Source organism: Dendropsophus ebraccatus, chromosome 8, assembly GCF_027789765.1.
Source record: "Dendropsophus ebraccatus isolate aDenEbr1 chromosome 8, aDenEbr1.pat, whole genome shotgun sequence".
Taxonomy (NCBI): domain Eukaryota; kingdom Metazoa; phylum Chordata; class Amphibia; order Anura; family Hylidae; genus Dendropsophus; species Dendropsophus ebraccatus.
The window spans coordinates 23,104,795-24,258,227 of record NC_091461.1 but is presented as its reverse complement, the minus strand read 5'-3'; the positions used below and the strand labels follow the sequence as shown (position 1 = coordinate 24,258,227).

The following is a 1,153,433-nucleotide window of genomic DNA, read 5'->3' as shown; positions in this document are numbered from 1 at the left end:
ACACCATAATCCCAGGAGTAGGACCAGTGCCATGTTCTCTTGTGAAGGTCTCTTCATGGCATTGCCCATGTGGTCCAGACCAATCCCTGGCTATCATTGCATTCAAGACAAAAGCAGGACAGAAGAACACAGATCTCTGTGCTGGCCTCCATTACCATCTTGCTCTGCACCATGATAGTCTTTGAGGCTATGTTCACACAACGTATATTTTAGTAAAACCACAAAAATACGTGCCATTGCTGCCTATGGAATTCCAGCCGGAGTGTATACACATCGTATACGCTTCGGCCGGGATCCCTAGCGGCGCCGCTAACAACTGACATGTCAGTTTTCTGCGACTGTTATTCAGTGAATAGCGGCCGCAGAAAACCATGCCAGTCCACACTGTGGAGTGAGCGGCTGTGGGGAGTTCACGGATGTGCCCATATCGGAACCCTGCGGCCCTAAAGATCATCGGGCCGGTACTGAAGCACCGGCCGGGATGATCTTTTCAGAGACCGGCTATTCCGTTACCCGGCCAGGGTCACGGAACGGCTAGTCTCTTACTATGTATAAACATAGCCTGAGAGTGCATGAGGTCAATTGATCACCTGTAGCAGTGCCTTCTGTTGGTTTGGGTACCTGCATTGGGTCTATAGGCATGTTTACTTGGGGTCTTTGTACAATGGCACCTGATACCCAGACTCTCAATCGGAGGAGCCGACAGGGTTAAATCTGGCCGACCTTAGCCAGAGACATCACGTGACCCATATGCGTCATGCTAGGGCGGTACTTTGAGTATGGACATGCGCAACTGGGTCAGTGGAGACATCGCGGCCATATTTGAATGGGGCCGCGTCACATGACCCAGCGCGTCATGTTGGAGGTGGAGAATACACGGTGTACTTGTGCAGTTGAGTGTCTGGGACGCCGTCACCAGAGGTGCAGCTCGGGATTCATGCGGGGAACAGAATTAATTAATTGTTATAGGTATGGAAGCCAGTTTTGATAATTACAAGTGCTATATACACTCACCGGCCACTTTATTAGGTACACCTGTCCAACTGCACGTTACCAATTAATTTCTAATCAGCCAATCACATGGCGGCAACTCAGTGCATTTAGGCATGTAGAAATGGTCAAGACAATCTCCTGCAGTTCAAACCGAGCATCAGTATGGGGAAGAAAGGTGATTTGAGTGCCTTTGAACGTGGCATGGTTGTTGGTGCCAGAAGGGCTGGTCTGAGTATTTCAGAAACTGCTGATCTACTGGGATTTTCACGCACAACCATCTCTAGGGTTTACAGAGAAAGGCAACAGTGACTCAAATAGCCAACCGTTACAACCAAGGTAGGCAGAAGAGCATCTCTGAGCGCACAGTACGTCCAACTTTGAGGCAGATGGGCTACAGCAGCAGAAGACCACACCGGGTGCCACTCCTTTCAGCTAAGAACAGGAAACTGAGGCTACAATTTGCACAAGCTCATCGAAATTGGACAGTAGAAGATTGGAAAAACGTTGCCTGGTCTGATGAGTCTCGATTTCTGCTTGAACATGACAATGAGTTCACTGTACTCCAATGGCCTCCACAGTCACCAGATCTCAATCCAATAGAGCATCTTTGGGATGTGGTGGAACGGGAGATTCGCATCATGGATGTGCAGCCGACAAATCTGCGGCAACTGTGTGATGCCATAATGTCAATATGGACCAAAATCTCTGAGGAAGCTTCCAGCACCTTGTTGAATCTATGCCACGAAGAATTGAAGTAGTTCTGAAGGCAAAAGGGGGTCCAACCCATTACTAGCATGGTGAGCCTAATAAAGTAGCCGGTGAGTGTATGCTCTACACTATCTTGTAACAGTACCCTTGAGAAAGTCTCGGGATAGAGACGGAACGCGTGGGGTTTCCAGACCCCGACATGGACTCCCTCCTATGGTGATATCTGCTCTTATATTATATTTATGTGCATTTTTTTCCATTTTCCTGAGTTACCCTAGGTTTTGTGTCCATCTCAGATCTAGATTGAGATACAGTTGTGCACAATTATATTCATTGGTTATCTTCTTGTATTATTTGCATATCATTTGTATCCATAGGAGGGGGACTACACTTGTACCAGTCGGGGTGCTTTGGCACCGTGGCTATTTTGCCCGGTCCAATGAAGTTTTTTCTGTTTTTAAATGTTTTTAGATGTTTGTCTTGCTCTTGTAGCTTTTTTGATATACTAATAAAGATATATTGCATTCATTTATGAGATATATAGTTATTTATCATCTTGGATGTGCCACCCATATTTATATGACATACTTTTCCTCTTTTCTTGATTTGGTTGGCTTTTTTATGTCATTTTGGGTTGAGCACCCTTTACTTTATATTTCACTCCTTGAATTGATTTAAATAGTAGTGCCCTGTTGTCTTCTTTGCATAGTGTTGGTTTGGGTAGACACTGATGCCCAAGGCTTGGCATGTTACGTCCGTTTTCTCTCACAGTACTGAATGGATCACCACGCACCATTCTTCTAATCTGATAATCTGTCTGCAGAGGATCACCTCTGTGCGCCTCTAGTATACTGTACTGACTTGATCCAATTTTTGAGGTTTGATGAGGCTCAAAAAATGTTTTTATTCTGTCTTTTATGTCATAAATTGGAGCTTGGTGCATAAAAATTTGATCATTTACAGATCTTAGCTCCCTGCTAGTTCCCCGATTTGCATAACCCAATGGTTTGTCCTTTGTTGCAGTTTCAATATAGGTGAGTGTATATTAGTGTAGTCTTCTGTGGTTGCATACTACTGCTTTGCAAAATTTTTCTGAAGACACAAGCACATGCTAGCATAGTTAAAGGGGTACTCTAGAGAAAAATCAATATTTTTTAAAATCAACTAATGCCAGAAAGTTATTTAGCTTTGTAAGAGATTTCTATATAAAAGTTCTCAAGTCTTTCAGTACTTAGCTGCTGTATGTCCTGCAGGAAGTGGGGTATTATTTCCAGTCTGACAGTGCTCTCTGCTGCCACCTCTGTCCATGTCAGGAACTGTCCAGAGCAGTAAGCAAATCCCCATAGAAAACCTCTCCTGCTTTGGAGAGAGGTGGCAGCAGCAGAGAGCGCTGTGTCAGACTGGAAATAATACACCACTTCCTGCAGGACACACAGCAGCTGATAAGTACTGGAAGACTGGAGATTTTTAAACAGAAGTAATTTACAAATCTATATAACTTTCCTACACCAGTTAATTTAAAGATAAAAAAAATGTAAATTCCGGAGTACCCCCTTAATGCTTTAGGTCTTACCCACATGGCCATGTTATCCATGTTGTATGGATCCAAAGTTTTTTCTGTTTTAATCAATAAGGGGGGGACTTACGAACATTACGCCAGGGAAAAGGTGCAGATTCGCCCCTTCTCCCTGGCGTACGCCGTCCCGTGCGCCCCACTCGCCCAATGGGCAGGCTGGTGGAGCTTGTGGGGGCATGATGAGGCGGGGAGGAGGCGTGGCCTTGTACGCCGGTCTTCGTAAATCCCCCCCTAAATGTACATTTGTGGGGCCTACAGCAGGACCTATAGACTCCGCATTCATAATCTGTCAAATCGCCCCATAATGCACTGTATACTGCCCATATATCCTCTCCCTAAGTCACATGTTTCCCAGACCTGAACCATTCCTGCATCGATTGCCTTCCAGTCGACAGAAGCTTCAAGACTCAAGACGTCACATAAATTCCTTCAAGTCAGAAGGATCCGCTAATTTCCAGGTAACATAAAGCTGCGGGAGCATGGGAGCACACCGGCTCTGCGTTCAGACATACAATACAAAACCTGTAAATTGTAGGGAAAGTATGTCTGGTAATGGAATAACATCCATACTTCATAATGGGCCTGATATTTCTATCACTCATATCATTATCCTTTTGATTTCAAATTAATTTTACGTCCTGTCAAATAACCGTGTCGTCACCATGGAAACCATCCAATTCTCCGCTGTGTACTCGCTGTGTCTGTGAACCTCTGAATATTCACAACATGAAAGGACTGGATTACTTTACATTTCATTTCAGATTCCTTCACTCTGGAGATTGCCACTAGAGGATGGAGATTCGGTTCTCAAAATTAAAAGTACATATGTTATAACACTTTCCGCCTGCTTGACCCTTTAGGAAATCGCAGCAATAAACGTATTATAGAGATGGCTCTGTGTAATTAAACCTATGGAGGTGAAAGGAATGAACTGCCCTTTATACCCACCGATATATCACGAGTGGGACGTGGGAGTGACCTGAGTTTTAAAAGTGAGAAATCGAGACCTGACATTACAATACAACATTCTGCTGGTGTCCAAAACAACATTGTATTGTTGTATTGGACACCAGCAGAACCCGCTGACCTATGATTTGCCTACTAAAAACTAATAGATTGTTACTTATCAGTATACAAATAAGGCCCCATTTGCTCCATTTTGCTATCACTATGTATATCACAGCATATGCTCAGCAAACCTATTGAGAGTAAAGAAAGGTTCCACTCCAGAGTTCCTTTTGGCCCAAATTGCATTATAGTTTCCTACAGTACCATCTGTTTCATCACAACTCAGCTGCTTTTTATATGGTTTATTACTGGAACAGGACTATGAGATCCTGGCAGCTCCCAGACCCCTTCCCTCTCAGCTCAATCTATATGCTTCTGCTTTCTCAATGGAATTAGAGATTGTCTCCTGCTAGACTTACAGTCAGCAACCAACATTGAGGCGCTGTACAGGAATGTAAAACCAGCAGAGATCGTCTCCTGCTACACTCACAGTCAGCACCCACATCAAGGTGCTGTATAGGAATGCAATAACCCAGCAGAGATTGTCTCCTGCTACACTCATAGGCAGCACAGACATCGAGGCGCTGTACAGAAATGTGCTAAATCAGTAGAGATTGTCTCCTGCTACACTCATACTCAGCACCCACATCGAGGTGCTGTACAGGAATGTACGAAACCAGCAGAGATCGTCTCCTGCTACACTCATACTCAGCACCCACATCAAGGTGCTGTACAGAAATGTACTAAATCAGTAGAGATTATCTCCTACACTCATACTCAGCACCCACATCGAGGTGCTGTACAGAAATGTACTAAATCAGTAGAGATTGTCTCCTGCTACACTCATGCTCAGCACCCACATCGAGGTGCTGTACAGGAATTTACGAAACCAGCAGAAATTGTCTCCTGCTACACTCATAGTCAGTGGCCACATTGAGGGGCTGTACAGGAAGTACTAGTCTCTACTAGTCTCACTATATGGTGCTATAGTTGTTTTATTATTTTACCTTGCATCTGCCATTCTGGAACATATATGAGCAGTAAGAATTCTGTATATTTTATTAAATGCCAGTGGTAAACCAGCTGTATAGCACGGAGGCTGCATGTGATTTGTACTGTGCCTCTGATCCAGGTAAACCCATTAGAGACGCAGTCATAGGCAGGAGACACCGCTGTGTAGTGAGTAACAAGACACGTTCATCATTTGTCTTTCACATCCTAAATGGGCAGTCAACCATCCAGACAAATGGCTGCAGATAATTGAGGCGCGATCAGTGCTCGGCACTCACACAACAATCACACGTAACATGTGCATTAAGCCACAATCTGCGTCTTATTTCTATTTTCCCTTTAAATAAGGATTAGTATTACAGTATAATGGCTGCGCCCGGCTTTATTACCATGCAATTAAAATGGAGCATTGGTCACTGATGCATTGCAAGAATAAATCCTGGAGAGGGAAGGAGCAGTGGGAAGTTGTCATCAAGTGCAATGCACTAACCTGTTATCTGTGCCCTGAGATGCTCGGAAATGGATAACCAACGCGGCAAAGAGTACAAAGGCAATCAAGTAAAACCATTACAGCCAGTGCGAGGGAAGCTTTTATAGTCTTACAGTACAGTGGGAGACCCATTTGGCCACTTCTATGAACTTTCAAAAGGGAAATTGCTGTAACTCCTGGTAACCCGCTAACTAGTGCAATTTCAATCAGAGATACACTCGATTTTCACAAGCTGATAGGAGCCTGTGGTTATAATCCCACACAGAAGAACATTGCTCTGTATTATTTGTATGGGTGGTAAAGGGGGGGCAGCGGAGATGTGTAAAAGGCTTTAGATAGGAAATGAAGTGCACTTATTTTTTTGTGATTGCCTTGGTGTATTGTTACCCTGAAATCGTTAAAAAGATAGATAAATGACAGACAGAGATTAATAGTAATAATAATAATAATAGAAAGAAAGAAAGAAAGAAAGAAAGGAGATAGATAGATAGATAAATAGATAGATAGGAAATAGATAGACAGATAGATATGAGATAGATAGATAGATAGATAGGAGATAGATAGATGGGGAGATAGATAGATAGATAGATAGATGGGGAGATAGGAGATGGATGGATGGATAGATAGATAGATAGGAGATAGATGGATGGATGGATAGATAGATAGATAGATAGATAGATAGATAGATAGATAGATAGGTAGATAGATAGGAGATAGATAGATAGATAGATAGATAGATAGATAGGAGAAAGATAGATAGATAGATAGATAGATAGATAGATAGATAGATAGATAGATAGATAGAAGATAGATGGATGGATAGATGGATGGATAGATAGATAGATAGATAGATAGATAGGAGATAGATAGATAGATAGATAGATAGATAGATAGATAGATAGGAGATAGATAGATAGATAGATAGATATGAGATAGATAGATAGATAGATAGATAGGAGATAGATAGATAGAAGATAGATAGATAGATAGATAGATAGATAGATAGATAGATAGATAGGAGATAGATAGATAGATAGGAGATAGATAGATAGATAGATAGATAGATATGAGATAGATAGATAGATAGATAGATAGGAGATAGATAGATAGATAGATAGATAGATAGGAGATAGATAGATAGATAGATAGATAGATAGATAAAAAGCAAAGTTCAAGCAGCACTCGGGTTCACAAGAAGTTTTTGCTGGGTGCCTGCTGCCACACCTTGGTCCACAGAAATGTCTATTCAGAAATAAAGAAATTCAACTGCAGCACATCCAGACTTTCGTGATGAAAAGTGAAAAATTTATTCCATACGTAAAACACAAGGGAAAAACAGCGACGTTTCGCTCCTCCGATAGGAGCTTTATCGGAGGAGCGAAACGTCGCTGTTTTTCCCTTGTGTTTTACGTATGGAATAAATTTTTCACTTTTCATCACGAAAGTCTGGATGTGCTGCAGTCGAATTTCTTTATTTCTAGATAGATAGATAGATAGATACAAGGAGATGGATAGATAGATAGGAGATAGATAGATAGATAGATAGATAGATAGATAGGAGATAGATAGATATTCCACAAGAAGGATATGACTGCAGCACTCTCAAGTCGTGTAAAAAACGGTGATTTATTAGCTCATGGATACACTCAGTAGCAACGTTTCAGATCCATCCATAGGATCCTTTTTCAAGCAAGTGAATACAAAATCTCCTTCAGGGATATATATGTGCAAATACATAAGTGACTTCAATTAAAATAATCAGTGATCATCTATTGGATTACAAAAACATACAATCAAATTCTTAGTGTCAAATAAAAAAGTGAAGATATATCAAGTGATATATAGGTGGCCATCTAGGTACGTGTAAGCATACAGTGCATAATCGTGTAAATAATACACGATTATGCACTGTATGCTTACACGTACCTAGATGGCCACCTATATATCACTTGATATATCTTCACTTTTTTATTTGACACTAAGAATTTGATTGTATGTTTTTGTAATCCAATAGATGATCACTGATTATTTTAATTGAAGTCACTTATGTATTTGCACATATATATCCCTGAAGGAGATTTTGTATTCACTTGCTTGAAAAAGGATCCTATGGATGGATCTGAAACGTTGCTACTGAGTGTATCCATGAGCTAATAAATCACCGTTTTTTACACGACTTGAGAGTGCTGCAGTCATATCCTTCTTGTGGAATATCTACATTACACCAGTGGACCGAGGTGGGACAGCTGGCACCCGATTTATAGCCTTACCAGAGTGCTGCGGTCTTATTTTGTATATAGATAGATAGATAGATAGATAGGAGATAGATAGGAGATAGATAGGAGATATATAGATAGATAGATAGATAGATAGATAGATAGATAGATAGATAGATAGATAGATGATATGATATAGATAGATAGATAGATAGATAGATAGATAGATGAATCGAGCACTCAGGTCACCTACACTGTAGTCGTTCATGGAGCTGCTGAACTCATTTGGTGGCCCCATAGAAAATGAATGGATGACAGGCCACGGTGTCTCCCCCGAATATACCATTAATTTGGGGGAAAAGTTATTCTTGGTGGGGATCCAGGCAGATGAACCCTCAGTGATCAGCTTTTTATCCCTATATGGATAGGGAATAACAAACTAAATGGAAATTGGCACATATCTTTAAGCACCAGTTTTTAAAAAAATCTTATTAGCTTCAATTCTCTGGTTAATAATTTTATAGGTGTCACAATTTTTTTTGAACCAGAGTTCCACATGCATAGATGCAGATTTAAAACATTGCATGCTGACCGCTGGCAACCACTACTAGACCTACTAAAAGGAATTGTAGTACAGTAAGCTCGTAAGCTCCCTCTAGTGGAGGATGCATGCAGACAGAATCTTTACATTTTAAATCTGCCTCGGTAAAAGGGATTTATGGCTTTGTTTCAGAAAAGTAAAGCTCAGACCGCTATAAGAGAAACAAAGAAATTAATCAGAAGAGAATTTAAGCCTTAGAAACAGATTTATTCCCTCTATGAAACAATGAAAATCAAATGGAACAATAAGGCCATAACTGCGGCAGTAATCCTCCGCTGAAATTTAGGATTTTTGCTGTGGATTTGCATGCCTAATCGCACATGGATTAAGTGCATTAAGTTCAATGGAGCTAATCCACGGCTTTTTGGTGCCGACTATTCCAGAGTATGTGATTTGGGCATCGAAAAACCCCATTCACAGTTAATGGTGGCAGAATTGTTGGGGATTGGGTCCAGATAGAGCGGCGGAATCCGCTCATACATCCTCATCGTATCCCCTGAGATGATTTTTTAAGTGTATATTATAAATCCTTTTAATTTTTCTTTAATAGATGGTAAAAATGCTTCAGATGGTTGCACTGCTGGACACGTAGCCACCAGAGACCGACTACTCACAGTCAATACCACGCGTTTCACATGAGATCCAAGGCATCCATGTTTTCAAACACTGAAAAGCCGGAGCTACGAGCAGGACATAAATAAAAGATGTGTGATGGGGGAAATGCCATCACGGAAAACATCAAAAGCCGTCTCTTTGGGAAAAAAGGCAAAATTTGTTTTTATTCTAACCAATCTCATAGGATCAGAGCGTCAGATAAGAGATGGATGATGAGGTCATCAGAGGAGGTCTGGACGTACAAACAAGGCAGGATTCAGCTCAGCAACCAACATCGGAGAGTTTTAAGCTAGAAGCAGAAAACACAAAAAATTTTAAAATTTTTTCAGTATAGAAATTGTGTTTCTCATTTTACACCATGTCACGTGGCACGGATCCCCCAATAGAAGTGCAGCCCCCCTACCGCAGCCCGGTAGTAGAGATGACAGGAGGGAATTATCAGACAACTACTTGACTATTTCCCTCATGCCGGCCAGATGTTCACTAGAGATGACCGGTCCGTGGGGAAGGAGGAGACAGCCCGGGAACCGCCTGGAACTCTAGGCTGAATCCCGGAATTCCAGGCAGTACCCGAGCTGTCTCCTCCTTCCCCACGGACCGGGAAGGCATCAGGGATCAAATGCGGGAGGTTCGACAAGGTTCGAGTTCTATAGAACCTAAGATATTTTGCTGTTCGATCATTTCTAATGTTCACCAGAAGTCGCATGGACTACGCTGGTTCTTGCTGGCGCTGGGAGAAGAAGACAACGAGGGACCTCGCCACTTCTTGCCGGCCGGTGCAGGGGGTGAAGGCGAGTAGTTGTCAGATTATTTGCTCCTGTCATCTCTGCCCCTGGGCTGCACTTCTATTGGAGGATCCGTTCTGCGATCCTCCTCCGCACTAGGACTAGGACTATTTTTTGGGGTGCGGATCGCGGTGTGAATGAATTGATTTGAATGGTTCCTAAAATTGTCCGTTGTCGCTGATCCGCGACCATGGACAATTTTACGGGACATGTGAATGCAGCTTAAGTCCCCTCCAAATATTTTTGGCTAAATACACAACTGGATTATACAGCATGGACGTAAGCGATAGGGATACAGAATAGATATATATGACTATAGCGAGGGCAAGAGGGACAATGGGCGCTCCTTAGCTAGAGGCCTCAACCAAGATATAACCTGAAGCTCCAATGCAAATGGAACTCACACTAGCCATGTCCCATTTATACTATCTGTGTGGGCTTTTGGACACCCACAGACTCCACAGCAAAGCAGTACAGACACTTTAAACTCCCTACAGCAGAGCACCTGCCTAAATCTGCTAAATTAAGGACCCATGTATGAGCTACTTCAGTATCATTGTTATAGAACGGCTGACTTAAGGTGTCCCTGTCACTTTAAAAAACTTTTTGTGATTGATTGGAGTCCGCTTATTTAGACGCCTACTGATCATTAGATAGAGCTAGGAGAAGAACTCAGCATCATGCTTCTCTCTTCAGTTCACTGCACTCCCCACCTAGCTGCAGAAGACTGGCTCCATTGTAAGTCTATGCAGTGAGATAGATGACTGGGGAGATAGTACAGCTACTTCAAGCTCTATCTAACTATCGATGTGGGTACTAAATACCAAGACCTCGACAAATTCCTGGGAAAGTTTGTGAGGACCCATAGAGGGCAGCGGTGAGGTTAGAAAAGTGGTCAGTGGTTCAGGGAAGACCAGTCAGCCCTCCTGGGTGCAACACCAATCTTTTAATGTCAGCAATGTAGGCACAGATTGTACAGACTACTTTAAATTGTACAGACTTTCCCTTTAAATGATATAAACACAGATAGTATTGTCTACCTGTCTTTACCAGTAAATGATGCAAGCACAGATAGTACTCTCTACTTGTCTTTCCAGGTAAATGATGCAAGCACAGATAATTACCTGAAAAGACAAGTAGAGTGTACTATCTGTGCTTGCATCATTTACCTGAAAAGACAAGTAGAGAGGACTGATGTAAGCACAGATAGTACTGTGTATCTGTCTTTCCCGGTAAATGGTGTAAGCACAGATAGTACTGACTACCTGTCTTCTCCTATAAGCACAGATTGTACTGTCTACCTGTCTCTACCAGTAAATGATGTAGGCAAAGATAGTACAGTCTACCTGTCTTTCTCTGTAAATGGTGTAAGCACAGATAGTAATGTCCATCTGTTTTTACCTATAAATGATGCAAGCACAGATAGTACTCTCTACTTGTCTTTCCCGGTAAATGATGTAAGCACAGATAGTACTGTCTACCTGTCTTTTCCCATAAATGATGTAAGCACAGATAGTACTCTCTACTTGTCTTTCCCGGTAAATGATGCAAGCAGAGATAATACTCTCTACTTGTCTTTCCAGGTGAATGATGTAAGCACAGATAGGACTGTCTATCTGTCTTTCCCGGTAAATGATGTAAGCACAGATAGTACTCTCTACTTGTCTTTCCTTGTAAATGATGCAAGCACAGATAATACTTTCTACTTGTCTTTCCAGGTAAATGATGTAAGCACAGATAGTACTGACTACCTGTCCTCCTGTAAATGATATAAGCACAGATTGTACTGTCTACCTGTCTCTACCAGTAAATCATGTAGGCAATGATAGTGCGATGCCCTGGCCCCTGGGGGCCACTTCCGCAGTGCTGGTGTTATGAGCGGGCAATGACCGGGGCAGCTGCAGGGGTTATACTTGTCACGGTATAGGCCTGAGGGTGGCACAGCTGTAGGGCCGGTCTGTGGAATCTGCGGGTGATGATGGGCATGCGATTCTTCGCTGCACTTAGTCAGGGCACCAGTTAGTGGACACCAATGCCAGGGTTCAGTAACAGCGGTTTTATTATAGATGAGGTAACTAGTAGCAACAGTTCTGTCCGGATGCAACCGGGTATATAGCAGGCTTTGACAAATAAAGCAGGAGTGGTGCTGCATAGGCTGTGAGAATACGTGCCGGATGATGGGAGTAGGAGTATGAGAGAAATAGCGTTGCTGGGTGGATTAGCTTGAGAATAATACTTGCTGTGAATCCTTGCAGCGATGAGGAGAGATAACGGAATGACACCCAGATGAGAGAGAAGAATCCAGTCACTTGAGCAGGCAGATACAGCCGAAGACTGGTATATAGCAGCAGACTCAGTCACTCTTCTGAGGGAGAGGACAGAACAACACAACCTCCTTGCTTGAAAGCAGGGGCTGAACTGACTTGTCAGCAGGAAGTGGGAGGTCACATGGTTGCTCCTGGCCAGAGCTAGTCGGCCATTGGAGGAACCATGGTTACAGGTCACGTGATCAACAGCCTTGCATACCACTGTACAATGCAATAATACACAGGAATACATGAGAACACACATGAGAATGCACATTACTAGAGAATACTAGGGGAAAACCAGCAGCAGTTGCAGTGCAAACACTTACCAGAACAGGCACCGACACAGCAAGAGAAATGGCCACAATAGGAGTAGTAGTCTGCATGTTCTGGGACACTGCAATAGTACTGGTTTAGCACTCCATGATTATTAGTGGTGCCCACTAGCTTTATATATATATAAAGATAGTACTGTCTACCTGTCTCTCTCTGAAAATGCTGTAAGCACAAATAGTAATGTCTACCTGTATTTACCAATAAATGATGCAAGCACAGTGTAATGTCCGGAGGGGTAGAGGATTAGTGCAGCCCTGGAACTAAACCCTCCAGCTGTCCCTGCCTACTTGACGACCACCCTAAACAGTGGCCCCCAACTGGGCGGCAGTCCCTTCCAAAGATATTGTGAGGGATAGGGAAAAGGACAGAACTAACAAAGTCAGACTAGCCAGGTCAAACCAGGAGAACACGTCAGGAACAAAATCACAAAACAGAGACAAAGTCAGATATCAAGCCGAGGTCAGAGAGTCCAGGAGAAGCACGTCAAAAACCAAATCACAGAGACAAAAGGAAATCCAAGGTACAGGCAGAGGTCAGTAGAACAACATGTATCAGCAGGTAGATAAAAGCTAGTGAGGCTTTGAAACCAATTCACAGGCAACTCCCATAAGCAGCTGAAGCCTTATATAGAGCTTCTCAGGGAGACCAGATCAAGGAGATCTGGAAGACTGGGACCAGATTTGACTGACCCGGCGCCTCAGTCTCCTGACAGCATTCACACGCTGCACAGCATGTAGATAAATGGATCAGCGTTTCCCTATGCCTGCTACCCTCGCAGCTTGGGGAAGCTGCGCTGATATGTCAGGCGATGGTGGCGCTGCCATGGGCGATGGCAAGTTTGAGTACTTGCCATCGCCCATGGCAGCGCCACCATCGCCTGACATATCAGCGCAGCTTCCCCAAGCTGCGAGGGTAGCAGGCATAGGGAAACGCTGATCCATTTATCTACATGCTGTGCAGCGTGTGAATGCTGTCAGGAGACTGAGGCGCCGGGTCAGTCAAATCTGGTCCCAGTCTTCCAGATCTCCTTGATCTGGTCTCCCTGAGAAGCTCTATATAAGGCAGAGTACTCTCTACTTGTCTTTTTCGGTAAATGATGTAAGCACAGATAGTACTGTCTACCTGTCTTTTCCCGTAAATGATGTAAGCACAGATAGTACTGTCTACCTGTCTTTCCCTGCAAATGATGTAAGTACAGATAGTACTGTCTACCTGTCTTTTCCCATAAATGATGTAAGCACAGATAGTACTGTCTACCTGTTTTTCCCTATAAAGGATGTAAGCACAGATATTACTCTCTACTTGCCTTTACCGGTACATGATGTAAGCACAGATAGTACTGTCTACCTGTCTTTCCCTATAAATAATGCAAGCACAGATAGTACTATCTGTCTTTCCCTATAAATAATGTAAGCACAGATAGTACTGTCTACCTGTCTTTCCCTGTAAATGATGTAAGCAGAGGGTAATGGCGGGGAAATTATTTAGAATACTTACTATGAACTTATTATGAAGTATTTTGCAATGCAGCAAGTGCCTATTCAGTTTTTTGCCCTACCTAGGAGAGAAGTTACCCCTTCATTTCTGCATGGAGAGACAGAAGCCATTGCTAAAGTTAATGTTGCAACCATGACTGGCGTAACTTTTTTGTAGTTACCCCCCCAGGGAAAACAGAGGCCACACTTTCTTGTGATACATGCTATGCTGTGTTAGGATAGAATAGCTCAATAGGTAAGGTCATTGCCACAAGGGAACAAAGATTTACAGATAGTCCAAAGGAATTAGGTCATGGATCCTACTGTAAAACAATATATACGTATATGCTTGGTTTCAAGGAATGAAAGTACAATGCACAAGCTTAGAAGTCCGTAGCTAAGATTAATAATATACCAGAGGGTTATGTAGACGTCTTATTGTGACCCTCACATCAAAGACGGCGTAGAGGCGATGAAATGCTGGATTGTTCTTTCTACATATGGAATCTGATATTACTCATTAAACAACATCATTTATTAATGCTATCGAGTTTTATTCTTAGCCATGGCCAGGCATGACTGTTCCTGTTCTCAGTAATTAGTTCTGCTATCAGAGCACAGGACGTTATGGGATCCGTGAATAAAATCAGGCTTCATCAGAGAGACAAATAATTCAGATAGTAGACGTAAATGTATGGGGGGTCCTCAGCTGGAAATGTTATATAGACACTTCTTGTTGAAAATTTATTTTTGGCCCACACATAGGTACAGCAGCTTAATGGTTACAGTCACATTAAATTGTATAAAACATGTGTGGATTCTATGGGTGAAAAAAAAAAATATTATACTAAGCAGTATCTTACCCAGGTCCAGAGGACAGACCTCTAAACCACTAGCCCCCCAGAAGGTGAGAAGCAGTATAATCTATGCCTACATCATTAGCATGGAGAGACAGGGTGCTGGTACTCGCTGTGCCTACATCACTGACATGGAGATACAGGGAGGTAGTACTATCTGTGCCTACATTATTAACATGAAGAGACAGGGTTACAGTACAATCTGTGCCTACATCATTGACATGGAGAGATGGGGGGGGGGGATGAGCAGAACAATCTGTGCCTACATCATTGACATGGACAGACAGAGAGGTAGTACTATCCATGCTTACATCATTGACATGGAGGCAGTATAATCCCAGCCTACATAGTTAACATGAAGAGACAGGGCAGCAGTACTATCTGTACCTACATAATTGACATGGAGATACAGGCAGGCAGTACAATCTGTGCCTAAATCATTGACTTGGAGAAATTGGGGGGGGGGGGGGAGGAGGAGGCAGAATAATCTTTGCCTACATAATTGACATGGAGAGATGTGGAGAGGCATTATCATTGACATGGAGAGACAGGAAGGTAGTACTGTCTATGATCACTTCATTGATATGGAGAGACAGGGAGGCGATACTATCTGTGCCTATATAATTTCCAGGGAGAGACAGGGCGGCAGTACTATCTGTGCCTTCATCATTTACCGGAAGAAAGAATCAGTGCAAAACATGTATATGTTTTATAGTAAGAAATGGGTGGGCAGTACCCTATGCGCCCACATTAGTATAGATGGGAAAGGCAATAATATTAAAAGATAGGTCCTGCTCATTACTGGGGTATTCAAATATATAATTTTTGTTTTTGTTGCAGTGTTATTTAGATATGGAACTGGTTATGGTTATTTATTTAGGGGCTCTGGGGTTGAGGGGGTCAAAGTCACCCCTGTCTAAAAAAGACCGAGTGGCATCTCAGGCCAATTGTACCTGCATACTACTGACTCACTGACAAACCTTTCGCCTAGAATGGTAATGTTGAAATTTATCAACTGTTAATTAGTGATGAGCGAGCATGCTCGTCCGAGCTTGGTACTCGTGTGAGTATTAGGGTACCCGATGGTGCTTGTTACTCGGACGAGCATCTCACGATACTCGAGGAAATGGCATCTTCCTCTTCCTGCATGTTTAGCGTCTTTTTCTCAGCCAATCATCATGCAGGAGAGTCTTTGGGAGCTTGTAGCATCACTTGTAGATCAGATGACCTGGGCATATAAGATCCAGATCCCGTGATGCTCACATCAGATGCAGGCTGGATGAGCTTAGGGAGAGAGCTGCTGTCTGTCAGGGAGAGTGTTAGGGTGGGAATAATAGTGTCTTTTAGGCAGAAATCATCCTTAAAGAACCCAACAGTCCTAAGGACTATAACGATATTTTTTGCTACTCTTGGCTGCTGGCTGGGACTTGTAGTGCAGCTACCACCATCTTGGCTGCACGCTGTACAGAGCGACTGGTGCCAGAAAGGGGACAGCACATGGTCCACATAGACCCCAAAGAAATTGCCCAAAGTCCTCTAAGCAATAGTTTTTGCTGCTGCTCTACCTTGGCTTGCTGGGATCTGTAGTGCAGCTGCACCTATCCTGGCTGTGCAGCGTGCAGTGTAACGGGTGCTCTAAAATATACAGCACCTGGTACACACAGACTCCATGGACTACACTTTTTTGCCGCAGCATCTTGGCTTGCTGGGACCTGTAATGCAACTATACCTATCCTGGCTGTGCAGTATGCAGTGTAAAACAAAACAGCACCTGGTACCTGGTACACAGAGACTCCATAGACTACACCATAAGTCCTCCCAGTTGCACCTAGTTGTGTGCTTTCCTAACGTGTGCCTAGCCCATCTTTCCTGTCCATTTCCATGGTGTTTACATCATTTTCTGAGGTTTCCAGGTTTTCACGCAACCTTCCCTGTGCAGAGCTTTGGTCCCCTTCAAAAATACTCACGTTTCCTATTGACTTCAATGGGGTTCGTTACTCGAAACGAGCACTCGATTATCGGGAAATATTCGTCTTGAATAACAAGCACCCGAGCATTTTTGTACTCGCTCATCACTACTGTCAATGAAAAAGAAGAAGGAGAAGAAGGGCAAATCTGCATTATTATTACAGGAAAATAATTATTAATTTGGGAATTGCTTCTTCATGGTGAAAACATCATCACATTTGGCCATGCCTAGATTAGTAAATGACTTCACACTCATTACCATCATTGTCTTCATCAGAAATTAATTTAGTTTTAAATAGAAAATTGCTCATAAAGTCTTTATGTAATCACATTTAAAGTTAAGGCATTTGCATACTTTGAGTAATGAGAGTTACATAGGAAGCTAAATGGGTTTTGTAAACTGGAATTCATCTCTGTTGCAAGTACTTTGTTTCAAGGTCAGATCCTAATGCGCCTTTCACCCAGTCCTAATGCCCGGACCAAACTGACCATAAAAAGGTGTCGCTTCTGCGGGTAGGCAGCATTTATCAAACATGGTTTGCACATGGGAAGCTCTGATTCTTGCTTATTGCATGCAAAAACATTTGCTTATTAAATATTAACAGGCATAAGCAAGGAAGAGAGAGAGCGCCAGGGCATAATTCATGCTCTCCCTGTAATAGGATTTTGGAGACGTAATTTGTTATAAAGTTACTGGTAGACCAGTCATCCTTTAAGATGGAGACTATTTTGTTTCTTGGTCCATATGACCACAAGTAAACCTCTCAAGACTAGTATTGAGCAGACTCGCCAAACTGTTCAGGTTCGGCAACGTTTTCCGAACCTAAATGCTTGACAATGTTATCCGAGCCTAAACAATCGGCATTTGACTCCCGTTGGCTAGAAAAATTGGATGCCGTCCTAGTGATGTGAGGAAAACATAGATGTAGCCAATGGCCGTATCCATGTTTTTCAGGCATTCAGCTGCTCCAGCTGCCCCAGCTGCCAAATGCTGATTGTTTAGGTTCAGATAACATTGCCGAACCCGAACAATGAGGCAAGAACGATCAATACTACTCAAGACTGTGGGCAGAAGATGGAGCCTTCTAAGTAGCTATGGTAGACTAGATAAGGATGGGTTCACGCTGCGTTTTTCCTATTTGATCAACATATCCGTTTTTAATTGGTTACTTTTAACGAACAGAAAACCATAGTCAACACTATTTTTGTGTACATTAAAAAAACGATAATGTTAAAAAAATCAGTTTCAATCTTTTTTTAATAATGGCAGTCAATGGAAAAATGGATTCAAATGGATCACACTATTGCATCAGTTTTTTCCATCAAACGTATACGTTAAACAAATAGAAAAAACAAAGTGTGATCCCGGCCTAAGAGAAAAGATTATACCTAGTCTAGGCTGAGGTGGACTTATGGCACCAAGCATTACAGTTTAGGTTAACAGTGTTGGCACATTGCCTAAAATCTTATTTCATGGCCAAAACTTACAATATAGTAAAGCACCAGAACTAAAGCTGGCCATATACCAATCCCCCCCATTAATGTGCTTGCTTGGTTAGACCAATTCCACCTGTGTTTTAAATGGTGAAAAGAGATAAAGCTGCTGCCAGACTCCCAAGGTGGCAGCATATCTCCCAGAAAGTACAAGTACAAGCCACTGGGTGACCACTCTTCAGACGCAACCTGGAGCCTGCCAGCAGGTAAAGAAGAAGTCCAGGGTTGGGCATTTTTTTAAAACAGCCAGGGAGGAGGTAGCTGAACATAACAACATGCACCTATCTAACCAGCTCCATCGCTGGGGTCCGCTGTCCCCTGATCCAGTTCCCAGTCCCCCAACCGTTTCCTAGACTGAGCAGGGACCCAAGTTGTGAGGTGTCAGCCCCGCTCAGCCAGTCAGCGGACTAGGCATGACCCCACTCAGACCAGGAAGTGGCCGGGGGACTGGGAACCGGAGCGGGGGACAGTGGACCTCTGTGATGGAGCCGGTTAGGTAGGTGCGTGTTGCAATGTTCAGCTACCTCCTTGCCGGCTCTTTTAGAAAAAATGCCTAACCTCAGACTTCTCCTTTAAGTCCAGATCCTATTTGGGGACGTAGTTCTTCTGTTAAGTGGAAGGCATAAATCTAAAAAATTGGTGCATTGCTTCTTATGATTCCTCCCAAAAGACATTTCTCAAAAGTTGTGAGATTTGGTTCCAGGGGACCTATAAATAACATTGTCATACACATTTTCGAAGTACTTAAAATTGCACGGTCCAACAAAATAATTCAATAAACATAAAACGTGAAAAGCATACAGCAGCACTTGAACATTAGGTTTATATAGCTCTGCCATAGCTGGTGTGACGGAGAAGACGATGATCCCATAATGATGTGTTTGCAAAATGCCTCACTATTGTTTATTCAGCTCTTGGAAAAACACTTGGCAGGTTTTATGTCGGCCAGTATCATAATCATTGCAAATAACAAGCAGCAAGTTATAATGGCGCTGATGTAATTTGCTGTTCTGGAGAAGACGTCAATGATAACAAGTCACTTCTTAGATTTACTGCCGTTAGTTAAGTCAGCAACTGACCGGATGTTCAAGAGAAGGGTAAGCGCAGCCCTGACCTTGTGCTTCTACTTTGGTGAGATGTCAGTCTACCTGATTTAATTACATTGCCATTGTCTCCTCTGAATGTTAATGACTGGAGTTTGCGTTTAGGGTGAGCAGTTTACGTGACCTTCGGAAAGTAGCTACAGATCAGAGTAAATCCTCCATCATGGTCAATAAGACGAAGGGACATGATGGCTAACGCTGGCCTTTGGATGTAGTGAGTTTGGGTGCAGGTCCTCATAGCTGTTATGATGTATGCTTCCTAACTGTAAGGACAGGACTAGGCACACAAGACACTTAAGCCGGCCAAACTCTTCCCGCCTTTTCGAATGATCTAATCCTTAACAGGCTGGCCCCAACATGAAGACTGAAGGCCCTATTCCACGGAACGATTATCGGCCGTAATTGGCTGATATCGGCCGCTATGGCCGATAATCGTTCTGTGGAATAGAGGGCAGCGATCAGCCGACATCGTTCATGTCAGCTGATCGTTGCGTCGTTTGTCTTTCAAACATGTTGAAAGACAAACCTCCGTGGCAGCAGCAGACCGCAACTATCCTCTATGGGCTGCCCGGACGATCTAGCGATCACCCAGGCAGCCCCCCCGGACTCACCCGCTCACTGCTGCCGCATGGAATGGCGGCGGCAGCGAGCGGGGAACGAGGAGCAAACGAGCGCTGACGGCGCATGGAATAGGGCCTTGAATCCTATACTGGATAAGTGAAACACACAAGACAGGGACAAGACAATACAAACTCAATAATATCAGGGTCCACTAGCCAAATCAGAAACTAATGGTCGCCGCAGCACAAAGTCAGAACAAGTCAGCATAATGAACATACACGACACATGGACTGCTCGGCCGGGGGCGGTGAATTCCCAGCTGCGGCAACAACACTATGGACACCACCAGCGATTCCAGGAGGCCAGCCGCACGCTGCTGCAGAGTGGGGAGCAGAGCGTGTCGGCCTTCTCCTGACACTATCATCTGTCAGCAGCTTTGGCCATCCTAACCTGCTGATAGTTCTCCATGGGGGATGTTACAAGGACGTACATGATACCTTTACAATGGCACTCCTATGTGCCATTTTTATGGAATAAGAGTAGAGATGAGCAAACTTTTCAAAAGTTTGGTTCGGCAGGTTCACTGAACTTTGAAGCAAAGTTTGGGTTAGTACTAGTCTCCTAGTCACTTAGCCAATAAAAGGCATCAACTATTGAGAACTCGCTAAGAAATTATATAAAATCTACAGTAAAATTAGTCCTACAAATCACTGAAAAAAAATATATTTTTTTTACAAAACAGAAAAAAGTTGTTAAAGGGGTATTCCAACTTAAATTAACTCCCTCTAGTTACAGTATGGGGGATAAGTGTAAGAATGCAGGGGTCCCAGTAATTGGACCAGATTTGTTTTTGATTAAGCAATGGTACGGTACGCTGCCACTTCATTCTTTGTCTATAGAGCTGCCGATTAGTGTTCGGCTCTCTTTGGTTGGTGATTGGTTCCCTTTAAGGTGCATACCTACTATAGCAAACCACAACATATAGCTAGGTTATGGAAAATGATGGGATTTTTCTTGAGCGGGGGTCCTCTAATGTCTATGTCTGTCCCTGTGTCTATTCCCAGATTGCTAGTGGTAAATGTGCATTATCGTCTATATACAAGAAGGACTAAACCTGACACCTTTAAAAAAAAAATAAGATAGACAGTAGAATATATATATATATATATATATATATATATATATATATATATATATACACAAGTTATGTGCCTATGTGTCTTTGAGTCTGTAGAGTCTAGTATGCCATTTGTCACTGAGTAATAAAAGTAAATTTTATGTTTAATTCATCTTTCTCGTAAACATCAATTAAACGTGTTCCGTTTTGGTTACGCTGTACTTGCCAAGACGTCTCCTGGTGACAACTCGATCATATAACACAATAAGAAACCAACGGGAAGCCCTCAGCGTGCCAGCAAATTGGAACAACATCCGTGAGTAAAATATATTTCTGTTTAATTATATGTCCCTTCATTTTCCATAGTAGTGGAAATAAAGTGAGTAAAACGAGAATCGCTTTTAGCAGGTTGTATTGGTGGTAATTTGATGAATATCCACAATGTAAAGAGTTTATATGGTTTAAGGAACTTAAAGGAACTGTATCACTTAAATTGTCTTTTACCGATTACAGTGAAATGCTAAAGCATGATCTTTTATTCTAATCTGTTCTATTTTCTGACTGTAATTCATTTTAGTCAATTTTTGTACATTGTTATGAGGGCTGCCATCTTGCCTGAGCTGTTTTGACATCATTTAGTGACGTGCTTTACAACAAGCCTCATGGACATAGACAGAGTCTGTCCCCTTGAGATGAATGTGAAACATTACTTGTGGTTTCCCCCCACGGGTGCTGTCTAGAGCACCTAAATAAGTCACTCTTTCAGGTTAACAGGTGGGAGATGTAGTACTTTGTTTTCCTCACTAGGTGTCACCACTGTTTTTTGTAAAAGGACGCTGATTGACCTCAGGGAGATCAACCAAAACACCGCAGAGACACCATCACGTGTCTCAACGTCAGTGTATTCTAGAACATTGCCCCCTGTTCTTTTGCACCACTGTTTTTTGTGTCTCCTATGCACAGCTGAAGTCAAGGGTTAACTGTTTTGTATTATGTGTTTATGTGCTGACCAATACCAGGTGCTGGTTCTCTCCTACCTATCTACTTTCTCCTCTCTCTTACACACACTCAGCCCCACCACTCACAGGAGGGTTTAGACTTACCCCTGTAGGAGGAGTAAGTAGTTGGAGGTCTAATCAGACAGACGTGTGTGATGCTAGCTCGTTATAAACTTATTATACAAAGTTACTATACACTACAGCAAGTATACATTGCTAAGTTAACCTTAAGGGGAGAGAAGCCACCTAGGATAACCCTTGCCCACGCCAGGAACCTTTCTAAGTTGTGCAGGGCAGTCTCCTGTAACAAGGGGAACTGACCCCAGTAGGACAAAGCCACCAGGGAAAAGGTCTATATATCCTACTGCGCAGCACAGCATGACTGGGAAGTCTCGGCAACCTGCTACACCCAGATAACTGATGAATGGGGCTCGTATTACCCACCTAGGATGAGTATCTAGGGGGCATAGGTCGTTCAGAGCCATAAATAGGCATCCATGAGTGCGAGTATCACTTATTTCTTCTTTCTACACCTTTATTCCGACAGAGCACATATACTACATTAGGCAGGGCTCCTCTGGCAAATCCTCTTCTGTTTCTTCTGTCTACAAAACACCAACTCTCACAAGCACTGGTTCTACCCCACTGTCAGCCACAGCCTCAGCTGAGTCACAATCTGTACTTTTGTATTACATGTACTGTTAACTTTAAGCCTTATTCAGTTAAGTATTCTATTTTTATTCAACGCACGGGACTCTGTTAAGTCTGTCAGCACTCACACACACATCACCTGTACAAAAACACCCAATTCTGAGTATTAACAGAAGTGGCCAAGTATCACATTACTGAGCATGCTCTGTGACCTTTGAAGAGAGCTGCTATTGTTTCCTCTATGTAGCGGTATCACATGTCGCTGTAATGCTGTACAGATCACTTTACAGCAACTTCCTCTTATCACCACAGACACAACAGGAAGTCTCAGCTTCGTTTTAGCACTAATGCTGAGAATGAAAACTGCAAGATTTTAGGATTAGTTTATAATACAGATAGAAAAATGGAAAATTTTGTGACAGAGCTGTCAAGATCAGTAGCAAATCCCCATAGAAAACCTCTCCCTCTCTGGACAGTTCCTGACATAGACAGAGGAGGCAGCAGAGAGCACTGTGTCAGACTGGAAAGAATACACCACCTCCTGCAGGACATACAGCAGCTGACAAGTACTGATTTTGTTTTTAATAGAAGTAAATGACAAATCTGTATAATTTTCTGGCTGTAGTTGATTTAAAAACCTTTCTTTCTCCAGTGTACCCCTTTAAAAGGAAAAATATAACATGGTGGCAGAGGAGTCCATGGGTCCGTGGTCTAAGGCAAGTAACCTAATAAAGCCAATTAGAAATCAAAGCCAATATACTGTTCCGGCTATTGTTGTCACTAGGGCCTGGATAACCTACAATTTTATTAAGTCGTAGCTGTGCTGTCACAAATGCTGTTGTGACATCACACATGCCGTGAGTATCAGTCACGTAAGCAGCTGTGACATCACTAAAAGGTTTCACACATGTAACAGACATCATCAGTGCCGTACTCTCAGATAAGACAATGATGTCACAGGTGGATTTCAGCAATGTAAGCTGCTATCATCATGTAGCAGTCTGGAGTGGAGATAGAGGTCACACTATCTCCATTAGTTGTGGTGCTGACTCCAATGAATCTCCTCACAGGCTGTAGTCCCTCAGAGGATGTTATTCCTGCTACAGATGTGATCAACTACTCACTCAGCTTCCTTTTGAGGGGAGCTCATTAGAATAGCTCCACCCACTTTCTGGACCTTTCTAGTAGGTAGTGGAGTACACTAAGCTGGCAGTTGGTGTTGCTATGGTAACTTCCTGAGAGCGGTGTGTACGAATAATAAAAATGACCCATCTCCAGCATGGCTCCTTTCTATAATACATTAAAGAATAACCATAATATTACTAAATTTATGTCAATATAATATAGTGTCCATTTTCTACCCAACCTTAGGGAAACCCCCATATTCTGTACACTACAATCACAAGTGGGTTTTATTAAGCATGCTGCTGTGACATCACTAGTGCTTGTTAGTTAGGTGATGTCATGAATTTGTTTCTATAAGGTAACTCCTAGTCACATTGCAACTGTTACAGTCAGATTAGCTGTTTCGACATCACAGGTACCTGCTATCAGAGCAGTGTGTATTAGAAGGTGCAGGGGCACCTGTTGTTAACTGGGGTCCATGTTCCTCCTACATATTTCCCATGGTGCCCTACAATATTAGCATAAAGCATTGCTGTCTTACTGAACAGTATAAGGAGCAGGGACTCCTGTCATTTGAGAGGAGTCCTTATTCTCTTAAAGGAAATGTGTAATCAGAAAATGACTTATTGTTGAAATAATGTTTTTATGTTAGATGTATTTTATAAGAATTTTTGGTGACATTGTTTTAAAATTTTCCTTTTTTTATTTATTGAACTCACCACTGGGGCTAAAACTAAGGTGAGACTTCCTGTTGTGTTTGTGGTGATAAGAGGAGGCTGCTGTGAAGTGACCTGTACCGCATTGCAGTGACATGTGACACCAGTAGATAGAGGACAGCAGCTCCCTGTGGAATGACCTCTTTAAAGGTCACAGATAGGGATGGTCCGAACCGAGCCCTCGGTAATGATTCCCGCTGCCTGGCGGCTCCGTGCAGCGGGCGGATCCAGCGGGAGGACCGCCTGGAAAAATGGAATACAGCCATAGCCATAGGCTGTATCACATTTTTCCAGGCGGTCCTCCCGCTGTATCCGCCCGCTGCACGGAGCGGGCAGGCAGCGGGAATCCGATGCCGAGCGTTCGGGTTCATCCGAACCTGATCCTCGGCGGGTTCGGACCATCCCTAGTCACAGAACGCACTCAGAGTCTGTTTTTATTTTCCGTCTATGTCCATCAGTCTTGCTGTAAAGCATGTCACTTAATGCTGTTAAAAAGCTCAGGCAAGATGGCAGCCCCCACAAAAAGTGAAATGAAAAAAATTACAGTCAGAAAATAGAAACAGACTGGAATAAAAGAACATGTTTTAGTATCTCACTCTAATTGGTTAAAGAAACTTTAGGTGATGCAGCATTCCCTTTAAGTGGTTTGCATGGCACTCTACTAGCCACAAAAGCTACTGTGTAAGCGACCTGCACTGTGTATGCAAGTACATAGAGCTATGCAATGTCACAGCTTCATTACAACCACATCTCCCACAATGCACTGCAGCAGTGTATGTAGTGTGTACTCCACCGAACAGGAGGCATCAGAAGCAAATAATGGGAATATGCTAAAAAAATTGGAAGCAGCTCTGGTTTTGACTATTGTTAAATGGTGTTCAGAAGACCATACGAGAAATAACATACCGTATATCACTGCATGCTATTACTGCACAGGTCTCTGTACGGAGATGGGTGCCCCCCACCCCGGGCTCTTGCTTACATTCCTCATACCTGGAGCTGGTGTTGGATTTATGTCTCACAGCAGAATGTTGGAGAAGTGAATGAGTGAAACAATTGCCTTAAGAACGCCTTGAGTCATAAATAAGAGGTAGAGTGACATTAGTTGCAAAGCTTTAAGTGTTTCTTCGAGGTGGGTAATTTTATAGGGATTGGAATATATAAGGCTCACAGCGACACACTGGATCCAATTACTTCATTCTTTTTTATATGACACAAAACATTTTTTTTTTTTATCTTTTGCTTGATGTCTTTTGGATAAATTCATGAAAACAAGTGACTCTCTGCCGGCTCCATTCTGCGTTCCAATATTAAAATTGGCAGGAAAAATCAGGTCTCGGCTCGTCTTTTCATCTATATTCATGTCTTATTTAGTAGAATAAAGTTCCCAGACATAATTCTTCACCCTCTACAATTGTTTTTCACAGCAAACTGCAAAAAAACAACAACAACAATCCTTTATAGCTTGTGCATCCGAATATTATATGGTTATTGCATAATAAATAAACCCCCCTCCCTTCCCTCATCTTTTACTGATCATCTCAAAGTATTTGCATTAAAAGGACTGTAAAAATGTAATTCTTGTAAAGAACATTTGATTATCTTTAGGAAAGCTTTTGTTTGGCAGTTAGGAAGTGGGCGGAGATAGAATACTCAGCAGCCAATCAAGTCATAGGAAATCTTCATATAGTTTACACTTAAGATTGTAAACTCTTGGGATAAGAGACTCTTGTACATCTATGTTTAGGCTGGGTTCACACTACGTATATTTCAGTCAGTATTGTGGTCCTCATATTGCAACCAAAACCAGGAGTGGATTAAAAACACACAAAGGATCTGTTCACACAATGGTGACATTGAGTGGATGGCTGCCATATAACAGTAAATAACTGCCATTATTTCAATATAACGGCCGTTGTTTTAAAACAACAGCAAATATTTGCCATTAAATGGCGGCCATCCACTCAATTTCAACATTGTGTGAACAGATCCTTTCTGTGTTTTTAATCCACTCCTGGTTTTGGTTGCAATATGAGGACCACAATACTGACTGAAATATACGTAGTGTGAACCCAGTCAGAGTGTATGCCAATGCAACTCCCATTATAAAAATTTTTTACCGCTTTGTGTCTACATTTCCTATGCAAACCTATATGTTTCCATGGTAACAGACTACAAAGAAATTGTGTGTAGTCTGATTGTGTAGCAAGGAAGCTAGCAGCTTTCTACAGTGTATTGGATTCTATGTAAGGACTTGGGCTACTGAATTTCATGGAATACAAATACTGGTGACATAAGAGGGCATGCTCTAAGAGCTATTCAAGAGCTGTTTGTACTCACCCTTGCCCTGCAGACATTTATTAATGCCTTCAGTCTGTGCTGTAGGTTAAAGAATTTTTTTCAGTTTTTTATTAATTGTCTATCCTCGGAGTAGGTGATCAATATCTGATTGATGGGGTCCTGGCACCCTGCAACCTGCCGATCAGCTGTTTTCCCAAAACCACAGCAGCAAAAGAAAAAGCAGTAGACAGAGAGAAGATAGAAATTTCATCTGACTAACAGTGTCACCCATATTGTCTCCATAAAAGTAAAGGTATGATCAGGGCTGCATCTGCCATGAGGTGAGATGAGCATCTCGCCTCAGGTAGAAGACTATTAGGCCCTTCGACAGCCATCAAACTGTCGTCTGTAAGTGTTACTAAATTAGTGCAGCAATGGCGCCAATAAGCAGGCAACCCACAGCTTTCCTATTGACTTGATTGGCTACTGAGTATTCTATCCCCGCCCACTTCCCAACTGACAAACAATAGCTTTCCTAAAGATAATCAGATGTTCTATATAAGAATCTAATTTTTACAGTCCTTCCCCTGATTTTCCTTTCCAATTTCTTTGTTCAGCTGGATTCTTCTCTCCCTTTAGTTTTTCAACATTAGAGCAAAACTTCTACAAAATCCGGAGCTAATTGCATCAGTAATTCCAGGTTACTTATTTAAAGGGATGTACATTTCACCAAGCGGCAGCAATTAGATAGGAAGAACAGTCGTAGTGATGAAGGGATCATTTCATATCATTACCAGAATCACATTGTAAGTGTTTAGATTTTGCATTTCCAGAGGCTGGCTGGCAGTCATGAACATTGAAACGCATTATCAGAAATTGTTTACGCTGCTGAATGTTGATCTTGCAATATATGCAGTATGTCTCTCGCAGGACCGGGAAAGTCATTCGCTTTCCAAAGTGGCTGCCATATTTCACCACATGCAGCTCGTGCTAATTGAGAGCAACAAAAATAGATAAATGAACAGCAATATTTAAGAGAATGGGTTTCAAAATTATATATGTACTTAATATGGCGGTAAGAGGGTGCCGATTACCATATTATAGACGACATTACTCACAAACTCGGTTCCTTTCCATTCAGTAAAATAGGCAACAAAACAATTCACACAATAAAAATCATAACTGTGAGGATTGTCACCCTCAATCCAAGTGGGTTTTTTCAATTGAATAACCAATCATCCTCATCCAAACAGTGAGGCTTGGTTCATATATAGTGCTCAGTATTTGATCAGTAATTTGAGCCAAAACCAGGAGTGGAACCAACATGGATTAAATTTATAATGGAAAGACTTGCACCGTTTTCTGTGACCTTGACCGACTCCTAGTTTGGGTAAAAAACACAGACCAAAATACTACGTGTGAAGCCAGCCTTATCATTCAGATCAGGGGAAAATCATTACATCTTTGGATAACATAATCTCTGATCTGCCAATGGCAATTTTTACTTTATTGTTTTTGCCTCTTTGTAATCCATTGACAATTACTTTTTTTTCACTTTTATGACTATACCTGTATCTGAGGTCTTGTTTTTTTCTTTGTTTACCTTGATGTTTTAGTGAATGGGCTTTACCATGGTATGTCATAGACGGCATTAGCTTAGTACTGGACAGACACTGAGGCCTCGGTTAAGATTGGTCCATGTAAAAGAGCAAACGATCACCTGTTGTTTGTGTGTTGGCTAATCACATCTATTGTGCTGGGTATAAAATCATCACTATTCGGTTTCACATCTTTTTGTGTAAACAGGAATGTGCGGCTGACTATGATGAATAGTCCGCACAAATAATCCAGTGATTGTTTGTGTGGCCCGGCGGTACAATGAAGCCTTGTGAAGGCTCTACAAAGGCTGATACCTCTCATTGCTTACGGTGCTCATGGGCTGGGGAAGCACTCAATATAGAGAGCTCTGGGTACTTAACATGAAAGGCCTGCCTCCTTGTCATCACAATTACACTCCTCTTCCTGTACTGTCATTGGAAAGTGACTTTAAATCACAACCATACTTACACAACTGAGTGTATATGCACAGCTTCTGCCCCTGTGAGCTCTTCATCATGTGCATCTACATAGGGATACCCATTTTAGACAATCAACTTTTATAAGATAAATTGATCACAGGATACCCAGGAAATGGGATAGAACCCAACAGTAAGCAATTTTCGTGCAGCACCTCTATAGGAAAAATGACACTGAAATCACAGGATTACACTATTTTTAAAGGGGTTGTCTGGGATTTTTCAATAAACTAGCATTGTTTTGACTTCCATGGATGTTGTATGTTCTATACACACTTTTATTTTTTATTTAGAGCCCTAATTATGTACTCAGGCTCAGTCACATGATCCTTTTGCCGGTCTTTTCTTTGCTTCCTATGGTCTTACGCTCCCTGTCTGTTTCCTGTTCCTTCCAGTGAGGGAAAAGTTAGTCATCAGGTGGGTAGAGCATGCATCCACTTTAATTTAGCCCCACCCCTGTAGGAGGAGCTAACATCTGAGCTCAGTAGAAACTGCAGCAGTAAGGGCACTAGAGGGGGAGCAAGAGCATAGGGTCCTATTACACTGAGCGATTTTTCACGACTAACGATAAGCGATGGCAAAAAAGATTGTTTATCGTTAACCTGAAATTGTTCACTATATTACACAGAACGATAATCGTTAGTTACTATGATCGTTATTGCGATATTTACTATGATCGTTTACTCCATCTGATCCCAGAAAAACAATGAACAATGTGCAATTACACTGAACGATTAGTGAAAAAACGCGGAACTTGAGTGAACGAACGAGAAATTACAGCAAACGATTAACGATAATTTTAGGTTCAGATCTTATGCTACGTTTACACGGAACGATTATCGTTCGCATAAACGATCGCATTTGAGCGATAATCGTACCGTGTAAACACATTTTGATCTTTCAACAAGTTCTTAAATCGTTGTTTGTCGTTCGCTGAAAATTCGCAGATCGCTTCGTGTAAACGTCGTCTTTCACCGATTTACCCTACGTAAAAGATGGGCTTAAGCGATCTTAAAAAAAAAATTGCAATAACAATTTTTCTTTTGAATTTTCAAAATTTTTTTTTTTAATGATTTATTCGTCTAAACGCTGATCGTTATAAAAACCAAATCGTTGCTTCAAAATCGTTAAAGGATCGATTGGGCTAATTATCGCTCCGTGTAAATGTAGCATAAGGGTACTATTACATGGAACACGGCCGATTATCGCTCCGTGTAATAAAGGCAACGATCAGCCCTGGAGTGTGAATAGGTAAAGTATACCGTTTAAGCAAGGGCTGCAAGGGCATCGGTAACGATGTCCCTGCAGCCCTTGTTAAACTATTATCGGGCCGTGTAATAGGCCCAGTAAACGAGCGGCGATCTAGCAGATCGGCGCTCGTTTACAGTTGTTATCGGGCCCCTATCGGCCCGTCTAATAGTACCCTAAATCAATGATCAACGACATACGAACGATTTTTCGATAGTTGCCTGCAATTACACAGAACGATTATTGTTTAAATTCAAACGATTTAACGATTTTTAGCACAATAATCGTCCCGCTTTATTATTGAGCTCAAAGTATAAACTCAATTTTCCACGGGGAGCTTGAATTTTATAATTCAAGTCTATATCATAGCAGTGGATTTGGAACTCTGTATTAGAAAAATCGGATCTGACAGCTTTAAGATATGTTAGGAAATTAATCTGATCTAAAATGAACTGGTGTTAAAGGTGGACATTCCCTTTAAATACAGCCTATTTTTTTGTAATTGACACTACTTATACCTGTGCCTTTGGGTTTATGTTTTCATTGATTAATTATCAATCACAGGTAATTCTCAGTCGCAAAGCTTTGATCTATGCTGAGATATTTCTTAGAAAATAAATATATTTTAATGGGGGCACATACATCTTTTCCCTGCTGATCCTTCACAACTTAATGACACTAATCAATTGTTTCGTGACTGATCACATTTTACTATTGACACATTAGTCATCTTAGCATCCTATCTATTAAAGGGACAGTTCTCACAGAGAGAAGTCAGTGGAAGTCATGTGTTCTTTTATCTAATACCCTATTTGGGTGAATCTAGAAAATAGAGTTTGCAAATACAGATAATTTTGTAACTATATAAACATAACCAACATTTCCTGTTGGGGGCTATGTTCACACTACGTAAGTCTCAGGACGTAGCGCGTACCGTGAATAAGCGGCTGGAGATTTAAGTAGTTTGCGTACAATGTAAAGTATACGATGTACGGCTGCACAGTTCACACTACGTACGAACTTACGCCCGGATCGTACGCGGCGCCGTAAAAAATGAACCAGACCATTGTTTGAGGACGAAAATGCCGTAACTTACGCCCGTAGCGTTACATGCGGTCCCATACGTAGTGGTGATTTCTTCATTTTTCCACTTTTCTTTGCCGATCCAAAAGGTTCTGTGGGGTGTCCGGGGCTAGGCGAAGATTTCCAAGTAAAAGACCGCTGTCAGATCGCTACGTAGGGCGCTCGGGAAGCGTAAGTAGACTGCGGGCGTAAGTTTGCGGTCCGTACGTAGCCGGCCGCAACTTAGGTAAATCCCCGGCCAGAGTTTAACACGTATATACGTAGTGTGAACATAGCCTAAATCTGCGTAAAATTCTTGCAAATGCAATTTCAATTCTTTGCTTTACTATTCTAACCCTGATTTTGAGGTTTTTTTTTTTTTTTACCTATAATGAACTGATTCCATAATTTGGCTGGTTGCCCTTGAAAACAGACTGTGTTGACCTTAGGTAAGACCCCATGCGGCAATGGCAATTGACAACAATTCTTAATTTATGAATTCATAAATTCTATACGTGTACACGATCCAAATTAACTTTAAATTAGTAAAATATTTACAAAGTTTCTTTCAAAATTCTATACATATTTCAAATTTGTAAACTGTTATTCAAGAGCAGAACCTTCTTTCAAACAAAACATATGCAGTACATTGTGTTATGTCTCATGTCAGACCAGAGGGGCGGAGCATGACATAGGTATCATCAAGGCTGTGAAATACTCCGCCTCCTCAGGGCCTGTGTTAGGCACTAAGAATATGTTAAAGTATCACTGTTGTTTAAATTTTTTTTTGCAGAAATCAATAGTACAGGCAATTTTAAGAAACTTTGTAATTGGGTTTATTAGCCAAAAAATGCATTTTTATCATGAAATCTTTATGGTTCTCTTATGGAGAGGGGAGGGGTGGAGGGAGATAAGGCACCAAAACAGGACAACAAAGAGTTATTTACAGCTAATTCATCGGCTATCTCCTCTGAAGTCAGCACTGACCTCTCTGATGTCGGAATACTGGCTTTCATACAGCTCCCGCTGTGTAATCCTTTGTTCTCTGCTGCCGACTAATCTCCCCCCTCCCCTCTCCATAGAATGTAAACCAGTCGAGATTTCCTGATAATGAGCAGTGAATGAGAGAGGGGAGGGAGGGGGGTGGGGGACCTGGGAAAAGTCTTTTTGAATGCAGATAATGGCATATTTGCCTAATAAACCCAATTACAACATTTCTTAAAATCGCCTGTACTATTGATTCCTGGAAAAAAAAAAAAAAATAATACAACAGTGACAAAATTAGTTTTTTAAAGCAGACCTGTCAGCAGGAAAACAGGGGTGGAACTATGGCCATGGCTAGATAGACCCAGTTATCATGATTCTTGGCATAACTTTTATTTCAATAGCCCTCTCTATTTCCTAGATATTAGCCTTGCTGTTGTTACGCTAATTAGGCTCAAGTGCCCAGGGGGTGTTCCCCAGCATAGCAAGAGCCCAGGCAACTTTAGCCCATGTTCTCTTTTTTGCCACCCATTGTAAATTTGCGTCTCTTCCATTGAACTCACTAGATAAAGAGGACATGCGCTGGACTTACCTGGGCTCTTGCCATGTGGTCGAATGTCTCCTGGGCACTTCAGCCTCATTAACTTAATAACAAAAAGGCTTATATCTTACATCTACCTTGAATCCTAATGACTAGTCCTATCTAGCCACAGGCCCCTGTGATGGTGGCCATATTGGTTTCATCCACTTTCGGCAGGGGAGTTTCTTTCCTTTCGGTGTGTTTTATTTATGGACTACTCAGAGCAGAGGCAGCGGACGACAAGTTTACTTTAATATGCCATTAGAAGGATATTTATTAAGGTCTATGCATCAGTCCCTGAACATCTGAAATTCATGGGAATTGATTTCCTGAGACTGAGAGCTGGAGGAATTGACAGTTTAATGAGATTATATTGTAAAGAGTTATGTAGATATTTAACTCACAAGCAGGAATTCCTGTTGCAATTTAGTTTTTATATTTAAAAATGTTTTTTTTTTTTTTTTTTTTCTGTTTCTGCAAATAAAAAAAAAACCTTTAAAATAATTTTACTGGAATTGAAATTGTAACTATGCCGTACCAGTCAGGTGTGAAGGCCCTGTGCTCATAGAATGCTGCCTAACAGTGCTGCAATAACAGTATCACAGTGGCATACCGCCATATAGGGTTGAGATATATTACTCTCATACACTGGCCAACTCATAGAGCCACATTACAGTATATCATCCAGTGACAGCTGTCAGGTGACCCTCATTTTCCTGGCAGGTGGGATCCTAGAAGGAGGACCCCCTGCAATCAGACATATGTTTACTAAGTCAATTTGTTTCTTATGCAAAGATTTTTTTTGTAGTATCTAGGTCATCGTCTAAAGGCACTGTACACTGGCAGCTGTCCTCCCCATGCACATGAATGTTCGGCAGGGCAGAACGCCATGTATTCCCTATCTACACTTACATCACCTGTTGCTGGAGAGTCAGGAGGCCCTCCATACACCTTATGGCCCTATTACAAGTGTAAGATTATTGCGCGGAAAATCTTCCAAATTTAGGCTAGGTTCACACTACGTATCTTTCCGCTCGTAGTGCGAACCGCGAATATACGCACGTAGTTTTGAAGTTGATGCGTTCGCTTGAAAGTATACGATATACGGCCGCACAGTTCACACTACGTATGAACTTACGACCGGATCGTATACGGCGCCGTGAAAAATGAACACGACCATTGTTTGAGGACGGAAATGTTCGAACTCACGGCCGTGGATTTCCATGCGGTCCCGTACGAAGTACTTATTTCAGCCAAATTGAACTTGATTTTTCGAACCAAAAGGTTCTGTAAGTTTTATTGGGCTGGGCGAAGTAAATGACCTGTTTCAGATCGCTTCGAAACAAGCTAGGGAAGCATAACTGTACTACGGGCGCATCTCGTTTTTTCCCACGGCCGTAGTTTCAGCCGCACATGTATGGTGGAGTATGAACTGCGGACGGAATCGTACGCAGTGTGAACATAGCCTTAAAGTTTTGCTGTCGTTATAACTTTCAAAATCGAAATCAACAATAGATGTGAAATAAAGCAAGCTTGCAATTTAGATTCATTATTATTATTATTATTATTATTATTATTATTATTATTATTATTATTATTTTAGGTATCATGGAAGACACAGCACTTCCCGAGTTCTGACTTTTTTCCACAAAGAGGCTGAACACAGGAAGTCCTGTGTACCCCAGGCCATCTGAGCGATCACAGAAAAGGCAGTCATGTCATTGATGGACACATTGAGCCTCTGCACTGGCCAGGACTTCATGTGTTTAGTCTCTTTTTTTCAATCAGAACAAGACTATGAAGCTTTAGGAGAATGAAACTGGATACAGTAAGTATAGCTGTTATATCACTGCCTTCAGGAGACTGGACCTGGATAGAGGAAGTATAGCTGTTATATCACTGCCTTCAGGAGACTGGACCTGGATAGAGGAAGTATAGCTGTTATATAGCTGCCTTCAGGAGACTGGACCTGGACATAGTAAGTATAGCTGTTGTATAGCTGTTTTCAGGAGACTGGACCTGGATACAAGTAAGTATAGCTGTTATATAGCTGCCTTAAGGAGATTGAACCAGGATACAGTAAGTATAACTGTTATATAGCTACCTTCAGGAGACTGGACCTGGATACAAGTGAGTATAGCTGTTACATAGCTGCCTTCAGGAGACTTGTCCTGGATTTCTGGTAAGTATAGCTGTTATATAGCAGCCTTCAGGAGACTGGACCTGGATAGAAGTAAGTATAGCTGTTATAAACTGTAGCTTCCTTCAGGAGACTGGACCTGGATAAAGTAAGTATAGTTGTTATATAGCTGCCTTCAGGAGACTGGACCTGGATACAAGTAAGTATAGCTGTTATATAGCTGCCTTCAGGAGATTGAACCTGGATACAGTAAATATGGCTGTTATATTGCTACCTTCAGGAGACTGGACCTGGATACAGTAAGTATAGCTGTTATATAGCTGCATTCAGCAGACTGGACCTGGATAGAAGTAAGTATAGCTGTTATATAGTAGCCTTCAGGAGACTGGACCTGGATACAGTAAGTATAGCTTTGTTTTACAGCATCAACAAAAAAAAATAAGGAATGTAAAATGCAAACTTGCTTTATATCACATCTACTATTGATTTAGATTTTGAAAGTTATAACAGCAATGACACTTTAAGTGATAATCTTTCCATATGTATGCAGGCAACGATCAAACGAGTAACCAAAATTCATTCGTAGGTTGTTAATTGCATCTTTTGAGCTGACCGTAAAATCATTGTTAATCGTTCGCAAATCTTTTGGTGTATGTACGTATCGGTCGTTCATGATTACGAACGTTCGTAGATTAGAGTATATGAGCGATCTTAATTACGATAAGAACTAACGACTATCGTTCCATGGAACGTTTAGTGGAAACGAAGAATCGCTTTGTCTAATAGGACCCTAATACTGTTTACTGGACCCATTGCTTGTGGCAAGTTTAGCCAACTTTACTATAAAACCTGGGTGTACAGCCCAAAACTTTAGCTCTCCAGGCATGATGGGAATTGTAGTTTTGGAACAGCTGGAGGGCCAAAGGTTGGGCAGGAGCTTCACTTCTCACGTAGAATCTTTTTCCTATACAATGTTTCATTGACAGTCCAGAAATCTTAGTACTGGACAACGGGAAGGAAGTTATAAGCAGGTCCATATCATCTCCCATGTAGGGGGTGAGGTCATACATGACCTCTGTATAATGTAATGTGGTGCAAACATTTAACATATAAATGATCTTCCCCTTAAAGACAATCACCTTGGCCATGTGTATGCTAATCCCTCCGTAAGAAGGAGAATATTGCTGCCTCTACTGATCAATGCATACCCAAGATTAAGTGATCAGTGCTACAATGACTATGAGGCCTGTGCTGATCAGTGTGTATGCGGGGCTCAGCTGGGAGTTCTCCTGTGACATATGGGACGGAGCCTGGGACAGAAAAACAACATTGTGATCCTGCAGGCAGGTGGAGCTAGCCGATCACTTTCCGAGCTTGAACTAATTAAAAGATCAATGCCACAATTTACATCCAGACAGAGGCATTTGTCACTGTCCCGGCTGTAGATTCGCTCCAGTGTTGCATTTCGTGTAGCAGTGACAAAGCTGCAGCTCATATTGAACATGGTGAAATTTACAAGTCAAGTGTTATAGAGCGGGATGGAAGGAAATAGCCAGCATAATTGACTGCCCCCTTATGGACAGATACATATACTGTATATATACACTACCATTCAAAAGTTTAGGGTCACCCAAACAATTTTGTGTTTTCCATGAAAAGTCACACTTCTTCACCACCATACGTTGTGAAATGAATAGAAAATAGAGTCAAGACATTGACAAGGTTAGAAATAATGATTTGTATGTGAAATAACATTGTTCTTACATCACACTTTGCTTTCGTCATAGAATCCTCCTTTTGCAGCAATTCCAGCATTGCACACCTTTGGCATTCTAGCTATTAATCTGTTGGGGTAAGCTGGAGAAATTGCACCCCACGCTTCTAGAAGCAGCTCCCACAAGTTGGATTGGTTGGATGGGCATTTCTGGCGCACCATACGGTCAAGCTGCTCCCACAACAGCTCAATGGGGTGGTGATCTGGTGACTGCGCTGGCCACTCCATTACCTATAATAGAATACCAGCTGCTGCTTCTGCTGTAAATAGTTCTTGCACAATTTGGAGGTGTGTTTAGGGTCATTGTCCTGTTGTAGGATGAAATTGGCTCCAATCAAGCGCTGTCCACTGGGTATGGCATGGCGGTGCAGAGTGATAGCCTTCCTTATTCAGAATCCCTTTTACCCTGTACAAATCTCCCACCTTACCAGCACCAAAGCAACCCCAGACCATCACATTACCTCCACCATGCTTAACAGATGGCGTCAGGCATTCTTCCAGCATCTTTTCATTTGTTCTGCGTCTCACAAAAGTTCTTCTTTGTGATCCAAACACCTCAAACTTGAATTCATCCATCCACAACACTTTTTTCCAGTCTTCCTCTCTCCAATGTCTGTGTTCTTTTGCCCATCTTAATCTTTTTCTTTTATTGACCAGTCTCAGATATGGCTTTTTCTTTGCCACTCTGCCCTGAAGGCCAAAATCCCGCAGCTGCCTCTTCACTGTAGATGGTGACACTGGTGTTTTGCAGGTACTATTTAATGAAGATGCCAGTTGGGGACCTGTGAGGCGTCTGTTTCTCAAACTAGAGACTCTAATGTGCTTATCTTCTTGCTTAGTTGTGCAACGCGGCCTCCCACTTCTTTTTCTACTCTGGTTAGAGCCTGTTTGTGCTGTCCTCTGAAGGGAGTAGTACACACCGTTGTAGGAAATCTTCAATTTCTTAGCAATTTCTCGCATGGAATAGCCTTCATTTCTAAGAACAAGAATAGACTGTCGAGTTTCAGATGAAAGTTCTCTTTTTCTGACCATTTTGAGCGTTTAATTGACCCCACAAATGTGATGCTCCAGAAACACAATCTGCTCAAAGGAAGGTCAGTTTTGTAGCTTCTGTAACGAGCTAGACTGTTTTCAGATGTGTGAACATGATTGCACAAGGGTTTTCTAATCATCGATTAGCCTTCTGAGCCAATGAGCAAACACATTGTACCATTAGAACATTTAGACATTTGCAGCTAGAATAGTCATTTACCACATTAGCAATGTATAGAGTGTATTTCAAAATTGGTGATATTTAAAAAAAATTAAATCTTACAATTTTGATTTGAGTCTCAGAATAAAGCTAGGTTCACATCACAATTTAGCAAAACGCGGTCAACTACGTTTTTGTGTACGCTACAAAATGTAAAAAAAGAACACAGGCATTTTGATCCTTTTTTTATAATGTAAATTTAAATTGTATTTTTTTTATAATGGCAATGGAAAGCGGATCAAAACGTATGGCATGTTTTGCTTTTTTTTTCATAGAATGGATACATTGAACGGATAGCAAACTCGTGATGTGAACTTACCCTTACAGCTCTGGAGCTCTGTATTATGCTGTTTCTCTGTTATTACAACTGGAAATGTATTTATTTATTAATTTATTTATGTACTATGAACATATTCTGCAGCTCTGTAATCTGAATTGTCCAATATCACATCTGACCTGTCTCCAGACTACTATATAGTCTGATCCCAAACAGAGACAGCCTCTGGGTGGGATCTGTGAGCAGCCAGAAGACATCTGATAGGTGATGATGTCATACTGTAGTCGACAGGAAGTCAGCTGACCCAGGACATGCCACTTTCTCTGAGACAGTAAACAGTGTGATTTTCTTGTGGGTCAGACTGGTGATCACATGACCCAGGTAATGTAATGAGCTTGAATGAAAAAAAAAATAGCTTGTTAAGGGTAGCAATGGTGAGTGTTCCATGTGAAGTAAGAAAACTTACTTTGAATAAGTCCCGGGCTGTATGTAAATGTGGGCCAACTAGTCATCTGGGCTTTGGGGCTGGGGCATGTAGTCATTTCTCCTGGACATGCCAGCGCTGTAATCACCCCCTCCTCTGGGCATGATTCACAGCGCTGTATCAGCCATACATTGCAGGAAGCGGTCTTCTAACTCATTGACGCTCCAATCTTATCTATACAGCGGACATGCGCAGTACTGCAGCCTCATATCCCACTGTCCGCCATGATGATGACATTGAAGCACTGGTGAGTTTGAAGATCGCCTCCTGCGACATATGGCTGATACAGCGCTGGGAATCACACCCAGAGAGGGCATGATTACAGTGCAGGCACACCCAGGAGACATGACTACCTGCCCCAGCCACAAGCTCAGATGACTAGTTGACCCACAGTTGCATACAGCGTGGGACCTATTCAAAGTAAGTTTTCTGATCATACCGAGCAGGGTCGCAAGGCATAGGTATATGTTAAAGAAGTGTGCTCGGTGATGTACCGATACGTTTACTTAGTGCTATATCGATTTTTTAAGTGATTGGTTCCCCTAAAAGAGGAACTCTAGCCCAAATTTTTTTCTTTCAAATCAACAGGTTTCAGAAAGTTATATAGATTTGTAATTTACTTTTATTACACAATCTTAAGTTTTACCATACTTATCAGCTTCTGTATGCTCTGCAGGAAGCACTGTTTTGCTTCCAGTCTGACACAGTGCTCTCTACTGCCACCTCTGTCTAAGACATGAACTGTCCAGAGCAGGAGAGGTTTTCTACAGGGATTTACTACTGCTCTGGACAGTTCCTGACATGGACAAAGGTGGCAGCAGAGAGCATTGTGTCAGACTGGAAAAAATACACCACTTCCTGCAGGGCTTACAGAAGCTGGTAAGTACTGGAATTCTTGACATTTTTAAATAGAAGTAGAATTCAAATCTGTATAAAAAAAGATTTTTGCTGGAGTACCCCTTTAACATATAACACAGATCCATGGGCCCTTTGTTGCATTTTTTCTGGGAATTATCCTCAGCAACAATTCCCCACTATGTATAAGCTCTATCATATTATACAACGCTATATGTAGAGGAGTGGTTATGCTTTCAGCCAGGCCCTGGAGCCTATGGGGCCCCAAACATCGTCCTGCCCATTATAACACAATGTTTTCTGATGTCATATTGGCGCCCAGGAGCGCCAAGTCCTTTCGCATTATACTTGGAATATATGTGTCTCCTGTTATTCCTAAGTATCTCTGCAGTAAAGCGAGTGGCGACTACTTCAGCTATTATAAGATTTGTGTCCCTTAAATATCAGCGGAGGCGAAGAATATTGCTGCCTGGATATAATTTCCCTCTCGCAGCGTGCTTTCTGCGCCTTGTATAACAGGATTAGGCTTTTAAAGCCTGCGAGGACGCATTTCTGCCTTCATAAGGAAGAAGGCGATAAGGACCACATGGGGGGCTTCCTTTAGGTGTTGGAATAAGTATAAGTGAAGCCTGCAGCACGTTGCATCATTACAGCCTGTTTATTGATCGCTGAAATTCCCCGCTTTTGCTGGCAGACATTATACGGCACATTAACGGATCAGCACAATAGTTCAGGGATCAATCATTTATTCCCCTTCACCGGCCCATTTAAAGTGTTGTGTCAAAGATCTGAAAAAAAAAAAAATTCCCTTTTTAGGTATAAGATGCTGTTGAAGACAGGATTAAAGTAGATTGTTGTTGTGGAGAGTCCTTCAGATGTGAATCATACAGAACAAAACGCAAGAAATCCCATGCATTGAGCTGGAAATGAAAGTCTCCGACTGAGTTTTTCAAAGCTGTCAGTCACGATTTTTTATTTCTCATTATTTAGGAAAAAAATAAAAGTAAATGTAAATGACGCTGTGGGGGTCTCATCGCGGGGGCTCGGCTGTTTTATGTGATTAAAAGTTAATGAGTGGATGAAGGAAAACTTTTTAAGATAGTTTTTGTTTCAATTTTGTTTTCCCATTTATCATATTTATTATTTGCTATCAGTTATAAAGGAGAAGTCCGGCCATTTTGAAAATTCGGTAGCCGGCAGGGACAGGGGGGAATTTGATAAGGAGTACGCACTCACCTCTCCCTGTGCCCGTGGTGAGCAGTCCCTCAGCCAGGTTGTGGCGTGTACACCCCTGAGAACCTAGAGCCCAGCGGGGGTCCTGAGGCCGGTCCTGCTGCTCACTGTGGGCAGAGGTAAGTTCGTACTTGTTATCAAATCCCCCCCCTGCCTCTGGTGGCATGTCTGGACTACTCCTTTAAAAGAATGTGGGGGAAGGGGTAAATCCCAAAACTGGTGTATCTGTATCTAAATCCCCATCCCCCACCCAGTACTTATTGAGAGGTGCTCTGCCTGTAGACATAAATCATAGTAAATCAGGTCATCTTAACGCCTTTAGGAGATTTTAGGCCAGGCATTGCTCAATTGGTGTTTGCCCTTTGGTGCTGCCTATTGGAGGTAGCATCCCTGCAAGTCAATGTCTGAGCCCTTTAGAAGCCTCTCAGCAGCCTACAGATCTATGTGGAGTGTGGTGGGATCTGTAAGTACCCAGAATACACCTGATAGGGGATGATGTGATTCTGTAGTTCACAGGAAGTCAGCTGATGCAGGACAGGCCACTTCCTTTGACACATTAAACACTGATTTTCTTGTGGGTCAGACTGGTGATCACATGACTCAGTTACATTAATGAAATAGATTCTATGGAGAGTCTTTCCTCAGTCCTTTGGCTGAAAGTACAGGGTAAGGTGTTTTTCCATTTTGCTTCTGCTCCATGTGGAGTAGTCCTATGCGGCGGCCATTGTTGTGGCGGCACGTTGCCTGGGGGTGGTGTAGCCAAGAGCTCAGGGGGGCTATGTCTAGCAGAATTGGGGCTGCTGGATGACTGGGTTGCTCCTCCCTTTGGCAACGTTGTTCGCCACGTGGGGGTGCGCCATTTTTTACTTAGGGACCCACACATATCAGGAACCATCAAGCGGTGTCTGGGCTTATGCTATTTTGATCAAAATGTAACTAACTCCTGAGGTTAGTAGAAAACCAAAGAGAGTCTGCTAAACGATTAATAGTTTGCCATCAAAAGTACAAGAAATCCAAAGAAAAATTGCAAAAATGCATTGCATTGCATACCAAAATTGAGAAAATATATACAATTCTTTATTAAGCAAATACGTTTTAATACATAGTACAATCATAGGATAAAATACACAGAAGTTTACTATCGGAGAGGGGGTATGTATGTTATAGTAATATATAACCATTTAAAATGAAAGTAATAAATATGGTGAAGGGTAAACAGATTCAAGAAGGGGATGCCCAAGTAATATTAGCGCCAACCAGCGGTCACCAAGTAGATGGCATGTAATGAAGGATTATAATGGATGACCTCCTATGCCATCTGGGAAAGCTTAGTGGGCAATGTAACAAATATATATATATATATATATATATATATATATATATATATATACACACATACATACATGAGGTGGAAGTAATCACTATCCACTGAGTGTCCTGCATAGTCAAGCCCAGAGATTAAGTATAAAGGAGGGACAAAAAAATCCAAATACAAAACAAAGAAAAAGAGGTGAACGGCAACTACCACACTGATATCTTACCCCTCTCCAGCACCAACAGCCCGACGCACGTTTCGCTCACTTCATCAGGAGATCACTATGGATACGCGCCTCTACCACATTATTCGTATTGATTCACTGTTTTATGAATGGACACAATTTCTGAATGAACTGCGAACACATTTTACGCTATGGAGCATTGGACAATTCAGAGGACTCCTAATTTTCACGTCATTTCTTCCAGAGACAGCCCCATTCTTGTCTCCAGCTTGGGTGGAGTGTTGCTGCTCAGTTCCATTAAAGTGAAAGGAGCTTAATTGCAAACCGAACCTGAACTGGAGACAAGGGTCGTGTTGTCTCTGGAAGAAAGCGGCCATGTTTCTGTAGCACTGGATAACCCCTTTAACCAGGGCCGGCTCCAGCTTTTTGTGGGCCCTCGGGCGACAGAGCCTCGGTGGGCCCCTTTAAGGAGCAAATCATGGAGAGACAGGTGAGGAAAGATTTGCAGCAAAAGAAACATGCGGCTGCTGCATATCTTTCTCCTTCTGTATCTCCTGATCTCTCCTGCATGCAGCTCCTGCTGTGTGTGTGTGTGTCTGTGTGTGTGTGTGTGTGTGTGTGTGTGTGTGTATGTGTATATATACAAGCGCACACACACAGAGCAGGAGCTGTATACAGAAGAACTAGCAGCACCAGCATGATTATATATATATATATATATATATATATATATATATATATATATATAAACATGGTGAGACCCCTAGTTCTCCTATATACAGGTCCTGCAGTGATATACAGTGTATATATATATATATATATATATATATATATATATACACACTGAACATCACTGCAGGACCTGTATATAGGAGAACTAGGGGTCTCACCATGTTTATATGATAGAGACAGAGAGACAGAGAGATAGAAGATAGATAGATAGATAGATAGATAGGAGATAGATAGATAAGAGATAGATAGATAGATAGGAGATAGATAGATAGATAGATAGATACATAGATAGATACAGATATCTAGTTGTTTTGTGTATAGAGGTCCTGCTGTAACATATATATATCCTGCTGTAATAGATATATATATATATTACAGCAGGACCTCTATACACAAAACAACTAGAAACCAGCACATACAGAACACTTAGTTTGCAGAGCCTACCGTGCTGCCCTCTATCAGGTCAGGTGTCCGATCACATGACCCGTGACATCATCAAAGGTCCTACACACTCAAAGGTCCTTTCCTACTCGGCTGTAGGGAAGATTTGTGAAGGAAGACAGGTGCCCGGGGGCCCCAGTATGTATCGGCGTGGCCCCTAACTGTCACATGCGGCCTCTAGGGGCCCAGTCCCCTTTGTTACTACACTTTTTTTTCTTTTTTACTAACAAAAAAATGTAGTAACAAACGGGAGTGGGCCCCTAGAGGAGCTGTGGGCCCCGGCATTTGCCCTAGTTAGCCGGGTGCTGACGCCGGCCCTGCCTTTAACCAATTGTAACTGTTTCACTGATAATGCACTTGTAAAAAAATATGGTTTCACTGTGGGTTATGCTTGAAAATGGCAGCAACTGGCTGCCGAAACATTGCATCTTGATCCACGATTGCTGTTCTGTACACGTGTGATTATATGTAAATAAATTTTTTTCACCTTATGCAATTGCTCGATATTCTGATTATATAGATAGATAGATAGATAGATAGATAGATAGATAGATAGGAGATAGATAGATAGATAGATAGATAGATAGCCAGATAGATAGGAGATAGATAGATAGATAGATAGAACGATAGATAGATAGAACGATAGATAGATAGATAGATAGGAGATAGATAGATGATAGATAGATAGATAGATAGATAGATAGATAGATAGAAGATAGATAGATAGATAGGAGATAGATAGATAGATAGATAGATAGGAGATAGATAGATAGGAGATAGATAGACACATAAGAGAGATTATCATTCCATACTGTTACAAGCTTATGCTGCTTTTCTCCCGGTTTGCACTCGCCAGATCCTGCTAAGTAATTTTTGCATGGGTTTTATTAGACAGTTAGTTAAAATTCAGTCCGAGCAACTGTGCTAAAATATCTGTATTTTTTGAAAAAGCCAAGAAAAAAAAATCTACAAAACAGAGAGGCTGATTTCTATTCATCTCATGCCCGCGTCCTTGAAGAAATGGATTTTGAGAATCATCTGTGCACTTTGGTAACTGTTTAGAAAAGATGGTTTTTAATTAGTAATTTGGTGGTCTAGATAACTGGAAATTAGGATTTCCTATGATGCATCTGAAGTATTACAGTTTTATCATATTACCGAGAGGCTTATCCGGCAGAAATGTAAGAGATGAGCCCTGATGGAAGACGGCGGGTGACATCCGTTTAATCAAATTTAAAATTTTTAGTACCGCTGATGACCTCTAGGTGAGTATACAAAGATTCAACTGAAGCTGTTATTATGTTACCGTATCATTTTTGGATTAGGTTGGATAGCGGGTTTCTTATAATTTGCCTATTGTTTAAAAACATACAATTTATAACAAATATGTGTAGTTCCGGAACTATATAAGAAACAGATTTTTGTTGCGCTCATCTCTAACAGTAGCTAAACTTATTTTAGGGGGTTTCCAAGCTGAGTTACCTCAGCACAACTCCCATCGAAGTAAACAAGAGCTGAGAGCTGCAGTTATTTAAAATGGCCACTATACAATATATGTCAATATACGCTTCCTGCTCTGTGTAAAGTGGCAACAGTAGCTCTAGTACATATTGATTGGCGGCGTGCTGGGTTGAATCCCAAGGAAAGGCCATCAATAAATTATACCTGAAAAAAAAAACCTTTAAAGGGGTTGTCCAAGTGCTCAAGATCCAAAAAATATGTACTTACCTGCAGCTGCTACTCCCCACCAGTGCCATTCCACCAGACCATCCTTGCTTCTCGGGGATTCTATCCTGACATGCATTACTAGCTACAGCAGGGACCCATTTCAGCCAGTGATTGGCTAAGTAGACATTGCCTGTGTCAGGATGGAGAACAGGCAGCTCCAAGCAGTTAGCACAGCAGCAGGTGAGTACAATTTTTTTTTTTACTATGTAGCTTCCCCTATGTAATTTTTTTTTTTTTTTACTATGTAGCTTCCCTTATGTAATTTACAGAACTAGTAACAAACAAATAACAAAAACAGAATGTGGGGTGGGGGAGTGGGGACTCATTTTCCATATAATAGCTATTGTTACGAGTTGGAATGTTTTGCGCTAGTTAAAGTTTTCATCTCATTATAGCAGCAGATATAACAAGATGTAGGTAATACAATACACAAGAGATGGAACAATTATGGGTTTAACAGCAGAACATGCAAATTGTTTCATTTGTCCAATGTTTCAATATACAGTGTCATTACAACAAGGCATGTGTAACGCCCGGAGTAGTGGATCCACTGGACCGGCACCAGCGATGGCACAAACCTCACCAGGGAGCGGAGTCTAAGGGGCCGCTGGTTTTCACCAGAGCCCGCCGCAAGGCGGGATGGACTTGCTGCGGCAGGCGACCCCCAGGTCGCTACCCCTGGCTTGGTTGCTGGTGTCGGCAGGCGAGGCGTGGCAGGAGATGGCACAGGCAATAGTCTGCAGATGAGAGAGCACGTGACTGGCTGGACACAGGAACAGGTGGAGTGACAGGGGAACAGGAACCAGGAACAGGGACAAGGGACCAGGTAACGGACAGGACTCAGGAACAGGGACTAGGGACCAGGTAACGGACAGGACACAGGAACAACAGGGAGCTGGGCCAAACGCTATGGGAAGCATGTAGAGGCTCCAACACAGGGGACAGGGCATGCTGGGATTTATAGGGGAGTGATTGGTGCAACTACCAATTAGGAGCGCACTGCCCCTTTAAATCTGAGACAGCCGGCGCGCGCGCGCCCTAGGAGGCGGGGACGCGCGCGCCGGCCGGCACAGCGAGAGACAGGAGCGTGGAGAGGTGAGGCGCCCCCCGGGGCCGAACGTGTAGCAGCGCCGGGTCCCTGCACCGGGACCCCGGCAGCTGCATAAGATGGGAGGAGGTCGCGGCGGCGGCCCGGAGCATGGGACGCCGCCGCGGCCGTGACAGTACCCCCCCCCTTTGGCCTCCCCCTCTTTCTAACCTGCAGGAACCTTTTGATGAGATCTTGGTCCAGGATGTTAGCCTCGGGTTCCCAGGACCTCTCCTCAGGACCAAATCCTTTCCAGTCCACCAGGAAGAACCTTCTACCTCTGACAGTCTTCATAGCCAGAATGTCCTTAACAGCGTAGACGTCGTCAGAGACGGCTTGAGGAGCAGAGAACGAAGACCTATCGGAGAACCGGTTCAGGACCACTGGTTTTAAGAGGGAAACATGGAAGGAGTTCGGAATCCGCATAGTGGGGGGTAGGCGGAGTTTGTAGGTGACAGGGTTGATGCGTCTTAGCACCGAGAAAGGACCGAGGAATCGAGGGCCCAACTTGTAGCTGGGGATCTTGAGTCGGACATATTTGGCCGAGAGCCAGACTTTGTCACCTGGGAGAAAATTCGTGGCAGGTCTCCTCTTCTTATCAGCCTGGTCCTTCATGCGTTCCGAGGCTTTGAGTAAGGACTGTCGAGTTTGTTCCCAGATCGATTGCAGGTCAGATAACAACTCCTCCACGGCTGGGACTTCAGAGGATGGAGAGAGAGGCAGAGGAGGACGAGGATGATGCCCGTAGACCACATAGAAAGGGGACTTGCCTGTGGAAGTCGAGTCCAAGTGGTTATAAGAGAATTCTGCCCATGGGAGTAGATCGGACCAGTTGTCTTGGCGGCTTGAAACAAAATGGCGTAGGTAGTTGCCCAGAATCTGATTGACTCTCTCCACTTGCCCGTTGGTTTGAGGATGATAGGCCGATGAGAAGTCCAGCTTCACTTGGAGTTGCGAGCATAGGGCACGCCAAAATTTAGAGACAAATTGAGAGCCTCGGTCGGACACAATGTGAAGAGGAAGTCCATGCAGGCGAAAGATGTGTCGGAAGAACAACTGAGCCAGACGAGGAGCAGAGGGCAGACCAGGAAGGGCCACGAAGTGAGCCATTTTAGAAAAGCGGTCCGTCACCACCCAAATAACTGTATTGCCCGCAGATGGAGGTAGGTCAGTGATGAAATCCATCCCAATGTGGTGCCAGGGATGATCCGGGACTGGCAAGGGCAATAGTAGGCCGGCAGGTCTTAGACGGGGAGATTTATTCCTGGCACAGACTGCACAGGAAGCCACAAAATCCTTGACATCCTGGAGGAGATTGGGCCACCAGTAATGACGGGAGATCAATTGCCCGGTCTTTTGGGCTCCTGGATGCCCGGCTACCAAAGAGGAATGCCCCCACTTCAAGATGCGTTTACGGAGTGCGGGACGCACATAAGTCTTCCCGGGAGGCAGTCTCTGCAGAGCAGAAGTGGCAACTGGTACTAGGCGGTCGGGAGGTATTATGTGACGAGGAGATTCCTCTTGCCCCATGACATCGGATGCTCGGGATAATGCATCGGCCTTTAGATTCTTCTCGGCTGGACGGAAGTGGATGGTATAGTTGAACCGAGAGAAGAAGAGGGACCACCGAGCCTGCCTGGGATTGAGGCGTTGAGCCGATTGGAGGTAGAGGAGGTTCTTGTGGTCCGTGTAGATGTTAACCGGGTGTTTAGCCCCCTCTAATAGATGACGCCACTCCTCCAGTGCCAACTTAATGGCCAGGAGTTCACGGTCCCCAATGGTATAGTTCCTCTCGGCAGGGGAGAAAGTCTTAGAGAAGAACCCACAGGTTCTGGTCTTGCCTGATGTGTCCCTTTGCGAGAGAACGGCTCCTGCGCCCACAGAAGAAGCATCGACCTCGAGAGAAAACGGCCTGGAGACATCCGGGCGGACTAGGGCAGGAGCGGAGGCAAAGGCAGACTTGAGGCTATTGAAGGCTTGTTCGGCCTCTGGAGGCCAACGTCTGGGGTCCGCCTTCTTTTTAGTGAGAGCCACAATGGGTGCGACCAGGGTAGAGAAGTGAGGGATGAATTGCCGGTAATAGTTGGCGAAGCCCAGGAAACGTTGGATAGCTCTAAGTCCCACAGGGCGTGGCCATTGAAGGACAGCTGCGAGCTTGGCTGGATCCATTTGTAGGCCCTGATCGGAGACGATATAGCCAAGAAATGGAAGACTGCGCTGATGGAAAACGCACTTCTCAAGCTTGGCGTATAGATGATTGGCCCGTAGTCTTCGTAGAACCTGACGCACTTGTGCCACATGAGTCTGCTGGTCCGGGGAGAAGACCAAAATGTCGTCCAAATAAACAATGACGCAGACATAGAGGAGGTCTCGGAAGATATCGTTCACGAATTCCTGGAAGACCGCTGGGGCATTGCATAGGCCGAATGGCATGACCAGATATTCGTAGTGCCCATCCCTGGTGTTGAAAGCGGTCTTCCATTCGTCTCCCTTACGAATTCGGACCAAGTTATACGCTCCCCTGAGATCCAGCTTGGAGAAGATCTTTGCTCCACGAAGACGGTCGAATAGTTCCGGAATAAGCGGAAGAGGATAGCGGTTCTTAACGGTCACCTTATTTAAACCCCGATAGTCTATGCATGGGCGGAGGGAACCGTCCTTCTTCTGAACAAAGAAAAATCCGGCGCCAGCTGGAGACGTGGATTTGCGGATGAAGCCCTTTTGTAAGTTCTCCTGGATGTAGGAGGACATGGCTTCAGTCTCGGGCACAGAGAGAGGGTATACTCGACCACGTGAAGGAGAAGACCCAGGAAGGAGGTCTATAGGGCAATCATAGGCCCGATGGGGTGGTAGTGAGTCCGCCTCCTTGGCCGAGAAAACATCGACAAAGTCTTGGTAGTCCTCCGGTAGCCCGGATAGAGGCTTGACACAAGCAGGTGACCTTGTAGAGCACTTGGGTTGAGGAGATCTCAGACACCGGTTATGACAGTCCTGACCCCAGCTGAGAACCTCCCCAGTTCTCCAGTCCAGCTTAGGGGTATGGATTTGCAGCCAAGGAAGCCCCAGCAGGAGGTTGGAAGAGGAATGGCGCAAGACATAGAAGGAGATCTTCTCCTGATGTAAGGCTCCCACCTGGAGGACTAGGGGTGCCGTCTGGCTGTACACCGCTTCGGTAAGAACCTCCCCCGTAACCGAAGAGATAGACCGGGGTTGGGCTAGCTGGATCACGGGTAGCCGCCATCTTTGGACCAACGAAGCAGAGATGAAACTGCCAGCAGAGCCAGAGTCGATGAGGGCAGTAGTCTGGAAAACTTGCCCAGAGGGTGTCTGGATGGAGACGGGCATAGTCAACCTTGGAGAGGTGGCATTCACACCTAGGGAGGCCTCTCCCACCGGACCTAGGTGCGGGCGTTTCCCGGACGCTGAGGGCGTTGGGGACATCTCTGTCGATAGTGATCCGCGCCACCGCAATAGAGGCAGAGATTCTGGTCCAGTCGACGGTTCCTCTCATCAGTCGTCAGGCGAACACGTTCCACCTGCATAGGAACCTCTGGAAGCGACTGGGACATAGGAGCAACAGGATTCTGGAACACCGGTGCCAGCCGAGGATGGCGACGGGGCAGACTCAGACGCCGTCCTTGCCGAACCTCCTCCTCTCTCTCGGAAAACCTGGTGTAGACTCTGGTAGCCAGTAGAATAAGATCGTTCAAGGAGGTAGGCAGATCCCGGGCAGCGAGCACATCCTTCACTTGGCTGGACAGGCCCTTTTTAAAGGTGGCAATCAGAGCGGCCTCATTCCAGTCTAGTTCCGCAGCCAGGGTGCGGAACTGGATGGCGTAATCACCAACGGAGGAAGTCCCTTGGGATAAATTGAGGAGAGCAGTCTCAGCCGAAGACGCACGGGCAGGTTCCTCAAAGACCGAGCGGAACTCGTCCAGGAAGATTCGAAAATTGGCAGCAACCGGATCATTACGGTCCCATAGTGGCGTGGCCCAGGCCAGAGCTCTTCCCTCCAATAGGCTGATAATGAAAGCCACTTTAGAGCGCTCGGTGGCAAACTGACTGCTTAAAAGTTCGATGTACATGGTGCATTGGGTCAGGAACCCTCTGCACAACTTGGGGTCACCTCCATATTTACTTGGGAGAGCCAGTCGTAGTTTTGAAGGGGCTGCCGGAGGTGATGACTGCTGAGCTGTGGTATGCTGTTGAACGGCTGCAGTCAGTTGTTGAATCAGCTGTGACTGTTGCTGAATCTGTTGAGCCTGTAGGGCGACCACTCGGGCTACCTCGCGGATATCAGGCACCTCGCCGGGATCCATGGTTGGAGCCTACTGTAACGCCCGGAGTAGTGGATCCACTGGACCGGCACCAGCGATGGCACAAACCTCACCAGGGAGCGGAGTCTAAGGGGCCGCTGGTTTTCACCAGAGCCCGCCGCAAGGCGGGATGGACTTGCTGCGGCAGGCGACCCCCAGGTCGCTACCCCTGGCTTGGTTGCTGGTGTCGGCAGGCGAGGCGTGGCAGGAGATGGCACAGGCAATAGTCTGCAGATGAGAGAGCACGTGACTGGCTGGACACAGGAACAGGTGGAGTGACAGGGGAACAGGAACCAGGAACAGGGACAAGGGACCAGGTAACGGACAGGACTCAGGAACAGGGACTAGGGACCAGGTAACGGACAGGACACAGGAACAACAGGGAGCTGGGCCAAACGCTATGGGAAGCATGTAGAGGCTCCAACACAGGGGACAGGGCATGCTGGGATTTATAGGGGAGTGATTGGTGCAACTACCAATTAGGAGCGCACTGCCCCTTTAAATCTGAGACAGCCGGCGCGCGCGCGCCCGAGGAGGCGGGGACGCGCGCGCCGGCCGGCACAGCGAGAGACAGGAGCGTGGAGAGGTGAGGCGCCCCCCGGGGCCGAACGTGTAGCAGCGCCGGGTCCCTGCACCGGGACCCCGGCAGCTGCATAAGATGGGAGGAGGTCGCGGCGGCGGCCCGGAGCATGGGACGCCGCCGCGGCCGTGACAGCATGTAGAACAACACTAACTTTAACTTTATAGAGTTTCAATTTAAGCCTGAGAGTTTATTTGTTTTAAATTTAAAATTTTCAAGTATATATATGGAAAGTCCTTTGCTGTAGTCCGCTGTAATTTTACACACTTCATTGGACCCCAGTGTTATTGAAGGGAGTAGTTTATCCTTTCCATTATCTGGATATTAAAAGTTTTACTGTGCTTAGAAGATGTAAGGTCGTTGAGTGTTTTTTAGCTGTAGTTTTATTAAGTTTTCAAAATTTTGTGAAAAAAAGCGAGAAAACGGTAATAGCACAATGTAGAAATGCAATGAAAAATGTAGATTGTAATGCTAAAGTATCATCATAGTCAGTTAAAGTCAACACAAGAACTGCAAATATTTCCAGTTATTCTCAAACCATCTTGAATAAGATATCTGGTAAGAAAAGGGAGTAAAGGCACGGCAATGATTGTTTGATTGATACTTACTATGTGTGAATCAGAAAAAGTTGAGCAAAATTAGTTTAACTCTTTGAGGACCAGGCCCAAAATGACCCAGTGGACCACGCAAATTTTCATTTTTGTTTTCGTTTTTTCCCTCCTCCCCTTTTAAGAGCTCCAGCACTTTCAGTTTTCTATCTATAGGGCCATGTTGGGGCTTTGTTTTTACAGGAATAGTTGTACTGTGTAATGGCGTCCTTAATTCTACCATAACATGTATGATGGAACCCCAAATATATTATTTATGAAGATATAAATAGGTGAAATCTTAAAAAAGAATGCAATATGGTAACGTTTGGGGGGTTCCTGTGTCTACGTTATGCACTATATGGTAAAAGCAACGTGATACCATTATTCTATAGGTCAGTCCGAACACAACCTTATGCAGGTTACACAGATTCTCTAATGTTATATATATTTTTTTTATATATTATTAATAAAACGGCCCAATTGTGACACTTATAGCGGTTTTATTTTTTCACCTATGGGGCTGTATGGGGTGTCATTTTTTCCGCCATGATCTCTAGTTTTTATTAATACCATATTTGTGAAGATCGGATGTTTTGATCTAATTTTTTATTAACTTTTTTATATATAAGGTAACAAAAAATCAGTAATCCTGGCACTTTTTTCCCTCTTTTCCTCTACGCCATTCACCGTTAGTGATGACGCTTGTTATATTTTAATAGATCGGACAATTATGCACACTACGTATATTATATGTTTATTTATTTATTTTTATATGTTTTATTTATATAATGGGAAAGGGGGGTGATTTGAACTTTTATTGGGGGAGGGGCTTTGGGGTAGTGTAATAATGTTTTTTACTTTTTTTACACATTTAATGTCCCTTTGGGGGACTTTTACATACGTTTGATTATTCACATTGATCACAGCAATGCCATAGGCATAGCATTGATCAGTGTGATAGGCCATCTGCTCATTGAGCCTGCCTTTGCTGGCTCAGTGAACAGATCGCCGATCGGACCGCACGGAGGCAGGTGAGAGACCTCCGATCCTTAAATGACAGTGTCACTGACACTTAAACGCTGTAGTCGTGCCGCGATTGCGGAATTTAAGGGGTTAATGACACGCTGCAGCCTGTCATTAACGGCGAGGTGCCGGCTGCTCACTGCAGCCAGCCCCCACCTCCTATGAAGTGGAGCAGAGCGCGCTTCATTGGTCAGGGCGTACAGGTATGCCCACGGTCGTCTGGGCACAGACTTCCAGGGAGTACCTGTACACCCTAGGTCGTCTAGGGGTTAAAGTGGCACTGTCACAACAGTATATTTAAAGAGATCAACAGGTATTGTGATCACAAGCAATTTTCTATGTTTAAATCTACATTATACATATACTAGGCAGGGCCGGTTTTAGACAAAATGTGGCCCTGGGCAAAGTTGAAGGTGGGGCCCCAAATGCTAAAACATTGTAGCAGCAATTTAAGGTCCCGATACTTTTTTGTCAGCGGTTGGCGCGCTGCTCGAGGTGGGGTGATCTTCTGTGACCTTAAATAAGACCCCTCTGTGCCCTATATAGTAGATAGGTCCCTCTGTGCCTCCATAGTACATATAGTCGGTATCCCTCTGTAGGTAATTCTTCTGGTAGTTACCTCCACCACCCAGTATGTAGTATCCACCAATATAGGAGGCATCTCACTGTAGGTTTTACACCTGTTAGCTAGCCCCCTGATAGTTGCCCCCTCAGCAGATAGCAGCTCCCCTGATAGTTACCCCCCCCCAGCACATAGCATCTCCCCTGTCCCCCCCCCCCCCCAGCACATAGCATCTCCACTGATAGTTGCCCCCTCAGCAGATAGCATCTCCACTGATAGTTAAATGCCCCCCCGCCCCCAGCACATAGCATCTCCTAGGGCTGGGGTGATGTGGGCAAAAAATAAAATCTCGTTTTTTCTTTTCTCGATTTTTTTTATTTATTTTTTGATGGGTGTAGTAGTATAGGCATAGTGGATAAGGCGTGTAGCAATAGTAGAAGCATATAAGATGAGGGGTGTAGTAGTAGATAAGGGGAGTAGCAGTTTTGGGAGTAGTAGTAGTATCAGGAGTGGAGGTAATAATAGCAATGGTAGTAGAGCAGTATTGGGGGTAGTAGTAGAGCAGTATTGGGGGTAGTAGTAGAGCAGTATTAGGGGTAGTAGTAGAGTAGTATTGGGAGTAGTAGTAGAGCAGTATTGGGGGTAGTAGTAGAGCAGTATTGGGGTAGTAGTAGAGCAGTATTAGGAGTAGTATTGGGGGTAGTAGTAGGGCAGTATGGGGGTAGTAGTATAGCAGTATTGGGGGTAGTAGTAGAGCAGTATTGGGGGTAGTAGTAGAGCAGTATTAGGAGTAGTATTGGGGGTAGTAGTAGGGCAGTATGGGGGTAGTAGTAGAGCAGTATTGGGGGTAGTAGTAGAGCAGTATTAGGAGTAGTAGTAGGGCAGTATTGGGAGTAGTAGTAGAGCAGTATTAGGAGTAGTATTGGGGTAGTAGTAGGGCAGTATTTGTGGTAGTAGTAGAGCAGTATTAGGAGTAGTATTGGGGGTAGTAGCAGGGCAGTATTGGGAGTAGTAGTAGAGCAGTATTAGGAGTAGTATTGGGGTAGTAGTAGGGCAGTATTTGTGGTAGTAGTAGAGCAGTATTGGGAGTAGTATTGGGGGTAATAGTAGGGCACTATTGGGGGTAGTAGTAGAGCAATATTAGGAGTAGTATTGGGGGTAGTAGTAGGGCACTACTGGGGGTAGTAGTAGGGCAGTATTAGGAGTAGTATTGGGGGTAATAGTAGGGCACTATTGGGGGTAGTAGTAGAGCAATATTAGGAGTAGTATTGGGGGTAGTAGTAGGGCACTACTGGGGGTAGTAGTAGGGCAGTATTAGGAGTAGTATTGGGGTAGTAGTAAGGCACTATTGGGGGTAGTAGTAGAGCAGTATTAGGAGTAGTATTGATGGTGGTAGTAGTAGGGAACTATTGGGGGTAGTAGTAGAGCAGTATTAGGAGTAGTATTGGGGGTAGTAGTAGGGCAGTATTAGGAGTAGTATTGGGGTAGTAGTAGGGCACTATTGGGGGTAATAGTAGGGCAGTATTAGGAGTAGTATTGGGGGTAATAGTAGGGCACTATTGGGGGTAGTAGTAGAGCAATATTAGGAGTAGTATTGGGGGTAGTAGTAGGGCACTACTGGGGGTAGTAGTAGGGCAGTATTAGGAGTAGTATTGGGGTAGTAGTAAGGCACTATTGGGGGTAGTAGTAGAGCAGTATTAGGAGTAGTATTGATGGTGGTAGTAGTAGGGCACTATTGGGGGTAGTAGTAGAGCAGTATTAGGAGTAGTATTGGGGGTAGTAGTAGGGCAGTATTAGGAGTAGTATTGGGGTAGTAGTAGGGCACTATTGGGGGTAATAGTAGGGCAGTATTAGGAATAGTATTGGGGGTAATAGTAGAGCAGTATTAGGAGTAGTATTGGGGGTAGTAGTAGAGCACTACTGGGGGTAGTAGTAGAGCAGAGGAGAGATATGGGGGTACTTTATCATACAGGATACTGTGTGATTCAGCACCCACCTCCATCATGTACTGCTCAGGGCCTGGTGGCCATAGATACAGAGGGAGGAGGGCCCTGAACAGTATATGGTGGAAGGGGGGACTGCAACATACAAGATCCCCTGCCCCCTTCCTGTATACTGTTCGCTAGGCTAGTATATGGGGAGGGGGTTACTGTTTAATAAAGACACCCGAGGCTCCGCCCACCCACGGCCATAAGCACCGCCCCCTGGCCGCAAGTCCCGCCCCCAGTCTCCGTGACCCTCTAACCCCCCCCCCCCTCTATTTCTTTACCTGGGCTTGCCGTTCCTCCTCTTCTGTAGGGCACAGGCAGCTCTGCAGGAGGGGCGCTACGTCCTCACAGCTCAGCTCCTTCGTTCATTAGTGGAGCAGGGGAGCTGCTTGTGCTGCTCTGCTTCCTGCTCCACTAATGAAGGAAGGAGCTAGGGGGCCCCTGGGGGATGGGGGCCCTGGGCAATTGCCTACTTTGCCCCCCCCTAACGCCGGCCCTGATACTAGGTATCACTGCGCATGTGTACAGCTGCTGTGCGTCCACATTCAGTAGCAGAGAATCCTGGGGGTGCTCGCATTGGATGGTCAGCTCTCCTGTCATACAGCACTAAAACCTTTGTAACTACACAGTGACATTATAATAAATGAATTGTTGTATAACAAAGAGCATTGTCTCCAGGTAAGCTAAAGAGCTGATTTAATAAGCAATTTAATTAGCAAACATTAGTACTATAATTGCCTAAGATAATTACCCTCAATTGATATACAACCTGCATTATGAACAGGTGTCTTTCCTTGTGTGAGTGCACAAAGTGCACTGAGACTTCCTGTTCTTGGTCTCTTTTTTTGAACACTTTTAAGACCAAATACCGACATGGACCACAGTTTGGCCACATGTATAACATTGATTGAAACATAGAAAATAAAATAAAAAAATAGAATATATCGCAAAACTATTTGCAATGAGGAGCGTAACTAGAAAGGGCTGGGCCCTATAGCAAACGTTTGATTGCTATACCCACTGTAGGTAATCCCCCTGTTTGTTAGCTCTCTGCCCAGTCGATAGCATATGTTAGGTATCTCATCTGGTATCCTCTCCCCAGTAGATAGTGCCCCCGTGGTAGACTTATCCCCTAGTGTCCCCCCATGGTAGGCATCTCCTGTAGTGTCCCCCCATGGTAGGCATCTTACCTCATATGCCCCCGTACATAGTGTCCCCCAAAATAGACATCTCCCCTATTATCCTACCCCCAGTACATAGTGTCCCCCATGGTAGGCATTTACTTTGGTAGTATAATGGCAGCTCAGGATATCCAGTGTATTGCAGGGATGGGCCCCCTGATGTGGTGGGCCCCATAGCAGCTGCTATGGCTGCTACAGTGGTAGTTACACCCCTGCTTGCGATCACAACAACTGTCGATTTCTTAAAAGAAATTTTTTGTGACAGGTACAATAGGTTTTTAAATTGACACAACCATTAAAAAAAACAACATGACTAATGTAAGTCCATGTGGCTGTTGTGGTCTCATAGGCACAGAGATAGAAAAGGAGATGGCAACAGCAGTTGTCAGTAGGTGGGGGTAGGTGGTACAGGGCTGAAGAAAGCCTTTGCCGTTAACTTGTCAACATCGGGGAGGCGGGGGTGATGGGGTTGCTGGTGGTGTACAACCTGATTGTAATATTGTGAACGCATCTAAGTCATGCTGGTGTATCTTTAGAACATGAAAGGAGAACCTTCGAACCTCCAGCTGTTGCGAAGCTACAATTCACATCATGCCTGTATAGGCATGATGGGAATTGTAGTTTTTTTTCAGCTGAAGTACCGAAACTTCCCCATCCCTGCTTTAGAAGACAGAGGGTTATTTTAAAGAGACTCTGCCCCCTTCAAGATCTGTCCTGGGGTCCGTTCGGCAGGTGATGCAGTTATTTTCCTCAAAAACAATTTTTAAACTTGCAGCAAGAGATGAGTGAACCTCGAGAATGCTCGAGTCTATCCGAACCCAAGCATTCAGCATAGCGGGGGCTGCTGAACTTGGATAAAGCCCTAAGGCTCTGTAGAAAACATATCCATGTATTAATGTTTTCCTGACAGCTGGGTAAGAGCGTTATCCAACTTCAGCAGCCCCCGCTATGCCAAATGCTCGGGTTCGGATAGACTCGAGCATGCTCCAGGTTCGCTCATCTCTATTTGCAGCCCTTTGTCAAATTGGCGTGGCATAGAGTACCCGTGTTTAAGGCTTGCACCGCCTTTCCGTCCCTCCTCCCCACCCTCTTCACCATTAAGAATGCCCCTGGGCAGATTTTTTTTCTATTCATCACTTGTCTGAACACTGCACATGTGCTTTAATGATCCAGCACCTGTGCAGTGTTCAGACAGGTGATGAATAGGAAAAATCCTGCTAGGACCATTCCTAATGATGAGGAGGGTGGGGAGGAGGGACAGAGAGGCGTTGCAAATCTAATGCACAGAAACTCTAGGCCACGCCAGTTTGACACAGGGCGGCAAGTTTAAAAGTTGTTTTTTAGGACAATAACTGCATCACCTGCCGAACGGACCCCAGGACAGATCTTGGATTAAAAGCAGGTACAAGCAGTTTGGGGGGGGGGGGGCAGATTGTGGGTACAGAGTCGCTTTACGTCTACAACTACATAACACCATATTATAAATGTAGCTCACATACCAATAAGAGAAAAGAGACTGCGGCTTGTCTTAGGGTTATGATGAAAATTGTCTAAAACAGTAATAAATGCAAAACTGCAAACCACGGGCTGAAATAGAATGAGCATGTTTGTAATGGACCCCCTATTGGACCTGGTGTAGTGATATCCCTTGGGAGGTAATTGCCTAGCACTTGGTCTTTCATGTAGTGACAGGACATTGTGAAGTTAATTATTAATAATCAAGTCACCAATTAATATTAACAACTTAAAGAAGATTAAACCAAATCCTTGATTAGCGGTCTCTTTAATCCAGCAATAATTATGGAGTCGGCTATCGCTGAACCACTTACCTCCTGAAAAGCTTTAGTTAAAAGCAAGAGGTAATTGTGTGCCACTGAATATCGAGGTAATGGATGTGGACCTAGTCCAAGAGACAAGACTTCCCGCTTTTATCCGAGCTTCAGACATCTTGTGATTGACTTTGTACCTTCTGCAATTTTTCTTCTTTGTTGTTTTATGATGAACAGATCAATGCATTTAAAACACCATCTGGATCCATAAGCAGTCGCCAGTGCAACATAAACCACATAACAGTCACAGGTTAGTGTTCCTCTATTGATGCCATGCATATTTATGCTTTGTGAAAGTATCATATTGTAGCAGTGCATAAATTAAAAATTAAAAAACAAAACAAAAAAAATTGAAATCGAAAAAAAAACAAACCTACAATTCTGATTGTGCATCATGGGTTATGTATTCTATCTGCATTCCAACTACAGTTGCGGGAACAGACTACAGAGGATTTGTTTGTAGTCTGTAACCATGGAAACATGAGTGTCTATGGGAGATTGTTCTAACAGAAAGATATTCACAGCTCCTTAAAAAACGTATCAAAGCTTTATTGGGTACATCAAAAAATAAGAATAAAAAAATCTAAATTCTTATATTTTGATATACCCAATAAAGCTTTGATACGTTTTTAGGAGCTGTGGATATCTTCCTGTTTGAGCATTGCATACGGGTGACGGCCTGCAACCTTGATCCACGCGCTCCTATCCTGGAGAACTGCATACAAGTATTCACCATTAACAACAGGGTGAGCTGATCTCTCTTCGCTAAACAAAGTCTATGGGAGATGTATACATTGTAGTAGTTTCTTTTTTGTTTATAGAAAAGCTTGGTTTATGTGAGGACCGTAGTACCCTTATGTAGTACCATTGTGTTCATGATGGTGGGCACCACATCTGTATACTAGGCCCTTATGTCCTTTTCACTACAACATCATAGCCAATTTAGCACCAATATCATTTTAACTTCAGATTATGGCTTCCTCACTATAGCCAGAGGTGTAAAGGTAGGTAGAGCTTGTCAAACTTACCACCACTCACCATATTGCTGTTCTGGTCTTTAAGGCTATGTTCACACATAGTATTCCCATCAGTTTTTTGGTCAGAATTTTTTCAACCAAACTCATGAGTGGAAACATTTGCCCAGCTTCTCTGTTTTCAATCCACACCTGGTTTTGATTGAAAAAAGACTGACGGAAATACTATGTGTGAACATGGCCTAATTTCTCTCAGCTCGTCTGTTCTGGATGTACTTCAGCTCTACTCACTGGATCTTTCTTTGTGTTGCGCAGCACATTCACCTACTGTAATAAACTTTTATTCTGTGTACTGTCAAAAATGCTTGAGAGCTTGTTACTCGAGTAACAAACCCCATTGATATCAATGGGAGACTTGAGCATTTACTCAGTTGACTCCTGCTCAGCAGAGTGCAGGGTACCTGCTTCACCTTGAAGGGGTATGTAAATGAAATGTACAAAAAATCCAAACCAAAAAAATGCAATAGGTTACTGCAAGACACATTAGAACTCTGGCGATATGCCTGCTATTGACGGCATACCACCAGAGTTTAATCTGATTTCGTTTGATCAGAACCGGAGCAATAGATTCTATTTGGTTCTGACTCAGAAGTATAGTGGTTATGACCTGCAGTTTATTCTGGTAAAGACTTGGCTTGTTCCCGACCTGTCCTCTACCATAGGACCTTGTCCTGGAGTCAGCAATTGCTATCAGGGACTACTTGAGATTGCTATATTCAGACACTATATCAAGAAAATAGTGATTTCCTCCACGAAGTTGGCTTGTCCCAGTAATCTGTGTATGTGATGATGCATAAGTTGCAACGTTCACAATTAATTTCACTCTATTATGCCAGACTGCTTAAATCTGCTGAGAAATGCCATAGATGAATGAACCCATCTTAGAGTTGATGATTGCTTTCCCTCCTCAGGCTCAATTCACATGCCAAGAGAAACTGAGCCTGAACGCCAGTGGCCACTTAATTAAAAGTCAAAGAAGATGCTTCTCTATGAATTGAATAGAAATAAAAAAAAAAAGAAGGGCTGTCAAGGTTCCTGGCCGCTGTTATCCGGCATACACCTATTCCTCTCTCTGCTCATCCAGTAGCGAGGGGCTTTTCATTACAGCCGCTCTGCTCCTGGGTCTTAGTGGGTGTGCAGACTCTTTTTGATTGCCATTAAAAATAAAAAATTTTAAGTCATCTGACATAAAAAGCAAAAAATGGCGAGTACTGCAATACCACTGTTCACACTGTGCAGGTTGCATGCTGCTGTGGCTAATATACAGAAACAGAAAGGTACTACAGCAACCTGAAAGTGCTAGGACTTACCTTTTACACTATGCATGATATAGATATTGAAATTGAAGAAAAAAAAACTGCTCTGAAATTTTTTTGAAAAAATTGGGTTAGTAACAAACCATTTGATCAAATAGAGTGTACCATCTCACCACATTAAGGTGACCTCAGAAAGAGATGGTCCTCCACTGACAATGGCCTCTCTTGGGCTAATACAAAGCCTACAATCTGGGCATGCAGGACCCTACTTGTTTCTATTTAAAACACCTACAGGAGATGGGTGGAGTGCAAGTCAAAAGGATGGACCCACACCCCCCACACATGTAACACAAATAAAAAAAGGCCAGAGTTCCAGGTCACCTCAACAGGGTGATATGGTACACTTTGTTTGACTAAATGGTTTGCTAATAACAATTTAAGCCTTTTTTCCATTTTAAGTATCTATATCCTGTATACAACGAGCGGAGTATATTCAGTAAGTCCTAGCACTTGCAGGTTGCTGTTGTTTCTTTTTCTTTTTGTCTGTGTGCTAGCCACAGCATAGTGCAACCTGCATAGTGGGAACAGAGGCATTGGAATGCTGGCCATTTTTTACTTTTTGTGTTATATGGGGGGCTGTGGCTACCTCCTTTTTGGCCGTGCTCTTCTCTCTTCTGTGGGTGTTTTAAACAGAGTTTAGTTGGATCCTGCATGCCCAGTTTTGTAGGCTTTGTATTAGCCCAAGACAGGCCATTGATAGTGTAGGACCATCTCTCGGAGGTCACCTTAACCTGATGAGGTGGTTATCTCCAACTGATCAAATAGTTTGCTAAGAACCTCATTTTTTTCAAACATTTTTTAAGGGTAGCTTCACACGTACCAGATCCGCAGCGGATTTCACGCTGCGAGTTTGCAGCGAAATCCACTGCGTATCCTGTAGTGTGAAGCTGAATGGGTCTCATGCACGCAGCGGATATGCTGCGTGTATAGGACCCAGCCCCCTTAACCCGCCGCCGCCGGCCGCCCGCAGTCTGCAGCCCCGGCCCCAAGTATACATTACCTTCTCGGCGCCGTGGCTGTGTGTGACGCTCCCAACTCCCCATCAGCGAATCAGTGCTGCCTGATTTGCTGATGTGGAGCGAGGGGAGCCGGGACCGTCACAAACAGCCGCAGTGCCGAGCAGGTAATGTTTGCTCGGGGCTGCGGACGGCGGCGGGGGGGTTAAAGGGGCCGGGTCCCATACAGGATCCTCTGCGTGTATGGGACCCATTCAGCTTCACAGTACAGGATCCGCAGCGGATTTCGCTGCAAACTCACAGCGTGAAATCCGCTGCGGATCCGGTACATGTGAAGCTACCCTAAAACAGTTTTTCCATTTCAAGTACCTATACCTGGTATATGACGGGAAAGTGTGTACGGTAAGAGGGCACAGCAGCAGCACAATCTATTTATTTTGCTAATGCCATCTTTGTAGCCTCATAGACTTACATTGAGGCAATTAGCTGATCAGGAGTTACATTGTATGACATCGGCCGTTCCGTGACCTGGCCCCGTCATGGAACGGCTGGTGTCAGAAAAGATCATCCTGGCCAGTTCTGCAGCATCCGTGCGCGCCCACATCCAAATTTGCTGCTGGACTCAGTGGAGTGTGCAGCCGGAGAAATTGCGGCCGCAAAAAACTGACATGTCGTTTTTTTTCTACGCTGCTAGGGGTCCTGGTCAGAGTGTATACTATGGGGGAGATTTATCAAACATGGTGTAAACTGAAACTGGCTCAGTTGACCCTAGCAACCAATCAGATTCCACCTTTCATTCCTCACAGACTCTTGGAAAATGAAAGGTGGAATCTGATTGGTTGCTAGGGGCAACTGAGCTAATTTCACTTTACACCATGTCTGATAAATCTCACCCTATGTGTATACACTCCGCCCGGGATTCCCTTGGCCTGCAGCACAATGTGGGTAAAGGATTAATCATGGCCGTCTTGCAAATCAGTAACAACGGCCGTGATTAATAATTTACTTACGTTGTGTGACCATAGCCTAAGAGAGGATAATGCTGCTGCCGCGCCTCTATTACATCCAATTACATCTTTCTATTATACCTCTATTACATCCTTTTGTACCACTCTACAGCCACAGCAGCTATCAATGTAAAGAGAGAGCAAAGTCACTAGGAGTTCCCTGCCGCAGAAATTGATGTACAGTATTTAAGGGATATTCTTGCCATAGGCTAAAGTTTAAAATTGTGCCAGGCCCTTTACAAAATAGAAATAAAAGCATTTTTAACCCCGGTCCCCCACAGTTCCTTAGTAACTTCTACTGATCTCCTGATCTTCTCTTCTTTCCTCTTCTCTATTCTATTCTTCCTATTTCTGAGACAAGCTCTCCAGCTGTTGCAAGGCTACAATTCCCATCATGCCTGAACGGCCAAAGCTTTAGTTGTCCAGGCATGATGGGAATTGTAGTTTTGGCTGTCCAGGCATGATGGGAATTGTAGTTTTGGCTGTCCAGGCATGATGGGAATTGTAGTTTTGGCTGTCCAGGCATGATGGAAATTGCAACAGCTGGAGGGCCAATGGTTTCTCATCCCTGTTTTAAAACTTCACAGCTCAATCCATTACTAAGGAATAACAATAGTGCATTATCACCTTTTACCCTAAAGGGAAGATTTTCCTGGAAGAAAGTGGCCATGTCTGCATTACTGTCTTATAGCAGAGGTAAGTCTGTACAACACAGTATGTCAACTGAGCAACACTGAAAATACAAGTCTTTTTTGCTACCAAACTGACAGATGATGGAAATGTATATAGTGGTACCTTGGTTTAAGAGTAACTTGGATTGAGAGCACTTTGCAAGAAGAGCTCACAGTTTTTCACAATTGTAACATGGTTTAAGAGCATTGCTTTGATTTAAGAGATCCCTGTACTGGGTGGGAGGGGGAGTGAAGGAGGGGCATGGTCTGCATAGCGGGTCTACAGCACTGTACTCTGACCCAGGAAGTCTCCCTCACCTTCCAAATCATAGCAGATCCACTTCAGGCTGGGGCTTGCATCAGGGGACAAGACTGTGGAGATAATGTCTCCATAGCTGTAACCCCTCTCTTCCCGGACAGAGAGTGCTGCATTTATGTGCCCACATGTACCCTGCTCATTCCTTCATGCTCCCTGGAGTCTCTGCCAGCCTTTGTGTTTCCCATCCTCTCCTTTCCTGCTATAATGTGCCTGCACTTACACTCAGCAATACACACTGCTGCTATAATGTGCCTGCACTTACACTCAACGATACACACTGCTGCTATAATGTGCCTGCACTTACACTCAGCTGTACACACTGCTGCTATGATGTGCCTGCACTTACACTCAGCTATACACACTGCTGCTATATTGTGCCTGCACTCACACTCAGCTATACACACTGCTGCTATAATGTGCCTGCACTTACACTCAGCAATACACACTGCTGCTATAATGTGCCTGCACTTACACTCAGCTATACACACTGCTGCTATATTGTGCCTGCACTCACACTCAGCCAAACACACTGCCACTATTATGTGCCTGCACGTACACTAAGAAATACACACAGCTGCCCAGTGGCGTGCATATCACTTGTGCAGCCTTTTCAGCTGCACAGGTGCACAGGTCAATAGAGGGGCCCGCCAGGTTCAGACTCTAAAATGTCAACTCAGCATGGCAAATGTCTGTAGTGGGCCCCCCAGGAGGCATTAGCACCCGGGTAGCGCAGTCCCCCTGCTCCTGGAGGCCCACTTAGTAACTGGATGCTGTGCCAGGCCAGGACTGGTTCTCTGCTCCTGCACGCTGCTGCTGCTGACAGTCCCTCCTGTACTCCACTGTCCAGCATACCTTGTGTGAGGAGAGAGAACATGTGATGACAGGGGCTGGAGGGATCCTGCAGGGTTATGGCTGCCAGGGACGGGAGTGTGAAAAGGAGCAACAACAGCAGCTGTGACAGTGAGTGATTATTGGTAGTGTGTCTGTCAGGCTGCTGGAAGTTGTAAGATAGAGGGTGGACTGTGTAAGAGAAAGCCCCAAATCCCTCCCCCCCCCTTGTTTTTTTCATTCATCTACTCCCTAAGCAGCCACATACAGTTCATGTCTCCCACCTGTGCTGTTCTGGGGTCACATCCACACTCTGAACTATATATTCAGTGTATAATGCATCCAGGACCCTCCAAGCGCAACAGCTGCAAACACTACACCTCCCAGCATTTACTGCAGTCTGCAACCCTAAGGATATGCTGGGATTTGAAGTACAAATGAGTAGACAACTCAAGGGGTTGTCCTCTCGGAAACTACAACTCCCAGCATTCTCTGAGAGCTTCATAAGTGTAAGGCATTCTGAGAGTTGTAGTTATTGTTATTCTGGGAGTTGTGGCCACAGATACATCAGTACAGAATGGGACCAGGTCAGCATATTGTTTCCGACGGGTTCTTTACTTGGATGCCCCTCATAATCATTTCTATTGGTGGCCACAGGTACCCCAGTCCCACACTAAGGCCTGCACAGACTGCAGTACAGTCCTTTAGTGGGCCCTGGCATATGTGCTGTAGGGCCCTCCCGAGAAACCAGGACACATGTACATATGTGTGTGCCTTTAAGGAAGAATAGTGGAGAAATGAATAAGTTATGGGGGCCCAAACACATTTTTTGCACAGGTGCCCTCAGGTAGTCTGTGTCCGCCCCTGCAGCTGCTATAATGTGGCTGCACTCACACTCAGCTATACACACTGCTGCTATAATGTGCCTGCACTTACACTCAGCCATTCACACTGCTGTATAGAAAAGTTCCTGTTACAGTCCTCCTGCACAGGTCTGTGATTCTCACATCCTGATTGGTCCATGCTGAACACACCTCCCTTCCCTATTGCTGTCATGTGACCACACAGACCTCTGACAGCAGCCCTGCTTTTCTATTATAGCCTTTTGTACTACACTACTGCATTATGGGGATCTGCAGTTCCATCCTGTATTTACAAACTGCTGATGTTTTTCAGGTTTATGCCCTTACTATACATTATACGCCACATGATGATTGCTATACTGTACAGTAACTTATAATATCACATATTCAGCTGTTTCTAAATGTTTGTTTCATTTGTTTTACATGTTATTCAGAATAATAAATTATTATTTTTGGGGTGTGGAACCAATTGTCTGCATTTCAATGATTTCTTATGAGAAAATTTGCTTTGGTTTAAGAGTGAATTTCGATTACAAGCACGGTCCCAGAACGAATCCAATGCACGTAATCCAAGGCACCACTGTAAGTTATATAAATCATAGATAGATAGATAGATAGATAGATAGATAGATAGATAGATAGATAGGAGATAGATAGATAGATAGATAGATAGATACATAGATAGATACATAGATACATAGATAGGTAGATACATAGATAGATAGATAGATAGATACATAGATAGGTAGATACATAGATAGATAGATAGGAGATAGATAGATAGATAGATAGGAGATAGATAGGAGATAGATAGATAGATAGATAGATAGATAGATAGATAGATAGATAGGAGATAGATAGATAGATAGATAGATAGATAGATAGATAGGTAGATACATAGATAGATAGATAGATACATAGATAGGTAGATACATAGATAGATAGGAGATAGATAGATAGTGAAAGGTTTATCTTACCTACAAAGCGGTCTCTCCTGGACATTCAAGCTTCTAATTTTTATGGACACTTTTGCACACCTGGGACTTTTTTCGCATATATTGCGATCTTGATTGGTTGTGTTCACATTGAATGGACTACACATTATCCTACACATGTGATGTATAATGCTCATAATGTTTGACCAATTACATGCTATCACTGATTATTGCACCTGTATATATTACTTGCATTGTTTCACTATTTGCACGCTTGATAATGATGGCGGAGGCCATCAAAACACCGCGTTCTGCCATATGCCGTTTTTTGTTACTCCATAAATGATGGAATAAACACACAAGTTTTTTTCACTTTACTGCTGTGTGCTTTGGAGTATATACTATTCATGGACTAACGGTATTCTTGGTCAGGATCATCCGCTGGCACCTACCTCATTGTCTCACGTAGTGCTGCTCTGTATACTATTCAATAGATAGATAATAGATAGATATAGATAGATAGGAGATAGATATATATAGATAGATAGATAGATAGATAGACAGATAGGAGATAGATAGATATAGATAGATAGATAGGAGATAGATAGACAGATAGGAGATAGATAGGAGATAGATAGATAGATAGATAGATAGATAGATAGATAGATAGATAGATAGGAGATAGATAGATAGATAGATAGGAGATAGATAGATAGATAGATAGATAGATAGATAGATAGGAGATAGATAGATAGGAGATAGATAGATAGATAATGGATGGATAGATAGATAGATAGAAAACTAAAGTATTGCAGTAATTTCCAGGAACATCAGAATCCCTAAATATCGGCATCTATATACAGTATATATATATGTGCGTGTGAATATTGATCTGCAATGGCATATATTAATTATTGATGATGGCAGGATATTATTGCACAGTGGCACAGGCATCCTATTACTGACCAGCCCCAGTGCACGCAATATGGCTTCTAATAATATATAGGCCTCATATTCCAGAAAGGGCAAAATTCTAAATCCCATACAATGGGTTCATGAAGATGGAAATATACATTACATGTTAATGAGGCAGACAAATCCAAAGGCCTCATAATTAATAAGTGAAACAGCCAGAGCCCGAACAGATGTTCAATCAAAAGGCTTGGATAATGGAGTTGGGCTGACACCAGAATGTGACTCGAACGGCGTTGACTGGCAAAGTGACCTTGTTTTCTATATTCAGCTCGTGTGTCATCAACACAAACTTCTATTAGCGGATAAAAGTACAATCATTATGGGTGAGGATAATAATCCTAATAAAATGGTTCTGCAGGAAGGAGACACTTTTATTATTGGATATTTAGATTCATCGATGCGGGTGACACAGTAGGCAAAGATGAAACTCAATGCAGAATCTGTTACAGGACCTTCTGCCCCATATGCCATTTATATCACCTGTGTCAAAGAGGCATTTGGACCATCTTAGGTCATAGGACCCCGTTCTCTCTTACTGAGTGGGTGGGCACCTCTTGGTGTGCTGGTTGCTGTAAGCCAATCAGATGTCTCCCCCTACTGCTCCTCTATTGTGTACCACTAACTAAGAAACTGCAGCTGCACCTCCCTCCTCCTTTCCTTATCTTCTTCTTCTTCATATAAGATGGAGTGACGTATTGACTGTTGAAAAGTGAAAAATATGCTGCTTTTCCATGTAGTACTGATTTATGGATACAAAATCTATTACAAGTATACATTCACTAGGTTTATGCTGTCTTAAATGAGGGCAGCATAAAGTAGTTATAAAAAAGGCTGAACAGATTGGTGTATCACTGACGTCATTCTGTTCAGCTGTTCTCCTAATATGCAGGAGAATGGGCTTCATATCTCACCAGTCCCTTCACCCTCCGGCTGCTGATTGACAGCTGTCTGTGCCTATACACAGTATAGATAGACAACTGACAACTGCTAGAGTGTGCTGGTGCTCATGAATATCCAGGGCTGCCCAGCACGCACGCTAGTTTGTCATGTTGAGATTCCTTGCTATTCAGAAGGATATCTCCAAATCAATTCCACAGAACAATGTAAGTGATACATAGTTCTGTTTTGCTTCTCTTTGGCACAGCGATCCACCCCTGGCTGGCCCACCCCCTCCAATGGTGGGGCGACCAGATGCTGGGGGGGGGGTGGGGGGTGGTAACCATGCCCCCAGTGCTCCTAATGGCTCACCGGGAACTCTTTGCATGTTTCATACTGTGCAGATCTGCCCCATGCAAGCAATGCAGATAACAGGATCCTATACTGCAGCATATTCATTCTGTAAAATATAACTGTGGGATTCATCCTATTACAGACCCATGCTACATACAACTCCCATTTGCATGCAGATTTATGGATCTGAGGGCTCTTTTGCTGGAGAGCATCTTATTTCAGCTATAATTTTCCTGTTTGGAGCTGTGTCTACTCAATCATGGTTAAGCATGTATTTATAGATCTCCAGGTCTGCCGTGTGCATGACACTTCTCACTCATCATTTAGATGATCCCACAAAATGACACGTCTGGGCCACAGGCTTCCCGGCCCTCACTGATGAAGTGAAGAAATAAATAATGCACGCTCCTCTCCGCCGAGTGTGGAATCGTCATCACCCATAATGCTTTCATTACCTGCAAATCTGCCGTCCTCCGTCTGCTCCTATGTACAGAGCATGGAAACACATCACATCATAACATTCAATGTGAGACAATGGAGCGTGTGATGTAGCGGTGTACATTAATTGTCATGTGCAGGTTTCCTTCTATGTCAGTCCAAACTGCTGAACATGCAGATTTAGATACTGTGACAAATACAACAATTTATGTAATCATGTAAAGGGGCACTCTGAAGAGTTTTTTTTTTTTTTTTCAAAATTAACTGGTTTCAAAAATTGATACAAATTTGTATATTACTTCTATTTAAAAGTTTTACGTTTTCCTGTACTTATCAGCTGCTGCATGTCCTGCAGAAAGTGGTGTAGTCTTTCCAGTATGACACAGTGCTCTCTGCTGCCACCCCTGTCTGTGATAGGAATTGTCCAAAGGCAAGGAGATGGGTGAGTTCACTTGTTCATTATTTTCTCTCACCCCCCTGCCTTCTGCTTTTAGTTTTCCTCTTTAACCCCTTCCCATCAGTAACATGTATATATATATACACGCTCCTACTGCACATACCCCGTGCAGTGGGAATGTACATATACGTTCCTGCACTGATGGGGCTTCTGATGTGTGCAGGACCACTGCAGTGAGAGCAATCCCGCTTACATCAATGTCCGGGGCCGGAGGTAATTAGAGGCAGCTGCGACCCCGCAGCTGCGTCTCATTAACCCTTTAAACGTCGTGATCTTTAGTGATCGCGGCATTTAAGGTACTCAGTGACAGCACAAGCATCTGCCACTGAGTGATCGGGTCCCGATTGCTTGTGCCGACAGGGGGGTAAGCCACTTACTTCCGTCCTGTCGGATTGGTGATCCATGTATAGAGTCTGCTCTCAGGCAAGCTGTATGCACAGAATGCCGATAACACTGATCTATGCTATGCTATGTTATAGCATAGATCAGTACATGCAATCTAATGATTGCATATTTATAAAAATAAAAATATAAATAAACATATTACATATCGTAACATGTGGAATTGTCCGATCTATTAAAATATAACATTATTGTTCCCGCGCGGTGAACGGCGTAAACGAAAAAAAAAAAAAAAAAAAAAAAAAAAACCACCAGGATTGCTGATTTTAATAAATTATATATCAGAAAAAAAATAATAAAAAGTGATCAAAAATTTTTCTGTTACACCAATATGATATTAATAAAAACTAGAGATCATGGCGCAAAAGATGACACCCCAACCAGCCCTGTATGGGGAAAAATAAAAGTGCTATGGCTCTTAGAAGGCGGGGAGGAACATTGCATTAATTTGACCCGGACTTTTGTGCATCCAAGGGCTCTGTCTTGAAGGGGTTAAGCACAGTCCTTGTGCAATAGTAAAGTCTAATAAACTTCCCCTTTCTCACCATTTTGAAGACCTCTGCTTGCTGCGAGTGTTTTGGAAGCTACAGCCCCATAGAGATCTAGCACTTATCATATCTAAGCTTTTCCTACATGTGTATCCAGTCTAGACAATGGTTTGTGAGTTTTATAAGATCTGCAAAAAAAAAAAAAGGTCCAAAGGGGGAAATTATATAAAATGGGAAAACATCACAACTGCAGCCAAATAAACAAAGCCCAGCACCGGAGCAACGAGCGACGTCGCTGGAGCGGCAGGAGATTTATCGGGTGAGTAATGGATGTTTGGTTGTTTTATGACATATCTCCCCTTTTAGCCGGTGTTTGCAGATCTTGGAAAACTCTATTTAACACGTAAGCAGTAAAGATCTCTCTTGTCCTGTTTGTTACAATGTCTCGGAGTCTAAACGGAATAACTCACAGAGGATTGTCTGCTCTGGATACAAATGTAGCTATAGCTTCTCATCTCCCACTGGTTTCCTGTGTCTCCCGATTCCTGTGACTGGAGCTGCACAATCAGCCAATCAGTGATTAGGAGGGACACTGCTACAGCTGCTGATTGGCTAAGCAGGCACTTCCTGTGGTGTCATGATGTCGCAGGAACCAGGAGGTAGATGAGATTAGCAGAAGTTGCGGAGTGGCAGCATGTCAGCTACAATGGACTGGGATGGATGAGTTTGTTATGTTTGCATTTTTTTTTTATTTTTATTTTGTCTGGTTAACCCCTTTAAAGGGATTTTCCACTCAAACATAACTTTTCATATGTTGCTGCCCATGGTGAGACTAACAATTCCTTCCATACTTGTTACTACCTATTCAGTTCTGAGCTGCTGCTCAAGACACAAAAAAACTCTGAGTAAGCTCCGTCTCTTACTCTTCCTCCCTTCCTTTCAAGATGGCTGATGTTGATGATGATGATAAGTCCCTATCTGCAGCTCTGTAACAACTTTTTAATGTCAGGAGGATTCATCACAATGAGTTGTAGATAAAGCTCACACACACTTTTTTGTGTCTTTAGCAGAAAGCAGCATTTAAGAACTGGGGGAAGGAGACTGAATAGGTAATAACAAGTATGGAAGGAATTGTTAGTCTCACCATAGACATTAACATATGAAAAGTTATAGTTTATAAATAATAAGCTTTTCATGACCTTGTGGTCTCAGGTTTGAAGGTTTGTTTGCAGCTCAGTTAGTAGCCAAAGGCTGTCACAGATCATGAAAATGTTAAGGAATCAAAACACAAAGTAAGAAAGTGGCAAAACTTTTCTTTATACAGTGTTTGAATAGAATCTTATAACATTAGAGAAAAAAAAAAACATTTAGCATTTTACCAGAAACAGCGCCACTCTTGTCCATTGGGCGGTGTCTGGTACTACAGCATTTAAAGGGGATTATTCAAGAATAAAAATTATCATGTGCTTGTTCTGGGCCTGAGTTCTGGGAGCCCCATCGATCACTAGAAAAGAGGTGCCTTGTTGCCTGTGTAAATTGAGTGGCTGTACACATGCTTGACCCTCGCCACAATCTGTTTAGACTCCTGTGTCTGGCTTTTGTCAGTGAATGGAGTTTTAATCATAGGAAAATCCCTTTAAGTGAATTGGGCTGAGCTGCAATACCAGGCACAGTCCATGAAATGGAGGGGCACTGCTGTTCTAGGAAGAAATCAATTATGCTGCACAGGTTTACTTAGTGTGTATACTACTATGTATACAGATGTGGTTCCTGTATACCCATCACAATAGGATTACTTAAAGAGTCACTGTCGTATTTTTTTTTTTTTTTTGCAGAAATCAATAGTCCAGGTGATTTTAAGAAACTTTGTAATTGGGTTTATTAGCCAAATATGCCATTATCTGCACTTAAAAAGCCTTTTCCAGGTCCCCCCCCTCCTTCCTCTTTTCCATTGACTGCAAAAAATCTGGAAATTGTGACTTGTTGCATCAGACGTACCCAGTCTGTTCTAGGAGGGGAGGGGGGAGGAGGGAGTTAGCCGACAGCAGAAAGCAGATAACAGAGGATTACAGACATGGAGCTGGTTGACAGCTGTAATCAGAGCTCAGAGAGGTCAGTGCTGACTGTCAGAGGAGATAGAGGGTGAGGTATTTGTAGATTAACTCTTTGTTGTCCTGTTTTGGTCTTTTATTTAGCTTTCTTCATAGGAGAACAATGAAGACAGGGGGGAGAGCTTCAAAATGCTTTTTCATCATAAAAATGCATTTTTTTGGCTAATAAACCCAATTACAAAGTTTCTTAAAATCGCCTGGACTATTGATTTCTGAAAAAAAAATTCACAACAGTGACACTTTAATATCGATCTTTATGTAGTGAGACCTCCAGCTCTGTGACTTGCTTTGGGGAGGATATACCATGACATCCGGGAAGGGATGAGACTGGTGGTCAGGGATGAAATGGACAGTTGCACTTGCTAAGAGTTGAGAGCACCTTTGGCTCTGCCTGAGGAGTGTAATTGAAGGCAGATTGCAGGCAGAGAATAGTTAGAGAGCAGTCATTAATCTCAGGGTGACCGCCATGTCTGCCCTGCTTATGACAATGTGCTCCTGCCCTCTAATGCCGCTTAGCCTGCTTTTCTTCTTCGATACTGGATGCAGTTGTATTGCTGTGTGTATTGTATACTGAAGATGCAGACAGCCTGCACCACTGTGGTCACACAAATATATGACCTGGACATGCATGAAACATCATTCACTCCTTGGGGTGTATCTATGGAGTGCAGCTGGGCCCTAGAGGAGAAGATATCAGTCTCTTAAATGGCACGTATTATTTGGGGCAGATTTAGGATCAGGACCCTAGCTAAAAAATTAAAGTGTAAAGTTTTTAATTCCTGCCACACTGTACAAGACTTATAATGCAGTGAGATGGAGTGAAGTGACAGGGACACTTTAAGTTATGCTGTGCACTGTACCTTAAAGTGTCACTGTCATTTAATTTTTTTTTTGCAGAAATCTATAGTACAGGTGATTTTAAGAAACTTTGTAATTGGGTTTATTTGCCGAAAAATGCATTTTTATCATGAAAAAGCAGTTTGAAGCTCTCCCCCCTGTCTACATTTTTCTCTAAGGAGAGGGAAGGGGTGGAGAGAGATGAGGCACCAAAACAGGACAACAAAGAGTTAATTTTCAGCTACATCACCGGGTTATCTCCTCTGAAGTGAGCACTGACCTCTCTTACCTTTGAATAGCAGCTTTCACACAGTTCCTGCTGTGTAATCCTTTGTTCTCTGTTCTCTGCTGCTGACTAATCTTCCTCCTCCCTCCTCCCCTCTCCATAGGTTACGCAGGGCTCGACAGATGTAAAAGAGTTGAGATTTCCTGATAATAAGCAGTGAATGAGAGAGAAGGGGGGGGGGGGGCTGGGGTAAGTCTTTTGAATGCAGATAATGGCATATTTGCCTAATAAACCTAATTACAAAGTTTATTAAAAATCGCCTGATTTCTTCAAAAAAAAATTAAACAACAGTGACACTTTAAAGGGAATGTATCAACTAATCTTTTTTTTTCTGATTAGAGACAGATATCGAAACATGTCCTTTTTCATATTGTATATAAATATAAATTATATTTAATGTTTTATACATTATTATGGGGGCAAAAGCAAAAATTTGCTGCAGCAAACTGTAAGTGCCATATAGAATTTAAGTTTTTTTTTTAAATTTATTTGGAAAAAGTGAGATTTTCAGCAAACCATTTGATCAATTCGAATGTACAAACCCACCACGGTAAGGTGACCTCAGAGAGTTGGACCTAGACTAGCAATGCCATATCTGGGAATATAGGAGCAACTGAAACTATGTTTTCAAAAATTTGAAAAAATTCAAATTCTATATGGCACTTACAGCTTGCTGCTACAAATTTTTACTTTTGTCTATTTGTTAGCCATGGCTGCGTGCAAACTGCACAGTGTGAACAAGTTTATTGTGATGTGCTGGCATCCATCTTGCCTGGACTGTTTTTATTTTTTTTTTAACACCATTTACAGATAAGTTTTACAGCCATCCCCATGGACATAGGCAACAATTGACAGAAGCCATGACATGAACAAGAATGGTTTCCAGGCATGCTTTGTGACCTTTGCAGAGGTCATTAACCAGGGGAGGGGAAGGCTGAGCTTCTATTGTCTTTTCTATCTACCGGTGTCAGCTTTTGCTGTAACATACCACCCTCCTCCTTATCACCACAGACAGAATGAGAAGTCTCAGCTTAGTCCTATAGTTGGTGGTGAGAATGAAAACTGTGAAATTTCAAGATTATTTTAAAATTTAGATGGTAATTTTCTTAAAATTTGTAAAAATTCTTAAATCACTTGTTTAACATAAAACGTGATTTAAACAATATGTCATTTTCTGATGACACATTCCCTTTAAAATAAAAACTCATCATAAGGGTATGTTCACATCAGGGGCGGAGCTAGGAATCATGGGGCCCCATAGCGAAAAAACTGTATGCCCCCCCCTCCCACGCAAAACACAGAGATCTCCTTCTCTTCTGCTTTTAACCCTTTTTTTGTGTTGCAGCATGTAAACATGTCATGTACACACTTCAGTACATAAGGAGTTAAGCAGAAGGACACAGGATGCTCTTATCTTTCCTGTGCATTCACAGGCCCACCTCCTCCACGGGCCCCATAGCAGCTGCCTACTCTGCCTCTATGGTAGCTATGCCACTGGTTCACACTGAGCAAAACAGCTGCAGACTCCCGCCTGCCTCAGTGTCTCTATGGGATGGCTCGCACACCTCTGCTCCGGCACTGTGTGACGCAGGTGAAATTTTGCAGTGGGAGGCTCCGCCACAGAATCCCGCCTGTTTTACTCGGTGTGAGCGGGCCCTAAAGGGGCAGAATCATCCTTTAAGAAAACATAAAACAAACATAAGACTAAACCAAAAAAAGAAATGAAACTACAAAACTACTTTCATCATCTCTGATTGGTTGGGCCCAACTAAACCCCATAGGTCTGACCCAGGGGCGCCGCAATCATGAGGCGACCTGAGTCGTCTGCCTCAGGCGGCGCCACCAGCTGTCACCATGGGGGCGGCATTCAGTGGCAGATTATAATATGAGCGGTTCGGGCGGCCGCCCACATTATAATCCGCCACTGATTGTACCATGTACCGGAGTCCCCCCGCGCCCGGACAGCATCTGTAATGAGATGCTGTGAGCGGGGGAGACTGTATTCATAAGCGCCGCGCTGTAATGAATCAGCCGCGCGGTGCTGTTACTACAGTGCGGCGCTTATGAATACAGTCTCCCCCGCTCACAGCATCTCATTACAGATGCTGTCCGTGCGCTGGGGGACTCCGGTAAATGCATTCCACGTCCGTGATCCGTCAGGATCACGGAACGTGGGAATGCAGCCTTAGTCCCCCGGCTGATGTGCGGCTGCCGGAGGTGTCCCATCCTGTCTCCGGCAGCGCGCGCATCAGAGAGATCCCCGTGCGCCGGAAGTCACAGCCACAGGCGCACGGGGAGCTCTCTGATGCGCGCGCTGCCGGGGACAGGACGGGACACCCCGGGCAGCCGCACATCAGCCGGGACCAGACCAGAGAGGCTCGACGGGGGAACGGATGGCAGGTGAGTTGTGTGCTGTTTTTTGTTTTTGTTTTATCTGCTGTGCAGGGGGGGGGGGGGGAGAGGGGGGACCATCTATAAGGTAGGGGGGGGAAGGGGACCATCTATAAGGGAGGGGGGAAAGAGGGGGACGATCTATAAGGTAGGGGGGGAAGAGGGGGACGATCTATAAGGGGGGACCATCTATAAGGGAGGGGGAGAGGGAAGAGGGGGACCATCTATAGGGGGGGGGGGAAGGGGACCATCTATAAGGGAGGGGGGAAAGAGGGGGACCATCTATAAGGGAGGGGGAGAGGGAAGAGGGGGACCATCTATAGGGGGGGGGAAGGGGACCATCTATAAGGGAGGGGGGAAAGAGGGGGACCATCTATAAGGGGGGGACCATCTATAAGGGAGGGGGGAAAGAGGGGGACCATCTATAAGGGAGGGGCGGGAGGGGGACTGTCTATAAGGGGGGGGGGAGAGGGGGACCATCTATAAGGGAGGGGGAAAGAGGGGGACCATCTATAAGGGGGCATCTATAAGGGAGGGGGGAGAGGGGGACCATGTATAAGGGGGGGGAGGGGGACCATCTATAAGGGAGAGGGGACCATCTATAAGGGAGGGGGAGAGGGGACCATCTATAAGGGGGGGGAAGAGGGGGACCATCTATAAGGGGGGGGGGAGAGGGGGACCATCTATAAGGGGGGGAGAGAGGGAAGAGGGGGACCATTTATAAGGGGGGGAGAGGGGGACCATCTATAAGGGGGGGGGGAGAGAGGGAAGAGGGGGACCATCTATAAGGGAGGGGAAAGAGGGGGACCATCTATAAGGGAGGGGGGAGAGGGGGACCATCTATAAGGGAGGGGGGAGAGGGGGACCATCTATAAGGGGGGGGGAGAGGGGGACCATCTATAAGGGGGGGGGCCATCTATAAGGGGGGGAAGAGGGGGACCATCTATAAGGGGGGGAAGAGGGGGACCATCTATAAGGGGGGCAGAGGGGGACCATCTCCTAAAAGATCAGCACCCTCCTCTCCTGACATCCTCTGTGCTGCTGGGACTTCTCCTATAGGATTAGCACCCTCCTCTCCTGACATCCTCTGTGCTGCTGGGACCTCTCCTATAGGATTAGCACCCTCATCTCCTGACATCCTCTGTGCTGCTGGGACCTCTCCTATAGGATTAGCCCCCTCCTCTCCTGACATCCTCTGTGCAGAAAGGGACCAAACATTATGTTTATTGGGGACAGCAGTGGGGGGGGGGGCAATAGTGGATTATAATGTGGGCAGATTGACGGGGGGGGGGGGGGGGGGGGGGGGCGTCATTCTATAGTTCGCCTCGGGCAGCAGAGAGGCTAGAATCACCCCTGGTCTGACCAGACAACCTAATCCCAAGCCATAAATTTGCAAGTATAAAAAAAAAACATAGAAGGTAAAATGGGAAGGTAAAATATTGAAGGTGGACGGTAATATTATTCCTATCCTGCCAGTCCTCTATACAATGGCTCATGCGGCACACAGCAAGCTTGGAGTGATAATTGTGACTAAATGGCTGCTAAAACCGAACTACAGGTTCACAATAAGAGCTTTGATATGACAGGACCTTCCTGATATCCCTGTGCAGTACCATTGTGTATCTTGTATGGATGTCCCTGAGACCCCACAGAGCAGTCACATTTCTCTACGTGATCACGTAGCGACAAACACGGCGTACATTTCCCTCTGAAAACAAGGCGGACATATTCCAATAGAAACCACAGAGCGCATTCATTCACAAAGAACATTCAGCGACTGTTCTTTGTCCCTTTCAAGCTACAGTATTTCTTAAAGGGGTTTTCCAGAAATTGGCTTTTTTTTTTTAAGCATAACCATCTAGAAAACCCAGCGATACACAAACATGATAAGGCTGCTGGGGATGGAAAATGCCCCCCATTTTACCTAAAGGGGTTGTGTCATGAAGAAAACTAGGTTTATACTGATGAATGAAATATATTTGAAATGTACAAGCATTTCTTAAAATGTATCCTTTGAGAGATATAGACTTACTAATTCCACATGCGCTGTTTTGTTTGATGACCTGTTGCCCTTGGTTACGGCCCACTGGGAATCCACTAAGTTGGGTCACTCATGCTCAGTTCAATCACAGTCACATGATCTGTCCCATTAGTACTGGCAGTTGGTTTTCACATGCAAGCAAGGGAGGATTCTGGGAAAGTATCTGCACTGTTGCATGGCAACAGCAGGGTTACAGTTCAGAGAGGAAACCATGGGGAAGGAAAATGGTACAGGGATGAAAGTTACTTTACTAAAAGCAGCGTATTTTTACTCCTTTACATACATGTATGTGGTACACATTTGAGTTTACCTTCTTAACTTTGTGACACCACTTCCTTAAAGGGGTAGTTTACAAAAAAAATTTCTTTCAAATTAACTGGTGCCAGAAAGTGCCAGAGATTTGTAATTTACTTCTATTTAAAAAAAAAAATCTCAAGTCTTCCAGTACTTATCAGCTGCTGTATGTCCTGCATAAAGTAGTGTATTCTCTCCAGTCTGACACAGTGCTCTCTGCTGCCACCTCTTTCCATGTCAGGAACTGTCCAGAGTGGTAGAAAATCTGCAATCAAAAAATCTTCTGCTCCCCAGACTGGAAAGAATAACAGGAGTCCCTGCTCTGGTATATACAATAGTATCTGCGGTGAGTTGGTGACCTATGTTAGCAGGGTACCGCTTAAACTATGTGCAGCAGAAAGGACTCCTGTCAAAGACAGGTGTCCCTGCTCCCATAGCAAGACATTCACTGTACACCTTTTTGCTGATTGATTACCAGTCCCCTGAATGTAAGTTACAATGTATACAGCTAACCGCTAACCTCCAGGCGGCACAGTATATTACATAAGGCCATGAAGCTTTGCAAACATTAGGAGTCAGTAGGAGTGAAAGGAAAAACATGTCATCATTAGCTCTTAGTTTGTGCTTTTCATTTTGTTATATTTCTATGTTTATAAATGGATCACAAACTGTTTATTCCTGGAAAAGCCATTTAATGTGACACTAATCTGGCGCAGCCTGGCCGCATTGTGTCTGATGATGGTAATCCGGGGACAATGCAACATCTGCACCGGAGCCTGTCACTCCACGTAGACAATGAGTGGTAAAATCTGACGCCGATTATAGAAGGGCAGTCATTGCCGCTCCTATGATGGGATTTTTCAAAAATAAAATAATTGATTGGATTGTTATTCTGAACGGTGTCTGGAGGAGAGGAAGGTATTATTTACCCATGGTGCGGGTCACAAACCTAAAGGCAGTCATTACAGCGTCCATAGGAGAACCTGTCATCCTGCTTTCCACAGACCCTGAATGGTTGCTCATTTCTTGCCCATTCTTGTAAGGGGCCTATTTCACGAGCCATAATCGGTCGAATCGTCCCGATTGGGCCAATTATCGCTCCGTGGAATAGAGACAACGATCAGCCGATGATCGTGTCATCGGCTGACCGTTTATTTTGGTTCAAACCTAAAATTATCAGGCACCGACCGTGCATCGCAGCGTGGCATAGTGATGCGCGGCGGGCGACTGACGATTTTACAAGCAACATACTTTACATAAACATGTTGTAGGGCTTCTCCTGCGCTCCTTCCGCCTCCCAGTCCCGCCCGCAGCAGCAGCTTCGGTGCTGCCTGTCTTAGCTGACAGACCACTCAGCCAATCACTGGCCAGGACTACCGCGGCCAGTGATTGGCTGAGCGGTCTGTCAGCTCAGACAGGCCGCACCAAAGCTGCTGCTGCGCGCAGGACCAGGAGGAAGAAGGAGCGCAGGAGAAGACCTGCAACATGTGTAGGTAATGTATGGTTTTTAAACAAGGGATGCAAGGACATCGGTAAAAATGTCCCTGCATCCCTCACTAAACGATTATCGGGCCGTGTAATAGGCCCAGTAAACGAGCGCCGATCTAGCAGGTTGGCGTCCGTTTACATTATTGATTGGGCCGCCATAGGACCAAGGAATAGGACCCTAAGTGTGAGTCAGTCTTCACTGCTGTTCTGGAATTCAATTCATGGGTCAGAGTGTGAACTGTTCTGTCATTTATCAATTGTGATTGGTGAGATAAAAAGAAATCAAACTAATCAAAAACTAGAATAGTTATAGTAGTTATTTTAATCCATAGAGGCCTCCAGGGTCACCTACGAGCAGAGGACTGACTTAAAGGGGTTGTTCTCTAAATATATATTTTTTTCTTTCATATTAACTGGTGCCAGAAAGTCCAGAGATTTGTGATTTACAACTTCCTGCAGGACATACAGCAGATGATAAGCAATGGAAGACTTTAGATTTTTTAATAGAAGTAAATCACAGATCTATATAACTTTATGGCACCAATTGATTAGATTTTTTTCTGTGAACTGCCCCTTTAAGGTTTCTGAGCCTGAGTATAAGGCTATGTTCACACACTGTAAACACCCGGCCTTGCGGTGACCCCGGCCGGGTCACGGAACAGCCGGTCTCAGCCCAGATCATCCCGGCCTTAAGTACCGGCCGGGTGATCTTTCCGGCCGCGGAGCTCTGATGCGGGCACATCAGCACACGCCCGCATCAGAGCTTCCCATAGCCCACAGTGAAGCAAGTGGCCCGAGCCGCTTGCTTCACTGTGTGAACTGACAGGTCTTTCTGCATCCGGAATTCACTGAATTCCGGCTGCAGAAAACTGACATGTCAGTTTTTTTCCGGCGCCGCATGGGATCCCGGCCGGAGCGCATACGATGTGTGTGCGCTCCGGCCGGGATCCCATTGAAAATAAGGCTATGTTCCACCCCTCCAAACTACGGCCGTAGTTCTGCGGCGAGAACTACAGCCGTAGTTTTACGTAGTGTGAACATAGCCTAAAACCTGTAAGTATAATAAATATAGTGATGTCACAGTACAGGGATAATAAACACAGTGATGTCATAGTACATGACTGAATAGGACTGAGTGAGTGATAAGCTGCAGTACGCTGCACAGCTGCTGTAAACTGCACAACACAGTGCCTGGTAACAAGGAAGAGACCATACGATGAGTAGACCAAGCAGGGAAATTGCCATGCTGCCCTGTGCTCCATTCTGATACAGATGTCCCCTTAGACTTAAAGGGGTTATCCAGCGCTACAAAAACATGGCCACTTTTCCCCCTACTGTTGTCTCCAGTTCAGGTGCGGTTTGCAATAAAGCTCCATTTACTTCAATGGAACTGAGTTTCAAAACCCACAGGTTTTTCTTTTTTTTTACGTGTAGTTGTTAAATCAGGTGTTACTAGGGATACGCTGCTTGTTAAACTGTACTGCTTAAAACATGCTGAGAATGTGTATGCGCTGAATGGGCCCCATAGATCAATGTTACTTTTACAAAGAGAGGAACCCCCATGGCTCCTTATTTGTCTATATGGTGAACATTGAGATACACGCACCTTGTTTAGTACTTTCTTCCTTCGACTCAGTCTTACATACATTTTTTTCTGATATTTTTAATTTAAAGATGTAGCAGAGCTAAATTTGTTTCTATTCTCTATAATAAAGGGGTTGGTCTTCCTAAAAGTAGATGATAAATTGCTGGGAGCCAATCAGATCGAGAGGATGGCAGTCCCCAACTGACCCTATGAATGGAGTGGTAGTGCGCCATGTGACCACTGCTTCATTCACCGACCATGGGACTGACAACGATAGCCAAATTCTGATAACAGGGTCTGGGGCTTGTGTCACCCTCTAGGAAGGGTCCCCTGACACTGGTAGGGCAACAGGTGATTCATTCCGATCAAAGTCGATGCACGGGCACAAGTATTCTCTCTCAAGTATTCTTATCTCTCTACCTTATCCTCCAACATCTTGGCAGAGCACAGTACTACTTGGGTTGGGACTCTCACAACATCCTCCTCTCTGCTCCTCTGATTCTTCTACGTATCTCTCAACACGCAACCCAGTAAGCACGACTGAACTTCTCGCTATACTCCTATCACACATCTGGATCTTGTTTTATCAAGTGTATTATTAAGTGTAATGTATCCTGTCAAAGCACATTTGTATGTTTGTATGTTTGTATGTTTTGCTGCACAAACAAGTACTTTCAGAGTAAACAAGAGATTATTTATGGTAAAGAGACTCTGTGATTCTTCGCCCCGCACCAGCACAGTATACATACACTCCTTGGGACATCTCCCCTTTCTGTGAGTGGCAGTACCAATAGTCCGGGAGGGTCACTACTCCAATATGGCCCACCGTGATAACAACCCAAGGGACCCCGTAGCAGCCCAGCAGATCACTGACCACAGGGGAACAAGGTGTATCCGGCCCTCCAAAATAAAAGCAAGTGTGCCATCATACCTGTGTGACTAATCGGCACTGGCGTCACGACACAACACCCTACATCTCGGCCAACCACCACAGGAGTGGCGTCACACTCTACCATCTGGCAAGTGACCGGCCGTACCTCCGCCATAGCCCACCACACACTTAGGGGCCACCGTCTACTTGACTGATGGTCGGAACAGAGCAGAAAGCCATTGCAAATATCATTTCACTGTTGTAGTGTCAGCTCTAATACATGAAATTAACGGCCACAGTTTAGAAAACATATTGTACATACCCATACAACAATCCTAATCACATACCAATGGCAAACCACAAATCTGTATCTATATAATATTATCAGCAACTAAAGGAGACCATTTAAAGGGGTATTTCAGAGAAAAAATATTTTAAATAAGCTGGTGCCAGAAAGTTATACAGATTACAGTCTTACAGTAATGAGGTCCCCCTACAGGCAGGGGAGGGTACTGCGCACCAGATGGCTTCCTCTCCTGCCCACTGATCACTCTGGTGTAGTACTATTATAGTAATACACATAGGGGGAGATTTATCAAACATGGTGTAAAGTGAAACTGGCATCTACAAGAAAAAACATTTAAAAGCACAATGTGCTGGTGGCGATCTGTGACCATGCTACAAAAGGTGCCAAGTGATGCATGATAGACTCAACATGGCAAAAAATACTCTGGATAAATACATCGGGCACGTCTTTTTAGAGTATATGAGGCTACGCAAATGATATGGCAGAGCAGGACGACACTCCGGATAGTAACATCAATGGCTTTGATCCAAATTGTAGCGGAAAACATTCTCCTATATTGTTGTATGGAATTGGGTGTTAGGCTGAGTTCACACTGTGTTTTTTGCAGTCTGTTTTACTAATCCGTTTTTTAAATGGTTACTTTGGCAGAGATAGAACTACAGCTAATAATAATAATAATAATTTTTATTTATATAGCGCCAACAGATTCCGCAGCACTTTACAATTCTGGGGTACATACATAGACAAAAATCTGACATTACAGAGATACATATAATTATCCATACATGAGGAGTGAGGTCCCTGCTCACATGCATGAGCTTACAGACTATCAGGAGGGGGTGCGAGACAGAATGGCAGTGGGGCAAAGTCCTTCCTTTTTAGCATGGTCCGGCCATCTTTATAAATAGGGCAGTGCAGTTAAAGGTGGGTGAACCTGTCACCAGCCAATGCCTGCCTGCTACAGGTCTAAGTGCTTGAGTGCCTGGCATATGTATTTGGGGAAGGGGCAATTTAGGGAACCTGGTAAGCCTGCTTGAACAGATGAGTTTTGAGGGCACGTTTGAAGCTTTGTGTATTGGAGGTGAGTCTGACAGTCTTGGGTAATGCATTCCATAGAACTGGTGCAGCTCGGGTGAAGTCCTGGAGACGGGAGTGAGAGGTGCGGATTAAGGTGGATGTTAGTCGTAAGTCGTTAGAGGAGCATAAGGCACGGGTAGGGATGAGGGAGGAGATGTAGGGAGGTGCAGCACTGTGGAGAGCTTTGTGGGTGAGCAGGAGGAGTTTATATTGAATCCTGTGTTTAATAGGGAGCCAATGTAATGATTGGCACAGGGGGGAGGCATCAGTGTAGTGACTGGCACAGGGGGGAGGCATCTGTATAGCGGCTGGACAGGGAGATGAGCCTGGCCGCTGTATTGAGAATGGACTGGAGAGAGGAGAGTTTGGAGGAAGGAAGGCCGATTAGTAAGGAATTGCAGTAGTCAAGACGGGAATGAATAAGAGCAACAATGAGAGTTTTAGCGGATTCGACAGTAAGGAAGGGACGGATTTTAGAGATGTTTTTTAGATGCAGATTACAGGAAGGTGAAAGAGATTTAATATGAGGAGTGAAGGAGAGATCTGAGTCAAACTATGGTCGCACCACAGACGGAGATGGAGATGTCAGTCGGGGGGCGGTTAGCAGAGGGAGGGAAGACAAGAAGCTCAGTCTTAGCAAGGTCTAGTTTTAGGAATAGGGAGGACATAGCGTTAGAGACGGCAGACAGTTAGTTACTGGTGTTCTGTAGAAGTGCGGGGGTGATATCATGGGAGGAGGTATAGAGCTGGGTATCATCAGCATAGAGATGGTATATAGCTGGGTGATATCACGGGAGGAGGTATAGAGCTGGCTATCATTGGCATAGAGATGGTACTGAAAACCAAACTTGCTGATGATTTGTCCGATGGGTAAAGAAGAAGCTGTTAGTAAAGGTTGGAGGACTAGGGTTAGGAGAGATGTCTTCAGCAGTAAGCAGGAACAGAGATAGAGATAGCAGGTGTGAGAGGGAGGGAGGATGTTTAGAGGAAATGGGAAGAAATGGTTTATTGTATGGGAAAAAGATAGCAGGGGGAGTTAGATCAGCAGGTAGAAGAGAAGGAGAGATAAAAAGACTATTGCTTAATGTAGGAGTTGGGGGTTTGGAGCAGAGTTTGAGTATTGAGTATTCCTGTGTGGCTGTGGTAGAACTTAAACTCCCAGCATGATCCTGTGTGGCTGTGGTAGAGCTACAACTCCCAGCATGCTCCTGTGTGGCTGTGGTAATACTACAGCTACCAGCATGCTCCTCTGTGACTGTGGTAGAACTTCAACTCCCAGCATGATCCTGTGTGGCTGTGGTAGAATTACAGCTCCCAGCATGCTCCTGTCCTGTGTGGCTTTGGTAGAACAACAACTCCCAGCATGCACCTGTGTGGCTGAGGTAGAACTACAGCTCCCAGCATGATCCTGCGTGGCTGCGGTAGAACTACAACTCACAGCATGCTCCTGTGTGGCTGTGGTAGAACTACAACTTCACCATCCTAAGCCACCCCCAATGCTCCTCCCCCGTATCAGAGACAGATGAGCAGTATGATCCTCCACTCCACCTCCTCCTCATGGGCAGAGACAGTGTCATCCTCCAGCTGTAACAGCTCCCCGCAGATCAGATATAGCAGCAGCATATAGTCCGGCCCTCCACCGCTCTGAGGGACAGTGAACTGGCCCCCTGTGTAAAAAGTTTAGGGACCTCTGCTATACACTATTTGGGGGCATCCAGGAGGCCATACTGTATCTGGGGGCTACACTATGTGGATGTGTGTGGAGACTATACACTATGTGGGGATGTGTGGAGGCTATACACTGTGGGAGCATCCAGGAGGCTATACTGTATTTTGGGGGCTATACACTGGGGGGGGGGGGGGCACCATTTGCCTTCTCTGCCTGGGGCACCAAAACTCCTTGGCCCGGCCCTGGTTGTAAGACCGTATTTAAAGCCATTCTCTAGTATAACTTTAGGCTACAAAGGACAATGTTAGATATAAGCATAGAATGAAATGTTATACGCTATATTCCGAGTAACCCTCTAATACCAGTGCGGCTCCTCATGTCACAGCCTTACATGTTCTGTAGGATTTGTTCAATGATTCAGTATAAAGGAAATGGTGAACCAGAAGGAGAATTGCCCCTGGCATCTACAAGAAGGACCATTTTAAAGCACAATGCTGCTACAATGTGCTGGTGGCGATCTGTGACCATGCAACAAAAGGTGCCAAGTGATGCATAATAAACTCAACATGGCAAAAAATACTCGGGATAAATACATCGGACACGTCTTTTCAGAGTATATGAGGCTACGCAAATGATATGGCAGAGCGGGACGACACTCCGGATAGTAACATCAATGGCTCTGATCCAAATTGTAGCGGAAAACATTTTCCTATATTGTTCTATGAAATTAGGTGTTAGGCTGGGTTCACACTGTGTTTTTTGCAGTCTGTTTCACTAAACCATTTTTTAACCTCTTAACGACGGAGCCAATTTTCGTTTTTGCGTTTTCATTTTTTCCTCCTTAGCACTTGCATTTTTCCACCTAAAGACCCACATGAGCCCTTATTTTTTGCGTCACTAATTGTACTTTGCAATGACAGGCTGAATTTTTGCATAAAGTATACTGCGAAACCAGAAAAAGTTCAATGTGTGGTGAAATTGAACAAAAAAATGCTTTTTTTTTATTTGGATGTTATTTGTTTTTACGCCATTCGCCCTGGGGTAAAACTGGTTTTGCATGTTCCTCAAGTCGTTACGATTACAACGATATGTAACATGTATAACTTATATTGTATCTGATGGCCTGTAAAAAATTCAAACCATTGTTAACAAATATACGTTCCTTAAAATCGCTCCATTCCCAGGCTTATAGAGCTTTTATCCTTTGGTCTATGGGGCTGTGTGAGGTGTCATCTTTTGTGCCATGATGTTTACTTTCTATTGGTACCTTGATTGTGCATATACGACTTTTTGATCACTTTTTATTACATTTTTTCTGGATTTGATGCGACCAAAAATGCGCAATTTTGAACTTTTTTTTGAACTTGAACTTGTTTTTTTTATTTATTTACTTTTATTTAAAACCTGGGAAAAGGGGGGTGATTCAGACTTTTATTAGGGGAGGGGGCTTTTTACTAATAACAACACTTCTTTTTTTTTTACACAAATACTAGAAGCCCCCTGGGGTTAGGGTTATTCCCCCTGGGGTTAGGGTTATTCCCCCTGGGGGATTTTTGGTATAAGTACACTGATCTCTTATTGAGATCTTTGCTGTATACTTATACAGCAAAAATCAATGAGATCAGCACTGGGATGCTTTCGGCTGCTGCAGCTGAAAGCATCTGAGTGCCGATCCGGGATCAGCGCCATTTTGGAGCTGACACCCGGACGGTAAAGATGTGTGGATCGCTCCTCCGGCACGACGTCCCGAAGGAGCGATCCATTCCACTAGACCCCGGAGAAGTGCTGGAGCCGGTAATCGGATGCAGTTGTCATCTTTGACGGCTGCATCTGATTACTGTATTAGCGGCAGGGGCGGTCTTGGCATTTCTGGGGCCCCAAGCGAAGTTATGTCTGCCCCTCGAAACAATAGACCCCTGTGTGTTGCCCACAGTAGTATATACCCCTTGTGCGCTACTGCCAGTAATATATACTCCTTGTGTGCTGCCCCCAATAGTATATACCCCTTGTGTCCTGCCCCCAGTAGTATATACCCCTTGTTTGCTTCCCCCAGTAGGATATAGACCCCTGTGTGTTCCCCCAGTTATATATAGCCCCCCGTGTGCTTCCCCAGAAGTATATAGACCTCCTGTGTGCTGCCCCAGTTGTATATAGACCCCCTATGTGCTGCCCCCAGTTGTATATACCCCCTGTGTGCTCCCCCACAAGTATACAGGCCCCCTGTGTGCTCCCTCAGGGGTATTTAGCCCCCTGTGTGCTCCCCCACTTGGATATAGACCTCCTGTGTGCTCCCCCACTCCTCCAGTAGTATATAAACCACTTGTGTGGTTCCCCCAGTAGTATATAGACCCCCTGGGTGCCCCACCAGTATTAAATAGACCCCTTGTGTGCTGCCCCAGTAGTATACAGACCCCTGTGTGCTCCCCCAGTTATATATAGACCACCTGTGTGCCTCACAAGTAGTATATAGACCCCCTGTATGTTCCCCCATTAGTATATAGACCCCCTATGTGCCCCACCAGTAGTATATAGACCCCTGTGTGCTCCCCCAGTAGTATATAGCCCCCCTGTGTGCTCCCCACTTGGATATAGACCTCCTGTGTGCTCTCCAAGTTGTATATAGACCCCATTCTGCTGCCCCAAGTAGTGTATAGACCCCCTGTGTGCTGCACCCAGTAGTATATAGACCCCTCTGTGAAGCCCCAGTAGTCTATAGAACCCCTGTGTGCTCCCCCTGTTATATAGCCCCCCTCTGTGTTCCCCCCATTTATATAGACCCCCGATGTGCGCTCCCCCAGTTAAACAGACCTCTGTGTGCTCCCCCTCCCATATAGTATATAACACAATAAAACAAATACTTATACTCACCTGGGTCCGGGCGTCTCCTCTTCTCTTCACTCTTGTGGCAGCAGGAAGGGTTTTCCCTGCGATCACAAGAGGCCGCACTCCCCTTGTCCTGGCGCCAATGCTCCAGTGATGTCACTGGAGCGCGGCACCACAAGGACAAAGCTGCCACTTGTGACCGCAGGCAAAACCCTTCCTGTTTCCACAAGAGTGACTGACAGGAAGGGAGCCAATGTCTCCTGCCCTGTCAGTGCTGCTGCATGTAACTATGAGCGCTCATTACGAGTGCTCATGGTTACAGTTCAGATGGCAGCAGCGAGCAGGGCAGCGGCCCTGTCCAGCGGTCTTGAGCACAAGAGCGGGGCGTGGGGGCCCCAAGCGATCGCTTGGGGTGCTTGGTGCCAAAGACCACCACTGATTAGCGGGCACGGCGATCGGACCGTGCCTGCTAATAGCCGCGGCCCCCGGCTACACACGGCACCCGGGACCGCGGCGGTTCAGAGCGGGGTCGCCCTTAAGAGGTTAAATGGTTATTTTTTAATGTACAGAAAAATGTGGCCAACAATGTTTTTGTGTATGTGTTAAAGAAAAAAAAAGGGATTTTTAAAAAAAATAATAGAGTCAATAGAAAAACAGATCCAAATAGATGGCACACACCTGCATCAGTTTTTCCATCTGTTTTTGCAAAAATTATTCTCATAAAAGCGATAGGTAAAAAAGGCAAAAAGCAGCATGAACCTAGCTTTAAAGGGGTTATCCAGTGCTACAAAAACATGGCCACTTTTGCCTGGCTCCAGATTGGGTGGGGTTTGAAACTTAGTTCTATTAAAGTAAATGGAGCTTAATTGCAAACCGCACCTGACCTGGAGTGGGGCAAAAGTGGCCATGTTTTTGTAGCACTGGATAACCCCTTTAATATCACAGGAGTAAATTTACACAATATCTGTTCAGTGGGGCGTAAACCACTAGGGGCTGTATTAGAGGTCCACTGGTTTTAGCACAGGGGTAGGGAACTTTGGCTCTCCAGGTGTTGCAAAACTACAATTCCCATCATGCCTGGACAGCCAAAACTTTAGCTTTGGCTGTTAATGCATGATGAGAGTTGTAGTTTTACAACAGCTGGAGGGCCAAGGTTCCCTATCCCTGGTCTAGCAGATCGATGCTTGCGTACCTTGAGGGTCGGAAAGAGGAGTTTTGGTGCCCTAGGCAGTGAAGGCGAATGGCGCCCCCCCCCCCAGTGTATAGCCCCCACATACAGTATAGCCTCCTGCCTTCCCCCAAATAGTGTATAGCAGGGGTCCCCAAACTTTTTACACAGAGGGCCAGTTCACTGTCCCTTAGAGCGGTGGAGGGCCGGACTATATGCTGCTGCTATATCTGGTCCTCGGGGAGCTGTTACCGCTGGAGGATGACACTGTCTCTGCCCATGAGGAGGATTATACTGCTCATCTGTCTCTGGTCCGGGGGAGAAGCATTGGGGGTGGCTTAGGACGATGGAGCTGTAGTTCTACCACAGCCACACAGGATCATGCTGGGATCTGTAGTTCTACCACAGCAGCACAGGAGCATGTGGAGAGTTGTTTTAGCTCAGCCACACAGGTGCATGCTGTGAGTTGTAGTTCTACCACAGCTACATGGGAGGATGATGTGAGTTGAAGTTCTACATCAGCTACACAGGTGCATGCTGGGAGTTGTTGTTCTCCCAAAGCCACACAGAAGCATGATGGTAGCTGTAGTTCTACCACAGCCACACAGGATCATGCTTGGAGTTGAAGTTCTACCAAAGCCAAACAGGAGGATGCTGGGAGTTGTATTTCTACCACAGTTAAACCGGAGCATGCTGAGAGCTGTAGTATTTCCACAGCCACACAGGAGCATACTGGGAGCTGTAGATCTACCACAGCCACACAGGAGCATGTTGGGAGCTGTAGTTCTACCTCTGCCACACAGGAGCATGCTGGGAGTTGTTGTTCTACCACAGCCACACAGGAGCATGCTAGGAGTTGTTGTCCTGCCAAAAGCCACACAGGTGCATGCTGGGAGCTGTAGTTCTACCACAGCCACACAGGATCATGCCGAGAGCTGTAGTTTTACCTCTGCCACACAGGAGCATGCTGGGAGCTGTAGTATTACCACAGCCACACAGAAGCATGCTGGGAGCTTTAGTTCTACCATAGCCACACAGGAGCATGCTGGGAGCTGTAGTTATACCTCTGCCACACAGGAGCATGCTGGGATTACCACAGCTACACAATAGCATGCTGTGAATTGTAGTATCACCACAGCCACACAGGAGCATGCTAAGAGCTGTAGTAGTACCACAGCCACACAGGAGCATGATGGAAGGGGAGATGTAGTTCTACCTCATGCTGGGAGTTGTAGTTCTACCTCAGCCACACATGAGCACTAACACACATACACTCCATTAGCACACACATTCCACTAACAAACACACACACACACACACACACTCACACAGACAGATACGTACATATACTCACCCACAAAGCAGTAGCAGTGGAGGATGATACTGTCTTTCAGAGGAGGATCAGACTCCTCATCTGTCTCTGTCAAGGGGGGGGGCTGGGTTGTTTCTGCACTTCTCCCCTCTCCTGATTGGCTCCGGATTTCATGTGACATTGGTCAGAAGCTTTTCCTTAGCTCCGGATCCAAGCAGAAGAGAGGAGGTGAGCAGGGGAAGGGATGCTGCCGACGTCGAGTGGGGGTATTTTTTTAACTTGAGGATACATTGCTCCCCTTAATTCAGCAGGAGATGGCACCCTAGGCCATCGCCAACCATGGCCTACCCTTTGTCCCGGCCCTGCGTACCTTGCTCATTAGAAGAATCGTCATTGCGCGGGCAGGGCTGCACGGACATTGCTAGTGATGTCTGTGCAGACCATGCTTTAAAGGGGTACTCCGGCATTGGTATAAAGAAAATAATAAAGATTATGCTTAAAGCGACTCTGTACCCACAATCTGACCCCCCCAAACCACTTGTACATTTGGATAGCTGCTTTTAATCCAAGATCTGTCCTGTGGTCCGTTTGGCAGGTGATGCAGTTATTGTCCAAAAAACAACTTTTATACTTACAACCCTGTGCCCTATGGGCGTATCTGTGCCCTAACTTTGCACCACCCCTCTGTCCCTCCTCCCCACCCTCTTCATCATTAGGAATGCCACTGGAACATTCTCTCCATGCTGAACATTGCACAGGTCCTTAAAGGGGTTGACCACTTTATAGTAAAATAGGTCAGTACAAAGTATTAGTAAGTGTACTCACTGTATATACTGACAGCAGCTCCCTGTGTACCTCAGAGCTAAAATCAGACTCCCCTTCACCAGGCTAGGCTGCCCTGCTCTGTGGTGTTTCAGTCCATAAAATTGCTGACATGGAGGAGCATGTGACCAGGCCCTGTCCACTGTGTCCTCCATAGACATATACAGGCTCAGTGGTGGACACAGAGGGTGGGGCTTGGTCACATGCTCCTCCATGTCGGCCATCTTATGAGCAGAAACACCACAGAGCAGGGCACCACAGCCTGAATGAGGGGAGTCTGATATTAGCTCTATGAGGTACACAAGGAGCTGCTGTGAGTATATACAGTGAGTACACCTACTAATCCTGTACACTGAGCAATTTTACTATAAAGTGGCCAACCCCTTTAACGATCCAACCCATGTGCCGGGCTCTCACAGCTGAGGAATAGTAGGCAATCTGCCTGGAGCATTCCTAATGATGAGGAGGGCGGAGAGGAGGGACAGAGAGGGTGTGCCAGCCTAATGCATACACAATCCAGGCCACTCCCGTAGGGTACAGGGCTGCCAGTTTAAAAGTAAATTTTTAGCACAATAACTGCATCACCTGCCGAACGGACCCCAGGACAGATCTTGGATTAAAAGCAGCTATCTGATGGTACAAGCGTTTGGGGGGGTCAGATTGTGGGTATAGAGTCGCTTTAACTGCGGTACAGAGATTGCAAAATGCTAGCAAGGGGAGAGGTAAGTTACTGCACTTCGTTCTTCCCCACACCCAAGGCCGGACTTCTCCTTTAAGGCTATGTTCCCACGATAGGATTTTAGTGGGGAAAGGCATCCGTCTATTGATAATAATAAAGAATAGCGGCCATCATTATCAATAGACCGCCGCCTTTCTACGATATAGGACAGAATATTCCCATATTGGCAACATAGCCTAAGGGGGCATTTACATGTACAGGATCCGCAGCAGATTTTATGGTGCAGATTTGATGCTGTGTTCAGTTTTTTAGATCAAATCTGCTGCTGATCTGCTGTGATACGGTATGTGTGAAGCAAACCTAAAGCTGTTTTTATCCAAACAGTATTTGCCTGTGTGAACATGCTTTAATCCCAACTTAATATTCATTGTAAGCTCCACTTTACCTTAGCAATATGTGGGGTATCCACTGAATGGACGAAGCTGCAGTTCCAGGCACAGCCACACTAGTATTGTTGGCGCTATGTGTCATGTTAAACCGCACAGAAGCATAACACTTGCCTTTGTTTAGATGGATTTCCAGACTTTAAAAAAAAAAATTATTAGATAAAGTTGCATTTTAACATTCCGCCAGGGTTTGTGCAGGGCTTCAGGGATTGTATGTGCAGCGATGAAGGGAACAATGTGAACTAAGAACCTTAATAGTAAAAAGTCAGGGAAATTAAACATTTATACCCAAACCCTCATTACACCTCCATGCTGGGTGAAGACCTGAACAGACTTAGACTAAAGTATAAGTCAAGACGCCTATCATTTGTTTAGTGACAATAGTCGTGGCTGACAGTCAGACAGTGGGAGCGGGGGCGCTTGGTTATATAACCTTCATGTGTTTGCAGGTTGAGGAGAAGTGGTAATAAAGTCTTTTGAATAGAATGAATAGGATTCCGGTGATGAGATGTGAACGGCATTCATTATTCATGGTTACAGCGCAGGCTCAGATAAAGGGCAGATCCTGGTATTCCCTGTTACTGATGCAACAAGTTACTGGCCTGGTCACTGTCAGCAGAGTCCGATGATTTCCCAGAAAAGGATCCCTTAAAGAGTCACATCCACGCCATCGCATCCCAAAGGACTGTTATGGGCAAGACGTTCCTGACCCAAGTTCACCTTACCCTGTACTACTCCACCAAGAAGAAAGAATGCTACTTTGGTAAGTTACAGCCTAATGGGTTGCTATGTGTTGTAGAACTTTGGCATCTTCCATTATTGCATTTACATCCTTGAAAGTACTGATATTCTTTAGTTATGTAGAACCTACAGCAAGATTAATAAAGAAGAGAGAATAATTTACATTGTGGGTAGCTTTCTGGTACAGACATGAGCTACAATGGCTCATCTCCTTGTTTACGTGAATATACTCCTTGTCTGTAGATGTCAAACAGGGATGGGGAATCTTCAGCCCCCGACCTGTTGCAAAAATACAATTCCCATCATGCCTGGACAGCCAAATCATTTACGTTGAATCATATGGCATCCCATGCCCTGCTCCAAAAGAGAGCATAATTCAGAATGGTGCCCCACACTGGACCCCCTTATAAGCCAGATAGCAGAGGCACTATAGGGAACATGTATGGACAAGTTAACCATCATTGTTTTATTTTTATTCTTTTAGTTTTCATGTTACAAGCAATTTTAGAGAAAATTAGAGTCCCCAGGAACAAAGGGAGTGGGGTTGGGGTTGTAAATGTGTGTGTTGCTTACAGGATGGTGGGGTTTATGAATAGATGCAACTTCTTGTCTTATCTCTCTTTTCCTCTTTCTCTAACAAGAAGATCTGATCTGTTCCCATTTTTAATATTCATTACATGTTGGCAATAACCATCTAACTCTAATGGAATGTTACTACTTCAGCCATGGGTCCTAAGAGGTTTCCTCCACAGATGCTTTTTCCTCTTCAGAGTACTGGTGGATGACTAACTGCAAGAAGCAGTTATGTAGGCATTAGCAGTAACATGTACATGAGCACTTACAGAACCCCTTTAGAAGGACATAGATCCATAATTTCAATATTATCACTGAAGGCAGGATTACATATAGCACCTTTGGGGCACTTGCCCTAGTTGCCCTGGGGCTTTCACCACCTCGGGGACCCGAGAGGCCTTTTACAATCACCTGTTCAAAAATGATTTGAGTGATAGAATTTAAGCAATAAAATTATGATGGGAATTATAGTTCGAGGGCCGAAGGCTCCCCATCCATGACCTAAAAAATAATTTTGCTGAAATACAATGAATTCATTTTCTAAAAAGCTAGCGAAGGTCTAACCTGTGCTTAACTCTTTGTCTCGATTAGGGACGAGGCTACTCACACCAGTTCTTAATTTTGCCTCACATTAGATTCCCCTGCTCTGGGACTGAGCTGTAGCATTAGGGGTCTTCATCATCGCCTATTCTTATTAACCTTATATTCTAAGGTAATTTTTTTTTTGAAAATATAATATTTCCACAGAGTTAGGATTAGAGATGTTCTCCCAAAAGGCTACAAATGTCAGATCAAATGAAAAGCCATAATAAGACAGCAGCATCATTTATAATGGCTGTAAATTGTGCTGGTGCTTTTAAAATCATAAAAAATCCATTTGTCAAATTGTAATTTATTGGCCCCTCATTTTGTGTCCAAGACTTTCTACTTTCCTAATGTTTAAGATGATGGAAGTTATTTGTCTCTCAGCTTCAGAACTAATCAAGATATTAATAGGTGTTCTGGAAATTACAAGTTAATATGAGGTCTTAAAGGGGTATTCGGTCGCTAACAGTTATATCAACCTCTGTGTCCTTCACAAACCCAGAATTAAAGGGGTTTTCTAAGTTTAGAAACACATGACTGCTTTCTTTCAGAAACGGCATATGTCCTCAGTTTTTCAGTTCTATTCAATTGAAGTGAATAGAGCTTAATTGCAGTACCACACACAACCTGAGGACAGGGGTGGCACTGTTTTTCTGTGCTTTTCCTATTCCTGGATAACCTCTTTAAAGGGGTTAATGTCCCTTTGCCAGGGATAAATGTCCTTTCTGCACAGTAATACCCCAGGAACATTGAATTGCAAGGGATCTGTTGAAAGGGGTTGTATTACCAGAATGCAACTTTGTTGTTTTGCCCTTCCCAGGGAGAACCTAGGAACAAAGCTGCATGGAAAAACTGCAAAGGTGGAGAAGTGGTGGTGGTAGTGGTGGTAGTGGAGGTGGTAGTAGTGATGGTAGTGGTGGTGGTGGTAGTGGTGGTGGTGGTGGTGGTAGAGGAGGTGGTGGTGGTAGTGGTGGTGGTGTTAGTGGTGGTGGTGGTGGTAGTGGTGGTGGTGGCGTAGAACCATACCGTCAAGAAAGTGATGGCATTTCCTAGCGATAAGGAACATCGATCAGGCCACAGGGTGTAATGAGTGCTACTGTTGAAGGGTCAAATCAGGGTTGTGTGTGGCCCCCATTCCTACCTCCGAAGCCAGGATCGACTGATCTCCTTATAGCAATCACAAATAGGATAGAAGGTCTGAAATGTGCATGGACTTCTCCATTGGGAGTTTGAGGAAATTACGAAGACAGGGAGGGTCATGGAGAGATAGAACACAGGGAGGGGAGGTAGAAGAAACCCTTTAGGTCCCCAAAGCCTTGGAGGCCTCTAGGCACCCCAGCTCTGAGGATGGTCTTTGGTAGTACAGATGCTTGGGAAGTACACAGTGTGCCACCATATCGGTCATGTGTATGTGAATATAAGAACACTATGAAACACAATTTTTGGTTGATTGTTTTTCTAGTCTATGCTGATAAAGTCAGCAATAATGCATTTTTATCCTGTGACTAGAAGAATCTATGAGCTGTATGCACGAGAATATAAATCTAACACAAAAGCCAGGTATTATGTTTTATGAAGTTTAACAAAACTTCATCTCAAGGTGAAAGAGATCCCCTGAGCAAAGTTGTATTGTCACTTTGAACATCTAATGGAAAATCAAAAGGAAAAAAGATTGTGGGTGATAGGGTCACATTGCCAACAGGATTCATTTCAGCTTCAGATGAAGGTGAGGATACGTTATAACTAGGTCTGAGATTCCTTTAGGACGAGGTCTGTGTAGATGAATTCTAGAACTTTATCACATTTTTTTAATCTCGTTCTCGTTATTATAGATAACAGACGGCGTTTTCTTAATAAGCTTTCTGTTGTCGATATAAAACAAAGAATATAGGGCATTAGGGCCATCGTAGAGATTAGCCAGACGTAGGTTGGGAAACGGTTGAACAACTGATCATTTTGCAGACTCGACCATACACATTTTAGTCTACATTGGATGTTATGGTTATTCAGACTGAACCTAATGTACATGATCAATGCCAGTGGAAGGGGGATGAGCAATCTTTCTTGAATTAAAAATCTTGAATGAAATTTTTTTTGCAATTTTAAAATCTTTAAAAACTGCCGATTGCTTTCTGATGATGACGTCACCAGATGGTTAAAAAAAACCTGTTCATTGACAAATTCCCCCCCCAATGAACGATCATTTTGGTTGTTCCTTGTTCCACTCAATACTAACAGTAATTTATGCATAAAAAAGGTATAGCCACATTTAGGCTCAAAATAATTATTGTAAATTAAACAAATAATATTCTATTACCAGTAAATTGTTAACAAGAAAAAGAAAAAAAAAAAAAACAGCTGATACTAGAAAAAAAAACTATCCTTCTTAATAGGAGACATCTAAACTGCCAACCTTAGCTCGCTGGATAGCCTTGGTAAATACCAATGTATAAGTTCACTTAAAGGGGAACTAACCTGCTCATATGTCCCTATCGCACAGGAGACGCAGAGGAGAGAAGAGGAAGGTATGTTTCTTACCTTCCTCCTCTGTGTTGTTGTGGTGCAGTTGGTCATGTGCTCCACAGTTCGGGAAGAGCGTTAAGGGAGCACTGGAGGGGAGGGCTTTAGGAGCACTGCCCACCCCCCTCATAGCTCCGATCCGCCCCCAGCCAACCTGCCCCTTTCTAATGATATCGAATGGAGCGGGCAGGTTGGATCAGGGCTCTGGGGGAGGACAAAGCTCTGAGTGCTCCTAACGGTCTTACCGGTCTTGCTGTACCTTCCTCCTCGGAGTCTCCTGTGCAATAGAGATATATGAGCAGGTTAGATTAGTCTAACCTGCTGATCGTTCCCCTTTAAGAATTATATGTCTGCCCACAGAAATATGGGCTATATTCTGCTTCCTATCACTTTGGCACCATGTTTTCTCTGTTTTACGGTTTCGCAATAAACAATTTTATACACCTGCTGCTCAGTCGCATAGTCATTAGGGATGAGCGAACTGTCGGACTTTTGGTCCGACGGCATCTTCGCTCAATTACTATGCCTGCGATCCCGGGTGCATAGTTGCGCTCCCGGGAATCTGCGGACAGCATCTTCCAGGGAATTATAGATACATTCCCTGGATTTCCAGGCAATGTATCTTGAATTCCCTGGAAGATCCCGGCTGCAGATTCCCGGGAGCGCAACTATGCACCCGGGATCGCAGGCATCGCACTGGAGTGAGCGGCTTTCGGACCGAAAGTCCGAAAGTTCCGCTCATCTCTAATAGTCATAGGCTCCTTGACTTCTACATTCTTGTGCATGTTTTGTATCTTTTTTATACTTGACTATGCAACACTCAGTGTCAATAAACATTTCTTAAAAAAAAAATAATTATATATATATATATATATATATATATATATATATACATATATATATATATACAAAAAAACAAACAGGTGCCCGGCTTTGTTGCTGTCGTTTCCACCTTTCACCCACATCACCATCTCCCTGCATGCATGATAGATGAGGAGACACAATGGCTCTAAACTTGTATAACCACGGGCCTTCTGACGTTACAAGATAAGAGTCTCTTTGTTTTTCGCCTGCAGCCATGGAAACAAATCTGGTGGGATCTGACTACTGGCTCAGAGGCATAAACCAAGGGGAAAGAAGTTTAGAGGAGACAGATCTGAGGTTTCTGATCAATCTCTGTAGTATTAAATAATAGGTAGTACTATAATAATAACTGATTATTGTTATTGTTATTATTATTATTATTATTATTATTTAGAGTTCTTCTGCCAAGTTTGCTTTTCTAAATATAGTCATATTTATATTTTCATTTTTGATTATTTTTTCTAACCCATGTGAGTATTCATTTGTTGTTTCTTTTAAAATTTTATATATATATATATGTATATATATATATATATATCTTCTTTAAATGTTTACACGTTATCTTTTAATTTTAAATTACATGGGCACTCCTGCACTGCCATAAGCAGGCTAAGGCTATGAGACTGCAGCATCATCCCCCTCCTCCCCCCTTCCCTCATCTCTGGATCTCACTTAGTTCATGTTGAGCTTATATTGGCTCAGAATCAGCATTTATTTTGCACCTAAATCAGCAGCGATTCTGCTAAAAAAAAATAAATAAATAAATAAATTCACCCTGATGTTGGTCATTTAACCCCTTAAATAAGGTGGTCAGTGGCAACTGCAACATTTAGAAGGTTGTCCACACTGTCAGATGTCTTAGTGGCACACCTGCAATCTAGTTGTTGGGTGCCAGTTAGTTACCATGTCAACTGGAGGCCCTTTAAAGACTACTGGGCTACCATGTAAACTGGCAGTACTGGCAGGTTGTACGAGTAGATTGCCGGTTTACCTGCTCAGTGCAGTACAGTAGTACTTGTATTTGCAATTGAATTATTACATATACACATCTCTTAGGTGGACTAATAAGAGTGTAAAAGACATAGAAATACAAAAAAAATATTAAAATAGAGCCCCCCAATAAAAATTCTAACCCCCCCTTTCCCATTTTTAAAATATAGTACAAATATCTAGAGTTTAACACATTTTCACTTTACCTAAAGCATACTGTACTGTGGTTTTGTTAGATTAACCCTTCAGAGTGATGACAGGGTGATCCTTTGGCTCTTTATATTGTTAACAAGTCCCCTCCATGGTGCACAGTTATTTTCCATTTAAAAAAAACTTTTTGCCAGTAGTACACACAGATACTTCCTCACTTACTTCTCTGGCCAATTAGAGAACAGCACCTACTCCTTACTGATAAACCAAGACATAGTGCCAATGAAAGTGTACTGGACTAAACTGGGTGGCACTGATTTAAAATACAGCAGTATAGATGGCATATTGGATGGGTTTGCAAGTTTGCAGTTTGCAAGGTTCTGTGTGAGCAGAATAGAAAGAAATAGCAACATCACATCATGGAGTTACACTAAGATCTGAACTGCTGCTGCTGCTGATAAAGTCTGTAGACTAAAGGAAGGTAGCGAGATTACATTTGTGAGACACAACTGTTAACAACAGAGGAACCCTGGTACTTGAAAAAGAGATAGCTGCCTAGAGCTCTACAAGTGGTCATAGACGACAGAGAAGCCTTGATTTACCTTTCAGGAACAGTACCTTATAACAGGTGTAGTATCAGTATTAGTGGGGTCTGTGTGGCAGGGACCTTACTGACCACTAGTTTGAAAAGACATAGGGGGACATTTATCAAGATAAAGCCCCGGGCTGCCTCTTACTAAAGCCGATAGGACCTGTGCTTGTCGCATGTAAATCTGCTCTGGAACAGGTGTGGATTTCTACATCCTACATTCTACAAAAATACATATGTAGACAGTAAAAAACAAACTCCCGAAGCAATATCAGGAAAAAATAATTTTTATCTTTAAATGAAAAATAGACAAAATTAGCTGTGTCCTTAGGGGGTTTGTTGTTGGGGTCCCCCTTCCTACTATTGCTATCTTGTAATATGACATTGAGAAAGTTTGAAGACACCCAAAGGGAACATTGACTTTTTATTGTTCTAAAGCTCTTCGTTCTCTTCGACATAGCTAAAATCTTGAGATTTTTAGTTTCCTGCTTGTGATGTACTTAAAGTTTAATGCACCCTATCAGCAAGCTGGAGCCTTGGTGGACTGTAACAATAAGACTCGGAGAACATTCAGCAGCTCCGTCCTAAATGGAAAGCAATATCCTAGCACTTTGTTGTAGTTTCAATCATATAAAATCTTATAAGTGATTTGCTTTATATCGATTACCCCAACCGAGCATGTGAAGATTCCTCGGCTCGCATGAAAACAATGCCTCTTTTGTTGACTTCTTATTCTTCTTTTCAATTCAACATTCTATGGAAAATTGATATTTTCAAAGAAGGCTTAAACAGAATATGCCGAAATCAGATTATCGTAGATGCATATCGTCCCCGGCATCACATCTCTGTAACCCTCCTCCCACCTAGCTGGTTTTGATTTTTTCAATCTTTTTGATGTCTTCATCGTGGAACATTTTGTATTTTTAGACTTTAATTTAGAATTAGAAATATTATAGTACAGCACTATATAGGCGGTGTGTTTAGCCTTGCTCTGCCTTTGGAACCAGATGTTGGTGGTCTCGGCTGCCTCAATGTCACAGTAACCTGGAGCAGACCCTCCCGAGTTGTTGGTACCACTACTCACAGAAAAGGGCTATAACCCAAGTATACAGTGGTGTGTGTGGGGGCAGGTGCCGACAGATTTGACCAGAGTCCCGTGCATGTAGACAAAAATATAATACTTTACTGAAGTAGTAGGATTCTAGTTGAACAGCACATGTGATAACAATAGTGCAAACCTTGACACAACGTTGGTGCTGACAAGTAGGTAGAACCAGTGCTTGTGGAAGTAGAAGGTGCTTTGCAGGAGAGAGAGAAGAGGAGAGGAGTTGCCAGAGGAGCCCTGCCCAATGTAGTGAGTGTGCTCTGCCAAAAAAGATGTATAAGTAGAAGAGATAAGAAGATACTCGTACTCACAGATGCCAGTAGTAGCTCTGAAAGGCCTTATGCCCTCTAGTTGTGAGGTACCCGTCCTAGGTGGGTAATACGAGCCCCAGTCATCGGTTATCTGGGTGTAGCAGACTTCTGAGGTTTCCCAGTCATCCTGCACTGCGCAATAGGATATGTAGACCTGGTATGGTAGCTTTGCCCTACTGCGGTCAGTTCCTCTTGCTTCAGGAAACTGCCCTGCACTTTTTAGAGAGGTTCCTAGTGTGGGCAAGGGTATTCCTGATTGGCTTCTCTCCCCAATGTGAGCTTAGCACTGCATACTTGCTTTAGTTACTAGCATGGATAAATCTGTGGTTGCAATCTTTGGTCCTTTTCAGGGGTTCTGGCTAAGCCAGGCCCCGGCTTAACTTCTGTAGAAACTGTTGTTTCTTTTTTTTTTTTTTTTTGCTTCCGCTCACACTGAATACTAAGTCTGAACTGTCCTCACTTCCTCAACTAAGCTAACTCCTCCTACAGGGGCTAAAACTAAATGCTCCTGTGAGTGGTGGGCTGAGTGTGTGTGAGCGAGAAGAGATAGGATAGGACAAGAGAGAACAAGCACCTCTGACTGGTCAGCAATACAATACAAGACACAAAACAGTTAACCCTTGGTGACTTCAGCTGTGCAACAGGTGAGACAAAACAGTAGTGACACCTAGTGGGCACTACATCTCCCACTTGTGAACCTGAGGGAATGGCTTGCTAAAGTGCCACACACAGCCCCAGTAGTGGGACACCACACAGGCAGGGCCACATCATGAATGATTGATGGATTTAATTCTGCCCCCTTGCGTCATTTGTTGACCACACATAACCATATTATGTTAAAGGAGAAGTCTCGAGATTTTTAAAATTCGACTGCTGGCAGGGGAAGGGGGGAATTTGATTACGAGTACGAACTTACCTCTCCCTGTGCCTGCTGTGAGGGTTGGAACTGACCTTGGGACCCCTGCTTAGGTCTGGGATCTCCGGTGCTGACACGTCAGGACCCGACTCATGGACTGGCTGCTCAGTCAGTCAGTGACGGGGGGAGGGGGGGTTGTCGCTTTAGTCACTGATTGGCTACGTGGCCAGGCTGATGGACTGGCCTTTTCGCCTGTGTCGTGACGTCATCATAACTTAGGGGAAAATGCCTTCTGGCAGGGGGTCCCGAGGCCAGTCCTGCCGCTCACCTTGGGCATTGGGAGAGGTGTGTTTGTACCTCTCCCAAAATCACCAGACTTCTCCTTTAAAAGCATGCTTGTTTGTTGGCTAATTTTTAGCCCTATTACCCATGGTTACTACTGATTTGATGAGCTGATAATTGCCACATGTTTAGGGCCCTAACAGATGACATCTCAGCAGAGCCCTGGCGGCCTTTTATTAGACCCATGGCTGTCATTTTAAAACCATAAACTCTAACAATAGATTAGCCGGGCAGGTTGTATATAGAAAAGGTTGATCCTAGACATATACCGATTACACAATTTCTGTACACTTTAGCTGACCAAATAAACTCGTTGCAAAAGAAAAAAACAAACATTCAAATAATAATATGTAGCTCATAATACGATACGATAGTAAGCTGAACTATACTGTATATTCTGTACCATACTATTTTATACTCGAGTGTACTTTCACAATGTCCTGTTCCATACTATACCACTCTATACTAAAGTAGTAGTCTGTACTATATTATACTATAATTAGAACATAACCATTACATGACTATGTGTCTGTTTGTTACCCTTCGTAATGGGCTTTATTCTTCATGATGACCACAAAAAAGTGTCTAGCAGGTTGGTCTTCTCAAATAGTATGGCCAGTGTGCATAATATGTAGTGGAAGTAAAGATCTTTAGTTTGGATTAGGAGGTGGTGTGGATTAGGAGGTGGTCATTATTAGGAGATGGTATGGATAAAAAAAATATATATATCGATTAGAAGGTAACATGGATTAGGAGGTGGTATGGATAAGGAGATGGTCAGGATCAGGAGAAGGTATGGATAAAGAAAAGATTTGGATTAGACGATGGTATGGATTATAAAGTGGTCAGAATAAGGAGATGCTTAAGCAGGCAAAAACAAAAGAAATGGTACTCTAGGTCAGGGTATCACACGAGGCGCTGATGCCCGTTTTTCTTTTGTTTCTCCCTTAGAATTAGGAGATGGTATGGATTAGGAGACAGTATGGATTAGCATATGACATAGATTATGAGATGGTATGAATTAGGAGAGGTATGAATAAGAGGTGGTATAGATTATGAAGTGGTATGGATTATGAGGTGGTATGGATTAGGAGATGGTATGGATAATGAGGTGGTAAGGATGAGGAGATGGTATGGATTAGAAAATAGCATGGATTATGAGGTGGTTAAAATGAGGAGATGGTATGGATTATGGGGTGGTATGGATGAGGAGATGGTATGGATTATGAGGTGGTATGGATGAGGAGATGGTATGGATGAGGAGATGGTATGGATTATGAGGTGGTATGGATGAGGAGATGGTATGGATTATGAAGTGGTAAGGATGAGGAGATGGTATGGATTAGAAAATAGCATGGATTATGAGGTGGTATGGATGAGGAGATGGTATGGATTATGAGGTGGTTAAGATCAGGAGATGGTATGGATTATGAGGTGGTATGAATTATGAGGTGGTATGGATGAGGAGATGGTATGGATTATGAGGTGGTATGGATCAGAAGATGGTATGGATTATGAGGTGGTATGAATTATGAGGTGGTATGGATGAGGAGATGGTATGGATTATGAGGTGGTATGGATCAGAAGATGGTATGGATTATGAGGTGGTATGAATTATGAGGTGGTATGGATGAGGAGATGGTATGGATTATGAGGTGGTACGGATTAGGAGATGGTATGGATTATGAGGTGGTTAGGATCAGGAGATGGTATGGATTAAGAAAAGGTATGATGTAAACAATCGGCTCGCAGGTTTTGTAAACAAAAAATAATGAAGATTTTCAAGAAACACTGGCTTATTCTATTAGCGGACAATGATTTAAAAGAAGTTCTTCCACAATATCTGTCTATTACTTACCGTCGTGGGAAAAATCTTAATGATTGCGTAGTGAAAAGTTGGCGGGCGTGACGTAGATACACTCCAGTACATAGAAGCATGATCTCCAATTGGCACGTGGAGACTTATGATAGGGTCACAGGATGAGAGTAGTGATAGGTCCAAAATAGTGAGGGGCAGAGCACTACATGTAGAACGATGCATGGATAGGTAGCTCATTGGCCCGCCCACATATACGTCATAGCGAGAGGCTATAAAACCCCTGGAACGGCGTGTAGTGTTCAGTCTTCATAGCCCTCGACAAAGCCAATGATGTGGTGAAATGTTGGGTGGACGGGAACGTGTATGATTTTAGCAGAACTCAGCAGCCCTTATTTATATGCAGTGTAGTTACACAGAGATATGTACTGCTGGCCAGCAGAGTCAGTACGTGATAGTATAACAGAGCTAGTTGGGCTCTAAGATTTTAATATTGGCTTAGAATAAAGTTTATTTCATTTAATCATGTTACTTGGGGAGGAAAAAGAGTGGGATAGAACCCTGGAGGTTTTTGGGGGTGGTATGCATTAGGAGGTAGCATGGATTAGAAGATGGTATGGATTAAGATATAGGCCGGATCAGGAGATGGTATGGATCAGGAGATGGTATGGATCAGGAGATGGTCAGGATCAGGAGATGGTATGATCAGGAGATGGTATGGATCAGGAGATGGTATGGATTAGGAGATGGTCAGGATCAGGAGATGGTCAGGATCAGGAGATGGTATGGATCAGGAGATGGTCAGGATCAGGAGATGGTCAGGATCAGGAGATGGTATGGATCAGGAGATGGTATGGATTAGGAGATGGTATGGATTAGGATATGGTCAGGATCAGGAGATGGTATGGATTAGGATATGGTCAGGATCAGGAGATGGTATGGATCAGGAGATGGTCAGGATCAGGAGATGGTATGGATCAGGAGATGGTATGGATCAGGAGATGGTATGGATTAGGATATGGTCAGGATCAGGAGATGGTATGGATCAGGAGATGGTATGAATTAGGAGATGGTGTGGATTCAGATATGGTCAGGATCAGGAGATGGTATGGATTAGGAGATGGTCAGGATCAGGAGATGGTATGGATTAGGAGATGGTCAGGATCAGGAGATGGTCAGGATCAGGAGATGGTATGGATTAGGAGATGGTCAGGATCAGGAGATGGTATGGATTAGGAGATGGTCAGGATCAGGAGATGGTATGGATTAGGAGATGGTCAGGATCAGGAGATGGTATGGATTAGGAGATGGTCAGGATCAGGAGATGGTATGGATTAGGAGATGGTAAGGATTAGTGGGTGTCAGGATTAAGAGACGATATGGATTAGTAGTTGGTATGGATTAGGATATGACATAGATTATGAAACGGTAGGAGGTTAGGAGATGGTATGGCTTAGGAGAGGGTATGGATTAGGAGATAGGATGGATTATGAAGTGGTATGGATTAGGAGATGGTACGAATCCGGAGATGTATGGATTAAGAGAAGGTAGGAGATAGGATATATTAGAAGGTGGTATGGATTAGGGGATAGGATGGATTAGGAGGTGGTACAGATCAGGAGATGTATGCATTAGGACGTGGTCTTCTAGAGAGGTTTTATTGTACATAGTATATGATAGGTACACTCGGTTAATGCACACTGTGTGGACTTTATATATTTTGCAATAGGAGGAAACACATACAGTATGCTTCCACTGGCGTTCTCCCCCGCAGTTCTGTTGGGCTAGAAGTTCACTCAGGCGTGTTATACATAAAAGCAGCTGCCTGTTTCATCGGCCCTATCTACGGTGATGTTGTGCTTTCTTGCACAAAGGAGTTCAAGCAAAAAACAAATCCTGAGAACCAGACGCTCTTATAGGTTACACTTATCTGAAACCAGGAATCTTGTAAATCGCGGCTTAGTGGCGTAGATTACTTTTATTGTTGTGTCAGTAGAGGACAAGGTGAAAAATACACATCTAAGGTCTGACTATAAAAATATAAGGATACATTCAACCTAGTGAATTAGAAAAATAGCAATGCTAGTTGTGTGAATTTTGGTTTATTTGGATGCACCCCCCCCCCCCCCATGTCCCCTAAAGAAACACTCTGTGAATTTATTTTGTTTATATAGTGCAGTATAGGTTATTAGAGATTCTTGTGTATGTCTTGTGTTTACTTGATGTATCTGATGTGGCAGGCACAATTTTTCAGCCATAGTTATTCTTATTTTCCAACTGAAATGATTTCCCATGATGCCTCTGGTTTGCAAAGAAAGGGGGGTACAGTCTCCTCCTTGTACATCACCTAATCAGGGTCCAACCAGGAGAGGTGCTGTCAGGATCTGATCAGTGATGATGTCATCTTGTAGTAGTTTACAAGAAGCCTTCTGCCCTATAGTTTCGGGTACCCATCCTGCTAGGGTAGTACGAGGTCCTAGTCCCTGCGCGGTTGAGCACCCTTTCCAAGACTTCCCAGAACAGCTAATAGGACACTTAGGCTGGCATGCTGCTTTGTTCTACTGGGGTCAGTACCTAACTCAAGGTATACTCCCCTGTGTTTTGCTAAAGGTATCCCTGGCATGGACAAGGTTCTCCTCAGAGGATGTCCTACCTCCTAAGGGTCTAGCACAGCATGCTAGCCGTAGTTAACAGCATAGAAGAAATAAGTAGCTTGCTTGAGTGTCTCAGTCCCCCCTCACCTTTACTGACTCAACTAGAAAGGACCCTCCCACCAGGAACTAGTTCCTTTTTATAGGGGTTAGTTAGCTAGTCTGTGATTGGTGGGGCTGTGTGTGTGTAAGAGAAAAGAAGGGGTGAAAGAAGAGGGAAAGAGACCTGCACCCTAATAGGTGGAAAACACATGTGAAAAGGACAATTAATCCATGAGACCTTCAGCTGTGTATAGTACAATATACACAGGAAATACAGCAGCGACACCTAGTGGGGAAAAACACAATACACTTTCCTTCATCCCCTTTTGGTTAGAACCTGAGTGAGCTACTTTGGCCAGGTACATAGAAACTTAGTGGCACACCTGTGCTGGGACACTACAATAGAATGACCTGGCAGTCAAGCCTCGCAAGATGGGGAACAATGGCAGAGAGTTGCCTCGGACTATATACCTGGGTTCCAACTCATCTTTTAAAATAGGATTTCTTTGGATTGAAGTGAGAGAATACAAATAGATTGTAGAGTGGGAGATGATGCCTGTGGTCCGGGCAGCATGAAACAGTTGACAGGTTCCCTTTACACTCAATAATAGATCCCTAGGGTTGCCTATGAGTAGTGCCTGCAATGTGTTTTTATATTAGGTTTAGGTTTCTCCTCTTCTCATACATCAGACATCTTCACTACTCACATTGCAGGTTATTATAGGTAACATTGCTATTTTATTATATCATCGACCAGTCACAAACCTTCTAATGCGCACAGGCTTTTAGAAGTACATGTAAGCACAGGTAGAGCCGACAATGACTTACAGATGCCGGAGTATTACCTCATGTATACAGCCACAGCCATATGGACTTGGTTTACTTACTATTGCTTGATATGTTTGTGTATCTTATGGGCAAGTCTACAGTTATACGTTCACACAGTCATTTCTATAGATGTAAGTGATTAATCCCGGTATGATTGTAACATCGGAATATGCTGATTAGACACAATCCGACCTGAGCATTCCCATCTGCCCTTCCATTCCTCATATATATATATGAGGAATGTTTTTTCCATTGACCTCCTTTATAAAAAAAAATTATATATATATAATTTTTTTTTATAAAGGAGGTCAATGGAAAAAACAGATCAAAACGGATGCACATAAATACACCAGTTTTTCCATCTGTTTTTTTCATCATTTTTTTTTTCTAAAAACGGATGAAAATAACGGATTGCAAAAGTGTAGTGTGAATGAAAACTACTGATGCTGAAAACTCCCTGTGACGCAATATGCTGTTTGGTAGTTATCTAATATATGTAGTCCTTTGTAAACATGAACATCACCTTAAAGGGAACCTGTCTTGTTGAAAATACAGTCCAGTCTACAAGCAGGAGGAGCTGAGCAGATTAATATATAGTTTGGTGGGAAAAGTCAAGTGGGCGGTCCTACTCATTGATTGACAACTGTCTTTTTGCACTCTTCGACAAAAAATTGCCCTAAAAAAACTTGGAAGGACTACTCACTTGAAAAAATAGTTTTTAAATAAATTGGTGTCAGAAGGTTATACAGATTTGTATACAGCCGTCTGGGGTCCAGGAGAGGGATGGGGCTCTGTGCAGGCACCGGAACAAGTGAATGTGACCGCTTTTCCCCACCCCCAAATAAATTTTTTTTTTGCCTGCACCATACTTCTCCTTTAAATTTATTTTGAAAACCACAAATTTCCAGCAATTTGTTATTGCTTTTATGGCATATTTATGCGTGTTTTTGTTTTACTGACCATTTTAAGGTATTTAATGCAAAACTGACCTTTGCCTGTAATTTTCAAGTGAAACATTTGTGTGCAATAAACAACTCAAAATACACTAAAATGCTCAAAACCCCTGACATTTTTGGGATATAAAGGAATTTAAAGTAAGTACCACCACTTGTACCATGTTATTACGACTGCTATAGTTACAGGCTATAGGCTATGGTCACACACAGTATTTCCATCAGTCTTTTTTTCAACCCAAACCAGAAGTGGGTTGAAAACACAAAAACTATGAAAATCCTTCCATTATAATTTTGTTCTGTCGGTTGAAAGAATACAGTTCACACTACTGGACAATATTTCCAAATGACGGCTGCAAATATTATCATTATAGATGGCCGTCATCAACAAATATTGGACGTCTTTTTATTGGACATTGGCAATGACGGTTGCAAAACTTAAAGGGGTACTTTCCAGTACTTATCAGCTGCTGTATGTCCTGCAGGAAGTGGTTTAGTCTTTCCAGTGCTGACACAGTACTCTCTGCTGCCATCTCTGTTTATGTTAGGAACTGTCCAGAGCAGGAGAGGTTTTCTATAAGGATTTGCTGCTGCTCTGGACAGTTCCTGACATGGACAGAGGTGGCAGCAGAGAGCACTGTGTCAGACTGTAGAGAATACACCACTTCCTGCAGGACATACAGCAGCTAATCAGTATGGGAAGACAAGAGTTTTAAATAGAAGTAAACCAGGTGTTTGAAAGGAAAACATTTTCTCTAGAGTATCCCTTTAACCATAAACTGAAATCACATGTGAAATGACAGGTGTTTTTCTATGGAATTTAATGCTATTCCCCAATCTATAGTAATCAAACTTTGAGTCAGTAAAATTGAGGGGAATGGGCAGTGTCGGACTGCGGTACCTGGGGCCCACCAGGGAAAATGATCCTGGGGGCCCACCAATAAATTACCAGTGAGAAATGACATGTCAGTAAGTGTTACTGGAGGTTCTGAGCTGGGGGCCCTCCGGAGGATTCTCTGGTCTTCCAGTGGGCCTGTTCGCAACTGGGAATGGGTGTATATTAGAGCTTAAAGGAGTTATGCAAGATTTTAAAAAAGCACAGCTACTTTCTTGCAAAAACAGCGCCACCCTTGCTCTCAGGTTGTACGCGGTATTACAGCTCCATTCACTTCTATGAAAATGAACTGCAAAAATCCACACCCAACCTGAAGACAGGAGAAGTACTGTTTCTGGAAGAAAGCGGCCATGTTTTTTCCAAGCCTAGACAACCCCTTCAATTCTGTGTTGTGTGAAGAAGATGGATCTGATCTAGGGCTCTAGGGACAGAATAGCTCTGTTTTACAATAGAAATACTTGGAAGAAGAGCAGACAAAACATGTCCGAATACTTTAACTGTAAATGCAGTTTTCAGTGGTCGTAAACTTTGCAGGAAACTTTTCAGGAAGTTTTACATTTTTATTTTTATTGCACGATTTTCCATTCGGATCTGGCAGCAAAGTTTTTAGGACACAGGCGGCTGATTTTGTGCCCTCCATCGGAGCCCGGGAACTATCGCCGGGATATTTTTAACTAAACATTTTGCTTAGTTTAAAATAAATAATGGCGCCATATTGTACGTCTCAGGCCTTAGAGATATTCTAAATGATCACGTTACAGGATGAGTTAATGGTTTCAATCTGGGTCTTAATAAGCCGTTTCTGGCTGGTCGGCACACCTGCATGGTTTCCAGGAATACAGTAATGATCGGACCCAACGGCTGCAGCTGACGGAACAGCAGGATGCACCGCGCTCCCCGCTTCACCACTTACTGATAATGCAAAACATTACTCTGTGACCTCCATCCAAAATCACTATAGATTTTATGAATGGCTGAGCATTGTTCAGTGATCAGATGAAGAGACATCGCGCAGAACACATGCATCGCGTCCGGAAGGAAAACAGCTGGGAGGGAAAATACATGTCAAGGTGTTCGGATATAGAAAGAGCATCTATCATTATCATTAGGATGTATAGTAGATGGGGGCTCAGGGATGCATGGACGGTCTAGGTTGCATATTCGGGTCATGTTCCATTACTGTTTTATTTGTTTTCTGAGCAGACGGGTTCCTGGTGTGAGGTTTTCCTTACTTTGGCCTCATTTCCTGCTGTCCACACAAGCCATACTCCTGGGCACTACATTGGGAGCCATACGTCTGCCTCCCTTCCCCTCTCACAGCATGCACTAAAAGTCTGCAAAGTAGCTCATTTACAGAACTGGAAAAGAACTTGCTCTACAGTGCCACCTAGTGGAGGTCGCTTTCCCTTCAAATAAATTCGCTATTTCCCTGGTCCAATAATGAAAGCCTCTCACTATCCAGACAACACCATGCTCTGTACTGACAAGGGGCAACCTCCCCTTCTGGTGAAAGTTTTGCCTTGGGATATAATCCCCAATCATGTTTTAAAGGTGTAGTTTAGCAAAAAAAAAATTCAATTAAATCAAATGATGCCAGAAAGTTATATAGATTTGTAATTCACTTCTGTAAAAAAAAAAAAAATCTTCCAGTACATATCAGCTACTGTATGTCCTGCAAGAAGTGGTGTATTCTTTCTAGCCTGTAGAGCAGTAGATGTTTTCTATGGGGATTTGGTCAGTTCCTGTCATGGACAGAGGTGGCAGCAAGAGCACTTTGTCAGACTGGAAAAAATATACCACTTCCTGCAGGACATAAAGCAGCTGATAAGTACTGGAAGTTTTTTTTTTCTTTAATAGAAGTGAATTACAAATCTCTGGCACTTTCTGGCACCAGTTGATTTGAAAGAAAGGGAAAAAAAGGTGAACTACCCATTTAAGCCCCTTTAAACTTGTAAGACTCCACATGCTTCCCCCTCCTATCTCCTTGAAGTACAGTAGATACATTTTATGGGGACTAAGTAGGTTCTCAAACATTTACAGACAGGGAAAATGGAAATTAATCTACTGGAAGGTGAGGAGGACAACATTATCCCCAAATAACAGATGTTTAAAAGTTTCATAGATTAATAATTTAAAGGGATATTCCCACCTCAACTAATATAGTTATACTTGTAGGACTTGTCAACAGGGCCGCCATCAGGGCAGTATTGGCGGTACAGTTGTCAGGGGCCCGGGCTCAGACTAAGATCAAAGGGGCCCGGCCAACCTGACAGCTGTACCGCACACAGTTCCCTCCTGTCTGTCCTGTCACAGGGCCCCCTCCTCACTATCCCCGGGCCCCTCCCCCGCCCTCTTACTGCCTTCTCTGACTGCTTCCTCCTTCTCCTCGTGTCGGGACAGAAGAGAAGAGGGCCCGGAGACGCTGTGAGGAGGAGGGGGAGGGGCCCAGAGCCCGGGCTGTGAGGGGGAGGGGCACAGAGCCCGGGCTGTGAGGGGGAGGGGCCCAGAGCCCGGGCTGTGAGGGGGAGGGGCTCAGAGCTGTGAGGAGAGAAGCTGAGGACTGCACAGCATGGAGCTTCCCTGCACACACAGGTGCTCACAGTGTGTGAGTTTCTATGTCCCTGTAATGTGTATGTCTATTTAATGTCTCTGTGTGTGTGTGTTAGTATGGATGTAAGTATACAATGTGCATAAGTGCGTATAGTGTGTATATCTGTGTAAGGTGTGTCTGTATGTAATGTATATTGGCTGTCTGTGTATATGATGTATGGTATGTAAAGTGCACGTGTGTGTGTGTGTACATGTGTATAACCTGTATGTATGACTGTAAATATGTATTAGGGTATAAACCCACACACCGTATATGCAGCGTATTTACTGCTGCGATACGCAGCAAACTCGCAGCAAACTCGCAGCAAAATCGCAGCAGATTAGACCCCGGCTGGGTCACGGAACGGCCGATCTCTGCACGGATCATCCCGGCCGGTACTGCAGTACCGGACGGATGATCTTTCAGGCCCCAGTGTTCTGATGCGAGCGCATCAGCACACGCCCGCATCAGAACCTCCCATAGCACACAATGAAGCAAGCGGCCGGAGCCGCACGCTTCATTGTGTAAACTGACAGGGTTTCCTACGGCCGCAATTCATTGAATACAATATGTATACGCGCCGGCCAGGATCCCATAGAAATGTAGGCAATGTTCACAACGGCCGTACTTCTACGTAGTGTAAACATAGCCTAAAAATGCTAATCAGTTCCTTTAGTGCACTGGGGAAAAGTTCATCTGCCCCTCAGTACACCATCTCACCTGCATGCTGGTTCTGAAGTGCACACTTATACATACTCAGTTATATATAAGCAGGTATGTCTCGTTCTCGCACATGCTCTGTTCAGACTGTGTTCCCGGATGGCATAACTAAGTATGAAAAAGTAGGCATGGACTTCAGAACCAGCGTGCAGGTGGGACAGTGTACTGAGGGGCCGAGGGACTTTTCTTGTGCACCAAAGTAACAAATTTACATTTTTATTTTGGATGAAATTGCTTCAAAATAGCGGCACCTGCAAAAATAAGAACAGCGCTGAAATGTGGAGCGAGGCGGATACACTGACATATCAGCAGGGTCGCACAGTCAAAAAACTAGCCGTTTTTTTTACTGTCATTTAGATTAATTTGTGACATGTAAAAAATTAAGATCCATCAGGGTCTGAGTGCTGAGACCCCCGGCTCAGCTTAGGGCCCCATTAAGCGGAGCGATAGTCTGTCAAATGAGGTCATTTGGCAAATTATCACCAATGATCAGCTCATGAAATGATCATCGGCTGATTGTAGTCGTTTTTTCCAGCCTAGAAAACATCGGCACGCCCAGCAGCCAATAATTTTTAGGTTGAAGTAAATGACAACGATCTGGCTGATAAATGTGTAAAATTAATAAATAAACCTTAGCACACCTGTCCACACTTCCGGTGTTCTCACTTCTGTCTGCAGACTTCACTGGAACTTTTGAGCTGGTTTCTAAAATGACAGGCCGTTCAGCCAATCACTGACCGAGAAGGGACCACCATGGCTAGTGATTGGTTGAGCCGCCTGTCCCTTTAGAGACTAGCTCAGAAGTTCCAGTGGCAGCTGCGGACAGAAGCAAGAAGTACACCGGAAACGTGGACAGGTGTGCTAAGGTTTATTACTTTACAATAGGGCAAAGGCTGCACAGACATCACTAATGATATACACTCAGCGGACACTTTATTAGGTACACCATGCTAGTAACGGGTTGGACCCCCTTTTGCCTTCAGAACTGCTTCAATTCTTCGTGGCATAGATACAACAAGGTGCTGGAAGCTTCCTCAGAGATTTTGGTCCATATTGACATGATGGCATCACACAGTTGCCGCAGATTTGTTGGCTGCACATCCATGATGCAAATCTCCCGTTCCACCACATCCCAAAGATGCTCTATTGGATTGAGATCTGGTGACTGTGGAGGCCATTGGAGTACAGTGAACTCATTGTCATGTTCAAGAAACCAGTCTGAGATGATTCTAGCTTTATGACATGGCGCATTATCCTGCTGAAAGTAGCCATCAGATGTTGGGTACATTGTGGTCATAAAGGGATGGACATGGACAGCAACAATACACAGGTAGGCTGTGGCGTTGCAACGATGCTCAATTGGTACCAAGGGGCCCAAAGAGTGCCAAGAAAATATTCCCCACACCATGACACCACCACCACCAGCCTGAACCGTTAATACAAGGCAGGATGGATCCATGCTTTCAAGTTGTTGTCGCCAAATTCTGACCCTACCATCCGAATGTCGCAGCAGAAATCGAGACTCATCAGACCAGGGAACGTTTTTCCAATCTTCTACTGTCCAATTTCGATGAGCTTGTGCAAATTGTAGCATCAATTTCCTGTTCTTAGCTGAAAGGAGTGGCGCCCGGTGTGGTCTTCTGCTGCTGTAGCCCATCTGCCTCAAAGTTGGAGGTACTGTGCGTTCAGAGATGCTCTTCTGCCTACCTTGGCTGTAACGGTTGGCTATTTGAGTCACTGTTGCCTTTCTATCAGCTCGAACCAGTCTGCCCATTCTCCTCTGACCTCTGGCATCAACAAGGCATTTCCGCCCACAGAACTGCTGCTCACTGGATGTTTTTTCTTTTTCGGACCATTCTCTGTAAATCCTAGAGATGGTTGTGCGTGAAAATCCCAGTAGATCAGCAGTTTCTGAAATACTCAGACCAGCCCTTCTGGCACCAACAACCATGCCACGTTCAAAAGCACTCAAATCACCTCTCTTCCCCATACTGATGCTCGGTTTGAACTGCAGGAGATTGTCTTGACCATGTCTACATGCCTAAATGCACTGAGTTGCCGCCATGTGATTGGCTGATTAGAAATTAAGTGGTAACGTGCAGTTGGACAGGTGTACCTAATAAAGTGGCCGGTGAGTGTATATATATACACACACAGCCCTTGCTGCATGATTATCGAGCCATATATGGGATCAGCAAGCAAGCACCGATCTAGCAGATCAGAACTCACTTACATTAGTGATCAGGCCGTGTAATACTGCCCTTACAGTGCAACTGATTATAGGAGAGGGGCTCCATTATAGTCTATGGAGCCCATTTCCTGTGGTCAGCTGGACTGTGCACAGAGCTGGGGAGTGAACCATACTACTGTGCACATTACTATAGGTAACGATTGGAGGGGGTTTAGACCCTGACCAGTCTTAACTTCATTCATGTTGCACATGTCAAAAGTTAAAGGGGTACTCCTGCTATAATTTATAAATAACTATTGTATTGCCACACAAAAGTTATATAACATCTAAATATACTGTCTCTACTGCATCTGGCGGCATAGTGCTATGTTACCTGCACTCATCATCTGCAATCTTGAACTTGATAAAAAAAAATGATTGTCTCATCTCCCTGTCTAGGATCGGGCGCCATCTTGGGTCCGAGATGTGTCTGCTTGGTTGCCATGGTCCTAGCGCCATGGCATGTAAGAGGCTAGGAGATCGCTTTTTCCCCGCTCCACTTCCCATTTCTTGCAAGACTTGGTAACATCAGATACAGAGGCAGGGGCCGTCACTATCTGCTCAGTTACCAAGTCTTGCAAAAGATGGGAAGTGGGGCCAGGAAAAGGCGACCTCCTAGCCTAGTCCCGATCCTAGCTAGAGAGATAAGACGAAAGCTCAAGTTCAAGACTTCCGGTCGCGGTAAGTGCAGATAATATAGCAATATGCGTCCAGAAGCGGTAGATACATTGGAGGAGATTTGTCAAACATGGTGTATAGTGAGACTGGCTGTCGCCCCCGGCAACCAATCAGATTCCACCTCTCATTTTCCAAAGAGTCTGTGAGGAATGAAAGGTGGAATCTGATTGGTTGCCAGGGGTGACTGAGCCAGTCTCACTTTACACCATGTTTGATAAATCTCCCCCAGTATATTTAGATGTTATATAACGTTTGTGTGGCAATGCAATAGTTAAGTTAGGAGTACCCTTCAATTCAAATGACAGTAATTCTTAAAGGGTGCCTGCCACAAAGTTAATATCTCTGGAGTGGCGTGCAGACGTAGCTGCTGCTGGGAGATCGAGCAACATGTTCTTATTTTAATTATTAGGGCTCATGCATGGAACAAGGACGTATCCAAAGCACCTGTGTCTGCATGCCACTCCAAAGACATCAGTTAAGGATACATCGCAAATTTTTGGGATTGGTTCTGCTAATAGGGGGCCCTGATACTTTGGCTGTATGGGGCCCCAAAATTCCTGATGGCGGCCCTGCTTGTCAAACAAATATTTTTGCAAATACAGTCATTTAGAAAACTTGTCTCCATCTCCTGAAAAGCTACTCTTTCCCACCTATTGTTAACAGCTTGGTGTCTAGGTTACTGACCACCACTCTGCTCTAAAAACAGTGCTCTGACTGGTGTATATATAGATAAAGTATACATATTTATATAAATGATACAGTATATAAACTGTATCTGTACACATCAATGTTATAGCTTAAAGGGAACCTGTCACCCGGTATTAGGGCGCACAGCCCGTCCAACCCCCCGGGGGAGCCCCAAATACTTACCCTTTCCTGCAAGTCCCGCTCCTGGACCCGGTCCCGGGACGGAGATCTCGCCTTCGGAAACCGTGCACGCGCTCTGCAGAGATGAGTCCGACGCCCATAGAGAATGATGGCTCCAGTCATTCTCTATGGGCATCGGACTCATCTCTGGTAATTTGCATACAGCACGTGCTCACCTTCTGGCGCCAATATGTCTGTCCGGGGCCCGGGTCCAGGAGTGGGACTTGCAGGAAAGGATAAGTATCCGGGGCCCCACCCAGGGTCGGGCGGCCCTGCGCCGTAATGCCGGGTGACAGGTTCCCTTTAATACACACCAGCCAGACCACTGTTTTTAGAACAGAGTGGTGGTTGGTAACCTAGACAACAAGCTAACAACAATGGGAGGGAAAGAGCAGCACATCAGGAAAAGGAAACAAGTTTACTAAATAGATGTATTATAGATTATGGGGGAGATTTATCAAACATGGTGTGAAGTGAAACTGGCTCAGTTGCCCCTAGCAACCAATCAGATTCCACCTTCCATTTTCTGAAGAGTCTGTTAGGAAAGAAAGGTGGAATCTGATTGGTTGCTAGGGGCAACTGAGCCAGTTTCACTTTACCTCATGTTTGATAAATCTCCCCCTATGTATGTATAGATTATTGTTTTTAGTGCACTGGGGGTGTTCCTCTGCTCCTTTATGCACTGTCCTGACCCCTGCCAAGGAACACCCCCAGTGCACCAACTGACTAATTTACATATTGGCTTCAGATTAGGGATGGTCCGAACCCGCCGAGGTTCGGGTTCGGCTGAACCCGAACGCTCGGCATCGGATTCCCGCTGTCTGCCCGCTCCGTGCAGCAGGCGGATACAGTGGGAGGACCGCCTGGAAAACTGAGATACAACCTATGGCTATGGCTGTATCCCAGTTTTCCAGGCGTTCCTCCCGCTGGATCCGCCTGCTGCACAGAGCGGGCAGACAGCAGGAATCATTGCGGAGGGTTCGGGTTCGTACAAACCCCGTCCGAACCAGGTGCGGACCATCCCTACTTCAGATCTAACAACTCAAAAACAGCGCAATGGAGGGAAATATGACCCGCGCCAGAATTTAGCAGCTCTGCCGCTACTAATACGTATCAGTAGCTTTGTATGTACAAACCAGTTTCCTTTAAGCCCTAATATTACTGCCCTTTATGAGCAGTAATATTATCATATATCCAGATAGTAATATGATCATACTGTATATCAACAGATAGAAAAGCAGTATGACCATGTATGTATATATATATATATATATATATCTGTATATGGAATGAGAGACGTCTACACACCGTTAGCACACAGGACTGATAAACGCCAAAACTGGCTTGCCGGCTGTGGGAGACGGCAGAAGAAGCAAGCAAACATACCATAGGACTGGCTGTATCTTAGTCTGTGGATATCAGGGTCGTTTTCCAGTTCCAAAAAATCCTGATAAATTCCCAGATCTCTTCTGTATGAAACAATCTGCTATTCTAATTAAATGTGTAATTTAGGATACAAGTTCTATAAATGGCTTCCTGCATTATGTCTTCTCACAAGAGTAATCCCAAAGAATTGTAACATGAGATAAAGTAATATAAAAAAAAGAAAAAGTTGACCTAAAGGGGCAAAAATATTTCCGTGGGTGTATCCGGTGACGATATTAAGCTCCCTTAAGTGAGTGTTAGAGTCGGGCCAATAAAAGTATACGGGAGCATGGTAACATTGTCATCTGAGTTTACCTCAAACTCCTCAAGAAGTACATTACCCAATTAAACAATGCAAATATTTATTTAAAGGGAACCTGTCACCCCCCGTGTCGGGGCAGAGCCTGGCCGACCCCCTACTAGAGACCCTTATACTTACCCCGGTGCACTTAGTCCCGCATCAGAGATGAGTCCGATGCCCATAGAGAATGACGGGAGCCGTCATTCTCTATGAGCGTTGGACTAATCTTTGATGTGCACGTGCCAGGCTTCCAACAGTGGTATCTCGGCGGCGGGAGCGGCTCCAGGAGTGGGACTAAGTGCACTGGGGTAACTATAATGGTCTCTAGCAGGGGGTCGGCCGGGGGGGGGGGGGGGGGGCGGGGACAGGGTTGCTGAACATAATAACACCCACCTACCTACCCGTCTCCAACCCTGCCACACGCATACTCCTGTCGCAGCTGCTCATGTGAAACACTGCTACAGCCACTGAAAGCGTGAGCAGGCCGGCTACGTCATGTCCCAAGTCCTGACTGAAGACCAGGAAATGGCCGGGACGTGTAGCAGAGCGCAGGCAGCAACCCTGGAGCAAGGTAGGCAAGTGGATGTTATTGTTCTCATCCACCCTTTCCCTGGGTGTTTTGAAAAATGGGTACTGGACAAAGTTCTCCTTTAAGGCTATGTGCACACTAAGAAATTTTGGCGGATAATATGCTGCGGATTCTGTTGCTCATCCCCATGCACTCCCGCTTTACTCTCCGTCCGTCCCATAGACTCCTTTCTATGGTCAGGTCCATTAGAAATAATGGGCTATGCGGCCCTCCATAGAAATGCCACCCCACACCTTTACTGACCCACTGTCAAACCGGTCATGCTGGAGGATGTTGCAGGCAGCAGATCGCTCTGCACGATATCTCCAGACTCTGTCACGTCTGTCACATTTGCTTAGTCTGAATCTGTTACCTGTGAAGAGAATAGGGCGCCAGTGGCGAATTTTCCAATCCTGGTGTTCTCTGGCAAATGCCAAGCGTCCTGCACAGTGTTGGGCTATGAGCACAACCCCCATCTGTGGATGTCGGGCCCTCATACCATCCTCATGGAGTCGGTTACTAACCGTCTGTGCAGACACATGCACAGTTGTGGCCTGTTGAAGGTCATTTTGCTGATGGTGTCCGGCAGAGCTCCTCCTGTTCCTCCTTGCACAAAGGCGGAGGTAGCTGGCCTGCTGCGGGGTTGTTGCCCTCCGACAGCCTCCTCCACATCTCCTGGTTTACTGGCCTGTCTTCTGGTAGCGTCTCTAGCCTCTGAACACTACACTGACATATACATCAAACCTTCTTGCCACAGCTGGCATTGATGTGCCATCCTGGATGAGCTGCACTACCTGAGCCGCTTGTGTGGGTTGTATAGTCCGTCTCATGCTATCACAAGTGTGAAAGCACCAACATTTAAAAGTGACCAAAAACAGACAGAAAGCATAGGTACTGAGAAGTGGTCTGTAGAACTCTCCTTTATTGAGTCTGTCTTGCTAATTACCAATAATTTCCAGCTGTTGTCTATTCCATTCCAACAGCATGGGAAATTGATTGTCAATTAGTGTTGCTTCCTAAGCGGACAGTTTGATTTCACAGAAGTTTAATTTACTTAGAGTTATATTGTGTTGTTTACGCATACCTTCACACACCCCGGATCCGCTGCGGAGCCAGTGTCAGTGCATCCCTATGAGACTACATAGTCGGAGCGGGATTGACATCCCACTGTGTGTATGTAACCCTGAGCGGGACGTCCTGCCGAGAACCCCCGGCGGCCGGAGCATCACCTCCTCCCCACTTCGGCTTGCTTCTGGGGTTCTCGTCAGGACGTCCCGCTTCGCCACTGATTGCCTGAGCGGGACGAGGAGACATCGGGAACCCCTGAACCAAGCCGGAGCGGGGAGGAGGTATTGTATGCTCTGGCCATTGGGGGGTAAACTTAAATACACACAGCGGGATGTCAATCCTGCTGCGAGTATGTATTCTCATAGGGGTGCACTGACACTGGATCCGCAGAGGATTTCGCTGCGAATCCGCAGCGTGAAATCTGCTTCGGATCCAGTGTGTGTGAAGGCACCCTTACTGTTCCCTTTATTTTTTGGAGCAGTGTATATCCTCTTTCAAGTAACATTTATAACATATCAATAGCTGACTGACTGGCAAATTCCCACCATATGGGCAAACAAAAAGATGGCCGTCACCTATCCCACCGCAGCTTCCTCCGTCAACGGACGTAAACTCCCCAATGATTTAATTTTTTTTTTTTTATTTATTACATTTTCTATTTTACTATAGGAGTTGTTGGATAAAGACTATCCAGACACTTCTAATATTCCTACCTTTCAAAACCCAGAACAAAAATATTAACATGTATTAAAGGGGATTCGGAACAAGTCTCCTTATAGAAAGAGTTTAATTCTGTTTTGAAGTCGGCATTAGCGCGTCTCAGAGGTTTAAGGTTTGCATAGGGGATAAACTACAATCATGAATTTGGTGCGTTGCTTAGCAACAGAATTTTTTTTTTTTCCACTCCTTCTTGGAAATGTTACAAGTATTCGACTGGAGAAAATAATATTGCTTCAATGGATGGATTTTATAGGATCATGAACAGCTGGGACGTGCTCGTATTATTTAAACTTAAGTAACAGCATCAAATCCAATGCCAGTGTGTTTTATCATAAAATATATTGTTCCAAGTGTAATAAAATTCAGCAGGAAACACTACGGCTATGAAATAAAAAGCTCTTTTTGTTTTTAGTTTTTTATATATAATTTGATTCTGTATGGTTTACAGTGTAAGTATTACGTTTAATATGATATATCATTAAAAAGTTTATTGTCTTATTTTACTTAAATGTGTGCCTTAAGAGAGCAATTTCCTTTCTTCTATAAAGAAACACTTATCCTATACCTCTATAGTGTTTTTCATGTTTTGGCAGCTTAAAAAAATAAATAAATAAAAACAGGAAAACAACAAAAAAGGAACAATACGTGAATAACTTAAAGGGGATCTCCGGGGTTTTCTTTTGGAAGGATAGAAATTTTTGATCAGTTAGGATCTTGACGATCAATAAATTGAAGAGGATCCTGATCTGTGCAGGCAGCAGTGCATGGCACCTCAGCTTGTCCTATTTACTAAAAGGGAATATGTTACCCTACAAATACAGTCTGATCCTTTGGCATCATGTTATAGAATGGGAGATGCTGAGCAGATTGATATATAACGTTGTGGAAAAAATATATATAGTAAAACTGGTAACATATTGATTAAAAACTCGGCTTAGGAGTCCAGGGGGCGGTCCTATCACGCAATGGCATAGTCCACTAAACATGAAGAACAGAGATTTCAATGAATGTGTTACAAGTTAGAGAAATCCAGGAAAATCACAAAATCTCGGAAGGGCAGGGGTGTGGGGAAACATAATTAAGAACTATACCTACCCAACCAACAAATCCCTGCAGGCCTTCTGCTTCTTCCGAGTTCCTGTGTTGTCCCATGACGGTAGAAAATACCTGCTCAGCCAGTCAGTGACTACAGCAGATTCCCGTCCCAAAAACCTGGTATATCTTGCCGGGACGTGAAGTTACCGACCTCCCCTAGCTCCCTTTCCTGCAACATAGTGTCTGTAAAAAGTATAATAAAAAAAGAAAGAAAATTTAGAATCACAATACCCTTTAAAGGGCAATTTCAGTGAAAATGTATTTCTTTCAAATCAACTTGTGTCAGAAAGTGCCAGAGATTTATCATTTATTTCTATTAAAAAAAACCTCAAGTCTTCTAGTACTTATCAGCTGCTGTGCGTCATAGACATAGACAAAGATATGCAGGACATACAGCAGCTGATAAGTACTTGAAGACTTGAGAATTTTTTTTAATAGAAGTAAATTACAAATCTGGCAATTTCTGACACCAGCTGATTTGAAAAAAAAAAAAAAACAAACCTTGGAGTGGCCCTTTAATTCTGTGCCACAACATAGTGAAGCAGAGCAAGCTGGGATAGCAATCAATTACTTCTCGCTTTGCTTAAATATGCCGTGGCTGCAGCGCTCTTCACACAGACAGCTGTCCCAGTTGTAATGTCTATTCTAATGCTAACATGCAAAAGAACAGACATAAGGGGAGGCTCAGTGTCTGTATGCAGCAGTGTCATGTGATTATGCCTCTGGAGCCCTGCAGTTCTCAACACAGCCACTGGTGGCAGTAGAGGGACCTTGTCAATGAAAAGTTTTAAAGCGATATTAGGTAGCCGCCCCCCAACCACCGATACTGCATTGTAGAGGTCTAGTTTGGGGGTTGGACTTTCTCCCGCTGCCAGTATTTTGAAGAAAAAAATACCTTTATTGCTGCAGAATGGCAGGGTGTCAATCTGGGGTGGCCTAGGGCATTCCTGTTTTAGGGCTGTGGTGCCTCTCTCCCCGCCTCCATCCAGTCCAGGGGCGGGCTGAAAGTAAAGGGAGGCAGGGAGAGAGGAGCCACAGCACTAGGGAAGGGATGCCATAGGCCACCCCAGATTGACTCTGCGTCCTGCTGCACCGAAGCAATAAAATACTGGCATCAGGAGAAAGGCCGACCCCCGAACCAGACACTGTGTGAGGACCTGGTACTGGTGGTTTGAGGGCGTCTACATGCCAGCATAGAGTCACAAAACAAACAACATTTTCTTTAATAAAGTAAGTTACATAACTTTTTTGTAAAAAAAACCAAACCTAATTCTTAAGAATATCCCTTTAAAGGGGTACTCCGGCGTAAATATTTTTTCTTTCAAATTAACTGGTTTCAAAAAGTTAAAAATCTCCAGTCCTCCCATACTTATGAGCTGCTGAATGTCCTGCAGGAAGTGGTGTATTCATCGCAGTCTGACACAGTGCTCTCTGCTGCCACCCCTGTCCATGTCAGGAACTATGCAGAGCAAGAGAGGTCTACTGCTCTGGACAGTTCCTGTCTCAGACAGAGGTGGCAGCAGAGAGCCCTGTGTCATACTGGAAAGAATACACCACTTCCTGCATGACATACGGCAGCTGATAAGTATGGGAAAACTTAAGATTTTCAATTAAAAATCTATATAACTTTCTGAAACCAGTTGATTTGAAAAAGATTTCCCCTGGAGTACCCCTTTAATTTCTCCATTTGCTGACAGCGAGATCTTAAAACGCAAGGAATTGAAACACAAAGTATATTGGAAGTTTACAGAACTTTTCATTATATAATGTTAAGCTTTATTTATATATAAAACTTGAAAACCCTTCTAAGTGCTGCACAAGTAGTCCCGAGGCGGTGCTAGACATTAAGAGGTATAGATCTCCAAATCGTGGCGCTCAGCCAGTGCTTTGCGAGTGCACCTCTATTCACAGTGGTAAATCCAGTCTATATGTTACAGGATGTGCGCCGCCTGTAAATCTCTCCCCCTTATAATGAGTGTTCTGCTCAGCATGAACTCACCCTGTTTAGTTTATCAGGAATATTACACCCCGGCCTCTCTCCACACAACTTCATGTTTCCTCGATAAAAATGCAATTACTACTTATCATCCACTGTAGAGACTCCAGATAAAATCAAAACCTACTTATATTTCTCTTAGATGATGTTAATGGTGATGTTTTTTAATACAAGACATCAGAAAACGATTCACATAATCGTGTTATGGAGGAGAGAACCAAAAAAAAAAAAAACCTGTCTTTGACCGATTGTATTGTCTGGAATAATCCAGAATGGAATCGCTTCTATGTATTTTCCAATGCACACCAGCCTGGATCAGTTAAAGGGCTCCTGCACATTCTATTTGTACAGAGCTGTATAAAGGCTTCTATACAGGTATATGAACTCTCTACTGTTTTTCTGTATACCTCCGACTAGAGATGACCCAACCGAACTCCACGAACCAAGATTCTTTATGAACTTTGCTAAATATTTTGTTCGTTACCATTCCATATTTTTTTGCAAAGTTTGTAACTGTCACGGCCGCGGCGGCGTCCCGTGTTCCGGGCCACCGCCACGACCTCCTCCTGCCCCATGCAGCCGCCGGGGTCCTTGTGCAGGGACCCGGCGCTGCTGCTAGTTCGGCCCCTGGGGGCGCCTCACCTCTCCTCCACTCCTGTCTCCGTCTGTGCCGGCCGGCGCGCGCGTCCCCGCCTCCTAGGGCGCGCGCGCGCCGGCTGTCTCAGATTTAAAGGGCCAGTCCGCCCTTAATTGGTTAATTGCACCTATCACTCCCTATAAATCCCAGCATGCCCTGTCCCTTGGGTTGGAGCCTCTACATGCTTCCCATAGCGTTTGGCCCAGCCCCCTGTTGTTCCTGATTCCTATCCGCTACCTGTTCCCTAGTCCTTGTTCCTGGTTCCTGCTCCCCTATCACTTCATTGCTCCTGTGTTCAGCCTGTCACCTGCGGTTACGCCTACAGACCTCTGCCAGCACCATCTCCTGCCTACTGCTCCTGCCACGCCTCGCCTGCCGTCACTAGCAACCAAGCCAGGGGTAGCGACCTGGGGGTCGCCTGCCGCAGCAAGTCCATCCCGCCTTGCGGCGGGCTCTGGTGAAAACCAGCGGCCCCTTAGACTCCGCTCCCTGGTGAGGTTAGTGCCATCGCTGGTGACGGTCCAGTGGATCCACTACTCCAGGTGTTACAGTAGGCTCCAACCATGGATCCCGGCGAGGTGCCTGATATCCGCGAAGTAGCCCGAGTGGTCGCCCTACAGGCGCAACAAATCCAGCAACAGTCGCAGCAGATCCAGCAACTCACTGCCGCCTTACAGCAGCATACTACAGCCCAGCGCACACCACCTCCTGCTGCTTTTTCTACACTTCGACTGGCTCTCCCAAGCAAATACGCTGGTGACTCCAAGTAGTGCAGAGGATTCCTGACTCAGTGCACCATGCATATTGAACTTTTAAGTAGTCAGTTTGCCACCGAGCGCTCTAAAGTGGCTTTCATTATCAGCCTATTGGAAGGTAGAGCTCTGGCCTGGGCCATGCCACTATGGGACCGTAATGATCCGGTTGCTGCCAATCTCCGAATCTTCCTGGACGAGTTCCGCTCTGTCTTTGAGGAACCTGCCCGTGCCTGTTCAGCCGAAACTGCTCTCCTCAACCTCTCTCAAGGGAGCTCCTCTGTTGGTGACTACGCCATCCAGTTCCACACCCTGGCGGCAGAATTAGACTGGAATGAGGCCGCTCTAATAGCCACCTTCAAGAGGGGTCTGTCCAGTCGGGTGAGAGACGTGCTTTCCGCCCGAGACCCACCTACCTCCCTGAACGAACTCATCCTACTGGCCACCAGGGTCGATACTCGTTTTTCTGAGAGGGAGGAGGAGGTCTGGCATGAACGGCGACTAGGCCTGTCCCGTCACCATCACCAGCTGGCGCCAGTCTTCCAGTATCCTGACGTTCCGGAGTCCCAGTCGACTCCTGAGATTCCTATGCAGGTGGAACGGGCTCACCTGACGCCTGATGAAAGACTTCGTCGTCTGGAGCTGAATCTCTGCCTCTACTGCGGTGGTTCGGATCACTTTCGGCTGAGATGTCCCCAACGTCCTCAAGCGTCCGGGAAACTCCAGCACCTAGGTCCGGTGGGAGAGGTCTCCCTGAGTGTGAATGCCACCTCTCCAAGTTTGTCTGTGCCAGTTTCCATCCAGACACCCTCAGGACAAACTCACCAAACTACTGCCTTTCTCGATTCTGGGTCAGCAGGCAATTTTATTGCAGCTACATTGGTCCAGAGATGGCGGCTACCCGTGACTCCACTAGCCAGACCCCTGTCTATCTCCTCGGTCACGGGCGAGATTCTTACCGACCATGTGCACTACCAGACCGCACCTCTAGTCCTCCAGGTGGGCGCTTCACATCTGGAAAAGATCTCCTTCTACGTCCTGCCCCATTCTTCTTCCACCATCCTCCTGGGACTCCCTTGGCTGCAATTACATGCCCCTAAACTGGACTGGAGAACCGGGAAGATTCTCAGTTGGGGTCAGGACTGTTCCAACCAGTGTCTGAGGTCACCTCAGCCTAAGCGTTCTATGTTGTCACCCGAGCCCGCCAAGCCTTTGTCCGGCCTACCGGCGGAATACCAAGATTTGCCTGATGCCTCCTTCTGCAGGCAAGAAAGAGGGGGAGGCCAAAGGGGGGGGGGGTACTGTCACGGCCGCGTCCCGTGTTCCGGGCCACCGCGGCGACCTCCTCCTGCCCCATGCAGCCGCCGTGGTCCTTGTGCAGGGACCCGGCGCTGCTGCTAGTTCGGCCCCTGGGGGCGCCTCACCTCTCCTCCGCTCCTGTCTCCGTCTGTGCCGGCCGGCGCGCGCGTCACCGCCTCCTAGGGCGCGCGCGCCGGCTGTCTCAGATTTAAAGGGCCAGTCCGCCCTTAATTGGTTAATTGCACCTATCACTCCCTATAAATCCCAGCATGCCCTGTCCCTTGGGTTGGAGCCTCTACATGCTTCCCATAGCATTTGGCCCAGCCCCCTGTTGTTCCTGATTCCTATCTGCTACCTGGTCCCTAGTCCTTGTTCCTGGTTCCTGCTCCCCTGTCACTTCATTGCTCCTGTGTTCAGCCTGTCACCTGCGGTTACGCCTACAGACCTCTGCCAGCACCATCTCCTGCCTACTGCTCCTGCCACGCCTCGCCTGCCGTCACTAGCAACCAAGCCAGGGGTAGCGACCTGGGGGTCGCCTGCCGCAGCAAGTCCATCCCGCCTTGGCTCTGGTGAAAACCAGCGGCCCCTTAGACTCCGCTCCCTGGTGAGGTTAGTGCCATAGCTGGTGACGGTCCAGTGGATCCACTACTCCAGGTGTTACAGTAACCAGTTCATAAAGATGGCGGCCGCACAATTAAATACACATAAAAACAAAAAAAGAGCCTGTTCACATTCCTCCGGATGTCCTCCTACGGGTCTTCGGTGTCCCCCACCAGCTTGTTTTAGAAATATTTACTTATCAAAGCATGTTTTTGTTCGAATGTTGCTGTTGGAAACGATAAACAGCTGCACTGGAACAAAAACATGCCATGATAAGTAAATATACACAAAACAAGCTGGCGGAGTAGAAAGCAATAGACGCAATCCCTGTGTATGCTCTTTGCTTTCTAACCCGCCAGCTTGTTTTGTGTATATTTACTTATCACAGATTGTTTTCGTTCCAGTGTTGCTGTTTTTCACTTTCAGTAGCAACATTGGGAAGAAAACATGCTGTAATAAGTAAATATACGCAGAAGAAACTGGTGGGGGAGTAAGCAATCTGCATACACAGGGATCACGTTTATGCAAAGTTAGCAAACAGAAAACTAACTGTATGCAACTGCTTAATCCCATAAAATAATATAAATAAAGTAAAGTTTATTTTTGTTTCAAAGTTCGGTAAACCTGCCAAACCAAAATTTTGGAAAGTTTGATCATCTCTAGTCCATACTATGCTTCATCAGGCTATATATGTACAAAGATATTCTTCCCTGAAAATAATATTTTATTGCTGTATTCATTTATGGCAGGGATGGGGAACCTGCGGGCCTCTAGCTATTGCAAAACTACAATTCCCAGGCGAGATGGAAATTATAGATTTGCAATAGATGGAGGCCCACAAGTTCCACATCCATAATTAATGGGATATTCTTTCTTAATTTATAAAGCTAATTTGAAAATTTTGCTGTGTAGACTGGGACAGTATGAGCAGAGTCATCTCATCAGAGGGTCAGTAATGAAATAATGGTTCTCGTACACTTTAGATAAGGCATAAAAAAAAAATAATAATAATTTTCTTCTACAAACCTTCATCTAAAACGGGGTTAGATGAAACTTCATACTGCGACCTCCAATGATTAGCTGTAATCCATGAAGAATCCTGGAAGTAATCGTTCACTTTTCTCCACATGGGTGCATTACACAGTGTCCATTCATATGAGTGACTTTTCTGGACAGGACAGGTCTGTGTTTGATAGGACCCTCCTCTATTACCTGTAATTTATCACTGTGTGAAGGACATCATTTGGTAATGACAATTTTTTTCATTGTTATATCCAACCAGGACAACCAGACTGCAAAGAGAGTTCTGCCAATATCCAACATGAAGATTATCATGACAAGCATAACCTGAAGGTAAGACTTGATGGTGACAATGATGAAGAAGTATCAATTAACAGTGGGACCCACCCCAGCTGCTTACCTGTCTAAACATACATGTGTGTCGCCAGATATCTATTGTAGAAAAGAATTGTGATATTGTGATACTCCGTCAGGAATCTGTCTAAACATACATGTGTGTCGCCAGTTATCTATTGTAGAAAAGAATTGTGATATTGTGATACTCCGTCAGGAAATGTTTCTGCTGTGTGTACATGTGTGGCCACCCAGTGGATGTGATGGGGATTGCAGCTTGTTGTGGGTTTTGCTAGCATGGTGCAATATGATATTTTGATACTCCGTCAGGAAATGTTTCTGCTGTGTGTCAATGTGTGGCCACCCAGTGGATGTGATGGGGGTTGCAGCTTGTTGTGGGTTTTGCTAGCATGGTGCAATATGATATTGAATTTGTATGATTGGAAATTAGAGTCTTAAACTAAGTTCAAGGAGTTCCAAAATGTCCTGCATAATTTGGTGCATATTAAGTACATTTAAAGGGAACCTGTCAGCAGCTTTTTCAATGTAAAGCTGCTGGCAGTGTGATGTAGGTCATTTATTGCCTATTCTCTACATGTATGTGACATGTGTGTCTGAGCAATATGTTTTTAGGTATTAAAAGGGAACTCAGGCGATTTTTGTTTTCCAAATCAATTGGTGTCAGAAGGTTATGCAGATTTATAAATGACTCCTATTTAAACATTTTGAGTTTTCCAGTACTTATCAGCTGCTGTATGTCTTGCAGGAAGTGGTATATTCTTTCCAGTCTGACACAGTGCTCTCCGCTGCCACCTCTGTCCATGTCAGGAACTTTCCAGAGCAGTAGAGGTTTTCTATAGGGATTTGCTACTGATCTGAACAGTTACTGACATGGACAGAGGTGGCAGCAGAAAGCATTTCAGACTGGAAAGAATACACCACAACTTCCTGTAGGACATACAGCAGCTGATAAGTTTTGGAAGACTTGAAATTGTTAAACAAAAATAATTTACAAATCTATATAACTTTCTGACACAAGTTGATTTTGAAAAAAATAATGTTTTCCCTTTAAAATTTTCCTACCTGAGCAGTATGTAAATCAAGTACCTTGTGCCGTTGGGGCGTTACCTGTCAGCTTGAAGTCAAGGCGTTATCCCTATGCATTCATCTCTCTCCCTGCTGCAAGCAGGCCACCTCCTTACTGTCAATCATCAGGCAGTAGGCACGCTTGCAGGAGGGGAGAGATAAATGCAGAGAGATGATGCCGCAGAGCTGCTTTTACTAGCACAGGCAGCAAAGTTTAAAATTTAAAAGCATATTACTTAGACAAGCAAAAATTATCAGAATTTTAAAAAAATTAGTAGGTAGGCCATTTTACAGAGGTGAGGAGAGGAGCTGTTGCTTTCTGCTATCACCCGCTTGCTGCTGTCCTAACTGAAGGATATTGTCCCATAAAGCGCTCGGCAGTTTTGCTGTTAAGTACCAGGCACCATTAATCTTGTGTACAATGTGTACGACTGTTTACACAGCTTTTAAAGTCTCGTCAAAACGAGGAGCGCCAATGCTTAGATATTAAATCTAATTGAATTTCCGTAAATGTAGGTTTTATTACGAGTTTGCGTCCCATGTAAAATATAGATGATGCAAGCATTAATCACATCGGAGCCGTAATATTTACCTTAACGTTGCCAAAAGATAATCATCACTTTATGTTTTATTAATTAATGCTGTAAAGCATACATTACCGCCTGCCCCCGAGTCATTTAAAACACGACGGATAATGAAACCACCAGAATATTAACACACAAAATTAATTTTCATAGCGTGAATTCTCTAAATCCCTGAGAACAATCGAATCCCTGGGTGCTTTAGAATTCTCTGCTGTTACCCCAAACATAGCATTGTTCTATGATCTCTACTGGCTGTCGACACCTCTTCCTTCTATAGATCACTGCTCACTTAAAGGGGCTCATCACCATCATCAGAGGCTAGAATCCTCATTATCGCCCATTCTCTTTAAGGATGCGTTCACACCTACAGGATCTGCAGCAGATTTGATGGCTCGGATTTGAAGTTGCAGATTCAATGCAAAGCAACTCTGGGCCGTCAAATCTGCTGCAGATTCTGTACGTGTGAACGCACCCTAAAGGGTAAATTCAGCAGTTTCCATACCTCATTTTATATCATAAGTCATGGTGCTTGTTCAAGTAAAAAGTGATCTGTTATCATCTGGGATTGAGATACCTGGGCGGGGCTTCACGGCCGGAGCACCATTTAGCCACGCCCCCAGCCCCACTTAGCCCCTCCGTGACGTAATCGCTGCATAGACCACGCCCCCTTATCGGCCATTGGTGTTTCTGTGGGACCTAGACCTTTAGGCCGTCCCTTCCAATGGCTGCTGAGGGGGCGGGGCCCATGCGGCAATGATGTCACTGAGGGGGTGTGGCACTTTGGCCATGAAGCCCCGCCCAGGTATCGCAATCCCAGATGATAAAATATGACTTTTTACTTGAAGAAGCACCATGACGTATGATATAAAATGAGGTATGAAAACTGCTAAGTTTACCCTTTACACCTGTGTAGAGAAGTCATAATGGAAAAAGGGGGTCACAGTGTCTCTTTAATATTAACCTCTTCCTGCAACTGCATATTTTATATCATTTCATGGTGCGTTCACACCTACAGGATCTGCAGCTGATTTTCTGCAGCAGATTACATTTAAATAACTGAACACAGCATCAAATCTGCTGCAGATCCTGTAGGTGTGAACGCACCCTTAATGGTTTTTATTTATTTATTTATTTTATTGGCACCCTTCATTTTATTATTTTCATGTATTGCGAAATGAAAAAATATTGGGTGCAAATGGGGGAAATTTTTCAAGGCCTGTGTGCCTATTTTTAGTTGAATAATTGGATTTTTCATCCATTTTTGGTGTAAGTTCTATTTATGAACGGGTATTCAATAGGTGAATATTTTTTGGATGCGACTTTTTAAAATTTGTTTGTTTAAAGTATTCACCCCAAAATTTTGCCTAATCCGGCACTTGCGCCCAATTTATCATTATCAAGTTGCACAAACTGGTGCAGGCCTACGTCTGGTCAGTACCAAGTGACTTGTTTGCGCAAATTTTTGCGACTGTTCTATTCACAATTTTTAGTTTGTTAAATTAGTCTTATTCAGTTGGGTAAAAAACAGATGAAAACTCTAGAAAAAATTACATTACAATCAATAGTAATTGTTACCCTATGTGGGGGGTTTTTGTGTGTGATTTTTTGGGGGATTTTCATTCTACTGATAAGTCATTAACAATGAAAAGATGCCGCGGCACTCATCCAATACTGCAACAAGTGTCTTTTATTCTTCTTACATGCTCATAGATACAAACATACAACAGGCTACGATTGTTTCATGCCGTAACTGGTGCTTCCTCTGAGCCCCTACGCGAATCTCTACACCCACCTCCTGAAGAAGGGTGTAAAGACGAGAGGAAGCGTCAGTTACAGTTTGAAATGATCATAGCTTGTTGTATGTTTGTATCCAAGAACATATAAGAAGAATAAAAGACACATGTTGCACATTGCCAGAGATCTGTAATTTCCTACAAAAAAATCTCAAGTCTTCCAGTACTTATCAGCTGCTGTATGTCCTGCGGGAAGTGGTGTTTTCTTTGTAGTCTGGAAAGCAGGAGAGGTTTTCTATGGGGATTTCCTTCTGCTCTGGACAGTTCCTGACATGGTCAGAGGTGGCACCAGACAGCATTGTATCAGACTGGAAAAAATACCACTTCATGCAGGTTATACAGCAGCTTAAAAGTACTGGAAGACTCAAGATTTTTTAAAAGAAGAAATTACAAATCTCTGGCACTTTCTAGCATCAGTTGATTTGAAAGAAAAAATTTTTAGGTGAACAACCCCTTTAACTATTATTATTACAGAATAATAATAATAATAATAATTATTATTATTATTATTATTATTATTATTATTATTAAAGATTAAAGTGGTTAAATTTAAGAAGGGAAAAAAGACAAACAAACAAAAAACCCAGACCAGAACTTTTCTAGTTTTTCCCACTCGCGATTCCATATGAAAAGCTCTCTAATATAGAAAGCAGCCTTTAAGAACTTGTTCTTTTTCCAAAGAGTTTTTTTGTTTAAATTACAAGTGATTTTATCCGTCCTCATTTTGCAGATGATTGATGAGGCTGAATCCCAAGATGATGGCAAGCTCCTTTCTTCACAATCCATGATCACCGAGCCCATTACCACCTGTGTGAGGCAGTCTATGGCGAATCACAATGCCAGCAGCATTAAAAGAACATTGTCATCGCTTCCCGGCAAATTAGAGATTGTGACATCCTCCGACAGAACAAAACTCCATCCTGCCAGGGAAAAACACAGCCTGGATGGGAAGAAAGGCTTTTCGTCTATTACAATTACAGCCAGAAGATATATTACATCTTTATGCCACGCTCCGAAGGAAATTACCAGTGACCTAGCTTCTTCTCTGTGCAGAAGTAATGACTTATTAATGAAGGCTCCGGTTTCATCAGTTGAACACAATCAGCAATGTAGATTCTTAGATAATGGAGCCGATTGTAGCCAGCTTTTCCAACCCTCTGGTTTCATTCATTCTCAGGAATTTCCACCTCGGCCCATTGGGGTTTCGAACACTCAGGAGGCCGATCAGCAATATATAAAGAACCCCGACCGCACAACATTTACGTCAGTGGTCCACATTAAAACGGGTCAGACATGTCCAAGCACTGTTTATTATAGACCCAGGTTATTTTCCGTGTCTCTTGCCCAATGTCATGGAGCCAACCAAAGAACCTACAAGTCAGAAATGTCATTTAGGATAAAGCCTCCTCTTGAAAGTAGACACAACCATACTTTTAATAACAAGTCCGTGGAACCCCCTAGACATGTAATAAGAAATCAACTCCAGGGGGAACATAAGAAGAGGAGCCTAGTTGACTTTGAACGACCCAACCGTAAACCTATGAAAGCTCATCATAGGAATCAAGAGCAACAAGTAGATGGATACCACCATGACCCTTGCCAAGACGTCTCCAATTATCTCAATATCGAAGGTGAGCAGAAGTCACATGGTGCTATTATTAATTGAGAGAGAGGGTGGTAGAGGATGTTCAGAGTTGAATGTAAATAAAGCTCCTTAAGATCTTGGTGGACATGTTTAGTGATGAGCAAACTTGGCGAATGTTCTGGTTCGTCTGAACCCGAACACTCAGCGTTTAACTCCTGGTGGCTGGAGAAGTTGGATGCAGCCATAGGGTCTAAGAGGACCCTTAGGTTAGTTGAAGGACAGGGATGGATATTAGTGATGAGCGAATACTGTTCGATCGAATAGATATTTGATCGAATAGTAAGGTATTCGATAAATATTCGATGAGTGTTCAAATCCTCCTTCCTCCCTGTTTTTCCGTTTTTTTAGCCAATCAACATGCAGTGAGGCTGCCACAGCCCCTTGGTGTACGTAGCATCGCAAAAAAACGAGAATAACAATGATTGGATGGCAAAGTCACATGACCCAATAACATATATCCGTGTGTTCATCCAATGCTACGTGCTGCTACATCATACATAAATACAAAGGGTAGTGCATGCACTCTGCTCACCAAGTGTTTGTGCTGCTGACATGTGCTAGACTGCTAGATTAAAAAAAAAAGAGTAGTATGTGTGTTCATCCAGTGCTACGTGCTGCTATGTCATACATCAATACACAGGGTGGTACAAGCAGGCTGCTGTGCTACTATAAGGCACTCAATATTCAGGGAGGATAGGCCAGCATGTGACAAATAGCATCGACCATATGTTGGAATACAACATTCAGTACTCAAGCAGATCAATTGCATGGTTACAACAGTAGAATGGGAAACAGTGTTGATTTTGTAGGATGAAGTGACCCGTCACCTATCCATTCATGTTATTGTGCTATTGAGAACAGGTACACCTGTGACATATTCAATCATACCTTAAATAGAACATTCTGTAGGAAAAGCAGATCATGGAAATGGTTACAGCAGCACAAGAAGACTGTTCTGATATTATGGGAGACAGTGATCAACCAATCAATTCAATGTATCATATCACTGAGGATAGGTAAACATGTGGCAGATACATTCAACTTACCATACATAAGAATAAAAGAATCTGTAGTCAAGCAGATTGGAGAAATACAGCAACAGAAGAGGACTGTCTTGATCTTGTAGGAAGCAGTAACCTTACCATTCAGGTCATTATGTCAATGAGTATAAGGAAGCATGTGACATAAATAGTGTCAACCATACATTAAAATAGAAAATGCTGTAGTCTAGCAGATCACGGGAATGGTTACAGCAGAAGAAGAGGACGGTGTTGATCTTATGGAAGTCAGTGATCTAACAATTTATGTCATGATATCATTGACATGGTGTCAAGTTACCATACATCAGAATAGAACATTAGTTATCAGGCAGATAAAAGCAGCAGAGGAGGACTGTGTCAATTTTGTGGGAGGCAGTGACCTAACCATTCATGTCATTGTGTTATTGAGAATAGGTACATGTGTGACATATATACAGTCACTAATACATTAAATAGAACATTCTGTAGGCAAGCAGATCATGGAAATGGTTACAGCAGCAGAGGAGGACTGTGTTGATCTTGTGGGAGGCAGTGACCTAACCATTCATGTCATTTTCTTATTGAGCATAGGTACATGTGTGACATATATACAGTCACTAATACATTAAATAGAACATTCTGTAGGCAAGCAGATCATGGAAATGGTTACAGCAGCAGAAGAGGACTGTGTTGATCTTGTGGGAGGCAGTGACCTAACCATTCATGTCATTGTGTTATTGAGAATAGGTACACGTGTGACATATATACAGTCACTAATACATTAAATAGAACATTCTGTAGGCAAGCAGATCATGGAAATGGTTACAGCAGCAGAGGAGGACTGTGTTGATCTTGTGGGAGGCAGTGACCTAACCATTCATGTCATTGTGTTATTGAGCATAGGTACACGTGTGACATATATACAGTCACTAATACATTAAATAGAACATTCTGTAGGCAAGCAGATCATGGAAATGGTTACAGCAGCAGAAGAGGACTGTGTTGATCTTGTGGGAGGCAGTGACCTAACCATTCATGTCATTGTGTTATTGAGAAAAAAGAACACATGTGACATATATAGAGACACCCATCCATTAAATAGAACATTCTGTAGGCAAGCAGATCTTGGAAATGGTTACAGCAGAAGAGGACTGTTCTGATATTATGGGAGGCAGTGACCTGCCCACTCATATCCTTATCTTTGTGAGGACTTCTGTTAGAGGCAACGGCATAAAGATAATTTTACTAAGTGACGATAAATTAAGGAGTCTAAGAGTTTTGCAAGCAAAACATGCAATTATATAAATGAGGATGAATGATGAATACAGAGAACTAACAATTCCCTGTTGATAGCTTTGTTGCCTCTGGCTCATATATTCGCTGTATTTATCCACATCATCTGATTTAATAAAAAAAACATGTAATAAGTCCACCCAACACTTCAAGAGAAATTACTATACACAGTTCTCCTCTGGTGTAAGGCCTCAGATGTCTCACTTTTCTTAAACACTATTCTCTTTTATTGCCTCACTAAGATTAACTATAAACTTTTATATCCGCAGCCTTCGATTTCCCACATATACAGAAGAAGGATCCTGTGCCTGCTAGTGAGATTTATGCAGAGAAAAGTTCTCCTCTTCATCCCGGGGCGGAAAGGTCAAGCATAACCACCTTCAGCTTCATATTCGGGAAACAAATTTCCAACCAGGGAAGGAGTAAGCAGAGTTTACAGAAGGAGAACGTTCCCCTGAAAGGTAATCCATAGGACCATATCTGCTATTAGCATAAAGGCAATGGACACCGAGCTCCAGTATATCTTGTGTTATGGCCAAAGGGACCATAAGGAATATTAAAGGGGAGAGTAAATAAAACACATGCTATATGAAAGTATTACTGATATCATTACTAAAACGAAATCAAAAAAGGTTTCAGCATGTCTAAGACTGTTAACCCTGGTCCTGTACCAGTATGATGCTAGTGTTTTTGATAGAAAAACTCAAGCCCGATCCTAGGTTGGTTAATGCTCTCTATTATTTATATGCAATTCCCCACTTTATGTTGCAGCATTTAGTACCCAAATAATACATATCCTATATAGTGCCAAATAATACATTTCATATACAGTATAGTGCCCAAATAATACATATCCTATATAGTGCCAAATAATACATATCCTATATAGTGCCAAGTAATACATATCATATATAGTACCCAAATAATACATATCATATATAGTGCCAAATAATACATATCATATACAGTGCCAAATAATACATATCATATATAGTGCCAAATAATATATCATATATAGTGCCAGATAATATATATCATATATAGTACCCAAATAATACATATCATATATAGTACCCAAATAATACATATCATATATAGTACCCAAATAATACATATCATATATAGTACCCAAATAATACATAAAATATATAGTCCCAAATAATACATATCATATATAGTGACAGATAATACATATCATATATAGTGACAGATAATACATATCATATATCGTACCCAAATAATACATATCATATATAGTGCCAAATACATATCATATATCGTACCCAAATAATACATATCATATATAGTGCCAAATACATATCATATATCGTACCCAAATAATACATATCATAAATTGTACCCAAATAATAAATATCATATATAGTACCCAAGTAATACATATCATATACAGTGCCAAATAATACATCTCATTTATTGTACCCAAATAATACATATTATATATAGTACCCAAGTAATACATATCATATATATAGTGCTAAATAATACATATTATATATAGTGCCCAAGTAATAAATATAATTTAAAGTGCCAGATAATACATATCATATATAGTGCAAGATAATACATATTGTATATGGTACCCAAATAAAACATATCATATATAGTGCAAGATAATACATATTATAGTGCCAAATAATACATTACATATATATAGTGCCAGATAATAGATATCACATATCGTAACCAAATAATGCATATTTTATGTAGTCCCAAGTAAGGCTGCCTTTACACAGAGAGATCTATCTGACACATGGAATGGATTTGAAAAGAGGAGAAATCTCGGTCTTTCCTTTATGACCTGTTCTCTGTTTATAGTCTGTTCCTGGCTTTGGCTTCAAAAATCTGTCAGATAAATCTCTATGTGTAAAGACACCCTTATATATATTATATATAGTGCCAGATAATATATATCATATATATTGCCAGATAATATATATCATATATAGAGCCAGATAATATATATCATATATAGTGCCAGATAATATATCTCATATATTGTACACAAGTAATACATTACTAACAGTCATTGCCTATCAGTTTTAGCTCTGCATATAGTGTTGCAGTATTGAGTGACCATTGTGTGGCTGGTTGGATATAGGGATATGTTTAAAAAAGAGATCAGTATTTGTGGGAACCATCCCAAAAAGGCTGCTATGAAATATACCTATATTCTATTTATTCACAATGTTCATGTTTGGAAATTATATTTTGGGAGTGAGTATTCATTGCGGCAGTAGTCTAGAATGTATTCATAGAACTCCTTATTGCTAGAAATAGGATTGCTGCAATCTCCCTACACAGGCCCCATAGTATTATTAACCTGTATTTTCCTGCCAGCAGCTGTCAATCACACCGACTGTTGTGCCTTCACGTATTCCTATACTACTACTATGGAATAGGCAGCAAATTAGGAAAGGAAGGGAACAACCATGGAACCTGATTATGCGGAAGATGTCTTGTATGAGTATGGTGATACTAATAATAGGGGCCAATGGATCAAAAGTTTTAGAGTCAGAGGAATCATTATAACCCTGTGCAGTAGGCCTTAAAGTGTAACTGTCGTTTACTTTATATTTGTTGCAGAAAACAATAGTACAGGTGATTTTAAGAAACTTTGTAATTGGGTTTATTAGCCAAAAATGCATTTATCATGAAAAAAACAGTTTGAAGCTCTTCTCCCTGTCTTCATGATTTTCTATGGAGAGGGGAGTGGTGGAGGCAGATAAGGCACCAAAACAGGACAACAAAGAGTTAATTTACAGCTACATCACCGGGCTATCTCCTCTGACAGTCTGCAGTGACCTCTCTGCCCTCTTAATACTGACTTTCACACAAGTCCCACTGTGTAATCCTTTGTTCTCTGCTCTCTGCTGGTGACTAATCTCCCTCCCTCCTCCCTCCCCTCTCCATAGATTACACAGGGCTCGACTGATGTAAAAGAGTTGAGATTTCCTGATAATGAGCAGTGAATGAGAGAGAGGAGGGAGGGGGGGACCTGGGGAAAGTCTTTTTAAATGTAGATAATGGCATATTTGCCTAATAAACCCAATTACAACATTTCTTAAATCGCCTGGACTATTGATTTCTGCAAAAGAACGAAATGACAGTGACACTTTAAAGGGATTGTCCAAACTTAGAAAAACATGGCCACTTTCTTCATGGCCACTTGTTGGGTGTGTAACGTTGGGTGTGTAAGGATAACATAGAAGAAGCAATCGCAGCGGCTTTTATATGTTCGTGTATTTGTTTAATAATTTGGAAAGCAGATAGTTTGTCTTGTTTTATAAGCAAAGGCTAAACTGTAATGATGAATGAGGCCACTATGAGAAGCAGGCCTAGAAAACCCTGTCAGTGCACACAATGGAGCAAGCGGCTCCGGCCGCACGCTCCATAGTGTGCGGTTGGGAGTTCTGATACGGGCGTGCATGGATGCGCCCGCATCAGAACCCAGCGGCGCTAAAGACCATCCAGCCAGTACTGCAGTACCGGCAGGGATGATCTTTTATGAGACTGGCCGTTCTGTGACCCGGCGAGGTCATAGAGCAGCTACTCTCTTACAGTGTATGAACATAGCCTTAATGGGGGAGATTTATCAAACATGGTGTAAAGTGAAACTGTCTCAGTTGCCCCTAGCAACCAATCAGATTCCACCTTTCATTCCTCACAGACTCTTTGAAACATGAAAGGTGGAATCTGATTGGTTGCTAGGGGCAACAGAGCCAGTTTCACTTTACACCATGTTTGATAAACCTCCCCCAATGTGTATATTTCCCTATTGATTTCCAATTATCAGGTAATTGCAGTATTTTGCAGGAAAAAATAAAAAAAGATAAAGACATAGGAAAACACTACAGAAAATGTGGCATGTGGCAGCAGCTGTTTTCATGTTCAGGTTTTTTTGATGCAGTTTTTGAGGCCACAGCTGGGAATGGAGTTAAAAAGAAAACGCTCAGTCTTTTTTAATACGTGTTCTCCATTTACGATCTGTTCCTGGCTTTGGCTTTAAAAACTGCATAAAAAAACTAAACATGAATACGCCCCTAGGAAAGCCTCAGTGTCTTTTACTAAGTGCTGGATTTTCGGCTAAACTAACAGATTCAAAAAGATGCATAAACTTACAAGGTGAAAGTATAAGAAGAAGATTGAGGAAAAAAACACAAACATCTTCACTGAGGCGTCTAGTAACAGAAGAATACATTTGGGGAAAACCTTTTAGGTGCAGCTGTAGAAGACACTTTACCCTTCACCGAGGTATTCCAGTATTTAGCTTTGTTTTATACATTCCTTGGCCTAGGGTAAAAAAAACCCTTTATACTTACCTACCTCAGTCCCCCGCAGATCCCGTTGTGGCTTCTTCCTGTACCTGCTGATTGTCTCTTCTACTTGTTTTAGAGACAACATTTCAAAGTAGGGCCTGCCTGCTAAGCGAATCACTGGCCGCAGTATTGTCCTGCCAAGACATGTAATTTCCAAAGTAAGTAAAAGAGACTAGCAACAGGTACCAGAAGGAGTCTTAATGAGAGCTAAGGGAGAGGTAAGTATGACTGTTGGACTAGCAATATATTTATATATATATATATATATATATATATATTCTGGAATGCTCCCATAAGCTATGCTTCTAGGAGAAGGTAATATGTCCTGTACAGCTACAAATTCGGCACACCCAGGGGCGTAGCTAGGGGTTCAGCCTAGGGGGGGGGGGGGGGAGTGAGTCTCAGTGGGCCCCTAACCGATTATGTTACCCATGGGGAACCTTGGCAGATTACAATGTTTTCTAAATAACAAAGGCTATATACTACTACATTAGTGAACAAGGATTGAGAAAAATTATAGTAGCTTCTACATTTCAGATATAGAACCATGTAAAAATTGTGTGATGTAAGGAGTGTGCTGTGCTATGTGTGATGTAAGGAGTGTGCTGTGCTGTGTGTGATGTTAGGAGTGTGCTGTGCTGTATGTGATGTAAGGAGTGTGCTGTGCTGTATGTGATGTAAGGAGTGTGCTGTGCTATGTGTGATGTAAGGAGTGTGCTGTGCTATGTGTGATGTAAGGAGTGTGCTGTGTGTGATGTAAGGAGTGTGCTGTGCTATGTGTGATGTAAGGAGTGTGCTGTGCTATGTGTGATGTAAGGAGTGTGCTGTGCTATGTGTGATGTAAGGAGTGTGCTGTGCTGTGTGTGATGTAAGGAGTGTGCTGTGCTATGTGTGATGTAAGGAGTGTGCTGTGCTATGTGTGATGTAAGGAGTGTGCTGTGCTATGTGTGATGTAAGGAGTGTGCTGTGCTATGTGTGATGTAAGGAGTGTGCTGTGCTGTGTGTGATGTAAGGAGTGTGCTGTGCTGTGTGTGATGTAAGGAGTGTGCTGTGCTATGTGTGATGTAAGGAGTTTGCTGTGCTATGTGTGATGTAAGGAGTGTGCTGTGCTGTGTGTGATGTAAGGAGTGTGCTGTGCTATGTGTGATGTAAGGAGTGTGCTGTGCTATGTGTGATGTAAGGAGTGTGCTGTGCTGTGTGTGATGTAAGGAGTGTGCTGTGCTATGTGTGATGTAAGGAGTGTGCTGTGTGATGTAAGGAGTGTGCTGTGCTGTGCTGTATGTGATGTTAGGAGTGTGCTGTGCTTTGTGTGATGTAAGGAGTGTGCTGTGCTATGTGTGATGTAAGGAGTGTGCTTTGCTATGTGTGATGTAAGGTGTGTGCTGTGTGATGTGTGATGTAAGGAGTGTGCTGTGCTATGTGTGATGTAAGGAGTGTGCTGTGCTGTGCTGTATGTGATGTAAGGAGTGTGCTGTGCTGTGTGTGATGTAAGGAGTGTGCTGTGCTATGTGTGATGTAATGAGTGTGCTGTGTGATGTGTGATGTAAGGAGTGTGCTGTGCTGTGTGTGATGTAAGGAGTGTGCTGTGTGATGTGTGATGTAAGGAGTGTGCTGTGCTGTGTGTGATGTAAGGAGTGTGCTGTGCTGTGTGTGATGTAAGGAGTGTGCTGTGTGATGTGTGATGTAAGGAGTGTGCTGTGTGATGTAAGGAGTGTGTTGTGCTGTGTTTGATGTAAGGAGTGTGATGTGTGATGTGTGATGTAAGGAGTGTGCTGTGCTATGTGTGATGTAAGGAGTGTGATGTGTGATGTAAGGAGTGTGCTGTGCTATGTGTGATGAGGCAAGGAGTGTGCTGTGCTATGTGTGATGTAAGGAGTGTGCTGTGCTATGTGTGATGTAAGGAGTGTGATGTGTGATGTAAGGAGTGTGCTGTGCTATGTGTGATGAGGTAAGGAGTGTATGATATGTGCGATGAGGTAAGTGTGCTGTGATCTGTGTAACGGCGGATCAGAGCGGCCTGCAACCCCCCTCCATATCAAACCCCTTCCCCCTGGAAGATACATTACAGCGGCCCGCACAACACCCTACTTTTTGCACAGGGGCCCAATGCAGTCTGTGTCGGCCCCTGGTATAGCCAGACCACTTAATCCACTTCATTTAGTTTTGGTGGATTGGCTCCAACAAATGGCTGTGATCAGGGCCGTTTCTACTACCGGGCGGGCCGGGCAACCGCACGGGGCGCCCACAGCGCCCGGCCCCTGCACTCATCTACACGTCTATCACACCCGGCCCGCCCCCAGCCCCTGCACCCCCCCAGGGGGGCCGTGCAACGGACCGCGGACCCCGCAGAGTTCTGGGATGTGGGCACCTCTACCCCTCCCTCTAGACTCCTCTGATGACCTTGGCGCCGTCCCCCTCCCGCTCCCGCTCCCCCTTCCCCCAGATCTCACCCATCTCCTTAGCTGACGCCGAATCCTCCAGCAGGTGCAGGGGGACGTCATCGCGCTTGCTGGGGGATCCGTCCGATGCCTGACAAGCTAGAGAGGGGAGAAGAGAGGAAGACAGACTACATGCCAACATTAGGTGAGTATACTGTATTTTTTTTTATTGAAGGGGGGGGGGTGGTGATGCAGGGGGACACTATTACTATTTGGGGGTGTTGCAGGGGGACATTAATGCTATATGGGGTAATGCAGGGGGACATTACTACTATATGGGGGCAATGCAGGGGGACATTAATGCTATATGGGGTAATGCAGGGGACATTACTACTATATGGGGGCAATGCAGGGGGACATTACTACTATATGGGGTAATGCAGGGGACATTACTACTATATGGGGGCAATGCAGGGGGACATTACTACTATATTGGGCAATTCAGGGGACATTACTACTATATGGGGGCAATGCAGGGGGACATTACTACTATATGGGGTAATGCAGGGGACATTACTACTATATGGGGGCAATGCAGGGGGACATTACTACTATATGGGGGCAATGCAGGGGGACATTACTAGTATATTGGGCAATTCAGGGGACATTACTACTATATGGGGCAATGCTGGGGGACATTAATACTATATGGGGCAATGCTGGGGGACATTACTACTATATGGGGTAATGCAGGGGGACATTACTACTATATGGGGGCAATGCTGGGGGACATTACTACTATATGGGGGCAATGCTGGGGGACATTACTACTATATGGGGCAATGCTGGGGGACATTACTACTATATGGGGTAATGCAGGGGGACATTACTACTATATGGGGCAATGCAGGGGGCATTGCTACTATATGGGGTAATGCAGGGGGCATTACTACTATATGGGGTAATGCAGGGGGACATTACTACTATATGGGGGCAATGCTGGGGGACATTACTACTATATGGGGGCAATGCTGGGGGACATTACTACTATATGGGGGCAATGCTGGGGGACATTACTACTATATGGGGGCAATGCAGGGGGCATTGCTACTATATGGGGTAATGCAGAGGGCATTACTACTATATGGAAACAATGCATGGGGACATTATTAGTATATGGGACATTATTACTGAATGTGAATGTGGGGCAATCCAGGTGCCCAAAGCAACCAATCACAACTCCTCTTATATTCTACCAGAGCTGAAAGCTGAGCTGTGATTGGTTGCTGTGGGCAGTTTACACCAGGTGTATATTTACATCCTTTCATAAATCTCCCCCTATACGTATATGTGGGGCAAGGCAGGGGAACATTATTCTTATATGGGGGCACAGCAGGGGATCCTACATACAGGGGGTAACCCACATAACCACTGTCTTTAATCCACCAAACAGCAGAAGTACCACAGTTACTACAGGAGCCTATAGGAGAGGAAAAGGGGAATTTGCTTAAAAATGTGCAGAGCCTAAGCTCTATGCTGCAATACACGTAGTGCTTCATCCCAGTAACCCGAATCTTGATAAAAGTCCCCCTTCCTTCCCCTGGGCTGAACTGAGTGAGGGGGGGGGGGGGGGGGGGGGGGGCGCTTTTATCAAGATTCGCCCTGTTGCCAAAATGCCCTAGAAACTGCCCTGGCTGTGATCACCCTTCTCCTCTGGCGGTATTTGCACAATGCAACATCACAACATTTACCAATTAGATTTGCAGTAAAGAAAGCAAAGAAACATTATAGGAAGAAATCATTTGGCATTTATTATGGTGTTCAGCAAACAGGGTCAATCAGGAGAGAATCAGCACATAACCAGGGATAAGGCAGCAGCGTAGTCAATCAGGTGCAGGATCAGGGTGGTCCCGGTGTGGGTAGCAGGCAGCTGGTCCTAAGAGCCAGGCAAAGCTGATGCAAGGTGGTCAGCAAACAGTCAATCATGAAAGAATCAACACACAACCAGGGATGATGCAGCTGTGTAGTGATCCGGTACGGGCCCCTAAGTTTTGTTGCACCCGAGTAAGGTAACTCAAGTGGGATGAGGCGTCTGCTGAATTTAGCGTTTTTCCCACTAGGTGTCACTACTGTGTTTTTGTATAACCTGTCTTTTGCACAGCTGGAGTCTTCTAGGGGTTAACTTATGTGTCTTGTGTTGCCTTTCTGAACACTCACAGGTGCAGGTGCTCTCCCTCCTTTCTCTTTTCACTCTCTTCTCTGCAAACACACTACCCACCAATCACAGCCAGGGTTAGATAGATCCCTAAGGTCAGGGCCCTATTACACGGGATGATTATCGTGCGAAAAATCGTTATATCGTTCGATTTTAACTGATAATCCTTCAGTGTAATTGCAGGCAACGATCGAAAAATCGTTCATATGTCATTGATCGTTGATTTAGATCTGAACCTAAAATCATGGTTAATCGTTCGCTGTAATTCCACATTCGTTCGCTTAATTTCCACATTTGTTCACTAATCGCTCAGTGTAATTGCACAGTCCATTATTTTGCTGGGATCAGAAGGAATAAACGATCATAGTAACGATCGCAATAACGATCATAATAACGATCGTAAATAACGATTATCGTTCTGTGTAATATGGTGAACGATTTCAGGTTAACAATAAACAATCTCGTTTGCAATCCTTTATCGTTAGTCGTTAATTGATAAAAATCGCTTCGTGTAATAGTACCCTTAGGACCTAGTTCCTGGTGGGTGGAGTCAGTCTAGTTGGAGATTCAGTGTAAGGGACACCGCTATGAAAACTTCACAAATTACTTCTCTTATGAGCAGTAGAGCCGCTATGAGCAGACTCCTGAGCCTTCACAGCTGTCCTGCACTGCGCAGTGGAATATGTAGACTTTTCCCAGTACCTTTGTTCCACTGGGGTCAGCTCCTATTATTCTAAAGGTAACTGCCCTGCAAGGCAGACCTGGGGCTGGTATTACCAGCCTAGGACAGGTAGCTCACAACTAAGGGCGCCCAAGACTAGAACCAGTCCACTCCTGGTTTTGGTTGCTATGAGGATCTAACATGAGGACCAAATACTGCCTGAAATATGCTGTGTGTGAACTCAGCCTTACATTGAGCAGGGCCCCTCTGATAACTCCTCTCCTACTCTCTCTACTGCAAAGCACCTGGTCTCTACCTCAACTACAAGCACCTGAGTTATTACAAGATTGTAACCACTACAAGAGTGTAACTACTGTATTGCACTGGACTGTATTGTTGCTACCAGTATTCTTTTGTATTGCATTACGGTTATTCCCAGTCAACTGTTCTATTGTACTGAAGCACTGGAGTCTGGCTTATCTCTTCCGCACCCGCACACACATCTCTACACTTGTGTTAACTGTTTCTTTTGTGCTGGTGAGGCACCAAACTGTCCGGGGTGGGTCCTATACCACTCCAGGCTACTGGGACAAGTCAGGGCCGTTTTAATACATTGGTGGGCCCAGTGCACAGCCCTCAAGAGTGGGCCCCCCCTTACCTTTCTGCACATTGTATAATGTACTGAATTTGCCCCCACACTGTATCAAGAGCCCCAATACATACAGTAGTTACCTTATAACACTATTTCCACCATTCAGTGATTACATATTACATAAAAACTGCACTAAACAAAACAGAAAGATATCACCATTGATACCATTACATAATACCGCCACATCATGACCCCTAACAGTACAAGCCTATAACAGAGTGAAGTTACATCCAGTGACTCACCGGAGGCGTCTTCTCCGATCAGAGTCTGTCACCTTTTCTTTTTCTCTCCATCCAGCGTGGGCCACCTTGAAGTCTTCTCCTGGCTGTGAATCTTCTCTCCAGAATCTGCCAGACAAATATTTTAGGCTCCAACACATACAGTAGTTAGGTCCCTTGTACCCCTATACAGTAGTTACACCCCTCTGTACTCCTACATAGTTACACCCCTCTGTGCCTCCATAGTTTTAAGGTGTCCCTGTAGTATATAGACCCTCATGTGCTCCTCCAGTTATATACAGCCCTCCTGTGCGCTCCCCCATTAGTATATAGCCCCCCTGTGCACTCTCCCCAGTAGTATATAGCCCCCTGTGCTCACCCACAATAGTATATAGCCCCCCTGTGCTCTCCCCCAATAGTATATAGCCCCCCTATGCTCTCCCACAATAGTATATAGCCCCCCTGTGCTCTCCCACAATAGTATATAGCCCCCCTGTGCTCTCCCACAATAGTATATAGCCCCCTGTGCTCTCCCCCAATAGTATATAGCCCCCCTGTGCTCTCCCACAATAGTATATAGCCCCCCTGTGCTCTCCCCCAATAGTATATAGCCCCCCTGTGCTCCCCCTCAATAGTATATAGCCCCCCTGTGCTCTCCATAATATATAGCCCCCTGTGCTCTCCCCCATAGTATATAGACCCCTGTGCTCCCCAATAGTATATAGCTCCCCTGTGCTCCCCAATAGTATATAGCCCCTGTGCTCCCCAATAGTATATAGCTAACCTGTGCTCCCCAATAGTATATAACCCCCTGTGCTCCCCCATAGTATATAGCCCCCTGTGCTCCCCCATAGTATATAGCCCCCTGTGCTCCCCAGTAGTATATAGCCCCCTGTGCTCCCCATAGTATATAGCTCCCCTGTGCTCCCCCATAGTATATAGCTCCCCTGTGCTCCCCCATAGTATATAGCCCCCTGTGCTCCCCCAAAGTATATAGCTCCCCTGTGCTCCCCCATAGTATATAGCTCCCCTGTGCTCCCCAATAGTATATAGCCCCCTGTGCTCCCCCATAGTATATAGCCCCCTGTGCTCCCCCAAAGTATATAGCTCCCCTGTGCTCCCCCATAGTATATAACTCCCCTGTGCTCCCCAATAGTATATAGCCCCCTGTGCTTCCCAATAGTATATAGCTCCCCTGTGCTCCCCAATAGTATATAGCTCCCCTGTGCTCCCCCATAGTATATAGCCCCCTGTGCTCCCCAATAGTATATAGCCCCCGTTCTCCCCCATAGTATATAGCCCCCCTGTGCTCCCCAATAGTATATAGCCCCCGTTCTCCCCCATAGTATATAGCCCCCGTTCTCCCCCATAGTATATAGCCCCCTGTGCTCCCCAATAGTATATAGCCCCCTGTGCTCCCCCATAGTATATAGCTCCCCTGTGCTCCCCAATAGTATATAGCCCCCGTTCTCCCCAATAGTATATAGCCCCCTGTTCTCCCCCATAGTATATAGCCCATTGTTCTCCCCCATAGTATATAGCCCCCTGTGCTCCCCAATAGTATATAGCCCCCTGTGCTCCCCCATAGTATATAGCTCCCCTGTGCTCCCCAATAGTATATAGCCCCCGTTCTCCCCAATAGTATATAGCCCCCTGTTCTCCCCCATAGTATATAGCCCCCTGTGCTCCCCCATAGTATATAGCCCCCTGTGCCCCCCCCGTAGTATATAGCTCCCCCTCCCATATAACATTGAAAAAAACAAACACTGTTACTCACCTGGGTCCACGCGTTCCTCTTCTCTTCCCTCCTGTGGCCGCACTTCCTGCAGTCACAAGAGGCTGCACTCCCCTTACCCTCGCGCCGACGCTCCAGTGACGTCGGGCGCTTGAGGGAGAGTGCGGCCTCTTGTGACCGCAGGAAGTGCGGCCACAAGAGTGAGTGACTGACAGGGAGGGAGCCAATGGCTCTCTCTCTGTCAGTGTCGCTGCTGCTGCAGCGCTGAAGCGCCGCAGCAGCAGCGGACGGGGGCAGCGGCGGACGGGGGGGCCCTGCAGGGGGCGCCATGGAGGGGTAAGTAGATTACCCATCCATGGCGCTCCCCCCTGACAGGCTGGTGGCCGGAGCCCTGTGCGACCGCACTGGTCGCACATAGCAACGGCCGGCCTGCTCGGGGGGGCCCCTTTAACCAGTGGGCCCGGTGCACGTGCACCATGTGCCCTCTGGTTAAAGCGGCCCTGGGACAAGTGCCTAAGTGACCCTAGACCAAATCAGCTACCACACCAACATACCAGCTGACCCAGCGGGGAGCCTAGCCAGCACCAAACAGAAACTCTCCCCTGCGCCTCACCGGGCATTGCACAGCTGCGTAGTCAATCAGGTGCAGGATCAGGGTAGTCCCGGTGTGGCTAGCAGCTGGTCCTCAGAGCCAGGTATAGCTGATGCACGGTGGTCAGCAAACAGAGTCACAAGAGAATCAGTACAGATCCAGGGATGAGGCAGCAGTGTAGTCAATCAGGTGAAGGTCCCGGAGTGGGTAGCAGCTGGTCCTCAGAGCCAGGTAAAGCTGATGGAAGGTGGTCAGCAAACAGAGTCAATCAGGAGAGAATCAGCACAGAACCAGGGATGAGACAGCAGCGTAGTCAATCAGGTGCAGAATCAGGGTGGTCCCGGTGTAAGTACAAGCTAGTCCTAAGAGTCAGGCAAAGCTGAAGCAAGGCGATCAGCAAACAGTCAATCACAAGAGAATCAGCACAGAGCCAGGGATGAGGCAGCTGAGTAGTCGATCAGATCCCGGATTGGGATGGTCCCGGAGTAGTTGGCACCTGATCCTAAGGTAAAGGCGATGCAGGGTAGTCAGCAAGCAGAGTCAATTACAGGAGAAACATATAACTACTCAACCCACAGGGTCTTGGCCCGAGGTACAATACCCCTTAAGGCTGGGTTCACACTGTGTTTGTGTGCATCCGTTTTGATCCGTTTTTCCATTGACTTCCATTGTAAAAAAAAACGGATCAAAATAGATCTGTTTTTTTTTTTTGACGGACACAAAAACGTAGCTGACACTATTTTTGTGTCCGTTAAAAAAAACGGATCCGTTTTGATCCGTTTTTGTTACAATGGAAGTCAATTGAAAAACTGATCAAAACTGATGCACACTAATGCATCCGTTTTTTGCAAAAAAACTAATGAAAAAAACGGATTGCAAAAACGCAGTGTGAACCTAGCCTAACAAAAAAAAGACACCACCCCCCTTTAAAAATAATACCTTTTATTATTTTTCTTTCATATCAACAAATGAAAATGGAAATAAGGGGCGGGGCAGTCTTTTTTTTTTTGTTAAGGTATATTGTACCTCGGGCCATGAGCCTGTGGGTTGAGTAGTTATAGTTATTGTGGAACACTGGACCCACCTGTGAGAGGGGTGTGTGTCCAATTACAGGAGAATCAGCATGGATCCAGGGATGAGGCAGCAGCGTTGTCAGTCAGGTGCAGAAACGGGGCAGGTGGCTTCGGATGCAGGTCGGACAGTCAGCAACGGGAGAGGCAGATGGCTCCGATCAGGTCAGCAGACAAGCGGAATTTGATAAAAAGGCAGAGGTCAGAATACATGGAATAGCAGCCACAAGAACAACACATTTTCACGAGAACATAAATAAATGCATGGACCTAGACATGTTATGATGCCTCCCTCAGGTTCCTGTAAGTGTTATTGGAGTCTTGTCCCCGTTTACTGGTGTTAAAAGGGCCTTCTTATGCCCCATATGAGGCAAATGAATCCTCCTGATGTTCAGGGCGCCTCATTTGCCTCTAGATGTTGTGGGCGCCTCCTCCGACCCCTATTGGTGTAAAGGGAGTCTTATCCTCCAATAACTGCTGTTAAAACGGGGCTCCTCCTTCCCCTCTATGAGGCAAATGAATCCTCCTGATGTTACGGGCGCCTCATTTGCCTCTAGATGTGATGGGCGCCTCCTCCAGACCCCTATTGGTGTAAAGGGAGTCTTATCCTCCAATTACTGATGTTTAATGGGGGCTCCTCCTCCCCCTCAAAGAGGCAAATGAATCCACCTGTTCTTGTCGGCGCCTCATTTGCCTCTAGATGATAATAGGGTTATCCAGGGAGCTGAAAAGGTGTTTCCTTTCCACCCTTACCAGCCGCTTACTTCCAGATTGGTCACATCTCATCCCAACACCCTCTGGCCGGACATAAGTCTGAGACAGTAGATCAGGTAGTATGGTGTGATCACCACATGTGGGTGAAACTCACCGCCAGCAGTGGCCAATACACAGCCAATGTTGTGATGACATCAGCAACATTGTGTGTACATTGACCGCCACTGGTTTCACCCGCATGCGACAATCGCAACAAAGTACCTGGCCCACTGTCTCAGGCCCTCACCGGTATGCCAGGGTGGAGGATGTCGGTCTGAGAAGAGACCAAACCGGAAGTGAGACGCTGGTGAGGGAGAAAAGGGAATCCCTCTTCAGTTACCTGAATAACCCCTTTAAGTGCGCCTCCTCCAGACTCCTCTAGGTGTTAAAGAGTCTTTTCCTCCTAATAATGGTGGTAAAAGGGGGCCTCCTCCTGCCCCATTTGAGGTAAATGATTCCTCCAGATGTTAGGGCGCCTCATTTACCTTGTAGATGTTACGGGCGCCTCCTCCTCCTCCAGACAACTCCCAGGTGGTACGGATGTCTTCTCCTCTCACTGTTGGCGCGGTGTTACCTAGATGGGAGGTAAACCAAGCAAAGTGTTAACATTATATAAAGATGATATAACATTCTTATTGATCACATTTTACATTTATAAGCTGTATAAAAAAATGTAATCAGGATAAAAGTGACCTTAGGCCTGAGGTGTGATGAAATTTTGGTTACTCACTTTTACTGATCTTCGCTGTTGCAGCCGCAGCAGAAAAGCGCCCGCAGTCTATAAGGGAAAGAGAAAAACCAGCATGACTTTCCTGAGATCGGACACATCTTCTGGGGTCACAGCAGTGATGGGAGAATAGATATTACACTGGAGAGAGGGACATCAGTGCTATCCTAGTGGGTGGGATACAGGAGGACTATGGCGGCACCATGTAACTTATTTGGCTGCATTAGGGCTTTGTTGGGTTTTTAGATGTTCCTGATGATATAATATAAAGTGATCACATGAAGATATGCAGTACAGCAATAGACATGTGTTATTATGTAAATGTGCTGTCACTTGTATTTACCTGGATCTGATGGATCTCCAGCTGATTCTGCTGCTGCTTCTTCTGAGGAGAAATGACCAAGAAATGGTCAGAAATAAATGGTTAGTGTAAGGAAGCAGAATCCCTGAGCACATCATATAGAAAGAATATATAGGAAGTGTATCCCTATACCCCGGCCATCAGCTCCTGTAGCTATATATTATAGTCAGGACTCTAGTTTACATTTATTAGCAGCTCTATTCACTCCTGCAGTAATATAATATTAACCAATACCCACAATACACCTGCAGACTTCATATATACCATCTGTGCCATATAGACGGTGATGTAAGAACTCTGCACTATACTTTCTAAAATTATGGAAATACACATTTTCTAGGACAGGTATATTAGCAATTCCTATTCATGTTATTGGCTTGGATACCATACCTGGGGGTCTCCACGGTCATGTCCTCTTCCTCCTCTTCTTCTTCAGCACTGTATATAAAACATAAATTATTGCATGCATAAATATATTGTTACATTACACATGATATAGTTTATTATGAGGTAGGTGAATACAAAGTGCATGGGTTGAGTTGTACATTGCTGTAAGTGCTGACCATATAGTAACATAGGTGTGATCAGTCTTGCATCTCAACACAATGGGGGAGATTTATGAAAGGGTGTAAATATACACCTGGTGTAAACTGCCCACAGCAACCAATCACAGCTCAGCTTTCAGCTCTGGTCAGATAAAAGAGGAGCTGTGATTGGTTGCTGTGGGCAGTTTACACCAGGTGTATATTTACACCCTTTCATAAATCTCCCCCAATCAGTTTAGGGCTATGTTCCCACTACGTCGTATGTGCTCTGGCCGGGATCCCATGCGGCGCCGGAAAAAACTGGCGTCAGTTTTCTGCGGACGGAATTCAGTGAATTCCGGACGCAGAAAGACCTGTCAGTTCACACAGTGAAGCAAGCGGCTCCGGCCGCTTGCTTCACTGTGTGCAGTGGAAAGCTCTGATGCGGCCGCGCACTGATGCGCCCGCATCAGAGCTCTGCAGCCGGACGGATCATTCGGACGTTACTTAGGTATCGGCCGGGATGATCCGGGCATGGCTGGATCCGGCTGAGGTCACGGAACGGCCGGTCTCTTACGCAGTGGGAACATAGCCTAGATCAGATTTTTATTTTCTGTCATGTAATCAGCAACTACAGGAAAGGCCAGGATCACAAGATCCCTATATGTTTTGTATGTTGGCATTGAACTACTGTATATAGAAAATTATGATCCCACCTCTAACTAGAGCGCCCCCTGTCCTCTCTCTCAGGAAGGTAAAAGAAAAAGCAGTTTAGCTTCCTCACCTAGAGATGTCCGCAGTCTCCTCCTCCTCGTCGATGTCTTCACTGTATATAGAACATAAACCAGCTTATATGTAAATGTCTTGTTATATTACACATTATATAGTTTATTATAAAGAGATTGCAGACTAATGGAATAAGCTGTACATGGCTGTATGTGACTATTGTATAGTATAAGAAGTGTTAAGTCTAGCATCTCAACACAACCTATTTAGATCAGATTTTTCCTTTCCCCCATGTTCTGAGTGGTTACAGGAAAGGCCAAGATCATAGGATCCCTATATGTTTGTAATGTTGGCATTTAGAGATGAGCGAACCTGGAGCATGCTCGAGTCGATCCGAACTTTCGGCATTTGATTAGCGGTGGCTGCTGAAGTTGGATAAATCCCTAAGGCTATGTGGAAAACATGGATATAGTCATTGGCTGTATCCATGTTTTTCAGACAACCTTAGAGCTTTATCCAAGTTCAGCAGCCCCAGCTAATCAAATACCGAACGTTCGGGTTCGGATCGACTCGAACCCGAACCCAGTTCGCTCATCTCTATTGGCATTAAATTAAATTAAATGGAGAAATATGTCCAGACATTGAACTAGTGCGCCCCCTGTCCTGTCCTCCCCTGTTACCTAGATGGTAAATAAAACCAAGTCCATGCATACACAATATTATTGGGTTTGATTCCTCACCTGGGGGTGTCCTCTTCCTCCTCTTCCTCGTCCTCTTCGCTGTATATAGAATATAAATTAGCTTGTTTATAAATGTTCTCTTATTGGGGATTGAGTGGGAAGTCTGTAAACATTGATCTAGATGGACTCGTATATCTGCCTATAGAAAGCAGACACATGATTTCAGCTCTGCTGCCGCCTCATACTTACAAGATGGTGCTCAGGCTGGGGAACCAGAAGTTCGGCTGAAATCTGAAATGCCTATAACAGAGAACATTTGTTTGGTTAGGATTATTCTATTTGAAGCTTACAGAAAATCTTTTTGGTAATATCTCAGTTAAAACCTAATCCAGTCCTGGGATTTGTTACACTCCCATTAGATTAGAGAGGAGAATTGTCCTATATGTAAGATACATATCCCAGACTATTGGTATATCCCTTTGCCAAGAAGGTGCATTGTTGTGAGACACTTACTGGAACATCCATGGTGCTCTCTTCACCTCCAGCTGCCATCTATTACATAACAAGAAAAAATAAGAATAACAGATATTATAAGGTGGCAACAGTCAGTCCCCCAAGAGCTGCACATTGTGGCGTTTTATCAAAACTAGTACAGAGTATATATATTCTACCCATAGTAATTAATAAGGATGTATTCACATGGTGGGTAAATAATTTATTGTATAACCTATAACTGTAATTTTTCTATTCTGTATTTTTGTTTTTCAATTTTGTGCCTTAAAGGGGTTCTCCAGGCTTAGAATAACATGGCTGCTTTCCTCCATAAACAGCACCCCACCTTCCTCAGCTTGCGGGCGGTTTTGCAGCTCTGTGAATGGAGCTGATCGGCAATGCCAAACAGAACAGAACAGGAAAGGGTGGCGCTGTTTTTGCAAGAAAGTAATCTTTCTAATCTTGGGAAACCCTTTTAAAAGAAGTCTATCAGCATTTTTTTTCTAATTAAATTTGACATTTTTTTACATGCAAAAGGTAGATCCTAGGCATTGGGTCTCTCTAAATTGTATTTTCTTGTGTTGCCTGTGAGTGTCCAGGAGGTGTGGCCTAGCAGGTGAAGTGCCACCTTACTTACAAATCATGTGATTCAAAGAAAAATCTATGAATCGCCTGATCTGTGACTTAAATAATCAGTTATAGGAAAAAGACCACAGAAATGAAACACCAAAAAACCCAGCTACTAAAACATATAGGGAGGCATTTATTAAGTCCGGCGTTTTTTACGCCGGACGTAAAAATGCCCCCGCAGCTCCGGCGCTACGGAGATTTATGTAGAGGCGGACTGCCTCTACATAAATCCCGTGCGCGCCGTTGCGCACCGCCGAAAACCTACGCCAGCTGAGGACTGGAGTAGGTTTTCGGCGTACATTTTGGCGGAACGGATGATAAATCGCGCGGACTCTGAGTCCGCGCCCTCCGTTCCGCCCACTCTCCGCCCCTTTTCCGCCCCCTTTCCGCCCCCTGGCGTACTCGGCGGAAAGTGCCGATTTGCGAATATTTTATTCGCAAATCCGCCATTTTTGCTTAAAAAAAGACGCAAATCGGCACTTTCCGCCGAAAATCAGCCATTCGCCGGATGATACATGTGGCCCATAATGTATACAAAATAATACATGCTAAAGAATAACATAACACAAAGCAAACCCCAAACACTGGGATTTTCAGAGATAACTTTTTAGGTCTAACCCCCCCAAAAATGTATGTGAACTCTCCTCCAATAACTCTGTTCGTTGTACAGTATTTTACTATAAGACACTTACTCCCATTCCAGTAACGCCTCCTCGATGTCGGGGTCAATCCTATAAGTGGCAGAATAGAGAAGATGGTGAGGACGCAACACACAATAGAGACTCATTCATTTCATCCCATCAGTATTATGTCAGGAAAAATACAATATATTTATTGAGATCGCTTTACATTCGTACAGTGATGATTGATGTCTATGGGGAAGGGGTTGGCTTTAGGCTCACACAAATGTTACAGTTACAGGTAATATATACTAACCAGTCTTCTCGTTCTTTATCTAAAAAAGAAAAAAAAAGTTTAAAATGATGTATTATAGAAAGCAATAATAATAATAATAATAATAATAATAATAATAATAATAATATTTTTTTCACTATTTGCCTGTATACTCTGTAGATCGTACAAACCCCCATTAAAGGTCTTTTACAAATGTCCCCGCAGCTCCGGAGCTCAGGGGATTTATGTACAGGCGCATTGCCTCTACATAAATCCTGATCGCACGGACGGGCTCCATGCGATCAGGATTTATGTAGAGGCAATGTGCCTCTACATAAAGACTTTGAAACTTACGCTGGCGTAGGTTTCAGTGTAATTTTTCCACCGGAAAAATGATAAATGCGGCGCACGCCGAGGCCGCGCCCCCTCTACGTGCTGCCGCACCCCCCCTCTCCGCCCCACTGGCAAAAGGGGCAGATGCGTACAAAATATTCGCAAAAATACCCTTTGCGAATATTTTTACCCCATCTGTGCCAAAACAGATTTGTTATTTACTTCTATATAAAAACTAAATTCTTCTAGTACTTATCAGCAGCTGTATGCCCAGTATTCTTTCAGTCTGACACAGTGTTCTTTGCTGCCACCTCTGTCCATGTCAGGAACTGTCCAGAGCAGTAGCAAATCCCCATAGAAAACCTGTGCTGGCCCAGACAGAGGTGGCAGCGCGGTGTTAGGCTGGAAAGAATACGCTACTTCCTGCAGGACATACAGCAGCTGTTAAGTACAGGAAGACTTGAGATTTTTATAACATTTGTAGTCCCCCTATGGGAACTGAACGAGCAATGACTCGGAGATGATATCCATAGACTGGAAAAACTCACCCTCCACGCCGTCCTCGCTGCTGCTGTCCTGCATTAGGAAACACAGAGTAAGTGGAGTACAGAGACGTGTCACTTGGGATATTGTTATAGAACAGTCAGTTTACCTCAAAGTAACTGGTCATGTTCAAATCCTTGATGTATCCGGATATCACAATCTAAGAAATAATGTGATAAAAAGCATGTTATCTTCTGAGCATTACATGTCCTCCATACGTTTCATCTATTGAGTGGGGGGGGGGGGGGGGGGGTGAAGAAGAATCAGTAACATTTCCTGGACTATTTCTTGTTTCAGTTTCTGGCCTTTCCTCATCTGTTTTTACATTTTACTTTCATCTTATTTGTAGCTAGAATTGTATTTTTCTACTAATAACTTCCGTAGTTGTATAGATACTTGGTATTGTGAATGAGCTGTGTGGTGGTCCTGGACAGAAGTATATACAGTGGTCCCTTATGTACAATACTGAATGGCTCCAGGATGACCATTGTATAGTGAGTATATTTTATATTGAGACCAAAACTCTATGGAAAACTGGTAATTGGTTCTGAAGCCCCCAAAATGTCATCCTAAAATGAGAAATAAGGAAGATTCAAATAAACTAATATGTATAAAGCAAGTCCTCATATACAACAGTCAGAAAGAGCTTTCTATGTAGAGGACCGGAGTGTTTTCAGGGTCCTGTACAGAATACATGCGGCGCAGATGGGGCTGTTTGGCGGAAAAATATTTGCAAATGGTATTTTAACAAATATTTTATGCCCAACAGCACCATCTGCGCCACCTTCGCCAGTGGGGCGGAGAGGGGGCAGGGCTCTGAGCTGGCGTAAGTTTCAAAATTTTCGCACGGACGGGCTCCGTGTGATCGGGATTTATGTAGAGGCAATGCGACACTACATAAATCCCCTGAGCTCCAGAGCTGCGGGGACAATTGTAAGCTCGGCGTAAAATACGCCGGACTTCATAAGTGTCCCCCATGGGGTCCTAGAAAAACAAAATGAAGCTGCCCTCACCTGGTGCCTAAAGGTGCAGCTCATCCTGGCCCAGGTGAAGAGCGGTACAGGACATGTAGTATCACACTGTACTGTAGAGAGGCGCTACTAGAGCACGACCGGCTGGGGGCAGATCAGTGCTCTGGGAGCGGTAGTCCCACTTCCAGTGCTCCAAAGTGCCCAACTAGCCTGGCCTATAACTATTATATACACAGATATGGTGCTGAGGATGAGGGTAAGAGACTTCCCTTCATCCTCAGTGCCCTATGCACAGAAGGGAGATATCAGCAGGTTAGATTAGGCTAACCTTCTCATAGTTTCCCCTTAATAACTCTTTATTCATTCTCTGCCTTTATATCTAAAATGGGAATACTGCCTTAGCCCCTTAAAGCAAATGTACCGCATTGCATAAAAAAACTTTTATATACAACCTATTTGGCCCTGACGTGTAGATCCCGGTAGAACCGTCCATTTTTCAAACTGCCGCCCAGTTCCCAGCAGTTTCTTGATATGCAATTAGGGCTGCTTGGTGCACTGGGGGCCAGCCCAGCACCCCCAGTTCACCATTATACTTCCCTTTAGTGACACGGTCCGACTTGATCCTTAAGGAGGCGCGTCACCCGGGGAAGGAAATAATGATTGTTTCCCTTCAGTTTTTTCCTGCTCGTGTTTAAAAGGCCATGTTGCTATCAATTTTTTTTTACCTACAGACCCATATGAGCTCTTAAATTTTGCGACATCAATTGTGCTTTATAATGACACGCTTAATTTTTCCTCCAAATATGAAACTGAAAAAAAATATTTGTGCTGTGAAATTGGCCTACAGGGACATATCAGCAGGTTAGATTGCTAATAGTTTTTCTTCAAGCCTGTATGTACAGGCTTCTCTCCATTCACTTCCAGGAGAGTTACAGAAATAGTGGGTATAAACCTCGGCATGTAAGTGCGGGGTACAGGGACTCACTTCCTAACATGTGTGGTTCTCAGAGGTGAAGAGAATCCAAAAGGCAATATCCCTTTAACCCCTTAAGGACAGAGCCAATTTCGATTTATGCATTTTTGTTTTTTCCTCCTTAAGGCCATAGCACTTGCATTTTTCCACCTAGAAACCCACATGAGCCCTTATTTTTTGCGTCACTAATTGTACTTTGCAATGACAGGCTGAATTTCTTCATTAAGTACACTGCGAAACCAGGAAAAAATTAAATGTGTGGTGAAATTGAAAAAAAATATGCATTTTGTTTATTTGGGGGGTATCTGTTTTTACGCCAATCGCCCTGGGGTAAAACTGACTTGTTATGCATGTTCCTCAAGACGTTACGACTACAACGATATATAACATGTATAACTTATATTGTATCTGATGGCCTGTAAAAATTTCAAACCGTTGTTAACAAATATATGTTCCTTAAAATCGCTCCATTCCCAGGCTTATAGCGCTTTTATCCTTGGGTCTATGGGGCTGTGTCAGGTGTCATTTTTTGCGCCATGATGCGTTCTTTCTATCGGTACCTTTATTGCGCATATGCAACTTTTTGATCGCTTTTTATTACAATTTTTCTGGATTTGATGTGACAAAAAATGCACAATTTTGCACTTTGGGATTTTTTGGCAATTACGCCGTTTACCGTGCGAGATCAGGAATGTGATTAATTAATATTTCGGGCGATTACGCACGCGGCGATACCAAACATGTTTATTTATTTTTATTTATAACCTGGGAAAAGGGGGGTGATTCAGACTTTTATTAGGGGAGGGGGCTTTTTATTGACAACAACACTTTATTTTTATTTTTTTTACACTTATACTAGAAGCCCCCCTGGGGTTAGGGTTATTCCCCCTGGGGTTAGGGTTATTCCCCCTGGGGTTAGGGTTATTCCTCCTGGGGTTAGGGTTATTCCCCCTGGGGTTAGGGTTATTCCCCCTGGGGGACTTCTAGTATATACACTTTGATCTCTCATTGAGATCTTTGCTGTATAGTTATACAGCAAAGATCAATGAGATCGGCACTCGTTTGCTTTCGGCTGCTGCAGCTGAAAACAAACGAGTGCCGAACCGAGGTCGGCGACATCTTGGAGCGGACCCCGGCAGGTAATACCCGGGATATAAAATAGCCTAGACTAAACTATACCCTGGGGTGTAAAAAAGCCTAGACTAAACTATACCATGGGGTGTAAAATAGCCTAGACCAAACTATACCCTGGGGTGTAAAATAGCCTAGGTCACAGTATACCCAACCAGGCCAGAATATATCCATCTAATGTCAAACCAGGCCACAGTATACCCCGGGGAATAAACTCTATACCTGAGGGTGTAGGGTACGGCGAGGAATTAGGTGAGGAATAGAAGAGGAATTTCAGCTTGAAATTCCTCCCGTGAGATATGCACAGAGCAAAGTCCCATTGTGTTCAATGGGTTTTCTGCTCTGCTGTTCACACTGCAGAATTTCCTAGCAGAATTTTCTGCTGTAGATTTGCTAGAGGAATCCTAGAGAGGAATCCTAGAGGGGAATCCTAGAGGGGAATCCTAGAGGGGAATCCTAGAGGGTATGTGCACACTGAGCAATTCTCGAGGAATTGTAGCTGAAAGTTTTCAGGCAGAATTCAAGCAGAATTTAAGCCCCCCATTGACTTCTATAGGATTCCTCTAGCAGATCTACAGCAGAAAATTCTGCTCGGAAATTCTGCAGTGTGAACAACAGAGCAGAAAACCCATTGAACACAATGGGACTTTGCTCTGTACATTTTTTACGGGAGGAATTTCAAGCTGAATTTCAAGCTGAATTTCAAGCTGAATTCCTCGCCTTTTCCTCAGTGTGCACATACCCATAGAAGTCAATGGGGGGCTTAAATTCTGCTTGAATTCTGCCTGAAAACTTTCTGCTTCAATTCCTCGAGAATTCCTCAGTGTGCACATACCCTTTGGGTATGTGCACACGGAGCAATTCTCGAGGAATTGTAGCTGAAAGATTTCTGCTTGGAATTCCTCGCTCAGGGCCCTTGCACACTGAGCAATTCTCGAGGAATTGTAGCTGAAAAATTTCTGCTTGAAATTCCTCGCCTATTCTGCTCTGGCGGAATTCGAGCGGAATTCGAGCGGAATTCGAGCGGAATCCGCGCGGAAATCAAGCGGAATGCAAGCGGAATTACCAGCAGAATTCAAACCCCATTGACTTCTATAAGATTCCTCTAGCGGAATCCGCCCAAAGAATTGACATGTACATTCTTCGGGCGGAATGCGGATTCTGCGCGGAATTCCGGACGGAAATTTACTCTGTGTGCACGGGCAGTCGGAAATCCCATTGTTCTCTATGGAAAGAGCAATGTTGCATTTACACGGGCGGAATTCCACGCGGATTCCGCCCGCTTTTTATGGCGGAATGCGGGTGGAATTCCGCGAGAATTGCTCTGTGTGCACATACCCTTGGGCGGAATTTTCTCTGCTATTGAAAGTATAGGGCCGGGATCTGCAGCGAGTCTCGCTGCAAATACGCAGCGAGGGGACTCGCTGCGGATCCGGCAAGTGCGTTTGTACCCTTAAATCAACTTGTTTCAGAAAGTTATATAGATTTGTAACTTACTTCTATTCTCCATTACTTATCAGCTGCTGTATGTCCTGCAGGAAGTGGTGTATTCTTTCCAATCTGACACAGTGCTCTCTGCTGCCACCTCTGTCTGAGACAGGAACTGTCCAGAGCAGGACCAAATCCTCATAGAAAACCTCTCCTGCTCTGGACAGTTCCTGTCACGGACAGAGATGTCAGCAGAGAGCACTGTGTCAGACTGAAAAGAATACACCACTTCCTGCAGGACATACAGCAGCTGATAAGTACTGTTTTAAATAGAAGTCAATTACAAATCTATATAAATTTCTGAAACTGGTTTATTCGTAAGTAAACTATTTTCGCTGGATAACACCTTTTTAAGGACAACAGTTTTGTGTAAAAATTCTGCTGAATGAATGAAAACCTGCTACAAAAGCTGTGTGTGATCCCCCCCCTAAACACATGACCATCTAAACTTACAGTATAGCAGATATTTGCCATTATATGTATATTAGACCATACAACATATTAGTGTGCACTGTAATAAATACTTTATTCTTCAACATGAGAGATTATACAGTATATAGTGATCCAGTGATAGGAGCACATATCACTGCAGTGTAGATCTGGATAGTCCTAGACCAGGCTCATGGCTTATAGTGCATGAGCCCAGCCATAGACCACACTGAGTACACAGCAGTTACCATGCCAACTAAGCCCCGCCTCCTACAGGGAAGATGGCAGAATGGCAGTTGGGAAATGGCTGAACATGGGGATTGAGTGACACAATGTAATGTGAATATATATATATATATATATATATATATATATATATATATATATATATATATACAGGGGCGTAGCTAATGTCTCCTGGGCCCTGGTGCGAGAGGCCAACTTGGGCCCCCCCCCCCCTCCTTTCACGACCAAGTGATGCTATTGGTGTGTATATATATATATATATATATATATATATATATATATATATATATACACACACACCAAGACAGATATTACCACTAACACCAGCATATTGGAAGAGAAAGTATTATCACCGCACATATTACCGCCATACTGTTACCGACCAAATCCTGTATACTGAGACCTATATTACCAGTAATACCAGTATATAGGAAGGAAACATTACTGCCACACCACAACCACTACCATCACCACCATATTGTTACTGACCAAATCCAGTATACTAAATCACCTCATCCAGTCATATAGAGGTGGCCCCAGCTCTACACAGGCTCTATACACCATATACATTACAGTGCAGATATATCAGGTGACTCACAGGGGGACGTCTTCTCTGATCGGAGTTCTTTCCTTTTCATCTTCTTCTCCATTTGCCCTGGGCCGTTATGAGAACTTCTCCGAGCCACGAATCCACAGAATCTGCCAGACAGACATATTAGACTCCTCACTCTGGCACCATCCTCATCTATATACACACTGCACATCTGTATTGTCCCCTTTACACACTCCTTTAGTGGGTAGCCCTGACTCTATGTGACCCCCTCAGGACCTCAGCTGTGTCAGATCTCAGTATATAACACAGGTCCTCATGGTGCGTTTACACAGACAGATTTATCTGACAGATGTTTGAAGCCAAAACTAGGAACAGACTATAAACAGGTATCAGGTCTTAAAGGAAATACTGGGATCTATCCTCTTTTCAAATGCATTTCTGGCTTTGGCTTCCAAAATCTGTCAGATAAATCTTTCTGTGTAAATGCACCCTAAAGCTACGCTTACACGGAACGATTGTCGTGCGAATTTGCACGATAACGATCGTACTAGAACAATAATTGTACGTGTAAACGCAGTGAACGATCGAACGACGAGCGAGAAATCGTTCATTTTGATCTTTGAACATGTTCTTAAATCGTCGTTCGCAAAAAATTGGCCGATCGTTCCGTGTAAACAGTCGTTCACTGATGTGTGAGATAGGCTTAATCGATCGCAGAACGATCGCAAAATGAAATTTCTGTACGATATATCGTTCCATCTAAACGCTGATCGTTTAAAAAAAAATTGTTACTTCGAAATCGTTAATCGTACGATGGGGCGAATTATCGCTCCGTGTAAACGTAGCATTACAGAGCAAAGGAAATAACCAATTCATTGTGAACTCGCTAAATACACATGTATTTAGGACAGGACCACTTGGGGTCATAAAGGTCCCTCTTAGTGACTCTGAATAGCTGGTGCCAGTAGGTTAGCCAGTAGGTGATGATGTGCCAGTGGTTAGAAATGTCCGTATTACTAAGTCCATATAGAGTGGACAATGTTTGGTTTGAAAGGTGATCAAATAGATCACGTACCTAGAATTGCAGGTGAATCTGTGTTTGATCTGGTAGTGTTGTCCTGTGTGGGGATGAGGAAAAGAGTCACCCCTAATCATGTTGATACATGAAGCACAGTCCAGGCAGGGGAAATTAGGGGGGTGGAGAACAGTCTGTGTAGGTCTAGTCGGGGAGATACATCCGTCTTAACCAGCATATCCCTCAGGTTTCTACCCTGTTTGTAGGCCATAATGGGGGGATCCTGGAAATCAGGTATACCCGGGCAGCCATCTTTTAGGAGGATACTACATCATCACCTACTGGCGATTTATGTAACCATCATCCCGCTTAGCTTCCACTCCAGTGCTGGTTCATTTCTACCATTGCTCATTCTTTTGCCCACACTGGCCAATACGGGTTCACAGGGTGATCCTCCTCACAGGATACTCTGTACTGGTGCCAGCTGTGCGGCAGTACTCACTCCCCGCCTGGGGTACACTGTCTGGACCGAGGCACCGAGCCTACAGCTACGGAGCTGAGCGCTGTGCCTGAGCTTCGGGGGTTTCCCCGGCAACGCACTACACCGCCCACAGCTTGACGGAGGCACTGACGTCACGTTAGGGTGTACCCGGCTTCACACGGAGTTCCCGACGCACTTCTGGGTTTCCTCAGCCTCACATGGAATTCCCGCCTGACATCACCACCGCCCGCTCTGAGCCAGCCCCGTCTTGGGAGCGGAGGGTGATCACCCTGAATCCCAGACATGGTGTATATACCTTCCTATCTGACACTAAGGTAATTTAGTATGATGATTATTGACCTGGTTCACTTCATGTACATTAGGTTACAGGAGGACTCTGGTCCTGGGCTTAGCTCTCTCCTGTTTACCATGTTAACGCCCCCTTTTCTGTCAATTGGTGAGGGTGTATTCACATGTATATTTATAGCGGTTCTGCACTGTGGTTGTGTATACTTGACAAAGACCCTGGATGGGGTCGAAACATCGTATTTCATGTAAGCTGTTCTGCAAAATAAAGCATTGAAGTTTTCCTGTGGATGCTGTTGGACCTTCTCTACTATACTCCACTCCACTCATTCAGTCACTGGATGCGATAGAACAGAACAGTGATTGGCTGAGCGGGCTGTCCGTGAGCGGGGAATCTGAACCAATGATGGAAGGCTTTGGGAGGAGATCCAGACAGGTAAGTATGGCTACCTCTTACCTATTTTTTCATTGGAATTTTTGTTTGTTTTATTTCTTGAAAAAATATTTAATTGAAATGTACAAAATTTATAACGAAAAAATATAATAGGTTTCTGCAAGACACAGCAATTGCAGTTGTAACCTATTACATTTTTTTGTTTTACATTCGGTTAAATATCCCTTCAAGGTGCAAAATATACAAAAAATTGAACAACAAAATGAAATAGGTGAACCAGCCAAGTAGGGGGCACTCGGGTACTCAAGCATTAAAAAATGCTTGTGTCGTGTAACGCTCACTTCAGCATTCAAGTGCTCGCTCAACACTAGTCATGATCATTAGTCTAGTCTAGTAAATTCTCCAAGCATTCTCCAAGCATTGCCTCCGACTGTCTAGCTGCTTTCACTATAGCTACTTTAAAAATTAGGATTTTTTTTTGTTGTTCTCCCGAAATAGGGTCATAAAGTTTAGAAAGACTGTACAACTGTGTATAAATTGTATTTATTGACTTACCAATATTCTTGAGATTCATGGTAGTCGTCATCTATGGGCACTTAGAAACATTTGACAGCTGGGTCCACTTCTATTACTTGTAAAATTTGACAAAAGTTTCTTAAAGATGGAGTTTTGCTTTTAGGGTTTCCTTAATGCGCTCACTTTTACCCAAGTAATAATCCCCAGAGCATCATTGGCTGCTAAAATGATGCCTACATGCTCCATCAATTTAAAGAGTTTACATCTCAGATATTTCTTGATAAACTAAGACACTGAGAATATGTTCAGAGCCTGGACAGAATATAGAGCAATGATTATTGATAGATGTGTACTTTCAGCACAAGCATGATGTGACAAGGAAACTGGGAAAGTGTCAGAAGAAAGACTAGAGAGATCCTATATGAAACAAAGGCTACACTAGATAGTCTCCAATTCCATAAAGAATTTTTGGTTTCACAGATCATACATACAGATCACTGATCTCAGGGAGATCAGCCAAAGATAATACTGTTGGCTGCTGGTTAAATACAATCAATACAATAAAATCCTAGGTGCATTGCTCCCTGGGAAATCAGCAGCCGGCAGTGTTATCTTTGGCTGGTCTCCCTTAGATCAGTGATCTGTTTCTCTTATGGTTCTACTAGGCATTGCTCCCACCTAGACAGAATTCTGCTCCACACTGATGAGGGGCAACACCCCGAAACAGCTGTATGTGGAGGGATACCTGGTCTTGGTTTTTCCCTTGTCATTACACTGACTTATAGGACCACTTAATATGGTGGTTTTGGTGGTTTCCCTACAGGAGCCACCCCTTGGCTGGGCCCTTCCTGGAGGGATATCTGGCTAGTCCTGTGTTTTGAGACTCTTAAATGAGGCTCCCCTAACTCTTTTTTGCATATTTGTATTTCCCAGTGAGCAATGCACCTAGGATTTCACTGCATTGAATGCTTTAACCAGCAGCTGACAGTGTTGTCGTTTGGCTGGTCTCCCTGAAATCAGTGATCTGCTTCTCTTATGGCTCTACTAGGCATTGCTCCCACCTAGCCAGAATCCTGCTCCACACTGATGAGGGGCAACACCCTGAAACAGCTGTCTGTGGATGGATACCTGGCCTTGGTTTTTCCCTTGTCATTACATTGACTTATAGGACCACTTAATATGGTGGTTTCCCTACAGGAGCCACCCCTTGGCTGGGTCCTTCCCGGAGGGATATCTGGCTGGTCCTGTGTTTTGAGACTCTTAAATGAGGCTCCGCAAACTCTTTTTTGCATATTTGTATTTCCCAGGGAGCAATGCACTATATTGAGCGCTTCAACCAGCAGCCAACAGTGTTATCTGTCTGGACTTCCTGAGACCAGTGATCTGTTTTCCAATACGATAAATGTATCACTCAGTACTCAATGCAGGGCACCTAGGCCATAGTATACTTAACACAATCCAGTCCTTAGTTCTTGTTTGCAGAAGGGGCACCATCTCTTTAACAGGAATCTGTCAGCAGCTTTTTCATAGTAATGCTGCTGTCAGTGTAATGTGAGTCATTTAATTCTATACATGTGCGTCATATGTGTGTCTGAGTGATATAATTTTCGATATGAGATAGATCTTTGTTGCCTGTTCTGTATGTAAATGAAGAATCTGGAGTCACCGGCACCGGCACAAGTCAAAGATTTGTCTCTCTGCACTTATCTTTCCTCCTGTTGCAAGCACGCCTTGTTTCTGATGATTGATGTCCTTCCCTGCTGTGACATCAGCCGTCAATTATCACACCGGAGGCGTGCTTACAGTAGGTCAAAAAATTGTTTTACTTTTTCAATGACATTTTAAAGGAGTACTTCTATTAAAAAAAATCTCTAGTCTTACAGTACTTTTCAGCTGTTGTATACCCTGCAGGAACTGGTGTATTCTTTCCAGTCTTACACAGTGCTCTCTGCTGCCACCTCTGTCCATGTCAGGAACTGTCCAGAGCAGTAGCAAATCCCCATAGAAAACTACTCCTGTTCTCCAGGCTGGAAAAAATACACAACATATATAAAATAAATAACATGTATATACATAACACAACATCAAATTAGTATAAAAGAACAAGTCATGAATATTTATGCGCAGTCTTAGGATAATGCTTACTCCATTTATATACTTTATAGCTAAACTAATTTATATTAACATCTGTGGCAGCTTTGTCAGTGCGGCTAACAGATATTCCCATAACAAACCATATGACTCACTGATACTGGACAGTAACATGGAATACAAATTGTCTGGAGAATAATTATAAATAGACAGTTCTATGATTAACTTTTTCCAGTCCACACTGTGTACCAGTAATCTTTTACATAAGAATTATACATTGATAATCCGATGACTGAACGGAAAATATTTTGTGGAGGTGGAGTGGTCCAGATCGGGGGTGAGTTGTGGTACTCACCCCCGGTTGTGGAGATTGGGTCCTATGAAATGTTTCTCTTTTAAGAGAGAGGAAATACTTGACTTTAGCTTATTCAGTATGCTCATTGCAGATGACACTCAGGCAATGGATGATGAACATGTTAACAGTGTATAAAGCCCCTGATAAACTCACCAGCATGAAGCACATTACAATAGCAACACAATATTGAGGGTCAGGAATGTAAGGGCAAGGCAAAATGTTAGTGGAACTTAAAGTGTACCTGTCGTTATTACCGTCAAAATCTAAATCAACAGTAGATGTGATATAAAGCAAGTTTTCAATTTACATTCATTATATATTTTTTTGTTATCATGGAAAACACAGCACTTCCTGTTTTCTGACTCTTCTTTTCTCAAAGAGTCAGAAAACAGGAAGTCCACTGTTTCCCAGGCCATCTGAGCGCTCACAGAGAGAAGGCAGTCATGTGACTGATGGAAGCATTGAGCCGTGACTCTCTGTACTGGCCGGAATTCCTGTGTTTAGTCTGTTTTTTTCAACCAGCAAGTCAGAATATCTACGTTCAGGAGACTGGACCTGGATTTCTGGTAAGTTCAGCTTTGTTTGACAACATGTTAACAACAAAAAATATAATGAATGTATATTGCAAATTTACTTTATATCACATCTACTGTTGATTTAGATTTTGAAAGTTATAATGTCAGTGACACTTTAAGCACACATATAGGGTCTCCAGGAGTAAAAGGAAAGGGGGTCCCCAAACCACATAACCACATTTTATGGATACAATTGGTAATATAACCACACTTAAAGGGAAACTCAGGCTGGGACCCATTTTTTCAAAACACCCATGGAGGGGGTGGGTGAAAGCAATTACATCAACTTACAGCCAGCATACCACCACTCTGGTCTCCGGTTGCTTCCTGGTCATGCCCGGTGGAGGATTGTGGCACGTATTCCCAATAGAAGTGCAGCCCTCACCCTCCACCCTGCCTCCTGGCAGCAGAGATTACAGTCGACAACTACTCAACTACTTCCATTGGCATGTGTACTGCGACCACGAACAATTTTATGGAATGTGTGAATGCAGCCTAAATTTCTTTCTGGAGACTTCAGTAATCTATTAACCCTTTTCTGACCCTTATCTCCTAATCACTGCCGATAAATAAAAGCATTAACCTTTAAAAAAATATAATAAACTCATTGGGGGAGATTTATCGAACATGGTGTAAAGTGAAGCTGGCTCAGGTGCCCCTAGCAACCAATCAGATTCCACCTTTCATTCCTCACAGACTCTTTGGAAAATGAAAGGTGGAATCTGATTGGTTGCTAGGGGCAACTGAGCCAGTTTCACTTTACACCATGTTTGATAAATCTCCCCCATGGTTTCTTTTATACTGTCATCTAAACAATGAAACTAACATTACCTCCATCTGGCATCTCCTTCTATGAGCCCGCCGTGTCTGTTATTAGATATTATTTGAATCTGAAGATACTGTGTATATATATATATATATATATATATATATATTGCAGAGAAATGATAGAATCAGGGATTTGATCAAATCCCGGGAAATGATGAAATTACCCCGCTGTTAGATCATTTCCCTTAAGAAACTCAGGGATTTGATCAAATCACTGATCCCTTTTAGGGAAATGATGGAATGAACGAGTCAGCAGTTGCCCAGCTCTATGTTTACTTATTAAAAGTGTTGTCAAAAAAAAAAATTCTTTTAAATCAACTGGTGTCAGAAAGTTACATAGATTTGTAATTTACTTCTATTTAAAAATCTCAAGTATTCCCATACTTATCAGCTACTGTATGTCCTGCAGGAAGTGTTGTTTTATTTACATTCAGAAACAGTGCTCTCTGCTGACATCTCTGTTCAAGACAGGAACTGTCCTGAGCAGGAGAGGTTTTCTATGGGGATTTGCTTCTGCCCTGGACAGTTCCTGACAGGACATATAGTAGCTGCTAAGTATGGGAAGACTTGGGAGATTTTTAAATAGAAGTAAATTCCAAATCTATACAACTTTCTGACACCAGTTGATTTGAAAGAATTTTTTTTTGCTGGACTACCTCTTTAAGTAATAGTTTAAGTTGAAACTATTTATTCGAAACTAATTAACAAAGGAAATAGGTGGTTAAGCTGATATTTTTACTGAATGTAATTAATAAATAATCATGTTCATTCATTTAAAAAAAATCAAAACACGTTGATTTGTGGCATCTCGAGTTGCAGAGTACCTTACTTTTTTTTTTTTTTTTTTAAATATTTTTTTTGTTACATTGCATTTTGGACTGTTCACAGGAACACTTCATTAAATCCTTGACCTTCAAATCAGGAGAATTTTCCTGCAATCTCAGGCAGACTAAGGGCCCTATTCCACCGGACGATTATCGTTCAAATTATCGTTAAATCGTTTGAATCTAAACGATAATCGTTCCGTTGAATTGCAGTTAACGATTAATGACCGAACGAGAAATCGTTGATCGCTTTATAAGACCTGGACCTATTTTTATCGTTGCTCGTTCGCAAAACGTTCGCAAATCGTTCGCATTGAATAAGACGTTGTTCGGTCGTTCGTAGTAGATATGAACGCAATAGCGAAGAAATAGCGAAGAAAAAACTATCGCAATTACGATCATAAGTAACGATTATCGTTTCATGGAAATGAGTCAACGTTTTTAGGTCTTTCGCAATAGCGGTCGTTTGAGATTGTTAATCGTTAACGATTATGCGAACGATAATCGTCTGGTGGAATAGGGCCCTTAGGTTTGTCTGGGGAACGGTATTGATAAATGTTGTAGTAGCTACTTGAAGAGCGTTTCTGGGGAGCCAATCTTTTATAATTCCAACCAAGGTACCTTTTTTTCTACATCTTATATGATCCCCACAATGGCACTTCCATCTAAAGGACCTCTATCAACCTTAAAGGAGAAGTCCGGCAAAATTTTTTATTAAAGTATTGTATTGCCCCCCAAAAGTTAGATAAATCCCCAATATACACTTATTACAGGAAATGCTTATAAAGTGCTTTTTTCCCTGCACTTACTACTGCATCAAGGCTTCACTTCCTGGATAACATGGTGATGTCACTTCCTAGATAACATGGTGATGTCACGTCCTGGTTAACATGGTGATGTCACTTCCTGGTTATCATGGTGATGTCACTTCCTGGGATAACATGGTGATGTCACTTTCTGGATAACATGGTGATGTCACTTCCTGGTTAACATGGTGATGTCACTTCCTGGTTAACATGGTGATGTCACTTCCTGGGATAACATGGTGATGTCACTTCCTGGATAACATGGTGATGTCACTTCCTGGGATAACATGGTGATGTCACTTCCTGTTATAACATGGCGAAGAGTGGATGATGGCAGGGGGACACTGAGGGACACAGGGCACTGGAGGGAAACTGAGCATCCCTCTGCCATCATCCTCTCCAGCAGGTGGCCAGTTCATCTAAACAACCATCCTAGTTCTTATAGTCCAATGATATGCCACCTCTCAAAGTCTATTTACTGGACAAAACATCTTGGAGTGCATCAAAGAGACTTGTCATATGCCAATGGGGTAGAGTCAAGAGGTCCCCATACACATTAGGTGGTCAGCCGACTCTGCCGAAAATAGTGGATGGTACCAATATAATGAGTATGGACAGCTATACTCATGTTGTTGGGTAGTCATTAGATAAATGATAGGAAACCTGTGGCCGTCCAGTTGCAAAACTACAATTCCCATCATGCCTGCACAGCCGAAGCTTTAGCTCCATGAAATCAACAGGTAAATTTGAACTCAACATCTATCTAAAAATAGAGTGAGGGTTTCGAGCTGTGTTCTTACACCCCCTCCATGGGCTCCATTAGAACTTGTCCCGCTCCCAAATAACTGCCTATGTAACTAATGGAGCGACTGGGTCCACCAGAATGGGAGCTGCTACAAGCCAAGGACATCCATTTTTCCTAATAGGCCATATTGACAGGAATTGTCTTTATAAGACACGCTATTTAATATTTCAACTTTACCTGATATATTATAAATGTCATATTTTGGGTGAGAATAACACTTTCTCCATTATTTACAGTGTGAATTGGTGAGATGTGCAGGAGAATTTTATGACTTATTCATCTATCAGTGTCCACAAAGCAGCTGCATAGAGAACGCTCCGTACTCGTCAGACATAATTTCCTGCTAATTAGTACCCTGTAGTCAGGATCCATAGGGATAAAATGGTGACATTGTATTTAAATATTTACATTTTCCATTTGCAGGTTACAAGTGGGGTAAGTCGTGTGGAAATATCGGAAGGAATGATAAAGAGAACATGCCGCTGCCAGAAGTGACGGAAAACAAACCAGGCAGGAAACCGCTTCCCGAAAAAATGAGTTTACAAGTAAATAAAAATTTTTTACTTTCTCCGCATTGGGGTCATGGCTTCTATTTTTGACAGATTTGTGACTGCTCACGATCAGGCCGAAAGTAGAGTATAATGGGTCAGAGTTAGTTTTAGATGGAGTCAGAATTGGTAGAAATGCACCAACTCAGCCTTCAAAATAAAAATAAAATAAAAATAAAAAGGAGCTTCAAAATAAAAATAATACTAATTAATATATATATATATATATATATATTAATTGTATTATCTAATAATAATATAATTATAAAAATATAATAAAATAAAAGTGTATATATATTTTTTTATTTCATTTTTTATTTCATTTTTTTTTATGCAGATAATTTTTTTTATAAATTTTTACGTATAGCAGAAATAACATGCAACAAATAATTTTGGCTGCATCATCAATGAGTAATACACAAAGCTATGACTATCCGCAGGATACATACTAAGCATATTAAACAACTAGCTAAGTAAGCAACTGGTATAATCAAAGACATAAATCATCCATACAAGTTGGGATAATATAGGAGCTTTCCTGGTGTCCCTAGGACAACGCAGTAATCACAGTAAGGCTAGGTTCACACATCGTCAAAAATATTAAAAAGGCGGCCGATTTTCATATATAAAGTAACGTCCGTTTTTGCCGAGATTTAACTGACTGCAATGCCATTGCATTGGAGTCAATGGGAAGACGGATGTCCAATGCCCACAATGCATTGAAAAACGGATGTTTTTGCCGCGGACGTAAAAATAATGGACATGAACATTATTTTCGGACGTCTTTTGTAAACAGCGGACGTTTTTTTATTTGTAGTTCACACACAGTTTTCCTTTTGTCACCGTTCACAATTCAATGGACTTTTCAATTAAGCCCCATCGAACGGCCGATTAGTAACCAAACTAGAATAATGTGCAAACACCCGTCAGTGCACTAAGGGGAGGTCAGGCAGCTAAATAACGTCATTTTGAACGGAGATGAATAAACGTTGTGTGAACATAGTCTAAGGCTGGGTTCACACTATGTTTTTGCAATACCTTTTTATCATCCGTTTTATGCAAAAATAAAACAGATGGGGAAAAAAAACGGATGTATTTGTGTGCATCCGTTTTTAACAGTTTTTCCATTGACTTCCATTATAAAAAGAAAATCTGATCAAAACGCACCATTTTTTTTTTAGCGTACACAAAACTACTTTTTTTTTTTACACTTTTTACCTTTACTTTATACTTTTTATACTTTTTTTTATACATTTTTAGAATGGAAGTCGATGGAAAAAACGTCTCAAAATGGATGCACACAAATGCTTCCTTTTCATCTGTTTTTCATCCATGGATAAAAAAAATTAGGTTGCAAAAACGCAGTGTGAACCCAGCCTTAGGGTACTATTACACAGGTCGATAGCGGCCCGATAATAAATGTAAACGAGCGCCGATCGACTAGATCGGAGCTCGTTTACATGGCCTATTACCGATGTCATTGCAGCCCTTGCTAAACTGGTATACATTACCTATCCATGGTTCAGGGCTTCTCCTGCTCCTCTTCTCCCCGGGTCCCGCGCGCTGCAGCTTCAGGGCAGCCTGTCTTAGTTGACAGGCCACTCAGCCAATCACTGGCCGCGGTGGTCCCGGCCAGTGATTGGCTGAGCAGCCGTCAGCTAAAACAGGCCGCTGTGGAGCTGCAGCGCGCAGGGCCTGGGGAGAAGAGGAGCAGGAGGAGTCCTGGACCATAGATAGGTAATGTATTCTTTTGCAAATCGTTAGCCGCCGGCCACGCACCGCTATTACACGTAGAGGTGAGCGATCGGTGGTCGACCACTATAGGTCTGAACCTATATCAATGATCAGCCGATGACAACGATCATCGGCTTATCATTGTGTTTATTACCTGGAAGGATAATCGGTCGGATAGGGCTGATTTGGCCGATTATCATTCCGTGTAATAGTACCCTTAGCCCAGAATCCAATCTTACACTAATGGCAATGAGGCCAATCTCTAGTGTCTAGTAATCACTTTCTTTATTGAAGGAATCTCATAAAAATGTAGGTTGTATTGGTTAGGCTGGATGCACACTGCGTTTACAGTACGTTTAACATATATGTTTTATAGCCTTGCAAAGAATGAAAACACAAACATTAATGGATGCTAAATCCGTTTCCCATTGACTTTCATGGTAAAAAGAAAAAAGAGCTTTGCACTGTACATTTTTTTGTTGTATACAATGTTGTAGTTTACTATGCTTTTGTATACGGCAAAGAAAACATAATGAAATGGAAACAGTGAAACTTCCATAAGCAATCACAGTGTGAAAACAGACTTCCACAAACTTCCACGGCCGTCCACGGCCGCAAATGAGCGCTGATCAACGAGATCAGCACCCGCTCGCAGTGCCTTCACAAGTTTACGCAGTACAATTGAAAGGTTTATCCAGCGGAAAAATTTTTTTTTTCAAATCAGCTGGTGTCAGAAAGTTATACAGATTTGTAATTTACTTCTATTGAAAAATCTCAAGTCTTACCATACTTATCAGCTACTGTATGTCCTGCAGGACATGCTGTTTTCTTATCAGTCTGACATAGTGCTCTCTGCTGACATCTCTGGCCGAGACAGGAACTGTCCAGAGCAGGAGAGGTTTTCTATGGGGATTTGCTACTGCTCTGGACAGTTCCTGTCTCGGCCAGAGGTGGCAGCAGAGATCACTGTGTCAGACTAAAAAAAGAAAACAACATGTCCTGCAGGACATACAGCAGTTGATGAACTATGGAAAGACTTGAGATTCTTAAATAGAAGTAAATTACAAGTCTATATAACTTTGTGAAACCAGTTGATTTGAAAGAAATAGTTTTTTGCTGGATAACCCCTTTAATCGAGAGGCCTGGCTGCACAAACAATCCTTGTATCATTCATTTAAATAAGTAAGTTCGCATTTTTGAATCCCCAAATGCTCAGAATTTGATTCCCGGTGACTGGAGAAGATCGATGCAGCCCTAGGAATGCCTTGAAAATATGGATACAGCCATAGGCCATAGGCTGTATCAACATCTTTCAGGCAGCACTGGGGCTGTATCCATCCTCTCCAGCCACCTGGAGTCAAATACCGATCATTCAGGGTTTTGAAACCCAAAAAACGTGTGTATTTCATGGCCTTATTTTTTTAAAGAGTTCATTATACAAGCAGTGTACCTGGACTATGAAGCAGAAATACAGTATAATTCGGTGTTATGCCATTAGACATAGGGTTAATCAAAATGGAAGCTACCAACACCCAACATTCACACACTACAAAGCCATCCTTGTCTTTGTTCTCATCCTCTTCTAGGAAGCTTTAGAACATCACAGGCCGGACTTCATCTATAAGTCACAAGAACGCCTTCACAAACTGGAGCTTATGGCACGTCAACGTAAAATACAAAATCAGGATCCAAACTTGTGCCTCCAAAAAGATCCACAAAAATTCATAAACCAAAAGCGGAAACTCTTCACGGTTCCTCACCCCCTGAGTGGTAAGGTTTTTTTGTTTTTTTTTTATATTCATTACTCCATTCCATTATTCCATTCATTATTATAATGGTTAGTGATCTAGAGATGAGAACTGAGAATCTATTCACTTTGATCTAACCATATATCTCAGAGGAGCACCTATAATACAATATTACAATGCTTTTTAACAAACTACAAACAAACCCTATCTGGTTATCCCCCCTCCCCCTTTAGCTGTTCCCTATTTCTTGCTTACCTTACAAATATATCTTTGCAAAAAGTAGAAGTGTGACTGCAGGGTCAGACTACACTTGGTCTATTTGTAGTCTGTTTCCATGGAGACACATTGCAGCTGCAAAGACAACCCAGTAGGATTAATCAATTTAAGTAGTATATTTTGTAAACAGTGATATTGTAACATTGGCACCAACTAAGAAACGTTTTTCTTTTTTAATGTAAAGTGGTGAACTACTAATTCTGTCTGGTGTTTTCCAACCAATCGTATAATAATAAATAACATATATCAATTAGAAAGAAAGATATGAGATAGATGATAGAGAGATAGATAGATAGATAGATAGATAGGAGATAGAACTGTGTCCAAAAAGTGTCTGTGATTAAAGGGGTAGTGCGGCACTAAAAAATTATTCACAGAATAACACACATTACAAAGTTATACAACAATGTTATACAATGTATGTTATGTCTGTGAATCGCCCCCTTCCCCGTGTCCCACCACCCCCGCCCGTGTACCCGGAAGTGTGTGGTGCATTATACATTACCTGATCCGTGTCGAGGCCGTCCGCCATCTTGTGCCAAACGTCATCTTCCGGTTACACGGGTGGGAGTGGTGGAACACAGGGAAGGGGGCGATTCACAGACATAACATACATTACAAAGTTGTATAACTTTTTAGCGCCGCACTACCCCTTTAAAGGTCCGCTTGAGAAATCATGTAGGCAAATAGTCACTCCAGGTCCAAAAACGCCTACTTGCGTTTTGGACCTGGAGTGGTCCTCCGGAGATTGGTGAGCGCCACAGAACTACTACTTGGGGTGGATGAAGTGGATGACTCGCTTTGGTATCAGTTCACACTGTTGCCGTGGCCAGATTGCGGTATCCTGTGCATTCCAGAGCATCCCAGGTGAGCGAGCTAAGAGCATCACGTTGCCTGGCTACGCCGGACGGGGTGCTACAGATCACATGATCTTTAAGCTGGATTGACACCGGATTTCCTCCCGACGTGTATTTGGTGTATTTTCTCTTCCTCAGAGATTTGATCGAAATGAATTTACCATATTGTTTATTCTTATTGGCTATTTGCCTACATGAATTCTCAAGCGGACCTTTAAAAAAGACACTTTTTGGACACAGTTCTACTATGTGGTCACGTGATGACCTCTGAACACCTGATATATGTAAATCACTGGGGAGGCCTTTAAGCATCCCTCGTGACCTCTAAACACAGATGTATTGAATGAATTATTTTGTATTCACCAATCACAGAATGTTACTTGGCTATAAATTGCACACATGTGTTTTACTGAGCACGGCGGCGAATAGCTGCTGAAACGTTGCGTCTGTATGCTGCACTTGCTTTTTCAATTGCACCTTGAATTTTACTGAGGAGTGCTGTGGATTTTTCCTCACTATTTCAACATGGTCCCTGGTCTCGACTTGAAACCGCTGGCACCCGACTTCTACCTCTTCTGAAGTGCTGCTACTATTTTCCGAAATTTAGATAGATAGATAGATAGATAATATGATGAAAAGTTACTGTACATAGAGAGTATATACTGTATGTAGACAGACAGACAGACATAGAGATTAGATAATGGATTTTTGTCTATCCTTAGAATATAAAATGGAAACATTTAAGGCCTCATTACACAAGAATATAATAAACATCTCGTCCAGTATATTGTGCTGACTATGGAGCGGCGATGCAGATGTGTTCTCCCCACGCTGACTCAGCACTGCCCGCTTTCTCAGTAGGTTTTGTTTCAGGAATCTCACACAAGGATAAAAGCATTAGGCAAAACTGCTAATTTGCAAGGGCGGCCAGGGGAAGATTGAAGGTGTAGGGTACTGTGCAGACAGCTGTTCCTGCAGCCGGTACTACAGGCACAGATCTCAGCACCACCACAGGTCTATTGACCTGGACTAACAGCAGTAGTATCAGTACGAATAGTCCTCTTCTGATCTCTGACCACAACCATCTCTCTCAGGACACTATATAACACATACAGAAATGAATAGATGCTCTTTAGTCAATATTGCTTCCAGTTCCAGTCCCTATCGGGCCGCCAAATATAACAATGAAACTCCCCAAACTCACCCTTTTTGTAGCAATGGTGAGGCGTGGGGAGTTGTAGTAGACTCCCTACCGGGTAAGCTGGTACTGTGGTGTGGTAGTTGAGTGGGTCTAGAGTACAGTAACTTTGGCACTTGTCACAGTAGCCTGAAATGATTTGCCCCCCCCCCCCCCAGACAGTTTGGTGCCCCACCAGCAGAAAAAAGAGATTAACTCAAGTGTACCGGTGTGGGTTTGGGTGTGTGGGTGCACAAGAATAGGCCAATGCTTGCAATAAAAATATAACAGTTTACTTGTAGCAGCTTAGTGAAATAGGACGGTACTTTGGCGGCAATACAGTTCAGTGCAATACAAGGAAACAATCTTGCAGTTGAGGCAGAGATCAGGTACTTTCTAGAGGAGAGTGTTGTAGAAGAGAGAGTAAACGAAAGAGAGTGCCTAAAGAGCCTTGCCCAATTTAGTAGTGTACTCTGCCTGGAACAGTTGAAGGGGTGTATAAGAGATATAAAGAACACTTGTACTCGCGTATAGACTTCAGTCGAGATACTCATCCTGTCAGGGTAGTACGATCCCCAGGCCTAGTTATCTGGGTTAAGCAGACTTCCAAGACTTCCCAGTCCTCTTGCACTGCACAGTGGAATACCTAGGCTTTCCGTACCTTTGTTCCACTCACGTCAGTTCCTGTGACTGCTGAGGTAACTGCCCTGCACTTTTTAGAGAGGTTCCTGGTGTGGACAAGGTGATCCCTGTGTTGCTTTTCTCCCCTTGGTACTTCCTTAGCACCGCATAGTAGTTGTGTTTCTCATAAGGAAGATCTTGGCTTGCTTGGTTGTGTCCCTGTCAGAGGACCTGACCTAAGCCAGGCTCGGCTTAGCGTCAGCAGAGACCTGTCTGTATTGTTCCCTGTCACACTGACTCCAGAAAACTACCTACACTCCTCCCACTAGGAACTAAGTCCTTCCTACAGGTGCCTGTCTAAACCTGCCTGTGATTGGTGGGACTGTGTTTGTGAGGGGAGAGAGAACAGAGGATAGGATAGAGAAAAGAGGCAAAGCACCTGCACCTGTGAGTGGGGAAAAAACAACATGTGACATATAACAGTTAATCCTTAGTGACACCTACTGTAGTGGGAATACACTAATTGACGTGGATGCTTCATCCCAAGTGTGAACCCAAGGGAGTTTCCTTACTCAGGTGCAATAAAGGTTTAGGGGCCCATACCGGGTCACTACATTTTTACAAAGCTTCACTCTCTACCCTCCCTAAACAGATGGTGGCAACCATAGCCCTTGCCTTAAAGTAACTCTGTATCCACCAACCCACCCCACCAAACTGCTAGTACCATCTGTTTGATGAGAGTAAATCCTTACCGGTCGTGTCTTTGAAAATGCGCCCGGTGCCTTGGTTAGAGCAAAAAATTATCTTTTAAATTTGCAGTGCTGTGTCATACTGGCGTGGCTTAGAGTGTCTGTGCCCCAGGTCTGCAATGCCTCTCCTTTCTTCCTCCCCGCCCTCCTTATTATTAGGAACCCCCTCCCCCCACCACCCCCAGGCAGGATTTCTATCCATCGCTATAGCACATGTACACTGTTTAGACAGGTGGAATCCTGCCTGGGGTGTTCCTAATGATAAGGAGGGAGGGGAGAAAGGAGAGGCGTTGCAGACCCGTAACGCACACACTCCAGGCCACGTCAGTATGACACAGCGCTTCAAGTTAAAAAGATCATTTTGTGCTCTAACCGAGGCACCAGGCGCATTTTAAAAGACACGAAGGGTAAGGATTTACTCTAATCAAACAGATGGTACTAGCGGTTTGGTGTGGAAGGTTGGTGAATGCAGAGTCGCTTTAATGATGCTCTAGGTGTGCTGAACATCAATGGAGAGAACTACATATGTCAGCAGATTTTCTCCATCACCAGTTTGTCAGACAAGCCCACTTCACTGAAAGTGCAGACACCTCTGTGCTGAAGAACGGGCCACTTTTTTAGAGATTTTAAAGTTATTGTTCTATTTAACTGTGCTTAGGTTGCAGTTCAAAAAAAATCCCTATACTTTCCCACTCTTGCTTCCCTGCCACATTGCACCTCCTTGTGTCTGGACCCCTCAGTTGGCTCTATCAGTGGCGACAGAAGTTTTCCACCTCCCAGCTATTATTTTTAGGGGTGGACAGGAGCAAATCACTCGGAAATTCGTTTCGCCAAGTTTGTGAATATTTGCAAATCGCATACAAACAAAATTTTATTAAATGAGGCAAACTATAGTAGCTACAATAGTGGGACTATTACAGAGTAGCTATTTTCTCGATAGCTGTTGCTGTGACAGTGTCAAAATTGGAAAATGTCAATTAGCCTGTCAATCATTCAATTTCCGCCATGGAAAGTAGTGGACGATGGTGGATCAGCGGCGTAATATCAATTTTCTCCTAGGACAGCAGTGGACATTGGTAAATGAGTACCCAGTGAGTTATTAAGATGAACACTGTGGACACTGTAGACCCAGTATCTTGGTATAATGCATACTCACCACCCAGTGACTTGGTATAATGAACAACAGTCACCCAGTTACTTGGTATACTGGACAATGGTTTAACTGCTCCCACAGAAAGCCAACCACAACCCACCCTCCTCTCCTCTCTGTCCCTATCTCTCTGTATTTCTCCTGCAATCTCTTCTCCACTATACACAGCTGACTGGCCGTCTCCAGGAAGCCAATCACCTTATAAAGTGGGTGAGAGGGGGGGGGGAGTGCTGACATCAGAGTGGGGTTTGCAGCTGATTGGACGGGCGCAAGGGATTCTGGATAATGCCATACTCCCGCCAAAAGACAGTTCTGTAAGCTAACAAGAGCCATGTTTAGTGAATTTGCGAATTTGCAAATCTGGCAAGTTGAAAAATTTGATGGCCGATCCGCTGCAAATTGGAATTGGTCATATTCGCTTCGCTCATCTCTGATTATGACAGTGACGTTGGCGGCTCTTAGTGTCGGCACTCCTACCAAAACAGAACAAGGGTGAATGTTTTCTGACTAGCAGAACATAAATAATGTCCGAGTTCATCTCTTGGATAAGCTCTCCAGGTCTGGAGCTGTTCTCTCTGTGTGCTGTGACTTACAATATCCTTAATGCTTTCCAAAAAAGCTGCCAACATTTCCATTGTCAGAGTGAAGATAAAGGGCCGTCATATAACCTTTCACTAAAACATCTGCTCTGTGTTTACATATCAGCAAGGCCGAAAAACAATTTCCAGGCATCTATCAGATGTGCACAGTGTGAGGGCGACAGGCGCGCCATGTCATCAGCTCTACCAGCCAGAGAAGGAAAAGATTACCTTATTGGAGCAATAGGAAGATACCTACAGATTTACACCCAGGGCTGCAAATCATAGGAAATTAAATATTGCTGCTGGGATAAATCTGTCGAGGCTGGATGAAAGAACTGGAGGTTTACAAATCTCTATGGGATACTATGTGGATTACAAGCAAAATGGGGCATAATGGTGACCTAGCGATTTGTACTGTTACCTTACAGCACTGGGGCTCTGGGTTCGAATGCAAGACTTACTTCTGTCTACACGGAGTCTACATATCCTCCTTATATGTGGGTGGGTTTCTGATCGTCTAGTTGGCCTTCTACCAGATTGCCCCACTTTAAACGTGTGTGAGATAGAGAAATTAAGAGTTGAACCTCACCAATTTGATGTTGATGGTCTATCCCACAGGTGTCAAACTCAGGCCCTCCAGCTGTTACAAACTACAGTTCCCATCATACCTGTGCCGTGGCCCGGGGCACTGGATACTGGTGGTGTACCAGCAGGTGGGCTCTGGTGTTTTGGGGTGACTTGCCACGGTGGCCAGGAGTGATAATACTCACCCGACCTTTGGTAGTACTAGTGTGAGGTGCAGGTGTGGAAGCAGAGATTACAGAGTCCTCACGTTTAGATAAATCTGTGTTATCTCACCGCCTTCTGCCTACACAGTCTCGGAGACCACCCTGTGAGGTAGCCCAGGCCTCTGTCTCTGGGTGAAGCCAACTAGTCAAGCATTGTCAGTAGAGAGCGGCTAACTTGCATCCATGGTCTACTGTGGATCAGTTCCTCTTCCTCTTTCCTAGGGGGTGACTGTCCTGAAGTGAAGAATCCATGGCGTAGGCAAGGGATGTTCCTATTTGTCCAGTTATTACGGGTGTTCAGCAATGTATATCTACTGAAGTCTCTCTCTCTGGAACTAGAACAGGTGTTGTCTCTTCCATGTCTAGACTCTTACTCAACTAACTCAGAAAGAGTGTGTGACAGAGAGTCTAAAAAAAAAAATTAAACATTGCTTCTTAAACTGAAGCTGTGCACAGGGGGAATGAGACACCTAGTGGCTGGAGTAGGGCACAGCAACCAACTGGACTAGTTGTGGCACCTGAGTGAACTAGTTTAACCTGGGTGTGTAAGGACAGAAGAACCACCCGTACTGGGACACTACACCTGAACAGCCAAAGCTAAAGCTTTCCAGGCATGATGGGATATGTAGTTTTGAAAGAGCTGGAGGGCCTGAGTTTGACACCACCGGTCAATCCTGAGGATAGGCCATCAATATAAAGATGTCAGACACCATTTTTTGTTAAAAACAAGTAACTTACAATTGAGAACTGCAGCCAATAATGATACCTGAGAAGCTACAGACAGCCAATGTCCCAAGGCCCAGACTTGGATAGGAAATCTGGCATTGTGCAATGATTTTTAGGCAGAAAGAAGGGAATGAAATTGGAAAAACTCAGATTTATTGTATACTTTGAAGGATAGATATAGAAGGGAAGATTTATCAAACATGGGGGAAGATCAAACTGGTGTAAAGAAGAACTGGCTCAGTTGCCCCTAGCAACCAAATTCCACCTTTCTTTCCTCACCAATTCTTTAGAAAATGAAAGTTGGAATCTGATTGGTTGCTAGGGGCAACTGAGCCAGTTTCACTTTACACCATGTTTGATAAATCTCCCCCAGAGTCTTTATATAGATAAATATTAGTTATGTGTGTGTTCAAATAGATACATCTACAGTATGTTGAGTATAAGCATGTTTTTGGTATAATGTAATTATGTAAAGAACAGATCTAAGGAAATGTGTAAATCTATAAATTCAAATAAAACAGTACAGAGGGAGAGAGACACATAGATATACTGTACAGCAGATAGATATCAGACTATGTATAAGGATGTATACTGCACTACTGTATCTCATGGCGGCTATAGCTGTATCATTCTGTTCTCCACCTCCGGCTGTTCTATGATATGATACCGGACTGGGACTGTTCCTCCTGTGCTCGCAGCTTGGCAGGAACTTTTGCATTTCTTGACATTTTCCTGCTTTGCTTCCTTAGCAGTTTTGCGTCCAATATTATTATTGTTTTACCAGACTGGTTTTAGAATTAAGCAGAAGCAATTTATAAAGTAATTACATTATACCTGGGAGGCTGCGATCGCTTTACCCTAATGTTCTGCTTGTGGAGCGCCGATGTTTCTAGCAGAAGCTGCAACGAGAGGTTTTTTTTCTTCTTCTTGTTCTAAAAGTATTGTCCACAGCTTTTCCCCCTCGCACAATTACAGGTATAGCAGGGCTGAACATGTCATTTAAAGGGAACCTGTCACCATGAAAATGCTACCTAAGCTATCGCCATCATGTTATAGAACAGGAGGAGCTGAGCAGATTGATATATAACTTTATGGGAAATGATTTAGTAAAACTTGTAATTTATTGATTGAACTCTCTGATGTTTCCATGCTAAAGAGTCCAGTCCATTAAGTGACACCGCCACTGTCCTGAGCAAGAGAGGGTTTTCTATGGGGATTTTCTACTTCTCTGGAAAGTTCCTGACATGGACAGAGGTGTCTGCAGAGAGCACTGTTTCTGAATGTAAATAAAACACCACTTCCTGCAGCACATACAGCAGCTGATAAGTATGGGAAGACTTGATATTTTTGAATAGAAGTAAATTACAAATCTATATAACTTGAATTTGAAAGAATTTTTTTTCCCACTGGATAGCCCTTTTAAGCTCTATTCACTTTAATGGAACTGAGTTACAAAACCTGCAACCAAACTGGAGACAAGAGTGGTGCTGTCTCTGGGAGAAAGTGACCATGTTTTTCCAACGTTGGATAATCCTTTTAACTCTTTTCTTAAAACAGAACCACTGTAATTTTACTTGAAAAGTCTTGAAGGTGCAATACAAGATAACCGTCAATAGTTCACAAGTCTTGGATGAGTTTGTCTTGAGAGTGGGTCTGTCAGGTAGTTCCCCTTTAAGAGATAACACCTGCTTTTAGCAGGTATACTGAGACTTTGGTAACTTTTGGATTTAGGAATAGTCTTTGGGTTAGGTTACTTGTAAGAAGGCAAAGCCCTGCAGGAGAGTCTTTCTCAATGAATCATGTATCAATATGATGCTGAGAGCGGGAAAGTGGTTCAATATTTGCAACACTGCAATGAGACAGCCGGACAGCTGTGTCATTATATTGCCATGAATGTTCACTTTCCCGCTCCCGACATCATATTGATATATGTCCACGTATCCTGTCCATGTCGTCCTTGTCTCATGGAACATGGGAATAGCCCTTATCCTGGTTTTGTGTGCTTCCATAGGTCAACCAATCAACTCCCCAGCACAGTGGTAAACTACCTAGATACCACTGACAGCAGCATCTATATGGTTTAAAGACTGCCATCAGAAAGGGCATACCCTGGGAAAAGGTCCTACCCATCTTGGAAGTATACTTTCAGAGATGAGAAGGGGGTAGGTGCATGTTGTGAGAAGGGCCGGCGTCAGCACAGGGCTTACTTAGGCAAGTGCCAGGGCCCAGAGAAGGTTAGGGGCCCGGTGTTCTGATGTTCAACCTGCTCATTGTAGTGCAGGGTAATTGCTGAACATCAGAAGACACAGGAGAGGGAGCAGGACCTGTGAGCGTCCTGCATAGAGGGATGAAGGACCTGATCACATGACCGGCAGGTTCTCAATACTACAGTGTGGAGATCGGCTGGGCAGAAAGGAAGAGAGAGAGAAGACTGAGCTATAAATGCTGTGTATGTGCCTGTCAGTGTCTGTGTATGTCAGTCAGCAATGTGTGTGTCAGTCAGTCAGTAATGTGTGTCAGTCAGTAAGTCCAAAAAAAAATGGTATCATTACCAGCGCTGTCACTGCCAGAAAATCCAATTCACCAGGCGAATGAAGAAAAACTTGTTTATTTGGTTGCACAGCGTTAACATGTTTCGGGAGAGTATCCTCCCTTCCTCAGAACCAAAGTGCATAGTGAACTCATGGAAACAGTGTGGTTTAAAAGACATGGTAAAACCCACCACACCCGCCCAGGGGGCGGGGGGAGGAAAGAAAGCAAAACATAGGTTAATACATATTCAAATATAAAAGATATAAAACTACTATATAATATATAAAGCACAGCACTAGCGTATATAAACATATATATATATATATATATATATATATATATATATATATATATATATATGTATGGACCTAAGTACCTTCGGATTCAAAAGGTGCACTTTATTCAGACACAAGTATTTCTAGTCTGCCTGTATGAGTGAATGTGCCAAGCAACTAACAGAGGAGTGTCTCCACAGCTGTCCCAGCGTTTTAGTGGAGACAGGCTTCTGAACTGAATTAGCATAATGAATAAGGTCCAGCTGAGATAGTGGACTGGCTGACAGGGAAATCCCCATACAGCCATCATGCAGTACAACTAACTAACTAACTTCTTTTGTCAATGATATTAATAGCAACACCTGGGGTCTGGAATTTACCCATAATATCTTCCATATTCATGCAGAATTTTTAGACATTATTGTATTCCACGAGAAGAATTAATTACTTACAAAAACCTTTTTTAAAAGTGTAGATAGCAATAGTTATCTGCACTTAGTGGCAATTACCAAAAATGGCTGAAAAACATACCTTTTGGCCAGTTCCGAAGGATCCGCAGGAACTGCACTAGGAGCAGTGATTACAGGACTCAAAGTCAAATTCTTGCCAAACGCTTTGCTGCCAAAAAATACCCAGCTTCCCTTATAAAGAATTCTCGGAAGAAGGCAGCCAGCCTAAGCCAAACACAATGTCTTCAGCCTGGAAAGAAGAAGCAAATGCAAGGAAATTTGAAGAATGAACCCAAGGATTTCAGCGTTATTTTTATTGCCACTTATTCTTCGGATCACAAAAAGATTAAGAGTGTTCTGAACAAGCATTGGAATATCTTGATGTCTGACCCTTTCCTGAAGGATATATTACCCAGCCATCCCGGGGTCACTTTTAGGGTATATTCACACGAACGAGCCCGGCAGGTCCTGGCAGTTCCCATACACTACATACTTGCTGCGGTCTAAAGGACCGCAGCGAGTATGTATTTCTGCCACCCTTAACCCCTTCTGCTCCCGGCCGGCTCCCCCGCTGTAAGCGTACTTTACCTCTCCTCGCTGCACAGGTCCGGTGTCCGGCTCTCCCGTCCGGCCAATCAGTGGCTGCGGCTGGGTAACACATTTAATTGGCCGGACGGGAGAGCAGGACGCCGGGACCCCGTGCAGCAAGGACAGGTAATGTATGCTTACAGCGGGGGAGCCGGCCGGGAGCAGAAGGAGTTAAGGGCGGCAGAATTACATACTCGCTGCGGTCGTTTAGACCGCAGCAAGTATGTAGTGTATGGGAACTGCCAGGACCTGCCGGGCTCGCAGCGAGAATCTCGCTGCGAGCCCGTTCGTGTGAATATACCCTTAGAAGGGCTCGTTCACTTAAAAATGTCCTAGCACCCAGTAGACTGAAGGACACTAATACTACTACTAATAGTAATAAACCAGCCCATCATTCATTTCTCACAAAACCATCGGGTAGCTTTAGATGTGGTGAGAACAAATGCAAATGTTGTTATAACATCACACATAGAGCCACAAGTTTCACATCCACTACTACAGGCACTACATTTGCCATCAAATCCTTTCTAACGTGCAGTACTACTTACGTAATATATTTACTTATCGCTCATGTGGCGTTCATTATATCGGTCGGACCACTCAAGCTCTTCGCACTAGGATGAACCAGCATAGGTCCAACGTGGAAAGAGGGTTCCTTCTCCATAGTGTATCCCGCCATGCCATTTCTTGTAATAATTGTAATTTTTCTTCCTTTATCATCACTCCCATAGAGCACATTCCAATGGGGGGCCAGAGATTTCAGAAATTACGCAGACGAGAAAATTTCTGGATATTCAAATTGAAGACATTAGTACCACAGGGCCTCAACGAGTACATTGAGAATGTCCACAAATGAAATAGAATATAGGATTCATTTTTAATTTTCTTTGCATATATATTTATATATATATTTATTTTTTAACATATCTATTTTTTAACATATATCTATAACACCTATGGGTCTAATCATACATTTACTGCTCATAATATATTCAATTTTATTTTATTTGTATTTATTTATTTATTTTTTTAATTATTTTTTTTATTTAAATTTTTTTTTTATTATTATTTTATTATAATTTTTTTTATTTAACCCCTTAACAACATCGGGCGTAAATTTACGCCCTGATGCCGGTAAGGAAGTTCAGAGCGGGGCCGCGCGGCGACCCCGCTCTGAACCGCGCCGGTCCCGGGTGCCGCGAGTAGCCCGGGACCGTAGGTATTAGCGGGCACGGTCCGATCGCCGTGCCCGCTAATACAGTAATCAGATGCAGCTGTCAAACATGACAGCTGCATCCGATTACCGGATTCAGCCGTTCCCTGGGGTCTAGTGGAGGAGATCGCTCCTCCGGGATGTTATCCCGGAGGAGCGATCTCCGTAACTGAAGCCGGCCGGGGACGCGTCCAAGATGGCGCTGTCCTCGGCTCGGCACTCGTTTGTTTCCGGCTGCAGCAGCCGAAAGCAAACGAGTGCCGATCTCATGGATCTCTGCAGCATATCTATGCTGCAGAGATCTCAATGAGAGATCAAAGCACTTATACTAGAAGTCCCCCAGGGGGAATAACCCTAACCCCAGGGGGAATAACCCTAACCCCAGGGGGGCTTCTAGTATAAGTGTAAAAGTAAAAAAAAAAGTGTTGTTTATAGTAAAAAGCCCCCTCCCCTAATAAAAGTCTGAATCACCCCCCTTTTCCCAGGTTATAAATAAAAGTAAATTAATAAATACATAAACAAACATGTTTGCTATCGCCGCGTGCGTAATCGCCCGAACTATTAATTAATCACATTCCTGATCTCGTACGGTAAACGGCGTCAGCGCAAAAAAATCCCAAAGTGCAAAATTGCGCATTTTTGGTCGCATCAAATCTAGAAAAATTGTAATAAAAAGCGATCAAAAAGTCGTATATGCGCAATCAAGGTACCGATAGAAAGTAAACATCATGGCGCAAAAAATGACACCTCACACAGCCCCATAGACCAAAGGATAAAAGCGCTATAAGCCTGGGAATGGAGCGATTTTAAGTGACGTATATTTGTTGACAATGGTTTAAATTTTTTACAGGCCATCAGATACAATATAAGTTATACATGTTACATATCGTTTTAATCGTAACGACTTGAGGAACATATATAACAAGTCAGTTTTACCCCAGGGCGAATTGCGTAAAAACACATTTCCCCCAAATAAACAAAATGCGTTTTTTTTTTTCAATTTCCCCACACTTTGAATTTTTTTCTGGTTTCGCAGTGTACTTTATGCAAAAATTCAGCCTGTCATTGCAAAGTACAATTAGTGATGCAAAAAATAAGGGCTCGTGTAGGTCGCTAGGTGGAAAAATGCAACTGCTATGGCCTTTTAAGCACAAGGAGGAAAAACCGAAAACGCAAAAATCGAAATTGGCTCTGTCCTTAACCCCTTAAGGACCGGGCCTGAAATGGCCTTAAGGACCGGAGCAAATTTTATGAATTTGACCAGTGTCATTTTATTCATTAATAACTTCGGGATGCTTTTACCTATCTGGCTGATTCTGAGATTGTTTTCTCGTGACATATTGTACTTCACATTTCTTGTAAATTGGAGTCGATACTTATAACGAATCTTTATGAAAAAACCCAAAATAGCGTGAAAAATTGTGAAAAAATGCATTTTTCCAACTTTAAAACTTTTCTGCTTATACAGAAAATGGTTATACCACATAAATTATATATTAAATAGCATTAGCAACATGTCTACTTTATGTTGGCGGCATTTATTAAACTATATTTCATTATTTTTAGACAATAGGAAGCTGAAAACATTAGCAGCAAATTTCCAAATTTTCAGTAAAATTTCAAAATCAGATATTTTTAGTGAACTGTTCAGGTTTAAAGTGTATTTGAGGGGACTGTGTGTTAGAAAGCCTCACGAAGCACCCCATTTCAGAAACTGCACCCCCTAAACTCTGCAAAAGCACATCCAGAAAGTTTTTTAACCCTTTAGGGGAGTCACAGAAATAAAAGCTAAGTGTGTAAGAAATTTGAAAATTTTAATTTTTTGTGCAGAGATTTTATTGTAATCCAATATTTTTCATAATTATAAACCTATTACCAGAGAAATGCACCCCAATATTGATTGCCCCGTTTCTGCAGTTTATAGAAATACCCCATATGTGGCCCTATTGCGCTATTTGACGCAACCACAAGCCTCAGATATAAGGGAGCGCCTAGTGAATTTCAATGGCTCCGTTATTTTTGGTCATTTTTGACTGTACCACTTCAGGTTGGCAGAGGCTCTGGGGTGCCAAAACCTAAAAAACACCCCTAAAGGGACACCATTTAGAAAACTACACCCCTCAAGGAATGTAACAAGGGGTGCGGTGAGCATCTGGACCCCACAGGTGCTTCACAGATTTTCCAAACAATATGGCTTGAAAAAAGACTAAAGTATTTTTTACACTAAAATGTTGTTCTAGCCTTCAATTTTTCATTTTCACAAAGGGATAAAAGGAAAAAAAAAAACACAAAACATGTAGCGCAGTTTCTCCCGAGTACGGAAATACCCCACATGTGGACATAAAGTGCCAAGCGGGCGCAGGACGAGCCTCCAAAGGGAAGGAGCGCCAATTGGCTTTTGGAAGCTGGATTTCACTGAAATGGATTTCAAGGGCCATGTCGCATTTACAGAGCCCTCGTGCTGCCAAGACACTAGAAACCCCCCACAAGTGACCCCATTCTGGAAACTACACCCCTCAAGGAATCTAACAAGGGGTGCAGTGAGCATATGGACCCCACTGGTGACGGGCACAAATGTGGAAAAATGTGACGTGAAAGTGAAAATTTTCATTTTTTCACTTTCATGGCACAAATGTGCCCGTCATCCAGGGGTCCATATCCTCACTGCACCCCTTGTTAGATTCCTTGAGGGGTGTAGTTTCCAGAATGGGGTCACTTGTGGGGGGTTTACAGTGTTTTGGCAGCACAAGGGCTCTGTAAATGCGACATGGCGTTCATCATCCATTCTAGCCAAATCCAACCTCTAAAATCCAAATGGTGCTCCTTCCCTTCGGAGGCTTGCCCTGCACCCACATGGCGCTTTATGTCCAGATGTGGGGTATTTACGGACTCGGGGGAAATTGCTCTACACATTTTGTGTTTTTTTTTCTCTTTTAACCCCTTGTGAAAATGATAAATTCAAGGCTAGACCAACATTATAGTGTAAAAAATTTAATATTTCATTTTCATGCCACATTGTTCCACATTTGTGCCCGTCACCAGTGGGGTCCATATGCTGACTACACCCCTTGTTACATTCCTTGAGGGGTGTAGTTTCCATAATAGGGTCACTTGTGGGGGGTTTAACTGTCTTGGCAACACAGGGGCCTTTTGAATGCAACATGGCCCCTCGAAATCCATTCCATCCAAATCCAGCCTTCAAAAACCAAATGGCGCACCTTCCCTTTGGAGGCTTACCCTGCACCCGAATGGCGCTTTATGTCCACATGTGGGGTATTTCCGTACTCAGGGGAAATTGCTCTACACATTTTGTTTTTTTTATCTTTTAACCCCTTGTGAAAATGAAAAAATCAAGACAAGATCAATGATTTAGAGTAAAAATTAAAAAACAATTACACTAAATGTTGGTCTAGCCTTGATTTTTTTCCATTTCCACAAGGGGTTAAAAAAGAAAATGAACACAAAACGTGTAGGGTAGTTTCCCCTGAGTACGAAAATACCCCACATGTGGACATAATTTGCCATATGGGCACAGGGCAAGTCACCAAAAGGACAGAGCGCCATTTAGAGGCTGGAATGGGGGATGGAGGCCATGTCGCAATTACAAAGCTCCTGTGCTGCCAGAACAGTAGAAACCCCCGACAAGTGACCCAATTCTGGAAACTACACCCCATAAGGAATCTAACAAGGGGTGCAGTGAGCATATGGACCCCACTAGTGATGGGCACATGTGTAGAACATGTGCCGTGAAAATAAAAAATACCATTTTTTTCATTTTCACGTCCCAAATGTGGCCGTCACCAGGGGGCCATATACCCGCTGCCCCACTTGTTAGATTCCTTATGGGGTGTAGTTTCCAGAATGGGGTCACTTGTGGGGGGTTTCTACTGTCCTGGCCGCACAGAGGCTTTGTAATTGCATCATGGCCTCCTCTAATGGGAATGGCGGCCATACATACTTAGCTGGGGAAAAGGGACAATTCTAATTTATTTGGGGGTATTAGGCCAATTATTAGTTTATAAGGTTGGAAATGACAGGTGTCCATCAAATTCAACCTGTGTTGATCCAGAGGAAGGCAAAAACCCCTCGTGAGGCAGACGACAGTAGCCTCATCACAGGGGAAAAATTCCTTCCCGACTCCATAATGGCGATCAGAATAATCCCTGGATCAACGTGACCCCTGAAATAGGAATAAGGGAAAGAATTTAGATAATGTAGAACCCCAGTGACGTGTGGTGCGCCTTGGAGCGATCCAGTATACAGAGGCCGGGGTGATCAGGACAGGTGTCACACTGGAAAATGTTGTCCTTCCTGATCCCCCTGTTACCCCACACTCTGCACTTCTTCTGGGGTCTCCCTTTCTCCAGTGTGGGGGACGTCACCTGGAAAATGTTGTCCTGGTGCGATACGGGGTCCTTCATATCCAGAAGCGCTGGGTCCGCTCCATGGCTGCTAAATATTAGGGCTCTATTACTACTTCTGATATGTTAGGATCGTGCCGCAAGCTACAGTAGCTCGGGCAGCGAGGGACCGGAAGAGGGGGTGCTGGTATAAAAGTTATCCCCGTACAGGTGGTGACCTTTATCCAGCAGTGGGAAGATCAGTTCCCGGACGATGTCCCCACTAACTCAGAGGATGGGGGGGGGAGTGGGCATCTGGGGGCTGGATTCGAGTGTCCCTTCCTTCATACACTCTAAGGGTACGTGCACACTGCGGAATCGCGAAGGATAACCCTTTGTGCATTCCGCAGTTGGCACCCGCCGGCGGACTGATGCAGGCGCACGTCTCCGTCCGTGTCGTAGACTCCATTCTATGCACGGGCGGATTCCGCTCTGCGTCCAACGTGTTGATGGAATGACGGATGATGGAATCCGCCCATGCATAGGATAGAGTCTATGACACGGGCGGAGACGCGCCCCTGCATCAGTCCGCTGGCGGGTGCCAGCTGCGGAATGCACGAAGGGTTATCCTTCGCCATTCCGCAGTGTGCACGTACCCTAAATCTGTAAGTGTACCCTGAGGTACTCTCACAGAGTTTGTAGAATTTCACGCCATACCGTGATCTCTTATTGGGACGGTACTGGCAGAAAAGACGTGTCTGGGGGGCAGCGTACGCTACGCTACTCCCAGACACGTCACTGGATGATGAGGAGGATGAGGATGAATGGAGGAACAAAGGACCCCCCATTCATCCTCACTGGCTGTTTCGGTGTCGGAGGCAATAATAATGTATGCGTCCGATACCGAAAACACCCTGGGGGCCATCTTTATATGGGGATTAGTATATGGGGTATGTAGTGGTGTAGTGTAAAACTTTATTCAATGTAGTGTGGTGTAATGTAGTGTTTTTTTACATGTTTTTTACAGTAAGTATACAAAAAAAAACCTACGCCAAAAATGGTGTTGCTGATAAATGCCGCACTTATGTTCGGCACTTATCAGCAGACCGTGGCAGTAGGATATAAAAAAAAACCACCCTACGCCAAAAAGGAGGAGTTGCTGATTAGCAGCGCACTTTCGTGCGACTGATCAACACTCAGCGGCGATAGGGTGCGGAAAATAGAAAAAAAAAAATTGGGAAAAAAAATTTTTTTTTTACTACATTCTGAACATCCCTGTAGAGGCTGATACGTGTATTACACTTATCAGCCGCTAGGGGGCAGCAGAGCGCAAGATCCGAAAATAGACGACGCTGGAGCCGGAAAAATACGAAAATAGACGACGCTGGAGCCGGAAAAAGCCGATCGGGACTCACGGAAGAAGCCGAAGTCCCGACAAGATGAAGAGGACGCCGGGAACCCGGAAGTCGCCGATCAGGACCCCGGGACAGGTGAGTAATGTACAAATACCTGCTCCGGACCCCTCAGCTACCTAGCTGAGGGGTCCGGAGCAGGTATTTATTACTTGTGGGGACTTTGATCGCCGTGAACGGCCGGCCGGCTGGCCGGCCGTTCACGGCGATCGGGACGGTGGTACCGTGACCACCATTACTTTTTACAGTAATGGCGGTCGGTGCCGTCCTCGGACAGCACCGACCGCCATTTTTTTCCGGGTCATCGGGCCACCGATGGCCCGGAAAGGTTCCGATCACCGCTGTGGGCTTATCAGCCAATAGCGGCGATCGTCGGCGTGGGGGGGGTTAACAACCCTCCATGCCGACAGGGAGAGATGGCCTGCTATGTATTATAGCAGGCTATCTCCCCCGATCGGGACCCGGCCGGCCGCGGCGCCCGTTTAAAGGGCTGACGTACCGGTACGTCATGGGTCCTTAAGTGACAGTGATCCATGACGTGCCGGTACGTCATGGGTCCTTAAGAGGTTAAAGGGTTAAATTTAAATTTTTTTTTTTTTATTTAATTTTTTTTTTTGCCATAAATTTATACATACATTTTTTTTTTTGCCATAAATTTATACATACATTTTCTATTTTTTATTATCTATTAATATTTGATACTTAGCGACATATTTCTGTCCTTTCTTACACACACTAACAGCATGTATCTATTGCTATATGCTTTTTTTATCCTCACATCATGGTTACTGAGATATAAGGTTGTTTTTATTATCTTGACTTCATTCATTTTATTTTATTTTATTTCACTTTAGATCGTCATAACCATTATTAATTTATAACTTATACTGAAATCATAATTCATACCAGCTTGGAAACTTTGGTGTTCTGAGAGCCCGCCCCTTTTGTACTGCATGATGGCTGTATGGGGATTTCCCTGTCAGCCAGTCCACTATCTCAGCTGGACCTTATTCATTATGCTAATTCAGTTCAGAAGCCTGTCTCCACTAAAACGCTGGGACAGCTGTGGAGACACTCCTCTGTTAGTTGCTTGGCACATTCACTCATACAGGCAGACTAGAAATACTTGTGTCTGAATAAAGTGCACCTTTTAATCCGAAGGTGCTTAGGTCCATTCACATGTATGTGTATATATGTATGTATATATGTGTATATACGCTAGTGCTGTGCTTTATATAGTAGTTTTATATCTTTTATATTTGAATATGTATTAACCTATGTTTTGCTTTCTTTCCTCCCCCCGCCCCCTGGGCGGGTGTGGTGGGTTTTACCATGTCTTTTAAACCACACTGTTTCCATGAGTTCACTATGCACTTTGGTTCTGAGGAAGAGAGGATACTCTCCCGAAACATGTTAACGTCGTGCAACCAAATAAACAAGTTTTTCTTCATTCGCCTGGTGAATTGGATTTTCTGGCAGTGACAGCGCTGGTAATGATACCATTTTTTTTGGATTTTTTTGGATTTTTCTTTTTACTCTTGTTTACACACGGGCCCCCCCTGGGAGCATCCCGTTTAGAGGTACCACCAGCTTTTGCAGTCCTGTGAATCCAGCTAGCAAGCGAGAGACCCCGGCTTGGATATATACCCTAATAAGGGTGATACGCTATTAGCCCAAGTGGCTTTAAGGTGAGCACAATACCACCCCTACACTCTCCACGTTTACCTCTGGTATCACACGAGGCGCCTGTGCCTCTTTTTGTCTTTATTTTCAGTCAGTAAGTCATACCTCCCAACTGTCCTGGATCCGCCGATTTTGGGGTCATGTCCCGCCGTCCTGGTACAGCCCCCATGTGTCCCGCTGCCGCGCACCTCTCCCCAGCCGGTCCCGCCGCACTGCTGATGGGCTAGCTCCTCCTCCACCACAGTTGCGGGCTTTTGACAGAAGATGGGAGTCACATGGAGGCCCCTCATATACTCTAGAGCAGGGTTTCTCAAGTTGTGGGTGGCGCAGGCTGAGGGGGTACGCGGGAGGGCGGGGTGATTCAAAATTCTGTGGAATCTGGTGCGGAGCGGCAGAGTGAAGGAGCTGTAACTGTCGCTCTGTGTCACCTGTGGCAGTGCAGGGGCTGGTGTGATGTGGATGGAGGAGACAGTGTGCTGCGGTGCCCGGGCTGTAGCTGCTTCCTGTGTGACCCAGTCACCGCAGTACACGTGCTGTTGCTGCTGGCCCTGTCTGTGGGGGAACTGAGGAGGCACTGAGGCTGCAGAGGTATCTGGCCGACAAGTGTCTCCCCGGGCAGAGCTGCTGGAGGCCAGGGAGCACGGGCCCCACTACAGATGTAGGTAATGGGTGTGTGGGGGAGGAATGGTCCAGGGCTGGGGGCACACTTACAAGATTTTACCCACGGCCGGTCACGGTGTCTCCCGGCAAGCCCCGCCCCCTGTTGATAAGCCCTGCCCCTGATGCCACCCGCGGGAGATATAGTAACTCTATCACTGACTATTAGATCACCCAGCTTTCCAGCATCATCTATTGAAGTGAGTATAATGGAGGTCACCCAGCTTTCCCAGTATCTCATAGTCAGTATAATGGAGGTCACCCAGCTTTCTCAGCATCTTGTATAGTAGGCAGTATAATGGAGGTCATCCAGCTTTCCCAGTATCTCATAGTCAGTATAATGCAGGTCACCCAGCTTTCCCAGTATCTCATAGTCAGTATAATGCAGGTCACCCAGCTTTCCCAGTATCTCATAGTCAGTATAATGGAGGTCACCCAGCTTTCCCAGCATCTTGTATAGTAGTCAGTATAATGGAGGTCACCCAGCTTTCTCAGCATCTTGTATAGTAGGCAGTATAATGGAGGTCACCCAGCTTTCCCAGCATCTTGTATAGTAGTATAATGAAGGTCACCCAGCTTTCCTAGCATCATGTATAATTGAGGTCACCCAGCTTTCCTAGCATCTTGTATAATGAGGTCACCAAGCTTTCCTACCATCTTGTATAGTAGTCAGTATAATGAAGGTCACCCAGCTTTCCTAGCATCATGTATAGCAGTCAGTATAATGGCGGTCACCCAGCTTTCCCAGCATCTTGTATAATGGAGGTCACCCAGCTTTCCCAGCATCTTGTATAATGGTAATAGGTGACGTGGATATGAGGGTGTTGCTATGGGGGCGTAGTTATTGGGAGGGCGTGGCTATATGGGCGTGGCGCATTGCCGTGACTGTCCCTCTTTCCTCCCAGCAAAAGTTGGGAGGTATGAGTAAGTTTGTGTGTCAGTAATGTGTGTTTGTATATGTTAGTGGTGTCTCCAGTGATATTGAATGGATGAGGGGCCCGCTGAGGCTCTGTCGCCCAAGGGCCCTCAAAAACCTGGAGCTGGCCCTGGTTGTTAGCATTGTGTGTGGGCAAAACCATGTCCTATGCAAATAGCTGCAGGAGAGAGGTTCTATGGGGGTTTGCTACTGTTGCCACAGTTCCTGACATGGACAGAGGTGGCAGCAGAGAGCACTGTGTCCGACTGGAAAAAACACACCACTTTCTGCAGGACATACAGAAGCTGATAAGAACTGGAATACTTGAAATTTTTAAGTAGACGTAATTTACAAATTTGTATAACTTTCAGACACCAGTTGAATTGAATACTTTTTCACCTGGGTATCCCTTTAAGAATAACTCCAGCCATTTTTTTTTTACATATTTGTTGATTTATTTTAATAAGGAATAACTTTAGCCCCCAAAAAAAAAATTGCAAATGGAAAATCTGTATTACATTTTAGTCTGTGAGGAATCGAATCAGTTTCAGAAAAAAAGTCTGTGAGTCCTGAGCCGCGTAATGAAGCTGTTGTCACCGACTATTTCCATCCAAATACATCAGTGAACTTCTCCCTCACCTTCTGCGGTACAAGATTCTGCCATCGTAATGATGATTCACAAACAAAAGCCGAGTATTAGAAGGAATCGATATCACAGTTTACTTAGAGAATAATTCATCCCATGGAGGAGAAGCCCTCGGATGAATAATCTCACCCGCGTCCCATTGCACCATGATTTAGGAGATCATTTAGAGGGATTTCCCACTTTTTAAGGACCTGGCTAGAAAATAATCTTTTATAATCTTCACTTAATGTGTTTCCTTCTGGCTGACCTCAGTGTTTGCAGACGCCAGACAATCCGGCAAAGAGAAATTCTTGTAAACCCTTAAAGAAGATCTGTCAGCTCTCCGCACAAGTCATTGTTAGTAAATTCTTGTATTCCCCATGATATAACTCTGAATTCAGCCGTTCCTCTGTTATTCCTATTGGTACTGTAAAACTCAATTGACCTTGGGGCGTCACCACCCCCCCCCCCCCCCCCCCCTTGGATAATTTGGACTATTTATTGTGTGTGGAGACACAACTTATTAAAAAGTAGAATCCTCACATTGCCGTATTTTGTGCGGGACAAGTTGTCCTTGTTGATGGCGCCAATCTTGGGTTCTTAAATCTTATTGCCTAATTTTTTGTTAACTCTTTTGTGTGTGTAAATGTAAAAAATGCTAATATCTTGCAGGAAGCGGTGTATTCTTTCCAGTCTGACACAGTGCTCTCTGCTGCCACCTCTGTCCATGTCAGGAACTGTCCAGAGCAGGAGCAGCAAATTCCCATAGAAAACCTCTCCTGCTTTGGACAGTTCCTGACATGGACAGGGGTGTTGTTTTACAATGGAAAGAATACACCACTTCCTGTAGGACATTCAGCAGCTAATAAGTACTGGAAGATCTGAGATTTAAAAATGGAAGTAATTTACAAATCTGTCTAACTTTTACAGTATTTTAATTTGAAGGAAACAAAAATTAACCTCTTAATGACATATGATGTAAATGTACCCTAATATGCCATTAAGAGGGTACAAAGGGAGCTTGGGACTCCAGACCACTCTGTACCATGCTGCTATCAGCAGCTGGGAAACGCAGCTAATCGATTGGTTTGCACCAGCTATTTAACCCTTTGAACATATCTGTGGTGGTCCCTTGGCGGGATCACCCACCCTCAATCGTTTACTATGGGCTTCAGCAGCCATTTGTAATCTATCACTGATTACATAGATAAAGCAAATATGTACTGCATTGATCCCTATGAGCAGTGTATTACTCATAGGAGTCCCCTAGGGGGACTATAAATTACCTTTAAAAAGGACGTTTAAAAAAAACCTTCCCATATTAAAAGCCTTCTTTCCATTTTATAAAAATAAATAAATTGCCGCTGTTTGTACACTTTTTAGGTGAAAAATTTGCCTTTTCTATAATGTTAATAATGATCATGATCATTATTTAATATCATATATATATTATACTGTAGTTCTTTTGCAAAAAAAAAAAAAAAGGGGGGGGGGGGGAGAACAACGGGGGTGGGGAGGTGAGGGTTGACATGAACATAAAAGTACCTATCTGGACAACCCCTTTAAGAACAAGACTGATGAGTATATGTAAATTTAGTGTTTCGTAAGATCCTAATGAGAGAGATTCTAGATTTCTCTAAGGCATCGCTTCTCAATTCCAGTCCTCAGGCCTCACCAACAGGTCATGTTTTGAGGATTTCCTTAGTATTACACAAGTGATATAATTATACTCAGTGCATCAGGTATTGGTACAGGTGTCCTTTGTGTGGGAAATGCTCAAAACATGACCTGTTGGTGAGGCCTTAGGACTGGAATTGAGAAGCACTGCTCTAAGGTATGTAAATCCCCAGAAAACCTACTTCAAAACTGCACTATATGAACAAGGCCTGATAAGTGAAACAACAAGTCAATGGCTACACTGGCTCCTAATTAGGCAAATATGTAAATTAATATAAGTAATATCTAATTGATCTATTTCAGTCTGGAAAACAATCTAAATGTTTACAAATATATTTACAAATGGTCACTCTGACATTTTACAATATGGCTTACAAGGCTATACCCATCCTTATGCTAATTGTGCCATAGGGGCTGCTCTGTCTTCTATGCCAGGAAATACTGGCATCTATCATTGAGAGCAGATGTCTGGCACAGGGAAGCCATCACAGCTGAGAAGTGGCGCAGGCTGCATTACTAAGTCATGTTGGGAAAGTAACCCTTAATATGGGCTCATGATGTTTTCTGTATGCCAAACATGCTCTCTATAGAGGTTAGAGAGCTCTTGGATGCCAACACTTACTGGCTATTGGTCATCTGTTCCTTCCCTGTACATAAGACTAGAGACAGTAGGCAGCAATCCCTACTATAGTCCCATCCAGCCATCTTCTAATACTGTTTTAGGGAAATAGACATGAAAAAGGTGGAACCCTCTTCGGGCAGATTGGTGCCATCAACATGCAACTATAATTCTCTTCTGTTGGTTGGTGACTAGTGTTAGGTGGACTTGGTGAACTGTTCGGGATCGGCAATGTTCCCCAAACTGGAACGAGCATTTGACTGGCTAGAGATTTTGGATGCTGCCCTAGGGCGGGCAGGAGAACATGGATACAGCCTATGGTCATGTTCCCACAGCGTGAGACATCGGCCGTTCCGTGACCTGCGGCCGTATTCGTGTGCACCTGCATCCGAATTCCCCGCTGCACACACCGCTCCGGCCGCACGCTCCACTGTGTGCACTGACAGGTTCTCTGCGGCCGCTATTCAATGAATGATATGTCAGTTTTTCATGCAACCAGCTGGAATCCCGGACAGAGTGTATACTATGTGCTATGTGTATACGCTCTGGCGGATCGTTCAGAGACCTATGGTGATCACCAGTTGTAAGCAGATGATGTGCGCAGTAGTGTGCGCCACTCCCATGCCAGCTGCAAAGTCTGATTTTTAGTCTGAGGAGTGAATGAATCCCGGACGGAGTGTATACACTCTGGCCGTGATTCCCTCAGCCTGCAGCACAATGTAAGTTCTGTAGTAATCACGGCCATTGTTGCCGATTTTCAACAACGGCCGTGATTACTACGGAATGTAGGTTGAGTGAACATAGCCTATGGTCTATGGCTGTATCCATGTTTTTTGAGGTCTCCCTAGGGCAGTATCCAACTTTCTGCAGCCACAAAAAGTCTGGAAACACTGATTTGGAGAATGCTGCTGAACCTGAACAGTCCGGCAAGACCGCTCAACACTATTTGTGAGTTACAGCAACTAGACTTACCACTGTCATCTGATTTTAATCTAAGTTTGGATTTTTCCATTGGAACAAACCCTTTAGGAGTATGACCATCTAAGCATGTTAACCCATATCCACAGGAGGGAGGATAACATGCCAATCTAGTGAGGTCCAACTTCTGAAACCACCACCGAGCCTGAGAACAGGGACAAGATTGTGCCTTGAATGAATGGTTGACATCACATTTGCATGACCAGTGATCCATTCATTCTCTCTGAAGCTGCCAAACATTACCAAGTGAACCCGCAATTAGTCAAGGACCCCCTTAGAGAATGAATAGTGTGGTGGCTACACATGCACAGTTGGCACCATTCATTCCAGGGACAAAAATGATAAAATACTCATGTTGGGAATACCCCTTTAAAGCGACTCTGTACCCACAATCTGTCCCCCCCCCCCCCCCAAACCACTTGTACCTTCGGATAGCTGCTTTTAATCCAAGATCGGCAGGGGTCCGTTCGGCAGGGGATGCAGTTATTGTCATAAAAACAACTTTTAATCTGGCAGTGCTGTGTCTTAACAGCCGGGGCTTACATTTTTATATGCATTAGGCTGGCACCACCTCTCCGTCCTTCCTCCCCACCCTCCTCATTATTAGGAATGATCCAGGAACATGGTGGGGAATAGGAGACCATCTGCCTGAAGCATTCCTAATGATGAGGAGGGTGGGGAGGAAGGACGGAGAGGTGGTGCCAGCCTAATGCATATACAAATGTAAGCCCCGGCCGTTAGACACAGCGCTGCCGGATTAAAAGTTGTTTTTATGACAATAACTGCATCCCCTGCCGAACGGACCCCAGGACAGATCTTGGATTAAAAGCAGCTATCCGAAGGTACAAGTGGTTTGGGGGGGACATATCGTGGGTACAGAGTCGCCTTAATGCCAGTGTGCATATAGAATTCTCTCGCTCTCTCGCTCTCTTAGCAGGGGTGGTTTTCTGTGGGGATTTGCCACTGCTCTGGACAGTTTCTGACACAGGAGGTGGCAGCAGGGAGCACTATGGCAGACTGGAGAGAATACACCACTTCCTGCTGGACATACAGCAGCTGATAAGTACTGGAAGACTTGGTGTCTTAGTGGAAGTCTGCAGGGGCCTGCACTCAGCTTCTCACTGATCCTGTCTGACCTCTTGAGGCAGCTTTTCTTATATATATGTCTGTATTTATCGCCTCACCCTCCCATTCACCATCTGTATAGGGAAGTGCAGAAGGCTCCATTCCCACTAGGTCCACCATGCATCATATACTGGCACTATGCATTAACATTACACAATGGGAACACCCTTTAAAAGACAGACAGTCCTATGTAAACCCACAAATAATACTTTGAGTTAAGCTGAGCGACAAGCTCCGCCACTGGCTTAGATATTCTGTGAAATATATTCTGTGAAATATTGCTCAGGAATTTCATACATTTGCCTTTGTACACTGTGGGATATATACAGTATATACTGTAGTCGGTATCATCGTATATCAGCTGTAAGGAGGACAGTACAGCTTTATACATTGCAGGGGGCTGTAATTCTCTCTAAAGTGATTTGCTACAACTTGTTCCGTGGTTCCATTACAATAACGCAGCAACCGAGAGGTTTTATTGACAGAACTAGTTGCGGGCCAGGCCGGTGCTGCTAACAAATGGCATGGCTGCCCGGGCAGCGTGTGCCTGGCATATATTATCAGCTGACTCCAGATATAAAGCACACAGAGAATTTCATTCCACCGCTTTATTTCCATGGATTCCGCAGTGATCAGATCTATATTTCCTTAATATATTGTCGGCTGAGGGCAGGAAAGACTGGAAAACACTGCATTCAGGAGATCCATCAGTCCTCTAGGTAAAGATCCAGGCTCCTCTTTGATGCAGGACACTTGCGGGAAATCAATTCTGCAGGACTGCATTGGAAGCGGGACGCATTATGTATTATTCATGGGGCCTGCATTAAAGGCAAAGTGTCGTCATTAGATATAAATTATCCCGAATAGACAGGGAGACCTGGGAACAAATGAGGTCTGCTGCCGGAGCAGAGGAGGAGACGGCGGATGAAGGGGCCTTATACATTCTTAGGGAAGGAGTGGAATTAGGAAATATGAGAAAAGACTATGCATTTTACATGAAGTCAGGAGAGCATGCAGCAAAGCTCTGCGACTCCTTCAGGGAGGATAAGTCTGAGATAAAGAGACGGATGGATGGACGGACGGACAGGAGATAGATAGACAGGAGATAGGTAGGTAGATAGATAGTAATCCAAATCTACTCTTAAACCAAAGCAAATTTTCCCATAAGAAATCACTGATATGCAGACAATTGGTTCCATATCCCAAAAATAATGATTTTACAGTTACTGTACAGTATAGCAATCAGCATGTGGGGTTTAATGTACAGTAAGGGGGACATTTATTAAGTCCGGCGTTTATTGCGCCGGACTTAGAAATGCCCCCGCATCTCCGGCGTTACGGAGATTTATGTAGAGGCAGACTGCCTCTACATAAATCCCGTGCGCGCCGGTACGCACAGCCTAAAACCTACGCCAGCTGAGGACTGGAGTAGGTTTTCGGCGTAACTTTAACAGAAAAAGATAATGAATCGCGCGGACTATGAGTCCGTGCCCCCGTTCTGTTACTATTAAACCAAGGTACCACTGTATTAGATAGATAGATAGTCAAATAGCAAAAGTATTCCAACAGCACTCCGGAGTAGTGAAGAAAAAAACGTGTTTTTTTATTCCATTTTCAAAGATGCAGCACAGCAAACAATAGCAAACGACGTTTCTGCCGTCTCACACGGCCATTTTCAAGCTCAAATCTAAGTGAACATATCATTCCTTTTATACACAAGTGCAAAATCAACAAAATCCACCGTATTGGTGCATCAAAGTGTCAATCAAATGAAAGTCTTGAATCAGTGTAAGGGACAATTAGAGTCCATCTGTGTAGGTGCAGTTCTCAGAGTCCTATCACGGACTTCACAGTGTTAACCATTTAACCCCCGACCAAAGTGAAAGCATTCCTGCTTGAAACATAGACTCATGTTTCCATGGGGCGGTTTTCGGGTGAAGGAATATGCATCCTATGGACCTAAGGCGGAGAACTCCTGAGCATGCAAAAAGAATGTGTTCAGCAGACGTAACTTATCTGCCATAAATCTTAAAATAACACTCTCGGACCTTCACGTCTCTTGCGGCTGCCACACGTCCGGGTTCAGGATCCCTCTGCCTTCAACTCCCCCGAAATATTTCAAAGAAGGAACAGCTGAGTTGTTCCAGAACCCACGATCGACCTCTCCAGGTCTGTCCTTACTTGTGCCGCGTCTTCAACGTGAAGTGTGAACATACCCCAACACAGGGGTCAATAATATTACGTATCTGCATGCTTGCTCCGCGGTCCATTTGATGCCTCCTTCATCCGTGTCGCCTCATCTATGAGAAACAAAGTAAAAGTAAGTATACAATTGTGAAACATATTTACATTATGTACAGATTATAATACATTATGAATATCACTTAGTGAATACTGAGGGTTGAAAATGGCCGCCTAAAAAAGAAGATCGAATTCCCTTTGTGAGTACATATAGCCAGATATCTCCAGCAATAGGAAGAATTATTAACAGACATTGGTACATTTTAAAAAAAGCACATCCTAGTATCAAAGAGTTTTCGGTACCCCCTTTGCTTTCCTACAGACGCAGTGATAATTTAAAGGATAAGCTGGTCAAATCTGATATAAGTATCAAAGGTGACGGACAGCAATACCTAACATCTAAGAGAACTGGGTCATACCCTTGTCTTAGTTGCGTTAATTGCAAATATATGGAAAAGGGACCCAAATTTATACACCCACGTACTAGAAAGGAATATGATATAAAACAATACCTAACATGTAATTCAGATTACATAGTATATACAATATGGTGCCCGTGTGGGCTGGTTTATGTTGGGGAGACTACATATGATCTGAAGACCCGCATGAACCAGCATAGATACACAATACGTAAGAAAAAACATGACTTACCTGTGCCCAAACATTTTATGGAGGCAGGGCATTCCGAGAAGGATTTGAGGTTCATGCTGGTGGATCGAATTGGGACACCAAAAAGAGGTGGTGACAGACACATGCTATTAAAAAGAAAAGAGCTTGAATGGATTTTTAAGTTGAATACATTGAGTCCGGCTGGACTCAATGTTGAATATAAGACACCGGGTGCGATTTTTAGGTAATGTCCTGTCTGTGTCTACAATGAATGGTTTTACCTTTACCCTCAGTATTCACTAAGTGATATTCATAATGTATTATAATCTGTACATAATGTAAATATGTTTCACAATTGTATACTTACTTTTACTTTGTTTCTCATAGATGAGGCGACACGGATGAAGGAGGCATCAAATGGACCGCGGAGCAAGCATGCAGATACGTAATATTATTGACCCCTGTGTTGGGGTATGTTCACACTTCACGTTGAAGACGCGGCACAAGTAAGGACAGACCTGGAGAGGTCGATCGTGGGTTCTGGAACAACTCAGCTGTTCCTTCTTTGAAATATTTCGGGGGAGTTGAAGGCAGAGGGATCCTGAACCCGGACGTGTGGCAGCCGCAAGAGACGTGAAGGTCCGAGAGTGTTATTTTAAGATTTATGGCAGATAAGTTACGTCTGCTGAACACATTCTTTTTGCATGCTCAGGAGTTCTCCGCCTTAGGTCCATAGGATGCATATTCCTTCACCCGAAAACCGCCCCATGGAAACATGAGTCTATGTTTCAAGCAGGAATGCTTTCACTTTGGTCGGGGGTTAAATGGTTAACACTGTGAAGTCCGTGATAGGACTCTGAGAACTGCACCTACACAGATGGACTCTAATTGTCCCTTACACTGATTCAAGACTTTCATTTGATTGACACTTTGATGCACCAATACGGTGGATTTTGTTGATTTTGCACTTGTGTATAAAAGGAATGATATGTTCACTTAGATTTGAGCTTGAAAATGGCCGTGTGAGACGGCAGAAACGTCGTTTGCTATTGTTTGCTGTGCTGCATCTTTGAAAATGGAATAAAAAAACACGTTTTTTTCTTCACTACTCCGGAGTGCTGTTGGAATACTTTTGCTATTTTCCCAATCCGTGGTCTGGATTCTCCAGCTGGCACCCACCTAACCAAGCTCAAGCAGTGCTGCTGACATTCACGTTGTATAGATAGTCAAATAGATATATTCATAATAGATATATTTATAATACATAGACAGATAGATGATAGATAGAGTCAAATAGATATATTCCTAATAGATAGATAAATAAATAGGAGATAGATGAATTACAATAGCTATAACAACAAAGGAGTTATTAAATTAGATAGCTAGATGGCTAGACAGAATGAATTACAATAGAAATATCCATATTGAATAGATAGATAGATATAAAATTGCATTCAGTATAAATATTGGATTATGAAATTACATGTTATTCGCAATTGGTGCTACACCATACGTATCTATATACTAAATACAGGTCTATAGGCGAAGGTCAGGCTAGCCCAAAAGAAAGTCAGTCCTCCAGTGGGCCCAGGCTCTGATACAGTAATTGGTCCCAAAGGTGCAGAAGAAGACAACACCATTTGGTGAAAACATTGGAGCTAAACACAATGATAGTAAGCATGGAGAGGCCATAGTCTCTCTTCTCTATACATGGTACATGTGGGCCTATGAAATCATCTTCTAATGCCCGAACCGCCAACGCTTTAGCCAGAGGGCCGACGTTTCTCCCTCCCTGATCTAGATAATGCATTGCACAGCATATATTTACTTCAATGAATTTTCCATATGAAGGTATACTTCAATCCATTTTCCGTACCCTTTAAGAAAAGCCTTTAAGTAGAAGTTGACTGGCGCGGCAGACATTCATCTACACTTTCATCTTGTAATTTATTGAAGTCCAGCTATAGGCAAAGTTATAAGACAGGCTGTATATGATTGGGAAGGGGAGCAGTCATGCATTATATCATCCACCTCCAGCACATGGGTCCGCTGGATGGTTTTGTCCTTGTTAATTCACCCAAAAAGGTTTCGATCTCCTGCATTATCGAATTATAACTGCTGCCGGCTGTAAATGAAACAGATAGCCAGAAATAGTTACACATTGTTACCGGCAAATCCAGCTGGAGTTTCCACTGGGGGCAGGTTTTTACATAATATGAACAAGCAACACAACACGAGCAAACATTATCGTTCGGCATTTTGCAGAAAGAGTCAACATGATCCAGTCCACCCGGGAGACAGATGTCTGTTTCCATCAACCCTACTTACCTGAGTTCAGAGCCATCAAAGCTGAGAGAGTCTTTCCTGCATTTGTTAAAGTTACTAAGCCTATGTGAATTCCCGAATGGAAATTGCCAAAGAAAATACGATTTGACAACACTCCTTCTGTGCGAGGGGTTATGTTGACATTGTTGCATCTTTTTGGAGGCAACATATGGAAGCAATGAGAATGTGCTGTCTGGTATTTGAAATGTTTGTAGGATCACGTCAATACACTGTAATGCAAATCATAGACACCAGAATTGTTCTGCATAGACATAGAGGGAAATAATAAAATTCTGACTGCCAGCAACCACCACTAGGGGAGCTCAGGAGCCTATCCTGGCAACCTACTGGAGGAAAGTAGCTACTGAGGGAGCACCTGGCTGGATATTGTAGGAAACTACCTACTGGGCAGGACCTGGGCACTTACTGGAGGAAACTAGCTACTAGGTGGAACCTGGCTATCTACTGGAGGACACTAGCTACTAAGGGTAACCTGGCTATCTACTGGAGGAAACTAGCTACTAAGGGTAACCTGGATATCTACTGGAGGACACTAGCTACTAGGGGGAACCTGGCTATCTACTGGAGGACACTAGCTACTAAGAGTAACCTGTATATCTACTGGAGGACACTAGCTACTAGGGGGAACCTGGATATCTACTGGAGGACACTAGCTACTAAGGGTAACCTGGCTATCTACTGGAGGACACTAGCTACTAAGAGTAACCTGTATATCTACTGGAGGACACTAGCTACTAGGGGGAACCTGGATATCTACTGGAGGACACTAGCTACTAAGGGTAACCTGGCTATCTACTGGAGGACACTAGCTACTAGGGGGAACCTGGCTATCTACTGGAGGAAACTAGCTGATTGGGGGGCACCTGATTACAGTACATACAGGAGGAAACTAGCCACTGGTGGAGCACCTGGATACCTACTGAAGAAAACTAAATATCAGCCTATCTACTGGTGGGGCATCTGGCTATCTACTGGGGAAAACCTGGATACCTACTGAAGGAAATGAACTACTGTTGGGCACCTGGCTATATACTGGGGTACCCGTCCACATTCTGGAGAAATATAGTTAGTGGGGGGAGCACCTGACCACCTACAGTACTGTTGGCACCCTGCTACTAACTGAAGGGTTGGAAGGGACCTGGTCAGATAGGACATGATAGTTGTGAGAGACTCTGATCAAAGAAGATGTCACCTGTGAGTCACTGGATGTAACTGCACTGTAGTCATTAATAAAGTGTGTCTTGTACATTATGTGGCAGTACTATATAGGCGTTGTGTAGTAGTATTTGCATGATGTTATATCAGCAATAATGTTACATTTGGTTATATCAGCAATAATGTTATATGCATTTTTTTTTTTTTGGGGGGGGGGGGGGGGTAGGCAAGTGCCTTGGGGCTTGAATCCCTTATCCTTTAAGACTCTAGCAATGCCTCTTGCTTGATGTGACCTTGACATTGTCTATGTAGTTAAAGGGGTTATCTTAATTCTGTTATCCCTACAGTACTTTTCGAGGAATCCCTGTTACTTCCCCAGTAAATGGAACCATTGTGTCCGCATGAGAAGAGTGCATATTACTAAAAACCACCTAATTTATTCTACATTTAAATAATTTATACACAGAATTGCTATTCAGAACACAAGATGTCATCTTATCAAGTAATAATTCTTAAGTAATCAGCCCTTAAATCTTTAAGTAATTCTCCTGCCTGTAAATAGAATCACTTATCATAATTACTCTCTTCTATTACATTGTAATCCCCAAAAAATGAAATGCAGGTCCCACCTGTAGAGAGGGAGCGACACATAACTCAAGTGATTAAGTGTCGTGCATGTCATTACAATACGGTTTTATGAAGTCTGTGATCCCTGCATATAATACAGATCTCTATTACAATGTGCTGCAATTAGACTGTAGCTGTACAGTACATTACAGTAGACTCTCAGCTAATAGTATTCATAATATGCCCATGTAGGAGATGCAAAGACTCACTCGTGCTTAAAGGGGTAGATCACAAAAAAAATTCTTTCAAATCAACTGGTGCCAGAAAGTGCCAGAGATTTGTAATTTACTTCTATTAAAATTCTAATGTTTTCCAGTACTTATCAGCTGCTGTATGTCCTGCAGGAAGTTGTATTCCTTCCAGTCTAGAGAGCAGGAGCAGTTTTCTATGGGGATTTGCTACTGCTCTGGACAGTTTCTGACATGGACAGAGGTGGCAACAGAGAGCACTGTGCCAGACTGGAAAGAATACATCACTTCCTGCAGGACATACAGTAGCTGATAAAGACTGGAAGATGAGATTTTTTTTAATAGAAGTAAATTACAAATCTCTGCCACTTTCTGGCACCAGTTAATTTGAAAGAATTTTTTTTGGGGGGGAACAATCCCTTTAAAGAAAAAGTGTCCTGTGTTATAATATTGCATAGGTACGCTGCCCAGTTCTACCTCTTTCAGTCAGGCTATGTTTACACAGAGTATTTTATCATGCAGATTATGATGTATTACCCTTGTTTTATGCTTGAATAACCTCGGAACTATGGCATGGACTGTCTGCATTGATTGGGACTAAACTGTCAATATAATTTTTTAATATTTTACATAATTTTATAAGATTTTAATCAATTTTCCAATATGCTTTATTATTGTCATTTGTCTTTTTCCGTGTGTCCTGCTGCAATCCTGAGATATATCTGGGAGGAGTGTGCAGTAGCCGGTGTCTTTTCCTGGTTGTCAATCAAATCAGACTTTTTTTGCTTCATTAGGCTTGGTTCACACAATGTCTTTTTTTGGTCGTTTTGACGGCCGTATTTTTGGACGCCTCTCATTTTGAGGCCAAATAACGTCCGTTATTTTGCAATGACATCCCTGGTTTTAAAATGAAGTCCGTTAATTGGCCTAAAAAAGACGGCCGCTGAATGACCAGAGAAAGACGTTGTGTGAACCTAGCCTTATAGTGACTGACATGAATCCGGCACACTCCCTGGCTGTATCTGGGGATCGCAGTGGGTCTTAGCAGTGAGACCTGCTGTGATCAATATATTGTAACATGTCTGATGACATGTGAAAAGTTATTAAAAATGATGGTAAATCACACGTTATTTGGTTGCAGTATTACTATTGGTTCCTGAGAAGCTTGTTCAGATGTGATAACCAATATGGCGACCCTAATATGCAGCCAATTGTGATAAGTTATAACTTTGTGATATGTCAATGAAATATTTCCATTGATGGGACTCCCATCCACACTGAGAATGACACGGTCTTACTCAATAGTAACCTCCTGTGAGGGCGCAGTGTATCATGAGTAACTTTATGTTTTTTATGTTTTATTTTAGACAACCTATTCAAACCAAAGGAAAGAACAATTCCAGAAAAGGAGATGCTACAAAGATCCAAAAGGTATAATACATCCTGAAATATCATCCAACAATCACAGAAATGCTGCATGCCCACTGGACAACATCTGTTTGCAGCATCTCTTTTCCTTCTATTAAGGGGCAACACCGGATAGAGGGTGGGACACTGTGATCAGGAATACTGTATATAGCTTTCTATGATCTGATTCAGTTGTTTCATACTTACTGTATGTATGCGAGTCCTGTTTATTTATAGAGAGAGCCTGTGAGTCTGTCTTCCTCCACCACATATAGAGAAAGCCTGAGTCCTGCTCCTCCCCACACATAGAGAAAGCCTGTGAGTCCTGCTCCCCCCCCACACACACAAACACATAGAAAAAGCCTGTGAGTCCTGCTCCCTCCACACATAGAGAAAGCCTGTGAGTCCTGCTCCCCCCCACACACACACATAGAAAAAGCCTGTGAGTCCTGCTTCTCCTGTTCAATCAAGCATGTGAGTCCAGCTCAGCCTTTCCACACACATGTATGACTGTGACTATGACTGTGTATATGTCCTTGTTCAGAACTCACAGGCTTTCTCTATGTGTGGAGGGAAGCAGGACTCACTGTCTTTCTCTGTGTGGAAGGAGCAGGACTCACAGGCTTTCTCTATGTGTGGAAGGAGCAGGACTCACAGGGTTTTCTCTATCTGTGGGCAGGAAGAGTTAGACTCAGGGGCAGAATAACTTTACTATGGGACCCAGGCTGCTCACCAAGCTTGGGCCTCGCCGACCCACTGTAACTATGGTCTTTTTCTTAATGCAGCTTGTAAAGGACCTGAGGTGACATCATTGTCACATAAGGTCCTTCAATATATTCTCTAATGTTACTGCATTGTCTCCTGGCTGCAGTTTTACCCTGATTTGTGCAAAATTGTGGTAAAAAGCAGCATTTTTTTATGCAAATCATGGCTGAGCATAAGTCTGTTTGAGAGGCCATGGGCCCCTCAGGAGTTCAGGACCCCGGGCTACCTCCCGAAAACGGACCTATTATAATCTGCTACTGGTGAGACTCACAGTCTGTCTCTATATATGGTGGGAGGAGCAGGACTCACAGGCTTTCTCTATGTGTGGAGGGAAGCAGGACTCACAGGCTTTCTCTATGTGTGGAGGGAAGCAGGACTCACAGGCTTTCTCTATGTGTGGGAGGAGCAGGACTCGCAGGCTTTCTCTGTGTGGGAGGAGCAGGACTCACAGGCTTTCTCTATCTGTGGGCAGAAAAAGTGAGACTCACAGGCTTTCACTATATGGGAGAAGAAAAGCAAGACTTTCTCTATGGGGTGGACGAGTGGGGTTCACATGCTTTCTCTATGTCCTGCAGTTAACCAACCTTTTATAAGAAAACAGAAGCTACTCAGTGCTCAGTCACTTTCTCTCCCTCTATCATTGTTGACTGAAATTATAAGCTTGAAGTCTGCAGCAATTTTAACTCAGTTCCCATGATAACACTTTTGTCCTTCAGTCATTGGGATAGTGTGTAAGGCAAATTAAAATGACCATTGCATACTTATTATTTAGTTTCCAAATCTATAGATTGAGCATTGGGCAATTCTCTGGCTAGGTATTACATAAATGTTCATTGATGGTGTAATGCTTCATCTGGCCTGTGGGGGTGCTGCAAGGAAATTGAGCACCTACTGTCAAGTTCTTGACTACGAATGACCACTAAATGACCCAGTAACATGGTAGTCTGTGGACAGTGGAACCTTCTAAAAAAGAGCTGGTGGAAAACCCCTTCAAGACACTGACTGCCATTGACTTAAAAATTACCCAGATACCAATGTACCCTAACCAGACGTTCAAATTCTTAGCAAATATGAATTTACACCTCCAAAGCCTGTAGGCACAAATTTTTAGCATGCCATTTCTCTAAGGCCCCCCCCCCCCCAGCCATAAGCCCCCATTGCCTATTGGTAAATTTCCTCTCAATCTGGAGCCATTCCTTGTGATGGTAGTACTTAGTTGGGAATCTGCCATGTTGAATGTTTAATTGTTACATGTAATTGTTCCTTACATCTGCAGGAATTGAAACTTTCCAATTCCAAACCGATAGAGATAAAATATGTCTCTTTCTTCCTCCGCTTCAGTAAGAGATTGAGAGGGGTTATGGTGACCCGGGAGAAGAATGGGTTGATTTCCTTTTTATATATTGCAGGAAGAGCCGCAATTTTTCAAATGAACAGACACATTTTACCTGAAGTGACTTCTCCGTTGTGTTATAGCCATGTCAAGCTAATAAGTCTGGGATAGGCTTGGGGGATCTCTCTGCAGATCATTTGTCTTCTCACTGATATTTTTATGACCAGCCGAACATGGTTGTTTAAATCTTGTGCTAACCAGAGCGTACAGAGATGTTAAGAAGCTTCCTGTCTGCCATTCCACTGCTCTGTATCACATCCTATCAAATCTATTGATAAAAATGATTCCTGACAACGGCTTGGATGGCAAATCATTCAACCTTAGGGGACAATTCGGTTGTTATGGTTAGTTGGCAGAGCCATGGGCATAGCTATATGGGGTGAAGAGGTAGTAGTCCTATCCCAACCCTGGTGCCTGAAGAAGCCTATAGGTGCCTCTACTACATATGAAATCAGCAGTTGTGTTGAGCGAGCACTTATATGCTCGAGTGTTCGTTACTGGAGTCAAGCATTTTTCATTACTGGAGTGCTCGACTCGTGTAAAGGTCCTATTCCACGGGCCGATGGGGGCCCGATCAATAATGTAAACGAGCTCCGATCTGCTAGATCGGCACTCGTTTACTGGGCCTATAACAGCCCTTGTGTAAACACAATACTTTACCTAAACATGTTGCAGGGCTTCTCCTGCGCTCCTTCTTCCTCCCGTTACCTTTTGCAGCAGCAGCTTCGGTGCGGCCTGTCTGAGCTGACAGACCGCTCAGCCAATCACTGGCCGCAGCTGTCCTTGCCAGTGATTGGCTGAGCGGTCTGTCAGCTAAGACAGGCCGCACTGAAGCCGCTGCTGCGCGGGACCGGGAGGAAGAAGGAGCGCAGGAGAAGCCCTGCAACATGTTTAGGTAAAGTTTGGTGCTTGTTAAATCGTCGGTCACCCGGTGCCCGATGATTTTAGGTTTGAACCTAAATAAAGACAATTATCGTGCCACTGGATGATCGTTGTCTCTATGCCACGGAGCGATAATCGTCCGAATCGGGCCAATTCGGCCAATTATTGCTCCGTGGAATAGGACCCCAACAGACCCCATTAAAATCTATGGGAGGTTCAAGCATTTACCCAGGTGCCCTCCTCCTCGGCAGAGCGAATGGGGTCTGGTTAAATAATTCTTTGTATTCTAATCTTTGTATATTTTGCCCCTTAAAAGAACGAAATATACAAAAATGGGAATAAATAGTAGGTCTATGCAAGACACGTTAGATCTTCGGCTGTATGCCAATATACCATTGGGGTACTAATGTGTCTTGCAGAAACCTATTACATTTTTAGTTCAAATTTTTGTATATTTCATTTAAAGTGTGCATGTCGTTTGTGACTAATCGGAAGAACGAGCCGGGAGAAGACCACACTGCAGCACGGTCCACTCCCACTCTGTGTTAGAGTCGGCTCTCTGCTTGTTCTCCCGATCTGTATGGGTCTGAACACTCAGACCCAGACCGATCAAAACTTTTGACATGTCTCCATGACATGTTTGCTTTTTATGTCTCTATGACATACAGGCCTGTATTTAGAGTTCATGCTGCCCTAGGCACTTTGCATGCTGAGGTGCCCCCCCCTCGGCACTGGCAGGTTACATGCATGGTATATACCCTGGCATGAGGGTAGCGCTCTGCTTGATGCCCGCCTTCTCATCAAACAGACGTGATGGAGGAAGAAAGGAGGCTGGAGACGTCTTAGTTTGGGGAGGCTGGGGGGCAGGGGGAGAAGCTGGGGCTCAGGGGGAGAGGCTGGGGGGCAGGGGGAGAAGCTGGGGCTCAGGGGGAGAGGCTGAGAGGCAGGGGGAGAAGCTGGGGCTTAGGAGGAGAGGCTGAGGGACAGGGGGGCAGGGGGAGAGGCTGGGAGACAGGGGGAGAAGTAAGGGGGCAGCTGAGGTTGCAGGGGGAGAGGCTGGGGGTTGTACTGATCGCCGGGGTCCGGGGCGGGCATGGGGGTTGTACTGATCGGCGAGCTGGGGGGGGGAGGTTGTACTGATCGCCGGGGTCCGGGGCGGGCATGGGGGGTTGTGCTGATCGCCGGGGCCGGGGGGGGGGGGGGGTTGTACTTATCGCAGGGGTTCGGGGCTGGCGTGAGCTTCCGACACAGACAACCTGACAGAGGCCGGAAGCTCACAGCTGCAGCCCCGCGGTTCCGGACTTCTTCCCTGCTCGGTGACGTCATTGCCGAGCAGGAGAGAAGTTCAAGCATCGCGGGGCTGCAGATATGAGCTTCCGGCCTCTGTCAGGTTGTCTGTGCTGGAAGCTCACGCCGGCCCCGGACCCCTGCGATCAGTACAACCCCTGGCCCCGGCGATTTAGTACAACCCCCTATGCCCCCCCCGGCCTTGGCCCCCGGCAATCACTACAACCCCTTGGCTCCGGCGATCAGTACAACCCCCCCCCCATGCGACCCCCCCCCCCCCCCCGGCGTGGACTTGGCACCCGTGGGACAGTGCCTATGGCGGCGGAGGGTGTTAAAAAAAAAAAGTGTTACCTGCGGGTGCCTAGTGGCAAATACGGCCCTGATGACATATCAAAAGTTTTTACAAACAGGTACATCAACATCAAACAACTGACAGCCGAAACGATCTTTGGCCACCTTTACACGAGCACTACGAGGATGAGCATCCCAATGATTGAGCACCTCATGCTTATCTAGCACTATGCTAGATCGCCCAACCTGTAATAGGTAGGTTGAGTACATATTACAGATTTGGCAGTAGGCCCCAAATTTTAATGTCCAATAGTAAAAAAGCATTAATAAAAAGTTTGAAGTAGAAAAAAACCACACTCTCCTTTCCCCATCTAACAAAATACAATAAAACCTCTTTGAGAAGACCACCCAAAATGACATAGAATAGGGGGAGACACACTGATCACTGTGGATCCGACTAACGGAACACCCACCAATCCTGAGAACAGGGATGTAACTGCCCCACAATGAATGGAGCGCCTTTGTGACCACCATGGCCATTGCTCCACTCACTCTCTAAGGGGCTACTAAATTCTGGATAGGGGATAGCAAGCTCAGACGGGAATACCCCTTTAAATCTTTAGTTTCTAGGAAATCTCATGCAGTGGTTTGGGGAAAATTACACAAGATTAATAGGTTTAGTTTACACCATTATTGAACCCACATTGAACTTTAGCAGTACCAGTGCACCACATACCTTACATCCCAAGGTGAGACAATTTTTTTAGTTTATTGGATGGGATAATAGGTTTCAGCTGTGCTAACACTAATACAAAAGTACCAAGTTGCCATTAGGACCTTGAAATAGTATCTGCTGAAAATCTGGCTTTGCAATCATATGTTAATAATATAATATTAACCATTTCTTTCCTGCTGTTATGGTCATGTACAATGTTACTTAAAGGGGTTGTGTGAAATTAGAAATAGCTTTTTCCACTAGAAACAGCACAAGTCTATGGGTTGTATCTGGAATCGCAGATCAATCGCATTAAAAGGGTTTTCACACTACCACGCCATCAAATATGAGATCTGGATCCAGGTCCATTCTGATTGGTGATCAGTTGTTCAGTTGTTCATTTTGCCTACAGTGGCCTCTATAGGGGAAATGTAGTATTATCAAAAAACGACCGTTGTTTTGTCCAAAAAAGACGTTGTGTGAACTCCTGGTCATGATGCTGGGAGCTCCAAGATGTGGTCCACAGAAAACCATCCAGGCATGGATTGCGGATATGTGAATGCCCCCTTTTACATGGTCCTTTTACATGGCCCGACATGGGGCTGTGCAAGGATGCAAACAAGTGCCGATCAGCGAGATCAGCGCTCATTTGCAGTGCCTTTACATGGCACACTTAATTGAGAGGCCAGGCCGCATGAACAATCCCTGCATATATCTCTGCTGTCAGTTTCCAGACCACACAAGCTGTGCATATATACCTTCTGCGCTGCTGTGTGATCTGGCATCCTGCTCTCTGGCTCTCCTATCATGCCGATGAATCTTCAGGCTGCTCCGCTTCCCCTGATTGTCCATCATTGTGGAGGAGGCATGAAAATACAGCAGTGGTTGGATAGGAGAGCCGGAGAGCGGGATTCTGGGCCTATGTATGTATGGTATATGCATATCTGTGCTGTCAGTTTCCTTTTTCTTTTATATAAACTTAAAAGGAGGCTCAAAAGGTGCGATCAGCCGAGGATCGGGCGATTTCCGCTCCTCGGCTGATCGCTGCCACTTTTACACTGTTGATTATCGGCCAAAGGAGCATTTCTAGCAACACTACTGGCTGATAATTGGTAAGATAATAGGTAAGTGATGTAAGAAACATGTACTGTAGGATCAAGATGGAGTTGTACTGCTTACTGTAGCTCAGCTCCTTTTTGACATCAGTGGAAGCTGAGCTGCAGTAACCCTGCACGGCCTTTACACAATGTATAGAGCTGTCAGTGTAAAAGCTCCGCCCCCTGATCTGCTGATCAGCCCCACCAGTAAGACGTTGATGGTCTATCCTGAGGATTGGAGACTGAGCTGTAATACCAAGTACAATGTATGGACAAGAGTGGCGCTGTCTAAGAAGCAAAGCACTTTTTTCCAATATCATACAACTTTCTTAAAGGGAATGTGTCATCAGAAAACAACCTATTCTTTAAATATTATTCTTATGTTTATTATCTTTTAAGAATATGTTTTAGGAATATTTGGTGTTTATTTTCTAATTTTCAACTTTTTTTTTAATCTTTTATCTTAACTTATATTTATCTTTTATCTTGTAAAATAATTCTAAAATGTTTTCATTCTCACCACTGGGGTTAAAACTAAGCTGAGAGAGAGGAAACAATAGCAGCTCTCTGTGGAATGACCTCTTCAAAGCTTACAGAGCGCACTCAGTAATGTTTCACATTCATCTCAAGGGGACAGAGTCTGTTTATTGTTGTCTATGTCCATGAGTCTTGCTGTAAAGCATGCATTTAAATGCTGTTAAAAAGAGCTCAGGAAAGATGGCCGCCTCCATTACAATGTAAAAAATAAAAAAATGACAGTAAAATAAAACAGAAACAGATTAGAATAAAAGAACAAACCTTTAGTATATGACTGTGATCAGTAAAAGGAAATCCAAGTGATACATTCCCTTTAAGTGCAATGAATTATTAAAAATATTGCCATACATGGGTGGTGCTTTAGTGATTCCAAACTTTTTCACTATAACATATATATCTATCTATCTATCTATCTATCAAAAGTAATATGTTCTGTTCTTAACAGTAAACATAAGGAAATCCGCACCCTCAGTCTCAACCAATATATGAGGCCATACCTACAAAACATGTGGCTTTTATCATATCTGGTATGTTAATAGCCTGTCTATCTGACCTAAGTTTGCAGTGAATAATTCATGACTTTACCTAAAGCCTATGGCAGCTCTACCCGAGCTTCCATATCATAACATTACGTCACTGTAACATGTTTCAGGATATATAACAGTCTGCCGGAGGTAAAGAGGAAGAAAGAGGAGGAAGAGAAGAGGCTGATAACACAGAGCAATAGAGTCCGAGCCCAACTATTCAAAAAGGTAAAACCACGTCCCACTAATGACCACATGATGAGTAGAACTTGGGGTTTTAAGACGTAACAATTTATTTTATTTTGTTCCAGAAAATCCTGGATCAGATCCTCCAAAGAAGCTCCGACTGAATGATATGTTGCTGAATGTCTGTGTAACACTGGCATATCATTATTATTATTACATCATATTGTATATTGCTTTTCCCCCCAACAAACTGCCCAACCTACATCTATAGGCGATGTATTTAGCATTGCAGCTCACTCCTAACTGCAATACCAGACATGTCCACAGACAATAGTGGCGCTGTTGCTAGTATAAAACAAGGCCTTTTTTTAGCCTTATACAGTAGATCCCCTTTAACTCACCTTCTTTGTCTGCAGTTAACAGAGCTATGTCATATCTTCCATTTGGGCCTTTACTTGGCATCTTAGAAACCCCTTTATGTTATTGAATGTGACAGTGACATACATATAAGAATCCATCTCCCGGTCTATGATACTCATCATAGTGTATACAAATAACAATGAACTTAGAAGAAAATAATTCCCAGGATCCTTGATGACAAATGAATTTCCTCTCAGGCTGTAGATAGCTTAAATGTGTCATAGATACATATCAAAAGCTTTCATTGGTCTGAATTTCTTGGGTCTTTTATCTTCCCATTCTGGTTTCTATAAGTGCATAATTCCTTAATCTACGTTGTGGGATATCAAAGCTATGCACTCTGAACCAATCAGATGTACTAGACTGCAGCTCCCTCTCCCCTCTCACAGCATTCACTCTCAGACTAATAGATGAAGAGAGAGTGCTGCCCTTTTCCCCTCTCGCAATATGCACTCCTACACTAAAAGAGGAAGAAACACTTCAGCCCTCCCTCCCCTCTTACAGCATGCACTCTAACACTAATAGAGGAAGAAACACTGCAGCATGTTCTCTTACACTATTGAGGGAAGGGTACTGCACCTCTCCCTCCCCTCTCACAGAATGCACACTCACGTTAAAGGGGCACTCCAGCAAAAAACTTTTTCCCAGTAATTGAAACACTTTGCAAAGTTATATAACTCTATAGCCTCCTCAACCCCCCATCAGGAAGTGAAGTAAACTCGTTCTTAACTAATGACTATTGACCACAGGCTTTTCTGTGGCAGCCATTTTGTGACAATGACATCATCAAGAGGGAGGCGGGTCTAAGCCCTGTTAAGCCAGCCTCCCTTTGTCAGATGACACAGGTTGCTTAGCTCTGATTGGCTGAACACGATGTTAGCCATCTAACAGTTTTACAGCGTCAGTTAGACATCACAGGAGACAAAGTGCATCATGGGAAAGCCCAAGCCAGGAAGTGAAAAAAACATGAAGCCACCAACTGGAGGTTCAGGGACCTGCAAACAGCGAAAAATTCAAACAGAGACGGATTCAGGAGGGATGGTAAATGTAAAAACTATGTTTATGATTGATTTTGTTTCTTTATTTTATCAGCGCGGGAGTACCCCTTTTAATAGAGGAAAAGATAATTCAGCTCCCCCTCCTCTTTCACAGCATTCACTCCCACACTAATAGAGGAAGAAACACTGCAGCCCCCCCTCCTCTTTTACAGCATGTACTCTGACACTAATAGAGAAAGAGATACTGCAGCCCCATCTCCCCTATTGCAGCATGCACTTACATTAATAGAGGAAAAGATAATGCAGCTTTCCTTCCCCTCTAACAGCACACTCTTTCACATTAATAGATGAAGAGACACTGGAGCTCCCTCTCCCCTCTCACAGCATGCATTCACACTTATAGAAGGAAAGATACTGCAGCTCCATCCCCTCCTCCTCCCTTTCTTCTATTAGTTGTTTTATAGTGTCTGAAGATATTCCTAAACATTTATAGATAGCCCCTGAGATGGAATAAAAGGCTGCTGAAGCAAAGAAGAACCTTCCCTTAAAGATTATATTGAATGTTTCCTTTTCCAATTTTATTCACATGAACCACTGATTTACTCAAAAGTTCTTTTTTTTAACATATTTTTATTAGATTTTTCATAGTTAACAATTTTTTCAACTCTTTTTATTAAAGGGATTCTAAACTTTTGGATTGTTCTCATTGGTTGTAACTTTTTTTTTTTTTTAATAAGTGCTTGTCATATTACTCTGTATCATATTTTAACAATTAAAGGTTTCTCTATAATTTCTCGAGAACATGTCTCATCAATGTGAAGAACACTTGTTTTAGGTCTGCCAACATCTCTGCCAGACTAGACAGGTGACAATTATACAAGGTTAAAGAGGCATTTAAGTAGAAATATTAATGACAACCTTCATTGACTGATTAGACAGAGAGAGGGTTCAGCTGCAGGTTTTCAACATCACTTATGTCTCTTCATTAGGAACAGCATATTTAAGACATGGAGAGGAAACTTAAAGTGTACCTCCCCCGTAAAATCTGATCTCAAGCAGAAAGTATGAGAGAATGATGCTCGGAATTAGTGGTGGTCAATCTGTGCACTGACACAGCTCAGGGGGTAATGGTTCTTATTGATATCTAGTTGTGTGTGAAATCCTACAAGCAGTGCTCCATGGGAAATCGTATGCAAATTAGCTCTCAAGAAGGAATAAAGTTGTTTCTTTAGTGCCATCTATGGGTAGCTACCCTGTAACTTAAAGAGGTTGTCCAGCCAGCTATTCAGCGTCTGTAGCTCCCTGAACATTCTGAAAGAAGAGGTCCTGGCCGGACACCCCTTTTAATATTTCTGAACCTTGGAACATGACTGTTGGCCAAACAGACACCCCCTCTAAAAAAAGAAAAAAGTATGGTCTTAAAGAGGAACTCCGGTTAAGAAAAATTTAACCCTGTTCAATTCCCACCCATAATTTAAAGAGTCACTGTCCTATTTTTTTTTTTTTTTCAGAAATCAATAGTCCAGGCGATTTTAAGAAACTTTGTAATTGGGTTTATTAGACAAATATGCCATTATCTGCATTTAAAAAGCCCTTTCCCAGGTCCCCCCCCCCCCCTCCTTCCTCTTTTCCATCCACTGCAAAAAAATCAGGAAATTGTGACTTGTTGCATCAGACATACCCAGTCTGGTCTATAGAGAGGGGAGGCGGGGGGGAGGAAGGAAGGAGGGAGTTAGCCCACAGCAGAAAGCTGAGAACAAAGGGATTACAGGCATGGAGCTGGGTGACCGCTGTAATCAGAGCTCAGAGAGGTCAGTGGTGACTGTCAGAGGAGATAAAGGGCGATGTATTTGTAGATTAACTCTTTGTTGTCCTGTCTTGGTCTTTTATTTAGCTCTCTCCATAGGAGAACAATGAAGACAGGGGGGAGAGCTTCAAACTGCTTTTTTTCATGATAAAAATGCATTGTTCGGCTAATAAACCTAATTACAAAGTTTCTTAAAATCGCCTGGACTATTGATTTCTGCAACAACAAAAAAATTAACGATAGTGACACTTTAACTCATAGCTGCACCAGGACGTTACTGAACGCTATGGGAGTTCAGAGGGGGGTCGCGCGGCGACCCCCCTTTGAACTGCCGCGATCCCGTGTGCCGCATGTAGCCCAGGATCGCGGCTATTAGCGGGCACGGTCCGATCGCCGTGCCCGCTAATAAGTACTTAGAAGCAGCTGTCAAAAGTTGACAGCTGCTTCTAAATACTTGCTCATATCCATCCCTGGTGGTCTAGTGGGGGGATCGCCCCCCTGCGGCGCGATTGCGGGGGGGCGATCCCCGCATCCATCCCGGGCCGGGGTCTGCGCCGTAATGGCGCTGATCCCGGCTCGGCATTCTATTGCTTTTGGCTGCAGCAGCCAAAAGCAATAGAACACCGATCTCATGGATTCATGCAGTATAACTATACTGCATGGATCTCTATGAGAGATCAGAGTGCATATACTAGAAGTCCCCCAGGGGGAATAACCCTAACCCCAGGGGGGCTTCTAGTATATGTGTAAAGTAAAGGAAAAATGTATTTTTAATAACACAAAATCCCCTCCCCTAATAAAAGTCTGAATCACCCCCCTTTCCCCATTTTATAAATAAAACTAAATAAATAAATTAATAAACAAACAAACGTTTGCTATCGCCGCGTGCGTAATCGCCCGAACTATTAATAAATCACATTCCTGATCTCACACGGTAAACGGCGTCAGCGCAAAAAAATCCCAAAGTGCAAAATTGCGCATTTTTGGTCGCATCAAATCCAGAATAATTGTAATAAAAAGCGATCAAAAAGTCATATATGCGCAATCAAGGTACCGATAGAAAGAACACATCATGGCGCAAAAAATGACACCTCACACAGACCCATAGACCAAAGTATAAAAGCGCTATAAGCCTGGGAATGGAGCGATTTTAAGGAAAATATATTTTCTTTAAAAGGTTTAAATTTTTTACAAGCCATCAAATCAAATAAAAGTTATACATGTTACATATCGTTGTAATCATAACAACTTAAGGAACATATATAACGAGTCAGTTTTACCCCAGGGCGAACGGAGTAAAAACAACCCCCCTCCCCCCCCCCCCCCCCCCCCCCCCCCCCCAAATAAAAAAAAAAAACATTTTTTTTTTTTTAATTTCACCACACATATATTTTTTTTCTGGTTTCCCGGCACATTTTAGGCAAAAATTACATCTGCCATAGCAAAGTACAATTAGTGGCGCAAAAAATAAGGGCTCATTTGGGTCTCTAGGTGGAAAAATGCAGGCGCTATGGCCTTATATACACGAGGAGGGAAAAACGAAAACGCAAAAATGAAAACTGGCTGTGTCCCCTAAGGGTTAAGCTTATTTGTAATAGTTTTCTATTACATGAATGGGTCTGTTTGCCTGCAACAAATTCTGACTCACACCCTGATGCTGCTAAAAAATCCTCACTTCCTGGTTCACTCCTCTGTTCTCCCCCTCCCTTCTGAGACAGAGGTCACATGCAAGCTCTAACACCTCATCTGTAACCATGTCCACCACTAAGATCACATAGTGAGCACCTGGCCAAGGGCAGGGAAACCACAGCCTATCCTGAGCAGGACAGGGGAAAGGATACCCTGTTGTTTCATATCTCTCTCTCTCTCTCTCTCATCTATCCTTGTAGGTAGATAGATGGATAGCAAATTGAGCCAGTGGTGGGCAGATAATACAAGATAATGACTGGTACCCAGCAGTTGGTTCTGAGGTGCAATGTGTGCTGGGAGATGTGGTTTTCTGGCCAGGTCCCATCATTTAAAACTGGGATCATTTGTAGAAATTTGAATCTGGGACTAGGATCAATGTAGACAAGTGGGAAAGGTGTAAAACAATCAGGGGATCGGTGAGGGCATCGCTGGCGTTCCCCTTTAATGTGCAAAGAAGGGGTCTGTGGAGCCTCAGTTGCGAGTCCCAAAACACAGGAATAGCCAGTCTAAGGCTAATTTAACATTCAATTTTTTACTTGTTTTATGACCTATGAAACAATTTTTTTCTGGCTCATAGAATTGCCTTTTTTTCCTATTAAGTTCTATCTATGTATCCATAGATACTTTTCAGCCAGCATTTATACAATCATAAAATTAGGTGGTAAGTCCTTATTTAGACATTTTTATGGATTTTAAGTTGTTTTTTTTTTTTTTTTAAGTTCCTTTATCAAGCAAAAATGGCTGAAATTAAATGGGGACAAAGCCTTATAATAAGTGTTTTGGCACCTTTTTGCTCTTTTAGGTGCAATACTATCCAAGATTAGATAAATATATTAACTTTCTTCTAAAAATTGCGCCACCCTGTGCTCAGTTTCTGCATGGTACTGCAGCTCAGTACAATTGAAGTGAATGCAGCCAAGTTGTAATACCACACACAACTTAGGGACAAGGTTATTGATGTTTTTGCAAGAAAGTCTTGATAATCCCTTCAATGTGGACATTAGCTTTTATGGGGCTTATGTAGAAAGAGCAGGGTGCGACTGTCAGCAACCTGTTGTGGTCTCCCAGGTTTCCAGTATCCATAGTATAGGAATTAGTAATATCCAGAGCTTATTATCACCAGATATATGTAAGTCGTAGTAGCTGCAGGGTATATAGTAAATTCTCACTTGTCACATTTCATTAAATAATACCTGGAGTCCCCATGATGCCTCTATCTATAGCCGGGGAAGCTTTCATGTAAAAAAAAAAAAAAAAAAAAAAAAGGAAAAAAAATCCTACATTTCCATTTGTTTCCGCCAGATGTGAAGCCTGTCAGAGTGACAACTCTATAGAATGTAACCATAATGCATGATTTACATCCATGTCACTTAATGCTCTTTATAAAGCGGCTTCACCAGACGTACACATGATAAAGTGGAGGCAGATTTGCTTCACTTATACTAAGACGTCTGTCTGACAGCAAATGACGGGCAGAATTATTACTCAGTAATGTCGCATTCTATCCATAATGTAATAAGAAGATGGGGGGTTATGTTATATTTTACGTCAGCTGGAGCAGCTGTTAGTGGGAGGGGGGAACAATACCCCATGTGTCCTGTCTATTAAAAACCTGGAAATGATTTCAATCAGGTGACTATAAAAAATCAAGAAAATTCTGCAATAATTAAAGACTGAGTCCTCATACAGCAAGACTTTATATAAGCCGGGGGATCCCGGACATGGGGGAGATTTTCTATATAAAATTAGTCAAAACCATGAAAAAAAAGAGGTAAAATTTTTAAACCTACATGATCAAATATTAATGTATACCAATATATAAGCTGTTTGTTAAAAGAGGTTAAAGGGGAACTATTAGCAGGTTAGACGAACCTAGTGGGTACAGGGTGTTGAGGATGAGAGTATGTTACCTTTATTCTCAGCGCCGGTCCTGTGCTGTTAGTTGTGCCTGGTGAACCATTAGGAGCACTGGGGGCGTGGCTACTTCCCCTCCGAGCACCAATCCGCCCACAGCCGGCCCCCTCCATTGATAATCATTAGGGAGTGGGTGGCCAGGGGTGAATTTCCACACAGGGATGGGGGTATGGCCCCGAGTCAGCCCCCCCCCCCCCCCAATAATGATTATCAATGTAGAGGTTGGCCAGGTGCATGCCTTATTGGTGCTCTGAAGGGTGGTAGCCACGCCTCCAGTGCTCCTAATGGTTTAAAAAAGGATTTTCGCTTTTTAAAATAAGGTGTATATATAAACTATATAAGAAAATGTATCTATCTATCCATCTACATGGCCCTCTGCTGCCAACAATGGCTATGTTGGAAACTGCAGGGCTAGCCAAACCCTGGTCCACCACAGTTACCTATCATTAGTACTTCAGCACCAGTTAGCTTTGCATGTTAGCATTAGAATAGAGATTACATTTGGGGAAGCTGTCTGTGTCACTAGACAGGCAGCCATGGCCCTGTGTAGCAGAAAGAACAGTGATTTACATTTATCCCCACTTGTTCTGCTATACTGTGCCATGACGGCAGTGCTACTGACTCATCCTACCTCCCCAATTGCAATGTGTATTCTAATGTTAACATATTAGAATAGACCTCAGGGGAGGCTCAGTGTCACTTGAGCAGCCCTGCAGTTTCTGGCACAGTCATTGGTGGCAACAGAGGGAAAAGTCAATGTAAAATCTGTGAAAACCGATTGTCCATGTGGATTTCCGATCTGCAAAACATATCAGTGAATATACATTCAGTAGCAGAAAATCTGCACCTGTGAACTTTCCAAGGCCTCCTGCACACGTCCATGTCAGCTTTTACTGTCAGGAAACACTGATCAGAAATTGCTTTAGGAGTTTTTAGGAAACCATCAGGATTTCCTGACAGTAAAAACTGAAAGGAAAAAAATAAGCCATACTTACCTGCTGCACAGCTGCAGTGCTGCTCTCCTCCGGATTCTTCTCTCCTTTCCTGCTTATGTGGTGCAACGCTGGGGTAGAGAGCAATCGCTTGTGCCTGGAGGCGAAATGCTGTCTCCAGCCACAAGAATATTTGACAGTGCAGGGAACCAATGGCTCCTCATCCTGTCAATCACAGCGCCACAAATAAACTGTATGTTCCCCTAATCATGAGTGCAATTAAAGGGCCAGGCACAGCATTTGGCGGTTCTTGTCCAGGGTGCCTAGCAACGCATCTGGAATTCCAGACAGTTTCCAGATGCGCATCTAGAGCTGTCTAGAAATCTGGATGCCCCAATAAACCTTTATGGGACCCTCCATGCCAGAATTACAGACACAAATAGCACAGGTTCTATAATTTCCTGACCTATTTCCTGGAAAGGACACTCATCAGGAATAAAAACTGAAGGGTGTCCATGCTCAATAGAAGTCTATGGGTAAATTTCCTGATAATACATGTGGATATATTTCCTGTACGTGTGCAGGAGGCCTTGCATAGGGTTTTCCCCATTGACTTCAGTGAGTTAGGCAAAATCTGCAAAAAAAAAATCCTCAACAAAATGGCAGTTCCAATTTTTAAAAACATAGAATTTTTATTTTTTAAATTTAATAAATATCTGCATCAAATTTCTGGGGATTTTTAGCAAAAATGCTGCAGAAAATCCAAATCCATTTCCTAACGTGTTAGCCATACATTTTATTCTCCAAAGATATTCTATAGCACAGTTTAACCCTTGGATGCCCAATCTCACTCCGTGTTGTGGAAGAAGAAATCTTCATGTTGCCATATCGGGAAGCGACAAGCATCCTGGGAGGTGATGTTATAAGGAACGTTCGCTGTTACTCATGTTCCACACATCATTAACTTCTTCTCTTTTTGAAGACCTATCACACGACAATTCCTCTGACACACGTGACCTTTTGTTGTAACACGCGGCGAGTCCTGGCTACAGGGATTACAGGTTATTATTGCTGCATAATTATAACTCGAGGTTTCCATCCGATGTCAGCTCTGGGGCACCATCCTATTCAGCTTGTTTGTTTAGCTAGATGCAAAATGATTTAGTGTAAAATAAAAACTCCAACTATAATTCTATGGTTACAGTAAGCAGAACCTAGGGAGGGGAAAGCAATGTACAGTATACTATAGGGATACGTGAGAAGATGAGGTCTATGGAAGCATCTGATTTGGTTCTGTTTGTTTGCACTTTAAGTGATTGTACTGACTAAATAAGTTCTGAGCATGAGATGTGCAGAGGTTTAGGCTCCGTTCACTCGGAGTAAAACTGGCGGAATTCTCCACCTCAGAATCCCACCAGCCTCCGTATCATACTGGGAGTCTATGGGAGGCTAGCGCGATTCCTCTCTCCATGCTGAAGAATTGACATTTCCTGGAAAGGACACTCATCAGGAAAAAAAAACTGAAGGGTGTCCATGCCTAATAGAGGTCTATGGGTAAATTTCCTTATAAGACATCTGGCTAAATTTACTGTACATGTGCAGGAGGCCTTACATAGGGTTTTTCCCATTGACTTCAGTGAGTTAGGCAAAATTTGCAAAAAAATCTCTATAAAATGGCATTTCTAAATTTTAAAAACATTGAATTTTTTTAAAAAATTTAATAAATATCTGCACCAAATTTCTGGGGATTTTACGCAAACATACTAAATTCCGCCAGTTTTACTTTGTGTGAATGGAGCCTTAGTTTTGCTAGTGTAAAAATGTGCAGTATGCATGCAGCAGAACTGGTGATATGTAACTGTACCAGGGCCAGGGCTTGAGCAGCCCTGCAGTTTCTGACACAGCCATCAGTGACTTATAAAAAAAAAAATTATAATAATAATAATAGCTGATGTGTGGCCAACAGCAAGGGTAAAGAAAATAATAAAGACATATACTTACCTACCCATGTTCCTCCAGTGTCCTGCTGCCTTGTTTCTGTGATTTCCTGCTCACCGCGACACTTCTAAACTTGTTTCTGAAGTGACAGGCTGCTCAGCCAATCACTGGCTGCAGAGCTGACCTGACCTGTCTTGGCCAGTGTTTCAGAGGAACATGGACAAGTAAGTACATCTTTATTATTTTACACCTTTAGGCTATGTTCACACTACGTAAAAGTACCTTATCTGGTATGGGATCTAAGCCGGAGCGTATACATATCGTAGAAGAACTACACATTGTAGAGAACACAGGATAGCTTGGCCGCCCCAAACATTCCTGTGTATAAGGAGGACGGGGAGACGACACAAGAGATAACTGACAGCTGAATGAAGGTCTATGGCTACCCTTAGACATGGCCTACTGTATGACCCCTCTATTCCAATTCATAAGGCTTGCATTCTCTATAAACATCAATGGAGATGTGGCTTCGCTTTGTTGAGGTCTCTGGAAGCCTCAGAATGAGCCGAACACCATAAATTTACAAACACTCCTATAGTGAATATAGATGAGAGGCACTTTGCGTGGAATCACTTATATACAGGATATAACACACAAATAGCCGTACGAGTAAGCATCTCCCCGAAAGACAATGAATCCAATTGTCCCGAAATATTTAGCAGAATGTATTTATAGTCCTTCCGTCTTTATTAATAGACACTGGTATCAGATGACACTCATACAATGGCAGCAATAATCTGTCTTCTATATAGAACCAATGCAAATGTCTCTCCCTCGGCTTCATAATTGCTATGTGTGCCTGCCATAGGAAGAGCACAAATACAAAGACATGGTTTTACCCATTGATTAGACATGTAACTTATCCAGAAATCTTTAGATTTAGCTGGAGAAGGCACAATTCAAACATCAAAGAGAATAATGGCAGACCCAGTGAGCGATATAATTGTAAGAAAGCTACAAATCAGTGCCAAGTGTGATAAAGTGCGCGGCGAACATCTGACTGATGGATTATCTTGTCAGTTTTTCTTGTCTCGGTACTTAACCTGAACTCACTTGATTGCTGAAAAGTCTCATTATATGTATATTTATGTCTTGTCTTATATATAAGAAGAGGAGAGGAGCTGGTTATTGGAGGAAATTTGGGATTTGGTTTCACAGGTCAGGAAAATGGCAGCTTGAGTTTGGTTGGTTTCTGTAAAGCAAATGCACCATGTTTGCAGAATTTTCTTAGTTCTCATAAATCCAAATGTCATGCGAAGACCCAATGTCAATGGGGACATGTCTGCAAGGGTAATTCTGTATTTGCTTGGTATATAATACTCAATGACCAATTTTAGGGCCGGCATCAGTACAGGGCTTACTCGGTTAAGTGCCGGGGTCGACAGCACCACTAGGGGCCCAAGGAGGGAGAGGGGCCTGGTGTTTGAATGTTCAGCCCACTTACTGTAGTGCTGGGTGGGCACTGAATATAGAAAACACAGGAGACAGAGCAGGACCTGCACTGAGAGAGAAAAGGGTGAAGGACCTGATCACATGACCCAAAGGTCCTCAACCTAACAGTGTGAGGAGCAACCCGATAGAGAGGAAGAGGGAAAAGACTGAACGATAAGTGCTGTGTGTGTCAGTGTCAGTCAGTCAATGTCAGTCAGTCAGTGTCTGTGTCAATAATGTATGTTTGTATGTGTTAGTGGTGTCTCAAGTGATTGTGCATAGTGTGTGGATGATGGGTGCATAGTAAGGATGGTCCGAACCTGCCGAGGTTGGGGTTCGTATGAACCCAAACTCTCGGCATCAGATTCCTGCTGTCTGGCCGCTCCATGCAGCGGGTGGATACAGCGGAAGGACCGCCTGGAAAACTGGGACACAGCCTATGGCTATGGCTGTATCCCGGTTTTCCAGGCGGTCCTCCCGCTGTATGCACCCTCTCCACAGAGGTGGAAGACAGCGGGAATCATTGCCGAGAGTTTGGGGTGCGTATGAACCTGAACCTCGGCAGGTTCGGACCATCCCTAGTGCGTAGTAGATGGATGACGGCCCCGCTGAGGATCTGTCTCCCAAGGGCACACAAAAACCTTGAGCCGGCCCGGACCACTTTATTAGGAACACTTAATGCCCTTTCACATCTGGATCTGTAACCCCAGAGAGCAGCATAACAGATGGGAAATTTAGATGATCTAAGCAACTTCGAACAAGACCTGGTTATCGGTGCTAGAATGGCCAGGGTCAGAGGTGCAGAAGCGTTGTCCTTGAGGATGGATGAACTATAACAACAGGAGGAATTTGGTATTTTCTTCTATAACAACAGATGACCAGCTACAGGGCCATTACTGTTTTAGGGGAAAAAGGGAGACTCTGGTTGGTAAAATAGTGAAATATTGGATCATTGAGCCATGGAAAAGCATTTCCTGATATGATGGATGCAGATTTCTATGGCACCATGCTGATGGGAGGCTCAGAATTAGGCACAAGCAGCATGAATCAATGATTAATGTGCCAACAGTCCAGGCTGGTGGGCGTGGTGCAATGGTGAGGGGAATCCTCCCCTATGGTAGAAGGGAAATGCACATCCCATCCGCAATGGCCATATAGTCATACCTTGATTCCAGGAAAGTTCTTTCCTATGAAGACCACTGGCTGATACAGGGACAGGGAGTCTATTAGGCAATGATTAAGGGAACAGGTATGCAAATTAGCTCTCCTCCAGAAAACTGTCTCTCTAGCTCCACCTATTGGTGGTTTCTTCCCTAAAAGTCAAACAATATGGAGCTTCAAAACATGAATAGAGAAAACAAGCCAACTGGAAGAGATGCAAATCTGTAGACAGCTGTTTCGGGGTTCATGCTCCTCATCAATACAGATCTGGGTTCTGTTTGAGGCAGAAGTTTTGATCAAACAAATATTACAGTAATAATGGGGAAGTAATAATGGCCATGCACCTGCTTTGTTGTGTAGTGTCCCTCTGTGTGTTTTCTTTTCTCTTCTTACGCCTTGATAAAACTGTATCACTCTAGTGTCACAAGTTAACACAGGTGGCCGCTGTTCCTTACTCCAGCCACTAGATGTCACACTCACACAGCACAGCTGCAGATAACACTAGGTCTAGCTGCACACACACTTCCTTTATAGTGACTACTTCCCTTTAGCTATAGAGCAGTTAGTGGCCAGGCAGGACATGTGTATAACACATATATAAAGTCTGCAGAACTCCACCATACAGGACGCTACCAGTACTGCTCTAATGTACGGGGAATAAGTATTTCAGTCAAAAAAACTTCTGGTTCTAGTAGCAAGCTAAGCACCAATAAAAGAACAACTGAACCTCTAATATATTATCACATATATACATTTTTATTAGTAAAATTACAATGCAATAACAAAATGATAAATAAATACACAATGAACCATGGCTGACAGAATGTTAAAAACAACGAACATACAATGAGGGGACTGCTGCAGATGGACACAAATAAATAGATGAATAAATAGTAGACTAAAGTGCTAAATATGATGCAAAAACGCTATGAATAAAGAGTTTCATCGGGTAAACATGCAGATAAAGTGCTATGAAGAGTAAAGCTACTAAAGTGTCATACCACAAGTAAGGCAGGTCAAAGTGTCCACCGGCAGCCCCCACCCCAACGCACGTTTCGGCGTAGCCTTTTTCAAGGGGGGCTACGCCGAAACGTGCGTTGGGGTGGGGGCTGCCGGTGGACACTTTGACCTGCCTTACTTGTGGTATGACACTTTAGTAGCTTTACTCTTCATAGCACTTTATCTGCATGAAACTATTTATTCATAGCGTTTTTGCATCATATTTAGCACTTTAGTCTACCATTTATTCATCTATTTATTTGTGTCCATCTGCAGCAGCCCCCTCATTGTATGTTCGTTGTTTTTAACATTCTGTCAGCCATGGTTCATTGTGTATTTATTTATCATTTTGTTATTGTATTGTAATTTTACTAATAAAAATTTATATATGTGATAATATATTAGAGGTTCAGTTGTTCTTTTATTGGTGCTTAGGACATGTGTATAGTTGTTCCTGCCACCAGCTTCCCAATCTACATGGGTTGCTAGACAAGACCCCTAGGCAAACCGGAGACAAGAGAGTCTTCACCCTTGCCTATGCCGAGGACAGACTAGATAACACAAAACAGTTGACCACCTCAGAAAAGAGAGGGACAAACTCAAGACAGACCTGTAGTGGAGCACAGTGCAAGTTCAGCTGCTCTCTACTGACAAGACGCTCAGCTTTGTAGTAAGGACACTACAAGCGAACTACACCTACAGCAGAGACCTAGGACTTGTACTACCCCAGTAGGACGGAAACCCGACACTAAGGGGCAGAAGGCAGTTAGGTGAGAGAACTGGGACTCATCACTTCTTCAACACTTCACCACATCCCGACAGAGTACATAGTACACTAGACAAGGGCCCTCCTATCCGGTCCCTATCTCTTGTTACTGTTTCTTCTATCAACTTACCTATTTACCTGTTGAACTATTGTATTGATTATTTTTGCACTGAACACTGTTTGGAACTGTTTGCACTAAGATTCCCTTTTCAAGTAAAGTTTACAAGTTGTTTAAAGTGAAAGTCCTCTCTGCACCTCGCACCTCACCTTAGTCCTAACCAAGGTCCGGTTGCTGTGTGTCCCGGGGTGGGTGTCACCACTCCTGGCCCCCGTGACAAGTAGCCTACAAAACCCCAGAACCCACCAGCAGGCCCAACATCTGTTCCAGCAACCCAGACCATGGCAATTGGTCCTAGAAAACCAGCAAAAATCTAAATCAGCTTTGAATGTGAATAGAGAAGAAAAAGATTCCGGAACACATTACAAGTAGATCAGAGCCTTTGCTTTAACTATATAATCCTTTAATAAAGTTGTTCTACAAGGTTTCTGCTATTTATCGCCTTTTCCCTTCTTTCACTTTCACAAAACATCAGCAGTTGTTACATCCATAGGAGGAGGACATTTGATTTTCAAATCTGAAAATATCACTGGATAAACTGGTATAAAAAGATTTTCACTCCCTAAGCTCCGAACCATTCATTTCACTTCAAGGTCTGTGAGTACCTAGAAAATCAGAGTTTTTCGCAATATATCGTCTGCTTCCTGCAAAATGAATACTAAGCAGCTGGAGATCCAACTATAAGATTGATGATAAGACACACTGTGTGGACAGACCACAGTACATGGAGACCCCAAATGGGTCAACAGTTTGGGCATACTGTGTAGACTATCTGGGGGAGATTTATTAAGGCTGCGCCCATGGCGTACACCAGGGAGAAGACACAGATTCTGACCTTCTCCATGGTGTATTACCCTCTCGCCTGGTGGGCGAGGTGCAGCAGGGTGGGAAGAAGGCATGGCCTTGTCTGTTTGTGACAACATTGTATTCTATAACATAGTATACTCAATAAAGTGTCATGTGAAACAGTTATTTCAATGATGTTGCTATTTCCCGTATTAGTTGACAGGTTACTGTACAGAGGGAAGAAGGTTATTTCCATGGTGCCTGTAATGGTGCCCAGTGAATGTTGAATTTTGTTGTGTTTCAGTCTGTAGCTGGGGCTCGGAAGTATCCACGTCCTTGGCACTTTGGTGAGGGCATGTGTGGTAAGGCATGTGGGTGGTGCTGAGGTGTGCGAGGAGGTCTGGGCTTTGTCAGCCAACAAGGATTAAAGGCCCTATTACGTGAAGCGATTAAAGGCCATTACGGACGATAATTGCTTCTTGTAATAAAAGGAAACGATCAGCTGACATGCACAATGTCGGCTGATTGTTCTCTTTTAATGTCTTTCAACAAGGCGAAAGACAAGGACAGCAACGATCTGCTGCCGTCGCTCCATGCAATAGGAGCGACGGCAGCAGATCACTGCTATCTACTATGGGCTGCCTGGATGATCTAAAGATCGCCCGTGAAGCCCTCCATCAGCTTCCTCTGCACTTACTCGCTCGCTGTCTGCGCGTGTATTAGCATCGGCAGCAAGCAGAGAACGAGGAGCAAGTGAGCGCTGACAGGTTGGCACTCCATTGCTCCCTCCGATCGCCCCGTATAATAGGGGCTTTAGAGAGTGGCTAAAGCCTTAGGGCCTTCTTACATGGGGCGAGTATCTGCCCAAGTGTAATAAAGACAATGTTCAGCATTTGAATACCCATGGCTAAAGAAGTTGGATGCTGGCCTATGGTGTCCTGGCAAGATAACCACTTGGATGCTGTGACCAATACATACTACATTCTAGATAGCCGTCCTTTCGCCTAATAATTACATCCCCTCCCCTTTATAAAGACAGCCCCGTCCTTATACCTTATCAGTGCATGTGTGCATGGGAGGGTGTCCCATTTGGGGTCCTCCTACTAGGAATTTGAGTTGAGAGCTGATCAGTAAGAGCAACTCCTGATACTATAGACCAGCTTCCACCATGGTGGGCCTCAGCCATCCATAAATGTAATATATATTCCATTTCTAGCCAAACCAGACTACATTTTAAAAGGGATCCTCCTTTTGTCCCCTCCTGTCTCTAGTCCTTGTCTTTGAATCCAACAAGTAATGAATGTAAATTATATTTTCTAGGCTGGGGAGGACATCTTGTTTGCTCATAACCACTAAATTAATGAAGCATAAGAGAAAATATCCATCGCTTGTTCTATCTATATACACTGCAGATGTCAGGGACTTGAGAGCTTCTTGTCTCTCAGTCTTCTTATCAGACGTTAGTATGTCTCATTCATTGACTTGTCTACATCTAAAAAAACAAAAACAAAAAAAAAAACAACATAGACAAGATAAAATTCTCGGCACATCAGCAAGACTTGGTAAAGATAAAGTGACAACTGTTGTGTTGCTTTCTCGGGAGGAACATTTTACCCTTTATTATTCAGGCAGTCAATGTGTACTTTCATTTTTGAAAGAAGAATATTAAGCAGGGGCGTAGCCAGGGGCAGGGCAAATATAGCATGTGCCCCCAAGGCTGTGTACAAGATGCTCTGGTAGTATTTAGATATAGTCTAGGGAGAAAAAACAGACATGGTAGCACATCCATATACCTATCACTGATCCTTTTGCTTCTCAGCACTATATACTACTAACATCAGGAGTCAGTAACATTTTATTTATGTAGTATTTAGATATAGGGCAACCTAAAGGGATTATCCAGGATTAGAAAAAGCACAGGTACTATCTTGCAAAAACAGCGCCACCCCTGTCCTCAGGTTCAGTCCAGTATTACAATTCAGTTTCATTCACTACAATAGAACTAAGCTACAAAACCCACACGCAAACTGAGGACAAGATAGGTGCTGTTTCTGGAAGAAATCGTCCATGTTTTTGCTAAGCCTGTACAACCCCCTTCAACTTTGCCAGAAGTGACAGAAAGCCTAGCCATTAATGGCTGGATTTTATTATATTTTTTGTGGGGTTTTTTTCATTGTTAATGTCCCTTTAAAAATAAAAAGTAAAACTTAAAGCGACGACTGTGCTAAGTAGTAGACAGTAAGACAACCCACAGAGGAAAATAATAAATCACAATTAATTAGTTATGAACGGCACGCTTCACTTAAAAGCATTGTAAGAGTTCTAAGTATTCCTAGCGTTAATGTATCAGGGTTCTCATGTTAGTTCTGCTTGTCCTGTTTTATTATAGACTTTATTGTCAGGTTACAAGATACAACGTAAGCGTATAAAAGGCAGCATTAGTGAGTGTGTGTCATACTGCTTTACTGTTATTATTCATCTGGCCTTTATTTCCTCACACCATAGGTAGGGTCATGCACGCGTGAACTCATAATTGTGTACGTTCAGCCTGGAAAGAGCATCTGTCACCGTCATTCTATTAAGTGACGTCTTTTACCTTTTTAGTATCTAGCAGAGCTGCTCTCCTGGCCTGTCTGTTTTAGTAAAAAAAAAAAATCTACTTGCAATCAAATAAAAATTCTAAACCATTTGCTAGTGTGATGTCCTACCATGGGTGTTACAGATATATACACCCTTCGCAAAAGTCTGTACTTATTGTAATGTTGTTGTGGTGATGAAAGTAGCACTAAAGTTCGCCTCTAGATGTCACTGTGTTATGTATATGTATTTGGAAGCCGCACAGCTGAAGTTGTAAAGAGTTATTGTTTTTTCTGTAGACCAGTAGGAGTCTAGTTCCCTTTTTTCCTATCATCTCCCTCCTTTCTTCTTCTGTTGCACTCTTCACCCACTCACAGCACACCTTACATGCTGGGAGGAAGTAAGTCACATGGGTGGAGGAGGAGCAAAGGTCTTTCGTCCTGGACATTGTGGAGGAAGGACACAAGCCAGATAGCCCTCCGCAGCGGTCCTATCTGGGCCCTGGCCCTCTACCAGGTGCCTGTACCTCAGTTCAGTCTTAGTCAGAACCCCGCATGGGAAGGACGAAAGACAGTAAACTGCTAACAACTTTCCTACCAGTAACGCTACACAGCCCTATGCACTGTTAAACCCCTCTTAGGAGATGACGAGCCAGAGACAACCTCAACCCACGCCGAGGACAAAGGGGTGTCACAGAGCAGGATAGTATCCACAACTAAAGCCAAAGAGCTAACAACTGATCTGGATAGAGCAAAGTTGCGCAAAGCCTAGGAACTCTATCTTGCAGCACGGGAGTCAGCAGGGAACCCTCAGCATTCCGCTCATCCCAGGTAATAAGGTCTGCCCCCCCCCACACACACACACACTTACCTGCTTGCTGTCGACATGTGTCATAGCGCTGACAGCAAGCGGGGAACGAGGAGCAAGCGAGTGCTGACATGACAGTTCGGCGCTCACTTGCTCCCGGAGATTGCCCCGTGTAATAGGGGCTTTATAGTGGCGCCACACTGACTGTCGCCACACTGACTGATTGCCTGTCTGGAACACCACGTTGCAAATGGAGCAGCTGGGAACGTGATATAAATTACAGCTGGTGGCTGTCAGTAAGGCCAAAAATTACAGCTGGTGGCTGTCAGTGAGGCCCGGGAGCGGCACCATTTGTCTGTTGTTCTTGCAAGAAATGTATACCTCAATAACCAATTGGGTGTCACCTATCGGTGGCATTGTTGATACATGATACTATCCAATCAGAGATAAGATTACAGTCCCATACTGTGTAGGGACATGTCCTCAACCGGTAACACCCAGTTGGTTATTGAGCTTACATGCAAAGTCCACTATCAAGGGACCCTTTCCACACTGGATACATAGGAGGGTCCTGAACATACTAGAGTCCTGCTAGGTATCCAATGTTTCCATGCAGTGGCACCAAAGATAGAATTGAGCCTTAGCCCCATGTGTAATAATGCTTTTACTTGTATAGTGGATTCCGGAGACCTTTACATAGTTTGTCAATCTTGGTCCCTGTCCCCATTAGGGCTCACAATCTAAATTCTCCTATCTGTATGCTTTGGGTGTAGGAGGAAACCGGAGTTCCCGGAGGAAACCCACGCAAACACGGAGAGACCATGCAAACTCTTGGTGGGATTTGAACCGGCCATAGTTATAGTTATGCTGCTTGTAGTGGTTATATTACATAACTGTACTTGCCTCCATTATGGTTCCGAAGGCGTAAAAGAACTCCCATTCAAGTCAAGAGGTTCCTATACTGTAATTCCATATGTTTCCTCCTACTCAACATTCGCAACCTGCATACACTGCTACACCCTATTAGTGCTAACAGTTCTACCATCTACATGGGATACTGCACCCACTAAAATCAATAGAAGTCCATGGAAACATATCATGCCAGTGGTCCTCCAGGGTGACACTCTTTACAGCTTATCTCCGATCTAACGATTTCTTTATCTCTACTAACTTCATGGATAACAATGGACCATATAAAGGGTTATACAAAGATTTTTCCATTTAAGTTTTTTTTTTTTTTTTCAAGAATAGAAAATGACTTCTTGGTGCCATATAAAAATTGTAAATTCCCAGATAGGAATAGAAGAACGTGTAACATGTATAGGACGATATGATTAAGACTGTAAAAGGTTTTTGGTTTTTTTTGTTAAGGAATGGACTATAGGAAAAAAGTCATTTACATATATTACCCTTTAGATGTAACACAAGTAGCTCTTATAGAAAGATATGTTAGAGGTGGGAAAGACACGTCCTAAAACCCATCAACACTCTTGTCGTCTTCCTTCTGTTTAATATACACCAGTGAAACAGATGATGAAAAATTTGTCCTTTTTTCCCCTTATAAGCATGTTCAGGATGTAATATTACTTCCAGGATCAGAATAGAAAAGGCCTCATGGGAAACCAATGGCGTTATATTACCCAGTGGAACGGTAGATAGAGGAGAGAATATGTTAATAGAGGACAGGATCACTTTAATCAAAATTAAAAGAAACCTATCATCTAGATTTTTTTTTTGTCTTCTAACATATCTTTTATATTAGATTTTGTCCTATCAAGGTCAACTTACTTAAAGTGAACCTGTCATCATGAAAATGCTATCTGATGTAAGGGCATGATGTTATAGAGCAAGAATAGCTGAGCAGATTGATATATATCTTTGTGAGAAAAGGTTCAGTATAACTTATTGAATTGATAATAAGCCCGCCCACTGGACTCTTTAAGCATGGAAAGGTCACAGATTCCAATCAGTAAATGGTAAGCTATACTGAATCATTTCCAACATCCATACATATGAATCTTCTCAGCTCCTCTTGCTCTATAACATGCTGCTAATAGACTAGATAGCATTTTCATTTTCACAGGTTCCCTTTAAGTGACAATTCGTAGAGAACATGTCATAAAAGGATATATAGGGGTGGATTTTTCTAGTCATCTTTTTACACCTAGGCTTGGTAACATGACAAGGGGGAATGCATAACATCTAGAAAAAGAAGGCTATATCATCATCGTAGACAAGGATTCTTTACTGTAAGAGCAGTGAGACATAGAACCCACTGCCACGTGATAATGCTGTGATAATTGATGCATTGAACAAATTCAAGAGAAGCCTGGATAATAATATTACACCTAGAAATGAATAAAATTGCTGAAAGTTCGCATTCACACAAACCTGGTGGATCGGCATTTGAATCCCAATGCCTGGACAAAGGTGGATGCAGCCGAGGAATGCCTGGAATACATGGATACAGCCATGTTCTGCATAAACCTTCTCCAGGCAATGGGATTCAAATGCCGATCTTTCGGGTTAATGTAAACTCTTAACTTTTGGCAAGTTGTCTGATGTCTAATTGTGGTGGTCTAGTCCTCTAAAGGGTTGGTGTTGTTTCAGCACAGCCAGAGATGGTATTGTCATGACGCCAGTGCTTGTCCAGCACACAGGTGTAATGTTGTTACCTGCTTTGTTTATGTGGCTGGCTGTGTTCCCCAATGGTTAGTGACCTGCCAGGCTGTGATGGGTCCCTTGGGCTCTCATCACGGTAGTACTGAGTGGCAACTGACCCACCCGGACTATCGGTACCACCAACCACAGGAAGGGGAAAAATAACCCAAAGTGTACGGTTTGTGTGTGTGAGTGCTAGTGCGTACAAAGTATGACAGAGTCCCAGTGTTGTAAAAAAAAATAGCTTTACTGCAAAGTCTTTCAGCAGTACAATACACTTTTGTTGAATAGATAAATCTTTGGTGCAGACTCTTTATACTTCAACTTTGTTGTGCTTAAGGAGGTGCTTGGAGAAGTAGAGTAGAAGAGAGGTAGTTGTAGCGGTGCTTGGAAAGTAGAGCAGAGGAGAAGAGTTTGTCGACGGAGCCCCAACCCAGTGTAGCTGTGTATTCTCCTGGAAACTGAAGTGATATACTTTCTGGTGAGAAGTTTACTTGTAGTTGTGTTTAGACTGTGTCTGACCACCTTGTGCCCTACAGTGTCGAGTGACCCGTCCTGTCAGGGTACTACAAGCCCCAGCCATGGTTATCTGGGCTTAGCTAAGTGTCCGGGGTGTCCCAGTTACCTGCACTGCAAGATAGGATACGTCGACCTTCTTTATGGTAGCTTTGTTCTATCCAGGCTATTCCCTCTTGTGTTCAGGATACTGCCCTGCACTTTGTAGAAGTGTTCTCGGTGTGGGTTAGGGTGTCCATGGACTCCTCTCTCTTTTAAAGTGCTTAGCACTGCATACTGAACGTAGTAATAGCTCTGGCTAAACTACAGCAGGAACGGTAGGTTTTTGTGTCTTCCCTCTCTGAGAATCTGGTAAGAGCTACCTTGCACTTCCTCCACCAGTGTCTCCTCCTACAGAGGCCTAAAAGTGAACTTCCCAGTGAGTGGTGGGGATGAGTGTGTGCAAAAGAAAGAAGAAAGGATAGCACCTCCTACAGGTCAATAATAATGTGTACAATGGTACACATAAAATATTAACCCACGACTTTCCTCAACAGTGCAATACATAGATATACAAAATACTGACACCTATTGGTGAAACTGCAAAGTACTTCAGCAACACTTTTTAACCTGAAAAAGGAAGCTTTTTGAGAGGTGCACAAGAGAGATAAAAACACCTGTGTTGGGACACCACATAATCACATCTTATGAGCACAGAAGTGGCATGTTGATCCATTTCCAGATTTTATTCTGAATACCATATGAGTAGTAGGGGGGAATTTGCCCCTTAGTATGGAGCAAAAGGCCTTTGCCTCATTAGGGTTTTGCCATCTTCAAGATTTTAAGACTGTAGTTTACACTTTTTCAACTATATTAGGGCCCGTTCACACTGAGCAGTATAGGCGGAATCCAGCAACTCCATGTCTCTATGGGATGACTCGCACACCTCCACTTCTATGCTCAAAGAATGGACATGTCAATGTTGCGGCTCAATTGATTCTGCATGGCAAAAGTGCTGCAGCGAATTTTGCAACCAGAGGCGGCGTTTAAAAAAAAAAAGAACCGCGCCACCGGGATCCCTGCACCAGCACTCATCAGCTAATGTAAAAAAAATAAAAAATGTGATGTACCTAATGATACATTCGCTTTAATAACCAACTGGGTGTTACCAATTGTGGGTGTGTCCCTACACTGGGACACTATCCAATCAGAGCTGACTGTGCCGGACTGTGTAGGGACATGCATCCAGTTGGTAAGACCCAGTTGGATATTAAGTCATAGATTTCTAGTAAGAACAGAGGGATGGCACATCACAAAGCTATAAAAGTAGGTGATCGAGAATTATGATTTCATAGGAAATATAGGTATTTACAAAAACACACAGGGTGGTGACAGGTTTCCTTTAACAATAGTTGCTTCTACCCAAAGGTCTTTAACTGATTTAAAGAGTTTTTCCTGGATTGGAACAACATAGCTTTCTTCTAAAAACAGCGCCATGGTCATCCTCAGGCTGTGTGTAGTATTACAACTCAGCTTCATTCACTCGGCTCACTACATCACAAAAAATGAGGGCAAGAGTGCTGTTTCTAGTAAAAAGCAGCTATTTTATGCTTATCCTGCATAAATGTGTTACTACTTTCCCCGGGAGCCTAATCGATGATCGGAATGGTTATAACAACCATTTTTGAACATGTGAACGTTTATCTTGCGATGTACGCAACTACTTAAGTTTCCTCCCACCAATTTTAACCCCTAGACGACCCAGGACGTAGAGTTACGTCATGGAAGTCTGTCACCAGACGACCCTGGACGTAACTGTACATCCTGGGTGGTTCTCCTGCTATGAAGCCAAACGTTACCATATTGCATTCTTTTTTACGATTTCACCTATTTATATCTTCATAAATAATATATTTGGAATTCCATCATACATGTTATGGTAAAATGAATGACGCCATTACAAAGTACAACTATTCCTGTAACAAACAAGCACTTACATGGCTTGTAGATAGAAAACTGAGAGTGCTAGAGCTCTTAGAAGGGGAGGAGGGAAAAACGAAAACACTAAGATTTGCACGGTCCACTGGGTCATTTTGGGCCTGGTCCTCAAAGGGTTAAAGAGCCAATGTGGAGAAGGAAGGGCACATAAGGTAATGTAGTAGCCGTGTTCACTACTGGCATTACTGTGATTGGCTGTACGATTGGCATCATTACATACATCACGTACAATGCTATAAAAACGCAACGCTGACGCAAATTTTCTCACAGTCTTTCCTGATTCTTGTGTGCTGTCCTACCACGGGTGTTGCGTGTATGTACACCCTTCGCAAAAGTCTGTACTTATTGTACTTGTGTGGTGATGAAAGTAGTACTTAAGTTCGCCACTAGATGTCGCTGTATTGTATATGTGTATTTGGAAGCCGCACAGTTTAAGGCTATGTTCACACTACGAAAAGTATGGCAACAACGGCCGTACTTTGTACGGGTGAACAATGCCTATTGTTCTATGGGATCCCGGCCAGGAGCACATACACATCGTATACGCTCCAGCCGGGATCCTGCCCAAGGCCACAAATAACTGACATGTCAGTTTTCTGTGGCCGCAATTCAGTGAATCGCGGCCGTAGGAAACCCTGTCAGTTCACATAATGAAGCGAGCAGCTCCGGCTCCATCAGAACACTGCGGCCGAAAGATCATCCGGCCGGTACTGCAGTACCGGCCGGGATGATCCGTGCAGAGACCGGCCATTCCGTGACCTGGCTGGGGCCGGTCTCTATACGTAGTGTGAACATAGCCTAAGGATGTAAAGGGTTGTTGTTTCTTTATGTGTCACCTGAATCTGCAGACCAGTAGGAACCTGTTTTTCTTCTCTCCTATCAACTCTCTCCTTATTTCTTCTGTTGAACTCCTCACTCACTCACAGTGCACATTGGTTACGCTAGGGAAGTAAGTCACGTGGGAAAGAGGAAGAGTAGTTCAGTCTTAGCTAGAACCCCGTAATCTAAGGAACCTCTTAGCAACCCGACAGGACACTGACCACAAGGGAAAAAGGTACAACCGGCCTTGTCAAATAAAAGCAGACGTGCCATCACACCTGTGTGCCTACCTGGCACTGGCGTCTCGAAGTAACACTCCAAGGTTCGGCTGTATCTCGGTCAACCACCTCCGGCATGGAGTCACACATCACCATCTGGCAAGTGACCGCCCAACCCCCGATATAATAACATCACACCGGGGGCATACCACCACACTTGTGACATTCAGTAGGGAGAATGAAACGAGCAGAGACAGCACCTAAATTTAGTTAGGCAGCAATATTCACAGTGGTAGTCAGTGTACGGAGGGAGAGCTGACCGAGTAAGGCTTAGAACGTTCGTGTTCTGGATCCGGGATGTTCAGGATATTCACTCATCACTAACGATAATAAGGCGACCACTGGAGGAGTGATCTCTACAGGACAGGAAGCGTCAGCCTAATGCAGATAAAGGTCACAATTCCAAAAAAAAAAAAAATTATAATAATGTTAAATTACACCATGAGAATAAAGAACCTTCTTTTAAGAAATAATTAGGAGGAAACACAAGTTGAAATCTTAATAATCAGATAAAAGGCCATTGTTAGACCATGAAATAATGTCAAGATGAAAAGTTCTAATGAAATCAATCAGAATTCTACAGAATAGCTAAAAGAGGTCAAAACAAAGAACAATTTTTAAATATTAAGAAGAAAAAAAAAGAAATTTTGTAATATACCAGAGCTTTTCTATATGATATACCAGACAACAATAGCCAGCTTTACCCTTTGGTGGCCATTATACTATATTACTGTGACGTTCCTGGAAGGTTCTGTACGACTAATAAGCCTCATTTATCAAACCTGTCTAATAAAAACTGACTTTGTTGCCCATAGCAGCCAATGACAGTGCCGCTTTCCTGTTGTCAGAGCAGTTTTAGGCTCTGATCATGCTGCATTTGGGTTCTATGGCCATCATATGTGTCGGCATGTGCTCCAAGCATATACATAGGAAGCATTTCTATGAATTATGGAAAAACTGGAATTACTGTGTAGGCAAAGTGCCCATGAATTATGGAATAACTGTGTAGGCTGTTCCTTTATTTATACATTTGCTTTCCACTATATAATGCATAGAAAACATCTTTATACAGTGTTTAAAATTACCAACATACAGTGCATAAATGAAACCACACGGAATACCACCAATGGCTACATAAATAATGCCGTCATACAGCGGATAACTGATAGTGTCATAGAGTACATAAATAAGACCAGTATACAGCGCATAGATAAAACCAGAATGCCATCAATGACTATAAAACTAATGCTAGCTTACAGTACATAAATGATACTGTCATAGAGTACATAAATAATACCAATATACTGCGCATACATAAAATCAGAAGGCAGAGCATAAATACAGTAGTACCCTCAATGACTATAATACTAACATATGGTGCATAAATGAAACCATGCAGCGCATAAACATACCAACAATGACTACATAAATAATGCTGCGCATAAATGATAGTGTCATAGAGTACATAAATAATACCAGTATACAGCGCATAGAAAAAAACAGAATGCCATCAATGACTATATAATGGCTGTATAACTAATACTAACATATAATACATAAATGATACTCTGACAGTATATAAAAGATACCAATATACAGCACATATATAAAACCAGAATATAGAACATAAATGTCATAAATGACTACATAAATAATACCAACAAAATAGCCTAAATGATACTATTACTAAGTACATATATAATACCAGCACACAGGGAATAAATTACACTCTTATAGAATACATATGCAATAGTGCTTTTTAAAAAAGACGGAAAAATAACACATAAGAGTGTCAGGTGGAAGACACTCAGGGGAGGGGAGGTAAGTATGCAGGCATGTTTTAGTGTACAGGAAGGCATGGCGCTTTTCTGGAAAGTGCATAAATATTACTATCATATAGCATTTAAATAATACTATGATATGGCACAAAAATAATATCATCATAGAGCACAAAAATAATACCATCATAGAACACATAGGTAATACCATCGCAGAAGACATAAATAATACCATCATAGAACACATAAGTAAAACCGTCACAAAGCACATAAATAATACCATGATAGTATAATTTATGTGCTCAATGGTGGTATTATTTATATGTTCTATCATAATATTATTTATGTGCTCTATGACGGTATTATGTGCTCTATCATGGTATTTTTTATAAGTTCTATCAAAATATTATTTATGTACTTTATGATGGTATTATTTATGTGATCTATCATAGTATTATTTATGTGCTCTATGATGGTATTATTTATGTGTTCTATCATAGTATTGTTTATGTGCTCTATGATGGTATTATTTATATGCTCAATGATGGTATTATTTATGTGTTCTATCATAGTATTGTTTATGTGCTCTATGATGGTATTATTTATGTGTTCTATCCTAGAATTATTTATGTGCTCTATGATGGTATTATTTATGTGTTTTATCATAGTATTATTTATGTGCTCTATGGTGGTATTATTTTTGTGTTCTATCATAGTATTGTTTATGTGCTCTATGGTGGTATTATTTATGTGTTCTATCCTAGAATTATTTATGTGCTCTATGATGGTATTATTTATGTGTTTTATCATAGTATTATTTATGTGCTCTATGGTGGTATTATTTTTGTGTTCTATCATAGTATTGTTTATGTGCTCTATGGTGGTATTATTTATGTGTTCTATCCTAGAATTATTTATGTGCTCTATGATGGTATTATTTATGTGTTTTATCATAGTATTATTTATGTGCTCTATGGTGGTTATTTTTGTGCTGTATCATAAATCATGAAAAAACCCATTAACCAAATCATAAGGCAAAGAAGCCAAACACACACACAAATAAGTATACAAAAACCCAATCTGTGTACTATAACAAACTAAAATCCTAAGCACCAACTCAAACCCAACAGTGAGTGCAAAGCTCAGGTATAATGTCTGTACACAGACATCTATGCAGAGGGGTACCCAGTACACAGATTGGGTTTTTGTATACTCATTTGTATGTGTTTTGGCTTCTTTGCCTTATGATTTGGTTGGTGGGGGGTTTTCATGATTTTATCGATTTTCATTAGAAGTTATGTTTTATATGTTCTGGAGATCATTCTGAAATTGAGTGACCTATGAGGATTCCCTAATAGTGGGTCTTGAGGTCCGGACCATTTCTGTGATTATCTAAAGCTCAACATGGACAAAACAGAACTAATCATCTTTCCCCCATCTCGCTCCACCCCACCGTCTAATCCCTCAATCACTATCAATGGCTGCACTCTGTCCCCTGTCCCCACAAGTCCGCTGCCTTGGGGTCAGCTTTTGCCCTGTCTTTCAAACCCTATATTCAGGCCCTGACCACCTCCTGCCACCTTCACCTCAAAATCATTTCCAGAATCCGATTTTTTCTCACCCCTGACTCCACAAAACTGCTGGTCCATGCTCTGATTATTTCCCACTTGGTGTTCATGTGTAGAAATCACCGGCACTACTCTCAGCTGGTGGCTTTTCCAATGGACGTGTATCAGATACTATGGACTATGCTCAGTCGTGTGTGGGGTGCTCCTCAATCATAAGCAGATGAATAATCCAAACATGTAGAAAAAGAAAAGGAAAAGAAAGCTGAGGGCACTCACCCATCTGGTGCAACGACTTCTTTTATTCATAACATTTGTGGATAAAAGTCCGTACAAACATTAGGACACGCGGGCAGACGCCATACGCGGGTATGGCGTCTGCCCGCGTGTCCTAATGTTTGTACGGACTTTTATCCACAAATGTTATGAATAAAAGAAGTCGTTGCACCAGATGGGTGAGTGCCCTCAGCTTTCTTTTTCTACATGTTTGGATATTTCCCACTTGGACTACTGTAACATCTTCCTCTCTGGCCTTCCATCTAAATCCCTTGCTCCCCTCCAGTCTATCCTTTACTCTGCTTCACAACTTATCCACCTTTCCCCTCGCTTTGCCTCTGCCTCTCCCCTCTGCCAATCCCTCCACTGGCTTCCAATTGCCCAACGTTTTCACTTTAAATTGTTGACCATGTCGTACAAGGCCATCCACAGCCTGTCCCCTCCGTACATCTCCGACCTGATATCCCGCTACCGTCCCTCACGCAACCTTCGATCCTCCAGTGACCTTCGTCTCCGCTCCCCCCTTGTTTGTACCTCGCACAACCGCCTCCAAGACTTTGCCTGAGCCTCCCCCATACTCTGGAACTCGCTACCCCGACACATCCGGCTCTCACCCACCATCAAGTCCTTCAAAAGTAACCTGAAAACCCATCTCTTCAAACAAGGCTACAACCTATAATAATTCTGCATCACACTGTGACTGGCTGCACTTTACCTCCTGTTTCTCTCCCAGTACCTTATAGATTGTGAGCCCTCGCGGGCAGGGTCCTCTTCCCCATGTACCAGTCTGCCATCTGCCTTCATGTAATGTGTTTTTGATCTTGTAATGTTCCTGTTTGTTACCCCTATCTCTTGTATAGTGCTCTGGAATTAAGAACACTTTATAAATAAATAATTAATAAATAATACCATGATAGAACACAAAAATAATGCTATCAAAGAGTACATAAATAATACTGTCATAGAGAACATAAATAATACCATGATAGAGCACATAAATAATACTGTCATAGAGAACATAAATAATACCATGATAGATCACATGAATAATACCATCATAGAGAACATAAATAATACCATGATAGATCACATGAATAATACCATCATAAAGCACATAAATAATACCATGATAGAGCACATAAATAATACCATCATAGATCACATAAATAATACCATGATAGATCACATAAATAATACCATGACAGATCACATAAATAATACCATCATAGAGCACATAAATAATACTGTCATAGAGCACGTAAATAATACCATAATAGAACACATAAATAATACCATCATAGAGCACATAAATAATACCGTCATAGAGCACATAAATAATACCATCATAGAGCACATAAATAATACCATCATAGAGCACATAAATAATACCATCATAGATCACATAAATAATACCATGATAGATCACATAAATAATACCATGACAGATCACATAAATAATACCATCATAGATCACATAAATAATACTGTCATAGAGCACGTAAATAATACCATAATAGAACACATAAATAATACCATCATAGAGCACATAAATAATACCATCATATATCATTCAAGTAATACCATGATAGATCACATAAGTAAAACTAGCATATAGTACGTAAGCATACAGTAAGCAGCAGAGAGTGAACCCTATGCTCTCCTTTATAGTACCAGGGCTGTTGATGTATCACATTAAATGTTTACATTTTGCTATTGATGGAGTGGATAAATATCTGATACATTCCTTTATGATTTACTTGCTTCTGCTTCTACATCTATTTATCTTATTCATGATGGTCATGTGGATGGATAGTGGGTTGCTGAGCTTGGTGGTCTCTATGAACTATATTGTTGTAGTTGGCCACTGAGGTGTCTACTTTCCTGTCAGCTACAGGGGGATGTATGCAGATTGGCACAGAGCCATATAGAGACTAATGTTGAATGGGAGATATGATTGGCGATGCTTGTGTGTTGGATTGCACCACTTTGCTGTATAGCAAACCATACACTGCGGACAGTCAGACATTGAGATTATGTTCTTATACAGTATATCTTTATAACAGGGAAGGAGAACCTGCGGCCCTCCAGCTGTTGCAAAACTACAATACCCATCATGCCTGTACAGCCAGTCCAGGCATAATGGGAGTTGTAGTTATGCAACAGCTAGAGGGCCGCAGAATTCCCATCCCTGCTCTATAGCACAAACTCAAAATCAGCAGCATTGAGGACATTAAAGAGCAGTACTGAGCAGTGTAACCCTGGGCGAGTTTAAATATATACTAGAGCTTTCATTAGCTTCTTTGTGCATCTCACCTGGCAGTTCCATCTTCTTCCCTTTATAGACTTCAATGGGCAGCATGGGATCTGATCACTCAGTGAGTAGCAGTTTTCCAGCGTGAATGATGAGTTTAGGACAGAGGAGATAGAAAAAAAGTTAAAAACATTACCTTAAACCTAACGCTCTGCAATAAAATATACGAAATTCTATTTCAGCGGGCTCTTGAAAATCAGAATGAAGGAATTATTTATACGGTGTTATCTAGAACGAGCGCTGCGGCGGCAGGTAACTTTACTCATGATACGCTAAATGTTAAATGGGCTATTTAACTTGCCCATAATAGCGTATCAGTGGCATCCGGAATACAGATGTTTTCTTTATTTATTCTTAATTATTTCCCACAGTATAAAGCAAATTTACCTTAACAGCCTCTAAATAACAAACACGCAACACATTTTAATTTGCAGACGTTTTTTTTTTTTTAATTCTTTCCTTGCACGGAAATTCTCAATCTGAGCCGAATTGTTCAGTCATTTAAATTGCTTATCTTGTACTTATCTTAAATTACTTCATGTCTTTTCTATTCAGGCTCTGTGTGTTGCATCTAAAATTACGCTGATTTGATTTTTTTCCTACTGCCCCCGATGGTGGGCTGACTACAAAGCACAGGCTACTGTGATAGACTTTGAGAGACACTGTTTTTTATATAGGTTTTGACATATAATTGTTACTTATTTGCTTTAAAAAAAAGTGTTTTTTTTTTCTGTATTTTGAAAAGAAATTTTTTGACTTTGCCATGCTACAAAAATGTAGAAATTGCTGTTTTCATGTGTGTGTTTGGTAGGTGGTTCTGAATCTGAATTCTGAATAGGCTTAAAAAATCTGTCAGATAAATCTGCCTGTGTAAACGCACCATAACAATTAACGATAAATGATCTCAAACGATCGCTATGGCAAACGACCCGAAATCGTTAGTCCAATTGCACGGAACGATGATCGTTACTTATGATCATTCTCTCGGTTGTTTTGTCGCCGCTATTGCGTATGTTTCAGCTATGACTTCTTATTACACCGAACGATGTGCGAACGATCAAACGCTAGAAATAAATCAGAATTCTTTCAAACGACCTACAATTTCTCGTTGGTCGTTTAATCGTTGTCTGTTATTACACTAAAAGATTATTGTTTAAATCCGATTTTTCGAACAATAACCATTCCGTGTAATGCGGCCCTTAGAGTAAACCACATCCTGAATGGAGGGAGGTGCTGCCTCTACTTGGTTGTGCCCTCCACCCATGCCAATTTTTGCCAATATTAGATGGATCCTGCATGCCCAGGGCATAGGCTTATCATATGCCATGGAGAGGCTAAAGTACAGTGTAGGACCATCCCGAGCATGAGGCCACCTTATCATTGGTGGGATGGTTCACACTATTTGCTAATGGTAACCAAGAGCCTCATTATTTTTATGGAGATTTTTTCTAGCAATTGGGGGAGCTACTTTTTAGTGATTTTCATATCTGTATTGGGTCTGTATTAGGGATGGTACGAACCGAGTTCGGTTCGGGTTCGTACGAACCTGAACCCTCGGTAATGACTCCCGCTGTCTGCCTGCTCCATGCAGCGGGCGGATCCAGCGGGAGGACCGACTGGAAAACTGGGATACAGCCATAGCCATAGGCTGTATCCCAGTTTTCCAGGCGGTCCTCCCGCTGTATCCGCCCGCTGCACGGAGCGGGCAGACAGCGGGAATCCGATGCCGAGCGTTCGGGTTCGGACCATCCCTAATCTGTATCTTGCCATTAGTGGTGACAGTGAGATGTTGCATTCCTCTGTGATTCTGAATTAGTGTTACTGAGACCTGCTTAGGTGTCCAAGAAAGAGAATCCAGACAGCCACCTAGCTGATGACTGGAAGATGCACTTGTAAATTTTACATCAACAAAAATCTGTGAAGGTAGGTTGGACAAGTACCACATAGTGTTTCCTGATATCTACATGGACCTATGGATGGGATTGGTACTCATGGCTGTCATCTCACGGCTTTCTTAAGACCTGCATCCTGTGATAGGAAACTTCTGCTCAACAACAGTAAGTACTATAACTCCAAGCAAGTCAACCTACTGGGAGCCTACAAGTGGGAACACAGTCGAATAGCGCAAACCAGATACAGGGGCAGCACTAGACTCAACACCAATCAATCAGTATAACACGCCACTGGCTCGAACCCAGTCTAGAAGGGGCCCCATAGCAAGTAACTTAGAACACTTAGGTCCAGATCAATCGAAACTATTGATATGTTCCTATAACACATCAAACAAGTAGAGATGTGAGCACCTGAATGTGCAGCATTTGATTGACGGTAGCCTTAGGGCTCCATCCATCTTCTGCAGCCACTGGTAACCAAATGTTGCATGCTCTGGTTCAGCTTGAGGTTAGCTCATCTCTACAGATAAGCTTTAAGAACTTTCAAGCTTTGTATCTTAGGGAAGTGGTTATCTTGTTCAATAAAGGTACCCACTTACAGTAAAGGTACCCACTTACAATAAAGTTACCCACTTACAATAAAGTTACCCACTTACAATAAAGGTACCCACTTACAATGCAGCTCCTTGAGGTTTAATGTCTTGCTTCCACCTGCACCTTACTGACATCAAGGACACCTCGATCCACCATCAGCCAGGACACCATAACTAGGGTACGCCCTGAATGAAAATGCATTACTGACACCTTGTGTGGCCAATTTTTTTTTTTTATTTGCTTGGGGCAAAACAATTATAAGAGCAACGACTCCTGTGACTGTTACTTTGTATATGAATACTTACCCTCTCCACATTCTAGTTTGTGGATGTGCTGGACTGGCCTTTTTTTGTAGGCAATCATATGACCACATCAATACTCACCGATGATATCAAGGGCAGGAGTTCCTGTGCCTGTACACTGGCCCAGAAGTATACAGTGATGGATGGTCTATTCTCTGCCACCAACCCTGCAAGAGAAGCAGCTAAACCGCATTGGCCAAATCCAAATTGATCATTAAATGTGAACTAAATCAGTGGCTGATTTGCAACTGCAAAGTTTCAGGGGGGATTAAGATCGATCACAGCTGAGTGAAGTCTGTGTGGGGGATGTCGGTTGGATGTGCTATCAGTCTACCCCAGGGGGAGGGGTGCTATCGATCACAGCTGAGTGAGGTCTGTGTGGGGGATGTCAGTTGGATGCGCTATCAGTCACCCCCAGGGGGAGGGGTGCTATCGATCACAGCTGAGTGAGGTCTGTGTGGGGGATGTCGGTTGGGTGCTATCAGTCACCCCCAGGGGGAGGGGTTCTATTGATCACAGGTGAGTGAGGTCTGGGAGGGGGAGGTGCTATCGATCACAGCTGAGTGAGGTCTGGGGAGGAGGTGCTATTGATCACAGCTGAGTGAGGTCTGGGGAGGAGGTCCTATTGATCACAGCTGAGTGAGGTCTGGGCAGGAGGTCCTATCGATCACAGCTGAGTGAGGTCTGAGGAGGAGGTGCTATTGATCACAGCTGAGTGAGGTCTGGGGAGGAGGTGCTATCGATCACAGCTGAGTGACGTCTGGGGAGGAGGTGCTATTGATCACAGCTGAGTGAGGTCTGGGGAGGAGGTGCTATCGATCACAGCTGAGTGAGGTCTGGGGAGGAGGTGCTATCGATCACAGCTGAGTGAGGTCTGGGGAGGAGGTGCTATTGATCACAGCTGAGTGAGGTCTGGGGAGGAGGTGCTATCGATCACAGCTGAGTGAGGTCTGGGGAGGAGGTGCTATCGATCACAGCTGAGTGAGGTCTGGGGAGGAGGTGCTATTGATCACAGCTGAGTGAGGTCTGGGGAGGAGGTGCTATGGATCACAGCTGAGTGAGGTCTGGGGAGGAGGTGCTATCGATCACAGCTGAGTGAGGTCTGGGGAGGAGGTGCTATCGATCACAGCTGAGTGAGGGCCAGGGAAAGGCTGCTAACAGTGCCCCCAAGCTGTTAAGGCTCGCTCTTTTCGCACGGTGGAAACAACGGCCCTGGTAAAAGGTAGAGGGAGGTAGATTCATGTCTCCAGCAGTATGATTGACTTGACAGCGGACTTTATGCGTTTCGTAGACATTACAAGTTTAATATTGGAAACCCTTTCTAGGTGGAAGCCTTGGAGGGATTTTCCAGGCAGCATGGACTCTGCACAATGTACTATTCCCGGCTATATATTGTATGCATATAAGACAAATATATTTAAAGTACGCTACTAACAGGCTGCAGCCGAGAAAGTAGCAGCCGACTTGCACGCTCTCTAGTGTAATACACATCGCTCTCCGCAGAAAGGAGGACATAAGTTAATAGCTTTGAGAGGCGAAAAAGAAAAAATCTGGCATCACAGAAAAAGACGGAAAGGTTAAAGAAGGACATTTTTGCTTGCAGAGACAGTTTAGGGACTTGGGGAAAAAGAGAGATTTATAGAGATAGGTTTCAGAAATTTATGGATGGGTTTTACAATATGATAGTCAGAAGTGGAAAACTAAAGGAGATCAAAACGCCCTGGAGGGACACGGGGGGAAGTACTTGTATAAATATCTGAAAAAAAACGCCGCTCTCCTGACGCCGTGCGATTGTTCAGGCAGAAATGAGCATTAGGTATACCTGCTATGGCTTTATGACAATGTATAGATGTACATTGATGATGCATTGTCTGCAGGTGACCGGGGGGCCATGAGCGGAGCAAAGTGTGGGCACTCTATGGTTCCTGCATAAAGAAGACTGGTGAAAGAAAATCTGTGCTACATCAGCAGCTATTCATATTCTTCAGCCACCATACAAGCAGACCATTGATTACGAATAAAGAAGAGAGAATCTCGAGCATGGTACGTTTCATCAGAACCTGAATGCTCATTATTTAGTTACCGGTAGCTAAAGAAGTTGGAAGCAGCCTTAGGGCGTCCTGGAGAACACGGATACAGGCAGCCTTAGGGCTGCATCCAACTTCTTCAGCAACAGGAGAGGCAAATGGTACAGACATGGGTCAGGCAGGAAGCATAACACGAAGAACAAGATACATAGGAATACAACAGGAATAGTAGATAGTTATTTTTGCTACATATACAGGAATGTAACAACACTCAGGCAAGGAGTTTTGGTGGAGTTTGACTGGCAGAAGACTCCAGCAGGTGGAGACAGGCTGGTCCTATGAATCCAGAGCAGGTGTTCACGTGCATCCTAGGGGCCAGAGCTATCATTGCAACAGGGATCAGAAGGAAGAAGCGGATGCCGGGAGGCTTGTAGACATCAGTGGAGACAAGCAGCCCTAGGACGCACATGGAGTACAGCAAAGGAGAGGACAGGGTGACGGTGGCGAGCCGCTGGACCTGGATGCCGCCACTGGCAGTGAGTATCCTCTCTCAGCAATACAATGTGGGGTTGTAGTAGGCATGGCAGTCATGGCTTAGGAGCCCCCCTTTGGCAGGTTGAGTGGCCTCTTTAAGGCCAATAAAAATGCATTATTATAATTAGCATCAATTGCTCTCAATATGTACTTCTCCAATACTTTGTCTCTAGGTGTATACCAACATCATGTAATACTCATGGTAAACAGGGTATATCAGCCAAGGGAGTGAATAAATATGCACTTACAACTATATATGAGGGAAACTCCGGGGAAGTTTCACTTGAATCGTGCTGTCAAAATTAATTTGGATTCAATCTACGCTTCCACCTGCAGACCACCTGGCCCATGAAGTGTAAGGAGTTAGTTGGTGATACATAGCATTGCCACTGGCCTCTGTGGGCCATAGAATAAACAGAATTGTCTAACATATTACTGCTTGCTGTAAAAAAAAACAAGGACTCCTGTCAAATTGACAGGAGTCCCTTCTCCTATGTGGGATAAAGTCAACATACTCACCTGATCCCTGCTCCATATGCTATATGTCTGGCTGCTCAGTGGTGACTTATCTGCTCCCTGCCCCCTTTCTATGGCCGGTCCTAGACTCATATTATCCTCTGTGGCATATAGTGGCCATGAAATGACCATTAGAGTGCTTTAGAGAAACACACTGCAATACTTTGGTAACAATTCAATAGCCATTACAGGGTGTTGAGGAAAAACCATCCCAGGCCCCAAACAAGAGCAGGGAATAGGTGAGTATTTTTATAGCACACATTTAGTGGCCAGACACACAATGCATGTCTGGTTGTTATATATCAATGTACTCAGAGCAAATCAATGAATCACTACCAATTCTTTGCTAAACATCACATATACTCCAAATGATAAGTGCAGTGTTTTTTTTTTTATTAATCCCAAGAGTGTAGACTTTGAGAGTAGTTCGCGAATCTCCTTTCTGTTTCTAAACTTCAAAAAGACCATTGCTTGGACCAATGATTGTATGGTATGCGGTCATATGTAGTCCTTCTGTTTTTGTTAAGCTGGTGCCCCGGCTGGTGGCAATAAACATAGAAAACAACAGCCAAAAAACAAATACTGAGTGACGTCACTCTCTGTTCCTAAGGATACTCGTGTGGGCCAAAAAAATCTATGGTTGTGTCAGGAACTTACCTTACCTGGCTTCAGCGGCGTCTCCTTCCAGCTCGGCTCTGGCGGTCGGCTCGGGAGCGCGCCGTCGCTCCGGCCGCTGGAGCCGAGTGACGTCACGGAGACCCGACGGCGTCCCTAGCAACCGGGGACGCCGTGGTCTCATGTGACTGTCAGCCAGCCGGCACGCAGCTGCTGTGTCTTGCACTCAGGCTGAGTGACAGGTCGCCCGGCCGTTCAGCCTGCAGTGCATCAGCTGCAGTGAGACTGGACTCAGGAGGCTGGACCAATTAGCCTTTGGTCCGGGCTCCTGGTCCAGTATAAAGTCATTTTGCCAGTATTAAATCGCTGGCTATTAGTTCATTCTGATCCCAGCTCCCCCCGTCCTATTCCTGCGAACTCCGTCCTAATTCCTTCTGCCTGATTTACTCGTGTTCTGACCTCCGCCTGACTTTTGACTATCCCTTGTGTTCCTGACTTTGTACTGCGTTGTCCGTGTGGTTTGACCTGGCTTGTTCCATTACTCTTTATTGTGTTCGTCTGTCTGTACTGTTCAGTGTGTTCACTTACGTAGCGTAGGGAACGTCCCTGTGGTTGTCCGCGACCGCCTAGGGTCGACTGAGGCGAGTAGGCAGGTGACAGTGGGCGGGTTCAGTTCAGGGCCCACTGTCTGGTTGTGTTTGTCTCTTCTGACAGGTTGTTGAAAATGTAAAGAGGATCACCCAAAAATGAAATAGATTTGATTTTTCTGATGTAATTTTTTCTGATGTAATTTTTGTGTTTATTTTCGTTATCCTTTAAAGTTTTTTTCTTTATTATTATTTCATTCCTTTTAACAATTTGGATCATTCTCTCAGCTCCAGGTTGTATTGCAACAACACTGAGGCATGTGAATTACTTTGCAAGTCACTAAACAAAAAGTGAGTAGAAATGGAAAGAAATAAGCAGATCAGGTCAACGCTACAACAAAAAAGTTGGTTGCCTCTGGTAACTTAGATGGTTGAAGATTGCAAGTGCCAGGATCTTTGCATGGCAGCTGAGTAATTGGCCGATTAAATCTGAGTGACAGCAGATGATTACGGACCGACAGGATGCCAGTGATTGTAAACAGTCCAGACAGAACCGGGTCTAATGAGCAGCGTGATACATGACTGACTAATTCATACAAAGACTAATGGTGCATTGTAGATGTCCTCTCAGAGGTCTGGCGCTCACCGACTCCTCGAAGGTGAATTGTCAAGTGTTGGAGCTGAAAAGCGTATAAATAAAATGTAATTCTCTTTCTTTTGTTTGCAAATGTGCCTCACATGAGTGATGACCGGGAGACGAATTAACCGATGGATGGGAAAAGTAAAATACTGTTCCCCAAGGCTTCGTCAGACTTCTTGGCTTGGACTTCGTCAACAACAAAAACTTTCCTGAACTGTGTAGCGTATTATCCAACAGACTGCGAAAAAAGTGGGATTCTTTCCCCAAGGCAATAAACAATGTGTAGCTCACTTCCATAACAAGTAACATTTGTGGGAAAAACTACGCTCGATCGCATCTGGCAGAATATGTAGACATGATAACATGTGAGAGTAAGAACACGAAGATACGTATAGCATCGTCGCCAAATGAACTTGTTTGCAAGGACAATTTCCAGCTTTATAGGTTTGTCGAAAGAAAATGGATAAATACTAAGGTGCGCCCAATCTTGAAAATTTGTCACATTCATCTCCTACATATCGAGAAAGAAAAACATAGTGAAAAAATTTTATATGGAAGAGAAAACCAAATTCTAAATTACTTGGAAAGTTCTATTGAAGAACATAATCCTGGAGGTGGTTTGATGACCTTAGTTTTGGGTAGTGTAGGGCCATCTGATTACCAGATGAAGCCTGTAAGCAGATGTGAAGTCAGGAGATATACTTGTGTGTATCTCAAAGATTATCTGCATCTGATCCTTCTGTGTTGGCTATTCCTGCATTGAAAGATTGGTTGCTGCATTGTCTGTATACAGTAGGTGTTGATCTGGCAGGGTGTGATTGGAAATTTAGGTGTTGATTAGATTAGTGTAGCATAAGGCTATGTTCACACAGCATTTAAGTAATGGTTAATTAGTGTTTATTTGGCTCAATTCACTGTAAAATAGCATTAATTAACACTAATTAGATGCTATATGGGAATATATGAGCCTAAGAAAAGAACAGGTCTTCTAATTAAGGCTGTACCTGTATACAGTGTAGTAGCTCTATAGAGTTCACTCTGGGGAGTTTACTGCTGGTGGGACCATTAATGTTATACCCATTCACAAGAAGTGTAGTAGAGAAGAGCCCAGTAACTACAAGCCAGTTAGCCTGACATGTGTACTTTAAAAAATATATTTATTTAAAAAATATTGGAGAAACTTCTAAAAAAAAGATAATTGATCACCCAAAAATCAACAGTTTAATGGATCCAAAACAGCATGGCTTTACTGCGGGCCGATCATGTCAGACTAATCTCATTGATTTTTTTTGACTATGTCACAAAAGTGCTGGATGAAGGTGGTGCCATAGTTCCCGTATAATATATAGAGCTGATAGAGAAGTTTGGGCTTAATCCCTGGATAGTTCAGTGGATTTATGGTTGGCTGGAGGATAGATATCAGAAGGTTGTTGTTAATGCTGTATATTCTGAGCAGAGACTGGTTACAAGTGGTGAGAAGGCATGGGGAAGGACACAAACAGTGAACTCTAATCTGTTCTCACCAGCTGACCCTGCCTACTTGCCTTAAAGGGGTAGTGCGGCAGTAAACAATTATTCACAGAATAACACACATTACAAAGTTATACAACTTTGTAATGTATGTTATGTCTGTGAATGGCCCCCTTCTCCGTGTCCCACCACCCCCGCCCGTGTACCCGGAAGTGTGGTGCGCTATACTCACCTGTCACGTGCCGACTCGTCTCCGATCTTCAGCCAGCAATGTCACCTTCGGCCAAATCCCTCCGAGCGTCCTGAGTGCCGGCCGCCCTCTGCCGCGTCATCGGCTGCTCAGCCGCGATTGGCTGAGCCAAACTGTGCTCAGCCAATCGCGGCTGAGCATCTGATGATGCTGAAGAGGGCGTCCGGCACTCAGGACGCTCGGAGGGATTCGGCCGGGCCGTCCGAAGACGACATCGCAGACTGAAGATCGGAGACGAGGCGGCATGTGACAGGTATGTATAGCGCACCACACTTCCGGGTACACGGGTGGGGGTGGTGGGACACGGAGAAGGGGGCCATTCACAGACATAACATACATTACAAAGTTGTATAACTTTGTAATGTGTGTTATTCTGTGAATAATTGTTTACCGCCGCACTACCCCTTTAACAGTCCTAGGCAACTGCGGACAACCATGGAGACGGTCCCTACTTGCAATAAAGTGCAAACAAGGACAGGACGAACTTACATACTATGGGTAGTCAACAGGCCAGGGTTAAATCTAACGGGCAGCAAGGTACAAAAACAGGATCTAAGAGAACAGTCAGGTAACAGAGCCAAAGCCAGGGAAAGCCAGGCAACAATACAGGAAGACGTATGGAAATGCTTGCATGCTAGAAAAAATAATCTAATAGCCAGCCTGGATATCAAGGCACTGTAACACTATATAGTAGGTCAGGGATGTGATTAGACACCACACAAACACACACACACACACACACACAGAAACAGACACAGCAAGTGTGAATGGTGAAACCAAATGTCAATCACCTAAGCAAAACAGAGACAGAGGTTAGCTGTGAAGTGACTAGAGGGAACCAGACTGGAGCAGATGAAAGCATTCATGGCCAAAAGCGCAGTCTTAGTCTTACCTTGTGAGCAGAGGACCATGCCAAGTTCTGACACAAGGTTTATTTGTTTGCTGATGACACAATAGCGTGCGATAGGGTTGATATTTCTGGAGGTGTCAGTAATATGGAAAATGATTTAGCTTTACTAGATAAGTGGTCCAAACAATGGAAACTGCAGTTCAATGCTTTCAATTGTAAAATGATGCACTTGGGGAGTATCACATCCGAGTATCACATCGCCAGATCTGTGTTGGCAAAGACTTCAGAAGAGAAGGATTTAGGGGTATTGATTTCTGACAGCCTTAAAATGAGTCACCAGTGCGACCAGGTGGTAGGGAAAGCAAATCCTATGCTGGGCTGTGTATATATATATATTGGTATGCTGGGCTGTATAGCTTGAGGTATAACCAGTAGGAAGAGGGAGATTGTGATCCCGCAGTATAGAGCTCTAGTGACACCACATCTGGAATACTGTGTCCAGTTCTGGCGACCTCACCTACAAATAGGATATTAATAAAATAAAACGGGTTCAAAGACGGCTACAAAAATGGTGGAGGGTGTCAGGCATAAAATATCTGAAAAGACTTAAGGATCTAAATCTGTATATTCTGAAGGCAAGAAGAGAAAGGGGGGACATTATCGAAACCTTTATATATGTTAAAAGAGTAAATAAGAATTAGACGTGAAGTGTGATTTTCTTTATAAAAAAAAAATAAACTCAAGAACAAGGTGTTAGTTGAGGGAAAGATCAGAAGCAACATGAGAAAATATTACATTACTGAAAGAGTAGTAGATGCTTAGAACAAACTTCCAGCAGATGTGGTTAGTAAATCTACAGTAACTGAATGTAAACCTGCCTGGTATATACATATATCTATCCTAAGATTAGAAAGGAAATAATATAAGGGCAGACTAGATGGACCAAGTGGGCTTTTTTTCTGCTGACAATCTTCTATGTAAAGGCCTGCTGAATAGCGCAGTAGCTGGCGATCTGGCAGTACAGTAGTTTGGAGTGGCAATTGTACTGTCTAAGGAGTCTGTACCACTCTTGTTGCAAATCCATGTGTTCCCTGGTGGTAATCCTGAGAGTTTTGCTCATAGATTGCATGAAGCGCTCTACTTCACCTTTGGCTTCAGGCCAGTAAGGAGTTATTTTATGTGCGTGAAGCCAAGATAACTTGCAAAGCAATGGTAAGTAAGGAGATTAGTCTTGTAAACAGTTTGGAGTTTTACTGAAATAACATTATCCGATAAATATTAATCCCGTCACCAGTTGTAATGTTGTGATAGGGATGCAAGCCTCTAGGGCCCATTCCATGCATTGCATTAGATCTATTACATCGGCTCTCTGCTGGTGAAGTCTGCAATCTACAGATCGTCTCTCTGCTGGTGAAGTCTGCAATCTACAGATCGTCTCTCTGCTGGTGAAGTCTGCAATCTACAGATCGTCTCTCTGCTGGTGAGGTCTGCAACTTACGGATCGGCTCTCTGTTGGTGAAGTCTGCAATCTACAGATCGTCTCTCTGCTGGTGAAGTCTGCAATCTACAGATCGTCTCTCTGCTGGTGAAGTCTGCAATCTACAGATCGTCTCTCTGCTGGTGAAGTCTGCAATCTACAGATCGTCTCTCTGCTGGTGAAGTCTGCAATCTACAGATCGTCTCTCTGCTGGTGAAGTCTGCAATCTACAGATCGTCTCTCTGCTGGTGAAGTCTGCAATCTACAAATCGTCTCTCTGCTGGTGAAGTCTGCAATCTACAGATCGGCTCTCTGCTGGTGAAGTCTGCAATCTACACATTGGCTCTCTGCTTGTGAAATCCGCAACCTACAGATCGTCTCTCTGCTGGTGAAGTCTGCAATCTACAGATCGGTTATCTGCTGGTGAAGTCTGCAACCTACAGATCGGTTCTCTGCTGGTGAAATACACAACCTACAGATCGGCTCTCTGCTGTGAAGTCTGCAACCTACAGATCGGCTCTCTGCTGGTGAAGCCTGCAACCTACTGATCGTCTCTCTGCTGGTGAAGCCTGCAACCTACAGATCGTCTCTCTGCTGGTGAAGTCTGCAATCTACAGATCGGCTCTCTGCTTGTGAAATCCGCAACCTACAGATCGTCTCTCTGCTGGTGAAGTCTGCAATCTACAGATCGGTTATCTGCTGGTGAAGTCTGCAACCTACAGATCGGTTCTCTGCCGGTGAAGTCTGCAATCTACAGATCGGTTCTCTGCTGGTGAAATCCGCAACCAACATATTGGCTCTCTGCTGGTGAAGCCTGCAACCTACAGATCGGCTCTCTGCTGGTGAAATCCGCAACCAACACATTGGCTCTCTGCTGGTGAAGCCTGCAATCTACAGATCGGCTCTCTGCTGGTGAAATCCGCAACCAACACATTGGCTCTCTGCTGGTGAAGCCTGCAATCTACAGATTGTCTCTCTGCTGGTGAAGTCTGCAATCTACAGATCGGCTCTCTGCTGGTGAAGTCTGCAATCTACAGATCGGCTCTCTGCTGGTGAAGTCTGCCACATTTATCAAATTAAATGACCAAAAACCAGCAGTTTTGGAAACTCCTATTTTACTGCATTCACAATTTTAACCCATAGATCAGGAATGTGATAATTTAGGTTGCACACTGCATGAACAACGTCCGTTGTTGCAGTGAAAATCGCATTTCTTTCAATGCACTATGGACGAAAATAATGGGCATGTTAATTATTTCCACGGCCGTTATTCAATACACTGTGTGAACAATGGCCGTTGTTCAATACACTGTGTGAACAACGGCAGTTATTTGCATTGTTTTCAATGCAACACATTCTTTATGACAAGGAGGCTCATTGTTTTAATAGGCATCAACAGCCGTTCTCGTCATAAAAAATATGTTGTGTGAACATAGCCTAGATATGTTTATAACATGTTTGTTTATTTATTTATTTTACTCATTTTTCAATTAGAATATGCGATAAGGTAGGGTGAAAGTATTGTTTTTCCTTTTTTTTTAGCCTTTCTGAGTTTATCATCAGGCATCGCGAAGGTGCTAAGCGCAGATCTGCTATACATGCATCATAGATGTCACAAGGGTTTAACCCCTTCCCTCATGTGGGCATAACTGTATGTCCTTATGCAGGCGGGCGCGTTCAGAGAGTGGTCGTGCGGCGACCCAGCTCAGAACCGCTGCAAACCCAGATGCTAGCTGCAGCCCGAGACTGCGGCAATTAGCGGGCATGGTCGGTTCACCATGCCCGCTAATTAGCCTTTTGAATGCAGTTGTCAAAGTGTAACAGCTGCATTTAAAATGCTGTTTTTTCCCTTCCCTGGTGTCTAGTGGAGCAATCCCCGAAATCCCCACCCGGCCGGGGTCTGCGCCGTAATGGTGCTGATCCCAGCTCGGCATTCTTTTGTTTTCAGCTGCATCTCATTGATCTATGCAGTATATCTAAATGAGAGATCACAGCAGTTATACTAGAAGTACTTCTAGTAAGTGTGTAAAGAAAAAAAAAATTTTTTGATTAATAAATAATCCCCTCTCCTAATAAAGGTTTGAATCAACCCTCTTTCCCCATTTTATAAATAAAAATAAATAAATAAACATGTTTGCTATTGCAGCGTGTGTAATCGCCCAAACTATTAATTTATTTCATTCCTGATCTTGCACGGTAAATGGCATAAGCGCAAAAAAAAAGGCAAAGTGCAAAATTGCGCATTTTTGGTTGCATCAAATCCAGAAAAATTGTAATAAAAAGCGATCAAAAAGTCGCATATGCGCAATCAAGGTACTGATGGAAAGTTCATATAATGGCGCAAAAAATGACACCTCAACATTTATTTTCAGTGAATTCCGGCTGCAGAAAGACCTGTCAGTTCACACAGTGAAGCAAGAGGCTCCGTCCGCTTGCTTCACTGTGGGCTATGGGAAGCTCTGATGCGAGCGAGCACTGATGCGCCCGCATCAGAGCTCCGCGGCCGGAAAGATCACCGGCCAGGTGTTCACGTAGTGTGAACATAGCCTAAAATTTATTGTATTCATTTAATCTTCTGCTTAATCAAGGTTTGAGAGTCCAGTGGGCGGTCCTTATTTGTGAAGGACAGCTATAACTGTATGCATACTTATACATTCAATAATTGAAGTGCAAGAAAAACGTTCCACACTGTTCTACCATAATTATGCAAACATATCACGTAAAGTCTCCATATCTTCAAATCTAGGTTTCCAATGAAGAAGTACACGCTCATGGAAATGCAGGGCAAAGGTACAAAATGGATAAGCAAAGTTCCAGCACAATTTCTCCCATAAAACCAGCAATCTTCAATCCAAGTTCTTCCTAAAATGTTGTATGTCCTACAGGAAGTGGTGTATTCTCTCCAGTCTGACACAGTGCTCTCTGCTGCCAACTCTGTCCATGTCAGGAACTGTCCAGAGCAGGAGAGCAGGAAAGCACTGTGTGATACTGGAATACCCACTTCCTGCAGGACATACAACCGCTGATAAGTACTGGAAGACTGTAGATTTTTAAATAGAATTAAATTACAAATCTATATAACTTTCTGAAACCAGTTGATTTGAAAGAAAAAGGTTGTTGCCGAAGTACCCCTTTAATCAGCATGTTCATTGTGACATGGTCCCTTTAAGGTAAAGGAATATATTCAGTGCAGGCTCTCTATGCTTCATAAATATAAAAACTCGTAGGAAAGTAGAAGAAAAAAATATTGTCGTGTTTGTCACACTTCACATTCCTTCCAGAGTTCTTACAATCCGAGGGTAATTTGCATAAGACGACAGACCAATTCTTCTCTCCAGCACGGGGTAAAATTATCAGCTATTAGGCAATGTTTTGTTCTCTTCATTACAGGCAATAGACAGATTTCAGGGTAATGATGAAGCCGCTCTATTTACAAAGGGAAATTGTTGTGAGTTTGCAAAAAAAAAAAAAATCTAACTTTTTTTTTTTCTATTTAATTCTATAGAGATGACATTTCTACACTTATAATTATTAATATGTGAGATCACATACTCGGTGCAAAGGCTTCAAATGGAACTCCCGGGGACAGTTACCAGAATCATTAATTGCTACTATTAAAACTCTTCTCCCTGTGGTATTGTGTATCAGTAAAGCATTTACAGGGTCTCATATTCTTAGAACGCTGCCATTAAACAGCCAGCAAAATGGTGCCTGTAATTGTAAATTACCCCTCTTCTAGCCCTCTGTCACAAGGTCTTTAGAATCGGAGGCGGTGGAGGCGGTTGCAGCAGCGTTCTATTGAACATGTCCTACCTGTAGATTAAATATTGTTTCCTACTTGTGACTTAATAAGGAAATTGCAATTTTTTTCATTAGGTGAAAGTAATTTACGGCTAATGACATAATTCTGTATTTCGGGAATGAGCATAGTTACCTGGGAGGATGGAAAAAATGACTGGAGATCATGAGCGAATCGCTCATCTAAACAAAGCGAAGTGCTTTGTTTGATCAGTGCTCGGCTCATCAAACCATCTGCCTTTTAGCGCTGCTCCGCTCCCTGCCACTCCTCCCAGGATGCTGGGAAAAGCTGGATCCAATCCTGGGAAACTTCTCCCAGTTTCCAAGGATTGGATCCAGCTTTTTCCCCGACACCCGGGCTAGAGCGGCAGGGAGTTGAGCAGTGCTGAAAGGCCGGTGGCTTGATGAGCCGAGCCTTGATTAAATGAAGCACTTCGCTTTGTTTAGATGAGCGATTTGCTCATCTCTAAATATAATGATATGGAATGGAATAATTTTGAATGCTTATTCCATCGCCACATATGACATGGCTGGGAGTGGCCAACTCCTTCCTGCCAGTGACTTTAGTGATGGCACTTACATTTATTTGTAATAACAACGTTCCAATAGCCATGACTTTATTTGTGCATTAACATAGTCCTATAAAGGCTTGTTTTTCGTGGGATGAGTTGATTTTTTTTTTTTTTTTTACCCCCCCACCATGTTTTAGTTGTCTGCTATAGCCTTCATTTAAAGTGACTAAGCTTAAAATATCTTTCTATTTTCTTTGTCTAAAACCTTGTTACTAGACGTTGGCTCTTGTTCTCCTGACTTTCCCTCTGACCACTGACTTTGTACTTCATTGCCCAATAGTTATCGACCAGGCCTGCTCACCTCTCTATCATTGTGTATTTTGTTTGTCTTGTCAGTGTCTTGTGTTTGTACTGTATTCAGAGCAGTTGCAGTCTTCAGGTTGGGGCCGGCCTGTTAAGGAGTCGGGTTCACATGCTATCCATGTATGTATAACATAGACTCCAGGAGGCTGTATCCATGTTTTCAGGGCTCCCTAAGGGCCCTATTCCACCGGACGATTATCGTTAGCATAATCGTTAACGATTAACGATCTCAAACGACCGCTATTGCGAAAGACCTGAAAACGTTCACTCATTTCCATGGAACGATAATCGTTACTTATGATCGTAATTGCGATCGTTTCTTCTTCCGTATTTCTTCGCTATTGCGTTCGTATCTATTGCGAACGACCGAACGATGTCTTATTCAATGCGAACGATTTGCGAACGTTTTGCGAACGAGCAACGATAAAAATAGGTCCAGGTCTTATAAAGCGATCAACGATTTCTCGTTCGGTCGTTAATCGTTACTGCATTTCAACCGAACGATTATCGTTTAGATTCGAACGATTTAACGATAATCTGAACGATAATCGTCCGGTGGAATAGGGCCCTAAGGCTTTATCCAACTTCTTTATCCACGCATGCTCGGGTTCGGACGAGCGTGGTCAAGGTTCACTCATCTTTAGTAATAGGAAAGAAGGTCAAGACAGGTGGCACAGATTCTGGGTGTGCTCCAAGTTTCCTCATCTCTATGTATTATCAACTCTGCATCTGCTTGTTCCATGCCAACTCTTCAGCATTAGGCACAGACTGCTGGCCACATCTACTGTCTGAGCCCCAGATGCCAAATACCAGTACCATCTGGTCCAGCTGCTATCCAAACTGATACCTTGCTTGGGAAGTAACCTGGTACTGTCAGAAGCCAGGCTGAGTGCTGGGCTCCCGGCTCTTCTGGAGCGCGTGGCCGACCTGACAAGGGAGCCGAAGGCATCCCTAGCAATCGTCCTGGCCAGTTGCTAGGGGCGCGCCCACATCATCCCTAGCAACCGGCCTGGTTGCTGGGGGTGCGGTGGCGCTTACATTTTATGTAGCCACGGCTGGAGCTTCACCACCCCCAGCTATTCGGCAGAGGTGTAATGTATGACAATGATTAGTGACTGACAGCTGACACCACCAGTCAGCTGAGTGTTACAGGACGTGGAGCTTCAGCCGCAATCACCCCTGGGGCTGGGACTCCAGACTCCATAAGTATCTTCCCCTTTGTTCCATTCCTTGCCTGTGATAGTGATTAGTTTACTAGGGTATCTTGACCAAGCTTTTCCTGCATTTGTATTCCAGTTGTGTCTTCCTGTCCCTATCCTAACAGGTACCTTCCAGTGGCAGTTCAGATTCCACACCAAAGTAGGGTAAAGAGTGAAAAACTTAGGGTACTTAGAGCAAGGTCCAAAGCCAAACCAGTTCCTGGCAGGTCCAAAGCCCTCATTACTATCTTAACAGGGCTAATTGTTAATAGGTTAAAATTCCTGGAAAACCCCTTTGACTCTTACTTAGGAGTAAAAGTAAGTTTACAAAGTTTCAGTCACACACAAGCTTGGACAGCCCAATGGCCTACACAAGAAGAAAGCTGTACTATTGATTGTTGGGGTGACCCTACAGATTTTACATCATAGTCTAAGAGGTTTGACCTACAGGCTATGGATGATTAAGGGTTAAAGGACGAAGGGCTTTTGGGATACTTCTCTGTTACATGGATAGCAGCCTGTCTGAATGTAACATCTCCCCAGTAATAAAACTGGTTCTGAATTCATGCCTAACTAAAAGCAACTTGTTGCAGCCGGTAGGGCTCTACGAATGGCGAGGGTGTGCGCTATCAGACACAAATCTCCGACTGAAGATTAGAAACATTGGGAGCCACCGTGCTGGAACTAGGAGGATTAAGTGACTTTTCTTTTAATCTCAGCCCTCTCCCGGCTAAAGCCATGGGGCTTGTCTCCCTAATAAGACTTTAGTTCCCCTCTAAGCTATTCCACAAGCTGTACAAACAAGATTGAGTTGGCACTGACAGCACAGCGAGAATCAATGAATGAAGAGTTCACGATGAACGTTGCGCAGATGTGTCATCATAAACTCAATATGGAGAGCAGATTACACAGGTAATTGAATTATATGGCGTACAGTTACTTCTACCCTCTTCTCTCCCATTAGCGACATCTCCTTATTAACGGGACACGTCCAGCTCTTGAACTTTTTGCTCCTCGTCCTGTAAAGCGTTAATTAAATTTCATGTTTTTTAAAAAAAAAAGAACACAAAGACGTGGCTAGCGCTCCAAAAAATCCATTTCTCTAGTAAATTACTGCCTGGTCTGATAATAGGCAGACAGTTGGTAGAGATTTCCTTCCAGAGAGGGCTTCCAATTGGCAAGCGTTGAATGGATAACATGTTGTGCATTTATGTGGTCAAATCAAAGGAGGGAATTAATAGAGGAACCGCTGGTCCTACAGGTCTGACCATGATTAAAAAAAAAAAATCTCACCGGAGCAAACAACAAATTTAAAAATGTTGCCTATACACAGCATACAAATGGGAATATTCACAAATAACGCAAAGGATCTTAAAGGTAGACCTACCATACAATGTTGTATTCAGAGTCGGATTGCCCCTTGACAATCAGATGATTGAATCCTGGTTTGAAGAACATGTTGGGAACATAGCAGGGAAAGTCGACTGACTCATTATAATCACAGAATAATGAAAATCAATTGTGGCCCAATTATAACAAAACGTTGCTATCTATAGCTAAATGAGTCAGTGACAGGAGCTGTACCTGTCACTGACTGATCGGAACCACCATAGAGTGACTGCTGGGGTCCCGATCACTTTCCCTGACAGATGTAGAATAATACTTACCTCCATCCTTTTAAATCGTCAATCTGTCTCAGGCAGACTCTACATGCAGAGCGCTGATCTTACTGATCAATGCTATGCAATGGCACAGCATTGATCGGTATAAGCAATCTAATGATCATTTCTAATCCTCCTCTAGGGGAATTTAAAAAGTGTGAAAAAAAACCCAAAACTTTTTTATTCTATATAAAAATTCTGATATACGCCAAAACTATAAATCATGGTGCAAAAAAAGGCCCCAAACCTTAACCCCATGTGTTAAATAAAATAAAATAAAACCATTATGGCTCTTAGAAGGTGAGGAGAGAACACTGCTTCACTGTGACCTGGACATCCAGGCATTAACAGCCTTTGGTCACGACGGGGTTAAAAAGAAATGTTTTTGCTTTTTATATGTCTTTTCTCTGATTCATGTCCCGTCAAAGCAACAATTCCCGTTTCTTGTTATTAAATATAATTACATTTATTGCCTAAAGTTCCCTTTAACTAACATAAAAATCATCACATATTTTAATGAAATTGTTTGGTGTAAACAGAAATTCCAATAACAATGGAAAAGCTGAGATTTTAAAAGGTCAAATTTACTGGAGAGAGAGAGAGAGAGAGAGAGAGAGAGAAAAGCACAGGACACCCAAACCTTTATAATCTATTGTTCCTCCAGCCCCCAAGTGAGCCCAAAAAATAACCCAAACTACTTTTAAAGGATCCAGCTGGTGACAGTTTTAATGTTTTCTTGTACGTTAAAGGACAACTCCCACGAAAAAATTTTTTGGATTATATAACACTACATATAACTTTGTAATGTGGTTAAATACCCGATCTGGCCCCCTTCCCCCACTTTCGGACTCTTTTTTGAAGATATCCTGATGGCCATGAACAGATACCATCTTTGCTTATCTAAATTCATGCCTGTTATACTATTCAGCTCTACTTTAAGTCCTAAGAGTATCTGAGTACTGGAAGCCATAGTTAGGACCCAGGAAAGACAACTGCTATATGTGAAGACCAGTTCTGCTTTCTAGTGGCCAACCGGTATTGTTACAAAATTAAAGCTGATGTGTCATCTTAAGGGGGAGAAAAAAATCTCAAATCTTCCAAGCTGCTGTATGTTCTGCAGGAAGTGGTGTATTCTTTCCACTCTGCCACAGTGCTCTCTGCTGCCACCTCTGTCCATGTCAGGAACTGTCTAGAATGGTAGCAAACCTCTCCTGTTCTTGAGAGTTCCTGATACAGACAGAGGTGGCAGCAAAGAGCAGCAGCTGATAAGTACTAGGAGACCCCTCCCCCCAACATATTATCAATTGGATTGGGAGCTAGAAGGAAGCCATCTTGAATTCTTTGTTAGATTCTTCAAAGGACTGAAAAGTGTGATAGATGCCATATTTTGCAACTTTTTAATGCTGCAAAACTGTTGAAAATGAAATGATAACCCCCCTTCTTGAGTCTAATACTGTCAGGAGCACAAAGAGATAATTCTGCTGCACGACTGTAATCCATAATGTAGGAATCAGGGAGATCCTTGAAGCGCTGACGGTAAGTGCACAGCTGTAAGCTGCCTCCCATGCGATCTGCTATTTTTATCCATCACTTCGCATAAGCCACTGATTGCTGATATTTACGTGGTAAACATATTGTAGGCTCTGATAATATGAAAATAACCATGTGCAGCCTATGTGTTCTGCACAAAGACAGATACTAATCTGAAAATAGACTGTTTACATAATTGTATATATAAGAAAAAATGGCGCATAGTGTGGGCTGAGACCATTCCTCCCCAACAGCGGGAGAGCTGCGTATACCATTATGGTAAACTTACTAGTATGACGCTGTGTATGACAATGTTATGGGATTGCAGGGCGGAGGATAAAAAAGATGTAAAAAAAAAAAAAAGTATCATTTAAGCGTAAAGAAATATTATAGTTACAATATTGTAATGTAGCAAAGCCCAATGTGCCACAAAACTTTTTATGCAAATTGCTAAAAGTGTCTTCATTGATGTCTATAGCTATTTAGGGGTATGATTTAGGATCTGTAGTCATTTAGGATGCTTAGAGGTCTGTATTAGGCCCCCTGCACACCCCCATGGCCAGGAGCATAAATTTAAAGGGCTGGGCCCTATAGCAAACTTTTGATTGGGCCCTTGTCCTCACCCCCATCCCCATAGTGCTCCCCCATGGTAGGCATCTCCCCTAGTGCTCCCCCATGGTAGGCATCTCCCCTAGTGTTCCCCATGGTAGGCATCTCCCCTAGTGCTTCCCCATAGTAGGCATCTCCCCTAGTGTCCCCCACGGAAGGCATCTCTCCTAGTGTCCCCCATGGTAGGCATCCCCCCTAGTGTTCCCCATGGTAGGCATCTACTCTAATGTCCCCCATGGTAGACATCTCCCCTGGAATCCCCCCTGAACATAGTGTTCCCCATGGTAGACATCTCCTTTGGCATTATGATGATAGCTCCTGAGGCCCAGTGTATTGCAGGGATGGGCCCCCTGCACTATGGGTGCTACTGTGGTAGATACAATTTGCCTCATCTGACTAGTGCAGGGATGAGGAGCCTTCGGCCCTCCAGCTGTTACCAAACTACAATTCCCATCATGCCTGGACAGCCACAGGGTGTCCAGGCATGATGGGATTTGTAGCTTGGCATTACTAGAGGGCCAAAGGTTCCCCATCCTTGGCCTATGGCATTGACATACCTTGCTTGGCCCTCACTCTTAGTTATGTATATTACCCAGTTCATGTCTGTCTATTTACACCTATAAGAAAAAGATAACTATTTTGTATACTTAATAATGCCTTACCCCAGAATGCAATGCTGCCTAGTAGCCAGGTCTCCACAATGAGAATCAGAACCATCCAGCATATAATATTATAAAAGAGTGATTTGCTGCATTGGAAAATTCAGAGAACATATTTTAGTCATGATGACGATACAGATACAGAAATACATAAATTGTATTCAAGATGTGTCCATTAATGTGGGGGACTAGCAATGACCAAGGGCAAAAAGTAATCAGAACAGGGTTAAAACCACCACTAGATGGCGACAGCACATTTAGATCAACCGCACTTTTTTCTTTAAATACGTCAATCCCTAAACTTCTACTTCTCCTGGAAAGCCTGAGTCAAAGTAACAGCTCAGGCAGGCACAGTCCAGAGCGACGAGGAATATGTTCTGATGCTGTTTTATTGGGCATTAACAAAACTCAGATTGTCTCTGTAAATCTGTATACATGTCTCACTGCCTTTCATTTTTCCATGTGGTTGTATGATAAAGTAATAATAATAATAATAATAATAATAATAATAATAATAATAATAATAATAATAATAATGCTTAAGGATACACCTGGCACCTTAGACTCCACCTATCAAATAGGCCACACCTTAAAGGGATTGTCTATGATTAGAGAAACATGGCTGCTCTCTTCCAAAAAGAGTGCGCCATACCTGTGCACTGGTCGTACGTGGTAATGCAGCTTAGTACCATTCTCTCCAATAGTAGACACAGCAAAGGGCAGCATTATTTCTAGATGATAGCAGCCATCGTGCCCCCTGCAGGTTTCTCCTGTGTTTTTATAGATGGTGTCTTCCTGTTATATTGAGGGCATGTGCAGATTTAAATAAGTATTCTGGTTAGTATTTAATTTTATTTTTTTACATTTTATAAGGTTTTTTATTTACATTTCTACATTGACTTGCAGCAGTAAAGGGCGACATGGTCTCTACTGCCTCCAAGGGATGTGTCAGGAACTGCAGGGCTGCTCTAGCTCTGGTTATGGCACAGTTATATACGCATTAGAAAAGACTAGTATGTTCGCCTGAACTTTCATCATTTGATTACTGGTGGCTGGAAAAGTTGGATGCAGCCCTAGGGAGTCCTGGATAACTGGAAACAGCCTATGGCCAATGGCTGTCCCTAGGGATGCATCAAACTCCTTCAGCCACCGGTTATTAAATGCCAAGAGTGCACGCTTGGACAAACCCGAGTGTCTTCGAGGTTCGCTCATCTTTAAAATAGACATTACACTTGGTGAAGCTGCCGGTGTAAGTCAGGTTGCAAAACTACAAGTCCTATTACGCCTGGACAGTCAAAACTGTAGTTTTTGCGACAGCTAGAGGACCACAGTTTGACACCTGTGGTGTAAGTAGTGCTGCAGGTGGGGCACAGTGTAGCACAGCGAGTGGGGATTACTGTCAGTCACCGTTCTTTTGGCTAAAGGCTACCGTGTCTGCAGCACTAGTGACACAGACAGCTTCCCCCTATCGTCTATTCTAATGTTAACATGCATTAGAATAGGCATCAGAGGAACTCAGTATGTAATATTCAAAGCAACTCTGTACCCACAATCTTACTCCCCCCCCCCCCCCCCAAACAGCTTGTACCTTTGGATAGCAGCTTTTAATCCAAGATCTGTCCTGGGGTCCGTTCGGCAGGTGATGCAGTTATTGTCCGAAAAAACAACTTTTAAACTTGCAGCCCCGTGCCCAACAGCCGTGGCCTAGGTTGTGCATGCATTAGGCTGGCACACCCTCTCTGTCCCTCCTCCCCACCCTCCTCATCATTAGGAATGTTCCAGGCAGATTGTCTCCTATTCTTCACCTGTGTCAGCATGGGACATGGGCTTGATCGTTGAGGCACCTGTGCAATGTTCAGACAGGAGAAAATGTTACAGTGGCATTCCTAATGAGGAATAGGGTGGGGAGGAGAGACGGAGAGGGTGTGCCTGCCTAATGCATACACAATCTAGGCCATGGCCGTTGGGCACAGGGCTGCAAGTTTAAAAGTTGTTTTTAGGACAATAACTGCATCCCCTGCCGAACGGACCCCAGGACAGATCTTGGATTAAAAGCAGCTATCCGAAGGTACAAGTGGTTTGGGGGGTCAGATTGTGGGTACAGAGTCCCTTTAACTGTGCTGCAGTTCCTGACACTTTGGTGACAGCAGAGGAGACATGTCACCCCTTACTGCTGCCACTCAATGTAAAAATAAAACAAACAAAAATATTTAATAAATTTATGTTACAAGTTTATAGAACTTAATTATACTTATTAAAGAAAAAAATATATTCAATTTACTGTAATATTTTTTTGAAGGCCATTCATGTTCTGCTAGGAATTCTAGAAAGAAGTATATGCAAAACAGCTCTTTAGTGCCACCACCTCGGAGCAGCTTCCCCCATGAGAGTTCATTCAAATGTCAGTGCGGAATTGCGCAGCCTCCATATGCTGCTGTACAAGCTCCATAGGATGCCACATGTATGTCCATTCCACTCTTGAATATATATATATATATATATATATATATATATATATATATATATATACAGTAATGCTTCTATTCTTCCAGCTTCAGGACTGTAATACACATACATGAATACATGGATTTAATATAATGCCTCCATATAATCTCTATATATGCTCTATATGAAATTGAAAGCATATGAAGGTACAGTATATAAGTACTATATATATTTAGTTATTCTTCTATTCTCCAAGCTTCAAGTGTGGAATATACATACATAGATTTAATATAATGCCTCCATATAGCTGTATATTAAATTGAAAGCATATGGAGGTACAGCAGAGGCCTCATATACCTCTATGGCACAAGGCAGTATTGTAATCTAATGTGCATGAGCCCTGACTCTGCAATCTTTTTCGCCTTTGGAGCCTGACATATTGTTTTTGGTCTAACTAAGTGTATAACACTGGTACCACCTAAAAAGTCGTTCACAGGATAAGCGTGTCTGAAGAAGTCTGGAATCTGTGAAAATGAACATTTCAGCAGGGTCGGAAGTTACCAGCTCTGGACTTGCACTTGAAGGTAATATTCGTTATTCTTCAGAATCGCCCGCCTGAGAGTCTTTGAAACTCCAAATCTATAAAACATCTGCAAATACTTATTACCTATTACAGATGTTAAAGGAGATAAATATAGCATTTATTACATTAGCGCTGCATGGGGAGGCACGTACGCATTGTGTGTCTATGTGGCTTTAAGATACTTGGAAGCACCACAGAGGGGGGCACTTACTTACTGAAGCAGCCCACCCACAGGCATTAACTACAAGACTATATTAATATGCTTAGTTCCTAGTTCCCAATGATAGTGAAATCACACTGGGAGCTCTATGCTCTGAAGACCTTTCAACTACTGTACTTCAACTTACTATGACTATTGCATATCCCAGCCATAATTAAAACTAATGAGAAAATCCAATAAAACCCTAAGTTTCCCATTAAAATGTGTCATTAGGGAATAATTAAAGTGTTGCGCTGGGCAAGGAGCGCTTGTTTATGCCGTTGCCTAGCAACAGGAACCACAACCAGAGGGTGACACCACTAGGCCTCAACACGTATGTATGAAACAGTCTGGTAGCGCCTGATAATAAGTGCCGCCACTATTTCCACCTCCGCCTTCTTTCTCAGGGGAAGATGGCTGCCTATTGTGTGGTGTGGTGAATTAACAGGTGACCGAAAAGGTTAATATTGTTGGGCAAGGAGCAATTGCTTGTGTAGTTGCTTAGCAAAAGGCACTACAACCAGAGGATGACACAACTAGGCCTACATACATATGTGTTAAAGATATGGTGCTGATAAGTGCCATATCTGATATTTCCATATCTGCCTTCTTTCATAGGGGAAGATGGCAGCTAATGCCTTGTGTGGTGTTGCGAAATTACTGAGCGACGAAAAAGAGAAATAGAGTTAATAGAGGGGGTCTACTTTTTTCAAAGTAAAGAGTGTCTCTTGCTCTTGAGGACCTGTCATGTCCATAGATTACATGAACAGTCCATTAATTTTAATTGAAAATGGTGTAATTCTTTATTTCTCCTTTGTTGGCGCTGTAGGAGGGACACATTTAAAGGGGTTTCCTAGTGAAAAGTAAAATGGTGCTATATGTCTCCCTGCACTCTAATAATTGGAAAATCTGCAGACTCACCTCCACTGATCCCCCACCGCTTCCCAGCTGCGATCCTCTTCTCCCGTTTCTTGAAGCTCAGAGCGGGCTGTTCCCTCTTGCACAAAATGCCAATGAAAGGAAGAAGAGGAGAAAATAAGAAATAATTTATTAAAACAAAAAAATATATATATTTTCCACTAGAAAACTCCTTAAATGGGAACTTCTGGTGCAAAAAGCTTCCACCTTTCAGCCCCTCAGGAGAACTCAATGAGTTCAATAATAGTTCTGTGTATGGGTGTATTATAAACCACTAGGCCAGGGCCGGATTAAAGGGAGGGCACCTAGGGCACGTGCCCTAGGGCCTCCACCACTTAGGGGCCCCCACCAGCCGAACCCTAGCAGAACGGTGCTGCTTACCCAGGATATCAGGCCGTGTAATAGGGCCCTGACACAGTGGGTAAGAGCGCACAGAAAGTTCTGTGTTCTCACATTGCGTTATTAACACAAACACAATGTGGGAATACACTCTGATAGACCTGACCAATACCACCATACCCCCCACCTCCCTGGAAAAGACACCAGATTTACTGGCAAGTCTGAACAAGAGGAGGGAAAAAAATAAAAACAAAAAAAAAATAGTTTTTTTCTGTCCCCCTGCTCCCTGGTGCTGTCCCCCTGCAAGGTGCTGCCCTAGGCACCAGACCACGGGTGGTAAATACGGCCCTGCTGGTGGGGCTGGGAATGCCTATAGTGCTCTGAGCGGCAATTTGAAAAATGGACCCCTCCACCAGGATCTTTTCGCCGGCGCCGCCCATGTAACAAAGAGGAAATTTAGGTAGGCAAGTGGTACAATCGCTTTAAGTTCCATGGTTATGTCAAGAGAAATAGGATTTCCATCACATGCTTAGAACCCTTCTCCCCTCTTTCATAATCCTGGGTTTAACATTAAAGTTGGTTCCTGGAGGTCTATACACTAGGACTTCCTATAGGCGGGAGATTGTTTAAAAAAACAACAGAGATTATCCAAAGCAGAAACCTCCTTTATCTTTTGTTGTGTACTTTTCCATGTGACTTTCATTATGCCTTATTATGCAGTTTTACTGTGTCCCTTTAAGAGCTAGAAGATACGAAAAGCTGAAACAACAAGCAAGACTATCGACAAAAGTGGCAGAATAAATAAGAACTCTGAACTTGGATTTGTGAGAAGTTCCTGTTCATCGTCAAGCCACAAAATGTCACCCTTCATATCTCATCCCACACAGCCAAGGTTTCCACAGTACGTCCATTTTTAAGGGACGGAAATGTAATTGACCAGATGGGAATGATAGCGTTGTGTAATAGCAGCCATCGTTCTTCCTTCCTGGCACTGGGCCCTAATTCACAGGCTCTTTTCCCATGGAAATGCCTCCACCGAGGGCAGCTGTGGAGGAGAAAGGCCAGTACAGAAGCAACGCTCGACGTATTACTGACACATTGAACTGCGCTGGTTAGGAGCCAGCAGCGTTGTATAAAGCATATGGTCTCTCACAGGAACATTACCCTGACATGTTACTAATAGTAAAACAAAACCAACCCTTGCTGATCACTATCGGCCATTGCGCTGGGAGTGTAAACTTGAACATCAAGTGACCAATGTCAAAGGTGTCATGTCACGTCAGGGGTATCCATGTACAAGACAAGACTTCAGACCCCACCCCAGCTACAGAAGACACTTAAAGTGAATGTATTACCAGGTATATTGGTTTAAAATTTTTACATTAATAGACTGGCGTCGGAGCAGGGATGAACCTCGGCCCGATTCCCGAGCACGGCGCCAGTCTATTCCTGGGAACCAGCCGGGCTTGAAGCACTGGAGGTGGGCCCGTCCTCCCCCAATATGACGAAACCCCCTACTCTCTGTGACATGGCTCCATTGATTCTAGGGCAGAACATCCCACTGGGGATGGGCGGGTGGATGGGCCAGTGCTTCAGGCTGGGTCGGTGCCTGGGCCTGGTGCCTGTCTATTGATGTAAAAATGATTTAGTTCCTTAGGGTGCGTTCACACCTACAGGATCCGCAGCAGATTTGATGCTGTGTTCAGTTATTTAAATGAGATCTGCTGCGGGTCCGCAGCAGAAAATCAGCTGCGGATACGGTAAGCGGGAACGTACCCTTATGGTGCGTTCACACCTACAGGATCTGCAGCAGATCTGCAGCAGATTTGATGCTGTGTTCAGTTATTTAAATGAAATCTGCTGCAGAAAATCAGCTGCAGATCCTGTAGGTGTGAACGCACCATAAGGGTACGTTCCCGCTTACCGTATCCGCAGCTGATTTTCTGCTGCGGACCCGCAGCAGATCTCATTTAAATAACTGAACACAGCATCAAATCTGCACCATCAAATCTGCTGCGGATCCTGTAGGTGTGAACGCACCCTAAGGAACTAAATGGCATTGCCAGTCATAATTGTATAACAATAAAATATTCTATAATTGAAGGAGTGTCCTGGCTATAGTGATGACACACAGTAAGGCCTCAATCACACGTTCAGTAATTTTTCTGGACCGCAAAACCTCCCGCTATTTTTATTCCGTGGTCCGTATAAATTCATCCGTATTTGTATCCGTTTCTGTAAAATGTGAATAGTACTAGTTTACATATATTTGATGACGTCCGTGAAAAACACGGATCCCATAGACTTCTATTGGTAATCTGTGCTGCAATCACAATCCGCACTAGAGCATGTCCTTTTTTTTACGGAACGGATTACGGGTCAAAAATAACACGGACTGTGTGAATAACCCAATAGAAATCAATGTGCTCTAAGTTGAACCGTGATTACTGATCCGGAAAAACGAACAACTTTACTGAATGTGTGAATAAGGCCTAAACCATGGTGGTTTTCCCCATTGTGATCACTACAACCAATTGAAAGCCACGTTATGTTGATTTTTTCCAACCAGGACTTGTCTCTTCAGAATCTTAGGGTCATATTAGGGTGCATTTACACAAACAAATTTATCTGACAGATTTTTGAAGCCAAAGCCAGGAATGGATTTGAAAAGAGGAGAAATCTCAGTCTTTCCTTTATAATCTGTTCCCTGTTTATAGTCTCTTCCTGGCTTTGGCTTCAAAGATCTCTCAGATAAATCTCTCTGTGTAAACGCGCCATTAGACAGGCGGATGAAGGGCCAATCAATAATGCAAACTAGCGCTGATCTGCTAGATTGGTGCTCATTTACTGAGCCGATTATGATAATGGTTTAGCAAGGTCTGCACGGACATCGCTATTATCACATTTTCCCTATTCTCCCTAAATTATTCCAATCTGCCTAATTGGATTAAGATGTGCAGATGGGGGTCACTACCTAATAAAAAGTGAGGTGCGAAGGGTTAATAATTTAGTAACTTCTTATGGCTACGTTCACACACTGTACTTTTTATGAAAATAACAGCCGTTCTTTCCATAATGCAATCATTTGCATTGAAGCCAATGGAAACATTGGACATTGTTTCACACAATGGATAGAACAACGGCCATTGTTTGGCTACGGCCGTCTAAATAATGTTCATGTCATTTATTTCCGGCTGTTGTCCATAGACTTCAATGCAATTTTTCATTTAAAACAACCAACGCTGTTTTGAGTGCCAAATAACGGTGGTCAGTCAGTCGTCTCCTGGAATATTCTGGTGGTCCTCCGCTAGTCTAAACTGACATGCTAAACTCTAAGGGTGCGTTTACACAGAAAAATTTCTCTGACAGATTTTGGAAGCCAAAGCCAGAATTGATTTGAAAAGAGGAGAAATCTCAGTCTTTCCTTTATGACCTGTTCTCTGTTTATAGTCTGTTCCTGGTTTTGGCTTCAAAGATCTGTCAGATAAATCTGTCTGTGTAAACGCACCATAACCTTCATCTATCCTCAGAGGGGATTCCAATTTGTATGGCACAGGAATTATGATTTGGACACTTAAAAAAAAAAAAAAAAAAAAAAACACACAGAGGCTGGATACATTGTAGCAAACACTAAGCATTAAAACTGTGTGAATTAAAGGGGTAGTTAACAATTATTATTTTTTTCCCAAAATCAACTGGTCCCAGCAAGTGCCAGTGATTTCTAATTTACTTCCTAAAAAAAAATAATCTCAAGTCTTCCAGTACTTATCAGCTGCTGTATGTCCTGCAGGAAGTGGTCTATTCTTTCCAGTCTGACACAGTGCTCTCTGCTGCCACCTTTGTCCATGTCAGGAACTGTCCAGAGCAGCAGCAAATCCCCACAGAAAACCTCTCCTGCTCTCCAGACTGGAAGGAATACCACTTCCTGCAGGACATGCAGCAGGTGATAAGTACTGGAAGACTTTTTTTTTTTTTTTTTTTTTTTTTAATAGAAATAAATTACAAATCTCTGGCACGTTCTGGCAACAGTTGATTTAAAAGATTTGTGAACTACTGCTTTAAAAGGACAACGTTTACTAATGAGTTAATCACTGGAATAGTTACTGCGGATAGCACACCAGTACATTTTGCTGGAAAACCCCTTTAAGGGTATGCTGAGTATTTGGCCTGGGTATACTGTACGTCAGCAATAAGATGTATTATGTATGAAACGCCATCAGTATTGCATCGATATTTCTCTACTGTAAATACTAGACAGGAAATTGAATTACACTTTAATAAACTGATGCAAAATAGATGAAAATACTGAGGAGTTATGGACGCAACACCAATCAATAGACTTCAATGGGAGCTTATCATTGAAACTCATAGGTTGTTTCTGAATACGCACATAATTTAACCCCTTAGCGACACATACCATGTACAACTTGGCCGACTGGGCTTTATTGATGGATGGCGTACATATACAGCAGGCCTGTACTGTGATACTATGACGTGAGGTCAGGAGGTTTTAGCAGCGAATACAAAGCGTTAGAGATGAGCACAAACTAAAATGTTTGAATGCTCGTTACTCGAATCGAGTATTCTCCACTTCTCGAGTGCTCGATATAAGTAACGAACCCCATTAAAGTCAATGGTTACTTGTAGAGAAACCCTTAAAGGGGTATTCCACTCAAACATAACTTTTGATATGTTGCTGCCCATGATGAGACTAACAATTCCTTCCATACTTGTTAGTATCTATTCAGTCTCCTTCCCCCAGTTCTGAGCTGCTGCTTTCTGCTGAAGACACAAAAATCTGTGTGAGCTTTTCTCTCTCTCCCCCTCCCTTCTGAGACAGCTGATGTAAACAAGTCCCTGACTGGCTTTATCTGTAACATTGTTGTAGCTTCATTGTAACGCCAAAAGGGTTCATCAGCAACTTGACCATAGATAAATCCTCCCGGCATTACAAAGAAGCTGCGAAGTTGCAGAAACAGTCTGTAAGGGACTCTTTTATATGAGCCGTCTCAGAAGGGAGGGGGATGAAGGGGAGACGGAGAGAACAGGTCACACACAGATTTTGTGTCTTCAGCAGAAAGCAGCAGCTGAGAACTGGGGGAAGGAGAATGAATACATAATAACAAGTATGGAAGGAATTGTTAGTCTCACCATGGGGAGGAACATATGAAAAGTTATGCTTGAGTGGAGTACCCCTTTAAAAGCTGGCCCATCTCTCACCTTAGTTTCCTTCATCTCTAACAACCATGATACTGTAGACGGGGGAAAATTCAGCCTACACCCACCGGTATCGGCCATTTCGCGTGAGTGACATGGTCAGACCCATTCTGTTTAAGTTTTGGAGGATGGACTCATAGTGTCATCAAGCCAATGCACCAAGTGCAAGGGCTGGCAAGAGAAGGAAAGAGGGAATCCCATACACAATAAGGGGGGGGGGGGGGGGCTCATTCACATGCTGATCCCCTGCTGATCTGCACAGTTTGCTGGGTCCAGTCAGCTCCCCAGTTGGACCAGTCACTTCCTTGTCCCCCTCTCCTCACTACCCTGAGACAGTGGAAGGTGAACGCTTGGGGGATCTGTGGACACAATACTGTATACTCAGTGAGCACCACCAGACTGTCGCACTATGACACTGGTTACACTGGTAATACTGGTAATATACTGAAAGCAGATGCATTTTCGGGTTTGTTTTACATAAATGGATAATAACACTGGGAAAAAACTGTTTCCATCTTTTAGCAAAAGTAGCAGAGTATACAGCGGCATATACTCACTATATACACCACTAGACTGTCGCACTATGACACTGGTTAGGCTGCATTCACACGTTCAGTGATTTTCCCGGTCCGTGATTGTGGTCCGGCAGCTACCTCCGTGATCCGTGCAAAACAGTCCGTTTTGTATCCGTGTCCGTTTTTTTCACGGATCTGTCTTACAGCATTTTAAATGACATTGATTACATCACATCCGTGTACATCCGTGAAAAACGCGGATCTCATTGATTTCTATGGGGAATCCTTTCCGTGCATCCGTTCCGAGTAATGACATGTCCTATTTTTTAACGGAACGGATCACGGATCCGTGAAATCACGGAACATCTGAATAGCCCCATAGAAAGCAATGGGCTGTAAAATTGTCCGTGCGCACAGATTCGTGAGACTGGATGGCAGACATCTTTTTTTCTTCTTTCTAGTCCTAAAAAGAACTTTTGTAAAATTGTGGATATAACTATTACTAGCTGTATAACAGTATACTATTGTATGATGGGAGTTGTAGTTTTGAAACCAATGGAGTGGCACATAGCACTGGTGTATGGCTGTCAGGGCATGATGGGAGTTGTAGTTATAGAACACTGGAATAAAGTATGGCCGTCGGGGCATGATGGGAGTTGTAGTTTCTGCAACCACAAGAGTGGTACAAGTTACAGAACACTGGTACAGAGTATGGCCGTCAGAGCATGGTGGGAGTTGTAGTTATAGAACACTGGTATAGAGTATGGCTGTCAGGGCATGATGGAAGTTGTAGTTATAGAACACTTGTATAGTGTATGTCTGTCAGGGCATGATGGGAGTTGTAGTTATAGAACACTTGTATAGTGTATGGCTGTCAGAGCATGATGGGAGTTGTAGTTATAGAACACTTGTATAGTGTATGGCTGTCAGAGCATGGTGGGAGTTGTAATTATAGAACACTGGTATAGAGTATGGCCGTCAGAGCATGGTGGGAGTTGTAGTTATAGAACACTGGTATAGAGTATGGCTCCCAGGGCATGATGGGAGTTGTAGTTATAGAACACTTGTATAGTGTATGGCTGTCAGAGCATGGTGGGAGTTGTAGTTATAGAACACTTGTATAGTGTATGGCTGTCAGGGCATGATAGGAGTTGTAGTTATAGAACACTTGTATAGTGTATGGCTGTCAGGGCATGGTGGGAGTTGTAGTTATAGAACACTTGTATAGTGTATGGCTGTCAGGGCATGATAGGAGTTGTAGTTATAGAACACTGGTATAGAGTATGGCTCCCAGGGCATGATGGGAGTTGTAGTTATAGAACACTTGTATAGTGTATGGCTGTCAGAGCATGATGGGAGTTGTAGTTATAGAACACTTGTATAGTGTATGGCTGTCAGGGCATGGTGGAAGTTGTAGTTATAGAACACTTGTATAGTGCATGGCTGTCAGAGCATGATGGGAGTTGTAGTTATAGAACACTTGTATAGTGTATGGCTGTCAGAGCATGATGGGAGTTGTAGTTATAGAACACTTGTATAGTGTATGGCTGTCAGAGCATGATGGGAGTTGTAGTTATAGAACACTTGTATAGAGTATGGCTGTCAGAGCATGGTGGGAGTTGTAGTTATAGAACACTTGTATAGTGTATGGCTGTCAGAGCATGGTGGGAGTTGTAGTTATAGAACACTTGTATAGTGTATGGCTGTCAGAGCATGGTGGGAGTTGTAGTTATAGAACACTTGTATAGTGTATGGCTGTCAGAGCATGGTGGGAGTTGTAGTTATAGAACACTTGTATAGTGTATGGCTCCCAGAGCATGATGGGAGTTGTAGTTTTGCCCCCAGTTGCAGAGTACATGTAAGTGATGCCATCTGCAGGCGGTTGGCACTGCCCCCCAGCATAGCGCCCCCTAGCGCCTGGGCCCAGTACACACTGGCAGGCTTCTAGGACAGTCATTTGTTCCATTGTAGTGTTGGCAGGAGCGGCCGTCCCTCTCCGGTATGACCCCGGAGGCCGCTCACACGTTATAGTAACGGTCACCACATCCCCCCCCCCCCCATGCGCCAAGTGAAAAAAAAAAAAGTTTGAAAGCAGAGAAACTTTTTGAGCTGCTCATCCCCGGCGGCAGCAGGAGGGGTTAGCAGGACCTCTCCCGTCCTGAGCGCCAGCAGTCCCTGGGAGCGGAGACTATGGTGCTGAGCTCCGCAGCCGGCTGATGAAAGGCGCAGACAGGAGAAAATGTCGCAGGGGCTCGGGGCGCACACACGGCGCACACTGCTCCTCACGGCGCTCAGCTGCCTCCTGCTCTCCTCCACAGCCCGAGGTAAGATCCCCGCAACTTCTCCGCATTGTCCTGTAAGCTGTCTGCTCGTTGTTCTCTATGATCCTTGGAGTGTTCTCCAGCAGCTTGGGGGGACTACAAGTCCCAGCATGCCCTGTCACCACCAGCTGTGTGGGGTAGAAGCCGGGAGACGGCGGGAGACTGGTCTGATTCATTCAGATACAACTGGCTGAGAAGTCTGTGGAGCCGCCGGGGGCAGAGGAGTCTGACACAGATGTAGCAGAGAGGAGTGTGTCGTGTGGTACATGGGAGCCATGGTGTAATCTGTACAGACAGTGACACCTCTATACACTATGACACGTTCTCTTCTCACCTATAGACAGTATATAGGTGGGAATGATAATCTAGTGTATATTAGGGGGTGGTCTTCTCTCCTATAGACAGTATATAGGTGGGAATAATAATCTAGTGTGTATTAGGGGGTGGTCTTCTCTCCTATAGACAGTATATAGGTGGGAATGATAATCTAGTGTATATTAGGGGGTGGTCTTCTCTCCTATAGACAGTATATAGGTGGGAATAATAATCTAGTGTGTATTAGGGGGTGGTCTTCTCTCCTATAGACAGTATATAGGTGGGAATGATAATCTAGTGTATATTAGGGGGTGGTCTTCTCTCCTATAGACAGTATATAGGTGGGAATGATAATCTAGTGTATATTAGGGGGTGGTCTTCTCTCCTATAGACAGTATATAGGTGGGAATAATAATCTAGTGTATATTAGGGGGTGGTCTTCTCACCTATAGACAGTATATAGGTGGGAATAATAATCTAGTGTGGGTAAGGGGGTGGTCTTCTCACCTATAGACAGTATATAGGTGGGAATGATAATCTAGTGTATATTAGGGGGTGGTCTTCTCACAGACTATAGACAGTATATAGGTGGGAATGATAATCTAGTGTATATTAGGGGGTGGTCTTCTCTCCTATAGACAGTATATAGGTGGGAATGATAATCTAGTGTATATTAGGGGGTGGTCTTCTCTCCTATAGACAGTATATAGGTGGGAATGATAATCTAGTGTATATTAGGGGGTGGTCTTCTCTCCTATAGACAGTATATAGGTGGGAATGATAATCTAGTGTATATTAGGGGGTGGTCTTCTTTCCTATAGACAGTATATAGGTGGGAATGATAATCTAGTGTATATTAGGGGGTGGTCTTCTCACCTATAGACAGTATATAGGTGGGAATGATAATCTAGTGTATATTAGGGGGTGGTCTTCTCTCCTATAGACAGTATATAGGTGGGAATGATAATCTAGTGTATATTAGGGGGTGGTCTTCTCTCCTATAGACAGTATATAGGTGGGAATAGTAATCTAGTGTATATTAGGGGGTGGTCTTCTCTCTTATAGACAGTATATAGGTGGGAATGATAATCTAGTGTATATTAGGGGGTGGTCTTCTCTCCTATAGACAGTATATAGGTGGGAATGATAATCTAGTGTATATTAGGGGGTGGTCTTCTCTCCTATAGACAGTATATAGGTGGGAATGATAATCTAGTGTATATTAGGGGGTGGTCTTCTCTCCTATAGACAGTATATAGGTGGGAATAATAATCTAGTGTATATTAGGGGGTGGTCTTCTCACAGACTATAGACAGTATATAGGTGGGAATGATAATCTAGTGTATATTAGGGGGTGGTCTTCTCACCTATAGACAGTATATAGGTGGGAATGATAATCTAGTGTATATTAGGGGGTGGTCTTCTCACCTATAGACAGTATATAGGTGGGAATGGTAATCTAGTGTATATTAGGGGGTGGTCTTCTCTCCTATAGACAGTATATAGGTGGGAATGATAATCTAGTGTATATTAGGGGGTGGTCTTCTCTCCTATAGACAGTATATAGGTGGGAATGATAATCTAGTGTGGGTAAGGGGGTGGTCTTCTCTCCTATAGACAGTATATAGGTGGGAATGATAATCTAGTGTATATTAGGCGGTGGTCTTCTCACCTATAGGCTAGGTTCACACTGCATACGTTTCCGTCCGTAGTGCGAACCGTGAATATACGCACGTAGTTTTGAGTTTGATGCGTTCGCTTGAAAGTATACGATATACGCCCGCACAGTGCACACTACGTATGAGTTTACGGCCAGATCGTATACGGCGCCGTGAAAAATGAACACGACCATTGTTTGAGGACGGAAATGTTCGAACTCACGGCCGTGGATTTCCATGCGGTCCCGTACGAAGTACTTATTTCAGCCAGTGTGAATAAGGGTTGTCTTCTTAAAAACTATAGACAGTATATAGGGTGGAAATTATAATCTTGTGGGTAGGGGGTGATCTTCTCACCTATAGACAGTGTATATGATGGAAGGGGAAATTTAGTGTGGGTAAGTGGGTGGTCTTCTTAAAGACTATAGACAGTATATAGGATGGAAGTGACAATCTAGTGTGGGTAAGTGGGTGGTCTTCTCACCTATAGACAGTGTATAAAGTGGAAGGGGAAATCTAGCGTGAATAAGTGGGTGGTCTTCTTACCTATAGACAGTGTATAAAGTGGAAGGGGAAATCTAGCGTGAATAAGTGGGTGGTCTTCTCACCTATAGACAGTGTATAAAGTGGAAAGGGAAATCTAGCGTGAATAAGTGGGTGGTCTTCTTACCTATAGTGTATATGATGGAAGGGGAAATTTTGTAGGGATAAGGTGGTGGCTCTTTTCACATATAGACAGTATATAGAGTGGAAGGGCAAATCTAGCCTGGATAAGAGGGTGGTCTTCTCATCTATAGGCAGTATATAGAGTGGAAGGGCAAATCTAACCTGGATAAGAGGGTGGTCTTTTCACATATAGACAGTATATAGAGTGGAAGGGCAAATCTAGCCTGGATAAGAGGGTGGTCTTCTCATCTATAGGCAGTATATAGAGTGGAAGGGGAAATCTAGTGTGAATTAGGGGGTGGTCTTCTCATCTATAGACAGTGTATAGGGTGGAAGTAATAATCTAGTGTGAATAAGGGGGGTGGTCTTCTTAAAGATTATAGATAACATACATGGTGGAAGTGAAAATCTGGTCTGAATAAGGAAATGATCTTCTGAAAGGGTTTATTCAGGATTATAGAAACAGCGCCATTCATGTACTCAGGTTGTGTGTGGTATTACAGATCCAGTATAGAGCTTACTTGTATTACAATCTGTACTCACAATCTGAGGAGAGAAGCAAATCACAATAACATACTCAACTCTGCTATATCAGCTGGTTAGCGTTCTGCCATATTTGTAAATACTGTTTATATTGAATAAGTTTTACAATCAATATTTATTTATTTTATGCCTTTATGAAAATGAAATTATTGCTTAGAATTCACTTGCTCTCTGCTTGCTGTCAGTGAATGGAAACATTAAAGGGATTGTTCACTAAGATTTTTTTTTACTTTTAAGTCAACTGGTGCCAGAAAGTGCCTGAGATTTGAAATTTGCTTCTATTCAAAAATCTTGAGTTATCCAGTACTTATCAGCTGCTGTATGTCCTGCAGAAAGTGGTGTATTCTCTTCAGTCTGACACAGTGCTCTCTGCTGCCACCTCTGTCCATATCAGGAACTGAGCAGTCCAGAGCAGGTGCTAATTCCCATAGAAAACTGCTCCTGCTCTGGACAGTTCCTGACATGGACAGAGGTGGCAGCACTGGAAAGAATACACCACTTCCTGCAGGACATACAGCAGCCGATAAGTACTGGAAAACTCAAGATTTCTGGTGAACTACCCCTTTAACATTCTGAGACGTAAACCTTGTACAGCTCTAATTCTTCTGACAGCTGAGAATTTGTCACAGTTCTTCAGTCCGGAATACTCTGCAGATTGAACAGATCCTCTCTCCTTGTTACAATGTATCAGTGCAGTGAGAAAGCATCAGTCTGGAGTCCTCATTGTTTGGTTTATCTCATCGATCATTTCCTAGACTGAATACAATTGTTACACACCACCAGCTGTGGGAAGTATGTTATATCTGCAGGTTTTGAACTTCTGAACCTGTGATCAAGAATGTTCCCATTCACTGACAGCAAGCAGAAATCTATGAGGATGATAGAGGATGAGGAAGAATACGAATAATACCACATGCCAATAAACCATCTAAGTTATACAGAGTTTTCATTTAAAAACGCAAGCCGACCAGTACTTATTATCTGCTGTATGCCTTGCAAGAAGTGGTGTATTCTTTCCAGTCTGACACCGTGCTCTCTGCTGCCACCTCTGTCCATGTCAGGAACTGTCCAGAGCAGGAGCAAATCCCCATAGAAAACCTGAAGGAAGTGGCATATTCTTTCCAAATTAGCTGGTTTCAGAAAGTTATATTGATTTAAAAATCTCAAGTCTTCCAGTACTGATCAGCTGCTGTATGTGTTGTAGGAAGTGAAGTATTGTTTTCAGTCTGACACAGTGTTCTCTGCTGCCACCATGTCAGGAACTGTCAGTAGCAGTAGCAAAACTTTTCCTGCTTTCCAGACTGGAGAGAATACACCATTTCATGCAGGGCATAAAGTAGCTGATAAGTACTGGAAGACTTGAAATTTTTTAATAGAAGTCAATTACAAATCTCTGTCATTTTCTGGAACCATTTGATTTGAAAGATTTTTTTTTTTTTTTGTGATCTACCCCTTTAATTGATCTTCCTGACTGAGGTATATACCCGTGTTACATTATGATATATTTATTACTACGCCTCGTATAACATCACGCGGTTCATTTAGAACCAGCGCGCTCCATTAAACTAACAAGTCAGCTGAGATAGCCGATAAGCCGAGCAATAAACGGACTGTACGCGGGGCTGATCACCGTACTGCGGGGACTGGCGGAGGCTAATGAACAGGTATACAGCGCCACGGTATAAATGCTTCATATAATCGCCACACAGCCAGATGGGACCGCGGCTAATGAGAATACGGGGAAGGCTAGTGAATTATTACACCATTACTGGGGCAGGACTCTTCACTTATCATCTCTCCTATTTCAGGCTTCTTATATGTTATTTATAAGGAGCTAATTCTATAAGCTCATTCATGTACCCAGGATCATGTATTAGTAATACAGCAATGGATCCTGCAGTGGTGGAGCCTGCTCACTGATCACCCATCACTGTCCAGGCATGATGGGATTTGTAGTTCTGCAACAGCTGGAAGGCTGATATGACTGTAGATTCTGGACAGTGGATACAGTTGTAGCAAACACTTAGCTGTGAGCATATCATGACAGCAAGCCGAGGTCTTACAGTACATTGTTATCTAGATCCAGAAGATGATGGTTTGTTACAGTGTATCAGTGCAGCTATATTGTATCAATACAGGGAGAAAGCCTTATAGCCAAGTTTAGTTTCAATTGATCCTGTTCACTTTAATAGGAGCTGAGCTGCAGTACCCAGTACGACCATTACAATATGTATGGAGCTGTTTGCTTCTAGCTCTGTCCGCTAAATGCCTATGCTCAGCTCTTGCAGTGGATCACGCGGGGGGTTGGGTGTTTGATCCCAATCTGATATTGAGTTCCCGTCTAATATTGATGATCTATCCTGAGGATAACTTACTAGTAAATGTAGCCTGGAAAATACCTGTAAAGGGTACCCATTCAGTTTGGAGTTTAATATGGAGGGGACATGGTTATTGCTTGCTTGTAGTAACACTGGTATAGTGGCTACCTGCAGCCACCACTAGGGATTGCTCAACGCATACAGATCTATGTTCACACACTGTCAGTGAATTCAGAGCCTGCTGTAGTAATCCATACCTCCCCCTAGTGGTGGCTGCGTGCATACAAAAATTATATCATTTGCCAGGTTCCAGAAACAACTTAGCTGTTGCAGCTCAGTTCCATTAAAGGGGTAGTGCGGCATTTAACATTTATTCACTAAATAACACACATTACAAAGTTATACAACTTTTAGGCTATGTTCACACTACGGAAGAGACCGGCCATTCCGTGACCCCGGCCGTGTCACGGAACGGACGGTCTCTGCCCTGATCATCCCGATCCCGATCAAAGTACCGGCCGGATGATCTTTCCGGCCGCAGAGCTCCGATGCGGGCGCATCTGCGCGTGCCCGCATCAGAGCTTCCCCCCGCACACTATGGAGCAAGCGGCCGGAGCCGCTCGCTTCATAGTGTGAACTGACAGGGTTTCCTACGGCCGCAATTTATTGAATTGCGCCCGCAGAAAACTGACATGTCAGGGATACGATGTGCATACGCTCCGGCTGGGATCCCATTGGAGCTAAGGCATTGTTCCACCCCGCAAAAACTACGGCCGTAGTTTTACGTAGTGTGAACATAGCTTTAATGTTTGGTATTTAAGTGAATGGCCCCCTTCCCCGTGTTCCCCCACCCCGGAAGTGTGGTGCAGTATGCTTACTCAATTGCTGTCGACCCCAGACGCCATCTTGGGTCGACGACGTCATCTTCAGGAGGCCGGCCGGACCGCTCCTGCCGTCCCTCATGCCAGCCCCACCTCTGCTGCATCATCAGCTGCTCAGCCGCGATTGGTTGAGCATACTTATGAACAAAACAGATGCAACGTTTCAACTACCTCTCGTTGTCTTTCTCAAGCTGAGAGGTTGTTGAAATGTTGCATCTGTTTTGTTCACCATCTTTGGAATAAAATTCACTTTTGTACCACTTGAGCTGGTGTGCTGTGGACTCTCCATCTTCTACTTGCGGAATCCTTGGCCTAAGGACCTATCTCCTGAGCACCCGCCACATCAAAATTGGACGTGCGGCTTGTTTTCTATTCTCTATCTCCTATATCTATCTATCTATCTATCTATCTATCTATCTATCTATCTATCTATCTATCTATCTATCTCCTATCTATCTATCTATCTATCTATCTATCTATCTATCTCCTATCTATCTATCTATCTATCTATCTATCTATCTATCTATCTATCTCCTATATATCTATCTATCTATCTATCTATCTATCTATCTATCTCCTATCTATCTATCTATCTATCTATCTATCTATCTATCTATCTCCTATCTATCTATCTATCTATCTATCTATCTATCTATCTATCTAGTCACAAGGATGGTGAGCAGCACTACTTGGAGCTTAGTATGAAGGTGGGTGCCAGCCAGAGGATCTTGACCACGGATAAATGTAGATACCCAAAGGAATTCCAACGGCACTCCCTATATTCAAGTAACGTGCAACTTATTCCATAAACAGTGCAGCACAGCAAATAAAGCGACGTTTGGACCGTCTTACAAGCTTGAAGCTTGAAAATAACTGTGTAAGACGGTCAAAACGTCGCTTTATTTGCTGTGCTGCACTGTTTATGGAATAAGTTGCACGTTACTTGAATATAGGGAGTGCCGTTGGAATTCCTTTGGGTATATCCATCCATCCACCCATCTATCTATGTCATCTATCTATCTATCTCCTATCTATCTGTCTGTCTCCTATCTATCTATCTATCTATCTATCTATCTATCTATCTATCTATCTCCTATCTATCATCTATCTTCTATCTATCATCTATCTTCTATCTATCTATCTATCTCCTATCTATCTATCTATCTATCTATCTATCTATCTATCTCCTATCTATCTATCTCCTATCTATCTATCTATCTATCTATCTATCTATCTATCTATCTATCTCCTATCTATCTATCTATCTATCTATCTATCTATCTATCTACCTGATCTAACATGTATCTACTCTCTATCTATTGTATATATATATATATATATATATATATATATATATATATATATATATATAATTAGACTCCTATCGTGGTGACTGTACTTTTCCTGATGCATATTAGATGTAATGAATGAGTATTAGCCCTGCTGGGCATAGTCAGATGTCAGTCAGACGTCAGTACCTGATATGAGAGTTACTTATACTCCATTGTGGTCTGTTGGGCACACATTATTCTTATCACAGCTGGACGCATACATTGAGAACAGAAAGTTATTATGGTAAAGTATACATGGTAATGCTTGTGCAGACTGTGAAAATGTAGCCCTTTAAATGGACATAGCGGGTGTTGTGCAGGTTTCACAATAGAAATGGTCACATTAATACTTTTCTTTATTGCCTCTAGGTTGAATTGCTTAGAATATTTCAGTATTTTCTGTACAGAGGTCATATCGTGGCTAAGATGTGGTGCGGTGGTTTCACTTTCATAAGCTTAAAGGGGTTGTCCTTTTTTAGCATACTGCTGCTGGTCCATATAAAACAATATACATGTTTTTCTTACCTGTCCGCGCTCCCTCTGTGTCCTCCTCTGGTGTTGCCGGTGTCCCCCTCTGACTGCAGAGCCTCCACTTATGAGATGCACTCGTCTGGTGAGTGTCAGCCTGCTCAGCCAATCAGTGACTGATACAGGACAGCCCCCGGCCAGTGATTGGCTAAGAGATCTGTCAATCCCCAAACAAGTTCAACTCAGAAGTGGAGGCTCTATAATCAGAGGGGGCACCGCGCATAATGGGAGTTGTAGTTTGCAAAATCTGGAGAGCCAAGGTTTCCTACCCCTGCTCTTAACTGTTTGCTTACATTGAATAGTACTGGGGAGATGGAGGCATCCTCTTCAGCAGATGTATATACCAACCTGTACATACAACCTATATATATAATTAAGCACAAATGGCACCCGGGTGCATACCAGGCTGCCCGATCAGTCATGCCAGTCTGCTTGACACAGGTTTAATCTTAGTTTGTTAATACATGTAATTTATTAATGATGCCTCGTGCGCCGTGTTAAAACCAACACCATGTCTAATGCATTTACCTGGTCCTGGATCCAAAAGATACAAGTCATTTTCCCTGCTTAATTTCTCATTAGTTATGCAACTTCCATCAGCTCCATTTAGTCTGTTTGTTATGTTTGCAGACTCTCATTTCCTCTCTTGTGCCTGTCTGCTTGCTGCAAAATTCCCAAAAGTCACACCTCAGCTTATAGGAACATATGGTGTCCTAGTCTGTGCTGGCTGCCGCTGGAAAAGGAGCCTTACCCTGTGCAGAATAAAGTGTCAAGGAGAGGCAATGTCTTAAGATGCTCTGCTAGTCGTAGATTCTCATTAATTTATGTTAGTCGGTATAGCTGTGATACTGAGCTGGAGCGTTGGGCAGGGTAGTGGCCTGTTTTATTATAGGGTAGGCTTAATCTGAGATCTAGGAGGATTAAGATGACTTTATATTTAGTCTTCTGGGATCTTGCTTCGCCTTTTTCTAGCCAAAACACATTCAGTTGCAGACTGTAAAGCAGAACTGTCAGCAGCTTTTTGCTGACTTAAGGAAAGGAGTGTACAATTGGGCTTCTTACCCTGAATTAGGACATATAACTCTTATTTCAATCTATCAATCCAGCGCTGAGATGTATGAAGTTTATGCAAATTAGGAGATAAAGCCCATGGGGCGTTCCATTGGACTGCAAGAGCCCAGCAATGCTTCTACACCCATAGTAAATGACCACTCTGTTCAGATTGACAATCTGAATGTTGCTGGGCTTTGCTGCTCCGTAGACTTTATCTCCTAATTTGCAATGATCTTCTAATCTTCTGAGTCACACTAACTTAAAGGGGTATTCCAAGAAAAGTTAACTTTTCCCCTATCCACTGGATAGGGAACAAGTAAGAGATCATGTGGGGTCCGACCTCCAAACCCTCTGGCGATCTCCATATTAGCCACAGCTTCTGTGTTATGAATAGAGCCGCCGGTACGGCAGAAGACCCAAGACTCTATTCTTTCCTATGTAGGTGCCAGGGAGAGCCGAGTACAGCGCTCTTATGCCTTACTTGGCTCTCTTCAGCACCTCCATAGGAACAAATAGAAAAAGTAGTCTTAAGTGGAGATGCCAAACTGTTTAGACCTGGCAACGTTCTCTGAACCTGAATGTTCGCCATTTGATTCCCCATGGCTGCAGAAGTTGGATGTAGCCTATGGCCTATGGCTATATCTATGTTTTCCAGGACTTGCGGGACTGCATTCAACTTCTCCACCAAATGTTTGGGGTCTGGAATACCTTGCTGAACCTGATCAGTTTGACATCTCCACTCAACACTACTTATAAGTCATTCATGCTCCACTGGAAATTCTGTGGAAGATACGCAAAGGAGCTCTTCAATGTCACCTTTTACAGGTAGCTTTATCCTTAAAGTCAGTGTTTAAAGGGAATCTGTCACTAGGTTTATGCTGCCTTAAATGAGAAAAGCATAAACTAGTGACAAAAATGCTAAACAAATTGGTGTATTACTTACATCATTCTGTTCTGCCGTTCTCCTTATATGCAGGAGAATAGGATTCTTACCACACCCCCTGCCCTCCAGCTGCTAATTGACAGTTAACTGCCTATACACAGCATGGATAGATAACTGCCAATCAGCAGCTGGTGGGCGGAGTTTTCTGCTTCTCATGAATATCCAGGACTACTTGGTTCATGCACATAATGGAGAGGACTACTTATTGTCCATGTTATTCAGGAGGATATCTCTGGATAAGCTGCACAAAAGTCTGATTAGAGACCTTAGAACATGACTAGGGTAGTATGACAATCCAGAAATCTGTCCGGAAGGATCTATTACCCATTTATTGACAGATAATTCTGAGATTTTTCCCATCATCAGTACAGAGCAGGGTGCTGGGTGGCTACAGAAGGACCTATTGTATTCTTCCCAGAATTCCCAGTGAAGCATAAATGGCCTATAAGTCTTCACACCATCTTTTAAGAGTCAAGTAGAATTTTTTCCCAATGGGGCAAATGGCATCTGCCTTGTAATATTTTATTGCTTGACCAATGCGGTAAAGGTACAAATTGAATTGAAATTTGAACCATGTATTTCTAGGCCTTTGGTCCTCGGTATCAGGAAGGAGTAGAGCTCTGACAAATATAGGGACTTAAAGGGAATCTGAGCACTTGGACCTGAAGTGCTGACAGGGTAGTATAGGTGTGTGTCCCCATCTGTGCATGCTCCCTGTTTAGAAAGCCTCCGTGCAGTAGATTTTTAACAAATACACTGTAACCAAGTATGAAAGAGGAGTAGTGGCATGGCTTGTGCCGCACTTCAGCACGCCTCACCACTACTTCCTCCTCCTCATAATCATGCATATTTACCTATTAGCCTGCCTCCTGCTCCCCATTGCCGTCATGTAGTTGCACGCACGTGCCGTTGCTTGCAAAGGCCGCACACCGACTTGCCAGTTTGCGCCTGTACTGATGATTCTCTCTTGGGGCGCACTTATGGTAACAACTACAGGTTTTGCAGCAAGATCCCGCTGGACTCTCCTGTCATTGGACTCATCTCTCAGCGCGCGCGCCAGGCTGCAGCGGCTGAGATCTCCGTGACCCGACCGGATCCAGAAGCGGGATCAGGTGAGTATAGGGGGCTGAAGCAGGGGGTCGGGAGCCTGTCACCTCGGCACGGAGGGTGACAGGTTCCCTTTAAGGGGGCGGCTGAATTACCTACTGAAAGACCTCTGCGAGTATGTAGTACTGGGTGGGTGACAGGTTCCCTTTAACCCCTTTCATCAGCTCGCGTTCGGCACCCACTCGGCTCCTGCTCTCTGTATACATTACCTGTCTCCTTGCTGCACGGGGTCCCAGCTTCCTGATCTCCCACCCAGCCAATCAGTGGCTGCGGCTGGGCAACACACTGATTGGCTGGGCGGCAGAGCAGGAAGCTGGGACCCCGTGCAGCAAGGAGAGAGGTAATGTATATACAGACAGAGCGTTAGCCGATGAAGGGGTTAAGGGGGCGGCTGCATTATGTACTCCGCTGCGAGTATGTAGTCACAGGAGCCTGCCAGGACCTTAGCTCGTAGCGGATCTCGCTGCAAAGTTACAAAACCTGCACCCAAACTGGAGACAAGAGTGGTGCTGTCTCTGGAAGAAAGTGGCCCTGTTTTTGTAGAGCCGGATTAGATTAGATTAGATTGTTAGCCTAGAAGGTTGGCCCCAAAAAAACGATGGGTTGTCAGTTCCAGACAACAGATTCTATAAATTTTCAATCATTCCCATCTTCTTCTGTTCCCTTTCTGGAGCCCGAGCTCTAATAGAGGAACAAGTGAATATTTCATGGCCCGTTAAACATTTTGGATTGAAGTATAAAACACTGGATACTGACCTGGCACGCACAATGGTGAGACAGTAAATTCCACGGATTTCGTGCTGGAAAGAAAGAAACATTTATACCTAAAAAGAGTTTTCTTTTGGATTTTCATTCCGCAAGGCCTGGATGGAAGAGCGAATTGCTGGAATAGTCGAGACTTGAATCACTAATTGTATGGTTCAGCGTTAAATATCACCGCTTGGTGCATTCCTAATATTTTCCAGTAATTGAACCCAGCCCATTGAATCCCTTTATATCTTGCTTGTAATGTGCCAAGAGCAGGTGCAATCATTACAACAACTCCCCCATATCCAAACGGGGGTGCTGGGGAATTAGCAGCTGGTAGCACAGAAATGACTTCTTTTATTTCAGAGAATACAAATATTGTAGCTCAAAAAACAAGAAAAAAAAATAAAAAATAGAAAGCTGTAATACAGACATGTGCCTGAGCCGTTATAGCTAATGCATACTGCTCAGAAACCTCATATACTGCCTATAGGGCACTAGTATATGGGCTCCATTGTGTATGCATATGGAGATACAGTGGAGGGTCATATAGACCTCAGGGACTTCATGTGCCACAGCACTGACTCCATACATACAGTTCCGCCCTGTGTATAATATAAAAGAAAAAGAAAGCAATGAAATATCAAGTAAGTTACAGATAAAGATAAAAGGGATTTTGTCTGCTAAGTTACGTCCAGAGCAATGCTGAGCGGCAGCATGCACGCCTCCTCCCTCCCCCACCCCTCTTTGCCTTGATTGATAGAAGCCAAGCAAGAATGGGTGGGGGGTGTGGTGGAGATAGTCTTAAAAAATTATGTGTAAGTTTAGATTTAGAAAAACAATGTTTTAATAAAATTTCTTCCAGTATTTTTCTGCTGTTCAGGAGCCTTATGTATTAGCCAGAACACAGTGCACCTTGGGACCTAGCATGTCCATACATTACTGAATATATTAGGAACAGTGTAATACTTCATTTCTCCTGTGGAGGCACTGCAGGGAAAGTGAACACTTGCTGCCAGGTTCCCCACAGATTGCAGCTTATTAGTTGGTGGTTCCAGTAACGAAAAGGATTCGTCCAAAGCAGAGAACCACTTTATCTTACTTTTTAAGAAGTCTAATACTTATCAGTGTTAATGTATTCTAACAAGTCATTATTGACATCTTGTAACATCAGCAGCAGTGGACTGTATCATTTTGCTGCCTGTAAGGATCAATGTAGTTCTATCTACTACCAGTCACTCACGAACAGTATTGATAGATGATAAAATCCATTACAGTCATATGTACACTGCACATATACTAGCTACATCTATCTATTGCTTTAAGTAGGAGGACATGAGGTTGTTGTGCATATTCCTAGCTAAACTACAGTAGATGGAGACATGTGCGCCCACCTGTCTGCCATCTCATCCTATGTGGGCAGCAGCACACTAAGTCAGGATACCCCTATTATCCCTAAGTATCTAGGGGGAGGAAAGGAGGTCTGTAGTTGGCAGATCAGTGTACAAACCATCTAAGTCTTCAGTAGAGGCAGATCACACAAGCTGTACTCAAGTCTTCAGGAGAGGCAGATCACACAAACTGTACTCAAGTCTTCAGGAGAGGCAGATCACACAAACTGTACTCAAGTCTTCAGGAGAGGCAGATCACACAAACTGTACTCAAGTCTTCAAGAGAGGCAGATCACACAAACTGTACTCAAGTCTTCAGGAGAGGCAGATCACACAAACTGTACTCAAGTCTTCAGGAGAGGCAGATCACACCAACTGTACTCAAGTCTTCAGTAGAGGCAGATCACACAAACTGTACTCAAGTCTTCAGTAGAGGCAGATCACACAAACTGTACTCAAGTCTTCAGGAGAGGCAGATCACACAAACTGTACTCAAGTCTTCAGGAGAGGCAGATCACACAAACTGTACTCAAGTCTTCAGGAGAGGCAGATCACACAAACTGTACTCAAGTCTTCAGGAGAGGCAGATCACACTAACTGTACTCAAGTCTTCAGGAGAGGCAGATCACACCAACTGTACTCAAGTCTTCAGGAGAGGCAGATCACACCAACTGTACTCAAGTCTTCAGGAGAGGCAGATCACACAGACTGTACTACATCACAGTGTTGCTAAAACTGCGTCAATACTTTAGAGCCAGTGAATGCAGCAGACACAGTATTGCTGGAAAAGGGGACGCTATCACATGAGAAAAATCTGAATCTAGGAGCAGTTTGCAAACTTCATTATTAGTACTTGTCTTGTCTCTACCCCAGTGGTCGGTCCCCAGAGAGAACTCACATGTATTTTTTGTGACCTGCTCTGACATATATGACCAGTGCAGCTCAGAGAGAATAGAGCTGTCACATCCCTCCATTCCCTGCATGTTCTTGTCCCCGTGGTTGTGGGCCACACAGAACAGAATACACAGCTTTTAGGTAATTTATATGTGATTTTGTTATTTTCCATCCATTAGTCACCTCTGTAAAACACGACCCCTGATACTTTGGTATAAATACCTATGTATACAAGCCTGTCACTATTGTTACTGACAAGTGTATACAAATATTTTGCTGCGTTCTGGAGGAGGTGAAGTCACGGATGTTTACTTACACCCGGGAAATAATGGGAAGAAGAAAACAAATGATCACTTATCTGCCGTATTTCTCTGCAACCTTATGTCCTCAACCTTGATTGCTATAGAAATCATTTATATATACAAACATATTATAAAGTGAACACACCCTACAGGTTAGGTGTGTGGGTGACCAAGAGAAAGAGAAATTTAGGTTGCCAGCTTGACAACTTCAGTGATGCAGAAGATGGATGTTACACCCTCTGGCTGTGTTCACACTACGTATTGGACCGGCCATTCCGTGACCCGGTCGGGTCACAGAACGGCCGGTCTCTGCAAAGATAATCTCGGCCAGTACTGCAGTGATGATCTTTCCGGCCGCAGTCTTCTTATGCGCGCGCATTAGCGCGCGCCCGCATCAGAACTTCACACAGCACGCAATGAAGCAAGCGGCCGGAGCCGCTCGCTTTGTTGTGTGAACTGACAGGTCTTTTGGCAGGTGCTATTCACTGAATTGCCGCCGCAGAAAACTGACATGTCAGTTCTTTGCGGCGCCGTATGGGATGCCGGTCGGAGCGTATACACATGGCTGGGATCCCATGGCAGATAAGGCAGTGTTCCACACCGTACAAAGTACGGCCGTTGTTCCTGATGGCAACAACGGCCATACTTTTATGTAGTGTGAACATAGCCTCTGTCTGCACAGACATACAGTACTCGCAGAGGCTGATGGTTCCTTCGGCAGCAGATGTTAGCTAGGCTCTACTCCTTACTTGCTGAACAATTCATTAGTGTAGATGGTTCCATGATTAGCAGGTTGTTTACATCTCTCCTGGGTAAGATCTGACAGCTCTACTAATCTGTGTAAATTTTTCCCTCTTCCCTCTTGAGCACAGCTTCTTCTCCCTTGCAGCATTGGGCCTCCATCCCTTTACTGCCAGGCACTGGTGCACTTGGACGCTGAAGTGCCACAGAAGTGATGCTGAGCAACAGCATGCACTCCTCCTCCCCCACCTCTTGATGTACAGGGAGGAGATGGGTGCTCAGCATCACTTTCAAGGAAAAAGGCAATTATAACTCTGCAAACGACCATCGGCAAAGACAAAGGCATCCTTTATTTTATCGCCCTATCACCTATCTGCCTGTGTCTGCAGCTCTGTACTTCATACGGACCTGACAGATTCCCTTTAATGGACAGGTGTCATCTCAGGGTGGGGAGCTTTGGCAGCCATCAGTGGTGTTCCAGTTTTGCGCTGGACTAGGTTCTGTTGCACTATTAAGCACCTTTATTACTTTGGTCTCGTTGCTTGTCATTATTACTTTATTCTCTTCATGTTAGTTTTGGAGGTATATACCTATTGCACCCTGACCGCGAGGGCTTCCAATCTGTAAGGTACGGGGAGAAAGGCAGGAGGTAAAGTGCAGCCAGTCAAGTGTGATGCAGAGTTATTGTAGGTTGTAGACTCAATTGTGGTTATAATTCTGCATAATTCTGGTATTAATTCTGCTTTCACACTTAAATAGCTCACAAATGATTACTCTGATGTAAAAATAAAATATTTTCCAAATCAACTGGTGTCAGAAAGTTATAAAAATTTGTAAATTACTTCTATTTAAAAATCTCCAGCTTTCCAGTACTTATCAGCTGCTGTATGTCCTGCATTAAGTGGTGTATTCTTTCCACTCTGACACAGTGCTGCCACCTCTGTCCATGTCAGGAACTGTCCATAGAAAACCTCTCCTGCTCTGGGCAGTTCCTGACATGGACGGAGGTGGCAGCAGAGAGCACTGTGTGAGACTGAAAAGAATATACCACTTCCTGCAGCCTTCATAATAAGTCGCTTTACCAAACCAAACACTAATCCCGCAGGTTCAACTACTTGTAATAATTCTTTGATAAAAATGTTGTCACACCTCGTCCCTGAAACCCCATCCTTTCTATAGAGACGTTAAAGATGCCACTGAGCCTCTTCTACTGAATCATGAAGCGTGGCGGACCATGAGAAATTGTGATCCCAAGGAGCTTAAATTCCTTTACTAATTCCGCCACGTCTCCTCCCATACTGGTCTTGGATCGCTCCTGTGTCGGCTTCCTAAAATCAATAATCATCTCCTTAGTTTCATCCACATTCAGAACTAAATTGTTTTCCCTAGACCAACTCTCAATTCACTGAACCTGAGATCAATATGCAGTTTCATCCCCATCCGTGACCAGGCCTGTCATTGGCATATTCTATTAGGATGCTACCCTTATAATACGTTTCATGGTACAAGGTATAAAGGGGACATATAGCAGGACGCAGCACCTCTATGGAGCCCTAAGGACGCTCTCGCTGTCCGTAACAAATAACCAACTCCACCTGACTCCTGATGATCAGAAAACTTGGTTACATGCAGATGTAACGGCGGCCAAACACATCACTGACGCATTATTCTGTGGTGCTCTACTCTATTGGCATAGCATGCATGACAATTAAGTACAGGAGCAGGGACCCCTTTCTTTTGCCGGAGTCCCTGTTGTGAGCAGTGATGCAGGCAGTACTGTGTGCATTGCCGCTTACTGAACATTCAACACACTGGGTGGCAGATTGCCCAGCAAATCTAATGAGCACCAATGCATATGTTACATTGTATGCCTTGCCACTTATGTACGCTAAGAAGTCAGGCATGCTGGTATCCTGTCTTAACATAATGTTCCACTCGGCATAGCTATAGCCGTAGCAAGGATCACTGCTTTGACTAGGCCCTTACAGGTTAAAGGGGTACTCCAGCAGGGGGGGGCATTTGTTTCCTGGGACCGGGGAGGAGGTGGCTGAGGGAAACGACGTCCACTCACCTCCCCGGTTCCAGCGGCGGGTCCCGCATTGCGGCACTCCGGTCCCCGGCCGCTTCCTGGTGTCTGACGCTCAGCTCAGCCAGTCAGTGACAGAGTCGGGATCCGTTTCAGGTCCGGTCAGATCCCGCCTCTGTCACTGACTGGCTGAGCGGACCTGAGACGTATCGTCTTGGGCCCGCGTCAGACACCAGGAAGCGCCGGGGAACCGGGGACCGGAGCGCCGCGATGCGGGACCCGCCGCTGTAACCGGGGAGGTGAGTGGACGTCGTTTCCCTCAGCCACCCCCTCCCCAGTCCTAGCAAAAAAAATGCCCCTCCGCTGAAGTACACCTTTAAGTTTGATAACATTAGGTTTGACTATTTATACCTGAATTGCTAAAACTAAGTACTCAGCAGCTTATAGAGGTCTGTGCAGCAGCACTGACAGGAGCAGAGGTTACACAGGCTAGGGGTCACAGGAGGGTTAGAAAAGACTGTCAGCAAATGCTTAGATGCTGTTGTTATAGTGACCAAGATTTGATCCCTCCACTGACAGGAACTGACTGTGCCTAACACTGGCAAAAAGTGTCTCAAGACCTGTTCTTAAAAACTTAAAAGGGGAAGTCGGAGGCAACAGAAAATATTTATTACGGGCAGGGGGTGGTGAGAACATAGTAAAGAACCTATACTTACTGATCCTGGTGCCCTTGCAGTGTCTTGATCTTTGACCTCCACTTGGATTTTCCATATCTTCCCCGTGCTACATCACGACCCGGCTGACGGATGGCCGGCTTAGCCAGTCAGTGACTGGGGCAGGGTGTTGCTGCAGTCAATGATTGGCGGAATAGGCTTTCTCCCACGCTTTCCTTCTGGGTTGGGACGTACCAAGAAACGGAGAGAAGATGACATCTGGTGGGGTCCGGGAGCCAGGTGATGTGATGCTGCGAGGGCACCAGGACCGGTAAGTATAGATTCTTTAATATGGTCCCCCCACCCTCTGCCCGCAGTGTAATAATCAGTTTGGTCAGACTTCCACTTTAAATAACTACTCTGCTCCCAAGGCCTGTACATTGCTGAGTATCACCAAAAAAACAACGTCTAAACTCTTAAATAAAAGCCATTCAGTTGTTCCTCAGGCTCTGTGTTGGATGACACAAGGGATTTCACGTTCCCCATCCAATCTTTGAGCAGTCTCAAGCCTCATACTGTTAGAATTGCTGCTCAGCGTATCCTCAAGCTCTACAGCATAATCCCGTTTCGCCTTTAAATACATATTTAGTCTTGCAAAGCAGATTCGCATCTCCTGCGGGAAAGGGTAAAGATCTAGCCCTCGAGTTGTCCCTGACCTCCCCATTTATCCGAGGCGTCTCATTCCAATGATCCTTCACAGTCGTAACAGGAAAATATCCCTCCATCCAAAATGGCAAAGAACATAAAACACTATCGGCAAGTTCATGTACATCAGCGGCAGATTTCTGAAACACAGTCCACTTCATACGAGACATACTCTCCGTAAGATTCTCCTTTGTAGCCAATGAAAGACATTCTTTGTCCTGGAATAGTTTTTTTCTCCTCTTGTTGGCCGTGGAAATTGCCGAAACAGGCTGGACAGATTCCAAGCCGCAATAATAAGCGTCACATGAGAGCCATGATAAAGTTCACATGAGGGTATGCACGTTCTATGTGGGTGATGTGGTCAATAGAGTTGAGCGAATTTCCAACACGCTCAGGTTTGTCCAAACCGTAGTGTGCGGCATTTGATTAGCGGTGGCTGGAGAAGCTGGATGCCACCCTAGGGAGTCCTGGAAAACATGGATACAGCCATAGGCCATAGGCTAGATTTTCCAGGACTCCCTAGGTCTACATCCAACTTCAGCAGCCACCGCTAATGAGAAGCTGCACGCTAGGGTTTGGATGGTTTGGATAAACCTCACCATGCTTGAACTTTGCTCAACTCTAGTGGTCAATAAGAACCCTAGGATTCCTATTTCCAAAGTCTGATTAGTGATATAAACAATGGTGATGATGACCAAAGTCTTCTTGTGGATATCTATGGATGGAATTCTCTGGTAGCTCATCTATGTTCAAGGGTTTAACATGGCAGGTATCTATGACTGCAGCTGTATGGTATGTTGAGCATGGACCTTGGAGGGGATCTATGACTGGCCCTCCAGTGGCTCTATGGCTGGTACTGGAAAGCTTAGAGATTTAACATGACACACAAATATGACTGAAACTCAATTGGGCATTGAGGACGGACTTTGCGGGGCTGAATTGCTCTTGTGTTTAAAGGGGTTATCCAGTGCTACAAAAACATGGCCACTTTTGCACCATTCTTGTCTCCAGATTGGGTGGGGTTTGAAACTCAGTTCCATTGATGTAAATAGAGCTTAAAGGGGTTATCCATCGCTACAAAAACATGGCCACTTCCCCCCTACTGTTGTCTCCAGTTCAGGTGCGGTTTGCAAATAAGCTCCATTTACTTCAATGGAACTGAGTTTCAAAACCCCACCCAATCTGGAGACAAGAGTAGGGGGAAAGTGGCCATGTTTTTGTAGCGCTGGATAACCCCTTTAACTGCAAACCGCACCTGACCTGGAGACAAGAGTGGTCCCTCCTATCATCTTCTGGACTTGGTTCCTGGTGTCCTATTTAAGATTTCAGCTTCTGCCTGTGCCTGGCCGGTTATTGACTTATGGCCCTATTCCACGGAACGATTATCGTTCATAAACTCGCTCAAACGACCGCTCGTTAACGATCAATAAACGACTATTTTTTGCGAACGATTACACATTCAATCTAGTGGTAATGTGAACGATAACGATTATTTTGCGGTCGTTACATGATCGTTAAAACGTTCGCCGGGATGATAATGTAGGCGGGGAATAGAAGTTTTTAGACACATTTTACGAACGATTTAACGATTTTTAATTCAACAAAACGATTAGCGAATTATCGTTGGAAGACAAACGATTTTTTTTCGACATGTTGAAAAACTTTTGAGAACGATTCAACGACCATTTTGCGCGAGTCGTTCGATCGTTTTCATCAATTCAACGGAACGATTATCGTTAACGAGCGGTCGTTTGAGCGAGTTTATGAACGATAATCGTTCTGTGGAATAGGGCCATTAGTCTCTGCCTGCTTGTGGATTCTGTTTTCTGGTTTCTCCTGATTCCTGCCTTGTATCTCTGACCTCGCTTGCTTGCTGCCTGCCCTGATCATATTGCCTGTTTTCTGACTACACTTTTGGATCCTGATTTTGTACCTTTGCTGCCAGACTGTTGTGACCCGGATTGCTGACCATTCTTATTGTGTTTGTTCGTTTTGTCTTGTCTATTGTTTCACGTATCCAGGCCAGGGATCGCCGCCAAGTTGTCCGCTGCCATTTTAGGGCAGATTGCGGCAATTAGGTAGGGACAGTGGGAGGGGCTGAGCTCAGGGCTCACTGTCTCTGTGTGTTTGGTGTGACTGGTCGTGACAGGAGGAATGTATGATTGAAACTGTATGGAGTATTAAAATGGGTATTCTACTCAAACATAACTTTGTTTGCTGCTCATAGTGAGACTAACAATTTCTTCCATACTTGTTATTTATCTATTCAGTCTCCTTCCCCCAGTTCTCTGCTGCTGCTTTCTGCTGAAGACACAAAAATCTGTGTGTGAGCCTTTCTCTCTGTCTCCCCCTCCTCCTTTCTGAGACGGCTGATGTAAACAAGTTCCTGGCAGGCTTCATCTGCAACGTTGATGCTTCTTTCTCATGCTGGGAGGGTTAATCTGAGGTCAAGTTGCTGATGAACTCACTGTGATTAATCTTTCCTTACAAAGAAGCTACAATGTTACAGATAAAGCCAGTTAGGGACTTGTTTACATCAGTCCTCTTGGAAGGCAGGGGAGACAGAGAGAAAGGCTTACACACAGATTTTTGTGTCTTCAGCAGAAAGCAGCAGCTCAGAACTGGGGGAAGGAGACTGAATAGATAATAACAAGTATGGAAGGAATTGTTAGTCTCATCATATGCAGCAACATATCAAAAGTTATGTTTGAGTGGTATATTCCTTTAAGAATAGACCTTTATGGCTGGCACTTTGGTGGATCATCTATGGCTGGGTACTCTAGGGATCATCTGTGGCTGATACTTTAGCCAGAAATGCCCAGGAGTTTAACACTAGAGGCCTATGACCAGGACCATATTAACAGCTGCTGCTGCCCTAGGCACTGAACCTAAAGACGCCTCATCTTCACTCACCAATTAGCATCAGGATTTCCTAGTTTCTGAACATAATATTGATATCTGATTAGTCTTAGGCCGCATTTACTGTACGACACTACATGCAGCCAACTATACCACAACACTGTGACTGGATAACACCGCCATACCAGACCTTACCAATAACACCCCCTCGAAAAGACACCTCATTTACTGTCAAGTCTGAATGGGAGGAGGGAGACTAAAAAAATAAAATAAAAAAGTTTTTTCCTTCCCCCTGCAGAGTGCTGCCCTAGGCAGCGGACCACGGTTGCCTAGTGGTAAATACTGCCCTGACTATGACTAAACCCTACGGGGCATTAAGGATGGTGTATCTATACCGAGCACTCTGGAGGTTCGTCTACTCTAGGAGGTTATATGTGGCCGACTCTCTGCAGGACCAAAAATGCTCAGGGGTTTCATATTGGAGACAACTATTACTGAACTTTATGGGGCATCATTGATGGCCTTGGGGAGAAGGGCATCTATAACTGAAACTCTGGATAGGATAGAAGTTACACATGGTCGGAGGCTACGGTGTATGGTTTTATATTTCAATTAACATAGTCACAGATTGATGCCAAAGAGTATTATCCATTAACTCCTAACATTACTAGGATCTATTGACTCCTTTATGCCTTAGTTTGGATCAAAAAAGGTTAAACCCAAATGCTAGTGTGAACCTGGCCTTTCTCGATAGTTATATCCGTGAAGAAGAAAAAAGTAGGAGGGCACTCACCGTACTGATGTGTAGACTTTATTTCATATAAACTTTAAAATTCCAGCAGGTTCATCTGTAGCGGGCTTTGACGCCAACCACTAATTAGCACAAGCTATCACAGCCGTTTCACGCGCATGCGCACTTCGTCAGGCAAGGCGCACATGCGCGCGAAACAGCTGTGATAGCTTGTGCAAATTAGTGGTTGCCGTCCGAGCCTGCTACAGATGAACCTGCTAGAATTTTAAAGTTTATATGAGTCTACACATCAGTATGGTGAGTGCTCCCCAACTTTTTCTTCTTCACGGATATATCTATGAATGTTTTTTGTATTTCATGAGGAGCACCCGGTACAGTGTTTTTGGTATATGCAACCTCGCCTTGCAATCCTATAGAAGCTGTGCCTGAAGGGTAGTGCCGGTACTGTTTTCTTTACAAAGCCTTTCTCGATAGTTAGCTATGTGTCCTCGTGCTGCCCAGCATTTTTCCAGCAGTTGGGTTAATGTCATTTTGCTCTTAGCATGCGCTTACATAATGCACACAGTCATACGCCGTGCTCCAACACAAGCCATGAGTCTGCCCAGCCTCACAGTGTTGGAGCTGCAATATTCCAGGAATCCTGGGGATTAAGCTGATCATACTGCTCGGGGTGACTCCTAAAAATCCCTTTCTGTCCATCTCCCGCTGCGCTTTTCTACAGAACATGTCACCAGTTTATTCAGCTGGTGAGTCACTGACCTTAACTGCCTTCATCTTTCTTTTCAAGACTTCGCTTGGTGGAACATACAAGTCGACACTGTATTTTCTATTTTATGCCAAATGCAATAAAAAAAGGAAAGAACGTGAGAAACACATGTAAATGTCACCAGCGAGGAAATCTTTCCCTCTCTTGGTTGATAGAATGATTGGTATAATAAATATACTGCAGTAAATGATGAACAGGCTATACAGTCTACCGATATAAAAGCATAAAGAGAATATAAAATAACAGTACAAAGGGATCATAACAAAAGCACATGGCCTGTACTGCATGTGCAGTATACGGATATACAGATAGGAGAACGAAAATATGTAAAGGTCTAACTGGTATAACAGACAGGGAGCTGCCAAGGAACTTGACAGCACATTTATTTGACAGGTTACTCAGTTTTTTTTCAATTGTTGATTTTTTTACGCCACACTACTGGTAAGACTATAGTGTGGACTAAGAAATCTTCCGATTCAATACCCTTGAAGAGGCACTGTCACAATTGTAAAGAAATCAATAGAGGTTGTGCTTGCAAGCAGTTTTGCAATATACTCTCTTTATTTTATTTTTTATGTTTAAATCAATGTTATACATATGGCCACTAAGTGTCTCCCTTCCTGTCAATTTGGGGTCCGTGCTCCCTGTATGCCAATATTTGGTCTTCTCTCTGTTCAAAAAAGAGACCAAGCACAGGAAGTCCCAGTCCTTTGTGCGCTTACACCAGGAAAGACACCTGTTCATCATACAGGTTGTATATTAACTGAGGACGATTAACTTTTTATTAACTTTTGCAAATTATATTATCAGCTCTGCAGCTTACCAGGAGGCAATGCTCTTTGTTATGCAACAATTCAGTCAGTGTAATGTCACTGTGTGGCTTCAGAGGTTTTGGTGCTGTGTGGCAGGAGAGCTGACCAGACAATGCAAGCACCCCCAAGGATTCTCTGCTACTGAATGTGGACTGCACACATGCACAGCAAAGTCTTGACTGGATCCTTGGTCGCTCAGGAATGGCTGTCAATAAATACCAAGCCATGTCTGTGAGCATGCAAAGGACTGGGACTTATTGTGTTTGGTCTCTTTTTTTTGAACAGAGAAATATCGGCATGGAGGGAGCATGGAGCACAGTTTAGCCGTATGCAGGATGGAATCTGGGCTGCAGTCACCTACTGATGGCAGTATAAAGGCAAAGCAGCTGTGCAGGAAGAAACAGAGCCGGGGTCATTACCTGGAGAGTAGTGTTATGCAGACTTGCCAAACTATTTGGCAATGTTTTCCGAACCTGAACACTCTGCATTTTACTGCAGGTGGCTGTATCCATGTTTTACAGGACTCCTTAGGGCGGCATCCAACTTCTTGAGTCGCTGGGAGTCAAATGCCGAGGGTTGGGGTTCAAAGAACGCTGCCAAACCTGAATGGTTTGGCAAGTCCAGTCAACACTAGTGGAGAGCAACAGGCCAGTGGCCAACAAAGGGGCATTGTCAGGACTGGATCCCAGGGTAGAAGAGCAGTTGAATAATTCAAAGGGTAATGTAAGAAACTTATCTAGTTGAAGTCCAGCAACGGCCCTGGTTTTCTTTGTTGCCCCAGCTTGGAGCATGCAGCAGCTGAAGCAAAAAACATTGACTCCTTGGACCCACTATAGGAAATGATTCTGATGACCTACCCTCCATCTATGCAGGGGGTGTAACCAATAAGGTCCAAGAGGTTATTTGTGACCCATAAGATAAAGACTCTAATACACTACACAGGCTCCACAGTCGCTCCAAATGGGTAGTCTTGTATTGGAGATTTAATTGACTGCTGCCATTATTGTGTCAGAGCCTGGGTCTACCGGAGGTCCCTTCTGTACTCTAGGAAATTAGTCTTTACATATGTCAATTATCTTAATTACAATGAGTATTTAAATACAGTGGTACCTTGGTTTAAGAGTAACTTGGATTAAGAGCGTTTTGCAAGAAGAACTCACAGTTTTTTAAAATTGTATCTTGGTTTAAGAGCATTGCTTTGGTGTAAGAGCTCCCTGTACTGGGTGGGAGGGGGAGTGGGGGAGGGGCATGGTCTGCATTGCGGGGTTTACAGCTCTGTACTCTGACCCAGGAAGTCTCCCTCACCTTACAAATCATAGCAGATCCACTTCAGGCTGGGGCTTGCATCAGGGGACAGGACTGTAAAGGTTGTTCTTCATAGCTGTAATGCCTTTCTCCCCGGACAGAGAGTGCTGCTATACTGTGCCCACATCTGCCCTGCTTATTCCTTCATGCTCCCTGCAGTCTCTGTCAGCCCTTGTGTTTCCCATCCTCTCCATTCCTACCATAATGTGCCTGCACTCTCACTCAGCTATACACACTGCTGCTGTAATGTGCCTGCACTCACACTCAGCTATACACACTGCTGCTATAATATGCCTGCACTCACACTCAGCTATACACACTGCTGCTATAATATGCCTGCACTCACACTCAGCTATACGAACTGCTGTATATAAAGTTTCTGTCTCTGTCCTGCTGCACAGCTCTGTGATTCTCACTTCCTGATTGGTCAATGTTGAACAGATCTCCCTTCCCCATAGTGATCATGTGACCACACAGACCTCTGGCAGCCCTGCTTCTCTATTCTAGCCTGTTGTACGACACTACTGTATTGTGGGGATCTGCATCTCCATTCTGTACCTACAAACTGCTGCTGTTGTTTTTTTTTTTTTAGGTTTATGCACTTACTGTACATTATACTCCACATGCTGATTGCTATACTGTACAGTAACTGATAATATAAAATATTCAGCTGTTTTGAAATGTTTGTTTAATCTGTTCTACATGTTATTCCGACTAAAAAAACATTATTTTTGGGGTGTGGGACCAATTGTCTGCATATCAGTGATTTCTTATGGGAAAATTTGCTTTGGTTTAAGAGTTGATTTAGATTACAAGCATGGTCCCGGAACGAATTATGCTCCTAATCCAAGGCACCACTGTACTTGTATAGTGGCAAAGTCATTAGGTATAAGATCCAACATCGGAGTTAGGCCTCCAACATAGACAGTTGACATTCAGGTATAAGATCCAACATCGGAGTTAGGCTTCCAACATAGACAGTCGACATTGACATTTTCTGGAGCTTACTTTAAATATCAATGGGCCTGTCCAGTGGATAGCCCATCAGTAGTGGTCCATCCCCCAACCCTAAGGGCCCTATTCCACCGGACGATTATCGTTTGCATAATCGTTAACGATTAACGATCTCAAACGACCGCTATTGCGAAAGACCTGAAAACGTTCACTCATTTCCATGGAACGATAATCGTTACTTCTGATCGTAATTGCGATCGTTTATCTTCGCTATTTATTCGCTATTGCGTTCGTATCTATTGCAAATGACCGAACGATGTCTTATTCAATGCGAACGATTTGCGAACGTTTGGGGAACGAGCAACGATAAAAATAGGTCCAGGTCTTATAAAGCGATCAACGATTTCTCGTTTGGTCGTTAATCGTTAACTACATTTCAACCGAACGATTATCGTTTAGATTCGAACGATTTAACGATAATCTGAACAATAATCGTCCAGTGGAATAAGGCCCTAAGCCACAATGATCAGCAGAATGAGGGGCTTAAGGAGCCAACTTAGCATCTATGTGGGCCATCTACCTTTACCCTTATGTGAAGGAAAACATTTTGTCCATAATTCTTTTATAGATTTCTATGGACGGTACAATCTGTTTCCCTCGCAAGCTGTAGATTAAAACAAATTGCAAGTGTCTTGCTAGCTGGTTTTTATGTAGCTTTTACTGACCAGATGATTGAAGGAGCATGCAGGAACCCCAAGAGCGGTGACCCACTTTATAGATGATTAGGCGCCTCGGCTTGCTCTACCTTACATTGTACTGTCAGGAGGTTTGCTGTCAGAGTGCAGAAAGTTCTTTTACTTTTTTTTTTTTAAATCGAATTCTGATATTTTGTACCAAACTTCCTACGACTTAAGCTGCTCTTAGATTTAAGACAGTCCCGTGTGCCAGATATGCCCTCAGTCCATCTGCTGAGGAAACATGGGTCACATATGTTAGATTTTATCCAGTCTGATCCCATTGTTTCCTACCGAGATAAGTGGCACCAGAGGAACTTGGCAGTCACTGGTTCTTGTGGGAACTGCGCCTGCTAGCCGCCCTGACAGCAGTACCAGCATTTATCAACCTGTGTAAGGTTTAATGTAGGCGGAAAAAGGACACATTGCCATTAAGTTCACCCTTATTCATCTGTTCTAAATAATTTATAACACTTAAAGGGGTTGTCCAAGCAAAGGAAATTGATAGCTTATCCTTATCAATCACTGATCAGTGAGTGCCGAGACTGAGCCCCCCCTCCCCGCGGATCAGCTGTTTATTGCTGTCCTACACAGTGAATAGGGCGAGAAGTAGTTGTATTCATTCACTGTGTAGTGGTGACGATGTGTATCCGGGCCTGGCCACTGCGCTACTTCTGGCCCTATTCACTGCGTAGTAAAGGCACTAATCGGCAAGGTTTTCAGGTGTTGGCGCTACGCCGATCAGTGACTGATTACCTATACTGTGGGAAATCACAGAAATCTCGGCAATCACCAATAAAGTTGCTGAAGTTTATTACGTATCCAGCATGAAACAATATAGTTTTGACAGCACAGTTGAAAAAGATGCCAAGTTGAAACGAGTCCTGTATTGTTTCATGCTGGAAACATAATAAACTTCAGCAACATTATGGGTGAGTGCTGAGATTTCTGTGATTTGCTACACGTGGGACCTGCTTTTTCCTTCGTATACCACCACCCACAGAGTACCAACTTTCTCTATCTTAAACTGTCCTGTGGGAAGGCCATCACTTACACAATGAATAGGGCCAGACGTAGTCGACTCCATTCACTGTGTAGTGGCCAGACCCGGATACACATCGTCACCACTACACAGGAAATGGATACAACTACTTCTGGCCCTATTCACTGTGTAGTGCAGCACTGAACAGCTGATCGGCAAGGTTTCCAGGTGTTGGTGCCACGCCGATCAGTGATTGATGACCTATGCTGTGGGAAATCTCAGAAATCTCGGCACTCACCAATAAAGTTGCTGAAGTTTATTATGTATCCAACATGAAACAATACAGTTTTGGCTTAGCACAGGTGAAAAAGATGGCAAGCTGAAACAGGTCCTGTATTGTTTCATGTTGGATACATAATAAACCTCAGCAACTTTATGGGTGAGTGCCGAGATTCGTGTTATTTGCTACATGTGGGACCTGCTCTTTCCTACGTACACCACCACTCACAGAGTACCAACTATCTCTATCTTTGGACTATCCTGTGGGAAGGCCATCATTCCTTTTGCCCAGAAACCCCCTTTAATTCCATTTTTCATTACCTAGGCATCCAGTTTTTTTTTTAAGTGCTAACATGGTGTCTGTCATTACTATTTTAATAGTGTAGGAAGTGGTGTGTTCTTTCCAGTCTGACACAGTGCAGGTGGCAGGTGGCAGCAGAGAGGTCTGTGTCAGACTGGAAAGAATACACCACTTCCTGCAGGACATACAGCAGCTGATAGTACTGGAAAACTGGAAATTTTTAAATAGAAGTAATAGAAATAGAACCTGTTGATTTTAAAACTTTTTTTCCTCAGGAGTACCCCTTTAAAAAAACATATTTTTTCAAGGTGAGCAAGTCTATTTTCTCATCTATCACCGTAGGGGATATTTCCCTCCTCATTTTGATTCCATTTAATCATCTAGTTTCCCATCTCTATACCCTCTCCAGCTTTTTTGATATCCTCTTTATAATGTGCAGCCCAGCACTAAATCCTATAGTTGAGATGCTGACTTACACAGGATTTATAGAGCAGAAATATATTACATTGGGACTGGGATATTTACTGCATTTATACTCTCTAGACTCTCATTTGCTTTTGTAGCTGCTGCTTGGCATTGAGGTGCTGCTGCTTATTCTTTCTTTCTATGATCCCCCATTTTATTTCCTTTCATGTACATGAAGTACAGCACCCAACAGAGGCTACAAAAGTCAAATTTAGCCCCCATTCAAGTAATTTCCATTAAAGAGTGAAGGTTCCAATTACCGTATTTTCCGGCGTATACACCGGAGAATATGGTATTTTATCTTTTTTTTTTTTTTTTTTAACTTTGAAACATTATCATAGAAAAGTACAAAAAATTGGAGAGCGATCTCCGGATCTAAGTATTCCAGCAACATAACACAAGTGAAAACATAGGTGGATGCACACACTTTGGAGGGGAGCATGAATGACTTTTTTTGTATTTTGCTATGGTACTGCTGAGACCGGGGACTGAGGAGTTTGAACCGGGAGGATTGAAGCGAGTCAGGTGGAATTAACTTTGGCCGTGATACTTAAAGTAGAAGTCCGGCAAAATTTTTGTATTGCCCCACAAAAGTTATACAAATCACCATTTTATCCAGGAAGTGACATCACCATGTTATCCAGGAAGTGACATCACCATGTTATCCAGGAAGTGAAGCCTTGATGCAGTAGTAAGTGCAGGGAAAAAAGCTCTTTATAAGCATTTTCCATAATAAGTGTATATTGGTGATTTGTATAACTATTAGGGGGCAATACAATACTTTAATAAAAAATTTTGGCCAACTTCTCCTTCAACGGAGTGATGAATTTTTTTTTACCATAAACAGAGTATAAAGGCCCTATTAAACCAAGCAATTATCGGCCATACTTGGCTCAATATCGGCCATTACGGCTGATAATCGCTTGGTGTAATAGCTCCTGTTAATGCTGGATTTACATGAAGCAATAATTCGCCCAATCGATTGTTTAACTATTTTGAAGCATTTGGTTTTTATAACAATCAGCGTTTAGACGAATAAATCGTTAGAAAAATCGTCAGAAAATTTGTAAGAAAAATCGTTATTACGATCGTTTTTAAGATCCCTTAAAGCGACTCTGTACCCGCAATCTGTCCCCCCCAAACCACTTGTACCATTAGATAGCTGCTTTTAATCCAAGATCTGTCCTGGTGTCAGTTCGGCAGGGGATGCAGTTATTGTCCTAAAAAACTACTTTTAATCCAGCAGCGCTTTGTCTAATGGCCAGGGCTTACATTTGTATATGCATTAGGCTGGCACACCCTCTCTTTCCTTCCTTTCCACCCTCCTCAACATTTACTGCTGTTTGAGCTTTGCACAGGTGTATTAACGATCCAGCCCATGTTCATTATACACACAGGTGCGGAATAGGAAGCAATCTGCCTGGAGTATTCCTAATGATGAGGAGGGTGGGGAGGAGGGACAGAGAGGGTGTGCCAGCCTAATGCATATACAAATGTAAGCCCCGGCTGTTAGACACAGCGCTGCTGGATTAAAAGTTATTTTTATGACAATAACTGCATCCCCTGCCAAACGGACCCTCTTGGATTAAAAACAGCTATCCGAAGGTACAAACGGTTTGAAGGGGTCAGATTGTGGGTACAGAGTCGCTTTAAGCCCATCTCACACTTAGGGTGAATCTTTGAAAGACTGTTTACACAAAGCGATCTGCGAATCTTAGCAAACGATGAACGACGATTTGAGAACATGTTGAAAGATCAAAATGAACGATTTCTCGCTCATCGCCTGATCGTTTGCTGTGTTTACATGGAACAATTATCGCTCAAATGCGATTGTTATTGCGGAAATTCGAAAGTTCTGTGTAAACGCAGCATAAAGGTTAACAATCTGCCAACATGAACGATGTCAGCTGATCCTTGTCTTTCAACATGGTGAAAAAAACATGAAATAGGAGCCGCAGCAGAAGACCACCGCTATCTCTTATGGGCTCCCACGGCCCCGTGGATCAAGGGAGCACGCTTTTAGGCATCAGTCCGTGTAATAGGGCCTTGTCATTTGTTCACACAGAATGGTTCCGCTCCCAAAAAGTTTTATTTGTGTTTTTTGCTTAAATTTTGCAACATTGAAATATATGATGGATGCTACTAAGAACAGAGCTATGGGTCGGGAAGAAATGTTTCCTCTGGACACTGCCATTGCTCGCAACTTTTACAGATCAAACTCTCTTTTCAATAATCTGTACCCGCTCATGTCTACAAAAATAAACTGTATCCGTGTTTCCTGGACTCCCTAGGGCTGCATCCAACTTCTTCAGCCACCGGTATTCAAATGCCATACAATCGAGCATGCTCTTACCTCAGCGCTCATCTCTAATTCTAACCTTTAACCTATACAATCACACATTTCTTCCTAGAGGATAGCCCAGATGGTAAAGCAATGATGTGTATATGTTTTCTTAAACACGCTCCACGGACCTTTTACCTTATGTTTTTATGATAAGACCGGTGCCGTCAGGAAGCCACACGTAAACCTTGGAGGACCCCCTCTCGCACCATTGCCCTAATTTGGAGAAGTGATTACAGAACAGGAAGTGACTAATGTAATATAAGGAAGAATAGCGCACGGAATAGGTCAGGCTCACGGCTCGGAGCTGGCAGACACAGGTGTTTTCCCCACTTCCTAAGGAAACAAAAGCTTCACTCGCTGCCAAAAGTACCATTGAAATATACAGAAAAGTCACATTTTATTACCAGAATATTGTAAATTATTTCCCCATAGAGCCGTATTGTGTAGAAGAGATTTTACTTATTGGAAATCTATATTCAGTGCAGTATATTTCATGTGCCAGTTTATATAAAGCTATGAATGGCAATAACACCAATTATATTTCCCCCCATTATATTTTATTAGAAAAACGAAGCTAAGATAATCCAGATGATATTATTTATACCTGCGATCGGGGCCGCCACTGACACCATCAGCTTCCCTACTGGTTGTGTCCTATGGACCTGCTGTAGTGACTTAGGGAAGAACCTATTGTGCAGTTACCATATTATTTTTAAAATTAGTAAAACTACTTTGTAATTTAACTTTAAAGGGGTATTCCATTTAAACATAACTTTTCATATGTTGCTGCTCATTGTGAGACTAACAATTCCTTCCATACTTGTTATTATCGATTTAGTCTCCTTCTCGCAGTTCTGAACTGCTGCTTTCTGCTGAAGACACAAAAATCTGTGTGTGAGCTTTTCTCTCTGTCTTTCCCTCCTTCCCCCTCCCTTTTGGCACGGTTGATGTAAATAAGTCCCTGACAGGGACAGGGGGAGGAGACAGGGAGAGGGAACAGCTCACACACAGATTTTTGTGTCTTCAGCAGAAAGCAGAACTCCGAGTTGGGGTGATTTTTGGTAAAGTGCAGCAGAGAATGAAAGAAGTAATACTACCCCTGCTCCAGAGCTGGTGACGGTATCCCACTGCTCTGGCCCCCCAATCCTGTCCACTTCTGGGCCTGAGTAGGGACCTGGGACGTGACGTGTTAGGCCTGGCTTAGCGGGCCTTGTACGTCACAGGTCCCCACTAAGACCCATAAGCAGCTGGGACTGGGGGATCAGAGTGGCGGGATACCGCCACCTCACGCTGGAGTAGGGGAGGTGAGAGTATGTTACTTCTTTCATCCTCCCCAGCCAAAAATCATCCAGCCCGGAGTTCTCCTTTAATGCCCCCAATGTAAATTCTATAACAAGCCCCACATCTATGACCTTTCTCCAGGACTACATCCCTATAGCTATATCCCTATAACCCTATAGCTGTTCCCTGGACCTCAGTAATAGGAGACTATATACTAGGGACATGCTGTCTCTCAGTGTCATGTATAACAGAATGTCCTACAGCTTGGAGCTACCTTGGCCATTGTGCCGACCATAGACTAGACAGGTTGGTGGCAGTCATGTGATGTCAGTCTGGGTCATCAATCGCATTGTTATAGAAATATTTTGCCGCAGAATATCACAATAAACTTTAACCTGAACCTTATTGAGTGACTAACAATGACGGCAGTGGAGCTTGCTCTTCCCTGCAGACCTGGGCTGTATAATATAGGAAGGCGTATACAGGAACGGCTCACTTTGCTGGGAATCCTCCTAATCTCCATCCTTATCTCATTGCTCCTCTATTCGGCTCCGCAGCCAAAACTTCAACATCTCCAACATGACTTCATGTCACAACAAGTTGCTCTTACGTGCCCGATCAAGAATATCTAACCAACATGTTTGGAAGTCATTCCGGTCCTATCCTGTAACTGGGTGTGAGGAATTAATTTGCTGATTTTTATTTTTTTTTTGCACCACTTTAAGCATCAATCCTAATAAGTATATATAAGTATATAAGTATATATAAGTATATAAGTATATATGTAACCATCTTAGTCATGATCTTCTCTTGTATATCACTCAGTTGCACATTCGACAAAGCCAAACTTATATTCAGGCTTCTTACTGACAGTCTGGTAATGATATGGCCAACAGTTAGGCTCTTCTTTTTTTTTTTTTACAACGTGTTTCACATATGCATTAGAAAATCTTGGTATATATAGTAAATGACCACCTGTCGGAGGGCACAAAACTACTATTTGCCTCCATTTGGGTGGTTTCCATTGTGGTTTCTGTCTTTCTTCTCTATGGTTTACACTATTCCATGTATGGGAAAAAAAGTTTACTGGGCCGAATATATGATTTTTTTAACATGGCAGACAAGTCAGGGTATATGTCAGGGAGTCACCAATGTACACCTCTGCTGGATACTATAAATGATGTGTGAGCCATTAAAAGGCCATAGACTTTCAATAACTGTAACAAACGTTTGGCTAATAAATAGTTAATTCTCCTGACCTCCCCATATACATGAATATTCAACATGGTGGAAAGTTCATGCTTTCTCTTTGGGGAGGGGTAAGCTGGAGCCGGACTTCTCTGGCACTGGCTACACCCACTTAGAACAATAGGGTAAAGCAGTGAAAATCCAAGATCCATTACATAAATGCGTATACCTATGAGAGGTGCAGAGGTAGCTATTGCAACCAAGTCCTGGTGCCAAAGGCTCCTCTGCCATAGAAGACCCCAGTATAATAAATGGCACATGAGCGATGGAGACATTTTACATTATGACCCAGAAGTTTCCGGATATGCCTCGCATTAAACACACTACCAATACATTACAATTACATTTAAATGAATGGATGACATGGTACCTATTTCTACACTGTTCTGTATATCATAGAATAATAGAGTATTTTAGTTGACTTTTGTTGAGGACTGCTCCGGGGAGACATTATAAAAAGTTATTTATAAACTAGTAGAAGGAGGTGACGCACGTATAAATAACACATTTCGCTTTGCTTATTAGCTGCTAATACTGTTATAATTCCAGACGCATTGTGGAAACTAATCTGAACCATTTTCTCACTCTTTATTTGCAATGTGACATAGCAATTCACTGCTTGAATCCCCTGCAAATAAAACACCTCAGTATTGATCCATAAAAATGCTGCCGGACACTGCTCCAGAATGTTAAGCAGCGATGAAGTTACAATGCCGCTGCTTTTCAGCCGGGCAGTAATATATTTCCTCTATAAAAAAAACAATAAATACGATTTTTTTATTGCCTGGAAATATTTAAAGGAGCACCTGTCCATTTACGTTGCAGGTTCCATCCTATGATACATTGTTAGTTGGCTAGTTTGGTTGCACCCGGACCAGTTTGCTGTGTAGTAAGCTGTAATAAAACTTCACAAGTATTACAATTAGTTGGCCATAAAAGAAGGTCCCAACATGTTTCCCCTGGGAGGTACTGGTTTCTTCAAGGGAGAAATATTGTAAGAAAATATGGCACTAAGTAAAGATGGAGAAGCCGTAGTAGATGCCTGATTGTTTAATGCCTGGCATCAATTTAGCTACATACTCTGACTCTGTGCCAGGATGAATAAAGATGTCGTATCACGTCATAGGAACACACACAGGTATTTCAGCATTAATACAGGCACAAAAAAGCAGGACATTAGGAGTCCGGTGGGCAGTCTTATTGAGTGACTGAAAGCTATAGCTGTATACATGTTCAAACAACATAAAATGACAATCATTGAGTGACACCGCCCATTGGACATTGGACTAAAGGAGAAGTGTGGATGGAAAGTAAAAAATCAATATGGCGGGGGATGGAATAAAATAATAAGTTATAGTAATATGTTCTCGTGCCCACGCAGAGCCACATGGCTGACAGATGCCCTACTCAGCCAGTCAGCGTCTGGGGCGGGACCCCGCTGTAGTCACTGATTGGCTGAGCAGGCTAAATCCCACTAGTTCGTGAACTGGTTGTGAAGTACCCGTAATCGGGGAGAAGATGGCATCCGGACTATTTGTCAATTTGCTCCTCCTGAATGATTATCAAAGTGATAGGTTTCCTTTACGGAAGAAAGACAGAGATCTGATCATCTATGAGGGCATGTTCACATATGGCAGATTTGATGCAGTATGTTCGGCAATTGTGGATTTATTTTAATAAATAATGAGAATGAGAAATTAAAGGGTACTTCGTAGAAAAAGTTTTTTTTAAATCAATTGGTTTCAGTTATACAGTTTTGTTACACAGATTTGTAAATTATTTTTATTATTTCTATTTAAAAAAAAAACAAAAAACGTTTGATCAAACAGAATGTACCATCTTACCGCGATAAGGTGACCTCAGAGAGTTGGACCTACACTAGCAATGGCCTCTCTTGGACTTTAAGTCTACATATCTGGGAATATAGGAGCAACTGAACTCTATGTAACACACCTTAACGCGGTGATTTGGTACATTCTGTTTGATCAAATGGTTTGCTAAGAACCCAATTTTATTAAAAAAAAAAATTAAAAACTAAAATTCTATATGGCAATTAGAGTTTGCTGCAGCAATTTTTTTGTTTTTATCTATTTGTTAGCCACAGCTGCGTGCAAACTGCATAGTAAGAACAAGTGTAAATGTGATGTGCTGGCTGTTGAATGCTTTTTTACGTCTATTTAAAAAACTGAAGTCTTCCAATACTTATCAGCTGCTGTATGTCCTGCAGGAAGTGTTGAATTCTTTCCAGTCTGACACAGTGCTCTCTGCTTCCACCTCTGTCCATGTCAGGAACTGAGCAGGAGAGGTTTTCTATGGGGATTTGCTACTGCTCTGGACAGAGGTGGTAGCAGAGAGCACTGTGTCAGACTGGAAAGAATACCCAACTTCCTGCAGGGAAAACAGCAGCTAATAAGTACTGGAAGACTTGATTTTTAATTTTTAATAAATAAATTTACAAATCTGTATAACTTCTGACATATTTTTTTTTCCGGAATACCCCTTTAAGTATTACAATCACTGAAATAAATGAACTGCTTGTGTAATATACTGGATCCTCCTATGCCTACGCCTCCTGGCCTATGGGGTGGTGAGGGGGGTAGACACACAGCAGGATGCCCTCTTCTCTTACATCTTTATACTCTTCTAGGACCATCCTGACAATTTCACTTCTTTCTGAAAGACGCTGACTTAATCTATGGGATAATCTCATGCAAGTTGTCTGAGAAAGCGGCCTCCCAATCACGGTGCCCGCCATCAGCCACTTTTATGCGACGTACAAAGATATTTCGGCTTTCTTGTTGGTACACGGCACATTGTAATGAGGTGTTTTGACAGTTGATTCTAAGTACACATTCAACACTTATCTGATCCAGCTGAAGTGTTCATTATCCGAGAGCCGAGCGCCAGACACCTGTTGTGATGAAATTAGAGAGTATTTCAGAGAAACCAAACAGATTGTTCTCCATTGATTTCTGTCCATTGCTGACATTTAATCTTCTCGGTGACCTTTGAAGAAAACTTCCAATGATGTCTTGTAGAAAACATAGAACATATTTTTGTGCTCTCTGCTTCTTGTACAGTAATTGCTTTAAAAAAAAAAAAAAAACGTTTATGACGTTTATGCTTTCTGTATCTATTAAGTGCATTGCGCTCATATTTGTGAGGTGGGAACATGAGCCGGCTGGGGGCTGAGGTTGATCTTATTGGGTTTTTGCAATTTTTTATATGTAGTAATAAAGCTTATTTAGGGTATGGTTCCTAGAATCCGTACCTGTTCTTAGATTACATACTATTGATAAGATTGATGTTTAAAGGGGTACTCCAGTGAAAAATATTTTTCTTTCACATCATCTGGTTTCAGAAAGTTATATAGATTCGTAATTTACTTCTATTTAAAAATCTCCAGTCTTGCAGTACTTATCAGCTGCTTTATGTCTTGCAGGAAGTGGTGTATTCTTTCCAGTCTGACACAGTGCTCTCTGCTCTGTCCATGTCAGGAACTGTCCAGAGCAGTAGCAAGTCCTCATAGAAAACCTCTCCTGCTCTGGACAGTTCCTGACCTGGACAGAGGTGGCAGCCGAGAGCACTGTGTCAGACTGAAAAGAAAACAACATTTCCTACAGGGCATACAGCAGACGATAAGTATGGGAAGACTTGATACTTAAATAGAAGTAAATTACAAATCTATATAACTTTTTGAAACACCAGCTCCAGGACCCCAACTAAAAGTAATTTTTCTGATGATGTCACAACGAGTGGGAAAATGCCTTCTCGGCTGATGGAGTGCTCCTCAGCCAATCAGTGACTGTAGCAGCATCCCGCCCCAGTCACTGATTGGCTGAGCAGGCAGTCAGTAGACCGGGTTGTGACATTGGCTGGGAGAAGATCCCAGAGCATGGCAGGGGTCCGGGAGTGGCGATCCGATGCTGGAGAGGCATGGGGAAAGGCGAGTTTTTTGTTTTTATGTTCCCCCCGTCCCTGCTTTCTTAAAAAAAAGTCCCCTCACCAGACTTTAAGTAATGGAAAGATCTGCACTAGGGTGTAGATACCATAAACCAGACCATGTACCAGTTATCAAGCTCTAGGTCATCCCATCTTTTTTGGCACTGGGTGATGAGAGTGTGCAGAACTGCAATGTTAAATGGAACCTGTCAGCAGCTTTATACCCTTTCTGTACATATGAGTAATATATATGTCTGGGTGATCTATGCTGCCTGTCCTGTATGTAGATGAAGTACCTAGTGTCCTTGAAGTGTTTCCCAGTAGAAAGGCGTCATTACTAACAATCTCTCCCTCTGCTGCAAGCAAGCCTCCTGCATGGTGATTGACAGGTGATGTTACAGTAGGGAGGGCTGTCAATCATCAGGCTGGTGGCGTGCTTGCAGCAGGGGGTGAGTTGAATGCAAATATCATATCACACATGTATGCAATGGGTATTACATTATTTCACACTGCCAGCAGCTTTACTTTGAAGAAGCTACAGACAGGTTCCCTTTAACAAACAGTAGTCAAGTGGTCAGAGGGTTTGTTTGAACACTTTGTTGGCAAAACTTGGCACTGGAATGAGGGGCACATTTTGATCTTTGTTATCTAGCACTCTTCACAACACTATTGTGGCAAAGTGGTACTGCTTTGTAAACCAAGCCTGTACAGACAAGACATAGAATCCTTGTTGGCCTATTTTAGGGACCTGTATGGACTAGGGATACTTAAAGTGTCACTGTCGTTACATTTTTTTTTTTTTTGCAGAAATCAATAGTACAGGCGATTTTAAGAAACGTTGTAATTGGGTTATTAGCCGAAAAATGCATTTTTATCATTAAAAAGCAGTTTGAAGCTCTCCCCCCTGTCTTCATGCTTCTCTTATGGAGAGGGGAGGGGTGGAGGGAGATGAGGCACCAAAACAGGACAACAAAGAGTTAATTTAGAGCGACATCACCGGGCTGTCTCCTCTGAAGTCCGCACTGATCTCTGAATACCGGCTTTCACACAGGTCCCACTATGTAATCTTTTGTTCTCTGCTGCCGACTAATCTCCCTCCTCCCCCCTCTCCTCTCCATAGGTTAGACAGGGCTTGACTGATATCCTGATAATCAGCAGTGGATGAGAGAGAGGGGGGGACCTGGGGAGAGTATTTTTGAATGCAGATAATGGCATATTTGCCTAATAAACCCAATTACAAAGTTTCTTAAAATCGCCTGTACTGTTGATTTCTGCAAAAAAAATAAAATAAAAAATGACAGTGACACTTTAAAAGGTGTAAAACAAGACAGAGTTCATCCTAAGGTTCAACCTACAACCCTACTGTCAATCTGGTAATGGAGCTAGGTATAACTGGCTGGTAATGGATAGTATATTACTTATAGTATAGTTTATATAATTCCTTACATCATACAGTAGATCTATAAAACCGCCATGAACATAAACTATATAGTAAGCTACATAAAGTATTACAGGAGTGATACATTTATTGGCTAACCAGACAAATTGCATTCCCCAATATCATTTTTCTGGTTTTCCAATGAAAATCTCTCTCTCCTTTAATATTTTCCTCTTTGTGACACAGAAGTATGTAACATCGCATAGATTTTCTGGCTCACACATTCTTATTTTTTGCTGTATATCAGAATAAGAAAAGGGATAATAAATCTCAGAGAGAAACTGTAGGATATCATCACATGCGGAGGATTCAATTAGAATGTGCATATCATGCAGACCTGATGACTCAACTTTATGTGTTCTTTTTAGGTTTTTTTAATAAAAAAAAAAGAAAATGATTTTTTAAGATCTGGTGAAGGATTGCGTGCGTCTAGAGGAGACTACATCCATAATGAGTATCAGCATAAGAAAGGACCTATTGGCTTCTAGAGTTGCCTTATTATGGATCCATGCAGCAAAACACTGTAGTACAATTATGTAAATGGAGCTTAAAGTGTATCCGTCATTTCAAGAGATTTTAATATACCTAGCAAATTCCCATAGAAAGCTTCTTCAGTTCTCCAGATTGGAAAGAATACCACTTCCTGCAGGACATGCAGCAGCTGATAAGTACTTGAAGACTTGAGATTTTTTTTATTAGAAGTAAATAAATTTCTGGCACCAGTTGACTTGAAAGAAGTTTTTTTTTGTGAACTACCCCTTTAACCCTTCAGAGTAATGAGTTGTACCCAGGACCAGGACAAGGTGGACTGTTCGGCAGTAGTATACACACAGTACTTCTCTTCCCTTACTTTTCTGGCCAATCAAAGCACATACTCATCTCTGCTATGCCATGACATATGGCTAAAGAATATGTAGGCTGGGGGATGATTTACACAGTAGAGAACAGCTGCTTTGGGCTTTATGGTTGGTGAGAGATGAAAAGAAAAGCCCTAATTTACCTTGGAGGAACAATGTGGATGAACTTCAGCAGGTAGATTTGTGGTGTCCCACCACTGGTGCTGTCTATGGCACCTTAGTAAGTCACTCCCTCAGGTTCACACAAGTGGGAGATGTAGTATTGTGTTTTCCTCACTAGGCGTCACTACTGTCTCTACTTGTTTTATTGCACAGCTGGAGGGTTAATTGTTTTGTACCACATGTTATGTGCTGACCAGTCACGGGTGCTAGTTCTCTTCTATCCTATCTCTTCTTTTCTCACACACACACTCAGCCCCACCACTCACAGGAGGGTTTAGTTTATCCCCTGTAGGGGGAGTTAGTTCCTGGTGGGAGGAAGTGAGGAGTTAGTGGTTGGAGGTCCAAGCGGATGGATGTGTGAGAGTTACAAAGTTCTCCTACTAAACCCTAGGACAACTATGCAGTGCTAAGCTCTACTAAGAAGAGAGAGGCCACATAGGAAACACCTTGCCCACACCAGGAACCTCTCTAAAACGTGCAGGGCAGTTACCTGAAGAAAGAGCAACTGACCCCAGCAGGACAAAGCTACTGTGAAAAGGTCTACGTATCCTACTGCACAGTGCAGGATGACTGGGAAACCTCTGAAGTCTGCTACTCCCAGATAATCGATGACTGGGGCTTGTATTACCCACTTAGGACGGGTATCCTGAAACTAGGGAGCATAAGGCGGTTCAGAGCCAGTATAGGCATCCATGAGTACGAGTATTTTCTTATGTCTTGTATTTCTACACTTGTTCTGGCAGAGCACACTTACTACATTGGGCAAAGCTCCTCTGACAACTCGTCTCCTCTCTCTCTCTACAAAGCACCTACTACTACAAGCACTGGTCCTAGCTCACTCTCAGCACCTACGTTCTGTGTAAAGATTTGCACTGTTTTCATCAAGTGTAATATTTACCCTGACCTATTCTTCAGTAAAGTATTATATTTTTTACTAAAACACACAGGACTCTGGTCTACTCTGGTCAGCACCAGTACCCACACACCGCTGTATACTTGGCTAATCCTCCCTTTTCTGTGAGTGGTAGTACCAACAACCCGGGGTGGATCGACTACCACTCTTGGCTACCGTGACACGTGCCCAAGTGACCCTATACTTCCCCGGAGGTTACCGAACATAGGGGCCAGGCATGGGAATCCTAGTGCTGAAACAGCTGGAGAGACAAAGGATCGCCATCACTGATGTTTCACATGGAGGGACATTGCTTGCAATAACAGTAACCATTTAAATTGTGGTTTTAACCGAATGTACCGGTAGGTACATCGCTTTGTGTTTTTGTACATGAATAGACGGGTGCCGGCGCAGGGAAGCCTGTGACCCGGTCCTTTTTTTTTAATTACGGCCTGGTTCCCGCACACGGCGCTGGTTTATTCCCAAGCATCGGCACAGCGAATTGAACTTGATAGGGTGTTCAGCATACAGCCAGACATTCATCTAATATTACATAGTGATCAATGAGAGAATCCCTTTAAGAGTTAGCTATAATGTACACGGGTGGAAACTTACAGCAAAAGGTCTATTAATCCCACCTCTATAGAAACTATACAGGACTGAATAAGCCTCAGTGATAAAAAAAATATAAGAATTACAGATATTTACCAGGAAGAGACTGGGGAGCGAAGGTGATTGAGAAAGCGAAAAGCTTACGAGGAAGAAAGGTTCATGACTTCAGGGAGCAGGAGACTGTGTGTGAGCAATACCATAGAAGACCCTTAGATCTTGTGTGGCATAAACTCTGATTGATGCCTCTCCGCGTGTGATCGGATGTGCTGACTCTCCCTTTATCTGTTGCTAGACAAGGTCTCGAAGCAACGTTTAACTCCTGGAACCAGGATGGTTGTAAGACTTTTCACATACTTTTCAGCCATAATAGATGGGGAGGAGGAATGGTGAACTCCTCAGTCCTGAGTGTGCCATCTGTAGAAATCTATGAGCCCATATGTATGTAGAACTGCTAATAGGGCCAATTGGACAGGTTGTAGGCACGCCTTTAAATTTTATAAGCTAATTATTTCTAATGGTGAACATGATGACTGGCAGTGACATCATACAGGGTCCATGCACATGTACTGCCATATGTATGAGCTCTTATGCTAGGGTTGTGTGTGTACTGTGTGAAGGCACTGCCCAGTAGGTTCTTTTGGACACAATCTCCTGGTAGGGTCCCAGAGCATGTGTTAAATGGGTACAATAGAGGCCTATTCGGCCAACAAATATATCAGGATGGAATAGCAAAAACTGAAGAAGAAAAAAATAAATTAAAAATAATAATATATATATATATACATCCATATCGGGACATATGGGAGTTAACCAAAAAGAAATTTGAAATTTACTTCTATTGAAAATTCTCCAGTCTTCCAGTACTTTTTTCCAGTGCTCTCTGCTGCCATCTCTGTCCATGTCAGGAATTGTCCACAGCAGTAGCGTAGAAAACCTCTCTGACTGGAGAGAATACACCACTTCCTGCATTACATACAGCTGCTGATATGTACTGGAAGACTTGAGATTTTTTTAAATAGAAATAAATTACAAATCCCTGCCATTTTCTAGTTTTTTAGTGAACTTCCCCTTTAGGCTATGTTCACAGTACGTAAAAGTACGGCCGTTGTTGCCATCGGCAACAACGTCCGTACTTTTAGCGGGGTGGAACAATGCCTTATTTTCAATGGGATCCCATGCGGGGCCGCAAATAACTGACATGTCAGTTTTCTGCAGCCACAATTCAATGAATTGTGGCCGTAGGAAACCCTGTCAGTTCACACAGTGAAGCGAGCAGCTCCGGCCACTTGCTTCACTGTGTGCTATGGGAAGCTCTGATGCGGGCACACGCTGATGCGCCCGCATCAGAGCTCTGTGGCCGGAAAGATCATACTTAAGTACTGGCCGGGATGATCCGAGCAGAGACCGGCCGTTCCATGACCCGGCCGGGGTCACGGAGCGGCCGGTCTCATACGTAGTGTGAACATAGCTTTAATATGTTATTTTTAATATAGGGGAGAACATGCACCCTCCACGCAGATAGTGTTCTTGGTTGGATTCGAACCCCGGTGCTACAAGGTGACAATCTTAACCACTGAGCTACCCTGCTGCCCTGTTATCTCCTGTGCTCAATTAACCAATATTATAGCCATTGTAAATGTAATGAGAAACCTTCTGTCATCTGCATCCACATAAAGTCATTGGAGGTCATCAGCACTGGAATGTATTGCCCAATATTATCCAATTATCATCTATATTATCCAGGGAACCGTTCCTGTCCTATAGATAAATCTCCTAGTGACATTACTGTGGCGGTGGCGCCAGGATGATATGAAGTAAACGTCCTCCTGTACATGTGTTAGAGGAGAGGATGATCGGTCATGCCGGATGAAGCCACGCTGCCGCTCCTCACAGATGTTTGGGGGCTCAGTGTTACTGCCGCATAATCAATATTAAGAGGAAAAAGTTATAAACCTGCCAGATGTTGTATCTCCTCATAGCCGAACATCCATTAATTACTCTGGGAACTAATGAAATAAAGTGTCACCGGTAAACGAAAGTGGTCCTAGAAATGGTGAGAAGGTCCATGGAAGCTCAGGTTACTCTGCTACAATAATATGTTGTAATGACAGCGCAAAATCCTGCGTAGTGTTGTATACAGTATATTATATTTCATCACTTTACTTCCATGTAGAGCGTTCCCCATGTCTGTCTGACTATCTATCTATCTATCTATCTATCTATCTATCTATCTATCTATCTATCTATGTAACTCTCTATCATCTATCAATTATTCTATGGAACTCGGGCTAGCTAGTGATACATAATTACCTACTTATCCCATATATATATATATATATATATATATATATTTATCCATGTATCTATATATCTATCATAGATTATTATATTGATCCTATCTATCCCACCTCATATCTATTTGTCAATCACATATCTGCCTCCCTATTTATTTAGGAATTTTTCTATCTATCCTTCTAGCCATTTTTTATTCTTTGTCTCTCCTATTGATCTATCTCCTATCTATCTCTATAGTTCATATCTATCTAGATTTGTATCTCGTGTTCAATTATTTAGTTTAATCATCCATCTATCTACATATGTAGCCTGTGTTAACGTGATCACAATGATGCATTTAACTCAAAGTTCCAATTGACTTAACATAGATGTCATATCTTGCTATCTATCTATGTGACTTTAAGACCTGCATATAACCATTCCTCTGTATAAGACCTGCATATAACCATTCCTCTGTATAAGACCTGCATATAACCATTCCTCTGTATAAGACCTGCATATAACCATCCCTCTGTATAAGACCTGCATATAACCATTCCTCTGTATAAGACCTGCATATAACCATTCCTCTGTATAAGACCTGCATATAACCATCCCTCTGTATAAGACCTGCATATAACCATCCCTCTTATAAGACCTGCATATAACCATTCCTCTGTATAAGACCTGCATATAACCATTCCTCTGTATAAGACCTGCATATAACCATCCCTCTGTATAAGACCTGCATATAACCATCCCTCTGTATAAGACCTGCATATAACCATTCCTCTGTATAAGACCTGCATATAACCATTCCTCTGTATAAGACCTGCATATAACCATCCCTCTGTATAAGATCTGCATATAACCATTCCTCTGTATAAGACCTGCATATAACCATTCCTCTGTATAAGACCTGCATATAACCATTCCTCTGTATAAGATCTGCATATAACCATCCCTCTGTATAAGACCTGCATATAACCATTCCTCTGTATAAGACCTGCATATAACCATCCCTCTGTATAAGGCCTGCATATAACCATCCCTCTGTATAAGACCTGCATATAACCATCCCTCTGTATAACACCTGCATATAACCATTCCTCTGTATAACACCTGCATGTATCCATCTCTCTATATAACACCTGCATATAACCCTTCCTCTATATAACACCTGCATATAACCCTTCCTCTATATAACACCTGCATATACCCCTTCCTCTATATAACACCTGCATATACCCCTTCCTCTATATATAACACCTGCATGCAACCCTTCCTCTATATAACCCTTCCTCTATATAACACCTGCATATAACCATTCCTCTATATAACACCTGCATATAACCCTTCCTTTATATAACACCTGCATATAACCCTTCCTCTCTATATAACACCTGCATATAACCATTCCTCTGTATAACACCTGCATATAACCATCCCTCTTTATAACACCTGCATATAACCATTCCTCTGTATAACACCTGCATATAACCCTTCCTCTATATAACACCTGCATATAACCATTCCTCTATATAACACCTGCATATAACCCTTCCTTTATATAACACCTGCATATAACCCTTCCTCTATATAACACCTGCATATAACCATTCCTCTGTATAACACCTGCATATAACCCTTCCTCTGTATAACACCTGCATATAACCATTCCTCTGTATAACACCTGCATATAACCATTCCTCTATATAAGACCTGCATATAACCATTCCTCTGTATAACACCTGCATATAACCATTCCTCTGTATAACACCTGCATATAACCCTTCCTCTATATAACACCTGCATATAACCCTTCCTCTGTATAACACCTGCATATAACCATTCCTCTATATAAGACCTGCATATAACCATTCCTCTGTATAACACCTGCATATAACCATTCCTCTGTATAACACCTGCATATAACCCTTCCTCTATATAACACCTGCATATAACCATTCCTCTATATAACACCTGCATATAACCCTTCCTCTATATAACACCTGCATATAACCCTTCCTCTATATAACACCTGCATATAACCCTTCCTCTATATATAACACCTGCATATAACCCTTCCTCTATATATAACACCTGCATATAACCCTTCCTCTGTATAACACCTGCATATAACCCTTCCTCTGTATAACACCTGCATATAACCCTTCCTCTGTATAACACCTGCATAGAAGCTTTTCGGTCAGGCTTTGGGTAACACTGTGGCGGTATACAGGAGCAGAGTGGAGATGTAACTCCGGCATAAATTCCCTCCATCACTAAAGCTGTCTCTGATAAAATACAATATATATCTCTACTTAGGAATCCCAGGCAGAAGATGAAGAGGAATACAGCGGAGTATTTCACACCGGAGCTTGTTGAAAACATTCATCAACCCGGCAATGAAATGTCAGGAGGAGCTGAGAGTGTTTTCTCCACTTACATTTAGAATTATTAATATTTTGCTGAGAATTTTTAACTCGGTGGAAGGTTTGACCTTTCACAAAGGAAACTCCATCAAGCGCTGTAGAAGTAGAGGTAGAGTCCTCAAATTATAGCACGTACCGCATTGGGCGCTAATGCAACCTGACAGTAAGGACAAAAGGGGGGAACCTTGCAGATCAGGGACTGATTCCGGGGATTGCTGAGGATTATTATGAACTAAATGATGTAATATAATAAGGGGGGGGGGGGGGGTTGCTATATTGGCCAACAACAAGCTACTCTGCGAAGGCCGCGGCAAAAAATTACAAGGCCATGTCATCTACCTGAGTTTTTGTCCCAGATGAAGAATAGCCTAGCTACAGCTCTAAGTATAATATATGTAAGGGCACCAGCAAATGATGGATTTTCACTGTTAGACCCTTTTGTTCTCAGAGGAGTAAACTGATGGGGACAAGCTGGTGGTGGCTTACCTCTCTGCCCTCTGTTGGGAATCCATGAACGTTTGGCTGTGCCAATTTTTCAAGTGTATGGGGAAGGTTGGGAAAGCTAACTGCCGACCAATCATTCGGCAAACAGTTATTTAAGATGTATAGACAACTTTACTTTTTTCTTCAATGACGTCATCTATCGGGGGAAGATTCTGGACACGTGCAGAAGACGAGGGACATCTGGCTTAAAGGGGTACTCCCCCCAAGAGCTAAAAAAATGAAATGCTCACAAACCTAGCTGGTCTTACTCACCAAGTCCCTCTGAGTATTTTGAGCCGTCTCCCATCTTTCTAGCTGCTGCCTTTCCTGAGTTACACGTTTTTCTAAAAGCCGATCTATATCCAAGATAGGAAACTACATTTCCCATCATGCAATGCTTCTGCCTGATGATGGCAATGTAGCAGAGCTGAGACAATGAAGGAGATGATGACAGTGTAGCAGAGCTGAGATGGCGGTGTCGGTGTAGCAAAGCTGAGTTGGAAGAGACGTTGTAGCAGAGCTGAGTTGCAAGTGACGTTGTAGCAGAGCTGAGTTGGAAGTGACGTTGTAGCAGAGCTGAGTTGGGGGGACGGTGTAGCAGAGCTGAGTTGGAAGTGACGTTGTAGCAGAGCTGAGTTGGGGGGACAGTGTAGCAGAGCTGAGTTGGGGGTGACGGTGTAGCAGAGCTGAGTTGGGGGGACGGTGTAGCAGAGCTGAGTTGGGGGTGACATTGTAGCAGAGCTGAGTTGGGGATGACAGTGTAGCAGAGCTGAGTTGGGGATGACGGCGTAGCAGAGCTGAGTTGGCGGTGACGGCGTAGCAGAGCTGAGTTGGCAGTGACGGCGTAGCAGAGCTGAGTTGGCGGTGACGGCGTAGCAGAGCTGAGTTGGCGGTGACGGCGTAGCAGAGCTGAGTTGGCGGTGACGGCGTAGCAGAGCTGAGTTGGGGGGGATAGTGTAGCAGAGCTGCGGACGATTGGGGGGGCGGAGCTTGCCGCGGGGGGGGGGGGGCGCGGGGGGGGGGCCGCGGGTGAGTGCAGCGGCTATGCCTCGGGTGAGTGAGGGATGCTACGGGTGATGGGGGGGCGGTTGGTTGTGGGCGCTGGGCTGTGTGCTGCGGGTGAGTGCTGCCGGGAGGCTCTGGACACAGGGGGGGAGCTCTGGGCTGGGGGTGAGCGGGTGGCTGCTGTTAGAGAGGGAGACAGTGACAGCTGCGCTGATCACTGTCTCCCTCTGTAACAGCAGCCACCGCATCAGTGTTCTCAGTCACTTCACTGTGCTGGGACTGAGGACACGTGATACCGTCTCGGAGGGTGGGGGCCAGGAGCAGGGAGCGTGTCGGGTTGGACTGAGGTCTGATGATTCTATGCAATCCATGGAGGTGAGTGCAGCTGGATAGCAGCAAAACTGTGCAGAATCTATACTAACTTTATATTGGAAAGATGGAAAGCTACGGGTGGGCAGCGTATTAATGCAAAAATAATTTTGGGGGGAATACCCCTTTAAATGGGACGTGTCAGGGTAAACATTTTATCAAATACATCATATTTATACAATTCATACAACATATATCAAATACATTCATTTAGCAAACTTCCCTTCTTCTCCTGATATGCCGCTCTTTTCTTCTCTTTGTTGACAGCTCATTGTCTAGGTTACCAACCACCACTCGGCTATAAAAGCAGAGTCTGGCTAATATGTATATTAATAATAAATAAATATATATATATATATATATATATATATATATATATATATATATAGCAAAAAATTAGCCAGCAAATGTGGGCATGCAGAAGTGGCTGCCTCCCGCACCTAAGTTATCATGATGCCAAGAAAACATAGATACAGCCTGTGGCAGTACCCTAGTTTTCCAGGAATCCCTAGAACAGCATCCAACTTCTTCAGCCAGAGGAAATCTAACACAGAGCGTTTGAATAACGTTGCCAAACCCAAACATTTTGAGAGATCCGCTCAATGCTCCCTATTATTATTATTTTGTCCGCCTTTCCAGCCAAGGTGTCCCAGTAAAAGAGCTTAAATTGAGACCCTACTTCCAGTTACCCTTGACCTAATTCCTCCCATTACCCTTGAACTAATTCTCCACTGCCTTGTATACCAACGTTGCACTACCCCCATTGTACATAAAGGACTGTACTACAGGATGGAGTTTAGACAACCTAGGCTGGTGACTCATTTTAGGTGGAGGCCAGTGGGGGCTGCAAGAATCCACCTTTTAAAGGGGAACTATCAGCAGGTTAGATGAATCTAACCTGCTAATAGCCCCCTATAGCACCAGGGACGCTGAGGAGAAAGCGGGCGGGCTGGATGAACAAAGATTACACAGACTAATAGGGCAGGACCGGCGCCGAGGAGGAAGGTAAGGCACATGCCTTCCTCCTCAGCGTCCCTGGCTCTTTAGGGAGCTATCATCAGGTTAGATCTGTCTAACCTGCTGATAGTTCCCCTTTAAATTCTAGACCACTGCAGAAAGGAGGAATCTCCAAGGAGCGGAAAGTGAGATCTGGAAAGGACATCTACTGTGTTTAGCTACAGCAGGTCAATATGGCGGCACAGCGTATTTCAAGTGAGCCGTAAGTTTACCGTTTGTTTGGAGATTGGTTGCCTGGGATCGTTGCATTGTTCTGATTTATTGTTGTTTTTTTGTGCGGCTCTTTTTGATAAATATCTTACCAGTGAGAAATGGCCACTTAATACTATACTTCGTTTTGCTTTGCCTTTACATCCAATAAATCTGCCAGCATGAGGTAGTGGTAAATTCTTGTAACAAATTTATACCATATGTAGTGGAGCAGGCTTGATGAATGCTGCGTACACCAGTTTACTGGCAAAGTGCACAGAATTCACCATATAAATCAGTTATCAAAGCTGGAGGAGTAATGATGAGACATGGCATCCTACACCCTGGGATTCCTGTAATGGACTGGGATTCACTTCCAGATGCTGGGCTGCAGATGTAGCGTTACGAAAGGCACCATAGTCTGCCAGCTAGCGCGGGCATCCCGACAATTACCTGTATATCCTTGCCAGACATGTGGATCTGCATCTTTTAAGGTGGTCGAGAGCATAATTGTTTTTTCTTCAATGGGTTGTGTGAGGTAAAAACATAAGGGGGCGATTTATCAAACATGGGGTAAAGTGAAACTGGCTGAGTTGCCCCTAGCAACCAATCAGATTCCAGCTTTCATTTTCCAAAGAGTCTGTGAGGAATTAAATGTGGAATCTGATTGGTTGCTAGGGGCAACTGAGCCAGTTTCACTTTACACCATGTTTGATAAATCTCCCCCAAGGTCTGCACTTTATTTTAAGGCCCTATTCCATGGGCCGACTGTGAAGAGCAAACGAGCGCTCCACGTCCCCCGCTAGGACACGCGGCGGCAGCGAGCGGGTGAGTGCGGGAGGGGCCGCGGGGAGCTGCAGGCGGGCTGCCCGGGTGATCGCTAGATTGTGCGGGCAGCCCATAGAGCATAGTGGGAGTCTGCTGCCGCCATTCCTATTCCATGGAGCGATGGCAACAGATTGCTGCTATCACAGACGTTTGCTTTTCAACATGGTTAAAAGACAAACGACTGCAATGATCAGCTGACATGAACGATGTCGGCTGATCGTTGCCTTCTATTCCGCAAGATGATTAGCGGCCAAATACGGCTGATAATCGTTCCGTGGAATAGGGCCTTTAGAATAAGCCCTAGTGCTATCCTTGGCCTGTGTCCGCCAGTGCAGCTCATCCCGCCTTCGCTTAAAGAGAACAATCAGCAGTACCAACAACGCCTCACAGACAGGAGTGGCGCTGTATCAGTTTTCACTCCTCCAGTTTCATGCTAAAGTTTTTGGTATGGTCCAAAACTGAGCCGTGGAACGTCATTCACAAAGTTGGAGACACAATAGACACTATCCATAGATGGAACAACTTTGAAGGACCCAGAATGTGCAGTCTATGGATAGACTATTGATTTGAATAGAAACTGTAGGGCCAAATTTGATAATTCAGAAAGCATCATAAGGCTACAGTATGTTCACACAACCAGGGCCGGCCTTTGGGGTGTGCGACCTGTGCGGTTGCACAGGGCGCATCACTCCAGGCCAGCAGGGGGGCGCTCGGGCAGAAGAGACAGCTGCACATCTAGCTGTAGTAATGTGTGCTGCTGTCTCTGTCTGCAGGAGTGCCGCCGATACACTATAGCAGGAGGGTGCAGGGCGATCAGCTGTGGAAGCGGCCCGGCTGCCGGGCAGAGAGGCAGGTCTGCTTACTTATCTTTGGTGTAGTAGAAAGGAATGCTGTATGTCTGCAGGAGCGCCGTTAGAAAGGAGCAGGGTGCCGGGCAGCCAGCTGGGGGAGCGATCGGGCGGACAGACATACACAGCATGCATTATGTGACAGTGTTGTGCTGTGTGTATGTCTGTTCGCCTCGATCGCTCCCCCAGCTGGCTGCCCGGCACCCTGCTCCTTTCTAACGGCGCTCCTGCAGACATACAGCATTCCTTCCTGTTATCAGGGCCGGCCTTAGGGTTGTGCGGCCCCGTGTGTCAAAGGGGGCGCCAGGACCCGGTAAACCCGATCAGGTGCCGGGGCTGCCACCCGGGTGCTGTGCCGCCCCGTTTAACTAGAAGCATGTCTATGACATGCTTGTAGTTGCCTTGTTTAGACAGCGCAAGAAGCGATTGGCTTCTCATGCTGTCAATGACCCTTGTGGCCGCAGGCAGCAATATGCCTGCGGTCACAAGAAGCCAGCTGGATAAAGTTTGAGTGCGGTGCGTTGCGTGCACACGCACGTAAGGAAAGCCGGGTCCTGAAAGCTTCCGGTGCAGAGAGCCTCTGTATATCAGGCTGCCTGCACCGGAAGACCGAAGATGCCATGCCTTGGACTGACAGAAGAAGGGAAAAGAGCTACGGGGAGCTGGTGAGTATTTATTTATTTATTTTACTCTCACCATGGGGGCGCTATGATACAATATGTTGGGGCAGCACACAGGGGGGATAATGTATTGGGGGAGCATACAGGGGGGATAATGTATTGGGGCAGCACGCAGGGGGATAATGTATTGAGGGCAGCACACAGGGGGGATAATGTATTGGGGGCAGCACACAGGGGGGATAATGTATTGGGGCAGCACACAGGGGGATAATGTATTGAGGGCAGCACACAGGGGACGATAACCTATTGGGGCAGCACACAGGAGACGATAACCTATTGGGCCAGCACACAGGGAACGATAATCTATTGGGGCAGCACACAGGGGACGATAACCTATTGGGGCAGCACACAGGACGATAACCTATTGGGGCAGCACACAGGACGATAACCTATTGGGCCAGCACACGGGGGATGATAACCTATTGGGCCAGCACACAGGGGACGATAACCTATTGGGGCAGCACACAGGGGACGATAACCTATTGGGGCAGCACACAGGGGACAATAACCTATTGGGGCAGCACACAGGACGATAACCTATTAGGGCAGCACACGGGGGACGATAACCTATTGGGGCAGCACACAGGGGATGGATAATACATGGGGCTCCACAGAGGGAATTATAATTCATTAGAGCAGTACACTCATACAATGAGGAATGCACAGAAGGGCACAGGAAGGACATACCTAGCTATTATGTGAGGGCACATTGGGCATTAAAACTATATTGGGGGTACAGAGGCAGCCTAACTACTGTAGCAAGGAGACTAAAATGTTTCTCTGAAGATTCTGGAGAGAAGACTCATGGCCAGGAGAAGATGGCCCAGGCAGAATGGAGAGAAAAAAAGAAAGATTGAATGGCCCAGATCGGAGAAGACATCCCCTGTGAGTTGGTGTTGTTCAGTAGCAGAATTGCTTATATGTAATCACTGTATGGTAGTAATATTTATCGTCAGCAATAAATTTGATACTCAGTGGGGACACTTTGAGGGCATTATACTGTGTGGGAAGACTAAGGGCCACATTTATCATCCGGCGGACGGATGATTTTTGGCGGAAAGTGCCGATTTGCGTATTATTTTATACGCAAATGGCCGATTTGCGAATAAAATAATCGCAAATCGGCACTTTCCGCCGAGTACGCCAGGGGGCGGAAAGGGGGCGGGAAGTAGGCGGGAAGTGGGCGGAACGGAGGGCGCGGACTCAGAGTCCGCGCGATTTATCATCCGTTCCGCCCAAATGTACGCCGAAAACCTACTCCAGTCCTCAGCTGGCGTAGGTTTTCGGCGGTGCGCACCGGCGCGCACAGGATTTATGTACAGGCAGTCCGCCTCTACATAAATCCCCGTACCGCCGGAGCTGCGGGGGCATTTTTAAGTCCGGCGTAAAAAACGCCGGACTTAATAAATGCCTCCCTAAGAGTGTGCCCTTCTGGTCTCATATTCTGCTGATTATGCGCTGTGTCCAGGAAGGGGGGGGGGGGCACTGAGAGGAAATTTCGCACAGGGCGCCATCTACCCTAAGGCCGGCCCTGCACACAACGTACTATTTTTTTAAAAGGACGGCCATTGTTTTCCATTAAAACTGCATTTTCCATTCATACTGCAATGATATCCATTTAAGTCAATGAAACAATGGCCGTTGTTTTCGCACAATGCATTTCATTGCAGTATGAAAAAAAACGGATGTTTGTTAAAATGGAAAACAACAATTTTCGGTTAGAATCGCGAATCGAATCTCTTAATGAATTTCATTAAAACAGCCAAAACTATCATAGCTACAATACTGGGACTATTACAGAAGGGAGACTTTGTTAAAGCATGTTCTTATACAGATTTGTAATTTATTCCCATCTAAAAAGTCTTCCAGTACTAATCAGCTGCTGTTTGTCCTGGAAGAAGTGGTGTATTCTCTCCAGTCTGACACAGTGCTCTTTGCTGCCGTAACAGGAACTGTCCAAGAGTCCATTTTCTATGGGTATTTGCTGCTGCTTTGGACAGTTCCTGTCACAGACAGAGGTGGCAGCAGAGAGCACTGTGTCAGACTGGAGAGAATACACCACTTCCTGCAGGACATACAGCAGCTGATAAGTACTGGAAGACTTTATGTTCTGCATATTAAGCGGTTCTTTATCTTTAACTTTTTTTTGGGTCGTAGAACAATGATTTTATTTTTTTTTCTGCTTAACAAAGCAAAATTTGCTGGAAATGTTTAATTGATTTGATTTATTAAGAAATTTCCTGGAAGGTATTAATCTTGCGGCGGCGGCGGCTGTTCTGCGCAGTCATCGCTAATGTCTGTGTTTGCAGGTTGCTCCGTCCTGAAACAAGTTTCTTTTTCTTTTCTTTTTCCTTTGTCTAGAAGAGAATGCGGAGTGTAATTTGGGATCGTCTAGGAGACAGACGGAAAAGGAAGAGTGCGGACATTATGAAATAATAGTCCCTTATCTTCTGAGTGGTGAACAGTGGAAGCCGATAGCCGCCATCTCTCCAAAGGTTAGAGCCCTCTTTTATGCCCCCATGAGATGCTTTTAGCTGCACAATGGCCAATGAAAAGGGAACAGTGGAAACGGCTGAAAACATTATATTTTTTGCTAAGAATGTAAGGGACAGAAGCGATTCTGACTATTTTCTATGCCCGGCGTCCAACATATAATTCAGTCAGAGACGTTTCTTAAGTTGTTCCAGATGATGTCTGCGGTGAGCTATTGTTACCTCGTATCCAGGTTCATTCCATTTACACTCATTACCTCACAATGCGGGACAAACACGGAGAGAGATAGTTATGCTGGGAAACTCTGTGTATTGTAGAAGTTATTTTATCTGACACGATACGACTGGTTACACATTGCTGAGATAATGGCTGGGGTCACTTGTCAACTTCTATGGGGGCAACATTAGTTAGGTATAGAAAAACCTGGGGGAAAATTTATCAAACATGGTGGAAAGTGAAACTGGCTCAGTTGCCCCTAGCAACCAATCAGATTCCACCTTTCATTTTCCAAAGAGTTTGTGTGGAATGGAAAGTGGAATCTGATTGGTTGCTAGGGGCAACTGAGCCAGTTTCACTTTACACCATGTTTGATAAATCTCCCCCATGGTTTCTTTTTTTGCATCTCAGTTCAATTTAAAGGGGTAGTTCACCAAAAAAAATCAGCTAGTGCCAGAAAGTTCTAGAGATTTGTAATTTACTGTCAGTATATGAATTAACCCTTCGCCACCCGCAGCTGAGAGCACACTTACCTGCTCGGCAATGGGGCTGCATGTGAGGCTCCCGGCTCCGATCGCGCTCAGCCAATCAGTGCTGCCGTAAACTGATTGGCTGAGCGGGACCGGAGCTGGGAGCCTCACATGCAGTCGCGTCGCTGAGCAGGTAATGTATACTCTCAGCTGCGGGGTTAACACACATGTTGATAGTGGGATGTCAATCCCGCTGCGAGTATGTGCTCTCATAGGCATGAATGGCACTGGATCCGCAGCAGATCTCGCAGCAGATATTCAGCCATTCCAGTTTTGAAAAATATTTTTAAATGACTGTTGCACTTCAAGTATTTATAATATTTCTATATGTAGTCAGATTTTGGCTGGAACAAATGTGAGACACTATGGCTGTTACTCATGGGAGGGGCTATGGCTGTTACTCATGGGAGGGGTTATGGCTGTTACTCATGGGACGGGCTATGACTGTTACTGATGGGAGGGGCTATGACTGTTACTGAAGGGAGGGGCTATGGCTGTTACTCATGGGAGGGGCTATGGCTGTTACTCATGAGAGGGACTATGACCCTTTATTGGCACACAAGACTCCCCCCCCCCCTTCCCATTTTGGAATCCTTACTAGAGATGAGCACGACTGGAGCATCTTACATCTCACAAAGCGATCTCGATTCTAGTGGGAATTGGAACATAGGGAAAAAAACATCTGTGATAAGTCATATATGAATAATGATCTGCAACACTTTACTGTCTGTTGCAAAAATGAGAAACAATGGAAACATCTGTAATGGGTTTTTACTATGACCCCACATATTGCACAAAAATGGCACAATGACATGACACATCTGTTTTACTTTTGAGACTGCTTAGTCACAAAATCTTTTTTTAAAGCATGAGATGCCTTATAAATCAACCCTGAGGTGGGATGAGGTTGTTGAACCGGAGTGTCACACTTGGAGAGTATCCAGAATAATTTGCTGCTGACAGGCTGTTAACCACATCATGGCTAGAGGGTTCTACTTTTATGTTGGCAAGGACGAGGGGCATACATATAGGGTGTATAGGTAGTGGACACACTTGTGCCCTGGTAAAGGAAGAAATTTTGATATTTAATGTTTTTGATTCCAGAGCTGCATTCATAATTCTGCTGGTTGTTGTAACAGCAATACAATGTACATCACCACAGCAGGCTCTGTGCAGTAGTACTGTGGAACTAACAAGGAATGCTGGGAGGTGAAGGCCCTATTACACAGAAACATGATGCTGAGCAGGGAAAGAGTCCCCTTTATCTGTAGCTTCTGTGTTTTACAGAACAGGAGAATAAACCCTTAGGTTTTTGGGCATGCAAAACTGAATTTAAAGGGGTATTTCCATCTCAACTAATATTGTTTTACTTGTAGGACTCGTCAAGTTAAATATATTTGCAAACAAATTCACTTAGCAAACTTGCCTCTTTCTCCTGATATGCTGCTCTTTCCCTCCTATAGCTCATCTAGCTTACCGACCACCACTCTGCTCTAAAAGCAGTGGTCTGACTGGTATATATTTATGTATAGTATACTTTATAAATTATACAGTATATATGTTGCATTGAAAAGATCAAATCCCTGACCCCTTTCAGGGAAATGATGGAATGAGTAACCTATTCAAGTCTGTTACTCAGCCAGGCCAGGCACAGCAGCGGCCGTGGAGCAGGAGGCCTATGATAGTACGCCAGCCTCCTGTCACCTCCTAGCCTCCCAGCAGGCACAGCAGCGGGCGGACGGCGAGGAGGATGCCCAAGATGGCCCTGGACCTCCCCAGGCCTCCCGGCTGGCATGGTGGCGGAGGCGGACGGGGAGCAGAGAGGAGGTAGATAGGGGGGAAGGAGGCCCATGAGAGCATGCCAGTGTCCTGTCACGTCCCAGCAGGCACAACAGCAGTGGGCGGACGGCAAGGAGGAGGCCCAAGATGGTGCCGGTCCTCCCGGCAGGCATGACGGCTGGGCGGACAAGGAGCAGAGAGGTGGTGGAGGCGGACTGGGAGCAAAGCACCATGCGCTGGACCTCCCGACAGGCTAGGGGGAGCAGGAATCCTGGACCTCCTGACAGATGGGCTGGGAGAGCACGAGGCCCAATACAGTAAGCAAACAGAAAGCAGCATGCACCAGACCTCCCGACAGGCCAGGGGGATCAGGAGGCCCAATACAGTAAGCAACTTGTATGTTGCAGGGGAAATGGTAGAATTCATTCTATCATTTCCCGGGATTTGATCAAATCCCTGATTCTATCATTTCACTGCAACATATACACATTTAGGCGATGTTCACACTACATATTTTTTCATAAAACTACGTTCGTTGTTGCCGATTGCAACAACGGCCGTGGTTAATACGAAAAAATATGTTCCCTTGCTGTCTATGGAATCCCGGCCGGAGCGTATACACATAGTATATGCTCCAGCCAGGATCCCTAGTGGCGCTGCAAACAACTGACACGTCAGTTTTCTGCGGCCGCTATTTATTGAATAGCAGCCGCAGAAAACTCTGTCAGTGTGCTGTGGGGAGTTCTGATGCGGGCGCACTCGGATGAGCCCGTGTCAGAACTCTGCGGCTGCAAAGATCATCCGGCCGCTACTGCAGTACCGGCCGGGGTGATATTTTCAGAGACCGCCCACTCCGTGACCTGGCCGGGTCATGGAACGGCCGGTCTCTGACTATGTATGAACATAGCCTCAATCTGTATATATTTACACATTGACATCTAGTCTGACTGCTGCTTTTAAAGCAGAGTGGTGGTCGGTAGCTTAGACAATGAACTGTCATTAATGGGAAAGAAAAATATTTGCAAAAATATTTAACTTGTCGAGTCCAAGTTTAACTGTTTAAATGGGGAAGACCCATTTATGTGTAATACAAGTGATAAGTCGGGATTAGTAACAATGTATCTGCAAAGTTACTTCCTATGTAAAATAGGTCCAGGTGAAAACTACATACAGCAGTATACATCCTACTACCAATTTACAGTCGGGAAATCCTCCCAGCACATTGACGTAAGTTACACAACTCAGCAGGAAATCGTTTCCTCGCTTTCACTCTTACATGTAGATGGGAAATGCTAATGCTCTGGGGTCAATGAATGACCTTTAAAAGTATATTGGACTGAGCCTTTTCTAGTTATACCAGGTCCTAACTAAAGATGAGCGATCTTTTTAGAAGTACAGTAGAACTTTAATTGAACCGCACTAAAACAGCTAAATAATTGCAAGCGTTTGACTGTTCTAGTGCAGTTCAGTAAGTTCATTCATCAATACTTACCTGTCCATGCTCCCATGTTGTCCTCCTTCTTCAGTCTCTAGTGTCCCCCGCACCCGCCTCTAGCCTGCTCAGCCAATCACTGAATGAGATGGGACAGTGCCGCGGCAAGTGGTTGGCTAAGTGTGCTATCACCGAGACAAGAGTGTCTGCCGCTCAGCCAATCATTGACTGACTGACATTGGAGAGCACCACGGCCGGTGACTGGCTAAGCGGGCTGTCACTCCTGCTGGAAGTGCTAGAGACACCAGAGAATTGTAGGATGACTGCGGACGAGGAAGCATACCCTCTTTTTTATGTGTATTAAATTATGCATCCACCATCTTTACAAACTCGTTATAAACTTTGCAGTTTGATACCAAAGTAAAGTTCATAACAAATCTCAGTTTGTGAGATTCGGTTCACTCATCTCTAATCCTAACATATGTCTCCAATAAAAGGCTCAACAATTATGTGAACAGAGCCTATGGAACTATTCATACCGTACATGACGGCTGTGTTGCAGTCTTCGACTGTCTGGTTGGTTTGCAGAAGCCCATGTGCTTCCCGCCAAAACCGCCCCATTCTGCAGCCAATTCTCAGTCTCTACCACAAAGACCTGCGAGCTCCTACGTCTGAAGTGCTGAAAAGACACCAGTCAGAAGAACATGATCACTTAGAAAGAGCGGAACCGGATGATGAAGTATCTTTAACACCTGACAATTTTAACTACGCAGTGAGGGCGGGAGGAAGCAAGAGATAAAACAAGACGAGATGTGACAAGGAGTTCATTAGGCGGAATCGAGCAGCCATTATTCTATTATATAGAGCAGGCTGTTCTGTAATTAAAACTTCCAAGTGTTTCTGAGAAAAAGGAAAAACACAATTATCTTCTTATATAACACATTTCATTACAAAGCAAAACCCAAAAGACGTGCTCACTGCTTAATAGCAAAGCCGTAACCGTGCCGAAAATTACGAGGGGCTGTGTGTGCCCACTGGAAACAAGACACACAGTCCTAAAGCAGTTGCTCAGCATACTTTTTAGTTTCCCCAAAAAATACCGCCACTTTTTGTTCATTTGTTTGTGTTTGGTATTGCAACCCAACCCTATTCATGTTCCAAAAAAATTGGGGCTTTTCTTTAGGGTGCCCTCACACTTTTACACTTTTTGTCTGGCATTTTTCAGGCCAAAACAAAAATGCCATAAATGCCAATGTGGTGCAAATTTTTTTTAGCATTTTTTTTTCTAGCGCTAAATGGAGAGAAAAACACCAGAAGGCTATGTTCACACTATGGATGAGACTGGCAGTTCCGTGACTCCGGCCGGTCTCAGCCCGGATCTTCCCGGATCTGCCGGATGATCTTTCCACCGTGGAGCTCTGATGTGGGCGCATTAGCATTTGCCCGCATCAGAGCTTCCCATAGCCCACAGTGAAGCAAGCGGCCGGAGCCGCTCGCTTCACTGTGTGAACTGCAAGGTCCTTCTGCGGGCGGAATTCATTGAATTCCGTCCGCAAATAATGGACCTGTCAGTTGTTTGCGGCACCGCATGGGAGCGTATACGATGTGTGGGCGCTCCGGCCGGGATCCCATAGCAAATAATGCAAAAAAATAATTTTGGCTGGACTTCTCCTTTAAGGCAGTGTAAAGCCAGCCTCAGTCAGTTTTTTTAGTCAGGTCAGGGTATGGGTAGGAAATATTTTAGGTGTAAAATTAAATGCTAGTCTGTAATTTGCAATGTATTTTGGGACTCAAGCATAAAAATAAAATCTAATTTGTAAAATGTTTTCTTTTTTTTTTTATTTAGCTATTGCTTTAAAGGGTTTGTCCTTTGTTAATATATTGCTGCTGGTGTATATTTAACAAAAAACATGTTATCCTTACCTGTCTGCAATGCCTCGGTGTTGCCAGCATCCCCCTCTGACTGCAGAGCCTCCAGTTTCGACAGGAGTGAAAGCCTGCTCAGCCAATCACTGACTGAGACGGGGCAGCCCTGCGGCCAGTGATGGGCTGTCACTTTTTAGACAAGTTCATCTCAGAAGTGGAGGCTTTACAGTAAGTGGGGGACACCAGAGGAAGACTCTGAGAGAGCACAGACAGCTAAGGATAACGGGGGAGATTTATCAAACATGGTGTAAAGTGAAACGGGCTCAGTTGCCCCTAGCAACCAATCAGATTCCACCTTTCATTCCTCACAGACTCTTTGGAAAATGAAAGGTGGAATCTGATTGGTTGCTAGGGGCAACTGAGCCCGTTTCACTTTACACCATGTTTGATAAATCTCCCACAACATGTTTATTGTTAAATATGCACCAGCAGCAAAATATTAAAAAAGGCCGACCAAAACAGAAAACCCCTTTAACCCAAAAATAACTGGAAAATAAGTAAAACAATTCATTAAAATTAAGTAAAAAATGTTTTAAAAATGTCAAAAAGTTTCAACCTGTAAGGCTTCGCCCACACACTGTTTTTTTCAGCTGTTCTGTAACCTTACAAAAAAACGGTTTTAGACAAAATGGTTAAAGGGGTATTCCACCCAAAGTAAATCTTTAATAAGTTACTGCCCCTGGGGATAACATAACAAACAACCTGTTCTTACCTTTCAACACTCCCCTAGTGTCCTCCTTCATCATCTTCGGGTCCCCGGCTGAGGGATTCTGCCTCCACCTCTGAGATGGACTCGTCTGGGGGGTGACAGCCCACTCAGCCAGTCACTTACTGCGGTGCTGTCTCATCTTAGCCAGTGATTGGTTGAAGTGGAGGCAGGATCACTCTACTGGGGACCCAAAGATGGAGTTGATTAGGTTGTTTATGTTCTTCCCAGGGGCAGAAACATAATAAAAGTTTGCATTGGGCGTAATACCCTCTTATGAAATTGACCGATTTATTGACTTTTTTTTTTGGCTATTTTTCACCTAAAAATGTTAGAAAATAAAGAGCAGTAATCAACCAAGTGTCCACTAATGAATGAATGTAATTTAGAGATCGTGCTGTGACTTCCTGCTGAGAGAGAGGTAGAGGAATCCACAATAGTCACAGACTAGGCCCTGGCTTGTTCACACTGCTGCTACAGAGAGCAAATATTCAGAGGAATACTACATTTACATGGAAGAGGAAATTCATCGTAATGTAATTTTCACATGTAGGCTATGTGCGCACAAGGCACGAACAACGGCCGTTGTTGCATTGAAAATTGCATTGAAATCAATGCGCAACGGCCGGAAATAATTAACATGTCAATTATTTCAACGGTCAGATCAAATAACGGCCGTTGTTCAATACAATGTGTGAACAGCTGTTGTTTGCTTTGACTTCAATGCAACACATTTCACTATGAAATGAACGGCCATTGTTTCAATTGAAAAACGTACGTTGTGTCAACATAGCCGTATTGTGAATGATTTACAGGCTGCTGCAAGTATTACATGTATGCCCATTATTTAAAAACCTTTAACTATTAATGATAATAGAGGATATTGTCCACAAGACCCAGCTTTATATGGCTTCTTTATAGATCCCATGCATTCATTTAAAGGGGCATTCCAGTATCAAAAAATGTATTTCAATAAAACTATCACCCCAATATATATAACTTACTGATATAGTATTATTAGTACTGGCTTTAGTGTGCATTTGTGTGATTCACTTCTGACAGAAAGTTGGTATTGGCTTTAGCTCCCCAGATCATCTCTCCCGAGACAACACGTCATCCTCTGATGTCACAGGAGGCTTGGCTGGATCTTGTCACTGAGCTCTAGCTCCACCCCTGAGTGATGTCACCATCTCTGATTGGCCCCCACAACCTACTTCACCATCTCCCTGTCATATACATATATATATTTTTATTGGGACATTTAGGCAGAATGAGGTGTATTGACAGCATACTGCCTTGTGATGAATGATGCCCCAGAAATAGGTGTAGACTGGAAGTGAATGCAGCAGGCGCTGCAACCTAACTGGTTATGCAATAGTCTGCTATGAAATGAGATGTTCTAGACAGGAGTGCTGTGGGAGGGAATGGGCAGGCCGTGAAGACTGTAATAGAGAGGCAGGCTGGAAAGACTAAGATCAGAGCTAAGGGGAAAGCAATAAATTCTGGGAATTGTAGGTAGTACAGAACTAAGTTCCCAAAACAAATGGATTTTTGGAAGTTTCAGAACTGGGGAAGATAGTTAAGCAATATCATATGCTCCTGCAACATGTTTTAGTCTATGCTGGAGTACCCCCTTAAGAGACATCCTTAAAGGGGCATTCTGCTCAGAATTAACATTTAATATGTTGTTGCCCAGGCTCAGAACATAATAAACAGCTTATTCTTACCCCTGGTATCCATCTACACCATCTTCATTCACCGGCTGAAAAATCCAGTCTCCACTTCCAAGATGGACTCATCTGGCCATGACAGCCTGCTCAGCCAATCACTGACTGAGACAGGATAGAGGCTCGGCCAGTGATTGGACGAGCGGGCTGTCACTGCCAGATGAGTCCGTCTCAGAAGAGAAGGCATGATCGTTCAGCCGGGCACCGAAGATTACATAGGAGGACACCGGGGGGAGCATGGAAAAGTAATAATAAACTGTTTGTTATGTTCTATTAAAACTTAATTCTGAGCGGAATACCCCTTTAAGATCTGTAATGTATAATTTCCTTCTTCAAAAACCAAAAAAAATGTCATTCCCTTTGTTTGCTCCATATTTTGTTCTAAGGAATACAACCTCCCCCTGACTGTTATTTATTTCTATCACCTTTTCACAAAGGGCAGAACGGCTACCGGTGCAATCAGTCACATGCAATGACTTTAGATTATTAGGTAAAATGCTCATTAAACCTGTCAAACTCCATTATGCCTTCCAGACATGGACAAGCAAAGACATGGCCGCCTTACCGCGAAGCCACCAAAGTGATTGACATGGATCTAATTCCCCTATGGTTTCTGTTTACAAAGAAACCGCTGAAAAGTATTATATCTTGTGATATGAATGTAGCTGGGATTGACCCATAGGACTTATTTTCACAGGCTGGATGCTCCGAGCCTTCAAACAGACACATAAAATAGTGAAGCAGAGCTGTGGCTCCCTTGTCAGATATAATGACCCGAAGATGCTTGTCTAATAAGAAATCCCCAATAGGGGACGGAAGGACAGAGCTGTTTGCCTGACATAATCGTGTCCTGTAAAGTATGAAAGAATCAGCTCTCGCCCATGATTTATTAAAGTCTAAGAGCTATTAAGCTTTACGAGAATTACAGAAATGATCTTTGAAGCAGAAATAGCAGGCACGCTCCTCAAATCTGCTGATAACCTAAAATAAATTGGCTATGGCTTTGTATACAGTCACAAGTTCAGCTGTAGAGAGGCGCGAAAGTCTCGGCTGAATAATGAAGGTCAAAGGGTTACCAGACCGCATCTTAAGGTATTGTCACCACGACAATGGGAGAGTTAGCAGTGAGTGGGCAGGCCTTTGCGTTCTTTGTATACACGGATGAGGAGGGCGACGGGGAACTAGACTTGGACGGCACACGTTAACTGGTTTTCAATCATGGAGACCGATTTGTCAGATTCAAGAAGAAGTTGTAGCTAGAGATGAGCGAAGCAGCCGAAAATTCGTTAAAACAGCCTAACTATAGTAGCTACAATACAGGGACTATTACAGAAGGATGAATATGTTCTTGTAAAAGTGTCACAAATTGGAAAATCTTAATTTAAAAAAAAAAGTCCATCAGCCAGTCAATCATCCAATCCTATGCTCAGTGAGTGAATATGATGGACTGTGTTTTTACTGGTCCCAGTGAATTCCTATAGACACCCAGTTACTTGGTAAACTGGACATTTGGTTGGCAGCTACAACAAACAATCCCCCACAATCAGCCCTCCTATCCTCTCATCTCCTCGCTGTACCAATATCTGTTAGTCTCTCCCTGCTCTGCTCTAACTGCCTGCTGCCATCCTGCTCTCTCCTCCACACACAGCCGACTGGCCACCTCTGTTACCAAACTGCCTTATATAGAGGGTGAATGGGAGGTGCTGACATCACCCACAATCAGTCCTCCTATCCTCTCCTTTCCTCCCTGTACCAATATCGCTCTGTTAGTCTCTCCCTGCTCTGCTCTAACTGCCTGCTGCCATCCTGCTCTCTCCTCCACACACAGCCGACTGGCCACCTCTGTTACAAAACTGCCTTATATAGAGGGTTAATGGGAGGTGCTGACATCACCCACAATCAGTCCTCCTATGCTCTAATTTCCTATCTGTATCAATATCGCTCTGTTAGTCACTCCGTGCACTGCTCTAACTGCCTGCTGCCATCCTGCTCTCTTCTCCACACACAGCCGACTGGCCACCTCTGTTACCAAACTGCCTAATATAGAGGGGTAATGGGAGGTGCTGACATCACCCACAATCAGTCCTCCTATCCTCTAATCTCCTCTCTGTACCAATATCCCTCTGTTAGTCTCTCCCTGCTCTGCTCTAACTGCCTGCTGCCATCCTGCTCTCTTCTCCACACACAGCCGACTGGCCACCTCTGTTACTGAACCGCCTTATATAGAAGGGGAGGTGCTGACATCACAGAGAGGCCTGCAGCTGATTGGACGAGCGCTATGGATTATGGTTAATTCCCTTCTCCCTCTCAGTGACACCTCAGACAGCATATGCAGCTGCCATTTTGTTTTTTTGTGAATTTCCTTAACAAACAAAGAACAAATCTGAAAAAATGCAGATAAAGCCCACTAGTGGCCCATGTGGTATCACGCTAGCTATGGAGACCAAATGAGAGAATTGCAGCGAACTTGATGAGCACCTCTAATAACCTGAGTGAGTGAAATAGAGCAGAAGCCATGAGCTGGCCTGTGCTCCCTGGACAAGCAAATCAGCTGCAATTCACATTATAAATGGCTGATACTGTTAGCCATTAAGTCATGGAGGCACATGGTACCTTTCATATATTGGTCTGTGCTTCTATAATTTTAAAATAATTTTATTATTTAGTGCAATGTGTTTCCAAGCTCCTGCAACACCTCCTCGTTCCCACTCCCATACCTGATCCTATTTGGGCCTCCTAGTTACCTTTAGGTAAGGGCTCCGCTTCCAACTGGAAATTAAGCAGTTATAGGGATGGAAAGGGGAGTGAGGAGGCATTCCAGCTTGCAGTATCTTAGAAGCTTGGAAACTCCTCTTTGACCCATTGCACCAGAGAATAAAAGCAGTTTTCTACATTCTGGAAACAAAGACAGATATATGAAAGGTACCATGTGTCTCCTTGTCCTAACAGCTATCTAGCAGTGTCAGAAGTTTAGAATGTTGATAGAAGCTGACAGATTTATTGTAAAGCAAATTTACCATCAGGTACATCACTTGTGGCAGTGGGGAAGGGCTTTCATCACACTGGGAGGCGGTAGGCTTGCCCCAGTGGTCCAAGGCGGGCCGGTGCTTGGGAAAAGATGGGGCACCAAGTGTGGGAACAGGGCGGCATTTGAAATAAAGGACCTTTCCACCGGGATCCCCGCGTCGGTAAATAAAATAACAAGTGATGTACCTGATGGTAAATTCGCTTTAAGGTGGCACTGAACTTCTTCCTATGTTAGACAGGTGACATTCACGTTATCCCTCTGTATTTCATCTGACATTTCATTTTCCTCGGTGGGTTCAGCGGAGAAAAATATGTTTAATAAATTCACTTAACAACCTCTATAATTCCTCTTTCATTACTTTTTAAATGGGCCGACGCTTTCAGTTTTCACCTTTCGCTATATAATTGAAGAATATTTTAGGGTTATATTTAACAATTTTGCAATGAAGCGTCTTTGCTATCCATTTTTTTTTTTTTGCATCAATTATTTATATCTTTATAGCTTTTTAGTATCGCTTCATTGCCTATCTGTAGTTTAAGTGATTTGTTGTCTTATTTGTCTCGCTGTTACATTCTTATTTATTCTATTGGCGGATTATTATTAATAATAATAATAATAATAATAATAATAATAAAATATTAGTGAATATAATGATAGTAATCATCATAACAATAAAAAAAATAATCAATAAAAACTAATAAATGGTCACTGCCAAGTTAAACAACTTTCTTCCATTTGGTAACCTGGGTGATGTCTAGCATCTTTGTGAATCACTTCATTTACCAAAAATGTCCTTTGACCCCCCACCCACAAAAGTCATCTTGGCCACTAAGTGTCGGCCTTCCCTGCAGTAAGCTGTCTGATGCCTGATCATAGGAGAATTACATCTCTGGCAGATGAGAAACCAAGGAGGATCATAGTAAGTGTTAGCAGGGCTTAGATACTTTAAGAAAGGGGAGAGAGTCTTGCATGAAAGCTGAGCCTTGGCAGACATTTTCATAGCGGGTCTACACTGTGCCTGAAAGTTAAATCAAGATTTCCCTCTTATTTCTGATCAACCATAATGTTTTGGGCAGCTTTCCTTTGTGTACATACGTTTTTTGTACACAATGTACATAGTGCTGCCTCCTGAATATAATCAGGTGCTGCCTCCTGAATATAATCAGGTTATATATGACAATATAATGAGTACCTGTCAATAAAAATAACTTTTGACATGTCATCAGGCATGAAAAGATTATTGATCACAATGGGTCTCACTGCAAAAACTCATTGTGATCAGGCGATATAGCCGGAAAGAGCTCCATATTCCATCTATAGTGCAGTACTGAAATACATCCTCCACCACAATGCCTGCCTGTTCAGTCCATTGTACTTTCTCTACCACTAATTCTGCCAGGTAAACAGTAGCAGAGAGGAGTAGGGCTAGTGAGTGGGTGCTGTAAGAGAAAGAAAATCCCTGTGTGTGTACTGCTGCTAAATAGCTCAGCTCTGGTGCCACCCCATAAAATGAATACAATGAGAAATAACTGTACATGATGGAGGAGATTTATGGGGCACAATAAAATTAGTGTGAGCCTAAACTTACCTTCATAAGGGGTAATGAAACAAAAATAATTTCTAAGCAACAAGTGAATTTTAAGCATATTAATATCATTTTCAGTGATCATTCTTTTTAGTAAGAAAAATAATCATAATAATAAAATTAACCCCTTAAGGACCGGGCCTGAAATGGCCTTAAGGACCGGAGCAAATTTTATGAATTTGACCAGTGTCACTTTATTCATTAATAACTTCGGGATGCTTTTACCTATCCGGCTGATTCTGAGATTGTTTTCTCGTGACATATTGTACTTCACATTTCTTGTAAATTGGAGTCGATACTTATAACGAATCTTTATGAAAAAACTCAAAATAGCGTGAAAAATTGTGAAAAAATGCATTTTTCCAACTTTAAAACTTTTCTGCTTATACAGAAAATGGTTATACCACATAAATTATATATTAAATAGCATTAGCAACATGTCTACTTTATGTTGGCGGCATTTATTAAACTATATTTCATTATTTTTAGACAATAGGAAGCTTAAAACATTAGCAGCAAATTTCCAAATTTTCAGTAAAATTTCAAAATCAGATATTTTTAGGGAACTGTTCAGGTTTAAAGTGTATTTGAGGGGACTGTGTGTTAGAAAGCCCCACAAAGCACCCCATTTCAGAAACTGCACCCCCTAAACTCTGCAAAAGCACATCCAGAAAGTTTTTTAACCCTTTAGGGGAGTCACAGAAATAAAAGCTAAGTGTGTAAGAAATTTGAAAATTTTAATTTTCTGTGCAGAGATTTTATTGTAATCCAATATTTTTCATAATTATAAACCTATTACCAGAGAAATGCACCCCAATATTGATTGCCCCGTTTCTGCAGTTTATAGAAATACCCCATATGTGGCCCTATTGCGCTATTTGACGCAACCACAAGCCTCAGATATAAGGGAGCGCCTAGTGAATTTCAATGGCTCCGTTATTTTTGGTCATTTTTGACTGTACCACTTCAGGTTGGCAGAGGCTCTGGGGTGCCAAAACCTAAAAAACACCCCTAAAGGGACACCATTTAGAAAACTACACCCCTCAAGGAATGTAACAAGGGGTGCGGTGAGCATCTGGACCCCACAGGTGCTTCACAGATTTTCCAAACAATATGGCTTGAAAAAAGACTAAAGTATTTTTTACACTAAAATGTTGTTCTAGCCTTCAATTTTTCATTTTCACAAAGGGATAAAAGGAAAAAAAAAACACAAAACATGTAGCGCAGTTTCTCCCGAGTACGGAAATACCCCACATGTGGACATAAAGTGCCAAGCGGGCGCAGGACGAGCCTCCAAAGGGAAGGAGCGCCAATTGGCTTTTGGAAGCTGGATTTCACTGGAATGGATTTCAAGGGCCATGTCGCATTTACAGAGCCCTCGTGCTGCCAAGACACTGGAAACCCCCCACAAGTGACCCCATTCTGGAAACTACACCCCTCAAGGAATCTAACAAGGGGTGCAGTAAGCATATGGACCCCACTGGTGACGGGCACAAATGTGGAAAAATGTGACGTGAAAGTGAAAATTTTCATTTTTTCACTTTCATGGCACAAATGTGCCCGTCATCCAGGGGTCCATATCCTCACTGCACCCCTTGTTAGATTCCTTGAGGGGTGTAGTTTCCAGAATGGGGTCACTTGTGGGGGGTTTACAGTGTTTTGGCAGCACAAGGGCTCTGTAAATGCGACATGGCGTTCATCATCCATTCTAGCCAAATCCAACCTCTAAAATCCAAATGGCGCTCCTTCCCTTCGGAGGCTTGCCCTGCACCCACATGGCGCTTTATGTCCAGATGTGGGGTATTTACGGACTCGGGGGAAATTGCTCTACACATTTTTTTTTTTTTTTCTCTTTTAACCCCTTGTGAAAATGATAAATTCAAGGCTAGACCAACATTATAGTGTAAAAAATTTAATATTTCATTTTCACGCCACATTGTTCCACATTTGTGCCCGTCACCAGTGGGGTCCATATGCTGACTACACCCCTTGTTACATTCCTTGAGGGGTGTAGTTTCCATAATAGGGTCACTTGTGGGGGTTTTAACTGTCTTGGCAACACAGGGGCCTTTTGAATGCAACATGGCCCCTCGAAATCCATTCCATCCAAATCCAGCCTTCAAAAACCAAATGGCGCACCTTCCCTTTGGAGGCTTACCCTGCACCCGCATGGCGCTTTATGTCCACATGTGGGGTATTTCCGTACTCAGGGGAAATTTCTCTACACATTGTGTTTTTTTTTTATCTTTTAACCCCTTGTGAAAATGAAAAAATCAAGACAAGATCAATGATTTAGAGTAAAAATTAAAAAAAATTACACTAAATGTTGGTCTAGCCTTGATTTTTTTCCATTTCCACAAGGGGTTAAAAAAGAAAATGAACACAAAACGTGTAGGGTAGTTTCCCCTGAGTACGAAAATACCCCACATGTGGACATAATTTGCCATATGGGCACAGGGCAAGTCACCAAAAGGACAGAGCGCCATTTAGAGGCTGGAATGGGGGATGGAGGCCATGTCGCAATTACAAAGCTCCTGTGCTGCCAGAACAGTAGAAACCCCCGACAAGTGACCCAATTCTGGAAACTACACCCCATAAGGAATCTAACAAGGGGTGCAGTGAGCATATGGACCCCACTAGTGATGGGCACATGTGTAGAACATGTGCCGTGAAAATAAAAAATACCATTTTTTTCATTTTCACGTCCCAAATGTGGCCGTCACCAGGGGGCCATATACCCGCTGCCCCACTTGTTAGATTCCTTATGGGGTGTAGTTTCCAGAATGGGGTCACTTGTGGGGGGTTTCTACTGTCCTGGCCGCACAGAGGCTTTGTAATTGCATCATGGCATCCTCTAATGGGAATGGCGGCCATACCTACTTAGCTGGGGAAAAGGGACAATTCTAATTTATTTGGGGGTATTAGGCCAATTATTAGTTTATAAGGTTGAAAATGACAGGTGTCCATCAAACTCAATCTGTGTTGATCCAGAGGAAGGCAAAAACCCCTCGTGAGGCAGACGACAGTAGCCTCATCACAGGGGAAAAATTCCTTCCCGACTCCATATTGGCGATCAGAATAATCCCTGGATCAACGTGACCCCTGAAATAGGAATAAGGGACAGAATTTAGATAATGTAGAACCCCAGTGACGTGTGGTGCACCTTGGAGCGATCCTGTATGCAGAGGCCGGGGGGATCAGGACAGGCGTCACACTGGTAAATGGTGTCCTTCCTGATCCCCCTGTTACCCCACACTCTGCACTTCTTCTGGGGTCTCCCTTTCTCCAGTGTGGGGGACGTCACCTGTAAAATGTTGTCCTGGTGCGATACGGGGTCCCTCATATCCAGAAGCGCTGGGTCCGCTCCATGGCTGCTAAATATTAGAGCTCTATTACTACTTCTGATATGTTCGGATCGTGCCGCAAGCTACAGTAGCTCGGGCAGCGAGGGACCGGAAGAGGGGGTGCTGGTATAAAGGTTATCCCCGTACAGGTGGTGGTAACCTTTATCCAGCAGTGGGAAGATCAGTTCCCGGACGATGTCCCCACTAACTCCGAGGATGGGGGGGGAGGGGGCATCTGGGGGCTGGATTCGAGTGTCCCTTCCTTCATACACTCTAAGGGTACATGCACACTGCGGAATCGCGACAGATAACCCTTTGTGCATTCCGCAGTTGGCACCCGCCGGCGGACTGATGCAGGCGCACGTCTCCGTCCGTGTCATAGACTCCATTCTATGCACGGGCGGATTCCGCTCTGCGTCCAACGTGTTGATGGAATGACGGATGATGGAATCCGCCCATGCATAGGATAGAGTCTATGACACGGGCGGAGACGCGCCCCTGCATCAGTCCGCCGGCAGGTGCCAGTTGCGGAATGCACGAAGGGTTATCCTTCGCCATTTCGCAGTGTGCACGTACCCTAAATCTGTAAGTGTACCCTGAGGTACTCTCACAGAGTTTGTAGAATTTCACGCCATACCGTCATCTCTTATTGGGATGGTACTGGCGGAAAAGACGTGTCTGGGGGGCAGCGTACGCTACGCTACCCCCCAGACATGTCACTGGATGATGAGGAGGATGAGGATGAATGGAGGAACAAAGGACCCCCCATTCATCCTCACTGGCTGTTTCGGTGTCGGAGGCAATAATAATGTATGCGTCCGATACCGAAAACACCCTGGGGGCCATCTTTATATGGGGATTGGTATATGGGGTATGTAGTGGTGTAGTGTAAAACTTTATTCAATGTAGTGTGGTGTAATGTAGTGTTTTTTTTACGTGTTTTTTACAGTAAGTATACAAAAAAAACCTACGCCAAAAATGGTGTTGCTGATGAATGCCGCACTTATGTTCGGCACTTATCAGCAGACCGTGGCAGTAGGATATAAAAAAAAAACCACCCTACGCCAAAAAGGAGGAGTTGCTGATTAGCAGCGCACTTTCGTGCGATGCTGATCAACACTCAGCGGCGATAGGGTGCGGAAAATAGAAAAAAAAAAATTGGGAAAAAATTTTTTTTTTTTTTACTACATTCTGAACATCCCTGTAGTGGCTGATACGTGTATTACACTTATCAGCCGCTAGGGGGCAGCAGAGCGCAAGATCCGAAAATAGACGACGCTGGAGCCGGAAAAATACGAAAATAGACGACGCTGGAGCCGGAAAAAAGACGATCGGGACTCACGGAAGAAGCCGAAGTCCCGACAAGATGAAGAGGACGCCGGGAACCCGGAAGACGCCGATCAGGACCCCGGGACAGGTGAGTAATGTACAAATACCTGCTCCGGACCGGAGCAGGTATTTATTACTTGTGGGGACTTTGATCGCCGTGAACGGCCGGCCGGCTGGCCGGCCATTCACGGCGATCGGGACGGTGGTACCGTGACCACCATTACTTTTTACAGTAATGGCGGTCGGTGCCGTCCTCGGACAGCACCGACCGCCATTTTTTTCCGGGTCATCGGGCCACCGATGGCCCGGAAAGGTTCCGATCGCCGCTATGGGCTTATCAGCCAATAGCGGCGATCGTCGGCATGGGGGGGGTTAACAACCCTCCATGCCGACAGGGAGAGATGGCCTGCTATGTATTATAGCAGGCTATCTCCCCCGATCGGGACCCGGCCGGCCGCGGCGCCCGTTTAAAGGGCTGACGTACCGGTACGTCATGGGTCCTTAAGTGACAGTGATCCATGACGTGCCGGTACGTCATGGGTCCTTAAGAGGTTAAATAAAGTACAAAATAAAATAAACTGGAAAAATAGCATTCATAGTGTTAGTTTATCCTGTCAGTTCAGCGGCCAAGCAGAGGAAATATTCACACTGTCATAATTGTGCCTCAAAAAAGGCATCTGTGCCACCCTCTGCGGTGAAGATCCGACCTCTGCGCCAAAGACTGCGCTTTTTGCATTAAGTCCGTGCCTGGTTTTGTTCTGCTCTTTGCCTATGTCTTTTGTGATCCGGTCCATGTTTTCTCAGTTCTCCCTTCACTTTCCTTGCTGTAGTCTAGTCACTAATTGTCTCTGCTGTTTTCTGATTGACAGGTCTCTTCACCTCTGTCTTTCTGTGATTCTCTTGTGTGTTTCTCCTGCTCTACCTATCAGCCTGGAGTCCGGGACTTCTGTTCCCTTATAGCTTGGTCTCTCCCTTCACTCTGGGCTCTTAATAGCTTTGTCCAGCTTGTCTGTTCAGCTAGATCCAGCCTTTTTTGCCTGCAGTCTGTATTCCTGGTTTCCTTATCACTTTGCTTGTTTCTTGCCATTCTTTGTCTTTTGGTTCTGTGTCTTGCTTTGTTTACCTCGCTTAGTCCTCAGTGTTCCTCGCTTAGTCCTCAGCATTCCTTGCCTTGTCCTTAGTTCATCTTGCTACTATCTCTGGCTTTTGTTTCTCCGTTTACCTTGTTGCATCTCTGGCTTTTGTCCTCCATTCGTTTGGTTCTCCATTCCTTGCTGCCTTCTTGGGCCGGTCCTTCTGTGTGTGTGTGTCACTTTGCCTTGTCTACTTTCATTGTACCTTGTTCGCTTGTACTGTGTCTTGTCTGTGTTTTGCACTTATTTGAGTGCAGGGACTGACTCCCAGTTGCGGACGGTCAGCTGGGACCTGCACTGTAAGCAGGTAGGGACAGTGTGGGGGATGTTAGCCATAGGGCCCACTTGTCCTTTGTCTCTTTTTTTTTTCTCCGGGGCCCTGACACACACATTATAGATTTTTTTTTTTTTTTAATGCTTTATTTTCTTTCTTTTACCATACAATACTAAAAAGGATAAAGGAGCCTACCAATATAACACACCAATATTCAATTATTCCTTATTCCTTGCATCCATTACCCTAGCCATAACATTGGTAATTAGATATTCCAAGTACATAACATTTATACATTATTATCTTCCTTCAGAGGGGCGACCCCTCCGGCGCTCGAGCGACCAAAGGCACCTTAATACTCCACCCTAGTCCCATATCCCCCTTTCCAATCTACCAACTAATCTATCTACCCTACCTATCTTAGGCTCGGGTACCGGGCGATCTCCCCAGCAGTGTCGCACGGAACCTATGCAACAGGAAAGTCCACCAATACACAACCATGCTCTTCTTTTCATCTTTTTACTCCTGTTTTCCTTTCCAAGTAGGATCATACCTTATCGTAACATATATAAGCAAACAGCCAGTTTTACACCTCCATCTTATTTCAGTCATCACCCAATCCTCTCCAGAGAATCCAAACCAACTCAATGGCCTTTTCCGCCCCAGAGGTAAAGTTTTACACAACACACACACATGTGGTTTGTCCCATATCTATAATATCGTACTCCCCACATCCATTTCCACTCAAAACCGGCATTGCGTTGCTGTTATACCTTTCTATAAGGCTCTTTAGATTACCATGTTAAACTACAGGCTGGTAGTGTGGTTGAATACTCTTTTTTTCCCTTCCGGAGTACCCCTGTAAATAACATGAACATATACGTAGAGCATTTTTTGCGGGATCAGAATAAGGATCTGCCGTGCTTCAGCATCGCAGAAGATCAGCTGTCAGTTTGCACAGTAATGTACATTAGTGTTAAAGTAAAAAAAAAAAAAACACCCCTCGCTAAATAATAAAATTACATGGTATTCTCTGTTCAAAATAAACTGTTTCATAAAACATTAAAAAATACAAAAAACTATACATGATTGGTATCGCCACATCTGTAACAAACCAAGCTATAAATTGATACCATTATTTATGCCGCATGATGCACACTGTAAAATGGGGAACAGGGGAGACAGAAAAAGAATTTCTGTATTTTGCTAATCTGTCTCAGAAAAAAAAGTCATGCAAGAGATCAAAAAATCATATGTAAAACATGGTATCAATAAAAATTATACATCTTCCGACAAAAAAAAAAAGCCCCAAACCAGCTCCATTAGCTGAATGATAAGAATGCTATGGATCTTGCAACGCGGCGAGTTTTTGGCAATAGTTTCTATTGTGCCAAAGTGGTAATACTATAAAAAAAAAACTATACAAATTTGGTTTCGCCGTAACACACATTTATTAGGTTATTTTAACACATAATAAAATAGGTAAGTTGAATATTTAAAAAAAAAAGAAAGAAAAAGGAGTTATAACATAATGTTACAAATTTTTTATATTTTGAGGTTTTTCACAAAAAACACACACAATAGTGACCAAATTTTGCCACTAACATAAAGTACAATATGTCACGAAAAAACTATCCCTAGCATAAATTAAAACTATAACCGCATAAAATGAGAAAGGTCAGATTTTGATCTATAGCCATTGCGGTGTTTAAGGTAGTCAGTGACAGGACAAGCTCCTGTCACTGACTGATCGCTTGTACCGACGGGTGGGGGTAAGCCACTTACCTCCATCCTGTAGGATCGGCCATCTATGTATAGAGTCTGCTCTCAGGCAGGCTGTATGCACAGATCGCCGATAACATTCATCTATGCTATGCTATGCTATGGCATAGCATAGATCAGTATATGCAATCTAATCATTACATGTTATAAAGTGAATAAGTGTTTAAATAAAAAAGTGTAATTGAATTTTTTTTTTTAAACTAAGTAAAAAAAAAAACTTATAAACCCCCCCTCCCCAAAAAATGTTAAATATACCTTCTTGCCCATTATGAAAAAAAAATATTTAAAATAAATAAACATATTATATATCTTAGCGTGCGGTATTGTCCGATCTATTAAAATATTACATTATTGTTCACGCTTGGTGAACGGCGCAAAAAGAAGAAGAAAAAAACACCAGGATTGCTGATTTTCTTTAAATTATATATCAGAAAAAATATTAATAAAAAGCGATCAAAATTTTTCTGTTACAACATTATAATATTAATAAAAACTAGAGATCATGGCGGAAAAAAATTACACCCCAACCAGTCCTGTAGGTGGAAAAATAAAAGTGCTATGGCTCTTAGAAGGCGGGGAGGAACATTGCATTTATTGGAGCTGGACATCCGGGCATCAATGACCTCGGACATGAAGGGGTTAAGGCCCAAACAATCTACAGCAACATGGGGTTAATATATGAGGACTTACACCATATTACATTCCTCCTCTTCACCTCATTTATACACGTCGATGTGTTTTGTAGCTGATTATGTTTTGCCCTTGTAAAATGAACAGTCTTTGTAATTCCCTTTAAAAAATGTTGTATTGATGCTTAAGATAAATAGATCACTATTTCCTTGTATGCTGCTTCTCCGTGCAGCAGATATATTATTCTTTCCATTAGCTAATACCAAATTGAAAAAGCTCCTCTTCTGATTGCTTTGCTTTTGGATTGCACAAGTTGGTTATTCTTGTGAAATACATCACAATTGGCTTTTGTAAAAATAAAAAAAGTAATTAAAATAAATTACATTGGCTTCTTCACACCAGTTTGTTATTTAAGTGGTGGTGATATTTAATAAAATAAAAAGGAATCTATTGAAAAGGGGCGTTTAAGGAGGAGCCTATTCAGGAAGAGCCAATCAGGAGAGTTTATTCAGGCAGAGCTATACAAGGAGGGGACTATTCAGGAAGAGCCAATCAGGAGAGTTTATTCAGGCAGAGCTATACAAGGAGGGGAATATTCAGGAAGAGCCAATCAGGAGAGTTTATTCAGGCAGAGCTATACAAGGAGGGCACTATTCAGGAAAAGCCCATAGGAAGGGGCCTAATTCAGAAAAGACGATGAGGAGGAGCTTATTTGAGAAAACATGATAAGACGGAGTCTATTTAGGAAAGGCTGTTAAGAAGGTAAGTATTCTTGAAAAGTCTTTAAGGAGGAGCATATTTGAGAAGAGCCAATAAGGAGAAGTCTATTCAGACAGAGCTAATAAGGTAGGGTATATTTAGAAAAAGCTGATAAGGAGCCTATTCAGGAAAATGGGGGGCTATTCTGAAAAAGCTAATAAGAAGGAGCCTATTTCAGAAAAGCCGATAAGGAGGAGCCTATTCAGGAAAATTCGATGAGGAGGAGCATATTTGGGAAAAGCCAATAAGGAGGAACCTATTCTGGAAAAATCAATAAGGAGGAGCATATTTGGAAAAGCCAATAAGGAGGAGCCTACCTGTGCAGGAAAAGCCATTCAGGAAGAGCTGATAAGGTAGGTCTTATTCAGGAAAACCTGATAAGGAGCCTATTCAGAAGAAGCCAATAAAGAGGAGCCTTTTCAGGAAAAGCTGATAAGACGGAGCCTCTTGAAGAAGAGCCAATACTAGGGAGCCAATTCAGGAGAAGCTTATAAGGAGGAACCTATTCAGTTTACAGCTGACAAATTTTTAGCAATTATAAATCTTAGGTGAGTCAGTTCTCCAAATTAAGAATAGTCAACTCAAGTGGGCAAACCAGTTCACTCACGTCTGTTCTGGACTTCAAGCGAATGTACCATCAGTGTTGCACATTAATAAAATGGCGACGACACGGGGAATCCGGTGCTGCAGTCCTTTTTTTGAACTGCGGCTGGATTCCCAGCACACGCCGGCGGTGTATTACCGAGCACCGGCCTGGGCTGAAGCACTGGAGGCGGGCCCGCCCCTCTATGACACGGCTCCATTGATTCAAATGCTGGTGCTGCTCTATCCATGTGCAACACTTAAAGCGAATGTACCTGATAGTATATTCGCTTTAAAGTGAACCTGTTACTTGGAAATATGGTACCTACTGTAAGTACTGACTGTGTTACACAGTTATTTGGAAGCGGATACACATATTAACATTATGTAGCTGTCTGTGTCTACAAAGGCTAAGAAATAATGTTTTATGCCACAGTAAGTGTCAAAGAGGTGTGGCCCAGGCAAATCAGAGCTCTGAACTGCCTCGGCCACACCTCTTTGGCGCTTAACTGCTACAGTATTTTTTAGCACTTTGAAGTTGCAGACTGCTAACTCACCTCCACTTGGTCCTAGATCTACAAAAAGAACTCAGGATAGGTAGGAATCAACTAAACTCTGTTCCTATTCTAATATCATAGTCACTATGTGACATAGTGTTATTCTTCTTGTCAAATGTTACCATAACCTGCTAAAAAAATAGCACTTTTATAACTTTATACTCATACAAAGTATCAACTAATAGCCCATATTGTTAGTTGAGGTGCTTGTACTCATTTATCATACTCTCCAGACAGTAAACCTGGGTTTTGACAATCCAGCCAGATTTATTGAAAAGCTAACCCCCATGACGCCAATTACTTTTTCTGATGGATATATCCAGCACGGATTTTTTTCTTATTTCTTTCACCATCACTTTTTGATATTTGGAAGACTATGATAAATCACTGGAAACATTCTTAAAAGTTTTTCATCATAAAGCTTGCCTCTTCGCTAACTTGACTAAAGTCATTGACAAATATTGGCATTGTGTAGAGGTGAGCCAAACCTTGACAAATTTGCTTTGCAGGTACTGTACTTCGCTGACAAGCAGATTTCCTATTACGAATCTGTGTATACTGAATTTAACACAATGAGGGTGAAAAAAAAAATTAAAAAGGATTCCTATTTCAGCCTTCATTAATTTATATAATATGGCTTTGTGATTGGAACTATGCCACCTGCAAAATGCAGATGGTAGGAATTCTGGGGGAGATTTATCAAACATGGTGTAAAGTGAAACTGGCTCAGTTGCCCCTAGCAACCAATCAGATTCCACCTTTCATTTTCCAAAGAGTCTGTGAGGAATGAAAGGTGGAATCTGATTGGTTGCTAGGGGCAACTGAGCCAGTTTCACTTTACACCATGTTTGATAAATCTCCCCCTGTATGTTTTATTGTAATCCTCAACTACACTATTCTAGGGTCTCTCTGCTTTGGGCAATCTTCCTAAGGCTCTATTACACAAAGCGATTGTTGGCCATATTTGTCCGATTATCGGCCGTTACAGTCGATAATCGCTTTGTGTAATAAAAGGCAACGATCGGCCGACAAGTTGTTAATAAAGTAAAGTGATATTTTTACATCATTGTGGTTGTGCAGTTCATATATACCTGCTTCCTTTTTTCTTTTGGTTGTTTGCTATTGTTTGTAGCAGGTGGACTAGCGCGCCCTTTGGGCTACCGGTGCTGCCTGTCTGGACTTTTGGTGTTAGACATGCACAATGTTGGCTGATCGTGGTCTTTCAACATGTTAACAAACGACTATATGGCAAAGATCTGATGCCATAACTGTAACAGGAGCGGCAGCAGCAGACCGCCGCTATCTTCTCTGGGCTGCCCTGATAAGGCTGAATTTATTTTTAAATTTTTATTTATTTATTTATTTATTTTTAATTTCAAATTTTATTTTTTTGCACTAAAATGGTAATTTAAAAATATGGACCTTTTTTTTCATCCCATAAGGAAATATTGAAGAACTAAGCAAGTTGCAGTAAGGCCATAAATTTACCATTCCACCTGGGTAACCTCTATGTAGCTTAAAGGGGTACTTCAGCTGAAATTTTTTTTTCTTTTAAATCTACTGGTTTCTGAACATCATTTAGATTTATAATTTACTTCTATTTAAAAATTCCCATACTTATCAGCTGCTCTGGACAGTTCCTGGCATGGACAGAGGTGGCAGCAGAGAGCACTGTGTCAGACGGGAGAGAATACACCACTTCCTGAAGGACATACAGCAGCGGATAAGTACTGGAAGACTGGAGATTTTTAAATAGAAGCAAATTACAAATCTATATAACTTTCTGACACCAGTTGATTTGAAAGAAAAAGATTTTCGCTTTAAATTGGAGGGGTGGTTATAGCTAGGGATAAATTAATTCGATGCTGTATCCGTGTTTTCCAGGCAGTCCTCAGGCTGCATCCACCTTCTCCAGGCAGCGGTCTTCCATTTGGAGTGGGCTGTCCATTTGGGGCAAGTGCCAGAGACGGATTTCTTCCAGCTCAGCCTCTCACTGCATTGTAAAGGCCCTATTACATGGGCCAATTATCGTGCGAAAAATCGCTATATTGTTCGAATTTAAACTATAATCGTTCTGTGGAATTGCAGGCAACGATCGAAAAATCGTACGTATGTCATTGATTGTTGATTTAGATCTGAACCTAAAATTATCATTAATCGCTCGCTAATTGTTCGCTGTAATTCCATGTTCATTCTCTCAAGTTCTGCATTTGTTCACTAATCGTTCAGTGTAATTGCACATTGTCCATTGTTTTGCTGGGATCAGAAAGAATAAACTAGGGATGGTCCGAACCGAGTTCGGTTCGGGTTCGTACGAACCCAAACTCTCGGTAATGATTCCCGCTGTCTGCCCGCTCCGTGCAGCGGGCGGATCCAGCGGGAGGACCGCCTGGAAAACTTGGATACAGCCATAGCCATAGGCTGTATCCCAGTTTTCCAGGCGGTCCTCCCGCTGTATCCACCCACTCCACGGAGCGGGCAGACAGCGGGAATCGGAGGGTTCGGACCATCCCTAGAATAAATGATCATAATAACTATATCAATAACGACTATCGTTTTGTATAATATGGTGAACGATTTCAGGTTAACGATAAACAATCTCGTTTGTGATCGTTTATCGTTAGTCGTTAATCGTTAAAAATCGCTCTGTGTAATAGGACCCTAAGTGTATGAAGTCAGAAGCGTATCCTGCCGCCCGCTTCAAATGATAGGTACCCTTTAAATCTTTTGGGTTAGTGCAAACCCAAGCTTATGTCAACTACGCTCATCTCTACTTCTAAACCCTCAAGATTTTACGTTTATGGGAACTACATAGTCACTGCAGAAAAGTCAGCGAGGATAGAGGAAGTACCAACAGGAGGTTGCAATTTGGATAATCGTGTCCAGCTGCAGGACTGCGGTAATGCTCGGAACGCTAGTGAAATTAACCAGCCGCAGTTGATAACTTGTTGTTAAAGGATTAATGGTGGTTAGAAAATGTTGATAATTTGCCTAATGCGATTCTTTCCCGAGGTCCAGAGGTTGAGGCTATAAACTTTTTATAAAGTCCTTTATCATCTTTGGAACATCCTCAAATAAACGCTGAGCCATATAAAGAGTGGGGGGTAGGAAGAGATCACTCTTTTTAATTGGCCCCGGTCCCGTGGTCTCCTATAGAGAGGTAGCGGACACCGAAAGACTCATCCGTGATTGAAAGAAAATCCATTATTAGTGAATGCAAAAAGAAATTAGACAAGGAAATTTAATCTGCGCACGGTCTTAGGGGGGATGTTTACCGAGCATGAAGTTGATTTGGATGGGATTTGGCAGATATTTGGAGAGATGCGAAATAAAGAGCAAGAAGTAAAGACGAGGAAGATCAGATTTAGAGCACTTGAAGATGTATGGACAAATATGACCCTTAATAAAAAAAATTTAAAACATAAAAAAAAACTATAGAACTATTGGATTATACAATTTATTGTCCTTTCCATATACTGTATACATTAGATTCTCAGCAACAGCAGTTTCTTTACTTGTGTTCTCATGGTATCTTTCAAACCCAGTGCATCAGTAACCCCTTCTCCCCATACAGGTCTAGTACTGTATTATGTTAGTCATTAGCCCAGCATAGTGATAGCCTTTCATGGCAGATCAGAGAGGAGTATGTGTTTTGATTGGCCTGAGAAGTAAGGTAAAGGAAGTCCATGTGTGTGGGTACTACTGGCAAACAGCCCAGCTTTGGTATCACTCTTGAAATGGCAAGAATAAGAAATAGCTATGTACCATGGTTCTCAGTAGAGAGGAGCGAAGTGAATCTCGTGAATCGCGCTGATATTTTGATTTGTTCTGTGAAGCAAATTCCTGCTGATTTGTTAAGGAAATTTGCAAAAAAAAATTGTCATTGGGTGGGAGAAAGAGATTAACCCGTCCAATCAGCTGCAGGCCTCTCTGTGATGTCAGCACCTCCCCCTCAGGCGGTTTGTTACGGAGGTGGCAAGTTGGCTGTGTGTGGAGGAGAGAGCAGGATGGCAGCAGGCAGTTACAGCAGAGCAGGGAGACACTAAGGGTGTTATTATAAGGGCTGATAGGGGCCTGATAATTGTACACAAGCGCCAATCTGCTAGTTCGGCGCTCGTTTACTTGGCCTATTCCACAGCCCGAAAATCGTTTAACAAGGGCTGCATGGACATCGTTACCGATGTCCTTGCAGCCCTTGCTTAAACTGCATACATTACCTATCCATGGTCCAGGGCTCCTCCTGCGGTCCGCTTCTCCCTGGATCCCACGTGCTGCAGCTTCAGAGCGGCTTTCTTAGCTGACAGGCCGCTGAGCCAATCACTGGTCGCGGTGATCCCGGCCAGTGATTGGCTGAACAGCCTGTCAGCCAAGACAGGCTGCTCTGAAGCTGCAGCATGTGGGACCCGGGGAGAAGCAGAGCACAGGAAGAGCCCTGGACCATGGATAGGTAATGTATGCAGTTTGCATATCATCAGCCGCTGGCCGCGCACCGCTATTACACGTAGCGATGCGCGGTCGGTGCCCAACAATTATAGGTTCAAACTTATATCAACAATCAGCCGATGATCGTTGTCATCGGCTGATCGTTGTGTTTATTATACGAAACGATAATCAGACAGATAGGGACGATTTGGCCGATTATCTAACAGAGTGATATAGGGACAGAGAGGAGAGGAATGGCGGAAATTGGATGAGTGACTGGCTGATTGACTTTTTTCTTATTGTGATTTTTGATTTTTCACACTTTTACATGCTTTAACAAATCCCCCCTCCTGTAATAGTCCCAGTATTATAGCTACTATAGTTTTGACTGTTTTAATGAAATTCGTGAAGATTCGGTTTGCGAATGTTAACGAGTTTGACCGAAAATTTGCGACTCATGCGAAACAAATGTCAGTCAGTTTCACTCATCTCTAGATCTCAGGTCCTCAATAACAGCAGTGACAGCATTGTCACCACTCTAAAGGGTTAATTGAAAAAAAAGGCAACTAAAAAAAAAGAAAAAAAAAATCTTTGAAAGGAAAGGTACGGCTTAATAGCGGGAAGTCCCCCTCTCTCTTCCTAAAGTTTCTGGATTAAATGTGATCAGTCTCTTCCGCAGCAAATCCTCCTCTTGTACTCTGTAATATGCTCTCATACAGTATACATGTGTAGAACATTAGAGGGCACCATTATTTCCATCACTCACCAGTAAACCCTAATGTAAGATGAGACTATGCATCTCAGAACAGGTCTTTACGATTTACTCACAAACAAGGTCTCCCCCCACCCCCACCCCCTTTAATCCTCCACTTTAATTGAAATGTTCTCCGGTTGACTTTCTCCTTATTAAATATTGTGCGATTATTCTAATTACCGTCACGTTCATCAAATTATGTCATGTTCTTGTTATTAAATGTAGCTCACTTATCTTTCTGAAATTGGAAACGCTTGCGTCGGGATTCCCGGAGAACAGATTTTTTCTTTTTTTTTTTCCTTCCTCCTTTAAATGGCAACGAAGTTAAAAAAAATGAAGCGGTTCTGGCTGCGCTGGCTGTCAGCTCGGTAAGCAGAGGAAGAGAAAAGAGAATGAATATTTCCAGACATTGAACTTACATGAGGGAAGAACAAGCTCCTTGATTAGAAACCATGCCTACTGGCGGTGCGGACTCACACGTTCAGCGCAACTTCACTGAAGATCTACTGAGATGTCCCACTCGCCCTCAGCCAAGTGAATCTGTCAGCCCAGAAAGCCAGTTTTATAACGTTTTGTTTTGTCCGTTTCTTCGTTTTAGTATGTGGAATCGTACATTTGAGTAAACTCGTGTAAAGTACTTGTCATTCCCGTAATGACAGGTTTAGATTAGCGTTCAAGTAATTTCACATTGTAGGACCTGTACTATGAGCTGTAGATGGGAACAGCTTAATTTTAACAGATCCGATAAGAGGTTCCCACCATTAACATTGAGGGCGTATTCTAATGTGGGCTTAATTTTCATTGGGGGGCTGACTGCCTACTGGGGCTCATTCAATTAGGTAGAAGCTATGGTGGACTGATTTCAAATAACAGAGATGTTAAAGGGGTACTCCAGAGAAAGTATGTTTTCTAAAATCAACTGGTGCCAGAAGGTTAAACAGATTTGTAATTTACTTCTATTTAAAAATCTCAAGTCTTCTAGTACTTATTATCTGCTGTATGTCCTGCAGGAAGTGGTGTATTCTTTTCTCTCTGCTGCCACCTCTGTCCGTGTAAGGAACTGTCCAGGAGAGGTTTTCTATGGGAATTTGTCACTGCTCTGGACAGTTCCTAACATGTATAGAGGTGGCGGCAGAGAGCACTGTGTCAGACTGGAAAGAATCTGGAAGTAGCCGCACATTGGGGACCGAGGAAGCAGAGTAGAGGCAGTGGTGAGGGAGAAAGGGAGGTAATCGTATGTCATTTTTTAATTTGCCCTGTCTCCAGGCCTTCCACCAAAAGGGATTCTGGCTGAACCACCCCTTTAAGGCAGATCTATCAGAATATATAAATCCAGAAGGTTTTTTTTCCATACTTTTTCAGGGGTGTTTTCTTTTAGAGATCTGCTGTCCCGTTCTATAAATATGGCCGTGTGGTGCAGTGGGGGTGCTGGGCCCGCCTCCAGTGCACCAGACATGCTAATTAACATATAACATAACCAGAAACGGCCGTATTTACCGAACGGAGCGGCAGATCTTCAAATGAAGGGCATTGCTGGAAAAGCACTTGTGTGCGGAAAGATTAGGTTTAGGGATCAAATTTAAGCAGATATATAGAAAATTCTGAAATGTTCACGTACTTTGAGCACAATTGTATATAAAAGTAATTCTAAGACTATTCTAAGACTTCCATTTTAACATGTGGGCCGTAGTGCCCCTACATAGGTCTTCAATTTCATATGCAGTTTTACTCACTGTATAGAACTATAGAGCATTGTCTCTTGAAAAGAACAGCTCCATCCAGTGTTGGACTGGCCCACCAGAGGACTGGAAAATCCTCCGGTGGGCCCCCAGCTTTAGAACCTGCACTAACACTGACTGACATGTTGTTTCTCACTGGTTCTTCATTGGTGGGCCCCCAGGATCATTTCCTCTAGTGGTCCCCAGATACCCCAGTCCGACACTCAGTCTATGTGGCACTTAAAGAAGCAGTTCACTTTTTATTTTTTTGCCTCCCCCCCGGGTAGCCGCTGTCAAGTATACTTACAGAAGATGATCGGTGTCCCGTTCCCGTCGGTCAGTTCCGTCCCGCGGTGCCGTTCACATCGGGCGCGCGCTCACTTCCGCCGGCTGCTGCGAGTCCTCTTCTCTGACCAGTGATTATACGCCGGAAGTCACTCGCTTCCATGCATTCTCTATGGAAGCGCGTGACTTCCGGCGTTCAAATGACAAGGGAGAGAAGAGGAGTCACAGCGCCGGCGGAAGTGAGCGCGCGCCCGATGTGAACGGCACCGCGGGACGGAACTGATCGACGGGAACGGGACACCGATCATCTTCTGTAAGTATACTTGACAGCGGCTTCCCGGGGGGGGGCGAAAAAAAAAAAAGTGAACTGCTTCTTTAATGAGACGGTATATTGTTATAGTAGGTCTGTACAGTTTTTTCCAATGCCTTTTGTCTATACATTTGTATGCATTCACTGGAGTTGACTTCCCTAAAACTTCCAGCCCTTCCGTTATTAGTTGCACCGCTGTAGGATGCAGAGAAATTCTTTAGGGATTTTTTTTTCGGGATTTTTTCCAACAAGTGGCAATAACCTAATAGGAAGCAGACTGTTAGTTATACAGCCAATAATGACAAGGAATGATAATAGGAATTTCCCATTGGTTTATTAAGTCTTGCCAGCAAATAACACTTCCACCTTCAAGTCTACAGTGTGCATGAGAAAGAACAGGCTCAATGACTGCGAACAGATGAGGAGACAGCTAAAGGATTGCTCTTTCCATAGCGTGCCCTAGAGGAAGGTAGCATCATTCCTGAAGGATAATAAAAAACAAAAAGCAGAAAGGCCTGTTCACACTGGGTGGGTAAAATATTTAGTTTTTTTTTTTAGTGCACCATGTGAATGCAACCCAAGCTGTTGAACACAAGCTAACACAGAATTTTTTTTTTTTCGCATATCCTCCCATTATTATATAATTTTTTATTTTAGTTTACAAATACATTTTGAGGGGACGTGGCTTGGCTCTTTTTGGCGGCTTCATGAAGAATGAATGGAGCCGCGGGTCACATGGCGACCAGAGGCTGTATGCAAAACAAAAGGCCCGGGACCGATCTTGTGATCTCAGGGGGCACAGAGATCAGACCTCCCCCCCAGGGGCGTAAGTAGAATAGGCTTGGCCCCATAGTAAACCTTTGCTCCCCCTCTTTGATTACTTAAATTTTGATTGGGCCCCCATGACCACTAAGCCGTCAAGTGTTGTCGTAACTGCAGGCGATAGTCAGGAGTGCTTGCAGTTGAAAAACCCAAAAGACCTGCTTGGCCACCAGGTCCTGAAAATGATGACAGCTCAGGGGGCCCAAAGTATTGCAGGAGCAGGCCACGGGCCCCCTAAAGCCACTATGCCTCCAACCTTCCTTGCGATCTCTTACTTGTACCCTATCCAGTGGATAGGAGACAAGTACGTTTTGATCAGAGAACCCCTTTAACAGAGCAGCAATGCATATTATACTGTATGCAGTGCTGCTCATAGTGTACAGTAACATGAGTCTCTGTCCATGTACATACATATTATGATGCACTATGCAGATAGTCAAGGGTATGTATCATAAAGATAAACCCTACCTGCCATGGGGCTCCTGCAAATAAAGGTCCTATCTGCTTGAGTCCTGTTGATAACCTGTGAAGGACTCTCTTCTCTACAGACACCGCAAGTATATGGGGTAGTTGGCAGAAGGGTCAAAGGAAAGATAGAGGGTATATTAATTCTGGATCCTTCTGGTTTGGTTGGCATTTTGCAGTCCCAAAATGAGAGGCACCATGTTGATCCTTGCTGTGGGGCCCCTTTTTCTTTGTGTATGTTCCTGGTGATTGCATTCAGTTTGGGAAGGGGGCACTGGGTTCATACATATTTGTACTTTTTGTCTTACTGTGGGTCTGATAACTGGAAATTAAAGTTGTCGATTCTCGCCATACGACCCTCGACCGGGACAGGTCTTGCCTATATGTTATAGATGTAAAAGTACAGATCCGTATTAGGCTGGTGTAAACCCGGTCTTACAGAAAAAATACACATATAGTAATATAATATGTTATATATTAATGAGAACTCTGTAAAAAGTGAATCCATGGTCAGATGTCCATAGTCAGATCGCTGGCTGCGGCTCCTTATAGCCGGTGATGTAATTGTACATTCTATGTGCTTAGCTCATTACCTGGATCTTAATTACCGTTTTACCTTCTTTAAGGGTCATCCATCAGCACTGAGATTCCTGGTAAGATCTAAAGAGGGAGAGCTGCTGCTGAATGTGGAAAGAAATGAGTAAGTACAGTTAATGGCTTTCATTAGTATCCTGTGTGAATTACTGGTGATGGTGGTGCTGGCGCTCAATGTTCTGTCATCGTCATGCCCTGCAGGATGCATTGGATGTACATCATAATCCTCTGTAAATAAATGGAGACGTTCATCATTAATAAGTGAGCCACCGACTTGTCGCTCCTTCATTTTCCAGAATGCTTGGGTTACCTTATGAAAGTCTTGTCTTATATTATAAAATCCCTGTTAGAGTAGAAAGGCGGCACTCTGCAAGTCACTGGTGCTTCTGGTAGGAAAATCCAGGCAAATAGTAAAAAAATATCATCACTCACCAAAATCGATTGATGCTTATTTATTCAGTGTAGTAACTTACAAGTGGCAAGAAGGGGTTTCGGCCCACTGGTCTTTATCCAATGAAGAGTTGTTGAAGGCCAGTGGGCCAAAATGCGTCCTTGTAACCTGTGATTTACTACACTGAATAACTAAGCATTCACTGATTTTGGTGAGTGCCGAGATTCTTTACTATGAACCTAATCCATATAATTTATCCACAGATATATATTATTACCTACCATTAGATTGAGATCCCCATCATTCCCCCCATAAATCCATGCAGTGTATCACATTATCACAGACTCTCTACTGAGGAAGACTATAATACTTCAGCCTGCTCCTCCTGGTACCAGAGTCCAGAATGAGTAGAATGAGGTTGTTAGGAGTCAGGGACAGGGTGACACAAGTACAGGTGAGCTCTGAAGCTGGCACCCGCCCCGCTGTCCCTGCCTACTTGCCTCAGATGCTCTAATAGCAACGGACAACTGGACGGCAATCCCTGATCTCACTAAGTGCCACACCAAACAAAACAAGACAATACACAACACAATAAAGGGGAAGTCCGGAGTCCAAGTCAAAAACCAGCCGATCAGCAAAGCACAAAATCGTGTCCACAGGGGTAGTCAAAGGGTTAATAGCAGAAGTCAGGTAACCAGAAATAAGTGCAGGAAAAACACTAGAAACTAGGCTCTATCACAGGCACTGGACCTGATACAAGTGCAGGTACTTATAGAACCTGTAGTCCCAGCCCCAGGCGTGATTGGGGCTGAGGCTTCAGGTCCTATATAAAACATTTTGACATCCAAAATTGGGACCACCAAGAAACACCCACCATTGGGCAGGCAGTACAGAAAGTCCCAACCCTTTTATGGCCAGATTTACAAGAGTCTCTCACAGAATCTATACTTTTGGATTTATTATATTATTACTATTAAATTGTCTTATGCATATGGCTTTCATACCTTGAGGCGTAGTACCATAATCAAAAAATTGTATGAGTTTACTGGACCCTCTGTAGTCCTGATGTGCACAAAAGGGGTGCAAAGTGTGGGGTGTATCTCATAATCTAACTTGAGCGTCTAGGACTCCAGTATTGAATCCTGAATATAGCCCCCAACTATCAATAAGGTTTTGGTATTGTCTACCAACACCAGGGTGCAACTACTACTTGTGCTCGCCCATATATGTTGGCAATGATATTTAAAGGGGTGGTTATCCAGCGCTACAAAAACATGGCCACTTTTGCCCCACTTCCCCCCCCCCCCCCAGGTCAGGTGTGGTTTGCAGTTAAGCTCCATTTACTTCACTGGAACTGAGTTTTAAACCCCACCCAATATTGGGACAAGAGTGGGGCAAAAGTGGCCATGTTTTTGTAGCACTGGATAACCCCTTTAATATGTAGACCCTTTAATGTTGAGCCTAACAAAGAGCATCTACTGGGCCTCCTTGACCATTTCGGAGATGCAAGTTTCAGCCAACAAGATGCAGATATAGAGATATGTGACTACTCTTGGTACATAGTGACATCATAGGCCCCGTTTGGGATAGGACACAGATTATTTTTACATATTCCATGCTTAAATTTGCACTAAATCCATGTAATAGCACACAGCGGTAGAATATAGAAGCCACAAACTAAAATATTACAAGCCACTACCGTAAAGCATCCGTTTTAATTCAGCCCCTTTAATTATTGTTATTAAAGTGTCAAGTGGTGGAAAATGTATTATATGTAATTATGATGAGCGGGCATCCTACCGATCTTACACAGCAACGGCAAATGCATCAATACATAAAATCTATGGCTTTTTATATTCGTGTAAAATGTTCCTTATTATATTTGGTGAAATGGATGGAATGTTATGCTATGGATGACAAGACACTTAATAGAATATACTCTGCTCTTTGGGCTATTTCACAAAATAAAGTTGACATATAATCAAAACTTAATGATATTCTATATAAATGTGGGAATTGCATCCTCGATACTGTTGAAGAGGCCCTTCCAATATTCTCTTCTACATAAAGGGATTGATTCATCTTGACAGACTCTTATTGAAATTAAACTAACCTGGTGATCATCTATTCTCCATGGATTTGGCTTCTGAAACTCTTTTAATGCCAGGGAAGGTACAGCTAACCCATTGGAGTATATATATATATATCGCATATAGATTTTGACTGGGTCTTTCAGAGCGAGGTCTGCCGATACTTATCAGCTCTCCATGTTGGCCCATAAATGGAGGACATGATGTGTGATGTTCTAATAGGAGATATGGAAAATAACAGTCCAGTATCTGCTCATGTGTTTACACTGGTCAAGATGGAGTTGAGCAAACTTCAAGCACAGCCTATGGCCTATGTCTGTATCCATGTTTTCCAGGACTCCCTAGGGCTGCATCCAACTTCTGCAGCCACTGCTAATCAAATGCAGCTCACTTGGGTTTGGGCAAACCTTATTGTGCTCGATGTTCACTTAATTCTAGTCCCATCCCATTTTCTCATGGGTGGTGTGAATCTCTAAACTTCTTTCTGAAAAAAAGAGCATGCCTTCTTCCACACCGGTGCCTGGCCACTTCTTGGTCTAGAGGGGGGACTTGGGACGTGACGTTCCAGACCCGCTCAGGCAGTCAGCAGCTGTAGCTGTGTCCCACCTTGGCTGAGTGGGCCTTATACATCAAGCCCCAGGTCTCCACTCAGACCAGGAAGTGGAGCGGAGGACAGCGGACACCAGCGCTAGAGCCGGGGAGGTAAGTCATGTTGTTTTTTCACCCACCCCCTCCTGGCACTTTTCCAAAAAATGTCCCTGCCCAGAATTCTCCTTTAATATCCACTGATTCGGTTGGTGCCACTGTAGCTCTCCGGATCCATGATTAACCTCACGGGTCACTACACTCCAGATTTTTCCAGTCCTGCGTTCAACTGGCTCAAGGCCTTGGCCTCTTGGAGAAAACGGCTGCCCTTTTATGCAGTTTTAAATGTTGTGCAACATGATTTCATTCTCTGCTCACCATCTCCTTCCCCGCTGTTCCTAAAGGTTTTACCCTAATGGTGCTCCCCCATTTCATTGTTTTAGCCTCTTACATTCACTTTGGTTGCATTTTTCGACTCTCTCTGTTGCTGCCAAAGTTTCACTGGTCCACTTAAAGGCGTTATCCAGCACTACAAAAACATAGCCACTTTTCCTCCTCTCTTGTCTCCAGTTCAGGTGTGGTTTGCAATTAAGCTCCATTTACTTCAATGGAACTCAGTTTGAAACCCCACCCAATCTGGAGACAAGAGAAGGGAAACGTGGCAATGTTTTTGTAGCACTGAATATCCCTTGGATCCTGCAATGCATCAAAGCCTGGACACAATAAGGGACATCCCCATTTGGTGGTGACTTTGGAGTCATCCCACCACTAGGATTTATTTATGGGTGATTCATAAATAACTTATCTAACTGATGACATGTCCTATGTGTGTAATGATGACTACCAGGTTATCCAGGCAGCTTAGTTCCAGTGTAGTAAAAGTAGCCGACTTGTAATACCACACACAGATTGAGGGCAGGGGTGGTGCTGTTTTCACAAGAAAGTAGCCTTTTCTAATCCTTTATAACCCCTTCAAAAATGTATTGGAAATGGAAGCTTTTCTAAATATGCGTACATATTATATACCAAAACGATTAAGCTACAATAAAACCTAAAATGTTTTTTTTTTCTTTTGCCTGGAATACAATAATTGCTCTTGAAAATACAAAAAATGGAAACATCATAAGGAAAAGCAAAAAAAATGTAAAGCCATTATTAACAAATTCGTTAATATTTTATTTCGATGGCTGCTTCAGAAAAAAACCGTAATAAAAAAAGAAGAAGACTCCTTTTTAGAGAGAAAACCTTTGAGCAGTTGTAAATAATACATTTACAATATGTTAATGGAGCGACGCTCCTAAATGTTTTATCAGCTCGCTGCCGATAGATGAACAATTCTAATTAATCCATTCTAGATTTGCTCGGCCCAGAATTAGGTGTCACAATTTTATGATTAGTCATTACTCTCCTGTCATCGCTAAAACACTGAAGAAATGGGAAGATAAATGGTTTTATGGGCTTTTTATAAAGTCTCTAATGAATTACTACATGCAAGGAGAGAGCTGTACGTTTGTCCACCATCGAATTATCAGCCGTAATAATATTGTATATTGCCCGGCGGTTTCATGAATAAACTAATTGTCTGTCAATACGGCTGCCCTTTATGTTCATGGCCGACTCAGAAAATAGTATTAAAGGGGAGATGGGATTTATTGTTTACGCTTCTTTTTGCCTATAAAGGCGCCAAAGTTATCATATCATGAATTTAGTACCTTGTAAAGTGATACTGTCCCCCCCCTTACTCTCGCTTCAGTAGACAGTGCCACCTAGGCGGGGCTTCACAGCAGTTTGGCCCCACCTCCCTGCTGGGGAGAGGGCCCAACTGTCATTAAGCCCCGCCTAGGTGACACTGTCCAGAGATTAAATGGAGTGATTTTAGAGCAAAAAGAAGATTTATAGAGGTATATATTGCTTGTGTTGTTTTTTTTACTCCATACTTCTAGCTTGCACTTTTTCCTTTTTGCCTATAAAGGCGCCAAAGTTATGATGAATTTAGTAGCTTTTTTATATGGACTTTGGAGTAGAGTGAGATTGCACAAACATACAGTATATCAACCTTGTAAAGTGATGCTGTCACTGCCCTTTTTTTCGCTTTAGTTCAGTGGGGCGGGACTTCACAGCAATTGGGCCCCACCTCCCTGCTGGGTAGGGGGCCCAACTGTCATGAAGCCCCACCTAGGTGACAATATCCACAGATTGATTGGAGTGATTTTAGAGCAAAAGGAAGATGCAGACAAGTTTTATACAGGTATATTTCGATTGTGCAGCATCTAAGCTTGTGGTTGGTGTAGATAACAACTCATAGAGTAATATTACTTTAAGGCCGAAATCACACCATAATTGATGAGCGAACTTGTTGAATGCTAGGGTTCGTCCAACTACATAACCCTCATCTATGTTTTCTAGAACTTCTTAGGGCTGTATCCAACTTCTCGAGCCACCAGCAGTCAAATGCTGAGCGTTCGGGAACTTATCACTAGTAGTCAGCTAGCAATTATGTTTGGTTCATTTTCAAAATGATACAGGTTAGGCTAGGATCCAAAAACATGGTTTGCCTTGCTCCTAGATTTTAGCCACACATGTATAGATTCATAAAATTAAGCTGAATATGGTCATTAGCTGACTACTTTCAAGCCATTAGATGGGCACTGTTTCTTACAACTTCTTTTCTTTTTATAGCCAATGTGATTCCTTAAAAAAAAAAAGTAAATCGCTTTTTTTTACCAAACTAGTCTTAGTAACAGCTAGATCAGGACAAATTACCATGTACTATGTGCTGGACAGTGGAGATTGGAGCTATGTACCTGCAAGCTGAGCCAGTCTGGTATAGATGATCCACACTGTTCCTTAAAGTGTCACTGTCACCATAAAAAAATGTTGATACATCATAGAGACATAAAACAAATGCAACAGCAACCTGCAGGTGTAGGGGCTTACCTTATATACTCGCCCCGACGTACATGCGATTAAGAAACGAGGATCTTAGCAAACCATTTGATCAAACAGAGTGTACCATGTCACCACATTAAGGTGTCCTCAGAGACTTGGTCCTACTCTAGCATTCTCACACTAGCAGTGGCCTCTCCTGGGCTAACATTAAGCCTACAAACTGGGCAGATAGGATCCATTAATCTCTATTTTAAGCACTTACAGGACATGGGAGGAGTGTAAGCCAACAGGAGGTAGCCACACCCCCACATACAGCTGAGGCAGTCCGGTAAAGATGGTCCATACTGTTCCTTAAAGTGTCACTGTTACCATACAAAAGTTTTGACACGTCATAGTGACATGTCAAAAGTTTTGATTGTTTTGGGTCTGACCCATACCAATGGGGAGAACAAGTCGGGAGAAGACCATGCTAAGCGCAATCCTCCCCCAGCTCTCTGTCATGTGATCATTTCGGCTCATAATGTAAGTCTATAGAGCCCGACTACGAAAGTTTATGTGTGAGATCAACTGATAGAAAGTCTAACGAGGTAAACCTGTAATTCTCCTATACCCTAGGAGGGGAAAGTGACTATTGAAAAAAAAGGGTGACAGGTCCTCAAGGAAGACTGTATAGGTGTAAAATGGTATAAAACATAAGGTTTATTTACTATATAAATCGTCGTCTATAATAAATACATGATAAACTAATACGTCATAGAAAAATTGACAAAGCAGTCTATATGTTGCAAATATACAGAAAAAACTTCAAGGAAAAGGCATAAAATCATAAAAGGATAGAATAAATAGTTATAGAGCCAATAAACCTCGGGGTGATCAGCCTCACGAGGTATTGGAAAATATAAAAATTGTAAAAATATATAAAAAATATATAAAAAATTATGAGTATTTAGTTTAGCAGTAAAAGTGGATTGTTATAAATATGCGCAGGTGATATATGTACAGAACATAGAGCCCGTTGGTGAGAGCGTCTTTTGATGTTGTAAGCTCTGCAATGTGCAGCAAAAAGTCATTAATCGGATAATAGCCGGCTTCTTAGAAGAAAGTTAAGACAGTTGTTTAGTGTAGCTCGGCCCTATTACTCAATCAAATCTTACTGGATGTGGTAAGTTAGTGGTGCTGTATGCACCGCTCACCCGTCTGGCGGCTTTGGAATCTCCTTGCGGTGTCAGGCCGATGGAGTATCCTGGTATAAGCTGCTGTCGGTGCGTGATGTTTCTGGTTGCTGTCAGCACTTCAGGCGCTCACGTGGGCAATGAGTAGAAGCTCCTTTTGTAATGGAGAAAACCTGCGCATGCGCATTGTGCTTTGCTCGCCGCCGGACCTCGTGGGTATTTTTGGCGGTAAGTCCACTTGTGCGGCAAAAAAGATTAATCAAAAATTAGTCATATAAGTGTAAATCAAGCTGGACGCGTTTCAAAGTCTCCCTAGACTTTTTCCTCAGCAGCAAGTTACTAACTTGCTGCTGAGGAAAAAGTCTAGGGAGACTTTGAAACGCGTCCAGCTTGATTATTATGCTGACACTGAGCGGGGAGCTCTGACTATCGGAACGGATCTGAACACTGAGACCCAGGACCGATCAAAACTTTTGACATGTCTCTATGACATGTCAAAAGTTTTCTGTGGTGACAGTGACAGAACATTATAGGAGTATTCTTCTCACGCACACGTCTACAAGATCACACTACAAAGCCATGATCTGCTTCACAAAGTATGTACACAAGGGACTATGCATTGTGCATGAGCTTAGGACCTAGTTTATATTTATATCTTTTATAGCCAAAGCTAAAAATGATTCCAAAACAAACAATATACTAGTAAAGCGTCTCTTTCTACTTCTCCCTATACGCTCCACTGCTTTTCAATAATACATAAAAACAAGTATTAGAACACAACCAAAGAAGAACAGATACAATGATGTATGTCAGAAGGATTGAACAGTGAAACGGAATTTAAAAAAGGAAATTGTACACAGCAACAGGCAACAGGAAATATATATATATATATATATATATATATATATATATATATATATATATATATATATATTTAGTGAATAAAAACTAAAGGGCTTCTAGGTTGACATATATTTTAGATTTTTCCTCCATAGCAGCAATGTACATTGAGATGTTGTATTTTTACTGTTTTATGGCCCTACTGTATATGTTGTTTGCGAATACTGCTCTATAAGAGAACTGAAGGAATTACAAGGAGTCCTGGTCAAAAACCAGGGATCTTCCTGCAGAGAAATGACAGCTGTTCAGCATTAAACCCCACATCAGCCTCTGGAAGATGAAAATTGTATTTACTCTGTGTGTTGCCTTAGGCCACGGCGAATAAATGTGCTTTAAATTAATAATCGTTCCTTAAACGCTGAGTATACGCTATCCCTAAGTTCAATGGATAAAAGATTATCTGTGTTTTTATCACATTTTAGAAAATGGCACCACCAAGGAAGGATATATCGAAGGGTCGGGTGAGGGCACCTACAGAATGTTACATGACTGATCAGTTCTATGTTAAAAGGCTAAGGCCATGTTCACACATGGTAAAACAGTGGCTGTTTAGTGGTATAACAGCCGCTGTCTGAAATGTTCAACCTGGCCGCTACTGCAGTACCAGCCGGGTTAACATCACTTCTTTTAAATTGGAATGCTGGCACATTCAGGTGTGCCCGAGCTCCAATTAGCCATAGCAGACAATGTAAAGTACGTCCAGAGCCGCACTTTACATTGTCTACACAATCTATTTAATTCAGCTGCTATTCAATAAATACTGGGCACACAAAATAGACATGAATTTTCTGTGTGACCGCATGGAATCCCAGCCGGAGTGTAAACAGTGTGTATACACTCTGGACGGGATTCCATAGGGGTTAATCAGCCGTTGTGATTAAACAACGGTCGTTGTTGCGAGCCTGCAACAACGGACGTTGTTTAATAAAAAAATACAGCGTGTGAACGAGGCTTTAGGCTGCATTAACACGTTGTCCGTGCACATGCACAAATTTATAGCTTGTTGCTTTGTATTGGTCTACTTAGATGTTCAGTGTGTTCACGTGTCCCCAATCCGTTATGTGAAAAAATAGGAAAAGTCACAACTCGAAGCGGGATTCCCCTATGAGATACGTGTTTTTTATGGATGTACATGGATGTAAATTTTGTGGCTACCCCAATACATGTGTACCCCATAGACAGTAGCCACCTAGGCACATTACACCTCTATTCACACAGGACATTCAATAGGTTATAGTGATCATATATTTATCAACCATTTTTTAAGTTTCTTGTAAACTTCTGCAGTCTTGACCTTAAATCCGATATGTGGAGCAACTTCCCATAATGTATAATGTAGTGGAAGGATCCGTATGTTTTATCATTCAGAGGGTTGTTCCATGACGAATGGGCAGATTCTTCTCGGCAATTATAGGATAAGAGCACAACTTTGTTTTACTACAGTAGGAACAGTCCCTGTTTTCTTCTGACTTGCGTTTATACCTTGGGGCCGTGTTACATATCATATTTGTTGACTGAAGCTGGGAGAAGACTATAAAGGAATGAATAATATATAGGTATACTGTATCGGCTGCTGCTATCTAGCCACATAGGTAGCTAAGGGCGATTACAGGCTTGTATTACAATGCCTGTAGTAAATACTGTAAAATTTAGCTCATAAATACTGAAAATACTTGGCCATTAAGGGGTTAAGAGAGTATGCTGGTGCTGTAGAAAAAAAAATATAATAATGTGCAAGTGCATAGTAAAATAGAGAGTAAAAAAAACTATATTTACCTACCTTACCTACTCTTTGCAGTTCCGTTTGTACTTCTTCCTATCCACCACCGATTGTCTTTGACCTGCTTTCCGAGATGAGCACTCGAAGTAAGACCTGGCTGCAGTGGTGACCCATCACGCCAGTGATTGGCTGAGCAGGCACTTCCTCTTCTGATGGCTCATCTCAGATGTAGGTTGAAGAGACCAGCAGCAAAGAATTGGAAGATGATGAACTGGAGCTGCAGTGGGACCAGCAAGGCACTGGTGGTAGGTAAATTATATAAAGGGTGGTAGGTATATAGTAGATGGACAGTATGTGTAATAGGGTTATGTATTGTGAGATTTAGCAAACATGGTGTAAAGTGAGTATGTGTGTGTGTGTGTGTGTGTGTGTGTGTGTTACCATGGCAACAGACAACAAACAACCCATGTGTAGTCATGCTCTCTTCTATCAGATTCTTACATCTTACTAACATTCATTCAGTAAGACATAAGGGATAGATCAAGGTTAATATGATGGAGGGTAATGCTACACAGCATTTCCTTCTTTTAAAAGTGGTGTTTCAGGTAACTTTTCCTAACAAAATTAATTGATCATTCATTTATTATCCGAGTTCCCTCTGATACTATTAAATATTGAGTCAAACATCATACATCATCCTGCAGAGAGGGGAATATCTATCTATCTATCTATCTATCTATCTATCTATCTAACAGCATTGTAAATCAATTGCTGATCAATTGTGATCAAGTTAACCCTGGCTACTCATGTAAAGCCTGGAGATATATATATATATATATATTTATATATACAGATATACAAACTTGCAGTGCTGGCCTTGCCAGGGTTAACAGAATATATTCCTTTGCATGTTTTTTTTTTTCCTTCAGTTTCATAACCACAAATCTTTGTCTTCCAGGCCTCAATGAGTTTTCTTGAGTTTTGCCTTTGCTCTTATCCCTATTTATCATGGAGAATTTTCAGTCTCTTAAGTAATAATGCTCCGTGACCCAGACAGTGACCCTGAAAATGATGATTCTTCTTCTTTTCATTATTTTTCCTAATGTTTGGAAATTAACTGTAGTTTGTCTTGCATAAGTCCCCTACCCACAGCCGGATGATAAAGTAGAGCAGGGGGGTGAGCCGAGAACGGCTTGGCATAGCCTCAATATGTAATTTACTGATCTCTAAGCAACAGCACAGACATCAGAGAAACAACACAAAATTACTAACAAACACTGTACATGAAACAATAGAAGTCTAGAATAACATAAAACATTGGGCACTTTGGTTGCATACAACATACTAAGCCTGCCTGGGATAAACTTATACAGCAGCTATCCTAGATAAAAATAAAAAGGAACTAATGTATGTGTAGACTAGAGATCAACCAACTGGTATTTTTCGGCTGACAGTTTTTTATACGGAACCCTTTATAAACCTCTTTGAAACCTTTAAAATATGTCCCACATATTAGCCCCCACAATGGTGCCCCATACAGAAGTAATCCCCCTCAGTGGTTTGCAATGTAGTGCCTGACATAGTAAGAGTGCCCCCTAAAGTAGCCAGCCTGCTTAATAATGCCTCATATAGTAGCCATCCTCCCCACAATAGTGTCCCACATATTAACTCCCACTATGGTGCCCCATATAGAAGTCAGCCCCCCCCCCATGGTTTTCCATATAGTGCCTCACATAGTAAGAGTGCCCCATAAAGTAGCCAGTCCGCTCAGTAGTGCCCCATATAGTAGCCCCCCCCACAAGTGTCCCACATATTAGCCCCACACCCCAAAATAGTGTCCCACATATTAGCCCCACAATGGTGCCCCATATAGAAGTCAGTCTCCCAGTGGTTTTCCACATATTGCTTTACATGGTAATAGTGCCCCATAAAGTAGCCACCCCCCTACGATAGTGCCCCATATATAGCTGATGGCATGGTGATAGCAGACGCTCCTAGCGCGGTCTCCGGTGCCCGGCGTGCACAAGAGCTAGAGCCTGCCAGAGCCAGCAAGGGCCCTCACGCGGTGCTGCCCACACTTTATCTTCTCCATGGAGCTTTGGCTCACATTTCTGGAGGGGAGGAGGAGGAGGAGCCGGCTCTGCCTGTGGCCTAGAAGTTAAGGGAACCTGTCACCCCTGGACTGCCCCTGGAACTACCCCTGGATACGGCCTCCACACCTACCCCATCCTGCCAGTCCTGATGCCGGTGATGAGCAGATGAGCGGGCGGCTGTATCTCTGCATCAAGATTGACATCAGGAGCGAGACTGGCAGGATCAGGTAAGTATGGGGGGGGTTCGGATAGGGTGGGTTGTGAGGGCCATCCAGGGGGGACAGGTTCCCTTTAGCGCATTGCAACAGATTATAATATAGGTGGTCCAGAAGAGCGCCCATATTATAATCTGTTGCAATGTCCTATCGGCGGGTCAGCTCTAGAAAATCAATTTATTTCCTAGGAGGGCCAAAAATAATGGCGCCACGGGCCAGAGTTTGACATGACTGGTATATACTATATGCCCCTACAGTTTTATTTACCTGCTCGCTGTCATTCTTACTAGATTCCTTAAAGGGTTATTCTTGCTATTCAGTGAAACCATGCATTACCGGCCCCCAGTGCTTCGGGGGTGGGCTGGTGCTCAGGAATAGATCGGCGCCATGTGCGGGAAGCGGGCAATGGATCAAAGAAAGGACTGTGACACCGCTATCCCCACGCCAGTGTCCATCTATTCATGTAAAAAAACTCAAAGCGATTTATCTGATGGTACATTCGCTTTCTGGTCAGACCTTATTGCTCTGGTCTCTCCTTCTATGGCAGAGTAATGTTGTTCTTGCATGGAGTGGTCACTCTCTGTAATGCCACCTTGTTAAAGCACATTAGGATGTCTTGTTTGTCAGACCTTGCTTTGTAAAATGGACACAAGTGTTTAGAACTGTCAATGTGATTCACCAGGATCAAGCTAATGATGACAATTTAATTGGCCCCAAAGGGCTGCAAAAATATGTCTCTCATTAAGTCCTTGTTTAATTTATCTTATATGTCTGACAGTTTCACTGCTTGACTTCTCTAACTTTAGTGACTTCCTCACAAGCAAATGATAGGATGCAGAATTTATAAGGCACCTAGGACCTGATATATACAGCTGTCTTTCCTTATTCCCTTATGGATTCCATTATCTGAATCCATGTGGCCATGTGGTCAGTACAAAATTATACCATTTTGTAGTTTTTATTGTCCTGAATTAAAATATTCTTTTTATTTTATTGATAGCCTCTATAGCAGTATGAGGCTGAGGGGGTGTGAACATGAGGCAGAGGGGACAAGAATAAGGCTGAGAGGATGTGAATATGAGGCTAAGGGGGCAAGAATCATCCTCACGGGGTGTGAATAAGAGGCTGCGGCGGCGAGAATCAGGCTCAGGGGGTGTGAATAGGAGGCTGCGGGGGCGAGAATCAGGCTCAGGGGGTGTGAATAGGAGGCTAAGGGGGCGAGAATCGGGCTCAGGGGGTGTGAATAGGAGGCTAAGGGGGCGAGAATCAGGCTCAGGGGGTGTGAATATGAGACTGAGAGGGCAAGAATCGGGCACAGGGAATGTGAATATGAGGCTGGGGGGCAAGAATCAGGTCCAGGGGGTGTGATTTTGAATCTGAGGGGGCAAGGATCAGATTTAGGGTGTGTGAATATGAGGCTGAGGGGGCGAGAATCAGACTTGGTGGTAATATGAGGCTGAGAAGGCGAGAATAAGTCTCAGGAGGTGTGAATATGAGACCAAGGGGGCAAGAATCGGGCCCAGGGGGTGTAAATATGAGGATAAGGGGGCAAGAATCAGGCCCAGGGGATGTGAATATGAGGCTGAGGGGGCGAGAATCAGGATCAAGGGGTGTGAATATGAGGCTAAACGGTGTGTGAATCAGTTTAATGGATGTGAATATGAGGGTGATGGAGCAAGGGGTCCCAAGGCCGGTTCCACCGCTCACTGTAGGCAAGGAGAGGTAAGTTAGTACTTGTTATCGAATTCCCTCCTGCCCCTGACGGCTTTTATAAATCACCAGACTTCTCCTTGGTAGAAAGGATTTAATAAGAATTGTTTCAGGTATAGCGGTACAGCTGTGTTAAAGTATGTAGGTCTGGTTTGCAACAATAGATACAACCTGTGGGCATGTGTGGCACTGTTTTTGAATGCATGACCCCTTTAGCCCCTTCAGCAACCTGTAGCAGAACTAACTTTTATTACAAGTGAAAATTGATGAAACATATGTCACAATAATAAGACCAAGTGCCAAGTTCTCTGCCCAAGCCTCGAGCTGCGAAGGTCCCATTGCTAATTGACTTCATGGACTATGTGAATATTCCTACAGCCTGGCATTGTGTTTTTAATATACAACTCTAGAAATTCCTGTAGTAATGTAAAAAACGTGTCCGAGTAATCAGCTGGGATTATTATTATTTTTCTTCCCCTCCCTAAAATATTCTTAAAGGGAAAGGTTAAGTACAAAGCGAGCTTCATGTAATGAGAGGTGGAAATCCAGAACGCCACGGTGGGCTTGCACTGAATGGTCGGCTCTCCAGAATCCTAATCATTTCCTCCTCCTTTAATCACATCAGTTATTTATTGAGCGGCCCTGATTAACTGAGGCGTATGTGACAAAGAAGAGAAGAAGGTAATGGACAATCATATTGTGGACTCTACGTGCATAGCGGCCGTCTCATTCCCCAGGAGGATAAGAGACTGATGAGCCAGAGAAAGCAGCAAATTGAATGAAGGTGCATTATGTCTTGTTAGAAAAGATGACTTGGCAAAGGGTTGAGAAAATCTTTGATGAAAACCAGTTGTAAAAGCAGAACCTAATGTTTAATAAATGAATTACAATGACTCATAAATTCAACTTGTGCATCTCCCCCTTATTCTTCGCAGCCGTAAATGTCATTTGATGTTACAGGCTGGATGCATGCTGCGGGTGGGGATTGTGCATGCGGTGTGACATGGGATAGCTTTGAAATGACACCTTAAGAAAATGGATTTACTGTGCAAAAGTGCAAACACAGAGGAGAATATCGCTGAAGCTGAACTGACCCTTTATTCACTATAGGGGATGCCAGCTGCAAAGTTATGGCTTTCCAGTATTTTTGCAGCACAGATCTACGCACATGCATAACACATACTAATGTGTGTATAAGGCCATAGAAATTTATAGGTCTGCATCTGTCCTATACATAGGATAAGAGTTATTTGCAGGGATAGTGTTCTGGTATTAGGCTTAGTGTCCAGGAAAAAAATTAGGGATAGCTAGGGACTTGTGTTTGTTCCATTCATTACCTGTCAGCTCCCGGGCCCTACCTAAGGTGCTGACAGTGCGCTGTAGCTGGCAGTCCCCTAGTTAGCATGGTACATTTTGGTAACTTGTCCGTGTAGTGGATTATGCACAATCCTACTATAATGAAGTTTCAAAGAGGAGTTGTTTGTGCCACACTCTGGCACTCCTTACCATTTCTTCCTCCTCCCTCTTCTTCATGAATAATCAATGCTGCCCGGCCTCCTGCTCGCTCATCTGTCAGCCAGTGTCTCTGATTGCAGATCAGTCCTCTGTAGGAAGTCCTCTGTGACCCCAAATGTGTTGGAGCTGTGGTCTTGGGGTAATTCGCCTGTTTACAGACCTGCCAGCAGTTCATTCTTTGGTTCAAATCTCCTGATGGAAATTAAATATAGGTCTTTATTGTTTTTTTTTTTGTTTTTTTTCTCATTATTGTATCATTTTTAAGGCTATGTTCACACTCAGTATTTTCGCTCAGCATTTTGGTCAGTAGTTTGCAACCAAAACACAGAAAACACAGAAAGGCAACAGTCACACACTGTCGAAATTTAGTGGATGGCCATCATTTAATGGTAAATAACAGCCATTATTTCAAAACAACGGCCGTTATTTGCCATTAAATGCCCGTCATCCACTGAATATCAACAGGGATTTAAACCAAAGAAAGAACTGTTGTCGGTCTCTAGACAGGTGAGTTACCCCTAGACCACAGCTCCCACACATTTGGGTACAGAAATTCAACTATAGATGAGTGTTTCTTTCAGACATAAACTGCCTACAGAGGACTGATCTGCAATCTGCACCAACACTCTAAGCCCCTACTGGCACAGAAGCGGTTGACTTTCTATACAACAAAACCTACTATAGATTGCACTGTATTTAAATCTCACATTTATTAATTTTCACATGACTATTTCATTTTCACACTTTTTTCCCATTACCATTGAGCACAATGAATCCTCTTTTCATAGGAACATTGGTGACGTCAGTCTTCTTCACATAAAGACGTCCACCACTGAGATGGCTGGCATACTGTATATCTTACACATCATAGTAATGACTTGGCAGACCTCCACTTACATGTGTCAGCTCCGCTGTAATGAACATCTGCAGAATTTCTTTTTTTCCAACCTATCTGATAAGTTTTAGGGAGGAATGCACTGGATTTCATAGCTATAAAATACAGTATATGACGGTTTCCATAAAGAAGTTCTCCAGCTTATTTGTTTGCACAGAAAGTCTCTTTTATGGCTTGAATAATCCGAGACAGACCGGTTGCTAGGGATTCCCTGTCAAACCTTATAAAAGATAATGTTGGAAATTTACGAAGATCAGTGTTTCATATACCAAACTATGCTAGAATAAGATGTGCCAAATATATTAAAGGGCTATGCTCTAAAACATGTGGCACTCTATGGAACAGTTCTCTATAGTCTGCAGTCTAGGGAATTCTCTGTGAGCTCACAACCTGAACTCAATATAGAATATTGATGATTTTGATGGGTTGATGATTTTGCTCACAGAGCATTGGCTAGAGTTAGGCAAGACTAGCTAGTACAGGTTAGGTGCTTCTGAATCAGGGCCGGGCTAGGACTTGGCACCGGGCATGGCACATGGACCCCACCAGGCCAAATACTGTATCACCTCTCATCCCATCTTGTAGGACAGTAGAGTGCATACTCTGCATAGTATTTGATCACCTCCTTCACCACTCTATAGCATATCATAGATAGTATGCTAGCACTAATGTAACCAATATACCCAGTGTCGGACTGCTCCACCGGAGGACTGGAGAATCCCCCGGTGGGCCCCCAGCTCAGAATCTGCAATGACACTGACTGACAGGTTGGTTCTTCATTGGTGGGCCCCCAGGATCATTTCCTCTGGTAGGCCCCAGGTACCCCAGTCCAACACTGAATATACCCCATGCAGTGTTCATAGAGTGGTAGATTCAAGCTCTATATGGGCTCTGCAGACCATGTGGAGAATACAGGACAGTAACATCCATCAAGTGATAGAGGTGTCTTCTCTGATTCATCCTAGGCCGCAATGACAGCTTCTTCTGCCATGATTTGTCTCTTTCTCATTATTCTCCCTATCTTTCCCCCACCTACACAAATTACTATCCATAGTGTTCCAAATGGTAGTAATGCAAAAAAGGCTTGAATAGTTAAGGGAGAAACCCCGCCCACATGACTAGTTAGAGCTAATTTGCACACAGCATGGGGAGGAATAAAACTACATTTTTGGGGAGACAACAGCAAACGAGAAGTTTATATGGTAGGAAACATAGCAACATCATTATTGTAACTTGGACCCTAAATCCTCCTGATTGGTTCTCTTTAAGGGGTATTAGATATTTAGGCAGAACCCTCTCATTTCATATTAGATAAGAAGGCCACATGTTCACTTGGTAGGTAGCTCGCCCCTCCCATATTAGGTAGGTAGCCCCATATAAAGTACATAGCCCCCCCCCCCCCATATTAGCTATTTAGGTAAGCCAACTCCATCTTAGATAAGTAGTAAGCTCCCCATATTCTCTTACTTGGTAAGTAGGTAGCTAAGCCACCTCCCTTTTGTAGCAAGAAATGTAAAATAAATTTAAAGTACCTTTTCCCCATTCAGGGCTGCTTAGTCAAGTCCAGTGAAAGCAGCAAAATGATATCACGTCGCCAAATCTAGGACACAGCTTCCAGCAGGCCCCAGGCCAAGAAGCAGTCATTAGAGTTAGTGGCTGGGTCAGGACCTTAAAGATGCTTGCTCAGCAACACCAGAAAGCACCAAGACCAGTCACCATCAATACATTCTTTGTGTGTGTCACCATAGCACACAAAGTGTGATACTAGTGTCAGAATCTTGTGTCAAGTTTAGGTGGCAGCCTTGCTGCGCTATGGCCAGCTGACCCACTGTGAGCTCCAGAAGGCAGGCCTACTTGGAATCTGCCTGGACAGGCAAAGTGTCAGTCCGGGCCTGCTCTGAAGTAAGAGTGTGTGTAACAAAACATATTCTGAAAATGATGAAAAATTGTAGAACTTTTCATTTATACACTGATTAAGCTTTGAATGGAGATCCCCTTTAACTTGTGCACCGTTCTACAAATGAAATAAACTTTTATATGCAAGAAAGGACCCCTTTATCACTTAGGTAAACCAAAGTTTCGTCTACACAGTGCGCCATAATAAAAGGTAGCGACAAACTCCTTGCTCCACAACTTGTACAGAAGCAATAAACCCGTCTTATGGATTCTGTTGCTAAAGGCAGAAATAACCCTCCGCGTTGGCTGTGCTGGACAATCAGGAGCCGCTAAATGAGTCTGCATGAGGGTAGAATTAATGCAGAGTGTATGAGGTTTGGGTTATAGGGAGTGACTGTACTGAGCTCGCACCTAAGAGACTCATTTATCATTGTCTCAGTTATAACGTAATCATAAATATGTATTCGTATCACTAGAAAACTTGTGATACTCTCCCGGGGAATTGCAGCAGAGCAGGCAAGTTATTTTTGTAAAGCAGACCTAAAAAGCCCATAAATTACCTAATGTCCCATATGCTCATAAAGAGCACTTAACTTGTCTCCAAGCATAAACGTGTCAAAGAAAAAGTCAAGTGACTTGTTACCCTGCTAAATGTTTTACATAAGTCTCAGGTTATTGTTCCTCCAGGTTCCTCCAGCTCTACTGAAGTGTTGGTTGTGCTAAATACTCTATTAGAACCCTGAATTGTGCTGTTCCTCTGTTATTCCACCTAGAAATAGATGAATAATTTGACAACTGGGTGTCACCAAATCTGTTGTCAAAGTTCCATATCAGTTCACCCTCAATCCCTAACTATCTAATCTGTCACATGTGACAACTTCCCGTTAGACCTTCATTTTCACCCCTTTTTTCTCCACCTGGCCCAGACCGTCATGTAGACTTTTACTAGCAATGACTCATATTTGCAGAATTTGTTGCCCAGACCTCTCACTTTCAGCACCCTTCTCCCCTTATTCATCACAAGCTACACAAACTTCCCATCTATAATGCACCACATGGTAATAGAGCCCTCCATGGTATTACTGCCCCTGATGGTTATTATGCCATGTTCTTATGGATAACACAATAATACTGCTCCTTTTTTGGCCTGACACACTAACAGTACCCCATTAGGACTCACACAGTGAAATTGCCTGATTTATGCCCCACACAGTAATAGTGCCTCCACTCAAAAACAAAACTCCCTTCTGCGTCCCTAACAAAGAAATTGCTCTTTATGTTCCCCCATAGAGTAGTGATGTCTCACTTTGTGCCCCCACACAGTAGTAAGTAATATAAGAACTTTCCCGACACTACAAACAGGGCGTACAGCAAGTTTGAGCCACACTCATCAGGATACTGTGAACAGACCTGTTACTTGTCAATACTCAGGCTTTTCCATAACTTTGGATTGTGCTCAGCATGTAACAGTTCATCTCATCAAAGTGTATACAGATAACAGATGTGGCACTCACCAAGGCTAGTTTAAAACAGACCTTTATTCCATGCTTGGGTCACAGAGTAGAGGCTTGTGGAGGGACCTTGACGAAGTGCACACTGCCTGGTGCTTAAAACGGTCCGCCTATCGCCTATCCACCATCCATAAGCCTCTACTCCGTGACCCAAGCATGGAATAAAGGTCTGTTTTAAACTACCATGGGTGAGTGCCGCATCTGTTACCTGTACCCTCACAGTAGTAATGCCATCTTGATAATGTGTCTTGGTGCTCTTGGAAATATAGACAACATAAAACTCACCTAGCCCTGTTTCCACAACAAGTGGTAAGGTGTCCTATTCCTCTGTGCTGTGGGAAGCCTGGTGCACCAGGACACTGATATCCACAGCTTGACTCTGCTATCTAGTAAGCTGTGACCTCAGAGAGTAAACTGTGGCGAGCAAGCTCTCTTCATTACCATAGTTTTTAACTGCATGCACATCCAACAACGCCCAAAAACTCTAGGGCATGGGCCACTGACATCCGGGGTAAGCAACACCACAATCGGACCTAGATACATACTGGTTGCTGTAAGCGTATACTTTAAACTGTATGGCCCTAGCCATATGCTTATTGTGCTGTAAACCAGGATCAATGATCACTCAGACAACCACACTCCATAAAGGACTCTAATCAAGACTTAGCATAGGTAACGCTCCAGCAGCCGCTGCTCCCCGGCAAACAGGCCCCGGCATCTGTCTTATAATTAGATTTATTTTAACTTGAATTAATTTGATCATTTACCCCTGGAAGTGATTATTAATGCACGGCGCATTATACTCGGCAGCCCCGATCAGCCTTCCCGGAACATGAAGACGTCCTTCACTTTGCAGTCTCTGTCACTCTTAAAGTTCCTCCAGATCTGTTCATCCTGCAGCCTTGTGCAAGCTGGAACAAGAGGATTTTAATTCTTCTATTCATTCTTGATGACTGCAAAGGAAAGGCAATCTCTGCAAGATTAAATAAGATGATTTCACCAAGAACAAAAGTTCCAAAGGTCATTATGGAAATGGAATCCTGACTATGTTTTATTTACGAAGCAATAGCACTTGTTGCTGTCGAGGTGACTTTTCATATGTCTCTCTGCAGTTATAACCTAATACTGGGGAAAATCCAAAACAAAGGGAAGGACAGGGCTTGGTTTAGAGTTAAGGGCAGAGAATATGTTTTGCAGCTCTGACAAGGGCTGAGACGACTGATATCAACACTGTTGGGTTCCAAGATATCTAGGAGGGTCTTCTTGGAAGGTGGTGTCTCTGCTTACAATATCAGGGGACCTTTCTTCATAGCTAAGTATCAGGTCTTATTATTTAACGCTGTGGTCGCCACCTTCAATGATAAAGCTGGCGTTGCTTTCAGCCACCACTAGGTGAGCGTACAAGCTTACTGCATATATTGTATCCACTGATCTTCACGGGAACCTGTCACCGCGGACGCGGGTGCAGCCCCTGGATACTTACCCTTTCCGGCGAGTCCCGCTCCGGGAGCCGGTCCCAGGAGGAAGATATCAGCGCCCGAAGCAGAGATGAGTCCGATGCCCATAGAGAATGACGGCTCCAATCATCCTCTATGGGCATCGGACTAATCTCAGGTAATTTGTATACAGAGCCCGCATGGCTTCGGGGGCTGATATCTTCGCCCCAGGACCGGCTCCAGGAGAGGGACTCGCCAAAAAAGGTAAATATGCGGGGGCTGCATCGGGGGGTCAGGCGGGCTCTGTGCCCGCGCCCCCGGTGACAGGTTCCCTTTAATAAAAAAAGAGTATGCAATAAGCTTATACACTCCCCCTGGTGGTGGCTACAGGCAGAGTCTGCAGGGGATTTGGCCATAAATCCTGTAAGCCCCCACCTTCACATGCTCACTTGGCCCAGCACAGTCCTTAGAGTTCCTTCGTTCTCTGGCAAACGAGTAATCTCACTGGGAGCTGGGAGAACAAATACCGTGGTATGGCACGGGACTAGGAAAGTATGTGTATCAGGGTACTCTTGCAGCTGGAGGAGCATTGCTGCCTCTGGCCACAAGAGAGACTGGCAGGACAGTAAGGCTATGGCTTCTTGCTTTGCCATCAGAGTGCCGCAGCATGTAAATGGGAGGCGTTCATCCTGAATGCTGACAGTTAAAGGGCCAAGGGCTAATGCTCAGGCCCCATAGCAGTGGCCTGGTCTGCCTTTATGGTGGCTAAGCCACTGTACATGCTTATATTGTGCCCAGCACCACACCCGTAGGTAAGTGCGCTCCAACAGAGTTTTGGAAGTGTTGCCCTACAAAACGATTTTCTTTTTTTTTTTTCTTGTGAGCATCTACTTTCTATTTTTTTTTAAACTTTCCAACTTTTTCGTACCACCCCATCCACGCCGTGTGCTCACTGTGCTCTGTTCTCAGAAGCGGCCACACAGCAGGGCTAGAGCGGTATAATAATGTCAGTGCCACAGGAGTCAGGGAGGAGAGTAAAGTGTAAAGTTTTTAATCACTCCCTCCATTATCTAAAATCTCTCTTACCCAGACAACTCCTTTAAGGGCCTATCCATCTTGGTTCTATAGGCAGAGCGCTAGAAGAGAAGAGCACCGCTGCACACCTCTCTCCTCACTCGTTTTAGTGATCAGGGATTTGACTGTTCTAGGACATGATCATGTTGTTCTTTTTAAAGTGACGGGTACTCCTTAAAGCTCATTGGCCCAATGTTATAGGACCTTGTACCACATGTCAATTATAATACTGGTGCCTTTCTCTGTAGAGTCTTTGCCCCACTCAAGTACCATAACAGTTTCTGTATTTCCTATAGCCACGCACTCGGCAGTGGGCACTTGGCAGAGGAAGTTTGTTTTCCCGTTAATTGTAACGAGCCCTTTTAAGAACCTGATGAAATACAATAGACCGCTCAACACAAAGGCCAAAAAAACTTTCTATAAAAGGTACAGAATATTATAAAACACTGAATATTTTAGATTTCACTCACCTTCATCCCCTTGTGCTTTTTCGTGTTAGTCTTTTTGACACTGATAAAGATTTTCTTTTCGCTGACATCTTGACCTCATTTACACTTAGCAGTTTCATTGCAGCTATTGCACACGTTTGTTTTATCGATAGAACCAGTAGGGAATAGTAATGGAGAGAGAAGTATATAATTCAGATTGTCTCATGGCTAATCGCCTACCTAACTAACTAACTAACCACACTAAGCCCAACACCTGCTCTGTCCCTGCTCCAGCAACTCTCCCTGTTAGCTAAGAGACCTCAAGTGATTGAGTGACCTAGGTCTGTATACACCCAGGTCACCTGATACAGCCAGCCAATCAGTGCTCTGCTTGCAGCCAATATAGCTGTGACCATCTCCCAGCTCCATTCCACATGTTTATTGACTAATTAAAGCCGCCAAACATGCGGTTAGGAGACTATCATTTTTATTTGAGCACCATGTGGTACTCGGTCAAGTATCGAGTACTTTCGTGTACCCCAATACTCTAGTGAAGTGAGTTCGAACGAGCAACGAGCATCTTCGCTCATCTCTAGTATCAAGGGTTTGAAAGATATAACTGTTAACCCATAATTCGTTGGCCAATAGCTATTTAACTAGGGGAACCCAGGGACATCACTATGAACTTAAAGTTTGCAATTACATGAGAAGTTATTTTAAAGTGGTACTCCAACTTAAATTCACCTATTTTCTATCTGGAGGTCTGGCTGATGGGACCCTGCCAACTCCAGAACAGGGCCCCTGACTCCTTTGTTCTGAATAGAGCATAGAGTCATCATGCATTACGCCACTCCATATATTGTCTATGAAGCTGCTGGAGATAACGGAGTATAATGCTTGGCTACCTCTAGCAGCTCTCACATAGAATAAAGTAGAAGTATGCGTGCCAACCTGATGCTACTTAAAAAAAAATAAAAATAAATTGGGCCCCTTTCTGGAGATCATGGAGGGGTCCTACATTCTTTCTTTACAGTTTTTACAGATTGTCTGTTAACCCTCAACAAATTGTGTTTAAAATCGAGCAACAAGGGCTCTTTTCTCCTATAGCACCACCACTGGTGAAATTCAGTATTACACAGCTGTGCAAAAACCAATGGGCTGTCTATGTTATAAATATCTAATAGAGATGAGCGCAACTGGAGCATGCTCGAGTCCCATCGTTCAGCATTTAAATACTGGTGGCTGAAGAGGTTGGATGTGTGGTGTAGCCCTATGGACGGCCGGTAACTTGCCAGATGGTATTGTGTGACGGCACTACTATAGTGGTTGGTCGGAATATAGCTCAGCCGGATGGTGGATTGTCGTGATGACAGTGCCAGTTGGGCACACAGGTATGGGGGCACACCTGCTTTTATGTTAGGAAGGCTGGCTATACCCTTTCCCCTGTGGTCGGTGACCTGCCAGGCTGTGAGGAGGTCCCTTGGGTACTTATCCTATTACCATAAATAAAATATTCTTTATTTTGGGAATACTTAATACATTAGCAGATGATAGACTTCTGACTTGACTAGACACGATCTGCGTTAAGAGCTTTTGGAACAGAAGAGCGGTGCTGACTTAGTTGCGTGCTGAGAAGTAGAGTGAGTTTAGAGTCCCACCCAGGGTAGAAGTGTGCTCTGCCAGAACTTTAGAAGAAGAAGTAGAATACTTAAGAATCCTTGAAAGTAGAAGACTACTTGTGCCCATGTTTCGACCTTTGTTGTCGTTGTACCACCTGTTGCCCTACAGTATTGGGTGACCTGTCCTCCTAGGGTGACACAAGCCCCAGACCTTGTTACCTGAGTTGAGCAAGGTGGTCAAATTATCTGGTTACACCTGCGCTGCGAGATAGAGTACGTAGGCAGTGTAGCAACTTTGCTCTATCCGGATCAGTTCCTCTTGTTTCAGGATACTGTCCTGCACTGTTAGAGACATTCAACGGCGTGGGTTTAGGTGATCACTGACTTGTCCTCTCCTGAGTGGTTTAATACTGCATAATAGGGATAAGTGTTGCTTTGAAGAAGAAAAGAGTCTCTGTGCTTCCCATACGTCTGTCCACTACCACACTCTAGACTAAACTACAGGTTGGGGGACCTGGCAGAGCCAGGGCCCAGCTGGACTACAGCTGGACTTGTTTACTACAGCTGTGCAATATTCAAGTGCTTATACAAATATTAGGGACATCTATTGGTAAAACTTAGGTATGACTTCACTACCACTTCACTTAGAGTACAGGCTTTAGCGAGGGGTGTATAAACTAGTAACACCCGTGGTGGGACACCATAGATGCAGCCCTAGCCTAGACTGTATCCACATTTTCCTGGACTCCCTAGGGCTGCATCCAACTTCTTTAGCCACCAGTATTCAAATGCCGAACGATTGGGCTCATCTCTAACAGATAAACATGTTCTTCCAGGGATAGAAGTCTTAAGGGGAAATCTCAGAAGTTCACAATAATGTAGACTAACAAGATTTCAAAAACAGTCCACCCTTTTAATTTTGACCAGTGCCTTGTTGACTTCCAGACCTGATCCTTCATAGAAGCTAACGTCCTTATCAGTGCCATCTAGCATCCTTATCAGTGCCGTCTTCCTAAGTTGACAGGACCCGGTCCCACCGGATCGGTAACTTCAGTCCTATTCCTGCTTTGCTCACTTTTGCAGACTGTAACGCTCCATCTTACCAGACAGTCTCTTTATCGCCGCATTTCTGTTTAAATAAATCTAAATAAATCCTGAGACAATTATGCAATCTCCATATTAATCACCTCCTCTGTTACAGGACATACAGCTCATGAAAATGGATAACCTGTCTGCTAATGTACTTACTACATATTCATATCGACGTGAATGTGTCATATAGGCAATAAAGAACTGAGGAGTGATTACTTGTTCCATGCAGTGATTGAGTGTCCTTCTCAGCACAAGTACATTGTGAGCTATCTCTGTGTCTTATTGTCAGCTAGGGTTTTACGGCTGGTTTTATCGTCATGCTTTAACATTGTTATTATGCTTTTCTTATATATGTTCAAGGGGTATTAGGATTATGGCAAATCATGGCTACTTTTATTCTAAAAACAGCGCCATGCTGGTCCCTAGTTTGTGTGTGGTATTACAGCGGAGTCCTGTTCACCTTAAAGGAGTTGTCTTGCGAATTGATCTGAGCTGATGTATTATGTGAAATGAATCATATATCAAGCATTTCTGAAATTGTCCAGTATGAGAGAGAAAGAGATATATTTTTTTGTAGTGGCGTAGCTGGCATAAAAGCAGACCACACCGCTGCTATGGGGCGTCTGCACTAAAGGGGCCTACAGGCCTCTGGTAGAGGTGAGCGAACCTGCAGAGGTTCGGGTTCGCATGAACCTGAACTCTCAGCGTCTGATTCCCGCTGTCTGTAGCTTTCGTTAAGAGGGTGAATACAGCGGGAGGACCGCCTGGAAAACTGGGATACAGCCGTAGCCATAGGATCTATCCCAGTTTTCCAGGCAGTCCTCCGGCTGTATCCACCCTCTTCACGGAGCCTGCAGACAGTAGGAATCAGACGCCGAGAGTTCAGGTTCATACGAACCCGAACCTCGGAAGGTTTGCTCATCTCTAGCCTCTGGCCTTTTAACTGTGCTCATTCCTGCCCTGCCAGTCTCTTTGTGGCCGGAGGAAGGATTGCGCTTTTAGCCACAAGAGCCCCCCCCCATTACACATACTCACCTAGCCTGGCGCAGTCCCACTGCGTTCATTCTCCCAGTTCCCCAGTGCACAAGAGATGTCAGTCTTGCACTGGAGAGCGAAGGAACAGCGGGGACTGTGCTGGGCCAGAAGAGTATGTGTGTGTGTTGGGAAGGGGGGGGATACAGGATTCATGGGGCCCCGTACATTTTTTTGCTATGGGGCCCCATGTATCCTAGCTACGCTCATGATTGCTTTGAGAACCTGTTTTCCATGGTTACAACTCGCTAGGGTGGGTTGGCCATGCTCAGTTAAACTGCTATCTCCTGGTCTGTCCACTGAACATGCAAGCCGGGGGTGTTTTGGGAAAATGTGTTCACTGTTGCATGGCAACAGCAGGGTCATAGTTCAAAGAAGAACTAGGAAGTCAAAAGATCCATGGGGTAAACTCCACAGAACGTCAATTACTTAAAAAACAGCCCATTTGTCTCCTTTACATTTAGGTGCAGTATGCGGTCACAAACTTTTCTTTGTGAAACAAAACCCATTCTGCCATACACCTTACAGCTACACAATGTAGACACACATAGCATAAACAACTCTCAGTTATCTTCTCAGCTTGTACCACTTATCTTACGAAATCCACATTGCACTGGCTATATGTAAGGGTTGGTTAAAGGAAGCAGAGGGCATTCAGCACCCGCTCTCTCTAGTGGACCTATCAAGTTCATACAATACATGTAAAGCCTATTTATTTCAATGGACTATGTGTAAAGGTGCCCATAAACTTGATACAAGTCTAAAGTCTCTCTAATGTGAAAGGTGGCCTCCCGACTCACAAGCGGATGTTGGGGGAAAAAAGAATTGGGCATGTTGGATGCTAACTGCCCGATCCCATTGTTCTGGAAGCGATAAGGTATGACCAAAGCTGTCTTTCTGTGGGTTCCCCTTGCATAAACAACATATAAATGTTCAGTTGCGGATGTTCAAGTGTATAGGGAGAAGAGATACCTGTTGGCAAAACTACCATTCAGTGACATGTATGACCACCTTTATGTTTCCCTGTGGTGACGCTCCACCTTTCTAACAAAAGATAGCTTGTAACTAGAGGGTTTCTGTCTAAGGGCTGTGCAGGCCAATATCGCCCTGTGTTTCTCTTTTTGCAAGTATAATGATGCATGTATTATTGTAAATCTTAGCTGTTTGTGCATGGTACCAGATATGCGATGACAATGTGAATTATATTTTCATTTGATTAGTTACAGTTTGTCATTAACCCAAGGATAGGTTTCCTCCACAGGGGGGTTTTCATCTTATAAATGCTGGAGGATGATTCTTTATGAGTTAAGGATTAGCTTTGTTTTGTGCAATTTTCGTAGTTGTTTGTTGTCTGGACCTGTAGTTCTACATTAGTCATGGCATTTAACTAAGTGTGCAAAAATTTGTAAAATATTAAAGAAAAAATGTGTATATATAAATATATATATATATATATATATATATATATATATATATATATACACACATATACTTTGACAGCCTTGGTTTAGTGGTTCATGGGTCAGATGGAAGTTGCAGGTAAGTTATGGTGAAAGTGGACAGCATTTGGGTTGTCATAATGGTAACATTGTCCAGGGGGAGGCATGGTGGTTAAACAGAGGAGTGAGGATCTTCGATAGGGTCATTGGTGCCTTTTAATGGCTCTTCTAAAATTTCAAGCCAGAACGTGCTGCCCCCTTTATTGCTGACTGGCCAAGTGCTGTATGTTTGACAGCTGGGGATCTTACAGTATCTGCAGTATCTGTGAATCCCAGTGGCCTAGCCCTTCACCCAACTCATGTAATCGTTTTAGTCCTGTCTCTTTGTTTCATAGTCATTTTATTGTTGGACGTATTTCGAGGGGAAGCAAGGGTCCATCCCATATCAAAAAGCCATGAACAACCTAGAAGCAAAACTGTACAAGGTGCAGGGAATGCAGTTGCCTCCTGGTCCTGGTGCCCGGGGTGGCCTATAGGCCCCTGTGCCACATAAGAGGAGACTAGTATTATACGTAGGATATGGTAGTTGTGGCCCTGTTACAGAATACGCACTTTATTGATTGGTTTTGTTGGTGTCCATTGTGTTGTCTCTGCATTGTTATAGGTTCGTCTGCCAGGAGTATCTTGTACGATTCTTATATAACAATTACAGTGCTATTAAGATTCCCGTTGCTTTGTTTGGATCTTCTCTCTACCCAACGCTTTTCCCAATTAAATTATCATGACGCCTCCTCACAATTTATCCAGCTTCTGGTTTTCAATTATTTTAGACACACTGGTTCATAGTTCTTTTCTCTACAGATCAGAGATGTGATTTGTTATAGCTAATGTACGGTGCCTGGCTATGAGATGTTGTGTTCCAGCTCTGCACAGTGACGGAAACACAGGAGCTCGGCGACATCATCGGCTCCTAGATTAGAAGTCTCATGAGGAAAGTTTACATCACTCCGTGCACATCTAAGAAGCTGCAAACTAATTATTTCTAACTTAGATAATAAAAATAGAAGAAGTTACGTAGTGAGCCTCTATATTGTGTTCAATATATTTGTTGGGAAAGCTCCTAGCATGTATGCTTAAAGGAGAAGTCTGACGAAGGTGCGGGGCAAAAAATCATTACAGGCAGGTGGTGGTGGGGGAGTTAAAAAAGATGATATGCGCACCTGTCCCCAAGCCTGCAGTGCACCGCATCACCTGGCTCTCGCTCTCGTCCTTTTCTCCTTGTTTCCAGGTATGCCACGACCCGGGTTGAACGTCACAAGCGGGTGGGATTTAGCCTGCTCAGCCAATCAGTGACTGCAGCAGTGTCCTGCTCCAGTCATTGACTGGCTGAGCAGGGCATCCATTAACTGGGTCGTAATGTAGCCATAGGGGAGCTAATAAGACAGCCGGCTGGGGTCCAGGATCAGGATGCGGCCCTGTGCAGGCACTGGGACAGGTGATTATGACTTCTTTTTTATGTTCCCCCACCCCCAGTCCAGAATCATTGTTGGGCCTGACGCTAGACTTCGCCTCGAAAATTTTTTTAGAAACCCACTAAATGTACCCTTCAGAGTGCTGACAAGATGATTTTTGGGTCCCCCAGCATCTTCTTTATGGTGCACAGCTATTTTCCATTCTTTTCATTTCTTGGGACTGGACCAAAGCTGAGCTGTTTGCCAGTAGCACCCATACAGGACTTCCTTTACCTTATTTCTTTGTCTATTCGAAGCACATACTCCTCTCAGCTATGCCATAACATTGTGCCGGAAAAGGTACAGTACATGGGACTGAACAGGCTGGCACTGAGCTGGGCTGATGATTCACAAAGTATATGCCTCTATGTCTCCAGCAATTCTTTCTCATGCCCCCTCCCCTTTTCATAAACGTTTAAAGGGCAGAATTAAGATAGTACTTAAGTGGACTGATCCATCTCAAGAGAGTGATTTTTCAGAGCGAATTATGAATTTGTTGCAGAATATTAATAAATGGGAAAATCAGCATTTTTCTCTAATAAGATATATTACAAAATTTCTCCTGTTGAAAGTGTAGAGTCTAGGTATGCAACCAACCCCATGCAACCAGCATGTTCCCAAAAAGTTTTCTTTTGCCATACATTAGGCTTGTATGTCTTCGTCTTTTTTTACTGCTTTTTAAAAAGTTTTAGTTCTTGTCGCTTTCTGTCCCTCTCTATATATCTGTCTCACTCTCTATATCTCTAGCTTTCTTTTATCGCTGGGGGGGTCTCACTCCTGGCAAAACATGGGACCCACTTTTCTAACAAAACAGGATTGTAAAAAGTGGACAAACATTTGAAGGAAATAACCAATTGTACATGATCTCTTACCCATCTGCTATAAAGCTGAATGTTACAATTATAGAAATACAATCTATATCAATGCATTCAGAAGGATTTAATGACTGCTTTTGATAATTAAAGCCTTTCATAACCAGACTTTTTTCTTTTATACTCTGGCAACCATCCTATGGTCTGGCAACCTTATTTCTTCCTTTTTCGTGTCGAATTGGTGCTTTGTACTACGCAACAAGCTCTTCTATTGCAGACGTTTGTTTTACATGTGGTTTAGAACTATACTTAAAATAATTTTAGTGCTACAGGGTGCACATGCCTGAGACGCACTGGACAGGACGTGGAAGGATGAAGTGGAGCAACATTTCGACAAAAAGGGAAAATGAAATGCTTAGTACATATTTGCGTTGGGAGCTCCAATCCAAGATCTGGTCGAACGTTTTCTTGCACACAGATGCTCAAAAATTCTGTTCTGTATTAGAGATTTCCTGTTGCGTATATAACACTAATATGTTCCACGACACTGCACAAAGATTGTCACCATTGCCCCAAATGTGACTCACCACCACCACCATCCCTATATTATAGTCACACAGTCATATATAGGCATGGTGCGGAGGGGGTTAACGGAAGAGTTAGACCAACCTGCCTTTGTTTTGTTGTCCTCTTGTTGGTTTACTACTTGTATTTGTCTTTCTGTGGAACAACACCCTTAACAGAACCGGACTGGGACTGAAGCTCAGCTCTGCCCACTTGCTCCCGGAGGTGTCCTGGATTCCTGGGACAGCCCTGGAGTGCTGGGTGGTCCAACACTGGCCCTCTGAGAGCCCATCCCATCTTCCTTCTGGCCTGGCAACCTCTTATCCCTCTGGTAAGAGGAGGGAGTCACCGGGCCAAGAGGAAGACGGAACTGACCCACTAAGGTTACCGGCCCACCTGGCATTTGCCTGAAATGCCAGATGGCCAGTCTGACTCTGGCCCTAAAGGTATAGATATAGCGGATGTCAAGCAATCCACTGTGTAGATGGCACCCTATGCAGAATTTTCTTTGGGTGCCATCAACCTTCACATGAAATAAAGGATTTTACTGATGGACACTTTGCCAATGTTTAGCTTGTGCATGGTACTACCATATCCACCCATTCCTCACAGTGGTAAAATATAGCCAAGGTATTCATAGTGTCACTTTGATGGGTTCTTACCCGTCAGAATTACCTCAGAGATACTGCAAGCCAGTCCAAGTTTTCTAGTCATCGGTGTGTACTCTAGCATTCATCAAAGAGCAGAGAAGGTAGCCAGTAGAAAAACAGCGGCACTCACACGTATATACTTTTCATGGATGTGCAGACATCAACAGACAAACACTAGCCAGGTGCATTACTAGCACCTGTCTGTTAATGTCTGCACATTTTATTTGATACAGGTTCATGAAAATAAAGAAGTCTATGAAAAGCATATATGGGTGAGTGCCGCTGGTTTTTCTACTTGCTACATATTTTACTGTTCTATGTGTATGGGGCTTGAGCAGTACCCAGCTTTCCTGCTGGGATCTCAAATTGATTAAAGACCATATACACTGTTTAGTGCCTGCACACTGTTTCTCGTGTGTAGAGCGCAAATGGAGTAGTAAGAACAAGATCACTACACAAAAAACCTAAAACTTCATACATATGGTACGAGAATGAAGAACAGTAAATGAGCACATCAATAGAGCTAAGCACAATCATTACAGAACAAGGACTAAGTAGAGTAAATAAGAACAGAACCAAGCACAGTAAGCAAGTACAGTACCAGAACTAAGCACAGAAAATAGAATGCCAGAGCTAAGCACATTAAAGTATGGGTCTAAAAAGAAATGAATGATGGAGGTTGCAGATTGCAGACTAAACCGAGGAGTAGAAGGACATTTAATAGATAAATTCATAAAGAATTTACTTAATCTGTCTTCCAGCACATACTGCAAAGTTATGAAACAGTGTTCTATTTGACCTTGTGCTCATTCTGGGAAATTGTGTCCTTCCGTGCAGTGATCTCCATTATCTGTGTCTGGTCTAAGAATTATACCAACAGCCCTCTGATTTCAATACGAACTGTGTAATGCTTCATTTCTCCTGTGGAGGCGCTGTAGGGAAAGGGAGCACTAACACATTTCCTTACAGATCAGCTGATCACTGATGTACAATACTAGCTCAATAAGCAGCTCCTATGATTGCCAAATGATCTGGTCATCTCGCATAGTCAGTACTCTCTTAGCAGTGTCAGCCAAGAGGAAGTGGCAAAACTCTGATCTATGGGAATAATATTAAGTGGCTGCGAACAAAAAAACCTTGTTCCCATTAATTTATAAGAAGGATGGCTTAATTTTCTTTGTTTGGAAGGCAGAGTTTATTATTTTTTCATTGCCTCAGCTGGAATACTTCATTAAAGCTGTGTATCTGTTATCCCTCCCTTAATTGATATGACATAGCTTTGTGGATGGTTAAGTAATGCTAGTCTAAAGACTTTTGTCTAAATCATAAGCTTTATGGTTTCTTGGTTATTTGCATTTTATAGCCTGTGGGATTAAGTATACTTCACAGACTCTAACATGATCTCTACTCAGCCTGACCTTTCATTTTGCTTTACATAAGGAAAAAAAAAATCACCCAGCTTATTAACGGACTGATTAAGTGGAAGTCCTTGTCATTAGTATTTTAGTGGTACGAGAGCGCTTTCTGCTTCTTCTAGAATGTATTTGTTACAGTAAAAGACTAAGGGTAGAAAGGGATCTTAGCCAAAATGCTGAAAGCGATTGTACCCACAATCTGCCCCCTCAAACCACTTGTACCTTCAGATAGCTGCTTTTAATCCAAGATCTGTCCTGGGGTCCGTTTGGCAGGGGATGCAGTTATTGTCCTAAAAAACAACTTTTAAACTTGCAGCTCTGTGTCAAATTGGTGTGGCCTAGAGTGTCTATGCCCTAGGCCTGCATCGCCTCTCTGTCCCTCCTCCCCACCCTCTTCAGTATTAGTCATGCCCCTGGGTAGGATCTCTCCTAATCATCACTTGTCTGAACATTGCACATGTGCCTTAATGATCCAGCACATGTGCACTGTTCAGACAAGAGATGATCAGGGGAAATCCTGCCTGGTGAATTACTTATGATGGAGAGGAGCAACGGAAGGGTTTTGTAGGCCTAGGGCACAAACACTCTAGGTTACGCCCATTTGATACAGGGGTGCAAGTTTAAAAGTTGTTTTTTAGGACAATACCTGCTTCACCTGCCAAACGGACCCCAGGACAGATCTTGGATTATAGGCAGCTATCCAAAGGTACAAGTGGTTTTAGAGATGGCAGACTGCGGGTACAGAGTCACTTGAACTATTTAATAGGATGCATTGCCAGCCAGCCTATTTATTTTCCCAATGGAACCTACACATTGGTAATGTTACCATGATGTCCATATAAAAGAATGAACATAAGTCTTAGTTCATTAGGCGTATTGTCCTCCTGAGTATTTAAAGAAGTTAACCAGACTTAGAAAACAATGTCGGCTTTCTTCCATCACTCTTGTCCCTAATCGAGCTTAATTGTAATACCACACAAAAGCGGAGGGTAGGGGTGGCGCATTTTTGTTTTGTGTTTCTTGTAAGAAAGTAGCTGTGCTTTTTCTAATCCTGGATAATCCCTTTAAAAAAAGGGAGAAGACTGGTTTAAAAAAAATAATGATGCCAGATGGTCCATTCAAGAACAGGTACTGACTGATACAGATTTGAGCTGACAACAAAATAGTGTTTGCGGTATTATTTTTTCTAATCATATCTGGCAAAATAAACAGAGCTTGTGACGGGGCTCCCTGAACAGAACCGGACAGAAGCGTAAATCCAGCTTTGGCAAGTTTGGCTGACTTTTATCAAATGTGTGTGGCCTGTCTTAGGGTGGTATTACATGGGCCGATGGGGGCCCTATAATACCTGTAAACGGCCGTTTCGGACGATTATCGCTCCATGTAATTGTACTCTTGTTCACACTGAGGTGTTTTTTCTTCTCCAGCTCCAGCGAAATAGGGGTGGAATTTGAGCACAATTCATGCAGAATGCAGGGAGCATGCGAGGAGAATGCGAGCGAAAAGCGAAAATTCAAAGCCCCAATGACTTCTATGGTATTTCTCTAGCGGAATGTGCCCAAAGGATTGACATGCCAGTTCTTTGGGCGAAAAGCGGATCTGATGTGGAACATTACGCGTGTAAATTCTGCTGTGTGAGCAACAGAGCGGAAATCCCATAGTACACAATATGACTTTGTTCTGTACATATTTTACAGGTGGAATTTTAAGTGGAATAGGCGTAAAATTAAGCGCGGATTCCGCTTGAAATTCCTCGACTGTTGCTCAGTTTGAACATAGCCATGTTTTTTGCATCAAGGAAATGTATCAACCAAACCCTCAAACATATGGTAAAACACCATTTTATTTAAGCGGAACTCTGGACAAAATGAAAAATAGGCTGCAGGCAGCCCTAGCGGTCATTGAACGCTACAGTGTCCCACCCCAGTCACTGACTGACTGAGCTTCTTTATTATGTTCCCACCAGGGCTGTGGAGTTGGAGTCGTCGAGTTGGAGTCGGAGCTAGCTTTGGCTGGTGTCGGAGTCAGAGTTGGAGTCGGAAAAAAAATGTTCCGACTCCAGCTTTAAAAAAATGTAGAATTGAGTTTTGATATGAATTTTACAAGTTTTGCTTATGAATATATATTATGAGCAACATTCTAATAGGACACTGGCCCTATTACATAAGGGTGGTCGGGGAAAAGTTGTTGGTCACTATTTGGCAGTTTGTTTCTGAGCTGGAAGAGTCCATTTTTGTGGGTGGAGATCTGTGCTGTTCTCTTCCTGAATGCTGGATGACTGTATATGAGCAGCAAAGTAATATGAAGATATCCTGTGTAATATAGAGGAGAAGGAGAAGACATAAGTTGTAGCAGTAACCTCTGTCCTCAGTGTGGCATTTTCTCTCTGGGAGAAGATTGTGTGTTTTTCTTAAATGTTTTATGGCTGCAGCTGTGTGTGTGTGTGCTATGGCTGCAGTAGGCTGTGTGTGTGCTATGACTACAGCAGGCTGTGTATGTGTGCTATGGCTGCAGCAAGCTGTGTGTGTGTGTGTGTGTGCACACTATGGCTGCAGCAGGCTGTGTGTATGTGTGCTATGGCTGCAGCAGGCTGTGTGTGTGGTGTGCACTATGGCTGCAGCAAGCTGTGTGCGTGTGTGCTATGGCTTCAGCAGGCTGTGTGTGGTGTGCGCTATGGCTGCAGCAAGCTGTGTGTGCGTGTGCTATGGCTGCAGCAGGCTGTGTGTGTGCTATGGCTGCAGCAGGCTAGTGTGTGTGCTATAGCTGCAGCAGGCTGTGTTTATGTGTGCTATGGCTGCAGCAGGCTATGTGTGTGTGCTATAACTACAACAGGCTGTGTGTATGTGTGCTATGGCTGCAGCAAGCTGTGTGTGTGTGTGTACACTATGGCTGCAGCAGGCTGTGTGTATGTGTGCTATGGCTGCAGCAGGCTGTATGTGTGTGTGTGTGTGGTGTGCGCTATGGCTGCAGCAAGCTGTGTGTGTGTGTGTGTGTGTGTGCTATGGCTGCAGCAGGTTGTGTGTGTGCTATAGCTGCAGCAGGCTGTGTGTGCTATGGCTGCAGCAAGCTGTGTGTATGTGTGTGCTATAGCTGCAGCAGGCTGTGTGGTTGTGTGTATGCTATGGCTGCAGCAGGCTGTGTGGGTGTGTGTGTGTATGCTATGGCTGCAGCAGGCTGTGTGTGTGCGTGCTATTGCGTGCCCCCACAGTGACCTTCTATATCACTATGTGTGACCTCTATATCACTATGTGTGACCCCTGTATATCACTATGGCTGACCTCTATATTACAGGTATCTGGCATTGTTAGCAGTGTGTATGTATGGTGAATATTTAGTTAGAAACATAGAAGACTGTCAGCAGGAACAGACCACCTGCTCCTTCTAGTTTAGTTCTGAGTTGTTCAGGACATGGAGGCTGGAGACTGGCTGCATCCACTGCACACAGACAGGAGAAGCTGCTTTATATGTTTCAGAAGTTGCACCAGGATCATGTAGGACATTAGGGAGAAGCTGCTGAGCCAAATAACTCCCCTGGTATATGACTGGCCATTTATGAAGTAGCAGGAGTCGGAGTCGGGAGTCGGAGTCGTTCCTGTTAAAATTCAGGAGTCGGTCCTGATAAAATTCAGGAGTCGGAGTCGGAGCTGCAGCTTACCGACTCCACAGCCCTGGTTCCCACACCCCCTACCTACAGTTGCAGTCGATTTGTCATTTTGTCATCTTGGTCACACTTCCTCAGTGTGAACATAGCCATGTTCTTTGCATCGTGGAAATGTATCAACAAAGCTCTTCTCCTTTAATACAGTTTAAAAGATGCTACACCACCTATAATGTTACTGGAGATCCACCTAGCCTACTAAGCATATGTCAAGCTGTATGGGGTAGAAACAATATGGGGTCAGCTCAGGCTAAACCCTTGGGACCCCACCACTGTCTGGAGACATGAATATCCCATTTCGAGGAATGAAGACCTTGCTCTCTGTGATGGGACCAGCCCATTCTGAGGTTCTCTGTGGGTGGTTTCCCGATGCGCTCGCTCCTAATCAATGGTTTGCTTCAGCGAGCATGAAGAAAATATGCTGGAGTATGCTAAACCGAAATCTAATATACATGTATACAACCTGTCTGAACTTGCTGAGTGAATACGACGGAGTCACAAGAAACCAATTAAACCTTGAGGATATTTAGCTTACAGTTTGTTTTATTTCAACTTGCTGCAATATGCCAGTTTCTTCCCACTAAACAAGCCGTGCAATCTCCGGCTTTATTTCAAGTCTTTCAAGTGAGCAATGATATATTACTTTACTCCGGGCACTTTACATCAAATACATAGCCAGATTCTCGCTTATTTCTAATGCACCTTTATAAAAAGTAAGAGACATGAGCGGCAATTACTTTGTGTACGCTAGCTACTCTCTTTGTCTTTAAGATTAAAGTCTTTGTCGTAGTTCTGAATTACAAACCCCTGTGAAGTCAGATGCTGGAGATGTGCAGCGGGGCTCTACGGGGAGAAGGTGTCTGGCTGCTAGATGGATCAGAGAGTCATCTGCTCTTCTGTATGAATTGCTTGGTTGGATTATATAACTAGGGTAGGAGATTTGGAGAATAGGACCATAATAAAACCATAATCCACCAATTACTTTCCAAATATTCATCATCACTCGTGGGGTTGTGAGTAGTGTTCACCACACCCGTCGAACTTTAGGTTCTGCAATGTTCTCTGAACCTGAATGCTCAGCATTTTATTCCTGGTCGCTGCAGAAGTTGGATGCCGTCTACCCTACAAAACATGGATACAGCCCTAGGCTGGGCATCCTAGGGCACTATCAAACTTCGGCAGCCACAAGGAATCAATTGCTGAGCCTTCGGGGTCGGAGAATGTGGCCGAACCCAAACAGGTCGGCTCAGCTCTAGTTGTGAGTCACCTTCACCATTGTGAAATAGCTTAGAACTATGAGGAGGATGAGCGAACCGAAACGAACCAGATTCGTTACGAACTTTGCAAAAAGTTCGGTTCTGTAGTGCTGCCTCCCCCTGCTCCTCAACTTGTCTCTTCTCAACTATATTGTCCTGGGTGCAATCAAGTGCTGCCGCCTCCTCCTCAACTTTTATTATTATAAATTTTTATTATTTTTTATTTTTTTTCCACTATTTTTATTACTATTTTTTCCACTTTTTTCATTGTAATAGCAACTGAAACTATACCCTATCAGACTCCCACTATTGTAGCTGCAATTATTCAGCCGTTTATAGCAAGGTTCGTTTTAGGTTTGGTTCGTACGAATCCGAACTTCACGAAAGTTCGCCGGATCAAACTGCCGGATCAGAGACTGCCGTATTGTCCATGCAGATGTTATGTTTTTAACCATGGGAATGTAGAGCCACGAGATAGGAAACTTTTACCACCCGGTAATTCTGACAACACCTGGAGCACCATAGGTAACTGGTTTGATGGTAGATGGAAGCATTATTGAAAATGTTAAGGATGTGTTATGGGCGATACTACTGTTTGTAGTGCTACACACTTCATTAGGCATGTGTTGTGCATTAGCCCCAACCCAAAGTCTTATGCCACCCATGATGGCCACAATATGCTCATGATAGCCACATAGGGAGGAGCGACTTCAAAGCTTTGCAGCCTGATGAGTAGAATGCAAATAGGAACGAAGCGCTTCACTTCGGTTCTACTGTAGACTCGCTCATCTTTAGCTATGACCATACACATCCTGAAATGCGTTACATTTGCTTCTCTATACCTCCATTTCAGTTTTTGAATCGTCCTAGTAATGAAGCCTATTACATGTCAGAGACTGGAGTTCCCGTTTTTGTAATAAAATTGGTAACTTACTGGGCAAAATCAGTATAGTCATATAGTTAGATAGAGAGCTGTTCTTACCAAATTGTACAACGCATTTCGACACTAAACAGTTACACCTTCTTCACATCCTACTAAAACAAACAAAAAATGGTGCTTGGGAGAGAACCGCTAGTTTCTCATGAATCTGGAGATGCTGAGGTCAGACACTGCAGAGCCTGAAAATTTTATCAGTGCTGAAACGCGTTAAGCTGGTTGGACATTTAAAGATTCATTCTCTAAAAGCAGCATACTGCATGTGATAAGTGAGGTATAGTTTTGTGCCTGTACCTACTATAACACAGCCTGCAATAGACCGCAGATCATACATTTTTGCCTTGGGAGTGGCCATGTTTATTTGCTTTTTGTTCCTTCTGATATAATATTAGTGTATAGTGGTATTATATGCTGGTGGCAATGGGGTGTGACGCTATAATGGATGGTACTATAGTAACCTAGCAGTAATAATAATACAAGGGAGGGCACATTAGAGTTTCTCACCATGCGGCAGAATCATTCTCACTGACCTGTACCTTTAGTTCTTTATTTTCCCTCTATAATATCTCTTTACTATTATGCCTTTGATAACTCTTATTTCTTAATACGCGTCTGGAGGATTCCTTGACACATAACTCTAATCTTGTGTCGGAATTAAAGTGCTTTTGACTTGTTGATCAATCTCTGAAATAGCTTTAAACTGGGAAACAAGACTTATGACACGAAAAAGATTGATCAACGTCCCTGACACCGTAACTGGCGGCACCGTGGGAGTCTGAAATGAAGCCGCTTACTAAGCCATTGAGGATCAAACCGAAAATAATCAGCTTAAACGGGAATTGTATATGGAATAATACAGCCAGAGCTAATGACTGCCAATTCTGCACACACCACTATGCTATAGAACAGAGGTAGGGAACCTTGGCTCTCCAGCTGTTGCTAAACTACAACTCCCATCATGCCTGGACAGCCAAAGCTTTAGCTTGTATACAGCCCTACGCTGGGAATGGAGTAAAAAGAATGGACTACAAAATAAATTCTCCAGATACGGTTACCTAAGAATATGTAAAATGCTAAATCCCACATCTTCATGGCTAAAACGTAATACATTGATACACCATAAAAAGGTAGAGGAAAAATCCAGCGCATTTTGATCTTTACACGTTCATGACTAAGAACTTATAACATCCGAAATACGTTGGAATTTTTCTTGGAATTTGAGAATTTGTGAATCACCGAACCAGAAATCGGCCCTTTTTACAAGCGTTAGATAATCATCCATGGCAGTATTACATCAAAACTCTGAAATGGGTTGGACTTTTAAGCTTAAATTTTATGGAGCACTGATGAAATATTGCCATGGACGGCTGTGCAAAACACGGTAAAGTTGTAAGATTGACACTTGTAAAAAGACCACTAGGCCAACTCCCAATTCGGTGGTTCACAGTGCAGAGAAATTCTCCAGAAAAGGATACAGTGCAAAAAAAAAAAACTCACTTCCTTCATGGTTACATCTTGGTACAACAATACACCAATAAAATGCTGAAAGTCTTCCAACGCATTTCGGACCTTACAAGTTCTCATCCCATGGCGTTGAGTAAGAAATTGTAATGTTCGAAAAGCGTTGGTACAGCAATACACCATAAATGTGTTAAAAATGTTCCTAAGCATTTCAAACCTTACAAGTTCATAATTTTGGCATCAGATAAAAGGTTTATGTTTATATAAACTTTATAAAATGCCAGATAAAAATCCAATGCATTTCACACTTAAAGGAGTACTCTGGCAAAAATCATTTTATTTAAAATCAACTGGTCAGTTATATACTGTAGATTTGTAATTTACTTCTATTTAAAAATCTCAAGCCATCCAGTAATTAGCTGCTGCATGTCCTGCAGGAAGTGGTGTATTATTTTCAGTCTTACACAGTGCTCTCTGCTGCCACCTCTGTCCAGAGCAGGAGAGATTTTCTATGGGTATTTGCTCCTGCTCTGGACAGTTCCTGACATGGACAGAGCTGGCAGCAGAGAGCACTGTGTCAGACTAGAAAGAATACACCACTTCCTGCAGTACATACAGCAGCTGATAAGCATGGGAAGACTTGAGATTTTTAAAAAGAAGTAAATTACAAATCTGTATAACTTTCTGAAACCAGTTGATTCGAAAGAAAAACAAGTTCTTACTCAGTGCCATGAATATGGACGTGTAAGGTTTGAAATGCGTTGGAAATTTTTCATCATTTTTATGGCGTGTTTATGTGACAAAATGGAATATATATTTAATTTTTTTTTTGTATTTTATCCCTATTTGGAGAATTTCTCAGCATTGTGAACCACTGAACCAGGAGCAGGTCTGGCGGTCTCCTTACAAGCTTCAATTAAGCAACTTTACCCCTGTGTGCTGGATAGCTTTATTCTTTATTCACTGACTTCTGCAAAATGAATGTAATTTATTATAATTGGAAGTGCTTCCATTTATAGTCGGGGTTCTTTTTTTAGCATGAGGTCCTTAGGGTTCCCATCAGGCACGAGGACCCAGGTGCGAATGCTATATGTCCACCCCTTATAGCTATTCCCCTACTCATCTTGTATATATGGCAATATATTCTATGGCATAAAACAATGGTATTCTCTGATGCCAACAAGGCACATCCTGATTTGATTAAAGTGCCTCACGGGGACAGGAATCATTCTCCGTTTCCTAGATCATAACTGACTTTTCGACCATCGTATTCCATCAGGAAATTTAATCTGATTTAACATGAGACCCAAGGAAATCCTACAGCAAACACGGAGGATTACAGTATTCACAGTATATCTGCCCATCAGTGTAATGCTTAGACGCACATCTTTGTTTTATGTTATTATTGGCTTAATACTTACCATGATTTGATTCTTTTTTTTTTGTTCTAGTTTGGATTTTCGCTTTCCTTGTTCTAATAATTGCTTATGAATAGTTCATGTCTCCGAAACAAACAGTGTAAAATTTAACTTCAATTGTAAATCTTGCAGAGAAAACAAGTAATAATTTCCTCCTGTTCTTTTCTTTTTTTGGTTGTCATATGACAAAGGGGTGTGGCCTATTCAATGGGCAGGGTCTGATATGGACAGATTAGTGGGGGAGGGTTCCTGTTACAGCCATAGATCTGATTTGCAGTTATTAAAGGGGTTGTCCAGCGAAAATATTTTTTATTTCAAATCAACTGGTGTCAGAAAGTTATATAGATTTGTAATTTACTTCTCAAGTCTTCCCATACTTATCAGGTTCTGCATGTCCTGCAGGAAGTGGTCTATTCTTTCCAGTCTGACACAGTGCTCTCTGCTGCCACCTCTGTCCATGTCAGGAACTGTCCAGAGTAGGAGCAAATCCCCATAGAAAACCTCTCCTGCTCTGGACAGTTCCTAATACAGACAGAGGTGGCAGCAGAGAGAACTGTGTCAGACTGGAAAGAATATACCACTTCCTGCAGGACATACAGCCGCTAATACGTATGGGAAGACTTGAGATTTTTTAATTACAAATCTATATAACTTTCCGACACCAGTTAATTTAAAAGATTTTCGCTGGAGTACCTCTTTATGGAGGGATGAAGTTAATTAAAAAAAACCTTTGACATGCCTTTAATACACAGCAAAGGTTTCGATTGGACGTGGTCTGGGTGTACAGGCTCCGGCCAATCATTAGCCAGAGAAAAGAGACGTGCTTGGCTAATAACTTTATAAGTCTAATAGCTTTATAAGTCTATGGAGACCATCTACTGCAGCAATCGAAACTGAAACTCTAAGACATGTCAGATTTCCACAGAAACGCTTCAAAGCTGGCCCAATACATTAAATGAATTTCAGCTGGACCCAGTTTTGGCTGGTTCAACAGACCATCTAATGTTTGAGGCCTCCAGACTCCTCCGCCAGCAGATGTTGTCATATTATAGTTCCTCTGTCCAATTCATTTGTTCTCGAAGAGATAAGCTGCTGCCAGAGACAGTCTTTCATCCCATTTACATTGAAAACACATGCATATATGTACAGCATTCCACAAAACCTCCCTGGCTATTGATTTGCAGTGTGTATGTAGAATCTATGCCCATTTCTTGTAGTGGTATGAACCTATGCATACTGTACCTCCCGCTATCTACAAGGAACCAGAGCTAACCAGATTTTTACACCTTGTTTCGCTGGCCATAAATAAGAAATGAGACCTCCAGAAAAGGAATGAAGGTGGACAATATGGTAGCTTAGTGTTTAGTACTATTGCCTTGCAGTTCCTCTGATTCTTTAGTTTGGGCGTCCTCCTTTGGGCTTTCCTTCACAATCCAAAAATATACTGTTCAATTGGGTTTTGTCTACATTGGACATGCTATAGTTAGACTTAGGGGCCTATTCAACCGGAGCGATAATCGTCCGAATCGGCCCAATTCGGCCAATTATTGCTCGGTGGAATAGAGAAAATGATCAGCCGATGATCGTGTCATCGGGTGATCGTTTATTTAGGGCCAGACCTAAAATCATCGGTCCCCCACCGTGCATTGCTACTGTGGAATAGCGGTGCACGGCGGGCGACCAACGATTTGAGAAGCAGCAGCATACATTACCTAGCAGGGCTTCTCCTCCGCTCCATCTTCCTCCCCGGGTCCTGCGGCACAGCATCAGCAGCTCCGGAGCGGCCTGACTGAACAGTCAGACTGCTCAGCCAATCACAGGCCAGGACCACCGCGGGACCCAGGGAGGAAGATGGAGCGGAGGAGAAGTCCTGCCAGGTAATGTATGAAACAAGGGCTGCAAGGACATCGGTAACGATGTCCCTGCAGCCCACGCTCAACGATCATCGGGCCTTGGAATAGGCCCAGTAAATGAGCGCCGATCTAGCAGATCGGCGCTCGTTTACATCGTTGATCGGGCCCCCATCGGCCCGTGAAATAGGACCCTTAGGGTCCATTTGCACAGAAAGATTATCTGACACATTATCTTCCAAAGATTTGGAGGCAAAGCTACAAACAGACTATAAATAGAGATCAGGTCATAAAGGAAAGCCTAAGATTTTTCCTCTTTTCAAATCTATTCCTGGCTTTGGCTTCAAATCTTTGGCAGATAATCTGTAAAATTATCTCTCCGTGTAAAAGGACCATAAGGGTGGTCATACATTTCTGATAAATGATGGATGAACAAGACTCCGACACTTCCAACCCCATATTATCTCAAAACAATCCCAATGCATGTGCACTTATGGCTCAACTAAGCATGGATGTATTCTGAATGGGAAGAGGGGGAAAATGCCATTGCCAGAGGCCTCTTATCTAACATGGCCCAACATCTGCCACCAAGGAGAATCAAGATTCCCATACATGTTACATAAATAGCCAAGCTGGCCAACTTTAATCTAATGTGTAATACTCCACAAGAAGATACTGCGCCACTCACCAAACTTGAAAAAACTTTATTCCATTCAGGCGAGAGAAAGCACACTGATTGTGAGCACGAAACGGTCAAAGCCCAATCACCTGTCAGCGTCCTGATGGAATAAAGTTTCTTCATGCTCACAAGTTCAGCAAGTGCCGCAGTACCTTCTTGTGAAGTTTACCATTGAAATTCCAAGCAACACTGTAAGCAGGGATGGATTAACTTTAACATAGGCCCCAGTCTGTTCAGTAGGCCTCGGCCACCCCACCCTACTGTAACTATGGCAGCACTAGCGAGGTGTTCATAGAACAGGATGAATAATGCCATGATGCCCTGATTTGTGCAAAATCGAGGTAAAAAAGCAGCAATTTTTTGCTAATCATGGCAGAACTGTAGCCAGGAGACAATACACCACTGAAAGTATATCTGTTTGTTTAGCCATGGGCCCCCAGGATTTAAGGGCCCCCGGGCTACTGCCCGAAACTGACCTATTATAATCCGCTACTGACTGTAAGACCTTGGGTCACAAGCTAACTGGTGTGTCCACATCGTCAGACCGCAGGACAATTGCTCAACTGGTAGTGCCGAGATTTCTTTACCCTTGATTTCCCCTAATCTAATATGTATTGACAACTAAAGACCCCCCCCCCCCCATAGGAACAGAGACTAAGGGCCCTATTCCACCAGACGATTATCGTTCAGACTATCGTTAAATCGTTCGAATCTAAACGATAAATGTCGGTTGAAATGCAGTTAAAGATTAACGACCGAACGAGAAATCGTTGATCGCTTTATAAAACCTGGACCTAATCTTATCGTTGCTCGTTCGCAAAAAGTTCGCAAATCGTTCACATTGAAAAAGACGTCGTTCGGTTGTTCGCAGTAGATACGAACGCAATAGCGAAGAAATAGCAAAGAAAAAACTATCGCAAATACGATCATAAGTAACGATTATCGTTCCATGGAAATGAGTGAAGGCACTGCTGAGATTCGAACTCAGGATCTGCTGTTTACTAGACAGGCGCTTTAACCAACTAAGCGTTTTCAGGTCTTTCGCAATAGTGGTTGTTTGAGATCGTTAATCGTTAACGATTATGCGAACGATAATCGTCTGGTGGAATAGGGCCCTAAAGTGGATGCTAACAATTTGTGTACAGTACCGCAGAATATGTTGCCACCATAAAACCAATGTTGTATTAGATTGCAAAAAATAGTCATCTTCTAAAAAAACAAACAAAAAAAACCCAGCACCCCTAATGGCCTTGTCTGGTATTGCATCATTCAAGTAAATTTAGCTGAGCAGCAATACCAGATATATCCCACACAAAAAAGTAGACACATAGGAGTAGATTTAGTAAACATGGTGTAAAGTGAAACTGGCTCAGTTGCCCCTAGCAACCAATCAGATTCCTCCTTTCATTTTCCAGAGAGTCTGTGAGGAATGAAAGGTGGAATCTGATTGGTTGCTAGGGGCAACTGAGCCAGTTTCACTTTACACCATGTTTAATAAATCTCCCCCATAGTATATTTCTAATCTACATGGAATAGGGTACATAGTGTTTGGTTTTGTTTTTTTTCATATCTTTTATTTTGCAGCAGCTACAATGTTGCCTTTTTATTCACAACATTTTTCTTTACGGACTGAAAGTCTTCATCCCCATCTTTCAAATATTTATCCTTTTCTTGCTGTCTCTGGCGGTGGGCCACATATATGACACTGCTATTTCCAAGAGCAACATCTGTTTTTTATTTTTACGTCTCATACTTGAAGCACAATCCGGCTGCAGAGGAATGGCCATCCGCCAGGCCGTGCGAGTGTCGGCGGCTATCATTACATAGGCCTTTTAATGTGCCCGTGATTCAGGGGGGAAAGCCTGCAATGGGCAGGTTATAAGACGCTGACATTTGGATGCCTCCCCATGTTGTACGATATGTTGGTAAATGTGGTGCAGTAATGAGCCTTACGAGGGCCGAGGATCTGGCTCTTTGTGTAATCCATCTGGTGACATTGTGTTTTATCGGCAGGTAACTCGCAGGAAAGACTCTATTAAACGTACAATTTATGAATTTGTTGTGATTTCTTACCCCTGAATTTGCAGGATAATTGCTGGGTTATTTGAGATGGTTGAGAAACCAAAAAATGTTTAATCTTATGAAGGCATCCCCCATAGATTTGGCTTTATAACTGCTTTATAATTGCATTTTATATTTGCCAATGTTTTATTACGCCTTTCCGAAAATAAATCCTGGTGTGAGGCAATGGGCAAGTATTGTGAAACGTAGCTGAGGAAATGTGGGGCTATTGTCTTATTTCACTTATACAGGCATTTACAATGGAACATCAGCTACTTCTATCAGCAGTGGTGTAGGATGGGGGGCAGGGGTAGCTTCCCCAGGGGCAGAAATCTTAGGGGTACAAAATTGGATGATTACTGAGACCGACCCCCCCCCCCCCCCCTATCCCAACAAAGTGAATGTGAAGTGAGCAACAATGCAAATAGTCCTTGCTGCCATACAGCTGCTGTAATAGAGAGAGGTCCCTGCTCCTGTACAGCTTCTGTAATAGAGTGAGGTCCTGCTCCTGTACAGATGCTCTAATAGAGAGAGAGGTCCCTGCTCCTGTACAGATGCTGTTATAGGGAGATGTCCCTGCTCCTGTACAGCTGCTGTAATAAAGAGAGGTCCCTGCTCCTGTACAGCTGCTGTAATAGACAGAAGTCCTTGCTCCTGTAGAGTTGCTGTAATAGAGAGAGGTCCCTGCTCCTGTACAGCTGTTGTAATAGACAGAAGTCCCGGCTCCTGTACAGCTCCGGTAATAGATAGAAGTCTCTGCTCCTGTACAGCTGCTGTAATAGAGAAAGGTCCCTGCTCCTGTACAGCTGCTGTAATAGAGAAAGGTCCCTGCTCCTGTACAGCTGCTGTAATAGAGAAAGGTCCCTGCTCCTGTACAGCTGCTGTAATAGAGAAAGGTCCCTGCTCCTGTACAGCTCATGTGATGTTAGGAGGCCCTGCCAGTTGATGTATATGCCATGTTGGCCACCCAGTGGTTGTGATGTTGCCAGCAGCTTGTCGTGATGAATTTGGAATTGCAGTCCTAAACTACTTTCAAGGAAAGGTAACAGTGCACATATTTGTAGCCAGGCTCCAAAGAGTCAATCTTTCCCATATATCTACAGTAGTATATACCCTTTCCCCCCAAACATCACATAACATGAGCATTTTTAGTTACTATGATACAGTATATCAAATGTTTTACTCATATACCTATAAACCTTGGTGGCACAGGCAGGTAGATGCCTAAAAGCGGACAAATAAATCATCCAGGTGATTAGTATTCCATTGGCGCAGAGGCGGCAGCTGTGCCGGAGAGATACATTGTTACCCAGTCACATTTCCAGCATAAATATGATATTTTTTCCTTTATGTTTTCTAAGTAACTCCGAGCTCCGGTGAAACAGCAACAGGTGTGTAAATCTGCCCGGAATGAGAAAATGAGACGCTAAGTAACTAATCATAATTTCCATGTGTTTCATCACAGCAACTTCCAGCTGTATATATATATATATATATATACATACGTCTAAGATCTTATGAGACGTTCTAATGGAAGTTATATATTATATTATGGAGGGAGGCTGTGAGCAAATCTAGAGAAATATAAAGGATTTTAAAGGGGAAGTACAGTAATAGAGGATGCGTATAGAGTATGTATTTTCTTCATGGTTGGCAGTTTCGTTGCGTCTGCTACACAGATAGTAAGGGAATGCATTGTTGACTGTCATCTATTGGGGTCTACTTACGGTCTTGTTTTTGTCTATACTGGGCTCCAGTGGCACAGGTTAGAGGCATAACTTGCTGGACTTTCGAAGGGTAGTCATGTTTCAGGGAGTCGGCACAAAGTATGGTTCAGCACACAGGGCTTGCAGTTTAAAGGGTTTTCCAGACAAAAGTTATTGGTGGCCTATACTCAAGTGAGACCACCAATAGCTAAGCAGCAGAATGCAGGGTCTACTTCTTGTCCAAAAACTTTACATTTTGGTGGCAAAAAACATTGCATGTTCAGAGTACAGGCTGAAACATGATGCCTTGACTCAATCAGTCCCAGATACAATGGTCCAAAAATTGGCAGCGAAGGTGAAACAGTACAGGCCTTCACTCGGTCTACTCGAAGCAGTTGTCTCTTTGGTGCCAGCTACTGGGCTTGGGTCAAGAGTATCCATTTCACAAAAACACTTTTTTTTACACTAATTTTATGGTAAATACGTTGTACATAAAGGTGCCCCCCACTGCCCTATAAAAAGGCTCTCAGAGGTGTGATGATGTGGGTAGGACAAATTTCCCCCTGCTGGTGTGATGATGTGGGTAGGACACACTGCCCCCTGCTTGTGTGATGATGTGGGTAGGACACACTGCCCCTTGCTGGTGTGATGATGTAGGAGGACACACTTCCCCCTGCTGTTGTGGTGATATGGGTAGGACACACTTCCCCCTGCTGTTGTGGTTATGTGGGTAGGACACACTGCCCCCTGCTGGTGTCATGATGTAGGAGGACACACTGCCCCCTGCTGGTGTGATTATTTGGAAGGACACACTGCCCCCCTGCTGGTGTGGTGATGTGGGGAGCCATCACATATGGCAATTGGTTTTCCATAGTAGTGATATAGGGAACTTTAAGCTCAGTGATATGTACAGAATATCCTACAGCCACATGTGTTATCTCTCATGGCTCCATACACACAGCACAGGTTTCCAGGAATGTCTCCACCAGATTGTAACACTTCCTTGGCTGCCCGGTCACCAGATATATCACCTATCCAACATTTATGGGACTAGATGAGATGCCAGCTTTGGCAGCCTACAATGGATAGCAGATGTTCTGCAGACAGTGTATGGGTAGCTTTAGGTTGGGTGTGCACCCTACATAAATTGGAGAGACCAAATGTTACAGATGCAGTTCCTAATAAGAATCCACACTCCTTGATCTGTGCATGGTATCACTCTTGTAGACAATGACATAGCACATATATCGTTTTAGACTTTTAAGTCAAGAAATGTTTTTTTAGCGCTTTGAATAATTACGTTGCGTTCAAGTCGGATCTGTTATCTAAAACCTAAAGCTAGCAAGTAAATTCCTTGGAGTGTCATGAACCGCTTCCATACTGTACAGAACTAGGCCGTATGTGGAAAGTATATATACATATGTTTGGAACATAATTCCATACCAGGCCTTCCGAGTGATGAAAACCATTTGCAGTCACACGAAACGACCCTTGTGTCCCCGTTGACTTTAGCTCCTCATGCTGAGTTCCTTCTCGATATATTTTCCAGATGCTGGATGTAGTTGATGGTTTTTCGTTCGTGTAGTTAAGCCATTGATCGAGTAAAATGTAGCAGTAAAACACCTCCGTCCGATAGGAAATCCACTCTCTTGGTAACTTTTTTGTTGGTGTGCTGTCTTTTTAGTCGGATAAATGTTCTGCCATTGTTTCCACAATGATAGACTGTCTCTGTGGCCTGACGGACTGATGTTTGCTCGATCCTGGCACCGCGTTTTGGGCTTGTTTGCACTTAGCCGCTCTGTGTGCTATGGCCAATGTTATGTTTGTCAATGAGATTTTAGAAAATCCGGTTCTATGTGTATTTTAGTAAATGAGATTTTAGAAAATCCAATTCGCTCCCTGGAACCATATGTTGGTTAAGGCCTGCAGTATGTCCTGTCTGTGACGTTTAGGTAATTAGGTTAGAGAAAATCTAGTTCTAGTTCTGTCTTCTTTATGAACCCCCCACTCCCCACCACTACAACAGCAAGCTCCATACCAAAGATTAAGCTGGGTAACCATGGACAGATGACCAGTTGTTTGTTTTCCCTCTTTACCCATCTGATAACGGCGGAGATGGGATTTCCCACCCAGTAGCAACGGTGGTTTGAACCAACAACAACCAGGGTTAGGTTAGGCCTCCTCTCCCTCACAACTAATGCTGAGCGGAGAGGCCGAACTGTTCGGATGCAATGTTCTCCAAACTTGAACAGTCAGCATTTGACTCCCCGCTGCTGGAGAAGTTGGATGCCACCCTAGGGCTTTGTCCGCTCAACACACAACCACGTAGCAGCTACATGGTCTGCCTCCATGGTTTATATCTTCTCAATAGGTGCAGCAGAGGGATTGCTAACATTTGCTACCCCAGAGTGTGACTGGCTTGTTAAAGAAAAAATTTTGACATGTCATACAGACTAGTTTTGAGCGACCACTAAAATGCTTGAGTGTGCATTACTTGAGTCGAGCATTTTTCAATACGTGAAAGCCTGACTGGAGTAACAACTCCATTAAAAACAAAGGGAGACTCAAGCATTGAACTAGGTGCCCCCTGAGCAGCACAAGGGGGAACCTGGCTAACCTGAAATCTTACAAAGTGACAAAGGGATCAGAGAGTGCTCTGTTTGGGGCAGGGATTATACTTACTGCTCCACTCTTCTATCTTTACTATTGGCTGAGGCAGGACACAGCTGAAACTGCTGACTGGCTGAGCGGCAATAGGGAAGATAGATAGAAGACCGAAGCAGCAAATACAATCCCCTCATGGGTTTAGGGCTGTGGAAATGCATTATGCCTACGGCTAGATTCACACGTAATGTATCGAAAAATCCGCTGTGGATACTTGCCCATTCACTTCAATGGGCCGACATAATGTCATTCCGCTGAGAGTATGTCAAACTCAGCGCCATTAACCCCCACAGCCTGGGAACTGCTCCAGCTTGCTTTGCGGTCAGCCAATCAGTGCGCTGCAGCAGGGCAGCGCACTGATTGACTAATGGCCGGAAAAAAACGGGAGCCCCCGAAGCAAGCCGAAGCGGTGGCCCAGTTCTGGTTACATGCACCTCCATGTCAGCCATCTCATGGAAAGAAACACCACAGAGCAGGACAGCACAGCCTGGAGGAGGGGAGCCTGAATTTAGCTCTATGAGGTACACAGGGAGCTGCTGTCAGTATATACAGATGGAGTACAGTTACTAATACTGTTCACTGAACTATTTTACTATAAAGTGGCCAACCCCTTTAAATTTATTGTGCTTCTTTGCTGTTAAAGGACAGGTCCATCTATTTTTAATATCCGGCAGCAGGTAGGGGATTTAATAACGTATGAACTTATCTCTCCCTGTGCCCGCGGTGAGCAGCAGAATCGGCCTTGGGAACCCCGCTGGACTCCGGGATCTTCGACGCTGCACATGTCACGACCCAGCTGATGGACTTGCTGCTCAGATAGTCAATGATTGGGGCGGGAAGCTGCTCCAGTCTCTAACTGGCTGAGCGGCCAGTCTATCAGCCGGGACAGGCATTTTCCTGTCCCAATGACATCATCCTGTCCCTGCTGGCTGATGGATTTTAAGAATGGCCAGACTTCTCCTTTAACTCTCAGGTGTCTCTGTATGACCTCACCTCTGTATCACAATGTCTACAAAGTATGTTTGCAGTGTCCCAGAACTGCCCTTCTTATGCTCATACTTTTATTATAACCAGTTCTGTTCTGGAAAGCTATGGTCCACTGCAAACTGCGTGTATTGTGTCACCCCTGCAGTATTCAGGTCTGCTATTTCATTCATTTATTGCATGTATATTCAGGTATCAGTGTCTAATGGTATTATGTCGCCTTCTAGTGTTCAAGTATGGTACTTCTCATGTATATTTCTCTGTGTATGCCTAATGGTGTGATGATGCAATGGCTGGATGTCACGTGACTGTGCCCTGCTTCCATGGTAACTCCAATGGTCATCGAGCTTTTGGCTGGGGTTACCATGTGACTTCCTGTTCTACCTCAGTCTATTCCCTACCATCAAGGGAATAGGTTGTGTGTTTGTCCTCTCTCCCTGCTAGGAGAGAGGCCTGCGTGTGCTCTGCTGCTCCAGTCCACTGGCTGTGTTCCTGTCTCAAGTCTCAAGATTCTCATCTGGGTGCCGTTCTTCAGTCGTTCCTCTCATCATCATCTTCTCTAATCATCAACAGCAAGTATTTCATTCAAGTCTCATTCCACTCAGCATCTCATCTTTAGCTTCACTACTACTCCCATCATTCAGCACGCTACTCTCACAGCCTATTGCAGCATCACCCATTACTCTGCTTTATTCAAGTTTGCCTTATTCCCGGTTGCATCCGGAGAGACTGTTGCTACTCGTTACCACCGTTACAATAAATATACAACTACCGTTGTTTCTGAACCTTGGCATTGGTGTCATAATTGTTGCCCTGACTAAGGACAACGAAGAATCGCATGCCCAGTATTCCCGCAGGGTCAGGAGCCCGGTTTCCAGCTGTATCACCCTCGTGCCTACACCGTGACCACATTATCCTACAGCTGCCCCGGTTCCTGCCTGTTAGCACCATCTATACTGCGGAGTGGCCCCTAGGGGCCAGGGCATCGCATGTTCCTCTGTTGGAGATGTAATATTTACACCATGACTTGTATGGTTGTCTGTATTAAAGTCCAAAACAGATCCGTAGATAGTAGAGAAAAAAAGAGGAGGAGGCCAAAATAGAAAAATAAAATTGGAGAGTATGCTGTTGTATGCATAAATAAGAAGTACGTTTACAAACTGTTTTCGTGCCAAGACAACTGAGGAACAGAAAAGAGTCAGATGTTACGTCTCACTTTTAATTTATCATGGCTTTTTGATTTCTTCTATATGTTAATTATTTAGACCTGACCCAGACATACGGGTAAAGTGGAGACAAAGTCTATTGCTCACTGTCTCTCCCTTCTCTGGAAATCTATCAAAGTTATCCTTTTGCTCCAAGTAAGTATAGAAGTGCAACAAAAATTAAAAATATACGCCCCTGCTGAGTCAGGTACCACCGCCTCGTATGTAGTTTATAGAACAGTGGAAGCTATTTGTTCCGTGCTCAGTGAGGTCTACGATCTGGATTTGGCTTGTAATGTAGAACGTTGGCTCTAGATCGCTGAGACGGTAAATATAGAGAAAATATTTTTTCTTATTTTAAAACAATATTTTATTCTGCACTCAGATCTCAAATGCCGACATTTCTGCAGACTGGAAAAATAATCTTGGAAATATAACCTGTTTTCATGTACCTAAAGCCTGAGGAACTAGGTGCCGCGTGCCTCGGCTATGACACCGGAGAATTTAATTTTGCATTGGTTCCATGCAGAACACAACACAGTAACTTTAGTCGAAAGTTGCTAGTACATATATTCTGTGATCTTCTTTAGCAAATAAGGTGTATGCAAAGACTAGAATGCTCTTTAATTCGACATCCATAATGTGGCCATATTTTAGTGTCCATAAGACTTAGACCACCTGGACCAAGCAAGCCGATCTTAGAATATCATAGAACTTCATAGTTCAGATCACTTTTACAGTCCACCCCTCTTAACATGGAGATTGGCTAAGATATATGTGAAAAATATATGATGACTGGGATAAATGGATCTGGCCCACTAGTTCACCTTTGACTTGAAGTGACGCTACCTCCAATAGGTGGCACCAGGAAGCAAACTCCTTTCCTTCTGGGGGTTGGCTACTTTGCATATATTTTTCCCAGAGGAACATTGTATGGCCTATAAGATTCCTATGAAATTTCGCTCTTTCCTCAATAAATCTTCACCCCATCAGTCCCACAACAAAGGCCACTCTGCTAGCCGCCATCACTTTGCTCTGTACTGAGTAAGGGCAACTGCCCAAGTAAAGCTGTCCCCTAATGCGTAACTCTTCCTTCTCGAAGAAATTCTGGCTCCGTTAAAGGGGCTGTCTGGCCAAGACCTCTTCTTTTCCGAATGCAAAGGAATGAGTGGGTGAAAAAAAATAACATACACTTACCTCCCTGGCTCCCACTCTGCCGCTGTAAGCAGTTGATACGCTTTTCTGAATAAATCTCAAAAGCATCTTCTAACTGTTTGTGTGCGGAGTACCTCCTTCTATACTGACAGGCACATCCCTTCTCTTGCACCTACAAAACTGGCCATCTTGCGTGGATCCATACTGTTAGGATAGGATAGAGCAGGGATGGGGAACCTGGCTGTCCAGGCATGATGGAAACAGTAGTTTTGCAACAGCTGGAGAGCCGAAGGGTCCCCATCCCTGTGATAGAAGATAACTAGCTGATCATTGGGGTCCAACCTTCATTCTCTATGGGGCCACCAAATATTTCTGCATTTGGAAACATTCATTTTTACAACCACTGGATTGCCGCAAGTAGCAGGTCAGACATTTACAAAATTTCTGCCGCCAGTAATCAGTAAATGATCATATATTTAGCATGAATGTGAATCTCTATGTGTATTAGCATTTCTACAATTATTTCCTCCATTGTCTCCGCTCATGACTGCGGCTTAATTAAAATGCAGTATTGATCGCGTGCCAATCACTGAGAGAGAAGTCAGCGCCATATGCCAGAATGCTGATATCCAGGTGGATTCAAGCAAGTGCCAATCTTTGGTGTAGGCAAATCTGATTGCATTCGCTGAATTGTGAGAAGGGTCACGGCACAATTACACGGCGCTGGCAGAGAGATGAGACGCTAGGCGCCATCTTCTCTTGTCACAGTACACGTTGGCTATAACAAAGAGGCCGGGGCCATTTATACCTCAGTTGTGGAGTAATAAAGCTTGTTACTGCTAATAAGTTGTATGTCTTGGGCCTTCAGTGTCCATGCTAATACGCCCTGGAGCTGGAAGCAGCTGGATCAGCATATTAGACCCATTGATTTTGTTATCTAGCAAACACTGTATAAGACTGTGAGAGTGGGGAAGGGGTTGATAACTGGCTATGCATCATTGGTCATTTGCAGCCTTTGAGCTAGTAAGGTGTACTGTAGGCTTGGACAGTGTGCGAGCCTTAATGTTCCGCGGATGATTACGTCTTTAAATTCTGCTAGTTGTGAATAACTATAATCTCTGGCCCAAATGGTAGATGGGCAACCACCCACCATTAGGCTGGGTTCACACTACGTATATTTCAGTCAGTATTGTGGTCCTCACATTGCAACCAAAACCAGAAGTGGATTAAAAACACAGAAAGGATCTGTTCACACAATGTTTAAATTGAGTTGATGGCCGCCATTTAATGGCAAATATTTGCTGTTATCTTAAAACAACGGCTGTTATATTGAAATAATGGCCGTTATTTACTGTTATATGGCAGCCATCCACTCAATTTCAACATTGTGTGAACAGATCCTTTCTGTGTTTTTAATCCACTTCTGGTTTTGGTTGCAATATGAGGACCACAAAACTGACTGAAATATACGTAGTGTGAACCCAGCCTCAATCTGCTCATGGAAATAATCCAATATTATTCAGAAGTAACAAGGATCAATGGGGGCAAAGGGTAACTTGAACTTGACAGTAACTTGGCCCCAATGTAATAAGTCTACTCAAGTAACCAATAGAGATGAGCGAACCTTAAGTATGCTCAGGCTTATCCAAAACTGAGCATGCAGCATTTGATTACAAGTGGCTGAAGAAGTTGGACGCAGCCCTAAGGCCATAGGCTGTATCCATGTTTTCCAGGACTCCCTAGGGCGGCATCCAACGTCTTCAGCTACTGGTAATCAAATGCTGCACGCTAAAGTTTGGACTAACCCAAGCGTGCTTAAGGTTCGCTCATCTCTAGTGCTGAGTGATGTGGCTGTAGGAGGAGGCTCTAATGGTAAAACATGAGCCTTGTTAGTGAATGCGTCCAGTACAAAAGTTGCAGTAGGATGGAATAAGGCCACATGGCAGTGCCTTGTTTAGGTCCAATTGGTCAACTTGTCTCTACCTGTTACCATTTAGTTCTTCTGAAAGGTATGTAGGCTAGTTTCAGGTCCCCACACCTTCATTAATAGGCTCCATAGACCCCAGTGTGTCCCTCAGAGGCCAAAAGTGTTTAATTTTGTCCTCCATTTGGAACATATGCAATGGTATCTTCCAGATAGAATTGTGCAGACCCCCATGCTATTCCTTTGAGTCATATGTGTGCCACATGATATATATATATCCTTTTCCTATAGGACCCTATGTGAAAGCGGCATCCATCTTACATCAGACATACTCATCGGGGGCCTTACCCTGATGTGTATATGTAAAAACACTGTATGAAGAAGTTTTAAACTAGCCATACCAGCATGAGTTGCTCTGTGAATCTGTTTGTCCACCCGGAGGTAGGCAGTGATGCCATATACATTACATTGTTTTTTACTAACATTTTTCCAGCCCAGCAAATGTTATCTGAGCAGTCGGACACCTGTCATTGAGAGGAGTCCCTACTCCTCTACACAGGCTTATAGATAGGTGATAATGCACAAGGCATCATTACTCACTAGTGCTTTCACTGGACTGAGTGTCATGTCAAATCCAAATCATATTCATAGTCATTTTACACCAAATCCTTCCTAAATGAATTTAAAGGGAATTTAACATCAAGTACATCACTTTGGGTTTTTTAAATAAATGGATCGGCGCTGGTGTGGGAATGCTGGTGGCACAGTCCTTTTTTTGAACCGCCGCCCAGTTACCGTGCACCATGCCAGTCTATTCCCGCCGGCCCCCAGTGTGATAAAACCCTGCACAGCTCCATTGATTCTAATTGAGCCGCGTCACAGAGGGGAAGGGAGATCGTCACATTGGGGACCAGCGAGCCTGCCCCCAGTGCTTCATGCCAGGCTGGTTCCCGGGAGTAGACCGCACCACTCGTGCCGTGCCAGTCCCCTGCCGGCACTGGTCCATTTAGGTAAAAAAAAACTAAGCGATGAACCTAATGGTACATTTGCTTTAAGAGGGTTAGCAGAATACAGAGTCACAAACTGCTTTTCCTCCCAAAGTTCAGGCACTCCTTGTAGCCAACTTTTTGGGTCTAACAGAGTATTCAAAATTGTTCTAAACCAGACAATCCTTTTCATAATTAAGATTAATGAGAGACATAATTGGATTATTAATGGAATATTCTGTAAAAAAAAAATCCAGAAAATTCAGTATAATAATTTGTAGTGACAAATATTTCTGGCGTATGGGGCCGAGCCGGTTAGTTTCTCTTAAATATGTAACCTCTTATGACTCTTGTCCACAGACTAATGAAGTGTTCAGTGTTTCTCCTGACAAAAGTGCATGGCGCAGTAAATGTGGACTGATCCCTCGGGGCTGTAGAATTCCATCAAAGGCTTTACCCACCATCACCCTGGAGGAAGTCATTTAGCAAATAAGAAAACATTAGCAGCAACAGCTGAATCCTGTGGGTATGTGGGCTTCAGCCTGCCTGCTGCATTCTGCTGATGGAAGCTGTCCATAACTTCATGCTGTTGCAATCTGATACCGAGAGCCTGGCTCTCCTCCGACTGCGCAACCTGGAATTCCATCAGGAGACGATGTACAATGTAAACAGCAGACGTCTCTGTATGCTCCCAGGATGCCTTGTAATTACCCATACCATAGAGCTGAGGACTAGTTCCTGAAAGTATAAACTACAGGACCCCCTGCATACAGCGTACATATACACAAGGGGCTGTGTTTGTAGACTGCTATACTGACAACTGGAAATAAACAACTATAATACATAAACTTGGGCAGCTGCTATGGGGCCCGAAAGGGGTGTCGTTATAGGGGTGCAAGGAATGGAATCGCATCTGAGTTTAAAGGGGTACTGCGGAAAATTTTTTATATTCTTTTCATATACATATAATTTTTTCCATTTAAATCAAATACTGTCAGAAAGTCTTTAAAGAGGATGTACCACCAGGTTCTCTCTATGCAGTGAAATTGCTGTGTTTATTTTGCCTGTACTGTGACATCATTGTGTGTATTATCCTTGTACTATCACATCACTGTTTTTATTATCTTTGTTATGTGACATCACATAACATTGAGTCACATCTATTCCCTCACTGTTGTCTATAAGCCATATCTGTGACGCCATTAGGTTTATTATTTCTGTAGTGCGACATAAATGTATTACCCCTATATTGTGACATCACTGGTTTTATTATATTTTCGTTGTCACATCACAATGTTTATTAACATGACATCATTGTGTGCTGTATGACATCACTGTTTATTATTTGTGTACTATGACATCACTATATTTATTATCTCTATGAACATAAATTCCAAACAGATAAAGCCAGCAGTACTTGGTATCTATAGATAATACTGTACTGTGACATCACTTTGTTTACAGTCCTTCTCTGTTGTCCTTGTGCTGTGACTTCACTCTCGTGGTATATTATTGTGTACATTGTACATGTGCTGTTGCTATGGACCTGGTGCTGCACACTGGTATTAAGGTTTTTGGTGTTGGTTTTGTCACGGTGTCCAGGAGTGGCAGTACCCACCCCCGGACACACGGACACTGGTCCTTTAGTAGAACAGTAGTGAGATGTGACTGCCTTCTGCCCCACCAGTTGGGAGACCACCAGGTAGGGTAGTATGAGTCCTCGGTCTCTGTCTCTCGGTCAAGTTTCGACTGAAGATTCACCCAAGTGGATGAGCGTTTGTCAGTAAGATACATCGGCACTTAGCAGCTTTGTCTTACTGGAGATCAGTCCCACTTCCTCTCTTCTAGGGACTGACTGTCCTGGGGTTTAAGAAGATCCACTTCTTAGACAAGGTTGTCCCAACCCATGGTTACCCCACTCTTAAAGCGACTCTGTACCCACAATCTGTCCCCCCAAACCGCTTGTAACTTCAGATAGCTGCTTTTAATTCATAATTTGTCCTGAGGTCCGTTCAGCAGGTGATGCAGTTATTGTCCTGAAAAACAACTTTTAAACTTGCAGCCCTGTGTCAAACGGCCATGGCCTAGAGTGTCTGTGCATTAGGCTGGCACACCCTCTCTGCCCCTCCTCCCCACCCTCCTCATCATTAGTAATGCTCCATCCAAGTATTCTCCTATTCCTCACTTGTCAGAACACTGCACAGGTGCCTTAACGATCCAGCCCATGTGCCGTGCTCACACAGCTGCTGAGTAGTAAAATCTGTTTGGAGCATTCCTAATGATGAAGAGGGCAGGGAGGAGGCACTCTAGACCACGCCAATTTGACACAGGGTTGCAAGTTTAAAAGTTGTTTTTCAGGTCAATAACTGCATCACCTGCCGAACGGACCGAGGACAGATCTTGGATTAAAAGCAGCTATCCGAAGGTACAAGTGGTTTGGGCGGGACAGATTGTGAGTACAGAGTCACTTTAAGGGCTCAGCACTGCATGCTAACAGTCTCAGTCTCTAGTGAAGGAAACAGGTCTTTTCTTACTTGATCAGAACCTAGACTCCAACTGACTAGCTGACTGACCCCTAAACCAGGAAACCCCTATGTTATATAGGGTAGTGTGACAGGAAGAAGAGAGAAGGAACACGGTAGAGTCTCCTGAAACTGTAATTGGCTAAAGACAACACATAGTTAAACCTTATACATTGTAGCTGTGCACTAGGGAGAGTGAGACACCTAGTGGCTGGAGCAAAAAATCACAGCTCCCAGCTCTTGGTGTGGCTCCTGACAGAGTTACTTTCATACAGGCGTTGAAAAGCTTAGTGACCCCTGTACTGGGACATCACCTCAAGCTTTGGGCCTGTGCTGTGACATCACTGTGTAAATATATGAGGTCATAAGCCACCAGTATAAAGTAGAAGCAGCAGCTTTTCACTATTCAGGTACATGCATGGCCCTGTGTCAGCTCTACAAATTAAAGTTTGATAAATGAAAAAGACAAAACTTTTCTTTCCCCTGAATTCGGCTTAAATACTAAATGTTTATTCCCAGCCCATTAGACAGTTGTTATTTGACAGTAACAAACTGCATAATGCAGAAGGTCTGTGGCTTTGGTTAATACATATTAAATGGAAGCATGCTTCATAGATTCTATCATCACAAAGATGAGAACTGGCAGAGGTCCAGCTTGCATCTATTAACTAACAGAGCTCGCCCAACTCGCTGCATATTAAGACTGATAAATGTATAGGTTTCTGATGAATTATAAATCTCATTTAAAAGAGCTATACATTATAAGAAAAGATGCCATTTATTTCTACCTGAATAATTCAGATGGCAATAGCAACTAGATTTGCATTTCCAGGGAAATACATAGTGCTTGAAAAGAGCGCCCCTTTACCAGTGACTTCCATTTAACTTTAATCCTGGGTGCCGTCCCTTTAAGAGCGACTTGGGTCCCATCCCTTTAAGAGCAACTTGGCTCCCGTCCCTTTAAGAGCGACATGGGTCCCTTTAGGAGCGACCTGGGTCACTTTAAGAGCGACGTGGGTCCCTTCGCTCTTGAAGGGACCCAGGTCACTCTTAACGGAACCCAGGTCGCTCTTAAAGGGACCCAGGTCGCTCTTAAAGGTACCTAGATCACTCTTAAAGGGTCCCAGGTCGCTCTTAAAGGTACCCAGGTCGTTCTTAAAGGGACCCAGGTCTCTCTTAATGGAACCCATTTCGCTCTTAAAGGGACCCAGATCACTTTTAAAGGGACCAATTTCACTCTAAAAGGGCCCCAGGTCGCTCTTAAAGGGCCCCCGTTGCACTTAAAGGGACCCAAATGGCTTTTAAAGGGACCCAGGTCGCTCTTAAAGGGACCCATTTCGCTCTTAAAGGGACCCATTTCGCTCTTAAAGGGACCAATTTCACGCTTAAAGGGACCCATTTCACTCTTAAAGGGACCCAGTTCGCTCTTAAAAGGACCCATTTTGCTCTTAAAGGGACATATTTCGCTCTAAAAGGGACATATTTCGCTCTTAAAGGGACCCAGGTCGCTCTTAAAGGGACCCAGGTCGCTCTTAAAGGGACATATTTCGCTCTTAAAGGGACCCAGGTCACTCTTAAAGGGACCCAGGTCGCTCTTAAAGGGACCCAGGTCGCTCTTAAAGGGACCCAGGTCGCTCTTAAAGGGACCCAGGTCGCTCTTAAAGGGACCAATTTCACGCTTAAAGGGACCAATTTCGCTCTTAAAGGGACCCAGGTCGCTCTTAAAGGGACCCATGTTGCTCTTAAAGGGACATATTTCGCTCTTAAAGGGACATATTTTGCCCTTAAAGGGACATATTTCGCTCTTAAAGGGACATATTTTGCTCTTAAAGGGACCCAGGTCGCTCTTAAAGGGACCCATTTTGCTCTTAAAGGGACCCATTTCGCTCTTAAAGGGACCCAGGTCGCTCTTAAAGGGACCCATTTTGCTCTTAAAGGGACCCAGGTTGCTCTTAAAGGGACCAATTTCACGCTTAAAGGGACCAATTTCGCTCTTAAAGGGACCAAGGTCGCTCTTAAAGGGACCCATTTTGCTCTTAAAGGGACATATTTTGCTCTTAAAGGGACATATTTTGCTCTTAAAGGGACCCAGATCGCTCTTAAAGGGACCCAGATCGCTCTTAAAGGGACCCAGATCGCTCTTAAAGGGACCCAGGTCGCTCTTAAAGAGACCCAGGTCGCTCTTAAAGGGACCCATTTTGCTCTTAAAGGGACCCATTTCACTCTTAAAGGGACCCAGGTTGCTCTTAAAAGGACCCATTTTGCTCTTAAAGCGACATATTTCGCTCTTAAAGGGACCCAGGTCGCTCTTAAAGGGACCCAGGTTGCTCTTAAAAGGACATATTTTGCTCTTAAAGGGACATATTTCGCTCTTAAAGTGACCCAGGTCGCTCTTAAAGGGACCCAGGTTGCTCTTAAAGGGACCAATTTCACGCTTAAAGGGACCAATTTCGCTCTTAAAGGGACATATTTTGCTCTTAAAGGGACATATTTCTCTCCTAAAGGGACATATTTTGCTCTTAAAGGGACCCAGGTCACTCTTAAAGGGACCCATTTTGCTCTTAAAGGGACCCAGATCGCTCTTAAAGGGACCCATTTTGCTCTTAAAGGGACCCATTTTGCTCTTAAAGGGACCCAGATAGCTCTTAAAGGGACCCAGGTCGCTCTTAAAGGGACCCAGGTCGCTCTTAAAGGGACCCATTTTGCTCTTAAAGAGACCCAGGTCGCTCTTAAAGGGACCAATTTCTCTCTTAAAGGGACCAATTTCTCGCTTAAAGGGACCAATTTCGCTCTTAAAGGGACCCAGGTCGCTCTTAAAGGGACCCATTTTGCTCTTAAAGGGACATATTTTGCTCTTAAAGGGACATATTTCGCTCTTAAAGGGACATATTTTGCTCTTAAAGGGACCCAGATCGCTCTTAAAGGGACCCAGATCGCTCTTAAAGGGACCCAGATCGCTCTTAAAGGGACCCAGGTCGCTCTTAAAGAGACCCAGGTCGCTCTTAAAGGGACCCATTTTGCTCTTAAAGGGACCCATTTCACTCTTAAAGGGACCCAGGTTGCTCTTAAAAGGACCCATTTTGCTCTTAAAGCGACATATTTCGCTCTTAAAGGGACCCAGGTCGCTCTTAAAGGGACCCAGGTCGCTCTTAAAAGGACATATTTTGCTCTTAAAGGGACATATTTCGCTCTTAAAGTGACCCAGGTCGCTCTTAAAGGGACCCAGGTTGCTCTTAAAGGGACCAATTTCACGCTTAAAGGGACCAATTTCGCTCTTAAAGGGACATATTTTGCTCTTAAAGGGACATATTTCTCTCCTAAAGGGACATATTTTGATCTTAAAGGGACCCAGGTCACTCTTAAAGGGACCCAGATCGCTCTTAAAGGGACCCATTTTGCTCTTAAAGGGACCCATTTTGCTCTTAAAGGGACCCAGATTGCTCTTAAAGGGACCCAGGTTGCTCTTAAAGGGACCCAGGTCGCTCTTAAAGGGACCCATTTTGCTCTTAAAGAGACCCAGGTCGCTCTTAAAGGGACCAATTTCACTCTTGAAGGGACCAATTTCACGCTTAAAGGGACCAATTTCGCTCTTAAAGGGACCCAGGTCGCTCTTAAAGGGACCCATTTTGCTCTTAAAGGGACATATTTTGCTCTTAAAGGGACATATTTCGCTCTTAAAGGGACATATTTTGCTCTTAAAGGGACCCAGGTCGCTCTTAAAAGGACCCATTTCGCTCTTAAAGGGACCCATTTCACGCTTAAAGGGACCCATTTCACTCTTAAAGGGACCCAGGTCGCTCTTAAAAGGACCCATTTTGCTCTTAAAGGGACATATTTCACTCTTAAAGGGACATATTTTGCTCTTATAGGGACATATTTTGCTCTTAAAGGGACCCAGGTCGCTCTTAAAGGGACCCATTTTGCTCTTAAAGGGACCCATTTTGCTCTTAAAGGGACCCAGATCGCTCTTAAAGGGACCCATTTTGCTCTTAAAGGGACCCAGGTCGCTCTTAAAGGGACCCAGGTCGCTCTTAAAGGGACCCATTTTGCTCTTAAAGGGAACCAGTTCGCTCTTAAAGGGACCAATTTTGCTCTTAAAGGGACATATTTTGCTCTTAAAGGGACATATTTCACTCTTAAAGGGACATATTTTGCTCTTAAAGTGACCCAGGTCGCTCTTAAAGGGATCCATTTCGCTCTTAAAGGGACCCATTTCGCTCTTAAAGGGACCCATTTTGCTCTTAAAGGCACCCAGATCGCTCTTAAAGGGACCCATTTTTCTCTTAAAGGGACCCATTTCTCTCTTAAAGGGACCCAGGTTGCTCTTAAAAGGACCCATTTTGCTCTTAAAGCGACATATTTCGCTCTTAAAGGGACCCAGGTCGCTCTTAAAGGGATATATTTCGCTCTTAAAGGGACATATTTCGCTCTTAAAGGGACCCAGGTCGCTCTTAAATGGACCAATTTCACTCTTAAAGGGACCAATTTCGCTCTTAAAGGGACCAATTTCGCTCTTAAAGGGACCCAGGTCGCTCTTAAAGGAACATATTTTGCTCTTAAAGGGACCCAGGTCGCTCTTAAAGGGACATATTTTGCTCTAGAAGGGACTCAGGTTGCTCTTAAAGGGACCAATTTCGCTCTTAAAGGGACCTTGGTCGTTCTTGAAGGGACATATTTCGCTCTTAAAAGGACCCAGGTCGCTCTTAAAAGGGACCCGGGCCGCTCTTAAAGGGACCCAGGTCGCTCTAGCGACATGGGTCTCTTTAAGAGCGACATGGGTCCCATACCTTTTGGAGTGTCCCGTCCGTTTAAGAGCGACTTGGATCCCTTTAAGAGCTACATGGGACCCTTTAAGAGCGACTTGGGTCCCGTCCCTTTAAGAGCGACTTGGGTCCCGCCACTTTAAGAGCGACTTGGGTACCTTTAAGAACGACTTGGGTCCCTTTAAGAGCGACATCGCTCCCGTCCCTTTAAGAGCAACTTGGGTCCCTTTAAGAGCGACATGGCTCCCGTCCCTTTAAGAGAGACTTGGGTCCCTTTAAGAGCGACTTGCGTTCCTTTAAGGGTGACCTGGGTCCCTTTAAGAGCGATCTGAGTACTTATAATGGTAAAGATCATTGCTCGGTTACCATGACAATCTTACTCATGTCGGGGAGACAAAATCGTTAAGGACCTTCCATATATTACATCTTCTATTGGCCAATAGTGGACATGTGACTGTGGATGGTGTGATACATTGCATGACGAGACCTTAGAGTTCCTATTGGCTGCTATATTTCAGCTATTTGCATATGTGCTGTGATTGGCTGTCAGCGGTTAGAGTGTGGCCATTATTTGCAATGGGCCATTATTTTCTATGGGAAATTTGGGGTCGTTTAACGTAAATTTCTTAAAAACGACAAATCCGATCGAAACGAAAAATAGATAGCACACCACACACCGCCGAGGGCTTCGAAACGCAGTTTGAACGGAGTGTGTGCACAAAGCGGTTCGGGCTGTATTACGCGCAGAAAAATGGCTGGAAGAAGAAGAAGAAGAAGAAGAATACGGATTACAATATAGTGCTTTTCAAGCACTATAATAATTGCCTGAGTATAAATGTTATACTGTGTAAAGGGGCACAGAGTCTGTAGCACATAAATACAGTTGTATTCTTAGAGTAGTGAAGTTAAATGGGGTTTCCAAGGAAAATATTTGATGTATGGAGTAGGGATGGTCCGAACCTGCTTCGGTTTGGGTTCGTACAAACCCGAACTCTCGGCTTCTGATTCCCGCTGTCTGCCCGCTCCGTGGAGAGGGTGGATACAGTGGGAGGACCGCCTGGAAAACTGGGATACAGCCTTAACCATAGGCTTTATCCCAGTTTTCCAGGCGGTCCTCCCGCTGTATCCACCCTCTCCACGGAGCGAGCAGACAGCGGGAATGTGATGCCGAGCGTTCGGGTTCATACGAACCCGAACCTCGGCAGGTTTGGACCATCCCTAGTATGGAGCTAAGGCCTCTGACTCTACATTGTTTATATCTGGGCACTCCAGCTGTGCTGATCAGTTGATCGATATGGGTAATGATGATGCCAGATAGGCCACAGGATCAATTATTTTCTAAGAATTCCAAATAGCACTTCCATACAATAAATAGTGAAGGGGTTAATGGTAAAGACCCTGCTGTTCTAGGACAGTAAAGGATTTAAAGGAATACTCTGGGGATAGAAAAGACAAGACAAGTGCCCAAGTAAAACACCAAGTAGCCCACTGCTGTTACTGCGGTCAAGACAGTAAAAGGTATTTCCAGGGACGAGACCAGAAGGTGAATAGTTGGGGTCCAGACACTGTGGGATGACATCACTGGGGGTTTGAGAGTCAAGCTTGCTATCCTCTAAAATCTTGTGTAAATGGCACAAGATTCTTATTTGGCTTTGTTCATATTTGCATCTTTTTCAGGAAAGTTTTTTTTTTTTTTTTTTCCTCTGATGTAACCTGGTGCATTTTCAAAGCTCTCATATCACATAACCAAGACACAAGGAGGTTATATAGAATCTCCTGGGGTATATAGTATATTATGGTAGTAGAACTCGCTGTGCTTACTCCAATAGACTTTATTAATTCAGTCCCGGAGAACCTCTTAAACTACAATATATGCTGCTAGCATACTTGGCCTGGGACTCATGCAGAGTTGCCAACTTTTGAGAACTGCTTTCTGAGAGTGCCAACATTAACTGTACCTATAGGAAGCCCCATCAATAAAGGCAGCTCCGGGTTCACACAAACACTTTTACAGTTTTGCAGTAAGGTAATATATCAGCCATTATGGCACCTGTCAGTTCAGTCGGGCTTATTGCATGGTTCCTTGACATCCTATTTCACCCTCCTTACCCTCTCCCACCCAGGGTTGGCCATAATGGATGGAAAGGTAGCATCACATTACAAGACACCAGTATTACAGCTAGCACACGGTAAGGGGGGGGGGGGGTATTACATATTTCGCATTAAAGCCAAGGAGTATAGTAAAAAGCAAAAAAAAAAATGTTCAAAACTTTCTGATGCCCATGTATGCCTGCCCATGCCGCTCTAAGGTGTGGTATGGTTTATGCTGTAAACATAGTGTACTATTACACGGCCCGATGGGGGCCTGATAACTTCAAACGATCTGCTAGATTGGCGCTCTTTTACTGGGCCTATTACACGGCCCGAACAAGGGCTGCATGGACATTGTTACCGATGTCCTTGCAGACCTTGATTAAACTGCAAACATTACCTTACCTATCCATGGTCCAGGGCTCCTCATGCGGTCCGTTTCTCCCCAGGTCCTGTGCGCTGCAGCTTCAGAGCGGCCTGTCTTAGCTGACAGGCCGCTCAGCCAATCACTGGCCGTGGTGCTCTAAAGCTGCAGCACACGGGACCCGGGGAGAAGCAGAGTGCAGCAGGAGCCCTGGACCATGGTTAGGTAATGTATGCACTTCACAAATCGTCAGCCGCCGGCTGCGCACCACTATTACGCGTAGCGATGCGCAGTCAGTGCCCGACAAACCTATATCAACGATCAGCCGGTTGTCATCAGCTGATCGTTGTGTTTATTACACGGAGCGATAATCGGACGGATAAGGCCGATTCGGCCGATTATCATTCCGTGTAATAGTGCCCATACTCACCTTCTCCCTGCTCCTGCCTGTAGCCTGTCCTAGAGCAGTAGCATCTCCTTTGGCCTCTAGTGACTACTTAGTGGCCTCTAAAATACGGTTGGGGGTCAAGTCATGTAATTTTGACAGGGGTCCCTGCTCCTCTACAGTAAGCAGGAATGCATTGTGGTCTTATAATGGGGCAAGTGTCAATGTATTCTGTATGTGTGTATGTGTTCTGTATTGCCACTTAACTCCTTACACTTCATGGGCCAAATTTGGATTTGATGGCTGATTTTAGTAAAGCCTCCTTACACAAATCTTGCATCTTTTTTTGGATCTGATGAAGGGGTGTTCCCCTAAACGCCAAACATGCTATCCTGTAAATGCACTTTTCTGTACAAAAAATTGCTTTTGAAGTACATCGCTACCTTTGGAGAATTCATTGGTGTATTGATACAGGCAGCACCTCAAATTGGGTCAGTAAGTTTTACCCCTGCTTTTTGTACTGTTCTACATGGGCCCCATCTTTTTGGTAGCATCCCGGTCATCTGACCCATGGCCAGTCCCCTTCCTCCTATACAGACCTATAGGGGGGATATGAACTAAGCCCAAGGGGCTATACGGTGAAAGTTTATACCTCTCATCTTTTCCCCTTAGCCATACGGTATTGCACAAGTTGCTGTCCTCCACGCTTTTCTTTGTTTTTCTCCTACAAAAATCTTGAGAGGCTTAATGTTTACCCAGAAGCTTCAATTGACAGCTCCCCCCCCCCTTCCAGTTTTCTGAGAATCCCAAACAATACAGAAGAATAGCAAGTATGAGATATAATGAAGAATAATAATAGATACTTAGAATGGCGGGGGGTATGACTTGGCTTTACAACCAGATGGCTGCCGTTTCATGCTGAGCCAGGCAGAACGCGGTACTAGTGCAGCAAGCAGTCCTGGATATATATACTGCTGTGATTTGTGGCTGTTATCACCTAAATATCATTACAAATTCCCAACACGGACATGAAAGACTGGAGCTACAATGGCAACGTCTCCGTCAAGAGCTCACACATGACCCCTGTTTCCTTCACTGACTGTCATTGTTCCTCTCCTCATCAAAAGCCGAAAAACGTCCCCGGTGCAAGCCGAGTACGGCGCTGATTAAGTGCGCCGCTGTGTACTGTAAAAGGAAATGGCACAACTTCAAAAGAAGTTTCCTAAAAAGACTGAATGATTCGGAGAAGCCGGCCACCCTGACTGGCAAGGGCTCCCCTCTGGGACGCATCTTGTCAACTAGAAAGATCGCTTTTTTGTAAGCATTATTTTTCTATTCAAACAGTGAAATCTAGAGAGGTACCCAATCACATCTGACAATGACTGACGACCGCTCCGATCTCCTGAAAGTACACAAGCCAAGTAAACTGGATTTGTCATTGTCTGGGAACCGCTCTCTTGTTATGATTGCACATTCTGTATCGCAGCTGCTGCTTTCCCATAGAGGGCATTGTTGTTGCCCTTTTCCTTTATTGAACCGGCCTGCTGAGTCGGTGACATCGAAATTGGTAACAAGACAACAGGAAGGAGCCAGAGAGATAGTGTAGTGTAAGATAATGTAAGCCTATATCACCTAGAAATGTTGCGAACAGCAATAATTGAGTTGACTAGGGATTAAAAATAGGTGTATATAATTCGGAGCAACCTAAAGGTGAGGCATCTGGCTTGAACTGATTGGGCTGAGTTCACACTATGGAGGACATTTATGAAGTCCGGCGTTTTTTTACGCCGGGCTTACAAATGTCCCTGCAGTTCCGGAGCTCAGGGGATTTATGTAGAGGTGCATTGCCTCTACATAAATCCCGAGTGCACAAAGCCCGTCCATAAATATAAAATATGTATAGAAAAACTGATGCATTTCTGTGCATGCCTTTTGATCCGCTTTTCCATACACTTCCATTATAAAAAAAATAATAAAAAAAAACGGATTAAAAAGTACTTGACCTTTTTTTTGTGTATGTTAAAAAAAAAAAGGGTGCGTTTCGATCCATTTTTTATAATGGAAAAAAACGGATCACAGCAGATGCACACAACATCATCAGTTTTACCATCTGTTTTTTTGCAAAAAGGGATAAAAAACATATTGTAAAAACGTAGTGAGAATCCAGCCTTTCCCAGTTGTGTTAGTCACTTGACAATGCAGCTCTATATGAATTTCATGCAAAGGTTTTGCAAAACATGCATTCATTTGTATTTTGAAATGAAATATGCTTTGGGAAATATGATTATATGTTTATATCATTTTTAAACTGAAAAAGCAACTTGGTCCTGATTAAAAATCCTTCTTTTTTGGTGTCTACAGCTGCTAGAGAGGCCTGTCTGTTTCCATGGTAACAGACTACAAACATGCCCTGTGCAGTCAGGTCCTTACATTATATTCCATCTTCTTGCTTACTAATAAAATATATTTTAATAAGAGGTAGGGGGCAGATGGAAGGAAGTATAAATAGAGGTTTAGACAACACAGGGGCATCCAAGTAAAACCACTTCAACTAAGAGCCTTAAGGGTTCAAAATGCATTAATAATCAGAACCACTACTACACTGGGCTCCTTATGTTGGATGTTAAATTATTTAAAAAAGATTAGTGTGGTTTAATTGTTGCCAGATCCTTAGAACTTCAACTAGGATCCGTGTTTTTACAGATCTTAGCACTTTTATCCTGTGCAAACTGGTGAGCTGCACCTCATTACCTCTATATAGGGACAGTAAGTAGTCTTTTGCTTTGTAAGGGTATGTGCACATTATGGAGAGCACAGAGACTTCAAGTGGATTCTGATGCATGACTTCTGCTTGAAGTCCCCCCCCTCCCATAGACTCAATGTGTCTCCATAATTGCAGGCTGCGAAGAAACCTTTTGTGGTCTGATCCTGCAGCCATAACCCCATCATCTTCTTACTAAAATATGTTCTATAGGTAAGACTAGGATCAGACTACAGAGAATATTTGTAGTCTGTAACCATGGTAACTGTAATTTTATTTTTGCTAACCTACCAAATGTATGTTAGACAAATAGAGGGGAATATGACTGTAGGGTCAGACTCAGGGCCGTATTTGCCGCTAGCCACCCGTGGCTTGGTGCCTAGGGCAGCACCTTGCAGGGGGGCAGCACCAGGGAGCAGGGGGTAAGGAAACAACTTTTTTTGTTTTTATTTTTTTAGTCTCCCACCTCCCGTTTAGACTTGCCAGTAAATCTGGTGTCTTTTCAAGGGGGTGGGGGTATGGTGGTAATGGTTTGGTATTGGTCAGGTCTGGTGTGGCAGTGGTAAATGTGTCACCTGTTGTTATTACCTACCAATCTACCAATCCTGTGGTGAGAATTCCCTCAGACAATATGCAGACGGCTCTAATCATTGATTCAACAGTTAAAAACCATGAAAAACATGATTCACACAAGTTTCTACATGTAGAGAAATGCATGTGGCCGAAACATTCTCCCCCGCACTGCCCAAGATGGGGCGTCCTCAGGGCATAGGGCAGCAGCAGCTGTTAATACGGCCCTGGTCAGACTACATAGGTTTTATTTGTAGTCTGTTGCCAAGAAGACATATGTTTGGGAAAAAAAACTATTTTTTTTTTCACACAGAAAGTTTCTCTAATTGTAATGTCTGGTCTAATGCCAACATGCATTAGAATTGACATTAGGGGAGACTTAGAATCATTAAATGCAGCAGCTCTATCTATATGTAACTGTACTGGAACCAGGATATGAGCAGTCCTCCATTTCCTGACACAGCCACTGGTGGCAGCAGAAGGGCCGTCACTTAATGCAAAAATTAAAAAATTTAAAAAATGAAAATTTTTATATATATATATATATATATATATATATATATATATATATATATATTTACACACACGAGTAAAAGACCGTAGCAATCCAATTTACGGTGAAAAAAAGTGGGCTTGTTTATTTACCCATGAAAACTCTCTCAATGAGAGGTTTTTTCAAGCAATGAACAAATCAAGCCCCGGAAGGGGTATAAATACAACAGTGTATGTAATCAAGTTAATATTGCAATCAAATATAATCAAGTGCAAACATCGTGAAAAATACAGTGATTGTAGCAAAACATAATACTTGCATGTGCATAAAGACAAGTCTCATAACTTGTGAATATCGCGTGATATACAATGTCTTCTAGCAATGGTGTAAATAAAAGTCCATGTAATTAAAACTCATTAAAGATCATCATCTAATGAAAACACCTGTGGAATTACTATTGGACGTTCACCGTACCGGACCCTCTGCTGTGTAAAGAAAAGACGCATGTGGGATGGAAGATAGTCTGATCGAGGCGCTCTTTGCTGGAACGCACCGCTATGGTGGAACGCAACTCGTGCGTGTAGGTAGGCGGTGTAAGTCCCTCAGGCAAGCCGATGATGTCACAGGAGCGGGAGGAGCTATCCGGGAAACACCAATGACCCTGCTGTAAGGCGTGTGTCTCCACTTGTTAACCGTTGGTAGTCCGGTCCAGAATGAATATAGTTCATAGCCTAGTAGTCTCTTAATCGAAATTATGATTGTTGCTGGTGCCGACCTCGGACATTCGTGGACACTGTATTGTGCCTCTCCAATTAACACAGCAGATCACGCACACCGTCATCTTCAGGTAAGGAATATTGCAGTGTCCCAGAACATGCAGACTACTACTCCTATTGTGGCCATTTCTATTGCTGTGCCCATGCCTGTTCTGGTAAGTGTTTGCACTGCAACTGCTGCTGGTTTTTCCCCTAGTATTCTCTGGTATTGTGCATTTTCATGTGTATTCTCATGTGTTCCTGTGTATTACAGTGTACAGTGGTATGCAAGGCTGTTGATCACGTGACCTGTAACCATGGTTCCTCCAATGGCCGACTAGCTCTGGCCAGGAGCAACCATGTGACCTCCCACTTCCTGCTGACAAGTTGGTCTTCCCCCTGCTTCCAAGCAAGGAGGTTGTGTGGTTCTATCCTCTCCCACAGAAGAGTGACTAAGTCTGCTGCTATATACCAGTCTTCGGCTGTTTCTGCCTGCTCAAGTGACCGGATTCTTTTCTCTCATCTGGGTGTCATTCCGTTATTTCTCCTCATCGCTGCAAGGATTCACAGCAAGTATTATTCTCAAGCTAATCCACCCAGCACCGCTATTTCTCTCATACTCCTACTCCCATCATCCGGCACGTATTCTCACAGCCTATGCAGCACCACTCCTGCTTTATTTGTCAAAGCCTGCTATATACCCGGTTGCATCCGGACAGAACTGTTGCTACTAGTTACCTTTTCTATAATAAAACCGCTGTTACTGAACCCTGGCATTGGTGTCCACTAACTGGTGCCCTGACTAGGTGCAGCGAAGAATCGCATGCCCATCATCACCCGCAGATTCCACAGACCGGCCCTACAGCTGTGCTGCCCTCAGGCCTATACCGTGACAAGTATACACCCTGCAGCTGCCCCGGTCATTGCCCGCTCATAACACCAGCACTGCGGAAGTGGCCCCCAGGGGCCAGGGCATCGCATTTTTGGCGTCACGAACAGGATACAGACTGTGTTGTGCCAACTGTCAGTGCCCCCAGAACTGTACTGTTGCCCCCCAGAGACTTTGCCGATTACTATGGGGGTGATTGAGGTGTTTCAGGCCCTAAACAGTACACAAGATGGCCGCCGTCTTCTTTAATTTCTGGCCGTGCCATACCCCGGAGAGGAGGGGGTTAACAGCCATGCTGCCAAAGCGTGGGAATCGTCCGGCGCCATAGACTTTCCATTGGCTGCTCCTGATTGGCTGCCTGGGCCGAATGACGTCACTGTTGCTGGGCAGATTCTGGAACCTGATCCTCCATCCTGGCGCTCCTCCCCTTCCTGCTACAAGTTCCGGCCAGAGCGTGACAAGATGGCGTCCCCGAGAAACGTTTGCCTGCAGCCGCAGCACCAGTGATGCCGGAGCTGCTGGAGAGCAATCCTGCCTGCCTGCTAGCACCGCTCCCATCCTACAGCGACACCAGCTGGGCCGCTGCCCCGTCGGACGACGGAAGTCTTCGCCGGGCCTTCATCCCGGCCTCTGCTGATCAGAATGAGGGGCCCATACCTGAGACCAGCATTTCTCCGGGACCCGGTCACTCCAGCACCGCTGACCTCGCTTCTTGTACCGGAGGGTCCTCATCACCGGACAGCGAACAGATTGTAAGTGGACCGACTCTGTTGTCCTCAGTCCCTGGCCCTAAAGGGGAGAACTCTGCTAAGGCCTTCATATCCCCGGGTCTGTGGCAACCTCCAGGGCGTGATTCGCCGCCCCTGCCGCAATGGATGCTCGGGCCGGGGCCTAAGATTATGCAGCTGATCGAGGACATTCAGCAAGCCCTCGCTGCCCTGCCGCCCGCCACTCAAGCTGCAACCGTTATGCCTAACGCTGCTCCTGCAGCTTCCACTACAGCGGGCCCGTCTACTACAGCAGCCCCCTCTACTGCCCCCACTGCTGTGGCTAAGGCTGCCTCTTCTACCACGACCGTCACCTATCATGTGGCCCCCAGCATCTCTCCTATCACTACGGTGGCACCCAGCATTGTAGTCACTACGGCATCCAGTGATGCTTCTGCTCCAGGCCCTTCACGCTATCGCTATCCGTGGAAGAAGAAAAAGAAGAAGCCTACTCAGGGTCCTCCAGGACATTTCTGCTAAGTATCCGTTACAGAGACCAGAGTCCTTAAACTGTTTCTGTTGTCTAACTGTTTTGTTCCAGTTCCTGCAACGTTCAAGGTTCGTGCCTGGTCCTCCTGACCAAGTTCCCTGTACTAACCAGCCATGAGCTGATGGACACTTACAATAACAAAAGGTTCTCTAGTGCCTGTCCCAGAGCCTTTTACATGGACGATGTCTAATTGCCTAAAAGAGACTCTACCTCACAGAGACACTTAACCCATTCCTTCCTAATGCACTTTCCTGTGATTGTGTGTTCCACACAGGGTATTATTGCACTTATTTCATTATTGCACTTATTCTACTATTGCATTCCAGTGTTATCGAAGTCTTTGTATTTCCTCCTCTGAGTAAGCACAAGGTTACATAGATTGCCTCAGAGTAGAGCGCCTCTTTTGTAAAACAGTATATTTTCCAGTGTCTAAGTCAGATAGCTCCTCCTCTGAGTAAGAGAAGTCAGTATATATATATACCTCAGAGAAAGTCCAGTTTATGTAGGAGTGTATTTTCTCATCCAGTCTCATTATTGTGTATTATTATCGTATCTATAGCTGGAAAGATTTAGTTGAGCCAGTTCGTATGCAGATTTTTCTCAGATTTTCATTCAGATTTTTCTCAGATTTTCATTCAGATTTTTCTCAGATTTTCATTCAGATTTTTCTCAGATTTTCATTCAGATTTCTCTCAGGTTTCATTCAGATTCATGTGAACCAGTTCTCCTCAAGACCTCGCAGTATTTGTTGTCTTTTGTGTTTCCCTTCCTTTTGTTTTGAGTATTTGTTCGCCTCTGTCTTGTCCCAACACAGTAGTTATCACACATAGTCATAACTAACCTTCACACTTGTCCATACATATCGCACTTTGGATACCTTTTCGTGTGTTTGGCCTGTGGAGTGCTTGTGTGTGTGATCGAGTGGTATGAAAGGGAGCTCCCCATGTATGTTTGCTTTTATTATTTTGTTCTTTTCTCTTCCAGGTATCCAAGACACTACTCAGACACGCCAAGGTAGTACACAGGTCTTCACAGTTCTCTTTTCCAGTAGGGTAACACATTTAACAGAAAACCTACTGTCTAACTGGCTGGAATATGGAGGGTCACCCGCCAGCAGTTAAGTTGTCCTGGCTTACACGTCAGATGGTTCACGCACTAGCTACCTGGTCGCCAGAGTACGTTAGGCACCCCTAGGTGAAGTCCTGCCACTAGGGTTTCTCATCCTCTCTCTCTTCTCACCTGTGCCTTGGGCGTGGGAAACACACACCTCATCACACTCACTCTCATCATTCATTCCTGTTGTTTGATTGTCCAGTCTATTCATGTTTGCTGCCTTCTAGATTCGCCGAGGTCGGCTCAAATTTGCTAGGGAGGTATGCAGTGTCCCAGAACATGCAGACTACTACTCCTATTGTGGCCATTTCTATTGCTGTGCCCATGCCTGTTCTGGTAAGTGTTTGCACTGCAACTGCTGCTGGTTTTTCCCCTAGTATTCTCTGGTATTGTGCATTTTCATGTGTATTCTCATGTGTTCCTGTGTATTACAGTGTACAGTGGTATGCAAGGCTGTTGATCACGTGACCTGTAACCATGGTTCCTCCAATGGCCGACTAGCTCTGGCCAGGAGCAACCATGTGACCTCCCACTTCCTGCTGACAAGTTAGTCTTCCCCCTGCTTCCAAGCAAGGAGGTTGTGTGGTTCTATCCTCTCCCACAGAAGAGTGACTAAGTCTGCTGCTATATACCAGTCTTCGGCTGTTTCTGCCTGCTCAAGTGACCGGATTCTTTTCTCTCATCTGGGTGTCATTCCGTTATTTCTCCTCATCGCTGCAAGGATTCACAGCAAGTATTATTCTCAAGCTAATCCACCCAGCACCGCTATTTCTCTCATACTCCTACTCCCATCATCCGGCACGTATTCTCACAGCCTATGCAGCACCACTCCTGCTTTATTTGTCAAAGCCTGCTATATACCCGGTTGCATCCGGACAGAACTGTTGCTACTAGTTACCTTTTCTATAATAAAACCGCTGTTACTGAACCCTGGCATTGGTGTCCACTAACTGGTGCCCTGACTAGGTGCAGCGAAGAATCGCATGCCCATCATCACCCGCAGATTCCACAGACCGGCCCTACAGCTGTGCTGCCCTCAGGCCTATACCGTGACAAGTATACACCCTGCAGCTGCCCCGGTCATTGCCCGCTCATAACACCAGCACTGCGGAAGTGGCCCCCAGGGGCCAGGGCATCGCAATATCACCCGGAGGCTTGGTCACGTAACCAAAGAATCGCTGTGGGGGCCGCAGTGTATCTAAGGTCATATACATACCAAAATTAGTGGCTGGATCAACCATTATGTTCAGAAAGCTCCATATATTTTTTTTTTCCTTTTTTTCTTGAATAACTTTATTTAACAATTGTAAAAAATTATTTTAATAACTCTGGTCTATTGTGCATAGAATAGTCTGAAAGAAGAGGGGGTTAGAAATTGGAGAAATTGGAGAGATGAACAAGAAAGACACATTGTATTTTAACATGACATTCAGCATTTATTGTAAAAATTGTTACTGAGAAGCGTTGGGTGGCTTTAACAGAAGCATCTATGCTCTCTACATTTTATTTCCACCTACATTGACATTCTCAGCACAATAGTTCCTATGCAGCGAGTAAATGGATGCAGTCAATGGGCAGGCTGCACCTTTAATTCAGCTCACATAATGTAATAATCATTGATATAAGTTAATGAGAGTTAATGAGGCGCGAAGGACAAGGACACAATATTACTTCAGTCTATCAGCGTCTTTTTGGTGTTGTGAAAAGCCATCTAGTTGGGGCCAGGCATAAAACTCTAGCCGAACGTGTTTCTAATTATTGTTAAATGTAAGGAAAACAATGTAGAGCCTACAGAGCACTAGAGTTTAGATGAACTTTACTACAATAAACCCCATATAAATCATACCTGCCGGTACAGCCACACCGATCGATTGATGTTTAGCTGTAATATAAAGTTCTGTCATGGTTAAATCAGATGTGTACCACATAAATAAGTGGAAAGGAGTACAAGTTTATAGTAAAGTAACTAACATCCCTGTACTGTTTTTCTCCCCCATGAATTTAATTACTTCCTGGTTTCCTCTCTAACCTGTCATCCTGTAATTGCCATGCAACAGTGCACTTACATTCCCACAAGCCCCCTTGCTTACAGGCCATGTGGAGAACAACTGCCATCACTTCCTGGAAACTGCTGTTGAACTGAGCATGCCTGGCCCATGGCACTAAGGCCCCATAGACATGTGGGGCCTTCTCTGGTTTAGATGTCTGGGACCTTCTCTGATATGGACATGTGGGGGCCTTGTCTGCTATGGACATATGGGACCTTCTCTGATATACAATAGACGTCTGCAACCTTCTCTTGTATAGACGTCTGGGACCTCTGGTATGGATATATGGGGCCTTATCTTGCATGGACATGTGGGAATTTTTCTGTTATAGACATCTTGGACCTTCTCTGGTATGGACATGTGGGACCTTCTCTGTTATAGGCATCTGTGGCCTTCTTTGGTATGGACATGTGGGACCTTCTCTGTTATAGACATCTGGGGCCTACTTTGTTATAGACATCTGGGACCTTCTCTGGTATGAACATGTGGGGCCTTCTTTGGTATAGACGTCTGGGGTCCTCTCTGCTATGGACATGCGGGGCCTTCTCTGGTACAGACATGTGGGGCCTTCTCTGGTATAGACATCTGTGGCCTTCTTTGGTATGGACATGTGGGTCCTTCTCTGGTATAAACATCTGGGACCTTCTATGATATGGAAATGTCGGGCCTTCTCTGGTATAGACGTCTTGGGCTCTCTCTCTGCTATGGACGTGTGGGGCCTTCTCTGGTACAGACATGGGGGACCTTCTCTGGTACAGACATCTGGGGCTCTCTCTGATATTGATATATGGGGCCTTCTCTGGTACAGACATGTGGGACCTTCTCTGGTACTGCTTTCCCCCCAATGATAGCATTTTCCATCAGTCACTCTTTCAAACCCTTATCGCTATTCCTATATGTCACGCAATATCTGAACTGAGTGCTCACTAATATTGCGTCTGGAAAAATACATCTTTTTTCCCCTTTTTTTTTGCACGGCCTGAAGGAAAACATATTGTAATGTAATTTGGATTGATTCTGCAGTGACGGAAAAGATGGTTGACACATCTGTCGCCAGAGCTTATGGGTTGCAAGATTTGAGAGCAGGAACAAAGACAGTCACTTGTCTTTATATGGACTGAAAGATCAATCTGTTGCTTGTTTGGCAGCTGTTGTCAATGACTTTTTCACATTTGTAGTTGTCAGAGATACTTGTGTTGTTCAGTGGATGTAGGCTACCTGATGTAGATTATAAACCTTGGTTGCTTTCTTCTGAAAACAGTGCCACACCTGTCTACAGGCTGAATGTAGCATTGCAGCTATATAGTACCATATTCACTTCAATGGACCTGAGCTGCAATACCAGAAATAACACAGGTGAATCTGGGGTGAATTTGTTACTAGAAGCCCACAGCTTTATTTTAACCCTGGATATTAGGAACAAGCTTTATGCCTCTGGATCATGTTTTGTATACACTAGATACAGTCTATGAATAAAAGTGGTGCTTTTTCTAGAATAAAAATAACCTTTTTCGCATATCAAAGTCCTTTAAGGCTTAGAGAGATCTGCATATGGTGTGCTGCCGAATAGTGCCACCATATGGTACTATGTTATGAAGATGTTCTTTTTTTTTTTTTTTTTAATTTGTTAATTTCAATTTTCAAATGTAACCAAACAGTAGATAAACATACATTATAGTGTAAGGCAAATACATCCCAAGACACGGAGAATGTAAAGTCTTTCAAATACACAGTGCACAAAAAGGGTACAGAAAATTCATTAAAAAACAGAACCGTCATGAGTACCATACTGTAAACACTCATAAATGTGACGTAATAACAGAATAAGAAGTAACACAATATAGAAATCCATACAATGGGTCCAGGGAAGGAGTAATCCCTCCCAAAGAAAGTAGGGGAAGGAAGAGAGAAAAAGAAAAAAAAAAGTGGGGGAACCGGGTTTTACACTAAAACACATACAGGGTAGGAATGGCATGTAAATTGGATGAGTAATGGGGAGGAAGCAAAGGCATTCATAGCTAATCTGAAAGGTGTTACAACCACAGTAGGAGCAGTAGTCAGGTGGGTACCAAGTTTTTATTAAATTCTCGTGGGTTCCGTTCAACAATGCTGTAAGGTCCTCCATCCTCATGATCTCCATATGGTAACAGATGGACAGGAAGTCTGCCTCCAATGGGCTGATAGAGATATTCTTCCACAAGACGTTGATATAACATGTGATAGAAAATATCAGGAATATTCCAATGTCCCCAAAAGCTTAAAGGGGTTGGCCACTTTATAGTAAAACTGTTTTGTGTGTAGTATTAGTAAGTGTATTTACACTACTTACTGACAGCTCCCTGTGTACCTCATAGAGCTAAAATCAGATTCCCCTTCTCCAGGCTGTGCTGTCCTGCTCTGTGGTGAGTCTGTCCATAAGATGGCCGACATGGAGGGTCATGTGACCAGGCCCGCCCCCCCCCCCAGTATATACAGTGCATACACTTACTAATAGTTTACACTGAGCATTTTTACTACAAAGTGACCAACCCCTTTAAAGTAGAAATCTGGTGTTGGACTTTTTTTTTTCTTCCAAAAGAGCCAGGAAGGAGGTAGCTAAACATAACCTCCCCGGTTCCATCGCAGGGGTCCGCTGTCCCCCATTCCGATTTCCAGTCCCCTGGCCGCTTTCTGGTCTGAGTGGGTCAGGTTGTGACGTGTCAACCCCACTCAGCCAGTCAGCGGCCATAGCGGGGTCCCACCTCAGCGCTGGAGCTGGGGAGGTAAGCACATGTTGTTATGTTCAGCCACCTCCTCCCCGGCTCTTTTGAAAAAAATGTCCCACACCGGACTTTCCCTTGAACATAGTGAAATAGCTATACTTACCTATGCCACAGGTCCCACTTCAGCTCCATTCTGTTACCTTGATGCTTGTCTCTTCTGCCTGTTTCTGAGATGAGAGGTTGAATTAGGACCTTGGGCAAAAACTGGCCAATACAGGACACCACCCTGGCCTATGATTGCCTAGACAGTAAGCACAAGAGATGAGTATTAGGAGCATAAGAAGCCAAACAGGAGCTGCAGCAGGACCTGCAGAAGTCTGGGGGTGGATAAGAATACCTTTCTTTTTCTCTACAGGCGCAGAATTGTATCACTTTTTAGGGACACTGGAGTACCCCTTTAATTCTATGTCAGTGCTAAGGTAAAGCTTAGGCCCTGTAAACTGTTCTGTATTTTACTATATCTGAGGTCATGTACAGAATTGTAAAATGTGCGTATGGATAATGGGCAAGTACTTGAGCGAAAATTTTTTACTTTCATCCATATGCTTGACTCTGAAAAAAACTGCTGTGGGAGTAACATCAATAGCAAGCCCCGAGTAACATTTCATATTCATTATAAAAGATGAGATGTTGATAACCACCATATAAACACAATCACTTGATTCCCACATCGAGTCCTGCAGGTTCTCAGGAGTTGAGAACATGTTAAGAGTCTGATCCGTCAGAGGTCCTTTAAGTGAGAACCCTCTAGGCGGGAGAGAAGTGTTATTTTAATTCCAAAATCACACTTTCCCTATTCGAAATACAGGTGCATCATACTTAAGATCCCAGCAAGCATGCAAATAATAGTTTTCCTGCATCATCGAGTGCTATCAAGATTTGATGATTGAATCAAAGTACTGTATTATCGCTAGACTTTCATAGATTTAGCCGAAGGCAAAGATGGCTTGGCATATAATCTAATTTTGCATCTGTGAGAATGGCTCTCAAGAAAGCCACAGACGGTGAACGATGGATTATTGCGAAGAACTGAGATCTTCCAGGGCAGCGTATTACAGCTCCAGGTCTGTACTTCTACAACTAGAAATGGCAACGAAAAGTTTTGTGCTACTGAAAGAACAAAATGGACTCATAGTTCACTGTATTTAGGCAGACAATCCTGTACTCTTTGTACTCTCCCCAACCCCTTTCTACCCCTCCCAAAACACTTACATCAGATATCCACCATTGGTCAGTTATACTTCATGAAAAGCCATCACTTATAGAAGATGCCTACTTAGAAAACCCATTGCCAAATATCCTCTTGATCAAGCAAGTTTTTGCCACTGTTGGCCTACTGCACCTAAGTTTGAGGGCAACATCTACATAGAGTTTGTATGTTCTCCCTGTTTGCTTGGCTGTCTATAAAAATTAACCTTAGGGTGTGTCTGGAATAGGGAAATGGAATGAGTCTGCCAGGGCTCAATCCTGCTCCCAAACATCTTCACCTTTCCAAGATTTAACAACAATCGGAGAAGTCTTCCCTACAACACAGGTCCTTCTTTTTCAAAGGGCAATAAACTGTTATGGGTCTAGGATTTCAGAACTTTGTCAACATTTTAAAGGCATTAAAGTAGATTTGGGTACCAGCGATGGGTGTAGACCTATTGGGCCATTTAGCTTTGGATCACTCCCAAAAGTGTTGCCTTCCACTATTTAACCTCTGTATGGCAAACCAAGCCTTTAGGTCTGGGAGTGGTCTTGATGTAGGTGGCGGCTGGCCCAGGAAAGCAAAAGACGTTGGTGCGTAGCACCAAGACAAAAAGTCAAGTAAAAGCTGAGATGGTGGGCAGGCAGAGATCAAGTATAATCAGGGAAAGGCAGACTGGTCAGGGTGGGCAGGTTTGTAGTAAACAATCCGGGTCATACACTGGAGAAGCATACAAGGTACAAAAGAGCGAGCAGAAAACATGGTCAAGGCTGGGGTCAAACACTAAAAAGGAATTGCACTTTTATAGGAATGCAAACCTTAATTCTCAGGCAAGGTGAGCAGGAAGGGCTACCATTCATAATTGGTGCAAAATGGTTGGGGACAGATTTTGGATTTGCCAGATAGGTAAACAGAAGAACATCAACAGTAGAAACAGCAGAAGAGAGACAGTCCTAGTGTCCATGACCGCTGATGGAGGGGACACAATATGTCGGAAGGACCATACTGCAGACATTACAATATAGAGGACCTTGACCTCTAGAGAAAACAGAAATTAGATGGTGTTGAATAATTGTTAAGACTTCAACAAGATTTAACTTTAGATTAAATTCTCCTTTTTTAGAGAAAAATAAGTGGAGTACTGGACTCGTTATCGGAAATATATGGCAATTTGTTTGTTGATTTATTTGAAACTTTAGTTTTTATAGCTAAACAACTCATAGATGCAGAATGACCTACTTGACTTTCTTAATTGAGTGTTCTAGCAGATGTAGGAGTCAGGGTTCACGTGATGAGGAGTACTGCAGATGTCCTTTGTAAAGATTAAGAAAATACCAAATCTTGGTTGTTGTGAACTTTTCTGTTTTTTTTTTTTTTTTTTGCCCCCCTAATTGTATTTGGATTTAAGTGCAGGATTTAAAATGCAGTATCTGAAGTAGAAATGCCATCTGATAATCACCTCTCCATGACTAAAAAGTGCGGCATCAAGGGCACGTTAATTCTAGTCTGTCATTTTAATCACGAGTGAGGAGGACATTTAATCTTTTGGGACTTTAGAATGTAATTAGCATATGAATTGTGTTACTACAGTGTGACTGTCACAATTTATTTTATTTTTATTTAGTTTTGAAAGTCAGACTGTGAAGGTGGCCAGAGATGATGAGTTTTCTTCTGACAGTAACAGCTGTCGTTCCTGCTCCCAAAATTGTCATGAGCTAGACCAGATTATTGCTCCACTTTAAACAGCGGCCTTGTCATTTAAAGACATGTTAAAAGTTTTGCTGGGCCAGAGTCTCGCAGGGAGTCTGGAAGACAGGTGTCCCTGCTCTTATACATACAGTACACAAATATATACTTACTCCGGTACAATGCTGACAGTGGCAGATTATACGTACTCTGGGAACGGGCTGTCCACCCAACCTAGCCCCCCTTCCTACTGCCACTTGGCTATTCAGTTGTATGGTGCTCATACAGTTGAGTAGAAGGTGAGAGCTGCTCACTGCAGCTCTACTGAATCGGCTGTCATTTTCACAGCCGACTCAGGAAAACTGCTCTGCAGTGCAGCACATCACTCCGGGCCCCACAAGAGGCTCCTGGGCAGGCCCATGAGTGATCTGCTTTATTGCCATTTAACAGCAGTGTATGATAATAGTGTATCATAGACAGCCATGGTCTTCCCCCTGGAGCCTCAGGCCTAAACCACCCACATTATAATCTTCCCCTAAGTACTGAATGTCAGTTTATACACCATATATATTACTACTTCACAAAGTCGGCACAGTAAATTTACACTGTAGTGAGCAGCAATGCATACACTATATTAGCCAGGCTGGGTTAGGGGGAGCCTTCCTTCCACATCTCTTAAAGGGGTTATCCGGGGAGCAGAATAACCCTGGGTCATATTTCTTCTGAAAAAAAAAAGGGGGTTTCCAGTATTACCAATGTTGAGCAGATATTGGACATTGCTTGCATGCGTGGTTTCGCCCCCACTCCATGCTTATGACCTTCACCCCCCACCTTCGTCCTTGAAGATATACTTATAAGGTGGCCAAAGGAAGGAAATGGGCAGGTAGGACCTATTCTGTTCCCCCCGGATGACCCCTTTATCCTTAGATTCCTCACTCATTCTTGCCACCACTGATTGCAGTTTCCAGAATCCACATCTTGGATTCACGACCATAACACATTCCCTTTAAATAAGCATAGGGCTATATTGGCTTAGGTTTTATTTACGGACTATTCTGTACTATCATTATAGACTTTTTCTAAATTCCATAAAGATTGTGCTCCTTTCTTTGTTCTCTGTCGTGTTAAGTTCTTTTCTTTTAATTCTTTGACTGATGGTTGTCCTATTTGCGATGAATGCTGTTGAATTCCCTTCTTCTATTTTGATATTGGTGAGTCATGACTATATTAAGTTTTAAGAGCCTTTTTTTTTTTTTTTTTTTTCTATTAATGTTCTTTGCATTACGTTAAACTCTGAATAGGGAAATAAGAATGTCACTGCTGGGGGTGCCAGACAATTGACTATTTCTGAACACATTGGTAATAATATCCAGTGAAAGTGCCGCTGGTCAATGTGCACTGTTGGGTTTCCTTTATGGCTTTTTTGTACTTGCGCCTTTTATATAATATCGCTTTGCGTACGTGTCGGCGTGAGAGTACTTGAGCAATCCATTATTAAGGTTTAGCATTAATGGCCAATGTGTCATAATGTATCATGACAAATGAGAAGTTATTCTGACATACTCACCTTGGAAAATGAGCTAAAGTATTAAAGTTTTCCCCCATTATACCCTAATCTTTTACTTCAACTAAGAAATGGAGATGTATAGAGGTATGGTCCAGCATGTACACAGACCACTATAACCAAATCTATGGGAGATACCGAAATAGCCATGTCAATTATTTGAGCAGAGAGCAACAGAAGCAGAGGCGCGCAAGCCCTCCCATAGAGACACTGTGGGACACTGAGCCAGGCTTTTGCTTCGTGTGAACATACCCTTAGTGGTCAGTTGGGAAGGGTGCCCGATCAAAGGTTTGCTATGGGGCCCAGCCATTTCTAGTTATGCCCGTGCCAAATGACACCTACCACATGCCATGTATAATCTTGCTGTTTTCATATGTGTAAGAGGGGCCCTTGGATCACTTTAGGCAACAGGGCATGAGTGTGACTTCTATTTCTTCTTCTCTCCTTCATCCTATGTCCTTGACAAGCTGTTTCTATATATCCATCGACTTTCAGGGATGTAGTGACTCCTGCCAATTTAAAATGTATTACCTACTATTTTTACATTATGTGAACTACATTTTTCAAAATCTTGTTCACTACAATATACCACCATGGTTACGGCCCCATTACACAAAACAATTATCAGCCATACTTGGCCGATAACCAGTCATTCTCTATCCAATAATCGTTTTTGTAATAGGACATTTTAAAAGACCACGAGCATATTGTGGTCTTCCAACATGTTGAAATGGCCCAATCATGACAGCGACGGTCTGCTGCTGGTCACTTGTGCAATAACAGCGGCATCAGCAGGCCACTACTGACTTTGATGGGGCACCTCGATGATCTAATGATGACACAGGCAGCGAGCGTGAAGGCAGGGGGAAGTGAGCGCAGACCTGACAGGTCAGCGCTCTCTTCCTCCACATGGAATACGGCCTTCACTCCTGTGGCTTAACCAGTTGTAAGGTGAGAATACACTCTAATTCTTTTAAACCTTTAAGAAGCTTTCTCTTTTCATTGTCACCTAATTAAGGCTAAGAGACATGGGTGAAGCTTCAACCACAATTTACGTGTAACAAAAAATAAGGTGGACCTGTTGCACTACCCAACTGGTTTGACTTTGGGCCAAACTTAGCCGTACCAGGATTTGAAAACTGGACTTAGCTACTAGAGAGTTTCAGATTGCTTTTCAAGAGTGTTTTCATAGTAGCTACATTTTGGCCAAGTGGACCAGGAGACACTGGTGCATAATATCAAAGCATCAGGTAAAGACAGGTCAAGCATGAGGTTTGAGTTGTTGGCTATTGACAAGGTAGCATAGTCCGGTACGGACAAAAGGGTCAAGGCAGATGGCACAGATTTAGGGTCAGCAATCTGGACCAAGCATTGGAGAGATTATACAGTTCTCTGGGGTAAGGCAGAGGCATAGTCTGGAGACCAGGCATGGGTCAAACATAGGATTTATAACACATACTCAAAACACCTTTACTATACACCATCGCTATGGTAAACCCCAGTGTTGCTCAGGCTCAGGTGAGCAAGTGAAACAGCCTTAAATAGGTAGAACAGGACCAAGATAGGTGGAGCACAGGTTTGAAGTGTGTACGCTGGCCCTTTAACTTGTAGCGAGATCGAGCATATGCACCTTATTGGCCAGACCAGGAACAACAGCAGAATAAGAGGCAGAATGGTGGCAGTCATGGCAAGAGAGAGGGCCTGGACTGAGATTAGTGACAGGACTGACCAGTGGCGTCGCTAGGCAGTTTTATTCGGGGCTCATGCCCCGAATAAAATGCCTGCTGCCCCGGATCTCTTCTGCCCCGCTCTTGCGAGCCAGATGCGGCTCTTTTGGTGGCCGCATCCGGCTCGCAGATTGCCGCTGCTGCTCTCCTCCTCCTCACCTACTGGCCGCCCGCAGCACCCGGACACGCTCCTCCATCCAATCAGCGGAGACCGGGAGTGTGGGGCCGCTGTGGTGGGCCGTGGTGCACGTATCCAATCAATGCGTGCGCCACGGCCCACTGCAGCGGCCCCACGCTCCCGCTCTGAGCTGATTGAGTTGTAGGAGCACCTCCGGCCGCTACGATAGGTGAGGCGGACAGCAGCAGCCGCGATCTAGAAGGAGGTGAGCAGGCACGGGGGGAGAGAAATGGGCGAGAAGCACAGGGGGAAAGAAGCAAGGGGGGAGAGAAACGGGAGAAAAGCATGGGGGAGAGAAAGAGGGGAGAAAAGCATGGGGGAGAGAAAGAGGGGAGAAAAGCATGGAGGAGAGAAAGGGGAGAAAGTAACAGAGGAGAGAAACAGGAGAGATAACCATGGGGAGAGAAACATGAGGGAGAGAAAGAGGGGAGAAAAGCATGGGGGAGAGAAAGAGGGGAGAAAAGCATGGAGGAGAGAAAGGGGAGAAAGCATGAGGGAGAGAAACAGGGGAGAAAAGCATGGGGGAGAGAAACAGGGGAGAAAGTAACAGAGGAGAGAAATGGGGGAGAGAAACAGGAGAGATAACCATGGGGGAGAGAAACAGGGGAGAAAAGCATGGGGGAGAGAAACAGGAGAGATAACCATGGGGGAGAGAAACAGGGGAGAAAAGCATGGGGGAGAGAAACAGGAGAGATAACCATGGGGGAGAGAAACTGGGGAGAAAAGCATGGGGGAGAGAAACAGGGGAGAAAGCATGGGGGAGAGAAAGAGGGGATAAAAGCATGGGGGAGAGAAACAGGGGAGAAAGCATGGGGGAGAGAAACAGGGGAGAAAGCATGGGGGAGAGAAACAGGGGAGAAAGCATGGGGGAGAGAAACAGGGGAGAAAGCATGGGGGAGAGAAACAGGGGAGAAAGCATGGGGGAGAGAAACAGGGGAGAAAGCATGGGGGAGAGAAACAGGGGAGAGAGAAACGGGAGAAAGCATGGGGGAGAGAAACAGGGGAGAAAGCATGGGGGAGAGAAACAGGGGAGAGAGAAACGGGAGAAAGCATGGGGGAGAGAAAAATGGGGGAGAGAAACAGGGGAGATAAGCATGGGGGAGAGAAACAGGGGAGAAAAGCATGGAGGAGAGAAACAGGGGAGAAAAGCATGGGGGAGAGAAAGAGGGGAGAAAAGCATGGGGGAGAGAAAGAGGGGAGAAAGTAACAGAGGAGAGTAACAGGGGAGAAAGCATGGGGGAGAGAAACAGGGGAGAAAAGCATGGGGGAGAGAAACAGGAGAGATAACCATGGGGGAGAGAAACAGGGGAGAAAAGCATGGGGGAGAGAAAGAGGGGATAAAAGCATGGGGGAGAGAAACAGGGGAGAAAGCATGGGGGAGAGAAACAGGGGAGAAAGCATGGGGGAGAGAAACAGGGGAGAGAGAAACAGGGGAGAAAGCATGGGGGAGAGAAATGGGGGAGAGAAACTCAGAGGGCCCGGGCCCCGGATGTTTTAGGACCCTAGCAACGCCCCTGGGACTGACCATCAGATATGTTTCTAACCCATTCAGCTGTTGTCCTAATAATCTAAGCAGAGAACATAAGATTTAATAAAGAGACCTGTCCATGATGGTGTGTGGCCCGAGAAAGTATGAGCAATTCCAAAAATTAAATTCAGAGGATTAAAACGTGTTGTTTGCGGTTCCGTCTAATCTGTTGCGAACTCCAAGAGGAAACATTGCTTCACGTCTAAATCGGCGATGAAAATGATTTAAGACGAGATTAGTTTACAAATGATTCCTTGCAGCTTACGCCCAGAGTCATTTGTGCGGCAGCCTTTGTTGGTGATACGGCCCGGCGTTGGAAAATCTCGTTAGAAATTAATTGTTTTTCTCCTAGGCTAAATTTATATTCATCTTCCCTTTTACACACACTACAAATCGTCGTAGTCGCAGAAAAATGAGATTCCTTTTAACTCTTGAGATTGATTTTAGCACAGCGAACTGTTTTTTGTATAAATCATTGAAGTCACTGTACAGGGACGAGGATGGATGCACCACGTGAGGCCGGGGCTTTTGTTTTGATTTTCCTCGCTGTCCGCTTGACAAATCAGCATGAATCCATGGCACTATGCATACTACATTAAAGTGACGCTACCTTTCTAAAGTGGCATTCCTTATGTCTTTCAAAGGTCCTTAAAGGGATTTAGGATATAAGCCTAAAAGATATTGGTTGCATTGTATTATTTTTTTTTTCTTCCTGGAAAAAATATTCCATAGCGGCTGATTAGAACAAATTGAGAAGTCACCTCGATGCATTGAATTTCAATGATCACTATTTATCCTGGATATGGTTTCCAAGCAACAATTTGCAGTAGGGCTCTCAATTCCCTTTAGCTGCCTGTGGACCGAATGACATATCGCATGCAGGTTATAAAGTGTCAGACCTTGTGTCTCCTGGACACAGCGTACTGCAGTAACGTGCCTATTATCCCTGTGTTGGAGATGATCTGTCATCCGATCCTTATAGGATTTGCTTCACTGTATTTCTAATTTGTCATCAATGGATTTCTGGAAATCCTTACTCTGAAATTACATACTTTTATATGACCTTCTTTGTCTATTTGTATGGTTCTTATATTATGGCCTACATTCTGACTTACAGGGCCCTTGCCTTTGGCTACTTTCCCTTCTTTCAAGTTCCCTTGTCTGATCCTTAAAGGAAAAGTCTGGAGGAGAACTAAAAATCATTAGAGGGTGGGGAAATATAAACAAATTATAGTCACCTGTCCCGGCACCCATGCAAAGCTACGTCCCGCTCCTGGACCCCTCCAGCCGTCTTCTAAACTCCCAGCCGCTTACGTCGTGACCCAGCTGACAGATGCCTCGCCAAGCCAGTCAGTGACTGGGGCGGGACACCGCTGCAGTCATTAATTGGCCCAGCAGGCTTAATCCCACCCTTTGGTGCCTACAAAGATGGTCTTTGATTTTGGACCTCCATATTACTGCAATGAAGCTTTAAGAAGATTGCTTAAACTGGCCTGTTGTACACACTAGGAAGACAACAAATGTTGTATAGAATCAACTGAGAATTGTAGTACTCCAGATAGTCAGTGGTGGCACAGTAGCTGGAGGGCCACAGCTGGACCCTGTGCACCTTCCTAATGGCCAGAACACTCTTGGTCATTGGGGTGGGGGGGATGCTTGTAATTGTAAACCAGAACCATAATTGATGACTCTACTGAAAAAGTTTTCTCCGTGTAAGCCAACAAAAAACATGATCTCTCAAGGTATAATGGTAGTTCCCTCAGACTGTTTTAGCGTATAAGAAAAGGTAACAATCCTCTTGGCAGCTCTAGTAAAAGACAAGTTAATGAGTCTCTATGGTATAATAAAACAAGTCTCACTCTTCAAGCACTTTCAGTGTTACTCTAACAATATAGTCCAGATATAGCATTGCTCTACTATAAGGGGTCTTCACAAGTTGGCTCCCATGGTGATTAAGATTCCTTAGAAGACTTTTGTTACTCCCGCTTAGTTGTGTTACGATTCCCTATGGCAGGGTGTAGGGTGGTAAAACTCATAGCACAAAAGTCATGCAGAACTGGCCCCAGCCAGAGGCTTATTAAGAATCCAGTCGATGCAGGGGGGCAATTATTCCCTTCTTTTACCCTCTGATAATACTCTTTTTGCAACTTGTGGGTATAATATTACACTACTCAATGGCATGAAAGACCCAAAGTTGACCTGAATAGCGTTTTAATGGTTATTGTTCCACTAGCAGAGCCAGGGTTAACAGCAGGAATGCTAGCAGAGAGATGCTCACCCAATGTATGTTAATCATGTTTAGACTCCCAGTACCCAGACAGAATTCTATAGGTGAATTTTAGTGATGAGCGAGTACTAAAATGCTCGGGTGCCCGGTATTCGAGAGGAATATTTCCCAATACGCGGGTGCTCATTTCGAGTAACAAACCCCATTGAAGACAATTGGAAACTCAAGCATTTTTGCAGGAGACCCAAGCCCGGCCCAGGGAAGGTTACGTGTAAACCTGTCAACCTCAGAAAATGATGGAAACACCACGGAAATGGACAGGAAACAGCAAGGGCAGCATGTATGGATGCCTCTGAGGCTGCCTAATCGCACCATTACGCCAAATCCTGGGCAACAGCCTGGTGGTCAACCTGTTACCCAGGACAATGAGCAGTGAGTTGGATATGGATGCACTTAAAAAGAAAGAAACCCTGCTGACTGGCTGCAGATGACAACAGATACTGGTCAGACTGGTTTTTGGAGGCTGTCGTATAGAGTCTGTGTGTAAGTGGTGCTTTATAGTGTATGCCACCTCTTAAACAGGACAATGAGCAGTGAGGTTCTATGCAGCTGTACTACAAATCACAGCAATACAATTTACAACAGCAGCAGCACCAGCCACAGAAAAATAATAGTACTGAGGAGTAATTTGGGGTCTGTATGCAACACCTGCTGTCCCCTTTTTGCCAGCAGTCGATCACCACAGTGTGCTGCTAAAATCGTGGCAGCTGCACTGCAAGTCCCAGCCAGTAGCCTGGAGTTATCCAAACAAAATAAAAATTTTAAGCCCTTACAAGGGCTGTTGTGCTCTTTGTCTAGTATCCCTGCCTACAGGAACGCTAATTCCCTCCCTAATGCTCTCCCTGACAATCAGCAGCTCTGTCCCTAATCTCTTCCAGCCTGCATGTGAGGCGAGCACCACCGACCCAGATTCTTATATGCCCGGGTCATCTGATCTGGCCAACCAATCGCTGCTATCAACATGTATGGGTCCTACATCATCGCACGATGTACCAAAGAGTGTCCTGCAGGTTTATTGGCTTAAATAGCGCCCAAATTTGCAAGAAAAGGATGATGCCATTTTCTCGAGTATCGCAAGATGCTCGTCCGAGCATTGAGCACCTTCGAGTACACGAACGAGTACCAAGCTCGGACGAGCATGCTCGCTCATCACTAGTGAATTTACCGTCATATGGCAACCTATATCAGAAACAGGTAAATCACTTACCCGGATATTGTGGATCTATAGCTATATTTTATCTTATTCCATTTGATTGCAATGCATTGACATATGGGTAGGGAATCTTGGAACTCCAGCTGTTGCATTAACAAAACCAACATATAAGGATGTAGGGATTCTTGTGCTGGCGTTGAAGTATTGTCTTTCCAAAAAGAGACACATGGAAGACATGTGGCCATTGCTTTGATGCATGTGTTTCACAAATGACCTAGATATACAGTATTCATCTGCCTTCCATACATAGTTAATATATGGACATTAGGTCGTAAGCGACAATAGAGACACTAGTGCAATAAAGCATTGCTGCCTCTGATTGAGACCTGTCTCTTAAAGCCATTTGAAAGCCACCAAGCCTTCATCTGCACTATGTTCACAGATTATCCGTCCATTAAGTGAACATTGCCCATTTAATCCGATTTCTTCCATGTTGCAACGAATATGTCCATCAATACATAGTGCCATGTCACAGGTTTATTCACCAAAAAAAAGTCATTAATCATCACTGGACAATTTTGTTTTCATCAGCAGAAGCGGGATGAGCAAATGTCAGGAGCTCAATTTGTTAACACTTTGAAGAAGTTGGCAGAACAGAGCGGTTTTGGCCATGCAATCCAGAGGAGATTCTTATCAGAAGCCGCTTTGACCTTCAAATAGACATTAGAGGTAGACAGAACCATAGCAACGGCAGGCGGGAGGCATTGCGGAGAGCTAGCAGCAACATGTGCCATGCATTCAATTGCACTCTATTGTAATTATAATCATATTCAGACTCAGTGCTGATATTGGTCTGCGAGTAATGTAAAGCGTTACCCAACGACAAAGACTCAACTACCCTATAGAAAGTTGAGAAGTAAAGTGAGATGATAATCTTCCCAAGGTCACACATCCTTGAAAGTTTCTTCACGTTCGGTTTAAAACATCATTTGAAGTTCTTTTCCACCTTAAAGGGGCACTATATGCCAAGATTGTGGTTTTTGAAAGAGAATCCTATCAAAAGAGACGTTAATATCACTCACCGCATTTATGTAAATGTCCCCGGAGGTTCTCAGAACTGGAGGTATGTGAGATAAAGTAATGATAAAGTGGAGAGCATGGAGGCAGGGATTGTTCTGAAAACCTTATTAGTCATCCCGTTATAAAAACTTCTAAAAACATGCTGATACCAAAGTATCTTTGTATTCTGCTGCAATGCAACTTTTTTTTTTTTTGGAATTTACGGTCTATAACATATAGCAGTCATGGCAAACCTATGGCACCTGTGCCAGCCCTCTCTGCTGGCACTTATGCCAGTGTTGCCTCGATGGCTGTGCACGCCTTTTCCCGATCCCCAGGTGAGTGCACAATTCAATTAGACACATGCGCAATTGACTGGACGCAGGCGGGCAGGACCAGGACACATGCTGCCTGTTCCAGAGGACAGAAGAGCAGAGCCTTGCCGGGAGAGCAGCAATGTCGGAGGGGGTCCTACTGTATGGGGGTATCTGATATATGGGAGCAACATGACAGGGGGGCTCCACTGTATCGGGGGCATCTGAAATATGGGAGCAGCACGAGAGGGAGGCTCTACTGTATTGGGGCATCTGATATATAGGAACAGGGGGGATCTACTGTAAGGAGGCCATCTACTATATCGTAGCAGCACAGGAGTGGAACTGCTGTATAGGAGCCATCTGCTATATTGAACGGCATGTGGAGGGGCGGGCATCTTACTTATCAGGGCTTAAGAGAGGGGGATATCTACTGTATGGGGGCTGCACAGAGGGTACTAATACTATACTGGAGGTGCAGAGGGGGAGGTGCCAGGGTGAACAGTTGACTCAACATGCGTTTCAAACTTCGATGCTTCGCCTAAACTTTCTGTACTAATGGATTTGTATAAGGTATGGAGACAAAATGGTACCAGAATCTCAATTACTTTCAGGTCTGTATCAAAGACCATAGTGAGTAGAGGGATTACCACAAGATCAGGAACCAAAAGAATTCAGCCAGAAACTAAGATAGTAGACACTTAAAGTTAAATGGTGACTGGGCCAAAGAAGCCCCGGTAGACTGCAAAATCGGACATGGCTTTACATTTGGGTTTACATTTAGCTTCCTTTTGCTAGACAGCTAGAGGGCTGATGGTTGCCCATTGCTGTGTTAGGATGTAAGAACAGTGGCCATCATGCCGTGGCCTGGGTGCTGTGTGAAGATGTTATGTGCGGCTAGTGGGCTTCTGCTGTTTGGGGTTGGTTTTGTAACGGTGGCCAGGAGTGGCAGTACCCACCCCCGGACACACAAACACCAGACCTTTGGTAAAACGGTAGTGATGGTGCAGGTGCGGGGTGCAGCGCAAGAGATGACAAGGCTTAACCAGAAGTTGAGGTTTACTTAAGAACGTCAGTGCAATACACAACACAACAACCAACTGCTCACGGGTGCTAGTGCAAAATTGGATAACAACGATACAGTAGAGACTTGAGGTAGACTTAGTAGTTAGAAGAAAAGCAGGCTTGTTAGTGAGGGTAGTATAGGGGCTGAGTAGGAGCACTTGCCTAATTAGTAGAGGTATTCTGCTGATATGTGTGTAGAATAGGTACTTAAAGAAGAATCCTTGTACTCGCGTTTAGATATCTGTGTATCGGACCGCCTTCTGCTGACACAAGTTTGGAGGCCGCCTTGTGAGGTAGTACGAGTCCCAGGTCTCTGGAGCTTCCACTAAAGATTTCCCCAAGTGAACGAGCGTACGTCATTAAGGTACTTCGGCCCCTAGCAACTTTGCCTTACTGGGGATCAGTCCCTCTTAGGGACTATCCATTGTGACTGAAAGAATCATTGGCAGAGGGAAGTGTCGTCCTAATATCTCAGTTAGCCCAACTCTAGGCTTAGCACTGGATAGTGCAGGTGCAGTATCAGTCTCTCAGGAGAAAACAGGTCTTTTCCTTAGCTAGACCACAACTCCTCTAGCCACAGGAAACCCCTATCCTCCCTAGGGCTGTGCCACATGAAGTAAGGGTGAGAGAGTGTAAAAAAGGGTAGAGTGGAGGCACCTGTGATTGGTTGAACAACATAACATAGCTAAAACCTTTGTAGGACTGCAACTGTGCCTAGGCGGTGAAGTGAGACACCTAGTGGCTGGAGTAGGAAGCACAGCTCTCAGCCCTTGGTGTGACACCTGAGTTAGAACTTAGTGAACCCCGTAGAGGGATACTACAATGATATAGAGACAACCACTTTAATATAGCAATGCCTTCCTTTGTATAAATTGACACAAAAGCTCAATAAACCTGGAATTGCTGCAGATCTGTCTGTTTAATCCTGAAGTGTTTTACACAGTGAAGGATCTCTCATGTATACGGTTACACAACAGTTTTGCGGCACGGCGATGATGATTGCATTGTTACCTCCGAAGCTCTAATTAAGCTTTGTGAGATTCAGGCGTCCTCTATTTTTTCATGTTGAAAGCTGTTTCATGACAACATGCTATTGTAATATTGATATAAGATGGATCTAAAGCTTCTCGAGATGCTTTTAATTACATGGCGGGGAGAAAACAGAGTCTGCGGAAGAGGCGTCCATATAAATATCACAGCGCTGATAAATGCGGCCGCTTGAAGAGCTCATTATCTGTTACTTAACTTGTTTTGTTGCTCTACAGTGATGCTCAAACTTCTTCATGGCTTTAGATTCTACCGTAATAATAATAAACTTAACCAAGAAAATTACCTTCCCATCTAATTGTAGGAAGAGAACATATTGCATGTCTGTTCCCGGCCCTATGAATTCCATGGTGGCTCTCAGGCCCTGTTTACATCTATAGTACACACGGATAAGCAGTTCGCTGCAGGCTCCTGAGATGCAATGCTCTGCAGGGACAGGGACTTTGAGTTAATGGTGTTATAATATGTTTAGTATGACATGGTGAATGTCATATTCTGTCTTCAGTGCAATGTCCTGCCATGTTTAGCAGTATAAGATACACTATCACATAAATCGAGTCAGCACAGTGATGGGGGTTTTACTGATGATGGTGGTGGCGGTAGTCTCCTACAACACTCCTGCACTCACTCCACATGGGTTTACTCCTCCATTGCTGCCTACCATCTACTATAACAGGTTGTTGGAACTCAATAAGATGTGTTCCTGCACCATATGGATAAAGTTCAGTAAAGTTGACAAATCATGTTGCAACTCCTTAAAGGGGTTACTCCGGTGTTGGAAAACTTTCCTCACCATGCTCCTCTGGTCTTGGCAGTGACAGCCAATCACTGACTGAGACAATACAGCGCAGAGACAACAGTGATTGGCTGAGTGGGCTGTCACTGCGGAGACTATTCAGTCTTGGAAGTGGCAGCGGGAGCGTTCAGCAGGAGACCCAAAGACACCGCAGGAGGACAACTGGGGAGGTAAGAATAGCATCTTTATTATCTGCTATATAAGTACCCCTTTAAGTACTGGTGTCTTGATCTCATACTACACTATGGCCAGCATGGCCATTCAATTCACCACCAGCCAGAACATTGATAACCCCAAGGGATTAAAGGGGTTATCCAGCGTTATGAACTTTTTATATACATGTCTATTACATGTTATCCTTATCTCTCTGTGCGCCTCCAGTGTGTTGTAGCAGTGTCTCCGGAGTCCCCCACTGACTGCAGCCCAACCACTTCAGAAACAAACTCGTTCCAGGGGTGACAGCCCGCTCAGCCAATCACTGGTCATGGCAATGTCCCATCTCAGCCAGTGATTGGATGAGCGGGCTGTCAGTCCTGAGACAAGTTTGTTTCTGAAGTGGTGGGGCTGCAGTCAGTGGGGAACTCCGGAGACACGGCTACAAGACACTGGAGGCGCACGGAGAGGTAAGGATAAGATGTTTATTGTGTTCTCCAACATGGCAGCATTATTAAAAGAAAAATTCTAACCTCTTTAACTGTTCAACATCTATAGCGTAGCCCCCTTACTTTACCATCTGTTGTGGTAATTTTCGGGAACACTAGGGTCCAACTGTCCACTGCAGCCTATCGTGACATCTGTGACCTCTCTGGTCCTAAAGAAGTGGGACTATAGGTACCAGTGGACCCTGCTCTACCACATGTCCTTCCCCGAGACACCCTACACACCCCATTAAAGGGCCACTTCTATTCTAGCTACAACCCTCTGCTGGTTAATATCTGTCCATTTTCATGGACCAAGAAGCAGGAATAAGTCAAGTTTCTATAAATGCTCATTTGCCCTTTAATTGCCCCATGTAAAAGGTCCTTAAAGGGGTACTCCCCCTTTAAATCAACTGGTGCCAGAAAGTGCTAGACATTTGCAATTTACTTCTTCCGGTACTTATCAGCTACTGTTCACAGCCTGATCCTTTTGTTCTGGGAGAGATAAGCTGCCACTAGAGGAGTCTGGGTATGTTCAGACTCCTTTCTTTCTATTTACTTACAAAACACAGTTATCACTGAACTCAAGGAGAACAGCGAAAAAAATTCCAATGAAGTACTCAATCAAGAGTCTCCACTGATGCCCCCAAAAATTTAAATATGCAAAACAGGAGTCCGTGGAGCCTTGGTTGCGAGTCTCAAAACACGGGATAGCCAGATATCTCTAGCCTGTTGCCACGGGGTGCTGTTCTCCTTGAGTTCAGTGATAACTGTGTTTTGTTGGTCGATTTGCTATTGCCCCAACTAGCCAGAATCCTACTCCACACTGATGAGGGGCAAAACCCCCGAAATGGCTGTCTGTGGGGGGATGCCTGCCCTGGCAAGCCCTTGTCATGATCGCAATACTTGCACCTTGAGTTAGACATTGACAAAGAGGGGCCACCCTGGTGTTTCCCTATTTATGTTCCAATACTCGCAACCGAGTGGGACTTAAGGGGCTATTTATCAGGGTGGTGTGGTGCTCTCCCTATCATGGAGGCACCCCGGTTCAACAGGCTAGAGATATCTGGCTATCCCGTGTTTTGAGACTCGCAACCGAGGCTCCACGGACTCCTGTTTTGCATATTTCTATTTACTTAGTTATAATTTTTTATAACATAATAGGTTGATGAGTCACAAGCATCCCTCGTTTTTAGTATCACTTAAAGGGTACTCTTACATTTTTTTCCCATTCAAATTGGTGTCAGAAAGTGCTATAGATCTGTAATTTATGTCCACTTAAAAATTTCCAGTCTTCCAGTACTTATCAGCTGCTGTATGTCCTGCAGGAAGTGATGTATTCTTTCCAGTCTGACAAAGTGTTCTCTGCTGCCACCTCTGTCCATGTCAGGAACTGTCCAGAGCAGGAGAGGTTTTCTATGGGGATTTGCTGCTGCTCTGGACAGTTCCTGTCATGGTCAGAGGTGGCAGCAGAGAGCACTGTGTCACACTGGAAAGAAAACACCACTTCCTGCAGGACACACAGCAGCTGATAAGTACTGGAAGGCTGTAGATTTTTAAATAGAATTAAATCTCTATAACTTTCTGACACCGGTTGATCTGAATGAGAAAAAAAACATAGCTGGAGTACCCCTTTAAGCTCAATTTTTACAGTGTGAAGAAAGCCAGGATATGCTATGCCATTCATCATGTTAGGAACACTTTTTTTCAGCCCTGCTTCATGTAAATGTGTTCCCTCCTCTATACTTAGACCTGCATCCCCCCTCTGACTCTGAATGTAATAATACATGGCATGCATAAAGCCGGATTCCTGGTGGGAATAGTCGGTGTTATTTGCTGTAATACCTGCATGCAGTGATCCGGTCACAATAACCTTCCCCTCGGTTTCTCATCAACAATACCTTATGATGCTTTCAGCGGGTAATCCGCACAGGCCACTTATTAGCGCCTCATTTTTGCTCTTTTTTTTCCCTTTAAGTAGAAAGTCTGCAGATTTTTATTAAAGGCTAATCGTCTGCGCCCAGCACTTAATTCCTGAGGCCTAAATGCCAAGACAGATTATTTCTTAGTATAGAATGTATATTTCACAAATTAGACTTTAATTCCTTTTTTAAACTCTGCTTTATTACACCCCTGTTGATTTTTATTTCTTCTAAAAGCTTTAGTTCTGACCTCCCGAATTTGATCTGTCACCGTTCTAGTGTTGCTTTTACCATCATAAACCATATCATGATAGTTATTTTATAATGGAGTACTTGTTGGGGAGCCCTGTCTATCCCCTAAAAGATATTAGGGTAGAGAAGGATCAAGCATATTGAATTTCCTCTGCCTGATCCTTTTGTTGTGGGAGAGATAAGCTGCCACTAGAGGAGTCTGGCTATGTTCAGACTCCTTTATTTCTATTTACTCCTTTATTTCTAGCAACCAATCAGATTCCACCTTTCATTCCTCACAGACTCTTTGGAAAATGAAAGGTGGAATCTGATTGGTTGCTAGGGGCAAGTTTGATAAATCTCCCCCAATAGGTTGATCAGTCACAAGCATCGCTCGTCTTTAGTGTCACTTAAAGGGGTAGTGCGGTGCTACACATTTATTCACTAAATAACACACATTACAACGTTATACAACTTTAAGTTATTTAAGTGAATGGCCCCCTTCTTCGTGTTCTCCCCACTCCCGGAAGTGTGGTGCATTATACTCACCGAATTACTGTCGACCCCGGCAGCTATCTTGAAACAATGACGTCGTCTTCAGGAGGCCGGCCTGACTGCTCCATCTGTCCCTCACGCCGGCCCCTCTCCACCGCGTCATCAACTGCTCAGTCGCGATTGGCTGAGCATAACTATGCTCAGCCAATCGCGGCTGAGCAGCTGATGACGCACCAGAGGGGGTCTGGCATGAGGGACGGCTGGAGTGGTCAGGACAGCCTCCTGAAGAAGACGTTTTGACCCGACCCAAGATAGCTGCCGGGGTCGACAGTGATTATGTGACTATACTGCACCACACTTCCGGGGGTGGGGGGAACACGGGGAAGGGGGCCATTAACTTAAATAACACACATTACAACGTTGTAAATCTCTAGTTTTCCAGTACTTATCAGCTGCTGTATGTCTTGCAGGAAGTGGTGTATTCTTTCCAGTCTAGGGCTATGTGCACACTGAAGAAAAGGAGAGGAATTCAGCTTAAAATTCAGCTTGAAATTCAGCTTGAAATTCTTCCTGTAAAATATGTACAGAGCAAAGTCCCATTGTGTTCAATGGGTTTTCTGCTCTGTTGTTCACACTGCAGAATTTCCGAGCAGAATTTTCTGCTGTAGATCTGCGAGAGGAATCCTATAGAAGTCAATGGGGGGCTTAAATTCTGCTTGAATTCTGCCTGAAAACTTTCTGCTTCAATTCCTCGAGAATTCCTCAGTGTGCACATACCCTAGCACAGTATTCTCTGCTGCCATCTCTGTTCGTGAGGGGAACTGTCCAAAGAAATCCTCTCCTGCTCTCTAGACTGGAAAGAATGCACTACTTCCTGTAGAACATACAGCAGCTGAACTGTACTGGAAGACTTGAGATTTTTTTTTAATAAAAGTAAATTACAAATCTCTAGCAATTACTGGTACCTGTTGATTTGAAAGATTTCGGGGGGGGGTTTTTCCATTTTTTTTCTTTTCTTTTTTTTTTTTGTTGGAGTTCCCCTTTAACATTAATCTGTGGTCTGTGTCAGGTTTGGAGAGAGTCTGGGTGGCTTGGGTAGGAATGTGCTAGAAATAAGATGTAAGTCTGATGAATGGTTCTGTTAAAGGGAAGAAAGCGGCTATAATTTTGTGGTGTACAAAGAATGAGTCTTCTGTATGTCGGGCTGTGATAAACATTGGTTAGAAGGTTTCCTTACACCATTTTTAGATTCCTTTAATAACATGTCACAGATACCATGTAATCCCATTGACCAAGCTATGGTAGGGGAAGTAATGGCAACATGATACAGTACTAATACAATTGCCTCCCAAAAAGGGGGGTTACGACCTTGAGGAACATCTGAAAGATTCTAAAGGGAGATTTATCAAACATGGTGTAACATAAAATTGACTTAGTTGCCCCTAGCAACCAATCAGATTCCACCTTTAATTTTCCAAAGAGTCTGTGAGGAATGAAAGGTGGAATCTGATTGGTTGCTAGGGGCAACTGAGCCAATTCTACTTTACACCAGTTTAATAAATCTCCCCCTCTGTGTCTATGCTTCATATACTTTTACAATATATCTCCTTATGTGTACCAGGAACAGGTATTAAAGCATATTTGCTATTTTGGGTACAATTTCTGGCCATTATTCACCAGTTTTCGCCTCTGTAGGCTCCACCCATCATTTTCAGTTGTCCCTGAGGTAATGGGTAGAGGCTTGAGATAAGCATTTGATTACCGGTGGCTGGAGAAGCTGGATGCAGCCCTAGGTGGTCCTGGAAAATATGGATATAGCCATAGGCCATAAGCTGTATCCATGTTTTCCCAGACTCCCTAGGGCTGAATCCAACTTCTTCAGTCACCGGAATTCAAACAACTGGATGCGAGCATGCTCAAGAAGACACTAGCCTCCATGATGTACTCCTACCCACTCCCTAAAGTTGTAATGGCACCATGTAACTGATCTCTCAGTGAGGACAGAGTTAAGCAGTTTTTTTCACAGTGAATGAAAATTTTGTGGTGGGAATGAAGAAGCTTGTAAAAAGGAGAAATAAGCACTTTTTGCCAATGAAGTACATAAGGAACAAGTCTCATAAGTATTGACTTACGCTATTTGTTAAAAGGACAGTGGCCATAAAAGTGTTTAATTCTCCTGTGTGAAATAAGGCATTACCCACTGCCCATTGAATTCAATGGATTTGTCACATGATACAAAGAAATGCTGGGTTTGTAGTTGCATTTTATTTTGGCCAATATATATAATAGATAGCGTCCTGCACAGAGTAGGTTGCTGTATTGGTAATTAAAAATTGATGGCTATTAATAATAAGGGTCCAACTCCTGGCACACTCACTGACTGAGGAGGCTGCGGTGCCTGTGTGACCTCATCTAATACCTGCAATCACCATACTGTTCATGGCTACAGTGTATGGTACTGTACCATTGTCCTATTCACTTGAATAGGACAATGCTGCACCAGCTTGCACTGCCACTACTAGAAGTATGGTGAACCTGGTGCCAGGAGTCAGACCTCCACTGATCTAATATTTTTAGCCCATCCTAAGGGCAGTTTTTAAAGAGACTGTCAACAGATTTAGGCTGTCCTAAGGGTAGCATAAACTAGTGACAGAGAAGCTGAACAGAATGATGTATCACTTACATTGTTCTGTGCAGCTGATTCAGTGATATCCTCCCGAATAACATGGACAATAAGTAGTCCTCTCCATTATGTGCATGAGCCCAGCAGTCCTGGATATTCATAAGAAGCAGAAAACTCCGCCCACCAGCTTCTGATTGGCAGTTATCTATCCATGCAGTGTATAGGCCAATCAGCAGCTGGAGGGCGGGGGAAGGGGTGTGGCAAAAATCTTATTCTCCTGCATATTAGGAGAACGGCTGAACAGAATGATGTAAGTAATACACCAATCTGTTCAACATTTCTGTCACTAGTTTAAGCTGCCCTCATTTAAGGCGGCATAAACCTAGTGACAGATTCCCTTTCAAGACCAGATGACCCCTTAAGTCTAAGTTCCCTAATAGTGTATTTGAAAACATCTCACAAAAGTTAGTTCTGAATTTCTCTTTCTTAGATACATATCCATCTCTATTGCCCTTCTCCAATCCTAATTAGAGTCTACGGTAATAATTAGACTTTCTGTCAGCCGCAATGGCATTCAGTCCAACAGCAGGAATCCTCAGAGTGAACTTGGGCTTCGACAATTAGCATATGGTGCGTCTTGTTCTACAACACCAGGCTGAATATATTAATAACCCGGCACCTTCTTTATATGGCCAATCTGGAGAACGTATTCCTTTCCGTCCTAAATAGCTAGGCCCAATGTAAGATACCTGCACAAAATACAAGGTGCTGAGAGTGATTGACATAGGGAAAGGTTGGGGGGGGGGGGGGGGGGATAAACAAGTCCACGGTGGAAAAGCTGTTTCGGTGATCAGCCTAACACAGTATAATTACCGGCAGAGGAAATCAAGGATTGATTAGTTGTGTCTGGAGAGGAAGCAGTTGATTAGTGTTTGTTAATTGGAAGAGAAGTTCCTTAAAATGTAACAAATAGTCATAATGGAGAAAGACTGATCGATGGCTAGGTCATAGCAGTGAGATGAGGTGTGAAGCCGTTTCAGGATCGGAGCTTCCCTCCATAGAGATTAGACTTATGACCTTGTGGAGGGCAGGATGGAGAACAATTTCTCAGTGGAGCAGTTTCAGTGGGACATGGAAAGATGAATGCCTAGATCCAGACTTAGTTCCCTTGCAATGCTTTATTAAAATAAAAACAGACACCTCATAGTCCAAAGACCGACATGTTTCGGGCAAAGCCCTTAAACGTGGTATACAAGATAGTCACAACAATTCATTTAAAAAGCCAACCCCATGAGATCACCTGGTCTCAGGCCGTCCCTTAAACAGATAAACAGGTAAACAGATAAAACCGGAGAAAAACATAAGTCACTGCACAACATGGAAGTTTAAATTCAAAATATACAGTCACAAATATACAAAAATATAAATTACAGAGGTTGCATTAATCTACCATCCATGGATACATTACATATAAAAACAGAGGCATATGAATATAATAAATGTGATGCCCGGCGACTACTTAGTATTTACCATCATCTAACTTATGTGGATGTTATAAATATGTACTGTATAATATTGCCGCTCTGCATGATATAATGTAACTTGTAGGGCATATATGATGCAATTGTAGTCTACGTATATTACGGACACCAAAGGCAAATGTGAACAGTATCTGATATGGTGTCAGACACTGAAGGTAAATGTAAACAGGACCTAATGTGAACAGTATCTAATATGCTATCAGACACTGAAGGTAAATGTGAACAGAACCTAATGTGGACAGTATCTGATGTGTTATCAGACAATAATGGCAAATGTGAACAGGACCTAATGTGAACAGTATCTGATATGTTATCAGATAGTGATGAGCGAATAGTGAAATATTTGAATATTTAATATTCGTACGAATATCTCCTGAATATTCGAATATTCAATCCCATTACAGTCTATGGGAACAAATATTCGATTATTGAAAAACATCTATTCGACCACTTGGAGGTAAAAACCGGAAGTTGGGGGATTTGAACGCTTATCGAATATTTATCGAATATTCGGCAAACTGTTCGATAATATTCGATAGATCGAATACCTTACTATTCGATCGAATATCTATTCGATCAAACAGTATTCGCTCATCACTATTATCAGACACTAAAGGCAAGTGTGAACAGGACCGAATATGAACAGTACCTGATATGTTATCAGTAGTGATGAGCGAATAGTGAGATATTCGAATATTCGATATTCGTACGAATATCCTGCGAATATTCGAATATTCGATCGAATATTCGATCCCATTAAAGTCTATGGGAACAAGTGTTCGATTAGTAAAAAACATCTATTTGACAATTTGGAGAGTGAAACTGGAAGCTGGGGGATTTGAACGCTTATCGAATATTTATCGAATATTCGCGTGATATTCGAATATCTCACTATTCGATCGAATATCTATTCAATCGAACAGTATTCGCTCATCACTAGTTATCAGACAATAATGGCAAATGTGAACAGGACCTAATATGAACAGTACCTGATATGTTATCAGACACTAAAGGCAAGTGTGAACAGGACCTAATATGTTAGTATGAGATCCTGCCGCAAGTTCAGTCCTGCTGGCGATGACAAACCTCAAATACGACTCTCTGTTCATAAGTTTATGTCTGTGGTCTCCTCCTCGTGTTGGGCGTGTAACCCTTTCAATGCAAGTGACCTGCAGCGGCTCTGTCGAACCTAAATGAGTATTGCGAGAATGTCGTGTGAGCATAGATACATTAACAGGCAGAGTTTTGTACATCAGATATGTGCCTCCTGATACGTTCCTTAAGGGGGCGTGTAGTGCACCCTACATACTGTACTTGGCAATCTACACATGTAGCTAAATATACCACGTATGAGGTATTACAGTTCATGTATGAATCTATATCATACTCTTTACTCGTAGCTGTAGAATGAAATTTAGAGCCAGTTTTCAAATATTTACACGTGATGCATTTGCTATGTCCACATTTGTGGCACCCCTTGTGACGTAACCATGCCCCATCTTTCTCATTATGGTGTGTACTACTGAAGTACTAAAGTATTAAAACTTCCATGTTGTGCAGTGACTTATGTTTTTCTCGGGTTTTATCTGTTTGTCGGGATTTGTATTTCACCCCAGGAGGATGGGCCTGAGACCAGGTGATCTGATGGGGTTGGCTTTTTAAATGAATTGTTGTGACTATCTTGTATGCCACGTTTAAGGGCTTTGCCCGAAACATGTCGGTCTTTGGACTATGAGGTGTCTGTTTTTACTTCAATAAAGCATTGCAAGGGAAATAAGTCTGGAGCTGGACATTCATCTTTCCATGTATCCTGAATGGCTGTTTGTCGAACAGCAGTCCTGTGCACCGTCTAAAGTTCCCAGGAGAATCGGTGAGCTGCAATAGTGTGTTTCTACAGTTTCAGTGGGAATCCTCATTAAAAAGGAAAATCCATTGATCTAAGCAACTCGGAACAAGACCTGGTCATTGGTGGATGACTAGCAGAGAGCAGGATGTTAGCATACACTCCGGCCGGGATCCCTAGCAGTGCCGCAAGAAACTGACATGTCATTTTTCTGCGGCCGCGATTGACTGAAGAAAACCCTGTCAGTTCACACAGTGGAGCATGTGGCTCCAGCCGCATGCTCCATTGTGGGCAGTGGGGAATTCGAATACGGGCGCACATCCAAGTTCATTGGCAGTGAAGATCAACCAGCCGATACTGCAGTCACGGAACGGCCGGTGCCTTACGCAGTGGGAACATGGCCTCAAGATGTTTGGAGACTTGCAGGACATTCATGCTCTACTGGAAATTCTGGGAAGGATGGATATAGTAGCATTTTCACACCACTTTTAAAATGTTGCTTTTCCAACAAGTCACTCCGATTAGAAGTCTTAGAACATGATTAGGGATATATGTCAAGCCAATGGGTATTCTTTTCTTTTGGAGAGATTTTTACCTTTGTATGTATTCCTAGTCACATTCTAAGGCCATGTTCACACATGGTATAACACTGGTCGGGTCACAGAATGGCCAGTGTCAGAGAAGATCATCCCGGTCGGTAGTACAGTACCAGCCGGATGATCTTCATTTCTGATTAATTCACCGCTGCAAACAATGGAGCATGCGGGCGGTGCCACACTCTTCATTGTGTGTACTGATATGTCAGTGCGGCCGCAATTTAATGAATAACGGCCACAGAAAACTGACATGTCGGTTTTTCATGCGGCCGGATGGAATCTTAGCCAGAGCGTATACTATGTGTATTCCGTTCATTCAAATGCAACATATGTTTTGCATAAATCACGGCCATTGTTGCAAATTGCAAACATAATGTAAACATTTATGTAAAACATAAGTTGTGTGAACATAGCCTAAGACTCACAGTTAGAGTGAAACACTGACTTTAAGGGAAAGCTACTATGAAAACATGGTGAGAGAGCACTACTTTGCATTTCCTTTCAACTCGGCCCCAGTCACTTCTGCAAAGCTACACTGCAATATTGTAGACAGTGCCCTGTAGTGCTGTAAAGCAGCCATGTCTTCCTAATTCTGCAGAACTCCTTTAGGCTATGTTCCCACGGCGTATCAGACCGGCCGTTCCGTGACCCCGGCCGGGCCACGGAACGGCCCGGTCTGTGCCCGGATCATCGCGGCCGGATGATCCGTCCGGTCGCGGAGCTCTGATGCGGGCGCATCAGCGCGTGCCCGCATCAGAGCTTCCCATAGCCCACCGTGAAGCAAGCGGCCGGAGCCGCTTGCTTCACTGTGTGAACTGACAGACCTGTCAGTTTTTTCCGGCGCCGCATGGGATCCCAGCCGGAGCGCATACGATGTGTGTACGCTCCGGACGGGATCCCATTGCACATAAGGCTATGTTACACACCGCAAAACTACGGCCGTAGTTTTACGCAGTGTGAACATAGCCTTAATCTGTATACTTCTGCATTCAGGTTCATTCACTTCCATTGTCTGTGCTTACAAAATGCTAGAGCTTAGGTATCTATCTATCTATCTATCTATCTATCTATCTATCTATTATCTATCTATCTATCTATTATCTATCTATCTATCTATTATCTATCTATCTATCTATTATCTATCTATCTATCTATCTATTATCTATCTATCTATCTATTATCTATCTATCTATCTATCTATCTATTATCTATCTATCTATCTATTATCTATCTGGCAAAAGTACCATACATATCAAAAGACAGCAAAGGTAAATGTCTGCAGACCCTGATTCCGCATCCTCTTTAATTCACAAGAAACAGGAGATGGCAGGACTCCCAAAATGATTTCTGAAGAGAAAAGCTGGTAATTTTTCCAGCCATATGTGTGCAACATTTCAGCTCATAAATATGCTCAGAAAAGTTTTTATGCTCACATATGGGTGAATAAAGCATCAGCTTTTCTCTTCAGAAATAATTTTTGGAGACCTGCCATATTCTATCTATCTATCTCCTATCTATCTATCTATCTATCTATCTATCTATCTATCTATCTCCTATCTATTATCTATCTATCTATCTATCTATCTATCTATCTATCTATCTTATCTATCTATCTCCTATCTATCCATCTCCTATCTATTATCTTCCCCTCTATTTAGCTATTTTTCCTTTTGCAGTAATATCCATCTTTGTATCTATTTATCTATCAGCTCTCCATCTTATATCTATCTATTCTAATAACCATCCACCATATTTCATACATTTATCATTGACACCTGTTTAGCACAACCACATTCATCCTCTATCTCGGTGACCATTCTTCATATGATACGGTTTATAATAATGTATTCAGCATTATCTTATGACTAAATGAATCTGACTTCATGGAATTAGCGCGTCGTTCAATCATCCATCAATGCCATTCGCTAATTTGCCTCTCGTTCATCTCGTGTGATATATTGTGCGGTATTTGTGCTTTCCTCAGTTTATCACCAGCGGTCATTGTTGTCAGGTGATGAATTCATGATGGCCGATCCTGGCTAGTATTCTCTGCGTGTTTATCTGTCATATTCCTCGGAATCTTCCTTACTGAGGCCTACTGTACTCTTCCTTCTTTTAAGAGAATTTCCTGTTACCGATTCCTTCTCCAATCCCCCATTCAGACTATATAGGGTACGCTTACTGGTCTGATCTTGGGGGAAGGTTTATGTTGTGGAAATGTGGGAAAGGGGTTATTGGTTCTAAGTTTGAACATCTAAAGCAGGAATGGGGAACCTTCAGCCCTTCATCTGTTGCAAAACTACAATTCCCATCATGCCTGGACAGCCGAAGCTAAGAAAGGATTGAATATCTGTAAAATACTGGAATTAGGCCAGATTAGACATTTCCTATATAATACATTTAAGATTTGCACCTCCTTTACGGCACTGATAGGATTTTGTTAAAAAACTTTTTGATATACAGCAGAAGGCTGACTTGGCTTTGGTCTTCTCTCCGACAATTTTCTTACACAAGTCTCATAGTTTTAACTGTTTCTGGAAGAGAAAATGGGCCTTAGATACAAAACACAACAGTAACCTTCAAATAGTCTCTTATTTTGTAGTGGAAGGGGTTACTTTCTTATAACAATTTCCCCCAAATTTTATTAAACAATGCCTATAAAGTTATACAGTTCCGGTTTACTTATAGTTAGTGTTGAGCGGATTGTCGAACTCTTTGGGTTTGGCAATGTGCTCAGAAATTGGATGCCGCCCTATGGCTGGCAGGAAAACATGGATACAGTCTATGGCTGTGTTCACACAATGTATATTTTCGTAAAATTATAACAAAAATATATGTTACCTCTCTGTCTATGGGATCCTGGCCGGAGCGTATACACAGGCTATACGTTCCGGCCGGGATCCCTAGCGGCTCTGCAACGACTGACATGTCAGTTTTCTGCGGCCGCTATTCACTGAAAACCATGTCAGTGCACACTGTGGAGCAAGCGGCTGTGGTCGTACACTCCATAGTGTGCTGTGGGGAGTTCTGATGCGGGCGCGCACGGATGCACCCGCATCAGAACCCTGCGGCCACAAGAATCATCCGGCCGCTACTGCAGTCACGGAACGGCCGGTCTCTTACAGCATGTGAACATAGCCTATAGCTGTGTCCATGTTGTCCAGGACTCCCTAGGGTGGCATCCAACTTCTCCAGTCGCCAGGAGTCAAATGCCGGGCACTTGGGTTCAGAGTACTTTCAGAGACAGTGTCAAATATTGTATCCATTGTTCTTTATGACACTGTTCTCTACGGCAGTCTGCAGAGATCCTTGGAGTTTGGGTGGAAGCCAAGAAGGTGTAGATCAGTTCTTCTCAATTCCAGTCCTCGGGCCTCACCAACAGGTCATGTTTTGAGGATTTCCTTAGAATTTCACAGGTGATATAATTATACTCAGTGCATCAGGTATTATCACATGTGTTCTTTGTATGGGAAATCCTCAAAACATGACCTGTTGGTGAGGCCTGAGGACTGGAGTTGAGAAGCACTGGTGTAGAGCTTCCCACTGCTTGGATGGGAATATGGTGGTCTGGCACTAGACTGAGAGATATTAGTGGGCCAGGTCCAATAGTTTTGGTGGATGGAACATCTGAGACGACAATAAATGACTGGACTTAATCCATTCTAGGAGGGAAGGGGGGTAATGGGGAGGGTATTTAGATTTCCATACAGATTGTCCATCCTTAGTGTGCATGGTACATTGATCATAGCATGGGTTCTGGTAATAGGCTACAGAGTGCACTACTGTTATATTTATCTTGTGATAACGTTTTCTCAGTCTCATCCCTGCTTGCATTGGAAATTCTCTTGGCGGCTACTAGGAATCTGTCAGGACTGTGGTGACGGTAATACCCCGCTTCAGCTGAACTCCTAGGTCTAACTGTTATAATAGAAATAATATATCCCAGTACGACACAACAAAGCTCATAATGATATAATGATAATAACATATGCAAGAATATCTTATACTTATTAATTAAACTTATGTAGTATACATTTTAGAAGGTGTACAATATCTGTCGATGACGGACGCTTTGGCCCCTTCAGGGTATTGATCTAATTAGTCTAAGTTATTGGCCATCTGAATTGGTATCACTTCCTTCATGTACTTGGATAGACGCCAGTAGGAAATCAATGATGTGCTTCTCATCTGCCTCTAACCCTGAGCACAACATGGGATCAATCAATGAGGAGATTAGAACTAAACTTTCATTTCAACCCTTGTTTAAAATTCAGATTGATGTGTAGAAATGGCATGACAGGCCGCATAGATGTATACAGGGAGTGCAGGGGAAAGGTGGCCATACAACTAATAGATAAATAGCAAAACCGACAGAATGAACGATAGGAGATATATAGGAGGTAGATAGATAGATATGAGATAGATAGATAGATAGATAGATAGATAGATAGATAGATAGATAGATATGAGATAGATAGATAGATAGATAGATATGAGATAGATATATAGATAGATAGATAGATATGAGATAGATAGAAGACTGATTTCCACGCTTCACCACCATAGAGGAGAAAGAGAAACTGCCTATCCTGCTAGGGAAGAGAAGAAAACAGTGGCCTTAATGGCATAATGTGTCCGTGCCTGGGACGAGCATGATATGCCTTGGATTTCTATACAACCCTGTGTTCCCTATCCCCATTCCCTGTCCCTACTTAGTCATTCCCTACTTGCTTTGGCAATGCTATTATGTAGTCCTGCGAATAAAACTAATTTGAATTTGATAGATAGATAGATAGATAGATAGATAGATAGGAGATATGGTGCGTTTACACAGAGAGATTTATGTGACAGATTTTGGAAGCCAAAGCCAGAAATGGATTTGAAAAAAGAGAAATCTTAGTCTTTCCTTTATGACCTGTTCTCTGTTTATAGTCTGTTACTGGCTTTGGCTTCAAAGATCTGTCAAATAAATCTCTCTGTGTAGACGCACCATATCTCCTATCTATCTATCTATCTATCTATCTATCTATCTATCTATCTATCTATCAAATTCAATTTAGCTTTATTCGCAGGACTACATATTGGTGTGTAAACACACCAATAGATAGATAGGAGATAGATAGATAGATAGATAGATAGATAGATAGATAGATAGATAGGAGATAGATAGATAGATAGATAGATAGATAGATAGATAGATAGATAGATAGATAGATAGATAGATAGATAATAGGAGATAGATGGAAGATAGATGGAAGATAGATAGATAGATAGATAGATAGATAGATAGATAGATAGATAGAGAGATAGATAGGATCCCAGTTCCTCTATGAATTGTAATAAGTTTATTAGCTGAGCGCTGAGCGATGTTTCCGGGGATTATGAGCACTACACTTCCATAGTGAGGAAATTTCATTATTCTCCCAGCTGAGTGCTGTTTTGTCAGTCTCATAGTGACCTAGCACCAAGCGTAATATAATCAAGAAGACGAGGGCTGCAAGGTCAATGACCTAGCTTGTGCCATTACCAATAAATTAGATACTGCATCAGAATAGGTCTGGAGAATGAATTCGATTACAGATAAGAATGAGGTTGACACTACTTTCTATCTGCACCTGCTGCCTGATTCCGCTCCAGCCTGACTCCGCTGATCAGAATGTAAATGTTTCTGTAGAGACAGATGGCCCAATAACATGTTGTTTATATCTGTACTTATTCTATTATATTTACAAAATAACAACTAGTGTCAAATTCAGAACGCACGTCACCATAGATTATACTGAGCGCCATCAACATATAAAGCCATTATAATTAATGTGCCACGTTCCCTGTATACCACTGATCATGGAGATCCAGCCCCCCCCTATCCTCCATCATTGTCACACTGTTGGCTTGTCATATAGATGGACCAACAATGTTTTTTACTAGAGAATACACTTAAAGGGGATCTCCAGCCAAAAGTGAAAAATTGTCATTGGTCTTGTTCACAAAAGATGTTTCAATCAAGGGAAGACAATGGTGAACTTAGTAGAAAAATACAGACGTGGTATGACTACTTTAGCCTCACAGTTTTCTTCTTAGGCCTCAAGGCTGAGTAGGAATTTCATCTGGAGCTACTAAAAAAAATTTCTGCAGTAATTTGCCATGGACTTGGAGGAAGGTCCTAGCAGGGCTGTAACCTAGATATGTGCAGCTCCTATTATTTTTCAGAAGTCCTTACACACAGTGAAGCTGCAATTCCCAACTGTGGGGTGCAGATTTCTGACCTTCCATAGCTTGGCAGCCACTTGGTCCTAGGCCCAGCCTTAAAATCAGTAACGATGATGTCATGTGGCTCTTGTAGAACATCTCCCCCAAGGATGTGCATCTTCCTCCTTCCTGTCTTCTATCTTTCTATTTTAAGTTAGGAATAGCAGGAGCTGGAATAGCCCCAAGCAATTCTCAGACTAAGAGGGCATTCACACATTCTGTACATGGTCTGTAATTATGGACAATGTGCAATTGAACAAACAGCGGGTCAGTACACGTGCGCAAAGAACAGTTTCGAAGCTCCCGCCATGATTATTAATCTGAAATCTGTTCAGTTGCACATTATCCATAATTTCAGACGTGCACATCAATAGTGTTATCAATATGTTGATATGTTGATCCAGGGATTACTCTGATTTGTCTTTTTGGAGTCGGGAAGGAATTTTTCACCGTGTGACAGGGAAATTGGCACCTGCCTCGTAAGGGTTTTTGCCTTCCATTGGATCAACACAGTAAAGTTTTTGTAGGTTGAACTTGATAGACTCTTGTCTTCTTTAAAGGGAACCTTTCCCCCCCCCATGCCGGGGTGAAGGCCGCCCGACCCCCAGCTAGAGCCCAGGATACTTACCCCATCTCGCCAAGTCCCGCTCTTGGAGCCGGTCCCAGGACGGAGATATCACTGTCAGAAGCCCGCCACACACGCTGCTGAGATGAGCCCGACGTTCATAGAGAATTAATGGAGCCGTCATTCTCTATGGGCGTCGGACTCATCTCTTCAGCGCGCACCAGGCTTCCGACAAGGATATCTTTGTCCCGGGACTGGCTTCAGGAGCGGGACTTGGCGAGATGGGGGAAGTATCCGGGGCTCTAGCGGGGGGTCGGGCGGCCATGACCCCAGCACGGGGGGTGACAGGTTCCCTTTAAATCTTATTAACTATGTTACTATGTAATAAATAGGGACATCACCATCAACACTTTGATAGTGCCCAATGTACCCTAGTGTTACTTGTAGACTTAATCCTATGTTCCAGGGCTCTGATGCCAATGCTGTCTCTGCCACTTTTATTATCCATGCTACCATGTGATAGACATAATGGGGGAGATTTATGAAACTGGTGTAAAGTAGAATTGGCTCAGTTGCCCCTAGCAACCAATCAGATTCCACCTTTAATCCCTTACAGATTCTTTGCGAAATGAAAGGTGGAATCTGATTGGTTGCTAGGGGCAACTGAGCCAGTTTCACTTTACACCATGTTTGATAAATCTCCCTCTATGAGATTTATCAAACTGGTGTAAAGTAGAATTGTCTTAGTTGCCCCTAGCAACCAATCAGATTCCGCCTTTCATTTCGCAAAGAATCTGTAAGGGATTAAAGGTGGAATCTGATTGGTTGTTAGGGACAACTAAGACAATTCTACTTTACACCAGTTTGATAAATCTCCCCCAATGCACCTCAATGCATGAACAGTAAAAATGAGGCGTTACTGATAGCCGGAAATGCCCAGTGGTATATCGAGCCAAGTGAGATTTTTTTAATTTAAATTTGTTGTCTTTATATCTGTATAATAATTAATGTGAATTTCCACCATTTATAACTGAGCGTGGAGCTTTTTTTAATGACACAGATGGCGATTACCCATTCTTCTATTTTAATACTTTCATCGAGCGCTTTCATGTCCAGTAATAAAAATAAGATGGTGAAATGTGTGGATATTTTCTCTCAGCTAATAATACCAATGCTTTATTATTTTCTAGGGGGCTGTTCACTAGGGACTTCACTACGACCCACTACATGGTAGACGGGACTGCTGTGATCACTGCGCACAACCACACGGTATGGCCCTTAGAGGCGGCGTCTTCATTCACTGTACTGTATATGAAAGATGAAATGGATGACAGATGACATAATACTCCCTACTCCAGTGCAAAGTATAGCAATAAATGCAGATATTATTACCATGGAGCCCCATAGCAAGAAATAACATACGCCCTACATTACAGGGCCAGGTTTTGTTACGCAGGAAGGAAGGGTCTGGATTTTTTGTTTCCACCTCCAGACTCTTTTTATGATTTTTAGAATAAATCCCTATCCCGCCATTGCCTATTGATAATATAGTGCTTCAAGATAGGGAGTAGAAGTTTTTTGTTAATGGAGAAGCATAGTGTATAGATCCACCTAAGGTAGCAGTAATGGTCTGTCTATATGGTATGAATGTCCTGGATAAAATAGTTAAAAATGCTTGGCTAAATGAATTTATTAATGTTTACTTATGTCTGTAAGTTGTCTCTAGGTTATTGACCTTTTTGTCCACCCTGTGTCCTGTGGGGTCTGTTCAGATTAGGTTTTTCTTATGCAAATGTTTATAATATGTAGTCTCAGCGTCTGGTCTCTGATCCCTCAGAAGAATCTGTAGAGCTATGTGTTTAATGACTCCATAGTGTGTATAGTGCTTGGTCTGTGCTGAATTTAAGTGTGTATAGTGCTTGGTCTGTGATGAATCCATAGTGTGTATAGTGCTTGGTCTGTGATGATTCCATAGTGTGTATAGTGCTTGGTCTGTGATGACTCCATAGTGTGTATAGTGCTTGGTCTGTGATGATTCCATAGTGTGTATAGTGCTTGGTCTGTGATGATTCCATAGTGTGTATAGTGCTTGGTCTGTGATGACTCCATAGTGTGTATAGTGCTTGGTCTGTGATCATTCCATAGTGTGTATAGTGCTTGGTCTGTGATGACTCCATAGTGTGTATAGTGCTTGGTCTATAATGCCTGAGAAATTCTATAGTGTATGATCTGTGATGACTGGGAGGTTATATATCAGCTTGGGATGACTCAGTAGAATGAATAGTGCTTGGTATCTGATGAATAGCTAGCATGCATAGTCCTTGGTTTTGGATGACTCCGAAAGAAGCATCTAACCTGCTGATCCCTATAGGGCACAGGTGCTGAGGATGAAGGTAAGTTTTTTACCTTCATCCTCTACGAAGTTTTCGTGATATCAGCAGTTTATGTAATATGCTAATGAGGTATTTCGGTGCACTGGGGACGGGGCTATCAACCTCAGTGCACTAATCCGCCCTGACCAGCCCGCCCCTCCTTACTAACATTGGCAAGTGAAACCAGAAATGAGAAATTGTTTGTACCACATGCACCAGGGACCGGGACCTGAGTACACTGTGAGGAAGCCGATGACCAGTATAGTTAGTGTCTGACATCCTCGGTTACTTGGTATAGTATGTATAGTCATGTTTGTGTTGTATCCATTGCCCCTAGTAGAATGTGCAGTATATAGTAGAATTTGCAGTATATCAGGTAACAAGTATATCTGACAGGTTAGACGGCATCTAGGGCATTCACAGGGATTTCTCAGGATCACTGGGTGACAGACACTGAGACATCCCAAGAACTCTTACTTTACCTCAGTGGAGAGTGACTATGTATTTCCCTTCTTACAGGTTTGTGTAATGTCTTGAATCATAACTTTTTTCTTACTCATTTCTATAAATGGCTTCAATGAGCTTTCAATATGTATTTGGGAGGAACTCAATAAAGTCCCTAAATAGGTTTTTTTTGTGGATCTAAAATTCCAATAAGATATCGCATACAAATCCAGACACAGCATCATAATCTTGAATACAAGAGTGATCCTGTGCATAAATGACAGGAATCCTAAACCTACCCCCCCCCCCCCCCCCCCCAAATTAACTCACTCCTAGATGCCGTTTGCATAGTTATAAAATCAAGCAGCCATCGGGAACCACCCAATTATTTAATGTTCAGGCAGCATGGAAGTGATGACCGTTCCCCTTCTCTGGCGAAAATATTTTTCTTTCGGATCAACTGGTTTCAGAAAGTTATATAGATTTGTAATATAAAGTGTCACTTATAACATTCAAAACTTAAATCAACAGTAGATGTGATATAAAGCAAGTTTGCAATATACATTCATTTTTTATTTTTTTTTTGTTATCATGCTGTAAAACAAAGCTGTACTTACCAGAAATCCAGGTCCAGTCTCCTGCAGGCAGATTTTCTGACTGGTTGTACTGTCTGGAATTCCTCTGTTTAGTCTCTTTTTTTCAGAGAGTTACGGCTCACTGTGTCCATCAATCACATGACTGCCTTCTCTCTGTGAGCGCTCAGATGGCATGGAATACACAGGACTTCCTGTTTTCTGACTGTTTTCTTGTTTTTTAAGAAAAAAAAGTCAGAAAACAGGAAGTGCCGTGTTCTCCATGATAACTACTGTTGATTTAGATTTTGAAAGTTATAACGACAGGGACACTTGAATTCTAATTAAAAATCTCAAGTCTTCCAGTTCATATCAGCTGCTGTACGTCCTGCAGGAAGTGGTGTATTCTTTTCAGTCTGACACAGTGCTCTCTGCTGCCACCTCTGTCCATGTCAAGAACTGTCAAAAGCAGCAGCAAATCCCCATGGAAAAAATCTCCTGTTCAGACAGAGGTGGCAGCAGAGAGCTCTGTGTCAGACTGAAAAGAAAACACCATTTCAAGCAGGACATACAGCAGTTGATAAGTATGGGAAGACTTAGGAAAATCCCAGTAATAACTGCATTCAAAAGGAAGACTGAAGAAGGGGAAACCCCTTTGATCACGTCACTGGAAATCCCTGCGATGCAAATGTCATTCCGCGCCTTTGTGGAGGTGTTTACCATCTACCTGTTGACCAGGGTGATGAAAAACTTACTGCTTCTTACAGAATAAATCACAAAGTCACAATTTTTTATTTTTATTTTTCAAAACGATTTAAAAAGAGGCCAAATTTCCTTTCTTATTATAATAATGAAATTGGAGCCTCAGAGCTAAATATCCAATGTTTGCGAGAGTTCTGCTTCATGTTGATGTGTTCAGGGTGCAAATTAATTCAGCCGAAACGACTTGTCTCCCGGAATCCTGTATTGTAAAGAGTGAATTACATCATGGGCTGTCCCCTAAGGACCGTATTTATATTTCATGTTACTGATGTCCTGGGACCAAACAGTCTAGCCGGAGCCTCCAGGCAGAGAACAGCTGGAAAAGACCAAGGTCTAGAATGACTGCCGAAAATAATATATGCTCTTACAAAAATTAGAAGCACTTTTAAGGTCAAAGCAATGTTAACAGCATATGTTATGACTCTCAATATTTGTCTGTAATAGCAAATTTGCTTCCCTTGCAAGTTTCTGCATTCTTATCTAGTGTCCAGCAGGCAAATGACATGGAATCCCAGAATCCTTTGTCATCTGTTTTTAGGCTCTCTCTGTCTAAACAATAGTAGATATTTAATATCTTATCTCATTTTTCCTGGGGTTGATGGGAAATTGACTTTTTGTTTTCTTTATGATTACAGGTGTTGTTTGAGCTATAGGTGGTATATGCTCATGCTTTGGATGATGTTTGTTCTGCTGTAGCGTTGGATGTTTGTTTTGAAGAATTTGGGAGATTTTGCATATCGGTCATTCGTTATTAGATAGGAACTCACAGTGTCGGACTGGGGTATCTGGTCTGGGGCCCACCAGAGGAAATGATCCCGGGGGCCCACCAATAAGGAACCAGTGAGAAATGACATGTCAGTCAGTGTTGGTACAGGATCTAATGCGGGGGGCCCAACGGAGGATTCTCCGGTCCTCTGGTGGGCCAGTCCGGCGCTGGGAACTCAAAATATATACATTTTTTTGTTCCGATAATTTTTTTTTAATAGACTAGGTGTACCTTACCATTGCTTCTTACTAAAGATGAGCAAATTAGTTTGGCCATGTTTCCACATCAACCCACGCCCCCCATGCGGTCACCAATAGCCATGCGATAATGCCATAGAACCAGGAGTGTGATTTTGGCCGCATGTGTTCCCGAAATTTACAATTTATTCCAATTTGGGAGAAAAAATGGGATTCACCTGAATCAATTTTTTTTCTGATTCACCTTGGGTGAATCAGTATAGTGACAGAGACTCCGGTTAAAGACAGAGCACCTGGCTCAGGAACTGTGTGCTGTCTGCTTACTCACATTTGCTGGGTCAGGCATAGAAAATATGTACAGGAGCAGGGACCCCTGTGAAAGACAGGAGTTCCTGCTCCTGTTCACTGAGCAGAGAGGCATACATTGATCCTCCGTACAGGATGCTTGGCCTAGCGAATGTGTTAGGCCAGCCAGAAGTAAGCAGTGGTGCTTTATGCATCACCAAGCACATGCCACATTTCAATAGTCATAGACAGTAATGCAATGTATGTCTTACTGCTCAGAAAGTACAAGAGCAGGGGCATCTGTCTTTGATAGGAGTCCCTGCTCCTGCATAGCAGCCCAAAGGAAAGCACTGGCTAATACAGTTGCCAGGCCCAGCCCAGTGATTGTGAAGTTTCTTCCAGTTGATGGGCAAACCACAATGAATCCTTCTGAAGCAAATTTCAGGTGGTTCACTCACCTGTACTACTACTGTAGCAGCCCTTATTCCTTTTTGGAATTCATTGGAATTGGTTTTATATATTATTTCTATATTGTCCATTATGTTTATAAAGGGGCAACAAATATTCACTTCTGGCAGGGGGGGGGGAACGTAATAAAAAATTTATATTTACTATTTACCGCTCCCCGTACCCTCGCTCTACCGCATCCTGTTCCGCGTCCATTCTCCAGCTCTCCCCTCTTCCACATCAGGACCCGGTTGATGGATACCCCATTCAGAAATTCAGTCACTGGGACAGAACACCGCTACAGTCTCTGAGTGGCTGATGAGGCACCCATCAGCCCGGTCAGGGTTTGCCAATCCCCCCCTCCCCGAGACATGACATCATTAAAATTCAGGGCAAAATGTCTTCCGGTGGGGGTTCAGGACCTTCTGGCAGGGGGGCAATTCACAGGCACGGGGAGGGGTGAGTAGTTGTTCCTTAAGATGTTTCTCCCTGCCGGATTTTTAAATAAAGTAAAATTTTGGACTTCTCCTTTAACTTAAATCATGTAAAATTCCTCTAAACTGGATTAGAGGTTGCTGATTGTTCAATACCAAATTTAAATTAAATCGTTTATCCACTTTTGCAAAATTATTTTTTGTTATTTTGATCAAAAATACCCTACTTCTTTTTGTATTTTCGTATAACCCCTATGTAAATCTATCCATCTCCATAGCAACAGACTACAGAATAAACCCTGTGTAGTCTGATCCTGTCATCAGGTGCTACTCCCTTTCATCTACTCCCTATTCTAATATCTGTAGCATAGAATAAAGACGATGAAAAAGAATGGAAAATGACTGGAGTCTTAGACTACCCACAGGCAAATGCAAAGATCTTCGGGTCCACTGTGGACCCAAAACAGTGGGATATATTTAATCAAAAATAATCTTACGTTTGCTTTATTATTCATTTTAGATGTATTAGAGCAATAGTAGAACAGGCTGCAATAGTGTGCAGTTCCTTTAAGGCTTCGCCCCCATCACAATATTCTATGTAATATAAGCTTACTTGGTGGAAGGGAATGCAACCTTTACATTACATTAGTTAATTATGAGGAATTGTTTCTCCTTTCTAATAGAAACCTGTCAAGTCCATCAATAATTTATGAGCTGCATATCAAATTTATTCACTAGCAGCATTGTGATATTTTATAACATTGTAGTTTTTCATTACTAGAATTGTCAAAGCAAACCTGTTAGTTCTGCTAGCTTGCCAAGTGGAAGATGGCTTTTACAAATGAAATATGGGCATCAATAATTTTTCACTTAAATATATGAAAACACAGATGAGCGGTAACTTCTGTCGGAGCGAGACATGGACTAATTGATGGCAGACCTTGGAAATCTCACAAAATAATTACAACAATTACTGTGAATACCATCAATTCTGCCAGGGACTAGATTACAGAAAGATTCTCGTTTCTCAAGCGGCTGGAATTGGTGCATTGTATGGTTGTGCTTTTTTATATTTTATAGATAAACCGAGCAGGTGGCTCGTATTGGTGACTTTTTGTTGAAAACCTATAACAAGGAGAATTATCAACAACAGCCAAAATGATGCGGAAATTAATTGTGCCAGTAACACACCATGTGGAGAAGAAGTAGACTCTAGTAGAGGTAGAGGTTGCTTTAAAGCTATATCGCCCATGAAGCAAGATGAGAATCTCGCCTCAGGCTGCAGATTGCAGAGTGCCTCAGGGGAAGCATCTTCTCTGCTGCACCCTTCTGGCTCCATTGATCCCATGATCTGCCAATAAGGCTGGATGTAGGTATGAAATGCAAGGCAGTCAAGACTAGGAATGCATTAATTTTGTAGAATGGCCAGATATAGGGGCTATCTTCGTGTAAGTGCTGTAGTTTTAGAGAGTGCACAGGTAACAGTCACATGAGGTCCCTGGCATCTCAGCGAAATGGCACAAGGGGGTAATTTGAGATTGAAGAAGGTAAGTTTTGGGTAAGTGCTTGGGTAGGAGTTAAAGTACTTGGCCAATTCTGCTACAGATACTTGACCCTTCCATAGTTTTTAGTACAATTGAGTGATCAAATAATTTGTGGAGGAAAACCTGAAAGTTAACCCAATGCCACCTCCTACACAAAACAACATACTCCTTCATACTTACCTCCTCCGTTCCTCCAGAGCTCCCACTGTGAAATCTACTCTCTGATATTGTTGCCGCTCAAGAATTGTTCTTTCCTCTACCAATGACTCTCCACTCCCCCCTGCTCTAATCTGTGGTTAACTAAGCAGCTAGAAGGATGCCATCAGAAGAAGTAAAAACACAAATGCAGCTACCAGTAGATATGACAGCTACAGTGCTGGGAGACCAGGGGTGGTAAGGCTAGGTTCACACTGCGTTTTCAGCATCCGTTTAACGCATCCGTTTTTTCAAAAAAACGCATGAAAAACGGATTGCAAAAAACGGATTCATTTGTGTGCATCCGTTTTTCCATTGACTTCCATTATAAAAAAAAACGGATCCGTTTTTTTTGGCGGACCAAAAAACGTTGCTGACCCTATTTTTCTGGACGTTAAAAAAAACGGATCCGTTAAACGGATGCTGAAAACGCAGTGTGAACCTAGCCTAAGTACAGTATATAGGGGTTTGTAATTTAATACGTGGTAAGGCTGGTGTCAGAAAGTTAAATAGATTTGCAAAGTACGTCTATTTGAGAAACTCAATCTTCTAGTAGTTATCAGCCTCTTTATGTCCTGCAGGAAGTGGTGTATTCTTTCCAGTCTGACACAATGCTCTCTGCTGCCACCTCTGTCTTTGACAGGAACTGTCCAGAGCAGTAGTTTCTATCAATGGTACCACCATATAAATCATGACTATTAGTGAAAGGATCACAACTGCTAAGTGTAGCTTGGTCCTTGGAGCAAAGACTGTGCCAGAGCCCACCCCATGTATCACCATGTCTAGGCTCCATATACATTATTATACAACTCAAATATAAAATAATGCAAATAGACATTTAGCACTGTCTAGAGTTACCGTATTGTGTAATCATATGTCATTACACTTCTGTGCTACCTATTTATGTTGGTGGGCCACCGGGACCCTCTAAATCTCCATGCTGCATGTATTTACACTATTGGGTTAAGCTCAAGTCAGTTTACTTGCAAAAAATTGAAATAAATCTGACATTGCCTTAAAATTTATGGCCGTCATTTGTATATAATCCAAGTCTAGACCAACGTTCATTATACTTAAAATGATATATAATGTGTTAAATGGGATCTAACCCACTACTGGGAGTTACATGGCCAGTAAACTGGAAAATAAGCTGCCTCCTTCATGTACACACTTCATGGATTCCTATAAGCACATGGATATCTATATACATTCACTCAGGAATAGTTTCAAAGCTTTACTTGCCAGGATTTCAATTATCGGAGTCTTGAGGAATAAACGCTTTATTATGAATGCACCGTTTTATCTCCAAAGAACCATAATGGCCCCATCGAAGGCTGGACCGGTCACGAGGAAAAAAAATACAGGAAGAAATCATTGAAGTGCTGATTAGGAAGGGATTCTCCAATGTCTGTCCATGAAGGAGAGCCATGACTTGGTCGCAAACAATACATCATCATTAAGAGGAACTAACAGATCAAATACCTAGCGGACCTAAGGGAAAGCCGGCTCCTGCCAGCAGCCTGGAAAACACAGAGCATTGGAGTAAATGAGTTCCGATAAATTGTCATCTGGGAGGAAGGGGTGAGGAGTCGGGTTCAGATGTCAATGTACTCACAAGTCTCTGTATATGCATTATAATGGAAGCAAAGCTGACCAAATATGTACCCATTGCCTTCCCAGCCAAGCAGACAAAAAGAATTATCTACAAAATTTAGATACAATTATGATTATGACCATCGACCCTTCTAAGTAGAAAAAAATTTACAACCAGATAGAATGATTCCCACCACTTTTTTTATTGCCTACCTACCAACACCATGAGTTTGTAAGCCAAGGATTGAGAACCTTCGACCCTCCAGTTATTGCAAAACTGCAATTTCCATCATGCCGGGACAGCTGTCCAGGCATGATGGGAATAGTTTATGATTAGTGATGAGCGAATAGTATTCAGTCAAATAGTACGCTATTCACGCTATTCGATTGTGTTTAAATATTCGAACGATAACACAGTAAAAATTCTATTCACCCTCCCACATCCCCTGCTGCTTTCCACCCAATAAACATGCAGGGGGGAGGGACAGGCACATGGAATAGGCAGGACTTTAAAAAAAAAACCTCTAACTGTGATTGGCTGGCTAAACTACGTCACCTCCTCAATATAAGAATAGTGATTTCAGATTTGTGTCACTTGCTGGTTGGAGCTAGAGAGGGACAGACTGTATACCAGGGAGAGAGAGCTATTAGGGGAGGTTAGGTAGGAAGGGACTCCCAAAAGCCCTTGTTGGGGCTAAAAGTATAAAAAACATATATTTAGAAGCCGTTGTGAGACAGGCAGTGTGTTCAGACATCTACTGATAGTGTATGTGGCTGTATACTGTGATTGCGGGATAATACCCATTATCTTGCTACTACTGATTTGCGTAGTCTGCATCCTGTAAAGAAGTTGAACAGCTCTTTCATTTTATTATTGCAAAAAACAATTATATATCCGGTATACAGCTGTATATTGTGATTGTGGGATAATACCTGTTATCTTGCTACTACTGATTTGTAGTTATCGATAATTTTCGTTATTACGTATTTTACACTGCACCTGAAAATTGGGATGTTTGCTCATCACTAGTGTTAGATGCAGCCAGGCATGCTTCCCCTTGCTGTCCTATATGCATCAAGAGGTGTTGGCATCATTTCCTGAGGTGTCATTGTGCATTTAGTGACCGCCTAGTGGTCGAATATTATATTTTCTCCCATAGACTATAATGGGATTCAATATTCGTTCGAATATACAAATATCGGGAGCTATTCGAATCCAATTTCAAATTATCGAATATTTCACTATTTACTCATCTCTATTTATGATTAGAGATGAGCAAACCTCAAGCACCCTGACCCCTTTGACATTCTTCAGCCACAGGTAATCAAATGTAGATCATAGGGGTTCACTCATCTCTAGTTTTGGGGTCATTGTCCTGTTGTAGGATGAAATTGGCTCCAATCAAGCACTGTCCACTGGGTATGGCATGGCGGTGCAGAGTGATAGCCTTCCTTATTCAGAATCCCTTTTACCCTGTACAAATCTCCCACCTTACCAGCACCAAAGCAACCCCAGACCATCACATTACCTCCACCATGCTTAACAGATGGCGTCAGGCATTCTTCCAGCATCTTTTCATTTCTTCTGCGTCTCACAAACGTTCTTCTTTGTGATCCAAACACCTCAAACTTGGATTCATCCTTGCACAACACTTTTTTCCAGTCTTCCTCTGTCCAATGTCTGTGTTCTTTTGCCCATCTTAATCTTTTCTTTTATTGGCCAGTCTCAGATATGGCTTTTTCTTTGCCACTCTGCCCTGAAGCTCAAAATCCCGCAGCCGCCTCTTCACTGTAGATGTTGACACTGGTGTTTTGCGGGTACTATTTAATGAAGATGCCAGTTGGGGACCTGTGAGGCGTCTAATGTGCTTATCTTCTTGCTTAGTTGTGCAACGCGGCCTCCCACTTCTTTTTCTACTCTGGTTAGAGCCTGTTTGTGCTGTCCTCTGAAGGGAGTAGTACACACCGTTGTAGGAAATCTTCAATTTCTTAGCAATTTCTTGCATGGAATAGCCTTCATTTCTAAGAACAAGAATAGACTGTCGAGTTTCAGATGAAAGTTCTCTTTTTCTGGCCATTTTGAGCGTTTAATTGACCCCACAAATGTGATGCTCCAGAAAGAAAGAAAGGTCAGTTTTGTAGCTTCTGTAACGAGCTAGACTGTTTTCAGATGTGTGAACATGATTGCACAAGGGTTTTCTAATCATCAATTAGCCTTCTGAGTAAGGATGGTCCCAACCGAGTTCGGTTCGGGTTCGTCCAAACCCGAACCCTCGGTAATAATTCCCGCTGTCTGCCCGCTCCGTGGAGTGGGCGGATCCAGCGGGAGGACCGCCTGGAAAACTGGGATACAGCCACAGCCATAGGCTGTATCCCAGTTTTCCAGGCGTTACTCCCGCTGTATCCGCCTGCTCCACACGAACCCGAACCTCGGCAGGTTCGGACCATCCCTACTTCTGAGCCAATGAGCAAACACATTGTACCATTAGAACACTGAAGTGATAGTTGCTGGAAATGGGCCTCTATATACCTATGTAGATATTGCACCAAAAACCAGACATTTGCAGCTAGAATAGTCATTTACCACATTAGCGATGTATAGAGTGTATTTGTTTAAAGTTAGGACTAGTTTAAAGTTATCTCCATTGAAAAGTACAGTGCTTTTCCTTCAAAAATAAGGACATTTCAATGTGACCCCAAACTTTTGAACGGTAGTGTAATACAAGACGTAAGAGATAAGCGTGCTTGAGTCTGATCGTAGGGCATTTGAATACTGGTGGCTGAAGAGGTTGGATGCAACCCTAAGGGCAGGGCCGTAGCTAGGATTCATGGGGCCCCATAGCAAAAAACTGTACGGGGCCCCATGAATCCTGTACGCTCCCCTGCCCCCCCTCCCACTGCCAAACACAGACAATGACACACACATATATACACACACAGAGGCACCATTAACATATATACAGATACGCCACTGACATACGCACATATATATACTGTAATGTGATTACACTAGTGCTGGTGTATACACCATGAGTAGACTGTACACGGGGAAATCATCTCAGTGTAATAAGAAATACTCAACCAGAAATAAAAGAAAATGCAGCAGATATTAATGGTGGGTTCTTTTATTAGGGCCTAGCATTAATAGAAGCTGCTGCAGAACATCTTTGGGAGCAAACCTGTCAATCACTTGAGACACTACTGACATACACAAACACACACATATACACCGTTGTTACAGACTATACATATATATATATATATATATATATATATATATATATATATATAGCCACAGATACATACACATACTAACATATACATATATACCCACAGATACATATATACACTTACTGACACACATACACAGCACTTACAGCTCTCAGGCTTCCCCCCCCCCCCCTCCTCCTGTAGTCCGGGCTGATCTTCACATAGAAGTATAGAGGACCTTTGGGTCATGTGATCATAAGGTCCTTCATCCCTCTCCTTCTGTGAAGGTCCTGCTCTCCGTTCCTCTCCTTTTGATGTTCAGCCCACTCACCCGGCACTACAGTGACTGGGCTGAACAGTGCAGTGGTGGGTCCCTCTTCCTCTCTGGACCCCTGGGGGAGCGGGATACAGTGGTTGGCTGTCAGTGGCATACAGTACCTACCATGAAGGCAGAGCAGGCTTCCTCGGGCCCCCTTCCTGCAGGGGCCCCATAGCAGTCGCCTATCCTGCCTTCATGGTAGCTACGCCACTGCCTAAGGGGTCTGGGAAAACATGGATACAGCCCATGGCCATAGCGACACAGGTGCACTTTTTAGATGAGCAATGAATAAAAATCCTGCCTAGGGGTGTTCCTAACGATGAGGAGGTAGGGGAGTAAGAAAGGAGAGGCATCGCACACCTGGTCCACAGTTACTCTAGGCCTCACCAGTATGACACACACACATTAAGGCTGGATTCACACTACGTATATTTCAGTCAGTATTGTGGTCCTCATACTGCAACCAAAACCAGGAGTGGATTAAAAACACAGAAAGGATCTGTTCACACAATGTTGAAATTGAGTGGATGGCCGCCATATAACAGTAAATAACAGCCATTATTATTTTAATATAACAGCCGTTGTTTTAAAATAACAGCAAATATTTCCCATTAAATGGCGGCCATCCACTCAATTTCACCATTGTGTGAACAGATCCTTTCTGTGTTTTTAATCCACTCCTGGTTTTGGTTGCAGTATGAGGACCACAATACTGACTGAAATATACGTAGTGTGAATCCAGCCTTAAAGATAATTTTTTGCTCTAACCAAGGCACCAGTTGCATTTTAAAAGACACGGCTGTAAGGATTTACTCTCATCAAATGGATGGTACTAGCGGTTTGGTGGGTTGGTGGATACAGAGTGACTTTAAGCAAGACACATAAATATTGATCTTTTTAGGAGAGAATCCATCTTTTTTTATTTAATATCTCATCAGTATTTGGCGAATAATTGGAACAGTTTCATTAGACAAATTTGTTTTTTTTTATATTATTTTATTTTATAATTTTACCATTTTTCTTGCTGCATCATGAGGTTTTGTCCTCTCTTTTAATTTCAGTAAGTGGTTATAATCGCAACTTTTATGCCCTGATTCTGTAAGTAAAAAGTAATTCTTTTAGTAGCACCATCATCATATTACGATCACTGGGACCTAATGATGCCAACTGGTACTCTCATATTTTGAAAATTAATTCTTCATTTTTTTTTAAATCTCTCCTTTTTTTATGCTGCATACACGTATATAGATGCAATTTTCTAATTGTAATTTTTTTTTTTTTTTTGTACAATTATATGGGTGAAGCCATCTTGCCCAAACTATTTTTAAAAGCATGTAGAGATATGCTTTATTGCAAGCTTGCCTATAAACCTTGGGCAACAATAGAAAAGAGCCGTTCCATTGACATAAATAAGAAAAGGTTTATAGGCATGTTCTGTGATCTGTCCAGAGGGGGAGGCTGAGCTGTGAACATTATCTGTTGTCTTTACGATCTACTGGTATCACCTTTCTCTGTCTGTGATAAGGAGAAAACTGTTGCAAAGTGATGTATACAGGAGGTTTCAGCTTTGTTTTAGGGCTAGTGGCCAACCTAAAACTTCAAGGTCTTAGGATCAAGTTAGGTTATAGATAGTAAAATGGAAAATTAGGAAAAACATCACAAAAAAAGTCTTATTAAAAAACATTTAAAAATATAACTTTAAAAATAGGTCAGTGAGTTTTCTGATGACACTATCACATACTTTAAAGAGACCCTGTCAGTAGGCTTATGCTGTCTTATCTAAGGGTAGCATAAACTAGTGACAGAGAAGCTGAACAGAATGATGTATCACTTTCATAGTTCTCTGCAGCTGATTTGGACATATCCTCCCGTATAACAAGGACTCTGAGCTCTGCACACTAGTCCTCTCCATTATTTGCAGGTGCTCAGTAGTCCTTGATATTTATGAGCACCAGCTCCCTCTGCCAAATGGTGGCTGATTGGCAGTTGTCTTTCTATGCTGTGTATGTATACTTTGTATAGGCAGACAGCTGTCAGTCAACACTTGGAGGACTTGGGGAATGGTGCGGCATGAAGCCCATTCTCCTGCATATCAAGAGAACGGCTGAACAGATGTAAGTATTACATTGTTCTGTTTAGCATTTCAGTCACTACTTTATGCTGCCTCCATTTAAGGCACCTTCAACAGATTCCTCTTTTAAAGGAGAAGTCTGGCGGATTCTAAAACTCAGCAGCCAAGATGAGCAGGAGGGAAATTGATTACAAGTATTAACTTACCTTGTGCCCTCAGTGAGTGGTGAGACTGGCCATGGGTACCCCGTCAGAAAGGCTGATGGACTGGCTGTTCAGCCAATCAGTGACTAGAGCGGCATCCCACCCCAGTCACTGACTGGTTGAGCGGCCAGTCCATCAGTCGGGTCTTAAAGTGTCGGCTCCAGAGATCCCAGAGCCTGGCGGGGGTCCTGCAACTGGTCCCACCACTCACCGCTGGCACAGGGAGAGGTAAGTTATTTCTTATTATCAATTTCCCCCCTGACCCTGCTGGCTGACGAGTTTTACAAGAGCAGCCCCTTCTGTACAAGCTTCTATACAAGTAGGATTCCTACTACAGGTAATATCCTCATTGACCATCTCCACCCCTGTGGTTAGTACCCCAGTACTTAGGTCCCCCTATAGGTAACCTGCCTAGTTGTCTGGTCCCCTCCATAGGCATTCTCCCCAGTAGCTAGGCCACCCTTTCAGGTAGCATCCTCAGTTGCCTGGTCCCTCTGTAGGTATTTTTCCCAGTAGCTAGTGGCATACAGAATAGTCAGGGCCCCTGGGAGCCTAATAGCTGAGGTGCCTCCAGCTTCCCCTACTCTCTACACCCTGCAGCTGGTCAGCCCCCTGGACGCTCTCAATCCCGCCACCACCTGATGCTAGAAATGGCCCTAAGTATGTAGAATGTTCACCAATGCCAGGAACCATAACCAAAGCAAAGTCCAATCCACGACCCCTTCTCTTTACCACTGTCCTCCCCAATGTGCACTGAAACTAATAAGTCGTCTTACAGGCTTGAGATGTTTTCAGTCATTTAGAAGTAATTTAGTCATCTTTACGCGAGGGTGGCCGGTGTCTATTTAGTTATTTTCCAAAACGGAGACTCTAAATAAGGAACCACATGCCTGACAGCTGCATTTTACTAGACGCAGCTCAATCATGCATATTTTATTTCATTTGCAGAGCAGATTAAACATGTGGAAGTGTTTGCTGTTTTTTTCCACTTTTTTTTTGTAATTTATTATTATTTGGATGTGACAAAAATGCTGTGCGCTGCTGTGGTCTCAGCATCCAAATACAGATGGGAAATGGATGGCAACCTCTGCTTGTGTAAAATTATCTACTGAAGCCCATATTAAAGTAAAATTACTTGTAAAGTAGACTTATAAATGGTGATTATAGTCATATGAACCGAATAGAGAACACAAGTCGTCGCATTATACTACTTTCTCTTTTCGTTGCTTAAAGGGGTAGTTCACAAAAAAAATTATTTCAAATCAGCTGGTGGCAGAGATTTGTAATTTACTTCTATTAAAAAATCTCCAGTCTTCCAGTACTTATCAGGTGCTGTATGTCCTGCAGGAAGTGGTGTATTCTTTCCAGTCTGACACAGTGCTCTCTGATGCCACCTCTGTCTGTAACAGGAACTGTCCAGAGCAGCTGCAAATCCCCACAGAAAACTTCTCGTGCTCTCCAGACTGGAAAGAATACCACTTCCTGCAGGACATACAGCAGCTGATAAGTATTGGAAGACTTGAGTTTTTTTTTTTTTTTTTTATAAAAGTTCAATTTATATCAAATAAAAAATAAATTTCTATGTAATTTATAGTCCTGTACAGATAATAAATAATTGTTATATAGTGAAGCTGACTTCTGATTGTTTCCTATGATTTTAATTCAGACAGTTTTTTAATTATCTACAGGGTTTTTTTTTTAAAAAAAATTCTGTTTTGAAGAGCAAAAGATACAGCAACAATTTAACAGATCAGTTCAAATAATAAAATGTATAGAATAGAAATAGATCCAACAGGCTGTAATAACACAATAAACCATAGCACAATCGACATGCGTATATGTATGTCAACATAACACAACAGAAGCTACCGAACCACCACCCCTTGTCCCCTGAAACGTTTTAATATTTAAAGAGGAGACTCCAAGGAACCTCAGAGGATCTCCGAGAAGAACACTGAATTAGAGAGAAAAGAGAGAAGTAGACCTAGAAGGGGATGTATAAAGAAGTGAATGAAGGAAATGAAAGAGGATGAACACTAGGGTAATGAAAAATTATTATTGGATTAAATTATTAATAGATTAGGGAGGGGATCAGGGGCGTAGCTAGCATTCATGGGGCCATAGCAAAAAACTTTATAGGACCCCCCCCCATGCCTGCAGCTGCAAAAGTGACTGGCAGAGCAGAGAGCCAATGACACATTAGGGGCCCTTATGGTTAAATACACTAATGCAGGTACAGACTACCTTCTGCTTAACCCCTTATGTGCTGCAGTATGTAAGTGACCCATTTTAACTCACATGCTGCACAAAAAAGGGCTAAAAAGCAGAAGACAAGGAGATCTCTGCTTCACTGCTCACCCCTGACTGCTAACCCCTGACCTCTGCACAGAGGTCCGCACATTTTCCTACTTGATTGCAGCAGCCGGAGAACAGAGGTCAGGGGTTATCAGAGCAGTGAAGCAGAGATCTCATTATCTTGTGCTTTTTAACCCTTTTTTTGTGTTGCAGCTTGTAAGTGAACACTGGGTCACTCACACACTGTAGATAAGGGGATTAAGCAGAACGACACAGGATGGCTGTTATCTTTCCTATGCATCCCCAGGGTCCCCCCTCTCCCCCGGGCCCCATAGCCGCTGCCTGCCCTGCCTCTATGGTAGCTACTCCACTGGAGGGGATGATAGGAGGGTGAGAGGGCTATAAAAGAACAGCCCAGTGTCGCTAAAACTCACCTGTCTCCGAGGTGAAAGACCTCCATGGGGCCATCCAGCCGGTATCCCAACAGGCATTCTCTTATGAAGAATTTTGACCAACCTCCGGTACCAATACCCAGATGTTACTGCAATCTCTTCACTTCATATACTTATACTCAGGGGTGGATTAACCTTATCATAGGCCCGGGTTGTTTGCATGTCATGGCAGTACTGTAGCAAGGAGACAATACACCACTGAAAGTATAAGTCTGTTTGGGAAGCCGTGGGCCCCCCAGGATCTCAGGGCCCCGGGCTACCACCCAAAGCGGACCTATTGTAATCCGCTGCTGCTTATACCCCAGTCAACACACAGAAATAAAACAGAGTGCAGATCTATGTATGGCATACTTTGGCAACTAAAATTTTCCTAATTTTAGCCAAAGCTTCCTAATGACCTAAGCTGTTGGATGAATAAACATTAAACAGCAGATTTACTATTGTATTTTTAGCCTGAAGTCTTCAGAGACATAAATTACTCAGCATCGGAGTCAGAATCGTATGTTATAAAGATATAAAACATGGAGGTCTGCACTTAATCAGGGGTATTGTTATTATTCTCTGGAAAACAAATCGGCAAAATGTGTTTTTTATTGATGCTTTTGCATTGTTTGTTGTGTGTTGTTCCCGCTGGATTTGGTGGTAACGCATTCCTCCATGTTCATTTTTGTGCTGGTTTATTATTACCATTTCCACCTTTTTAGGCAACTCCAAAAGAACAGAGGAACACTGAACAATGAACACTGTGTAATACATCCTTGCACATAGGTGGCGCTGTAGGGAAATCCAATGATCATCGGCTGATTGTTGATTTAGGTTTGGTACTACGTGTAATAGCAATGACTGGTCAATCGCTGACGATTCCCCAAACACCTGATACCTTACCTCTCCCAGCTCCTGGTCTTTTCTCAAATGCTCTGTAGCTTACAGGCCCTGGCGGCGGCAGCAGCATCTGAGCAGCCTGTCAGCTGACAGGCTGCTCAGATGCTGCTGCCTGGATCGGGAAGCTGTGGAGAACAGGAGAGAAAGAGGACCGGGAGCGGGGAGAGCTAAAATGTTTGGGAAAGGGCTGCATGTACATCGCTAACGATGTCCATTCAGCCTTTACTGTCCGATTATTGGGCTGTGTAATAGGTCAAGTAAACAAGCGCCAATCCAGCCGATCGGCGTAATTTAATAAAAAGGTCAGGCTGTGGTCGGCCCGTGTAATAGTACCCTAAGGGTACATTGAACAGTGTGTAAATGTATGTAAAGAATCATAATAATTAAAGGGGTTGTCCAGACCCACAAAATGTGCGCCCACGACTGGGGGGAGGGGGAATGGAAAAATGTATACTCACCCATCTGATCCCCTGCCGTGGGTCAGAGCTACATCCAGGGAATTGCTGAGGGGATGACAAAATGAAAGGGAGAAGGGAGAACAGCCTGGATCGTATACTTTTGCAATACAGAAGGAGAACAGCCAGGATCATGCACTGTTGGCATAGGCATGTGGGAAAACAGGGCAGGTGAGTATCATTTTTTTTTTATTTGAGTCAGGGAATAAACATTTTGTATGGCCCTTTAAGGGTACAAACCCACTTGACGTATTTGCTGCGTGAATCAGTCTTAAAAATAAGCAGGCAAAACGCAGGTTGGCTTTATACAATTGTTCTGTGTTAAAATACGCAATTGCGTATTTTTGAAGCGTGAAGCTTGTTGTTAGCAAAGCATCAGTTGTTAACAACCTGTGCGAAAAACGCATGTAGCTTCACGCTTCAAAAATACGCAATTGCGTATTTTAACGCAGAACAATTGTATAAAGCCAACCTGCGTTTTGCCTGCTTATTTTTAAGACTGATTCACGCAGCAAATACGTCAAGTGGGTTTGTACCCTAAAGGAGGACAGCCAAGACAGGCCAAGGAGCAGGCTGCAGAACTGCTTAATGTTATGAGCTATGGACATGTGGTTAGATCTATAGTATGGGCACAAGTCCCAGCCAAAACTGAAAGCATTGCATTGATATATGACGCTTTTATGCTGCGTTTACACGGAACGATCGAATTCGAACGATAATCGTACGTGTAAACGCAGCGAACGATGAAGTGACGAGCGAGACATCGTTCATTTTGATTTTTGAACATGTTCTCAAATCGTCGTTGGTCGTTTGCAAAAAAATTCGCAGATCGTTCCGTGTAAACAGTCGTTCACCGATTTAACCTATGTGCGAGATAGACCTAAGCGATCGCAAAACGATTTTTCCGTACGAAAAAAATTGTTACTTCGAAATCGTTAATTGTACGATCGAGCGAATTATCGCTACGTGTAAACCCAGCATAAGTTCAGGCTGTTAAACCTGCCAATGGGCTTGGATTTGCCTAAGTAATATGGACACACACATAAATCTGTATTAAATGTGCGATAAAGCAGCAGGACATTGGTTGTACATGTAAATTCGGCTCTATTCTGCCATGTGCACTGCACATAGCTTTTCTACATAGACCAATTTTGATCAATGCACAATAGAAGGAAATTACGCCCAATTCTCCAAACCCTTCAATAATGTGTTTTTTTTTCTATTCCTGAAAAAACAAGCAAAACAGAACAAAATAAGCCGAAGACAAATTGATTGTGATAGCTAACAATAACACGTCCTGGAGCGTTCCTGGCATCGGTGTCTCCACCATAAATGGAAATGAAACAGGTTGGGCAAGAAATCCGTGACCGAAGGGAATTATCATCATTTCCAATCATTTATGCGATTTGTTTTAGAGGAACATAACCCTGAGAAGTTCTTATTTTGATTTAGCCATTCTTCATGGAAATATATTTAAAAAAAAAATTGCACTTATTCGGCAGGCTTTAGGGATTGGCATTGGGTTTACTACTGTTCAGATTGGCTGGTAACAGAGATGAGCGAAAAGAAGCATACTCAAGACCATTTGAACGCCAGAAATTGGATGCAGCCCTAGGGAGTCCAGGAAAACATGGATACAGCCAAAGGCCATAGGCTACAGTATATCCATTTTTCCCAGACTCCCTAGGGCTGCATCCAACTTCTTCAGTCACCGGTAATCAAATGGTGAACAATCGGACTTGAGTATGCTCAAGTTGCGCTCATATTTGGCTGGTAACACAACCCATGACACCACTTTGGCCATGGGTTATGTTTTCAGCCCAGCTCCAATCACATGAATGGCGCAATACCAGACCCAGCCTATAGATGGGCACTGTTCCTGCATAATATAGCAAATCCTGTGTTCAACATTATAAAAAAAAAACAAAAAAAACGTACCAGTCGCTTTAATAATTTTTTTTACATATGCTAGAGACTATTGGGAAGCGTTTAACCCCAACCAATTCCTAGAACATGCAGGGAGCATGGACTTTACACTAACCCTGGAGGTATACTGTGTACTTGAACGTTTTGCATTTGATTACCGGTGGCTGACAAAGTTGGATGCAGCCCAAGGCCATAGACTGTATCCATGTTTTCCGGGCAGTTTTAAGGTTACATCCAGCTTCTTCAGTCACTGGTAATCAAATGCAAAACGTTCAAGTTTGGATGAACCCGAATGCAGCACACTTGGGTTCGGACAAACCTGAGTGCTCTCGAGGTCCGCTCATCTCTAGCCCTGTGGTATCTGCACCAAAATGTCAGCAGCAAATCCTAGAAGTCCTGTAAATTGTGGGGTGCGGCCCCCATGAATTTGACATGTTTTTGACATCATAGATAGCAGGAACATTTTAAGCAGTTTGCTATTCAGTAGCCCTTCTGTGAGTCCGCAACAGACTCTTGGTCTTTAATCCCCAATCACATACAGTAAGTAACCCTTGGGTGCCCATGGGAGACTAACCCTTAAACTACTCTAATGCTGCGTTTACATGGAACGATTATCGTTCGAATTTGCACGATAACGATCAAATTCGAACGATAATCGTACATGCAAACTCAGCGAACGATCAAACAACGAGCGAGAAATCGTTCATTTTGATATTTGAACATGTTCTTAAATCGTTGTTCCTCGTTCGCAAAAAAAAAATTCGCAGATCGTTCCGTGTAAACAGTCGTTCACCGATTTTACCTATGTGCGAATTTTCCGTACGATATATCGTTCCGTCTAAACGCTGATCGTTATAAAAAAAAATTGTTACTTCAAAATCGTTAATCGTACGATCGGGCGAATTATCGTTCCGTGTAAATGCAACATAAGGCTGGGTTCACACGTACAGGATCTGCAGCAGATTTGATGGCGCAGATTTGAAGCTACAGATTCAAAGCAAATCAATTCTAGGCCATCAAATCTGCTGCAGATCCTGTATGTGTGAACGCACCCTAATATGGAAAACGGGACCCGCCTGCTATCCACCCCACTGGTCTCTTTGCTATCTATACATCACAGGGAGTCTACCTGTCAGACCTATCCACGTAGAGAGGGGGCGGAGCTATCACAGGGAATCCCGTTCTTTGCTTCTTATATATATATAAGTCTGAAGACAAGACTGTTGAATTAGGGGAAGCAGAATCAAAGGTGCGGGGTGTATCCCATAGCAAACAATTGTACATCTCTGTGGACTGCTACCTGCTGGTACAAACCTATACCTACCAGATTGTTACATACATGCACCGTGGCAAATTTATTTACTGCTCCTCTCTTACTTTGATTTATTAACTTTTACAGAAAACTAACACTGTACTGATGTACAGTGGTACCTTGGATTCCGAGCATAATTCGTTCCGGGACCGTGCTTGTAATCTAAATCCACTCTTATACCAAAGCAAATTTTTCCATAAGAAATCATAGAAATGCAGACAATTGGTTCCACACCCCAAAAATAATGATTTATTATTCTGAATAACATGTAAAACAAATGAAACAAACATTCAGAAACAGCAGAATATGTGATATTATAAGTTACTGTACAGTAATGGAGAGGATGGGAAACACAAGGGCGGACAGAGACTGCAGGGAGCATTTAGGAATGAGCAGGGCAGATGTGGGCACATACATGCAGCACTCTCTGTCCGGGGAGAGAGGGGTTACAGCTATGGAGAGATTACCCCCACAGTCCTGTCCCCTAATGTAAGCCCCAGCCTGAAGGGGATCTGCTATGATTTGGAAGGTGAGGGAGACTTCCTGGGTCAGAGTACAGTGCTGTAGACCCCGCTATGCAGACCATGTCCCTCCTCCACTCGCGCTTAGACCCAGTACAGGGAGCTCTTAAACCAAAGCATTGCTCTTAAACCAAGTCACAATTTTGAAAAACTGTGAGCTCTTAAACCAAAAAGCTCTTAAACCAAGTTACTCTTAAACCAAGGTACCACTTTACATACCCTATTAAGGACATTTATCAAGAATGGCATACTCATACGCCAGTCTTAAATAAAGCCCCCCCCCCCCCTTTTACCTGACTGGATTCACTAATAGGCATGCACCTCTTAGTACAGCTGGCTGGCCCAGGCACTGCACAAAAATAAAAAAAAAATCTGTAACCCTTAAAGGAGAACTATCAGCAGGTTAGACAAATCTCACTTGCTGATAGCCCCCTATTGCACACGGTCCATTCTCGGCACTCACCATATCATGCTTCAAAAAAGTTTAATTGTAGAAGAATCATCAGAATACATATGACGGGATGTTTTCCGTGGCGTACAACAGGGGCACATGTTAGTAAATGTCTCCCATTGTGATTATACAGTATATAAATACTATACAATTCTATACTATTCTGTATATTTAGATGCTACAATAGTACCCCCCCCCCCCAAAAAAAAAAATAAAAAATTCTATACAACCCAGACATAGGGAGCCCTAGCTTCTGGTCTCTGTTTTCCATTACTGTGTACTATGGAGCAGTATGTGAGCGAGGTGTTGTCTTTACAGCTGGCAGACTTGTTCACAAATATAACCATTACATAATCTTCCAATTTTCAGCCCATTTTTTGTGAAACGCTGAACTTCTCTCGCACATTACAGGGTCGATTCTCGCACTTCCATGGCGGAGATAAAGTTACCAAACGTATGACAGATCAGCTTAGGGCCTGAGACAGGTTCCCATTAGTCGGCCATAGAGTGGATTGCTCTCGGAATTTGATCTGTCACACTTTATTTTAAATTAAAGCTAATTTTGGTGATTGCATGAAATACGTTCTGCTCTTCATACTTACTGGAAATGTTTGATCTTTTCCAGAGAGCTGTATAAACTTGGAGCGGGCCAGGTAGAGGAATTCCAGTTTAAAGCTAAGAAGGGGGGGGGAGTAAAAGATTGATGTAGAGTTCAGTCTTCAAGTGCCTCCAGCAGGTGACTAGGAGAATATTGGTGGCAACTTTTTGCTTTAAACTTGATTTGGCCTTTGGGGGATCCCAGTTAGACAATCTGTTATGAGAATACCCAATGATCTACCACTCTTTTAATTTCTTAAAGGAAAAATTCCCATCTCAACTAACATAGTAACACTTGTAGGACCCTTGTCCAGTTCAATATTTTTGCAAATACATTCATTTAGCAAACTTGTCTCCCTCTCCTGACATGCTCTTTCCCTCCCATTGTAAACAGCTCATTGTCTAGATTACCGACCACCACTCTGCTCTAAAAGCAGTGGTCTGGCGGGTGTTTATAAAGTTATAATGTAGATATATAGAGATACAGGGAGAGATTTATCAAACTAGTGTAAAATAGATCTGGCTCAGTTGCCCCTAGCAACCAATCAGATTCCCTTTTTTCATTCCTCACAGACTCTTTGGAAATTGAAAGGTGGAATTTGATTGGTTGCTAGGGGCAACTAAGACAATTCTGCTTTACAACAGTTTTTTAAATCCCCCCCCCCCCCTATTTACTATTATATATGAGAAGATGATCTATCTACTCTATTAAGAGAAAATAGAGCTGTTTTCAGAATGTTTAATAAGTTTAGGAGGGGGTGCAAAAAAAAGTAATCTGGTAAGTTGAAAAAAAGGCATTTTTCTCTGATAAGATACATTACAAAGTATCATGTATTGGCTTGTGCTATTGAGTTATGCAAAGTTTATTGTAATGACAGTGCCTATGTGATACTGTATACCTTTATATGGCTTTTGAGCACCTTTATTCTTATATAAAACTTCACATCTTGACTTGGTGGCGGATCCCTTTATCACTGAACCAATAATGATGCCAGTGTATAGGTTGCCTATAAACGCTTATGAAGTGATCACAAGGAATATTATAATACTTCATATAATAAAATCTGCCAATGGCCATATACAGCTGTCGCGGATGCTCGAAGCCTTTGCCAGCTGCCATGTCCCCGGCATACCTTTACTTTGATGAACGACCGCTATAGAACTCTCTCTGCTCTGCCCATTTTGGCTACTCGCACAGAACGCTATGTGCATGAATGTATAGGATTACAGCTTTTGTTTTAACAGCTTTAAGTGGAGTATTTGCAGATGAAACGTCTGGGAGATGATGTGTAATAGATTCCTCTCAGTCTAACAGCATTATGTTCTTCACCAGGAAATGAGGCTGGGGGTTTGGCAGCACTTTATATGTTCCAGACTCTCCAGAGCAGTCATCCTATAATGAGCTGAGGTCATGGACTTGAATGAGAGATAGCTCTTATCACATTTTTTGGGCAGGATTGGGAAGGTTTTATGTCTTTGAAGTGAGTTCAGAAGGAGCAGTTGGACGGAAGATGATGTGTCGTCCCAACTGAGGAAGTTATGAATGGAGAAGGAACGTCTGTGTGGGGGTGCAGGATTATATCCCTGTCAAATCCTAGATGAGAAACGGCCTGCACGTTGCTTACTGTAAACACTCAATAGAGATGTCCTTATACAGTATATATAAAACCAAGAGTTTTCCTTTGAAAGGATATTATTATTATTATTATTAGTATTAGTATTATTATTATTATTGTTATCATTATTATATCAGTTGTTGTTGTTGTTGTAATAATAATAATGATAATAATAAGTAGTAGTAGTAGTAGTAGAGATGAGCGAATCGCTCATCTAAACGAAGCAAAGCGCTTTGTTTGATCAGCAATCCAATCATCAAGCCCCCAGCCTTTCAGCGTTGCTTACTCCCTGCCGCTCCACCCCAGGTGCCGGGGAAAACCTGGATCCAATCCTGGGAAACTGAGAAAAGGAGGAGCTGCAGGGAGCGGAGCAGCGCTGAAAGGCAAGCGCTTCACTTTGTTTAGATGAGCGATTCGCTCATCTCTTTTTATTATTATATCAGTTATTATGATTATTTTTTATTTATTTATTATTATTATTATTATTATTATTATTATTATTATTATTATTATTATATTAGTAGTTGTTGTTATTGTTGTTGTTATTATTATATCAGTTGTTAATTATGATACCAGTGTTGTTGTTGTTGTTGTTGCTGTTTTCAATATTATATCAGTTGTTGTTATTATTATTATTGTTGTTGTTGTTGTTGTACAAGTTTGGTCAGCTCTCCTAGAACACCATTCACACTAGGCAGGAGCATGTTGCTATGGCTGAAATTGTAAACACAAAAACACAGAAAAATGCAACAGCTCACCGCAACGGCAAGATACAGACCCACTATAGACATGAAAATAGTTAAAAGCAGCCCCCCCCAACTGCTAATTATTTATTATTATTATTATTATTATTATTATTATTATTATTATTATTATTATTATTATTATTATTATTATTAATAATAATAATAATAATAATAATAATAATAATAATAATATATCAGTTGTTATTATTATTATTATTATTATTATTATTATTATTATTATTATTAATAATAATAATAATAATGAAGTTGTAAGTTCCTATAACAAGTGGTGACATTTTATTTGTTTTCTCTTCAAGGATCGGTGCTACTATCACGGGAAGGTAGAGGGACATCCTGGCTCATCTGTCAGCTTAAGCATCTGCTCTGGCCTCAGGTAAACTATTACATTTCTTATATTCATACAGATTTTAATTATCGTGAAACTGTCAGCTAAAAGACGCCCAAACTGCTCACCTGGCTTTATAGTTATATGAGTAGTTAGGCTATCCATAACTTTATTGTAGTTGTCAGAGGCTGCAATCACCTAAAAAAGGAGCTTTTTATTACCGCTCTGAAGTGTCATGGAGGTGTGGCCAGAGCACTAAAATACACTGAAGTACCCTGGCCACGCCTCTATGACACTCCAGGGCAGCAATAAAAAAGCATTTTGTTAGGTGATTGTAGCTTGGACATCTACAATAAAGTTATGGAGCCATGTAACCATTTTGGAGCGGCTTTTTTCGCTTATAGTTTCATGGGAATCTAGAGTGTCCCCTGTGCAATAGCTGTCAATAGGCACGTGTGTTCCAATGGTCATTGGGGTGGAGAACACTACAATGTGTTGTAATTGCTGCAGAATCTATCTATCAGTTTTCCATCACATCCTGCTCTTAAATTTTTTTCAGCACTTTTTGTGTATAGGGATGAGATTCATGGTGAATCCGCAACTTGCATGAAGCAATTCAGTCCGAGTACCATGGGCATCGTGAGCTGTAAACACACCCCTATGTATGGCAGTGATTACCAGCCCTTGCATTGGGGAAACCCTGTAAAAATACTTATTTTAGTGATTTCCCCACAAATTAATTACACTTTTTTTTTCTCATGCAGACAAAAAAGTTGAAAAGAATTGCTCTTCTTCAAGGTTTAATGCTTTCATTGCCCTGTTAGTGCCCTTCGGCTCACTGCCCCCTTGGTGCCCATTTGAAATATTTTGTTCCTTTTGTTTCCGTCACAGGTGGGCACTAAAAGAGAATAAATGACAAGCGGGCAGAGAGTGAGAACTGAAGAGTAGGACACTAAGGGGCCAATAAATAGCTAATGGACATACAATTCAGGGCATAGTTAGTGTTCTCTTACCATTAATTGCCCCTAAAATGCCCTTTCACTATCTAGAATAAAATGGTACAGAGTTCTGGGTGTTAAAAGTGCCACCTGCTGGAGCAACGCAGAACTGCAGCTCGCCTATAAAGTGTAATGTACTTTTCATCAGTTTACTCTCTTTCTTTGCAGCCTTATGAGTGCTGGTGTATGGTGTCACTAGAATGCTCTGTATGCAGTATAGTTATGATTAGAATGCTCCCTGTCTGGTATATTGATCAGCACAATGATCTCAATGACGGAATGCTCATTCTGAAGTATTGAAGTGGTCATTACAGTTTTTTATGTATGGTTTGGGGTATAATATAAAGGAAGCAACACCAAGGCCCTGGTTCTGCAGGGACCCAAAGGCCTCTACAACATAAGAAGGTGCCAGTATTATAAATGGTACCAGGTATATGGGATAAGAAGTTGTACATTTTGCACTGGGGCCTCGAAAATGCTCATTATGTGTTATACAGTGATCAGAATGATACTTTGTGAGTGTTATGGTGGTGGTAAAAGTGTTCTATGTACAGTAGAATAATAACTCTTCCTAGTATATTGATCAGTAAAAAGCACTCTTGGAGAGGTAACATGAATATTAGAATGCTCCCGATATTGTATAATGACTGCTAGAATGCACGTGGGTGTAGTAATGGCCACTAGAATATTCTGTGTGTGGTAAAGTGATCAAGGGCCTAGGTTTTATACAGCATAGTGATCACTGTATAGTACAGTATTTACTAGAATCAGTCATAATCTATCATAGTATAGTGGGGGTCATTCAAATACCCTGTGAGCTCTACAGGGATCATGGGAAGGCTTTTTTTTGTATAATAAATTGATCCCTACACTTTACAGACTTTACAGTGCTGTAGAGATAACTAGAGTGCTCTCATTCAAATTCTCTCTTCTTATATAGTGACCACAAGAATACAACCCCCCACCCCCCCAGTGGCGTAGCTACAATAGAGGCAGGGTAGTTGTTGCTATAGGGCCCATGCAGGAAGGGGGCCCAGGGAGAAGATAAGAGAGTCCTGTGTCTTTCTGCTTAACCCCTTATGGACTATAGTGTGCAAGTGACCCAATGTTCACTTACATGCTTTAACACCAAAAAAAGGGTTAACAAGTAGAAGACAAAGAGATATCTGCTTCACTGCTCTGATAACCCCTGACCTCTGTTCTCCAGAGCTCCTGCAGAGGTCAGGGGTTATCAGTGCACCAGCAGTGAAGTAGAGATCTCCTTGTCTTCTGAACTTTGGGTCACTTACACACTGCAGTACATAAAGGGTTAAGCAGAAGGTAGTCTGCTCCTGCACCTATGTATTTAACCATAACTGCTCCTAATGGGCCCTTATACTTAAATACAGTGGGCTGACAGACAGTAGTGGATTATAACAGGGGCGTTCCGGGCGGCAGCCCGGGGCCCTGAGCTCCTGGGGGGCCCATGACCACCCAAAAAGACTTATACTTTCAGTAGTGTACTGTCTCCTGGCTACACTTCCGCCATAATTTGCAAAAATCACAGGGTTTTTTTTATGGCAATTTTGCACAAATCAGGACATCATGAAATTATCTGTCCTGTACTATGAACGCCAGGCTAGTGCTGCCATAGTTACAGTGGGGTGGGGTTGCCCAGGCTTGGTGAACAGCCCGGGGCCTATGGTAAGGTTAATCCGCCCCTGCTGACAGAGCAAGCAGCCATTGGCTCTCTGCTCTGCCAGTCACTCTTTTGAATGCCTCTGGCCACAAGAGATTTAATTTTTTTGGCCACATCACATTATAATATATATATATATATATATATATATATATATATATGCGCAGTTCTTTGTGTTGTGCGTAGGGGGGGCCTTTACAGTTTTTCGCTATGAGGCCCCAAGAATCCTAGCTACGCCCCTGAAGCCCCCTGTTATAGTAGTGAGAACTAAAATACACTGTGAGCTCTCCTGGGATCATGGGAAGGCTTTTGTGCATTGACCACCAGAATTCTTTTAGTGCTGTAGAGATAACTAGAGTGCTCTCATTAGAGTGCTCTGCCTAGAGTGCACTCATTAGAGTGCTCTGACTAGAGTGCTCTCATTAGAGTGCTCTGACTAGAGTGCTCTCATTAGAGTGATCTGACTAGAGTGCTCTCATTAGAGTGCTCTGCCTAGAGTGCTCTCATTAGAGTGCTCTGCCTAGAGTGCACTCATTAGAGTGCTCTGACTAGAGTGCTCTGACTAGAGTGCTCTCATTAGAGTGATCTGACTAGAGTGCTCTCATTAGAGTGATCTGACTAGAGTGCTCTCATTAGAGTGCTCTGCCTAGAGTGCACTCATTAGAGTGCTCTGACTAGAGTGCTCTGATTAGAGTGCTCTGACTAGAGTGCTCTCATTAGAGTGCTCTGACTAGAGTGCTCTGATTAGAATACTGTCTTCTAATATATCGATCATAAGAATGCAACCTCCTTACATAGTGGTAGTCACTAAAATACCCCGTGAACTCTACAAAAATCATGAAATCACTTTGTGAATTGACCCCTAGAATTGTTGTCAAAGTGACACCTATCACTGGAGTGCTCTCATTAGAATGCTGCCCACTCGATATAATGAACACCTGGTCGCGTAGTCTTTAGGATGACCGTCATTCGATACATCAGGGCCAATTTTCTTTACATTGCACGGCCTGTCTAAACGTTTTTTTCTCTTGAAACGCAGACGGCCCTTTTATCTTAAGACTTGGCATTTGTAGCAATTTTAGCCCATTTTCCTTAATAGAATATGACAGTACAATTTCCTGCATAATCCACTTTTCATAAAATAACCCCTTTGCCCTGCAAAAGCGTAAACTAAACAGACCTTAAAATTGTCTTGCCAACAGGCTAGCTCCATTAAGGTGAGGACTGGAGCTGAGCAATGCAATTAACCAATTTATGCTTCCAGCCCGCTAAATGTGTTGATTTTCGGAGTGAACTTCATTATACAATTATTTAACAAACAATGACCTCAATGTGCAATAATTAACACAGCGTTTGCCCACGGTGACGGTTTAATCACCGTAATTATCAAAAATTGCCATTAAAGCGTTACCTCGTAAAATGGCTCCAAGTAGAATTTTTTTTTCTCTACCTTTTTCTACATTTTGCATCTTTAGAAAAAAAAAACATCCTCTGTGTTATTATATTAAGCATCTCTATTGTCTACCCAGCGTATTAAAGAGATATCACCCAGATAGAGATGGATGAGCCTATTAGTTCACAGTCGGTGTGCGGCTCTCTGACACTTGACCTCCATTTTTCTCTTAGGGAGTTTAATAAAGGTCCATTAGCTTTAGGCTGTGTTCACACTTTTAGGTTTTTAATTAGAAGCGTTGTCTACAAAGCCAGGAATGGATTCGAAAAAAGAAGGGAAGACTATGGAGATGGGGCTTACTAGGAGAAACGTTTCATAGACTGGTCATGTGTAGAGATGAGCGAACCTGCCGAGGTTTGGGTTCATATGAACCTGAACTCTCGGCTTCTGATTCCCGCTGTCTGCCTGCTGGTGGATACAGCCTGAGGACCGCCTGGAAAATTGGAATACATCCTATGGCTATGGCTGTATCCCAGTTTTCCAGGCGGTCCTCCGGCTGTATCCACCCTCCACAGAGCGGGCAGACAGCGGCAGTCAGAAGTCGATAGTTCAGCTTCATACGAACCCGAACCTCGGCAGGTTCGCTCATCACTAGTCATGTGTAATGCCCATGTAATGTCCACTGAGCTAGATTTATTAAAGAGACTCTGTATCCACCAACCCACTTGCTAGGAACGTCTGACAAGAGTAAATCCTTATCGGTTGTGTCTTTTAGGCCGTGTTCACACACAGTAAAGCACCGGCAATTCTGTGACCCGGCCGTTGGGTGAACATAGCCTTAAAATGCGCCTGGTGCCTTGGTTACAGAAAAAAAATTATCTTTTAATTTGCAGTGCTGTGTCATACTGGTGTGGCCTACAGTGTCAGTGCCCTAGGTGTGCAACACCTCTCCATCCCCCCCTCCTCATCATTAGAAACACCCCCAGGCAGGATTTCTATTCATCGCTCATGTAAACTGCACCTGTACCGCTACAGCACAGGTGCAATTTAGACAAGTGATCAATAGGAGAAATCCTGCCTGGGCGGGGAGGAGGGGAGGAAGAAAGGAGAGGCGTTGCAGGCCTGGGGCACTGACACTCTAGGCCACACCAGTTTGACTTCCCTGTTACAGATTAAAAGATCATTTTTTGCTGTAACCAAGGCATCTGGCACATTTTAAAAGACACGACTGGTAAGGATTTACTCTCATCAGCAGGCCGGTACTAGCAGGTATGTGGGGTGGTTTGGTGGATACAGAATCGCTTTAAGAAGGTCACAATTCTCCATAATATTGGCCACATCTGAGACTGCCCATGTAGGATACTTAAAAATCTACCCCATATTTCACTATTTACGTGAATTGGAATAAAATTGGCACATGCCACCTTCACACAAAGTTGTGCCCCCCAATCCTTCCTGCCTACTTGATGAGTGTTGAGCACAGTGGCAAAAAGTTGGGAAAAAAATTGTGCAAACCAAACTTTTTGGTGCTCGACCTTATGTATAGCCCTTGATAAATTACCCCCTTAATCTTTCTTTTATACATGTCCTCTATTTATTATCTGTTCCTTGCTGTGTGTTCAACAATTGCAATTAAAAACCTAAACATGTGAACAAAACCACATATCCAATATATACACAAATGAAGAGCTACAGATGGTAAGCCTACTAGAAGCACCTGCCCATACTTAAAGGGGTTAGCCAGGACTAGAAAAAACTCAGCTACTTTCTCGCTAAAACAGCACCACCCATGATCACAGACTTTAAAGGGGAACTCTGGATAAGAAAAACTTATTTTCTATTTAAAGTACATTAAAAGTTATATAGATGTGTCTATACAATGTATTACCACATCTGTACGGTTCTGCCACACTGGTAGCTGATAGAAATCCAGGAAATGAAGAAAAATGGCCTCTGTGCCAGTCCACATTGTCTCCTGCTCCTTCTGCTATCCCACCTTAGGAGACAAATATTCCATGCCTCTGTCTCACATTGTGTGTGTTTGCTGAGCACAGGCTGATGATGCAGACAGGGGGCAGGGCAGGATCTCACAGGAGGCTTGGCTGGATCCCCCCTGAGTGATCCACCATCTCTGAATGGCCAGAAGCAGCTGCTGCACTGATTTTACTGATTGTGATGGGTGGGGGCTGTGATGATCAGCTGAGGGAAAGCATTGCATTCTGGGAACTGCTCAAGCAGGAAGGACAGAAACACAATACAGAACAAAAAAAAAACCAAACAAATGGATTTTTAGTAGTTTCAAAATTGGAATAGACAGGTAAGTAATGCTATATGCTTCATCGGAAGTTTCATTTTTTTATCCTGTACCTGGAGTTCCCCTTTAAATAAGGTATTACTATTCAACTCCATTCACTTCAATGGATTGGCGATGCAAAACCCACACCCAAACTGAGGACTGGAGGTAACCCACTTAATATGACAAATGAGGGGTGTCACTATAGGGCTATATTCTAATGTAGTATTTTGGCGCTCATTTTTTAACCTATTGTTTTCAAAATGAAGCTATGTAACACCTCACACTGAATTGCAATACATATATTTTTGGAGGTGCATCTCAGTTGTCTTTTATTCCAAGAGTATTGTTTAGGAGATATCTGTTTGGGGGGGGGGGTCATCCTGGCTAACCAACCTGAGTGAAGCATTGTTGCCATTAAGGGGGATCTGTCAGTAGCTCTTCATTACTAAAGTACAGGCAGTATACAGTAGGACGTCTTACACCGATTCAGGAGACATAACTCTTGTTTTAATCCGTCACTCCAGAGCTGAGCTATAGGCTTTAGACTTTTGTATGCATAATTAGGAGATAAAGCCCATGGGGTGTACCCCTGCATTGCAGAAGCCCAGCAGCATTCACCCTCTTCTGTCTGTGGACATTGCTGGGCTTTTGCAACCACCTCATTGGCTGTATCTCCTAATTTGCATAAAGCTTCTAAAGCTTATATCCCAGCATTGTGCATGAATATTTAACAACCGTCTCCACTAACCACTATGTTGTATATTTTCAGGGGATTAATTACACTTGAAAACCGCGCGTATGTCCTGGAGCCACAGGCTAATTCTACAAGCAACCACCTCTTTTACAAAGCCGAACATCTCAAGCTGGCTCCTGGATCCTGTAGCCAACATTATAACCTCTCAGGCATTTCTCTAAATGACACTTTACAATATTCTGAAGATTATTTACGACGGGTAAGCAATGTTCAGTGGGGATGTCACAAATAAGAGCCCTTTGTTCCTCAGTTCTGATGAGCGCATACGGCTGGAGACACGGCCTGTCCTCCTGAGTCACTGCAGGTTCTTATTTACAGAACATTTCGGCAGTAGGGGACAAGACATGAGGCTTTAACAGTGGAAAATCCTAGGGAAGCAATGTATTAAGGGGGTTAGAAAAATATGGCTGTTCTGTCCTAGAGACAGTGCCACACCTGCAAAGATTTTAGAAATAAGCAACCATGTATTCCTAATCCTGGGCGGCTCTACCTGGTATTGCAGCTTTATTAAAGTGAATGGAATTAGCTGCAGTACCAGACACAACCACTACAGAATGTATGGAGCTGTTTCTGAGAAATGATGGAGTGACTGCAATGCTCACCTGCATGCCGTTGGTTATCACCTGGTTATCAGGCATGCCAGGATTTGGAGCACCACTGTTCTGATATTATATGCCTATCTTAAAGGGATTGCCCAAGATTTTACAAAACTTTCTATTCTGTTGAGGCCTTTAGAAAATAGAAACAGAACCTATACTTATCTACTTCCAATTTCCCACTTGTCCCCCACAGCTCCCATTTGAGTCCTTCTGGTCCCCCATTGCTTATGTCTTCTGCCCGTTTCCAAGATGAAAGGTTGGAGAAGGACCTTCTCGCTTAGCCAATCATTGACCAAGACAGGACACCGCTGTGTCCACTGATTGGCTGAGTGGGCTGGTCCTGCTCCAAACATTCTCAGAAACAGGAAGGAGACAAGAGATATGGGAACCAGAAGGAGCTGAATGGGAGCTCTGAGGGGCCTGGGTAGGTAAGTTTAGGTTTTATTTCTATTTTTCAGTGGTCCCAGCAGTATAGGAAGGATAACAGATGATCAATATTGTGGTCATGAAAAATCCCTTTAAAGACTTGGGTTTTATTTTCCCAGCAAAATCTATTAAGTTCTCTGGCTAGGTTATACATATGAGATCAGTGGGGTAGAGACACCCACCACCCCCAGTTTGCTAGAGCTGTGGCTCAGAGAACATAGCCAGAAGCAGACAGCTCCCTACATTGTATAGTGGCTGTGCTTGGTTACTGAATCTCAGCTGTTATTGAAGTGAATGAAGATAGGCCATCAATATATGTTCCTAAAAAAACCCTTTAAGCCATTCTCCAGTCTATGATTTGATAACATTGGGCTGAATTAGGAATAAAGCTGGCCATACACATGAGATATTACTGTTGCCAAATCTGCAAATGGCACAAAGAAACGCGACTGATTTAAAAAAAAAAAACTTGTCATAAATGTACGGTACATGCAACAGTAATCATACAAAGTGTATGCCCTTATTAAGGCTAACAACAGAAGCCAATACCTAATTCATATAATCTATACATATTAATGAAACAATGTAAAGCTGGCGCTGTATTCACCAGTAAGATTTATGTATATGACAGTGTCTTTTCAATGATACCATTACAGTACTTGCTCTTCAGACTGGAAAAAAATACTGGACATACAGCAACTGATAAGTCTCCAGACTGGAAGGAATACCACTTACTGCAGGGCACACAGCAGCTGATAAGTACTGGAAGACTTGAGATTTTTTTTTTAATAGAAGTAAATTACAAATCTCTGCCACTTTCTGGCACCAATTGATGTGAAAGAATTTTTTTTTTAACCATCCCTTTAAGGAAACACCTTCTAAGGGTAGGTTCACACTACGGAATCCGTGCGGATAAGTTCCGGCGGATTCCGTCGCTAGAACCTATTCACTGTGGGTGTCTATGGTGTCTATGGCATGGGCGGATAGGCGCATGACCGTGAGCGGGTACTAGCGAAGCAATCCGCCGGAACTTATCCACACAGATTCCATAGTGTGAACCTACCCTAAAGGCCCTATTACACGGAATGATCATCAGCCGAATTAGCATTATGCGGTCGATTATTGCTTTGTGAAATAAATACAACGATCAGCTGATGACAACGATCATTGGCTTCTCCCCGGGTCCTGCATGCTGCAGCTTCAGAGCGGCCTGTCTCAGCTGACAGGCCGCTCAGCCAATCACTGGCTGGGACGGCTGCAGCCAATGATTGGCTAAGTGGCCTGTCAGCTGAGACAGGCCGCTCTGAAGTTGCAGCATGCAGGACCCGAGGAGAAGCAGAGCGCAAGATGAGCCAGTAGCATGAATAGTTAATGTATAGAGTTTAAGCAAGGGCTTCAAGGACATCATTAACGATGTCCATGCAGCCCTTTTTAAATGATTATCGGGCCATGTAATAGGCCCAGTAAACGAGCGCTCGCTTACAGTTATTATTGGGCCTCCATCGGCCCATGTAATAGGACCCTTAGTGTAAGGGTCCATTTACACAGAAAGATTATCTGACAGATTATCTGACAAAGATTTGAAGCCAAAGCCAGGAATGGATTTGAAAAGAGGAGAAATCTCAGGCTTTCATGTATGCCCTGATCTCTGTTTATAGTCTGTTTCTGGCTTTGGCTTCACATCTTTGGCAGATAATCTGTCAAATAATCTTTCTGTGTAAATGGACCCTTAGTTTTCGATGTCTCTTCAATTATTATGTTACAAAGCATTGAGATAGTTATCTGTACAGGAACTACAACTCCCAGCGCGCTCTGCCAGCTATTACACGCATTTAACAACATCTGGCTAGCTCCATCCCTGTGCTTCTTGAGCCTTTCATGGATCCTTTAAGCAGTTTGTTTTGCTTAACGCCCAGGCACTGCCAGGGTTTTTGATCTTGGCAGTTTAACTGATCAGATGTGACACTTTATTGTGCGAGAGAACAATACTTAAATGCATCTAACAAATAAAATGAACGGCATCATAAATCCTCCTGCACTCCCCGGCATTGTCTGCAGCCGAACCGCCACAGAAGAGTCCTCGGCAAATGGAAAAGTGTGATATTACGTCCCGGCCGCAGCTCCTCTATGACGGGTTTATTCTCAGGTAGTGCAGATGGAAGGAAACACCACTCAAGTCTTTCCTTTTTATATCGGCTAATAATAAGACAAGGTATAAAGTGTTCTTCTTCGTGATAGACTTCATCATTGCATCATATTTACTGGGGAAACTTTCTAGGAGAAGCCATTAAGCTACAAAACAACCATCAAACCAAACAATACTGGCAAAAAGCATTCCGAACATAGATAGAAGTCGGTTTAAAGTGCACTAGTTATTAAGAACAAAAACTTTTGACTTTTCATGGTATATCCTTAGAGGGGTACTCCGGGGAAAATCCTTTTCTTTCAAATCAACTGGTTTCAGAAAGTTATCCCAGTTATCAAGGCGGTCCTTACGCTGTATCCACCCTGTTTACGGAGGCTGCAGACAGCGGGAATCGGAAGCCGATAGTTCAGGTTCATACGAACCCGAACTTCGGCAAATTCGCTCATTTCTACTTATCAGCTGCTGTATGTCCCGCAGGAAGTAGTGTTTTCTTTCCAGTCTGACACCGTGCTCTCTGCTGCCACCTCTGTCCATGACAGGAACTGTCCAGAGCAGCAGCAAATTTCCATGGAAAATCTCTCCTGCTCTGGACAGTTCCTGACATGCACAGAGGTGGAAGCAGAGAGCACTGTGTTAGACTGGAAAGAAAACACCATTTACTGCGGGATATACAGCAGCTGATAAGTACAGGAAGACTGGAGATTTTTAAATAAAGGTAAATTACAAATCTGTATAATTTTCTGAAACCAGTTGATTTTAAAGAAAAGGTTTTTCCCTAGAGTACCCCTTTAACATGATGTGAATTGAGCCTACAAGTGTATAAGACATTTTAGATAACTTTTCATAAGAAGCTTTCATATGTTTACATGGGAAGTAGTACTGTATAGACCAGTACTGAGCAGTGTAAGCTGCTGGGTACTCCAGTGTGCTCCCACACCCAAAACATACAAATAGGAGAATTTAGATTATGACAAACTATGTGACGTGCTGCAGAATCAGTTGAATCTGTAAAGAAATAAAAGCAGTATAAAAAACAAAACGCATGATAGATATGGGATAGATAGAGTTGCAGTACCATATGTGTGTTCTGTATACAGCGAGCACAGTGAAGGCGTCAGCTTCCCGATGGCACAGGCACAGGGTCCAGGGAGCAGCTTCATTACATGTAGAGAGTAATCATTCTGTCCTCTTGTGTTTGGTCTCTGGTAGGTGTCGGTGGGGGAACGCTTTGTAAGCAGGATTTCCCTTTTTGCTGATGACACAAGGCTGTGTAATAAGGCTGGAGATCCAGGATGTATACACTGCATTTTAATTAGGCTTTTAGAAAATGAAACGATAGTAGAATCTGCAATTAAATGGAAATATTCACATAGTGGAGAGAAAACATGGCGTCTCGGTGCCAGGATCTCCAGTCATTTCATGTTCATTGTAAAGTGTAAACAACTGCTTCCGTTTGATCTTACTCCGTTTATGAGTAAGATCAATGCCGAGGGGCTTTAGTAATGCGAACAACTGGTATTGAAAGATGAATGCAATCTATCTGTCTATCAAAAGTAGTGGGCATGCTTTGATCTCATTATGGATGCCCACAGTTATCCAGATAAGAAAGTAACGCTGGATTTCTTCTCTGGATAAGAGTGGGTAACTCGGTATAGCCCATGGGTCTCCAAACTTTTGCAATACTACAATTCTCATCATGCATGGACAGCCAAATCCACAGCTTTAGCTTTCCGGCATGATGGGAATTGTGGTTATGTAACAGCTGGAGGGCCCTAGTTTGGAGACCCATGATAAAGCCCTACAACTTTATTCTTCTGCTTGCTTTAAGTAGAGGGGTACATATACTGTACATGTCAGTCCAAGAACATTAGGTTGGTTGTATGACAGACCTCAGACATATATCTTATTGTACATTTTATGATGGCACTATGTTATAATGTTTTCTATATCTGTGCGCTATGTTGTGTAATGCTGCCACCTAGTGGTAAAAGTTATGTTGACTGGGAAGGAGGGGCCCTTGCACTTCATTGTCTCATTCACATATATAGGGAAGGTTTCTGTAAATGGGGGAGCCTGCCTGGCACCGCAGGGATAGAAGAAATAAGGAGACATCTGTCTTATAAATGGCAGATGTAGAAGTTCTATTAGGGTGAATTCACACATTGCAGATTTGTTGCAGAAACCTCTACAACTACTCCATTCATCTAAATCGGCCCTGCAACCTGGGCCATGTGCTGTGGCCCAGGTTGCTGGAACTGATGTTGGGCCTGCTGTTTGGTTCTGGTGTTGTGGAGGCTACTTGTCACGGTGGCCAGAAGTGGTAACACCCACCTCCGAAAACACATGGCAACCAGACCTTGGATAGGACTAGGGTGAGGTGCAAGGTATAAATGTGCAGTGGTAGAGTCCTACTTTAAACAACTTTCAAACTTTACTTGAAAAAGGTCAAAAATAGTCACAAACAGTGATCAGGTACTTCAAAAGGTAGATATGTGAGTGGATAGAAGATATAGTAAAGCAACAGATGTCAGAGACCGGATAGGAGGGCTCCTTGTACTAAGTACGCTGCCGTGATGTGGTGAGGTGTTTCTGTAGTGTTTGAACTCCCAGTTATCTCACCTAAATGCCTTTTGCCCCACAGTGTCGGGTTTCCATCCTAATGAGGTAGTATAAATCCCAGGTCCCTGCTCTGGGTGGAGCTGGCTTGTGGAACCCTTCCTACTAAGCTGAGTGTCTTGTCAGTAGAGAGCGGCTCTCTGGCACTGTGCTCTACTGTAGGATCAGTCTTTAGTTATCAGTCCTTTTTCTCTAAGGTGGTCCACTGTCCTGTGTTAGCTGTATGATCAAGGGTAAAGACTCCCTTGTCTCCAGTTTACCTAGGGGTCTTGTCTAGTGACCCATAGAGGTTTGGGAACTAGTGTAGTAACAACTATATACAAGTCCTTCCTGGCCTGTAGCCAGGCACTAACTAACTACTAAAGAAAGCTGTCACTATCAAGGAAGTGTATGTGTAGTGTAGCTAGACCTAGTGTTAGCTGCAGCAGGGGTACTCAACAACTTTTAGTTAATGTCCACTTACTGGGGTCTATTGTCAGGTGAAGGTCCGAGCTGAACATCATTAGTAAACGTGTTGCGCTCCCCCAGTAGTATATAGCCCCCTGTTGCTCTCCCAGTAGTATATAGCCCCCCTGTGTGCTCCCCCAGTAGTATATAGTACACCTGTGCCCTCCCCAGTAGTATATAGTCCCCCTGTGAGCTCCCCCAGTAGTATATAGCCCCCCTGTTCGCTCCCCCAGTAGTATATAGCCCCCCTGTTTGCTCCCCCAGTAGTATATAGCCTCCCTGTGCGCTCTCCCAGTAGTATATAGACCCGTGTGGGCTCCCCAAGTAGTATATAGCCCCCTGTGCACTCCCCAGTAGTATACAGCCCTCCCTGTGTACCCCTCAGTAGTATATAGACCCCTGCTTTGTGCTCCCCAGTAGTATAAAGACCCCCTGTGTGCTCCCCTCTCCCATATAGCCCCCCTGTGCGCTCCCTTAGTAATATATAGATCCCCGCTTTGTGCTCCCCAGTAGTATATAGCCCCCGCTGTGTGCTCCCCCAGTAGTATATAGACTCCCGCCTTGTGCTCCCCAGTAATATATAGCCCCCCGCTGTGTGCTCCCCAGTAGTATATAGCACCCCTGCTGTGTGCTCCCCCTCCCATATAGCATATAACATTAAAAAAAACACTTATACTCACCTGGGTCCAGGCGTCTCCTCTTCCCCTCTTGTGGCAGCAATGCAGCGGTCACAAGAGGCCGCTCTCCCCTTGTCCTGGCACCGGCCCTCCAGTGACGTCACTGGAGGGCTAAAACCAGAGACAGGACAGAGCGGCCTCTTGTGACCGCTGCGGCCACAAAAGTGACTGACAGGGAGGGAGCCGACGGCTCCCTCTTTGTCAGTGCTGCTCCTGTGTGGTAACTATGAGTGCTCATAGTTACTGTGCAGAGGGGAGCATCGCATCCCCCCCCCCCCCCCCCCCGACCAGCGACAGGGTGGGCCAATGCGAATCTGTACAAATATTGACGGCGGACTGGAACAATAAAGTGAGTGATTTGTAGAAGGAGACATTGAAAATAAATAGCAGAACAGTTAAAGTATCAATCACGTAGATGGCTGCAAATTCTGAAAAAAAAAAAAAACCTTTAAGAAAAACAAGATTATTGCCATGGATATTTGTAGAAGACAAAAAATAACATTGAGGAGATTTATTATCATCTGTTCCAGCTTTTGAAGATGGTAAATGCAGAATTTCATTAGCAATCCTTCCATGTTTCATTACACAAGTCTCTTTGGCTTGATCTTAATTGAAGGCACATTTATAGGCGAGGGAGATCTGAGCGTACTACAGGCCTTAAAGTGGACCTGTCAGCAGGGAAACAGGTGGAAAAGTAACCCATGGCTAGATGGGGATAGGCATCAGGATTCCTGGCTTACCTTTATTATCTCTATAGTCTTAGCCTTTTTGTTAATATGTAAATGTGGCTCAAGTGCCATGGGGGCGTTTCCTAACACGGCAAGAGCCCAGGTAAGTTCTGAATTATATGCTCCATTAATAACAAAGGAACCAGGACCCCAATCTAGAACTGTGCAGAGGGCATGGAGGTAAGACCTCCAAAATCTCATACTTGTCCCCTATGCTGTGGATGGGGACAAGCAAGTTTAAATTGGAAAATCCATTTAAGTGAGGTAGGTGGATAAAAGTAGGTACAAAGGCAAGGATGGTAAAGAGAACCTGACCTGGACTTGGCTGGGCTCTTGCTGTACTGGGAAACACCCCCTGAGCCTCATTTACTTATTATCATCCACAGAATATGCCATAAGATGCGGGTCCCACCTCTAGGTCCCAAATTTATATTAAGATTGAGGGTTCCATGGTCCCTTCCAGCCCGTTTACTGCCAACGAAAGTGGTTGGGAAGCTGAAAACAGCCGAGTCGGTGATTTACCTAACTACAAAAACAGAGTAGTTCGGGGGCTATACAGTTTATACAACTCCCATTAGTTAATAAGTGTCACACAAACTGTGTAACTCACCAGCTTCCAGGCCACATCCAGTAGGCACGCACAGTCCGGAGCAGACAGGGGAGCCCTCATCCATACATAGGTGCGGGTCCCAGAGGTGGACTAAGCAGGTGTAGTTTGCCAATGAACTGCTAACAATCCTATTACACTTCTGTTTTGGCAGCACAAGAGAGATACTTCGAAGATCACCAAGTATGTGGAGCTCGTACTTGTGGCTGATAATCGCGAGGTAAGAAATGAGAACAAGTGACAGCGTGTCCCTTTGTCTATATATTTATTACATGCAATGTAAGAAATGGGAATACCCAGGGATGAGATATTGGAATTTTCAGGGACTGCAAATGGAGCGATGTCATCCAGGTTAACAACAGTAACACTCCGACCCTGGTCCTTAAAGACCCTCTACCTTATACCAAAACTCCAAGATTATTGGGACCTATTCGTAGATAGGGGGCTGTTAAAGATGCTCTGGATTGCACCATTGACATCAATGTCCATGTGCCTAGCATTTTAATGGAACTCATATTGGATGAAATGGAATAAAATAAAGACGTATGGGGGTCTCTCCAGCTACCAGACCCTTGAAACCTGCCTCATTTCTGCATCTCTTTACATGAGACATTTATTGGCCCAATGAACCTTCATAGAGACATTGCTCCATGATCTATATATTGTATGTATATACGGCCACTGTCAGGGTGACGTTGTTTGGGCCCACCAGAGGATATTATTCTAAGGCCCACTCTACTCTCTTATAGAAATTTTGGGTTGTACCATTGGTTCTTATCTAGTTATATCCAAAGCTGCCTCTTATTAACTATAAATTTACACGGCTTCAAAGCGTCCGGCTAATGGCTTGGTGTCTGGACACAGTATTCTCTGTAGCAGAAACTATATAGCTGAAAAATCTATTGCAGATGATGGGATTTTAGCCAACAAAAACACGTAAATGCATATGAATGAAGTTCAAGGGATTTTCTGTGATTTTCCTATTTATGAACTTTCAATATCTGATCGGTGAGAGTCCAATACCTAGCACCCCCTCCACTCAGCTGCGCCCACATACACATTGATCATGGCAACTCAAGCATGCTACAGTCCGATCGTTCGGCATTTGATTACCAATGGCTAAAGAAGTTTGATGCAGCCATAGGAAGTCTTGAAAACATGGATACAGCCTTTGGCCTATGGTTGTATCCATGTTTTCCAGGACCTTCTAGGACTGTATCCAACTTCTTCAGCCACCAGTAATGAAATACTGAACCATCAGACTTGAGCATGCTCGAGTGACACTCATCTCTAATCATAGCCAGAAGAACACAGCTCTGTATATTATGTAGTGTTGCTGCAGTAACTCAGCATGGCCACTACACAACATATGGCGCTGTCTGCTTCCTGCCCTGTTTCCACAATTTAACCCAGAACCTCAGTTCTGGCAAACAGCTGATTGGCAGGGTGCCTGGTATCAGACTACTCCCAATCGGATATTGATGGGCTCTCCTGAGAAGAGGCCATCAATGAAAAACCCCTTTAAAGCATAATATAACTCAACCGTAATAAATCTGACTATACAGATAGCACTTTTACTGCAGACATTTGAGTTTGCAGCTTTTACTAAATTGCGTGCCTGCTTGTTTTGCATAGTTTTTGACTACACAAAGCTGTGATATATGGGCCTCTATGTGTAATATGATAAATTTAGATACCTCATTAGACTTACAAAGAATGGCAACTTAGGCATTTTTTCGACAGTGAACATAATCAACCTGTCATATTTGTCTTCTCCACACAGGAGAGAAAAATCAATAATGTATAAAAGTATAACAACAATGTAATTGCATTTTCTGGCTGATGTACATCTTATGAATATAAAGTTCTCGACAATTGTGAGAGCTTTGCTGCCAGGCTGCCAGGCCCCGCACTCTGACCGGGAGTGACGAATGCAAATCTCCTTTGTGTAGGGTACGGAAGGCGGTGCGGCCCCAATGGAAGAAGCTCCCGGCAAGATGACTTAGCTATGGAGATTATCCGGGCCTAGAAATGGCTGCTTTCTTCTAGAAACAGCGCCACTCTTGTCCTTAGTTTGAGTTTTGCAGCTCAGTTCTATTGAAGTTAGTGGAGCTTAATTGCAATACCACACAAAACCTGAGGACAGGGGTGGCACTGTTTTTGCAAGAAAGTAGCTTTGTTTTTCCTAACCCCTTTTCTTTCAATTCAACTGATTTCAGAAAGTTATATAGATTTGTAATTTACTTGTATTTAAAAAAAATTATCAAATCAAAACTTTTGACATGTTTCTATGAAACACATGGTTTCTATGGTACACTGTAGGTAAGTTTGAGGAAAAGGAAGAATGGACACATCTAGATAGTAAAGTCTTTGCCATCCAATGATTCAGGATCTCTACACCTCTCGTATAATGTACACAGCTCATGATATCTGATTCTGTTGAACAGAATAATTGTTGCCTCCATTGTTGAACAACATTACACATTATACAAATGCTTTCTATGCCACATAGCACAATATTACTTATATATGTATATAACTTCTCTCTAGTTCCAGAGACAAGGAAAAGATGTGGAAAGAGTTAAACACAGACTGCTGGAAATGGCCAACTATGTGGATAAGGTCAGTGCTTTAATTATGCATTTTTTTATTATTGTATTCTTTACATATCTGATTCCACTCAGTTTAATTCTTGCTTGAAATCCCCCTGACAGGAAGTTGTGTAGTCCTTTTATTTACAATGTGGTATTGTCTCCAGCTCCTCAACTCCTCCCTCTACCCACAATTCTCTGCTGTCCCCTTAAGCTTGATTGGATCCTGCCCCTGAGTCCAAGTCCCACTCCTTGAGTAATGTTGCCACCAGTCACCCCAGCCTACATCACCGTGCTGCTTTGTGCTGAACAATGCCACAGAAAGAGCAGACAGAGAGTAAATGCAACACATGCTGCAAATTTACTGACTGCGAACCCGACATACCCTCTTAAAGGGAGATTAACATATAAATACTTACCTATCCTACTCTACCGTAGCTGCCAGTTGCTGGGCCTCCCACTCTCTGCCACTTTCAGCATTTTGACAACATCCGCTGATGTGCCGATCTCCCAGAGGAAATGTGTGGTAACCAGTACCAGGTGCAGTATTGCTGCGGCACTTGTCACAGGACCTGGTGTCCCTTAAGTGCAGGCATGTCCAAAGTTCGGCCCGCGGGCCATTTGCGGTACCTTGCAGCTTTGCCGCTGCTGCCCTCATCGCCACACTACTCTAGTGCACGGAAAAGGAAAGCCGAAATCTCGCGATGTTCGAGATTTCGGCTTTCCTTTTTCGTGCACTAGAGTACTGAGTACTGACATCTCGGACATCGCGAGATTTCGGCTTTCCGAGATTTCAGTACTGACGGTGATCTGGCCAGCTGGAGATCTCGCACGTCGTGAGTTCTAGGGCTGGAGATTCTTACAACTCCTCAGAGGTCAAGGAGGCTGATGACCTCAGCTTAGTTATATATAACTTATATAAATAATATATATTAAAAGTTCCAACGCCACCCTACTCTTCCAGAAAGGTTAGACCAGCAGGGTCCTCGAACTAAAAATTTCTGCAGCCATACATAGGTAGTGGTAGTCTCTGAGGAGGAGTTGGCTACTGTAGGCAAGGAAAAGCAGGGCTATACACTCACAATACATGAAGGGAGCATATAGGAATCTGTGGTAGCAAGCTGTCATACCCTTCATTAACCCCTGACTGCCTTTCACTGTGCTATGATTCCATTATCTGATGTGCGACTATTTCACAGCTTGCTTATTTCTGCCTGTGTTATAAAGCATATAGAATGTATATGTAAAATGGTCGGCCCGCGCACATGTTCACTTCATCAAATTTGGCACTCTTCGAAAAAAGTTTGGACATGCCTGCTGTAGTGTGATGGTGGGGCACTGTAGAGGAACCACGGAGTCCAGGATAAACTTAACCACCTGAATACTTTATTGGAACAGCTCTTAAAGTGAGAGTACAGTTTAATACACTTGCACACTTTTAGACTAAGTGGTTTGCACTTAAAGAGGACCGGTCCTAGCCCCCACCGTAACCCCCCCCCCCCCCCGTGCCGGGGTGACAGGCTCCCGACCCCCAGCTAGATCCCCTTATACTGACCTCATCCCATGGATTCCCGCTCCAGTAGCCAGCGCGCGCTGTGGAGATAGGTCCGGCGTCCATAGAGAATGAATGGAGCTGGACTCATCTCTGCAGTGCGTGCTCGGCTCCATTCATTCTCTATGGACGCCGGACCTACCTCCACAGCGCGCCGGCTTCTGACCAGAATATCTCCGTCTCGGGACCGGCTCCGGGAGCGGGACTCGATGGGATGAAGTCAGTATAAGGGGATCTAGCTGGGGCTCGGGAGCCTGTCACCCCGGCACGGGGGGTGACAGGTCTCCTTTAAAGGGAACCTGTCACCCCCCCGTGCCGGGGTGACAGGCTCCCGACCCCCCGCTACAGCCCCCTATACTCACCTGATCCCGCTTCTGGATCCGGTGGGGTCACTGAGATCTCAGCCGCTGCAGCCCGGCGCGCACGCTGAGAGATGAGTCCAACGCTCATAGAGAATGACAGGAGAGTCCAGTGCTCCGTCATTCTCTATGAGTGTTGGACTACTTGATGAAATACTTGATGATAGGTTGCAAATAGTTAACACTTAAGGTGAAAGTGTCTTAGGTAGGTTTTTAGCTATAAGACGTATAGAGTAGATAGGGGCTACCAGGGTACCTGTCTAGGCAGTGCAGAACTCTGGTCAGGGTGTTCTTAATACTTGACTGTTGATAGAAAAAATCTATACTCACAGTTAAGAAAATACCGCCTATTGTCTGAAGAGGTCACAGAGTGCCAGATCAAGGAACATGGGCCTCTGGCTTGGACATCAGGGGGTAGCTAATCCAAGATTACCTGAGGAGGTCAAGCTAGGTTCAGTGGGGTACTTCGGCTTTACTTGCTCTCTGCCAATCACTGGGGATAGTCCTGGAAAGCTGAAGGGCTTTTTGTCATGATTTACGTCATGATAAATCAGGAGTGGGAGGAAGCCATGCCTCTTCCTCAAAATGGCGTTCCACCTTGCGCGCCCATCAGGTTTGCGCAAAAATCTGTGTCTTTTCCAAGTGTACACCAAATGCACATTTAATAAATTCCCCACATTGGTCTTAAGGATCAGACTACACTTTGTAGTCTGTAACCATGGTTACACAGTAGTTTGCATAGGAGCTATATGCACAGCCTTGCATAGTTTAACAAAGACTATCTGTCAAGTTGTCGCCTCAGATTTTAGCGTTGGTGTTTGTGCAGTGTTTTATCTTTATTATATTAATATTCTCCATACATTATAAAGCTTTCAAGCTCCATGATTGCGTTTAATAAGTCCCGCCATGACGCACTCTGCGTTTGCTCTATGGGAAAACTGCCTATGTGATGTTTTTTTTTCCCTTCGAATATTCTTTAAGATTTTTGTGGGTCATTTGATGCATCTCTCCCACCAATACTTAATGAGTTAATCAAATGAGAGTCCTATCGGGAAGCTCAATATCCTGCGGGCAAGACGTTCATTAATTCAGTCCTTTAAGACGTGAAAATAATGTTACCTTTTCTTTCACAACATTATCACAAAGCTACATTACGGGGTTTTTTTTGTAGCCAAGTCAGTGCAATAACTGTAAGAGCTGATAACATTTAAGGCTGCCTATAATTATCATACCAAAAAGAATTTCATCCCGGCCTGATGAGTGGAGCGCCATATTCTCCGCTAAATTATTCATCTGTAACATTCTGCATGTGTTAATGCTGTCATCTCCGGAATTATGAAAAGATTGGAAGATGTTTTGATTAAAGACGGGAAAATAAATTGCAATGAATACGTCTTGGTCTAGTTAAAAGGAGGGATTTTTTTATTTTATTTTATGTTCCATTATGAGGCTTTGAAATGAACCCGGTTTAACTGATGGGGTAAGACACAATCCTGAACGCAATGGGACTTTAGTTTTCAAAGCCATGTGGCCTTGTTGTCCATATCACCTTCAGATTTCAGATTTCCATCTTTCATATGTTAATAGAGGCGGGGGGGGGGGGGGGTCCTCCAGATCCAGAGAGGAAAGTGACTACAAAGTGATCTCTCATTCTAAATATGAACTGTGCTGTGTTACCCTCTAATTTTATGGCACTGTGTAATGCTTTATTTCCCCTGTGGGGGCACTGCAGGGAAGTGTGGTCACAGTGATCTGCAGAGGCCTCTTCTAACAAGTAGGGACTGTTGGAGGGAATGGAAGATGAGCTTTGATGGGTTGCTATGGACAACAAATGCATACATTTTGTTTGTGTCATTTCTATTTTCTTTCCATGGTAACTTTTCGGCCAATAGGAATCACTGGTATCATTCATGGAGAATTAAAATACTGTAATTACTAAAACTGAGTAGTAGCTGAGAGTAAATAAAATATATATGTACACCCTCATCATTCCCTTTAAGCTGCACCTAAAAAGCCTTAAAGGTAACCTGTCACTGAATATGCAATGCTATGTTTAGTCTGCAGGCATCCTAATATAGAGCAGAAGGAGCTGAATAAATAGATATAAAGTTATACGGGGAGACAATTGATATAATTCTCAGTTTATAATAGGCTTAGGAGTCCAGTGGGCAGTACTAATAAGTGATTGACAACCTTTCCTGCACTGTCAATCACTGATTAGGACCACCCACTGGAGCAATTAATTACAAACTACCCTAAATCCTTCCCTACTAAACGGTTAATCTGCTCAGCTCCTCCTACTCAGTCTTACAATAAAAAAAATAAAAAACTCCCCCAAAAAATAAACACTGATCACACAGGATATGCAAACTTGCCTTATTCGGTGGATTGTTCAGCTGCCACTTGCTTCTTAAAATGTATTAATATTATTATTATTAGTAGTAGTAGTAGTAGTAGTAGTAGTAGTAGTGTAGTAGTAGTATTTTATATTATTATTATTATTACTTTTATTAGTAGTAGTATTTGTATTGTTATTGTTTATAACAATATTATTGTATTGTATATTTTATTATTAGTAGTATTTTTTTATTATTATTATTATTATTATTAGTTGTAGTAGTAGTACAATTTGTAGTGGTAGTGGTGGTAGTAATATGGTATTATTATGATTATTATCTTTATTAGTAGTAGTAATATGGCATTATTATGATTATTATTATCTTTATTAGTAGTAGTGGTAGTAATATGGCATTATTATGATTATTATTATCTTTATTAGTAGTGGTAATAATATGGCATTATTATGATTATTATTATCTTTATTAGTAGTAGTAATATGGCATTATTATGATTATTATTATCTTTATTAGTAGTAGTGGTAGTAATATGGCATTATAATGATTATTGTTATCTTTATTATTAGTAGTGGTAGTAATATGGTATTATTATGATTATTATTTATTGCTTTAGTACTAATAATTTTGTGAAAACTCTTAAATAATCACAATGTGTTTTTATTTTTTCTCCTGCAGTTTTTCAGATCCCTTAATATCCGGGTAGCTCTGGTTGGTGTTGAAATCTGGAGTGATGCAGATAAATGTGCAATATCCCAAGATCCCTTTACCAGCCTTCATGAGTTCCTGGACTGGAGAAAACTGACATTACTACCTCAGAAGCCCCACGACAATGCACAGCTAGTAAGGTCTGCTCCTTCCCTCACTACTTATATCTGGCTATAGGAGAAAACAGGTTATAAAGTACTGTGTGTACACAGTACATGGACTATGAAAATGGCATAGGAAGGAGGGTAATGGTGTCAGTCAGCTCCTTTAAGGACGTTAATTTTTATATTTTTGCTTCTACAGGATATACAAAGTAGCTCTTTGGTGCCACATTTGGGGGTAGCTTCTCTTTCAGCCAGTGCTTTGCTCCTTCAATAACATGACTGGGGAGACTGCCAAAGATCTTAAAACCAGCCATCACCCTGTTCTTTATACTGTGATGGGGCTACAGACCTGAAACAGGTGTCTTTTTTTTTTGGGGGGGGAGTTTCTTGCTTGCCTTTTAAATACCTGATCATGTTCTAAGGCACAGGTGTCAAGCTTAGGCCCTCAAGCAGTTATAAAACTACAGCTAAACCCTTGGCTGTCTAGGCATGATGGGGATTTTGTTACAGTAGTAGTAGGTAGTTTTGCTACAGCTGGAGGGTGTGAGTTTGACCCCCCCCCCCTGTGCTAAGGCTTCTTAAAGAGACTCTGTCAGTAGGTTATGATGTCCTATCTCAGAGTAACATAAAGTAGTGACAGAGAAGCTGAACAGAATGATGTGTCTTTTACATTGTTCTGTGCAGCTGATTTAAAGATATCCTCCTAAATTACATGGACAATAAGTAGTCCTCTCCATTATGTGCATGGGACCAGCAGTCCTGGATATTCATGAGAAGCAGAAAACTCTACCCACCAGCTGCTGATTGTCAGTTATCTATCTATGCTGTGTATAGGCAGCAACTGTCAATCAGCAGGAGGGCGGGGGAGGGGTGTGGTAAGAATTCCATTCTCCTGCATATTAGGAGAACGGCTGAACAGAATGATGTATGTAATACACCGATCGGTTCAGTATTTCTTTCACTAGTTTATCCTGCCCTCATTTAAGGCCACATAAACCTAGTGACAGATTCCCTTTAAAGGCGCTAAACATCGAATTGCTAGTACCAACAGTTGGCAGCAGAGAGCTACTTTGCATAGGCTTCTTCTTATTAAGAGGCCATTCACATTATCCTGATGCATATCACTGCATATCCATGATACGACCATAAGCTAACATAGTCCACTTGGAAGCAGCCCAAACATGGCCACAAACAGATAATATTTGGTCTGCCAAAGCCCTGGCAGACCCCAGTGTATTCTGGAATACTTTTGATAGTATTCCTATATATACAGATAGCGTACAACCAAAGCGTGAAGTGACCACAAAAATAAAATAGGAATAATAATTTAACCTTGAAGCCTCCTCTAGACCACCAGAAATATTATCAATTAAGAAGATATTTGATTGTGATGTGAGCAAAACTACTTTTTTAATGCCCCCACTAATATACATGGAGTCCAATGGCATTTATGTGTAATAAAGAAGTAAATGCCATTTGGAACCTGTTCCCTGACTTTGCTGTAAGACAGAGTCCTTTATATAGGGAATGCTTACCGCATGAACTGTACAAATCATTGTCCGGGCAATTCCACATTAACAGAACTAGTGGATCAATACTCCCCCTGCGATCCATACTCCTATAGTTACCAATGTCACAACCACATTTATTTTTTTACTTTTTTTTCTATTTGCATTGACCGTGTGGTTACAATATTCATTTCTATGATTAATGTCCTGTAATTAGAGGAGCTGACCCGACCTGCCTGCCCTTGTTAATGGAGTGCTCCTTAGCTGCACAATGCATTGTATCTAATAGTCCATGGACCATATTGACAGCTCATCTTCTCGGCAGTGTCAGGATCATTTAGATTCTTAGGGTGCTGTGTCATCAATGCCAAGAGAATGGATGGAACGCAGGAGAAGTGTCATATGAAGAAGAGAGCAATGTGACAGTGAGATGGTTGTAATGTAGAGGCAGACAGTATTTGGAGTCATATGGATACGGTATTAATGGTGCATGATACATTAAAGTGGAACCCAGAAACTTCAATGTGCATAGAGGGAAATAAATAAATAAAGACAAGGGTAAGGAGAGGGAATCATACACAAAATCTGGGGAAGTGGAAACAGAACACTGGGGAAGATTGGAGTATAGAAAGAATATGGGGAAGAAAAAGGAGGCCCGGGAGGAAGGAGGGGCATAGAGTGGACCCAGGAGGGAGAGGGGGCACAGACAGGACCCAGGAGGGAGAGGGGCATAGACAGGACCAAGAAGGGAGAGGGGGCATAGACAGGACCCAGGAGGGAAAGGGGGCATAGACAGGACCCAGGAGGGAGAGGGGGCATAGACAGGACCCAGGAGGTAGAGGGGGTACAGACAGGACCCAGGAGGCAGAGGGGGTACAGACAGGACCCAGGAGGGAGAGGGGGCATAGGCAGGACCCAGGAGGGAGAGGGGGCATAGACAGGACCCAGGAGGGAGAGGGGGCATAGGCAGGACCCAGGAGGGAGAGGGGGAATAGAGGGGGCATAGACAGGACCCAGGAGGGAGAGGGGGCATAGGCAGGACCCAGGAGGGAGAGGGGGAATAGAGGGGGCATAGACAGGACCCAGGAGGGAGAGGGGGCATAGACAGGACCCAGGAGGGAGAGGGGGTACAGACAGGACCCAGGAGGGAGAGGGGGCACAGACAGGACCAAGAAGGGAGAGGGGGCATAGACAGGACCCAGGAGGGAAAGCGGGCATATATGGAGGAGGCATATATGGGACACAGTTTTATGGGGAATTAAAGGAAACAGGGGACATTGATGGGACATATGAAGAAGAAGGGAGATACAGGGGACACAGGAAGGAGAGAGGCATAAATGAGACCTAGAAAGAGATGGGGCATAGATAGATAGGAAGGAGAGGGGGCATATTGGAAACAGGACGGAGGAGAGGAGAGATACAGGGGAAATAGGAAGGAGTGAGGACATTAATGGGACACATGAAGGAGAGGGGGCATAGACCACACATTGACGATAATGGGGGCTATAAACAAGATGTAAGTAAGAGATGGGGGCATAGGAGGGAGATGTCTTTGTTATAAGCCAGAAGGTTAGATGAATACAGACAAGTGGCTGCACGGTGGACAGCACACACTATACACAGGACAAGACCAATGAGGAGAGGGGCCATAGACCACACATTTTAATGCAAATGTCATTAAGAGGCAGGAAGGGAATATATTTTACTGCATACTGACGCTGAGAACACATACGTCTATCTCTCTGCCCATATATCCAGCTCAGGCAGGAGGCTGCATGACGTAGAAGCAAGACAAATAATAAAGACAGAATACATATACAAGTGAAGACTGGGTCATAACAAGAAGCCGTCTCCATAAGCATCGACCGGGCCGATGGCGACCAGGAGCTGCTGAACTTTGTTTATGTGCGGCCTCCCTGGGTGAGGCGTCCAGACAGAAGCCGTTAACATGGAGCTGGGAGGACTGTGTGACAGCTCCTGGCGCTGCGCTGCGGCCGGCCTCTGCTTCACTGCCTTCATAACGGCTCTGACAAATATTTAAATGAATCCTGTGACAGCGCCATGCTAATGGGAGTTTGTAGAAATGAGATGTCTTTCCATTTCAGGAGGTTTCGGTGTGAATAATGAAACGTTTTCTCTGCAGCATAACCAGCAGAACTAAATAGCGTGCTTCATAAGTGATAATGGAAACTTGAGTGATGACAGCTACATTGAATGAAGTCGCATCTTCCTTTATCTCTATCCTGTTTTTTTTTCTTATTCTGTTTTTTTTTTTTTTTTTTTCCCCCAGCGGGGTGCATTTCCAGGGTACGACCATTGGCATGGCACCAATCATGAGTATGTGCACGGCAGACAAATCAGGAGGAGTAGTTATGGTAAGCATGAAGGGGCCAGCTACGTGTTGTGGCTTTCTTTAAAGGGGCAGTCCATATAATATAATAATGTTATACAAGTGGTCGTTTTATAACCAGGCTTTAGCAGTGTTCTGCTGCCCTTGTATATGGCAGTGAGGTGTGCATGGATACTTTATGCACTAAAAAGGTACCTACTGTACAGTTTTATTTATGGACCTGGGAACAAAGTTATATAGGGAACCTTAGGCCCTCCAGCTTTTGCAAAACTACAATTACCAGCCGTTGGCTGTCCAGGCATGATTGGAATTGTAGTTTTGCAACAACTAAAGGGCTGAAGGTTCCCTATCCCTGCTATAAGGCATATAGAGGTAGTAGTTGCTTCTGGGTATGTGTGCCTCAGGGCCAAAAGAGTCCTTTTTGCCCATAAGAGAAACAGATCACTGATCCCAGGGAGACCAGAAAAAGACAACACTGCCGTCTGCTGATTATAGCACTCAATACAGTGAAATCCTAGGTGCATTGCTCCCTGGGAAACATGAATATGCAAAAAAGAGCCTGTGGAGCCTCATTTAAGAGTGTTGAAACACAGGACTAGCCAGATATCCCTCCGGGAAGGACCCAGCCAAGGGGTGGCTCCTATAGGGAAACCACCAAAACCACCATATTAAGTGGCCCTATAAGTCAATGTAATGACAAGGGAAAACCCAAGGCCAGGAATCCATCCACAGACAGCTGTTTCGGGTGTTGCCCCTCATCAGTGTGGAGCTGTGGATTCTGGCACATAAGAAGACACTGATATATTTCAAAAAATTGCTACTGGACCTAGTAGCATCAAGTTACACCCCTGCCAATAGATTCCCCAATAAATTGCTTATTCCTTTGTTGTGAATATCTGTTTCAATCAGGCTTGGACTGACCCACAAGGAAACAGGTAAATCCCTCAGTTAGGCCCTTTAGGGTACCCTCACACATCACTTTTGTATGGCGTTTTTTACACCACAAAAAAAAATGCATGGCATTTTTTTTATGTGTTTCCATTTTTTTTCTGTCGAGTTTCACTTTATGTGCGAATGTATTTTTTTGTACTTTGGGCGTTTTACAGGTTGGTGTTTTTACCCGAACATAGACTTTACTGCTGAAGTCTGCGTTGGGGTCAAAATGCCAAGCAGAATGCACCCGCTCCAGAAAGGAAGGGGTTAATTGACCCCTTCCTTACTAGAGCGGGTGGCAGACATGGCACACAAAGTTTTCTGTATGGCAGGTCACTGCGGGGGATGGGGGCAGAACACCACAGTCTGGTCCCCAGGGGATTAAATCAACCCCCTGTGGGCCAGACTGTTCTCCGTTCAGGGGGGGGGGGTTGCCGCTGTGTCCCTTCTCAGCAGCTGAATGAAAAAGACCGGAGGAGCACTGCCCTGCCCACATAGCGCCGATCTGCCCCTGCCCGCTCCATTGATTATGATAAGAGGGGGCAGATCGGCGTTATGGGGGCGGGGCAGTGCTCCTTACAGTCTTACTGGACCATACAACAAACCACTAACTGCACTGGAATGGCGCCAGGGAGGTAGGCAAGAGACGTATCTTCCTCCTCACTGTCTCCTGTGCAATAGGGACACATCACCAGGTTAGATTCCTCTAATCTGCTGATGGTTCTCCTCCAACAATCTATATAGGTTTCAGTAGAGATGAGCACAACTCAAGCATGCTTAACTCCGATCATTTAGCATTTAAATACCAATGGCGGAAAAAGTTGGATGCAGTCTTATGGGATTCCTGGAAAACATGGATACACTATGCCTGTATCCATGTTTTCCAGGACTCCCTAGGGCAGCATCCAACTTCTTCAGCCACTGGTAATCAAATGCCGAATGATCGGATTTGATTGTGCTTGAATTGTGCTCATCTCTAGATTTCAGCAAAAAACCTAACACCAGTGTGGGCCCCAGACCTAAGCCGTATGCTATACATAGCTTGATGCCTGTGGCTGATAAGCAGCGCCACAACATACCTCAAACTTCCTGTAATTTATCAAAGTTCTAATTTTAGATTTTTGCCCTAGACACTAAACAATCATCTGTAATGGACCGTCCCAGCTGTACGGCCATCAAGATACATTTAACGTACAAAACATAAAAATCTATGAAATATCAGAATATCCAGCATGACTCCATAAACGTAACATCATAATTCCCAGATAACTAAGGCCGTAACCGTCCACCGCATCAGCGATACCGCACATCAATTACACAGGGCTAATAACCGCACCTCGCATTGTTTAACCCATTCGGTGACCGCTGCGGCGCAAGTTACAGAGGAGAGAAAGGTGTCTGAGCAGTTGTATCCGGGGCCGGTAATCACCTTGGGATTATTAGGGCAGAAAGGTGCGGATATGTCATCAGCCCTGTCTGTGTGTGTGTTAAATGAAGCAAGGCTTCTCGGGAAGAGTCATCAGAATCTAGTCATTCACTTAAAAGGGTGAGGGAGTGATTGCTACGTGTTGATTATAACAATTGCTGCAGACAGCGCGGCGGAATAATCAGGAAACTGCGTGAACATGGCCGGGAGATGACACGCCAAGCATCATAGCCTCCTAATGTTTACTTGTCAGGAACCGTAACCCCTTAATGACCGTAATATGTCTTTCGGTGGGAAAGAAGTGTCCTTCACTGAAAGAGTAGTAGATACTTGGAATAAATTTTCAGCAGATGTGGTTGGTAAATCTACAGTTCATGCGCTCATGTCTAGTGATGACCTTTTCTAGTGATTTGCTACCACCTTTATGAGCTCGGAATACTCTTTTAAGTAACAGAAAAATTCACAGAAAAGTTGCATGGGTCACATCCATGCTAAAAATCATGAAAATACACGTATCTATTGAGCAAAAACATTTTGCATTACCCATTAAAGTCCATGGAGAGTGTTTGAAGTACATAGGTGTCCAGATGTCATCACTATGCAATAATATTTTTTAAAAAGTAACTTTTCTGTGTGTTTTCTGCTCTCCCCAAGGAGGTCATACTGTCACAGTTTCATAAGGCAGCCCACGCTTTTTGGGATCAGCACTAGACATCATACTGTATTAACTCTAGAATGACCAAGTTATGTTTGGAGAGCCCAAGGGAGCTCTCGAGATGATATTATACTTTCTGCAGTTGCCATGGTGGCCATCTGTAAATTAGTGATCGGTGTAAAGGCCACATTACACGGCAGGATTTTCACAGGGAAGCAAGCGCCCACCTGTCAGCTCAGTGCTCGCTTCCCCCTCGGTCTCCATTCACTGCCTGTGCTATTACACACATAGCCAACGGGGAGGAGCAGGAGGGGCCGCCTGACTGATCCTTAGATTGTTCGGGTGGCCCACTGAAGTCAGGGGCTACGCGCAGCAGATCGTCGCTGACATAATCAATCAACATGTTGAAAGACCACAATCAGCTGACATTATGCATGTCGGCTGATTGTTTTAAGCTGCGCTATTACTAAATGATTATTGGCCTGAATGGCCGGTAATCGCCCAAGTAAGCCTTAAATCATGGCCCAAGTTGCCCTGTGAATAAGTCGCTATCTCCTAGATTGGCATCCGTTAAGAGACTGAATCTCTTACACAGGGATACGCACGGTTGACAGACAGTTATTTTTTAGGGAGTCGAAACATCCCAATCATCCGACAAAGACACTTGTTCATCAGCTCATCTTTGGGCCTATTACACAGGACAACTTCACTCCATTTGTTAGGGTGCTAGGGTCATGAAAAGGGTGTGAATTTTTTTTTACGTATTTACTCTCCACTAGTTTTTTTGGATTCAGGATGGTTGGCTAGACTCTAATGCTAAATAACCTGATCAGGATATGTTTCTTTTCACAGGACCATTCGGACAACCCTCTCGGAGGTGCTGTAACACTAGCCCATGAGATAGGCCACAATTTTGGGATGAATCATGACACACTGGAAAGAGGATGCAACTGCAAAGGATATGACAAGGGTGGCTGCATCATGACCCCATCCACTGCGTGAGTGATCACTTTGCCTCCATACTGTGTATTATTATTCCGTTTCTGGTGCTTATTTCCGCAATGGTTTGAGATTCAAGTGACACATGCAAAGCCAAAGACATAACGTGTTCATATGGACCGGAGGAGAAATTCTTCTTAAAGGGGTATTCCACAGAAAAAAAAATCAACTGGTGCAATAAACGTATATAGATTTGTAAATTACTTCTGTTTAAAAAAAATCTTCAAATCTTCCAGTACTTATCTGCTGCTGTATGTCCAACAAGAAGTGGTGTATTATTTCCAGTCTGACACCTTGCTCTCTGCTGCCACCTCTGTCCATGTCAGGAACTGTCCAGAGCAGGAGCAAATACCCATAGAAAACCTCTCCTGCTCTGGACAGTTCCTGACATGGACCAAGGTGGCAGCAGAGAGCACTGTGTCAGTCTGGAAGGAATACAACCACTTCCTGCAGGACGTACAGTAGCTGATAAGTACTGAAAGACTTAACATTTTTCATAAATTTAAGCAATTTACAAATCTGTATAACTTTTAGACACCAGTTGATTAATTTTTTTTTCTGGAGTACCCCTTTAATTTCAGTAACATACCATTGCATTAGGTGCCAAATAAGAAAATCAGCTTTGCTATATCTGTATGTATTTCTCCATATTTTTACACGTTTTGAGCAATTATTATATATAGGCGTAATATGTATTTGTGGGGAGAAGATATTGTAGCGCAGACAGCTGACTTCCTGTAGTTACTTGTCGGTTACCACCATGGTATGGGATCTTGTAAGATTTATTGCACCTTTAAATCCAGTGTATCCTCCTTCTTGCTTGAAGGTCTTATTTTACGGGCTAACACGGTTATAGCTGGTTTTACAACAATATCCTGTGACTTAGCCCTCAAAGTTTATTATCCAGTGTGCACCTTGAGTGTTTATTCACCTATGAGCACTGGTTATTTATAGTATTAATCTCTATATAGATAAAGTCACTTTACAGATAATTTACTTGTACTGAGTTACAGTCAGTATTATACTTCAGAGCTGCATTCGCAATTCTGCAGACTTCAGAGCTAAAATCTCCCAGTATTCTTTGCATACTCCATGACTTCCTAGGGCCGTCTCTGGTTATTTGCATTCTGAGTCATGTGCTTCACACTCCGATCACTACATTATGTGCTAAGCTGTAACAGGTTTGTCTGATAAGTTTTTGACTGTTCCCAGCAGCATTGTGAATGCAGCTCTGGAGTATACAACATAAAATCAATAGGGAACAATAGCACTGCATGAAATTTAATATATAAATTCATCTTCATTAATTCATCACAATAAAAATGGAAAATCAATGAAGCCACTAGTGAAACGCGTGGGTTGATGGGTGATATATAGATTTTACGCACTTGCCAGGTGATAATTTTTTGTATTGTTTTTCATATGAATTTTTTATACTTATATAATCCAGATTATTGTTCTCGGTAGCACAGATTTTTTATTTTTTTTTACACTTGTACTTTATACCTTTGCCATTTTCTGCTACTTGATACATCGTTTAGATGGTTTTATAGGTAGTATAAACTCTTTAATTTATTTACTGTCACTGCCGGTATCATTATAGCTTTGTACTGTCTTTTTATATTATGTATTGTCTTCATACTATTTTTACTTATTTATTAAGACACTGATTCATAAAGTTGTATTTATATATTTAGTTATGTCTAGCACTATTGTATTCTATTGGTTTATAGTGCATATTTTTTATTTTTTTTTGTATATGGATTTCTTTACAAATTTCATGTCAGAATCCACCAAAAACCTGAAATCCCTTTTTTTTCAATAGGAATCTGTGCTGTAATTCTTGCTGTAAACTATGGGACAGATTTAAAATTTACATAAAAATTTGTGCACACAAGGCCTTAGGCTACATGTTGTGTACATTTGTCCATAATTTGCGCATCCACGATTACAAAAAAATGTAGGGCCCATTGATTTCAATTGGGCTGTTCACACGGTCCATAGTTTTATGAATCTATTATCCGCAAGTATTACTGACAAGCTCTAGAAAAGATGGAAATTGTGGCAAAGATTCTCCCGGGAGCGTCCAAAATGTTTTCAGATCCATAATTTTTGACCGAAGAAACGTCTGTAACATCCGTAAGAAATACAGATGAGTAATTGTTTTAAACTTATATAATTATGGCATTCCCTTTTCTTTTTTTTCTTTTTTTTTCCTTGCTGATTCGTAAAAATTATTTAATATGGTCCATTTTATTGTAGATTGTAGATGAAAATTGGGGACTATTGCAGACATTATATACAGTCCTGTATACTGAATGTGTAAATGTAGCCTTACTGTCTCCATATATACATTTTAACTTCATAAATTCATATCAATATCAATAATCAATAAAAATCTGAAAAATGGAAAAACAAGAAACAATATTGACATGTCACCTTACATAGTTACATAGTTAATACGGTTGAAAAAAGACACATGTCCATCAAGTTCAACCTTTTTGATCTGGAACCCATCTATCCATAGGGTAAACCTTGGGTAAATCTGCAGATCCACAGCAGAAATCTAGGAGTATGCCTCACATTTCTGCATAGGATTCTACTAAAGGATTGGATTCTACTAAAGGGTGAAAAAAAGGTTTTCGTATCAACTGGTGTCTATTTAAAAATCTCAACTTTTCCAGTACTCATCAGCTGCTTTTTTTCCTGCAGGAAATGGTTTATTCTTTTCCAGTCTGACACAGTGCTCTCTGCTGCCACCTCTGTCCATGTCAGGAACTGTCCAAAGCAGTAGCAAATCCCCATAGAAAACCTCTCCTGCTCTGGGCAGTTCCTGACATGGACAGAGGTGGCAGCAGAGAGCACTGTGTCAGACTGGAAAAAATTTACACCACTTCCTGCAGCAGTCAGGAGTGAAGTCAAATGGGAGCTGTGGGGAGCACCAGAGTACTGGGGTTAGGTAAGTATGTTTTTCTTTCGATTTTATAAGGGGCCCAACACGATATTAACTTTTGGCCTAGGGTTGGAATACCTCTTTTAATTTTCTACATCTTGCTTTTGGGTTTGCCTAAGCAATATAACCTTTGGAATGTATTTTAAAGGGGTACACTGGATATTTCTATTTTTTATATATTGCTGGTAATGCATAGTAAATAAAAAACATCCTATTCTCGCCTAACCACACTCACCCGGGTCCTTCTGTCCCCCGCTAAACATTTCAACAACAAATCACTAACCGAAGCGGGACAGCACCATGGCCAGTGATTGGCTGAGCTGGCTACCAACACTGGGAGATGGTTGGAGTGTTTAGCGGGGGGGGAACCTGAAGAGGTGACAGTAGGACCCCGGGGAAGCGTGGTAAGTGAGAATTTGAGGCAGATTAATAATCGGAGTACCCCTTAAATGTAACTCAACATGTTATATAAAACCAAAAAAAAGAAACTACAGATGCAAGACCAATATATATATACAAGTACTTATTTTTATTTGAAATATCAAAGAAATAATTATTTCAGTTAAAAAATACATAATACATAACAAAGGGGCTGGAGCAAATACAAAACCCCATAGAAACGGTGGATTAACTGGGTTCTTATATATAAGATGCTATATCGCAGAATAAATAACAGTAAAAGAGAACCTATATATATATATATACACGTATACTGGGCACTGGGTTGGTACTACATACAATATATAAATACAACTCTAAGTGAGTACATAAAGAAAAAACACCATTTAAATGTAGTGAATATTACCCATACATGTCTTAAGTATACGAGTCCACCTCACCATACACCCGACGCGCGTTTCGCGTGTTGCTTTATCGAGGGTGATGTCCCAAGTACTGAGCTCAAGCCTTATAAACCCCATGTAGCCAATCAAACACATACCCATCATGTGTATCATATGGAACAATCAATAGTGCCGAGAAACCGGAAGTGATGACCCTCGGTCACATGATCTCTCTCGGTCACATGATGGATACATGCCCACATATCTAGATTATTGCTGTACATACACTTATTATGCCCCCGCCTGCCTTCTCCCTTCGTACATCATATACATGTCCTGTTCCTCTCATTTTCCATCTCATATACCTTCATTAATGCATCCCTGGATCGCACCGTAAAACCGGAAATGACGCGCGACACGTGACCACGTCACATGACCGCGTCATTCCCGGAAGCTCGCCCCGGAACTGCCACTCAATGAGCGTCATCCGGGATAGAGCTGTATGTGCGGTCATGTGACATCCCGCAGGTCAGCTGACCGGCCCGGAGTCACATGACCGCACACCGTGTAAACATGAACCCAAATCAAATGGAAATTACCAATTCTACATCCACCCCTGCCTCTTTTAAATAATGAAAGAAAGGAAAGCATATATACCCCCCTTAGAAACCTAATCATAAAAAGGATAGTAATAATAATGAGGAACATGATAATAATGTGAATAACAAATAAATATTAAATAGATGGAGAAAAATTATAAAAAATAAATATATATAAAAAAAAGTGAAAGTGTGATGCCTATATGTGAGAGGTAAATAAAGTGACAGTGCCAAAGTGAAGTGACTCATGCTATAAAGTGTGAATACCAGTGTAAAACAGTGCCTAAATATAAAACTGCCAAACAATACTTACCTAGACACTTGACGAAAAATTAAATGGATAAATATACATACTAAATAGAAAAGCTTATACCATTAACTATACTCATAATACTATGTTAAATATATATGCTAGAAAAATATATGCAATCAATTATATATTTTATAAAGTGCGTCAATCATTATTAAAAAACACATATACATATAAATATAAATATAAATATAAATATAAATATAAATATATCCTTCACAATACACCCACATTCAAAGAAAGTTTTTTGTAAATATATAGATAGAATGTAAATAGATGCACTGAATAAAAACATACAAATTAATTAGCTACATGATTCTAGATATGCATCAATTAAAAGATGAATAAATATATATATACCATACTGCCAATATCAATACTATCCACAAAATATATGAATATATAAATAACAAAAAATACATATATATATATATACATATGCATGCACACATATACATATACACACATATATACATATATACATAAAACCATGTGTTGGGACAATAATACAATGATATGATAAATTAATGTATCAATAAATATTTATTTGTTATTCACATTATTATCATGTTCCTCATTATTATTACTATCCTTTTTATGATTAGGTTTCTAAGGGGGGTATATATGCTTTCCTTTCTTTCATTATTTAAAAGAGGCAGGGGTGGATGTAGAATTGGTAATTTCCATTTGATTTGGGTTCATGTTTACACGGTGTGCGGTCATGTGACTCCGGGCCGGTCAGCTGACCTGCGGGATGTCACATGACCGCACATACAGCTCTATCCCGGATGACGCTCATTGAGTGGCAGTTCCGGGGCGAGCTTCCGGGAATGACGCGGTCATGTGACGTGGTCACGTGTCGCGCGTCATTTCCGGTTTTACGGTGCGATCCAGGGATGCATTAATGAAGGTATATGAGATGGAAAATGAGAGGAACAGGACATGTATATGATGTACGAAGGGAGAAGGCAGGCGGGGGCATAATAAGTGTATGTACAGCAATAATCTAGATATGTGGGCATGTATCCATCATGTGACCGAGAGAGATCATGTGACCGAGGGTCATCACTTCCGGTTTCTCGGCACTATTGATTGTTCCATATGATACACATGATGGGTATGTGTTTGATTGGCTACATGGGGTTTATAAGGCTTGAGCTCAGTACTTGGGACATCACCCTCGATAAAGCAACACGCGAAACGCGCGTCGGGTGTATGGTGAGGTGGACTCGTATACTTAAGACATGTATGGGTAATATTCACTACATTTAAATGGTGTTTTTTCTTTATGTACTCACTTAGAGTTGTATTTATATATTGTATGTAGTACCAACCCAGTGCCCAGTATACGTGTATATATATATATAGGTTCTCTTTTACTGTTATTTATTCTGCGATATAGCATCTTATATATAAGAACCCAGTTAATCCACCGTTTCTATGGGGTTTTGTATTTGCTCCAGCCCCTTTGTTATGTATTATGTATTTTTTAACTGAAATAATTATTTCTTTGATATTTCAAATAAAAATAAGTACTTGTATATATATATTGGTCTTGCATCTGTAGTTTCTTTTTTTTGGTTTTATGTTGGGTAGTTCTGGGTGCGCATAGACCGCACTATTTTGGCCTTATATAGGATTATCAACATGTTATATAGAAAACACTTATAACTATAGACTCCATTGAGTTGTACAGCTCGCCTTTGTTCCAGCTTCCCATCTTGCCGATATTGACAGGTTAATGTCCCATTTTACATATCTGCTAGAGGATGCTAAAGATCCCCCCGCAGCCTCTGCATACGTGGTTGTTGTTTTTTTTTTTTTTCCGCAGTAATTTCCCCATAAGATTCCTGACACCGAGGTTTAGCGATGCTGAAACACACTTGTTTTCATTACTGCCACTGCCATGAGCATCAGCGGGAGAGGAGAGCAGATATGTAATCATGTAGAGGATTGTGATTAAGACAGAGAGGGGGGAGGTTAGCGTTTTATTTCAAGAAATGGCCCGCATTGAAGTACGCCACCCAATATTTCTTCCTGTCACAGCGGCCTAATAACTTTTACAGGGAATGAAGGGATCGGTGCTAAATTGGTTGCTGTGATATGATCTGAATTTAATATCAGCGACAGAATGTGCTTGACCTCTACCCACACAACATACAACATCGATGACTTAATGGACTCGGCCTAACATACAGCTTATGCATCCGCGGGGAAGTGAGGCATGAGGTTTGCTTGCGGCACACTTTCTAGGGGAAATCTAATGTTGAGCAAAATTAGAAAAACATAATGGTTACATTGGATTTATGAGCTTGGCTCCATTGATTTGAGGCTCAGTTGTTTCAGAACACTGGTGTCAAACTGAGGCCCTTCAGCTGCTGCAAAACTGCAATTCCCATTGTGCCTGGACAGCCAAAGCTTTAGCTTTGGCTGTCCAGGCACGATGGGAATTGTAGTTTTGTAACAGCTGGAGGGCCTGAGTTTGACACCGGTGTTTTAGAAGGTCGTAGCTAGAATTCATGGGGCCCCATAGCAAAAAAAAAAGACCCATGAATCCTGTACGGCCCACACATACACATACTTACCTGTCCCGGCACAGTCACCCACCACAACATTGAATCACAAACGCTCACTGTTAAAGAACCTGCGGCCCCACTTAGTGCACAGGCCCCATAGCAGTGGCGTGGTCTGCCTTGATGGTAGCAATGCCACTGATGGTTTATCTTGTTTTTCTTTTTCTTTTCCCATTTTTTATGTTTTCTGTAGTGTTTGGGGGAGGGGGGGCAAATAAGTAGGTTTAATATAACAGATCTCTTCATTTCAGACTAGATTGAGTCATCTGCATGAGGTATGATGTTCAGGACAGCCTCAGTCAGTCACCCTTTTAACCTTCTGGTCGTTGGTATAGAAATCATATTCTGTTCTTATGTTAGGAATTTCAGAGTTGGGGTGTGTTCACACTAAGGAATAGGCGAGGAATTTCCAGCTGAATCCGTGCTTAATTTTACGTGATTAGGCTTGGTTCACACTACGTTTTTGCAATCCGTTTAACGTATATGGTGTATGGAAAAGAAAAACGGATTCAATTGTGTGTCATCCATGTGGATCCGTTTTTCAATATAAAAAAGAAAAACATCGAAACGGGTGCGTTTTTCTTAACGGACACAAAAGTTGACTACGTTTTTCTGTCCGTTAAAAGTAACCAATTAAAAATGGATACATTGCATACATTACATACGCATTGCAAAAATGCAGTGTGAACCCAGCCTTAGTTTAAAATTCCGCCTGTAAAATATGCACAGAGCAATGTCCTATTGTTTTCAATGGGATTCCCGCTCTGTTGTTCACACGGCAGAATGTTCCACCATGGATCCACTTTCCGCCCAAAGAATTGACATGTCAGGTATCACGTAGACACTCCACAGGCAATCCCTATCGTGTATCTTCCCATTTCTATATAATCTGTTTATGGCCTATGGGGAATTCTATCAGATGTTTTCAGGGAGCGGAGCTGATCACGATAGGAGCCGTACTTCATATGAAAAGCAGCATAGACATATCCTCAGTTCTATCTGTGGATGGTGAAGGCAAATGAACAAAGCTCCGAGTGGAATCATCTAAGGAGATCTCCAGAATCATTTAAGATAACATTTTCTTTCAGTATCTCTCACAATGAAAAGAGGGAGAAGGGGGCGACTTTATTCCAGTAAAAATCAATAATATTCTGGTTAAAAGCACAGCAATAGCACACCTGTCAGGCAGGCTGTAATTCTGAAACATACCCATCTATTTGCTGTTTGATGGAAACCCGATAATACATTTCCCTATAAATCATATCTGGCATCCCAAATAGGTTATGACATAGGGAGCAGAGCATTGTATGTGAGGGGAATAATCACACCAAACCATAATGCAGATGAAACTCCATGATTTACTTTCCCTGTCAGGCCTGGACATGGTGAAAGAAACCGTATAAATTCTGCCTTAAAGTGCGCTATCCACGTACCGCGAGCACAGACACAGATTTGTATCCGATAAACACAATCTGGGTAGTGGAATAAAATGCAATGAGTTGCCTTCATGATGGATTTTTTTTATTCATACAGTGCGGTGAACAGATTTTTTCATTACTTAAGACCATTTGTCTATTATTGAGCATGCGCACTAACATTTAACCCCCTTTAATGGTTTGAATACAGCTCGAGATCTAATTTTCAGTAAGTTGAGCATATGCTCTGTGATTGCTTGCATATTTCTGCTCTCCTATTTCTCTATAACACATCTTAAGAATCGCCTAAGAAGACTTTATGGAGCAGTACTGAGCAGTATTAGCTGTAAGTCCAGCACTGGGGTGAGATCTAATACTGTTATAGTCTCTTTGCACTCTCTGCTTCTAGCTCTCTGCAAAAAGTTTGTTTCCCATCCCCCTCCTCAGATCTCCCCTCTCTATAAGGCTGGGTTCACACTACGTATATTTCAGTCAGTATTGTGGTCCTCATATTGCAACCAAAACCAGGAGTGGATTAAAAACACAGAAAGGCTCTGTTCAAACAATGTTGAAATTGAGTGGATGGCCGCCATATAACAGTAAATAACTGTCAATATTTCTATATAACAGCCGTTGTTTTAAAATAGAAATGTGAAATATGAAGGTATAGCTTAAAATATAACTTTTATTATGATCAAGATAAAATAAGATCCACAAATATATTGGTCCCGTCCGGGACTAGTGTAATCAAAAAAAGATCTCCTAGAGTGACTAAAGATCCACTATGTCAATACGTAGCTAGCCTCTGAGTATAGTTATATGTACACCAATTGTGGTTCAAAGGTCCAGCACCCCGTATGAGTGAAAAAAAAAAAAAAAAAAAATCAATCACTCTTTCAATCCAAGAAAAAACGCACTTGTGTCGCAGAAGAGTCACCAACTAGGCTGTAACGCCCAATCCCGTCAGTGAACCAACCACACAAGTGCCAAGATGCCGTACACCTCACCCTACGCGTTTCTGTCACTGATACAATGTGACGTCATCAGGGGCAAATGAGGTAACAAGACATGGTACAGCAAAACATACACACCACCAACATTAATTAATTTATTGATATGGTGAAAAATGTGTAGATAAGAGGACTGCTTGTGGCAGGTATTTACTCACTGTTACCCTTTAAGGAAGACCAGCGGACTAGATGTCCCAAAAGACAGTGGCCAAAGGGGGGCATCTATCCGTATGGTCAATGTAAACAGGTGAGTACTAACAGTCAATACAACGCCTACAAACAGTCCTCAGACCGGAGACCAGAACCGCTCTCTTCATCCTCAGTAGAAAGCAGCAGCTCAGAACTGGAAGAAGGAGACTGAATAGATAATAACAAGTATAGAAGAAATTGTTAGTCTCACCATGGGCAGCAACATATCAAAAGTTATATTTGAGTGGAATACCCCTTTAATGCCATGGCTGATGAATGTACATAGTAGATTGACAACCCCCTCTTAAATTGTGTGTCCAAGATGACAGAGCAGCCAGTAAAATTGGTGTCATTCATCCATTCCCTTTAAATTTGCCAGAAATAACATGCAGCACTATTTTTTATGATAAAATGATGGACACCATGATGGAAACAGACACACCTCAATTTAAGTCAACGGGTACAGGTTTATCGATAGTATCCTGAATTTCTGTTAAAGCCAGACCAGGAAGCCAGAAATGGTGTCACCTTTTCTAGAGTGAATCAATAGAATAACCTACACTCCATTGTTGTTGAATCGGCGCTGACAGGTAAATTATAGGGCATAATAATGGAAATGTGCAGGGAAGAAACCTTTATTCAGTGTAACGCGTTTTAAGCTCGGTCAAGGTAAAACCTCTCTGCAGTTTTGAGCATTGTGTCTCTGATTGCTTCCGATCGGCTTTATTGATTATAGTTAGAAACTTTGGCCCACCAGCTGTTGCAAAACTACAATTCCCATCATGCCTGGACAGCCAAAGCGAAGCTTTGGCTGTCCAGGCATGATGGGAATTGTAGTTTTGCAACAGCTGGAGGGCTGGAGGTTTCCCATCTCTGCCTTATGAGTTATAAAAACTAAAAAAAAAAATAATAAATTTGCCGCACAACACATACAACCCCTTTTCTACTGTTTTATTTTGTGCAATGTGTGAGCCCATATTTGCATATTGCTTAGTAAATCTCTGTTGTAAGAGAAGTTAAAAGAAAGCCATGGTTCTCTGTTAGCTTTACATTTCTGCAATGTATTTTTAACTGGTATGCTGCTTCTGCCGTTTCTTGTCGAATGTGTGTGAACACAGCGGGTCGGCTTTCTAAGTGAGGTTCCCGCTGCTCGTAAAGAGACCACCATAATTTACAGGGGAAATTGAGACTCACATCTCTGTTTCTAGTCTACGATTCCCCTGGAAGTCACTGATATGAAAGATAACTGCAGCGCTCTATCACTATCATACTTGAAAGACAGTTCTCTCGCCGTTTCTGCCAGAACCTGGTCAGTTCTCTAGCAGATTCTTTCTATATAAGTGACATTGTTATAAGGAACATATTAGGTTTTTAACAAGAGATTTGTGGTGGGGATAGTGTGTCCCTCCATGACTCGCACATACTACTTCCCTGCTGGTTTTTCTCTTCCATTCTTCTGAGGGTGTAGATACAGGAAAGCAAAGTCTATAATTGCAAAAAGTCTAGGAATATATGCTGTATACATATAGGCTGGTTTTAGTGAATGGTTGTCTGTCCCTATATGGCACCATAGAGACTAAGGGCTCAACTCTATAAAGACCATCATGGTGGTCTGTCCCTATGACCAAGGGCATAACACACCATAGAGATCCAGTGCTCAACTCTATAAAGACCATCATGGTGGTCTGTCCCTATAAACAAGGGCATAACACACCATAGAGATCCAGGGCTCAACTCTATGAAGACCATCATGGTGGTCTGTTCCTATGACCAAGGGCATAAGACACAATAGAGATCTAGGGCTCGATTATATAAAGACCATCATGGTAGTCTGTCCCTATGACCAAGGGCATAACACATTATAGAGATCCAGGACTCAACTCTGTAAAGACCATCATGGTGGTCTGTCCCTATGACCAAGGGCATAACACACCATAGAGATCCAGTGCTCAACTCTATAAAGACCATAATGGTGGTCTGTCCCTATGACCAAGGGCATAACACACCATAGAGATCCAGTGCTCAACTCTATAAAGACCATCATGGTGGTCTGTCCGTATGACCAAGGGCATAACACACTATAGAGATCCAGGGCTCAACTCTATGAAGACCATCATGGTGGCCTGTCCCTATGACCAAGGGCATAACACACCATAGAAATCCAGGGCTCAACTCTATGAAGACCATCATGGTGGTCTGTTCCTATGACCAAGGGCACAAGACACAATAGAGATCTAGGGCTCGATTATATAAAGACCATCATGGTAGTCTGTCCCTATGACCAAGGGCATAACACATTATAGAGATCCAGGACTCAACTCTGTAAAGACAATCATGGTGGTCTGTCCCTATGACCAAGGGCATAACACACCATAGAGATCCAGGGCTCAACTCTATGAAGACCATCATGGTGGTCTGTTCCTATGACCAAGGGTATAACACACCATAGAGACCCAGGGCTCAACTCTATAAAGACCATGATGGTGGTCTACCCCTATGACCAAGGGCAAAACACACCATAGAGACCAAGGGCTCCACTTTATAAAGACCATAATAGTGGTCTGTCCTTTTGGCGGTCTGTTCCTATGACCAAGGGCATAACATAATACACCTGGGAGACTCAGGGCTCAACTCTATAAAGACCATCATGGTGGTCTGTCCTTTTGGCGGTCTGTCCCTATGACCAAGGGCATAACATAACATACCATACAGACCCAGGGCATAACTCTATAAAGCCCACTAATAACAGTCCAGACAATGGAAAGCTTATGGTTATCAAGGTACTTTTTTTTTAGCTTCCTATCACAAGGGGGGAGATTTATCAAACATGGTGTAAAGTGAAACTGGCTCAGTTGACCCTAGCAACCAATCAGATTCCACCTTTCATTCCTCACTGACTCTTTTGAAACATCTTTTTGTACATCCAGAGACAGCCTATGGCTGTATCCATGTTTTCTAGAACTCCCTAGGGCCGCATCCAACTTCTTCAGCCACAGGTAATCAAATGCTCAACACTGCATAGGACCCAGAGCTATGCATATGCCATGAGTGTAGCAGATAGGAATACCCCTTTATGGTGCGTTCACACCTACAGGATCTGCAGCTGATTTCATTTAAATAACTGAACACAGCATCAAATTTGCTGCAGATCCTGTAGGTGTGTCTGTATCTAATTTGCAGGTAAGTTTATATGTGTATATATATATATATATATATATATATATATATATATATATATATATATACATACTTCATTTCCAAAACATGACCCCAGTTACACCGATTCCTGTTCTCTCCCTGGGAATTTATTTCTGTATGTTGTACAGGACATATTGGCCTCGCGCTCTTCATCTCCTAGAATAATAGTATTTTTGTGGATAAGCTTCTGGGAGTTAACCTCCTCCCTTTATCAGTTCACACAGAACCAATGTATCAAAATGCTTCTTCTAAGCTTCATATTTTCTTTTTCCTGAACAAACACAACTATTACTGTATTGAACATCAGGGTAAACACAGCCATGATGGAAGTGAAAGGTTCAGCTAGTTCTTAATCTGTACGGAGCGGCAGAGTGTATCGGCAAAGCCAAGGTTTGACTACAGAAACCTATATTTTTTAACCCCTATTTGAAAGTATAGTCCTTTGCGTAGAAGAGTATAGGAGTATACACTTTGCGTATAGGAGTATACACTATAAGTGTGAGGCTAGGAAATCATCAAACCATTTTGTTTCTTACAGATTCCACATGGATGCCCATTGGCTATAACCTAGTGACACACTGTGTAACAACTGCAACTAGTTACTGGCAGATACAAAACTTACATTAAAGTGACTCTCTACCCACAATCTGTCCCCCCCCCAAAACCACTTGTACCATCAGATAGCTGCTTTTACTCCAAGATCTGTCCTGGGGTCCGTTCAGCAGGTGATGCAGTTATTGTCCTAAAAAACAACTTTTAAACTTGCAGCCCTGTGTCAAACGTCCGGGGCTTGGAGTATCTGTGCCCTAACTTTGCACCACCCTTTCGTCCCTCCTCCCCATCCTCTTTATCATTAGGAATGCCCCTAAAACATTTTCTCCTGTGTGAACATTGCACAGGTGCCTTAACGATCCAGCCCATGTTCAGTATTCACACAGCTGAGGAATAGGAGACAATCTGCCTGGAAAATTCCTAATGATGAGGAGGGTGGGGAGAAGGGACAGAGAGGGTGTGCCAGCCTAATGCATACACAATCTAGGCCACGGCCGTTGGGCACAAGGCTGCCAGTTTAAAAGTTGTTTTTTATGACAATAACTGCATCACCTGCCGAACGGACCCCAGGAAAGATCTTAGACTAAAAGCAGCTATCCGAAGGTACAAGTGGTTTGGGGGGCACATATTGTGGAAACATAGTCACTTTAAAGAGGTAGTTCACGAAAAAAAAATTCCTTCACATCAACTGGTGCAGAAAAGTGCCAGAGATTTGTCATTTCAAAAAAATCTCCAGTTTTCTAGTACTTACCAGCTGCTGTATGTCCTGCAGGAAGTGGTGTATTATTTCCAGTCTGGAGAGCAGGAGAGGTTCTATGGGGATTTGCTACTGCTCTGGACAGTTCTTGACATGGACAGAGGTAAAAAGGACATTGATAAAATAGAACGGGTCCAAAGACAGGCTACAAAAATGGTGGAGGGTGTGAGGCATAAACCATATCAGGAAAGACTTAACAAACTTCCAGCAGAAGTGGTTGGTAAATCTACAATAACAGAATTTAAACACGCCTGGGATAAACATACATCTATCCTAAGATAATAAGAAAGAAAATACTAAAAGGGCAGACTAGATGGACCCAGTGGTCTTTTTCTGCCGACAATCTTCTATGTTTCTATCAGGTGGCAGTAGAGACCACTGTGTCAGACTGGAAAGAATACACCACTTCCTGCAGGACATAGACCAGCTGATAAGTACTGGAAGACTGAAGATTTTTTAAATAAAAGTAAATTACAAATCTATATACCTTTCTGAAACCAGTTGATTTGAAAGAAAAATATTTTTGCCGGAGTACCCCTTTAAAGGGAACCAATCAGCACAATTGTGCGGATAAAGCTGCTAGCAGTGCCTAATCAATTAGCTGAAATGCTTTCCTACCAATATCATCAGATTATCGTATCTATAACATTATCTGCTTGAAATTTATCTTTTTAATTTGGCATACAGGGTAGGCAGAGCGCCGTGAACTCTCTGCCTGTCAGGGCGCTCTGCGGGGGTGATTAACAGACAAAAAGGCCAATTATAGAGTTGTAACTAGTTACAGCCCAGGCCGTAATGTAACCAATAAAACCAATTAGAATAAAAATTAGCGTGTTTCACAAAATAAATGTAGGTGAGACAGATGGGAGACTACAGATCTATCCGGTATTTGTTGATAACATATTCAGCCAGGAAACAGACGGGAGAACCAGGGATGAAGGATCGGCCTACACAGTGCTTGTTGTAGTCTGTTGCCATGGAGACATATGAGCCTGCTTAGTAGATGTAGACACAAAATCGTGAGGGATTGGTAAGCAACTTTATTTATACAGTGCATAGAGCTGCTGCTTCTTTATTAGATTTTATGGCTATGTTCACATGACTTTTTTATGTCCAATTTTTTCGGCATTTTGAGTACCACATGACGTCCTTCATTTCGCTGTTTGGGCGCCCGTTATTACAATGATGGCTGTTGGTACATTATTCTAGTTCAGGCCCTTTTGGGTGCGGTTCTTTTTTGAAGGTCTGTTAAATTTAGTATTATGTATTATGTGTTTATTATGCCTGTGAGCAAGTATAAATCATGGTAAATCAGGTGTGGGAGGGGGCCACGCCTCCTCCCCGCCCTGCTGCCCACCCATTGGGCGATCAGATGATACAGCTGGCATACGCCAGGGAGAAGAGGCAAATCTACGTCTTTTCTCTGACGTACGCCCAGCCCACAGCCTTCATAAATGTCCCCCTATGTGTATTGGACAACCGCCATTCCATTCACTTCCATTATAATTCTGTACTAGCGGACATTATTACAAAAAATAAATAAATAAACAGACGACTTTTCTCTGTATACCTCTATAGCTACATTTACATCTATTGACAAGGCTTTTAAAGTGTCAGTTCCTTGCCAGGACTCACTATCCACTGCTGAGAGGTCCCAGTGCGGGAGTGCAATTGATGATGCTAAAGTGTTCTTGACAACAGCTTATGATTGAGGAACGGCAATAAGTGCTGCGGTTAGAGGGACAAGAGGACATGTCGGCTATAGGGACATCTTCATGCCACCTGTTCTGAGAAACAAATAGTCCAAGGAGCATTGACAATTGTGAGAGAGTCCTTATGAAGTCCTGATATAGAAAGACCTTGTGTAAAAAATAATTCTAACATATTTATCGTAATAATAAGTGCTCGTCGTTTCTGGGACCAAATGCAAAAACTGTTACAGGGTTCCCACTTATCAGGTGCCATTTATGATACAGGTCTCTTCTCCTGCAACAGAGGGGCCTTTGGGGACACCAAGACCAAAATGTTTATTAAAGTATTGTATTGCCCTCCCAAAAGTTATACAAATCACTAATATACACTTATTACGGGAAATGCTTATAAAGTGCTTTTTTCCCCTGCACTTACTACTGCATCAAGGCTTCACTTCCTGGATAACATGGTGATGTCACTTCCTGGATAAAATGGTGATGTCATGCCTCAACTCCCAGAGCTGTGCGGGCTGTGGCTGCTGAAGAGGATGATGGCAGGGGGACACTGAGGGACACAGGGCACTGGAGGGACACTGAGCATCCCCCTGCCATCATCCTCTCCAGCAGCCACAGCCCGCACAGCTCTGGGAGTCAAGGCATGACATCACCATTTTATCCAGGAAGTGACATCACCATTTTATCCAGGAAGTTACATCACCATGTTATCCAGGAAGTAAAGCCTTGATACAGTAGTAAGTGCAGGGAAAAAAACACTTTATGAGCATTTCCCATTATAAGTGTATATTGGTGATTTGTATAACTTTTGGTTGACAATACAATACTTTATTAAAAATTTTCCACGGACTTCTCCTTTAATTAAAGCTCCTGTAGATGCTCTACTAAAAGTAGATTTGCCATTTGTGACTTATATACCTATCCTATATTAAGTGTTTTTTTCTCTCTTTATAAAAACTGTACAACAAATGCCTAATTGCAAGATTGCACTGCCCATCTGGCAAACCTGGCAAATGCCAGATGGGCTGGTGTCTGTATAAAGTCAATCTGGGTCTACAATTATAGTTACTGCTTGACTGGAAATGGGCTCATCTTCTGCAGTCCCTCACCTCACCCCCTGAGTCTTCTTGCACTTTCCTGGTAGCCCTCTATGAGCCATTATATGCCAGAATCCAGAAGTCTGCTCCTTTGTACAAATTGCCCCTTTGGCCATATTTAAACCCTATTGTTCTGTTTCCATTTATTACCAGGTTATGCTAAGACTTGTAGTGCCTTACTGGCATTTAAGCTTGTCAATAATAATTTAAAAGGAAATGTAGTTTACTGGCCAGTGCCATCTTGGATATAGACTGGCTTGTAAAAAAACTTGCAGCTCAGGAGTGGTGGCAGCTAGAAAGATGGGATATGGCTCAAAATACTCATGGGGACTTGGTTAGTAAGACAAGTTAGGTTTGGCAGAATTTCATCTTGTAGTGGAATACCCCTTTAATAGCAGCTCTCACCTAAATGGGACAAGGCTGCCAAATGGCGTGTATGTATATGGAGCCATGTAATGAAGAGCAACCCCTTATGATAGCTGATCTGCGGGGTTGCCAGACACAAAACTTCTGTCTTTATTTCATAATCCATAAAACAACATGTAATATACAAATATATAGACCCGCTGTACAAACGCTGACACGTTTCAAGCTGCACCCCAGCTGTTGATCATAGCATATAAGCTAATATTAATGGCCTGTCCTCAGAGAAAACTATCAATTTGGGGCTCTTGAAAATGTCCCTTTAAGGTCTTTAAGTCTTCAGTCATATAAATATTTAACTTACTATAAAAAGAGCCGATACTGCGAGAGCACATTAACCTGATAGATGGAACTATCCAATTTCATACATGCCCTGGCTGAAAGAGATAACCATCAAGAGGTGAAGTGAGCTAAATATTAGTCTGTTTTACCATTTATTTCTATTACTTTTTACAATTTTTTACAATTTTACTGGGGCTAAAATATTAACGTTTACCAAAGGGGTTTATGGAAGAAAGACTTTTAGAGGCCCGGACAAGAACTCTCAGCAAGTTAGCTAGTCTCTAAAGCAGGGCCGTAGCTAGGATTCATGGGGCCCCATAGCAAAAAACTGTACGGGGCCCCATGAATCCTGTACGCTCCCCTACCCTCCCCCCCCCCCCCACACACACACACACTGCCAAATACAGACAATGACACACAGATATACACACACAGAGGCAACATTAACATATATACTGATACGCCACTGACATACACACATATATATACTGTAATGTGATTACACTAGTGCTGATGTATACACCATGAGTAGACTGTACACGAGGAAATCATCTCAGTGTAATAAGAAATACTCAACCAGAGTTAAAAGAAAATGCAGCAGATATTAATGGTGGGTTCTTTTATGAGAGTCCAGCATTAATAGAAGCTGCTGCAGAACATCTTTGGGAGCAAACCTGTCAATCACTTGAGACACTACTGACATACACAAACACACACATATACACCAGTGTTACAGACTATACTTACATATATATATATATATATATATATATATATATATATATATATATATATATATAGACACAGATACATACATATACTAACATATACATATATACCCACATATACATACATACACTCACTGACACACATACACAGCACTTACAGCTCCCAGGCTTCCCCCCTCCTCCTCCTGTAATCCGGGCTGATCTTCACATAGAAGTATAGAGGACCTTTGGGTCATGTGATCATAAGGTCCTTCATCCCTCTCCTTCTGTGAAGGTCCTGCTCTCCGTTCCTCTCCTTTTGATGTTCAGCCCACTCACCCGGCACTACAGTGAGGGGGCTGAACAGTGCAGTGGTGGGTCCATCTTCCTCTCTGGACCCCTGGGGGAGCGGGATACAGTGGTTGGCTGTCAGTGGCATACAGTACCTACCATGAAGGCAGAGCAGGCTTCCTCGGGCCCCCTTCCTGCAGGGACCCCATAGCATAGTCGCCTCCCCTGCCTTCATGGTAGCTCTAAAGATGTCTTGTCATTGAGAGCCACTACCGTTGCCTTTGTATTCTGTGCCGTCGTAAACAAGAAACCGGAAACGTATGGACTGCGACTGTATCGTTTTCAGCTATGAATCCAGGTTCTGTTTGGGATTCACTGATGGTCTGGCTCAAATATGGAGGCCTCATGGTGGACTTGTCAGTCCTGCCTTGAATTAATACACTGCCCCATGTGGGGAGCCATCACATTCGACAGTAGGTCACCCATTGTAGTGATATGAGGGACAACAACAACTCACCGATATGTGCAGGATATTCTGTTGACAGTAACCGACCCCTTATAATTGACATATAAGTAGTCACCCCCCCCCCCCCCCCCTGCAGTAGAATCCCAGTATGTAAGGATTATAACTCACTATATCTGCTCTGTTAGAGCCTATACTGAAGGCATCATCCAGGATTAGTATAGCTTGGTTGCTTTCTTTCACAGACAGCACCACACTTGCGTCTAGTATTAAAGGGGAACTCTCAGCAGGTTAGATTCATCTAACCTGCTGATAGCTCCCTAGAGGGCACAGAGTATTGAGGATGAAGTAATGTCTGTTATCTTCATCCTCTGCACTGTTCCCGTGCTGTTAGCTGTGAACTCTTCTGCCTGGTAAGCTGTTAGGAGCACTGGGAGCGGGGCTACCACACCCCAAGCACCGACCAGCCCACCCCCAGTCGGCCCCCTCTATTGATAATCATTGGATTTCTACTTTTATTTCTACTTCTACTGATTATCAATGGAGGGGGCCAACTGGATGGGCTGGATTGGTGCTTGGGGGCGGAAGCCCCACCCCCAGTGCTCCTATCAACTTACCAGGCAGAAGATTTCACAACTAACAGAATTGAAACGATGCAGAGGATGAAGGTAACAGACATCCTCATTGCCCTGTGCCCAATAGGGAGCTATTGGTGATAGTGACATTTGTCCCCTTTAACCCCCTCCTGCTGCTCCACAGTTAATTAACATCGCTGCATCCTATACCTGATGCTGCAGCGACGTTAATTAATGATCCAGGATGACACAGGTGCAGGAGCTGCGCCTGTGTCATCCGCGACGGATCCCGGTTTCAGTGATAGCTGGGGACCCGCCGCAACTCTCAGCACCGGAGCCGCGCTCCAGTGCTGAGAGTTTACCCTATAGATACTGCGGTCAGCACGACCGCAGCATCTATAGGGCTCCTGACAGAGAATTCTCTGCCAGTGTCCATCGGGGCTCTGCGAAGTGATCGCTGAGCCCCGACGGTAGCCATGGAAAACGGAAGTCTCAGGCTTCTGGTTTCCTGGCTACGGAGGCCAGCGGGGGGAGGGAGGTAGGGAGGGAAGGCAGGGCGCGCGGCTATGAGCCCTGCTCCCTCCCCTCTCTCCCCTGCCGCTGTCACAAGATTGTAACAGTAAGAGGGGGCAGACACAGGCACATCAGCTTATGGGATCATTATGATATCCTAAAACGAACTGGGCATTGAGGCATCAATGACCCCAGGTCGTGAAAGGGTTAAAGACAGTGAGGCTGAGCTGTAATACCACACACAGCCAGCAGACAATTGTGGCACTGTTTTCGGATGAAAACTGCCATACTTAATACAGGAACCAAACATTGTATATGACATGGTGTTATAGTGGAGACTAGTTTACCGTTCACAGCTATGATGCACACACTTAGGACAGTTCTTCTGCTCCGATGACTGGATTATATTGTGAGCATTAAATTACATTTACAATCGCGCCACTCAATATTCTGCAAAGAGTCGAATACTTGACCAGACCCCTGCCTGTCGGTGTCAATCAGATGCTAAATCAAATCACGAGAAGCCAGTAGCACCGAGTCGTAGCCTTAAAATATACAGCTCTTCTTTTTTAATACTGGCGCGGCTGTCACAATTCTTTATGTCACCGCGACAGGGAATTCAATAAAGTGAATGTGGGAGCGAGCAGATCCTCTGTGCAAGTGCCAGCCAAGACTCTATATCATTGTGCAGATGTTTAACCCCTTAACCCCTCACTGCTACTGGTTACCAGTAGTCAGACCGAGGAATGGCAGCTCTGCAGTACTTAATTCAGCATTCCTCTGTAATTACTCATATAGGGCGCTGACATCATTTACTATTATAATTAAGATTCACTATCGAAAGGGCATTTCTACCAAAATAAAAGAAACTATTATGTGTGTTCTATATCGGCAATGTAAATGGCTATAAAGATAATAGGCTTTGTAAAGAGCCAGCATATTGCACAATGAAAATGCTAAGAAGTCTAATGAATAGTTAATGTGACACAGATATAAGATTAAAAAGGGTATAAATTAGTTAAATAGAAAAGTTATATAGATTTGTAATTGACTTCTATTTAAAAATCTCAAGTTTTTCAGTCCTTAACAGCAGCCGTATGTCCTGCAGGAAGCGGTGGATTCTTTCCAGTCTGACACAGTGCTCTCTGCTGCCATCTCTTTGCAATGACAGGAACTGTCCAGAGCAGGAGCAAATTGCCATAGAAAACCTTTCCTGCTCTGGACAGTTCCTGACATGGACAGAGGGGGCAGCAGAGAGCACTGTGTCAGACTGAAAAGAATACACCATTTCCTGCCGGACATACAGCAGCTGATAAGTACTGGAAGACTTGAGATTTATTCAATAGAAGTAAATTAAGGATGTATGTAACTTTCTGACACCAGTTAATTTGAAAAAAAAAAAAAAAGATATTACGCCGGAGTACCCCTTTTATTTTTTATTCAGGTCAGAAGTATAAGCCATGAGTATTTCCCGGCTTACGTCTTTATCATACAGAACTGTCCCTGGTTATGTCAGGTATTAATTCTCTTTATAAAATAATAAGACATGGAGAGAAGGGAGCGGCTGCACATCCCACCTATGGCTGATACTAATGCCGCTAGGCCTATTTTAAAAACCAACGGCAGGATGTCAGTATATAATTTAATCAAACCATATTGCCCCGTGTACCATGTGCAGGTCCTCTGGTTCACACGGGTCCCTATGCTAACTCCACACTGTGTCGGTCAGCGACCGCCAACCCCCAAAGCGTGCACATACAGGAAAGGGAGGCCATGGAATGGCCCTGCAACCCCCATGTCACAGGACCAAACCCAAAATGCCCCACCAAAACTGAGCCTGCCAACATTATAAAATAATGTTTTCTGTGCAGTTGCAGTGCATCTAGCTAACTGTATCAACATAACCTATGGACACACATTAAAGGGGTACCCTGTCAAAAATCTTTTTCATTCAAATCAACTGGTGTCAGAAAGTTATATAGATTTGTAATTTACTTCTATTAAAAAATATCCAGTGTTCCGGTACTTATCAGCTGCTGTATGTCCTACAGGAAGTGATGTATTCTTTTCAATCTGACACAGTGCTCTCTGCTGCCACCTCTGTCCATGTCAGGAACTGTCCAGAGCAGTAGCAAGTCCCCATAGAAAACCTCTCCTGCTCTGGACAGTTCCTATCTCAGACTGAGATGTCAGCAGAGAGCACTGTGTCAGATTGACAAGAATACACAACATGCAGGACATACAGCAGCTGATAAGTATGGGAATACTTGATATTTTTAATTAGAAGTAAATTACAAATCTATATAACTTTCTGAAACCAGTTGATTTTAAAGAAAAAAAAAATCACTAGAGTACCCCTTTAAGGTATACTCCCAAGGTATACCCCCAGTGTACCTAAGCTGTGGTGATCATAGCCATAATGTACTGGAGCAGCACTAAGTGTAATAAATATCTGGTACACATCAGCCATAGCAAGTGACCTCCATATGAACAAATACAGTAGCATTATGGAGAGGTAGCTACATTGGTTGGGAGAACAAGATAAAAGCAGTGACATTATGTATAGTCAGATACTACTTTATAATCCACCATACTGATCAGGTACACATACATGCTATCTAGGATTGCATCTTCCTGCAGAATAACCAGCCTATAAATATTACCGGCATAATAACGGCAATGAAGAATCTTAGCGGTGACATGCCGCAGCCCATATCCAGCAGGACGGTAGATCAAGTTGAGAGATGAATCCTGAAGCTGGTGATGGCCTATCTGTTATCTCCCATTATCAGGCCCCAACGAATCCTGCAACAACCCAGATGATCAACTTAATTCAATGAGATTCCTGCCAGGCTTTGCTCTCGCACCAAGTTTGTTATTAGTTCCATTTTTTTCTGTTCGGATTTGAGATATGAAATCAGTTTTCCCACCATTAGTCTCAGTGATCGCAATAATATCTGGTCTGACATATTAATATTGCCTGGGAGCTGGGTCGACCTTAACCCCTTAGTGATTGAGCCAATGTGGGCCTTATTGCCCAAACAATTGTCTTCATTTTTTTCACTGTTACATAACTTCTTTATTCTTTTGTCAGCGTTGTTTTTTTACAGTTGTACTTTTTAATGGCACAATTTTAGGCTTCATATAAGTTACTGATTAAATTTTATAATTTTTTTCCCCACATGGATACCTGGCTTTGGTATTTCCCTGGTCATATCAACAGATTGTAATTGAGTTGGACATTGACTGAAGGGGCCAGTTATTATGGTTGTTTTGGTGGTCTGATATAGGAGCCATCCCCCTTGCTAGGTCCTTCCCTGGAGGGATATCTGGCTGGTCCCATGTTTTGAGACTCCGTGGACCTTTTTGCATATTCATGTTTCCCAGATGGCAATACATCTAGGATTTCACTGCATTGAGGGCTTTGACCGGCAGCCGGTAGTGTTGTCATTGGCTGGTCTCCCAGAGATCAGTCATCTGTTTCCCGTATTGGCCTACAAGTCATTGCTCCCACCTAGCCAGAATCCTGCTCCACACTGATGAGGGGCAACACCGCGAAACAGCTGTCTGTGGATGGATACCTGGCCTTGGTATTTCCCTGGTCATATCATAAGACTCGTATTTGGGTTGGATATTGACTGAAGGAGACACTTAATATTGTGGTTTTGGTGGTCTCCATACAGGAGCCATCCCTTTCCTAGGTTCTTCCCTGGAGGGATATCTAGCTAGTCCCATATTCTGAGACTGGTAACTGAGGCTGCGCTAACCTTTTTGCATATTCATTTTTAGATACATAAGACTTTTTGATAACTATTAAAAAAAATTGGGAGGCAGAGTAACAAAATATCACCATGCTCATATGTTTTTTTTATTATGTTCACCATGCAGGATAAATAATGATATAGTTTGAAAGTTCGGGTTGTAACGGACATGGTAATAGCAAATATGTGTTTTTTGTTTGATTGTTTTGCTATATATATATATATAATTTTTTTTTTTTTTATTTATATATAAAATATATTATTTTAGGGGGAATACATGCATTTGTATTCTTGGGGGTAGGGCTATTATTTGGTGAAAAAAAAAAATTCTCTTACTTTTTAAATATCCCCATATTAACTATCTGGACCATCAGATAGTACAATCATGCAGTGTACAAATGAATACATTTAATGCTTGTGAACCCGCACCATACCCTGCCCAAATAAGGCCAGACAGCTGACTAAACTACCTAACAGATGTAATTGTATGCTGTGCAAATATCTTTAAATAACCTTAGACATGTCATAGAGCATGTCAAAAGTTTTGATTGGTTGTTATCTGGGTGTTTACAACAAGGCCAATTGCTCTGGGACAATCTTGGTCGCGAGCACAGGTTGAGGGAAGTGAAGCGCACACTAGAGATGAGTGAACCTCGGGCATGCTCGGATTCATCCTCGAGCATGCTGATTAATTACCGGTGGCTGGAGAAGTTGTATGCAGCCCTAAGGCTTCCTGGAAAACATGTCTACAGTCATAGTCCATAGGCTATATCCATGTTTTTCCAGGACTTCCTACAGTGGCATCCAAGTTCTTCCACCACTAGTGATCAAATGCAGAGCGTTCAGGTTCTGATAAACCGAAGTGTGCTGGAGGTTCGAATAATCTCTAATGCACATGTCTCCCCGCTTGTTCTACCAATTGTTTGGGATCTGAACACTCAGACTCCAATCAATTAAAACTTAAGACACATGACAGATACACTTTAAGAGGAGGACGGGGAAGAGAGCATTTCATTTTAAGGGACAAAATATGGCACCACAATGGGAACCCATTTTGCCCTTTGCTTTCGCCTTCCTATCTTCCATTTACACCTTTAAGTCCAACAATAACGTGAATCCCTCATCGAATTGTCACTATAGGTTTAATGGCCTTTGATCCTAGCCCTCCTATGCTTCCATAACCCAATTTCTGTTCATTTTGTAGAGCCTCAATGGATTTCTAGAATCTATATTGGCTAGAAGACATGTTACTCGTTACCCAGTAGCTTGAGAATTCTATTGAGACGTTTGGATGCGGCCTACACGGTGTCACAAATCTTCTGCCCATCTACAGCTAATTAGTCATCTTTCTTAGCATGACATTATAAGATAATGAGGGAATGGAAGACAAGGAGCCGAGGTGATAGAATTGACCTGTTTATTTAACATGCCGTCACAACAGAAATCTATCGATTGACCACGCACCGAGTCTTCTGTAATTCCTATTAAGATCAATATTATCATTTATGTTGTCCCATCTCCACAGTCTCTTAGTTAATCATTAATTTTTCCTGTGATAAATGATGTAATAATAACCAGTCATTACCTGAGTTATTTTACATAATCGGCTTATTAAAACGCCATAAACGTCCCGGCAAAATGTAATTTAGTGGTTTTTCAAATCTAAAGAAATGAATGTAGAAATTATAAGAAGTATTGATCTCGGAGAGGAGAATTTTTCCTGTAAACATTAGAAAATCTAGAGCTGGAAATTTTTCTGACGTTCTTTTATTCAGCCATACATTCTTCTTAAAGTGTACCTATCGTTTGAAAAAACATTTGACATGTCATGGAGACATACAAAAACAGGAAAGTGCAACAGCAACCTGCCAGTGCCAGGACTTACCGCACATACTCCCTCTAGGGAACACATGATAAAAACCTGTTCTAAAGATTTTTTTTTAAATGAGGTTCATGGCAAACTATTTGATCAAACAGAACATCTCACCACGCCAAGGTGCCCTCAGAGAGATGGTCCTACTCTAGCAATGGCCTCTCTTGGGCTCACATTAAGCCAACAAACTGGGAATGAAGGATCCATCTAATCTCTGTTTAAAAAACCTACAGGAGATTGGTGGAGTGCAAGCCAACAGGAGGTAACCCCCCACACACATACACATATAACACACAATGCAAAAAATGGCCAGCACTCCAATACCTCAGTTCACACAATGCAGTTTGCAGACCACCATGGCTAAAATACAGACAAAAATGGAAAAGTGCAACAGCAACCTGAAAGTGCCAGGACTTAATGCACAAACTCCTTCCAGTGTACACACAGTAAAAACCTATTCTAACGTTGTTGTTTTTTAACAATATTCCTAGCAAACTAATTGATCAAACAGAATGTGCCATCTCACCATGCCAAGGTGACCTCAGAGAGATGGTGCTACTCTAGCAATGGCCTCTCTTGGGCTCACATTAAGCCTACACACTGGGCATGAAGGATCCAACTAATCTGTGTTTAAAACACCTACAGGCGATTAGCCACACTACTCACATATAACACAAAAAGCAAAAACTGTCCAGAACTCCAATACCTCAGTTCACACAATGCAGTTTGCACGCCACGATGGCTAAAATACAGACAAAAAACACCCACAGGAGATAGGTGGAATGCAAGCCAACAAGAGGTAGCCACACTGCCCACATGTAACATGTAATGTCATAGAGACATGTCAAAAGTTTTGATCAGTTTGGGTCTGAGTCTCACACCAATCATGAGAACGAGATGGGAGAGGACGCTCTGCAACTTGGTCCACTTCCACTCTGTGTTAGAGAAAAAGAGACGGGCTCCTAATGTAAGTCTATGCAACCCGACTCTTTTTTTTTTTCTCACATGTTGCAGCACGGTCCTCTCCCAACTCGTTGTCCTCATCGGTACGGGTTTTGACGCGTCTCTATGACATGTGAAAAGTTTTTTTTTCAAATGACAGGCTGATAAGCAGCGACTTTGGTCTCAGGACAAAGATCACAAGGTAAAAAATTGCAATAAATCACGGAATGGATTTCTGTTTGTAGCTACCACATGACCACTGACACGACTGTAGGTAGGGTAGGCTGAGAAGGGCCAGGGGAAAGACACAGACAGTGAGCTCTAATCTGGTCCCACCAGCTGTTCCTGCCTACTTGCCTCAACAGTCCTAGGCGCCTACGGACAACCACAGAGACAGTACCAACTTGCAGTTAGGTGAGACAAGGACAAGACAAACTTACATATAAGACATAGTCACAGGCTGTTAGTTGGGGTAAATACGCTCCGGAGCACCATTAGGAGCAGTGGCACATAATCTCTCCCACCCCCTTCATTAATTATTATTAGAAAGAACGGGCCGGATTATGCGGCAGTGCTCCTATCAGTGCTCCGAAGCGGACTTAACCCCGACAAACAGCGCAGAATCAGCACAGAGGAGGAAGGTAAGACATACTGTATACCGGTGTCCCCGGTACTATAAGGAGCATTTTAAATTTATCTAATCTGTTGATTCTTCCACTTTAAATGAACTTAATAGTAGCCATACTATCTATACGGGGGACTTGGAGGTCTAAATCAGAAAAACTACACAGACAGCAATACATATTAATCAATTAACATAGAACTTTGGACCTAAATATAATAATGATGATGACGATGATGAAGAAAATTTGCAAATTAGTGTAGAGAAATTGGTAAGAGGAGGCCACCGAGGAATCATCCCTTTTGCCATTTCTAGAATGCCGTCCTGTAATGCTATTATCTCGCGTCTTGTATGACATTTTGGATGATAAAAATCTCTGCACAAAGGTGGATAGGACAATGAAGAATTCATTTCGCTATAAGGTCATTCCATTGACTCCCATAATAAACATAAGGTAATGTATTTGTTACGGAAATTATAGTCGGAAAAGCCAAGAAAACAAAACAGGAAACAGCTTGTTGTTCCATTATCCTCTACTAGGACATTGGCTCGCTGTGTGTTTGTGCTCATTTCTGGCATTGACCTCTCTCTCTCTCTTTTTTTTTTTTTTTTTTTTAAATGCTGATCTTTCAATTTGCGTATATTTATTTCCTGCGCCTTCATATAGGGTACAGTGGTTATTACCGGCTACACTATATTTATAGGCTGAGTCAAGATTGATGTTAGTTTTTTCCTCAATTTTTCATGTCAATTCTAGTGATAGACAGCCGAGCGCCTCCTGTACAGAGTAAATATCAGAAGAGGGGGGCCTCCGGTAGACATAGATCTTGTTCTTCACTCATAGAATCAATAGCTTGGTTTGAAGGAATTATTCAGTCTACTTCCTTATGTGAAGAAGCAGTTGAGAGCTGAATCTCACCCCAAAATATAGAGCGAAAATCTTTTTCTTTCAAATCAACTGGTGTCAGAAAGTTGTATAGATTTGTAATGTACTTGTATTAAAAAATCTCTAGTCTTCCAGTACTTAATAGCTGCTATATGTCCTGCAGGAAATGTTTTATTTTCAATCTGACACAGTGCTCTCTGCTGCCATCTCTGGCCGAGACAGGAACTGTCCAGAGCAGGAGAGGTTTTCTATGGGTATTCATAGAAAGCTGAGACAGAGTTCCTGTCTCAGCCAGAGGTGGCAGCAGAGAGCACTGTGTCAGACTGAAAATAAAACAACATTTCCTACATGACATATAGAAGCTTATAAGTATGGGAAGACTTGAGATTTTTTAATAGAAGTTAATAACAAATGTATAGAACTTTCTGATATCAGTTGATTTGAAAGAAAAAGATTTTCGTTGCACAACCCCTTTAAAGACATTTTTATTCACGGCCTATTCTCAGTGTATCATCATGGTGGTCTGAAACCTGGGCACTGCCGCTGATCAACTATTTGTCAGAGCTACAATGAAAAAAGATAAAAGCATAAAGAAATGATGTTCTCAAATGCGTTCAGTGAAACGAGATTTGTAATGTGCACATTTATTGTTTCTGACCTGTATACTGAATCATGAAATAAAAAAATGAAGTAAAAAAAAAAGAAAGCAGACAGTGCCATTCTTTGTGTAGTGGACGTTCAGGGTTACTGCACCTCATCTTCTATTAAAGTGAACATTGAGCTGCAGTAACCCAGCCTGACCACTATACTATGTACAGAGCTGCTCCCATCTCTTTATACCTTCAGGAACTGTGGCTCTGGATAGAAGGTAATCAGCAGGAGTGCCGCTCAAGTATCTACACAGAAAAACTAAGGGGGAGATTTATCAAACATGGTGTGAAGTGAAACTGGCTCAGTTGCCCCTAGCAACCAATCAGATTCCACCTTTCATTTTCCAAAGAGTCTGTGAGGAATGTAAGGTGGAATCTGATTGGTTGCTAGGAGCAACTGAGCCAGTTCTACTTTACACCATGTTTGATTATTCTCCCCCAAGGTGTAAAATGAAACTGGCTCAGTTGCCCCTAGCAACCAGATTTCACCTTTCATTTTCAAAAGAGTCTGTGAGGAATGAAAAGTGGAATCTGATTGGTTGCTAGGGGCGACTGAGCCAGTTTCACTTTACACCATGTTTGATAAATCTCCCCCTATATATCTACTGGTTGACACGTTCAGAGCTCACATCCTGTTGTCAGCCATCTATGGTGGTGAAGCCATAACCTACTGTCAGTTCTCTCTCCATTATTTCACACCTATAAATTGGGTCTTGTGACACGGCCCCTTGGTTGAGCGTCTGTAACGTCCTTCGATGAGTGCGCTCCTTCTGCTAGCTGAAGTGTACATTACTTGCTCCCTGAAGGAGTCGAGAGGCAGCTTTGGAGAGCTCTCTCCCACCTTCAGCATATTATATGGAGTGGCATTGATTTCTGTTCTGGATGCTGTGCTTGGTTACTGGGTTATATAGGGTAGCACAGAATACTTGAGCTAGATGTGAGCCTCAGATGGTTTTTATGAGGAAAAACAGATGTGAATTGATGAAGACCACTCCATGTAGCAAGGTCTTTTTCTCAGTTTTTCAGTATTTTGTCTCTGCTGTGAATCACACCTGTAATAAATAGATATTGACTTATTATTGTGATTTCTATGTAAATGGCCTTAAAGGGGAGGTCTGGTTTTGAAAACATTAATTACCATATTTGAAAAACTCTTTTCAGGACATGCAACAACAAAAGAAAATTGACTAACAAGAGGGTCTCTTCTGGATATACATGGGAAGTGCACTGACTTAAAGGGGTACTCAAGCTCAATAAATTCTTTCAAATCAACTGGTGTCAGAATTTGCCGTTGTAATTTATTTCTTTAAAAAAAAATCTCCAGTCTTCCAGTACTTATCAGCTTCTGTATATCCTGCAGGAAGTGGTGTATTCTTTTCAGTCTGACACAGTGCTCTCTGCTGCCACCTCTGTCTTATCCTCAGTATCACTACTACTCCCATCATTCAGCACGCTATCATCACAGCCTATTGCAGCATCACCCATTACTCTGCCTTATTCAAGTCTGCCTCGTACCCGGTTGCATCCGGAGAGACTGTTGCTACTAGTTACCACCGTTACAATAAATATACAACTACCGTTGTTTCTGAACCTTGGCATTGGTGTGATAATTGGTGCCCTGACAATGAAGAATCGCATGCCTAGTCTCCGCTCGGTCAGGAGCCCGGTTTCCATCTGTGACCCCTCGTGCCTAAACCGTGACAACCATCTAACTAGCAGCTGCCCCGGTTCCTGCCTGAAACAACACCTCTCAGCGGAGTGGCCCTAGGGGCCCAGACATCGCACGTGTAATAGTGATGAGCGGCTGACGACTGATGAATGTTATACATACCTGTTTACACTCCCTGATGTTCTTCTAGTTTTTGCCCAGTCCCCGCAGCCACTACTGGCACTTCTGAGCTGGTGTCAGCAGTGACAGGCTGCTCAGCCAATCACTGCCCACGGCGCTGTCCTGTCTTGGTCAGTGACTGAGCAGCCTGTCACTTCCGAAACCACCCCAGATGTTTCAGCGGCAGCTGCAGGGAGAATCTAGAAGAACATCCGGGGCACAAACAGGTGTGTATAAAGTTTATTATTTCACATTAAGGCAAGGGCTGCACGGACATTGCTAACTATATATATATATATATATATATATATATATATATACAGTCTTTGCAGCACAGACATCACTTACTACAGTATATATATACAGTCCTAGCTGCACGGACATCACTAACTATATATACACTGTATATATATATATATACAGTGTATATATATATATATATATATATATATATATACATCCCTTGTTGCACGATTATCAAGCTGGTTAATAGGCCCAGTATTTGATCTGGCTGATCGGCACTCACTTACACAGCTCATTGGGCTGTGTAGTACGGCCCTATGTGTCGGAAGGGCCTTGCCCACTTACCCATTGTACCATTGTTCAACCCACATTCTAATTAGTTATTACACGACATCAAATGTGAAAGTTGAAATTTGAATGCAAAAATTTGAATTCAAAAATTTCATTTTAAAATAAATAATTGTTATAGCCAAGAACTATATACCCCAAAGAGCACTGGAATAATACACACCATTTTGTTTTCCGTCAGGGGTACATCTTGTATAAAGTTATTCTTTTTTGAAGTTCTTAATTTCTGTTTACAGGGTTGCGATAAGCATTTCATATACAGCGTGATTCATTGCCTCTGGCAGGAGCAGGGTTTCTGGTAGTGTGGGTGTTATAGCAAATAAATTGCTAGGAACAATACACATCTTTCATTTCTACAGTTATCATGCAGAATGCATATAATAGAGGTGTGGGAAGGAGAACTTTTTTTTTTTTTATTCAGCTGGGATACAACTTACAACAAACAAAAGTTTACGGCAAGAAAAACATATGAAGTTGCAGTAAATTTTTTTTTTTTTAATAAATAAAAATGTGTTCTTTATAGGGAATGTGACGACTCCTCTCTTATACACAGGCGCAGCTTTAGGCTATGTTCACACTGCGTATGAGTCCGGCCGTAGTGCGAACCGCGAATATACGCACGTCATTTTGAGGTTGATGCATTCGCTTGAAAGTATACGATATACGCCCTCACAATGCACACTACGTATGAGCTTACGGCTGGATCGTATGCGGCGCCGTGAAAAATGAACAAGACCATTGTTTGAGGACAATGTTCCAACCCACGGCCGTGGATTTCCATGCGGTCCCGTACGAAGTACTTATTTCAGCCAAATTGAACTTGATTTTTCGATCCAAAAGGTTCTGTGAGTTTTATTGGGCTGGGCGAAGATTTCCAAGTAAATGACCTGCCTCAGATCGCTTCGAAACAAGCTAGGGAAGCATAACTGTACTACGGGCGTATGTTCGCGGTTCGTACGCATCCGGCCGCATGTCGATTTTTTCCACGCCCATAGTTTCAGCCGCACATGTACGGTGGCGTGCGAAATGCGTCCGGAATCATACGCTGTGTGAACATAGCCTAAAATTGTGTTTTGATGGTGAGGTCGGTGCATTACTCCTGGTGCTCCTAGGAAACTATAGCGCAGTGCTCTCAGACTGCAAAAACTAATGTGCTTCTATAGCTTGGCCAATAAAAAAATCTAAGGAGTAAGTTGCATAGTTTATGCAGTGAGAGATATATCAATAGGTGCAATAAAGACCTCTGTAGTTAGGCCATGTTCACACAACGTATGGTTTGTATAAATCACGACAAGCAATTTGCAACAACCGCCGTGATTTATACATAACCTTACATTGTCTGTAAATAATGGAATCCCGGCCGAAGCGTATACACAAGGGGGAGATTTATCAAACATGGTGTAAAGTGAAACTGGCTCAGTTGCCCCTAGCAACCAATCAGATTCCATCTTTCATTTTCCAAAGAGTCTGTGAGGAATGAAAGGTGGAATCTGATTGGTTGCTAGGGGCAACTGAGCCAGTTTCACTTTACACCATGTTTGATAAATCTTCCCTACAGTGTACACTCCGGCCTGTATTCCATCCGGCCACACGAAAAACTGACACGTCAGTTTTCTGCGGCCGCTATTCATTGAATACCACCTGCATCTGAATTCAGCAGAAATTAAGATCATCCAGCCGGTATTGATCTTCAGTAACACCAGCCGTTCTGTGATCCGGACGGGTCACTAAAACAGCCGGTGTTATACGCCATGTGAACATGCCCTTAGTTTTGCGACCAACTAGAGATGAGAGAACCTCAAGCATGCTGGGGTTCATCCAAACCCGATTGTGCAGCATTTGATTACCAGTGGCCGAAGAAGTTGGATGCAGCCCCAGGGAGTCCTGGAAACATGTATATGGCCAATGCTGTATCCTCCATGTTTTCCAAGCAGCCTTAGGGCTGCATCTAACTTCTTCAGCTAGTAGTAATCAAATGCTGCACAATTGGGTTCGGACGAACCTCAGCATGCTTGAGGTTCGCTTATCTCTAAAGCCCTTATTACACCTGGGGCAAGAGAGCACCTACCTGTCAGATCAGCGATCGCTTGCTCATTCCCTGGTCGCTGCCGGCGCTATTACAAGTGGGTAAGTGCGGGAGGCCACAGGGAGCTGCGGAGGGGGGGAGGATCTAAAGATCAACCAGGAAGCCCATAGGAGATAGCGAAGGTCTGCTGCCTCCGCTCCTGTTACACAGGCAGCAGATCATTGCTATCTTAAGGACTATTCCACTAAAAGAATAACGACTGATATAGCAGCGATCTGCTGCCGTCGCTCCGTTGAATAGGAGCATCTTATGGGCTGCCCAGACAATCAGCGATCACCCGGGCAGCCCCCCCGCAGCTCCCCGCCGCCCCTCCCGTACTCACCCGCTCGCTGCAGCCGCGTTGGATAGCAGCGGCAGTGTGCAGGGAACGAGGAGCAAACGAGCGCTGAGAGCGCTCGTTTGCTCCTCTAGACGGCCCATGGAATAGGGCCTTAAGTCGTTTGTCTTTCACCATGTTGAAAGACGACAGACAACAATCGGCCGACATCGTTCATTGCTGTCTTCTATTACACCAAGCGATTATCGGCCGTAATGGCCGATAATGGGCCAAATACGACCGATGATCGCTTTTTGTAATAGGGCCTTAACTCCAACTAATATTATCATTATACAAAATCCAAGTAGTAGGTCAGCACCCTCCTTTAATCCTTTGCCTATAAGTCTGCCAGGCTGTATGCCACACCAAAAGCATGTGAGATTAATCCTCGGACCCTGGGGTCTTCACAACACAGAAAAACACTTTGATTCTTTCCAGCACATGAAAAACAACCGCTTCATTACATGATAAAATGCTGACGCGTTTCGGGCTTTCTATCTCTTACTCATGGCTCTGTGAGTGGTTCCTAGCATTGAAATCAGTTATGTTTACAGGTGCCAGGTGACACTCAGCTGGTTCTCACCTATTATACCTTTTTATTCTGGGATAACCCCTTTGGTTGATAGTTCAACAACCTTTTGGCATATAAAAATTGTAGTTGTCACTGACCATTCTGGGTTTCTACATCGTGTCAGTCAAGGGGTTGCACTTAACCTAGAAGACATATCGTTCCTCTTTAGGGTACAAACCCACACACCGTATACGCATCAGATACGCAACAAATACGCAGCAGATTTGATGGTGCAGATTTGATGCTGAGCTCAGTTATTTAGATCTAATCTGCTGCGTATACGGTGTGTGGGTTTATACCCTTAAATACAAGTCAAGCAGGCCTTACACTCCATGTGTTGTTTTTTTTTTTTGTGTGTTTTTTTTATATCTGGACCCTAGTGAAGTCTGAGCAGAACTGGCACTTGCCTTATGCAGCTGATAAATGTCAATTGCAGCTGTTCTGGCTCCTTTACACAACCAAACCCATCATAACGGGGAGTTCCCGAGCATCGTTTGTCTGATCCGCTGCTGATCCTTAGGAGGGATGTTCTTCAATTTGGACTCTTATAGACGAGCAGTGAACAGTCCAAGCCAATAACCAGGATACCTTATGTATTTGTTTTCTTGCTTATGCTACTATTAACTATTAAATGTTACCAAGCAATAATAGCAGTCCTTGATTCACAATTTGACATGCTTTCACCCTCAAAGTCGGGGATTGGGGGTCATCTGTTGCAAAACTACTAACCCATGTACTTTTCATCATGTAATCCAGGGATGGGGAACCTTCGGACCTCCAGCTGTTGCCAAACTACAATTCCCATCGTGCCTGGACAGACTTTGGCTGTCCAGGCATGATGGGAGTTGTAGTTTTGCAACAGCTGTATTAGGACAGGGCTTGAGAAGGTGGGTGAAGGTGAGTATCATTCAATATATTCATTATTATCCAGCGTAAGAAAAATCCTTGAAGGATTTTCCTTTTCATTCTAGTGTAAAATAACCTTTAGTGGAGGTGACTACGGCCTGTGTTTATTCACTATGCTATAAAGGCCTATTAAGGATGTGATCCACTGTCTTAGGGAAATAAATAGGGCTTGCACTATTTTGTGCCACCTAGTCTGCATTCAGATATGGTATAATCATTTTAAAAAAGCACTTTTTGGCACATAAAAAGTGAAAAAAGAAATTGTATTTGCGCAAGGAGTAAAATATTAGCCACATATGTCTCCACAAGGAGGGAAAAGTCTTCCCATAGTTTTACACAGATTCCCTCTCAGTGACTTCCTGTACAACCAAACAAATGGCTGGCCGCTTCCCAGTATGACCAGTATCACGCTGACGTTTCTTGGGTGTTGGCAGCCGAAACTGAGCCAGTACTTTATAAATAGAGAAATATTAGCAAAAATGTTTCTTTGCAAGAACACAAATCGGACTGATTTAGCATTGCTTTTCCCCTCTGTTCTTCTGCAGATACCCATTCCCAACAGTGTTCAGCAGCTGCAGCAAAAAGGACTTGGACACCAGCCTGGAAAAGGGAGTGGGCATGTGTCTGTATAACATGCCTGAAGTAACAGAATCATTTGGAGAACAGAAGTGTGGAAATGGATATGTGGAAGAAGGAGAACAGTGTGATTGTGGAGAACCAGAAGTAAGAGGTCTCCTGTATAATGCTACTTATATAGAACATGTGTACACTGTTATATTATTACTATACAGTATAACAAAGATTCAGAATGGTGAAAGACCCTGGGTAGAACATAGGTTGAGGGCACCATCCCACCTCTGGAACCCAACCTACCTTCTACTCTTTGTAGCAGACACATAACTGGAGACCTCTTGGCTAGAGATGATCGAACAGCGCCGATGCTCAGGTTCGTACAAACTCGAACCATCGATATTTGACTTCCACAGTCTTCCCGTTACGTGGAGAAGGTGGATACAGCCCAAGTCCCGCCTGGAAAACAGGAATACAACCTATGGCCCAGGCTGTATTCCTGTTTTCCACGTGGGACTCGGGCTGTCTCCACCTTCCCCACGGAACGGGAAGACTGCGGGAGTCAAAAACCGATGGTTCGAGTTCGTACGAACCTGAACATCAGCGCTGTTTGATCATCTCTACTCTTGGCCCCAATGTATAATATGTTACAGGGTCTCCACCCACCACGTGCCCTTTATAACACTGGTGACATCTTAGGGTGGTATTACACGGGCCGATGGGGGCCCAATAATACCTCTAAACGAGCGCCGATCTGCTAGATCTGCGCTCGTTTACTGGGACTATTACACAGGCTGATAATCGTTACCGATGTCCTTGCAGCCTTTGTTTAAACTGTATACATTACCTATCCAGGTTGCAGGGCTCCTCTTCCTCTGTGCTTCTCCCCGGGTCCCGCGCGCTCCAGCTTCACAGCGGCTTGTCTCAGCTGACAGGCCACTCAGCCAATCACTGGCCGCAGCGGTCCCGGCCTGTGATTGGCCAAGCAGCCTGGCAGCTGAGACAGCACAGAGGAAGAGGAGCCCTGCAACCTGGATAGGTATGTATTCCTCTTTGCATATCGTCAGCGTCGGCCACACACCACTATTACCAGTAGCGGTGCGCGGTCGGCACCCGACGACTATAGGTCAAAACCTATATCAACGATCAGCCGATGACAATGATCATCAGCTGATCGTTGTCTTTGTTACACGGAACGATAATCGGCCAGATAGGGTCAATTCGGAGGATTATCGCTCCATGTAATAGTACCCTTACTTGACAGCGGCTCCTTTGGTTCCCCTAGGTGCGACTGTATCCCTGCCACCCCTATCATTATGCCAATGCTTTAATGGGATTTTCCAAGCATTTATAGTGATACTGTCACCCACCACCACCTTACTGTTTATGTGGTTCTCGACACCATCCACCATCCATCTTCTTTCTGCTCTAAAATCGTTTTGTCTTGGTAGATAGTGATAAATTATCTGTGAACAGTGTCACCTAGGCGGGGCTTCTTAGGAGAATGGGCCCAACTGCCATGAAGCACCGCCCTGGTGACACTGTCAACCAATAAAAAGAAGCGGTTTTAGAGTAGAAAGAAGACACAGACAAGTTTTATTCAGGTATATATTGAATGTGCAGCATCTAAACTTGTGGATGGTGCAGAGAACCGCACATAGAGAAGGGTGAGAGGAGGGTGACAATATCACTTTAACATTGATGGCCTATGCACCGATTAGGCAATAATGATCAGAGCAAGGGCAACACCCAGCACCCCTGCAGATTAGACGTTCGGCAGACCTGTGGGTCCAGCACAGAAGGAACAGCATTGCTCCATTGATTGTATAAAGGTGGCCTCCGGTTACTGCAGTACACCTCCCATTGAAGTATAAACAAGTCACTTGGTATACCCACTTCCCTGGTTTGTCCTGGCACAGTTCGTGCTGTCACCACACACTTTTCCATAGCTGTTTCCTTACGTTGGAAAACGCTCGAGTGCGACTCAATCATGCTCAAGTCTAATCACTCGGCACTTGAATTCCAGTGGCTAAAGTTGGGTGCAGCCCTAGAAAGTCTTGGAAAACTGCCACCGCTATTCAAATGGCAATTGATCCGACTCGAGCATGCTTGAGTTGCTTATCTGTAGTCTTCTGGACTGACACCAGAGTACCACAAATGGTCCTGTCCCTGGTTATGGCTCTCCATCGACAGTCCATTCTCTTACAGTTCCAGACAACCAATCAACCTGATCACCATGGGCTGCTTGACTTTAGGACATCATTTTACACTTGCCACACATGGGACTATATTCCAGCACTATACACACAACTTATAGGCATAGATAGATGCTCCTTCCAGGGCTCCATGACATTTAGAGTCACCAGAATATTACAGGTTGTCTTTCTTAAACTAACAAGGCCCACAATGTGATGTCTTAGATAGAAAATTCACCCTGCATATAACGTTACATGTGTATCCTCAATAAGCACTTTTGTCATAATAAGTAAGACATAAGAGGTCACAGGCTGTGGCATAGTCCTGCACCAACTTAGGCTGTGCTACTCTCCAATCTCCCCAAAAGCTCACTGGCCCACCAGAGGACCGGAGGATCCTCCGGTGGGCCCCCAGCTTTAGAACCTGCACTGACATTGACTGGCATGTTGTTTCTCAATGGTTCTTCATTGGTTAGCTCCCAGGATCATTTCCTTTGGTGGGTCCCAGATACCCCAGTCCAACACTGGTTAGACCTGTCCTCCTCCCCAACTCTATAGCATACCCTATGCATATAATAAAATACAATCCGGTAATAACATTTGTTCAAGTCGCACAAGGCCTCCCCTGCTCTCTGCATTGATGTTTTATAATCTGTAATTTTTTTTTTAATCGCCTCGTATTTACCAAAACGTAATTTATTTTTGCAAAATCCAACATGTTTTAGTAAACCGATGCCGTCCCTTAATCTTCGAGCCGCTGCTTAGGAGTCTTCCGAGGCTCGTCTTGCTCCGCTGAACAGTATTATTTACAGGCTCTATTGGAATAGCAGTTAAAATATCCATTTCAATTTCCATTCAGTGGGGTTAGTAACACAAGAACTATGTCTGTGAACTAGAAAATGATGAACACAGATAATTACTGATGAGGGTCTCCGGGTGTAGTTACTATTATTATTATACGGCCAGCGAGTTTCGACTGTTACATTCTTCAGGTTCCTAGGGCCAAATAGCGATCAATTGGCGAGTGCAAGTTATTCTGTAGTCAGCTGCATCTACTACATAACCTGCTTATATTATAGAGTTGAGGCCAATGTCCACAATTTCTTTTTGCTGACCTTTGATCCTGTAATCACCGGTGTAGACATGGTGGAAATGAATGACACTTCTTTACCAATGGTTATGGTTTAAAGGAAATAGTGGCCTTAAAAATTAAGGTATAGAAGAGAAAGGTAAGCTTGAAAAAAAAAATATATGGGGGAGGGGGATACTAGAAATGGGGCACCTACTTGACATCGTAGAGCGGAGCAGACATTTTCAGTTAGGCAAGACAGAGGTCTGTTTAAGAGGCCTCAAGAGAAGGGGGTAGACTGTTCACTGTTGTAGGGACCAGGTCCAGTTTTTGAGCCAATTAAGGAAGTTGAGAGTTGGTGTACAATGTAAGGGCCCTTTAAGATCTTATAGAAACTGGTGCTCCAAATTCTTGGTTAAGACGTAACTTTTATTCCATAATCTATTAAAACATTATTTCATCATCGTTTCGCTCCGTGTATTCATACACATCCTACACAGCGCAAAATGCGTTGGACTGGCACAGTATCTAATAATGTTTTACCAGATATGTAATAAAAGTTACAAGTTAACCAAGAAATGGGAGTGCCGGTTCCTTCAACTGTTTACATGAGGATTATTATCAGATACGCGACTGGCTAACGTATAGATCCAGGCACCCGCCCATTTATGCACCTGTGTTGTGGACTGTTGAGGAGGCGAGGAGATCGTTTGGCCCCTTACACAGGACAGTGTGAACCTATGGACCTCTATAATAGGGCCTTAAGAACACAACCAATGTGCTAGCTGATAGAGACATAAACCCTATGCAGCCAGACCGGTTTGTCCCCTGCACCAGAACGTGTTGCAGGACTGGGAACAGCATTACCAGCTACTGTAAGCTCTTTAGCATCCGAAGAAGAGTAAGAGATTTAGAATTAACCACCACTCCAGGAACAGAACTAAGTATTGTTCCACTCCATCCTTCACAGTTGCTTACCCTGAGAGAAGCTAGCCCTGATACAGAGACCATAGCGGTATCACAGGACTGTATTGTACAAGTATGTGAATCCCTCTGGGGAGTCTTGCTCAGATGATCCATACAAGCTCAGGGGAGCTAACAAAAAGATCCCTGCATTCAACGGCCATAGTGTTTGCCAGAATCAAACCCTATTTGCCTTTTTTCCTTACCAATTAGAGACTGTGGCTGAATTTTAGATGCTGGCGACTAGAGATGAGCGCAACTGGAGCATGCTCGAGTCTGATCATTCAGTATTTGTTTACCAGTGGCTGAAGAAGTTGGATGCCGCCCTAGTGAGTCCTGGAAAACATGGCTACAGGCCCAGCACAGGCTTTTTAGGAAGTCATTGAAGGGCAGAATGATTACAAAGTTCAAGTCATGGAATATAATGCTGTGTGAAAGTAATGTCCAATGTCTTTTTTATAATATTGCAGTATGTGTGCGCAACAGTCACTTCGGCTTCCACCAGCCTTTTTATGTATCTACAATCACACCGATCTTGCTGGAGCACTTATAAATAGAGATGATTGAACAGCGCTGATGTTCAGGTTCGTACAAACTCGAACCATCGGTATTTGACTCCCGCAGTCTTCCCGTTCTGTGGGGAAGGTGGAGACAGCCCGAATCCTGCCTGGAAAACAGGAATACAGCCTGGGCTATAAGTTGTATTTCTGTTTTCAGAACGGGAAGACTGCGGGAGTCAAATACTGATGGTTCGAGTTCGTACGAACCTGAACATCAGCGCTGTTCAATCATCCCTACTTCTAAATAGAACACTGTAACTTTTAATTCATGTATTCATGTAACTCACATGTTTTTTTTTTGCATTGGACTGCTCGGGCTTGCGTTCGGTTTACATACCACGGAGTGGGCGTTCCTTTCGACCGTGACGCAACGTTTCGGGGTCAGCCCCCTTACTCATGCGTACTGGCTATCCACCTTGGCCCGGCCCCTCTAGCATGTCATCTGATAACATATAGCATATACAGCATTATTACATATATCACAACATGAACACAGGCACTTTTGCCTATTTAAGCTGTCAAAATTGCTCTGCAATAATCAAAGGAGAAACACCCCACGAGGGGATACACTATACTCCTTAGAGGTTATTATACATGCTTAGTGACAATGTCATATACATGTTAAAATGCCCTTGTGGTAAATGTTATGTTGGCCAAATGAGTGGACAGGTCAAAGTGAGATTAAATGAACACAGAGCCAAGAAAATATGCCAAGAGGGATATAGGTAAAAAAGAAAAAAACATATGAGACCACAGTGGCCCGGCATTTTAAGCAGATGGGACATCATATGTTAAAATGGGTAATATTGGAACAGGTAACCATAACTGGCACACAGGCAGATGTTAGAAGGAAGCTTCTGCAAAGAGAATGTTTTTGGATAAAAACATTGAATAGTCTTGAGCCGAAAGGGCTCGACGAAATGTGTACTTTTACATAATTTCTGTAATATTTAAAGTATCACTGTCGTTTAAATTTTTTTTAAAAGGTAAGCTGGATGTTCTTCCTATCTCTTAAAGTGTCACTGTCGGGTTTTTTGTTTTTTTTTTCAGAAATAAATAGTACAGGCGATTTAGAGAAACTTTGTAATTGTGTTTATTAGCCGAAAAATGAATTTTTATCTTGAAGAAACAGTTTAAAGCTCTCCCCCCTGTCTTCATGGTTTTCTATGGAGAGGGGAGGGGTGGAGGGAGATGAGGCACCACAACAGGACAACAAAGCAATTTACAGCTACATCACCAGGCTATCTCCTCTGAAGTCAGCACTGACCTCTCTGACCTCTGAATACTGGCTTTCACATAGGTCCCACTGTGTAATCCTTTGTTCTCTGCTGGCGACTAATCTCCCTCCTTTCCTTCCCCTCTCCATAGGTTACACAGGGCTCTACTGATGTAAAAGAGTTGAGATTTCCTGATAATGAGCAGTGAATGAGAGAGAGGAGGGGGGGGGGGTGACCTGGGGAATGTTTTTTTGAATACAGATCATGGCATATTTGCCTAATAAACCCAATGACAAAGTTTTTTATATTCACCTGTACTATTGATTTCTGCAACAACAACAAAAAAAAAAACACGACAGTGACACTTTAAGAGATAGGAACAACATACAGCTTACCTTTTTACCATAGGCTTAACAGTAAGATTCACTGGTCATTGTAGTGTATACATATGAAGACGAATGTTCATGTTGTGATATATGTAATAATGCTGTATATGCTATACAGAGGCGGACCTATCACTTGTGCAGCCTAATCACCTGCACAGGGGCCCAGGCCAATAGAGGGGCCCGCCAGGCTCAGACTCTAAAGTTTCAGCTCAGCATGGCACATGTCTGTAGTGGCCCACAGATGGCATCAGCACCCGGGAAGTGCAGGCCCCATGCTCCTGTGGTGCCCACTTAGTGACTGGATGCTGTGCCCGGTCGGGGCTGGTTCTCCTCCTGCACGCTGCTGCTCACTCCCCCTCCTGCACTCCACTGTCTGGCATACCTTGTATGAGGAGGAGAGGAGAGAGCGTGTGATGACAGACCCCCCCCCCTTCGTGTACTCCACTGTCTGGCATACCTTGTATGAGGAGGAGAGGAGAGAGCATGTGATGACAGAGCCCCCCCCCCCTTCCTGTACTCCACTGTCTGGCATACCTTGTATGAGGAGGAGAGGAGAGAGCGTGTGATGACAGACCCCCCCCCCCCTTCCTGGACTCCACTGTCTGGCATACCTTGTATGAGGAGGAGAGGAGAGAGCGTGTGATGACAGACCCCCCCCCCCCCCCCCTTCGTGTACTCCACTGTCTGGCATACCTTGTATGAGGAGGAGAGGAGAGAGCGTGTGATGACAGACCCCCCCCCCCCCTCCTGTACTCCACTGTCTGGCATACCTTGTATGAGGAGGAGAGGAGAGAGCATGTGATGACAGAGCCCCCCCCCCCCTTCCTGTACTCCACTGTCTGGCATACCTTGTATGAGGAGGAGAGGAGAGAGCGTGTGATGACAGAGCCCCCCCCCCCCCCTCCTGTACTCCACTGTTCGGCATACCTTGTGTGAGGAGAGAGCATGTGATGACAGGGGCTGGAGGGATCCTGCAGTGTTTTGGCTGCCAGGGACAGGACTGTGAAGAGGAGCAACAGCAGCAGCGCTGACAGTGAGTGATTATTGTCAGTGTGTCTGTCAGGCTGCTGGAGTTTGTAAGATAGAGGACTATGGACTGTGGTAGAGAAAGTACAGAGCACCTAACCCCCCCCCCCCCCCCCCCCGGTGCTGTAAGTTTTATTGTAAGTTTATGCCTTTTTAGCCAATATCTGTGCCCCCCTCTCCCTTGCAGCATGGTTGTTTTTCTCTTTAATCTCCGCCCTAAGCAGCCACATACAGTACATGTATTCCACCTGTGCAGCCACATACAGTACATGTCTCCCACCTGTGCAGCCACATACAGTACATGTCTCCCACCTGTGCAGCCACATACAGTACATGTCTCCCAACTGTGCAGCCAGATACAGTACATGTCTCCCACCTGTGCACCAGCAGTGATTAAGGACCCATATGTTCTATCCCTTGTTACTGCTGTTCTGGGGTCACATCCACACTCGAAGCTATATATTTTGATCTCCCACAAAGCATCCTGTGTACAATGCACCCAGGAACCTCCAAGTACAACAGCTGCAAACACTACCACTCCCAGCATTTACCGCAGTCTAAAGTCCTCAGGATATGCTGAGATTTGAAGTACAAATGAGCAGACAACTTAAAGGGAACCTGTCACCCCCCGTGCCGGGGTGACAGGCTCCCAACCCTCCGTTAGAGCCCCCTATACTCACCTAATCCCGCCGGGTCCCGCTTCCGGAGGTGGTCGGCGCTCCATCATTCTCTATGAGCGTTGGACTCATCTCTCAGCGCGCGCGCCAGGCTGCGGCGGCTGAGATCTCCGTCACCCGACCACCTCCAGAAGCGGGACCCGGCGGGATTAGGTGAGTATAGGGGGCTCTAACGGGGGGTCGGGAGCCTGTCACCCCGACACGGGGGGTGACAGGTTCCCTTTAAGGGATTGAAACTAGGGATGGTCCAAACCCTCCGAGGTTCGGGTTCGTATGAACGCTCGGCATCAGATTCTCGCTGTCTGCCCGCTCCGTGTAGCGGGTGCATACATCGAGAGGACCACCTGGAAAACTGGGATACAGCCTATGGCTATGGCTATAGGAATCATTACCGAGAGTTCGGGTTCATACGAACCTGAACCGAACTCGGTTCGGACCATCCCTAATTGAAACTACAACTCCCAGCATTCTCTGAGAGCTTCAAAAGTGTAAGGCATTCTGAGAGTTGTAGTTATTGTTATTCCGGGAGTTGTGGTCACAGATACATTGGTACAGGATGGGACCAGGTCAGCATATTGTTTCTGACGGGTTCTTTATTTGGGTGCCCCCCCATGATCAGTTCTATTGGTGGCCACAGGAACCCCAGTCCCACACTAAGGCCTGCACAGACCGCAGTACAGTCCTTTAGTCCCAAGAAACCACGACACATGTACTGGATAGCTGGGCGTACATATATGTGCGCCTTTAAGGCAGAAAGGTGGAGAAACTAATGGGTTATGGGGGCTCAAACACATTTTTTGCACAAGGGCTCTTTGCAGTCTGTGTCCGCCCCTGATGCTATATGTTATCAGATGACGTGCTAGAGGGGCCAGGCCAAGGAGTATGTCCTATCAGCCAGTACGCATTAGTAAGGGGGCTGACCCTGAAACGCTGCGTAACGGCAGAAAGGAACGCCCAGTCCGTGGTATGTATTTGGAACGCAAGCCCGAGCAGTCCAATGCAAAAAGAAACATTTAAGTTACAAAACAGAATAAATGAATATTGGAGACAACAAACAGTGAGTCAAACTCGCATAAAACAAATACAAGTCAAACTTGTATAAATACATGAATTAAAAGTTACAGTGTTCTATTTATGTGCTCCAGCAAGATTGGTGTGATTTTAGCTATAGAGTACAAATTTACATATTATTTACCAGTGCAAAACAGAACTTTAATTGTAATCTTTGGCGCATAGATTAGTGGAAATAAGTCTTTGTAAGGGAAAATCTTGAGAATAAACTCTTTATTATTTAATGTAATGCCAGTGTTCTGCCGGCTGCCAACATGGGAGCAGCATCTCACACCGATGGGTATTCTCCTCTCAGATAAGCTTATTTACTGCAAACTATTGCAGAACTGATGAGTCTAATAAGGAATAATAAGTGGCTAATCAGGAACAGATGTTAAAAGTGTATTCTGATGATTGAAATCCTGGCACCGAGGAGAAGAGACAATCTTCAATCTCTTCTTATTCCCCAATTATTTAAGAATAATTATGTGTAAATTACATAATCTTCAACTTTTTTTTATTATACAGTACATGTATCCAAATGTCTTTGTCTTAAAGGGATTGTCTCATAAAGACAACCCTTCTCTATAGGGCATATGGACATCATGTCCCGGTTCCCGAGCACGGCGCTGTTCTATGCACCGGAACCGGCCGGTGCTCAAGCACTGGAGGTGGGCCGGCCAGCCCCCAGTGGGAGGGAATTCCCTCACCTGCATGACGCGGCTCCAAGGACCCCTTAGCAGTCCATGACCACAGTGGACCTCTAGGAGGCAACCAGTGTAATTTGCCTCTTTCACCTTAAGCATAGTATCATCTCAGGAACTAATGCAGGACACCTACAGCCAGTGCACACATTAAAGGAGTTGTCCAATGTTTAAAAAATTTTTTTTATATAATGCTGCCCTGTTGCTAAACATAATAAAAATGCTGTCCTTACTTCTCCACGCTCCCCCAGTGTCCCAATGTGGCCTCTCCGGTGTCCCCGCTGACTGCAGCTCTGCTACTTCCAAGACAAACTTGTCTCAGGAGTGACAGCCTGCTCAGCCAATCACTGGCCACAGTGCTGTCCTGTCTTAGTTAATGATTGGCTGAACGGGCCGTCACTCCAGAGACAAGTTTGTCTCGAAAGTAGCGTGGCTGCAGGCAGTGGGGAACACCGTATGGGCTACATCAGGACACCGGGGGAGCACAGAAAGCTAAGCATACGATGTTTATTATGTTTACCAGCAGTCCAGCATTATAAAAAATATATATATATATATATATATATATATATATATAAATCAAATGCTGGTCAACCCCTTTAACCTTTGACTTTGGACCTGTATCTCATTAGAGAACTGTGGCTCCATGTGGAAGACTTGTTGAACAAAGTACAGTTACCCATTGTACCAAACTTTTCTCTCCTATGTTTGGCTTAACACACACCTGCAAAACAGCAAGGGTACCCTTCTATACCATCAGCCAGAGACTGTAGACAGATGTGTCCGGGGGAATATTAAGGAACTACAATCATCTCTAAATATTGGTTTTGATCGTGTCTTTTGGTCCTGACCTAAAATCATTGTCCGCCGACTGCGCATCGCTACATGTAATAGCGGCTGATGAACCTTGAAATAAAATAATAAAGTTCATGCATTACCTCTCCACGCTCCCCGGTGTCTTCCTGGCTTCTCCCTATTCCCACTGGTGCAACTTCAGAACCTGTTTCTGAAGTGACGAGCTGCTCAGCCAATCACTGGCCGGGACAGGACTGCTGCAGCCAGTGATGGGCTGAACAGCTTGTAACTGCAGAGACCAGCTCTGAAGTCCTACCGGAGGCTGTGGACAGTGGGCAGAAGCGAAGAGAACACTGGAGAGCGCGGAGGGGTAATGCATGAACTTCACTTTTAAAGCAAGGGCTGCACTCCAATGATTGATTGATATATATATATATATATATATATATATATATATATATATATATATATTACACCTTCACCCTCAATTTTTTTTTTAATTCTTTAATTATCAATTTTTATCATAAGAAAAATAGACAAGCGATTACAGACCGCAGATATACAGAGACAAATTGGACACCAACACGTACCGGTACAGTAGCCGCAAACAGCCAGCCAACATCAATACCTTCACCCTCAATTGAAGATCCTAAGTTAAGATTTTTGTGCAGAAAGTCTGCAGTATAATACAATACCAGCAAAGTCGATTGTGTACCTCTATATAATAACCATGCTATTACCAAATGTTACTATAAAAGAAGTATATACCAATATATACCCGCTTTAGGTATAATTGCCCCCCTTGTACGTATAGAGTTATCCCCAGTAGGGGGATTGTAGGTATAGTTGTCCCAGTAGTTAGAACTTTCCTTCCAGTAGTTATAGTTATAGGCATGCCCCCTGGCTGCAGAGCCTCCTCTTCTCCTTTGTGGCAGGCTGCTAACGCCATCTTCTGCCACTTCCGACCTCCAATGGGGAACGGAAGAACAGTTGGACTGTCAGCCTGTGTCACTGCAGTTGTGGCACCATGTAGCAGAACAATCTGGAATAACTATCAATCACTGCTAGCTCTGCTACAGCCTGCCGAGCCTGCAGCGCTAGTGACACAGACAGCTTACCCAACTGTAATGTTATGCTAATTCTACCATGCATTAGAATAAATATCAGGGCTGGGCATCAAAAACGTTGCATGTAGCAGCACGAGTCATCAATATCTAACCATTTTCAGACCACAACTTGTGCAATCATACAGTTTGGAATACCCCTTTAAGAAAGCAAAATAATTTGCGTGATCCTAAAAGCCACAAAATGGCCTGGCCCTATAGGAGTTAAGCCTCCTTCTTCCACATTCATTGACTTATTCCCCAAGGTCTTTGTGCTGTAACTAGAATATATATTAAATATAAATATTTTCTTCTGTTCGGTGAAGCCGAGCGTCAATTCACTTGACAGTTAATCTGGAGTTAAGTGACCTGCATGTCTAGAATGTAAATGCTCCTCTATGCATCGCCTCGGATCTATAGCTCATGCCCATTACCATTGCTCCTGCCGATGTCTACCACACCTGCCGTGCTCATGAGTTACGAGCAATCATTTTTCTCTGCGTGCGAATGTTCAAAATGTATTTCATTTTAGCCGGCGCGCTCTAAACACTCATCATTTATATGCACGGGATCATCGCTCTCTTGTAAAATGCACCAGCGTTTTCCAAAGTTGCTCGTATCCACAATTGGATGAATTATTTTCGATTGTAAAAAGATGTTCTGGGCTTTTCGGAGGGTGAAATGCAGAGGGGGAGAAAAAAATTAATGAAAAAGCATTTTCACTTTTTTTATTTTTATTTCTTTTTACTTGTACATGACAACGCAGGATATCTTTGTTACATTGTTGCCTAACAGTGTGAGGCCCGGCGGAGTTCCGAACCACGCTACAGAGAAATCCGTCTCCTCCGCCTGTGTCAGCTCGGTCTGCTCCGCCACTTTTACTGATTACATCTCCGAGATTGTTGGTTTTTTTTATTGCATTTGGGTTTTACAAAGTAATAAAAGTGCTGCCAAACTGTGCACAAAACCTATCAAACAAAACAGCGGATGGTGTAGAAAGGGAACAATAGGCAGGAGATTTTGGAATGTGTTTCTTTAGTCAACGTCTCCATCAGAATCTTTACATTTGTTCTTCGTATGTTTGAATAGAAGTAATAGAATTTTTTTTTTCCTCCAAAAAGTTATCATGGTCTCAATGGGAATCTATCAGAGGTGCCATTTACCTGACTGATTAATATGACTGTGTCGAGAGGTAGTGTATGAAAAAGTGACTTGAATTAATTTTGTTTCACTAAAAAAGTACTTAAAGGGGTACTCCTGTATCAGAACACTGCAATTAAAGGAGAAGTCTGGAGTTGTTGTTTTTGTTTTTGTTTTTTTTACAATCCAGCAGGGACAGAGGTGGGAAATGAAAGGGAACAGATACTTACCTCTCCCCTTGCCCGAAAATCGCTGTGCCAGAAAATCGCTGTGCCAGAAGGTCCCCCGGAGGCCATTTTCCCCTGAGTTGTCATAACATCATGACTCGGGGGGAAAATGCCCAACCAGGCTGATGGACAGCCTGCTTAGCCAATCAGTGACTGGAGCGGTGTCCTGCCCAGTCACTGACTGGCTGAACAGACTGTCAATCAGCGGGGTCGTGATGCTGGCAGCAGAGGAGATCCTGGGGCCCGCCAGGGCCATTCCCAACCCCCCCTCTCAGGCCGAACTTCTTTAAAAAAAGCTATCACCCCAAGACAGTTGCTAATAAAGTGTTATCACTAGTGTAAAGCATATGTTCTTGGTCCGGCAATCTTCTTCGAACCCAGATGCTCGGCATTTAACTTCTGGCGGCTGGAGAAGCTGGATGCCTATGCTGTATCCGTGTTTTCTAAAACTCCCTAGGGTGGCATGCAACTTCTTTAGCCGCTGGGAGTCAATTGCCAAGCTTTTGGGTACAGAGAATGGTGCCAAACCTGAACAGTTTGGGAAGTTTGCTCAACACTAGTTATCCCTAATAGTACTGGCTTCAGCATGTTTTTACTTAAATTGCCTCTGACAAGAAGTTGTGTGGTCCTCTTATTATAGTGTGGTGTTGTCTCAGCAGCTCTCCAGCTCCTCCCTCTCTCCAGACATAGGGGAAGAGTTATCAAACATGGTGTAAAGTGAAACTGGCTCAGTTGCCCTTAGCAACCAATCAGACTCCACTTTTTATTCCTCACAGACTCTTTGAAAGGTGGAATCTGATTGGTTGCTAGGGGCAACTGCGCTAGTTTCACTTTTCACCATGTTTGACAAATATCCTCCATAATTCTCTGCTGTATCAGGAGGATGGCTGGATCATGTCTCTGAGCTGTGTGATGTAACCATCTCTGTTACCAAAAAAACAAGTAGAGGGACTGTAGTGGAATCGCTATAATATGTCTTATAGCATATGTTTATTTTAGACAAACAAAAAGAATATGTTCACATGCAAAACATGAAATAACACACACAAAAAAAAACAATAAGTAGATAAGTAATGGTAGCAGTTCTTGAGGTGTTGATGTAACCCCTAAAAAACCCTGCCTGCTACTAAAGGGAGACCCCCTGATTTAGCCGTCCTTATATGCCAGGAGGGGCTAACACTACTAGGAGGTGTGGGTTAAATTGTTCAAAGAAGAGATAGTCCGTCTAAAGTCAGAGGAAGAACCAGTTTTGGTATTTAGGTAGAAGGCAGGTTATAGTAGAGAGTGGTCATGTGGTATCCCATCTTCCGTTTTCCGTCTTTCTCTTGTTTGGTGGTAACAAGTTCCTCAGGGAGAAGGAAGAATGCTGTATAGCCTAGGTTCATACTGCGTTTTTGCAATCCGTTTTTTTATCCCTTTTTTGCAAAAAACAGATGAAAAAAAACGGATGCATTTGTGTGCATCCGTTTTGATCCGTTTTTCATTTACTTCAATTTTTTTTTCAAAACGGATCCGTTTTTTTAAAGGACACAAAAGTAGTATCAACACTACTTTTGTGTCCGTTAAAAAAAAACGGATCCGTTTCGATCCCTTTTTTTTTTTATAATGGAAGTCAATGGAAAAACAGAACAAAACGGATACACACAAATGGATTGCAAAAACGCAGTGTAAACCTAGCCATAGGAGTTGTGGGATAGACCTTTGCCGGTTGAGAACATGTTGCCTCTGTTGGAGGAGAATGTCTCTTTTTTTATGCGAATCCCGGCCCTTTGTTGTAGTTAGAGCGCCCCTAGATAGGTTAGATCAGGTACTGTATTACACCGGGGAACGGTCTCCGGCTTGGCTCATAATATATATATATATATATATATATATATATATATATATATATCTTCATTGGGACATTTAGGAAAAAATTAGGTATTTACAGTGTGCTGCCTTCTTGTGCTGAACAATGCCACAGGCAGAGGAGCAGTTGGGATAAATACAGCTGGTGGAATGTTCTGCAGCAGCTCTGGGTTGGAAATGGGCAGGAGTGCTGTTGGGAGGCAATGCATTCTGGGAATTGCATCCCATGACGTAATATTGAGGTAATCTCCCATAGGAGCAGTGCCTTCACTGAAGAATATGGGGCCTTGTTCATCTCTTATGGGTCTGTTTTAGAGACTGTGTATGCCGCCATACAGTATACATGCACATGACTGTGCTGTACAAATGGCCTACTTGAACCTATGTGCTGTAGTCCTATTTAGATACACTCAGATCTCAAACATTTTAATTTTTTATGCCTAAGCCAGGACAAGGGGCAAGCTGGCTACAGTAAATACCTATTAGTTGTGAACAGGGGTTAACTTTCAGTAGGGTTACCCAATTGGAGAGCTTATGTCTACAAGCCCTTTATGGGAATATCGATGCTAGAGCCAAAAGTGACTGGCAAGAGTAGCTCCTCCACTTCTAATGCCCAGATTTACCGCTGGTCTTCAATGGGCAACTTGCAAGTATGTGTTCAATCAAGTAACCAAGACTTCTGTAGGGTTATACATTTTTGGGAACCATATCGGGTACCCCCCCCCACCACCCCCCCAGACAGGGCTATCAGTAGATCCCTGAACAATCTGCCATTCTCCACCTAAGCAATTCTCTGGGATGCCTGGAGTGGTGTATTTTATCATGCGCGGTACATGCCGTTTCCAGTCTGTTATTTCTTTAAGCGGTTTCGGTCAGTGATTTTCTGCTGGAAATTCTGTTATCTGAGGATATTATATTAGTTCTGTCAAATCCGGTGACTTTTATACCCAGTGTTATGCTATTATAATGCCGGTGGCAGTCTTCCTGGACTACAAGAAACGCTTTCCTAATCTCAGCTATTAAATATTAATACAGCCTCAAATATTTTCTTTTTCTTTGGTAAAATTAAATATTTTTCCGGATTCTCACAAGTTACATTATGCATGTGATTCAGCCGTATTGTATGAAGGCGCCTTATTACTTATTCAGCCCCATCCGTATGTTTACAGCTCTCGCTAATCCGGCTTCCTGGAGGAGATCGCATTTTAGGAACTTTTTTAAGGATTAAAATAATGAATGTTTACATATTAAAAAATGTTTTTGTTACGTACTAATTTTTTTTTTATCCCTCCATACACTGCCCCCATAGCAGTGTATCAGGTACAGATGACCCCATAACAGTGTATCAGGTACAGATGACCCCATAACAGTGTATCAGGTACAGATGCCCCCATAACAGTGTATCAGCTACAGATGTCCCCATAACAGTGTATCAGCTACAGATGTCCCCATAATAGTGTATCAGGGACAAAGGCCCCATAACAGTGTATGAGGTACAAATGCCCCATAACAGTGTATGAGGTACAAATGCCCCATAACAGTGTATCAGCTACAGATGTCCCCATAGCAGTGTATCAGGTACAGATGTCCCCATAGCAGTGTATCAGGTACAGATGCCCCCATAACTGTGTATCAGCTACAGATGCCCCCATAACAGTGTATCAGCTACAGATGCCCCCATAACAGTGTATCAGGTACAGTTGCCCCATAACAGTGTACAAGCTACAGATGCCCCATAACAGTGTATCAGGTACAGATACCCCCATAACAGTGTATCAGGTACAGATGCCCCATAACAGTGTATCAGGTACAGATGTCCCAATAACAGTGTATCAGCTACAGATGTCCCCATAACAGTGTATCAACTACAGATGTCCCCATAACAGTGTATCAGGTACAGATGCCCCCATAACAGTGTATCAGCTATAGAAGCCCCCATAACAGCATATCAGGTACAAATGCCCCCAGTACAGTGTATCAGATACAGATGCCCCCATTACAGTGTATCAGGTACAAATGCCCCATAACAATGTATCAGGTACAGATGCCCCCGTAGCAGTGTATCAGGTACAGATGGCCAATAAAAATGTATCAGGTACAGATAACCCATAACAGTGTATCAGGTACAAATGTCCCCATAACAGCATATCAGGTACAAATGCCCCCAGTACAGTGTATCAGATACAGATGCCCCATAACAATGTATCAGGTACAGATGCCCCCATAACAATGTATCAGGTACAGATGACCCCATAACAGTGTATCAGGTACAGATGCCCCCATAACAGTGTATCAGGTACAGATGTCCCCATAGCAGTGTATCAGGTACAGATGCCCCATAACAGTGTATCAGGTAGAGATGCCCTCATAACAGTGTATCAGCTACAGATGCCCCATAACAATGTATCAGGTACAGATGCCCCATAACAATGTATCAGGTACAGATGCCCCCATAATAATGTATCAGGTACAGATGCCCCATAACAATGTATCAGGTACAGATGCCCCCATAATAATGTATCAGCTACAGATGCCCCATAACAGTGTATCAGGTACAGATGTCCTCATAACAATGTATCAGCTACAGATGTCCTCATAACAAAGTATCAGGTACAGATGGCCAATAAAACTGTATCAGGTACAGATAACCCATAACAGTGTATCAGGTACAGATGTCCTCATAACAGTGTATCAGGTACAGATGACCCCATAACAGTGTATCAGCTACAGATGACCCCATAGCAGTGTATCAGCTACAGATTCCCTATAAAGGTGCCCTGAATGACTTGTGGGTCCATCGGACCATAAGGAAGATATAAAGAACATAGAGCTCCTCTTAAAGGGGTATGCCACTGGGGAACATTCCCTTTAATGACTCCTGACGGTCAGCTGGGCCCCACGATAGTGATTCCGACCAATCTTTACAGCCCAAATGGAGTTTAGTAAACACGCTTATCTGGGAACACAAACTCACACATTAGGGTTAGGGACGTAATCCAGGGTTATGTCACTATTTAGGAGAAACGCTTAATTTCCCAACTAGGTTCGGGTTGCCAAAATCTTTCCAGTGTGATTCATTATGTGTCCAGACTGATCAGGCTTGGATGGGAGCCTTTCACATTACACCGTGAACAGCATCTTTCTTGGCAGGGTGAGTTTTATACATTAGCAAGCATGAGGTCAGAAGTTTTATAAGGGCTGTACCACCCCTTTAAGGACAGTCAGATAAGGTTGCTTCCCGTTTTCTTGCGTGTCCTGAGTGACCTTGTATCTAACAAACAACTGACAATGTAAACGCAATTTCTAAGAGCATCATTTAAATATATGATGGTCATGTCCAGTCACGTTAGGGGTTGTAGTCATCTATATACAGAGTGCAATAGAATCGTATTACGGTTATGTCTAGTATTAAGGCAAAAACTGGTTAGGTCGTTGCCGAACGCTAAGAGTTCAGCCTCTCCGCTCAACACTAGTTACGTCCAGTTGTCTGGTTATGTTAGGAGGCTTAGTATAGAGTATAATAGAATTGCATTATTGTCATGTCCAGCGGTCAGGTTACATTGGGGGTTGTAGTTTTCTGTGTATAGAGCATTACAGAATTTTTATGGTCATGTAAGTGTAGAGATACCTGTACATGTTCTATGTCCAGGCAGGATTTAAAGTATACATAATTCTTATTTTCAGGTATTAAAGGGGAACTCCAAATAAGAAAAACTTGTTTTCTATTAAAAGTACCTTAAAAGTTATATAGATGTGTCTATATAATATATTACTGTATCTGTACAGTTCTGCCACACTGGTAGCTGAAAGAAATCCAGAAAGTGAAGAAAAATGGCATCTGTGCCATTTCACATTGTCTTCTGTTCCCTCTGCTCTCCCACCTTAGGGGACAAAGATTCCATGCCTCTGTCTCACATTGTGTGTGTTTGCTGATGATGCAGACAGGGGGCAGGGCTTGATGTCACTGGAGGTTTGGCTAGATCCCCCAATCCCTTGAGTGATCCACCATCTCTGACCGGCCAGAAGCAGGTGATGCACTGATTTTACTGATTGTGATGGGTGGGGGACTGTGATGATCAGCTGAGGGAAAGCATTGCATTCTGGGAACTGCTCAACCAGGAAGGGTAGAAACACAATACAGACCAAAAAAAAAAAAAAAAAAATTGATTTTTGGTAGTTTCAAAACTGGGATAGACACGTAAGTAATGCTATATGCTTCTGCAGAAGTTTCGGGGTTTTTTTACCTCTACCTGGAGTTCCCCTTTAAGGAGACATTGACTATTGTTCTAAAACTTTTTATCTGAATTTCATTGCAGGAATGTGCAAACCCTTGTTGTAACGCCAGCACGTGCCTGCTCTATCCAGGAGCCGTGTGCGCCCATGGACTCTGCTGTGAAGACTGCAAGGTGATTTTTTTCATAGACTTACATTTATATATGATCAGGGCCGTATTTGCCACTAGGCACCCGTGGTCCGGTGCCTAGGGCGGCGCCCTGCAGGGGGCGGCACCTACAGGGATCAAAATATATTTTTTTTAATAAATAAAATATTTTTAACCCTCGCCGCCCTAGGTACCGGACCGCGGGTGCCTTGTCCGCGGCCGGGGGGGGGGGGCCACACCGCCGCTGCCGCCACCGCCACCGTTGTGCAGCCCCGGGGCATCCGGGGTGAGCTCCTTCCGGCACACGCTGCTTCTATCTCAGGCCGGCAGCTCACCCCTGCAGCCCCGCAGTGCCCGAACTTCTTCCTGCTCGGCGCGATGACGTCACGAGCGCTGCAGCAGGAAGAAGTTCGGGCACTGCGGGGCTGCAGGGGTGAGCTGCCGGCCTGAGATAGAAGCAGCGTGTGCCGGAAGGAGCTCACCCCGGATGCCACGAAGCTGCTTTGGGGGGACCTGACCGGTCTGCCTCTGCCCCCGGCTGTTCCCTCTTCCCCCCCCACAGCTCCTCCCCCTGCCTGTGCCCCCATCTGCTCCCCCTGCCTGTGCCCCCCCCTGCCCCCATCTGCTCCCCCTGCCTGTGCCCCCATCTGCTCCCCCTGCCTGTGCCCCCCCCTGCCCCCATCTGCTCCCCCTGCCCCCATCTGCTCCCCCTGCCTGTGCCCCCCCTGCCCCCATCTGCTCCCCCTGCCTGTGCCCCCCATCTGCTCCCCCTGCCTGTGCCCCCCATCTGCTCCCCCTGCCTGTGCCCCCCTGCCCCCATCTGCTCCCCCTGCCCCCATCTGCTCCCCCTGCCTGTGCTCCCCCTGCCTGTGCCCCCCCTGCCCCCATCTGCTCCCCCTGCCTGTGCCCCCCCTGCCCCCATCTGCTCCCCCTGCCCCCATCTGCTCCCGTTGCCTGTGCCCCCCATCTGCTCCCCCTGCCCCAATCTGCTCCCCCTGCCTGTGCCCCTTATCTGCCCCTATCTGCTCCCCCTGCCCCCATCTGCTCCCCCTGCCTGTGCCCCCCATCTGCCCCTATCTGCTCCCCCTGCCTGTGCCCCCCCTGCCCCCATCTGCTCCCCCTGCCTGTGCCCCCCCTGCCCCCATCTGCTCCCCCTGCCTGTGCCCCCCATCTGCCCCCCCTGCCCCCATCTGCTCCCCCTGCCTGTGCCCCCCATCTGCTCCCCCTGCCCCAATCTGCTCCCCCTGCCTGTGCCCCCCATCTGCCCCCCCCTGCCCCCATCTGCTCCCCCTGCCTGTGCCCCCCCTGCCCCCATCTGCTCCCCCTGCCTGTGCCCCCCATCTGCCTCCCCCCTGCCCCCATCTGCTCCCCCTGCCTGTGCCCCCCATCTGCTCCCCCTGCCCCCATCTGCTCCCCTTGCCTGTGCCCCCCATCTGCCTCCCCCCTGCCCCCATCTGCTCCCCCTGCCTGTGCCCCCCATCTGCTCCTCTGCTTCCCAGTTGCTCCCTCTTCTCCCCTTGTCCCCCCAGCTTCTCCCCTGCCACCCCAGCTGCCCCCATCCTCTCCCTGCCACCCCAGCGGCTCCCCCTGCCCCCTCAGATGCTCCCCCTGCCTCCCCAGATTCTCGCCCTGCCCCTGCCACCCCCAGCTGCTCCCCTTTCCGTCACCCCAGCTGCTCCCCCCCTGTCTCCCCAGCTTTTCCCCCCTGTCTCCCCCAGCTGCCTCCCTTCCCCAGTCCCCCCCCAGCTGCCTTCCTTCCTCAGCCCCCCAGCTGCCTCCCTTCCTCAGCCCCCCCCCCAGCTGCCTCCCTTCCCCTGTCACCCCCAGCTGCCTTCCTTCCTCAGCCCCCCAGCTGCCTCCCTTCCTCAGCCCCCCCCAGCTGCCTCCCTTCCCCTGTCACCCCCAGCTGCCTTCCTTCCTCAGCCCCCCAGCTGCCTCCCTTCCTCAGCCCCCCCCCCCAGCTGCCTCCCTTCCCCTGTCACCCCCAGCTGCCTCCCTTCCCCAGCCCCCCCCCAGCTGCCTGCCTTCCCCTGTCACCCCCAGCTGCCTCCCTTCCCCAGTCACCCCAGCTGCCTCCCTTCCCCAGTCACCCCAGCTGCCTCCCTTCCCCAGTCACCCCCAGCTGCCTCCCTTCCCCAGTCACCCCAGCTGCCTCCCTTCCCCAGTCACCCCCAGCTGCCTCCCTTCCCCAGTCCCCCCCAGCTGCCTCCCTTCCTCAGCCCCCCCAGCTGCCTCCCTTCCCCAGTCACCCCCATCTGCCTCCCTTCCCCAGTCACCCCCATCTGCCTCCCTTCCCCAGTCACCCCCATCTGCCTCCCTTCCCCAGTCACCCCCATCTGCCTCCCTTCCCCAGTCACCCCCAGCTGCCTCCCTTCCCCAGTCACCCCCAGCTGCCTCCCTTCCCCAGTCACCCCCAGCTGCCTCCCTTCCCCAGTCACCCCCAGCTGCCTCCCTTCCCCAGTCACCCCCAGCTGCCTCCCTTCCCCAGTCACCCCCAGCTGCCTCCCTTCCCCAGTCACCCCCAGCTGCCTCCCTTCCCCAGTCACCCCCAGCTGCCTCCCTTCCCCAGTCACCCCCAGCTGCCTCCCTTCTCCAGTCACCCCCAGCTGCCTCCCTTCCCCAGTCCCCCCCAGCTGCCTCCCTTCCCCAGTCCCCCCCAGCTGCCTCCCTTCCCCAGTCCCCCCCAGCTGCCTCCCTTCCCCAGTTGCCTCCCTTCCCCAGTCACCCCCAGCTGCCTCCCTTCCCCAGTCACCCCCAGCTGCCTCCCTTCCCCAGTCTCCCCCAGCTGCCTCCCTTCCCCAGTCACCCCCAGCTGCCTCCCTTCCCCAGTCACCCCCAGCTGCCTCCCTTCCCCAGTCACCCCCAGCTGCCTCCCTTCCTCAGCCCCCCCAGCTGCCTCCCTTCCCCAGTCACCCCCATCTGCCTCCCTTCCCCAGTCACCCCCAGCTGCCTCCCTTCCCCAGTCACCCCCATCTGCCTCCCTTCCTCAGCCCCACCCCCCAGCTGCCTCCCTTCCTCAGCCCCCCCCAGCTGCCTCCCTTCCTCAGCCCCACCCCCCAGCTGCCTCCCTTCCTCAGCCCCCCCCCAGCTGCCTCCCTTCCTCAGCCCCCCCCAGCTGCCTCCCTTCCTCAGCCCCCCCAGCTGCCTCCCTTCCCCAGTCACCCCCAGCTGCCTCCCTTCCCCAGTCACCCCCAGCTGCCTCCCTTCCCCAGTCACCCCATCTGCCTCCCTTCCTCAGCCCCCCCAGCTGCCTCCCTTCCTCAGTCTCCCCCATCTGCCTCCCTTCCCCAGTCACCCCCAGCTGCCTCCCTTCCCCAGTCACCCCATCTGCCTCCCTTCCTCAGCCCCCCCCAGCTGCCTCCCTTCCTCAGTCTCCCCCCAGCTGCCTCCCTTCCCCAGTCACCCCCAGCTGCCTCCCTTCCCCAGTCACCCCCAGCTGCCTCCCTTTCTCAGCCCCCCCCAGCTGCCTCCCTTCCTCAGCCCCCCCCAGCTGCCTCCCTTCCCCAGTCACCCCCAGCTGCCTCCCTTCCTCAGCCCCCCCCAGCTGCCTCCCTTCCTCAGCCCCCCCCCGCTGCCTCCCTTCCCCAGTCACCCCCAGCTGCCTCCCTTCCTCAGCCCCCCCCCGCTGCCTCCCTTCCTCAGCCCCCCCCAGCTGCCTCCCTTCCCCAGTCACCCCCAGCTGCCTCCCTTCCTCAGCCCCCCCCAGCTGCCTCCCTTCCTCAGCCCCCCCCAGCTGCCCGCCTGCAGACGAGTTGTGGTCAGAGAAGTCTTCATGATGGTTGCGCCAGATGGAGAAGAAAGCAAAAAGTGAGCAACGGCAATCAGAGAAGACGTCACCTGTGAGTCATTAGTAACTGCACTGTAATCACTTCTATAGTGTGCAGAGCCTGTGTACCATTGGGGTCTAAATGGGTCAGTGTATGGTTTGCGGTAGTGTACTGACACAGCCCCGCGTACACTACAGTACACTAGCGCAAACTTTTAAACTAGAATCAAACTACAACAGCTGCAGGCACTACAACTCCCAGCATATGCTGAGGGCTGCAGACTGTCAGTACATGCTGGGAGTTGTAGTGCCTGCGGCTGTTGTAGTTGGGCCCTAGGTGGCATATAAGAATATATAGATCAGTGGGGGCTCAGTGCAGGGAAGTGACCCCAGAACATCACTAATTGGGGATAGAACAAAAACATCTCCCCCTACCATATTAGTGATATTCTGGGGTCACTTCCCTGCACTGAGCCCCCACAGATCTATGTATTCTGATCTCCCACAAAGCATCCAGTGTATGATGCACCTAGGACCCAACTACAACAGCTACAGGAACTAGAACTCCCAGCATATGCTGACAGTCTGCAGCCCTCAGGATATGCTGGGAGTTGTAGTACAGCGTAGACAGATGTATTGCTGGACCTTCAGGGCTGATGGTTGTCACCCACAGATTGCAGCCTCCAGGAGTCTCAGCACACAGTGATTTATTACAGGGTTGTCCTCTCAGAGACTACAACTCCCAGCATAGCCGGAGAGCTGTATAAATGTAGGGATTTGTCACAGATACAGATGAATTCAGGAAAGAAGCGGGTCAGCATGTCGTGTCTCACTGGTTCTATATTGGTGGGCCCCAGGTGCCCCAGTCCCACACTGGACAGAAGCGGCCCCCGAACTAAGACGTTCCCGGCCTCCTTCCTTCCTCCATCACGTCTGTTTGATGAGAATAGCGGGCATCAAGCAGAGCGTCACCCAAGTGCCAGGGTATATACCATGCATGTAACCAGCCAGTGCCGGGGGGGGGGGGGGGGCGCCTCAGCAAGCAAGGTGCCTAGGGCAGCATGAACTCTAAATACAGGCCTGTATATGATTGTAAAGTTTAGTAGGAGACCTGTCGTGTATGTATCAAATGGAATAGCTTGATTTTTTTGTTGTATGACGTATACAGCTATATTCAGAATCTTGCTGGTTTCCTTTTACCTAGAAGCAATGCATTGTTTGTTGCCCCGAGTTTAGGGGGTTCGTAAAAGATCCTCTGCCCGTATGCTCTGTTAGAAAATATAGATGTCATAGTGGGAGGTCCCTCTATTATCCACAAACAGAGAACTGCTAATAAAGAGCCCCTTACATTTCAGGAAACTCTATCCTGACCCATAGATTTTTTGGCCCATACGGTTCTATTGGGCATAGACATCCTTCAGGATTTAGGTCAGGAAATTAAAGAACCTGTCCTATTTTTCTTCGGAATTCCATCACGGATGCCCCCATAGAAGTCTATTGCCCCCAGAATTAGAATTAGTTGAGGTGGTATTTTATGGTCAGGCCTGTGCTTATCGTGAGTTGTTCCATACATGCCGGGTGCTGGCTTCTATCTGAAGCCATCACCCTCTGGTAATGACCATCACTGGTGATCATTACAATGTTGCTCAGTTAACTGGCTGCGATCAATAGTGATTGCAGCATTAAATCAGTTCTGTGCCACATCCCTGGTGTCTAGCGGCCTAATTAGCTCTCCTACGACGTAACTGTGGGGTGCCGAACAGTTGTTACAGCAACCCAAGAACTCTGCTGAGCCTCAATGCCTGCCCTGACTACTCTGCTGAGCCTCAATTTCTGCCCTGACTACTCTACTGTGCCTCAATGCCTGCCCTGACTACTCTGCTGAGCCTCAATGCCTGCCCTGACTACTCTGCTGAGCCTCAATGCCGGTCCTGACTACTCTGCTGAGCCTCAATGCCTGCCCTGGCTACTCTCCTGAGAGTCAAGGCCTGACCTGACTACTCTGCTGTGCCTCAATGCCTGCCCTGACTACTCTGCTGAGCCTCAATGCCTGCCCTGGCTACTCTCCTGAGAGTCAATGCCTGACCTGACTACTCTGCTGTGCCTCAATGCCTGACCTGACTACTCTGCTGTGCCTCAATGCCTGCCCTGGCTACTCTGCTGTGCCTCAATGCCTGCTCTGACTACTCTGCTGAGCCTCAATGCCTGCACTGACTACTCTGCTGTGCCTCAATGCCTGCCCTGGCTACTCTGCTGTGCCTCAATGCCTGCTCTGACTACTCTGCTGAGCCTCAATGCCTGCCCTGGCTACTCTGCTGTGCCTCAATGCCTGCTCTGACTACTCTGCTGAGCCTCAATGCCTGCCCTGACTACTCTGCTGTGCCTCAATGCCTGCTCTGACTACTCTGCTGAGCCTCAATGCCTGCCCTGACTACTCTGCTGTGCCTAAATGCCTACGGCAGGCTGTACCAGTAAAGCACTGAACTGCTAGGTCAACGCAGTGCATATACATTACATTGATCTACAGTGTATAAGCCCTTTAAGTTGCCCTTTATCCCTTCATTGTCAGTCACACATCCCTATTACACAGGGAGATGTGCAGCCGATGAACAATGATTTTTAACTGCCTTAATAGACACAGTTTTGTGTTGTCTATGAATTGAAAAAACAACAACATGTACTACCTGGGTTTAACCTGTTTTAAACATGGACTATTGTTGGAAAGTGCAGAATTCTATTTTAAATTGCCATCGCTTAAAACATACATTAGGTTTCGCTTTGTTCCGGCCGCACACTCACACATACGGTAAATCTTGTAATGAATGTATCCAGCTCTGGACTTTTACGTTTTCCATCTGTCTTACCCATATGTGTATATTTTTGTAATATAACTCTACAGGATTATATATCTAACATTTTGTTTAAAATTCTGCTCCAGTAATCCAGCACTAGCCTCCTGTCACCCCCCACATTCTCTACCCGCCGGTACTTTGATGTCCTCAATGAGACCGTGGCATTACAGTCCAAGATGAAATTTTAGATATTGGGGCAAAGCCATGGTAGCAATTGGCTGTTGCAATTAATAGGTGAAGGATGTGGACCTGCTGGGCTTCTCTTAAAATTGTTGTCTAAGTAGTCCCTAGGTTTTATTCTTTAACCCTCTCCAATGGAGATCTGGTCTCTAATGCAAGAGACTGCCAGGTCATCACTTCTGAGAATGTTCCTAGTGTGAGTAGCACCTGGTCAAGCAAGCTAAAAGACACCGATGCAAGTCAGGGTACAGGCTGATGCCTTGGGTAGCAGTGTAGTATCGTATTAAAGAGTATTCGTGTCTCACAAAGTCCTAAGTATAGGGGATAGCTAACTGATTTCATGGGTTTCGACTGCTTGGCCCCCTCCATCTCAGGATCCCAGGGACCCAGTCTACCATTAAAATGTGACCACAAGGGCTATGGATAGACTTCTCAAGATGGGAATACCCCTTTTTTTGCGACTCTGTACCCACAATCTGACCCCCTCAAACAGCTTGTACCTTCAGATAGCTGCTTTTAATCCAAGATCTGTCCTGGGGTCCGTTCGGCAGGTAATGCAGTTATTGTCCTAAAAAACTACTTTTAAACTTGCAGCCCTGTGTCAAACAGCTGTGACCTAGAATAACTTTGCACAACCTCTCCGTCCCTCCTCCCCACCCTCTCTTTATCATTAGGAATGCTCCAGGCAGATTTTCTACTATTCCTCAGCTGTGTCAGCACGGCACATGGGCTGGATCGTTAAGGCACCTGTGCAATGTTCAGACAGGAGAAAATGTTCTAGGGGCATTCCTAATGATGAAGAGGGCGGGGAGGAGGGAGGGGTGGTGTAAGCCTAATGCATACACAATCTAGGCCACGGCCATTTTTTAGGACAATAACTGCATCACCTGCCGAACGGACCCCAGGACAGATCTTGGATTAAAGCAGCTATCCAAAGGTACAAGTGGTTTGGGGGGGTCAGATTTTGGGTACAGAGTCGCTTTAAGGTAGCAGGCAGGTTATCTTAAGCACCACAGTTAGTAGTAAACAGTCCAGGTTGTAAACTAGAGAGGCAATACAGTACTAGGGATCAGACAGAGAGGGATTCAGGAAGGCAGGGAAAGATCACACAGGATATCAAACATTAGCACCTCTTCTGAGAACACTAGCAAGGACAAAGAGCAGCGAATGTGGCTGCCCGTAATAACAGATGGTGGCAGGTGAATGGAGGGGGAAGGATATGGATGCTTTAAGAACTAGAAAGGGAGCATACGTAGAAAAAAACTAGAAAAAAATTATGGATGTACCCCCCCCCCCTCTCCCCCCCAAAAAAAGAAAGAAAGAAAGAAAAAAAATAGTATCTACACCAAATCTGGAGGAGGAAAGCCTCAGGAGCTACGTTAGATTAAAGGCGTTGGCCACTTTTTAGTAAAATAGTTCTGTGAACAGTATTAGTAAGTGTACTCACTGTATATACTGACAGCAGCTCCCTGTGTACCTCATAGTGCTAAAAAAAAGACTCCTCTCCTCCAGGCTGGCCTGCTCTGTGGTAATTCTGTCCATAAGTTGGCCGACATGGAGAAGCACGTGACCATGCCCTATCCTCACTGTCCTCCATAGGCATATACAGGCCCAGTGGTGGACACTTGGGGGCGGGGCATGGTCACATGCTCTTCCATGTTAGCCATCTCATGGACAGAATCACCACAGAACAGGGCAGCCCAGCCAGGAGGAGGGAATTCTGATTTAGGGTACAAACACACACACCGTATACGCAGCGTATTTACTGCTGCGAAATGCAGCAAATACGCAGCAGATTAGATCTAAATAACTGAACACAGCATCAAATCTGCACCATCAAATCTGCTGCAGATCTGCTGCGTATTTGCTGCGTATCTGCTGCGTATACAGTGTGTGTGTTTGTACCCTTAAGCTCTGTGGGGTACACACGTAAAAATTGTAAATGAGGCCATAGACATGAATGGGTCCGCATCGGATTTAGCGGATGTCCTAAAGGGGCCTAATGGTGATAGTGATCTGTTGTCTCTCTCTTTTCTAAATCCATACAACAATTTTAATACAGATTTTTACTTTTTTTTTTTATTGAAGCGTTTCCCACACTTTCATTCTTACTATATCTTTACACGACAGACGCTTGCTTGAACACAAGTTAAGTAGATGAGTGTAAGACCCCAAGATGCTGAAAAGTTGATTTATTTTCTTATTTCCTCTATCTGTTGTAATTAGTCGTCCCTGTTTCCGATGCGTAACGGCCGACAGACGAGGACAGGATGAGTAACATCCATGTACATCCAACACAATGACTCATTTTGTTTTCCTGATTGCATTTTGGCCATGTACAGTACACAGTTTTTCCCAGGCAGGTCTGTCCTTTACAGATTGGATTCCCTCTGTCACTATGATGCTATTTACTGGCGAGAATATGAGAAGACTTATATTCATGACAGACAAATATGACCCAAATGAAGTTAAGCTCCTATTGCATTTGTTTCCTTATCCGGTTATCCCTCATTCCCCACCTCGGTATCTAATAGACGGCACACTGCTCCGAGACATGCGTTTCATGTCCCGCTGCCACGTGATGGATTTTTCTCGTTGTTTTCTATTACTTCGGAGACATACGTTCAAGCATGTACATTTTGCCCCGAGAACATGACATAGGCTGCTTGTGGTGCCAATAGAAGAGTATGAAAGATCTGCTGGGTAAAAGGGGTCATATAAGATTAGGCAAACGGTCTTCCATTTTTTCAGAATCATCATTCTTGTCATTAGGCTGTGTCTGTATTGCATCTGTCTGTTATAGTCATCCACTATTGTACCTTACACATATGATTATTTCAGTCTAATGCTAATGTTTATTATTAGGGATGGTCCGAACCTGCCGAGGTTCGGGTTCGTACGAACCCGAACTCTCAGCAATGATTCCCACTGTCTGCCCGCTCTGTGGAGAAGGTGGATACAGCCGGGGACCGCCTGGAAAACTGGGATACAGCCATAGCTTTAGGCTGTATCCCAGTTTTCCAGGCGGTCCTCCCGCTGTATCCACCCGCTGCACAGAGCGGCCAGACAGCGGGAATCTGATGCCGAGCGTTCGGGTTCATACGAACCCGAACCTCGGCAGGTTCGGACCATCCTTATTTATTGTGATACAGTATACCTACCAAAAAATGAGTTCCGAGGCTCGGTTCACACTAGAGTCATGCGGGGAAATTTATCAAACATGGTGTAAAGTGAAACTGGCTCAGTTGCCCCTAGCAACCAATCAGATTCCACCTTTCATTTTCCAAAGAGTCTGTGAGGAATGAAAGATGGAATCTGATTGGTTGCTAGGGGCAATTGAGCCAGTTTCACTTTACACCATGTTTGATAAATCTCCCCCATGGCTTATATATATATATATATATATATATATATATTATAGGTTTGAGTAAGCACTAAAATGCTCGAATGCTCGCAACAATTTTTCAGTGCTCAAGTGCTCGACTTGAAAACAATAGAAGACTCGAAAATTTAAATCGAATTTTTGTTTTTTTACAGGAATAGACTGGCACCAGTGCGGGGGTCCTGGTGCTGTGATCCTTTTTTTTAACAGCTCAATTCCCGCACACGGCGCCGGTTTATTCAAGAGCCCCGGCCTGGTATGAGGCACTGGGGGCTGGCCCCTCCGGCCCTTAGTGTGACGAAGCACACTCCCCTCTGTGACGCTGCTCCATTAGAATCAAAGGAGCCGAGTCACAGAGGGGAGATCATCACACCTGGGGCCCTCAGTGCTTCATGCGAGGCTGGTGCTTGGGAATAAACCGGCGCCGTGTGCGGGAATCAAGCTGTTTAAACAAAAGACCCATGGCATCGGCATCCTTGTGCTGGTCTATTCATGTAAAGAAAACACAAAGCGATGAACCTAGTGGTACATTCGCTTTAACCAGGTGCCCCCTGCTTGGCAGTGCGGATAGTGTCTGATTAACCTGAAGTCTTACAAAGTGCTCTGTTTGGGGGGTAGTATACTTACCGCTCCAGTCTTCTATCTATCTTCACTATTGCTGCTCAGCCAATCAGCGGCCGAGGAAGGACATCGCTGCAGCCGCCGTTTGCCTGGGCGTCGATAGCGAAGACAGAAAATATAATCTGCACAAGTTTATTTGAGCTGTGTAATAGGATCTGTAAACAAACTCCACTGTAGGAGATCAACTGAGGTATATGGACTTTAGAACTCTCATAGCCCATATTAAAGAATGGCTGCAAAGAGAAGCGGTACATGTTGTATTAAAGTCTACCTGTTATACCGGCCCAATGGCCGGTATGTTAAACCAGAGGTTACGGTTTAACAGAGGAAGTTGACGCTAAACTTGCAGCAGGTTGGCATGACAGGTACTTTAAAGGGGTTATCAAGCGCTACAAAAACAAGGCTACTTTCTTCAAGAGACAGCACCGCTCTTGTCTCCAGTTCAGGTGTGGTTTGCAATTAAGCTTCATTCACTTTAATGGAACTAAGTTGCAAAACCTGCACCCAAACTGGTGACAAAAGCGATGCTGTCTCTGGAAGAATGTGGTCATATTTTCCCTGGGAATTGTGTAATTCTTTATTTCACCTGTGGTGGCACTGCAGGGAAACTGCACACTACCCACAGATTACAGCTGATCATCAGGGGTTATCAGCTTATTGCCAAACTCCTTTCTAACAAAAAGGAACCATCCAAAGTGAACAACTTCTTTAAATTCAGAGAAATTACTTGTTTTAGTTGGACGCCAGATAACAGAATGTCAAGACCTATATAACAATGGGTTTAATTTTTCTATTCACTTAACATGAATCTTGTAATTTTTAACATTACATACTAGAGATTTATTATCCGGATTATTTGTTTTTATGTTTTTTTTTTTCTTTTTGTTATGGATATTACAACAAAATTACCTTTTTTTTCTGCCAAAAGTAAATCGGCGCCAGCATGAGCTGTCTGAAATGAATGATAAGAGTAATGGCTGGAGACTTGTTCTTGTCCGTGGGGGCCGCTCTCCTGTAGGCTTCGACTTTATTGATAAAACGGTCTTAAATGAAAACAGACTCTCCCTTCTCTGCAGCCATTATATAATAATTACTCTCATTTTCGAATGGCATTCAAGACTTTCATCCAGTTATAACATGTTTGTTTTGGAAGGGAATTAATCGTAAAGTTTTCATTTTACGGCCCGCAAGAGCCAAACATATGCCTGTTTTAAACTTTTTCTTTTTGTCTCTTATAACTCGGACACTAGAGAAAGTTCTACACTTTACTGCCAAGGAAGCTGAGATGTTACAGAACATACTCATCCCCTGGCTGAGTGTATGTCATCTTGGTTGAGTTCTACATAAGTGTTGACCCCTTTAATGATAGTCATCTAAAAATGTATAAAATTCTGATTAATAAGTAAATATGCAAAAGAGAAAGGTTTGAGCACTGCCAAGTTCCCCTGCCTCTACTATGTTATCAGGTCTGTGCCAGGTTAGCTTTAAAGGGGTTGTCCGGGAAAAATGAATACGTGGCCAGGCTGCCGGGGCTGTTGGGGACATGTCAGTAATGTATACTTACCTGTCCCTTTCCCTTGCTCCTGTCGCGGGCCGTCCTCTCTGTTTTCAATGATGTTGGCTCCCATTGGAAATGGACGCTCAGCATAGACTCTATGCTGAGTGTTCGTATCCTATTGGAACGCAACGTTATCAGATGTTTTGAAAACACAGGCAGCGGTGCAGAGCGGGAGGCCTGGAATCTAACAGTGGCGGGGGAACAAGATAGGTAAATATACATTACTGACATTACTGACATGTCCCTTGCAGCCTGGTGAAGTATTATTTTTTCTCAGACAACCTCTTTAAAGAAGTTATGCCAAGATCCAGAAAATGGAGGACAATTGTCCACCAAGGGAATGAAGCATCCCCCTGCTGCCAATAGAGGAATTTGGATAACCCCTTTAAGATAAGAGTGTGATCAATAATCTGACCCACAGAAAATCACAATGCTTAATGTGTCAAGGAATTGGTCTGTCTTGGGTCAGCTGACTTCCTGCGACCTACAGGATTACATCATCACCTTTCAGACCCCCCCCACTCCTCTACCACACCCAGATTTGGGTGTCTAAGCATTGTAGAAATTGTAATTTTGCAGCAGCTAGAGGGCTTTACCTTACAGCTCTGTAAAAAGTCCAAACTGTAAGGAGCCATAACCTAGCATCCATAAAATGTATGGTACAATACGGAATCCATACTAGATTAGAAGCCATATGATGGAAATATTAGAAGGATCATCTAGCTGCACATATAACAGCACCATAGGGTCTCTGTGTGCCACTGTATAAGCTATTCTATGTGCATTACACCTTAGGCAGTATATATTTAGCAACTGAGTCTGCTGTTCAGATTTTATTATGCAATTCAGGAACAATCTTAACCCCATTTGGCACAGATATACAGACATTAACATTTGTCTTCTCATTTTTCAGCTTAAACCAGGTGGAACTCCATGCCGAGACGCCAGTAACTTCTGTGATCTACCAGAGTTCTGCACAGGAACCAGTGCACACTGCCCGGCTAATGTCTATCTGCATGACGGCCACCCTTGTTACACGCTAGACGGATACTGCTATAGCGGCATGTGTCAGACCCATGAGCAGCAGTGTATCACACTGTGGGGTCCAGGTAGGTGACATAAAATAAATGTATATTATATGCACTTTACAAGCATTAATATTGGCCCACAGTCTATGCACACCAACCAGCTCAATATTTATCCATCATGGAGATTCTCTTTAGAGAAGGTCTAGGAGATGGTGGGCCCCGGACAATTGCCTAGTTTGCAACCCATTAAAACCAGCCATGGGTCTTGCCCAACCTGCACATAATAGATCAAACAATGGGGTTTACAAAACATTATGGGTATCATGCAAAATTAGAGGGGGTTTAGTAGGGTATGCTAAAAGATCAGATTCTGTTACAAATAACCAATACTGAAAAATTTCAAAGTGTCAGCTCACCATGTGTATATAGTCCAATATGACACTGGGTCCTAGGCAGGAGCACGAAGGCAATTCAAGTCCCGATGATAGTCCAAGCAAAGAAAATTAGGATGTTTCCAGTAACAATATGGTAGAACTCCAAGCTTTATTCAAACATCGTAAGAACAGTAAAAACAAACACAACGCGTTTCAGAGTGAAAACTCCTTAACCATGGTAAAGCATTGCATACACAGATCATCTTTTACATAGACTGAAAATGAGCGTGCCACTTAAAAAGCCCAACCCCTAACAAGGCCATGAAATGTGTGTTACTATTGTCAATACATTGCTATTACATGTAGTGATGCGCGCCCGGCAGTCGATGATTTTTTGGTTGGAATAAATGACATTGATCAGCCGATCGTCGCCATCAGCTGATCGTTTTCTTTATTACATTGCAGATTGTCACCCGCTGTAATAGGACCCTTATGAAGTGCACTTTGCGGAGTGTTAATAACAGACACTCAATAATTGTTATTATTGAGAAATTGTCTTTATTTTGCGCATAAGCAGCTCTTCAAATAAATTCTCATATAAAAGAACATCCAATATTTCTGGTCTGCAAAGCCCTCCACAAAAACGGGTTAACAAGTGTATGGTATTGTAGTGGTGGAGCTCCGCAGACGCGGGAAGTGCCCTGTACAATGCAGATTTATACAAGAGACACAGCCGGGGGATTCGGGAAGAAGAAATGTAGCGAGGACTCTCCCCATTAATTATCCCAGTCGGACTGACAGACCGCAGCATCAGGTCAGGATTGTAGATGCTGGAAAACATGTTTAACTCGGAGCTTCCTGAGTCGAAAACTTCCTCAGGAAACGCTGCTGACTGAATGTGTTATCAGCGGCTTCTCCTCATTTACAGCCCCCGATAAACATGTCCTTATTTACAAGCGATGATGTAACCAGAAATGACTTCCTACAGTGACATAACCGCCTGACAGCTGTTTCCTGCGACCCCTGAGGTCGATCTCCGCAGATCGGTTCTGCCCATGTTATTAATAGGATCAATGGTAAAAAAGTTCCTATAGTTTATGAAATTATAGTGTATGTCCATATAACCTCTTACATGGGAAAGTATATAGTGCTGAGTAGAGCCAGTGGAGTAAGTAGCATTCTTGGGTCTCAAGAATATGTAACAAAGCCTGCGTCTACCTATATGGTAAAGGGTGTTTTGGTCCACTCTTATGCTAGGACACATGTATAACTGCTACATTTTTACTCCCAATAACTGATTCCGGTGCAGGTGCCCGTGATTGAATCGACTCATTTGCCAAATTGCATCCTGAATGAGTTTGCACAATAGCACTTGTCGTGTAGAAGTAAGCACAACTAAAGCACGCTCAAGTCTGATTGTTCAGCACCGTCGACTGAAGAAGGTGGATGCAGCCCTAGGGAGTCTGGGAAGGCATGGATATAGTATATGGCCTATGGCTGTATCCATGTTTTTCTGGGCTCCCTAGGGCTGCATCCAACTTCTTCAGCCACCGGTATTCAGATGCCGAACAATTAAACTTGAGCATGTATGGGTTGCACTACTTGTTGTGGTCTGTGGGTGACACAGACAAATGTGTATAATTTTTGCAGGGACAGTCAAACTCTCATGGTGCCCAGTACGGATGATTCACCCTCGGTCCCTGAAGGTCAGAATGATGGGTGTTGAATAGATAATTATGTGTCTCCTTTCAGCACCCCATCTCAATTAGAGATGATTGAACAGCGGAAAATCTTAGGTTCTATAGGACCCGAACCTTGTCGAACCTTCCGCATTTGATTTACGATGCCTTCCTGGTCCGTGGGGAAGGAGGAGACAGCCCGGGTACCGCCTGGTATTCCAGGATTCAGCCTAGGTAACTAGGTAATAGGCAGAATCCCTGAATACCAGGTGGTATCCAGGCTGTCTTCTCCTTCCCCACGGACCGGGAAGGCATCGGGAATCAAATGCGGAAGGTTCAACAAGGTTCGAGTCCTATAGAACCTAAGATTTTCCGCTGTTCAATCATCTCTAATCTCAATTACACCCTGGGCTCTGGACCTTTGCTCTTGTGTCTATAGAATTTTCTCCATATTTTACTAATATCTGATTGTTGAAGTTCCTCCTCTTGGGATACAGTAAATCAGAATGGATTCTATTCTGAAATCGTGCCACTCATGATGGTGTATTGGGACTGCAACATAACCCCATGCACTTGAACAAGGCTACACTTTTGGGTATGTTGCAAGTGACATTTTTTAAGAGAAACAAGAGATTAAGAACACCACCTGATTTAACCTTGTTCTAGTCATTGTGGAAGTCCAATGGGTAATAATACAAGAGACAACAAGCTGATTGGTGAAGGTACACTCATCAATCCTTAAAACGGAAGTCAGGTGTCCCCTGAATAAGTGGAAAGGCAGTGCAGCCAGTGCTCCATATATTCTATATAGGGCATCCAGACAATGGCAAGCACTGAACTCTGCTGTTTAGTATCCCTATAAAGAATGAATAGAGTTCCAGCGCGCACAACGCATTGCCATCCCATTCAGGAGACAATTGATCTTTCTTCTTGTGATCAGTGTGGACCCTATTAATCAAACCCACACCGATCAGGTAGTTATTCTCTATAACTTTGATCTTGGTACAACCCCTTTAATGTGCTAGAGAATATAACATGTAAGGGTAGGTAATTCAGAAAAAAAAATTCCAGGGCCAATTGAGCTTGAAGGGCGAAGGGAATCTGTGTAAAAACATACTCTACATGATAAGGTAGACAGGTTGGTCACTAGACAAAGGCTTGACAAAGCATGCCACGCCATGAAACAGCCATTGCCCCATCTGCCTGGGAGTTGCCCAAACTGCTACCATATTTTATTGGAACAATTAAGATTTCCATAGGAGCTGGTGAGTGCAATAGTTTTTTCTTCTTTACTTGGATTAGTTGGCCTCTACTATGTGGTTGCCTATGGGCTCACGTACACATGGAGGTGGCCCTACCCTTAAGACAGGTTGGAGGAGATCCAGAGAAAATTGACCATGTACCCTGACGTTTATACAAAGATGCAGCTAGGTGTATGACTGAAAAATAGACAAAAAGCAGACCTATGTTAGTAGCCCAGTGTCTTCCTTAGACAACCGTGGAATGAAGCTTCCTTTTTGTGTGTTTATGTGGAGATGACTCATTTCTGGTCCACATCCAAGTTTGTAAATTTTAGTTTCACAAAAAAACTATGATCCACTTTGTTATTGCCCAAATTAGATCTACAGCTCAGTCCGCTGACCGTTTATGGTCTAATCAAGTTCCTTTCAAACGCCATAAAGTCATTGACTAAGCAGAAGGTTTTCTCCGAGCTGCTTCCCACAGCAGCTTTTTCCTTGCCAACACTCGTACAATGAGACATTCTTGCTCATCTCAGACAACATTCTAACATTCGCAGGTCACCATCCTCTCCCCGGTGCCGACAAAACTGCTCAATATATCATCAGAATAATGTAAACTCAGCTTCAGTGACTACAAAGCAAGGTCGTAGAGGTCTCAGAAGGTATTGGCTTCCATTTCAGTGTGAAAAGTATAGACTTTATTAAAGAGGAAATTCCACTCTTTTACACATCACACAGTTGAGAACTATATAGGAGAGGTCCTTGTATGATCATCTATTTCAGGGGTAGAGAAAACCTGCCCTGTTTGAATGCAGCACAAAGAATTGTGGTCCTAAAATAGTTAATTTTTTTATTTAAATATTAACAGTAAAAAACTGAAACCCCAAAAAAGAAAATGCTCTAAAATATAAGACCTTGTGTCATTGTGCAGCACCATGGGCATCATAGTGGTTCAGTATTTAGCATTATTGCTTTTCAGGGCTGTGGTCCTGGGTTCAAATCCTACTAGGGCAACATTCATGAGGCTTTTATCTTTTCCACAGTTTTTGGTTGGGTTTCCTCCCACACTCCAAAAAAATTACTGAGGTCAAAATGTAAAGGTGCGTTTACATGAAACGATAATTGGCCCGATCGTACGATTAACGATGTCGGAGTAATGATTTTTTTTTTCATAACGATCAGCGTTTAGACGGTACATTATATCGTATGGAAAATTGTTTTGCGATCGCTTAAACCTATCTCACACATTGGTTAAATCGACTGTTTACACAGAACGATCTGCAAATTTTTTGTGAACAACGAACGACGATTTGAGAACATGTTGAAAGATCAAAATGATCGATTTCTCATTCGTCGTTTGATCGTTCGCTGCGTTTACACGTACGATTATCGTTCGAACTCGATCGTTATCGCGCAAATTCGCACGATAATCGTTACGTGTAAACGCACCATAAGCCTTAATGGTAAACGTTGTACTTTTCTAATACCTATTAGGGCAATCTACATTAAAAGAGTAGGATCAGAACCTCTATCAATTACCCAAAGTAGAGAATGCTGCACAGAGCTTCTTTCAATATAGAAAATCCAGAGTGTCCACTTATTGTATGGACAGCCAATGGTTTTAGTGGTAAACATGTAATATTTCAATTCTCCTGTGGGGGCTCTGCAGAAAAATTGAGCACCTAGATTTCCCAGTAAATTACAGATGTTGTCTGGAATTCCCAACAGTAGGATTCCCAATGATCATATTATTTTCAGGAAGCCATTCTAACTTAAAGGGATGGTGAAGCCATACACAATCCTTTAAAGTAGTATTGTTTTCGTTTTACTTTTCTTTTTCCTCTTCAATTTTTATTAAAATATCCTTGAATGTCAAAAACAAAAAGAAAAGAACAGTGAAAATAGAGAGTAAAGCGAGGCCGATAAAAAGTACATTCATATGAGGGTCGTCGTAGCGTCATGACGTAGACGCGCTCGCCCCGCCTACCTCCTCCTCCCGCTGGAGCCCTGCCTCCCCTCACGCCGAAATGGCGTCCCGCATATCCCGCTCCTGGGTACCGGCTTGTAGTCTCCTGAAGTGGTCAGCCGGGACTGCCGGACTGCTCTGGAGCTCTGCGAACGGGATTGGTGCCGTACCTGCTTAAGATTGCTGGTTACTGCTGTAACTCGGATTGAGAATTCGGATTAGAGATTCCATCTGCAGGGGAAAAGGCCACAACGTGCCCCGTGACTGTATTGTATTGTGTTGCTTCCAATTTCAGCTGGCCAGAAAATTGAATATTGGAATTCCCCTTTTGATGAAAACTACTATAGATGTTCCAGGTTAGATTATAAGGGGGAGAGACGATTTGCTGGCAGTTGCAAATGAATGATTACAATAGCTATGAATATATGCTATAAACTGTCAGCACCCCTGGGAACTCGGCTTGGATATTATTTGTAAATTTAAGGGGCCATAGTGAACTGTCGGTGACTGGTGCCCTGTTTTTTTTTTTTTCTTACTTGCAGCAGTTCAGAGTCTGACTGAGCGTATTCCCTGAGTTTCCAGTTGCTAATTGGCGCAGTGGGATCGAGTAGCACGGATATACTGCATGATAAGATCCGGTCTTTGTAAAGTGGTTCAGGATGCCCTTGAAAAATACCTCTAAAAAAAACCCTGTGGCAGCTTCCCCTAAGGATCTCCCAAAGGGACAAAGATTGGATAGTTATTTAAAAACACCAACTTCATTGGGAAATTCCTCAAATCTAAGGACCCCCTCTCCGGAGAAGGGGCGCACAATGGCGAGCAGGGCTTGGAGGAGGAGGGGGTGGCTCAAGACCCTAATATGTTACTTACTATACTTAAAGAGGTACAGAGTTGCAATAAATCTCTTTCAGATCTCTCCACCCAAGTGGGCTCGATGTCCTCAGAAATAATGATTATCATAGATGAAGTGAATAAAATCCGTGATAGAACAGCCGCTATGGAAAAATCTGTTCCCTCGATTGAAAAATCCTTGGTAGAGCTTAGGGGCAAGGTTAAGGAAATGGATGGTCTATTGGTGGCTACTCAGTTAAAAGTGAATGATCTGGAAGATCGCTCAAGAAGATCTAATATACGTGTTTTGGGATTGCCAGAGGGGGTGGAAGAGGGCGATCCTGTTAAATTTAGCCATAAGTGGATTGTGGACACATTTGGAACTCAGGACCTATCACCGTTTTTTTCCATAGAGAGGGCTCACAGAGTCCCTGGGAAGAAGCTACCACCTGGTTCGCGGCCAAGGACTATGCTAATTAAGATCATGTGCTCCGGGGATCGGGATATGATATTAAAAATGGCAAGGCAAAAAGAGACCATTCTCTTTAACGGTTCTAAGATTGCCGTATTTCCAGATTTTTCTAGAGAGACACAAATCAAAAGAATGTCCTACAGAGAGGTGAAGAAGAGACTCTTTGCTGCCAGGATCCCCTTCTCCCTTCTGTTTCCTGCTAGACTGCGAGTAGTCTATAAGGACTCTGTGAGGTTTTTCTCTAATGCGCAGGAGGCAGCGGAGTGGTTGGACTCAGAGAGACTGTAATAAGGATATGGTTAATGTTTTTTTTTTTTTTTTTGGCTCTCTGAGGAATGAGTAACCTGGGGCTTGTACCATGTTTGGTTTCAAGAGGGGGGGGGAGTTATGCGACGGAGCAGAGGGGTCGCTCGGATAGCTGATGTTTTTCTTCATCTGAGGACCGTGGAGGGAGGTGGGATGGGGGGAAGGGGGAGGGGGTGGGGGAGGGTGTTTGGGGGTGGGGTTTGGGCATGGCGGAGAATTTTTTTCTTTTTCTTTGTCCCTTCTTTTTTTTGTATGTGCTTTGTTATTAGTTTTTTTTGCTTTTCACCCTTTTTATCTTTTCTTTTCTTGCTTCTTTTTGAATGAGTTTTAATATCTTTTGTTGGAATGTTCGAGGGACGGGAGACCGACTTAAAAGGATTGCGATTTTTGATATTATACAACAACATCTGCCAGCTATAGTCTGTCTCTTGGAGACTCATTGTACTATTGAGACAATAGATAGACTAAGAAAGAAATAGAGTGTGGTTGATGTTCATGCTAGTTTCTCGAACTTCTCGTCGGGAGTTCTAATATTGGTTCACAACCAGATTCCATTTAAGATCATAGAACATAAATGTGATAATAGGGGTAGATATGTTTTTCTCCACTGTATGGCTTTTTCAATAGAGATGATACTTGCTTTCATTTATGTCCCTCCCCCCTTCTCTCTCCAGCCTCTGGTGGAACTGGTTAGGTTTACCCAGGGTAAGGAACATCTCCCCTTAGTCGCCTGTGGAGACTTTAACTGTGTGATGAACCCAGGTCTGGACAGGAGCAGAGGGAGATATAAAGCTAGGGGGACATCCACTTCTTTGTCCAGATTCTTTCAGGAGATGGGATGGTCTGACGTGTGGAGGGCCCTATACGGGGAAAAAGTGGCTTTTTCGTGTTTTAACACATATCATAAATCTGCCTCCCGTATAGACCTCTTTATTTGTAATGACTTGGCGCTGGGGTAAGTTAAAAGAATGGTCTACGAAGCACGCTCTATATCTGACCATTCCCCTATGATTGTAAAAATAGACTATTCTCAAGGTACAATTCAACCGAGAAGGAGGTTTCGTCTTAATCCACTTTGGTTCTCCATAATGAATAACAAAGAATATATTATAGAGGAGATTGAATATTTTTGGAGGGTTAACAAAGGCACTGCTCACATTCATTATGTATGGGACGGGTTGAAGGCCTTTTTAAGGGGGATCCTCTTGAAGGAAATCTCTGTTAAAAGGAAAGCTTTCAGAGCCCAGGAAGAGGGACTGAGGGAGTCCATTCGGGAGGCGGAGAGAAGGTTAGGGGAGGAACCGGGACATAGTGTTGATGCACTACAGCAATTGCAGGACCAATACGCCAGTTTCCTGAAGGAAAAGGCGCAGCATAAAATGTTTTTTAGGGGCCAGAGAAGATTTGTAGAGTCTGGGAAACCGGGGAAATTAGTGGCGGGTATACTGAAAGCTCAAAGGGAGAAAAATCGTATTTCAGTAATTCTTGACACACAGGGCAACCTGGTCCGGGATAAGGATGGGATAGAGAGGGTGATAGTTGATTTCTACACCTCTCTCTATGCATCTAAAGGAGGGGTGGGGGACGAAAGTGTTAATTCTTTTTTTGAGGGTATCTGCCTTCCATCCCTCTCACAAGAACAGCAGATTGCCTTGAATCAGGAAATAGAGATAGAGGATCTTAGGATGGCGTTGGCAAGTTGCCCGAGATCGTCAACTCCGGGTTCAGACGGCCTCCCCTTTGATCTTTATAGGGAATACGGTGACTCCCTCCTACCCAAATTATTAGACGTGTTTAATGAATCCTGCCGGGGGGGTACTACCGTGCTCCATGAGGGAGGCTAACATTGTCCTTATACTCAAAAAGGACAAGGATCCGAGGTTGGTGGAGTCCTATAGGCCAATCTCCCTTCTGAATACAGATTTTAAGATCATTGCAAAGGTATTGGCGGGGAGATTGGCCAGGGTGATACCGGAATTGGTGGGGAGGGGTCAAGTTGGTTTCATCCCAGGCTGCATCATCTTTGATAACATCGAGAGAGCATATGCAAATATTCAGATTGGAACAGGGGCGCCCCACTCCATCCTGTCTTTGGATGCTATGAAAGCCTTTGATAGGGTGGAGTGGGGCTTCCTCTGGAAGGCAATGGAAGCCTTTGGATTGGGTCCTAAGTTTGTGGAATGGGTGAAACTACTGTACTCAAGCCCAATGACCAGAGTCATGGTTAACGATGGGGAAACCGAGAAATTTTAACTTACTCGTGGCACTCGGCAAGGGTGCCCCCTTTCCCCATTTTTGTATGACTTATACATTGAACCCCTAGCGGAAAAAATTAGATCTGACCATAACATAGAAGGATTTGGGATTGAGGGGGATAAAGACAAAATCTTACTTTATGCAGACGACATATTGTTGTTTACTAAAAATCCTTCCGAGAGTATACCCATCATAGTTAAATCCATTTCTGCGTTTGGTCAAATGGCCAGTTTGAAAATAAATTGGTCTAAATCTGCAATTCTCCCCATAGTATCAGGGGAAGGGGGGATGGGGACTTGCGGTTGACACAGGTTGAGGTCATAGACTACCTTGGTATTAAGATTTCTGCAGATGTAGGTAAATATGTTGATTTGAACATTAGACCTTTAATGAAGAAAGTTGAACGGAAAATAGATATCTGGCTTAAGCTACCCCTCTCAATGGCCGACAAAGTCGCAATAATTAAAATGATCCTACTCCCACAGATTTTATATTTTATTCAGTCATCACCGGGATGGATTCCGGAACTGTGGTTCAGGAGGATAGAGGCCCTTTTGAATAAATTGCTCTGGGGAAGGAAGAGGGTTAGAATAAAATATCGGGTGTTGTCTGGGCAGGAGGGTGGGGAGGGGTCTGTCCTTTCCAGACTTCGGTCTCTACTTTATTGCTTCTGGAGCCCGGAGGCTGGCGAGGGGGACCTCCGCCCCCATTCTAAATTATATAGTCAGTCGGATTGGGTTAGGGAGAAATATGTTTGAATTATTAGAAATGGGAAGGGTTATGGAGGAGAGAATGGGTTTCTTTTCTTTCACAGTTCTTTTTCTAAATATTTGGAAGAGGGTTAAAAAATATGTGGGATTAGAGGTAGTTTGATATATACACCAATTTGGGGGAATATAGAGTTTAAAGAATTTCTTAATGAGGAGATTGCTAAATTTTGGGAACGAAGGGGGGTTACACGCGTTGGACAATTATTTAATGAAGGGAAATTAATGGCCTTTGTAGCGCTAAAGGATCAATATGCACTTAAAGATCACCATAAATATCAGTACATGCAAATTGCACATGCGTTTAACACAATGGAGGATAAAAGTAAAGTAGAAACTAGTTCACATGAGGTGCTTGAGTGGATAGAGGGTGGGGATAAGCGGAAACTTTTGTCCAGACTATATAGATTGTTGATTCTAGAGGCCAAAACTCTGCAAATAGATAGAGCAAGAGGGAGATGGGAATATGCATTGGGGCAATTTTCCGACGATATCTGGAAACTGTGTCTTATGAATATTAATAGGGGATCCATTAGTATATCACATAGGATAATTTTTTTTAAGTGGACGTACTGGCTTTACTATACGCCAAAATCTTTGTCAAGGTTTAAGGGAGATACTATATGTTGCAAAAAATGTGGGATGGAAAGGGCAGATATGGTACATCTGGCCTGGGATGGTAAAAGAGTTCTGGAGGGATATCATATTGCATATGGGGAAATGTTTTAAAAGAACCCTTCAACTTACGGCTGTGGAAATTGTGTTGGGGGGAATAAATGATGATGGTGAGAATGGTACCTTATTATTGAAGGTCTTAGGCTGTGCAAGAGTCTTGATTGTTAGACACTGGATTGAAGTCAGTACACCTCACCTGAAAGAATGGGCAAATCTGGTTGAGAAAGTTAAAAGTTATGAGCATATTGCATCTCGCTCCTCAATTAAGGCCTCCCGCCGATATGGGAAAGTCTGGGGGAATTGGAAGGGGATATAAGTTTACGGTTCTCCTTTTTCTTTCTTTACTGTTTTCTATTCTTTTCGCCGCCATGCTCATGGGTGGGAGGGGAGGGTGGGGATTTGTGGGGTATGATTGTTTGTTATTTCCTTTTAAATCTGAATAAAACGTTCTCAAAAAAAAAAAAAAAATAGAGAGTAAAGAAATGTCGTGGGAATAAAGCCACCAGGTCAACTGCTAGATCAAAGAAGAGTATTCTACAACTTTCTTTATTAGATAACATATTTAGTTAAAGGAAGAATAAGCAGTGTAAAATGAATCATAAGGACGCATCAAAGGAGGCAGGATAATAACTAATCTTAACTTAGGCCTTTACACAGCTAATAAATTGGACACCTTCTCATCCAGTAATGTTTACTGTGAGTTAATGACATGTCAATAGGAACGCCAGGCCTGAGCAATAGATTGTCAGGATGCACTATAGATATGTGTTATTAATATCTCACACCTTGTATAGCTTGGAATGAATGTCTAGAATGGTAAATGTTCTAGTGTGATAGATATATGTGTATATGTGCTAGAGTAGCATACTGTCTGGTCTACTAGTCAACCAAATAGTCTTTTACAGGTCATGTCTAAGGATGTGGGAATGACCACACAACGTCTTTTTTGGGCCATTAGATGGACACTTTTTTGGGCGACTGTTATTTGAGGAATAACCGCCATCATTTGGGCGCAAAATGGCAGCCATCCAAAAAAACAGCCATCAAACAGCCAAAAAATGAAAATGTGTGGCTATAGCCAAAAGGTGCAAATCTTTCTTGATTTTGGCTAAAAAAAATACTGACCAAAATACTATGCATGTATATAGTCTACATGCTGCTATAAATTTTAGTCAAAAGTCATCTGTACCTGAAAATTTCAGCAGGTAAGTGTATGGCAGCCTCCCAACTCTTTCCCAAAAAGTTGAGAAGAGAAAGGTTGGACATGTTGAATTTTCATTTCGAATAGGTTCTGACTATAGATTAGCAAACTGGGCCGAGGTTCGGGTTCATATGAACCTGAACCATCGGCATTTGACTCCCACTATCGTCACGTTCCATGGGAAAGGTGGAGACAGCCTGAATCTCACTTGGAAAACAGATATACAGCCTATGACCTAGGCTGAATCGCTGTTTTCCAGGCAGGACTTGGGCTGTCTCCACCTTCCCCACGGAACGGGAAGACAGCGGGATTCAAATGCTGATGGCTCGGTTTCCTATGAACCCGAACCTCGACACGGTTTTGTAAAGTGTATTTTTAAGCTGAGAACACAGCCAGACAAAGAACCCCAGTCATGTACCATCACCTTACAGCTGGCTTGGCTTTGGTTTGGCTTGAGTATACCACAATATTATACATCAGCATACCATTTGGTCACTATATAAATAAATACCAAGGATGTACCGTAGGTTTAAGATGCGACCATAACCTGAAAGAGATCACCAGTGATGTATCACCACCCTACACCTGGTTCGGCCTAGGGCTGGCCGCCCATAGAGACCATCAGGGACTGCATGTTGCCCCCTGGGATGCAGGTTACAAACTCCTACTACACAATGAATAGTGTGCGCCTCATGCTATCCCAAGCCAACCTCTTCCATGCACACAATTAGATGAACTGTCACCTCGAAATGATTTCAGCCTCCATATATCTCCTATTCTGCTCAGCATCATCAGATGCATGGGTGAAATGAATCAATATTAAAGGCTGCAGATCTGCAACAAAAACCCATCATTCTAAAAGCCCTAACACTCAGAAGTAACAAATCTTCCAATCTGCCGAGGCCGTTTAGCGCTCCCGCTCCGGGTGATTTATATTTGTAAAACATCAAACCTACCGAGGTCTAGTTAAACTTGCCCCTGATAATTTAATCTGGAAAGCCTCTGCTTTTAAGTAAGGACACCTAAATGAGATTGAAGGAGTGAGTAGCATATGAATATCAGCCGTGAAAACATGCTAATTAGCCTCAAACTAATTAGTGAGAGAGAGGCTGACGAATTCATTATGATTGCGAGGAGCCCAGAGTTCTCAGGTGCGAGACAGACGCACTTTGTAGAGGAATCGAAAACAAACTTTGGATGATGCATATTGTATGGAAAACAGATGTTGATTTCACCTTTAATAGGGATGTCATCCTATTAAGAAAAAAAAAAAATTGTATCATTAGTGTTGAGCGAACTTGCCAGACTGTTCAGGTTACTCAACGTTCTTAAAACCAGTATTCTCGGTATTTGACTCCCTGCGTGTGGAGAACTTGGATGCTGCCTTAGGAAGTCCTGGAAAACATGGATGCAGCCATAGGTTATAAGGCTTTTTAGGCTTTTAGATATTAAACTTTTCTGTAGCTGGAGTCATTGGGGCGTTACGCAGCTGCTCTGAGTCAAGGATTCATTTCTTTGCACTCTCCCTGCTGCAAGCACGCCTCCTGCATGGTGATTGACAGCTCATATAACAGTAGGGAGGGCAATCATAAGGCAGGAGGCGTGCTTGCAGCAGGGGGAGTGATGAATGCAGAGAAATTACTCTTTGACTCCAAGCATCTTGTTGGCCACTGGCCTGAAGTGACCTGTAAAGATGAAAAGCAATATACCCACTCATCAATGGGAAAAGAAAATGTTTAGGATTTATTTTATTTAGAATCTTTTGAACAAAATTTCAATTCTTTAAATTTAAATTTTTTAAAGAAAATCTCACTTTAAAATTAATTTCCTTTTATATGGAGCAGCTCACATCCTCCGTGTAAGTTGTACATGAGAGACCATACAGACTCTATTACCAAGAATAGTATGAAAAGCTTCTGCCCTGGGGGCCAAAGGTTATTCCATTATCACCAACCTTCAATCAATAAAGATATCTATAAACTCATTTAATTCTGTAGAAAAAAGCAATATCTTTATGAGATAGATTTTACTTTATTACCGTATTTCCATTGTTTGTGTGTCCTCTGCATTGTTGATATGACCTTGATGTGCGTCTTCACTCCTACAATTTTAAGGTGGGATTTATTACCTGCTAACATCAATGGGATTATTGGTGAAAATTTACCACATCTAATGTCAAGTGGAGCACTAGTTTCTTATGCCAGGATCCCAGGTGGTCTGGTTAAAGGATAGACTTAAAGGGGTACTCCAGGCAGAGGCCTTTTTTAAAACACGCCTAGGGATATGACATTTGAAAATAATGAAGTGCACTTACCTCCCTGGCTACCAGTATCTTACTGATCTGTCCTGCTGTATTTGGCCACTTCTGGTACCTGGTGTCGGGTTGAAGGCCTGCTGTGGCTGCAGCAGTGTCCCACCTCAGTTGCTAATCGGCTGGGCTAGCCTGCAAAGTTATAGGCCCCAGGACCTGGAATTGGCTGAACAGCAGGACGGATCAGTAAGTTACTGGCGCTGCTTGCGGTGCCAGGGAGGTAAGTACACTTCTGGAGTACCCCTTTAATTCCCAGAAATTTTAGAGGTCACATCTGCATTGGAGGTTCCATTCAGGACCTCCGCCACAGACTCGGGCTAAATACCATATTGGTACAAAGAAATATTGGTATACTGCTGCCTGCACATGTTAAAACCCAATAAAATGGTGTTTATCTAGCAGGAAACCCAAAAGATCCATCCCATTTAAATCAGTATGGTCCATCAGGCTCTGTTGATGTCAATAATGCTGCTAAAAACCCAACAGATGCATCCTATTAAAGTTAGTGAGGTATTTGACTACACATCTCTGCTCACAGCCCTAGACCAGTGCTACTCAATTCCAGTCCTCAGGCCTCACCAACAGGCCATGTTTTGAGGATTTCCTTAGTATGTCACAGGTGATATAATTATACTCAGTGCATCAGGTGGTATCACAGGTGATCCTTGTATGGGAAATGCTCAAAACATGACCTGTTGGCGAGGCCCGAGGACTGGAATTGAGAAGCACTGCCCTAGACCTCGACCTGTACCCAAACTCATTTTTTCACACTAACGTCTATTGGCCTACTGGACCAGCCAGTACTCATGCATTGGGACCACCCCTTTCAACCATCTGCAGCAAAGTGCAGATGCCAAGGTTAAAGGGTGAAGACTAGGTGGTCTATTTATAGAACACTATTAAGGGTCCAGCACTCTCATTGGTTGGGTGCCACAGAAAATCCACAGATATGCTCCTGAGGGCATGTTCACATTGAGGAATAGGCATAGTTCTGCTTGAACTCTCTTTTTCTTCAGCTCTGGTGGAATAGGTGCGGAATGCGAGTGGAAATTCAAAGCCCCAATGGCTGCTATGGGATTCCTCTAGCAGAATCCATCCAAAGAATTGACATGTCAATTCTTTTGACGGAAAACGCATCCATGGTGGAACATTCCGTGCGTTCATGTGAACAATGGAGCGGAAATCCCATTGAACACAATAGGACACTGTTCTGTACATATTTTACAGGCGGAATTTCGAGCGGAATATGCGTAAAATAGTCAAAGAGGTGATAAAAAGAGACCTAGTGTATCATTTATTCCTTTAACTTTATGGTTCAACTTTGATGAAGTCCTCCGTTGTGTGGGTCAAGGTGTTTGATGCCATGCATATGATATCTAAATACATCTTTGCCTGTTTTTCCGTCTTGCCCGCTGTAACTAGACTGAAATGAATACGTCTCGCTTCCCTGGCATTGATTTTATTATTGGTTTACAAGAGATGTTCCCCACTAAAAGCCAGTGCAGGATGAGGAATAACGTCTCTGCACCAAATTAATTTAGCATTGTAGCTTTCCTCAGGATAGTCGCTTTGTTGTGATGCTCCAGTAGTTTTCTAATAGCTGCCTGTGGTTTATTATATAATACTGCATTTAATAGCATTTTTCGTCTTGTCCAAAGCCACATCTTTAATGTTTTGTCTTTACCTGAATGTTAATCGACCTTTTTTGTCTTGTTATATAGAGTAGTGATTATAACTGATGTTCCCTATGGATTGCCGCTCTTCCTACAGCTATAGCGAGACAGTTCCATAATCTTAGATGATCTATTAATGTCACTACTTCATTTTTCTTTTCATGCACAGTTTATGAATTCTTTATGGTTCTAAACTAATTGGCTCTTTGTTGCCTATATGGACCTAAAATGGAACCTCCGGGCACCAGTACCTGGGTGTGACTGCTATCTTTGCACAATCTATGGCTATGTCCCTGCTGCCATTCATTGCTTTCAGTCTATAGACCAAATACAATGATGAGCCACATGAATGCCACAATTTCCAAGAAGAACTGTCATGATTGTGCCTGAAAAGACATCAGTGCCACCCTCTGCAGTGACGATCCGATCGCTGCGCCAAAGATTGCGCTTTTGGCCTTAGTCCGTTCCTGGTTTTATTATGTTCTTTGCCTATGTCTATTGTGATCCGGTCCATGTTTTCTCAGTTCTCCCTTCACTTTCCTTGCTGTGGTCTAGTCACTAATTGTCTCTGCTGTGTTGTGATTGACAGGTCTCTTCACCTCTGGCTTTCTGTGATTCTCTTGTGTGTTTCTCCTGCTCTACCTATCAGCTTGGAGTCCGGGACTTCTTTTCCCTTATAGCTTAGTCTCTCCCTTCACTCTGGGCTCTTGATAGCTTTGTCCAGCTTGAGCCAGCATTTTGCATTATTGTTTGTATTCCTGGTTTCCTGATCCCTTTGATTGTTTCTTACCTTTCTTTCTTTTTTTTTTTTGGTTCAGGGTTCCTCGCTTAGTCCTCAGCATTCCTTGCCTTGTCCTCAGTTTATCTTGCTACTATCTCTAGCTTTTGTTTCTCCGTTTACCTTGTTGCATCTCTGGCTTTTGTCCTCCATTCGTTTGGTTCTCCATTCCTTGCTGCCTTCTTGGTCCAGTCTTTTTGTGTGTGTTTGTGACTTTGCCTTGTCTACTGTCATTGTACCTTGTTCACTGTACTGTGTCTTGTCTGTGTTTTGCACTTATTTGAGTGTAGGGACTGACGCCCAGTTGCGGACGGTCAGTTAGGACCTGCACTGCAAGTAGGTAGGGACAGTGTTAGCCATAGGGCCCAATTGTCCTTGGTTCCCCAGGGCCCTGACAAGAACATTGTCCAGAGCATCACTCTGGCTCCATTGACTTGCCTCATTCCCACAGTTCATCCTGCTGCCGGGTGAGCATTGCACATACCCCCATCTACGTTGTAAAAAGAAAATTTAATTTGAAGACCATTGCACCATGCTCTCTTCTACCAAAGGGTCAGCATAGACACTCTGACCAGTCTTTGATTAATACTTTGCTTACGTTGAGTGAATATCGCCTTATTCTGGAGACGCTGGTTCAGGCCAATAGATTTCTGTTTTCACCCATTTTTGTAACAATTCAGATCCTTCCTTTGTTGTCAAAAATACTTTTTTTAAAATGTTGATGTCCGTATGGTCAAAATGTTTGGCCACTTTCAGGCCACAAAAACTACAACATATCCGCAGTTTTGGGGAAGTATTTCAGATAGACTATAACTAGATCTTATTCAAAGAACAGGATCATTCAGTTTGCTGGATTATTCTGTTCTTGATTTAAGGTTGAATCAGACAGCCCGACACGCAAAGTAAATGAGCGCCAATCTATTAGATCATCTCGTGCTTACCGAACCTATTACACAGCTTGTTAATTGAGTGGTCAGAACGGCACAGGCATCGTTAGTGATGTCCGTGAAGCCCTTGCTTTAATCAGCCATCGACCAGGTCAAGGAGAGATGTACGGGAAACTGCTATTCAATTTGCTCGCTCATCAACTGATCGCTGTCTCTATTACACGGAGAGATATCTGTCTCATTCGGCAGATTATCGCTCTATGTAATATGGCCTTTGGTCAAGGATCCAATGGTTTGTTCCTGTGTTTTCCAAAGCCTTCGACTATACCAAACTTCCAAAACTTCAGTATCCAAGTTTCTTATCCATAAAAAGCGACATATTTTTTGATATCCTCAATAATTCTAGGTTTGCTGGACGAACGTCAATGCGGTTTCCATGGATTAGAAGCACCATGAGTTCTTCCGATTGCTTTTACGTAGTCTTTAAAATTCACTTACCCACTAGGATATAATTGGAGCCTGGCTTTACTATATTGAAGCTGTGCATGTATTACCGAATCATTATGCTAATAGAAGCATACTGAAAAGAATCCATTATTTTAGTTTGACATGATCTTTACTAATTAAATCTGTGTTACTTTGAATCTTGCAAATCTCATAAAATTTGCAACAATTTTCATGCTTTCCGTCTGACAACAGATGTCACCATCTGCAGAACATCAGAGGAAGGTTTTCACAGCAATAACTAACACGCGGCTAATGTGCTGATATTTCAGGTGCCAAGCCCGCCCCAGGTATTTGCTTTGAGAGAGTGAACTCTGCGGGAGATCCCTATGGAAACTGCGGGAAGGACACTGCTGGATCTTTTATGAAGTGTGAAAGCCGGTAGGTTTAGTTTTACGTTTCTTCCAGATTATAGGATAATGTTATGTGCTGGTGATTTTAGACTTCATGGTGTGGAACAAAATCTTGTTGTGTTTGTTTTCTAAGAGACACCAAGTGTGGAAAAATACAGTGTCAAGGTGGTGCAAGCAGGCCCGTCATTGGCACCAACGCTGTCTCCATAGAAACCAACATTCCTCTGCAAGAAGGTGGAAAAATTCTGTGTCGTGGTACCCATGTATATCTGGGGGATGACATGCCAGACCCAGGGCTTGTACTATCCGGGACAAAGTGCGGACATGGAAAAGTAAGTGTGTCCAAGAACATGGTAATTCAATGGTAACTAGAGATGAACGAATCTCGAGCATGCTTGGATCAGTCCGAACCTGATCATGCAGCATTTGGTTGGTGGTGGCTGTAAAAGTTGGATACAGCCCTAGGTTGTCCTGAAAAACATTTATAGATTATATCCATGTTTTCCAGGCAGCCTTAATGCTGCATCCAACTTTTGCAGCCACCACTAACCAAATGCCACATGATCGGGTTCGGACTGACTCAAACACGCTTGAGATTTGCTAATTTCCTATAGTAATCCATATTAATTGAGTTTCTATTTTATCCCAAAAAAATTCATGTGTATCCTCCAAATATGGGCACAATAGGTAGAAGGTTCTGAGAAGGAATCAAAAGAACTGTAGTCATAATAAATAGTTACCAGCAATAACTAGATAGAGGAGATACTTATTATTATTATTTTTTTAATTATTCAGTTATTACAAGTTGTTATGTGTTGCGTGATCTCACAGGCAAATGTAATGTTCATTCGTAAGTAGTGTTGAGTGGACTCGTCAAACTGTTCATGTTCGGCAATGTTCTCAGATCCCCATCGCTCGGCATTTAAAGCGAAGGTACTACTAGGTACAAAGCTTTTTTGTTTTTTACATGAACGGAGTGGTGCCTGCGCGGGGAGGCCAGTGCTACGGTCCTTTTTATTAAAAAAAGGCAGCTTAGTTCCCGCACACGGCGCCGGCCAATTACCAAGCATGGCCGGGCATGAAGCACTGGAGGTGGGCCTGCTGGCCCCCAGTGTGACGATACCCCCTCCCCTCTGTGATGCGGCTCCACTACATTGAATGGAGCGCTTCACAGATGAAAGGGTGTTTTGTCACACTGGGGGCCGGCAGGCCTACTTTCAGTGCTTCATGCCCGGCCGGTGCTTGGTGATGGACCGGCTCAGTGGGCGGAAACTGGGTGGCGGTTCAAAAAAAGGGCCGTGGCACAGGCATCCCCATGCCAGTGCCGGTCTATTCATGTAAAAAAAAAAAAAAAAAAAAAACGACAGTGTAGCTAATGGTACATTCGCTACATTCCAGCACTACAAAAACATGGCCACTTTCTTCCAGAGACAGCACCGCTCTTGTCTCCAGTTTGAGTGTAGCTTTGTAACAAAGTTCCATTGAAGTTAATTGAGCTTAATTGCAATCCACACCTGAACTGAAGACAAGAGTCGTGTTGTCTCTGGAAGAAAGTGGCCATGTTTTTGTAGCGCTGGATAATCCCTTTAAATCCCTGCAGCCGCAGAAGTTGGATGTCGCCCTAGGAATTCCTGGGCCATAGGCTGTACCCGAACAGGTCTGCTCAACACTAGCTGTAAGACAATGAGAACTCTAACCCATTGTTACGTTCTCATGGGGCAGGAGATGCTGAGGCAAGAGAGTAGTCTTGTCTCCAGTGCACCAAACAAAAAAAAAACTAATAATAAACATTAATGATACTGTCCCCCAGACTCGGTAAGTGGGCAGGACCTACTGCAGAGGGCAAATATATAAGTGCCGATATAGACGCTACTGTGTATCTGTTGAAGTGCTATCCATGCACCTTCCCTCATAGATGGTGCACCCCATGTCCACTTTAACTACTCATCCTGTGTAATTCTAGTGACTTGGTAAATCAGAGAGATCGGGAGCTTTGATGTATCATCTTCAAGTCCCTTTTATTTTCCTTTAGAGACTTTTGTTTCCTTCTGCCGGGATGCATTTTACGTGGGCATTATCTGTCTCTGGGAATGGATGTTTTCAAGCATTCTTTCCCCTGCTGAGCATAAAATGTGATCATTTTAGACAAAACTGAGACATTGTTCACGCTCTAATGTGGAGACTTGCTTAGACCAGCCGGCAGGATAATCCAGACACAGAATGTCCCCGCTGTATTTACATGGGAGAGTCAGCGTGAGGATGATTAACTCTTCACTTACCGTTATCCTACAAGTGAAAATTGTGCAGCTGATGGTCTTCAGTTTTTGTTAGATAATTTCTTTGCATATATAATGTGTCTGGCTCTGAACCATTACTAGGGGCATACTTGCCAATTTTGGTGGGACTGTACCAGAAAATGGATGACCGAAGGGGAGGTGTCATATACAAGCCCCAACCAAGCAGTGGCCGTTTGGGGGTTTTCCTGAGCTTATCAGGGTAGGAAATTAAATGTCCTGATTTTAGTTATTCAGATGATAATTATATAATTGTCCTGATATGCTAAATCACTAATGCATTTACTGTTCTAATATCTAAAAGTTTCAAGATATCCCCTCCAATCCAAATAATTCATTTGATAACTTTTTATATGCAATGAAACCAAGAAGAAAAAAAAAGACGAAATAGGAAAACACAGTATATTTTATTAAATGTTGCATTTAAAAAAAAAAAATTTTTAAAACAACAAACACATATAATGTAGACAGAACAGAAAATGAAACAATGGGTTGGGGAGCCTTCAGTCTACAACAGCCCCCATGGTGGAGCCAGAGTGGCTAAATGTAAAGGAACTTCAGAAAATATTACTTTACTGAAAGAGTAGTCGATGCTTGGAACAAACTTCCAGCAGATGTGGTTGGTAAATCTACAATAACTGAATGTAAACCTGCCTGGTATATACATATATCTATTGTAAAATAATAAGAAAAGAAGTGCTAAAAGAACAGACTAGATGGAGCAAGGGAGCTTTTTCTGCCAACAATCTTCTATGTTTCTGTGATTCAAAATTAATGGACACAAGGTTAGGGCCATATTACACAGCCCAATTACTAATGTAAGCGAGCGCCGATCTAGTAGATTGGTGCTCGCTTACTGAGCCTATTACATGGCTCGATAATAGTGCAGCAACGGTCCGCTTGTCACAGCCGTGGGGGCGGCCCGCGTTCCGGGCCGCCGCCGCGACCGCTTCCTGCCCCATGCAGCAGCCGGTGTCCATAGTCGGGGACCCGGCGCTGCTATCACCTCGGCCCCGGGGGGCGCCTCACCTCTCCACGCTCCTGTCTCCCGCTGTGCCGGCCGGCGCGCGCGTCCCCGCCTCCTAGGGCGCGCGCGCGCCGGCTGTCTCAGATTTAAAGGGGCAGTGCGTCCCTAATTGGTTAGTTGCACCAATCACTCCCCTATAAATCCCAGCATGCCCTGTCCCTTGTGTTGGAGCCTCTACATGCTTCCCATAGCGTTAGGCCCAGCTCCCTGTTGTTCCTGAGTCCTGTCCGTTACCTGGTCCCAAGTCCCTGTTCCTGGTTCCTGTTCCCCTGTCACTCCACCTGTTCCCGTGTCCAGCCTGTCACGTGCTCTCTCATCTGCAGACTATTGCCTGTGCCATCTCCTGCCACGCCTCGCCTGCCGACACCAGCAACCAAGCCAGGGGTAGCGACCTGGGGGTCGCCTGCCGCAGCAAGTCCATCCCGCCTTGCGGCGGGCTCTGGTGAAAACCAGCGGCCCCTTAGACTCCGCTCCCTGGTAAGGTTTGTGCCATCGCTGGTGCCGGTCCAGTGGATCCACTACTCCGGGCGTTACAGTAGGCTCCAACCATGGATCCCGGCGAGGTGCCCGATCTCCGTGACGTCGCCAGAGTGGTCACTCAGCAGGCGCAACAAATCCAGAAACAGTCACAGCAGATCCAGCAACTCACTGCCGCCTTACAGCAGCAGACTACTGCCCAGCGCACACCACCTCCTGACGCTTCTTCTTCACTCCGACTGGCCCTCCCAAGCAAGTACTCTGGGGACTCTAAGTTGTGCAGAGGATTCTTGACTCAGTGCACCATGCACATTGAACTTTTGAGTAGTCAGTTTTCCACCGAGCGCTCTAAAGTGGCTTTCATCATCAGCCTATTAGAAGGTAGAGCCCTGGCCTGGGCCACGCCACTGTGGGACCGTGATGATCCAGTTGCTGCCAATCTCCGGGCCTTCCTATTCGAGTTTCGCTCCGTCTTTGAGGAACCTGCCCGTGCTTCTTCAGCCGAGACTGCTCTCCTCAACCTCTCTCAAGGCAGCTCCTCTGTTGGTGACTACGCCATCCAGTTCCGCACCCTGGCAGCCGAATTGGACTGGAACGAGGCCGCCCTATTGGCCACCTTCAAGAAGGGCCTGTCTAGTCGTGTGAGAGACGTGCTCGCTGCCCGAGACCTGCCTACCTCCCTGAACGAACTCATTCTACTGGCCACCCGAGTTGATACTCGTTTTTCGGAGAGGGAGGAGGAGGTTCGGCATGAACATTTTCTAACCCGTTCCCGTCGCCATCCCCAGCTGGCGCCGGTTTTCCAGAATCCTGACCTTTCGATGTCCCAACCCTCTCCTGAGATTCCTATGCAGGTGGAACGGGCTCACCTGACGCCTGATGAAAGAATCCGGCGCCTGGAGCAGAATCTCTGTCTCTATTGCGGTGGTTCCGATCACTTCCGGCTGGGATGTCCCCTACGTCCCCAAACATCCGGAAAATGCTCGCACCTAGGTCCGGTGGGACAGGTGTCCCTAGGTGTGAATGCCACCATTCCAAGTCTGTCTATGCCAGTTTCCATCCGGACTCTCTCAGGACGAAATCATCAGACTACTGCCTTCCTCGATTCTGGGTCAGCAGGCAGTTTTATTGCGGCAACATTGGTCCAAAGATGGCGGCTACCCGTGACCCGACTAGCCAGGCCCCTGACTATCTCCTCGGTCACAGGCGAAATTCTTACCGACCGTGTGTACTACCAGACCGCACCTTTAGTCCTCCAGGTGGGTCCTTTACATCAAGAAGAGATATCCTTCTACGTCCTGCCCCATTCTTCCCCCGCGGTCCTCCTGGGACTCCCGTGGCTGCAAGAACATGCCCCTCAACTGGACTGGAGAACCGGGGAGATTCTCAGTTGGGTCAGGACTGTTCCAACCAGTGTCTCAGGTCACCTCAGACCAAGTGTACTATGTCGTTTCCTGTCCCAGCCAAGCCTCTATCCGACCTACCGGCAGAAGACCAAGACTCGGCGGATGCCTTCTCTGCCGAGGTGTACCCTCTCTCCTTACCCAAGACTAAGGTCGGGTCCTCTCACCACCGGGAGAACTTACAGAAGGTCCTCGTCCACAGACCCACAGTCCCTTGCCATGTTTTACCGCCTGATCGCCTAGCACCAGTCGTCACCTCCTCGCTTCGGAGAGTACCCCCCGGAAAGACTCATGTTCACCCTGCGCTTCGAAGAGGTATTTTGAAGTGGGGTCATTCCTCGTTGGAGGCCGGGCACCCTGGAGTCCGTAAGACCGGCCAACGGATCTCTCGCCACTACTGGTGGTCCAGTTTGTTTCAAGATGTCAAAGACTTTGTGGCTTCCTGTGCCATCTGCAGGCAAGAAAGAGGGGGAGGCCAAAGGGGGGGGGTACTGTCACAGCCGCGGCGGCGTCCCGCGTTCCGGGCCGCCGCCGCGACCGCTTCCTGCCCCATGCAGCAGCCGGTGTCCATAGTCGGGGACCCGGCGCTGCTATCACCTCGGCCCCGGGGGGCGCCTCACCTCTCCACGCTCCTGTCTCCCGCTGTGCCGGCCAGCGCGCGCGTCCCCGCCTCCTAGGGCGCGCGCGCGCCGGCTGTCTCAGATTTAAAGGGGCAGTGCGTCCCTAATTGGTTAGTTGCACCAATCACTCCCCTATAAATCCCAGCATGCCCTGTCCCTTGTGTTGGAGCCTCTACATGCTTCCCATAGCGTTAGGCCCAGCTCCCTGTTGTTCCTGTGTCCTGTCCGTTACCTGGTCCCAAGTCCCTGTTCCTGAGTCCTGTCCGTTACCTGGTCCCAAGTCCCTGTTCCTGGTTCCTGTTCCCCTGTCACTCCACCTGTTCCCGTGTCCAGCCTGTCACGTGCTCTCTCATCTGCAGACTATTGCCTGTGCCATCTCCTGCCACGCCTCGCCTGCCGACACCAGCAACCAAGCCAGGGGTAGCGACCTGGGGGTCGCCTGCCGCAGCAAGTCCATCCCGCCTTGCGGCGGGCTCTGGTGAAAACCAGCGGCCCCTTAGACTCCGCTCCCTGGTGAGGTTTGTGCCATCGCTGGTGCCGGTCCAGTGGATCCACTACTCCGGGCGTTACACCGCTCAAACAATCTAAGCATTGTTTGGGTGGCCCCTCCTGCTGCTTCCTGCTCACTATCTATGTAATAGCACAGTGCAGCGAGTAGGGGATGAGGGGGAAGCAAGTGCTGTGCTGACAGGTCGTTGTTATCCTTCCCCGGATTATCAGACTGTGTAATACGGCCTTTATTCACTCCGGCTTCACCATGCAGCTGTCGTAGATTGAAGGCTCTGCAACCCATTGTTTGATTTTATGTTGTGTCCAGGCTCCACACTATATGTGTTTGTTGCTTTTAATAATTTTTTTACACAACATTTAATAAAATATATGTTTTTTCCGAGACGTCTTTTTTCCTTCATGGTTTCCTTTTAGTATAGGACATGAGACCCTATAGGTTACAACTTTTTATATGCAGTATTTTATACATTAGGGGCTGCGTTCACACTACGTATATTTCAGTCAGTATATTTCAGTCAGTATTGCAACCAAAACCAGGAGTGGATTAAAAACACAGAAAGGCTATGTTCACACAATGTTGAAATTGACTGGATGGCCGCCATATAACAGTAAATAACGGCCATTATTTCAATATAACAGCCGTTGTTCTAAAATAACAGCAAATATTTGCCATTAAATGGCGGCCATCCACTCAATTTCAACATTGTGTGAACAGATCCTTTCTGTGTTTTTAATCCACTCCTGGTTTTGGTTGCAATACTGACTGAAATATACATATACTGACTGAAATATACGTAGTGTGAACGCAGCCTTAAGGTGTTTTAAGTTGGTTGTAATAGTATGCTCATATTAGCCTTGATGGTTTAGATTGGCTTAGCAATAACTACCTCCTATTGCTGGCATCCTAGGGTACAAATAATCTATAGTGCCTATTGGATGACACCAGTAACACTGGAGGTCTAGTATAGTTTAATTGGTAATATTTGTATTATATCATTGTATAGTAATTATCACATTTCAGCAGTTAAATGACAAAATTCTGCCTGCCTCCACCTCTAGTGATATCTCACTGCTTAAAGATTTCAGCAGTCACAATTGACTAATAGGCAGTATGAGCCCCCTAGTGGTAACAGAAGTTTTTTCGTTTACGTCTACACGCTTTCTCCTGAATTGCTCAGGGGTGGGGTCTGTGTACTAGGAAACTCCCCCTAGGATCGCAGTGTGGCTACATTCTTAAGTTGGTGAGCGAGGAAGCAGTGGACTGACATTATGGATTGAAGACAGCTTTACCTGGAGATAGGATTGTCTTGTGGACACTTCTGATCTAGTGGTTGCCGTAACGGGTATATGCTTGTCAGTCTTGAAGACTTTTGGAAGGCAGTCAAAACCTGGAGGTCCCTTACAAGGAGTATAATATCCATGAGCACCCCACATGTTTAATTCCATAATGAACAGTGGAAAAAGCCTATTCTTAGCTTGGGTTTCTTTTCTTCTTACCAGTGGCGTAGCTACAATAGAGGCAAGGAAGGCGGTTGCTATGGGGCCCGTGAAAGGAGGGGGCCCAGGGAAGATAAGAGCCTCCTGTGTCCTTTTGCTTAACCCCTTATGTACTGCAGTGTGTAAGTGACCCAGTGTTCTCTTACATGCTGCAACACAAAAAAGGGTTAACAATTAGCTCTCTGCCTCACTACTCTGATAACCCCTGACCTCTGCAGGAGCTCAGAGAACAGAGGTCAGAGGTTATCAGAGTAGTGAGGCAGAGAGCTAATTGTTAACCCTTTTTTGTGTTGCAGCATGTAAGAGAACACTGGGTCACTTACACACTGCAGTAAATAAAAAGTTAAGCAAAAGGTAGTCTGCTCCTGCACCTATGTATATAACCATGAGGCTCCTAATACGCTGCTATAGTTAAATACAGTGGATGGACAGAAAAAGCAGACATTGGCTTTCTGCTCTGCCAGTCACAAGAGATTTTTTGCCACATCACCGAATATATATATTTATTATAGTGTGTAGAGGGGCCGCATACAGTTTTTTGCTATGGGGCCCCATCAATCCTAGCTACGCCCCTGCTTCTTACCTAAGTTTACTCTTCAATGAACACTCCAGGTAAAAAGTGATACACTGTGTTATCCCTAGTGCAGAGCTTGAGGGGTAGGCTAGCATACAGGGACATTGAACACCTTTTTATGACATGTCCCTGTATCCTACTCCATCCCCCGGACCCTACACAAGGCATAATACGGTATATCAGTTCAAAAAGACGTGTTCCTTTAACACTTCTACAGGTTCTGCATAACTTTATGTTCTGCTAGGAACTAGGAGCATTTAAACTCGTTGCTCTTTGCTCAGTGGTAGTTGTGTGGGGTCTGCAGAGAGAATTTTCCACAGCATCGTGGCACTTATAATTGATTTCCACCGGCAGTAGATGGTAAATGTCAGCGTGGCTAACAGTATCATCTACAGTAGCGGGGGGGACAGTCTACAAGATTAGACTTGTACAGAAAGAACTTTCCTTCTCGTAACATCATCATCTAAGTATCTAAGCTCAGATACTATTCCTAATAAAGATCAAGAACAGTAGTCTATATAGAAGAGAGGAAGCCTTCTGATATGGATCAAAATGGACCCCTTATAATGGTGTTGGGTATTCCCAACCAAGGAGAGACGGGCCTTGTGTTTGTTTCCCCGTTCACACATTTCCAAGACCTTTGGGCCACTTTGCTGCCAATTCTTTTCTATACAGAAAGGAGTTTTAGTTAAGGTTAATATGGAAAGAACCTTTGCAGTCGCTGAAGTTTGGTAATACAATAATAATAATAATAATAATAATTAATAATAATAATAATAATAATAATAATAATAAAAAATAGAAAAACAAGGGAAGAAAGGGAGAAAGGGGGGGGGGGAGCTTGTGGGTCTTTGCATGCTCCTGGAGTTGCCCTAAGAAGTGGTTATGTTTCTAGCATGATTCCATAAGGTTATATTAAATTGGCGGGTCATCAGCTAGTTGTCTGGTTAGGTACCATGTAGTGTCTTGGAATGTATGTCTAATTTTGTCTTGGATTTGGAGAGGCAACGTAGGAAAGTTTCCCAAACTGTGAAGAATTTTTCCTCTCTGCGTTCTTTAAGGATGGATGCCTCCATCCAGTCCATTTTGAACAAAAATAACAATTTATTTAAGAATAACGTACGAGAGGGAGGGTGTGGGGACTTCCAAACTTGTAAGATGGCTTTGCGCATGTAACGCCTGGAGTAGTGGATCCACTGGACCGTCACTAGCGATGGCACTAACCTCACCAGGGAGCGGAGTCTAAGGGGCCGCTGGTTTTCACCAGAGCCCGCCGCAAGGCGGGATGGACTTGCTGCGGTAGGCGACCCCCAGGTCGCTACCCCTGGCTTGGTTGCTAGTGACGGCAGGCGAGGCGTGGCAGGAGCAGTAGGCAGGAGATGGTGCTGGCAGAGGTCTGTAGGCGTAACCGCAGGTGACAGGCTGAACACAGGAGCAATAGTGTAGCAAAGGAGCAGGAACCAGGAACAAGGACTAGGGACCAGGTAGCGGACAGGAATCAGGAACAAGGACTAGGAACCAGGTAGTGGACAGGAATCAGGAACAACAGGGAGCTGGGCCAAACGCTATGGGAAGCATGTAGAGGCTCCAACACCTGGAAGGGGGCAGGGCTGGGATTTATAGGGAGTGATTAACATTCAAGCCAATTAGGAGCACACTGCCCCTTTACATCTGAGACAGCCGACGCCCTAGGAGGCGGGGACGCGCGCGCCGGCCGGCACAGCGACTGGCAGGAGCGCGGTGAGGTGAGGCGCCCCCCGGGGCCGAAGCAACAGCAGCGCCGGGTCCCTGCATATGGACACCAGCTGCTGCAGAAGTGGGAGAGAGGGTGCGGCGGCGGTCCAGAGCACGGGACGCCGCCGTGGACCTAACAGCGCACCACTGCAGCCAAAAGATGTAGGACATGGGTGTCAAACTCAAATACACAGTGGGCCAAAATTGGAGAAAGTCGCGGGCCAACCATGATATTTAATGGAGAGTCAATGTCCCCACGTGGTAGTTACCCATTATATCCCTTAAGCAGTAGGTAATCCCATAATTGTGCCCCATGTAGTAGTCCCCCCAATAGTGCCCCACATATTAGCCAGGCCTACTATTAGAGACCTACATAGTAGCCAGTCCTCCCAATAGTGTCTTATATAGTAGCCAGTCCTCCCAATAGTGTCTTATATAGTAGCCAGTCCTCCCAATAGTGTCTTATATAGTAGCCAGCCCTCCAAATAGTCTCTTATATAGCAGCCAGCCCTCCCCTGTAGTCTCATATAGTAGCCAGTCCTCCCAATAGTGTCTTATATAGTAGCCAGCCTTCCTAATAGTGTCTTATATAGTAGCCAGCCCTCCCAATAGTCTCTTATATAGAAGCCAGTCTCTGAAATAGTCTCTTATATAGTAGCCAGTCCTCCCAATTGTCTCTTATATAGAAGCCAGTTCCTAAAATAGTCTCTTATATAGTAGCCAGCCCTCCCCCATAGTTTTATATAATAGCCAGCTCTCTCCAATAGTCTCATATAGTAGCCAGCCCTCCAAATAGTCTTATATAGTAGTCAGCCCTCCAAATAGTCTCTTATATAGTAGCCAGCCCTCCAAATAGTCTCTTATGTAGTAGCCAGTCCGAGCGGCTGTTCGCCCATATTATAATCTGCTGCAGTGTCAGGCGGGCCAGATTTAATACAGCAATGGAAAAGCTCAGCGGGCCAAAAATAATGGCAATGCGGGACAGAGTTTGACATGACTGATGTAGAAGTTTTCTCGCTCCTCAGTCACATTTATATTTAGCAGGGTCTATCCAGCCAAAAATGCCGCACAGGGCCTTATAGGGTACAAAGAATACAAGGTGTGACCCTGCGAATCTGTCCACTGTTTTCCAGAAGGTTTGTATGTGCTTTTTTAAAGCACAGCGCCACTCTTGTTCGGGGGCTGTGTGTGGTATTGCAGCTCAGCTCCCGTAAGATCTAACAAAATTATTTGCCTTTCCTTTCTGTCTCTCTTTCCGCCGTCCTTCTTCAGCTTAATATGACATAATCCCTCTGTTTATCTGGCTCTAATCATCTCAGATTTAATAAGCCGGCCGCGGCCCACCTTTACACCCTGATTAAACCCACGCGTCTGGCCCCGTCATAATGTGACTTCCCGCTAATTGTGTCTCGCTGTCCTAATCTTTATCAGCAGCCCTGACTCTACTCCCTATCATGATAAGATACTCTGTCGCTGGGCTTCATTTCCATTCCATTTAAATGTATCCGTTGGTGTATAATTTCCAGACTGTGTGCGAGCGACGCGTTTCCAGGCACTTGTTAATTGCCGAGTTCAAAGAACATCGTCATTATTTTTTTTTCCAGCCTGTATTTATGTCGGCTATCGAAAATTAATTAAACTAAGCGTGAAAAAGGGACACTGACTTACTGCACTTGGTGTCTGCTTATTATTTTTGTTTTAGGCTATGTTCACACAAGGTATGTACAGCGGCCATTGTTCGGCACTCAAAAACAATGAACGTAGTAGTGAATGTCAAAAAGCGGCCTTTGTTGCTTTAAAAATGGCATTGAAATCAATGCAAATAATTGACATGTTAATAATTTCCACGGCCGTTGTTCTATACACTGTGTGAACAACAGCCGTTGTTTGCATTGACCTCAATGCAACACATTTCTCTTTTACATGAACGGACGTTGTTTTAATTGTCTTTGTCATAAAAAATAGGTTGTGTGAACGTAGCCTTAAGGTGAATTTGATGACGGACGAAATACTTTATTGCATGTAGTATTGACCTTCATCTGTTTATGGGCCATGGATAGATCCATCAGTAGTCAATCACACTATGGGTCTGATGACAGCAGCAGGGGACGAGCGGGATGATCTTGGGAGAGGAGAGATGGGGAAGGAAAGCCAATTACGATTACTCTGAGTGCAGCACAAGGATCAATTCCAAAGGTTCTATCAAGACAATGTGTTTCGAGAGACTGAAGCGCTCTTCTATAGACTTAAATAAGAGAGCATTCAGTCTATTGAAACAGGTTGTCTTGGAATAGAACTTTGTGAGCGCTCTTGTAACTGGCTTTGCTTTCTCGTCTCATTACTGCCAGATCGACGCACAGTCTGCTGGATACCAAGAGAGATGCATCTGGTGGAGACCCTCTACCAGGGGATAGACTTACACAGCTATCGCTATCTGCTAGTGTTGTACCTGGTATCGGCGCCACACATCCATACCCACGAGCCTTTATTTAGATTTGCCTTATGATGCACAGTTTGTTTCGTTTCATCTTCAGTGACCCAACCATTCATGATTAGTGATGAGAAAACCTGCCAAATGTTCAGGTCCAACAATGTTCCTCCAAACCTGAACTTTCAGCATTTGACTCCCAGCGTCTGGAGAAGTTGGATGCCTCCCTATGGAGTCGTGCAAAAGATGGATACAGCTATAGGGCTGTATGCATGTTTTCCGGGAAGACCTAGGGGAGCATCCAACTTCTCTAGGCGCTGGGAGTAAAATGGCGAATGTTCAGTTTTGGAGGAACATTGTCTGACCTGAACTTTTGGCAAGTTTGCTCATCACTACTCCTGATATAAGTAAGGACAAGGTTACATTTGACATTGGTATTGGTTTTGGATACACTAGTTCAACCAGTTGGTGTTTAGCCAGTAGGGGCTGGCAAGAAATGTGCCCCAGTGTCTGGGTAGCAGAACGAACCATCAAGCCATTTCCCACAATATTCAGATACACGGCCAGGGCAGCAAACCAAGTCTTTACCCCAGGTGACGGCACTAGAGATGAGCGAACCTTGAGCATGCTCGAGTCCATCCGAACCCGATTGTTCGGCACTTGATAAGCTGTGGCTGCTGAACTTGGATAAAGCTCTAAGGTTGTCTGGAAAACATGGATACAGCCAATGACTATATCCATGTTTTCCACATAGCCTTAGGGCTTTATCCAACTTCAGAAGCCACCGCTAATCAAATGCCGAACAATCGGGTTTGGATGGACTCGAGCATGCTCCAGGTTCGCTCATCTCTAGCTACACTTCTGCTACCGGGGAATGTTTTTTCAAGGCATTCTGACCACTTGGACATTATGGCAGTGACTAAGGGAGCATAGTTAGAGTGGGGCCTCAGTCTTCTGGTCATTTATTGTCATGTTTTTATTTCACAGGCAGATTTATTGCAGAAAATTCTGTTTCTGCAACATGTGCATGGATTTCTCAGATAAAAGTTAACCTTATAGGGGCTTTTGAGTGGCTAATAGCAGTATGGGATGGGGGGGCGTTATTGCAAGGAAATTGGAGCAAACAAGCATAGCCTTCCTATACCAGGTGGGTAGAGGTTAGGGAATATGAACCAACACAAGAAACAGGCCCTTATTACTATGGCCGCATAATTTCTATGTGTACTACTGATTCCTGGTGTAATAATAAATAGTATATATAGTATTGCATCTCACTTACATTGCCTTTCATCTCCCCTCTAGATCTGTCTCAACCGTCAGTGTCAGAACATCAGCGTATTTGGCGTCCACGACTGTGCAGTTAAATGCCACGGACACGGAGTAAGTATTCCCTAGTTCTATTAGATATTTGGCAGGATGGACGGGTTCTTGGAAAGTGGCGTCTGCTGAACGATAGGAGCAATTCTTTGTCTATTTAATCACAGGCCGTATTCAGTTAACACATTTGTCAAGTCATTATAAGAGGATGATTAACTAAAGCCGAGTCATGAAATGATAACGTGACAATGGAGGAAGTCGCCCTCGTACTACACAGTCATTTACATATACCGCTAATGTGGACACCGATAAGAAATTACACTTTTCTCCTAGTTATCTTTTTAATTCTTTAGGGGAGAACTCTCTGGCAGTGTATGCCCTTCAGTCTTCCATACAGGAGAATACTGCTTTAGGCTATGTCCACACAACGTATATTTTAGTAAAACCACTGCCATTGTACAACGGCTGTGATTATTACAAGAATATACGTTACCTTCCCGTCTATGATATCCCGGCCGGAGCGTATACACATAGTATACGGTCCAGCCGGAATCCCTAGCGGTGCCGCAAACAACTGACATGTCAGTTTTCTACGACTATTCATTGAATAGTGGCTACAGAAACCCTGTCAGTGCACCGCGGCCGCAAGCTCCATAGTGTGCTGTGGGGAGTTCTGATGCGGGTGCGCACAGATGCACCCACATCAGAACTCTGCGGGGCTAAAGATCATCCGGGATGACCTTTTCAGAGACCGGCCGTGCCGTGACCCAGCCGGGTCACAGAACGGCCAGTCTCTTACAGCGTCTGCACATGGCCTTAGCATGTTGTTCTGTTGTTCCAATAAGAACGGCTTGCCATAAACATAAACTTAATATATCCAGCAATTAGGCGTTTTTAACCACTGCAGGAACATGACTATAGCGGAGACGAGTATTAAGAGATGCTTTTGCATGAAATTATACTCACACATCAAATGTAGGATTAAGCAGCATAGTGAAATACATGGCACGTAACAGGGAACTAGAATGCTGGAGAAAATAACATAAAAGTCATTTCAGTAACCCCATGCCGAGCAGGTGAGCGCCACACAGAGCTCTGTCTTGGTTGACTTTGAAGCAAATTTCTCATCATGACATATAGAGTATGTGGTGGAAATACATATTTTACTCTCATTTTAGCTGTTCCTCTGTAGCGGTGATAAATAACAAGAAACCATTGTAATAGGGAAGAAGAGAAAGTTAAATGAGTTGTTACAGGATGTATCACATTATGAGGAATAAATCCGTATAGAACAAAAGGCTGTATGAAATATCAGTCCCTGATTCATTATCCAGTGTTAAAGGAGGAGTCCGGCCATTTTTAAAAGCCAGCAGCCTGCAGGGGCAGGAGGGAATTTGATCAGGAGTAGGTGGTTACCTCTCCCTGTGTCTGCAGGGAGTGGCGGGGCTAGCCTCGGGACCCCCACTGGAAGGCATTTTCCCCCGAGTTGTGATGACTTCATGACTCAGGGGCAAAAGGCTGATGGACTGGCCACTCAGCCAATCAGTGACCGAAGCAGCGTCCCGAGCCAGTCACTGACTGGCTGAGCAGCCGGTCTATCAAGCCATGTCATGACGTGTCAGCGAAAAAGATCCCTGAGCCTGGTGGGGGTCTCGAGGCCGGTCCCGCCGCTCACCATGGGCACGGGGAGAGGTAAGTTCATACTTCTGATCAAATTCTCCCCTGGCAGCTGCCAGATTTACAAACAGGCTGAGTGCAGATCACAAGGATTGGTTTTCCTTATCTGGAGGCTGTCAGCTCACGTAAAAGGAGGAGCCTACTACCCAGACACATACACAATTGATAGAAAGTGACAATTTTTAACCAAAATATAAAAACAAACAATTGTTTTAGCCGGCTGATGACTGACCATCACCTGGAGAGTAGTAGTAGTAGTAGTAGGAGAGAGAGAGAGGTCCCCATACACTTTATACTTCTATTGACCATCAGTACAAAGTGTTTGGGGGTCTCCCGAGACTCCACCGACAGATAATGTGGATGGGTTTTGACATGATGGAAAAATCACTTCCCGACCCCTACGTTCTCTGAGAGATAAGCTACTGCCAGAGCAGTCTGGCTACAGCTTACCACTCCTCATCCCCCCTGTAGAGAATAAAATAAGGCTTGGTCATGCTGAATGTTCCTGTAGACATTTTCCTGATCTCCCCATATACATGACTATTCAATATGGACCAAAATTCATGTCTGGTCTTATAGAGAGAGGAGAAAGAGACCACTACAAGACAGCTAGCTCCCTATGAACAATAGAGTTGGTCCAGCAATCCCGACCATTCTCTTCCCCGGCATTCTCTGTTGAGGAAGTGTTGTGAAGCCCCCATACATTGACCACAATCGGTGGATTTGGCCATCTTAAAGTAAATGGGACCTTACTTCTATCCAACATGTATTGTCACCTTTATATCTTATGATGTCCTCTTTGTGCAATGATAACAACAAAGGTTACAATGCACTTAAAAGCGTACATGCATATGTTAGGTATATGAGATCCTGGTGGGTGGCAGCCTGCATTGTACTTCAGAGCTGCATTTATAATTCACTCTTCACAAAAGAGCAAATGAGAAATTACCATTACAAAGGCTGATGTTATCAAATATGCTTTTTTACATTAAACCATTATGAAATTCATTTTCTACAACACATTTCCATTATTATTACAGTGTCATACAGTTAGAATTATTTCATTTTCAAGAGTAGAAACGGTCTAAATGTTGATAAAATATTACAGTTAGTCCAACGCTAGATGATAATGGTGAATGAGTCCATGAATAAAACTTCACATACTACTGTTTATAGTCCCAGAGGCGGACTATGACCAACATTTTCTTTGGATAACACAATGGACCTGTCGTCGTTTTCCGATAAAGGGACAGCCGCAAGTTGCAGATCACCCAAATAGTGTGGAGGGTGTATAGAACAAGGATGATACAAGGGCAGATCATGTTTAACTCTTGTTTATCCTTGGGCTGGTTACTGCATCTACTTCCTTGGTATATGTGGTCATACTAGGACTTTTGTTTCTTTTTATTATTCAATATTTTATAGACTTCAAATGTTATTGACGACCAGTAGACTTGGTTTGAGTCAATGGGGCACCATGGGTACGGGGAGTCATTTTGACGTTATGTCCTACTTCCTATGTCCTAGACAGGCGATATGATGAATGGGGCCTAAATTGGTACATTGGTTCTCCCCACCATCAATCTGTCCAGGAGATAGACAGTCTTTGGTACCCCAGAATTATGGTCCTAGATTGCTTGTGCCACACACACTCTATAGTGCCCATTGCTGATGTCATGCATACACTAGATCTCATTATTTTTCATATTGTACTACCCTGTCAAGCCAAATGAGATGACCAGCATTGTACAATGGTTTTGGAGTCTATGAGCCCTATTGCAAAGAGCGATAATCTACAGAATCAGGCAGACTAACGCTGCATATAATAAAGATCAACGAACAGCTGATGAAGCCATCATCATTGTCGTTTAATCCAGGTTAAAAATCAATGGCTGCCGGGCGCACATCGCAACATGTAATAGCGAAGCAGGGCGGACAGCTGATGAATCTGGAGAAGAAAAAAAAATAAAATAAACTTTATACATACAGTTCCTGCCCAGGCTACCCAGTGTTCTTCTTCTTCTTGCTTTGCCAGCTGCCTGCAGCTGCCACTGGAACTTCTGAGCTGGTCTCTGAAGTAACTGGCCGCTCAGCCAATCACTGGTGGAAACACTGTCCCGTCTCAGCCAATGAATGGCTAAGCAGCCTGTCACTTCAAAGATAGGTTCAGAAGTTCCAGCGGCGGCTTCAGGGAACGGGCAGAACCTAGAAGAACACTGGGGAGCGTGGACAGGTATATATAAAGTTTATCATTTTACACCTAGGGCAAGGGCTGCACGGACATCACTAACTATATATATGTATACAGCCCTTGCAGCACGATTATCGAGCCGTGTAATAGGCTAAGTAAGCAAGTACTGATCTAGCAGTCATCGTGGTGTGTAATTTGGTCCTAAAACAGCATAAGCATCAATACTGAAATACTTAATGCACATTACTTAATAGTAGTACATTTACCCCAATTTTTTTTTATAATTTCAAGGTTTGCAATAATAAGAAAAATTGTCACTGTGAAGCAGAATGGGCACCGCCATATTGTGACAAACCGGGCTATGGTGGTAGCGTGGATAGTGGACCCATGAGAGTTTCAGGTATGTGACTTTTGCATTGCATTGGCTTCAGCTGCTTACAGATAGTAGGGTGCCACCAGACACTGTTTTTTGTGGCATTTTTGCACCCCCTAAACAAACAAAAATAAACACCAGAAAAACTGCCAGCGATTATCTTGTCGTTTTTTGGGGGGGTTTTGACTAGGTGTGATCGGCTTCTTTTGCCGTTTTTGAAACGAACAGAAGAAAATCCATTGAACTCTATAGGAAAGAAACATCAGTTTGCAGAAAAAAATGCCAAACCCTCACCATGCTGCATTATGGAAAAGCTGCCACAGAGACAAAAATAAGGGGTTAAATATCTATGACATGCCAAGGGTGGGGTAGACAGGGAGCCCATTGTTGTTGAACTACAACCTATAGCCGGCCTTGGCTGAGGATAATAAACCACTATTTTGCTTATGTACATGTGCGCTAGGTCCATCTTCATCATTAAAGGGGTACTCCAGCGGGGGGGGGGCTGCACTTTTTTGCTGGGACCGGGGAGGAGGTGGCTGAGGGAAAAGACGTCCACTCACCTCCCCGGTTCCAGCGGCGGGTCCCCGGCCGCTTCCTGGTGTCTGACGTGGGCCCGAGACGATACGTCTCAGGTCCGCTGAGCCAGTCAGTGACAGAGGCGGGATCTGAGCGGACTTGAAACGGATCCCGCCTCCTTCACTGACTGGCTGAGCGGACCTGAGACGTCACGTCTCGGGCTCGCGTCAGACACCAGGAAGCGGCCGGGAACCGGGGACTGGAGCGCCGTGATGTGGAACCCGCCGCTGGAACCGGGGAGGTGAGTGGACATCTTTTCCCTCAGCCACCTCCTCCCCGGTTCCAGCAAAAAAGTGCCCCCCCGCTGGAGTAACCCTTTAATTCAGTAGGACGGAATATACATTGTATGAGACACATGTACTGTTTGTTCCACAGATAACAGGAGTCTAGTGACTGGAGTCCTGGTGACCATCCTCTTCATCACAGCTGCTTCCTTCATCGTATACCTCAAAAGAAGGGCTGTGTTTAGATGGATTTTTGCAAATAAGAAAACCGCCATTGAGAAATTAAGGTAAATAATCATAATGGGTGACACCTTTCTACTGGAAAGAATATTGTTGGCCTGAATAGGATTGATCGGAGTCTATTAAAGCATATCTGGCCTCATACACATGGCTTTGTTTTGGAATTGTTTTGCACAGATCTGCAATGTAGCTTACATGGAAATGGGCTTATACTGTACCTGTACAATCCTCTAAGCATACAGGTTCTTATACGGCGTATGAGAAAAATGAGTTCTCAGACATCACAATTGAGCACAGTAGCTCAATTTTGCCAACAAGTTACAGCAACGCCTTTTTCTTTTTCTAGATACAGTAGCCCCATTTCTTTATTAGTTACTGCAGCTCTCCTTTATTCACTAGTTATACCAGCTTCCCTTTCCCCACTAGTTACAGTAGTCACACTCTCTTCACTAGTTACAGCAGCTTCCCCTTCTTCAAGAGTTACAACAGCTCCTGTTTCCCCACTAGTTACAGCGGCTCCTCTTTCTCCACTAGTTACAGCAGCCCCTATTTCCCAATGAGTTTCAGTAGCTACTCTTTGCCTTCTAGTTATAGTAGCTTCTCTTTCCTCACTAGTTGCAGTAGCTTCTCTTTCCTCACTAGTTACAGCAGCTCCTTTTTCCTCACTAGTTACAGCAGCTCCTCTTACCCCACAAGTTGCAGTGACTCCACTTTCCTCACTAGTTGCAGTAGCTTCTCTTTCCTCACTAGTTGCAGTAGCTTCTCTTTCCTCACTAGTTACAGCAGCTTCTCTTTCCCCACTAGTTACAGCAGCTTCTCTTTCCCCACTAGTTACAGCAGCTCCTCTTTCCCCACTAGTTACAGCAGCTCTTCTTACCCCACTAGTTACAGCAGCTTCTCTTTCCTCACTAGTTACAGCAGCTTCTCTTTCCCCGCTAGTTACAGCAGCTTCTCTTTCCCCACTAGTTACAGCAGCTTCTCTTTCCCCACTAGTTACAGCAGCTTCTCTTTCCTCACTTGTTACAGCAGCTTCTCTTTCCCCACTAGTTACAGCAGCTTCTCTTTCCTCACTAGTTACAGCAGCTTCTCTTTCCTCACTAGTTACAGCAGCTTCTCTTTCCTCACTAGTTACAGCAGCTCCTCTTTCCCCACTAGTTATAGCAGCTTCTCTTTCCTCACTAGTTACAGCAGTTTCTCTTACTCCACTAGTTACAGCAGCTTCTCTTTCCCCACTAGTTACAGCAGCTCCTCTTTCCCCACTAGTTATAGCAGCTTCTCTTTCCTCACTAGTTACAGCAGTTTCTCTTACTCCACTAGTTACAGCAGCTTCTCTTTCCTCACTAGTTACAATAGCTCCTCTTTCCTCAGAATAAAAATTATCCGACAACCACCTGCAGGTGACCAGGTTTGTCCTGCACTGGTCTATAGATCCATAAGACAGAACTGTCAGGACTCCATATGCCAACTACCAGTCTCCATGCATACAGCTTTGCTAGCAAAAGTGACAAGTAGTAATTACATTACAATAGGATTTGAAGGAGACGACACAGAAGGCAGACATCTAGGCGCATTTCATTCCTTGAGAAGCAACATATGTTATGACAGGTTTTCTCGTAAGAGGTGATACTTCCCCTTCCAAAGTACGAAAACTGCTGTTTGTTTTCTTAGTTTTCTCTGTATGCAGGCAAATATATGTGAAAATTCTGCTCTGTGGTTACCAGTATATGTGCAAACAGATATCAGTCATCAGGGCTGGTTCTCGAGGCGGAACATCAAGCTCCTGGGCCCCAAGACAACATTTATAATAGGGCTCCCAACGTCTATGTGCTATTTATAATACTGATGTCTTCTTATGTGGCTGAGCTATGTAAGATATAATGCCATACAATGATATTATACCATCCTCATAAAGTGATCTGGGATCTCTGGGGCACTGGGCAAGTCTTCTCCATTCAAATCAATTGGGCTATGCTGCTGTTCCCTACAAAGCAAAGAGACTGGGGGCACTACATAAGGGAAAACAGTGAATTAGAACTGCTATCCCTTCTTTCTCAAGATGTTGAATGAGTCTGTATGACCATAAAGTGATGGCATACCTTAAAGGGGTTGTCCGGCGATAAAAAATTATTCACAGAATAACACACATTACAAAGTTATACAACTTTGTAATGTATGTTATGTCTGTGAATGGCCCCCTTCCCCGTGTCCCACCACCCCCACCCGTGTACCCGGAAGTGTGGTGCGCTATACATTACCTCTCACGTGCCGACCACGGTCTCCGATCGTCAGCAGTGACGTCTTCTTCGTGAGTCCGGCGGATCTTCCCGAGTGCCGGCCGCCCTCTGCAGCGTCATCCGAAGCTCAGCCGCGATTGGCTGAGCATAACTGTGCTCAGCCAATCGCGGCTGAGCTTCGGATGACGCTGCAGAGGGTTGCCGGCACTCGGGAAGATCCGCCGGCCTCACGAAGAAGACGTCACTGCTGACGATCGGAGACCGTGGACGACACGACATGCGGTGAGTATAATGCACCACACTTCCGGGTCTAGCGTGGGTGGGGGGAAACACGGGGAAGGGGGCCATTCACAGACATAACATACATTACAAAGTTGTATAACTTTGTAATGTGTGTTATTCTGTGAATAATTTTTTATCGCCGGACAACCCCTTTAAACCAGGGATTGTGACTGAAAAGTGCAAGCTGTCCAGGCATGATGGGAATTGTAGGTTGCAACAGCTAAAGGGCCACAGGTTCTCCATCCGTTCACTGTATGAGATGGTAATACCTCCTTAAAGAGGATGTACCATCAGGTACATCATCTTTAATATGAACCACTGGTAGAACGGCGCAGTTACGGGGAAGCCGGCGCCGCGGTCCACTTTTTGAACCGTGGCTCGGTTCCTGTGTAAGGCGCCATTCTATCCACGGGTACCGGGCCGGGGCTGAAGCACAGGAGGCGAGCCGGGCCGCTTCCAGTGGGACCTGATGATAATATAGCTGATAAATTATGTTCTCTGTAATCTAGGAAACCCAACAGTTATTCTGCATCATAGAATGTACTAAATTATGTGTGTGTGTGTGTGTGTGTGTGTGTGTGTGTATGTGTGTGTATATATATATATATACAGTATATATATATATATATATATATATATATATATGTGTCCAAAAGTAGGTGAGCAGTATGTGTAATAATGCTATGACGGGGGAGATTCATCAAACATGGTGTAAAGTGAAACTGGCTCAGTTGCCCCTAGCAACCAATCAGATTCCATCTTTCATTCCTCACAGACTCTTTGGAAAATGAAAGGTGGAATCTGATTGGTTGCTAGGGGCAACTCAGCCAGTTTCACTTTACACCATGTTTGATAAATCTCCTCCGATTCATAACCTTATTACACATACTGTCCACCTACTTTTGGACCACCCTGTATATATATGAATATTAGCTGGTTTATACATCAGATATTCATAAACCCTATTATGGAACTCTAAGTTGACAGACAGGGTGCCCCATTCAGGACTCTCACATATTAGCTAATGGCTACTCCATTTCTTCTTTGCGCCAAATGGCCAGCCTAAAATGAGCTATAAATCTAAACTAGAAGCGCTACATCCCCTCTAATATACAGGGCAAATAAATTGACAAACTGTGTGTGACCGATACACGAGTGACAAAGCAAACAGCAAAGAAAAAAAAAAGGTTTCTATGGCTCCGGCGGCCTTAGCTGCTATCTGGCTAACCCTTGATGGAAACCTAGTCAACTGAACTGTAGCCTCCACATTTGAGGCCCTTATTGGCCAGGCCCTGGATTCATTAGAGCGGTCTCCTGGGTGTTATTTCCACAGATTGCAGAAGCTAATTTACCAGGCTAGTGGCTTCCAAAAAAATCAATATTTATTTTCAGTCCTGCAAGAGTATTTGATCATTTTTTACTCCCGTTGTTAGCCACGGTGAATAAAAATGAAGAGACCCTCCACCGTGTCATTGCAGAGTGAAGCTCTTCTGTGTTCTATTCAATTATTTATATTGCAGGTCAGCGAGTCCATCAAGAGCCGGCCGGGCAAATGAAGCTAATCAAGAATACAGCACAAAGCTGTGCAAACAACTGCTGAGCAAGTCCTTGCCGGGCCACGAGGTGAGGATGACCTCCATACTTATTGCCGCTATATGTCATGTAATACTTAGGGGCGGTCTATCAATATCGACTCAACTCAACTGCTGGAAGAATTAGATCTATAAGATGGATTCTATAGTCTGATGTTGGTTGTGCTACAGAACGACTGAGAATCTGGAATCTCCCAACACCAAAACGGAAAGGTTTGACTGAAAGAATGAATTCAATCTTATGACTGAAAACCAAAGAACCACAGTGGACCAAGCAGTCCGAATGTATTTGCGATGCCCTGGCCCCTGGGGGCCACTTCCGCAGTGCTGGTGTTATGAGCGGGCAATGACCGGGGCAGCTGCAGGGGTTATACTTGTCACGGTATAGGCCTGAGGGCGGCACAGCTGTAGGGCCGGTCTGTGGAATCCGCGGGTGATGATGGGCATGCGATTCTTCGCTGCACTTAGTCAGGGCACCAGTTAGTGGACACCAATGCCAGGGTTCAGTAACAGCGGTTTTATTATAGATGAGGTAACTAGTAGCAACAGTTCTGTCCGGATGCAACCGGGTATATAGCAGGCTTTGACAAATAAAGCAGGAGTGGTGCTGCATAGGCTGTGAGAATACGTGCCGGATGATGGGAGTAGGAGTATGAGAGAAATAGCGTTGCTGGGTGGATTAGCTTGGGAATAATACTTGCTGTGAATCCTTGCAGCGATGAGGAGAGATAACGGAATGACACCCAGATGAGAGAGAAGACTCCGGACACTTGAGCAGGCAGATACAGCCGAAGACTGGTATATAGCAGCAGACTTAGTCACTCTTCTGTGGGAGAGGATAGAACCACACAACCTCCTTGCTTGGAAGCAGGGGCTCAACTCTCTTGTCAGCAGGAAGTGGGAGGTCACATGGTTGCTCCTGGCCAGAGCTAGTCGGCCATTGGAGGAACCATGGTTACAGGTCACGTGATCAACAGCCTTGCATACCACTGTACACTGTAATACACAGGAACACATGAGAATACACATGAAAATGCACATTACCAGAGAATACTAGGGGAAAACCAGCAGCAGTTGCAGTGCAAACACTTACCAGAACAGGCATTGACACAGCAAGAGAAATGGCCATAATAGGAGTAGTAGTCTGCATGTTCTGGGACACTGCATATTCACTACTAGAGATGAGCACAACTCCAGCATGCTCACGTCCGATCGTTCGGCATTTTAAAGTGTACCATGAGGTACATCCCTTTTTTTTTTTTTTAACAGTAGCAGATTGGCACCGGCACGGGGATCCTATTGGCCTTTTTTGGAAACTGGTCTCACACTCGGCGCTATTCTTTGCCCATGCACCGGCCCAGCTCTATGCACTGGGGGCGGGCCATTGATTCTAATAGAGCCACGTCACAGAGGGGAGGGATATGGTCCCACTGCTTAGAGTCAGCTATGCGCACAGCCAAAGACTGGCGCCATGCACATGAACTGGGCAGCGTTTCAAAAAAAGTACTGCACCAACAGGATCCCCGCGCTTGCACCGATCTACTAATGTAAATGGTTTAATACCAGTGGCTGAAGAAGTTGGATGCAGCCCTAGGGACTCCTAGAAAACATGGACTATATCCATGTTTTCCTGGACTCTCTAGGGCTCTATCCAACTTCTTCCATCACTGGTATTTAAATGCCGAGCACGCTCGAGTTGTGCTCATCTCTAGTCATTACTAGACCATGCTCAGTCCATTCAACCCCCCATCCCCTTTATTTAGCCAGCTGTTGGTAGCCAAACCTTAACCGTTCTGATATTGATGGCCATCAATATCAAATTCTTGGACAGTCCTTTCATTCTAATTATATTCCTTCCTGATCATCATGTATCTAGTTACTAAACACAAGACTGAGCATTCAATCACTGTGTTATCTGCAGGGCGGGAAACCACACAGACCACATTGTTATCAACCAGTGGACATCAGTTATCCAGTAGGAATATTTGAATCTCATGAGCACAATGTCCACCACCATCCACTACGTCCACCTCCACCTGTCCAGAAGAATACGCCCACTCAACCACTTCCAGCAAAACCATCTCTCCGAGGCATACAGGTATGTACATACTTCTATACTGAACTCATACAGAAACAAGTAATAATATGCCCAGATTTTACCATCAGTATTATGGCCATATGGACTGAGCTAAAATACACATCAAACCCATCTATAGGTTATATTAATTAAATATGCTATAGATGTGTGACCAGTGGGAGCCCAGCCTTTGAGGTCCCCCATCCTTGGTGGAGAGGCGGGAACACATGCTGAAGCATACTATGACAGGAATCCATTCCTGTGTCTGGGATTATTGGAGAATTAAGGGGTATTATGGGGGGAGGAATTTTTTTTTTAAATCAACTGGTGTCAGAAAGTTATACAGATTTGTTATTTACTCCCATCTTAAAGAAAATGCAAGTCTTCCAGTACTTATCAGCTTCTGTATACAGGGGCGTAACTAGAAATAGCAGGGCCCCATAGCAAACGTTTGATTGGGCCCCCCTTCCTTCCCAACCGACCCTAATTTGTCCACCTGGTGCTGCAAATGATGACAGCTCAAGGGGCCCAGTGTATTGCAGGAGTAGGCAATGGGCCCCCCTGATGTGGTGGTCCCCATAGCAGCCGCTATGGCTGCTATAGTGGTAGTTTTGCCCCTGGCTGTATATCCTGCAGGAAGTGATGTATTCTTTACATTCTGACACAGTGCTCTCTGCTGCCACCTCTGTCCATGTCAGGAACTGTTCAGAGCAGTAGCAAATCCCCATGGAAAAGCTCTCCTGCTCTGGACAGTACTTGACATGGACAGAGGTGGCAGCACAGAGCACTGTGTCATACTAGAAAAACACCACTTCCTGCAGAACATACTTAAAACTTTTAAACAGAAGTAAATTACAAATCTGCACAACTTTCTGAAACCAGTTGATCTGAAAGAAAAAAAAAATGTTGGAGTACCCCTTTAATAAGTCTAACATATGTATGATGGGAAAGCACCTTTAGCTCTTCCTTAGAAAGCATCATGTGGCCAAATCTTTACACCCCAGTGTTAACCCTTGCAGTGACATTATACCTGTAGGCTGTTTGGCAGTGTGACAAATGAAATAAAAGTACACACAAAGAACATATAATACCCAAAAGGTGTTCTACATCCACATGACAACTGGAATACGGGTATCAGGACACTGCATTATGGACCATTATGAAGGTCCTGAAAGGTTAAAGGAAAGATTCTGATAATTTTTTGCAGAGTAGAGGTAGACATACAAGCTGTATATCAATACGAATACAAAATACGAATTAAATAAACTACCGATAGGTGCCCAAAAGAAAACAAAGCGGTTTGGACATCTGTAGAGAGAGAAGGAAGAGCCATCATTCACTTGTACGTTTCAGCAATTTCTGAAGTTCGAGTTAGTGCAAACCACACAGATTTTATCCAAACTTGTCTTCATTGTGCATTCATAAATGGGACAAAGACAAAGAAATGTCTGCATTAAAGAACGAAAAAGACGGTTTAATCTCCATTTATCTGCGAGATCGGGTCTACAGACGAAAGGAAAGATCATTACTTATGTATGAGGTGTCAACATATTCCCGGCTCTGCATAAAAAGACAAGAAACTGATGCCTGTTCAGGAGCAGAACCTGCTGAGCGCCCACTTCTCACGCCCAGCAGCTTACTCTAAGGGGGAGGCTTCCCTCCTGGAATCACCGAGAAGTTTGGGTTGAAGAAAAAGTTATTTGCTTCACAGCAAGCTTAATGGTTGCAAAACACTTAGTGGCACGATACACTTGGTGGTTGGAAAACATATAGCACTAAAATACTCAAGTAACAAACTCGGTTTGTTAACCCTGGTTAACCTATTTAATTTTATTGTTAATTTTTTTGGTATATTTCAAAATAATTTACTGTGATGGACGGGAGATATAACTCGGACGTCAGTTATTGAAGGTGTATGCCCAAGGTGATGAAATATAACTTTAATATAACTAAAAGATAAACATTTTTTTTTTACATGGAGTAGAAGTAAGGGGTGACATGTCCTCTCTACTGTTACCAATGGCTGTGCTGGGAACTGCAGGGCTGCATAAGCCCTGGTCCATATCACTACCATTACTGAGCCTCCCGTGATGTCTATATATAATTCCTGTTAGTAACAGATTAGACTTTATACTTGGGGAAGCTGTCTGCGTCCAGAGCACTGCTGCCTGTAGCAGAGTGAGCAGTGATTGACAGTTATCTTGGCTATACAGACTACAGTATCTAACTGTCACAAGACGAGGGCTTGAACAGCCCTGCAGTTTCTCTGCAAAGCCATTGTTGCTAGTAGAGGGCCCATGAATAGAGATGATCGAACATCGGAAAATCTTAGGTTCTATAGAACTGGAACCTTGTGGAACCTTCCGCATTTGATTCCCGATGCCTTCCCGGTCCGTGGGGAAGGAGGAAACAGCCCCGGTACCGCCTGGAATTCTGGGATACAGCCTATTACCTAGGCAGAATCCTGGAATTCCAGGCGGTACTTGGGCTTTCTCCTTCTTCCCCACGGACCAAGAAGGCATCGGGAATCAAATGCGGAAGGTTCGAGTTCTATAGAACCAAAGATTTTTCGCTGTTCGATCATCTCTACCCATGATGCCATGATCAATGTGAAAATGTAAAAAAAAAAAATTACAGTACAGTTCAGCAATACATATTACCACATACAGGCGTCTATTCCCTCATCCTCTGTTAATAAAATGTAGACATTACTCCACTGACTCTACCTGGGAATTAGAATAACCTTGATACACACTACATGCATTATTTTGTTTTGTGCTTTTTATGTTTATATCCAATTTAATGATCCATCAAAAACCCTTGGAATGCCACAATATCTCTAATATCTCCTATGTGCTTAGCCGGGGTATGATATCAATGTAAACAATGTACACTATAGCACTTCCCCACACAGACCCTCCGGTCTAAGTGTAATATCAAACACAAAAATGTATATAGATGCAAAAGTTACCTGTCCCTGTGTCCTATAGGGACAAAATAGTTCAAGTCCAGTAGCATGGTAACAGCATCTCACTTAGGCGGAAATACGGAAAAAAAGAATTTTATTCCAGCATGGCAAACAGAGCGACGTTTCAACCTTATAGGTCTTTCTCAAGCATACAGAGTTAGGACAAACATGCAGTATATAAGGGATCATCAGCCAATGAACAGGGAACATATAATTAACACATATTAACCTTTAATAACCCGTGTTTCAACAACAATTACAGATAAACTTTATTTAAACAACATCAAGTGCTATATTTATTACCATAGGGTTAAAACTACTCACAGGGCGCTAGTCTCCCACAGGTGCATCCACTATCTGAGCTACAGAGGAGCGCGATAAGCACAGGCGCCGGCGTCTCACGGCGCTTACTGCGCTTGCGCTAAACAACACCAATCACAGCAAGGTGGGCGTCGACAGTCGCGATCATGTGATCGCAACCATAGCAACTCACCACGCTCAGCCTGACGTGAGTCAGCCGGCCAGTGCCAACGGCAGAAACCTAACTCCTGCCAAACATTAATACAATACAAGGAAAGGTCCGGTAAAAAGTCCTGTACTCCAGCCGATCTTCAACCGCATCCAAAGCAGGTCACATACGGAGCGTTCAAGGATAAAGTCACACCATAGCCTCTCCAGAAGCACATACGGCATAAACAGCTCCTCCTCATGCAGACAGGTTGGTGATCACAGATCACTGTTATTGATGTAGTTCCCCACTCACCATTTCAGGTCATGAGCTGCAACCCATCACATATTGCTGTGTACTGTAGTTCCACCAATATCATGTGCTGTGGTCCCTCCATCCATAAGCGCAAAAGCACACACTCAGTCCGCGTGTGTCCGCTTCTCAGTGGTACCATCGGACCATATAGCAACACATGTAGCAAATAGACCTGGGCAAGGTGGCTTCCTGTACAGTAGCAAGCTGGCAACTCCGGACCGCATTCGTCAAAGTATCACTTCATGATTGTCAGTTCTTATGAGACAGCTTCCAGTATAAATCCCATAGGGAATCACAGAAGGCAGCTGGAGCAAATATGGCAGAAGGCTCGGCTGAAATCACATCAGGATGCAGAAAATATAAACTCCTCTGTAGTCTGAACGCTCATCATTTAGTGGACCCATGGCAGACAAGCGGACATGTCTAAAAACAGTGAGAAACAACAGATTAAAAGATGATAAAACCATCACTAAAAGCAAAAATGGTTGAATCCTAACAAATATTATATTACAAGTACGGACTAGATGCATCACATATTCGGCAATACCTTATACTCCATATTCGGCAATACCTTATACTCCAAATTTTGTCCTAACTCTGTATGCTTGAGAAAGACCTATAAGGTTGAAACGTCGCTCTGTTTGCCATGCTGGAATAAAATTCTTTTTTTCCGTATTTCCGCCTAAGTGAGATGCTGTTACCATGCTACTGGACTTGGGGTATGATATCAGGTTGGTCTCCATAGTGATTCCTCATATTGAGTCCTTCAGGATGAGCCGCAGTATTAAACACAAGGATTTCCTGCATGAAACAACAAATGTATAATGATAGACACCAATACAACCACTCACATTCATATACCCGTCTGCCCCATAGACCACCATTACTATATTATTTTACAGTAGGAGCCTCGGCAGCTTCTGCATTAGGACCCAGGATCAGTCCCGTTAGTCCTCGGAGTGTCACACTAAAGTCCGCTCCACTTTCCATTCCGCAGTAATTGGAAATGGTATTTCCGTAATCGTTTGCTTTTACTGCCGCCCAACAATCGAAAAAGAACACTGTAAAAATGTTTAAGATTTCTTCTCCTGGGGGTACAATGAAACACATGTGCTACTTGTATATACATTATATGGAGGCGATCAACTTTACAGTTGCCATTTCCAAGAAGACTGGGAACTGTATGTAGCACACCGCAGCCATAAAATATAACTAGTGGCCATCCTGGTAAGAACATCCAGCATGGGGCTGAGCCGAGATACAATGTCATTATACCGTAGTTAGTGTTCCTGGAACTGCAGCCGAGCATCAGATCCTTGTCAGGGTTGCTTGGTTTCTGTAATTCATCTGATGGGGAAAAAAAACTACTGATAAGATTTTCCTGGAAAAGTGCAGATAGTGGATTTGCTTACAGTGCGGTTGGTGTTATACATACAGTCAGTAAGCAGGACCGTTATATAGAGAAGATAGTTTATGTATTCCCTTGTGTGAGCTTCACATCTCAAGGGAGGAGGGATAAGAAATACTGATGTACTCCGAAGCTAATGCGAGATCCTTGGAGGGGATTGAAACGGTGGAGAACTCTGATTGTTAGGGGTGATATGAAGTGCAGGGACTATCCTGCAATTTCATCTTCTCTTATTAGTCGGGATCTGACCTTCCTGCTTAACTCAGGGTCATTTGGTGTAGTAGTTTCTGATTGGTTAGCTTCTGTTTAAAGGGTTTTTTTTTACGAAATTTCTATGTGCCTCCCAGGCTGTAAAGCAATAAAACACTAGATACTTACCTCCCCAGCTCCCCTGGTGCTGTCGCTGTCAGATCTCCCAGTTCACGCTGCTTCGTTGTTGTTGTTCTTTCTCCTCCTCATGACGTTCTGGTCTCCACTCAGCCAATCAGAGAGCAGAGCAGCAGGACAACGCCAGAAGCTGGCTGAACAGGAGGGCAGCGCAAACTGGACAGTCTGACAGCCACAGAGGAGGAAGGATGTATATCGTTTACTACATGGAGAGACGTACTAATAATAATAGTAATTCCTTTATTTATAGGGTGCCAACCTATTCCGCAGCACTTTACATAGCTTGCCATCACTCATATCATAAGAGAAACAGATCGCTGATCTCAGGGAGACCAGCCAAACGATGACACTGCCAGCTGCTAGTGAAGGCGCTCAATGTAGTGAAATTCTAGGTGCATTGCCTCCTGGGAAACATGAATATGCAAAAGAAGAGCCTGTGGAGCTTTATTGAAGAGTCTCGAAACACAGGACTAGCCAGATATCCCTTCGGGAAGGACCCAGCCAAGAGGTGGGTCCTATAGGGAAACCTCCAAAACCACCATATTAAGTGGCCCTATAAGTCAATGTAATGACAAGGGAAAAACCAAGGCCAGGTAACCATCCACATACAGCTGTTTCGGGGTGTTGCCCCTCATCAGTGTGGAGCAGGATTCTGGCTAGGTGGGAGCAATGCCTAGTAGAGCCATAAGAGAAACAGATCGCTGATCTTGGAGAGACCAGCCAAATAATAAGACTGCCGACTGCTAGTGGCTCTACTAGGCATTGCTCCTACCTAGACAGAATCCTGCTCCACACTGATGAGGTTCAACACCCCGAAACAGCTGTCTGTGGATGGATACCTGGCCTTGGTCTTTCCCTTGACATTACATTGACTCATAGGGCCACTTTATATGGTGGTTTTCGTGGTTTCCTTACAGGAGCCACCCCTTGGCTGAGTCCTTCCCGAGAGATATCTGGCTAGTCCTGTGTTTTGAGACTCTTCAATGAGGCTCTACAAGCTCTTCTTTTGCAAATCCATCACTTACACATTTCTCTAAAAAAAAAAAAAAGAAATATTTGCAGTGTGATGCAGATTATAACAGATGCTCTGTGCATTTAAACACAGTGTTCCATGTAATTTTTAGTGCACTGTTGCAGACTGATTTTGTTCCTAGTCTGTTTTAGCTGGTTCTTTATTTCTTTATTTGCTGTTATTTGTCCCAGTTTGATCTTTTTTGCATTTGCTCCTGTCTGGTTAGGGCCGGCTTTGCAGATTAAGGTTCATTTGGAATAACTTCAGGGACAGTGAGGGTCAGCACTGTCTGGTGTTAGGGTCACTGTTCAGGGATAGATCTAGGGATGCATAGAATGCTAGGGCTTGTTTTATAGATCTGGATTTTCTTTAGGGATATTTTCAGGGACAGTGAGGGTCAGCGGTGTCTGGTGTTACAGTCACAGTTAAGGCCACTGTTAAAAGATAGAGCTAAGGATTCACAGAATCCTAGGGCTGGACTCTCTCTGGCACAGTGAGGGTCAGCAGTGTCACTGTTCAGGGATAGTTCTAGGGATGCATAGGGATAGGTTTGGTGTTAGGGTCACTGTTCAGGGATAGATCTAAGGATGTACAGGGATAGGTCTGGTGTTAGGGTCACTGTTCAGGGATAGATCTAGGGATGCACAGGGATAGGTCTGGTGTTAGGGTCACTGTTCAGGGATAAATGTAGGGAAGCACAGAGATTGGTCTGATGTTAAGGTCACTGTTCAGGAATAGATCTAGGGATGCACAGGGATAGGTCTGGTGTTAGGGTCACTGTTCAGGGATAAATCTAGGGAAGCACAGAGATTGGTCTGATGTTAAGGTCACTGTTCAGGAATAGATCTAGGGATGCACAGGAATAGGTCTGGTGTTATGGTCACTGTTCAGGGATAGATCTAGGGATGCACAGGGATAAGTCTGGTGTAAGGGTCATTGTTCAGGGATAGATCCAAGGATGCACAGGGATAGGTCTGGTGTTAGGGTCACTGTTCAGGAATAGATCTAGGGATTCCCAAAATTTTAGGGTCAATTTTCTATTTCGTTCCTGCTGCCATCTTTATTATTCATTCCATCATCCATCCCGTCATCTTTTCTGTTTCTTAGCAACTCCACAAGTGTGCTCAAGGCACGGTAAGGCACAACTGCATGGGAATACAGTAGATTACGTTTCATTGCATACATTTACACTTTTACATTACAGACCATAGTCTTCCTTAGTGGTTCCTGTATAACGCAGGCATCAGATTCGTATATTTGCATATAGAATAGAGATTGCATTCACATTAGCATTTGTCATGAATGAGACATTACATGAGGCCTCCCAGGCTGTGTGTGATGTACAGTAATGCCTCGCACACTATCATTTACCATCAGAGATTTGTTCCTGGTAGGCTCAGTAGGAGTCTATTTGCTGCTAAGTAGCCGCAATCAGAACACCTCTCCCCAGGCAGTGGATGGCTCGGATGCCAAGTGGCACGGTTCCCATCGGTGGAGCTTTTACAAACAGACTGACGTTTTATTTTCTTCCTTGTCATGTTTAGAGACTCCTGGAGTATGTAATACATCCTTTTTATGTATCTAATATTCTGTCTCCAAACAATTACAGATAAGCAGAATCTGTTTGTACAGTCTTATCATGCAGGAAGCCGGTGATTACACTCTTTATGACAATAGCTCAAGCGGACAAAGTGAATAGGAAGACTTCACTGGGAACCGAGAAAAATGGAAATAAGGGCTTGGAAACGGCACAATCCTTCATTTCAATTACAGCTTTTCTCAAAGACGCCTAACTGATCAGAAGACGCAATCTCATGTAATAGTGCAAGGAGTCAATTAGGAATGTTCTGTGTCTGGTAGATTGTTCTGCTACTGGACATAAGGACCGGATGTATGAATACATGTACTGTATACAGAGGTGGACGTACAGTCTGTGCAACATAGTCAGCTGTACAGGCGCCCAGAGGGGTGAAGGGGCCAAGAAAACATTGAAATGCAGACAATTGGTTCCACAAGCAAAAATAATGATTTTAGATTCTGAATAACATGTAGAACAGATGAAACAAACATTTAGAAATACCTGAATCTGTGATATTATAAGTTACTGTACAGTATAGCATCAGCATGTGGAGTATAATGTATAGTAAGTGCATAAACCTGAAAACACAGCAGCAGTTTGTAGATACAGGATGGAGCTGCAGATCCCTATAAAGCAGTAGCGTAGTACAACAGGCTAGAATAGAGAATGGGCTGCTGTCAGAGGTCTGTGTGGTCACATGACTGCAGTGGGGAAGGGGTGTGTGTTCAGCATGGACCAATCAGGAAGTGAGAATCACAGAGCTGTGCAGGAGGACAGTGACATAAACTTTTCTATACAGCAGTGTGAATGGCGGAGTGTAAGTGCAGGCACATTATAGAAGCAGTGTGTATAGCTGAGTGTAAGAGCAGGCACATTATAGCAGCAGTGTGTATAGCTGAGTGTAAGTGCAGGCAGATTATAGCAGGAATGGAGAGGATGGTAAACACAAGGGCTGACAGAGACTGCAGGGAGCATGAAGGAATGAGCAGGACATATGTGGGCACATACATGCAGCACTCTCTGTGCGGGGGGAGAGGGGTTACAGCTATGAAGAGATTACCTCCACAGTCCTGTCCCCTGATGCAAACCCCAGCCTTAGGTGGATCTGCTATGATTTGGAAGGTGAGGGAGACTTCCTGGGTCAGAGTACAGTAATGAAGACCACCTATGCAGACCATGCCCCTCCCCCATTCCACCCCCTGCCACTACAAACCAAATCAATGTTCCTAAACAAAGTTGCAATCATGAAAAACTGTGAGGTCTTCTTCCAAAGCGCTCTCAATCCAAGTCTGGCAGCCTTCAGTACAAGCTTTCATCGCTTTTCCCTTTCCTAGCCCACCTGGGATGTTGCCGTTAATTTTTTCACTGCCCTAGATGACCAGGGATGTTATCATTAAGAGTTTTTTTACATGGCCCCATATGGGCAAGCGATCCCTGATCAGTGAGATTGGCACTTGTTTGCAGCGCCTTCTGAAGGCACAGGTAATGAAGCGGCTGGACCGCACAATCACTGTATATATAAAGTCTGACATCATCTGTTTACACAGGAAGATGTGTGGCCGATAACAATATATTTTAAAGCAATCCAAAAGGCACGATCAGCCCAGGTATTTTCCCTCTTGTCTCTGCCACTTTTACATAGGCCGATGTTTCTAGAAACGCTTGCCGATAATCAGCCCGTGTAAAGGAGGCTTAACTCAGTCACTGTCCTGGACCACCAGGGATGTTATTAACTCTGTCACTATCCCAAATCACAAGGTATACAACCACAACCCTCTCTACTACCTTGGACTACCAGGGATGTTACCCATGTGAAGTTAAGACTAAGACTATTATTTAATTAAAATATTGAAGATGTAAGTTACAGATATGTTGGCTGTAAGGGGCCGAAATGTGTTGTTTTTGCCCTAGGCCCTCAGTTGTCTTTGTGAGCTCCTGCATATATATATATATATATATATATATATATATATATATATATATATATGCCAGTGCAATACAATTTATGCTATTTATGGTAGCTGCCTATCCTTTTAGCCATCATTTAATATACATACAGATTCTAAAAGCTGAACACGGATAATGAAGGGGTCCTACACTTTGGACAATTCTAATTTGCTAGGAGGATCCCTTGTTAATAAACTGATCACAAGCTATCGTCCTACTGAAACCCCCAGCGATCAGCTGTAATCTCTAGAGGAACCAAGCTATAATAAAAATAAACTAGTTTGCTTAGATTTGAGTTTCAGAGTTTTTCACGGACATCACAGATGTGACATCAGTGACGTTCATGAAAAACATGGATCCCATAGACTTCTGTTTTCTAATCATGATCCGCACTAGGACATGTCCTATATTTCAATAAGCAGATTGTGGATCCATGATAAAGCGGACTGTGTGATAAGCACCATAGAAAACAATGGGCGATATGATGGACATCTTTATGTGTGAATAAGGCCTTAGGGCTGTATCAAACTTCTTCAGCCATAATCAAACAACAAGAGTTCGAAATTGGACAAACCTGAACATGCTCAAAGTTCACTCAGCTCTAGTTATTGAGAAACAGTGCTCATACATGTGTGTGGTTGTGCCTGGTACTGCAGTCCATGACTATGTCTAGTATGACAATCTTTGTTTTATCCTAGTATCTCCTAGGATTGATATAGCCCCACTGTTCTTTATAGATATAGCCCCACTGTTCTTCATAGGATATAGCCCCACTGTTCCTTATAGGATATAGCCCCACTGTTCTTTATAGATATAGCCCCACTGTTCTTCATAGGATATAGCCCCACTGTTCCTTATAGGATATAGCCCCACTGTTCTTCATAGGATATAGCCCCACTGTTCCTTATAGGATATAGCCCCACTGTTCTTCATAAGATATAGCCCCACTGTTCCTTATAGGATATAGCCCCACTGTTCTTCATAGGATATAGCCCCACTGTTCCTTATAGGATATAGCCCCACTGTTCTTCATAGGATATAGCCCCACTGTTCCTTATAGGATATAGCCCCACTGTTCTTCATAGGATATAGCCCCACTGTTCCTTATAGGATATAGCCCCACTGTTCCTTATAGGATATAGCCCCACTGTTCCTTATAGGATATAGCCCCACTGTTCCTTATAGGATATAGCCCCACTGTTCTTCATAGGATATAGCCCCACTGTTCCTTATAGGATATAGCCCCACTGTTCTTCATAGGATATAGCCCCACTGTTCCTTATAGGATATAGCCCCACTGTTCTTCATAGGATATAGCCCCACTGTTCCTTATAGGATATAGCCCCACTGTTCCTTATAGGATATAGCCCCACTGTTCCTTATAGGATATAGCCCCACTGTTCTTCATAGGATATAGCCCCACTGTTCCTTATAGGATATAGCCCCACTGTTCTTTATAGATATAGCCCCACTGTTCTTCATAGGATATAGCCCCACTGTTCCTTATAGGATATAGCCCCACTGTTCTTCATAGGATATAGCCCCACTGTTCCTTATAGGATATAGCCCCACTGTTCTTCATAAGATATAGCCCCACTGTTCCTTATAGGATATAGCCCCACTGTTCTTCATAGGATATAGCCCCACTGTTCCTTATAGGATATAGCCCCACTGTTCTTCATAGGATATAGCCCCACTGTTCCTTATAGGATATAGCCCCACTGTTCTTCATAGGATATAGCCCCACTGTTCCTTATAGGATATAGCCCCACTGTTCCTTATAGGATATAGCCCCACTGTTCTTCATAGGATATAGCCCCACTGTTCCTTATAGGATATAGCCCCACTGTTCTTCATAGGATATAGCCCCACTGTTCCTTATAGGATATAGCCCCACTGTTCCTTATAGGATATAGCCCCACTGTTCTTTATAGGATATAGCCCCACTGTTCTTTATAGGATATAGCCCCACTGTTCCTTATAGGATATAGCCCCACTGTTCCTTATAGGATATAGCCCCACTGTTCCTTATAGGATATAGCCCCACTGTTCCTTATAAGATATAGCCCCACTGTTCCTTATAGGATATAGCCCCACTGTTCCTTATAAGATATAGCCCCACTGTTCCTTATAGGATATAGCCCCACTGTTCTTTATAGGATATAGCCCCACTGTTCCTTATAGGATATAGCCCCACTGTTCCTTATAGGATATAGCCCCACTGTTCCTTATAGGATATAGCCCCAATGTTCCTTATAAGATATAGCCCCACTGTTCCTTATAGGATATAGCCCCAATGTTCCTTATAGGATATAGCCCCACTGTTCCTTATAGGATATAGCCCCACTGTTCCTTATAGGATATAGCCCCACTGTTCTTCATAGGATATAGCCCCACTGTTCCTTATAGGATATAGCCCCACTGTTCCTTATAGGATATAGCCCCACTGTTCTTTATAGGATATAGCCCCACTGTTCTTTATAGGATATAGCCCCACTGTTCTTTGTAGGATATAGCCCCACTGTTCCTTATAGGATATAGCCCCACTGTTCCTTATAGGATATAGCCCCACTGTTCCTTATAGGATATAGCCCCACTGTTCCTTATAAGATATAGCCCCACTGTTCCTTATAGGATATAGCCCCAATGTTCCTTATAGGATATAGCCCCACTGTTCCTTATAGGATATAGCCCCACTGTTCCTTATAGGATATAGCCCCAATCTATAAATGTGCAGAATGTATAATTTACTGGTATAAGGCAAGAGCTCAGCTCCTGCAGCTTCTTTACACTTCTTTACACCCCTGGAAGTTCCTGATGACTTTAATATTCTTGTATTTCACAGAAGGGGGTCCATTATATCACATATAACACGGAGGAGAACATCCCACTTTCTGCACTTACACAATGCAATTGCCATTGTGATGGGGGGGGAATGGTTGCGTTCTTTGGCTCAGCAGTATAATTCCCATCTTTTACATAAATGATAAGCCCAGCCTGATGGCAGGAATGGAGATTGCCGGCAGCAGTATCCGCGGTCTCTGCGCGGCTGCTTGTACTTGTGGTTTTGGTACCTGTTTTGCTGATTGCTCGCCTGGAGAGCTGAACACGTTAAACAACTGTTCAGAGCGGCTCACGCAATGCATTAAATGGCAGCGCTACATTACTGCTCGACTCAATGAGCTCGCCGATCTGTAAATGGGAGCTGGAGACTATTTACTGTAACACCCTCCTGTACCGTCTGATTGTTCTGCTAATGGTACCGCCGCAAGATGGAGGTTCAGGCTCAGGTTAGAAAGATTTAGTCACAAACTCACATTCACTGGAAAAACCTGCCTGTTTTCTTCCTAAAACAGTGCCACACCTGGACAAAGACTGTGTGTGGGATGGCAGCTTAATATCGAGGATTAGAAATATATAGCTGCTTTTTTCCAAGAGCTGCACCACCCCTGTCCTCAGGTTGTGTGTGGTATTACAACTCAGTTTCATTCCTTTCAATGGAACTGAGCTGCAAAACCCACATTCAAACTGAGGGCAAGAGTGGCGCTGTTCTTGGAAGAAAGCAACTATGGTCTTCTAACCCCTTTAAGGTTGGGTTCAGCCTAGTGTTATACAAAATTATTTTTGCATCCAAGTTGTGGTCTGACCGCAGGTTTGATGACCAAAAGTTAGACTGGGACTTGCAGCCGTAATAAAGATACAAACATTTATCTGAATTACACTCAGCGTAAGGGTCCTTTTAGACACACAGATTTTTGCGGCCTCAGGTGCCACAGACGAGCACTTATTAGAGAGATCGGCGGCTGTCTGCATTGTCTTTATACAGCAAAATAACGGCCAGGCTGCACAAATGATCCATGTAACGTTTGTGCAGCCTTGGAAACTTAAAGCACGGAAATACTGTACATATATGTATTCTGTCAGTTCCCATATCACACAGCAGTACGTACTTACCGCTGCTACTGTGATCCAGCATCCTGTTCCTCCGGCTCTCCTGTCTAGCCGCCTTGTCTTTAGGCCCCACATCCTCCAGAATGATTGACAGACAGATGAGTGTTTCATGTAAGCCTACATATTTGTATTGCAATTGGAGAAAAAAAAATTTTTGCAATTGGAAACAAAATTCAAATCAACTGGCGTCAGAAAGTTATATAGATTTGTAATTTACTTCCACTTAAAAATCTCAAGCTTTCTAGTACTCATCAGCTGCTGTATGCCCTGCAGGAAGTGGTGTATTCTTTCCAGTCTGACACCGTGCTCTCTGCTGCCACCTTTGTCTGTGACAGGAACTGTGCAGAGCAGGAGAGGGTTTCTATGGGGATTTGCTGCTGCTCTGGACAGTTCTTGACATGGACAGAGGTGGCAGCAGAGAGCACTGTGTCAGACTGGAAGGAATACACCACTTCCTGCAGGTCATACTGCAGCTGATAAGTACTGGAAGACTTGAGAATTTTAAATAAAAGTAAATTACAAATCTATAAAGCTTTCTAAAACCATTTGATTTCAAATATTTTTTTGCGGGAGTACCCCTTTAAGTATTATCAGGGTTCTGACATGTAAATACCCCTTTGAATACCTTGTTACTGTGGCATGTGGGTGCTCTCCCTTTAAGTTATGACCCTGTATACCATGATGTAATCTTTCTAATAGGGACACCCAGTTACTGTATTCCCTTGGACCAATGTTTCCACCCTCTAAGTATCCAGGATACAGTTAAGGACAATTGAATTTCATGGTGTTTCCATATAAAATTGCAGTAAATGGAGGTTACACTTTGATTGCTCTCTTAGTATGTTTACTCTAACAAGGTTTCTATAACTTAATTTTGCTTCCAGGGATCGTATATACCCAGCCCTCCGAAGAAGCCGCTGCCAGCAGACCCCCTGAATAAGAGTACCCGGTCAGATGGCGCCTCCAGCTCGGTGTATGTACATCAGGCAGCCGTGCCTCAGATCACTCCAGTGAGGTATGTTATATACACAGCAGCCGCTCTGTCACTGCATGGGTTAAGTCTGGCAGAAGAAGGAATAAGGTTTTATTCTGTGCACCTCTCAGTTCTGTAAAGTTGAGCGCTGCAGGCGGCAGAGGAACTGGACTGGAAATGAGTTGGATCAGGAACAGTTCTGACTTGTCGTTGCCTGAAGCTCTTACAACAAAGCCTGAAATATCATCAGTGACGGCGGCCGGTCCAGGGAAGGTGGATGTGTACAGGTGAAAGGGCAGCCGCCAAATGTCACCGCTCACACTACCTACTCCAATCGTGTTTAGTAACAGGGAAAGAAAATAGGAAGAGATTTGTACTGAATTGATGTCACGCCACAGGGAGACCGGGGGGACAAAGGACAAAGGGCTGAGGGGCGAGCAACACAAAGCAACTAATACTAGGAACTGAGGGACGTATAGAGATCCACACAGGTGTAAGGTATAGCTTTATATAAGATAGACAGGAGATGATAGATAGATAGATAGATAGATAGATAGATAGATAGATAGATAGATAGATAGATAGATAGATAGATAGATAGATAGATAGATAGATAGAGAGATAGATAGATAGATAGATAGATAGATAGATAGATAGATAGATAGATAGATAGATAGATAGATAGAGAGATAGATAGATAGATAGATAGATAGATAGATAGATAGATAGATAGATAGATAGATAGATAGATAGATAGATAGATTTTTACATCACACTTTGCTTTCGTCAAAGAATCCTCCTTTTGCAGCAATTCCAGCATTGCACACCTTTGGCATTCTAGCTATTAATCTGTTGAGGTAAGCTGGAGAAATTGCACCCCACGCTTCTAGAAGCAGCTCCCACAAGTTGGATTGGTTGGATGGGCACTTCTGGTGTACCATACGGTCAAGCTGCTCCCACAACAGCTCAATGGGGTTCAGATCTGGTGACTGCACTGGCCACTCCATTACCTATGATAGAATACCAGCTGCTGCTTCTGCTGTACATAGTTCTTGCACAATTTGGAGGTGTGTTTAGGGTCATTGTCCTGTTGTAGGATGAAATTGGCTCCAACCAAGCGCTGTCCACTGGGTATGGCATGGCGTTGCAGAGTGATAGCCTTCCTTATTCAGAATCCCTTTTACCCTGTACAAATCTCCCACCTTACCAGCACCAAAGCAACCCCAGACCATCACATTACCTCCACCATGCTTACCAGATGGCATCAGGAATTCTTCCAGCAACCTGTTTGTGCTGTCCTCTGAAGGGAGTAGTACACACTGTTGTAGGAAATCTTCAATTTCTTAGCAATTTCTCGCATGGAATAGCCTTCATTTCTAAGAACAAGAATAGACTGTCAAGTTTCAGATGAAAGTTCTCTTTTTCTGGCCATTTTGAGTGTTTAATTGACCCCACAAATGTGATGCTCCAGAAACACAATCTGCTCAAAGGAAGGTCAGTTTTGTAGCTTCTGTAACGAGCTAGACTGTTTCCAGATGTGTGAACATGATTGCACAAGGGTTTTCTAATCATCAATTAGCCTTCTGAGCCAATGAGCAAACACATTGTACCATTAGAACACTGGAGTGATAGTTGCTGGAAATGGGCCTCTATACACCTATGTAGATATTGCACCAAAAACCAGACATTTGCAGCTAGAATAGTCATTTACCACATTAGCAATGTATAGAGTGTATTGGTTTAAAGTTAGGACTAGTTTAAAGTTATCTTCATTGAAAAGTACAGTGCTTTTCCTTCAAAAATAAGGACATTTCAATGTGACCCCAAACTTTTGAATGGTAGTGTAGGTAGGTAGGTAGGTAGATAGATAGATAGATAGATAGATAGATAGATAGATAGATAGATAGATAGATAGATAGATAGATAGATACTGTAGATAGATAGATAGATAGATAGATAGATAGATAGATAGATAGATAGATAGATAGATAGGAGATAGATAGATAGATACTGTAGATAGATAGATAGATACTGTAGATAGATAGATAGATAGATAGATAGATAGAGAGATAGATAGAGAGGGAGATAGATAGATACATGATAGATAGATAGAATCCCCAAAAATCTGCAGCACTCACAGCTGTGAGTGCTGTGGATTTTGTTGATAATACAGTACACACCTTGGCCCGGTGTGACCTCTAGCACCCACCCTCTTGCCGAGGACTTTTTTTAACTAGATAGATAGAAGATACAAGGATAATAGTGTGGACAGTATTTGCTCCTACTAACACCAGGCCACATCCACATATCATACATATAGCTTTGCTGTAATCTACATATATTACTTTGTAAACACATGGCATTACTTATCTTATACTGGTATTCTGGTACAATGTATCATTCCCAATAAGGGCCGCATTGTAGATTCTACAGCTCCTTTTTAGTGGTGACCCCTGCTGGTTCAGCGTCTGTATGCTCTGATGATTTCACAATCATCCACAAGGCACTGTAAAGAAGTCCAAGATGTAAAAAAAAAAAACAAAAAAAAAAACAATCCCTGAATGTTACTTAAGAGAAAGCATTACAACTCTTAAGGTGTACTTCTGCCGCACAAGTATCAGCCTGGCGAATTCTGAATGCAGCTCTGGATTTGAATGAAGAATATGTGGAATGAATGTTTAGCAAATGTATAGTAAAGGAAAAATAAAGAGTGTTTATTAGAGATGAGCGAACCGGGTTCGGGTTCGAGTCGATCCGAACCCCAACGTTCGGCATTTGATTAGCTGGGGCTGCTGAACTTGGATAAAGCTCTAAGGTTGTCTGGAAAACATGGATACAGCTAATGACTATATCCATGATTTCCACATAGCCTTAGGGCTTTATCCAACTTCAGCAGCCACCGCTAATCAAATGCCGAAAGTTCGGGTTCGGATGGACTCAAGCATGCTCCAGGTTCGCTCATCTCTAGTTTTTATGTATAATTGTGGACAGGCAGGTGGTAAAAAAAATAAAATCTATACTTACCTTTCTTGCTTCCCTGTCACTAAATTTCACTGATCACAATGCACAACACTTCCAAGGTCGGCATGAGGATAGTCCACACAGCCAATCGGTGGTCACGGCATTGTCCCATCTCAGCCACTGATTGGATGAACAGGCAATTAATTCCTTGGGCTGACCCCAACTCTAGAAGTTCTGCTCAGGGGGGGTCCGTGAAAATGGTGGCAGTTGGGGAGCGAGGTAGGGGGTATATATGCGCCGGGCCACTCCGCTGAGAGTAGTAGTAGGTGGTAGTACTGGGTAGCAACCCGGGTAGCCGCTTGCCTGATGTTATGTCATGGTTTTGGCACGAGGGATAGCAGCTAACCAGCGGGGACCTGACCATGAGGAGGCCGAGCAATTCTTTGTTGCCCTTAGTCAGGGCACCAATAATTAAACCAATGCCAGGGTTCAGAAACAACGGTAGTTGTGCATTTATTGAAACGGTGGTAACTAGTGGCAACAGTCTCTCCGGATGCAACCGGGAATAAGGCAGACTTGGATAAGGCAGAGTAATGGGTGATGCTGCAATAGGCTGTGATGGTAGCGTTACTTGGAATAAGGAAAGTGAATAATGATAGTAATAGTACTGGGGTTATGATACTGGGCGGAATGGAGTTGAGACGAATACTTGCTTTTGATGATGAGAGAGATGATGAAAGTAGTCAATGAAGACGGCACCCAGATCTTTAGTGGAGATGAGGATCTTGAAGGACTTGAGGACAGGAAACCAGGTCCCGACTGGACCGGAGCACCTCTGGTAATGCTGGAGCAGCAGAGCACACATGTCCCTCTCCTGACAGTGGAGAGAGGACACACACACACACACGGCCTGTCTCCTTGAAGGTAGAAGACAGGAATCAGGAACAACAGAGCAACACACCCTTCTCCCCTAAAGGTGGAGAGAAGACTGGGGTAGGACAGGAAGTCACATGGTATCCCCAGCCAAAGCTGGACGGCTATTGGAGTTACCATGGCAGCAGGGGCAATCACGTGACATCAAGCCTTTGCATCATCACACCATTAGGCATATTGGACTGAATATACATGAGAAATACCATACTTGAACACTGGGGGGGGACATAATACCATTAGGCACTGATAACTGAATATGCATGAGAAATAAATGAAATAACAGACCTGAATACTGAGAGTGGTGACACAATACACACAGTTTGCAGTGGACCATAGCCTTCCAGAACAGAACTGGCTATAATAAAGGTGCAGAGATAAAGTGACAAATAAATACTCTGTTCGGGGACACTGCATATATATATATCTATATCATAAAAATCAAAGTCTGTCTGTCTGTCTGTCTGTCTGTCCTTCTGTCTGTCTGTCTGTCTGTCTGTCCTCTATAGACTTCCAAACGCCTGAACCGTTTGACCCCAAATTTGGCACACAGATACATTGGGTGCCCGGGAAGGTTATTGCGACGGTCCCGTCCCCGCCAGATGTACAGGAGGGGAGGGGGAGGGGAAAGAGAGGCGCCTCATAGAGATGAATGGGAAAATCTCCTCACTGCAAACACAGGTGATATAATTAGCTGCAGCAGACATGGCAGTTGGAGCCTTAGCAACCAATAGGATTACTGCTTTCATTTTCACAGGGAGCAATGGTTGCTAGGGAAGCTGCCTCACAACATCCACAGTAATAACTGGTAGACCCCCTACTCCATCTATACAGTATATGTATATACAGGACCCCCTACTCCATCTATACACTACATGTATATACAGGACCCCCTACTCCATCTATACAGGACATGTATATACAGGACCCCCTACTCCATCTATGCAGTACATGTATATACAGGACCCCCTACTCCATCTATACAGTACATGTATATACAGGGCCCCCTACTCCAACTATACAGTACATGTATATACAGGACCCCCTACTCCATCTATACAGTACATGTATATACAGGACCCCCTACTCCATCTATACAGTACATGTATATACAGGACCCCCTACTCCATCTATACAGTACATATATATACAGGACCCCCTACTCCATCCATACAGTACATGTATATACAGGGCCCCCTACTCCATCTATACAGTACATGTATATACAGGACCCCCTACTCCATCTATACAGCACATGTATATACAGGGCCCCCTACTCCATCTATACAGAACATGTATATACAGGACCCCCTACTCCATCTATACAGCACATGTATATACAGGGCCCCCTACTCCATCTATACAGAACATGTATATACAGGACCCCCTACTCCATCTATACAGAACATGTATATACAGGACCCCCTACTCCATCTATACAGTACATGTATATACAGGACCCCCTACTCCATCCATACAGTACATGTATATACAGGGCACAACAGATATACCAAACTGTGACTGGGTAACACTGCTACACCAGACCTGACCAATACCGCCATACTGTGCTGGATAACACTGTCATACCAGACCTGACCAATACCGCCATACTGTGACTGGATAACACTGCCAGACCTGACCATTACCGCCATACTGTGACTGGATAACACCGCCACACCAGACCTGACCAATACCGCCATACTGTGACTGGATAACACTGCCACACCAGACCTGACCAATACCGCCATACTGTGACTGGATAACACTGCCACACCAGACCTGACCAATACCGCCATACTGTGACTGGATAACACTGCCACACCAGACCTGACCAATACCACCATACTGTGACTGGATAACACTGCCACACCAGACCTGACCAATACCGCCATACTGTGACTGGATAACACTGTCATATAAGACCTGACCAATACCGCCATACTGTGACTGGATAACACTGCCATACCAGACCTGACCAATACCGGCAAACTGTGACTGGGTAACACCGCCACACCAGTCCTGACCAATACCACCATACTGTGACTGGATAACACCATCATATCAGACCTGACCGATACTGCCATACTGTGACTGGATAACACTGCTATACCAGACCTGACCAATACCACCATACCGTGACTGGATAACACCGCCACACCAGACCTGACCAATACCGCCATACTGTGACTGGATAACACCCCCATACCAGACATGACCAATACCGACACTCTGTGACTGAATAACACTGCCATACGGGTAAATACAACCCTGCAGGTATACAGGACACTACAGGTATACAGGACCCCAAAACTATATACTACAAGTGCACGGGACCTCCACAAAACTATATACTACAGGTATACAGGACCCCAAACTTTACACTACAGGTATACAGGACCCCAAACTTTACACTACAGGTATACAGGACCTCCACCAACTATATACTTCAGGTATACAGGACCCCAAAACTATACACTACAGGTATACAGGACCTACACCAACTCTATAATACAGGTATACAGCACCTTCACCAACTCTATACTACAAGTATACAGGACCCCAAATATACTATAGGTATACAGGAACTCTACCAGCTATATACTACAGGTATATCGGACCCCAAACTATACACTACAGGTATACAGGACCTCCACCAACTCTATACTATAGTTATACAGGACCCTCAAACTATTTACTACAGGTATACAGGACCCCCGAACTATATACTACAGGTATACAAGACCTCCACCAATTATACACTACAGGTATCCAGGACCCTCAAACTATAAACTACAGGTATACAAGACCTTCACCAACTATACATTACAGGTATACAGCACCAACTATATACTACAGGTATACAGGACCCCCGAACTATACAGTATAGGTATACAGGACCTTCACCAACTGTACACTGCAGGTATACAGGACCTCCCTCAACTATACACTATAGGTATACAGCCCCCCCAACTATGCACTACAGATATGCGAGACCCCTAAAAACTATACATTGTGGGTATACAGAACCCCTCCAACTATGCACTACAGGTATACACTAATTCCACTGATTAACTCAGATGAAACAATACCTTTAGCTTGGCCTCCTGGGCACCTTAGAACAAATCTAATTAACACACTGACACTTTATACCCGGGCAGCGTCGGGTACATTTTCTAGTATATATATATATATATATATATATATATATATATCTTTAGTAGTGGTATTGCTAAAGAGGCCTAAGAACTGTGAAGATCTAAGTCTATGCCCCTACACAGGTTCTCAACACCCTGAAGGGTGTCAGTATCTCTCCAAAGGCTCCATAGCAGCCGTATTGTCTACCATTATGGTACTGTTGCCCTTGAGAACAGCCATGAGTCAGACCATCCAGTGTGCCTTGATAATGGCCACATATGTGCATGCGATTAAGTAGATTTGCCATATACAAGTATATATATATATGATGAGCTCTATTCATCACCATTAAAAGCGGCTGCGGTAATGACGGAAGAGAAGATAGAAGGCGCTTTCCTTCTGGTCAGAGAAGCCCCGCTCTCCCAGTCCATTCATTACTGTCCTTCTCCATGCACAAGTGCTCTGTGTTCACGAGCTACATCAGAGGGAACAAACAAACTTAAAAGACTGCAACCCAGTTCAGATTCATTGCTTTATGAGGATCCCCGGGCTGTTAGATTTATTACACTGTGTGGTCTTTGCACTGTGGAGGCTGTTTATTCAGCAATACAAACAGCATTCCCACCGCTGCACTACTACACCTACAATGAATTAAAGACAAGAGAAAAATTCATTATCTTTCCGATAAAAATAAAAAAAAATAACATGTACAGAAAAGGCTGTTTGCAAAGCGGTAAAGGAGTGAGCCGATGTGTGGCGAACCGGAAATACACGAGGCGCTTCACATTTTCTGGATGGGCGAACTGCTGAACTGCGTCAGAATGGAGGAACTTCAGCCATGTTCACACTTGGCGGAGTAGCTGCCAATGTGATCTATGGATCAACGTAATACACCTGCAGCACTTTACAGTTTTCAAGACAATATCCATGGAATAAGCATGCTTCTTGCCAAAAATTAGCAGATTTTACACTTTGAAACATGTTATCTCAAGATTAGAACTTATCCCTAGCATACAGGATAACTAGCCTGTTTCCCCAAAAATAAGACATCCCCTGAAAATATAGACTAGTATTACTCTATGTAACATGCTATCCCTGGCTAGTGCTCAGCCTGTTTTTGGGGTTGTGGTTGTTCCCCCTGTTAAGATATGATAGACTCATTCACTTAATAGACCCAGCAAGCATAATTGAAAAATGGCTGAAAATTGCAGTTGTATTTCCAGCTGTTTTTTAGCACTCATATGGCCCAAAATTTTGTGTGTGAACAAAACCTTATTCTGTTTTCTATCACTGTTTGTCCTCCATTTGGGGACCCCTCCCTATGTTATGGTTCCAGACCCAGGTCAGGAGGCTTAGTTCAATAGTTCACCATCTTTATTGTACTCTGACAGTATTTTACTTTCTTTGGTTGAAAATGTAATAAAAACAACTACAATAAAAAAAAACAAAAAACGGTGCCAACAGTTCTGATGAGATCACGTGACCTTAAAGTGTCTCCCACTAAACGTGAGCTCTAGAATTAGAGGAGCAAATCTCCGCACGGAGTCGGAAATACATTCTGAAAATGGCCACGACAATGGTAAAGATGATAATGGACATTATTTTCCATCATTTGCAGAGATATCGGTTCACTAATTTTCATAACCAGAAGGACGGGGAAGTTATTTACCAATAAAGCTTGATACAGCATGTAAATTCTTATTATGGCCTCATAATCTCCTCATCAGCAGCATAACGGCTAATATTTCCAGATGGTAAATCACCCCCTCGATCTTTCCTAACACAACTCAGACCAGATGAAACTCCACCATGTTCAGATCTGCTGACAACAATGACAACGTCGCTGTGACGGTACAACGACTGTGCCCGAAAAGGCAACAACTGTGCAGCATTTACCTTATGTCTGTAATATACCAGAGCTACCACTGACCGGGCATCTCCGATCCCGCTGCATCCTACAGCAGGGTACAAAACACTCCAAGCAATGTCTTTCGGGGAGATGATAGACGGCCAGCATTGTTTTACACAACTCCTTGTGCACCAGTCTCTTACTACATATCTTCTTTTTCAGATACAGATGGGTGTGAACCTTCCCTTAATGGGAAGGATTTTGCTCTGTCATCTCTGGTACATTGTTCTTCTTTGAATTTAACAGAACAAGGAAGGGGAATCCCAGAACAGTGGGAGAGAAGTATGCATGTGATTTTTCTATGTTTTATGTTACTTTAACTTAGAAAAACATGGCTGCCTTCTTCCATAAATAGCTCCAAATGTGTGCACAGGTTATCGGTTCCATTTAAGTGAATGGGCCCAAGCTGGAATACGCCATACAACCTAAGGCCATGTTCCTGGCTAGGTCACAGAACGGCCAGTGTTACTGAAGATCATCCCGACCGGTACTGCAGTACTGGCCGGATCATCTTGATTTCTCGTCAATTCGGATGCGGGCACAATGCAAGACAAAATGGATGCGGGACACGATGGAGCGTGTGTCTTGTGTGAACCGACATGTCTCTGCTGCAGCTATTCAATGAATAGTGGCCGCAGAAAACTGACATGTCAGTTTTTCGTGCGCTCAGATGGAGTCCCAGCCGGAGTGTATAGTATGTGTATACGCTACGGCCGGGATTTCACTAATTCAAGTACAACAGTGATTTATGCTAAACATACGTTGTGTGAACATGGTCTACAGAAGACTAGAATACAGAAGTACAAAATTTTGCTGTCTCATAAAAAAAAAATTGAATAACTGTGCTAACATATGACCACTAGAGATGAATGCAACTGGAGTATGTGTGAGCCAGATCGCTCGTCATTTGATTACCGGTGGCTGAAGAAGCTGGATGCAGCCCTAGCAAGTACTGGAAAATATGGCCTATGGCCTGAGGCTATATCCATGTTTTCCAGGACTCCCTAGGACTGAATCCAACTTCTTTAGGCACCAGTAATCAAATGCTGAACGATTAGACATGAGGATGCTCCAGTTGTGCTCATATCTAGTGGCAACCACTACATTTTTAAAGGAGACTTGAGACCTCTGTTCTCAAGATCACTGGGGGTCCCAGAAGTTGGCTCCACCAGATCTTACACTCTTCTTCATTTCTGCAGATAAGGTATAATAGTTATTGGTGGCATTTCCCTAAACGAGTGAAAGTTGAGGAGGATGGATGCTGGAGGGCCCCCAACACTACAACTCTATGTGCCGTCCATATACTCTGCCTCTTCTACTAAATACAGACTTGAAGGGGGTGAATAATTTTGCATTCATTTTTTGTTAAAAAACGTGAGCTAGTCTATGAAGGTAAATACTTTGCATAGAGCCGGGATGGAGAACCTTCAGCCCTCCAACTATTGCAAAACAATTCCTATCACGCCGGGACATCCAAAGCCAAAGTTTTGGTTTCAGGATGAGAATTATAGTTTTCCAACGACTGGAGGGCCATTGGTTCCCCATCCCTAGTTTAAGGCCTGTCTGTAATATCTTGCTTGTATAGAGCCTGTGTATTATAGCATACATCTGTAAGCTATATGGGTGACTTATTGCCCCATATAATGGACTGTTCTGTTTGGTTTCAGAGTCGCTCCAAAGGTGCCGCCCCATCGACCCATCTTCAAGCCTGCCCATCTGAAGTGAGGAGCTGCGGCCCCATGTGACGTTTGCACTACGCTCCGACACCGGTTGGAGTCTGTTTACTGAGTCGACCGAACTTTATTAATTTCCTAAAAACTGTAAAAGACGTATACTACAAAGGACTGAGCTGTCGCCCTTGGTGCTATGCTGTATGTACTTGCTCAGGTACTTGTAAATTATTAATTTATGTGGAATATTTAGTACAGTGCAGTGCATTGCGCTAGGTATATTTAACCAAAGATGACTTTCCAAAGAAGGGAAATATTTTTATAACGTCTAATACACTTGAAGTATCATACGATTTTCTAGTATACTGTATGGAAGGAGGTCTCCGTCCACACGTATGCATCAATAAGCACACTCATAACTGGAGGTTTTATCTGTAAAATCTGCACTCTTTTTTTAGCATCTATTTACAGCCAGCATTTAGTCAATAAAGCATTTGGTAGAGACATGTATATTGCTGTATGTTACGATATATCAACGCTCTGTAAGTCTATTGAATATACTATAAGGCCAGCTGTGGAGCTATACGTTCTATAAGCTGGTATGGTGCTACGGCAGTGAATGTACCTGCAAAATCTGCACTGACCAATGGCGGAGGTTTATTTGGTATTGGGAGTATATCCAGCCTGACAGTGAATGTCAACCTTCGTATAACCACCCCTTCCTAATAATGGGGAGCTTTGCTTTAACGGGAATCTCTCAGCAAGTATTAGGCAATCCTAAGAGGTCAGGGTATAGAGGTGCTGCATTTATTTATGTGTGGACACTCTGGCGTTATTAAGTAATTTGAACTTTTGTTAATATGTAAATGAGGCACCATTTGGTGCCCTGGGGGTGGTCCTTTAGCCCCCATTGCACTGATCTTTAAGAATACTGATGAATATTCAGCTGGTGGTCTGCAGTGTCGTCACTCTAGGCTGCTGTTCATAATAGTAGTGTGCAGGAGATAGCGGGCAATGAGGGCTAAAGGACCGCCCCCAGGGCACTAAACTCCCTCATTTACATATTTACAAAAGTTTCTCAATATTATAGCCGCACACAGACATAATAAAGGTGCATGCAACCTCCCTTTACGCTCCCTATTAAAATCTATCAGCAGGATAGGGTTCCTTTAAGAAGTTGTATAACTATTAATTTAATAACCAAATGCATCCATAATAAGATTTTTAAAAAATTGAGTCTTCATTGGCAATATTCTATCTCATATAGTTCCTATGCATCCCTATTAGAGGTGTGCAAGTCTACGGTAAGAAAAGGGAGTTCTGCTTTCTAGGAGATCCAGTTCCCTAAAAAAAGCAGGTATGGAATTAGACCACCTAGAAAACAGGAGCACTTCTTCAAGGCTAAAGAAAGTCACAGTCCCATCATCAGATTCAGGTTTTCTGATATGTATTTGTCTAAATGGTGACAGACTACACATAAACTTAGTTCCCTCTAGAAAAAAAAAACCAAAAAAAAAAACATGACTGCAGGATCAGACTACGTGCAGGATTTATTTGTAGTCTGTAGTCATGGAGACCCATACATCCACATAGGAGCTGTATTCCCATAATGGTAAAAAATTTGCAAAGTTGATTTTTTTCAAAAAAGATTGCAAATGGCCCTTAGATGAGCTGTGCATTAAATAAGCCTGCTGTCCATGTGATGGTTTACAATGGCCAAACTATGACAAACAAAGGTGCTATATACATGGGTTACTGTATATCTAGGTTTACATATGACACCAATAATACTAAGTCAGTAGACGTTATACCTATTAAATTGGAGATAATGTTTACAGTGGTTAACATGGGCACACAATGCATCAGGGGATGCCCCCCATGGTGCTAATATCACACAATGCTCAGAACAAAACTCAAGGAGACTTGTATAGAAATAAGTGCAGGCAGTGTAAGAGCTGGATGTGCCACCTGGATGTCAAATCTCATCTAATCCTAAGCACGGTTGTCAAATTTGACTTTGATCCTCGTACCTTCACTTAGCGGGATCTTAGCTTGTAATTGTATGCGGTTAGCATAATGCACCAGGTACATATGTAAATAATAAAACTTCAGCAAAGACATCCAGGTGGCAGCTGTCGCTGAAACGCCTTACAAGCATCAATTTCATCTAAGATCCAGTCTCTTCTCTTGAAATAAATGTGAATTATTTTGCTGTCTTTTACATCTATAATGCACAAAATATTAATATGCCCATATACTGCTATGGCACCTATTGTATACAGGACAACGACACTGCAAGGGAACCATGCTCCACTGGTGGTATTCTGGGGGCGAGTATGGGGGATGCACAGGGAGTACCTGCAGATTATGAAGGTTATGGAGGATTTGTTTCAGCATATATCCCCTTCTATTCTTCAGAATACCCGTATGACTGGGGAAAAAACAGAATGACTGAGACATGGAAGATAAAATAAAACTTGCACACCAATTTTAGTAACTGGGCTACAGTTATATCCAGAGTTAGACCCATTACTGGCTGTATGCAGTAACCTAAGGGAAGCTAACAACCTATGAGCTGTATAAATCTGTATACGGTATGCTCCCCCTAGTGGTGGCTACAGATAGCAGCCTATACACCAAACAAGCAGTTGCCCTGCTTTGGGATTTATTTATTTATGTTGTCATCTGTCTACTAGAATTTTTTTTAATCCAAAGGCAGACTCTGTAGTGCCTCTGTTCATGCAGTCTGATGAACAATCCCAAATCAGATTCTTTTTAAGAAGCAAATCTTTTGGGGACTAAGGACCTAAAGGGGTACTCTGTAATTTACTTCTAGTTAAAACAAAAACTCCAGTCTTCCAGCTGCTGTATGTCCTGCAGGAAGTAGTATATTATTTCCAGTCTGGCACAGTGTTCTCTGCTGCCACCTTTGTCCATGTCAGGGACTGTCTGGAGCAGGAGATGTTGTCTATGGAGATTTGCTGCTGCTCTGGACAGTTCCTGTCATGGACAGAGGTGGCAGCAGAGAGCACTGTGTCAGACTGGGGAGAATACACTATCCTTACACTATCCGTATTAAATTGGTGGGATTCAACATTTAGCAACCCAGACGATCAGCTAATTGAAGTGCAGTGCTATAAATTTTGTAGTGGTTGTGCCCGGTACTGCAGCTTACCAAAGTTCAGTCCTATTAAAGTGAGCTATATGTGGGCTCTACATATAGCCAGGGACAGCTTCTTCAAATGGCACAGTGCTTAGTAAAGAAGGGGCCACATTGCTTGCCAATACGTGGGGTCCACCTTCAATCAGCTGAATGTGGGGTTGCTGGGATCTTAGCCTATCCTAATGTTATGTCATCCATAATAAAGTCCTGGAAATACCTTTAAATCTTTATAGCAGATATCAGCATTATGCTACGTTTACACGGAACGATTATCGGGCGAATTTTCGCGATAACGATCGCATTGAGCGATAATTGTTCCGTGTAAACGCAGCAAACGATCAAGCGATGATCTTTGAACATGTTAATAAATCTGCGTTGATCGTTCGCAAAAAATTCACAGATCGTTCCGTGTAAACAGTCGTTCACTGATTTTACCTATGTGCGAGATAGGCTTAAGCGATCGCAAAACGAATTTTCTGTACGATATATCGTTCCATCTAAACGCTGATCGTTATAAAAAAAATTGTTACTTCGAAATCGTTAATCGTACGATCGGGCGAATTATCGCTCCGTGTAAATGTAGCATTAGGGTCCATTTACACAGAAAGATTATCTGACAGATTATCTGCCAAAAATCTGAAGCCAAAGCCAGGAATGGATTTGAAAAGAGGAGAAATCACAGGCTTTCCTTTATGACCTGATCTCTATTTATGGTCTGTTCCTGGCTTTGGCTTCAAATCTTTGGCAGATAATCTGTCAGATAATCTTTCTGCGTAAATAGACCCTTATGCTGGGTTTACACGGAACGATTATCGTGCAAATGTGCACGATAACGATCGAATTCGAACGATAATCGTACGTGTAAACGCAGCGAACGATCGCACGACGAGCGAGAAATCGTTCATTTTGATCTTTTAACTTGTTCTTAAATCGTCGTTCGCAAAAAATCCGCCGATCGTTCCGTGTAAACAGTCGTCGGACAAAAGGCCCGACGCCCAAAGTCCGGCCCCCCGCTCATCCGCAGCCCTGCCCCCCGCTCATCCGCAGCCCCCTGCGCTGGCTCGATCGCCGCCGTTGCTCCGATCGCCACCCCCCGCGCGCCCGCCGGCACCGATCGGAGCGGCGGCGGGGGGGCGATCGGAGTGGCGGCAGGAGGGAGATCGGAGCGGCGGGGGTGGCGATCGGAGCGGCGGGGGTGACGATCGGAGCGGCGGGGGTGGCGATCGAGGCGGCGCAGGGGGCTGCAGTTGAGCGGGGGGGGCGGGCTGCGGGCGGGCCAGGCTGCGGGCGCGCGATCGAAAAACGATCGCAAAACGATTTTTCCGTACGATATATTGTACCGTCTAAACGCTAAAAAAAAACATTACTTCGAAATCGTTAATCGTGCGATCGGGCCAATAATCACCTGCTGACTCTAAGTGATCAGAGAGGAATAAAAGAAATCACACAACTCTATTGTGTGACCCAGGTTCGTGCACCAGATCCCTTTGTGTTATAAAGTCGGTCCTTAATATCACAGCCAAGTCCTCGAAAGGCAATGAATGAACAAGTAAGTAAATGAGAGAGTACTTGTAAGTAGGAGTAAGGTCTTGATCAGGATGTATGTGAACAGTGGAGCAATAGTAATAGAATCTTATTGCACTGAATTCTTTACCATATACTGGTTTGGAATTTGTGGGGAAGAATATGTAGGGTTATAAATGGTGTCTGGATACAAATGAAATAGGCTGAGCTACAGATACAGCCCATGGACAGAAGAGGCGCTGAAAAATAAAAAAATAAAAATGTAATCTTATATAACTCCAGGTTGGCAATGTCCTTCTCCTATTATGTAAACCTTCATGCTGTTAATTCTGAACAAAGCGGTAACATCTCTTCACTGCAATATTGTAATAGTCTAATGCAATCAATAAACCATGGATCAAAATCATGTGCGAGTTTCATTTTCATTTACTGCAATACAATGAGCATATATATATATATATATATATATATATATATATATATATATATACAGTCCAGGGTGCCATCACATTGAATAAAAGGATCTGTCACCACTGATCACTCCAGATTTAGACAAAAACACTAATATCCTGCAGCGGCCACTTCAGGCGAAATGTGGCATTACATTGCACCCATCGATTTAAAAAAAAAACACCCACACACACAAAAAGTGTTTAAAAAGGTGTTTATTGCCGGGAAATTTCCCTATTGTTAAAATGAAGTAAGTATGTTAGATCCCTTTAAAACAAAAACTGCATAGCCAGAATACAGTAAGTGACTGACAGAGCCTGCCTGTCAATCAGCTCCACCCACTGGACTCAGTGAGTGGATAGAAACGCCCAGGTGACCCACAGATTAGGAAGATACTGGTAACAGTGTGAGCTGACCATTATAATAAATCCCTAGGCCGTGATCCTTTGATACATTCCTTGTGAACGAACACATTAGGCAAAACTGATACACTAGGGTGAATTATTCACCATTCATCATTTTTGTATTCATCGTTCAGCTTGTTAGACAAGGGGGTGTGGCTTAGTGGACAGTGGGTGTGGCTAAATTGAAGAGGTGTGGCTTAAAGTTGAATAAAAATAATGGCACAAATAATGATCTATTGCAGGGGTGTCAGGCAATCTAGCTGTTCCAAAACTACAATTCCCATCATGCCTGGACAGTCAAAGCTAACGCTTTGGCTGTTCAGGCATGATGGGAATTGTAGTTTTGGAACAGCTGGAGCAGGGCCTGAGTTTGACACCTGTAATCTATTGTAAGCTATAGATGAGGTGGCACAAAGTTAGAAAACATAATCCACTGGGATATTAGTCTAGATCTACATTACAGGCATCTTTAATAACGTCTTAGATACCTTTACACAATATTGGCGATAAGTGTCTGGTTGGTGAAGGTCCAACTCCTGGGTGTCCTATAGGTTACAATAACACAGGTCCTGTCCCCCTTCTATCATGTGAATGGATAGAAAGCATGCTCGCTGCCTCTTCATTCACTCTCATTGGGGGCTGATGGAGACAGGTAAGCCCATCAGTCAGACCCCCACCACAGAGAGGTAATAAATCTAACTGTGTTACGAGTTCATGCATTACCCTTCCAGTCCTCGCACCAAGCATAACACAATCTATCAGTATTGCCTGGAGTGTTCCTTTAAGTCACACAACATGCACTTAAAACAATGAGAAGATGCAGGTTGGGAAGACTCGGGATCACTACTCCATGTGATTACATCATTTTTTTTTTGTCTATAAAAACGTACAAGACAATGTTATTTAATACAAAAGGAATACAACGAGACGAGGCAGGGTGCCGGTCTCCCCTTGTACCGCCACCGCTCTTTAATGTATTGTCATAGCGGAGAGCTCCACGTATCTGCTGTCAGGATAATCAAACGCGGCTTTCTACGTAGATACAGGCATGCGTCTCTTACAGAATCTCCTTCTTCATGTCCTCTAATATCACCACCATATTCTGTCAGGGAAATGAAAGGATGGGGAGGGTGAGGAAATTGTCTTTTTAACATTCGATACGATCCACGGCATGAGCCATCATCTCCTTCTTACCTGTCTGTTGAAAGCTTTAGCCATTTCTGAGATGCTTATTCCATACTGCGGAGGAAAGAGAGAGAGAGAGCCTTATCATAACCTTTCAGTCTGATAGCTGACGCCGCGCAGGATACGATTTCTCCCAGCACTTTTTAATACCTCATTTGTGATGCTGCAGTCGGCACCTTTTTCTATTAGTAAACGGACCAAGCGTTCATGGTTATTTAACGTAGCAACCTGTAAAAAAATAAAGAAATTAAATTCAATTAATTCTTAACAAAGTCTTTGGTGACGTGTGGGTTCCCTGCAGCGACAGAAGGTGGAAGGTGGACTGTGGAGCTGTAAATGCTCACGAGAACCCAGGGGGGCTCACAATCTAATGGCCCGATCCTATACACTGTAAACAAATACATCTAGATTAGTCCTGGATACGCCTATACATATACAGTACACCCCCACCTTCCTATTCCCGATCCCACAGATAAGACTGACGTCAGACATGTAAGTAACGTGTATAACCTTGTCTGTTCCGCTCCTGCGTCTTCCATAGCCTTTAGTGCCTTTAGGTATTAAGGGTGAATTCACACATGGCAGATTTTTTTTTTCCAAAAAATGCAATGGATTTCTGTAACCCACAGTCAAATCAACGAATTCACCCTGACTTTATAGACCATTTAGCATTTTCTCCCTTAAAAGGAGTATTCCCCTCTGAGCTTGATATTCTAAAACCATAGGGGGGACCCCCCCTATCACTCAGGGTCCGACCACCGAAATACCCAACGATCCCGAGAAGGGGGATGCAATTACCCCAGAATGGATGGAAAGCTTAGTACGCCTGGGTGGCCTCTGCTGTAATGATTCTCTATGGGGCTGCCGAATACTTTTGAGTTTAGAGCTCAGAAGAGTTCAGTGGCCACATAGAGAATAAGTGCAGGCCATGATCACTCATTCTTGGGAATGGTGGGGGTCCTGGCGGTCACATCCGGAGAGATTATCTTGTTATCCTATAGATAGGGCATACCAAGCTCAGATGGGAATACCCCTTTATCTGACCTTATTGGTTCAATCTCACAACATTCCCACAATGCTCTCTGATCAGTGTAATATAACAGAGGGGTCTGTACCATCAGGGGGGTCTTCCCATCTCTATCCTTTACATTGACCTCTGCGCCGGCGGCAATTAAACGCTGAGCAACGTCTTTGTTTCCAGTTACTGCTGACACTCGCATTAGCGGGGTCCATTGTGAATATAAATCCTTAATATCAACCTAAAAGATATGGATAAAAAACAGAAGGATATACATAAAGTTACTGAGTCATAAAAAGCCGTATTATGGCACCCACAAAATTTCATAGGGCCCTCCAAATGGGTCAGGTCCTTTATGGAGGCATGCAGACTTATAGTATACACCATTGGATGGCATATTAGGAAGCATAGCTTCTCATATAGGCTACTTCTTGCTGACTCCAGGATAAATTGATAAATTGGGCTGTGATACGACGTCACTGTGCAGGAGCCTACTCTTTTAGGAGGTCTTCCCTTTTTAGGGTGGTCTTCCAGACATTCTAGGAGACCAGACAATACCGCTATAGTCAGTCGTCTTGCAGAAAGAATCATTAATAGAAAAAGAACGAAGCTTAAAGGGGTCATTGAGCCTTACATTAGAGACAATGCTGGTACCATACCTCACAGCCATCACCAATCATCCATTCAACGAGTTTTACATTTCCTCCATCTACCGCCCAGTGCATGGCTGTACATCCGCCCTTGTCCCGGCTCTCCCAAGATGCTCCTTGTTTTCTTAAATACTGTACAATATCCAGGTGTCCAGCAAAACATGCCAGCATCAGACTGCAAGAGAGAGTCACAAGACCATGGATAAGTAAGAAAAAATCTTTTAGACGGCACTTCTGTGTCTAGGGTGGTGCTCGCAGTAAGAAAAAAAATCCAACAGTATTATAAAAGTTAATTCTCCACACTTCATAATTTTTATTGTAGAAAAAAGTCCATAAAAAAAAAAAAAAAACGGCAACAGGACGTTTCGGCATCAAGCCTTCCTCAACTGGACAGTGTAAGAAGGCTTGACGCCGAAACGTCCTGTTGCCGTTGTATATTTTTTGGATGGACTTTTTTCTACAATAAAAATTATGAATGGTGAGTGTCGAGAATTAACTTTTATTAGACCATGGATAAAACAGAACACATTGGTGGGTATTTCATATGGACAAGACTGGTGAAGGGCAAATGCAGAGGGGGGGAGGGGGGGGGGAACATTGATGGACAAAAATCTTACAAACCCTGTTCCTGAAATAAGCTTTGCTACCTGTGCTGTCCTGTATTATCTCCCATCGTCCAGTCTGGAGTTACCGATTTCATATTACATCCAGCATTGCATCTTTCTTAACGGTAATATTCTAGCAACATTCTTTCCCTCTAAACTTCTGTGTGTTTATTACACTTCCGTATGTGATAGAAACCTGTGGTGCTGCTCATACAGAGCCACTATATCAGAGGCACTATAAGCATATTAGTAGCAGTTACCAAGTAGGTGCAGAGGCCCTATAACAAGATACTAGGTCTCCAGTATGCTCACCATCCCACTATTGGGAATTGCAGCACCAGTTGTGAGTAAAAACTTCTTGTACCAACAAAAAACCAAACAGCTAGAATTATCTCCAGGAAGAAAAGCAACAAGCAACGACCAGAAGGACTAGAGAATAATCTCCAGGTAACACAGTACGCTCCAACTTCATAGGTCACCCTGCTCCACCCACAACCCGCCTGGTATAAGAGACAGTGCCTCTATTTGTAGAACAAACTGTAAAGAACTGTAAAGTGCTTGGTCTCCTTACTGCACTTAAAGGGGTTGTCCAGCAAAAAACTTTTTCTTTCAAATCAACTGATATCAGAAAGTTGTATAGATTTGTAATTTACTTCTATTAAAAAATCTCAAGTCTTCCCATACCTATTAGCTGGTGTATGTCCTGCAGTAAATGTTGTTTTGTTTTCAGTCTGACACAGTGCTCTTTGCTGCCACCTCTGGCCGAGACAGGAACTCTGTCTCGGTTTTCTATGAATCCCCATAGAAAACCTCTCCTGCTCTGGACAGTTCCTGTCTCGGCCAGAGATGTCAGCAGAGAGCACTGTGTTAGACTGAAAATAAAACATGTAGAAACAAAGAATAAAAAGAAAGGCCTCATAGAGTAGTACCTCTGGATTGAAATAATGATCTAATAACTATTAAAAATCACTGCTCACCTTTTGGGGTTGTGGAAACAGAGCCACAACACCCAGCAGCACATGTAATGGTGTGTCCAACACACCTCCCAGGGATAGGGGTAGCAGCAGTCTTCACAACAGGTCCAAACCGGGCTCCTTGTGCAAGGACCCGTGGAATCAGGTAAAACCAAATGGTGGCAAAAAATGACAAAAAATTACCTGGAGATTGCGCTCACCACCGAACAACGAAGTAAAAACCGATGTTCACATAAAACACGATTTATGCAGTCCAACAATAACGCGTTTCAGGGCTATGGCGCCCCTTCGTCAGATTCAGGACAAACAAGAATCCGACCTGAATCTGATGAAGGGGCGCCATAGCCCTGAAACGTGTTATTGTTAGACTGAATATGAATATGTTTTATGTGAACATCAGTTTCTACTTTGTTGTTCGGTGGCGAGCGCAATCTACAGGTCATTCTTTTGTCATTTTTTGGCACCATTTGGTTTTACCTGATAATAAAACATTTCCTGCAGGACATATAGTAGCTGATAAGTATGGGAAAACTTTAGATTTTTTAATAGAAGTAAATTACAAATCTATATAACTTTCTGAGATCAGTTTATATAAAAAAAAAAGTTTTTCGCTGGACAACCTCTTTAAACATCACAGGCGCCAGATACTACACATGGTGTGCCCCAGGCAAACTACAATGGGATTTACCGTATAATCTGCTTGGCCATTTTTGGCTTCCTGACCACCTACAATGGCTGCATCCAGGCCTTCGCTCTTGAGACAGGACTCACGAAAGTGGCAATACCCCTTTAAGGCTGTATTACGTATTGAGTATGGGATTTATAGCTCTTTATAGAAAACAACTATATCCACTACAAAGATGAATCCTGCTCCACACTGATGAGGGGCAACACCCCGAAACAGCTGTATGTGGATGGTTACCTTGCCTTGGTTTATCCCTTGTCATTACATTGACTTATAGGGCCACTTAATATGGTTGTTTTGGTGGTTTCCTAACAGGAGCTGCCCCTTGGCTGGGTCCTTCCCGGAGGGATATCTGGCTAGTCCTGTGTTTTGAGACTCTTCAATGAGGCTCCACGGGCTCTTTTGCATAAAGATGAAGTACAGAAAGTTAGACGTAACAATACCAAATTGGAGATAACAAGTGGTCATTCACTGAGGTTTTGCGTGAGTTTCCATTTAGCATAATAGCACCTTTTGTTGCTTCATGTACAATTGTAAAGCAAATGATTCATCCAATGATTCAAACCAGTCTATCACAGCATTTAAAGGCAATTTTTTTTAGTGAAGTTAAATTGGCCCATCGGCCTTGGCCTCCCCTTTGCCTCTCTCACTATCCGCATAGAAGGAGCTAATAGAATCTTCAGCTCCGCATGTATGCTCAGCCTCAGCAGCTCTTCATTCCAGGCTCCTCTAACTCTGCATTACTTTATTATTTTGCTGTATTTGTTTCTCCTCTTGGTTTTTCTTGCATCAAAAGAACGAAGCGGTCACGCTGCCGAAACAGAAAAAGATCCTTCTGCCAGAAAGATGAAGGGTTTTACGGAGGCAAAAGCAAACGTGTGCATCGCTTTCCTTGTGGCTGCTGAATCAAATAACAGGTTTGCATTGACTTTGACAGAGCATGAAGAGGAGGGAATGCCGAGCGTGCTTCTTCTGGCCACGTCCTCTGTCACTTGTTTATATAACACCTTATGGGGAATAATCGCCCGAGACATGACTGGCCATTAATGTGAGCTAAACAGGCACAGTGCTAGTGCGGGGCGGACCCAGCTGTGTGCTCGGCCTGGCTCACGTTGTTCTAACCCGGCGCTCCCTCAGCAGATTTATACAGACAGGTGACCTGCAGCACATGGTTATTATATAACAGGCTCCTCGAAAACACGAACTACATGTTCACCTGACCACATCCAAAGTTTTAGATTTTTTTTTTTTACTCACCTGCCCTGATTCCCCCACTGCCGCCATTCTGACAGTTCCCAGTCCCTGCAGCTCTCTGGTTCCTGCAGAAGTTGCCCACTTAGCCAATCACTGGCTGCATGGGTGACCCACCTCATACAGTTGTTGGCTGAGCCAGAGGCTACTGTGTGGACAACACATGAGAGGAAGAAGTGGAGAGCAGAGGGGACAAGAGGATCCGCCAGAACACTGCGGCAGGGGATCAGGGCAAGTGCGTATAATTGCTTTTTAAGTGTTACTGTCATTTACTGTCACAAGAGACATGTAGAGAATAGTAATCGGTCAGGGGCTCAGTTCCACTGATCTTTAGATGTAGCTGGGAGAAGCACTCAGCTGTGTTTCTCTTCCCAGCTCGCCTTTCATTCCTATTCATTGTAGTATAAGCTTATGGAGCCTGTCTTCTGCAATGAGGAAGCTCGAGCAGCTTACCAGAGAGAGAAGCGCACAGCCTCGCGTTTCTCCTAGCTATATATTAAGAGATCATGGAGGTCTGAACTATTAGACCCTGACCGATCAAAACTTTTGACATCCTTCTGCTACAAATTATCATTTATGTTTTTTAAATAACAATAATAGTTTAAGACACCCAGAGTCAAATTGGGGGGGGGGGGGGGGGGGGAATGCAATCTAGGAATAACCCTTTAAAACCCTGATGGTGAGCTGTCCCCATCCCGACACATATCCATCAGATGGTTAGTCTGGAATCATCAGAGAACCACCCATACTGAAATGTCATCCAACAAAATGTCTACAGCCAGTAGGCTGTAATGTGTATATGGCAGTATCAATGGGTAAGCAATACACATAGTCCTTTACATGTCTTGGATTGAAAAGGGACATCGCCCCAAAGGACAAACAAGATGAACAGAACTGAGAAGAGGCAGTACTCACACTAAAGGTCGACATACGCCTTCAATAACTGTTGGCTGAGACACTTATCACTTCACCATACACATGAACGCTCAGCACTCCCCAGGTGTTGTTTATGGGGAGGTGGGGGGGGGCGTAAGCAGGCAGACTCCTCTGGTGGCAGCTTATCTCCAAGAACAAAAGGGTCAGGCAGTGATCTTCCATCATGTCTAACCTCAACCACTGATCATCTGTCGATGAGGTCTCGAGAGAGCACCATACACTTTACACTGAAAGCCAAACTCGCCGACCTCACTCCCTTCACTGGGCCAGTTGCAAAGTGCTCAGCCCAGCAAATGTAGTGGGTGAGTGGCTGCTGTACACATTGTATGCATCACTGCTCATGCACTGTACACAATATGCATCGCTGCTCACGCACTTTACATAATGTATGCATTACTGCTCATGTACTGTACACATTGTATGCATCGCTGCTTATGTACTGTACACATTGTATGCATCACTGCTCATGCACTGTACACAATATGCATCGCTGCTCACGCACTGTACATAATGTATGCATCACTGCTCATGTACTGTACACATTGTATGCATCGCTGCTTATGTACTGTACACATTGTATGCATTGCTGCTCACGCACTGTACATAATGTATGCATTACTGCTCATGTACTGTACACATTGTATGCATCGCTGCTTATGTACTGTACACATTGTATGCATCACTGCTCATGCACTGTACACAATATGCATCGCTGCTCACGCACTACATAATGTATGCATCACTGTTCATGTACTGTACATAATGTATGCATTGTGCACTAACAGGATAACTACCTGATTGCAGAGGGGTCCCCCCCCCCACCTCCACTTGCTTGAGAGCAGGGCCCTCAGTGTCCTGTTAGAATAAAGCAGTGGTTCGCGCATGCGTACCACCACTCCATTTATTCTTTATGGGTGCTGCCAAAAACAATGCTGCCTCACTGCTCCATTAATAAATTCCCTTCAGTGTTTATTTTTTTAGTTCTACTAGTTTAATAAAAATTAGTTGAAGGTCAGTTTCACAAGTACTGCATCACAGTGGATTTCACGCTGCAAGATTCCCAACGAAATCCACGGTGATGCTGAGTACAGTTATGGTCTATAGCTTGTTTTTTGGATTTTCATTCTTCTGCTGCTGCCCACTTGACCCACGAGCTGCCGGACTAATACATGACCTGACCGGGCTCCTGGCTCCCTGATGTTCTGCTCAGCTGATCAGTGCGCTGTCCTGCCACAGCCGCTGAATGAGACGGCAGGGAGCCGAAGAAGCAAGCAGGAGCGCGGGAAGGTATTAGCCCTGCAGCTGGTGGGTTAAGTGGGCAGCAGCTACATTCTCACATTGGAATGGAAATCTGCTGCAAGAATACGGAGCCATAGATGATAACTGTTCACAGCCTCGCAGCGGATTTTGGTGCGAATCTTGAAGCACAAAATTCCCTGCAATGCAATACGTGTGAAACTGGCCTGAAAGTGTCACTGTGGTTTAAACTTTTTTTGCAGAAATCAATAGTACAGGCAATTTTAAGAAACTTTGTAATTGGTTTTATTAGCTGAAAAATGCATTTTTATCATGAAAAAGCTGTTTGAAGCTCTCCCCCCGTCTTCATGGTTTTCTATGGAGAGGGGAGGGGTGGAGGGAGATGAGGCACCAAAAAAGGACAACAAAGAGTTAATTTGCAGCTACATCACAAGGGCTAACTCCTCTAAAATCAGCACTGACCTCTCTGAGCTCTGAATACGGCTTTCACACAGGTAATGTGTAATACCGGGCTCGACTGATGCAAAAGGCAAAAGAGTCGAGATTTCCTGATAATGAGCAGTGAATGAGAGGGGGGGGGGGACCTGGGGAAAGTCTTTGTGAATGCAGATAATGGCATATTTGCCTAATAAACCCAATTACAAAGTTTCTTAAAATCGCCTGGACTATTGATTTCTGCAAAAAAAAAAAAAAAAAAAAAAAAAAAAAAGGGCAGTGTCTCTTTAGCATTAAAGAAAAACAACTTTGCACTATTAAAATTCTAACAGGCTAAAACAGGCAAAAAATTTAAATAAATAAATAAAAAAACAGACTTATCATAGTTTGACCAACACAAGTAAAAAAAATTATCTTAAAAATTGATCTTGGTTTTAAGGCCAAAACTGTAATATCTCAGTCCTCACTATGATATCCAGGTAGCCAGACAGCCAGCACTCACATTACAGTGAAACACTCCTCATATCGCCTCATTTTCTCCAGAACTATTTCCCCAGCATTATATTAACTAGCAAACACCAGAAGTAATGAAATCTGCTGTTTACTGTAAGATTGCGAGTAATGATCTATTTAGGGAAATGCGCTGAATTCTCGCCCAATCCATAGGTTATTTAAAGAAGACATATTCTGCTTCCTGAAAACAAATTAAGCTGATTGTTAGACTTTCACTTTCCATCTGCTGCAGAAATCTACAACTACGCTGATGTATAATTATCTGGAGTCGGGAATTTCGCTGGGAGAATCTTCAGTGTTTTTATCTTTATCTACCTATATCTGTTTTACTTCCATAAAAGAATGAGTTGCTTGCATCTCATTTCACTGCAGACTATTGCACAATGACATGTCAGCACCTGCTGCATTTATTCCGTGCCTGCTCCTCTTTCTGTGGCATCATTCATCACAAAGCATAATTCTGCAAAGACACCTCATGTTCCATAAATGTCCATATATATATATATATATATATATATATATATATATATGTATATGACAGGGAGATGGTGATGTGGTGATGGTGCTAGCCAACTGCTAAATGCACGTCACCATTCCTATATACGGTGGCCAACATCTGCATGATTTTGCCAGTAGCACTGTAGTTCGGCCTACACATGTGGGGGTAGTTTTATCAGCAGGTAGTAGCTGCACTGTATAGCTAAGGCTTAAACTTAAACCAGAGTGGCTTCAATGTTTATTTGTTTCTCTTTCTAAATGGTCTTCACCTGGCTATCTGTCCCCCTAATGTGAGAAAAATCTGTCAGAGAGTGGTGTTTGTTTCTGGGGGCTTTCTGCTCTTGCCCTCTATAAATAGATAACAAGGGGAGAGGGTTATACACATCAGCTCAGGTGGGGAAAAGGTGGGAGAGCATACATGGAGGGCAGCTCATGCAGGCTGTAGATAAGGAGAAAAGCAGATAGCTGTCTTGGGGGGGGGGGGGGGGGGGGGAATCATTGAAAGCACACTATGGACCTCGTGCCAGCACTGAGACGCATCTCCAGGCTCCCGTCATTTTCTCCTGGCTTTGGGGTACATCACAACTTTGATAAAATGTAACTTAAGGGTGGGAGTTAGCACGCTCAGCCAATCAGTGAGTACAGCAGTGTCCTGCTAAGTCCCTGACTGGCTGAGAAGGGCATCTGTCAGCTGGGTCGTGATGTAGCAGATGGGGAGATATGAAGACTGTTGGTGGGGTCCAGGAGTAGGACACAGCGCTGCATGGGCACCGGGATGGGTAAGTATACCTCCCCCCCAGCCAGACTTCTCCTTGAATAACAGGGGGTCTCCTCTCACCATGTCCAGACTTTACCGTGTATGTTACAAGAAATTTCTCCTACAACAGTAATAATATACGTGCACCATTATGCAACTTTATCCTTCTTATGTTAATACTGTTAGCATTGTTGGAGATACCTGTTCTTTCCGCTCCCGTTTTCCTGGTTGATATTGGCACCATGATCAATGAGCAACTGCACAATCCTAGATGCACAGGAGAACAAAATATTTTAGCATACAACAGGTAAACAAACATCGATTTTATTTTATACGCGTATTTTATCTCATACAGGTTAATAACAATGATAAGCAAGAAAAAGGTTATCATAATCGATTGCAAGCTCTGTTGCACCATTCTTATTCCTTAGCCATAGACTCCTTAAATTGGAGCTAAAGACCTTGGTGTAAAGTGTGTCAGCTTACAATAAAGCATCTGTTAGGGTATGGTCCCATGTCTTAGCTGCCATGTGTGGACAAGTAGGCCAACATGAAGTGGCTTAAAGGGAGGTATTTTTTTCTTTCTTTTTTTTTTTCAAATCAACTGGTGTTAGAAAGTTATATAGATTTGTCATGTACTTCTATTTAAAAATCTCAAGTCTTCCAGTACTTATCGGCTGCTGTATGTCCTGCAGGAAGTGTTGTATTCTTTCCAGTTTGACACAGTGCTCTCTGCTGCCACCTCTGTCCATGTCAGGAACTGTCCAGAGCAGGAGAGGTTTTCTATAGGGATTTGCTGCTGCTCTGGACAGTTCCTGACATGGACAGAGGTGGCAGCAGAGAGCACTGTGTCAGACTGGAAACAATACACCACTTCCTGCAGGCCATACAGCAGCTGATAAGTATTGGAAGACTTGAGATTTTTAAATAGAAGTAAATTGCAAATCTGTATAACTTTCTATGTATGGCTACACAATCATGCAGGCAGGGGTGATATTGTTCACATATGGAGCAGCAAAATTACTGTACTGCTATCCTGTCAGAAATCACCCTTCCCATTCTTAGCCTCCATAGCAGCATCACATATTTGGATAGAATTTGCTCCTGACAAATTTTAGACATGACCTCAGCGTATCCTGCAGGGTCCAGAGATCATTTTTCTCTAAGTTGGAGAACATATATAACTATGTTGAGTATTTTCCTGGTCGGTGGCCGTTCTGCCTGGGTCAGCAGCAGTTATCAATTAGAATTTCTACAGTGCAATTCACAAGTTCACACTATGAAGGAGATCTATGACTATAGTGGCGGGGGGGGCGCTAATGTGATGAAAGGTTACACCGCTGTAAGTGCATTGTTAGACATGGAGAAACAAAGCTTTCCTTGTCTTCTAGAATGGGATCAATAAATATACGGCTTATGTAAGGCGCTGCATATGCCACAGCCTGGGTTTTGTTGTATTATTATTCCCTTAAAGTGTCACTGTCGTTTACATTTTTTTTGCAGAAATCAATAGTCCAGGCGATTTTAAGAAACTTTGTAATTGGGTTTATTAGCCGAAAAATGCATTTTTATCATGAAAAAGCTGTTTGAAGCTCTCCCCCCTGTCTTCATGGTTTTCTATGGAGAGGGGAGGGGTGGAGGGGGATGAGGCACTAAAACAGGACAACAAAGAGTTAGTTTACAGCTACATCACCGGGCTATCTCCTCTGAAGTCAGAACTGAATTCTCTGTCCTTTGAATACAGCTTTCTTGCAGGTCCCACTGTAAAATCCTTTGTTCTCTGCTCTCTGCTGGCGACTAATCTCCCTCCTTCCTCCTCCCCCACCACTCTCCATAGAACAGAAAGGGTTGTGTCTGACGCAACAAGACACAATTTCCTGATAATTAGCAGTGGATGAGAGAGAGAAGGGCGGGGGGGGGACCTGGGAAAAATCTTTTTGAATGCAGATAATGGCATATTTGCCTAATAAACCCAATTACAAAGTTTCTTAAAATCGCCTGGACTATTGATTTCTGCAACAACAAAAAAAATTGACAGTAACACTTTAAGATTGTATATAATATGGACCTTAAAACTTAAGCAATTCTGTTTTTTTTCAAAGAACCTTTCAAAGAACATTTCAAGAACCGTAATTTTTTTTTAATTTTTATGTCGTTATAGCTGTATGAGGGTTCCTTTTCATTTTGGGCATATATGGGCACAAATCCCCATGGGGTTTACGGTTCATATAACTAGCTTTTATCAATTTTATGTATCGGATTTTTATATATTTTTCCATTTTCCATTATTTTTTTAAATGAAACTTTACACAGCGGAGCTAGATCCAGGATATAAACATTGTACTGTGGGTATGCTCGGTTGCTGCCGCTCAGCTTCCATTCACTTTAATGGTGCGTTCACACCTACAGGATCTGCAGCTGATTTTCTGCAGCAGATTTCATTTAAATAACTGAACACAGCATCAAATCTGCTGCAGATCTGCTGCAGATCCTGTAGGTGTGAACGCACCCTAAGGGTGCGTTCACACCTACAGGATCTGCAGCAGATCTGCAGCAGATTTGATGCTGTGTTCAGTTATTTAAATGAAATCTGCTGCAGAAAATCAGCTGCAGATCCTGTAGGTGTGAACGCACCATAACAGGGGTATTCCTGTGAAAATTTTTTTCTTTCAAATCAACTGGTTTCAGAAAGATATATAGATTTTTAATTTACTTCTATTTAAAAATCTTATCATCCCATACTTATCAGCTGCTGTATGTCCTACAGGAAGTAGTGTATTCTTTCCAGTCTGACACAGTGCTCTCTGCTGCCACCTCTGTCCATGTCAGGAACTGTCCAGAGCAGCAGAGGTTTTCTATGGGGATTTGCTGCTGCTCTGGACAGTTCTAGTCATGGACAGCGGTGGCAGCAGAGAGCACTGTGTCAGACTGGAAATAATATACCACTTCCTGCAGGATATACAGCAGCTGATAATTACTGGAAGACTTGAGGCTTTTAAAAAAGAAGTACTATACAAATTTATATAACTTTGTGAACCCAGTTGATTTAAAAGAAAAAATTATTCGCCGGAGTACCTCTTTAATGGGATCTGAGATGTAGTATCCCAAAACGGCCAATATACAATATATGGAGCTGTTTGCCTCCCCATTTGTGTTCACTGTGCACTGCAGCAAATGTGGCTGCTTCTGATCAGCGGTGGTGATCAGACCCCCACAAATTAGACAGACATTGATGTCCTATACTGAGGATAAGCCGTCAATAAAAAATAAATAAAAAAAAACTCTTGGAAAGCCCCTTTAAGCAGTGATCATTTGAGATAATTGCTTTAATGCTTTGAAATACATTGTATTTAAGAGCATTATTGCCCTTACTGATAGCCAAACCTCATAGGCTTTGCCTTTGACGTGGTATACTTGGCAGATGTTAATGACACGCATTGGACCTATGTTAGGCCCCCCACTGCCATAGCAAAGCATCAGCGCACTTGACAGAGTGACCCCCCTCTGTTTGACAAACACATTAGATGCCATTATTGGTATTGACTGGAGCAGCTAAGGGGTTAAATATTCAAATTATCATTGCCCCAATGCCCAGGGCTGTAAGCAATGGCTGTACAGCACATAGCACTGCAATCATCTTTTGAAGCGCTGTCATGGAAAGATGTATAAACACTGTAAAAACACTATATGGCGGTTTTTAAGTGGTGATTTACTTTTTATGATTATTATTATTTATATGGCTCCATCAGCTTCTGTAGCACATAACATTACATAGCGCAACAAGAGGCATCAGCTAGAAGCTTTAAGGAATAGAGAGCAGATAGAAGAAGAAGAAGGGTTACAGAACTGATAGGCAGACTCTTTAGGCAAGGCTGTAAGTTGTCGGTGAGTGTTTGGAGGGTTGGAGAAGGGTTTGTCTGAGGACAAAAGACATGTTAAATATGGCTGGGGTGGTGTAAAAATGAAAAAAATAAGTCGTACTCACTTCCCCTGACTCCCCCCTGCTGCGGATCTAATCTTCTTCCTGGTTCCTGTGATGCGTCGACCACACAGGTACCGCTTCACTCGGCCAGTCACTGACTGAAGCAGGACACAGCTGAGACCTGTGATTGGCTGAGTGAAGCAGCTCCCGTAACCTGGAAGAAGCAGTGATCAGTGGGGATCTGGAGCATTGGAATGGCAGCTGTGGGGGACCTGAGAGAGGTGAGTAGGACTTTTTAAAAAAATTTTTTTACCCTACCCTCATAGTTACATAGTTAATACGGTTGAAAAAAGACACATGTCCATCAAGTTCAACCATATTTAAAAAAAATCTTTATCCTCAGACAACCCCTGCCGCATTTTGAAGTGGATTCTTTATGTAATGAAACTATATTAAAGGCTAGTCCCTTTTTATAGAACACCCCCAGGCGGAGGGGATTTATTAAGGCCTGTCTTAATTCACAGCCAGAGTCTGTCCCCATCCCAGCAAAAAGTCGCCACAAAGTGTGGGTTAGCACAAAAATTATATGACTTTTTGCCATCGGCACCTAGGGCGCAGCTTCATTGTCAACACATCATAGATCCTACGAGAAAAAAGTAAAAGTATACTGCAAAACATGTTATTTTTTTTTTACAATGGCAGTCAAAAGCATAGAGCTTCATATGTCTAGTAGCACAATACAGATGTGTCGGTATATACCCCGAACACACCATATACAAGCTGCACTGAACCTAGCCTTCACTATCTATTTATCCATGTAGCTATGACACCGGCTCTCCAGGGGGTCATCCCTGTCCATACCTGTCAGTCTCCCCTGTCCATCCCTTCATATACTGCCAGTAATAAGAGGCAGCTGCTCCAGTTACATAACAATCCCCCTATACCCCTCCTATACATACAGACTGGGATTTCATCTGGTTCTAATCAGTGCTGAAGTTTGGGACAAAAATATATTCCTGCTACAAACCCTGACCCAGATATTATAAGAGGAATTTACAATGAGGCAGAAGAGAAGACGACAAATACCACTCTACCTGAAATATCCTCTTTGTGCAGCCACCATGAGAGGACTGAATCCAAGTTTATCGGGAATATCGGCTTTCACGTGCCTACAATGGCAAAGGCAGAAGGTTAGAAGCTGAAAAGTTTTCAAGGATCTTTCTCACTCAAAAATTTTTTACATTGAGATTAGGGTTGTATGGCTGCTCATTATCTACAGCTGCGGGTGCTGTAACAAGGCTAAAAATATGTCTGTTGAAGGGGTTCTCTAGGACTAGGAAATTGATGACTTGACGGCTGGGACTGGTATTGCAGATTGGTCCCATACGCTTGAATTAGACTAAACTGCAATACCAGGTACAGCCACTACTAAGAGTATGGAGCTGTGACTAGTAAAGAACAAAAGAGACTACTGTGGTCTCTTTTAATCAGTTGATCGGTTGGGTGCCAAGGGTTGGTCCCTGGTCAATTTGATGTCGATGATTTGACCTATCCTATGACCTTAGTGTAGGCAGCAGCAGCCAGAGCGCGGGACCAGAGTTGACAGTGTCATAGACCGGCCTCTTTGACACTGTTAGCCCAGAGTAAAGGACATTTTTTCCGAAGATGCCGGATCACAGATATGTATACACAGGTATATCGGTGTGATATGCCTACCTGTGCTGTTAATTTCCCTTTAAAGGATTAGTCCAGGCTTAGAAAAACATGGCTGCTTTCTTCCAAAAACAGCACACTCAGTTTGGGTGTGAGTTCAAAAAAGTGAATGGAGTGGAGTTGTAATACCATACACAACAGAGGTGGCACTGTTTTTTGCAAGAAAGTAGGTGTACTTGTTCTAATCCTGGAGAACCCCTTTAAGGCGAATCACAAAATATAACCTAAAAGTTTGACAAACACAGCCCCCACTTTTGGGACTCAGTTGTTTTTGGCTTCCCAACCACTTCTGGCCACTGAAAGCAGGCCAAGAAAGGGCCCAGGGACCCTTGTTTTTAAGATACAAGCTGGTCTCAGATGTAGGATCTACACTGATCAGACATTTATAGCATATACTATGGTAGCAGACTATAATTTCCATTGTGCATTGCCAATGTCTACATAAGGTTGTCCTCCTCCCCCTGTATCCCCCTGGCTGCTGAACAGCAAATCTCCAAACCTTGAGCAGTTTATATTGTGTTCTCTCCCTGCCAAACCTCTCACTTTAGTTCCCATCATTTGCTGGGTCACAGACAAACAGTTCACCCATCTATAACTGTTAGTGCTGCAACTGAGCATGTGCGACCAGCAAGCTGAACTACATGTCGTAACTGGAAATGAGATATTAACATCACATACTGGGCAAGTAAGTCAAGGATTATGAAATGATTTAAAGTAGAATTCTGGGCAAAACGATAAATACAATGCAGACAGGGAGGTGTACGAAAATAATAAAGAATCTATACTTACCTGCGCTGCGTCACAGGCTCACTGATGGGTCGGGCTCGTTTCTCCCAGGTTCTGGTGTCATCTAGATCCAGCAGGAGGGGCCCGCTTAGCCAGTCATTGACTGCAGAGGTGTCCCACCCCAGTCACTGACTGAGTTGGGTCATGATGTTACACGACTGGGAGATGCAGGATGATAATGATGCAGCGCTGCAGAGGCACTGGACAGGTAAGTATTCATTATGTTCCTGCAACCCCCTGCTTGCCCTGGATTTGTTTTGGCCAGTCTAGTCCTTTAATTATTATATATTGAGGACATAATCAGTAAGTTGTACAATGTTATGCTCCCGACATATACATATATGGCTGCGTTCTCACCACGTATATTTCAGTCAGTATATGTATATGTATATTTCAGTCAGTATATTTCAGTCAGTATTGCAACCAAAACCAGGAGTAGATTAAAAACACAGAAAGGATCTCTTCACACAATGGTGAAATTGAGTGGATGGCCGACATATAACAGTAAATAACGGCCATTATTTCAATATAACAGCCGTTGTTCTAAAATAGCAGCAAATATTTGCCATTAAATGGCGGCCATCCACTCAATTTCACCATTGTGTGAACAGAGCCTTTCTGTGTTTTTAATCCACTCCTGGTTTTGGTTGCAATACTGAATGAAATATACTGACTGAAATATACGTAGGGTGAACCCAGCCTATAACGTTGCATAGTTTACTAGTAGCCAGTAACACTGACAAATAAGCCACTGATACATGTGAGATGTGTTCTGAACAGCAAAATACAATACTCAAGTAAAAAAAAAAAAAAAAAAAAAAAAAAGATTTTTTTGGAAAGGGTGTAAAGTCTTCTGAGCTATTTGGCGTGTGCCCATTAACATGCTAACACTGACGATAACATTTCCTCCTTGCACACTTCTCGGGAACTGCTTGAAATTCGGCTCTGAAAAGAACATTTTCTGATGACCTTCCAACAAAGCGAAAAAATACAATGCCATAAATGAGAAATGGTTTACCATAAAACAGGACGGCAGAAGGGATTTCTCGGCGGAATTTAAGTGGATGGAGAAATGGAGAAGGGGGTGGAGAAAGCTACAAAGTGCACAATATATCACTCCAGCCGGTTATAGAACTATTTCACCTACTGTACTTAAAGGCAACTCTCAGATAGCGGGCCAATTCTGCATGTATACGGGAGCTGCCTCGTAACTAGCAATGGCGCACAAGGTCCCGGAATACTTTTATTCGACTGATGTATAAAAAGACTTTGCACAATGTATATGAAGGTTGTAAAAATAACACTGCAATCAAGTTTCTAGTTTCAAAAAGTATTGTCGGCCTTGTCTACAGTCTACAGTCTAGTTTTCCTTACATGCTCCATATACAAGGGTCACTCGTTTAGCCTTAGGCTTCATTCCCATGACTAAACAATTGTGAACTTGAGATCTTATGAGTTCTGTGGACTCCTGTATTACTTCCACATGGTGGACTATAAACAATAAAGTGAGTACGATGAGGCCCCCATAGTACAAATAAGGAGGGTCAGATGCACAGAAGTCACTTGTAGGGCTCACCATCCCAGGCCAATGAATGACTTTACCAAGTCAAGGAGAAAAGAGGAAGAATAAAACTAATGTGGGCACACCGAATCCGAAATATCATGGTCAATACACAAAGGAAGGAATGAAGGATAAAGGAAGAATAAGGAGAGGCAGGAAAGGCGGGAAGAAGAAAAGGAAAGGGGTGGGAGGAAGAAAAGGAGGAGAGGTGAAAGAGGAAAGGTGGAAGAAAAAAGGAAGAGAAGACAGGAAGAAGAATGGGAGGAAGAAAAGTAAGGTGGGCAAGATAGGTGGCCAAGGTAAGGTGGCCAAGATGGGGGAGCTATCAGCAATTTAGGGGAATCTAACCTGCTCATATGTCCCTACTGCACAGGAGACGCCGAGGAGGAAGGTATGTGTCTTACCTTTTACCTCTGCACCATTCCCGTGGAGTCGTGTTCCCCGCAGTCTGGTTAGGGGAACTGTTAGGGGCACCGAGGGGGTTGTTAGGAGCACTGCTCGCCCCCAATAACACTGATCAGCCCCCTTTCTAATGATAATGAATAGAGCGGGATGGGCAGGGGCAGGCCAGATCGGCACTATGGGGCAGGCAGTACTCCTAACCCCCGCCCCAGTGCTCCTAATGTGTCACCGGACTGCGGGGAACACAACTAACTGCACAACTAACTAACTGAACCGGAACTTCCTCCTCGGCATCTCCTGTGCAATAGTGACATATCAGTAGGTTAAATTCCTCTAACCAGCTGAGAGCTCCCCTTTAACTCATCCGTTCTGGAAAGAAGGGCAAATAGTGCCCCAATCACTTGTGTTCCAGCACCAGACACGGCCATATGGATTTGGACTATGTTGGTATCTGCAGTAAAGAGGTTGAGACTGTATGTTCTGGGGATCTGTGGACCCCAAGGGTTGAACTCCCACAGGAGGTAACCTTAAAAAGGCTTTATCAATACACCCCTATACAGATGTTTGTCAGTGAGTTCTCTTATATACAAATAAGACCAGAGGAGCCAGCAAACCCTTACCCTCATCAACTGTATAGCTCAATAAATCCCACCGTTCCCCGTAAAGGATTCTGCTTTCACATCACCATTTATAACTATACAATCAAAGTCATATCGGTGATATTGAAACAAAAATTTTGGAAGCGTGTCAGAACCATTTTTCAAGTAAATGAGACAGATTTCGAGCAGACAGATTGTCCATTTACACACGGTTGACCGGCCTAATTTCCATCCTTTACCACAGTGTCCCAAAGCATTTTGTTGCCAGATGAACAGAATTGTATTATTATTACTATACACCCATCAGCCATAAGATTAAAGGAACTGATAGGTGAGGTGAATTACATTAATGATGGCGCCTACCAGTGAGCGGTATATATTAGGCAGAAAAAGAGCCGTCAGAATGGTTAAACGGACATGGCAAAGAGTTCAAGCTGTTGACTTGGCCACCTGATTGTTCACATAACACTGAGCATCTGTGCGACCAGGGACTAAAGCTGGGCTAGTAGCAAGCAGTACTAACACCTGCATTTCCTTTCCTTGCCTGGCCAATGACAGAAGAGCACCTACTGACAAGCCCTCCTCTCTGCCATCTGCCGTACCATGACATAGTGTTGGAAAAGTGCACTGGACTAAACAGGCTGGCATGGGGGATGACTTACAGTATGGCTCTATAGATGGTATGTGGGAGGTTATTGATGCACTGGTTTTGGAAGGTGTTATATAAGCATAAAGCAAAGAAGCATCAGCGGGATCACATCAAGGAAGGGAATATATAACAAAAGCAGCCCTGGTCTAGGCAAGAAAATGCTGAATATGGTATTGACTAAAGGGAAAGGAGAATTACATTTAAGAAGCAGCTTTGTGTACATTGTAAAAACACAAGGATTTACACAAGAGACAGATTCACAGAAGATTATGGGTGGTTATAGATAAGCAGGAAGCCTTAAAGAGGTATTCCAGAGAAAAAGAATCAACTTTTCCACTATCCACGGAATAGGGGAAAAGTAGGAGATCGCAGGGGGATGTCTGACCTCTGTAACATCACCCCCACACCGATCTCTGTATTGGGCCCAGGCTTCTGTGTAATGAATAGAGCCACCGGTATGGCACATGGCCCACAGCTTTATTCATTCCTATAGGGCTGACAGAAAGAGTCAAGTATATCGCTCTTTCGGCGTACTTGGCTCTTTCCGTCGCTCCATAGGAATAAATAGAGTTGCGTACCTACATCTATGTTCATAATACAAAAGCTGGGGGCCCGATACAGAGATCGGCGAGGGGTACAGAAGTCAGACCCCCCACAATCTCCTACTTTTGCCCTATCCTGTGCATAGGGGAAAAGTTGATTTTTCCTGGAATACCTCTTTAATTTACCTTTCAGACACAGTGTGCACCATCTGGATGGGGGGGAGGGGTTAGGTTGTCTGCACTCAGATTAGGCTTCCTTCCCTGCATTGCATCTAAGCCCCTCCTCCACTTCCAACGTTCCATCTTACCAGAGACAGAATTCCCCTAACAACAAGCCATGGACTTTAATTTGCAGAAAAGTGAGACACCTAGTGGCCAAGAATTTAGAGCACTTTTTTGTAAATTAAGTAATTAAAAAAATGTAAACAAAAACAAAAACAAAAAAATCACACAGATTATCAAATGTTGTAAAAAAGTAACTATTTAAAGCAGGAATGGGAACCCTTTACCAGATGGGAATTGTAGTTTTGCAACAACTCGGGGGGGGCGAACGTTCCCCACCCCTGATTTAAAGGATCCAATACTAGCACTTTCATACCAGATGCCACAGGACAACCTGAAAGGTCAGAGCTATTTAATGTCAGTGGCTTCACCTACATGTTATTAGATGGTTTTAATGTTTTGGCTGATCTATGAAATTTCTGCTAGGCCAGAATACAAGGAAGTGTTTATATTAATAATATACATCTTCTTATCATCCAACCCCTTGGAACATTTCCTCCAGCAATTCTAATTCAAATCATCTAGTCTTAATGGTTTTTCTTATTTTAATACGGAAACTGAAAGTCTTAGAACTTTTCGAGAAGTTCTACTTGTCTAACCTTTTGTAATTTTCCGAATGACCCCCTCATGCCTTATCTCGGTAGACGCGCTTATAAGTGCCCACCAGTGACATTTGTATGGATTAAATGTAGATGAGTTTCCTTATGAAAGTCTTGCAGGTAGTTTCCACTTTCTCGTTTAACTTTCAGGATGATTTGAATGAAATTGATAAATCTTCTGTATTTAAGGAGGTATTGTACTTGTCTGAAGTCAGCCACCGCCACTTGATAACCTGGATTCAGCTGGAGTTAGCTAGGCACTGAGGACTAAAGTGGATCTCTGCTGAAATTATAACAGCCATGCTCAGTATGCAATGTGGAAGAGCAGAAGTTTGTGCTCCAGAGCTGTAAGTTATGTCCATTGCTAGCCAGTTTGGAGGCTATTGAGAAATCTTTTAGTCACCTGAAATAAACCTACAATTAAATGTCTACCCAAAATATGGAATGTGGTTGTGCCTCTGTGTGACATTAAAGGGGTACTCTAGAAGGGGGGGGGGCTTAAAATCAACTGGTGTCAGAAAGTTATAAATATATATATATATATATATATATATATATATATATATTTGTAAATATTACTTCTATTTCAAGATCTCAATTCTTCCAGTACTTATCAGCTGCTGTGTGTCCTGCTTTGGACAGTTCCTGACAGCAGAGTAGAAACTGTGTCAGACTAGAAGGAATACACCACTTCCTGCAGGACATACAGCTGCTGATAAGTACTGGAAGATGTGAGATTTTAAATAGAAGTAATTTACAAACTTTCTGACACCAGTTGATTTAAAAACATTTTTGTTTCTGGAGTACCCCTTTAAGCGCAAATATTCCTTGTACACATTTTTTTGTTTTGTTTTCACCATACACATTAGGGCTATGTTCCCACACAGTATTTTTGCTCAGTATTTTGCAACCAAAACCAGGAGTGGCTTGAAAACACAGAAAGGCTATGTTCACACACTGTTGAAATTAATGGTATTTAAGGGCAAATAACAACTGATATTTTAAAACAACGCCCGTTGTTTTAAAATTACGACAATTATTTGCCATTAAATGACGACCATGCACTAAATTTCAATAATGTGTCAACATAGCCTTTCTGTGTTTTTAGTCCACTCCTGGGTTTTGGTTGCAAAATACTGATTAAAAATACCGTGTGGGAACATAGCCTAAAGGGGTATTCTGAGATCTGGTAAAATAAAATAAAAAAAACTTCTGCAGAAGCATATAGCATTGCTTACTTGTCTACTCCAGTTCTGAAACCACCAAAAATCCATTTGTTTGGGGGGGGGGGGGGTTAGTTCTGTATTTGGTGGTTGTACTTCCAGGTTGAGCAGTTGGCCAGTATTACAATTCCCAGAATGCATTGCTTTCGCCGAGCTGTTCATCACAATCCTCCCACTCTGCCTACTCCAGTCCCACAACACTTTTGCCACTTCCCCACCCAAAGCGATTGAGGAATATGTAATTTCACTGCAGATTATTGTCAGGTCGCAGCAACTGCTGCAGTCATTCCATGTCTGTTCTTTCTGTAGCATCATTTATCACAGAGCAGCATGCTGTAAGCTGTAAACACACTTCCCTCTCCCTAAATGTCCCAATATATGTGTATATGGGGGTGTAAATTAGGATGTAGGCTAAAAGGGCTGGTAAAAGATGGTGACATCACTCAGGGGTGGAGCTAGAGCTCAGAGAGAGTAGTGAGAGAGCAGGGAACCACACGGAGGGAATAAGGGTTGAACAGGTGGCCAGCGCGGCAAGTCGTTCGGTGCAAGATGCCATGACCCTCCGGATCTGTGCCAGGGGCTTGAGGGGGCTGAGAGCCGAGGTGCCAAAAGTGCCCTGGGAGTGGTGACCCCAGGGTGCCGTAACTCACTGGGGATGGGATCCCACTGAGTGAAAGCACTTTGCACGGTACTTCACTGTCACCCCTTGAGCACACTCACCTTTAGCTTTCTGGTTTCCGGATGTTGAGAGCTATGGGTAATTTTTATAGATCCGGCCGGATGTCCGGGCTGTATCACACAGCACACATCTTATTGAATGTATTTTTTGTCACTGTGTGTTCACCTTTGCTTGTGTGTTTTGTCACAAGGATTTCCAGGTTGCGGTCGCCCTTTTGGGTGTCCCCCTGGAGGTCTAGGGGAGGCATGTGTGGCCATCCGATTCCTTGCCTCCATGCAACCCTGGGTCTCCTTTGGGAGATAGCCAAACCGTATGGTACGGCTGCTTATCGACGAACGCCTTAGCTAACGCTCGGATGGTTGCTGTGAGCGGCATTGGTCCTCTCTCTGCTTCGGAAGTGAGAGGATATTTGTCCTGAACCTTTGCAGGTGCCTTCTGGCCCGGAAGGGGAGGGAATGTGGTTGAGTGGGCTTGCGATAGACCGCATCCTTGTTGCACTTTTTTGTGTGGCACGTCTGCACCTTTTTGTGCACTTGGGTGAGAGCACGCTCCTCGGACTCTCAAGAAAAAAAAAAAAATAGAGAGCTCAGAGTAAATATCCAGCCAAGCCTCCTGTGACATTACAAGATGATGCACCGTCTCGGCAGAGAGGGAGAAGCTGGAGACAATACACATTTTCCATTCCCTGTTAGTGGTGAAACATGCGAAAGTACCCTGAGGCCTGTACTGTTAGTGATAACACTATATTAGTATTATAACATGGAGTGATAGTTTTATTTAAAGAGAATGTACCATGTACCAGGTACAAAAATCACACATGAAACCAACAGCATCAGCAAGGGGAAGGCAGTGTCGCGGTCCTTTTTTTGAACCCCAGCCCAGTTTCCACGCACGGCGCCGTTCTATTCATGGCTACCGGGCCGGGGGTAAAGCACTGGAGGCGGGCCAGCCCACCTCCAGTGGGAGTAAACCCCTGCCCCTCCATGATGCGGCTCCATTGATTCTAATGGAGCCGCGGGGGTTTCCTCCCACTGGGAGCGGGCCGCCCCGCCTCCAGTGCTTCACCCCCGGCCCGGTGACCATGAATAGAATGGCGCCATATGCGGGAATAGAGCTGCCGTTCAAAAAAAAGACTGCGGCACAGGCTTCCTCGTGCCGTCGCCGTTTGATTCATGTGTGATTTTAGGCTACAAACCCACTTGGCGGGTCTGCAGCGAGTCCCCTCGCTGTGTATTTGTAGCGAGACTCGCTGCAGATCCCGGCCCTATACTTTTAATGGCAGACAAACACGCAGCAGGGATGTACATCCCTGCTGCGAGTTTGTCTGCAGCCCACCCCATTAACCCCCCGGCCGCCGGAGCTGATACTTCACCTGATCCCGGCTCCGGCGGTTCCCGATGTCTTCAGCAAGCCGGAGCGGGGACCAGGTGAAGTATATGCTCCAGCCAGCAGCCCGCAGCCCCTTTAACACCTCCCGCAGCCCCGGCCGCCCGATCGCTCCCCCGCAGCACCGATCGCACGCCCCCCCCCCCCCCCCGCAGCACCGAACGCTCGCACGTCCCCCTGCAGCCCGGCCGCCCGATCGCTCCCCCCCGAGGGGGGCTGCAGGGGGGCGATCGGTGCTGCCGGGGCCTGATCGAGCGGCCGGGGCTGCAGGGGGGCGATCGGTGCTGCCGGGGGGCGATCGAGCGGCCGGGGCCTGCGGGGGGGCGTGCGAGCGATCGGTGCTGCGGGGGGGCGATTGGGGGGGGGGGGCGTGCAAGCGATCGGTGCTGCGGGGGGGCGTGCGATCAGTGCTGCGGGGGGGGGCGGCCGGGGCTGCGGGCGGCTGGCTGGAGCATATACTTCACCTGGTCCCTGCTCCGGCTTGCTGAAGACATCGGGAACCGGGATCAGGTGAAGTATCAGCTCTGCTGTACATCCCTGCTGCGTGTTTGTCTGCCATTAAAAGTATAGGGCCGGGATCTGCAGCGAGTCTCGCTGCAAATACGCAGCGAGGGGACTCGCTGCAGACCCGACAAGTGGGTTTGTAGCCTTAAAGAGAGTGTACCTGATGGTACATTGTCTTTAAATACAAATTTTTGATACTGGAGTACCCCTTTAACCTTTGACAATTTCACTGTAAAAAAAAAAAAAAAAAAAGAACACAATCAGTTGAGATCCAAAAATTATCGTAAAACAAGGACAACAATCAAAGCCTAAATTATGCCCCTAACCATGTTCAAGCCCCTAACTAAAATATAAAAAAATCTTCCTTCAACCCTCAGAAAGTATTATATTGTAAGTGCTAGACCAATTTCATTGACAGGAAGCTCAGAAAAATAATTTTTCATTTTCCAGTGAACCATGAAGAACACCAAGCCATTGTCCAACTGGTGCCTTTTTTCAGTTGCCAATTCCTTTCCAGACATCAAAGCTGGCACAGACTTAATAACAGATCAATGCCTTCCTGTAAATCAATAAAGAGAGGAGGTTGAAAGAACTGTGCCCTGGGCTGTTCCATTAATAAGTAGAAAAACAAGTGGGTCCTTACTTCTGGTGATGGTTTAAATATTTATAGTGCGTGTAATGTAGTGCCAATCACACGGGGCACAACCGGCGGGAGCGGAGATCACAAATATCAGTCCAGATTGGACAAGGCCTGTGGTAGGTTTCATGAAAGGACTGAATTTATGATCACACGCGATCCGATCAATGCTGAGTATTACTGGCCATCAAAGTCATGGCTGGGATACGGCAAGACTTGGTCCACTGCTTGATGCCACCTGAGATACGACGGCAGCTTCAGATGTGATCAAACTAACATCAACACCAGATTGACTATCGTAGGCAGAAAACACAAGTTCTTACGTAGGTCGTGTCTCGAAATTTTTTGCAAGTCTGTTTTTGACAGCCTACTTTAGTAGCGTGTTATATATTGTATATATGTTCTCTGTTCTTTTAGGGTGTGGTGACCACGGCAAAGGTCAGGGGCTACCATGGTGAAATAATTATAGGAGGGTGGATGCTGTATACATCTGGAGGAGTAGATGTTCATAAGGGTCCCAAGTGATGATGGGTGTGATGAGGAGATAGGATATAAGTATAAAGAACGGAGAGTAACGAAGCTGCTGCAGTAAGAACATAGTGACTGCCTGTATATATAGTGGAATCATTACTCTATTAGAATCTAATACAAAGGTCATTATATTGTATTCTTAAATGGGCACGGTCAAAACATGTTGACACACAGGGATATGTAAAATGTTTTGATCGGTCAGGGTCTCACTATTAAGACTCCATCGATCAGGAGAATCGCATTTCACTTCTTGGCTCGCATCGATCTCTGTCCAGGTGGCTTTATTATAAGTCTATAGGGCCGATCGATGGAAATGATAGACAGCTGGGAAGTAAAATTTGTCCAAATGCCAAATTGTGATATCCAGATGACCAGATCAGAGCATCTCCAGAATGGGTTGACTTGTGGGGATTTCCTGGTGTGTACCGGTTGGTAGCTAAAAAATTCCAAGGAGGAACAGCTGGGGAACCAGTAACAGGGTCATGGGCATCTCCGGCTCACTGATGTGTTTAGGAAATGAAGGCTAGTATTATTATTCCTGAATGACCCAAGATGTCACAGAATGACTCACCCGGTTTGTAGTATTTTTAGGACTTCGTCTTCATCATTCCTATTTACAGCTCGATGAAGATGTTCGCCAGTCAAGGGCTCTCCTAAACATGAAAGGAAAATGTATATCTGTAACGTTATCAAAAACATTACCGACAACCATAAAATATCTAGTCAACAGAAACCATGGAGATTCTACAAGGACCTCAATCTGCAAAATATCTGGATTTACTTATTAGTTACATCACTACACTTCACAGGTTTGCTTCTAAAGGTTCTATCCCCAATGAAAGAAAAAAAACCAACAACCTGCCCTGCCGGGCACACAAAGGCCTGACACGGGCCGATGGGGGCCCGATCAATAATGCTAGATCGGCGCTCGTTTACTTGGCCTATTACACGACCTCATAATCGTTTGGCAAGGGCTGTAGGGACATTGTTACCGATGTCCTTGCGGCCCTTGTTTAAACACCATACTGTACCTAAACATGTTCCAGATTTTCTCCTGTGTTCCTTCTGCCCATCAGCCCCACGCGCAGCAGCAGCTTTGGTGTGGCCTGTCTGAGCTGACAGACCGCTCAGCTAATCACTGGCCGCAGCGGTCCTGGCCAGTGAAATATACGATCAGCCGATGACACAATCTTCGGCTGATCGTTGTCTCTATTCCACGGAGCGATAATCGGCCTGAATCGGGACGATTCGGCAAATTACCGTCCCGTGGAATAGGACCCTAAGTAGCGGTCCCACACTCCTCTACTAAATAGGATGGGGGAGGAGGGGGAGCACATCTGGGCCTAGGGATAAGACGCCCTATTATAGATGAACCTGTTCTAAACGTAGGCGGGGTGGTCACCCTAAAATGAGCGGTCCGGAACCTATCCCTTCCTGTTTCACCCTAAACTCCTGCGGATATCACCACTATGTGTTATATATCTGCTGGGTGGGTAGGGGGGTTGGAACAGAGGATCACCTAACCCAGACTAGATAAAAGCTAAATGATAAATGCACCTAATACTCAATTCAGAATACGAATTGGTGACTTTTTAGCTGGATCATGGTGGAATGGAAATCCTTGTGAAATTGCAGAGGGTACACATCAATACCTGGTTTCATTGTTGTCTTGAGCCAGATTGTCCGCCGTGGAAATCCGTGCAGATTCAAAACTCTGCATAGGGATGGCTAAGAACACTATTTCCTCCTAGAAGGGTTGTAGGGCAGGAATGCTTGACCCAAGGAGGAGTAAGGTATGTGCATATTTAACCTGACTCTATCCTCTATACTGGACTATATTTTATAGACAAGTGTGTGACTAATTCGCATTCTGAACTGAGTATTTAGTTCATTTACCTTTTAGCTTGTATCTAGTCTAAGTTAGGCAATCGGTCCCACACCCCTACCCACCCAGCAGATATATAACACCCAGTGGTGATATTTGCGGGAGTTTAAGGGGCCACTGTAGTAGGTGTTTTTTTTAAGGCTATGTTCACACTACGTAAATCTACGGCCGTAGTTCTCGGCGCAGAACTACAGCCGTAGATTTGCGGGGTGGAACATAGCATTGTTTGCTATGGGATCCCGGCCGGAGCGTAAAAGCATTGTATACGCTCCGGCCGGTTCCCATGCGGTGCCGCAAACAACTGACAGGTCCATTATTTGCAGACGGAATTCAATGAATTCCGTCCGCAGAAGGACCTGGCAGTTCAAACAGTGAAGCGAGCGGCTCCGGCCGCTTGCTTCACTGTGGGCTATGGGAAGCTCTGATGCGGGCGCGTGCTGATGCGCCCGCATCAGAGCTCCACAGAAGAAAGATCATCAGGCCGGTACTTAAGTGATCCGGGCTGAGACCGGCCGTTCCGTGACCCGACCGGAGTCACGGAACGGCCGGTCTCATCCGTAGTGTGAACATAGCCTAACAGTGTATGAATAAAAGGTATATTTTAATATTTACACTTCTGTGATTTTAGGATACTGACAAACCACCAAATACTGGATCGTTTTCTGTGATTTGCTTCTAAAGGCCCCCATATACATTGAAGAGGGGGCATCTGAACTCTTTCTGTCAGGGCATATGGAGGTCACAGAGGGGGAGTTCCCTGGCCAAGAACGCTTTCTAGCGCCTGAGTGGGAAGCCCCTAAGCGCAAATGCCACTCTGGTGACCGTATGCATTACATGGTACAGATGTAGCCACATCCAACACGTTTTGCCCACACTGGTCCTTTGTATGTGGCGATACAAACAGGACAGTATACTGTATGCATCACTGTCTGGCCCAGCTAAAGTAGTATGTGGCAATACAAACAGGACAGTATACTGTATGCATCACTGTGTGGCCCAGCTAAAGTAGTGATTGGTGATACAAACAGGACAGTATACAGTATGCACCACTGCTTACCGTATGGCCCAGCTAAAGTAGTATGTGGCGATACAAACAGGACAGTATACTGTATGCATCACTGTCTGGCCGAGCTAAAGTAGCATGTGGCGATACAAACAGGACAGTATACTGTATGCATCACTGTCTGGCCCAGATAAAGTAGTATGTGGCGATACAAACAGGACAGTATACTGTATGCATCACTGTCTGGCCCAGATAAAGTAGTGATTGGTGATACAAACAGGACAGTATACTGTATGTATCACTGTCTGGCCCAGATAAAGTAGTGAGTGGTGATACAAACAGGACAGTATGCATCGCTGCTCACATATACTTGTTATACTCCACCACAAGGCACTAGTACCACTGCAGCGCTCATGTTGGCCGCAGCAAAGTCTGTAGGTCATTCATTTGAATGGCAAGCATGAAAGATTACATTTCCCTGCCACAGGTAAAATATATGGCCAGGCCGAGCTATGGTCACCAAGGTGGATATTTTTACAGAAATGCTTATCTTAATGATACAACCCCTTTACTGCATACATTCCCAGAGTATTCTTGTTTTAGCTTCACTCCTCTGTTATTCTGTTCTATTATTCTTACAGAAATGGTTGTTAGTGGTGACACTGTACTGGGATTTTTCTCAGGGTGAATGCCATCAGTTAGCCTTTGTACCCATCAGGAAAATTGTTCTGACAGGCAGGCTATTATAACGTGCCACATTATTTTGCCCAGGATATAAGAGAAATGGAAACCTCATGCTCCATTATTTTACCACTCAATTCAATGAACTCTGTTATGCTTTTCATTTCCAAACAGATATGTTAAAAATCAGAAGTCACCCTGGTGTGAACAGAGCGTAAAGTCTAAAAAAAACATAAAAAGATCATCATTACTTTTATTCTACATTTATGTATAAGCAATATATTGTGCAGTGAGAACACAAAATCCATGCAAAACACCATAGTAGTGCATGTAATATGATGGCATAATAGGGGAGATTTATCAAACATGGTGTAAAGTGAAACTGGCTCAGTTGCCCCTAGCAACCAATCAGATTCCACCTTTCATTTTCAAAAGAGTCTGTGAGGAATGAAAGGTGGAATGTGATTGGTTGCTAGGGGCAACTGAGCCAGTTTCACTTTATGTTGTGTTGTTACTATGTTATTCTAAAGGTCCTTTACATGATCTGATATAGGGCCGTACAAGGACGCAGGCGAGCGCCGATCAGCGAGATCAGTGCTCGTTTGCTGTGCCTTCGGAAGCCACGATAAATTTTGCTGCCGGGCCACTCAAACGAACCTTGTATGGTTTGTGCAGCCATTTAAATATATTGCTGTCACTTGCACAACCGCTACAAGGGGAGATGAGCGGCCAATAGCAATATATTTTAGCGTTTAATGGGAGCTTGAGACGTCACATTTCAAGTCCGCTTATCCAGTCAGTGACTGGCTGAGCGGACTTGAAATGTCACGTCTCAAGCCCGCGTCAGAGACCAGGAAGTGGCCGGGCAGCGCGCACCGGAGCGGCGTCATCCGGGACCCGGTGTTGGAACCGGGGAGGTAAGGGGACGTCATTGCCCTCATCCACCTCCTCCCCGGCCATAAGTAAAAAAGCCCCCCAGCCTGGAGTACCCCTTTAAGCTTCTTGTGTGGAGTACCTCCATCAAGTATTTAAGGACCCGTCCCTTCTCCTGCACCCCCACCCAAGAGCCCATCCTGCTTGGATTCCCTACATGATATATTTTAGCACAACATAAAAGATGTGATCAGAGGGGGTTAGGGGTTTTCCAGTTCCTCGGCTGAGCACTGACACTTTTACACAGGCCAATTATCGCCCAAAGGAACGTTTCTAGCAATGCTTGTTGCCTAAAATTGGCCTGTGTAAAAGAGGCTTAAAGGGGTATTCCACTCAAATATAACTTTTGATATGTTGCTGCCCATGGTGAAACAAACAATTCCTTTCACTTGTTATTATCTATTCAGTCTCCTTCCCCCAGTTCTGAGCTGCTGCTTTCTGCTGAACACACAAAAATCTGTGTGTGAGCTTTTCTCTCCGTCTCCCCCCACCTTCTGAGACAGCTGATGTTAACAAGTCCCTGACAGGCTTTATCTCCAACATTGTGGCTGGGAGGGCTAATCTCACTGGGTTCCTCAGCAACTTGACCTCAGAATAAACCTCCTGTCAGTACAAAGAAGCTACCAAGTTGCAGATATAGCCTGCCAAGGACTTGTTTACATCAGCTGTCTCAGAAGGGAGGGGGAGGAAGGGGTGATTGAGAGAAAAGCTCACACAGATTTTTGTGTTTTCAGAAGAAAGTAGCAGCTCAGAACTGGGGGAAGGAGGCTGAATAGGTAATAACAAGTATGGAAGGAGTTGTTAGTATCACCATGAGCAACAACATATCAAAAGTTATGTTTCAGTGGAATACCCCTTTAAGACATGACTAAATAGCCAAGTGAGTGTTACCAGCTGGAGTCTTGCCCCTATACTGCCTGACTCCATAATCAAAGCTGACATTGCTGACATACTTTTACGCTGTGTGAACATAGCCTAACACAGGAGGACTTCATAGGAATCAGCAAACAGCAATCAAGAAGGAAACCCGGGCCGTCTCATCTTTAACATCCCGCTCCATTCTGTCCCCAAATGGTGAGTTGTGTTCTTACAGAATATTAGACATCTTCGGCGGGATTGCAGACACAATAGGCATTGTCCTGTATAACATACTTCCTCCAGTTCAGAAACATCATCTGTCTGAAAGAGACATTCCTATATCTCGCCTTTAAACAGATTTGTAGCTTAGAAGGGAGAAAAGCATATAAAATTGAATGAAAGCGGATTTAGATAGCTCACATGATGGAATTCTAGAATGCGGCAGCTCAGGCACAATACCTTTTCAGGAACTGCAGCAGATTTCTTAAAATGCTGCAGCGGCGAGATTAAATTCCCTTCTATAAGACTTTTTTACTACGGTAATACTGGAATGTGTCGGAGCGCAGGTATATGCTGCATGATACGCTCTCAGAGGAGAAAGGCTCCCACATCCTCCTGTAAAATGGGGATAATTTATCAGCTCACTTAAAGGAAAATACGAGTAGTGTGTGTATATATATATATATATATATATATATATATATATATATATATATCTTACAGACCTAAGTAATGTGTGGCTCTCCTGCCATGTCTGGCTTAGTAAATGGTTATATGCGTCATAATAAAAAAAAAAATTCTGAAGCATCTTTTCTTAGAACATTGCTTTGTGTTGTTCCTCTTTTATTCCTCCTGGACATTTAAAGGGATACTCCGCAGAATTTATGTTTTCATTCTAATACAAGTGGTGTCAGAAAGTTATACAGATTTGTAAATTACTTTGGTTTAAAAATCTAAAGTTTTCCAGTACTTATCAGCTGCAGTATATCCTGTAGGAAGTGGTGTATTTTTTCGGTCTGACACACCACTCTCTGCCGCCACCTCTGTCTGTGACAGGAACTGTCCAGAGCAGTAACAAATCCCCATAGAAAACCCTTTTCTGCTCTGGACAGTTCCTGACATGGACAGAGGTGGCAGCAGAGAGCACTGTGTCAGAATGGGAAGATTACGCCACTTCCAGCTCAATGTGTTTATCCATCACATGATTGCCTTCTCTGTGAGTGCTGATGACTGGGACTCTGTTTAGTCTCTTTTTTTTTTCAACCAGCACAAGACCCAAAAAGCAGGAAACTGGTCCTTATCCAGATATGCAAAAAAGGTCCATGGTGCACTGGAGGTGGACCCGGCACCCACAGTGCATGGATATCCCCCCCAGATGATGCCTTCACTTTTCTGCCTGGCCCGTATCTACAGCATGATCTCAAGCACTGTGACCAAAGCATGTCCTCGGCACTCGAGATTGGGCTGCAGAGCTGAGCAGGAAACTGAAGGTGGCACAGAAAAAGACGAGAAGGCTCACATCACCCTTGGGAGTATCCATGCACTTGGCACCCCGGGCACGCCTCCAGTGCACCAATGGACCAATGATATCCATACGTGTATACTGGCAAGTGACCGACTGAAAAAAGAACCGCACCAGCAGATTTAGTGCAGCTGCGTCTATAAGGTCATATGTAAAGCTTATTATTGTCATTGAAGTGGTATTTTGGCTTTAAATATTAGAAATACAGGTTTATCTATCACTTTTCTTAACTCCCTGAGAACACAGGGGTGAATGTACCTGATTATGTCTCTAAGGCAGCACTGAAATTCTTCCTTGATCCGCCATTTCATCTGTCATGTTATCTTCTTTTGTGAATTCAGTGAAGAAAAAAAATATTTAATACATTTGCTTTCCTCATTACACTATATAATTCCTCCCTTATTTCTGACACTTTCGATTCTAACACTTTATTTTGTTTTCTAACCATATATTATTTGAAGATCTTTTTTAGGGTTTCATTGGCAACGATTAAGTCTTTCCCCATCTTTGCTGTATGTATATATATATATATATATATATATATATATATATATATATATATATATACTCGTATAGCTCTTTTGTAATAATAGACTAACACTCTTCTTACTTTCCTTAGCACCCAGGGGTGAATGCCATCTGGAACTTGTGATTTGCTTATTTTATTCTTTTTAAGGTGGCACTAGACTTCATCCTGAGTTAGAAAAGGAATTCCAGGAGGAATAACAGAGGAACAGCAGAAAAGACTGCAAGTATTTCCTAATTTAGATATGTCAGGAGAGCTCACAGTCTTTTTTAATAACAATGTGAATGCTTAGGGGAGTCACATAATCATTGATCATCATCTCACAGAAACAGAAATAACCAACAAGGACATTCCTACAAGGCGATTTTACACCCTGTCCTGTGACAGCTAATCCAGAATATTTGATAACTCTGCAGCTCTCAGGACATGTTTTCCCTTTTTACTATATATACACATTAATAATATATAATGCATAGTATTATTTATGTGTCATGTATTATTTACTGCTCACAGTGCAATTTAACAATGGGGCAGATGCAGATTGTAAAGATTGTATTTTATCCTGGATAACAAGTACAGAGACATTTATATTCAGAGACAAGACAGCGGCCCATGGGAAACTGTAAAAATGTTAGCGAGTTACTTACCCCCTACAAGACGGAGGATGCAGCGACACCAATTAAGGCAGCGGATGGCATAGACTGTCAAACTTATGTAACTGGAATTCCCAAAAGAAGATATACGGTATGCCACAAAAACACAGCGCTAACAGTTAAGATGTCTCTACCTTGTCAGAAATAAATGTTCTCACCAAAGGTAAAAAAAAAAAAAAAAAAAAGTGGTTGTTTTCTGCTCAGTTTTATATCATGGAGCAATGGCATAAGCAACGCGGCCTAGAAACATCTCTACATCAGGAAAAGTCTGCTTCCTGGGCTCTCACCTCAGATCAGACAGAAAGAATCATAGAGAGAACTGTGTGACTGTACAGTTATAGCTGCACAGTGCACTCTATCCCTTCCCTGCGCTCTCCATAGAGATATGTGCAGGGAGGAAGCTGAACAATCAGTAGTCAGCTGCTATGGTTGATGCTTTGTGGGTATGGGAAGAAGGCAGTGAGAGAGGACAGGCCACAGAGTAGTCTGTATAAATAAAAAAAAAGAAGTGTGGGGAGTAGTCTGTGAGAAAAAGGGAGCATGGAGGTTCCCAAAGGACCAGGAGGGGTATGTAGCCCACAGGTCTCTGGGTATACAACATTAGTTCTTCTGCCGTCCTAGACCACCAGGGATACTGATAATAACTTCTTTAGTATTCTAGACCATTAGGGGTGCAAACTGCTTTTCAGCCCAAGACCAACATGCATACAGACAGTAACCCCTACACTTACATACATAGCGTAAATAGTGTCAAAGAGGCGGGGCCTATCATTCCCTGGGCCCTAGCACTGCTACACCTCACTATACTGTATACCCACACCTTGCATATTCAGTGATGTACACTGTGCATAAAGCCCAGTGAGGTGTAGCGGGGCTAGGACCCAGAGAACAATAGGCTCCGCCTCTTTTACATAAATTTTATTTTGTTTTTTATGAAAATAAAAACAAAGACACAGTCAACACAGGTATGTTCTGAATGCTTTAACTGAAATCAATCCAGCAGTGCCATTATCTGGCTAAGTGGTCAGGGGGTGACAGATTCACTTTAAGCCGCCATAGGAAATGTTTTGTACATTATATAACAATAGTTGTCAGTGTTCTGGATTTCAGCAGGAAGCTTCCCTAAATACTCCATCTGCTAGCTACAATGACTTAGAAAACGGGGTGCTAAACTGGCAGCCCTCCAGCTATTGCAAAACTCCAATCAATTCCCATCAAGCTTTCGTTTTGGCTGTCCAGGCATGATGGGAAATGTATTTTTGCAACTGCTGGAGGGGCAGAAGTTTGACACCTGGGACTTAACTTATATAGCTAAAGAATAATACGGCCATAATAATATAATCACGAGGGGTTACTGGGTTTAGTGTCCCTTTTAGAGATAAACGCAACATTTGGTTACCGGTGGACGAAGAAGTTGGATGCAGCCTTTAGGAGTCTGGTAAAACATGGATACAGTCTATGTTGTTGTGGACTCCATAGGGCTGCATCCAACTTCTTCAGCCACCAGTATTCAAATGCCGAAAAATCTGACTCGAGCATGCTTCAGTTGCGCTCATCTCTAGTCCCTTTAAGAATCGTAGGATTGGTGATAGGTGACATGCGCCCTATATAAACTTACTGGTAGTTGACACTATGACCACCGGACTGTAGGCATACTCGCCATTTTGCCCTGTGACTTTCAGTCTGAACCTGTAGCTGGTGCTGGACTCTAGCCCTTCGACAATATGTTGCTTGGAGAATCCTCTAGAAAGGAGGTAAATAGGAGTCAGTGAGGTGTAAAATCTTTCCATAATGCATACTCAACCTCATTTAGAGAGTGAATCATCATAGCGCAAAGGCAACAAAAAAAAAAAAAAAAAAAAAACTACAAGCAGGTCACTATTTTCTGTAGTTAACATTCACCTGGTTGTGTCATGATTTGCAACTCATGTAAAATAAATGGTCTTATGAAACATTAACAGAGCTTGCAAGAACTGCCAAGAACCCCTTGTCGCTGACTGCAAAAACCCCTACATCAGCCGCCTTGTTTGCAGCTTCATCATCTTTAATCAAAAATTATTTTCCAACAATACTCTATGCGTTTTCCCTCCATCAAGTATTAAAACCTGTATGTATAAATCAAGCAGTGTCCGGAGACGTTCCGGCAAAGTATAAACAATGTAATTCTGCCACCTAGTGGTCACTGGGAGCTCTTCGTGTATAGTCGCAGCCTGGGATTAATCTCATTAAATATGGCCAAACTATGGTTGTGAAGCGAGCAGAACAATAACCTATAGTCAAATAGTGATAATGGGAAACAATCTCAGGGAGCACAATGGGATTTTATCTAGATTGGGACTGGTAATGGGGTGAATCCAGGAGGAACGCCGTAACGGGCCCTGTATTCGGGAAGGGTCATTTGAAGTTCACCTAGAAATATGCTGGAAATATGATGACGGCGCAGGACGGTTTATTGCTGCTTTATATGGTACATGCACATCTGTCAATAGGATATATGTATCAATATTGTATCGGGATGTAGCGATCGTGGTGTATGGTCAGCAGTATAAAAGACATATAAAAGACAGATCTTGTCACAAAAGTCATAGAATATCTGGCCGTAAAGTCAATGCATGGTCTATTGGATGCTGTGTCCTAGTCAGATGACTACAGCGCTTATCCTTTATATAACATAATAGGCCTTAGTGGAGCTTACTATGCAATTTACCTCTATGGACATCGCGACACGCACAATAAGGTCATAGGTAGCTGGTTTGTTTTAGTAGATAGTAAAGATCAAGATCAAGCAGAAGGCATACCGGCCAAATGCATAGAACCAATGCGATAGATTTGGCTGATGAACCCCCTCATGTTCCAAGGCTTTGTTTGTGGGTCAGACTGTAACAGATAGGGTAGCTACCTCCAATAGGAGGCGCTATAGAGCCAGTTTTCTAATTTGCATACCATTTTATCCAGGGAAGGTTGCCTGGCCTATAAGACTCCCCATTCCCTCAAAGGCTTCTTTATCCAACCAATCAGCACCCACCTCTGCGGGGCAATAATACAGAAGCAGCTCTCTGACAATTCTTCTTTTAAGGGTTAGGACCCTATTCCACGGGCCGATTATCGTTCAGATTATGGTTAAATCGTTTGAATCTAAACGATAATCATTCGTTTGAATAGCAGTTAACGATTAACGACCAAACGAGAAATCGTTGATCGTTTAATAAGACCTGGACCTATTTGCTCGCCCAAATCATTTGCATTGAATAAGATGTCGTTCGTTCGTTCGCAGTAGTGACGAACGCTATAGCGACGACAAGACGACCGCAAGAACGGCCGCTCCCTGTGTACCTCATAGAGCTAAAATCAGACTCCCCTCCTCCAGACTGTGCTCTCTTGCTCTGTGGTGAGTCTGTCCATAAGATGGGCGAGCATTGAGGAGCATGTGACCATGCCCCGCCCCCATTATACTTAATAGGAACATACAGACTCAGTGGTGGACACTGGGGGCGGGGCATGGTCACATGCTCCATCATGTCAGCCACCTTATGAACAGAATCACCACAGAGCAGGACAACACAACCTAGAGAGGGGAGTCTGATATTAGCTCTGAGAGGTACATAGGGAGATGCTGTCAGTATATACAGTGAGTACAGTTACTAATACTGTACACTGAGCAATTTTACTATAAAGTGGCCAACCCCTTTAAGGAGAACCACTACCCCCACAGACCTTGGCAATGTATAATAGTAACTTATTATATAAAGTTGTATTAGTTAATTACCCATGGCAGTATTTAGATCCCAAACATGGCACCTATAGAAATATAGGGCCACATATTAAATTATATCCTTGTAAGCCCCCATTTGTGGCCCATTTAGGTTTATTACAAGCACTGATAAGGAATCAGTCTTGCTCCAATAAACCAACGTCTTCCGTTTATTATATAAACATATATGCATCTGAACGGCTGCCATGCTATACAATGTACAGTATTAGCTTGTGCAATGTCTGAGTGGTCGGCTTCCTCTAAATGGGATGTATAGTAGTCTAGCATGGGACAGCTAGAGCTGCAGATACAATAAATCCCTTATATTAGTGCCCATCTGCAGGAAAGGATCTATATGAATGCACAATAATACAGCCATGGTTCTACATTTTATTAAATAATAAATGGGGTATGACCCTGAGATTGTTGTTCCGCTGCTGAGCCTTTTTTGCTATACCATCAGCATTTTAATAAGGGATTGTCAGTAGCCATACTGATAAATGTGCTATATACTGCTGAGCATGGGTGACTGTAAAGGGATTTCATATGCACATGTGAAATGAGGAGATCATTCTGGCACAGAACCCCCTAGAGCTGCGTGTTTCCTTGGCATAGTGGTGTACAGTGAGTAGCCCATGGATGTGCCTAACAAAAGGTTTTCTATGTATTGAGACATTTCTAATACAATTCTGAGGCACGGGGCACAGTTTCACATCTACGTGAATTATCGTTTGCCTATGACATCACTCATATTATACGTATACTGTGACATCACTGTGTGCATTATATGTGAACTGAGACGTGATTCCCCATCATTGCAGTGAAATTTACAGACATCACTGTGAGCATACTCCCTGCAGCATTTCTGTGACATCATCATGTATATTATCCAATATATACATGAATCAAACACTGAAAGGTTAACTCACATGTCTGTAGACTTTTATGTATCAGGATTTAACTTGATGGTAAAAGAAAAAAAAAATGGAAGATTTTATAGTTTTGCGTGTATCCTGGATGCTCTTTGAGGATAAAGGTCAAGCTGGCTTCTATTTGTCCTGTAGTGGGGTGCAAAATCAGAAAACTTTAAAGGGGATGGCCACTTTATAGCAAAAATTGTGCAGTGTACACTATCAGTAAGTGTACTCACTGTATATACTGACAGCAGCTCCCTGTGTACCTCATATAGTTCAAATCAGACTCCCCTCCTCAAGGCTGTCCTTCTCTATGGTGAGTCTGTCCATAAGATGGCTGGCATGGAGGAGCATGTGACCATGCCCTGCCCCCTGTGTCCTCCATAGACATATATAGGCTCAGTGGTGGACACTAAGGGCCAGGAAATGGTCACATGCTCCTCCATGTTGGGCATCCTATGGACAGACTCACCACAGAGCAGGACAGCACAGCTTGGAGGAGGGGAGTCTAATTTTAGCTCTATGAGGTACAAAGGGAGCTGCGTTCAGTATATACAGTGAGTACACTTACTTATACTGTATACTAGACAATTTTGGCCACCCCCTTTAACTCTATATATATTATCTCTATACAAAAACATTACTGTCTGCATTGCATTTGCACTACGACATCTATATTGTGACATGTGTTGTTCTATAAGAAGTTCCTCAGAGGCTACTGCGATGCCCAAGCCCCTAGGGGCCTCTCCGCTCATAGGGTGTAGTTACTGGCAGGAGCAGCTGCTGAGCACAGGATTGTCGCGGTTTTGGCACGAGGGAAACACAGCTGAGAACCGGGCTCCTGACCATGCAGAGGCTGGGCATGCGATTCTTCGTTGTCCTTAGTCAGGGCACCAATTATGACACCAATGCCAGGGTTCAGAAACAACGGTAGTTGTATATTTATTGTAACGGTGGTAACTAGTAGCAACAGTCTCTCCGGATGCAACCGGGTATAAGGCAAACTAGAATAAGGCAGAGTAATGGGTGATGCTGCAATAGGCTGTGAAAGTAGCGTGCTGAATGATGGGAGTAGTAGTGAAGCTGAAGTTGAGATGCTGGGTGGAATAAGACTGAGATGAAATACTTGCTGTTGATGATCAGAGAAGATGATGAGAGGAATGACTGAAGAACGGCGCCCAGATCTGGAGAATAGATGAGAATCTTGAGGACTCGAGAATAGAACACAGCCAGGAACACTTCTTGTGGAACTGGAGCAGCAGAGCACACGTATCTCTCTCCTGACAGGGGAGAGAGAACACACAGACCTTGTCCCCCTGATGGTGGAGAAGACTGAGGTAGAAGAGGAAGTCACATGGTAACCCCAGCCAAAGCTCGATGACCATTGGAGTTACCATGGAAGCAGGGGCAGTCACGTGACATCCAGCCATTGCATCATCACACTATTAGGCATATACAGAGAAATATACATGAGAAGTACCATACTTGAACACTGGGGGGCGACATAATACCCTTAGGCACTGATACCTGAATATGCATACAAGAAATGAATGGAATAGCAGACCTGAACACCGGGAGGGGTGACACAATACACACAGTTTGCAGTGAACCATAGCTTTCCAGAACACGACTGGTCATAATAAAAGTGTGAGGATAAGAGGACCTGTTCTGGGACACTGCATACCTCCCTACTAGAAATGAGCCGACCTCGGCGAACCACAAGTTGAGGTAGATGTGGATGAATAAACATGCAGGACCAAGACAACAAGACAAGAGGAAGGAATGTGAGTGTGAGTGAGTATGTAGGTGTGTGTTTCCCACGCTCAAGGCACAAGTGACAAGAGAAGATATGAAGAGAAAGAAAACCCTAGTGGCAGGACTTCACCTAGGGGTGCCTAACGTACTCTGGTTACAGGTAGTTAGCGCGTGGACCATCTGACATGGAAGTCAGGACTACTTAACTGCTGGCGGGCGACCTCAATATTCCAGTCAGTTTGACAGTAGGTTTCCAATTAAATACGTTACCCTACTGGAAAAAGAACGTGAAGACCTGTGTACTGCCTTGGGTGTCTGTGTGAAGTGACTTGGACACCTGGAAGAGGAAGAATAAAATAACAAAAGCAAGCATACATTTGGCGCGCTATACATACCAGTCGATCATACAACACAATTACTCGATAGGCCAGACACACGAAAAGGTATCCAAGGTGCAATATGTATGGACAAGTGTGAATGTTAGGTATGACTATGTGTAGCAACTACTATGTTGGGACAAGACAGAGGTGAACAAACACTGGAGACACAAGGAAGGGAATATAAAGAAACAAAACACTGTAGTCCTGAGGAGAACACTGGCTCAAAGGAATCTTCCCAGTGGATGACACAATAATACAATATACGAAGGAAATAGAATACCCTTGTGAGAAAATACACTTTAGAAAATAGACTTTCTCTGAGGCTATAGATATATACTGACTTCTTACTCAGAGGAGGAGGAGGAAAAATATCTGACTTTGATACGAGAATATACTCTATGAGAAGATATACTTTGTCAAAAGACACACTTTACTCTGAGACAATCTAAATGACTTTTCTGCTTACTCAAAGGAAGAAAATATATAGATATGACTCTGATATGAAAATAACCTTTTTGACTACTGTAGTGCAATAATAGAGTGCAATAATGAACTTCTGACAATCACATAATCACATAATGAAAGTGCTTTAGGAAGAACTGGGTAAGCGTCTCTATTTGGTAGAGTCTCTTTAGGCAATATAGATCATTGTCTATGTAAAGGCTCTGGGACAGGCACTAGAGAACAATACAACAAGTTGAGTGTCCATCAGCACATAGCTGGATGAGAAACAAGGGAGCTTGGTCAGGAGGACCAGGTGCATAGCTTAAACGTTGCAAAACCTTTTTTTTCCAACCTGAAAAAAAACAGTCATATGAACAGTCAAGAACTTTGCTTTCGGTAGTGAAGCTTAATGAAAGGATGCAGGAGGGCCCTGAGTAGGCTTCTTCTGCTTCTTCTCCCACGGGTAGTAAAAGCGTGGAGGGCCTGGAGCAGAAGCATCGCTGGATGCAGTGGTGACCACAATGCTAGGCGTCACTGTGGTGATGGGAGAAATGACAGGGGCCACATTATAGGTGACGGTAGTAGAAGTGTTGGTAGCTTTAGCCACGGCTGTGGAAGAGGCAGTGTTAGCTGCTGTGGACTGCCCTGCTGTAGGGGGAGCTGTAGGTGCCGCAGTGGGCATGGCGGTCGCAGCTTTAGTGGCAGGCGACAGGGCAGCAAGGGCCTGCTGAATGTCCTGGATCAGCTGCATAATCTTAGGCCCACACCCGAGCATCCATTGCGGCAAGGTGGCAAATCACGCCCTGGAGGCCGCCACAGACCCGGCGACACTGGAGCCTTGGCCGAATCCTTTACTTTGAAGAAAGTTGGGTCACTTACGTACGGATCGCCCTCCGGTGATGTGGATCCTCCGAAGGCTGAGTCGGAGGCACTGGAACGGTACGGTTTCGGCGAGATGCTGGCACCAGGCGTGGATTCCCTGTCTTGATTAGCGGAGGCCGGAGTGGAGGCCCGGCTGTGACTTTCGTCGTCCAACGGGGTAGCGCCCCAGCTGGTGTCGCTGTAGGATGGGCGCGGTGCTAGCAGGCAGGCAGGATTACGTGGCAGTATGCTCCCCGGCAGCTGCGGTATCACGGGAGCTGCGGCTGCAGGAAAACGTTCCTCGTGGGCCGCCATCTTGCTATGCACTGGCGTGGTCTTGAGGACCTGGGAGGAGGCGGAGCGCAGAGGCTGAAGTTCCGGCCCAGTAGTCTGCCCAGCAACAGTGACGTCACTTGGGACGGGCAGCCAATCAGGAGCAGTCAATGAAAAGTCTATGGCGCCAGGCGATTCCCGCTCTTTAGTGGCGCGATGGTTAACACCCTCCTCTCCGGGGTATGGCGCAGTTAGAAATTGAAGAAGACAGTGGCCATCTTGTGTACAGTCTAGGGCCCTGAGTGCCTCGATTACCCCCATGGTGATATGGCGAAGTCTTTCTGGGGATCGGTAGCGTACCTTTGGAATTGTTGACAGTCGGCACAACTTAGATAAGATCCTGTTCGTGACGCCAAAAATGCGATGCCCAAGCCCCTAGGGGCCTCTCCACTTATAGGTGTAGTTACTGGCAGGAGCCGGAGCAGCTGCTGAGCACAGGATTGTCGCGGTTTTGGCATAAGGGTAACACAGGAATGACTGAAGAACGACACCTAGATCTGGAGAATAGATGAGAATCTTGAGGACTCGAGAATAGAACACAGCCAGGAACACTTCTTGTGGAACTGGAGCAGCAGAGCACACGTATCTCTTTCCTGACAGGGGTGAGAGAACACACAGACCTTGTCCCCCTGATGGTGGAGAAGACTGAGGTAGAACAGGAAGTCACATGGTAACCCCAGCCAAAGCTCGATGACCATTGGAGTTACCATGGAAGCAGAGGCAGTCACGTGACATCCAGCCATTGCATCTTCACACCATTAGGCATATACAGAGAAATATACATGAGAAGTACCATACTTGAACACTGGGGGGCAACATAATACCCTTAGGCACTGATACCTGAATATGCATACAAGAAATGAATGGAATAGCTGACCTGAACACCGGGAGGGGTGACACAATACACACAGTTTGCAGTGAACCATAGCTTTCCAGAACAGGACTGGTCATAATAAAAGTGTGAGGATAAGAGGACCTGTTCTGGGACACTGCACTACTATTCGGTAGTGTACCTCTCAAGAGCTCGTTGGCTGCTAAACATGCATCTGTGATGAACTCGAAGACATTTTGCCCAGGGATGCCTGCTTTGTAGAGGATATACATGATTCTACATGATCACTGGCAATTTTTGCTTGGGAGGGTGCTAGCTGGTTCCAAGACTAGTTTTAGGGAAGAGGTAGCCATAGTGAGAGAAATACATGCTGCTACCACTCTTGAGGAGCAAGTCTGTGCACCACAATTGTTCTCACTCTGGGTTTCACTATATTGGGGGTAGTGTGGCTAACACAATAATATATATTTCTTCTATCATCAGTTAGAAGGATTCACTCTCAGAAATGTCTATATGTCCCACCTTCAATATGTGCTGTGGGAATTAAAGAGGTTTTCCAGCAAAAATTAATATGTTGCTTGTGGCCTGTAAAAAAAGCTTACCTACCAGAATCCCCTGCTGGTCCCCTGCAGCCTCTGTTCTCCGATCTCCTGTCTTCCTCCTGCTGAGACAAGAGCTTGGTGCAGGACCAGTCTGTTCAGTCATTGTCCTGTCTTGACCAGTGATTGCCTGAGCCAGCACGTCCTGCTCCACAGAAGCAGGAAGATTGGAGGAGCAGGAGGAGTTGACCAGCAGGGGACTGGGGTAGGTAAGTATATATTTTTTATCTTTGTTTTGTTTTCCATGGCCCCTGCAACATATATTTTTTTCTATATGCTGGAATTCCCCTTTAAGTAGTGGGAAGCTCAACTTAACTCAACTGCATACTGGCAGTGGCCCTATTTAGTTTATGGGCCCAAATGTAGCCATCTTGTTACTATGTTCAGGCCATTTACTACATGTAAACATTTATTTTAGTGGGAAAAATTAAGCAGACCACACTTTTGAGTCCTGCTATCTAAACATATACAGGAAATGGCACAACATTGTCACTAGTTGCCTACATTGGGACCAGTAAACTGACTGGGCTCCTATAAGTATGCCGTGTTATACAGCCACAAGCGGTAAAAGCTGTGATCATGCAAAAAGCCAGAGGCTCCTTCTTCCATCAATGATTCTTGTAGGCCATAGGTTGTGTTACATCTCTGGCCAACAAGAGGCCAGGAAGGGTACATATCTTGTAGCCTGCATCAAAATGGAGAGAAGAGACAGATGAGGATGTCATTATTCTGCCATCGGGGGGGACCTGGCTACCTAATATCTACTTAGGGTCCTATTAGACGGGCTAATGACAGCCCGATCAATACTGTAAACAAGTGCCGTTCTGCTAGATCAGTGCTTATTTACTGAGTCTCGATGATCGTTTAGTAAAGGCTATATATACATCATTAGCAATGTCCGTGCAGCCCTTGGCCTAAACATACAGTATATATTACCTCTACATGCTTACAGTCTTCTCCTGCCCCCTGCTTTCACTGCCGTGGCTACAGCTTCAGAGCGGCCTGTCTGAGCTAACAGGCCACTCATCCAATCACTGGCCAGGACCGGGGAGTGTCCCTTCAGCTGAGACAGGCCGCTCTGAAGCTGCAGCGCGCGGGACCCGGGAAGATGCATGGACAGGTGACGTATACAGTTTAAAGGGTCACTCCGGCGAAAAGCTTTTTCCCAGTAATTCAAACACATTACAAAGTTGTATAACTTCGTAATATGCTTCAATCACCTATCTGCCCCCTTCCCTATCTTTTCCCCCTCAACCCCCCACCAGGAAGTGAAGTAAACTCATTCTTACTTAATGACTGTTGACCCCAGGCTGCTCTTTGGACGCCATTTTAAGACAATGACATCATCAAGAGGGAGGCGGGTCAAAGCCAGGTCGGTCTAAGTCTAGGCCAGCCTCCCTTTGTCAGATGACTCAGGTTGCTCAGCTCTGATTGGCTGAACAAGTTGTAAGCCATCTAAAAGTTTTACAGAGTCAGTTAGACATCAAAGGAGACAAATTGCATCATGGGAAAGCCAAACCAAGTGAAGAAAAAATTAAGCCACCAACTGGAGGTTTAGAGCCCTGCAAACAGCGGGAAATTCAAATGGAGACAGACTCAGGAGGGATGGTAAATGGGAAAACTATGTTTGATTGATTGTTTTTTTTTTTATCAGTGCCAGAGTACCCCTTTAAGCCAGGGCTGCAAGTACATCGGTAACGATGTCCGTGCAGCCCTTGTTAAATGATTATCGGGTTGTGTAGTAGGCCCAGTAAATGAGCGCCGATCTAGCAGATCGGCGCTCGTTTACGGTTATGATGGTGCCCCCATTGGCCCGTGTAATAGTACTCTAAGAGCTGTCTACCTACTGGGGCAGCCATGGGAGTTCATTATTACCATTCCTATGATTAAAGAGTTTGTATAAAAGTGGGAAAAGTACTAGAAATCTATGACTGTGGAAGACTATGGAAACAACCACCAATGTTCTGTTTAGAACCAATACATGGTCTATGGAAAGCTCTGCAACGTGGTTACTAGAAAAGCTCTGCAACGTGGTTTTACAAAAATATACGTAGTGTGAGCATAGCCTAAAGCTGCATCCAACTTCTGCAGCCACTTCAATCAAATGCCGCACGCTTGGGCTCAGACTGACCTGAGCAGCTCGAGTTGTGTTCATCTCTAGTGGTGATGTTAACGTAAGAAAGAAAAATGACAGCTGGCTAAGTACCATTAAGTGGAGCATGTACAATATCTACTTACGAATAAATGGTGCCATATGTATGGGTTTTGACATCTTCTTCCTCAATAGAAAATTGGAACCATTTGTTAGAAGGCCCGATGCGCTGGTAGAGGTTATTGATGTCCCAATACAACTCAATACTGTGGTGATTTACCTTTCCCACCACTGGCGGATCAGGGCGCTGAATAACAACAACTCCTAGAAAGAAAGATTTTTATTTTCTTGAGTTACACAGAATTAAAACGGAGTAATAGAACCTACATGGAATTGTCAGATATAGACAAGAGGAATGGGAATTGTTAATGTTCAGTAATTAGTTTGGATATCCTTACATAATGCCGGGTCTTGCATTTGTCTGAAATAATTAAAAAGTGTATATTGATTTATATAGGTTTAGCTGGAGAGCATAAATTAGCATTCATAAGACTCTGACAGCTAATTACATTAGAGATCATGAAGTTGTACTGGCGCTGTGAATCAACCCAACTGCGCAAGTGGAATACCAAATGCATGGAGACGCAGTGCGAGCGGCCATCCCAGCCTGCCGCACAGATCCTACCGCAATCCTCCTCATGGTCCATACATTCGCATCTACCCACCAGTCCCCAGGAAAACACCTCACCTCCTCCTCCTCTACCTCATATTGAAAGATGTGGAAAGGTTATTTAAACAGTGTAGAGCATGGGTCTCAAACTCGTGGCCCTCCAGCTGTTGCCAAACTACAATTCCCATCATGCCTGGACAGCCAAAGCTAAAGCTTTGGCTGTCCAGGCATGATGGGAATTGTAGTTTGGCAACAGCTGGAGGGCTGCGAGTTTGAGACCTCTGGTGTAGAGGGATCTACCTAGAATAATCTATCTATGAATCTAAAATCCATCTACGTACCTATATTATCTCTCTCTCTCTCATATCTATTGAACTAATGGGATTGAATTTATGGGATAGGCGGAACTTCAAGCGGAATCCGCAGCACAATAGACAAAATTCCTAGTCTATTCCGTAGTGTGCGCACCAGGAATTCTTGGTAAAAGGCAGCATACAGTATATCCTGCCAGGACTCCTGGGAGAGACCGTAACAGTCCTGCTGTCAATCAGTGTGTGGGCGGGGTCAGCAGGACTCTTACGCAGGAGTCCTGGCAGGATTTACACAGCTTTTTTTTTTTTTTTTTACTAAGAAATCGATCTGCAAATCATATAAACCTAAATACCATTAAGCTGAGCTTCTCTCCTTCTATCAAACCCTGCTCTCAGTATACATTACCTGACATGTTCCCTTTAAGAGCTCATGGACATTTCACTTCTCCTAATTTCAATATACTTCGACTTTTCAGACAAGCTGTTCCAGACAGACAGAACTATTTCCAAACGTGGGAAGAAGAAACAAGGCCTCCTTCACACAGCCATAGTGGTTTTACGGTTTGCGAAACCATTGATCCATAGGACACAAGCGGTCTATGGATAACTGTGGACTGTGGACCTGTGAAGGAGGCCTCCAGTCTATGAGCCTAGATGGGCATCGAATAGATGTTCACTCAGTCAACTTCTCAAGGAAAGCTGAGCAGATACTAAGGGTACAGCACCTAAGGAGAATAATCAGCAGGTTGGATGAATCTAACCTGCTCATACCTCCCTATTGCGCAGGAGACGCCGAGGAGGAAGGTATGTCTCTTACCTTCATCCTCAGCACCGTTTCAGCGCAGTTAGTAGTTTGTTCCATTGTCTGATGAGACTGTTAGGAGCACAGGAGCACTGCCCACCCCCATAACGCCGATCTGGCCCACTCCATTGATTATACCTAGAGAGGGGCAGGCTGGCCAGGGGGTGGATCGATAGAAAATTTTTAAACATGTTGAAAGACAAGGATCATCAGACATCGTGCATGTCAGCTGATCGTTGCCTTTTAACAGTAGCTACTAGACCAAGAGATTATCAGCATTAACGGACGATAATTGGCTAAATATGGCCGATAATCACTTGGTGTAATAGGGCCTTAACCTGCTGATAGTTCTCCTTTAAATGAGTGGTTCTGCCCTTTCAATCTAGCAATTGCAAAGGGTCTCATAATCCTGACTCCCACCAAACTTCTGACATGTCTCTATGTTTTAAAGGAGGGATGGAGAACTTTCGGCCCTCCAGCTTCAGCTTTGGCTGTCCAGGCATGATGGGGATTGTAGTTCTGCAACAGCTGTAGAGACCCAAAGATTCCCTATGCTTTAAAGCTTGGGTAGACTGTGAGCAGGCAGCCATCAGTTACAAACGCTGGAAGCTTTGGTGTGAATAATAAAACATGCAGATAAGCTGCGGTGATGGCTTCTTAAGCTCCAATCAATATTCATTTATGGTGTAAATGTTACTAAGAAACATTATTAAGAAATATTGAGAAACAAATCAACGTGAGCAAAGGCGGCATTACAGAAAGTACTGATCGCCCCAGGGCTGCATTCGGAAGAGGGTTATGTCTGATCAGAATCCCTTTAAGTAGAAAAAAATGTTGCAACGCCTTATCTGCTCCGAAACAAGGGGATCAAGCATGTTGACATTCAATATAGACAACCCTTCTCCTCCCCAACAACTGCCTTCAGGGAAGAGCTGGGACGCCACCATACACTTCAGAAGGTTGGCTGATGGTGCCAACAGTAGTAGACACAGCCAGCATTGACTTTATGTATATGGGAAAATCAATGGCAAATTTGTGTAAATCATTCATTCATTTTACCAAAAACGACTTTATGTCATACCCCAGAAAAAGAAGTTCGAAAGTATTGGCCACTATGTGTCTCACTTCCTTGCAAACTTCTGTATAGAAAAGATAGGCAGGCAGATTGGACTGTATACATGAATTGTGAACCTGTTTGTTTCTTCCAGAGGATCCAAGTTGATCTTGAAAGGTAAAAAAAAAAAAAAAAAAAAAAAAAAAAAAAGGCTTTCATTTATTGTAAAATGGTTGGCAGCTCTCTCTTGTGTTAATACTTGTACTCCCACTAGGCACACACTGCTGCCTCCTGAATGTAATCCTCTCTTGCCGCTTCCTTAAGGGGGTACTCCAGTGAAAGAAAAACTGTTTTTTAATCAAATGGTGCCAGAAAGTTATTCTGATTTGTATTTTACTTCTATTAAATAATCGCTAGTCTTCAAGTACTTATCAGCTGCTGTATGTCCTGCAGTAAGTGATTTATTTATTTCCAGTCTGAGACAGTGCTCTCTGATGCCACCTCTGTCCGTGTCAGGAACTGTCCAGAGCAGGAGGGGTTTTCTATAGGATTTTTAAGGTTTTCTATAAGCTACTGCTCTGGACAGTTCCTGAGGTGGCAGCAGGGAGCACTGTGTCAGACTAGAAAGACACCACTTCCTGCAGGACATACAGCAGCTGATAAATACTGGAAGTTTTTTTAATAGAAGTAATTTACAAATCTGTATAACTTTGTGACACCAGTTGATTTAAAGGGAACCTGTCACGCTGGAGACCCACCCTACCCCGTAATAAACATGTGCATACTTACCCTCTAAGTCCTGGGGATGCTCTGGATGCAGGTTACATTGCAGAGAAATCACAGCGTCTCTTCTTCTTAACCCTTAGGCTAATGAGCAGAGATGAGTCAGAAGTCCATAGATATCACTGATCAGTGATTTCCTATGGACGTCAGACTCATCTCTGGGTTTTGATGCAGTCTCCAATGTATCCCTTTAAATCTTTAAATCATTATCAAAATTAGCAGCAGATGACTGCTTAAAGCAATAGTTACGGCCCATGGAGGGACTGTAAGGAGCTTACTAACAGCAGTAAGAGACCTAACATGCAGTGGTGCATTGTCACACAATATACAGGGGCAGGGAACCGAACCTTTGAAAGGAGTCTCTGCTTCTGTACTGTATGTACTTTCTGTGGTGCACTATGGGAAAAGATTTGCTTGTCACGCATTGTGTTCGCAGTGACTACATCTGTCTATGCGGTCACTGGAAGGTTGTACAGTGGAGGGATCACAGTATCATGCTGTTACCATCTCTGTGGCTCTCTTGTGTAGCGGCAGTGCCGGATAGGTGGAGGATTTATCGGGCGTGCGACGCTTCTTGGCTACTTTTTGCTTTTTTTCATTCATTTTTAAAAAACTTACATTAAAAAAAATAAATCAAAATCCATTGTTTTTTTTAACGTATATAAAAATGTGGTTGACCAGGTTTTTGTTTATGCTAAAAAAAAAGCTGCATTTTGATCCGTTTTTCTATCCAATTTTTTTTTTATTATGGAAGTCAATGAAAAAAACAGATCAAAATGGATGCACACAAATGAAAAAAAAAAGGAAAACAAAAAACACAGAGTGAACAAAGCCTTAGTCAACTTTTCTCATAGGTACAGATACTGCCGCTATTTTTACCAGTAAGTTTTATTCCATTATTTAGCCTTGGCCTCAGGGCTGGCGTCAGCACAGGGCATACCTGGGCAAGCGTCGGGGCACCCAGGGGAGCAGAGGGCCAGAAGTTCAGCCCGCTCACTGTACTGCAGGGTGAGGGGGCTGAACATCAGAAAACAGAGAAGAAACAGGACCTGTCAGCATCCTGCACAGATAGAGGAGGGGGGGGGGGGTGAAGGACCTGATCACATGACCCGCAGGTCCTCAGTACTACAGCGTGGAGATCAGCTGTGCAGAGAGGAAGAGGGAGAAGACTGAGCTGTAAGTGTTCTGTGTGTGTGTGTGTGTGTGTGTGTGTGAGGGTCAGTAGTGTAGTTGTCAGTAAGTGTATGGTGACCCACTGGGATGTTGTGTTGGAGGATTGGCCGGTCACTTGCTAGGTGGTGAGGTGTGACGCCACTCCAGTGGTGGTTGGCCGAGATACAGCCGGACCTTAAGATGTTACTTTGTGATGCCAGTGCCGGTGGGGCACACAGGTGTGATGGCACGCCTGCTTTTATTTTAGAAGGCCGGTTGCACCTTTTTCCCCTTTGGTCGGTGTCCTGCTGGGTTGCTACGGGGTCCCTTGGGTTAGTGTAGTCACGGATGGCCAGAGCGGTATAGTGACCCTCCCGGACTATTGGAACTGCCACCCACAGAAAAGGGAAATGTCCCAAGGGTGTGGGTGCGAGGTGAAGAATCACAAAGTCTCCTTATTTTAAATAAGTCGGTTTCTACTGAAGAAGTACGTGTGGGCAGCAGGTTATACAGTTGTGCCTTGACAGAAGTTTCTCTGGAGAAAGTACTTGATAATACACTTGATAATACTTTTGGACAAACACTGGACAATACAGCGACTAGATCTGCGATAGGAATGTAGTGAGGAATACAGCCGTGCTGACTGAGTAGCGTGTTGAGAGATGCAAAGGATCCGAGTAGCAGAGAGGAGGATGTCGCGAGAGTCTCAATCCAAGTAGTACCGTGCTCTGCCGCGATGTTGGAGGATGAGGTAGAAGAATATTTAGAAGAAGAAGAAGAGAATACTTGTGCCCGTGTATTGACCTTTGGGTCTTCACACCACCTAATGCCCAGCAGTGTCGGGTGATCCGTCCTATGAGGGTGACACAAGGCCCAGACCTTGTTACCTGGGACGAGCGAAATGCTGAGGGTTCCCTGCTGACAACTGCGCTGCGAGATAGAGTTCCTAGGCTCTTAGCAACTTTGTTCTATCCACATCAGTTACTAGCTTACTGCTGTCTGTGGATACTGTACTGCTCTGTGACTCTCCTAGTCCACGGCGTGGGTTAAGGTTGTCTCTGACTTGTCCTCTCCTGTAAGGGCTTTAACACTGCATAGTGTTGTGTAGAGTAAACTGAGAAGAAACTGTTAGCTGTGTCTTGTCTTGCTTCCTACCCATTCGGGGACCTGACAAAGACTGAACTTCTGAGAGAAGGGGGACCTGGCAGAGGGCCAGGGCCTGAGAGGGACCACTGTAGAGAGCTTTCTAGCTTGCATCCTTCCTCGACAACCTCCAGCTAAAAAGACTCATGCACATCCTCTACCCATGTGACTTCCTTCCTCCAAGGCATCTAAAGTGCGCTGTGAGTGGGTGAAGAGTGCAGTAGAAGAAGTAAAGAGAAAGTGGATAGGACAGAGGAAGAAAGATTCCCATAGGTTTACAGATCGGTGTGACACACAAATAAACAATAATCCTTTGCATACTTCAGCCTACAGCATCTGAGTACATATATCTATAACAGCTACATCTAGTGGCGAAAATGTATCACTACCTTCATCACCACTTACTAACAATAAGTACAGGCTTTTACAAAGGATGTAACTAATAGCAACACCCATGGTGGGACACCACAAGTGTGTGTGTGTGTGTGTGTGTCAGTGTGAGTATGCATATGTTAGTGGTGTCTCAAGTGATGGTGCATAGTGGATGAATGAGGGGTCTGCTGAGGCTCTGTGCCCACAGGCCTGAAAAAACCCGGAGCCGGCCCTGCTTGGCCTTTAGACGAAACACCCCAAACATTTTCAAGCCGAATGGGAATGAGGTAGGAGATGGTAATATAAAGTAGCGTAATAAAATATCAATTACCTTTCTTTATTGTGTGTTTATTCCATAGTAAATAACATTTTGCTGAGACAAGTTCCCATTTCCATGCTAATTACAGGAGCTGATGAAGAGAGCTCTAATATACCTTTATATATGTGGATAATAGGCAAACACCAACATGGCTGGCAGAGTAACAACAACCATCTACGTTAATAGAAGGCAGCGCTATCTTGTGAGAACTAAGTAACAATATGATATGCTAATGTTACATTTCTCGGTAATAATAGGATACTCGGGGGTATTGAAATATTCATATCTGTATATATTTCTTCACAGGCACACAAAAAAAAAGACAAAGTTATGAAAAAGACAAGAGTCAACACAGCGGTGTGGGAACAGAACCAATTACAATGGTCAGATGGGGATTGAATGGATTTCCCTCTCTAAGCTATGTTCATTAAATTGTACCTGTCGCCTACACACAGTGAGGGGGCGCAACAGAAGAGGATGACCAGCGGCCGCAATTTCCATTCTGTGTTATACGAGTTTGTTGTGCTCAGTTGCTCCACGGTCTACGTTTTTTTCTATGTCTGCCTTACTACAGACTGTGGGCTTCAGCTTAGATTTATTATCTGTGGGGTTAAAGGGGAACTCCGATGATTTTTTTAAAAATTTCAAATTAACTTGTGTGAGAAAGTTATATAGATTTATAATTTACTTCTATTTAAAAATCTCAAGTCTTGTCGTACTTATCAGCTGCTGTATGTCCTGCAGGAAGTGGTGTATTCTTTTTAGTCTGACACAGCGCTCTCTGCTGCCACCTCTGGAACTTTCCAGAACAGCATCAAATGCCCATAGAAAACCTCTCCTGCTCTGGAAGTTCCTGTCAGGCAGAGAGCACTGTGCCAGACTGAAAATAATACACCACTTACTGCAGGACATACAGCAGCTGATAAGTACTGAAATACTTGAGATTTTTCTGAGTTCAACTCTTACCGCCTGAGTAATGTCATCAACTCTGACTAGCCCCTGCAACCTGAATAAAAATCTCCCTGTAATATATACAGTACTACTGGCACAGAGATTGAGAAGCCTACCAGAGCTTTGGCACTGGACGGGGGTTGGACACGTGGATAAATGTTATTTTACGCCATTTGGGTCGCTTTTAAAAAAGAAAAAAAAAATGAAAGGATTGATAACCCCTTTAAGGTGAGCATCACCTAGAAGTGGATGGGGGACCGGGAACCGGAGTTTTGCAAAAAAACAAAAACCTACAAAAGTCCAAGCCCGGACTTCTCCTTTAAGTTGATATCTAACTATCGGGAAGATTGGAGGGTATCTCCTGGGAAAAGTAAAGTAAGGGTCCTATTACACGGAACGATAACCGGCCGGATCAGGCGAATACTGCTCCGTGTGATAGACACAACGATCAGCCGATGACAACGGTTTGCAAACAGTATACATCCATGCTCCAGGGCTTCTCCTACGGTCTGCTTCTTCCTGGGTTCCACGCGCTGCAGCTTCAGAGCGGTCTGTCTGAGCTGACAGGCCGCTCAGCCAATCACTGGCCGAGACTGCCGAGGCCAGTGATTGGCTGAGTGGCCTGTCAGCTGAGACAGGCTGCTCTGAAGCTGCAGCGTGTGGGACCCACGAAGAAGCAGATCGCCCAGGAGCATGGATAGGTAATGTCCCTTTCTGGGACTTGTAGGTGTATTAATGTATTGTACACAGTTTAAGCAAGGGCTGCAAGGACATCAGTAACAATGTCCGTGCAGCCCTTGTTAAACGATTATCGGGCAGGTGTAATAGGCAAAGTAAACAAGCGCCAATCTGGCAGATCAGCGCTCATTTACAGCTATGATCGGGCCCCCATCGGCCCATGTAATACTACCCTTAGGACCCTATTCTACTGGACGATAATCGTTCGGTTGAAATACAGTTAACGATTAACGACCGAACGAGAAATCGTTGATCGCTTTATAAGACGTGGACCTATTTTTATCGTTGCTCCTTCGCAAAACGTTCTCAAATCGTTGGCATTGAATAAGACATCGTTCAGTCGTTCGCAATAGATACAAACGCAATAGCGAATAAATAGCAAAGAAAAACTATCGCAATTACGATCATAAGTAACAATTATCGTTCCATGGAAATGAGTGAACGTTTTCAGGTCTTTCGCAATAGCGGTCATTTGAGATCGTATGCAAACGATAATCGTCCGGTGGATTAGGGCCCTTAGTCAATGAAGACATTTGACTGTACAAGGAACTGCAGGGACTTCCTATACATACAAAGTCATATAAAAGTGACATGTACATAGAGAATTTTGTGCAACTTGTCTCTTCTCCTTATGTGAAAAAGTAGAATGATGCCAGCTGGTCACAGAACTGGGCTTCAACACCCCCAGGACTTACAGCAGAGCTGAACAACATGAAAAGTTGCTACGACTAGATATGACCGCTCCATCTGTCTTCAGATAACCATGTGACAAAGTTCCGGTCAGGAACCCTTCTCCTTTTGTACCGCCGGTAGATATATGTGGAAGATATTTATCTTGTAATTTTTCATATACAAAGCCCTACAGAATAAAGGACGTTACTACGATTACCTCTATTGTGCTTTCAATGGATGCAATTTCATATTAATAAAAGAAAGTCTTTTTTTTTTTTTTTTTTTTAACAGGTAGAAAGCGAACACTGTATAAAGTTATCAGGAACGGAGTACAAGCCAGATGCCTGGTAGGACAACTGTTCCAAAGACGCCATTTATCTCACTATAATAGTAATTGTACAATCTGGAATCCGACATACGGCAAAAAGTACAAAAAAGATTTGGGTTTTTATTTGACCACAGTTTCTCACATGAAAAACCTTTATTAAAGAAGCGGCGAGAGTAATCTGCCCAAATGTTTGGGGATATAATAAATACATTATCATACACAATGAACTGCGACTTGCCAAGGGCGGCCAGACACTGGCTGGTGTTATTAGAAGGAACAGAACGTGAGATGGGATAAAAGCCGCAATACATAAAGAAATAATAGGCCAGCCTTTGTGTCACATGCAAAATGGAAGAAGCCTGTGAGCAAGACTACGGTATTAGGACGGAAACGCCGCAGCTTTTTTTTATTTAAACTTACTTTTTTTTTCTCCTGTTCTCTGACCCAGAAAATATATCAGATTGATGCGACTCCCAATATAAATAGATCTCATTTCTCGGCGGCCGTAAAAACAGCTATTTTACATTGCATGTATAATGTATATAGATGGTATTAATGTGCATCGAGAGGACATTGCAAATAAGCCGCCTTGCTCTGCTGCTCCTAATAAGAATGAAGCGAGGGGGCTATAGCGTGTATCACTTGTAGGGGCAAATCCAGACATGGTTTTAAGCCTACTAGTGTAGGGTTTTATGGGGTTCTCTTAAAGGGGTACTCCAGTAAAAAAAAAACTATTATGGTGTTAAAGTTATATAGATATGTAATTAACTTCTATTTAAAAATCTCATGTTTTCCAGTACTTATCAGCTTCTGTATGTCCTGCAGGAAGGGGTGTATTCTTTCTCGTCTCACACAGAGCTCTCTGCTGTCAGGAACTGTCCAGAGCAGTACGAAATCCTCATAGAAAACCTCTCCTGCTCTGGACAGTTCCTGACATGGACAGAGGTGGCAGCAGAGAGCACTGTGTTAGACTGGAAAAAAAAATACACCACTTCCTGCAGGACATACAGCAGCTGATAAGTACTGGAAGACATGAGAATAGAAGGAAATTACAAATCTATATAACTTTCTGACACTAGTTTAAATTGATAGATTTGTTTTGCCAGAGTTACCCCTTAAATATTTAAAGGGTTCTAAGGGTATGTTCACACCGAGAAAATTTGGCGGAATTCCGTGGCGGAGCTCTCCACCATATAATCCTACCTGCCTCAGCGTCAAACGGCGTCTCTATGGGAGGGTTCGTGTGCCTCCACTCTCCGCTCAGTGTTAACATACCCTAACAGCTATGCTATAAATTCTATTTTTAAGCCAGAGTTACCCCTTAAATATTTAAAGGGTTGTAAAGCATCCCATTTTTTTGTTTCTCCTGGCTCATTCTCCTGATTGGTCACAGTCTGAACATTCAGACCCCGACCAACGATAAAAGCTTTTCCTCTGTAAGGGTATGTTTTGTGCAAATTCGGCGGAATTCCATGGCGGAGCTCTCCGCCTCACAATCCCACCTTCCTCAGTGTCAAACGGCATCTCTATGGGAGGGCTCGCGTGCCTCCACTCTCCTCTGCTCTCTGCTCGGTAGTTAACATACCCTAACAGCTATGCTATAAATTCTATTTTTAAGCCAGTCTAGAATAAAAGAAAAATAACAACCCTTTGAATATTAAGAAAACCGAATTTAAAAAAAAACCAAACTCTGACATATCCAAGGTTTTTTCATATCAGTGCCCGTTTGAACTCACTTGCCCTGATCTGAGAAGCGCTGCACTTGAGTACCACTGATCAGCAAAGTTGTCAGGTGTCAGACTCCAACTGATCGAATCCAGAGAGACCTCCATTTTAGCTGTCTTGCTCTGCGCCATAACAGCATGTCCTTCTTGTTGTTGTAATTTCAATGTTGAGGAGTAGAGATAAGCGCAACTGGAGCATGCTTGAGTCTGATCATTCGGCATTTGGATATCGAAGTTGGATGCAGCCCTACAGATTCCTGGAAAACATGGATACAATCATAGGCCATAGGCTGTATCCATGTTTCCCAGGACTCCCTAGGGCCGTATCCAACTTCTTCACCCACCGGTATCTAAATGCTGAATGATCGGACTCGAGCACGCTCTAGTTGCGCTCATCTCCAATCCTATATTTATCCATGTGTAAGGCCTCCACGGCCTCCATTATACATATGGTGGATCCATTTTTGAACTGATTCCAAATAATCCTAATGGATCCCTATAAGAGGATTTGTCAGGCTCCCATTTGGATTCTGCGGACCACACTATCCTTGCGGTCAAACCCCGAGCGTAACCTTCACATAGAGGAAAATCAGCCATGTAGGAAAATATGTACTTATTTTTCAGATTGTTTTCCACTTTCCGCTATTGCAGTCGCTTCTATCCATTAAATTGATCTCAGGCCAGAATGAATCCTCTGATTCTCCTTAGTACAGTAATACCACACATGTGTACATTGCACTGTAAGCTCATCATTTAGCTTGCCGGCCTTTCTCCTAGAGCGTCTGTTTTTGCTTATCTGTCTTTTCTATATGGTATTTGTGCATTTATGTATTCATCCTCTTTACATCACATTATGCAGCTCAGTCCAGTCTGAGAATTTATAGATAACATTGAGAATGAGGACTGAAGAAGGACAAAGACGTTGTCTCCTTAGTGTCCTTCACAAGCTCGTGTGCCGTGCCGGGAAGCCTTGCTTCTGTGTTTTTGGGCATATCATGGCGTCTTTTGAGTAGGAGTTTGCTATAATAGTGATAGTGCTGCTTCGCTATTGATATACTGATACAGGTCCTGTTCATCATGAGTTAGGGTACTATTTCACGAAATGATTATCGGCCGTACTTGGCCGACTACCAGCTGCTGCGGCCGATAATTGCTTCATGTAATAGCTCATGCAGGAAGGCAACAATTTTCTGACATTCACAATGTTGGCTGATCGTTGCCTTTCTGCATGAAACAAAATTCTTATTATATTATTATTATAGCATTATGTTATGTAAGGCCGCCACTTCTTACTGCCCAGATCCAGAATGACGAGTCATGTGTCCTTCACCTCTAATCACTGGGAAGGAATCTGCCAGTACAGACAATACAATAGACTGGGAGGACTGGAGGAAGAGGCTCAGACCAGTGGCATACTACTAGCGCAGCCACCAGCAGCACCTGGGCTATACCGGTATAATCTTTTGTTTGTTGCAGAACGGCTTAAAGGGGAACTCCAGGTAGAGATAAAAAAAAAAGAACCTTCTGCAGAAGAAAATTGCATTACTTACCTATCTATCCCAGTTTTGAAATTTGCTTTTTGTTCTGTATTGTGTTTCTGTACTTCCTGGTTGAGCAGTTCCCAGAATGCAGTACTGGTTCCAGAATGCATTGCTTTTCCTCAGCTGTCCATTACAGTCCTCCACCCTGTCCATTCCTCGCCCAAATCTGTTGCAGAACATCTAGGCTGTGTTCACACATTGCAGTTTCATTGTGTTACTGAATTATTTGCAGTACTTTATCATTCCATTGTGTTACTGCATCATTTTTGTGAATACGCTGCAGTACTGCAATGAAACTCCAACATGTATGAACACAGCCCTAATTTCACTGCAGAGTTTTGCACAACAAGTGAAGTTACAGCAGCTGCTTCTGGCCGGTCAGAGCCAGTGTATCACTCAGGGGATTGGGGGATCCAGCCACGCCTCCTGTGATATCACGCCCTGCCCCCTCTCTGCATCATCAGCCTGATCTCAGCAAACACACACAATGTGAAACAGAGGCATGGAAGATTTGTCTCCTAAGGTGGGAGAGCAGACGGAGCAGGAGACAACGTGGATTGGCACAGAGACCATTTATCTTCACTTCCTGGATGTCAATCAGCTACCAGTGTGGCAGAACCGGACAGCTACGGTAATACATTATATAGACACATCTATATAACTATTCATGTACTTTTATATAGAAGTTTTCCTTATGTGGAGTTTCCCTTTAATACAAGTCTGCGCCAATGAAAATATTGGTTCAGGACTGAATTGTTTGAGGTCTGAGCGGTTTGAGTGTTGAGATACCACTGTACCTGCTTAACTGGTATAACGAAAATCCTGACATCACCCAACTCTATGATCTAAAGCATGGATGGGGAACCTTTGGCCCTCCAGCTGTTGCAAAACTACAATTCCCATCATGCCTGGACAGCCGAAGCTACGCTTCGGCTGTCCAGGCATGATGGGAATTGTAGTTTTGCAACAGCTAAAGGGCCAAAGGTTCCCCATCCCTGATCTAAAGTATAGCTAAAACCCTTCCTAGAAGACTAAGGACTGCTAACGTATAAGAGCGTGGGCACCTACTCCATATTAATGGGCCGGAGACATCTCCATATTATATGTAAACTCTCTGCTACGTAGCATAGAGGATTCGTATTCTGCTGCAATCTCTGCATCTGCATAGGTGTTATTGTAGCACTTTACTGCGGATTGTGATGGATTTTTAAAGTTCAAAGTCTACCCCAAGGCCTTTCGTTAAAAAAAAACGAAAAAAAGCGAGAACACAACAGATGAAAGAAGTCTGGGGAATCGATATGCACAATCTGCGGAATAATCTTGGTAATATCAGATATTCTAGGAGGGTGACATTTTAGGATGCAAGCTGCTGCGAGTTCTCTCCGCAAAGGAGAAGCTTAGATTGAGACGTCTTTTATATGAGGGAACAGTCAGTACGAATTCCCCGTAACAGACAATAGTGATGAGCCAGAAACATTGCGGCTCTGAGGCATGAGATGGGAACGAACAGTCTGCAGCCTCCAGGTCTACTACTTCCAATTAAACTTCTTCTTCAGCAAGTAAGGAGTACATTAATGCTGAAACGTATGATCTGTCATCGCAATGGCATATGGCTTAGTGGTAGTTTAAAGTGAATGTACCATCAGTACATTCGCTTTGAGGTTTGCACATAGATAGAACGGTAGTGGCAAAGGGAAGCCGATACCGCATTCTTTTTTTAAAACACGCATCGGTTACCTCGTACGGCGCGTTTCTATTCCTAGGCATTGGCCGGGGTGAAGCACTGGAGGCGGCCCAAGAGGGAAGAAACCCCGCCCATCTATGATGCAACTCGGAGAGGGGCAGGGTTTCATCTCACTGGTGGCGGGCCAGCCTGGCTCTAGGACCACAGCACCGGCTTCACCACATCGGTGCCGTTCTATCTATGTGCATAACTTATCTGTGTCACTCAGCTTTCAGCTCTGGTAAAATATAAGAGGAGCTGTGATTGGTTGCTGTGGGCAGTTTACACCAGGTGTATATTTACACCCTTTCAAAAATCTCCCCCATAATCTATTGCAGAACTGCAGCGTGTGAACGCGTCCCAAAAACTCGTTACGCGAAATGGGTGAATCTATAGACTAATTCCTTGTTATACTTACTAATAGATAAAGGGCAACGATCATAGAAATATTGAAGGATTTGGCTTCTGCCGGCGATAAGTATAGAAGAGCAGTTGTCTAGTGAAAGGCAATTAAGGAATAACATGAGCGCTGGTGGCAGAGTTCATAACATGAAGCTCGTACCGCGAATTGAAAGCAGTCTGTGATCTTTTTTTTTCTCTTCCTTTCTTTTTATGTCCAGATTAAGCTGTTTTTTTAACTCATCAAACAAAAAAAAAGGTTGTAAGGTGTCATCAATGTCAGAGATTTCTTAGCTGGGAGGGAAGCGAGCACTTCAGTACAGTAACATTGGGTATTAAAGGGCACCCACCACCTAGATCTTCTCATGGTCGTATACTGTATGTGGAGTCAATGGGCTCAGGTGTGGCAGCTGTGACGTCATCAAAACTGTATATATCGCCATTCAAATTCAAATAGAGATGGCTACAATACAAAGCGAGCAACCAAGAGCGCAGCTCTGCAGGGAAAACAGTAACGCACTAAACCAGCACTGTGGTCCCGTCCAGGGCGGACACAGACTGCAAAGGGCCCCTGTGTGCAAAAAATGTTTTTGGGCCCCTATAACCTGTTCGTTTCTCCACCTTTCTGCCTTAATTAGGCTGGGTTCACACTACGTATATTTCAGTCAGTATTGTGGTCCTCATATTGCAACCAAAACCAGGAGTGGATTAAAAACACAGAAAGGATCTGTTCACACAATGGTGAAATTCAGTGGATGGCCGCCATTTAATGGCAAATATTTGCTGTTATTTTAAAACAACGGCTGTTATATTGAAATAATGGCCGTTATTTACTGTTATATGGCGGCCATCCACTCAATTTCACCATTATGTGAACAGAGCCTTTCTGTGTTTTTAATCCACTCCTGGTTTTGGTTGCAATATGAGGACCACAATACTGACTAAAATATACATAGTGTGAACCCAGCCGGAGGCGCACACTCATGTAGGCCCGGGTATCCGGTCCATGTGTCCTGGTTTCTTGGGAGGGCCCTACAGCGCAGCACAGATAACAGGGCCCACTAAAGCACTGTACTGCAGTCTGTGCAGGCCCCAGTGTGGGACTGAGGTACCTGTGGCCCACCAATAGAACTGATCATGGAGGGGGGCACCCAAATAAAGAACCCGTCAGAAGCGACACGCAGACCAGGTCCCATCCTAGACTAATGTATCTGTGACCACAGCTCCCAGAATAACAATAACTACAACTCTCAGAATTCCTTACACTTATGAAGCTCTCAGAGAATGCTGGGAGTTGTAGTTTCCGAGGGGACAACCCCTCATTTGTACTTCAAATCCCAGCACATTCTGTGTGGAAGTGACCCCAGAACAGCACTAATAGAGGATAGAACAAAGGAGCCCTTAATCACTGCTGGGTACAGGTGGGATACATGTACTGTATGTGGCTGCACAGGTGGAAGACATGTACTGTATGTGGCTGCACAGGTGGGAGACATGTACTGTTTGTGGCTGCACAGATGGGAGACATGTACTGTATGTGGCTGAACAGGTGGGAGACATGTACTGTATGTGGCTAAACAGGTGGGAGACATGTACTGTATGTGGCTGCACAGGTGGGAGACATGTACTTTCATGTGGCTGCACAGGTGGGATACATGTACTGTATGTGGCTGCACGGGTCGAATACATGTACTGTTTGTGGCTGCACAGGTGGGAGACATGGACTGTATGTGGCTGCACAGGTGGAATACATGTACTGTATGTGGCTGCACAGGTGGGAGACATGTACTGTATGTGGCTGCACAGGTGGAATACATGTACTGTATGTGGCTGCACTGGTGGGATACATGTACTGTATGTGGCTGCACAGGTGGAATACATGTACTGTATGTGGCTGCACAGGTGGAATACATGTACTGTATGTGGCTGCACAGGTGGAATACATGTACTGTATGTGGCTGCACAGGTGGAATACATGTACTGTATGTGGCTGCACAGGTGGGAGACATGTACTGTATGTGGCTGCACAGGTGGGAGACATGTACTGTATGTGGCTGCACCGGTGGGAGACATGTACTGTATGTGGCTGCACAGGTGGGAGACATTTACTGTATGTGGCTGCACAGGTGGGAGACATGTACTGTATGTGGCTGCACAGGTGGAATACATGTACTGTATGTGGCTGCACAGGTGGAATACATGTACTGTATGTGGCTGCACATGTGGGAGACATGTACTGTATGTGGCTGCACAGGTGGGAGACATGTACTGTATGTAGCTGCTTAGGGGGGAGACATGTACTGTATGTGGCTGCTTAGGGGGGAGAGGAAAGAGAAAAACAACCATGCTGCAGGCGGAGGGGGCACAGATATTGTCTAAAAAGGCATTAACTTACAATAAAACTTACAGCATTAGACAGACAGACACACTGACAATAACCACTCACTGTCACAGCTGCTGCTGCTCCTCTTCACAGTCTGGTCCCTGGCAGCCACAACCCTTCAGGATCCCTCCAGCCCTGGTCACCACATGCTCTCTCCACTCCTCCTCACACAAGGTATGCCGGACAGTGGAGTACAGAAAGGGAGGGTCTGTCACAGTGGCAGGGGGCCCGCACTTCCTGAGTGCTGAAACCGCCTAAGGGGGCGCGCTACAGATGCGCCATGCTGAGTTGACACTTCAGAGTCTGAGCCTGGCGGGCCCCTCAATTGGCCCGGGCCCCTGTGCAGCTGAACAGGCTGCACAGGTGATATGTCTGCCTCTGGTCCCATCATTCTTCCCCTCGAGGTTGAACCTCTACTAACTATAATGTGACAAAATAACACTGCTAATATAATAACACTGCTATATAGTACTTCACTTCATGCACACACAAAACAGCTTATCCTGAAAAGTCACCTGAATGTGCAGAGGTGCAAGAGGTGCGAGGGTACAGTAGCTGCCCCATGTATTTTAAAGGGGTACTCTGCAAAAAAAATGGTTTAAGACAACTGGTGTCAGAATGTTATAGAGATCTGTAAATTACTTCTATTAAAAAAAATCTTGAGTCTTCCAGTACTTCTCAGCTGCTGTATGTCCTGCAGGAAGTGGTGTATTCTCTCCAGTCTGACACAGTGCTCTCTGCTACCATGTCAGGAACTGCCCAGAGCAGGAGCAAGTCCCCATAGAAAACCTCTCCTGCTCTGGACAGTTCCTGACATGGACAGAGGTGGCAGCAGAGAGCCCTGTGTCAGACTAAAAAGAACATACCACTTCCTGCAGGATATACAGCAGCTGATAAGTACTGGAAGACTGAAGATTTTTTTAAAAATAGAAGTAAATTACAAATCTCTATAACTTTCTGACACCAGTTGATTTCAAACTTTTTACCGGAGTACCCCTTTAACATAAGCTCCATTACGGCTCAGCTTTACCATGGCCATGTGCATGAACCCCTAACTTACTCCCATCTAAGTAAGCACAGCCTGAAGGCAGAAGAGAGAGGAGACTACGGTCACGTAAAAAACCTTGTACCAGGTGGTGATCATCATTAAATGGTGGAAAACATGATTAACATGAAGAACATGCGAGATGTCGGTAATTCAATTGAATTTTAATGGCAAGCGTAGGAGAGACGCGGATGGAGTCGCGGCCATGATGATGATTGGCGATTGAAGTGTGCGGCGTGAAGCGTCTCTGCATTATCACACGAGATGCACAGTTAAGACCAGGCCAGAACCTGACATTATCCTGAGCCGCTCAAAGCAAACAATAGAAAAAGAGCCGCCATTACGGCTATTGTGATAAGGATAGCCGGCGGACAATTCCATGGGCTGTAAATGAAGCAGAAGAGTTACGATGTGGGTTTAGCACAGCAGACAGCTTTACCTTCTTACCCTTGTTGGAATCTTTATTGTGCCGTAATATATTACGGTGCTTAGTAAACAGGGCCGGCCGTTAATATCCGTCTCCGTTCTACATTACATATGCTGCAAACTCATAAATGTTACATGGAAAGCGCCGTGATTCATTGCCCCCACGAGCCTTCATCTCACCGGAAAACTGACTAATACAAGCAAGTTAAAGGGTTATAATACTACAGCATATATACTGTACGCTGATCGGTGGGGGAGGTCTGACCTCTGGGACCCCTGCTGATCTGAGGACGGAAGGGATGCAAGTCTCTTTGCGTTTCTTCTACGCGGCATCAATCCCGGCCACCTGCTGTGCAGGTAACTGCAAGACGGCTCAACTCAAGTGAAGGGGGCTGTGTCATAAATCCCGGCACAGCGGGGGGGCCAGAGCGTCGCAGTGCGGGTGGAATCAGCGGTGGTGGAGTCACTGTGCTTAAAGGAGTACTCAGGTGAAAATCTTTTTCTTTTAAATTAACTGGTTTCAGAAAGTTCAATAGATTTGTATTCTACTTCTATTTAAAAATCTCAAGTCTTCCAGTACTTATCAGCTGCTGTATGTCCTGCAGGAAGTGGTGTCCTCTTTTTAGTTTGAGACAGTGCTGTCTGCTCCCACCTCTATCTGAGGCAAGAACTGTCCAGAGCAGAAGAGGCTTTCTACGGGGGTTTGCTACTGCTCTGGACAGTACCTGACATGGACAGAGGTGGCAGCAGAGAGCAGTGTGTCAGACTGGAAAGAATACACCACTTCCTGCAGGACATACAGAAGCTGAGAAGTACTGGAAGGCTTGAGATTTTTAAATAGAAGTAAATTACAAAATCGATATAACTTTTTGAAACCGGTTGATATGAAAGAAAAAGATTTTTGCCTGCTAACCCCTTTAAAGGGGGATTTGATCTGACTTTTAAAGATTTTTTTTTTAGGACCTACACCAATCTCCAGAATTACAAAAACAACCAATTGCTACTTTCCACACTGTTTCTGTAATCCCAAAGAAGCAAATGGGATTTACAGGAAAAGTGTAGAACAGCCGGCTCGGCCGTTTTCTTAACGATCCAACACACGTGCAGTGATGAATCGGAGAAATCCTGCCTGGGAATGTTATATTGCCATGCACAGTATAACATTAAGTGTGGCGGCCGTATAGTGTATGGCTCCGACTGATTTTATAAATGCACGAATGGCCCTCAACAGGGAAAAAGTTTCCCATTCCTGTTGCAATGCACGGACGTGCTGGTCATTCCTCCTGCGACTTATAGATAAGGGTCCTTATCATATAATAGGCTGTATGGAGAAGTTTTCTAAACAGACAGCCCCTTTAAGAAACAAACCAGAAAGGTTTACAGTACAGTAGTAAGAAGATACGTGAAAGCCGCTTGTGTTTTCCATTCCTGGAATTATTGGTAATTCATCCCCAGACGGATAAAACCTGCAGGAAGCGTTCTCATACGGCGGTGTAATAATCTCACCGGCTCCTTCCTCCTTTCACAGATGCGGTTTGTGTTATATCGTATGGACCTGAGGCAGCTGCGTCACCGCACGCCAGAGCAAATCATGACTTAGTTAATAGACCCCGGAGACTACCTCCGCCTGAAATAGCAATTCTGCTGCAAACAAGTGAATCATAAGAGAGGCCGACTCCCAGCAGACGAGCTGCGTCTACGCCGGATTACAGGCTCTGATGTGATGGACGCCGGACCCCGGATAACGTGTAGCTGCAGACGTTATAAAGCTGTCAATCATCTGCAGGAGCGATCCCTACGTAATCCCAGGGGTCCGCGTTATTACACGGATGATTAATTCTTTAATATCTCTTTAATGGAGAACTCCATATCCGCCGTATAGCCATAAACATCATTCAGGCACCAGGGAGCAAGTACTGCTGCCTTCCCCAACCTGTTGCTTTACAGCTGTTGCAAAACTGCAATTAGGCTGCCAGGGCACAATGAGAATTCTAGTTTTGCAACAACTGGAGGATTATACTGGAGTACTATATACTGGACACTAATCTACAATGCTCTTTAGCTCCCCCTAGAGGTAGATGCAAAAAGTTGGACTTTATTGTTTAGGGTGCCTTCACACATACCGACTCGCAGCAAAAAACTTGCTGGGAGTTTCTGCTACGAGCCGAGGTCCTGGAAGGCCCCTATCACTACATACAAGCAGTGGTCTGAAAGACCGCCCCCTTATGTAATGCAGCCGCCCCCTTAAGGCCCCCGTAAGGCGGCTGCATTACATACAAGCAGCGGTCTTTCAGACCACTGCTTGTATGTAGTGATAGGGGCCTTCCAGGACCTCGGCTCGTAGCAGAAACTCGCAGCAAGTTTTTTGCTGCGAGTCAGTATGTGTGAAGGCACCCTTAAAGGGATTTTCCTGTAATTCAATTTTGACTAAGCATATCCTTACAGTAAGGGCCCTATCACACGGAGCGATAAGGGTCCAAATTGGGCAGATTTGGTCGATTATTGCTCCGTGTAATAGAGACATTGATCAGCCGATGACAATGATTATTGGCTGTTTGTTGGTTTAGGTTTGTACCTAAAATTTCGGGCACAGACTTAACTACATAACTACATGCTGAGCTTTGCAGCAATCCAACATTATGATCCTGGTGCAGTATTTTTGTCACAGGGTGTCAAGCAGTGTCGGACTGGCCCACCAGAGGACGGGAGAATCCTCCTGTGGGCCCCCGGCTTTAGAACCTGCACTTACACCGACTGACATGTCATTTCTTACTGGTTCTTCATTGGTGGGCCCCCAGGATCATTTGCTTTGGTGGGCCCCAGATACCCCAGTCCGATACTGGTGTCAAGTGACCCCCAACTGCCTCAAAAAATAGATCTGATCCCTTTGGGTTTTCTCTGACACTACAACTCCCCGTTGTGCAGCTCTGCTCCATCTATGTGAACATGGCCATGTTACATGTACCTACACGGCGGGTGACTGGGGGTCTTGTTGTGCCCCTTCAGGTGAGTAACATTAAGTGATGCCATTCCCCTTTAAAGGGGTACTCCGGAAAAAAATATTTTTCTTTCAAATCAACAGGTTTCAGAAAGTCATACCGATTTGTAATTTACTTCTATTTAAAAATCTCCAGTCTTTTAGTACTTATCAGCTGCTGTATGTCCTGCAGGAAGACATGTATTCTTTCCAGTCTGAAACAGTGCTCTCTGCTGCCACCTCTGTCCATGTCAGGAACTGTCCAGAGCAGGAGAGGTTTTCTATGGGGATTTGCTCCTGCTCTGGACAGTTCCTGACATGGACAGAGGTGGCAGCAGAGAGTACTGTGTCAGACTGGAAAGAATAAAACCACTTCCTGCAGAACATACAGCAGCTGATAAGTACTGGAAGACTGGAGAGTTTCCCTTTAATTCCACAAACCCACTCTGCTGTATCATCCCTCTTCAGTCTCAGTATATAGGGAATGATTCTTTCATTCATTGACAACAAGCAGAGACCCAGCCAATGATTAACAGCCATCACTCTACCTGATCTGTACACAGTTATACAATAACCCAGGAGCAGTGATCCCCAACCGGTGACTACAAAGGAAAAACTACAACTCCCAGCATGCCCCAGCAGCCTTCTGGAGTTGTAGTTTTTGCATTGGCTGTGGAGACACAGATTGAGGATCACTGCCCTGCAGGTATAACTGTGTACAGGTCAGTGATCTGCACCTACAGGAGGACTACATCTCCCAGCAGGCACTGGCACGCGCCCAGGAAGCAGAGCATGCTGGGAGTTGTAGTCCTGCAGCAGCTGTTGTAGAGCACACTACCCACAGGGACAAGTCGGTGCCTGTAGAGGAGGATCGGCTCCTCCCCCGCAGCTGTGTGCTATCAGGCTGAACTATACTGCGCCAGGAAGCCCTTGTTCACACACAGCAGGTAATATATATATACCGCACATGTATACATAATCCTTTCTAGCACTAGTTACCTGCGGACTCCATGCTGCTCTGTACCGGACTCCTCTTAGCCCCTGTGTGTTTGGGTCCTGTCAGGCAGCGTTGTTCAGTTGTCATGGTAACGGCGGAGCCTGAGCTGTGTACGGAAGCCGGCGGCTCCTAAAAAGGTTTAGAGCGGATAATTGCGCGAGGCCCATTGGCAATTCTAGCAGCTCAAACGTGGCAGCCAGGCGGGGTGTGCAGCAGGCAGAGCTCCCAGGTGAGGCCATGCTGTGTATATAGAGGTGTATATAGATGTGACAATGCTTAGAAGTGGCCCTACTCACGTTAGGGGTATGTTCACACTGGGCTGTGATGCAAATGTAATGTTTATTGCAGGTTTTCTCTTTCTTATTGAAGTTAACTGGTAAAATCCAGTGCTAAGACCGTGTTCACACCGACATTGTGCCTTCTGTGTAGGTGTCTGTCACTAAGTGTGATACTGATGTATATGTGCACAGGCCCCATTGACTTCAATGGCTCCCTAGTCAGCTAGTGACTAAGTTCAGGTCATTTCTTGCATGAATATGTGTTTGTACTGGGACTCAGCTGCATCTATAGTATCATGAGAGCAGAATCATAGTAAGAGAAACATGGCTGCTTTCTTCCAGAAACAGCGCCACTCATGTCCTCAGGTTGGGTGTGGTATTACAGATCAGCTCCATGATGTGAATTGTAATACCACATACAACCTGAGGACAGGGGTGGTGCTGTTTTGAAGTAGCTGTGTTTTTTTTTTTTCTTTCTTTTTAATCCTGGATAACCCCTTTAACCTGGCCTTAGTGTGAATTTACTGTGCAAGTAAACTCCATGTACCATTAAATATATGTGGGAAAAAGTCCCTTTTTTTTTTTTTTTTCTTCACCTATCAGGATACACTCGGACCCCCTATATAGAGTAATATATGATTCTTTGTATAACGCGTTGGCGTTCCAAAATGGCAACTTGGGAAAAGGGCCCCGAGTCTTCAGGATTGCCCCTAGTAGATATGAGCAAATCTCAAGCACACTCGGGTTTGTCGGGACCTGAATTCTCAGCATTTGGTGACTGGTGGCTGAAGAAGTTGGATGCAGCCTTAGGGAGTCCTGGAATACATGGATACAGCCATAGGCCAGGACTTCCTAGGGCTGCATCCAACTTCTTCAGCCACCGGTAATAAAATACGCAGCAGTCCGGTTCAGGTGAACCCAAGTGTGCTTGAGATTCGCCCATCTCTACTCCCAGCGATCGCCCTGATTGATGAATTTCTTCTTGTTTGACTGTAGGAAAACATTGATCAAACATGGCAGCGACTATCCCAGTTATTACACTGACAGGCAGAAGCATAATAAAGTGACTCGTGTATTACATTGGTTCGGGCAGCATGAAACTAATAGCAGGTTCTCTTAATGGGGGATTTATCGAGGCTTGCATGCTAGTTTCTGGTGTAAGCATTGATATCGTCCCCCCATAAGCCTGCTCCCAGGGCACAGCTATATTACTGCCACTGCTCGGTATGCTTTGACAGAAGACTGACGTATACTCCTGGCATATTGTTGAAACAGAGTGTGATGTCAGCCTACACGGCCCGATGACTTGAAGTACGCTGCTAGATCAGCGCTCGCTTACTGAGCCCATATATGCGATAAGCGTACAGCAAGGGCTGTGTGTGTATGTATGTGTGTATATGTATATATATATATATATATATATATATTGATTTAATCAATCACAGTGGTGCCTTGGATTGCGAGCACAATTCATTCCAGGATCGTGCTTGTAATCCAAATCCACTCTTAAACCAAAGCAAATTTTCCCATAAGAAATCACTGATATGCAGGCAATTGGTTCCACACCCCAAAAATAATAATTTATTATTCTGAATACAGATGAAAAACATTCAGAAACAGCAGAATATGTGATATTATAAGTTACTGTACAGTAATGGAGAGGATGGGAAAGACAAGGGCGGACAGAGACTGCAGGGAGCATGAAGGAATGAGCAGGACAGATGTGGGCACATAACTGCAGCGCTCTCTGTCCAGGGAGAGAGGGGTTACAGCTATAGAGAGATTACGTCAACAGTCCTGTCCCCTGATGCAAGCCCCAGACTGAAGTGGATCTGGTATGATTTGGAAGATGAGGGAGACTTCCTGGGTCAGAGTACAGTGCTGTAGATCCCGCTATGCAGACCATGACCCTCCTCCACTCGCGCTCAGACCCAGTTCAGGGAGCTCTTAAACCAAAGCAATGCTCGTAAACCAAGTCACAATTTTGAAAAACTGTGAGCTCTTAAACCAAAACATTCTTAAACCAAGTTACTCTTAAAGTACCACTGTGTGTGTGTGTGTATATATATATATATATATATATATATATATATATATATATATATATATATCATTAGTGATGTTCGTGCAGCCCTTGTAAAATAATAAACTACACATACCTCTCCACACTCCCTGATGTCCTGCTAGCTTTAGCCCCTACCCCACAGTGTCTGAAGTGACAGGCCACTCAGCCAATCACTGGACGCAGCATTGTCCTGATGATTCACTAAGTGGCCTCTGTTAGGGTAGGTTCACACTACAGAACCCGAGCGGAGAATTTCCATAGCTCGTACTCGTTCACGGCCATGCGCCTTTCCACCAGCTCCATAGACACCATTCTATGGGCGGCCCGATTCTACTAACCGCCGGAAGATATGACATGTCAGTTCTTTCGGTAGAATGCGGAATCCGCCCATGCATAGAATGGTGTCTATGGCATGAGTGGAGAGGCGCGCGGCCATGAACGGTTATGAGCTACGGAATCCGACTGAAAGGTATGCAGAAGTTTATTATTTTATTTTTTTTTGTAATTACACATAGAGATGCGCAGTTGGCGGACGATAATTATAGGTGTCGGACCTAAAGACACGATTATTCGATGATCATTGCCATCACTGGTCGTGGTCTTTATTGTATGGAGCGATGATCTGCCGAATCGGCTGGGTTCCTCCATGGTTTTTTATTTTTTTCCCCATCCAATTTTACAAAAAATGTATGGAAAAAAAAGCATGTGTGTGCATCCATTTTTCCATTGACTTCCATTATAATTTATTTAAAAAAAGAATCAAAACAAATGTTTTTTTTAATGTGCGCAAAAATATTTTTTATAATGGGAGTCTAAGGAAAAACGGATCAAAACGAATGCACACAAATGCATCCTTATTTTCCATCCGTTTTTTTGTAAAAACAAATGAAAAAAAGTGTAATCCCAGCCTTATTGCTCCCGTAATAGAGCCGTAAGGCTATGTTTTTTTTAACCTGGTCGCTAGATCGTCCGGGCAGTCCATAGCAGATAGCAGCGGTCTGCTGCCGCCGCTCCTATTCCACGGACCAATGGCAGCAGATCGCTGCTATATTAGTCGTTTGTCTTTCAACACGTTGAAAGACAAATGAATGCAACAATCAGCCGACATCGTTCATGTCAGCTGATCGTTGTCTTCTATTATACAAGACGATTATCGTCCGTAACGGCCGATAATCGTTTCGTGTAATATGGCCTTAAGACAATGCTTCTGGTTGCATCCTTATTGCAGATTGGAGAAAATTAGACACGTTCTTATTTGTAGAAATAAAACTTTGTTACAGATTTGCAGCTCAAAAAGTTACATATTAGAACGTCCCATGGAGACCCTTCCTCTCAGTGATCTCTTGGTTCCCCTGCAGGGAAGGCCAGGTGCTTTCAGAGCAGTTGCTTCTTGTCGCTGGGCCTGCAGTACGCGATACGACAGCTGGCAGTGAAGCCGCTCGTTGCCCTTGAGCTTTTGTCTTTGATGGAATCTCCCTCAAATTCTTAGGTGAAACAAAGAAGCAGAGACATTGACATCTGCCGCGAGCTGTGTGCAGCCGCTGCTCCTGCCCGTCGCTTTATATTGACCTTTCACTCGGCATAAGCCAAATTACCTCTGAGTTGGATTAGAGAAAGCGGCTAGCGGCGGCGAGGAGTAAGCTGCGAACCGACAGAAGGCTGCGCCATACTGTAAGAAAGAGCTTCACCGAAAAGCCAGCAGCGTTTTCCACCCCCAGAATTTAGGGTTTGTCCAGTATTAAAGAGGTTATCCAGCGCTACAAAAACATGGCCACTTTCCCCCCTACTGTTGTCTCCAGTTCAGATGTGGTTTGCAATTAAAGGGGTTATCTAGCGCTACAAAAACATGGCCACTTTCCCCCTACTGTTGTCTCCAGTTTGGGTGGGGTTTTGAAACTCAGTTCCATTAAAGTAAATGGAGCTTAATTGCAAACCGCACCTGAACTGGAGACAATAGTAGGGGGAAAAGTGGCCATGTTTTTGTAGCGCTGGATAACCCCTTTAAGCTCCATTTACTTCAATGGAACGGAGTTTCCAAACCCCACCCAAACTGGAGAAAACAGTAGGGGGGAAAGTGGCCGTATTTTTGTAGCGCTTTTGTAACCCCTTTAATAACCCCTTTAATGAAAACAAAAAAGGCTCCTTTCTTCCAAATACAGCGCTGCCCCTGTCCTCAGGTTGTGTGTGGTGTTACTCTTCTGCTCCATTCACTTCAGTGCAACTGAGCTGCAGTACCACGCACAACCTAAAGACAAGAGTGGCACTGTTTCTGAAAAATTGCTGCCGCGTTGTAAATTTTACCCATACTGCGTACCTTAGCCCCTGTGATGTCACTGCATTATACTTTGTGTGCTTCACTGTGTGTGTTGTCCTTATACTGTGACATCACTGTTTGTATCATATCTGCGTTATATGACTGATTAGCTTATCCCTGTATTCTTAAACCACTCAGCACATTATCCCTGAGCTTTAAAGGGGGTACTCTTGTTAAAAAAAAAAAAAAATTCTTTCAACTCAGCTGGTGTTAAAAGATTTGTAATTCAATTCTGTTAAAAAAAATCTCCATTCTCCCAGTACTTCTCAGCTGCTGGATGTCCTGCAGTAAGGGGTGTATTCTTTCCAGTATGACACAGTGCTGCTGCCACCTCTGTCCATGTCAGGAACTAACCAGAGCAGCAGCAAATCCCCATAGAAAACTGCTCCTGCTCTGGACAGTTCCTGACCTGGACAGAGGTGGCAGCAGAGCGCACCGTGTGAGACTGGAGAGAATAAACCACTTTCTGCAGGACATACAGCAGCTGATAAGTACTGGAAGACTGGGGATTTTTAAATAGAAGTAAATTACAAATCTGTATAACTTCCTGGTACCAGTTGATCTTAATTTTCTTTTTTCATCTGGAGTTCTCCTTTAATTCTACAGTGCACAGTATCTCACTATTATGATATCGTTGAGAGAACTATTCCTACACTGCGACATTGCTATATAGTTCTTATGTATGACATCACAGTGTAGAATATCCCTGTACTGTGATGTCACTGTGCATGTGATCCCTGAACTCAAGTCATGGGGAGATTTATCAAACATAATGTAAAGTGAAACTGGCTCAGTTGCCCCTAGCAACCAATCAGATTCCACCTTTCATTCCTCACAGACTCTTGGGGAAATGAAAGGTAGAATCTGATTGGTTGCTAGGGGCAAATGAGCCAGTTTCACTTTACAGCATATTTGATAAATCTCCAACATAGTGTGCACGCTCCTGTACTGTGACATCACATCATGAGTTACCCCTGTAGCCTGATGTCACTGTGTGTGAGACCCCTGCTACTGTGATGTCACAGGATGTGCTTTCCCTGCTACTGTGATGTCACAGGACTTGCTTTCCCTGCTACTGTGATGTCATGAGACACGTTATTTCTGTACATTAAAGAAACAATATAATCCTAAGCTTTTCATGGTTTGAATTCAATGCTGAATGTGGTTGTGGAGGTGGAGTGGGGTCTTGCTATGGGGCCTCTATTGGTACCTGGTACGCCCCTGTCATCTCTTGCCTTGTTCACTCCCCTGTGCTTGGTGTCCTGTTCCCTGGCCGGCCTATGTTTACTCCATGCATCATCTCAACGTGTAATCCTGTCAGCCAGTTATTAGCCACATGCCTCATGTTAGTAATGGTGACCTGTCACTTGCACTGTCACTCCTAGTCATCCAGTCTCTACTCTGTGGACCACAGCTTCTATAGACGACTAGTGGAAAGTAGGTCAGTGGTTTCTTGTATAGACCACAGCAGCCTGATCTGTAAGGGTCAGATAATATATAGCCACATATACTGTGTGTGTAGTGTATATGAATGTGTGTGTATATATATATATATATATATATATATATATATATATATATATATATATATATATATATATATTTATCTATCTATATATATCTCACCTGATCCATTATGAGGATACTAGTCCAGAGTCCTGTCGTAAAACTGGTTCCAAGTCCCTACATAATGCAGGGTAAACGTTCGTTGTATGTAATAGCGGTCATTACACAGTGACTTCCTGTCATCAGGATTACAGTACGGAACAATGCGCAGATACCAGGATGTGTGTGTGTGTAAAATAAAAAAAAAAAAAGAAATATATATTATAGCAAAAAGAGGATTGCCGGACGGCACTGTGTTGGCTCAAAGGCTCAGGTTGGTGCACGAACTCAGGTAGCCAGACCCAGGCTACCAAATCCACAACAAAGTTTGTATGAGGCGGCACTTATATATGTGTGCGTGTGTGTGTGTGTGTGTGTGTATATATATATATATATATATATATATATATATATATATATATATATATATATATTATATAATTAGTCCCCTAGACCCTTTTACATCATGTGAATCATCAACACCACATGTGTCCTCAGGTTGTGTGCGGTATTACAACTTGGCTCTATTTGCTTCAGTGGAACTGAACTACAGTACCACACCCAAACTGAGGACAGGAGTGGCGCTGTTTCAGGACAAAAGCAGCTTTTTTTCCCCTAAAAATCCCCTTTAAAAATCACAATGCATGCTTATGTAGTTAACCTTATGCTTGCTTATGTATTTAACCTCATGTATGCTGCTTTTATGGCTAATATGTGTACAGGAGGGGGGCCCATACACATAGCAGTAGTGTGTGTACAGGAGGGGAGCCCATACACATAGCGGGGGGGGGGTGTTTACAGGAGGGGAGCCCATACACATAGCCGTAGGGTGTTTACAGGAGAGGAGCCCATACACATAGCGGTAGGGTCTGGTATGACTGCAAAACTGAATATGGTTGTGAGGTCTGAACACTTAGATCCCGAAACCAATCGAAACCTTTGACTTTTTTTTTTTTTTTTTAAGTGACAGTAACATTTAAATTAATAAAAATCTGACTATTAAGTTTGTAAAAGTTCTTCTCTTTCTCTCCTACTTCCTCCCCCATGCTTCTTGTCTCTGTATTCCCGGATTATAATATAATAGTCCGGATTCTGGGCGTTACCGAAGATCAAGTCATCCGCAGAATCTACCGGAATAGCGACACAATGATACTTGTCTAACTCTTCAGTAATCCTTATTATCCAGTCATTACAATGACTGTTACCATTATGTTTTTTATTACTGGTATTATAATGTTCTGCTGCTGTTATTATACTTTATTCATCCCGTTTTGCTTTCTTTGAATTCCTCATTTGTCTGGTAGGCTCGTGTGTGTATATATGGGTCACCCCCGATAACAAAAGCCTTTTTCTATAGCGTCCACCACCACAGGATGCTCGGAGCTGTCACGTCAGCCTTGTCTCCGGAGATAATAATTTGTTTCATTACAGTTTATTTTTCCGCCATGCACCCTCTTAGGCTTCATGCGGCAGCTGCAGTCGCTCCAGTGCTCCGTCAGCTCCTTTCCCCTTCCCATAGAGTCGGGTTGAGGGCTATTGTGTTGGGATTAGGTCACCACATGACCATCTCCACAATCACAATCACTTTGCTGCTGTCGCTTTGTATTCACAGTCATTCAGGATCCAGACACGTGTAAGAGAGGGTTGGCCTGGCCGGGCTTGGCTTAATCATTCTGTATACAAGAGCAGTTAGACAACCTACAATGCGAACACCAGGGAAGTGCTTATAGAAGCTTCCTTGTCTCATGTATTCTTCTTCTACCAGTCTAACCTCTTCCAAAACTCCTTCCAGCAGCTCGGAGAGACCAGAATCCTTCCTTGTCAAAGTCTAAAGGAGTCACATGGTGCAAACTTTTGGGCTAGAGTCGTGTGAAGAAGTCTCTGGATTCATGGGAAGGAGCCTTCCCTCCCTATGATGATGGCCCTTCTTCCAGGATCCCCTGAAGAAGCCGGCAACTTGCTCACAGTGTCCCCCGAGAAGAGTTGTTTCCTGGATGGGTCCGACTCCAGCGACGTAGATGAAGGGCTCCTCGATGACTTGGAGCTCAATCCCTTTGATGGTTTACCGTACTCATCCCGGTTTTATGAACTCCTCAAACAAAGGGAAACCCTTCCCATATGGAAATCGAAATATGTCTTCTTGGAGAGTTTGCTGCATAACCAGATAGTGGTGGTGTCAGGAGGGGCGAAGAGCGGGAAGAGTTCCCAAGTAAGTGTTGTATTGCACTACTTCTACATTCTACTGCACTACTACTACATCCTACTATCTGTGAAGGTCTTTCGTAGTGCTACTGCTTTTGATGGGTTATTTGGGCTAATAGAATTGTTGGCCAATTCTGCGGATAGGCCACCAATTTTAGATCAACAGCTTCCAATTTTCCAGGACCCTGAAAATAAGGTTTCTAAGAGGGTTTTAGTGTGCTTTTCCTTGCATCTCTGTACTATTAGTAACAGCAGTGCAAGGTACCGTGGTGTTGCTCCATTCAGACACTGGGTCTACCAGTAGTACTGCCATTGCACATGTAAACATTGAGGCTACAATGCTTACCCGAGCGCCACATCCCCTACAGACAGCTGATCGGCAGGGGTCCCGGGAATTGGTCCATCACCAGTCTAATCTAGGCAGCCCATCCTGAGCATAGGCCATCTATTTTTAAAAGCCTGGACATTCCCTTTAATTTATGTATTGATTAATTAACCACTTTCCTCCCCATCACCTGCTGTCGGGGAGAGTTGGAAAGTGACCATACACATTAGATGGCGGCCAGTCCCTCTGAAATTATGGGATTTGGCTATATTGGGGAACAGTCAGCTTTACTCTTACAGTGTATGTGCTGGTATCTACTTATCTACTAATATTCATATAGCATATAGTCCACACCTGATACATCAGAATAGTGCAAAGTGACTTTATGTACTATAGTTCAGCACTGCGACTATGACCCAATATGTCCTGTGGTGGTTGCAGTTGTTGACCTTCCGGCCTGTCCTCTTCCCATAGTGCATCCTGATGTCATGTCCTCCCCAGGTATGTGAAGTTCCTACACCAGCCATCCACATGGTCCATCAGACCAGGCTTCCTTCTTCTATTGCTTCATTGTCCAGATCTGCAGCTCACATGCTTATTGCCAGCTCTTTCTGTAGTTGACAGGGGTCAGCATAGGCACCCTAACCGGTCAATGACCACACGGCCCCATACATACAAGCCGAGATGCCCTTTCTATAGTGGCCAGCAGGGACTTTGTGTTATGGCAGCTCTTCTGTGGGATCAGAATAGATGTTTCAGCCGTTACATATACATCAGCGAACCATTGGCACCCATGACCAGGTCTCCGGTTGCCCTTCCTTGGGGTACCTATAGTAGGTATTAACCTCTGCATACTAGGAACACCCCAGAACACCTGGCATTTTAGAGATTGCTTATTAGTTTATTTAAATGTAACCCTTTTATAGAACGTTCCGGTAGAAGGAGTGGGATCCTACATTCCCCCTACGAGTGCCATATCCATACCTATTTGAAGATGCTCCAGCTTTGCGGCCTTCACATTTTGGCTCTCGTCAGAGTTGCTGACATCCTCATTTGTCCATTTTTTTCTTCTTCGAACATCAACTTCAAGAACTGACTGATATATCCCCACCATTCCCCACAGACACCATATAGCCCATGTTACCCACTAGTGGTATTAATGTTATGGCTGATCGGTGTATATTACACAAGCAGGTGACTGCACGCCTCAGGTGTACTCTAGGTCTAGGTGCACAGACTTCAGCCCTGAATCACTGCAGCAGATTAGGTTGCACAGTAACTTTGCCCACAATGCCGTCTCCTTATCTCCCATGTGTCTGAGTGTGTGTATATGTATTTAGTTATGGTAATAAAGTGCAGGATTTTATTTGTTTTGCTGCTTTTCAGTGACCTCTGTCCTATAGATTTCACTATCTCACACAGCCGGGTCAGGTGCACACCCCAGTGTCAGGGCTGGACCTGCCTCACTTGATACAATAAAGCTCAGATCAGGGTGTATTCAGACAGTGCAGTTGTGCCATGTTTTTTTTCTGTACCCCCAGAACCACACTAACAGTACACACAATTGTACCAGATGAATATCCTTAAGGGTACGTTCACACTTACCGGATCCGCAGCAGATTTCATTTAAATAACTGAACACTGCATCAAATCTGCACCATCAGATCTGCTGCGGATCTTGTATGTGTGAACGCACCCTTAAACTTTGTTCTGGTTCCTAGGATCTGGTTGCCCTGCTAGGACATAGAGACAGGAGTAGTCTTCACACGACTTCCCCTTTTACAGTTGTCTTCATAGATGAGCAGGCACCCCTGCACCAATGAGTTGGTAAAAAGTTGGAGGTGGAGAAGTGCTCCCCAGGCTGTAATCTTTTTCATGTGGTTAACCGGGTACGACGCTCCTGTGGTTAATCCCCTGACTGTCTATAAGAAGCATGTGACCATTAGGTTCCTAGCACCCTGCAACCCCATGGCCTCTTCCCCTAGACTTCTGTGCAGACATAGTATATGTTTAGGAAACATTACAGTGGGATTGTCTATTGTTGTCCATCCCAACCAATCACAGCTCAGCTTTCATGTATTCACGAGCCCTGGTAAATGAAAGCTGATCTGTGATTGGTTGCTACGAACAACAAAGGACAGTTTTACTGTATAGGCGGTATTAGACGTAGTAAGCGAGCGCCGATTTACTGAGCCTACCGCACAGCTCGATTATCGTGCAGCAAGGGCTATATATGTATATATTTGTAGCGATGTCTGTGCAGCCCTTGCTTCAAAAGTGTAATAATAAAGTATATACGCAGTATCCCCACCCCAAGTTCTCCTACTGCCCTTACTGGACTAAAGATTTCAAAGCAAACAGCCGGAAAAAGTGCCTAGGATGAAGGTAAGAGACATACCTTCATCCTCAGCGCCCCATGCACAGAATTGTATCACCTACATTGTTCTGTGCAGCCGATTCAGAGAGATCCTCCTGAATAACGTAGACAATAAGTAGTCTTCTCCATTATGTGTGTGAGCTCAGTAGTCCTCAATATTCATGAGAAGCAGAAAACTCTGCCCACCAGCTGCTGATTAGCAGTTATCTATCCATGCTGTGTATAGGCAGCAACTGTCAATCAGCAGCTGGGGGGAGGGGTGTGGCAAGAATCCTATTCTCCTGCATATTAGGAGAACGGCTGAAGAGAATGATGTAAGTAATACACTGATCTGTTCACCATTTCTGTTCATTCATGCTTTCCTTTAATGACACGACTTTTACACGTCAGCACCTCACGGATCCGTAGCCCTCTAGTGGTTCGTTATTCACAGACCCCTACATTCTAGACAGTGACCCATGCCACAGATGCGGATCCGCATTACAACATGTCCTATTTTTTTGCAGCGCGGATCACTGCCTATTCACAGATACACAAAAATTGTGGATGTGTGAATAGGCACTTGGAAAGCCATTAGTTGTAAATTTGTTCATAATTGCGGATCCGCAATTATGGCCAAACTTTGCAGATGTGTGAATAAGGCTTAAGGGCACTATTACACAAAACGCTGTACTTGGCTACTTACCGTCTGGTTTACAACGAGAATCAAAATTCCGATGCCGATCGTGACCGTCTGCTGGCTGTCACTGTGAGCAATAGTATCAGCAGCAGCAGGCCACTGCTATCTCCTATGGGCTTCCCGGACGTCCGGACAGCTTCCGTGGCCTCCCTGGTTTTACCCGCTGGATGTCTGTAAGTGTAATATCACAGTCAGCGATCGGGGAACGAGGAGCAAGCGAGTGCTGACCTTGACAGCTCGGCGCTTGCTTGCTTCTACAGATTGGGCCATGCAATAGGGCCCTAAGGCTGCGTTCATGCGTCCGTGATATGCGGCCCATAAACTGAATGTATATTGCGAACTTGGCTCTTCGCCTTAAAGGACTCCCTGCGTTATAACTTATTATGATACAGTGAGCTCTGGAACGGCTAGAGCAGTACGCTACTGAACTGACACGGCTGTAGAGTGTAGTGTTTTAACTGTTCTGAAGCTCACTGCACCATAATAAATTTATAATGCTTGGACTCCTATACAATGAGCGTACAGTCTGTATATCATTCATATATCACGAATGTGTGAATGTAGCCTTAGTCTATGGAGATAGGGAAAGCAGCATGCCAAAGAGTGAAGTGCTCGGCCATGCTCTTCTTCCAGCTCCTGACTGAATAAGAAACTTTTCACAACACCTTAAAGCCCATTGAATATCACTGTACTGTAAGTAAATGGTATATAATGTACATGATGATTCTCCTCCATTAGCTCCACATACTGTCAGCATTGAGGTGTGGAATCAGGGCCTAAATCCGCCCAGAAGCCCTGTAGTAATCTCAGGCCTAGATGGCTTCTCTTTAGTCTCCTTATCCTCTTATCAGGTACGGTAAATACCTTTTGTGGATTCCAAAAACTTTTTATCCCTGGTGGTATATTTCAGTACATCCAGCCTCACGCCCACGGCTCGGGATGGGAGCGCGTCTTCAGGACGTGGATACAGGGCCGCTCGCAGCTATGAGAGCTGTCTCTCGGTATGGGAGAGAGCGCGGCTCAGCTGCCTGTCTTACCTTCCCAGCGTGCCGTGACATCTCCTATCACTACAAGACGCTTTCTTCTCAGCAGATGCTGCAATCATATTGTCATGTTCCCTTTCCTGGGATTACATTGCAGTGTTTAAACCTTCCTGAGTTTATATAGCTGGCGGCATCTACACATCCACTGTCATCTGCCCCACACAGCACAGTCACAATGGTTTTCTTCAGACAGATGTAGAAGATGAGTGTTGGGCTGGGGTCACATCACATTTCGGGACTCTGTCATCGGTATATGTCCATATAGCCTCAAAAAGGCCATAGATCTTAATAAGCCAATCATGGTCTACTTGTGACTGCGTCCAGTCTGTTTCAAAGGCATGGTAGCAGCCCCTGCAGTCAGCAGATCAGTGGGGTATTGGGGGGTCCGTGTGCTGCGGCCCCTTCTGTTCATGTCTCACTTTTTTTTTTTGGCGGGGGGGGGGGGTTGATTTCTACTTTGTGTGGTTCCCTACACTAAGGGTGGGTTCACACTACGGAACCCGAACTGAGAATTTCCGACGGATTCCGTAGCTTGTACCCGTTCACGGCCACACGCCTCTCTGCCCGTGCCATAGACAATGGTGTCTATGGAGCCGGCGGAGAGGCGCGCGTCTGTGAACGGGTACAAGCTACGGAATCCGTTGGAAATTCTCCGTTCGGGTTCCGTAGTGTGGACCCACCATTATGGTAGAGGACACCTTGAAGAGTATGGGCTGCTCCACCGCTCCTGAAGGCATTGTGGCTTCTTCCAACCCAACAAGTGTATGGGTCGAGACTAAATCTGTCATTATATGCACTTAAGTTGGCGGCTGATTCGGCAGCAACCCCTTCTAAAACAGGTATACTGGTTTGTAAAATTAGTCTTCAGATGCACCTGATTTATCGGTATATTAGGTTTATTAATCTGGACTTTAGGAAGACGGCCTAATCTTAGTTTAGACTATTTGTCGACTTCAAATTAGAATTCCGAAATGTTAGTGCAATTTTTGTGAATCTTAGACCATGCCTCTTTAACACAAAGCACCGCCCCCTTTTACCTAGGCCACACCTTTTTGTCAGACACGGCAAACAATTGTACAAGTCGACTAGGACTGTTTATCTTTAAGCAGGTGGTATCCCTCTGCAGTGTTTGTGTGTTCCCAGACCCCCCCCCCCCCCCCCCATTTCTCTCATCCCCCCCCTTCTGGAGACATGTTTTACTTATAATCTGATCTCTGAGCTAGCTATGAGTCAAAACCTGTAAACAAATGTTGTTTCTAAGCCGATTTTTCACAGTGAATGTCTGGTTCGCATCGTTACATAGGTAAAAGAAGCATTTTTGTCTGATAAGATATATTACAAAGTTTCTTATATTGACTTATACCATTGATCTATGCAAGGTTTGTAGTAACAGCTATGTCTGTTTAAGGGTAGCTTCACACCTACCGTATCGCAGCAGAAAATCCGCTGCAGATCCGCAGCAGATTTAACTAAATGAATGAACACTGTCAAATCCGCTGCGGACAGGGAGCTCCTCTCTATTGTAGAATCGGTTAGAAAAGGACAACATGAGATTGGGAAAATAATTATTTACTGTATGGCCATTAGTTCTCTCCTGAGTCTATAGGTTGTTACCCAAAAGCTAATTCCAGTCCTTCATTTTATTTTTATTTTATTTTTCCTTCTTTTTGGAGTCCTGCCTGTAATTGTGGACAGAACATTCTCTGATTTGTAATGTCTACCATCCGTCCTGTGCGTTGTATGTGTGATCGCCGGAGCTTGTCTGTATTGGCGTTACTACCTGCTGGGCAGTGTTTGAGTTTCATCCGGCCTGACCGAGTATTTGTTCTATGCTGCATAAGCAAACGCTGGTAAACATGGATCCCAGGCGTGTTATCCACCAAAGGAAGATGCTTTACATTCGCCTCTGTTGAATACCCAGACCAGTGGTTCTCTGCCTCTAAAAAAAAACAAGTGCAGCTAAAGGATCACTTCTTCTCTGAATTAGAAGACTTTTCTTTTTTTTTTATCTCCGTAGTTGTAAACTTTGTACATAAGATCAGGTGTGGGTGTGATTATTTCTGCATAGGCCCTGGATTGGGGTATTTACCTCCAATATTTTAAATTAAATTATTTTAATTTAATTATTTTAATAAAATTTTTGTTCCATAAAACGTATACGATAAACAGACTACAGAAACGCAGTGTGAACCCAGCCTAACCTGTGTAACACCCCTGCAGCTGTCCACATACCAGCAAGTTTTTGCAGATCAGGCACAGTCAGTCAGTCTGGAGGCAGTGAGAGGCCCCTAGAGCCCCCTGATGTCACCCTGTGACTTCTATAGCTACGCCACTGATGCCACAGCAAACCAAACATAGCCTAAAGCCCATATTAAACGGGGTGATCTCCAGGAGCAAGCAAGCGCCGACATGTCGTGTCGCTTGCGCCTTGTTCACTTCTCTCTGCCGGCGCTATAACATGCACCGACACGATCGGGTAAGTTCGGGGGGCAGGGCGTACTGACATCACATAGTACATAGAGCCCCCTATAATGTGAAAATAGCCTCAGTTTGCAGTCACAGGTGCTCCGCTCTGTTTTGTCTAACTAGAATATGTGCAACACATTCTGCCTGTGAGAAGTAGGTTAAGACGTGTAGATCTTGTTAGATTTGCCCGTCGTCTACGGGTTTATACAGGTTTTCAGTCTCTGGATCTAAAGCAAAAAAACGTTAATTCAGTGACGACTATCTCTGAGTCATAGAGAGAAGAAAGCTGCAGAACGTTCATTGCACAATGCTAATGTGTAGCTAAAGGCAGACCACGCCACTTCTATGGGGTCCGTGCAGGCCCATGGCTCTTTAACTGTGAGTGTTACATGCTGCGGCATCTGACTCAGAGCAAGAAGCCATTGGCTCCCTGTCCTGCCAGTCTCTCTTGTGACTGGAGGCAGCATTGCAGCCACAAGAGCCCCCCCATACATATACACACACCTGGCCCAGAGCAGTCATCCGACATCCCTTCTCTCAGCTCCCCAGGGCATGAGTGCCGCCACATGTACAGGACTCATGGGGCCCCGTACAGTTATGCTATGTGGTCCATGAATTTTAACCATACCCCACCCACATTGATCAAAGGCAGGGTATCAGCGGCGGAATCCACAAGTTCGGATCTCCATTGATATGGAGACATAATGAGACCATAATGTGTAGAGGAACTCGATGCCGATCAGGAAGTGGCCCATCGTGGCGGGTACATTTTAAATGTTCTGGGTTTTTTTTCAACATTTTGGAAACCATGAAATTAACCTGAGCTGCAATACCTGATCTCCTAATCCCAGACAGCCCCTTGAGGCTGTGTTCACACATTGCAGTTTCATTGTAGTACTTTTACGGTGCAGTATCACAGCAGTACTGCAACGAAACAGCGACTTGTGTGAATGCCGACTGAAGTGTCTTTGATTTCATATGTTGTCATTTTGCAACTTTGTAAATTATGGAAAAATTTGTAGGTCTAAATAAATGGACTTCCCTAACCGGTCGTTCTCCAGATATAATAACACTTCAAGTAGCAACATGCCTGATCAACTCTCCGTTTTCTGTGCTTATTGGGAGTTGTAGTTTTGCGGCCACTGGAAGTCGAATACCGAGCGTTCGGGTTTGTGTGAACCCAAATTTGCTGTAACTTTCTCAATCTCTACTGTAGAGTCACGGGTTGAGGAACAGTGTTCTAGTTCTACATCTCTAAGACCTGCCAGAGGGTTAGGTTGGCTACGGAAAAACAGTTTTTTCATTATGCCATTACGGCGTAATGTTTGGTTTTAATAGAGGGATCACCCATATATAAAAAGCTATAGTGTCTTCTCTGCAGGAAGACCCAGCATGTGTAATACTTGATTTTCCCTGTGGATGTGCTGTAGAGGAGTTGAACACCTGTTAAGTTTATTTGCACAATGAAGGCAATTACTGGGGATACTAATAGTGGCTCCTTCTGGATCAAAAAGCAGACTGGCCCTTTAAACATTAGTAATATCTGTCTGTAGGAAAGCTGGGTATACCCTATTAAAGGGACAAGGGCAAATATAGGGAGTTTTTCTATATGAGCAAGAAATAACCTCCTCACCAGGCCCCACCATCTTCTCGCTCAGGACGTGTATCGTTATTAATGTTTGTTCTCGCTCTCAGGGAAGGGCCGTGATTTTTTTTTTCTTCTTCTTCTTTTCTTCCTGAGCTCATGTCTGTCTGTTCTTTAGGCATGCAATATATTCCTGGCCGGCCATCTGTTGTGAGCTGCCAGCTAATATGCCCTTATTTCCCTGTTCAGTTGTCACTGACCAGTTATTTATCTAGGAACAACTGTTATTGGGAGACGCAGGACCATCTAACCTTGCTGAGGCATATACAACACACACTTTATTTATAATTTTTTTTTTTTTTTTCTCCTCTGTTTTTTAATTATTAATTTATATTTGTGACGCAAATGTCTGCAGTGTGGTAGGAGCATTATCTTGCTGCAAGAGGCCATTTTACTATTAGGGTGTCCCACTGCTATGAAGGAAAGGGGGGGGGGGGGGGCGTTGGGTCTCTACAATGGTTAGGTAGATGGTACATGTCACAGTAACATACGCATGATGCCAGGGTCTAAGGTTTCCCAGCAGAACGTTGCCCAGAAAGTCACACTGCCCCCACTGGCCTGTCTTCTTCCCACAGTGCATTCTGGTGCCATCTAGGTAAGTAGGACACACATGACCCATCAGACCAGGCCATCCTCTTCCATTGCCCCATGGTTCAGTTCTAATGCTCAGGGGTCATCTTGGACGCTAAGGGTAGGTTCACACTACGGAATCTGGGCGCGTAAGTTTCGTCGGATTCCGTTACTCGTACACGTTTGCGGCAGCACGCATATCTGTCCGTGCCATAGACACCAGTCTATGGCTGGGCCGATTCTGCTTTCTGCCGAAAGAATTGGCACATCAGTTCCTTCGGCGGAATGCAGAATCCACCCGGCCATAAAATGGTGTCTGTGGCACGGACAGAAACGTGTGCGGCCGTGAGCGGGTATGAGCAACGAAATCCACTGGAACTTATCCGTGCAGTTTCCGTAGTTTGAACCCCTTCCTAAGGGTGAGTGTGTTCACTCTTTGGGCGGATGGCGGAATCTAGCAAACCATAGAATAAAACCTATAGGACCAGCAGAGATGCGCGCGTCCGCCAGCCGGGGCAAGCTGTGGAATCTGCAGCGAGTGATTCGCAGGGATTCCGTAGTGTGCACATACCCTAAATCTGCAGCTACACATCCTCATATACAGCAACCTGTGATGTCCTGTGTGATCTGACACCTTTTTACCATAGACGACGTATTAGAAAGCTCAGCACTGTGCTGCCTCCCCTGCTTGTCCTAACACTGCTATTGCAGTTCTTTTCTGCTGTCATTGCAGGGCGCTAACTGCATGCAGATTTGTACTTGTGCATTTGGCTCCCCCTAGTGGTGGCTGCACACAATCAGAATTGTATCTTTTATCATATTAGAAAAGCAGGGATATATTCGTAGTATAAAGGAATCTGCACAGAGGTTTAGCGCCCCTCCTGACACTGGTTGGGGGAGGTTAGCCGGTGCCTATAATCCTGTCTTCAGAATAATAGTCTCTTAATACATACCTCTTGTCTTTGCAGATCCCTCAGTGGTGCGCAGAGTTCTGCTTGTCAGTGAATAACCAGCATGGGAGCGTGGTGTGTACCCAGGTGCAGAGACAGACCGCCGTTTGGCTCGCCATGAGGGTAGCGGATGAGCTGGATGTTAACATTGGACATGAGATCGGTTATATTGTGCCTTTTGAGAACTGTTGTACCAATGACACCATTCTAAGGTTTGTGCCCAGCTCCCAGTTAATCCCTCAGATATCCTGCAGCTTTCACTCCAGACCCTGGCCGCGCAGCTATTTTCCTTTCGGCCTTTGTACAGCAGGTCATTGAGACGCAGCGCCAAGAGTCGGCGACCAAGGATCCGAGAGAAATGTGTCCAAGCTTTGAAATTGTGGAGGATGTGGTTAACAACAATAAGTAATATTTCTCTATGGCCCAGTTTTTATTTCTTTTTTTTTTTTTGTTTTCTTTTTACTTTGCTGGAGAAAATGCTGCAGCCAGATGTTACTCGTCTATATGAATCAGACTCGTACATATGAATCGTTTTTAAAGAACCTGTCCGGTTTTACCAAGTGACTGACAAATCTGAGTTACTATAGCGCAGGGATGGGGAACCTTCGGTCCTCCAACTGTTGCAAAACTACAATTCCCATTGTGCCTGTACAGCCAAAGCTGTAGCTTTCTGTCCAGGCATGATGGGAATTGTAGTTTTGCAACAGCTGGAGGGCCGAAGGTTCCCTATCTCTGCTATGGGGCGTCCGCCTTTAGGAACTTTGTGAATTACCTGTTTGTTTGTTTTTTGTTCTGCTCATAGTCTGGATCTGTAGTATATAGCTTATTTTGTATGATCTTTGTATGACCTTTTGTTTTTTCTGTAAATTCTTAAAGAGAATCTGTTACTAGGTTTATGTCTCCTTAAATGAGAGCAGCATAAACTAGAGTCAGAAATGCTGAACAGATTGGTGGATGACGTACATCATTCTATTCAGCTGTTCTCCTAATATGCAGGAGAATAGGATTCTTGCCACACCCCTCCCTCCTCCAGCTGCTGATTGACAGTTGACTGCCTATACACAGCATGGATAGATAACTGCCAATCAGCAGCTGGTGGGTGGAGTTTTCTGCTTCTCATGAATATCCAGGACTGCTAAGCACATGCACATAGTAGAGAGGACTACTTATTGTCCATGTTATTCAGGAAGAGATCACTGAATCAGCTGCAAAGAACAATGTAAGTGATACATCATTCTGTTCAGCTTCTCTGTCCCTAGTTTATACTACCCTGGACAGCCTAGGACAACCTAAACCTAAGAATTGTGCATGGGCAGTAGCATAGCTGTACTGTCCCTCGTTGCTCCTACCACATAGTGATAACAGATGCTGTGTCTGATGCCAGGAGGGAGGGGGTGGAGAAAAATTATAATAAGTTACACTTTTAATTGGTTATATGAGATAAGGCTCCTATCACAAATGTGGAAGGGATTCCATCCAAACGTTATGGATGTTTCTTCCACAAAAATTACGGGCACTCCCATAGACTTCAATGGGTGAATCTGTGCTGCAATTACAGCCTGTATTTGGATATGTCCCTTGGAGAAGGTGAAGAGGCTGTGGCAATTGCACAAGCACATAAGCCCCTTCAGTCAACTGGATGTATGTGTGGTGGGAGGAGGTGCGAGGAGTTAGGCTGTGTGATCTTTAGAGATGAGCGAACCAGCCGAGTGATCTTGAGGTCAGGAGTCTAGGGTTTTCTGTGGGTTCTCTAAATTCTATACAGTATACAGCCTATATAATTTTTTTTCCTATGCCCTGCCTTGCACCTGCCTTCCTCCCTGTCTACAGCTTGTGTGACCCCCCCCCCCCTACATGTATATTCTCTACACTCTCTGATAGAAAAATATTATGAGAGCAGAAAGCCTGTTTTTTTTTTTTTTTTAATCTTTTAAGCAGCAGCAAAATAGTAAAATTTATAATGTAGACTATTTAGAAAGTTGCTTCATTTAGCATTCAGGATACATATGAATATTAAACAGTGGTGCGGAGGTGTCCGTAGCCTTTAAGGTTTAGCAGATGTTGCAAAAAAAATTAGTGAGATTTCGGTGAACTTAATTTCCCCTTTTTGTGTTGGTTTTAGCGTGCTCTAGTTTCCCAGTCTCCACTTCTGGTGACTCGGTCTGTCATATTTCTGTCTTGCGGAGCTCATTATTATGCTTCATGTGCCGAGCAAAGATAAATGGTGACATTTAAGCCGGCATTGGCTGCACACATTCACATAACATTTTATTAATTTATCAAAGTCAGTGAATAAGGTTATAGGTTGGCTTGTCACAATATATGGCAGCAATTCAGCGCTCTACATATAGAGAATATGAGAATATTTGAGTGTATAGCTAAGTGTGTATTAAAGGCATATTCCGGCATATTTTTTTTTTTTTTTTACTGCAGGGCCGCTAAAGCCCCAGCTCCGACTCGGTTACATATTTTTTAGTGCTCCTGCATGCGGCGTTGGCAATACTTAGCCTCCTCTGATGTCTATATATTACATGGTAGCATTACAATAAACATTAGAATAGACAGTAGCACTGCAGCCACAGCACCCTGTAGCCTGCCCCCTCACAGATGAGCGATATTGATCACCAATCGCTCTCCTACACTGTGCTTAAGCAGCCATGCAGTTCCTAACACAGTCTTTGGTGGCAGCAGAGAGGTCATCTTACCTCTGAATATTTGATTGTTTGGTGCAGCAGCCATATAGGAGAGGCTGAGATGAGTTTGGAAGGTCCCCCCTGTAGACTAAGGGCCCTATTACACGGGACCATTATCGTGCGGAAAATCGTGTTATCAAATTTAAACTATAATCGTCCTGTGTAATTGCAGGCAATGATTGAGAAATCTTGATTGTTGATTTAGAGCTGACCCTAAAATCATCGCTAATCGGACGCTAATTGTTCGCTGTAGTTCCACATTTGTTCACAATCGTTTAGTGTAATTTTAAATCGTTCCTTCTTTTGCTGGGATCAGAAGGAATAAACGATCCTAACTAACGACCATCATTCTGTGTAATCTGAACAATTTCAGATTAACGATAAACAATCTTGTTTGCGATCGTTTATTATCGTTAAAAATCGCTTTGTCTAATAGTCCTCTAAAGGGCCTATTACACGAGTCGTTAAGAGGAGCAAACGAGCGCTCTCAGCGCTCGTTTGCTCCTCGTTCCCCGCTCGCTGCCGCCGCTATTCAATGCAGCTGCAGCGAGCGGGTGAGTGCTGGAGAGGGGCGGCAGGGAGCTGCGGGGGTGCTGCCGGGGTGATCGCTGATCGTCCGGGCAGCCCATAGGATATAGCAGCGTCTGCTGCCGATGCTCCTATTCAACTGAGCGACGGCAGCAGATCGCTGCTATATCAGTCGCTTGTTTTTCAACATGTTGAAAAACAAGCGACTGCAACGATCAGCCGACATGAACAATGTCGGCTGATCGTTGCACTCTATTCCACGGGTCGATTATCGTCCGTAGCGGCCGATATCAGCCGAATACGGACGATAATCGTTCCGTGGAATAGGGCCTTAAGTCATTTTGTAAGCAGATGGATGTACTGTTTATCTGTTTTCATGACCACTAGGGATGAGCAAACCTCGAGCATGCTTGGGTTTGTCTGAACCTGAATGCTCTGTGTTTGATTAGCAGTGTCTGAAGAAGTTGGATGCAGCCCTAGGAATTCCTGGAAAACATATAGTCTATGGCCTATAGCTGTATCCATGTTTGCCAGGCAGTGTTAGGGCTGCATCCAACTTCTTCACCTCCTCACCTCTGCTGGTGCTATTTGTTAAGTGATGTGGCTTCACTTTATAGGATGGGGACACTTGCTTTAAAGGGAACAAATCAGCACGTTTGTGCTGATTGGGCTCCCAGAAGAGCTGCACACACCTCGCAGCTGGGTCCTGGCTCTCCCCCTGCCTCGCACGCAGGATTAGGCTATGTTCACACACAGCTGTGATTATTAGGAGAAAATATGTTACCTCTCAGTCTATGGGATCCTGGCCAAGATTCTGGGCAGTACTCCTCTGCGCTGACTTGGTGAATCCTGCCTTCTATCAGTTACAATGGGAGGACGCGCGCACCTCTGCTCTCCAAGAATTGACATGTCTGCAGTGGAGATTCCGCTCGGAATTTCTGCCTCTTTTCCTCAGCGTGAACATACCCTAAAACTTTCCACACCTTCTCCATTCATCTCCATACAGCAGTTAACCGAAGCGCAGACCATTTAGGCTTCTATTACCAGTAATATCTCCGGTATGTTCCGCTAAGTGTTGCATTTTCCGTAGAAGACAAGCTTGTTATTTTATCTGTATTGACATAATTGTGTTGCCCTGTCTCGTATTTTTCCAATACGCCTCGTAGTTAGCTTTTTGTAAATGTCACGGTGGAGGAGAAGGCGCGGGGTCCGGCGACAGCGGTGACACAAGGTTGCGTTTCATTTTGTCAGCTGCTTTCAGCAACAAGACGTTGTAAAATTGCGCAACCTTTTTAAAGACAAATACGTTTAGATAACGAGTTCTTTAACATTTCGGAGAAGGAAAATTGCCACGGGAGCATAATTTTCTGGATTCAGATCTGTAACACTAAAGATATGCATTAATTAAAATGTAGCATTGTAGCCGTGCATGGTCAGAACGCACAGGACAGATCATCGATCTGGTCTAACAGTTTGTGTGAGAATTAACCTATAAGTAATAGACCCAAGTGGCAAGTTATTGGCTCCAAATGGGGTTGTCTTCTTCTGGTCCTTTGTTGCCCTATTGGTTTAAAGGATTATCCCACAGGATAGGATAAGTGTGTGATTAATGGGGATTTACATTTTTACACCCTTACCGATCATGAGAAAGGTGGTCCTGATGCTTCTGTTTGATTGGAGCTTTGGTGGCTGTGGATTATTGCTCCATGGGACACTGATGATAGCGGAGTACAGCTCTTGAGTACGTTCAGTGGTTCCATAGATTTGGAAAGGAGCAGGGGAGTGCATAATAGACGGCTACTCTGTTCAAACAGGTGCATTCAGGCCCCCTGGTCTTGTGATCATTGTGGGTCCCGACAATTGGACCTTTACCGATTTTAGAAACATATCACCTATCCTGAGGAGAGGTGATAAATTGTAATCTTGGGATACATATTGAATTAATGGTGACCGGCAATCTAATGTGCATGAGGGTGTCCTAGTTCTTCCCCAGCAGCAGATGTTGGGTGAATGAAGGATTGGGCATGTTGGATTTACTGAGCACATTGTGTGGTTCTCACGGCACTTGAGTTGTCTTCCAGCAGTATATTCCCCTTTACTAATTGAGAACAAATGGGGATTGGAAGGAGTAGCTGTCAACTGAATGAGCAATCTTGATTGGACACCATCTAGAGCCTTGACTCATAAAAGTGTTTACTGACAACCGTAGTCTATGTGACCGGGACAGGACTAGGTGTAAGTAGAGTAGGCATCTTCTTTGGTCATGGTGACAGCAGATTGAGTGAGGAACAAATATATATCACAAATATATATCACTCTGAGCAGTCCCCGCATTGCACTTCCCTTTAGTGCCTCCTGCTGATCAGGCCTATTAGCATAGAATCCCATCGTAGCATTGTGCCGCATGTGGCTGAAAACCATGCTTACATGTGGTAGGAGTGGTTTGCAAATCCATCGTTTCCTAGTTTGGCGTGGTAAGACTGCTGGCCACATGCAAAATCATGTGGCCATCAGCAAAAAAACCAAGCCCTTCTCAACTTTTCGATGGTAGGTGGCCTACTACCACAAGGCTCTATACCCTTAGCATCAGTAAAAAGAAGACCCTATATGCATCTAGAGAAACAGATCGCTGATCTCAGGGAGACCAGCCAAATGATAACACTGCCGGCTGCTAGTAAAAGCGCTCAATGCAGTGAAATCCTAGGTGCATTGCCCCCTGGGAAACATGGATATGCAAAAGAAGAGCCCGTGGAGCCTCATTGAAGAGTCTTGAAACACAGGACTAGCCAGATATCCCTCCGGGAAGGACCCAGCCAAGGGGTGGCTCCTGTAAGGAAACCACCAAAACCACTATATTAAGTAGCCCTATAGGTCAATGTAATGACAAGGGAAAAACAAAGGCCAGGTATCCATCTACATACAGCTGTTTCGGGGTGTTGCCCCTCATCAGTGTGGAGCAGGGTTCTGCCTAGGCGGGAGCAAAGCCTAGTAGAACCATAAGAGAAACAGATCACTGATCTCAAGGAGACCATGGGAAACCTGAATATGCAAAAGAAGATCCTGTGGAGCCTCATTGAAGCGTCTCGAAGCACAGGACTAGCCAGATATCCCTCTGGTAAAGACCCAGCCAAGTCCTTTCCGGAGGGATATCTGGCTAGTCCTGTGTTTCGAGACTCTTCAATGAGGCTCCACGGGCTCTTCTATATGCATCTGGCCTGGTACCTTAGGTCAGTCCCATACTAGATTGATGCCCACAAATCATGTAATTTGTCTGTCCTAATGATATAGAATTTAAAGGACATTCCTAAAAAAAAAAACCTTATGCGATGAAGAGTTGCAAACTCAAGAAAATCATTGCACAAGCATTACAATTACTATGCTAAGAGACCTTGTATTGCCTGCTGACTGTTATGTATCGCCCTCCTTACGATGGGTATGGATGTGTACACAAATGCTTATAAGTCCTATTGTTTTATATTGCAGGTATTGTACAGATGAGATGTTACTGCGTGAGATGATGTCAAATCCCCTCCTGTCCAGCTATGGAGTCATTGTCATCGATGATGTTTACGAGTGCTCAGTGTCTACAGATGTCCTTCTCGCTTTCCTTAAAGACATCCTTATAGCTAGACCCGAGATGAAGGTTGTAATAATCTCTCCTCCCGAACTGTCCAGTAAAATAGTCTCTTACTACGGAAACGTTCCTCTCATTGAGGTGGAAAGCACATACTCAGCAGAAGTAGTATACACCTCCGCACTTCAGAGGGACTATTTCCATGCGGCTCTAAGACTCCTGTTTGAAATCCACCACACGCAAGAGAAAGGGGACATTGTTGTCTTTCTGGCTTGTGAGCAAGTAAGTGGGTGTGGGTGGCTTCTGGGCTATTTCTATGCATTGATCACTTGGCTCTTACTTCTATGTAAACTTTACAACAAGGGGAAAAAAGTGGCCTTGTACGATGATGGAATGGGCACCTTCTCTGAGGTTTCCTACATTTTTGCTGCCACTTTCTGGAAGTCCAGATTGGTCGGCAGGGTGGGAGGAAATCTCGGGCAATGTATTGTGTTTTAACTTTTTACTTTTTAAGTTTTTGTTTCTCATGACTTTTCAAGCATGGTAGTCTTCATAAGAAACCACTTTAATCTGAACAGAACTAAAATGCTGAATAAAAAGAAGACCACTTGTATTGGGGTCCAATGGGTCCTGACTCCTGACCTACCAGGACCTACATGACTCTTGTAGTGGTCACTGCAGGTAAAATGTCTCATTAGACCTGGCGTCATACAGCAATAAGAGCTAGATACTAAGGGGCTGGGAAGCCAGAACCTCAGTGACCACCCTATTATCCCCTTTAACTCATAATGTCCTATGTCAGAGAATTATCAACAAAGTCTACAAAGGGCTTTAAAAGCCAAGAATGGTCCAAAAACGGTTGGTGATGACACCCAGAATCAGTTGCCAAAATTGGAATTCATTGGTCCTAGTTAATAAAGGGGTACTTCGGTATTTAAAAACTTTTTATATGTTGCTGCTGTAAACATAACAAACATCTAATACTTACCTTTCTATGCTCCTCCGGTGTCCTCCTGCAGTGTTTTTCTGTCCCTTGCCGACCACAGCCGCTACTTCAGAGACAGGCTCGTCCTGGCAGTGATGGCCTGCTAAGTCAGTCATGGAATGAGATAGGATAGCATTGCAGACAGTGATTGGTTAAATTAGTCTCATAAGCGGCTGTGGTCAGCTGGGAACCCGGAGACACTGCAGTAGGACACCGGGGAAAGGTGGAGAGGTAAGTATGATGTTTATGTTTTATGTACGTGCCGCACTATATAAAAAAGTTGTCAAGTGTTGGATAACCCATTTAAACCCCCTAGATGCAGTGGTCAATAGTGACTGTGGCATCTAGGTGGTTAGATGTGGAGAAGGGGGCTACATGCCTCACAAAAAGCAATTTTTTTTAAAAGGGGTTATGCCAAAAATTATCAGCTATCCATGGGACAGATGATTCCTAGCTGACCATGAGGTTTTGACTACTGGGACCCACACCGATCACAAGAATGTGGGGCCCTTTTCTACAAAGTGAAGGGGAGCTTCTGTAGGTAGCCAAACATTATATTTGGTTACCTTCAGAAGTCCATAGAGAATAAAAGGAGGAGAGGCTGAGAATGCATGCTGTTGTTCCATTAACTCATGGTACAAGGGTTATGTGTGGTGATCGGTGGTGATCCCAGTGGTCTTATCACCTACCCACAGCTCACGGGAGGGGGTAACATATAATCTATTTTGAGGGGTTAAACGAGCTCCGGTAACATTTGTTTTCATTTCCCACCATTGTTTAAATGTGCAGTCCCTGCTTTCTGGACCCATTCCTGTATGCCCCAAGCTATGTACAGTACATAGTCAGTAGTGGATAGCATTGCTTGTGTCCTCACTTCACTACCACAACAGTCTGCAGTTTTCCGGGAAGACTTTGCATCTCAGCCATTGAGGATTGCATCCATTCTGCCACAGTATACTTAGTGTAGCCAGACAGTAATGTGCGGAGATGAGACCCAGCTTATAGTAACTTCATTTCATAGGGTAAGGTCAAGGCCAAACCCTATAAACCAGGTTTATGGCTCTGCCTCTGTGCTCAAGGGCATTGCTATGCTGGAACAGTAAAGCGGCTTCCAATAAAACTGTTGCTGCCAGGTTTATAAATTAGGTTTCTTCTAGAAGGAAGAAAACTGTCCATATACAGTAGGTCTTGTTACTAGGCTTACTAAAGGGTCGGACTTTGACTAAAGCCCCTATTCCACGGGTCGTTTAAAGGAGCAATATCGTTCGTATTCGGCCGATATCGGCCGCTACGAACGATATTCGTCCCGTGGAATAGAGTGCATCGTTCATGTCGGCTGATCGTTGCAGTCGCTTGTTTTTCAACATGTTGAAAAACAAGCGACTGATATAGCAGCGATCTGCTGCCGTTGCTCCGTTGAATAGGAGCATCGGCAGCAGATGCTGCTATATCCTATGGGCTGCCCGGACGATCAGCGATCCTCCGAGCAGCCCCTCCCGCACTCACCCGCTCACTGCCGCCGGGTTGAATAGCGGCGACAGCGAGCGGGGAACGAGGAGCAAACGAGCGCTAATAGCGCTCGTTTTGCTCCTCCAAACGACTCGTGGAATAGGGGCATTACATTGTAGCTACCTCTATTGGGTGGCAGTAGTGAGCCAGTTTTTTTTCCTTAAGTAAGTATTCTAATGTGCATATGGACATTGGCCAAAGGATGTTTTAGATGTTCTCTATAAGAATGTATTGGCCGACAGTGGATTGCTTTGTTCAGCTGACATCATCTCTTCCAGCCTTCACTAACACACAAACATTTGTTACGGTTCCCTCTGTGGGTAAAAACACAGAAAGATTGCTCTGACGTCGGCTTATTTCTCCCAGAACAAAATGGGCTGGTGGCAAAAGTCCACCATGCCTGACCCTTCTCTCCACCAACACCATCTGTCGCAGGATGGTCAGGAGACCTTAGAGAGTTGGCCCTATAATATAAGGTATCGGACTAATATAATGCAGCTGCATTTTTGCATTTCTAGACAACCCCCCCCCCCCCCCCTAGATTGGTCCAGGACTTGCAGCTGTAACACGTACGCAAACACATTGCTATATTATGCTTGTACATTATTGTATTATTTATATTATTTTGATAGCAATTGTTCAGTTTCTGTGCAGTGCCCCTGCAGGTGACATGAAGCATTACATCATTCTTTCACAAGTCTTATTATTAGCATTCCTCTCCTTTTTATAGATGGAGGTCCTCTGCTCATATCCATATCTGAAAGGGGGAGTGAATGCATAGAGTTGTGAAAGAAACATGCAGTACTTCTGTTCCCCTGTGGAGGCACTGAAGGTAAACTTATCACTCACTCTAAAAGATTAAAGGACAACTTCGGCCAAAACTTATTATTTAATATGTCATTACTTATGGAAAGTTAGACAAATTCCTAATGTACATTAATTATGGGAAATGCACATATACTGCTATTTCCCTCAATTTAGTAGATCATGGAATCTTTAAATGCTCTCAAAAACCGTGACGTCACGAATCAGTTGTAATTCCAATGGAGTGTCCATAAGTAATAACATATTAAAAAATACTTTTGGCTGAACTTCTGCTTTAACGTGACCATGCCACTTTGATGTCAGAATAATTCTGTTGGTACATGTAAAGTCCTCAACTTATCTTGTAGGGAATGAGACCCACTATGAGCGCCGTATGATCAGGCCTTGGCCGGATGTTTTATAGGATTTTATTAATTACTAATTAATCTTTTTAATTGTTTGAAGGAAATAAAGCAGGCCTATGAGATGATCCATCAGGAGGCCATGCACACAAATCCCGCGCTAGGTGAATTGGTTCCAATTCCGCTGTATCCTCATCAAAGCCTCCCACAGTACTTGCCATATGAAGGGCTGGATTATGGATGTAAAGACCACAGGAGGAAAGTGGTGTTAACCAGCAGTCTTGGCGAGTCCCTGATCTGGATGAGCAACATTCACTTTGTCATTGATGTTGGAGTGGAGCGGAGAAAGGTAAATACCATCTCTCATTCTTTCCCATCGCTGCTCCCAAAACAAATCTCTCCGGCTAGATCCCAGGCCGGCTGAATACAGTCTTACTGTGTGTTCTGCTCATATGCTTCTCCTCTCGTGTCTGCCAAGTCTTTGCTATGCTGAATTCACTTTCCAAACTCTGCTTGGGTTGTGTGCCATGAAATGGCTATTAGCTAAAGGGCAGATAAATGGCTCCTTTATGGCCGGTGTAACGGAATCCAACAAAAATGGGATGGGCGGATCTGTGATAATCCTGGTGGTGAGGCTAATGGTGATGTCCATTGTCCCTAAAGGATTTGGACAGGGTTAAAAAAAAGTTGTTGTTTTCTTCTAAAAATGGCACCATACTACAGATGATCGTCCTGCATTTGAATACCGGTGGCTGAAGATATTTGATGCAGCCTATGGCTGTTTCCATGTTTTCCAGGCAGCATCCAACTTCTTTAGCCACTGGTAATCAAATGCCGCACGATCGGACTGATACAACCTATGGACAGGTGAGACAAGGTTTGTGGATGAAAGCAGTCACATATTTCTAACCCTACGTTCTTTCGCTATCATTTCCTGTAACTTTTGACATGTCCTCAGACCTATCAGAAGTTACTGATTGGACCGGGTCTCACTCCTGAGATACAGCCAAGGAGAGTGGGTGGCACTGCGCTAACTGGCTATGAGTCAAATCCAACTCTTAAAGGGGTATTTCACTCAGACCTAACTTTTAATATGTCAGTAATTGGCTGAGCGGGCTGCCACTTCCAGACCAGTCCATCTCAGAAGAGAAGACTGGATTGTTCAGCCAGAAACTGAAGATGATGTAGAAAGACACCGGTGGTGTGCAGAGAGGTAAGACTAGGAATACCCCTTTTAAGCTCCATTAGGGTCTATGGGGCGAACAAGTCAGAATCGCACTCCTGTAGGGCTGTATCTCAAGATTGCAATGGGTCCCAGGATGGAGACCTGGTGCAATCAGTAATTTTCAACCTTGCCAGAGGACATGTCAAATTTTTTGCAAATGACAGTAATGCTTTAATCTAAGTGTTTAATCTTTTCGTTCTCGATAGAGAGAACCTTCTTCTATCGAGAACACGCGCACGCTCAGAGGAACCAAGCATGTATGGGAAGGACTGGAAGAATAGCTGTCAGCAAATCCCAGGTCAAGCCAGGTGTATAGCAAAAAGCGGTCAGGGCATGATGGGAGTTGTAGTTTTGCAGCAGCTGGAGAACACTGGCTTACTGTAGCTGGTTATGTAGCTCGGCTGGACTCTACTACTTTAGGAAGAAGCATAAGATGAAGGTTTATGATGTACATTAGATCGTATTGATTGCCGACCTTGCTCTCCGGCCAGCCTGTTGTGATCCATAGCTTGACATAAAATGTATAGACAACATACAGCCCTGTGGAGGATTTCTGGCCGTTTAGCCTCTATATTCAGTTTTCTATATGACTTGTATTTGAGGTTTCAAGGCCTGCGCCCGTTCACTCGTCGTCTTTTATCTTTACGATATTCACTCCTGCTGGTTGTCTCTTTCATTTGCACAGTTAGGGCATCCCCTGCTGTTCCTGTATTTATTCTTAGAAAGAAAACTTTAGGTCTAAAACGTTTTAGTATCTCCCTTAAAGGGATTTGCCCCCCCCCCATCTTTGATGAAAGATGAGAAGCAGCTTACTGCATCAGAAACCCCTATCCTGCTGTGAAAGACTCTTATATTGTGCCCCTTAAAGGAATGCATCATCAGGAATTGACCTGTTACATGAATCAAGTTTTTAATGTTAAATAAATTTTTAAAGAATTTTCGCTGATGTTTTTTACTTTATTCATTTTTGTATCTATATTTTTTTCAAAAATCCTAAAATCTTGCAGTTTTCATTCAGGCCACAAAGCCCAATAATAAGCAGACACCTCCTTATCACCAGCAAAATCATAGACAAATGTTACACCAGTAAATAGATAAGATAGGACTGGGCCATTTATGGTCAGTGGTAGTCACCGCTTGGCTAGAAAATTCTCCCCAGACCCCTTAAATTGAATCCGTCAGTTGCAATTCAGGTTCAGGAAGACAGCTACTACCTTTGATGTATCTGTCTGTGCTTCCAAAACAAAAATGCTTTTATTCTACAGTACAAAGAGGCGTTTCCAAGCTCCTGATCTATTGTAAGCTGGAATGTCTTCTCACTCCCCCTCCCATACCTAACCCTGCTTGGGACTGCAGCTGTCAATCAAGCCAAAACAGTAATGGGAGGGGGAGCAAGGATACATTTCAGATTTCTGCACTCCAGGGGGCTTGGGAACGCCTCTTTGACTCTTTACACCATAGAAAGAAGAGCATTTTTCTATGTTCTGGAAGCAAAGACAGATATGTGGAAAGTATCAGGTTTCTCCTTGCCCTAACGGTGTCAGCAGTTTGGAACATAGTGAGGGTTAAAGTTTTACTTTTCCACCCATTGTTCTTCAGTGACAATCAGTTGTCAGTAGATTTTAGTCTTTGTTGGTCAGTACTGAAAATCTCAACTCCACCTGGATTCAGTGTTACACAGTAAAGTCCACGGGTGCGAATACCTCTTCAGGCGCTGTAATATCAAGTTTATTTTTATTTTTTAATAACCTGGTTGGTTAATACCTTGACACAAAGAATAATACTATATCAGTCTCTTGGCTACAGGGAACTAGGGGAAAACCATGTAAGCCGCCTTTTTATTATTGCTTTCCATTGTTGTGATGTTTTAATTCCGAGTTTCCCCTTGTAGGTGTACAATACCAGAATCCGGGCCGAGTCGCTGATCAGGCAGCCAATCAGTAGAATACGAGCCGAGATGAGAAAGCAGATTCTGGGCACTTGTCCTGCAGGTATGATGTAACTAGGAAACACATGGCTATTTTTAGGGGAATGAAAACGTAATGGGGGGGGGGGGGCTGTCCTCATCCTGCGTATGCCTATTCTATAATGCAAATATGGGCATCATCCGTAAGTGACTTGGAGACTGGATAGGTTGAGTTTGCATACTTATGGCTGTGATATCTGACCATTTTTTGTGTTTTCTTCAGGCATATAGAATAATGTCATAAGGGTAGTGTAAAGCACACCACATATTAGTAATGGCACTGTCATTAGTTTTTCTTACATTTGAGCACCAGAGCTTACAAAGTAGCAGAGTATACTGTGAGTGTGTCCCGTATGTTGTAGAAGTATACAGTAGCCTGCCATAGGTGTAACTATAGTCATACAGCCACTTTAGGATCCTCCACCTAAGGACCCTCTAAAGCAGAGATGGGGAACCTTCGGCCCTCCAGCTGTTGCAAAACTACAATTCCCACCATGCCTGGACAGCCAAAGCTTAAGCTTTGGCTGTCCAGGCATGATGGGAATTATAGTTTTGCAACAGCTGCAGGGCCGAAGGTTCCCCATCTCTGCTTTAGAGGGTCAAGATGGTTGCTCCCAGTCTCAATACCATTGTTGTCTTTCCTTTTCTATACTAAGAAATAATCTTCCTCCTACAGGGAAAGTCTTCTGCCTCTACACGGAGGAGTTTGCCCAGAATGACATGAAAACATTTCTGACGCCAAAAGTCGAAGAGTCAAATTTGACCTCGATGGTTCTGTTCCTGAAGAGGATGGACATAGCCGGCCTGGGCCACTGTGAATTTCTTAACAGACCCGGTAAGTTGTTCAATGAGCTCTATAAGACTGGGTTTACACTGTGTTAGGACAGTACATCTTGGCCATACATTGGCATCTTGACTAAAAAGGGGATGCTGATTAGAGATGAGCGCAACCGGAGCATGCTGGAGTCCGATTGTTCGGCATTTGAATACCGGTGGCTGGAGAAGTTTGATGCAGCCCTAAGGTGTCCGGGAAAACATGGATACAGCCATAGGCCTATGACTGTATCCATGTTTTCCCGAACTCCCTAGGGCTGCATCCAACTTCTCCAGTAATCAAATGCTAAAGGATCAAACTCTAGTATGCTCCAGTTGCTCTCATCTGTAATGCTGACATATACTGTGGCGAACTGCAGTGGGCTCCATTCACTTTGAAAGCATTGCTAGATTGCTATTAAAAAGTAAAATTGATCCCACAAAAAACAAGCCCTCATATGGCTGCATTGATAGAGAAAATCTTGGCTGCATCCTGAAGTGAATAGGTCCGTTTTGCAATCATGGCACAGTAATATATCCGGACTGGCAGGGTTTGTGGTGGAGGGGCTGCTGCCCTTTACTGAATGATAATAGGGATCTTAAAGGGGTTATCCAGTGCTACAAAAACATGGTCACTTTCTTCTAGAGACAACACCACTCTTGCCTCCAGTTCAGGTGCGGTTTGCAATTAAAGGGGTATTCCAGTCAAACATAACTTTTGATATGTTGCTGCCGATGTTGAGACTAACAAGTCATTCCATACTTGTTAACTATTTAGTCTCCTTCCCCCAGATCTGAGCTGCTGCTTTCAGCCAAAGACACAAAAATCTGTGTGAGTTTTTCTCTCTGTCTCCTTCTCTTTCATCCTCCCTTCTGAGACAGCTGATGTAAACAAGTCCCTCACTGGCTTTATCTGCAACTTTGTAACTTCTCTGTAACTCTGGGAGGGTTAATCTGAGGTCAAGTTGCTAATGAACTCACTGTGATTAATCCTCCCGGCATTACAAATAAGCTACAATGTTGCAGATACAGCCTGCCAGGGACTTGTTTACATCAGCTGTCTCAGAAGGGAGGGGGGAGAGGGAGAGAAAATCTCACACACAGATTTTTGTGTTTTCAGCAGAAACCAGGAGCTGAGAACTGGGGGAAGGAGACTGAATAGATAATAACAAGAATGTAAGAAATTGTTAGTCTCAATGTGGGCAGCAACACATCAAATTATGTTGGAGTCGAAAACCCCTTTAAGCTCCATTCACTTCAATGGAAATGAGTTACAAAACCACACCCAAACTGGAGACAAGAGTGGTGCTGTCTTTGGAAGAAAGTGGCCATGTTTTTGTAGTGCTGGATAACCCCTTTAAAGCTCTTACCCTACCGACCTGACATGAGTTGTATATCCTAGTAATATGTGTGCAATGCTTGTCATGGAAATAGCAGCCCTGAGTGTATCATTCAGCTGCAGAATGAGGCATCTATTACGTGAGTCACTCTCTAAGCCTGGTTTATGATCGGCCACGTCGCAGGTCTTTATACCTCTCCTCAATGACATAACTAGTTTTCCTGCCAAGTTATTTCAGCAAGAGATAACATGTCAAAGGTTGTTTCCTGGTTCTCACTTTAGCTGGTCGGTCTGTTATGTTAACAAGAGCAAAGGGTGATATGGGGTAAACCCAGGGCTGGGCTGGGGGATCTCGCAGTGGGTCCAGGCTCTGCCAAAACCCAGACTGTCCCCACATTTTCCTTCTTAGTTTTCCCCTGCTGTACCCCATTTAATAAGCAATAATGTGCCAAGTGGTTAACATGAGCTTTTGGCTGTCGGGGCATGATGGGAGTGTGCAGAGCCACAGGTTGCAGAACATTGCTATTATAAATACTTAAAGGGGAACTATCAGCAAGTCAGACCAATCTAACCTGCTGATAGCCCCCTATAGTGCCGGGGACGCTGAGGAGGAAGGTATGTGTGTTACTTTCCTCCTCCCCGTCGGTTCCATGCTTTTAGTCGGGGTAAACTCTGCTTTGGAGCACCACTAGGAGCACTGCCGCATCATCCGGCCCGCCACTTCTAATGGTTATAAATGGAGGGGAATGCTCCTTATGGTGCTCCAAAGCAGAGCTTCCGCCGACTAACTGCACGGGACTGGCGCAAAGGAGGAAGATAAGACACATACCATCCTCCCCAGTGTCTCCGGTGCCACAGGGGGCTATCAGCAGGTTAGATGTGTCTAACTTGCTGATAGTTCCCCTTTAAAGGGGTTGGCCACGTCATAGTAAAATAGTACAGTGTATAGTATTAACTGTGCTAACTGCACTTACTGACGGCAGCTCCCTGAGTACTTCATGGAGCTAAAAAGAGATCTGTATGCTAAACAGTGAGCCTGTCCATAGGATAGTTGAGCATAGAGGAGCATGTGACCATGCCCCGCCCCCAGTGTCCCCCATAGACATATAGAGGCTCAGTGGAGGACACAGAGAGTGAGGCATGGTCATGTGTTCCTCCATGCTCTGCCATCTTATAGGTAGAATCATCATTTAGCGTACTTATCAGTATGGCACACCCTGGAGGAGGGGTGCCTGATGTCAGAGCTGCGAGGCACTGATATAGCTGCTGTCAGTAAGTGCAGTGAGTACATTTACTGATACAATTTTAGTATGAAGTGGCCAACCCAGAATGGTCCCATAGACTTTCTAACCATGTCTGTTCCAACCATGGGACACAGAGCAGGGAAAGAACACACCAAGTGCAGACCTCTTCCAGCTTTTTTTTTTTTTTTAACCTAAATCTTGTCTTTCTTGCCTACAGGGGGTAGTTTAAATATAGTTAGTGCATTCAAAATATTTGTTACTTTTTTTTCTCCTCTACTTTTTGATAGCTGATAGGAAGTGCATTAGACAGCTGTAATCACAGGAGAAAGCTCCTCCCATGAGGAACAATGCGAATGGGGACAGCTCCTCCCATGAGGAACAATGAAAATGGGGAGAGCTCCTGCCAAGAGGAACAATGCAAATGAGGACAGCTCCTCCCATGAGGAACAATGAAAATGGGGAGAGCTCCTCCCATGAGGAACAATGTAAATGAGGACAACTCCTCCCATGAGGAACAATGCAAATGGGGCATAATGGGGACAGCTCCTCCCATGAAGAATGAAGCACATATTAGAGGCAGCATTTCTGTCCCATCTAGCCTTTACCTTCATTGTAGCATGAATGTTATGGTTGTGACTGTCGGCCCTGTTCTTCAGTAACCCTGAAGTAGACCTTGGTTTCCTTCCATTGACATGAATAATGTCACGACTTTGATGTTTGCTTGCCTGCTTTAGGGGGTCATGTTAAACAGGATTGCTCACTGCTCCATGTATCCGAGGAAATACACTGTATGCTAGGTTTTATGTAAAAATACCAGTGTTCTCTGAAAGCTTCCATGCTGAGTCTTCAGAAAGTGACTCAAGTAGGGAATCCTGCTGGATTATTCCAGATTGATTATACAGATGCTTTCATCACCGTGATGGGTAAAATCTATTTTCTTTTGCATTAGGTCAGTCCTAATTGACAATATGTCTACCGAGAAAACTCAATTTAAAGGGGCATGACTCTTTTTTTTTTTTTTCCTTTTGTCACCTTCAAGTATAGGTTAATATAGAAAAGGGAGAAAAAAAATCTAACTGCAGGTTGCACAACAATAGGCCTCTCTAAAGCCAGCCAGCACCCTTATCTATACTGTGGAGGGTCAACAACCCTGAAACAGCTGTCTACAGATGGGTAACCTTTCCTTCTGGAGGGATCTCTCTAGCTTGGTTTAAAGAGTTCCTGTCACTAATTTTTTTTGTTTTAAGAAATCAAAAGGGGTTGTAATCGCATGTGACCATGATTAAGCACGGTAGCGCGAAACGCGTTGGTTTTTAATGAATTTTTGTAAATTAAAAGTTATGTTTTAATCTCATCCTCATGATCCGGGAGTGCTGACCTACTCACAACTTACCTATCAATTTGTTGTAATTGCAAGCAGTTTTGCACAATACTTGTTTTATTATTTTTTTATATTTTCTTTTTTAAATCAAGGTTATACATAGGGCCAAACTGTGGTCCATCCTCCCTCCATGCTTATATTTGGTCAGGTTTGGTACAAAAGGCCCCAGTCCTTTGTGCGCTCACACAAGGAAAGACACCTGTCCATCATGCAAGTTGTACATCAACCGAGGGCAATTATCTTAGGCTAATTATATTATTAACTTTTGCTAATTATATTATGAGCTCTGCAGCTTACCAGGAAACAATGCTCTTTATTATGCAACAATTCAGTCAGTATAATGTCACTGCGTGGTTACAGAGGTTTTGGTGCTGTGTGACAGGAGAGCTGACCATACAATGCGAGCACCCCCAGGATTTTCTGCTACTGAATGTGGACGCACAGCAGTTGTACACATGCACAGTGAAGGGAGACACCTAGTGGCTATATGTATATTGTTGAATTAAACATAGAAAAAATAAAAAAAATACAGTATATTGCAAAACTGTTTGTGATCACAACCCCTATACATTTTTGTAATAAAGAATTTTCATAACCGTGTCTCTTTATCATATAGGGACACATAAAAAGTTTATCAGTTGGGAAGTTTTGCGCCCCCCGTACACATTAGAAGGTGGACGGATCCCACCAACATGAACAGCTTTGCCCGACATTGTGTCAGACCAGCTTTAGACACGTTAACAGTTAACTAATCTATGGGCCATGCCGCTCCAGCAGCAAATAAACATCAACTCTCTAGGCAAAAATATTCATTAGTAGAATATTGATCTTGTTGTGCTGGAAATTCCACCCACAAAGCAATGAGAAGAAACGTCAACGCGAGTTCTCCACAGCTGTCACCTTCAATGCCGACAGATCGGACCCCGCACCAGTGGGTGTTGTGCCCTCCTTCTAGTTCCTGAAGTGTCCAAGTCAATTACAAAAACTTTTCATCCATCACAGAAACTTTTCCAAAGTTTTAGTTGATCGGTCTAGGTGTTCAGACCCCCACCGATCATCAGAACAAGCATGATATGAAGTGTAGTTTTGCAGCAGCTGGAAAGTAACATGTTGAAGAACTTGATTTAACCTTTGCTTTAAGTATAATACGTGGACGTTCTGGCTGCATCGACTTATGGGGGAATAAGATAAGCTTGGTTTTGCTTCTTCGATAGGAATCAACAAGTTTGGTTGTCATGGCGATGTGGGTGTCCATTCGAGACCCATTTTTCACATGGTTTAACAGACGGTTTCTCATTTGCCACGGGGCCTATTCTACGGATATGTGTACACATCTGAACGACGCGAATGGCCGATTACGGACGTTGCTCACACATTCTGATAAGGCTTATTATGGATGGTGCAGGAAGATAATATGGAAGAGAATCTGAGAAGAGAATTTTTCCGTGGGTCTAATATTCGGGTATGAAAGCCCCCTGTGCTGAGGACCTGAATGTGAACAGGACTGTAGATCTGACTACTCATCCACAAACCTTTTATGCCCCAGTCCTGTGCCACCCACCTGACCCATTTGTTCCTGACCACACATACCCATGTCTCTTCTTGTGTCTTTTTTCGCTGTGCAATGGCATCTCTTGACAATGCTAAGTGATACTGAACAGTGTTGTCACTGGTTCTTCCAAAAGGTATCTTAAAGGGGTTATTCAGGCTTAGAAAAACATGTTTGCTTTCTTGCAGAAACAGCACCACTCTTGTCCTCAGGTTGGGTGTGGGTTTTGCATGTCAATTCCATTGAAGTGAAAGGGGCTGAGGTGTAATATCACACACAACCTGAGGACAGGGTGGTGCTGTTAATACTAGAAAGTATCTTTGTTTTTCTGATTCTGGATAACCTCTTTAAGTGGATGCCTGGGATAGATTCATCACAAGTGCCAAGTGAATCTATAGTACATTTGTTAATATAAGAATCTTATGGATCAGCTAGCGAATCCTTTGTCCTAGGAGACCTCAGAGCGGCCCATGAATGTGAACCTACTTTATACAGGCTAAACAAATCGATGGCCGATCGGTAAGATTCAGATTTAACCAAACTTACTGAAGAATTTCTCTATGGTGTCCACCACTCATGGGCTCATTTGGTAACCAACAGATATGTTTTTTTAAAAGGATCCCTTTAAAATTTTTCCAGTATGTTCACATATAACGGCCTAAGCTCCATCTGGCAATTGAAGCCTACGGGACACCTTTAGCATATACATTATTGAGCCTACATTGGTGCGGTTCTAGTTGTGAAGCTAAACCTTTATTCATAGTTTCTATCGATGCCTTTTCCAAATACGCCCTGCGCCGCTCTCTGAAGATTAATTGGGGTTACGGTTTTGTCAGGGAAAAAATCACTAAACGTCCTATAAGTACAATTGTAGCGCAGTTAATTCCAAGTTGTAATTGAAATGAACAAAGCCGGCAAAGTTGTTACCCTGCTCTGGCTCGGTGAACCACGCGAAAATGGATTGGACGGGAGAGAGACGAAGGTCTCCCGATGAGTTCCCATGACCTTCATTACTTTGTCCTCCTATGTTAACGCTTTCCTTTCCAAAGGATAAATGGAGGGCTGCCAGGATTGTGTGTGTGTGTGTGTGTGTGTGTATATATATATATATATATATATTGAGATACTTTCAAAATTGCTTACCTATACAAGTCTATGGGTCCATATTTGGCACCCAAGTGGTGGCACATAGAACCTACTGTGCCAAAGTTTAGGCAGGAAATTCTGCCAACGTTGGGTGGTTGGCACTGCTTGACACCTTATAGTTTTGAAGGGATGCGCATGATGTGTCTTTGAGTTAGCCGACTGCTGTGTCTATGGTCCTCAGTGTTGATAGTGTCGTAGCATGAGGCCACCTTATCGTTGGTGGAGTGGTTTACACTGCTTGAAAATGGTAACAAAGAGCCTCATTATTTTTGTGGAGATTTTTTTTTGGCTGTTGGGGGGGGGGGGGTGCTGCTTTTAATGATTTTCATATCCGTAGTGGGTCTGTATCTTGCCATTGCGGTGAGCTGTTGCATTTTTGTGTGTTTTTGGTCGTGATGTAGACCCATTGGCACATGAAATCCCCAAACCAGGCAGAGGCCGGCACAGCTGATTGAGTAAACTCTTGGAAAAAAAACTTGCACTTGGTAATTAGGTGACAGCTGTTTCGCACTATACAGGTCTGGAGAAGTACTGTATAGCACGAAACAGCTGTCACCTAATTACTATCATTAATGGCTGGCGTCTTACCTGCAAACATGCTTGTCGACATGGACGGTTGAAATAAATCGGGCACTTTGTTTTACATGACTTTGGTGGCGAGTGCCGCTTTTCTTCTCTATTGTAAATGTTTTGGCTAACTTATTTTTCGTTGCTGAGCACCCCACCTACGCAAGTTGTTCAAAACATTTACAGTAGAGAAGAAAAGTGGCACTTGCCACCAAAGTCATGCAAAACAAAGTGCTTGATTTATTTCATCTGTCCATGTCAACAAGCATGTTAGCAGGTAAGATGCCAGCGATTCATGATGGTAATTTTGTGACAGCTGTTTTGCACTATATAGGTCTGGAGAAGTACTGTATAGCACGAAACAGCTGTCACCTAATTACATTCATGAAGCACTGGCATCTTACCTGCTAACATGCTTGTCGACATGCACGGCTGAAAAAAATCAAGCAATTTATTTTGCACAAATTTGGTGGTGAGTGCCGCTTTTCTTCTATATTGTAAACCATTGGCACATGCCCTTCCTGTATCCCAACCCTGCGTAGCAGTTAAGCACTATGGCCTCTGCTATGTGAGATGTAAGTGGTAGAATAATCTGCTCTTCGTGCCTTGGTTGGATTTTCGGGACAGGCATAAGGTTATCCATTGAGGATGCAATATAGTATTGTATCATACGTTGCCAAGTAGTGCCAATGTGGACAGTATCCTAGAAGACTTGTACATATGGAGGAATATCCAATGTGGGGTTGAAGGTAATTCTGAAAAAGGAAAACATATATTGAGCAATGCTCTGTAGTGATGATAGTCTGCGCCAGGAGCTGTGTAGAGGGACGTATAGCAAAGAACATCAGTTTCTTAAGGCCCTATTACATGAAACTATTATCGGCCGTATTCGTCCAATATCAGCCATTATGGCCGATAATCGCCCTTGTAATAGAAGACAACGATCAGCCGACATGAACGATGTCGGCCGATCTATGTCTGTCGTTGTCTTTCAACATGTTGAAAGACAAACGACTAAGATAGCAATGACCTGCTGCCATCTCTGCAGCCGCTAACTTCTATGGGCTGCCCGGACAATCTAACGATCATAAAGACGGCCCCCCTGGCTCTTACCCGCTTACTGCCAACGCGTGTAATAGCGCCAGCAGCGAGTGGGGAATGAGGAGCAAACGAGCGCTGACAGCGTTCCTTTGCTCCTCTGCATCGCCCTATGTAATAGGGGCTTTAGACACTGGCTATGTAACTGCTGGATGCAGGACCCAATCAACAATGTAAATGAGCACTGATCTGCTAGATTGGTGCTCGTTTACTGGACCTATTCCATGGCCCCGATGATCGTTAAGCGAGGGCTGCAGGGACATTGTTACCGATGTCCTTGCAGCCCTTGTTTCATACATTACCTGTCTGGGCTGCAGGTCTTCTCCTTCTTCCTCCTGGTCCCGTGCCGCAGCAGCTTCAGATCTGGGCTGTCTGAACTGACAGACCGTTTAGCCAATCACTGGCCGGAGCCGCCACGGCCAGTGATTGGCTAAACGGTCTGTCAGTTCAGACAGCCCCGCTCCTAAGCTGCTGCGGCGCGGGACCGGGAGGAGAAGACCTGTAGCCCGGACAGGTAATGTATGATGCCGCTGAAATCGCTGATCGCCGCTGTGCACCGCTATTCCACCATAGCGATGCGCTGGTGGCGAACTATGATTTTAGGTCTGAACCTAAATGAATCGTCTGATCGTTCTATCTATTCCGGGCCGATTCGGCCAATTATCGCTCCATGGAATGGGCCCCTTACTGCTCAATTAAACAAAAGCTTTTCAGCTTGAACACAGAATTGTCTTGTGTCCTTTCAGATATTTGGCAGACTGCAGCTGCCTTTGCTTAAAGGGGTTATCCAGTGCTACAAAAACATGGCCACTTTTTTCCAGAGACAGCACCACTCTTGTCTCCAGTTTGGGTGCAGGTTTTGCTGCTCCGTTCCATTAAAGTGAATGGAGCTTAATTGCAAACCGCACCTGAACTGGAGACAAGAGTCATGTTATTTCTGAAAGAAAGTGGCCATATTTTTGTAGCACTGGATAATCCCTTTAATAATTTGACTGTACTCAAGTATACCTGTATCCGTTGTTGATACCTGAACTTATCACCAGGATGATAAATGCCTCCAGTCCTGTCCAGTGCATTGTACTCCTCATCTTTATTATAGCCTCTCCATATTTACCGCAGAGTTAGGTGAAAACCCAATAACATTTCTGCATAGACTAAATTACGACATCTATATCACTCGCTGTAGACTTCTTCCTGGTGCTTTGTGCTATTTTACGTCCTTGTTGTAGCACTGAAGTCCATTGTGTCCTATATCCGAGCCGCGGGTACTCATTTCATGGCAGGCTGCCGAGCGTCTTGGATGTGGCACATTCTGTCCGCTTGACTGCCTTCACTTTACAAGGTCTCGCCACTGGTTGCATTAAACCTTCCACACCGGCTAATAAATAATTCCACTTACTAGGAAGTCTTTGAGTTATATAGTCGGATGCCGTACAGCATCTCTCCACGGGATTGTACAGTATGAAAGCAAGTTTGGAGGAAACGTATTACCGCTATAAGAGCCCTATGGAGAAATGAACCTAGTGATGAAAAACTATCTCTCTTGGCGTCCTGGGGGTTAGAGGTGAGAAGACATGCTGGTAATGGGCTCTGTGAGTGTTACACTAGCATCCTTACAACTGAGCATGTGCATACTGCTTCTGTTTTAACAGGGTTATAAACAGCTCCACTCTTGTCTATAGGCAGTATCCGGTATTGCAGCTCATGCCTATTCAGTTCATTGCTGTAATACAGTACATCGCCTATAGAGAGAGGTCCAGCAAACCTCTGGAGGGCAGCAGGTTATAATCCAGGGGGAGGGAACCTTGGCTCTCTAGCTGTTGCAAAACTACAACTCCCATCATGCCTGGACAGCCAAAGCTAAAGCTTTGGCTGTCTGTGCATGATGGAAGTTGTAGTTTTGCAACAGCTAGAGGACTAAGGTTCCCTGTTCTAATCCATCCTGGGCAAACCCCTAAGAAACTTTGGTGTGTGGCAGAGTACTTGAGCTGCTTGGTTCCCTTTAGTCCTCCTAAAGGCCCTACTCCACGGAACGATTATCGGCCGTATTCGGCCGATATCGGCCGCTACGGACGATAATCGTCCCGTGGAATAGAGTGCAACGATCAGCCGACATCGTTCATGTCGGCTGATCGTTGCAGTCGCTTATTTTTCAACATGTTGAAAAACAAGCGACTGATATAGCAGCGATCTGCTGCCGTCGCTCCGTTGAATAGGAGCATCGGCAGCAGACGCTGCTGTATCCTATGGGCTGCCCGGACGATCAGTGATCACCCCCGCAGCTCCCCACCGCCCCTCCCGCACTCACCCGCTCGCTGCAGCCGAGTTAAATAGCGGCGGCAGCGAGTGGGGAACGAGGAGCAAATGAGCGCTGAGAGCGCTCGTTTGCTCCTCTAAACGACCCGTGTAATAGGCGCTTAACTCCGACTAGGCCTGACTAAGACTAACTCTTTATGGTGAGGGGACCTGGCAGAGGGCCTGGGCCCAAAGGGACCACTGTAGGGAGCATTCTAGCTTGCGTCCTTCCCCCTACAACATCCAACACAAAAGACCTTCACACTTCCTCTACCCATGTGACTTCCTATCTCTAGCATATCTGTGAGTGGGTGAAGAGTGCGTAAGAAGAAGTAAAGTGAGAACTGATAGGACAGAAGATACTCCAATAGGTTCACAGATCCATGTGACACACAAATAAAGAATAACCCTTTCCATACTTCAGCCGTGCAGCATCTGTGTACATACATCTGTAATAACGACATCTAGTGGCGAAACTCTATCACTACTTCATCACCACTTACTCACAATAAGTACAGGCTTTTACGAAGGGTGTAACCAATAGCAACACCCATGTAGGACACCACAATATGTCCATATTAGAGAGGAGCAAACCTTAGGCATGCTCTTTCTCGTCCGAACCTGAGCAGACAGGATTTGATTACCGGTGACTGAAGAAGTTGAATGCAGCCCTAGGGAGTCCTGGAAAACATGGATATGGCCCATGGCTGTATCCCTGTCTTCCTGGCAGCTTTAGGGCTGCATCCAACTTCTTCAGCCACCAGATACTGCACGCTCAGGTTAGGATGAGCCAGAGTGTGCTTAAGGTTCACTCATCTTTAGTCGGTATACTTTTTTTTGACAGATTGCTGTATAACACTGTGTGCAGTATGGTGAGCTTTATAATATCAAATGCAATGAAAGAAAGAGAGGTAAAAGTTGCAGTATGGCGCCACAGTTCTCAGGAGATGACGACAAGATATCCTAGTAATATAGCTTTTACTACTTTCTCCCTTCCAGACCCGGAGAGTCTGATGCAGGCCTTAGAAGACCTGGATTACCTGGCAGCGCTCGACAATGATGGAAATCTTTCTGAGTTTGGAATCATCATGTCTGAATTTCCGCTGGATCCGCAGCTGTCAAAATCTATTTTAGCCGCCTGCGAGTTTGATTGTGTGGATGAAATGCTGACGCTGGCTGCCATGGTGACAGGTATTGTACATGTAAAACAATGGTCTCCACCATAAACCGGGGGGGCTGGGTGCCCGATCCAATGCCGGAGTCTGTGCCTGTCAGGGAATCAGCAGACACAACCTCCAACAATGTGATTTTCATGCAAATAAAAGGTGCATTAGCGCTAAATGCAAAACAATTGAAGATTCAATGGGACAGATGATACCTATCTGGCAATCTGAACGCTGGGTAAAGTAGAAGATATTATGTAGAGGGAATCTCTCCCAGGGACATGTTTACATAGATGTGATTGCATTGTCCTGACGTGACTGCCTGCTGCATAATGCACCCTGAAGCCAGAGGATGGAAGGGCGGCGGACTTATATACAGATCAGTATAGAATTGTTTGATATATACACACACACAAATAAATGTAAATACAGTGTGTGTGTGTGTGTGTGTGTATATATATATATATATATATATATATATATATATATATATATATATATAGTTAATAGTGATTGGTGTAATTGAAGAATTTCATTGCTGTATTGGAAATTTCAACACATCCTGTCCTCTGGATAGGCCATAAATATTATACACAGTGCTCTCTGCTGCCACCTCTGTCTATGTCAGGAACTGTATGAGGATTTGCTACTGCTTTGGACAGTTCCTGTCATGGACAGAGGTGGCAGCAGAGAGGACTGTGTCAGACTGGAAAGAACACCACTTCCTGCAGGACATACAGCAGCTGATAAGTACTGAAGGGCTTTAATTCAAACAAAAGTAGTGTACAAATCTGTATCTTTCTGCCCCAATTTTTTCTTCTTTTTCTCTGGAGTTCCCCTTTAATTTTTTTAAGGTAGAGTACACACAGAGCAGATGTCTTGCAGAAAATTCTGTAACTGAGAATTGGCACCATTAATCTGAATGATATTGATTTGGTGGCAAGCACCTGAGTGTCTGTGCTCTCCATTAAGATAAATCTGCCATGTGTGATTAGACCCTGAGATGGTCAATATGTCATTCGCACAATTTAACAAGAATCTTTTTACAACTTTTCTCCTTTTGTAATCGGAAGCTCCAAACTGTTTCCTGGATTCGGCTCATGAAGCGGATGTGACCAAGCAGAGCAACAGAAGGAAGTTCCTGCACCCTGCCGGAGATCACTTCACTCTTATCAGCATCTACAGAGAGTACGAGCAGATGAAGGTGGCCGATGCCAGTCAGTGTGAGTGCCCTCCATTACTCCTGTACTATGGCCTACCATTGGGGACTACCCCCAGTGCACCGATCCATCCCTTCTAATGAATATTAGCGGAGTGGGCTGGCTGGGTTTGTGCACTAGGGGTGGTAGTCCCGCCCCCAGGGCACCAAGATGCCTAATTAGCATAAAAATTAAACTCTCTGAATAGCACGGAAAGGGCCCGCACACATGCCTGTGCTGCCGCACTGAGTGTACATGTGCATGGATACATCTATTGTGAAGCTATCGGCTATCTTGGCCGCCTTTTAGCGCTTATAAGTTTCATATGTCGGTTGAGCAGATTAGAAAGGAAGTTTGTCTGGCAGTAAAACATCCTCAGTGTCTAGTACTCAATTTTTCAGATGACATTGAGAGATGGTGCCAAGATCACCTGCTGAACTACACGGCGCTGGAGATGGCGCGTGTCATACGGTCAGAGCTTCTGGAGATCATGAAGAGGATTGAGCTTCCCGTGTCTGATCCAGCTTTCGGCTCTGATGAAAATGTCATGAACATAAAGAAATCTCTGCTGTCTGGATTCTTTATGCAGGTAAGCGATGCCAGGCCAGGCGCATCTGTGATTACAGAGAGAATACAGGCCGCCACCCTGAGTAATATCCATGGCACAACAACCAGATTAGTAAGTGATACATATAATGAGAGGATTGGCGTCCCCTCCGGGCATGAGATCCCGCAGCCTGTCCATCCATGAGCAGCTCACTATGAGGGCTTGATACCACAAAGGAGGGGATTGTTCTAGTTGTATAACCCATTTAAAGGAGTGATCCAAGATTAGAAAAAACATATTATTTCCTGGTCCCTTGAAGTTAACCTGTCAGCAAGAAAACAGGGGTGTAAATAAGCCCATGGCTAGTCATTGGGGTACCAGGCATATTTCCATAGTAGTTTCCAGTGCCGAGATCCAGCCCATGTTCACTTTTATCCAGTTGCGAACAAGGACAGAGACAGTGATAAAGAGGAAATGGGCGGGGCTTACCTGGGCTTTTGCTCTTCTAGAGAACACCCCCTGGGCACTTGAGTATTAAGCCCCTATTACACGTGGCGACTGAGAGGAGCTGTAAGCACTCGCTTGCTCCTCGTTCCTCGCTCGCTGTCGGCGCTATTACACACGTCGGCAGCGAGTGAGGACGGGGAGCTGCCCGGGCAATCGTCGGGGTAGCCCATAGCAGATGCCTGCGGTCGACTGCTGCTGCTCCTATTCCGCGGAGCGACTGCAGCAGATTGCTGCTATATTAGTCGTTTGTCTTTCAACATGTTGAAAGACAAACGACTGCAATGATCAGCCGACATAGTTTGTCGCCTGATTGTTGTCTTCTATTACACAATCTACTAATACGGCTGATAATCGTTTCGTGTAATAGGGCCTTTATTTCCAGTATCAAAAAGGCTTCTATCTTGGCACTGGAAAGGACTATAGAGACAGTAAAGGGATGCCCAGAATTCTGATGTCTAGTTCTAAGCTTATTTAGACCACTCTTTTCCTGCTAACCGGTCCATTGTAAGGGTAGCTTCACACGTACCGTATCGCAGCTGATTTTACCATATTCCAGGACCGCCAATCATAATAGTTTTTACTAAAAGTTCAGCATCAGAACACTGTGCACTGCTGCCAGCAGGTAATAGGGGCACTGACAGGTTCCCTTTAAATTCAGGCTTGCCAATCAGTTATTGATATTAACTGCTTCCTGGACGACGACAGTAAGTAGAACCTATTGTAATCATTGAAAAATAAAAGGAAAGCTAATCTAGATAAAAGCCAACCATTTAATCTGACGGTCAGAACAGTTTCTTCAGGATCCTGTACAGTGCACAATTTTCCAGACTATTACAGGCCATTTACTTTAAGCTTAATTTACATTAAATCAGAAAAATCTCTTCAATTTGAGCTACTAAAGTATAACCTATACAAACTATATATAATTATATATATTTTTTTTCTAGGTGGCTCGAGACGTTGATGGCTTAGGGAACTACATCATGCTGACACACAAGCAAGTGGGGCAGCTGCATCCAGAATCCGGGTATTGCCTCAACCATAGCATCCCGGAGTGGGTCCTGTTCCATGAATTTAGTGTAGCAGATAGAAGCTGCATCAGGATCGCCTCAGAAATCTCCCCAGACCTGTAAGTATCAGCCCCACATTGCTTTAAAGGGGTTATCCAGTGCTACAAAAACATGGCCACTTTCTGTCAGACAACACGACTCTGGTCTCCAGGTCTGCTGCGGTTTGCAATTAAGCTCCATTCACTTCAATGGAACTGAGCACCAAAACCCCACCCAAGAGCGGGGCTGTCTCTGGAAGAAAGTGGCCATGTTTTTGTAGCGCTGGATAATTCCTTTAACTTCATCTGATACTACCAATATCTAAAGTGAAGAGGACTTAAGAGGCTCCAGTACAGTTTAAGACTATAGTACCCAGATGGCAAATGGCAATATTCCATATAAAAATTGTATTGAAGAAACACTCCCCCCATTGTTGGTTTTTTTATTATAATTTATTATGCAGCTAGTAATACCTTATTTATATGTAAAAAAAAAAATCCTGGAATGGTTTTTGTCAGGTAGGTCATGCAATCTCATTGTGACCCCCTAGAAACTACATGTTTCTGTGCTCTCAAGGGGGAATCACCATCTCAGCCAGCAGAATTTGTAAAATGCTTGTGTGGTACAGTCCTTGCAGGTTTATCAACTCTAATAAGAGTTACTTAGAGATGAGTGTAACTCGAGCATGCTTGAGCTGGAGCGCTCAGCATTTGATTCCCGGTGGTTGAAGAAGTTGAATGCAGCCCTAAGGAGTTCTGAAAAACATTTGTACAGCCTATGGCATGCTCAAGTCGCACTCATTTCTCGAGTTACTGATTACTATACGGCCTCTGTCACACAGTTATCATGTGTTTGACAGTATAGTCTTAGTTTATTTAGACATGTAAAGATGAGAATTATTACCTTCTCCGCAGCAGGCCGCAGAGGGTAGCGGCTCTAGCTACCCATGTGCTGCTGTGCTGATGCATCATGGGATTAGCAGAAGATCTAATAGGCAGAGGATGCAGTTTGTAGTCTGAAAGTCAAGGTGACTGATCAGAGGTCCCATGACCCAGATACATAATGAAACGTATGGATGCAGCAGAGCTGGGATGAAACGGATGACTCAGCAGGCAGAGTGATAGAGTGTGAGCATTATACAGGGGAAAGATAAATTGCAAGAGAGTGCGTCCTTACTACAAACACAAGGTAGAAGTTATATATTTTCATAATGTATTTCCAGGATTTACACAATGTCAGGTTTACCTTGGTGAGTGGTTCCTATATCAGTATATACCCACACCACCAGTGTACAGTACATTTCTATATAAAAAGTAATAACATTTCATTTCCTCTGTTGTTTAAACTGGGATTTACAGGCAGAGGTAAATGGGAATGAAACGCTTCTCGCTTTTTGTGATCTCAATAAAACACAGATTATCCTGCCTGCCACCGCAGCAAGTGACATCTCTCTCCAGCGCGGGGGCAAGCGGAAACCTCGGCTTCTTCTCACTCTCCGGCCGCCCCCACACTTTTTTTTTTTTTTTTTCCCTTTTTCTTCCTCTTTATCACAGCTCTTTGTGCTAAGGACTGAGCTTTTCATTGATGTAAAATGCAGCTCTTAAAGTCTCTGGGGGTAAAGTCTGCATATTAATCTGAAAAATCCACCGTGAATCTTTTTGAAAGAGTGCATGAGGGTTATAGCGGATGAGATGAAAGCTGTGAGTCACAGACGCCACTCCGTCATCACCCCAGCACAGTTTATTTTATCTTTTTCTTTTCTCCTTAGGTTCATGCAGTTGGCACCTCAATATTACTTCAGTAACCTGCCCCCTAGTGAGAGCAAAGAGATACTACAGGAGGCATTAGACTCTGCCTCCAACGTCGCTGCCCCTCAGGAGCCAGATGATGGAGAGGTCGATGATGAAGAGGAAGATCTACCAGCAAATGAACAAAGATGTAATATCCAATGACCCCCTCCCCCCGCCTGATACAGGAGGCATCACACAAGTGCAATATGAGTTGGAAAGACACTGAAGACTTTAATGAACTGTGAATGCGACAGAGATCATGGTTACAACTTTAGATTTTCACTTTTTTGTATATATACTGTATATATATATTTTTTTGTTGGTAAAATAGTAATAAAATATAAATCCTGTTTCTATGACCGTAATGCGGAAATGTTATTCAGTCCTCAGGGACCAGTGAGAGCCCATTATGTACAAATACATGAAGTTGCGTATTTATTTCAATAAGGGGCGCTAGAGTGTTGGGGTAAATGCTGCATATTACTACAACACACTGATCTGCAATGTAGACTAATCCATTGCGTGTGCACCCACCCTTACAGCATAGGCAACAGATATTTTTTACACTGACAGATGTTCTTTGAACTTCTCCATGATGGAATTCATACAGGCCGCCGGGACCAACATGACCGTTCTCAGGGGTTTCATAGGCGTGTCGTCAAAGGACCACTTTCCTGATAGCTGGGTGTCGCTCTCTTCCTGAACGGAGTAGTTGAATTTCAAGATTGCTTTCTACAACAGGAAACGTTACAGGTTTAGAGATACAAGACTTTAACACGGATCAAAACCATTGAGCATCTTTCCAGCCAGTTTAGCTGCAGGCTATAGCAAAAACAAGTCATCCGACCACTGTGGGTAAAGTATGGGGGAAAACAAACTTACAGTAAGTTCCTGTGATCAGCCTGGATCTGAGTTACAGTTCCCGACCAGTCACTAGAAGCACATAGCTGCACAGTCCCATAGACTTCCTTTGGGAGTCTCATCCTATGTGGCTGAGAATGAATGCATTTAACGCTCACTTTGCCTGGCTCGTTCTAGCGATCTGTCAGGACCTGAACATTTGACCAAAACTTTTGAAATGTGAAGACAAAGCATTACAAGTGTTTGTATGGTACAAGTTAGAACTCAGAGGATGCTGAGTTTTCCAGGACATTTGGTATCTGGTGGGGATCAGACATCTGAAACTTCCACCAAGCAGCTTCTTGCCAAAGCCAGGGATTGAAGGGGGGGGGGGGACCTGCAGCCCTTCAGCAAATGCAAAACTACAATTCCCATCATGTCTGGATAGCTAAAGCTTTGGCTGTCCAGGCATGATAAGAAATGCAGTTTTGCAACAGCTGGAGGGCCGCAGGTTCCCCATCCCTGGCGCCCAGATACATTCAATGGTTAGAGTTGCAAAAAGCTCTGTCTACTGCATGGAGGCAAAGTTGAGTTACTACAGCTTAGCTTCCATTAAAGAGAATGGGTTTTATAAATAGGAATCCCCCATTGTATATGGCAGGGCACATTATACAGTCATCTATTTGAATGACTGCCATATAGCACCATTATTTCCCTTTACTGGCCACTGTAGGAACTTTGACTTCCATCTGATAATTCAGTATCACTCTGGAGCTGTCATATGACATGTATGACAGACACTCACCGGTAATTTACATACATTACACATACAAGGATCTTGTGAACTACAAAAGATTTTATGACCATAATAAAATCTAGTTAAACAACTGGGAAGCCAGGGAGACCTTCTCAGATACACATCCCCAGTACCCTGAATCACTTATGTCACAACCTTACAGAGTAAAATTATTTGCACTGAATGAATCTGTTTGGATTTCATGTCTTGGCCACTAGGTGTCTCACTTTTCTGAAATGTGATGGCCACTGCCTGTTGGATGATGAATTCTGTCTCCGTAACAGACAGCGCAGAACAGATTAGAGCAGGGGTGGGGAACCTTTTCCACATCGAGGGCCGGTTGGGCAGTAATAAAATCATTTGAGGGCCGCATACCATGCGCGGCAGTTAGTAGTGTGTTTGCAGCACCCAGGGCAAGGTAAAGTATTGTTCCCCTTAGCGCCCCTGCTATTGTAGTTAACCCCCCAATCATGTCCCTTGTAGTCTAGTTAACCCCCCAATCATGTCCCTTGTAGCCTCTTTAACACCCCCCCCCCCCAGGAATGTCCCTGGTAGCTTAATTAACCCCCCAGGCATGACCCTGGTAGCCTACTTAACCCCCCCCCCCCCCCAGTCATGTCCCTGGTAGCCTAGTTAACCCCCATCAGTCATGTCCCTGGTAGCCTAGTTAACCCCCAAATAAAAAAAAAAAAAAGAAACATCCCACTCACCTTTCCTCCGCTCCCACGCTGTCCCGGTCCTCTTCTCTCCCCTCTATTCTGTGCCCATCTTCTCCTGCATATGGCGCGCGATGAAATGACGTCATCGCGCGCGGCCCGCAGGAGACAGAAGACGAGCCCCGCTCTAGTGGGGAAGGAGGCGGCACAGACAGCATTCTCCTGGCAGCTGTCACAGACACCGGAGGATGCTGTGTGCGCCGGCTCCTTCCTCTCCAGTGCGGCGCGTGTCACAGGGGAGCCGCATCGGGAAGTCTCATGGGCCGGAGGTTCCCCACCCCTGCATTAGAGGAAGTGAGGGTGGGGCTTAGATGGAGAGTGTATCTGCACCTGAATTTGTCTGGATGATCTGCACTATCTATGCAAGGTAAATCAAGGCTTCCCTCTAACCTCAACAGCAGTGCTTAATTTAACCTTTTAATTGCTTTGCTGCTGTTTATTTTCTTTTGTTATAAAGCCAGTGCATCAGTAAGGGCCCTATTTCACGGGACAATTATCGTGCGAAAAATCGTTAAATGGTTTGAATTTAAACAATAATCAATCGAAAAAATTTTCGTATGTCGTTGATCTTTGCTTAAGATCTGAACCTAGATCGCTCAAGTTCCGCATTTTTTTCGTTCAGTGTAATTGCACATTGTTCATTGTTTTGCTGGGATCAGAAGGAATAAACAATCATAGTAAGGATCGTAAATAACAACCATTGTTCTGAGTAATATGGTGAACGATTTCAGGTTAACGATAAACAATGTAGTTTGCGATCGTTTATCGTTAGCCGTTTAAAATAGCTCCGTCTAATAGGACCCTTACTCCTTTACCCTCCGCATGTCATTTAGTATAGGTATTATGTAACTTATCCCCCATAATTGTGCAGTCCTGAGTGTACTTTCTCTAGCACTATGCGTTAATATAGAGCGGAGTATGTGCTGTGCTGTACCTGACTTATCCGGCCAGTTACAACACAATAGCCTAGCTCTGGACCCACCCCCTAAAATGTAGAAAACAAAAGATAGCTGTTCACCATGGGGCTCAAAAACAGCAGTAAATCACCTTCTCAACAGTTTGAGGGTTAATCTAACATAATGATGCAGGTTTATAAAAAAAAAAATTATGACAGGTAAGCCTTATATTCTAGATGGAATTAAAGTGTCAAGGTTGACAAAAAAAAATAAAAAATGGCTACATTCTTCCAAAAACAGCGCCACCCCTGTCTTCAGGTTGTGTGTGTTATTACACATCAGCTTCATTTATTCACTTCAATGGAACTTAAATGCAAAACCCAAACTGAGGACTGAAGAGATGCTGTTTCTGCAGGAAAGCAGCCATGTTTTTCTAAGCTTGGACAACTCCTTTAAGCTAGGAATACACACTACCCCTATATTTATAAACTCCTTAGTTTTTGCTTTTGCAGTTAATTTTGCAGATGTTTTTTTTTACTAGATTATAAGCTGTAAAAGAAATTCCATTTAGATGTATAAAGGTGTAGGACAATAGCAGGTAAGGTGACCTGCTATTGTAGCCCCCACTCAACTTTCCTAGATTCCTGAATGGCAAAAAGGTGTGATAGTGATAGCTGCAACTCACATTTACACTCAGGAGTCTGAGAAAGCAGAGTAGTGAAAACACTTTGCTACCTATATTGGCTGCCACCCAGCTTTCCCAGGAACAGATATGACTAGTGACACACACCCTGGCCATTTCTCATATTTTACCTCATAGAAAAACTCCTCTTCTGCGTTCGCAAACATCATTTCTTCCTTCCCTTTGCTTCCGGTGCCTCCGGATTTCTTTGCCGCCTCCGTGAAGGTTTTACATATAAGAATATAGTAATAGCATTTCCCGCAGGGCTTGTTGGTCCGTTGCGCCTCGGCCAGTTCTTTCCTGTTTTGAAGGGGGTCAAGTGGGAACAATTAGGACGCGCGGCTCCGTAAACAGAAGGGACAACTATTTTTCTCGAAATGACAAATTATTACATCGAAAGAGAAGTCGCGTCTATTCAGGGAACATTGGAAGGTAAAGTATCAATAGGATATTTCATGCTCATCATGAAGACTCCGGCACCTTTCCCCACAAACTTCACCCACTCAACGAAAATCAATCGCGCCCAATTGTTGTTACTCAGCCAAGTCCATTATGAGGGAGGCGAATGGGACGGAGGCTTTCTTCACAGTGGCTGCTCCTAGGAAAGCAAATTGACTGCCGGAGAAATCACCAATGTCCAATTTGCTCTGTAAATACTTGCGGCCAAGCTACAGAAACACCAGGCTGACTTAAAGGGACACTACACTCTTTTCTGACACTACAAATCCCAATATTCCTATACAGCAGGGAGGCGGGGAACCTGCGGCTCTCCAGCTGTTGCAAAACAACAATTCCCTTTGTCTTTGGCTGTTTGTAGTTTTACAGACGTACAGGAGGTTGCTTCAAAGCTTTAGCTTTGGCTGTCCAGGCATGATAGGAGTTGTAGTTTTGCAACAGCTGGAGAGCCACGGTTCCCTACCCCTGCTGCGGACTATTGCTGTACAGAAGGGAGGGGGAACCAGTGTCTCTCCAGTTGTTGCAAAACTACAACTCCCATAATGCTTTGTCTTTGGCTGTCCAGTAAATTTGTAAAACTACAACTCCCAGCATGTCCAGCAGGGTACCCCCAGTAAAGTAATTTCTGCATGATCTGCTTGTATACACTACTATGACCTGCAGCCATTTTAGTTAATCTGAACAGGAGCTCAATGAGATTTACTGCAGTGGTGTCAATAAGCAATCCAGAGATACCCCGGGGTGACCGCAATGAGCAACTACATTATCATGTAAATGCAGACTGTCTATTTCACGCATACGCTCAGTGCATTTATCTACAGCAGGAAAGGGGAATCTGCGGCCCCTTCCAGCTATTGCAAAACTACAATCCCCATCATGCTAGGACAGCCAAAGCTTTGGTTACCACAGCGCTACTCTTGTTTGGTGGTGGAGCTTGGTATTACAGCTCGGCCCTGGAGTGAATATTAGACCTATGGATGAGACTGATGCTGTTTCACTGGGAAAAAAAAGATAATTTTCTCCTTCAATGCTATTGCGACTTTACTCACACCCAGAGCTGCATTCCTAGTTCTGACAGATTTGTTGCAGAAATCTGGCTGTAAAATATTTTCCATACGTGCGAATGGGGTTTAATTCTAAAGCCTGCATTGGCTTTGTGTACGGCCTTATTCACACCTTCCGTGGACAATTTTATAGCTATTGGGCTATTCACACGTTCTGCTTTTTTTTTCACTGATCCGCGATCTGTTCCGTGAAAAATCATGGCACGGATTCCCCCATAGAAGTCTATGACATCAGTGTTTTTTACGGATTGCACGGATCTGACATCCATGTACATCTGTGCAATCTGTGAAAAACACGGATGTGATGTAAACGTCCTGTTTTTTACTGCTGTAAAGAAATCTGATGAATTTTCTATAATAAAAGATTTCTGGAAGCATGAAAATGGTGAGTGCCGAGATTTGAATTTTCATGATGCTATAGGAATTTTTTCCTACTGCGAGCACCACCCTTCGACACAGACGTGCCGCCCAAAAAGAATTTAATGAAAAACAAGGGACGCAAATGCAATCACAGATGGTTTTCACAAGGTAGATAGAATCCACGGACCTTGATAATCACTGAACATGTGAATAAGGCCTATGGGGGAGATTTATCAAATATGGTGTAAAGTGAAACTGGCTCAGTCGCCCCCAGCAACCAATCAGATTCCACCTTTCATTCCTCACAGACTCTTTGGAAAATGAAAGGTGGAATCTGACTGGTTGCTAGGGGCAACTGATGGCCCTATTTCACGGGTCGTTTAGAGGAGCAAACGAGCGCTTGTTTGCTCCTCGTTCCCGCTCACTGCCGCCACTATTCAGCGCGGCAGCAGCGAGCGGGTGAGTGCGGGAGGGGCAGCGGGGAGCTGCCCGGGGGATCGCTGATCGTCCGGGCAGCCCATAGGAGACAGAAGCGTCTGCTGCCGATGCTCCTATTCAACGGAGCAACGGCAGCAGATTGTTGCTGTATCAGTCGCTTGTTTTTCAACATGTTGAAAAACAAGCGACTGCAACGATCAGCCGACATGAACGATGTCTGCTGATCGTTGCACTCTATTCCAATGGTTCCGCTTTATCGGCTGTTTTATCGCTTATTGCAAGAGTACAGCACACAAGCGATGTCTCTGAAGAATAGGGTGGCACATGCAGGCAGAAGAGAAGAGATCATGGCACAAAATGGCAGTGCTGAAAAAGCAGCCGGGCCGTGATGCAAGAACTGCACAGAAAGGGAGCTTTGGCTGGAGTACCACCTTAAACATTAGCTTAAAAAGAAAATCTCACAACAGGTACGCTAAAAAAAAAAATTAGATATAGATAGATAGATATCTCTATCTATCTCAATAGAGATCTGTCCATCTAAAACATAATATATAATAATAATAATGATGATGATCAAGTAAAATAGAAATGTAATAAATGCAAACTGTAATATAACTGTCAAACAATAATGTAAAATAATCATTTTGTACCATTAGTCATTTTATGCAAAAGTTTAAAAAAGTGAAAAATCGACATTGTGTAATAAAAATGTAAAACCAATGTAATAAAAAATGAATACAACGTCAAGTAAAAACAAAATAAACGTAAAAAAAAAAACATGTCAAAAAATCTGCACTGAATGCGTTTCTGGATGTTAGAAAAGAACTATTGCTCAGTAAGTGAATGCAATAAAAGTAAACGGTGACTGTTCCTTTGGAACCACAACAAGAAGTCGGTGTCGCCACTTATCACATCAGCCTCACTGCGGCACCGCTGGCCATTTACATTAAAATAACATCCCTGATGCCGACTGAGGGGGAAAGTACAGACAAGAAGAGTACAATGTGGAGAGGAGAGGCCGTGACTTACTGCAGCTGCTGGTGCATGGGCAGCGCGATCTGTGCCGGGACGTTGATGAAGCGCTCGCTCAGGAGGAGGCCCACCGGCTTGCTGTTGTCATTGAATATCTTATCCAGCTGCTGGACAACGCTCTGGTCACAGCTCTTCTCACATTGGCTTAATACCAGCTCTTTTACTTGCTCCATACATGGGGTATCCTGAAATATGAAATATTTTTTAAAGGAGATCCTTCAGCAAATTGGGATATGCTAACCTGCTGTAGATCCTGCATTTGATTACCAGTGGCTGAAGAAGTTGTATACAGCCCTAGGGAATCCTGGAAAACATGGATACAGTCATAGGCCATATCCATGTTTTCAGGACTCCCTATAGCTGCGTCCAACTTCTTCAGACACCGGTAACCAAATGCCAAATGGTCGCACTCAAGCACGTGGCAGTTGCCCTCATCTGTTGAAATGACCTATTTAGTATGGCACTCTGGTGTGCCATTTTTATTAACTAAGCGTTTAATTATTATGCAAATGAGGCCTTTCAGGGCTCAGGGGGAGATACCTTACTCCTTTCTGCTGCCCCCACACTCCTTTTATCATGCCCCAATGATTATTGAGGCTGCCCCCCACTGTGGCGGCCATCACTGCACAGAGACGGCCTCCATATGCATTAGGGTGTGAGAGGAGGCGCTGGCGGTCGTATCCGTGCATCAAGGGGTAAAGGGACCACACCTTAGAATCACATTAGGGAAACATTTAGGGAAGTAACGTGTAAATGAGAAATCCCAGAAGCAGAGACTAGTATGGATAGGGAGACGCTCACCTTTCTTTCCGTTAAGTTCAGAAGACTGATGAAGCCAAAAACGTGGTCATCTTCTTCATCGTCCTCGCTATCTTCCATGTTTTCAGCTTGCTAGAGAATCACAGGACAACAGGAATTATTTCTGCCCATCTATGTAGGACAATGAGTCTTTCTTCAAACACTTTAGGACAGATTTACTGTTAAAAAATAGCTTTCGGGCAAAGAGGCGTGGCTTAGCGGGAGGTGGAGTGGAGCAGGGGTGGAGTCGTCTGCAAGAGGCTGATCAGTGAACTAAAACTTTTCTCCCCAAATTTACAACAAAGTTTTTGTGTATTCCTATGTGATGTAGCCTCTCCTTGATGTAGTCTCCTTGTGAATGTTTTTTTCCTGTCTCCTCTTACAAGCAGGGCAACAGTGAGAAGCTGCATCTCATAGGACAAACTAGAGCACGGGTGTCAAACTACAGCCCTCCAGCTTTTGCAAAACTACATTTTTCATCATGCCTGGAGAGCTGAAGCTTTAGCTGTGCAGGCTTGATGGGAATTGGGAATTGCAAAAGCTGGAGGGCTGCAGTTTGACACCCGTGATCTAGTTTGTTCTATGAGATGCAGCTTCACAATGTTGTCCTGCTTGTGAGAGCTGGAAGGACCAGGAGTTTGACCCCCTGCACTAGAGGATCTTAACACAGAAGAGACAGCCAGAGGAGACATAACCGCAGCTGATCAATGGGTGGGCTCACCTATTTGGGCATACAAATAAGGATAGGTGGAAGAGGTCTATATCTATCGTATATAATTTAATATTGAGAAAACAGAAAAATAAAGTCTGTGTTACCTTAATGACGCTTCCAATGTGGTTCTGCTGAATCACGAGATCTGCCAGCTCCGCTGTATTCACATGGGCTTTTAGGAACAGCTATATCAGTAGATAAAAGGGATGATGAAGGTTGTGTGAGGTTATTAAACGCTATGCAATAAAGTTTTACCAGTTTAATTATCATCTCTGTTCACTTCTATAGAGGCCCCAGGGCATGCTCAGCTTTGTCTTACATGAGCAGATGCCATACCTGAGGGCAGTCAGTACTCGGAGGGCACCAAGTAGCTAGAACAAAGAGGTCTGGTACAGTGGGCCCTTTCATCTTCTATGTCTCTCAGCTATACAGACCTACCGAGTGTCCCTATGTTCTAGCACCCCATTTATGATGTGTTTCAGCATCAGATATACATATTAAGAACATAGTCATGGCCAAACGTTTTGAGAATGATAAATATTAATTTTTACAAAGTCTACTAATTCAGTTTTTAAAATGGCAATTTGCATATACTCCAGAATGTTATAAAGAGTGATCAATTTAACAGCAATTACTTGCAAAGTCAATATTTGCCTAGAAAATGAACTTTATCCCTTAAAACACATTTCAACATCATTGCAGCCCTGCTTTAAAAGGACCAGCTAACATTGTTTCAGTGATTGCTCCATTAACACAGGTGTGGGTGTTGATGAGGACAGGGCTGGAGATCAATCTGTCATGATTAAAGGGGTTATTCAGCGCTACAAAAACATGGCCACTTTTCCCCCTACTGTTGTCTCCAGTTCAGGTGTGGTTTGCAATTAAGCTCCATTTTCTTCAATGGAACAGAGTTTCAAAACCCCACCCAATCTGGAGACAACAGCAGGGGGAAAGTGGCCATGTTTTTGTAGCGCTGGATAACCCCTTTAAGTAAGAATGACACCACTGGACACTTTAAAAGGAGGCTGGTGCTTGGCATCATTGTTTCTCTTCTGTTAACCATGGTTATCTCTAAAGAAACACATGCAGTCATCATTGCACTGCACAAAAATGACCTAACAGGGAAGAGTATCGCAGCTAGGAAGATTGCACCTCAGTCAACAAGCTATCTCATCATCAAGAACTTCAAGGAGAGAGGTTCCATTGTTGCCAAAAAGGCTCCAGGGCTCCTAAGAAAGATCAGCAAGCGCCAGGACCATCTCTTAAAAGTGTTTCAGCTGCGGGATCGGCCTACCAGCAGTGCAGAGCTTGCTCAGGAATGGCAGCAGGCAGGTGTGCGTGCATCTGCACTGTGCACTGTGAGGCGGAGACTCTTGGAGCAAGGCCTGGTCTCAAGGAGGGCAGCAAAGAAGCCACTTCTCTCCAGAAAAAACATCAGGGACAGACTGATATTCTGCAAAAGGTACAGGGAGTGGACTGCTGAGGACTGGGGTAAAGTCATTTTCTCTGATGAATCCCCTTTCCGATTGTTTGGGACATCTGGAAAACAGCTTATTCGGAGAAGACGAGGTGAGCGCTACCACCAGTCTTGTCTCATGTCAACTGTAAAGCATCCTGAAACCATTCATGTGTGGGGTTGCTTCTCAGCCAAGGGAATAGGCTCTCATAGTCTTGCCTAAAAACACAGCCATGGATAAAGAATGGTACCAGAATGTCCTCCAAGAGCAACTTCTCCCAACCGTCCAAGAGCAGTTTGGCGATCAACAATGCCTTTTCCAGCATGATGGAGCACCTTGCCATAAAGCAAAGGTGATAACTAAATGGCTCAGGGAACAAGACAGAGATGTTGGGTCCATGGACTGGAAACTTCCCAGATCTTAATTCCATTGAGAACTTGTGGTCAATCATCAAGAGACGGGTGGACAAACAAAAACCAACAAATTCTGACAAAATGCAAGCACTGATTGTGCAAGAATGGACTGCTATCAGTCAGGATTTGGTCCAGAAGTTGACTGAGAGCATGCCAGGGAGAGTTGCAGAGGTCCTGAAGAATGGTCAACACTGCAAATATTGACTTGCTGCATTGTAACTGTCAATATAAGCTTTTGTTACTCATAATATGATTGCAATTATATTTCTGTATGTGATAAAAACATATGACAAACACAAAAACCTGAGGGCAGCGGATCATGTGAAAATATTTGTGTCATTCTCAAAATGGCCATGTCATTACATATAAAATTGACCACTGATGCAGGATATGAAGAATATAGGGTCATCCACCATTGTAAGGTCTGGGGCAGCAGAAAAAGGCTGATAAACCTGAACTAACAAGTGCTCTATTAGCCTGTCATTACGGTCTCTCTACCTGAATAAAGAATCAGGGTGGTCCCCGGAGGTGTCCCCCACCAATAGATGTCTCCGTATACTATCTCTAGGGAGAGATCTATCAAGACCAATGGGGGGGGGGGGGAAGCAAACACACTGTTTTACAGCTGTTAGAACAAGGAGACACATGGTACCTTTAATACATCTGTCTGTGCTTCCAGGATATAGATAAATACTTGAGTTCTCTGGTGCAAAGAGTTAAGAGGCGTTCCCAAGTCCCTGATCCGCTGCAAGCTGGAATGTCTCCTCCCTCTCAGATACCTGAATCTGCTTGATTGACAGCAAGCAGGAATAGGGATGGGAGGGAAGGCGTTACAGCCCTAAGAACAGGCGCTTGGTAGAGATGTGTAAACTTGCTCAAAAAAAAAAATAATAATAAGATTTACACAAACCTAAACAGTTATTTGAATCCCGCTGCCTTAAGTTGGATGCAACTCAAAAACGTTGATATAGACTGTTCTCCCAAACTTCCTAGGGCTGCACCCAATTTCTTCAGCCACCGGTAATCAAATGCCGAACAACTGGACTTGAGCATGTTACCTCTAGTCACATTTCCAACTGAGTTGCACAGGTAGAACTGACTACTACTTCTTGCCCTGCCTGCACAACCAGATTTCCCTTTCATGTTTACACATATGGGGCATTTATAGTCAGCATATTTCTGACACGGATGTGTGAGGGCGTGCAGCAGACGAGCCACCCCCTGTCATTCAATGTAGACAGTCCTGCATGTACATCTGAACTGGAATATACCATGCTGAAACCCATATCTAATCTGACAATGTGAATGGGACCCTATGCAGATTCAGCCGACTGCTCGAGGAGTCCAGCACGGAATTTCCTTTATCCCAGATGTCCTGTATATGTTCCTGCATTACACCAGACATTTAGGGTACAGTCCCACATGAGTACAATATTGTGCAACCATGGGCCACTACATGTAGACAGGATTTACACTGCGTTTACACAGAAAGATTTATCTGACATATTTTAGAAGCCAAAGCCAGTAATAGATTTAAAAAAAAAAATCTCAGTCTTTCGTTGATGACCTGTTCTCTGTTTATAGTCTGTTCCTGGTTTTGGCTTCAATAATCTGGCAGATAAATCTGTCTGTGTAAACGCACCATCACTCACATAGTTGTCCATCGCTGCCAGGAACAGCATAAAGGAGATCTAGAGATTAGCGACGTACGCTCGAGTTCCAACGAACACAAGTGTGCGGCATATGAATACTGGAGGCTAAAGTTGCATGCAGCCCTAGGGAGTCCTGTAAAACATGGACACAGCCATAGGCCATATTCATGCTTTCCAGGCAGCCTTAGCACTGCATCCAACTCCTTCAGCTACCGCTAATCAAATGCCGCACGTTCAGGAAGAACCAGAGCGTGCTGGAGACTTGCTCATCTCTACTAGACACCATATGGATAGGCACATTCCCCAAAGCTTTATTTTACCAACTACAGACCCAGAGTCACCAAAGAAGCCTGAGATCTGTAGAAAAAGTAATGAAATGATATGTGAGAAAATGGCACAAAGAGAAAAAGAAACAAGAATTTTTCAAATATTTATTAAAAAAAAAACCCCACAAACAATATAAATATTTTTTTTTTCTTTACAAAATGCCCCCCCCCCCCCCCCCAACAAAGGTAAATGCTTCCACTACGTAACATACAAAACTGTACCTAAAGCCACCCCTAGCATCTTCCACCTAGTCTCATAACACCCTTGTGTATAGGGAGGAGGAGGAGATCTTATGGTGATATGTGGAATAGTGAGGGCATGTTCACACACAGCGGTTTTCCTATATACAGTTTACAGACATCTATAGACATTCTGCTGCAAATAACCAGAATTTAGTTGCAGAAACTAAAGGGACCAAAGGGAAAAAAAAAAAAAAAAAAAGTTTGGTTGTTTGAATGAGTTGTACAGATCGAGTTCTAGGAACGATCTGAGTTTGAGCTGCCTGGTTGCTCGGCGCACACTAATCGTAGGCTCGATACCAGAGTATCAACATCGGGGGGTTTATAGGGCGGCAGAAAAAACTCCACAGAGTTGAGGGCAAAAGTCATGAAGTCATTACGTCTGTGCAGCGGCAGGCGGCGTACTTGAGCCGCTACCACACGCCCAAAGTCATCCATGCCATCTTCAGTGGCTCTCCTCTGCAAAAGGGTCAGGATCCCGGCATCCACCTGCTCGGAAATGAAGGCCCTGCTGCGGACCACGCGTCTCTTCCTCATTCTGGGGGGTCGCGGAGGCACAATCACCACTGAGCTCTTCTTCCCTTTGGCAGCCCGTTTGGATCCCTTTCCTGCTTGTGCAGAACGTTTGGAAGGACCTCTCGATTTCTTCTGTTTGCCTTCCAAATCAGAGTCAGGATCCAGGTTAGCCCTAAAAGGGAAAAACCAGAATAAACTGGTTGGCGCTGTATTTAGGTGACATTAAATGGGGGTGGCCCCTTCAACTCAATTTCTGTTCTTTGGAGACAGACCTGTAACCTCCTAACCACTTTGAAAGGACAGGCTGTGTCAACATTAATTTTTTGACCGCTGTACGCAAAGAAATTTCACATTGGCAATGACAGCACAGTGCAGCCCGACCCCTTAAAGTGGGGAGGCAGTTATAGGGCCACATCGAGAGTAATGGGTTGATGGGAAAGAGGGGGAAGGTATTTTTTTTTTTTACTCCCATGACATCCCTTTAATCAAAGTCAGTCACCTCCAGGGTATGTGCACAGGAATAGGCAAGGAATTTGAAGCGGGACCAGCTCTTCATTTCCACTTTAAATTCCTCCTGTAAAATATGAACAGAGCAATGTCCCATTATGTTCAATGGGATTTCCGCTGTGTTGTTCACACATCAATTTTCAAGCAGAATTTTCTGCCCCGGATCCGCTTTCCGCCCAAAGAACTGACATGTCAATTCTTTGGGTGGATTCTGCTACAGGAATCCTATAGAAATTAATGGGGCTTGAATTTTGCTCAAAATCTGCTCCTATTCTGCCCGGCCTGAAAATAGGAGGAACATTTAGCAGAAAACTTTCCTCTTCAACCCCTCACCTATTCTTCATTGTGCACATACCCCTAGCCTATGGTCAGACCCTCCATGTGATTATGAGATGCCAAACTGTTACTGTAGCCAAGAAAGGACCTGGGTCTGCCATCTTAGTACTCCTAGTACACTCTGCCAAAGACCAGATGTACTAATTGAGCGGTGCAATGTACTAATCGTGTAGTGTATTGTACCTCTCCCATGTGGCATTACATAGGCATGGAGTGATGGACGTTCCTTGCTCAAGGCTCTTTTTGGTCCCCCTCTATGAGGTCCAGGGTGACCTGATAGGACAAGCCCTTTAATCCCACATGTAATACTCACTGAAGGATCTGCCCGCTAGTTGTAACAAACATCATCTCCTTCCGGTATATGTACGGCTTGCGTTTGGCCTGCGAGGCTGCGCTGCTCCGTTGCTCACGGGCCAGTTCCTTTATGAACTTGTTTAGCACAGTGCGCCATTTCTGCTTCAGGTCACTCTCTGCACAGAGAACCATACATAGAGTCAAACCCTGCACTTTTTTTTTTTTTTTTTAACGGTTATAATTTAGTAGTGCCGAACACAAGGGACACTTGCCGATGATGATCTGCTGCTTCTCTGGCAGGCCGTCCCAGTTGAGGTACATATTTCGGCAGATGGTATTCCAGGCCTCATCCTTTAGCTGGCGGTCCCCGTACCCAGGCTCAGACGTATCCCACAGCACAGGATGAGCTTCTACCTGTATAGAGAAAGGACATAACATTAACTACAAAGCTCCAGGATAATAAAAAACCTATATAAAATAATGGTCATAAATCATGGTGTATGCCGGAGATATTACATCACAATGGAGGTACTTACCGCATACAGTCACCCTCCATCAGGGGGTGACCTGTACAGAGGTGGCTCCAGGGCAGGATCCATACATGGGAAGAGAGAAATATCTGACGACTCCTTGTTCGTTATTTGCACGAGTATACGTTTTATACTTGGGTGCCCGACACCAATAACTCAAGTGTTTGGGCTGACAGCCACCTGTCGTTTGCACATACATGTTCACGTGAATGAGTGCAAAGCCAGTGGCTCTTTCCCAACAGTAAAGATCCGGCAGCTGAAGTCCAACCAACATGTCTGTGCAGGGACGGATATTGGCCTCACTCATTTCTATGGTCTGGACATCAGAAAGTGACTACGTTCAGGACATTTTCAGAGCATGTGTGTGTGTTTTGGCTCCAACTGAATAGCACACTTTGCATTGCTTTTACATCTAAGGCTGGGTTCACACTGCGTTTTTGCAGTTCGTTTTATGCAAAAAAAAAAAAAAAAAAAAAACAACACACACCTCGGATGCTATTGTGCATCCATTTTGATCTGTTTTTCTATTGACTTCCATTATTAAAAAATAAATAAAAATGCATCCTTTTTCTAGCAGACACAAAAACCTCGTTTTTATGAACACTGAAAAAAAACTGATGCGCTCTATGCAAAGAAGCTGATGCATTTGCACGGATCAAAACAGACTGCAAAAACGTAGTGTGAACCCAGCCTAAGTCAAAACGCTTATTGGATTGGAAAGGATCTGAATGTAGAGACTAGCAGACGGCGTTCGGACCACTGAAATGAGCGGGTCGTAAGCAGATCCGAGTACTGACATGCTGGCAGCTGAATTTCAGATTCTGCATCCATGTCTCGGAGGCACAAAACATGGTGTGAACCCACTCACACCATGAGCTAACTCCCAAAGTTTTAGGCAGGGATACCACAGCACAGAACCTAATCCCTTCAGTCCTGCACTCCTCATACCCAAAAAACACACTCTATATAGGTGACTATAGTACTAATCAACTTGCCTACCCCTTGTTTCCTCAGAGTATAAGCAGGGCAGTCATTCTATTTGTCTGAATTGATCACTTTATTGCACAACACCCAATGTCACCTGCACAAGGTGTCGCTGAACGCCAGGAGAATATGTTGGTGCCATATAAAGATTACTCTTAGTATAATGGAATGTATGAGGCTACTTGGCAGCAGCGGTGGGATGTTTTTACAGAGAGTTACAGGAGGGCTGGTTGGAGAAAACCTTATGAAAAGTATACCAGATCTGTAAGGACAAGTCATTGCTTATTTTGGATACATAATTGCATTTGGCAAAAATTTACAAGTAGAGCAAAAAGGCTCCAGGCAGAGGTGTGTACCTAGCAAAGACAGAACGGCCGATGGGTTTTATATAGTGGGAGAGAGAAGCTGCAGCTCACCAGGCCAAAAAAGCTGGCATAGTCGGAACAAAAAATTCAAGGTGTAAATGCACCTTTCCTCTTACATTACAGCACTAGTCCTGTAAAGACCCAATGTTTCTCCATAATATATCTGGTCACTGCCGCCAGAGCTTGTATCATGGCTCTGTGGTGACCTTACCCGCCACTGGTCGACAGCTTTCTGTTAATACTGCGCATAGAAAGACAATCGGCAATGGGTGGGCGGCTCGGAGCAGAAGCCCCATGCTAATAATGGGGTCTTTAAGAACACTCCAGAACTGAATTACTTAGTACCTATACCAGACCACATTATTCTTCGGTGGGGAGTTTTCAAATGGGATCTAAATGGAGAAATAAAAAGACACAGCACGCACCGGCGGTACTTTTATTTAATTTGCTCACAGAATTTCTTTCTATCCACTTCCATGATACAAAGATAATTCACACTGGACTTCTAGACATCAATAGTTCCCTGTACAAGGAGATGGGAGACCTCCATGTCCATCCTCCCATACCTGGCTATGTCCACCTTCTTCCTTCAATCTTGATGTCCAGTCCCAGAATTCTGTATCCACAGAAAAGTCGTCAACAGGAATACGTGCAGATTTTTCTTTAACACCTTCAACTGAGGGGAGGGAGAATCTACAAAAATTCCGGAATCCTAAACGTAGAAAGACCATAAAATCCACCCCACGGATGTGTAGCAGGTGGGCGAGGTTTTCTCTCATGCACAGTGCTCTCCTCTTCTGTGGACTGTTCACAGGCGAAAACTGCAGCATGTGAACTTGGCCTGAGATGCAAGTGGGTCTCAAGTGCATCATTTTGTATGCACTAAAGAACCCAGAACTCTTATTTATAAAAAGTGGTTTAACCCTTTGACTACTGGAGTGTACTGCATGGTTAGGTACCCATGGGCAGCAAGGTGTGAACTGTGTTGCAGTATGGTTTAGGCTCAAACCACTTCCTTGTGACATACAAACCACCTCTAACCAAAAATGACCTCTTACCAGAGCAAAAACAGATATAAAGACTTGGCCACTAGGTGGCTTACCTCTCTGCAACCTGCTTTCCACTGCCTGTTGTCAGGAGAAGTTTGGCTCTAGTAACAGCTTGATCAGTACAAATTACAGGAAGTGGGGGAGGGGTTTATCACGTGCTATGTATTGGAGAGAAAGAAAGCTTGAGCCAGTTTGCCTCATCAAGAAGACTTACCCTGTTCCTCAAATATATACCAAGGCTCCCTCTCAGCGGTGTGGGCAGCTGTTACTTGTGTAAATGCAGTGTACCTATAACTATGTCCACAGTGCTGAAGTCTGATATCCCTCCTCGCTATGGCTTGTTAGCAGCAGTTCAGTGCTCAGTGTAACACCTTCCCTGTTTCTTTACTTTATGCTCACATTGCCCCTTCCAAACCCAGTGCATCAGTAACCCCCCCCCCCCCACATGCCAAGTAGTAATATACTGTGTAAATCATCAGTTCACAGCAGTACTAGCCTGTCCAGTGCACTATGTCATGGTATGGCAGTGCACCAAAGTAGGCTTCAGCTAATATCTCAGGAAATGGGGCCCCAAAAAGGTACACATTGATGGATTTAGTTTTTCATGGGCATGGTTTATGCTGGATTCACTTTAGATCACAACCTGTGAGAAAGTAGAGTACAAGACAGAGTGGAGATTAACCCCATGACACACTAAGAACGTGTAACATGTCCATAATGGAGCCCTGGCTAGAGTGGAGCAAATCTACCATAAGTCATTGAATACAAAGCGAATGAACCGGCCATCTAACCAGTTAGTAAGAGACATTCTGCTTTCCCAGCACCTCGACTTCCCAGAGAAATCTGGAAAGAGACTGAAGTCTCTTACGACTTCCTCATCCCAGACGTCTCTGGAGAATCACACCAAGGAAGCAGAACGTTCTTACAGGATTAAACTAACGGCCCTATTCCACCGGACGATTATCATTCAGATTATCGTTAAATCGTTCGAATCTAAACTATAATCGTTCGTTTGAAATGCAGTTAACGACTAACGATCGAACAAGAAATCGTTGATCGTTTAATAAGACCTGAAACCTATTTTTATCATTGCTCGTTTGCATTGAATAAGAAGTTGTTCGCAGTAGTGACGAACGCAACAGCGACGACAAGACGACCGCAAGAACGATCATAAGTAACCATTATCTTTCCATGTAAATGGGTGAACAATTTCAGGTCTTTCGTAATAGCGGTCGTTTAAATCGTTTATCGTTAACAATCATGCAAACGATAATCGTCCCGTGGAATAGGGCCCTAATTGATGGCCTAACCATCAATACACCATTACTATAGGAAACGGGAACTTCCCTTAAGCAGCTTTTGAAGCTTTCTATCTAGCAGAAGGGGGAGGGCAGCTTGGGTCACTATAAACCTTTACTGTTTACTGTTCTGAAACAATGGAATCTGGGAAAGCACAGCCGACTATGGAAAGTAAAGCAGATCCCCCACCCGGATTCGGCATTATGATCAGGAGCCAAGCTGTAGAATTACAGAATACCAAAAGGTAAAGCTACAAGTACAAGCACGACCGAAAGGCAAACCCAAGACTCTTGCCAAAGCAAAAAGAGAAAGAACATTGAGAGACGGAGAAAAAGATGTAACACGAAGCAGAAGTGCTGATGCGCAAGGATCTGGACTGTGTACAAGTTGTCAGGCAGGAGGAGAGAACAAAGGAACTGGAGACTTTCTGAAGAGGCATGTACTAGTGCAGAAAATCCACAGATGATGCACAACAAGTGGAGTTCTCGGACGGGTTATTTTATCAGTAACACACTCACTTTTGCAAGATCAGCGTAAAATAGTCAGAAGTCACTTATTTTTGGGCAGAAAAAGCAACTTTTTGCTCCGAAACCCTGCCATGCTTGGTTGACAAGTTCCCCCCTTTTAACTTTCTATTACACATCTTTGCAGTTATTCTTTTCCAATTAAAGTGCAATCACACAGTTTTGCATTCATCAGTCAGTGACCAGAAAGCCAGAGACTGACAAAGAAGCACAGAGGCCGCAGGTGGCTCACACTTGTCTGAAGCATTTTTCAGGTGATACCCATTGGATGTCATCCCAACAATGAGTTTTAAAGTTTTAAAGTTTTAAAGGGGAATTCCAGTGAAATTTTTTCTTCTTAAAGTCAGCTGGTGTCAGAAAGAGATTATATTTGTAAATTACTGGAGTTTAGAAATCTCCAGTCTTCCAGTACGTATCAGCTGCAGGAATTGGTGTAGTCTTTCCAGTCTGACACAGTGCTTTCTGCTGCCACCTCTGTCCATGTCAGGAACTGTCCAGAGCAGCAAATCCCCATAGAAAACCTCTCCAGCTTTGGGAAGCTTCTGACATGGACAGAGGTGGCAGCAGAGAGCACCATGTCAGACTGGAAGGAATACACCACTTCCTGCAGGACATACAGTAGCTGATAAGTACTTTATGTAAAGGACAGTAGTAATTTACTAATATATATATATATATATATATATATATATATATATATATATATATATATATATATATATATATATATATATATATATATATATATATATACACACACACACACACACACTTTCTGACACTAGTTGATGAAAAAGAAAACTAATCCTTCTAAAAAGTATCCAAAGCAGAGGACCCCTAAACCTGCCACCTAGGGTTTTAATGGTGATCTGGATTTAGTACATGCACGGGGGCTTTGGATCTTGCCGAAAGAACACGTTAAAAGACGCCTGTATTATATCTGTCTAATGTCTTATTCTCAGGCAGCGTAATCCATGGAGCCTACAGAGCATGAAGGTGCGCAACGGACTCACAGCTCTCTGGACATCAAGTATCAATACGATGCTGGGAGAGCTGAAAGTGGTTTAAAGGGAACCAATCACTCAGAATATGCCCCTAATGATAAGGAAGCGTGCTGGTACATCACCCAGCACACTTCCCAAACATGCCCCTGTACCCTCTGTGCCCTCCTTGATAACACTGTAATCTTACTTTTCCGACATCTCGTGCTGTATGGTAGTTAGCCCCAAGTAGTCACGGTGTGCTGAACTAGTCATGGTCCTGGGCGGTTTCGAGAGCTGTAATCACGCCCAGATGGGGCTTCGCTGACATCAACCGGGTCTTGTGTTCCACATCCCGGGCCTACGACGTCTTGAGCACACTGCGCATGGGCAGTACGTCAGCATCTTCTGCCGCCGTACTGCGCATGCGCGGCGTGCTGAAAACGTCGCAGTGACGCCGACTTGCAACGCAGGCCGGGGCGTGGAACGCAAGACCCGGGTGACATCGGCGAAGCGCAGGTCTTTGAATCACGCCAGTCTGGCCGTGATTACAGCTCTCAAGACCATGACTAGTTCAGCCCACCATGACTACTAATTACCATACAAGTTCAGCCCACCATGGGGCTAATTACCATACAGCGCGGGACGTCGGAAAAGAAAGATTACAGTGTTATCAAGGAGGGCACAGAGGGTACAGGGGCATGTTTGGGAAGTGTGATGGGTGATGTACCAGCATGCTTCCTTACCATTAGGGGCATATATCGCTGATAAAATTATTACAAACAAAGCTGTCATCAGTGGAGACCCGTGACCCTGCGGATATGGAAATTATTAGAGGTTCTCCAGAATCAGAAAAAAATTGTTGCATTGTTCCAAAAACAGCGTCACCTCAAGTTTGGGTGCAGTATTGCAGCGCAGTTAGACTGAAGTGAATGGGGTTTAATAATAATACCACACATGTTTTCTAATCCAGGGCAACACCTTTAAAGCAACTCTGTACCCACAATCTGTCCCCCCCCTCCCAACCCGCTTGTACCTTCAGATAGCTGCTTTTAATCCAAGATCTGTCCTGGGGTCCGATCGGCAGGTGATGCAGATATTGTACTAAAAAAAAAAAAAAACTTATAGGGTGCCTTCACATGTAACAGATCCGCCGCGGATTTCTCGCTGCGAAATCTGCTGCGATTCCTGCCCTGTACACTCTATGGGCAGACAAGCTGGCAGCGGGATAGACATCCCGCCCCATTAACCCCCCGCCGCTGGAGCATATACTTCATCTGCCTTCCGCTTGCTTTGGGGCTCCCAGCGTCTTCACATCCCGCTTAGCCAGTCAGTGCGCTGCGGTGGGGCAGCACACTGATTGGTCGAGCGGGACGTGCTGGGAACCCCCGAAGCAAGCGGGAGCAGGGAGCAAGTGAAGTATACACTCCAGTGGCGGGCGGGCAGGGGTGTTAACAGGGCAGGCTGCTGACATGCTCACAGTGGGATGTCCATCGCGCTGAGAGTTTGTCTGCCCATAGAGTGTATAGGGCAAGGATCCGCACCGGATCTTGCAGCAAATTCGCTGCAGATCCATTACGTGTGAAGGCTGGCACAACCTCTCTGTCACTCCTCCCTGCCCTCTTCATCATTAGGAATGTTCCAGACAGATTTTCTCCTATTCCTCAGCTGTGTCAGCACGGCAAATGGGTTGGATCGTTTAGGCACCTGTGCAATGTTCAGAGAGGAGAAAATGTTCTAGTGGCATTCCTAATGATGAGGAGGGCGGTGAGGAGTGATTGAGGGGTGGTGCGAGGTTAGGACACAGACACTCTAGGCCACACCAGTTTGTTGTTTTTTAGGACAATAACTGCATCACCTGCTAAACGGACCCCAGGACGGATCTTGGATTAAAAGCAGCTATCTGATGGTACAAGTGGTTTGGGGGGTCAGATTGTGGGTACAGAGTCACTTTAACCCAGTCAAGCACTGCACGCCCCAATGATTGCAGTAATCGCATCTTCTGAGGGGTCGTTTTAGAATAGGAGACATCAGGCTCTTACCTGCTTCAGGAGTTTCTTGATACCGTCATGGTCGCCATCAGATATAGTATGAGCTTCAAACTCCACGTTCACCTCCTAGAATTAGAAGATATTCAATTGTATGGAAATTTAGAAAAATCTATTACTTATACATAAAGAAATTGCTAAACTACAATTCCCATCATGCCTACACAGCCTAAGGTAAAGCCAGGAATGATGGGAATTGTAGTCCTGCTGTAGCTGGAGGGCGAAAAGCCTGACACCTGTGCTGTAGCCATTGTCCATGACTTTCCCATATACCTGCCTCATCTCTGGCCTCTATAGTATATACAGTAGCATAGAAACCCACCAAGGCCAGTGATTGGCTGTTGAGGTGACTATGTAGAAGTATAACGTTCAAAAAAAGCAGGGGCTTCCCATAGCAACCAATCAGGTATCAGCTTACATTATCAAAAAGCCTCTGAACAATGAGGTGAAATCTGATTGGCTACGGTAATTTCCTTCACAGCAGTTTAGTTGCACCAGGGTTTTATAAGTAGTTCACCCAGTCCCTATATACATGCAATAGGGATCTAACAGTCACTACTGTCCCATTACACCAGGGTTAGCCAAACCGCGGCCCACCAGCTGCATTGGAACTACATCTCCCAGCATGCCCGGCCGGCGAGAGCGCTATATTACGCCACGAAAAGCCTAAAGGAATGCTGGGATTTGTAGTTTCTCACCGTCCGCATATAACCTATGTGCACTAATTAAGTCACGTGACCCCGCGGGTGTCCTCACCTCATTCACCTCCTCGTCCTCCTCAGATTCATCGTCCTCAATGTCGTCCGAATCTTCGTCGTCTTCTCCCTCCATGTCCTCCTCAATGTCATCCTCTTCATCGTCGTCCTGCCTCGGCTGCTCGGCCACAGCTCTCCTCTTAGCGCTAGACGCCATGCTGCTCTCCTGCTCCGGGGCCCGGCGTGCTCAGACCGGAAGTAAATAGGACGTTCTCCGGACTGTACCAATTCAAAGCAGGGGGGTGTACGCGCCGTCATTTCTCGCTTTATCAGCCATATTACCGAGTCGTTTATAGATAGTGACCATGTAGGATGATGAATGTGAGGAGAATAATTCCTCTGTGTGTATACTGGAGCCTTTATCTCCCATTCTGCCGTGAACGTTACCGGTGTGTGACATAGACCTCCCCTGTATTCCTGTACGTATGGCCGGCGCGCAGGAGAGGGAGGCCCGGCCGTGCATGGTGAGTGGCCTAGTATTCACAATGTTTCTGCGTGTTCACATTTCGCGTTTTAGTTGCGTTTGTTCTTCCAAGGTTATAGATGTATGAATCTAGAATCAAACCCCAAAGCAGGTTTATCAATACTTTAATAAGATACAAGAACTTGGGCTTCTGTAATCCACACTTCCCCTTTAAAACCCTGTTTTTTTCTTATTCTTTTCTCTGTGTCCACTCTGACCACGCTCATCTCCCTCTTCCCCCCTCCCTTTGTGGTCACAGGACATGTGATCTCCTCTGTCTATTGATTTAGTAAACTGACCCCCAGGAGACAATCTGCATCATCTCCATGCACCTGTGCTGCTTCCATAAATTTAGGGTCCTATTACACAAAGCGATTTTTAACGATAAACAATCGCATACGAGATTGTTTATCGTTAACCTGAAATCGTTCACCATTAGAGATGAGCGAACATTGGATAAAGCCCTAAGGCTATGTGGAAATCATGGATATAGTCATTGGCTGTATCCATGTTTTCCAGACAACCTTAGAGCTTTATCCAAGTACAGCAGCCCCAGCTAATCAAATGCAGAACGTTCGGGTTTGGATCGACTCGACTCGAACCCGAACCCGATTCGGTCATCTCTATTCACCATATTACAAAAAACTATAATCGTTAGATGCAATCGTTATTGCGATCGTCTATTCCTTCTGATCTCAGGAAAACAATGAACAATGTGCAATTACACTGAACGATTAGTGAAAAAGTGCGGAACTTGAGCGAATGAATGTGGAATTACAACGAAGGATTAACAATAATTTTAGGTTCAGATCTAAAGGCCCTATTCCATGGAACGATTATCGTTCATAAATGCGCTCCAACGATCACTAAACGATTTTTTTTAGTGAACAATATATGTAGTGTAACGATTATTTTGCGGTCGTTACATGGTTGTTTAAAACGTTCGCCGGGGTGATCATGACTATACGCCACACAACTACTTTTATTAAACCTTTTTACGAAAGATTTCTAATTTTACGAACCGATTAGCCAATTATCTTTCAAACACCAACGATTTCTTTTCAACATGCTTAAAAGCAATTTTAAAGGGGTTCCAGCGCTACAAAAACATGGCCACTTTCCCCCTACTGTTGTCTCCAGTTCAGGTGGAGTTTTGAAACTCAGTTCCATTAAAGTAAATGGAGCTTAATTGCAAATTGCACCTGAACTGGAGACAACAGTAGAGGGAAAAGTGGCCATGTTTTTGTAGCGCTGGATAACCCCTTTAGACCCCATTCACACGTCCGTGTCAGTTTTTACTGTCAGGAAATCCTAATCAGGAGGGCTCAAATGTCATCAGGAAAGTATCAGGATTTCCTGATGGAAGAAGTAAAAATAGGACATGATGGGAGATGTAGTTCTGCAAATTGGATGGTCACAGCTTGCAGAACTGCAACTCCCATCATGCCCGGCTGACAGGTCATGATGGGAGTTGTACTTCTGCAGTCTGTGGCCACCCAGGTTGCAGGGCATGATGGGAGTTGCAGTTCTGCAACCTGGATGGCCACAGATTGCAGAAATACAACTCCCATCATGCCCTGCTAACAAGTCATGATGGGAGTTGTACTTCTGCAACCTGGATGGCCACAGGCTGCAGAAGTACAACTCCCATCATGCCCTGCTGACAAGTCATGATTGGAGTTGTACTTCTGCAACCTGTGGCCATCCAGGTTGCAGAAGTACAACTCCCATCATGACCTGTCAGCAGGACATGGAGGGAGTTTTAGTTGGGGGGGGGGGTTATCTCACCTGTCCTCGTTCCTTGCTGTAGGCCGAGGTCCGGGCGGTGGCAGCGGGCGGTGCGGCATTTGGTCCAGAGGGGGGGGGGGGAGGGGGGGGCAGCAGCGGGCGCTAAGTTCCGGGGGCTTGCTGACTGTGCCGGCGCTGCACTGCAGGAGACCAGGGGGGCCGGCGTTGAAAGCTGAGGGCGGCCACTAACTTGGGGGGGGGGGGGGGGGGGGCTCGCTGAGTGGGCGGCGCTGCAAAAGAGGGACAGCGGTGGAGCCAGGCAGAAGAGTGAAGTGGGTCCGGGGGGTGCCGATATATCGTACGGAAAAATTGTTTTGCGATCTTGCACATAGGTAAAATCGATGAACGACTGTTTACACGGAACAATCTGCGAATTATTTGCGAACAACCAACGACGATTTGAGAGCATGTTCAAAAATCTAAATGAACGATTTCTTGCTCGTCGCTTGATCGTTCGCTGCGTTTACACGGACCATTATCGTTCGAATTCGATCGTTATCGTGCAAATTCGCACAATAATCATTCCGTGTAAACGCAGCCTAAGTCTCTGTAATATGGAAAGTTATAGTTCTATCTCCGCTTGCTGTCAGTGAATGCAGGCACATGTGCCTGTCTTTGTGTCTCAGTTCTGTACATTGTAAGTGTTATGGATGTTCTTAGAATCTGGATGGAACTAGAATGTTTTCATTCACAGTCAGCAAGCAGAGATGTAAACCAACTACACCTCCCAGCAATCTGATGTCCGTTATGCAGCACATAGCTACACCATGCGCACGTGTGCTCTGCTACATCATCAGCCAGTATGGAATATATACTGGAGGGCTGTGATGCAAAATCGCTGAAAAAAAACAGTCCTGTGTTTACTGTGCAATAGTAATGATAGAAGTGGTCGGGATAGTAAGCTGAGGGTATGTCCACACTATGGAATCCTGGCGGATCACCCACTGTGGATTCCGCAGCTCGTGGCCAGATTCCGCCATCTGCCCGAAGAATGAGCGGGTTCATTCTTCGACCGGACAGCGGAATCTGCCAAACCATAGAATGAAGCCTATGGGACCAGCAGAGATGCGAGCGAGGGCAACTTGCGGAATCCACGGCGGGTGACTAGACGGGATTCCATAGTGTGGACATACCCTAAGGGGGCGAGTACGCAAATGGACTAATTAGGCAAATGCATGATGGGAAATGGAGTTTCGTATCTTCGTTATAGATCGGCTTTTAGAAAAACTTGTAACTCAGGAATGGCAGCAGCTAGAAAGACAGGAGACAGCTTAAAATACTCAGGGGAACTTGGTGAGTAAGACTAGCTAGCATTTAATTTTTTCGTTCTTAGGTGGACAACCCCTTTAAAGGGCCAGGGGCCTGCTGGCCCCTCTAGTACACAGGCCCTGTAGTGGTGGCGTGGTCTGCCTTTATCGTAGCTATGCCAGGGTAGGGGCTCCTGACTCTCCACCGACCTGAAGGATCGGACATGCTGGATCTTTACCACCTGTTCCTCTTGTTCTTGGATGAATAAGCCAAAACCAGAGCTGTTGGGAAGAGGGTAAAAATCAGTACAGATAATGGGGAACAGCCTGCACTGAGCCCATGTCCGGAGCAGTACGAGGGTCAAAGACACATTAGAAATTGTTTACTGCAATGCTGGAAAAAAATAGGTTCTTGTCTGGCCCAACCCTGATGATAAACCACTGTATGATGCAGATTTTAACAGTTGTGGACGATTGTTAAAATAATACAAACCTGTACTTGTCAAGCTGTATATGGTCAGCATCTTTTGAGGGAAGAGTTCCCTCTTTATCAGGTCCTCATGACACCGATGCTTCCTGCAGGCTGGCAGCCAGCTACTCTTCCAGGCCACACCAGGTCAGGCACCTTAGTAGATATAAGCAAACCTCATACACGCTCAGGTTTGTCCCAATCCAAACTCTCCACATTTGAATACTGGTGGCTGAGGAAGTTGGATGCAGCCCGAAGGCTGCCTGGGTATCATGGATACAGCCATAGATCTTTGGCTGTACCTAGGTTTTCCAGGACTCCCTAGGGCTGCATCCAATTTCTTCAGCCACCAGTATTCAAATGCCGCACAGTTGGACTCAAGCATGCTCATCTCTAATTAGTAGGTTAGATGACCTTTAAGTTTCCCTTTAAGCTAACTGTTCTGATACCATGGGGAGCATAAAGGGTTACATGAGATTTCCCTCTCGTGAAGTTATCCCCCTATGCATATGATATTGAAGAACAAGTTGATCGATGGAGGTCGCATTTGAGAGACTCTGTAATGTTGGGTGACTTCATAGAAACTGAACAATTTTGTGTGAATCCTAGTGATCAGACCCCCATTGATCAGATCTTGTGGATAGGTATAATGTCATTTCATGGGAATACCCCTTTAACCAGCCCTATAACTGCATAAGAGGGTTTTATTCTACATCTGTAGAGTCATAGGTCTGTGTATGTTGCCGTACGTTAGTCTCTAGTATCATCTGGAGGGAGCAGCTCCCCTTATCAGTGGGCAGGGCCCCTCCTCGGGTTTTCCTTACTCATCACACTGACAGTATATACCCACAGTTTGTTGGTTTCTTAAAGATACAGATGGTGCCATTCAGCACAAGGTGCAGACCCTGATACTGTTACTCTGTATTTTCCAGGCCTCATCCAGCATAATGAAAGTTTTGTTACTGAAGGACCCCAAAAGTGGTGACGCAGCCTCAGATCCTTATGTTATGGTGAGTACAGTATGAAGAACCTCTTGTACATGCACCACCTGTGCTTTCTGTATTGGTATCCTGTGTCTTGGTTTGTGCACAGAGCACATTACAGGGGGTTTTGCATGAAGACAGCCCCTGTCTATGTGCTCTGTTGGAATGTCTGGCTGGCCATAGCTTTCCTTACAGAATCGGCTCTTTGTTGGGGTCCCAGGCAACCAGCTGATATCCCCCCAGCAGCCTCAATTATCAAAGGGTTAAAGGGGTACGCCGGCGAAAATCTTTTTCTTTCATATCATATGGTTTCAGAAAGTTATATAGATTTGTAATTTACTTCTATTTAAAATTCTCAAGTCTTCCCATACTTATCAGCTGCTGTATGTCCTAGTGTTTTCTTTCCTGTTTGACACTGCTGCCACCTCTGTCCATGTCAGGAGCTGTCCAAAGCAGTAGCAAATCCCAATAGAAAACCTCTCCTGCTTTGGGCAGTTCCCCTCACGGACAGAGGTGGCAGCAGAGAGCACTGTGTCAGACTGAAGGAATACACCACTTCCTGCAGGACATACAGCAGCTGATAAGTACTTGAAGACTTGAGATTTTTAAATAGAAGTAAATTACAAATCTTTATAACTTTCTGAAACCAGTTGATTTTAAAGAAAAAGATTTCGCCAGAGTACCCCTTTAACCCCTAGACGACCCAGGGCGTATAGTTACGCCATGGAAGTCTGTCCCCAGACGACCTAGGGCGTAACTGTACGCCCTGGGTGTTTCTCCGGCTATGAAGCGTGCTCCGGAGCGGAGCGCGCTTCATAACAGGTGGGGGCCGGCTGCAATCAGCAGCCGGGACCTCACCGGTAATGACACGCTGCAGCGATCGCGCTGCCGCGTGTCATTAACTCCTTAAACGGCGCGATCGCGGCGCGACCGCGGCGTTTAAGTGTAAGTGACAGGGGGAGTCCCCTGTCACTTACCGATCGGGACCCCCGCAGTGTGACTGCGGGGGTCCCGATCGGTAAAACGGACCGCCGGAGGTCTCTCACCTGCCTCCGTGCGGTCTGATCGGCGATCTGCTACACTGAGCCTGCACAGGCAGGCTCAATGAGCAGATCGCCGATAACACTTATCAATGCTATGCCTATGGCATAGCATTCATCAGTGTACAAATCAAACTAATGTATGTAAAAGTCCCCCAAAGGGGCTTCAAATGTGTAAAAAAAAAAAAGTTAAAAACACCAATACACTACCCCAAAACCCCTCCCCCAATAAAAGTTGAAATCACCCCCCTTTCCCATTATATAAATAAAACATATAAAAATAAATAAACAAATAAACATATAATATACCGTAGCGTGCGTAATTGTCCGATCTATTAAAATATAACAAGCGTCATTGCGAACGGTAAACTGCGTACACGAAAAGAGGGAAAAAAGTGCGCGGATTACCGATTTTATGTTACATTATATATAAAAAAAATTAATAAAAAGTGATCAAAATCTTCACAAATATGGTATTAATAAAAACTAGAGATCATGGCGGAAAAAATGACACCCCATACAGCCCCGTAGGTGAAAAAATAAAACCGTTATAAGCGTCACAATAGTCCCATTTTATTTATAATTAATTGCCAAAAAAAAAGGATTTCATTTAAAAAAATTTATAACATTAGAGAATCTGTGTAACCTGCATGTGGTTGTGTTCGGACTGACCTATAGAGTAATGGTATCATGTCACTTTTACCATATAGTGTATTACGTAGACACAGGAACCCCCCAAACGTTACCATATTGCATTCTTTTTTGCAATTTCACCAATTTATATCTTCATAAATAATATATTTGGAATTCCATCATACATGTTATGGTAAAATGAATGACGCCATTACAAAGTACAACTATTCCTGTAACAAATAAGCTGTTACATGGCCCTGTAGATAAAAAACTAAGAGTGCTGGAGCTCTTAGAAGGGGGGGAGGGAAAAACGGAAACACTAAGAATAAAATTTGCGCGGTCCTGGTCCTCAAAGGGTTAACTCTGATGAGACAAGCACTTCCCAAGTTTAAAGGGGTACTCAGGACTTTAAAACGTTGTTCTTATTATATATTGCTGCCGTTTTATAAAACATAAAAATTTTACATCTGATTCTTACCTCTCCAGGCTCCCTCTATATCCTCCTGCAGCATCTCCGAGTCCCCCCCTGACCGCAGGCAATGTCACTGCTGAGACAAATTGGTCTCGGCAGTGACAGCCTGCTTAGCCAAACACTGACCACAGCGCTGTCCCATCTCGGTCAGTTATTAGCTGAGCAGGCTGTCACTGCTGAGACCAGTTTGTGTCGGAAGTGGCAGCAGCTACGGTCAGCAGGGGACCTGGAGATACCACAGAAGGACATGGGGGGAACGTGGGGAGGTAAGCATAGGATGTTTGCTATGTTATATAAGGGCACAGCAATGGCGTTTTTGAGGCAAATAGAACAATTCCATTGTAGTCTATGAGAGAAAAAAAACGCCGCAGTTTGAAAAAATCCCACCTTTCATTCCTCACAGGCTTTATGGAAAATGAAAGGTGGAATCTGATTGGTTGCTAGGGGCAACTGAGCCAGTTTCACTTTACACCATGTTTGATAAATCTCCCTCCATGTGTGTAAAGCAAATCATAAACTTCTATTGACTTCCAGCTAACACCTGGCCGCTGGTGTTTTTGTAGTATTCAGGGCATTGACTTTCATTCTTATGATCAGAGGCACCCTGCAGTCGGACCCCTATTGGTCACCTGAATATTCTTTGTCTTGTGTATCGGTCATAATTTATAATTTATAATTGTTCTGATATTTACATCGATCATTGATAACTGTGTATTTCACGGAGTTGAAACAAAAACTTTCTTTTAGCAACAGCACCTTGCTCGTAGGCTATGCCTAATATTTCATATCTGTCCGATATACTTAAAGGGGTTTTCCACTCCAACATAACTTTTGATATGTTGCTGCCCATGGTGAGACTAACAATTCCTTCCATTATTATTATCTATCGGTCTCCTTCCCCCAGTTCTGAGCTGCTTCTTTCTGCTGAAGACACAAAAATCTGTGTGTGAGCTTTTCTCTCTGTCTCCCCTCCTCCCCCTCCCTTCTGAGACCGCTACCGTAAACAATTTTCAAACAACAGCCACTCCGCACTCCCTTTATAGATAGGGTGCTCGTGTTAAGGGATTCCTCAACCCCGTAGTATATGAAGACAGAGATCACGGCACTCACAATTTGTTCTGCTAGTGAAATAATCTTGATAAAGTGATTCTTTTTGTCACAATCCAACCAGATCAAGATACAAGGAAGCAAAATAAGTCAATATGGCTACTGGCAACGTTTTGGTCGTGCATCAGACCTTCCTCAAGCCACTGTAGCATACTATAGCTACTGTAAACAAGTCCCTGACTGGCTTTATCTGCAACTTTGTATATTCTTTGTAATGCTGGGAGGGTTAGTCTAAGGCCAAGTTGTTGATGGACTCACTGTGAATAATCCACCCAGCATTGCAAAGAAGCTACAGTGTTACAGATAAAGCCAGTCAGGGATTTGTTTACATCAGCTGTCTCAGAAGGGACGGGAGAGGATGGGAAGACGGAGAGAAAAGCTCACACACAGATTGTTGTGTCTTCAGCAAAAAGCAGCAGCTGAGAGGGGGAAGGAGACTGAATAGATAATAACAAGTATGGAAGGAATTGTTAGTCTCAACATGGGCAGCAACATATGAAAAGTTATGTTTGAGCGGAATACCCCTTTAATGATGCTGAATTGCAATACCAGACAAGATCCGTGGACAAGAGTTTATGAAATTAAACAGTATAATTGTGCTCAAGGCTGTTGAACAGAATACGATAAGGGGACGTTTACTAAGACATTAGGGCATACTCGTACTCCGGTCTTAAATCAAGCCCCGCCCCCATGTGCCCCGCTGGATTTACTAAGTGGCGCATGGGACTGGAGCAGGTGTAGGTTTACGCCTGTTTTCATATTTGGTAAGCGCACGTATTCTTTCCTGGTTTCCCATCTGCCCTCTACTGGGATTATGCTAAGGAAAATGCGCAGAAAATTTGCTCCATTAAAGTCATGAAATGCATAAATTAACATGATTTATCTTCCTTCCTAGGAGTTGTCATCACACGGATATCAGGCAACACTAATCCCTGTGTTATCCTTTAAATTTGTGTCCCTGGAGCATCTCTCTGACAAGGTATAATCTCACCTGATTCTATTACTCGGCCTAATCCGGTTTCCTCTTGTCATCACATTTATGGGGAAGGGGGGGGAGGATTAAGCCTCCTGTAATCTAATATTGACTCTGATATCCCTGTCAGCCACACAACTAGTATAAAGAATCCCACCACCCGCCATAAGCGCCAGGCACATTATAGGCAAGTATTACACTGTAAGATGATGTGTTTGGATGTAATAATGTAACAAAGCTAGGATTGACCAACATGGCTTCCATTATATATCCTGATATCACCCTGCAAATGAAGGCCTATTTTGCGATGGTGCATATTGGTATATAGAAGGGAAGGAAAACAGGAAGGAAACAGTCATGGTTTTTTGGTCCCTTAGGGTCCTATTACACGGAGCGATTTTTAATGATTAACGACTAACGCTAAACCATCACAAATAAGATTGTTTATCATTAACAAACGATGGACGTTAGTTACGATCGTTACTACGATTGTTATTGCGATCATTACTACGATCGTTTATTCCATCTGATCCCAGCAAAACAATGGACAATGTGCAATTACACTGAACGATTAGTGAACAAATGCCGAACTTGAGGAACGAACGTGGAATTACAGCGAACGATTAGCGAACGATAACTGATAATTTAGGATCAGATCTAAATCAACGATCAAAGACATACCAACGATTTTTCGATCGTTGCCTGCAATTACACAGAATGATTATCGTTTAAATTCGAACGATAACGATTTTTCACACGTTAATCATCCTGTGTAATAGGGCCCTTACCCTTTTGATTATCTCACAGTCTAGATCAAGTGTTTTAAACACAGGCCCTCCAGCTGTGGCAAAACTACAATTCCCATCTGGCATTGTAGTTTTATAAAAGCTGGAGGGCCTGAGTTTGACACCAGTGGTCTCATTACATATATAGTCAGTATTTATCACAGACAATATAGACCTCAGACTGAAATTGTGTTTTGTGTTTATTTTTGTAAGCTTGCCCATCCGGAAAATTATGAGGGCCTGATTTTTACCAGTCCAAGGGCGGTGGAAGCCGTCAGGTTATGTCTGGAAAAGAATAAAGAAGGTGAGTGATTATGTAATTTAGTATATAGATGGGGTCACAGTACTATATGACCCTATAACATTTACAGTTAGAGACCAGGAGGCAATACTGTCTGTACTAACATAATTTGCTATTAGAGAGAGAGAGAGAATACTGAAGAGAGGCCTAAATCATTTACAGCTAGTGACAAGTATTCACTTGTCTCTGTGTTTATATCATTTACTGGGAGGCAGTGCTTTACAATCATATATCATTTCCAATTAAAGACAGGTAATTCAGTACTCAATGAACCTCTATAGTTTCCAGAAAACTATATAAGTCTATATTATTTACAGCTAGAGACAGGGATATAGTACTGTCTTTGCTCATATTATATACTAGCAGAGATGGGGAAGCAGTACTGTCTGTGCCTAAATTGTTTAGAAACAGGGATACAATACTATATATGAGCTTATATTATTAAAGGGGTATTCCACTCAAACAAAACTTTTGATATGTTGCTGCCCATGGTGAGACTAACAATTCCTTCCATACTTTTTATTATCTATTCAGTCTCCTTTCCCCAGTTCTCACCTGCTGCTTTCTGTTGAAGACACAAAAATCAATGTGTGAGCTTTTCTTTGTGTTTCCCTCCCTTTCTAGATGGCTGATGTAAACAAGTCCCTGGCAGACTGTATCTGCAACATTTTAGCTCCTTTGTAATGCTGGAAGAATTAATCACAGTGAGTTCATTAGTAACTTTACCTCAGAATAACCCTCCCAGCATTACAAAGAAGCTACAATGTTGCAGATACAGCCTGCCAGGGACTTGATTACATCAGCTGTCTCAGAAGGGAGGGGGAGACAGAGATAGAGGCTATTTATTGGAAGTAGTTTATTCATTTATATATAACCAACTTATTTTTTAGTACTTTGCATCGGCAGAGGAAGCTCATATCAACAAATGGAGAACATACAAACTCCATTGCCCGATTTAAACCTAATTCATATCCTTTCCTGTAATTTATATGGCTAAATAGGAGGATAGTACTGTCTGTGCCCAAATCTTTTATGGAAAGAAACAAGGAGGCAGTACTATCTGTAACTTAAAAATATTATTGAAAGAGACAAAGAGGCAGTACTATCTGTGCCTATAATATGTATAGGGGGAAAAAAACAAGAAGGCAGTACTATCTGTGCCTATATCATTCATAGAGCGAGACAAGGAGACATCTCTGCCTAAATATTTTATTGAAAGAGACAAGGAGGCAGTGCTATCTGTGCCTATATCATGTATAGAGCGAGACAAGGAGACATCTGTGCCTAAATAATTTATTGAAAGAGACAAAGAGGCAGCACTATCTGTGCCTATATCATGTATAGGAAATAAACAAGAAGGCAGTGCCATCTGTGCCTATATAATTTATAGAGCGAGACAAGGAGACAGTACTATCTGTGCCTATATCATGTATAGGGAAAAAAAGGAGGCAGTACTATCTGTGCCTATATGATTTAAAGGAAAAAACAAGGAGGCAGTATGAGCCTATATCATTTATAGAACGAGACAAGGAGGCAGTACTATCTGTGCCTAAATGATTTCTAGAGAAAGACAAGGAGGCAGTACTATCTGTCCCTATGTCATTTATAGGAAAAAACAAGGAGGCAGTACTATATGAGCCTACCTAATTTATAGAAAGAGACAAGTAGGCAGCACTATCTGTGCCTATATCATTTCTTAAGAGAATCAAAGAGGCAGTACTATGTTGCTTGCTTTATAGGCAAAAGGATATAACCATTGTAAATGCATAGTCTTCTATGTAAAACATGTAATAATGCACAGAAGATAACAGTTGAGGAAGGAATGATATCCAGTATAATACAAGGAAGACGACTCTCTGGCTGCATCTGTCTTGTATTCCCGGTGTTGGACAATTAAGCATCTTGTCGTCTGTCCGTCTCTCGTTCGGCTTCCTCCCTCCACTGACACTTGTTTACATGATCAGCATGGTTTCACCAGGGATTGATGCCATCTGTTTAAATAGTCGGGGTATGTTTCCAGTAGACAATTACCCAGCGTTGTGAATTGAGTCAATCAGAAAACACTCTCTCTGTGTATTGTGCTGTTTTTTTCCCCCTTTATTTAAATCACTTTAGCTAAGGACCTTTTTTTAATTGACCGTGTTAATTCAATGTTCTTTAAGTACCTCGAGCACTTTGCTGGCAACTAATCCACGACTCTCAGTAATAGCCAAGTTTTACAGAGCTCTCCAAGGAATAAAGGCATTTATCACCCTGCAAGACTGTAAATAGCATTTCTTCCCAGACAAAGGATTTTATTTTTCAGTTTTGCTTAAAGTGTAAAATCCAGTCAAAATAATCATCTGATTTGTTGTAGACAGAGTTTACCGACATACATGCAAAATGTGTCTATAGGGGTATATTACCAGACAGAGTGTCCTTTTGGCCTGTGTACCTCAGTATACAGGAAAAAACAAAGTATGGAATGGCATAGTAGACTATTCTGTTCCATGCCTCTGGATGCCCAATTTTTGTTGGGGCTGTCAGCAGGACCACCACCCTGCCAGGAGCTGAGCAGGGGGAGAGGACAGCTGACTGGCTTCCCTGAGAAGTGATGTTGATGGAATTGCCCATATATGGACAGTTAGATCATTGGAGCTCCCCTAGGGCTTCCCTCCAGGAGGTGGTAATGTATTTTAGTGTGTGCCTCCTACCGGGTATAGACATCAGGAGTAGGGATGAGAGCTACTCGAGTCCGATCATTCAATATCTGTGGCTGAAGTAGTTGTATACAGCCCTAGAGAGTCCTGGAAAACATGGATACAGTCATAGGCCATAGGCTGTATCCATTTTTTCCAGGACTCCCTAGGGCAGCACCCAACTTCAGCCATTGTTATTTAAAAGCTTGAGAGGCGCTCATCTCTAATCAGGAGTCTGACTCTGAAGTCCAGAGACATTACATTGGCATTTGATAATCCAGAAAGCCTGTTTTCCTGCAGTATAATATAGCCACACGCAAAATGGCATAAAGAGAATGATAAAGGTGTCCCTACCTTTAAGGGTTTGTCCAGGCTAGGGTTGGGATCAGGGGCGTAGCTAGGGGTTCAGCCTAGGGGGGGCGAGTGAGTCTAAGTGGGCCCCCAACCATTGTTACCCATAGGGAACCTCAGCAGGTGACACGGATTTCTGAATAATAAAGGGAATATTCTTCTACATTTCTTATAGTGAATAAGGATAAAGAGCAGTGTAAGAGGTTTCTACATCTGAAATATAGAACCACAAAAAAAGTAAAAGGGCTTAAGATTAGAAAAATATAGCTGCCTTCTTCCACATACAGCACCACTCCTCAGTTGTCCTTAGTTTGTGTGTGGTATTCGACTAAAGTGTATGGAGCCAAGTTGTGATACCACACACAACCTAAGAGCAGGGGTGGCGCTGTTCTTGGAAGAAAACAAATATGCTGTTTTTCTTTTAATTCTAGAGAACCCTTTTAACCAGATTATCTTTGCCTAAAAATAATAGTGGTATAGGTAATATGCTTTTAGACATTAAAAGGGGTGAGTTGGTTGTGATTATACATGTATGTACAATCAAAGATATATGATGAGCTGCTAGATATCCACTTCTATCCTATCTATCTCCTATCTATCTATCTATCTATCTATCTATCTATCTATCTATCTATCTCCTATCTATCTATCTATCCTATCTATCTCCTATCTATCTATCTATCTCTTATCTATCTATCTCACTATCTATCTCACTATCTATCTATCTATCTATCTATCTATCTATCTATCTATCTATCTCCTATCTATCTATCTATCTCCTATCTATCTATCTATCTATCTATCTATCTATCTATCTCCTATCTATCTATCTATCTATCTATCTATCTCCTATCTATCTATCTCCTATCTATCTATCTATCTATCTATCTATCTATCTATCTATCTATCTCCTATCTATCTATCTATCTCCTATCTATCTATCTATCTATCTATCTCCTATCTATCTCCTATCTATCTATCTATCTATCTATCTATCTCACTATCTATCTATCTATCTATCTCACTATCTATCTATCTATCTATCTATCTGATAAGTACTGGAAGACTTGAGATTTTGAAACAGAGGTAATTTACAAATCTATATAAGTTTCTGAAACCAGTTAATTTTAAAAAATAAAAATTGCTGGAGTACCCCTTTAACTTACTTTAGCATAAGGTGTATAGATACCTGCATTTGCAACTACATGATGGAGCAGGTACAGCAAGGGGGTCAAATGTGTTGGGGGCGCTTGTGAAAATGTGGTAAGGGCTAAGCAGTAGAGGGAGGGAGAGCGTTCATCATGGTAAGAGCTCTATAAAGGGACACAAGTTAGCATGGCCTCTGAGAGAGTGTGGGTGCTGCATGAGGAGGAAGGCTAGCGATCAGAGTCGATGTGGGGGGCCTTTGGCCCCCGGACCTTACTCAGTTCAGCACTGGCGAAGGAAGGGGGGCTTTCATGAAGATTGGGGTTACTTGGAAGAAGCAGTGTGTGAATTACGGCATAGAGCGGTGTTCTACCAAATACAAAAACATCATTCAGTCACTCACAGAAGGCGGCTTCTCTGCATGGATTGCGATTTTTTTTTTTTTTTTTTTATATTCAAGGTTGTTCACTTTTCCTTTGGTCTCCATCTGGCCCCGGCCATCATGAAGACTTTTCCGACCATGACTTGTCTCCACAGGATCTGCTAGAGAGACATTTTAGGCTCCTCGCTCCAGCATTATCCTCATCTCTATACAAACTCCCCTATAGTGTAGCCCCCTCTATGCAGTATAGGCCTCTCTGTGGTATTGCCCCCCCTCTATGCAGCCTCTGTGTAGTATAGGCCTCTCTGTAGTGTAGCCCCCTCTATGCAGCCTCTGTGTAGTATAGGCCTCTCTGTAGTGTAGCCCCCTCTATGCAGCCTCTGTGTAGTATAGGCCTCTCTGTAGTGTAGCCCCCTCTATGCAGCCTCTGTGTAGTATAGGCCTCTCTGTAGTGTAGCCCCCTCTATGCAGCCTCTGTGTAGTATAGGCCTCTCTGTAGTGTAGCCCCCTCTATGCAGCCTCTGTGTAGTATAGGCCTCTCTGTAGTGTAGCCCCCTCTATGCAGCCTCTGTGTAGTATAGGCCTCTCTGTAGTGTAGCCCCCTCTATGCAGCCTCTGTGTAGTATAGGCCTCTCTGTGGTATTGCCCCCCCTCTCTGGGGTGTAGGCTTCTCTATAGTAATGCCCCCGTGTGTAGTACACTCCTCTCCTCCTCTGTTTAGTACAGACTACGGATGGTCCGAACAGAGTTCGTACGAACCCGAACCATCCGCAATGATTACCGATGTCTTCCCGCTCCGTGCAGCGGGCGGATCCAGCGGGAGGAACACCTGGAAAACTGGGATACAGCCATAGCCATAGGCTGTATCCCAGTTTTCCAGGCGGTTCTCCTGCTGCACGGAGCGGGCAGACAGCGGGAATCCGATGCCGAGCGTTCGGGTTCAGCCGAACCCGAACCTCGGCGGGTTCGGACCATCCCTACTACAGACCCTTGTGCAGTCTCCATCATACTGAGTACTATTGCTGGAAAAGCTGGGTGACCTCCATCATACTGACTACAGGATACTGGGAAAGCTGTGTGACTTCCATTATAAAATGATGGGAAAGCTGGGTGACCTCCATCATACTAAGTACAAGATGCTGGAAAGCTGGGTGACCTCCATTACACACTGACATACAGGATGCTGGGAAAGCTGGGTGGCCTCCATGACACTGACGACAGGATACTGGGAAAGCTTGGTGACCTCCATTATGCTGACTACAGGACACTGGGAAAGCTGGGTGACCTCCATTATGCTGACTACAGGACACTGGGAAAGCTGGGGGACCTCCATTACACACTGACTACAGCAAGGATGTCACACTCAGTCCCTCCAGCTGTTGCAAGTCAGAGCTGTATATATATATATATATATATATATATATATATATATATCCTGCCGGTCACTTATCACTTATATATCCTGCTGCTCACTTGGTCATATATATATATATATATATATATATATATATATATATATATATATATATATATACATACCGTATATAAACAGCAGTGACCAAGTGAGCAGCAGGAGACATATACTGTGTGTGTGTGTGTATATGTATATATAATATATCTCCTCCTGATCATTTGGTCAGTGGGGTGGGTATGTGGTTCTGTCTGTCTGTCTGTGTGTTGTCACTCCTCTCACAGTCCTCTCACAGTACCTGACATCTTCCAGTACTCGGCAGCCTCACTCCCTGTCAGAGCTGCTGCTGGACGTCTTCAGTCTCTCCCTGGCAGCAATAGACGGTGAAGATCCCTCCAGCTGCTGGTCCCTCCCCTCCCCCTCATACCAGCTCTGTCGGACAGTGAGGGGGAGGGGCCAGCAGCAGCGTGTGAGGAAGAAGCAGGAAGATGCAGGGAGAAGATCCAGTCCTGGCCGGGCTCTGCATCCGACAGCTGAGCGGGCCCCTCAGGAGCAGGGGGCCCGCTATTGTCAGGTGCTGTTGCCTTCTTGGGGGGCCCCGGCCACTACAGACATGTGTTAAGGCTGTCTGCAAAAGCAATAGCTTTTGCAGACAGCATTAACAGTCTGAGACCTCAGTGGGCCCCTGCCTGAGTGGGCCCGGGGGCGACCGCCCCCTTTGCCCCCACCAAATTTCGCCACTGGTTGGGATAAAAGTGGGGAAAACCCCCACCTGGGATAGAACACTATTGGGATTGGTGGAGCACAGGATCAGGGCAGGTCAGTGGACATTACAGATGAGCGAACCTCAAGCTTGCAGAATTTGACTACTGGGTCTAAAGAAGTTGGATGCAGCCCTAAGGCTGCTCATAAAACATGGATACAATCATAGACTGTGTCCATGTTTTCCAAGCAGCCTTAGGACTGCATCCAACTTCTTCAGCCATCAGGTTCAGGTGAACCTGAGAGTAGAGATGATGGAACAGCGCTGATGTTTAGGTTCGTACAAACTTGAACCATCGGCATTTGACTCCTGCAGTCTTCCCGTTCCGTGGGGAAGGGGGAGACAGCCCGAGTCCCGCCTGGAAAATAGGAATACAACCTATGGCCCAGGCTGTATTCCTGTTTTCCAGGCGGGTCTAGGGCTGTCTCCACCTTCCACATGGAACGGGAAGACTGCGGGAGTCAAATACCGATGGTTCAAGTTCGTACAAACCTGAACATCAGCGCTGTTCAATCATCTCTACCTGAGAGTGCTCGAGGTTGCTCATCTCTAGTGGACATGATAGCGGGGACACCTGTGGGATCAACAGCAGGAGCTTGGCTGTGATTGATATCTAGGCTAATGATCTAGGTATGGGGCTCCCCCTTCCACTGGCACTCCATGATCTAATCGCCATTGCCAATGGGTTACCCTGCCAAACTTGCCTTTTCCTTTCTCTCCTCCTTTAGTCTTGAACACTTTTTAAAGACCTAAGAATCTGTCTTTTTGTACCCTTAAGGTCTTGTTAATGTAAGATTAATAGGAGGAATAAGGATTTTAGAACATTGCGCAAGGCTAGAGCCATAAATTCCATTTATAACTGAGCAATGACAGGTCTGCCGGGCGTAGATTCACAACGGACTCTATTGATTCTAATGTGGTGTCAAGGTTTCAATCTTTTACAACAAGAATAGGACTGACAAACACGAAGCTTTTCTTACAGTCAAATATCCTGGAAAGCTTAAAGAGACTCTGTCAGTCGGTTTATGTTGTCCTATCTCAGGGTAACGGAGAAGCTGAAAAGAATGATGTATCACTTACATTGTTCTATGCAGCTGATTCGTAGATATTCTCCTAAATAACATGGACAATAAGTAGTCTTTTCCATTATGTGCATGAGCTCAGTAGTCCTCGATATTCATGAGAAGCAGAAAACTCCAACCACCAGCTGCTGATTGGCAGTTATCTTTCCATGCTGTGTATAGGCAGTCAACTGTCAATCAGCAGCTGGAGGGTGGGGGGGGGATTGGGGGTTATGGCAAAAATCCTATTCTCCTACATATTAGGAGAACCTCTAAACAAAATGATGTAAGTAATACACCGATCTACTCAGCATTTCTGTCACTATTTAAAGCACCATAAACCTAGTAAAAGATTCTCTTTAAAGGGACCCCTGACCTTAATAACGTTAGTGTGAACAGAACCATAGCTAATGTCCACAGTGTTTAGGACCGTGTTACATACAGGCACTCCCCTGTCATGTCACAGATTATTCCGTCCGCTTACAGCGGACTTCACCATTGCAGTTATTAGATGTATTGAGGAAAGTTACCTAGCGGTGCTGTGGCGTCTATACATGGCGACACTTCCAGTAAACCCGCCATGTCAACTCCTAATTAAATAAAGATAACTGCGTTTTGTTTTCAATTATAACGTCCCGTTCAATGAATTATTGTGAATTAACCTCCCTGGAAAATGTGATATTGCGGTCGCATTTAGATTTTTTAATTAGGCTTTTGATTTTTAAGCTGAAAAATCGCTCTCCATGAAATCTTTAATCATTACTAATGTGCTGTACAGGGTTATTACAACCTTTATGCACAAAATTAGCCGCTGGCATTTATAATGCCCCCCCCCCCTTCTCCGTTATAAATGAGGAAAACATTCACTCTGCAAATAGGAAGCTAGACCACAATGTAAACCCGATGAGCTGCCAGTCTTATGTTCATTAGGATCGGTCATGTAGTAGGACTTGTTTTCTAATATGTTTCTGTTTATTGGTTGTCATTTTTTTTGTTTAGTATTATGGGGCAGCCATCTTGCCTGCAGTGTTTAGTGCAGCATTTAGTGACACGCTTTACAGCATGCCTTAATGGAACCATTGGCACATTCAGCTGGATATATTATTGAGCACACATATATCATCTGACGTTACCTGGGTCATTCTGGTGATGATGATAGTGGGAATACTTTCCCATTTCGTCTCTTCTAGTATGTGGTCACCAGCGATGGAGAATCATAATCTAAGAGGTTTTAACCCTATGTCTTCTAATGCAACTTTTTAGGCTCTTCTAATAGTGTAGTAGTCCTCATCTAATGGAAGTGATGTCCAGAAGATGATTATAGCTACCTTAGTTTAAGGGCCTATTACACGGACTGGTTTTTGGCCAAGAGCATCTCTAGAAATGCTCCTGCAGCTGATAATCGTCCCATGTAAAAGTGACAGCGATCAGCCAAAGAGCAGGAAAGTGCCTGATTATTGGCTGATCTGTTTAGAACCTGCTTTGAAACCTATCTTTATTGGCTGCACATCTTCCTGTAAAAACAGGGGTTTGTGAAGACAATAAAGATAAAGGGAAACTGACAGCACAGATATGTATATAGGATATGTATGTAGCCGTGCTGTCTGTTTCTAGATCACTAGCAGTCTATACTTACTATACAGCTTGTGATCCGGCATCTGGTTCTCCGGTTCTCTGACCACTTCTGTAACTTGAGGCAGCCCTCTGCTCCAGAATGATTGACTGCCAGAAGAGGCGAGGCCTGAAGATACAGCTGGCGGCAGGAAGACTGGAGAAGCCAGATGCCGTATCACAAGCTACGTGCCTGGTAAGTATAGACTGCTAGCCCTCTGAAAACTGACAGCACGGATATATACATATCCTACATACATATCTGTGCTGTCAGTTTGTCGGGCTGCACAAATGATACAAGGATAGTTTGTGCAGCCCGGCCACTGAGTAAATACCTAAGCATCATGCATCATTACTGGAAGTCATCCCACCCCTGGAGATGAGGGCCTTCATCTAATATGTTCCTTTATATTCTAATAATACAATTCCATAAAATGGAAAAATAGAATTGCCAGTGCCCCATGAATGATGTTTAGGGCAGTCAGTCTACTTCCACATATTTATCAATGATGTGTTTTCCGTTGGGTGGCCCAGTTTTGTGTCTCCAATATTCCCGAATTAGATCTATCTTGGCCAGTTTCTCATACAGTCCATGTATAAAAGGCATCAAACTTTTATCAGAATTTATTAGTGACAACATTTTACTATGTCCTGATAATATTAATATAACCATTAATTGATTTATACAGGTGAAGTTTATGTTTCTGCTCTCAGCATGATTCATTTTATATGACTGCAAGTTTTACCTCGTCTTACCAAAACTGTATGAATACCTGTGTGCTGTATGTACCCAAATGTATAATGTTGTAATTGTTCCTGCACTGCATCATCACTTATGGTGACCTGTATGAATATGATATTTTTGCAATAATCTGTTCTTGATACATACTACTCCACCTGTGTAACCCAACACCCACTGCACCAATACACACTGCTCCACCTGTATAATTACCTTATTTTTGCAATAATCTGTTCTTTATACATACTGCTCCACCTGCATAACCCAACACCCACTGCACCAATACACACTGCTCCACCTGTATACCTTATTTTTGCAGTAATCTGTTCTTGATACATACTGCTCCACCTGCATAACCCAACACCCACTGCACCAATACACACTGCTCCACCTGTATAATTTATTTTTGCTGTAATCTGTTCTTGATGATTTTTTTTTTTCAGTTTGGGAACATTCCCTGAAAGACAAGTGGAATTCTAAGTGCATCTATGTAGTGGGGAAAGCGACTGCTGCCCTTGGTAAGTAGTCAAGGGGGCTGACCATCACTTAAGCTCTAACAAATGTGGGACGTTTGTAGTTGATTGGGCATAAATCCCTGATTTCAGCCTGTAGGACCCTTGCCCGTTATTAGCATTACTATTAGCACAGTTGTCAACAATCCCAGTTTTGGCAGGACAATCCAGTGACCCAAACTGCAAGGTTAATGCACCTAACCCCATCCAAATCTAGAAACTTGAAGTGAACCTGTCACCTAGAAATGCAATACCAAAGTGCTAAGGTGGTCGTGCACTTTCAAAAATTGTTGGATAAATGTTTTTTTTTAGCGACAGTTCCTATTCCCGACTTTCCCATACGTAATAACGTTCAGCATGGACAAATGTTCCTGTTTCCTCTACAAGAATGGGTAAGCGGCAGCCGGACTGCTCTGGTGGCAGCTTACCTTTCTACGTACAATAAGGTTGGGCATCAAAAATCCAGCACACCTGACCCTTCTCTCCATCGGCATCATCTTTCATGATCAGCATTGCTGTATACTTTCGACATTGATCAGCTACTGAAGTGAGCAGGTTTGGCAGGTGTATGGGCACCGTTAGTCATCCTGACAATTTTATCTAATCTATCGGCATCATAATATAGAGCAGGAGGAGCTGAGCAGATCAATATATATCTTTGTGGGAAAAGATTTAGGATAACTTGTTGATTGAAATCTCTGATCATTCTATGACAAGGAGTCCAGTGGGCGGTGTCACTCAATGGACTGGACTCTTTAGCATGGATACATCAGAAATGTTTCTAAATTACAGGTTGTACAGAATATTTTTTCATAAAGATATATATGAATCCGTTCAGCTCCTTCCGCTCTTTAACATGATGCTGATAGCTTAGGTAGCATTTTCATGGGGACGGGCTCCCTTTAAATTGAATTTTCTATAGCACACAACCCCTTTAACCATCAGTGAGGAAATCAGATGTCTCCTTAGCCAGTCATCTGTATACACAGCCTCTTAACCATACGCCTCATTCTTATCAATAATTTCATCTCTCTTTTATTAAATTATGGATTGACGCATGCGCTCCGTCAATTATTAAAGGGACACATCTATAAGAACAAAAAAAAAAAACTTATTCGGAAGCATTCTGTGATTTTTGTGATTTGAACAAGTCATGTAGTGACAAATGTTACCTGTGCGCTGTATCATATTTCATCTCCTATCCATGGTACTCAATGTAAATGTTAAAAGGGGGGGGGGTTGCAATTTTTGTCTATTTTTCTGCAGTATCCGCTTCTGTCCTTGAACCGTTCACGGCGCCATAGCCTGGCTGAGTTAATTTGTTTCCTAACCACTACTAACTCTTCCGCACAGGCTGTTTTATGTTCCTTTTAAAGACGCGCTATAAAGCTGTCACCTCTGTGTTCTACTTCAGTCATATTATACTTCTGTATGTGACTTACAGTGTCAGGGAGCTCTAAGATAGCAATGCTCTCTCTCTTCTTCCAATTCTCAGAGCAATCCGCGGGCCGAACGCCAGTGCTGACATTGCAGAGCGGCTCCGTAATAGACAACACAAGTCACAGTTTAGGAAGGCTGAAGGCTGCTTCACTTCTCTGACATTTAAACATTTTGCGCAGCTACTAAGAACATCGAGGCTCCCGGCCAAATTACAGGTTTCTGGAGCAACACTTTTTAGTTAGATTTTTTTTTAGAATTTTTTTATTATTTCCAAATGTGTCCGGAAAGCCGATGCACGTGAAAAATCCTGCTGAAGTCAGCAGTGCCGAGTCAAGGGCAAAGCAACTCTTTCAGTTGCCGAGGGTTTTAACCCCTTTCTGACACAATGGCATATATATATATATACATATACACTCACCGGCCACTTTATTAGGTACACCTGTCCAACTGCACGTTACCACTTAATTTCTAATCAGCCAATCACATGGCGGCAACTCAGTGCATTTAGGCATGTAGACATGGTCAAGACAATCTCCTGCAGTTCAAACCGAGCATCAGTATGGGGAAGAAAGGTGATTTGAGTGCCTTTGAACGTGGCATGGTTGTTGGTGCCAGAAGGGCTGGTCTGAGTATTTCAGAAACTGCTCATCTACTGGGATTTTCACGCACAACCATCTCTAGGGTTTACAGAGAATGGTCCGAAAAAGAAAAAACATCCAGTGAGCGGCAGTTTTGTGGGCGGAAATGCTTTGTTGATGCCAGAGGTCAGAGGAGAATGGGCAGACTGGTTCGAGCTGATAGAAAGGCAACAGTGACTCAAATAGCCAACCGTTACAACCAAGGTAGGCAGAAGAGCATCTCTGAACGCACAGTACCTCGAAGTTTGAGGCAGATGGGCTACAGCAGCAGATAACCACCCGTTACTAGCATGGTGTTCCTAATAAAGTGGCCGGTGAGTGTATAAAAAACCTAAATATATATATATATATATATATATATATATATATATATATATATATTTAGGTTTTTTATTTTTCTGTTCAGGCTGTGGTCACATGTAGTTTGAGGCTACGTTCGCACAAAGTAAATATTATATTAATCACAACCATTGTCACGACGGCACAACCCTGACAGTGCACACAATGGAGAGTGCGGCTCCGGCCACACTTCCCATCGTGTGCAATGATGAATTGGGATGTGGGTGCACACGGAGTAAAATGTGTATATATTGTTAGTATACAATGGGAAAACATCTATAGTATATATAGTACTAGTAAATAATTTAAAGGAATATTCCACTGAGAAAAAATGTTAGCCCGTTCAATCCCCACCCCTAAATTATTCATCCTGCTAGTATAGGGGAAAGGAGACATGCTGTTTCTTCCCCCTTGGTTAGGAGATCACATGGTACAGGTGATGTCAGTAGATGGGCCCAGACTAATGGAAAGGGGCAGGTACCCAGCAGGAACACAAAATGTGCGCTGCATGCCTTAATATGTAGTTCCCGCCTACATGCCATCTTGAAAATGTAATGTGAAATTTTAAATGAGTAACCGCAGCGGCACAGAATTGTGGGGAACTGTCAAAACGTTGCTAGGAGAGAGTGGGCAATTTTATTTTAGAGAGAATGGCCAGAATATTGTTTTAATTGTACAACTAATACGTTACCATCTGTTCGAGGCCATTGTATGTCTTTTTATGCATTTTTTATGTTTTCCTTTTTTAGTGTGTAAACTCTTAAAATAATAGAAAATGAAAAGCAAAAATGTGCATAAAAACACTACAGAAGGCAGCAAAAATGACTTGAATAGTTGTGCCTCATTTTGCTTCAAAGTTTATGTGAACACAGCTTTAAAGTGAATCTGTAGGCACCCCCTCCCCCCAAATCTGCTGGTACATTTGCTTTGCCACAGTCAATCCACATCTAGTCTTAGGGTTCAAATATCTCATGGTGCCATTCCTTTTATAAGAATGCTATTTTAATCTGACTGTGTGGTGTCACTGAGGCGGGACCTAGAGCTTCCGTGCCATAGGCCTGCACCACCTCTCTCTTCTTGCTGGTTGGGCAGCAAGAAGAGAGAGGCGCTGCAGGCCTAGGGCATGGACCCAGGACTGGACATGGATTGACCGCAGCAACGCAATGGTACCAGCTGGGTGGGGGGGGTCGGGGGTGCCTACAGATTCATTTAAAAGAGGCCTGCGGAGCAAAGCAGTTAAGACTTTTTATGCTTTAGAGACCAAGCCTCAAAAGGGTCCAATGTAAAAAAAATAAAAAAACTCTCTTTTAAAAATACGACTCGCCTCGCAAAGAGCAAGCCTTCATAAACTGCAGGGGGTTGTCCTTGTAGTTACCTTTTTTTTGCTCCCCGCCTCTCCACTTCCTCCCACTGGCTGTCATGGAAGCATTTACAACCATCGCTCATTGTAACATCAGGCAGCTCTTGAACAATATGTGTAGCATGGTTTCTTATATGCAATGCTCACCACATGCACTCGCCCCTTTCTTAGCCAGATGGACTAAGTGGAGTACCACAAAAAAGAGCAGGTAGGACCATTTTCTGCTTTCCAGACAACCCCTTTTAAACATCAAAGGCTTGTTCCTTGCGGGACAAGATGTATTTTTTAATAAAGACCTGTATGTTTTTGTTTTTGTTTTTGTTTTCTGCCATTTCACCTCTTTGAGGGTTTTTTTGGTCAGGCAGGCTATATATACATTTTTGCTCACTTTTTATTCCATATTTTTTATTGAAAATAATTTTATGGGGGTTTTTTTAGCATTAATTTTGAAGGTGACTTTTACAGACCTAGCAATACAAGTTACCTTTTTATTGTTTATGATAAACCGAAAAAATATATTTGTTTATATTTTATTTTACTTGTTTACTTCTTTAACTTTTTAGTTTGTTTTTTTAAAGGGAACCATTCACCCCGTGGCCCCGGCAGAAACTGACATACAGTGACATAAAGGTCAATATACTTACCACCTCGCTCCCGATCCCGTTGTTGACACGGAGAAATCGCCGATTCTTCTTCTCGCGCCCATTATGGTAATGAGCGACGCCGGGTCCGAAGTCCAGCCTTCTCCCCGCCTCCGACACTTGATTGACGCCGGGTCCTCTTCCTCCTTGTCTTCTTTCTTCTCGCCAGATCCCGCGCAGGCGCCGTGACAGTCGTTTTTTGACGCATGCGCAGTTCACAATTGAAGCCGCTCTGCAGCTTTACTGTTTACTGCACATGCGCCGATTGTCTCGAACACGTATCCTGTTTACCGCGCAGGCGCAGAAGAGGTGACGAGACCATCGCAACGGCGCCTGCGCGGGAATTCGTCAGAAGACTGAAGACGTCAATCAAGTTCCAGGAGGCGTGGATGGGCGGCGACGAGAAGATGACCTCATGAATAAGTTGGACTCGTCCGTCGTTTCCTATGGACATTGGACTCATCTCAGCTCATTACCATAATGGGCAGGAGAAGAAGAATCAACGATTTCTCCGTGTCAACAACGGGATTCGGGACGGGACCGGGAGCGATGTGGGAAGTATATTGACCTTTATGTCACTGTATGTCAGTTTCTGCCGGGGGCCACGGGGTGAATGGTTCCCTTTAAGGCTCAAACATGCCACCACTTGTACAGTAAACTGCAATGCTAATGTATTGCAGTGTACTGTGCTTTTACCACCCAACTAGCAGTCCTTGCCTCTGGTCAGTAGGTGTGTAGAAGAGAGATCTCACCATAGATTCAAGCATATAATGCTTTTAGCATTAGGCTAAGTTCACACATCGTATATTTTCGTAAAACCGTGATTTATACGGAAATATACATCCATTGCTGCCTAAGAATCCCGGCTGGAGCGTATACACATAGTATACGCTCCGGACGGGATCCCTTGCGGCGCTGCAAACAACTGACATGTCAGTGCACACTATGGAGCGAGCGTATCCGGCCGCTCGCTCCATTGTGGGCTGTGGGGAGTCCTGATGCGGGCACGCACGGATGCGCCCGCATCAGAACACTGCGACCGAAAAGATCATCCGGCCGGTACTCCATTACTGTGATACATTGGTTTGTGTACCATTTTATTTCATGCATATTACTGTTACATTGGTATGTGTACCTTTTACGTATATTACTATGTTACGTGCCCTTTTATTCCAGTATATTACTATGTTATGTTGGTATGTGTACCCTTTATTCCATGTTTATTAGTAAGTTATGTTGGTATGTGTACCTTTTCTATTCTATGTATATTACTGTTATGTTGGAATGTGTACTTTTTTATGTATATTAGTATGTTATGTTGGTATGTGCCCTTCTATTCTATGTATATTACTGTTATGTTGGTATTTGTACCTTTTTTATTCTATGTATATTACTATGTTACGTTATTATGTGTGCCTTTTATTCTTGGTGGCTCTCAAGTATGTTGACATAAATCCATCCATTGATTTCATGCCAGCCACTGTCACCTTGATGGATAGCTGCATTCATTTGTCGCTGTTGCTTTGTCCTTTCTTTAAGTATAATCTAAACCTCACATGAACTATCACACTACCACATACATACCATCCCCAGTATAGCCAGTTTACTCCCGGCTAGAGCATAGTCATTAAACGACACACTATAGTTACTCCGGCGTCTCACATTTTTCCCACATTTGCTTGTGTTTAAGCTCTAGAATTGTACTTTAATTTTTTTTTTTTTATAGAAACATTTGTTGACCGCTTCACCTTTTTAAATACTATCTCAGCCACCTTAATAGGGAAGCGGTGATGTATGTTGTCATTAGGCGCTCCTCCAATGAATGTTTAATACAGTCATTAGTTTCGAGGGTGAATCTCAGTACATGAAACTCGAATTGCCTTCCCCAAGAGACCGCTTTGGTGTTATTTTTAACCCTCTGAAACTTGGTTTAATCGCCCGGTAATTAGAATATGTTAAATATTTAAATAGAAGCGGATTCTGTCCCTGGTAAGATTGTGTACCTTCTGCAAGGATGAAAGTTGTCACATAGTAGCTCTCGGGTTTAGGGCCAGCATTTCGGGAGGCTCACATAAGATAGAATGGGGGCTACTTGAGTATCCTGTATTAAGTATCCTGACCCTTTAAGGGTGATTGGCTTCCTGTTTCTTTTTTTTTTTTTAACGTTTTGTTTTGCTCTGATTACAGCATTTAGAGAGATGCTTTACAGCAGCCACATGGACTTTTGATTGGAGGAGACTCAACGGCTTTCATAAAAGCTTTCTAGGATTGCTCTGTGACCTGTGCATAGGCCATTGCTCAAGGGTGGCCATCACCTGCTGGCCTGATCTCACCTTACCTTTATAGTGGTTTTATCTGTTTTTGTATATGATTATCAAGAGGAGACTGAATAAAGTGAACATGAAAAAAAAGTATACTTACTTTTTCCATGCTTCTGTAGCGCCACACTCGGGCCTCTTGGACAGCCACAGGATGTAATTTCCAGCCGGGATAATAAAGAAAGTATACTTACCTAACCTTGTGCCCCCCAGGTCCTAATCCTGGAATATCATGTACCCCACTGATAGATAGCCCGCTCAGCCAGTATGTGACTGCAGCAGTGTCCTGCCCCACTCACTGATTGGGTAAGCAGGCAATCCATCAGTGGGGTATGTGACATTCTAGCAGCTGGAGCCAGGGGATCACAAGGTTAGGTAAGTATACTTTCTTTATTATGTTCCTGCACCCCTCTGCCTTTCTGTATTCTTTATATTAGGCTTAGTGGCTAGAACAAAAATGGCAAGATTTTAGGATTACTTTAAATTTAATATAAAATAAATTTCGTAAAAAAAAAAAAAAGTCACCAAATATAACCAAACCAGCTGTTGACCTGAAGATACCGTTTAATGTTTTTCAGTCCATATTCATGAACCAGTTCTGTATATTGTTTTCTAGTTGATGAACTTGGCCTTTCTTCAGAAGGGGAAGCATCTGGTAATGCGGAGAAGCTCGCCGACCTCATATGCTCAAGTAAGTGTATCCAACTCTATGTCCTGGGTAAATGTTTGCTTTAATGTCTATTGAACATATGTCTCAAGTTACTCCAGAGCGTTACCAATAAAAAAAAAACAACAGGTGACCTAATTAAAAAAAAAACTAGTCCTCCATAGTACGAGTCAGAATAGGGCGATTTAAAGCAAAAATACTAATAATTAATATTATTTTAAAATATTCATTCATTCAAGAACTCGATAGATTTGCCATTGCTATAATCTCACCAACCCACAGAATAAAGTCAGTATGTGTCCTTGGACTTGGGGTGGCTCCCCCTTATCAGGGATTGGTTGTGTGTCCTTTGCAACCCTTGTAGCCATCTTTCTTCTGGCCCAGTGTGACTCCTGATTTAAAGTGTCACTTTAACTTCTCAAACCTTTTGACATGTCTGAGTGGTCAGACCCGTACTGTTTGGGAGATGGAGTCGGGAGAAGACACACTGCAGTGCATCCTCTCCCGACTCTGTGTCATGTGATCAGTCGGACTGATCAGTTGGGCCCCATAGAGGCCCAACTGACTGATCACGTGACAGAGAGGATTAGCTGCAGTGCATCTTCTCCTGATCGGTACAGGTCTGAACAGTCAGACCCAGACCGATCAAAACTTTTGACTTGTCTCTATGACATGTCAAAAGTTTTGTGAAGTGACAGTAACACTTAAAAGGGGTTATCCAGGCTTAGCACCTCTCTTGTCCTCAGTTTGGGTACGGATTTCACGGCTGAGTTCTATTCAAGGGAATGAAGCTGAATTGTAATACCACTCACAAACTGAGAACAGGGGCGGTTCTGTTTTTGCAAGAAAATAGCTGTGTTATCTAATTGTGGACAACCCCTTTAAACTGGCTAGACACTTTCAGTAAGGGCCCTATTCCTATTATCGTTAAATCGTTCGAATCTAAACGATAATCGTTCGGTTGAAATGCAGTTAACGATTAACAACCGAACGAGAAGTCATTGATCGCTTTATAAGACCTGGACCTATTTTTATCGTTGCTCGTTCGCAAAACGTTCGCAAATCATTCGCATTGAATAAGACATTGTTCGGTCGTTCGCAATAGATATGAACGCAATAGATCGTTACGATCATAAGTAACGATCATAAGTAACGATTATCGTTCCATGGAAATGAGTCAACGTTTTCAGGTCTTTCGCAATAGATCGTTTGAAATCGTTAACAATTATGCAAACGATAATCGTCCGGTGGAATAGGGCCCTAAGGGCCCTATTCCACCGGACGATTATCGTTTGCATAATCGTTAACGATTAACGATCTCAAATGATCTATTGGGAAAGACCTGAAAACGTTCACTCATTTCCATGGAACGATAATCGTTACTTATGAACGTAATTGCGATCGTTTTTTCTTCGCTATTTATTCGCTATTGCGTTCGTATCTATAGCAAACGACCGAACGACGTCTTATTCAATGCGAGCGATTTGTGAACGAGCAACAATAAAAATAGGTCCAGGTCTTATAAAGCGATCAGCGATTTCTCGTTCGGTCGTTAATCGTTAACTGCATTTCAACCGAACGATTATCGTTTAGATTTGAACGATAATCTGAACGTTAATCGTCCGGTGGAATAGGGCCCTAACTGTCAGCTGAACCTTTGTTCATGTCTCCTGACCTCCCCATATCCATAAACGTTCAGCATGGCCACTCATGTGTTCTGTAAGGGGAGGGTTAAGCCAAAGCCAGGCTATTCTAGTGCGGCTTATTCCTTAAAAATCCAGCCCCATCTCTCCCCTTACATCTTCTGTCGGGTGAGAATAAGGAGGTCACCATATAGAGTTTAGTATATGGACACATCTACTCTTTATGGGATCTGTAAAACTCACACAGTCCCAGTAGTCGTGTCATCTACTTACCGCTGATTTATTTTCTAGTCCAGTTACATAATTTCATATTACACCGAATGTAGTAGAGACCTCTAAATGTCTCCATTTGTGCCGCTCCAGTCTCTTCTACCTGCAGACATCAAAGCCGGCTTTGAAGAGTGAGAGTCAAAAAAAAAAAAAAAAAGATTTTTTATTTTTAATGTTCACGACAGTTTGAAATCCAGCAGCATTGGGAGGCTGTGTCGGGAAGCGTCCCACCTCGTGCTGGGTAAACACGGAATAAAGTCTCTTACCAGCCGCTTCCGTCTCGCTGGATTTGAAAGAATAAAGTGAACTTTTCATTGATGTGTTGATTTTGCTCCTCGAGGGGAAACACGGTCTTCAGTTCTCAGTGTCACACCCCAGTTACCTAGTCTGGTCCTGAAAAAAGGATGCTCTACGATGAGACCAAAGTCGACATTGCTCACCTTACAGCGATATGTATTCAAAACGTATACAGAGGTTTTATTATAATGGATAATAGAAGCAGGAAGCAACCTTGTTCATAGTGTAAATAATATCCCACCGTGTTATGTATGCAGCTCCTGTGCAGAGCTATGTGTCTGCATGCTTACAGACTACAAACACCCTGTATGTAGACTGTTCCTGTAGGTATTTAGTTACGCAGTACTCTTGCAGCAGATCAGTACAGTAACATAAACATTTAAAGGGGTTATCCAGCGCTACAAAAACATGGCCCCTTTTCCCCCTCTCTTGTCTCCAGTTCAGGTGTGGTTTGCAATTACGCTCCATTTACTTCAATAGAACTGAGTTTGAAACCCCACCCAATCTGGAGACAAGAGAGGGGGAAAAGTGGACATGTTTTTGTAGCGCCGGATTACCCCTTTAAACCATTTCGGAGCTTTCGGCATTATCATGAATGATAATGCTGGAAACTTCAAAGTTTGTTCGTAGCACATCGTCCGTATTTACAGACCATGCACAAAACATATAAATGTCCCCTTAGATGGACTGATCCCATCCGTAAATAAGCAGTGATCTTAATAAATACTTTAGCTGTGCATATGATTGTTAGATCATTTGTACGGCTCTTTATAGCAGTCAACCATCGGTCACATATCCCCTATTACGTGGGGAGTTGTGATGATTGCCCCGTCTAATTGGGCCTTTACAAGAGTTGAAGAGTGGAAAAAGAGAAGGACTGCATGATCAGACTACATAGGGTTTGTTTGCAGTCTGTTACCATGGAGACACAAAATTTTTTGTTGTAGCTGTAAACACTGAACAATAGGATATTTTTTAAAAGCCTGTTTTGCCTATATGTTTACTGTTTGACAAGGCGTCAACAGTTCAGGATTATGGGATTGGGAAAACCTCAGTGGCAATAACAGGTGTCAATTCACATGCTGTGCAATTGCTGAACATTTTCAGTGCATTTTCCGCACAGGAGTTCCACGACAATGTACAGTAGAAATAGTCTGCAGCATGCTGACGTTGCCTAGTAGTCATATATTATATTGTCTTTCATATTGCTTGGCCTTATAGGATATTTAATAGCTAAATAGGAATTTGATGTGAGTTTATAAACAATATAAGTGCAGGCACAATTTAACTGTATATCAGGGCATTTAGATTCCATAAGACACATAAGTTAAAGGGGAAGTCCTGGCACTGACTTTTTTTTTTCTTTTTCAAAACAGCCATGGAAGATGCGGGTGAACAAAAGAACATGCACTTACCTCCCGGCTCCAGCACTGGTGTCCGCTGTCCTCTGCTTTGGTTCTTGGTCCCTGGCCGCTTCCTGGTTAGAGAGGGGACTTGGGACGTTCCAAGTCTGCTCAGCCAGTCAGCGTCCTGTCCTGACTTGTCACGTCCCAGGTCCCAATCAGCCGAGAATCGGCTGTGGGCCAGGAACCGGAGTGGAGGACAGCAGACCCCAGCGCTGGAGCCAGGGAGGTAAGCGCAGGTTGTTTTGTTCACCTACCTCCTCTCCGGCAGTTTTGAAAACAAAAGTCAATTGCCTGACTTCTCCTTTAATAAAGTGAATTTCCAAGTTTTCACACAGTTTTCTAAAGTATCTGCTAAATATAAAACTCCATTTACACCTTCATACGTATCAATATTTCATAGCGCGACAAGCGCTCTCTTCTGCCTGTGATCGGAGGTATAAACGCTATAATTTACAGGATTCACTTCTCACATTTGTCATCCACAAATGTATCACACGTATTAAATCGACTGTTTGCTGATCCTTCCTCCGAATGAAACGAAAAGTTTTCGAGGCTGTGAAGATCAAAGGAAACGTAGCCGCACCGCATGTAATTGCTTGATAGAGGAGGAAGATGAATGTATGTCTTCCTGAACAGATCAGTAATAATGTATATTTCCTGCATACATCAAATCATCCTGTTTTCTCCTCTCATTGCTGACGTTTGCCATGGGCGGCGCGGCCTATAAATTTTTGATGTCCCGATGTGTTTTTCTCATTTTATGCTGATCGTTCTGATAAGAGTTTGAACCTGACCGTACATTTTAGAGAGCTATCTATCCTAATCCCTATACATATGCACATCTGCTCAGTTGAGCATGCATGTGGTTTCAATATGATTAAAGGGGTACTCCAGCGGGGGGAAAAATCTCTGGTGCCAGAGATGTGTATATTACTTCCATTTAAAAATCTCAAGCCTTCCAGTACTTATCAGCTGCTGTATGTTCGACAGGAAGTGGTATATTATTTCTAGTCTGACACAGTGCTCTCTGCTGCCTTTTCTGTCCATTATAAGAACTGTCAAGAGTAGTAGCAAATCCCCATAGAAAACCTCTCCTGCTCTCTAGACTGGAAAGAATACACCACTTCCTGCAGGACATACAGCAGCTGATAAGTACTAGAAGACTGGAGATTTTTAAATAGAAGTAAATTACAAATCTCTGCCACTTTATGGCACCAGTTGATTTGAAAGAAAAACATTTTCGCTGGAGTATCCCGATAATAAGATTCTTTACTACTAAAATGGTCATTTCAAACAACTTCTATCTATGTTGTAGCCAATATATTTCTTTTGTACTTGTCAATCACTTCATTTACCAAAATTACTTTTTACCCTAGAAAAGAAGGTCTTGGCTGCCAAGTATCTCACATCCCTTCTAAAATCTGCTGCTCACTGCCTGTTGTTAGGCTCAATCTGTCTCTAGTAACAGAGAGACCAAGACAGAATACATGAACTGAATAATTAGAGGCAGAGCTTACATAGTGCTTTGTGTAGGACAGTGGTAGAGACCCTGAGCCTGAGTCTGACTGCCTACTCCAAGAGTCCATGCTATTCCTGTTATCTCTGACCACCTAAAAGTCCTGTTGAAGCTCACAGTTCCTTTTTTCTTCCGTTCAGAGCCAATCTCTTACTCTGCCCCCATCCTGTTTCCATGCGGCTCCTTAAAAAGAGAAGTTCTTCCCAAAAGACTTAAAGAGAAAAGTGAGTATTTACAAGGTGGAGTTTTTACAGTTTTGACAAATAGAGAATCATATGAATAGAATGAATGTATGTAGGAAAAGTAATATCATGCGTTAATATACTTTCTATATTATTGGTTCCTGTGATTTTTAAGAGTCATTCAATAGGAGCCTTCATTGATCCCTGTAATGCTGCGTTTACACGAAACGATAATTGGCCCGATCGTACGATTAACGATGTCGGAGTAACGATTTTTGTTTCATAACGGTCATCGTTTGGACGGTACGATATATCGTACAGAAATTCGTTTTGCGATCGCTTAAGCCTATCTCACACATTGGTTAAATCGGCGAACGACTGTTTACACGGAACGATCTGCACATTTTTTGCGAACGACGATTTTAGAACATGTTGTAAGATCAAAATGAACGATTTCTCGTTCGTCGTTTGATCGTTCGCAGCGTTTACACGTATGGTTATCGTTCGAATTTGATTGTTATCGTGCGAATTCGCACGATAATCGTTCCGTGTAAACGCAGCATTAAAGATGAGCTAGCTGAATCTTGCGAACCCAGATTCGTTCCACACTTTGCTAAAAGTTCATTTCGGTCTAAGCTCCAGTGTGAACTTTGCAAAGTCCAGAACAAGTTCGTAAAGATGGCGGTTGCACAATAAAATACACCTAAAAAGAACTTGTCCCGATCGTCTGTCATAGAAAGGGTTAGAACTATCCCATTCTGTGTATGCAGCCCCTATACTCACCTGTGTGTCCCCATTATTACAAACAAATAGTGTGTAACCTGATCCACGGGCTATTCCTGATATTGCAGCTCAGTCCTATTTACTTGAATGGGGCTTAGTTGCAATATCAGATACAGGCCATGTGCAAGAGTAGTGTTGCTGTAGGATAAACAGCCCCATAAGGTAAATGCACACCGGTAGGAATTGGTGTGGAAAAGCCAAAGGGAAGCCCAAACTTTCTGCACTTTGTATGTGTATGCGATTTGTTAAAGGGGTACTCTAAAGAGATTTCTTTTTTTTTTTTTTTTTTCGGATCAACTGGCGCACTATTAGGCTGGGTTCACACTACGTATATTTGAGGCTGTATAGCAACCAAAACCAGGAGTGGATTGAAAACACAGAAAGGATCTGTTTACATAATGTTGTAATTGAGTGGATGGCAAATATTTGCTGTTATTTTAAAACAACGGCTGTTATATTGAAATAATGGCAGTTACTTACAGTTATATGGTGGCCATCCACTCAATTTCACCATTGTGTGGACAGATCCTTTCTGTGTTTTCAATCCACTCCTGGTTTTGGTTGCTATGAGGACCTGACAAGAGGACCAAATACTGCCTGAAATATACGTAGTGTGAACCCAGCCTTATACAGATTTGTAAATTACTTTTGTTTAAAAAAAAAAGCTAAAGTCTTCCAGTATTTTTCAGCTGCTGTATGTCTTGCAGGAAGTGATGTCTGACACAGTGCTCTCTGCTGCCACCTCTGTCCATGTCAAGAACTGTCCAGAGCAGGAGAAAATCCACATAGAAAACCTCTCCTGCTTTGGACGGTTCCTGAGATGGACAGAGGTGGCAGTAGAGAGCACTGTGTCAGACTGAAAAGAATACACCACTTCTGCAGGACATACAGCAGCTGATAAGTACTAGAAGACTGGAGTTTTTTATTTTTATTTTCAAATAGAAGTCAATTACAAATCTATAACTTTATTGCACCAGTTGACTTGAAAATTATTGGTTTTCTCTGGCGTACCCCTTTAATTTTGCATGGCTGCTAATATCATCCACTGCAGTTTGTTCACAGAACACTTACCCTTATTTAGCCAATAGTATCTCTATGTTCGGTACTTGATATCCGCCTCAATAAACCTTTCATATAAGAACCCCCGCCCCCCAGGAGTTTCTCACTCTTTGATCAGCGCTGCAAAGCCTTTCCTCCCCACAACAAATGCTTTATGATATTATTGAGATTTTCATAAGGCGACCAGGACGTGGAATATAAAACATTAAGCCATCATTTGTATTGTGTGAAATTGCAGGTGTAGGTCTCTGTAATACGAGGCAGCCTGTTTTATAGAAATACATTTATATTTTGTAATTACAGATGTACCTCTGGAGAGCCTGACTGTTTATCAGACGGCTCAGCATCCCGATATACCGTCCTCTCTGACAGATTACTTCTCCGAGGTATTCATGGGAACTCCGCACCATTATAAGTCCTAATAAATGCTCCAGTTTTACTTCCCTGTAAAAGTTTTAAAAAAAAAAGGAAGAAGAAAGAAAAACTACTGCTGCGTTTTGTAATTCTTTGAATTTGCAGATCAATTTTGTCGGCGCTGGTTTGGTAGCTGGCGGTTTATCTTCTTTAATGACTAGGGGAATAGTTGCTGGATTCTATTAAATTTCATCAGAAGGTCTGGAACGATTACTTTGAGGCGCATAATCTAAACTCTTGCTTTATTATTTCCAGAATAATTCCAGCTGGGGGACTTGTATATCCTGTAATGTCTGCATTGTCTTACAGAGCATTACAGTATTAAAGGGGGGGGGGGCTGGATCTGCTTTCGACAATGGTTTTATTATAATAGGAAGGGTTAAAGGGGCAGTCAAACTCCAATATAGGAGTCAGAACCCCTATATAGAGCACTCAATACTACCATAGATGTCCAGCGAGCTGTCCAGTAGATGTCTAGTTTATTGCTATGGGAAGAGAAGGGGTGGTCAACTACATGACACTTCCAACCTTGCTTATTTACAGGTTAGTAAAATAGAAGATCTGTGTGTTGGGTCATCCTTACATTAAAGTGTCTCTGTCCTTTACTTTTTTTTTTTTTTTTGCAGAAATCAATAGTACAGGCAATTTTAAGAAACCTTGTAGTTGGGTTTATAAGCCAAAAAATGCATGTTTATCATGAAAAAGCAGTTTAAAGCTCTCCCCCCTTTCTTCGTGGTTCTATTATGGAGAGGGGAGGGGTGGAGGGAGATGAGGCACCAAAACAGGACATCAAAGAGTTAATTTACAGCAACATCACTGGATGTCTATCTCCTCTGAAGTCAGCACTGACCTCTCTACCTCTGAATACCTTTCCACACAGGTCCCGCTGTGTAATCCTTTGTTCTTTGCTTTCTGCTGCCGACTTATCTCCCTCCTCCCCCCTCCCTTCTCCATAGGTTACACAGGGCCCGACTGTGTAAAAGAGTCGAGATTTCCTGATAGTGAGCAGTGGATGAGAAAGCGGGGGGGGGGGGCCTGGGGAAAGTCTTTTTGAATGCAGATAATGGCATATTTGCCTAATAAACCCAATTACATAGTTTCTTAAAATCGCATGTACTATTGATTTCTGAGGAAATATATATATATATATATATACAGTATATGCAAACAGTCTGTTGTAGGCCAGCTCACCTGCCGTGGTATTGCCGTGGTAAGACCCGGAGCCAGGGTCACAGCATACAAAAAGGAAAAGTCCAGCACCAAAATGGCAAACCCCATAAAGCTTAGTCTTTATTGTAATTCTTCACATCAGGTACAGTGAATAAAAAAGTTTACGCGTTTCAACGCTTCTCGCGCCTTGTTCACAACTTAAAACAAGTTTAAGTTGTGAACAAGGCGCGAGAAGCGTTGAAACGCGTAAGCTTTTTTATTCACTGTACCTGATGTGATGAATTACAATAAAGACTAAGCTTTATGGGATTTGCCATTTTTGTGCTGGACTTTTCCTTTTTGTATATATACTGTAAATGACAGTGACACTTTAAAGGGGTATTATGATTTATAAAAAAAAATGTAGAGGTTTCTGTGCATGTAAAATAACAAACTAGAGCTTACTCACCTCACCTGCTCCAGTACTGGCTCCCCAGTCCACTCCAGACTTACGTTGATAAAGTGCAGTCCCTGGTCTTCTATGGACTTGCTGTCCCTGCTCTGCTGACAATATGCTGTCCCTGATCCGTTGATGACATGCTCTGCCAACGGTGCGCTACCTTGCTTTGCTGATGACTTGATGTCCCTACTTTTTCGTTGACGTGATGTCCCTGCTTTCCCGAAGAAGTGCAGTCCTTGCTTGGCTGATGACATTTCATACATGTATACACTTCAGCCGGGATAACTAGCAGCCACAGAAAACCCCAGTGAATAGCGGCCGCAGAAAGCCCTGTCAGTACACACTTGGAGCGAGCGGCTCTGGGGGTTCTGATGCGGGCGTGCACTGATGCGCCCGCATCAGAACTAATCAGTGCTAAAGATCATCCGGCCGGTACTGCAGTACTGGCTGGGATTACATTTTCTGAGACCGGCAGGGTCACGGAACGGCCGCGCTCATACGTAGTCTGAACATAGCCCAACTCCCAGTTGCTCCTAGTCAGCTGTTTGGTTTGGCGTGCTTTTCTGGATTTTACTGGATTACATCTTTAAAGGAGCACAAACTTTTTCTTTTTTTTTTTCAAAACAGCCAGGGAGGAGGAGGTGCCAGACCTGCTCAGTCAGTCAGCGGCAGAGGCGGGACCCTACTACGGCTACTGACTGGCTGAGCGGGCCTGATAAGTCACATCCCAGATTCCCACTCAGACCTGGAAATGTCCAGGAAGCAGAGTGTAGGACAGTGCACCCCAGCACTGGAGTTCTGCCACCTACTGCCCGGCTGTTTTGTTAAAAAAAAAGTCTGTGACCAAGGTTCTTCCAGCAGTGAAAAACCTTGCATTTGACTTTAGCTATATATATATATATATATATATATATATATATATATATATATATTTCCACTCAGCATTCAATGAGATTTGTCAGGTTCTCACTTGCAGGTATATCTTTACTTTCATTGAATTCTCTTCTTTAGGAGGGTATCCCAGGAAGCATTGTGTTCTTCAGCCCGTCAGGAGTGAAGTTTTGCCTCAGAGATATCCTGGCCCTAGCAAATGATCAAGTTAATCAGATTAAGGTAAAGAGAAAAGACTCCTATAGCTCAGGTCCTTACATTTGTCTATTTCTCTTGCTTCCAACTCATCAACTTCAAGAACTGACCACTGGCTGCCTAACATGTCCCATCCCTGACAGGCGCCATTGTCACCAGATAAACAATGTTATTCACTTTACCTCTCAATGGATGTTCATGAGATTGATATGGTCAACAGAAATTGACATCTCCTATGCTTCTATTATGAGAAAGACCCTTTCCAATATTTTTATTCTGTTCTAGTTTGCAGCAATTGGTCCAACTACATCCGAGGCGATGGCGGAGCAAGGTCTCACTGTGAGCTGCACAGCCCGAAACCCCACACCTCAGAACCTGGCGGAAGGACTGAACAGCATTCATAGGCAATAGAAGTACATTTAAAGGGTTATCCCAACATTAAAACATATCACGTATCCTATGGGACCACACTGAGCACAGGAATGGTGGTCCTTGGACCCTCCCTTGTCAGTGGAGCAGTAGTAGAGCATGTATGCTCCATTTATTCATGGTACGTACCCACTGCTGCTCTATTTATTCACTCAGGGGGTAAGGGTCCTCAGTTCTCATGATTGGTTTGGGTCCCTAACAGTCGGACCCTCACCAGTCAGATGCTGCTTGTAGGTGATAAGTTATAATCTTGGAATAAATCTCTTTAATATGACCTGATAATCGTAAAATGTGACTATAGTGATGTTTTTTGTTTACTTCCATATAATGGAAAATGTATCCACATAAATATATGTAAGGTATAATCGCATCTTGTTATAGGATGTCTCCATGTAAAATTGTTCGTATATATGTATATGGTCATAGACATAGAACATGAGGACAGGATCCAATACTATTAAGTAGCGATGAGCGAATAGTGAAATATTCGATATTTGTTCGAATATCTCCCCGATATCCCAATATTCGATCGAATATTCAATCCCATTAAAGTCTATGGGAACAAGTATTCGTTTATTGAAAAATATCTACTCGACCACTTGGAAGATAAAACCGGAAGCTGGGGGATTTGGACGCTTATCGAATATTCGGCGAACTATTTGATAATATTCGATAGATCGAATACCTTACTATTCGATCGAATATCTATTTGATCGAACAGTATTTGCTCATCACTACTATTAAGGCTTCTCTGTGATCTTTGATCTTAGGTCTTACCCCCTAACTAGCTGTTGTCCCAGAAGATGGGAGGTCTGTGTAGACATGAGCTCGCACCATCGTGTTCTGGTTAAGGTTAAACAACTAAAAATTAATAAAAGATCTTTATTTTTTAAGGACGACCTCTGACCTTTTCATTTGTTTGCTGATTTTTATTCATTTGTTTATTTTAATTTATTTAATTTGGTTCTTTTTCTACTTTCTTGCTTCAGATCATCTAGCCTTTCACTATATTAACCCATGGAAATGTGGCTGACTGCACCTTATGTAGTCTAGTGAAAACAACAGGGGGATGGACTCCGGGTCCGCTGAATTCATCATTTTTCCATCGGAGCTGGTGTAGGTTTCCCTCTGTGTGCACACAGGATTTATGTAGGGGCAGGGCGCCTCTACATATACTGTATGTACGAACCGTCGGCGCTGCAGGGACATTTTTAAGCCGGTGCAAAAAACGCCGGACTTAATAAATGTCCCCCAAAGTGTGTAATAGGGATATGTAATATGGACAATGCTCTAAAAGCTACGTGGTAAACAGGCCTGGCATTGAAGGGGGAACTATCTCTAAGGGCCCAATTACTCGGAGCGATAACCTGCCAAATCAGGTCGATTCGCAGATTATCGCTCCGTATAATAAAGACAACGATCAGTTGAAGAGACCATCATTGGCTGATCGTTGTATTTCAACATAGTGAAAAATCATTGTCTGCTGATCCCGCATCACAACGTGTAATAGCGATAAAGAAGTTTATAAAGTTTACGGGGGAGATTTATCAAACATGATGTAAAGTGAAACTGGCTCAGTTGCCCCTAGCAACCAATCAGATTCCACCTTTCATTCCTCACAGACTCTTTGGAAAATGAAAGGTGGAATCTGATTGGTTGCTAGGGGCAACTGAGCCAGTTTCACTTTACACCATGTTTGATAAATCTCCCCCTACGTTTACCTGTGCAGATTCCCCTGGTGTCCTGCAGCCTTTACCCCACGTTTCCTGCTCCCTTCAGCGGCCTTTGACACTTCTGCCCCTGTATCTGTACTGATATACCACACTGAGCGGCCTCAAGCTTTTACGTGTGAAAACGTTGCAAGTATTTGTCAGTTGGACAAAATTTGAGAGTTTCTAGTGGATTTCTGACACTCAACAAAATGTATGAATACTGGTGGCTGTAGAAATTAGATGCAGCCCTAGGGAGTCGGGGAAATCATGGATAGGCCTATGGTTGTATTCATGTTTCCCAGGACTCCCTAAGGCTGCATCCAACTTCTTCAGCCACCGGTATTCAAGCGCCGAACGATCGGACTTGGGCATGCTCCAGTTTTGCTCATCTCTATTGAAGAGGACACTGGTGAGTTAGGGGGGAATAATGATGAGGATGATGACATGAATCCACCCCTAACTTGATTTGTGGCAGGCTTGGAATATAATCCCTACTCCAGAAATAAGCCCTAGTTGTAGTCAGCACCTCCAGGCCACCTCCACCATGGCAGGGCAAAATCCACTCTATCGATTCCTGTCCTATGAATATTTTTCTTAAAATCAGATCATTTTTTAGTAACATTTTTTTTTTAGTTACAAAAACGACATTATATTAAGGCTGGGTTCACACTACGTAAAAAAAACACGGGCGTTTTTACGTAGTGTGAACCCGGTCTAATACTGCATATACAAGGCAAACAATACGTTTTATAAGATAATCCTTTAATAGTCCCACCTTGGGGTAATTGAGCTGTTACAGCAGCATATACAGTATATTACACATACAAAAAGCTAAAAAGGTAAAGTAAAGGCATTACAATTAAAGTAGACAAAGAAGAAAAAGGTAAAAAAAAATACAATAAAAACATTTGACTATTTTAGTTTTTTTTATGGAGTGATCTCTGCGTAGGTCAGTATTGGTTGTACAGCGTAACCGCTGCAGGAAGGAAGGACTTCCGATATCGCTCCTTTAGAATAGATTAAACAACAACAAACGTGGTAAAAAAAATAAGACCTCCCCCCCCCCCCCCCAAACACACACAAAAAAAAAGCCTCTGTTATTTTCAGGAGAACATGGTATATATCTATAGTAGTTTTTGTAAGCTGCTCGCTGTACATGAGGCCTGGTGTGCAGGTGCACAGTGTATTTGCTGTCACCTGATTCATTGCAAAATCCCTATACCAACCTGTGCAAACTGAGCAACAGGAAACCACCATCTCCTCCATCAAGTAAAGTGTGCCGGACAAACACTGTACAGGAGGGGACTTTCTATGTAATTCACACCTCCCTGTAAGCAGTCCTGGCCATCCTGTACAATATGGTGTAGCAGCACTACCCCTAGCTAACAAGATGATGGAACAACCTCCCTGCCAGCTTCCTCCATACACTGTGTGCAATTACCTAGAAGACCTGATGGCGCCCACACCAAATACTGATCCAGCTCCAGATCTTTGCATGCCACCTGGTATCTCATCATAGAGACCACCCATTGTTAATAACATTATGGTCTATTGCTTATTGAATATGGTCCCGGTAGAGAATGACATCGTAAGAACACTATTTTCCATAAAATCACCAATCTATTCCCAGTATCTAATTTGCAATTATCCACAATAATAAGACTTCGGGGAGAACATTATTACACCAATTTATCCAGTACACAGAACCCGAGCAGCCCCCCCATTCATACATTACATAACCCCCAATGAACGATCGCTTCAGGCCATTCACCCATTGACTCCCATCCGCCAGGCCCCCTCTTTAATAGACTTATTTTCAGGCATTTTTAAAGAAAAATGGATTTGCTTGTGATTACCTGAAAGACGATAATGAAAGGTAATTTATTTTCCGACTAGTAGCATTAGTCCTTTGTATCGATGTGAGATTATTATAAATACGACGGACATGTCTTGTATAATGTGCCATTTCTATTACTCCATTACAAAAGCCACTCATTTCCTTTTCAGCCGCTCTCCAGATGACATTTTTCTTACATTGAGATGAACTTATGCGCTGAATTAAAGAGCATTTCCCGAAGTGTAAAAAAGACAGAGTATCGACCAGTTCTCTTTTGTCAAGCTCTTGCATCTTCTATACAAATCTATTGGCAACATAGCAAACTAGATAGGACAGGGGAAAACACCAGCAGACTGAGCCACAATGTTATAAGGGGAGGGGGCCAGCCCAGGCGCCTTCTTCCATTGCTCCATGGTCCAGTCCTGATGCTCACCTGGTTGGATGGTAAGACAGGTTAGGGCCCTATTACACAGGACGATTAACGTGTGAAAAATCGATATTGTTCGAATTTAAACGATAATCGTTCTGTGTAATTGCAGGCAATGATCGAAATATCGTTCGTATGTAGAGATAAGCAAACCTCGAGCATGCGCGAATTTATCTGAACCCGAACGTTCGGCATTTGATTAGCGGTGGCTGCTGAACTTGGATAAAGCTCTAAGGTTGTCTGGAAAACATGGATACAGCCAATGACTATCCATGTTTTCCACATAGCCTTAGGGCTTTATCCAACTTCAGCAGCCACCGCTAATCAAACGCCAAACGATCGTGTTCGGATGAACTCGAACATGCTGAAGGTTTGCTCATCTCTATTCGTATGTCGTTGATTTAGATCTAAAATTATCGTTAATCGGTCGCTAATAATTCGCTGTGATTCCACGTTCGTTTGCTCAAGTTCCGCATTTTTTCACTAATCGTTCAGTGTAATTGCACATTGTTCATTGCTTTGCTGGGATCAGAAGGAATAAACGATCATAGTAACGATCGCAATAACAATCGTAGTAACGATCGTATCTAACGACCATCGTTCTGTGTAATATGGGGAACGATTTCAGGTTAACGATAAAACATTCTCATTTGCGATTGTTTATCGTTAGTCGTCAATTGTTAAAAATTGCTCCGTGTAATAGGACCCTTAGTCTTAGTTGACTTCCCAGTCTTTAGTGCCCATGACCATGACCCTGTTCACCACTGGTTGTCCTTCCTTGGAGCACTTTTAGTTGTTACTAGCCACTGTGAACCAAGAACAACACTCAAGACATAAGGTGGTGCTCTATGTCTAACCTGAATAAACTCCAAACCCACAGGCCGTAGCCCGGGGTAAAAAACCCCTTTAATTATTATCACCCCCCTAGTAAAAGTTAACTTTTATTACGTATCTTTAAAATAAATATGTGAACTTCTTTAAAACCACAACACACCCAGTACTCCTATCACTAGCTAATACTAGATGATATATAGGGATATAACTATCCTCTCTAACTAACTATATCAATCACTATCACAGTCTGCAGTCCTGTATAGAAGGTAACTAGGAGATACTGGATGTCTGCTATTTAAAACCACAAATAGTGCCCCCTCTCTACATGTTTCGTTGCCACAGCAACGTCATCAGGAGAAAAATTAGGCAACACTGTGGCAACGAAACATGTAGAGAGGGGGCACTATTTGTGGTTTTAAATAGCAGACATCCAGTATCTCCTAGTTACCTTCTATACAGGACTGCAGACTGTGATAGTGATTGATATAGTTAGTTAGAGAGGATAGTTATATCCCTATATATCATCTAGTATTAGCTAGTGATAGGAGTACTGGGTGTGTTGTGGTTTTAAAGAAGTTCACATATTTATTTTAAAGATACGTAATAAAAGTTAACTTTTACTAGGGGGGTGATAATAATTAAAGGGGTTTTTTACCCCGGGCTACGGCCTGTGGGTTTGGAGTTTATTCGTATTAAGGGACCCCTGACTCTCCAGAGAGGGCTTAAGTGTGTATAAAACTATGTCTAACCTGACCATAAAAGTTACACTCTATCTCTCTATCTATCTATCTATCTATCTATCTATCTATCTATCTATCTATAGTCATATGGAAGTATTGGGTGACCAACACAATACACCTAGGTCAGGGCTATGTATAGCCAGTCAAGTTTTTCCATCCCCTCACCTTTATGAACCTTGCTATGTGCACTGGAGAGTAGTCATGCTGCAACGGAAAAAGGCTGAATCCAAATGGTTTCCACTAAGTATCTTGATATGTTGAATCATTGAATTTGTTGTCCAGGATTGGAAAAAGCAAAATACTTTCAAAAACAGCACCACCAATGTCCTCAGATTGTGTCTGGCATTGCAATTCAGCACCATTCACCTCAATGGAACTGAGCTGCAGAGCCACGACCAAAGCCACCCCTGTATGATTTCCTGTTAGGCTATATTCCCACATCAGGAACATATCAGGGGAATGCGGCCATTTTGTTCAATAGACATTCGCAAAAAAAGATCATGTTCTTTATTAGTTGCCGTCTATTTAACAAGACTGCTGTGTTCCCCCGATATGTTCCTGAAGTGGAAACTTAGCCTTACAAGAACCAAAGGATTTAGTTCTGTAAAACACCCCCATAGCATTATGGCTCCTCCATGATCCCTTCTCCTTGCATTCACCAAACCCAGACTCATCCATCAGATGCAGTTCATCATGAAAGATCTGAGAGAGGAGAACTGACTTGTTACATCAGTGTCGTGCTATTACAGTACCATACTGGTAACACAGAGCTCTTTACAACAACCCAGTCTCTAGAACAGGCCGTCAACCCTATAAGTTCACAAACTTTGGCTAAAAATGCTTACACAAGGCGGCCAATATTTCTACAGAACAAAGAAAGATCAGCATGCGCAGTCCTCCACTCCTCAATGTCTGCATTGGCTCATCAGATTTCGAATTCACAAATGCTAATCTAATCTATATGGCCTTCTTAACATGACTGTAAGATCGGACCATATACAACCCCTGGTAAAAAGTATGGAATCACCAGTCTTGGATGAGCTCTCATTCAGACATTTCATGCTGTAAAACAAACTCAGATCAAAAACATGATACAATATTAAGGTCATTCCAAAGTGCAACTTGTTGGCTTTCAGGAACACTCAAAGAAATGAAGAGAAAACATTGTGGAAGTTAGTGAATGACACTTTTATTGACCAAGCACAGGGAAATAAATATGGAATCACTCAATTCTGAGGAAAAAAGTGGAATCATGAAAAACACATAAACAAAAGACCATTCAAAATACATCACTAGTATTTAGTTGCACCACCTTTGGCTTTTATAACAGCTTTCAGTCTTTGGGGCATGGACTTGATGAGTGACAAACAGTATTCTGCATCAATTTGGTGCCAACTCTCTTTGATAGCAGTGGCCAGATCAGCTTTGCAGGTTGGAGCCTTCTTGTGGACCATTTTTTTTCAATCTCCACCACAGGTTTTCAATTGGGTTGAGATCTGGACTATTTGCAGGCCATGACATCGACTGAATGTGTCTTTCTTCAAGGAATGCCTTCACTGTTTTTGCCCTATGGCACGATGCATTGTCATCTTGGAAAATTATTTCATCATCTCCAAACATCTGTTCAATTGAAGGGATGAGAAAACTGTCCAAAATGTCAATGTAAACTTGTGCATTGATGGAAGAATTAACCACAGTCATCTCCCCAGTGCCTTTGCCTGACATGCAGCTCCATATCATCAAGGACTGTGGGAATTTGGTTGTTTTCTTCAGGCAAGCCTCTTCATAAATCTCACTGGAACGGCACCAAACAAAAGTTCCAGCATCATCACCTTGTCCAATGCAGATTCTTGACTCATCACTGAAGACAACTTTCATCCAGTCATCCACAGTCCATGATTGCCTCTCCTCTCTCTTGGAGTCTTGTTTTTTTATGTTTAGGTGTCAATGCTGGTTTTCGTTTAGCTTTCCTGTATAGAAATCCCATCTCCTTTAGGCGATTTCTTACGGTTCGGTCACATACATTGACTCCAGCTTCCTTCCATTTGCGCTTCATCTGTTTAGTTGTACTTTTTCGGTTTTCAAGACAAATGGCCTTAAGTTGTTTGTCTTGACGCTTTGATGTCTTTCTTGGTCTACCAGTACGCTTGGCTTTAACAACCATTCCATGCTGTTTGTATTTGGTCCATATCTTGGATACAGCCCACATCTTTAGCAACCATGCGTGAAGGGTTACCTTCTTCAAGAAGTTTCACAATCCTCTCTTTTGTTTCAAGGGACATTTCTTTTGTTGGAGCCATGGTTCTCGCCACTCCACTTCGTCCAGCAGCCCTCCAAGGTGTCATGACTGCAGGTGTTTTTAACTGCAGACTAACGGGCACATCTAATCTGGGGCAGGTGTCCATTTAGGGAAAGGAAATAGACTGGGTGTGTCCCTTTTTTTCTACCTCAAATTTGAGTGATTCCACACTTTTTTCCTCAGAATTGAGTGATTCCATATTTATTTCCCTGTGCTTGGTCAATAAAAGTATCATTCACTAACTTCCACAATGTTTTCTCTTCATTTCTTTGAGTGTTCCTGAAAGCCAACAAGTTGCACTTTGGAATGACCTTAATATTGTATCATGTTTTTGATCTGAGTTTGTTTTACAGCATGAAATGTCTGAATGAGTGCTCATCCAAGACTGGTGATTCCATACTTTTTACCAGGGGTTGTATAATGGTCATTTATGGGTCCACCTTGTGAAATCAATGTTTAGCGTTTTTATGGTTCATGGTAAATTGCATCTATACCATCACTGACTATATCAGCCTTATAGAGATGCACTTAATATGAAAGATTTGGTTTGGAGCTGCTCGTCTTTCTTCGATGAGGACTTCAAGAATAATTATTGTTCTTAAGTGTCATCAGGACTCCTGGCCATCACATGGATAGTGTTTCTCCAGGATGTCCTTCCCTGTTTCAGATCTTGCGGCATAGTTGCTGATTTCCATGATTGGATGCATCCATCTTGTTGCTGGTTGTCTTCTTCCTAATTCACTTCTTCCAGGCATGATTATCCTTCTAGTGACCCCGTCTCATCTCGTAAAATGTATAAAATTAGAGAGTGGTGATAAAATATTCTCCATAGGCTTATCGTAACTTCTGCTCTATCTTAATAACTTTATAAAGGAAAGGGAAGGAAGAAGGAAAGTTTCAAGTTGTAGACCATATACTAAAGAAGTTGTCAATTGCTAGGTGTCCATTGTGTAAGGTGTCACTTCTGTTCGTTGTAGAAATATACACTACTCAAAACAAATTAAGAGAGCACCTAAAGGGGTCGCCAGGGAGAAGAAAAGGTCTTACTTGTTCTGCTCCCCAGTGCTCCCTCCAAGGCTCATCTGGGAAGTAGACCTTCTGCGACAAGAGGTAACAGGTGCCTGCCGCCATCATGTCATGCAAGCTAACCCATACCCATTGTTGGAACAATATCCTGCAGCTATTGGACGTCCCATGTGGTCAAACATGATGGACACGACAGGCACAAGGTATTCTGCCAAGGCAAGCAGATGCTGGATGGGAGCATCTTCAATAACTGTCGGACAAACTTGGCTTAGGCTACAGCTTACTCTCCTAATGCCCCTATACACGTGAATGCTCAGCTTGGCTGTATGATAGATTTGGGGCCTCTTTCAACATTCTTGTCTAACTCTATACATTTCTGGGTGTAAGTTACACCCCTTTCCAAATAATCTATGTCCGCTTTATCACTAAGCTATGCCTCTTGGTGCCCAAACCCCAAAAATGTGCAAAACACATTATACATATAGGGGGACATTTATTAAGTCTGGCGTTTTTTGCGCCGGACATAAAAATGTCCCTGCAGCTCCGACAGTAAGGAGATTTATGTAGAGGCGCACTGCCTCTACATAAATCCTGTGTGCGCCAGGAAACCTACGCCAGCTCAGAGCTGGCATAGAATTTCTTATTTTTCGTTGCGAAAAAATGATAAAGGAATCGAACACAGCGTCTGTGCCCCCCGTTCTGCCCCTTCCACACCCCCTCCCTGCCCCGGTGTCATAAAATGGGCAGATGCAAATATTTTATTTGCAAAACGTCCATTTGCGAATAAATTAATTCACATCTGGCCAATTTATGCCAAAAAATAAAACTTTTTACTTTGATAACTTTCCCCCATAGTGCTCACTGTCACGGCCACCGCCGCAACCTCTTTCTGCCCCATGCAGCCGCCGGGGTCCATGTGCAGGGACCCGGCGCTGCTACCAGTTCGGCCTCGGGGGGCGCCTTACCTCGCCCCGCTCCTGTCTCCGTCTGTACCAGCCGGCGCGCGCGTCTTCGCCTCCTAGGGCACGCGCCGGCTGTCTCAGATTTAAAGGGCCAGTCCGCCCCAATTGGAGGTTTGCACCAATCACTCCCTATAAATCCCAGCATGCCCTATCCCTCGTGTTGGAGCCTCTGCATGCTTCCCATAGCGTTTGGCCCAGCTCCCTGTTGTTCCTGACCTCAGTCCTTGTTCCTTGTTCCTGTTCGCTACCCGGTCCCTAGTTCCTGTCCGCTGCCTTCCTATTGTTCCAGAGTACTGTCTGCCACCTGCGATTACGCCTACAGACCACTACCAGCACTATCTCCTGCCTACTGTTCCTGCCACGCCTCACCTGCCGTCACTAGCAACCAAGCCAGGGGTAGCGACCTGGGGGTCGCCTGCCGCAGCAAGCCCATCCCGCCTTGCGGCGGGCTCTGGTGAAAACCAGCGGCCCCTTAGATTCCGCTCCCTGGTGAGGTTTGTGCCATCGCTAGTGACGGTTCAGTGGATCCACGACTCCAGGCGTTACACTCACCAATGGCTTTGAATGTAAGAAGCCCCTCCTCCCAGTTTATACAACATCAGCGAACACATATGTGGAGGAATTACTCCAAAGAACATGGGTCCCTTATGAAAGTTCACAATGATTTTTTTTATGACGTCATCACTAGCGATAGGAAAACATGCCAAACATTCGGGTTCGTCCAAACCCAAAGGCTTGAGAAGTTGAATACAGTCCTAGGGAGTCCTTGAACACATGGATAGAGCCATAGGCTTTATCCATGTTTTCCTGGCAGCCATATGGTGTGTTTACACAGAGAGATTTATCTAACAAATTTTTTAAGCCAAAGCCAGGAAATGACTATAAACAGAGAACAGGTCATGAAGAAAGGACTGAGATTTCTCCTCTTTTCAAATCCAATCTGTCAGATAAATCTCTCTGTATAAACACACCATTAGGGCTACGTTCACACTACGTAAGTTTCCGGCCGTAGCGCGTTCCGTGAATAAGCGGTCGGAAACTTACGTAGTTTGCGTACAATGGAAAGTATACGATCTACGGCTGCACAGTTCACACTACGTACGAACTTACGCCCGGATCGTATGCGGCGCCGTAAAAAATAAACCAGACCATTGTTTCCGAACGGAAATGCCGTAACTTACGCCCGTAGCGTTACATGCGGTCCCGTACGTAGTGGTGATTTCTTCCTTTTGCAAGCTTTTTGTGTCGATCCAAAAGGTTCTGTGGGGTGTCCGGGGCTAGGCGAAGATTTCCAAGTAAAAGACCGCTGTCAGATCGCTTCGTAGGGGGCTCGGGAAGCGTAAGTAGACTACGGGCGTACGTTCGCAATGCGTACGCATCCAACCGCATATCGAATATTCACGCCCGTAGTTTCAGCCGCACATGTACGGCGCCGTAAGAAATGCGTACGGATTCGTACGCAGTGTGAACATAATAGGTACCAATACACAGACAGTTTTTACCAATATAAAATGAAGTATTAAAAAATATTACCCCAGTAAAAACACATATAAAATGGGTGTCAGCAATGCGGGATTATACCCACAACAAATTTCTAATGTGGGAGTATAACTATAAGGTGCATTAAGTCATGTACTATTCTAGTATCGCCTCAGTATCATTACGTATGTAAACAAAGAAAAACTAAGTAGCCACTATAGCATTCAAAACATATTGCACATACCCATGTTTGTCTGACACCACACCGACCGTTCCTACGTACGTTTCGCTATTGCACGCTTCCTCGGGGAACCCGGGTTCCCCGAGGAAGCGTGCAATAGCGAAACGTACGTAGGAACGGTCGGTGTGGTGTCAGACAAACATGGGTATGTGCAATATGTTTTGAATGCTATAGTGGCTACTTAGTTTTTCTTTGTTTACATACGTAATGATACTGAGGCGATACTAGAATAGTACATGACTTAATGCACCTTATAGTTATACTCCCACATTAGAAATTTGTTGTGGGTATAATCCCGCATTGCTGACACCCATTTTATATGTGTTTTTACTGGGGTAATATTTTTTAATACTTCATTTTATATTGGTAAAAACTGTCTGTGTATTGGTACCTATTATATACAATAAAAATTCTTTACATTTTTTATGAATTAAGCCCATTGTGTGTTTCTATTTGTATACAATTTTGTTTATGGGTAATTTCTAATTGATAGAGTGACATCTAGTGGTGCCGTTTGGTACTGCATCCCTTATTTTAAGATCATTTTTCACATCTATCACAAACCAGTGTGTGTAGCAGTGTGAACATAGCCTAGGGCTGTATCCAACTTCTCCACGCAGCAAGAGTCTTTGGGTTTGGACTGACCAAAACCTTCGGCAAGTTTGTTCATCACTGATTATAGGAGACAGTTGAATGATTGGAAATGTCTGCTATGATCCCATACTGTCCCAAGACCCTCATTCTTGTCAGACAGCAGAAAAAGATAATGTTTCCAAAGAGACTGGAAACGCTAGAAGGAACCATGCGGAGAAGTGACCAAAAGTCAAATAATTGTCCGGAGGACACACGTTGGCATGACGCTGATACCCATGTATGTTTGTGCTCTCCTGACACATCCTAGACACACTTTTGAGGACTGAGTGTTGAGCAAATACTGTCGAAAGAGGATTGTTGTTGGGTGTGAAAAGCACAATTCACTAGTCAGCAGTCCATAAAAGGAACAAGAAGTGAGACCATCGGCTGCAGAACACTTGACAGCACTTGGCTGAACTCTCAATGCACTAGACATGAAGGCTGACGTCCTCGTAATACTCGTCTTCCATTATTCAATGGTGTCCAGGTTCAGCAACTCCGAAAAACTTTTCTATAGGCGGGATCACTCGGATGTAGAGCGATCTAATCTCCAGCAAGCCGAGCTGGTCACAGACCTTGTCTCTGCACAGGTTAGTTCCACTGTTATACCACAATCTTGGATCCTGCAAAACGGATCAAAATGCATCCTTTTTTTTTAGCATACACCAAAGTGTGGTTGACCACGGTTCAGTATACACTAAAAAAAAAAAAAAAAAAAAAAAAAAAAAGTGTTTTGATCCTTTTTTAGGCCATGTTCACACTGTATGTTTTACATAAATCACGGCTGCCGTTGCAATTTGCAACAACGGCCGTGATTTTTGCAAAACATACATTGCATTTGAATGAATGGAATAGCGGCCGCACAAAACATGTCAGTTCATACAATGGAGCGTGCGGCTCCGGCTACACGCTTGATTGTGTGCAGCTGTGAATTGGGATGCGAGCGCACATGGTTACACCTACATACTGCAGTACCAGCTAGGATAATCTTCAGTAACACCAGCGGTTCTGTGACCCGGCCTGGTCACAGAACGGCCGGTGTTATACGCCATGGCCTTATAATGGAAGTCAATGGGGGAAAAAATTTAAATGGATGCACAAATGCATCAGTTTTTTCATCCATTTTTCGCATAAACAGATTTAAAAAATGCAGTGTGAACCCAGCCTAACTGGTAAGTTACAGGTTGAAGAGCAATGGTGAATTGTATATATTTGTTACTTACTTATATACGTATAATGGAACTATGGCTATGGCATTGTCTGACTTTCTAAAATTTTCAAGTGAAATCAAGAATGTTTCCAGAATTCTCAGTGCTTTTCCTTTATTTGTATTTTTATTTTTTTTAGCAATATTTGTCAAAATATGGCTGGACCAAGCCCGTCATGTGGGAAGACGCCATCCCTAAAGATAATGAACCCCTGCCGGACATCCATCCGATGCAAGAAGCCATGGCAAACTCGGGGAAAAGTCTATCAGAGACGAAAAAGAATCCTCACTTCATTGAAGCATTGAAAAAATTTCAAAGGCTGAATAACTTACCGGTCACCGGAAGATTGGATGACGCCACCATTAACGCCATGAACAAGCCCAGATGTGGGGTGCCCGATAACCAGGCCTTGAAAAAGATCCAGGATGAGCCAACTGTGCCCAAAGCTACGAGCAAAGCTGACTCCGCCAAGAACATCCCAAACCAGGGCGACGGGGCTCCAAGGAAACGTTCCAGGAGGTTCCTGGACCAGTTAATGTCCTTGGACAAATACAGGAAAGAGCAGGAAGCCTATCAGAATGCCGGAGGCAAAGTGTTCAGCAAGAAGGTCCTGAAGTGGCGCATGATCGGGGAAGGGTACAGCAACCAACTTTCTATAAGCGAGCAGAGATACGTCTTCAGGCTAGCCTTCCGTATGTGGAGCGAGGTCATGCCCTTGGACTTTGAAGAAGACAATACATCTCCATTATCAGAAGTCGATATTAAGTTGGGCTTCGGACGAGGTAGGTGCCCATTTTTTATCACATCTAGATGAAACCATTCAAGTTGCCTGGTTTGCTATAGTGTTTGAAAAGCTGCTGTAAAGGGCCTTATGTGGTTACTGTGAGGCATATGTTTTGGGCACTGTTTGTCACAATTATAGTGTGTATGCCACTATAACGTAGCAGTCAGAAAGTTATATAGATTTGTAATTTACTTTTATTTAAAAATATCCAGTTTTCCAGTACTTAACAGCTGTTGTATGTCCTGCAGGAAGTGGTGTTTTCTTTCCAGTCTGACACAGTGCTCTCTGCTGCCACCTCTGTCCATGTCAGGAACTGACCAGAGCAGGAGAGGTTTTCTATGAGGATTTGCTACTGCTCTGGACACTGTGTCAGAATGGAGAGAATACCCCACTTCCTGCAGGACATACAGCAGCTGATAAGTACTGGAAGACTGGAGATTTTTAATTACAAGTAATATACAAATCTATATAATTTTCTGACACCGGTTGATTTAAATGAAATAAAAACCCTTTAAGTTCACTGCATATTATATAGGTCTAAAATGTATAAGAAGTGGAATACAATCTACTGGAAGGTGCCCATAGACATTGTATGAAAGCCGCCCCAACCATCCAACCATCTAATGTGTAGGGGGTGTCCTGACTGTCAACATGCCGGATACTTTAGGCCAGGGATAGGGAACCTTGGCTCTCCAGCTGTTGCAAAACTACAACTCCCATCATGCCTGGACAGCCAAAGCTAAAGCTTTGGCTGTCTAGGAACGATTGGAGTTGTAGTTTTGCAACAGCTGGAGAGCCAAGGATCCCTACCCCTGTTCTACACTGGCATTGGAAGGGCCCTGTATACCAGGGGTACTCAACAACTTTTAGTGAAGGTCCACTTACCGGGGTCTATTGTCAGGTGAAGGTCCGAGCTGAACATCATTAATAAACGTGTTGCGCTCCCCAGTAGTATATAGCCCCTCTGTGCGCTCCACCAGTAGTATATAGCCACCTATGTGCTTCCCCAGTAGTATATAGTTCCCCTGTGCGTGCCCCCAGCAGTATATAGTCCTCCTATGAGCTCCCCCAGTGGTATATAGCCCCCCTGTGCACTCCCCCAGTGGTATATAGCCCCCCGTGTGCTTCCCCAGTAGTATATAGCCCCCCTGTGCACTCCCCAGTTGTATATAGCCCCCCATTGCTCTCCCCCAGTAGTATATAGACCCCCGCTTTGTGCTCCCCAGTAGTATATAGACCCCCTTGTGTGCTCCCCCCTCCCATATAGCCCCCCGTGCACTCCCCCAGTAGTGTGTAGTCCCCCTGTGCTCACCCAGTAGTTTATAGCACCCCTGCTGTGTGCTCCCCAGTAGTATATAGCCCCACTGTCCGCTCCCCCAGTAGTATATAGTCCCCCTGTGCCCCCCAGTAGTATATAGCCCCCCTGCTGTGTGCTCCCCCTCCCATATAGCATACAACATAAAAAAACACTTGTTCTCTTCCCCTCTTGTGGCAGCACTGCAGCGGTCACAAGAGGCCGCTCTCCCGGCACTAGAGCACCGAAACCAGAGACAGGACAGAGCGATCTCTTGTGACAGCTGCATCCACAAGAGTGACTGACAGGGAGGGAGCCGATGGCTCCCCCTCTGTCAGTGCTGCTCCTGCACGGTAACTATGAGCCCTCGTTACGAGCGCTCATAGTTACTGTGCAGGGGGAGCAGCGCAGCTCAGTATACAGGTTTACTGAGTTGCAGCAGGAGTCCGGACAGCTGGCCTCCACAGTCCACGTTCAGACCGTGGTCCGCATATACCCTTTGCTGTCCCACTGATATAAGTAGGTTAGGCCACCATTACTGTTCCTAGCCTGACCACGCAGCAGATATTACGGTCTATGTGCATATTAGCCAACCTCACCCATAAAAGAGAGAGAATAAAGACAATGTTATTAATGAATGTTTTAGTCCCCTAAAACTCTATTTGTTCTAAATCTTAACTACCGAGACTTGACGTTCTGCAATATATTATACTCCGAGACAGCGGATAATTATAAAATTGTTTAATATGCAAATGTTTCATGATTATACTTTGCAGTGATTTATTATGAATGTAATGAACATTAGAAAATGAAGACTTGTGATTTCTCCTTGTTCTTAATGCAAATTACAGAAAAAACCTGGATGAGCCAATGATCTCACTGACTATTGGCTGGTCAATACAAGAACCATTCATAACAATACCAGCGGTCCTTGACGTACTAGATCTCTGATCAGGAATCTGTTTTGTAGGCAAAACATACTGATTGAAGAGGTGACGACACCCCCACCCCCACCGATCAGCTGATCAGTGCCCGCACTACATGGTAAACGGGGCCGGAAGCAGCTGGCTCCATTGACTGTGTAGTTGTCTCCTGAGATGTTATTGGCTCGGCTGAGTGTGCATTTAGGAGAGGAGAAAAAAATGGCCGTCAGATACCTCTGGTGGCGGCTTATCTCCCCTGAGAACAAAAGGATTGGTCCAGTTGAAATCCAACCACTTGATCCTTCTCTCCCACAGGACGGCACTTGGGATGTTCCAGGTCATTTGACGGTTTGGGCCAGGAGTTTGCACACGCCTGGTATCTGGGAGACATACATTTTGATGATGATGAACATTTTACGGCCCCAAGCAGTGACAATGGGATCAGTCTGCTGAAGGTAGGTGATGTCTTCATGAGTCAACCATAAAAAAAAAATACCAATTTCTTGTATTCTCCTTGAAATAAGAAATCTGGAGCAATTCTTTTCTGGCACTCCTCTGTTGTTCCTCCTAGAAATGTATAAATAAATTGACAACGCGGTTATTAGAGATGAGCGAATTCTGAGCACACTTGGGTTCATTCAAACTGGAATAGCTCTGCACTTAATTTCCTGTGGCTGCAGAAGTCTAGTGTAATAGAGACAATGATCGGCTGATGAAAGGATTATCGGCTGATCGTTGCTTTAGGCCCAAACCTAAAATCATCACCTGCCGACTGCGCATTGCTACTTGTAATAGCGATATGTGACGATTCTGCAAACAGTATACATTACCTATCCACGCTCCAGGGCTCCTCCTGCAGCCTGCTTCTTCCTGGGTCCCGCGCACTGCAGCTGTAGAGCGGGCCTGTCTGAACTGATCACAGCGGTCCCCTGGAGCATGGATAGGTAATGTATACTGTTTAAGCAAGGGCTGTAAGGAGATCAGTAACAATGTCCGTGCAGCCCTGGCTAAACGATTATGAGGCTGTGTAATAGGCCCAGCAAACGAGCGCCGATCCATCAGATCAGCGCTCGTTTACAGTAATCATCGGGCCGTGTCATAGGACCCTTACACTGTGTGGAGGCACGCTCCTATGATAAGTGGGAATGGTAACGCCCAGTTGACACTTTATTCCTATATTTTCAGGGAGAACAGAGTTACATGATACAGCCCTCTAAGGGTCCCATTCCACAGGCCGATGGAGGCCCGATCAATAATGTAAACGAGCGCCGATCGGCACTCGTTTACTGGGCCTATTCCATGGCCCGAAAATTGTTTAGCGAGGGCTGCAGGGACATATTTTTTTATTGCAGAAATCAGTAGTATAAGCGATTTTAAGAAACTCTGTAATAGGTTTTATCAGCCAAAAAAGCTTCTGTACTCAAGAAGCAATCTCCCAGCCCCCCCCCCCCCCCCTGAATTCTTATCTGTGCATTATCAGGCAAACACGTCTTCATTACAGAGAAGCCAGTGAAGACGGGCTCTGCTCTCTCCATTCTATCCTTATGGAGGGGGGAGGGGCCGAGAGAGATGAGGGAGATGAGGGAGCAGGAAGAGGTGACATGAAGGTCAGCTGTTTGTAGACTGTCTGGGCACCTAAAACGCTGGATTCTGGGGTCAGAAAGGTCAGTGCTTATCTATGAAATTACTGAGAGAAGATTGCAGGGTGTTGTGCTGTGCAGGACTGCTCCGTGCTCAGTCACTCCTAACAGCCCCTCCCCCCTCCATAGCCACATAATGGACACAGAAATCCTGCTTCTTCTGAAGTGAGGGGGGAGGCTGGGAGATTGCTTTTTTAGTACAGAAGGAAACTCTTTTGGTTTATAAAACCTATTACAGAGTTTCTTAAAATCGCCTGTTCTGTTGATATTTAATGTTTTTAAAAAAATGACCCTGAAATGACAGTTAGGCTTTAAACACCATACTTTACCTAAACATGTTTCAGGGCTTCTCCCGCGCTCCTTCTTTCTCCCGGTCCCACGAGCAGCAGCAGCTTTGGTGCGGCCTGTCTGAGCTGACAGACCGCTCAGCCAATCACTGGCCATGGCAGTCCTGGTCAGTGATTGGCTGAGTGGTCTGTCAGCTAAGACAGGCTGCACCGAAGCTTCTGCTGCGCGGGATCGGGAGGAAGAAGGAACGCAGGAGAAGACCTGCAACATGTATATGTAATTTATGGTTTTTGTGAAATCGTTGGTCGCCCCCGCGCATCGCTGCGTGGAATTTCACAAAAACCATACATTACATGCACATGTTGCAGGTCTTCTCCTGTGCTCCTTCTTCCTCCCCGTCCCGCGTTGGTGCCCAATGATTTTAGGTTTGAACCTAAATAAACGATCGGCCAATGACGCAATCATCGGCTGATCGTTGTCTCTATTCCGCGGAGCGATAATCCATCGAATCGAGGGATCGACCCTAAGAAGAGATGCTGCAGAACTATTCAGATATTTATTCCTACATGTGCATCAATTTGTGTATGTATGGATCAGTATATAAAATACCTAGAAATACCCCCCCCCCCCCCCCTATCCACCACAGTAAAGGTGACACTTCTCGTTCCTCCAGCATAAAAGTTACATTGCAAATAGATTTTCTTAATCCGGATGAAGCCCCCAGGATGAGTATTATTGTTTTAATTTTCTCCATGTCCAGAGAGACGGGATAAGGAGACAAGACAGCGGGCTTATAGGATGTGCAGCCCTGAGCCGCTCGCCTGTATCAATACAGTAATTATACCTGCCCCGGCGTCCGGCTGTAACATTGTAACGCAGCGCTGATTGCTTCTTCCTTCCAATTAATAGGTTGCAGTTCATGAAATCGGCCATGTTCTCGGACTATCTCACATCCACAGGACTGGATCGATAATGCAACCCAATTATATCCCCCAGGAATCAGGTTTCGAATTGGACTGGTCTGACAGGAAAGCAATACAGAACCTGTACGGTAAGTGGCGGTGGTGGCGGAGGACGCTGATTATTTCTCGCACAGTGACTGAAGTTTGTCCGTTCCTCACCGTGTTTGGAAATTTTCCCAGAAAAATCACCATTCTATAGCAAAAAATAAATAAAAAGGGAACAAACAAACTCCTTATACAGGAGAAAGGATAAAGTCAGCAGCAGGAGAGGAGTGTGTTGACCTTGTGGGGGTCAGTGACCTCTGTAGACAGGCTTATATGTGATAATGCAGAAATCAGGGGAAACACCTTATAAGTCAGGGATAGGGAACCTTCGGTCCTCCAGCAGTTGCAAAACTACAACTCCCATCATGCCTGGACAGCCAAAGGCTGTCCAGGCATGATGGGAATTGTAGTTTTGCAACAGCTGGAGGGCCGAGGGTTCCCTATCCCTGTTATAAGTCATGTAAATAATTTTAGCAGCAGAAAAAGATTGTGATGATCCCGTTGGAGACAGTGACCTGTCCTCTTGTGATTATATAAGAGAATGCAGGATTAACTTGATCTTGTATCCTGTAAGTAATTGTATTCTAGGAATGACGATAACAGCAGAGGATGAGTGTGATGACTTTGATGGATTCCTGTCCACGCAAGTCATAGAAAGAACAGAGTGTGATCAAGTGAATAAGGGGACCCTGTGAAGAAATTTTTGGAACAATGACAGCAGCAGATAAGTGTGATGACTTTGTTAGAGAAAGTGACTTGTTCACTCCAATTGCTATGTTAGTGATAGTAGGGCTACATGTGACAAGGGTAGTGCCAGATGAAAAGCAGGGATGGGACAAATTGAGATAGTGACAGCAGAGGAGTCAGAATGTACTGATCATGTTGCATTAAGTGACCTGTCCACTGGTGTCATTATATTAGAGACTACAGGGATGTTTTGAGTGCAATATAGTGCGCTAGAGGAAAGCTGTAGCCAGTCAAAATGCAAGAGTGTTGACAGCAGCAGGAGATGAGTGTGATGACCTTGTTGAAGGCAGTGACTTGTCATTATACTAGAAGAGGACAAAGATGTATGTGATAGGGCTAGTGTCATAATGGAGCCTTTAGGCAAACGGATCATAGAAATGATGGCAGCAGAGGGAGATGAGTATGTTGACTTTGTTATGTTGATATTATGTGAGTCCCATCCACTCACATCATATATTAGAGAGATTGGGGATTTATATAACAAAGTATCTTAAACTAGATTGAGGGATTGTGTTGGTAATTTTTGGAATGATGACAGCGACAAATGAAGGTGATGATCTTGTTGGAGAAAGTGACCTGTCTACAACTGAAGCTATGGTAATGATGGACAAGAGGAAATGTCATGAAGACTTAGGGGCAGAATAACCTTTAGCCAAACAGATAATATGAATGATGACAACAGAGGTGTGTGCTGACGATATGTGCAGATACGGATAGTGAGATCACAGGAATGATTACAGCAACAGGAGATGAGTGTGATGACCTTGTTGGCGGCAGTGACCTGTCTGCTCATATCATTATACTAGAAGAGGACAGAGATGAATGTGATAGGGGCAGTGTCATGAACTTCATAATGGAGCCCTGTAGCCATACAGATGAGAGAAATGAAGACAGCAGCAGGAGATTAGTATGATGACCTTGCTGGAGGCAGTGACCTGTCATCTCCTGTGATTATATTGTTAAGGGCAGGGTCATAATATATAGACGGAAATAGATTCTGGCAGGAGAAAGTGAAATACTCAAAATGCCAAGAATACAGAATATTCTTACCATAAAGATTACAGAATTATAGCACTGTCCATCCCTCCCAATACTGTAAGCTCAGCAGGGATCTTATGGTTTCGCTCTTGGGTGGGTAGTAGGAAGAGCAGAATTGAGTTTATTAGTGATATAAATGTCTGGATATCCTGTTTGGCCTGACATCAGCGAAAACGCGTGGAGAGGGAGCGTCGTACAACTTACTACCTGCTCACGGCCTCCTCATAGCTTCACAGCTCAAAGTTTTCACTGATCCCAAGTACATTAAGAGTGCAGACACAGCAAAAGTGGGGACGGTCAGAGCTAGAAGTTTTCCCAGTGCAGGATGGGGGACGTCGTCATCCTCCGTACATATGGCAGGGGGCATATGGCAGCTTCGACGGCAGATTCCTGACTTTGTGTTACGGGCTGGCTGACATTACAGGTGCACATTAAAGATTTATACAAAGAAAGTCTATTATATCTCTGCAATGACAGTCGTCTTTTGCTGCCACACTGCCTCTACTCTATTGTGTCCTTAAAATGATTTTCAAGCATGTTTGAGGTGTTCTTATGTCTAGAGGTGACAACGAAATCTATGTATCTATCTATTTAGTTATCTATCTCATATCTATCTTTTGGGCCCCTTAGTGCACGGGCCCTGTAGCAGTGGCGTGGTCTGCCTTTGAGGTAGCTATGCCACTGTCTCTGAGGATGGTAGGATTAGTAGTAGTACTGCAGGTACTGTCACAGTGGAAGCAGTGGCTCCACTGATCCCCTCACATTTCTCTGGGTCAGCACAGTGAAGGGGGTTCACTGTTGGTGGTTATCTTCTCTATAGGGGCACATGCCCTATAGTGTATCTGGTGGATGGTAAGCAGGATGACCAGATACAGAACTATGGAATAACATAATAGTATGAAGGTAACTTGACAGGGAAGCTTCTCACAACAATTGTCCAAAGCAGGAAAGTGTAAAAGCGCTCTGGACAGTTTCTGACATGGACAGAGGTGGCAGCAGAGAGCACTGTGTCAGACTGGAAAGCATACATCGCTTCCTGCAGGACATACATCAGCTGATAAGTACTGAAAGACTTGAGATGTTTAAATAGAAGTAAATTACACATTTTTATAACTTTCTGACACAAGAATTTTTTTTCCCCGCCGAAATATCTCTTTAAGAAAAGATATACCCAAATAGTTATTTTATACAAGTATTTGCTATACCAGACATGTCAAGCCCACGGTATATAGATAACTAGCACAGAGCCGTGAACTGCATCCCTAATCTCCCTTAAACCTCTATGAACATCACTCTCGATTTATAGCATAAAAAATACCAGGTACAAAACAACCCATAAAAATAGCATAAAACAGTAAAATGGCAATATACATGAATAGAAATCTGTGTGTATGGGAATATAAAACAATAGTGCCACTTCTTATCTAAATCCGGGGACGGGAATGAGCAGGAAACAGCCGGGGTGGCCACAAAGGTAATTTCTTCCCGTATATAAAGAATTCAGCCAGATTCATTTTTCCTTAAAGTGTGTTCAATACACGTAATAACAAAGAAAAATAATCTCCGGGAGAGTAACCTTAATCAAAGGATCATGCATACAAATAAAAATATAAGAAGCTAATAAAAGCCACATGAAAATGCCAATAAAAGCTGCAAGGTAATATCCCCGGCTGCAGGTAAATAATAATGATGTAAATGCGGAGATATGGAGGCTGCTGGAGGGCTGTAATTCACTGGAGAATAACATGGTGCATGGGATAAGGCAGCACGGACGTGACTGCAATTCACAGCTTATTTAAAGGGGAAGTGCTTCCTGGGGGAACATCTACTACTAGGCCTATTATTCAGTTTTAAAGGGAGGCATTTTAAAGGGATTATACAGGCTTAGAAAAACGAGTCCGCTATCTTCCAAAAACAGCACCTCTTCTGTCCTCAGTTTGGGTTTGATTTTGCAGCTCAGTTCCATTGAAGTGTATGGAGCTGAATTGTAATACCACACACAACCTGAGGATAGGGGTGGCGTTGATTTTTCAAAAAAGTAACTGTGTTTTTGCTAATCCTGGAGTATGGTGAGAGTATCTATTAAAGGGTTAAGGCACCACAACTATCCACAGGTTGAACATGGTATCCCTACTCACTTTTTGTACAGATATTGCACTATTTTTGCTAAAAAGCCTCCATGTTTTTCTTATATCATATAATCATCATCATTCCTAATAATTCATTTTTCTTGGAACTTGTGGTTCCTTGTGGTCCTACGATATTGGGCCCTATGTGGCACTTCACTACATGTGAGCACTATAGGCCTACTTTATTGGCACATATTAGTTCTTTTTGGATAAAATACATTCTGGTCTAATGTATTTGACTGAAAATGATCAGTTTTCTGAGGTTTTGTCTTATATATGGAAATTTAGATCTTCAACTGAATTAAAGGGAACCTGTTACCTTCAAAATGTTATATAATCCATCGGCATAATAGTATAGAGGAGGAAGAGCTGAACAGATTGATATATATCATTGTGGAAAAATATTCTTAGGAGTCCATAGTCACAATGATAGGTCCGCCCACTGGACTCCTTAGTATAAAAAGGTCAGCGATTTTAATCAGTCAATAAAAAGTTATACAAAATCTTTTCCCACAAAGATATATATCAATCTGCTCAGCTCCTCCTACTCTATAACATGATGCTGATAGGTTAGATAGCATTTTCATTGTGATAGGTTCCCTTTAAGGAAGTAGCCAGAAGTGGTAACAAACATGTACAGTATCTGGTCTATGGCTAACTTTACAGTGCAATTGGACATCATTCTTCTAAATATACATCCATACATCCAATACAGGATCATGTGAAGGACCTTTCGACACTGTGTTTGATTTTGTGAGAAAGGAGAGAAACCAATATGGAGAGATCGCTATACGGTACAACACCTACTTCTTCCGGAATGGCTGGTACTGGATGTATGAGAATAGAAATAATAGAACGCGCTATGGAGATCCCATTACTATTTCCTCCGGTTGGCAAGGAATTCCTGCTGAGAACATCGATGCCTTTGTTCATGTGTGGACCTGGACCAAGGACATCACCTACTTCTTCAAAGGTAAAGAGATTGAAAAGTGATCTATAGTGGTAGTGGTAGTGATCTAAAGTGGTAGTGATAAGATATTATAGGAGGGAGGGTGGTGCCCATATACGCAAATAAAAGTAGCTTGAATGCTGCCCTAGGAAGTCCTTAAAAACATGGATACAGCCTATGGCCTATAGCTGCATCCATGTTTTCCAGGCAGCCTTAGGGCTGCATCTTACTTCTTCAGCCATTGATAATCCAATGCTGCACTCTCAGGTTCGGACGAACCTAAGCGTGCTTGAGGACTACCCATCTCTAATGGTTACCAAACCCCCATCAATCCTTCTATAATGGTCCATCCTGAGCATTAAATAACATCCGCCCAGAAAGGAGACGTTGACTACTCCAAAATGTCAAAGGTCTTCAGATGCTGTGGTCATGATTTTGGTGCTCCTTGCAATCCACCATATCACAGTTTTTTCCCTTCGCGTTTATCTGCGTCTTGAGCTGGGTCTTCTCATTACTTTTCTAAGCCAAGACAAAGCTTCAGTCTAGTCCAATGATCTCTAGTTTGTTTTCTCAAGGATCCTCTTGGAATTCACCAGTACTAAAGATGAGCACAACTCAATCCGACGGGATATGAATAGCGGTGGCTGAAAAAGTTGGGAGTCCGGCCATAGGCTGTATCCATGTTTTCCCAAACTCCCTAGGGCGGCATCCAACTTCTTCAGCCACTGGTAATCAAATGCCCAACGATTAGACTTGAGCTTTCTCCAGTTGCGCTAGCCAGAACCAAAATGGTGCCAAAGCACCAATTCTCTTCCTCTTCCTAAGCATATTACTTCCCCTAATGAATTGCTCTCTTCAAAGGCTTATATTCCATATAAAAGGACGGCTTTCATATAAATCTACATTATCACATCTGTCAAGCAATGGAAGTGATGGGTGTGAATTAAAATACAAATCCCCAATAGACAGACAAGACGAGATGTATTTCCAGACGCATCATACAGAGGAGTCAGGGCTATGTCACGGCTGCTCTGGGGACCTCTGTGTAATCCATGTCCCCCCTTCCTGCATTTACAGGGACTCAGTACTGGAGGTACGATAGTGAAAACGACAAAGCCTTCTCTGAAGACCCTCAGGGGACGACCTACCCAAGGCTCATTTCTCAAGGTTTTCCTGGAATTCCCAGCCCAATCAATGCAGCTTACTTCGACAGGAGGACGCAGAGAATTTACTTTTTTAAGGACTCCCAGGTGAGCGGAAACAGACTGCCTTTATACCTTACCATTATTCACCTTATGTCCAGATCAGAAATATAATATAAAAGCATAATAAACATATTAAGGGTCTGTAAAAAAAACACTGATCATAGGGATTGTCCCATGTAAAAGAGCCCTAACACTATATAAGATGGAACCATTGCCAAGGCATCTGCCCAACAAACAATGGGTATAGTTGCTATTGATTATAACAGGACCCATTCATAATACCTGCTAGGTTGACCACCCATCTGGTCCCTGCAAAACCGATACCAGATTAGGAGGGAGACTATTCCTGGACATAAGCTTTTGGTTTCTCAGCTGAATTGATGAGACAGTTTTGCTTCTGTGAGTGATTAACAGAGGTATTGTAGTAGAGATTGCAGCTGGGTGACATCCAGGCGGAACAGCAGGGCTTCTCCTTCTGCCCTGCTGTATCATTAAGACTTGGCGCCGCACCAGCTTGTGTCTTCAGGGTGCACAGTTTGCAATTAGCTTCCACTATACCAACTAAGTAAAGGATCTACCGCTGCCTGGAGTTTATAGCGACCGAGACAGTGCCAGGTACTTAAAGTTCTAACATGGTTACATAGTTCTTCTCTCATTAAATGAGGAGTTTTTGGGAACATTGAAAATTTGTACTCAAAGGTTTATTTAGCTGCACTTAGGCACTTAAAGGGAATCTGTCAGCACCAGGGCCCTACCACTGGTGCTAACAATGTGCTGCAGCTAACAGTCCCCTAGTGAGCACGGCACCTTTGGTAATTTGCCAGTGCAGTAGGTTATTCCCAATCTCATGTCTTCTACTGTAATGAAGAGTCAAAGAGGAGTTGTGGCTCAGCATTTGTGCAGTAATCTAGCACTCCTCCTTCCTCCTCCCCTCTCCTTCTTGAATACCAATGCTGTCAGTATCTGCTAAAAGAGGACTGATCTGCAATTAGAGACACTGACTCTAGGCAGCATTGTTATTCATGAAGGAGAGGGAGGAGGAAGGAGTGGTGAGGAGTGCTAGAGTGCAGCACAAACACTGAGCTATTACTCCTCTTTGACTCCTCATTACAGTAGGAGACATGAGAGGTACCATGGTCACATGGGGACTGCCAGCTGCAGCACACTGTCAGCATCTCAGGTGGGGCCCAGGAGCTAACAGATTCCCTTTAAAACATCCTTTTTTATTTCTTTGGAATATATTTCTTACAATCATATTGTGCTCTTCCTCTTGCTATTCACCCTGGAAATGTACTGCATGACCAAGTAGACAACTGGGTGTGAGGATAATTATGAAAGGGGCATGTTGGGCATGTCCAATCAGAGTGTAGGGACACACCCAGTTGGCTGGATGAATGCTAATCTCAAATTGTGTTCATTTTGTTCATACATTTCCAGGAGGAATAACAAAGGAAGGTAACTCCACATGCTTCATAATTATTGCATGTAGAATAAAAGTAATGACTAAAACAGATAAATGAGAAGCAATGATGAAACCTGATAAAATTATTGAAAGTAAAAAAAAAATTAAAAAAATAAAATAAAATTACCAGTTACTTCTTTGGTAACTAAGGCTGGCCATACACATTAGATAGCTGCCAAATGTTCCACAGACAAGTATCCTGATCCTGCCATATGGCTGCGCATGAGCTCTGAATGGGAAGAGGGTGTCTCTGTTCCTTCCAGACACCTTAAGAACAAAAGGACCAGGTTGAATCCAAACTCCCCATCCTTCTTGCCTCATGCAATATGTATGGTCAATTTAAAGGCTATGGACAAATGTAATTTTCTTTTTTATTCTTGCTCTGTTCCTGTTATGATGGAAAAATACACTTTCTTAATTGATCTTTATTACTTTTTTTCCTTACTTCTTTAGCCTGCTGTGTGTGCTGTGCTCTATAATTGTACACAGCCTGTATGTTTCTCTACAGCAGACTGTATTTTATCCTATCTTTATACAGTATGTGTGAGTTGTCCTCTAAGGTTACTCTCCCCCCTGACCTACTTTCTGAGGTGCTATGCAACCTTTCCCCTGCTTTTATCTTAGGAGAGCAGAAAGCCCATCAGACAATAACAGACATCGCTGAGCAGCAGCTAAATGGCAGACATCTTTTAATTAAAAGTACTTAAAGGGGTTATCCAGGCTAAGAAAACATGTCAGCTTTTATTCATAAAGAGGGTCACTCTTGGTCTCAGTCTGGGTGTGGTATTGTAGATAATTTTCAGTGAAATGAATGATGCTGCCTTACAATAATACACAACCTAAAGACAGGGTGGTGCTGTTTTACAAGAAAGTAGCAGTTTCCTGGACAATCCCTCATTAGTTTCCTCATTTTGCTTTTAAGGGTACAAACACACACACTGAATATGCAGCAGATCTGCAGCAGATTTGATGGTGCAGATTTGATGCTGTGTTCAGTTATTTAGATCTAATCTGCTGCGTATTTGCTGCGTATCGCAGCAGTAAATACGCTGCGTATACGGTGTGTGTGTTTGTACCCTTAGCAACAAATCTCCAAAAAAATGTGCAAAGGTGTCCATAGCTTTTTAATTGGGTTTTCTTAGATGTGCAGCAAGGAAATAGTGCAACCAATGACTGGCCACAGTTTCACCATAGGAGGCTCAGCAGGGCATTACTTAATATTTTATTAATATTTTGGTGAATAATAAAATCTCCTCCTCCGCAGGTTTTTGCCTTTGATGTAATCAGAAACCAAGCGGTTCCAAACTTTCCAAAGAGAATAGTGGACTTTTTTCCTGCCGTTGTCCAGAACAACCATCCCAGGACTAATCTGGACTCTGCGTATTACTCCTACAGCCACAAAACCCTTTTTCTATTTAAAGGGCGGCACTTCTGGAGAGTAGTCAGCGACCAGGACAGGCGGACTAATCCCTCTCTGCCCCCCAATGGGCTGTTTCCGGAGCAGGCGATCTCGGAGCAGTGGTTTCATATATGTAACGTCCACTCATCACTGCTGAAACTGTGACCACACAATTCCTTACTGGATGAATAATGGGACCGGAACTTTTATACTTTTATTCTTATATATATATATATATAACAATAGGGAGGAGCCTCACCTTCTCTAGCTCCTATAGACACCATAGCTTCCTATGGCTGTTATATTATTTCCATTGTAATAGACAGAAAACGTGAATAGTTTTGCCTTTTGACACATTACACTATGTGATATGATATAAAATATGATAATATAAAGTTACAAAGTCTATGTAAGTTCTTGGTTTCTGGCTTCTCATTGCCAGTCTATGGGAAATGACAAACATAAGGCCTATGTCTGGCCATGAATCAGTGCAGGTATCAAGTACTTATAAACACGTTTACAGTTTTGAATATAAACCTCATGGACCTATAAAATCTGTGCTATTTTGCTTTAAAGCTGCAGTAGAGCACACACAGGTTGTTCCTTTCCCTGACTTCTCTGGCCAATCACAGAACAGAACATCTTCTCTGCTTGGGGATGATGCAGTGCTGGTGAACAGTCTACTGTGCTGGAGAATTATTACAGGACCCTGCTATACATTGCATGTGGGGGAAGGAATTATTGATGGACTGGGTTTGCAATGTGTTTTATGAGCAGACAGGAAATCACTCGCTGTAATTCCGCATTCATCGTTTAGGGTAATTGCACATTGTTTATTCCTTTTGCTGGGAAAAGATGGAGTAAATGAATGTAGTAACCATCGTTTTAACAATTGTACCTAACGACTATCGTTCTGTGTAATATGGTGAACGATTTCAGGTTAAAGATACACAATCTCATAGTTTATCGTTAGTCGTTAAAAAAAGCTTTGTTTAATAGGACCCTATGCCCCACTCCCACGCTGTTCTGTCTTGCTGTGCCTAGAGACAAATTTCCCCTGACAATAGACTACAAATGAGACACCTAGTGGCCAATACTTAAGAGATGTTTTTCTGCAGTAATGAGTTATTTTTGGTAAATGAAGTCATTTACAAATAGTGACCATTAAAGGAGTAGTCCGACGAAAAGTTCAAGTATTGTCCCCCAAAAGTTATACAAATCACCAATATACACATTAATTATGGGAAATGCACATAAAGTGTTCTTATCCCTGCACTTACTACTGCATCAAGGCTTCATTCCCTGGATAAAATGGTGAGGTCTAGAGATGAGCGAACCGGGTTTGGGTTTCGAGTCCATCCGAACCCGAACGTTCAGCTTTTGATCAGCGGTGGCTGCTGAAGTTGGATAAAGCCCTAAGGCTATGTGGAAAACATGGATATAGTCATTGGCTGTATCCATGTTTTCCAGACAACCTTACAGCTTTATCCATGTTCAGCAGCCCCAGCTTATCAAATGCCGATCGTTCGGGTTCGGATGGTTCGCTCATCTCTAGTGATGTCACTTCCTGGATAAAATGTTGATGTCACGACCCGACTCCCAGAGCTGTGCGGGCTGTGGCTGCTGGAGAGGATGATGGCAGGGGGATGCTCTGTGTCCCTCCAGTGCCCTGTGTCCCTCAGTGTCCCTCTGCCATCATCCTCTCCAGCAGCCACAGCCCACACAGCTCTGGGAGTCGGGTCGTGACATCACCATGTTATCCAGGAGATGAAGCCTTGATGCAGTAGTAAGTGCAGGGGGAAAGCACTTTATAAGCATTTGCCGTAATAAGTGTATATTGGGGATTTGTATAATTTTTGGGGGGCAATACAATACTTTAATAAAAAATTTCGCCAGACTTCTCCTTTAAGACAAGTGACCATTAAGAGGCCTGACTGTAGTCAGGTAGATTCACTAGCCACTTCTAGGTGTTATTTTGCTGTACACAATAGCCCAGCAGACCACAACACTAAGCCAAGCAAGATAACGTGTGCATGTAGTAGCAGCCGGACTATATTCAGGCCATTTAATCTATGGAATATGGACGAGCTGTAATGCTCAGCAATAACACGATCCGTGTTAGGAACTGTAGTTTTGCAACAGCTGCAGGGCCACCGATTCCCTAGTCCTAACTAATACAGATAGAATCCATCCCAGTTTTGCAGGTACCCCTGGTATAGGCTGGTCTACAAATGGTAGAATACCCCTTTAAACAGATCTCAATAAAGAGTGTTAATCTGTATATACTATTCACATGTATAAAGCAGAAACCATAGGTGTCTGGGAAACGCTCACCTCTAAAAGCCTCTGGAGATCCTGCTGATATTCGGAGAATACAAGGTCACACTGAGAATTATTTCCATCTTTATGGCGTCACTTAAGAGCCGCCTAGCGATAATACAGCCCTGCATGAGCGTTCCCTATTAATACACTGAGGTTTCCGCTCTGAAGTAAGGGAAATGTCATGCCTGCACCATATGGAGAAGGGAAAATGCTGAATGTTACTGGAGACACTTTGCAAGCTGTTCTAGAGATGTTTATTCACAGGTTTATAAAGGGCAGCGTCCCCTAACAATGCCCCTGTGCGACCCCGAGGAACGCCGCTAATGAAAGCACAATCTGGTTTTATGGCTGCTCCATAGGCTGCGGAGCATTGGGGAAATAAAGGGAACGTTCATCAGAAATGGACTATACCCCAGATCTTTACTTACAATAAGATGGAACAGAATAACCCACAGGCTGCTACAATCCACAGTGCTTTAAAGGGGATTCAATCTCTTAAAGTGATTGCCTACAGGATATGCCAACACTATAATCACTGGTGCTGTGATGATGCATCCCCTTCAAGGTTTTCCCCTGTGCAAGGATTTGCAGTTGAGTGTCCTTCAAGTGTATGGGGGGCCATGCTGCAGTTTTCTGTACAGCTGGGTAGCAAGAAGCATTGCTCTCGAAAGACACGGCACTACTTAATGGGATTATCCAGGAGATGTAAAACATGGCTGTTTTTTTTTTCTAACAGCAGCACCACACCTGCGCACAGGTTGTGTGGGGAATGACAACTCAGACCCATTTACTCTAGTTAAAACAGAGTTGCAATACCACATCCAAACTGAGGATGTGTGTGGTCATGTTTGTGGATGAAAGCAACTGTGATTTTCTAATCCTGGATAATTCCTTTAAAGAAGACATTTTATTTTTAACATTACACCATGTAGTGCTTCTTTACAATATATATATATATATATATATATATATATATATATATATATATGTACACACACAGTGGTACCTTGGTTTAAGAGCATTGCTTTGGTTTAAGAGCTCCCTGTACTGGGTGGGGGCAGAGTGGAGGAGGGACATGGTCTGTATAGCGGGGTCTACAGCCCTGTACTCTGACCCAGGAAGTCTCCCTCACCTTCCAAATCATAGCAGATACACTTCAGGCTGGGGCTTGCATCAGAGGACAGGACTGTGGAGGTAATCTCTTCATAGCTGTAACCCCTCTCTCCCCAGACAGAGAGTGCTGCATGTATGTGCCCACATCTGCCCTGCTCATTCCTTCATGCTCCCTGCAGCCTCTGTCAGTCCTTGTGTTTCCCATCCTCTCCATTACTGTACAGTAACTTATAATATCACATATTCTGCTATTTCTGAATGTTTGTTTCATTTGTTTTATTTGTTATTCAGAATAATAAATCATTTTTAGGGTCTGCATTTCTATGATTTCTTATGGGAAAATTTGCTTTGGTTAAAGAAGAGTGGATTTGGATTACAAGCGTGGTCTTGGAACTAATTATGCTCGTAATCCAAGGCACCACTGTATATAATAAATATATATATGAGCTTTATACATGCATTGCTCTATACAGAAGCACAACCCATCCCCATTGCAGTAATAAGGCACAATGACGTCCCTCCACCTCCCGTGTAATGTATGGATCCAGGTTCTCCATGCTTACATTCACCACACATCACCGTGTTTTAATAAATAAAATATTCTCACTTTATTTAATAACAAGCTATTCACATTTACAGGTAGAGAAAACATGTAACACCATTTCAGGACGCTGCGTAGATGGGGGCTTGTGCTTGTCTCATGGATGGACCCCTCACTTTGGCTCCCTTATCCATCACCAATAATTTCCCTGAATATGATCCCATAGGACAGGGATGGGGAACCTGCGGACCTCCAGATGTTGCGAAACTAATCCCCATCATGCCTGAACAGGTGAAGTTTTGGCTTTTCAGGCATAATGGCAATGGTAGTTTTAGAGGGCTGCAGGTTCCCCGTCCTCGACATACAAGAACTATAACATGGACCTGGCATATGATTATTGGGAAGGGTTCCTCACCGTATGATTCCTAACCAAATTATGATTGTTCGTAGAGTAGAATATACAAACGATCGGAATTATGATCATTATTCTGTGACCATTTATTATGACCATTGTTCTGTGCATTATGGTGAATAATTTCAGGTCGGTCCCAAAAGTGCAAGTTATTGTTAATTGGAGAAAAAAAAAAAAATAAATTGCTTAGTCTAATAGGAAACAAAATTTACTAATTTTGGTATCTAGTTTTGTGACTTTTCCATGTAATCGGAACACTATGAACTCCACACAACTTTTTTCAGATGCAATGAATCAATTCGCGCACAATAAAGTTTGGATTTTTTTAGATTTCTGTTCAGGGTGGAAGCTGCAGCTGCTTCTCTCCATCCATCAGAGGGACAAGCTTGTTTGTCTGCCTGTTTCTAACCCTGTAAAGCTGCAATATAATATGAACAGGATCTCTTAAAGTGTACCTGTCAATTTTAAAAAAAAAAAAACTTTTGACCTACTGTAGAGATATGTGAAAAGTTTTGACTGGTTGGGGTCTGGGTGTTCAGCCATGATCAAAACTTTTCATACGTCTTTAACAATTAAAAAAATATATATTTTTTTTGAGTTATAGTGTCCACTTACCAAACTTGCTGTCATTGTGCCTGAAATAGTGTTTAGGAAGATTGCGTTTCTAAGGCAGAGCTGTATGCACCCAATAGAAAATGGAATCACAGGCACTTGATCAATGCTGCATTAGGATTGGCTATGAAAAACCGGCGGGGAGTCGCTCAAGGACGACACACTCAAGAAGCCATGGACATGACACACACTATGATTATCACGACCTGCCAATGAAAAAACTGAAATTCTGCAACCAACATAGGAAATGGACTTTGTGAGCACTCTGTAGAGTGGTTTTCTTTGTGGAACTTTTATTTGAATTTTCTTGCAGTTCCTCACCACTTTGTGTAAGGAGAAGGACTGGAAGAGTAAGGAGAGCACCAAAAGGCATTTGGAGTCTTACCGGCGATGCAAGCACCACTGGGGGGTATGGAAAGAAGCCCTTCTGCGGATACAGGTGTGTTCTGTAGTGCCACCTATTGCAGGAAACAAGTAGCTGACTGCTGGGGCTCCCTGCAGGCCCCCAATGAAGCATGCATGTTGGCGCTCCATTCATTTGCAGTGTGAACTGGGTAAACAGGCGAGTACAGAAATAATGAAGTGGTGGCACTTATATGAGGTCTGCCGCACTAACAGGAGCTCGGGGTCCCTGTTCTCTAGATCAGCTAGTTATCAGGATAACTTTGTCAGATGAGAGAACCCCTTAACATGAATGTAGAAAACCTTTAGCAATGAACTTTTAGTTCTTTACATCCAGAGACTGCAAATCTATAAACAGGAACATTTCCATTCACTGACAACAAGCAGAGATCCTGACTATAGTGAGAAATTGATGCGGTGGTTAATACTAATTTTCAGAAATCTGCACACCTCCTTTAAGCTCATATAAGCCATCATTTCAGCTGTCGGGGAGCCCCATGCCCCACTAAGACACACATTTGGCATGGCTGGACATACGTAGTAGACATCCAGTGATCTGGCCCCCCATAGGTAAGGCTTCTGTGGTATAGGGTTTTGCAGATCAGGGTCTACAGGCTTTTTTCCTTTTAGTGCTGTGGCCGTGAACTGGAAAAGGTAAGCAGTGTAGGAGCAGCTGAGAGAACAGATAGGAGGGAAATCCTGAATACCCCCATATCCCCTGCAGGACATGAGCAGGCAACGTGAGTGATGAGCGAGTAACACAATGTTTCCCTGAAAATCTCACACTTCATATCAATGATTGCAAGAAGAAGAAGAACGCAGCAGGTGGAACAGACCAGCAATCCTGGATTTAACAAGGCACAATGTCCGCTCTGTATCCAGAGTACCATCCTGTGTCACTGGATGGCGGCCTCCTCTCTCTGGCTCTTTGGAGTGAGCTGATCCAGTAGATTTATGAGCACGCTCAGTCTCTCGGTCAGCGTGGAGGACTTGTTGGTTGAAGCACGTAAGAGGTTGGAATAGACTTGCTTGCAGCTTTTCAGAGAGGCCTCTTCTTCAGGGGAATTACTGGAGGACAGAAAACACATAGTGACATACGGGTCAATGCCTGTATTATGTGAGATTACTACTAAGTCACCGACTGATGATACAATACTGAGTATCACTACAGCCGGCTGCTGGACGAGGGGCTGAACACACAATATTAAAGAGCCACCCTTCTCTTAGGTGTCCTCTTCTGTCAAGCAGTTAAAGAGTATTAAAAATAATTTTTGACATGTCTGATACTTGTCAAACGTTCTTGACCACAGAAGGTCTCACTGCTTAGGCTGGGTTCACACGTTTTTTTTCATCCTTTAAAAAAAAAAAAAAAACAGATGAAAAAACGGATGCATGTGGGAAAAACTGATTTTTTTCCCCTCAGTTTTTCAACCGTTTTTTGCAAAAACGTAGTGTGAACCCAGCCTTAGACCCGCAGTGATCAGGAGATATAAGCTGGCACAACCTCTCCATCATAGGAATGCCCCAGGCAGGTATTCTCCTATTCATCAGCTGTGTGAACACGGCACATGGGCTGGATCGTTAAGGCACCTGTGTAGTGTTCACTGCAGAGGAATAGGAAAAATCCTGCCAGTGGCATTCCTAATGATGAGGAGGGCGGGGAGGAGGGGTGGTGCAATCCTAAGGCTTGTGTACTCTAGGCCACGACCGTTTGACACGGGGCTGCAAGTTTAAAAGTCGTTTTTTAGAACAATAACTGCATCACCTGCCGAACGGACCCCAGGACAGATCTTGGATTAAAGCAGCTATCCAAAGGTACAAGGGGTTTTTGGGGGGGCAGATTGTGGGTACAGAGTCGCTTTAACAACCCCTATTCATTTCTACTGGAGTTACGGCCGTAGATAATCATATCAAGCTCAGCTGTTTCTATTATTCTGGCCACCAATCTGTACAGCCTCTATCAGCGACTACCTCACCAAGAGAGAAAGGGGCCGGGAGACCCAAGTTCTCAATATGACTACAAGTCCCAGCATTGAGACGGCTTCTAAAGGCATTATATATAATGCCATATCCTACAAGGGATAACCATCTTAATTGTCCAGTCCTATAATTTCACCTAAAGGCCCCATTCTTACTAGAACAGGCCCTCCAGCTTTCGCAATACAATTCCCACCATGCCTGGACAGCCAAAGCTATAGCATGATGGGAGTTGTCGTTTTGCAACAGCTGGAAGGCCAAAGGTTTCCTATCCCTGCATTAGAACATGGCAATATTGGGGGAGATTTTTCAAACATTGTGTAAAAGTAAGTATAGGTAAGGTAAGTAAAACTGGCTCAGCTGCCCCTAGCAACCAATCAGATTCCACCTTTAATTCCTCAAAGACTCTTTGGAAAATAAAAGGTGGAATCTGATTGGTTGCTAGGGGCAACTGAGCCAGTTTCACTTTATACCATGTATATAAATCTCCCCCATTGCGTCTGGCTATTGTAAGTAAAGCTCATAGCAGAAATAGCGCTGCACAGCAAAGTTTCTTGCCGCAAGCAAAGAAGATCAGCCATGTTGAATTGCTTTTCTTCCTATTTCCCGACCAGCCCTCTATTACTCCGCCTGTCAGCCGCAATAGAAACCATTTTTGCTCTATTGTCCATATCTAAGCTTTTCTTGCAGGAAGGCAATCGTTCCTCCAAATGAAATGGCCAAACTAACTTATAAAGCGTGTGTGGGTCCCGCGTCGGCTCCGCCATCCCTGGGTGGGAGAGATGACTTGTCAGATTACTGGTGAAGTATGGGGCCTTTGTGTTATACATAGCGGTTATGTATAAAGCCGTAGCATATTCCCTGCTGCTGCTCCTCATCTATTCCGCCGCGCGCCTCGATAACAAAGCGCGAGCTGCTTGGAATTGATGACAGGGCCCTGAACATAAAACTAATTTACCTCTGCAGATTAGTGATCCGGGCAGCAAAATACACTGTATATAAAAGGAGATAAAAACGTGCAGGTTTCCTTATATTACGCAGGATAAAGCCTTAAGCTGATGAAATATCATGACACTAGAGAGCAGAAACAATTACCAGTTTTGGACAATTACACTAAACAAGCATCTCTTTAGGATGCAGCACGGGGCTGGCTGATATATGGCGTGTTGCTATTGCCATCTTGTGGACGGCTCTAGCTCGGGTGCTTTATTGGCTCGCTTTACACCCGGCTAATGAGCTTTTAAATCTTGTTCACACAAGAGACGCCTGGGAGCGTATGCCGGAGTATACGGCAAACGTGCTGCAGCTATGAGCCCCCCTGTAAGTCACGGATGGGGCGTTCTAGGAAAGGGAGTAGCTGATAATTTAGGGAAATATATACAATGTGCATGTCTAATGTGGTACAGATCACTACAAAAGTACATTATTTTGGACCTCCAAACTTTGATTAGTCATGTGACCGATTCTATGTATGACGGATACACACGCAACATGGTTATTATATGTAGAGCACCGTTATATATGGGGTTCTCTTTAAAGTGTCACTGTCAGTTGTTTTTTGCAGAACAGTCCAGGCGATTTTAAGAAGCTTTGTAATTGGGTTTATAAGGCAAATATGCCATTATCTGCATTTAAAAAGCCTTTCCCCAGGTCCCCCCCTCTCTCCTCTCTCTCATCCACTGCTCATTATCAGGAAATCTCCACTCTTTTACATCAGTCGAGCTCTGTGTAACCTATGGAGAGGGGAGGGGGGGAGGAGGGAGGATAGTGGCCAGCAGAGAGCAGAGAACAAAAGATTACACAGTAGGAGCTGGGTGAAAGCCGTATTAAGAGGTCAGTGCTGACTTCAGAGGAGATAGCCCAGTGATGTAGCTGAAAATTAACTCTTTGTTGTCCTGTTTTGGTGCCTCATCTCCCTCCACCCCTCCCCTCTCCATAGAGAACAAGGAAGACAGTGGGGAGAGCTCCAAACTGCTTATTCATACTACAAAATGCATTTTTCTGCTAATAAACCCAATTACAAAGTTTTATACGCCTGTACAAATATAGTTTTATAGTTTTATCGCCTGTACTATTGATTTATGCAAAAAAAATTTAAACAACAGTGACCCTTTAAGTATAAATACATGTCTATACCAATGTATAGCTGTGGCTCTCCAGTTACTGCTAAACTACAACTCCCTGCATGCAAATGGGAGTTGTCATTCTGTGACAGCTGGAGAGCCACAGGTTAGGAGAACGCCAGTCTAGCATGATGGGAGTTGTAGTTATGTAACGCATGGCGAGCCACAAGTGGAAGAATGGCGGTTAGCCTGATGCAAGGCATGATGGGAGTTGTAGTTTTGTAACAATAGATCCACACATTGGAGAATTCTGGTCTAGTCAGATACAGGGCATGATGGGAGTTGTGGTTTTGCAACCACTGAAGAGCTGCTCTATACAATGACACTTTAATCAGTTTTCTAATACACCTTGTACTTCGCCTCCTTACTATCTTTGAGATATGGAAGCTATATTGCTACTGAATCTGGGTTCCTTGTTAAAATTTGCCTGAAATCCTTCTCTTTTTAACAATGGGAATGCATGCCTTAGTGCAGTTCTCATGCAGATATAAAATGTCATGATGTCACGTACTCACATCTGGACTTCCTTTCCCTTACCTCTCTGGCCAATCACAGTGCAGGGTCATAAGATGGCACATCTACAATACATTATGAAGGAGAAGACTGATTCTGCCGCTTACCTGCTCTTCTTCTTAGAAGATAAAAGCTTCACACATTGCAAGAGAACAAAAGACAAGCGAGACTCAAATATATTCACAAGTTTCACAACTTCTTCCTTCCGCAGGTTACCCGAGGAGTCGGCTGCCATCTCAGTCCCTTCCTCTGGTTCCTGTGAAGAAGACGACGACAACCAGTCAGCCATCCTGCAGCTCACATTTGCTCCTTACCATAGACACATAAGGAGGTATCACTATATATGTATTCTCTCCGCAGTGTGACAGACTGAATATCCGGCGAGTTCCGTCAGGAATAGGCAGTGACTATTTGTTCTGATATTGCTGTGCTGCTGAATAGACGGCAGAGTCTCTTTTTAATGTAATGCGTTCCTCTATTGGAATCCCCAATACAGCGTCAATGTATAACATAATTCATTGCTTAAGGCCGTACAGCAGACGTACAAAGTGAATCTGTGAAGCTGAAAGAAAAGTTCAAGAAATGGAGTTTTTTTTTCTTAGATCGGCTGCTGATTCTTGCAGCGACCAAGATTCTATCGTGCACATAGTCCATTACTGTGTGTGGCCCCAGGACGACACTCCATGGTACATCCATGCCAATGGGTCAGCAAAACCACGTGCCCTAAGGATTGTGTGCCCTTGGGATTGTATGTGGAGGTCTATGTGCCCTAGGGATTGTGTGCCCTTGGGATTGTATGTGGAGGTCTATGTGCCCTAGGGATTGTGTGCAGAGGGGTATGTGCCCCAGGGTCGTGTGTGGAAGACTATGTGCCCCAGCATCATGCGGAGGACTACGTGCCCCAGGGATCGTGTGCAGAGGACAATGTGCCCCAGGGATCGTGTGCAGAGGACAATGTGCCCCAGGGATCGTGTGCAGAGGACAACGTGCCCCAGGGATCGTGTGCGAAGGACAACGTGCCCCAGGGTCGTGTGTGGAAGACTATGTGCCCCAGCATCATGCGGAGGACTACGTGCCCCAGGGATCGTATGCGGAGGACAATGTGTCCCAGGGATTGTGTGCGGAGGACTATGTGCCCCAGGGAACGTGTGCGGAGGACTATGTGCCCCAGGGATGATGACTATCTGCCCTATAGCAAAAGGCCACATTGTCTATCATGACATGTCATTTGTCTGTAGTAAAATAACATCTGGGTTAATCACTGTTCCTTCAGGGCCACTTTTGGGGTCCCATCTACTCATACCCAACCATAACGAGGACAGAAAAAGGGCTTGATCACATGACCTTTCGTTCCACACCACAACAAAAATGCAGCAATGGCTGCCATCAGGACATAATGAGGCCAGTTCCATGATGTATGGGGGTCAGGAATAATCCCAGAACAGCATGCAGCCCACCCTCAGCACCGGCTCATGATGATCAGCGCTCGGCGAGCAGAGATCTTCTCCTACATCAGGTCTGTGTGTGTCTGCATCTGCTCAAGCATACACAGCCCTCCATACTTGATGAGGAAGTCACAGGAACAGAGATGCAAAATGAAATTCATGAACTTGTTCCCAGAGGCAAGAAGGAAAGTGACAAATAGGCTGAGACACTGCAGCGGCTGACAAAACGCTGATCAAGTGGCGACGGGTGAATGCAGCAGGAGAGGAGTCGCCCAGAACAGGCGTCACAACCATTTACACTAAATTGCCCTTGAGAGGATCCACAAAATCAACACAGTCGTCCTTGTGATAAAGGAATCAGCGACGCTGTCTGGGTCCATAAACACAGCCGAGCCTTGAGGCAGAAGAGCCACCAGCAGGTTACTACCTGACATCTTATGTACCAGGCACTGCACAGTGTAGACGTCTGCCTTTTCTTAAGGGTGCGTTCACACATACAGGATCCGCAACAGATTTGATGGCCCAGACTTGAACATGCAGATTGGCTTTGAATCTGTGCCATCAAATCTGCAGCGGATCCTGTACATGTGAACGCACCCTAAAGGGTTATCCAGTTAGGTAAAACATCCTCCTGGAGACTAACAATTCATTCCATGGAGACTATTCATTCTTCCTGGAGACTAACAATTCATTCCATACATGTTGTCACCTTAGTCTCCTTCCCCCAGTTCTGAGCTGCTGCTTTTGTTGGACACAGAAAACTGTACGTGAATTGCTCTCTGTCTCCCCATCCTCCCTTCTCAGATGGCACATGCATACAGCTCCCTGGTTGGCTTTTTCTGCACTTTGTGAAGCCAGGAGGGTAATCTAAGGTCAAGTTACTTGTGACCTTACAGTGATTAACCCTCCCAGTATCACAGAGAGCAGAAACAGCAGGTCAGGAACACGGTTTACATAAGCCATCTCTAAAAAGGGAGGGAGGAGGAGGTGGGAGATGGAGAGAAAAACTCACATTAAGGGTACAAACCCACTTGCCGGATCCACAGCGAGTTCCTTGCTGCGTATTTGCAGTGAGACTCACCTGCGGATCCCGGCCCGGGGGGCGATCGGGCGTCCGGGGCTGTGGGTGAGCGATCGGAGCTGCGGGCGGGCGGCTGGAGAATGTACTTCACCTGATCAGGTAAAGTATCAACTCCGGCGGCCGGGGGGTTAAAGGGGTTATCCAGCGCTACAAAAACATGGCCACTTTCCCCCTACTGTTGTCCCCAGTTTGGGTGGGGTTTTGAAACTCTATTCCATTGAAGTAAATGGAGCTTAATTGCAAACCGCACCTGAACTGGAGACAACAGTAGGGGGAAAGTGGCCATGTTTTTGTAGCGCTGGATAACCCCTTTAAGGGGGTGGCTTACAGACAAACTTGCAGCAGGGATGTACATCCCTGCTGCGTGTTGTCTGTCATTGAAAGTATAGGGCCGGGATCCGCAGTGAGTCTCGCTGCAAAAACGCAGCAAGGAACTCAATGCGGATCCGGCAAGTGGGTTTGTACCCATAAGGGGAGATTTATCGAACATGGTGTAAAGTGAAACTGGCCCAGTTGCCCCTAGCAACCAATCAGATTCCACCTTTCATTCCTTACAGACTCTTTGGAAAATGAAAGGTGGAATCTGATTGGTTATTAGGGACAACTGAGCCAGTTTCACTTTACACCATGTTTGATAAATCTCCCCCACAGTTTTTGGTCTTCCACAAAAGCAGCAGCTCAGAACTGTGGGTAGGAGACTGAAAAGTAACAACATTTAAGGAATGGTTAGCCTCCAGGAGGGGGGGGGGGGGGAGGAGATTCAGAATGTATTTCACCTATCCGGATAACCTATTTAACCCCTCAAAAGCAGTAGTGTCAAACTCAAGACGCTCTACCTATGGCAAAACTACAATTCCCATTATGCCTGGACAGCCAAAGCTTTAGCTGTCCACGCACGATAGGAATTGTATTTTGCAACAGCTAGGGGAGGCCACGAGTATGACACCTATGCCTTAAAGAGTACCTATCATCTCAGGCACATTCCAAGAGCCACCATTCTTTACCCATATATAAGGTCATCTTTTTGCCGCATAAATTAACGGCCCATGACAGTTTTGCGTCCTCCGTCGCTTTCTCAAGGTAGGCTGGAGGGTTGTCAGGAGTGGGCCGTGGGCTAGCATTCCCCTGCTAAGTCCTGCTATGCGGTTTTGTGTGCAATAAAGGTGTTTTCATGGTGAGTCTCGCTGGAGATTTATACTCTTACATAAACTATGAGTGACAGCTGAGCACCTCTTACAGTTATTGACATGGTTGTCTTTCCGATTGCTCACTTTCTGGGACTTGTAGTACCAGTGACTATTGGAATTTTTTGCTGGATATGTCATTTACAATAGCACCAGGCTGGGGCACATACAACTTTTTAAGGTGAATCTGTCACCCCCCTGACCACATCACTGGATAGATATCTATAAACATTGAGAACATACTGTACCTCTGCACCAGGCTGGGGTACATACAACTTACAGACCAAAGAGACAGGCAGCTTGGTAGGCGGTCAGGGGGTGACAGATTTGTTTTAGATTTATTTACACGGGTTGTCTATGTAGAAGGTGTTAATTTTTTTTTTGTTATACTTCCCTTATACATTCAGTATGATCGCTTCCCCAACGTTTTGCTATGAATTTACGGGACTGTCCTTTAGGGTGCCTTCACACGTACCGTATCGCTGCGTGTTTCTCGCACATAAATCCACAGTGATACAGATTGCTATAAATTCAATGTATGTGTATTCTCGCTGTGTGTTTGGTGTGATTTTTACATGCGAGTTTTGATTTTCACAGGAAAGTTTAACACCACAAAAACGCAGCTACTTTCGTGGGAGTTTTGTGCGATAAATACGCAGCGATACAGTATGTGTGAAGGCACCCTTAGAAGGAAAATTGTGCTTACCCCGGCTTATTCACTACATCTAAGAAAAACGTGACCACTAAAGTGTCTGATCTGTTGTCTGGTCAGGAAAGGCTTTCGGTTATTGTTTGACCAGTGCCCCGCGCCGAAACAGAGTTTCTTCTTACCTGATCACTTTCACATTCAAGATCCTTCTGAAGAACAACAAAAGCAGAGCGTGTCCTGATCATGATCTCCAGCGCCCCGTACAGGCTCTTCAGCTTTCCTGCGCTGCTGTTTTGGCCTGGAATTAATAGAGAACCATCAGCAAAATGACAAATATACCCAGAACGGACATTATCAGGGGCCTGATGAGCGGCAGACTCCACAGAGAGGGCAGCCGTGTAATAGGAGGAGCTTACTAATAACTAATACTGAGCGAAACCCTCTGATGTCACACTATACAAGGAGCCATAGAAGAATGAGGAGTCACTGTGAAAGGAGATCAAGAGAGAGGATAGGGGGCAGCCAAGAGCTTTAGACAGGAGCTCAAGAAGGAAGGAGGGGGGGGGGGGGGGGGGGGGGGGAGAATCCAGAGCTCAAGAAATGTGTGTGTGTGGGGTGGGGTGGTTTAGTCGTTAGCTCAAGGGGTGGGGGCAGTCAAGAGCTCAAGGGGGGGGGGGGAGCAGTTAAGAGCTCATGAAGGGGAGGGCAGTAGAGAGCTCATGAGGAGGGGGGGGGCAGTCGAGAGCTCATGAAGGGGGGGGGCAGTTGAGAGCTCATGGGGGGGGCAATGGAGAGCTCAGGAGGGAGGGAATGGTCTAGTCTGCTCAAGAGAGAGGAGCAAGTCGGGGTGAAAGGCACTAGAGGGATTTGAGCTGCAGGGGTGGGGTTGGGGGGTGAAGACGAGAGATCCAAGAAATGGTGGATGAGCATAAGAGGGGGAGGGCACAGAAGGGGGAGCAAGGCAGCGCGAGAGAGAAAGGTGTAAAGGCCCTATTACACGAAACGATTATCAGCCGCTACGGTCGATTATCGTCTTGTGTAATAGAAGGCAACGATCAGCCAACATGAACGATGTCAGCTGATTGTTGCTGTCGTTTGTCTTTCAACAAGTTGGAAGACAAACAAGTAACATAGCAGCGATCTGCTGCAGTCACTCCGTGGAGCAGGATCAAGTGATCACCTGGGTAGCCCCGTCCTGTACTTACCCGCTCGCTGCAGACATGTGTAATAGCGCCGGCAGCGAGTGGGAAACGTGGAGCAAACGAACGCTGACAGCTTGCTCCTCACAGTCGCCCCGTGTAATAGGGGCTTAAGGCAAGAAAAGCAAAAGAGGCGAAAAGAGATGGGTGCAGGAGAGCTTATAGGTGCAAGACAGAGGCAAAGGTAAGAGACAAAAGAAAGGACATAACTGTGGTATAAGACAATGGAACGATGGAGATGAGGATTCTGAGGGAACACCATGGGAAATGCTAAGTGACACAGAGAAAGGAAAAGAACTCAAGGAGGAAAGAATGGGACGAGGAAAGAGAACAACACAAAGGTAATAGAGGAGTAAGAAATAAAAGAAGGTAAAGAGAGACAGCAGGACAGGCAGAAGAGAATGGAGGCAGATGAGGTTGGTGTAATGCTGAGGACAGGAGGACCGTGTGATTTATAGAAGGGGAGAACAACGGAAGGAGACGTGACGGCAGGAAAAAGCATTACAATTGTCACCTACAAACAAGATTCCATTGCCTCCTGGCCGGATACCCTGCTCGGTGCTAGAACAGCAGCTGGATCTGCTTCCAAGTGTTTGTGTATCATCCACTTAGTAAGTCTTAGTGCTCGGGGCCCAATCTCATGGCAGACACATTGCATATCAGAAGCTGTCACCAATTCTGTGGATTAGGCCGGCGCTGCGCCTATGACACTATTTGGCAGCAAGTGTGAACAAGGTCGGACAGAGAAGCCCTTATCTGTTATTTTCCTCTCCTTTCTCTCTGAACAATTTTTCAGTTGAATTAATGGGATTTGCACATTGTGGGATCGGTGCAGCCTGCGGGTCTAGAATACACAGGGTCAGAAGCCGCCCATGTGCGGAGGTTTTATCGTAATGAGCATCTTTGTTTGCATGTCCCACACACGCTGCCTGTGCATCTGCTCGCTTAATACCCTCTGGCAGGACACCCACTGCAGACATTACCTTCAGCATACAACCAGAGCGAAATTAAAGTGGGGAAAAGGAGGGGGGGAAAGAGGTTTGGTTGAAATTGAATCAGCATTTTCACGGGAGTCACACAGTTGCAATGAAAAAATAAATAACTCGACACATGGCTGACAGTGAGGAATCAGATTCCCTGCAGCGCCCCCACAGGGGAAATGAAGCATCACACAGTGTTCACCATGTAACATATTTAAAAAGGTTTAGGATAGGACATCAATATTAAAAGGGAACCTGTCACCCGGGAAAGCAGGGCTGAACCCACCCTACCCCTTAATAGCCCGCCTGATACTTACCTCCTCCTGCCAAACAGTTGCCAGGAAATCGCTGACACTCTTCTTATCACTCATTAGACTAATGAGCAGAGATAAGTCCGATGTCTATAGGAGCGGGGGCAATCTCCCGGCAATGGGACCAGCAGGAAGGGGTAAGCATCAGGCGATCTATTAAGAGGTAGGGTGGTTCAGCCCCGCATTCCTGGTTGCCAGGTTCCCTTTAAATTAGTAGTACCAATCTGCAATACTAAACTAAGGGCCCTATTCCACCGGACGATTATCGTTCAGATTATCGTTAAATCGTTCGAATCCAAACGATAATCGTTCGTTTGAAAAGCAGTTACCGACTAACGACCGAACGAGAAATCATTGATCGTTTAATAAGACCTGGACCTATTTTCATCGTTGCTCGTTCGCAAATCATTCGCATTGAATAAGAAGTCGTTCCGTCGTTCGCAGTAGTGACGAACGCGATAGCGACGACAAGACGACCGCAAGAACGATCATAAGTAACAATTATCTTTCCATGTAAATGGGCGAACGATTTCAGGTCTTTCGTAATAGCGGTCGTTTGGATCGTTTATCGTTAACGATTATGCGAAAGATAATCGTCCGGTGGAATAGGGCCCTAAGTCTCTGTATAATGTAATCTATTGGCTAGGTATTTCACATACAATCGATAGAAGGTAACACTTACTGGACATCTGGAACTCAGCAAAGGCCACACGTTCTAGTTGTACCCTGAGGAGTTCACATGGAGCGTCCTTTAGAAGCTGGAAGAGCTTCACGGCTTTGGTGTAATGGAGATCTGCCATGACCCGGTGCTGCTTCCTCAAGTGTTCATCACCCACCTGTAATAGGAGCGTGTTCTGTGAGATGATGGGTATACATTACACTATACTGTATAATAATAATTATTAGACTGTATAAGTAAATGTCCATCTGCCACACTATTTAGATTATTTTCATCAGTAATTCTGTGCGGGTTATTTATTCACATCTCTTTATAGAAGCTGGAACTGATCTGTTACAGACTGTAAAAGTTCCCTTGTATAGCCATATAGCCAACTGAATAAGTTCTGTCTTTTGTGGTCACCACTAGGGGGTGCTGAATATATACATACATATACAGCTGTCACATGTGTCTCCCCCACATACGCCTGTATGCATGTGCCCTGCTTGGAGTGAGAGGAGAGAACCACACACACATTAGTACTTAGCATCTGAATTGGGTCAGACAGCATGAGGTTCTGTTTTATAGGTGACTCAGTCAGAATACAAAGACTGGAAGGAGTTCAACATCAATCCTTTGGCTGACTGCATATTAAACATCAATGACGCATAAATATTAGAGAAGGGTCTCTTGGTGCCGCGTCTTGGAAGGCATCTTATACGGCTATAAAAGAAAAGCAAGTAAAAGATTACAAGATGAGAATAAGCCATTTCCTTGGAGAGGCAGAGACGCCTACCTGGTTGCGCAGACAGCTGTGATACATGGAGGCCAGCCTATGATGGATGGTGGCTGCTCGGTACTGGCACAGGGGCTGTCGGGCAGACACAGTGTCTACGTCACAGTACTTCAAAGACTTCTTCATGGCTTCGGTGACTTCCCTCTCAATCTATGGAATGTAGAGCAGATTATTATGCTGACCACCATATGGCACATACACACACACACTCAGGCCTGGATTGGTAATCTGGCAAAGCGGGCAAATGCCCGCTGGGCTGCCAGGATTACCAGTCCGGGGGCCGCCGGTCCTGGCCCCCATGTGCACCGGCCCTCAGCAGTGGCTGCAAGAATAGCGCAGCCGGCCGCTGCGCTATTCATTCAGCCTCTGCAGAGGGCCGGTGACCTGGCCCTTTAACTGTGAGCGTTCAAGATGAACGCTCACAGTCTGCAGCGGCCGTGCTCTGACTGACAGAGCCAGGGAGCCATTGGCCCCCGGCCCTGCCAGTCACTCCTGTGGCCGGCTGCTCTTCGTAGCCGGAAGGTGTCAGGGCCAGCCTGGGGTCGCAGACGTGCCACGCACAGGCACGTCTGCAGGAACCTCTGCCAGGCCCCCAGCGGCTGACGTCACTTCCGTGACGCGCCGCTGAGGACCTGGCAGGAGAGAGAAGAGAGACGCCGCCACGCTGCAGCAGGAGCCAGGTGCAGTGACCGAAGATCCGGGAGGAAGAAGCTGCCAGGAGCGAGTTGACAGGTGAGAATGTGTGTGTTTTTTTTTTACCCCTTCACATGTGGCCATGGGGGGGTGGCGGTATTTCTGTGGATGCACAGCAGGGGGCTATTCTACATTGGGGGATGCAGGGGAGGCTATTCTATATTGGGGGGGATGCAGGGGAGGCTATGCTATATTGGGGGGGATGCAGGGGAAACTATTCTATATTGGGGGATGCAGGGGGGGCTATTCTATATTGGGGGGGATGCACAGCAGGGTGTTATTCTATATGGGAGGGGATGCAGGGGGCTATTCTATATTGGGGGATGCAGGGGGGGCTATTCTATATTGGGGGGATGCACAGCAGGGTGTTATTCTATATTGGGGGGGAGATGCAGGGGAGGCTATTCTATATTGGGGGGATGCATGGGGGCTATTCTATATTGGGGGGATGCACAGCAGGGGAGGCTATTTTATATTGGGGGATGCAGGGGGCTATTCTATATTGGGGGTATGCAGGGGGGCTATTCTATATTGGGGGGATGCAAGGGGGGCTATTCTATATTGGGGGATGCGAGGGGGCTATTCTATATTGGGGGATGCACAGCAGGGGGGCTATTCTATATGGGGGGATGCACAGCAGGGGGGCCATTCTATATGGGGGGGGCTATTCTATATATGGGGGGGTGCACAGGGGCTATTCTATATGGATAGGTATGCAGCAGAAGGCTATTCTATATGGAGGGATGTATAGATGAGGATGTTGCTGGAGCAAGAAGCCTAAAATGTCTATCTGACAGATCCCGTGGAGAGGAGTCATGGCCAGAGAAGCCTTCATGATGGCCGGAGCCAGATGGAGAAGAAAAGGAAAAGTGGACATCTCTTCATGCAGAGAAGACGCCTACTGTGAGTCACAGGATGTAACTGCACTATAATCACTTATAAGGTCTGCAGAACCTTTATACAGCTGGGATCTACCTCGGTATCACGGGTGTCAAACTCAGTCCTTCCAGGTGTTGCAAAAATACAATTTCCATCATGCTTTAGCTGTCCAGGCATGATGGGATTTGTAGTGATGTAACAGCTGGAAGGCCGGAGTGTGACACTTGTGTTCTCTGGTCACTGCTTTGGAAGAATATTGGTCTTTATATGGTGGCTGTTATTTGGTGCCAGTATAGTGGTATTATCCAGTCACCGTATGGTGAGAGTAGTGGGCATGGTGTGATGGTATTACATTACTCGTCCTGTGTATTCTGGTATTATTGGTAACATTAGTGTTGTATATTGTGGATTGTATTCAGTCACAGTGTAGCGGTATTCGTCATTATGTGGTGGTAATGGCAGTGCTCATGGTGTGGTGATATTATTTGTTACTTATATACTGGTAGTATTGGCAATATTGGTGGGTTTGCTTAGTAACAGTATGGCAGTAATGTGTACTGTATGGTTATAATATTTGCTTACAGGTGTTATTAACTATGACAGTATTATGCACAGAAAATTCTAGATAGATAGGAGATAGATAGATAGATAGATAGATAGATAGATAGATAGATATCCAGTAGGAAATAGCTATCTAGCAGCTTATTATGTATCTTTGATTACACATGAGATCACAACAAGACACATTTTAATAATTAAAACCTTACTACTTATACCGCCATTATATGGTGGGCAGACATAGTCAGGATAAAAGGGATTTAAAAAAATATAGTAACTTTTGTCCAAAAACAGCACCACCCTGTCCTCAGACTGTGTATGGTTATTACAACTTGGCTCCATTTACTTCAATGGAACTGAACTGCAATACCTCACACAGACTGAAGAGTGTGGCGCTGTATCTGGAAGAAAGTGACCATGTTTTTCTCCTTTAAAGGGAATCTGTGAGGTCCATACCAGGTCTAGGGCTGTAGATCTCAGCAGACAGGTGTGAGGGAGAAATCACTGACAGGACCTTTAGTCCAGTGTAAACTTTTATAATTGTCCTTTTCATTACTAACTAAAGTTTCACAACAGCAGCAGCACCCTATAGGTCCATCAGTCAGAGCAGGAAGGGGCGGGGCAGAAGGTGCTACTGTGGCTCCACCTCTGTGACACTTCAGCTGGTAATGGAAAGAATTATTATAGAGGTTTACACTGGACTAAAGAACCAGTCCCTGATCTGTATGCTGGGATCTACAGCTCTGTACATGGTATAGACCCCACAGTTTCCCTTTAAGGGCATGTTCATACCTAATCCAATGCGGATTTGATGCTTGTGATTTAATCAGTTGAAATAAATGCATAAATATGCTGCATCAAATCCACAGCAGATTATGTTATAGCATTATTTTTAGGTGCTGATGGTGGGGTTCACATGCTTAAGGGGGTAGTGGCGACATGGCTAAATGAAGCAGAATTTGCTACAGGGAATTACGCTATCCATGATATGGTATGTGGGCTGCTGGGGTTTGATTGCCAGGGCTGATTTTAAGTCCCAGTCTGGCCCTGCACACACTGGTACCTTGGTTTAAGAGTAACTTGGATTGAGAGCGTTTTGCAAGAAGAGCTTACAGTTTTTCAAAATTGTAACTGGGTTTAAAAGCATTGCTTTGGTTTAAGAGCTCCCTGTACTGGGTGGGAAGGGGGTGGGGAGGAGCATGGTCTGTATAGCTGGGCTTACAGCACAGGACGCTGACCCAGGAGGTCTCCCTCACCTTCCAAATCATGTGTTTCCCATCCACTCCATTCCTGTTATAATGTGCCCACACTTACATTCAGCGATATACACGGCTGCTATAATGTGGCTGCACTCACACTCCGCTATTCACACGGCTGCTATAATGTGCCTGCACTTACACTCAGCAATACACACTGCTGTATGGAAAAGTTTGTCACTGTCCTCCTGCACAGCTCCATGATTCTCACTTCCTAATTGGAACATACTGAACACACCCCCTTCCCCATTGCTGTCATGTGACCACACAGACCTCTGACAGCAGCCCTGCTTCTCTATTCTAGCCTGTTGTACTACGCTACTACAATATAGGGATCTGCAGTCCCATCCTGTATCTACAAACTGCTGCTGTTTTTTTCATTCTTATGCACTTACTATACATAATACTCCACATGCTAGTTGCTATACTGTACAGTAACTTATAATATGCTTGTTTCATATGTTTTACATGTTATTCAGAATAGAAAATTATTTTTGGGGTGTGGAACCAATTGTCTGGATTTCAATGAATTCTTATGGAAAAATTTGCTTTGGTTTAAGAGTGATTTGGATTACAAGCACAGTCCTGGAACGAATTATGCTCGAGATCCAAGGCACCACTATGTATGTATGTTTGTATATATACACATTTATTTATTACTAAGATTTTCCCAAAACCTACAAAAACCATTGACAAATCCAGATCTACTTCTGGGAAACTATGTCCGTCATGGAAGCCTATGACTAGGATTTATTGCCGTGGGAGGTGACAAGCTTGGAGAAATACAGCATAATATATCATCCTAAGAAATCAATCGTCCGTCAGTGTAATGCATGGATGAGCTAGGACCCCCAGGGGTGAGCCGCACTTAGCAGAATGGGGGTCTCCTGGACTAGGCTGCAGGCAATCCATTTCCATAGATGTCAGACCAGACCTTTAAATAGCCTTGTAAAAGGTGCAAACAGCACAATCTAGTATTATTTCTATGGATGGCTACAAGACGCCTTTAGAGCTGTATGTAACATCTCGAGAGAACCATCAGATTCTGGGATGCAACATATGGTTGGGAAACCGACCGGAAGAAGTCGCCATCAATTCAGCAGATTGACTTGTTACATGGACTGTGTAAAGCACCGTGCTGGCATCAAAGGTAAAAAGGTGAATTTAATGCGGACTGACAGGCCGATTCTTACATGCCACGATGAATCAGGAATCCAGGTTACTCGCAGAACATACCCCCCCTCACCTTCTACCTAACCGCACAGGGGTTATATCAGGGGTGCGGGAAGTCTCCATGCTGAGCTCCTATATGTAAGTGCAGCCATAATGCCTGCGCCAGTGACAAGACAAAGCCCTGATTGGCGGGAGTGACAGGCACTAGACACTTCCGATTAGTCGGCGACGGCCATGTCCTCAGAAGATGCATTATGCACATCATTCAGGTAGTGCTGGAGCACATCAGCTTAAAGTGAAAGTTGGGAAGTGAGGGCGACATTTGATTGAGACGCCTCGGCGCATACCAAAGGTAAGATGATGCTTGTCATCAAGGCTGAAGGGAACAAAGTGCTTGCAGCCGCCGAGGATCACAAATCTGAGTTATTCTCTTTATGTAATCCTCAGCCCAAAGTCACATTGAGCTTCTTCTAAAACTCTTATCCCAGTAACTTTAAAGTGTCACTGTCGTTTCATTTCATTTTTTTTTTTTTTTTTTTTTGCAGAAATCAATAGTCCAGGTGATTTTAAGAAACTTTGTAATTGGGTTTATTAGGAAAATACGCCATTATCTGCATTCAAAAAGACTTTCCCCAGGTCCCCTCCTACCCCCCCCCCTCCCTCCTCTCTCATTCACTGCTCATTATCAGGAAATCGAGTCTTTTACATCAGTAGGGCCCTGTGTAACCTATGGAGAAGGGAGGGGGGAGGAGGGAGGTTAGTCGGCAGCAGAGAACAAAGAATTACACAGTGGGAGCAGTGTGAAAGCCGCTATTCAGAGGTCAGAGATAGCCGGTGATGTAGCTGTAAATTAACTCTTTGTTGTCCTGTTTTGGTGCCTCATCTCCCTCCACCCCTCCCCTCTCCATCGAGAACCATGAAGACAGGGGGGGAGCTTCAAACTGCTTTTTCATGATAAAAATGCATTTTTCGGCTAATAAGTTTCCTAAAATTGCCTGCAATGTTTTCTGCAAAAAAAAAATTTAACAGTGACACTTTAAATGTTCTGGATATGAACAATGTTCACTAAAGGATAGGTGATAAATGTATGATCGGGGGGTCTGACTGCCAGGACCATGTGCAATCTCAGCTGCCCCCTGGAAATAGAGTAGTCGTGCTCTAGTGTGGCCACCACCTTGTGCGCTGCTAAGGGACTGACAGCAATAGCCAAGCAAGATCTCAAAATCAGTCCCATAGTAGTGAATGGAGCGGAGCTCATGTAAACACACTACTGCTCTTGACAGTGCTGGAGGTTGGACCCCCAGGGATCATACATTTACCACCAATCCTGTGGAAAAAGGAGAAATGATTTTTACACACCAGACCCTTGATTCACACTAATTAAATGGGTTTTCCAGCGTTCTAAAAACATGGCCACTTTCTTCCAGAGACAAAACAGCTCTGGTCTCCCGTTCAGGTGGGGTTTGCAATTAATGGAGTTGTCCAGCAAAAATCTTTTTCTTTCAAATCAACTGGTGTCAGCAAGTTATATAGGTTTGTAATTTACTTCTATTAAAAAATCTCAAGTCTTCCCATACTTATCAGCTGCTGTATGTCCTGCAGGAAATGTTGTTTTATTTTCAGTCCTACACAGTGCTCTCTGCTGACATCTCTGGCCAAGAGGAACTGTCCAGAGCAGGAGAGGTTTTCTATGGGGATTCATAGAAAACCGAGAGAGTTCCTGTCTCTGCCAGAGATGTCAGCAGAGAGCACTGTGTCAGACTGAAAATAAAACAACATTTCCTGCAGAACATACAGCAGCTGATAAGTATGGGAAGACTTGAGATTTTTTTTAATAAACGTAAATTACAAATCTATATAACTTTCTAAAATCAGTTGATTTGAAAGAAAAAGATTTTCCCTGGACAACCCCTTTAAGCTCCATTCACTTTAATAGAACAGAGTTGCAAAACCTTCACCCAAACTGAAGACAAGAGGTGGAAGAAACTGGCCATGTTTTTGTAATGCTGGATAACCCCTTTAACCTCTTGAATAACCAAGTTCTTGGCCTATACTGTCAGCTTTTGTCAAAGGTATATAAAAAAAAAAAAAAAAAAAGTTTGGCCAATATTGAAGCCTAGAATTTGTGTTTAATTAAAAATTTCAGGCTGTGGAGTAGTTAAAAGGGCTGTCTGCTAAATTTATAAGTATCATCTAATCAAGCTGGGGTAAAAACAATGCCACTGCCATGATACTACGCTGCCGCTGCTCTGACTAAGCCTGGCCCAACTGCACAGCAGTTCCTGGTCTCAGTCTCAACAGAAAGGAGTGCCTGCAGCAGCCACTGATTGGTTGATGAGCACTTCCTTTCAGTGAATGAAAGACCAGGGAATGCTACATCAATAGGGTTGGCCTAAATTGAGTTTTGGATAAAACCGTCATAAGAACGTGTACATTGTAGTTCATGATGTAAAACATCTAAACTGGCTGAATGAAAATTATTTCTTTGCTCAAAAATAAGCACAGTCATTTCGATACAACTTCCTGCCACTTAATACCCTATGTGATTCCTAACATATCTGGAATACATATCTTGGCCACTACCAGTAGGTATCTCGTTTCTCAGCAACTTACTGTCCACTGTCTGATGTCAGGAGAAATTTGTCTCTAGTAACAGCTAGATGAGGAAAGATTACAGGAAGTGGGCGGGGTTTACCATTTGCAGGTGATAGGGAAAAGAGCCTAATTCACATTGTTTTCTTCACATTTTTGCAACCTAATACTGAGGAAAGAATAGAGGATTATTCTGAAATGTGTTTATCTGAAACTGCTGAACTACATGGCTAGATTGAGATTTCAACAACCACCCTCTGCATCTACGGCCGTAGATCTCAAGATCAATATTAAACCATCTACTACAGGACTGGTGAGAGGTGAGAGTGACTTCCACCAACTTATTTAGCCTTTACAATAGTAAAGGCTAAAAATGTCTAATTGTATTTAAAAGGAGAAGTCCAGCAAATTTTATTAAAGTATTGCATTGCCCCCCAAAAGTTATACAAATCACCAATATACACTTATTATGGGAAATGCACATAAAGTACTTTTTTCCTGCACTTCCTACTGCATCAAGGCTTCACTTCCTGGATAAAATGGTGATTTCACGACTCGACTCCCAGAGCTGTGCGGGCTGTGGCTGCTGGAGAGGATGATGGCAGGGGGATGCTCAGTGTCCCTCCAGTGCCCTGTGTCCCTCAGTGTCCCCCTGCCATCATCCTCTCCAGCAGCCACAGCCCGCACAGCTCTGGGAGTCGGGTCATGACATCATTTTATGCAGGAAGTGAAACCTTGATGCAATAGAAATTGCAGGAAAAATCATTTTATAAGCATTTCCCGTAAGAAGTGTATATTGGTGATTTGTATAACTTTTGGGGGGCAATACAATACTTTAATAAAAATTTTAGCCGGACTTCTCCTTTAACCCCTAGACGACCCTGGACGTAGGGTTACGTCATGGAAGTCTGTCCCCAGACGACCCTGGACGTAACCCTACGTCCTGGGTGTTTCTCCGGCTATGAAGCGCGCTTCATAGGAGGTGGGGGCCGGCTGCAGTGAGCAGCCGGGACCTCACCGGTAATGACACGCTGCAGCGATCGCGCTGCCGCGTGTCATTAACCCCAAACCACGGCATTTAAGTGCACGTGACAGGGGGAGTCCCCTGTCACTTACCGATCGGGACCCCCGCAGTGTGACTGCGGGGGTCCCGATCGTTGAAACGGACCGCCGGAGGTCTCTCACCTGCCTCCGTGCGGTCCGATCGGCGATCTGCTCACTGAGCCTGCACAGGCAGGCTCAATGAGCAGAGCGCCGATAACACTGATCAATGCTATGCCTATGGCATAGCAATGGTCAGTGTAAAAATCCAAGTAGTGAATGTAGAAGTCCCCCAAAGGGACTTCAAATGTGTAAAAAAAAAAAGAAGTTCAAAACACTATTACACTACCCCAAAACCCCTCCCCCAATAAAAGTTGAAATCACCCCCCTTTCCCATAATATAAATAAAACATATAAAAATAAATAAATAGATAAACATATAATATACCGTAGCGTGCGTAATTGTCCGATCTATTAAAATATAACAAGCGTCATTGCGAACGGCGTACACGAAAAGAGGGGAAAAAGTGCGCAGATTACCGATTTTATGTTACATTATATATTTTAAAAAATCAATAAAAAGTGATCAAAACGTCCGATCTTCACAAATATGGTATTAATAAAAACTAGAGATCATGGCGGAAAAAAAAAACACCCCATACAGCCCCATAGGGGAAAAAATAAAACTGTTATAAAAGTGTCACAATAGGCCCATTTTATTAATATTTAATTGCCAAAAAAAGGATTTCATAAAAAAAAAAATATATATATATAACATTAGAGAATCTGTGTAACCTGCATATGGTTGTGTTCGTACTGACCTATAGAATAATTGTATCATGTCGCTGTTACCATATAGTGCATTACGTAGACACAGGAACCCCCCAAACGTTACCATATTGCATTCTTTTTTACGATTTCACCTATTTATATTTTCATAAATAATATATTTGGAATTCCGTCATACATGTTATGGTAAAATGAAAGACGCCATTACACAGTACAACTATTCCTGTAAAAAAAAAGCACTTACATGGCCTGTAGATAGAAAACTGAGAGTGCTAGAGCTCTTAGAAGGGGAGGAGGGAAAAACGAAAACACTAAGATCAAAATTTGCGCGGTCCACTGGGTCATTTTGGGCCTGGTCCTCAAAGGGTTAATTTAGTCCTTTGCATAGAAGGCGATTACTAGAGAGCCTACCATTCCACACGAAATTATCTAGTATATAGGTGCTAACCAAGTAGTGCACTCGTAATACACCCACACATTCCCATCTGCACTCCTATCAGGTAGAGCTCTTACTACACCAAAACCATAATTCACATTGTTCCTGAAAGGTAAATCAAGGCTTTCCTCTCATCTCTGAAAAACCCATAAAACTCAGGACAGCTGTCCCTTGCATAAATACCAGTGCACCTACTGCTTTATGTCCACAGTGTAATCCATCCCTACCCCTCTCTTTGCAGCAGCAGCAGCAATAGAAGTGGCTCAATATAACCCTTACAAACCCAGTGCACCTGTAACCCCTTTACCCCCCACGTACCATTTATACTAGTGTGCTCACTGAATCAGTGTTGCCCAACACAGTGCACTTTCCCAGATCTTCAGGGAGCAGCATGTTCTATGCTCTGATTGACTACAGACGGAAAATGAATTAACTGTGTGTGTACCCTTCACACAAAAATTCCAGCTCTGGCCCATCCCCTAAAATGGTGAGAATGAAAATTGCTGTGCATCATTGGGGGGGTCTAAAACTTAATAACAACAGTAAGAGGAATAAAACCACCTTGTCACCAGTCCACCGATGGGTTAATCTGACAAAACCATGCTTTAAAACAAAAAGATATATAATATGGAGATATATAATAAATAGTCTATGTAAATCTTCCATGTTCCTGAACACCCAGCTGGTCATGTTTTTGTAAAGCCAGGACTAGACCTCTTAACAGGTAAGGAGCACTGACTATATAGTTTCGTAGGGAGGAGTCCCTTGCATTACCTGTTCCTGGGCTTTCCTGGAGATGGGAGCGTAGTCCTGCAGCAGAGTGGCCATAGTGAAATAGGTTGTGGACAGCTCCCAGTACACCGAATCCCAAACAGCTTGATGAGTTTCTCTTTTATTCAGTGACTTTAACGCTTTGTGATAGTAATCGACGGCCTACGGAGACAAGAAAGATTACACTCCATTACTTCCCCATTAGCAGCATGATAAGGAAGACATTATGTATTGATGTAAAGGAGAAATTTAAAGGAGAAGTCCAACCATTTTTTACATTTGCCAGCTGGCAGGGGGAATTTGATCAGGAGTACAAACTTAATTCTCCCCTTGGTAAGCGGCAGGACCAGCCTCAGGATCCCCGCCAGGCTCTGGGATCTCTAGCACGGACACGTCACGACCCGGCTGATGGGCTAAGGGGCTAGTCCATCAGCTGGGAAAGGCATCACTGGGGGGGTCCCCACTGCTCACCACGGGTACGGGGAGAGGTAAGTTTGTACTCCTGTTCAAATTCCCTCCTGCTGGCTGCCAGATTTTGAAAATGGCTTCTGCTTTAAAGGCCATGTGCCCAGACAACAAACCAACCCTCTGCAATCCTGCAGCTATACACCTTCCTATCTGTCCTTTACATCATCAGCTTACCCCCAGGACCTTACTGACTTCGGGCTAAAAAGATAAAAACATTTATGACTTGCTTCTTTATAGTCAAGGACTTATTTGCGCCTCTTTTTTCCTGCCAACAGGTCCACTTTAAAGTGTCAGAAATCAATAGTCCAAGCGATTTTAATAAACTTTGTAATTGGGTTTATTAGGCAAATATGCAATTATCTGCATTCAAAAAGACTTTCCTCAGCCCCCCCCCCTCCCTCCTCTCTCTCACTCACTGCTCATTATCAGGAAATCACGACTTTTACATCAGTCGGGCCCTGTGTAACCTATGGGGAGGGGAAGGGGGAGGAGGGAGAATAGTCAGCAGCAGAGAGCAGAGAACAAAGGATTACACAGTGGGAGCAGCATGAAAGCTGGTATTCAGAGGTCAGAAAGATCAGTGCTGACTTCAGAGGAGATAGCCCGGTGATGTAGCTGTAAATTAACTCTTTGTTGTCCTGTTTTGGTGCCTCATCTCCCTCCACCCCACCCCTCTCCATAAGAGAACCATGAAGACGGGGGAGAGCTTCAAACTGCTTTTTCATGATAAAAATGCATTTTCCGTCTAATAACCCCAATTACAAAGTTTCTTAAAATCGCCTGGACTATTGATTTCTTCAAAAAAAATGCAGTGACACTTAAAGTAATGTAACGTATGTGGCACAACATCTGACGCCAATGGTTTTTATAAAAGGGTGGTCCTGACCTTATTATAGTACAGCGCCTCCTCTGGAGAGAACTCTCCTCTTCTTTCATCGCTCCCACTGCCGCAGTGAGCCTGGGCACATATCCTCATCAGCCGCCCCATATTACAGAGTAAGAGTGCAGTGTTCGTGGTGTCTGCAATGGATTCAAAGTTGCCGATTCCACTTTCAAAACTGGAGAAGCTTTTCTTCCACAAGTCTTGTTCTGCACTGGAGACGCCTCTGTTCCCTGGAAGGATGAAATATGAAAAGTAAATTAATGTAACCTACAATGTAACCAATGTCTCACCCTGACCCCCCCCCCCTTTCATCAGTGAAAGGACTGAGAAGTGGGATTTAGCAGGTGTATACTGCTCACATCACTAACCATCAGCCATGCTTCTTAATTAAAAAGGGGTACTTCAGGTCAGAAAGTTATAGATTTGTAAATTACTTCTATTAAAAAGAAAAAAAAAAAGTCAAGCCTTCCAGCTGCTGTATGTCCTGCAGGAAGTGGTGTATTCTTTCCAGTCTGACACAGTGCTCTCTGCTGCCACCTCTGTCCATGTTAGGAACTGTCCAGAGCAGGAGCAAATCCCAATAGAAAACCTTTCCTGCTCTGGACAGTTCCTGTCACAGACAGAGGTGGCAGCAGAGAACTGTGTGTCAGGCTGGAAAGAATACACATTGGCCAGATGGCCAGGAGTATCCATGTGCACAAGAAATGTAGAGAAGATCTATCCTGTTGGGATCAGAGGCGTTCCTAATAGGACTGTTAGTGAGAGACTATAGAACGATTCATTCTCTTACACTTGTAATCCAGGCTTGTTTCACCCAGGGTGACAAGCATTGGGCTGACGGTGGCTCCGATGACCAAAACTAACAGCTGTCAATTCAGGCCATCAGCCCCACAGTCACAATGCACCCAAATTACGATCCTGTAAACCAGGCCTTTTTCTTGTAACTTGACCATGACCCTTAAAGGTGTTATCCTGCGCTACAAAAACATTGCCACGTTCTTCAAGAGACAGCCCCACTCTTTTCTTCGGCTTGGGTTTTGCTGCTCAGTTCCATTGACGTGAATGGAGCTTAATTGCAAACCGCACCTGAACTGGAGACAAGAGTCGTGTTGGCTCTGAAAGAAAGTGGCCATGTTTTTGTAGCACTGGATAACCCCTCTAACTATGTCCCTGGTACATTGCAGGAAAGTCACAAATGACCCTCCATACAGTATGAAGCCGTCCCTTACAATGGGCCCAACTAAGCAAAGTTGTTTTTCACTCAGCTGTCAGTGGCGAATGTAAGTTGCATTTCCACAAGCCAGGAAACACATGCAGCTGAAATCATGTCCCCATGCATTCACTAATGGCTGCACAATGTTGCTGATAATCTCTTTAGCGTTACAAGGATTGTGCCATGTGGAGGCAATGCAAACAAGAGCTGATCTTGATGATCGGCGCACAATTGCATCCTTGCAATGATTCGTGGACGGGGTTGACCAGCAAAGATCATACCAAGAGCAAGGTGTATTGCAATCACAAAGGAACCCAAGGAAACTAAGGGCCCTATTACACGGAACGATAATCGGCCCTATCCGTGTAATAAACACAACAATCAGGTGATGACAACAATCGGCTGATTGTTGATATAGGTTTGGACCTAATTGTCGGGCACCGACCGTGCATCACTATGCTTAACGGTGTGCGGCGGCAGCATCTCCCCGGGTCCCGCGCGCTGCAACTTCAGAGCCGCTCAGCCAATCACAGGCCGGGACCGCTGCTTAACGGTGTGCGGCGGCAGCATCTCCCCGGGTCGCGCGCGCTGCAACTTCAGAGCCGCTCAGCCAATCACAGGCCGGGACCGCTGCGGCCAGTGATTGGCTGAGCAGCCTGTCAGCTCAGACAGGCCACTCTGGAGCTGCAGCGCGTGGGACGCGGGGAGAAGCAGAGCAGAAGAGGAGCCCTGCAGCGTGGATAGGTAATGTATAGAGTTTAAGCAAGGGCTGCAAAGACAATCGGTAACAATGTCCATGCAGCCCATGTTAAATGATCAGGCCTTGTAATAGGCGCAGTAAACGAGCGCCGATCTGGCAGATCGGCGCTCGTGTACACTTATTATCAGGCCCCCATCGGCCTGTGTACTAGCACCCAAAAGGTCTTTCTCCTGTTGAGTTCATGAATAGGAGGACACTGAGCAACAACGGCAGGACTGAAAGGAGAAAGCCGCTACGTATGGGCAAGAAGAAAAAAAAATTAAAATGACAGTGTGACTTACCGGATCTCTCTGTCTGGAGGGCAGCCGCCTGGTTCATATAAAACACCCCGATCTCATTGCGGATATTGCCCAGTCTTTTCAGCACCTGATTCTGCTGCTCTGGGTTCTGGCTCTTGAGGTTTGTGACAATCAGGATGTCATTGGCGGCTTCATAACATTTACAGCTGATGGAGAGCTGGCACTCCAAGTCCGTGATCAGGTCGGTTACAAAGGAAAACCCTGACAAGAACACGTTACAATATGCTGCAGTGCAATAAAAAGCATAGCATAGCTTCCTACAGAGACTATTATATAGCGTACTTATAGCATCTATGAGCACGGTCAGTAAGGTTTCTATCCATACATCATATTCTTATGTCATAACCTGACACAAGGGAAGTCAGTAAACCATTGACTGACAAGCAGTGGTCCTCTTTTGTTTGTTTACCAACTACAGGTTGTACATATTACTTTGTCCCAGCTTTTACAGAACCTCATAGTGCACACCTCGGCTGCTGCAGAACCTCATAGTGTACACCTCGGCTACTGCAGAACCTCACAGTGCACACCTCGGCTGCTGCAGAACCTCACAGTGCACACCTCGGCTGCTGCAGAACCTCACAGTGCACACCTCGGCTGCTGCAGAACCTCACAGTGCAACCATCAACTGATGCAGAACCTCATGGTGTTCACCCCAGCTGCTGCAGAACCTCATGGTTCTCACCTTGGCTGCTGCAGACCTTGTTTATGAATGGATGTTTGTAGAGAGTAGGAAGCACTCTGCTGGTTGGTGGTGCACAAGGTGGAGATATCCAGTTGTATGTACTATGAATGGATGTTTGACATGTTGCTAATAAGAATACTAAAAAAATAAAAAAAAATGTTCTTCAGCAGCTAACATGGCTATTATAAGGAGTGACATACCTTACTATAAAAGACTATTAGAAGTCAGTGACCATATAAAAAGACAAGACACAAGCTGGACATATATCTCCTATATAATGAATGTGGATTGGTCGCTGACCTACATTCTGCACTTCAGAAAAAGCCACAAATATTAAATTTGCATTTCTCGTCCTTGAAGCAAGAGAAGCATCAAAAGGAAGGTAAAGCAGCAGCACAGCCAAGAGGAGAGCGCACTGCTGATTTGCCAGGATTTTCGTTGTGTCTGTGATATAAGCACAGTGTGCCATCCACTGCATCTGCACATTGAGGAGCCATTTATTGGGTGCAATTAGTTCCCATTAGATCAATACGTTAAAGAACCAGGGAGGAAAGAGGTGAAATGATGTCCAGGAATAGGGTATGTGAGGTGTACTGCAGCAGGACTCACCCTCACAGCTGGACTCTCTGTGCAGACTGTGCAAAATCTCCTGATCGTCTCTCGTCTGGTAATTATATTCCTCAAAATAGGCTCCTCGGTTTCCTGCATTCTGGGCCAGCATGAGCTGGATGTCACCGCATAGCGACAGGTACTGACACAGCAGCAACATCACTTCAGGAACCTGGTTGGTGCACAGGCAGCTGTATGCATCTACACAGAAGGAGAAAGAATAAGTGCATAGCTGTCAGTATACGTCAGCATAAAGCGGGTCAGATTGTAAGTGATGACATGCTGTACTGGCATGTGAATGATGCCGCCAATAATTTATGGGCTGTATTACCGACATCAGTGAGTAATGTTATTTTAGCTTATAGTAGAACAACTGCAGCTCATCTTAAAGGGAAACAATCAGCACAATTATGCTGATATGGTTCCCAGCAGTGCAGTATAGATCAGGAATGTAAAACTCTGTTGCAAAACTACAAAACTGCTGTTGCAAAACTACAATTCCCATTATGCCTGGACAGCCAAAGCTTAATGGGAGTTGTAGTTGATGGGAGCTTGAAGTATGATGGGAGTTGTAGTTTGTAACAGTTGGAGGGCCTGAGTTTGACACCTGTGTTATAGATCTACTGTGCTGCTAGGACTCATATCAGCACAATTGTGATGACCGATTCCCTTTAAAGGGGTTGTAAAATTATTCAGTGTACAGTGATAGTAAGTGTACTCACTGCACTTACTGACAGCAGCTTCCTGTGTACCTCATAGAACTAAAATCAGTCCTCCCGCCTTGTCTGTGGGATTCCTCAGTCACTGCAGCTAAAGCTCACACTCCTAAACCAGTCTCTGAAGGGACAAGCAGCTCAGCCGATCATTGGACGAAAGAGGACAGCGCCGCAGCAGGGAATCACAGAAACAAGGCAGAAGAACCCCGGGGGGGAATGCGGACAGGTAGGTATACGTCTTTGTTATTTTCTTTACCATAGCATCACCAGTTGACTGTGCATCAGCTACACGGAGCGACCATGGCTAACAGTTCCCCGGCTGATAACACAGAGCGATATCTGCCCAAATCGGCCTGATTCAGAAGATAATCGCTCTGTGTCATTGGGCCCTAAGTGCAGTCCGTACATTTACCATCACTAAACATGCAAAAAGGTGGAAAGGTTTGAGTCTGGCTGGGGCTACACAGCAACTTAGGTTGTGCGTCAGTAGGTCTCACGGCAAGCGAAAATTGGCAGATCGCACAGTCACTGATTGTAATATTCACCAAAAGAACAGACATCACAAATCTCTCTATATACACCACAATTTTTTGTGACATTTGACAGCTCTGTAGTGGAGAACATAGTCTAAACTTACCAGAAAAAGTAACCATGTTCCCGTGTCAGTAAAAGTCAGAAACTCACCGTAACACTGTAGGGCCAGCTTGATGTATCGCAGGGCTCGGCCGTACTTCTGCAGACTCATTGCAGCATCTGACAGCACATAATATGCTTTAGAGGCTTTAATAATCAGCTGTAGCTTCATCTTGAACTGCCAGGACCCAGGGACTATGCCAGATCTGCTGGAGCACTGGTTATCAGCACATTCCACTAGACAGGAAGACAGAACAGCCGTCACCATACATGCGGTAACATGATGGATGTAAGCTCCAACGGTATGTCACCTCAGTGTCAATTCCTTGCCCCGCGTCGTGTGTCTGTGTGATGAGACGGCTTCATAGGCTTGTATTGTATGGCCGTCTGCTCACATAACAGGACAAGAGAGAACCAGAGAGAGTTCTCCCAGCTTGTTCTTCCGCAGGGTCATGGTCTGAACACTCAGACATCGACGAATCAAAATTTTCAACACGTCAAAAAAATTTTTGGACCAAAAACGGCACTATATGTGTGGCATTACATCTGGCCTCCATTCACGTCAATAGAATTAAAGGGGTTGCCCAGCAAAAATCTTTTTCTTTCAAATCAACTGGTTTCAGAAAGTTAAATAGATTTGTAATTTACTTGTATTAAAAATTATCAAGTCTTCCCATACTTATCAGCTGCTGTATGTCATGCAGCAAGTGTTGGTTTATTTTCAGTCTGACACAGCGCTCTCTGCTGACATCTCTGTCCTCTGTTCCTGTCTCGGTTTTCTATGAATTTCCATAGAAAACCTCTCCTGCTCTGGACAGTTCCTGTCTCGGCCAGAGATGTCAGCAGAGAGCAGTGTGTCAGACTGAAAATAAAACATTTCCTGCATGACATATAAGAGCTTATAATTATGGAAAGACTTGAGATTTTTTAATAGAAGTAAATTTCAAATCTATACAACTTTCTCATATCAATTGATTTGAAAGAAAAAGTTATTCGCTGGACAACCCCTTTAAGCTGCAATATCACAAACTGATTACAGGTGTGGTGCTCTTCCTAGAAGCAAGCAGCTATGTTTTCTAATCCTGGACAACTTCTTTAAAGGGGTTATCATGCATGAGAAAAACATGGCCACTTCCTCCCAGAGACAACAGAACTATTGTCTCGGCCGGGATGTTGTCCATTTGCTTAGCGTCGCCTCCTAGTGGCACCAGCCTATACCCACTGTGTCTGTGTCCCCAATGACACAAGCGAGAAAAGCCTTTTTTACCCTGAGTTGAGAAGTCATCACAGCTCAGGGGAAAATGCCTTATGGTGGGGAGAGGTAAGTTGATTTCCCCCCTGCCGGCTGCAAGATTTTATAATCTACCAGACTTCTCCTTTAAGCTCCATTCACTTCAATTGAATGGAGTTGCAAAACCTACTGTAGAAAAGAGTGGTGCTGTGATGCTGTCTCTGGAAGAAAGTGGCCGTGCTCTTCTAATGCTGGATAAGCCTTTTAAGGATGAATTCACACAGCAGATTTGTTGAAGAAACTTCGGAACCTGTACTATTCAACTGAAATATTCCCCATTTAGATAAGTGGAACAGATTTTTTTTCAGCTAGAGAAACCTCAGTAGTAAATCCAGAGAATCCACCTAAAGCTATGAACACCTTCCAAGTTTTACTTTGTTCTGCCAATTTTTTCATGTAACATGAAGATCTCTTACTCTTCTGCAGGAACAGGGCCATTTGCTTCTCCAGACACTCTGAGACGACATTGGCGGACTCATCTTCATATTTTAATGGTATTGGAGTGTTGGGGTCAGCAGCGGGCAGCTCTCCTTCCTTCTTAATACTGCCATCGATGGATTTTAATCCCTATAAACCAATGCAGAGCTTAGAGACCAGCCCCTTCAGAACTCAGTAAGTGTAAAACTTGATTTATGAATCTGAGAGATAACTTACTTCTAAGACGTAACTGAGGACTAAGCGGCAGCGCTCTTCTGTGTCACTGCAAACTGGGAAAGTGCAGCTCGGCTGAAAGTGAAAGTGCAGAGAGATCCTATTATCTATAACAGAGCATGCATGTATTTAATACATCCCCAACACTACGCTCACAACTTAAAGGGTTACTGCTGTTATTTGTTTGTTGCAGAAATCAATAGTCCAGGCGATTTTAAGAAACTTTGTAATTGGGTTTATTAGGCAAATATGCCATTATCTGCATTCAAAAAGACTTTCGCCAGCACCCCCTCCCCCCTCATTCACTGCTCATTATCAGGAAATCTCGACTCTTTTCCATCAGTCGAGCCCTGTGTAACCTATGGAGAGGGGAGGGGGAAGATTAGTCGCCAGCAGAGAACAAAGGATTACACAGTGGTATTCAGCGGTCAGAGAGGTCAGTGCTGACTTCAGAGGAGATAGCCCAGTGATGTAGCTATAAATTTAACTCTTTGTTGTCCTGTTTTGGTGCCTCATCTCCCTTCACCCCTCCCCTTTCCATAAGAGAACCATGAATACAGGGGGAGAGCTTCAAACTGCTTTTTCATGATAAAAATGCATTTTTTCGGCTAATAAACCCAATTACAAAGTTTTTTTTTAAATCGCCTGTACTTTTTCTGCAAAAAATTTAAACGACTGTGACACATTAAGGTCACCAACCTTTCAACAAACCCTTCAGGATAAGATGCAGTGTGTGCATATGAGGAATAGAGCTATTTCTGGCCTTTATATAAATGATATATATATTTTCTTTATTTGAGCGTGACACGAGCATGCTTGAGTCCATTTGTTCAGCATTTGAATATCGCTGGCCACAGAGGTTGGATGCAGCCCTAGGAAGTCCGACCACCTATGGCTGTATCCATCATCTTCAGCCACCACCATTCATATGCTGAACGATCGGACTTGAGCATGCTTGAGTTAAAGGTGGAGACCAACCTCTATGTTGTCGCCCATGCACTGCAGACAGACACACAGAAGAGGAGATCCTGCTGCTTTCTATCACTTCAGCTCACCCTTAGAAGCAGCAGCAGCATGGAAGACATTACAGTGCTATACTGCCCTGGTGTGGGAGGTAAAACTAAGGCCTCATTCACATGTTCAGTAATTTTTCAGGACCATATAAAGTCCGCAATCTGCAAAAAGTTCACACGTAGTGAATGCATAATCCGCATTTTTTATAGATGTGCAAAAATGGGAAGGAGATAGTTTTAAACGAAGGTGATCCGTATTTTTTGCGGACATGACGGGTGTTAAATCTGTAACGTCCGCAAAAGATCGCAGACCCCATAGACTTGTATTGGCTAAACCCATACTAGGACATGTCCTATTTTTATGTGGCACAGATTACAAATCACAAAACTACAGAGTGTGCCTTACTAAAAATTTCAGCAGCTTCTCTGTAGCTAATTCCTGCTCCCATGGATGTGCACAGTGTAACCTGATCTGTGTGTGTATATAAAAGAGATGGCGTAGATGCTGTGCAAAAGTGCACATAAGTTGAACGCAGCTTCCTTCGCTCACATATGACCAAATAGCATAATAAACACCACACTATGCACACAAGGTGCACATAGCCAGACAAGAGTGTACTTTTTTTTTTTTTTTTTTAAACTTGGATACAGGTATGCACTAGGCTAAAAGTTACAAATGCATAGAAAAGGTTTAACAAGCACAATGATAAATGCACCCTTACATCTTTATAAATTTGCAGATTTGTCCTCACCTAATAAAGCAGGCCTTTCTCATGGCCGGGGTTACATGTTCTGACTACAAGTTGTGGTTTTCAAAATGGCAGCAGCAAAAAACAGTTTGATTGGTTAATGCTTGTGTGGGTACAGCGGGCAAAACTGCTGTTAAGGGCCCTATTATATGCTGGAAAATCATCGGCTGTCAGCTACACATCTACCTGTGTAATAGGAGGATGTGCGGCTGACAGCTGACTGCCAGAATGGATCGCTCAAATGATCAAGCCTAAGGACAAATAGGCCCTCCTTTCCTGACTGCCTCAGACCATCTAACACATTAAGGATTATAATTCATAGCTGGATCCTAGTTATTATAGTCACATCTACGTTCCTGCTCATGCATCTCTCCCCTTACCCTAATCTGATGGGTGGACTTGTACTTCTCAGGTACAGACAGCTCCCGGACAGACTTAATGATGGCTACAGCTTTGCAGTCTTCTGGGGGGTTAGGAGGACAGCTGTATGAGCCATTCTCATCACTCAGCTCCTCTTCTTCATCCTCCTCCTCGCTGTAGCTCTCATCAGAATTCCCATTAAGAGATCCTTCACTTTCTTCTTTCTTTGGCTCGAGTTGAAACAGCTCTGACAGCATGTAGTTGGCAGAGGCGATTATCTGACACCAAGAAAAATAATTAAAAAGTTCTGCAATGTAGAAAGTACTGAGGAGTCGATGTAGAGGTGCCATGCTACAGCCAATCAGAAGACATTATTTATGAAGTTACATTTCATTAGTTCCCTTGTACTCATCTGCACTCACATAGTCTTTAAAAATGCTGTCAATGCTTCAAGGGGATGTGAAAAATTCATATGGACAGATTAAAAAAAGCAGCATTTGCTTAAACTTATGGCATTCAATGAACAGTGTCAGACTTGCCAGAAAGCAACCATACCAGACATCTTCTTATGTGCTCTATTAGGCCACAACAAAGCCTGTGCTGGTCCATAGCTCTAGATCAGTCGGGCGACGTGCCACCCAGCATCTCCATCAGAAAGTAAGAATTGATGGATGAAGAGGAACATAGCTACATGCATGTTACACTTTAAGCTAGGGGTGTCAAACTTGAGGAGGGCCGCAGTTGAACACCTGTGCTTTAAAGGGGTTATCCAGCGCTACAAAAACATGGCCACTTTTTCACCTCTCTTGTCTCCAGATTGGGTGGGGTTTGAAACTCAGTTCCATTGAAGTAAATGGCGCTTAATTGCAAACCACACCTACACTGGAGATAAGAGAGGGGGAAAGTAGCCATGTTTTTGTAGCACTGGATAACCCCTTTAATCCCTTTGCAACATCTGATGTACATGTACGTTACCATCTGAAGCTCCCATACAACTTAAATAGCAGGCAGCCAGTAATTCATTTGGTCACCAGCTACTTATATCTTTCACCCAATACTCAGGTATGTTCAGCTCAGCCAAGCGTTCAGGTGTTCTGAATGGGGAATGGGTATGGCTTACTTTTCACTAGTGTGTATAGGGGCCTTAAAGGGTTTTTCTATCCACATCAATGGTTGATATAGTTGATTAGCAGGCACTTACATTGAGAAAATGTTCAGCACCTGCTTTACACCAAGAATGGGGCTTGAAGCAGTCAGCTCCGTTCCCAGTGTAGTGGCGGCGCCAGGTTGTACTGCAATCTGAGAGCCTATTGAAGTGAACAGGAGCCAAGGCTGCAGTAGTTCAGAACCACTGCTACACATCACTTGGCTCCGTTCTGAGAGTAGAGAAGGTACAAACATCTGGTAGGGTCCCCATGGATTCACTATAGCACTCCAGATACAGCCTGACAAAGCATACCAGAAGATTAGCAGAATTCCTATATACTGAATAGAGATGAGCGAACTCATAGTAGGATCAGGTTTGCACAAACCCGAAGCCTCGATATTTGAATCCTAGAAGCTAAAAAAATATGGATGCAGCCCTACCTAACATTGTGGTTGGAGCGAACCCAAACTTACTGTAAGTTTGCTCATCTCTAATACAGAAAATTATTATAAAATAAAGTAAAAGAAAATAAAAAGTTGATATCTCAGAAAAAAAAATTATAGCAAAAGATAAAAACCTGAAGGTTATTAGACGATTTGTCATGGTCACACGTACCTGTGGATGCCGTCCTTTATCCACCAACTTCAGACAGTTCAGTAACAAAGTGCGAATAGTGCCATAATGTTTTCTGTTCTGGGTTTTCTTCATCATCATGTTACATGCCACCCTATATAAAACAAGAGAGCAGAGGTAAGCACCAGCGCTCTTGCAGTTCCATAAGCCGCTACCTGAGTTCCCTTTGTCGGACTCTAGCACCATTTGTCTCGGTTGGCTGCTCCGCGCCTCCCCAGGCCGTAAAAACTTGATAGTTTTAATGCATCCAGATAAATATTTAACGTTATCGTACCAAGCACGAGTCTGCTGAGACCGCGGCTTTATTTACAAGCGCACTCCGGGGAAATATCACAGGGGACACGGATTACAAAGCATAAAAGTGATCAAAAAGAGACAGAATAATATGGATACTAATGGTGGGAAGTAAATGAGGGATGGGATGTAATTACTCCGCTCATCAGCAGATAATTATTCCTGAGAGGCTCTTATACCCTCCTCTGAGACACTCACGTCAATAGCCCTGTACTAGGCAGACATAAATATTATAACCTGCTCCTGTGCAGGAGGATTACTGAAGCACATGGAGCGGGAGTACATAGGAGATTGTGGCTGTACAGTACCCTATGGCAATGCTAAAAGGCTCCCTGGAGGTTCCAGCAGTCAGACCCCCTGCTGAGACTCTTAGGCTACATTGACATGTTCCATGTTCCGCACGGAACATGGACGTGGAATGCCTGTAACGGACTCTTCCCCCCCTTCAGGGCAGCATCTGTGATAAGATGCTAGGAGTGAATGCAGCCTTAGATACAGAATTCATGTTGTAATTCGGAATACCCCTTTAAATGTATACACTTGGAGCTATCTCGATGCACAGTAAACTTACAATACTAATGTAGTGGGAGAAAGGCCTCGCAAACTGATTTATGAGGCCCTGTTCTCAAGATAGCAGTCAGACAATCTGACGCTTATATATCTTATACCTCTTAACTTGGAAGACTCCTTTAAGCATAGTCACATTGCACCAATAACTGATGGAAGGGCAAAAGCATCATTCTGTCCTCTATGTGTTATACATACATATTATAAATTATACACAAACAGATTCAGTCTCAGTGCCCTCTCTGTACATATCACATAGGAGAGTCAGTAAAGAACTAACTTGTACAGTAACACAGCCACCGGCATAGTGAAGGGGTTCTGGTACTTGTCCTCTGTTTCTTCGCATAGAGTAGTGAGATCATAGAGCTTCACAATGTCACTGCCGCTGGCTGCAGGAGACAACACGACCGAGAGAAGTGAGTAATACAATCCCCTTCTAGAAGAAGTATCCACGTCTAGACCGCCCCGGTGTTACCTTTGAAGAGCCAGTATGTATGTCCTTCTTTTGTGCAGTTTGACTTCAAAAAGGATAAAATATTCTGTGCAATGTCTTTGATCACCTTGGTGGAGAAGTTGGAGTTCTCCAGATTAGGAATATCTTCTGTTTTAATCATCTCATATTTCTGCAATGAAAAATACAATGTCAGAAAGTTTTGCCGCTTTTGCCGGACATCTGACCGCAGGTTCTACAGCAGAGCTGACAGCCACTAGGAGGTGTCGCTGGAGCTCAAGTCTTTTATATTCTAGGAGATGAGAGCTCTTATAAGTGTCTGTCGGCAGATTATGCCTATTTCCTAAGGCAGTAAACATACAGAGTTGGCTGATGTGAGTGTTCATGCTTATGAAAGAACAATGGAACCTCAGAGGGGAACAGAGCTTAAAATTTTATGTTCTGCTCCTTCACCCCATGACTTTACAACTACATTTTTAGTGCACGCAGTATTAGTTAGATACAACGGTGTATTAAACTTTCATTAGGCTGTGTTCACACAATCCATATTGTTCATACGCATGGACAAATTTATAGCCCGATGCTTTGTATTGGGCTATTTGGATGTTGTGTTTCCACAGATCCCCAATCCGTGAAAAAAAAATAGGACACGTCATAAGTCAGAGCGGAAGCACAGCATGGATTCCCCTATAGAAATCAGAGATCAGTGTTTTTCACTGATATACACGTGTGCGACATACGTTTATATCCATGAAAAACATGGATTTAAACTAGTACACTACAATTTTAACCACTCCATGAAAAACACAGACACTGATGCAAAACGGATGTAAACACGGACGGTTTTGCATGGATCACGGATGTAGCTAGCGGATTAATCCACGGACCAGGCAAAACACTGAATGTGTGAATGCAGCCTAAGAACATGTCACTTTGGATAAATCGGAATTTTAATTGAGTGCTAGACTTTTCATACATAGCAATCTACTGGGGAAGATCCCCAAAAAACACCTATATTCCCTATTGGTTAAAATATAACTTTTATTAATAAAAGTATAAAAACTCTAAACATTTAGGAAAACAGCAAAAACGCAAAATGTGAACAGTGAATTAAAAGGCTTTTCACAATCTGCCCTATACTCAATACAATGAGGACCAGGAGTGCATCAATGAACGGTTAGTACTCACACCCGAGTCACCACAAACGATTTACTAACCCAAAAGGGATAAAGCAAGACACCCCTGTGGGTTTAGATGCCTCCTATCCTGTAATGTATATTAGCAGGATGACACTGTGACTGGGTTGACCTGTCTCGACCCCTACGCTCTACTGGCTAGCCCCCCGTATTGTCAGTAGCAGTGTCATCCAATACGGCAGTGTGAAAAGTATTAAAACAGCCCTGCGTCTGACATGTTTCCTTGCAAACGCAACTTTCTCAAAGACTATGGCTGATGGGCGGCGTGAAAACGGAGGTTTAAATAACCTGTTGTTCCGATATGCGTCCCCGTGATAGGTCAGACAGATTAGCATAATAGTCACTCCCCCTATTGGTGACGTGTTGGATTAACATAGGGTTATTTGAATATGCCACCCCTGTGATAGGTAAATTAGTTCTGATTGATTGTCAAGGGGGCAGTTAGTCTCTACTTTTGCGCAGGCGTGTAGACTTAGCCAGATTTATGGACCAAACTGGCTACCGCGCATGTCTCAGAACTTAGAAATTTGGGAGACCTAAGAAGTCTCATACTGCGCATGTTCTCGACTTAGAATTAATTCAGCTTTTATTATCATGTGCGCATGTCACGGGACTTAGAATTTACGACGACCAATATGCATCAAACAGTGCATGTCCCAGGACTTCATCTTTTGTATAGAATGCCTTCCTTTTCGCAGCATCCAGGCCAAACATGATAGATTCCTAGGTATGTATTGCGATGTAATTGTATTATTACTTTGATTTAATGGCATAGGAAGGATACATTCTTGCATGTAGAATTCATTTCTGAATCTCAAATGTCCACATTCTAGGGCGAAGTGGAGAGAAAAGGAAGGGGGGGGGGGGGGGGGGGGGGGGGGAGAGGAGGAGGACATATGATATGACCTATCACTTTAAAACACTGAAACATTTCCGTTAGACTGTTTCTATTTTATTTTTATCATGTAGATACTCTATTCAGAGAAAAGGAGTGTAAGTAAACCCCTCATTTAAACCGTAAGGAGCCAATGTGTTAAGTTTAAAGATCCATTTCGCCTCCAGTTGTAGGAGCTTTTTATCAAGATCTCCTTTTCTGGGGCAGAGTTTGATCTGCTGGATCCCCCAGAATTTGAGGACTCTGGGGTCACCACCATGGACACTATTCACATGTCTAGCTACGCTTGTGTCTCTTCGTGTTTATATAGCTGACATGTTGACAAATTCTCTTCTTGAATTGCTGTATCGTTTTACCGATTTATAGCAGATGGCACGGGCATTCTATTGCATACACTATTCCGGTTGTAAGAATCAATAAATTCCCTGATTTCGTAGGTTTTGTGATCCTGTGGGTTTGTAAATGACTTCGTATTAACAATATAGCGGCAGAAAATGCATTTCCCACAAGTAAATGAGCCAGTAGCTCTTGATTTGAGCCAATTTGTTTCAGGGGTGTCAATTTCATCTATAAAATGGCTATGGACCAGCCAATCCTTCAAATTCTTCCCACGCCTGTAAGTCAAACTTGGTCTCGGGGTTAGCACTTCCTTTAAGTCCGAATCCATCATTAAGATTGGCCAATGTTTTTTGAATATCTTTTGGATGTGCCAGTGACCCACATCGAACATTCCTATGCACCTGATGGTTTTAGGGTTATCCTTTTGGGGCACTATTCTTGATTGTAAGAGGGTGTCTCTCTCCAGGTGTTTGGCCCTGTAATATGCCTTGTGTAAGATTTTTTGGGGGTAACCCCTATGTTGGAACCGGAGGTACAGGGTTTTGCACTCCCTTTCGAATGCTTCTTCGCTCGAGCAATTCCTGCAAGCTCTGATGTACTGTGCTACCGGGATTCCCTTTTTGAGGGGAAGAGGATGATGGCTGGTCCAAGCTAGGAAATGTATATTTCAGTGGAAATTGTTCCGTCGGAATTCTTGGTGACGCCGACCATCAGCCATAGTCTTTGAGAAAGTTGCGTTAGCAAGGAAACATGTCAGACGCAGGGCTGTTTTAATACTTTTCACGCTGCCGTATTGGATGACACTGCTACTGACAATACGGGGGGCTAGCCAGAAGAGCGTAGCGCGTAAAAGCGCTCTGGGGTCGAGACAGGTCAACCCAGTCACAGTGTCATCCTGCTAATATACATTACAGGATAGGAGGCATCTAAACCCACAGGGGTGTCTTGCTTTATCCCTTTAGGGTTAGTAAAATCGTTTGTGGTGACTCGGGTGTGAGTACTAACCGTTCATTGATGAACTCCTGGTCCTCATTGTATTGAGTATAGGGCAGATTGTGAAAAGCCTTTTAATTCACTGTTCACATTTTGCGTTTTTGCTGTTTTCCTAAATGTTTAGAGTTTTTATACTTTATTAATAAAAGTTATATTTTAACCAATAGGGAATATAGGTGTTTTTTGGGGATCTTCCCCAGTGGATTGCTATTAAATGATACCTCCTATTGGACTTAGGATCTAGTTATCCACCAGACTTTTCATACATGTCGCCATACAGCACATTGAAGAAGTCCTCATTGGTGATCCTGCTGAGGCTGCGGGGGACATGACAGTAATGATTACTTACCTGTCCTGTTCCCCCGACGGATCTCTGGCCGCCCATTCCCTGCCAATAACAGTGTTTTGGAGACATCCATAATGTCGCGCTCCCTCTGGAAACGGCTGATCGGCATAAACTGTATAGAATTGGTGCTGACCCGCCTTCAGCGGGACTTCACCAGATGTTTCCAAAACTTGGTGACGGGGAAACAGGGGGCGGGCAGGACAGGTAAGTACACAATACTGTCATGTCCCCCGCAGCCACGGCAGGATCACCAATTATCAAAAATTCCTAGACAACCTCTTTATGGTCAGTAAAACATAAATACCACGCATCTCACCTGCACAATCCCGTTCACATGGAAACACATGACCAGCTCCGGGACGTTACAGATCAGATTGTCCAGCCAATAATCGATCCCAGTCAGCACATTGATGGGCTTGTTGTTGTCCCTAAATTTCAAATACAATTGGGGACATTCTAAAAAAGCAATAATTGTGACTTTAAAAACTTTCTACAAGGAAATACTTACTTTGAGGAAATAGTATAGATCTGCTCCATGGTGACACAGAGTACTAATCCAGTGACATTACTGTGACTCACAAGGAACCTCAAAAGTTTTCAACAGTGACAAGAGACCCTAGTATTACAACATGGTCAGAACCCTTGTAATTGTCACAAGTCTCCTATTTCTGCTGTTATTAGGCATCCTTAGCTTAAAGGAAATATCCGGAGATCAGGAAAGGTCCTACCTTCACTGCTCTCCGATGCTCCACTTCCTCCATTTGCCCGGATGACAGAACAACCTGGACCTTTCTGATTACGTATAACCCCATTCTGTACCACATGATCACTCTAAATCTGCCTGCAGCATGTGACACCACTCCAGGACCCCACTAAGATTCTCAGTAGCTGACAGTGATACATCAAGTGACTCGACAGAACCAAAAAGAAATTTTTGTCAGGCCCCTTGCTTGGCACTTATCCGCTAGTATACATGTATGTTCAAAAAAAAAAAAAAACCCAGCATGGGTTCAGCAATTTTTTTCTTCTAAGCAGATATGAAATTTGCATTACAGAATAAGTGACAATTCTGACAATGTCAGACAAAAACAAGGGATTTTATCTAAAAACTCAAACCTCTTTGTGCCATGCAACCTTACCGTAGACGCAGACTGACAGCAGGGTATCGCCCCCCTCCGAAAATAGGCATGTTAGAGCCAACCAGCATATGGATGTCCTCAAATGTCCAAAGAATATTCCTAACAAAGTCATTCTTGAGACCCTGAGGAAAAAAAAATAAGAATAAAGTGAAACAAGCCAAGGTGCGTACCATGAGCGTCAGCAAAGAGATGGATGGGAATGTCTCAAGCCAACATAAAACCGAAGAAAAAGGCGAAAGGAAAGAAATTACACAGATGTGTCCAACTACAACTACTGTGATTGGTTACAGATGTCGGATTGATTTAATTCAAGTAGCGATGATTTCTGGAGCCGGGGAATTATGTGTTTACTCTGTGGCGTCACATAATTCATACCTGACTGTTCTCCCTGTCAATATACAGAGTGGGGGGGCTGGGATCTTTAGCCGCAGAGGCCACATGCCCCACTAGCTGTGAGGGCTCAGTGGTCGCACTTCCCTGTGAAGAGGGTAAGCATATGAGATACGGTTGATGGGAGAGTCCAGATGCATGAGATGCTTCAGTTACAGCTTCTACTAATAAAAGATGATCCTGAATATGACATCATTCACTTTGGTTGTTCAGCATTGACGCTTCAAGGGCAGGTCCGGCTAAGAACACCATTTCATAGCTTATAAACAAGTAAAAATCTATATAAAAACTGACTTGCAAACATTGAAAGGTGATTCCTTAAAGGGGCTTTCCGATTTAAAGTTACTTGTCTCCTATGCACAAGATTGCAGGAGGTCTGACCTCATTGCCCCCGGGGGATCTCTAGATCAGCGCCTGGCTCCTATGTTATGAATGGAGCTGTGGGTTGGCACATGATCTGCAAATCGATTCTCTATGAAACCGTCAGAAAGAGTCAAGTACAGCACTTAGATATGTGTTGGCATAACATATTTAAAAGTTATAAGGGGGTGCATGCCTTAAAGGGTTTACACCAAGATTAAAATGTTATCGCCTATCCAAATAACCGGTAGGGGTTCACCCGCTGGGACCTTCACTGATCACAAGAACAGAAGTAATTTGGAATGGCAGTGCTAATAGTCAGCTCCTGCCCAATCATTCAGTATGGGGCTTCCAAACATTGCCAGCCCCTGACTTTGGCCATGATCACATGTCCCATAGACAGTGAGTGCAACAGTGCCAGGGCATGCATGCTGCTGCACCATTCACACGGGGGACAAGGGGCCTCCATTGTTATCAGTAGGGGTCCCAGCAATCGGACATCTACCGATCAGCTATTTATTATCTATCCTGTGGATAAATTCACACAAATGTCAAATCAGAATGTATTCCAGTGTTATCTTATGTAAAGCCAGAATCCACCAACTTAAAGTGTCACTGTCGTGAAATTTTTTTGCAGAAATCAATAGTCCAGGCGATTTTAAAGGGGTAGTCCACCCCCAAAAAATTTCTTTCAAATCAACTGGTGCCATAAAGTGCCAGAGATTTGTAATTTACTTCTATTAAAAAATATCCAGTGTTCCGGTACTTATTAGCTGCTGTATGTCCAGCAGGAAGTAGTGTTTTCTTTCCTGTCTGACCCAGTGCTCTCTGTTGCCTCCTCTGTGCATGTCAGGAACTGTCCAAAGCAGGAGCAAATCCCAATAGAAAACCCCTCCTGCTCTCCAGACTGGAAATAATACAACTTCCTGTTGGGCATACAGCAGCTGATAAGTACTGGAAGTAGGGCTGGGCGATTAATCGAATTAATTCGATTAATCGCCCAGACAGTTAGAATCGATTTGATTTTTTGTGAAAATCGTAAATTCGATTTTCACAAAAAATCATTGCGGGCGGCGCGGTAAAGTGTCGGGTCCGGAGAGAGTTGCAGGACGGCGCGGTGAGGTGCAGGGCCGGCGGTCAGGAGAGATGTGGTACCGGCGGCTCCAGCCTCTTCACAGAGCCGCGGCTGACCTCTCCCGCCCCTTACACGTTAGTGCCGCGCTGAGCTGCGTCCCGCTCTCTTCCTGTCACACGTGCAGGTCCTGTTCTGTGGAGGAGGCGGCAGGTCAGCCGCGGCTCTGTGAAGAGGCTGGAGCCGCCGGTACCACATCTCTCCTGACTGCCGGCCCTGCACCTCACCGCGCAGTCCTGACACTTTACCACGCCTGCCTAGTCCCCCTCAGCTGCCCCATACCCCCTCAGTGTCCCCTCAGCTGCCCCATACCCCCTCAGTGTCCCCTCAGCTGCCCCATACCCCCTCAGTGTCCCCTCAGCTGCCCCATACCCCCTCAGTGTCCCCTCAGCTGCCCCATACCCCCGAGTGACCCCCAGCCGGCTTCATATCCCTCAGTGACCCCCAGCCTGCCCCATACCCCTCAGTGACCCCCAGCCTGCCCCATACCCCTCAGTGACCCCCAGCCTGCCTCATACCCCTCAGTGACCCCCAGCCTGCCCCATACCCCTCAGTGACCCTTAGCCTGCCCCATACCCCTCAGTGACCCTCAGCCTGCCCCATACCCCTCAGTGACCCCCAGCCTGCCTCATACCCCTCAGTGACCCCCAGCCTGCCTCATACCCCTCAGTGACCCCCAGCCTGCCTCATACCCCTCAGTGACCCCCAGCCTGCCCCATACCCCTCAGTGACCCTTAGCCTGCTTCATACCCCTCAGTGACCCCCAGCCTGCCTCATACCCCTCAGTGACCCCCAGCCTGCCTCATACCCCTCAGTGACCCCCAGCCTGCCCCATACCCACTCAGTGACCCCCAGTCCACCCCATACCCCCTCAGTAGTACTACTACACCCATCATCTATACCTGTACTACTACCACACTCCTCATCTTTACCTGTACTACTACACCCCTTATCCACTATACCCTCACTACTACTCCCTACCTAGATGAAGGCACAAAGAAGATCGCCTATACTATATGGGGGCACAGAGTACATAGGGCACATATTTGGGAAAACTACTTATATGGGGCACACAATGTGTTTGTCTACTACATGGGGGCACAGGGGGAGTACTGTTACACTGGGAAACAATATAGTTGTCTCAAACGTCAATAAAATCGTATCTGATGCTGCAGGGAGAAAAATGTCCTATTTATTTAGCAAAAACAAAAAAATCGAGATTTAAATCGAGAATCGTCCAAAATTTTTTAAAAATCGAGATTTTATTTTTTGGCCATATCGCCCAGCCCTAACTGGAAGGCTTGAGATTTTTTAATAGAAGTAAATTACAAATCTCTGTCACTTCATGGCAGCAGTTGATTTGAAAGAAAAAAATTTTGGGTGGACTACCCCTTTAAGAAACGTTGTAACTAGGTTTATTAGCCGAAAAATGCATTTTTATCACGAAAAAGCAGTATGAAGCTCTCCCCCCCCCTGTCTTCATTGTTCTCCTATGGAGAGAGCTAAATAAAAGACCAAAACAGGAGAACAAAGAGTTAATCTACAAATACATTGCCCTTTATCTCCTCTGACAGTCACCACTGACCTCTCTGAGCTCTGATTACAGCTGTCACCCAGCTCCATGTCTGTAATCCTCTGTTATCTGCTTTCTGCTGTCAGCTTACTCCCTCTCCCTCCTCCCCCCTCCCCCCTCCCTAAAATAGACTGGGGACATCTGATGCAACGAGTCACAATTTCCTGATTTTTTCAGTGGATGGAAAAGAGGAGGGAGGGGGGGACCTGGGAAAAGGCTTTTTAAATGCAGATAATGGCATATTTGGCTAATAAACCCAATTACAAAGTTTCTTAAAATCGCCTGGACTATTGATTTCTGCAAAAAAAAAATAAAAAAAAATACGACAGTGACTCTTTAACCCCTAGACGACCCTGGACGTAGGGTTACGTCATGGAAGTCTGTCCCCAGACGACCCATGACGTAACCTTACGTCCTGGGTGTTTTTCCCGCTATGAAGCGCGCTCTGGAGCGGAGCACGCTTCATAGCAGGTGGGGGCCGGCTGCAATTAGCAGCCGGGACCTCACCGGTAATGACACGCTGCAGCGATCGCGCTGCCGCGTGTCATTAACCCCTTAAACGCCGCGATCCCCTGTCACTTACCGATCGGGACCCCCGCAGTGTGACTGCGGGGGTCCCGATAGTTGAAACGGACTGCCAGAGGTCTCTTACCTGCCTCCGTGCGGTCCGATCGGCGATCTGCTACACTGAGCCTGCACAGGCAGGCTCAATGAGCAGATCGCCGATAACACTGATCAATGCTATGCCTATGGCATAGCAATCATCAGTGTAGAAATCAAAGTACTGTATGTAGAAGTCCCCCAAAAGGACTTCAAAAGTGTAAAAAAAAGTTCAAAACACTATTACACTACCCCAAAACCCCTCCCCCAATAAAAGTCTAAATCACCCCCCTTTCCCATTATATAAATAAAATATTATTATTATATAATATAAAAATGAATAAATAGATAAACATATAATATACCGTAGCGTGCGTAATTGTCCGATCTATTAAAATATAACAAGCGTCATTGCGACCGGTAAACGGCGTACACGAAAAGAGGGGAAAAAGTGCGCAGATTACCGATTTTATGTTACATTATATACTAAAAAAAAATCAATAAAAAGTGATCAAAACGTCCGATCTTCACAAATATGGTATTAATAAAAATTAGAGATCATGGCGGAAAAAAATGACACCCCATACAGCCCCGTAGGTGAAAAAATAAAACAGTTATAAGCGTCACAATAGGCCCATTTTATTAATATTTAATTGGCAAAAAAAAGGATTTCATAAAAAAAATACATATATAACATTAGAGAATCTGTGTAACCTGCATATGGTTGTGTTCGGACTGACCTATAGAATAATAGTGTCATGTCGCTGTTACCATATAGTGCATTACGTAGACACAGGAACCCCCCAAAAGTTACCATATTGCATTCTTATTTACGATTTCACCTATTTATATCTTCATAAATAATATATTTGGGGTTCCATCATACATGTTATGGTAAAATGAATGACACCATTACAAAGTACAACTATTCCTGTAAAAAACAAGCACTTACACAGCCTGTAGATAGAAAACAGAGTGCTAGAGCTCTTAGAAGGGGAGGAGGGAAAAACGAAAGCACTAAGATCAAAATTTGCGCGGTCCACTGGGTCATTTTGGGCCTGGTCCTCAAAGGGTTAAAAGTGTCATTGTTTTAATTTTTTTTTTTTTAGAAATCAGTTCAGGCGATTTTAAGAAATCTTCATTGTTCTCTATGGAACACAGAGCTCAACTGATGTAAAACAGTCGAGATTTCCTGATAATGAGCAGTGACAGAGAGGGGGGGGAAACCTGGGGAAAGTCTTTTTGAATTCAGATAATTGCATATTTGCCTAATAAACCAAATTTCAAAGTTTCTTAAAATCGCCTGGACTATTGATTCCTGCAAAAAAAAAAAAAAAAAAATACAACAGTGACTCTTTAAAGCGACTCTGTACTCACAATCTGACTCCCCCAAACCGCTTGTACCGTCAAATAGCTGCTTTTAATTCTAGATCTGTCCTGGGGTCCGTTCGGCAACTTCTAAACTGGCAGCCCCGTGCCCAATGGCCGGGGCTTAGATTGTGTATGCATTAGGCTGCCACCACCTCTCTGTCCCTCCTCATCATTAGGAATGCTCCAGGCAGATTGTCTCCTATTCCACAGCTGTGTGAATACTTAACATGGGCTGGATCATTAAGGCACCTGTGCAATGTTCAGACAGGAGAAAATGTTCCAGTGGCATTTCTAATGATGAAGAGGGTAAGGAGAAGGGACGGAGGGGTGGTGCAAAGTTAGGGCACAGATACTCTAAGCCCTGGCCGTTGGGCACGGGGCTGCAAGTTTAAAAGTTGTTTTTTAGGACAATAACTGCATCACCTGCCGAACGGACCCCAAGACAGAACTTAGATTAAAAGCAGCTATCCGAAGGTACAAGTGGTTTGGCGGGTTCAGATTGTGGGTACAGAGTCGCTTTAACCCCTTAACGACATCGGGCGTAAATTTACGCCCTGATGCCGGTAAGGGAGTTCAGAGCGGGGCCGCGCGGCGGCCCCGCTCTGAACCGCGCCGGTCCCGGGTGCCGCGTGTAGCCCGGGACCGTAGGTATTAGCGGGCACGGTCCGATCGCCGTGCCCGCTAATACAGTAATCGGATGCAGCTGTCAAAGTTGACAGCTGCATCCGATTACCGGACGCAGCGTCATCCCTGTTGTCTAGTGGGGAGATCGCTCCTCCGGGATGTTATCCCGGAGGAGCGATCTCCGTAAATGAAGCCGGCCGGGGACCGCTCCAAGATGGCGCCGTCCCCGGCTCGGCACTCGTTTACTTCCGGCTGCAGCAGCCGGAAGTAAACGAGTGCCTATCTCATGGATCTCTGCAGCATATCTATGCTGCAGAGATCCATGAGAGATCAAAGCACTTATACTAGAAGTCCCCCAGGGGGGCTTCTAGTATAAGTGTAAAAGTTAAAAAAAAAATGTTGTTAATAGTAAAAATCCCCCTCCCCTAATAAAAGTCTGAATCACCCCCCTTTTCCCAGGTTATAAATAAAAGTAAACAAATAAATAAATAAACATGTTTGCTATCGCCGCGTGCGTAATCGCCCAAACTATTAATTATTCATATTCCTGATCTCGCACGGTAAATAGCGTCAGCGCAAAAAAATCCCAAAGTGCAAATTTGCGCATTTTTGGTCGCATCAAATCCAGAAAAATTGTAATAAAAAGCGATCAAAAAGTCGTATATGCGCAATCAAGGTACCGATAGAAAGAACACATCATGGCGCAAAAAATGACACCTGACACAGCCCCATAGACCAAAGGATAAAAGCGCTATAAGCCTGGGAATGGAGCGGTTTTAAGTGTCGTATATTTGTTGACAATGGTTTAAATTTTATACAGGCCATCCGATACAATATAAGTTATACATGTTACATATCGTTTTAATCGTAACGACTTGAGGAACATGCATAACAAGTCAGTTTTACCCCAGGGCGAATGGCGTAAAAACACATTTCCCCCAAATAAACAAAATGCGTTTTATTTTTCAATTTCATCACACTTTGAATTTTTTTCTGGTTTCGCAGTGTACTTTATGCAAAAATTCAGCCTGTCATTGCAAAGTACAATTAGTGACGCAAAAAATAAGGGGTCATGTGGGTCTCTAGGTGGAAAAATGCAAGTGCTATGGCCTTTTATGCACAAGGAGGAAAAACCGAAAACGCAAAAATCGAAATTTGCTCTGTCCTTAAAGGGTTAAGTGAGACCAGAAAACAATCTTGTGTATTGAGGACCTCCTAATGCTGCGTTTACACGGAACGATTATCGTGCGAATTTGCACGATAACGATCGAATTTGAACGATAATCGTACGTGTAAACACAGCAAACGATCAATCGACGAGCGAGTAATCGTTCATTTTGATGTTTGAAAATGTTCTCAAATCGTCGTTGGTCGTTCGCAAATAAAAAAAAAATTGCAGATTGTTCCGTGTAAACAGTCGTTCAAGCGGCATATCAGCAGGTTCTGCTGAGAGAACCTGCTGATATGCCGCAAGAGCCCTTTTACCTGAGAAGTTGATAGAAGTTAGAACCGCTCCTCTGCACCTCCGCAATCTTCCGAAAATCGCTAATTGCCCCTATGCAAATTAGGAGCTGAAGAGCATTTGGGGCATGGCCTGGGTCCGGGAGCATCGTTGTGTATCGCCCAGTCCACCCCCTCCTGTGCCTCTTGAGCTTTACCATCCAGCTCAATCCAGGCTCCCAGCGCCGATCATTATGCTGCTATCTGCAAACTGTAGCAGATAGCAGCCTACTGTGCTGGGATCCTGACCGGCTATCATACGGCATGGGAGGGGGCGGGCTGAGCAGCACAGAAAGATGCTGCCTGTGTGATCCAGACTGGAGTAGAGGGGGTACGGGAAGGATGGGAGCAGACTGGGGGGGATGGGAGGAGGCTGTGCTGGGTGGAATGGACTTGGAGGGGGCGGGCGGCACAGGAGGAGGCGGACTGGGCGACACACAACGATGCTCCCGGACCCAGGCCATGCCCTAAATGCTCTTCAGCCCCTAATTTGCATAGGGACACTTAGCAATTTTCGGAAGATTGTGGAGGCGCAGAGGAGCGGTTCTAACTTCTATCAACTTCTCAGGTAAAACCACTCTTGTGGCATATCTGCAGGTTCTCTCGGCAGAACCTGCTGATATGCCGCTTTAAGCGATCGCAAAACGATTTTTCCATACGATACATCGTTCTTTCTAAACGCTGATCGTTATGGAAAACACATCGTTCTTTCAAAATCGTTAATCGCACGATCGGGCCAATTATCGCTATGTGTAAACCCAGCATAACTCTCCCTGTCAGAGTATAGGATGGGGTAGTGAGAAGTATGGCAATGATGTATTCTCGTCCCCCATTCAGAACACGTGGACGATCAACTGAACTAAGGGTGCATGTGTATAGGGACCAAAACAAGCAGTAAGTTGTCAACTATCAGAAGAGTTTGGTTAGCTTAATACCATTTATTACAATAAGTGTAAAAAAACATACAATAACCACAACAGCACACAAAAAAAATATCATTAAAATCTCTTTCACTTTAAGAGATTCACCTGATTGGAAGCCCCACCATCTTCTGGCACTGAACTTAATGTCTCAAAAGGAGCGGGCCAGGCGACATGCTCGCTTCCAGATGGCTCCCTAAGATCCTGCTCTTCTTGGGGCTGACGAGAAGTGGATGGGACAGGTTCAGCCGTATCATCCCCATTAATACTGGAAGGAAGGAGAATACAATGTATAAGACTAATGCAGAGGTTATAGGCACGGAAAAGACCTGAGTCAAAGCAGAATACCTGTAATAGAGGAACTTGGAGAGTATAGCTTTTTGGTACCAATGTTCTTTACTTTTCTTCTTTCTTTGCCATTTTTGATCCATTAGTCTTTGATAAAATTCCTTCAGCCACGTCCAGTCTCCTGTCTGCAAAGTGACAAATAGTGTTTCAAAGTGTTTCTAGGGTCAGAAATGTCAAACCTGGGGGTTTAACCATCAAGGAACTGTTCACACCAGACAGATTCATTGTAGGAATGTAAACTGAAAACTCTTCACAACAAGCAAATCCCAATACTGTTACCTGAGACGACCTCATGAAGAGCTCCTGAATGTCCAGCTCATCCATCAGCAGAGTCTTTCCGATACGGTGGACGGCCATACTGACATGTGACTTACTGTACGGGATCTTCAAGAGCTTCTTGATATTCTGAGATGTAAAAGAGCAAGAAAAAAAAAAAAAAAAAAAGGGTGAAATTCTTCTCTTATATAACATACAATATACATACACACCACAGACCATAGATGCCATAGACCATTTTACTTATGTAAGGAACTTGTAAAACAGTCAGACACTATGGAGGGAAAAATTCCACATTCAGTTTTTTAGGAATAGCTGTTGAAAGGCCAGCTTAACCCCTTCAAGACAGAGCCCTTTAATGCACAAAAGTCTGGGTCAGATTAATGCAATGTTCCTCCCCGCCTTCTCAGAGCCAGAGCGCTTTTATTTTTCCACCTACGGGGCTGGTTGGGGTGTCATTTTTTGTGCCATGATCTCTAGTTTTTATTAATATATTGGTGTAACAGGAAAATTTTGATCACTTTTTATAAATTTTTTTGTGATATATAATTTATTAAAATCAGCAATCCTGGTGCTTTTTTTCATTTACGGCATTCACTGTGTGGGAACAATAATATTTTAATTGATCACACAATTCCGCACGCTACGATGTTTAATATATTTATTTATTTTAATTGATATTTTTATAATGGGCAAGGGGGTTTAGAAGGGTTTTTTAATACTTTCAAAAACTTTTTTTTATTACACTTTTTATTACTGTTAAACATGAAAACAATAGATTGCATGTACTGATTTATGCTATGCCATAGCATAGCATAGATCAGTGTTATCGGCGATCTATGTACAGAGCCTGCCTGAGAGCAGACTCTATACATGGATCGGGGATCTGACAGGACAAAGGTAAGTGACTTACCCCCGCCTGTCGGCACAAGCGATCTGGACCTGCGGGCATCCCAATCACTCAGTGACAGATGCTTGTTCTGTCACTGAGTACCTTATATGCTGCGATCGCTATAGATCGCAGCGTTTAAGGGGTTAATGAGATGCAGCTGTGGGATTGCAGTTGCCTCTCATTACCTCCGGCCCCGGACACACTGATGTGAGCAGGATCGCTCTCACTGCAGCGGTCCCGCACACATCAGAAGCCCCTCAGTCAGGAACGTATATGTACATTCCCACTGCACGGGGTATGTGCAGTAGGAACGTATGTATACAGATTACTGACAGGAAGGGGTTGTCCGGGATTAGAAAAACATATCTGCTTTCTTCCAGGAACAGCCCCACTCTTATCTTCAGTTTGTGTGTAGCATTGCAGCTGAATGATCAGCCGATTGGCTCCTGGGCTGATTGTTGCCTTTATTACATGAGGCAATATTTGCCTGATTGGGCAGGTAATCGCCCCGTGTAATAGGACCCTAACTACAGGCAGCTCTGTATTTTCAGCAGTGGGTGGGAGCACACAGCCCTATAATGTATGAAGAGTAGGGAGCAAAGACTGTTCACTAATGTCAACCTAGTAACTAGGACTATTCATATGTATCGAATTTCTATTAGAATGTTGAATAGATATAATTACACTTACTTCAGAATCTGCCACAACATCCACTTCCTTCCCGACCGAATCAATGAAATCATACGCCATGCCAAAGCTGTAAGGAAAAGATGAACAGTCAGACTCTTAGCTGTGCAAGTGGGAAGCTCAGCGGCTCTGTCCGAACAGAAATCAGTAGCAGTAGAAGTACTAAAGAAAGCATCCCCCACTCAAATCTTTCTGTGTTGCAACAACCCCATTACTATGAGGCGCCCAAAAACACGGCGTTCACACCAAATTCCCTGTGTCGCTTAAAGCTTAGTGAGAATGGACTAAACCCCACCGGGCCCCAGGCAGGTATATGTCACACCTGGAGAATGGTTTGCTTTTCCTGCTGTTCCCCAGGATTGTCGGCCCCAGCTTGGCATTCTCTCGCAGCCAGTTAGCAGGTGGCAGCTTTAAGTCGGTTTTCTCCTGAAGACGAGCAAAAGCGGCAGCCGCGGGAGCAGAGGAGTATTTCACTATGGCACGACTCTTGATTTCATTACCCCCATTGGATGATGTGGATTTCTGCAGCACAAAGACATAAAATTATTACACAGTTCAGTAATTATTATTACACTATTTACACTGTTATTTACTATTTACCCTGTTTAAAATTATTACACTGTTTTGTATGGAAGTTTTGGGCTACTTTTTGATCTTTAGTGAAGAGATCCCAGACACTGGCTCTCTACTGCCTCCTCAGACCATGTCAGTAGTCAGTATCACAGATCAGCGTATAAATACAACTTATCCAATTAGACATCAAGTAGGAAAAGAGAAGAGTTAACTTTTAATTCTATTCAAATAAAATTCCTCATAAAAAAAAAATAATAACACTTCACCTGGGTACCAATCTCACTGTCCGAGGGACGGCGTCTGTGAAGGTACTAAGGACAATGATGACTGCCCCTAAAGTCCCCTAATCTAATCCTCTCGGCCGGGGGAGGTCACCCTATAAAGAGCGGTCCTGCACTGGAAACTAGACTTAGTGATATTAGGGGCAGTCATCATTGTCCTTAGTACCATCACAGACCCCCTTTAAGCCAATCTTATCAGTGTGGTACGCCATCCCCCAGACATTGGTACCCAGGTGAAGTGTCATTATGTGACTTGTTTTCACTGTAAATTATTTTTTTTATGAGGAATTTTATTTGAATATAATTAAAAGCTAAAGGGAATCTGTCACTAGGTTTATGGTGCAATAAAAGAGAGCAGCAAATACTAGTGACAGAAATGCTGAACTGATCAGTGTATTACTTACATCATTTTGTTCTCCTGTTCTCCTAATATGCAGGAGAATAGGTTACTTGCCACACCCCTCTCCCCGCCCTCCAGCTGCTGATTGACAGTTGCTGCCTATACACAGCATAGATAGATAACTTCCAATCACAGCTGGTAGGAGGAGTTTTCTGCTTCTGAATATCCAGGACTATTGGGCTCACGCACATAATGGAGAGGACTACTTACAGTCCATGTTATTCAGGAGGATATATCCGGACCAGCTGCACAGAACAGTAAGTGATACATCATTCTGTTCAGCTTCTCTGTCACTAGTTTATGCTACCCTGAGATAGGACAGCCTAAACCTACTGACAGAGTAAGAGTATCATTTAAAAAAAAAAATGTACAAACAACAATATTGTCAGTGTCTCCTAACCTGAGGCTCTCCAGCAGATGCAAAACTACAACTCCTATCGTGTTTGCACAATTACACCTTTGCAACAGCTGGGGAGCCACGTATTTGGGAACAGAATGAGACTGAGCTATGTGCACTACCAGGCATGGCCACTGCAAGTCATATGGCACTGCATCTGGCAATGAAGAAGCCACAGCGCTCAATGACCTGATCGTCAGGGTGCTGGGAGTTGGGTGGCGAGGTACGGCAGCACCCCGGACAGCCCCGGAGAGGGGTACGGCGGCACCCCGGACAGCCCCGGAGAGGGGTACGGCGGCACCCCGGACAGCCCCGGAGAGGGGTACGGCGGCACCCCGGACAGCCCCGGAGAGGGGTACGGCGGCACCTGGACAGCCCCGGCGAGGTATGGCAGACCCCTGGACAGCCCCGGCGAGGTATGGCAGACCCCTGGACAGCTGCAGTGAGAGGGATGGCAGCCAGCACTGTATGGGGGCGCTCTGCTGGCAGATGGCTGCAGTGCATGTAAATATATAGCATGGGGGAGAGGGTTCCCCATCTTATATTACATAGGCCTGGGGGGATATGTGCCCACCTACATAGTTCTACAGCCCACACATATGTGCCCACAGCCTGACCACATTGCAGCAGCATTCACATGACGCGTTACCTGCTCCGTTTCCTCCTCACTTGGGGGTTTCATGTCGCCGTCACCGCCGGTGAGCTCCGTGTCCCCCTCCATCACCTCCGCCACCTCCACTCACCATCAGCTTCACAGCCTGTCACTAGAAACTTCCAGCCCGGCTAACCACAACCGGAAGTAGCTCAATCCTAGCCCCGCCCACAATCGCGTCTAAGGACAGGACTGGAGGACCGGACGACAGAGCGCAGAAGATTGATGGCTAGAAGGTCTACCTATTACCATAGAGACGTTTTAGACAAGAACGAGACTTTTCCACATACACATCCGCCTTCACTTGTTTTCCTTGCTCTGTCTATATACCAGGTAGACAAGCGTTGTTAGCGGCTAGGCTACGACAAAATGGCGCCTTAAAGGAGACAGAAAAATAAAGTTTTCAAAGTGTTCTCCAGGAAGCGATGTTTTTTGTCAAAGTTGCTATGGAGACAGCTATGCCGGCTCCCTGGCGACAGGTGTGGGGACACACAGGACTAGCCATGCCTGTATGATCAGTGGAGGCTCTGCTGGTAGGGGACAATGCCTAAAGGACGGAGGTGCAATCCCTCCACTGATAAGGATGGGATCTGGGTAAGAATTACACTGGGATTACATGGCTATGTTCATACACCGTTTTTAATAAGTGGGGGGTGGGGGGTGGGGAAATCAGCATTTTTACCGCCGTTATTACTATTATTACCGTTTTTAGAAAAAAAATGGTATGTGAACAGTAGCGTAGCTACCATAGAGGCAGGGTAGGCAGTTGCTATGGGGCCCGTGCAGGAGGGGGGCCCGGGAGAGGGTAAGAGTGTGTGTCCTTCTGCTTAACCCCTTATGTGCTGCACTGTGTAAGTGCCCCAATGTTTACTTACATGCTGCGACACAAAAAAAGGGTTAACAAGCAGAAGACAGATATCTCTGCTTCACTGCACCGACAACCAGAACTGCAGGTCACTGAAATAATTCCTATTTTACAACAAAAACTGTTTTTCTAGGACCATGTTCACATGTCGATTTCCAATTTCATATTGAGGTTAAAGCGTCTCTGTACCCACAATCTGACCCCCCAAAACCACTTGTACCTTCGGATAGCTGCTTTTAATCCAAGATCTGTCCTGGGGTCCGTTCAGCAGGGGATGCAGTTATTGTCCTAAAAACGACTTTTAATCTGGCAGCGCTGTGTCTAACGGCCGGGGCTTACATTTGTATATGCATTAGGCTGGCACAACCACTCCGTCCTTCCTCCCCACCCTCTCCGTCCTTCCTCCCCACCCTCCTCATCATTAGGAATGATCCAGGAACATTTACTGCTGTTTGAGCTTTGCACAGGTGTATTAACGATCCAGCCAATGTTCACTATACACAGGTGCGGAATAGGAAGCAATCTGCCTGAAGCATTCCTAATGATGAGGAGGGTGGGGAGGAAGGACGGAGAGGTAGTACCAGCCTAATGCATTTACACATGTAAGCCCCGGCCGTTAGACACAGCGCTGCCGGATTAAAAATTGTTTTTATGACAATAACTGCATCACCTGCCGAACAAACCCCAGGACAGATCTTGGATTAAAAGGAGCTATCCGAAGGTACAAGTGGTTTGGGGGGGTCAGATTGTGGGTACGGAGACGAAATTCTGAGACCAATCCTGCAATATGTAACCCCCCCTCCCCAATTATATGAGGGGGTTACCAAGACTTATCCATCCAGCTGTACATTAATCTGAAAGGTGACAGCCCCTTGAGATATGGGTTGTCACTCAGCTTTGCGGCACACTGCTATTGAGTGACATATGGGAGTTGGATTTCTATTTCGCCCATATACAGTAAGGCTGGGTTCACACTACATTTTTGCAATCCATTTATTTATTTTTGCAAAAAAAATGGATGAAAAAACGGATGCAACTGTGTGCATCCGTTTTGAACAGTTTTTCCATTGACCTCCCATACAAAAAACAAAACAAAACGGATGCACAGTTTTTTCTTCAGTTTTTTATCCATTTTTTTTGCAAAAACGGATTGCAAAAATGTAGTGTAAACCCAGCCTAATGCTCACTCTTGACCAATATGCCTGCAGTGTCTTCTACTTCGTCCCAGCTCTGCTGCATCCATTAATTTCCTTCCTGTACCGAGGGACTGATTATCAGCCACCATCTTTAATTTTAGATTTCAGTCTGCATTCTCTCCCTTTTGAAATCTGCTACCATATTAATCTCTTGATGTTTCAGAACCTTTTCTCATGAGTCACTACGTCTATGCCAGCTGGCTATATATGTTTAAATCAGCTAAGAGACTTGTCAGAGCAGCTGAAATGTCATCAAATCCATTATAACTGTATGACCGGGGCTGTACAATCTTTAACTGTGATGAGAGTTTCTGGTCCCCCCCCCCGAGAAGAGCTTGTGTGGAAGAGGCCACTGACCCATGTTGAGCACAGGAACACATGTAATTTCCAGGGGGTCACATGAGACCCAACCAAGGGATTTTCAGGGGTTTGGGAGTGTTTCTTTATTGAGTTCAGGCCTTTCATTCAATGTTAGAGATGAGTAAATCATATTAGTTTTGCCTTGTTCGAAGCAAAACTGATTTGAGCCCATCTCCCTCAGGCTGCAGGTTTCAAGCAGAGGGAGAATACCGCCCGGGGAACGCCTGGAAAACGTGGATAAAGCTAAGGAGGATACCGCCTGGAAAACAGCTATGGCTGTATCCATGTTTTCAAGGAGGTACCCAGGCGGTATCCTCCCTCTGCAGCCTGAGTCGGGAGCCTGAGGGAGATGAGCTCAGATCAGTTTTGCTTTTAAGGATGCGTTCACACGTACAGGATCTGCACTGCGATACTGTATGTGTAAAGCTACCCTTACAAAGCAAAACTAATCTGATTCGCTAATCTTTATTTAATGCCATCACCACAGGTGTAAAATCCAGCCCCCCAGCAGTGGAGCCTGACTTTACAAACATGTGTGAAAGAATAGGGTGGTGTGCTACATGTTCCTCTAGGTCAGGGGTAGGGAACGTTGGCTCTCCAGCTGTTGCATAACTACAACTCCCATCATGCCCTACCCCTGCGGTGCAATGTGGAATGTGTAGGCGTCCTGATTAGCGATGACTGAATTTACAGTAATAACTAAGCGAATAGATTAGTTATCTCAGCAATCTGCTCATTAGTCAGCTGCCTAACTCCCCTGTGCCGCTCATTCAGGTGCTGGGAAAAGCTGGATCCATTTCTGAGAAACTGGGGTTATTATTAATTATTTTATTTCATTTGATTATTACTATAAATCAGGGTGGATAAAAATCAATGATTTTTAAAAAAATAAATAAAAAAAAAATCGGATTTTTTTGATTTAAATCGGATTTTTTTCAATAAACTGCTTTTTGAGGAAAATATTTTACCATCCAAAGCTGAGTTGTTTAACTCAGTAGAATAAAGGCTGTATATGTTCTCAAATGTTACAACATGAACAGAGTTAAGAAAAAGACCTTAATCCTATTGTTCTACAAACCTATGAATACAGAATCATCCCCTTCAGTACCAAGTCCAAGAAGTTAGACAATATGTTTCTGATTGTTTGGAGTGGATTAGATCAGCACAACACAAGAAGAATGTGAATCTAAGTGTGAGGAGGAGGAGGGGCAAGCAGACAAGAAAATGAAAGTGAAACTTTGAGCACAATACTGCAGCAGAGCCACAGACAGACAAGTCTGGATCTGTTTGTGTGTAAGATCTGAGGTTCTTTCCTTATAATGGCAGCAGGCCGTAAAAGAGACCCAGTTTGGGAATATTTTAATGAAGCTCCTTCGCCTATCGGTAAGGCAGGCATGCGTGCAAAATGCAAACGATGCAACAAAGAGATGCAAGGCCTGGTGGCGCGAATGAGGCAACATCATGAGAAGTGCGGTGATGAAGATGACCAAAGAAACACTTCTGAACAGGCAGGATCTTCAGGTTGGTAAACATTTTTATTGAATCCTATTTCTAAAGACTGAACTGTCATGTGTGAGAAAAATTATATTTCTTATTACTGCATGTTACTGTCATTTGGTACAGTTATGAAGAAAAACAAATATTCCTTTTGGGCAGGGGCAGTGATGTGTTGTGTACAATAAGCAGAAATTGTATAAAAAATAAAATAACAGCATTGACTTTTTTTTGTTTAGGGGAATTCATGGATTCTGGAAACTACCCACCTCCAAGATCACCATCATCCTGTTCTACAGTTTCAGAGTTATCCATCCAGGATAGTGCTTCATTAGCAGCAGCATCATCATCATCATCAGACACCCACAGCCACATATCATCATCACCCAAAAGGAAGAAAAAACCTTTACCTCCTGGAACCACCATAGATAGGTTTGTGATAAGAACTAGCAGATTAGAAAAAGAGTTGATTGATGAAAAAATTGCCCAGTTTATTTATGCAACAAACTCTTCTTTCCGTCTGACTGAGAACCCACATTTCATTAATATGGTTCAGTCACTGAGACCAGGATACAGTCCACCCAGCAGAGCTGATGTTGCAGGGAAACTGCTGGATCAAGTGTATGACAGAGAAATGGAGCAATGTGCACCAGCTCTGGAGGGTAAAATTGTTAACCTAAGTATTGATGGGTGGAGTAATGTCCACAATGATCCTATTGTATGTGCTTGTATAACAACAGAAGAAGGTAAAGTCTTCCTTGCACAAACAACTGATACGTCAGGAAATGCACACACAGCAGAATACTTAAAAGAAGTGGCAGTAAAAGCTATAACGACATGTGAACAAAAATTCAAGTGTCTAGTACGCAGTTTGGTCACTGACAATGCTGCAAATGTATCCAAGATGAGAAGAGATTTAGAAGAGCAGGGAGGGAATACAAAGCTGATAATAACATATAGTTGCAGTGCTCATTTGCTGCACCTCTTAGCCAAAGACTTAAGTGTTCCAGAAATAAAGGCTAATGTTGTTGAAATTGCTAAATACTTCCTTAATAATCATTTTGCTGCAGCAGCTCTGAAAAGGATGGGTGGAACCAAGCTAACGCTCCCACAAGATGTTAGATGGAACTCTGTGGTGGACTGTTTTGAGCAGTATATCAAAAACTGGCCTATTCTGATGACACTTTGTGAAGAAAATCGAGATAAAATAGATGGCACTGTCACGGCCAAAATCCTCAACATTGGGCTTAAGAGAAATGTTGAACATATGCTGAGCTTCCTGAAACCCATCTCTCAAGCTTTAAACAAAATACAGAAAAATAGCTGTTTTATTGCGGATGCTGTCGAAATTTGGAAGGAACTGAGTGAACACTTAAAAACAGAACTACACATGGACAGAGTTCAATTACAAGCAGTAAACAAACGAATGGGACAAGCACTGACTCCAGCTCATTTTTTGGCAAACATTGTCAATATCCAATATCAGGGTCAAAACCTAAGTGCTGAGGAAGAGGAGTTAGCTATGACATGGGTATCCAGCAATCATCCATCTTTAATGCCAACTATAATAAACTTCAGAGCTAAGGGGGAACCATTCAAGAAATATATGTTTGCTGAAGATATTTTAAGGAAGGTCACACCAGTAAACTGGTGGAAGTCACTTAAGCGCTTGGATTTAGAGACTGTTCAAGTAGTGATTTCACTTTTAACAGCAGTAGCTTCTTCTGGAGGTGTTGAAAGAATATTCTCTTCCTTTGGACGACTCATTCATTCTAAATTGAGAAATCGGTTGGGACCCAATAAAGCAGGAAAGCTTGTTTTTCTTTTCCAGATTATGAATAGGAACAAAGAAGAAGATGATGATGAAGATGACGACAAGTGAGCTACAGAGGACAGCAGGGACAGTAGTATTTAAGTTTTTCATGTGTTGGCTGGACTGACAGTTTCTTAATATATATATATATATTATATATATATATATATTTTTTTTTTGTTTAGCCAAATTAGTTAACATGGATGTTTGTTTAAGCAAATAACTTATGCTGTAATGTTGTTATTGTTTCAGTTGAATAAATCCATTTAAATTGTTATTAAGTTCAGGATTATTTTTCTCCTTCCTAAGTACAACAGAACAGTGGTGTCCAAATATGAATGATTAACCCATTAAACTGGGGAGAAAAAAGTAATATAAAAAGTGATTCTAAAAATCTTCATCTACTTGCATGTTAAAGTAGCAAGAACTAGTTTAGGTAGAAACTTTGATTTAAATCACTGATTTAAATCAAGCCTTCCAGACTAGTGATTTAAATCGTGATTTAAATCAGTTTGATTTAAATCAAATCCACCCGGCTATAAATTTGCTCATCTCTAGTCCTAACACTTGTGTGCGTATGTATACATTTCAGCTTCTCTGTGGTTTTCTTCCTGCAGCTCCCTCACATTGATGTCAGTAAGAAGCTTCCTATGACCAGCACCCAGGACATGTTATCCCGTGCGTCATGGAGGGAGGCTAGTCTACCACATCTATGCACCACCTCTAACAAAGTAAGGGACTGACCTACCACCTATCAGCGTCACATCCATTTATGTCTATTAACTTTGGGCACTCAAAATCATCCCTTTATAGAGAATCCTATCAGTGTCTTGCTGCCCGAGCAGCATGAAACACAGACAGATTCCCTTATTATGACCAACAATGATTCTCTCTGAAACATTGCCGCATTTCACACAAATCATATAGTCTATATAGCAGATAAGACCAGGAAATAGTCGTGCTGAACATGATCCCAGGGATAGGGAACCTTCGGCCCTCCAGCTGTCACAAAGCTACAATTTCCATTATGCCTGGACAGTAGAGATGAGCGAACCTGGAGCATGCTCGAGTCGATCCGAACCTGAACTTTCGGCATTTGATTAGCGGTGGCTGCTGAAGTTGGATAAAGCCCTAAGGCTATGTGGAAAACATAGATATAGTCATTGGCTGTATCCATGTTTTCCAGACAACCTTAGAGCTTTATCCAAGTTCAGCAGCCCCCGCTAATCAAATACCGAACATTCGGGTTCGGATCGACTCAAACCCGGTTCGCTCATCTCTACTGGACAGTAAAACAGGCCATCCCCATTCTGTTTTGATGTATCAGAGTGAATCATAGACTTTTACAGGAAGGGAGCCTGTCCCCAGTTTACGCTGAATGTGGCTCTTGTTAAACTAATGACAGGTTTTCTTTCAAATAAAACCATGGTCATAGTAATTATTCTTCGGAAAGATAGAAATTAATTATATGCATGGTTACCTATAACTGCCATCAAGATGTGCATACGTCCAGCTGTCCGGCAGATGTACACTTCAAATAGTGATAGAATACAGTAGCTGGAAATGACTGCCCAAAAATGTTCTCAAGAATGAATGGAGCAATCTGCACATCTGCAGCCATGCTTCATCAATTTTCTATGTGGCTTCTGCACATTGCTGAGCAGGGAGCATTGTGTCCTTCAAGGGAACAGGATAAGAATGCGGTTCTATTAACTGCCACAACTAATATTATGGTGCATGGATACATTGAGGAGACTGTGACGTTTGTATGAGCACCCACCATCCAACTTCTTCAGCCACCGGGAGTCAAATGCAGAGCGTTCGGGTTCGGAGAGTTCCACTAATCACATATATATGGGGATTTAGCTCTGAAGCTTGAATATTCCAGCTCTGTGATGCAAATGCAGCGCTGGAGAATAATACAGAATGTCCTCCAGACTCAATATAGTACAGTGCAAGTAATGTATGTACTATATAAGTATATTAAAATATATAAATCAGCGTTTTAAAACCAGAACACATTCTAACAGATTAAAGGGAATTTATTAGCTGTAATTTATGTTTCAAATTGCTGACTCTGTTAGATCAGGGAGACACATGGTACCTTTCATATATCCAGCTGTGCTTCCAAAATGTACAGAAATGCTTTTATTCTCTGGTGTAAAAAAAGGTTTTCCCAAGCTCCTGATCTGCTGCAGGCTGGAGTGCCTCCTCTCTCCTTGAAGCAGAGTCCCAAGCAGGATCAGGTATAGGAGGGGAGTAAGGAGGTGTTACGGCTTGCTGCACTTCAGGAGCTCATGAAAGCCTCTGACTCTTCTTACTATAGAATTAAAGCATGTTACTACATCCCGGAAGAACAGACAGATATATGATGTATAGATATCTCCCTAATCTAACAGTGTCTGCAGTTTGGAACATGAATTACAGCTGACAGATTCCCTTTAAAGAAGCGAGATATCTCAGTCCTTTGTCAGCGTCCTTTGTGTCTGTGAATGACAATCACAACTTATTCTTTACTTAATGTACTTCCAGAATGAGTCGCAGAACGGATTCCCCTTCTCTGCACATGACAACAGGAACATAATACAGGGCGCAGGAGAATACCTAGATTCTGTAAGTATATTCGTCCACGTCTTTATAAGAGCATCTTCTGTTATTTGGCTGTAAGTCCTATAATGCAGGGCAGCACTGGAGGCATAACTGAGCATGCGTTATACAGACACTGATATACTGGGATGCATTTGTATATGAATGACTTTTTTTTTCTACATTTGTGTATACCGTTTGCAAAATACAGAAACTCATTGAAGTGAGAAGTGCAGGCTAAGCACATTCTCTCTTGGTCTGTGCCACCATGTGACAGTCTAAGCCTAATTCACGTGTTCCGTAAATGTCTGTAGTTGTGGGAGGGGACACAGAGACAAATTTAGGCCCCATTGGTTTTTGTTGGGCTATTCACACTATCCATAGTTTTACAGATCCGCAATAAGTAGCACACAAAAAACAAAGGACATGTCCTAGTACAGGCTGTAACTGTGGAACAGATTAGCCAATAGAATCCGCATTTTATGCAGATGTTACAGATCTAACATCTGTAAAAAAAAAATATATATATATATTTACACACACATACATACACACTATATATATTTTTTTTTTTACTCATTTGAATTGGACAGTCTGAAACATGCGGCAATTCAATTATGCCACCTCCATACAGTCACTGGCTGTATGGAGGAACGCATCTTGCACACAGCATCTCCAACAACTGAATTAATGAGAAAAAAGGATAGGATGCCTGATGACAACTTATGCTTTTTTGTGGCATCAGTTTCTTATAAAGGATAAGATACCTGACCACCTTTTGAATGTAAACCCAACCTTACTGAACGTGTGAATGAGGCCTAAATCTGTGTTTAATTCAATGGGACCTTCCCAGTCACAGAGAGCAGGGAGAGAAGAGATGAGCCACGCACCTTTCTACCCGCAGGTTCTGGTGATTGGTTGGGGTTTAAACACAAAAGTTTTTACAAAAGATTTTTAAAAGGTGACAGGTACATTGAAATATAACTTGTCCAAAACTTCTACTTAAGGAATGTTTGCTGGAAGTTTTGATGAAGGTTCACATGGCCTGCTCTTTGACAAGTCCAGGCCCTATTCTGACTATTGTACAGACCTGACACTGCTAAGCTGAACAGAGCCAAGTCCTGAAATTACAGCAGCCTCAGTACCAATCCATATAGGCACACATACTGTGTAAGGGCATGATCACACTGAGCTAATTCGTCGGAATTCCGCCTTTTCCACAGTAACGATAATCGTCCGGATCAGCCAGATTCAGCCGATTATCGTTTGATGAAATAGAGAGAACGATCAGCCAATCATCGTGTCATCGGCCGGGACCGCCGCGGCCTGCGATTGGCTGAGTTTGGCCGGTCAGCCGGTCTGACCGGCCATTCTGAAGATAGAGAGCGCGGGACCCGGGGATGAAGACAGCACCGAGAAGACCTGACAGGTAATGTATGATGCTGCAAGGACATCGGTAACTATGTCCCTGCAGCCCTCGCTTAGCAATCATCGGGCCGTGGAATAGACCCAGTAAACGAGCGGCGATCTAGCAGATCGCCGCTGGTTTACATCGTTGATCGGGCCCTCCTCGGCCCATGGAATAGGACCCTTAGTGTCAAACAGTGTTTCTATGGGAGGGCTTCTGCGCCTCCGCTCTCCACTCAAAGAATTGTCATGTCAGTTCTTTGGGGGGAGAGTCACGGAGGCGCGTGAGCTCTCCCATAGACACACTGTTTGACACTGAGGCAGGCAGGATTTGGTGGCAGACAGTTCTGCCACAGAATTCCACCAAATTTGCTTAGTGTGAAAAAGCCCTGAGTTTTTCACACAATATGATTTTTGCCACTGTACGTTACTGTGATGTGTAAATGCTTCACACATAGTATTTTGGGCTGTATTTAATCCACAGTTGGTCAGTATTATAACAGAAAATGGTGCAAATCTTTCCATTATAAAGTTAGTTTCCCTTCTTGGTTTGGGTAACAATCTGTGTCCGCAACTACTTGTGTCTTCAATATTTCAGGGTCTTGGGCGAAAGAAAACTCCATTTGAAAGAAGGCAGCACCACTCTGTAAACTTTAACCTTCAATGCCACGAACAACCACCAAGACCGACAAGTTATTATGACGGTTTTACAAGTTATCAAACCTCATACAGAGGAAGGCAAGAGACAGAGAAGCCGTCCTACCGAAGATACCCCAAGCATCACCACGAGAGGTCGGCTTATATGCAGGACCTTCCCGAGAACCATTTCATGTGGTTTGCGGATTACCGCAATGTTTAGTAGCGATACTACTGATTAGTATAAAACAAACAAGAATGCAGTGACACTGATCAGTTACTAGTGCTATGAAAATACTTTAGTATACCTTATTAGAAAATAAAATGTACAACTCTACATAACCAAAGGATTATTCATACCTCCTGGTTACCTTCCTCGGTGTTCGGACATGACAGGGACTAGGTGGACAAACTTGTTCTTCATTGTGACCTATACATTTGACTGGACCCTGCTGAGGCCCCGGAGCTTCACTTACCAATAACTGTTGTTCTTTATAGTAACCTGACCACAGTGATCAGCTGATCACCAGGGCAGATTCATCCTGAGAATTGTCATCCAGTAAAAAATCCTATCTCACTATATGCACAGCAATATTTAGGCATTGTCTTACTTGGAAACACCCACTTATACCTACCTGCAGTAAGCACTCATTCACACGTTCAGTAATTTTTCAGTACCATAGATTATGTCCGCAAAGCAGAAAAAAAATAATAATTTGTCCCTAGTGCATCCGTAATCCATATTTTTTTTGTGGATCCACAAATAGGAAGCTGATTTTTTTTCTCTAGCTTTCCTTCCAATATCACAGTCTGCGTAAGGGAAGGTAGGGGGTTAATTAAAGTTCAAGTTGTAGACTATACAGCAATGTATGTATTTGTTAGAATGGCAAATTTCTAAATAAGGTTCTCATTTAAAAAAATATATATAGTGGGAGATTCCACCATTTTTCCAGAGTCTGTGAGGAATGAAAAGATGGAATCTGATTGGTTTCTAGGGGCAACTGAGCCAGTTTCACTTTACACCATGTTTGATAAATCTCCCCCCATAATTTTTCAAATAAAAGGAGGAGAAAATTAAATGAATTAGTGAATAGTATTTTTTGCAGACATTTCTTCTGCAAAAAATTACAGGTACCACCACTGACTTCTATGGGAGAAATTGTGCTCTTCCATCCGTACTAGGACATGTCCTTTTTTTATCGACAGTGTGACTAGCCCTATAGAAATAAATGTAGCCTAAACTGGCCCTCAGCAGCACATACTGTATGCCAGCTCTGCTATACAAGTTACCACTGCCACCAATTTGGGGGACGGGACGCATTGGTGGTGAGCTGAATGTGCTTGACTCCGCTGTGTCTCTATCTGACATTACACTACACCTCCAGGGACAATGCAAGCCATAGAGACATCTGGGATGTCAAAGGGAGTTATAAAGTAGTAAAAACATACTTTAATGGTCCTGACCACCCGAGTTCTGTCACTGCCCGGCCACCGTGGATAGTGGTTGTCGGCATCCTAGGTAACTGCTGTCAACATGACAGCAAGAGAAAGGGGCCAAACTTTAAAAGAAAGCAATTTTGCTAATGCAATGCAATTGCAAATGTTTTTTTTTTTTGTTTTTTGCATTTCTAATCACGTAACAAAAGCTTAGGTGATGGGAATACCCCTTTAAGTTAAGTTCTCCATTAAAACTTCCACAAAAAAGTTGTTCACCGTTCCCTCCAAACATTATTGACATTACATATTAGTGATTGATTGACAAAGTTTAGACAAATTTATTGAGTGGAATTAAACATTTCCTAAAATTTCCATGTCTTAACCGTTCGGTCACAAAGAACCTACTGTACAAAGTTAGAAGTACCAAAAATATTTCAAGAATTGAAAAGAATGAAATGTATTTTCAGATGCCCTGATAAGTCTAGTCCATTCACTTGGACCATTCGTAATTTCTTGGCCTGATTTTATACCGATTACCGGTAAACTAAAAGCCTGATTGGCTCTAAGTCACTTCTGTTTGGAGACATTTAAAATAATTTTCAAGCTCAAATCTCTATGGGCTTTAGAACATTAAAAACTAGAGAGAGAGGATTCTCCACACTGCGAGCCCTGCAGGAACAGTATTATAAGTGCTAGTCGCTGACAGATACCATTACCGTGCAGAATTAAAAGCTACTGGAGCCATTGGTGGGTGGAGAGCAGCGCTACTGACGCATATTCTGTGCATTAGAGAGGGTTCTGGATAAAGTGGAGAGGGAGGGGTCTCTTATTTCATTAAGGTGCATAGTTTCTTTATATCACATAGGAGGACACAGCTTTTGCCTGTCAGCATAGTGATTGCCTGATAATCCCTGACACTAGATGAGGTCTGTACTGGCAGAGGTCCATCTGGAGTCTAGCTGCTGGTCCTCTGTGGTATGGGAATATTCTCATGGAGATACTTCATACTTCCTTGCTCAGAGAAGTCGGAGACCACATGATTTTCTCCACGCAGTAACCACTTGGTGGTAAGCAGTCCTTCTATTCCCACCGGCCCCCTGGCATGGATCCTGGCCGTGCTGATGCCAACTTCAGCTCCTGGGATAGTAAAGGAAACAGTATTTGTAAATAAAACACCCATTCCAAGACACCATTGAATGTTATAACCAAGACCATTGCTTGAGACTGAAGATATCCTGTACGGCTTTCTATAAGGAGTTAGGTTGACATAAGGACCCAGTACCCCAAACACATGAACGCACAAGCTATTGCACAAGCCCCTATTACACAGGGTGATGTTGAGGAGCAAACGAGCGTTGTCAGCTGTCCTTGTTCCCCGCTCGCTGCCGCCGCTATTGCTTGGATCGGCAGCGAGCAGGTGAGTCGGGGGGGGGGGGGGGGGGGGGGGCTAGATCGCCTGGGCAGCCCATAGAAGATAGCACCGGTCTGCTGCCACCGCTCCTATTCCACGGAGTGACTGCATCAGATTGCTGCTATCACAGTTGTCTTTTAACATATTAAAAGAGAAAACGACAGCAACGATCAGCCGACATTGTTCATGTCAGCTGATCGTTGCCTTCAATTAAACCAGACGATTATCGGCCAAATGCGGCCGATAATCGCTTAGCATGATAGGGCCTTCAGTCTCCTTCCTATTCTGGCAGCTGAATACTGCACCCTTAATCCCCCTGCAGAAGGATTCTCTTCAGCTATACCACCATAATACTGCAGAGGGGCTGCTGCATCCAGGGCAGAAAGCTATTTCTATTGGCTGCTCTACAGTGAACAGGATTCCTATGTTGGAACCTGGCTACAGGGACAGTGACTGAGCATTTGTGTCCTCCACTGCTCAGGAGACATGCACATTACCGTACCCTTTAAACACTAGGGAGTACCAAGCTGCATAGGTACATGTCCATGCTCATTACTGGATCATTTTTCTGAGTGACACAGGCACAATGGTTATAGACTAATGGCACTAGGAGGCGACCAAAAAAAATAAAAAAGTGAACAATCCCTTTAACTGTTCACAAACAGAAAAGAGTACTGTGCAAGATAGATGAGAATGTACTGTACCATACAGGGGTGGTGTTAGCAATAGGCATCTGGAGAGTTGCCTAGTTATAGTTCACCACTTTCAGCTATATACGAGTTCTATAAACACACATGGTATTGAATGTTATATGGTGGAGCAGGGAGCTTTTTGCTTCATACAGTCTTCGTCCTTTGTAGTTACTATAGAATTAATGCGCTACTGACACGAGACCCAACGCTCTGACAAATGAACCATACCTAGGCCAAAGCGGTAACCGTCTGAAAATCTGGTGCTGGTATTCCAGAATACACAGGCGCTGTCTACATGCTGAAGGAAATATTCTGCAGTCGTTTCTGTAGAGAGAAATCATAAGAAATCACTGACCCTGGAATCCCATCAGACTAACGTGTGTGTGTTCTATATATTTTACACACAGAGAGCAGAAGGCTCACCGTTCTCCGTGATGATGGCATCTGTGTGAGAGCTGCCGTATTTGTGGATATGTTCTATCGCATCTTCAACACCATCCACCACCTCAATGCAACACTCCAGATCTCCATATTCCGTTCTCAAGGATTTTACTTCAGAGGGGCTAAAGGTCAAGTAGGAGGCAAACTTCGGACCAGCGTGGATTTTTACCTGCAGAAAATAAAAATAGTTTTTAGTTTCTTTTATTTTAGCCTTATATGTGTTGAGCAGGATATGCCACTAACGTTCTATGGATTCCACTTATCAGGAGTTCAATGACCCCCTAATCTGCAGCAGCAGCAGGGCATGAGGCGATGTGGCCACACAACCTTTGTTCTCCTCAATGACTTCTATAGAAGTCATGGAAACATGCTAGCTCAGCCATTTCTAATATAGAAGGGATATTCTATAGCTCAAAAATAAGAGTTGCTATCATCTCTAGGCACAGACTTCTGTAAGTTACTGTGCATGAGATACATATATGTCTGTACCTGGATGGAAAACAAATCTTTACCATGTAATAGTCATACATGAGGTTTGTATTATTCATCTACAGTCAATGTAGAGCTCCCGGCAGATATAAGCCATAGATCACCTGTTCTACTCTCAGCATGTCAATGATTTGGTCAAACAGCGGTGTCCTCAGTACATCTCGGTGGATGAGCAGAGTCTCCATCGCATTGCAGGCAGCAGGATACTCGCATTTAGAATCTCGAACTAAGGAAAGTAAATCAGAAAATAATATTAGTACCAGAAAGATGCATCATTCTATATACAGTGGTAATTTGGTTTAAAGAGGATGTACCACCAGGTACATCCTCTTTAATCTAAACCCACGGATTGAACGGTGCAGTCACGGGGAAGGCGGTGCCGCGGTCCGTTTTTCGGACCGCTGCCCGGTTCTCGTGCACGTCGTCGTTCTATGCACCGGAACCGCCCAGTGCTCAAGCACTGGAGGCTGGCCGGGCTGCCCCCAGTGGAAGGGAATTCCCTCCCCTGTATGACGTGGCTCCATTCATTCTAAGGGAGCCGCGTCATACAGGGGAGCACTGGCTAGCTCCGGTATATAGAACGGCGCCATGCAGGGGAACCGTGCAGCGGCTTAGCTGTGACGGCGATGTTCGATCCGTGGGTTGAGATTAAAGAGGATGTACCTGGTGGTACATCCTCTTTAAGAGTAACTTGGTTTAAGAGCATTTTGGTTTAAGAGATCACAGTTTTTCAAAATTGTAACTTGGTTTAAGAGCATTGATTTGGTTTAAGAGCTCCCTGTACTGGGTGGGAGCGTGAGTGGGGGAGGGGCATGGTCTGCATAGCGGGGTCTACAGCTCTGTACTCTGACCCAGAAAGTCTCCCTCACCTTCCAAATCATAGCAGATACACTTCAGGCTGGGGCTCACATCAGGGGACAGGACTGTGGAGGTAATCTCTCCATAGCTGTAACCTCTCTCTCCCTGGACACAGAGTGCTGCATGTATGTGCCCACATCTGCCCTGCTCATTCCTTCATGCTCACTGCAGTCTCTGTCAGCCCTTGTGTTTCCCATACTCTCCATTACTGTACAGTAACTTATAATATCAAATATTCTGCTGTTCCTGAATTTTTTTAAAATTTGTTTTACATATTATTCAGAACAATCAATCATTATTTTTGGGGTGTGGAACCAATTGTCTGCATATCAGTGATTTCTTATGGGAAAATTTGCTTTGGTTTAACAGTGAATTTAGATTACAAGCGCGGTCCTGGAACGATTTATGCTCGTAATCCAAGGCACTACTGTATATATCTATGCTGTCAGTTTCCAGATCATACAGCAGTAGATACTGCTGCTGCTTATGATCCGGAATCTAGTTTCACCGGCTCTCCCATCAATCCGTTGTGTCTTCAGGACCCACCTACTCTAGAATGATTGACAGCCAGAGGAGGCAGGGCCTGAAGACAGCAACTGGAGAATAGGATGCCAGCGGCGTTAAGTATGCGATGGCACAGATATCTTTACACAGGAAGATATGTGGCAATAAGATAAAGCCAGCTCTAAACACATAATCAGTCGAGGATCAGGCGTTTTGCCCCTCCTCAACTGACCGCTGTCCGATTATCGGCTGAAGGAGCGTTTCTTGGATGATAATAAGCCTAAGTAAAGTCAGTGACTCCTGTACTTACCAATCCTTGTGACTTTCTCCACACTAGCTTCACTGTCCACATAGACATGGCATATGCCCTCACTGTGGCCCATGACAGGTATCCCCTTGGCTGCTTTCTGAATATCCCTGACCAGCTGAGAGGAACCCCGCGGGATGATCAGATCTATCAGCTTATGCAAGCGGCAGAGATCCTCCACCTCTTCTCTAGTATTGACCTGTAATATAGGAGATGATAAAATACACAGATAAGGGGTGCCCATCCCTGCACCAATAAACAGGAATACAGCCACACACAGATCTGCCATCACTTCATATACACAAGAACATACCAGCTGGATGGCATCTTTAACTCCATGAATAGCCAGTGCCTCTTGGGTAAGACGGTACAGGGTCTGGTTGCTATTAGACGCCTCTTTTCCTCCTTTCAACAATAAGCCATTGCCACTGGCTATAGCCAATGCAGAAACCTGGTCACAGAAGGAAATCAGAAATCAAGCTCTGCATTGGAGTATAATGTTATAAAATAAACAAGTGTCTGGCATATATGCTAGATATAGGATGGTTATAATGTCATGTAAAATGGTTGGTAGTACCTGAGGAAGGCAGTCTGGCCGAGACTCAAAAATAACCAGCAAGACTCCTATGGGGACAGTAACTTGTTCAAGTTCCAGTTCCTTGGCGATTCGTGTTCTACGTATCACACGTCCTACGCTGTCCTGGGAGGAGACTGCTATCTGTCTGAGTCCTATGGCCAAGCTGTTTAGTTTTGCTGTTGAAAGGCTTAATCTTTTCAATAACGGAGGTGCCAGTCTGCCTGTAAGAATAATAATAAAATTATTAAATACATAAATATAATAAATACATACAATTTTGCAGGGTAGTCGGTTGGTTTTGGTCATTTGACCGATCCGTTGAACGAGCAGAAAAAGTAGCGCTATTGTTTTAGGCTATTATTTTATTGTGTATACAGCAAGGGGGGCCATTTCCTATGGAGTTTAATGTGTGCAACTATTCTAATGAAGATTGGTGTGTGTTTTGTTCCAAAGTCACAAAATTGCAAAAAATTGTGCAATCGTATTCACCAGACGTAAGCCTGCCCATGTTTGTGTGACTTTTTAAAAAGTCGCAATTGATAAATTAGGTGGTAATCCCGGATTATGCAAACTTTTGGGTGAATACTCAAAATAGGAAAATTAAAAAAAAAAAATTAGCATCTAAAAAATATTCACCAGTCGAATATTGGTTCATAAATAGAACTTACACCAAAAATGGGTGAAAAATCCAATTATTCACAAATAGGCACAAAGCCCCAGGGCTGTGGAGTTGGAGTCTGAGCTAGTTTTGGCTGGAGTCGGAGTTGGAAAAAAAATATACCGAATCAGACTCCAGCTTTAAAAAAATCTTTAGAAAATGTAGAATTGAATTTTGATATGAATTTTACAAGTTTTGTTAACAAATGTATATTATGAGCAACATTCTAATAGGACACTGGCCCTATTACATAAGGGTGGTCGGGGAATATATCAGTAATAGGACACTGGCCCTATTACATAAGGGTGGTCGGGGAATATATCAGTAATAGGACACTGGCCCTATTACATAAGGGTGGTCATGGAAAAGTTGTTGGTCACTATTTGGCAGTTTGTTTCTGAGCTAAAAGAGTCCATAGTGTGGGGGGAGATCTGTGCTGTTCTCTTCCTGAATGCTGGATGACTGTATATGATCAGCAGTGTAATATGAAGATATCCTGTGTAATATAGAGGAGGAGGAGGAGACATAAGTAGTGTAGCAGTAACCTCTGTCCTCATTGTGGTGTTTTCTCTCTGGGAGAAGATTGTGTGTTTTTCTATAGTGTTCTATGGCTGCAGCTGTGTGTGTGTGTGTGCGCATGCTATGGCTGCAGTAGGCTGTGTGTATGTGTGCTATGGCCGCAACAAGCCGTGTGTGTGGTGTGCGCTATGGCTGCAGCAAGCTGTGTGTGCGTGTGCTATGGTTGCAGCAGGCTGTGTGTGTGTGTGTGTGTGTGTGTGTGTGTGTGTGTGTGTGTGTGTGCGCGCGCGCGCGCGCGCGCTATTGCGTGCCTCCACAGTGATCTTTTATATCACTGTGTGACCCCTCTCTATATCACTATGTGTGACCACCTATATATCACTATGGCTGACCTCTATATCACAGGGATCTGGCAGTGTTAGCAGTGTGTGTGTATGGTGAATATTTAGTTAGAAACATAGAAGATTGTCAGCAGGAACAGACCACCTGCTCCATATAGTCTAGTTCTGAGTTGTTAAGGACATGGAGGCTGGAGACTGGCTGCATCCACTGCACACACAGGAGAAGCTGTTTTATATACAGTATTCCTTTATTCACTCAGAAGTCGCCCCAGGATCATGTAGGACATTAGGGAGAAGCTGCTGAGCCAGTGTGATAAATAACTCCCCTGGTAACTGACTGGCCATTTGTGAAGGAGCAGGAGTCTGAGTCGGGAATCGGTCCCGATAAAATTCAGGAGTCGGAGTTGGAGCTGCGGCTTACCGACTCCACAGCCCTGCAAAGCCCTTGATAAATCCCCCCCCCCCCCCCCCCCCAAGTCTATTATTTTGCGCTTACTATTATTAGTCTCCAATGTTTACCAGTGCTTTAAAGCTGTCACACTTCTTGTATGTATGGAAATCTCTCACCTTTATCCTCCGCTTCTTCCATATCCTTCCGGTTTGCAGCAAGAATCTCATCTCTGTTATCAGTCAATAGATCGGCCAGCTGGTGAATGATTTCTGCTCTCTGTTGCGGAAAATTACAAAAGGGTGATTAATTAATTACCTAGCCTTGCTTCTGAGACTAAGGGTCCTATTACAAAAAGCGATTAGCGTGCAAATTATCGTTCGAATTTTAACCGTAATAGTTTTGTGTAGATGCAGGCAAAGATCAAACGACCAGCGAGAAAATGTTATTCATTCGCTAAAACGCTGCATCCATCCTCTGTAATTTCGCATTTGTTCACTAATTGTTCGGTGTAATTCCACATCGTTCTTTCATTTGCCGAGATCACACGGATTAAACATCGTAGTAACGATCGTAACTAACGACTATCGTTCTGTGTAAAACCATTTCAGGTTAGCAATAAACAATCTTGTTTGCGATCGTTTATTGTTAATCGATAAAAATCACTTCACCTAAAAAAGGACCCAAGTGTTGAAGCACAGCCACAGTGTCCTGTCTCGGCCAGCGATTGGTTGAGTCGGCAGGTTCTGCTCCTGAGCGCTCGCTTTGTAACCAGGAAGAGGAGAGAAGTTTGCAGGGCAGGATGGAGGCAAAACAGGAGCACCAGGGGATGGGGACTGGGCAAGTATTTTTTTTCTATTTCTCCCTGCCAACATAATTTTTCCTCTAGGCCAGAATACCCCTTTAAAGGAAACCAATCACGCTAAAAACGGCCATAAAGCTAAGGAAATGTGCTGGTACATCATCCAGCACGCTTCCCAAATATACCCCTGTACCCTGCATACCATATACATATAAACCGCAAAATTTGTTTAATAATCTCTTGCGCTGTATGTAAATTACCTGCTAAGTAGTCATGGTGGGCGGGTGGCTTGTTCAAGTAGTCATGGTGGGCGGGTGGCTTGTTCAAGTAGTCACGGTCCTGGGCGGGCTCCGGCACTGTAATCATGTCCCTCTGGGCGTGTTGGAAAGAGCTGCATGCTGACGTCACCTAGGGGGCCGGCATTGCACGTCGGCCGGGCTGATGGCTTTACTATGCTGCGCATGCGCAGTTCAGCGGGAGTACACACTGCTGTACTAGGCAGCACAGGCATTTTCTAATAGGCTCCGGTAATATGGCCGCCGCCTAGCAATGACAGAGACACTTTTTATTATAACCCCAGGCGCTCTATGTTTCAGGAGCAGGGACACAGTCAGCCAATAGGAATTGCCTGTAAACAGAAGCCCGTGTGCAGCAACAGATACAAGTACGCTGGACTGCAAGTGGAATGTTGCACCTGGGTGGTGGGCAAGGTAACTGTAATGGCTGCGCTGTGCACGGACTTGTCTGTCTGTCGTGCTGCACAGCGGGACGTGTCCTGTGCGGGAGGCCAGCATGGCACAGGCGCAATACAGCAGCGTCTTCTCTCGCTGTACTGCGCATGCGGGTGACGTCAGCATGCAGCTCTTACCAACATGCCCAGAGGGGCGTGATTACAGCGCCAGAGCCCGCCCAGGACCATGACTAGATGAACAAGCCACCTGCCCACCGTGACTACTTAGCAGGTAATTTACATACAAACTATTAAACTAACTTTGCAGTTTATATGTATATGGTATGCAGAATACAGGGGTATGTTTGGAAAGGGTGCTGGGTGATGTACCAGCACGTTTCCTTAGCTTTATGGCTGTTTTTAGCTTAATTGGTTCCCTTTAAGCCTTAAAAGTAAATTCCATCTTGTTCCGTAACAGTTGCTAGTTTACTATTGTACAAAATTTGACAGTAAGGGTTTAATTAGAAAAAAAAAAAAGCTTAAGAATCAATAACATTTTCTACATCACCTGTTCGGGCTTCAGTGTTGCCAGATTTCTTCCGCCTGCCCGGGCCATTTCAGCCTGTTGTTCCACAGTGGGCCCTGAAAAAGGATCAGGCAAGAGTAGTAACAGTAAGGAGTTGTGTGTTAAATACATTTTTTTTTTTTTTTTTTTTACGGTATTTTAATATTGATTGACTTCTCTTAAGAGACATCATCAATTGTCCCATTCCCGTTAACAAAACAGAACTGCAGTACCAGCCAAACCCACTATAAAATGTATGGCGCTGTACCTAAAAAGAAAAAACACAGTAGCCACTTTCATCCTTGGATCAATGAAAGTTTGAGGCTCAGACCCCGGATTCTGATACCCTAAGGATATTTTAAAGACAGTGCATCAATATTAGAAGTCCTGAAAAAAACACCTTTAAAGCAACTTAATTTTGTAACTTACCAGCAGGTTTAACTTCTGAAAAGAACGTTCCCACTTTTTTCCCTTCAACAATATCTGTAATTACGTGGCCAGATATTTTTGGATGCGTTCCATTAGCGATCACAACGGAGGTGCCACCCTGAAGGGCCCACAGGGCGGCCTTCACCTGGAGCAAAAAACATATATAATAAATAAAAAGTAGTCATCTTATTAAAATTTAAAAAACACTACTGAAGTGCAGCTGTACCTTGGCCTCCATTCCTCCCATACCAACTCTTGATTTGGTCCCAAATGTCACAGATTGCTGGTCTCCCGGATAGAAGATGTCGATGAGTTTGGCGTCATCTGACCCGGGTGGGCTGTCAAAAAGTCCTGTAAGCAAGGAAGGGGGGGGGGGGGGGGGGACTATAAATGGCAATGAAAGAACTCTACCTACATCATCTAGGAAACACATTTAGCAATGCCACTGATGGATATGGTCGCAAAGAAAGGACTTGAACCTATACCCCAACCAATTGAGTTAGAAGGTCCTGCAAGATGCGGATCAGATGCCTCCATTCACCAAAGCTTAAAGGGGTTATCCAGGATTAAAGAAAAAAAAAAACAAAAACGATTTCCTCCAGAAACAGCGCCCTTCTTGTCTTAGTTTATGTGCGGTATTGCAGATCAGTTCTCTTCAGGTGAATGGAGCAGAGTTGTAATACCACACACAACCTGAGGACATGTGTGGCACTATTTCTGGAAGAAAGCATTTTTTTTTTTTCAAATTCTGGATAACCCTTTTAAATGGCACTGTCGCTTTAAAAACTCTTTGACATGTCCTAGAGAAAAGTCTAAGGTTCTGACCGGTCCGGGCTGAGAGAAGTGCTTGGCTAAGTGATCCACTCCCTATCTCACTGCAGGAGTAATTCTCCATTGTAAATCTATAGAGACAACAAGACTGAGATCACAGCGAACCAGGAAGTGAAACACATAGGGGGAGATTTATCAAACTGGTGTAAAGTAGAATTGTCTTAGTTGCCCCTAGCAACCAGATTCCACCTTTCATTCCTCACAGATTTTTTGAAAAATGAAAGGAATCTGATTGGTTGCTAGGGGCAACTAATACAATTCTACTTTACGCCAGTTTGATAAATCTTACCCATAGCCTATCCCTTCTCCCAGCTCTGTTCAACCACTGCTGGAGATGTGAACACCCAGACCCAACCAATTAAAACTTTAGACGTCTCTGCAGTACTTTTTATTTACTTTTTTTTAAAGTGACAGTAACACTTTTAAAAAGAACCAGCCTATGTTTTGGCATCTGCATAAGGTGTCACCCACATATCCCACAGAGCTGTATTTTAAGGATTAGCTCATCCAGAAGGCTAAGGACCCTATTACATGAGATTATTAGCGTCCAAATTATCATTATATTGTTCGGATTTAAATGATAATCGTTTCGTGGAAATGCAGGCAACAATCGAACGACCGAGGAGAAATCGTTCATTGGTGCTGACGGTAAAATCATGGTTAATCGTTCACTGTCATTCTGCATTCGTTCAGTAATTTTTCAGTGTAATTCCACATCGTTCCTTCATTTGCTGGGATCAGATGAAGTAAACGACTGTCAATAACGACTATCGTTCTGTATAATGTGGTGAACGATTTCAGGTTATCGATGCAAAATATAGTTTATCGTTAAAAATTGCTTTGCCCAAAACAAGGGTAAGGAACCTTGGCTCTCCAGCTGTAACAGCCGAAGAGCTAAGGTTCCCTACCCTTAGCTAGGTTACTTGCGTCTGAGGGACCATATACCTGCACACATCCTCTCTAGACTCCAAAAGGAACCGCATTCTGAGAAAATTAAAGGAGAAGTCCGGCAAAAATTTTTGTATTGTATTGATCCGCAAAAGTTATACAAATCACCAATATATACTTATTAAGGGGAAATCCACATAAAGTGCTTTCTTCCCTGCGCTTACTACTGCATCAAGGCTTCACTTCCTGGATAACATGGTGATGTCACTTCCTAGATAACACAGTGATGTCACAACCCGACTCCCAGAGCTGTGCGGGCTGTGGCTGCTGGAGAGGATGATGGCAGGGGGACACTGAGGGACACAGGGCACTGGAGGGACACTGACCATCTCTCTGCCATCATCCTCTCCAGCAGCCACAGCCCGCACAGCTCTGGGAGTCGGGTCGTGACATCACCATGTTATCCAGGAAGTGAAGCCTTGATGCAGTAGTAAGTACAGGGAAAAACACTTTATAAGCATTTCCCGTAATAAGTGTATATTGGCGATTTGTATAACTTTTGGGGGGCAATACAATACTTTAATATAAATTGTCACCGGACTTACCCTTTAATAGCAGACCTACTTCGAGGGCTTGTCTACCTAGGCAAGTTCCTTTTTTCTGTATCAGTGGGGAAGGTCAGCCAGTGCACAACTGTGATGTATTACAGGTGCATGTGTTATTGGTGTGATAGAAAGCTCATTTATCGTTGACTCATAGTCCTAGAAAGTTTTATAATTCCTTGGCTTTAAGACGGGAGAACATTAAGGCAAATTAGTGAGGTCATGTCCAATTATCAAGGCAGAACGCTGGCACAGAACGCAGTAATATAATGCTATCACCTTCCACATCGGACAGGACGATGATTAAATCCGCCTTCATTTCGACAGCCAGTCGCGCTGCCAGGCTGTCATTGTCCTTGATACTGATCACCTGTGGAATAAACTGAGGTCAGCAAAGAAACCTACCCCGAGCAAGAAAACAGACTGGATACACAAAGGATGCGGGGCACGCGAAGCATAGCAAGCCAGCAGCATGCAAGACTGGGCCTGCCATATTGCATGTGGGGCTCGAGCTGGATGCAATCCAAAAACACCACAAAGGCACATTACATGTAAATGAAAGACTATAGCCTACAGATAATTTTACTGTGCCATCTCGACTGGTAATACATCAATGTAAGTGCTGAAACCTCTGTGTGATCTGAGAGCTATTATATGTGTGTTGTATTAGTCACCTACAAGCATACCTCTAGAGCAGGGATGGGGAACCTTCGGCCCTACAGCTGTTGCAAAACTGCAATTTCCATCATGCCTGGACAGCCAAAGCTTTGGCTGTCCATGAATAATGGGAAATGTAGTTTTGCAACAGTTGTAGGGACGAAGGTTCCCCATCCATGCTCTAGAATCATGAATTCTGCATGTGAAGCATATAGGTTAATTTGCAGATTAAGTATCTGCTAGTATAACACCTACATCCAGGGTGGGGGGGGATTTATGAAGACCGGTGGTCTTATATTAAGCCCTGCCTCCTTTTTCGTGGCAGAATTCACTAAGAGGTGTACGCTTCTCAGTGAATCCGGCCGGCCTGGCGCCCGAATCTGCGCCTGGCGTACCAAATCTACACCCGCTTCCAGCAGGTGTAGATTTGCATCATGATTTGCGTCTGCGAGCACGCGTAAATCACAATAAATGAGGTGCGGGAGGAGGACACGCCTCCTCCCCGCCTCATCACACCCCCGAAAGCTCTGCCAGCCCGCCCATCGGGCGAGCAGGGCGCACAGGAGGCGTACAACAGGGAGAACGGGTGAATATGCACCTTCTCCCTGGCGTACCGTTCGTAAATCCCCCCTAGTGTTCCTTGTCCCTGCAGTTCCTTTCATATATGGTTTCCATTGCAGACAACGTACTGGGTGTTTAGGCAATGTTGGGACACGGACCAACAGGGAAGAGGCGTTACTAGAGTCTGGTCTGTGTTTTTATTCTGGGGCCTTTATTGGTTTAGTAGTCTGGTCTTCGGTCAATAGTCATTTACAAGAGTGATGAATGGGGTCCCATACATTGTGCAATTCATAAGCCATAGACTGGCACATTTCATATATAAATGCAGAAACAAGGAGGAGAGGCGAGTATCTGCAGGGTCTGGTCTGCCATCTGTGAGGCTTGTACGAGTTTAGTACATTTGGTTTTGCAGCAAAACCACAATTATCATCATGCTTGGCCAACCAACGCTTTGGCTGTCCAGAACTGATGGGTATAGTAAATAGGCAACAGGTAGAGGGTCATAGGCTTGACACCACTGATCCTGCAAGTCTTATCTTTATTTGTGTTGCCGAGTCTGCTCTGAAGTCTCCTTTTAGTGGGTCTATATTCATTTTGGGCTGTGATAAAGAGAGTCCCATGCACAATTTGTGCCCAGGGGGGTGGGCATTTCCTATAAATTTGCAGGAACCAGGAGAGGTGAGTATATGTTTGTGTGTGGCGGGTCTAGTCTGTCATCTTTAATTTTTAGGTAAGTTTGGAGTCTGTACATGTTGTTTGCTCCTTTTCAAAAGTTGGCAAATATGCAGATACTAAATCAGAACCACTTTAGTAGATCGGTATATATACAGGTTAAGTCATAAATCTCAATATAAAGTGGTCATTCACACATTCCAGAACAGTACAGCCATGTCAGTACAGTAGCGCAAAGATTTTAGTTTCGGAGCTCACGGCATCATTCCGTAAAACATAGTTGGTATATACGAACTGTGTACAGAGAGTGTAGCCTTAGCATCACAGTGTGGAGACCTCTGAATCGCCTTGTATAGAATATTGTATAAAATTCACCAACTTTCTCCAGGTTCAGCACTCACGTGTTAGTTAGCCATGCCATGCACTAGTACTATCGCATCTCCGCAAGCAGCCGGACACCCACAGAAATACTTCACCCACATTTACCCCCTGTAGATCACTGTTTGGTTCTGGAGGAGGAACAACTGCATCATTGGTATTAATGATCGGCACAATGTTCATCCGCAGCAGCTCGTGTAAGGTGCCATTTAAGTTACGTCTCTTCTGTTCATCGTGGAAATCCAGGTTCGTGACCAAGATCTAAGATAAAAAGAATTTCTTGAAAAGACCCATAATCAGTGAGCTCTACCCCAGTGTGTACGCAGGACTCGAGTGCTGGCTACAAGCCCAGGATTTTCTCGCCATTCTATTCATAGAGCCAAGTCACCTCCCTCGTCAATGGGTTTTTTCAGGTGAAATGACACGGAGGGAATGGCAATATAAATATCACATACTCCAGATACCATGTGACTCAGCCATCTGGAGCGGAGCAGGGTAATAAGAAAACAGGTCTGGTTTATGGCGCTGGGGTTCTCTGCTTTCTAGACAAAGATTTCTGATACGATAAATGTTACATTGAAAAATATCTAATATTTTAATTGAACAAAAGGTCGGGATATGAAATCACAAATACAATAAATTCCTATAGAACTATTACTACTATTTTTTTTTTATTTTACACAAAAAGGGACTAATCCAGAAAGTGATGGTTTAGCATCAACAGCAAGAGGTGATTTTGCAAAGACTGTCTGTAGTCCTGACAACTATCACATCCCTATACACTAGGAGGGTATATAAACGCTTTACATTACCAGTTACCTGGGCAGCGCATATGCTGTACTGGGTAAACATAGCTTCATACAGTGCCATAAGTCCACTCTGACCCGCTGCTGCACAGGCTCGTGCCTCCAGGACTGGAACTTGCTGTATAAAGGAAAGATTGAGAATGGGAATAAGCCCAGACATCTGCTTTATTTTCTATAAGGTCACATAGGGATTGTATCACTCACCATGTCCTTAAGCTGGTTCTGTCCTGAATGCAATGCCTGCCTAACACTCTGTGACAGAAGGATTTCATGGCGGAGACGCTGCTTTCCAAATGCCACAGCTCCACTGGTGACGATCATCATTTCCCGGCCTTGGTTCTGCAGTACGGACACCTGCAGCAGAGGAGTGGTCAGGAGATTAGCAAAAACACAAGCTATATACAACAGGTGGAGAGAAGAGGTGAGCGAATATCAAGTACACTCCGGAACCCGAACTCTCGGCATATGATTACCGGTGGCTGTTCTTGTCATTAAAAAAAAAAAAAAAAAAAAGTTACACTGAAGTCAATGCAAACAACAGCTATTGTTCACAGTGAATTGAACAACAGCTGCTGTTTGACAGTCACTACAATGGCCATTGTGTGAACATAGCCTGAAAAACACAGATACAGGAAGCCATACGGCTGCATCCACCTTCAGCCACTGGTAATGAAATGCAGAGTGGTCGGGTTTAAACCGTGCTCGAGGTTCACTCATCTAAAGTAAGGTAAAGATACAATTAATCCCTCAGAAAATGTACTATATCATCTATGGGAATGGCTAATCACAATGCTTAAACTTGTCATGGCCACAGTAAGAAAGGAAGCCATGGCATTGGTGTGAAGCGCAAGGTACTAAAATAACATAGGGTATAAATTTCTGTGGATTCATGGATCCTAGGTCATGTAGCCTGCCTAGAAACATTGCCCCTGCACCGATGCACACTTATAAATAGGTAACCAATTGCTAGGCAAGTATCACTTTTGCACATGTGTGTACACTGACTCTCTGCCAAGTAATGGGCAAACCTATCTGACACTTGAGCTGATTCCCACACGGGTATGACTATAGCTGGAGACGTGCCGACGTAAAACTCCTAAAATAAACATTGCCTATCTCTTTGTACGATAGTCTGTTGGTGAAACCTGACGATTATGTGCATGTAAGGCCAGCTACAGGGACCCCAAAATAAAGAACTTTACTCTGGTTAGATCGATATAGGTTTGATACACTGGTCACCTAAGATTGTTCAGTCAGAGTCCCAAAGACAACTTTCTGTAGCCACTCTCCATGTCCAACTCCATGCCATTATCACTCACCTGCTCCACGATGGATGCCAGCCGACCCAAGGCTAAGCCACACTCATCTCCACGTGTCACCACGGCGCTCCCAAGCTTTACCACAATACGCTTGGCGTGCTTCAACTCGCTGCGGTGCGCAAACGGCTTTCCATGTGAGCGGATGAGAGGCATGGTCATAAAGGGAATGTTGCTCCATTGCCGTGACTGTTGCTGAGCCGTGATGGAAGCTGGAACACCTGCCGTAAAAACAAGAAAATACTAGTGTCACACATCATGACAATGAGAGGAACGTAATGCTGGTGTATCAATGCATCCTGATTGGCGTTTACCCCTGAATGGCGATCGCTGTTATGCCATCACTCTATGAGATGGTACATACTGCCCTAGACTGACAGGGATGCTGCAATTAACCCATAACTGCTTTAGACTAAACTTTAGACTAAACCAATAAGATGTATCCCAATCCACAATGTATGATCTTGGGGTCTCCCACTACAGGGACCCCCTGTTCTCTCTGGACTCCTGAAGTCCCTGAATAGAGCAGTGGTAAAGTATGTGCTCTGCTGTCCCATTCATTGTCTATAAGACTGCTGAGGATTACAGTGCTGAGCTATCATTGGCCTACACAATGTATGGAGCACCAATGAGCATACTTATGTTAGTGAATGGCCCCCTTCCCCGTGTTTCCCCCCACCCACGCCACCCCCGGAAGTGTAGTGCTCTATACTCACCTGATTCGTGTCGACCCCCGCCCGCCATCTTAAGACAATGATGTCATCTTCGGGTGGCCGGCTGAACCGCTCCGACCGTCCCTCGTGCTGGCCGCCCTCTGCCGCGTCATCAGCTGCTCAGCCGCGATTGGCTGAGCACAGTTATGCTCAGCCAATCGCAGCTGAGCAGATGATGATGCAGCTGCAATGATGCCCGAAGATAACATCATTGCCACATTGCAGACTGGAGCTTCGGGAAACCCGTTCCTCCATGATGATGCCCTTATCTAGAACATAGGGAAAAAGTCTTGGTGACAACCCCTTTAAGCCATTAAATGCTTTAGACCTTTAGGAATTTGTCTTTGACCCCTTATCTACCCTATACTGCTTTGGCTGTCCAGGCATGATGGGAATTGTTGTTTTGCAAAGCTGGAGAGCCACAGTTTGACAACTGTACAACAGGGGTATATACGCATGTTGTGACAATATCATGGTTTTACAAAAACTGCAGCAAAAAAGCCATGTGTTCACAATGGTAGTTTACCAAAAAAAATTCTTTCAAATCAACTGGTGTCAGAAAGTTATATAGTTTTGTAATCTACTTCTATTAATAAATCTCCAGTCTTCCCATACTTATCAGCTGCTGTATGTCTTGGAGGAAGTGGTGTATTCTTTTCAATCTGACACAGTGCTCTCTGCTGCCACCTCTGTCCATGATAGGAACGGTCCAGAGCAGAAACTAGTACCCATAGAAAGCCTCTTCTCTCTAGAATGGAGAGAACACACCATTTCCTGCAGGACATATAGTAGCTGAAAAGTACCGGAAGACTTTAGATTTTTAAATAGAAGTAAATTACAAATCTCTGGCACCAGTTGCTTTAAAAAGAAAAAAAAAAAATGGTGAACTACCCCTTTAATACTGGAGGCATATTACATATACAGAGCTCATTGTGCCGTAACCTAAACTAGATAAACTGCATTCACCCGATACGTAGAATCTCATAAGGGCACTCATACCAGGAAAACATAAGCAACATCAAAAGTAATAAAGAAATGAATAAATAAATGCAGAAATCTACTTGCATTTCAGATGAGAGGACGCTGTGGTCCGAACACGGGAAAACAGAGATCGCCCATTGGAGGGACCCCGACAACTCAGTGCAGCCCGGCTCAACATTTTGCTAAGGAAGAATGGATGATAGTATTAGAAGCAGCGATAGTGAGGTTACAGGGTTTAACAATACAACAACACACCCTCAAGGTCTATAAAGGGGCTGGCTATGAGACAACGAACCAGCCATCGCAGCAGACGGGTAAAGTGTATGGATCGGCAGTTATCAGTCTCCGGCTTCTATAATATAGGATAACTAGGCAGATGTGACACACAGGGTGTTATTGCTTATATAATATATGGCCATAGCGGCTGTCACTAATAAAGAGGAGCTGTATAGGCTAAGCCTTCCTATACTGCAGGGATGGGGAACCTTTGGCCCTCCAGCTGTTGCAAAACTACAATTCCTATCATGCCTGGAGAGCCTTCGGCTCTCCAGGCATGATGGGAATTGTAGTTTTGCAACAGCTAGAGGGCCAAAGGTTCCCCATCCCTGCTATACTGTATACATAGATGCCTGTTACCCACCAAATCTGGCCGGGAGCTCTACCCCCAGTGTTTGCACTTGTAGTGAATGGCTGCAGGGATTTCAGCAGCAGCCAATGAGAACGGCAAGAAATATGAACACACGGAAGATGATGAAACCTCGTGCAGGATTGCAGAAGATCTCCAAAGAAATCAATGGGAAATTAAGGAAAGTGCATGACACAAAGCATTAACAGCCTGCAGCAGATAGTGAACAAGCAAGAATAAACCAGTGCAAGCAACGGTAACATCAGCAGCCTAAGAGCTGAACAGGGCTGGGCATCAATGGCTGAATTAGCAAGAACAAAAAAAAAAAAAAAATTCATGTTGCACCTCCAGCTTTGCTAGTATTAGAGACAATCGGAGCGATTTACAATAGTATACAAATACACAAAGCTTAGTTTGGATTGCAGTTTATCATTATGGTCTCCTTGCTCTTTCTGAATAATGATACTCTAACAAAAGCCATGACTATCTCACAAGAACATGCTTTATATTCAATCTATGCTGCAATAATTTCCCAGTCTGTTTAGTAAAATCTAAAGCAGGGTGCGTTCACACGTACAGGATCCGCAGCAGATTTGATGGTGCAGATTTGATGCTGTGTGCAGTTAGTTAGATGAAATCTGCTGCAGATGGTCCAGATCTGCTGCGAAAAATCCGCTGTGGATCTGGTACATGTGAACGTACCCTTAGAGTGCGTGCACATGTACAGGATCTGCAGCAGATTTGATTTGCTTTGAATCTGCAACTTCAAATCTTCTGCAGATCTGGTATGTGTGAACGCACCCTAAGGCTGGGTTCACACTATGTATATTTGAGGCTGTATTTGGTCCTCATGTCAGGTCCTCATAGCAACCAAAACCAGGAGTGGATTGAAAACACAGAAAGGCTCTGTTCACACAATGATGAAATTGAGTGGATGGCCGTCATATAACTGTAAATAACTTCCATTATTTCAATACAACAGCCGTTGTTTTAAAATAACAGCAATTATTTGCCATTAAATGACGTCCATCCACTCAATTACAACATTATGTGAACAGATCCTTTCTGTGTTTTCAATCCACTCCTTGTTTTGGTTGCTATACAGCCTCAAATATACAGCCTCAAATATACGTAGTGTGAACATAGCCTAAGGGTACAAACACACACACCGTATACGCAGCGTATTTTCTGCTGCGATACGCAGCAGATTAGATCTAAATAACTGAACACAGCATCAAATCTGCACCATCAAATCTGCTGCGTATATGGTTTGTGTGTTTGTACCCTTAGGGTGCGTTCACATGCACAGGATCTGCAGCAGATTTGAAGGCGCAGATTTGAAGCTGCAGATTCAAAGCAAATCAATTCTAGGCCATCAAATCTGCTGCGGATTCAAATCTGCGTCATCAAATCTGCTGCAGATCGTGTACATGTGAACGTACCTGAAGAGTGCTAACACACACGACCGATGCGCAGCCGATCAGCAGCAAATTTGATGGTGCAGATTTGATGCTGTGTTGAGTTATTTAGATCTAATTGGTGCGTATCTGCTGCATATCGCAGCAGAAAATATGCTGCATATACAGTGTGTGTGTACCCTTAGGCTTCGTTCCCACTGAGCAAAACTAGCGGAATTCCGCGGCGGACAAAGCAGGAGCGCGCACCTCCCATAGACTCCCATTATGAGAGGGAGGCTAACGGCATTCCGCGGCAGACAATTCCGCCGCAGAATTCCGCTATTTTTGCTCAGTGGGAACGAAGTCTTAGGGTGCGTTCACACGTACAGGATCTGCAGCAGATTTGAAGGCCCAGAATTTATTTGCTTTGAATCTGCAGCTTCAAATCTGCTGCGGATCCTGTACGTGTGAACGCACCCTCAAGGGGGATTCAGGCAATAGAAAGCTCAGAGTGCTTTAAAAAGTGAGTGTACTCGCCTGCCCAGATCCCCTGCAGAGTCTGGAACCTGCTGCTTTCCCTAGTGTTACCTCTGGTAGAGAAGTAGTGGCCCCAACAACCAATCAGATTCCTGCTTTGATTTGTTTTTAAATTAAAGCTGGAATCTGATTGGTTGCTCTTCCCTCTGTGCAAGGTGCTAAAATCTTCCCCATTAGTGATTTTTTTTTTTTTTGCCAAACCCAAGAGCAGTCACTATACATTTGCACTTTATTTTGAACTCCTTTTTTCGGCTATAAAAAATTATGGGTGTGAATCCAGTTTGCAGCAATTATCACCCGTCCAAACACCAGGTGCACAGTGCAACCAGCCGTCCGTGCAGTCATGTGATCGCGTTGTCCCCGTTCAGCACACCTGTGCACCATCACAAGGAAGGAAAGCAACATGTATTTTCAAAACCTTAAAAAAAAATTGGACTATCCCTTCAAATGAGATATTCAGGAAGACAATTGAGTACTGCAAAGTGACATCACTGCCACGTTGTCTATGAGAGGAAACTATAGACTGTAGTAGTGGATGGATATACTGTATACAGCACACAGCATGCACCAGCAGCCTATAAACCTCCTGTATACTATATACACAGAGTCAATGGCCGTCAGCATGCAACAAACAGATGCACAATAAACTTCTGCAACCCAAACTACCCCTTTAAGGAACACAAAAAGCAGCACAGCTAATCTGGCGCAGCTTTGCTGACTCTGCTCATTATATGCACGCACAAAAGTCGCAAGTAAAACAGCACCAGCGCGCTCCTCCTTACCCCTCACCGCCAAGGAAGTTCCAAGATCTCCCGGGAAACCTCTCAATTACTACAATTTATCCAGCTCAAAATAGTGACCCGGCCAGCATGGCCTTCTGCACATGCGCCGGGCATAGACACAAGCGAGACCCCCTAGACGCGCATGCGCGGAGGATTATTCTCCGGGCCTTGCCAAAGTTCGCCGTACTGAGCATGCGCAATGGGGTGACGTGTGTCCGTGACTGGAAACGCGCCATTGGCGGGCAGTTCGTGTGAGGTGTCAGCGTGTAGACGTGTCAGTCAGTGTGAGGGGCCGGGATGTGGCGTGTGTGGTGGTGGTCTCGTGTTCAGACCGTTTTCATGGTTGATAGAACATGAAATGGTTAGAAATTATTGGCCAAACTTATTAACCCCTTGAGGGCACTTTGATTTCTGTGTGTTTCCCCTCAGTCCATTGACAGAGGCTTTTGAGGGCTTGGTATTTAGCAATTGTATTTTTCCACATTCATATTGCTTGTTGTGGGACCAATAGTATCTTCTCAAGACACGTTTTATACTGAGTTTTCGCGATAACGATCGCATTTGAGCAATATTCGGCTCATGTAAACACAGCAAACGATAAAGCGACGAGCGAGAAATTGTTCATTTTGATCTTTCAACATCATCGTTGGGCGTTCGCTAAAAATTCGCAGATCGCTTCGAAACAGTCTTTCACCGATTCACCCTATGTGTGAGATGGGCTTAAAACGATAGCAATAACGACTTTTACAAACGATATATATCATTCCGTCTAAACGCTGATCGTTATAAAAAACACATCGTTATTTTGAAATCGTTAATCGTTTGGGCGAATTATCGCTCCGTGTAAATGAAGCATTACCCATACGAATATCCAGGAATAGAAAAACACAGCTTATTTCCTCCAAAAACAGCGCCATTCCTGTCTTCAGGTTGTTAGTGGTATTACAACTCAGCGTCAATAACATGGATTCGTTGAAGAGACAAGTGGTGCTGATGATGCCCATCATGGCTCCCATGCCCCCCTGATTTATTGCCGCTTGTGACCTAGTGGATAAGAAGAGTGGGATGTGGTTAGGGCATCACCAGCTACAGGCCAGGATATGAGGTGATGGCCCTCCATATGCATTTTGTGTTGGCATCGCTTACTTAGACATTGAAGAAGCGGTTGCATGTGAAAATGGCAGTCGGGTACCTTTGCTTGTATTTGAACAGGGATACCTACTGTAAGGGTACGTTCACACTACAAAAAAGGTCCCACAATTCCATGCTGAATCCCTTCCTGCCGAATCGGCGCCCAATCCTACCTGCTATGTGTTTCAATGGGAGACCTCCGCTCTCCGCGCCTCTCCCCTCAAATAAATGACATGCTGCGCCTCCCTTTGAAACACATAGCAGGCAGGATTCTGTAGTGTGAATGGTACCTGCCAAAAGAGGTCCAAGAAAGGACAACTTTGAGACAAGGAGTGTTAAACTTAGGCCCTCCAGCTGTTGCGAAACTAGAATTCCCATCATGCCTAGAAGCCAAAGCTTTAGCTCTCCAGGCATGATGGGAATTGTTATTTTGTAACAGCTGGAGGGCCGCGAGTTTGACACCTGTGCTTGAGACCATTAGGGTTATGATGAGCACCCTAGGCTTATTGCTGCATAAACTATAATAGGTGTCAGAACACACCATGCCCAGGGACCCCTCTCCCCTAATAACAGCACTCTTTTCAGATTGAAAAAATGTATTTAAAAATACATCTAGGACCATGACAAAGGGATCAAAGTGATGATTGCCTCCAAATTCTCCAGGTCTCAATCTGACCAAACTCTGACAAAACAAAACTGGCAAAATCTCAGGGGTGTCAAACCCATGTGCAGTGTCCAAGAGTGGGTGTCCACAGATTCTGTAAAAGCATGTATAACTTGGTACTGTGTGTATATACTCTGATACTGAAGCCTGTAGTATGCTGTTCCCATCACCAAGTGTCACTGTATTACTTACTTATCTGATTACAAGGCTGAAAGGGTTAACTGTGTACTGTAATGACTGTATGTACTTCTCTATAATAAATGCCACTGTCTGATGTTTTGTGATGTGCACCAATCCCTAAGCTAGGTATGTCAGAGGATTATTCGCCTATCCTATAGGGTGTCTTTTGCCTTCCTGCCCAATTAGATCTCCCCTGAAAAGGTGTATATATATATATATATATATATATATATATATATATATATATATATATATATATATATATATATAGTGGGGTTCAGATAGAGAGAGTGTGTGTATCAGGGTGCCTTTTTAGGACAATTGTCTAGACCATGGGTCTCCAAACTACGGCCCTCCATTCCATTTCCCATCATGCCTGGTCAGCCAAACCCAAAGCTTTAGCTGTCCAGGCATGATGGGAGTTGTAGTTTCGCAACAGCTGGAGGGCCGCAGTTTGGAGACCCATGGTCTAGACCCTGGCCTGGAAGCCAGGGCCCATTTGCGGGTCTATACACTGAATCAGTGTGCGTATGCAGAACTTTCTTTTTTCCAGGTTACCTGATAGACTAGCTATGTCTGGCTAGCACTCCTGATGGTGAGGCTGCAGTAGACTGCACAGAACAAAACCCTATCCACGCTGGGCCTCGTCGTTTTCTCCATCCTGATGGTCACTCCAGGACTCAAGACATTGGCTAAGATAGCTGAAAACTCCACTGCAAGCTGCTAGGATTCCTTAGGGGTTGCCTGGACAGCTAGATGGGCCTCTGTTCTTGACCCTGTGTCACTCAGTGCCCAGTATAGTATAACTGAGACTTCCTGTTGTGTCTGTTGTGACTAGAGGAGGCTGCTGTAAAGTTATCTGTACAGCATAGTACACCCTGGAGAATGAACTTTTCAAGGGTCACAGAGTATGCTCAGTAATGTCTCACCTTCATCACTTTTCAAGGGGATATAGTCTGTCTATTGGTCCTCTAGGTCCACGAGGCTGTCACTAGTATGTCACTAAATGCTGTTAAAGGAGACCTGTCACCCCCCCCCCCCTGCGCGCCGGGGTGACAGGCTCCCGACCCCCAGATAGATCCCCTTATACTTACCTCATGTCTCTGAGTCCCGCTGCCGGTCCCGGGACGGAGATATCCCAGTGAGAAGTCGGCGCGCTGTGGAGATGGGTCCGGCGTCCATAGAGAATGAATGGAGCCGTGCGCGCGCAGCAGAGATGAGTCCAGCTCCATTCATTCTCTATGGACGCTGGACTCATCTCCACAGCGTGCGCGCCGGCTTCTCACCGGGATATCTCCGTCCCGGGACCGGCTCCGGCAGCGGGACTCGGCGGCATGAGGTAAGTATAAGGGGATCTATCTGGGGGTGGGGAGCCTGTCACCCCGGCGCGGGGGGGTGACAGGTCCTCTTTAAAGCGACTCTGTACCCTTAAAGTGACTGTACCACCAGGCCCAGGCTGAAGCACTGGAGGCGGGCCGACCCACCACCAGTGGGAAGAAACCGCAGCCCCTTCATGACGTCACTCCATTAGAATCAATGGAACCCTATCATAGAGGGGCTAGGGTTTCCTCCCACTAAGGTTGGGTCGGCCCGCCTCCAGTGCTTCAGTCTGGGCCTGGTGGTACAGTCACTTTAACGATCCAGCCCATGTGCCGTGCTCACACAGCTGATGAATAGTAGAAAACTTGCCTCGGGCATTCCTAATGATGAAGAGGGTGGGGAGGAGGGACAGAGAGGCTGTGCAAGCCTAATGCATAGACACTCTAGGCCTCCGGGACAAGTGCCTCGTTTGTACATCACCTTCTCGCCCAGCTTCACAATATTTAGCTACTCCGGCTTATTGCGCGTGTCCCTGGACATAAAGAGGGTACCTGAGCAAAACAGGCAGGAAATTCTGAGCAGAACCTGCGCTGCGGACTTCGCTTGAAATCCCGACCATCTGTTTTGCTCAGTGTGAACGGGCCCTTAGCAAGAAAAATAAAACTCCTCCAGTGATTCCTGGTTCCAGCACCAAAAAAAGCTGTAGGGAGGTTCTTGATTCTCTCTGGCAGCTTCATTTATCACAGTGGCCATGAGGCAGAACACAAAAAAAATACCACTGGAGACTGTAACCTCTGCATTCTGTCATTCAAACTTATCAACCTGGATGCTTCCCAATTCAAAAGCTTGCCACGATCAGCAGTCTGGTAACTCCTCTCTAAAGTACCGCATGGTACTACATGTTCTGTATTGTATATAACCCTGAAGACGCTCCTATCCCATGGAAAGTATTTTACAACTTCCAGCAGCCATTTTAGATTTTTATATATAAATCTGGCTATATACATTAGATAAACATTAGCTAAACCCAATGAGTATGGTGAGACCGCCGAATACCAACCATCTAATATGTATGGGAGAATTCTGACCTAATGCCACCAGAGGAATCTCACAGTGGATTATTCCCTTCTCCCTATTACATGTGGAATAATAACTTGGCCAAGCAAGCATTCAGCTGACAGCTATCGAAGATGTATTGCCTGCTTGTTTTTCATAATTTTTTTTCTTGGGTGTCAATTCCCAATTTACAGTCTTAGTTATAGTCTCAAGTGAACATTAATAATTTTAAAGGGGTTATCCAGCGCTACAAAAACATGGCCACTTTTCCCCCTACTGTTGTCTCCAGTTCAGGTGTGGTTTGCAATTAAGCTCCATTTACTTCAATGGAACTGAGTTTCAAAACTCCACCCAAACTGGAGACAACAGTAGGGGGAAAGTGGCCATGTTTTTGTAGCGCTGGATAATGCTGCGTTTACACGTAACGATTATCATGCGAATTTGCGCGATAACGATCGAATTTGAACGATAATCGTACGTGTAAAAGCAGCAAACGATCAAACGACGAATGAGAAATCGTTCGTTTTGATGTTTCAGCATGTCATCAAATCGTCATTCGTAAAAAATTTGCCGATCGTTCCGTGTAAACAGTCGTCGCGCGATAGTCTGGCCGCCCGCAGCCCAGCCCCCCGTGCCGGCTCGATCGCCACCCCCGCCGCCGTTTGAAATTCCCAGCTCTCCCCTTCAGTGCACTGAAGAGCGGAGCCAGGGATGTCGGAAGACCTGCTGCGTGGAGCAGGTAACGTATGCTTGCGGGCCGGCGGGGGCGATCTGAGCGGCGGCGGCAGGGGGGCGACCGGAGCGGCGGCGATCAGAGCGGCAGCGGGGGTGGCAATCGAGCCGGCGCAGGGGGCTGCGGATGAGTGGGGGGCCGGGCTGCGGGCGAGCCGGGCTGCGGGCGCGCGATCGCAAAACGATTTTTCTGTACGATATATCGTACCGTCTAAACGCTGATCGTTATGAAAAAAAAATCGTTACTCCGACATAGTTAATCATACGATCGGGCCAATTATCGTTTCGTGTAAACGCACCATTACCCCTTTAATTAAAGGGGTTGTCCGGCGATAAAAAATTATTCACAGAATAACACACATTACAAAGTTATACAACTTTGTAATGTATGTTATGTCTGTGAATGGCCCCCTTCCCCGTGTCCCACCACCCCCACCCGTGTACCCGGAAGTGTGGTGCGCTATACATTACCTGTCACGTGCCGACCACAGTCTCCGATCCTCAGCAGTGACGTCTTCTTCGGGAGGCCAGCGGATCTTCCCGAGTGCCGGCCGCCCTCTGCAGCGTCATCCGAAGCTCAGCCGCGATTGGCTGAGCATAACTGTGCTCAGCCAATCGCGGCTGAGCAGCTGATGACGTGGCCGCGTCATCAGCCGCTCAGCCGCGATTGGCTGAGCACAGTTATGCTCAGCCAATCGCGGCTGAGCTTCGGATGACGCTGCAGAGGGTGGCCGGCACTCGGGAAGATCCTCCGGCCTCCCAAAGAAGACGTCACTGCTGACGATCGGAGACCGTGGACGACACGAGATGCGGTGAGTATAATGCACCACACTTCCGGGTCTAGCGTGGGTGGGGGGAAACACGGGGAAGGGGGCCATTTACAGACATAACATACATTACAAAGTTGTATAACTTTGTAATGTGTGTTATTCTCTGAATAATTTTTTATTGCCGGACAACCCCTTTAAGGGTCATATTGTACTATTGTAGTAGATGCTAATTCTATTTCTACCACTAGATGGCGACATAGGAAGTCTTTTTTATTTTAGTTGATTTTTTTTTACATAGAAACAGCAACAGAAGATTGTTGGCATAAAAAGACCACTTGGTCCTTCTAGTCCGTCCGTATTTTCCTTCTTATTATCTTAGGATAGATATATGTATATACCAGGCAGGTTTACATTCTGTTATTGTAGATTTACCTACCACATCTGCTGGAAGTTTGTTCCAAGCATCAACTACTCTTTCAGGAAAGTAATATTTTCTCACGTGGCTTCTGATCTTTCCCCCAACTAACCTCTCACTGTGTCCTTTTGTTCTTGCGTTCAGTTTTTCTCAAAAAACACTTCCTACCTGAACCTTATTTAGTCCCTTTAACACATTTAAAAGTTTCAATCGTGTTCCTCTTTTTCCCTTTGCATCAATAAAAGTACTTCATCATGCTTTATATGCATTGTGCCTTATGGGGATACTATGAATACTGTAATAAGCAAACCACAGAAAAAGTTTAGAGGAGAAGTTTGGTGAAAATTTTTATTACAGTATTGTATTGCCCCCCAAAAGCTATACAAATCCCCAATATACACTTATTATGGGAAATGCACATAAAGTGTTTTTTTCCCTGCACTTACTACTGCATCAAGGCTTCATTTCCTGGATAACATGGTGATGTCACTTCCTGGATAACATGGTGTTGTCACTTCCTGGATAACATGGTGATGTCACGACCTGACTCCCAGAGCTGTGAGAGCTGTGGCTGCTGGAGAGGATGATGGCAGGGGGATGCTCAGTGTCCCTCCAGTGCCCGGTGTCCCTCAGTTTCCCCCTGCCATCATCCTCTCCAGCAGCCACAGCCCGCACAGCTCTGGGAGTCGGGGTGTGACATCACCATGTTACCCAGGAAGTGACATCACCATGTTACCCAGGAAGTGACATCACCATGTTATCCAGGAAGTGACATCACCATGTTATCTAGGAAGTGACATCACCGTGTTATCCAGGAAAAGAAGCCTTGATGCAGTAGTAAGAGCAGGGAAAAAAGCACTTTATGTGCATTTATCGTAATAAGTGTATATTGGTAATTTGTATAACTTTTGGGGGCATTACAATACTTTAATAAAAAAATTTTGCCGGACTTCTTTAATCACAGTGCACATCTTTATGCTGTTCTAGTGCCGTAACAGCTGTAGTGCCTTTGCAGGAACCTACAGTAAGCACAATAGGTGAGGGAAGGGTCATGGTGATATGACACTGGTGTCGATGCCCTTACATAGCTTTACCCCTGTTGTATGTTCTTGCACAGGGAACACATAGATTATTACTTATTATTAGAACACCAAACCACCCACCATTTTCCCCTCAAATTCCAATAGTCTAGCTTACTGGATACTCCTGGTACTTAGTAATGTTTAGCAATCTGGATTGTCATTGTATATCACTTAAATGTTCGTGTTAATTACACTAAATTTTTGATGTAGATTCCCGCCTTCTGAAATCCTGGGTTTGTTTAGTAAGGTGGAATTCAAACATTCCGTGCATGGTCCGTATACACTCAACGGCCAATTTATTAGGTATACCTGTCCAACTGCACGTTACCACTTAATTTCTAATCAGCCAATCACATGGTGGCAACTCAATGGTGGTCAAGACAATCTCCTGCAGTTCAAACCGAGCATCAGTATGGGGAAGAAAGGTGATTTGAGGGCCTTTGAACGTGGCATGGTTGTTGGTGCCAGAAGGGCTGGTCTGAGTATTTCAGAAACTGCTGATCTACTGGGATTTTCACGCACAACCATCTCTAGGGTTTACAGAGAATGGTCCGAAAAAGAAAAAACATCCAGTGAGCGGCAGTTCTGTGGGCGGAAATGCCTTGTTGATGCCAGAGGTCAGAGGAGAATGGACAGACTGGTTCGAGCTGATAGAAAGGCAACAGTGACTCAAATAGCCAACCGTTACAATCAAGGTAGGCAGAAGAGCATCTCTGAACGCACAGTACGTCCAACTTTGAGGCAGATGGGCTACAGCAGCAGAAGACCACACCGGGTGCCACTCCTTTCAGCTAAGAACAGGAAACTGAGGCTACAATTTGCACAAGCTCATCAAAATTGGACAGTAGAAGATTGGAAAAACGTTGCCTGGTCTGATGAGTCTCGATTTCTGCTTGAACATGACAATGAGTTCACTGTACTCAAATGGCCTCCACAGTCACCAGATCTCAATCCAATAGAGCATCTTTGGGATGTGGTGGAACGGGAGATTCGCATCATCGATGTGCAGGCGACAAATCTGCGGCAACTGTGTGATGCCATCATGTCAATATGGACCAAAATCTCTGAGGAATGCTTCCAGCACCTTGTTGTATCTATGCCACGAAGAATTGAGGCAGTTCTGAAGGCAAAAGGGGGTCCAACCCGTTACTAGCATGGTGTACCTAATAAAGTGGCCGGTGAGTGTATATGGATGATGTGCTGCAGAACAGAATGCAGAGCTTCCGGCATCATCATTCATTATGATGCTAGGAGCTCTGAATCAGTTTAAATCTTCGCACTACTGTACTGACACAGTGTCAGTAGTGTAGCACAAAGATTTATACTAATTCCGGTCCCTAGCAGATCTCCTGTGTACAGACCATAATTACAGAACATTTGACTGTCCCCTAAGAGTCTCTGAACACAGTAAATGGACATTACTGCAGATTTGATTAACAAAAGCCCTGCTAGGCTATCATCAGCTCGCTTATCATACTAAAAGTTCTGTATATGATGGTGATAAATTCCCTTTAAATGTGACCTTTACCTTGAATCATTTTTTTTTTTGTAGATTTTTTCCACCAGAAACTGAAATATTCTGAATGTATTCACAGTGTCTTCCTCTTCTAAAGGTTATATGTAATCTACGTTAGTGTTACATGTAAAACATGTGTTTTCCTTATTTGAGGAATTCTCTGCATTATTTTTGTAAGATCTTAGCCCATGATAATAAGGAAATTCTGTTTTTGTTTCTGCAGAAACAATGGCGAGGTTTCAGACCAGGACCCTGTAAACAGTTTTCACATTGGCATGGAAACGAAGTAAGCAAAGGCAGAAAGTCACATAGATAAATAAGCAAAAGAAATGTTCTCACTCAGATTAAGAGTAGTGGAAAATGGCTTAATTCAGGGGACTATTAAAGGCTCATACGAGTAGGAGGATGCAGAAAGTATTAAAGTGGGTGTACACTTTTGCAGCTAATTGCTTTTAATGCTTTGATGTATCTAAAAATACCAAAAAACAAAGCAACTTGTAAAAATCATCTACTTTTTTCTGTATAAAGCTTCTATGCCAAGCTATGCATTTCCATGGTTATATACTACCAACAAATGCTGTGTTGTCCATCCGTGCTGTCATGTGTTAGACTGGCTGTACATATTAGATAGCTGTCATCACTTCTGCATCCCCTCACTTCAATGCATTCTCAGTTCGACAGAGCTTGCATGTATTTTCAGAGAAGGGGGAAACCACACCAGATGCCTCTTTCCTGAGAGCAAAAGTATTGGGCATGCTGAAAGCAACTTTTCAACCCATCTTTTGTGCTACTTAGTGTGATATTTTACAGGTGAAAAGAGTCAGGGTAGCACCAAAAGTGGCTGTCATCTACCACCTGGCTGCAGTGGAAGGTATTGCATTAATTAGAAGATCCCCAGCAGGCAATACTGGAGGGCTGTCAAGTTTGTATAGAAGTGCCTGTTGGAGAAAACCCTTGAATTTTCCTGTATATATGTTATTTTACCCCATTTCTGCACATTTTTCTATTGAAAGGAATGTGTCACCTAAATTTTCTTTTACTGGTTAGAATCAGATGCTAAAACATGGTCTTTTATTCTAATCTGTTTCAATTTTCTAACTTTATTTTTTTCTTTCACTATTTAAACATTGCTATGGGGGCTGCCATATTGCCTTGGCTGTTCTTAACAGCATTTAGTGATATGCTTCACAGCAAGACTCATGGACATACATGACAATAGACAGACTCTGTCCCCTTAAGATGAATGTAAAACATCATTGAGTGCGCTCTGTGACCTGTGAAGAGGTCTTTCCACAGAGAGCTGCAATTGTCTTCTCTAGCTTCTGGTGTCACATGTCGCTGTAGTCCTGTACAGATCACTTTACAGCAACCTCCTCTAATCACTATAGACACAACAGGAAGTCTCAGCTTAATTTTAGCCCCAGTGGTGAGAATGAAAACTGAAAGATATCAAGATTATTTTACAGCTAACCTTGACACTCCAGCTGTTGCAAAACTACAACTCATATCATGCCTGGGCAGCCAAAGCCATATTTATTGTTGTTCAGGCATGATGGGAATTGTAGTTTTTCAACAGCTGGAGTGTCAAGGTTAGCTATCACTGTTTTATGATATAGATAAAAATGGAAAACATCAATAAAAATTCAGAAAAAATATGTTTAACATTAAAACATTATTTAAACAATTAGTCATTTTCTAATCACACCATCCCTAATCCAAGATTATAAAAACATGGCTGCTTTCTTCCATAAACAGCACCACTCTTGTCTCCAGTTTGGGTGGGGTTTTGCAACTCAGTTCCCTTGAAATAAATAAAGCTTGATTAAAAAACCCACACCCAGACTGGAGACAAGAACATTGCTGTTTCTGGAACAAAGCCCCAATGTTTCTCCAATCCTGGATAACCCCTTTTGCCCCCTCCCTATACATTGCCCTATTAGCACCTGACCCCACAATCTGGACTATTGATTTGATAAACAGGGTTGCTGTAGGGTAAAAACATGTCGCCCTGTTTCCTCAGTAGCCTCAGGTCTCTGCAGATCCTCCCTGCTCAGGTACGTGTTTGGAAATAAAGGCTGTGATTGGAACCACATGTGCCTGATGGTTACAGATTTCGGTGATTCCTATCAAGATCCCTATCCCACCACAAGTTGTGTTTGCAGTTTTCTCTTTAGGGTGTGTTCACATGTTCAGGTTTTGATGTAAAAAGAGAGGAACTCATATTCCTTTTATGTGTCTTTCATTTATGATATCTGTTCCTGCCCTTGTATTAAAAAATAAAAATTAAAAACCTGAACGTGTGAACACACTCGTAACCAATATGACGACACAATGAGGATACTTGTTCTGCTGATGTAACTGTATATGGAGCACGCTCTGGACTTATGGCTTTCAGAAGCCAAGGGCCCTTGCTAATAGCGACCACAGACGGATCTTTGTTGCCTCGCTGGCTATTTTACATGCGTTACTTCCCTGCTGTCAGTCGTCTCTTTCCAGTGACCCTATAGACTTATAACGGAGTTGCCTGGACAAATATAGCTGTGAGTCAATAAGTGAAATGTACTACCAAACGCTTCTTTCGACTCTCTGCTGAGACTCTGATCAATCAAAGTTGTTGACATGTCCTTTGTATTGACAGTGTCTATTTAAAAAGTCACTGTCGTTAAAAATTTTTTGCAAAAATGAATAGTCCAGGCGATTTTAAGAAACTTTGTAATTGGGTTTATTAGACAAATATGCCATTATCTGCATGTAAAAAGCCTTTTCCCAGGTCCCCCCCTCTCTCATTCACTGCTCAGAATCAAAAAATCTCGACTGTTTTTTCATCAGTCAGATCTGTCTGTTCTATGGAGAGGGGAGGAGGGAGGAGCGAGATTAAGTACAAAGGATTGCACAGAGGGGGAGCTATTCAGAGGTCAGAGAGGACTGCAGAGGAGAGAGCCATGATGTGAATGTAAATTAACTCTTTGTTGTCCTGTTCTGCTGACTCTACTTTCTCTCGCCATAGGAAAACCATAAAGACGGGGAGAGCTTCAAACAGCTTTTTCATGATAAAAATTCATTTTTCAGCTAATAAAACCCACTATCCACTGCCGATCAGTAGAGGTCTGACTACTGGGACCTCTACCGATCACAAGAATAGAGACCTTTTGCATCCTGAGTGAAAGGGGCTGCACAGTACATGCTCCATAGCATTTGCAAGTTGAACACTCTTTGACTTATGTAATTGGGTGTGAATGCTGGTTTAACACAGACAAAATACTGTCTTACTAACCTTAAAGACCCCATACACCTTTAACAATTGACGGACAAACAATTGTCCAGCCGTCAGTTGTATCACCTGCAGGTTCTCCCCATACAAAGGAGCTGTCTGCATCATCTGTCAGTGGTGGTTCTAGCCGACCCCATACGCACTAGACTGAAAGCTGAATCCGCAGAGAGCGGCAAATGTGACTGATGAAAGTCTAAAGTGTATGGGGACCTTTAGGCTTACAGTGCAGTTATATAGCCAGACCTTCATTCTTGTGACCGGTGGGGTCCCAGTGGTCACACCACCACTGATCAGCTAGTTATTCTCTAGATAGGTGGTAACTTTTAATCTTGCAATAAGCCAGTTAATAATAATCTAAAAAATTCTAAAAAAATAATTTTAAAAATCATGACATCCCATGCACATCTTAGTAAAGACTTAGTCACACCTCTGTAGTACATGTCTGTGCAGCAGATGTATATTTAGTGCCAAAATAGGAGTAGATCCTATCATAGGAATGCAATAGGATTTTGTTTGAGAAGGGTTTTCCAGTATTTCTATGTTGGGATTCAGCCATGGTTTTGGCAGTAAATATGACTCCTACATGACTACATACGACTCTGCGTTGTGTGCACTAATCACATTGAGCTCTGTGTACACATAGGCTTTATTGGACCATTTTATTCTTAAGATGACATAGACATGACAAGTCATGGCCAGAAGTGGTTGTGGTGGTCTTGACCAGGAAGGAAGTGAACTGACCACAAGATGTCACCTGTGAGTCACTGGATGTTACTGTACTGTAGTCACGTATATGATCTATAGAGCTATTGTACAACTTGCTGTATATCTTCTGCTATATGGTCCCCATAAGGTGATAATAATAATCTGTGCATAGTATAACAGTTTGGTGGTATAATTCAGACTAATTCAGATATATGTGGTGGAAATATGTGGTACGGAAGACTGTATTATTTGAATACATTGTGTGACATTTGAAGAGATTATTCCACAGGAAGGGAAAGGCTGAGCTGTGAGCTTCATCTATTGTTTTCTCCATCTGCTGATATCACCTTTTACTGTACAGATCACTTTCCAGCAACCTCTTTTTATCATCACAGACAGAACAGGAAGTCTCAGCTTAGTTTTAAGCCTAGTGGCCAAAATGAAAACTGAAAGATACCAGGATTATTTTATAATATAAAAAGTAATATTGAAAATTAGAAAAAAAAATCACTACATTTCTAAAAAATATGTTAACATAAAAAACTTATAAACAAAATCTCATTTTCTGATGAGACATTCCCTTTAGGGTGCCTCCACAAGAAGCAAGTTCACAGAGGATATTTGCTGCGATACTCGGTAACATTATGTTGGTTTTGAAAAAACGCATAAATAAAACCTTTTTTAACATGGAGCCCAGGATATATGGATATTATAGAAGGGGGTTCTCTATAACAAAAAACATTCCTCAATCTGGCACACCCAGTAATTCAATGGAAATTACCCCTGTAGTGATGAATTGTATGGCCATATGCAGCTGGAAGCGACTTTTATAATAAAGGGCCGTGTTCCTAAGATGCTAGATCCTCAGAGAGAACATCTTTGCCAACTCTTATCACTTTTACTGTACATCCCTGCTGTGTCATTCCAAAAGTGAACTTTATTTCCCTTTCATATATAGGACTGATGCCATGTTAAGTCATTCTGATTGCAGGATTAGTGTCCTTTGACAGTCTGTTTAGTGAAAGTGATTGTACTAATGGCCAACAATACTGTATTTGATGAAACATGAAAGTTCCTTTGTAATCTTAGCATCACTTAGTATAGCACATATTTTTCGTACAAACCGTAAATTTCCAGAGGTTACTGCATGTAGTAAGCGCAATGTGTACGGCCACCTAAATGAGGATAGCATTAACAGATTTATGTATATTAAAATTGATACATAGTAGTAATTGAGAAGCATCATAGATTCAATAACACAGATGTCCCCAACCACCACGTCGTGACCAATACCAGCCTGTGGATCACTTGTTCCCAGGCCGCAACTTGAGCAGCAGGGCCTGGGTCAGCACCTTATGGACCCAGACAAGTGCCTGGGCCCCCTGCTCCTGGGATGACCACCTATAGGAGTTATTGCCTACATGAGGAATACTAATTACTGAGGGAGACTACTGGGGAGACTACCTTTAGGCGGGGATGCCTACATGTAGGCATAGCTACATAGGAATACTTCTTACTGGGGACCTACCTAAACGGAGAGTCCTAACTACTATTTTAAAGCACAGAGGACCTAAATACTATAAGGGGACACCGAGTGGGCCTACTATATTGAGGCACAGAGAGGCCTTACTTCTATATGAATGTACAGAGAGGTCTTACTAATATATAGGGGCACTTAGCAGACCTAACTCCTATGTGAGGGCACTGAGATGCTCATTTAGAAATCCAGATTACAGTCTCTGGTTATAACACTAATGTCCACTTAACCAGCAGTTCCACAGCTGGTGTAATCATCTAAATCCACATCCAAATCACATTCAGCTTCCTGTTGTTTTTGCTGCATTCTTGATGCAGGTTATGCACAGAATTGGCAGGGGGTAGCCTGGGTATTGATTATCTTCACCTAAAACCATGGTCATGTCCACAGCTTAAAAAGTGAAAATCCATAGTGGAAATCTAATCTCTGCCTTCCCTCCAACTTGGCATATAATAATAATTATTATTTTATTTATATAGCACCAACTTATTCCACAACGCTTCACATCACTCATATCATATTTTATGTTTCTAGCAAATCCAATAACATTCTGTAATTACTTTTCTCTTGCCCCTATGTGTAACTTATAGCAAATTCATTTCTATATCCATTTAAATCTTCAAAACCAGAAAGTTAAACACTTTCACGACAGGCAGACCATAACAATATGATGTATGAATCCTGGTAATGGCTCTATGTATACAGCGGTGATGAGCTCTAAGGATTATTGCATATTTCTTCAAAGCCAATGTTTTCTTCATTTAAAGGGGTATTCCCACATTAGCTACAAACAGCATAGCCGCAGGATATGCTGTAAATGTCTGATAGGCCATATGGTGCTATCTCGGGGACACATGCACCTATCTTTATAATTTAGGAGACAGTGGCAGGCCCGAAAAGGAATCCACATCTATCAGATATTTATGCTCTGAATATTCCATAAATACCTAAGATAGTATAGTAATTTGTTTTACTTAATGGAAAGCTTACATACTACATCATAAGTGACAACAGGAGGTGCAGCCATATTGGTTGTAAATAGACATAAGCACAACTGGAGCATGCTCGAGTCTGATCATTCTGCATTTGAATACTGGTGGCTGAAGTTGGATGCAGCCCTAGGGAGCCTGAGTTAACATGGATACAGCTATAGGCCATAGTTGTAAACATGCTATTTACAACAGCATGTGGTCATATGCTGCTAAGAAACTGAATATCACCTTTTTTACTTTTGTCAGCATGCTCTTAATAACAAAGTGGCAGATTCAACATCAGTTTTTAAGCAGCTAATTAAAAGCATGCTTGACAAATACCAGTTCTAGTTGAAATGTTGCATTTTTCTGTAATTGGACATGCAATAAAGCCTTGAATATTGGAACGCCTGTGGATGCTGTTGAATTCTCCATTTCTGCATACTACTACAGGTAGTGGGAACCACCTGCATCTCAGCGTGTATCCCATCTATATACACCTAGGTACCTATAGTGCTGCTGGACTCTCCATTAGTTTGTTATGTCTGATGACATGTCAAAAGTTATTTGTAGTGACAGTGCCCATTTAAACAGCTTTGTAAGTTACTTTTCTACTTCTTTCCAGTCTGACACAGTGCTTTCTCCTGCCACCTTTGTTTGCAACTGTCCAGAGTAGGAAAGGTTTGCAACTGATCCAAAGAGTTCCTGACATGGACAGAGGTGGCAGCAGAGAGCACTGTGTCAGACTGGAAAGAACATACCACTTTCTATGGGACATACTGGGAGACCTTTCTTTCTTTTTTTTTTTTTTTTAGATAGACGTCATTTACAAAAATGTATAACTTTCTGACAACAGCAGCAACAGTGGCCGGGCAAGTGAGATTTTTTTTTTTTACCCCATTCCACTATATACATCCATCATATCTTAATTTTGGCATGTTACATAGCAGGACAGAAAACCATGTGTAATTGCAAAGTCACAATAACTATAATTGTGTATATGTTACAGTGTGTTGGCATGGCAGCGGCCCTTTCACCTTGGCAGCACAATAAAGACATTCCTTGCTCACAGACCTTACGTGTCATCTTCACTTCTAGCTATTTCTTATACAAGTAATTTATTTTTCCATTGTCCTCTCTCCAAAATGTCCTTAGCACCGAGACAAAATCAAAAAAAAAATTAATCATTCTGTCTTCGGCCTGGCGTCTTTTTTAAACATTGTGTCATAGAGTAATCATCAGATTCAGCGCACACTATGTGAGAAGACAAAGATGACACTTCAAAGGAGCCGCCTCTATGCCACATTAGATTTTCTTGTGGTTTTGCTTAGTTATTGGAATAAGAAAGCTTTTGGTGCAATGCCGTAACATTAGAGGCATCGTTCATTGTGTAAAAAGAATGTATCAATCCTGGAGCTGCAGTTACTGGAGGCTTTTAGGATCACAGAATAAGAAATATGAGTCCGTCTTATCCTCATGTTGGAAGGCTGCCCCGCTGCCTATTGATAGTGATTTCAGTGGGAACCACAGTTGTTAGCTATTCGTATTCCAATAGGTATAATGAGACATTGTGCTTCTTAGCCAAGGCTTTGAAATATTTTACTGTATAATATTGTATTGGTGCTTTTAGTTCATTAAAGGGGTATTTCACTATATGTAAAATCATCCCCCTTCCTGGAGATTAAAGGGGTAGTGCGGCGCTAAACAATTATTCACTAAATAACACACATTACAAAGTTATACAACTTTGTAATGTATGTTATGTTAGGGAATCGCCCCCTTCCCCGTGTTTCCCCCCACCCACACCAGACCCGGAAGTGTAGTGCTCTATACATACCTGCATCTTTCCGACCCCCGTCCGCCATCTTGTGCCAATGATGTCATCTTCGGACATCCGGCCGAACCGCCAATCACGGCTGAGCAGCTGATGACGCGGCAGAGGGCGGCCGGCACTAGGTTCGGCCGTCCGAAGATGACATCATTGGCACAAGATGGCGGACGGGGGTCGGCAAGAGGCAGGTATGTATAGAGCACTACACTTCCGGGTCTGGTGTGGGTGGGGGGAAACACGGGGAAGGGGGCGATTCGCTAACATAACATACATTACAAAGTTATATAACTTTGTAATGTGTGTTATTTAGTGAATAATTGTTTAGCGCCACACTACCCCTTTAACAATTCATTTCATACATGTCATTACCTTCCCCCCAGTTCTGAGCCTGCTGCTTTCTGATGAAGACGCAAAAACTTTGCGTGATCTGTTACAGTTCTAAGACATGTATGGAATAAATTGTTACTCTCCAGGAGGGGGGATGTATTTTATCTGAGTGAAATACCACTTTAAGATTTCTGGATGGACCCAATTTCTGCTGCAGTTCCCCTCATCTACCATGAGTTGCTATAGCATGTCGTCTTTTGTAGCAGAAGTGTCTTTGGACCCTTAAGTCACAAGTGTCCATGGTGACTGCTTCTTTTCTAACCTAAACACCAACGGTACTGGATTCAGCATGTTTTTGCATGATTTACCTCTGACAGGAAGTTGTGTAGTTCTTTTTTGTTTAATGTAGTCTTGTCTTTTCTCCCAGAAGACTTAGCTGGATCTTGTCTCTGAACTCTAGCCCATCCCCCCTGAGTTAATGTTATCACCTCTGACCAGCCTGTACAGCCTGGGCCACCATCTCCCTTTAATACAGTGAAACCTTAGATTACTGGCATAATTCATTCTGGAAAAATACTTGTAATCCAAATCGCTCGTATAGCAAAGCTAATTTGCGCATAAGTAATATTTGAAACACAGATGCTTTGTTCCACAAACCAAAAATAAGGTAGGTGAGGTTTCTGCATCAATAAAGAACACTGTATCAGTAAAGAAGGGGTTAATCGGTTAATTCTCCCTCTACACACACCTCCCCAGGTGGCTGCCTTCCTGAAGCAGCTATCGGTGAAGGGGTAATTCATGGGTTAGAGGGAAGCACACCATCCACTGCCACGTGTAGGCAAGATGACAATGACACGTGCGCGGCAGTGGTGGGAGATATCTGGATAGGGTCCTGGGGAGTTTAAGCACTCATTGCGTGGGTTACGTCTGTACACGCAGGATCTAGTCTGCCTGAACACTGGAGTAGGAGGGCGCCACAGCTTCACTCACACTCAGTCCTTTGGCAGCAGAAAGAGGAGATAAAGCGGAGCTGCTTGCTTCCACAGGAGGGTCTCCTGCCTTGTAGTATCTTTTAGGCAGGGGCGTAGCTAATGTCTCATGGGCCCTGGTGCAAGAGGTCAACTTGGGGCCCCCCTAAAAAAAAAGTCCCCTCTACCCTAAGGCTATGTTCACACAGCATTAAAGTATGACCGTTGTTGCCATCGGCAACAACTGCCGTACTTTGTACGGGTGGAACACTCCCTTTTTTTCTAAGGGATCCCGGCCAGAGTGTACACACATCGTATACCCTCCGGCCGGGATCCCATACAACGCTGCAAACAACTGACATGTCAGTTTTCTGCGGCCACAATTCAGTAAATTGCGGCCGCAGAAAGACCTGTCCGTTCACACAATGAAGTGAGCGGCTCCGGACGCTTGCTTCATTGTGTGCTATGAGGTGCTCTGATGTGGACACGCTGATGCGCCCACATCAGAACACTGCAGCCGGAAAGATGATCTGTGCAGAGATCGGCCATTCCGTGATCCGGCTGGATCACGGCACGGCTGGTCTCATACGCTGTGTGAACATACTCTAAAATAGTACAGATAAGTACAGATGAGCACACGGCAAATGCACCTCACACAGCTCAGTCCATAGTAGAATACAACATTTATAGGGCTCAGAGAATTGAGATGTAAGGTGATTGCTTCTTTCAAAAGAGTTGTGTCTTAGCTGCTGCCACACACAGTTCTGTCACACACTGCAGTTTTGAGAGGGCGGGGGGTAAAAAGTATAATTTCTCCCACAATAAAGAGACCTCATAGAAGAAAAAATTGTAATGAAAGATACAAATTACTATGATGGGAACTGTTACTGTAATGTGTATGGCAGCTACAGTGTGCAGTGTCAGTGTATACTGCTGCCCTGTCCTTATATTCAGGAGCCAGGGTGAGAAGTCCTCTCCAGTAACAAGTCATAGTAACCAGAAAGTGATTGCTTTCCTAGCAATATTTTGTATTATAGGAAAACACTTTTTAAAGGCTGACTTCCACCTGCCTGGCTGTGTATAGGTGGTGTGAAATATTGAACAGAGGAAACTCCAAGTTTTCTGGTGCTGGACAAGTGGTGATCAATAAACCCCCGATGCAGCTGTTTATAGAGAATAAGAGATCATAAGTTAGGGCTACATGGAGATTTTCTGCAGCAGGGAGGGAACTGGAGGGGACAGGGAAAAAGTGGATTCATTCTGTGAACTCACTAGCAGCTGTATAGTACTTGTAGCTACTACTGAGGAAACTCACAATAAATCCCCCTTAAGGGTACAAACCCACTTGACGTATTTGCTGCGTGAATCAGTCTTAAAAATAAGCAGGCAAAACGCAGGTTGGCTTTATACAATTGTTCTGCGTTAAGCTGCATGAAGCTACATGCGTTTTTCGCACAGGTTGTTAACAACTGATGCTTTGCTAACAACAAGCTTCACGCTTCAAAAATACGCAATTGCGTATTTTAACGCAGAACAATCGTATAAAGCCAACCTGCGTTTTGCCTGCTTATTTTTAAGACTGATTCACGCAGCAAATACGTCAAGTGGGTTTGTACCCTAAGAGCTCCGGAGCTGTGACCTTCTACCCCTGTGTGTCTGCTCCAGTCAGGGGGAGGAAGCCTGATAAGGACAGTGTGCAGGAGCCCAGACAAACCTGACAGCCTGATACAGCAGATACACAGCCCCCCAAGCCCCCGACCCACTCACTCTGATGATGCTTCCTCCCTCCAGTCCCGACAGCTGCTTATGAGGAGGTGAGTGCTGCGCATGACCAGCCCCCTGCTTCAGTGGAGAGAGGAGGGGGATGTGCGATCCCTGACTCATCCTGGTGAGGGTCCTCAGCTCTGCAGCCTGCCGCTGAAGACTGTCAGACATACAGGGGGCAGGGCCTCAGGCCCCCTATCGGCTCCAGCGCTTCCTGTGTAGCGGCAGCAGCCTGCATCCGTGGGTTTGTGGGATGCGAGCAGCTGCACAAGGTTGGTAAGATTGTGAATTGGCAAGGGGGGACGGCCGGGCCCTTCTGACTGGCGGGCCAGGGCGCAACTGCGACCCTGGCGACCACTGTAGCTACGCCCCTGCTTTTAGGTGCCCCTTCAAGTTAATGGGAATCCATGTTATTGCACTTAAAGGGAACCATTCACCCCGTGGCCCCCGTTAGAAAAAGACAAACAGTTACATAAAGGTCAATATACTTACCATATCGCTCCCGGTCCCGTCCCGGATCTCGTTGTTGACACGGAGAAATCGCCGATTCTTCTTCTCGCGCCCATTATGGTAATGAGCGCCGCCGGCCCGAAGTCCAGCCTTCTCCCCGCCTCCGACACTTGATTGACGCCGGGTCTTCTTCCTCCTCGTCTTCTTTCTTCTCGCCGGATCCCGCGCAGGCGCCGTGACGGTAGTTTTCGGCGCATGCGCAGTTCACAATTGAAGCCGCTCCACAGCTTCAATGTTTACTGCGCGTGCGCCGATTGTCAGAGCTGAAGTGACGTGTTGGACTTCGCGCATGCGCGGTACACAGGAACGTCACAAGCACGTATCCTGTTTACCGCGCAGGCGCAGAAGAGATGACGAGACCTTCGCAACGGCGCCTGCGCGGGAATTCGTGAGGAGACTGAAGACTGAAGACGTCAATCAAGTTCCAGGAGGCGTGGATGGGCGGCGACGAGAAGAGGACCTCATGAATAAGTTGGACTCGTCCGTCGTTTCCTATGGACGTTGGACTCATCTCAGCTCATTACCATAATGGGCGGGAGAAGAAGAATCGGTGATTTCTCCGTGTCAACAACGAGATCCGGGACGGGACCGGGAGCGATATGGTAAGTATATTGACCTTTATGTAACTGTTTGTCTGTTTCTAACGGGGGCCATGGGGTGAATGGTTCCCTTTAATATTTCATAGTGTGAACCTCATTTTCCAGGCACTCCCCTCCCTAACTCATAGTGAGAACAGGTTTTATCTACCCTTTCGAGAAAAGTAAAATCTGCAGCAATCAATGATAATAAAGTATAGATTTATTGCTGCTATCTGAATGCAGCCTTAGGCTATATTCTCACTCCATATGAGACCGGCCGGGTCACGGAACGGCCGGTCTCTGCCCGGATCATTCAGGCCGGTACTTAAGTACCGGCCGGATGATCTTTCCGGCCGCATCAAAACCTCCCACAGCACACATTGAAGCAAGCGGTCGGAGCCGCTCTCTTCATTTTGTGAACTGACAGTTCTTTCTGTGGCCGCAATTCACTAAATTGTGGCCGCAGAAAACTGACATGTCGGTTATTTGCGGGTCCGCATAGGATCCCGGCCAGAGCGTATACGATGTGTATACACTCCGGCCGGGATCCCATAGAACAAGAGACAATGTTCACAGGCGCATAAAGTACGGCCGTTGTTGTCTATAGAGTGAACATAGCCTTACTTTGGTTTCTATTGCAGATTTTCACTGAATTCCACAGTGGATTTCATCATAATTTTAAGGTACATCCCTGGTAAATCATTTGAAATAGATATCGAAATGTATTCCCCTTTGATCCCATGCTGCACCATGTAAATTACCTATAATCACTTTTTATTCTCAAGTGTCTTACTGTAATAACCTCCTAGGGGATATGAGGCAATTTTAATCGTGCTCTGTCATCACATGTAATAGAAATATAATAACTATCACATACAGATCTATGGTCGAAAGCATATGTGTAGAAGACATCTTAAACATAGATTATGGTTCAGCCTTAAAACCACAAGGTACCCCTTAGCAGTGGGCTCTTGGCTGCCCAAGCCAAACATATGCTACATATTCCTGCTAAGAAGCAAAGTACTGTTATTGTAATGGTGCTGGTGAGAGCCCATATTTTGTGAACCCTAGGCCTGTGGTGACATAATCTACTACTGCCTGTTGCGACCCCACTGATTGTCAGGATGAGAGGCCCCATTTCCCCAGACCTTGGCAGGAAGAATCTAAATGGATTGGTGGTCAAGCATGCTCCCTGTGTCACTAAAAGAAATGGCTGAAATAACTAAACTAAAAGAAACCGCTAAGAATAAAGCAGGGTAAAGGCTGGACCACCCTTCCATTCACATGTCTGGGACTCTCAGTGCTCATACTGTTGTAGCCCATCACTTATCCATAGCATAGGCAGAGGTTGGGAAGGGGGCAATTGGTAACTGTAGGAAAAAAAGACTATTAAACAGTATAATATATGGATATGCTACGAGTAGTATACAAAAGTAAAAACCTGCCACAAAAGCAAGTTCTTAGTTACCACTGCACATGCTCTGCCACTAGAGGGTTCAGTAATGAGATAACTGAGGTTGATCTGTAATCGGGTCTGAAATTAAAACTGAAATATTAATGTTAAAGTAGTCATAGTAAATTGCTATGGTTGGGTATGAGTTATTCTGATTATATAGATGCTAATAGCTAGCTAAGGGGTAGGATACAAGGTGCACAGGTAAATTAATGTATGCAAAATACACTATAAGGGTGCTAACACACATGACCAATGCGCAGCAGATCTGCAGCAGATTTGATGGTGCAGATTTGATGGTGTGTTCAGTTATTTACATCAAATCTGCTGCGTATCTGCTGCTTATCGCAGCAGAAAATTCGGTGTGTGTGAAGCTACCCTAAAGGAAGACAATGGAGGTGTTATGGGGCCCTCAGATAGAGACAGACCAGGCAGCTGCTATGGAGCTCCTGGATAGAGACAAAGGATGCAGATGTCATGGAGCCCTTGGATAGAGGCAGACCATGCAGCTGCTATGGGGCCATCATATGGAAGCAGATTATGCAGCTGCTATGGGGTCCTCAGATAGAAGCAGACCGTGCAGCTGCTATGGAGCACTTGGATAGAGACAGACCATGCAGATGTCATAGGGTCCTTGGATAGAAGCAGACCATGCAGCTGCTATCGTGCCCTTCGATAGAGGCAGACCATGCAGATATTATAGAGTCATTGTATAGAGGCAGATCATGCAGATGTGATGGAACCATTGGATAAAGGCAGACCATGCAGATGTTATGGGGTCCTTGTATAGAGGACACCAGCCCTAGCTGGTTCCATACCCTCTTCCAGTGGGTCATGAGAACAGTTCCATGGTTCCACTCTCCATAGGAACTGGTTTGGTAGCAAAGAAAAGGTTGAGGAAATTGGCCCAAATGTAATTTAAAGAGTGCGGCGGGCAAAACAATTACTAACCCCCGTGGCGGCAAAACACCATAATGTATCACATGCAGTGTAATGATAAGGTCAAATAACAAGTACCTCTTGTTGGAATGCTATTATGGCGTAATACAATTAATTTATTTAGTTACTAAAACCATTAATGACTCATGGCTCAGAATTTCTTCACAGATTTGCATAAAGCATTTGATCACATGTGATGTCCTTACTATACCTACCTGTAGCCGTGCATAGGAAATAATTCATTATAAAGGGTTGTCTCTAGTCTTATTGGGGTATATTGGCATCATTGATTCATTCCCTCTAAAGACCTTCCACTCTGAGGCTAGGTTCAGACTATGTAACTGTGCGGCTGTATTTGCGGCTGCAATTGTGTGGCGGTATTTTTGGTGGTTCATGCGTACGCTGGAAAGTATATACGGCTGCACAGTGCACACTATGTATGAATCTACGGCCCTATCGTAAACGGACCCGTAAAAAATTAACAAGACCATTGTTTGCGGCTGGAAATGCGGCCGTGGATTGACAGGCGGTCCGTACGGAGTACTTCAAAAATAGCCGGCAATGATGCCGAATGCCGATGCCTCTAATAGTTAATATATTAAATTAATAAAACACATTTTCTTTGTAATAAAGTCCCTTTCGTTGTTCAATAATTTAATTCTAACGAATCCATCATTTTGCAATTAAATATACTGTTAAAATAAATATATATATAAATAAATGTATATTTATATATATATTTATTTTTTGACAGTGTATTTAATTGCACAATAATGGATTCGTTAGAATTAAATTATTGAACAACGAAACTGATTTTATTTCAACGAAAATGTGTTTTATTCATTAAATATTAATTAGTACAGGAAGCTCCAGTAAGCCGTTAATTCATATTGCCGGCAAAAGAGCATTCTGTACTAATCATCACTTTACTTTAATGAAAACATCAAATGTTTCTTCTAATTATGTTATGACAACAGCATTATTAGAAGAAACATTTAGAATTATATGTGCGCTCAGCTGATTGGCTGTTCGGCTGAGCGCACATATAATTAGCCGGTCCGCAGCACAGTGACTTCATTGTGCTGCGGACCAGCGAAGAGGACACATCAGGGTGAGTATAGAGCTCTCCCCACCCCCTCCCCAGCACTGCACCCCTCCCAGCAAGGAAGGGGGGTCACTTAACCCCTTCCTTGCTGGGATGGGTGCAGTCTGACATCAGTCTGGCCCCCAAGGGGTTAAGGGGGATGCAATACATCCTCCCTTAACCCCTTGGGGGCCAGACTGTAAGCAGCGATCTGTAAAGATGCTGCATACTGTAAGGTGCACAACACCGCTCACAATGATGGGTGTTGTGCTCCTGTTTGTGTGTTTTTTTGTGTGTTTCTCCCTTTTTGTTTTTCAGATATCGGTATCCTGGGGTTTACGTCGGATTCCGTGGACTACGTCGATGACCAGCGGTTGTTTGTTGTTTTTTTTTTAATAAAATGGTCAATGAGGGGTGTGGGGGTGTTTTTATTTGAATACAACATTTTTTTAACTTTTGTCTTGTCTTTATTTCTTTACTTTATAGACTTAGTAGTGGAAGCCGTCTAATAGACGGAATCCATTACTAAGTTGGGGCCTAGTGTTAGCCGGTATAAAATGGCTAACACTAACCCCCTATTATTACCCCAGTACCCAATGCCACCAGGGGTACTGGGAAGAGCCGGTTGCCAGTGGTCCCGTAGCGTCAAAATTGGCGCTCCTGGACTGGGCGGCAGCAGGCTGGTAAGATTTAGGCTGGGAAGGGCCTAAACCAATGGCTCTTCCCACCCTGGTGTTACCAGGCTGCTGTCGTTTGGTTTTTAACCCGGCTGGTTATAAAAATAGGGGGAACCCTATGCGTTTTTTTAAAATAAATAAATAATTTAAAAAAAACTATGTATTAGTGTGAACATAGCCTAAGAATGTATAACTGATTGATCTGAATGGCTGCCACGTAGGGATGGTCCAAACCTGGTTCGGGTCGGGTTCGTACGAACCCGAACCCTCGGAAATGATTCCCGCTGTCTGCCCTCTCCGTGGAGAGGGTGGATACAGCGGGAGGACCGCCTGGAAAACTGGGATACAGCCATAGCCATAGGCTGTATCCCAGTTTTCCAGGCGGTCTTCCTGTTGTATCCACCTGCTGCACGGAGCAGGCAGACATCAGGAATCTGATGCCGAGTGTTCGGGTTCATACGAACCCGAACCTCGGCAGATTCGGACCATCCCTACTGCCACGTAATACTACATTTTCCCTGCTGTGGTAATTTAGGGGAAATGTACTATTAAGCAGCTTTCCTCGGCGATGCCAACAATTTTATGTGTTGCCTGGACCCGAAATGGTCAGCTGATCAGTCTAGTGATGGACCCGAAGGAGACAACCATCACAGACAACCCCTTTAGTATAAAAGTTTGTAAGAGAAAAATATACTAAGATTTAAAGGGGAATATTGGATATAGCATATTTCATACAGGTAAACCCCTTGAAGGAACACTTGGATCGAAGTTGGTACATAGTACTAGCACAGAGTCTAAGAGGGTCGCACTGTGGCCCAAAAGTGGCCACAAGTGCGTCCCAACAGTCACAAGATAATCCAGTTGTGGGTCACAGTGCAACCCCATTAACTTACATTAGGTGGGTGCAACACAGAGTGATCCACAGCAACATGGCGATTTTTGCTTGCACAACCCCTTTCACAACCAATATACCATGTATGATGCTATGTGGCCATTGTAAAAAAGTGCAATATCTCAGAATTTTTTTTAAAACACCTACATGGACCCCTCCACCAACCTAACAGCGATGACCCATCCTGGGCATAGACCATTATTCTTTAATGCTGGATAACCCCAGTGAACAATAGGTCACTTTCAAATTCCCTTTAATGATAATAATAATAATAGTAATGATACATTCCTTATTTTCCTGGCTTCGTCTAGTTCCTCTTATCATTTTGCAATGACAGTAACATAATATGTACACGTAATGTACGTAATGTAATAATTATCATGAATTATGTGCTACTGTAATAAGGATCCGGCCCGGGAAGTAACATGAGTTAAGCATGCTGTCATAGGAGGAACAATGCCATAGTTGTCTTTGAGTTTGTCCAAGCTAACAAACAAATAGACACACCTTGTTTCCAGATCTGGTAACTTTCTTGTTCTGACAACCGCAAGTTTAGATGAATTAAAATACAAGTCAAGTGAACCGTGATTTACCAGTATTAGCCGACTTTGAAGGCCATGTAATAGGCATAACACCATGTAGAAATATTTGCTTGGTGTCTCCTTTAGTTCTAAAAATTTTACTGTTGTGTATATAAAAAAAAACTTTCAATGTCACAAAGACATGTCAAAAGTTTTGATCAGTCAGGGTTTGGGTGCCGAGATTCTCAGTGTGCTGAGAGAAGCTCTCCACTAAGCTTTTCTCTCCCCGCCTCTCTTATCCCTGCAGAAAATGGATTCTAGAATCTATGGCCGTGCTTCTCAAAATGTTGTTCTCGGGCCTTACATGGCAATCCATATTGATTGCCACATAACATGCCTAAGCAGAAAACTTTTGTGGTGAACCCATTGAGGCTCATTTAAACAATGTCCTGTCTATGTAATGCATGGAAAGGCTAGGCCCTCCAAGGAGGATATGAAGAGTCACAAATAAGGGCCTAATCTCAATTGGTTTTCAAAATTTTTTTTTCCCCAGACTGATCATCTCTATGTCGGAAACAAACCCAGTTTACTTTAGCAAAATTATCTCCTGTCTAGATCAGATGTGTGAAATATGTGCAATAATTTGGATTCTTTTTTTTTATTATTGCTAAATATATACCGCTATCCTCCCTTGAGAAAAGTCTGTTGCTAAGTTTCCCTCATTGCTCAGCAGTAATGTGGTAAGGTACAGTATGCATCCATGGTGGTCCTGCATGGGTCATTTCCTTTGTTAAAAAGAAATGCTGAACAAATGTATTTATGTCTACAATTATCCATAACCAGGTTGTATTAGAGAGTCTGGGATCATTTGGGCACTCATTGGTTTTCAGTGTGTACTTATCAGTTACAACTCCAACAAATAGAAGAGTCACACAAGTCAAAGTAGACTAATATGATTCTTATTGCAAATAAAATCCAGCAACGTGTTTCAGTCTGCTACTAGATGCTTATATACTATACATCGCAGTGCCCTGGAATCCGTACCCCAGCTACTTCACGTATAAAGTTGTCATGTGGCTGAGAAATATTTTACTAAGTTTTTAAGCTGTGTTTGGGTATGGTATGTTGTTGTATGGTACTGTCTTTTTACTTCAACTGCTAAACAGCTTACACTGTTACAAGTATATTGCAGTGCAAGAGTTTACATTACTGCTGTGTCTTTACCATGTATGGTAACATGTATGAAAGCAAGATGCTTTGGTCACACTCTTCTCTGGAGTAATTAGGGCAATCCTTTAGGGACTTCTTCCACCGGACGATTATCGTTCGCATAATCGTCAACGATTAACGATCTCAAACGACCGCTATTGCGAAAGACCTGAAAACGATCACTCATTTCCATGGTGGATAATCGTTACTTATGATCATATTTGCGATAGTTTTTTCTTCACTATTTCTTCATAACTACTGCGAAGGACCGAACGACGTCTTATTCAATGCGAACGATTTGCGAACGAGCAACGATAAAAAAAGGTCCAGGTCTTATAAAGCGATCAACGATTTCAACCGAACAATTATCGTTTAGATTCGAACGATTTAACGATAATCTGAACGATAATCGTTCGGAGGAATAGGGCCCTTAGCCTGTCTTCTAACTCAACTAATCAGATTAGTCAGCTATTTAGCTACATGTTCAGAGTATCCTGTGTACCGCATAACAAAGGGAGAGAGAAGCTAATAGGGAGAAAATTCCAGGACCAAGTTGCAGTTTTTATTAACATTGTCTCTGAGGTCAGTATGACAGTAAAGTTTCTAGTCTGTAAAGGTCAAGTCAAAGAAGAAGATTTTGCCTGCAAGTGAAGAGACGTATTTCCTTTTCAAGGCCCCTGAACCTTTTCCAAATCAAGTCACTACCAACAGCCCAGGCTGCAACCATAAGTTCTAAGTTTTACAACCTTCTTCTAGTTTAGGGTTGGATAATACGCTCAAGGGCTCTTTGGCATTTACTGTTCTCTTAGTAGATGCCATGTTTGCTATCTTTTTTTTGGTATCTGATCTTAGATTTGGTAGCATCTTAGATTAGGGAGACTAAGGATATCACTGGAAGGAGTGACTGTGATGGATAGATTTATACCTACATTAGAGTTGCACCTATTGTCTCTAAAAGGGTAGTGTCCATTTATATGATCTGAGCATAGTGTACGCAATATTGGCCATATTAGGCTACAGGCAAACCCATGTGCAGCGCTGCACTGTGGTACTATTGATTACGATGGGAGCCTCAAAGTAGGACCAAGCAAAGAAAACGACATGTCACTTCTTTTTTCCTTGTGGTACCATGTATCCTATTGAAATCCATGGGAGAAGGATTTTGCTAGGAACAACTGTATATATATTTCAGCTGAGTTTGCTGTAGTTTCCATATCAATAGCTGCATATGGATGAGTGTTCTTGTTTTTGGTCTGGGCACAGACTATGTGCTACAAACCGTAATTCGGAACTCCCGAGATCATAATTTCTTATGATGTTGAGGAGTTCCAAAACTGTTTAAATTTTTGCCCTTCTGTGCTGACATGCTGTGTCAGTACAGTAGCACGAACAGTTTCGGAAGTCCTATCATCATAATGAATGATGATGCCAGGAGCTCCGAACTCCATTCTGTAGCACATGGTCCATATTTACAGACCCTGGACAGAATGTGTGAATGCCCCCTTACAGTAGTGAGTGCTGGTAAAATAAAGATAGTCAGCACCCGCTAAATCTGTCCATATATGTAGTATACAGTAGGTGTCAAGCAAAATATTGCTTTGTTCCTAAACTCCTCCATAAACATGCTTGTTATATAAAATATTAGATATAAGCGGCAATTAGTCACTGCTTATCTCCACAACAAAACACTGAACAGGATCAAATCCAAACTGCCCGATTCTTGTTTCCATCAATGAGAAATGTTGGAGGGAAGTCAAACTGTCTCCATAGACATCTGATAGCTGGTTACGCTGACAAATCCTTAATTTATATATATATATATATATATATATATATATATATATATAGCCATCTTAAGACTCGGCAGCGTCATAGCGTCTTATAATCTACACATTTTTTTTCCTTTTTAGCTTCTGCTAAGCACTTGAAATTCATGTGTTAGGGGCTGTCACGTTGCCAGCAAGTTTCCTCGCCTTCTGCTTGTATCTACCATACAGACACCCACGTGAGGGAACAGATTAAGTTTATCTCCATAACACCGGGAGCCCCGTCTTCTCCACCCACATCCTGCACAAAGGAGGGGATCCAGTGACGATATTGTAGCCACACAGATGGATTTATTCTCTGGCTTTTTGCGTCTATTTCCCGCCAAAGTTCTGGGAATCAGAATTCCTTTAATGGAGTTATCACTGGCTCTCGCATATATCATCATGGAGCGGCGATGCTTTTTTTTTTTTACGTGTTTGTGAATGAAATGGAACAGACTGCGTTACTCATGTTATGATAGGGGCTCGGGATGATCACTATGGAGGTTATAGGGCAACTCCACCTACATACCTGACTTATTCTGTAGATGGGCAGTTGTGTGTAATGTATCACCCATATGACTAGAACATTAGCCACCCAAACATAGTATAGTGTACCCAAACATAATCTATAATGGTAAGTAATAACACCAATTTGCTGTTTTTGTTTTTTTTGTTTTTTGTACAGTGTATTTTTTTCCAGCCTGATAAATTATATAAATATGGCGGCATGTGTCAATGCTAACCGTATATAGAAGTATAAGGTTATTGAACTCAATAGGAGATGTATGCAGTGATTGAGGATGAAAGGCAAAAATTATGCCCCCAAACCCGCACAGTGAATGTAGAGTAAGCAAAGATGCATACAATGTAAGTATTGCTGCTGATTACTGTACAAAATGTTGTATTGTCCTGTATACTGTACTATGTACATTTTGTGTCATGTTCGTATAGCACACCAGAGAATGTATGTACAGGACTGCCTATAGTACTAAGAAGCATTTTCTGTAGCGAGCAGCGATGCATACGCTGTATGCATCACCACTCACTTTATAGTCTTCTCACGGCAGCCCCATAGCAGTCACACACCCAGCTTCTATGGTAGTTATACCACTTTGTCTACTGATCTTTCCATACCTAAGTTTGTAGCCATGAAAAGCAAACTATATCCCACCGCTTATATAGTGGCAACACAGTCTACAGCCATGCACAGAACTTGCCGCTATTCACATCAGTTCATGTCCCCAATGAGTTCACAGTGTAATCCTATCTCAGACACACGCTGGGAGGAAACCAAAGTAACTAGAACATAATAACTCCATGATAATAGTGTCATTGGTCAAATTAAAACCTAGCACTACAAGTCAGTAGTGCTAACCACTGATTCTCCTTACTGTCCCAGTACTGTACTGTATTAATGTATACTGTATAAAGAATGCTAAGTCAATTAGGGGTGGGGGGTGGGGCTTTTTAGGACCTTCATCTCTTGGTCTGAGTAGAGAGCAGACTATCCTGTCCTACATTACACGGACGCCTCAGTAATATAAATGTTGTGATGTTTAAAGGAGTATTCCGCTCTTACATGCTCAATCATCCCCCCTCCTGGGGACTATCAATTCATTCCATACTTGTTATCATCTTTTCAGTCTCCTTCCCCCAGTTCTGAGCTGCTGCTTTCTGTTGACGACACAAAAATCTGTGTGCTTACAACACCTCAAAGGAATCTGTCAGGAGAAGGGGGCAAAAGAAATTCCAAGACATTAGATTCATTAGAAGACGGCCCTGTACTGCTATCTGATAAAGAAACCAGTTACCTACTATAATACTGTTTGCCGTGTACATAATTTTAACTACTTTTCTACTTCCCAACATGGGCAATAATATAACCACTATTCAAAAGAAATGTATAGGCTTTTACATAATTTGTCACATGTAGGTAATTACAGATAAGATTTACAATTTTACAAATTATTGTCCCTAGGGGGCAGTGTTATAACTGATAAACTAGACCATGCCCACCAGGCAAATGTGATGTCTTTTGCAACAGTTAAATACATCTGAATGAGGTTTGGAGGACCCAGCTGTGCATTACATAGACAGCCCAAGGATTTCACTGGGCTCCAGTAATTAAGCTTTTTTTTCCCTGTTGATGCTAGGGGTTAACACCTAATGTGTTCTGTAGTCTATGCTGCTAAAGAGTGTAATATAATTCCCAGCGTACTCTAAGGAGGGTTAGAAGTCCATTTACATAGAAACATTATTTGACAGATTAAAGGAAAGCCTGAGATTTCTCCTCTTTTCAAATCCATTCCTGGCTTTGGCTTCAAATCTTTGGCAGATAATCGGTCAGATAATCTTTCTGTGTAAATGGACCCTAAGAAACTAGTACGGCAGGTGGTTTAAGATATTAAAGGGAAATTACTCCTTACCCTAGAAAAACAACTTGAAAGTTTTCTCTCTTCTTTGCTATCTACTGTCCGGTTTACCATGTGCTGTGCGCAGATGGAAAAAGCCTGGGCTGTGTACCTACAACCTGAGCCAGTCTGCCTGCTGAGATGATCCGCAAAGGTAAATCAAGCTTCCTTCTCATCTCTCCCCTCCCATAAAGCTGTGAGAAATAGCTCCAAGGCTCAATAATTGCAGTGAGATTTCTATTCTAGTCTAGTTTGTTAGGCTATGTTTAACGTCCAAAAAGGGAAAAAAGCGTTTTGTTTTTTTTTGTGTTTAAAAAGACATCCGTTATTGCATCATTTTAAGTGGGTTTCCTAAAATGCATTAAAGCCTATGGAATAACAAACGTCTTTTTCACACATTGTATTGAATGTGTCCACCTCAAAAGACTTCCATCATTCAATACAATCTGTGAAAAAGATGTCCGTTATTCTATAGACTTCAATGTAATTTATTTAAGGCACTTAAAATGATGCAATAACGGACGTCTTTTTAAACACAAAAAGCGGACGCCTTGTCTCTTTTTTGGACGTTGTGTGGACATAGCCTTACTCTAACAAAAACATTCACGTTTTATAAAATCTTCGAAAATCAGATAAGCTTTGCACATAACATTATAACATTTTTAGCTGTGTTGTTCCTGGTGTTTTGCAAAAAAAAAAAAGTCAATGGTAAAATACAAAATGCATTTTAAAGTGACTGTATCACCAGGCCCAGGCTGAAGCACTGGAGGCGGGCCGACCCTTAGTGGGAAGAAACTCCAGCCCCTCCATGAAATGACTCAATTAGACGCAATGGAACCCTATCATAGAGGGGCGGGGGTTTCCTTACACTAAGGCTGGGTCGGCCCAGCTCCAGTGCTTCAGCCTGGGCCTGGTGGTACAGTCACTTTAAAACGTGCATCTTTTTAATGTAATTTTTCATGTATGTTGCAGCATATTATATGCTTACATAGGCTTCTCTAAATGAAATGAAAAGCATGAGAAAAATGCATGCTAAAAAATGTATGTATGAAAACCACAAAATACTATATATATAGATCAGTGCTAAGTGTCTGTCATTACTTCAATTCCTTTTACTTTCCATAGGTTCAACAACCTTTATAATGCTTGGAACTCTTAATCCTTATAAAGATACTTATAAATCCACTTTATAGATTTAGATGAAATTCTGGTTCCTTGTAACCACCACTAAGGGGCACTGAGTGCATACTGATTTATCACAACAGGGAACTAGCTGGATAAATACTATGTAAATGGCTGCTACAAATAGAAAGAATTTTAGCATTTTGTTAGAACCTGTGACATTGAATATAAAGTCTGATCTGAAGACATTTTAGTATAGAGCAGGAAGAGCTGTGCAGATTGATGTATAGTTTTTGGAAATCAGCGCAACTGGAGCATGCTTGAGTCCGATTGCTGGGTGTTTGAATACCCGTAGCTGAAGAAGTTGGATGCAGCCCTGGAGAGTTGCACTCATGTCTAATAGTTATGTTAAAAGATGAAATTCAAATCTGTCACTAGGTTTATGTTGCCTTAAAGGGGTTATCCAGCTCCACAAAAACATGGCCACTTTCCCCCTACTGTTGTCTCCAGTTTGGGTGTGGTTTTGAAACTCAGTTCCATTGAAGTAAATGGAGCTTAATTGCAAACTGCACCTGAACTGGAGACAACAGTAGGGGGAAAAGTGGCCATGTTTTTGTAGCGCTGGATAACCCCTTTAAATGAGGGCAGCATAAGCTAGTGACAGAAATGTTGAACAGATTGGTGTATTACTTATATCATTCTGTTTAGCGGTTCTCCTAATATGCAGGATAATATGATTCTTGCTACACCACTCCCCCTCCAGCTGCTGATTGACAGTTGACTGTCTATACACAGCATGGATAGATAACTGCCAATCAGCAGCTGGTAGGCGGAGTTTGCTGATGACGATGAATATCCAGGACTACTGAGTTCACGCTCATAATAGAGAGGATTACTTATTGTCCATGTTATTCAGGAGGAGATCTCCAAATCAGCTGCACAGAACAATGTAAGTGATACATCATTCTGTTCAGCTTCTCTGTCACTAGTTTATGCCACATTAACATAGGACAGCATAAACCTACTAACATAATCTATTTAAAAGTAACCTATTGATTTAAATCCCTGCCCATTTTATGCTTAGGAGTCCATAATCAGTAATCAGTAGCCATTTCATGATGTGACCCCACCCACTGGACACCTAACCATAAAAAGAGGAGGAGTTTAGATCCAGAAAATGAAACCATTTCCAACAATATTGTATATATATGCTCTCAGCTCCTTATGCTCTTTAACAGGGGTGTCAAACCCAGGGCCCACCAGCTGTTACAAAACTACAATTACTATCAGGCTAAAGTTTTGGCTGTCCAGGCATGATGGGAATTGTAGTTTTGCAACATGGGTTTGACAATAATATGTTACTCATAGATTGACAGCATTTTCATGGTGACCAGTTTTGGCATTAGACGTCTCAGCTCTATATACATGGTAATAGATGTAAAGGATTTCACATCCACCAGTTTAGCAACCTGTATTCTATCATTATGCATAGGCTCCATTCATTTTTCTACGTGATATTCCTATGCGATGCCTCATCCCTATTAAACCTCAGCAGATATAACCACACCTTATAATTAGATGCATTTATTCAGTGCCAACCCATTCATCCTACATCACTTCTGCACAGGATAAGCCACATAATGCAGCACAATGGATAGGGAGACAGAAGGCTCCAAGTTACCTAATGGGAGCCATCCCCTGTATTTAGTGTGACTTCCCCAGAGAGCTGTGCTGTGTGTTACTCCTGGCTAATCCCAGCACCTCATCCCCTTGTTGTTGTTTTGACAGCTCTGCAGTCAGCCAGGCAGAACAATCAGTCCTGCAAATGAAAGGTGATCTGATGGCAATGTCTCTGCACACACACACTGCATTGTGTGCTAGCATGTAGAGCAGGGACTGGCTCTTTAAGGACAGGACATATTTTCTCTCTCTCCTCTCTCCTCTCTCTCTGCTTTTCTCATATGTATTCTTTCCAGTGTGGAGCTGCTTCAAAGGATGAATAATGACCTCCTCTGTCTGCAACCCAGGGTTATTATTATTGCAAGGGAAAGCCTCCATGGGACTGGGCTGCTATGCTGCTGCTGCTGCTGTGCAAGCTGAAGACATGGGCTGTTTACACACAGATAGACTGAGAGCCTGCTAGAGGAATCCCAAGCTCCAGCAGCAGCAGCAGCAGACAGGCCCCTGTATCCTCTCCATCATCCACAGCCACTATCAAGAGACACTGACCTCCTGTCAACTAGGATCTTCCATGTAGAGAGAGAAAAAAAGCTGAGTCCACCCACATGCATGCACCGTTAAATAGGCAAGTCTCATGTGCATCCCTCAGTGAGACTTCAGCAGGCACAGGCTGAGGAGCAAGGAGCAGCAGAGCTGATGGAAGAACCAAAGGGTGAGTGCCAGCTCTCTTCTCTCTTTACAAGTTTTAACCCTCCCTGATCTGGACTTGGGGGCATCACTCCAGAGAGGTCAACTTTTTTTCCCCCTGTGCATTTGATACATTGTTTCATTCAACTAACAATATGTAGCCAGAGAGGTGAAGGTGCTACTGGGAAAAGTTTTCCATGAATTATGGACCACAAGCAGCTTCATAGATCAATAGAGGATATTGGGGTTACTAGTAATACTACTTATATCATGTCATGGAGAATCACTATTGTATCCTGTGAATTGCACAGTGTTCTTTTATTATTGGGGCTTTTATGGTACATATGATATGGTATTTTAGTTTTATATTGCGGCTTGTATAATACACGTCATTTTATAGCATCCTATATGAAGTGAACTAGAGATGTGGTACTTTAACACTGTGGCTTGTATAATACATGTCATATTCATTATAGCATCCTGTATGGATAAGAGTATGAACTGAACTATGGAGATTGTACTTTAATATGATAGTATGATAAAGATTGTATATTACATATAATATTCAGTATAGCATCTTATGTGGCTATTGCTATCATCTCTACTATTAGTATTGTATATTACATGTAATATTCAGTATAGTGTCTTGGACGTCTAATGCTACAATGTGCTTTACCATATTAGTATTGTGTAATATACATACTATATAATCTGTTGTGGCTAATAATGTGACCTGCACTACGAGCATAGTAGTTTAATACTTTATTATGTATAACAAATTGTGTAATATTCACTATAGTATCCTATGAGCTGCATGTATATGTATATTTTATATTACATGTATGACTTGTACTATGAGTATTGTAGCTTATTCCTGTAGAATGTATAGTACATGTAATATTCAGTATGGTACCCTATATGGCTAGGAATATTGCATGCACTATAGGTTTTCTATCATTAGGGCTTATATAGTCCATATAATAGGACCTACACTATTTTATAATATTTTGGTTCAATGCAATAGCTTTTATAATACATGTAAAATTCACTATAGTATTTTATCTAGCTACTTGTATTATCTGTAGTATGTTTATTACTTATGCTTATATAGCACTTAATACTAGAATCATATGTGTTTAACAGCATAACGTAGAGTCTATCTATCTATCTATCTATCTATCTATCTGTCAATTATTTATCTATCTATCTATCTATCTATCTCTCATCTCTCTATCTCCTATCTATCTATCTATCTCCTATCTATCTATCTATCTATCTATCTATCTGTCAATTATTTATCTATCTATCTATCTATCTATCTATCTATCTATCTCTCATCTCTCTATCTCCTATCTATCTATCTATCTATCTCCTATCTATCTATCTATCTATCTATCTATCTATCTATCTATCTATCTCCTATCTATCTATCTATCTATCTATCTATCTATCTATCTATCTATCTCCTATCTCTCTATCTCCTATCTCTCTATCTCCTATCTATCTATCTATCTATCTATCTATCTATCTATCTATCTATCTATCTATCTATAATGGCAGCATATTCTACAGCGCTGTACATAGACTGTCACTTATTGTACCACGGGGGTTCACAATCTCCATGACCCTGTCAGTGTGTATTGACTGTATCTAGGGCTGCCACACTATTACTTCTGCTGATCTTAACATAGTCAATTCATTACTGAAGACCTACTAATAGCAAGACTCAATATATCAATGCTCCTAGTACATAAGAGATGTAAGTAATAAGGATATGTCACCTTGTAAGCGATGACATCTGTTACATGCCCTAGGATCACTAGTCCTCCTATAACTAGACTGGAACGCCCCCCCACCCCAAGCTTCTATTGGGGTCTTAGTGGATCCTATTGCCCCCATTAGATTGCTGTTATTTGGGATACCTGATAGGAACATTAGAGTCTAGCCTATTAATAAAATGATAGATTTAACTCTTTCTTCCTAGGATGTAAATCGGTGAACTCTCCTATGACCCATGGTTTGTTTAATGTAGATCAATATAGAGAATTCTGTAGCGTTGTACAGAGAGAGTGTAGTTCCATCGCCCCACGTTCCCAGTGGTCAATACGCTGTGAAGCTGTCAGGAGACAAAGGAGCACAACAATTTTCTGCCCATTTGTTCTTGTGATCGGTGAGGGTCAGCTGCCAGGCCCCTGCAGATTGGACAATGGTGCCCGCTATTAGTGATATGCTTCCAATGAGCTGTCCCCTTTTAAGTTCAGTACACTTACATAGGATACAGGTCAATCTCATAGAAAGTATTCTGCAAGGATGGATGGACATATCAGTAGAAACCCCAGATTAGTATGGGAAGAATGCAAACTCCAAGCAGATGTTGCCCTGGTAAGAATTAAACTTAGGAGAAAGTGCTGCAAGTCCTTAGGCGAGGCATGCCCCCCAGCAATGCTAAACCAGGAGCCTCTAGTGATCTAAGCCACAATATAGAAATGTAAAGGGATATTCCTATCTCAACTAATGTAAACTTATAAATATTTCTGGAAATACAATAATTTAGCAAACGTGCCACATGATATACTGCTCTGACAGGTCATTGTCTAGGTTATCGACCATCACTCTGCTCTAAAAGCAGTATATCAAGAGAAGGAGGCAAGTTTGCTAAATGAATGGATTTACAAAAATATATGAGATGAGAATACCCCTTTAACTATGTTAGTTGACATGAGATTACCCCTTTAACTATGTTAGTTGACATGAGATTACCCCTTTAACTATGTTAGTTGACATGAGATTACCCCTTTAACTATGTTAGTTGACATGAGATTACCCCTTTAACTATTAGTTGAGATGAAAATACCCCTTTAACTATGTTAGTTGAGATGTGACTACCCTTTAACTATATTAGTTTATCTGAGAATACCCCTTTAACTATATTAGTTAAGATGAGATTACCCCTTTAACTATATTAGTTCAGATAAGAGTTGCCTTTTAACTATGTTAATTGAGATGAGACTACCCCTTTAACTATATTAGTTTTTTTGAGAATATCCCTTTAACTATATTAGTTGAGATGAGAATACCCCTTTAACTCTGTTAATTGAGATGAGAATACCCCTTTAACTATATTAGTTGAGATGAGAATAACCTTTTAACTGTGATAATTGAGATGAGCCTACCCATTTAACTTTGTTAGTTAAGATGAGAATACCCCTTTAAGATCTGCACAAAGCAAAGATCCTGACTCAGCTTAGACCCCAGCTTCTAGATGGTGACTAATGCGGTGACCCTTTGATAACACACAGTTCATCATAGTTTTATTAGCTAAAGTATGAAGGCAGAAACTTAGGAATCTGCTGAGTGAGGAATTTGTAAACCCTGTAACTTTCTGTCCAGCAGTTGTTACTATGTGTTAGTCCTCACAGGAAAGCCTCTTTGTGTCAGGTGCTTTCAGGTTATTTTTTGGCTGCTTTGATCTTATTTGTATAGTACTTATGTACAAACATCATGTTCTTTATAGATCAGACAACGTGGGGGAAGGGATCTGAAGTTATGGTTATCGCATATTTAAGATAGATATGACCTTGCTGCACAGTAAGATTACACTGTGCAAAAACACATCTACTCATCACACACTTCTATGATGCAGCAGATACAAAAGTCAGTACATCTAAAGAAACATCTAAAGTTTCCTTTTCTTAAAAAAAAGTTGTTATCCTTTCACATCCTGAACAGATGAACAGTGCTATTTCTACAATACAGGTGTCAAACTGCGACCCTCCAGCTGTTGCAAAACTACAGTTTCCATCATGCTTGGACAGCTAAAGCTTTAGCTGTCCAGAAATGATGGGAATTATAACTTTGCTACAGCTGGAGGGCCTCAGGTTTGACACCTCTGATCCACACCTATAATATAGCAATGTTGCAGCAATGCAACAATATAAAAAACTAGAATCCTGCGTCCATCTGTTGAGACCTTAGAATGACATTAACCAGAATGTGGTGAGTGTTTTAAAGAATCTATGCCCCTCTCCGTGCAAATAGGTAAACCACATGGTTGACCAAGATGAAAGACAATATGAGTGTTCCTGTAAGCGGATTACTCATAGATGACGTGTACAAGGTAGAATGAATGAACTGAGGTGTTCTGGTTTTTACAATGATAGTTACAGAAATGTCTTCCAAATAAGGTCAGAAAGAAAAGAGACACTAAAGGTAATATAGAGCAAATAGCAATATAATACAGAACAATACAAAGAGGCGCTAATCCGTGAACAGTTACTAGTACTATGGAGTACTATACAGGACTATTGTAAAGTATCCAGGGGTCCCGCACCCTATTATTACTATAGACATTAAGTTCATTTTGTCCTTAATGTATAGTACACTGTATATTGACAATTATCCACTTTACTAGGAACGAAGCGTGTAGAGTCCTGGGCCATTGGACAATAAAGCATACATAGTTCTCAGATAAACATTTGTTTGACAGATAGCTTTCCCTCCCAAGGCCCTATTACACAGACAGATTCATCTGACAGATCATTGAAGCCAAAGCCAGGAATGGATTTGAAAAGAGGAGAAATCTAAGTCTTTCCTTTATGACCTGTTCTTTGTTTATAGTCTGTTCCTGGCTTTGACTTCAAAAATCTGTCTGTGTAATAGGGCCTCTAGTTATCCCCCCATATACATGCACACTTGACTTGGCCGAGCGTACATGTATTCGGATGTATTTTAGGATTAGTTATGTTGAAATCTTGTGCATCACTAGTGTCAGGGGAGAGTTGAAGAGCCAACATACATGATAAATAGTCATCCATTAGATGACCCGTGATAATGGAACGAGTACTGATCTCATTGATAAATACTGACACAATTGAGCAATCAGCCAACAAAAGAATCTAAACTCGCTGGCCTTGTTACGCGGAGTGATATCGGTGTCTTTTGACTCATAATCTGTTCCATGTAATAGGCCTTAATGTTTGAGTGGTAGACTATTGTACAGCAACGTTGCTTTTCCTAAGCATTGGAATCAGAGTAATTTTTCCCAACCTCATCACTTTTACCAGTGGTCTTACTGCAAGGACCCTCACTGATCACAAGAACAGAAGTGGCCTTTGTAGCTAGAGTTGTGGTCTAGTATAGTATATTATTCAGTGTGCGGCATGGGCCCAGAGAGGGGTCTTTATCACTAATACAGAATGTTTATAAGAAAATTGTGCTATAAACATTAATTGACGTTCCATTAACTTTAATGAGGATTGTTCATTGATCACTTCTTTCCTTTATAGTGTATACAGCTGTTGCTATACAGCCAGAAACATTGGTCATTGCTTAGTACACTCTTAAGCATATTGTACACGGATTAGTAATGCTATGCTTTTTATCTAGGCTGCTGGTTGTAGATTTTACGCTACTGGTTGGTCAGGGCTCAGATCTGTTACGCTAGAGCAGGGATGGGAAACCAAAACTACAATTCCCACCATGCCTAGGCTTTGGCTGTCCAAGCAAGAACAGTGGGAATTCTGGTATTGCAATAGCTAGAGGGTTAAAGGTTCCCCATCTTTGTTGCTAGGCTTTCAACTTGTGAAGAAAAAAAATAATAATAATAATAATAAAAAAAAAAAAAAATATATATATATATATATATATATATATATATATATATATATATATATATTCATATTCAGAATTCCTCTTAATTCCCCTCAAGTCTCTCTGGTTTAGTGACTAGCGGCCTATTGACATGTGACTGTGTTTCCCAATGGCTGCTTGGTGAATGGGTGAAACATCAGTATGGTCATGAATTATAGGGAGAACACCCCTGTAGCCTAGGCATCACGAGACTGGAGACAGCTAGCAAAAGATTATTCTTTCCAATCAGCTGGTGCCAGAGATTTGTAATTTACTTCTATTAACAAATCTTAAGTCTTCTAGTACTTATCAGCTGCTGTATGTCCTGCAGGAAGTGGTGTATTCTTTCCAGTCGGACAGTGCTCTCTGCTGCCACCTCTGTCCATGTCAGGAACTGTCCGGAGCAGTAGCAAATTCCCATTGAAAACCTCTCCAGCAGAACAGTAGCTGATAAGCCCTGGAAGATTTTCTGGCAATTTTTTTTATTTTTTTTTTGTAAACTACCCCTTTAATGTATGTGCAGTTTTTGCCATTGTTGTATTTCCCATTGTTGTGCTGCAATGATGGAGCATTTAAAAAAAAAAAAGATAACGTGGGTGGATCCCTTATAAACTGGACTTGAATGGACCCTGATGGACTCCTTTGACTTATGCTGGGTTTACACGGAGCGATAATTCGCCCAATCGTACGATTAACGATTTCTAAGTAACGATTTTTCTTTTATAACAATCAGCGTTTAGATGGAACGATATATCGTACAGAAAATTCCTTTTCCGATCGTTTTGCGATCGCTTAATCCTATCTCGCACATAGGTAAAATCAGTGAACGACTGTTGGTACATGGAACGATCAGCGATTTTTTTTTTGCGAACGACGATTGAGGAACAAGTTAAAAGATCAAAATGAACGATTTCTCGCTCATCGTTCGATCGTTCGCTGCGTTTACTTGTACGATTATTGTTCGAATTCGATCGTTATCGTGCAAATTTGCACGATAATCGTTCCGTGTAAACCCAGCATAAGTGGGATCCATTGGGCTTCCAGCATGGTATCCAGAGGGGCCCAATGGAGCCTTTAATGCCAGCCTTACTCGAGACGTAGCAAACTGGAGATCAATGTGACCTGGCATAGACGGAAGCATTAGCCATAAGATTAGTATTATTGATGTTTTGGGAATTTGATAAGAGGCACAATGTGACACCATGGCACCTTGTTACATCACGCCGGTTCTAAATGACACAACTCATCATTTACCGGTAACAACTACAGATACAGAAGTCATAATACCTGGCATACCTTCCACATTACTCAAAAGCAGTGTGATTTGCATGTGCTTCCTGCCTGTAAGAATGATGACAGATGAGTCAAATAAACCTGTGTTTGATGTATGATGGCTGCTATCTCGCCTCCGTGATGTGTCTTTGTAGCTGTAATTCTGGATCTTGGATTGCTAGCTGTGAGCTGTCTCTGGAGCTTACAGGCAAAGAAGAGTTTACTCCAGAGACTACTTTGTAAACCTCAAAAACACTTTTGGTATCTACGTAACGCGGATATAGCCTACAGGGAATCAGAACGGGTAGAACAGTTGTTTAAACTCTGCTGTCCCTGGGACATTTGGTGGAATCTCTAGAGACATTTCTCCAGGTGACTGTGTTACATTACAGTCACGAACAGGATTGTGGAGAACACGTAAAAAATAGTTCCTTGTTTTTGAAGTTGTTGGTTAGACAAGTAGTTATATAATGCGCTATACTAATTTTTATGGTGATTGAAGGGGTACAAAGGTATTGCAGTCAGGTAAAATACATGTTGATTCCCCCCTCAAAATGCTGGTGACCTCACTGTGATTACCCTCCTGGCATTACAAAGCGCAGAGACAGCAGGCCAGGGATGCTGTTCACATGAACCGTCTCAGAAGAGAGGAGGGAGATCAGAGTGGAGATGATGAGAAAGGTTTACCCACAGTTTTCTGTGTGCTGTTTTGTGCTGAAGACACAGAAAACTGTGTGTGAGCTGTTCATGCTGTCTCCTCTCTGATCTCCCTCCTCTTTTCTGAGACGGCTCATGTAAACAGCATCCCTGGCCTGCTGTCTCTGCGCTTTGTAATGCCAGGAGAGGGTTAATCACAGTGAGGTCACCAGCATTTTGACCTCAGATTCACCCTCCCAGCATTACAGAGTGCAGAGAAAGCCAGGCAGGAACGCTGTTTATATGAGCCGTCAGAAAGGAGGAGGGAGATCAGAGCAGAGACAGCGTGAACAGCTCCCACACAGTTTGCTGTGTTTTTAGCAGAAAGTAGCAGCTCAGAACTGGGGGAAGGAGACTGAAAAGATATTAACAAGTATAGAATGAATTGTTAGTCTCCAGGAGGGGGGCGGGGTGATTCAACATGTATATTACCTGAGCAGAAAAACCCTTTAAAGCTTAGATCCCATATCCTGTTCCTTGTAATCCGCAGTGATGATAATGAGGGGGGGAAGGGGGATACAGACAGCTGGGGGCTCCTATGCAGGAACACTTTATGCATCCATTGTTCTATATTAACTCATTATTGAGCACCACTTTATGTCTCCATACTCATTTAGCATGGCTGAACCTTTATGTGGTATGTATGTGGAGGGGTAAACTGCAGCCAGACTACATTGGTGTCAGCTTATCCCTCTGAGAACAGGGTCGAGTGCTAAAAATCCATCGTGCCTAACTTCTCTCCACCAACATCATCTATAGGTCGCCATACATTTATACTGTCAACCAAACCTCCCAAAAGTGACTGCTTTGGCCAACGTTAACATGTATGGGCACCTATACATCCATTCCAAGACTATTCCCCATATACCAGAGCCTATGTTTGGTGTATTTGCCAGGAATATCCTGCAGCATGTATGCCAAGTTTATTTATAAGGCAATATTCACCTAAAAGAGCCCACTAGACAGTGTCCTAATGAGCTGGTATATATCTGTATTCACTTTTTTGAAGTGTTAAAGTAGTATTAAAGAGTAGAAAACTACACTGTACACAGTACAAAACATATATCATACAGCTTTTTTTTCTCATTATAATAGGAGCCTAGCAGCTATATACTCCACAGTATGCCAATACAATGGCCTATGTTGCAGCCTTCTGTTGGAGGCCTACATGAGGAGATCCTTGTGATGTATACCTCCATAGTGTGCTGAATAGCAATTATAGCCACAACAGGGGTAGCTCACCCAAATATTGCCATATTGCACTGCAGTTATTCTACTTCACAGCTAAGGTACGTGAATAGGGTTGTATTCTTACCCAAAAGTGTCTGTGGGAGCAACCCGACAGTCGTAACAAGTCAATCTTGGATAGATTTTCTGTTACTGTGGAGCTGAGGTTGCATCCACTTATCGGTCCCAATGTGACCCCATTCACATAGTGTCACACAGAGATTTTCTGTCCGTACAACCCATGTAGCAGTCAAGGCCTATCCCTATTGTGACGTACACCGAGCCTTATAGACAAGAGGGCATATGTACGTCATAGAAGGCGGCCCCACACTTGTGGACCTGAAGCGATCAGCTGATCACTCTGGCTTTTGTTTAAGAAAATAACGTCCTCATGCGACATCCCCTTTCAAGGATTATAACTGTGTGCCCTCCCACAATTTATAGGTCATTCAGGGATTATGGAAAGCTGGGTGACATCATTTGTATAGGAAATGAGTACTACAAGCTGGGAATAGGCAGATAGATGACTGTACGTTGTGTTTTTCTTATTATAATGCTGTATACCAGGGATGGGGAACCTTTGGCCCTCCAGCTGTTGCAAAACTACAATTCCCATCATGCCTGGACAGCCGAAGCTAAAGCTTCGGCTGTCCAGGCATGATGGGAATTGTAGTTTTGCAACAGCTGGAGGGCCGAAGGTTCCCATCCCTGCTGTATACCGTACTTTGCAGGTATCTGTTCACATTATAATCTATTATGTCACACATATGCTGATGACTCTTTTGTTATTCCGCATACGAGATAAACTACCGATGACTATTGAGATGACGGATGATATTGTCCTTGCTTACAGCCCACGCCTGATACTTGTCTGTCTTCATTTCACTCATTGAATGTTGTCTAGTATGTCTTGAATTACTACCTAATGTGAATGGTATTTAGGGGAACGTGCAAGTGTTAGGAGCCAGAGGGAGATACAGGAAAGATACACGACAACCATAGTGCATTAAAGGAACACCTGGAAGGCAGGAGATGGCACTGAAACGCGTTGTGTGTAAGTACGTCCTGACTAGCTGGCATACACCTACATGTCAAGGTGGATGATTAATACTGGATTTATGTAGAAGAACCTGCAGCCGGTTTTGGTTTCTCTATGATATTAGTGATAGTTGTGTAAAAGGTATTTCACTATTTACTTCACTGAAATGAGGAACCCCGGGGAAGACAGGATGTTACTACAGTCCCAAGAATTACTACTATGTCCTCATTCTATTGTGCCAATAATAATAACATGCCTTTTATTATCTACATACAGTGTGCTCTAACACAAGGTCATTGTGGGGGATGGGAGCCATAATAGGGTATTTAGCTTAAAGGGGTATTCCATTTGAGGACATTTATAGCATTTGCGGAGGTCAGAGGTGATTAGGAAGTTAACAACAGCTAAATGGACTAATTGACACAATTTACATAACTCTCATAGAGGTTAAGAACATAGCACCGCAAGCTATAGGAATTGTGTAACATTTTACCATGCCATGCTGCACTGTTTACACAGCTCCTTTTAACATCAAAGCGAGTTGCGTAAACTGAGTAAAACACCCAGATCGGCTGTTTTTGGCTTCCTACATGTTTTTAGTGACTGCAGTCAAGCTGGGGGCCCTTAAATTTCTAGATAGGCACAGATCTGTCTGTAAGTGTCCAGATAAGAGAATAGCCTTTTAAAACAGCCTGAAGCTTGCTATAGACATAGCATGGTTGTCAGCTGACTGCTTATTCGGCCAGTAGTTGTCTTACCCGCCCCCACCTTTACACATACATATCTTCTCAGTAGAAGAGGAAGATATGGCAATGATTTTTTCAGACACTGGTTCCTCATCCTCTGGTGTATTTTTAATATTTTGCTGGAGATTGTAAAATTGGACATTGCTTTGGAAACAGAAATGCCTTAAAGGGGAGCCATGGGGACTGGGGTGGGTGAGTACTGTTAATTTCTTATTCTTACAATATTCTGAACAAAATGTAAGAAATTTTATTAACCTAAATACCACTTTAACTGGAGGATGAGACAGTGTAGTGACATCAGTTTGCTGTTTCTTCCTCCTCCATGAGTTTGTGCTCAAATATTAATCAACGAGTGGGCGGTGGGAACTGGATGCTGTCCGCATGCAATAATAACATAGGGTCACTACCAGAGAGGATCCGATCGTTCAGCATTTGAATACCAGTGGCTAAAGAAGTTGGACACAGCCCTAGGGAGTCCATGGCTGTGTCCATGTTTTCAAGGACACCATAGGGCTGCATCCAACTTTTTCGGCCTCCGGTATTCAAATGCCAAACGATCTGACTCGAGCATGCTCCAGTTGCGCTCATCTCTTTTCACTACTTGTCCCTGGTTCAGAGAACTGGCTGTGATTTTAACAATTGGCTCATGTGAACTGGGGAGAATCAGAAGAATCCCACCCCTGAGGAGAGGAGAGAAGGAGCTGACACCTCTGGCAGTGGCTTATCTGTACAAAAACAAAAGGATTGAAGTGTTAAAATCCAATGTGGGATCAGGTCCTTTTTCTCCTGACATTTTATGGTCAGCTGGTCCAGCCAAACCACTATATACCTAACACATATCTAATGTATATGGCAAGCTTAAAGGAGAAGTCAGGCGAAAAAGTATTGTATTGCCCCCCAAAACTTATACAAATCACCAATATACACTTATTATGAGAAATACTTATGAAGTGTTTTTTCCCTGCACTTACTACTGCATCAAGGCTTCACTTCCTGGATAAAATGGTAATGTCACTTCCTGGATAACATTGTGATGTCACGACCGGACTCCCAGAGCTGTGCGGGCTGTGGCTGCTGGAGAGGATGATGGCAGGGGGACACTGAGGGACACAGGGTGCTGGAGGGACACTGAGCATCCCCCTGCCATCATTCTCTCCAGCAGCCACAGCCCGCACAGCTCTGGGAGTCGGGTCGTGACATCACCATGTTATCCAGGAAGTGACATCACCATCTTATCCAGGAAGTGACATAACCATCTTATCCAGGAAGTGACATCACCATCTTATCCAGGAAGTGACATAACCATCTTATCCAGGAAGTGAAGCCTTGATGCAGTAGTAAGTGCAGGGAAAAAGCACTTTATGTGCATTTCCCGTAATAAGTGTATATTGGGGATTTGTATAACTTTTGGGGGGCAATACAATACATTAATAAAACTTTTTGGCGGACTTCGCCTTTAAAGGAGAAATCTGGCGAAAATAAAAACTCCTGTGCAGGTGAGGGGTGGGGGAACATAATAAACAATGTATACTTACCCATTTAGATCATATTTTGATGGCCAGCTGTAAGTGGATGAAGCATGTTGCCCAGCCGCCTGCTCCAACCCATTTTCTTCATTATAGTCTATGGAGCTAGCGAGTGATGTATCCTACTGGGTGCTTCACCTGTGAACGCATCAGGTCTCAGTCCTATGAACTTCATGTACAACATCCCTTCGTAAGGACTACCAAGAAGTGTGGGGACTGGGAAGTGACAGTCTTGTGACATCTCTGCTTTTAGTTGTCACATTCGAATCCGATGCCAATTATCAAGTTGCTTCAAGCAAGTTAAAGTAGCAAAAGTGGTTCTCAAAAGAGACTATGCCTATAGAATCAGATGCTGTTAGTTTATAGCATACCAAAAGTGTCAGTCCCTCAGTTGGAGGATCAGGGGGCCTCTTTGCTGCACTGATCTAAGGGTGTCCTGCTGCTGAGACTCCTAGTGATCAGCTGTAATCTGTGAGGGAGCCCAACTGCAGGTGATTAGTTTTTCTGCAGCGCCACCACAGGGCAAATAAAGCATTACGTTGTTGTTATCTAAATTAGTGGACTGTCCGAGCTGTAGTTGTTTACCGGTCTGCTCTTGGCCTCGTCTGAGAGCGGACATTTGTCCTGGACCTTTGCAGGTGCCTTTTGGCCCGGAAGGAAAGGGAATTAGGTGTGTTGGGGGCCCATCTCTTTTCAGAGTGGGCTTGCGATAGACCGAATCCTAGTGCACTTTTTTTGTAGCACCTGGGTGATGAGAGCACGTTGCCTCGACTCTCAGCAAAAAAAAAAAAGAAAAAAAGTGGACTGTCCGAATAATACATGAAAAGAAAGCATATGTAATGCAGCTCTCTCATGCCACTTTTTCAAGGAAGCTTCCTCTTAAAGACAGCGTTTCGCCTCAATTATACCTGAGAATGTATGCCATGCCAGAAATCTCTCCAGAAGGAAAGACTACCGATCTACCCCAATGTTTTCAGGTTATTGACCCTTGTCAGTACAGAGCAGGGTGCTAACTTGCTGTGGAGAAGCCTATCACCATGGGACCAAAGGGGAAACCAAACCAAACTTAGAGGCCATTTCTTCTCCACTGGGAATTCTGGGAAGAAAGCATATGCAAATTGGTTCTCACTCTGCATTTTTAAGCTATCTTTCTGGGCCGAGTGTTTTATTCCAACTAGAAGGCTTAGACTGGAAATATACTGTATGCCAAGCCAACAATTTATCCAGAAAGAAAGTCTTTATGGCGCTGCCCTCAAGGAGATATGTTACCCCTTTAGGCCCCGTTCCCACTGAGCAAAGCTAGCGGAATTCCGCGACGGAATTGTCCGCCGCGGAATGCCGTTAGCCTCCCGCTCATAATGGGAGTCTATGGGAGGCGCGCGCTGCTGCTCTGTACGCGCTGAAGAATGAACATGTTCATTCTTCAGCGCGGACAGGGCAGGAGCGCGCGCCTCCCATAGAGTCCCATTATGAGCGGGAGGCTAACGGCATTCCGCGGCGGACAATTCCGTCGCGGAATTCCGCTAGCTTTGCTCAGTGGGAACGGGGCCTTAGTCTCATGGCGATAGGCCTCTCTGAAGCCAGCCAGCACCCTGCTCTGTACTGACAAGAACGATAACCCTAAAACAGCTATGTACTGATGGGTAACCTTTCCTTCTGAAGAGATCTCTGGCTTGGCTTACACTCTCAGTCATGTTCTAAGACTTCAGAATTGGAGTTAAATACTGACCTAAAGAGAGATCTACATTAAAAAGGTGGTTGTGGTGGTGTATATCCTTTCTTCCCAGAATTCCAAGTGGAGCATCAATGACCCCAAGTCTTTTTGACCCTCTACTCAAGGACAAACATGCAATCTCAGAGTGAGAGTCACTCTGTATAGTAGGTAAAAGGGATACTAGTTCTCCTTAAAGAGAGTCCATCATAAAGACTTGTGGAAACTTAATGGCCATTCCTGCTCCGCTGGGAATTCTAGGAAGAAAGCATATGCAAAATAACTCTCACACCACTTAGGCAAAGTGATGTTCTTTAAAGTCAGTGTTTCACTCCTTCTAGGAGTCTTAGAACATTGACTGGGGATGTCCTTTTGGAGAGATGCTTGGCATAAATCCCCACTCAATGTTCTAAGGCTCCTAGAAGGAGTGAAACACTGACTTGAAAGGACCACCACTTTGCCTAAGTGGTGTGAGAGCTATATTGCATATGCTTTCTTCGTCACTCCTTTCTTCCAGTCACTGTCTTCTTCGGCTAATAGATAAAGGTAGTGAGTGTGAGATCTCCCTCTATTAATTCCCTAATAGTATAAATACATTTTCTATAGCAGACAACCACTCCCTCTCTATGGGATCTGTCCTGACAGAACCTCTTTTAAGCGTATTTAGAAATTGACCTCTGGTTCAAGTGCATCTTGTCCAGAAACACCGCCTGGAACAATATCATGACATTTCTGTTCCTTAGTGTGACACATGAAGGAAAAACAGGAAACTGTAAAGTTCCTTCAATAAACAATGTCACAAAACTCATGTAAATGCTCTTACTATCTAGTAGTATATTTCTCATTCTTCCACCTCTGGACTATCTCACCAAGTAGCAAGTACCAGAATGTGCGCAGTGAAGGTGGAAGTGATTTACTCTTTGTATAAACTTCATTAAGCTTTAACTGTTTTAGAGTGATTTAAAGGAATACTGGGAGCAAAAACGAATAGATGGATATAGCATTTGGTTCCTTTAAATGTAAAGTGTGAACAAGATTTGTTCTCTTTAGATATAAGAAAATGTATATGATGAGGTTTCAAACTCCTGAGTGTTTCTTTAAGATTTTAGGGTGTCTTACTAATAAACTGAGGTCATTCATTCTCTCCTGACTGTTCGGATTACAGCATTTTTTTCCTTTTGTAGCCTCCTGCTTTCCATTTACTTGTGTGGTTTGCCTCCTTGTCCTCTTGACCTAACTTCTTTTGATCTTCGTGACATTCGGCTTTTGGATTTCCTGATACAACTTAGAATTTGCGCCATAGTGAGTGCAAGAGCCTGAGGCTTCAAAGGAAGTTTCACACTGTATGATTAACTTCTCTACCAGGGAACACATCTGGGATGAGGTTTTGGTGTTGATAAGCCGGGTCTGTACGCTCCCCAAATGTTGTATCTGTTCACATAGGATTGTCCAAGTAATTCTGTGAACCATCCAGATGCCTGTCTACATATGTCGGGAGCTGTAATTTGGCCTGCGGCTGCCTAGGCAGGATGGGAGTTGTAGTTCTTCAATGACTTGAGAGACATAGTTTATGCGTTTTTTCCCCATGGATTCTATTGTGGATTTGCTTCAGATTCTGTGGTTCCAAAAAACATAAAAATTCTACTTCCCATTGTATCAAAGGGGGTTTGTGCAGTACATAGTTGTTAGTAGAAATGGGCAACTCTTGAGCATGCTTTGGTCTGTCCATACCCAAACGTGCGGCATTTTGATTAAGGGTGGGTTCACACGTACAGGATCTGCAGCAGATTTGAAGGAGCAGATTTGCTTTGAATGAAAGCAGTACTAAGTTTCGCCACTAGATATCATTGTATTATGTCTATGTATTTGGAAGCCGCACAGCTTAAGGATGTAAAGGGTTACTATTTCCTTGTTTGTCACCAGAATCTGTAGACCAGTAAGATTCTTGTTTTCTTCTCTCCTATCATCTCTCCTCTTGTTTCTTCTGTTACACTCTTTACCCACTCCACTCACAGCGCACCTTACACGCTAGGGAGGAAGTAAGTCACATGGGTGTAGAAGTAGCAAAGGTCTTTTGTGTTGGACATTGTGGAGGCAGGACACAAGCCAGATAGCTCTCCACAGTGGTCCTATTTGGGCCCTGGCCCTCTGCCAGGTCCCCATTTTCTTAAGTTTAGTTTTAGCTAGCACCTCGTATGGGAAGGACGCAAGACAGTACACCTCCACAACTTGCCTATAAGTAATGCTACCAAGCACTATCCAGTGTTAAAACCTGTTAGGAGAGGACAAGCCAGAGACAACCTCAACCCACGCCGAGGACAAGCAGAGTAGCAGTGCAGAACAGTATCCACGAAAACCAAAGAGCTAGTAACTGATCTACATAGAGCAAAGTTGCTGTAGCCTATGAACTCTATCGCGTAGCGCAGGTGTCAGCAGGGAACCCTCAGCATTCCGCTCATCCCAGGTAACCCTGTGTCACCCTCTAGGAAGGTCCAGCCGAGTTTAGTGTGAAGACTAACTTAAAGGGGTAGTGCGGCGCTAAACAATTATTCACTAAATAACACACATTACAAAGTTATACAACTTTGTAATGTATGTTATGTTAGTGAATGGCCCCCTTCCCTGTGTTTCCCCCCACCCACGCTAAACCCGGAAGTGTAGTGCTCTATACTCACCCAATCGCGGCTGAGAAGCTGATGACACGGCAGAGGGCGTCACACCTTGTGTCACACCTACAGCCCACGTGTCACACCTACAGCCCTTTAGCTGTGGCGAAACTACAATTCTCATCATGCCTGGATAGCAAAGGCCCAGGCTGCGGTAAATCTTTGGTTTAGACAAAAGGGCACCATGGTTGGTGGATCACTACTGCCTTTATCATGTGTGGGCTCAGGAGGTAGTTAAAAGTGCAACAAATTAATAGGTAACACGTGTGAAAAAGAGTGTTTAATGCTTTTTCGTATATGACTTCTATCGGCTAATATTCACTGAGGCTCCATTTCAGCTATTTGCTTTTTACCACTTTGATAAGATAACCAGTAAATAAATATTCATTTGCTGGAGGTGTATGTCAGCAGTTGCTATGAAGCTGTAATCTGTGGGTATCGCAGCATTAGGATAGGGTCCCACGATGTGGAAAATGCATGCAGGTAACATCACTTACAGCCAATGGTTTTGCCAATAAATCTGTGGTATTACCGTAGGGAACGAACCCTATAAGGTCCCTTTCACACAGAGTTCTTCTCCGGCATTTAAAATGCATGGGGAAAATAACCCAATGCATGCTGTTACATTCAAAAGAAAACAGTGCAAACCTCCAAAAAAGGCAAAAAAAAATGCATGCTCTAATATGGCGCTTTATTGAGATACATTCCATAGACATTTCAAAAACCCCAGGAAAAAAGTGAAAGGGTATGTACTGTATATCAACAATTCCATGTATTTTGACTATTAGAAAGAACATAGTCTACTAGTGATTATGCTCAGTCTATTTCTGAAACATAAAGCATAGTATGCATAGAGCACTTATGAACAGATATGGTTATCAGGATTTCCTCCTTTGTTGCTCAGTATAGTATGAATAGACAGGGTTGTTCTATCATTGACTATTCGCTCCCATTCAGCTGTTTGAAGATTTCTGATATCAGTTCTTGCTTTGAACTTTTGTTCTTGTAACTTTCACTTGCAGTCACATTAGCAGGGACAATCGCATGCTCAGACGCATACGGATCTTTTTACACTGCTGCTGACCCTTCTCTGGAATCCCAGCCCTTCACTGACTTCCCTGCTTCACTTCTGCAGCTGCAAGACTTTTGGCCGGCACAATAGTCCGTTGGGATTTATTGACTGATTCTCCCTTAAATTGACCGCAGTCGCTTCAAGAACCAGTAGCCAGGCCCTAACCTTATGAGGGGGGCGTAAAGTGACATCATTTAGACATCATGCTCTTAAGAGGTTTGCCTATTGATTCTTTGGCTGGTCTCCCTGAGACCAGTGATCTGTTTCCCGTATGGCTCTACTTGGCATTGCTCCCACCTAGCCAAAATCCTGCTTCACACTGATGAGGGGCAACACCCCGAAACAGCTGTATGTGCATGGTTACCTAGCCTTGGTTTTTCCCCTTGACATTACATTGACTTATAGGGCCACTTAGTGTGGTGGTTTTGGTGGTTTCCCTACAGGAGCCACCCCTGGTTGGGCCCTTCCCAGTGGGATATCTGGCTATTCCTGTGTTTCAAGACTCTTAAATGAGGCTCCAGAGGCTCTTTTTTTGCATATTGATTCTTAAAGGGAACCTGTCAGCAACTTTTTTTTTTTTTTAATTGAAGCTGCTAGCAGTGTGGTATAGGTTATTTAATGCCAATTGTATAGAGTTAAATGTTTTAGGTAATATACCTTGCTGCCTGTGCTGTATGTAAATTAAGTACCTGCTGTCATTGGAGTGTTACATAACAGTTGTAAGTCAAATAGTCATCTCTCTGCATTCATCTCTTGTCCTGCTGCAAGCACACCTCCTGTCTGATGATTGGTTGCTCTCCTTACTGGGACATCAGATGTCAATCATCAGGCAGTTGGCATGCTTGCAGCAGGCAGAGAGATGAATGCGGAAAGATGACTTTTTAACTTGGTGTGCTGTCCTCCTAGGGGGTGTATCGAAGAAAACGTTTTATTCAGGCACGAGCTGCAAGGGGTGAGGCCGCAACTAGTCATCTGGGGTGTGTCCGGGCCATGACTAATCACAGCTCTCTACCTGTCAGTGCGCAGGGATGAATGACAGGGAAACAGGCTTCTGACAGACTCTAAAGTCCTGTCTACTGTGTTCGATGGTCCATTGGCTTGCTGCATATCTATAAATACTGTTAAAATAGCTCAGGCAAGATGGCAGCCTCCATGATGTAGAAAAAAAAATACTAAGAAATATTACAACAGTAAAACAGAAACCGATTAGAAAAAAGAACATCTTTCAACACTTGTCCCTAACCAATAATAGGAAAGCTACGTGAGACATTCCCTCTAAGGGCACCTGAGGTTGGTTCACCATTATGGGGGCATCTTTGATATAACACCCTGTCTAAAAGTTTCTTACTGTACAATATACCGTACTAACATTTGCTTTATCTTCTTTCATTCCATGGCAAAAGGTATTTTTGCATCTTTACTTTTTTTACACGCACTGCAGTCTGAGACTGTACAGGGATGATGGGAGTTGTAGTTTTGCAACAGCTGGAGGGCCGCAGGTTAGGGAATACTGTTCTTCAGTGTAAAAGTAACCCAAAACTCTACATATGCTTTTGCTCTAAGTTTCCCCGTCATCACTGACAATTACCTAAGTGTATAAACTATGCCTATCGGCTTGTAAATTCTTCTTTTGTTCTTTTTTTGTTTGGTTTTCCCTTTTTCCGTTATTTGGAACAAGCAGTCTTCTCTTTGTTTATTCATCTGGTCGCCATAGTCAGTTCACATTTGATCCCTGGATCTGATTATATGATCATAACTCAATGTCTCATTTCGGGAATAATTTCACAGAATCGAGTGACGTGGTGTATAAATATGTCCGCACATGTGGACTGAGGAGTTTCAGTGTTACATTGCGTGTATTACATAATTTCTAAGTATGTGTTCATTAACAAGGAAATGACTTAACGTCTCATATAACGGTGAGTTCACTGTGCTGTGACGCCATGTATACTTGTGGCCGCAATGTATTATCTTACTATTTGTTTATTACTAAGAAATCATAAGATTTCATAAGAGGTCTTCAGCCTGTGGCTCTGCAACAGATGGGAACAATCAAAGGTCTGCTGAGAGTTATAGTGCCTGTAGGGCCTAGAAGAGCATGCAGAGTTATACTGGCCCACATTGCAGCCTGTAAGAACATGCTGGGAATTAGGCCGTGTTCACACTTCTGTTAGATAAATTTAGCATGCCCATTAAATACTTGGACAAAATTCTAGATTCCCAATGAGGTATGTCTGACATAGGTTTCTGCTGTTTGGCAGCCATGTTGTTACGGTTATAATAGGAACCATGATGATGGTGTGAACAGAGCCTTAGTGTAACAAATTACAGCCTGTAAGAGTATACTTGGACATAGGCCTCATGCATATGCAGAGCTGTGTACAGAAAGCCTATACAGAAGCAGAGTATCCAGGGCTATACACTAGGGTGTCGGGGGCCACTAAACATTACCCCTCTGAAGCCCCACATTTATATCTATGCCTATGTAATGGCATATCTTTCATAATACTTCTAATTCTATATCTAATGCAACATGGTATGATTTTGCATGAAGAAAAGGCTTATAGAAGTACGGTAGCCCGCATAGACATTTATGAGTGCCTCAGTATGGCTTTTTACAACTTGTACAAAGATATAATACAGTTGTGGGCATTATCCCTTAGGCTATGTTCCCACATCGTATGAGACCAACCGTTCCGTGACCCAGCCGGGACACAGAACGGCCGATGTCTCAAAAGATCATCCCGGCCGGTACTGCAGTACCGACTGGATGATCTTTCGGGCCGCAGAGCTCTGATGCGGGTGTATTAAGCGAGCGGCCGGCTCCGCTCGCTCCACAGGGTGCACTGACAGGATTTCTGAAGCTGCTATTCACTGAATACAGAAAACTGACATGTCAGTTGTTTGCGGCGCCGCTAGGGATCCCGGCCGGAACGTATACTACGTGTATACGCTACGGCCGGGATCCCATAGCAGAATAGGCAACGTATCTTTTCGCAAAAGGTACGGCCGTTATTGCCGATTCCAACAACGGCCGTACTTTTACAAAAAGATACGTTGTGTGAACATAGCCTTACAGTTTCCTTACTGTAAAAGCACACAGGCAAAAAGTATAGACTTTTACATCATGTAATGAAACTATTGGAAGACAGGATATGCAAAGCGGCTCTCACACCTCCCTTTCAAGGTGGCGTTCAGTGTATCACGCTGACTGGGAGTCTAAAAACATGACTGAAAATATATGTCGAGCCAGAGATCCAGAAGAAGAGATTACCCATCTGTAGACAGCTGTTTTGGGGCTATTGCTCCTCGTCAGTACAGAGCAGGGAGCTGGCTGGCAGTGAGAGGGCTATCCTCTTGGAATTAAAGGATTAAAGTTCAAGAATCTAAAGGAAATGTCCAGGCTCAGGCGTTTTCCTTTTTTTCAAAAGAGTCGGGGAGGAGATGGCTGAACATAACAATATGCACCTACCTCCCCGGCTCCAGTGCTGGGGTCCGCTGCCCTCTGCTCCATTCCCAGTCCCCTGGCCACTTCCTGGTGGGAACGAGGACCCGGCTCATGACATGTCAGGCCCACTCAGCCAGTCAGCAGCCTTAGCAGGGTCCCACCTCCTAGGGACCAGGAACCGGAGCGAAGGACTATGGACCCCAGCACTGAAGCCGGGGAGGTAGGTGCAGGTTATGTTTAGACACCTTCTCCCCGGCTCTTTTGAAAAAAAAAAAAGTCAGAGCTTGGACTTCTCTTTTAAAATAATAGCACTTTTCGTCACATGTTACATATAAGATTTTTGTAACCAAGGGGGTTTTTCCAACCACACTAGAAGAACTCCAACCCTTCTCACAACCCTCACAGTAATGGTCGTCACACGTTTAGCTCAGGCCTATTTCACAGTGTACAAGGGATCCTAGACGAGATGGTCCCTTCATTGACCGTGAATATTTCCATTATTTGGCATATAAATACAAAAAACCCATTCATGTTCACATCCCCCCAACTGTTCTTTATTCCTTTGAATTGACCTGTGCAATGAATCAAAAAAGGATTATGCAGATGTGATCAAAAATGTGTATTTCTTCAAGGTTTTATAGTTGTTTCAAAACTTAACGTGCCCCTAAAATATGGCTTCAAATACTGTGAATTATGCTCCTTTGATGTAATGCTTACCTTCCACTTGTATTTGTTCTGGCGGCATAGTACTGTTCTGTATTTAAGTGCTTTTAAGGGGTTATCTCAAGATTACAAGTTATCCTCTATTCACAGGATCGTTAATAAGTAGCTGATCAGTGGAGGTCTGACCACTGGGACCCCCACTGATCACAAGAACAGAGGCCTCTTCTCCCCAAGCTTAACTTGTGCTCTATTCACTCTCTATGGGACTTTGAAATAGCACACTATAAATCTCATATAGAGGAGGCTGAGCATGTGGACAAAGAGCCTCGATTCTCATGATTGATGAGGATGCCAATGGTCAGACCCCAACTGATCTGCTGGGATAGCCCCTTTATGATCTTGCTCCATTACCCATGTGGTTGCAGTTTAGCCATACTGATAGATGTGGGAACTTGAGCACTGTATGTCGAATGCTGTAAGTTCCTCGCTGAGCTCTAGGATGCATACATGGCAGACAGTATTTGGGGGCATTTACAGCACTGTATGAGGCATACAGTATCTTGCATTGTATGGTGACATATCTTTAAGAAGGATGTTGAAGAACCTGTGAATACTTATTAACACATATATCACCAAAATGGGGACATTTAACCCTCCAGAATGGCTGGAAACATCCAAAACACCCACTTGTGGGTGGGGCTGCAGAAACCGCACTCCTCTGCCAAGTGAGCTGACCATACAATGCAAGTACCCCCAGGATTCTCTGTTACTTAATGTAAACATACAGCAGCTGTACACCCTTCGCGTGAAGGCCGTCAGTCAATACCAAGCCATGTCTGTGAGGGTGCAAAGGACTGAGACTTCCCGTGTTTGGTCTCTTTTTTTCAACAGAGAAAAGACCAAATATCAGCACAGAGTGCAGTTTGATAGGAAGGGAGACACATAGTGGCTGTCTGGTTTTACAAATTTTTGTCTTCCCCCAAAAATAAATATCAAAACTGAATATTACCATCTCCCCTATCATTGGGGTGTGTCACTGACTCTACGTAAGGTCACACCCCATTGACAGGGGAAATGGGAACACCCAGTTATATTATTCATTCATTTCCAGGGGGAATAATCTAGGAACAGCACAATGTTGTGCTCTAAAATAAGATTCTCCAGCATTGTTATGTAATGGGGAATACAAGGACTTACTAAATTAGACGTCAGGAGTGTGGACAGATCTTTTCCAGTATGATCCTTAGTGAATATCGCTCTCCTATCACCTCCTTACATGCGGATGCTGTCAGTCTATCTGTCTCTCAGTTGTTTAACCAGCACTTGATTCCTTTGATCTCAGTGTAATTTGTATGTTTTAACCTTCAAAGCATCTTAAGGAGGTGTCTATGTGCTTGAATAAACTTGGCCTTCTGAGAAGAGACCCCGGTGAACACAGGATACAGGCGCTGTTCTTAGGAGTTGCTTTATTATTATAATTATTTTTTTATTTATTTATTTTTTTTCTTTTTCCTAGAATGGAAATGTTCTTGTTTTCTCCTGGCTATTTCCAGTTTTAGCTAAAATTTGTTCTAAAACATTTCCAATGAATAAAAAATGGGGTCAGTCTGGTTAGGAAAGGTGGGGTTTCCAAGCAGGAAAAGCTACTCAAAATAATCACAAGTGCCTGATAAATAAGGCCAGCACTATAACGGGTACACCAAAGGGTAATGGACTACTGCTAATCATCCTAGATGTGGAATTGTACGTTTTAGATGCATTTGAAGGATTTAATAACGTTTTTAAAGTACAGTACAGAGTTTTCATGTTATGACACTTGTGCTAGTTAAAGAGGATGTACATCCTCTTTAATCTGACCCAGGGATAGAACGGTGCTGTCACGTGGAAAGCCAGTGCCGCGGTCCGTTTTTTGAACCGCGGCCCGGTTCCAGTGTACTTCACCGTTCTATCAGCGGGTTCCGGGCCGGAGCTGAAGCACTGGAGGTAAGTTCAACTTACCACCTTATCTCTCGGTCACATTTTGGGCTTTTATGATGATGACTTTTTACAGGCCTGGACTACACTAGTGATAAAAAATATATATTCTAAATTTAGTTGCATCTAGTGAAAGATTAGCTGAAGAATAGAGACTTCTCATGGACTATTAACTTAAATGGGCACTGTCACTTAAAAAACTCTTTTATCATATCCTAGAGATAAGGCAAAAGTTTTTATCATTCGGGGTCTAGGTGTTCAGATCCTCGCCAATCGTTATTCTCTAATTACAGGATATGGTCTCCATTGTAAAGGTAACTATACATTATCTTATCAATAACTGATGATCCAACGAACATCAGTCATTAGTTATCTCTCTTCCGTCTGACCCCTGTCCTCCCCAAACACAGAAAGGTTTAGCAAGGCCAAGGAATCCTGTGTTCTTTGTGGTGAGGGAAAGGTTAAGCCGCAGCCAGAGAGCCCTGCACACATTGTACTGAGAGACAGGCCCCCGTCTGCCGCGTCATAACTGTGCTCAGCCGCGATTAGCTGAGCACAGTTATGCTCAGCCAATCGCGGCTGAGCAGCTGATGACGCGGCAGAGAGGGGCCAGCATGAGGGACGGCAGGAGCGGGTCGGCCGGCCTCCCCAAGATGACGTCTTTCACAAGATTACAGACGCGGTCGGTCGACACGGATCAGGTATGTTTACTGCACTACACTTCCGGGTACATGGGCGGGGGTCGGGGAACACGGGAAGGGGGCCATTCACATACATAACATACATTACAAAGTTGTATAACTTTGTAATGTGTGTTATTTTGTGAATAATTTCTTAGCGCCGCACTACCCCTTTAAGGTTGTATGGGGACCTTAAGTCTATGAAGAATATCTCCTGTGAGATCCCAGCAAGTTAAGGGGAAAAATGATGATCAGTGGGCTCTGAACACCCAGACCCCGAACAATCAAAACTTTTGACATATTAAAAATGTATGGTGAAAATTTAAATAGAGAAGTACAAAAGAGTTGGGTGATCATCCTCTAAGTATGGGGATTCGATAATTTTGCCAGCGATTGTATACAGGGTCACCTAAATTACAGTGCATGCTTTAACATAGCAAGAACAGGAGGAAACTAAATTGCCCATGAGAAAAAAAAAAATTAGATACTGCCCCACAAATACCCAGAAACACAGATCCCAGTGGGCCCCAACATGGTGTAGGGGGGTTGCTGGAGATCTGCTTTTCAATCACTCTCTGTTTTTAGTCATTGAATAGTTTTTCAGGATATGGAGACTATGAAGTAAAACGTTGCTTTCTTTTCTTGCTAAATTACCTGGACCTGTTGCCCACACTTCTTTTTGACCGGTCTGACGGTTAGCTGTTAACTGGACTTACACACTAAAACCACTTCCTTGTTTTAATAGGAAGTGCCTCCCTCGGTGCCCCTTATTTAGAACTGTTGTGTTACAGTATTATTGTCTAATGGCTTTCTGTTGTGTAATCGTCAAACTCTACGGAGCAAGCGTCTCAAAGATTTGGAATTATTGTCTTGTCTCTTGCTGACACCAAGTAGCGGCTTATGTTTTATTAGACATAACAAAAAATCCACACAAATGAAAAAACTATACACAAATAGACCCGGACAGATGCCCAAAGGAGAGGTAAAGGGTACGCCATACAGTATTTCAAAACAATTTGCTTTTGTCTAAGAAGAAGATAACTGAGACACATCAATATTAATAAGCTGCGTTGACGCTTGAGAGAAGTATACAAGTCACTTCCCTCTGAATTAGTACCTCTGCTACTAGCAGATTAAACTTGAACAACTTGGCTTTTAGGAAACTTGGTGTGGGGAGACACTTCTTGACTAGGTGAAAATTTCTGAGATAAGTTACTTGAAAGACTTGAGCCGAGATATTATGCTAAGTCCACAAAGGATTAGACTTTGCTGGCGAGACCCTTTGCAGCCTTGGCTTGACTGCCGGGTAAGTCAAGAAGAAAATTCCATCTAGGCTGTCACACAACACCCTTGGGGCATATAAAGAAGCACGGTCACCAACATGGAAGCCAATTGGCAATGTCCTTGTTCAGAAGCTGAAAACGGCAGAGCAGGGGGGCACTTCGGCAATACGCAACTTCTCCAAACCCCTGACTTGCAGTATGGTTTGGCAAAACCTCAGCGGTAGTTGCACCTCGGGTGTTTAGCACAGCATGTACAGCACATGATCAGAATAAGCACTGACCAGCAGCCAAGCCCCAGAATGGAAGTTGGAGCCTTTCCTAGGAACACAGGAGACCCTAGGCCTTCTCTTATCATCCCATTTATGTTTAAGGGAGAGGTCTACCATTGGAGAGAGGCTTGAGGTAACTATTGCTTCAGGGAAATGAGGAGAATTTTGCCAGGCTCTGATAGGCTCAGAAGTGGAAGGTGACCCAGACATACAGTCTCTGTAAGCAGGTTGCATAATTGTACATCGGAACCCACAGAAACAGTGTATATACAGTATGTGTGAACATACTCTTACAGTATATGGCAGTTGAAGGAGCCGTGCGCTTTAAGCTGGTCTGTATGATAGGGTAGAATTTGGCAGGAAAAGGCTTGTAATTTATGTCAGCATGTTTATTTTAATTCCCTACAACCAGCAATTACGATAAAGTGATCTCATCCAGTATACAACAATGACCCATGACTAATCCTAGCAGCTTCTGCTGGGTCGTGCAGGTGTCCTATGCGTCCTATGCTCCATCATTGCTGCGAGCTTTGTCAGCAAGTCTCATTACATTACAGTGCTCATCCTCCTCCGTTCCCTTCTGTCTACAGCACATTTCTCATGTGTGGGGCACCGATAATTTCTTCTCTTTTCACGACTGGTAATGGTCTCAAGTAAGATCCCTATTAGAAAAGATACATTACTCTAGTACTCAGGCCTAAACACCCTGAGGCCCATCGTCATTGGAAGGGGGACATCTAACTGCACAGTAATAAACCATGTCAACTCGTCTGACTTTAAGTGCTGAAAGGACGGATAAATGTTCTTGATTATTTGGATATAGTATAGAGCTATTGTATAGAGACTATTGTACCAGTGTCCCACTAGATGAACTACAATCCAGCCCTGAAAAACAGACACCAGACTTTAGGACAGGTTCACACTGAGCAAAACTAGCGGAATTGTCTGCCGGGGAATGCCGTTAGCCTCCCTCTCATAATGTGAGTCTATGGGAGGTGCGCGCTGCTGTTCTCACATCGTCTCTCCGATGAATTCCGCTAGTTTTAGTGTCTAATGGAAAAATACATCCCTTTACAACACATGTCATCATATAGATAGATTCTATATAAGTTGCCATTATTATATGCAGTGGCAGGTTGCTTCCTTCAAGGGCTTTTCCAGGACTCTTAAAGTTGTATTTCCATTCTATGCTGTGGAGGCATCGAATAGACGCAGGTCCCACTTCTCAAGATTTTTATGGATGTCCTATTAACCTCTGTGGGAGTTAAGGCCCTATTCCACCAACAGATCTGACAAAAGATTATCTTCCAAAGATTTGAAGCCAAACAGACTATAATCAGAGATCAGGTCATAAAGGAAATACTGGATTTCTCCTCTTTTCAAATCCACTCCTGGGTTTGGCTTCAAATGTGGTAGATAATCTGTCGTCAGATCTGTTGGTGGAATAGGGCCTTACATAGACTGTGTAAACAGGGCAGATTCTGTGGTCCCTGTGGGGAGCGGCACAGTCGCTTCCTGTCATTTTAGTTAAGTCATTTCTGACTTAACTAAAATGACAGCTGCGGCCTGGCAGCTGTTACAGGACTTAGGTATTGAGAATGAGTCCCGGCTGCCTTATCTGCAAAGCTAAGCTAACAGTGGAGGATGCACTCACTGTGTTTCCCGCCTTGCATCCTCCACTGTGTGCTGCCTTAGCGTTGGGTCTGGAAGAAGGGGGAAGGTATCGTGACACGTCAGACCCGCTCAATCAGTGGCTGTAGCGGGGTCCCACCTCAGCCACTGACTGGCTGAGCAGGGCTGACATGTCACGACCTGGGTGCCCGCTCAGACCAGGAAGTGTCCGGGGGATCGGGAACCGGAGCAGGGGACAGCGTCCCCGACTCTTTTGAAGAAAATGCCCGACACGGACTTCCCCTTTAAGAGAGGCCTTAAAATTTGATAGGTAAGGGTTCAATTTCTCAAGTCTATATATATTTACAAGATACAACCACAACTGCATATACAGTGATGAGTCTGGGTAAACAAACAGGTTTACTATTAGTTAAAACATTTTTTTAGATCAAAATAAAAGTTTTAGAAATTTTATGCGAATTAGAGGATAACGCCTGCAGGGCGTTCCCCTGGGCTGCAATAGCCCAGCAATATTCAGCCCATCCCTCCTAACACTGCCATGTCTGCTTGTAAATTCCCTCTCTGTTTACAGGCCCAGGATTACAGGATTGCTGGGCTTTTGGAGCCTGGGAGAACACCCCGTGGGCTTTATCTCCTAATGTGCATAAAAGTTCTAAAGCTTATATCTCAGCAATGGAGTGACGGATTGAAATTAGAGTAATATCTCCTGTTCCAGGGTTAGAAGCCCTATTGTACAAAGTCTTTCAATGTTTACTATTTTAAAAGTTCATTCTGCCAGAGCAGGAGTTGTGATTTCTGAGCAGTTGTATGCGCTGCCTGGTAAGGGGAGGTACAGTATACTGTGGTGGATTCCACTATTGTGAGGTAAAGTTATTATTTTTACCCATTATCATTGGGTAGAACAGCGTCCTGAGACCAGAATCAAAGATTTCACCTGCTCCATAAAAAGTACATTTTTGCCTTCTCAGCTCTCTTTGGATCACTGGAGCATTAAATCCTTACTCTTATAGTGAGTAAATCTCAAAGTAAAAATCCTCTCGTATCAAACTGAAACAGTAGGAGTTCAATTTGAAGTGTAAGAGAGAGCACAATACACGTCATGTTCTTTTAAATTAAATCAGTGTTTGGTTTTTTTTTTTTTTTTTATCATACTAAGCCTCAAGCCTTCTGTCACTAAGAGAAGGAAATAAAGTTTGAAGCTTTAAACCCTTTTTTCTCCATGAGAGGGCACCCAGCTTTCCCTGGTCCTGATTGAAAGTGCATACAGTGCTTAATGCATACAATCTTAAAGAGGCTGTCCATCCAAATTTAACTTGTCCCCTAGTAAGAGATGGGTGGGTACGACCTCTGAACCCCTCGCTGATCTGCATATGGAGTGCCCAGCTTCTTTGTTATAAATACAGCCATGGGTACAGCATGTGACCTATGGCTCTATTCATTCCTATGGAGCCGCCGCAAATAGCTGAGCACTATACTCCGCTCCCTTTGGCGGCTCCATAGAGAATGAATGGAGCCTCCAGCCTGCCGAGTACAGCGCTCTACTAGGCATTGCTCCAACCTAGCCAGAATCCTGCTCCACACTGATGAGGGGCAACACCCTGAAACAGCTATCTGTGGAGGAATACCTGGCCTTGGTTTTTCCCTTGTCATTAAATTGACTTACAGGGCCACTTAATATGGTGCCACTCCTAGGCTGGGTCCTTCCTGGAGGCATATATGGCTAGTCCTGTTTCGAGACTCTTAAATGAGGCTCCGAAGGCTCTTTTTTGTATATTAATATATCCCTGGGAGCAATGCACCTTGTATTTCTCTGTATTGAGCGCTTTAGTCGACAGTGTTATCTTTGGCTGGTCTCCCTGAGATCAGTTATCTGTTTCCCGAGTACAGCATTCGGCTCTTTCCAGCAGCTTCATAGGAATGAATAAAGCCGTGGGTCACGTGCCATACCCACGACTGTATTTATAACAATGAAGCTGGGCATGAAGATCAGCAAGGGTTATGGAGGTCAGGCCGCCTCCCGCGATCTCTTACTTTCCCCCTACCCTGTTAATTTTGGGTAGACAACCTCTTTAACACTGAGCTACACTGTAACACAGTATGTAGTAAGTTTCCAGTAAGTGAGTAAGTGAGATGTGTAAAACTACATCTACCAGCATGCTCTAACAGGCTGCAGCTGCCAGATCATGCTGTGAATTGTAGTTTTGTAACAACTTGAGAGCGGCAGGGTGAGGATCAGTGATCTGCACAAAGTAGTTTAAAGCTCTCACCACAGGATTGTGCACCTTGAGGGAATGCTTAAGGCCCTATTCCACGGGTCGTTTAGAGGAGCAATATCGTTTGTATTCGGCCGATATCGGCCGCTACGTACGATATTCGTCCCGTGGAATAGAGCGCAACGATCAGCCGACATCGTTCATGTCGGCTTTTCGTTGCAGTCGCTTGTTTTTCAACATGTTGAAAAACAAGCGACTGATATAGCAGCGATCTGCTGCCGTCGCTCCGTTGAATAGGAGCATCGGCAGCAGATGCTGCTATATCCTATGGGCTGCCCGGACGATCAGCGATCCCCCGGGCAGCCCCCCCAGCAGCTCCCCGCCGCCCCTCCCGCACTCACCCGCTCGCTGACGCCGCGTCGAATAGCGGCGGCAGCGAGCGGGGAACGAGGAGCAAACGAGCGCTAATAGCGCTCGTTTGCTCCTCCAAACGACTCGTGGAATAGGGGCATTACACTAAAGCCCCTATTCCACGGGTCGTTTAAAGGAGCAATATCGTTCGTATTCAGCCGATATCGGCCGCTACGAACGATATTCGTCCCATGGAATAGAGTGCAACGATCAGCTGACATCGTTCATGTCGGCTGATCGTTGCAGTCGCTTGTTTTTCAACATGTTGAAAAACAAGCGACTGATATAGCAGCGATCTGCTGCCGTCGCTCCGTTGAATAGGAGCGTCGGCAGCAGATGCTGCTATATCCTATGGGCTGCCCGGACGATCAGCGATCCTCCGAGCAGCCCCTCCCGCACTCACCCCAGCTCGCTGCAGCCGCATTGAATAGCGGCGGCAGCGAGCGGGGAACGAGGAGCAAACGAGCGCTAATAGCGCTCGTTTGCTCCTCCAAACGACTCGTGGAATAGGGGCATTACCGTAGCGCAGCGGATTTCACGTATAATCTGTTGCGATGCTGATTACTATGACTCTCCATTCTATTTAATTTACGGCCCTATTCCACCGGATGATTATCGTTTGCATAATCGTTAACGATTAACAATCTCAAACGACCGCTATTGCGAAAGACCTGAAAACGTCCACTCATTTCCATGGAACGATAATCGTTACTTATGATGGTAATTGCGATCGTATTTTCTTCGCTATTTATTCGCTATTGCGTTCGTATCTATTGCGAACGACTGAACAATGTCTTATTCAATGCGAACGATTTGCGAACGTTTTGTGAACGAGCAACAATAAAAATAGGTCCAGGTCTTATAAAGCGATCAACGATTTCTCGTTCGGTCGTTAATCGTTAACTGCATTTCAACCGAACGATTATCGTTTAGATTCGAACGATTTAACGATAATCTGAACGATAATCGTCCGGTGGAATAGGGCCCTTACTCTAAGCTCCTAAATTTGGGTTAGAATTTCTTGGGCTCTGTAGCTGGAAAAAGAGAAGTTTCTGGTAATATTGCTTTGTTATCTTTGTTTACAGTTCTTTAGGCTACGTTCACATCAGCGGTTTTCTTTTTTTTTAACGGATCCGTCCATATTAATTAAACAGATGAGCATAAACTGATGAGCAGACTGATGCAAACTGATTGCAAAATGTTCATCTTTTTTAATGGTCCATTTGTATTTTGGCTTAAAAAACTGACTTTTGTACATCAGTTTGCATCCGTTTGCATCAGTCAGCATCCGTTTTTCTATCAGTTTATTTTTCTTCTTTGGTTTCTTGCTGCTTCTGCGCATGCTCAGTGAATAAACGGATGAAAACAAACGGATGTGAACGGAAATACCTTCCGTTTTAGATCCGTCCTCATTGACTACAATGTAAACAAAAAAAAAAACAGAAGTGCACTTTCCGTTCGTAATCCGTTTTTTGAAACGGAAAGAAAAATACTGCAATTGCCCGGGTAGACAGGTTCCCTTTAAAAGACATGTATTGCATAAGGTTTTTCTCTTTTACTGATTAGAGCCAGATACTGAAACATGTCCTTTTCTCTAAACTATTATCATTCTTTTTTTTTTTTTGTATATTTTTATAGGGGCCACCATTTTGCCTGAGCTGTTTTTAACAGCATTTAGTGATATACTTTACAGCAAGCCCCAGTAGGATAGGGAACAAGTAGTAGATCACGGGCGGTCCAAACTCTGTGCCTCCCGGGGATCTCTTTATCAGCAACTCTATTCTTTTCGGCGGCTCCATAGAGAATGAATGGAGCTGGTAGTCATGCGCCCAACCGCGGCTTGATTCATAACAGAGGGTTGCTGAGCGAACCCCCCGTCATCTCATACTTGTCTCCTATCCTGTGTATAGGGAACAAGCATTTTTACATGGGGAAACCCCTTTAATCTGCTAGAGAGCTTGTTTACAGAGAGTGTCAGGCAGTATAATTGGACGTTTAGCAATGGCAATAGAGCTGGTCATCCGCTGCTACAGGCCATCTGTGCTAAGGAAAGATGAGTTGAGCGTTAGGACATGTTAGTTGGACACCAGCATTGTATGTGGCTGCAGTTTCCATGACTCTGGTCCTCCTGTTCATTGAAAAAATTCTTGACATCCACCTTTGACAACAGGATCTAGCCCCGATGACCAAGCCGTCCATGTACCATGTCACCAACCACTTGACTTCCTCTTTCTAATGTGGACTAGCTTAGACTAGTTAATAAAACATGGCCACTTTCTTCCAGATACAACGTGACTCTTGTCTCCAGTTCAGGTGTGGTTTGCAAGTGTCATTCACTTCAATGGAACTGAGTTGCAAAACCTGCACCCAAACTGGAGACAAAAGTCATGCTGTCAATGGAAGAAAGTGGCCATGTTTTTATAACGCTGGATAACCCCTTTCTCATCACTGAGCTGGATGAGACAACGAGGCATGTCGACGTTGTTGTGTGGAATATTGTCTGAAGGAATTCAAAGCCAGAAAATGGTTAAAGCAAGTCGTTGTAGGGTAACTTCTGTATGTAAAATCTGCTTCTTTATTTAGCAGTATGACACAGCATTTGGAATTGATGTCGCATCTGCCAAGCAACCCTGTTGGACGTCAAGAGCAGATCTGGCGTCACAGGTTGTGCAAAACTGGAAATGTGTGAGCATCTGATTACATGCGAAAGTGAACAGTAGAAGTATGTTAGCTGAGTACGTATGAGGCCGTCCCCGCTGAATAGAAGCAATTAGCACAACACCAAGGATTGATTGGGCATTGTGCTCTACGGAGCCGTGAACACATGCAGTTTACTTCTAAGCCTTTGGAGCGACGTATTTGTCATCTTACGTGGGTTCGAGAATTTGGTAAAAAGACGTCATCATTGCTGTAAATTGTCAACAGGTGCTATCGTGGCTCAGCCTACGTATTATACAGGACTAATTATGGCCCTGAATAGGAGTGAGCGTTACTTCAAGTTTTATTATGGAAATGATTAATATTTGGTGACGCGTGGTGTTCGTACTGCGACCATGTGGCCATTCACTGCTGCTTTTCTCTCTATATTTATGTATGTGTAGATATGGTTGGGGGGGGGGGTGTAGATGACATCAGCTATGTACTGTATGGCTATAAATATTGTTTGAACTTTAGATATTTGTCGTATTAAGAATGTTATATATAGCCCCATAGCAAAATTCATAACTGCTCAGAGAGAATGACCTAGAAGCAATATTTGTCACCTATGCACTGGGGCTTAGAGATCACAAGAACGGGGGGTGGCGCATTGGAATAGGGTGGCTGTCATTTAACTTAAAGTAGAAGTCCGGCAAAAACTTTTATTCAAGTAATGTATTGCCCCCCTAGTTATACAAATGGATAAAATGGTGAATAAAATTCCTGGATAAAATGGTGATGTCACGACCCGACTCCCAGAGCTGTGTGGGCTTTGGCTGCTGGAGAGGATGATGGCAGGGGGACACTGAGGGACACAGGGCACTGGAGGGACACTGAGCATCCCTCTGCCATCATCCTCTCCAGCAGCCACAGCCCGCACAGCTCTGGGAGTCGGGTTGTGACATCACCATTTTATCTAGGAAGTGACATCACCACGTTATCCAGGAAGTAAAGCCTTGATGCAGTAGTAAGTGCAGGGAAAGAAGCACTTTATAAGTATTTCCGTAATAAGTGTATATTGGTGATTTGTATAACTTTTGGAGGACAATACTTTTAAAAATTTTGCCGGACTCTTCCTTTAAGTCTTTTCACCTGTGAGAATGTATTGGAAATGAGTACATTCTCCTTTTGTGTGGGAGATTTTGAGAAAAGATTAGCCTAGGACGACGGGGCAAAAAAAGTTCTAAAAAGTTCTAACTGACTACTAAGCCAGTCAGTTGAAGATGCACTCTGTGCCTAGTCTAAATCATAGTGAAGGAGAAGCAAAGATAGGAAATGTTAAACCTGAATTAGGCTTTTGAGCCAGGCCTAGTGCAGCATAACTTCCCGGTCATGACTGTCCCTCGCTGTTGGGAATTACAGTACCAGTGAGACAAGCAGGTGTGTTTTGCTATTTCTGAGTTCTGCCCTTATCAAGAAATTAAGATAAAACAGTGAACCAAGCAGAAAACAAGGGCTAGCATAAAGAGGGACCAAGAAACCTAAGCAGAAGATACAACAAAAGATAACTTGGCTGCACAGCTAAGCCTGGTACTACCCTATACTCTCCCTCCAGGTCTTCATCCATTGTGCCATCTGCATTGTCTCTGTGATGTTGAACTTTACATTGCTGTTTCAGTTTCATGTCACTAGGTGGTGTGGCCCCACTATGAATTCAAGTTGTGCTCCTGATGTATTGAGCTCTCCCTAGTGGCAGATAATTTCACAGCAAGCATAGTGAAGCGTCAAGCTCCATGGTAGTTGAAGCAACCTGGCATTGCTAGGTGTTGGAATTACTAGTGGACTAGCTGTTGGGTGTACCACCTAGGCATCTGTCACGGTAGCCAGGAATGTTATGTCCACTCATGGGTATACTGAAACACGTCTTTTTAAAAGGTAGAACAGGTGTAGGTGTGCAGACGGAGTAAGCACAGAATCCAAGTTCTTAAACAAGTTGAACACTTTAAGCTTCAGTGCAACACACAGAATACTTAAGCTGCGTACTTGAGGTATATAGGTGCATAGATACGTTAAGGTTTTGCTCGTTATTTACTGGTAGAAAGCTAGGGAGATACCCCCCCTTAGCCTTGTCTAATTAGTAGCAGAACTCTGTTGTGGCGTCTGGCTTTCTAGAAATCTTGATAGAAGATACTCATACTCACGGTATAGGATAAGATACTGCTTCCTGACAGAAACATAATAAAGTGCCTTGGGCTTGCACAACCAGGTGAAACTAACCACATATAGTTCTCTGAGATGGCCGAGCGAAGTCAGCTAAGTACTTCGGCATTATCTGCACTTTGCGCTGCTGCAAACAAACCTTTTGTTTCTGGAACATCCTGACTTGGAAAGGATTAGTCACCCCAGATATAGGCAAGGTGTCACTATATGGCAGTTACCCCACCTTTGGCTTTAGCACTGCATAGTACTCTGGAACACACACTAGCTAGAACTCTACTCTCACACCTCTAGACTAGAGCTCCCACCCAGGAACTAACAGAGAGTTTTGCAGGAGTGGACGGGTATTTGTCTCCCATTGGTGAAGAAGCTTCTGGAACAGAATGAAACTAAGGGTCCTATTACACGGAGCGATTCGAACAGCGATTCGGACGATTATTGCTATGTGTGATAGAGTCAACGACCAGCTTTTCTTTAGGTCCTGACCTAAAATCATTGGGCTCCGACCACGTATCGCTACGTGTAATAGCAATGTGCGGCCGGCAGCTGACAATTCAACAAACACTTTTTACATTACCTATTCACGTTTCCGGTCTCCCGCTGCACTTTGCATGCTTCTTCCCTGGTTCCCTGGGCTGCAGTTTCAGAATGACCAGGGAGGAAGCGTGCAGGAGGAGACCGGGAACGTTGATAAATAATATAAAACTGTTAAGGCAAAGGCTGCACAGACATCACTAATGATATCCATGCAGCCCTTGCTAAACGATTATTGCGTTGTGTAATAGGCCCAGTAAATGAGCGCAGATCTAGCAGATCGACGCTGGTGTTCAGTACTGATCGCTGCCCCAAGTGTTTTATAGGTAGGTGTAGTGTGTGGTACCCAGCCTAAGGATTGTGGGAACAATAAATATAATGGGGGAGATTTATCAAAGGGTGTAAAATTCAGACTGGTGCAAACTACCCACAGCAACCAATCACAGCTCAGCTTTAGGCAGTGCTGAAAGGAAAGCTCAGCTGTAATTGGTTGCTGTGGGCAGTTTGCACCAGTCTAAATTTTACACCCTTTGATAAATCTCCCCCAATAAGTGCAATATTAACCCTTGTGATAGCTGTGCAATATGTAGGAAAGTGAGACACCAAGTGGTAAAAGAGTAAAAAGCTACCTACAGCCCAGAGCATAGAGACACATGCAAGAATACCCAACGACAGGTTGTGCTAGGAAGTAGTGGCACACCTGCTCTGGGACACTACATAGTCACATATAACGCCTACTGATATATCTTACATCACTATTTATACGAGTAGAATTCTACTGCAATAGCTGAATCATTGTGGACCAGTTGGCGAGAAAGACTTTACTGTCAAATAGGTCAAAGTAAGGTTATAGTCTCTAATATGTGCATAATGGCTGTAGGAGGTTTCCTGGCTAGGATCATATTTATAGAGTTTGGTGGCCGCTGTTACTGTCGGGCTCAGGAGTGTTGGAGGAAGAATTCGTGATAGTTCCCAAACCACTGAATACATGCATTAAAAGTTGAGCTAAAACATACATTTTGAATGTGAAATGAGATGGAACTTGGCAGCTGCTGTCATGAATACTTCATAGCCGACCCCGTATACCAGCAGGGATTGACGCGTATCTCATGAAAATGACACATAGACTGCAGGCTCCCTGATTTCTTTACAGTGTGGAGTGCGAGAGGTTGACGGGTTTTACTGCCATCGGCTTGTGAAGACAGGTGAAGGACGTGCTGAGAGTTCACCGGCCTGTCAGTTCGGGGAGCATTATTATGAAGACGAGGGGTGATGTACGGTCTGTTACCGAAGTCCTAGAGAATTCAACGAAATATAGGACTTTCATGCATAAATAACAAGTTGATACCTCTGCTGTAGTTTTTTTCTCCATGGACTTGAATGAAGTAACACAGAAAGCGGGAAACACAACTGTATGTTTTCATAATGTGCCTTAAAGGGGTACTCCAGCAAAAATCTTTTTGTTCAAAATCCCCTGGTTTTAGAAAGTTATATAGATTTGTAATTTACTTCTATTTAAAAAATCTCCAGTCTTCCAGTACTTATCAGCTGCTGTATGTCCTGCAGGAAGTGGTTTATTCTTTCTAGTCTGACACAGTGCTCTCTGCTGCCACCTCTGTCCATGTCAGCAACTGTCCAGAGAAGGAGCAATTCCCTTTAGAAAACTCCTCCTGCTCTGGACAGTTCCTGACATGGACAGAGGTGGCAGCAGAAAGCACTGTGTCAGAATGTGAGGATTAAAAAAAAATAAAAAAAAAATCCAAAAATCTATTTTGCACTTTTTAAAAATTTTAGGTGAAAGATTCTCTTTAAACCAAACAAACTGATTTGCACAATGAATTCTGTTCATATAACTCAGTTCATATAACTGCAGAGCTAGAACCAGATGTCATACTGTATATGAGCTCTTCTAGTCATTTGCTTTAGGGTCTGTAAAGCCAAAGCATTGCTGTATTCTAGTTATAACACGTCTACCATTGGACTGTTCCTTAGTTGTACTTAATTTGCTTGTAAAACCTTTGAACAATTGTTTTATGCCTGTAAACCGTGCACAGAGAAGAAATGGTCTTTTCTACTTTTATACTATTTTAGGCATGCGATATGACTTGCTCATTCATACACTGTCTTTTATGGCCCTACATGTTCATGCTATTTTGCATATGACATAAAAGCTGTAAAAACTTCCATCCGCTCTGCTGAACATGTCAGGGGATAAGTAGAAGGCTTCAGCACATAACAGAGCCTGTAAAGTGGCACACAGCATTATGAAGCCATAGGTGCTCTATGTGCTTCCGTGTCGTTCTCGCATACAGTAGCTTTATTGCTTTCAGTGCACGTGTGATGTGACACATGTAAGACCACGTCCACACAGGTGTATTGCAGATGTGTATGTGTTTCCATATTGTGGACTCAAGTCTGGGCCAGATGGTGAATTTAGAGAACAAGAAGCCTTATCATAAGCTGTGATGTTGTCAGGTCAGTATTACGCATGTGTAATCATGGCCTTAGGCCGGGTAGTTAATCTTGTGTTTTTTTTTGGTTTTTTTTTATATACTTGTTTTTATCCAGCGCTATAAGTGGATCCTAAAAGGAGAAATAGTAGAAAGTAAGGACTTTACTCTTTTTCTATACACAACCTTTGGTATTCTGTTTATTTTAATCTCTTCTTAGGTTTGTGGTGTCCTACCACGGGTGTTACTATTATATACACCAGCCTGTAATTATGTGGCGATGGAAGTAGTGATAAAGTTTCATCACTAGATGTCATTGTATTAGATATGTGTGTTCAGATAATGCACAGCTGAAGTGTGTAAAGAGTTATTGTTTCCTTGTATGTCACATGGATCTGCAAACCTATGGAAATCTGTTCTTCTTCTCTCCTATCATCTCTCTCTTTACTTTTTTTGTTCGCACTCTTCACCCACTCACAGCGCACTTTAGATGCCTTGGAGGAAGGGTGGATGAAGTGCAGGGTCTTTTCCGTGTTGGATATTGTAGAGGAAGGATGCAAGCTAGACAGCTCTCTACAGTGGACCTCTCTGGGCTCTGGCCCTCTGCCAGTTCCCCTATTCTGGTCAGTCTTAGCTAGAACCCTGTATGGGTAGGAAGCAAGACAGGACACAGCTAACAGTTTTCTTCTCAGTAATGTTACACAACGCTATGCAGTGTTAAACCCTTTCAAGAGAGGACAAGTCAGAGACAACCTCAACCCACGCCGTGGACTAGGAGACTCACAGTGCAGGACAGTATCTGCAAAAGCCACAGAAGCTAGGAACTGATCCAGATAGAGCAAAGTTGCAGTAAGCCTAGGAACTCTATCTCACAGCGTGGTTGTCAGCAGGGAACTCTCAGCATTCCGCTCATCCCAGGTTACAAGGTCTGGGGCCTGTGTCACCCTCTAGGACGGGTCCCCAAATCGAGTGGGCATCAGGTGTTGTGAAGACTATCAGGTCAATACACGGGCACAGGTGCTCTCTTCTCCTTCTTCTAAGTATTCTTCTACCTCATCCTCCAACATCCCGGCAGAGCACTGTACTACTTGGGTTGAGACTCTCGCGACATCCTCCTCTTTGCTACTCTGCTTCTCTGTATCACTCAACATGCTACTCAGTCAGCACGACTGTATTCAACACTGTATTCCTGTTGCAGATTCGGTTGCTGTGTTGCCAAGTATTTACTTACAAGTTTTATCAAGTGTGCTATCAAGTGTTTTATCAAGAGAAACGTCATAACCTTGTAACCTGCTGCAAGCACATACTCTTCAGTAAAAACAGCCTTATTAATGATAAAGAGACTCTGTGATCCTTCGCTTTACACCGACACTGTATACATCACAACCCTGGGACACTTCCCCTTTCTTTGGGTGGCAGATCCAATAGTCCGGGAGGGTCATCCGTGATTACACTAATCCAAGGGACCCCGTAGCAGCCCCACAGGACACTGAGCACAGGGAAAAAAGGTACAACCGACCTCAGATAAAAGCAGACGTGCCATCACACCTGTGTGCCTACCCGGCACTGGCATAACAAATTAATACCTCGAGGTCCGGCTCTATCTCGGCCAACCACCACTGGAGTGGCGTCACACTTTACCATCTGGCAAGTGACTGGCCAATCCTCCGACATAACATCACACAGGTGGTACACCACCACAGGTTAACTTCCAGACCCCAGCTGAGCCACCTCCACTTCCGAGATGGACTCGTCTCAGCAGTGACAACCCGCTCAGCATATCACTGAATGAGATAGGACAGCGCCGCAGCCAGTAACTGGATGAGCGGCCTGTCACTGCCGGGACGAGTCCATCTTGGAAGTGGAAGCAGGATGGTTCAGTCGGGGACCCGAAGATGATGTACCAGCACGGAAAAGTAAGAATAGCCTATTTTTATGTTCTTTGCCAGGGCAGCAACATATTAGAAGTTTAAGACTAACGGAATGCTCCTTTAAAATAAACACAAAGACAAGAATTTGTGTGTTATGGGGTCAGGAAGGAATTTTTTTCTCTGTGATAAGGCAATTGGCATTTGACTTATAAGGGTTTTTGCCTTCCTCTGGATCAACACAGTAGGTTTAGAGATTGAACTTGATGGACTTGATAAATATACAGTAACCACTTTATAAAGATTAATACATGAACTTAATAAAATACATGTTACCAAATAGAAAAAAAAAGAATATTTGGTATCACCACAAGAGTAGCAGCTTGTATAGTAATGTTTGTACTATTGTTATGGTGATCAGTGAATAAAATTTAATTTCCTCCTTAATTAAATCTTACCCCTGAGGAGACACTATTTGTGATGCATATGCCACCTCATGCAATTATATCAATGCAAACACTAAAGGGGTACTCTGACGTTATGTAGAAAAAAAACATGCTGCAAGACTATATAGCATTGCCTACCTGTCTTCCCCAGTATTGAAACCATCAAAAATCCATTTGATTTAGGGAGCCTTAGTTCACTACTTCCTGTTTGAGTAGTTGCTCAGTGCCACAATTCCCAGAAACCATTGCTTTCTGTCTGTTCTCCATCACAGTCCTTCCACCCTAACTACCCCCTTCCCTTAGCACTCCTGCCAGTTCCCCACCCAAAGCTGTTGCAGAACATCCAATTTTATTGCAGACTAATGCACAGTGGGTTTGCAGCATTCACTTTCTCTGTAGCATCATTCATCTTAGGGCAGCATGCTGTAACCACACCTCACCTTACCTAAATTTCCCAATAAAAATATATATTTATCAGGTGTTTCTGAGAGGCAGATGGTGATGTAGGCAGCAGGGTCTGGTCAGAGATGGTGACATCACTAAGGGGGGTGGGACTAGAGCTCAGAAATAAGATCTAGCCAAGCCTCCTGAGACATTAGAAGATGATGCGTTGATGCAAGTTCCTTTGGAGGGGAAAAAAACTCAAAAGCATGCTAAAGCCAGTGCTAATAGTGATAACACTTAACGCTATATTAATTACTTAAATATATTGAGGGATCATTTTATTAAATTCTCATACTAGAGTTCCCCTTTAAACAGTCATGATGGCCCAGACTGATTAATAATGCAGGTTGGTATGATGCGACGTGACAGCTGCTAAACCACAGCTACAACCTTTCCAATGTGTTAGTCATTCAATACCTTCTGGTCTCAGGTCTTCAGCCGGTGGCCAGCTGGCATTGAGCTTGGGCTTGCATCTTGTAGGTGTTCAGCATCCTTTTTTCCTGCAGCCCTTTTAAAGGGGCAGTTCACCAAAAAATTCTCTCTTTTATATAAACTAGTGTCAAAAAGTGCCAGAGATTCGTAATTTACTTCTGTTGAAAAATCTCAAGTCTTCCTGTACTTCTTAACTGCTGTATGTCCTGCAGGAAGAAGTATTTTTCCAGTCTGGAGAGCAGGAGAGGTTTTCTATGGGGATATGCTACTGTTCCTGACATGGCTAAAGGTGGCTACAGAGAGCACTGTGTCAGTCTGGAAAGATACACCACTTCCTGCTGAACATACAGCAGCTGATAAGTACTGGAATAGAAGTAAATTACTAGTTATTCTCAGTTTTCCCAAGGCTTTGCGACCTTGGTGGCTGAGATGAAAGTCCCTGAAGAATTATACATAATAAATAGCGCTTTCTTACTGCTTTTAAATGTTCAGGTTATTGTAGGTTCCTCTAACAGACCCTTATAAGGTGTCTGACTTCTCAGCAAACCTTATTGCATTCTGCCAAGTCACACGTTGAACACCTCAAACTTCTCAACCGCTTCCAAAACACATGAAATATAAAAAGAACTGCAATAGTGATACATCCAGATCCGGCCAGATCCTACAAGATACGATCTGTCATACACTTTGTATGGTAAAAATATCCAGATACAAATAGCTGGAATAAGCGTCGTCTGGAGACAAGCCGCTTTTTGTGAGCTAAGGTCCCCAAGCCGTGTTCCTTGCTCAATGCTCCTTTTGCTTATTACTAGAAGACGGGTTTATTCACCATTTCCTACACAGAACAGGTCTTGCACAGTTTGCAGCACACAAATGCCTAGTTTATTGCGGTCACTTTTAATGTCAGGCAATGCCAAGTAGACAGTGACCCGTTCTCTTGCCTATTATGTAAATGGAGTCACAAAAACAGTTCAGCTAAGGAAAGCGATTCTATCTTGGGCACTTCTTTTTCTTTTATTGCAGTGTTTGGCTGAGCGGGAATATATCCAGATGGAAAGAATGTGCTTTGTAAGAGGCAGTGAATGGTACGGATTGTTAATTTGTACAAGGCCATGCCGCAGGGAATCCCGTCTTACACTTCTATGACATAATTCCACCGGAAAGCAACGTATTGCTTCCTCTTCTTTAATAAAAATGGAAATTAAAAAAAAAAAAAAAAAAAGAGGTTTCCTTTCTAGAAAGTTTTCCGTGGTTAATATTCAGGGCATGAGCTTAGAAGGACTTTAAGACCTGTTGTAAAGCTTTGTATGAAAGAGTTCTGTATGGCAGGATTATAAATAGAGGGGGGGGGGGGGGGGCAGAGGTTGCAGTGGCACCCGGGCACGGAGGCCTGAGAGGGCATATGTGATAACCTCTGATAGTTTCCGCCTCTGTTACAGATTTTGCAAAAACAATAAGTTATATATCTGCTGCCTGGATTGTATCTCAAATTTTCAATGTAAAATAAGAGGATAGCCCAAGCAACCCAGTGTTAAACTTATATAATATACAAAGTTACCCATAAGAGTACGGCTTGGTTCACACTGTTGCAGTCTGTTTTTTAAATCCGTTTTATTAAAAAAAAAAAAAAAAAAAAAAAAGTATGTATTTGTATGCAACCGTTTTGATCCGTTTTTCTATTATTAAAAAAAGGATCAAAAAACAGATCAAACCTCTGTTTTTTTTTTATAATGGTGGTCAATGGAAAAACAGATCAAAACGGATGCACACAAATACATCAATTTTTATTTTTGCATAAAATGGATGAGAAAAAAGAGGACAGCAAAAAGGCAGTGTAAACCCAGCGTAAAGCTGGCCATACATTTTATATAGCTGTTGACCAAGTTGAGCTATCCCTACTGTTTCCCCTAGGCACATGCATGCTTAGCGGAGTGTGCATGTACTGTGAGCAGAAAAAAAGGGGTTTGGCTGGGTCTAATATCCCTGAGAACAAAGGTGTGTGTCATTTATACAAACTTTGTATAGCTCAACAGTACAAGCAAATATAACAAACTTTGTAATATATCTTATCAGACAAAGTTTTTCCTTCTCCTGTTATCAAGCATCTCCCTCAATCCCACTTCTTTAAAATGTCATCCACAATGGAAAAAAAACAGCTTAGTAACAACTTTTGTTTTCTGGATACAACTTTTAGCAGCTCAGGGATCAGATTACAAGCAATACAAGTCTATTGATCGGAAGGAGGGAGATTGGAGGGGGAGTGCCTGGGAGCACACGTACTGCAAAGAGAGAGAAAAAAAGAAAGAAATTGCAGAGCAGAAATCTGCTGAAAAATCTGATATACAAGATAAATAATGAGTCATCCACTTTAGTTGTCTCCTAGTTTTGCTCCCTAGTAGGCTACATACGTTTCTGAACCGTCCTTTTTCTCTACACTGTAGCATTTACATTGTCTTTGCTTTGTTACAGTTGCAAAACAGAAGAAGACATGGAACAGAAAGGTCCTCTTCATCCTAGGAGTTTTTTTTACCTTGGGGATAATTGCTTTAATTGTAGTAGCAGTCGTTCAGAATAGGCCTCTTCCAAAGAATCTTAAGGTAATTTACATAATTAATGTTATTATTGCTATTATGGAAAATTATTGCCTATTACAAGGAGATGTTGAGACTTGTCGAATGTGGCAGTCTGACCACTGGCTTATGTGATCACAGAAAATCAGCTGTTTCTATGCTGCACCATTCCTGACCAGACATTAGAGGACGCTGCATCGCAACCTAGCGGTATACATAGAAAAAATAAGTCCCCAGGATAAGCCATCAATATTTGATTGCTGGGGGTCTGAATCCGGTCCCCCCTATCTGCAAGTGCCATAGCCTCTCCAGTGTTTACCACAGTTCATCCTTGCATCGCCTTACTATTAGTAGTGGTGGTATAAGATACTGCAACATAGTAGCATTCAATTGAAGACAACAACACTACCTTCACCGCCACTAATAATAGTACAGCAGTCTAATATTAATGGTCTGTCCTTTGAATGGACCCTCTGTTTTGTAAGATGGTAGTAGAATTTATAAGCTGAAATTCATGCTCTAAACTGCTTCCAGATAGCTGTTAGGTCATGAAGACACATGGTACCTTTCACAAATCTGTCTGTGCTTCTAGGATGAGGGGTTTCATGCCTTAGCATGTGTTTGGGAACACCTCTTTGACACTTTTCACTGGAGAATAAAATAAAATAAATTTATGTTTTGGAAGCGTAAACAGACATATGAAAGGTACCATGTGTCTCCTTCTCCTAACAGCTATCTAACAGTGTCAGCAGTTTGCAACCTGACAGATTCCCTTTAAACTTTATCCCAACTGGCAATCAATTTGCCCACTTTTCTACACCAAAATACTGGCACCATTATGGTGCATTTTAAACTACGTCCCTTCCCAAAAAGTTATACCCTTTCTATATAAACCACACAAAAAAGTATCTAAAACACGCAATAAAACAGGACGCACCAAAAAGGAAATTTTTTTACGACCCACTAGTAAATCTTCCCCAATGTGTTTTACAAGCTCTAAACCTTCACTAGATGAGTAACGTTGTGCGGTAATACTGTATATTGTAGTTTGGACATTCCCTTGGCAAATGTCATAGTTGCCCTATTGGCTGTTGTCCAGAAAAGTTCTACCGTCTTAGTTTGTATAAAAAAAAAATATTTATATTAGTGGGTAACAAGCGTTTGCATTTACATGTAATTTATTTCTTTATGTTGTTTTTGGAGGGGGTTGCTTTTACTTACAGTGAAGAGCTTATTATTCGTTGGCCAAAGCTAATGATACTTCCTATGTAAATACTGTCAGGGTGGCACATATGGGAATTGTAGGGTCAGGGAAGTTTTCTTAAAGAAGGCTTCTCGCTAGATGTGTGTAACACATAATTAAGATGGCAGCGCCTACTCCATAATATTCCTTATCTCCCCTTGTCAGGTTTATTTTCATTGTGCAGCTTTTATCCAAGAGAGAACCTCATTAGTGTCAGCTTCAGACGGTAACATACCATTTACTGAGTCTGGGAGACATTCCAGGACTAAAACTGCTGACAAATGTGCAAGATTATATACAGCATTACACAATTAGGCAGCTCTTACATCTTACAATGTGCCATCCTATATTTATCCTATATAGGCGTACATGTGTGAATGCCAGAGAAAACGGCAAGGTTGTGTCTATTAACTGAGGATAGGTACATGCATACAGTGCTTTTGCTTGGCACCCAGCCTATAGTAATGCATAGAACAGCTTTAAAGCTATGGATGCCTTTGAAAGCATTTTTGTTTGATTATTGTCATTATTATTATTATTATTATTATTATTATTATACATTGTACTTACTATTTTTTTTTTAATAATTAAAAAAATGTTCTTAGTTTCTCTTCTGCAGCCTGCATGATTTAAAGTGTACCTGTCGTTATAACTTTCAAAATCGAAACCAACAATAGATGTGATATAAAGCAAGTTTGCAATATACAGTCTTTTTTTTTTTTATCATGCTGTAAAACAAAGCCGAACTTACCAGAAATCCAGGTCCAGTCTCCTGAAGGCAGATTTTCTGACTTGTGCTGGTTGAAAAAAAACAGACTAAATACAGTATTTCCGGTCAGTACAGAGAGTCACGGCTCAATGTTTCCATCAGTCACATGACTGCCTTCTCTCTGTGAGCGCTCAGATGGCCTGGGAAACACAGGACTTCCTGTTTTCTGACTGTTTCCTGTTTTTTGAGAAAAAAAAACTGTCAGAAAACAGGAAGTGCTGTGTTTTCCATGATAACTAAAAAAAAAAAGAAAAAGAAAAAAAGAATGTAAATTGAAAACTTGCTTTATATCACATCTACTGTTGATTTAGATTTGGAAAGTTATAACAACAGTGACACTTTAACATATAGGGGGACATGCATCAACGGGCGTACATTTTTTTTCAGCGGAAAGTGCTGATTTGCGCATGATTTTATTCGCAAATGGGCGATTTGCGAATATAATATTCGCAAATCGGCACTTTCCGCCGGCTACGCCGGGGGGCTGGGAGGGGGTGTAACGGGGGCGGGACGGAGGGCGCGGACTCAGAGTCCGCGCGATTCACCATTCATTCCGCCAAAAGATACGCCGAAAACCTACTCCAGTGCTCAGCTGGCATAGGTTTTTGGCCGTGCGCACCGGAGCGCACGGAATTTATGTAGAGGCAGTCCGCCTCTACATAAATCCCCATAGCGCCGGAGATGCGGGGACATTTTTAAGTCCGGCGTAAAAAACGTTGGACTTAATAAATGGCCCCCATAATCTCTTCTTCTGTTTGAAAAGCTATCTGAGGATATGGCCTCCAGATACAAACCAGATACAAATCAGATTGGAGGTTAATTAAGGAGAGGGGGGAATAAAGGCTGAAGAGTAAGCAATAAGGCAACTTCTCTGAATAAGACAAAGCAGCCTGCTGTATACAGTATATGAAAATAAAAGAGAAATTTTCATAGGGATCTATGGGAAACATTGCATTCAGAGGTATCTAAAACCATGGTACCAGCTCTGCAGAAGATGCTTTCATGCTGTAGTTTTGCAAGGTAGGTTCAAATCTCAACAGGGTGCTAATCCAGGAAGTGAACAGTAACATAGGTTTTCCCTAGGACCATCCTGAATCCCTTCACTGTACTTTTATCACCTTCATTGTAGTATGTATATAACTATGCCAGTAATGTTACATAGGTAATGTAGAAGTACTGGCTACTAATAAAATAATATCAGCCATACAACATACATACAATAGTACCAATGATAATGCAAAAATTCTACAACAGTTCTAACAATAGTGCATAGATAGATACTTCAACTATGGAAACCAGAACTCAAATACTCAAGCATAAAAAATCCCAAAATATCGCTTAAATAATGCTTTAATACAGAGTCAAAGGAAAGCACACCGAACAAAATTACTGCTCCACATATTGCCTAAACAAATAAAGGGTATGCTGTAAAGTAAACTTATAAACGGTGCTGTAAAGTGGGTAGATAAATAGCGATGTAAAGTGTGCAGGTAGATTGTGCTGTAAAGTGTTAGGTAACTAGCGCTGTAAAGGGTGTAGATAAATAGTGCTGTAAAGTGTGCAGGTAAATAGTGCTGTACAGTTTGTAGGTAAATAGTGCTGTAAAGTGTGTAGATAAATAGTGCTGTAAAGTGTGTAGATAAATAGTGCTGTAAAGTGTGCAGGTAAATAGTGCTGTAAAGTGTGAAGGGAAAAAGTGCTGTACAGTTTGTAGGTAAATAGTGCTGTAAAGTGTGCAGGTAAATAGTGCTGTAAAGTGTGTAGATAAATAGTGCTGTAAAGTGTGCAGGTAAATAGTGCTGTAAAGTGTGAAGGGAAAAAGTGCTGTACAGTTTGTAGGTAAATAGTGCTCTAAAGTGTGCAGGTATATAGTGCTGTAAAGTTTGTAGGTAAATAGTGCTGTAAAGTGTTTGGATAAAAAGATCATATTCCCAGACAGTAACATATAGCAAGAATACACTTATCCTTTATTGCCCAGTTGAATATTGCATACAGTGACCCCATGACAACATCAAGCACAATGGCTCTTCCATGAAAAGGAGAGTTAAAATAATAATAATAATAATAATAATAATAATAATAATAATAATAGTTCTACCTGTGGCTCTCCTGTGATTCTTTTGCTGTCAGGGGATGCTGGGAGTTGTAGCTTAGCAGTAGCAGGTGTGTCATAGGTTGGAGAACAATGTTATACAGCGTAGCTTCCTAATCTTTTCTACTGTGTCCTCTCCAGCACTAAGCAATACCTGGGCCGCACCATTGGTTGACATTTATTCCAACATTTTTTGAATATAGCCTAAATTTATCTTAGAACTCATAATAATTAATTGTGGTTCTAAACCTGCAGCCTGGGAATGACCATTGTACAATATAGTCCAAACACCTCATTGTACAATATAGTTTTAATGGTTTTTGTAAGATGATAGTAGGATTTATCAGCTGAAATTCATGCTCCAAACTGCTGACAGACAGCTGTTAGGTCGAGAAGACACATTGTACCTTTCACATGTATGTCTGTGCTTCCTGAATGTAGAATAGTGCAAAGGGCTAAGGGCTGTAATTCCTCCTCACTCCCCTTTTCATCCCTATTCTTGCGTGATTAACATTTAGCTGCAGAAGTTGATAAAGCGGGGATGGGAGGGGGAGTGAGGAGGTGTTTCATCCCTTAAGAGAATAAAATAACTTTTTATGTTCTGGAAGCGTAAACAGACATACGAAAGGTACCATGTGTCTCCTTCTAACAGCTATCTAACAGTGTCAGCAGTTTGCAACCTGAATTTCAGATGACAGATTCCCTTAAGTTTTTATCCTAACTGGCAATCAATTGGCCCACTTTTCTATACCAAAATACTGGCACCATTATGGTACATTTTAAACTACGTCCCTTTCTATATAAACCACACAAAAAAATGATCTAAAACACGCAATAAAACAGGACGCGCCAAATAGGAAATTTTTTACGACCGATTAGTAAATCTTCCCCAATGTGTTTTACTAGCTCTAAAGCTTCACTAGATGAGTAACGTTGTGCGGTAATACTGTATATTGTAGTTTGGACTCTCCCTTGGCAGATGTCATAGTTGCCCTATTGGCTGTTGTCCAGAAAAGTTCTACCGTCTCAGTTTGTATAAAAAAAATATTTATATTAGTGGGTAACAAGCGTTTGCATTTACGTGTAATTTATTTCTTTATGTTGTTTTTGGAGGGGGTTGCTTGTATTTACAGTGAAGAGCTTATTATTTGTCCAAACATCTCACTAACAACTAGGGGGCGCCTCACAGTCTGAGGTGCACTGTTTTAGAGGAAGCAAGTTGCTATGCCAGTCACAAGAACCAGAAAACATGTTCTAGATCAGGGGTAGCTCTCCATCTGTTGTAAAACAACAACTCCCATCATGCCTGGACAGCCAAAGCTTAAGCTTTGGCTGTCTATGCATGGTGGGAGTTGTAGTTTAGCAACAGCTGAAGAGCCAAGGTTCCCTACCCCTGTACTAGATCTTTGCTGTTCGCTGTATACACTGTGACATATCTGCGTCTGCGGCTCCCATCCCTATAAATAGATGCATCCACATATAAGCAGGTGGCTTCCATTCAGTTTGTTATCAATAATCCCACATTTACAGGAAACCAGAGAATCGAAGGACAAACAAATATTGCATATTTCACCACCAAAGGCTTTATGGTTATCTCATTTAATATGTCAGACTCTGATAGGCAGGACAACAACCTGGAAGGAATCTGCCCCCCCCCCCCCCCCCCCCCCCCCGCAGAGACTGCTGTATAGACTGAGACAATAGGAACGGAGAAACACACAGCGCTGGCACAGTATATATAGGCACAGGATTCTAGCTATAATATTTCAACTTTGCAAATACTCTTCTTGTTTTTATTCTCTTTACGTCTTCTGCACACTTCAGAGCTGAATTCAAATTGCTGCCGCTCGCCAAAGTAAGAAAACAAGATGGGGGGGGGGGGGGGGTGTTGCCTTCATGCCCCCCCAGGGATCTGTAGATCGGCACCCTGGTTCCTTTGTTATGAATGGAACTGTACTCGAATGGAGTGCATGTATGAATGTATTTCTCCAGCGAGAATGAATATAGCTGAGGGTCACACACCAACCAGTGGCTTCGTTCATAACAAATGACCCGTAACGCCAATCTAGGGATACCCAGTGGGTATGGAGATTTGACCCTCCGCAATAACATACCTGTGAATAGGGGGCAAGTAAGTTTAAATCAACACCCTCAAGCTGTCCCCTGGGCATCCAAGGCACATGACCAACCTGCTCTCCCTAGCTATACCCTTGGGTATATGTTTTATGCATAGATTTTCATTATATGAAGACAATACTCTTAAGAGGGTTGACTAGTGCATATTTGTATGAAACGTGTTTGATGTCAGTGTCACATCATCTTCAAGAAATATTTATAAACATGTCTAGTGATAATCCTCTTGACCTTAGTGGGATCAATACATTGGTTTTCTGATCACATGTAGTGGTCTGCAATGAATGTAACAGGCACAAAGCTGCATAAACATCAAGAAAATTAAAAAGTAGGTAACTAATGGTCTTCGATTCTCTGCAGTATGGCATTGTGCTAGATGCGGGCTCCTCACACACCAGCCTATATGTCTATCACTGGCCAGCCGAAAAGGAAAATGACACCGGAGTTGTCGAACAGGTAGCAGAATGTAAAGTTGCAGGTTAGTAGTAAAATTTCCAATCTATATATCTATCCATCTATGATGCATACAGCAAAAAGAAATGTTGCACTCTTTGTCAATAGGTAGTGCAGCCGGTGCACGCCATGATCCACACGTATAAAAACCAAAACAAAAACGTGAAGAACAAGATGTCATGCCCATGTGCATGGTGCAATGGTGTATCTACAGTAACCTCCCCAATAGGTTCATCTGATCTAAGAAAATGGAATCACCCTACCTGGGGTGTAGTGATTTGGCAAAAAAGTCTGAAGTTTTCCAAATAGAGCTGAGCGCAAGTCGAATTGTTTGACATTTTAATAACGGTGGCGGAAGAAGTTGGGTACAGCCCTAGGGAGTCCTGGAAAACATGGATACAGCCGTAGTCCATAGGCTGTATCTGTTTTCCCAAGCTCTATAGGTATAGGAACGATCGATCGGACTTGAGTTGCATTCATCTCTAATTCCAACCAATTCATGGCGTAGCCACAGGATATGTATAGCTGATAGGTTGAAGTTTCAACTATGGGAACCCCACAGACTTCAAGTTTTCTTGCTATTTGTTTCACTAGAACCTTGTCCTTACAGTAGGCCGAGGTTCACTCACCATGTATTTGAAACGGTTCTTAACTTCTTTCTATGTGTTATATTAGAACATAAGATCATCCATTTAGGGAGGACCCCCAACTCAGGACCTACCAATATTTGCCCCAATAGAAAGCTGCTCATTTATCCTGTAGTAGTCACTGCTGGGGGAATGTAAGGCTGGCTACAACTTTCCCTACTGTTATAAGATTGAGAGGCAATCAGGTGATCATTGGTTATGAGTAGAGATGAGCGAACCTTGAGCATGCTTGAGTTTGTCCAAACCAGAACTCTCTGCATTGGATTACCAGTGGCTTAACAAGTTGGATGCAGCCCTAAGTTCATAGGCTGTATCCATATTTTCCAAAACTCCCAAGGACTACATCCAACTTCTTCAGCCACTGGTAATCAAACGCCAAGGGTTTGGGTTTGGACAAATCAGAGCATGCTCAAGGTCTGCTCATTTCTAGGTATGAGACATCACCTTATAGGCATTGTACTTGATGTGAAATTATGGCTACCAGTAGCGCCTAGCAGACCCCATCGACTTATAACGAGGTCCGCCATATAGAAAGGTCAAAATCATCACAAGAAAATATTACTGTAGGGTAAATTCACACGGGCCGATCCGCAGCGGATTTTACGATGTGAATTTGCAGCGAAATCCGCTGCGGATCCTATGCCAATGACTTTCAATGAGGATACATACTTGCAGCGGGATTTACATCCTGCAGCCGGCCGGAGCATACTTTACTTCCTCCCTGCTCCTGCTTGCTTCGGGGGTTCTTGGCTTGACTTGCCGCTCAGCCAATCAGTGCGCTGCCCTGCCGCAGCAAAACTGATTGGCTGAACGGGATGTGAAGACGCCGAGAGCCCCCGAAGCAAGCCGGAGGAGGGAGGTGGTAAAGTATGCTCAGCGGGGGGTTAATGGCACTGTCACATACATACTCCCAGCGGGATGTAAATCCTGCTGCGAGTATGTATCCCTATTGAAAGTCATTGGCATAGGATCCACAGCGGATTTCGCTGCAAATTCGCAGCGTAAAATCCGTTGCAGATCCGCCCATGTGAATTTACCCTTACTGAAAGAGTTGTAGATCCTTGGAACAAACTTCTACCAGATGTGGTAGGTAAATCTACAATAATTGAATTTAAACCTGCCTGGTTTATACATATATCTATCCTAAGGGTGGGTTTACACTACGGAACCTGAGCGGAGAATTTCCGACGGTTTCCATAGCTTGTACCCGTTCATGGCCGCGCGCCTTTCCATCGTCTCCATAGACACCATTCTATGGGCGACCCGACATGTCAATTTTTTTCGGCGGAATGTGGAATCCGCCCATGCGTACAATGGTGTCTATGGCACGGACGGAGAGGGGCGCAGCCGTGAACAGGTACGAGCTATGGAATCCGTCGGAAATTCTCAGTTCGGTTCCGGAGTGTGAACCCACCCTTAGATAATAAGAAAGGAAATACTTATAGGGCAAACTAGATGGACCAGCTGGACCTTTTCTGCGGACAATTTTCTATGTATCTGTACTGAGTGTTTAAAAAATTATATATATATATATATATATCTATATATATGTAGGAAATGGCTCAGATATAGTCACCAGTAGACTGTGTTTGGTCCACTAACCTCAGTGTAAGTGTGCTGTGGTATATGGGTACTTTTTTTGTCAGTATTCCAACCTATACTAAACCACTGCTAAAAAAAAATGGTGGGTCATGAATATGCCAGGAGAATTCTGAGTGCCTGAATAAATCATATGTAAGCCATGGAACAACATGCGTTGTCTAATCTGTGGTCACCTCTGTTTGTTTCTCCATTGCTCTCTTCATCCCCACTCATGCCTCCTTATGACTAACATAAACTAAAGAAATAGGATATTCTGTTGTGGCTTTCCAGAAATAGCTGTTCGCGAGTGATAAACGAGACTGAGATCCCTGCGCACAGCCGTATTTCTCCTTCTAATTTAGTCCAAAGCTGTGAACACCAGTTGGATAAAACATAAGTCCTGGCCCTCATCCATCCCGTTTAGATTTGGACGTAAAGGAAAGTACAGCAGATTTATGAGCTGTTTATTTTATTTCTGTCTCACAATGTCAGAGCTGTATGTCTGCCAACAGCAAAGCTGGCACGTAGTCAGAAAAGAACAGGAGGGTACGTGATGGATGATGACATCACAGCGACGACACATTGTTGGTTGCTCCTGGTCATGGACAAGGGCCGTTCCTTAGCATAGTCAGAGTAAATACTTCTGTTAGTGTATATAAATATAGTGTACCTGCTTATAAATCATATTTGCAATAAAATTTCAGATGTTTGGTTAGCGTCCTAGAGGCACCGAAGTAATGATATACTATCCTATGACATAGTAATCCAGGATATTTGACAATTCGACACCAACATGTGGATAGGTATCATGTTACTAAAATCATCAGATACCATGCAAATTAGTTTCTTTAGTCATAATGGGGTCTTGCCGTAAAGGGAAGCAATGTAGTCCAATCTGCAGGCATCGTGTTATAGCGCAGGAAGAGCGGAGAAGATTGATATATAGTTTTGTCGGAAAAAATTCCAGTATTACTTGTTATTTATATAAATTTCTGCTATTCTAGGCTGAGTAGTCAAATGGGCAGGTTACTGAGTAGCACCGCCCAATTGACTACTTCAGCCCAGAATGAGCAGAATGAATAAATGAAAGGTTACCCTGTAACTATCTCTCCTGATCCCTTCAGACAGGTCAATGGGAAGAGGGAAAAAGCCATGTCAGACAACTCTGGTAGCTTGTTTATCCAATAACAAAAGAATTGGGCATAGTGGGTGTGACTGACCTTGAATGGAGCACTCCAAGAAAAATTTATTTGTCCCCTATCCACAGGATAGTGGAAAAGTAAGTGACCACGGGGAGACCCCTTAAAAGGCTTATCCCAAAATCTAAACTTATCATATATGTACAGGATAGGTGATAAATAACTGATCAGTAGCGGTCCAACTGCTGGAACCCCCTCCAGTTACAAGTACAGAGGTCAGTTGTGACCCGTGTGCTCTGCACCATAAATGGAGCACGTCTGAGCATGCGTGCTGCCACACCATTCACTCAAGGGACCTTTGTTCTCCATTCTTGTGACCTGTGCCCATCTCAGAAGCCAGACACTCATCAGCCAGTTATCATTTATCCAATGGAGAGGCGATAAATTTCAAGGGGTATTCCCATTTCAGTTTGTTACGCCTGATCCTGATTGGAGTGCTTGACGTGGCGGCTGTGGAAAGCGCTACATTCATTACAGGGATTATCACATTACCCATTCTCAGGATTCTTGCAGTCACACTCCAGCCACCAACTTGGCTGGACAAGTCGACAAACTGAGATGGGAATACCCCTTTAAGGCTGCAGCTGCAACATTTTAGCTGCTTGCACCCTAAATTTTGGGATAACCTCATTAACATTAATTTATAGACCACACATTTTGTACTTTCAAATGTATTAGCATATGAAGATAAGGGCTGTGTGATACAGAGCTCCATATTTCCTACATAGACATAGAGCTACATATTCTGGCTACCTGCACACAGGAAATGCCTGCTCAGCCAATCACTGGCCCCCACAGTGATTATCTCAGCCTTTAATTGGCTGAGCAGACTTTGTGTACGGGCAGGGCCCTGGTGGTTAGTATTCCTTTTTTTTAGGTCAATTTTTTTTTATATCAACAGACATGTCCTAGTCATTATCAAATCAGAATTTTTTTTAGATTGCAGGGAACTACATAACGTTTTTTTTTCTCTTCCAAAAAGGCAATGGTATATCTAGCTACTACCTGAGGCCTGTGGATGCCGGTCGATCTCTTCAGTATTGCATAAGGAAAGCCCAAGAAGTGATTCCAGCCAGTCAGCAGAAGGAGACACCTGTGTATTTAGGGGCCACTGCTGGAATGAGACTTCTCAGGTATCATAGTGTGCTGGTCGGTCAGCTCTCCTGATATGTCAGCGATAGTGAATATTTGGTGGCAAGCTACAACCAGGACTTAGAAACCCGCTGTGGCTCAGTAGCTGCTTTGTTCACCATATACAACAATGTTGCTTGTGCTGTATAGATATGGTTCACTGTATGGCGGTGCACCGTATTGTACTATATTGAATGTAGTAATATAGTGCGACAATATAGTGCATGTGACAAAGTATTCTAGATCAGGACATGATCGTGCAATTATTTAGGAAGTTTCTCAAGATCTGTCATCATAACTTTTATAAATGCAATGACCATATACTAACAGTCTTATTCTACTGTAGGCGGAGTAACCCGGTGGTGGCCGATCAGGTTCTGACTTCAGTGGCGAATACATTGCGGTCTTCTCCCTTTGATTTTCAAGGTGCCAGAATTATTTCAGGACAAGAAGAAGGAGCCTATGGTTGGATCACAATTAACTATCTTCTAGGAAACTTTAATCAGTATAGTGTAAGAATTTTTTTTATTTATACATAATTTTGATGCCTAGTGTGGAGTAACAATGGGAAAAACACAACGCAGTATCCATAATATGCGTAGCACGAGATTTTAGGGGATAGTGCACAACACTAGGAATCTATTATTTTATTTACTGTGTTATTTACTGCCTCCCAAGATCCTGATCTAGGCATGGGGGAAACCAGGAAAACATAAGCTATTTGCATGTTGTTTGTTTTTATTTTTCTGTCAACTTATGGTGCGTTTACACGAAACAATAATTGGCCCGATCGTACGATTAACGATGTCGGAGTAACGATTTTTTTTCATAACGATCAGCGTTTAGACGGTACGATATATCGTATGGAAAAATCGTTTTGCGATCGCGCGCCCGCAGCCCGGCCCCCCGCTTGCAGCCCGGCCCCCCCGCTCATCCGCAGCCCCCTGCGCCAGCTCGATCGCCACCCCTGCCGCCGCTCCGGTCGCCCCCCGCCGCCGCTCTGCTCGCCACCCCCGCCGCCGCTCCAATCGCCCCCCGCCGCCGCTCTGATCGCCACCCCCGCCGCCACTCCAATCGCTCCCCGCCGCTCCGGTCGCCCCCGCCGCGAGCATACGTTACCTGCTCCGCTCAGCAGGTCTTCCGACATCCCCGGCTCCCCTCTTCAGTGCACTGATTGGCTGAAGAGGGGAGCCGGGAATTTCAAACGGCGGCGGGGGGGTGGGGTGGCTGCAGCGGCGGCGGCGGCGATGAGAGCGGCGGCGGGGGTGGCGATCGAGCCGGCACAGGGGGCTGCGGATGAGCGGGGGGCCGGGCTGCGAGCGGCCGGACTATTGCGCGAGGACTGTTTACACAGAACGATTGGCGAATTTTTTGGGAACGACGAACAACGATTTGATGACATGTTGAAAGATCAAAACGAACGATTTCTTAGTTTGATCGTTCGCTGCGTTTACACGTACGATTATTGTTCAAATTCGATCATTATTGCGCAAATTCGCACGATAATCGTTACGTGTAAACACAGCATTAGGCGATACTATATTCACACTACGGTACATTCATATGAACAAGTTTATGAAAAAATGCACCAGGAAAGTTTTTTCTGCATATACTAACTATAGTTATAGGGCCCCATCGACCCGAGAGAGGCAGTAAGGCCTCATTCACACGTCCGCAAAATTTGTCTGTAATTGTGAATCCCTAATTGTGAGCAAATTTAATTTCATTGGTTTCTGTGTGCCTATGTATACAAAAAAACAAAAACGTGTCCTAGTGCGCACCAGATTTGTGGCACAGAACACGAATAAAAGTCTATAGGATCCACAAAAATATACTGACATGTGAATAAAGCATTAGTATATTCAATAGCCTCTGTAAAGATTGCATTAGCATTCCTTCTTTTTTCACTTTGCAATTTCCTATATAGAGGACCCCCCCAAAAAAAGTATTCTGTATGCTTTCTATGCGTTGCGACCAATGGCCAACATTTGTCATCCTATGGCTATACAACAACATACATCTGGAGTACATGTTGGCAGGGTCGTATTACCAGCTGCTGCTGCCCTAAGCACTAAACCTGAAGGCGCCTCATCTTGGGGAGCCTAGTTTCGGCCTCATGCATTTCTCTACATGTGGAAACATTGTCTTAATTGGATTTTTCATGGTTTGTAACTGCTTAAAACATAAATTATTGTTTGAAGGAATTCTCACCACAGGATTGGTAGATTGGTTTGTAGGCCCTGCATGTTGGAGGTATACACTGTGAAACACTGTCTTTTGCTCACCTGACGGATCGCCTTCCATTTATAAAAGCGTCAATATGATAGACCCACAAGTTTTAGGCAGTGGTTGTATTTGGTTATATTCTTGTCGACAGCAAAAATAAAAATGACAAAAATGTTTCTTTTTATTCTATTAGGCATTGCCATTTTTTAGGTCAGCGGGAACATCGGGAGCTCTAGATCTTGGAGGAGCCTCAACACAGATAACATTTGAGTCCAATGAAAGCACGGAATCAGAAGATAATACCTTGCACTTCCGATTGTATGGAAGAAGCTACAACGTCTATACACATAGCTTTCTATGTTATGGAAAAGACCAGGCCCTCCGTCTGCGACTTGCTAATAGTATAATGGTGAGTAAAGGGCCTAAACATCTGTTATATCATTTGTGGGAAATGAATACGTCTGGATGATATTTGAAGCATAGTTACAGATGGCAATAGCCTGATCCAGCAGTCATGTGTTACTCCTTCTACTTCCTAATGGTAACAGGGGCAAAAAGAGTAATATCTGACTGCAGGATCAGACTACACTCAGGATTTGTTTGTAGTCTGTAACCATGGAGACCCATACTTCTGCAGGGGAGTTGTACAAACAAAATAGTTATTTTATTTTTATTCTAGATGCATTGGAGCAATAAGAAGTTTGCTTGTGGAATAGTACATAGAAGTTTTGAATTATGAAAGAAATTGAGGTAGCCCAAAATAAACATACGTTGGCCCATATTTTTTAGTCCGCCTGAAACCAGAACTTTTGCCCACAACAACCAATCACAGCTCATCTTTCAAATCTTAACTAGCTCTATTAAAATGAAAACTAAGAAGAGATTGGATGCTATGGGCAAACCAAACGTATTGATAAATCTGGGCCAGTGTGTTATACCTAGTACAGGATCTGAGGGGGTAGAGCATGGCACAGAGTGTCTTTCTTTGGTGTTCTTTACATCTGTAGACCAGGAATGGGGAACCAGCTGTTGCCAAACTTTGATTCCCAGTATGCCTGGGCAGCTAAAGCTTTTAGCTTTGGCTACCCAGGCATGATGGGAATTATAGTTTTGCAACAGCTGGAGGGCCGACTGTTCCCCATCCCTGGTCTATAGATGTAAAGAACGCCAAAGAAAGACACTCTGTGCCATGCTCTACCCCCTCAGATCCTGTACTAGGTATAACACACTGGCCCAGATTTGTCAATAGTTAGAAGAATAATTATTACATGCTAAAATATAATAAACTAAAAAAGTTGGATTCAACCCTAGGGCTGTGCTGACTAAAATATATCTTGTAGCTGAGTGTTCATCTGCATCAGGAACATTCTTATACCCCACAATTGATGCTGAAAAAACATAATTTTCCACCCTGGCTCAGCCATCTTTTTCCTGCCAGCTGCACAATGGCTCCAATTAAACAGTTTTTTATTGTTCCCTTTTCCTCCCATTCTAGACTCTGGGTTATTATATCACTTGCTCCAAATAGTTGCGGAGTATTTCAGTTTGGTAATTGTTTCTACAAATTGCTCTGCGTTTTTATGTTTTGCTTCCGAAACTTTTCGCACCAGCAGTTTGGAGTTTTGATTATTTATAGCAAAAATTTAAGCCGCTATCACACGAACTTGGGGATTTTTAGACTTGGGGGTGGTTAAATAAAGTCTATTGTGCTTTACTGTCGCCTTTCAACGAACAGTAGATTTTCAGCATTAATATCTAGTCTCATCGTGTTGGAGTATTTGATAAGTTTTGGAATATCTATGTTTAGATATAGTTCGGTACTGTCCATGTTACCGGAATAGATATAGTAAAATAGTTATAAAGTAGGGGAGGCAATATGTTCTTTTATTTCCTCGGTGGTGGGGGTGGTGATCATCTTCTCCTAAGCAAATGAGGCGGTGGTGTTCCCTAGAAAAGCAGCCGGTTGGTCAAAAGTAATTATCACGATTCTTCTGCACAGGCGACTACTTTAGTCTCCACAGGAGCGTGAGGATGCAATGTAACTAGGGCTGGATTTGCCTATTAGTACAGTAGGTGAGGGTATCTGCTGAAGGAGGCCGCTGTCCACATGTGTTGGGAAATCTTCCACTGTATTCAGCCTGTGGATAAAAGTCACCTGATTGAGGTCAGAAAAACATAATTTTGGCCTCTGTTCAGGTGATTTCCTTTGTGCCTTGCGCTTTTCTGCTGGATGGAATCTCCAGCAGAGATTCTGCTTTTTATTCTGCTTTATTCCATAGAGCAGGATCCAGCAGAAAAAACACAGACCTCTGTAGAGCCACGGAATCCCTAAGAAAATGCACAATAGGATGACATATCTTGTTTTCTGCAACTCACTTCCCCACTTTGCTGTTTAGACTGTGACAAGGTCAGCAGAGTGATAACATATTCATTACAGAATGGGGGATCTTTTGACCAGTGACAGCTCTATTGTTACACTGGATAATAGCTCTATTCACAAAGGTCTGTTTACCGCCTATATAGTGAAGGTATTCCTTGTTGCATACCCCAGCTGGATTTCACAAAATATGGTGTAAAAATAGAGCCTTAGTCCAGGGCTACATAGTGACTTTGATCTTGAAGACACTGTCACCTTACACTGTCACCTTGCAGCACTTCTGCGCTACAGCAAGTCGCAGAAACGTTGCACAAAATACTTGGGTGCAATTTGCTGTCAGGTGTGTCACTGTTTTCAACTGCCTGATCCATTTGTACTCAGGGAAATAAGCTGATAAACCAAGGCAACAAATTGTAGGATTACAGTATAAAATATAAAAAAAGAGTAATTAAGGCAACCTAGACGTCTATAGGTGCTATTGCTCCATACCGTTTAGGCTGTAGAATGAACTATATATCTGACTATCTTTAAACATCCCTATGTGGTTTTGTATTACAGAACATACAGAATATCTCCCTGCTGGATCCCTGCTTTAACTCAGGATATACAAGGAATCTCAACACAAGTGATCTCTACAGTAGCCCCTGCGTGTCCGATCAGAGGACGCCAACATCACCGCCAAGTATACAAATCGAGGGAACGGGAGATTACAATCTATGCAAGCAAAACGTCCGGGAAATCTTCAACCTATCCCATTGCAGCTACTCCAGATGCTCATTCAATGGCGTTTTCCAGCCAGCTTTACAGGGGGAATTTGGAGTGAGTTTACCTTATTGCATGCTTGGTTCAGGGCTTATGGATGCATGTTCTGGGCATGGTGACTTTTGACTGGGTGACCAATCACAGATCATAAATATACAGAACTAAAGCAGCAATATAGTTGATATAAGTTGTTTGCTTAGCTGTCACATATTAGAATTCACAGCTTGCTCCCTGTGTATGATACTAGGAATACTATGTACACTGCTCAAAAAAATAAAGGGAACACTTAAACAACACAATATAACTCCAAGTACATTAAACTTCTGTGAAATCAAACTGTCCGCTTAGGAAGCAACACTGATTGACAATCAATTTCCCATGCTGTTGGAATGGAATAGACAACAGCTGGAAATTATTGGTAATTAGCAAGACAGACTCAATAAAGGAGTAGTTCTGCAGGAGGGAACCTCAGACCACTTCTCAGTACCTATGCTTTCTGGCTTATGTTTTGGTCACTTTAATGTTGGTTGTGCTTTCACAATCGTGGTAGCATGAGACGGACTCTACTACCAACACAAGTGGCTCAGGTAGTGCAGCTCATCCAGGTTGGCACATCAATGCCAGCTGTGCAAGAAGGTTTGTTGTGTCTGTCAGCGTAGTGTCCAGAGGCTAGAGACGCTACCAGGAGACAGGCCAGTACACCAGAAGACGTGAAGGAGGACAACAACCCAGCAGCAGGACTGCTAACTCCATCTTTGTGCAAGGAGGAACAGGAGGAGCACTGCAAGAGCCCTGCAAAATGACCTCCACAGATGGGGGTTGTGCTCACTGCCCAACACCTCCAGGATACTTGGCATTTGCCAGAGAACACCAGGATTGGCAAATTTGCCACTGGCGCCCTGAGCTCCTCACAGATGAAAGCTGGTTTACACTGAGCACATGTGACAGACGTGACAGAGTCTGGAGACACCATGGAGAGCGATCTGCTGCCTGCAACATCCTTCAGCATCACCTGTTTAGCAGTAGGTCAGTAATGGTGTGGGGTGCTCGCCAGAGGTAGCTTGACTGCCATTAGGTACCGAGATGAGACCCTCAGACGCCTTGTGAGACCATATGCTGATGCGGTTGGCTCTGGGTTCCTGTTAATGCCGGACAATGCTAGACCTCATGTTGCTGGCGTGTGTCATCAGTTCCTGCAAGATGAGGGCATTGAAGCTATGGACTGGCTGCCCGTTCCCCAGACCTGAATCCGATTGGACCCATATGGGACATCATGTCTCGCTCCATCCACCAACGTCACCTTGCAGCAGAGACTGTCCAGGGGTTGGCGGTTGCTTTAGTCTAGGTCTGGGAGGAGATCCCTCAGGAGACCATCCACCACCCCATCAGGAGCATGTTTTTCCACTTAAATTTTGTGTGTGACTCCAAATCCAGGCCTCCATTGGTTAATAGATTTGATTTCCATTGATGACTTTTGTGTGATTCTGTTGTCAGCACATAGTATTCAATGTGAAGATTTCATTCATTCAGATCTAGGAGGTGTTATTTGAGTGTTCCCTTTATTTTTTTAGCAATATAGAAAAGAACTAAAAGTAGATCAGTAAAATGGCATGAAGTGATTATATACACATATTCATTGTCAAAATATGGCTGCTTTTGTCAGTGTACTCACCACCGATCCCCCCCCCCCCTCTTCCATGTATGCCGTGCATCAACTTATTCCCTGTTTGTCACTTAATAGACATAGGTGCTACATAAGTGATATAACCAATTGTGTCTACATAACTGATTATTCTAGAACACAGGTGTCAAACTCAGGCCCTCCAGCTGTAACAAAACTACAATTCCCGCAATGCCTGGACAGACAATTCTAAAGCTTTTGTCACTGTTGTTAAATTGTTATAACATCCAGTCCCTGGTAGTCCAGTGTTATAACATATAACATCCAGCCCCTGGTAGTCCAGTGTTATAATAATGACCCCCTGGTGGCCCAGTGTTATATTACGTAATCCCTAAAAATGCAGTCTGATAAAATCCAGATGCTTGGTGATCCAATAAGCTTGGCTTCTAACCATGGTCACCCAGTGAGGTGGTAGTGAGACTCTGATAACCCAGTATGATAGAACGCATCCAGTCCTGTTGACCCACTTCTGATCCAGTTGACCAGATTCAGTCTCTGGGCACCCAGTGTGATAGCAACCAATCTCTGGTGACCTAGTGTAATATCATTCCCTGATGACCCATTGTAATGGAACTAAATCCCAGGTGAACCCATTAGATTAGTAGCCAGTCCTTGGTCACGCAGTATGATCCCATCTGTTATAAACAGGCAGATAATACGAGTGTGTGGCTTCTTATGTACTATATGTCATTCCTTACAGGCATTCTCCGCTTTCTTTTTTGTAATGGACTTTTTAAAATTAAGCAAGGATAAGTTTTCTCTGGAGACAGTGAAGGAGACTGTGGAAAGACACTGTGCTAAGCCCTGGAGTGAGGCAAGTCTCTTACTATTACCTACATCCTGGTCGGGTGGTGGGGACATGGTCATAATGGTGTCTTGTAAACTGTGTCCCTTCTTCTATTCATTAAGGTAAAAAGAGAATCAGGAAAAGTCAAGGAAAAATATCTAAGTGAATATTGTTTTTCTGGCGTTTATATTCTAACTCTTCTTGAACTTGGTTACGGCTTTAACTCCAGCATCTGGAAAGATATCACTTTTTTAGGAAAGGTAATGGTGTTTATGCTGTTATTTATCATCTCGTCTGTATCTCAAATCTGTCTATATATCTCTCCATCTATTATCTATCTATCTCTCTATCTCTCCATCTATTATCTATCTATCTATCTATCCATCTATTATCTATCTATCTATCTATCTATCTATCTATCTATCTATCTATCCATCTATTATCTATCTATCTATCTATCTATCTATCTATCTATCTATCTATCTATTATCTATTTATCTACTGTGTATATCTTCTCATATCTGTCTATCTATCTATGATTGAAGTGGATAATTTTACCTTTAATTCAAGGGGGTTTACCAAAATTTTTCAATTTGCGTTTTAGGAATTACTCTCTTTTTAGGGTCCTATTACACAGAGTGATTTTTAACGATAAACGATCGCAAAAAAGATTGTTTATCGTTAACCTGAAATCGTTCACCATATTACACAGAACGATAGCCGTTATTGTTACTATGATCGTTTATTCCTTCTGATCCCAGCAGAGCAATAAACAATGTGCTATTACACTGAACGATCCGTGAAAAAATGTGGAACTTGAGCGAACGAATGTGGAATTACAGCGAACGATTAGTGAACGATTAGCAATAATTTTAGGTTCAGATCTAAATCAACAACATACGAACAATTTTCCGATCGTTGCCTGCAATTACACAGAATGATTATCGTTTAAATTCGAACGATATAACGATTTTTTGCACGATAATCATCCCGTGTAACAGGGCCCTTACATAGCACTTCCATTTCCACAGACTTGAAAGCAATTGTTCAAATTAAAATTATTCTAGAATGTAAAGAATAGTTTAATACCTGGCTGAAGACTGGAACCAATGGACATCACCAGGTGACGAGTTTCCTCCCCTGAGATGCTTTATTGTAGTCCCCTTCACTTGCTGCTTGTTTGTGGTCCTTTTGCTCTCTGTTTAGTCTTCAGTATGTGGAAAGCTGCTCCATCAGGGTGGGGTGAGATGACTGACTTTAGCAAACGTGATTGGACAATTGACTGATGAGCAGTTTTGTGGTCTGGGGTGGCCTGTCACCTCATTCATGACAAATTAAGGAGATAAAAGGTCTTTAGTTAAAGGGAATCTGTCAGCAATTCTGAGCACTCTAAACTGCTGAGAATACTATACAGAAGATCTGGAGCAGTATATTGACACCTTATGTGTTTGCCGTATGACCAAAAAGACTTATAATGTGCCATCATGGCAAGTGCCCTGGAGTACCTACTAGAGGGTGTATTAAAGGAGAAGTCCGGCGAAAATTTTTATAAAAGTATTGTATTGCCCCCCAAAAGTTATATAAATCCCCAATATACACTTATCAAGGGAAATGCACATAAAGTGTTTTTTTTCCCCTGAACTTACTACTGAATCAAGGCTTCACTTCCTGGATAATATTGTGATGTCACTTCATGGATAACATGGTGTTGTCACTTCCTGGATAACATGGTGATGTCACTTCCTGAATAACATGGTGATGCCACGACCCGACTTACGGAGCTGTGCGGGCTGTGCTGCTAAAGAGGATGATGGCAGGGGGACACTGAGGGACACAGGGCACTGGGGGGACACTGAGCATCCCTCTGCCATCATCCTCTCCAGCAGCCACAGTTGTGACATCACTATTTTATCCAGTAAGTGACACCACCATGTTATCCAGGAAGTGACATCACCATGTTATCCTGGAAGTGAAGCCTTAATACAGTAGTAAGTGCAGGGAAAAAAGCACTTTATAAGCATTTCCTGTATTAAGTGTATATTGGTGATTTGTATAACTTGGTGCTCGTTACGAGTGCTCATAGCTACAGTACAGAGCGCAGCAGCATGCAGGGGGGGTTGACCCTTCAGGGGGCGACATGGATGGGTAACTTACCCATCCAGATGGCACCCCCCTGGCAGGCTGGTGGCCGGAGCCCTGTGCGATCGCACTGGCCGCACAGAGCAAAGGCCGCCCCTGCTCAGGGTGGGCCCCTTTAACCAGTGGGCCCGGTGGGCCTCTGCTTAAAGCGGCCCTGCGGGTCACTGGTGTCTATTGGGGATGTGACGGAGGATGGATAAAGCAGGATAATCACTTCATGTCACTTCACAGTATAAATGATGTAAAATATGTTAGAAAATGACCACAAAATTACCACCTTCTAAAGGTCAATAATGGAATGTTCTTCAGTCGTCTGACCTCACCATGATGGAGCATGCATTTCAATTGCCAAAAGCCTGGCAAAGTACCTCAAGGGATCAAACTTGACATCATAGGTTCCTGTATTCGGGAAGATACAAGAACTAGCCCTTATTTTAAACTTAACTTACTTTTGAGCTTCTAAAAAATGGAGGAACAATGTTAAACTCTTATTGCAATATTGCAACATTTTTGTTAATCTCCTTGAATCTAAGGGCTCCAATTTGATCATATATTGATGGACTTGTTTCAGGCCTATCAGTGCCTAGGTCTATTTGAGTCCAAAATACTTCAGGACTAAAGGTGCAACTCATGTCCAATTGTCCTGCATTTGATCACCGGTGGCTATGGCTTAGGGCTCTATCCATGTTTTCCCAGACTTCCTAGGGCTGCATCCATCTTCTTCAGCCATTAGTAATCAAATGCAGGACAATTAGACTTAAGTTGAACTCATCTCTATTCATGACCAATCTATATCTGTTTATCTTCCAATCCGTCAATTCACCTTTCTACAGATAATCTTCTTCTGTCTTGTTTCTGCAGATCCATGGCAGTGACGCTGGATGGACTCTGGGATACATGCTCAATTTAACCAATATGATCCCATCAGAGCTTCATCTTTCTCCTCCGTTGTCTCACGTTGGTTATGTAGGACTCATGGTCTTTTTCTCAGTTTTCCTACTATTGATCCTTTTGACTTGCTGGCTATGTTTCCGGAAGCCAAAGTGTCTACAGAAGGGCATCATTTAGGAAATATCTTACAATGCGGATCACTTTTTGGGATTGGAGAGCTGCTCCGTGGATTTGCCTTGCCATGGATTTCTATGGTGACTTTGCAGATCGGATCAGCCCTAACATGGGAAGAGAACATTGAGCCTTTTCATACATTGTGGGACCATACAAGCCATGCTTGGAGCACAACTATTGTTCTTGAATGGAATATTTTATCAACTTCATATTTATGAAGCTTTTAACTAAGATTATTTTTTCAAGAGGAAACATGATGGAAGACTGTGAGTAGACTGGACTAAAATAAAATTCAATGAACGTACCGATGGGGCTTACGTTCAGAACTATAAAAAAAAACTGATCTCAGGTGACATCATATAACTAGGTCTATTACTGTATTTTTATAAGCCCTTGTCATTTATAATAGGTTGCATTCCCTTGTCCTTGTCAAGAAAGCCATAGCATTGCTATTGTGTACTCCAACACGTTATGTTTATATATAAAAGCAGCAAAAACTTCAAATGGCACTGTAGTGTGAGTGCTTGACCAGACACTGTGTCTTCTAGTGCAAGAAATATTTTTCACGTTGAGCAAGATGACTATTCTTTTGTAGAAACTCAAGAAAGTTTTATCATCTGTCTGACCAATGGACAACACATTTCTAACTTTTTTTTAGCATTTGTTGTGTGTGTGTTTACCTCTCCTGACTACAGAAAACACATCGATACGCCCTAAATGCTCTGCTGATAACGTTTTTTATATATACATACACCGATCGGAGCTCAGTTTTTCCGATACAGCGCTTCAAATCCCCCTGTGTAGACATGAAGGTAAAATTATTCTGGCTGCCTTCAGCCAACACTAGGGGTAGCCGAAGAGTTTACTGCATACAGTTTATACATTGAACTCAATAATAAATCAGTATGCATTAAGCTCCTAGGCTTTCTCTTGTAGTGACCAGAATAGAATGTCTATACAGGGGCATTGGGAGCTTTGTTTCAGTAAAATGGAGCGCTGACTGATGTAAAAATATACATTAAATTGATCAGAGAGATGAGTGTTTTTTTTTCATGGCAATCAGTGCATGCAGTATAAATACGCAGAATAGAAGGGAACCTCTCACATTGAAAATGCTGTCCAATCTGCAAGCAGCGTGTTATAGAGCAGGAGGAGCTGAGTAGAGTGATATATAGTTTTTTAGTAATTTATTTAACTCTTTTAGCTTAGGAGTCCAATGGGCGGACCTAATCATTCACTGTAGGAGTGGGACCACCCACTGGACTCCTAAACTCAGAATGAGGTTTAAATTATGTTCTAAGCCTAAGACAGGACACTTATAATACCCAGCCAATTGGATTAAAACCCACTGGTTGTTGTGAGCATTGCATTCAGTTTGACTCTGCTCAAGAATATACAGCCCTATAAAGTATATTGCACACTGACCTTCCTATTAAGCATGGCGGCATGGCAGAGGGAAGGTAGGACAGAGTCATGCCCTATACATGTAATAGCAGTGTTTGCAGCTATGTCTGGTCTGGGAGAGATCTGAAAGAGAATTTATTCTAAAAGCAACAACAATTGAGTGTTTTATGTACTTTATAAAATGTATGTAGTTCTATATTACATAAAATAAACATATCAGGTTTCTTAGTTTTTATTGTTTTATTATACTTGTGTGTATTAGCGGTAGTACTGCCCATAGGATTGGTCCCAAGCTATTGTGTACTAAATTCACTAACTATGGATCCAGTTACACCACCAGGCTGAGAATCACCTTGTTTAATAAGCTAACGAACGAACAAACAAATCCACCTTCACTGGCTGATTCCATGGTTTTAATATGTTAAAGGGGTTATCCAGCGCTACAAAACATGGCCACTTTCTTCCAGAGACAGCAGGGCCATCTGGGTGAAGACCCTATTACACCCAGCAATTATCAGCTGCTTGGTGTAATAGCTAGTGTTAAAAGGCAGCGATCAGTTGACATGCACGATGTTGATCCTTGTCTTTCAACATGTTGGAAAAAATTACCACGATAGCAGACCGCCGCCATCTCCTATGGGCTAATCCACCCCCCGCGCAGCTCTCTGTGGCCCTTGCTCTTACCCGTGTAATAATGATGACAGCAAGCAGGGAAAGAGAAGCAAGCGAGCGCTGACCTGAGAGGTTGGCGCTCGCTTGCTCCTCCAGATCGGCCCTTGTAGTAGGACCTTTAGACTTGTGATGTCACAAAGTAAAGGCAGGGTTACCTGGGTAGATCTGGTGATGTCACAGAATGAATGTCAGAGTCATCTGGTTAGTATATCAGGACATCAGGACAAGGATGTGCTTTAAAGCGAACCTGTCATGAATTTTTTGTTTAACGAAATCAACAGGGGTTGTGATCACAAGCAGTTTTGTACTTGTTTTATTCCTATATGTTTTAATCAACGTTATACATACAGCCAAACTGTGGCCCATGTTCTTTCTTCTTTTCTCTATTCAAAAAAAGAGACCAAGCACAGGAAGTCCCAGTCCGTTGTGCGCTCACACAAGGAAAAACACCTGCTCACCATGCAGGTTGTATATCAACTGGGGGCAATTAACTTTGGCTAAATATATTAACTTTTTCTAATTATATTATATGCTCTGCAGCTTACCAGGAACCAATGCTCTTTGTTATGTAACAATTCAGTCAGTATAATGTCACTGTGCGGTTACAATGGCTTTGGTGCTGTGTGACAGGAGAGCTGACCATACAATGCGAGCACCCTGAGGATTCTCTGCTACTAAATGTGGATGCGCAGCAGCTATACTTAGCGCAGTTAGGGGGGACACCTAGTGGTCATATGTATTACATTGCTTTAAATCTAGAACACTTAAAAAATATAGTATATTGCAAAACAGCTTGTAATCACAAGCCCTGTTCTTAAAAAAAAAAAAAAATTGTGCCACACTGCCTCTTTAAATCTTGGTTCAGATTTTATTTGCTGAGTTCCTTGCATGGTGTTGCCTTGTGCACAGTACATCTCCAGGTTCCTGTCTGCTTTTAGTCATTATTGATCTGTTTTGATGTTCTGCTCTAATTAATGTTTTTCAGTCTTCTTTCCAGCGACATATCCAGATTTTCTGTCTCCAAACCGGAGAAGTTTTAATCATTGCTTGTAAGTAACCGGTTCTAAACATCACTCTTGTAATTATACACGTTGCTGCTACTCTTGCAGCTGTAATCACCAAAGATAGAGAGCGCCGATAACGAACATCATTATATCATCTTTAACATCTAGATCTTGGCAAACAAACTTCCACTTAAAGGTACAGTACATTGAATTTGATTGATCCACATGCAATCCTACTGTTGTGGATTTCGCTGTAGATTACGGGTGCCTTCACACGTACCGGATCTGCAGCAGATTTCACGCTGCAGATCTGGTACTTGTGAAGGCACCCCATAATCTAGAGCGAAATCCACAACAGTAGGATTGCATGTGGATCAATCAAATTCAATGTATGGATCCATGTAGTGTGAAGGTCTATGGGTTACATATCCGCAGCGGAATTTTCATTCCACTGCGGATATGTAGGCCGGCCCCTTTAACCCCCCGCAGCCCCTGCCAGAAGCATACATTACGTTCTTGACACCGCGGCTGCAGTGTAGCTCCCGGCTCCCCTCGCTCCCCATGAGGAGCGAGGAGGGCCGGGAGCTTCACACAGCCGTGGCGCCGAGCAGGTAATGTATGTTCTGATTCAGGGCCACGGACGGCCGGGGGTTAAAGGGGCCGAGTCACATATCCGCAGTGGAGTGAAAATTCCGCTGTGGGTATGTGACCCCATAGAACTTCACTATACCAGGACCCACAAATGCAAATCGCAGCGTGAAATCCGCTGCGGATCTGGTACAAGCAAAGCTACCCTACAAATGAATCTTCTGCAAAATAGCTTCAGAACTTTTCCACCCATAGTATTTAAAGGGTTTTTCCAGGACTGAAAAAACATAGCAACACAGGAAGCAAAGACAGATCGCCTCATAGAGACTCCGACTCTCTGATGGTGCTGCAGTCATCTAAACGTTTTTTATCCTGATAACCCCTTGGGGCCAAAGGTTCCTCATCCCTGATATAGATAAACAAAAATGTATTTTGTCCAGACAGTAACGTGTTTCGGGTATCATGACCCCTTCCTCAGATTAAGGACAATAATCCGAGGAAGGGGTAGTGGTGCCCTGAAACTGGACAGAATACATTTTTGTTTATCTATATGTTGGTTATCCTACATTTTGTTGCCTTTGGTGCGCAATCTCCGGATCGTTTTTTCTTTTGCAAACATCCTATCGAATTTTTGATAATATTTTTTCTACTTTACAATTTTTTTAAATAATCCTGAAATCTTGCCGTTTCCATTCCCACCACTAGGCCTAAAATCAAAGGTGACACCTAAAGATACATAAGACATCTATTAACAGAAGATGATGCTTAGTCTCCCCATCCCCGTAAAATGACCTCTGCACAAGTCACAGAGCATGCCCAGAAAACTCTACCATTCTATTGAATAATATCTCAGTAAGTCTGTTTTGTCTATGCTCATGGGCTTTGCTGTAAAACATGTCTACCAGTGCTGTGAAAAACAGCTCAGGCAAGATAGCCTGAGCTGTTTAAATAAATAAGTTAAATCAAATAATAAAATAAAATTCATAATTATAAACTAATAATAAACAAAATACAAAAATGAATAAAATATATAATCAATAGCAATAATAATTACATAAAATAAATAAAAAAAATAATAAAATAAATAATAATTATATTAAATTAAAAAAAATGTAATCAAAAAATAGAAAAAATTGGATGGAGTGGAGCCAAGATTTGGAAGTGCTGCTCCATTTAGAGGTCCATTATGAAGTATTTTTGAGATTGCTGTGGGTCCTAGTTGTCCGACTGCTTGTTGTTGCACATAGCAACCAATCTAGTGGTAAATGAACTGAGCTGTGATTAGTTGCTATGAGTAACAAATATATACGCACACGCACACCCTTTCGTCTGTAAACTTACTAGGATGTAATCTACATCCACTTTTGATTTCTACATTAGGTGAATCAAAACTTTTCCCACCATTGTTCTATACATTCCTAAATGTGACCCCCCCTAGCAACGTAATAGTGGTAACCAGGAGCTTGTAACCATATAGCATGTTATATTGGTAGAGAGGCAAGGATTAGGATCAAAGCATCAAGAGGCTCCTGGTGCGGGCCTCGGCTCATAGTGACAGGTATTGATGTGCTTAAAACTAGTCACAACCAGTCTCGCCTTATACCAGCAGCTGGAAATGACTTTGATATTAATCCCGGCCTCCAGTTACCTGATGTAATACACTCTGATACATGTTTTACAGGTATTTCGGTTCTTAGAATAGTGCTTTATAAAGGTGGGGTGGCTGTAGAGCTCCAGTTGCACACACTGCGCCACCACTAAGGGTTGTCAGTAACCCAGTTTCACACCAGTGTAATGCAGCCCCAATCCTGTATCTATATTATAGCTGCAAATCCTGGCCCAACCTTGGTTCTAGGGACCTGACGGAAACAAATTCCTATGACTCTGCCAGAGCCAAGACTTGTGGCTGTAATAAATTGATTATGGTGTAAGACAACAGGGTTATATGAAATTGTTTAGGATTTTGTAGGCAAATAGACAAAAAGAACTGGATCTGTGATTGCTGCCCTCCTGATGGATCTGTACAACCAATCTCTCCTAACAGATGTTCCTGATGATTGGAGAATGACCAATGTTATACCCATCCACAAGAAGGGTAGTAGAAAAGAGCCCAGTAACTACAGGCCAGTTAGCCTGACATCAGTAGTAGTAAAAATAATGGAAATGCTTCTAAAAACAAAGATAATTAAATCAAAAATTTAAAGCTTCCAAACCAGAACGGCTTTACTGTGGGCCAATCATGTCAGACTAATCTTATTGATTTCTTTGACTATGTCACAAAAGTGTTGGATGAAGGTGGTGCCGTGGATATTGCCTATCTGGACTTAAGCAAAGCCTCTGATACAGTTCCCCATAAAGAGCTGATAGAGAAGTTAGTGACAATTAGACTTAACCCCGAAATAGTTCTGTGAATTTGTGGTTGGCCACAAGAGTCTGGTTGAAGTCTGGTAGTCTGGTCTGTGGTTGATTGTGGTCAGTGGTGGCCACAAGGGTCTGTTTTCGATCCTATTCTTTTTATTATATTTGTGAGTGACATAGGAGAAGGTTTGGTAGATAAGGATAGTGATATAGGAGAAGGTTTGGTAGGTAAGGATAGTGACATAGGAGAAGGTTTGGCAGGTAAGGATAGTGATATAAGAGAAGGTTTGGTAGGTAAGGTTAGTGACAGAGGAGAAGGTTTGGTAGGTAAGGATAGTGACATAGGAGAAGGTTTGGTAGGTAAGGATAGTGATATAGGAGAAGGTTTGGTAGGTAAGGATAGTGATATAGGAGAAGGTTTGGTAGGTAAGGATAGTGATATAGGAGGAGGTTTGGTAGGTAAGGTTAGTAACATATGAGAAGGTTTGGTAGGTAAGGTTAGTGACATAGGAGAAGGTTTGGTAGATAAGGATAGTGACATAGGAGAAGGTTTAGTGGGTAAGGATAGTGATATAGGAGAAGGGTTGGTAGGTAAGGATAGTGACATAGTAGAAGGTTTGGTAGGTAAGGTTTGTCTGTTTGCTAATGACACAAAAGTCCGCACTAGGGTTGATATTCCTGGAGGTATCAGTAATATGGAAAATGATTTAGCTTTACTAGATAAGTGGTCCAAACAATGGAAACTACAGTTTACCGTTTCCACATGTAAAATAATGCACTTGGGGAGGAGGAATCCTCTATCTAAGTATCATATTGGCAGTTCTGTTTAACAAAGACTTCAGAAGAGAAGGATTTAGGGATAGTAATAGCCAGCAATAGGGTATAATGGTATGCTGGGCTGTATATATATATATAATGGTATGCTGGGCTGTATATATATAATGGAATACTGTGTCCAGTTCTGGAGGCCAAAGCAGTGTTTTTTATATAAAAATATAAAAAAATTGAACACAAGAAAAAGAGGACACAATCTGAGGTTATTGCATAGAAGATTAGAAACAGCATGAAAAAATATTACTTTAGTGAAAGAGTAGTAGATACTTGGAACAAACTTTCAGCAGATGGGGCTGACAAATCTGCAATAACTGAATGTGAATCTGCCAGTATAAACATATATCTATATGATAATGATGATGATGATGATGATGATGAAAATAATAATATAGAAAATAATATAAGGGCAGAATAAATGGTTCAGGGGATCTTTTTCTACTGACAGTCCACTATTTTCCTAGAACTTATGGGCATGGCCATGGGTACAAGGCACAGCAGTGAGCTTCTTAAGAAAACCACCTAGAATACAGCTTAGTAAAAGTTAACGGCTTATGCGTCTATATATTTGTCTAATCTAAGTGTATTTATTGTTCACTATACAGTAGCTAGGCTGTTAAAACACTAAAACAAGTAGCATACCCTACATGTTCTTCCACATGAGCATCCTCAGGTAGACACTGACAGAATACTGAACTGAGTATGAGTCCTATAAAGTTACAAGTACGTTTCTTCACCAATTCTGCTGTGTTTGACTTCACCCTTATATTCCAAGTAAAAGTTATGTGTCAGGGTATGTAGCAATGACCCTATAGAGCTAATTTTATTGAATTCTGCAATACCTGACTTAGCCCCTATACAAGAGTGGTGCTGTTTGATAATTCCAATTATCCCTTTCATAATAGCAATTTGGACTGTTAGGCAGATGCTACTTGTGCAGCTCTTTTTAGCTTCACCCCTGAGGCCGACATCTTGACCATTGTCTTGCTGCATTAGATGCAAAAAGTTCCCTCTCCATAGGTTGTTTCTTCCCCTCTCTCTTCTATACATTTGCTGATGCTCTCTGTTCCTTGTGGTTAGTGAAATTGCAAATGTGTACTTTTTCTGTTTACCTAAGCAAAAACTGTAAGGAAGTGGCCATCTGTGCTGGTCGCAGCATCGTCCTGGATGGCAACACATGAAAACAAAGCATACAAACAATAGGGACAAGGTATTGTGCCACCCTGCCATATCTGTGTATGGAACATTAATCTGTGCTGATCACCTTTGCCTAGATCAGGGGGTGTCAAATCCTGAGGCCCTCCAACTGTTACAAAGCTACAGTTCCCGTCGTGCCTGGACAGCCAAAGCTTTAGCCGGAGGGCCCCAGGTTTGACACCTGTGACCTAGAAGGTTAAAAGTTATAACTTATCCATAGGACAGATGATAAGTAGCTGGTTAGTCGGACCCCCACCTATCAGCTAGTCACCCCTGTCCTGTGACTAGAGGATATTTAATAATCTTGGGATAACAGCACATAGCTAAAAATACACGGCTCCATACCGCCACCTGTTGGTCACCAGTGATAGTCTAGTAACTGAAATACTTTTAATTCAAACTTCACTGTTCCTCTTTATATGTCCTTAATAAGACCCCTGTTGTTCCTATTCTGCAGCTTACTAGGGTTTCCCCAGACATCACGCTAAACAAAAGGCATTTTGTAATGAATAGACCACAAGCCCAAAATACTTCGGAAATGTTTCCTCTTTTAGTTGCATCATTTATGTCACAACCTCTATGCCCTTTATATTAAACACTGTGCCCTGTTTTTTTGTGTTGGGTGGCCCGTAAAGCCAATGTACCATCACAGGTACATCGCTTTAGGTTTTTATAAAATAACAGACCGACGCTGGCCCGGCACAATGCACTGGGGGTGGGCCAGCCAGCCCCAATGGGACGAAACCTCCTCCCCTCTGTGACGCTGCTCCATTACATTTAATAGAGCCACGTCATAGAAGGGAGGAAGATGGTCACACTGGGGTCGGCAGGCCTGCCTCGAGTGCCTCAGGCTGGGCCAGTGACCAGAAATAGACTGGCGCTGTGCAGGAATTGGGCGGAGGTTAAAAAAAAAGGACCACGGCACCAGCATCCAAATCCAAAATCCAAAGAATTAGTCGAACTATATATTAAGATATCGACAGGACTCCCAAGTATACAGATTTTTTTTTTATTTGTAATCATTTATGTTATGTTCTATTACACTGACATTATAAATTGGATATAACAATATTTTACTAATGCTCAGCTGCAAGGTCTGGGGGGTTCCCTGGCTGTCTTTGTTACATGGACATTATGGCTTACTGTCTTATGGGGGTTCTCAGCTTGACTCCCTTAAAAGAAAATAGGGACACTGTGACTAAGGCCACATTCCCACATTCCATGCGGGGTCTGTAAATATGGACAATCTGCTATGGAACGGAGTTTGAACTTTCCGGCATCATCATTTACTCTTTAAATGTTTGCGCTACTGTCCTGACACACTGATCCTAGATACTTTGAGGCTTACTACTGAGGGGGTGTTACCTACAGGGGGACGCCTACCTCAGGGGGTGGGGGAATGGCATATCTATCTAGAGGACAATACCTACTAGGAGCCTACCTGTACAGTGAGGCCTAACTTCTATATGACTGACTACTACTGTATATTGGGGGCACAGAGGGGGCTTATCTATTATATGAAGGCATAGAGGGGTCATAAAGTGGAGCAATATGGATGGGGACTTTGTATAGAGATGAGGATAGTGCTGGAGCCAAGATTCTAAAATGTTTGGCAGATTCTGCAGAGATGACGTGTCACCAAGAGAAGTCTTAGTGATGGCTGGCCAGATGGAGAAAAATAAGTGAGCAACTCTGATCAGAGAAGATACCCCCTTTGAGTCACTGGATGCAGCTGCACTGTAATCAATGATATGGTGTGCAGAGCCTGTGTACTATTGTTATCTGCCTCTATATGGGTCAGTGTATGGGGGTGTCATTGTATAGTGGATGTTAGTCAGTAATGGTATGGTGATATTAGTCACTGTGTGGTGGTAATGGTGGTGGTCATGGTCTGGTCACAATAGTTGTTTCTTATATACTGGTATTATTGGTCTTGGTTTACTGTATTTGGTCAGTAACAGTGAGACAGTATCATTGTGGCTTTTACACCTTTTTTGATAAAGAAAATCTGCAGCGTGTGGTGCTACCCTATGATTACGAGATCTGCAGTGGGAGAAGTGTCTGGGCACGGCTACGGGGGGCATGGTATGGCAATGTTGGCGTAAAACATTGCTAAGAAAAAATGCCTCGATATGAGTCCACCTTATCGTGGTGAGGCAGTTTACGCTGTTTGCAAATAGTAACCAAGAGACTCATTATTTTTGTGGGAATTTTTTGGGCAGTTGGAGGGGCTGCTATTAATTATTTTCATGTCTATGGTGGGTCTGTATCTTGCTGTTGCGGTGAGCTGTTGCATTTTTCTGTGTTTTTGTGTGTTTGCAATTTCAGCCATGGCAACGTGCCCCTGCCTAGTGTGAACAGTGTTCTAGGAGAGCTGACCAATTTTTTCCTAAGAAAAAATGCCCCTTTTTGTTGTCAAAAAAAGTTTGGAGGTTTGCTATGATGGGGGCACTTTGTCAGGCACTGTTTAGAGAATATATGGCTGGCTATGTTGTAGGGGAACTGTGGCTGACTGTGTAATGGGGGAACCGCAGTAGGCTATGCTATGGGGGCACTGCAGTAGGCTATGCTATGGGGGCTCTGCAGTAGACTATGCTATGGGGGCTCTGCAGTAGGCTATGCTATGGGGGCTCTGCAGTAGACTATGCTATGGGGGCACTGCAGTAGGCTATGCTATGGGGGCTCTGCAGTAGGCTATGCTATGGGGGAACCGCAGTAGGCTATGCTATGTGGGCTCTGCAGTAGACTATGCTATGGGGGCTCTGCAGTAGGCTATGCTATGGGGGCACTACAGTAGGCTATGCTATGGGGGCACTGCAGTAGGCTATGCTATCGGGGCACTACAGTAGGCTATGCTATGGGGGCACTGCAGTAGGCTATGCTATGGTGGCACTGCAGTAGGCTATGCTATGGGGGCTCTGCAGTAGGCTATGCTATGGGGCCACTGCAGTAGCCTATGCTATGGAGGAACCGCAGTAGGCTATGCTATGGGGGCACCGCAGTAAACTATGCTATGGAGGCTCTGCAGTAGGCTATGCTATGGGGGCACTGCAGTAGACTATGCTATGGGGGCACTGCAGTAGACTATGCTATGGGGGCTCTGCAGTAGACTATGCTATGGGAGCACTGCAGTAGGCTATGCTGTGGGGGCTCTGCAGTAGGCTATGCTATGGTGGCAGTGCAGTAGGCTATGCTATGGGGGCTCTGCAGTAGGCTATGCTATGGTGGCACTGCAGTAGGCTATGCTATGGGGGCACTGCAGTAGGCTATGCTATAGGGGCTCTGCAGTAGGCTATGCTATGGGAGCTCTGCAGTAGGCTATGCTATGGGAGCTCTGCAGTAGGCTATGCTATGGGAGCTCTGCAGTAGGCTATGCTATGGTGGCAGTGCAGTAGGCTATGCTATGGTGGCACTGCAGTAGGCTATGCTATGGTGGCACTGCAGTAGGCTATGCTATGGGAGCACTGCAGTAGGCTATGCTATGGGGGCACTGCAGTGGGCTATGCTATGGGAGCTCTGCAGTAGGCTATGCTATGGGGGCACTGCAGTAGGCTATGCTATGGGAGCTCTGCAGTAGGCTATGCTATGGGAGCTCTGCAGTAGGCTATGCTATGGGGGCACTGCCGTAGGCTATGCTATGGGGGCTCTGCAGTAGGCTATGCTATGGGGGCTCTGCAGTAGGCTATGCTATGGGAGCTCTGCAGTAGGCTATGCTATGGGAGCTCTGCAGTAGGCTATGCTATGGGGGCACTGCCGTAGGCTATGCTATGGGGGCACTGCCGTAGGCTATGCTATAGGGTTCTGCAGTAGACTATGCTATGAGGGCACTGCCGTAGGCTATGCTATGGGGGCACTGCCGTAGGCTATGCTATGGGGGCTCTACAGTAGGCTATGCTATGGGGGCTCTACAGTAGGCTATGCTATGGGGGCTCTGCAGTAGGCTATGCTATGGGAGCTCTGCAGTAGGCTATTCTATGGGGGCACTTCAGTAGGCTATGCTATGGGGGCTCTGCAGTAGGCTATGCTATGGGGGCTCTGCCGTAGGCCATGCTATGGGGGCACTGCCGTAGGCTATGCTATGGGGGTTCTGCAGTAGACTATGCTATGAGGGCATTGCAGTTGACATTGTTATGGGGCCCTGCATTTTCTTATTCTGAGAAGTATGTTGCGTGAATGATCCGATTTGCAGTCTGTTTGTTCTGTTTATCCTTTCACAGCTTTTTTTTCCCAGCGTGGCAGCCTGTTGTTCTCCATGTTAGTTACCTATGCATCATTAAGCTTTTTTCTAATTCTCACTTACAGCCAGAATACACAATTTATCCATTATATAATGGTTCATGCCGCCAACCGCCAGCACATTGCATCTGTATACGATAAACAAATAGCTCAAACTACTTCTTAGGAGATCCAATGGGTGTGATGTATAGAACAGGCTTCATGTACACCCCCAGAAAGAAGACGGTTTATAGGACCCTGCTTACTCCTACAGCCTGGAAAATACGGATACTTATTGCTTGGAAATATGGGTGACAACCACAATGGCTGCAGTTCCAGTTCCCATAGAAGTCCTGTCCAACCTTCCTAGAATTTGCCCCAACTGGCTTCAATATTATATTATACCTGCCACAATTTCAGACCATTAACGTGTAATACTGATTTGCATAAAAAAAGAAGAGCATGCTTATTGGCATGGCTGGGTTAAGCAGGGGTGGGGCTTAAAGGGATCGTCTTATGAAGACATTACCTGTTCATATGCAATATTATGGAATATCAACAGTAAATTGAGCAGATCTGTGTTTAGGAACCCCCTATATGAGGCAGAAGGGACAGCCTTTCCTTTAAATGGCCAATATTCTAGATCTCTAACAATGCTCTGGTTGGATGTGGCTTCCCCTGGGAAACCTGGCTGCAACCTGGAGGGCTTATCTATGATGAGTAAGCCTCCTTAAGATGTCTTACGGTTTGGAGAAGCTGTATTTCTCCAACATTTGTCAGCCTTTGCCCACTAAGCCAGACTAGGTTAGACCTAGGGCTGGGTGATATGGCCAAAAATTAAATCTCAATTTGTTTTAAGATTAAAGGTGAAGTCTGGCGAAATATTTTATTAAAGTATTGTATTGCCCCCCAAAAGTTATACAAATCCCCAATATACACTTATTACGAGAAATGCTTATAAAGGGCTTTTTCCCTGCACTTACTACTGCATCAAGGCTTCACTTGCTGGATAACATGGTGATGTCACTTCCTGGATAACTTGGTGATGTCACTTCCTGGATAACATGGTGATGTCACTTCCTGGATAACATGGTGATGTCACTTCCTGGATAAAATGGTGATGTCACTTCCTGGATAACATGGTGATGTCACTTCCTGGATAACATGGTGATGTCACTTCCTGGATAAAATGGGGATGTCACTTCCTGGATAATATGATGATGTCCCGACCCGACTCCCAGAGCTGTGAGAGCTGTGGCTGCTGAAGAGGATGATGGCAGAGGGACACTGGGCACTAGAGGGACACTGAGCATCCAGCAGCCACAGCCCGCACAGCTCTGGGAGTCGGGTCGTGACATCACCATGTTATCCAGGAAGTGACATCACCATTTAATCCAGGAAGTGACATCACCATGTTATACAGGAAGTGAAGCCTTGATGCAGTAGTAAGTGCAGGGAAAAAAGCCCTTTATAAGCATTTCCCGTAATAAATGTACTGTATATTGGTGTTTGTATAACTTTTGGGGGGCAATACTTAAATTTTCACCGGACTTCTCCTTTAAGGGCAATTCTCAAGCTAAATCCCCCATGTTTCTATCACTTCTTTACAAAAGCCCCTCCCCCGCTCCCATAGGCAAGGAGAAGAAAGCTGCCAGTGTCTGTATATACTGTGGTAGTCTCCTCCATGTACACTGTGCCCACCATGATGCTGTGTATAGCCCTGCTGCACTCTTGTCCCACTAACCTGTCAAGCCTCCTCCTTTGCCGTGGCCCTGGCACCTAAGCAGAATGAAAGTTGTCTGGCAGCACCTCCTTCGATTCCCCCTCATCCTCAGTGCCGTCCTCAGTGGAGGAGGTCAATCCTGTGGAGCAGACTCTCTGCTGCTCCTTGCTGTGCAATCTGGAGCTCAGGCTGCTCACAGCTGGCATTGTCCTGCAGGACAGAGCGTTTTTTGTTTTTTTTTAATGTTAAAAATAACTTTGCAATTAAAAAAAAAAAAAATCATATTGTGAGCCCTCACCCTATGGGTGAATATATCAAATTAATTGGATTTTTCGCAGAGCCCTAGTCGGACTGATTGCTTGCCCTGTGTATTGCCAGTATGTCTGTTTCATTGCAGTCACAATCAGATGTGATTTTCACACCTAGAAGACACATTTTTTTAGTCCGGCTGTGATAGCAGACCATAGGATGGGGGCACCTTTCTCCTGCCAAAATAATACTAAATAGGAAACTTTATATACTTGTATAAGTTGTCTATACCAATATACATGCATGAAGCTTGTATGATTGATAGTAATCTACTGTTCCCTGTTATCAGCCACGTCCAGATAGGAAGTGATAGTGACTAGTACTCTGATTGGGATCACTGACAGGAAGTCCAGAGAAACTGCATTGTGCCCTGTGTGCCATCATCTTATTGCAGCTATAACTATCATCATCAAAGAGAACACGTGTGTATACAGGAGTTATAATATTATAACATCATCTGCTGAACCATTTCCATGAAATTACAGAAAATTGCTGAAGAAAATTCTTATAAATAAGTTCAGGGCTCCATGATGACTGAACATCACACTAATGTGTTTGTAGCGCAATACCTTGTCTATGTAGTCATCACAAACCTCCATAAAGAAAAAGGTGCTCATAAAGTTATATTACGAAATAATATACCATAACTTCATGGAAGTAGATGTACAATTTATTTTACTTGTATACTTAAAGTGGTAGGAGTAAGGAGCCTCACAAGCCCCTGCTGCCCAGTGGCGTACCTACCATAAAGGCAGACCACGCCACTGCTACGGGGCCTGTGCACTAAGGAACTTTTAACTGTGAGCTCAAAGTTAAATGCCATGGTACTCTGACTGACAAAGCAAGAAGCCATTGGCCTCTTGTCCTGCTAGCTAGATGCAAAAACGTGTCCTTGTTACACTAGTGGGAATCCAACCATAGAAAAGACTAAGGTAAAAAAAAAAGACTAACAATTAACTAAGATAATAAAAAAAACGATTCAGCCCCCTTCCTTCCCTATCATGCCAGCCATATCTGTAACTCAGCTACTACCCCCAGCCTCCCGCCTACTATATCATGTACTGACATCGATGTCAGGTCACGGAGTTCAGCCGATGTCGTCAGAAATAAAACTGCTCAACTGATCTTGAACAAACAAGGACTATTAAGAAATATTTGTTCCCTTGTAGTTGGACGAGCGTTGATGTTTGCTAGTGGCAATCTGGTGTGTTCAGCTGCCACCTACTGCTTCCTGGCAGTAACATCAGTGTCTTACTACAGTCTATTATTCAGCCTGGATGGCCGCTACCTACATTGCCAGGGGCACACCGGATAACACAGCGAGACCTGCTCATTTATGTGTAGTATGTCTTCTATCTATGTATTGTATGCACATATTATATTATAAGATTTTACCTAGTTATATGGGAGGATGGACAGAAAAAGGGGGGCCTTTTAGCCTATATGCTTTTGGTTGTACACCTATCAGGAGCAGGGCTAATAGCTGTTTTACAATGACGGCCATGTAAGGTGGGTAAAAAGAGACTGGTAGTAAGTCTCTACACATGTATGTATGCCGATGTAAATATGTACAGTATTGAATGTATGCCTGCAATGTTGGCTTCCACCACTAGATGTCAGTATAGTATCATAGACTATAAAAAGAGCTGAGAAACAGGAAAAGAATCTGTGGCTGAGACCACATGTGAGGCAGAAGTCCCCTATGCTGTGGGGAATAAAAGAACTAGGATTTAAATATTGTGTTTTTCGCAAAGAAAATCTTTATTCAGGTTCACATCTACATTTTCAAAGCATTGTGGACTTAATTTTCCTAGCTATTTGGTATGACATCAATAATGGGTTGAATTGCCTTGTGCAATTTCTATTTATGTGGAGTCTGTACATTCTCCTACATGGTCCATATGGGCCCATAAGGGGGTACGAAGAGCTACAAGATGGGTCCATCTGGGGCTATAAGTGCCATATTACAATCTATGAAGAACTGTTCTCGTGGGGTAAATGAAGTGAGGTTTCATAACAAACTCCAACCATTTATCCTCATGCTGGTTTATGCCACACACCTCCAATCTTAAAAAGACAGTGTCAACCTAGGGTTCCTTGTGCCCTCTTAAAGGGGTACTCCGGCGCATTTATTTATTTTTTCCTTCAAATCTGGTATCAGAAAGAGATTGAGATTTGTAAAGGACTTATATTCAAAAAATCTCCAGTCTTCCAGTACTTATTAGTGGCTGTATGTCCTGCAGGAAGTGGTGTATTCTCTGCTGTCACCTTTGTCCATGTCAGGAACTCTCCAAAGCAGGAGAAGTTTTCTATGGGGATTTTCTACTGCTCTGAAAAGTTCCTGACATGGACAGAGGTGGCAGCAGAGAGCACTGTGTCAGACTGGAAAGAGTATACCACTTCCTGCGGGACATACAGCAGCTGATAAGTACTGGAATACTTGAGATTTGTTTAGCCAACGGTTATTTCTGTTGATGTTGTTCTCTGTCGGGTGGAAGAAGCTGCAGCCAGACACTGCTTATGGGCTTATCCCTCAACAATATGGTCGGGGGATAAAAATCCAACATGCCCAACCCTTCTCTCAGCCAACATTATCTGCCATTGGAAAGTCAGGAAGCCACCATACACCTTAGACAGTCGGTCACCCTTGCGCAAGGCAATGGGTTTGCCCAACTTGAATCTGAGGTCTATGGGCCCCTTTAGACATGTAACAGAGAGGTGATCCAGATGGAGGGGGTGCTGTTAGTACCTTGCCTTGTACATGTGAGGGATGTACATAGTGGGCAGTGACCTACCCCCCAGCATCCCCCTCTCCCCTCCTACCACTCGTATGCCCTGATCCTAGCAGGTGCCCATCAATATGGCCATCTTCTCTCCAATAGATCTTTTATTGTAAGGACAGTTTTTTGACTTAGCAGATGCTAACCAGAGTTTAAATATAAACTTTCACAGAAAGCCCATGGATCGTGTCCACATTACATTACTGCATACAAAACAAAGCTGAGCGCAGGAGCCAAGTGCTGTGACTCACCGAGCGCACCCCCTCTCCTCGCACAACTCCATCCCTCCCTCCCCCATTCATTCTGTCAGCCCATTTACAATAGTCATCTCCTCTCCATGTTATAAAATGCTATCACATTCTCCAAATGCCGATGTTCTTGGAGTCATTTAGCCGCATCGCGTAAAAGCTTCACCCATTATACTCCTGATGTCCTGATGTATGATGTGATCTTCAAGTGCAAGTCATAATACTCATCAATAATCAGCAGATTTAGGCAGATTTTCTTCTTCCCATCATGCTGAGGGGCATTGTGTATTCTCTATACTTTTTATAGTGCAATCAGTAGCGAAATTTGATGGGGGCAGGGGGGGCGGCCGCCCCCGGGCCCACTCTGGCAGGGGCCCACTGTGATCTCCAGAGATTTTTTACGCCGCTGCCCGCCGCCGCCTGCCATCGCCCGCCATTGGATGGGTGAGTGCAGCCACAGCCCCCTCCCTCCCCCCTCCCGCCGCCATCTTAACCTGATCAGGTGCACTGAGGTTGCGTACGGCCTCAGCGCACCGCTGCGGGTACGTGCGCCACCCTGGCCCGCCCACCTATCAATCACCTCTGGTGCCACGCTGTTCCGTCTCCCGCGCTCACACCAGGTCAGTGCCGGACGGCCGCCTATGACTGCTGCTGCTGCCGCCCCCATTATAATGTGATGCCGATGCCCGCTGCCGCCCGCCATCACCTGGCATCGGATGGGTGAGTGCAGTGAGTGAACTGAGGTTGTGTACGGCCTCAGCGCACCGCTGCTGGTACGTGCGCCGCCCTGGCCCGCCCACCTGTCAATCACCTCTGGCGCCACGCTGTTCCGTCTCCCGCTCTCGCACCAGGTCAGTGCCGGACGGCCGCCTATGACTGCTGCTGCTGCACACAGGGACAGACAACCCAGCTGGTAAACAGGGGAAGGCTGACCTGGACATGTGGAAAACAGGGGGGGGGGGGGGGGGGGGAGGTGCTGGACATGTGGAAAAAAGGGGGGGGGAGGTGCTGGACATGTGGAAACAGGGGGAGCTGGACATGTGGAAAACTGGGGGAGCTGGACACGTGGAAAACTGGGGGAGCTGGACATGTGGAAAACTGGGGGAGCTGGACATGTGGAAACAGGGGGAGCTGGACATGTGGAAACAGGGGGAGCTGGACATGTGGAAAACAGTGTGGGACATGTGGAAAGCAACTGAGCTTCAATACCACACACACACACACACACACACGATAAAGACAGGGTGGTGTTTTTTTTCTAGAAGAGAGCAATCATGTTTTTCTTATCCTGAAGAACCTCTTTCATTTTATGTGTCTATATAGGTAAATGTAGAAGCCTCTAACACTGCTCTTAATCTTAATTCACTATGAGTAATGGAGCAGAATATACCCTTTATTATGTAGAAAGCATTGTTGTCAAGTGAGGTTCCCTTTGGGTAACATAATCGGTTGGGGGCCCACTCAGACTTGCTCGCCCCCCCTAGGCTGAACCCCTAGCTACGCCCCTGAGTGCAATTCCTATGTGCTCATTGTCGCCCCCTGCTGAGTCAGCTGCAAAAGGAATAGGGGAAGGGAAGTGACAACTACTCTGAACATAAGGTAGGGGTTGTCACTTTTCAGACTCGTCTCACTATTGGCATGATTTTCTATTAATTTAGCCTACTGTGATTCTGTGGCCCTGTATTCTTGTATATAGGAACATAGACATTAGAATAGCCTATTAGTATTAAATTGTTGGGCATCTGACTCCTGGCGATCAGTTAATCATTGAGCTGCTGCATTCATGCAAGCGCTGCAGCCTTTTACCAAGTGTACTGCCATACGTTTAGTAGTGGCTGTACCTGGTATTGCAGCTTATATTATTGAGGTGAATGGGACAAAATGCAATACCAGGTACAGCCACTACTAGATGTATGAAACAGAAACCTCCAACTCCAAACTACACGAATTGTGGGGCGCAGGTCCAACTTGAGATCGAGGCACAGTAAGGAATAAAAATGTTTTATTGTGGAGACTCAACGCGTTTCGGAACCGCACCGATTCCTTTCTCAGGAGTCATAATACTATACTGACAAAAAACAGCACTATATAACACAAAGCAGAGGGCAAATGACGTCAGAGGGGAGGGACTCGGGACCTCCCACATCAATCAACATAGACACCTGTAACAACGATGGTAAGAGACATACAACCATATACTACATTTTCTTAAAATACAACAGTATATAAAAAAAATTTCATTTATATTCATTTACATTTTTATAATTTTATATTAATTTAATTTTAATTTTATATACATTTTCATATATATTTTTTATATATATATATATATTTTTTTTTATATATATCCTTTTATATACTCTTTTTTATATACTGTTGTATTTTAAGGAAATGTAGTATATGGTTGTATGTCTCTTACCATCGTTGTTACAGGTGTCTATGTTGATTGATGTGGGAGGTCCCGAGTCCCTCCCCTCTGACGTCATTTGCCCTCTGCTTTGTGTTATATAGTGCTGTTTTTTGTTAGTATAGTATTATGACTCTTGAGAAAGGAACCGGTGCGGTTCCGAAACGCGTTGAGTCTCCACAATAAAACATTTTTATTCCTTACTGTGCCTCGATCTCAAGTTGGACCTGCGCCCCACAATTCGTGTAGTTTGGAGTTGGAAGTTTCTGTTTCGTTGTTTCCGTGTGGATATTGGGAGTGGCTGCGGTCCTTGATCTACATGCTTAAGAGTGTTGTGCCTCCCTACTTGCACAACCATACCAGGTGAGGGTTGCTATGCACCCCTAACCCCTTTGCATCTTGTCCTTCTGATCCTCGCTAAGGAGCGCTGTCGCCCTTTGTTTTGACTACTAGATGTATGGCAGTGTGCCTGATAGAAGGTGAAGTAGATGCAGCTTTAATCAGTGGATCGAAGGTGGTTAAAGATCAGCAGCTGAGATGTCACAGCCAGGGATAGGCACCAAGGACATTTTGGAACATACTTGCCAACAGCTATGGGTTTTGCAGGACTATCCATTGAACTAGACACAAAATAAGGTGGGTCTAACCAAAACCTGCTCAAAAATTGACATTAGGGTCTCATGAGAAAAGGTCACTTTGAGCTCTTGGTTGATATATACATTATAGAGATCCTACGGTTACTATATCGATGAGATCAGTGACAGGACTGAGGCTGATGCACATATCCAGCCACCTATCCTCTTTATCACCTCTGACCATAGTGACCGGACCAGCTAAGTGGTCAGAAAGGTGGAAAGAGAAATAAAGATTGTTTTTTCAAAGATGCTGGATCACAGAGCATAGCTAAAGGTATGTATACATGTAGAGTCCCAGCACAGGTGTGCCACTAAGGGTACTATTACATGGAACGATAATCAGACGAATCGGCCCCATCCGTCCAATTAACGTTCCGTGTAATAAACACAACAATCAGCCAATGACAACGATCATCGGCTGATGGTTGATATAGGTTTGGATCTATAATTGTCGGCCACCGACCTCGCACTGGTACGTGTAATAGCGGTGCACGGCCGGCGGCTGACGATTTGCAAAGTGCATACATTACCTATCCATGGTCCAGGGCTCCTCCTGCGCTCTGCTTCTCCCCAAGTCCCGCCTGCTACAGCTTCAAAGCGGCTTGTCTTAGCTGACAGGCCGCTCAGCCAATCACTGGCCGCGGCGATCCCGGACAGTGATTGGCTGAGCGGCCTGTCAGCTAAGCCCTGGACCATGGATAGGTAATGTATGTAGTTTAAGCAAGGGCGGCAAGGACATCGGTAACAATGTCCATGCAGCCCTTGTTAAACAATTATCAGGCCGTGTAATAGGCCCAGTAAACGAGCGGCAATCTAGAAGATCGGCACTCGTTTACAGTTATTATCGGGCCATGTAATAACACCCTAAGTCTTTTATGCACCTGGGCACCGTAACTCGCTCAGGTTCCCACAGTGGGATATGGTCAGAGTGTGTTCTGTGTTTTCCCCACTAGGTGTCACTGCTGTGTTTTCTGGAATCCCTTATGTTATGCACAGCTGAAGGAAGAATTGGGTTAACTGTGTTTGTCACATGTTTTTTTTCTCCTATCACATGTGAAGGCCTGGTTTTCCTCACTTTTCTGCCTATCCTCTCTCTTCTCTCTTTGCACCCCACAGCCCCACTAATCACAAGGAGGGTTAGGTTGCTCCTATAAAAGGAGGTTAGCTTCTGGTGCAGGAGTTCTCTAGTCAGTTCAGCCAGAGAGAGACACAAACAGAGATAGTTCCTGCTGCATTAAAGCCTTGTCAGGGACCCAGAGTCTGAAACTTATTTTTCTTATGCAAGCAACCACCGCTAGCATGCAGTGCTATAGCCCTCAGGAGGAAAGGATGTCCTCTGAGAATCACCTTGTCCACGCCAGGGATATTCTCAACAAGGTACAGGGCAGTATACCAGAGTTTGGTACTGACCCCAGCAGGAAAAAGCTGCAGATTACACCTAAGTATCCTGCTGTAATGCACAGCTGTTCTGAAAAGTTTCGGGAAGTCTGCTCAACCCAGAGCAGGGACCTGGGACCTTGTACTACTCTAATAGGACGGGTATCCCGACAATGTAGGGCATAAGGCAGTCAGATATGTGAGTACGAGTATCTTCTTCTCCTTCTCCTCTCAACTACTCTCAAGTTACATTGGACAGGGACCTCAAGACGCTCCTCTACTCTCACTTCTACACTTCTACATGCCTGCCCACAATATTGCACTGAAGAACTTGAGTAAACAGAGGTTTTTCTGGTTAAGCTACTGGACTCTGCCTATCATTCTGCACCCACACACCAGGTTACACTTGGATTACCCAAACCTGTCTGACCAGGGGTGAGTACCAATGCCACTCCAGGCTATCGTGACAAGTTCCCAAGTGACCCCACACCCACCTAGCAGCCACAACACCGCCAAAGCTACCCCGGCCAACAGTGCCCCCTACTGCTTCACCACATACACTGCTCATGTGATTGGAGTTTAGAAACTGACAGCATGGATATCTGCATATCTGTGCTGTCAGTTTCCCTTTAAAAATAAGGATCTGTATTTTTCTAGAAAAAGCACCCCCCTGGCTGCTTCTGGTATTGCAGCTCAGCCTCACTTACTTTAATCCTGCAATGCCAGACACAGCCTATGGGCCTGGGAGGTGCCATTTATTGGATGAGAATATAAATATATTCAGTGTCATTTATTCCATTAGATATCTGAACCGCAGTAGTTAAATTATTTCCTCCCAACCTCTCAAAATAGACAATCAGTGTGTCGAACTGATGTCGAAAAATTAACTATGGGATCAACCATCAGTGGCGTCTTGTAATTGAGTCAATTTGCTGAGCCACATGCCCATTGTGAGTAGCTTGTCCTCTGTGCTCTCTTGGATCGGTTCATTAACATGTTCTCTCATTTATAAACCATAGTCTGTTTGTTTTCTTTTTGCTCTTTTTGTTGAGTAAAATGCCGGTGGAATCCATCAGTCTATTGTGGATGATTGCCGCCGCTGCTGCTGTTGTTGTTGTATACTTTTAGCTGTGTGGGTACTGCTGGTTTTGTTAATGAGTTGACACGCAAAAGTGCTTGGATGGAGATCAAAGTCAAAAGCTTCTGGGAAGTGAGGTTCAAAGAGCTGAGCTCCATCGCTGATCGGCTGAGCAGGAGGCCAAAGCTTTCATGTCCTTCAATTACCAGCCTAGTGTGTATACGGCCCTTCCCTACTATGTTTAAGGTTTTTTCCTTCCTTTGCATATGAGCTACATTTTGGTACAGTGCGTTTCTCCCTGAATGTCCTCATCCAACCTCCCGTCATGGAATCTCCAAGGAGAATAATCCATGAAAATATCTCAAGATTTATCTGGAATGCCGGTCATGCCTTGCATTCATTACATGTGTGTGTATATATTTAGAGGCATTCTCCACTTCAACATAGTAACATAGGTAATACGGTTGAAAAAAGACAAGAGTCCATCAACCTACAGAAACGCTGTGTTGATCCCTTATGAGGCAGATGCCAACCGCTCCATCACAGGGTGGAAATTCCTTCCGGACTTCAAAATGGGCAGTGCCCATAACCTGTAATATTATATTTTTCAAGAAAAGCATCCAGGCCTCCCTTAAACTTATTTAATGAATAAGCCATGACAACATCATGTGTCAGAGAGTTCCATAATCTCTCTGCTCTTACAGTAAAGAATCCGCGTCTGTGGTGATGGTGAAAGCTTCTTTCCTCTAGACGTAGAGGACGTCCCTTTTTCATGGTTACAGTTTTGATCAGATCGCCCCTAAGATGTCTTTTTTTAACTAAATATTCCCAAGCTTGATAACCTGTCTTTGGTACTGTTACATACCCATTCCCTCAATGACCTTGGTCGCCCTCTTCTGCACCGCTCCAGTTTAGCCATGTCCTTCTTATATAGTGGTGCCCAAAACTGTGCACTGTATTCAATGTGGTCTGACCAGTGATTTATAAAGAGGCAAAACTATGTTCTCATCTTTAGCCAATACCACCAGGTCTTTTTCGCAAGCAGTTTTATCCAGTGTTTTATTATCACGGCTATGGCTCAAGTGCACAACTTTAAATTTATCCACATTAAACTTCATTTGACATTTATCTGCCCAAGCCTCCAGCTTCCCCAAATCCCTCTGTAATATGGTATTATCCTCCTCTGTGGTGATTACTTTACCCAGTTTTGTGTCATCTGCAAATATGGAGATTCTGCTCTGTAGCCCCTCAACAAGGTCATCAATAAACATATTAAGAAGTGGACCCAACACGGACCCCTGCGATACCCCACTAGTAACTGTTACCCAATCAGAGTATGCCCAATCAATGACCACCCTCTGTTTCCTATCACCAGTTACTTACCCATTTACATATGTTTTCCCCTAGTCCCAGCATCCTTATTTATAGACCAGGCTAAAGTGGATAAAGGCCACTCAAATTAACAATGTCAGACCAGTCAAGAAACCATGTTGGAAACCTCCTTAGGGGCCTCACCACGCATATCATCACCCTCCGGTGACTTCATCAGGAGTGCTAGTAAGTTGTTCATAATGCATGATATAAGAGAATCACAAATTGAAAATATTGTTCCCCCATACTGTATACCTTCCTCCCCCTGTGGTGCTGCCACGGTGTGAAGCTCGACCAGTCACTTGCTAGATGGTATTGTGTGACGCCACTACAGTAGTGGTTGGTCGGGGAATAGCTCAGCCAGATGTTAAGTTCCCGTGACGCCAGTGCCGGTTGGGCACACAGGTATGGGGGCACACCTGCTTTTATTTTAGAGAGGCTGCCTATACCCTTTCCCCTGTGGTCGGTGACCTGCCGGGTTGTGAGGGGGTCGCTTGGACGCTTATCATGATGGTCTGGAGTTGAGTTGTGACCCACCCGGACTATCGGTACCATCACCCACAGAAAGGGGAGATGACCCAAGGAAGGTGTTATTACTGTGCAGGTGTTTGGATAATAAAGAGTCCTGTTACAATAAATAAACTCTTCTTTACTGCAGGAATACCTTGGTATTCAATAGACTTCTGACTTGACAATAAACTCTGGACTTGACTGACAAGACTTGTTCTGAGAGCTTGAGAGGTAGAATAGCCGCACTGGCTTGGTTGTGGGTGGAGAAGTAGAGAAGGTTCAGAGAAGTGGAGAGGAGGATGTCGATAGAGTCCCAAACCAATATAGTACTGTGCTCTGACAGAACTTTAGAAGTAGAATAAATAGAATACTTGAGAGTAGATAGAATACTTGTGCCCGTGTTTTGACATTTTGGTCTTTGCACCACCTATTGCCCACCAGTGTCGGGTGACCCATCCTAGAGGGTGATACAAGCCCCAGACCTTGTTACCTGGGTTGAGCAGAGTGGTCAGAGTTTTCTGATTACACCCGCCCTGCAAGATAGAGTATGCAGGCTTCTAGCAACTTTGCTCTATCCGGATCAGTCTTTCTGTTATAGGATACCAGCCTGCAACTTTAGACTGGTTCACAGTGTGGGCTGGGATGATCCCTGACTTGTCCTCTCCGAGAGTGTTTAACACTGCATAGTGTGTAGAAGAGTTGCTTTCAATAAATGGGTGTCCGTGCTTCCCATGTGTGTCTGTTCTGCTTAACGGCTAGACTAAGACTCACTGGACTTGTATTCTCATAGGGGGCCTGGCATAAGCCAGGGCCCAACTTGGCTGCTTGCTCGCGTCCACTCTGCTCAGCAAGACTAACTTATACTTCCTCTCCTGATGTGACTACCTCCTACAGGGTATGTAATACCTGCTGTGAGTGGGTGAGAAGAGAGTGCAAGAGAAGAGAGGAGAAAAGATATAGGTAGAGAAGAAGAAAGAGCTCTCATTGGTGCACAAGTCACAAACAACAATAACCCCTTGACTACTACAGCTGTGCAACACCTAGGTACAAGATATACATACTAGCGACATCTAGTGGCAAAACGTAAATACGACTACATCACCACTTACACTTACAGGCTTCTGTGAAGGGTGTGTCTACCAGCAACACCCGTGGCGGGACACCACACCCCCTCTGTAGTTGTTCCTCCTTACTGCATACCTCTCCCCTCTGTAGTTGTTCCTCCGCACTGTATACCTCCCCCTCTGAGGGTAGTCCCCACATTTAACCCTCCCCCCCCTGTAGTTGTTCACAGGCTACTAACTTACCTCTCCCTGTGCCTCTTCAGTGCCGGATTGCCGCTCAGGGCCCCCCACCAGGTTCCAGGATCTCTGGCACTGCCCATGTCACAACACCGCTGATGGACTGGCTGCTCAGTCATTGGAACTAGGGGGAAAATGCCTTTTGGCGGGGGTCCCAGGTCTGGTCAGATGCTGCATCACAGGCAAGGGGATTATCGTTCAGACGATTATCGTTCAGATTATTGTTAAATCGTTCGAATCTAAACGATAATCGTTCGGTTGAAATGCAGTTAACGATTAACGACCAAACGAGAAATCGTTGATCGCTTTGTAAGACCTGGACCTATTTTTATCGTTGCTCGTTCGCAAAACGTTCGCAAATCGTTCGCATTGAATAAGACATTGTTCGGTTGTTCACAATAGATACGAACGCTATAGTGAATAAATAGCGAAGAAAAAACGATCAAATTACGATCATAAGTAACGATTATCGTTCCATGGAAATGAGTGAACGTTTTCAGGTCTTTCGCAATAGCGGTCGTTTGAGATTGTTAATCGTTAACGATTACGCAAACGATAATCGTCCGGTGGAATAGGGCCCAAAGTTGCACATTTTGGGGGAGATTAATCAAACATGGTGTAAAGTTAAACTTGGTCAGTTGCCCCTAGCAACCAATCAGATTCCACCATTCATTCCACAGATTCTTTGAAAAATGAAAGGTGGAATCTGATTGGTTGCTAGGGGCAACTAAGACAATTCTACTTTATACCATGTGATAAATCTTCCCCTTTGTGTTTTTTTTTTTGTTTTTTGCATTCTTTTCAATTTTACCCCACCAATATTATCTTTTGTTTTGCAAAAGTAAAAAATAAAAAAGGTAAAAAATAATATTTGTTTTTATTAAGGACTTTTATATATTTGGGCTCATAGTCTAGGAGGCTGGTGATGTTGTGTATGTAGACAAGTTCACTTCAGGTACCTAGCGCTGCCATTGTATTGGGTAAGTATTATTTCTCAATAACAATTACTAAACAACTGTTGTAAAAGCAAAGAAGAAGGTCACATCACAAAACAAAACTAATCACGGTTTCCTGGAAAGGTGGGAATGCATTACTACTCCTATATTTTCTCTGCTGTAAGTGTTTATTACTCACTGTACAGGCAGGGGGCGCTGGTGCTGAGGGACTGGGTCTATATTAGAAACTATTTTGACTGCAGCCGTATTCTCAGATACTGGCAATAATGCTGTTACTACCAATGTGATCAGGGAAGTGAACATTTTTACAGCTCACAATGACATCAGAGATGCTATCTGGAGTAATCAATGACATCACAAACACTGTGAAATAATCAGTGACATCACAGACACTATATGGAATAATCAATTACATTACACACACTATCTGAAACGTTACAAACACTATTTGGAATAATCAATGACATCACAGAAACTATCTGAAATAACAAATGACGCCAGACATTATCTTCAATGACATCACAGACACTATAGGGAATATACAATGACATCACAGACACTATAGGGAATATACAATGACATCACAGACACTATCTTAGTGACATCACAGAAGTATCTGAACTGGTTCATGACGATCCTTAAGTAAGTGTACATATCAGACTGCAGCTGGGGAGGAAATAAAAAAGTTCACTGCTTCTTTAATTAAATGTGACTTGTTCTGAATGGGACTATATGAGATTATTGAAAATACTTGCTGGTTAAATTGGTGTTTCGGTGAAATATTTTTGTTTTTAACATTTTTTTCATCAAGTTCTATAAGTTTGTAATATAACTTTATTAAAGATTTCAAGAAAAAGTTTTTGCTGAATAGCAGCAGTAAAGGGAAACACAGCCCCTCTGCTGCCACCAGTGGCTGTGTTGGGAACTGCAGGACTTCAGAAGCCATGGTCCCGACAGTTAGACATTGACAACACTAATACCGGTGCATATATATATATATATATATATATATATATATATATATATATATATATATATATATTGGTGTGTTTTATTGTTGTGGTTGAGCCCCTACAAAAATAGTATGTCGGTTTGTTTTGCTCGGTCTCTTTCACATGTCCTTGGCCTATTTAATGACCAGGAAACATTAATCAGGAAACCTTTTACAAGACTTCAGGAAACCATGAGTGTTTCCTCTATAAAAATAGTAAAAAGTAAAAAAAAAAAAAAAATCATACTCACCTGCTTCTCCTTTCCTTTCCTGGCTCTGTATGTGCACTAGTGACGTCACTCAAGCAGCGCAACACTGGGGGGAGGAGGTAGCGGCCTCTAGTGGCCAGAGGTATAATGCTGCTTACGGACACAAGAGTGATTGACAGGGTCGGGAGCCAATGGCTCCTGATCCTGTCAATTACAGCCCCACATTTAATTGTATATGCTCCTGATTCGCAGTGCGAACAGTTAAAGGGGCCAGTGTCAGCACCCAGTGGCACTTGCCTGGGTGCTACCACTGGCACGGGCTGCCATGCAAGGCATCCGCAATTCAGGACAGATTCCAAATTTGCTCCTGGATCTGTCCCGAATTCTGGATACCCCTAGGGTTCTATAGGGCATCTGTGACAGAATTTCATCTAAATATAGGACACCCTTTAAGAAATATCCTTAATTGATAAGAAATCTGGGAGAATTTCATGGACATACGAAGGGGGCCTTCCTTCTGGCTTTGTTGGTGTGTTGAGTATACGTCAGTACCTGAAGAGGAAATTGGATTAACCTTGAAACACGTTGTGCATCGTAGTCATCTGACAACGTAGCAGAGTGGCGCCAACACAAGAATGCGCCTGCCTTGGTCGACAGTGATCAGGTATGTACGAGTTTACATACTTGTGGGGGGCTCGATAGGGAAGGGGGGCAGAAGGGTAATTAAAGCACATTATAAAATTAACTAACTTTGTAATGTGTTTTAATTGCCTGAAAAAAACAAACAAAAAAAAACGGAGTTGTCCTTTAACAGTGATAGCAGTAACCCTTTAACTCTCTAAAGTGTTCCTGTCATTATAACTTTCAAAGTATAAATCATCAGGGGATGTGAAATAAAGCAAGGTTGCAAATTACATTCATTATTATTATTATTATTATTATTATTATTATTATTATTATTATTAGTTATCATGATTTAAAGGGAACCAATCAGCACAATTTTGCCAGTATGGTTACCAGCTGCACCCTATAGATCTACTGTCTGCCAGGTTATGTTTATATGGGGGAAAAACATGTTTTATTGCAGCGTGCTGGCCCAGGGCCGTCTTACCCATTGGGCAGGGTAGGCGGCTGCCCGGGGGCCCTTGTGTCCTAGGGGGCCCCTGCCCTCTGTGACCTGTATTTTTTGCTTTATAAGACGCACTTATAAAACTAAGTGCGTCCTATAAAGCGAAGACGGCTGCCAAGCAGTGCTGAGCACCGCAAGGAAGCCGTCCCGCCCGCTAGTGAGCGGCCCTGAGCGACCCCCTCCGCCCGCCCCTTCTATCGCTTCTCAGCTGAGCCGATCAGAAGCCCAGGAAAGTGCAATGAGCAGCACTTTCCTGGGCTTCTGATAGGCTCAGCCAAGCGGCGATAGAAGGGGCGGGCAGTCCAGGAACTCACCCGTCCGCCGGCCCCAGCAGCTCCTCTCCCGGCAGCGCGCACTCCCGACATCCTCCGGCACAGGCAGCGGGGTACAGAGACGCTGCCTGTGTCCTGGATGTGTCGTGCAGCCGGACACGTCCGGCACAGGCAGTCTCTCTATACCCCGCTGCCTGTGCCGGAGGATGTCGGGAGTGCGCGCTGCCGGGAGAGGAGCTGCTGGGGCCGCCGGACAGGTGAGTAACTGATTTGTTGTTTTGGGGGGCACTGGCTACTATGGGGGCACTGGCTACTATGGGGGGCACTGGCTACTATGGGGGCACTGGCTACTATGGGGGCACTGGCTACTATGGGGGGCACTGGCTACTATGGGGGCACTGGCTACTATGGGGGCACTGGCTACTATGGAGGGCACTGGCTACTATGGGGGGCACTGGCTACTATGGGGGGCACTGGCTACTATGGGGGCACTGGCTACTATGGGGGCACTGGCTACTATGGGGAGCACTGGCTACTATGGGGGCACTGGCTCCTATGGGAGCACTGGCTACTATGGGAGCACTGGCTACTATGGGGGACACTGGCTACTATGGGGGGCACTGGCTACTATGGGGGGCACTGGCTACTATGGGAGCACTGGCTACTATAGGGGTACTGGCTACTATGGGGGCACTGGCTACTATGGGGGGCACTGGCTACTATGGGGGGCACTGGCTACTATGGGAGCACTGGCTACTATGGGAGCACTGGCTACTATGGGGGGCACTGGCTACTATGGGGGCACTGGCTACTATGGGGGCACTGGCTACTATGGAGGGCACTGGCTACTATGGGGGGCACTGGCTACTATGGGGGGCACTGGCTACTATGGGGGCACTGGCTACTATGGGGGCACTGGCTACTATGGGGAGCACTGGCTACTATGGGGGGCACTGGCTACTATGGGGGCACTGGCTACTATGGGGGGCACTGGCTACTATGGGGGGCACTGGCTACTATGGGGAGCACTGGCTAATATAGGGGTACTGGCTACTATGGAGAGCACTGGCTACTATGGGGGCACTGGCTACTATAGGGGTACTGGCTACTATGGGGAGCACTGGCTACTATGGGGGCACTGGCTACTATAGGGGTACTGGCTACTATGGGGAGCACTGGCTACTATAGGGGTACTGGCTACTATGGGGGCACTGGCTACTATGGGGGCACTGGCTACTATGGGGGGCACTGGCTACTATGGGGGCACTGGCTACTATGGGGAGCACTGGCTACTATGGGGGCACTGGCTACTATAGGGGTACTGGCTACTATAGGGGTACTGGCTACTATGGGGAGCACTGGCTACTATGGGGGGCACTGGCTACTATAGGGGTACTGGCTACTATGGGGAGCACTGGCTACTGTGGGGGCACTGGCTACTATGGGGGGCACTGGCTACTACGGGGGCACTGGCTACTATAGGGGTACTGGCTACTATGGGGGGCACTGGCTATTATGGGGACACTGGCTACTATGGGGACACTGGCTACTATGGGGGGCACTGGCTACTATGGGGGGCACTGGCTACTATAGGGGTACTGGCTACTATGGGGGGCACTGGCTACTATAGGGGTACTGGCTACTATGGGGGCACTGGCTACTATAGGGGTAGTGGCTACTATGGGGGGCACTGGCTACTATGGGGACACTGGCTACTATGGGGGGCACTGGCTACTATGGGGGGCACTGGCTACTATAGGGGTACTGGCTACTATGGGGGGCACTGGCTACTATAGGGGTACTGGCTACTATGGGGGCACTGGCTACTATAGGGGTACTAGCTACTATGGGGGGCACTGGCTACTATGGGGGCACTGGCTACTATGGGGGCACTGGCTACTATGGGGGGCACTGGCTACTATGGGGGCACTGGCTACTATGGGGGGCACTGGCTACTATGGGGGCACTGGCTACTATGGGGAGCACTTGCTACTATGGGGGCACTGGCTACTATAGGGGTACTGGCTACTATGGGGGGCACTGGCTACTATGGGGACACTGGCTACTATAGGGGTACTGGCTACTATGGGGCACTGGCTACTATAGGGGTACTGGCTACTATGGGGGGCACTGGCTACTATGGGGACACTGGCTACTATGCGGGGCACTGGCTACTATGGGGGGCACTGGCTACTATAGGGGTACTGGCTACTATGGGGGGCACTGGCTACTATAGGGGTACTGGCTACTATGGGGGCACTGGCTACTATAGGGGTACTGGCTACTATGGGGGGCACTGGCTACTATGGGGGCACTGGCTACTATGGGGGGCACTGGCTACTATAGGGGTACTGGCTACTATGGGGGGCACTGGCTACTATGGGGGCACTGGCTACTATAGGGGTACTGGCTACTATGGGGGGCACTGGCTACTATGGGGGCACTGGCTCCTATGTGGAGCACTGGCTACTATGGGGGGCACTGGCTACTATAGGGGTACTGGCTACTATGGGGGCACTGGCTACTATGGGGGGCAATGGCTACTATAGGGGTACTGGCTACTATGGGGGGCACTGGTTACTATGGGGGGCAATGGCTACTATAGGGGTACTGGCTACTATGGGGGGCACTGGTTACTATGGGGACACTGGCTACTATGGGGGGCACTGGCTACTATAGGGGTACTGGCTACTATGGGGGGCACTGGCTACTATAGGGGTACTGTCTACTATGGGGGGCACTGGCTACTATGGGGGGCACTGGCTACTATGGGGTGCACTGGGTACTATAGGGGTACTGGCTACTATGGGGGGCACTGGCTACTATAGGGGTACTGGCTACTATGGGGGGCACTGGCTACTATGGGGGGTACTGGCTACTATGGGGGGCACTGGCTACTATGGGGGGCACTGGCTACTATGGGGGGTACTGGCTACTATGGGGGTACTGGCTACTATGGGGGGCACTGGCTACTATGGGGGGTACTGGCTACTATTGGGGGCACTATATGGGGGAATTGACTACTATGGGGGGGGACCATATGCAAAGATGTGGGGGATTTGATGGCGGCGGTTGGGGGGGGGCCCAATTCGCACCTCTGCCCAGGGGCCCATAATGCTGTTAAGACGGCCCTGTGCTGGCCCAGGAGAGGGGCAGCAAATAGTCATCTGGGCAGAGGGCCACCTGTGACTCTGAAAACCCCCAAAACATTTTGGCTTTTATGGGCATCACTGTACATGCTTGATGCCCTATATGTGGTAAGACCATCCCCCATGATACCATGACCTGTGACAGTCATTCATCCTGCCATAGGTAGGTAAAGCTCCATTACACTAGAATATCATTGGGACTCAGGACACATAGGTCAAGGTAAACAGCAAGAGAAGATTAGGCCATCTGTGTGACTCACTTCCCCTTGCAGAACATATGTTTGCGGTTTATAAAAAAAACCCACAGATCACAACTCCCATACTGAGGAGTACCGGCTGCGATATCTCAGAGTGACAGCTACAGGCAATCACAATGCAACCCTTTAAATCATTAATAATAGACTACATTAAAGGGGTAGTTCAGCAAATTAAAAAAAAATTAAATAAAATCAACTGGTGCTAGAAAGTGGCAGAGATTTGTAAATTACTTCCATTAAAAAATCTCCAGTTTTCCAGTACTTATCAACAGCTGTATGTCCTGCAGGAAGTGTTGTATTCTCTCCAGTCTGGAGAGCAGTAGATGTTTTCTATAGGGATTTGCCACTGCTCTGGACAGTTCCTGACATGGACAGAGGTGGCAGCAGAGAGCACTGTGTCAGACTGGAAAGAATACACCACTTACACACTTGATTCCTTCCCATTGAAATCTTCTGAGCTGATCCGGAGACGATCTGTTCAGACACTGCAGAAATGTATAAGAAAATTCTTTCCATATATGTGAATGGGGCTGTTGCTGCAGCAAACGCATTGACTTCTACAAACCCAGAAAAATGGAAGAGTCTCTAAGTTTATCATCTATTAATATACAGTTGGATTAAGATAAAGACATATAGTATATAGGGGAGAAGGATATAGGGGATAAGGACATAGTCATTTAGTATATAGGGGAGAAGGATATAGCCATATAGTATATAGGGAAGAAGGATATAGCCATATAGTATATAGGGGATAAGGATATAGCCATATAGTATATAGGGGATAAGGATATGGCCATATAGTATATATGGGGTAGGGATATAGCCATATAGTATATAGGGGATAAGGATGTAGCCAAATAGTATGTAGTGGATAAGGATATGGCCATATAACGGTAGTATAGGGGATAAGAATATGGCCCTATAGTTTTAGGGGATAAGGATATGGCCATATAGTATTTAGGGGATAAGGATATGGCCATATAGTATATAGGGGATAAGGATATAGCCATAAAGTATATAGGGGATAAGGATATGGCCATATAGTATATGGGGATAAGGATATGGCCATATAGTTTATAGGGGATAAGGATATGTCCATATAGTATATAGGAATAAGGATATGGCCATATAGTATATTGCGGATAAGGATAGGCCATATAGTATATAGTGGTTAAGGATATGGCCGTATAAGTAGTATAAAGGGGATAAGGATATGGCCATATGGTATATTGCGGATAAGGATATAGCCATATAGTATATAGTCGATAAGGATATGGCCATATAGTATATGGGGATAAGGATATGGCCATATAGTATATGGGGATAAGGATATGGCCATATAGTATATAGGGGATAAGGATATGGCCATATAGTATATGGGGATAAGGATATGGCCATATAGTTTATAGGGGATAAGGATATGTCCATATAGTATATAGGGGATAAGGATATAGCCATATAGTATATATGGGGTAGGGATATAGCCATATAGTATATAGGGGATAAGGATGTAGCCATATAGTATGTAGTGGATAAGGATATGGGCATATAACGGTAGTATAGGGGATAAGGATATGGCCATATAGTATATATGGGGTAGGAATATAGCCATATAGTAAATAGGGGATAAGGATATGGCTGAGATCCACTGCAAACAGGAGATAGAGCCAGGGAGAAAGCGAAAGTTTAGATTGGAGTCTGAGTTTTTCGATGTCCACCAGAGATGGAGCATGCTGGAGTCTGATCATTCAGCATTTGAATACCGGTGGCTGAAGAAGTTGTATGCAGCCCTAAGGAGCCTAGGAAAACGCCTATGGCTGTATTCAGCCACTGGTATTCGATGCTGAATGATCAGACTCCAGCATGCTCCAGTTGCACTCATCTCTAATGTGCACCATTTGCTAGATAAATCCGAGAGAAGCGCATGGCTGAGTGCTTCACTTTCCTGCTCCTTACTCTCCCTGTCTCATTGCAGGAGTCGGGTTCTATAGTAAATGCCGTATTACACAGTCCTGCTGATAGTCTTTGGCTCTGCAGGCATGATGGGAGTTGTAGTTTTGCAACAGCTGGAGAGCTGAGGTTCCCTACCCCTGGCCTACATCCCGTCTCTGTGTTGCACTAAGCATTATGACTTCTGGGAACGGTAAGAAAAGCTTTAGGTAATAGTTTAGTTTTGTTGGCTCTGCGTGTTAGTAAGTTCTGGAAAGTGTGGGAACATGGTTACGGCTGAAATCACATATGCAGTTTTGATGCAGTTTTTCGAGCCAAAACCTGAAGGTGTGAACATAGCACATGCTAAACGTGTAAGGAGCATGGTTACATAATAGAGATGGGATGGTGTGTGTGGATCCAGCCTCATCCCGCAGCCTGCCTGGATACTGTTTGCAGACTGGTTAATAAGTGAGCGGAGGTCAGTGGTCTTTGCTTTACCTGGTGGGGGCTGCAGGAGGAGGAGGAGGCACAGGGGAAGAAGGAGGAGGGGGGTTTCCTCAAACAAATGCTCTAAGTCACTCTGTAGGATGCTGACAAGGGAGGAGTTCTGCTAAAATAACTTTTTTCCCCCTTCCTTAGTCCACCTCACATACTTCCATCCACTGGGCTGCAGTGGGCTGGCACTTCTCTAGGAAACTGGAGCAGGCTGGTTGCAGTTCACACTTGTAGAGGGGACAGACAGGAGGGCTCTGTTACATATCCTATGGAAAGTTAAAGGGGGAAAAAAAAGCTGAAAAGAATGAATGTGAAGTTGTGCGCTCTCCTCCTGCTCGCCCTCCTGTGTAAGGTGGCAGGATCAGTCAGCTTTCAATACCACCGCTACCTTGAGATGATCCAGGCTCTGAATGACGTCCACAATGCCTGCCCTTATATCACCAGGATCTACAGCATTGGGAAAAGCCACCAGGGGAGGCATCTATATGTCATAGAGTTCAGCGACCACCCTGGCATCCATGAGCTGTGTAAGTAGCGGGGCATTGTGGGGTTCTCGTATTACTTACATTGGTGATTTATAACTTTTTAGATTATACCGAAGGAAACGTAAGTCTATCTACTATCTATCTATCTATCTATCTATCTATCTATCTATCTATCTATCTATCTCCTATCTATCTATCTCCTCTCTATCTATCTCCTATCTATCTATTATCTATCTATCTATCTCCTATCTATCTATCTATCTCCTATCTATGTATCTATCTATCTATCTATCTATCTATCTATCTATCTATCTCCTATCTATCTATCTATCTATCTATCTATCTCCTATCTATCTGGCTATCTATCTATCTCCTATATATCTATCTATCTATCTCCTATCTATCTATCTATCTATCTATCTATCTATCTCCTATCTATCTATCTATCTATCTATCTATCTCCTATCTATCTATCTATCTATCTATCTATCTATCTATCTCTCTATCTATCTCTTATCTATCTATCTATCTATCTATCTATCTGTCTCCTATCTATCTCCTATCTATCTCCTATCTATCTATCTATTATCTATCTATCCATCTACCTATCTATTTGTCTATTACCTATCTACCGATCTATCTATCTCCTATCTATCTATCTATCTATCTATCTATCTATCTATCTATTATCTATCTATCTATCTATCTATTATGTATCTATCTATCTATCGTCTATCTATCTATCTATCTATTATCTATCTATCTATCTATCTATCTATCTATCTATCTCCTATCTATCTATCTATCTATCTATCTATCTATCTATCTATCTATCTATCTCCTATCTATGTATCTATCTATCTATATATCTATCTCCTATCTATCTATCTATCTATCTCCTATCTGGCTATCTATCTATCTCCTATATATCTATCTATCTCCTATCCATCTGTCTCCTATCTATCTATCTATCTATCTATCTATCATCTATCTATCTATCTATCTATCTATCTATCTATCTATCTATTATCTATCTATCTATCTATCTATCTATCTATCTATCTATCTCCTATCTATCTATCTATCTATCTATCTATTATCTATCTATCTATCTATCTATCTATCTCTCTATCTATCTATTATCTATCTATCTATCTATCTTCTATCTATCTATCTATCTATCTCTTTATCTATCTATCTTCTATCTATCTATTATCTATCTATCTATTATCTATCTCCTATCTATCTATCTATCTATCTATCTATCTATCTATCTATCTTCTATCTATCTATCTATCTATCTATTATCTATCTATTATCTATCTATCTATCTATCTTCTATCTATCTATCTATCTATCTATCTATCTATCTATCTCTTTATCTATCTATCTTCTATCTATCTATTATCTATCTATCTATCTATTATCTATCTATCTCCTATCTATTATCTATCTATCTATCTACCTCTCCTTACTTACCTACAGTATGTATTTATCTATCTACTTACCTAATTAATAATTTTCTATCTCATTTGTATTTCGTATCTATCTATCTATCTATCTATCTATCTATCTATCTATCTCCCTATCTATCTATCTATCTATCTATCTCCAATCAACCCATCAATCAATCATCTATTTATCTATGTATTTGTTATCTTTATCTTTTATCTCTCTGTATGTCATCTATCTATTATCTATCTATTATCTATCTTCTATCTATCTATTATCTGTCTATCTATCTCTGTATCTTATGGGACTATTACATATTGGACCAACCTTTGACCCTATATCACTTATAACTCTGACCCCCATCCTTTGCCATCTTGAATGCACTTTAAGGCTATGTTCACACTTAGTAAGAGGCTGGTCGTTCCGTGATCCGGCCGAGTCACGGAACGGGTGGTCTCTGAAAAGATCATGAGAAAAATTATCTTTCGGGCCGCAGACTTCTGATGCGGGCGCATCCATGCGCGCCCGCATCAGAACTCCCCACATCGCACAATAGAGCGAGCAGCTCTGGCCTGACAGAGTTTTCTGGCATGTCAGTTTTCTACGTCGCCGCTAAGGATCCCGGCCGGAGTGTATACTATGTGTATACAACCCAGCCGGGATTCCCTCAGGCTGCAGAACTACACAGGTGCCGCAGGAATCACAGCCATTGTAACACTTAAGTAGTGTGAACATAGCCTAAGGTTACGTTCCCTGGGGATTCCCTCCATTTACCAGCAGGATACATTACTGTCTATGAAGGAAGCATCGGCTGTGGAGTAACAATCTGTACGCCTGTTCTCTATAGTCCATGATAATGTGGAGTGACAGCAGAAGTCACTGAGTTATCACCTACCGCAGGACCTTTACTAATGTTATCAGGATGGGGGGACAGAAGTGTGCTGCGTACTCACGGCTGATTGTGAAGTGTGAATTGTTTGGATTCCTACATGAACAATTACCCCATTTATTAGTGACTATTGTATCCTGGATTGCCAGAGGTGAGGCTTATCTCTTCAGCTGTTTTATTGTGTTTGTGTCATGTGGAGCAGCGGGGGCTACTGTTTAGCACATGCTCCACACACAGCAAAAAGTGGACGCCATTGCTAATATTGTATGTACTAAAAAACAAGCTTCATTGTATATATACATTTGTTTGCTATATATACAATTGGAGGCCACTATGTCCCCCTAGGAAATGGACTACGAGATGGCAGCATTTGTACACGGCCGGGGCCTAGTTGACCATTTTCCTACTTATGGTTGATATGGTGACTAGAAATTGCAGTCATAAAGTCCCCATTTTCTAACCTCTCTTCATTGAGAACACGTACATGCGTGTGTATGGGAGCAGCAGAAGGATTAGCTGTATACTGCTACATGGTCTATTAAAAAAAAATCGTCCCAGTACTTATCAGCTGCTTTATGTCCTACAGGAAGTATTCTTTCCAGCCTGACACATAGCTCTCTTCTGCCATTCTGTCCAGTGTAGTAGCAAATCCCCATAGAAAACCTCTCCTGCTCTGGACAGTTCCTGACATGGACTATTACAAGTCCCTATCATCTCCTACCATAATGGACTTACGCCAGTGTGGGGTATAGTATATAGCATATCATGTTAGCTCCTATACATAAATATAATAAATAATAAATATAAAAATAAATATCCCATCTAAATTCTCTTCCATTCTCTTCTCAGTGGAACCAGAATTTAAGTACATTGCAAACATGCACGGCAATGAGATCCTGGGCCGGGAGCTGCTCATCCAGCTGGCGGAGTTTCTATGTGAGGAATATCGAAACGGCAATCAGAGGATCACCAGCCTAATCCAGAACACAAGGATACACATCATGCCGTCTATGAATCCAGATGGATATGAAGTGGCCGCTGACCAGGTAGAGTTTAGGGCTCTCATCTTTTCATCCACCTTCTCCTTTTATCTTGTGGAGTATTGTGAAACATGAAATTATTCCGCTTGTAAAACTCATCAAAGGATCAGCGGAGGTAAAGCTCTGTCACTCGGCGTAAAATGCGTCTGCACAAGTTCTCATCCATCACAATCAAAGTGTCCTCCAGGTGTTGAGCAGGGATGTCAAGAAATATGTCTCTGTTTGTTTATTTACCCCCCATGGTGATTGAAGAGGCGGCTGCCCCCTGGAGATTGCTTCTGTTCTCCATCCTGTTCCCAGTGGGTCCCACTGTAAAATATCCGCGTCCGTGACACATTTATGGGCAATATCAAAGGAAACAATATGTTTTTGTAAAATGAGAGAAAAGTAGACCAGAACCATCCAAGCAATGGAAGAACGAGATCCATACATGCAACAGTTGGGGAGATCAGGGCAGGGTGTCAGGTGTAGTTAATGAGAGCCGCTAGGATGGTGGTGATGCAGGGTAAGTATAGAGGGCAATGCTCCTTGGGAATAAGTATTCACAATGGTGGAAAACTTTCTCTTTAGGGTCACCTAGGGATGAGCGAAGCGGATTCGTTTGGTTCTTACGCTTGTATCCCTTGGGCTGCCAGCTCTGTGCACATGCAGAAGAAGAGCTTGGGGAGCCTCATTTAAGAGTCTCGGAACACAGGACTAGCCAGATATCCCTCTGGGAAGGACCCAGCCAAGGGGTGGCTCATGTAGGGAAACCATAAAAACCACCATATTAAGTCAATGTAACCGCCCTATAAGTCAATGTAATGACAAGGGAAAAACCAAGGCCAGGTAACCATCCACATACAGCTGTTTCGGGGTGTTGCCCTTCATCAGTGTGGAGGAGGATTCTTGCTAGGTGGGAGCAATGCCTAGTAGAGCCATAAGAGAAACAGAGACTCTTAAATTAGGCTCCACGGGCTCTTCTTTTGCATATTCATGTTTCCCAGGGAGCAATGCACCTAGGACTTCACTGCATTGAGCGCTTTAACTAGCAGCTGGCAGTGTTTTTGTTTGGCTGGTCTCCCTGAGATCAGTGAACTGTTTCTCTTATAGCTCCGTGCACAGGGAGGTTACTGCCCGAGGACTGCCTAGAAAATACCTGGAAAACATGGATACAGCTAGGGAGGATACCACCTGAGGACTTCCTGGAAAATGTCTGAAAAACATGGATACAGCTAGGGGGATACCGCCCGAGGACCGCCTGGAAAATATGGATACAGCTAGGGAGGACTCTGCACAAGGACTGGCTGGAAAATATCTGGAAAACATGGAAACAGCTTTATGAGCAGGAGAGGTTTTCTATGGGGATTTGCTCCTGCTCTGGACAGTTCCTGACATGGACAGAGGTGGCAGCAGAGAGCACTGTGTAAGAGTGGAAAGAATTACTGGGTTAGAGGGTACAATATTTACCTTGTACCTTGAGCTGGCAACCAATGCAACACCACCAGGCATCTGCCCTGGGGCCCTTCCCCTAATCTGATTGCTCTGGGCACTATTTGTGTACTGAATCTATAGACCAAATTTTGCAATCACACAATGTATTTTTTGGCTATGCATAAGACAGATGCATTTTGGCGCCAAAATGACGTCTGCCCCCCCCCCCCAAAAAAAAACGGCCGCAAAACGGGCAAAAAAGACATTTTATGAACATAGTCATAAGACACACTCCAGGAAAGATTAAAAGGGTAGTTCACCAATTTTTCTTTTTAATTAACGGGTGCCAGAAAGTGTCAGGGATTTGTAACTTACTTATATTAAAACTTCTCCTTTTTCCAGAACTTATCAGCTGCCGTATGTCCTGCAGGAAGTGGTGTATTCTTTACAGTGGGAGAGCAGGAGAGGTTTTCTTTGGGGATTTGCTGCTGCTCTGGACAGTTCCTGACATGGACAGAGGTGGCAGCAGAGAGCACTGTGTCAGACTGAAAGAATACACCACTTCCTGCAGGACATACAGCAGTTGGAAGACTTGAGATTTTTTAATAGAAGTAAATTACAGATCTCTGGCACTTGCTGGGACCAGTTGGTTTAAAAGAAAAAAAATGTTGGTGAACAACCCCTTTAATACCTTGTATTGTGTCTGATGCAAGACTTGAAGAGGAGAAAGAGGAGATGCACGACACTGGGATTGGTTCTGTGGCGTCCTCTTCATCCCTTACACTAGACACAATACAATGTATCAGTCATTTCCTGATGGTTCCTTTACTCTTCCTCCAGTCCATGTTCCAGGCACTCACCCTATTCGCCTTATTATAGATTCACTGAGAATAGTGTAAAAAAAGAAGAAAAAAAAGTTTCCATTCTGAACATACAAACAACCAAATCCAACATTTTAGCAGAGAAAGAAACCAGTCTATGTTTATGAATAGCTGCAAAATACCTCAAAACGCGTCGTCTATCATTCCATATACGGTATAATTGTGTGTTAGGATGCACGGCATGAGGAACGGATTAGGACTTCATGTGGAAATTCCATTGGCTGAAGCAGTACTTATGTATTTCCCTGCTACCAGACGCCTCCATCCTGGCTTACTGCTTTCCATGGGAAGAAATACTTAGCCTGCTAGGATTCTGACAGAAATGAGTCCAGCTCTGGATTTTACCATAAAGAGAAATGCAGTAAAAATTCCTGTAATCCAGAAAGTCTGGAAACCTCCTCTTCTACCCAGAATTGTTATATAATGGGAAATCTCATAAACCCAGAGGCTGAAGGCTGTAACAGATTTTATATTTTAGGGTTATCATCATGGCGGTTTTCTAGCTTTAAAATTGTTCAGTTATTTCCTAAAATGATCTGATAATCCAGAATGCTTCTTAATCTGAGCTACCCATCTGTTCATGCTGAGTCACCATCAGTCACGGTTTAGGCTATGTTCCTGCAATGGGACAATTGTGACCCGTCTTTCTGGATGACCGTTATTTTAGTGCCAAAAGGTGGCCGCCTATTGGTCATGAACATTATTTGCAACATTATTAACAATAGACCGCGCTCATTTTCCCGTTGTGGGAACACTCTGAGGGATAGGCGCACAATTTCAAGCGGAATCCGTGTGAAATTAGCCATAGTTTCCGCTACGAATTCTGCCCGTAAAACATGAAGCATTTTCCCATGCTGTTTAATTGTATTTCCGCTATGTTGTTCACATGGCGGAATTTCAGTGCAGAATTTTGCGTTGCTTATCTCCTTTCTGCCTCAAGAATTGACATGTCAATTCTTTGGATGGATTCCGGTAGAAAAATGTTTTCGAAGCCAATGGGGCTTGAATTCCGCTCAAATTCTGCTCCTTTCCTGACGGAGCTGAATAGGCGAGGAATTTCAAGCAGAAAACGTTCCTCTTCAATTACTTGCCTATTCCAAAGTGTGAACACACCCTAAAGCTAGGATGGGGAACCTTCGGCCCTCCAGCTATTGCAAAACTACAATTCCCATCATGCATGATCAGCAAGCTATGTTCACACATTGTAAGACACCGGCCGTTCCGTGATCCGGCCAAGTCAAGGAACGGCCGGTGTCTGAAAAGATTATCTTGGCAGGTTTACTGCCGCTGAATTCAAATGCGAGTGCATCCGTGTGCGTCTGCATCTGAATTCCCCGCTGTTCATAATGAAGCGTGCGGCCAGAGCCGCGCGCTCCATTGTGTGAACTGACATGTCAGTGTCTTGCAGTGCCGCTAGAGATACCAGCCGGAGTGTTTATGTGTATACACTCCGGCCAGGATTCCTTAGCTTAGAAGATACCACTACGTGGTACTTGAGGATCGAAAATAAGTTTTGTTTTAGGCTGGATTCACACTGGATGCATTTGCGTGCTTCCATTTTTCCATTGACATTATAAAACAAGGGATCAAAAGGCATAGTTTTTTTTTCGACTACATTTTTGTGTACGCTAAAAAACACAATGCGTTTTGATCAGTTTTTTCTATAACAGAAGTCAATGGAAAACCAGAATTAAATGGATGGACACAAATGTGTACGTTTTTTTATCCATTTTTTTGCACAAAACAGATGAATAAAACATATTGCAAAAACGCAGTGTGAACCCAGCACCACATGCAAATTTTTTAATTGTTGTTGCTCTTGGAGATTTAATTTTTTTTTTTTAAATGTTGGCATGTTTTTAGGGTGTTTTTATAGATATTACAAACAATACAAGGCTATGGTCACACCTTTTTATGAAGTGTACGTGTTTCATGCCTCAAAATACATCCATCTTACTGGTGCGTTCACACCTACAGGATCTGCAGCTGATTTTCTGCAGCAGATTTCATTTAAATAACTGAACACAGCATCAAATCTGCCGCAGATCTGCTGCAGATCCTGTAGGTGTGAACGCACCCTACATCAGTTTTTTCCCACACTGAGTTACATTGAATTTAATAGGAAAGCACTTTTTGGGCCATAATTATTATGGCTATACAAAGGATGGCTTTCTACCTTTTTTGGACGGCTATTATATGGGCAGAAAAGTTAACTTTTTTATGCATTCTGTGTTTTGTGCACATAATAGAACACTTGAAGATTGCAAGCAGAGAACTGATTTGCATAAAACTCCTGTTAAAACACCAAAAAAGGATGCAAACTAAGCTAAAAAGGCATGAAGAATAATGCAGGAAACATAAAATGTTCTAACAAACAAAAGAAAGTTGCAAAAGTTTTTGTTGCAGGTGTCAATACAGAGGGGGATAATGAAAACAGCCTAGGTGGACCCATTACCTACTCCTTTTTCTACTGTTGTAAAGTTCAAGAAAAAGGGGGCAGCATTTTGAAGGGGCCCAATTTAAAGGGGAACTATCAGCAGGTTGGACGATTCGGTCTCCTAATGGGCATGCCGAGGAGGAAGGTATTTCTCTTATCATCCTTGGCGCAGTTCCTGCATTTAATAGTTGAATTTACACCGTTAGGAGCACTGCCCCACCCCCATTGCACTCATCTGGCCTGCTTTATTGATTATAATTAGCAGGAGGGCTGCTCGGCACAATGGGGGCAGGGCAGTGCTCCTAACGGTGCTCTGGGTTCTGGATTCAGCTACTACATGGAAACGCTCCATACGCATTAGGCAGCTATCAGCATGTTAGATTCGTCTTCGTTTCCCCTTTAAACCCTTACTTGAATTGGAGCATGATATGTTTTTGGAGAAAAAAAAGGCGAAAAGAGGTCACACACAGAAACGCCTCATATACGGACCTAAAAGGAAATCTAATAATGGAGATACTCTTAGTAAATTGGTCTTCTTCTTCTTTGATGCTTAAAGCTTTGAGGCGTTTTCTCTCCTCAGGACTCCATATATAAAGGCATCTCTCATCTCTTCATGTCGCTGCTTCCTGGTCCCTTCCTGTTCTTTTATTGTCTTATGAACAGAGGAATCAGCAGATGTTAAGATATCAGATATCACATGAAATTGTACAGTATATAAGTATACAGTATATAAGTATATAAAGACCCATAAACTCTCCAAAAGAAAAAAAAAAATCTATTGACTTCCTATATATCAAACATCTTCTTCACAGGGCCCAGACTTCAATGGCTACCTCACTGGCAGAAATAACTTCAATGACGTAGACCTGAATCGGAACTTCCCTGATCTTAATATAGCCCTGAACTACAACGAGAGGCATGGAGGGCCGACCGACCACCTAAAACTGCCTGACAACTGGAAGGATCAGGTAAGTTTATGCTTATACACACAAGGAACAAGAGAGCACTTACAGTAAGTTTGGCCGAATCCAAACCTGATCGCTCGGCCGTTGAATCCTGCTGAATGGAAAAGATGGATACAGTTGTAGGTCTCATAAGGCTGTATCCATGTTTTCCAGGCAGCAGAATTTAACTGGTGAGCGATCAGGTTTGAGTCTGGCCAAACTTAGGGTATGTTCACACTGAGTAAAACAGGCGGAATTCTGCCGCGGAATCCTGCCTGTCTCAGTGTCCCATAGCCCGTCTATGGGAGAGCGCGCACTCCCCCATTGCTGCCGCTCTCCGCTCAAAGAACTGTCATGTCACTTCTTTGAGCGGAGAGCGGCGGCTGCAGAGGAGCGCGTGCTCTCCCATAGACGGGCTATAGGACACTGTTTTACTCAGTGTGAACATACCCTTACTGTAAGTTTGCTCATCTCTACTAGGATTTTAACTATAGCCGGTCACAATCACACCTCTTTGGGCCAGAGGACCTCTCTGCTACATAAATATTCAACAGTTATATACAAAATTGGAATAGCCCTTTAATGTGAGGATTATAGGTTTATTAAGATGTTTATAATAGGTCTAGTAGGGGATAGTGTATCTCCTTATGGAGACCACCAGTAAGCATAGGGAGTCTTAGAGGCCACAGTAAAAAAAAAGCCCTCCAACCCGGAGTAATCCTTTAAGCCATGGGTCTCCAAACTGCTCCAGCTCCAGCTGTTGCGAAACCACAATTCCCATCATGCCTGGACTGCTAAAGCTTTGGATTTGGCTGTCCAGGCATGATGGGAAATGTAGTTTTGCAACAGCTGGAGGGCCGCAGTTTGGAGACCCATGCCTTAAGCCATGCTCACATCTGTTTTGGAGGTTTTATTAGAAGCATTCATTACAGATTCCACCAAAAATCCTGGAAATAAAGTACTGCATTTAGCACCACATTGTCTGGCAAATTGCTGGCCACCATGTCTAATAAGTCCTGTCGTTCCTGGCAGTCCTAGGACGGCGTCCAATTACTCCAGACGCCAGGAGATGAATGGCGAGTCCGAACCCGGACATTTTTCCAATGTTCGCTCATTATTAGTGCTGAGCACTGTTTTCATTGTTCTGGTCCTTTATGACTAAGCAGAACAATGGATAACCTGACTAGAGAAGTGAGTGAGGCTTTAAGGTGCATGTTCACCCAGGAAGGGGCACCTGCCACCCCAAGTCAAAGCTTTGGCTGTCCAGGCATGATGAGCGGCAGGTTCCTCAATAAATGCTCGCTGACAGTCATTCTTCTCATACACAAAAACGTTCAGCATGGCCAACGTTCGCATGTTCCCAATAGAAGGGATAAGCCGATGCCAGACATTGCATAACTGTATAAAACACACATGAAACTTTGTGTTGCATTATCCTATACACAGTGTCGGACTGGCTCACCAGAGGACCGGAGAATCTTCCGGTGGGCCCCCAGCTTCAGAACCTGCGCTAACACTGACTGACATGTAGTTTCTCACTGGCTCTTCATGGTGGGCCCCCAGGATCATTTCCTCTGGTGGGCCCCAGATACCCCAGTCCAACACTGCCCATACTTAACAATCTCTGATCACTGTTGTTGTGGAACAAATAACCTAATAAAGTACAAAAAATGGGGTCATTGCTACATGATAGTTGACTGCCATGTGATGGGGGTTGGGGGGGATGTTAAGGGCCACATGTGACAACTGCAATGTTAGAACCAATCACAGCTCATCTTTCATTTCTTATTCTGCTCCTAAAAATTGAAAGCCGCACTGTTAGTTGGATGTTAGTGTCACATGATCTGCCGGCATTTACTCTAGACTAGAGGAGGCTTAAAGGGGTTATCCAGAGCTACAAAAACATGGCCACTTTTTACCTTCTCTTGTCTTCAGATTGGGTGGGGTCTGGAACTCGGTTCCATTGAAGTAAATGGAGCTTAATCGCAAACCGCACCTGAACTGGAGACAAGAGAGGGGGAAAAGTGGCCATGTTTTTGTAGCGTTGAATAACCCCTTTAATGAGATTTCAATGTAGAGTTCATTTCTCTCCCCATAATTAGCGCCACCCAATAGGGTTAAGCTATAATACCAGACACGGCCAATGTTTCTGAGAAGAAGACAGATCCATTTGCCAAACTCATAAACCCCTGTAACATTCCGGAAGGCTTTGTTTCAGTAGATTATTCAGAATCTTCCTCCCTTTTTCACTATACATAAAAAATAATAATAATAATAATAAGGCAGCGGTACCAATATAAGAGTATTATCTGTCACTATCAGCAGATACATGATTCATTCACGTGTCGTCTGCCAACTCTCTGAAGTCTCTCTAGTTATCTGCCTTCATTGCTAATAAATCAGTCCATTTACATGCCGCCTGCCAATTCACCAGTCATTATCTATACAGTGTAATGAGAGGGATTTGGCGGAATGATGTTATTTACCATAAAAAAAAATCAGGGATGAAACGGAAAATATTTTATCAAGTAATAAGGCTTTAAATAGCTGTGGGTCAAACGGTCAGGAGACGGCTATATCCTGGTATACATGTACACTCAGCTGGCATATCCATAAGCCGTGTCTCAGAACGGGTGTATACTGCTCCTTTCCAGCAAGTATAGGTCGGTACTATGTGTGTTATATACTGTGACACTTAGGGCTGTAGTATGCAACTCCCACCACTTGGTGTCACTGTTTCCCAGAACACAGCTGCAGGTATTTTTGATTGATGGCCTATCAAAAAGTTCTCTTTGTAAGCTGACTGAGATACAATCCCTGTTTAGGGTACCTCATACAAAGCCCTCACTACCAACCTATCGCAGGCCTTAGATTCTGTCACAAAGTGTGTTTTCCCCAATCCTAGAGTTCCCTGGAGAGATAGGAGGTTAAAGTAGGTTTCAGTTTTGGTCAGTTAGTTACCAGCTACTAGTCTGAGGAGAGAGAGAGTAGTGAGGTTCCAGTGAGTGAGAAAGTTATTATACAAAAAAGTTCCAGAAAGAGCCATGTCTGGCTAGAAAAACCTTAGTGAGGTGAAAGAGGCCATGAATATCGTATGCACACAGAGGGGCTATAGGCTAGCTTACCCGAATTTGGGGCCTGTGTTCCTGATTGTGTGTCACTCTGTGCCACAAGATAACAGAGGCGGACATTCATCCCTGTGAACGCAAGTACTGTTTATAGCCACTCCCAAGGTGGTCGAAGCCCTCTCTAGTTCAGAACCTTTGGGTCTGGATAAGTCCACCTTCCCTCGAGTAGCTGCACTACACAAAAGCTAAAGTCAAGTCCTTTCTAAAAACACCTGACAGCGACCAGCTGCAACTTAATCACTTATCCAAATACACCCAAAGCCACCCTGTCCAAGGGATCTCAGTCAGCACAAATGTTCTCTACTTTACCGCTTACACTTGTATTCAAAGAGGCTGCATAACCTGTATTACACTTCAAAGGTATTTTAGTAAAGACTTTGACTATTTCACCTGCACTAAAAGAAATTTGGCAGTATGAAATCCCCTTAGTAAACCTCTACTGTTCTGAGCAGTTCCTGTCACAGACAGAGGTCGCAGCAATGAGCACTGTGTCAGACTAAAATAAATACACCACTTCCTGCAGGACATACAGCAGCTGGTAAGTACTGAAAGACTTGAGATTTTTAAATAGAAGTAATTTACAAATCTATAACTTTCTGGTACCAGTTGATTTTTGTTTTTTAAAAAATTCCGCCGGAGTACCCCTTTAAGGAAGATTAAGTGGCCAAGCTGCAGCTGATTCCAAACTATAACTCCTAGTGTACGCTTACAGAGCATGCTGGGAGTTTTATTTTTCTAAATAGCTGAAGAGATGCAGACTGTAGACCACTGATCTAGGGAATGTAGACTAGACCGACATTTATTTGAACTTTAGTTCCTCTATTATAAGCTCCATCTTTGTAATGTGAGAATGCCGGGGAGATGTCTCCAGGTCATAGCGTTACTTGTTTCCTATGTATCTCTAGAGATTTCATTTATATTTCTCCCTGTTAAAATTAAAAGTTTTAAAAAGATCTGTATATTTTATATAAACATATATATATATATATATATATATATATATATATATATATATATATATATATATATATCTCATAGACTCCCTCCTCAGGTTTATTAATTGACATACTTTTTTTTCCCCCAGGTGGAACCCGAGACGTTAGCCCTGATCCTATGGATGGAACAATACAATTTTGTCCTTTCGGCCAACCTTCATGGAGGAGCCGTTGTAGCAAACTATCCGTTCGATAAAGTCAAAGACTATCGGAACCGAGGTTACCGGCGCATGGCGAGCTATACGGCTACCCCTGACGACAAGCTGTTTAAATCGGTAATTGATTCCATGCTGCTCGTCCCATCTGGATGACATAAGGCTCAGCTCATATCCTACCATGTTATAGAAGCATATGCAATTCCCTCTGTATAGCAATGAGGGCCGCAGTTACCTAATATTAAGTACTTCAGCCTGGACTTCCTCATCCTGCCATATCCGATACTTCTGGTCTTTATAGTCCAAAGTTTTATTCACTATTAAATCATAAACTGTATAAACTTATGAAAGGGTTTGTCCCCTCTTTATTAGTAAGGTATGCCCCCTTAGGTTATATATCATAGAGGAGGCGTCCGGCCCTCAGTGTGCCATTACCCAGTCATAAGCCTTATTCATTTCAAGTGACTCCTATTGAATGCTGGGGTTTCCAAAAGCCAGATGCCTACAGTTCTTACAATTGTCTTGTTGGGACAACTTCCTTAAAGGGGTACTCCGGCAAAAAAAATTTAAATCAACTGGTGCCAGAAAGTTATACAGATTTGTAATTAAGTTCTATTTAAATAATCTCTACTCTTTAAGTACTTATCGGCTGCTGTATGTCCTGCAGGAAGTGGTGTATTCTTTCCAGTCTGACACTGTGCTCTCTGCTGCCATCTCTGTCCATGTCAGGAACTGTCCAGAGCAGTAGCAAATCCCCATAGAAAATCTTTGGACAGAGATGGCAGCAGAGAGCACTGTGTCAGACTGTAAAGAGTACACCACTTTCTGCAGCGCATGCAGCAGCTGGTAGGTACTGAAAGACTTGAGATTTTTAAATAGAAGTAAATTAAAAATCTATATAACTTTCTGATACCAGCTTATTTGAAAGAACCAAAAATGCTGCAGTACCCCGGTTATAACTAGGGATGGTCCGAACCTTAACGCTCGGCATCAGATTCCCGCTGTCTGCCCGCTCTGTGCAGCGGGTGGATACAGCGGGAGGACCGCCTGGAAAACTGTCTATATCCCAGTTTTCCAGGCGATCCTCCCACTGTATCCACCCTCTCCACGGAGCGGGCAGACAGCGGGAATCATTGCCGAGAGTTCGGGTTCGTACGAACCCGAACCGAACTCGGTTCGGACCATCCCTAGTTATAACTCCATCATAGTGTCTATTAGATGAGAGCACAACCCTAGCATGATTTAGTCTGTCCCAACCTGGAAGTCTTGGCATTTGATTACTGGTGGCTGAAGAAGTTGGTTGCAGCCCTAGAGAGTGAATGGCTGTATCCATGTTTTCCAGGACTCTCTAAGGCTTAATCCAACTTCTTCAGCCACTGGTAACGAATGCAGTTAGTATACAGATAGAGTTGTCCTCCGCTGAACCTCGTATTCCCTGTTGTAGTTGACATCAGAACCTCAGCCCACCAAAAAGTCCAATATTCCTAGCTATAAACTCCACTTCTAGTAAAGATTAAAGGGGTTATCTAGTGCTACAAAAACACGGTTTAGGTGTGGTTTGCAATTAAGCTCCATTTACTTCAATGGATCTGAGTTTCAAACCCCACCCAATCTGGAGACAAGAGTGGGGCCAGAAGTGGCCATGTTTTTGTAGCACTGGATAACTCCTTTAAATTTTTTTTATCTATAAAAAAAACTCATGGTCAGCACAGGTGTCAGTGCACACACGTACTTTATTCTCTGTGACCACAGACTCAAAATACATTTAATAGCCCCAAAGCGATTGTGAATAGACTCAGGGAAGGTTATGCAACAAAAATGTCCTCCTGGCCACAAGATCTACAAGAGAAGCAGCTCTGAGGCCGCATTATACTTACTGAGCTAAATATAACAGTCTGGCTGACTCCCTCATACCCTCACACTATGGAGAACTTAGATGATGGCAGCAATTGTGCCATGGTCACTGTTCCTGGTATATACTGATGCTGAGGTCAAGTTTTCTGACCGTATATAGATGCCTCTTGTGAAGTGGTGGAGATATGCTTTCCTGACATGTGTGATGGATACAGACATTTCCATTTGATATTCAGAGGATCTTACCCCCTTGTATAGTCATCAATGACTCTGCACACATACAGTATAGGACACTGGTTATTTCTCAGCTCGGTGTCTCTGGACATGTGGTGGACTCTTGTAGACATGTGGTGGTTGTAGTGGTCGGAGCACCTAGACACATCCTGAGCTATGGTTGATTTTTTTGGTTTCTTGTATAGTAGTTGAGGTCTCCAGACGTATGTAGTCCATTGGTTGTTTCCTTTTGGCCATGTGGTTGATCTTTGGACGCTTGTTTGCTGGTTATGGGTATGTTCACAACAAGTATTTTTGCTCAGTATTGTGGTCCTCATATTGCAACCAAAACCAGGAGTGGATTGAAAACACAGAAAGGCTATGTTCATACACTGTTTAAATTTAGTGGATGGCCGCCATTTAATGGCAAAAAAAATGGTGTTATTTTAAAACATCGGCCGTTGTTATGAAATAACAGCTATTATTTGTCATAAAATGACGGCCATCCATTAAACTTCAACAGTGTGTGAACATAGCCTTTCTGTGTTTTCAATCCACTCCTGGTGTGAACCCAGCCTTAGGCCATGTTCCCACTCTGTAAGAGTGGTGGTTGCTCCTGATGGGCACATGTTGTATGGTGGTTGATCCTGATGGGCACATGTTGTATGGTGGTTGATCCTGATGGGAACATGTTGTATGGTGGTTGATCCTGATGGGAACATGTTGTATGGTGGTTGATCCTGATGGGAACATGTTGTATGGTGGTTGATCCTGATGGGAACATGTTGTATGGTGGTTGATCTTGATGGGCACATGTTGTATGGTGGTTGATCCTGATGGGAACATGTTGTATGGTGGTTGATCTTGATGGGCACATGTTGTATAGTGGATGATCCTGATGAGCACATGTTGTATAGTGGATGATCCTGATGGGCACATGTTGTATGGTGATTGATCCTTGATGGAAACGTGTTGTATTATGGATGATCCTGATGGGAACATGTTGTATGGTGGTTGATCCTTGATGGGAACGTGTTGTATTATGGATGATCCTGATGGGCACATGTTGTATGGTGATTGATCCTTGATGGGAACGTGTTGTATTATGGATGATCCTGATGGACATATGGTGTATGGTGATAAACCCATCTTGCTATACAGTAATTAGCTCTACACTAGTTAATGATTTCATTGTATACTATATAGACATTCATCTTTCTAATATTTTGCCCTGATAAAACTCCGACTCGTCAGCATTACTATCATTATTACATCATAGAACTGCTTACCTTTATCCACTCAAGGGCTATGAATGATTTAAAATATGTTACATTTGATGAGTTGATGTTGGACTTATTTTGGCCATCTCTCTACAGCTTGCAATGGCGTATTCCTATGCCCACGGCTGGATGCACCATGGCTGGAACTGTGGAGACTACTTCCCTCATGGAATCACTAATGGAGCTTCTTGGTATTCCCTTTCTAAAGGTAAAAACTAAATATCTAAACTGCTATCCCATATATAAGTCACAATTGTTGATTTGATGGATTTAAAGTGCCCCTGTGATGTTACATATGAAAAGCTTTGATCTGCTATAGACTTAGTTGGGTAAAGTATGTGGATTAGTGCTTCTCTGAAACAACATTCAAAGAAGGTTGGCACTAATGTCCCAAAGTGTCAGGTACCGTTCAGGAGGTGCTCGCTCACAGAAACAGCATCTTTATATGAATATATCAATATAGCAAAAGTAGAAGAGCCGCACTCACCATCTGAAGTGTTCTGATGCTTTTATTATTCCAACATATAAAAAGGACTTATGCAGTGTTGACATAAACAGGGCAAACACCAAGCAGGATAAGGTAACAGCCTGTTTCGCACTATTGCGCTTCAACGGACCTCCTACATTCCTCTTGTCATCATGTTTTAAATACCCAGCCGGTAACTGATGGCGTCCTGAACATGTGATACATCATTTCACTAATTAAATACACAAAACATATAATAAAACATACAGAGATAGTATCAAAATGTAAAAACAGTAACTGGGGACCCATACCTCATTCATAAAAGGAAGCTCCGGTGTATTCTATCATTCAACACCCCTCCCCCTGGACCTTGACATGTACCTGTCATTATAACTTTTACAATTTAAATCAACAGTAGATGTGAAATAAAGCATGTTTGCAATATATATTCATTATTTTTCTGTTGTTATCATGCTGTAAATCAAAGGTATACTTACTTGTATCCAGGTCCAGTCTCCTGAAGGCAGAGTACAGAGAGCTCAATCTATCCATCAATCACAAGACTACCTTCTCTCTGTGAGCACTCAGATGGTCTGGGATACACTGGACTTCCTGTTTTCTGACTGTTTCCTGTTCTTTGAGAAAAAAAAGAGTCAGAAAACAGGAAGTACCATGTTCTCTATGATAACCAAGAAAAAAATAAAATAATGAATGTAAATTGCAAACTTGCTTTATATCACATCTATTTTTGGTTTCGATTTTTAAAGTTACATAATATCCATTTAGTTTCTGCTTTAAGCAGTCTAAGATGTCTATCCTGCCCTTTCACATTCTGCACCCTTTCTATGCCAGCAAACTTTACAGATGTTATATATTGTTACAGATTGTTATATATGTTCGATGAACCTGGGTGCTCCTGATTCTGTGAAAATGCTCTCTGCATATCTATAGGGCCCTTTTTCTTTTGCCCACGTAGAATTGTCCATATGGTCAAAACATAGTATATACCACATAGCTTGTTTTGCAACAAAGTCTTTACCATGTATCTCAACTCCAGTAAGGACCAACTCCGCGCCTTTACAGCGGTGTTTACACCGTTTTACAGCTGCCACAACTATGATTTCCTTTTAACTTGTTTCTCAACCACATTTTTTTCTCTCTTTCTTTGGAATTGAACCTGCTGTGTACTAGAATTTATCTTACATTAGTACTACGTCTGAATGTTACCAAAGGTTTATTTTTTACCCAGGTACCTAATGCAGCGTCATTTTCTATCAGATACCAATATCTGGAAACTCTTCTCTGAATTTGCGTAATTCAGACTAGTCTCTGGATAGCCTGGATGTAGCAGGTGGAGATTAAAGAGGGCTATCCAGTGCTACAAAAACATGGGCACCTTTGCGCCACTCTTGTCTCCAGATTGGGTGGGGTTTGAAACTCAGTTCCATTGATGTAAATGGAGCTTAATTGCAAACCACACCTGACCTGGAGACAAGAGTGGTACAAAAGTGGCCATGTTTTTGTAGCACTGGATAACCCCTTTAAGCTCCTGCACCTGCTCCATACATGACTCCAGGGAACTGTTGATGCGCCGCAATCTCACAAATAAAGTTGACTATGAGATAAATAAGATTTTTGAAAGAAAAGGAAAATCTAATAATCAAAAGCAAAGGAAGTTGAGAAATCGAGTAAGTGGCGACCACTGGACCACTGATTCAGACTCCAGTTTATCGACTCGGCAGCTGGACAGGAACCTATTACAGCAGCAATGACACCTTCAGCTGTATCCTCTGCTCGTGGCACACAACTGCTTTCAGGCCGAAAACAAAAAAGACATTGGCTGGGAGAAAGAAGGGAAAAAGGAAGGCATGGGGGCACTAGGAACTGTACAGTTTAGAGCGGGAAATACAAGTAAATATCGTTACTCTGACGGACTTGATACTAGATACCTGTTTTGTTAAAGGGCTTGATTTTTTGTCGTCCTTAACCCTTTGACCTTACAGAATTTGAAGCAGATCTGTTCAAGGCAGTGCAAAACAAAAAGATGCATATAGATACGTATAGATACATAGGAGAACGGGATCAGGAGCACATCGAACATATAAAACATAGTACATAGGGGAGATATCTCATCTGTAAAGTTTACTGGCATAGAAAGGGTGCAGGATGTGAAAGTGTATGATAGACATCGTATGCTGCTTAAAGCAGAAACGAAATGCATATTACGTACTGAAGCTGAAGGTCCAGGGGATTGAATTTTATGAATAAGGTATGGGTCCCCAATTTGTTTTTAAATTTTGATACTATCTCTATGTTTTATGGTATGTTTTGTGTATTCAATCAGTGAAATGATGTATCACATGTTCAGAACAGCATCAGTTACCTGCTGGGTATTTAAAACGTGATGACGTGAAGAATGTAGGAGGTCCGCTGAAGCGCAATAGCGCGAAACAGGCTGTTTTCTTTACCTGCTTGGCGTCTGCCCTGTTTATGTCCACACTGCATTAGTCCTTTCTGTATGTTGAAATAACAAAAGCATCAGAACTGATTGGGTGGAGAGTGCAGCTCTCTTCTACTTTTCCTATATTGACTTAGTGCTTCTCTCCCGGGCTTCCAGTGATCTCCTTTTTGGTTTATGAGACAACCTCCTTTATAGGTTTATGGATCTTGTCTGGTGCAGCAAGATGGAGATCGTATGGCCAAGGAGAGAAGTGCTCAGCCACATGCTTTTCCCAACTCTACATTGAGATCAAAACTTTTGACACGTTTCTAATGGAACACATTAAAAAGGACCTATAGCCAATCCAAATAGAAAAGATTTTTACTATCATCAAATAGCACACTTAAAGCCCTATTACACAAAGCGATTATCAGCCCCATTCGGCCGATTATCAGCCGTTATGGCCAATAATCGCTAGGTGTTATAGCTCCTGTTAAAAGCACAATGTCAACTGATCCTTGTCTTTCAATATGCTGTAAAATTTTAGAACGAAAACGATGGTCTGCAGGCCATCGCTCTATGTAGATTGTTTGGGAAGCCCCTTCCCCCGCCCCCCCTCCTATTACACGCTCACTGTCGGCGCGTGTAATGACACAGGCAGTGATCGGGGAACAAGGAGCAAGCGAGCACTGATCTGACAGGTCGGCGCTCGCTTGCTCCTCAGCATCGGCCTATGTAATAGGGCCTTTACACAACTTTTTACTGTATTTAACCCCCCTATTAAAATTAAGGCCACACCCATCTGACTATTAACTTAATTGTCAGACAAAATCTTTATACTTTAGATGCAATTGAACAGCTGCAGTTTCCTTTAAAAAAAAATCTAAGCTAAAACCTTTTGACAAATACTTAAAGGGGTTGTAAAGAATTAGGAAAACATGGCTGCTGTCTTCCAGTGCTACATCTGTCCATGGATTGTATCTGATAGTTCCATCATTGAAGTGAATACAGCTGAACTACATTAACACATAACCTGTTAGCAGCTGTTTTTGGAAGCAATCAGTCACGTTTTTCTAATCGTGTAAATCCCTTTAAGGAGATGTCAACAGCTTTTAGTATATAAAAAGGAAACAAAGGAAACCACAACTGTTCCAGCGTCTCTAAAGTGTCGAAAGATCCATTTTTGTAATTAGTATTTTTGTTGAGTTTCCTAGAATCTTCATAGTGAAAACACATGAAGCTCGGCTGTTCGAGGTCATTGAAGGCTAAACCGAGCAAATGCTTAAAAAAGGCTAATGAGATTATATCTAGGGGTGTAAATGATTGCTGCCACATAAATACTTGGGCTGGAGACACCACTGTGCTCATAACACACAACATTCCAAGTCCTGCATTCATTTTCCGGCTAAAATTGGCACAAAGAACATCTTTGTTTTATTAGGAGCCGTGCTGTATGCAGTGCTTATTTTTATACTTGTAAGGTGAAGGGTCTTTGGCGACGATAAGCAGGCGATAGTGAAATTCCATTTACTGACGTAGAAACAAGCACAAGTGCAGCATTTAGAGCGTCAATAGGAAATGTTGGACAATAGTCCCCAAATCCATCCCCAACTGTGAAGGACTGTCATTAGCAGTGTCGGATTCGGGTATCTGGGGCCCGCTAGAGAAAATGATCCTGGGGGCCCACCAATGAAGAACCAGTGAGAAACAACATGCAAGTCAGTGTTTGTGCAGGTTCTAAAGCTGGGGGCCCACAGGAGGATTCTCCGGTCCTCTGGTAGGCCAGTCCGAAACTGGTCATCAGTGTGTACAGTATATATTCTGGTCTCATAGGTATTCACTGATACTATGTAGTTCATCATCACCAAGATAGAAGGTCTGGATATGACCTACAGAGGCTTGATATATTTCAGCACAAGCCAGAGGTTATTCTTGTGATTATACAGACCTTGGGAACAGTCCATCACAGCTCAGGATGTTTGTAAGACTCGCAGCCAAGAGAAGGTCTCTAGTCTGAGGCATCCTTTTTTTCCTTTTTTTATTCATCTGTTTTTGGGTAACGCAATTTTCCAGGTAAGACTCACTTCTGACTTTCGATAAAAGATTTCCACTCAAAAAGCTAGGCGATCTCAGTAGAACATCATCTGCAGGGCTTGGTCGCTATCCCCCAGTGAGGCACTCTTTTTTTTTTAAAGGGAATCTGTCACTAAGTTTATTCCGCTTTAAATGAGGGCAGTATAAACTAGTGATATAAATGGTGAACGGATCGGTGTATTACTTCCATCATTTGGTTCAACCTTTCTCCTAATATGCAGGAGAATAGGATTCTTGCCACACCCCTCCCCCCGCCCTCCAGCTGCTGATTGACAGTTGACTGCCTATACACAATATGGATAGATAACTGCCAATCAGCAGCTGGTGGGTGGAGTTTTCTGCTTCTTATGAATATCCAGGACTACTGGGCTCATGCACATAATGGAGAGGACTACTTATTGTCCATGTTATTCAGGAGGATATCTCTAAATCAGCTGCACAGAACAATGTAAGTGATACATCATTCTGTTCAGCTTCACTGTAACTACTTTATGTTACCCTTAAATAAGGCTGCATAGACCTGCTCTTCTCCAGTCTTCTGTGGTCCATCTTATCCCTGACTCTCCTGATTGGTGCTTGGTGGTATAGACCAGGATGCCCCTTGGACTTCATAGAGTTTGCACCTTCTTCTCCACCATCAGCATCTATACTTTTTTCATCTTTAGGCCTTTGGGCTCCTTTTTGGGTGAAGGAGCAATACATCTACATTCATTTATTCACTTGCACTTAATGCTCGGGCGAGCCATCCAGCACTGATGGATTCCTGTTGGTCCATAGTATGAACTCTGATCCTAGGAGAATGTCATCAAACTTGTTATGCTACAGCCAATGCTTATAACATGAGTGTACTGCATTTTCGGGGTTATTTTCTCTTTTTTCAGTATCTTCTTTCCCTCTCTCTTGTCTAACTTGAACCTGGGTTAGGACCACTTTCAAGCCTTTTTTAGCTTTTCATCTTTGGCTCACTATCGGCAGACAAGGTACACAGATCAACAGGTCTTTTTACCTATCCGACTTCAGCTCCCCCAGCTTCCATCATCCCTGGAGATTTCCAATTCAGGTTAAATGTAAACTGCCCCCACCCCAATCTATTGTTAGACATATAAGGCATCAGATTAGTTTTTTTTTTTGCCAGCCACTTATCCTCTTGACCCTATTGATATAAACAGTAGCGTACGTACCATGTAGGCAGACCATGAAACTGCTATGGATCCCGTGTGGCAGGGGAGCCCGGGCCCCCTGGCAAAGCGTGGTCTGCCTCCATGGTGGCTCAAAGCACCCACATCCACCACCTCTGGCAGGGCTCCCTGCCAGTTTCTCTTGTGGCAGGAGGCAGCATTGCATCTCCAGCCACAAGAGGCCCCCCGCACATACAATGTTGTGGGACTGCGCATGTGAGTATGAGGGAGCCTGTATAGGATTCATGGGGCCCCGTACAGTTTCTTGCTATGGGGCCCTATGAATCTTGGCTACGCCCCTGGATATAAATATACAGGACAAGCTGATCTATTTATAGTAGTGTGGCTGGATAGCTGTTGGCTGACGTAGCATTTGGCATAGAGTTATCTTATGTCCATAGCCAACTATAGGGGCTGCCAGGCCCTCCCTAATGTCATAAAAATCACTAGAAAGGATGAATTTTTCCAACAAGAGTAGATTGTGCTGAGGTAAGTGTGACAAGCGGTGCCGCTGGACTGCTGAATAGTGATGGAATTTTTGTTCTTGTTTTTTTCCTGATTTTTACTATGTTTTTTAATGTACTGCACAGGTATGCAAGACTTTAATTACCTCTTTAAGAATTGCTTTGAAATTACACTGGAGCTGAGCTGCAACAAGTTTCCACGTGAGGAAGAGCTGGAAAGGGAATGGTTTGGTAACAGGGAGGCTCTGATCACCTTCATAGAACAGGTAAAAAAAAAAAAAATTCCCTAGAACTGTTCCTTTAAGAGAATACTAAACCACAGTATGAATGCAAACATTTAGTCTAGGAATGGAAAGTGAATCTGCTCCATCCATCAGCCTCCATCATGCATAGTGAGTCTGCTTCCAAAACATTATATATTATTAAAGGGGTTATCCAGTGCTACAAAAACATGGCCACTTTCCCCCTACTCTTGTCTCCAGATTGAGTGGGGTTTGAAACTCAGTTCCATTGAAGTAAATGGAGCTTAATTGCAAACCACACCCGAACTGAGAAAAGAGAGGGGGAAAAGTGGCCATGTTTTTGTAGAGCTGGATAACCCCTTTAAGACTTCATTATTAATGCTGCTATCTGCAGTTGGGGCATGTTATGTGTCTGTATCCACCACCTATACCCCATAAAAGGGTTAATCCAAGATCCAAGAAAAAACACAGCTGCTTTCTTGCAAAAACAACGCCACCCCTGTCTTCAGGTTGTGTGTGGTATTACAGTGGTATTTCAGCCCCATAAACAAAACTACACCAAACTGAGGAAAAGAGGGGTGCTGTTTTTGCAAGAAAGTGGCTGTGTTTTGAGTCTTGATAACACCTTTGAGGCTGAAAACACACACACACAAAATCAGAAGTGGATTCAAATGGGATGAAAAATATTAAAGGAGGACTTGTACTTCGCTTTCCTGTTGGATACTCTTCTGGTTTTGGCACAAAAACTGCAGTGGAAGTTTTCCAAAAAGATGTTCTGTGTGTGTTTCCATCCTGACATGGGTAACGCCATTATTCCAAATCAGACAGTGGCATGCTCTATTGGTCTCCATTAGAACCATTGCTCCTAGAGCAGAATATCTCCAAGGCTATGTTCACACAACCCCTCTTTTTGGCCCGTTTTCTTTGGACAGCCATTATTCTGGCATCGAAATGCGTCCGTTTTACGCAAATTACGAGCATTACTTGCATAAAACGTTTTGGAACCAAAATTACGTCTGTCCCAAAAAAATGGCTGCAAAACAGCCAAAGAACGACGTTGTATGAACATAGCCCAAACATGGAGCTTTATGAAGTCTGTATTACTAAACATGAAGGCCGTATGGGCACGTGCCCTAAAGATTACAAGAAATACAGAGATTGATGGAAGTAACGGCATAAATGAGCTACTTCCACGAGCAGAACTTAAGGATATACCTATAAAACAAAACTGGAGTAACCTGGGAGAGGGAAAAGAAAGAGGAAGAAGAGAACACTAAGGCTACACATCATGGCCCCTTCTTGCCTCAGGCCACAGTAACTGCGTACACTACTCATATTGTTGGGCGTCCAACTTGCCAGTTAATATGATGTTGCCCAGCAAACATAGAACAGACCGCGCTCAGAGATACATTTTGTTTTATAGACCCCCAAACTCCACAGCGCTTACTGGTAGTAGTCATATAGTGGAGGAATAATTGTCTCTGTGTTCTTTTTGGCCGAGCAGGAATTGGGGCATTTATAAACACAGAGCGCTTTGTGCCGGGCTGGCCGACGCGTTTGTATGTCTTAGTTAAGAGCATATAATTAAATGTGACACTTTGATAAGAAAATCACTTACTGGGCTCCTCCAAAAGCGCGATTGTAAAGACGCGGCGTCCCCCGCAAGTCCCCAGTAAAGTCCTCTCAAACTACTGTATCAGGAATTCATCCTCCTCGGGACGCATATCTTCATCCAGTAAGATGTAAAAGGAATGTCTGATATCTACTGCTTTAGTTGCATGTGAATTTAAGAAATTATGTATTTCTGAGGAGGCCAAAGTAGCCATATTGGAGGCACAAAAATCCTCCTGTATTGTCAGTGCTAAGATCACCTGCCTAATATTGTATAGATCCCCTTATGCTGCCAATACAGCTTCGACCTAAGCCAGGGTTCCACAAGATCTAAGAAGGATTCCTGTTGTATCTGTCACCAGGAAATTGGCACCTGATCCTTAAAGTCCTGTAATTTGTTATAGGTGGCCTCAGTGCTTCATCTGCCATGAGGCAAGATGAGCATCTTGCCTCAAGCAGCAGACCTTCATGTCACTGCCCTAACATTTTAGTTAAAGCGAATGTACCAGTTATGGTAGTGAACTTTTTTTTCGCTATCTGGTCTTTGGTGGCTTGGTCCATCTTTTAAATTGCCACCCTGCGATCAGCGTCAGTTTCTTCGTGTGCATCGATCCTGCACTGGAGGCACGCCTAGCGCCCGCAGTGTAATGATATCCCCTCTGTGATGTGGCCAGATAGGATTCTAATTGAGGCGCGTCAAGGGGATATCATTACCCTGGGGGCGCCGGGTCTGCCTCCAGTGCAAAGAGCAGCCAGTGCACATGAAGAAACTGGCGCCGATCGCAGGAACTAGATGGCATTTCGAAAAATGGACTGTGCCACTAGGATCCCCTCACTGGCCCCGACCAGGTAGTGAATAAAAAATAATTTCACTACCTGAACTGCTATATTCGCTTTAAAGTGTGCCCATTGTAGATGGCGTTTATGGTGGCACTCTGACTGTTTTGCAGCTACCCCGCCCCATATACAGCTATGTGTTCTCACACCTTTCTATCCTAGCCAGCAGTAGTCTTTTTAGCGGTTTGTGCTACAGTATCTCTTCTATAGGATCAGAGCAGACAGGATAACCTTTTCCACACTTGCATCAGTGAGCATTAGACATCCATGGCTTTATGACTAATATCCTTCTTTGGACCACTTTTTGTAGGTATGAGCACACCTAAGATCACACAGTTCCTAACCCTGGCCCATGTTCCTAATGCCCATCGCTAGCCACCAAATATAATAAAAACCGGCCAGCACTCCAATACCACTATTCACACTATGCAGTCTGTGGCTAAAATACAGACAAAAACAGGAAAGTGCAACAGCAGCTGCATTAACACTTGCAGGTTGATGTGCTATTCCTCTGAAACTGCCTTGGGTCTCAATGTCATGTATTGCGCGCCTCCATTCTCCGACGCTCTAAGAATTGACATGTCAATTCTTTGAGCTGAGAGCAGAGGCGCGCAATACATGACATTGAGACACCCAGGTAGGCAGCATTCTGATCGGAGACCGAGGCGGGCATTCGGAATTTCCACCTGTTTTACTTAATGTGAATGGGCCCAACTATGGACATGTCCCTACAGAGTCTGACACTATCCGAGCTATGTCAGGCAATGTAGGGACATGCTATCAATTGGTAAAGCCCAGTTGGTTATTGAGTCATAGATTTCTAGTAAGAATAACAGAGGAATGGCACATCACAGAGTTATAAGAGGAGATATTTCTAATTTATTCTTTCATGGGGAATACAAGGATTTACTAAAACAGACAGGTCAGGAGATGAGACAGGATCCCTTTAAGACAGGTCAGAGAATCTATATGGCATGGCAAATTCCTTCTGATATTCTCGGACTTAAAATGTTGTGGTAATGGCATCTTACAGTGACAATCGGCAATTATTGATGACAATTAATTATTGTTATTTTTGCCTAGGTTCACAAAGGACTTAAAGGGACAGTGACAGATGAGAATAATAATGGTATAGCCAATGCTATCATCTCCGTTGCTGGCATTAACCATAACATCTTCTCCGGTAAGCCCAGATTCAGCCTTCTTACCTTTCCTAATGCATGATTTCTACTGAAATCAACTGATGTATTACTATATTGTTTCTATAGGTGAGAAAGGAGATTATTTCCGACTGTTATTACCAGACACTTACACAGTAACTGTGTCAGCAGATGGCTACTATGCAAAGACCGCAACTGTAGTAGTTGGACCAGATGAGGCCACAGTGGTAAGTAGGAGGGGGGAATAGCTATAGGGGGAACATATAACAGGTCGGCCTGTAGTGTGCTAGTGGACCCAGAAATCTCTGATACCCTTGTACAGGTTTTAGACTGGGGTCTCATGTTACATCTCTCATTTTTGGTCACACTGAGCATGACGACATTTCAGGAAGGTTATTTCAGGCTTCGGTTACACAATCTTTCATAGATGTCGCTATAGGACACAACTTTAGCTGGGTATGCCGAAACAGCTTCCCTTTTTTCTTTTTTTTTTTTTCAACCTCAGTGCCCCTTTAAATAATCCTATGTGCATTGGCCAAGTCTATAGACAATATTATGGAAGTAAAGGCATACATGGACATTGAGTTGCCATTGACTCATTTAGAGTGTATGTATGAACCTTATAGATTCTGTTTCTTTCTTATAAAAATTATTATTATTATTTATTAAAATAAAGTTTTAACTTTGTAACATACTGTAACTATACTGTAACTTTATTACATTGAGTGGCAGCAGTAAAGGGCTGGGTCGGGAACTTCAGGGCTGCTCAAGCCTCGGCTACTGCACACTGTTACATATTTTTTATTAAATCTTTATTTTATTATTTTTAAGTGAGAATACAATACAAAAGTCATCCAATAAAAAGGGAAATACAAAAAAATCACCTACTATATTGATACTGAGTCTCTCCTGTTATCTATTCTACAGCATGTTAGTATTACAATAAACCATTCATTTATGGAAGCTCGCCTGCACTAGAATAGACATCAGGATTCGCATGTAGCAATGCTGGTGATATGTAACTGTGCTGGGACCAGGGCTTAAGCAACCCTGCAGCTCCATACACAGTCATTGGTGGCAGCAGATGGGCCATGTCATCCCTTTATGCAGCCACTCAATGTAAAATTGTAAAAGAAAATGGGACTATATATATATATATATATATATATATACACACACAGACATGTTCCATCTAGTTTCTGACTTAAAATTTTAAATCTTAATCTTAAATCTTCAGCTTCATTTCCAGTTAAAGAAGGAGAAAGTGTCCTCCTCAAGTTCAAGGGAAAAGCTTCCTTCAAGAAACCTAAACTCCAAGAACCATATGAGAAAGGTTGTTCCCAGAGCAGCTGAAAGAAGAAAAGCAAGATGAACAAATCATGATACGGGGCGGGGGGGAACAGAGTCTTCCATCTGGTTCTGTCACACAACATAATTCCATTCTTTACAAGGACTTGAGGAGCCAGTAGACGACATTAAAACCTAAGAGAGGAAATCTAAGATTATGAACATGTATTTATATCAGAAGAAATATTACAAATATAGGTTTCATCATTCCCAAATGACCCGATTGTGTCAGTAGCAATGGCGGTCGTTACATATCGCACAGTCCATTTGTTTGGCATTTGAAGTAGTTGGATGCAGCCCTAGGGAGTCTGGGAAAACATGGATACAGCCTATGGCCATGCTTTGCTGGACTAACTAGGGCTCCATCTAGCTTCCTTAGCCACTGGTAATCAAATGCAGAACGATCATACTCGAGCATGCTCTAGTCACGCCCATCTCTATAGACCACCAATATGCGGTTTATGGGGGTCTGACACCCAACACCTCCCACCAATCAGCTGTTTGCAGAAACAGAACTGGAAAAAGACATCTCCTTTCATTGTGTTGTAGCTATTGATGAGCAAACTTCCCAAAAGTTCAGTTTCGTCTGAACTTGAACGTTCAGCATTTGACTCCTGGTGGCTGTAGAACTTGGATGCAGCTCTAGGAACTTTTGGAAAACATGGATACAGCCATAGACTGTATCCATGTTCTCCTGGCAGCCAAGTTCTCCAGCCACCAGGAGTCAAATTTTGAACGTTCAAGTTCAGACAAACCTGAAAGTTCTGGAAGTTCGCTCATCAATAATCGTGGGCTTTCTAGATTACTGCAGTTCTGCTCTTATTCGCTTCAATGGGAGCTTAGCCCCAATAACCCTAAACAGCCACTATGCAGAGTATCGGCAACCCACCAATCTGATATTTATGACCTAAGCCAACAATAGGTCATCAAAACATTTTGCCTAGAAATCCCTTTTAACACTTCAGTGTATATTTCTTTGGTTCTTGCATGGCTAAGAAAGCAGGGGTATTAGTCCTGAATGTTGGGTGCTGATGGGTACTCATGGGTTGGGTGCTGATGGGTACTCATGGGTTGGGTGCTGATGGGTACTCATGGGTTGGGTGCTGATGGGTACTCATGGGTTGGATGCTGATGGGTACTCATGGGTTGGGTGCTGATGGGTACTCATGGGTTGGGTGCTGCTGATAGGTACTCATGGGTTGGGTGCTGATGGGTACTCATGGGTTGGGTGCTGATGGGTACTCATGGATAGGTGCTGATGGGTGCTCACAAGGAGAAGCTTAGCTATGCTTCAGAGTCCTAATACTATTTATTGGTAATAATCACAGGCTACAATTCATGTATATGGTGCTGACAGTCATCCCATCACATTGTACATTCATCTGCATCTTTCATATATCATTACACAGATACAGACGGGTAATAAACCTTTTGCATGACTGTTTGTGTTTGTTTGTATCCAGAAACAACTATGCAACATGCACAGATCTTTCCGTATGTGTATAAATAAAGCTATATTGTTTTTTTATTTAACTTCGAGTCTGTACTGATGTTTAAGATGTATAGTGGGCAGGATATAACAACTGGAGATGGTGGGCCTGACCTGACCACTCATTTTACTATTTTAGTATTGCCCAAATCCATATGATATTAAAGATGGTGGCCAGTGGCTTTCCCACTGGTCACCTATTCTCACAGCTTTGACACCCTGGTTTCTTATTAGAGCATATGGATGTCTTAAAATGGGGGTCCTACTCTGTAAAGGGAATGTGGTGTATAGTCTCTAAATAGATTGGAGTTGTAGCCTTGGTTAGAGATGAGCGAACCTTGAGTATTCTCAAATTCTTCCGAACCTGAACACTCAGCATTTGAATACTGGTGGCTGAAGAAGTTGACTGCAGCCCAAATGCTGCCTGGGAAACATGGATACAACCATA

General features: G+C 43.6%; 13 protein-coding genes across 25 annotated transcripts; 8 read left to right on the top strand and 5 right to left on the bottom strand.

Moving 5' to 3' along the window:
- Positions 1-39,053: 39,053 nt before the first annotated feature.
- On the top strand, positions 39,054-218,292 carry C8H10orf90 (chromosome 8 C10orf90 homolog). The gene is made up of 12 exons (XM_069981801.1): positions 39,054-39,113; positions 58,688-58,760; positions 59,144-59,256; positions 93,231-93,399; positions 128,276-128,346; positions 132,540-133,440; positions 136,036-136,227; positions 171,498-171,619; positions 174,943-175,126; positions 209,652-209,715; positions 217,311-217,410; positions 217,494-218,292. Exons 1-12 carry the CDS (start codon positions 39,054-39,056, stop codon positions 217,530-217,532), a joined length of 2,088 nt encoding a protein of 695 aa, XP_069837902.1. The 3' UTR covers positions 217,533-218,292.
- Positions 218,293-282,381: 64,089 nt separating this feature from the next.
- Positions 282,382-678,062, top strand: ADAM12 (ADAM metallopeptidase domain 12). Of its 5 annotated transcripts, XM_069980034.1 has the most exons (23): positions 282,382-282,577; positions 336,850-336,983; positions 369,703-369,776; positions 482,528-482,606; positions 508,322-508,398; positions 515,485-515,668; positions 523,870-523,935; positions 526,266-526,337; positions 531,250-531,419; positions 535,182-535,266; positions 539,108-539,253; positions 575,227-575,404; positions 594,528-594,617; positions 607,865-608,060; positions 626,173-626,281; positions 626,387-626,585; positions 640,120-640,197; positions 644,294-644,402; positions 645,330-645,465; positions 649,455-649,557; positions 651,448-651,624; positions 666,503-666,633; positions 677,194-678,062. In XM_069980034.1, the coding sequence occupies exons 1-23, from the start codon at positions 282,493-282,495 to the stop codon at positions 677,249-677,251; spliced, it is 2,736 nt and encodes a 911-aa protein (XP_069836135.1). In that variant the 5' UTR covers positions 282,382-282,492; the 3' UTR covers positions 677,252-678,062. The 5 variants fall into 5 exon arrangements, with proteins under 5 accessions (XP_069836135.1, XP_069836137.1, XP_069836136.1 ...); XM_069980036.1 differs by lacking the exon at positions 666,503-666,633; XM_069980035.1 differs by lacking the exons at positions 666,503-666,633; positions 677,194-678,062 and adding an exon at positions 652,880-653,293.
- A 5,025-nt stretch (positions 678,063-683,087) lies between these two features.
- FANK1 (fibronectin type III and ankyrin repeat domains 1) lies at positions 683,088-752,200 on the bottom strand. Of its 2 annotated transcripts, XM_069980029.1 has the most exons (12): positions 752,051-752,200; positions 729,819-729,862; positions 729,685-729,725; positions 719,196-719,320; positions 710,088-710,169; positions 698,518-698,592; positions 693,703-693,768; positions 685,600-685,765; positions 685,038-685,181; positions 684,073-684,150; positions 683,932-683,976; positions 683,088-683,839 (listed from the first exon to the last, which is right to left on the bottom strand). In XM_069980029.1, the coding sequence occupies exons 1-12, from the start codon at positions 752,133-752,135 to the stop codon at positions 683,795-683,797; spliced, it is 996 nt and encodes a 331-aa protein (XP_069836130.1). In that variant the 5' UTR covers positions 752,136-752,200; the 3' UTR covers positions 683,088-683,794. The 2 variants fall into 2 exon arrangements, with proteins under 2 accessions (XP_069836130.1, XP_069836129.1); XM_069980028.1 differs by having other exon boundaries at positions 729,685-729,862; positions 752,051-752,199.
- Positions 751,930-802,254, top strand: DHX32 (DEAH-box helicase 32 (putative)). Of its 4 annotated transcripts, none has more exons than XM_069980027.1 (12): positions 751,930-751,998; positions 760,106-760,519; positions 770,586-770,779; positions 777,272-777,644; positions 781,126-781,371; positions 784,139-784,238; positions 784,890-785,048; positions 796,645-796,836; positions 797,882-798,031; positions 798,409-798,596; positions 800,009-800,190; positions 801,879-802,254. In XM_069980027.1, exons 2-12 carry the CDS (start codon positions 760,223-760,225, stop codon positions 802,060-802,062), a joined length of 2,265 nt encoding a protein of 754 aa, XP_069836128.1. In that variant the 5' UTR covers positions 751,930-751,998; positions 760,106-760,222; the 3' UTR covers positions 802,063-802,254. The 4 variants fall into 4 exon arrangements, with proteins under 4 accessions (XP_069836128.1, XP_069836126.1, XP_069836127.1 ...); XM_069980025.1 differs by having other exon boundaries at positions 751,934-751,998; positions 760,103-760,519; XM_069980026.1 differs by lacking the exon at positions 751,930-751,998 and adding an exon at positions 752,231-752,277.
- Positions 802,108-825,178, bottom strand: BCCIP (BRCA2 and CDKN1A interacting protein). Its single transcript, XM_069980030.1, has 7 exons — positions 824,967-825,178; positions 824,205-824,279; positions 810,795-810,875; positions 809,982-810,071; positions 809,178-809,365; positions 805,962-806,130; positions 802,108-802,632 (listed from the first exon to the last, which is right to left on the bottom strand). Exons 1-7 carry the CDS (start codon positions 825,120-825,122, stop codon positions 802,462-802,464), a joined length of 930 nt encoding a protein of 309 aa, XP_069836131.1. The 5' UTR covers positions 825,123-825,178; the 3' UTR covers positions 802,108-802,461.
- Positions 814,711-816,655, bottom strand: LOC138799181 (uncharacterized). Its single transcript, XM_069980032.1, has 2 exons — positions 816,451-816,655; positions 814,711-815,466 (listed from the first exon to the last, which is right to left on the bottom strand). The coding sequence occupies exons 1-2, from the start codon at positions 816,621-816,623 to the stop codon at positions 815,016-815,018; spliced, it is 624 nt and encodes a 207-aa protein (XP_069836133.1). The 5' UTR covers positions 816,624-816,655; the 3' UTR covers positions 814,711-815,015.
- Positions 824,950-864,120, top strand: UROS (uroporphyrinogen III synthase). Its single transcript, XM_069980033.1, has 10 exons — positions 824,950-825,429; positions 829,865-829,942; positions 834,063-834,146; positions 835,139-835,229; positions 845,812-845,886; positions 853,233-853,307; positions 858,556-858,639; positions 860,743-860,825; positions 863,474-863,575; positions 863,834-864,120. Exons 1-10 carry the CDS (start codon positions 825,391-825,393, stop codon positions 863,957-863,959), a joined length of 837 nt encoding a protein of 278 aa, XP_069836134.1. The 5' UTR covers positions 824,950-825,390; the 3' UTR covers positions 863,960-864,120.
- Positions 864,121-876,601: 12,481 nt separating this feature from the next.
- Positions 876,602-892,458, top strand: MMP21 (matrix metallopeptidase 21). Its single transcript, XM_069981800.1, has 7 exons — positions 876,602-876,757; positions 877,515-878,157; positions 880,692-880,831; positions 883,214-883,355; positions 887,941-888,198; positions 889,252-889,424; positions 892,106-892,458. The coding sequence occupies exons 1-7, from the start codon at positions 876,602-876,604 to the stop codon at positions 892,403-892,405; spliced, it is 1,812 nt and encodes a 603-aa protein (XP_069837901.1). The 3' UTR covers positions 892,406-892,458.
- Positions 892,459-896,258: 3,800 nt separating this feature from the next.
- On the bottom strand, positions 896,259-952,206 carry EDRF1 (erythroid differentiation regulatory factor 1). 3 transcript variants are annotated; one of them, XM_069980019.1, is made up of 26 exons: positions 952,050-952,206; positions 950,072-950,271; positions 949,753-949,819; positions 948,174-948,299; positions 947,895-948,019; positions 947,655-947,814; positions 939,077-939,198; positions 938,254-938,365; positions 934,193-934,340; positions 933,998-934,106; positions 932,839-932,950; positions 931,097-931,354; positions 928,958-929,029; positions 928,720-928,870; positions 927,064-927,249; positions 925,664-925,864; positions 925,055-925,192; positions 924,352-924,570; positions 922,101-922,327; positions 920,750-920,908; positions 910,559-910,708; positions 909,787-909,940; positions 906,797-906,912; positions 902,363-902,511; positions 900,578-900,611; positions 898,626-898,710 (listed from the first exon to the last, which is right to left on the bottom strand). In XM_069980019.1, exons 1-25 carry the CDS (start codon positions 952,119-952,121, stop codon positions 900,587-900,589), a joined length of 3,558 nt encoding a protein of 1,185 aa, XP_069836120.1. In that variant the 5' UTR covers positions 952,122-952,206; the 3' UTR covers positions 898,626-898,710; positions 900,578-900,586. The 3 variants fall into 3 exon arrangements, with proteins under 3 accessions (XP_069836118.1, XP_069836119.1, XP_069836120.1); XM_069980017.1 differs by lacking the exon at positions 900,578-900,611 and having other exon boundaries at positions 896,259-898,710; positions 952,050-952,205; XM_069980018.1 differs by lacking the exons at positions 900,578-900,611; positions 925,055-925,192 and having other exon boundaries at positions 896,259-898,710; positions 952,050-952,205.
- A 3,527-nt stretch (positions 952,207-955,733) lies between these two features.
- On the top strand, positions 955,734-958,504 carry LOC138799177 (uncharacterized). The gene is made up of 3 exons (XM_069980023.1): positions 955,734-955,994; positions 956,207-957,845; positions 958,398-958,504. Exons 1-3 carry the CDS (start codon positions 955,793-955,795, stop codon positions 958,432-958,434), a joined length of 1,878 nt encoding a protein of 625 aa, XP_069836124.1. The 5' UTR covers positions 955,734-955,792; the 3' UTR covers positions 958,435-958,504.
- A 5,656-nt stretch (positions 958,505-964,160) lies between these two features.
- ALDH18A1 (aldehyde dehydrogenase 18 family member A1) lies at positions 964,161-985,371 on the bottom strand. 2 transcript variants are annotated; one of them, XM_069980020.1, is made up of 18 exons: positions 985,244-985,371; positions 981,987-982,084; positions 980,212-980,429; positions 979,097-979,246; positions 978,906-979,010; positions 978,189-978,347; positions 976,098-976,188; positions 973,724-973,848; positions 973,498-973,642; positions 973,072-973,145; positions 971,211-971,310; positions 969,126-969,346; positions 968,862-968,999; positions 968,552-968,747; positions 966,984-967,105; positions 966,373-966,559; positions 966,178-966,273; positions 964,161-964,983 (listed from the first exon to the last, which is right to left on the bottom strand). In XM_069980020.1, exons 2-18 carry the CDS (start codon positions 982,078-982,080, stop codon positions 964,802-964,804), a joined length of 2,403 nt encoding a protein of 800 aa, XP_069836121.1. In that variant the 5' UTR covers positions 982,081-982,084; positions 985,244-985,371; the 3' UTR covers positions 964,161-964,801. The 2 variants fall into 2 exon arrangements, with proteins under 2 accessions (XP_069836121.1, XP_069836122.1); XM_069980021.1 differs by having other exon boundaries at positions 978,195-978,347.
- Positions 985,372-1,017,653: 32,282 nt separating this feature from the next.
- ENTPD1 (ectonucleoside triphosphate diphosphohydrolase 1) lies at positions 1,017,654-1,088,386 on the top strand. 2 transcript variants are annotated; one of them, XM_069978932.1, is made up of 10 exons: positions 1,017,654-1,017,719; positions 1,064,708-1,064,835; positions 1,071,406-1,071,523; positions 1,075,908-1,076,058; positions 1,076,403-1,076,568; positions 1,078,476-1,078,691; positions 1,081,218-1,081,478; positions 1,083,803-1,083,916; positions 1,084,012-1,084,149; positions 1,086,890-1,088,386. In XM_069978932.1, exons 1-10 carry the CDS (start codon positions 1,017,707-1,017,709, stop codon positions 1,087,094-1,087,096), a joined length of 1,512 nt encoding a protein of 503 aa, XP_069835033.1. In that variant the 5' UTR covers positions 1,017,654-1,017,706; the 3' UTR covers positions 1,087,097-1,088,386. The 2 variants fall into 2 exon arrangements, with proteins under 2 accessions (XP_069835033.1, XP_069835032.1); XM_069978931.1 differs by lacking the exon at positions 1,017,654-1,017,719 and adding an exon at positions 1,020,564-1,021,079.
- Positions 1,088,387-1,122,622: 34,236 nt separating this feature from the next.
- On the top strand, positions 1,122,623-1,153,029 carry CPN1 (carboxypeptidase N subunit 1). Its single transcript, XM_069980016.1, has 9 exons — positions 1,122,623-1,123,018; positions 1,126,167-1,126,363; positions 1,131,901-1,132,056; positions 1,136,245-1,136,430; positions 1,139,754-1,139,865; positions 1,146,426-1,146,565; positions 1,150,073-1,150,172; positions 1,150,258-1,150,376; positions 1,151,387-1,153,029. Exons 1-9 carry the CDS (start codon positions 1,122,796-1,122,798, stop codon positions 1,151,519-1,151,521), a joined length of 1,368 nt encoding a protein of 455 aa, XP_069836117.1. The 5' UTR covers positions 1,122,623-1,122,795; the 3' UTR covers positions 1,151,522-1,153,029.
- The last annotated feature ends 404 nt before the right edge of the window (positions 1,153,030-1,153,433 follow it).

What these genes read in the sequence shown, in the direction of transcription:
- C8H10orf90 (XM_069981801.1), top strand. Translation starts at nt 39,054, where the DNA reads ATGCGCAGTACTGCAGCCTCATATCCCACTGTCCGCCATGATGATGAC. An exon ending in ATGATGACATTGAAGCACTG is followed by an intron (nt 39,114 to 58,687) that starts GTGAGTTTGAAG and finishes TATGATGAACAG; the next exon opens with ATCAATGCATTTAAAACACC. An exon ending in GGTTCCTCACCCCCTGAGTG is followed by an intron (nt 175,127 to 209,651) that starts GTAAGGTTTTTT and finishes GTTTTATTTTAG; the next exon opens with ACAACCTATTCAAACCAAAG.
- ADAM12 (XM_069980034.1), top strand. Translation starts at nt 282,493, where the DNA reads ATGTCGCAGGGGCTCGGGGCGCACACACGGCGCACACTGCTCCTCACG. An exon ending in CTGAAGATTATTTACGACGG is followed by an intron (nt 515,669 to 523,869) that starts GTAAGCAATGTT and finishes CTGTTTTGGCAG; the next exon opens with CACAAGAGAGATACTTCGAA. An exon ending in GACAATGCACAGCTAGTAAG is followed by an intron (nt 531,420 to 535,181) that starts GTCTGCTCCTTC and finishes TTTTTCCCCCAG; the next exon opens with CGGGGTGCATTTCCAGGGTA.
- FANK1 (XM_069980028.1), bottom strand. Translation starts at nt 752,135, where the DNA reads ATGACAACTGAACAACGCTGCCTGACAGGACCCAAACACACAGGGGCT. An exon ending in CTAAAAATACTACAAACCGG is followed by an intron (nt 698,593 to 710,087) that starts GTGAGTCATTCT and finishes TTGCCATTGTAG; the next exon opens with GCACGTGAAAGCCGATATTC. An exon ending in ATGGGAAGACCCCCCTGATG is followed by an intron (nt 684,151 to 685,037) that starts GTACAGACCCCT and finishes ATTTTTTTACAG; the next exon opens with GTTGCTACGTTAAATAACCA.
- DHX32 (XM_069980027.1), top strand. Translation starts at nt 760,223, where the DNA reads ATGATGATGGCCCTTCTTCCAGGATCCCCTGAAGAAGCCGGCAACTTG. An exon ending in TTGGAGTGGAGCGGAGAAAG is followed by an intron (nt 781,372 to 784,138) that starts GTAAATACCATC and finishes TTCCCCTTGTAG; the next exon opens with GTGTACAATACCAGAATCCG. An exon ending in TGAATTTCTTAACAGACCCG is followed by an intron (nt 785,049 to 796,644) that starts GTAAGTTGTTCA and finishes TCTCCCTTCCAG; the next exon opens with ACCCGGAGAGTCTGATGCAG.
- LOC138799181 (XM_069980032.1), bottom strand. Translation starts at nt 816,623, where the DNA reads ATGGTTCTCTGTGCAGAGAGTGACCTGAAGCAGAAATGGCGCACTGTG. An exon ending in ACTAGCGGGCAGATCCTTCA is followed by an intron (nt 815,467 to 816,450) that starts GTGAGTATTACA and finishes TTTCCCTTTTAG; the next exon opens with GGCTAACCTGGATCCTGACT.
- BCCIP (XM_069980030.1), bottom strand. Translation starts at nt 825,122, where the DNA reads ATGGCGTCTAGCGCTAAGAGGAGAGCTGTGGCCGAGCAGCCGAGGCAG. An exon ending in TGAACTTAACGGAAAGAAAG is followed by an intron (nt 809,366 to 809,981) that starts GTGAGCGTCTCC and finishes TTCATATTTCAG; the next exon opens with GATACCCCATGTATGGAGCA. An exon ending in AAGAGGAGTTTTTCTATGAG is followed by an intron (nt 802,633 to 805,961) that starts GTAAAATATGAG and finishes TTCCTGTTGTAG; the next exon opens with AAAGCAATCTTGAAATTCAA.
- UROS (XM_069980033.1), top strand. Translation starts at nt 825,391, where the DNA reads ATGGCCGGCGCGCAGGAGAGGGAGGCCCGGCCGTGCATG. An exon ending in TGGAGCATCTCTCTGACAAG is followed by an intron (nt 834,147 to 835,138) that starts GTATAATCTCAC and finishes TATTTTTGTAAG; the next exon opens with CTTGCCCATCCGGAAAATTA. An exon ending in GAAAGCGACTGCTGCCCTTG is followed by an intron (nt 845,887 to 853,232) that starts GTAAGTAGTCAA and finishes ATTGTTTTCTAG; the next exon opens with TTGATGAACTTGGCCTTTCT.
- MMP21 (XM_069981800.1), top strand. Translation starts at nt 876,602, where the DNA reads ATGAAGGCTGACGTCCTCGTAATACTCGTCTTCCATTATTCAATGGTG. An exon ending in TAAGTTGGGCTTCGGACGAG is followed by an intron (nt 878,158 to 880,691) that starts GTAGGTGCCCAT and finishes TCTCTCCCACAG; the next exon opens with GACGGCACTTGGGATGTTCC. An exon ending in AGCAATACAGAACCTGTACG is followed by an intron (nt 883,356 to 887,940) that starts GTAAGTGGCGGT and finishes CATCCAATACAG; the next exon opens with GATCATGTGAAGGACCTTTC.
- EDRF1 (XM_069980017.1), bottom strand. Translation starts at nt 952,121, where the DNA reads ATGGAGGGGGACACGGAGCTCACCGGCGGTGACGGCGACATGAAACCC. An exon ending in GTGAGGAGGAAACGGAGCAG is followed by an intron (nt 950,272 to 952,049) that starts GTAACGCGTCAT and finishes TTTGTGCTGCAG; the next exon opens with AAATCCACATCATCCAATGG. An exon ending in TGCTGAGTTCCAGATGTCCA is followed by an intron (nt 906,913 to 909,786) that starts GTAAGTGTTACC and finishes TATTAATTCCAG; the next exon opens with GCCAAAACAGCAGCGCAGGA.
- LOC138799177 (XM_069980023.1), top strand. Translation starts at nt 955,793, where the DNA reads ATGGCAGCAGGCCGTAAAAGAGACCCAGTTTGGGAATATTTTAATGAA. An exon ending in TGAACAGGCAGGATCTTCAG is followed by an intron (nt 955,995 to 956,206) that starts GTTGGTAAACAT and finishes TTTTTTGTTTAG; the next exon opens with GGGAATTCATGGATTCTGGA. An exon ending in GATGATGAAGATGACGACAA is followed by an intron (nt 957,846 to 958,397) that starts GTGAGCTACAGA and finishes TTCTTCCTGCAG; the next exon opens with CTCCCTCACATTGATGTCAG.
- ALDH18A1 (XM_069980020.1), bottom strand. Translation starts at nt 982,080, where the DNA reads ATGTTGAGCCGGGCTGCACTGAGTTGTCGGGGTCCCTCCAATGGGCGA. An exon ending in TTCAGAAGTTAAACCTGCTG is followed by an intron (nt 973,146 to 973,497) that starts GTAAGTTACAAA and finishes ATCCTTTTTCAG; the next exon opens with GGCCCACTGTGGAACAACAG. An exon ending in CGGTTACCGCTTTGGCCTAG is followed by an intron (nt 964,984 to 966,177) that starts GTATGGTTCATT and finishes TTACTATCCCAG; the next exon opens with GAGCTGAAGTTGGCATCAGC.
- ENTPD1 (XM_069978931.1), top strand. An exon ending in GACTTGCTAATAGTATAATG is followed by an intron (nt 1,078,692 to 1,081,217) that starts GTGAGTAAAGGG and finishes TTTGTATTACAG; the next exon opens with AACATACAGAATATCTCCCT. An exon ending in CTTTACAGGGGGAATTTGGA is followed by an intron (nt 1,081,479 to 1,083,802) that starts GTGAGTTTACCT and finishes CATTCCTTACAG; the next exon opens with GCATTCTCCGCTTTCTTTTT.
- CPN1 (XM_069980016.1), top strand. Translation starts at nt 1,122,796, where the DNA reads ATGAATGTGAAGTTGTGCGCTCTCCTCCTGCTCGCCCTCCTGTGTAAG. An exon ending in TAACCATAACATCTTCTCCG is followed by an intron (nt 1,150,173 to 1,150,257) that starts GTAAGCCCAGAT and finishes TTGTTTCTATAG; the next exon opens with GTGAGAAAGGAGATTATTTC. An exon ending in GACCAGATGAGGCCACAGTG is followed by an intron (nt 1,150,377 to 1,151,386) that starts GTAAGTAGGAGG and finishes TTAAATCTTCAG; the next exon opens with CTTCATTTCCAGTTAAAGAA.